The sequence below is a fragment of the Lissotriton helveticus genome, chromosome 4_1, assembly GCF_964261635.1.
Source record: "Lissotriton helveticus chromosome 4_1, aLisHel1.1, whole genome shotgun sequence".
Taxonomy (NCBI): domain Eukaryota; kingdom Metazoa; phylum Chordata; class Amphibia; order Caudata; family Salamandridae; genus Lissotriton; species Lissotriton helveticus.
In genome coordinates this window covers 1,362,342,136-1,363,495,568 of record NC_136063.1, presented here as the reverse complement: position 1 = coordinate 1,363,495,568, position 1,153,433 = coordinate 1,362,342,136, and the positions used below count along the sequence as shown (strand labels likewise).

The window sequence follows — 1,153,433 nt, the reverse complement described above, 5'->3', positions numbered from 1 at the left end:
ATTAGTCTGTTCCTGTCCCAGTGCATGATGGGAACAGGGCAAACCAAACTACCAAGCCAATTCTTATACTGGGAAGGAAACAAGCTTCCGGGGACCGGTTTCTGGCATCACAGCCTTCTTCGGCCCGGCTTGCTTGAATCCTGATGGTGCAATGAGCAAGGGACAATTGGGGGTGGGGTCGCACAGTACTCACACACCAGCGGTATCGCCCCTAAGGACCATGGTAAATGTAGTTACGTGTTCCGCGATGCATCTTCTTACGATTCTCTGCTATCTTCGCTGTCTTCGCCATCCCTGGACACGTGTTTCGGGGAATCAACCCTCGTCAGCAGGGATAGGCCGTGTTCTGGGGTTGCCGGTGGCTGCCAAATATCTGCCAGGTTTAGTACCACTCAGGCGCGTAGGTGCGGGGTAGGTGCGGGGTCCCAGGCTCGTCAGCCAACTGCTCGAGGGAGGTTTAACATTACAATTGGGGGTGGGGTCGCACACTACTCACACACTAGCGGTATCGCCCCTAAGGACCATGGTAAATGTAGTTACGTGTTCCGCGATGCATCTTCTTTCGATTCTCTGCTATCTTCGCTGTCTTCGCCATCCCTGGACACGTGTTTCGAGAATCGAAAGAAGATGCATCGCGGAACACGTAACTACATTTACCATGGTCCTTAGGGGCGATACCGCTGGTGTGTGAGTAGTGTGCGACCCCACCCCCAATTGTAATGTTAAAGCTCCCTCGAGCAGTTGGCTGACGAGCCTGGGACCCCGCACCTACGTGCCTGAGTGGTACTAAACCTGGCAGATATTTGGCAGCCACCGGCAACCCCAGAACACGGCCTATCCCTGCTGACGAGGGGTGATACCCCGAAACACGTGTCCAGGGATGGCGAAGACAGCGAAGATAGCAGAGAATCCAAAGAAGATGCATCGCGGAACACGTAACTACATTTACCATAGTCCTTAGGGGCGATACCGCTGGTGTGTGAGTAGTGTGCGACCCCACCCCCAATTGTAGAGTCGGGAGATCACATTGATGTACAGTTCATTTACCTAGTCTTGGATTCATGTTATCAATGTAGTAAAATTCATTCTGGGCTTGTAACAAAGTTAGTTGCTGTTCACACGGATTTCTTTATAGGTGCTTCAGCGCTGTTTTTGGAGTTGCCTGGCTCCAGTCTCCGGGGGCGCCATCTTAGGAGAGGGCTTTCCCTGGTTTTAATGGATTTATGTGTTCTCATTTCTCCAATTTAAGTTGCCTTATATTGCCTTTTGTTACCAGTATTTCACATGTTGCAGGGGGGGTCTGTGACCTGTGATAGGGGTTGCTGCACCCCAGTTAAGTTTGAATTTCTCCCTACCTGTTTTGTGTTGTGTGCTGTAGTAGCACTGTGTTTACTGTTTTGAAACACTCCTAGGCACGCTCTATGTCGGGGTATTTAGAAGTGGATAGAGCACGTCTGCTGCTGCTGGCGCTTCTAATGCGTGCCTAAGACAAGCCCATCTGCGCTGGCCCGGACCCAGGGCCTGTTCCCCTGGTTGGCTGAATTCCTGCAACACGGTGCAGCTGAGCTATTTGAGAGGCACCTTGCTGACTCGTAAACCATCAGGTAAGGTTTATAAGTGCCCTAACCTAAACCCCTCCATCCCAGATGAGATATGGGATATTTGTCACGTTAGTACTACCAAATTTATTCATGACATCACTCACAATGAGGTGTCTTTATCCTCTTTTTTTAGGTCGAGCCTGATCTGTGGCATGCTGTTTTGGAGTATGGAATTAAAGCCCCACCCACTCTCCGCCCATATTTGTCATTGCCCTTCGTAAACGCTGGCTACTGATTCGGTAATAGGCTTATTAGTCCCTCCTTAGTACCGACTTGTCTTCATTTAGAACCTCCCATGAGGACTCACCCTTTTACTTCGGTTGTTACACGGTACAACTTATTTCAGTCCGTAAGCACTATTTTCTTTAATGAATTTATCCTACTGCAGGCATGACATGCTATCCTGCAACATTCAGTGCACCATGCGCACTTTAACTTTCTGAGCAGCCTGGAACAATGGCGGCCGCTTCTTTAAATAGGTCTCACGTATACAAGAGTTTGAGCTATCGGCATTGTAAATGACAATGCCATTTATTTATGTGTTAATTAGCAAAACAGATGCATAAAAGGCATTGTCATTTACAATGCCAATAGCTTAAACTCTCGAAAATGTGAGACCTATTGCATTGCAAAATCTTGTTTTACTCTGGATTCGGCAAATACCTCCTTGAATCCAATTCCAAAGGTTAAATGTGCACTAATTAACGCTAGGTCTTTGGTTAAACATCATTTTGAATGTGCAGAATATGTGGACACACGCCAGCTAAACATAGCTTTTGTAACAGAGACATGGGTGGATCAGTCTTTTGACCCTTAGATGATAGTAGCGGTCTCACACTTTTATGCGATTTATAGGCAGGATAGAGAACACAAAAAGGGTGGTGGGATAGTGGTTATATACCGGTGTATTTAACTGGTATGTTTACCCCTGCCCCATCTGCTGAATATGAAGGTTTTTTATTTAATAGTGAGCTTACTAACACCCAATCTTTCACTGGTTTTCTATATCGTTCACCTGGAGCAAGAGCCTTGTTTTCATTGTTAATATAATCTTTGTTCTGGAATTCATTTACGTTTTGTGCAGCTGCTTTGTCTAGTGATGTGGTGTCAGTAGTAGTGTTTTTTGCTTTTTTCGTTGTTGACTTACACACACAGACACACAAACTGGTTTTCTTTAAAAGCAAAATGCAAATATTTGAAAAAATATGCATTGATTGGAAAGGCATTTTTTTAATCTATGTCGGGCCTCAGTGTTATTGAAATCTATGAACGGTCTCAGGCCAAGGAGCAAAAAACGTACAATAAGAGACACGTCAGAGACTAGTAAGCCAGAAGCTGAGAAAAACAGCTCCATAATTCATGTGAATGTGCCATATTCTCTGTGATGCTTTTCAGACTACCTGAGCAAGTTGCCTTGCATTATCAGGGCGTCACGGATCAAATTTAGAAACTCCTGACTATGAAACTAGTGCCACGCCACCTACGTATTATTTTTATTATTATTCTGAATATGACGATTATGATTATTATTTACAATAACAATTAAAAAAGAAAGAGCTTGCAAGACTCAAGGAGACTTTTTTTATTCAATTATTTTGTTTACAGTACTATGTATTGATTTATTTTAAAGCAAGACTGTACTAATAATCTCTGTTCATTTAATTGTGTAGTGCAATTTGTTTCTGTGATCTGCTGAAAGGTGTGTTCTGCATACAGCCGCCTTAGCCTAAGGCTTTAGCTGGCCCAGCTAGAAGAGGTCACGGTGGATTCTAAGACGAGCAAACTCTCAGCGCCTTTCTTGCTGAAAGCAATGCGTATGGTTTACATAATTACATTTTAGAGGTTTCAACATGGATTTAATATGCGTTTTACAGTCCTCCAAGATTTATAGGTTGGAACACTTGAGATTTATAAGGTATTTCCCAATTATGTAATAAACATGCACCGTCTGAACCAGGCCATTGGGCTTTTTCTCAGTGACCGGCTTTCATGTACAGTAGGCTGTACGTGCCTGTAAGGGGAGCCGTGCTTAGCTTTCTGACCGTTTCCAATCAATTTCCGACGCACAAGACGAGAGGGAGAATTTTAGATTAGTAAAGGGGCGTACAGTGCTAGTGACGGATCATTTTAATGAGGGAGTTGTGACTTTGTATGAGGTTCCCAATGGAAATTTATGGATTCCCGAAGGACACAACAGGCTCATGTTACAGTGCTTCAAAAGGGGATGTTAAGCACAAGTGAGTCAATCTCATAAAAAATCCAATAAGTCAACTGTAAGTTACTCCAGATTCATTTCGTCAATTCCTTGAGTTCCTATTAGAGCAGGGATGTTTCAGACTTTGATGCCTCAAGAAAGTTCAATTGTTTGTCTAAGGATATATTTGCAGTCACTCTTCAGCGACAGGCTAGGGTGACAGTGGTGCTGGAACACTCTTCTGAGTGGGTGTACTGCCATCAATGTTACATCACAGAAGTCATAAGGTTTGTGAAAAATCCAAGCATCCTCCAAAGAACAAATAGAGCAAATAAGTCACGCCCATTCAACAGAAGAGTGGTAAGGGTGTACTATGCGTCCTGTGGTGCATTGTGTAGCACACTTTCACAAATATGTTAATAATGCATGGGATGATAGCCTACTGTCATTTACAAACAGCACAATTTCCATTGAATTACCCTATACATTTGCACAGGCATACAGCTTTCCTGATTAAACAATATATCCCAGAAATTATACTTCTTTGGGGGAATATTTATAATTTTCACATCTATCAAAATCCTTATTTCCATAGCACTTCAGAATTAAAAATGTGCTTTCCTTGCTGCTGATATATTTTGAAATATTTTTACAATTCATTCGGAGGTATAAAAATGTTGCTGTGTGCTACAAAAAAATGACATCCTACTGTCTTTCCTTTCACACATTCTGGAGGTATCCATGCAAGATTGACAGATAGTTCACTTTACAATTTTTCTTCTCAGTTTGCAGTCAAAGAAAAAACTGAAAAAACAGTAAACACCAATATTCCTTTAGGCATCAATTTATCAGCTGCCTTTCAATGTTTGGTAAATGCACAAAGATAAAAACTAAATTTAATGGCATCTTTAAACCTCATGCACTGTCTGAATATCAATATGGTTATTCTGGTGCAACAGCACCCCCCCCCCCCGATCCCCTACTTTCAGCACTTAAGGCTAGAGAACAAGATTGCCAATGCTGAGCTGAGAATGAGTCTGGTCAACGCATAACACAAAGAGGAGAGCAACTGGTAGCAAATATTCATCAAGGGAGAGTAAGCCCTTACGTTGATGACTTGGAAGGCATTAAGACAGTAATGTACAATATGGAAGAACAATGTAGGGAGTAGAAAAACAATTTCATAGAATACCATTACTGAGAAACCATTTCACCCAAACGGTTTAATGGAAATTTGCAGGATGAATGACATTTACCATGTCACAGAAACAAATTCATAGAATGTCTTGTTTTTTAAAGTGCCTTTTACATGTTTTTAAAGTGTAAATGCAACCGTTGCATTACTTTCAGAAACATTTTTGTTGGAGGTATTTATTTCAGTGCTTTATTTCAAGGTACATTACTTGAAACTTGTATCAATGTTTTCAAACAGTTACTTCAGATGCTTTTTATTTGATGACCCCTCACCACCCATGACCCCATCACAATTCCTACACACCATCTACCCTTGCACCCTAAAAGCCCTTCACCACCCTTAAATCCACTCATCCCAGAAACCTAAAAATGCCTCACCACACCTAAACTCCACCCATCCCTGAATCCTAAGCCCACTCACTACCCTTAAACTCTAGCCATTGCTGAACCATACCAAGCATTGGCATAGCCAATAGGTCTCGCCTTTGGCACCTCATAACTGTTTAGACAGAGCTATTGCCTTCGTTAATTTCTTTAAGCTGTGTTGTAGAGCATTGGTAATGTTGTGCAGCTTGTTGAAAAGTTATAATAAAAATAGTGTTATAACCTTTTTTGTCACCCTATACCTGTCAACCAATAAAACATTATATACAACTGAACTACCCAAATAAAAACAGAATTAACACAAAGAATGTGTTCTAGTTTTTTTTCCCATGGCAAATGGCAAAATAATAAAGTAATACTATCACAGAATGTGCTGCATTATGCCGCATAATTTGCCTTTTCTTGCCACATAATTTACTCAACCCTGCTGCATAATTTGGCCCTCTCCTGCCACATAATTCCAGTGGCCCTGTCTATGAGGTTCTCAGTGTGATATGCTTCTCAGTCATTAGACAAAGTCTTTGAATAATGAAAACAGAACAATCAGCGAGTCTTGTTAGCTGACCATAGAAAGAGTAAAAGCCCTCACTCCTGCAAGCAACTCTCAATGTAAAAAAATCATTAAAACACCATAGGTTTTTTAGGTAATGATACAAACAGTTCATTGCAGTATTCAATTTGCTATGTCAATAAATATTTCTTATTTTGCATCAAAAAGAGGTTTTGTGCTGTTCCAAATAAACCATGAAGTATAAAAAAAAACACGAGTAACGCATGTCTTATGGTCCAATAAAGGCATTGTCATGTTCTGGTGATCTTTGGCATTTGTTATGTCACAAAAAAATCTGGCTCCGAATCCATTAATGGATGATAATGAACTAGAGAATGACCAAGTGTCTCTTCTCAATAGAGAGAGGGAATGAGAGAGAAGCGAAAAAGAGAGACAGATGGTGAAGGGATAGAGAGAGAACAAAAGGCGAGAGACAAGATGGAGGCACAGGCAGCTGGAGAGAGCGAGGAGGAAGAGACAGTGAGAGGGGACCGAAATGAAGATGGAGTGAAGAAGAGAGAATTGATTAGAAAAACGGGAACCAGAAAAGCAAAAAGACAGAGTGCGCGAGAAACAGCATGAGGCTATATTTACCATCAGATATATCTTACGAACAAGGGTACCCCGTAAAGCGAACCTGGGGTGATAGTGTTTTTTTTGGAGAAACAATGGTTCAGGGATGGCCTGATAAGGTCCTAAGAGAAGTGTAGCGTAAGATTAATTCACGCTGGGGAGCTAAGGATGTAGGTACAGATAGAGTTTTTTATTTTCTTTTACAACAATTATCAAAAAGTTTCAGGTGCTCATATGAGTGACAAGGTGTATAACGTGACATAAGTGAACATAGTGAAACGGAATATCACACAACAACAAGGTAAAAGACCACATAAATATATACAATGGGGGGTAATATTTCCTTGGGTAAGTCGACGGCGTTTCGATCTATATGATTTTAGATCATCTTCAGGACTGATGAGCCTCCTGAAACTATAGAGAGGTAATTGAAATTAAAATAGGAACCTACATATTCATTTTCTTAGCTTAGTGACTCTAGTGCTCCCAGTGACAGGATTCATTTCCATGCACAATTCGATTACAATGGGAAAGGTGGCGCTTAGCTATAAACCAATGTGTGCTGCGCTAGTTTATAGATCAGGAATGGGGGGGGGCATTTAGTAGCGGGCGGACACTTATTTATTGTAACTTACTTGGTAGTTAGAACAGTCCGGCAGGACCAAGAACTCAATTCGGATTAAGTAGGGCATCAGCTGATTTGACAGCAGAGATTTCTGAAGGAAACAGAAAAGTCATTGTCATATCGCATTGCTTATGGCGCCGTGTCTAGAACAAGGGCTGCGTGCATTTAGGTAGTAATTTATTTAGGTGACATTAGCGGAAGTAACTTATGGTTGCTATGATATGTGGGACGGCAATAACTAGGCTCAGTTAATCAAGCGAAAGATCGTTTTTTTTAAAAAACAGGGGTTTGTTCAGTTATTTGGTAATCCAGATCTAAGCACGAGAAAAAATCGCAGTTTTTGGACTCACAGATTTAGCGGGGATGACAAAAAACGGAGTCCTGGTAGCTTGTCACGGTAATTTAGAGGTGGGTCCTTCTGGCGCCTGCTGGGCAACATTCAAGGCATGCATATTACCATTTAGTATTGGATTAAATTACAAAAGGAGAGAAATGAAAATCGCTAGCACTTACTATGTTATTTAGGCTTGAGAACCGTATTATGGGTCCAGTAAACGGTTATGGCGCTATAAAAATCAAATTTTTTTGAAACAGCTCACCGGGGGCTATGGGACCAAGGGACAAAGAAGTTGTCAGAGGTTTTGGTAATATAGGCCTAAGCGCGAAGAGGGGCGCAGTATATAGCTTGACTTACTGAATTCCAGGGTGTGTCAACAAAACGAAGTCTAGGCAGCTCGGTAAAATAATTTAAGGATGGATCCTTCTAGCGCCTGCTGGACAACAATTAAGGCATGTATATTACGACCTCAAGTTACGTGAGTTTAGAAAAAGAGAAAAAGGACGGAAAACATGGGCATTTACTGCGTTATTTTGGCTTGTAATCTGTTTTATGGGTCCATTTTGCAGTTAAGTCGCTATAGAAGATAACATCATATATTTGCCAGCTTCTTGCCAGGAACTAGGGGACAAGAGTGTAATGGAATTAAAAAGGGGGGGTTCCAGAGTATTATTTAAAATCAGGGCAGGAGCGTCGAGTGACTTACTTAATCACGGCATGTAGACGGCTGCAGAGGGGAGTCCGAGTACCTCGCTGCTTGAAGTTCTCACGCTCAATGCAAGGCGGAGAGCGCGTTAGGATCACTTCCTGGTTGCACGCGCATGCACGAACGTCCTGCACATGGCATGCGTGCTAGGAAAGTGTAGCGGAGCCGCAAGTGTAGTGTATTTAAGCCGCGCATGGACAGTTTATTGTTATTGGGATGTATTATTCTAAGCAGATCTAACAATATTATAGTGTAGTGGTATTAGAGCAAGCGTGAGTGAAGCATGGGCAAGGATTATTATTGGAAATTAGGGTGAATTTACAAGTATAGGCAATGATTGTCACTATTTAAGAAGCCTTATCTTAAAGTGAAGGATATCGAAAAATCGATACTTCTGAATGGAATTAAAACAGGTATGGCTGAATCAAGGCCATAGGTAGATTATAGAATAGTTATACAATTAGCTGTACAAGTGTATATCTTAGAGAGACCATACAACTTTACAATATGACAATTTAAACACGACATTTTTGGAGACAGGTAGCTTGCTGCATGTGGCATTTTAGCAAAAGGTAATCAAGTACACATGTTCCATTCATCCAGGGAATTGAGTCCTTTCTCAATAGTTTTGCAATTGTAAATCCATTTGCATTCCAGGCGGTTCAGGATAGTCTGTTGATTTCCACCCCTTGCATTTGGTACAGGTTTGTCAATAACTTGCCACCTCAGGTCGTTTTCGGTGTGGCCAAATTCAATGAAATGTTCAACAAGAGGAGCCGTTGTTACTCTGCACCGGATCCTGCTCCTATGTTGGGATATCCGAGTTTTGACTTGTTGAGTTGTTTGGCCAATATAGAGTAATTTACATGGACACTCAATGCAATATATTACGTTTTTTGCGTTACAATTGGTGAAAAATTTGAGATTGTGCTTACAACTTTCATACTCGAATACTTTTGTGTTCTTTGTGAATTCGCATGCCATGCAATTATTACATTTGAAATGTCCTAAAACCGGTGGTAGATTAAAACTGGTTTTAATTGTGTTGGCTCTGGTCGGACAAATTGCCGCTCTCACAAGGTGATCTTTAAGGTTTCGACCTCTTTTGAAGGAGAAAAGGGGAGATCTGTATTTAGTTCTAAAGGGTCCAGTACAGTCCAATGTTTTTTAATTAGTTTGGATAGCTTATTGCTGACTGTGTTAAATGTGGTAACACAGGTAATTTTAGATAGGGCTTTTTTGGGGTGAGGTTCAAGCAGGTGTTCTCTATGTGTATACCACGCTCTTTTCATGGCCCTCCTCACAAGTTTTCTAGGATAGCCTCTAGTTGTTAATTTTTTGCATAGGATTTCAGCCTCTGTAAAGAAATCATTTTTATATTTACAATTCCTTCTAATCCTCAGGAACTGGCCATAGGGGAGGCCGTCCCTCAGTGCCCTCGGGTGTGCGCTGCGATATTGTAGGAGGGTATTGCGTTCTGTAGGCTTGCGGAACAAGGTAGTATATAGCTGTTCGTCCTCGTATTTAATAGTCACATCTAAGTAATTAACTTGCTGTCTATTGTACGAGTAAGTAAATCTGAGGTCTGGTTGATTTGTGTTAAGCCAGCACAGAAGCTATGTAATGTCTCCTCATCTCCACTCCATATCATAAGGACATCATCGATGTACCTGCGCCATAATTTTATCTGGTCACGGAAGGGATTGCTTTCGGTCAGGATGATATTTGACTCCAGGTCATCCACAAAAAGAATGGCAAAATTGGGGGCAAAAATTGCCCCCATGGAGGTTCCCTTACATTGTGTATAGTATGTGTCTTTGAACAAAAAGTAATTTTTGGTTAAGGCTATTTCAAGGAGACTGATTATAAACTCGGTGGGCACTTGATGTGGTGCTGGCCGGTTGTCTAGATGTTTCTTGATCACAGCTATCCCTTTTTGTTGAGGGATGTTCATGTACAGTGACTCTATATCAAGAGTAACAAGAATTTCACTGTTAGGATGGAATGGCTGTGATTCAATGAGGTTAATGAGATGTGTTGTGTCCTTAATGTAGGTGGCGGTGTCATGGACTAAATCTCTAATGAAAAAATCAATGTATTTTCCCAGGGGTTCTACAATTGACTGAAAGTATTGGTCTGCCAGGTGGTTGTTCTGCGTCTTTATGCACCCTAGGAAGTGTATAAAGTACTGGGGTGCGAGGATCTTTATTGTTAAGAAATAGAAATTCATTCTTACTAATGAAGCCCTGATCAAGTGCTTCTTGGGTAACAAGGAGGATGGTTTCACTTATGCTTTTTACACGGTTACCCCTTAGTTGTTCATAGTGATCCTTATTACTAATTTGACGCATGATTTCATTTTCATAAGCAGTGCGATCCTGGATGGCGATCCCGCCTCCTTTGTCACATGGCTTTATGACAATATCAGTATTTTGTTTTAGCCTGGCCAGGCTATTTTTCTCCTCTAAACTGATATTGTAAGGGGTGAATTTGTAGTCCTCCTTTAGCTTTCCTAAATCTCGAAGTACTAGATGTTCAAACGTGAGCACTTCTGGCGGCATCGTCCCGCTAGATGGATTAAACATGGACGGTGGACGTAGACCTGTGGCATCGTTTTTTCTTGGGCCATTGTGGTCTTTAAAAAAGGTTTGTAGCCTCACCTTTCTGAAAAATTGCATGATTTCTGACTGGATATTAAACCAGTTTGGTTTCTCAGCTATCACAAAAGATAGGCCTCTGCTAAGAAGAGCTATATCTGTAGAATTTAATTGGTGCTGAGATAAATTGAATATGGGGATTGTTTCCATATTAATGTTTGGTTCAGCCACAATGTCTAGTATTGGTAGCCCCATTGGTAGTGCCTGTTCCTGGTCTGGCGATCTCCCGGAAGGAAGTTGTATCTGGGCCTGGATCGTCCTCTCCCTCTCCCCCGTGGGGGGTCTGTGTTCCTGGACTGGCCTCTGCCTAAAAAATTGGGGTTTGTATTTGAGGAGGTACTGGGGCCTTCTAGTCCCTCAGACCCGTCTGACTCAGATGAAGACTCAGAAAAGGTCACAGGTGCTCTATTTTTGAAACGGCCCCACGTGCCTGTGGGGAATCTTTGTTGATCTTGTGGGCCTACAGTGAAAAAATCTTCTCGTAGGTAAGGGTATGTCTTCTCTTTGTTATATTGGTTAATGTCTTTAGTGACTTTTGTGGTTTTAATCTACCACCGGTTTTAGGACATTTCAAATGTAATACTTGCATGGCATGCGAATTCACAAAGAACACAAAAGTATTCGAGTATGAAAGTTGTAAGCACAATCTCAAATTTTTCACCAATTGTAACTCAAAAAACGTCATTTATTGCATTGAGTGTCCATGTAAATTACTCTATATTGGCCAAACAACTCAACAAGTCAAAACTCGGATATCCCAACATAGGAGCAGGATCCGGTGCAGAGTAACAACGGCTCCTCTTGTTGAACATTTCATTAAATTTGGCCACACCGAAAACGACCTGAGGTGGCAAGTTATTGACAAACCTGTACCAAATGCAAGGGGTGGAAATCAACAGACTATCCTGAACCGCCTGGAATGCAAATGGATTTACAATTGCAAAACTATTGAGAAAGGACTCAATTCCCTGGATGAATGGAACATGTGTACTTGATTACCTTTTGCTAAAATGCCACATGCAGCAAGCTACCTGTCTCCAAAAATGTCGTGTTTAAATTGTCATATTGTAAAGTTGTATGGTCTCTCTAAGATATACACTTGTACAGCTAATTGTATAACTATTCTAAAATCTACCTATGGCCTTGATTCAGCCATACCTGTTTTAATTCCATTCAGAAGTATCGATTTTTCGATATCCTTCACTTTAAGATAAGGCTTCTTAAATAGTGACAATCATTGCCTATACTTGTAAATTCACCCTAATTTCCAATAATAATCCTTGCCCATGCTTCACTCACGATTGCTCTAATACCACTACACTATAATATTGTTAGATCTGCTTAGAATAATACATCCCAATAACAATAAACTGTCCATGCCTGGCTTAAATACACCACACTTGCGGCTCCGCTACACTTTCTTAGCACGCATGCGCATGTGCAGGACGTTCGTGCATGCGCGCGCAACCAGGAAGTGATCTTAACGCGCTCTCCGCCTTGCATTGAGCGTGAGAACTTCAAGCAGCGAGGTACTCAGACTCCCCTCTGCAGCCGTCTACATGCCATGATTAAGTAAGTCACTCGACGCTCCTGCCCTGATTTTAAATAATACTCTGGGACCCCCCCCCCTTTTTAATTCCATTACACTCTTGTCCCCTAGTTCCTGGCAAGAAGCTGGCAAATATATGATGTTATCTTCTATAGCGACTTAACTGCAAAATGGACCCATAAAACAGATTACAAGCCAAAATAACGCAGTAAGTGCCCATGTTTTCCGTCCTTTTTCTCTTTTTCTAAACTCACGTAACTTGAGGTCGTAATATACATGCCTTAATTGTTGTCCAGCAGGCGCTAGAAGGATCCATCCTTAAATTATTTTACAGAGCTGACTAGACTTCGTTTTGTTGACACACCCTAGAATTCAGTAAGTCAAGCTATATACTGCGCCCCTCTTCGCGCTTAGGCCTGTATTACCAAAACCTCTGACAACTTCTTTGTCCCTTGGTCCCATAGCCCCTGGTGAGCTGTTACGAAAAAATGTGATTTTTATAGCGCCATAACCGTTTACTGGACCCATAATACGGTTCTCAAGCCTAAATAACATAGTAAGTGCTAGCGATTTTCATTTCTCTCCTTTTGTAATTTAATCCAATACTAAATGGTAATATGCATGCCTTGAATGTTGCCCAGCAGGCGCCAGAAGGACCCACCTCTAAATTACCGTGACAAGCTACCAGGACTCCGTTTTTTGTCATCCCCGCTAAATCTGTGAGTCCAAAAACTGCGAATTTTTCTCGTGCTTAGATCTGGATTACCAAATAACTGAACAAACCCCTGTTTTTTTTAAAAACGATCTTTCGCTTGGTTAACCGAGCCTAGTTATTGCCGTCCCACATATCATAGCAACCATAAGTTACTTCCGCTAATGTCACCTAAATAAATGACTACCTAAATGCACGCGGTAACTAGTCATAATATCGACTCCAAAATATCGAATGGACAAAATATCGAGTCAAAAATATCGAGTATAGGAAAATATCGTAAAAAAGAATATCGAAGTTGAAAATATCGTATCATTTAATGTGAAAATAATATCGAGTACAAAAATATCGAGTCAAAAATATCGAGTAATATTAATATCGATATGTAATAATAGTAAAAAATATCGAAAAAGTATAGATAAAATGTTAATAAAATATTAATAATATATTTAAAAAATAATATATATATTTATATAAAAATATAAATGTATGTTAATGTTTAGGAGCGGGATGTTGGGTTAATAGGGGATAAGGGTGGGGAGTAATTTAAAAATATGTTATAAAAAGTGTAAAAATCTATAACATATTTGTATATTTTGTAATAATTTATTTAATAAATTTTGTTATACAAAAATATATTTTTTTATTAAAAAAAAACAACAACAATCTACTTAAAAATTGGAAAATATGTAAAAAATATATAAATAATTATTTTAAAAAATCCTATATATATTTATATAAACATAGAAAATAATGTTAATGTTTAGGAGCGGGATGTTGGGTTAATAGGGGATAAGGGTGGGGAGTAATTTTAAAATATGTAATAAAAAGTGTACAAATCTATAAATGTATTATAAAATAAAATTAAAATAAGTGTATAAATATAATTTTTTTACATACATTTTTTTTTAAATAACTTTTTTTATATAAAAATATTTAAAATTATAGGAAAAAATAAAATTTTGGGATAATATATGTTAAATAACTAATAAAAAATTACAACATTTTTTAATTTTTTTTAAATATTTTTAATATTGTTTTAATATTTTCCAAATATTATTAATAATGTTATCAAATAATATAAAATATTTTAATATTTTTAAATATGTATTAATATTTTTAACAATTACTATAAAATATTTTAATATTTTTTAATATTTATTAAAAAAAATTCTAATATAATAAACTACATTTATTAATTATTTGTTATTATTTATAACTTTATCAAATATTAATTTCTAATAATTTTTGCTCATAAAATAAGAACAAAAAAATCTTAATTAATATCATAAAATATGTAAGAAATACTTACATTTATGTAATTTTAGAACAATATACTGATACTTTAAAAAAAAACATTAAAATATTTATACGGATTAAAATACACATAAAATATATCTGAAAATAACATAAATATTCTTTTATAACACAATATATATAATTTAATATATGGAAAAAAATTATCAAAATATGTTATAAAATATAATCTTTTGCACAGAAATTTTTATCATTTAGAATAAAATTATTAATTACAAGTAATATTTTTACAATAATTCATTATCCCCCCAAAAAATTTGTATATTAAAAATACTAAATGATGAAATATATTATATATAGTGTAAATCACAAATAATATGTGGACAAATTTATTTAGAATCAGTGTCCAACACCTACTCTGATATATGTCTGACTGGAGTTGGAATAGTAAATTATAATTGGTCAGTGTCCAGCACCTTCCCTGATATTTGTCTGACTGGAGTTTGAATAGTTAATTATAATGGAAAACAAGCTTTACAACGCAACTTTTACAACGTACTACCATTACAACAAAAATTTTACTACACAAAAACAATTACAACGCATGTATTTACAACGCATGTTTTTACTACGTAGGTACCTTTACAACGCATAACATTACAACTTAAGTATTGGTAAGTATATAATTCTATTTTAAATGTAATATGTTTGGGTTTTTTTAAGGGGTATTTTTAGGGTTCTGGGTCACTTCGGGGTTTTTGGGTAAAGGGGTATTTTTAGGGTTCAGAGTTAGTTATTAGTTTTTGGGTAAAGGGGTATTTTTTGGGTTCAGGGTCAGTTTTCAGTTTTTGGGTAAAGGGGTATTTTTAGAGTTCAGGGTCAGTTTTTAGTTTTTGGGTAAAGGGGTTATTTTTAGGTTTCAGTGTCAGTTTGTAGTTTTTGGGTAAAGGGGTATTTTTAGTGTTCAGGGTTAGTTTTCTGTTTTTGGCTAAAGGGGTATTTTTAGGGTTCAGGGTCAGTTTTTAGTTTTTGGGTAAAGGGGTATTTTTAGGGTTCAGTGTCAGTTTTCTGTTTTTGGGTAAAGGAGTATTTTTAGGGTTCTGGGTCAGTTTATAGTTTTTGGGTAAAGGGGTATTTTTAGAGTTCAGGGTCAGTTTTCAGTTTTTGGGTAAAGGGATATTTTTAGCGTTCAGGGTCAGTTTTCAGTTTTTGGGTAAAGGGGTATTTATAGGGTTCAGGGTCAGTTTTTGGGTAAAGGAGTATTTTTAGGGGTCTGGGTCAGTTTTCAGTTTTTGGGTAAAGGGATATTTTTAGGCTTCAGGGTCAGTTTTCAGTTTTTGGGTAAAGGGGTATTTTTAGGGGTCAGGGTCAGTTTTTAGTTTTTGGGTAAAGGGGTATTTTTAGGGGTCAGGGTCAGTTTTCAGTTTTTGGGTAAAGGGATATTTTTTGGGTTCAGGGTCAGTTTTCAGTTTTTCGGTAAAGGGGTATTTTTAGGGGTCAGGGTCAGTTTTTAGTTTTTGGGTAAAGGGGTATTTTTAGGGGTCAGGGTCAGGTTTCAGTTTTTGGGTAAAGGGATATTTTTAGGGTTCAGGGTCAGTTTTCAGTTTTTGGGTAAAGGGGTATTTTTAGGGGTCAGGGTCAGTTTTTAGTTTTTGGGTAAAGGGGTATTTGTAGGGGTCAGGGTCAGTTTTTAGTTTTGGGGTAAAGGGCTATTTTTAGGGTTCTGGGTCAGTTTTCAGTTTTTGGGTAAAGGGGTATTTGTAGGGTTCAGGGTCAGTTTTTAGTTTTTAGGTAAAGGGCTATTTTTAGGGTTCAGGGTCAGTTTGGGGTTTTTGGCTAAAGGGGTATTTGTAGGGTTCAGGGTCAGTTTGGGGTTTTTGGCTAAAGGGGTATTTTTAGGGTTCAGGCCAGGTTACTTTTGGGTTTTTGGGTTATAGGAACAGGGTAAAAATGACATTAAATTACATCTAAATTATATTAAATAATTTTGATTAAATTTAATTACATTACATTAAATTAAATTATATTAATTTCAATTACATGCGTTGTAATGGTTTTTGTCTTCAAAATATTTTGTTGTAAAGGTATGTGTTGTAAAAGTATGCGTTGTAACTTAATACATCTATTATAATTGGTCAGTGTCCTGCACCTTCCCTGATATTTGTCTGACTGGAGTTGGAATAGTAAATTATAATTGGTCAGTGTTTAGCACCTTCCCTGATATTTGTCTGACTGGACTATGAATAGTAAAATATAATTGGTCAGTGTTCAGCACCCTCACAGAAAAATTTACATGACTGTGTTATAATCTTAGGAAAATAAGTACACATGGATGTTTTTAATAATTTTATTGTCAATTCGTTTTTATGACATGTACAGTACAATAGTCAAAACAATTAATATTCTATAGAAGTAGTAAGGAAAAAAGGATGTGTTCATTTACATTTATTGTAATTTATAAATGTACATTTTTTATACATATCTTTTGTACTGTATTTATACAAAACATAATAATTTGTAACATATTTATATTTGGGTGACAAATTGTAATATTGAGAACAAATTATAATCATTTTTATTCACAGACTGTTTATTATTAATTTAATAATGTTAATATATTATATATTAATATTATTAAATATACATGTTTGATATATAGATTATTATAAAAAAATACTATAGTCAATATATGTTTTAAAGATATTATACAAAAACATTGTAAAATACTTTGATAGATATTACATACAATGTTTTTAATAAACAATAAACATTTTTTTATTCTTGTTATATATATACAAATATTTAGGAGAAAAACATTATTTCCAATACTATATGAAATATTAAAACAATGACTTAGTTGGATATAATGTTTAAAAATAAATGTTTTTAATTTACATACATTGTTGGGATAATTAATAATAATAATTAATATGTTATATTAATTATTAAAATTAATTTACAATTTTACAATAATTATAACATTTGTTACAAAATAAATATATACATTCTGAAAATAGTAATTCAATTTTAGAGTTGTCATAGTATTTATTTCCAATGATGTATTTACATTATATTATTAATATCATTAAATAACAATAATTATTTATTTATACTATTAATTTACAAAAGAAATAAATTGCTACATTTACTTTAATAAAGGATTTTTTTTTATAATAAATATCATTTAACATTAAACATTTAAAAGATATGTATTATAAAGTTTATATTTTTTAAGTAATATTAATATTAAATAATATTCTATAAATATTATTTAATATTAATTAAAAACGGATATCTAAACTAAATTAATGGTCATTAGTGTTACACATTTTTATTAGAAATTATAAGTTTGTGTATGTATTTTATTTCTTATTAGAACATTGTATTTATTATTTTTACCTTTCTAATATACTTTAAGGGGACTACTTTTTGACCGCGTAAGGTTATTTTGCTCCATTCAGGACTGGAGAAGAGCGCGGTTGGAAGCTGCTTCGCGTTGAGAAAGGTAAGGGGAATTTTAACTAATATTTCGTAGAGAGTAGTAGTGTTTGAGACTATATTCGACGTTTTTAGAGTTATTGTATGTATGTAGTCGTCGTTTTAGTATGTTTTAGGTGAAATTTCGTATTTACCGAGGCGTCGTGTATGTTAGAGGCCTAGTGTTTTTTTATGCTTAGGATATGTGTTTGAACATGTTTTACATAAATTTTAATGTGTATTTTGGAATCTTTGGGTGTTTGTGTGGGTGGGTTAGTTAATGTATGTTTTTTTACAGGTACCGGAACTTCGCAGTATTATTCCATGGAAGGATGCATTTTTTTTTTGGATATAAGATTGTATTACAAATTAATGTTATATTTTAACATCTATCTCCTTTTTTCGTGATTTCCTGGAGCGATTTTTAATCTTTTACACGATTTTTCGGGTTTTTATGGTTGTTGATTTGGAATGGATTACGATAAGATAGTGCTTTTTTTTTTTACTAAGTGTGTGTATGTTCATTTTTAAATGATTTTTACACACTTTGTTTACTCCACGTTTACTGGAGTGATTTTTTTAATCTTTTACTAATTTTCGGGATATTTGTAGGGTGTCGCATTGCATTGGGAGAAGAATATGCGTAAGTTAATTTTTACAAGGTGTGTGTATATCACTTTAAATAATAAAGTGTCCACACTTGTATTATCGGGATTTCCTGGAGCGTTTTTCACAAATTTTTTATTATTTTCGGGTTTTGGGGGTTTCCGGAATTGGATTTGTACTGGATTGTAAGGTTTTGTATGGATTATACGTGGCTGGATGACCTCTTCTTCTGCTACATAAATTGTAATTTTTTCACATTTATTTTATTTGGGTGGGAAATGTCGATTTAAATGTCATAGCAATGTTTAATATTATAAATATTGCATATTTGTTAAATAAATCTTTTTTATAATTTAACAAATTTATTTAACAAATATGTATTATTTATGATTAAATGAAAATTGTTATTGATTGCACAATTTATGAAATTATCAGAAGTTTTTGTTAGTTTTGGTATGATACATTATAGTAGGCTTTTAGCTATCAGTGATAGGTATTCTAAACCTCTGGTTGAAGGATATAGAGTCACTTGGCTTTGCAGGAGTCTGAACATTTGTTTTGTTTGTTTTGTTAGTTTAGGGCCAATTTGTGTAACAGATTGTTCTATCCTTAGTTCTTGGTAGCTTTGTTCTTTTTTTAAAGATTGTATTAGATTTAGGAAGGTGGGTTTGGCTCTGCTAGTGGTAGCTTGGAATGCATTGTGCCATCCTTCCACACTGTTATTTGTTTTTGCCTCTTGGTTTAATGTACTTAGATATACATTCCACCAAGGTATGTGGAATTTAGGTTGGCGTCGGTGCCCAGATCTATGTAACCTTCCCACCCAAGTATCCTCAAAATAGTCCAGTAGTGGGGCTAGTTTGTCTTCATACTTTTTGTAGTATGTGCTGTTAATAAGTAAGTCATAGTGTTCCGCTACATCAGTAACTGGAACATAGGCTAGTGCTATTAATTTTTTAACTTGATATGCAAAGTTGCTATCAGTTAAGTATTGAATGCTTAACGTTGATTTTTGGAGATGTCTCCATATACTTTGGTTAAAGTGATAGTAGCAACCTTGGATAGCTGTGTGGGGAAATGTTTTCAAAATGCTATTGATCATAGCAATTTCGAAATCAATAATTATTTTTTGGGGAAAATAATTATTGATTTCATTTTTGATAACATTTAATAATTCTATATATGTATTTTGTTGTTTGTTAGGTAACAAACAATAAATGAAAGGGATATTGTAGTGATGATATAATCCATGAATGGTATATAGTTGATAAAATGGTTTGGGACATGGTTTAAAAGTCCCATCCATCATCCATTGGTCGCATTGTTGGATTTTTCTTAAATTTGTTGCTGTTGCAAACATGATAATTCTGTTGGTGGGGCTTTCGTTGTCAAAAAGTAAAAAATTATCATTACTGTGTGTTACGCTCATTTCTGGGTAAATTATTATTTCTTCAAAAGATGTAGGGTTAGGTTGAGTAGTAGTAGTTAATCTTTTAGTGCGTGCTATTGTGCGTTTAAGGGAGTCAATTGAGGGTAGCTGACCTGAAGCATGGGCAGGAATTTTTAACAGTTCTTCTTTTAGGATTTGTGTGGTAGGTTTGTCACTCCCTGTGCTAGCTGTTTTTATAGTTTCTAAAGCATCACTTATCTCTATCTCTGTGACATTGGGGGGGTGATTATGTTCTCTGGTAGATAATACATTTGTGTCTTCAGTAGTAGCCCTACCATAGCATTTGTTAGAACAGTATTTGGTACATTTCCAGAATACTTTTCTTCCTGTTTGTCTTTCTTGATTATAAACATACCCCATATAACATAACAACAATTTATTCTTCTGTGACATAACAAATTCTGCACCTTCAGTCATTTTGTATTAATTGTTCTAGGAAAGATTAGAAAGAAACATGTTTAAATGTAAAATATTATTGGTAGTGTTTTACACATTTATATTTCACTGTTTATACTTACAGTTAGTAAATCTGCTGTTGAAAAATTCTGAAACTGTTATGTTCTATTTATTTCTAGTATGTTCTTCTTGTTTTCCTGTTGGTGGGCAAAGTAAAAAATTATAAGCCATTTTTAAAAAATGTTTCTATTTTTTTTTGGAGAAAGCAGTATTATATTTAGCATTTTAGGCAATTTTAGGACATTATTAGAGATACTTACTTTTTAAAATTGATCACTGTTTGTCTTTGGTGGAGTAGATGAAGGATGTAATGCGATTATCTGTAGAGAAGATATAATAGACAAGAAATGATTATTAGTACATAGATTTAGAAGTTTTGGGACTTTGAGGAAGTTAATAAATATACTTACTTGTTTTAATTCTGTAGTGTTAGCTTAAGGTAGAGGAGATGTCGGATGTTTTCTGAATATCTGTAGAGAAGATAGAAGAAAAAACAAATGGTGTTTAGAATATAGCTTTAACTTTTTAGGGCCTTTGAGGAATTTTACACATATACTTACTTTTTTAAATTGTGTAGTCTTTGCCTTTAGTCTAGTAGATGTAGGATGTGTTTAGAATATCTGTAAGGAAGATAGAATAAACAAGAAATGGTTTTTAGAAAATAGTTATAGTATTTTTGTGCCTTTTAGAACTGTACACATATACTTACTTGTTTAAATTGTGTAGTCTTTATATTTCGTTGAGTAGAATGCGGATGTTATCAGAAATTCTGTTTAGAAGATAGAATAAATAAAGAAAGGATATTCGAAAATAGTTAATAAGAACAGCAGTTGGTGTATTAGACAACATTTACATATACTTACAAATAGTATTTAGTGGTAAATCACTAGGAGCACATATTTTGATGTGTTTAGGAGATGTCTATAAATCAAATGTTAAAAGAGAAAAATAAATGTAATTTAAACTGTTAGGAGAAATACATACAATTTTAGCCTAGTACTTGTGTATTATAATAATTAATTTTCACTTACTTGATTAATTTTGTAGCAATCTTGAATAGTAATCTCGATTTATCAGGAACTAGTTGATCAAAGAGTTGCCTTCTGTTTTCTATAGCTTGTGCAGCAACAAATGGTAGTAGGCATGTACTCCTTTTATAGTGTGTATTCTTTGTGTTCTCTAATGTCATTGGATGTTTTAAGAAAGAGAGCATTTTATTGGGTACTTTGAATTTTTTCACAATTAATTGGTTTGTTTGTTGAAGTGGAAATGGTCGTTTGTGAAGAGTTTTGCATTAAAGCAGGTTAGTTAATTAAAATATTTTTAAATATATGTACTAATAATGTGATAATATATGTTTAAAAACTTCGAAAAATGTATATATTATTTTCTAAGTATTCATGATATGTAGGAAAAATGTTTTCACATTTAAATGTGTTATAAAAATGTATTTTTATATATAATATATCATTAGGATTGTGTAATGTATTTTACAAGAAGATTTATGTATCATTTTACATATATAATGTGTATAATCTTAAGTCGATAAATCACAAAAAAACATATTTTTGTAGTCTATATATTGGTAGTCGATATTTTTGTAGTGTTAGGGTCATTTAGGTTACAAACGATATTTTTGTATTCGATATATTTGTTGTCTATATTATTGAAGTTGATTTTTTATAGACTCGATATTATTTACTCGATATTTTTGTAGTTACTTAAATAAGTATATAAACTTGATATTTTTGTAGTCGATAATTAGTCAACGATATTTTGGCAACTCGATATTTTGGCCGTCGATAATATTTCAGTGATCCAATGCACGCAGCCCTTGTTCTAGACACAGCGCCATAAGCAATGCGATATGACAACGACTTTTCTGTTTCCTTCAGAAATCTCTGCTGTCAAATCAGCTGTTGCCCTACTTAATCCGAATTGAGTTCTTGGTCCTGCCGGACTGTTCTAACTACCAAGTAAGTTACAATAAATAAGTGTCCGCCCGCTACTAAATGCCCCCCCCCCATTCCTGATCTATAAACTAGCGCAGCACACATTGGTTTATTGCTAAGCGCCACCTTTCCCATTGTAATCAAATTGTGCATGGAAATGAATCCTGTCACTGGGAGCACTAGAGTCACTAAGCTAAGAAAATGAATATGTAGGTTCCTATTTTAATTTCAATTACCTCTCTATAGTTTCAGGAGGCTCATCAGTCCTGAAGATGATCTAAAATCATATATATCGAAACGCTGTCGACCTACCCAAGGAAATATTACCCCCCATTGTATATATTTATGTGGTCTTTTACCTTGTTGTTGTGTGATATTCCGTTTCACTAGATTCACTTATGTCACGTTATACACCTTGTCACTCATAAGAGCACCTGAAACTTTTTGATAATTGTTGTAAAAGAAAATAAAAAACTCTATCTGTACCTACATCCTTAGCTCCCCAGCGTGAATTAATCTTACGCTACACTTCTCTTAGGACCTTATCAGGCCATCCCTGAACCATTGTTTCTCCCAAAAAAACATATTTACCATCAGCACACAGACTAAAGTGCCTCTTGGCACGGATTCGTATCCACAGTACTCTTTGCCTGAAATACCTGTTCAGATAACAGCGCCCTCAAATGTAATTCGTCCTGAGATAAAACACTTAAATTGTATTTATGTTATCAAATCCCGCTATGCCTATTCGTTTGACTTAACTAGAGAGCTCTCACTTGATCTGCATATGTCCTGCCCTTCCAGGAGGGTTCCAAAATGTAAATATCCATTGACAAGGTCCCTTTAGGACGCCTCTTTAAAGTAATCTATTCCTGCGGTCATAAGCAGGGGCGTGGCGACCAGTAGCGCAGCAGGAGCAGTGCCACTTAGGCGTAGTGGGCTAATAGCCCTACCCGGCCCTGATAGTTCCTGCATTTCGCTGCGCAGACTGCAGTCAGAGACCCGGGGTTTCCTTGCTCTTACTATGGTGTGTGACGTGGGTCTTTACGACACTGGTAGCAAACATGTGTCTGCGTGCACCACACTTACAATGAGACCTCAGGGCTGCGCATTTTTGGCCGTAGGCACTCAGTTCTGTGAAAGAGGAGGGCCTGGGCCTTTGTTTCGTAACACACTGAGGAAGTGTAGCTAGAAGGTGGATGTCAATGGGGCCGTGCCACTAACAGCTGCGAGGTTTTCAGAATACACACTTGAAAGGGATTAGCAATGGATGCCCCTGGAGGAATGTGTGGCATCGGGTAGTCTATACGTAGCAGCAGGGCGCAGACTAACCTATTCACAGCTTTTCCTCAAGTTTAAACGGCCGACCTTGTTCCTTAGGATAATGACTATCACAACAAGTGCAGATTGCAGCCACATCAAAGTGCGACAGTGTGGTCATAATTGGAAACAGATGGCGGCAGAAATGCAGCAGGCACAGTGCGGGGCCACTGCTCGCTTCCGAGCTCCCTGGGCCAGGGGAGAGAGAAGGCGGGACATGCACCCACCTTTGGCCAATTGCGTGCTGTCTTAGAAAGACGCACGCAAAGCCCAATAGCGGGTGAGCAACAAACAAAAAGAGCACGCACGAGCGTGTTGTCCGAGTTAAAAGTGATTACTAGAAGCCTCGCAGAACAGCGCATGCGCGCTGGCTTAGGGGAGACATAAAAACCACTTCGACACCTAAACGGCCCCCAGCCCTGAACCCTTAAACCCCTCACCACCCCTAAACTCTAGTCAGCCCTGAATCCAAAAACCCTCCCTACATCTAAACTCTACCCATCCCTGAACCCTTAAAACCCCTCACCAACCTAAACTCTACTCATTCATGAACCCTACAGAATTTCTGCCAATAAACTCCACCCATTTTGGAACCCATACAACTCCTTCTCACTCATAAACTTCACCCACTCCAGAACCCTAATGACCATTCACCATCCTTAAAAATCTTGAACCTTAAAGCCCTACCAAATTCTAAACTATGTCCATTGTGAACCCTAAAAATCCCTAAACTTTACCAATTCCTGAACCCAAAAACCAATCACCCCCCCAAACACCCTCACTTGTGAACCCTAAATCCCTTCACATCCCCAAAATCCCTCACTTTTGGACCCTAAATCCCCTCACCATCCTAAACTCCACCCGTTGCTGATCCCTAAAACCCTCACCACACCTAAAGGTCACCCATCCCTGAACCCTGAAAACCCTTTTCTATGCCTGAACTCCACCCATCATTAAGTTCCCAAAAAACCCACATCACCCTAAGCCTCACCCATCCCTAACCCAAAAAAACCCTCACTTCTCCTAAACTCCACCCAAGTGTAATGTAATTTTGGATTTTTCCTTAAACTTATCGTTCCTTTAAAATGTTTCCTTTATTTTCGATTTTTTTAGATTTCCTTAAATTGTCTTTCTTTAAAATTTTGTTTCCATTATTTGGATGGCCCAGATTATTAAACCTTCTGAGGAACCTTAGTGATCGATCCTTGGTGACTGCCTTAGAGCAGCTGTTGCAGCAAGTTGTGTTAGTATACCAACACCACACCCCTTGCGATATATTGAATAACAATATGATTTCATCCACTGCATTGTCATAGCCATTACATCAGAAGGTAAGTAAACATGGAGTTAAGACCTAGCATTTAAATACTTACCTTGGTAACGTAGTTGTAGACGATGTAGTGGATGCAATATTTTTGTTAGTCGTTGTTATCAACTGTGTTATGGGGTGATATAGCTTTTGCTCTGGGCAAGTACTCTTATACATAAAAAAAAACGGATGCAGTTTTAACAACTGCCTTGATAAGTGGAGGCAAGGATGTATTTTAACATTTTAAAATGAATTTTCAAATGGCTATACATTTATATATATCTTTGGGTTAGGGCAGGGATCCTGAGGGGGATAGCGCCAAATGAAGTCGGGTGTGTTTACTTGATAGCAATGTCGCTACCGTTTTGATCTTTTAGGAAACTTTGAGTGTTTCACAAATGTGATAATCAAATATGTCATGAGCAGAGCTAGTGAAAGCGAGGGCGTAAGTTGTCATTATCATGATGTATGGAATGTTGAGATTGTCTCAGACAATTTGAATGCTTCTAAAGCTTCTCCAAGCCACTGTAATGTTTGCCTGTATTTAATTATTATGAGAGTGAAGCAAGTGTATAAAACAGTCGAGGACAGTTTGACTGTCCATTTGAATTTTTTGGGTTAAATAAGTGCAAAATAAAGCTTTCTTGCATTATCAGTATAAGTTTGTCTAGCAAATTAACCATCTTTTGTTCAGTGTCAAAATAAGGTAGGCTCTTGTCATTTTGTTTATGGCTTGGTGTGCTTCAGCCGCTCTCCATTTCTTTCTTTTTTCCCCCCACTTTAACCCACAATTTCTCTTTAATGCTGAAGAACAGACTGAACATAGTTATAAAGAGCCCTATTATCATAGAGTCAAAATATCAATAAGAACAGAATTAAAATGTCACTCCAGTGGTATGTTGTTAATCAAATTCCATTTTGACCTTCCTTGGATTTGCACTAACACTTTTATTTTCTGGTTCTTCTTTGGGGGCAGTTGGGAGTGGCTATAGGCAAATCTCATGGGAAGTGACCTAAAACATTGTAGGGCGACTCACAAATATTTGCAGGTCGTTTGGGCTTCTCAATTCTCTTTTTGTGCAGGATGAATGAGGAACGGGAGTGCTGCAATCCTTAGTGCTACTGGTGTAGTTGCACTGCTCATCTATGGTTTCCTCCAACCCCCACCTTTCTTTTTTTAATTTTATATTTTAACCCTCCCCTACAGCTCATTTGTAGCTCCTCCACCAGCTGCTCCCCTTTGGTGCCTGTCCCCTTTCAAATTTACCACTACAAGATTAGCATCCACCATCTTTCTAACAGTAAATGAACAGTATAAAAATAAAAAAAAGTCATGAAACTTACGTGAACATGCGTGCTGATGCTTGGACACCCATATGTCCTCACGCTGTGGTGGCCAATATGGAAAAGCGTCAGTAAAATTCATTGGCAAAGCCAAAAAGCAGGGTAATACCTTTGCAAGATGCAACATGTTGGCTTTGCCAATGCTTGTTTACTTTCATAGCTTAACAGCCCAGGTCGGTGCCCTGCAGGGTAGATGGTGGCCCTTCTACTTTTACTTTATTTTACTGTAATAGTGGAAAGAATACCTTCTGAGGTGCATATTACAGATAGATTGAGGATTTGTATTTTTTCTATTTAAACAAAATACTACACTGCCCTGCATGTCGTGGTCTTCTAAGCAGGCCTACAGTTATTACGGATAATAGATACAAAAATTAACCTAACATTTTGTTGAGTTCAATGAATTATTTTGACAATTTAGGTGAATCAGATTAGCTTCGAATAGGTTCGCCTTGACTTACTTTTGACTGTGAAGATATTGTGGAACAAGTAATAGAATGGACAATGACTATTGCAACACTGCATTTTAATGATCATAGGAGCATCCAACACATAAACTGTGGTGTACGAAGGGTGAGGCCTTAGACAAAAATCATTTATTTCTGTTTATGAAAAAAGATAGTGTTTTATTAACAAAGCTTCTGCAGAAAAAGTTCGTTTTTCTATACTTCAACATAGGGTGTTTAGGTTGAAGTTCTATAAAATTTCCCTTTTACTCCGAAAAGCACAGTATTGAAATACTGGGAAATCAATGTTAAATTTCACCACTCCATTTTATTAATACAAAGTATGCCACTATTGTTATCTGTTTGGCAGAAGCTCTAGGTTTTGCCGCTGATCTTCCTACACATTTATTTGATTGGCAGCAAAGAAAAGAGAAAATGCCATATACTTTGGAGACACGAGATGTAAATGTTCAGTTTCATCAATAATGCACTTATTATGATTATTTAGGAGTTTTTCTTGTACTCTGGTAGGAAAGTTAATATGAGAAATAAGCTGATTTTCTCTTAATGTACAACTCGAGCATGTTTTGACTCAGATGCTAGAAAACATCTGTTCCGGTTCCCCAGTCCCGAATTCAACCACTAGATCACATCTCCAAATCCAGCAGGTTACTTCAGAAGACTTAGGGCATGATTTAGAGTTTGGCACATGGGTTCTCCATCACAAACGTGACAGGTATCCCATTCTCCTTATCAGTGGCATCTCCGGAAGGAGTACCAGATGGGGCCTATGTCCCAGATCTGTTCACTCTGACCCCACACCTTCTTGTGCCCTCTCTCTATAGTTGTGGAATGTAGCAGGAGGTAACAGAGAAAAAACAACAAGAAGCAGTCATTGCCCCTTGCCACACATTAATTTGACCAACCATCTTTTACTGCAAAGCAGTATTGTTTGGCAAATATGTTTAAATTTGACTTAGTATGTAAATTTGTATATATCTAAATCCAAATATACATATATACATATATACATATATACATATATATATATATATATATATATATATATATATATATATATATATATATATATATATATATATATATATATATATATATATGAGAGTGAATGTGCAATATAACATGCTATACAAATAATCAATGTTAAATCTATGTACTGCCATTGTTATGACACACTGAGGGTGCGATTGGATAAAGGAGGAGGAAATATATAACTGACTTTATATGAAAATAGTAGTCTGTATAATATAGTGTGTTTTCTTTTAAATTTATTTTAAAAGATGGTGGTTTTGGAGGGAGTTTCCCTTTAAAAATGTTGTCTGTACACTGAAACTCTATGACCCTGTCGAAGGCTATGTCTGGCTGAAATGCGTTGGTCTCTTGTCTGCACTGATGGTGTATTTATCTAAATAAAAAAAGACTTACAAGTTCTTTGGTGCATGGTGCTGCTTTTTTTGGCCTCGGATTGTTGGGAGGCCCGCTTGTAATGTAATTGGATATATAATATATATATATATATATATATATATATATATATATATATATATATATATATATATATATATATATATATATATATATATATATATATATATATATATATTAATATGATCCAACAAAGTGCCCAAAAAGCTTTCGTGAGGGCACACAACTGGAAAACCACCTTCAGGTCTGCACTTCAGGCTCCCCAGCAGTGTTCCTCAATTACATGTTGCTGCCTTACGCGTTTCAATGCCATATGTATATATGTATACATACACATACAAAGTCAGATGTAAACATTTAAAACAAATATATATATATATATATATATATATATATATATATATATATATATATATATATATATATATATATACAAATATATACATCTCAACACACGTGCACATATGATTCACTGATAAAAACAAAAGTTAAAGTGACGTTATAGTTAGGTCTGGTAATATTATCTTACTTTAAAAACCCTTAAAGATTCACTGACAAAAACAAAGGTTAAAGTGATGTTATAGTTAGGTAAAAATGTCCGTTAAAAAATAAAATTTTAACTAAAAAACATTGAAATTCACCAGGTTTAGTTTAATGAGTTAACTATAACTTTTACCCCCGTCATGCACTGCTCATGACTTTACATATTACATCACTGATGACATCTAAAATGATATAACTAATGGCATTGCTGATGACATCACTGTTAACATCATCCAATGAGTGTGACAGTTTTCTATATGCTTCTGACGCTGAAAAGTATTTAGAGTGCTGCATCTGGAGCAAGTTCCATTTCACTGACCCATCCCTATATGGCGGGGGAGCACCTTTGAGGGCCTGCATCATGAACTGCGCTACTTGGGACAATGGACTCCAGGTGTGGCCGGCCTGCATTGACATCCCTAGGGCCCATCATGCTGGTCACAACCTTCCCCTGGGTGCTAGCAAAAGGAGACAACGTCATAAACCTCTAGACATTTCGTGACCCCATTCGTAGCTGAGTTGGGGTGGTGAGATTCCCCCAGGGCCATCGGAATATTGAAGCACTAGACCCTGTTGCAAAGATGGCCGAGCCAGGTTGGGTGCGGTTTGAAAAAGTGACGGCTACACCATTTTTGCTCCTAAACACCGCTGTCTGACTCCCCAGGCAGGGCGACAGACCCGGGATGACCATAGTCGCCCGTGATTCGGAGTCCTGACTGGTTGTGATGCCTCACAGGGCCATGGAGGTGGTCAGGTGGAGTCAGACGGGTCGCTTGGAGTGCTAGTACAACAGCAGGTTGGGTTTGTGCCCCTGGTTCAACTGTGTAAAATGGCTAAATATAAAGCACCACCTGGCGCAGATTAGAGCACCCTGCACAAATACACCCAGCCGGGACGGCCTTCCTCACTGCCTGGGACAGGCAGCCATGAAGATACTATTCCAGACAATGCTGTTCCCTTGGCAGCCATCACGCAGCTGCGATATGTGCTCGACAACAAGATAGGTGCAGTAAGCTCAGACATCACAATACTCTGCCAGGTCCTACGAAACGCAGTGGAGCGGATTACAGAGGCACACACCTGGGTTTAGGAGTTGAGGATTCAGTCACATCCTTTCAGCAATTGGTGTCCAAGATTACCTCCATGACCAGGGAACTGGTGGCTCGAGTGGAAGATGTGAAGGTTAGAGCATGCTGTAAAATCCGAGGGTCCTTCAATAGAACGTTTCTTCGACCAGTGGCTCCATATGTTGATGCCTACAGAGGAAGTCTCCTCTTTCTTTCTGGTCGAATGGGCCCACAGGGCTCTGGTGTGGCCTCCCCCACCAGGGGCTAGGCCCAGAGCAGTTATTGCAAAACCCTTGAATTATATGGACAGAAACACCATCCTTAACCACGCTCGGTTCCAGGAGAAAATTCTGTAGTAATCAAAGCCATAATGATCTTCCTGGACTACACTCAGGCTGGTGCAGCAACAATGCCAATCCTTCGAGGCAGCCTAGCAGGGCCTACGAGAGCTAAATATCCGGTATATGCTCCTATTTCCATTAAAACTTAAAGTTCTAGATCAGACCCAGATGCTCTACTTTGACTCAATCGAGGAAGTGTTTTAATGGACCAACACAAGGGATTCATGTTAAGCCCCACACTCCTCCGTGCATTGACTCAGACTTCTCCCAAGGGGACAGACAGGATAAGCCCACAAAGACACCGGCGAAGTGCCACTACCGGTCTCGCTCATTGTGGAGGAGCTCCAGGCAAACAGCTGACAATCCGGCTGCTGAGGGAGGGTTCCTGGCCACTCAGACATCAGGTCCAGTGCCTCCTAAGTGACCGTGGAGGGGAGCCACCCTTCTATTAGTACCTCCTACCAACTCTGATGTGTACAATCCTATAGGTGACAGTAAAACATAGAGAGTGGGTACCCATTCCCCCAATAGTGTGTTAATGTTGGGTATGGGAATCCATTGGGACAGGCCAGTTGGGGCTCCCTATTGGGGCCCAGCGATGGTCTGCTGTTACAGGTATGTTGTATGGACAATCTCTCACATTGTTGTACATATACGCCCCTCCCCCCAGACAATCCTTTGTGAATTTAATGACGGGGCTCACAGTACTGGGATGCAACTGGAATGGAGCAGTGAGCCTCTCTGTAGATAGGTGGCAACCTGCAAGAAAAGCCTCCGGAGAATGGGACAACATACTTGTCTTCCTTTATATCAGCATTGGGTCTGACGGATGTATGAAGGGCACACCATGCCTTGGTAGGGGGTTAATCATTCTTGGCTGCTCAAGGCTCCTATTTCCGACTTGATTATTTTCTTCTTGTTTCATGCTCTCAAATGCACGGAGTTTCTGACATTACTGTTATACCTAGCGGATTATCTGACCATTCCCAGACTGTTGTAAGCACACGGAGTGCTCTATAGATGAATATTTCATATACAACATCGACACAGTGACATCCCCCGCAATTCTGTGGAAAGCACTAAAAACCCACACTACGGGGAGATAGACATTAGCTATTGCACTGGAGAGCGACGGCGCAGGACGCATGTGTTGACAGATCTCGAAGCCCAACTTACAGAACTAGATGTGAGGAATTGCCGGAGTGATGGCAAGGTGGCGCTCAGACAGCTTGGTCTAGTACAGCAACAATACCAGCACACTTTGTTGGGCGAGGCCAGGCTGGCCTGGCAGGTGTCCCAAAGCTGCACTTATCAATGGGGGGACAAATCGAGTCAAATGCTCCATAGATTATATCAGGGAATTCCCTGATCACTCTCCTTCCCCCTGAGCACTTTGCTCACCTACCCCAGGGAGATAGCGAGCAGTTTCGCTTCCTACTTCAAAGGGGTATACGCTAAGAAAGAGGTATTATCTAGAATGCAGATAGAGGAGTTCGCACAGGTGCTTCCCCTAAGGATCCTCTTCCCAGCCAATCGCGAATTGTTGGATTCTGTACTCACAGGAGAGGAGCTCTCCTCAGCTTTGGCGGGGTTGAGGACAGGAAAGGTCCCAGGCCCAATGGGTTCCCCTGTGAGTGTTTTAAAGCTTATATGCCCTAACTCCCTGAACACCTGCTGGGGGTAGTCATGTCTGTGGTACCTGAGGTCATCCTGCCACCCAACTGGCCTCATTAGGAGATCATGATTTTCCCTAAGACGGGCTGAACAGCGGATGAACAATCCTCATATTGCCCAAATTCCTTTCTAAACCTGGGGTCAAGAGTCTGACTAAGGCGCTGGCAAATAGTCTGATAAACGTCATCCCTGAGTTGGTACATCCCGACCAAGTGAGATTTATGCCCTGCCAGGCCACCCGTTATAATATCCGGCGTGTGCATAATACGTTAGCTCTAGCAGACAGGTTGGATGAAGCTACGATGATCCTACTGACTGACATCAACAAAGCATTTGACTGTGAGTGGGAATACTTGTTCCTACTCCTTCAACTCTTAAATTTCGGACCGTGGTTTCTTATATCAAATTGCTGTATACTGATTTAATGGCGTCTGTACGAGTGTCGGGTTGGACGCATTCTTCATACACCGGGGGGTCACAACAGGGTTGTCCCATGTCTCTCCTGTTGTTTGTTCTTGCCATGGAGCCACTGGTGGTGTAAGTGACGATGGTGAGGGGCTTTAAGTGGGGAGAGGGACTAACTGACAGAATAGCACTATACGCTGATGACGTCCTCTTCCTTCTTACGGCGCCCGACACCACGGGACCCCAAATATTGCAGATTCTGCACATGTTTGGTGGAACCTCGGGCCTTATAGATCAATACGTCAAACTCCACAGTGTTTGCAGGGGCCTCTAGCACTCAGGAATTCAGGAGAGCGTCCGGAATGCCGGTTGTCACACACAGGTTTCAATACTTAGGTGTGTTTGTGTACCCTGATCAGACAGTGGCATGGATGGCTAATTTGGAATCGGTTTCTGGCTTGCCTGAAGTAGGATATAAAGATCTGGTCTGTGCTCCTCCTGTCTCTGCCTGAACAGTTAGCCATCTTAAAGATGGTGTCCATGCTCAGATTCCTCTATCAACTACAGAACTTCCTCTACGATATTCCACGGCAGTAGTTCCGCAAGCTGAAGTCCATCCTTAATGTATTTTTATGCGAGGGGGACCGCCCTCATATTCCCCTCAGCAAATACTTCCAGTATGTATATTGTCTTTGGCATAACAGCAGCAGATGTTGGATTGTACTACCACGCGGCCCACCTCCCAATAATAAATGACTGGTGGTAGGACATTATAGGCGATCCAGCTTACACATTAGATAAATGGGCGATGGGAGCCACCCCTCTTGTTTCATACCTGCATGTGGGCGTGGAAGCGATGCCCCCCCGTGATGAGGGTGGTATTGAATCAGTGACATTCTTCATTATAATGCTTAAAATGGTGGGGCAGGCTGATGGAACAGATACCACTCTGACATAAACTTCTGCAGGTGGCCGCATTAAAGGACTTCTGGAAATGGGACCTTATTGTGATCTCTACCTTGGGGGATGTGATGCATGGTACGATCCTCAAATCATTCCAATCCATGCAGTTTGGGTACCATCTCCACTGCAGTCAGCTTCATCTGTATCTTCAACTCTGCCATGCGCTGATCCCTTACATTGCCATTCTATCTGACCTTCATGAATGCAACCCATTGGAGAGGACACTTCTTATGGGTGACCTAGGTGACAACAAAATCTACCAGATGCTTATCTCCAAACAACTCATTACATTTGACGCCCTCTGCGTGGCTTGGTAGGCAGAAATGGGGAGTTTGGAAATGAAGATTGGACGGGCGTCATGGGGACGCCTTGCGAGGCAGCTAATGCAACCAGGCTCCGGTTGATTCAGCTCAAAAATCTTCACAGGGTCTACTTTACGCTCTACAGGCTTTGGCATATGGGGGTGATTGCATCCCCGGCCTGTCTTTGCTGTGGTATGGGGAGGGCATATTTCTCCACACGGTGTGGAGCTGCCCTAAATTGGATAAATTCTGATAGGGGTGATGGCATGCCTGGGTAGAGTCCTGTCATTCCAGATGCCGAGGGACCCGACACTCACCCTCCTCCACCTCATGAATGCCTTAGGAGAGAATAGGTATAAATTGTCCTTGCTATATTTAGGGCTGACATTGACAAAACGGGATTTAGCTTGAGAGTGTAAGGTTGTGCCCCCCCCTCGCTGGCGGTGTGGAAGAAGTCTTGCCAGACTCACGTGGGTGCAGTGATGGGGGTCTCCCGCCCGCCCGATTACTGCTCGGGCAGTTCGACTGCCATGGGACCGCCACCACCAGGGAACCGCCTTTCCCTGGAGGTGACATGGCGGTCCTGAGACTGCAATATGCTTGGCAGGACCGTCGTGGTCCCGCCAAGCACATTATAAGTTTCCTTTCCGCAGGGCTTATGGCGGTACCTCCTCCAGCTAAACCCTGGTGGAGAGGAAACAAAAGGAGCCATGTAGGGACCCTGTGTGCCTCACGCCTTGTGGAGGCACACAGGGAGGCACAACATGTGCCCCCGTGTGCAAGTAACATCAGTACCTGCACGGCATGGACTTTCGAGTCCATGCCGTGCAGAAGCTGTTTTTGACGTTCCCATTGTGGTACCTGGTTTTTAAAGGCACCACTGTGGGAACACCCAAAAAAAAAACACCAGACACAAGAAAACTCGTAATCTGCCAGACAGCCTCACCACGTGTTTGGCGGTGCAGGTGTTGAAATCTAAATGTTATGCATTCGTTTTGCTTGCATATTGCTCTAGGTAAAATTAGCATTTGCGGCACCATTTTAAGTTGAGCCGCCATTTTGAGCTATGATCGAAACTAACTTCTGTCTCCATTTGTGTCTACTTAAGCTGAAAGCAGCTGCAATAGTTTTTTTTGTTTCTTCAAGGCTGAGTTTCGCTGTGCTAATGAATACACTGTTTTGCTAGTGCATACCGTTCCCCGTAGAGAGGTCTGTTCCCAGCCTTAGAGTGGCGGGCGCAAGCAGAGTAACCTTGACGCTGAGATAGCATGTACCCGGTCCCAGGATTGCAACTCATCCTTCTGTATCTCCTTTGTTCACCAGCTACCAACTGAACATTTCCAGTCTGGGCGTGTCTTTAGTGGTTCTGAAGATGTACATTATGTGTTACCATGTTGGCAGAAGTCAGTCCCTCTGCAGCAACCTAAGGAGGCTGGTCAGGCCGGACGCCACTCAAGTGTACCTTCAATAAATACCTTTGGTTTGTATTCTCTACTGTCTGACCGAATCTTCATTTGTATGCAAGTCTGAGAGGTGGTTGCGAGTGAGGCCGACCCATCGCTGCACCGTCAAACTCGTAATCGGGCCCTAAAGGTTAATGTGGTATTACAGTTAGGTATCATAATAAGATCTTAGCTTATGTTAAAAAAACTGAAATTCACAGAAAAAAACAAAGGTTAAAATGACATTATAGTTAGGTGCTGAAATAAGATAAAAACAAACTTTAAAAACCAAACAAAAACAATGAAATTCTCCAGTTATAATTTACTGGGCTAACTATAACTTGTGCCCCCGCCATTCACTGCTTATGACATCACATATTATAGCACTCATTACATGTTAAATTACATTATTAAACACCTCACTGATAACAACTCAAATTACATTATTGATGACATTACTTATGATATCACTGAAAACACTGTAGTCATTTACAGCATAAAGTTACTCACTGTAAACGTGAGGGTCCATAGCATGGAAGTAATGTAAGCCCTGAAGGCAAGTGTATTTGTGCATGTTGAAAGTTATATGGTATCCAGTTTACAAATCACTAAAGTTTGGGTTGCGAGTAGTACTCTGTGTTAAAAATGGTAAAGACTGAGCGCACTTAATGTTGGTTGCAGAGGTATGTTTCAAAATAGTTTGTGGTTTAAATCCAAAACTTCTTCCGAAAATCAATGAGAAAAGGCAAAACTTCTGTTGACAATAGATTATCCACCAGTTGGTATCTGAGCATGTCCTATGTTAAATTGTTGTAATAGAGTGGTATAGACACTTTCTACATATCAAAGACATTTATGATGTGTAGATGCTTATTTCCAGACCTTTGCAGAAGATTTGTAGATTGTTGAACAATGTAGAATGTAGGGGATTCACACTTAGAGGTAGTTTATTTCATACTGATGTTGTAAGCATGTAAGGTTGTATGCCATTGTGCCCATTTCAGGAATGTGTGTAGAATATTGTACCAAACTTTGGAGAATTGTCTATAGGGCCTGGAAAAGATTTCTTTTCATTGGCATATGCATACCTGTCAACCTCTTGACTAAAAAATGTTGGTCATGTGAAGTGTTAAGTGGGTAATCCCATGAAGGTGAATAATTCCTACTGGCCTATCGGTATGCGGTTGCTGTAGTATAGGTGTTTAACACATCAATAAAATATGTATTAAAAACAAATCCCCTTAAGATGAATAGAAGATTGGCCACAGGTTTAGTGTGTCCCATTACCTAAAGTCCACAAACCCTATAGGATGCTATCACAATGACTGGTGTGATCAGTGATGTCATCAATTATTTAATTTCAGATGTCATCCATGATGTCATCAATGATGTCACTTAACATATAAGTAATATTAATATGTGAGCTCATAAGCAGTGCATGTTGGGGTTCAAGCTGTAGTTAGCTCAGCAAACTGGTGAATTTAATAGCTTTGTTGTTTTTAAAATGTTAGCTTTTATTTTTTATTTCAACACCTAACAATAACATCTCTTTAAACTTTGTTTTCAATTAATTTCTAGGGTTTTGTTTACATAAGCTTAGATGTTATCACCACACATAACTATAACATCACATTAGCCTTTCTTTTTTTAGTGAATTTGTGTTTTTTTAAAACGTATTCAAAGTTGAGTAAATACCCAACCCACTTGGGTAACCTGCAGCCAAAGTCCATGGTATGCAGTGATGTACCATTGGTGTATATGCACCATGGCCCTATGCGGTTGGGGGTCTGTCCACCACCCAACTTAGCCATGTGAGTTGCCAAATCTACTGCAGTGCGCGGCCTTTGGCTGTGCGCATCAGGGAAATGTCCACCAGGTCTTGCTACCAGCTCCCTCCTAAGAGGGCAGCTAATACCTCTGTCCAGGCCCTGCATCCACAGGTGCCCAACTCGCATTCTGTTATTTTTCAAAATATTTTCAGGTACCGCAGTACTCTAAGGTACCTGCTGCACAAGCTTCCACCCTGGTATCAGAAGTTTCCAGGATACCCGGTACCATTGGGTGGAAGCTTGTACGGTGGATTCTGCAGTGCGGCTTTACATTAAATCACAAGAAGCACCCTTTGTGAGTAAAGGTCTAACTTTCTAGCAAATATAGTGTAACTCCATTCAACCTTTTTTTCTGTATCTGACAGTAAAGTTTCGTTTAGAAATAACCATGGGGAATTAATATTTTGGGACTCTCCCCTGTTGTTGGCCTCCGGTTAATGGCGTGCAGCTTCCATGAAGGAGCCAATATGGTTTAAAAATTTTGGGGGGAGGGTTGGGGGGGATTTCGCTTGTCAGACTGTGCAACAGTTGTTAGCAAAACAAAAATCGCTCAATTAAATATATGTATATATGAATATACTTATTGTTTTGTGGTGAAAAAAAGGGTCTTATTACACATTTTTCCCCAATGCATATTCAATAGGGAAAATTATGCAACAATAGTGAAAAAAAGCTGAACAGAATTACACCACATTTGGCAGAAACCTAAACCTTAACTTTGAAATTGTGCTTTTTAGGTTTCTCCTAAGTGAAAGCTGCGCACAGCGCAGCTTTTCGCACAGGCGAAAACCTAATGACAATACTATGTGGCTTTGGAATCCGCCCTCTGTTCCATTGGCTAGCTCCATAAATGGAGGCTAGCCATTGGAACAGAGATCTGTCCGTCATGGCCGAACCAGATTCGTGGGCGTTCCCGCGATTTCTTCCCTCTCCACCCTTTTCTGATCGTCATGCGGCGGTGGGCGGGGTTTCTTTTTTTTGTAGTCCATGTTTCGTTTGGCCATTCTGCGGCCGACCGCCGCCGGAGGAAGTCCAGGTCCAGGTGAGTGCTTTGATCGTTCCCGCCCCCCCCTCCCGCTGTCCGTGCCTTTCCCGCTTGTCTCGTGTATCCCATCTTATGTCGTCTCCCCTTTGTGTGTCTCGTTGCTGTGTTTGTGCGTGTATCCTGTCTCGTCTATCCCGTCTCACGTGCCCCAGGCCAAAGTGCAGCACAAAAGAGAAACTGCCGCGCGCCCTAGAAGGATGCACCCCCCCGCCCGCCCCCCCTCCCGCTGTCCGTGAGCCCGCCCGCCCCCTCCCGCTGTCCGTGAGCCCGCCCGCCCCCCTCCCGCTGTCCGTGAGTCCGCCCCCCTCCCGCTGTCCGTGTGCCCGGATAAGACCCTTCGTGCGTTGGGAATTTCACAGTAAAACATTTTTTAAACTGCAACACACCTATTATATTATTTTTTTAATTCTAGCCATGCTGCACTGTAGCCGCGCTGGCTAAAAAAACCTTGACATGGTAAATAGCTCTGGTAAGCTAGACCTATTGGCTTTGCCAGTGCTTGTTTTGTTACCTTCTGACTAGGTTTAATCTATCTCCCTTTCAAACACTGTAATAAACTCTCTGAGACATGTGAGACTTGTGTGTAATCTTCTGTTATTCCGCGCCATTAAAGGACGGGTGTGGGGAGTAGTCGACCTGCATTTTACAAATAAATGCTGTTGTCGGAAGAGTTCACTTCGCACCTCTTGGGGTACGGGCGAGGGGGCATCCCTAGTTCGGGTCCACAAAGGCTTGCGGCAGCCCCAAGGGGGCAACATTCGCACAGGAAGTTAGTACGGTCACCTGGACTCCTGGTGGTACCGTCCTGTGCACTGCCTGCCTCCTCGCTGTTTTCCGTGGAGGAGAGTGGATTGGGTATCATAATATTGCATCAGAGACTGAGAGCAGCAGCATGGGTGCAGTGGCACCCGTCCAGGGCTATGAGGGGTCCGCCGCACCCTATGTAAGGCTGTCCTTTTCTACCTACCCGCGGGTGTGATGGCCCAATTCTTATGAGGGTTCATGGTACCCTTGGAAGCGTCTCTTTAAGCAGTCTCGCTAACCCACTGAGCTATCTTTGCAAGGTGTGATACCATGCGGGACACAGTCTGTCAGGACTCCATTGTCCTTAGAATGATGCCCTGCCCATAAACCCTCGACTGGATGGTTATACTGTGGGAGAGCCGTAAAATGGAAGTGCCATGAAATGGATTTAATTTAACTCCGAGCACGGATCTGCCGGGCGCCGTCCCCTCGAAGACCTGCTCCATGGAGCGGTGGGGGGCAGTGATTTACCTCCCCGTCCTAGCACCAACAAATCACTCTGAATTTTTAAAAGTGAGGATGCCCGGAGTTTTACTGTTAGTCACTACCTCGGGCCGATCCTATATATATATATATCTCCCGCGCGCCGGAGGAGTCTCTGCCAGACTGTCACATGAAGTAAACATTGAAACACATTAAACAGCGTATATGTAATGCCCGTGTATGTACAAGGGAAGCCTGACGTCTTAGACGGCGCTTTCTCAGTAATTTATTTATATATGCGTTTTTATATTTTTATATATGTTATATAGTAATGACCCAAGGACTTGTAAAAACAGGTGTTATTACCAAAATCAGTGTGAGGTCACATGGAGTGCTAATGCTGCTCCTTGCCTTCTGTGTCGCTTGCTATTCTTCCCTTCATCCTGAACCCCAGCCTGGGCTCCTTTCTTCCATCCCTGACAACTTTCATTCCCACTCTGCAGATCCCACCCATTCCTTAACACCCACTCAGCCTTTTTACCTCATAACCTGTTGCCAGACCTCTTCATGTGCCACACACCTTTTCAATCTCTACTACTCATATTCCTGTACCTCCTTTATATTACCCAGTTACTTTTTATCTTCTTTGCAGCCTTGGCTGGCTCTGTGTGTGTGTGTGCGACTGGCTCTGTGTGTGTGTGTGCGGCTGGCTCTGTGTGTGTGTGTGCGGCTGGCTCTGTGTGTGTGTGTGTGCGGCTGGCTTTGTGTGTGTGTGTGCGGCCGGCTCTGTGTGTGTGTGTGTGCGGCTGGCTCTGTGTGTGTGTGTGTGCGGCTGGCTGTGTGTGTGTGTGTGTGTGTGTGTGTGTGTGTGCGGCTGGCTCTGTGTGTGTGTGTGTGTGCGGCTGGCTCTGTGTGTGTGTGTGTGTGCGGCTGGCTCTGTGTGTGTGTGTGCGGCAGGCTCTGTGTGTGCGCGGCTGGCTCTGTGTGTGCGTGGCTGTCTCTGTTTGTGCGTGGCTGGCTCTGTGTGCGCGTGGCTGGCTCTGTGTGCGCGTGGCTGGCTGTGTGTGTGTGTGTGCGGCTGGCTCTGTGTGTGCGGCTGGCTCTGTGTGTGTGTGTGTGTGCCTTTGTGTGTGTGTGTGTGTGTGGCTCTATGTGTGTGTGGGTGCAAATGCAATAGGTCTCACATTTGCGAGAGATTAAGCTAATGGCAATGTAAATGACAATGCCATTTATTTATCTGTTTCCAAAACCAACACATAAATACAAATTTTGTCATTTACAATGCCAATAGCTCTAACTTTTCCAAAGGCGAAACCATTGCATTGTAAATGCTTGTTTGTAATGTGGTGTAAATCTGTTAAACCATTTTAGAGGTATTAAAGTGTCAGGATTGGCCTGAACTGGCTGTTTTTAAGGTGCTCGCTCAGGGACAGGGATCCTGTTCCTTTTCTTCACCCAGCTGTGCAACACAGCTGGGTTGGAGAAATATAAGTGTGCATGTTGGTTTGGCTGGCATAAGCAACCAGCCAAACTGGCATGCGCACTCCCAATTGCCCACCACTCCTCCACATTGCTGATGTCCATAGGCTTAGAGGATGGCTCGGCCTTGCCTCACCCCACCCGAGACTTGCATTGGATCACTCGGTGAAAAATAAAATAATAATACATTCGTTTTATTATTTTATTTTTCATCTGCTGTCATTGAGCAGGGAGGCGGTGCTTCTCCGCCATTATGGAGGAGCTGCAGCTTGGTAAATAAATAATAAACTATGTGAGGGATGTCACACACATAAATCAAACTGACTGGTCAGGGAGCAGTGTGCAGCTGTAAAGATCTAGCTAATTAAAAAAAATCAAATAAAAATAGCAGATAGTTTGGAGGGGGAAGAGGATTGGTGGAAGAGTACAGAGCAGCACTGGGGAGGGATGGAGGAAAGTGAGAGAGTAAGCTAGGGTCAGGGAGGGTCAGGAGAACAGTTATAAGCAAGGATAGAGCAGTGGCGTAACAATAGCACTGCGGTGCAGGAGGGCCCCGCTCCAGCACTGTGCACAGGCGGCGGACCCTGGCCTCAGAACTCCTGACTGGGTCCTAAGCATGTAGGGTCCACTCCCTGTACTTCGCAGGGGGGCCCCCTCAAGTTTTGTTACGTCACTGAGATCGAGGGAGAAGCAGGAGAAAACATAGCCACTCAAGCACTGGAATCCCATAACACATAGGAGTTAGAAGGACACAGAAACATTGGGTAGAATGAGGTGAGAAAGCCCATCATCTGTGGGTTGATTTAATCTGTGCTTGACAATGTCTCAAGCCAATGGCTACAAGAGGAAGTACACTAAAAGCCAATATTTTGAAGCGGACTGACAAAAGTCCACTCTAAGATTATGTTAAAGTATTAAATACAATAGGTGCTTTAACGACAGACAGTAATGCTGTTTGTAAGCGAGAACTAGAGATCTTTCCTTTACATAGTGCATCACTTTCTTACCTCCTACCCCTCTTCGTATGAATATATATTGTTCTTAACGCCAAGCTGCAAAGAGTAAAGTGTGGCGCATCGTGGTGCTGCATGCAATTTAGCAGCACAGCATTGCATCATTAAAAAAAATGCAGGGATGTGCCATATTTACAAGAATATGGCACACCCCTGTGTTTTCCCTTGGGATGGTCGCTAAAATAAGCTGCCTCGTGCCAACACAGACACCCTTGCATCATAGAGCAAGAGTACCTGCGTTGCAGGAATTATTCCCTGCAATGCAGGCACCATTGCACCATGCATATAAGCAATCTTTAAAGGCAATTTGCTCTTCCTATGTGTGTTGCAGAATTTCTGCTTGTTGCGCCAATCTAACACTTTCAATTCAGTGGCACTTGTTTTTGGCATTCGTTTTTGGTGCTGCCTCAGATTTACAGATCCTTTTAAATCTGGGTCAGCAGCAAAAAGCAACTGCTATTGTGGTGGAACGCCCACAGCATCACCCATTGCACTCCTCTTTCACACAAATACCTGCATGAAAGGGGACGATATTTACAAAGCAGTGTAAAGCCTCACAAAGTAGCTTAATGCTGCTTTGTAATTATGGAGCAGGGCATTGCGCCACCGGAACTTCGAAAACAGTGACTTTCTGGTGGAGCAATGCCCCTGTAAATATGCCCCAGTGCTGCTCTGTTGCTGCACAAGCAGCTGCTGCAATTTTTCCAACACGATCTTGAGTCTGCCATGAAGGAAATCACCCAGTCAAGCCATGTATTTACTATAAGGTTTCCGAAAAAACAATTAAGAAAAATATAAAATGCACCCACCTCTATACACGAACACACACATAAACTTGTAAACTTGTAAACTTGGGGATTTGTAGAGCGCAGTTGATGCCCGTGGGCGTCCAAGCGCTAGGGAAATCGTGAACCTACAGAGCACAGGGAGGGGAGAGAAGATAGCGGATTAGCAGGCAGATGTGAAAAGATGGGTCTTCAATTGTTTGCGGAACATAGTAAGATTCTGGGTGGCTCTAAGATGGAGAGGTAGAGCGTTCCAGGCCTTAGCTGCGTTGTACGTGAACGTCCTTCTGCCGGTTCTGGATCTCTTTATTCTTGGGACTACGGCCAGGAGGGTCTGGCTGGAGCGGAGACTCCGATTTGGGATGTAATGAGTGATCAAGTTACGGGTAATGATAGGACCCATGTCCCAGAAGGCTTGATGGGCTATACATAGCGCCTTGAACAGAACCCTCTGCCGGACCGGTAACCAGTGGAGGCTTATTAACCCGGTCCTAACTGAGTGTCTGTGCGGGATTTTAAGTAGAAGGCGAGCTGCGCTGTTTTGAGCAATTTGCAGCCTTCGAAGGGTATATTCAGGTGCACCCAGGTAAAGTGCGTTATTAAAATCGAGCCGGGAGTGGATGAGTCCTTGAATGGCCGCCTGTTTGGCTTCCAGGGGAGGATAGGGAAGATTTTGTTTAGCACTCTCAGTTTAGCAAAACATGTAGCTGAGAGTTTAGTGGCTTGGGTGTTGAAGGAGAGTGAGCTATCCAGCCATACCCCAAGACTTTGGATGGAATTTTTTGGGGTTGGCGGCGGTCCTAGGCTTGGGGGGCCATAGGGAAGGGGGAAGTGCCGGTTCTGAGGGTGCTAGGAGCATTAGCTCAGTTTTTTCTCCATTCAATTTCAGGGATGATGACGTCATCCAGCTCCTCACTTCCTCCAGGCATTCTCTGAGCCCGCCTGGCGCAGTTTGAGATGGCTCCTGCGCCAGTGAGACCACCAGCTGTGTGTCGTCCGCATATGAGATGATTTTAACTCCAAAAGGGCGGACGACACTGGCCAGTGGCCTCATGTATAAGTTGAACAAAGCAGGGCTCAGAGAAGAGCCCTGAGGAACTCCACAATTTAGAGGTCTACTGGAGGAGACTGAGTCGCCGTCAAAAACCCTGAAAGACCTGTTCCTCAGAAAGGATTCAAACCATGCCCAGGCTCCGTCCTTAATCCCCACACTAGACATGCGGCTTAGTAAGGTGTCATGACATACTGTGTCGAAAGCCGCGCTTAGATCAAGGAGGATCACTGCCACTGATCCTCCCTGATCCAAGATTTTTCTCGATTCCTCTACGACCATGAGGAGGGCGGTCTCTGTCCCGTGCTTTGGTCTGAAACCCGTCTGAGTGGGATCAAGTATTTGGTAGTCCTCTAGATAGGACACCAGCTGTTGGTTCACATATTTCTCTAGAACCTTGCTCAGCCAAGGGAGCAGAGAAATAGGGCGATAATTCACCAGATCAGACGGGTCCAGATTGGGTTTCTTGATCAGAGACCTGACCATGGCCTGCTTCCATGCCGATGGGACAGTGCCAGAGGAGATGGAAGAGTTTAATACCTCTCTGATGACGGGCAAGATAATATGAGATGCTGCCATTAGGATGTCAGGAGGGGCAGGATCAGATGGGGAACCTGATTTAATACTGAGGGCCAGTGATTCTAAAGTGGAGAGGTCTAGTGGGGAAAAGTGAGTTAAACTGTAGGGGGTGGGGGAATGCGGCAGACTGGAGGGGTTATTAGGTTGAGTGGACAAGTCGATGTTTAGAGGGGAAAAAGCTGAATAGATTTCGTTTATTTTCTGGTAGAAAAATTCGGCGATGTCATCACACTGGGAAACAGATTTCTCGACATGCACCGTTGGGGATGGATTCGTTAGCTTTTTAATGATCTGAAAGATCTCTTTAGGTTTGGATCTAGCATTCAGGATCTTTTCTGCAAAGTACGTCGACTGAGCTGCTTTTATTTGGGATTTGTACTCGTTGATAGTTTCACGATACCGGGTTTTGCTATCCGCTAATTTGTCTAAGCGCCAGCGTCTTTCGGCCCTTCTACAGAGACGCTTTTGTTCTCTGAGGGACTGGGTGTACCATGGGGCGGTTTTTTGAGGCCGCTTCAGTACAGTCTTGCTCATTGGGAGAATAGAGTCAAGACTTTGGGAGATCCAGTTGGTATATGCCTGGTTTGCTAGGGCGGGATCATCCTGAATTTCTGGTTGTGCGCTAGCCAGTTTTGTGCACCATTTATCAACCTCAAGGCGCGTCCAGGCCCGCCTGAGTTTGGTGGTGGGAGCCGGAGGAGAGACTTTAAGTGTGGTCCATTTAAAGGGGATTAAAAAATGGTCCGTCCATGGAAGAGTGATGCCTGGGTCCACTGTGATCTCAGAACAGTTTGAGAAAATTGGGTCTAATAAATGACCTTTTTCGTGAGTGGGGGAAGGGACGCGTTGAGTGAGTTGTAGAGCTGCTAGGTCGTCTGATAGGATAGCAGCTGAACAGTCTGAGGGGGAGTCGAAGTGTAGATTCAAGTCACCCAGCACAGTATAGCTCGAGGAGGTACTGACTCTACTGGCCACATTCGATGGCAAGGATAGAAGAAACTGCTTCGGGAGGCCGGGTGGACGGTAAATGAGAGTGCCTGAGAAGCAGATGTTGGGCGAGAGATTGATGTTAAAGCTCATGCTCTCGCAGTCCGAGATGGTCTCCGGAGAAGAACGACAAAGGTATTGCTCCTTGTGAATGATAGCAAGGCCACCTCCTCTCCCTTTTGGCCGGTCTTGCCGTGTTATTAGATAGCCGGTGGGGAGGGACTCTACTATCGCTGGGTTGGACTCACTGGTAAGCCAAGTTTCCGTAAGGAAGATTAAGTCCGGAGTGTGCTCTTCTATCAATATGGCCATTTCTGTGCTGTGCTTAGGCAGCGAGCGGCAATTTAGCAGGAGCATTTTGAATTCCTGTGCGGCTGTTGTGTTCGGGTTAGGTTTGAGAGGCGCGGAGCAGATAGGGCAAATTAAAGGAAGGTCCATGGCATGAATGGAGTGCCAAGGGCATGAGTTAACCGGAGGCCTTAATTTATATAGGCAGGTTGGCGAGTAGCGTATACGAGCTGGCGACTGTGGGGTAAGGGGAGTGGCCCGAGGCCCGGTCTCGGCGCGGACGAGCACAGACGAGCTTGCCTTATGCGCGCCTTTGGCGCGCATTCGTCGCGCCCGCTGCGCTCGTCTGCTGCGCTTCCTGTGCATGCACATTCTTATGGGCTGAGAATACTAAGGGGCGTGGCCTCGGAGTGGGCGTGTCCTGCTCCGGGCGGGGAAAATGGGCTTTCCACAAAGATGAACTGTAGCCTTCCCAGCGCTCGTTTTCGGCAGGGACAGGTGCCTGCACACAGTAATCGTGAGCAGGAAACAGGGGGAACGTGCAGCTAAAAATTACAAATTTTCAGGTATTTAAAAACAAAAGCGTGAACATAAATACAGTCTCCCGGCTGTGCCTCAGGAGGATTACAATTACCGGCGCACTAGCGACTCAGCGCGCTATATATGCGTTCTGCTAGGGGGCGTGGCCTCGGAGTGGGCGTGTCCTGCTCCGGGCGGGAAAAATGGGCTTTCCACAAAGATGAACTGTAGCCTTCCCAGCGCTCGTTTTCGGCAGGGACAGGTGCCTGCACACAGTAATCGTGAGCAGGAAACAGGGGGAACGTGCAGCTAAAAATTACAAATTTTCAGGTATTTAAAAACAAAAGCGTGAACATAAATACAGTCTCCCGGCTGTGCCTCAGGAGGATTACAATTACCGGCGCACTAGCGACTCAGCGCGCTATATATGCGTTCTGCTAGGGGGCGTGGCCTCGGAGTGGGCGTGTCCTGCTCCGGGCGGGAAAAATGGGCTTTCCACAAAGATGAACTGTAGCCTTCCCAGTGCTCGTTTTCGGCAGGGACAGGTGCCTGCACACAGTAATCGTGAGCAGGAAACAGGGGGAACGTGCAGCTAAAAATTACAAATTTTCAGGTATTTAAAAACAAAAGCGTGAACACAAATACAGTCTCCCGGCTGTGCCTCAGGAGGATTACAATTACCGGCGCACTAGCGACTCAGCGCGCTATATATGCGTTCTGCTAGGGGGCGTGGCCTCGGAGTGGGCGTGTCCTGCTCCGGGCAGGGAAAATGGGCTTTCCACAAGATGAACTGTAGCCTTCCCAGCGCTCGTTTTCGGCAGGGACAGGTGCCTGCACACAGTAATCGTGAGCAGGAAACAGGGGGAACGTGCAGCTAAAAATTACAAATTTTCAGGTATTTAAAAACAAAAGCGTGAACATAAATACAGTCTCCCGGCTGTGCCTCAGGAGGATTACAATTACCGGCGCACTAGCGACTCAGCGCGCTATATATGCGTTCTGCTAGGGGGCGTGGCCTCGGAGTGGGCGTGTCCTGCTCCGAGCGGGGAAAATGGTCTTTCCACAAAGATGAACTGTAGCCTTCCCAGCGCTCGTTTTCGGCAGGGACAGGTGCCTGCACACAGTAATCGTGAGCAGGAAACAGGGGGAACGTGCAGCTAAAAATTACAAATTTTCAGGTATTTAAAAACAAAAGCGTGAACACAAATACAGTCTCCCGGCTGTGCCTCAGGAGGATTACAATTACCGGCGCACTAGCGACTCAGCGCGCTATATATGCGTTCTGCTAGGGGGCGTGGCCTCGGAGTGGGCGTGTCCTGCTCCGGGCGGGGAAAATGGGCTTTCCACAAGATGAACTGTAGCCTTCCCAGCGCTCGTTTTCGGCAGGGACAGGTGCCTGCACACAGTAATCGTGAGCAGGAAACAGGGGGAACGTGCAGCTAAAAATTACAATTCTTTTACTTTTATTTCAAACAATTACATGGGTTTGATAATATGCAAGGCGTAACGTCTATGAGCCTATGAAGTGCTTAATCTTTTGAGGTGATTGCTATTATTTCAGTAGCCTCTTGCACGGTTTTGTAATTAGGGCCTCTTTTATGGATGCCTCATGGTATAATTAAGCAATGCGCCCTTTCCTTTGAGCAGGGAGATGAAGGCCTTTTTGTATTTTCATTGCCTTCTTCTGTTTAATATAGGTCTTAGTCACTTCCTCCCTTCATGTGTGTACTTGGGACAGACAAAAGAGGAGGCAGCCACAATTACTCGCTTTTTGCTCTCCGTCGGTGGAGGCTGTTAACTGGTTCATCCGTGCTCACGGGGAGAGAAGGTGGCGTAATGACCAGAGCGACGACTTCGGAACTTGGGAACTAGGGGTATTTATGAGAGCTTTTGAGTCATGCTTGCCCCAGGCAACGTGGTACATGCGTGGCGCAAACCTGTAAGTCAGAGGCACAACTAGAGCCAAATATCGGGGGGGGGGCCTAAGAAACAATTTTGGGGAGGCTGAACCTTTAATCAGTAGGCAGAGTGGAGCTGCAGGGCCTCCAACAAGGGGTGAAACAACAGCAAGGCCTAATTAGCATTCAAACGGTCTTTTAAAGACCTGTGAAACGTTCGGGTGTGGCTGTGTGTGTGCCCGGGATCTGTCTCATCTCGGACTGCCACACACGACGGGGGGGGGGGGCTGCAGCCCGGTGAATCCAATGGGTGTTGCGCGCCTGCTGTAAGTCATATTTTGAAGCCACGGAGAGTCACCTTGAATGGCTTAAAAAATATGGAGTAGTGCAACGCCGTGTAAATTGCTGCGTTACATTACTCTGTGCAAGGGAGGCGCTCCTTGGGCCTTGCAGTGGATGTTCCCCACGCAAATCCCATGGTTTTTGACGCATTCTCAGATTTACCAAACCTAGTAAACCTGGGAATGAACCAAAAAGATACACCTCCAAAGGGAAGGCGTAAAGAGGAGAAATGTTTACTTCTCCTCGTTTTTCCTCTTTCTATATGGGCTGCATTCTGCAGCACACATAGAAAAAGGAAACAGCCTCTGAAGATTGTTTTTGCGAAGAAAGGTGTCCCTTCCTGCACACAAACAATCTTGTCTACAATGCAGCCACCCTTACACCATGGTGCAAGGGTGCCTGCATTGACACTAAGCTGCCAAAACTGCATCAGCACAAGGGGAAAGGACATAAATGTGTTGTATTGGACAAACACGGCGCATTTCTGCCCTTTCCTTATGACGCAGGTGGTTTGCTAGGCTTCCCTGTGCCATAATGGTCCTAAATATGGCTTTTAACCCTATCAGTGCTGCCGTCGGCCGCTGAACGTTCGGAGCACTACCTGGCCGACGCAGCCCCGCCCACTCTCTAGAACGCCCGCTTTGCACCGAAATAACGGCCGTAGTAAACGGGTTAATCTCCATGTATCTAATAAAAAAAGTATCTTTTTTTGTCTGTTATATCTGGTGCTCTTGTGTAGCGCTCCAATACCTTGGTGCCAAGTTTGCGCCATATAAAGCTGGAAAAAAGACTTCCCCACAGTTTAGATAAGCTAACTATATGACTGCTAAATCCCTTTCGATTGTAGTTAATTAACGTGTTTTATTTCAAAGGGGTCCAAACCAGTCTATTGTTATAAAGTATGATGAATTTCATTTTTTTCAATTTTCTTGAACGTTTTAGTCAGTTTTTTAGGTTTCGCCTGTCGAAAGCAGCGCAGCAGCGTTTCGTGCAGGCGAAATGTTATGTTAGAACAGTGTGGCCTTAGTTCCGCCTCTCTCTTCCATTGGCTAGCTCCATAAATGGAGGCTAGCCATTGGAAGAGAGATCTCTCCGTCATTTCCTGAGGCGATTGGTGGGCGTTCCGCCGATTTTTTCCCTTTTCCACCTCTTTTAGCACGTCATGCGGCGGTGGGCGGATGTTAATTTGTTTTTTTTTTTGGTGCTTGCGGTTTTCGTCATTGTTGCCTCGTTCTCCTTGCTGGAAGAAGGCATCGGTGAAATCAGCGCCCGCCATGTAGTGCTCTTCTGAGTCACAGCCGGAGCCACCCCCTCGGTCGAGTTCCTGACGGCGTCGGAGCTGCACACAGCACGGTGAGGAGTTCAAGCCTTCCCCGGGAGAGACAGAGCAGGGGGCGAGCTGCAGGGGAGAACTTTCTACACTTTGTTTAGCCTCCATCGTCTCCCTTGTTTTGTGTGTTTATGTGCTTTCATGGCCGCGCAGCTTTACTGCCGCGCGGCCAATGTTTGTTCTATTTGTACCCAATTCGCCCCAGCTGAGCCGCAAACAAGGCTACCTACTTTGTGAGCTGAATTGCTACTTTCTCCGCTGGAGTGGATTTAGGTCGGGCCCTGACCCCACTGCACCCTTGGCTCTGGTGGGCGCAGAAGGGATGTTGTCCCACGATCTGGATAATAGCAACACCCCATCACCCTCCCCGGCATCTTTGTCGATTCGGGGTTTGCGAAGGGGACCGCATGTACATGTTTTTCTAACAGCCCGTGTCCCTCGGTGCTCCGAACGCGTCTGCTATTCCAAATTCGTTCCCCGGTTTGCTGGCCACGTCATAGTTTGATTAAATGCGGGTGCTGAGAAGCCACGCACTAAGGATGCAGCACACCTTGGTGACACCCGCCAGCTGTGCATTTTGCTGCGTTGAGCTTGTGGATACATCACGGTGTGCACTTTTGGCAACTGTTGCTTGTTTTTTCATGGCACCCCGTTTCTAAGCGCTCTAAGTAACGGGCGTTACAGCGGCCATGGACCAAAATGTAATGGAGGAAAAATGGTCCTGGTCCCGGGTTTGGTCGTAGACAGCTATAGTTGAGGAGCTCCTGTGAGCTCCAGTGCCACTGCACACTATGCACAAGTGTTGGTTATACACCTTGTTAATGGCCCTCATTTGTATTATACTTTGTCTTAGGTGACCAGAGATGGACTACTGCACAATACGCAGCACACTGTGCAACAAACAGGCTTGGAGCTGCAGGCACACGTGGCCTCTTTATCGCCGCCTTTCAGGGTATGCAGGTGTGTGCGGCGGTAAGGGCGCAGCTTCCATCGGTGCAGCAGGTGCAGTGGCGCCGGGCCCCAGAGGCCCAATTAACCCAGATTATTGTATGGTCCATGGCACCCTGGCTATGCTGCTGTGCCGAGCTCCGCATAAGTTGCCTGCTCGATGCCCAGCAAGGCCCTTCGTTACACAACATTAGCGCGGCGCGGATTAAGAGCTTCTCAATGGCTCACTTATTCACGCAATTACCGGCCGCCGGCGCGGGGGGCCTAGGCCAGACTGCGGCCATCCACATCCCCGGGCCACCTTCTACAGGCGCGCGCCGTCCTCAGGCCACCTTCTACAGGCGCGCGCCGTCCTCAGGCTACCTTCTACAGGCGCGCGCTGTAGGGGAAAGTGAGTCCTTGGCGTATATGGGAGGGAGGCTTGATATGCTGTAAAGCTGGCTGCATGGCATAGAGCATGGCAGTGCGCCTGGCAAACACGGGGCTTGGGACTGCAAAGGCGGCTGTGTTGAACGCGCACTGCTTTCCAGTTGCATGTGTCTGTTTATTTCGACGAGGTGTGCACGTGGCCCGTGGGCTCCTCCGCCACCCACCACCGCTTCACCTGGATCAGTCCTTTCTGGTCAGCGGATGAAGAGGGAGTGAGCACGTCACTTTCCGGAGGTCCCGAGGAGGATTAAAGTAACGAAGCGATCCTGTAACCCCATTTACAACACAATCATGAAAGTACCTCCTTGGTGGATATTATACTGCTTTGCCAGCGCCACGAGGCACTACATCTCGGGAGTCTCACTCCGGGTGTCCACTCTGCAGAAATGAAGGTCTTTAGACCCCCTGGGATGTTGCTAATGATTGTGGCTCTCCTGGGTCCCTGTTGGACAAGTACAACTGAAGTGCACCCGGATCACCAGTGCACGGCAGGACTGTGGTACGCCTCATCACACCTGGACTTGCACCCCAGCTTTTACACGGATCATCCATTTACTGCCATGGCGTTTTATCCTTGTTCCAAAAGAACAGACCTCCTTCTTAAACCAGTGCAGAGCGGCCATGTTGAAGCCAGAAGACTCTGTCCTCAGACTGCAGCCAGCTCGGTGTACTGCACAGTGCAACAAGGCAGCAAATGCTATCCTGTTTGTTGTTCCACTCCACAAGAGCAACCAGGGGTATCTTCAGGAAAGCTGGGCTCTGAAGACTGTACTTGGAATTTCATTCACATGAACTTTGACCCGGATGGGATTTAATCTTCCTTGTTTAATAATGAAAATTAAGATTGAAATTTGCAAACAAGATCACTTGGGCATAGCTCTGGTCTCTTTGAGCCTCTCATTAATCTGGTTTCTTTTTTATGCCCAAATTGTGGGATTACGCGGTTATGAACTCAGGGGCATCATATTCTACGAAGTGGCAGGTTATGGAAGCAAACTAGAGTTTTGTTTGTTGAAATGTTATCCCACCTTTGAGCCAGCGCAGTGCTCAGTCGTCCAGTTGTTATTTTCTAAGAGATTAAGCTAATGGCAATGTAAATGACAATGCCATTTATTTATCTGTTTTCAAAACCAACACATAAATACAAATTTTGTCATTTACAATGCCAATAGCTCAAACTTTTCTTAAGGCGAAACCATTGCATTGTAAATGCTTGTTTTTAATAGTTGTTTGTGGAGCCAATCGTTAATCTGTCTTCAATATTGTTTTTCATGTTGTACATAACTATGGCTATTAAGGTTTGTAAGGTACAATATTCATGCATATTCGTTTACCCTTATAGTTTGTACTACAGCTTCTCTTGATTCTCTGCGGGTCTTCCTGGCTCTCTCGGGTATGATGCATGGTTGTTTCTGTCTTCCATCTGGTCCTAATACCAGGGCACATTAGCACAATGTGATGCATGTCCCTGCAAAAAATACGTTCATCGGTATCACAGATTATCTGGGCTGGAAGAGCTTGCACGTAATTCCTAGCCCTTGAACATCACTGTATTTTAAACACCCAATTCTATTTTGAGATGATACAGTGCTCTAAAGGGTACTTTTTGGGAAATTGCCATAAAACACTTAAAGGTCATTAAAGGAGATTTGTTTGTGTGCCCCCCATAACAGAGGAGCCCAATCCACAAAATAATATCTACCCCCTGCAATACAAGCACAAATAGAAATAGGTTTGACATGATGAATATGATTCAGAATATACAGCGTACACAATGAACATGTATAGATTTCTAAGTGTAAACATATGTCAAGACGCTATCTTATAATAATGTAAATCAGAGAGTGTGAACTTGAGTGTGAAACTAAAATGTAATGCTACTACACGTAACATTTCATTCATAACTTGTGAAACTCAAAACTAATGTAGGCAGAAAAATATGCAGCATACACATACGCTGTGACCATTCCGAATGCTGGTGACAATAACTAGCTAAAGCACCTAGATACAAGCTACAGTCAGAGCCCTTCCCTCTAACCCTTGTAGTACATGTTGCTTTGGATTCAGACCGCCTCAGAATCACTAAAAATGCAGAAAAGGCCCACTCATGTCAAAGAGGAACTTCACTACAACGGTGAACTACATTGTCTGTCTCTGCACAGCATCCGTGGACCTGAGAAGCATGCCATCTTAGAATGCCACCAGTGGCTGAAGAATGAGAGTGAAGTGTAAGAGATAGGTAAAAATTGACAAGATGAGATCAAACATGGGTAGGATACGTTTTCCAGGATAGAGACGACCGCTGTTGATTGACATGAATCATGCCCTCTACTCAAACCCATAGAGCAGCATATCCTTTACACCCTGTACCCCCACCAGTTTGCATACCCTGCTGGCTCAGGAGATTGCAACTGTCAGGCCAGGTAATGACTCATTACCTTCTCGTAAGTCTTCCTCACCACATGACTAACAAAGTGAGCTTCAGCTCCACACCAGAACCCTCCAAAGCAAAAAAGTCAGCCTCCCATGCCTCCCATCCCTTCCCAATATGGCCGACTCCTTACATCCTTGACCTTTATAAGAGGCGGGCCGGCCCAACTCTTCAGCTTGTTTTTTTTGGTTCTGCGCATGATTACTCTCCTGATGCGCGTTCAGGTAAGTGGTTCCTGCAATAGCAGGTACATGGGTCCCTGGTTGGTGGTCCTGCTCTAGCGGACCTGTGGGATCTAGGACCCTCCCCCGGTATCCTACAGGGCCGGTTAGGCTCTGCCTTAGCGAGCCAAGGGTTTACAGGGGGGACGGCCGGGGTTGTTTGGGGCCATGCCTTGCTGCTCTTTCTGACCCCCTTCTGTGTTGACAATCGTTTGGTACTTTGTCTGTGCCCTGCCCTCCCGTCGCAGAGATAGGTGCGGGGGGCTTTTTTTCCCAGAGTCTCCTGTGCTTTCAGTGGGGGGGCGCCCCTTCGAGAGACGGGCTGTTGACAGGGTAAAGCATGGGGGCCCGGCGGGACGTTCTACGAGCCCTGGCCGCGCCCCCATTGATGTGTTCATCCACCATATTCACGGGTTCGGATCCCAGCTGCGGTCTCATCTTGTCAGATTAGCACGGCGCGCCATAGCTCAAGCTGAGGCTGAACCTGAGCGCTCGGGTAGTCAGAGCCCTGCGCCAGAGAATTCTGGGACTAGGATGCATGAAGACTCCTGCGTGTCATATGGAGTATTGTACATCTTACACAGATTAATAGACACTGACATCCGAATGCCTCACACGTGTGCAAGTTACCAGACAGAATTAGCCTTATGCTTATACGCGTGTCCCGCAGGGGCCTTGCTGCGGCCTACGCGCTCAGTCCTGAGGGGCTGGCGGGCGACAGCGGGGCTTCTCTCTTCCATTTTTCCTGGCTCCTCAGAGCTCAAGGGTCATACCTGCTTGGGCCTGGGCGGGTGCAGTCCCCGGCGCAGCTTGTTTCTCCCGTGGCACTCATGTCTGGCGGCCTGGCCTCTCCTGCGGGAATTCCACACGCTAGCCTATCCAGGTCTTCTAGGGGGTGGGGTGCTGCTTGCCTTCGTGTTTTCTGTCTCTGCCTCTGAGGGGCATGGGTGTTTCTCTCCCAGGTGCAGCCTGTCCCGCTGTTCATTGAACGTCTGTCTCCCTCTCACTCATGCGGTTCCAAGGTCTGTCTGCGTTCAGTCTGGTCTGTGATCTGTGAGCGGTGTTTTTCAAACTCTGTCTTGGACCTGAGTGTGGCGTGTTCAGCGTGGTTCTATGTCTTGTGGGGGCGTAAAAGACTGTCTTCGGTCTGTGACATTGTGTACTTATGTGTCGGCGTTCTGGTCAGGTCAATACGGGGTTACCTATATATTGGCATGTTTGTGGTTGAGGTTCCACAGTCTTCTCCGATCAGTTCCGTGCACAAGGGTTCAGATCCTGTCATTGCCCTCTTTGTATCCCATTGGGTATATGTTCATGTTTTGCTTTTCAGTACTTTGAGACGCCTGGGTCTCGGTGCTGGAGCTGGGTCAGCAACCGTGCCCCCACAGTATAACTTCCCGGTGTCGCGGGATGTCTCGGTGGAGCCTGTTCTTGGATCTTGTTTTTCCCTTGGGGCTCTCTTCTGTTGACTGCCCTTCTGCTGAACTGTCCGTCTCTGCGACAGTGCGTGCAGCACCCTGAGCCTGTTCCTCCATCCAGGGTGCATGCCAGTGCGTCCCTGTGGTCCTACCCGTGGGTTCCCGGCACCCTAGGGGTTCCGGGTGGCGGGGTGATTTGGTGTTCCAACGGGCTAGGGTGCGCAGTTCCTCATTTCCGGCTCCTGTCTTCTGCTCCTTATGCTTGTGTGGCCCAGGTGGCTGTTTTTCGGGCTCTTCTTGGGCTTGGCTTTTCATCCCGTTCCTGTTGGCATGGCTCACTGGTTTGTCTTGTGCCTCGGTTGGCACGGGCTATCACAGGACAAGGGTTCGGAGTTCTGCTATGGGCCACGAGGTCGGTGGCTTTTCTGCCTGTGTCCATTCCGCCCTGATCATGTCTGCTCTTGTCTCCCGCTTGTGCTTTCTTGGTGTCAAATGGTGATTTTTGTTAATGCAGTGCTTTTGGAGGCTCTGTTGTGGGCCGTCTTTTGCCTCTGCTCGCGTCCTGGGAGACCTATGTCTCAGTATCATGGATTCTGCCGCCTACCTTGCTGCCCTGCGGTCCCCTGTTTTCAGTTATGGGACTCTTGCCCGGTGGCGGTTGATCATTGAGTGGGCTGCTACCTTTTGATGGCATTTGCTGTGTCAGGTTGGGGATTCGGCTCGCACCTTTACTGCGGTTGGTCATTGGCCAGTGCTTGCAGTGGCAATGTTAGCTGTCTTTTGGATTCTCCTGTGTTCGGCTGGGACCTGTCCCCCTTCCTCTCATGGTCTTGGCCTGTTTTGGTGTGGTGGCATGCTGTTCTGATGATGGGCGCTCCCCCTTGGTTTGTCCTCTGCCCCACTGGTTTCAGGTCCCGTCTGGGTCCCATGGTTGGGGGTTCTGGTGTTGCTTTCAGCTTCTACCTGTGGCTCCTCTGGGCTGCCAGGTTCTGTGGACTTGTGGTTGGTCTTGTGCCTCTGTGGTGCAGGCTCACTCGGGACTAGGGTTCGATTCCAGCCTACGTCTTCCTTTGTTTCCTTGTGGATGCCTTTGGTTGTCCCGGTGGTCTCCTTGTCCCTCGGTTTCCGTTCGACCTTTGGTTGTGACCCGCGGAGTTGGTTCAGTCTGGGTTAGTAGTTGGTGGTGCCCACTTCTTCCCCCTTCTTCTGGGTTGCTGGCGTTCGGTTCCCGTCTCTCCCTGTCGGCAAGTAGGTCCTGCGGTCTTCTTTTTCTGGTGTCCCTTTCCCGGGTGATTGTGGCCTTTACCGGCCTCTGGGGCTGAGGCAGGGGCTTGAGTTCCCGGTTTGTTCATGGTCGGTGACTTTCTGGGACTGCCTGGTCCTGTGGGCTAAATCTCCTGTGGGGCCCATGTCTTGTGTGTTGTGGCTCCGCTAGTTCGGACACTTCCTTATTGGGCCTGTGGTCTTTCTGTTCTGGGTTCCCCTTCGTGGGTGTTGGCAGCCTTTGCCGTCCTTTGGGGCATGCGTAGGTTCCCGGTAGGTGCTGGGTCAGTTGGTCTGCCTTCTGTCGACCGTTCCTTGGCTTTTCTGGGATATGCCCTGGACTTGCGGGGGCTTCTTGTTGCTCTCCTGAGCGGTTTCTCTCCTGCCTCGTACTCCGGGGGGTTTGCGGGGTTCGCCCCTGTTGACTTTTTAGCACAATGGTGCTGTCCTTGCCTGGGTCTCTTTTATTCTGGTTTGTGTCCCCTGTGTTGGCTTTTCGGCCTTCTCGTCTGGGCTCTAGGCTTTGCGCTTTCCTTGGGTCCCTTTTCTTCTAGGGTTCTGGGCTTTTTTTGGCATGGCCAGGGCATTTGTCCTGTTGGTGGTGCTCGCCTGGGTGCTTCTCCAGTGGCATCTGCTACTGCGGTTGGTGGACTTGGGAGCTGTTGCTCAATGGTCCGTGGGTGCTGGGCCTCCTGGTTCTCCTCTCCCAGGTGGGGCCCTGCGCTTCTGGTGTGGATTTTGTATCCTCTTTTTCTTTGTCCCTGGTTTTGGGGTCCTGGGGCCTGCTTGCTCAGGTGGCTTCCTGGGAGTGTTGACATGGCTCTGGCTCGTTTCGCCCAGCTCTTCTGTCCTTCTCGCCTTTGGTGTGTTTCTGCCTGTGGCTTTTCCTCCTTGTGTACTCCTGTTCTTGTCAGTACTTCATTGTTCGGCTGGGCCGGGCCTGGTTGTTGGGTGGCTGTGTGGCCGCCTAGGTGCTCGCTTCGGCGGCTCGCTTCCTTCTTGTGGAACATTACTAGGACGGTTTGCTTGGTCCCTATGCGGGGCGGTCTAGCTCCTCCGTGCTGCGTTCCCCTCCCTGCTGGGCTCTATGTGCTTTCTTCTGCCATGCTGGCCTCTGGTGGAGACTTACTTCCTTTCTGGTGGCTTGGCCTTGGGCCTGGTTCCTTCCGCCCTTCGGGTGCCGTGGGCGGCCTTATGGGCTTTCCGCTGTTGGCCGGTTGGGTTCCCTTCGTGGCCGGGTCTCTTCGGTGTTGTTTCCTGCACCTTCCTAGGTCTATTTTGCCTTGTGCCTGCCTGGGTTCTCTCCTTGGTGTCGCGCTCCCTTCCGGGGGGTCCTTTGTGCGACTGGACTGGGTTCCGTGTCCCACATGTTTATATCCTTGCGGGTGGGGTTGTGGTGACCTTCGATTTTTTGGTTGTTCTGTTGGCGTGCTGGGTTCCTTTTGCACCCCTGTAAGTTCTTGCGGCTCCTGACAGTCTGTTTGATTGCGTCTGATTCCGCTGCCCCGTTCCTCTGGTGGTTTCGGCTCTCTCGCGGTTGGTGGTCCACCGTGCGGTGTTGCTGTGTTTCTGTTGTACTGCGTCTCTTTTCTGCTGTGGCTTTTTGTTGGGTCGCTGTGGTGGGGATGCCCTCAGTTTCTTCGGTTCCTCTGTCTGGGCTTTTGCTCCCCTCTCGCTTTTGGCTGTCCGTTGGGCAGTCTTGTTGTGTTTGGACCGGCTTGCTGCTTTTCTTTCTATTTGGAACTAATGTAAACTATAAACCTCCTTTTTCTATACACTATTACATTGCACTTTAGTAGTATAGGTTCTATCTCTTACTCACTTGGGACATACTCTCACGATGATACTATGTATATGTACTTAATGCTGTTGATACTGTATAAAATGTAAAATTTATGTTTGAAAACTTGCATAAAAGATACAAACTGAAGACCATATTCTCCACGTGTGTATGTAGCGTCCTTCTTATACATCCCATATACCACCCTAAGATTGCCATTGTGCTTAAACCATATTGTAATAATTATATAATTAGCCACAGGAGCCATTGTTGTTTTCTTAAAACTTTATACCCAGGCTCCGTGTGAGTTGGGTTCCCTTGTTTTCTTTTCCACCACAGCTTTCTGTTCTGGGGCCTGTTTGATGTGGCTTTTAGCTACGTGCGGTCTGGTTCCGTGCCTTCTCTGTCCTTCGGCCTTTGGTTAGGGCGTGTTTTTTGGTGGCCCTACGTGTCTCGGGGGTCCTGGTTTTTGGCCCTCCCGGTGTCTCTCTGTCCCGGGCTGGTTCTTTCTGCTCATGATCTCTCTCTTGGGTGGTCCTTCCACTCGTCTGGTCTTTTGGGTTTGCCCTCTTTCATGGACGTCCCGTTCTGGTCCGTTGTTTTTTTTGTGAGTTTCCATGAAGCCGATTGGCTTTGGTATGTGTTCACTTTGTTAGCCATGTGGTGAGGAAGACTTACGACTTAAGACTTACGAGGAGGTAATACCCCGGTTACTTACCGGTAATCTTCATTACTCCGAGTGTAGTCTTCCTCGCCACATGAGTTCCCATCCCTCCCTCCCTGTCTGGCTAGCGGCTTCATGTTTATGCTTGGTAGTTTTAGGCTAGAGGTCAAGGGTGTAATGGGTCGGCCATATTGGAAAGGGATGGGGGGCATGGGAGGCTGACTTTTTTGCTTTGGAGGGATCTGGTGTGGAGCTGAAGCTCACTTTGTTGGTCATGTGGCGAGAAAGACTATACTCGGAGTAATGAAGATTAACCGGGGCATTAGTCCAGGCAGGGCCAGCTGTAGGGTAGTGCGACCAGTTCAGCAGCACTGGCCGTTGACCTATGGAGGGGGTGCTGACCTCAGGGGGCAGCGCTATGTTTAGCAATAACTTATGATTGGATAGATGAGGGGCACCTTTGCCCGGTGGTACTGAGAGACTCCAAGGAGGCGGTCATGGAGTGTGGGGCGAATGATTGTCGCACCGTGTACCACCTTCGCTAGAGCCGGGCCTGAGTCCAGGTAAGCTTTTCTCTTGTTGTTGGACTAGCGAGTGTCATGTCAGCAAACTTGTCACAGTAATATGCCACATTCAGTAAAGCTAATAAAGGAAATAGCCTCAGTGGCCTTGTATTAGTGAGGGAGAAAAGCACACTGCAAAGGCATATCAATAAGCTCTCTATGCGCATTGCTCCTCCTTCTTCGATATGTTCTGTTTACTATTCAGAGGTCCCAATATATCTTCGTTCACAGCTGCAGTCACTCAATGCCCCCTTACATCACTTCAATACTCTAGTGGGATGTATAAAGTGGGCCCACTGCAAGCAGGACATCTGCTTTCTGTTCTCCATGAGCTAGATATGCCTCTAGCGCCACAGCCTCAATTGCTCTGCGTGATCTCATTCAGTACAGTTTAAACAGACAACAGCTAACACATGCATGTCACTGATATTTGTCGGGCAGGATGTGGTTGTTAATATTATCCATGTCCTCACATCAGTGATGTGTCAGAACCTAAGGGTCAGATGTACATACGTTTTGGTAAGCGATTTTTAAAAATCGATTACATTTGAATCAGATTTTAAGGGCTTGAGGTGTCCTGCTAAACTGCAGGATAGATTTCAGCTGACTTTGTCCATGGTACAATGTAGACATGTCACTTTGCATGATATCAGTTACAGATAATACAATGTTAACAACGACTCATGGCTAAGAACGATGCCACATGCCCTATGTTACTTCTTGAGAAATTAGAACAGCCCCCATTCACAATAGCAGAAACAACTTCCGCTGACTGGTTAATATCTGGCATATTATATTTGCCAATTTCAGCATTTCAATTTACAGCTTGCATGGAACATTTCCCTGTTGGTACATATGAAACCCTAGGAGGCAGCTTCATTCATGAATTATGGTCCCTTCCTTTTTTATCATTGCGAACATGCTACCAGGTAGGTGTTCCTTACTGGAAATGAATGTGACTATTCTGTTGGACATTCACTTGTTTGTAAACATGTTACCATTCATGGCGCAGGTAACACATCAGTAGCTAATTTGTCTTGTTTTATAAAAGGAAAGCCATCCCCTTCAATTGTCCCCCTTAATGGAGAAGTGTGGCTCACTGGTTAGAGGAGGCAGACCTGGAAGCAGAGGTCAGCCCGGGACCAGGGTTCAATTCCTGGCTCGGCGGGGTCTTGAGTCCTAAAATGTCCATGGACTCGACAATTCTCGCTCCGGTGCCTACTCGATTCACGGGTTCACACTCTGCGACTCTGGGCAATAGCTTGCTTAATCTCCACAACAGCCCCTCGCGGCGGGATGCCTGGCTTTCACCTTGTGGATACCCTGCCGGGATATCTCACAGGGGAATACCAGGACGGGTTCCCTAAGAAAGCGCTTAGAAACCGCTTGGTGATTTGCGCTATATAAATCTTGTACATTTACATTTAATAAAGTTCTTTCAGGCAGAAGCTATTTAATGTTAAATGAGCAGGATTATTGTGGAACAAAATCTGGGATCCCATATATTTTACTGGCTTCCCAAATAGTGCCTTACTGCAACATGCTCTTCCCTCCACTCAAATTTTGATAGCTCGTTGTGACTTTCCATTCCAACTTTGAAGGCAGACTTTAACAAGCTAAACAGACTCAAAGCACTATTGTTGCAAAAAGATTTAGCACTAACATCTGCCTGACAAACTTTTGAATTGTAAGTTGCAAGGTCATTGAGTGAAATACAGTCCTTATTAAACACCAACCTCCCATTAAATTTTGATTCATTAGTTCATCGCATTTTTAATGCATCTAATACTGCTGGCATTGCCCACTTATTTAAATTTAGCGGTTCTGGCTTAGTCCGTTCTTTCCCAAAAATCTTTGGATTAATACTGGCTATTATTCATTCTCTTTTTTCAGTGTGTTCAGGGGTATACCATTGGTGTTATTCCTCATTTGTGGCATTTTGATTCTATTTTTGCTCATCTTTAATGGATGTTCCATCTTGAAGACCTACGGAACTACCACTGATCCAGCTGTGCCGTGAGCGCATGCTAAGGTTCTTTGGAATCTTACTGCTCCACAACTGGACCTTGTATGGTCATTGACATTCCGACCCGTCAGGTTTACGTGTGTCTAACCCGTGTTTAATTGCCTATGGTGCCCATTTGAATGGGCACTGGATATTTGCCTGGTTTCTGGAAACGCTGGTTCTTGTTGACATGAACCTGTTAATGAGTCTTTTAATGACCATTTTTAGTGTTGTCCCATGGGCTTGCGGCTGCTGCACAATGCAAGGTATGAGCCCCTCCCTTCAGAGGAGATGAGTGCTTTGGCACATGACACATTGAACTTTGGCTCTACTAAAATGGATGCAGGTTGCCTGGATAGGCCCTCAGCACCGGCTGATAACGAGGATCATGTCTGTTCCCTCGACGATTTAAACTGGGCAATTCTGGAATCTTCATCTGTGGAGATGGAATCCATCCTGGATTCACTTTCTTTTAAAATAATGGAAGACTTCGTGGATACCTCCGACACACCTTCATTTAGGCACATTTATGAAATTCACGTTATGCTTTTTTATTATTATCCTTACAATTTTTTTGTATAACATGCTTATTAGTAAAGCATTGAATTTGCTTAACTTATGCTTTACATTTTTATCATTTAGTTAGTCGCTAAGTTACTTTCCCAACCAAGGATGGGGTGTCATGAGTTCCCTTTAGGGCCTACTTAGTTCTCCCATATTTTAGTTTAACTGCACGTTGTAAGCTTCTTTGCTTTGCAAATAATACACACAGCATGTCTGTTTTTGTGCCAAAATATTATTTGGATAATTCGCTTCACATGATTTTATTATTCAGTTCTCTTTTTTCGGACTCAGTCAGAGCATTTCATGCAAGGCCGAACAACATTGTGCCCTGTTTTTTCTGTGATTGGTTAGCAAATTAGCTTGGCATTTAGACACAACACAGAGGAACAGCTGCTGTTTTCAATATTGGCTTTCCTGTTGTCTGCAGTAATCGCTGGGACTGTGCTGCTGCCTAATCCTACCTCTTGCGGAACCCGCTTCGCGGGTCCCGCTTCGTGGGTGGCTCCTCTCTGAAAACCTTGGACCTTGCTGGAATCCTCTGGAGGAGGTGTGCCTGTGTAGGTGGGGCTGCGAGCGTGTGCGAGCGCCGGGACTACCATTCCCAGGAGCGCCCGCACGGCCTGATTTACAACACCTGGGCCGCTCTCCCTGCCTACTCCTCCTCACCTTCGTGCCTTAATAAGCCCCAGCTTTTGGATGTCCAGTGGGACGCTTTCCTGTTGTCTGCAGTAATCGCTGGGACTGTGCTGCTGCCTAATCCTACCTCTTGCGGAACCCGCTTCGCGGGTCCCGCTTCGTGGGTGGCTCCTCTCTGAAAACCTTGGACCTTGCTGGAATCCTCTGGAGGAGGTGTGCCTGTGTAGGTGGGGCTGCGAGCGTGTGCGAGTGCCGGGACTACCATTCCCAGGAGCGCCCGCACGGCCTGATTTACAACACCTGGGCCGCTCTCCCTGCCTACTCCCCCTTTTCACACCCATAACTCTATATATTGGATCCCATAGTCCCGCTGCGCGGGAGCGCGCCCGGGAGAAGCCCGGGACAAGGGCGGGACCGTCTGTGGCCGTCAGGGGCCGCAGGAGGCAGGGCTGGGCCCGCACTCTTTCGCCTGCATTTCTTTGATTTCGCACGAACTTGGATACAGGTCCTGGATATGCCATCACCGGCTCTCGAGGGAACACCAGCGAAGGCGGGAGGAGGTAAAAACGGAACTTTGGATAATTACTTCACACGGGCACAGGGCGAGGGGGATAAGGAAACCTCTTTGGAGAAGCGTAGGGCGGAGCGCCGCCGCTCTATTGAGAATATGGAAAATAGACCTTTTTGTGATAAAACTCCTTATCCTATCTCCCAAGAGGGAGGTTCCTTTAACGTTAGCCAGGATTCATCATCCCAAGAAAGCATCCCTCTATTATTGCGGGAAAGTATTCCCAACCTTTGCCCATTCACTGAGCAGACCTCTGATGTTATCTCCCTCCCTAGTCCTAGGAGTATGGCTGTTGACCTAGTCACTGAAATGCCCCCTGCAGTCAAAACAAGAAAAACCAAGCCAAAGCAAATAGTTGTGGCAGAGGTGCATGGCCCTCCACCAAATAAGCGTAGAAGGAAGTTGAGGGGAGGGCAGGGCAAGACCAAAATCCCCCATTCCGATTTCGGAAAAGCACCTAAGCCCCCTCCTACTTCTGATAGGATAACATTGAATATGCATAATGCTACTCCTGCTAAGGGCACTAATACTAACATCGTTGATTCTATTAGCGTCCAAGGGGATAATCTATCTAATATATCATCCCCTGTTACTTCTATGGGGAATATGGAATTTTTACTCAGATCACTGCTTCTGCCCATTAGCGAGAGCCTGAAGAAAGTAGAGATCAGACTCACTATTTTGGAGGCAACTATAAGCAGCCTGAAAACCTCGGCTAATAAACAGAGCCGACCCCTCGAGCTTAATCCCCCAACTAAAACTACCCTTAACACTCAAAACCCTTCAATTAATGCGGGACCTTCCTCGGGTACTGCTGCTGTTCCCTTCCTGCAGCCACTCATGGCCAACTTAGCGCTAATTCCATCCAGCAAACCCAATACTCCATTTTTACAATCAGTGGGTCCAGTTCCCCTTGGCATAGCCCCTTGCATAACCTCTGGGGATATACCTAATGATAGCATTGTTCCCCCATTCCCTGAGAAGCCTGCTCCCAGACCACGGAGACCCGACTTGCCGCCTGAGGCTAATAGCCTTACGGTGGTTTTGGCGGGTGCTCCCCCTCTTGAAGTGGGAGAAGGTGAGAACTTTCACTCACTCAAAAGGAAAATCATTAAATGGTTGAATTGGAATAGACCCCTCCCGGTCCATCTCAACAATGAAATTATCATGGTTAGAAGGGTACCTTGGCTGGGGAAAACTAGAAAATCAATAATAGGGGATTGCATCATGGTGACTTTCCGAGACCCTAGGACAGTATTACATATATGTGCTGGGTCAAATAGATCTCCTGATTCCACCATACAGACTTTGCCAGTGTCTTTTTTTCTTTCCCCCTACTCGTATGCATCATGATCCACTACAAGGCAATTGGACGAGGGTTGAACAGAAATCTAGATACCGGGGGTATGCTGCACGACCGGTTTATCACCCTCCGGAGACACCCTTCTATGACTCTAACCGATTTAATTGTCTTGCTGGATTGGATGGGGTTGATTGACTGATCTCAGCCCCTGATCTAAACCCTGCGAATTCTGACAAAGGCTTTGGTGAACCATCTGACCCAGACCCACTTACCTCTGACATTGGTCCGGGTGTACCATCTGGTATTAGTCCCCCTCTTACTTCCACTATTGTAACCCCCTTCGCTGCTGCTCCGGCGCATCTGAGACTAATCTGGTGGAATGTGGCTGGCCTAGCTAATAAGCTGGACAAACAAGACTGGGTTACTTATATTGAGTCTGGGGATGTTTGCATGTTTCAGGAGACCTGGGCAAGGGAAGAATATATTCAGCAGGGCTACCTGTCATTTTCTATCCCGGCTAGGTGGGAGGGTAAGGGCCGCCCCTCAGGTGGACTTACAACCTGGGTGGCGTCCCACCTAGGGTGCCAGGCTTCACGCCTACCGGTGCCATCGGATGACATTTTAGTGGTCCTATTGGCTTGGCCAAATCTAGCGAAACTTGCCTTGATAAATATATACTCTAGGCCTGTGGGAATATCGCGAGAATCTTCCACCATAGATGAGCTCTCAACTTATCTATGTGATATTCCAAGGGGCACCCCCTATGTAGTGGGAGGGGATCTAAATTCTCATTTTGAGCCACTGTCTGGTCTTCTAGAGGGATTTTCCACGGAAGAAGAGCTCAGGTGGTCAGTACCCCCTGTAGTAGCACCTCCCCGAAGGCATGGACACCTCTAGCACTCCAGATTACTGCCCTAACCTTAAAGCATGGAATCAGAGCTTGCAACGGGCGTACTAAGTCTGATATACCAAGCAAACCCACGTACAATAGAGTGGGAAGAGAGTCCCGCTTGGATTACGCCCTTGTACAGCTAGCGAATTGGTCATCCATTCTGGACTTTAGGGTTACTGAGAGACTAGGCAGCGATCAAAATGCCCTAGAATTAGATATCACCCACCCTGGTATAGTAGCCTCTATTACAACTAAGGAGGAGAACAAACCTGAACTTCTACTGGGTAACAACAGGAGAAAAAATAAGGTGGGAATAATTAGTCACGAGTCAAGTGAAACTCCCGAGGCTCTACGCAGGATTAATTCCAATATTGGAAAAGGTGGGAGATTTAGCTAATGATGTGGGCAATAAAGATTCCCACAATAAATTATATCAGGCACATGAGGACCTTATAAAGGGAGCGGCATTCGAGCTCTTTAGCAAGGTACAGAATTCTAGGAGGGGGCAACAACACAAATCCTCCTGGTACAATGCAGCCTGCAGGAAGGCAAAGGGAGAACTTCTTAGAAGTATCAAAGAGGGAATAGGCGGAGAGAAGCTACGTGAAAGTAGACGGGCATATAAAAAACTAGTTGCTCATGCCAAAACTGAATGGGAGGAGGGCCAATGGGAGGAGCTCACTAGCGCCCTCGTAACAAGGGACTACCGAATGTTTTGGCGAGTAGTAAATGGGGGATCGGGGAGCCTCCATTCGGCAATAGAGCCAAATATTGCAGCAGGGGCATGGCAGGCACATTTCCAGTCACTTTATAGTCCAGAGCAGGGAGAAACCATGATTGCAGTCAGTAGTGGACCGGCAGAGTTTGGCGGGGACATGATCACAGTGGGGGAGGTTAGGGCAGCAATTACAGGTCTGGCATCGGGGAAGGCGCCAGGATTGGACGGTCTCCCTGGGGACCTGTTCAAGCAGGAGCCCGATATTTGGGCCCCCTACCTTGCTACTGTATTCAATGCAGTCCTACATGGCATGGAAATTCCGAGCACTTGGCTGGGGGCAGAGGTGGTTCCTATATTCAAGAAGGGCTCGCCTCTGCTCCCAGCCAACTACAGACCAATCAGTCTAATTGACGTGCCTCAGAAGCTTTTTGGTAGGATACTGTTGAATCGCCTCCAGGACTGGGTGGAGGAAACTAACGCCCTCAGTCTATACCAGGCGGGCTTCAGGAAGGGAGTCTCCACAGTGGACCAGGTCTTTCGTTTGAACATTATCTACTGGAGGACAGCGATATTCGAAGGCGGCAGCTTGTACACCATATTTGTGGACTTGCGGGCCGCCTTCGATCTGGTGCCCAGAGGGAAACTCTGGAACGTTCTGGCCGAGATGGGGCTCCCCCCGGATATTCTGGCAATTTTACAGAGATTGCATCAGAACAACTATGCCCGGGTTAGGTGCGGGAAGCTTGGGGAACTAACGGACAGATTCCTCGTTGACAGAGGGGTTAGGCAGGGTTGTGTACTGGCACTGACCCTGTTCTGCCTCTTTGTCAACGGGGTAATCGCCCATCTCAATGGCATTGAATACACTGATGCTCCAAAATTGAACGGCAGCAGGGTACCTGCAATTATGTTTGCAGATGATACCCTGCTGCTGTCCAAACCCCCTATGGGGATACAGAGGATCCTTTATTCTTTTGAGGCTTTCTGCACGGAAAGGGGGTTGAAGATCAATGCTATGAAAACTAAGTTTATGGTCTTGAACCCAACCCAAAGATCACGACCGAACCCCCTGCTGGGATCATCACGTTTAGAGAGAGTCTCCACCTTTGAATATCTGGGTATAACGCTAAATGAAACCATGTCCTGGGGAACACACCAGACTAGGGCAAACCACAAACTAGTGCAGACCACAGGTGGTATCGTACGGATGATGAAAAGTTCCACATATCGACCACTGGGGCCGGTTATCCAGATTTATAAGGCACAGGCCAGGGGTGCCATCACATATGGGGTGGAACTGTGGGGCCATACATCTGCCCACAATTTGTCTATAACAGAGAACAAATTTATTAGACAGATAGTTGCACTCCCGTCTAGTACACCGCTCCTCCCTCTGAGGATGGACTTGGGCCTGAGACCCATAGCAGACGAATTGGGCCTCAGACCCATAGCCTTCTGGCGAAGGTTATGGAGCAGTGAGGAACTCTTTACCTACAGGGCAGAACTGAGGGAGTTTCTAACCCACCCCAAAGCCCTACAGATTCCCTGGATAAAATATATAAAAAAGTCCTGTATGAGAATGGGGTTCCCAGACTTATGGTCCGATCCAGCTAATGCGTCACTTAGGATCCCACGAAGAGTCTTGGCCAATGCTTATTACGAGCAGAAACTGGCTATGGTTTTAGATCGTCAGGGCGAGGGGTCATTAACATCTGTATTTACACAATGCAAGGATTCCTACAGGCTGGAGAGGGTCCTGGACGGGATGACTCCTGTGTTGGCCAGGAAGCTATTTCTCCAATGGAGATATCACAAAGCAATTGAGTACCGCTGCACTCCAAGTGTATATAAGATACTGAAAGTTTATACAATAGTCAAATCTTATAGGTACTTCAGGTGTTCACCTCCTGGATCCTGAGGTGCAATGAACAAGTAGTGTAGAAAATCTTACTGTAAGTAAGAATAACCTGGAGTACTCTTTGAGCAAGTAAATGCTGTATATAATTAAACGTAAATAGTCCAAAAAGAGTTGCACATTTTACTCCATAAAGTTCATGATTGTTTCAACAATTTATTTGTTAATAATCATATTATATTCATATGACTAGAAAATTACAACGTATGTTCCATAAGTAGTTCTCCTTAAACAGTGTGTTAGTGGTCCACATAGTTTAGAATCCCCAATGCATTTCGCACAAAAGTGCGCTTCCTCAGGGGGTCTGTAATTAAATAGAAATAACACTAATTGGTACACTGGCAAATCTCCAGGAGCAATGCAAAAAATAAGTGTACGAACCTATTCAGAAAGAAGGTGGGGGTTGGGGTCAAAAAAGTAACCAAGGGTTAGGGTCTAGAAAGGACATATACCAAGGTCGCCCGTGTGCACATACTTATTGAAAATGTGAAGCTGAAGAAGGCGGGGAAAAGATGGTAATTGTCAAAAAGGTGCGGAATAGCGTTGTACATGCTGAACATAAGTCGAAAAACCATCAGTAAGTGGAATGCGATAGAACACAAGGAAGCCCAAGTGCTGAAAAACGAGATGAAATAAACGCGTGAAACAAAGTACCATTAACGTCCCAGAGTTATACCAAAGAAACAGGGAGTATCCAAAACGATAGTGACGAAAATATCTTACCGGTGTGAAAGAAGAAAGGGTAGTCAGCGTCTGGTAACCGAGTGTCGGCGAGAACCAGGCTCCGTGGTAAACAGGAACCCGGAAGACGCCACGCATGCGCATACGAGTGTTAAAGTATGTGTTTTCTCAGTAAGCATAGAAAAAAGACGTACTGAGTGCCCGTAGTTAGGAAAGGAGTGGTGAAGTAAATAACACCGATATAAATGATCAGAATGGCTAACGGTAAACAATAGTGTAAAAGAGAGTGAGGAAAAAATAATAATGATAATCAGATTCCGCAATGCAAGATAAATAATGACAAGGGTGTCACAAAACAGATGTACTGAAAACCATATAGAGGAATAAATAAATAGGTAAATAGGGTGATACACAGTTCAATAATAGGTAAATAAACATTAGGCTATATATTCAAAGCCCTTAAGTTACATTACTATATAAGCAGGAATATGGTGAATCACAGCAAGGTCACAGCTAAATCGGGAGATATCTATGTACAACAGAAATAAGTCTAAGATATCACAAAAACGTAGGTCTATCATAAGTGACAACTAAATTCAAGGCGTTCATTAAGTCCTTTGGGCTGCACCGCCTGCAAGCGGTATATCCAGTACAATTCCCGCTGTAGCAAAAGTTTACTATTGTCCATGTGCGGGTGTTTTTCAACTGTTTCCAAAATCAAGAAACGTATCTGGCTGGGGTTGTGCAAATTTTGGATATAGTGTGCAGCAAAGTTAGATTTTAGGTTTTTTGTGCGGATGTTACTCCGATGTTCGTTTAGCCTAATCTTAATTTTGCGTTCAGTTTTGCCCACGTATGGGAGACCACATGGGCATTTTATCATGTATACCACATTGTTGGTATCGCATGTAGCATTGACACGAAGGTTGATGGTAGTACCTTGAGTAGGGTGAGTCATAGTAGATCCTGGGATTACACTATTGCAATGGCTGCAATTGTGGCATGGAATAGTTCCTTTAAAGATAGTAGTATGACTGGTGGTAGTGGGTTGCTTGATCAGTTGTTGGATAGTCTTGGTACGTCTGTACGCAAATATAGGGGGCTTTCGAAAACTTAGGTTGAAATCAGCTTCTGATTGTAATAGTGGCCAGTGTTTGCGAATAACCTCTTTAATTTGTCGTGATTGAGTAGAGTATTTTGATACAAATACTGGTCGAATGTCTTGTTGTTGGACTTTCAATTTGGGTTTGAGTAGTTCAGTTCGGTTCTTGAGATTGACTCTGTTTTCAGCGATGGTTGTGATATTTTTGGGGTATCCTCGTTGGTGGAATTTTTTAACAATTTTTGAGCTATTGGTCCTGTATAAGTCCTCTGTAGAAGCGATACGTTTAGCTCTCAATAGCTGCGAGTACGGTAGATGCTGTTTGAGACTGGGTTGATGGAAACGTTTGTGATGTATATAGTTGTTACGATCTGTAGTTTTGGTGTAAATGGAAGTAGTGAATTGGTTATCATTCAATTGGACAAGTACATCCAGAAAAGGGATTTCAGTCTTGTTTAGGGTGTGAGTAAATTGAATCCGTTCATTGACAGTGTTGAGGTGATTAATTGCAACAAGAAATTGGGTCTCTGTACCTTGCCAAACAAGGAAGATGTCGTCAATGTATCTATAGTATGCACACATGTAAGGTTGCCAAAGTACATTGTGAAGTATGTGTTGTTGTTCAAATGCATACATAAAAAGATTAGCATATGCTGGGGCAGCACAGTTGCCCATTGCTACTCCAGACAGTTGCAGATAGTGTTGATTATCAGGAGTTTTAAAATAGCTATGGTGTAAGATGAATTGCATCAATTCCATTATAAACACCTGGAGATCCAGTGGCTTGTCAGTTTGTAGTAAAGCAGTTTCCAGTGCTTCTAATCCCTGGTTGTGCGGGATAGAGGTGTATAAGGCGTTGACATCGATCGTGCATAAGAAAATAGGTTGGTCATCAGGAATCACAATTTGTTGCAATTTGTTTAGGAAATCCGTAGTGTCTTGGATAAATGTGGTCATGCCTTTGACACTGGCTTGTAGATGTTTGTCGATGTACGTTCCCGTGGGAGCGTGTATAGAATTGGTGGTACTTACAATTGGTCTGAATGGTGGTTGTCTCAAGTTCTTGTGAATTTTAGGTACTAGGTAGATGTATGGTACCTGAGGGTAATCGTTGATAAGGTATATTTTGTCTCTGTCAGTAATGGTGTTGGAAGATACAGCTTTATTGATAAGCTTGATAAGTATTTCTTTGAAAGCAGACGTAGGGTCTGAACTCAGCAGCATGTATAAGTCTGGGTTGTGGAGATGTTCATTCAAACCTTGTTGGTAATAGGTAGAGTCCAAGACGACAATGGCACCGCCCTTGTCGGCTTTGCATATGGTTAGTGTCTGGTTATTAGCAAGTTGTTTAATGGCTTGTCTCTCTTGAATCATCAGGTTACTTCGACTGTTTTTTTGAGTGTTAAACAGTGAGTGTAGATCCTGTTGTACCGCTTTTTCAAATACATCCAGAACTTTGTGGCTGGTGGGGGCCATAAAGTTACTAGGAGGACGTAAACCCATGAGAGTATCTTTATCTTGAGTGTTGGAAGGTACACAAATGTTGTCGATCGTCGGTTGGTTCGGGACCAACATCTAAAAAAGAATCCGCAGTAGCTGTTAGATTAACTAAGTCAGAAGATTACCCCAGAGGAATTTACTACCACCCTAGAGGACATCAACAGTAAATTAGACACATACATCAAAGAAATCAACGAAAGAAAGCTGAGAAAATTCAAACGTGATACGGTTGACTACAAGTTGGGGGAGGTGTACAATTGGGCCGAGATATATGCGGCCAGAAGACAAAACCGCAATCAATCTAACAGATCTACAGACGCTGAGACATCATCTTCAGAAGATTCCACACGTAAGATGCCTCCACGAGGCAGACCACGACAACAACCTCCAACTGAGAACATAAGACCCGAACAACCAACTACTTCCAAAACTACCACAGATTCAACTAGCACTGCTACTGCGGATTCTTTTTTAGATGTTGGTCCCGAACCAACCGACGATCGAGGAGGTCCAAACATCAGAGACAACTTACTTCCACCAGCGAAATCGACCAGAAGTCTCAGAATTTAGTAGTCAACATCTCGCAAAGTCCTCTAAACCAAGTTCAACAAAAAGTTTTACAAAAAGGTTTGAACTTCGTTCTCACATACCAAACTAATGAATTGGATATCTCTATTTCATTCTACAAGTTTATGAGAATTCTCCGATTACGACATTTTTTTGACAACATTTGTGTACCTTCCAACACTCAAGATAAAGATACTCTCATGGGTTTACGTCCTCCTAGTAACTTTATGGCCCCCACCAGCCACAAAGTTCTGGATGTATTTGAAAAAGCGGTACAACAGGATCTACACTCACTGTTTAACACTCAAAAAAACAGTCGAAGTAACCTGATGATTCAAGAGAGACAAGCCATTAAACAACTTGCTAATAACCAGACACTAACCATATGCAAAGCCGACAAGGGCGGTGCCATTGTCGTCTTGGACTCTACCTATTACCAACAAGGTTTGAATGAACATCTCCACAACCCAGACTTATACATGCTGCTGAGTTCAGACCCTACGTCTGCTTTCAAAGAAATACTTATCAAGCTTATCAATAAAGCTGTATCTTCCAACACCATTACTGACAGAGACAAAAGATACCTTATCAACGATTACCCTCAGGTACCATACATCTACCTAGTACCTAAAATTCACAAGAACTTGAGACAACCACCATTCAGACCAATTGTAAGTACCACCAATTCTATACACGCTCCCACGGGAACGTACATCGACAAACATCTACAAGCCAGTGTCAAAGGCATGACCACATTTATCCAAGACACTACGGATTTCCTAAACAAATTGCAACAAATTGTGATTCCTGATGACCAACCTATTTTCTTATGCACGATCGATGTCAACGCCTTATACACCTCTATCCCGCACAACCAGGGATTAGAAGCACTGGAAACTGCTTTACTACAAACTGACAAGCCACTGGATCTCCAGGTGTTTATAATGGAATTGATGCAATTCATCTTACACCATAGCTATTTTAAAACTCCTGATAATCAACACTATCTGCAACTGTCTGGAGTAGCAATGGGCAACTGTGCTGCCCCAGCATATGCTAATCTTTTTATGTATGCATTTGAACAACAACACATACTTCACAATGTACTTTGGCAACCTTACATGTGTGCATACTATAGATACATTGACGACATCTTCCTTGTTTGGCAAGGTACAGAGACCCAATTTCTTGTTGCAATTAATCACCTCAACACTGTCAATGAACGGATTCAATTTACTCACACCCTAAACAAGACTGAAATCCCTTTTCTGGATGTACTTGTCCAATTGAATGATAACCAATTCACTACTTCCATTTACACCAAAACTACAGATCGTAACAACTATCTACATCACAAAAGTTTCCATCAACCCAGTCTCAAACAGCATCTACCGTACTCGCAGCTATTGAGAGCTAAACGTATCGCTTCTACAGAGGACTTATACAGGACCAATAGCTCAAAAATTGTTAAACAAATTCCACCAACGAGGATACCCCAAAAATATCACAACCATCGCTGAAAACAGAGTCAATCTCAAGAACCGAACTGAACTACTCAAACCCAAATTGAAAGTCCAACAACAAGACATTCGACCAGTATTTGTATCAAAATACTCTACTCAATCACGACAAATTAAAGAGGTTATTCGCAAACACTGGCCACTATTACAATCAGAAGCTGATTTCAACCTAAGTTTTCGAAAGCCCCCTATATTTGCGTACAGACGTACCAAGACTATCCAACAACTGATCAAGCAACCCACTACCACCAGTCATACTACTATCTTTAAAGGAACTATTCCATGCCACAATTGCAGCCATTGCAATAGTGTAATCCCAGGATCTACTATGACTCACCCTACTCAAGGTACTACCATCAACCTTCGTGTCAATGCTACATGCGATACCAACAATGTGGTATACATGATAAAATGCCCATGTGGTCTCCCATACGTGGGCAAAACTGAACGCAAAATTAAGATTAGGCTAAACGAACATCGGAGTAACATCCGCACAAAAAACCTAAAATCTAACTTTGCTGCACACTATATCCAAAATTTGCACAACCCCAGCCAGATACGTTTCTTGATTTTGGAAACAGTTGAAAAACACCCGCACATGGACAATAGTAAACTTTTGCTACAGCGGGAATTGTACTGGATATACCGCTTGCAGGCGGTGCAGCCCAAAGGACTTAATGAACGCCTTGAATTTAGTTGTCACTTATGATAGACCTACGTTTTTTGTGATATCTTAGACTTATTTCTGTTGTACATAGATATCTCCCGATTTAGCTGTGACCTTGCTGTGATTCACCATATTCCTGCTTATATAGTAATGTAACTTAAGGGCTTTGAATATATAGCCTAATGTTTATTTACCTATTATTGAACTGTGTATCACCCTATTTACCTATTTATTTATTCCTCTATATGGTTTTCAGTACATCTGTTTTGTGACACCCTTGTCATTATTTATCTTGCATTGCGGAATCTGATTATCATTATTATTTTTTCCTCACTCTCTTTTACACTATTGTTTACCGTTAGCCATTCTGATCATTTATATCGGTGTTATTTACTTCACCACTCCTTTCCTAACTACGGGCACTCAGTACGTCTTTTTTCTATGCTTACTGAGAAAACACATACTTTAACACTCGTATGCGCATGCGTGGCGTCTTCCGGGTTCCTGTTTACCACGGAGCCTGGTTCTCGCCGACACTCGGTTACCAGATGCTGACTACCCTTTCTTCTTTCACAACGGTAAGATATTTTCGTCACTATCGTTTTGGATACTCCCTGTTTCTTTGGTATAACTCTGGGACGTAAATGGTACTTTGTTTCACGCGTTTATTTCATCTCGTTTTTCAGCACTTGGGCTTCCTTGCGTTCTATCGCATTCCACTTACTGATGGTTTTTCGACTTATGTTCAGCATGTACAACGCTATTCCGCACCTTTTTGACAATTACCATCTTTTCCCCGCCTTCTTCAGCTTCACATTTTCAATAAGTATGTGCACACGGGCGACCTTGGTATATGTCCTTTCTAGACCCTAACCCTTGGTTACTTTTTTGACCCCAACCCCCACCTTCTTTCTGAATAGGTTCGTACACTTATTTTTTGCATTGCTCCTGGAGATTTGCCAGTGTACCAATTAGTGTTATTTCTATTTAATTACAGACCCCCTGAGGAAGCGCACTTTTGTGCGAAATGCATTGGGGATTCTAAACTATGTGGACCACTAACACACTGTTTAAGGAGAACTACTTATGGAACATACGTTGTAATTTTCTAGTCATATGAATATAATATGATTATTAACAAATAAATTGTTGAAACAATCATGAACTTTATGGAGTAAAATTTGCAACTCTTTTTGGACTATTTACGTTTAATTATATACAGCATTTACTTGCTCAAAGAGTACTCCAGGTTATTCTTACTCACAGTAAGATTTTCTACACTACTTGTCCAATGGAGATATGGCACACTGCCCTTGCGGTTATACACTAGCTCCTGGTCAACACCGCCCTCTACCAAGCAATGTCCGGCATGCACCTGTGCTGAGGAAAGCGACCTACATGTGGTTTTGTTTTGTCCAACTTACAAGGCCGCTAGGAAATATTGGCTTTTACCACTTATCAGAAACTTTGGTTGTAGGGAATACCTCCCAATGTATAGAATTTTAAAAACTGATGTCTCGGGACCAACGGTGTTTGCACTAGCCAAATTCCTTACAAATGTCTGGCATACTCGCACCCGTATTTTAAAGTCGCAGTTGACCACTCAACTATAAGAATATGAATTTTAATGTATGGCTTTTTTTTGTACATTTCCGATGGTTTTATATTGTACTATATGTGTTTTTACTGCATATCTTTGATGGTCAAATTGGCCGAAATAAAGATTGAAATCATTTAATAGAGGCCCCTCTTATCACTTACACCGAGACTTGCCTTTTGAAAACAGATTGGAGGATTCTTGCAGAGAAGAAATGTCCCGGTATGAGTGCGCTAGCTACGCGCAACCTGAGAGGCAGACCACCTAACTACAAATGCCAGGTATAGGGGCCGGTTCTGAAACCCTGAGATCACTGATATATCACAGTCCTCGTAGTGAGGGTAGGCTTTGAGAGATAAATAATTTGCCATGGTAGGGCTCTTCATTGTATACAGTTTACTCATAATGTTGATTACTCTGCTCAGTTATCTATGTTTTCTAATTACAGCACTATTGTTTCAGCATGATAGTTTCAATAAATAATTTAAACTTCCCTTGTGTCTTTCTTTTGTTTTTTATGGACATGCATGAGTGAGAAAATAAAAGGTGACAATCTTAATCCATGGTTACCCTGGGGACTAGAGAGTTGTGTTCTAGGGTGCCAATGTACCTGTTACTCTGGGAAGGTTAGGAGGTCAAGTAAAGCTCTATGAGCTAATTGGACATTGGCCCATACTTACTGATGTGGTATGGTGACTCGGTTCCTACATTCTGACGTCCTGTGGTCCCAGGTATAATTCTGTTCCCAAACAGAATCCCGGCAACAATATTATTGTTCATAAATTTCGTTATTCCTTTTGAATGTGTAGAGTTAGAAATAAAATACTTATTTTCCTTTTAAAAGTAAGTATGCAACATTGATTTGTTGTTAGTGCTGTGTGTGCTTTGAGTTATGAGTCATCTTCACTAGCCTGTATCTGCACTTCCACCTGAGGGAGCCTTTGACTGTACATCCACTGAGAGTCGAGTGTGGAAGGGGTACTTGGCCCAATTGCTCGGGATCCATAGTAGATCGGGCCCCAGAACATCAGAAGTAAAAGGCCTCAAACACCACAGTTGGGCCCAGTAACCCCTACATGCCCCATGGCCCTCTGAAAAGGGTTCTGACAGGGACCCAAGTCCTCCCCTGGTCAGCGGCAGTTTCAGTTTGGCCAGGCTCACCCTGTGCCGTCCGTTACCCCATACAAAGTTAATTAGGATGGAATCCGTGTGTTTAAAGTATGTAGCTGGTATCATTAAGGGGAGATTTCCAAAGTAATATATTAGGCGGGCAACTTTCACTCGGCCCGCGACAGCAAGTGGCAATGACATCCAAAAGGTCATTTGAGCCTTCAATGTTCTTAGTGACTACCCCACGTTCTTGTCCAGCAAATCCCCCGGGGAGTGATAGATAGTAATGCCTAGGTAACGGAATAAATGGGGCACCCATGAAAACATCCGTTCCCACAGCACTAGCTCTCGCTCTGGCACTGCAACGCAGAATGGGAAAATCGGAGACTTTGAGGGGTTAACTCGTAGGCCTAAACTGCCATAAAACTTAGTGATGGTGTTTGCTATGGGGATAGCGTGCAGGAAGTTGTCAGCAGCACAGGCTAAACCATTCGACGGAGCTGTGTACAAGGTGGCGTAGTAGTCCCTAAAGGTGTTCATTTTGCTCTGCTTATGTACCACAAGCCCCTCGTGTGTTTTAATTACTGTGATAGGGTGCCGAGGATGGAGGGGGGCGTTTTAGCCTTGCCAGTAGACACCCCGTTTTATTCACTTCAGTATGAACCCTTTCTGTATATGTTGGCCAGTCAAAGCATCAAACCTGTTCCAGCAAGGCAGAGAGTTTTCTCATGGCCCTCAATAAGGCGGGCAGTTGCATTGGATTGTTGACAGCAGTGTATTGCAGTGCTGATAAAATGTCATCTGTTCATTTTAGCTCATTTCTTATCATTCCATGGGCGCCAATGGTAGCATTTAACCAATACCCAAGTATAACCACTTTTAAGGCTTCCCATTCGAGAGGGTGTGACAATGCAAGGTTCTCGTTGCCTTGAAAGAAATTGGGTATGGCCTGTCTAAGTTCTTAAGGAGTTGCTGTTTCTTCTGGCCTACTTCCAGGCCCACTTCCAGATGATTATGATCTAACAGACTTTTTTTTCCTATGTATGTTGTGTGGTATATCAGTGTTTGTAGGGATGCGGTGCAAACGGTGTCTCCCATAGCTAGAAGGATTCGATCAAGTTTATCAGGTTCAGTCTCTTGGTGCGTGGGCGGTGCGCCAGAGGAGAGAATAGCAGGGATTGAATTGATGTCTAGTGAGGATGGCAGATCTCTTCTCTTGTGTGAGGCAAATTTGATAGGTTTGTTCCTGCCCATGTGGCTTGTATGAGGTAAGCGTACGGGGTACCAGGTCGATGGGGGCGTGCAAGGTAAACCCGTTTAATGCTCTCTCAGCCCGCCTGACATTCACAGAGTTGACACAAGCAGGTGATACACAACTACTGAGCCCAACTGTTAGCACTCACCCCCTCTGTTAACCCCACATGCTGACCAGAGTGCAGGGGGAGGGATGCAGGCCTATATGTCCGCATATGTCCTGGGCCTAGCAGATCAAGAACACAAGAATTGGCAGGCAACTCAGCGCATGCACCCACCCACCACTGGGTGAAATGCTCAGTTGGAGATACCCCGCTGCACCACAGGAGCTGCTGTCAGGAATCAGCAGTTGGCAGCTCTACTGCAAAATACTCCTGGCCATCCATAGGGCAGGGAGCAACTAGTAGGGCTCTGGAAGAACTGCATTCCCGAACACTAGAGATTTCTGTGGAGAGCAGTGCCCTATGTGGCGGGGCACACCGGCAGTGGCTCACACCCACCATGCCTATGGGGAACCAGACACAGTATCTTTTGCTTTTGCCCGAGTAGTTGTGGTTTGGCACCCTGTGATGACCTTCGACTGCCACCATTTAAATTGACTTTAGTGTGTTATTTTACCCTAGCCTTAATGTAGGCTGTCTTGTAATCTTGCTGTCTTTTAGTGGGAGCTGTCACGGAGTAGAACAGTACTATTGGCTTTGACATGGCCTCATGTCACCTTGTTTTCTGACTTTGCCTTGCTTCTGCGTGCACAGCAGTGCTTCCATGTTGTTTGGGTTAATTATGAGTTCTTACTGTTGGCTTTGACATGGCCTCATGTCATCTTGTTTTCTGGCTTTGCCTTGCTGCTCGCACGTGGCTGCAAAGTGGGGAGGGCATGTTTCTGCTCCTCACTTGTTTTTTCAAGTCAAGTCAATTTGCTTTATTCGAGGTTAACTCATAAAAGCATATACAATCTTCAATAAAATCATTAAAAAAACATTTGTGTTAAAAGTAGGACTTAAAACAGATAAAATTCATCAATTTCATTGCGAAATAAGAATTTACAAATAAAATGCAGACACTCTTGCAATACATAATTTACAAAGTTAAAGAGATAGCTAACTTAAAAGAAACAAACAACTGCCTAAACACTTCTGTCTAATAGTCCATGATCAACTAAGATATTTGGCGGTGGCTATTACTATAGGCAGTAAAGTGCTAGTGCGTATAATTCTTAGAGCTCCCACACTACTAGTCGTACCTAAATTCCTGCATATTAGGGTAAGCCAGATGCGTCTTGGCTCTGCATAGCTCGTACAAGCAAATAAAAAATGGCCAATTGTTTCATTATGTGCTCCACAAGAGGGGCAATTGCTAATTGATTGACCACCCCACCTGCCTGTCAGAGATCTCAGGGGAAGGGCACCTGCTCTGGTTTGGAAGAACAACTTCCTATCCCTCGGGCTAGTTATTGCGTCCCAGTAGAGTTCTAGGCTGGGATTGGGCTTTGCTTCTAGGAATCTTCCAGCCATAGTCTCTGTACTAGTATCGCTCCAATTTCGAGCGGCCACCTTTTCCCAATAGATTTCTTTAAGGACTTTCTTTGGTGGGAATGAAGCTACCTCTGGGTTTTCCCATAACATGCAAAGACCAAGATCACCCAGCGTTTTTCTAAGATATTTGGCGGTGGCTATTACTATAGGCAGTAAAGTGCTAGTGCGTATAATTCTTAGAGCTCCCACACTACTAGTCGTACCTAAATTCCTGCATATTAGGGTAAGCCAGATGCGTCTTGGCTCTGCATAGCTCGTACAAGCAAATAAAAAATGGCCAATTGTTTCATTATGTGCTCCACAAGAGGGGCAATTGCTAATTGATTGACCACCCCACCTGCCTGTCAGAGATCTCAGGGGAAGGGCACCTGCTCTGGTTTGGAAGAACAACTTCCTATCCCTCGGGCTAGTTATTGCGCCCCAGTAGAGTTCTAGGCTGGGATTGGGCTTTGCTTCTAGGAATCTTCCAGCCATAGTCTCTGTACTAGTATCGCTCCAATTTCGAGCGGCCACCTTTTCCCAATAGATTTCTTTAAGGACTTTCTTTGGTGGGAATGAAGCTACCTCTGGGTTTTCCCATAACATGCGAAGACCAAGATCACCCAGCGTTTTTCTAAGTTCATTCAGCCATCCAATCTTGTGGAACACAGCTGCTTTAATAATGTCCAAAAACCCCTCAGCATAATGTAAAAGTTCAGGTGTAGTCCAGAGTCTACGCCAGTACAAGATTGGACGCAACCTGGCCAAGTCAACAACAGCCTTCCTGCCCAGATCATACCTAAGCGGCAGCAAGGGAGTACTTTTAGGGAGGCCAGTAATGAGTCTGAAAAACTTATTTTCCGAAATTTGTAATGACTGAAGCTTCTCAGAGCCCCACAGCTCAGCACCATAAAGTGCTGATCCGAGGGCTTTGGCCTCATACACCTGAAGTGCTGGTTTTATTGGTTTTGTCAGGGATTTTCTATGCTCAGAGCCAAGGGCACCAGCTAATTGTTTGTGCCTCATAGTTGCAATATCTATGTGTTGGGACCATCTTAAATCGTTTGATACATGGATTCCCAGGTGCGTGAAGCCATTAACTACCTCTAAATGACGACCATTCATGACAATTTGAGATCTACAGCCACAGTGAGGATTAAAAACCATGAGCTTAGTTTTAGCCACATTAACTTCTAAGCCATGCTCCCCACAAAATTAGTCGAAGATAGATAAAGCGTGCTGTAGACCACTCGGCGTCTTAGATAAAATCAGGCTGTCGCTGCAAACATTAAAATCGGTATCTTGGTGCCAGCCAATGAAGGGGCGTCCGCATTTGCAGACAACATGCGGGCAACAACACCATTGATGTACAACGTAAACAGCGTGGGAGCCATCGAGCAACCTTGACGAACTCCCCGCTCGACCGGGAAGTCTGTGGTAACCATACCCTGCCCTCCCCACTGGATCTTCGCAAAATTTGCTTCATGGAGCCTCATTAGCATTGTCAAAAGTTCTTCTGGTAGGCCCAAGTTCTTCAGCACCTGCCACAGCTTAGACCCTGGGACTAGGTCAAAGGCAGCCCGCAGATCGACGAAAAGCCGCTTACAGGCTGCCCTTGCCCAGTAACACAGTCTTCCACTGCAATAATGTGAAACGGAAGACCTGGTCCATTGTGCTGGTAGATTTTCGAAATCCTGCCTGGAATGGTGACAGAGCATTATTCTCATCGGACCAATCCAGGAGCCTATTGACAACCACCCTACCAACCACCTTTTGGATGGTGTCTATTAGGCTTATAGGCCTATAGTTTCCCGGTTGGGATTTGTCCCCTTTCTTAATAACTGCGCCTTGCCAAGACGCCAGTACATTTGCGCCCTGGGCAACTGCATTGACAAGAAGAAGGATGTACTTGCTCCAGCGCTCTTTATCATTGATAAAGAGATCCGCTGGCACCCCGTCTAGTCCCGGAGCTCTACCACTAGACACTGAACTCAGAGCCATCATGAATTCACTGCTACTAAATGAGATATCTTTGTAATAGGCAGGCCTATAGCTGACCATCAGATTATCAGGCTGTGTGTCGGCGTACTGGGGCTTAAAATAATTGACCCAGTCCTCCTGGGATACGTTGTTATTGGGAGGCTCAGATACCCCCCCTACCCCATTTTAAAATGTTCCAGAACAGCCTACAGTCTTTTTTTATCACTAACCTCCTTTAACTCTTGCCAGTGGAGCTCGTCCCACAATTTCTTAGCATTTGCTATAGTTTTCTTATACTCTATTCTGGCAAGGCGAATAGTCGCTAATTGCCTCCCCTCAATCACTGCACCTAAGGCTAATCTGGCATTCCTGCACTCAGTGTTGTACCACTTAGCCGGCTTGAGGGTTGTCACACAGCCTCTCTTTGCAGGTTTCAGGAAATTATCCCTGATGCCTGAGAAGAGGTTTTCGTGGATTTTAGTTACTTTATCAGTACCTGGGTCAGGTGGATTCGCTTGCTCAAGAGCTATTACTGCTTCATCAACCTCAGCGTTAATACTGTTCATGACCTGCTGGTTAGTCTTAACATTTACCCATTTTAACCAGTGCATATCATTAGTAGGGACAGTCAAAGGGGCGTTATCCACCTCACGTGTCAGGACCACGCTAGATGAAGTCCACCTTTTGTGTTCAACACACAGCGGATTGTGGTCGCTTTCAATTCTAGATTTTACCCCCATATCAACCACTTGTCTCCAGAGCTTCAAACTGCATAGGACATAATCGATTCTGCTCCTATGACGCCCATTGTCAAAGGTATTTGCCCCTGCCTTATCACTCTTGGTCCTCCCGTTTAATGCCCTTAGACTACTTCCATAGCATATTGCGTTTAAAGAGATGACATCCTCGGTCCAACGAGTAACAGGTTTCAAGTGTAATTTGGGGACACCCCATTGCCTGTCCTCCTTGTCTCCAGCAAAATCATCATAAATGGCCAAAGGTTCGAAGGTTCGGTTTAGATCACCCGCTATCACGACATTGTTATTCAGAGAGTGGGTTTTGAGGAGGGAGCCCAAAGCCGCACAAACCTCTGACCTCCCACTCCTGTTACCCCTGGCAGAAACATTATAGATATCGAGCCAACCAGAAGAACCCAGGTCGACTCTAATAAGTTGAATATCTTTGCTTCTGGTGCCGACCACTTTGACAGTGAGTGATAAGCTCTGCCGAACCCAAATGGTAAGGCCACCCATGGGTCGCCCCTTAAGACCCTTTGATGCTGGAACATAGTAGTTCAGGTAACCCTCGGCAAAAGAAGGTTCGCACAGCCACGTCTCCTGAAAAATGCACACATCAAAGATGTTTACAAAACTTATCCAATCCTGGGATTCCTGTCTGGAACATAACCCGGCTATATTCCATGAGACTAGCTTTCCCACGCCAGCCCCAGTATCCTCGATTATTCTGTTAGAAATAGCTACAGAGGGGGTAGTGAGCGGCCCCTGTTCAGCTTCACACGAAGAGCCTGAGATCGGGTCAGTTATGAAAATCTCCCCACAGTTCAGACCTACCTTTGGGTTAAAATTGAGAGGATAGTCAACACCCAACACTATCCCATCAGCTGTCTCTAATACCCCTGCGGTTTCCTCTCCATTCATGATCACCCAGTTGCCCTCATTTCCTGTAGATGAATCTATTGAATGTCAATCATTACTGTCCAATCCGGAACAGTTTCTCTCACATGCTCTGCCCTTAGCATGAAGGGTTTGCTCCTGAAACTGGGGGCAAGATTTTCTTAGCTGGATCAGAGATTGCGCTGGGGCGCTGGTTCTGAATTGTAAGGCAAAGAGATTTTCAGCAAGAGATGCTGATTTCAGGGTTAACTCTATAGAGTCATATTTATAGTTTGGGGGGCTAATCCTTTTCGCCTCCAGAATGTCTTCCCTGATCACTGAGCGGCAGCCTCTAACGTGCCGCAGCCAGTGGATGGCTTTATTTGTTAGGGAATCTGGATACTCTATATTAACATTTGCCAGTTTAGGAACATTAGTCATTTATATTTTGTTATGGGAGTAATCGTTATTAACAAAACTAGTCCCTTTTTTCCCCAGGGTACTAACACCTGGTACTTTCACCTTCTCTAATGCTCTGGGAATTGTTTTTGATCCTCCTGGCATGGTACCAGACTTCTGACGAGTTTCAGAGACATTCCCTATTACTCTAGAGCTATGTGATATTGGCCCTTCTTTGGTGCCTTTCAGAGAAGAACGACCAATCTAATCAGCAGCATGCGGCATGGTTAAATCGCTACGCTTATCCCTTACCGGGATTTGATGTACCTTGCATTTTAAGGGGAAGGAATTATGTGAATTTGTTGTCGCATTTGATGGAGTTTTTCTTCCTCCCTCGGGCTCGCCCCTGACTAGAGTAGTTACATTTATTATTAATCACTTTAGTGAATCTATTTCATCACGAAGAAGAATAACAAGGTTTGTTAAGGTATTAACTTCTTCAAAGACTACATTGCCCCTACTGGTGTTGGCATTGGGCACAGCATCCAAACTGACTACCTGTTCTATCACAGGGGCTGTACATACCCCTTCAGCTCCTGCACCTAGCAACATTTGAGGGGCAGGGGGCTCATTGCGAATATCAGCCAGGACTGTATACCTGTTGCGACAAGGTATCAGTGGAACAGTATCAGGTGGCAAGTTATCACATATGGCATTAGTGGCATTAGTGGGTGCGTCCTGACACACATAACATAACATAACATAACATAACAGTGAGCCTCACTCGATATAATCGAACAATCCCCGTTGTCTTTATTGTTACCAGTCCTGGATTTTCTTTTTGCCCAAAACATTGTCACCACCCTTATCGCTCGTAGCCTCCCCGCTACTATGGCCTTGATCAGCCACAAGGATTTCCCTACAGTCATCAACAAGATCATCGATTCGTTCCATTACACAATTTACAGCTATGTGGCTAGCCACTTTTCTGAGTTTCTTACCCTTAAGTTGTTTGGGGGTTTGCCATCCCCTCCCCCCCTCCATAGTTTTGCGTTTCCCCATAGCACCAATAAAAAGCTACTTTGCTTAATACAGTACAACAGTTGATAATAACTACAGTCAACCCAGTGTAGTAAAGTTTGGATACTTAGCCCTGGGCTCGTCTGGATTACACTCAGTCCTCAGGTATGGTGCAAGGCCAGTTGTAGGTCTAAAGTAGCAGATGTTATGGATACGGCCCAGCCCTGCCTCGTACTGCCCCGGACGGCCACATACGGCCTGCCCTTTGCCCGGGCTTAGCCCGGCGCACTCCCGCGCGCTCCCGCGACGCAGGCGATGGGGGTGTAATTTATGCGCCTCCTCGTGGTAGGCGACTTCCGGCCGCGCTGGTCACTGGGACCCGTAGTCCCCTCAGCCCTGGCTCTCCTCCACACGGCGGCCACACAGATCTCAGGAGGTGCGGCGGCGGGTGGGAAGCAGCAACAGAGTCGCGGGTCTGCCGAATCCAGAGGGGGAGGCAAGGACAAGTTCAGGAGCCCCCGCAGGTACGCTGGTGATAATGCAAATTGCAAAATGGTCCCCCGCTCCACCGACGATGGGGGTGTAATTTATGTGCCTCCTGGCGCTCCTTCGTGGTAGGCGGCTTCCGGCCGCGCTGGTCACTGGGACCCGTAGTCCCCTCAGCCCTGGCTCTCCTCCACACGGCGGCCACACAGATCTCAGGAGGTGCGGCGGCGGGAGGGAAGCAGCAACAGAGTCGCGGGTCTGCCGAATCCAGAGGGGGAGGCAAGGACAAGTTCAGGAGCCCCCGCAGGTACGCTGGTGATAATGCAAATTGCAAAAAGGTCCCCCCTTGTTTTTTACTTTTCACTGACCAGAGTGAACTGGATATTATCTGTAGAATGTGCAACTCTGCCTCGACGTCAAAATACAGGAGCTTGGCCAGCCTCCGTCTTGGCCTCCGTCTTGGCCTTGACGCAGACTGGTACAGCCAGCTAAGTTCTTTCTCATGAGAAGGGGGCGAGGTTTTCTAGAAGCTTTATCTTACGTTTAGAATTGGTATTTAAGCTGGGAACCTTCTAGGGCCAGGTGGAAGTGCGCCACAGATTAGACGTATTGCTGTGGAGGTGACGGAATTTGAGTCCTGATCGAACTCCTTCCTGGGCTGGTGAAGGGCTCCCCCAGCTTGAGTTGGCAAGGATATTGCTTAATCGATCGGTGAGGTGTTCCTAACCATTTTGCATATATTTTCTACTCTTTGCTACTTGTATACACTGCATTTTATTTCAATTGTTCATTTAATTGTTCACTTGACATTTGGGAATCTGCATTTACTGATATATTTGGCCTACCGTTCTAAAATGTTGCATTAATAAACTTGTGTGTGTTATTTTAAATGCACCTGCATTTGTTTTCTTGCCTTGCCTAAAGGGAGTGCTGTGTCTTTTTCCTCGTCTTTGGGGGGTGCTGCTCAAAGTGTATTATTTAAAGGTGCAGTGGTATATTTGACTCCTAAGTGGGAGTGCAGGGTTCGGTTGTGGCTTATTGGTGAGAAGTCACATTTATTTCATCTTGGCTTGTGTGTGTTATTTTAAATGCACCTGGATTTGTTTTCTTGCCTTGCCTAAAGGGAGAGCTGCGTCTTTTTCCTCGTCTTTAGGGGGTGCTGCTCAAAGTGTATTATTTAAAGGTGCAATGGTATATTTGACTCCAAAGTGGAAGTGCAGGGTTTGGCTTATTGGTGAGAAGTCACATTCATTACAGCCCCCACCGCTGGTGTTCTTATGACCTAAGCATACCAGCATTGTCTGTGCCGATGAGAATGGAAGCACTCCAATTGTGTTCATCAAGGGGTCCCTGGAGCCCTAGCACTATCGGGTGGCTTCCCCTTTGGGCTGTGGTGAGGAATTTGCATCCACCAAACTTGAGCAATCTAGGCCTGGCACTCGCTCCGGAGGCCCCAAGGATTCCCTGCTTAAAGTAGGCAGGTAAGAGGGGGCACAAGGAGGTTGGTTTTCTCCCTCTTCACTTCCGATGCTGCCAGATTAGCCGGGCTGGCAGCAGGAGCTGCGCTACCTCGCGTCTGCCATCTTCTGTGGTCAGCTACGGCCCCCCACCAGTTTCTTTTTAGTGTTAAAACTGTGTTTCATATGTAAAAAATCTGATGCTGCTTTTGAAATTACTATAGGAAGTAATTTCTAGTGAAAACATATTAGCTTCAGTCTTATCTGTCGATGTATGGACAATTTTGAAAAAATTGTGCACTTTGTTGCCCATGTCATGAATAATACAAAAGTAAAAAAACAGGGTTAGGAATGTAAATAACACAAGGTTGTATTAATTAACTGAAACTGATATTTTATGTACTGAGGATGTGGAAGGCTTATTGCTTGAAAGTATCTATACAATGAATTAAATTAGAAACCACTGCTTTAACATAAATGATTTGGAAATGATAGGTAGGAATGAATTTGAGTATCCAGCGTTTATGAACTCTCCTTCATGGTGTGTGAAGTAAAATTGTATAATGGGATCCACATTCATATGTGATGTAAAAGCGAGGATTGATATATCATTTCACTGTTGTATCGAAGGGAAGGATTTTCGTATGTAGACAAATATTGATGTAATTATATTATATTTAAGAACATAGTCTGATAGTGATATTAATGTATGTGTTTGACTCCACTGGAACTAATGTAAATATAAGTGGTCATAATATAACAAATTGAGTGCCTCCTCTAAAATGACTTTGTTTGTATTTGCAATTACAATATTAATAATCACAATAAACAACTACTATTTTAATTTTTTTTGTTGTTTTCTGCTTTTGTAACTTCTCTTTACGAGAACTGATGATTCCAGGTCAGACAGACCTCTCCATCTATTCTCATTGCCAGTGATGATTGATTTTCATTGCAGCAAAGAGAAGCCTTATCTTGCAATCAGACTTGAAGCTTTCTCTCCATCAAAGATCCAGAGCTGACTCCAGGAATGGCGACCTAGAAAGCAGTATAACCAGACTAGCATGTCTAGCATGTTGCTTAAAGAGGGACACCATCTAGTGCCACACACACCCAGATTCATATGAACATCACCGTTCACCAACACACATATTGAGCTTGAGCGTCCAAATCTGATGAAGGCAAGAGATTCCATGCATAGGCACTGGAGAGGTCATAGGCAAGCTCCTTGTTAGAGGCAAAAGGCTACCTCCCTGGCAGAAGTAAAACAACTTATGCTATGCACTATTAATCTGTTGTAACCACCACCTGCCCCTGCATAGTTTGGGGTTGAGCCCCAGTAGCCAATGTCACGCAGAATGGGTCCAGTCAACAAAGCCCCCCTAAACAGAAAAGCAAAAGGAAGGAGCCCATCCAGAGACTCGCATGAATGTCCAGTTCCATGGAGGAACACATGGATAGCCAGAAGGACTGACATGGTGGGATTGTACAGCTTTTTCTCCACATCCAGGGGACTGTCATCCAAATAATTTAGTTAAACGTTCGTAATCTTGGAAGTGCGTTGAGATAGCCACTCTCCTTGACACACTCAGAGACACCTTTTCATCAGTTTGCTAAAGCTTAAATCATTTCGGTTTAACAAAATCACACAATAGTGAATATACTGAGAACATTTTGAATGCGGTTATAGCTTTCCCCAACACATTCCCTATTATTACTAGAGCACCATATATCACCAGTGTAAAGAGGGAAGTATCTTTTCAGTCTGTGGGACTTATAGAGTGGCCTGTTGAAAGATTGCATGCATCTTGTTTATGTGCGGAAAATACAAGAAATGCTGAGACTAAAATGAAGGAAATCATTAGAACAGGGCACTCGTCCCCCGCCAACCTGCAACTCAGAGGATTGGTTCCTCTCCTACATTCCGCCCATGTTCACGATCGCAGACTAAGCGACCCCGCAGCCCGCTCCAGTCCAGTCTCCTGGATGGTTGGATCTCCTAGTTCAGATCATTCCTAATCGTCCGGTGCCCAGATTCATCACGGGTATTGACGAACTCCCTTCCTAATCAGCAGCCCTCCAACTTCCCACGCCGATTCATCTATACATTTAGTGGAATACCGCTGCCCTGACGCCTCATCTCATCTGGCCTTGTCAAACATTCTGATTGATCTATCTCGCCTGGACGCATGACCTGTCCTATGCTAAGCTCAGCACTATTTTGAAACTAGTGACCATTGTCCTGATGATGATCTGAAATCAATCAGGTTGAAATGCCGTCAACAACCCAGCACAGAACTTTGGCGCTGTTACCCCTGTGTCAGTTCGCCGTTCACTATCACCAGCATGCCCACTGCTCACTTGTGTGGAATGATCAATGTATATTAAATTGTACTGTAGTGCTGTTATAACATCACTAACAAATAATAACTTTTTCACCTTATCTTTTCCGTTGTGGTCTCTCATCTTTTGCCCCCACCCTTTGTGATTTAAATCACTGTTTTATTGCCCTTTTCTAATGATTTACAGCTGAGACATTGTTGTTTGTCACAAACTTTGCCCGGTCTCACCTGGGTTAACGGGTTCACTCCTGTAATTTTTCTTTCAGACTAAAATTAAGGGCACCTACCTGTCTAAGGTTGTTGACTCCATAGTCTGAGGACTGGCTGTATGAAATCAGTGCTACACTATTCATAAAAAAATTGTAAAGAGTTTGACAAGAGGATAATTAGTACTTAGAAGTTTGGAAGGTCAACTATATATACTGGCCTATAAATACAATGCACAGTGAATACCTTTTAAGAATCACATATTTTGAAATCCACTTACGCAGACTAAATCCTTGTTCTACTTTCCATTCTTTAGGTTTGTTTTAAAAGGAATTATAATTGAATGACAACGTTATTACAAAGTATTCAGTTGTTTGGTCTAGAAGACAATATTTAGTACCAAGCATTGCTACGAGCATCTGACAAAGAAACTTACAGATAGTTTATTATGTATACACATTCTATTTCCTCAAAGCTATCTACTTTTCTTTTTTGTGTCATGAGATTGGATTGAAGCCTGTCAATATGATACTTGATTATCAGCGGTGGGGGATGGGGGGGGGGCACAGTGTAACTGGAATAACACTTTTTCAGTTCTGGGCTTTCCTTTTACAACTGAACTCCATCAGAATTACAATTCTCAAAGCACCTATGTATTAAATGAATGCCAGGGCCGAGAATGAGGTGATGTGATAATATAGAACCATTTAGTCACTCCATATCTTACATTGGAGCAGTTCTATGACTATGCGAGTCAGACTGAGTATATAGCTCTAGAAGAGTAAACAAATGTGTCCAGTCTTACAAATGATCGGATCACCTGTGTCTATAGCCACCTGTTCAGATAAAGTAAAGGAGCAGGAGCATTTGTGGAGTAAGCAGCAATTCTTAATGGACCTCCAAAGTAGTGGTCCTAGGTATAATGGAGTAGCATTCTGTGTCATGTCTTTGGAAATATTCAATCATTCTCTTCATTGGCTATTAGGACTGTTAGATATTTGAGATACTTCTGCTTAGGTACAAATTGCATTTGAGCCAGTTTTAGCACTAACTTGCATACAGTGATGGATTCCAATTGTGTTCACTCCTTGTTTGCTGATCTACCTGGTGGCGTGCCTTTTGAAATCTGGGCTAGGCATAACAAAACATAATTTCATTTATTTGTCCAGTAATTTGTAAATAGCCGAGTTTAATTGCTAATAGCACAGATGTCCAAATAGCACATACTCTTTGCTATTTAGCCATTGTGTAAATTGTGAACTTTGTTCACTATTTGCATGGATGCTGGCCTAATAGCATATACTGTCTGCTACCTAACCAGCAGTGGGGTAAATAGTGAAGGTTCCTAGCAGTTTGCAGGACTGCCGGCCAAATAGTACCTCATTTCTGCTAATTAGCCACAAGCTGAGATAAGACGTTTCTTTGCTATTTGCACAGCCACTGTCCAAATCATGGATAATGTTTGCTATTTTGCTAATGCCTGAGTAAATAGTGAAGCTTCTTTGTTAATTGCACAGCTATCATCCCATTAGTACACAATGCCCTGCTTTTTATCCAGTGGCCAAGTAACTAGTGAATTGTCTTAACTATTTGCACAGTTGCCGGCCAAATAGTGCATAATGTCTGCTTTTTAGCCAATGGCCAGGTAAATTGTGAAGCTTCTTTGTTATTCGGACATCTGCCATCCGAACAGTACATGATATTTTCTATTTAGCTAGCAACCATGTAAATAGTGAATTTTCTCTGCAATTTTCATGGCCAGCGGCCAAATAGTGAATTATGTTTGCTATTCAGCAACTGGCTGGATAAGCAGTGAAATTAATTTGCCAGTTGCATGGCTGCCTGCTAAAAAGAATATTATTTACCCACACGTTGGGTAAATAGTAACGTTTGCTTGCTATTTGCAAGGGCTCCAGCCAAATACTGCATAATCTCTGCTATTTAGCTAGCTGCTTGGTAAACAGTGGCGTTTCTTTGCTATTTGCACTGCAACCGGCCAAATAGTAATTAATCTCTATTTATCTGGTGGCCATGTAAACAGAATAGAAATGTACATTTATTTACGCGGCAGCCAACTGAATAGCTACCACCTTTTTTATGGCAAGGATTAGAGATGGTTGACTTTTGCTATGAACTAAAAATAGTTATATTTCTTTTTCCATAGAGTAAGTCGGAAATTGCCATTTCACCATAGTTTCGCTCCAGAGAACAATGAAATCCGAGCCTAAAACTCAACTTCAAGTTTAAAAGTTGTCAATAGATGTTAAAAGATATTTGCCAAAAAGTGCATTCTCTTTCTAAAGGACACTCCTTTTTAAATATCGGTCCTGGCGAAAGAAAGCTGAATTTTTCAGAGAATCATTTTTGATCAAGACAGGGGGTTTGTACATTCCTTGGTACCCACCCATTTATATTTGTTTGAAAAGGCGGGGAACTTTTTTGTTTCCCTTTTTCAAAATCTGGGTGCATATAAGATGGAAATGTTGCATGAAACAAAGCTTTCAAGTATTACTACTTTAGGAATCATCTCTAATACATGTTAGTTCTGAGAAGATAACCCATGAACCTTTTTTTCAGTCCCTACTTCTCAGTAGTTGAATTGACAATTTAAATTTGCACTGCAGGAGTGTTTTGGCAAAGACCGCAGACAAAGCACCGCTTGCCCGGTTTGTATTCAGTGCTCCTTCCCTTTGAGACAAAGACCTACAAACTGACCTCACAAGTGAGGAGAGAACTGAGAGAAGCTGCTGCTGCTGCCAAGCACACCCTTAAACAAAAACACGCGTCTGACCATCAACAATGAAAATTGGCTTGTGTTCCCTAACATTTCACTGAGTGTTTTGGCTCTGTCAGTGGGTTGGTCTAGGCCATTCGCAGCTGAAGAATTTATGTTGGACCACGCTTGTCTGGAAGATGCATCAGTGCATCTAACCAGAGTGTGAGAATTTATTTTGGCATTGGCTAGCCTCCTGAACCAACTTTGGGTGCTTTTTCACCTGCTAGTTTCATCTGCTAGTCAGCGGGGTGAAATGTTACTCTACCGTGCTGTGGGTAGCAGGAATTCAAAATAATATGGGTTGCCCAGAGGGAGGCTAAAACTGCATTGTCTCCATTTCATCCATAGGAGTGAGTTTCTGCGGGTGGTTGCTGATTTATTTTTAGTCACAGAGGATGAGAAGCAGGTTTCGATAGTGGACTGTCTTTTGTACTGCAACTTTAAGACATTGTGGTTTGGTAGAAAGTTTGTCAGAGGCAAAGCAGAGAGCACCGAACATCTGCTGTAAAAAGCAGTGTAAAACAGGTCATATTTTAAAAGTCTGAGCATAAATACTGCTAGGGCAAAGGTCGGCCTATGTAGTTGCTGTAATTGGTCCCCAAAGCACCCAAACAAAGGGGGCTCATTCACAAAGGTAATTTACACTTTTGAGTAAGTTTACTGCTTTCGGGATTCACAAACTCCTAATGTAAACTTACTAAAAAAGTGTAAGCTACATGTCTCCATCCCCAGAGTAACACAATTGATTTACTCTTGTGTGGGTGGGTTGCGTTCCTCCCTTAATAAATCAATCCATTAATCAATTAATCAACCAGGATTTATATAGCGCCGCAATTCACCTGTGAGGGTCTCACGGCAATGTTGAGGAAAAAACAAGGAGATGCAGTGAAAACGAGGGAAAAGCAGGAGAAAGCACACAGGAAAAAAAAAGAAAGGAGAAAGCAGTCAAAAAACGAGGCAAAAGCAGGAGAAAGAACTCCGAAAAACAGGGGGAGAGGAAAGAGAAAGCAGTGAAATAAATTGTCCCTCCTTAAACCCTTCTTACTCCTCCCTAATCTCATCCCTTTTTGTAGTAAGTATGGACCTTTTCCCACTCACTTATTACAGTCCCACCCCCATTTACTATTAAAGCGCATACTTAAGTGTACGGAGATTCCAAAGTTAGGGCGGAGTACTTTGCACATATAGCTTTAGGTAATGCAGAGATGTAAAACTCCACAAACAGTTTGTCACTTGCAATTTATAGTATGTTTTTGTAGTACTACAAAACATACTCCAAAGTGCAATTTGTGAAACAGGCCTAGTGTCTCTGACACCATCTAATCTTCAGTGTCAAGTAGAAGCATACGAATCACTTAGACTGATCTCACTAGGAGGGACTACCAGCTGTAGATGTTCTTGATGAAAATCTGAAAGGATTATGCTTCCGCAGCCGCAGTCACCAGAGGAAACAGGAGAGGTCTGCTGTACCGAAGCGAAGCTCATCATTGCTTATTTGCAGGGGCATAGCTTCTGCAGGGGAGGGGGGTTTCAGGGTTGGGCTGGCCGTAGCGGGCACCAGGCATTTCCCCGGTGGACCCCGCAGGGGCTGGTTTTGTTACAGGGGGCCGATTTTGCTCAGCATACGCAAAGCCTAGAGGGAAATGGATACGCCCACTCTGTTTGTATCATGGCTTCCGTAAACATCAGGAGGCAATGACAATCTTGAAGGGTAGCACAAATATTTACATTGTCTTTGCTCTAAGCAAGTTTTTATTTATGGCCGGATTAATAAGGAAAGCTAAAGTTCTTAAACTCTAGCTCAGGCCAAATGGGCCCCTTTGTGCATGTTTGACTCAGTTTTTCAGGTAGGCTTAGTGGACAAACTCCACTTTCTATTTTTCTTTAAGAGAGAGCCATCTTGTGAGTTTATTGTTTTTTAAAGGGAGTTATGCTATGTTAAGTCTTAAAGTGATCTCAATTGGTCTTAACAATTTTGTAATATTGCATTTAAATAATTATTTTATTGTGTGTAAGTTTTATGGAATTAATTTTCTGAATTAAACTTTTACTTACTTACTTACACATGTACTACAAAATGCTATTCACAAACCTACATGTGGAGACCTTTGTCTCCCCCTCTCAAATCTTTTCTATGCTAAGCTCTCCATTCCAATTGTGGAGGTCTCTGTCCCAGTGGCATAGGTCTCTGCCAAGTATGCATGATTTTATTGTGAGGAATTGAATTGTTGGTGAGGGGGTGTGAACTATTCTCAAGCGACATGCACAGTCCTTGTCAGGGTAAATCATAAAAAGTCCCTAAATTAACCTGTGCGTAAACCTCTGGTAGCTTGGCACAGAGCAGTCAGGCTTAATTTAGAGGCAATGTGTAAAGTATTTATGCAGCACACAAACAGCCATAAAGTGAAACAACACCAGAATAATCTCACACACCAGTAGAACCGGAGGAATGCAATTTTGAAGTTTTAAGATAAGTACAGTGTCTAAAAGCACGATGTGCTATTTGTGATTTTCTGTTCACGCCGGACCAGGACAAAGTCACAAGTTCAGACTGTGATGGAATGTGGGCTGGATACAGGGACTAGGTGAGCCCCACTGAGAACTGTAATTTATGTCCTTGATACGAAATGTTGCATCATGCTGCCTTGGTTCGATGAGGAGCTGTGAGTGCTGTGAAGCGAGATCCTGTGTTGAGTTTCATCATGCTGCGTCGGTGCAGAGGAGGAGCTGCTAGGGCTGTGATTCGAGGCCCTGCCTTGAGTTGCATTGTGCTGCGTAGGTTCCGATAAGCAGCTGTGAGGGCTGCGATGTGAGGTCCTGCATCAATTTACATTGCGCTGTGTTATCCTACGGGAGAGGTAGGTCTCATAGTTGTGAAAACTAATTTGTGAGTTTTTCAGTACCAGGTCATGTAAAACTTAAAAGTGCATGCCCAACTTTTTAAATTCAATACACCCTGCACTAGGGGCTGGTTTGGAACTTCAGTAGGCGTGACCTACATGTATTAAAAGGGAGTTTTTGGCTTGGCAAAAGGTTTATTTTCCCAAGTCGAATTGGCAGTTTAAAACTGCATACAGGGAACAATGGCAGAACTGAGACATGTTTAGAAAGGCTACTTAAATGGGTGGCACAAAAACTGTTACAGGCCCATTAGTGGCATTTAATTTACAGGCTGTTATGTTCGCATCTTGTGTATATTTAAGTATATGGAATTAGAATGGTAAGCTTTGTGTTCTGCCCTGCTTCAGCCAGTACTTCCACTGCTGCTGGAGAGGATGGATCTGTTTCCTGTAATCCAAAATAAACTTATTTTTCCTACATCGTTTCCTTGATATATATACAACAATTTAATTGGCGACGGGGTGGAGGATGAACTGCATTCTACTTTAACCCTCAGAAGTGAATTCGATCGTATTGGTGCTGAGGACGTATACGAAGGAACGGAAAAAGGATATAAAAAAAAGGATAAAAGAAAAAAAATAATAACCGGAAAGGAACTAAGAAATAAGGTACTGTACAATTTATTTGGCCCAATTTGAATGTAGCATGGGACAATGGGTCCGCTATTGAAACTGACATTGCAGGGGTAAAAACATCTTTTGAATTGAAGCGCGATATTTGTAGTTAATGGGCACAGTTGGAATTCATCAATAAAATTAAGATTCTGTATATTTTAAGTTGCACAATCAGTAAGTAGCGTGGGACAGTCGGTCCGCTATTGAAATCGGCACTGTTGGAACATAAGCATCTTTTAAAACGCAGCACGATCTTTGAAAACTCACCGCGTGCTGTTAACTTCAACCTCCTCAGTCGTATGTGAACGAATTGAGCGTACCGCATCATTGGTACGCAACGGACGTGATACTACCCCAGCGAGGTCACGCAACGAGACCTGACTCAGAGGCCATTTTAATATTTCACCGGTTATTCTACCATCGTGAGCAGAACAGTTAAAAAGCTCGTATGTTTAGAGCTTTATGAATCACATTCCGGTAAAAACAGGAAACAGGTGGGAGTCCTACATTTTAATTGTTATACTTTTCTGATTCTGAACTTTACAATCAATTCACCGCATACTTTTTTGGGTTTCAGCAAGTGAACCAGCTATGGTTTAGACAGAATGGAAGGAGTATTCTATATATATTCTGCTGCCATTGATGAAAACAAAAAAATGTCTGCTGATCAAAAAAAGAGAATTTTATTATTGTCTCTTGGTCCTAAAGGATTTAAAACTTATCACAGAATGCCAAAAACTGCTGTTAGTGGTGATGCAAATGTATACCTTGCAGCGTTGAATGATTTAGACAATTTTACTCCCAAGGTTTGCATACGGGTTACAAGATATAAATTCTTTCTACGCAAACAACTTAAAGGTGAATCTGTTGACGACTTTGTTGCCGAACTTAAAAAATTAGCCATTGATTGGCAAGTTTGGTGACAATCATGATGACTTTATAAGGGACCAAGTGGTAATGCACAGTAACAATAGCCCTATACAAGATTGTTTATGGATTAATGGAGACTCTCCTTTAATGAAAGTGGTCAATTTAGTGCGCAAAGCAGAAATATCAGGGAGATGTGCAAATGAAGTGCTTCAGCCAGATAAAGAAAGATCGGAAGTTTGTAAAGTTAGCCATAACAAAAACGACAAAAGCAAAAAGTATGATCAAAAGTGGAACCCATATAACTCAGAATGGAGACAAAATCACTCGGATTGGAAATGTTACCGTTGTGGTAGCAAAGACCACCTAGCGCACAGCAAATTGTGTCCTGAACTCAAACAAAAATGTATGAACTATGGTATAAATTGGGCATTTTGCTAAGAGTTGTCGCAGGAAAAAAGTAAAAGTGAAATTCGTACATGAAGCAAGTACTAGCAGCAGTGTGAATGGTGATAATGATGAAAATAATAAGACATCGGTCTTACATCTTCAGGAAAGGAGATTGGTACTAAATATCAATGAAAAAAATACAAAAGGGAAACCTTGAGTGTGACATGTGCATTGGCAGAGTATTGTGCAAAGTTCGTGCCAAACTTTGCAGAGAAAGTATTTAATATTAGACAACTATTAAAAAAACATGTGAAATTCAATTGGGATCCCTTATGCGAAGAGGAATTTCAGTACATCAAAGAATACTTATATAAAGTGCCACATCTTTCGAGTTTTTACCCATGTTCAGATACCTATATTATGGTTGGTGCAAGTAATAAGGATTTGGGAGCGGCGCTCACCCAAATGAATAGTAATGGTAAGGAAAAAATTATATTATTTGCATCAAGGTCAATTTCACCTTCAGAAGAAAAGTACCCTATAGTTGAACGAGAGGCACTTGCCTGTGCTTGGGTCCTTGATCATTTCAGGGCTTTCATTTGGGGTACACCAGTTGTTTTACGGACTGACCACAAACCGCTAGTTAAATTGCTTTCCACTGAAGGGCTTTCTTCTGCTTCTGCAAGACTTGCACGTCTTTCGATCAGGATGAAGGATAGCACATATAAAATGATTTACGTGTCAGGGAAAGACAATTTAATTGCAGATTTCCTGTCACGTTTACCAAATCCCTTGGAGACATACGACGATGATCCTTGGTGTGACTTTAAAGTTGCTTTGGTACATGATTCAGGCTTATCTGCTATTAAACATGAGGATTGGGTAGTTGAACAATTTAAAGACAAGGATATTTTGAACGTTATGAAATACATATCTGAGGGGTGGCCAAGGAAGGATTCGTTAACTAAAGAATGCTTTTGGGATGTGAGATCGGAATTGTCCTTTGAAAATGACATTATTTTTAGAGGTTGCAAAGTAATTCTTCCTCTTGGGATGAGGAATGCAATTTTACAATTATACCATGAAGGTCCTTTTGGTGTGGTAAGAACAACAAATGTGGTGAAGGAATCATTCTGGTGGCCATTTATTGACAAGGATGTAGAAAAATGTGTAAGTGATTGTATATTCTGTTCAAGCTCTGATAAACTTTACGTACTCTCAATCCTCCCATGTCAAATGTTAGTATTCCTAATCAACCTTGGGAAAACGTTGCAATAGATATAATGGGACCAATTGGTGAGTTTCAAGAATATAGCATCGTTTTGTTGGATTTGTTTACCAAATGCCTAATATTGACATAGAGAAAACGGCTGATACAAATTCTGTTTTAGAATTTTTAGATCAGGTATTTATTCTCCGAAGGTATACCTATCACACTTTTGAGTGATAATGGTGTACAATTTACTTCCTTTGCTCCTAAGGAATACTTCAAAAGAGTTGGGTTGAAACATAAAACTACTGCTCTGTACAATCGTAGTGGGAACAGAACTGTGGAGAGGTTCAATAGAGTGCTAAAAGGTGTAATTCAAGGTGCAATTGCAAATAATTCAGATTGGAAAATAACTGTTAAAAAAGCTTTGTGGGCATACAGAATTACTAAGAATGATGTGGCAAAATTATCACCTTTTTCAATGATGCGGGGTAGAGCTCCTCGATGTAAGTTTAAAGCTGCTTGGTTAAAGGACTGCTCAGTTTTGGTGTGGTCAGCGCAAGAAGTCAAAGCAAGACTCACTGAGGATAAGAGCAAAACTAGAGAACACTATAATACACATAAAAATGTTTCTAATCCTCAAATAAAAGTAGGTGATTGGTTGAGAATTAAAAAACCTAAGAGAGTCACTACAGGTTCAAGTAAATTTCATGAACCTATTAAAGTCACTGAAATTTTAAACAATCTGTTCGTGTACAGAATGGCAAAGCGTGGAACTTGAAAAGAGTAGTGTTATGTAAAGGAAACATAAGGGAAAGAAATAGATCGGATTTTGCTAGTGACCCCCTTTGGTCTAATGATATTGATGTACCCCTTCAAGAACGAATACCCAACATCAATTGCGATGTGAGTAATGAACATAATGAGAGTGATGATGTCATTAGAAGTAATAGCAGTTCTTCTGAGGAAAGATGTGAAAGAGAAAAAAAATTACCATTGTGGTTAAAAGATTTTGTTGTTGGTTGATAGGTTCATGCTTGTTTTAGTTTTGCAATTTTTTTATTATTATTATTTAATTTGTTGTTGTATTAAGGGTGTGGTAGGCGTTGTGTTAAGACATGCTATAATAGAATGATATGAATAGATATAATAGTTACTATTTCATTTCTATGTCATTATATAAAAGAGGGGGGAAGTGTTATGTTCGCATCTTGTGTATATTTAAGTATATGGAATTAGAATGGTAAGCTTTGTGTCTGTGTTCTGCCCTGCTTCAGCCAGTACTTCCACTGCTGCTGGAGAGGACGGATCTGTTTCCTGTAATCCAAAATGAACTTATTTTTTCTACATCGTTTCCTGGATATATATACAACACAGGCCTTGGGTACATGTTATACCACTTTACTAGGGACTTATAGGTAAACTAAATGTGCCAATTGGGTATAAACCAATTTTATAATGTTTAGAGGAGAGAGCACAAGCACTTTAACACTGGTGATCAGTGGTAATATGCAGAGTCCTAAGGCCAACAAAAACGAGTTCAGCAAATCAGGAGGAGTGAAGGCAAAATGTTTGGGGGAAACCACACCAAGGATGTCAGGTACACCATTCACGGTCTAAATTATGGCTATACAGACTTCACCTCCTGAACTGAGGGGGCGAAGACATGTAGGTCAACCCCTCACTGTATCTTACATTTAAAAATGGTGAATAGCGCAAAGTATTAAAGTTACTCTTAGAGGTAAGTGCAAATTTACATGTGAGTACATCCACACCTGTAAATTTGCCTTTGAACAGACCCCTCATTAAGCGAACAGTAGGACTGGTAAAAATGAATGTCCTACATCCTTGTCCAAGTAAATATTTTCTGTGGTAGGATCCTTCATTTTTTTGAATAACGTCTTCACTTTGATTAGAAACAGCTGGAGGGGTCTACAGTGTTCTGTATTGCAATCTTGGTTTGACAGAGACATCTGCACATTTTTAGTTTTCTCCAAATGGAGCTTTATACCTAGGAATCAGTAGTTCACTAAGAGAAACACATGGCTGGTGAATCTAGTCAGCAATAAATAAATCAGCAGTGGATTGACAGACTGAGGTATTTTTATAACACCCTTTGCTTCCATACAAAACTAATTAAATTAAATTCATTCATAAAATATTGATCACCACAGCAGAGTTGTCTTCAATTGAAAAGAATTGGCTTTGAAGCAGCAGCCTTCAAAGTAAAATGGATGTAGTGAACTGCTTTGCATGCAATCAGCAGCGCTCAGTAGGCGGGGGAGACATATATAACTGTAACTTGATGTGATTACTAATCAGTAATAGTATTTGCAGCGAGCAGAAACAGGATGTAGTTGACGTGAATCACTCCTCAATGCAGATGGTTGAAAGGCTCTAGGAAGGGAGCCACAGAGAAATGTAGGGTGAAGAGTGCAAGGTTGTGACACTGAAGACGAACATGTGAGGCTGTGGTGACAACAAACAAGGCTACAAAGGAGTCTAATGCGCAGGTTTGGGTCAGGCCCAGACTGGGAACAGTAACCAGCCCTGGCAGATTGCTGCTCGACCTGCCCTGGGAGCATGGGAGGGAGGTGCTAGCAAGAAGCGCCGCTCCCACTTTTGTTACCGGGTGCAATATTGCACCACTGCTGCAAAACCAGCCCCCACACAGGCATAAAACTGCCCCTCACCCCTCCGGCACACCAGGGAAATGCCCGGTGCTTTCTACGGTCAGTCCGACCCTTTTAGGTGCTAATCTGGCATGCCTCAGTGTTCATGAAGCCAGGTTGTCCATTCTTCTTGGACCACACGCGAGCACACTCCATAAACACACAGGACTTGGGTGCAAATTTCTGGGGTTTCCCATAAAGGAGAACTTTACACAGTAGGGGCCAGTAGACCCCATTTTCATTGACAAAAATGAAAGGGATTGGTCAAATATACGGGATCATAAAACATGATCTGCTGCCACCACCATCTTATGTGCCAAATCCACACCAGGTACAGTTGTCCTCTGCCCATTGTGAGTGCAAACTTTGTGTGCGCCTTCAGGCTACAAGGCAAATTCTGAGCCTTGTGTTGACAGGGACAGGCCTAGGCCTCTACACACATGAAAGATTGGTATAACAGCGGGGCTAAAATAAAAGTCAAGATACTAGATACACCTTTGGGCACTCAGGGCAATGGTCATATACCATGCAGGGGACATTCCTGTCCCAACAGAAATCAGTCCTAGTGGCAGCCAGATCATACACGTATTTCTAGTGCCTTTCTGAATACTTAATAAAGTACTATCTCACATGCAAATAATGTTTTCTTGTCACAGTTTCTTTCAACATTTAACAACCTGTGATTGTATGACTCCTCCCACGATATTCTAAAACATTCATGAAAACCTGACCTTGACTTAAAACTTTAATAATTGGACTTGGCTCTAGAGAAAAGAGGGTCAGGCAATTTGTCTTATTTTCTTTTGGCACTTCTGCAGTTGTGCAAGATAGCTGCGTAAGGATGGGGTACCTAGTGACATTATTAGTATTAGTGTTGGTAGTGCTGTTGCTGCCTTGGTTCTTGCTGTTGCATGAGTCAGACTTATCTCTGTGAGAATTTAGCAAAGGTGGTTGGTACAAGAAGTAGTTGTGCTCTCCAAGAATCCGGATAGATTGATTTCAGGGTCTTTTACTGAACCGTACATCCCCCTACCCCCCCCCCCCCAGCTCCTTGAGACCGTAACGGGTGAGTAGTCGCGCTCTACAAGAATCCTGATTGATTGGTTTGGTCCTGTGTCTAGGGTGACTGTAGTAGAGATATTAACAGATACTGCAAGTGAGGGCCATGCGACTTAACTTAGGTCATCTTGGTGGCCCCGTTTATTGATCAGGCTTGGGGGCTCAGGGGCTCCAGGAGTGCCCTTCTTGGTTCCTACCAGGTGTGATAATGCCTGGAGGTGCTGGTAGGTAAAGGCAGCTTGAGGATGTGAATGCTGGCAGCAGAAAAGGGGCAAATATATAGAAGTGGAGGCTACACAAGGGTGTCGCAAATAGGTGGGCACTTTTTATATGACAGGGCTCATGAAACAGAAGCATCTGTGTCTACCACCCTATTGGATCACAGGTGTCACCGCAACATCTCAAAAATGTGTTTAATTTTCGAAGAATGCACATTGTATTTCCAGTGGCACCGCTTTACACATAATCAGAAAAGGCTTCTTCGAAAGAATGGCAAACACATTGTTCCTTTGCCTAATGTACAGTAGTTCCTCTGTTTTTGGCTCGAGTCCAGCAATGGCTACTCTGCTAATTTATTTACTTCAAATTGGCAAATTCTGATCAGCGAGTGCTACCACATTCTGTTTGATTTGTAGACATCAAACCAGCCAGGTGATGGGGAAGTCTGAATATAAACAGATTTGGGATCAACTAACTAGCACTACTGCTGAAGGTCTGCTGCTCTTCTCTAGAGGAACAAGGCTGACTGGAAGGGATCATCATGGATACCTGAAAGGCCCATGTTCTAGTCAAGTTCTAGAAGATTCTGGAACAATATCTTTATTTTCAGTGCCACTGGAATAAAACTAACGAAAAGCATTTTTTTGTGTATCAAATGGCAAACTAGTTCTACCTTACCGTCTTTAAAGAGAGTTGGGCAACATATTTAAATTTTGTAAGACTATTGACTATATACTTTGCATCTTTAGTATTAGCTCAAACAGAAGCGTAGGATGGACGTGGACAGAGCTAGGAAGATTTTCTACTGCCGTTTTGTACATACACGACATTTTTCAATAGACTCAAACTGTCATTGATGTGACATCCTCGAATTTATGAAAGGGACAGTAACTTTCACAGACTAAAACGTTTTAATGTCACACTGCATGTAACTTGTGTCTATCAAACCTTTGCTGTAATATTTTTGTACACATATCTAGCACAACCATGTAGGTATCCAACCAGTGGTAAAGAAGCTGAAAGAATTCAACATATTTGTTGTTGGAAGCAAGTAATGCGCCAAGAATGTTGTAGACATCATGTAGGCACCAAACACTGGGTGCTCCTTCATGGATAAATGGTGAGCAAAATGCATGAATACATGCTGTGAGGCCACATGCATCTTTCCTGTTGGTCTCTCTGGTAACAGTGCAAAGTACACAGCCAAGTGTGATGGATAACTACATGGCCATCCCATAGCAACAGGACTGCAACCGTCTGAGCGGGGCTGGATGTCCATAGGTGCAACAGAGTAGAGCCATAGGCAAAGTGGATGTAGAGGAATGTTTAACCCCTTCTATGCTGATGACGGCCCCCAGCCGTCATGCACTACGGTGGGCGTGTGCTGATGACTGCTGGGGGCCGTCATGAACCCGCCCAGTCATTAAAAGCGCCGCACAGGCGCAGAATCGCGGCCGCGCCCAAGGGGTTAAAGAATATATGAAGGCAGAACGTTCTAGGTTAATGAGGAATGTCTGCTTGAGGCTGCTGCTACACAAACCCAGGGACTGCAGTAGAAAAGAAAAAAAACACACAAACGGCAGACACCCAAACATTCAAACGTTTGTATCCCTGTTGGAGAGGAATAACATTGGTCTCAGCAGATGGTCTCTAGTCAATTTCAGAACACGACGCCTGAGATGTGCCTCTCTTCCTCAAGGAAACACAGGAAGGCATCATGCGCCGTTCAGCGGTAGTTGAAAGTGCTATTAACCGACTTCCATTTGGTCAGTTAATAGGGCCACGCCTGGATCTGCTACTCTGTAACCTATAAAGGAAACTGAGATTTGAGGGCCAGATTCACAGAACTAAGTTAAGACAAAATCCTAAACTTACTACCATTTTGGTATTCACAGAAGGCACTTACTCATTTCGGTATTCACAGAAGTTAGGATCCTAACTTTAGGACTCCTAAATGCCTTCTGTGAACACCCAAAGTCTTAAAGTTAGGATTTTTCTCAGTTTAGGAATCCTAAAGTTAGGAGTCCTAAATGTACTGCTCCTAAACTGAAAAAAATTCTAACTTTAAGACTTTCTGTATTCACAGAAGGCATTTAGGAGCCCTAAAGCTAGGAGTCCGAACTTTACTACTCCTAAACTGAGAAGAATCCTAACTTCAAGACTTTCGGTATTTACAGAGGGCATTTAGGAGGCCTAAAGGTAGGACTTCTAAGTTCTGTGAATACCGAAATGAGTAAGTGCCTTCTGTGAATACCAAAATGAGTAAGTGCCTTCTGTGAATACCAAAATGGTAGTAAGTTTAGGATTTTGTCTTGTTAGTTCTGTGAATCGGGCCTGAGAGGCTCCAAAGAGAGTAGGACTTGTGGCGCTCAGACACCAGTGCCGGATTAAACCCAGTGGAGGCACCTTGGTAGTCGAAATTTCAGGGGCCCCCGTGCAAATTATCTCCTAATACACAATGCACCGGATTTTGTTTACAAACTGCCAGCTGCCAGGAGAGGAGTTTTTAAGTGACAAACTGTTATGTGAATCTGATGTCTCTGGTTTATGTACTTTAAGTTGTTAATGGGTTCATTAAATGAATACAGTATTTTCTCTATGTAGTCTTTAATGTACCGTTTTTTTCTTTGAGTTGATTTATTTTATTTTCTATCTTTTTGAAAGAATACTTAAAAATAGCTTGATTGTAATTTTCTAATGTACACATGGATAATCCAGAATGCACTCAGGCAGATCACCTTAGTGCGACTTTGGCAGGTATTAACCTCCTAAAAAAGGATTAGTCGCCCACACATAAGGCAAGACACATGCTCGATTTGATTTTTCAGACATAGTTGACCAGCAGGTTACCCCAGCACAATGCCTCGTTTGGTCAGACCATTTCTTAATTCCTTTTTCTTTGAATGGCTTGCTGATTCGGCAGAAGGTAACTGCCCCCACCCCATCCTTCTCCAGAGCATAGCATAAAACTACAGAGTCATTTCTCTCTTAAAAGTTACTTTCCACTACCCTGGTACTAATGGGGATTCTTGAAGCAGATATGGCCAAGTTTAATAAATGGATCACTGATGTCCTGCATTCAATGGTACCGTTAAAACCGCTGATAGTAAAGAAGGCCAAACCCTCACCCCCTTGGTTCTCTTCCGAGCTAAGGGGAGAAAAGAGCTACTGTAAAAATCTGGAGAAAGCTTGGAGAAAAGTCTTATGTGCTGGAATCTAAGACTCAAATTAAGGAAACGCTAAGAAACTTGGGTAAATCCACTCGTAAAACATACAAAAAGTATTTCTCCTCCCAAATCTCGCCAGCATCCAACACTTCGCAGGAGGTATCAACATTTTTTCATTTCTTTCTCTCTCCTGGGGCTTTTAATAGTAATTTTGGTCCTTCCAGAGAACTTCGTGATGATTTATCTCTATTTTGTCATGAAAAAATAAATTAAATCTATGCCACCTTTTTCACGAAAAATTGAAGTGGAAATCCGGACAGATATGGCGACAATCCATACTCATGTTCTCTCACGTTTTCCTGCAAACTCTGAGAAAGTCACTTCAAAAGAACTAGAGAAATGTAAATCGTGATCACCAGAGGATCCTTGACCACCCAGACATTTGAAATTAATTGCACCTTCTATTAATCCGTTGTTCAACAAAATTCTGAATTTGTCTCTAGAAGTTGGTCAATTTCCCACTGAGTGGAAACCATCTTTTCTTCGGCCATTACTAAAGAAACCTACTGCAGGCCCGGTGATTTTGAACAATTTTAGACCAATCTCCATTTTGCTGACAGCTGCAAAAATACTTGAGAAGCTGGTTAATGGCCAGCTCTCTGTCCGCGTGGAATTTAATGGTATGCTTCATGATTTGCAATCTGGCTTTCGACAAGGGGTTAGTACTGAAACTGCCTGACTGGAAGTGACTGAAAACATCAAAGAACATCTTGATGGCAGGCGTTCTGTGATGGTGATCCCTTTAGACCTGTCTGCAGCATTCAATACGATTTCTCATGCAACCCTTTCAGAAAGATTCAGATTGGCTAGTATTCAAAGGAAGGCTTTTTCTCACCTAAAGCCTTTCTTACAGGATAGATCGCATAGGGTCTACCTTCAGCCGTTTTTATCTTCTCCTAAGTCCCTACTATATGGAGTCCCTCAGGATTCAGGACTGAGCTCTGCTCTTTTTAATCTTTAATTAGCTCCTCTGGTTCAGCTGATTGTATCTTGAAGGTACAGGTGATGTCCTATGTGGATGATACACAACTGTTCCTGTCCATTCAGGAAAACTTGGACTCTGCCCTGTCCAAGCTCAAAGAATTTCTTTTCTTTGGTACTTCCTCCACTTCACCTCCAAGCCTTTGGCGGGCAGAGGAAATTAAGCCCCCATCGGCCCCTGCCGGCCCCCGCTGCCCAAGCAAGAAACCCGTGAGTTATGTTTGACTCTAATCTTTCTTTCTCTTCTCAAATCAAGCAGGTGTCAACAGTATATTTTGCTTAACGTGGATCTTTGAGGAAAACATTGCACTTGATCCCAGGAGAGACTCACAAGACAGTGGTTCATACTCTCAACTATGCCAATAGTCTGTATTTGGGTCTTCCTTCTCTTTTAATCCGCAGACTGCACCTTGTTCAAAATGCTGCAGCAAGATTGATCCGAAGGGTTAGTACAGGCAATCTATATCACCCATTTGAAGCCATTACACTGGCTGCCAGTAATAAAATGATCGCGCTTAAAGCTCTTACATTAGCTTTCATGGCTTTTTCAGGTCAGGGACCTGCCTATCTGAGAAAAAAGATTTGGCTGTATAGGCAACGTAGAACACTTAGATCAAATGCTTTCCTTCTGCTACAAGTCCATAAATTGACCAAGACAAGGAGGGGGATCTTTCACAGTCCTGACAGCTAAAAGGTGGAATACACTTCCAGTGAACCCGCGTAGAGCAGCTTCTGTCTCAATTTTTAAGAAAGAACTGAAAACCTTCCTGTTCGCCAAAAACCGAAGCAGTTGTGGGTTATACAAGTTGCGTTTGATTTGATTTGACATGACATGACAGAATTTTCATAAATAATACATGAAGGTGCCTAGCTGAGCTTAGGAGAACTGAGGACATGGCCTTAAAAGTTACAAAAATGTAAAGTTTTTCCCTGAGCAGATTAATTCACAATGTCTCAAGTGCCAACAAGCAACATGTTTCAACATCAGCGACAGGAGCATCCTGTAGGCAGTCCTAGCTTGTGCAAGAAAGAATGGCTGAAGCAGGGTACATTCATACTAAGACAGGCAAACATATTTAAACTTTTTACAGTTGTAAAGAAGTTCAGATGTCATGTAAATGTTTTTCTCTTCAAGGACACTATGATTTTTATGACCCAGTGATGGCAAGGGGTTTGGAAAACAGATTTTATTTACAATAGCTCTTTTGTAACCTTCTGAGAGCCAGTATCACTCAACCATGAGCTGGAGAGGTATTTCTTTTCATGTGCAGAGTTCTCCGTCCCAAATGCACAGTCATACATTTACTATTAAATCAGAGTTTGTGAATAGCAAAACAATAGTAAACTTACACAAAAGTGTAAGTTTACATTTGTGAATCAGGCCTCGAGTATAGTAGCTTCTTACCAATCCTCAGTAACTCATTACATTGTTTGGGATCTACAGTACACTTTTGGATACTGTGTTTTTTGGTTTTGGTGCAGACACTGTAAAATTATCTCAGACCTACTGAGATACCCTCCCCGAAGCTCAATCTGTAGATGAATCTAGGAAAAAGGACAGAGATATGATAAAGTAAAGTCCACATTTGTAAAGCGCACAATCACCCGTAAGGGTCTCCAGGCGCTGGGGGCCGTCGGGAAGATTAAGCGAGCTATTGCCCAGAGTCACATGGTGCTGGGCTGCCCTGCCGCCGGAGCCGGGGATCGAACCGTGGTCCCCAGATTCCAGCGTCAGTCGCCCTGGCCGCGGCGCCACACCTCCAATCATTTACTGGAGTGTATCTGAAAGATCCTTGTACTACTATAGACATTCCTCAGTTCTGTTAGAGAATTAGGAACAGCATTAAGAGTAATTGTTGTTCATTTCAGCATGCATCCCAAAACATATTTACAATGCAGAGATTCCAAATGTTCATGGCAGATTTTCTTCCCAAAGTACCTAAAAAGGCCCTTGAGGCTAGTAGTGGGTAGCGGAAGATTGCAAGTGTGTCGCGGTCATACGATCCGACCTTCGCCACTCTGTGGTTAAGGACATAGACGCCTCCTCGAGTTTCATGCTGATGTGATGGTGTCCACAACTATGTGACATATCAAGTAACACAATTACTGATTGGACTTTGACTGAGTGGCGGTCCACTTCAACCACTGTTTCCCTATACCTCCTTTATAGTTTAGTCATACTAGAGCAGTGAAATTTGCATATTGCAGGGAAAGTTGGGGAATAGTTTCAAATAATTGGATAAAACAAGTATTTGGACAATCAGGGGGTCTATATATCAAAATTCCTGAAAAGGAGAACGAGGGAGCTAATTTGGAACTAAAAATAAGACCCTCACTAACCTCTGTATGCCTGTATGCCTCAGTGGGGTAGAAGTTCCCTCATAGTTATCTGTAAAATTAACAGCTATGCCCCCTCCCCCTTTTGTACCATCCTGATTGACAAATATGATGCGATATCCTAGGGGAATAGCTTGTGCTAAGTCTGGAGCTAATGTTTCTTTCTGCCATGTTTCAGAAACATAAAATCCCAGATATTGTCAGAAAGTAGACTAAATACTTCAAAAGAGTGTTTGGCAAGTGATCTACAATTGATGAGGCAAGCTCTAGAAGTCTAACGTAAATCATCTGAGGGGCTCGCAGCTCTGCTTAGATATTCACTCTGGTTGCAGTAAAGGTCTGAACTTGCTGATGGATTCCACAAAGAATCACAAACCAGGAGCTATTGCAGGAACATCGCTTATCCCACTATCGTTCCAAGTTAAAAACCTGCTGGGGGGCCAAGATCCCTTTCTTAACTGAATACGTGCGGGCGGAATTCCGCTCGTACGCTGAGATATTCTAAAGCGCATGTTACGTGACGAGCTGGGCTCGTCATCAGCGTAGCAGGAGGCTACCTCATGACGAGCCCAGCTCGTCATCAGCGTCGAAGGGGTTAAGGAAAGGAACACCTCCTTAGAGTATAATCTTACCTTGGGTAAGCCTGAGGGCATTTGGGCATCATGGCTCGCACCGGCTGCACTCTGAACGCGGACGAGCGCAGACTGGCTCGCCTTTTGTGCGCCAGCTGCATGCCCGCTGTGCGCGTCTGCTGCACATCTGTGGCATGCTCAGCTTTAAATAATGATGAAAAGGAGAGACAGGAGGAGTGTGACCCTGTCAGCCCAACCGCTAGAGCACTAAATGCACAAAATGGCGTCTCTGCAGTGGTGCAGGCAGTAGAAAAAAGATGGTGGGCCACTTCACGAACAAAGTGCAAATCCTATTTAAGATAAAAACCAAGTCAGAATAAGTGCGCAAATTCAAAACACATTAGCCCCACAGAAACTTCATCAATACTAGAAACCTATTTGCAGTAGAGCATAAATCTGAGTGTTGCCTCTACTTTGGGGCTATACTCCACTGAAGAGCTGAGTGAATTACCTAGTTGGTTAATTCTATAATACACAGACCACTGATTTTTCTTTTGTAAATAAGCACTTTCAGACTCAACCAAATCATGAAGAATTCTTCAGCAGAAGTTTGTGCTCTGGCCAGGACCTGTCAAAACTTGATCATGGGCACTGACTAGAACTGGACTGGTTCTCCACTTGACTGATAACAAAGGTAACTTGGAGGGTTCTCCTCAGTGAGCTTGAGAGGAGAACAGCCTGATGTTCAAATCAGAGTCTACAGCATTTCACTTGTGAAATGTGAGTTTGTTTGTGAATATTCACTGCTCATCATGTACTATGTTGATAATTAAAACACTGAGTTTGTTATATGGACATGTGACAACAGGACAAGAACAGTTCGGTAGGAGAAGCCGGCAGTCAAAGGAACTAATAGGCAGTAGTAGGACAGATATCCGCAATATTGGGGCAGTAAACTCAGGAGAGGCAGCAGTAATTGCCTGGGTCTCAGTGTGGGCCCTATCGATAGGTACACTGGTTCTGCCATGAGCCTCAACGGTCTATGGCCAGAGGTGTTACCATAGCAAGAGGTCAGGTAGATAAGCATGAAAATATTTTCCGACCTTTCTCCTGGATAGCTGGTGAGGAATATTTGTCAGACCCTCGCTTTCCTTTCTTGTCCTCTTGTCCCATTACCTCCATGGGATGGACTGTGGCGTTAGGTAATAGATTACCTACAATCTTCTCTGGTTGTGAATGTGGTAGTTGAAAAGAATAGTGGGAGCTGAATGATGTAACTGAGTAAAATCCCAACTTGAGGGAGACCCACCCATGTTATGTAGCATCAATATGTTAAGAGCTTATGCAGATATATATAGAATTGGAAAAAATGCACTAATGGTGTATTTGAGAAGTCCTTTCTTGAAGAATGCACCTTTGATATCCAATGTTTGAATACCTGGAAGAAAACACTGAAAAAGCCTAAGAACAGACCTTCTGCAGAGCAATGGTTAGCTTTCCTAAATTGGTATTAGAAAGGCATGTCACACCCGGAAGAAACTGAGGTGCGAGGTCTCAAAGATTTCCCAAAAATTGAGACATAAAATTAGAAATTTGTGTGGTAGGGTGTGAACTTGTGCTTCTACTACAATGCATCAACCATAATTCTTTATACAAATTGCCAACGATATTCCTGAAAAACAAAGCAGATAAAGAGGATATATTGAATCTTATAATGTATCTATTTCTGGCTGGCAGGAATTTGTAGGGGTGCTCCACAGGCTGCACCTGGTAATGGTGCCTTGTCTGCCGATGGGTCGGCTCATGGGGTGGTGGCAGGGTGTGCATAAGTGAGCTCAGTGACTGTGGCAAATGGCAGTGTTACTCATAGCAGCGTGACAAGCGCAAAAGTAAGATGGGAAGCTACTGTTATCTTAGACCCTTACACCATGGATCCTAAATGCATGTGTGGAGCTGTCAAGCACGCAATCTGTCTATTACTTGGAAAAGATGAGACCGACAGCTGTTTAAAGAGCTAGAGACTTCACTAGGTGAAAAATGTAATGATGAGTCCAATGACCTGCCTTGTGTACTTCTCAGTGCTGTCCTACCTTTAAGACGATACACTAGACCCTTACATGAGGTTGGGTCATAATTCATGTCAATGGTCCCTACCCGAGCTGTTCAATATCACCTATCTTTTATTGAAGGGACATTAGATGCTGGTATGATGTTTGCACTTTTCATGAAATTGATGAAAATTGATGTTTAGCACAGGGAAACGCTGCACTAGTAGCTGAAATGATTCCTCTTCCACATGCCTGTAAATGAACTACCTATAAAACATTAACTTTTTCACTAATTTAAAGTAAGCATTTGGGGGATCTATGACTTTGGGCTCCACTAGGTTCAGCAAGGGTTTCTAGGTCAAAGTTGTATATGATGCTTTCGATATGCACCTACAAATAGCTGTCCAAGAGTCCAAAGGCAATCCTTTTTCTAGCTGTGCTGCTAAAAATGCCACTTTGTCCCTTAACTCTGAAGTGAATTTGCTTGTTTCCCAAGCTGCTGAACTTCTCATGCCCACCTTACAAGATCTTGCAGACTAACAAGGGCAGGCCCCAGAAGCTGAAAATATTGTCTGGATAGAGAACAGATGGGTCAGGGCAAGACAAGAATAGTAAAATGGTTGTCCCTTGAATACTGTTCCCAAATCTGGTGGGTTTTTGCCATGCTATTGAACACGTTAGTTGAGGTGATGTGGTCTGTGCTGCTGGCACCCATTAGTTTGAACATTATTTCTCTTCCACTGCTCAACAGTACTATCATATTTATGCTATATGTCAATCCTATAATCTTGCTATGGATGCCAATTACCCATTTTGCTCAGCCTTCTGTGCACGTGCAGATTGCCTTCATTCAAATGTGCTATTTTTGTTCTTATGCTGATGTTCTAGTCCTAGGATGCGTGTTTTGTGGTTGGATGGAATCCTACCCCTGTGCCGAAGCTAATGCTATCAGTGTAGCCAAGAGTCTATTACTGTCGGAAATCTCACCTGGATTTTCCGCAGGAGCACAAGGAGGTCATGATTCTAGGTCCTAACTTCCCTATCAATCGAGACAACTCAACAGAGGTCAAAGTCAACCCCAGCCGAAGGGGGTAGAGGGGAGGGAAGAGAAAAGAGAAGACATCCACTGAAGAGTGCTGCATGCGTTGTGTCTTTCAGGATCGTCGAGGCTCTTCCTGTGTGAAAGAATAAAAGTTCATCAGAAAAAACGTCTATCAGGCAATCACCATGTATTCCCAAATGATCTATATACAATGTAATGTCCTAATACCGGTGTGAATCCCACCTTCCGTCTAGTGTACAAAATAGTGAGGTCAACTGATAATACCACATATCAAAGGAGAAACATTGCTTATAGTACTTCCTGAACTACTATCTTATAGGCAGTTATTACAGCATACGTTAAACGTTAATTATGTCCTCTTAAATGTAGGCTTTATATGGTATGGCTGGAGAGTACATAGGAGAGAACAAGCATATTAATATACATATATATAGCACATTTCTCCATTCCCCCAATATGTCAACCCCATCACCAGGGTGAAAAACAACAATCGAAAAATAAGCCTGGTCAAAAGAAACAGGTGTGCTGAGACAGCTCAAAGTGGCATTAATGAAGTAGTTAAAAGATAACTCTGAATTTCTTGTTTTTTACTTTTAGGAAGACAATCAGGAGTGTCCGTTAATATCCATAGCAAATCAGACAACTTCAATTTCAGATAAGTAAAGCGTAGCAAAATAACAAGATTAAGTATGAAACATGTCAGCACGCTCGTCCTTTACCTGTTGATGTATGTGTGGCATGATACTTTGTTTCTTTCATTTTTTTTAAAGGAGCGTTGTACGAATATCCATGGTTCAGAAGAAAGTTTTCCAAGAGAAGCAGCCACCGATAAGGAACAACAGAATTATCCCGACGAGAGGAGACTGCGGAGGACGCCAATGTTAGCGCCCAAGGATTGGTTAAAATCGGAGTTTAGATCAATCACGCCAAACTTAAAACTGGGATCCTTGAAATCCTGTGTCGCTTCGTCATCAGACCTTTGCAACCATATAGGAATGGAGCTAAAATAAAAGTATAAGTCATTTATCATCAACTGTCAGGTTCTTAATTATTAGTCAATGACGAGAAGTTCAAGAAGTTTCTGAAACCTTTATTCTCTTTAAGGAGTTAGTATAGCTTTTGTCTTTTTTATTCAGATTAGTCTAATCACAGAAATATCGAGAAAATGGTTTATTAAATACAGCATAAATCAACAGAGTGTTCCATACAGGAATTGACCCCTATCTATCTAAAGAGCCTAACCTATCCTACAGAGAACCCCTGAAGAGTCTCTTCTGGGAAAGATCAAGATTTTCGGAGCATAGATAAAGTCTTGAATTTCCCATAAAGGGTCATTCTGGAAACTAAACCGAGTTTCCCACAGTTGCGGCAGCAACCATTAAATAAATCAGAGATAGAGGAATGATCACAGCTGTAGCATTGATCAAAAAGAGTCAGCGGAAAAAGGAGGGTAAATCACTGTCAGCAGAAGCTTTCAGTAATAAGGACAGAACGCCTTAAGCGTCAGGCGTCATGCAAGGTAAAGAGTCTTCCCATCTCTCTAGCTTGGAACACTTGAATATACTATGAAACACACGAATAATATAAAATAAGTCATCTTCAGCCAATGGAAACCACTCATCCGATGAGGTTGTCACCATCCTTTGCTGCTGCTCACTATTCCCACGTGAAACATTCATTCCGGTACATAGTTTAACCAATATTGCAATGTCAGATACATGGGATAAAGTTCTCATGAGAACCTTCATACTTAAGCTGTTAGCTGCTCTCAATGTCCCGTTGTGAAGACAAAGGGCTAGGCAAATGCGATGCAACAATTCATACGAAAGTTTCCTGGTTAAGCATACACATGTTATTTCTAATTTGTTCTATATTCTAACAATCTATTCATTATAAAGCAAAACAGTTAAATTCATTGTTAAAGCAGGGTGAGCTAAGATGGTGAAGCAAAACAATATATTTTTAAAGTCAGCCAATCCTTAAGCAAGATACTGGTGCTAGACAAATATTCTAAAGAACCGTCTACTTTTCTGTAAGCAAGAGTCAAAACAAAATGTGGTTTGGGCCTCGTTGCAGAAGCACATTGAGAATAACCTACTGCATTTTGCACTTCATGTTCATTTTCCTACATGTTTTAACCCCTTGGATGGAGTGGTTCTGTCACCAGCCACGGGTGGACTGTGCTAATGACGGAGTGGTTCCGTCATGGCCCGGCCGCCGTGCCTGCCCCATGAATTCCACGCCTGAGCTGAGCGTTCTATTAGGCGGGCGGGCCGTGACGGAACCACTCCGTCACAAGCACAGCGCGCCTGTGGCTGGTGACGGATTGGTTCCGTCACCAGCATGGCAGCGCCGCGCGGCCTCCCCTCCCCCCCAGCGCTGCGGCGGAATTACCCCCGCAGCCAAGGGGTTAAGCAAGCACATTTTACCTACATGTGATTTATTTATGCAATTCTTAGCAGAGTATTAAATGCATTCTTAAGTGAAATTCTAATACATCTATGCAAGTCTCGTTTGTTTTAAAATTTGCTTTCTAACACCATGATCAACAAGGGAGAACCTGGAAGCGAGAGGGAGGTGACACAACTGTAGGAAGCTGCGATTCACAAATAACTAGAACGAGAAGCAGCTTTCTGCCTGTCAATGCAGCAGAAATCCCCGAGATGCTCCACCACCCGCTGTACTCGGCCAACTGTGCAGAAGGCAGCAGGTATGACAATTACTGGATTTTATTCCCAGTTTTTGATAACTCTTAAGAGCGTGAGTGGCAAGGAAGTCACGTTGTGTCATCTGCATTTCAGGAACTATACAAAGTTGTAGGCATCCAACAACATTTTCTCTTTGCTGCCACCCTGAGTCATCAAGGAAAGTTGATTACTACAATGGGACTCTATAAAAATATATAACAAAAAAGGGCCTCATTAGGATGTCGGGGGGAAGGCTATCTGACAGCTCATCGGTGGTGGTCTGCCCACATCTGAGGGTTCGGTCCAAATGCCGTATTACGAAACAGGTGGTCAGGCCGATGCCTGCAGGGGGAATCTGCTTCACCTCCGACAGGCTCAAGGAAGCCATTGTGGTGGCGAGCAGATCATAATGATCAAAATGCAGGCATGCCTGCTCAGGTACCACCATGGGGATTACGAAACACATTTCCTACATCTTTTTCCTGTCGGTTCTTCTGCTATAAAAAGCTGGCAGAAAGGGTCCTCCGTGGCCCACCGCTATGGACCTTGGGGTGCACCTGTGGTGCTCCCCTAAACATAAATGCATCATGTGGCATCCACAGTTCATGGATGTTTCAAAAGTGTATTTTTCCTATTTCTGCTAGTGCTGTGGCCCGCAGCACAAGCCCCAATAGGAGAAATACACTTTCCGACCGCTGTGAAGGCGGTCGCATCCTAATCATGGCAGTAGGACTGCCGACCCCTTGTCTGGTGGTCCCATTTCCGCTACGATGCCAGTCGGATGCTCGTACGACCAGCATCGTAATAAGGGTCTAAGTGTCTAAGATGTGTGAAAAGCGAGGACTTAAATGGCCAGACGCCTTATCCTTTGCACTCATGTCAATGCGGGCCACCCCTACCAAAAAGGCTAATTTGATTCCCTTTGAAATGTTGATAAGCAGACCCATGATCCCCCCTTTTCCCACTTCAGAGTCTTCAGCATTACACAATTTACATGTATCTGATGATGTGATTCTAGAACCTTACAAAGACACTAACAAGCTCAACAGCATCCCTTCCCAACCTCAAGCTGCACTGCACAGCTGGTGAACTGGACTGAAGTCGACCTACCGCCGTCAAACGGATGCACGTGAAGGTCCACCAGTCTAAGTCATCTCTTCAGCCACACTAACAAGGTCACTTCCAGATCTTCCTTACCCATGTCTGTTGCTTACCTTGTCTGTTTGCTAGATAGGAAATGTTCAGCATTAGATAAGCGTGTCCCCATAAACCTATACGTTTGTGGATGTTGACTTGCCTTTGCATACTAGCTCGCCTCAGGAATGCTCACAAACCCACTGATAACCCTAAATTTGCGGTTCCAGAAATTACATTTCATCATTTTCAAATTGCACCTGCAACAGCAAAATGTTGCCAATCCTGGTATGTGTACCAGGGTTTTACACTCGCCATTGGTTTTTAGGTTGAGCCTGGGTAGCGCATGCGCTGCTGCGAGGCATGCAGTTTTGGAGTATGGCTTTGAAGCCCCGCCCACTCTCCGCCTATTTTTTTAATTGGCTTCTCTCATTGTCCTTCGTAAATGCAGTCTTCCAAGTCGTTATTAGGCTTGTTAGTCCCTCCTTGGTACCACCTTGTCCATATTTGTTACCTTCCATAATAACTGGACCATTTACTTGTCTTGTTACACGATCTGCTTTATCTTGACTGTGAACCCTATTTTGTTTAACGATTTGCCCCTATTCCACCCACTACGTCACTGCATGCTGCACCCTTTTGTTTTAATTACTAATGGTGGTCCGCTTGACCTATAACGGCTGCGTTTCTTTATTTACTGATTTTAGCAGTGCGGTCCGCTTTAAGTATAGCGTACGTACTTATTTTCTTTTTTGTTTTGTTTTGTTTGTTTACTAGCGTCCATGCAGTGCTTCAACATGGATGTACGACATTACAACGCATGCTTTTACCATGCATGCTTTTACATCGCAAGTTTTACAACGCATGCCTTTACAACGCATAGCGCTTTGGGGTGCTGGATAGTGAATAGTTTAATTTACTATTCCAACTCCAGTCCCCGTGGGTAGTAGGGAAGGTGTTGGATAGTAAATTAAATCTATTCCCTATCCTAGAGCGCCCCCCAGCGCAATGCGTTGTAATGGTTTGCGTTGTAAAAGTTGCGATGTAAAAGCATTGCGTGGTAAAAGTTGCGTTGTAAGTGATGTTTCCCCTTCAACATTCATGGAGGCTGCGCCCCTTTCTTTAGACAAGCCGTGTCTAAAGAAAGGTGCGCGGCCGCTATTTAAGTGAAAGCACGGCATGGGTGCTTTCACAAAAAATCATCTGTTTGTTAACGTGACAAACAGATGCTTTCTTTGTCAAAGCGCTCCATGCCGCGGTTTCACTTTAATGTCGGCCACGCCCCTTTCTTTAGACGCAGTTTGTCTAAAGAAAGGGGCGCGGCCTCCATGAATGGAAAGTACTGCATGGGTGCTAGTAAACAAAAATGCAATAGGTCTCTTATTTTTTTATGTTTAAGCTATTGCATTGCCAATAGCTCAAACTCTGGTAAATTCGAGACCAACTGCATTGCAAATGCTTGTTTTTCCCGCTCCTAAGCCGAATTTAGCTGCCTCCGAAATGTTTGACATGTTCTTGGCAGATTGAAATTGTATGAATGTGGCCAACTGAGCATTTGTCTAGTAGCAATTGCATTTTTGGTGCAGTACGCAAGGGAACATTGTAAACATTCGCATTTTATCAGTAGCTGCTGGAACACTTCTCTTCCTGGATATTTTCATTTTGAAAGTGAGAGAAATAGGCAGCATTTTTCTAAACTCCCACTGATGAGGTCTGACTGCTGGTAAATGTTTACTGCTTTGTAGGATAGTGTGTTGTCAAAATGAAATTTAGAAACCCTGCTTGGACCAGGGCATTTGTATCTTTATACATACTGGTCTTGAATTTGAACTGTTTGTTTGGTAGGTCGCATCTAAACAATATATAAGTCCTTTGTGAAACTATCTCATCACAGGGAAAGGCCAGGAAGGGTTCCTCAGCGGTATTCGTACAAGCGCCGAGAGGCCTCCGGGTAGTCGTGCGCTATACAAGTACCTCTACATTTACATTTACATTTACCTTGTCTATTTTAGAATTGTTTCACTGATGACTCGTCACAGATCTTTGTTGTGCATGCTACAATCAAATGCCTTAATCACCTACTCTTATGTGTGTCCTCCACCCAAATGTACATCATGCTATGTACTGACTCTGTCCTTATTGTGCACGGAATTTCTATGCGAAATGTCAGACTGCTGTTATCAAATAAAGTAAAAAATGAATAAGACGGGAGAGTCTTGCTATGAATATACGAATACTTGCTTAACTTGATGGTTAAATAACATCACTTACTCTGGAACATATAACTACTGAAATTCTGGCCTACAAATACATTTGTTTAGTTTAGCTCATTTGGTGGTTGAGCTTCAGACACTTAATAGAAACCAGAGCTCATATGCGCTATTTTGGCTCCACCCTTATACGTCATGAATGCACACTATATATGTGCACTTAGCTTTACAATCTTTGTGTGTCCTAACATCATTAATGTAAAGTGTTGTACTTAAATTTAGTACTGAATTACCTTCACTGTAGAACTAGAAATCTATGTACATTGTGTGCCCTAATCATGTTAAAATGAAATGTAGTCTTTATATTGGATAAACTCATCTTCACACTATTAAAATGTATTTACTTTAGAAATGAAAAAGATTTATGTAAATTTGTGCACTGATCTTTTCACATTTGCATTTGTAATGTAGTTCTCAGACACACGTATATTCGTGCATTCAAAGTTACCTTACATTTTATTAAACTGCATGGGAATCTATTGTTGAATTTATGTATTGGCATGTGTCGTTTATTTGTGGTTGTATGTGCACGTTTAGCACATATTAATGGGCGCCACTGGATATGTTTAAGTTGACTCAAGTAGGCCTGTATTTCTTTTTGCATAAAATATAGTTTTTCCATTATGCTTGCGTGTCTTTGTTGGGTACGTTCAGATGGTTTGTAACATTGAGAATAGATGTAATACTGTACCAGTGATAGAAAGCCTGAGAAGAGGAGCTTGACATAGAACATGGAGAGTCAGTGTGTTAATTGACAGTCCCTACTCAATAATGTGTTGAGGTGTTCCGCTGCCCAAATCAATGATGTCGTTCTCAGGACCGGCCTGGGAGAATCTGCTAATGTTGCAGCTGGCAACGTGAGAATAGAAAGAACAATGGAGCTCCGGATAGTGTGAACCAGGGGTGTTACTAACTGGTGTTCTCACAGGTTGATGTTGGCCACTTTTTCTTTGGACTTTTAGAGGTACAGAGCTCTATGCTTTCTCCTTTGATTCTTTGCTGAGTGTGGCTTAGGCTAACATTTATTTCCCTATCGCGAGAAGACTCTTGACCAAGTGTCTGAAATGCTGACACCTTCCCACACTTCCCAACATTTTCTCTTTTCCTGCATTTTTGCAACGTTTTGAGACTTATTTAGATTTAATCACTTTTGATGGTTTTAAACTTTAAATTAGATGGCCCTAGTCATAACTCATGTTTAAGACAGAGGTTCAAAAACCCAATCGAAGCAACAAACTCTGCTATTAATTCTTTGTACTGCTGTGATTAAACTTCTGATTTGTCTCATACCAATAGGCCTGAACTTTTTTAGGTTTGGCTATTCAGTAGTTATTCTGTATCTTTACAGTATGGTATTGAGATTCATTTACATTAACCTAAGTGCTAACTTGTAATAAAACCTCTTGACTTTATTTCCTGATCCCTAGTACTTATTGTGTAGCGGAATGGGTTACACTGTTAATTAGATGTGTTTGACTAGGTGGTAACTCCCATCACCTCTTAGTCAACAAAGAAAAGATCAGTCAGATAATTAATGGTAAGAGGTTGGTCCAGCGCTAGATCGTCATGCCGGTTCAGTCTTTCTGTTGTAATTGACTGACTCGATGTCTGTAGCATTAGTCATTCTTTCTCCTTTTTGTCAGTTATGTACAGGCCTCATTATTGTGACTTGCATTGTTTAATTGTTGCAGTTTTCCCCGTGCTGGCACATATTCTCGTTTATCTAGTTTGTTATACCTCCCTAGAAAAATAACAAACCTGTTATGTCACATGCACGCCCCTTGAATTTTACTAGAAATACACACAACACATCCATTTGTGATAGACTTACTTTTGGATGTAATGGCATTTTTCTATCATGTATGATATCAATGTCATCTCTAGAGGTGTGCTGTCAAGTACCTCTGAATGGAGAGATTGTGGCATAAAAGACAGGACATATTCTTGAGGGAAGGTAAATGTTAAATTTCTAATTGGTGTTGTAGACATCTCCTAACATACTTGGTAGATTAGTCACCACAACACGACAATCCCTTGGCCTCTACTGCTAAAAGTAGAGTTTCCTGCTGCACAAGGTTCTCCATTTTTATTTTATAGCATCGAAGCCCTGTATTCAGTGCTGTCCAGGGGCGGCTCCTCTGCTAAGATGGAGGAGTGTCGCCCCACTGCTCTCAGAGCAGGAAAAAGGAAAATAGTTATTATCATTTAATTTTTTTGGAGCAATGGGGCTTGGTTAGGGTGAGGCGAGGCTGGTGCCGCAGGCGAAGAATTGGTTCATGCACTTAAGTGCGCATGACTGTTTGGCTGTCCCTCTTGGGCAGGTCAAACAATCATGTGCACTTAGAATATTCCCACCAGGCTGCACTACACAGCCTGGGTGGAGAACATGCCCAGGCTCCCAGGCCCCATCTCAGCGCCGAACCAGAATGCTTAGACCAATCACAGCGCGGCATTGCAGTGTTGGGTTTGGCTTAGGGGGGCCTGGGTGCCTCTGGGACTCCTCAGCGAAGCAAAGAGGGAGGAGAGACAGAGGTGGCCGTGAGAAGGTAAATGTTTTAAAAATATATATATTTTGTTTCTCCTTCTCTCTGCCCTGACACCACCGTTCCCTGCCAGCCACTGCTGGTGCTGTCTGTAGCTTAGCCAAATGTTTGGAGCAGGCGCCATAGACATTGCTGAGGAGAGTAAGTAAGTCATATATCTGGAAAAAGATGACTACAGCAGGAAAACATTCCAACTTTGTATCCCTTTTCTACCAGGTGGTGAACCATTAGGTTGCTAGATGTAATAGACCTGGGCCATGGCGATCCCAAGTTTCTCTCTTTCCACCCTTAACATAATGGTGCAGGTCAGTACACCCAAGTTGAAGTCTCTTCATTCCTACTTACTGAGAGTAAAAGTGCATAATTGCTATGTGGAAGAAGCTCTTCTTGTCTCTGGGTCTTTTGCCACACTCCTCCAATGCCACCTGCTTGCACACAGGTCTCATGTCCAATTAGCAACAAATAGCTTGCCAAAACACGTTTGCAGGCCTTACGCTTAATTGGTTAAAGATGGGCAGTATGAGACAAGCAGGCTTTGAGAGCCTACTTAGATATGATTGATTTCATGGCCCGGTCCATAGGCACAGATGCCATTGTTAGATGGCACAATTGAGTGCTTTTGATTGGATTCTCTGTAAACACTAAAGCAAACCTTATGGATATGCCATTTGGTGGCACACAGCTTTATGTTAATAAAGTGGACTCTGTGCTGGAGTGATTACCAAGGAGCTGTCCCTAAGCATGCTTACTTGGTCTCACTTTTCTAGCATAGCAATTTCATCAGCAACTTCTAGGACTTTTTACTGGGCCATTTCTTATGTCAAAGACAGTTCTCTCAGCCACAGCAATGTATTGTGCTGTTACAGGGGCTGGTGTGGAAGCACGTTACCCTCCTTCCTCTTCCCTGCTAACAGCCTTCTTAAAAAACACTTAAATTTGCCCTGTCGACCATCCGTGTCTGGTGAGAGGATGCATATCTCATTTTGAGCAAACCGGAGGCTCTTGGTCCTCCACATTTTGAAGAATGAGTGCATACTTACATTCCAAGACATAACTCCTCACATTCCACCAGTTTGTTCAGCATTGTCACTCAATCATGCCAAGGTTCTTTCCAATGAGGTGTTGAGCCTCCTGAGCAAACAAGTCATGGAATTGGTCTCTGAGGTAGAAACCTGCCAGGCATGTTATTCCTGCAACTTTTGGTCCCCAAGAAGATGGGAGCCTTTGAACTAATCTGGACATTCAAGATTTAGACTCTTTCCAAAGACACTAACTTGGTGTGAAGAGAAGTTAAAATACTCTTACTAGGGTCCTGCTGGCCATGAAGTATGAGTCTGAGAATTGAATACTGTATCTGGACTTGCAGGACACATATTTTTAAGATCTAGTCCTACAGTCTCACAAGTGGTATCTGCGATTCCTGATGGGTTCCACTCACTAAGAGTTTGTGGTGCTCCTCTTTTGCATTATATTGGCCTCTCAGGAATTTATGCAAGGCATGCCCTTGTTTGTGGCTCATTTTAGCAGGTCAGGGCTAGCTCTATGCCAGTAACTCATTCATTGGCTGTTGAAGGCACGTTTGCCACACCTGTCGTCAGACCACCTGAAGGGTACAGTTTCTCTCCCTTCCCACTTGTGGTTTTCATTTAGCTGTTGTAAGTCTCACCTGCAAACTGCGCCGTGCCTACCTTTCATTAGGACAATTCAGGAAACCATTTCTACGAAAGTCATTCCTCCTGTGCAACAACTGCGGGTCACATTTTTTACTCTGCTAACAGTAGGCACAGTGCCGGGGGAACCACTAGGATTACATACCAATCTCTCCAGAAGAGTCCCTAGAACTGCAAAGGTGGCTGGACTGGGGCCACCTAACCTGTGGACAACCATTCTGTCCTCCACCAACATTGGCAATGTTTGTGACAGATGCTGTTTAACTTGATTGGAGGGTCCACTTAGACACTATGAATGGATATTCGAGGCCATTGGTACACAGCAGAGCAAAGGTGCCAGATTGATCTGCTTGACTTACTGGCGATTTGGTTTGCCCTCAAGGCAAAATGCCTTCAGTTTAAGCAAAGAGTAGCCACATTCTCACTAACAAAGCTATGGTTATGGGGTATGCCAACACGCAGAGTGGTGTTGTTTTTTGTCCTCTGTGTGTCTACATTCTGAAGTTGTGGTGCTGGGTTGCTACCTATAATAATTCTAGATCTAGGAGGACCAGTGCCTGAGTGGTGACTCTATCTGCTTCTTCTCTCATGTCGCCTACTACAGAGAAGATGACTGTTTCTGTTGAGTGGGCAGGTCGAAAGCCTCCCTGGTGAGGGTCGAGGAGATTAGAGTCCTCTAGGAAAGAGCAGAGATGCTGAATGACATGGACCTCTAGTATCTTTACTAGATAAGGGAGTAAAGAGAAGGATCAATAGTTTTTCAAGACCGCGGGGTCTTCTCTGGGTTTTTTAGGAGTGGGATTACCACAGCCTCTTTGAAGGAGTGTGGGACACTATCCTAACTTAGGGATAGGTTAATGAAGGAGATAGCTGGGCCAGGGAAAAGAGAGAGGACATGGTTTTTAGGATCTGAGGTCAAGCAAGTGTCTTTCGGGGATCCTGATTTAACTTTGGCCAACAGATCCATAAGGCAATCTTTACTGATGATGTGAAAAGCCAGAGTGTGGTAGAATTTCTGTCTTCAGATGAGGTCACATTGGCTGGTGAGCTGGGGGGATGCTATCTTTAATCACCTTGATTTTGTCAATGAAAAATAAGTTCAGAGCATCACATATGTTTTGGGTGGAACGATAGGTAGGATAGTAACCGGGGTTAGGTAAATCTGTGACAATTCTAAAAATGTCCTTTGTTTTATTTACAGAGTTTGGAATTTTTATGTGTAAAAAAGTTTGATTTACCTTGCATGATTGATTGTTTTGCAAGCTTTAGGTGATGGACGAAGATTTCCTTGTTTTTGGGCAAGTAAGTGTTCTGCCATTTCCATTCCGCTTGGTGGAGTTCAAGTTTGGCTGTATTTAGCTCTTCTCAATATCATTTGGATGCTATTTGGAGAGGGGTTGTTTGGTTTTGCACAGAGGGGCATGATTGTTGCTGGCTACTGTTAAGCAGTCCGATATTGCCTCACCAAACTCATCCAGCCTCTCAGTAGAGGTAGGTAAAGAAAGTGCCAGTGAGTTGCGGAAGATGGTGGTCCGACCATATTCAAGTAGAGACAGTGAGATTGGATATGGTTAGGTTAGTGGATTAGTCCTGGCCTAATGTGTGACCTTTGATGTGTGTGGGTACAAGTTTGTTGGTCAAAGTTAAAACTGCTTAGTATGTCAGTCAGATCTGTGGATGTTTGGCCGCCGGTATCCTCGTTTGCCTAATAATTGAAATCTCCAAAGAGTTGGATTTTTGAGTGGTCAATGACTAATGAGGAGATGGAGTCAACCAGAATTTGGGAAAATTGTTGCATGTGGCCCGGGAGTCTATACATGAGAGTGCATATCAAGGCGAATGTTGGTAAGTCTAATTTGAGTGAAATTTTGTCAACCATTGGTATCGATATAGAGGTAAGTTTATGGAAAATAAGATATTTACAGCTGCTGCAACCCCTCCTCCTTTTCAACCTATTGGTCTGTTAGTGTTGAGTAAATAATAGTTTTTGGGGAGAGCTGTTAGGATTACTGGCATAGATTAGTCCTTTAACCAAGTTTTAGTCATGACTAATATATCTGGGGATTCTGATTTAAGGAGATGAAATATCTCAAGTTGGGGCTTGACTAGGGAATGAGTGCTAATGTAAGTGATTGTGAGGTGATTACTATTTTGTTTAATGGGGCAGAAGTAGAATTGCTGTCAGAGAAGGTATTGGTTACTAAAGTCTATTTCAGCAGGGCAGTGACGGACATGTTCTGATTTAGAATAACTACTTTACTAAGTTTTGGCAAGACAGATGGGTCTAGTTTGTGACTTCCTTGATAATAGATGTCTGGGGTCACTGGAGGAATAGACCAGTTTTCGGGCATAATGGCGGGCCTCTGCCCCCTGTCAGCCATGGACAGGTGCAGACGGGCTTGCCTTTAGGCACCTTTGGCACACCAGTGGTACTCCTGCTGCACACTTTCGTGTTGCAGCCAACATTTGAAGGGCTTGACTGACTCCAAGATGTCCCAATTCATTGAAAATAACGCCTTACTTTCAGACTTCCAAACAGGATTCTGTAAAGGAAGAGGCACAGAATCTGCCCGCCTTGCCATCTGGGATGACCTGAAGAACACAGTTGACCACAACAGGTTTGCTGCTCTACTTCTCCTGGACCTCTAGGCTGTCTTTGACACGGTTGACCATGACACTCTGTTACAAAGACTCTATGAAGCCGGCATAGAGGGGAATGCTCTAGAATGGATCACATCCTACCTTCGCGACAGAACTAATGTCATCCATACCCCCCCCTTTCCCGTCCAAAATGTACTTCACAAAAGCAGGGGCTCCCTCAAGGCTCCATCATCTTGCCCATGCTTTTCAAAATTGACATGACGTCATTACCGCCACTGATCAATCAATTTCACCTCAGGTACTGTTACCATGCAGATGACAAGCAAATACTCCTTCACCTGGGGCACCCAAAGGCATTGGAAACTCGCCAGTTTTCAGCTGTCTCAGAGCCGTGGATCAATGGATGACGTGGTGCCATCTGAAATTGAATGCTTCCAAAACAGAAATACTCACATGTGGGGATTGAAAACATTATAACCCGGTCGCCGCATGGCCTGATGATCTAGGAACACTACCTAAACTATCAAAGAAAGTAAGAAACCTAGGAATTACCATGGACCCCAAGCTATCAATTAATGCCCAAGTGAACAAACTAGCAAGATCAAGCTTTGTTACTATAAAAACTCTGCGATGAATCTTCCTCCATTTGGGACTTCCATACAAGGTCCAGGCTACCATCTCACCTTGTTCTGTTCAAACTCGATTACGTCAATAACCTCTACCACGGATCACCTTTAATGACAATGAAAAGACTGTTACAGATTCAGAACTCGGCTGCTAGACTACTCTCACATATAAAACCGCAAGACCACATCTCCCCTACCTTGAAAGCCCTGCATTGGTTACCAGTTCCCAGAAGATCCACGTTCAAGCTGCTTTTTATCACGCACAAAGGCGATATATGGAAGGGGCCCGCTCTTCATCAGGCATACAAACACATTTAAGAAAGGATCCTCCACTGTAGAGTGCCACCTTGTCTCAAAATCCCAACGTACATGAAAAAAACCATGGATGGCACATCCTTCTCTATTCAAGCAGCCAAACTATGGAACTCTTTACCCCTCAACATAAGATCACTGGATAACTACCTTATCTTCAGCAAACTACTCAAGAATTGGCTCTTCCCCCAGATAACCATCACACGTAAACAGAAATATACAGCATATTCATCTGTTTATAAGCATTTATTTTTACTACAGATATGTACTTATATGTGTGTATTGCTTTCTATAAATGTGTAGAATAATTATGTTTAAAAAATATATAGATATTCGTTAGTTCTGCTTAACAAATATATGTATTACTGATAGTTACATTATTCTATGTTTTTAACATGTATATAAGTGACTGCATAAATAAGTAAATCTTTTATCATAACTATTTACCTACAATTGATTTACTATTGAATTACCCCCCACAAATATATAAATAAAAAAATAAAATTAAGTTAAAGTACAACAACACTTGAAAGCTGGACTTTATTTAATGCATCTTTACTCTACATATACTACTTCCTTTATGCATCTATATACCTTCCATGTACTTATGGATCTATATATTTATTACTTTTCTTCTAATTCAGCATATCCAATGCACAGCCCTATTTCTCACACTATACCGCTCTCAATATATCCTCTACCTCAACTCTCTGACTCATCTCAAACCTCTTTCTACTACTCTTTCCAATGCACTACCCTATTTCTCACCCTATACCTCTATCAATATATACTCTACCTCCACTCTCTCTTTCATCCCAAACCCCATACCACTATTATGATCCCCAAAACAACCATTTCTAGGCTCTTTCCTACTCTACCCCTCCATGCACCATCTCATACCTCTTACTATTCCGATCCCCCAAAACACTCCTTTCTAAATCCTTCCCTCTCACTCTTCTCCCTCCATCTCGCTTTTACTCTTTCCAAGCCTCCTCCTACTTCTGTGAGCTCCAGAACATCCCTCCACTATCCTTTTCAATCCAAATAACAGACTAACATGTCCAGTACTCAAATTAATTTCATATTTTAGCGGAGCCCTTTCCAACCAAGAAGCACGCAATTTTGGGAGCATCTGACGAAGGCTTATGCCGAAACCGGTCATGCTGTACCCTGAATTAAAGCAACCCTCTTAAAATCCCACAGTGTCCTTTGTTTCCTTTTCGCTGCCAGTGAGGAGAAATTGACTTTACATTTATTGCTCTGCCCGTGAGCAAGCGAAGGACCCTCTCAAAAAAGCAGGACACGGACTTAAGGGCAATGACTGAACTTACCCAAGGTATTGGATTGAAGCCGTGACCCGCCTCATTAGCTCGCCTGGTGCCTAAAGCTGCTGGAGTACGGCGGGCCTGAAGATTCAGGTGAGATGCTGAAAACCTTTTGGTGTCTCCTTTTGGTGCGCAAGGCAAGTTTCTAAGGCTGAGAGAAAGGGAGCAGAGGGAGAGAAAGCAAGTAAATCCTAGCGGCTTCCCCCAACACCGGACTGCCAGCATGCAGCATTGTGGGACTAGTAGTCCCCGTAATCGGCGCAAGTGGGCGGAAACGGAAGCAGGTGGGGCCTCTGAAAACCATCTTTAGCGGAGCCCTTTCCAACCAAGAAGCACGCAATTTTGGGAGCATCTGACGAAGGCTTATGCCGAAACCGGTCATGCTGTACCCTGAATTAAAGCAACCCTCTTAAAATCCCACAGTGTCCTTTGTTTCCTTTTCGCTGCCAGTGAGGAGAAATTGACTTTACATTTATTGCTCTGCCCGTGAGCAAGCGAAGGACCCTCTCAAAAAAGCAGGACACGGACTTAAGGGCAATGACTGAACTTACCCAAGGTATTGGATTGAAGCCGTGACCCGCCTCATTAGCTTGCCTGGTGCCTAAAGCTGCTGGAGTACGGCGGGCCTGAAGATTCAGGTGAGATGCTGAAAACCTTTTGGTGTCTCCTTTTGGTGCGCGAGGCAAGTTTCTAAGGCTGAGAGAAAGGGAGCAGAGGGAGAGAAAGCAAGAAAATCCTAGCGGCTTCCCCCAACACCGGACTGCCAGCATGCAGCATTGTGGGACTAGTAGTCCCCGTAATCGGCGCAAGTGGGCGGAAACGGAAGCAGGTGGGGCCTCTGAAAACCATCTTTAGCGGAGCCCTTTCCAACCAAGAAGCACGCAATTTTGGGAGCATCTGACGAAGGCTTATGCCGAAACCGGTCATGCTGTACCCTGAATTAAAGCAACCCTCTTAAAATCCCACAGTGTCCTTTGTTTCCTTTTCGCTGCCAGTGAGGAGAAATTGACTTTACATTTATTGCTCTGCCCGTGAGCAAGCGAAGGACCCTCTCAAAAAAGCAGGACACGGACTTAAGGGCAATGACTGAACTTACCCAAGGTATTGGATTGAAGCCGTGACCCGCCTCATTAGCTCGCCTGGTGCCTAAAGCTGCTGGAGTACGGCGGGCCTGAAGATTCAGGTGAGATGCTGAAAACCTTTTGGTGTCTCCTTTTGGTGCGCGAGGCAAGTTTCTAAGGCTGAGAGAAAGGGAGCAGAGGGAGAGAAAGCAAGAAAATCCTAGCGGCTTCCCCCAACACCGGACTGCCAGCATGCAGCATTGTGGGACTAGTAGTCCCCGTAATCGGCGCAAGTGGGCGGAAACGGAAGCAGGTGGGGCCTCTGAAAACCATCTTTAGCGGAGCCCTTTCCAACCAAGAAGCACGCAATTTTGGGAGCATCTGACGAAGGCTTATGCCGAAACCGGTCATGCTGTACCCTGAATTAAAGCAACCCTCTTAAAATCCCACAGTGTCCTTTGTTTCCTTTTCGCTGCCAGTGAGGAGAAATTGACTTTACATTTATTGCTCTGCCCGTGAGCAAGCGAAGGACCCTCTCAAAAAAGCAGGACACGGACTTAAGGGCAATGACTGAACTTACCCAAGGTATTGGATTGAAGCCGTGACCCGCCTCATTAGCTCGCCTGGTGCCTAAAGCTGCTGGAGTACGGCGGGCCTGAAGATTCAGGTGAGATGCTGAAAACCTTTTGGTGTCTCCTTTTGGTGCGCGAGGCAAGTTTCTAAGGCTGAGAGAAAGGGAGCAGAGGGAGAGAAAGCAAGAAAATCCTAGCGGCTTCCCCCAACACCGGACTGCCAGCATGCAGCATTGTGGGACTAGTAGTCCCCGTAATCGGCGCAAGTGGGCGGAAACGGAAGCAGGTGGGGCCTCTGAAAACCATCTTTAGCGGAGCCCTTTCCAACCAAGAAGCACGCAATTTTGGGAGCATCTGACGAAGGCTTATGCCGAAACCGGTCATGCTGTACCCTGAATTAAAGCAACCCTCTTAAAATCCCACAGTGTCCTTTGTTTCCTTTTCGCTGCCAGTGAGGAGAAATTGACTTTACATTTATTGCTCTGCCCGTGAGCAAGCGAAGGACCCTCTCAAAAAAGCAGGACACGGACTTAAGGGCAATGACTGAACTTACCCAAGGTATTGGATTAAAGCCGTGACCCGCCTCATTAGCTCGCCTGGTGCCTAAAGCTGCTGGAGTACGGCGGGCCTGAAGATTCAGGTGAGATGCTGAAAACCTTTTGGTGTCTCCTTTTGGTGCGCGAGGCAAGTTTCTAAGGCTGAGAGAAAGGGAGCAGAGGGAGAGAAAGCAAGAAAATCCTAGCGGCTTCCCCCAACACCGGACTGCCAGCATGCAGCATTGTGGGACTAGTAGTCCCCGTAATCGGCGCAAGTGGGCGGAAACGGAAGCAGGTGGGGCCTCTGAAAACCATCTTTAGCGGAGCCCTTTCCAACCAAGAAGCACGCAATTTTGGGAGCATCTGACGAAGGCTTATGCCGAAACCGGTCATGCTGTACCCTGAATTAAAGCAAGCCTCTTAAAATCCCACAGTGTCCTTTGTTTCCTTTTCGCTGCCAGTGAGGAGAAATTGACTTTACATTTATTGCTCTGCCCGTGAGCAAGCGAAGGACCCTCTCAAAAAAGCAGGACACGGACTTAAGGGTAATGACTGAACTTACCCAAGGTATTGGATTGAAGCCGTGACCCGCCTCATTAGCTCGCCTGGTGCCTAAAGCTGCTGGAGTACAGCGGGCCTGAAGATTCAGGTGAGATCCTGAAAACCTTTTGGTGTCTCCTTTTGGTGCGCGAGGCAAGTTTCTAAGGCTGAGAGAAAGGGAGCAGAGGGAGAGAAAGCAAGAAAATCCTAGCGGCTTCCCCCAACACCGGACTGCCAGCATGCAGCATTGTGAGACTAGTAGTCCCCGTAATCGGCGCAAGTGGGCGGAAACGGAAGCAGGTGGGGCCTCTGAAAACCATCTTTAGCGGAGCCCTTTCCAACCAAGAAGCACGCAATTTTGGGAGCATCTGACGAAGGCTTATGCCGAAACCGGTCATGCTGTACCCTGAATTAAAGCAACCCTCTTAAAATCCCACAGTGTCCTTTGTTTCCTTTTCGCTGCCAGTGAGGAGAAATTGACTTATATATATATATATATATATATATATATATATATATATATATATATATATATATATATATATATATATTACCTACTGGCGGTCGCCAGTAGGTATATATAGTTAGGATTTTTTCTCTATGGGATTTTTGAAAATTCTATGTCTAATAACTTTGGCGTTTGTGGACGGAATTGGCTGAAATTTTCAGGAAAATGGCACATTTTGTTTCTGAGCAGCCCTTGAAAATTTGGGGGGGGGTTCGTCAAGGGGGGGTTGAGAAAAAAGGGGGGTCCCAAAACGTGTTTTTAACATTGAGTTTTCCATAGGGCGGTTGGCCTCACTTTTAGCCCGAACGGCTGAATGGATTTGCACGAAACTTGGCAAAATTGTAGGGACTGGTAGCCCGATGTGCCTTTGCTAGGTCTCAATATATGTGCTTCAGTGGATTTTGAGAAATTAACGTTCAAAAAAAGATATATATCTGTAACAGCGGACCGGGCAGCGCTCCGGTTCGCGGACTTTACGCGGTACGGAGCTTTGTGAAGCGAAGCTGATTGGTTCTCCGGCGTCTGTGAACATTCCAAACAGTCCGTAGCGGCCGCCATCTTGTCTCTCGGTAGGATCGAGAGACAAGAGGAGGCCAAAGCGAAGGGGCAAATGACCATAAGGGGGCATAGTAGATCCTCGCTGACCCCCTAGGTTTGATGTGGAGGTTTTAAAAGGGCCCCGCGGGGCAAAAAAATAAATAATAATAATAATCGAACGGCTGAATGGATTTGCACGAAACTTGGTAAAATATTAGGGACTGGTAGCCCGATGTGCCTTTGCTAGGTCTCAATATATGTGCTCCAGTGGATTTTGAGAAATTAACGTTCAAAAAAAGATATATATCTGTAACAGCGCTCCGCTTCGCGTAACGGAGGTTTGCGAAGCTGATTGGTTCTCCGGCGTCTGTAAACATTGCAAACAGTCCGTAGCGGCCACCATCTTGTCTCTCGGTAGGATCGAGAGACAAAATTATCTCTGTATTACCTAGCTGTTGCTAACACCAGTTAGCGACGGCTAGTAGGAGATAGCGACCATCTTGGGCCCCACTTTGTATGTGAGTGATATTTATCACTAATGACATGCAAAGTGGGCATGCCAAGATGTTAGCGACTGGAAACAGTCGCTAACATCGCTATCTCCTATTACCAACTTTTGGAAATATTCGCGATAAGCGCGAATATCTCCAAAAGCTACCACCTGCCCTGAGCAGTTCTTAGCCATGTTATCCAATGGGAGGTGGATAACATGGCTAAGAGCAATAGCTCGGTAATGCATGAATATCGCTGAGTTTTCAGCGATATTAATGCATTGCGGTAGTTTTTTATCGTATTTGCGATAAACCTTGATAATAGCAAGGTTTATCTGCGATAATTTCTGAAGATGCTTAGCGGTAAAAAATTCGTTGCTAAGCATCGTTAGGGATAAATATCGCTTAACTTTGGTAATATGCCCCAACGTCTGTTAACGTTCGATTAGAAGGAAATCAGGAAGTGTTGAAAAACATTGTCTGCGCCATCTTGCCTTTTTTCAAATGCCACACTTTTGTCGTGCACGGCAGTCATTTTAGATGCCTTGACCAGACCCACTCTCTGCACGCTGTCGATCCTTAGCATGGCTCCCCACCCTCGCAAGCATCTCCCCCAGGCAGTGGTCACCCCCGCTCTCTGTCTTATGCATGGGTAATAAACCACCCCCCATCTGCGCTGCTCTTCACTGAGAATCACACCCTGTGCCCGCCCGACACCTCCCTTTCGCCCTATTCACTACCGCACCCTCTGACACTCCTTTTCCTCTGTGTCCGATTGTCCAGGCCGGTCCTAGGGTATCAGCTAGCCCTGCAGATGTAGTTTATGGCCCCAGCTGTAAAGAATCACCCCTCTTCAAAGGAGTTATAGTAGATCAAGGCCCACACTCGATGAGATCCGTCACAGCAGACGCGTTCCTATTATCTGAAAACCATCCTGTATTGTGATTGGGGAGGGGACCGAGCCTGAAGCGGAAGATTCCAGGGATGACTCTTTGTACATCAAAGTTTTTACAATTATGTGTCACATTAAAAATATATAGCACTCCAACAAAGTAGTAAGATTATAAAACTTTAATAACTTATAAATATATACAAGAAAACAAAAACAGTAATAACATATAAACATTTTTAGGGAAAAACAACGAAGTAGCGGTCGGCTGTGCGAATAGTCCCAACGCAGCACAACGTCCAGATTTCACTGATTTCGGCATCCGGCGTGGGGCGTCGCGGGGGGTGGGTCATCAGTAGCAAACTGTTGTGCGAATAGTTCCAAGGCAGCAGAACGATGGCACCAAGGTGATGTCCAGTAAGTTGCCGCACTGGTTTTGGTATCCTACAATGCTGCTCCGAATAACGGCGTGGGGCGCCCCGGGGGAGGCGGCGTGAACGGGCCTCTCCAGGTGGAGTCTCGTCTGTTGTAGTGGGGCGCCCCTTTACCGTTTCAGTTGCCATTCCGTCCGCTTTTGGTCCACTGTGTCAAAAGCCGCAATTCAGCTGAGTTGCGCCCACTCTTGCGGTGCAGCGATAGGCGGCTGTCACAGGACTCTCAAAATGGCGGCAGGCTGTTTCCTTTTTGGGCCTGGTCCACTGAAATGGCCCTGGGACACCTTGGAAATCGGACGCTTGTCTGCTAGGTCTTGGACCCCATTCTCGAAAGCGTCCCCTCCGCCTTGAGGATTCATCAAAAGTTTTGGGGGCCCCCGACTCCTGCAGGCTTCTGGTGGGGAGCGGCTGCCATGACTGGTCGCGGAATGACTACGACGGAGCCACGAGATGGTGGTGCTTTCATGGTGACGCCAGCTTCAGTCTGAAACATTCAGAAACAAGGTGGGGCTTTCATCGTTTGGGGAAAAAAAAAAGTTTTCATCCAATGAAAAGTGTTGTTTTTAGGTCATATGATCAAGCCTTCCATCATTAGGAAACCAAAAGTAAAATGAACCAATGAAAAGTTTTATAAACAAGTCACATGACCTGTTATGCGGCATAGGGTATAAAATGCGGAGAAAATACGTTGGCACGTGAGGCGGCGTCAGTAGCGGACCGATGTGCGAATAGGCCGAAGGCAACACAACGCGCCAAGATCCGGATGGCACCGAGGTGGTGTCCAGCAAGTTGCAGCACTGGTGTGGCCATCCTACAATGCTGAAAGTCGGCGTGGGGCGCCCTGTTGGCCTGTGAGTTCGCGTCAGTAGCGGACCGATGTGCGAATAGGCCGAAGGCAGCACAACGCGCCAAGATCCGGATGGCACCGAGGTGGTGTCTAGCAAGTTGTCGCACTGGTGTGGCCATCCTACAATGTTGAAAGTCGGCGTGGGGCGCCCCGTTGGCCTGTGAGATGGCGTCAGTAGCGGACCGATGTGCGAATGGGGCCAAAGGCAGCGCAACAATATTTTCTGAATAGAAGACACCACAAGGCGCTGAGATGCCAAGATCCGGATGGCACCGAGGTGGTGTCTAGCAAGTTGTGGCACTGGTGTGGCCATCCTACAATGGTAAAAGTCGGCGTGGGGCGCCCTGTTGGCCTGTGAGATGGTGTCAGTAGCGGACCGATGTGCGAATGGGGCCAAAGGCAGCGCAACAATATTTTCTGAATAGAAGACACCACAAGGCGCTGAGATTCGGTTGGCACCGAGGTGATGTCTAGCAAGTTGCCGCACTGGTGTGGCCATCCTACAATGCTGCTCCGAATAACGGCGTGGGGTGCCCGAAGGGGGGGGGGGGAGGCGGCGTGAACGGGCCTTCCTAGGTGGAGGCTCGTCTGCTGTAGTGGGGCGCCCCTTTACCGTTTCAGTTGCCATTCAGCTGAATTTCGGCTGCTCTTGATGCTACAGCGACAGGCGGCTGCAACAGGACTCTCAAAATGGCGGCTTGTTCTTTGGATTTGGGCCTGGTCTACTAAAATGGCCCTGGGACACTTTAGAACTCGGACGCTCGATTTTTTTTTCCTTTCCTGTACATGCAAAAAAAGGTAAATTCCCGGTACGTTACATCTGCCACGATGTACTCTCCAGAGGAACCGAAAAAAAATATAGTTATGGTAACTATACCATGCATCGTCATATGGAGAGGTGGCACCAATTAATTATAGTGCTGCATAAAAGAGAGATTTGGAGGAGAACCCCCGACCTGCCAGTACATTCATCAAAGAAGTGGCACTGACAGCATCAGAGGCAAGGGAAATGGTCCCAAATATTTAGAACTTTGGAAAGATTAAAATGACATGTTTAGATTGTGGCAAATTAATTTCATGTGGACAGATGAGTGTTACTCTAATAAATACAGCATATGAACATCATCATAGTCGATGGTTGGTAGAGACATTTTGACTATATCCTGGACCTGCCCGTCCTCGCCCAAAATGGCGCCGGAATAAATGGGACTCGTAACTCCTTGTTGTGTACTGGTTGCAGAACCTTGAAATCACGAGATACGTATGCAGTTTTGAAGCATATGGCGGGCGGGGACGAGAATTGATTGAATATTTCGACATCCCTATTGATATTAAGTTGTGATGTGTTATTGATTACTGTACTATTGAAAGTTCGAATTAACGTCACCCATGGTACTTGCCCGCAAATGTATATCTAGATAATTTTATTGTAACTGGCCCTGTCGTATTTTAATTATAAAATGTACGTCCACCGATTCCGCAACTGTTAGACACCTTAGTTCTTGCAACCTAATGGCCCGCCCGTTACGTTCCTCTACAGTGTAAATGTCTACTCATCATATACGATTACAGTTTGCTCCGTGGCCGGCCCACGTGGTTATAGGCTCGTATTTGTATAATGAAATTTTCACAATAAAGGTTTTTAAAAGAAAACATGGTAGTAGTATATACATTGGTAAAGTTTTTAATAATAGTCACTGTTTTAGAATCATTAAAAGGCAAGTGAAATAAAGCAGACCAATTACATGAAGGGTAAAAGGTATAATACGCAGGAACGCAGTAAAGATAAATGGTCAAGGGCTGTTGTGTTTTCTACTCCTGCAACATAAAGTGATCGATAAGAATCTCATATTCAGGCGTATCGGCGACTAAGACAGCAGGTCGACCCTCTTTTGCTCAACGGCTCCGTCATGGGACGAAGAAACGCTCTTTTTCTCGAAAAAAGAATATATTTTACTTGCAGGACAGTTGTAAATTTTCCGGGAAAGTACATTAGCCTGGAACATTATAACATATATTTAAGAAAAAATAATGTTCGGAAGTAATAAAAAGCGTAATTTTTAGGTCATATGACCAAGCCTTTCATCATTAGAATAAGAAAAGTAAAATGAACCAATGAAAAGTTTTATTAACAAGTCACATGACTTGTTATGCTTACGTTACGCACTGCGCGTCGCGCTCCGGATGACTTCCGGATGCGCTAACGCGGCGCGTCATATGACGCATTACGCGACAACGCAGGTCCAGAATATAGTCAAAATGTCTCCACCAACCAGCGGTCGGAACACAACCCCTTTCAGCAGGCTAAATAGTTCTGTTAAATGACAACAGAAGGGACAGGCAACAAGAACCATCAGTCAAAGAGGGGAGGGCTAGTTCTTCTCTACCGGGTTACATTGGGGCGCTACCGGAACTGATCGAATTGGTAGTCTACAGTGTTTCTGGATGTTTCAGACTGAAGCTGGGGTTAGCATGAGAGCACCACCATTTCGTAGCTCCGTCGTGGCCATTCCGCAACCAATCATGGCAGCCGCTCTTTATCGTTATTTTGGGCTGGGTGGGTGGCGGAGCCGAGCTGTTTTGCAGCCATCATTGTGTGGAGTTCAGTTCATCTCACTAGTTTCGTATTTGTCATGAGGGGTTGTTCCTAATGTTTCTCTTTTAGCGAGGTCAAAAAGAGATCCCATTAGTGGCCTACTGATTTTGCTCGATTCCTTTTCTTTTTTTTTTACACAATTTTTCGTTATCTGCAAAGACTAAACAGAGTATTGCGACTCTGTGTTTGTTTGTAAATAGAGAATGAACCAAAGAGAACCAATTCTAAAACAGTAAATGCTTGGATAACAATCAATCAAATGGAGAGAGAAGCAGGCACGACGTATTACAACGGGGGCAAAGGCCTGCGTTAACTACCTTTCACTATCTGCAAAGAGAGAGTACTCCTAATAGAAATGAGGGGGGGGGCACCATTCAAAGCAGATCAGTGTGCATAAACACGAAAATGTTTTCACTTACCACGTACTTGACATTCGACAGCTTTTGATATTTGCTATTAAAAAACCATTGAAATTCACTGAAAAAACCATAGGTTATAGACCATATATAGTTAGGAATTAGCATTTACAAAACCTTGAAAATTCACTGAAAAAACCATAGGTTATAGACCATATATAGTTAGGAATTAGCATTTAAAAAACCTTATTTTACTCACACAAAACCATTGAAATTCCATATATAGTTAGTTGCACTAACTATATATCGCGCACCCGCAATCCACTGCTGATGATGTCACATATTACATCATTCATGACATGGTCAGTGACATCACTGATGACATCACTGATGACATCTCAAATGACATCACTGATGACATCACTGATGACATCTCATTTGAAATCAATGACCACATCACTGATGATATCATTCATGTTACAATACAATGCATCTCCTCACATTTTAATATAACCTCTGTTTCACCCAGTGTTAAATACAGAGTATAATTTTTGAAACCATTGACACACCAATACTAGTTACTACATACGCACTCACTGATTCCTACATCTACACACACATTCACTCATTCACCCATACAATCATTCATACATACAATCACTCATCTTTACAACACTATCATATGCACTCATACACCTATACAGACACTCACACTCTGCCACTCATCCATGGAGTTACTCACACACCTAGTCAGTCCTGTAAAGAATCAATCACACTTCCATTTTCTTGTCTATACAGTTAAACATAGAGCACCTTACATTTTCAAACATATACTAACACATACTTACTTTCTTATACAATCATTGATACAAGTACACATTGATCTGCACAGAGTCACACACCTCCCAGCCAGCCACACACACACTCAGTCTCCCATACAAATACTTGGACAATCAATCAATAACCCATGTAGTTAATCATATAGCTACTGATCAACACATGCAGCAGTTTACAGAACAACAGACATAATGATGCACAAATTAAGACAGTTTAGTCACTAACCCATGCACTCAGTGAGACACATTTAATCACTCACTCATACATTCAGTCACGCACCTACTAAATCCTTCGTCCAGACACTTATACATCTACTCATTCTTCAATATGTAAAACATATTTAAACTTTACAGAAACACACAGTCACTGGATGATGTCATCAGTGATGTCATCAGTGATGTCATTTGAGATGTCATCAGTGATGTCATCAGTGATGTCACTGACCATGTCATGAATGATGTAATATGTGACATCATCAGCAGTGGATTGCGGATGCGCGATATATAGTTAGTGCAACTAACTATATATGGAATTTCAATGGTTTTGTGTGAGTAAAATAAGGTTTTTTAAATGCTAATTCCTAACTATATATGGTCTATAACCTATGGTTTTTTCAGTGAATATATATATATATATATATATATATATGACATCACTGATGACATCACTGATGATATATATATATATATATATATATATATATATATATATATATTCACTGAAAAAACCATAGGTTATAGACCATATATAGTTAGGAATTAGCATTTAAAAAACCTTATTTTACTCACACAAAACCATTGAAATTCCATACATAGTTAGTTGTACTAACTATATATCGCGCACCCGCAATCCACTGCTGATCATGTCACATATTACATCATTCATGACATGGTCAGTGACATCACTGATGACATCACTGATGACATCTCAAATGACATCACTGATGACATCACTGATGACATCTCAAATGACATCACTGATGACATCACTGATGACATCTCAAATGACATCACTGATGACATCACTGATGACATCTCATTTGACATTACTGATCACATCACTGATGACATCATTCATGTGATAATACAATGAACCTCTTCAGACTCTAATATAACGTTAGATACACTCAGTGTAAACATACACTCACAGACTGTCACTCATCCATGGAGTCTCAGACACCTAGTCAGTCATGCAAAGAATCAATCACACCTCCATTTTCTCAACTATACAGTTATACACACCTTACTTATTCAAACATATACTAAAACATATTTACTCTCTTATACAATCCTGGATACAAGTTCACAATGATGCATACAGCCACTCACACATTCACTGGCTCCTATGCACAGTTATTTATATATGTCAACTCTCACATGTACTGTATTTTACATATGTACTTACTTTGACATGTAGCACTGAGATATCCATTCACTCACCAATACACTCATGCACACAGTCAACCGCCCATACAGCTGTTTCCACATGCACTTTTGAACCCATACATCTAGTGAATCAACTGCTCACACATATATGCACAGAGTCATACACCTCCCAGCCACCCACACACACACACTCAGTCTCCCATACAAATGCTTGGGCAACCAATCAATAACCCATATAGTTACTCATATAGCTACTGATCAACACATGCAGCAGTTTACAGAACAACAGACATAATGATGCACAAATTAAGACAGTTTAGTCACTAACCCATGCATTCAGTGAGACACATTTAATCACTCACTCATACAGTCAGTCACGCACCTACTAAATCCTTCATCCAGACACTTCTACATCTACTCATTCTTCAATATGTAAAACATATTTAAACTTTACAGAAACACACAGTCACTGGATGATTTCATCAGTGATGTCATCAGTGATGTCATTTGAGATGTCATCAGTGATGTCATCAGTGATGTCATTTGAGATGTCATCAGTGATGTCATCAGTGATGTCACTGACCATGTCATGAATGATGTAATATGTGACATGATCAGCAGTGGATTGCGGGTGCGCGATATATAGTTAGTACAACTAACTATATATGGAATTTCAATGGTTTTGTGTGAGTAAAATAAGGTTTTTTAAATGCTAATTCCTAACTATATATGGTCTATAACCTATGGTTTTTTCAGTGAATTTTCAAGGTTTTTTAAATGCTAATTCCTAACTATATATGGTCTATAACCTATGTTTTTTTCAGTGAATTTCATTGGTTTTTTAAAAGCTAATATCTATAGCTGTAAAATGTATTCTTCTTTAAATCCAAAAATATATTTTATATGTTTATTAATACATTTTTTTTAAAATATTTTTTTTGTTTCGCTCCCGGTTCGCGAACCGGGAAGCTTTCCGTTAGCTCAATTTGATGCCGTGACCCGGTCCGCGAACCGGTAAACGTTCCGTTAGCGCAACTGCCGCGTTAGAAATCAACATCGTGACGCGTCGTGGAAGCGCGACGTATCACGTTGTCGCGTAATGCGTCTTATGACGCGCCGCGTTAGCGCACCCGGAAGTGCTCCGGTACGCGAACTGAGACGCGAAGCGCAGCTCCCCGGAAGCGATCTGCGGCGCGTCGCGAAAGCGCGACGTATCACGTTGCCGCGTAATGCATCTTATGACGCGCCGCGTTAGCGCACCCGGAAGTGCTCCGGAGCGCGAACCGAGGCGCGAAGCGCAGCGAACCGGAAGCGATCCGGGGCGCGTTCCGCAGCACGTAACATAAGCGTGAGAGGTCATGTGACTTGTTAATAAAACTTTTCATTGGTTCATTTAACTTTTGGTTTCATAATCATGTAAGGCTAGGTCAGGTGACCTAAAAATAACACTTTTCATTGGTTTAGAACTATTGTTTTTCCCAAATGATGAAAACCCCTCCTTCTTTCCTCACTCTGACTTTCATCATTGTGAGAGGAAGACCTTTATTCATAGTAGAGCAATGGCTTCAGTAGTTGCTTCAGCTGGTGCACCCCCACCACCACCTCCACCTCCTCATGGGAAGAGAGGACCACCTCCCCAGGTCATCACCAACACAGAGGAGGAAGAGGAAGAACTAGAGGAAGAGGAGAGAGAAGGACCACAGTTCTTGGAAGAGGTGCCCCGGGTTTCCCATAGGAAAGCCAGTTTCATTTGGCAGTTTTTTTCAATCCCTCCAGGGCAGAAAAAAGTAAATGCGAGGTATGTCACCTGCCTCATTTGCAAAGAGAAATTATCAAGAGGGACTGATAAAAAGTATAGCTACGGGAACTATACCATGCATCGGCACATGAACAGGTGGCATCCATTGAATTACAGCCGGGCGGAGATACGTGACATGGAAGAAAACCCAACAGCAACTCCTGTGGCCAGGTCAACATCGTTAATATCGTTGACAGCAGCAGAGGCACGGGAAACCGTGCTAAACATCCAGGAGAATTTTGGGCATATGAAATATACTTGTCTGCACTGCGGTGCATTGATATCATGTGGTAACATGAGCATTAATTCAATCAACCTAGCTTATAACAATCACAATTGTCCTAACCGCCCCAGACAGTAATTTTTTTTTTGCTCCTGTTGAGCCCTTTTCAATGCCTGTTTTTTGTTGTTTCCCCCCCAAAAAAACCAAAAAAAATATAAAATTGTTCAAAAAATACAAAAAAAACAAAAAATGTTCAAAAAAATTGCTAGAATGTTTAGCACTCTGGCAAGCTCTATTTCTTTTAGTTCGCTTCCCAGTTCGCGAACCGGGAGCTAACCAAAAAAAAAAAAAAAAAAAAAAAAAAAAGAAGAGTAAGTATAAGGAAAGTAAACAGAGAGTGATGTTAAAAGAAAGACAGCTATAGGGAGTAAACCAGAGATACTGTTTAATAGATCTATTTACCGAAGAAAAGACGGAAGAGGGTATAATTGTGAAAAACAAAATAGATAAGGAAGTGAAAGAAAAAAAAGAGAGTAGAACAATAACAAAGAAGACTTTCTTGGAGAATGTGAGTGAATGTTCAAAATAAGATTAAAACATGGGGAATAACAGAGAGAAAAAATAGAAAACAGAAAAGAAGAAGTAACAGAAAAAGATTAATTGAAACAGCAAAGAAATGTAAATAACATAGAGCCATATCATCAACGTAGGCAATAAAAGTTTTGCAGCTTTTATCGGCAGAAATATGTCACCAAAGCCGCTTTTGCAGCAGAAAACTGCCGCTAAAACCACTTTTGCACCAGTTTTCTGCCAATAAAAACAGCAATAATTTTATTGGCTGTGTTCATAATATGCCCCTTAGTGTGCTTCAACTACACAGAGAAAGCATTATGAACAAGTAGTGAAAGAGTGATCAGTCAAAGACACTAAGAGTAATAGAGACGGAGTGAGTGAACAAGAGTGAGGAACTATGAGAAGAGAGGGACTGAGAAAAAGAGTGGAAGGAGTTGAGTAAGTAGGTAATAGAGAAAGGAATGAGGAAAGTAGCAAAGGCAGGAAACTGAGGGTTAAAGAAATGAAGCTGTGGAACTAATAGTAGGTGAATGTGATAGAAATGTAACGAAAAGAATACAAAACATTTACCTTATAATTGTCGTTAAATTACTCACTTTTTGTTTTTATACTTTCAATCTGTGAAAGAGAGAACAAACATTTGAAAAATATTAAAACATGTATTTAAAAATTACAAAAGACAAGGGAAAAGATTGAAGGACAAACAGTTTTTCAACAACTTTGACACTGACAGAAGCTTCTGCTTCTCCAGGACCCCTACACAGTCCTAAAGATATACATTTTAAACTAACAGTATCTTGATGCAGATGAAGTGAGGCCTATCTTAAAACATGGTGCATCTTTTGCACTGCTGTTGTCTCAGAAAAGTGTCGCAAGACACTAACATTTTAAATGATTGCTTCAGGATGCCAATAAGATGTGTCCTATCCAGAGGTTTGTTTGAGGTGAGACCTACTCAGGGTTCCAAATGAAATTTCGAGTTGTTTGAAGAGAACAGAGGACATAATACATGTGAAGGCCTACCAATGAAGTAAGTCATGTCCACTTCACTCTTGAACAAAGGCCAGACCTCTTCTGTGTCCGTGGACAGACCTAAACTTCATCTGCACAATGTCATTCATAAACTTAGGAAACACAGGTGATGTAATTGAAAAATGTGGAGTTTCTTTTCTCATTTCACAATCACATCACCTGTGTTGCCTTTGCTTAGGTATCTCATAGTGCAGATGTAGTCCAGCATATTAAACAGTACCTAGAAGTGCAGCACTGCATGCAACAACTTTGACACTTATAAAAGCTTTTGCTTCTGCATGCCCCCTACACAATGCTAATTATATACATTTTAAACTGATGGTATCTTGCTGGAGATGAACTGAAACCTATCTTGCAACATGGTGCATCTTTTACACAAAAGTGACCCACAATGGAGCAAAAGAGGCGCACGGCCACCATAAATCTGACCCTAACATTTTAAATGATTGTTTCAAGATGCCAATAAGGTGTAACCTATCCACAGATTTGTTTCAGGTAAGTCCTACTCAGGGTTGCAGATGGAATTTAGGTTTGTTGAAGAATACAGAGAAGATAATACATGTGGAGGCCTACCAACGAAGTGAGTAATGTCCACTGCACTCTTGAACAAATGTCAGACCTCCTCTGTCTCCAGGAACAGGCCTAAACCTCATCTACACAATGTGTTGTGTAATGTTAGGAAACACAGGTAATATAATTGAAAAACATGCACATTTTTTTGCTCATTCCACAATCATATGACCTGTGTTTCCTTTGCTTAGGTATCTCATTGTGGAAATGTAGTCTATCATATGAAAGACTACGTAGAATATGAGCACTGTATGCAAGAACTTTGACACTTACAGAAGCCTCTCCTTCTCCATGCCTTCTACACAGTTCTAAATGTACATCATAAATGGAAACAGTACAGAATTAATTATACATGTTAAATGGTTTATTTTTGCTGTTCTCAGAATGTATCAAATTTCACTAAAAACAGGGACTTGAAGGTATTCATCATATAACAGCGGGGAAAAAAAACCACAATCAAAATGATTGTGTTTAAAAAACCCATACAACATAACAAATCAGAATTCAGAACTCCTTAAACTTAACTTACTTTCCATGACGGCGAAGGATGTCCTATGAACAGCTTACACTCTGTTGTGCTGTTATTACTTTCAGCCCGCCACTTTCTGAAAGAAAACCTCCATCGTTTTGAAAAACAAGTTACATACAATAAATGACTTCTTGCTCTCTACCACAAGTTTCCACAAGGCCAAATCTTGTCAGAGCCATTTATAACTCTTGGATTTCTTGTAAGCCAATCCCGTCATTTGGCATTTCCGCAACTTTCAGAATTAAAATGTTGAAGATCATTTTCACAATCCTGGACTAGTAATATCTTCCCCTTCTTCCTCAGTCATGTTCTACATTTCCTATGACACTGATACTGCTTACTATGAAGCAGACTTACACTACCTCTATGACTACTACAATTATTTAATTCTCTACATCACTTTTAATCACAAAGCAATGTAAAACAGTAGACAGCATTGCAGACTTACATTCCCTCTACTCTATGTTTTGATTGGCTGCTTCAATTAGCTTATAAAAAGAAATAGTTTTTCTGAACTCATTCAAAGTGCACTTATTTCTCCATGACGTCCAGTCTTATGGTTAGAAGTTATGTCTCTGAACTACACTTATCCTTAAGGCCAAATCGTGTAGGAGCCATTAGAACTTCTTGAAATTCCTCAGAGCACATCCCGAGATTCTTTCCCTAAAATTTTGGTTTTAAAAACACCAGGTAAGAGTTTTTAAGGTCATACGGCAATTTTTTTTTTTAAATTAAAACAGAATCATTGCAGAATGACCAGCCATTTCTAGACTTTAAATAAGCTGTGTAATGTCCTGATGTTATTGAAGGACCGTCATGATATATAATTGCTGCAGTTACAAAAGTCCTTCCTGATATTGACAACTGCGAAGCCACAACATTTTTAATTAAAGTTGTCAATTTTGTTCCATCAGGCCTACATCGTTGGAACATTAAAATGACATACTGGCCATATGTTCGTATAAATAATGTGGACATCATTTCAGATTTACATTGGCTACACTCCATGTTGTGATCAGCTGCTTTTACTAGCTTATTAAAGGAGACTGATTTACTGTCTGGCAAAGTTAAATATATAAATCTTTCTGAGTCTACACTAGTAGTACTTGATACCCTACAGTTCTCGCAGTCATGCTGCCATTGATAAGAAAGCCCAAACAGCTGATCTACATCTACACCTTCAGCATGCAATACATCAAGCATATACATTAAAACCTCCTGACAATCTTGCTGAATATTTTGAGAGAATTGTGTTTGGCCTGAACATCTGTCTAACAGATTTCGAATTTCAGACACACTTTCTATGTTTGTTCTATCAGTGCTACATTTTTCTAAGACAGAATTTAACAAACTGCAAAATCTTTGATCAGAATTGACCACAATCTCTTCTTTTACATTTTCTAGAGAAAACAAAACATTAACCACTACATTAGCATAGCAGTTGACACCAGAACTGTTTTCAAATTGAAAACCAACAACATCTTCAACAGAATCCTTTTTGTTTCTGCTTATAATTTCAGGTTCATCGACTTTTCGTCTTTTTGCTACAACCTCCCCAGTATTGGTCACATTTCTTCGTTTCCGGCCTACCACACGTTTCTCAAACAAAGGATATTGAGGCAAATGTGGCGCATACTCTCTTCTTAACCTATTGTATTCCTTAACACAATCTAGATCCGCACAAATGCTTGTGACATCACACTCAATCAAGTACAATCCCGATAAAGTTCTAACTCGTGACAATGCCACATATGCCATACCCTCCTTGAACACAGAACTGCCAATATTCACCAATGCACTGTCTACACTTAAACCTTGCGATTTATGGATTGTCACCGCATATGCCAAGCAAACAGGAAACTGCTTACGGCGAACATATAAGTCTTTTACAAGCAAAAATCTAGCAGAACAACGACCAATTAGCTGTACTTCCTCAATGCCATCAAATTTAATTTTTAAAAATTCAATTCCATCTCTATTTCTGTATTTTACAAAATCAACAACATTACCCATTGATCCATTTACCAGACCTCTTTCAACATGTAAATTCCTTCTTAAAATTATACGGCAGTTCAAGCACACATTCAGAGTCTTTTCAAAACCTGCAGTTTTAGATATACTCTTCTCTAATGAATCCAATTTTGTTTTCAGATTCTCAGACAAAATAATTGTTGATCTCATATGCTCTACTCTGTCAATAGCTTCCAGTTTCACAATCTCTTGCTTTTCTAAATGCAACATTTTGTTGTTGAATTTGGCACATTCTGCAAGAGTTGGCATCAAACATATTCCAGATTTCTTCTCAGTAATTTTCTGAAAAATATTCTCAGGCACAACATCTTGTTCTGCATATAAATTTGACAGTAATCGTGCATGTAAAGCTTCTTTCCCATGCTCGGTCACTTTTCCAATTCTAACATCTTGTAGAATAGTCTTGTAAACTTCATCCTTCGCCTGACGCATATTTTCATGCAGTTCAGCATAATTGAAGTTTAACCATATATTGACGTTGCCAATGCTGCCTAGGCACTTCCTGGTATCTTCATGCGTGAGCATTTTGAACACAGGTTGCCCTTTCACTGGTGTCAGCTGCAGAAGATCTCCGAAAACAATGATGTGTTTGCCACCAAATAACACATCATACTCTGTTTTGAGAACTTCTTGCATTCTCAAATGCACAAAGGCAAGCATGACATTGGAAACCATGCTTACTTCGTCAATGATAAGAAGTTTCATTTTCCTCAAGATTCTTGAAACTTCAAAACAAGCATCTCCAGATAGCTTGTGATATTGTAATTTGTTGTCATGCTCCACTGGCAGCATCAGTAAACGATGTAAAGTAATCCCTTTAATGTTATGTGCTGCCAGTCCAGTTGGAGCGGTGACAACACAAGACAGCGATGACTCTGTCCTTTCCTGCAAATAACATGAAATTGCTTTAATAAGGAAACTTTTTCCAGTTCCCGCTTCTCCACTCACGTACAGTCGGACAGGCTTCAACGACGTACATGAGCACTCTTTCTTGTCATGACTTAATCCATGATCAATTTGCATGGTAACTTCGTCATATATTTTCCTCTGCTCAACGTTGAGTTGTCTTTCCAACTCTTCTAAGTTAACCGCATCCTCCTGAGCATGTGCCATGGCTCTTTCCACTTCATTCATAGCAGTGGCAGCTTCATTTTCGATAACAGGTCCTCCTAGTGGATCCTGACTCAATGAAGCAGAACTCTGACTGTCCTGAGAACTGTCTCTGGCAATCTCGGCTGCAATCATTGCTTCCTGCTCAATTTCCGCATTCAACATTTCTACATATTTGGGAAAAGCAGGACATTCTATGGTCTCCTTGGCGGCATTGAAAGAGTCTTCGTAACAGAGAAAATCTCCAAGCAGTTCCTCTTCTGCACGCCAAGGCTTGAAAAGTTGCAAAAGTGCTAAATAGAAAAACTCCTTTTTTTCAGGAGATTCGCCACTCAATTTTCGATGGTTTACCAAGTGGCATTTTCTTTGCTTGACCAGACATCCCTCACTTCCTATTACAGCATACACTCCTTTCTCAGTATCTTCTTTGATGTTCCTCTTGAATATGTAATTTTGAAGAACCTCATACAGACAAACATTCTCGAGGTGAATGCTTCGATTTGGATAATATGTATCCAACATGTTGGTCTTCAAAATGTCGGTACTGTTTGGCTCCTTTTCCGCCAAATACTCAATTTCCCGCACAGGTTTGAGAACTCGATTACGCGTTGCAGCAAGACCAAGACTCGCCCAAACAATACTCCTGGACTTGGCATAGAGACTTGCTGAAGACAACCGGTCAGAACATTCGTACGCTCCGATTTCTCGATGCGACAACATCTTCAGACTGAAACTGTACAACTTCTTGCTGAGGCTCTTTTCATGGGAAATGTCCTCCCACATATCCTTTAATTCTGTCTTCTCTTTTTTGGTGATGTAAGATGTCACATACCGAGCCACAGCCATACAGTTATCAGCCACAAACTGTATATCCGTGTTAGCATTCCACATGGACAAAATCACCGGGTTGTAGTCGTTGATGTACTTGGACTCTTCGTTCCTCTTCAAATTGTATGTGTTTTTAGGTGATTTCTTCATCACATTATGTCTCAGCGAAGACATCAAACTGTTTACTCTTCCTTTAGAAATCACCGGTCGTGGAAAGCCGAAACGACATTTGGTGTAGAACTTGTCCTTGTTTCGGAATTTACGACGACAGTACTTTCCACATTGATGGCTTTGGAAACGCAGAACTTTTTCTCTTAGGCTTTTCTTCTCCTTTGCGTTTGGAACAGCACACGTAGAATACTGTTGTATAAAACTCATCACTGAGTCTTCTGGATCCGTTCCAAATTTAGGTGCATCCTTGATCCACAGCAACATATGTATATGAGGAGCACCTCTTGCTTGGTACTCCTTTCTCCAGAAGAAATCCAACACCTCTCCAAGAGGTGGATTCTTCTTATTCATGATGAAAGACATCATAGCTTCAAATCTATGATTGAAGTACCTACATACATTGACTGGATCCAAAGAGCACAGTTCTCCGGGTGTCTTGAATTCGATGTTTTCTACGTTAGCATTTGCCTCTCGTAGAAATTCAAGTAAGTCTTCCCAGCCATACTCGGCACAGCTCAGAGTGAGGAACCATGTGGGAGTTCCTAAGTTCCTCAGCATACATTTTAAATCACCATGACGACGGTACCAGTACTCATTAGTACCACGCTGGCACACCATGAGATTAATCAGGTGAGAATCCAAAATACTGTCTTGGACATTGACTTTATCCATAAAGTCACTTGCCGAGATGTTTTGCATGTGTATACCACTTTTCAAGATGTGGTTCACTGCATATGACAGTCCAGACAGATCGCTTTCAAACAGGAGATGAAACAAATAAGGAATGCATTGTCGAAACCTAGCATCTCCTGCATACAATCGCAAAGTCCGGTATTCAGAAGCAGGAATTTGATGAGGTCGCTCATCATATCTTCCTCCCTGACCTGTTGGAAAAAGCTGTGGGAAACACAGAGCTTCCAAACTTTCCTCCCAAACACTAATGGGACTCCCTTTGGCTTGTTTCATTTGAAACAACTCAATAGCATTCCCCATGACTTCCTTGGAATGCAAAGGATGAACACTATAATGTTCATATATTTCTTCACTAGTAGAGGGTTCTACTTTCTCAATTTGACCAGCACACAAATCGCTATCCTCTTCCTCACTTACTTCCTCTTCTGCAACATATACATTCTTATAGTATTTATTATTTTTTTTCAAATACAATGTTGCCTTTTTAACTTTCCTAACATCCACTAAATCTTGCCATATTTTCTTATTCTTTGTCGGAACCCCATTAACTAAGATAACCAGAGGTTCCTCTTCCACTTTTTCTACTCCAATTGTGTTAATGTTTTTCTTCAAATCTAGAGGCAAATAAACAACTCTTCCCTTTAATCCTCTCTGTAAATCTGATGGAGGCAATTTCCCTGTCTTTGGCTCCATTCTTACAATAGCCTGAAAGGGATGGATACTTTGAATCAAAATAGATTCATAAGTATTTAAATCCTTCAATTCAGAAGGAATCTCAACCAATTCCAGATTATTATGAACTGCTCTAGCAGGCATCTGGTTTTGATTTAATTTGCAACAACAATAAGTACACACACGTTGATCCAATCCCAAATCAAAACAATTTTCTGCCATCAAGTATGTTGTGAAATCCTTCCATTCACTATTATTTTCCCTTTCACTTTTTGCATATAAATCCACTAACTTAGTCTGATTCTTATAATAAGTGCGTCGACAACACACACAAGTGAAATTTGGCCTCTCACTTGATTTGACCTGAAACGTCGCAATTTCCCTCTGGAAATTATCTGTACTGGAAACCTGTACACTATCTTCCACATTACCCGCTTCTTCTTGGTCAATTTCAACATTCTCCTCTTTACTTCCAAAGTAACAAAACTCAATTTCTTCACATATATTCTTCACATCTATTTCAGAACCATGCAAAAGAGCAGCGCATAATTGTTTAAGCATAATTGCTGGACTCTTAGCATAATACAACATTCTAACTAATTTCCTCACTTTATTATGATGCACTGCTAGCATCCTGAAATGATGAAAAACACTCTGGCATACTCTCCTGGAAAGACAAGCCAGTGAATGACCATGCAAACCTGTCACTTCTCTCACTCTGCAAGGATCTAATTCTTGCAACAACCTCATTTTCTGCTTCAAACTTTTCTTATTAAATGACCGTACAAAATCACAAAGCAAATTGATGGAATCCTGTCGCACACTGCAAATACTACTACACTTCATGGTGTACACAGGACCCTTAGCACGTCTTCCTAAAACCTCATTACCTAACACCTCTTCTGCCTCTGTTGTCACAAGTTTTTCTTTTTCAACTGGACAACCATCTTTCACTTCATAAGCACGACCACTGGTGTCAACTGCATGCACCAAATCATTATCCTGGAAATAACTCTCCTCATTAAAATATGCCTCACAGCTTGAACTATGCATCCATTCTCCAGAAAAAACTTCACAAAAATTACTACGATTAACTATTCTCTTCCATCTACTATTTCTTTTGAAATCATAAATTGCCTTGTTTAGCTTCCTAATTCTATTGATTATCAAAATAAATAACTTACGTTTAATTTCAAATGCCTGATCTATAACTTTCTCAACTTTTTTTTTCTCTTATAAAAAACCACTTTCTGTTGACCTTTCTTAATATTTTTTAACAAATTGCCAATTATCCTGTTGCGGAACATTCGTTTACGAATGTCCCTAAACTGTTGTTTCCTTCTAATATCATGCACAGAGTTATCTCTTGCTCTAGCAGTAACATTTTTCATTGGCCTTTCCTTTCCGTTTGAATTGCTTCTCTTTTTCTGGACTGAAACATTTTCTGTAGTAATATTTTTTTTACTACAAATATTTCTTATGAATGTTTTTGTACTCTTACCCGGTGCTTTCTTGGTGACTTGACAAATCTTTTTATTAGAGGACTGCTGCTTTTTTTCATTCACCTGCTGTCTTTGACGTTTTGCAGCCTTTCTCAGTCTTTCTTTCGTTGGCATGGTGAAATCTTGAAATGATCTGCAGTTGAATCTGTGGTAAAATATATTAAAACATTTTATTAACCACTATTACCCAACAGTAAATCAATAACAGTAATCAAAAACTTAAAACACTACTTGACATTTTTACATAGAAGATTTTTTAGTGCTTGGCAAATTTAGAATACAGAAATAGCAGAAAAGAAATGGAATTTATATTCATGTTACCTGTGCTATTTTATATGTGAATCTGATCTAATTTTATGAGCATATTTTAATATTTTATTGAAGACACTACACATAACCTGTTTTTGAAGGTGTCTTTATTTTTAAATTAAACGGTTTACATTTTTACTTTTTATTTATTATAAATTTTTAAAATAAATGTTTATAGTTCCATAGGCTCAAGCACGTCAGCTTCCCATCCTATGTCATATAATTCGGACAAATCTGCATCCTCATCACGTTCTTCTTCATCCTCAGGATTTAAATCATCCAAGGGATCAACATCCACTGATGTTTCAATTACGAGTTCAATGATGAGGTCAAAATCAACTGATTGCTGATTGTCGCTCATGTTGATGTTGTCTTTAAAGAAAGATAACAACAATGAGATGTTGCAGAGTAAGAGACAAATCTCAGAGATTATAATAGTAAAATTGTTTAACAAGAGTAACATTTTGCAGCTATTATATAGCCATGTCCAGCGATGCTGAGCAGGTGAAGCCTATGTCTAATTTTTCAGTGAACAGGACTCATCTCTTCTTAACCTTGGATAAGCCTCACCGACTCTGTGTCCCCTGCACATACTTAAATGTAAAGGGGCAGATTTATGTTAAATGGCACATCCCCAGGCATGCACCAGTTAACGTGCACCGCTGCTCTGCCACCCATGGTGTGCCGCATTTACAATCAGATAGGAGAAAGCTACGTCAAAACCCTGCGCCTGCTTGAAGCAGGCATAGGTCTTGACGCAACATTGTGGAGATGGGGCACCCCTGAGCCTTGCTGGAGCTGCATCACACTTGCGATACAACTCCAGCAATGCGCCACCTTTACGGCACAGATGCGTCACGCATCTGTGCCATTTTTGCCCCATGCTGCGCCGCATTGTAAATGCAGCACACCATGGGTGGCGGAACAGCAGCGCAGGATGACTGGCACATCCCTGGTGATGCGCCAGTCATCATAAATCTATCCCTAAGCTTCTTATCTTGTTAGAGATGAACCGCCATATGTATCATCAAACTATTTTGCATTTCCTAAATAGCGAATTTTAAGGGATAAATAGCGATTCTTTACCATTCCTAATTTGCGATGAGCAAATTGCTAATTGCAAATTACCCATTCATTTCCATGGGCCAGGAGGCCCATAGGAATGAAGGTGCAATTTGCGATTAACAATTAGCTCATCGCAAATTAGGAATTTTTCCAAAGGTGCAGGGGTGTCTCAAGAACACCCTGCTGCACCCCCTGAAAAAGAAATTTGGGGGCATATGGCGCACATACATGCCCTAAGGGCATGTATGGGTGTCATATGGCACCTTTTGTTTTTTGGAAAAAAAGCTTTTTGAAAAGAATTCGCAAATTACCACCAACTAGAAGTTGGTGGTAATTTGCAAATCCTTAATGGCATTTTTTGCATATTTTTTGTTTGATACATTGCATTTAAGGAATCGCAAAATTTGCAAATCCTTCAGTGCAATCGCAAAATATGGAATAGCAAATTTTGCTATTCCTTATTTTGCATCAAACTTGTTTGATACATACCATTTGTCTAATTAGCATTCGCAAAGGCTGAAATTCACAGAATTTTGGCCTTTGCGAATGCTAATTAGCTTGATACATATGGCCCCAAGTGAGGCCTGTCTTGCAACATGGTGCATCTTTTGCATCACTGCTGCATCGGTTTCATGTGGCACGTTTTTTTTACACCATGACACATCTGCCTAAATGCATCAATTTGTAATTTTGTCGCATCATAGCAAATCTTTTGCACCGCCGCTGCATCAGAAAAGTGACGCACAGTGGCGCAAAAGAGGCATACACCTATCATAAATCTGTCCCTAGCATTTTAAATGATTAATTCAGGATGACGATAAGGGGTGGCCTATCCAGAGGTTTGTTTAAGGTGAGGCCTACTCAGGATTGCAGATCAAAGTTACACTTGATGAACAATACAGAGGAGATAATACATGTAAAGGCCTACCAATGAAGTAAGTTATGTCCACTTCATTGTGCCAGTCATCATAAATCTATCCCTATGCTTCTTATCTTGTTAGAGATGAACTGCCATATGTATCATCAAACTATTTTGCATTTCCTAAATAGCGAATTTTAAGGAATAAATAGCGATTCTTTACCATTCCTAATTTGCAATGAGCAAATTGCTAATTGCAAATTACTCATTCATTTCCATGGGCCAGGAGGCCCATAGGAATGAAGGTGCAATTTGCGATTAGCAATTAGCTCATCGCAAATTAGGAATTTTTCCAAGGGTGCATGGGTGTCTCAAGAACACCCTGCTGCACCCCCTGAAAAAGAAATTTGGGGGCATATGGCGCACATACATGCCCTAAGGGCATGTATGGGCGTCATATGTCACCTTTTGTTTTTTGGAAAAAAAGCTTTTTGAAAAGAATTCGCAAATTACCACCAACTAGAAGTTGGTGGTAATTTGCAAATCCTTAATGGCATTTTTTGCATATTTTTTGTTTGATACATTGCATTTAAGAAATCACAAAATTTGCAAATCCTTCAGTGCAATCGCAAAATAAAAAATAGCAAATTTTGCTATTCCTTATTTTGCATCAAACTTGTTTGATACATACCATTTGTCTAATTAGCATTCGCAAAGGCCGAAATTCACAGAACTTCGGCCTTTGCAAATGCTAATTAGCTTCATACATATGGCCCCAAGTGAGGCCTGTCTTGCAACATGGTGCATCTTTTGCATCACTGCTGCATCGGTTTCATGTGGCACGGTTTTTTTACACCATGACACATCTGCCTAAATGCATCAATTTGTAATTTTGTCGCATCATAGCAAATCTTTTGCACCGCCGCTGCATCAGAAAAGTGACGCACAGTGACGCAAAAGAGGCATACACCTATCATAAATCTGTCCCTAGCATTTTAAATGATTAATTCAGGATGACGATAAGGTGTGGCCTATCCAGAGGTTTGTTTAAGGTGAGGCCTACTCAGGATTGCAGATCAAAGTTACACTTGATGAACAATACAGAGGAGATAATACATGTAAAGGCCTACCAATGAAGTAAGTTATGTCCACTTCATTGTGCCAGTCATCATAAATCTATCCCTATGCTTCTTATCTTGTTAGAGATGAACTGCCATATGTATCATCAAACTATTTTGCATTTCCTAAATAGCGAATTTTAAGGAATAAATAGCGATTCTTTACCATTCCTAATTTGCAATGAGCAAATTGCTAATTGCAAATTACTCATTCATTTCCATGGGCCAGGAGGCCCATAGAAATGAAGGTGCAATTTTCGATTAGCAATTAGCTCATCGCAAATTAGGAATTTTTCCAAGGGTGCATGGGTGTCTCAAGAACACCCTGCTGCACCCCCTGAAAAAGAAATTTGGGGGCATATGGCGCACATACATGCCCTAAGGGCATGTATGGGCGTCATATGTCACCTTTTGTTTTTTGGAAAAAAAGCTTTTTGAAAAGAATTTGCAAATTACCACCAACTAGAAGTTGGTGGTAATTTGCAAATCCTTAATGGCATTTTTTGCATATTTTTTGTTTGATACATTGCATTTAAGAAATCACAAAATTTGCAAATCCTTCAGTGCAATCGCAAAATAAAGAATAGCAAATTTTGCTATTCCTTATTTTGCATCAAACTTGTTTGATACATACCATTTGTCTAATTAGCATTCGCAAAGGCCGAAATTCACAGAACTTCGGCCTTTGCAAATGCTAATTAGCTTCATACATATGGCCCCAAGTGAGGCCTGTCTTGCAACATGGTGCATCTTTTGCATCACTGCTGCATCGGTTTCATGTGGCACGGTGTTTTTTACACCATGACACATCTGCCTAAATGCATCAATTTGTAATTTTGTCGCCTCATAGCAAATCTTTTGCACCGCCGCTGCATCACAAAAGTGACGCACAGTGGCGCAAAAGAGGCATACACCTATCATAAATCTGTCCCTAGCATTTTAAATGATTAATTCAGGATGACGATAAGGTGTGCCCTATCCAGAGGTTTGTTTAAGGTGAGGCCTACTCAGGATTGCAGATGAAAGTTACGCTTGATGAAGAATACAGAGGAGATAATACATGTAAAGCTCTACCAATGAAGTAAGTGATGTCCACTTCATTGCGCCAGTCATCATAAATGTATCCCTAAGCTTCTTATCTTGTTAGAGATGAACCGCCATATGTATCATCAAACTATTTTGCATTTCCAAAATAGCGAATTTTAAGGAATAAATAGCGATTCTTTACCATTCCTAATTTGCGATGAGCAAATTGCTAATTGCAAATTACCCATTCATTTCCATGGGCCAGGAGGCCCATAGGAATGAAGGTGCAATTTGCGATTAGCAATTAGCTCATCGCAAATTAGGAATTTTTCCAAAGGTGCAGGGGTGTCTCAAGAACACCCTGCTGCACCCCTGAAAAAGAAATTTGGGTGCATATGGCGCACATAAATTTTAACAACATTCCTTTACCTCAAAAACGATTTTCAAGTCATAATTTGAAAACACTGCCCACGGAGAAATGACTTAAAATGTCCTTAAGACACATGAAAGTGTTTTTTTAAAGCCTTTGCAAGTTTTTGGGTCACTTTTAACATGGCTATGTAACTCAAACAGTCAAAATCTAAATTTACCATGCACAGGTGGGACCATATTTACAAGGAATGTGCCCCACGGGGAAAGGTCTTTTAATGTAATATGGGAAAAATGACATCAGAGACACTGAAATGCCTTATAAAGAAGCATACACCATTATATCCTTGTCATAAATTTACAAACCATTCCTTTTCCCCAAAAACGATTTTCAAATCATAATTTGAAAACACTGCACATGGGGAAATGACTTAAAATGTCCTTAAGACACATGAAAGCGTTTTTTGATTGCCTTTCCAGCATGGTTGGGTCACTTTTAACATGGCTATGTAACACAAACATTCAAAATCTAAATTTGCCATGCACAGGTGGGAGCATATTTACAAGGAATGTGCCCCACGGGGAAAGGTCTTTTAATTTAATATGGGAAAAATGACATCAGAGACACTGAAATGCCTTATAAAGAAGCATACACCATTATGTCCTTGTCATAAATTTAAAAACCATTCCTTTTCCCCAAAAACGATTTTCAAATCATAATTTCAAAACACTGCACATGGAGAAATGACTTAAAATGTCCTTAAGACACATGAAAGCATTTTTTGATTGCCTTTCCAGCATGGTTGTGTCACTTTTAACATGGCTATGTAACGCAAACATTCAAAATCTAAATTTGCCATGCACAGGTGGGAGCATATTTACAAGCAATTTGCTCCACAGAGAAAGGTCTTACATTAAAATGGGAAAAATAACATCAGAGACACTCAATTGCCTTATAAAGAAGCATACACCATAATATTATAACCATTCATTTTCCTCAAAAACGATTTTCAAGTCATAATTTGAAAAGACTCCACAGCTCCTATGCACAATAACACCCTGTCAGTACTAATACTTCACATTTTCTCCAATTACATTTTCTCAAAGAAACAAAATCTATTTGTAAAACACTTGAGACAAAGCAACATTTGAAAAACACAACTTTCTTCATAATTTTCTCCTTAAAGCACACTATTCTCTATCTAAATTAAAGAAATCTTTTCTCACCTTAGCAAATACTTTGAGTTTCAAAACAGTCTCAGAAACACACCAATTTGTCTTCAGCAGAGCAAAAGGTATGCACTCCAGAGTCTGCAGCTATCAAAAGCACAGAAATGCTGTAATTCTTCACACATATCTCTCATGTCACCCAATCAAAACTCTTCCCTCACTTTTTTTCAAATCAAAACCCTTCCCCCCTCTGCCCTTTCTGCCTTTTTTGCATAGCAACCACCTCCTTGAAGGCCTCTGGTGTTTGCAAGTTCACACAACAATGTTGCAATTGAACTCTGAACTCTCAGTGCACCTCATATCCAGTGCATTCTTTCATTTAATGATTTTTTCTTGACCACTCAAAATACATCTTTCAAAGAACTCATCCATGCACCCTAACTTTCTGTTTTCAGCAATCAAAATCCACCAATCACTGTTACTGCTTCATTAACACAGAAACTCCACAGTTTTTTTCATTTTAAACTCTTATTTTTTCAACTGCCATTTCATTGCCACACTTCATCTGACTGCAGGAGAACCTTCTCTCACCATGTTTTCTGTCTGGATTGTTGGACATAGTTACATCTATTGGGCTCAGAGGTATGCTGAGAACAGGAATTTACCTAACCTCAATTTACAAGATGTGGAAATTAAGTGGTTTGGCCACAGAGGATTAAAATGTCACCAATTGATACCATTGGTGAAAACCTTTATGCATTTGCCAAAACCTGACCTGTTAATTGTGCACTGTGGAGGTAATGATTTGGGCACTTTGACTGGGGTAGGTCTGGAAATGCTTTTAAAGGACACCTTTGAGCAATTAATGGCACTTTTTCCTCAGACTGCCTTGGTATATTCAAATATATGCCAAAGACAGAAATGGAGGTGGTCAAACCAATTTTGTCCACAAATTGAGAAGTCGAGGAAGCATGTAAACAAATCTGTTTCAGCTTACATGAGAGACCATGGAATGGGCTCCCTGTACAACAATAACTTGCGTTACTACATGCAAGATATCTACAGAGGAGATGGAGTTCACTTCTCAGATGAGGGCAACAGAATTTTCATTCTGAATTTAAGACTGTGCATTGGTACCTACTTATAAGTACCTAAATGTACCATAAACCCAAAAGCTCTTCTCAGAGCTACTCTACATCTGATCACTCACAATTATTATTTTACTCTAACATTTTTCACTAATTTTCAACAAAGTACGCTCCCTGGGGCGCTACCCGGTACGCGAACCGGGAGCTAACCTCGCTAAATTTTTAAAAAAATGTTTTTTTTCGCACATATGGGCCTCCTCAGCCACCCTCAGAAAACCTAGGGGGTCAAGATAAGTCTACCGTGCCCCCTTCTACCCATTCTGAACATTATTTGCCCTCCATCTTGTATCTTAATTCGACCGAAACACAAAATGGTGGACTCCCGTAACGCTTAAGGTTCGCGAACCGGGGCGCTCGCCAGTTCGCGTACCGGGTCGCTCCCTGGGAAGCGCACCATCAAAAAAGGTGGGAAAGTAGTTTACAGAAAAGCGACTGGAGACAATTTCACCAAATATAGATTAGCTCATACTACATACCAATGCCTACCATTTTCACAAATTTGATTGAAATTCCATTTAACCATTTAGCCTGTAGACCTCTCTAAATACCCTGAGGTAAATTACTTCACAAAACACATCTGAAGTGTTGGAATTGACAACCAATTAAAATGTTACTTTCATTTTCTACTTTTTTTACCTGACATTTGATTGGCTATGTACCTGAATATATATAAAGGAAGAGAGAGAAACACAGCCATTTTGACTACTACTTCCTGAACTACATTGCAAGATCATTTTCACTCACAACTTAAACTTGTTTTTAGAAGGTGAGATATTATTTTATAAATTTGAAAACATTTTCAGATAGTTATATACTATCCCTCTGTAAGAGTTAGACATTGAGAAAGGCTTCTTTATTATAATTATGGATTGATTTAGGTTTCTGTGGTATAATTATGAATTTACTTAGGCTTCTTCACAGGCACTTTTTAATAGTACTACTTCACGCCTGAAACCATACAGTGCCCATAGATTACTTCTCTGTTATAAACTCACAAGTACCTGTCTGAACTTAAACCCAACAGTGCCCTATCTCTACTGATATATTTATTTTTTATGCAAATTACAGCAATAAAATGGAAGGTGAGCAGAATGTTTCCTTCGAAATTGTTCTGGAGAACAACACAGAAAAAGATATTGAGGACAATGATGACTCAGATTTCATGGATGAATCACGGGACCATGAATTAGTTCAATGTGTAGAATCTGTGGATCATTTACTTCATTATGATGACGGTCAAATGTGGGAACTTATGTTCACTCAACAAGAGGACATATCGGACAGTCAAATGCTAGACGTTCTATTAAATTTTGAAAAACAATCCGAAAAATAAAATTGTATGTAATATTAAAAAATTGTTTGAGTCTTTAATCATTTTTATATGTAATTCATAAACTAGTTAAATGTTAGAAATGTTATTAAATTTTCAAACACAATCACAATAATAAATAATTGCTTAAAAAATAAAAAAATTAAAAAATAATCAACAAAACCAACAATCAATTAACATACAGTATTTGAAAAGTCTATCATTCTTTTTTCCTTATAGTACGCTGCCCAGAACGCTTCCCGGTTCGCGAACCGGGCGCTACCCACGCAAAAAAACAAATTTTTTTTTTTTTTTTTTGCCCCGCGGGGCCCTTTTAAAGCCTCCACATTAAACCTAGGGGGTCAGGGAGGATCTACTATGCCCCCTTATGGTCATTACCCCCTTTGTTTTGGCCTCCTCTTGTCTCTCAATCCTACCGAGAGACAAGATGGCGGCCGCTCCGGACTGTTTAGAATGTTGACAGACACCGGAGAGCCAATCAGCTTCGCTACGCGAAGTTCCGTTACGCGTAAAGTCCGCGAACCGGAGCGCTGCCCGGTCCGCTGTTTCAGATATATTTCTTTTTTTGAACGTTAATTTCTCAAAATCCACTGAAGCACATATATTGAGACCTAGCAAAGGCACATCGGGCTACCAGTCCCTACAATTTTGCCAAGTTTCGTGGAAATCCATTCAGCCGTTCGGGCTAAAAGTGAGGCCAACCGCCCTATGGAAAACTCAATGTTAAAAACACGTTTTGGGACCCCCCTTTTTTCTCGGCCCCCCCTTGACGAACCCCCCCCAAATTTCCAGGGGCTGCTCAGCTTCAGGAACTGCATGCAAGCTGTCTCCGATTGGATGGTTTTAAATTCCCTGAAGCTGAACGGAGAGAAAACAGAGGTCTTGATCTTCGGTAAAGATCAAAACAGCTGGTCTAACGAATGGTGGCCTTCCTCTCTCGGAACCTGTCCCGTTCCGTCAAATTCCGCCCGGAATCTTGGCGTGATGTTTGACACCTCTCTAGACATGTCACTACAGGTCAATAGAACTGTTTCTACCTGTTGGGGAGTGATTAAGGTACTTAGAAAAATTGCCCACTACCTTTCTCCTCAAGCTCGTAAACAGACCGTGGTGGCCCTAGTTACATCACGGCTGGATTATTGTAACGCCCTTTATGCAGGCATTAATAAAGGCCTCATCCAACGCCTCCAGATTATCCAGAATGCGGCTGCCAGATTTGTTCTGGACGTCCCTAACACCGCCTCTGTCTCTCTTGCAAGGAAGAGCCTACACTGGCTCCCGATTCAGTCTAGAGTCTCTTTTAAAATTCTATGCCTAGTTTTCAGTGCTCTATCCTGCGGCAGCTCTGAGGCCATAAGCTCCCTTCTGAGTCCTTACACTCCCAGCAGAAACCTTCGCTCGGTCAATAAGAACCTTCTCACCGTCCCTCGGACAAACAAGGTCAGATGGGGCGGAAGAGCTTTCTCATCTGTGGCCCCTAAATTATGGAATGCCCTCCCCTCGGAGATCAAATCCCAACCCACCATGGTTCTCTTTAAGAAAGCGTTAAAGACTTGGTGTTTCATCAAAGCCTTTCATTAATCATGCTCTTTGACTGTACCACTTTATTTGGTTAGGCGCCTTGACGCCCTTCGGGGCAAAGTTGCGCGTTATAAAACTTGCCTCATTCATTCATTCATTCAATTCCGTCCACAAACGCCAAAGTTATTAGACATAGAATTTTCAAAAATCCCATAGGGAAAAAATCCTAACTATATATACCTACTGGCGACCGCCAGTAGGTAATATATGATACATCCAGAAGGGTCCTTCCGGGATCGGCTCCCTCGTCAGGTGGTGCGAAAAACGGCGAACCCAAGCCGTCAAGTTTCAATCCAAAATCCACAAATTGCTTCAAAGCAAGCGCACACTCAGGGGTTTAATCTTTGCAAAAAGTTTTATTCCAAGGTAACGCTACACATTTCGCGTGTGATCAAGCCCTTTGGCGAAACGCGTAGTGGTTCATTTAAATATGCCGGAAATGTCGAATCATTTCGTGTGAACAAGACACAGCATTGTGTTGAAACGCGTAGCGTAATTTGGGAATAAACAACTATTTTCTTCAAACCTGCCTCTGAGTGCGTAATAGCTTGATTAAGCAACCTGGAAATTGTGAAAATATATATATATATATATATATATATATATATATATATATATATATATATATATATATATATATTTACATTAACTACTGATGGTCACCGGTAGATAGTTATAGTTAGGACTATGTTTCCATAGGAAAAATGTTTTTGACTTGCCTGTAACTTTTGCGCTGGTTGACGAATCGTCACAAAATTTTCCAAAAACAAGTGCGCCGGTAATTCTAGTTGTGCATTGAAAGTTTAGTCAAGTGGGGGCCGTGAAGAAGAAGGGGTAAATAATAGTGCATTTCCCATGTTAATTTCCATAGAATCTTTAGACTCGCCTGCAGTCCGAACTGCTGGACAGAATTACACCAAGTTTAGCAGAAAGGTAGATTTTGTTCCGCTGATCACCCTTTTTGTTATTTGGTGTAAATCCATTCAGTAGTTTTGGAGATATTAAAGGAAACCCAAATTGGCATATCTGGGCAGAGCCTAAGCACAGATCTCATGGTGGGATCTGATTGAGACCAATATGCATGATAGCATCCCACTGAAATGCATTGTAGTGAATGACAGGTATTAAGGGGCACAGAAAGGAGAACATATAAAGGATGATAACAGATGTTAGTTACAATATATATAATTTGTCGATGTTTACCATACTAATTGTAGGAGTCGTGGTGTGTTCTAAGGTAGTTTTACCCTGTGAAAAATCATTGCGCTGGGATTTTATTAATCAGGTTCTAGAGAAAACTGTTTTCTCATGGTTTTCCCATAGTGGTTGTAGAAGATGTTCCAGAAGCTAATATGAGAGCATATTTTCTGTAAATTCACACTATCTTTCTCAGCCATATGAGAACGAAGTCTGACATTCTCAGTAAACATGTATTTTTAACAGAAGCAGCCTGTTAGTTGATTCCCTTGTGTTCTACTGCAGCTGCCCAGAGTCATAAACATCAAATAGAGAGCTAGTAGTCTTACTTATGAAAAAAGTATGAGACACCTGAAGCCATCTTGATTGAATCAAGCTGGTAACACTTAAAACATTTAGGTGGAGATTTATGAAGATTTTGTGCCGTTTTTGCATCATGAAAGTGACGCGAATCAGCGCAAAATCTTTTTTCCAATTTACTTTCCAGCACAAACCATGTTTAGCGCTGGAAATAACGGAAAAGTAATTCAAAGCAACGCATGGCTCTGCTTTACATTACTTAGTGCCATGGGGGCATGCTAAGGGTGGAGCATGGGCGTTCCCATGCAACCACCCAAGGTTTCTCACACTAAACCCAATTTACTAAATAAAGTGGATTCGGTTTAGAGTGAAAAAACTGTGCCCTCTTAACCCCTTCCTTGCTCATGACAGAACGATGCCGTCAAGAGCGAAGGGGAAACACATTCATGCATCGCCAAAGGCCAATTTGTGATCCCAAATGGACGATTTTTGTGAATCGCACCATTTTCGATCACAAAAACCGTTGATGCATGTGCCCCATGGTGCTCTGATGCTCCGTCACTGTCGTGCAATGCAGCGCAGTGCAGCCTCTTTGGAGCTGCGCTGCGATGAATGGAGTTTTTGTAAATCCCCACCTAAATTTAGAAAGGATCAAAATGAGGGGGGTTCCTTTTTCATTGAAATTATGGTTAGTGCTATAGAAAGAAAAATTAGGGCAAGTGTAAGCGGGTGGAAGAATCGAAGTCCACAACTATAGGGTTTTGTGGAGCTTTTATTTTGTACACACGTCTATACTGTTTTGCCAGGGTCATTATGGGGGATAATGAGACTTATCCGTCTGTTTTCTTTCTTTCAGTGGCGCCTCGGGAGTTCTTGGCGTTTCTGCGGGTGTCTTCAGTTTCAGATTTGCAACAGAAAACAAAGATACTTTTGTTTTAAGGTTGTTTAGTTTCTATGCCTCCACTGAGGGGAAGGGAGTGAAGGGACACCTGGTGCGGTCGAGAAGTACAGGAAGGGCTGTGTAAGTGAGAGGGGAGGGTGGTCAGGACGGTTCAGGGATTTGGAGACTCGCTGGGCACTTTACCGCCGACCTTCTCCCACCTCCCAACCCACCCAGCAACCCGTGCACGCACCTGTGAAAGCCACGCTCATCCTGGAGCGTGGCTCGGTGAAGAATGGGGACGTTGGCCTCCAGGCTCTCCTGACTTCTCTGGCACCTCTCTTCTGGCTGCAAGAACTGAAAACACTGCGTCTTTGATCCCGGCTTCTTCCTCCCAATCCGGGTTCTCCTTCGTCCAGCGTCTTCCTGGTTCCCCCGTCTTGTTCTCGGTTTCCCCATCTTCAATTGGATTGGCGCTGATGACGCACGGCCAGGGGGCAGCGTTATCCGGATGCAGGTTCCAGTTAAAGGGGCCGTTCACAGACTCAGGGGATTACACGTCCTGTAGAGAACAGGAGGGGAACTGGACTGTCAGGCACATGCCACCACTCGTCCTGTGTTTTGATATCACCAGCAACGGTTGGAACTCTGTGACAAGTTTTAAGTGAGTTCTCAAATATCTTCCTTTCCTATTTTATTAAAACATTCTGACATGCAGACTGAAACATGCACTTTCAACACCAGCAGCAGACTGCCAGTTAACTCCCTTGTGATCAGCAGCTTTACTACAGTGTTCTAATGAACAATTAGAGTGCTAAAATTTTGAATTCATGCCAAAAGTGTGGCACATCTGAACGCTATCTCGATGGAATTGAAGTGGAAAACTGAAAGCATTTTCTACAGAGGATACTACGGAAAATGAGGAAATTAGAGAGCTTCCTAACAAATAAGTCTCTCAAGATGTTCACCAGTGGAAAAAGAGCCCAAATGTAGCACAGTTATCACCCTCAAGAATAGCCAGATGACAGCAGTCTCTAAAACACTTAATTTGTTTGTTTTCTTGCAGTTTTATAGCGCATACTTGACTCGAAGGTATCAGAGTGCTCTAAATGAGCATCAGTTACATTACACAAGGACACATTCATTTTGGTGTTACGTATGGGCAGATTAAGTGATTTGCCAAGAATCACAGGATATCGAGCTGACGCCGAATCTTTAACCTGGCTGCCCAATTGCAAAGTCTGTTGCTCTGGTCATAACACCACATCCTCTCCCCTAAGTGTAACATATAATAAAGTGATCAACTGGATAAACAAACATAAAGATAGCAAATCATTTTAAAATGTTTTATCGCTATTTGAGAACTGAAAAAACATGTCCTCATTTTAGTTTTTAGAGCACTAACCATAATTTCTATGGGAAGAAGACCCTCTCATTTTCATAATTTCTAAAGGAAATGCTTTAGGTATTACACTTTTGATTACATCAAGGAGACATCAGGCGTGCCACACTTTTGTAATAAATATAGAATGGTAGCAATTTAGTTCATTAGAATACTGTTGGGAGGCAGAGGTCAGGGGCACAAAATCAGATAATTAAGGGCAGGGGTGCAGAGGGAACAAGTTGACCACGCTGGGCAGGCGGGAGGGGCAGGGGCAGCACAATGGACCATGGAGAGCAGGGTAAGAGGGGGGCAGGGGCAACAATAAAACCATGCAGGAAAGACAAGTGAGGCTGTGGCAATATAACAGATCATTGAGAGCAGATGAAAGAGGCAGTGGCAGTACAATCATAGATGCCAAAATACCTGAGTCAGGCATGAGACTCCCGATGTTTTTAAGCCCAAAAGGGCTTTATTTTATCTGTCTCCTATTTAAAATCTCTTTTTTTTATGTAAGTCAATGGGTAAAATCAAGTTTCCAGGTTTTGTTCTCAAAATATCCCTCTTACCAAGTTTAAAATGTTGGAAAGTATGGTACATTAGATCACGGAGAGTAGGAGGAATGGCGTAGGGACATAGACTCTGATAACAGAGGGCAGGAGGGAGATGGGCAGGACACCAAACTGACCTCACAGTGCAGGCGTCTGGGGTTGCAGCAGCACAATAAACCACACATGGCAAGTGGGATTGCAGGGTAGTACAGTGAACCATAGAAAGCAATAGGGAGGGGACAGGACCTTGCATGTGGACAACAGAGAACAGAGGGGAAAGAGGCAAAGGCAGCAAGCTGACCATACTGGACAGACAGGAGGGACAGTTGCAGCATAACAGACCATTGATCCAGCTTAAGCGATATAAATATTTTAAATTTGAACTTTCACTTCACAAGAACAAATCTATCCCTCTAACTGCACTAATCCCCCTACAGCTAGATAAATGTAAGCATTAGCCTAGCCATAGATCCGAATGGTTCTCTGAAGGATCGTTCTCCGCCGATAGGAGAGTTGGGAATTAGGATGTATAAAACACAATGAGGACCATTAAATGGTGACTAACTAACAAATTTGAAATAAGGTTTAAATACACTACTCTCAGGACCATACTGTAAAAGTGAAGTATTGCAAAGAAAAATAACTCTAACTATAAGAATACAAACTAATAGCTCTGCTACTGTGACACAGAATAGAAAAAGCAGAACTTGATATTCTGAAAAGATTTGCAGATTTTCTCTACAATGAATTTAGATCAAGAGAGTAATTCAATATAGTTTCAAATAAAGAACATCAGACACAATAATAGACTCTGGCAATTTAGATAGTTAGTTATTGTATTATTGTTCTAAGATTGATACAAATAAGAAATTTCTTAAGTATCTCAGTCAAGAATATTGAAGCATATAAAACTAGACCACGCAGTTAGTAAAATGTTAAAATCTGAGAGGATAATTTTAAACAAACCATCAGATATGGGACTGCAGGCTTCTACCACCATTAGAGGCAGAAGAATAGTTCAGTCCCACTTAAGATTCAAAGCAAAAGGGAATAGAATTGATTTTAAAGTCCTCTAATGGCTAGTCCATGAGCATTGGCAAAAAGAAAATATTAAGCAAAAATCAATTCATTTGGCAAGAAGGATTCCAGATCACTGCATACATGCATCAGCATTAGCAAAAAGACAGTCAAAGATAGGATTCAGAGGATGATAATAAAATCTTTAGAAAAGTGCTCTTTTCTCTCCACAAGGAAGAAAATAAACCAATAATGAGTTGTCCTAAGACAAATGGATAGCGATGTCTTGTCGGAGGGAAAAAGGTATTGAATTGCCCCTCCTTTGGTGTTTCTTCTTTTATATGCCTTATGACACCATAATGACATGGTGTCACTCCACTAATCAGTCCATTGTATGATATTAGTTTACGTACGCTGTCACAAAATTGATTTAGTTACTCATGCATTCTTTCCCAAGCATTTCATATGAACTACTAGGCTTTTCGGGCTTCACAGGGTAGTCAACAGTAGAAAATATACAATGTAACAGACTATGGCATTGGGTGAGAGTTGATTTTACCAGCGAACCATTCACAGTGAACTTGGAAAAAATGTCCATTGTATGTATTCTGAAACATGCACAGAACAAATAAAGCAACATTTGCAAAAATGTCAATGAATTATTATGCTTGCAAAGGGAAAAATTGCAGCTAAAAAAAGAACACTTTTAAAGCCTAAAATGCATACATCCGTTCTAAATGAATTACGTTGAATTGAAATCAAATATAATGCATCAAATCATTATTTCATAATAAAAGAATAATAATAACTGTTTCACCAATGTATTATTACTTGAAGTTGGTTAGCCTTAGTTACGGTCTACTTCTACAAATGTTTCAACATCGATACATGTAAAGTATTCTTAAAAACCATTTTACCAAAATAGTTTCTAGATTTTTAAAATCATTAAGGTCTCTGCAATCACTGCTGTAAGGTTCAACTTCCTAGGAAATGTTATCATCTAAGTGCACTACAATCTAATTGTAATTCATTTGCAATGAAAGGCAATAGAACTGTTAGGCCTCATCATTAGATTCATTAGTTTTCATCAGTACGTGAAAAATTAAGCATCATTGCATAAGCAATCTTGTTATGAAAATCTATTAATAAGTGTTATAACTATTTAGCAAAGTAATTTATCTTTTCTAACTCTTTGAAGCACGCTTTTATGGTGCTGTTACTTCGCTTGTCTCTATTGTTGTATTGCTTTGTGTATTTTGTGCAATGCGCACATGTATGTTTTTCTTATCACCCCCAGCCTAATACAACTCTGCACAGCAGCCCTTTCTCATTCATCAGCTGCTTCCTGCTCAGTCTCTCTTCAGTTGGTACAATGTGTGGTTTGCATTCCCTTTACAGCCTTCTTGGGTCTCTGTGTACCACTTCTGCTCTCTCCTTTATATGGTACCCCTGGCCCAGTGTTCTCCAGTGCTTACATGCTGCTTTAGTTCAGTGGGCAGTAAGGAGCCTCTTAGGTTGCCAGGGTCATCAGGGTCATGCCAAGATATACACGGGGTCTATGCAAGCCCTCTATGTAGGGTGCACGGACCAGCAATCACGGTGACTCACAAATCTTGATCAGGGAGCGGCTTTTCTTGGGGGCATCCTTGATTGTTCTCCCCCTTTCATATAGCACAATGAAAACAGGGAACACCTTGAAGGAGCTTGGAGATGTTGAATGCACTGGGGAGAAATTGCAGGATTAACCAGAAAGCGTTAAGCTGACAGTATGCATTGCTTTCTGCATCATGTGAGCAGTTTCATCCCTTTAGCAAGTTGCTAGAATAGACATAGCAGGTACTATTTCTTTGGCGGGGTGGGTCCCTTTCAAAAGACACAACAGACAGGGAAGACCTTTAATTACCTGTCAGCATTCCCATGTGTCATATCTGCCTTGAGACTTGGAGTTCTCAGTCCCTATGACCTTCAACAATCTGAGGGTTCTGGTAAGTGAAGTGACTTCCATTTGTAATAAACCATAATGTTTAGAGATGTGCTGAGGTGGAGAATGACAACATCTCCCTGATACGAGAAGCAAGTGAAATCCAGCAGTACCCACTGGTCAAATTAAACTAGGGCAAGAACCATGTGACTCCCTATTTGTCAGCAGGCTTGTCAGCTTAAGGATTAGGAGTTTTCCAATTCCAACTGAGCAAGTGTTTGACTGCCTGCTGAAATATTTATGTGTGATTAAAGTAAACAATGAATGAATTGAGCTGCATCGATCATAGCGCGCAGTAGAATGACTGACTCAACATGCGAGAGTGTGAACCACACAAGTGTTCAACACAAAGAATACAATAGACAGCCGCCTTGGTCAGAGTGTTGATAGGACTGAGAGTTGAGAGTGTTCCACATCTTCTAGAGCTGACATCTCGGCCACTTTGACCTTGATTTCTGCAATTTACTGACTGTAGTCCTGCATGTTGCCTGACATCCGGTAAATCTTGTTTTTAAAAGCAAGAACGGTCCCGGTATATCCAAGCCACGTGTGCAGTTGAATTTGACCAAGCATTCTGCAAGAATAGGTAGGATACTCAGGATAGTTCTGCACTCTTTTTGTTATGCAGATATCATAATGAATTAAACTTTAACCCCCTCTAATGAGGTCTCCTTTTCTGATTTTGGTAGCCAATCGTCCTCCTCGACCCGGTCAGTGGCCACACCAAATGATGCCTCAGCTGGTACGGTTTCATATGATGCATTTGGTAAACTCTTCTGGCACAAACATTAATCAGGCAAATTACCTCTTCGATCATCTTCAAGGAGTCACATCAAATATTTATCAGAGTAAGACCACTTATCTGTTTGAGAGTCAGAACTAACTGACCAACCTAGTATTCAGAATGGTTAGGCTTATGGTCATGCCAGCCACTCATACGTTCTTGGCTTGCATGAAGCTCATAATTTACCTCTTCCATCAACTAGGCCACCTTCTTTCTAAGACACAGAATTTAGCCCAATTGTCACGGTCCAGCTTTCTTGGTCACATTTGAAGGTACCTATTCTTTTCTTGAAAATATGACCTACCCCTTCCAAGGTCAACTCTTATATCCATATTCAAAACAGAAAAAGAAATAAGCTGAAATAGATCTTGAACCCAAGAAAGTGAGAAAACGAAATCAATAAAAAACATTCTTGAATTATATAGGTCACCAGGAGTAGAACTTCTAGTGGAATGCAAAGGTACATGATTCCTGGAGAGAGGATTGCTGGATGGATTCCGATGGATGAGCAAAGGAAACAAGTGAAGTTGAAATACAGAGAAGAACCCACCTGACCTCTTTTTATAGGGAAAGTGTCCATTAACCTGGATGTAGTTAGAAAGAACAGGAATGAATACTTGTCTACCAAATTGAATTGGATTATGATTTTTAGAGAAAGAAAGAATCATTCTCAAATGGAAAATCCTGGCATGGATTAAATGATACAAATTATTCTGGAATGGAGCGTGGAACATGTAGCCGTTCCAGAAGAGAACAGCATGCGCTGCACAGTAGTTTGCAAGATATTCACTGCCCGCGATGCAAAAACCACCCTACACTGAAGAAACTCATCATGTGGACATGAAAAGACAACCCCACCACAGAGCAAGTGCTGTGACCGACCGTCCTGGTAAGAATCAACAGCCACTCTAAAAAAAGAACTAGGGACTATATGTTTCTGTTCTTTTAGACTCAGGGCTGACTTATAACCGTAATTTTGATTCCTCTTATGCAAAACTTAGGCTGCCAATGTCTCCATTTCAAGCTGTTTTCTGACACCATTGCATCTTGATTAGTGAACAGTTGGTTGCTTTCCCTTCTCTCCTTCACCAAAGTGAAGGGGCTACCCATGTGATGGCAAAAGATGTTCAGATGGACTTAAACCGATTATTTTCTGTGGCCCCTCCCAATAGTCAAATAATGGCTTGACAGGAAGATGTCAACTTTCTACTCAGGTGTTCATTAAACTCTTCAGACTCTTGTAGAAGCATTCCATCAAGACATTGCTTTGGGGTGAATATAACTAGAAGATCACATCACACTCATTGCACATGTACTTCATGTACATGACTATAAAATACTCCAGTGATCATAGACAACTTTCCTTTCCTTGTAAAGAAGTAATACAGCACACAAACATTAATAAAGCGAAAACACAGCACAAGATAAAACCCATACCAATTTAGAATAATAGGGTTAATGTGAATAAAAAACATAAATGATACCAGAATGACAAAAATCCAATCAGTAGTACAGGAGATATTCAATTTTAAAATTTTAAGTAAAAACAGCACCAAGAAGCACATAGTGCCAACTGTGGTTATCTGGTCGCCCTGGACCGGGACAAAGTCACAAGTTCAGTTTGAACAAGATGGAGCACAGGTCGGATACAGGGACCAGTTTAGTCCTACCGAGAGTTGTACCTTATGTCCTGGATGTGAGGCTAGTGTTGCTCTGCATTGATTCCGATCAAGACCTGCGTGGTGCAACGATGCAAAGTCCTGTGTCGAGTTGCGTCAGGCTGCGTCATTTCGGATCAGGAATTTCCTGGTGGAGTACCACACCAAGGATATCAGGTCTAACATGACTATTTCCATGTGAAATATTTTTTAGGTTTGAAGACACTGTGGAAGAACAATAGATCATGAATGTTAAATCACAACAAGGAAAGATATGAGGCTGTATGTACAGTACTTCATAACACATTCATCCGAGTCAGGTTTCCACAGCCCACGAGTCTCCTGTTAACTGGCATGGTCACTGCCGCCCAGATTCTGCCTACAAGGACAGGGGGGGTGAGATGTACCTTGTTGCTAACTCCTTTTCAAATAAAGGCCAAGGAAAAACAGTGCTACACTCAGTAAAGTGTAAAAACAGAAGATGAAATCAAATGAAAACATATTAATGCCTGAAGTATTTTTCTGAAGCAGTTGTTCTTGCTTGTTTTTAAAATTGACACTGAATCAGCTTTCAATAAAAAGTTCTTTTGATGACTTCACGGTCGGGCAGGAAGTCGTCACTATGACTCCAAGTTGTGTCTCTTTCATCTTAATGACCTAGTCCAGTGTGCCAGAATGCAGTTTGTGATTCATCGTGTATATTGCTTCCGATGCTTTCTCTGATGGTTGAGATTTAGTTGGCAGATTCTTCTAACATTAGAGGGGGCGCAGAATGGAGATTTGTTTCTTCAGGGCTTACTTACAATATGAAGAGGTGGTGGTCCAAAGAGAATGCAACTACCTTTGCGCTCCCTTCCTTGATAATTACTAGTCCATTTTATAGGCCTTAGCTGAAGATTTGGAGAGCGACACCCTGCCATGGAATTTCTTTAACACAGATGCTTTTAAAAATAACCAGCTACCTTAGATCTACTCTCATGGGAAGCATCACTGCAGGGCATTCTGGGAGTGTTACCATTTTAGGAGAACTCTGAACTGTGACCATACCGGTGGTACTCCTTGTCCCCTGCTTCTCTTGCAAACCAGCTAGTTTGTTTTTGTTCTATTACCTCAAGTGCTAAATATGGTGACCAAAGTGTAGAGGGCTGGCCTAGTGCACCACTGCCTGGTGCCCAAGTAGCATTCTTACAATCACCAGCAGTGGGCAGAAATATCCTTCTAGTTTAGCTGTTCTGACTGGTATCCAATGCAGGCATGTCAGGAGCTTTTGTGGGGGCCTGGGCCAAACATTTTTGCGGGCCCCCCTCTGGTTTGTAATGCAGGGACCACTTCATAATTAGGAAAGGCTGTACAATGGGAAACAGAAACAAAGTATTTGGTTTCACCTAGGGAAGTGTCTGCATTAACTTCATCACAAAGGAACATGTCAGGTTTTCTTTTTTCATTAGGTACATGCAGGTCTCAAAAGGTGTGGAACCCAGGGCAGATACCCCTGGCTCCCTCCCTGATCGAATGTTAATCCCCACCCCCTTCTCCAACCTCAAATGACTGCAACTCTTAGAAGGGGTCCAAATCAAGATGATTCTTTCTGGCAGTCCAGATTTGGGACCACTTATTCCAGTGTCTGGGGGTCTTGGCAGATACTTTTAGGATTGCCACCATCCCTTTTATATCTCTCTACTGATAGTTTATGCTATTCATGAGATCTATTGTTACCAGCACTTTAGCATGCACTTCGAGTGGGCTTTGGACCTGCCTCTTGCTCCTTATTCAATAACTTTCCTGTCTGTTCCAGCGCCCTGCTTCTGATTCGACGGCTTTGCTCCTTAGCATTCCTACTTATTATTCTTTTTTTTAATGACAAATTTTTATTGATTTTGCACGACAATGAAATCAACTTTGACTACAACTCGGTCGCGAGGGCCTCACCTTCGAGTGCCAGGCAACAAATATGGTGACAACCAGTGCAATGAAAGCAAAATACAATCCCCATCCCAATGACATATACATACTCGCGGTCATGAGAAACAAGAGTCCCTTGTGTGCACAAACGTCATGATGAGTCCCTGGGACCTTTCTAGCGAGCCAGGGGGGCCCATATCTGCGGAACACCCAATGCTTTGAATGCCAATTTCTCCATAGCGGCACAGTGGCACATGCCCCTGGCTTACTCCTACAGTGCCTCCTCAGCACCCCAATGCTTTGCCAGGTCTCTCTCAGCCACCATGTAAGCCGTAGCAATGGAGGCTTGCATGGCACAAAACCCTTCCAGTGTATCCATGATCCCCAGCAGCACGATTTTGGGGTCCAGAGCTAATGGCCAGCCCATCACCTGTCCAGTATGTATTTTATCTCTTGTGCGATAGGGCAGTCCCACACAGCATGGTAAAGGTGGCGGGGGAGTAGGGACACTGGAGACACTCAGGCGCCGGGGCACGTCCCATTCGCCAAAGTTGTGCCGGGGAGTAAAAAATCCGGTAGTGATACTTAAACTGTATTAAGCAAAAGCATATAGAAATAATCAACATTCTGGGTGCCCTTTTTCGCCTCCAACCACTCCTTATCATCAAGGTCCCCCACATCCTCCTCCCACTTTGCCCAGAGGGCCATTAGGGAGTGCGGCGTATTAACAACCAGGAATTTTTATAGGTGTGTGACGCCCCCTTTACCCAGGTCCTTCGTTACCAACTTACATTCTACAGGGTTACAATCCAGGAGGGTACCCAATCCCTGTAGCTCGCCAAAGCATGGTTCAGTTGAAGGTACCTACAGAACTGTGAAGAGTGTAAATGAAACTCAGCCGCCAGATCCTGGAATGATCACGTGCCCCTCTTCCCCAGACAACTCCCAGCGTAGCTATACTATTGAGGTCTCAAGAATGAAACCCTTGAAGGCCCGCAGTCTCCAACAGCCATGTCCCATGCAAGTGGGGAGTCGCCTCCATAAGGGCACCATCCCTTTCATGTGGGCGAGGGCCACATACCAGTACCGAATGGGGACTGGGGTACAAGTGGCAGGGAATGGAGGGGTGACCTACCATACAGCAATTTGAGTACACCATAGGGGTGCAGCAACTCCAGCTTCAGCCTGTGAGTTGAGTCCCCCAGTCATTAATGTTGAGGCCCAATAATACAGTTTAACATCTGCCCATCCCAACCCTGGTTCAAACGAGGAAAACCAAAACTTTGCAAAGGAATCTTTGGGTGTTTTTCCCACCCACAGGAAACTGGTTATATGTCCCTGTAGATCTGCAAAGAAAGTGGGTGGCCGGCGGTGGGAATAATGCTACAAGACGTACAGAAAAAAAGAGAGGGAAACCCCGCCTCGCCATCAACAGAGGCAACCTGGACCATTCCCCATATCCCGACATGCCCTGGCCAACAGTGGGATAATATTGAGTTCCCAGTACCTTTGTTGAGTGAGGGCCTTGTCATGCAGAGATAGTGGACACTTAGATGAGAATCTACACCCCTCGGTCTACCACTCCTCATATCGTCACCAGTGTCGACTTCCCCAAATTAACTTTGAGCCCCGATGCTTCCTTCAAAATCGTCAGGATCTCCATGAGCCACGGGGCAGTATCTTGGGGCCTCTGAAGTTAGAGGAGTATGTCATCTGCACACAGAGAAATACAATTTGCCGCTCCCACTTCCCTTCAAAAGCACGAAGCCTGGCCTCCATCGGGATGAGCTCTGCCACAGCCTCCATCACTATAGCGAAGAACAGGGGAGAGCTGGTACCCCTGCCAAGTACCCTTATTATCTTTTGGAAACTTCTGCGATATGGCTCCGTTTACTCAGACCTTGGCCTGCAGTTCCATGTACAAATGTGACACCCACTTCCTAAACCTGGGACCAAAGTGCATTCTATGAAGAACAGCCGAGAAAAAAGGCCAGTGCACCATGTCAAAGGCCTGTTCTATATCAACCAGGATAAGGGCAGTGTTTCCAGACAGTTCATAACAGCAGGCCAGCACCAGATGCAGCCGATAAAGGCGATTCTTGGTGCTTCTGCCCAGCATAAAGCAGTTCTGGTTGGCATGCATTACCGATCCTATCACTGTGGCTAATTGTGTAGCCAACACTTTAGCCAGAATTTTCACCTCAAGGTTAATTAGCGAGATGGGGCGAGACGACCGCAGTCTGCCGGGGCTTTGTCAGATGTCAGAATAACCATAATCGTCGCTCCCCTGAGGTCCTGGGGAAGCATCCCTTGAATAACTGCATCCTCATGCAGTGTCAGCAGATGCAGGATCAATAAGGAGGAGTGCTTCTTGTAGAGATCTAGAGGAAACCCATTCAGGCCTGGGGCTTTCCTGGAGGGCGCAAGAAGATCACCCGATGCAGTTCCTCCACAGTGAGCGGAAGGTCTAGGCCTCTGCTCTCCAAGGTGTAGAGCGTTTGTACTGGCTAATCAAATATGATTAGATTGTCCCACTCTGGAGCTGGAGGATCCTGGCGGGCATACAAGGCCCGGAAATGTGAAGCAAATCCCCTCACCAGAAAGTCCATACCCCTCAATACCACACCCACAGCATTACACAGCTTGGCCACCAGACTACATTAGTGGTTGACTGTTGCCGTCCAGTATATTAGATTACCCGCCTTGTCCCTCGTCTTGTACACCCGCCCCTGGGAGCGAAGCCAGCTCAGTTTTGCCTAGTCTAACAGCTTGCGCCAAAAAGATCTAAGCACGCTTGGTGAAGACAACACTGCAAAGGGGAGACCTGAGTCTGCCGCTCAATGCCTGCAATCCCGTACTCCAACCGAAGCAGCTCCCCCACCCTATGCCTGGTGCATCCGCCTATGGACAAAAAGACCAAGCCCCTGAGAACCATTTCAAACGCCACCCAGGGGATAGTAGAGGAGGTACTCTTGTTAACCTCAAAGTATTCTGTGATATCTTCACTGATTTTCTCTGCAAAGTCACCATCCAAGAACCACCAGGTTTTCAACCTCCCCATTCCCCGCTTGCCCCGCTGTCCACCCTCAATTGCCAACATTACTGGGGAATGATCTCAGAGTCCCCTGGGAAGGAGTAGGGAATGTGTAACATATTCTATGCCTGAGGAGGGTAGCAATAAATAGTCCAGATGGGATGAGGTGCCATGGAGAGCGGGGCACTATGTGTAAGGCCGCCAGCTGTGATGCTGCAGCCGCCAGGCATCCACCGAGCCCAGTGCTTCCATCCAGGACTGAAGGCCTGTGGAATGAGCGACCCCTAGTTCTGATGTTGTGTCCGCCACCGGGTCCATCACTGCATTAACCGCCCACACCCTCAGCAACATGAACCCAGGTGTGGACTCGGCCGGATGCTGGGCTACCGCCTCCAGTATTGCGCCTAGTAGCTGAGATGGGGCATAACACTCCGCAGTGCCCATGCTATTACCAAGCATGGGAACAGCATCTGGATTGGTTGTAGGGGAGTCTGAGGGGGCTCAGCCTGTACACTATCAGTAGAGACATAGAAACTGAAGAGCAGTGAGGTGGCAGGCCAGTTCTTTTTTTTTGTTATTGTTCCCTGTGCTGCCCACCACTTTTCCCTGATACCAGCAGTTGGTGGTGCAGCCCATCAGACTTGATTCCCCGTGTATTTTGGTACTTGTCGTCCACGATTCAGTAAAACTAAAACTGCCATACAGCTCTCTGCTTGCTACACCTACGGCAGCTTGAGAAATGTATTACGTGACCTCAAAATCATATATTTATTGAGTTCCACTTGCTGCACAGAAAGCGAACAATCGTATGGCACATGAGTGGCAGCATATTGTAAGACAAGAGAAGGGGTGCGTAGGAGAAATTCAATAGGTTTTGAGGGGATCCCTAATTCTTTTAATCTTGTAGTGAGTCAACTGTGGCTCCATTTTGGACAATAAACCATCGGAATTAAATATTTCTGTAAATGTGGATTTACGTTCATTGTGGCTATTGATTTGTAAATATTTTATAACAGTAGCATTAGGGTCGTCTATTTCTTTAATGACGTTGGCATAACCTTATTTTCTGGTGTGTTATTTCATTGTTGAAAACAAATAACACAGGCAAGTTTCAAAAGCTCCACTGTAGTGCACCATGCTAACTTTTAAGCACCATATATCATGATTTCAGCTAATACTGTGTCTATGGGGACAGTTTCATTTTCTGCCAACCGAGCTAAACCTACTGGGGCTTGAAATTTCAAGTTTATTGTAATTGACATTTCCAAACGAATCCCAGAATGGTTTTTGCTGTTGTTGACAAAATATGACTGACTTAAAATTCCCAGCACGACGTTGCGCGCGCCTGTTAGTATGGCCTTTTGCATAACCTTCATAACGGCCATAACAAGGTGCTGCCCATTGTATTTCATCCTCCGTGGTTTGGAGGTGCTAAATAATGTACTATTGCCTAGCTAAACTACAGACGGCTCCAGGACCAGCTTCACGATTTTCTGGCTATTTTCAGGAAAGATATGGACAGTCTGTCCAATGGGATTCTGCTCATGGGCATACGCAGAAATTTTTCCAGGGGGGGGCGCTAACCTGGCAAATGAAGGGGCATGGCTAATGTTAATCAATAGGGGCGGGGCTAAAATGGCAGGCAATCAGGATCGGGTAATGCTCAGGCCAAGCTGAGAAAAAAAGTGGTGAATTCTGCATTTGAAACTGGACAACAATTAGAGCACACATATGAACCCTAATATTACACCCTGGCCCCTTAAAACTCATACATTCCCTAATCCCTGAAATTAGCCCCCTGGCACCCCAAAACCCATAACCTAAACCCGCCCTGACCCCTAAAATTGTCCTCCTGGTACCCCAAAACCCATACCCGCCCTGAACCATAAAATGTCCCCCCTTGCAACCCAAAACCCATACCCACCCTGAACCCTAAAATTACCCCCTGGTACCACAAAACCTATGCCCACCATGAACCCTAAAATTACCCATGCCCCCCAAAACTCATACCCGCCCTGAACCCTAACATTACCCCTGGCACCCCAAAACCCATATCCACTCTGAACCCTAACATTTCCCCTAGCACCCCAAACCCCATACTCGTCCTGAACCCTCAAATTATCCCTGGCACCACAAAACTCATACCCACCTTGAACCCTAAAATGATCCCTGCCACCCCAAAACCCATACCCACCCTAAACCCTAAAATTACCCCACTGGCATGCCAAAAGCTGAACACTATGGGGCAGATTTAAAAGCCCCTGCGCCACATTTGCGTGACTATTAACATGGGAAAAGTGTCGCAAAAGTGGCCCAATTGGCTTGTAAATCTACCCCTACAAGCTTACACTACATTCGCATATTCGGAGCGGACTGTCCTCCTTGAGGTTTCCATGCATGTAAGTCTAAAACACTGTAACCTAGATATGCAGCCAGTAGGTAATGCTGGTGATGCTACAGAATGCATTAAAGTTACTGGAACTTACTTAAAAACTGCTGCCTGCTCTTCTGATACTATTCGGTGGAGTCGGGCTGATCAGCGGCACTGTCGTCCTGGCATCCAGCCCCTCCCGAAGGTCTCACTTTCTAGATAGGTGTTGGTCAAATGTCTCCTGGATTCTCCTTGCCTGGGCGTCCTCTGCTTCTTCGTCTGTGCCCTTGGATGCAAAAAGAGACAGATACATGGCCCTGTTCACCATTTATCTGGTGAGCAGCGCCATGGATGTGTATTCCATACAAGTGCACAGACAGCAGGGTGAAAGGGATGGCAGTGTAGGTGATGCTTTCCTTTGTAAAGTCATTCCTGCTGGCGTCATAGCCCATGGTTTGCTGTCTGTGCACTTGTATGGATACACACCTATACAAGTGCATAGACAGCAAACCCTGGGCTATGATGCCAGCAGAAATTCCTATACAAAAGAAAAGCGTCACCATCCCTTTCCCCTTGCTGTGCACATCTTCCCACTCCCACGCCATGACCAGGCAGCTAGAAGTGATGATTTGTCATTCTGAGGGGTGTGAATGTTATAAGAATGTGGGTGCCCGGCTGAGACAGCTTCCCGGCACACCACACACACACAGCCGCACCCAAGTACTTCACACAGGTCTTTAAAAGACCATTTACTTGGTAATGAGGCTTTGTTTTGTTTTCACCCCTACTTAGAGCCCCTGCATCTCCACTCTGCACGTGTCTTTGGCTGGATGAATTAGCCCCCCCTCCCAAAATTTGAGGGAGAGGAGTTGACGTGAGGTTTAAAAGAGGGGTGAACAAGGGATTGAAGACACTGAGTGGTGACCGTGATGGGCAGACATTTAATGCAGTTTCCTTTACAAATAGGTTTATTGTACAAATCTAATTTGACATACTCGCAGACAGCAAATGCTGCTGCCTTTCCATGGTGTCTGAAAGTTTTTTTCAGGAAGTTGGGTCGACGAGCTGATCGGGTTATTTTCTTCCTTCATGTGGTGGTGATGAGTGGGTTGCAGGGCGCCTGCACTTGTCGCCTCTGTCATTGGTAGCCCCCTCCATCTGAACGCCAAGGATCACCGCCCCCCCAACCACCGGCACCTGGAGGGGTCGCTGTGATCCCTAGAGTGACCAACTGGCATGGGTGCAAATTCAGGAGAGTGAGTGTAAAAATTCAGGACAAAGGGTCAAAATTCAGGACAAAAATTCAAGACAGGAGGTCAAAATTCAGGACAAAAGGTAAGGTTTAAAGACACATCAAAGAAGGTTGCGCAATAGTATATAAGTAAGTAAATAGACAACCACTAAAGTACAAGTGAAAATAAATTTATATTAGGTTGAGACAATTGTGCACTTCATGGTTTGTCAGTATATGCGCAGCTTTAAGCAAATGTTCAGGTCTTTTTATGGTAAGAAAACCGGCCCCACCTTTCCAGCTCCCAGAGAAAACGCCTGATGCCCGTTCCGGCCAGTCTGGCCTTGATACTACCCTCCAATGGCACCCCTCATCTTCCAAAACTCTTGCCACCGGGGCGGACCGCCCTCCTCTGCCCCCCTCTTGCTACGCCACTGGCCTACACCAAGAAAGTGCTGATTGCATCTCTTCAAGGGCATGCAAAAATAGCAAGACATTAGATTTGCCAGTTCTTGTCAATCTGCCATCAAATTCAGGCATTGCTCTGCCATCAAATTCAGGCATTGCTTAGTTGCAGATGAAACATATCCATTTAAGTCAGGGTTCATACCAGCGTACTCCAAGATGCACCATATTCAGCATGACATGGTCTGAAACAGGTTACTGTGACAAAACCAATGGAAAAGGAACCGTATGTGCTCCGAATCCTTCCATTTATTTCATGATTTTTCTCAAAGCCTAGAGCATATGACTAATGCAAGGGGCACTGTAAACAAAATGTAAAAATGCATCATTACAAACAATTTACGAATAACAATAGCAATCTTCATAACCTAAGCGATTCGAACTACTTTCATCAAAGGACATCCTGTAAAAGAAAGAGACTGCATTCTAAGCTGTGAGCAATGCTTCCTGGAGAAACCACTGCTCAAAAACCACTGAAACAGATGTACTTGTAGTTGTTTCAGAAATGTGTATTTCTTTATTTTTATGCTAAAAATACCAGAGATACAAAGTGCAGTCACCAATGGTCTGTGACACAAATGGCCTCATTTAGACCTGGCGGATTTTTACATGTGCTCCTTTTGTCAGTTGATTGTTAACTGTGCTCACTTGCTTGAGTTCAAAAAGGCAGTAGTGGCTGGTGTTGATGAAGAGTGGCGGGGAGGCGGAGAGGGTCGGGGTGACAAAATCATTTTTGTATTAAAAACAAAACTTACCTGCAGCCGGCCACGTTGCGCTCTTCTCCTCTCCTCGGCAGGCACAGGATCCCAGACTCCACTGCAGACAATCCTGACCCAGCTCTCATGCTGCTGGTGGCAGCATGAAAGCAGCTTCAGGATTGGCCTGAGCGATGTGAATTTGCGCTCCCAGTTAGGCTGGAAGCATGTGCCTGCTGTCTCCAACCCGGCAACTCAGCTCAGGTTTGAGACAGCTTTAGTGCGTGTGACGGTTTGAGTGGCCTGAGACGGACGGCAAAACCGCCATGCGCTGACAACAGTGCCCACATACTCCTCCTACAGCCTGTGATCCCCATGGCCCCGTCCCCAAAGACTCAGCAGGAAAGGAAAAATAAAACGATAATGAAACTTGTTTATTATCGTTTTATTTCGTCCTTTCCTGCTGTCTGTTTTGAGGGTGCTCAGTTCTCATTCACGTAGGAAATGCAGTCTAGTTGTTTTGCTAGTCTGAGGCAAGATGGCGGCCGCATCTGCGGTCGAGTAAGCTCGCTCTCACCCCATGATCAACTCCCCCTCTACGTACCTGTTTGGACAGGCTCATGGCTGGCCTTCTTCCCGGTTGGCATGATCTGTATATATATAACTCTAACCACTAGTATATGTAGTAGACCTTTGTACTTACTACCACACCTATGTGGCTGGAGAGTTTCTGTTTGTATCTCTTCCTTGAGTGACTTTACAACTTGTACATTTGCAATGTTTCCCTCCTTTCACTCCACTTTTATATATAACTCTAACCACTAGTATATGTGGTATACAGTAGTATTTACTACCACTCCTATGTGGCTTTAGAGTTTCTGTTTGTATCTCTTCCTTGGGTGACTTTACAACTTGTACATTTGCAATTTTTCCCTCCTTTCACTCCACTTGTACATTTTAATGTTTTTTTTCCTCTGTTTGTTTCTCTTATTTATCTCATGTAATTAAAAGTCCTTATGTAACGCAATTGGTTATTCTGTAAAGCGCTCTGACACCTTCGGGTAATGTTCGCGCTATTTAAACTCGCATTAAATTAATAAAAAATCTGGAGGCTCTGTGTAAGATGCCACTAGTTGCAGGTGCCATCGCGCTCCTGGTTACCTTTTGCCAATACAGGTCTCTTGCTCTTCCGGACTCGAACGTCTCACGCAGCAATTCTAATGCTGCCGAAACCTGCGAGAGGTGCTAAGAATCTGCCCACAGTGCTGAGCTCTGTGGAGGTAACAGGAGCAGTGGCTGGAGCGGGGCAGGAGTGCAGCAGGTGGCTGGAGGTGTACCCCTTGACTCTGGGGAATCGATTTTGAAAGTAGGCTCCTCCGCCTGTGACAGGCAAATGTTACCGCCACTTTTCCAAGCTCAGACGACGAAGACCAGAAAGATGCAGACTGCAAAGATGGAGATCAACGAGACTGCAGTTAAGGCCAGCATGATGGCTGCGGGGACCCCCTATGAACCTGGAAGTAACTTGTCAATCCACTTCACCAGACTCTCTCTATGGCAAAGAGGTGAGAGATGGAAGTGGGGAGACTGTAGATAAGAGCAGGGGGCCTTCTGAATATGGGGGAGTCTTGGACTATGGCAGGGGAGGTTTGGCTGGAGGGGGGGTCAGGGGATACTTTGCTTTGCCGGTAGGCCCCCAAATGACTTCTCTTGAGAGTGAATGCTTGGGGGGGGGGGGAAAGATTCAGGAAAATAGCCAAATCAGGGAGCTCTAAAACTTCGATCTGGGGGGACCAAGCTTGTAGCTGGGACAATTTAAGCCCCGTAGAAGAGGTGAATTCTGGTGATACGTTTTTTTAAATGTCAGACCCCCTTCTAATTCTTCGGGTGATGAGAGCCTGGGAGGTATTAAGGACTGGACAGGAGCAGAACTCATTCACAGTGACGGGAGCAATACAAGCAGCCTGCTTGTGGAAAAGGGGGTTCCCCATCATCTCCCAGAGCATTATGGCACACAAGGAGGAGACTCAGATAGGTCTGATTGATGACCAGACCCTGCAGCCAGAGCACACTAAGCCCTGGTCAAAGATCATGTCCGTTGATCTGCAGGAGGAGAGGTAATGAGCGAGGGACCATATGATGTCAGCAGTGTCAAAGACACAGTGGAAAGCATTACTCAGCTTACTATGTGTGCATGGTCCTTGGCTCATACGGCCACCCAATGTGCCTGACCAAGGCTTACTGTTGCAACTGTGGAATCTTGGCCGCCTGGGTGTCCCAGAGCCACAGTACCTTGATTCGTTCAGAAGTTTCTGGGTCCCAGGAAATGCTGTATGAAGCCCGTGCTGTGAGTTTCCCTCACCTGGGGCTGCCTTCCCTCGTGCTCCTGGGCTCCTAGCTGCTGCTTCTTGTTCCTTCAGGTCCAAAATGATAATCACCTGTCTGAGGGTTTGCAGCTGCCTTTTAAATCTTCTCTGCAGCTAGTCTGGTTCAGTTTTGCGTTCCTATTTCTTTCCCTTTTCCATCATGTCTGCTTCTTCCTTGATTCCTTTTTGGTTTTCCCAATCCTTTGTGTTTCCTGTCATGTACTGTTTGTTGTCATTTCTTTGTTTTGTGTTCTTTTATTGTATAAAGGCTTTGGTTTGGTTGGGGGCTGTGTCGCAACTAAGCTGTGTTCCTTTGCTTGTTTCCTCACTCTCTCCTTTTACTAATCCTGACTCCTCGCTCCTGAAGAATTCCACTGTCGGATTCCAGACTACTGGTTTTCTCCAACCCTGTGAACTCTTTGTCCAGCAAAGAGGTTTTTATGCCTTTGAGTGTTTCCTCCTGGGAAGGTGGCAGCTTCTTGAGGGCACTTACCTACCACATATGCCAGTGTGTGGTGACATTGTAGCTTCCTGAAACAGTTCCCAGTACATCTGACAACAAATGGTCCATATAAGATTATAGGTCAGCATCTGGACCTGAATACTTACCCAGTGACCCTGGCCACTTACCCCATGACTCTGACCCAGTGCAAAGCCACAGGCATGGCTTCTTTTAAAAAAAAAAAAATGTTTATTGTAGTTTTATGAAAAGATAAGACATGCAGGAAAAGAAAAATACATTGCATTGCAGAAGGTACAGCTTGTCGATACGGTACAACAGGAATTACAAATCAATATCATATATGGAAACAAATTTATCGAATGAGAAAGGACAATAGATGAGTTGTATATTACAGTAGAGCTGCTGGGTGGTACAGGTAAAATGAAATAAAATAGCTATAAAGAATAGTCATCCATTAAATTGACAGGAAACTATTCAGTCAGAGCCGTCCGGCTCCAGGGAAGTAAATAATACCTTAAGGTTTGCCAAACATCTTTAGGCCAATATGTGAGGGGATGTAGCTGTGCATAATTCTCCCTGGTTTTGTCACAATGCAACATACCTTTGAGCCACGTAGATTCTGTGGGAACTTGCGCGCTACCCCAAATGTAACGCTAATTCCCATTTCACAAGTAGAAGTTCCACAGAGGCAAATCTACGGGTGGATTTGGGAAGATCGTGGGTATATCTCAGCAATGTCGGCAGGGGTCTGGTGTGATTGTGGTTTCTATCTTGGTGAAGAGGAAAGAAAAAAATGGAAGAACAATTTCGGCATATGTGATGGCACATCCAGATGAGATGCACAAAAGTGGCACCTGAGGTATTACACTTGAGGCACTGGGCAGAGTGAGTGGGTGCAAAGGGTGCACTATCTGTAGGGGTGATATATGCCAGATTGAAGAACTTGAAGTGGAGTAGTTTATGCCTCTGGTTAACAGAAACAAGGTTCGTTGGGGAACAGCAATATGTACAAATTTTGTCTGACAGTGAATAGCCCAGGGTGTTGCCCCAGGCACCCCTGATGTGCTTAGTGGAGTCTGGTTTCGTGGCCAAGCACGTACGATATAACCTAGATATGAGTTGATTGTCATCAGTGTTAGAAATAGTGAGTGTAAGTGGGAGGATATCACCCGGGGCAAGAAGGTAGGTATGGATGTATGAGCGTAATGTATTATGGAGCCAACGTAGAACAAAATCGTCCACGTGCGAATCATCGCGGAAATGGCTGTCATGTGCGTTTGCGAGAACATGGCCATCCCGTAACATATCTCCCACAGTGTGCAGTCTATGTCGTTGTAGGGTGCACTTAACAAGTGTCTCATTTGTAAGGGGAAGCCAGGGGTTATCAGCCAGAGGTATGTCTGGGGAATATAAGAGGCCGCCACCCAAGACTTGACGGAGTTTCTTCCATGCCCAGCAGTTGGTGGATAGGGTCTGAATATCAACAGTGTCAATTGGAATGCCCTTTGGTAGGATAGATGAGAATGAGAGGTCACCTAGTTGGTCTCTCTCTGGTTAGAGCTATGGGGCTCAGGTGTCCGAAAGGTTCCAGCGGTATGCATACTGGCATTGAGCAGCAAGATAGTATGTCTGGAAAGTGTGAACTCCAAGACCAAATCGCTCATAAGGAAGGGTTTGGGTGTCCCAGAGAAAACTGGGTTTACGGTCAGCCCAGATAAGTCTAAGCAGGAGGCTGAGGAGGGTATTAAAAAATTGTAGTGTGTATGGGATTGGAATGCTAAGTAAGAGGTACAGGAAACAAGAAGTATAACCATCTTAACTATAGCAATTCGACCCGCCATGGATAACGGAAGTTTGATTCAGCATTCTACTTGTGCCGAGACCTGTCAAAGGCCGTACCATAGTTAAGTCGGAGCACTTTGTCCTTATCCCTATAGAGACGAAAGCCTAAGTATTTAGTGGAATCCGCAGTCCTTGTTAGAAGATGGTTGACATTCATGGGGGAAGTGCTGTCGGTGCATAGAAAAAGCTCTGATTTGGTCCAGTTGATAGAGAAGCCTCACAGGTTCCCAAAATGTAAGATCTCATGGATCAAAGGCGGGAGTGGGCTATGTGTGAGTAGGAGACCACAATGTATATGGTGTTTCTAAATATGACTTACCAAGGGATCCATTGCAATAATGAATAGGAGAGGGGAAAGGGAGAAGCCCTGCCTCATCACCCCCAGCGATGGGGAAGGTATCTGTAAGGGAGCCATTTACACTAAGGCATGCTACCGGCTCTGAATATAAGAGCATAATTAAAGAGATGAAACAGTGAGGCAGTCCGAATTTCGACAATATTGCTCTGAGGAAGGGCCATTCCAGTGAGTGGAAAGCCTTCTCAACATCCAGTAAGGCCACAACCGAATGGGTGGTCGGGGACACCCTGTTCAAGACCGCAAATATTGTCCGCAAGTTGAGGGGGTAGACCTATGGGGGACATAACCAGACTGTACAGGGGAGATGATCTACTCCATCAGCAGGGACAGTCGTGTGGTGAGAACCTTAGCCAAGATTCTGTTATAGAGGTTAAGAAGGGACGATGTCCGGTGGGGGTCATTACAAGTTTTCAGGATTAGTGTGAATACTGTGTCGTGGAGTGTGGGGGGAGGGAGCACGCATCTAAGGATTCTGTATAGACAGCAAGAAGATGTAGGGCACATAAATATTTAAATGTTTTGTAGAACGCCCCAGTAAGGCCATCAAGGCCAGGTGCCTTGGAGCCGTCCAGAGTCTATTGCCTGTATGATTTCTTTACACGCTGTGGGTTCAGCCAAGAACCCACGCTGTCCATCTGTCACCCAAACCATCGCAACCTCAGCGAGATAGTCCACAATCAGAGACTCTAGGGCGGTAACAAGCATGGCCTATTATTCTTCTTTGTGTACTTGAACATTTATTTGCAAAGATTCAGGTTTTTCTCCATGTCCCGTTGCCTTTCCGAAGTCCTACTTCACAAACTGCAGTTTACATTGAGTTGAATTCAAGGCTTATTGCCCTACAGTTATTCCCCTTTCAATGGCCCAAACTGTTGCACCACTCAAGTACTCCCTCCTTTCTGGCTTGACTATCCACCTTTAACCTTCCACTCTCATAACAGCCCACTAGTTTCACTGGGATCCTAGGTGGACATGTATTGAAGGTTCTCAAAACAAGAGGAACCAGGAGCTTGTTTAAGCAGGTCCAGCTCACGTACTCCCTAACTAGAATTAAAAATGCAAAATTGGTGTGCAGTTCCTTAGAGAGAGTGTACGTGTTCAGCTCTGTGGTATAGCATCCTTTTGGAGGAAGTGCCCTCACACACACACTGAGGGATGTCATGCATCATCATATGGACCTGCGCCTCGTCGGGCCGGTGCTGCAATGCCCGACTGCCAAACGTGATGGGGCTCTTTGGCGGAGATCTTTTTGATGAAGCCGTCTGGTGTGTGTGGGTGTGTGGAATGAAGTAAGTAGTGCTGTGAAGTTCAGAATGGTGCGCTAAAATAGGTTTAGGAAGGCCCCACTGTATACATTTTTATTCATGGAACTCACTGACCTAACTTAAAAGCAATGTGGCCCCAACTGAATTCAATGGTCCTATAGGGCATGTGTGTTGAGAACAAAGGTCGACATGTTTCTTGCCATTGTTGGCCCCTAGCGTGTCTCTCTGCAATTCATTAGGACCAGGTGATTTGGAAAATAACCCTAGTCTTACACTACTGCAAGGTTGGTGCTTAGGGTGTAAGAAATGCTATAGTTACCAGCTTTGCAAGTAAATACAGGGTACGATTTACCTAATATTTTTTGACCCCATGCTGTTGAGGTCCCGGGTACCAGAGCTTGGGTAGGAGAAGGGCTAGTTGCCACGTCGCCTCCCTGTCTTGAGTAACATCGCACTCTGCTAACGCTCCCATCAGCTCAGACCTCAAAAAGATCTTTCACAGATCTTTTTTCACATCTATGAATTGCAACTTCCTTTTTTAACGTTTTATTGTAATGCAATGGTTTTAATTAACTTATGCAAACAAATAAATAAATTACACATTAACAAGCCTGTACTATTGGCTTTGTAAATGGTTGTTAGTTGCATTAGACTAATAAGCAACAATTATGGCCTCGTTGCATAGCATATTGAAAATGCTTCCATTCTGAAATGGTGAGACTGTGAAAAATCGATACCGAGTCTTTTTAAAGGTACATTAATGGCAGTGAACAGTGGTACTGCTGCTCAGTTAAAATATCTTTTTTTCTTCCTGAGGGTCAGGGCAAAAACTGAAAGCCCGATAGAGACCCGTTTCAGCACCTGCTTTTTAGAATTGCTGGTGCTGAGCACCGGGAAGATCCAGCCCACTTAAAGTCCTGCATTCGGGTCTAGCTAGCGCTATATAAAACTCTAAAATAAATAAATAAATAAACCATCAGTCCCATTCGACTGCCCACATTTTTCTGTTGTGATGGTTGGTGCTTAATGCTATAAAGCCTCCCAGAATAGCTGGTAGCAACCCGGCTGCATACAGAACCAATGGGGCAAAGAATCGGGATTTTGACACCCTTTCAAAGGTACAACATCAGGTGTGGTGTACTGGGCACACAAATGACTTGTGGGTGCCCAGCCGGCAAGTCACTCCACGGGTTCTTCCTGCACCACCACCCTGGCAGGTGGCTTCTTTCCCTAGCTTTCCACGACCATCCCACTAGTTTCCCACAGAATATATCTCTTGGCTGAAGTTTAAGGGCAACACATATCGAATATGTAGCTGGAGGTTATTCCGCTCTGCATCAAAGACCTGAAACTAGAGCCTTGAAGCATTACAATCGGATTAAAGATGCCTTTGTAAAATGCTTAACCTCAAAAATAAACATCTGGTCAGTGTCCGGGACACATATAGCTAAGGTGGCAAATTATGTATGTCCATGGTAGAATGTGCTTAGAGTACATATAGTTATATGAAAATTAAAACTTGAAATGTGAGATCAAAAATGACTTTAAACCACACTTATCCATTGCTGACCAAATATGAAGGCATAAGGTGGGTTTTTGCATGAACATATAAACCGCAGGGAAAGAAAAATGCACAAGGGTCTTAGCTGTTACCAAAAATAAACGGGCTATGTAAACTTGCTTTAATTCATGTAATGAGAGAAGCCTTCGCTATTCAGAATCCTATGTTCTGCCTCATGTATATGTGAATATTTTAACTAAGGTTTTTAAAATCAGAAGTGTCTGGGAAAGAATCCTAAATGTGCCTTGGGATGCCCTGCACCAGTAGGTACTGCAATTTAGACTTAAGGAGATGCAAGTGTCGACACAAATGCTAAAATTGCCACACTTTTCTATACGAACACAAACATAGTGTCACCATTAGATGCATGCTATTTTGAAATACCCACAGATATATTTTCAGATGTGTGTAATAGACACAACGGGGGCAGCGATAGAAGACATTTTGGAATCACTGCTCAGAGTTATTTTCTTCACAGCGAGGGGCGTGAAGGCAGTGAGAAGTTAAATGGTTTTATGTGCTGTTCCACTCTTCACAGTTATTCAGCATGCCAAAACCTAACGCATTTCCAATCCCCGGAACCGCATGGGATAATTGGAAAGCATGAGAGCAATAGATTATCTACAGTAAAATATTCAAGAGCTTTTATGAGGGACTTCTCTGCCTAGTGGTTGCATATTCTGGGTCGCTGGCCGCTTGCCGGTTTGTGTATCTTTTTAGAGGCATTTTCTAATGCATGAGTCCCTATCTGCCTGAAGGCTTCAACGTGATGGGAAGGCCACAGTGATCGATCCACAATCCTTTGCTCTGATGCATGTATGCCTTGGCTTGGTGCATGCCAGTTATTAGTGAACTTTATGAGCGGATTAAAAGGCACAGGCAAAACTCATAGGTTTGAAGTTTATATGGCATTCTATTGGCTTTGCCACTGCTTGTCTGTGCGTGTTGAAAAGAGCCCAGGCAAAAGCATCTGAAAAATGGATACTGTGGCAAATAAAGCAGCGCTCTCTTTTTTTTGTAGCATCCCTTTTTCCTGACGCTTTTGTCAGCACTCTCTCACCCAGTTTTATTGGTCTGCTAAGAGTTGTGAAATAGTCCCTCGTGCATGTCAGTGGAGGCAGGACACCCAAACAGCCAATAGAAAAGCAGTGGCGCAAAAATACTTTTGTGGGTTAATCTAAGATGCAGCTGAGAATTGCTCAAGATTCCAAGACAAAAGAAATCATAAAGTACCTTAAAGAAAATGTAAAATACAATATCTTTTCTTTGAATTGTACAAGCGCCATACACATCTTACTTAAACGGAGTCGGATTAAGCAAGCTTAAAGGGTCATATGTATCAAACAAAGGTTTTGGGATTCTCAAATAGCGATTTTTAGAGAATCGCTATTTGAGAATCGCAAAATGCTATGTATGTAGAAATTGCAAATAATTTGCGAATCCTACATATTCCTTAATTGTGAATCGCAAATTGCAATTCGCAATTAAGAAATACCTCCCTATTCATTCCTATGGACCTAGAGGCCCATAGGAATGAATGGGAAGACATTCTCAATTTGCGATTCTCAATTAGAGAACCGCAAATTGAGAATGCAATTTCAAGGGTGCCAGGGTGTCAAAAGGACACTCTGTTACACCCCTGAAATGTGCATGTGTGCACATGTGGCACACATACATGCCCTATGGGCATGTATGTGCGTCACATGGCACTTTGAAAAATGCAAAAAAGTGCATTTTTCAAAGAAATCGCAAATTACCACCAACTTGAAGTTGGTGGTAATTTGCGATTCCTTAAGGCCAAATTGCACTTTTTTGTGCTTTTTACATTGCATTTAAGAAATTGCAAAATTTGCGATTCCTTAAATGCAATTGCAAAATAAGGAATCACAAATTTTGTGATTCCTTATTTTGCACGCAGATTTGCCTTCATACATAATAATCATTTGCAAAGTGGCCGCTGAATCACAAACATCTACAGAGCTAAAACAATGGAAATATCAAGAATGTGAAAGATGACCGTGTGGTGCCATTTTGAGGTTAACTGTAGCCCTTATTCTTCTCGAAAAGGACCACTGGGACTCTAGGGACCTCAGCAAACACTGCAACAATGAAACCTTCCATCCATGAGGTTCAGGGTAATTATGTGACAATGTTCGCATAGGCACAAGAACAATAGGCCCCACACAAACATGGAGAAAGTGTACAGCACAGGGGCAGACATCCAAAAAGTGCAAATTTAGGACCGAAACTGAAGGCATTGAAATACTGAGTGCCGTATTACAATTACCCTGCAGTATTCCCACCTATATACTTACTGGGCGATTGCAAGTTTGAGGCCTGGAATAGGGAATAGTATATATGTTCCTGAAATGGGAAATGGCTAATATTTCTGTAAGAATTTATTTCTTGGAAATAAAGTATTTTTGGCTTTGTTTACAGGTTCCTGAGTTACTGAGGCGCTTACCACATGTTTTTCACAAATTCAGGGACATTTTCTGCTCACATATCCCACCTACTTTTAACAGGCAGAAGGTGTGACAGACACCCGATTGGTAATACTGTGTGCAACTCTGCACCTGGTAAAACGTCTAATTATGGGGGGTGAGATTGCAACAGAAAAACGTACGAAAATATCATTCCACACAACTAGAAATGAGGCCTGTAGACTGCCAAATGGAATGGTTCTCGAATACTATAAAAGCTGTATACCACAAAAGACATACTGGAAATGTCCAGACCGCAAACTATGAGCCAGACCAGAGATTCAAACACTTAACAGAATTCACAACCTTGAGAAAACATGTTGGCATGACTCGTTAGGGCAAACTGTGTTGGCGACTGGAAAACAGACAAACTACTGAAATCCATATGCAAGCAACTTGGAAAAGTGAATAAAAGGAGTATTTTGACTCTGTTTGTTATCACGTGATAAGCAAAGTATGGAGTCTACCCTACCTTGTAGACTTATAAATGCGCCCTTGATGTGCAAATAAAACAAGTCTACTGCCTACTCATCCCGACTCTCTGATGTGTTCAGCTGTATCTGCTAGATTTTTATCATCTACCTCTCAATGCTGCCACACTGTGCTTTGCAAACATTAGATGCAACAATGTATAGTGCTCCAAATCCTACTCAGGCCACGTTTACACCTTATAAAAGAAACTTTCAAAAAAATAAATAAAACAAAATACATATATCCAGCTGATGTTGTAGAGTCCCACCAGTAGGCCTACTTTTCTGGTGCCTCTTCCACAGCAGGTTGTGGTGCCACAGTGGTCGGATTCCTGCGGTTGCTGTTTTTCTACATATGGAACAATGGTTTACTATAGACTCATTTATATGTATACAAAAAAACCTAGTTAGTAGTTGTTGCATTATCAGCAGAAGCAACATGTTTAATAAAAGAAACTTAGCTAGTTGGTAACCAGTTACATATAGGGCGCTCAACAGATTCGGGGAGAGTACAATATATGAAATTCCTCGCGGTGCTACAAAGGCAGAAGGGTTGGTTACCATGCAATCCCACCTCAATCCACAAAAGTAGAAAATAATTATTCCAAATAGTTCTCCCTGAGCACTCAAAATAATTAGATAAATGTCCACTTATAAGTAAGTGAAGAAGTCATGGTGCTTAATTTTAGCACGACGAAACACGTTTTGGCTGCTTTTTCTTGGGATACGGATTTGGAGCAATAAATATTATTTGGAATCCATGGAATTTGTGAGCTGAATTTACACAGATACAGAATATGAACTGATGAACTGGACTGTGCCAAACGGAGGAATACTTCTTTCAGAAAGAATTACTTATAAGTGGACATTTATCTATTTATTTTGAGTGCTCAGGGAGAACTATTTGGAATGTTTAATAAAAGACAGCAACGGTTAGTACTGTATAAACAATTTGAATACTGCATTAATTTGCTCAGAGTATGCAAGAGTCAAACATTAGTGATGAAATCAAAAAGTAGTTCCTAGAGCTCAAGGTGATCACATAATGAAACAAGCATTGGCAAAGCCAGTAGGTCTCAACTTTGGGACCTATTAACTTTGCTGGCGGGTTTTAGTCTTGCAGCACAGCATCCCTGAGGCTGTGCAGCATGTCAAGAGTTAAAATGAAAAAAAAACTTTAATGCACCCATAAACATCATTTTTGTATCACACACCACACATGCGATTGCCTATAAAATGATACAGCTGCTTGGGCAGGGAGAAGCACCTGTTCACAGAAAGCAACATGGAGTTCAGGGGGAGAGAAGTACAGAAAGGAGACAGCTTTTTTTAGAATTAATTTTGTTTTTATATAGCGCAATTCACCACTGGTCTCTAAGCGCTTCAGAGAAAGAGCAGGTCACTGAGTAGCTACAAGGGCGGAGCTTAGACAGATGTCAGTGTCTCTCTAAATAGGTGGGTCTTTAAAAGCTTTCTAAAGTGGAGCGGGGCCGATTCCTTGCGCAGATTCTCCGGTAGATCATTCCAGATCCGTGGATGGAGTACTGATAACGCTCTGCCCCCTTTAGTCTTGAAGTTGTACCTGGAGGAGGCTAGCATGCAGGCCTCCGAAGAACGTAGAGCCCGGCCAGGAACGTACTTTTGCCCTCTATCTTTTATGTATTTTGGTGCATGCCCATACATAGCCTTGTGGGCTATACACAGGCTCTTAAATTGCACGCGCTGTTCAATAGGCAGCCAGTGCAATTTTTATAGTAGGGGCGTGGCTCGCATACTCCTAGGGAGACTAAAAATGAGCCTGGCCGCATCGTTTTGTACAACCTGCAGTCTCTCCTCAAAAGCTTCTGTGGGATGCCCAGCTAAAGGGCATTCCCGTAGTCCAGCCGAGAAATGACTGCGGCGGAAACAATTGATTGTAAAACAGAGGTAGAGAGGAGAGGGACAAGTCTCCGTAGTTGCCTAAGTAAGCCCGTGCAGATGCCTAAAATCGAAGACACCTGGCAGGACATAGACAGATCCGAGTAAATTTTCAGGCCCAGGCTTTTTACTACTGGCACTGGGATTGGCGCCACACCTAATTCTGAAGGCCAGAAGAGGTCACACCAAGGGCTATTTTGAGCTGGAATAATAAGCACCTCGGTTTTATCTGGGTTGACTTTCAAAGAATTGGCTGCCATCCAGTTAACAGTAAACCTGAGTAGATTTTTCACTGATTCTTGCGCCTGGCTGTTGTTGTCAAGTCGGACCAGGAGTTGGGTGTCATCAGCGTAGTTAAAGACCAGGCAGTCTCTGCGTGTGAAAGCCTCCACCAAGGGCTGCAAATAGATATTAAAGAGAAGTGGAGACAATGCAGAACCCTGGGGGACTCCACAGGTCAGGGAGCCCAAGGTCAACACCTGCTCCCCCATTTGAACACTCTGAGTGCGGTCAGTCAGGAAAGATTTTAGCCATTGAAGTGCTTGCCCCTTTATGCCCAGGTTCGACAAACGGTTCAGCAGAATGTTATAGCTGACCGTGTCGAATGCCGCTGACAGATCTAATAAAATCAGAGCACTCAGATGTTTGTTATCGGCCCTAATTCTAAGCTCATCCAGGACTGACACCATCACCAGCTCTATTCAATGGTGTGTCATAAAGCCTGCCTGTCTAGAATTGAGCAGATGGTGGTCGTCTAAGTATTTTGCGAGTGATTTCAAGACGTGTTGTTCCAATATTTTAGCTAGAAAGGGAAGCTGTGAGATGGGCCTATAGTTTTTTAAGGCTGTTGTATCTGCCCCTGGTTTTTTCAATAGGGGAGTGACCCTTGCTTCCTTCAGATTGACTGGTAGATAGCCCAGGTCTAAAGACTCATTGAGTAATCCCAGGGCCTGCCTCTCCAGACCCGGCAGGGCCATTAGGAAAAGGCCCAGCGGGCAGGGGTCCATTCGAGAGCCTGATTTAATCTGTTTTGCTACTGCAGCCAGGGTGGCAGGGTCAAGCTTTGTGAAACTAGCCAACTGGCTGCTAGGGCAAGGTCTGATGCATAGAGCTGGGATCAATGGAGTTTGTGGTGATTTCTGAGACAATGTCCAGAACCTTTTGGAGGAAGAAAACCTGGAAACTATCGCAGGTCGGAAGGGCGCTTGTGGGGATTTTCCTTCAGAATTGCAAAGATCTCTTTTTGTTTGTTTCCTGCCGAAATAATCCTTGCTTCATAAAATGCTGGAAACACATGCATTCCAAGGAGTGCTTGACACAGAAGACTACACCAGTGCATGAAAAGAAAGCAGTGGAAGCACAGTAGCCAGCCAATAAAAGGGAAGGTAAAGAGACAATGCTCCTAGCAAGGGGCAAACACACAGTTGACAAGCAGGAACATGAATAGGAAGCAGGCAAGCAAGAGTAAGAGGAAAGCCAACCAATGGTAAATATTGAATGGGCTCCAAGCCCCTATTAGTTCTTAAGGCCTTATGACGAGTACGGCGGTCCTCTGGACCGCTGTACTCGTGGTGGCAGTCTGACCACTGTCACACTGCAGGTCTGCCTGCATTATTCGGAGTGTGGCAGTCGGACTGTCTACTCCACCGGGATCAAGGATCCTGCTTGGCCGGCGGTCTGCAACTGGCCTGAATATGCTGACAGTGACTGTTTTGGCACCGCCAAGCATATTCCGAGTTGCCTTTTAACCACCCTTTTCAATGGGGTGAGCCCACCATGAAAAGGGTGTTGGAAAGGCAACTAGGGGAGCTCTAATAGGCCCCCCTAACAGACCTGGGCCTGGGGGTGCATGCGGGGGGGGGGCAGATATTTTGTGCTCCCCAGTAATTGTACCCACGTTCCTGCATGGTGCAAACAGGTGCTGCAGGTGCTGTCAAGGCAGTGGTTTGCTGTGGAGGCTCTTCTATGGGGCTGATTGATCCGCAGCCATGAGACCGCCACAACACTGCCCTACAAACTGGATTGAACTCTAAGTCCGGTAGGTGGGCACACCACGGCCTTGGCGGTCCTCTAGCAGAAGCCGTGGTAGCGGTGCCGCAGGAGGACTGCCAAAGTCGTAATAAGGCCTCCAGTAAGCCAGCAATATGTCTTGCAATAGAGAGCGCATTTGTGCATGTGCGGTCTAGTAGGGCAGACCTAATGAACTGACTAACCCTGCAAAGAATGATGGAAACTATGCGGCATGTAAAATGCCTTAATGGAACCTATCTCCTTTGAAAAGCAATGGCTGTTGCACAGTTTTCTGCTCTGTGTTTTTTATTAAGGAGAATGTTGGAATAAACGTTTTTTTCTGTAAAATATAACTTAGTGTTGCTTTAAGAAATACAAATTAGAGTTTGAAATTAAGGCAGAAATGCTGCTGTCAAAGCATTTTTACTGTTCAAAAGTCCTCTTTAAAATGAGAATGTTACAGTCTAAAATGTGTTCTGGGATCAAACGCATTGTCAGAGGAATTCTAGTTTTTGTGAAACAATGCCCTTATAGAGAACTAGCAGTAGGATTTTGTTTTTCACTAAGACCTGAGGAAGCCAGGCCTCCGAGTAAAGTGTGTCTGCAGCCAGGAGACATGTGTTGTACATACCTGCTTAACTGCTGCTGAGTCGTGCTGATGTGATGGTGGATGAACACGCACATTGAGCCTCTTTACGCTTCCTGTGTTTTTCTGCAGAGCATCTCTCCACTTCCTGCCTTATGCCGCGGAACATCTCTCTACTTCCTGCATTACTCTGCAGAGCATCTCCCTCCGCTTCCTGCGTAATTCCACGGAGCATCATCTTTCCGCTTCCTGCATTATTCCGCAGAGCATCTCTCTGCTGCCTACCTTATTCCACGGAGCATCTCTCTGCTTCCTACCTTATTCCGTGGAGCATCTCTCCGCTTCCTCCATTATTCAGCTGAGCATCTCTCCGCTTCCTACCTTATTCCGCGGAGCATCTCTCCACTTCCTGCATTATTCAGCTGAGCATCTGTCCGCTTCCTGCGTTATTCAGCTGAGCATCTCTCCGCTTCCTACCTTATTCTGTGGAGCATCTCTCCGCTTCCTACCTTATTCCGCGGAGCAGCTCTCCGCTTCCTACTTTATTCCGCATAGCATCTCTTGGCTTCCTGCGTTCTTCAGCTCAGCATCTCTCCGCTTCCTACCTTATTCCGCGGAGCATCTATCCGCTTCCTGCATTATTCAGCTGAGCATCTCTCCGCTTCCTACCTTATTCCGCGGAGCATCTCTCCGCTTCCTGTATTATTCAGCTGAGAATCTGTCTGCTTCCTGCATTATTCCATGGAGCAGCTCTCAGGTTCCTACTTTATTCCGCAGAGCATCTCTTGGCTTCCTGCATTATTCAGCTGAGCATATCTCCGCTTCCTACCTTGTTCGGCGGAGCATCTCTCCGCTTCCTGCATTATTGAGCTGAGCATTTCTCTGCTTCCTACCTTATTCAGCAGAGCATCTCTCTGCTTCCAGCATTTTTCCGCTGAGCATCTTTCCGCTTCCTGCCCTATTCCGCAGACCATCTCTCTGCTTCCTACCTTATTCTACGGAGCATATCTCCTCTTCCCTCCTTATTCTGCAGAGCATCTCTCTGCTACCTGCATTTTACCGCTGAGCATCTTTCCGCATCCTACCTTATTCCGCAGAGCATCTCTCCGCTTCCTACCTTATTCCGTGGACCATCTCTCCGCTTACGACATTATTGAGCTGAGCATTTCTCTGCTTCCTACCTTATTCCTCAGAGCATTTCTCTGCTTCCTGTGTTTTTCTGCTGAGCATTTTTCCGCTTCCTGCCCTATTACGCTGAGCATCTCTCTGCTTCCTACCTTATTCTGCGGAGCATAACTCTGCTTCCCTCCTTATTCTGCGGAGCATCTCTCTGCTTCCTGTGTTTTTCCGCTGACCATCTTTCCGCTTCCTACCTTATTCCGCGGAGCATCTCTCCGCTTCCTGCATTATTCAGCTGAGCATTTCTCAGCTTCCTGCCCTATTCCGCGGAGCATCCCTCCGCTTCCTGCATTACCCCGCGGAGCATCTTTCCTCCTCCTGCGTTATTCTCTTGGTACTGGGCATGACTGTGGCATCATGCAGGCTGTTTCACCTAAGACTGGGTGGCTATCCCGTTTTGTAGGATATTTTTTTGTTTGTCTCCTTCTGAGTTAGCGCGGAACACTAAAGATAGCGGAGCCCCTTTGTCTGCTTTTTGAGGTGAATGCTTTTAAAAGGTAGGCATTTTGGATGCATAGAGGCTGCCTGGTGCATGGATTGTGCCGTCCTGCTGCATAGCATTTGGGGGTTAAAGTCTCCAGCACAGTCTTATGCTTGCTTTTTTGTGAATTGTTGCAGGTCTTTGTGCAAACATCATTGGTGCCAGCTGTTGGGCTTAGTAACAGGTCTCTGAGCAGCCTTGAATATATCAATTGGCTGCAGGAAAGCCCAAATACCTAGAGTAAATAAGACTGTTGAGTACAAATGGAACACTCGGCACCAGTAACCACAAACACCACATCTCCTGGTGTGCCACAACCGTCCTGCACTTCCTCGATGTGATAGTCTCTAATTGGCTGAGATGCCTCTTCCGCCCTGCATGACAGGCGCCCAGGTCCCTGAAGTCATTTCTCACATGCCTCATAGGTAGCCTGCAGTAAAATAGAGGCAACGGAGCGGGTTCTGCATCCGTGTTTGAAAAACATAAGCACATGTTTAATTTGGCAGTGTGTGCAGACAACAATGAAAGTTATTACCAGGTCAGAATGCAGCTACTTCCGCGGCAGCAGTGCACAAGAATTAAGAGTACAAAAGGAGCACGCAGCACCGTTCACCCAAAAAGCACCAAATCTCCCAGTATGCTGCAGCATAGATAAGTGGGGCATGGGTGGGGGAGGGGATAGGAGGAAACAAGCAACACCGGCAAGGAGGGTGGTGGGAGAAAAAGCACCAAAGGAGGAGGGCAGAAACAGAAAAACACATTTACATAAGTATCAATACTTGTGCTTTACAATGTGTGAGTGTTTCAAAATGTGTGCGTATGCACTCATCAGTACCCATCATTAGTTAAAGATTTTTTTTACGATCATTTGTTTACACAGGCACTTTTAATTCAATGCAAGTTGATAACGTGAACGTGCACAGATTTGTGGTTTTTTACTTCTGCATCCGTATTGAGACGAATAGATACATGGTTAATTTGGCGGTGTGTGAAGTCATCAACAATGAAAGTTATTACAAGGTCGGATTGCATCTACTTCCTTGGCAGCATACAAATGGAACACTCTGCACCATTAACTAACATTGACAGCAGTACTGACAGACCTTACTCTGCTGGTGCTGTGACTGAGACAGGGGAAGAAGAAAAATAAATAAATAAAAATAGGATCTTAATCATAGCGCCAGCAGGAGAAATACTCTAATTAAGATGAAGCTATCAGTACTTGGGCTGTGCTCCAACCACAAGAAGAGGAAGTGAAGCGGCTCACGCTGCCCAATAAGAAGGCAGCACAGAAGAGCAACAAGGATGGCAATGAATGGTAAGCAATGCTTGGGTTGGAAGCCCATTACTAAACACAAGAGTCTTCCAAGCAAGAGCGCATGTGCAGACGTCATAACTTGAACAAAAATCTCACTGTGTGAGGAGGGGGCGTAACAACAGAGGGGGGGAAGGGCCTCGGGCCGAGCAGTACCCAAGAGGCCCTTTTGCCCCATGCCCCTCCTCCTCCAAAATAAAAGCTTGCTGAGGCTGGTGCCGATGTCCTGGGGTGTTTTCACACCCCTTACTCGACATCGGCAGTTTAAAGCCTTCGAAAAGCTGGAAACCCACTATTTATAGTGGTTTTAGCTCATTTTTTCCACCACCGTGTGATATTGGCTCCTCACCAGGTGACCGTGTGATGGGAGCCGATATCATGTGTCGCACGGTGGCACCGTGTGAGTTGGCAGGTCGGCATGGGCTAGCGCAAGCTCATGCAGGCGAGACCTAAAAAGACATAAATATGTGTGTGTGTGTTCATAGAGGAATGTAGGCAACAGGAATAATCAATGCAAGCATGGGCCATTCATTAAAAGGATCAATACATCGGTGTGTGAACCAATATTAGAAACCCCAGAGCCAGATTCAAAAGGTAAATATACACAGACTCACGTGTATATTTGCTCCTACACCTAGGTGCAACTCTCCACTTTTTTGTTATTCCCCATTCCTAAGTGGAGGTTTACACCTAGATCTAGGCTTACAATTCTCCATCCTCTCCATTGTTGGGGAGGAACCTCTTGCGATGGTATTTATGACTAGGAACTTACTACAAGTGTCTTTACAGCCTTATTTTACAATCGTCCTACTTGGCGGACTTGCTCGGCATCATGGCGAAGACGTATTCCACATGGGAAACAACCTTTACAACGCAACCATTACATCGCACTACATTTACAACGCAGCCATTACATTGCAACACCCTTTACAACGCATCTCACTACAACGCATCCATTACAATGCATGTCACTACAAAGCATGACACTACATCGCATGTCACTACAACACAGGCATTACATCGCATGTCATTGCAACGCATACCATTACATCGCATAGTACCCCTACACTATCCAACACTTACCCTACTGTTGCACCCCTTGGAGTTAGAATAGTAATATTTACCCATACGCTATCCAACACTTACCCTACTGTTGCACCCCTGGAGTTAGAATAGTAATTTTTACCCCTACACTATCCAACACTTACCTTAAATGCCATGTAATGGTATGCGCTGTAATGGTATGCGTTGTAAAGGTATAATGCGATGTAATGGAATGCGTTGTAAGTGTAGTTTTAAAAAATCGTTGTAGTGGTATGCGATGTAAATGTATGCGATTTAAAGGATGTTGCAATGTAAAAACTGTTGTAAAGGCATGCATTGTAAATGTATGCGTTGTAATGTCATACATTCGTGTCACATACATTTTATAATGTGTAAAAGAAATCTATGTTCATTTTACATTTTCAAAATTAGATTGAAATAATAAAAAATAGCATTTACAACACATTAACTCATACAATGTTATGTATATTAAATACTATAATTAAATGAATATATTAATTGCAATTATAAATATTAATTTTAAACAATATTTTAAAAATATTCATCCTCACAATTTTTAAAAAAATATTCAGGAAACCTTATTGAAAGATATATTTAATTACTTTAAAAACGCTTACAAGTTAACAACAAAATGTTTAAAAGTTTAATGTATTTTTAAAATTAAGTTTATTAATAAATCATCCAATATTTGCAATAATTATATGTAATTATTTAATCACTGGAAGTAAATATACACATAATTTTAAATGTTAACTAATTTAATCCATCGAACATTAACCCTGTTGCATCTCCTTCCATAATTTACTTTGGCCCGCCTTAAGGGCATCTTACACGTCTCATACGGTACCTGAAGAAATACGATCATATCACATCCATCCTGATGGAACTCCATTGACTCCCATTGGCAGCCCTCACCATCTTTAAAACCAGCTGCATGACATCGTTTACAAAACCATCTCAATCTGCATTCCCGCTCGCTTGTTTTGCTTGTAAGCTCACCATCTCAGATGGCCTTTGGCACACATACAGCCAGGAAAAGCAAAGTTAATCACACAGTCATATCAAAAACAACTAACGTAAGAGCGAAACCATGAAAAGTAATAGTCAGTTACTCACCTTCTTTTTCTGAAACGGAGGACTTATTACATGCAGCGGACTTACATTCCATAAGAATCTTGGAGGTCTCAAGAGCTTGCAGCACAGCCCATCGATGTTCAGATCAAACACTGAATGTAGCTTGCGGAGAGCACACTCAAAATAAAGATGGCCGACCATTCATTTAATTAAAATTAACTCTTCTTCGTGATCTCGTAGTCTCCACACTAGCCCTTCTCCCCCTTAAGTGCATCTTACATGCTGCAGCACATCCAATCCAGGCCCTGAAGAAATTTGATCACATTATCCCCATTCTGTTGGAACTGCATTGGCTTTTCTTCAAAAATGGTTGCGTCATTAACTAAGCCATTTTGACCTGCACACCTGCCTATCTGGCTGACAAGCTCACCATCTCTGGTGGCTCTTGGCACATCTGCAATTAGGATACCATTAGGCGAGAGACAAAGAAGGGCGAAAAACACCAAAACATGTTAGAGGGCCTTTTTCATCTATGCGCCCAGGATGTGGAATGACATCCACATATCCATCAGAACCCCCACAACTCTTCTCCAATTCTGGAAAGCGTTCACTTCACACATCTTCAAAGGACACTGTGTCCTGATACTGTAACAATCCACAAACCAGCTATCTTATTTAAAAAAAAAAAATAATGTAGTTTTATTTAGCGCAAACTCGACTCGAAGGTGTCAGAGTGCTTTACATGAGCACCAGTTACATTAGAGAAGACACAGTCATTTTTGGTAGGCACAGGGAGATTAAGCAATGTGCCCAGAATCCCAGGATGTTGAGAGTCCCTACCGAGACTCGAACCTGGTTCCCCCCAGCTTCAAGATCGACCACTCTGGCCCTTTGGCCACATCCTCTTAAATAACTATCTGCCTTTATGCTTGCCTTTGACACCGTACAGCACTCCATTGCCTTTGACTAGGTTTGTGATTTAAAAATACCACATGCATACATACATCTGATGGTACATTCCATTTAGAACATTGAGCTCAGCATTAGCTTTCAGTTGAGTAGTCCCTAAATCTAATAAAGCCCACTGGGGAGACAGAAGCTTTATGACGGGCACCACCAGACTATGGAATTCTCTCCTCTTAGAACTAAAGAGCAAGAAAGATCTCCTGATTTTCAGTAAGGCCCTTAAAACCTGACTTTTTATCCAGTAAGCCATTGTTTCCCCTCTCAGATCTGCAGTCTTTCTACCACTGAGCGATACAAAAGGGGATGATGGACGGAGCGTTTGAGCAAATCAAACACTCACCCCCAGTCAACTGATCTGGGTTAAATCCATCACCATTCTTTAGCCCACTCAGCCACCCCATTTCAGACATGGCTATATGCAAATCAGTCTGACCCTGTGCCTCATGGGAACAGTCCAGCCCGAACTGCCAAGCCATGTCTTCCATTCTGTCCATCAACTGTGTTTTTTGCAATTTTCACCCCGAGTGGGCTGGGTATGCTCAGACGTGAGTCCCAGGCTCTCCACACCACTGGAGTCAAGCTATCCAGGCTGAATGAAGGCTGATAGCCAGAAACCGGTCCTTGGATGCTTGATTCAGGTCTAGGAAAGACATGGCTTGGTAGTTCGGACTGGACTGTTCCCATGAGGCACAGGGTCAGAGCTTATTTGCATATAGCCAGTGTCTAACCCAGGGTGGTGTGGAGTGCAAAAAACCGATGGATTTAGGCCCAGATCCTTGTACTGGGGTGAATGTATGACATTGTTCTACATTCTGTCCATCAACTGTGTTTTTTGCAATTTTCACCCTGAGTGGGCTGGGTATGCTCAGACGTGAGTCCCAGGCTCTCCACACCACTGGAGTCAAGTTATCCAGGCTGAATGAAGGCTGATAGCCAGAAACCGGTCCTTGGATGCCTGATTCCGGTCTGGGAAAGACATGGCTTCGTAGTTCGGACTGGACTGTTCCCATGAGGCACAGGGTCAGAGCTGATTTGCATATAGCCAGTGTCTAACCCAGGGTGGTGTGGAGTGCAAAAAAAACGATGGATTTAGGCCCAGATCCTTGTACTGGGGTGAATGTATGACATTGTTCTACATTCTGTCCATCAACTGTGTTTTTTGCAATTTTCACCCCGAGTGGGCTGGGTATGCTCAGACGTGAGTCCCAGGCTCTCCACATCACTGGAGTCAAGCTATCCAGGCTGATGAAGGCTGATAGCCAGAAACCGGTCCTTGGATGCTTGATTCCGGTCTGGGAAAGACATGGCTTGGTAGTTCGGACTGGACTGTTCCCATGAGGCACAGGGTCAGAGCTGATTTGCATATAGCCAGTGTCTAACCCAGGGTGGTGTGGAGTGCAAAAAAACGATGGATTTAGGCCCAGATCCTTGTACTGAGGCAACACCTTGACACCCTCGGGTAAATACGCTATACAAATCCTAATTTCATTTAATTTCATTTTCATACATACATAGATACATCAAATGACTACGATGGGACAGTGTTTAAGTTTACATTTGATGACGCTTAGGTAGTTGGGTAATATAGGTAGAGGTAAAGACTCAAGAGAACTGAGATAAACCACACAGAACTCACAGGAGAGCATCAATACAAAGATTGGAAGGCTGAGACAGACCTCAGAGGCACAGGTGTAGGTCAAGGCAAAGTTCTTAGTCCGACAAAGCACAGTATCATCACTGCTAAAGCTGATGCACTATTTTACACATAGACATTTCCAATGGTGGTATAGCTCAAAACGCTTGGTAGGACTACTATTTTCTTGGTGCTTTGTGCAGGCACTATATAATGATACGCAGAGAAAGGACTGTCGTGACAGAAAGGTCCAACCTTTCCTGCCTCTTTCTGTTGACATGCTGCCCTGCATATCTCAGTTAGATCTTCACTTCTAGCACATATTCCTACTCTAAATTAAAAGACAGCTATGCATCCCTCCGCGTTGGATGGAATCGCCCAAATTAACATTTTGGCTGTCTCTGCCATGCATCTCACTCTTCTGGCTGGCTTATTCATGATCATTCCACTTGCACTGACTATATCAGTTGTGTCAACTCTAGAGGCAATAATAGCTTCTAATTCACTGTCTGCTTTTATTGAACTCCATGTTAGTGATGTACTTAAGCATTTTTGAGCATGTCCTTAACTCCTGATAACCCCAAATTAAATTTCATTTAGGAGGTGCAGGTATAGGTGTAACTGGTAATGTTTCATAATGGAAATGTGCATCCAAGTGCAGCGAGGTGCATATGTGAACTGTCATAAAAAGATGCATGTACTGTTTGCTCGTGGATGGTGGGTATTTATGTCATTGGAACCACCCATCTATGACCTGTGACCACAAATCATTACAGTTACACATTTTAAGTGTCAGTCACACTAAACCAGGATGCCCCTAATCCTCAATAATGTTTTCGAAAACCATTGTATGAAATCACAAGCTCAATCACGTTTCCTGTGATCACTAGGAGCCCTGAGCTGACCTGGCAAACAATTGGAACAGTAACTAGTCTTCTGAATTGTGTCTGGCAAACCCATTGCAAACAATGCAGCCCTGAAGCCCACTAACCACTGAGTATCCCATACTATCCAGTTGCCCCTTGCCTACCAGTACATTATTGTGGGCTGGGATCCATTACCACTCTGGCATGACCACTGCTATCACCAGGGCCAAAGAAATGCTCAGACTGCCCGTTCCCACCCATGTGGTCAGCTCTGGGCAAAGGGAACTGAAGCCAAGCAACAACACTGTTTGGCAGGTGACTAGTCTGGAGATATAGATAGCACTATGGGACGCCTGCCAACACCCATGGTGACTGTAACCATTACAGAATACTGGTTGCAGTAGCATTGGAGTAGACCTGAAGGAAGATGCACTTAGCATTGATTGGATTCCTCCAAAATTTCAACATTATATAATTTATTAAGACCTTTGGACCTTGCACTGCATTAGTGACCTTATTACTAGTGGTAGTTGCATACTTACCCCTATCAATAACTCTCTTCCCAACCTTTACTATATTAATCTTTCTAAAACCTACATCACTTTCCAAGAAGAAGGCTGTTCAGCACCATTACTTCCTGAAAGTCAAAGCCTGAAAATGTCCCAGAATCAGAGAAAAAGCCTCACTTCCCTTAGTCTTTCGTTTTCTTTTGTTCCCAGTCTTCTTTCTGCTTTTTCTTTTCAATAGGACAGCAGTTCCTCATGATTAGCTCTCATGCTTCCGTTGCTTCTCTGTTCCATCTGTCTCGCTCAACCTTTCTTCCCCTTTCTCTATTACACTCTGTTGATTTTTTTTAGCCCTTTTTTTACAACTAGCTGAAGGAAGTTTTAACTCTATGAGACTAGAACAAATCTTGCATAGTAAAGTAAATCAGTATCTTTGGAAAGAGCATGACTGGTAACAATTCCCATGACCATTTTTCTGCTTTTTAAGAGTGCAAGTTTTTTTCGGGAGGAATTTCTGGGTTAGTCTGTGGTTACTCATCAGGACACTGTGTAATTATGGTTGTTTACCAACAGTGTTCAAGCAGCATGTTACTATCGCACCATTCTGCTTCATCTGACTGCCCAATGTGCTCCCATTAGGTATTAGAGTAGACAAGGCGAGTAGTCAATTATTACTCCAGGAGGTGGAAGAGGTTAGAAACTCAAATAAAGTATGACACAGTAAATAGCACTCAATAACATCAATGTCCAGTCAGCATTTTACTTTAGAAAAAGAAAAACCAATGTGCTTAACAAGTACCTACATAGTACAGTTAGAAGAAGATACCCATTTGGGAAAAATATGGTTTGCAAACATTTCTGGTTGGCTCCCAGTTGCCCTATATTAAAATAAGACTTTTATTTTGTTTAACTTCCTTGGGACCCCTTATGACTTATTCAAAACCAAACTTTTGGACTCCATTGTGTTGGCATTGCAAAATGGTTGATGGTTCATTAAGACATGTCTTATTTGAAAGTACTATTATTTCAAAATTTTGGAAAGATGTATGGGACATTATTATGAAGATACTTCACATTTCTGATAATCTTTCTTATGACAAACGTATATGTACTTCCTTATATTCTACATTATTTGACAGACATAACAAGTGATTTGATGTTCTATTATCCTCAGCTCTGAACTCAATTACAGCGAATTTGAAAAATGCATCTTTATTATCTGTACACACATAGTGGTCCTGGATTGTGTTTACACGAGGAGGATCCACTTTTTTTCTTAAAAGTGTTGCTAGTCCTACTTTCTCTTCTCAATTGTTTTGGAAACCAGTTGATGATTTTATTGGTTTGTATATGCAAAGATTACTACTTATATTTATGGATCATTTCATTTTATTTACTTTGTTTATTATGCATGAAGTGGCTCTTGTTTGTTCCCTTCATTTTCAGTTTTACTTTTATTTTCATGGATTTATTCCTTCAGTATTTACCTTGCACTGGTACAATGTTAATTGAATTTCTAATATTTTAATATCCTTTTATAATATGTACTGTTTAAGTATTATTTTCTGTATTCTCCATTATGCTTTGAAAATCAATATAATATTTTGAACCCAAGAAGAAGATACAGAAAAAAACAGAAGATGCTCGGACCTCTGTGGCCGAGGTTTGACCACAAACATTATAATTGAGTCCTAAAAAAGGCACTTGATTTCTCTTAATATTGACAGCATGGGCTGTGGTAGGATAAAGGGCTCTTGCTGGTTCATGGTTCAGGTCGTTGGGTTTTAGCAATTACTAATCACTCATAAAAGAGCCTCAAATTGGGCCAAGGGATACATAGGGTGTTTTTTCCGCTTAGGGCCTAGTATCCTAACAACTACAAGTCATGGTGACGTTGTCCCACTATCTTGGGCATCAAGGGAACCCAGGGCTCTCACAAAGAAACGAAAAGTATGAATGTGAGAAACTGCGAGTGAATAAACGGGATTATGCTAGAATACAGAGACTATTTCAGGAAAGATAAAAAACTAATGAGAAATGAATGAACAGAAAAGCTCTAGAGTCATAGAAGGAATGATTACAAGAAAGAGCAGTAACGTGAAATAATGAAACGATAAAATATAAAAAGAAACACTTGAAGAGAAAGAAAATAAGCATTGGCCGCGCGGCTGTGAAAGCGAAAGTGATCGGATGCGCTCTGTGGTAATCACGCGAGTGGTGCGCGCGCAGCAGTGATCGATCTGGAAGGGAGGCAGATGGCGGCTGCGCTTGTGCACGCTCGCGTGAACGCAAGCGTTAGGCCAGCGAGGTCAGGTAGCACTTTGAAAACCTGTATACTAAATGTCTCTCTGAGCAGCGCATGCGCTGGCTCAGGCGAGGCCTAAAAACCATATCGGCTGATTCGTCTATTTGAAAAAGTATCACAGTTTACATACGTGATTTTGGCACCAGTAATGAAAAACCTTAGCTCTTATTTGAGAAGAACAAATGATCTCTTGTGTCATCTGCAAATAATCCTTGGAGTGAACAGTATCCGTTAGTGACTATTATGTAGACCACACATTTAATCTGCAATCCTGTCCCTACTTTTTATGTAAGAACAACAAAACACTAAGATCTGATTATTAAGTCATGCTGCTGGAGATGATAGAAGCAATCCTCAAAAACAATAGCTTTCTTATTGGTTTAGTGGTATTTCACCAACAACGTGGCGCAGTGATGGGCAACTCGTCGTGCAAAGTTATGACAGTTTAACAATGGGCTAGAGGAAGCATGATTTTGCATGGGGGAAAAACCATGAAAAATATGTGGAGAAAATTATTTTAAGGCTCTGCTACATAGATAAAATACCAGTAATTTAGGTTTGTGATGAAAAGGAGTTCAAAGAATATTTCCAAAGTTTAATCAGTAATAACTGGATCATTCATTTGAATGATCAGATCAATTAATGTAAAGAGGAATTTTTAGCCAGGCTACTTTTTGTACTCAAAGAAAATTTGAAACTTCACTCTTTGAAAAGTGACTTATCATTAACAAATAACACTGAAGTGGAGTATTCCATTTGGAGAAATTGCAAAAGTGAGACAGAATTGTTCCTCACTGTTCCACATTGTTCCACTACATGCTCCTGAAGAGATTTTGTAACTAATATATGCACCACATCTGCTTTCTGGAGTGCTGTTAAATTATTTCATGTGAAGTAATGTTGCTGACATTTTTTATGTATGTTTCTATGTGTATTTATATATAAATATATATATATTCACTGAAAAAAAACATAGGTTTCAGACACGTTATAGTCAGGAATTAGCATTTAAAAAAACCTTAGAAATCCACTGAAAAAAACAGAGGTTTCAGGGGCGTTATCGTTAGCTGGACATTTCACTCGTTCAAAAACAGACGTCACATATTACATCGCTCATGATATGGTCAGTGACATCTCTCATGACATCACTGATGACATCTTAATGACATCACTGATGATATCACTGATGACATTATCCAGTGAATGTGTGTTTTTCTGAAAATTAAATGTTTTTTATATGTACATTTCAAGGTCGATGGAAGAATAAATGGGTATATAAGTGTCTAAATGGATGATTTTCTTTGTTGAAAATTTGATTGTATAACTGACTAAGTGTATCTTAGTGAATACATGGGTTAGTGAGTAATGTTTAAATATATACATTTCTGTATCAGTCTCTCACTTTGTGTAAAAAGTGGCTGCATGGGTTGGTGAGTAGCTACATGAGTGTCTATATATGTTAATATTTTTTTTTCTGAGTTTCAGTTTGAGTGTCTGTTTGGTTCGTTGGGGGGTCTTACGTGGTGCATAGAAGCATTAATAATTGAATCACTGCTTGTATGTGTTGAAGACAGCATGTGTGCAGGACTGTATGGGTGGATGAGTGTGTGTATGGGTGTGTTAGTGAATGAATGACTGTCTCAATAGTGTCTTTATGAGAATCTACATATGTTTTAAACTAGTATATGTGAGTATTGGTGTATATAAGTGAGTATATGTGAGAGTGAGAGATTGGAAGAGTTCCTGTATAAATTAGTATGTGTTTCTATAAGTGATTGCTTAAGAGAGTATGTGTAAGTTTCTGTAGCAGTAAGTGTGGTGGTGTGTGTATAACTGGATATGCAAGTTAATGGATGTTTGAATCTTTATTAGCATGAGAGACTATGGGGTCGATTAGGATCGCGGACGGACTTGAGTCCGTCCGCAACCCCTGAGGAGGAGGGAACGTCCGCATGGGCTGCGGCGTTCCCTCCGATCAAATTAGGATGTGACCGCCAGGGTGGCGGTCACATCCTCTATCTCTAACATTGCGGCGGGTGCAGCTTCAAGCTGCACCCGCCGCAATGTAAAAAATCCATGCACAGCATTTGCGTGCACAAAGCGGCAGGCACCGCGCGGTGCCTGCTGCATTGTGCACGCAAATGCAGGGGGGTACCATAGGTACCCCCCATGTGCACCCCCCACCCCACCTTCACCCAGGGGGCCCGCAACGGGCCCCCGAAGTGAAGGTCCGTATGCTTTTCCACGGCGGTAAAGCCGCCGCGGAAAAGCATATATTTTCAGACATCCTAATATGCCTGGCGGTGTCTGATAGACACCACCAGACATGTTAGTGCTTTTCCGCCGCGGTCGCCTTCCGACCGCGGCGGAAAAGCGGCGGACAGATTATCAGACCCACCAGCCATCCTAATTTGGCGGTGGGTCTTTGGAGTCTCCGCCGCGGTTTTTCCGCATCCTCCAGGCCGGCGGACACTTCCGCCGGCCCGGAGGATGCGGAAAAACCGCCATCCTAATCGGCCCCTAAGTGTGTGAGTAACTCTATGGATGAGTGGTGGTGTGTAACAGGATGTATAGGTGTCTGAGTACATATGATGATTTAGTACATGTATGAGTGTCTACATAGGACTATTGGTGAATGAGTGGATGTGTATGTAGATCTTAGAATTACTGAATAGGTTGTTGTAACTGGTATTGGTATATCTATTGTTTTGAAAAATGTTGTTTCTATTTGTGTATGTGTGTATCAAAGTTTATATTAGGGTGAGAGGACATCTGCCACTCTATCACAAGGATAATGTCATCAGTGATGTCATTTGAGAAGTCATCAGTGATGTCATCAGTGATGTCACTGACAATGTCATGAGTGATGTAATATGTGACGTCATCAGCAGTGTATTGCGGGCGCGCAAGTTATAGTTAGCTGAAATAACTATACCAGAGGAATTTCAATGGTTTTGCACAAGTGAAATGTCCAGCTAACTATAACGCCCCTGAAACCTATGTTTTTTTCAGTGAATTTCTAAGATTTATTTAATGCTAATTCCTAAATATAACGTGCCTGAAACCTATGGTTTTTTCAGTGAATTTCAAAGGTTTTTTAAATGCTAATTTCTAACTATGCCTACAGAGATAGGACATGTGAAGAAAGAAGAAAAAACGCACAGAAAGAAAAAAAATGCAGAAAGAAGCAACAGAAGTCCTCAAAGATGAAGAAAAGTGCAGGAAGAAGCAAGACATGTGCAGAAAGAACCAACAGTGAAGCAGAAAGAAGCCTTGTTGCAAAATCATCCTATACCCTCAACTTTTTCAGATGGATACTGGTGGTAACTGAGTCTGACTAACCAGTCCTAGAGCCATTGCTATGTTAAAAGACACTTAGAATACAGTGAAAACACCTACATACACTAGGGAACACTATGCGTTGGGGTCCCCCTGTGATAAGCATGACCTCCTCTGTAAGTCCCTAGTATATAATAGGGCAGGGGGATTAAAACTACCTCTTAAAACGCGACACAGGGCGTGTTTGCACACGTCACCTTAGCCCCCGTCCCCTCCCTTCACCACTGGTAAACACTCTCTGTGGCCGTTTTAAGTTGGGAGATTAAGTCCCCTTGAATCCTGAGGGTCCCTAGGGTCCAACTAGCCCACTAGGTACCTCCAGTAAGCGCCACAGAGCTGCGTTGCAGAGAGGTATAAAAAGTGACATGGCCTAGTCCACTTCTCTGCAACGTGGCGCAGTGGCGCTTACTGGAAGCACCTGGTGGGCTAGTTGTCCCCCAGGGGCCCTCAGGATTGAAGGGGAATTATTTCCCCAACCTAAAACGTGCCACTGGGCCTGTTTGCACACGTCACCTCAGGCCCCGTCCCCATCCTTCCCCATTGTGTAAACACGCCCTGTGGCCGTTTTAAGTTGGGAGATTAAGTCCCCTTGAATCCTGAGGGTCCCGAGGGTCAAACTAGCCCACTAGGTACCTCCAGTAAGCGCCGTTGCAGAGAGGTGTAAAAAGGAGCACGGCCTGTACCACCTCTCTGCAACATAGCGCAGTGTCACTTACTGGAAGCACATGGTGGGCTAGTTGGCCCCCAGGGGCCCTGAGGATTGAAGGGGAATTAATTCCCCAACTTAAAACATGCCACAGGGCATGTTTGCACACGTCACCTCAGACCCCGTCCCCTCCCTTCACCACTGTGTAAATACGCCCTGTGGCGGTTCTAAGTTGGGAGATTAAGTCCCCTTGAATCCTAAGGGTCCCTAGGGTTAAACTAGCCCACTAGGTACCTCCAGTAAGCGCCACGGAGCTGCGTTGCAGAGTATTGTAAAAAGGAGCGTGGCCTCTGAGCACCTGTCTGCAACGCAGCTCCCTTGCACATACTGGAGATACCTGGTGGGCTTATTGGCCCTCAGGGACCCTCAGTATTGAAAGAGAATTAATTCCCCAACTTACAACTCGCCACGGGGCGCGTTTGCACAATGGTGAAGGAAAGGGGCGGAGCCTGAGGTGACATGTGTGCAAACATGCCCTGGGGCGCTTTTTAATTTGCGGAAATAATTCCCCTTGACTCCTGAGGGTCCCTGGGGGCCAACTAGCCTACCATGTGCTTCCAGTAAGTGACACTGCGCTATGTTGCAGAGAGGTGGGGCAGGCTGTGCTCCTTTTTACACCTCTCTGCAACGGCGCTTACTGGAGGTACCTAGTGGGCTAGTTTGACCCTAGGGACCCTCAGTATTCAAGGGGACTTTCGAAGTCATCCGGTAAGAATCCGCCAATGGAAGAACATCTGCTGACCAGGGGGATTCCCACACTGGAAGTGTGTCCTTGGGGCAGTTTGACAAATCTATCAAAAAGATTAATGGCAGACTTATCAAACCGGGGCCTGATTTCGATAAACGGCCGATCGCCGGGGGACAGACCACAAGCGGCAACTTTTCACAACACTTCCGCCAGCTCGGCGATCGACTACACCTTCCTATCGTTTTCAATGTTCACACTAGTTCAAGCCTTTAAAATAGGCACACTCGATTGCAGTGACCATCTCCCGCAAGAACTGACACTAAGGGCTCAAGGGGCAGCTCTAACATTTCCCATCAATGGCCCAAAGTTACTGACCACAATAAAATGTAAAAGAATCAAGTGCAACACCAATGACCCGGAGCGACTAGCAAAAGAAGCGAAGCTGTGCTGGGAAAGTGTTGCAGACTTGAATGTTGTTCATATTACTGCCTGGGAGTCCTTCTTGAAAACCTTCGGCTGTTTGAATGTTAAGTCCAATCTCTCTCTCTCTCTCTCTCTCTCTCTCGAAAACGACATACGGACAGACCAAAAAACAACCACCCGTACCAGTAGCGACTCAAAAACTCAATCTCAGACTCTTCTATTCTCTAATTTAAGGGCAATAAAAACGGCCATAAACAGAACACTCCGCGAGCAGCGGAAAGCTAGGAGTGATACCAACCTATTGATCAACCTGAGATCATTAAAGTGTCAAAAGAACAAAATCCTGTGGCGAATCAAGCAGGAGTCCACTGAACAAACTTGGGCCAAACTGCTGTATGATTCAAAAAACAACAGTGCAAGATTCTGGAAAACTATCAATAAAATAGAGAATCCGAACGCCCACGGCGTGAACTCCTACATCACTGAGGATACGTGGGCAGATTTTCTGTTCAAACACTTCAATGACGAAGGCCAATGCAAAAACCAACAAAGCCCTAAATTTTGTCAAGCAAACCTGATGACTCCAAAGCCTCTAGTCGAAGAGTCCAACTTCCCAGGCTCAACCGCCCAGTTAAAGGGTCGAATCGCAAAAGGCCGGAAGGAGGGAGCTCCACGTCCAAATGGAATTCCTACCATCCTCTATAAGCAAGATCCAACTTACTGGGCTGAACAATTGCTCCCCCTTTTTGTGGAAACCTGGAGGACCGAACAACTCCCATCCTCCTGGAGGGGTTCAATAATTGCCCCAATCTACAAAAAGGGCAACAAGAACGAGGCAAAGAATTATAGGCTCATAGCCCTTATAGATATAGACGCTAAATACTTCTCGGGGCTTCTCTGTGAAGAACTAACAGCATGGGCCTCACGCAAAAAATTGATCCCCATCAATCAGACCGGCTTTCAAAAAAACTGGGAACCATGACAAACATCTTAGTCCTTTCCTTGCTGACAGATGCCACTATCAAACAGAAAAAGCCATTATATGTGTGTTACATCGACTTTTCAGCTGCATTTGACAGCATTGATAGAGGAAAATTATGGGCAAAACTCTCAAGGTGGGGAGTGGACCCCAAATTGCTGAAACTACTGATGTTACTACATACAGATACCTGGATCCAAGTAAAACTGGGGGCCGGCAACCGTCTGTCCAAAGAAATGCCAACTAATAAAGGGCTGACACAGGGGTGCGTTCTCGCACCGACCCTGTTCAACCTTTTTATGTCCGGCCTCTCCAAAGATCTGGATAACTTCAACCATCATGCCCCAAAGCTAGGGGGTTTTACGCTGACCAACCTGCTATACGCAGACAACTTGATACTAATCAGTCAAACACCAGTAGGCCTGCAACACCTCATCAACACCACAAGCAAATTTCCCGGAAAGAACGGGTTATGTGTAAACACGGAAAAATCGAAGGTGATGGTACTAAATCAAAAAGCAAAAAAGCAAGCATTCCAATGGTCCCTTCAGGGCAACAAAATGGAAATAGTTCAAGAATACAAGTATTTGGGCATAATTTTTTATTCAAATGGCTACTTCAAGCGACAAGAAACAGCAATAAGGAACAGAGGGACTTTACTGGCCATCGCATTAAAAAGTATCAAAAACAAAATAACGGGCCCAAACTTAACCCCCTTGCTAGACTTATTTCGTGCGAAATTGCTGCCGTCAATAACATATGGTAGTGAATGTATGAGAGGGAAGGACGAGATCATCTTAGACAACGTGGTCAGCAAAACATTGCGAATACTATTCACGCTCCCTCCATACACCTCCCCAGCACAGCTAAGGCTCGAGTTTGGCCTACAGAAGCAGCAAATTGCACGTAAAGGCGCATACTTAAAATGCTGGTACAAAGTAAAGAACGCTGAAACAGACTCCCTGAATGCTCATCTTTGGAAAGAGATGGAAACAAACAAGGACTCCCCCGCAATGGTGTTCCTTCAAGCACCCATTAACTCCCTGGTGCTAAAAGATCTTTGGGTCTCGAGTTGTACACACAATTGCTTCAAGTGCCTTGTCAACAAATCTGTGAAAACAATCTCGTTGGAAGAGAACAAAGCAGCACTATCCAAGAGGTCCCATGGGTGGTTTGTGATTCAAGGCTACACCAGCGCCTCACCACAGCCATATCTCAGTACCGGCTTCTCAAGGAAGGCGAAGGAAGACTTTTTACGGTTGAGGATGGGGGTAATACCATCCAGAGTACATCTCCCCCCTTGGACGCGATTGGACTGTAATCCCAAGTGTAGGCTCTGTGATAACATAAAGGAGGACGTCCTGCACATGCTGTGTAGCTGTAAAGCTCTAGATAGCGCCCGAAAAAACCTACTAACACAGCTCTGGAACCAAAGACGTGTGCGCACTTGCAGACAAGCTCTGCTGATGAACTTCAAGGGAGAAGATATTCAACTAGCCAGCAGGCTAGTGCGCTTTATGAAAATAGTCAATACGGCCCTAAACCCAGAGGCTAGTAATTAAACTTGAATTACTGTGACTAGTTTTCGCAATCTAAGACGATTTTCTTCTGATAATTAAAGTCACTACTGATCGCGAAGGAACTTTTCTATTAACGGACAGTACCGTACTAGCTGCACGGCTTCTTTTTCTTTTTTTTCTTTTTTAATTTTTCTAAAAGTGTTTTTTAATTGCTCGCAAAATTGTTATATTTATATTACAGCTTCCTTCTTGTTTTTACTGAGTAATTGCAAAGATTTTAATCAATCATGCAATAAAGATTATTATTATTATTACTATTAACTAGCCTACCAGGTACCTCCAATATGCGCCAGAGAGCTGCATTGCAGGGAGGTGTTCAGAGGCCATGCCCCTTTTTACAACACTCTACAACGTAGCTCCTTGGTGCTTACTGAAGGTACCTGGTGGGCTAGTTGGCCCCCAGGGTCCCTCAGGATTGAACAGGAATTCATTTCCCAACTTAAAACGCGCACGAGGCGTGTTTGCACACATGTCACCTCAGGCCCGCCCCCTCCCTTCACCAATGTGCAAACGCGCCCTGTTGCTTGTTTCAAGTTGGGGTATTAACTCCCTTTGAATCCTGAGGGTCCCTGGGGTGCAACTAACCCGCCAGGTACCTCCACTAAACGCCACAGAGCTGGGTTGCAAAAAGGGGCGTGGCCTCAGAATACCTCTCTGCAACGCAACTCCGTGGCGCATACTGGAGGTTCCTGGTGGGCTAGTTGGCCCCCAGGGACCCCCAGTATTGAAGGGGATTTAATTCCCCGATTTAAAATGTGCCACAGGGTGCGTCTGCAGAGTGGTTCCATGAGGGGGCGGGCCTAGGCACGTTCACGTATCTTTTTGTTTATTTATTTTTTTGGAAGGAGGGCTGTGTAGCCCCCTTCTTTTTTCTTTTTTTGGGCCCTGGGGACCCAATCCCCCAGGGCCTGACCCCCAATGTTAAAAAAAACTTATTAACGGAAAGGAGGCCGCATGGGCCCCCCTCCAGTGCCGAATTCCGGGCCTCGGGGACCCCATCCCTCGGAGCATGGGCATTTTTAAATATTCTTTTGGAGGGGGGCTGCATGACCCCCTCCTAAGGTCATTTATGACCCGGGGACCCCATCCCCAGGGCCTTCCTTTGTGTTTAAAAAAAAAATAATAATTAATATCGGGGAAGGAGCCATTTGGCCCCCCTCCCTGGCCACTTCTGGCCCCGGGAACCCCATCCCCAGGGCCTGGCCACCTCATTGGGGACCGTGGGGTGGCCCCAATGCCCCCACGGTCCCAGCCGGTCCCCCGCTTCCTGCAGGAGCAGGCATTGCTTTTCCACATGGGGCGCTGCTAAGATGCAGCTCTCCGTGTGGAAAAGCAATCTGTGATGTCATGAGTGATGTCACTGACCATGTCATGACTGATGTAATATGTGACATCATCAGCAAAGCATTGCAGGCGTGCGAATTATAGTTAGCTGAACTAACTATAACGGGGGAATTTCAATGGTGTTGTATGAGTGAAATGTCCAGCTAACTATAACATGTGTGAAACCTATGGTTTTTTCAGTGAAAAAACAATAAAAAAAAAAAATAAAAAAAAAAAAATATATATATATATATATATATATATATATATATATATATATATATATATATATATTCACAGGGTGTCTCCACGGAGACAAGGATGAGTCGCACTCGTTCTGGCAATTTTAAACATTTATTTTTCTGTTTGCAGAGCGGCGCTGTATTTTCCGATGCATTTCGGTCAAAACCTTGACCTTCTTCGGGGAAAGTCGCCTCAGCATCTGCGCAGCCAAACACTTACTCGCCATATTGTTGCTCCCAATAGCTGCTCGCCCCCTGGTGGTCTCCTCAAACGGGTTGATTTGCGCTATGAGCATGCTGGATCTCGTAGTCTAGTGGTGGCTGCGTCTTGTGTGATGCTGGATATTCATGCTGCTTTTAAAAGTTGTCCAGAATTACCCACGCTACCATTTTTAAGGCACATGGGCACCTAACCAAAGTCCAGTCTTTGGTGGCAGCCGGCTGCCCTTTGCTAAAGCTGCACACAGGAGAAGTCCAAGGTCGGGCAGTATCCGGCGCTCTTGACAGGCGGTGCGTTCACTCGGAGCAGGACCAAGCTCTTTAATCATTCCCAGGGTGTCTCCACGGAGACAAGGATGAGTCGCACTCGTTCTGGCAATTTTAAACATATATATATTTATATATAACAGTTCAGGTCTCTCCACTCCCTGCTTTGAGCCACCCAGCCTGCTTGTCAGACATTTCTTTTCACACTTAATGTCTTTAAAGATATGCTATCAGTCGTCTTTTTTAGGCAGCTGATCTTTTTTTGCAAAACTCGTGTTACTTTCCAAACTCATTGATCAGATCTGTTCCCTGGCCTGCTCGGATGATTCTTCTTGTAAAACACGGCTGCTCTCTCTGCACATCTCAACTGTTCTGGGCTACACCAACTGACCTGTGCAAAAATAACTTCTTTTATGTTATAATTGATTTGTAGAGTGCTCGTATGCAGATGCAGATGGGGGGAATAGAGCTGTAAAGTTTACCCGAGATCGAATGAATAGCAGGTAAGAAATCACAGAATTGTCGACACATGCCATCATCTGATTTTGTATACAGCTTCTGGTGAAGCAAATGCCATTTTCAGACTTCAGCTGGTAAAAAACCATCTTCATGGACTGACCACTGCAATAATTACATTTTTGCACTCTTGGTCACTAACAATGTGTGTGCACTGGTTGGTGCAAAAGTGCTCATTACTAGAGTAAATTTCCATATCCTGCTACCAGATGGCTCACTTTCATGTCACATCTCCTTTTTCATACTTCATATCTCTTCACTTTCACGTCAGTTTCTTCTCTTTCTCTTTCACATTCATATTTTTCATTTTGTAGAGCTCCCCATGCAATTTAAGATCTTCATCATGCTTACTCACATCTCTTTTTTGCACAGCTCTTGTCTATTTTTTATGGGCTGCTTCAATCTCCCACCTCTTGCATCGTTGATCTCTCCTGTACCGTTCCCATTACTCTTCTTTCACAGTATTGGAGCAAGTTGCATAAAACAGATTTCTAAATGTTTCCAGGATTCCCTCACCTTTTACACCAGAGACCGGTCAAAGCTTCGGAGCATATGGTACGGTGTGTTTCCCAAAAGCGTCTTTGCACTAATGTGGTGTGTCTGCACCTGCAGGGCTGTTGGTCATCTTGTGGAAAACTGAGTTTGGTTGTTCAGAGAATGTAATGATGCATTAGAATGATGGGTCTATGTCCTGGGGAAACCTGGCAATAAAATGATGTTGGAGGGAGGATAAAGCACTGACAGATACTAGGATTATGATAAAAGACATATGAATGAATAAATAACTCACCTCTTCCTTAGGTGACTCCAGAATCATCTATGTAAGGAAGGTGTCCTCCAGGCACAAGAACCTTCCACTTGTCCATAGCTAATGTGTCACTGAACACAAGGGAAGCAATTAGGTTTCACAGCCAGCAATCATCTTGCTCACAAAGTCGCTCACAAATCCCATCTAATTCCTCACCCAAAATGGATAATTAAGATTAAGATTCACAAATGTTTCTGGGCCTCATTTAAGATTTAGGGAAATAACATTTTCACGTACCGTTAATCTTCATTACCTGAGTACTCCTCGTTATAGTATAAACAGACTGAGGCTTCCCTTGCCTCTGACAGACACTACCAAATGCTTTTTTGATATCTACATAATATGTGTGGCATCATACTAAAGGACCCTCCCTCCTCCCGCATTCTTGTGAGTACCAAGCAGATAATTGCGTAGGAAGGGGAGGGAACTTATTTTAACGAGGAGGACTCCTAAGGGTAATCAAGATTACCGGTATGTAAAAAAGTGAAAAATTAATTACCCCCACGGTGTTCTCCTCGTTATTGCATAAACAGACTGAAGATATACCCCAGCAATAGTTTGATCAGACAGAATTATATGCTGTATCAAAAATATAATCCCTTATTTCCCGAACAGAAAAAACACAACTGTCAATAATATTGGAAAACAAGCCCAGCTTACAATGGGAATGAAAAGTATGAGAACTGGCCCATATTACAGGCTATTTAGTCCCATTTCTTTGACCATATTACAGTCTGACAGCTTTCCTCAACCGAGACCCCTCCAGCCTCTGCCCATGAAGGTGCCACTGCCCTGGTTAAGTGGGCCATTACATGTCCTAGAACCACCTTGCCCACTGAAAAATAAGCTTGGGAAACAGCTTGCCTGCCCCACCTGCTAAGAGTAGGAATAGACACCTTCTTACCCCTATTAGTGGAGCCATAGGACACAAAAAGTGATTGAGAAATCCTAAAATCCGTAGTTTTGTCAAGTTATATCAAAAGGGCCCTTCAGACATCCAAAGGAGAAGAACCTTTATCTCTAATCTCAAAATCCTGCAAAATAATCTCCTGAGAAGCATGAAAAACATATTGAACCTTTGGTCTGAATTTCAGATCAGCTCGAAGAACCCACCTATCAGGAAACAAACTTTAAATAGAGTAAAGATATCAAAAGGGAAGTCAATTTTCCCAATCTCCTAACCACCCTAATGGCAACATGAAAGGCCACCTTTGCCTAAATCCAAGAGATGTCAGCAACTTCCAAAGGCTCAAAAGAAGGCTTAACCAAATCCTCCAAAACAGTGAGAAGATCACAAGAAGGAACTGATGTGTATACCAATGGCTTGCGATGTCGTAAGCTTTTAAGAGGTTTCTTGAAAAACGGAAGAATAGTTTGCAATGATAAAGTAGAGGGTGCTAATCCTTTTGCAAAACCATCAGGAAGGAAATCCAATATTTTAAAGAAATCTCCCGATACTGGATCCAACCCACAAACCGCACACCAAGATGAAAAATTCTTCCACTGCTTGGCATACGCATGAAGTGTAGAGTCTTTTTTCAAGGCCTGAATATCTGCAGCAACATACATCACTAGAACAGCCTTGGTTTTGCAACCCTTTACTCTCAATTTCCAAACTGCCAGACTTATTTGGTTGACCGCCTGGGTGACAGAATTGGAAACTGAAGAGGACTCGGACTGTAAGGAAGAGTCAATGAAGAAAGAATGGCCAACTCCATCAGAAGCAGAAACCAAATCCAACATGGCCAAAATGGAGCAATCAGGATCACTGTTGTGAATTCCCTCTGAATCCTCAGAAGCAGCATCTGGAGGAGGGGAAATGGAGGGAATGCATACAATGTTTCCTGGGGCTAAGGTATCGATAGTGCAATCACCCCTCAAGGCCCATGGCAAACAGTCTCCGTACAGAACAAAGGAGCAGAGCATTCTCAGGGAATGCAAACAGATCTAGCATTGGGCAATCCATTTTGTTTATAACCCACTGAAAAGCCTGTTGACTGAGATGGAAATCTATTGAGGAAGGAATGTTCTGACTTAGACTGTCTGCACATTTTTTTTTGTTTCAGTGTTTACATAGCGCGGACACGACCTGAAGGTATTGGAGTGCTTTACATAAGCACCAGTTACATTACACAAGGACACATTCATTTTTGGTAGACACAGGGACATGAAATGATTTGCCCAAAATCACAGTCTGTTGAGTCGATGCCGAAACTCAAACCTAGCTCTGGCTGTTATATCATATTCTCTCCACGTTGAATACCCTCCGGATGTACATAGCCTTCAGAGAGTTTAGTCTGACATCCGCCCAACTCAAGAAAAGCCAAGGTTAGAGACTTCGTAACCCCTCTTTTTTGATGTATGATTTCACCACCCGATTGTTCTGATCAAGACAGCTTTTCCTAACAAAGCAGGTGCAAAATGACAAAGGGCTCTCCTTATGGCTGCCAGTTCCCTCCAATTCGATGAATGGTGGGACTCTGTATCTGATCAGCTGCCCTGTGCCTCCTGGTTCTCCAAAACTGCCCCCCAGCCCCACTGACTGGCATTCATCGTCAGAACCATTTGCAGAGGAGCCATCATATGAATGCCCTGATCTAAATTGGGAGGCACTAGTCATCACTTCAAGTGGTGGACTTTCTGGAATGACACTGGAATCAATTGTTCGTAGTTCATTGGGTCTCATAAACATTGACAGAGAACATGATCAACCAAGGATTTTAAATGTAGACATGACCGGGGGCTACTGCCATGCAAGAAGCCATCAAACCCTGCACTCTCACCTATTTTCTAGCTGATGCTAATGACTTTTGACACAGACTTTAGAGAGCTGACTGGAGAGATATTTTTCTGTCTTGAGGAAGAAAATCAATTGCAAAATCCATGGCAAACACAGCTCCTATAAATTGCTTCTGGTTAGTTGGTGTCAGGTGTTAATTTTCCTCTTTCATTACGAATCCGAAGGACATCAGGGATGTCCATATCTCTCTGACCTCCTGATGAGCCTTAGAAAGAGAAGAAACCAAAATCAGCCAATCATTAAGATACAGATATATATGTATACATTGCAAATGAAAATAGTCGACCTCAGGTGCCACTACCTTTGTGAATACTTCCGGTGAAGATGTCAGGCCAAGCAGAAGAACTTTGAATTGATAATGTTTGTTGTTCACTGCAAAATAAAGGTACAGCTGGCTTTCACAATGCACCGGGAGGTAAAAATAAGCGTCCTGTAAATCCAGAGTATTAAATAATCTCCTTCTGAAATCAAAGGGGTTATCTGTTGAAATGTTACCATCTTTGGCACTAGGAACAGAATAGAGTAGAAACCTAGTTGTTGTCCTGCTGGAGTAACTGGACTGATGGTTCCTTTTTTAAGGAGATTTTGATGTCCTTCTAAAAGAGCTACTCTTTTTATCACATCCTTTGGTTTGGAGCTGTTCCTGAATTGTGGCTAAAGAGGATGAGAAAGAAATTCTATTCTGTTTCCTTGTTGCACAATGTCCAGAACCCACTTGTCCTTGACCGTTCGCTGCCATTGATCCAAAAAGTGGCTTATTTTTCCACCCACTGTAATTGATTGATTGTCTTTACTTTTCTGTTGGGACTGTTGTGCCTGCATCAACTGGGGTCTGGATTTTCCTGCTGCTGTAGCTTCCCAATCTCTAACCCGGCCTCGAAAGGCCTGTTTACCAGAAAATGTCTGCACATAATGCTTCTAAATGAATGACATCTTAACTTTGAAAGGTCAAAAAGGCTGCAAGACCACCTTCTCTTCTGCTATTTTGTTTATCAATTCATCCAACTGCGAGGAAAACGGTTTGGCCCCTGTAAAAGGCAAACGAAGAACCCTAGATTTATGGGCTTGTTCTATTTTCCATTACTTTAGCCACAATTGTCGATGACTTACAATTGAAGCCCCAGCAGCCGTGGCCAAAGAACATAAAGAAAATCAAAGGAGGCATATGAAAGAAACTGGGCCAATACCTCCATATTGCCTAAAATGTATATTGGATCATTTTGATCTTGCAGGCAATCAAATAACAACTGAAAGTCCTTGAGCATTGCCTGAGCTGCATATGTAGCACATGCCGTGGTACCAAGGGCAACATTGGAAGCTGTGCATGACCTTTTGAGGGAAGCTTCCACTTTTTCATCCACTGGATCAGGCAATGATGCCTCCTCAGATGCCAATGAAGCAGGGGCCCCCATACTTGCCAAAATAGTATTCACTTTTGGGAATTGAGGAAACTTTTCTTCAGATGCACTTAGGATATCTCTTTGCCAGAAAGTGTGGAAAGTTAGTCTTATCGATCTCTTTCCATTCCTTTCCATTCCACGATTCAATAATCTTGTGTACCGGCACATCATTCATCTCTAGAGTTTTTTAATGTGCATAAAAACCTCATGTTCTCCATGCAGCCTGCATGTGAAGGGCAGAGTGCCCATGACTGGTTTGGGCAGCCCGAGAGGGCCGACCAAACATTCTTTGCACACTCAGGAGTGAGCAACCACTCCAGCCCCGCCCACCCACCCGCCCGTAATGTGCAAAGGGAACATAAAATTGTAATAACTTTTAGTTATTACAATTTCATTTTTTGGCTTTCTTGCACTGCGAGAAAGCAGTGGGGCGACGCTCCTCCACCCTAGTGGTAGAGTTCCCCCGCTCAGTCTGTTTATCCTATAACTGGGAGGACGGCATGGGGGTAATTCCTCTTGTCAAACAACACCTAGGTATTCTACCCCTCTTATGTATATAGCACTTTAATTTATAGGCGGCAATGATATTCACAGAAAATCAAATAGGACTAAAACTGGTGTCACCTGAGCTTGCAGCGCACAGTTTAAACACTAGATAATAATTCCTTCCTTACCTGGTTTGTGCTTGCACTACTGTTGGCCTTGTGATGACTGCTCTCTGGGTGAGGGTAGTTGTCAAGATGTTCCTGGTCTGTGCATGAAGAAAGCTTCCACAATGCGTTAGTGTCATCTGTGTGAGATGTGCTTTCACAGTCAGCTGCTGCCCAAAACATTGAGGGGCATATTACCAAGCAATAGTGATAATTATCGCTATTGCTTGGTTAGAGAGAAAATTTTACCGCTGAGCTGCGGCGATTTTTACCGCAGATAAACCTTGGTATTACCAATAAGCATGGGCGTAAAATCCGTTCCGCTCGCGGATTTTTCGGATTTTCGGCAAATTCGCAATCTGCGAACTCTCGCGAATTTGTCGGAAATCCGTGAATTCGCTCGCGGCGGATTTTTTGCTTGTTGATACATTATTGCGGCGCGCGGCGTGGTGCACGGCGTTCACTTTCCGTCATTAAGCGTTTGCCAAATTGTTTTTCTCGATCGTATTTTGCGAGTGCTGCGCCATTTTGGATCTTGCTGCGGGATCCCGCGGGAGTTTGGCGCCCGCGAATACGTAATCGCGGCTTGCCACCTTGCAGAGCACGCCTCGCGAGAGTTCACAATTGCGAACACGTAGTTGCGGCGGACAGGAACAATCTCGCACTCGCGAAATAGAGATTTTGCAATTCAGCACAAGAAACCCACCAGCAAACAGGATAAACCTTCAGAAAATGATGATTTCTATCAGAATCACTCCTCAGGTTGACATTTGCATGGCCTTTTTTTTTGCAAGGAGTCCATTTTTGGGGGGGGGGGAAGGAAGTGCCCCACAGTCTCCAACTTCCTGTTCCTGTCCAGCAGGCTCCTCCCAGTGCTTTCTTCATGTGCTGGTCACTTTCATTTGGACCTTGACCTGGAAGGATTACTTTTTGTGGGTGCTGCTGGATATTTGGATTTGAGGCCTTTTTGACTTTCTTTGGATCACTTTTGGATTAGAAATCAACTTTCACAAGTAAGTTTGTTTGGGGCATTACAGTTGCTGCAACTACAATTTTGGAACTTTTTCAGAACATTAAATAAAATATATTGTGGGTAGCCACAGTATCCAGTAGGACCAGGGTTGGTTATGGGTGCATGATACAACTGTTTTGTTGAATTTAAACACCATTGAGGCCATGGATGGGCTGGGATTGTGCTGATTTTTGTTGTTTTTGTCGTTTTTTTGGGGCTGCTGGTGGGGCCCTTTGCCCAGGGGTGGTGAGTGTTGCATGGGCCTAGTCTTTCTGTGGGGTGTCTTCTTGAATTTAAACATCATTGAGGCCATGGATGGGCTGGGATTGTGCTGATTTTTGTGTTTTTGGTCGGTTTTTTGGGGCTGCTGGTGTGGCCTTTTGCCCAGGGGTAGTGGTGCATGGACTGAGTGTGCCTGTGGTGTGGTCTCACTCTCTTTAATGTAAACAACCTGGATGGCATTGGATTGTGGTGATTTTTGGGTGTTTTTCTGTTTTTTTGGGGTGTACTGTTGATGTGGACTGGCCATGTGGGTGGTGGTGGTGGTGGCCATCTTGAGTGCTGGCTGGTACAGGCAACATGTGCTTGGGGTGCAAGGGGCCATTTTGAAGAGAGGCAGTGTCTGAGGCCTGCACTTATTTTGCATACTTTTCATCCATTATGCCCAGGGGTAGTGAGTGTTGCATGGGCCTAGTCTTTCTGTGGGGTGTCTTCTTGAATTTAAACATCATTGAGGCCATGGATGGGCTGGGATTGTGCTGATTTTTGTGTTTTTTGTCGGTTTTTTGGGGCTGCAGGTGTGGCCTTTTGCCCAGGGGTAGTGGTGCATGGACTGAGTGTGCCTGTGGTGTGGTCTCACTCTCTTTAATGTAAACATCCTGGATGGCATTGGATTGTGGTGATTTTTGGGTGTTTTTCTGTTTTTTTGGGGTGTACTGTTGATGTGGACTGGCCATGTGGGTGGTGGTGGTGGTGGCCATCTTGAGTGCTGGCTGGTACAGGCAACATGTGCTTGGGGTGCAAGGGGCCATTTTGAAGAGAGGCAGTGTCTGAGGCCTGCACTTATTTTGCCTACTTTTCATCCATTATGCCCAGGGGTAGTGAGTGTTGCATGGGCCTAGTCTTTCTGTGGGGTGTCTTCTTGAATTTAAACACCATTGAGGCCATGGATGGGCTGGGATTGTGCTGTTTTTTGTGTTTTTTGTCGTTTTTTGGGGGCTGCTGGTGTGGCCTTTTGCCCAGGGGTAGTGGTGCATGGACTGAGTGTGCCTGTGGGGTCTCACTCTCTTTAATGTAAACATCCTGGATGGCATTGGATTGTGGTGATTTTTGGGTGTTTTTCTGTTTTTTTGGGGTGTACTGTTGATGTGGACTGGCCATGTGGGTGGTGGTGGTGGTGGCCATCTTGAGTGCTGGCTGGTACAGGCAACATGTGCTTGGGGTGCAAGGGGCCATTTTGAAGAGAGGCAGTGTCTGAGGCCTGCACTTATTTTTCCTACTTTTCATCCATTATGCCCAGGGGTAGTGAGTGTTGCATGGGCCTAGTCTTTCTGTGGGGTGTCTTGAATGTAAACATCATGGATGGCATGGGATTGTGCTGATTTTTCTGTGTTTTCCGATTTTTGGGGTGTATAACTGAACTGATGTTCCTCTGTCTTCCATTGCTTTTAGGTGCACAAGACTCAAGAGAACCACCAGTGCCAGGAAGAAGTCCTGCAGCGGTGTGTGTGTGCAGCATAACGTCACGCGACGTCACGTCTGGACACAGACAACTCTGCAACTCGTGCAACTGCTGCCTGCTGTTCTGACCTGCTCTGAAGAAGATGGCCCCAAAAAAAGTAACCGTAGCTCCTCTAGCAAGAAAGTTGCCAGTAAGGAGCAGAAGAAGCAAGTTACCAAGGAGACTGGTGTGCCGGCCGCCCCTTTTTTTGGGAGTAAAAAAAAAAGTATGCCTGCAGCAGCAGCGGGATCTGCTGGGGACCAAGCTGGGAGCAGCCTCCCCGCTCCATTGGACTCAGTGCCACCACCACCACCACGCCAACTTAAGTCCAAGCCCTTCACTGCTGCAGAGGCACTTAGTCTAGTTGTTCAATCACCATCGACCAGTGATGTTGGCTCATCGCAAGAAAGTAGCAGCAATGTCCCTCAATCAACACAGGTTGTTGTAACTCATCTGACGAGTGTTGAACAACCACAGCCGCAACAAAAACCACATGTGCAAGTACAAGCCCAAGTACATGTGGAAGGAGAGGCAGCGCAAGGAGATGCGCAAGCAGAGGTGCATGGAGGGTCACAAGTGCCCACAATAGTTGTTCCTCCCGAAGTAGGGGCACATCAGGAAATCGACAATCAAGGCGAGGTATCATTTGAAGGAAGACACTCCTCCTGATGATCATTCATTGTCTTCCACACCCCTAGCAAGGAAGAGATCAAGGGTGGTGTCTACATCTTCTTCAAGCACACCTCCTTCTGATGATACGGATCAAAATTGGGAACCAGCACCACTGGCGTCTGAGAGTGAGGCACATGATCTGACAAAGGTAGTTAAGCGTAAAAGGAAGCTCGTCCAAAGTCTCAGAGTTATGGAGTGTGATGATGAGGCTCAACAAGAAGTGGCGGATACTGCTGCTGATGAAGACTCTGACAACGACGACCCAGTCATCATAAAGGTCACTGCAGCCCCAGCGGGCATGCAGCAAACAGACATTTTGACCCTAGCCCGAAAAGCTGCTGAGCGTGATGATGATGATGTTGTCGACGAGGAGGCAGTGGAAACACCGCAATCATTGGAGTTAAGTAGTACACCAACTCGTACCGCTTCCATATTTCTTTCTCACAAGAAGGGACCTCCATCCACCTCGACCTTAATTAGTGGCGGTGAAAGTGCACAACGTACAAAAGTTGGGCAATCCAGATCCTCCACTTCATCTGGCATTAGCAGCATGACCACCACCACCAGTATCGCCGCCTCCTCCGGCCCCCACAGACACTTCAAGTCCCCAGTTTGGGACTTCTTTACTGTTTGCCCAAAAAGGGAAAAGTTCACCATTTGTACCATTTGTAAGGTTGCAGTTAGTCGTGGTAAGCTTGGTACCAACTATGGTACCGGAGGCCAGAGAGGTCATCTTAGGAGACAGCACACTGTCCAATGGTTTGCGCACCTAAAGGCGATCAAGGAAGCCCGAATTGGAAGTCAAGAAAACGTTGATGTTTCATCTGATGATGACGAGGAGGAAGAAGACGTGTCAAACACTTCACTTACACCCAGTACCCCTGTCAGCAGCACACCCCATGTGAGGCACACTAAGAGTGTTGGAGCGAGTGAGACACCAACGCGAAAAAGTTCACCAGCGAGCATAATTGGGTCAAAGAAGTCATTATCATCCCGTAAATGCTTGGTCCAGGGCAACATTCGAACCATGTTTTGTTCAGACGCGCCATATGAACGCAACCACCCACTGACGCGTCTGTATAACACTAAGCTGGCTAAAATGCTAGCTGTGGACCTTCTCCCTTTTTCTTTTGTAGAAGCGGTAGGTTTTCTAGAATTAGTGGCAGCGCTCTGCCCTAAATGGAAGGTTCCTAGCCGGTTCTATTTTGCCAGAGTTGCGGTTCCAGCACTACATGAAGATGTGCTGGAGGTGATTGGGGCAGCTTTGCATAAGAGTGCTGTTCACACTATACATCTGACAACAGACATGTGGACCAGTGGCGCAGGTGCTGATTATATGTGCATCACTGCACACTGGGTCTCTTTTTCAGGGGTTAAAGCAAAGCTAAACGCAGGTGTTGACCCGGACCAAGTTTTTAAAGCTGCTCGGAAACATGCAACACTAGCCATGTTTGGCTTGGAGAAAAGTCACACAGCACAAAACAGTTTGGACGAGTTTAACAAAAAGGTCTTTCACTGGCTGTCCCCCAAAAAACGCCAGATTGGTTATGTTTCCACGGATAATGGCGCCAATGTAGTTAAGGCCATGGCGCTGGGTGACTATTTCAGAGTGCCGTGTTTGGCGCACTGTATCAACCTGGTAGTTCAAAAATTCTTGAGTGATAAAGACAGTCCAGCGTGCGAGGTAATGGCCACCTGCCGAAAAATGTGCAACCATTTCAGCCATTCTTTTAAGGCCCGGAAGCATCTGAGGAGCCTGCTACATGAACGTCGAATGCCAGTGAAAGCACTCATCCAGGAGGTGGCAACACGTTGGAACTCAACCTTCTACATGCTTGAGCGTCTGTATGAGCAGTATACGGTACTCGATCACTATTTCTTAACACTGGGTACAGCTCAGAAGGACCTGAGGATGGATGCGGCGCACTGGGAAATAGTTAAAAGCCTGACAGAAATGCTTCGTCCTTTTGAGGTCTTCACGCGTGCAGTCAGCAAGGAGGACTGTAATTTGGGAAAAGCTATCCCATTGTTGTGCATGCTGGAGCACCAACTGAAGGCGGTGTCTTCTGGGTTAGAAAAAGGTGAAAAAAACAAAGACCCTTTTGTTTTGTCGGAGAAATTATTAGAGCGCCTATGTGGTGATGAACGTCTTAAAATGATCAACTCAGAAAAGCATTACATTTGTGCTACTATTCTGGATCCACGCTACAAAAAGGCGCTGGCAGGCCAAGCATTCTTTCCTTTTGCTGATGAAGATGTTAAAAAGTACAAACGTTGGCTAGCCTGGTCAGCCAAGAGGTTTGAAAAAGAACGGCAGGATATTGAAGGAGAAGGCAGTACATCAGCATCCGCATCAGCAGGCCATCCCCAGTCAAAAGAATCCACTTCTGCACCTGTGGCTGTGGCACAAGTGACCTCTCAGCCGTTAAAGACACCGGCAACCGGATCATCTGCACCACACACAAGAGTAACATTGGCTGCTGAAGAGGATTGGCTATCTTGGCTTGGGTATGGTTCTCGAAAAAAGGTCACAGGCACAGCAAAAAGTAAGCAAAGTGGAGGAACCGTTGAGGACCTTGATTCGATGGTGCAGGACTATCTGAATGACTCAACAGAGGTCTTTCTTAATAATGAGCCATTGGAGTATTGGCATGGGAAAAAACAATTGTGGCCACAGCTCTCCAACCTGGCTATAAACTACTTGTCTTGCCCACTCGCAAGTGTGTCTTCTGAACGTGTTTTCAGTGCTGCTGGTGGCATTGTAACTCCCAAACGGAGCCGCCTCTCGCCCAAAAATGTGGAGAGGCTAACAATGATCAAGATGAATCAGCACCTCATACCACCAGATTACAAAGTACGAGAAAGCACGCCGCATGAAGACGAGGAGGACAGCAACGTAGATGAGGGAATTTGTTCTCTGTTCGGTGACGCTGACCTCATCCTGCCTGAATTCGCAGAGTATGATGACGAACTCTTATTCTTATTCCCTGACACCGAGCCCTGAAAATGAGACAATGAATCAATAACTTTCTTTTTCGTCCTTATTCACTTTTATTCCTGCGTCTGTCTTTCTTTGTTTTGCACAGTTAATTTAATTCAAACTTTAATCACCTAATCACAAAAACAAGCCCATCAGCAGAACTGTCTTCACTTGTTTGCTTATTGATTTGAAGGTGCCGCAGTCTACATTCCTCAGGTTCACAAGTTCAGAAGAACATGCTCCTCTATCCTCCTCCTCCAGACTCCTATTTCCCTCAAAGCAGAGGGCTGGATTACGCCCAATGAAGAAAGACTCAGCACTTGTGGAGGTGTTCTACTTCTTTGCAGGTGAGTTGACGGCTCTGGCCCCATTGCTGTGAAGCTCTAATAACGGATAAAAGTGTTTTGGACCAAATATGAGGCGGAAATTTCTTGCCGTTTTTGCTGACTTGCTTGCCTTTGAGGTGCTCTTTGGCGGGGTTCTGGGTGTTTGTGGGTGACTTTTGGGGTCTGGGAGCACTGCTGCGACAGTCTAATCTTGATTGCATTTGCTTTTCAGGAAATCCGTGGTGGAAAACAGGAGTTATGATGATGACCTAGCTGCACAGCGCGTTTGGACCGAAGGCCAAGAGATATTGTAAGTATGGGATTTTGCTTTTTGGCTGTTTGGGGGTGTTGTCGCGTGCTTTTTTGCGGGTGGGTTGGCGGGTCTTGGGGCATTCCTGGGAAGGTCGAATACCGGATAGAAGTGGTTTGGACTAAATCCATGCAGAATTGTTTTTTGCTATTTCTTCTGACATCTTGCTCAATGTAGCGTTTTCGGGGGCCTGTTTAGGGGGCTTCCTGGTGTTTGTGGGTGGGTTTTGGTGTCTCTGTCGGAGCACTGCTGCGACAGTCTAATCTTGATTGCATTTGCTTTTCAGGAAATCCGTGGTGGAAAACAGGAGTTATGATGATGACCTAGCTGCACAGCGCGTTTGGACCGAAGGCCGAGAGATATTGTAAGTATGAGATTTTGCTTTTTGGCTGTTTGGGGGTGTTGTTGCGTGCTTTTTTGCGGGTGGGTTGGCGGGTCTGGGGCATTCCTGGGAAGGTCTAATACCGGATAGAAGTGGTTTGGACAAAATCCATAAGGAAAAGCCTTTTGGCACTTTTTGTAACTTATGGTTCGTTAGGGTTAGCCCTAGCAGCAGGATTGCATGTGTTTTGGGGTGTTCTAGATTTTTGCAACTGGCTATGGATACTTTTGCTTGCTTGCAATTGGTTTGAATACAATCCACGGTGGGTAAGGGGGTATTTGGGCCTACTTTTACTTTCAAAGTACGTTTTGTCACCATTTTTCTGCTAGGCCTCGTTTTTTGCGATCTGATTGGGGGTCTTCTACATTTTTGCGACTGGCTTTAGTAAGGGTCTTGGTGGGAGCATTGCTGGGAAGGTCTAATTTTGTTATAAAACACAGTTTACAGTACACCTAGCTTGAGGGGAAAGATCCGCTAAATTAATTTGGCCATACTTATTTATCCTTCAAAAGGTGACTCAGACAGAGTACGCAATTTCAAAAATATTGTACTGTCTATTAGGAAAATCAAAGTGTGACTTTTTGCACCACACAGCGTGCATACCTTATATTTATTTATCAGTGGTATTGTAATAGCACTTCCTGTTTACCATTCAATAATTACAGGCCGGGTTTCAGTCAACATCCGCCAGGCAGGCAGTGGACAGGGTGTCTTCTGTCAGTGGTCACCAACATTGATGGACGAAGCGTCAGCTGGAATGGAGGAGTGCCGCTAATAAGAGGAATTGTTTGCTGCATGCAACTTACTTACCAAATTCAACAGGACAACTCCAACAACATACAGATGCAGTATCCATTGTTTTCTTCTATGAGTCTGACTGCATTTCTTGGATCTCTCTCTGCTTCTAAATTGATCCCTACAGCCATTTCTTTATCTTCAATTATTGTTTGTCCATGCTGTGCTTTTTTTTTCTTCTCTCAACAAAACCTACCCAAAAAGAAACCCCCATTCCCATCCATTTTCCAAACCCTAACCCTCTTCCCCCGGGCTGTGTGGTTTTGCTTGATGTGTGACTAAATGACATCAATAATTCCACACACTTGCTGGGGAGGATAAGGTCATAGCAACAGGCTGGTGAAGGAATCCGAGGATATATTCTAGACTTACTCAGCTTCAGTACTATTTCTTGTAGTAGTAGGAGCCAATGTCAAATAGATTCAACGCAAGTACTAGTTATACTTGCTATACTTTACCATTTGTTAGGCTACATTGTGGCACTGTTCTAGTGTACTGTCACCTGCTATATTCTCTATCGTACCGTAACCGTTGTAATGCTACAGTAAGGACAAACCAGGTTTCGTTTTCTTTTTTTCCATAGGCATGCAACTGCCACTGTGTCACACCACTAGTACCACCGCAATGAGGACATTTCATCCGCCCAGGATTGCCAACCTTAATCCCCATTTCCCCTGGAGCCAGCCCTGGGCCTAGCCCTAATTTCAAACACAAATTACAGGTAAGATAAGCGTTTGGTGGGAGGTAGTATAATGGAGTATTAGGACTAGACGAGAGATTCACGGTAGTACTACTAAAGTCCCTAGGACTCTTCAGGAAAACAAACTTACTGTTAAACCCCCACCCACCAGACTCAAAAGCAGTAAAAAACAGGTATGGTCAGATAAAGTTTAAAAAAGTATATTTATGTAGCCCTAACAAAATAATCTCCCTCAAGACCCTCCCTAACCCCAACGATTGTCTTTCAAAAGTCCCAAAAAGAACCCAACTCCCAAATCCCACCCCCCAAAAGTCTCTAAAAAAAGGGCACTACTGGAGGGTGCTGGTGAATTTAGCGGCCAGGGCATCATACTCCTTGCGGAGGGTGGCATGGTCGAAGCGGAAGCCCTCTACCAAGTTCTTATAGTTATGGACCTCCTGCTCCAGGTAGGACACTCTGAGTCCTAGGCGGCGCTGGCGTGCCTTGCAGCTCCTGTGGGGGGCAGCTGGTGTCTTTGCTGCTTGGCGGTGGCGGTTGGCTTTGGTAGCCCGGCTCCGTACCGCTGGAGCACTGCGCTGGCTGGCAGCCCGTGGGGGCACGGAGGAGGATGCAGCTGTCCCAGTGGAGGATGTTGTGGTTCCACCGGTTGACTGCGTGTCCTCCTCCTCCAGGGCCACCAGCCGCCGATATTCGGCGACAGTGGCATCCAGCCTCCGTTGCCGGGCCATTCGAGCCTGCTCCCTCCGTGATGTCGATTTGGAAGGAGCAACTATATGAAGAAAGAAAGACATAGTCTGTAACCAATGCTCCTTAACATTAATAACACAAAGTGATTGAGCCGAAAGTTGTGTCACAGTACAAGTAGCAAATTGAAAGCACAGTACATAACTATTGAGGACAGTATCTATCTAACCTCCCACTTCTGCATCCTTGCTCTAACATTAGTGGGAGTTTAATGAACAAATTCTACGACCACTATGGACTTCCATTACAGTCGACTATGACAGTAAACCAGTCTTATTCTTCTTCTTCTCTCTTGTTTAGGAAAATTGGTACGTTATCTTATGCAAGCCGGCAGAATGCCAGCGCAGTGAACTTGCACCCGAGAAAAACAGACGCACACCATGATGAGTGAGACAGACTTGCGTTACTGTACCGGTCCAGTACATGCAGGTGGTGAAGCTATTACTTTTCTATTACGGGTGGCACTGAGAATACTCTGTTACAAGGGCTACTGCTTAATTAATTTACCTTTCACCCTACAGTGCAAATGAGTACTAGAAAAGGAAAATGAAGAAGCTAAATAATTTGATTATCTATCACTTCACATGGGATGTATTTGATGACATATGGGATGACTTTAGGTGCTTTGCTTATTATTGAGTGAACAGTGATACACCCACACATGAATGACGTACTACTACTAAACTAAAGTTATTAAGAGAGGTACGGAGTGTCCACCGTAATAACCGGATATATGCTGTGCTTGCAGTTGCAATACAAACTACTGCTACTATTCATGGTAGTATTGGACAAATTTACAATTTCTTTTCCTTGCCAGTTGCCAGTTGCCTTCCCTACACTGGAACGGACGTGCGGGTGCGGTGTTACATGCTCTTCAAGGTAACACTTAGTTCATCCAGTGACCATCTACTCTCTCTAGATACACATATGCTATCTAAGAGTCAGATAATACCATGCTCCAGGCATCCATCCATTCAAAGTATATGCACACATACAGTTTCTGTTTCACCCACCCAGGCTGTTCTCCTTCCACCCATCCTTGCTTCATCATTGACCCAGCCATGCACCATACCATATTCTTTCCTTCACAGCCACCTCGGGGACCAAGCAAACACATATCATTCTTCTTTGCCAGCCGTCATGAAATTTCTCGTCCTTCCACACTTACTTACACCCTTCTTTCGCTTTTCGTTCATCCCATCCATCAAGTTCATCTAAGATCTTATTGGGATTCTTCTCACCAAAAACTTCACAGCTAAGTCGAAGTACATTTAGAGGAGGCTACTACCTGGTTGATTTATTATACACCCGTGCAGAAAGCACACTATGCAGTCTTCAATCTCAATAAGTAAGGAATATATAGCTTACCTCTTCCCGCCACCACCGTGTGAACCCTCACAGGAACGTCCGGCACTTGCACCGCATCCTCCCCAGAGTCCTCGTCCAACACCACCACCTCCGCGCTGGCCCCGCCACCAGATGTTACACCTACAAAGTACATTTAAGAATGTTAGAAATACACCACTCACTACTATATAATATTTGGTCTAGGAGGAATAAAGAAATGTTAAAAAAATGAAATACAATGTAATAATTTGTAACTGTATACTCTAAAGTAAAAATGTCCCTTTTTCCAGGGAAGGCTGTTGTCTTGCTGCACTTTTTGGCACAACTGATGAATGCTTGCTTTTTATTTTTAACACACGCCACTTTTTCTCCTAACAGAAGCTTGACTTCTAAGAACACGATCAGGGTCAAGCTCAAGTTCAAACCAGGTGAGAGCTCAGCTCGACCACAAGAAATGTGTCTAATTAATCGTTAGCACTAAGCACTTTTCCATTTTCAGTTAAACTTTTACTTTTATGACAAAGTGTATTTTAATAAATGTGTTTAGTTTTAATAAAGCTTTTAAACTTAAATAGACTCTGTGGTTTTTGGTCCTCCAGACGAGAGTGGATGAGCTAAAGGTTTTGGAATTTTTGCAAGCATGAGTGCCTCTGACACTTCTTGATTGACTCCGTACTCTTGTCCTGCGTTGGATAATCTAATCATCATTGGGGATCAATCATCGGTGACTTTGGGAGCTAAATGACTCTGCCACACTATCTAGTCAGTAAGGAGATTGGGGGTTCTTCAAAGTCTGATATCACTGAGGTATGTGGAAAGAAAGTCTACCTGCGCCTATTATAATTGATAAACAATGCACTATTTAGTGTTCATAGTTCGGTTTGTGCAGATTTGTCCCTGCAACAGTAGTAGAATGGATTGTCCTCCTATCCAAACCAAAAGTAAAGTAGTATCTTATTCTTTCTTGGTGGTCATTCACCTTTTTATTGTTGGCAATTGTCAAAGCATAAACATTTAGAAGACTTGAAAAGACATTATGGACAATCCCAGAGGACTGCACTCAGTGCATAGAGCTATTGCTGACTAAAATGGGAGTCCAATGGAATTGCCAAATGTGCAATCTTAGTTAGCTACACAGACAGACTAATAAGAATAATCTAGTAATACCACAGGGAGTCATAGTCGAGGCAGGATAAGAATTTAGATCCAGTCTACAAGAAGATCAAAGACGATTTAGAAAAAATCGAATGAGGAACGCTAGGAAAAAATAGGTACTCTATATTAAAATTAAAACGTACTGGGGCCAGCAAAGGAGCCCTCGCCTGCCCGATCCTGGCCTGCATCCTCCTGAACAGCACCCTCCTCCTCCTCCTGTGTCCTCTTGCCCTTGGGGGGAGCTGATGTACAACATGAAAGAAAGAAAGACCAGAAAACATGGATGAGATTTGTCAACCAAATCAAACATTTCAAAAGAACAATAACAAAATATTTTGGAGAAATAGCAAATAGATAGACAACTATTCCACAGGATATATTGACCAATCTCATATGGTATACTACGTTATTCATATTGCCTGATTTGCGGACCGTTGACTTTGAAAGTTCCTATGTAACTCACTAAACAGACTACTAAAAAGGTTTGCCTAGGCCTGGCAGGCAGCAGTCCGCAGCACGCGAAGTGACAGACAAAGTCCATCGTGCTTGCAGATCAGTGAATACTCAAACTATCAATCCACCGACCACCACCACTATTTCTTCTTATAGCCATGTGTCTAAAGGAAGTACTGGACTTCAGTCTGTTGGGGCTGATTTAGAAGTCCCTTGCGGCTCATTTTACTCCATTGTTGCGTGACTTTTGTGACGCAGCGGCAGAACAAAAGAGGCGCCATGGTGCGGCGTATATAAAAAAAAAAATGACGCATATGGCAGATGCATCACGTTGTAAAGCCCTGCGCCATCAGGGGGCGTTCCGGCGCAAGGGAGGGCATTCCTGCGCAGGAACGAATGCTAAAAGTGGCTGAGGGAAATCTACAAGATGTCAATCAGTCACTTTTAGGACAATGATGTGTGACTGAAACACTGCGCCTGCTTGAAGCCGACGTACGGCTTGATGCAGCATTCGGAGATAGGGTACCCCAGAGCATTGCTGGAGCTGCGCCATCGTTGGCACGCAACTCCAGCAATGCGCCGCCTTTACGGCACAGATGCGTAAGGCTTCTGTGACGTTTTGGGCCCATGGGTGGTGGTGGTGGCATGGCGCACAATTACTGCCGCATCCCTGCTACTTTTCAGGGATGCGCCGGTAATTGAAAATATGACCCTTAGTGTCTAGCATTACGCAGTTCTTTACACTACACTCATACATAATTTCTCAGGCCAATGAAATGAACACAAAATACAAAACAAATAAGCATAGTAGCAAGCAAGGCTACTGAGAAGGAGAGCAGTGCACCTGAAATGCATAGAAGATTTTGAAATATAATTTACCTACAATGTAATCGGCAGCATTATTGCTCTTGGTAAAGAACAAAGATTTGCAAATAACAGAGCCGGATAAAACAGAGTAGTGATGAAATAGCTAGAAATAGCTACTACTACTCACCAAGCCCGGGGACCTCTACGCCGAGTGCGTCCAGCAAGTCGCGTTCCCGGTCCATGACATCCGTCCAGCGGTGGGTGGCCTGGTTATAGGTGCGCCGGACCCCAGAGAGCTTAAACATGGCCCGGCACACCTTCTCCCACCGCTTCCGGCGCTCCCGGATGCCATAGCCGGTTGCGATCTTGCCGCCTCCCAGGATGGTCTTGGGGAGGCGGCGCTGGATGTGGAATATTAGTGCGGCCACCTCCTCCGCGCTAAAGATCTCCCGTGGCATCACTGGCTCCCCCCTCAAACGCCCGCACGGGACCCTTCCCCTTCTCAGGGTGCTTCCCGGCTCCCTTTACCATGGTCTGGGCAGAAATGAATGTAAATAATAAAGAAGAAATAGAATAGGGAAGAAGAAAAGGAAAGAGTTTAAAAAAGTAGTGTAAAATTAACAAAAAGTAGCAGAAAACACAAAAATATAGAGCTAGAAAAATAGAGGGATAGATAATAAGTAAAATAGATCAAAAAAACTTCAAAGGATGGAAGAGATTCAGAGAGGATACAGAAAGCATGCCCAGAACCATAGCAATGAATGAGAAACAAGATGGCCGCGCCCGTTCACGACAGCATGGGTAAGTTCGCGCGAGATTTTCCTCGCGATCACGCGCAAAATTATACTAGCGAGCAGCACACTTTGCGAGATTACACATAGCGGCCGGAAACGGAATTACGTCACGCAAACAAGATGGCCGCGCCCGTGTACGACCGTTAGGGTAACTTCGCAAACGTATCGCTACAAGCGCCTTGCGAACATGCACAAAATCACGCGAACATACACGCCGCAAAAAAAAAATAGTGTATTCGCACGCATTCGCGGCTTCCGAAATCGATCTCGCACGGATTCGCGCCCCGCAAATGGCGCAAAAATTGCAGAAAAACGATTTTTGCTAAACTGAAAGCAATCAGCAGGTGCAAAAGTTCAAACTTAACATTAGTAACCATTCACTCTAGTGCTTCCTGAGGGGCCCCTCCAGAGTTCAGTTGCCTATTTGCAACTATTCTATGACCCTGCTATGACCCAAACAGCAGGCTCATAGAATAGCTACAAGTAGACCATAAAGGTCCTGTGAAAAAAAAATTTCACTGCAACAGAAACGAAATTACAGATAAGGAAGGAAGCAGGTGTCAGCCAGACTGGAAGTTTCAAAATTACTGACACATTAATGACCCCCAAATTAATTCATGGCAGTTGAAGAAGGGCAGGTGTGCTTGCTTTCACTGCAACAGAAAGCAAATTACAGATAAGGAAGGAAGCAGGTGCCAGCCAGACTGGAAGTTTCAAAATCACTGACACATTAATCAACCCCAAATTAATTCATGGCAGTTGAAGCAGGGCAGGTGTGCTTGCTTTTTTTCACCCCCATAATCTACAGTGATAAACAAACCTAATGGGTGGCAGTGAGGATGTACCAGAGGGTGGCATGGGTGTACCAGAGGGTGGCAGTGGTGAAACAGAGGGTGCTGTGAACCTGTGATGATAAACCAGACGTAGAAACAACATAGTCGCGGCCGTTGCGAGCCGAAAAGTAAGTTCGCAATTGCGAAATGGTCCACAAATCCTCGCGAACGCTCGCCAACACAAAAAACACAAAAATCCGCAAATCCGCGAGAGTTCGCGGATTTTGCGGATTGCGAATCCCTAAATACGCAAATTCGCGTACGCGAGATCCACTAGATCCGCCCATACTTAATTACCAAGGTTTATCGCAAATGCGATAAAAAACGGCCGCAATGCATGAATATCGCTGAAAAGTCAGCGATATTCATACATTACCGAGCTAATGCTCTTAGCCATGTTATCCACCTCCCATTGGATAACATGGCTAAGAACTGCTCAGGGCAGGTGTTAGCTTTTGGAGATATTTGCGCTTAGAGCAAATATCTCCAAAAGTTGGTAATAGGAGATAGCGATGTTAGCGACTGTTTCCAGTCACTAACATCTTGGCACGCCCACTTTGCATGTCATTAGTGATAAATATCACTGACATGCAAAGTGGGGCCCAAGATGGTCGCTATCTCCTACTAGCTGTCGCTAACTGGTGTTAGTGACAGCTAGGTAATAGGGAGATAATTTTATCTCCGCTAAAAGCGGAGATAAACCCCCTTGATAATATGCCCCGCTATGTTTTGGGCGATAGCGGAAACCTGCACTGCTGCTGCCTCCTGTGTGTGTAGCTTGCCCTCCTCCTTTCCTAAATGTGCCAAATCTGTATATGAAGGAAGCTTGCCCTGTTCCTGCCCATGTTCAGTGTGTTAGAGAAGCTAGCATGACTTACGCCATATTGTTCTCTGCAAGTATTATATTAATAACACAATATTAATAACAAAACAAATCTACAAAGGTAAAACTAAAGTTGGAGATCTGCACACATGTAGTTTTACACCTAAGTCCAGGTGGAGATTTCCACCCAGTGGTATTTATCAATTTTGTATGGAGATCTCAGTCTAGGTTTTGACTGAGGGGATGGAGCCTCCTACGGCCACATTTATGACAATATAGTTACAGCAAGAAACCTTCATCTGTTTGGGGATCTCTCTGTTCCTGGGGCAGAGATTTTGGTCACTGTGGCATAGAACACAGAAGAGAATAGAGAATCACCACAGGCCTAATGAAAAACTTACACAACTCACCTACACTAAGCATGAAAGAAATTACAACTAACACCCTTACCTAACTCCTCTTTCCCTAGGTTTGCGTTGCTAATTGGACACAACACAATAGCTCAAGAATCCAAGATTCATCCTTCTCCACTGAAGAGGAAGAGGAACTTCAGTTACAAAGTGACATACATTGTAGTTATCTTTACAACTTCATGGTCTGCCTCCATGCAACCTCAGTGGAGTGTATACGTTGCAGATACTTTCAGGTGTTGGTAGATTTGAGAAATTCATGCTTGTTAAATTCTTTCGTCCTTGCAGTATGTGAAGCCTGGTTGCAAGACATATATTTTGTTACTTCTACATTACTATTTTTAGTAGATTAATTTTTAAACATTTCGTTTTCAACAAATAAGATAGTTTTTATTAGATATGCATGTTGTTTTGTTATTTCTCCCTCCCCATCCTTTGCAGCATTAGGTGTGTTGAGTGTGTTTAAAGTGTGATCACAGAGTGTGTATTATGTTACTAGTACATTATATAGTCTATAATGAACTGACAAATGTTACCAATTAAAATAATGAAACCAACATTTTTTAATGAATTATAGTAAAGCCATTATCTTAAAAAAATAAAAAAATATAATTTGATGTAAGTGCTATTTTAACATTTAACATGTAAAAAATGGAAAAACATTACCAAATTAGTTTTAGCTTTGAAATTCATAAACAAAAATATAAGTTAAATTGTAACTTTTTAGCAAATTATTTTTATTATTTTCCCTACTTGGTGTTAGTGTTAGTCCCTACCTCCATTGATTTCTATGAAAGTGTGTTGTAGTACCAGTGATTGGTTATTTGTGGTGCTTGACTTATTCCAAGGTGTGGCAGAGTCAATTTGAGCATGTTTTTCATGTTTTGTGAGCGGTACCGGTGTAGTAGATATTGGTGTAACTTTGGTGAATTGCAATTGTCTTTCTCATTTGTGGTTGGGTTTAATTACTTGCATGTCACTCTAAAAAATACCTCCTTAAACTTCCCCAATCCCCTTCCATTCTGTGGTGGTTCTTTTCTTTTCCATCCACTTCCCTAGTTCCTTCTGCATATACTATTAAACAGATACCTTTGTGCGTGGCCATCTCCACTTCTGTGGCTACAGAAAAGATAGTAGAGGCAGAGATCTCTGGCTAGAGGTTTGTGTATAGCATTTGGGGTATAGGAAGCAGCATTACTCAAAAATGTTTTTGTGAACAGGCCCAAAGTGATTTGTTCTTAGTGCCATCTACCACACTTCTGCTATTCCTAGGCACGGTAAATAACATATGTTAATGGTACACAAGTTATACATCTTAATGAGTGTGCCTAGCCAGGATTCAAATGCGTGAGTGACATTCATATTTTTTGTAACAGCCAAACTAAGTGCTAACTCACAGGACCACCTTGCTGGCTTAGAAGACAAAGGACATCATATTGGTCCAAACTGTGTGAAGATGCCTTTAACCCCTTCCACGCTCGTGACAAGGTCAGCTCGTCATGGGCGTTACTTGCTCTGCGCTTGTGACGAGCTGACCTTGTCACGTATAGCGGGATTTTCAAAATCGCAGCGCGCAGCGGGAAAACCGCTAGCGCGCATGCGAATAAGTACAGCTCCCCATGACTCTGAGAAAGTCATGTATTCAAAGGTTGAAGTGGGCAGGATCTATGGGCAGTGATAAGCTCATGTTTTATTCTTATTTTACAAAGACAGTTTCTATATTTTTTTTCTAAAAGAAAAGACTGTCTCTGTACAGTTAATGTCGATTTTCGCTGTCTCTGACTGGTCTCTTATGCTATAAAGTCAGAGGGAGCAACAAAGAGCTAAAGAAGAAACAACAAGCCTTTTTGCCAGAGTGCTTGCTACCTGAACGGGAATGTAAGCATGTGTAATTGGTAAATCAGCAAATGCAAAGGCTGTTTGGAAGTCAGTATAGGCTTTCATTGATGGGGGTCGCTTGATGTTTACTGGTGATAAGGATGTATTTATTCTTTATGATAGGTAATATAAGGGTATTACCATTTGAGTTCAGGAATACATATCTTGTAATGGATACCATCAAAAAATGTTTGCACTAAGTACAGTCTGATTGTGGATAACTAAAATATATATTTTGAATACGTTTGTTTTATTTTGAACACTAAGGGGTAGATTTAACAGCAAGTCTTGTCACCCTTGCTCTATCCAAAGTGGCACAAAACGACTCAACTACTATGTCAGATTTATCGAACCACGCAAGTTCACCTTGTGTGGCCCTGTGTGGCTTGGTAAATCTAGAGTAACACAACACAGCGCAAATCGATGTGTTTCGTTACTCTGCCCTAGGGAGCCGTTCCATGGGTGTTCCCACGCATCCACCCATGGACTTTGTCGCATTCCCAGATTTATCATTATTGGTAGACCTGGGAATCCGCCAAAATGCCTGGGCGTAACGAGGAGACATACCTTTCTTTCTCCTTGTTTTTTCCTCTTTCTATGTGTGCTGCATTAGATCTGCATTTCTATGCATAAAAAGAGGAACATGCCTCAGAGGATTGTTTTTGTGCAGTATGGAGTCCCATCCTGCACAAAAACATTCCTGCCTGCAACGCAGGCACCCTTGCACCTCAGCGCAAGGGAGCCTGCTTTGGCATTAGGCAGCACATTGTGCTCCAGCTCAAGAAAAGGACAGGAATGCGCTGTATCATGTTAAATACTATGCATTCCTGCCCTTTCACGCAGCGCAGCAAGGTGGACCTTGTTTCGCTGCGTGAAATATTGATAAATCTGCCCCTGAGGGCCCAATTTAGTGTTTGGCAGAACAAAGTGACAGATATCTTGTGAACCTTATTACAAGTGCATTATATCCTATGGCTTTTGTAATAAATGAGACTGTTTTGTCACAGAATAACCCATCCACGAAATCTTTTTGCTCATTTTGCAGAAACCTATCTATACAGTATGCAATACAATTGGCAAAATAATAACTTAAGCTACTCACCACTATCTGAGAATTTTTGAGAATACTCCGTTGAAGGCACAATTATAATCTTATTAAAGTTGGAATGGTGAATTCTGTTGTTGCACTCTTGGATGCTGCAGTCAGTTCAAAATCAGAAATATCAAACACGTAATAAAACAAATGTTTGCCAGAGCCCTACCTGACTGTAATTCGCACAATGTCGTGGATTGCTCATTTTATAAATCCATTAGTAGGGGGGAGATTTATAAATGTTTTGCACTGGGTTAGTGTCACAAAAGTGACGCTTACCAGCACAAAATGTTTTTTTCCTACTGCAAAACTCGTTTTGCGCTGGAAAGTACCCCGAGAGTAACGCAAAGCAGAGAGAAGCACTGCTTTGCGTTACTTAACGCCAAGGGGGCATTACATGGGTGGTAAATGGGTATTTCCTTGCTCCCACCCATGTCTTTTGGTGCAAAACCCTATCTCCAAACAATAGTTGACAGGGTTTAGCTCCAAATGTTAACACCATTTGAAATGATGCGTTAAGAGGAGAATTTTTTTTATTTCTCCTTTCTTTTCCAACTTTGCATGCGTGCTGCACTGTACAGCACACATATAAAGTTGGAAAAGTTCTAAAGTGGGTCTAAACCGAGTATTTGGACAGAACGGGTACCCTTCCGGTACAAAACCTATGTTAGACACAGGCACACAACCTAGCCCTATGGCGCCAAGGTGTATGCTTGGCGCAAGACAGCTGAAATCAGGCCGGGCGCTAGGGAGAGGAAAGGAGAGCGCCATATCTCTGTGAATAAGGTGCTCTCCAGCTGCCGCCCTGTCACGCGGCGCAGCATTTTTGACTGCTGCGCTGCGTTCCGTGACTTCTTTGAAAATCTGTGCCGCAGACATCAGAACTACAAAGCACCGTCTCATCGCTCGGACATTTTGCTTGGACCTCTGCTTTGTCAATACACAAATATCAGAAACAACCCGGGCCTACAGACGGGGACAATTTCGGCCAGAAATTGATCTAAAAAAGGCCTTTCTGTACAAAGGAGTTAAAGAGGGAGTTAAAGATCAACAGCGTGGGACACCCTTACCTGGCAGAACATGTGGTGAGGGTGAAAAGGCCTGGGACTGGTGCAGACATGTCAACAGGGGAAGTACATTTCCTTTGGAATATGTAATGCCGGCTTTGTCTTGGCCCTATCTCTCCATCAGAATCTTTCTGCTGATCCAGCTCTCATGGCCTCTGGGAACTCACAGTAAAAGGGCTCGTTTGCCTGGGCTAGATGGACCGATAACATTTATTGCCTTCCCCACCTGGTTACTCCAGTAATCAGCATGCTGCAGGCTTCTGGTATGAGTAGCTTAGAGCACTTGGTACAGCCATACTAGCTGCTTAGTTGCCATTTAATACAATTTTTAATCAGCTGCGAGAAGGACCTAAAACATTGATAGTGGTCATGCACAGCGTCGCTTTAGACATGAACTGCACTGTATAAATCAACTATTTTTTTATGTACTGTATAAACTTGGTGGTGTATCACTCACTCATTTCGACCTTACACCACCAAACTGAATTTAAAAAAAACAAAAAAAGTATGTAAACATGAATTTTAACATATATTTATTTCTGCGTGCATTTTAGCGGTCTAATGTATTTTGATTATTGGAACATTGTTTTGGTTTTAATTAACTAAACAAAAAAACAAAAAATTAATTTTTGATTGGTACAGCCATGCTATGGAGGTTTGTTTACCTGTTGCTTGGTTAGCTACAGAATACAATGAGACAGAAACATGAGGCCTTCAATATGGTAGGTCTTTCTACCATTGCACAAGGGATGTTGGTCACTGATAGATGCTATTGTGGCGGACACCAGGCTGATAAGAGCCTGCGCAAGGTATCACTTGCAAGGTGATGCAAATGACCCTTTTTGATCGCCAACGAATAAAGCCAGAGTAGCACTATTGTATTATTATGCATGGCTTCAATAGGAAGCGTCTACTATTTACAACTGATTCTAAGAGGCATATTTACAAGGGCATTGCACCACAGGACATCACTTTTAACAACGTTCCTCTGGCGCAATGTCCTGCTCCATATTTACAAAGTCGCGTTAAGCCACATTTTGTGACTTAACGCCGTGTTGTATATATGGTACCGTTTCACGCAGGTATCTGTGTGAAAGGGGTGTGCAATAGGTGTTGCTGTGGGTGTTCCACCACAACACCCATTGCTTTTTGAGGCTGCCCCAGATTTACAAGGATCTATGAGTCTGAGGTAGCGTCAAAAACTAACGCCATGCAAGGGCAGGTGTTAGAATGGCAACCCGAGGAGAAATATGTTTATTTCTCCTTCTTTTTGCTTTTTCTATGTCGGCTGCCTTCTGCAACCCACATAGAAAAAGCAAAACACCATGAATGATTGTTTATGTGCAGATAGGGACGCCTTCCTGCACATAAACAATCATTCCTTGCAACACAGGCTCCCTTGCACTATAGAGCAAGGGAGCCTGTGTTGGCGATTGGCAGCTAATTTTAGCACCAGTGCTAGGGACAACACGGATGAACCGTATTGTTGCATATGTGGCGCATTCCTGCATTTTCTTAAATGTCAGAACGAGGCGCTGCCAAATTTGGTGCAGCTTTGCGCTACATTTCCTTGCACATATGCCCCTAAATCTGGTAACTCATTGCTATGACTGGGAAGAGTTGATAACAAAACTTGGTATCCACTGCTGTTATGTCATAAAGGTCATCCAGGGCAGCCAGGCTGACCGAGCTCTCTGAGAGTGCTGCTTGTCTGCTTTGACTGAAAGTTAAACAAGCATTTGCAAAGCCAATCGGTCTCGCCTTTGGACCTTATCAATGTGTAGCCATGTAGAACATTATCCTGGGTGGTGTGACACCAGGGATCGAAGAGCTATACATTTACCATACTCTGTTTTTTTTTTTTAAATGTTTGTGTGTTAGGGTGCGCTATTACAGTATGTGTGGCCCTGGGTTTCATAGTGGGTCAATGAAAAAGATCCATTCCTTATGTTTACATACACTCTAAGTCCCACTGATCTACTAACTGTAGATCAAAAAGTCAATACTAAGAATAATGGTTCTCAAACAGATGTCTATCACAAACCCACAGATAGAAACAGGCTACTGAGATTTGACAGGCACCACCTTTGTTCTCTGAGGGAGAACTTGCTCTCTGGACAGTTCTTGCATACTAAGCGCAACAGTTCGAATATATATAGGTATGATCAACACGCTTCTGAATTGTCCCAAAAATGAGCCATGACTATCCAAACATAGCAGTAAAAAAGGTGAGGAAAAGAGCATGTAACAACTGTTGTGCAGCCTTACTTGAGTTTTAACTAAACAAGGAAAATTCTGAATACCAATTGAAACGATTGCAGCACCCTCTTTTCTTTCAAAAGCAGATAAAACATTAGGGATTTACTACTTAACAATCACACACATACATAACTAGCTTAAGGTAGCCACTACATTATGGGGTTCTTGGCTACAGCGGGACATTATCTCTGCAGCAGGTGCAGTGTACGCCTCTTTGGGTTAATTATGCACAAAGAGGTCATACCATATTAGGACACATACTAATTGCAGCACAAACTACATGATTATTATGCTCACATGCTCTTATCATCTCCGCAACATAGGGATGACAGCCAGGAAAATCTACACACAAATTGAGGAACATAGAAGCAACATCAGATGCCAATGTCATAACACCAGAACGACAGCCCATGTTTTGGTGCTCACACGCTAAGTGAATGACATTAAGTGGGTCATGGTATAGAAGATTATTAACAGCAATGACAGTATTCCCACTCAAAGGCTACTTTTGAAAAAACAAAGATGGTAGTATTGCCTGAAGACTCATTTCCATGCGTTGAACAACGATATACCATGGTTCCTTCGTGTTTCAACATTTTCAACATTATGACGTTTCCTTCTACACATCTTCAGTCGTGACACAGCACCTCGGTTGTGACAATACCCAGTTGCACATACAATGTTTAATGCATTACCTTCACTTAAGCTTCCTGACGAACTCCATTTTAAATTATTAAATTAGATATCTTCTACCATGGGACATAACCCACCTTTCTTTAACACAACTACATATATAGGTGCTCAGTTGAATGGTATAATAGGTTCTTATAAGCTCCTGCTTGTATAAACATAGAATGCATTGAGATACCCACTGAATGTATGGACAGAGTCATCCCCGTGACTCCTTCTTTTACCTCTTTTCATGTAGAAATTGTCCTGGGTATTTACATAGGATTAGCACAGAAGGTATTGAGCTACTTGACTATTTATTTGTTTTTCTGTAGCCCCAGATTTTTTATTGCTACCTCTTTTACTATATTTTCATGGAGATTGAAATTACATACATTAATTATACTTCACAAAATTGCGATCAGATGATATATATAGATGTGACATAGTTAACTCAGTTGTATTAGACAATTCCACAAGACAGCGCTGTTCCTGAACATTAGACTATCATATGAGTCCTACTGCGCCCATTCTTCATGGTTACTTATGCATCACCAACATGTATTGTATTGTATTGTATTTGCATTTATATAGCGCTTACTACCCCGGACGAGGCATTGAAGCGCTTTTTCGGCGGGTAGCACGCTACTCCGGGACCCATAGAGGATTAGTGTTGAATTAGTATAGTGAAACATGCAAGTACATTTTAAGTGGTGGATCGGTTAGTCAGTTATTTGGATTTGGAATAATAGCAGAAGGATAGAGTAGGACAAAGGTTTGTATTGATTTATCGCTCGCTTGTTGACACATGCTATTCAGGGAGCCTATGAAGGATTAGTGGTGAATTAATATGGTGAAATATGAGGTAATTTCAGTAGTGGATATTAATATGTTACTTGGAGTGAGAAGGATAGCGGATGGATAAAAGGGGAAGAAAGATTTGCATTCATATAGCACTTGTTACCCCTGATGGGTGTTGAAGCGCTTTTCTAGCGAGTAGCACGCCACTCCGGAACCCATAAAGGATTAGAGTTGAAAATTAGTATAGAATAAATATGAAGTAATTTGAGTAGTAGATATGTTATTCAGTTACTTGGGCAGTATATTAGTATAGCTGAATATGGAATATGGAATTTGAGAAGTGAACATGTTAGTCTGTTAATTTTGATTGAAAAAGGATAGTGGAGGGATAAAAGAGTGAAGGATTTTTTTTAAGTCTTAGCAGTAGGAAGAGGCTTTTGGATGAGTAAAAAGGAGTTTTGGAGGGAAGGAGTCAAAGGAGAGAGTTTAGAAATGTTTGTTTTAGGGGATCGGTGTAGTAAAAAGAGGTGTCAGATGATGCAAGGTGGGGTAGAGCAGGAGAGAGTCTAGAAAAGGTTATTTTGGCGATCATAGTAGTGGTATGGGGTTTGGGATAAATGAGAGAGTGGATGTAGAGGATATATTGATAGATCTATTGGATGAGAGATAGGGTAGTGCATTAGAAGGAGTAGTAGAAAGAAGTTTGAGATGAGTCAGAAGGTTGGGCTAGAAGATGTATTGAGCGAAGTATAGACTGAGAAATAGGCTAGTGCATTGGAAATGCTAAATTAGAAGAAAGTGATAAATATATAGATCCATAAGTACATTGAAAGTATATAGATACATAAAGGAAGTACGTATATTTAGATTAAATATATTGATAGAGGCACAGGATGAGAAATAGGGTAGTGCATTGGATATGCTTTTTCAGGAGAAAAGTAACAGACACACAGATCCAAGCACATGGAAGGTACATAGATGTACAATGGAAGTATGTACATGTAGACCAAAGATTTGATTGTGTAGTATTGTTTTTGACAGAAAGTTGTGACGTAGAGGGGGTGGTGATGTGTTTATGTGTAAAGTGTATGTTGTATGTAGGAGGGAATGAAGTAGAGGTGAGAGTGTTTATTTTAGACTGGTTTGTTTCAAGAGTTACAAAGTGTGGTGGTGTGCAGTGTGTGTGTTCTGTGTTAGTGTTATTATGGTAGAAGGGAGAGGAGGGTGTTTGTTGGACAACTGATGGAAGGATCATTATATATTTGTTAGCGATAAAAGGTGGACTGTTTGGTGTCATTACAGCAAGGAGAGTGTGTCTGAGTGGGATGTAGTTATGTATGGTGTTGATTGGCGTTGTGTTAGTAATGAGTGTATTGGTTAGTGGTATAGGATAGAGTTGTGTACTGTTTGTGGGTGATGGTGGATATGTGTGGTAGTTGGGATAGTAGGGTGTGTAGATGTGGTTTGGTTGGTGGTGCATGCTGGTACATTAATCTGTGCATAGTGTTGTGCGTGATGTATATTTGGTGTGAGTGTGTTGCTCTGTTTGTGGTTGTGGATGGTGTAGATACTAAAGGTGACATAGCTCGTTATATGGGTGAATATTTTCTAACAATAGGTACAATAGATATAGCTGAAGCACATAAGAATAATTAATTAATAAATACATAAATAAATAAATATTTTACATGAAGAAAAGATATTTTTGAACTTAGTTGAGAAAAGGAGAGAGGATTTCCAGAGAAAAGCTACAGAACAGAAACAAATAATTCCTAAAAGGGCAGAAAATAAAGAATACACCTTGAATGGCAAAACTCATGCGGCTATGTTGCCGGATTTTGAAAAGAAAGGGAAACTGTCTCCACAGGGAGAGAACAAGTTATTGTAACAATATATTCATTGGTTCAAGTGAATGTGAACATAATTATAAAGTAATTGGGGGTTGGGGTTTCAAAGATGGAACTGAGCCAGTATTTCCTGGAAATTATTAGATCTGTGGGAACAAAGCATATTACAAATTGCCTGATCATTGGTATGGGAGTTGCTATTTTGGAGTAGTATTCCCAAAGGTATATCATGTAAACAAAATCACTGGAAGCAATGAAGAAACTAATGGACTAATGCGTAGTAAAAGACCTAGCTTTTCAGAAATTGTAGGTGATATATTTAGTGCATTGATACCTTCAGTGGGAGTGGTTTAGAATACTCAAAGAATTTGCAAATTATCAACAGTGGTGTATCGTTTATCGACTGACACTGCTGGAGGTTTCTTAATGATCAATACTGAACTAGTTGCGGTTAGGTCCGTGGTTTTACAAAATAGACTTGCTCTTGATACATTGTTGGCAAAAGAGGACGGAGTCTGCAGAATGTTGAAAGCGCAACATTGTTGCACTTACATACCTGACAAAAGTGTAGAACTTAAGGGGTATGTAAGGAAAATTTCACATTTAGAAAAAACTCAAACCACTGGAGGTTGATAGTGCATGGAAGAGACTAACAGTTGGTCTCTCCTCTATAGGTAGTTGGTTATCTAATGTAGGAAAAAGGTTTCTAGGTAAAATACTGATACCAATGGTGGGAATAGCCCTAATAATTTTAGGGATAATAACTTGTTGCAAATGTCGCAAGCATAAAAGGACATATACGGTGAATAAGAGAGGAAAGAAAAGAAATATTAACTAAATTGAATTAGAAGAGCATAATGGACATTTGTACAAGAAAGTGAAAGACCTTCATATGAAAAATGGAAAGAATTTTTACAGAAAGTTTGAAGAAATTGAGTTGGATGAAGTGTAAAAGTTGGCATCTGTTTCATTAATTAGTGATGATATAAAATATCATCAAAGATGGGATTGATGGAGCAAGGTTGCACACTTAAAGTGACTTGCTTGTATTCAACACTCTAGAAAATAATATTAATGTACTAACTAACATGTTTTGTATTATAGCATTACATGACATATTAGCTATCTAGGGGAAGCTTGTCTATGTGCTTTTACTAACTATAATCCGCTCGCAATAAAATGGCTGCTGCTACGCAGGATTTTTTACTGCGCATGCGCCTTTCATGCTCATGTGACATGCTTCGTGGGAAACTTTTGCTTCTGCGCACTAGAACTAAGACGGCTGTTCTGCGTCCTAACGTGCAAGAAGCTTGCATTGCTGCTTTGCTAAACTGTTTGTTTTGCTTAACATATAATGCAATAGGTAAAATGAACTTATGGGAAGAGTAGAAAGAAGTGGTATACAGTGCATTCATTTTGTTCTGTGTCTCTAAAACTGTTTCTTTTCTATTTATACATGTATCGTATTTTGGTCCTAAATGTACTGTTGAACTCCATCTTTGGAGAGACTGCGCCTGTGCAAGAGAAGCCCCGAGCCACTGAAGCTGTGGCATTGAACCCATGCCAATCTGACAAGGATGGCAAGAACTATGGGGCATATTACCAACAACTAGCGATAATTATCGCTATGTTGGCTTAGCGGCAATCATTTTATCGACGTGTTGCGGCGATTTTTATCGCTAAGGAGCCTTGCTATTATCAAGGTTTATCTCCTAAGCGATAAAAATCCGCCGAAATGCATGAATATCGCTGTAAAGTCAGCGATATTCTTGCATTACCGAGCTAATGCTCTTAGCCATGTTATCCACCTCCCATTGGATAACATGGCTAAGAACTGCTCAGGGCAGGTGTTAGCTTTTGGAGATATTCGTGCTTAGCGTGAATATCTCCAAAAGTTGGTAATAGGAGATAGCGATGTTAGCGACTGTTTCCAGTCGCTAACATCTTGGCACGCCCACTTTGCATGTCATTAGTGATAAATATCTCTGACATGCAAAGCGGGGGCCAAGATGGTCGCTATCACCTACTAGCTGTCGCTAACTGGTGTTAGCGACAGCTAGGTAATGGGGAGATAATTTTATCTCCGCTTTCCTGGCTTTTAAAGCCAAAAAAGCGGAGATAAATCCCTTGATAATATGCCCCTATGAGAATAAAAAGTACATGGAAAGATAAAGTTATGAGAGGGAACATTTAAATACATGATTAACAAGTTAACTCATATTAATATGGTGTGATGACTACTCCTCGTCTTTTGTCCAATAAAATTGTGGGATTTATACATTTGCAACATTTGGGGGTGGTACGCTGACCTGGAAAATAGTATAACCAGGGTATGCTTAGTTAGTTAGATTTGTCCGACTTGTCCGAATAGCTGACCTGTCACTTACCCAACGCGCTCAATAGGTGATCGAGAGCAGAAGTGCTGGCAGAGCACTGTCAGAAGATTCAATAAACCAATCGTGGTTCCGGAGAGAAGATCGATGACCCAATCAGGGTTCGACTGTTGGCTGCAGAGAGACTTTACAACACTGGCGTTTGAACTTTAACTGTGGTGCTGGTCTTAGCCTGTGGTGGTCCTGTCCTGATTCAATTTGGCTGGTCACCTGTCCAGATTCTGATCTGCACCTGTTCTTTCCTGCTGGCACCTGTACTTTGGGATTCTTATTCGTTGACTCAGCCAGTGGCCAGGGTTGTTCACCACACCATTCTAGGTAACTATAAAGTGTGGGTTTGTCATTGTACTGTTTTCCCTTTTCTCTACCCACCCTTTGTCTAAATGCCTAATGATATTTTCTCTCCTAATCATTTGCATATGTTCATATTTAAATCTTCATTATTCCTAAATAGAATAAGAAATTATTGAATTCATGGTTTCAAAACTTTCCAAAGATTTTTCTTAGATAAAGAACTTAAACCGTTCCCGAGTTTGTGGTTATTTATGAAATTCAAAATGTGATTTGGATTGGTAAGACAATTGGTATAGATCCTGAATGGTATAACCCCACAATTGATTGAGTGTAGGTGTACCCATTTAATGTATACATAGATATATGGGTCCAGGTGAGTATGTTGAGCAAGTGAGGCCGTGCTCTATCAGTAGCATGAAACTAAACATCTCAAAGTACCTGCATGACACTGCACAACCCACTGGCATACACTTATCATAGTAATACTGGTGCTCTAGCTGAAAACCTAATAAATGGTAGTCATCGGGGTGAACAGGTATGAGCCGGAAGGCTGACTTAATGTCTGTTTTTGCCATGAAGGCGTTGAGCCCTAAATCCTGCAGCTTCTGTAGAGCCACGTCAAAAGAGGAATAAGTTACAGAGCACAGCGACGGATCTATGGCGTCATTCACTGAGACTCCCTTCGGAACTGACAAGTTATGAATCATCCTGAACTCGCCTGGCTCCTTTTTGGGGACCACTCCAAGCAGTGAACAAACATAACCAGGCAACGGGGGGCAGAGAATGGGCCTGCTATCCACCCCAGCGCCCTTTCCTTACTGACTTTCTGAGATACAACTGAGGCATGCATGCGTGCTGACACTAGATTGTTGCAATGTGCCACCGGGGGCACCCCCTGCGCTGGAATGTGAAAACCCATGGCAAACCCCTGGAAAATATTTCTGGCTGCGTTCCTGTCAGCATGCTGATTCAGCCAGAAAAGCAGCTTCCCTATTTTTACTGGGGTGGGTAGCCTATTGCTGTGGTGGCTTGTGATCCCTACCTCTGTCTTTTGATTTTTTGTTACACTTAAACTCAGGGTGGGAGGGATGACAGCAGAACGCACATGCATGTTTAAATTTACATGCCCCTGGTGGCCACGTGCACACTTTTCTATTGAACGCCCAGCATGTCCCTTTTTTCTCACCTGCCCCTCCCTGTGAAGTCCGAAAGGGCTGCTTCATTGGTGCCTTATGGTTTATACTCTCCAACCACACATAGATTTCAGTTTGATCCCACTCCAAGTCGGGGTCCGCTACTTTTGCCCATCTGAAATCCCTGTCATAGTCTATCCATGCAGTCCCCCCGAATGTCGTATGGGCCTTCAGAATCATGTTAGCATAACATAACAGTGGTATAGCCAACTCAGGCTTCTTTTCTAACATCACCGTGGAGAAAACATTGAAACCAAACTGCCAATTTGTGATAGATTTCTCCACCCTAGGTATCCTATCTCTGAAGGATCCTCCCTTGCCCTCTTTGTCTTTGGTCTCAACTTCCCGTCTTTTTGGTCTGATTAAGGAATAGATATCTATAAATTCCCCCTTCCAGATCTTTTCTCTCATGTCCTGTGACACATGCGCAGCCAATTTACTGCGCTTAGATAACGCTGTGTCCTGGCTCCCAATTGCTGTGGATTTGCCATCTGCGGGCTTGTTCGCACTTTCTATTGCCTTACCTTTTACAGTCCCTGTTGAAGTCTCCACTTTTGCGGGGGCCGCTTGACCCACCACTGGAGGTGCCACACTCACTGCTTTGTCCTGCGCTTTCCCTAAGATTGCCACCTGTCTGCTAATCTCCTGGAGGGCAGATTCGGTGGCCGACTGAGGCACCCATGGTGCCACTGGTGCGCTGTCAGCCTTGCTTGGTGCTCCTGGGGCTGCTAACTGCGCAAGCAATGTCGCCACTGATGCGAATATGCTGGTTGTGGGATTTGCGTCTCCCCCTGGCTGTTCCTTAAGTTGGCCTGTAGCCGAAAGGATACTATTCCCAGATGTCCCAGCCGATTCAGAGAGTACCCCCCCCCTGCTCCTTCTGTAGCGCTTGTGTAATAACTTGTGGTTCCGCTGACTCAGCTGGACACACCGTACTAGGCGCAGGCGCCAGGGCCTTTAAAACGCCCCTGATTTCAGCTAATATTGTCCCCACCTCGTCACGCTCCCCTATCTTTTGAACTGGTTGCACCCGCTCTAGCGGTGGGGGTGCTACGGGAGTCTCTGTTCGCTCTGGTTCAGTGCTCCCTTGTCCCTTCTTATTGTCCTTTGTATGCTTGGGAACTTTGGGTTACTTCCCTTTTCCCTTCCCTGGCTGTGTTCTGGGCCTATTTCTAATGGGGGAACGCTGCTCTGGGAGGTACCTTGGATCTGCGCGGGCGATCTACTCTCTCCGTGTCTGGGCCCGGCTCTGGATCTCATCCCCCATCTGGCATAAATTCCCCTTCTCTTTCCCCCTGCTCCTCCTTGCTACTACTCTCATCTTGTCCCAATTTTGCCAACATTAGCTTCAAGAGCTGTTTGAGGTCCGGGTCCCCGCCCTTGCGCTTCTTGGTATAACCCATGGCAGGCATTCTCCCCCGGGTAACTATAACCAAATCAATTCCTCTTGCTACCCGCTATGCGTGCTATACCGGGACAGGGAACCAACAATCAATCGCCTGTTATTATTACCCACAGGACTGCTGCTTCTGTAGTGCACCGTAGGAAGAGGAGTAACTTTTAATCTCCGTGTAGGCCAACTGTGCTGCTGCAACCTGCCAGTAATATGCTTAAAATGCGTGCTCCCTCGCGTCTGCGCCCCCAAAAGATGTAAAACTCTCCTGGCTAAACGTGCCCTATGCTGGGCTGACATACAGGTAACTAAAAGCACAGGAACGTTTAATTTCACCCGCTACCATGCAAGTGGCTGCGCCACAAAACCCCGTGCTGCTGCAATCTGGCAGTAATGTGCCACCAAAAGATCTAAAACCCTCCTGGAGACACGCTGAATATTGACATTGACCCGCCCCCGCTATGCTGGGCCGAGTTAACCAAAAGCGCGAGAACTTTCAAATTCACCCGCCACCCCGCGAGCGGCCGCGGGTCGAGAGTCAGCCTTGGCGAGAGCCGTTGCTGCTAGTCTGGTGGGCGCGCCCCCTATGCCCTCCCCGCCGGCCCCCTCGCACACAGACAAAGCGGGCCGAGACCTTCAGGGCAGCTCCCGGGCAGCCCCGAGCGCCCCCGGCGCTCCTACTGACGAATGAACAACGGAGGCTGCCCGAGACCTGCCCAAGCCCCCGACACCCTACCTCCGTCAGGGAGGGGAACCCGCCAGGGACTAGCGCCACGAAACCGCGATCCGCTCCACGAGACAGCTGCTAGATCCGATCCACTGCGCCGCTGCGACCCCTGCCACGCCACGAGTCACAAGTTGCAGCCTACACTCCTGGGCCCCGGCACAGGAAAATACGTCATAATGTTACATCATCATGCACAGGATGCTGATGTGGCCTCCACAAGTGTGGGCTGTAGTGCACTTAAAGAAAAGACCCACAACTTCATAAAAACAAGCATGGACACCATTAGGAAGGAAGCAGCGCTAAGGGCAGTGTAGGCAGACAGAACACAAACTTTGGAAGTAAGGAGCCAAGTTTGAGTCTTGGCGTCACCTCAACAACCTGTGGTTCTGGGCAAATCACTTAGTCTCTCCTGCCATTAAAATGAATGTGAAGTTGTGCAAGGTAACTAGTTCTCAAATAAAGAGTCACATAAATTTCGTATAGGTCTATGTGGCGCTATTTAAAAATGCAAAAAAAGTAAATAGTACCTCAATTGTGGCGTATGGAGACTAATTAATTTAAATTAATCTCTACTTTGGCCGGGCTCCACACACAGACAAGGAAGTGACGGCATCACACGGGCTGCTGAATTAGAAGAAAGCAAATAAGAGTGATAATGGTGCTACAAATAGAAAGTGACAGGCTGGCTAAAGTCCTTTTTAGGTCGAGACTGGCGTAGGCTGCGCACATGCGCAGTCTCGCCAGCGAGACTTAATGTCTCTCAGTAGCGAGGGTAAACCCCGCCCCTCTTCTCCATTGGCTGGCCTTCTAAACGGCGGCCAGCCATTGGAGAAGAGGTCCCAGTGACGTTCTTCTTTGCCTGTAAGCCCTGTCTTTTTTGGATTGAGGGGCGTGTTTTTTTACTTTCTTTCTCTCAGTGACGTCCTCAGTCAAAAACACGCCCCCCCACCCCCAGACTGAAAAGGATGGGGCTTACAGCAGAGTAACTGGGTTTTGGTCACAAGCTTCATCTTTTGACCGTGTATCATGAGAGCTTAGGAGGAGGGTTCTCAGTTTTCCATTTTACTTACTCTTATGCAGAGAGCATACAATGTACTTCCCTCTTTGTGCATATTTTTGAAAACTGGAAAAACTAATAGTGGTCTTTGGAGTGACTAACCTTTACATTTGCCCAGGACATCGGCAGCATTATAACTTCAAAAGTAAGGCGGTTTCCTTACATAAGTGGAGATGTGCTCATGGGTTTGTACTATTATGTTAGTGCACATACAGGACACACATCTCAGGATGAGTGCGTATTTATCAGATAAATAAATGCACAACTATACCAGCTCTAACTTCAGTTTTTACATATCACAAAATAAGTATGGATAAACACCTATAAGATGAGCACAAATAAACATGGATACATAGTACACGGAAATGTTTAAATAAACAAACATACCACGAAACCGGAAGGTCTATTTAAAACGGATCAGGACTACCAGAGGGGGCCAGCACTGTAACAAGCCAGGCTTTCGAGTGTGCTAGGGGCTGGAGCGGTCTGCCTAAAGAGTTAAGAAGTCACAATGAGGACCTCGGGTGGTGCTTTCATTCACTCACAGCTTGGCTTACAAATGTTTTGTCTCGCATGGCTGCGAGCGGCGACAAATTAATTCCACCAACCAGCATCACTGCGTCAGTTTAGGTTACAGCTGCCCACAAAGGGGTGGGGGAGGGGGTTGAGTAACTGGAGCCGCTCTGGGCTACCCCTGGCATGCACTGTGCCGTGGGCCCCCGCAATGGAAGAGGATGCTTCCGCCAGTGTGTGTAGAGGTTTGATGGGTGAACTTCATATGTCCGCGGGTCATTGCCAGCTCTCCCGCGTCTGAGAGTAGTTCCTGCCCTCGGGCGGATAAGGGGCAGGAGATAGTGTATCCATTTCACACCTACTCACCCAGCTTGGCTTTGAAGCGCCTGTCTGCACGCAGGATGGCTATTAATAATATTAACACCAATGAGAAGTAGTTGTTCACTCAGTGGCGTAACACAAGCCCCCCGCAGCCTCCTCGATCAGGGGGGTATGTCACTTCCCATTACAGTACAAACCCTTTGTGAGGAGAAGTGACGCTACACAAGTGGTCTGCAGCTCTATCACACAAGCAATAAAATTTTATGAATGTGCATGCCTGGTGTAGCATTTCCTTGCTGGTGACTCCACTCTCACGTGGTAAGGGTATATCAAATTACGTTTGTGTACAAAACGAGAACAGTGGGGAGTAACCGATATCGCAAGCACCACAAAAGGAAGTTTCACTCAAAAGCCCACTTGCTCTTAACTTTATGACCAATATGTATTTGTTTTTATAGTTATTGTTGCAAGAACGCGAAGGTCAGAAGACATTTTATATGCACTACTTACGTGTACGGTGGTACACGTTACATGCAGATTGTTTAATTATTTGTGTTCTACACACAATGCAGGACAAGAAAGCAGCCTGCGGACATACCCGGCGCTGGATAAAAGATGCAACTTTTTCCACAGAGGGCATAATGGAAAGGGACCTGGCTCATTCCTCGAGGGTTCACGGGGTTCCCCCACGGGAATCTTTCTCCCTCTGTGATCTTTGGGAGCATTGCTTGGAAAAAATGATGCCAGGTAATGGTGTATACATCACATTTTAAGTATGCTGGCAAAAAATGGGTTTACAAGCCGTTCCGAAGAGGTGCTAATTTAGTATTTCGCATCTTTATAAATCGTCACAGAGCCTAGAAGCATGTTTTCTCTATCACAGCAAAACTGCCCTAGCCTTTGAGAAGATTATGCACCTGCTAATTACACTGTGCTCACTACGTGAGTATATTTTTTTGCATAGCGGAATCAGCGCCTGTATAATTCAGCGTGCCCCAATTTTAACGTTGACGTAACCCATGGCACTAGACAATGCTGGCAATAGGTCTTGCATTTGCGAGAGATTAAGCTATTGGCATTGTAAATGCCATTTATTTATCTGTTTTTAAAACCAACACATAAATAAAAATGTTGTCATTTACAATGCCAAGAGCTCTAACGTTTGCAAAGGTGAGACCGTTGCATTGTAAATGCTTGTTTGTAGAGTTCTCAGATACAATAGATTGCCGCCAAAGCAACAGCGCATGCGCGCTGCCTCCAAGCTCAACTTAAAAACACAGCTACAGGAGTGGGAACGAAGGCAGGAAAGCTAACAGGGGCTGGTTAAGGATGGCAGGTGAGTTTTGTTTCACATTTAGGTCTTAGAGGAGATGCCATGTTATGTATGGCTCCCGCTTTACTCTTCTGCCCTGTGTAGCAGTTGAAGGCAGGGGCAGATGATTTTGAAGGCCATATATAACATAAAATTATAGGTGAGTCTAAAGTGAATTACGGGGATGTTTTTCACCATTGCTCTCATTGCCAATTAAATGTCTCTCACTGTTACCCATCTATAATTCTATATCTCATTCACTGGGAGCATGCAGGCCATAGTAAAGCAAGTCACTTTCTGGTCAAGTTGTTGGCTGTTGGGAAGGGGTTAATTGCTTTATTCCTGAGAAATGGCAGCATGTAGGGCGATTTCAGGTACCCAAACCTAAGATGTTGAAGGTATTTGTCTACCCCTAGGGGCAGAAATGTCAGGAGTGGGTGGGTAAATGGTGGGCTTCGCCCTGTTTTGCCTGCCTATGCTGAGAGGGGTTATTGTTTTATTCCCTTTTGGATTGGGCATTATCACCTAACTGGTAAAAGTAATGCCTACTTTGATGTGCAGAGTTTCTATATGTTATGAGTGGCGCTCACTAAGCAACAGTAAAATACCAGATTCTAAATCTGGTAACTCACTGCTATGCTTCCCACTGTGACAGGGCTCTCTGTGAGTCTGCCAGTGCACCACTGGCTTTCAGCAGCTTTGGGCAGAGAGGGGGGGGGAGAAAGGAAGGCACAGATCATGTTGAAGGTGGGTGGCAGGAGACTAGGTATTGTTAAGGGTGGGGTGATTGGGTGACAGTTACTTTTTATTTGGGTGGAAAGGCGGTGATATATGCAAAGATTGGTGATGGGCGGGAGCAAGACACCAGTTAAGTTTCTTTTTAGGTGAGTTAATGTGGTATTCTGTATGTGGGCATCAGTGATGCAAGCATCAGAACACTAACAGTAGTTTTTGATCTAATGGAACCTGTGAGGGGTATAATTTGAATAAAGCATTTAGTGAAAAGTATTCCTGAAGGCGATGCAGTGGCTGGGGCATTTTGCTGGTCGTAAACCACTTCAAGCTGTGCCTGCTTTGTTCAAGTGATGGAATAACCCACTTTTCTACAGTGGAAACAAGCTGCTGCCTGCCTTCCCCCACACACAATACAAAACCTGCACTTCTTAAGTTCACTTCTACATGCTTGTGACTCATGTGGATTTCAGCCTCCAACTCATCCACAAATAAACTATAACTGGCAAGCATCTGTGGATTGCTGTTCTAATGGATTGAGAGTGAATCTACGTTTTATCTTAAGTGCCATCCTGCATTACAACATATAAACTAAGTGGCATATTTATGATTATTTCATGCAGCGCAGCAAGCCACGTTGCTGTTGGGTGCAGCACTGTGTGAAAGGGAACGGGCATGAATGCACCGTATTTAATCATGATACATCGTATTCCTGCCCTTTCCTTGTACTGCAGTGTGCTGCATAGCTCCAATGCAGGCATCCTTGTGCCGTGGTGCAAGGGTGCCTGATTTGCAGACAGGATTGTTTTGTGCAGGAAGGGACACCTTCCTGCACAAGAACAATCCTCTGAGGCATTTTCCTCTTTCTATGTGTGCTGCAGAATACAGCACACATAGAAAGAGGAACAATAAAGGAGAAATAAAGAAATGTCTCCGTGTTACGTCTCACCTGGGGAGGTATAGCAATTTGACGCATTCCCAGGTCTACCACTAATGGTAAATCTGGGAATGTGCCAAAATCTATGGGTGGATATGTGGGAACATCCACGATCCACCCATTGAGGTGCAGTACTCTAGATTTATCAAGCAATGCTAGGTGGCCTTGTGTGGCTTGATAAATCTGACTTAGTAGTTGTGTCGCCCTTTTGTCCCCTTGCTTGGCTCAAAGGCATTACAACTTGCTGATAAATCTGCTCCTAAGTGCTGTGGTGTCTGACCTCTTACAGAGCATGACTGGAAACCAAAAGCAATCCTGGCAAAAATGCTATCCTGGCAAAAATGCTCAAACCAGTCTGCTCGCTTTGTATCCTTATGTAATCACTCTCTTTCCATTCATACATTCTCTCTCTCTCTCTCCTTCTATCTTCTCTCTCTTCTCCCTCGCTGATCACTTTCTCTCAACCTTCCCCGACCCTCACTTCCTTTCTTTGTGTCTCTCATGAATCCTCCCCGTGCCTGTTACAATTAACCTTGCAGAGCTGGGGAAATTGAAGGTGCAGCCATGGGATTTCAAAAGCGGCCTCCAAAGTTTCCAGCCCACAGGGAAAATGCCCAGTGGAATAAAAGGCCTGTCTGGCCCTGACTGGTTAGCAGTTTCTGACTTCGCTGACAACATAAATGACCTTGATCCTGATGAAGTTTTTATAACTAGGGCATTTTATCTGTTGATGTTACCCTTAGTTAGTCCAAGGCAAAATATTGGGGTTCCCACATAAGACATTCTATGATTGCACACACTATCTGTCACGGGAAAAGCTTACAGAGCTCCTCCTCTTCATCCATTGCGAGGGAGCATGCTCAAGTTGGAGCATGCCCCAGCGTGTCCTCATGGTAAACAGACAAAGGGTTTCCAAGGCAACTCACAGATAAAATGGCATGTGTTACAGTGTGCTACCATCTCAGAGGTCTCATTCAGTAACTGCGCAGCAAAAGGCTGTTGCCAAAATGACACTGAAGGAGCAAAATAAAGACATACACATGTATAGTATGGAGGGCATTTGAGAATTGTTCCAGTCAGATTATTGGATCAGGGAGTGCAGTATCAGTACAGCTTATAGGACACATTTCAAGAGGCTCACATTTGGGAATTCTGTACAAGTTGAATAAGTAAGTGGTACTGTTACAAGAGAAGAAATTAGTGTAGTAAATGTTTTTTCACGAAGGATTCTCAAGTAGCATAGTATTGAAAGTATGTGAGGAGGATTGACTTTAGGAAGGCTTCTCTCACAAAAGTTTCCTTTCAAGGTATATATCGGGTGATATTCCGACTACTGGTGGATTGAGTCTCGGATACCAATTTGGGCATTGGTGAGGGAGCCTTCGGTGCCAATTCGGGCATCAGTGAGTGAAAAGTGATAACTATTCTTTTGTGCTGACCATCTCACTTAATGGACATCATTGTTCTCTGATCACACTCACAGTTTGGTCACAAATATGTACACAGTCTGCATGACCTAATTAGAGTGACTCTCAGGGTGAAGAGAATGTTAGTTAGAGGACTGAAAAGCATTGGGAATTAATCGAGATCTTTTTATTACAGATGGTTGTATTGTGTAATTAGTCATACGGAATATCACAGCAACTCAATATTTTTACTTTGCCGGAGACCCAAGAATAAAACGGGCTGAGTGAAAAAGGCTTTTGTGCATTATACCAGAGTCTGTGAACCAACACTGAGTGGCGAACAAAAACGTTATTGGTATACTACTTGGGACCAGAGGGTCAGAACATCTATCATCATCTTCCTAAAATATCTAATATCTAATGAAAGCTCCAGGATCAATCCTGGAGTGCTATCCTTCCCAGGTGAGCACTTTCATTGAGAGGCACTGCTTTGGGAAGAAAGTACAGAAAGGTAGAGTCTATTGAAAGCTATGTAACAGATCTACACAAATTAGTATCTTCATATACATTTGGAGTTTCACTTGAGGAGAGAATTGGGGATCAATTTATGCTTGGTTGCAACATAGAAAAGGTCAAAGATGAAATGTTGCAGAATAATGATCCCAATTTAGATGAGGTATTGGCTAAAAAAAAGAACACCCAATGCCCACATTGAAAAGATTAAGAAAGACAGCATACATGTGGAGAGAGTGCTGAATATTAAGCAGAAAATGGTATACCAAGGTGAAGTGAGAGAGTTTCAATTAAAGTGTATTAGATGCGCCAATATTGCCCAACAAGAAAAGAAAAGGCACCATTTCAAGAATTGTAGAAGCAAGACCTTCAAGGGAAAGGTCAGATAGAAATAGGGAACAAAACCTCTCCTATGGAATTGAAATGTGGAGAGATAGTTTTGCAGATAAATAGTGAATGGAAAGAGAGTTCTATTGTTTTGGTAAAAGTGTAAAAAAGCTGAAGTTCACATGTTATTTCATTAAGGGACAAATATAACTTTGATGTCCAAAGATTTTACATACATGGTTTAAAAAGGACTGTGAAGCTCTTATAAAACTAATATCAAGACACTTGCCTATGATGATGAACTGTTAGACGGGTATTTTTTAGGAATAGTAGAATACAAAGGAAGATACACCTCGGGGAAAGTATATGTGTCTACTAAGGGAGACAGCATTTTGTGCTAGTTGCACCAGAAATATCTAGGACTTATGTTGGGTCCAACAACACTCCTCTCCTCTAATAATTTTAAAAGATATGATGAAGGTAAACAGTATGGGAAATGAGAAGGTAGTCACTCAAAAGTTACAAAGAGATCTTCCTGAGGTCTTCCAAGAGACATTGGGGTGTTTAAGAGTTATTTTCACCAAATTCACTTGAGGAAAGAAAACACAGACACCCAAAAACTGTAAGACATGTCATGAGTGACAAATTAGAAACATTAGTGAGAAAATGTATCATTAAGGAAGTTGAAGCCACTGAATGGTTGGAGCCAGTAGTTGCTATTCACAAAACAAATGAGACCTAGATTGCACATCAATCTCAGAGGACTGAATACGGGTGAATTGATGGATAAATATCCTATGCCTAACATTTCTGAAATGCTGTTATTGCTTAGAGGTGCAAACATTTTCACCACATTGGACTTCATGCGTCATGCCAACAGATAAAGCTGCATGGAAAATCAAAAGATCTGATGGTCTTCTCTCATTGTTTGGAATTTTTAGGTATGATAGAACGCCATTTGGCCAAATATTGACAGTGAAGGTGTTTCAGAGGACCATAGAGTGGGTAACAAAAGGGGTCGCTGACGTGACAATATATCAGGATAACCTTTTAATTTAAGGATGCAAGGAGAAAGAACATAAGGAAAGACTACGAGAAGTGTTGAGTTGACTAATGGAAAATGGATCAACTGTAAAAAGTGGGTCATAAGATTACAGGTGAGGGCATTAGGCCTAAAGAGTGTTGGTGAAGACAATTTTAGAGCTAGCTGTTAAAAGGTCTTTCCTTCTCTTCCTTCTTTCCACCCTGTCTTCCTTTATTGTTCAGCCTAGGAACACCTAGAATGTTCATTGATGTCATTGAATGTACTGTGACTGATATGTGACAGTTGACTCCTGGCTGAGCTCAAGGGAACAGCTCCTGGTGGGGCATACTTTATAACCTAGCTACCATCTTCGCTCTCCCTTAACCTTCTTGTAACCTAACTACAAATAAAGATATAACTTGGAACCTACAACCTGGCTTCCTGAAGATTCTTACTTGCAAAACTATCCTCACTGGAGAATGAAAAAGAGTTGATGACATTTCCTGGTATGAATGAATATTATAATACATTTGTACCAGGTTTTGCAGATAAAGCTAGGAGCATGAAGAGTCTTTCGAAGAAGGGAGTAGAGTTTACATGGGAATGAGGATGAATTTGTGACCTTAAAAGAAAGTTTGGCATGCACTCTTAATCTAGAAAGCTTTGATCTTTGATTACCGAAGTGAGCCTAAAAGGGTTGGCAGCAGTATTGTTGGAGAATCAGAGAGAATCATCATATTTGTATTGCATTGTTTGAAGGCACCAGACCTGAAATAGCTGGATATAGAAAAAGAAGCTCTAGGGATTCCCTGGACTTTGAGGAAACATAATGTTCTTTAAAGTAAACACTGACGACAAACCACTTGAGAAGGGATTTACTAAGAAGGGCAAAGATGTTGTTTCCGGTAGGGTGACCAAATGGGTTATTTGGGTTATTTGGTTCAAAGAGTTTAACTACCATGTTGAATATATCCCGGCAGCCAATAACTGTATAGATGACTGGTTATCAAGGCTTGTTTCTAATGAAAAAGTAGGGGAGATTGATGAAGAAGGAGATTAGTTGAAAAAGTACACCCTGTCTGAAATTTCAGAAAGACTGAGTGAGGATAAGTGGAAAGGAAAGGTAGAAGATGATGTGGGTCTACAAGAAGTGTTAGAATTTATTATGGATGGTTGGAAAAGTACAGTAGATTGCAGTGAGCAGTGTAGGAAATTTTGGAGCGATAAGGATGATCTTGTGGAAGAAGAGGGGCTAGTTTCCAGGGGCACAAAATTGATTTCTCCTTATGTGAATTGATAAATCCGGCTCATCAAGAGCACCAGACTATAACTAAGGTTAAAAAGAGAGTGAAATTGAGCTATTGGTGGCAGGGCATGGGCATTCAATCTTAAAGGGCAGTTAGGGATTATGTAGAATGTTTGCACAGCGATACAATTCACAAATCATGCATGCAGCACATGGTAGAGTGAAGACTACAGAAGCAACCTTGGGCAGATGTAGAGCTGGGCATCTTGATTCTATTACACAGTCAAGGCAGTCAAAGCTATGTGTTAGTTTTGATTGAGTTGTATTCTGGGTAGTCTAAAATATGAATTACAAATGGCATTGAAACTAGGCATATAGCTACATTTTTAAGGGATGTGTTTACAAGACAGGGAACCCAATACAATGTGGAGAGATAATGGAATTCAGCTTATGTTGAGTCAGATGCATTTTATTTAGAAAGAGAGAATAATTGTACATACAATGTTGTCCCCACTCCTATCTTAATGCCAATTAGATAGCTGAGAGATTCAACAGAGTGTTAAAGGAAGTCAAAATAATTGTGGAAACCAGTGGGAAGAATTGGCAAGAAAAAGTATCTATGAGAATTGATGTGTATAGACTTACTCCGCATTCCACAACTGGTAAGATACCGCTCAAATTGTTCAGAGGTAGGAGACCTGTTTTTTTTGGGCTGGCTGAACAATAGGGCTGCAGAAAAATATGTTGGTGATGACTGGAGGAACAAAGAGATAAGCAAAATGTGAGAAAGAAAGTTGTGGTAAAATGACAAGAAAACAGCCAAAAGAACAGTTGTGTGCATGGGAGTTTTGATCAAGATCAAACGTTCTTGATGCAGAGATCATGGTCTAAGTCTTCTAAACCAATAAGATTCATCAAACTGTTTACCAAAGACACGAAGACTGAAGACTCGAGGATTTGGAACATAAATAGAGTGGTGGTGGTGAAAAGGAATGAAAGTTGTGAGTTGTGAGTTGTGAGTTGGAGAGAGGCAAGAAGTATGACAGATTGAAATAAATTCCTAAATCTGTGACAAGGTGTGCTTTCTATTTGAAAGAATAAATGGATGTAAGCTTGACTGTGAGAAGAAGCAACAGAGAAGTGAAGCTGCCCAGATACTTGCTGGTGTAGAAGAGATAGTTTTGGAAACTCACTCTACTTCAAGCTGTGCCAGCTTCTTCCATGTGAGAGAATGTTCCACTTTTATACCGTTAATTATTGCTGAAGATGACATGAGAGGGTGGCAAGATGGCAGGTATTCTTTGTTTTGGTGTAGGAGGGCCTGATGGGCAGAGAATGGCGATGGTTGGTGGTAAAACACAAGGCTTAACAAGGTTCAGGGGCTGAAGGAGGCTAGTCTATGTTGTGTACAGCTCATCTTCACTCCTGTACTTCTGCATAGCTGTTGAAAGCGAAGGCAGAATTATTTGGCCGTACATAACATAAAATTACAAATAGGAAACACTGAATAATGGTGATGTTTTCATCTTGGGATTCTGATTGGCATCATAGATAATTCAAGCTTTGCTTTCATTGTCCATTTGATGCCAATCAGACCCCATCAATGAAATATATCCCATTATTCACGGGGGTGAGGTGGGGAGTGCGACCTTGCTCTTTGCCGGGGCCGGTTTTCGGCCGTTTTTGTTACAGGGCCAATTTTGCAGCTATGCTGCAAAAACGGCCCTGTAACAAAAACTGCCCCCAGGGGTCCAAACAGGCCCCACCCTTGCGGCCCACTGGGGGATTGCCCGGTGCCCGCAACGGCCATTCCGGCCCTGCTGTTCACCCATGGGCTCATGCCAGGTTTGGTGTGGAGATTCCAGCGGGCTGGGTGAGCCATTGCGACCTGGTGGTGGACATCCGCAGTGTGTGGTGCTGGGGGTTGTTTCTACAATAAAGCTCTTCGATATAACACTGGTTCCTGTCGTCACAGAGCGCAACATCTTCGCACAAGACTATATGAAATTGTATTCTGTTCAGAAAAACCGCGCAGTTCAGAAATTACTCTGTTTTGTAGAATCCTTGAGTTGTTTTGAAAATAAATATGCCAAGGAGGTGCACAATTCATGGTATTCCATCCTTCTGGGCACAGAGGGCATTACCATCGTCATCCTGGCCTGACCCAAAGCCACCCTGCAAAACAGCTATCGCCTATTTCAAGTCTTTCACGAGTTTCCTTTCATTTCACGTCGGTGTGGAATCTCGAGCGGTCCTGCCAACGTCAGCCCGGGTTTACACCAGAGCATGACGCAGAGATGACCGTTCCTTACATTTGAAACAAGCTCCTTCTGTTAGGAGTTACTGGTCGTGCGCGCGGCCTGCAGCCTGGACGCTAAACACCTCATTGAAGTCATTTGAAGGCGCCGAGATTGGATCCTTCCTGAGGGCTTACATTGCTGGCTGGTCATTTTTCGCTCATTCCTTCAAACACTTGAGTCATTTTCGACAAATTCTGTGTGAGACGTCCTTCTTTTACTTTACCAAAACAACTGAACATTGGTACCAGATGGGTCCTACAATTTCCTCTATTTTGTTTGGCAGTCGTTATTCATTAGAACAGGCTTCTCCAAGGAGTAGCTCTGAGCTACTGGTAGCTCTACAGGGCCCGATGGAGAAAACAAACCAGCCCTGGCAATTAAGTAGGGCCTGACCTGGGGGGGTGAGAGGGGGGGGAGCATGGGGAGGGATGCTGGTGGGAAACACTGTTGCTGCTTTTGTTAATTTTTTACTGCTGCAAAAACGGCCCCCAGTAACAAAAAAACGGTTGCCACTGCTCCAAAACTGGCCCCCCACCCTTCCGGCCTACTGGGAAAAAGCCTGGTACCTGCTACGGCCTGTCTGGCCCTATAGCTCTCCTGCTACCTGTAAGCAGCTCTCCTGTAACCTTTTGCTTTGTTGAATAAATATATATGTGCTAAAATTGATTGTGTATTCAACATGAACATGTGTGTATTTTCAGAACTCATAAGCTAATTTTTGGAGAAAAAAAATGAATGAATTTTCAAAATATATTTAAGGCTGAGTTTTGAGTGACACATCGTGTGGGGAGACTTATAGCTAATATTATTACTTTCGTGACGGGGCACTGCAGCTGTGGCTGGCATGTATTTCCTATGTCGAGGTATTCCAAATTGATAAAGCCTTTCTTTACACTACTGCCGGCAATCCTGCCTGATGCACTGGGTTGATCACTGCTGTTAATATTGCATATGGTGGACACTAATGCAATCTTGTCTTATGTGGTCACTATCACAACTCTAATAATATTAGAGGCTCGCAATGATTTTCATTTAACATAAGTGGCTCTTATTAGACAAAAGGTTGGAGACGCCTTCATTAGAATCTATTGGCATCGTTGGCAAAGTTCAGGCTTTTTGTATTGATCATTTCTATCACTGCCTAGTGCTCTAAAGTGGCCACAGGGTAACATGTTCGCACTCTGTAAATATATAAAAGTTCAAAATAATACTGATTACGACAGAATATGACCTTGTATTGTGTTGTAATATTTATATAGCCATTCATGCCATTGTCTTGACTCAGAAGTGCTCTTCTAGGCGGGTGGGTAGGAGGCTATCCCATTGTTGCGTATGGTTGGATGAGTATATATTTATTTTGTGGTCTTTGTGGAAAGCTTTTGGTATACAGTGTAAAGCTCAGTGATATGCTGTGTACACCTAGATGAATTTGTTTATAGCGCGCTTCTTTGTGGAAAATTTAGAGTGCAATTCCTGAAGCTTGGAAAGATACCCCAGTCGTGTCGTGGCGAAGTTGACATTTTTTTTACAGGGGATGTGTTGGCATAAACCCAATTATTTGTTTCAAACAATACATGGCAAATTCATAGCTATGGGGTGAACAAAGGTAAACACCTTATAGGGTTTGAGGATGTTTACAAATGTAATTCATTTTAAAGTCCACTGTGGGTAAAATAGGTGGGTGTTCCTATAGATCAAATGTCAGTAAGGTTGGGGCTAAATCAATCACATACTAGCATGGCATCTGCAGATTTTTTTTCAGGGGGAGGGATAATTTTAAAGTCATTCATACACCAACCCTTTCCAAAGAGCAGCATGATTTTGAAATTTTGTTAAGGGCAAGTGATAATTCGCCCCTGCAGACGCCCATCCATATTAGGCTATCTGACCTGTGAGGTATAACTAACATATACATTGCAATAAATACAATAGAAGTCAATTTGTGGAGCACACAGATGCCTCTGAGAAGGTGTTCCAGTGCTAAAAGGAATGGTCATAACCAAGAAAAACCTATTAGCAGAGAGGCTAGATGCCTTCTAGGCTGGAATCAAAAAGCAGGGTTTTGAAGCTCTTTCTGAAGACAGCTTCCGGGGGCTGCTTCATAAGCCAAGAGGAAGAGCATTCTACAACTTGAAGGCCATGAAAATGAATGATATGCCTCCTCTTCTGGCCTTTTAAATGCAAAGGAGTTGGAACAGTTTGAGGTTGTTTGTTCTCAGTGATCTCACCTGGCAGTAGGGCTTAAATCAGCTCCTAAGATAAAGAGGACAATTGTGGGTACAGACCCTAAAGTCAAAGATGAGTGCCTTGAATTAGATCCTCTTACTGACTGAGAGTCAATGAAGGTGTTGTAGGTGGCCAGACACCGAAACACAAGGAGGAATATGGAGAGTAAATCGAGCAGTGGAGGTTTGAATAGTTTGAAGTCGCAGGGTTAGAAATGCAGCGGGGTTAGAGATGGAGGCAACCCCAAGTACAAGCTGTTGGCATAGTCCAACCCGGATGTAACCAGCATGAACTATTGTATTCCGAAAGTCATCAGCAATGAGATGAAGCATCCTTCTTAGAGCCAGAAGAATAGAAAAATAGATGGCAGATATTGCCTTGATTTGGGGCTCAAAAGTAAGATTTATATCAAATTTCACTCTAAGATTTCTTACAATAGGTGCAGGGAGAGGGGGCATCCAGTTCTGACGGCTACCAGATGCTTGATTCAGAGAGTCCTTCATGCCGAAGAAAAGAATCTCAGTTTTATCTGAGTTAACTTTTAAGCAGCTTGCATTCATTCATCAACTACTGCCTTAAGGCAAAGCTTAAAGGAACTCAAGGTAATTGACGTGTTTTCATAAAAATTCAAAAGGAGTTGGGTGTCATCTGTGTAGGATACAACCCACACACCCCGTGAGTCAACTAATTTTGCCAGTGATTTGATTTGATTTATGGTTCTGTAAAGCGCACATATGCCCATGGGCGTCTTGGCGCTGGAGGTACAGAGAGACTGGTGCGGCCGTGAGAAACCGGCTAACCAGATGTGAACAACCATGTTTTTACCAATTTCCTGAAGGAAAGCAGGGAGGTGTTGTTTTTGATTGCAAATGGAAGCAGGTTTCAGTCTTTAGCTGCGTGTAGCAGGAAGCTACTTCTTCCCACCTAACCTGTTTGAAACGGGGGATCTGGATCAATTTTGCCTGACTGGAACGCAATTTCCTGGGTGGCTCATAAAATTTGAGGTGCGTTCTTAAGAACTGAGAGCCAGAGCCATGAAAGGCTTTGTATGCTAGACAAACAGATTTAAATTTGATTCTTTTTACCATGGGGAGCCAATGTAGGGCACCTAGGTGATGAGAAATGGGTTCAGAACTGGGAATGTTCAGTACCAGCCTTGCTGCTGAATTTTGCAGGCGTTGTAGTTTAGCTAAGTGCTGGGCTTGCATCCCGGCGTACAGGGCATTCCCATAGTCTAACCTCGACAGAGCCAGCGTCATGACTACCGTTTTGCGGGAGTCAATGGGAATGTATGACAGGAGCTTCCTAATCATGTTCAGGATATACCACATGGTGGATATTAGTTTGTTAGTCTGGGCGTCAAAAGTTAATCTATTATCAAGTGTCATGCCCAAATGTTTCACTTTGTTAACTGGGGATGGGCAGTTGCTGAGATTAGCTGGCCACCATTCCGGGGTCCAGAATTCGTTACTTGTTCCTAGTATCATGACCTCACTTTTGTCCCCATTCAATTTCAGGCAGTTTCTCTGCATCCACTGGCTGACCTGCAGCATACAGTTTTTGAATTTCTCTGCTGTATCTGAGGAGTCGTTTGTGATTGAGACCACTATTTGGGTGTCGCCTGCGTACGAGACTGGAAGGAAACCACAGGTCCTAATAATTCCTGCCAGAGGGGCTACGTACAAATTAAAGAGAGTGGGGCTTAACGATATTCCCTGAGGAACCCCACAGGGGGAGCTGAAAGGTTTGGATTTTGCTTCTCCCAGCTCGACTGTAAAAGTCCTAATGCGCAGATACGATGCCAGCAGTTTTCTTGCATCTGGATGTACGCCGACCTCTGCGAGTCGACCCAGGAGTGTATCATGGCTGACCGTGCCAAAGGCTGCCAAAAGATCCAACAGGATCAAGACGGCCCTCCCTTCGCCATCCATTACACTCCTGAGGTCTTCTGCCTTAAGCAGGGCTGTTTCAGTTCCGTGTCCCTCTCGGAAGCCGTACTGAGAGTGGTCTAAGACGTTCGTCTCTGTGAGATATTGGACCAGTTGTTTGTTCAGCAATCTCTCCAGAACCTTAGCACCTAAAGGTATCCTTGCAATAAGCTTGTAGTTCCCAGGTTCTTGTGGATATAAGTTGGGTTTCTTTAGTAGTGGTAGGACTGATGTGGATTTCCACAGTTCAGGGAAGTGACCTGAGTTCACTATTTGGGACATAAGCCTGACCAATTGCTTGATTAGGAACACAGAGAATAGGTACAGTACTTTAGGTGGGCATGGGTCCACAAGTGCACCCGATTTAGTGTTCATAACTGCCTGAGATACCTGTTCTAGTGAGGGTGGCAAAAATTGAAACAGTGGAATCAGTTTTGTTGGAGAAATTTCTTCACTGAGTTCGGGTTTTGCAAATGTAAGGGGCTGCATGTCAGTAGATTTGAATGACTCATATACCGAGGTCACTTTATCTATAAAAAATTTACCTAAGATGTTACAGAAATCAGAGCTGATCGAAGCCTGTTTATCGGTATCTATTTTGGATAATTTTTACAGTTCTTTACTAGAGTTTTTAGCCTCCTTTCTGAATGAAGTAGATACTTTTTTCTGTAAAACTAATTTTTTATATACGTTCAGTGAGGTTTTGTATTCAGTTTTCATCTCATGGTCGTAATTGACTCTCCATTTCCTTTCCAATTTTCTACAATATCGTTTTTGAGCCTTGAGTGAGTCGGAGAACCATGGTTGGGATGGCTTTTTTTTCCTAAAGGTAGTTTTTTTTAGCTGTACTGCTATTCTAATGGCAGAAGTTATCCAGTTTGAAATTTGAGATGTGGCGCCGTTACTCTCTGGTATCAGGTCAGGAATGGTAGATGAGAGTTGTTCTTTTAGTTTAAGGGAGTCTAGTCTAGACCAGTCTAAATATGACGTGGGTCTGGGTGGTGGGGTGGGGGGAACTACATTCTTTTTCACCTTTATGGAGAAGGGTATTACCTTGTGGTCTGACCACAGAACCGGTAGGATTTCAATTATCTCAATGTTCTTATTGGACGTAAAGATTCCGTCGAGAGTACGCCCCGCTTTGTGTGTATCCTTTTTAACAATCTGTTCCGAGGCTAAATTGGTGAATGCATCTATCAGGGTAGCCGTGCCTGCATCTGCACTCTACTCTAGGTGCAGGTTAAAGTCACCTAGGATGGTAAAATCTGAACTCCTTACACTGGATTCCAGAACGGGCTAAGTAGTTGTGTCAGAGGAGTTTTGGCTTTTGGTGGCCTGTATATCAAAAGGCCATTAAATGTATAGTTATTCGTAATGTTAATTTGCAAAGATAGAGTTTCGCAGTCCGGATTGCTGCCTTGGTCTGAGCCTTTCACCTTTAAATCCTTTCTGGCAATGATAGCCAAGCCACTCCCCCGTTTCCCTTTTCTATCTGCTCTGATGATTGTAAATCCCTCAGGAATGGCTAGTACTAGATCAGTATCTGAGGCTTCATCAGTCCAAGTCTTGGTGATGAAGATAATATCTAGGTTTTGCGATTCTATTCATTTTGGGCAGCGTTTAACTTTCATCGACGGCTGCAGTGTGGAGCAGCAGGGCTTAAGTCTCAGTAAGAGTAGCTCCTGCTTAGAGTAACTTATCCTCTCATGTTCTGTCTTTATTTGTGTAGGGGTCGTGGCAGACGGGGTTGACGGGGTTGACTTTTGCGTGCCATCGGCACACCCGCTGCGTGCGTCCGCTGCGCGTAAGTGTGTCCACTCTAACCCCTTCGGCGCCCTCCGTTCAATTGGCACTTGCCGTGATGGACCGGGGTGCCTGGGGCGGAGCTCCACCAGGGGTGAGGGATGTGCAACACATAGACATTAAAATGGGTGGAGCTAAGCGTCGAGCCCTGGGGCACTCCACTCTCAAGACGTTTGGATGAAGAGGTATAAGGCAGCCTGAGAGGGATCAATGATTAAAGATTTTAACTATTGCAGAGCCTAGATTCTGATTTCAATCCTTTTGAGTCTGTCAAGAAGAATAGCATGAAAGACCATAGTGAATACCAAGAACATATCAAGTATCATTACCATAACATGTGAATTCAGATCCAGATTTTCTTTTATGAACTCTAAAACTTTGAGCAGGGCCGACTCTATACTGTATCGAGCACAAAATCTCAATTGGGAATCATGCAGCAGATGATCGGGTTCAGAGATATCTGCCTATTAACATTTTTCTCCAAGAGTTCAGCAACTGAAGGAAGGAGTTTTGATTGGTCTAAAGTTGCTTGGGACCTCCAGATCAGCCGACGGTTTCTTTAACAGGGGAAGCAACAATGCTTGCTTCCCATTTGAAGCAACCAGCGCCAGGTCCATCAGTCTATTTATAATGGGATTCACCACTGGAGCAGCACATTTTAAATTGGCACGAGAGCAAGGGCCCAGAGGGGAACCTGATTTGCATCTTACAAGTTCTGCCATAGTCTCCTCTAAGGTTATAAAATTAAATCTACTAAGTAGTGGACCTGGGTGAGGGTTAGCCCAGCCACCATTCTCATTGTTTCCGTCATCACTACTATTACCAACACATCCATGACCACCACCCTTACCACTACAAGTAGTACCACAAGCACTACCATCATTACCACCACCATAACCATTACCACCGCCACCATTACAACATTGCTATGATAACCATTACTAGCAACACCACCATTGCTGCCATTACCACCACCACCATTGCCATTATCACCACCACTTTTACTACCATCACCATTACCACCACCAGCACTGCAATATTCTCAACAACACCCATTAACACCCCCACTGACATTGCCCCACCACCTCCAAAACACAGCCACAGTTATCAGAACCACTATTATCACCAATAACACAACTAGTACCAACACCCCCACCATTACCACCATTGCACTTTTACTGCCATTACAATCACCACTATTGCCATTACTACCACCAACACTACTACCATTACCATTAATACCACTAGTACCATTACCATTACTCTTACCATTACGACTATCAGCATGATCACTACTCCAACCTTACCACCCCCACCATTATTAGTACCACCATCATCATTATCACCATTGCTACCTCCATTTTCACTACCATTACCACTATCACCACAATCATGATCACCCCTACTACCACAGCTATCATCACCACAATTATTATCACCGCTTTCATTACCAACATTATCAACACCAGTGCCACGCTACTCCCACCATTATCAACATTAGCACCTCCCCTATTACTGGCACCAACATCATTCCCACCATTACCACAACCACCGACATTACCACCATCACCTATAACATGACAAGTGCCAGTAAAACCACCACCACTCTTATCACCAACATTACTACCTCCATTATTACCACCACCAGTATCAGCAACATTACTACCTTTACCACCATTACTGCCACTACCACCATTACCATCAGAATAGGACACTTTAGTCCGCAGGCGTTTACAACATGTGACATTATACCGCATTTTTTACTCTGCAAAATCTTTTAGCCAACGCAGGGCTTTACAACACAATCCATTACAACGCATTCCCCATTACAACATGATTTACTATTCTATCTCCACGGGCGTTGTAATGGGGAATGCGTTCTAATTGTTTGCGGTGTAAAGCCCTGCATTGTAAAAGATTTCGTGGAGTTAAAAATGTGGGGTAATAGCATTCGTTGTAACACATGTGTGGTAAAGGATGTTTACCTGTGTCCAGCCTGACTCCAGTCAGAACTGGTCGCTCCTCTCGCAGCTCGCCCCAGCCATTTGGTGCCAGCGACCTGCATCCTGCCCTGCCTTCCTGCCATGCCATCTTGCACCCTGCCACTGTGCCTGGTATCGTTGCCTGCATTGTGCCTGCGACCGCATTGATTTTAATTTAAATTGTGATTGTGTGCCAGTGACTTTAACTTTAATTTTAATTTTACTGCAACTGTGTGCCAGCTAATTTGCGCCTGCTACCGCATTGTGTGCCCCTGACAGTGCCAGCGATCGTGCCCACGACCTCCCAGCCTTGTTGTTGTGCCTTGAGCCTGTCCACGCCGCCACTGCTCCCCCGGAGCCCCACCCCCGCTCCCTCCAGCTCCTACTGGCCATCCTACCCCGCCCCCGCCTCCCAGCTGACCCTCCCTCGCCCCGCCCCCCTCCTTTATCCATTTATGACAGATGGACCTACGCGCAGCGTTCACGCGCAGCGGTCGCGCCCCATGCGCGCCGAAGATGCGCCAAAGGTAAGCCCGTCTACGCCCGTCCGCGCCTGGACCGCGCCCAGCGCCAGACCCCCTGGTCCACGCAAACCCCAATCCACCCGCATAACATATGCCGCCGCCACCATCCTAGCCCTTAACCCCGGACGCACACCGCGATGCTACGAAGCCGGCCCGGGACGTACCCACGGTCCCTTCGCCTGCCATTCCTGCAAATATACCAGCATCAAGACCCAGGCCACATCCACTAACCCCAAAAACAGATCCGACTCTTATCACCTGAAGTGCATTCTGCTAAACACCCGCTCGATCCACAGACACACCACTGAACTCTGGGATCTACTGAACACTACATCACCGGACATCGCCTTCCTTACCGGAACATGGATGAACGCGTCATCAACACCCGACATCGCCATAGCCATCCCGGACAACTACAAAATCATCCGAAAAGACCGCACCATCCAAACAGGAGGAGGCATCGCCATCGTCCATAAGAACACCATCAAAATCACGACCAACTCAGACGATAACCTCACAACCGCCGAACACCTCCACTTCCAGATCCACACCGACCCTAGAACCACACTTAGAGGCACCCTCATCTACAGACCTCCAGGAACCCGTAAACAATTCAGCGAAGACATCACTGACTTCATTAGTCCACATGCCTTCGCATCTGAGAACTACATCCTACTAGGCGACCTCAACTTCCACCTGGAAAAGAAGAACGACAGCAACACCACCACCCTTCTTGACAACCTGGCCAATCTCGGCCTCAAACAACTTGTCGACACCCCCACCCACTTAGCCGGACATACGCTCGACCCAATCTTCTCCTCCAGCAAACATATCTCCTTTGATCACACCACAGCCCTCCATTGGACGGACCACAGTTGTGTTCACTTCAGCTACAAAACCACCTTGACCCACAACCCCCCACAACCTATTCCCAGAAGGAAATGGAACAAAATCACCACCGACCAACTCCTCACATCGCTCAACCAAAACCCACCCGCCCTCTCATCGGACCCAAACGAAGCGGCCATCAAACTCAAACAATGCATCACTCACAGCGCTGACGAATTAGCACCCTTGAAAATCCATCGCACCAAACAAGACAGCAAAAAGGCCCCTTGGTTCAACGATGACCTCAAGAAATCCAAAAAGCTATGCCGTACTCTCGAGAAAACATGGAGAAAAAACCCAACCACCAGCAACATGTCCACCCTCAAGGCAGCCACCCGCAAGCACCACCAGCTGATTAGATCCACCAAGAAATCTGCATTCAAGAATCGACTCGACAACAACGCCCATAACAGCAAGGAACTATTCAACATCGTCAAAGAATTCACCAACCCCACCGCAGCCTCAAACGACATCACTCCCTCCCAAAACCTCTGCGACTCGTTATCCTCCTTCTTCTACAACAAAATTGCAGACATTCATAAAAGTTTCGAAAACAGCTCCAACGAACAATACTCTCCACCCCCCTCAGAACCCAAACCGCTCTCTAACAACCTCAGCACCTGGAACCCAATTTCCACTGAAGACACCATCCGCCTGATGAACTCCATCCATTCTGGCTCGCCAACCGACCCATGCCCCCACCACATCTTCAACAAAGCTGATTCTATCATCGCACCCCATCTCCATGATGTCATCAACTGCTCCTTCAACTCTGCTACCTTCCCAGAAAGCTGGAAACATGCCGAAGTCAGCGCCCTCCTGAAAAAACCAACTGCAGACCCCTCCGAACTTAAAAACTACCGCCCCATATCCCTCCTCCCATTCCCGGCCAAAGTCATTGAGAAAGCTGTCAACAGCCAACTCGCCGCCTTCCTCGAATCCAACAACTCCCTCGATCCCTCACAGTCCGGCTTTCGAGCCAAACACAGCACCGAAACCGCCCTCATCGCTGCAACAGACGACATCCGAAAACTACTGGACAACGGAGAAACAGTGGCCCTCATTCTACTCGACCTCTCCGCCGCCTTCGACACGGTATGCCACAGCATCCTCATACAACGTCTCAACAACATCGGCATACAAGGAAAAGCCTTGGACTGGATCACCTCGTTCCTAGCGGGGAGAACTCAGAAAGTCCGACTTCCCCCATTCAGATCAGAGGCAACAGAAGTCATCTGCGGTGTACCACAAGGATCATCACTCAGTCCCACCCTCTTCAACGTTTACATGAGTCCACTCGCTTCCATCGCGCGTCAACACAACCTTAACATCATATCCTACGCTGACGACACCCAGCTGATCCTTTCCCTTACCAAAGACCTCAACACCGCCAAAACCAATCTTCACGAAGGCATGAAAGAAGTAGCCGTCTGGATGAAAAACAGCCGCCTAAAACTCAACTCAGACAAAACGGAAGTGCTCATCCTAGGATCATCCCCCTCTGCCTGGGACGACTCATGGTGGCCTGCGGATCTGGGCTCAGCACCCATACCCACAGACCATGCACGTAACCTTGGCTTCATCCTAGACTCCTCACTCTTGATGAACAAACAAGTCAACGCAGTCTCATCCTCCTGCTTCAACGTACTTCGTATGCTCAAAAAAATCTTCCATTGGATCCCCACCGAAACAAGTAAGACTGTAACCCACGCACTGGTTACGAGTCGACTAGACTACGGAAACACCCTCTACGCCGGAATCACAGCCAAATTACAGAAAAAACTCCAACGCATCCAAAACGCTTCAGCGAGACTCATTCTGGACATCCCTCGCCAAGATCACATCACCGGCCACCTGAAAGACCTCCATTGGCTTCCCGTCAACAAGAGAATAACATTCCGTCTCCTCACCCACGCACACAAGGCCCTCTACAAACTAGGACCCGAATGCCTCAACACTCGACTATCCTTCTACACACACACCCGCCAACTAAGATCCTCCAACCTAGGCCTCGCCGCAGTTCCGCGTATCCAAAGATCCACCATGGGAGGTAGATCCTTCTCCTACTTGGCGGCCAAGACCTGGAACTCACTCCCCACTCACCTCCGCCTTACACAGAACCACATCCCCTTCAGAAAAGAACTCAAAACCTGGCTATTCGATAAATAATAATCCCCCTCCCCAAGCGCCTTGAGACCCTCTGGGTGAGTAGTGCGCTATATAAATCCTTGAACTTGAACTTGAACTTACCTTACCGTCATCAGCATTACCACCACCATTACCTCCATCCCCATTACCACTGCAATGATCACCAACACCACCCCCTTACTAACATCACCAGAATCACCAACACAATTATTACCACATCCACAATTATGAACACAGTTATCACAACCATTATTATCACTATTAATGTCACCAGTATTGCACTGATCATTATTACTACCACCAGCATTACTACATCACTACAAATAACCAACACCACCACATCACAATTATCACTATCACAATTACCCACACACCATTATCTCCATCATGATTACCAACACCATTACCAATAATACTCCTACCATTACCACAATTACCACCACCGCAATTAGCACTACCATGAAACCACCACTGGTACCATAACCTTCATTCTCACCACCATTCCCACCACCAGCACAATTACTGCCATCGGAACCAACACCACTTCTACCATCATTACAACTATTCTCACCCTCACCATTATTAGCACTTCCACTAGTACTTCCATCATGTTCTTCAAGATTTACTATAGCCTTATAGCCCGCCGTAGAGGGCTATCGCGGCTTTTAAAGGCCCTCTCCAGCGTTCGGCGAGGGCCTTTAACAAGGGAGAGGGACTTTAATAGCCGGTATAGCCCAGCTACGAGGGCTCCAGGCTTATACCAGCCATTATAAGCCCAGAGCACTCCATTGTTTTCAATGGAGCTCCCAACATTCCAATGTTCTAATAACCTTACGCACATCTTCTCCCCCCATGTGTTCTGTAAAGTTCTGCTTTCCAGTGATTTTCCTCCTGGACACTTATAAGGGGATAGGAGAAAGGGCTACAGATACATATATGGAGTGGATGCACCTCATATTCTGATTGACATCTCCTTTTGGCATCGGCTTTTCACTAATGAGAGTAAAGAAACATTACCGTAGTTAACATCATTGGTAGTCACATGGGTAAATACGATTACTGTCCCCATTTGTCACAGTACCTCACTTTTGATAGAGGAAGCATGGAAGGTGAACATCAAGGTGAACACAGACTTCGACACAGTCTGTCATAGCACCCTGCTACAATGCCTCAGAAACATCGGAATCCAAGGAAAAGCACTGCAATGGATCAGCTCGTTCCTTTCCGGAAGAACCCAGAGAGTCCGCCTCCCACCATTCAAATCTGAGGCCACTGAAGTCATTTGCGGCATGCCACAGGGATCCTCACTCAGTCCTACCCTCTTCAACATATACATGAGCCCCCTCGCGGCCATCGCCCGCCAACATAACCTCAACATCATCTCCTACGCTGATGACACTCAACTGATCCTCTCACTCACCAAAGACCCTAACACCGCCAAAACCAACCTACATAAAGGAATGAGAGAAGTAGCCGAGTGGATGAATCAGAGCCGTCTGAAACTAAATTCCGACAAAACAGAAGTCCTTATCTTAGGCACCTCCCCCTCCGCCTGGGACGACTCGTGGTGGCCAGAGTCCCTTGGAAAAGCACCCATCCCGACAGACCACGCACGGAACCTGGGCGTCATTCTGGACTCCTCACTCTCGATGACCAGACAAGTCAACACCGTTTCATCATCCTGCTTCAACATTCTTCGCATGCTCAAAAAAACATTTCGCTGGATCCCCACCGAAACTAGAAAAACGGTCACCCACGCACTGGTGACAAGCCGCCTGGACTACGGAAACACCCTATATGCCGGTACCACCGCAAAACTTCAGAAAAAACTCCAACGCATCCAGAACGCATCAGCCAGACTCATACTAGACATCCCGCGTAAAGACCACATTTCTGGTCACCTGAAAAACCTCCACTGGCTCCCCGTCAATAAGAGGATAACATTCCGCCTTCTAACCCACGCACACAAAGCACTTTACGAACTTGGACCCGAATGCCTCAACACACGACTTTCCTTCTACACCCCCTCCCGTCTGCTACGCTCCTCCCACCAACCCCTTGCTGCTGTACCTCGCATCAACAAAACCACCACGGGAGGAAGATCCTTCTCCTACCTGGCGGCAAAAACCTGGAACTCACTTCCCATTCACCTTCGCCTCACTCAGAACCACCTAACATTCAGAAAGCAACTTAAAACCTGGATATTCGACAAGTAATTCCCCACCCTTCTCCAAGCGCCTTGAGACCCTATGGGTATGTAGCGCGCTATATAAATTAACTGAATTTAATTGAATTGAAGGTGCACTAATATCTATAATTCAAGGGACAATATTATTATACTTTCTGATGATATGCCAATTCAAACCTTATACTACATTTCTTGCAAAGTGTTACCTCTGATTGTTGAGTATCATGGCTGCACTCTCTGTCTACACTGACCTCATCTTCTTAGAATCCCTGTTGATTTCACAACTAGTTATTTCTAGCCTTCAATGACAATCTGTTGAATTCGAAGGTGAGTGGATGACTCTTGTTGTTTCTCAATTCCAATGCCACACAGGTACAGTGTTTATCAGCATAGCTCAATATCGAGGTTGACCTATTACCGCACAGATGGGCAGTTGCTGTTATTGTACAGTTTACTACATGTGTTAGAACCCATTTGGGGCTACAAGTGCACACAGGGGTTATTAGGCTCCAAGGGATCGAGGAGTTTTCCCACTGGTGCCCTGTGACCTGTTCTACAATGGTTTTGCAATTGGGGCCAAGTACAACCGTTTCTGGACTTGACTCTCAGGGTGGAGGGCGGCAACTAGTTAAAAGCTTAGAGAGGTAGTGTGGGCACATGAGCTCAGAACTCAACAATCAGTAAACAGATAAAATAACTTCAATGTCCAGCCCAGTTTTTGTCTTTTTAGAAATGAAGTACTCTCTCTAATCTCACAGCAGTAAAAAATATTACATGGGCCGCATCTCAATAAATCATCATTTTACACACCATGTTGCCTAATTTTGGGCCCAGAAGTGGAACCCATAACTAAGGTGAAACTGATCCTGGGTTGCTTGTGTTCCAGTTCAGAAGGACTTGGCTTGACAGTTCATGCTGGACTGTTCCGATTGGATCAGGCCGGATCCAAAAGGAGGTGATATGGTGTGTAAAATAATGATGCATTGAGATGCGGCCCGACTTATTACCAGTGGCTAAGATTATTTCAAGATTAATTCAAAAATTCCATTCATCACTTTTTTTGTATCCTTTCCATACCCAACATTTAACCCCTTCCGTGCTCCCGTTGGCCAACGGCCGACGGGAGCACTCCGACAGAGCCCCGCCCACTCAATAGAACGCCCGCACCGCGGCGGAAAATCCGCCGTGGTTAAGGCGTTAAGGGACTTTTTTTATCTTCACTACGTTCATCATCTTTACCTAGTTCGTCTATTGTTTCTGAAGATAAACTAGTATTTCTGTTCTTTGGTCTTCTTTTGGTGAACAAGATGAATTTGGCCCCTTTCTGGGGGTTTTTCGGCATTTGTATGCTCTGTGGCATGAGATTCTTGTTCATACTTATTTTCTAATTTTGTCTAAAAATAAATATATCAGCGCCAGAGATGAATTGGATAGTGGAAAAATATGAGATAGAACCCTGTTATGGAAAAGTGGCAATATGAGGTCTCTGAGTCTGCAGAGTAAGAAAGGTTGGTGTATTGTAAGAGACAATGTAACGCTTGAGGCAATATTGATTTTGTTTAGTGAAGGATACATCTCTGCGGCTGAAATCTTTTTATATTACTTGGCTATTGTGTTAACTAACAACATGCACTTCACTTAATCTAATCTGGGATTGTTGTGTCATCTTCAGGTTTCTCTAGTTTTCATTTTAAATGTGACATCTATGGGAAGGTGACATAGTTTACATATTTATGATGGTATTTCTTTTTATTACTCATCCTGTTTCTTATCTTGTTCATGGTTTCACCCCTCCCTCTTCTTATATCACCCGTGGTACTGTCTCCATGACAGTGATTGCCTTATGTTTCCCTTTTATGGTATGGATGCTAACACCTTAGCAACAACTCTAAAGGTGACAGTTTGTCTCGGGGAAGAGAGACTCGACATTGGTGATGTCTTAAATGCTGGATTGAAAGGGGTGCGTCCTCATACCTCATTATAACATTACTGTTTTAGTTCGGCATTCAACTCCATGGTCAACATGCTTTCAACTTCATGGTCAACTATGGAAATAGACTATGTGACAGACCAGTGGCAGCCGGCATGTCGCGCGGGGGACGGGGAGTGTTGTGAGGATGTGCATAATAAAAAAAAATTAAAAAAAATTAGGTTCCTTCCCCCAGCATCTCGCATCTCAGCTCCGGCTCTCCTGGAGGAACAGAAAGCACAGCAAGGCCCGACTGACCAATCACAACACTGCAGTGTTGTAATTGGTAGGCACCCAGGCTCCCCTGACCAATCACAAAGCTGCAGTGCTGGTTTGACGCTCAACCAGAGAATGGGGGCCTGGGCATGTTCTCCATGCAGGCTGTAAGGCAGCCTGCATGGAGAATGGGTTAAGTGCGCATGACTGGTTTGGGCGGCCCCAAAGGGCTAACCAAACAGTCATTGTGCACTTAGGAGTGGGCAACCACCTCCTCCCCTGCCCTGCTCCAAGAGCAGAGCAGCCCCGCCCACCAACCGGCCTGCAAAGCAGCACAAACTTAAAATGATAATAACTGAAAGTTAATATCATTGTATGTTTCCTCTTCTCCCACTGCTTGAAAGCAGTGGGATGACACTCCACCACCTTAGAGGAGGAGCCACCACTGTGACAGACACAAGTCCGTACACATCCCTCAGTGAGAAGGGGATGAACGCAGCCTTGTCTTGGCTGTACTCCTGAGCTCATCCCTAAGTGTGCATTCGAACTAGGGGCAGATGCTTGTACACCTAACAATCTGCTTTCTAAATATTTTGCACAATTCCATTTGTTAAATTGTAGATGCCTGAATTGCACTTTTATTTTTTTTCGATCTGGCAATAGCCAAGGTTTTTTGATTTTACTAAAAGTATACATGTTATATATTTCTAGGGGCCTTCAGCAAGCCCTCTTCATTCACTGGTCTGTTAGTTTGTTCTTCACATTTTTCTTCCATCGGCCAGAATATGGGACATTGAGTCAGCCCACTTCAGCCATTTGCTGATTTCACTGTGAGTGACAGCATTTTGCCCTTTTACAAGGAGCACATACATTAGTTTCCTACAGAGTAGTATGGCAATGTGTGCTTTTTGAAAACCAAAAAGGATTTTTGCTTTTAGCTGACTTTTTTTAGATTGATGTGAGCCGAGCAGCTTCTCTAACAATAAAGTTTCTGTGAAAACAAAAAAACCCATTGATGAAGCCAAAAGCCTAGCCAGGCCTACTGACTTTGCCAATGCTTGTTCTGATTTGATCTCATGCAGATTGGAACAATGGCTTTATGAATCAGGTCCTAATGCATCGGTTGATTAAATAGTTCTTTAAGGGCTAATTTACGTTAGTATGGAGTCAGGGACGGCTTTAACACTGGTGGCGCCCTGTGTGACAATGTTTGTTGGCGCCCCCCCCATGCCCTATTCGATCTCATCAAGAATCCAAACTGCTCTCCCCCAACCTCCAAGTTGGAGGATTCTACAAAGAAAGCAGTGGAATTCGCTATATTCTTTGACGAAAAAGTGAAATCACTTGTGGATTAGGTCAGTCATCTTACCCCTCCAGAGGAGCGCAAATCCTTAGCAGTTTGTCAGAACTTTGACACCATCTCCGAAGATGCCCTCCTCAAATGCATCCTCGAAACAAAGCCCTCCAACCATTCTCTTGACCCAATCCCTAGTGCCATTGCCATTGACTTCTATACCCATTCTCTGTCTTATTGGACCACTTTGGTTAACCTCTCCCTCTGTCAAGGATCCCTTCCTGTTTCCTTCAAAACTGGGCAGGTCACCCCTCTGCTTAAAAACCCCACTGCTGATGCGAACGACCTCAACAACTTCCACCCCATCAGAAACCTACCTTTTCTTGAGAAAATCACAGAAAGATGTGTAGCTAAACAACTCTCTCGTCATATCAAGGAGAATGATCTTCTTGACAATTTCCAGTCCGGCTTCATTCAAAACTGCAGCACTGAAACCACCCTGCTGCAAGTGATTGATGACGCGCTGCGGATACTCGATTCTGGGGAGTCTTGTCTTCTTATTCTCCTTGACCTTTCTGCAGCCTTTGTCACTGTCAATCACAACATTCTCCTTAACACTCTTCAACAGAGAACGGGCATGGAGGGCACTGTGCTTAAATGGTTTGCTTCCTTCCTCTCCGATAGATCCCAAATGATCAAAATAGCGAATAGTCTTTCATCTCCTTTGGCGGTAGGTCAAGGTGTTCCTCAAGGCTGTATACTTGCACCCACATTGTTCAATCTCTATTTAGAACCATTGGGAAAATCTCCCAAGCAAATCCGGGATCCACTATCATCTCTATGCGGACGACACTCAAATCTACCTCAAGGTTTCCTCCACTCACGATCTCTCCATCCTAAGCTCTACTCTCGACTCCATTCAAAACTGGATATTAACTCATCAACTGATTCCGAATCCCTCTAAAACTGAAACTCTCTGTAGGCTCTAGACCATCACGTAATGCGGAAAATCTATTACTTGAACCTCCCACTTTCAAGAAGGAAAGGTCGATGGCCCAATCCTTTCCAGGCAACGCGGTGAGAATCTGGAACTCACTTCCGCCTCAGCTCCGGACCACCACCTCTTCCCAGGCCTTTAAAACTGACCTCAAAGCTCTCCTCCTTTAAAGACATTGCCAAAGTGAATTCACGCCCTCTCTATTATCTGAAGGAAGTCCTTCCATTATAGGAAATTCTGTTCTACTTGACTATAGAAATGCCTTCCCAATGTGTTCTTGTAGTTTGAGAGTCTGCCATTTATTGCAGTATTATACTTCTACTTGTATTGTGTACTCCTTTGTAACATGCACACGTCACTTTCCCTCTTGTAATGTATCGTTTGCTACCTCTTGCATTTTGTTTGCTTTTGATACATGCACATTTGCCACCATTTCCTCATATAACGTAACGTTTGTTCTTGTGTTTTGAGTGTCTGCCATTTAGTGCAGTATTATACCTCTATTTGTAAGTTTTTTCAACATACTCACATGTCACTTTTTAGGTTTCGCCTGAGCCAATGTGCTTGTGCATTGCTCCGGCGAGATTATAGTAAGGGGACAAGAACAGTCTACCAAAACGGCGGATTAGACACAGTTCATGTGATCTATGCGCGTGCACGCCAGCCACGTCACACACCTCCATTTGTCTGTGCCTCGCATCAGACTTCAAAGGCTGCCGCTCCCCCCCCAATCAGACTTCAAAGGCTGCCGCTCCCCCGCCCCCGCATCCGACTTCAAAGGAATTCTCTCCCGCTCCCCTGCCACAGCAATGTCGAAAGCTTGTCTCCGCCTGCTCTCCCGTGTGCTTGCATCTTTCTTCCTTGGCCCTGGGTGTTTTCCGTGTTCTCCCATTCAGTGCCTTCTCAACCCCGTACTTGATTGCTGTCCAAGCCACAGCCCTTGCTGCCTCTATCATTAGACACTCACCCTGTGTTTTCCTGTTTCCCCTTGCTGTTTCCCGGCACCATCATTCTGTGCTTTGATAAACTGAACACGCTTTGTAGCACTCAACCCTGCGTGTTCTTAGCTCCAGTCTCTGTGCTGCTGCACCACATCACTCAGGGACACCACCACATCACTCAGGGGCACCACCACATCACTCAGGGACACCACCACATCACTCAGGGGCACCACCACATCACTCAGGGCCACCACCACATCACTCAAGGGCACCACCACATCACTCAGCGGTACCACTCAAGGGCACCACCACAGGACTCAGGGACACCACCACATCACTCAGGGACACCACCACGTCACTCAGGAACACCACCACATCACTCAGGGACACCACCACATCACTCAGGAACACCACATCACTCAGGAACACCACCACATCACTCAAGGACACCACCCCATCACTCAGGGACACCACCACATCACTCAGGGACACCACCACATCACTCAGAAACACAACCACATCACTCGGGGACACTACCACATCACTCGGGGACACCACCACATCACTCAGGGACACCACCACAAGACTCGGGGGCACCACCACATCACTGGGGGACACCACCACATCACTCGGGGACACCACCACATCACTCTGGGACACCACCACATCACTCTGGAACACCACCACATCACTCAGGGGCACCACCACATGACTCAGGAACACCACCACATCACTCGGGGACACCACTACATCACTCGGGGACACCACCACATCACTCGGAGGCACCACGACATCACTCGGGGACACCACCACATCACTCTAATACACCACTACATCACTCTAATACACCACCACATCACTCTAATACACCACCATATCACTCAGCCCAACCACATCATCACTCAGCATCACAACAGCATTGTCCTTGCTTGCTACCAATAAGCATTGCCATAGCCAATAGGACTTCCATTCGGAAAGCGTAAGCTATTGGCTTTGTGAATAACAATGCTATTAATTGGGGGAGGAGCTTCGTGCGCAACCAAGATGGCCGCGTGATCTTAGGGCTCTCGAGACCCTCGCAACCTCCCGCATCTATCCTGTCCTATATCCTGTTCTCCATTGATGCTCTCGTGAAGACGAACCACGCGTGAGGCGAAATCTGCATTCCGATTTTTAATCGGACCCCGGGAGCCAGAGCTACGGTGCCTTGAAGATTGCGGCCTACGCCTCCGTGATGCCCGGCTGTGGAGTGGTCCTGCTACCCGAGCTGTAGTTGAACAACATCGGCCTGAGGGAGTTGGCACGACCGGTCTAGTTGGTTTCACTTTCGGTTTTGCCTCCAAGGTGCCCCGTGACTGGGAACGAGCCTACCCCTGTGCTTACAGACGACTGCCTGGTCGCCCACGTATGTGATTCTGACTGCTTTTGCCGGATTTTGAGATCTTTCAACTTAACCCTCTGGCCGGGGCTGCTTTCGCCCGTGGAGGCCAGGGGTTGCTGTTTTCTTTCTTGGCTTCGTCGAATCACACTAGCCCATCTCCCCTAATGGCAGGGAAACCGGAGGGTGACAGGCTGAAACCTAAGTACACTCGGCGAGGTGGCTCCACTCAATCTAACAATATGGATCGCTATACCCAGCCTAAGGGTTCTCCCGGTGGAGCTGGCACTGGGGACCCGTCTACTTCGGCGACCGAGCCGACATTACAAGATGTCATGGCAGCGATCGATGGAGTCAAGTCCTCATTAGGACACCAAATTGAGGCTCTCGCACATAAACTTGACACTCTGGCTATTGACGTCAATTTGATCCGTGCGGATCTGGGCAAAACTAATGAGAAGGTTAAATCTCTGGACATTAAGACTTCCAGCCTGACGGGTGATGTCACTGATCTCCAGACTGATGTCCGTTGCTTGAAGACCAACGGTGATCTTATTCTGCGTCGTCTCGAGGATTATGAAGGGTGGGCTCGCCGAAATAACGTCCGTATCATAGGGGTTCCAGAAAAGGCGGAAGATCCGGCAGCCGACCTCTTTGTTGAAGACTTAATTGTTCGCCACCTTGCACCTAAGGGACTGAGCAAGTTCTTCACGATCGAACGTGCTCATAGTGTTCCGGGTGGACAGCCAAAGTTGGGAGCCCCGCCGCGGCCTATCATAGCCAGAATCCTCAATTTTTGAGACAGGGGCGCTATCCTGCAGGCCTCACGGACGAGTGGCCCTACAAAATGTGAAAATACCACTGTCAGTTTCTACCCGGACTTTACCCAATCGGTCCAGAAGCAAAGACTTGGTTTCATGGGTGTGAAGAGAAGATTGCGAGACATGGGCCTCAAATATGCCATGCTTTTTCCGGCTAAGTTACGAATTGAACATGCGGAGGGGACTTATTTTTTCGATCGTCCGGAGGTGGTATCGGACTGGCTTGACACTCTCTCTGGCCAGCCTCCATCGGAGGAACAGTCTGGTGGAGCGGAGGGGAGCCCGACGGAACAAGAATAGGTGCCTGCGGACGGTATCCTGGGGCCTTGAACTGTGGGTGGATAATCCTGACACTTGACTTGATCTATATTTTGGGGGTTGCGGGGTCAGTAGTGGGTCTCTTTCCTCCTCTGTTTTACTTTTTGTAGCCTAGTTAGATGGGGGGGCGACAGGCACACTGCAAGTTTGGGTGGTTTTCTTCTATTCCGCAAGGGTGCAGGGTGGGGGGTGTTGTAACGTGATGTTGTTGGGGGGGTTGGGGGTTTTTGTTTATGTTGGGGAATGTGTGTGTTTCTTTGCAAGGCAATGTATCTCTGTCTAATTCGAATAAGGTGCAGTATTCTTCCCGGGGTTGGATCCTCTTTCTATTTCGGGATGGGGGGTAGAGGGCTGAAATTGATGAGTTGGAAAGTAAATGGTTTGGGGGATCGGATAAAACGTAGTGTTGTGCTGCAACTGTTGAAGCGTCTTTCCCCAGATGTGGTCCTCCTTCAGGAGACGCACTTGATTGGTAATACTTGTCGTGCTATGAACAGGAGGGGGTACCAATTGGCCGCTCATGCCGGGTTCTCCTCTGGTTCCAGAGGAGTGGGTATCCTGATTAAGACTTCTCCCCCACTTGAAATAGATTCCACTGTCCTTGACGACAGAGGGCGCTATGTTGCTCTTACGGGTAGATGGGAGAGCCGGACCATTTCCCTGGTTTCTGTTTATGTCCCCCCTGGTTTGCAGACGACTACCTTTGCTGACTTGGGGCATGTTCTTCTGACTCTTCCTGAGGGATCACTGCTCATGGGTGGCGACTTCAATGCAGTGGTTTCTGGTATGATGGCTCGACACCCACCCAGAGATCTGAGAAGTTCCCAAAACTGGCTGTCTGAGGTCCTTGATGCCTTGGGTCTGGTTGACTGTTGGAGAATGTTGCACCCGGTGCAACAGCAGTATACTTTCCATTCTGGTGCACACGGTAGCCTTTCCAGAATCGACTATGTATTAGTACCGGTGGCACAGGCCCTCTCCGTCACTGAGGTCAAACATCTGGCTCGTGGTATTTCTGACCACTCTCCTTTGTGGTTGCGGATGGAGCCGGGCTCTGAGTCTGAGGGCCGGACGGCCCCGATTAACCCCTGGTACCTCAGAAACCCCAAAACTCGGACGGCCTTGGTAAAATCCTTTGACCAATATTTTTCGGAAAACGAGGGCTCGGTTTCGTCGGCCGTAAGAAAAGAAAAAAAAGCCAAAAAAAACCAATGCTATTAATTTATACATTTTCAAAGCCAACACATATTTAAAAAAATTGTCATTTACAATACCAATTGATCACACTTTCCTAATGCGAGACCTATTGCATTGCAAATGCTTGTTTCCCTCTTGTAACATATCGTTTGCTACCTCTTGCATTTTGTTTCCTCTTGATACATGCACAATTGTCACTATAGCCTTATGTAACGTAACGTTTGCTTTTGTAACATGCTGCCTTGTATTTTTTCCTCATGTTTCACTACTGTTCCAATTGTGAAGCGCTCTGACAACTTTGGGTTAAGTCCGCGCTACATAACAACGCATAAAATAAAATAAATAAAAATAAATAAACAGAGACAATCATAGGTGTGTAAATCAGTGTATAGGACATGTGACATCAGATTGGACTACAAGGTGTGGTGTAGGAGTGGCATGTCATCGATACTGGTAGGCAATATAGTTTAAGTGTCCTTATAGTGGAAAAGAACAAATTCGGAATTTAAAACGTAACACCATTGTTAGGTGCTTCTCTTTAATAATAAGAATTGTTTTCTACCTAAATGAACCCTTTTGGGAAGATTAGGATAAGGAAAGACTGTGCAAAAACATATAGCTCTAACATATACCTTGCAGTATGCATGCAGCTTTTTGATGACCGTTAATAACTCAATGTTCTATATTAGGATTTTGACTTATAAACTACAAGTATCAAAAAGAGCTCTTTTACAGAAACAGTAACCCACTGACCTATTTACTAACCTATTACATTATATGCATACATTACATTTACATTATATGTTTAGGTCTGCATGGTACACATTCTTAGCAGCAGGCATTGTAACCCCTGCACTACCTTAGGATGAGTCCAAACTTCTACTAGACAAACCTCCACTATCTTTCCAGGAAGACGATTAATCACGGGAGTTATCTTGACATTTTTTGTAGCCTGAAAGTTGCTGGATATTATGGAACACAGGGTTGAACCCATAAAGTCAGTGGGACCTGGGTAGTTAGTTATTATAGACAGAGGGGTCCCAGACTACAATATTAAGTGATTGTTATAAAAATAAAGATAGAAAATTCAATTAAAAAACTAGAGATCAATTTAAGTGCAATGTTTTTTATTCACAGTGCAAACATCTGAAACATTGTTATATAACAATGTTTCAGATGTTTGCACATTTTTAAAGGTCCCGCCAGATGGAGACCATTTAATAAAAAGTATACATGATTTTCAATGTATATGCTAATGCCATACCATTTGTAAATTGAGTCACAATTTCTCTTTACCCCGAGCTGTACCCCACACACCCTCCCTTCCCCTTCCCCTTCTTTATGGGCACAAAATGGTATTGAATATTTGTTTAATATATTGTCTAACTATGGCTATAATAGTGCACTGTGAATAAAAAACATTGCACTTAAATTGATCTCTAGTTTTTTAATTGAATTTTCTATCTTTATTTTTATAACAATCACTTAATATTGTAGTCTGGGACCCCTCTGTCTATAATATATATGAAAGTTGCTGGAGGCCAGGAACGCAGCAGCAGGTGCTTTTAAAATATTAATATACTTGCAGAAAGGATGCCTCCACCCCAAGGCAGCGCCCTGTGCGGTGGCACCGATCGCATCGCCCTAGAGCTGGCCCTGGCAGTGGAGTTCATTCGAGTTTGAAAATATGGGATAATAGAAATATTTGCCAAATTTCTGGAAGCAGTTTAAAATATTGGCGTAGAGTTACTATTGAGCTGTGCTCGTGGGCCTTTATAATATGTAGTAAATAGGTGCTATATTTTGCTTTATGTAGCGCAAGGTAGGCAACCGCACAAATCTTGTTTTTACGGGTCACCAATATTAGACTAGTTCAGTCTCACTTTGTAGACTCTTCCCGTTAATTCTTGTTATTGTGTGGTTCTATTATTCTTCAAATATTTACAGTATTGCTTTGGTAGGTACAGGTTATGTTGCTCGTGTTAGTGATTTTATTGATTTTACATTGTTGACGTTGCTGAGGGAAACTATTTTAGCTGTGTATTAGAACCAAGCTGCTATATATTGAAGGTCAGAGAAAAAAATTACAGCCTGAAGATGCATTAGAAGATTACATATGTCTCAGAAGACAGAAGCTGGCTCGGAAGACCATAAGAGACCAAGGCCATGATTAAAACCAGTGCTTAACCACATTGTCCCACTACGAAGCATTTATTATTTCGCAGGCCTATCCAATTGCTTTTGAAAATGTGATTTAAAATCCACAGCTGCAGCAGGGGGAGGGGGCCTGCACGATTCCCTTGCGGGAGCGTGCAGCTAGGCGCGATGATAGCGACCATATGGCGCCACCATATGGCGTGCGCTCCCGCAAGGGAATCGTCAGACGTGCACGCGTTACCATTGCAAGCAATGCAACGCGTGCACGTTTTTGCCCCCAAAGCTGTGCCGATGGCTAAAGATCTCTCTCCTAGGCAGCGTATGCGCGCTGCGCAGGCGAGACCTAAAAACTGACTCAAAGGGAGAAAGCGGGGTGAAAGAGAACCTGCAGGAGTGAGATAAAGAGGCAGGAAGTGTCTAGAGGTGGATTAAAGAGCTATGAGGTTGGATCCAGGCGGCCCAGACCTGGTATTTGTTATCACGATCTTCGATAGCACCCTGGTATTTGTTATTGCGATCTTCGATAGCGCCCTGGTATTTGTTATCGCGATCTTCAACAGGGCCTATTGCGGGCTTCTGAGCAAAACTTTGAGCCCTTGCACTTATTATTTTACAAATTAAGCACTGATTATGACATAGGCAGAGCAAAATTACCTTATGATTTCGGCCATTCATTTCGCACTACCAAATTATAAATTGTTTTTTCTTTACCCGTTTTAGAGGGGGTGCGTAAACAAAAGCAATTTTTCTGGCTGGAAAAATCAGACTCAAAAAGTGCGTGAGATTTAGGCTACAATAGCCAACACGCCTCGTTCAGCTTTATATATTTTTTATTTTTGCCCTGTTAGAAAATAACTTTCCCTACCAACCCCCACCCAACGCACTGGACCCCTGCATACATTTACCACTTGCTCAGAGCAGGTATTAATTGTATGTGGAAAAAAACATGTAGTGACGATTTCTGTGAGGTTTTACTGCTGAAAAAGTCACTCCCACAAGGTAATTACCCATTCTATAGGGTTTTACTCATAATTGCATGGCACTGCGTTATTTTACGGCACTTTAACGGTGAATTCACATGCAAATTGACTGAGTGGTAAAATCGCCCCAGTACTGTAAAACGTCTAATTCAGCCTGGGTAAAATTTGTGTTACAAGGGCACAATTAGCATAATTTATGTAATTTTGCGTTACTTTTGTTCTTTGAAAGTCCCAAAATTATGCCATTACACCACACCACGTAATTAGCACCGTTCGGGGTTAACATTTATCATGATTGCACCGTTTGCACTAAAAATTTGCTACAACGCCTGGGAACAATGTGAATGGGGAACTGTGAAAGGCTGTTCACTGTGCTTTTTTCCACTATTGTTTGCCTCCTTGCATCCAAAGTAGTTGAGAAGACTCATTTTAGTTTAAAAACAGCACCAAATGCCACTTAATTACAAAGAATTTCACAAACAATTTGCATAAATGTGCAAATTAATTTTTTGCATATTTCGAGCACCTTTATTTGTAATTTGGGTCCAAGAGTAGTATAAAGGTATTACCTATTATAGGTCCAATTCCTATCTCAGTACAAGATAGAGCAGATTAGAAATGTACTTGTCCTGAACTTGATATGCTTCTAACGTTAATCAGGAATCACTTCGTTAATCAGGAAGGCACATTTGGAACAATTTTTGCAGAAGACCTTATTCTGTAGAACAAAATAGTGGCAGATCGCAAAGGTTTATGAACGTGCTTAACTGTAAAAAAAAAAAAAAAAAAGTTGTGCCAGAACCAAAACATTTTTGAGGTGGTCGTCTGTGGTCCCATCACCTTTTAGTCTTTCCCTATTCAACTATTGATGCAACCCCCTATTCATCTACCTATAGAGTATTTGCCAGCATTCCTTTCATCACGTTTGTGTGTTAGTCAGACACTGCACCCTAAGTGGCTCAGAGTAAACCCAGACATGCATCCTGTGTTCTCTTTGTTACTGGAACCAGGCTGCACCTGATTGGAAAGGCTGAAACTGTTCTTGGGTGACTTGTATTCCTGGCTTGGCAGTTCAGACTGGACTGTTTTAGTACCAAGGCTAACTTGCATAAGGCTGGGTCTAATCTGAGATGGCATTGTGGGCAAAAAAAACAATGCATTGGAATACTACCATGAGCACTGTTCTTTTGTAATAAGAGCTATATATGCTCAATGAAAACCATCCCGAGCCACTAATATTATTATTGTTGTAACTGTGATCACATCAGACAAGATTACAGTAGGTGCCACTTCAGGCAAGATTACCAGCAGTGATCACTTCACACAGGAGCACTACTCACAGTTAGCTGGAGAGCTACCAGTAGCTCACAAGTTACTTGTTGGAGAAACCTGGGCTAGACTATTTGCAAGCATTCCTCCCATCACCTTTTGTGTGCTTGATGTAACACTCGCAGGGCCTCATTTACAGGACCCCAGCTGCACTTTTGTGCCACCGGAGTGTCACTTTCTCTAACGCTCCGGTGGCGCAATGTGCCGCGGCATATTTACAAGGCCACACAAAGCCTCTTACATGGCTTTTTATGGCCTTGTAAATATGTGCCCCTTTTATATAGAACACTGCTTGAAAGGGGTGTTCCACGGGTGTTGCTGTGGGTATTCCAACACAACACCCATGGAATCTGAAGCATTCCCAGATTTGTCAGGAATCGTAAACGTGGTAATGCATCGTATTCTAACGCCACCCAAAAGGTGGCATTAGGGAGGCGCAGCAAGGAGAAATATCCTAATTACTCCTCTTGTTTTCTTCTTTCTATGTGTGCTGAATTCTGCAGCACACATAGAAGGAGGAAAACACCCCTCATGATTGTTTTTGTGCAGTAAGTTGTCCCTTCCTGCTCACAAAAAATCACCCCTACAACACAGACACCCATGCACCATGACGCAAGGGTGCCTGGTTTGGCTCATGGCAGCCCATTGTGCGCCAGCGCAGGGGGAAAGGACAAATAAGCGCTGTACCACATAGCTATGGCACATTCCTGCCCTTTTCTTTTAAAGCAGGGAGGCGCAACAACATTCCTTGTGGCACTGCCCTGCGTAAAAACCTCATTAAAGAGGCCTGAAGTGGTCAAGGTATATGCCCAATCGTAAATCCTGTGCTCACTGTGCCACTTGAACCACGCTGCACCTGACTGCAGAGGCTCAAATACGCTGACAAAGGTTTTGGGTTGCTTGTGTTCTGGTTCAGAGAGGACAGGGCGTGGCAGTTTGGCCTGGACTGTTACCACGGGGCTACGACCAAGGCTTATTTGCATATTGCAAGGCCTAATCTGAGATGGCATACTAGGCAAAAACAACCACAATTTGTTGGAATACCACTGAAGCAATTGCCAGTGGTCAGAATTTTGTTAGCATTGCTTCTATCACCTTTTGTGTGTTAGATGTAACACCCTAAATGGCCAAGAGATATGCCCAGATGTGGGTTCTGTGCTCACTGAGCCACTTGAACCAAGCTGTACCCGACTGAAGAGGACCAAATAGGCTGTCATTGGTTATTTGTTGCTTGTGTTCGGATTCATTGAGGACCTGGTTTGGCAGTTTGGGCTGGACGGTATCTACTGCAGCAGTCAAGAGTAAGGCTAAAAAGCCAAGAGACATGCCGAGTGTAGAAATCCAAGCATCATCTGCCCCGGCATCTAATGGCAAGGAGGCAATAAGCAGCGCAAACACATCTAACTCGCCCACTTCAGAGCTAGAGGCAGAACGGGCACGAACAGTCTCGTCAAATCCCGAAGAGAGAAGAAGACCAAAAGACCAAAAACGGCACATCCCAAGCAATAAAATCGAGCTAATTCCACAATATAGCTCGAGAGGGCCTCATGACATACTGAACAGAGAGTCCATTTTAAAACTCTTAGAAGCATTACCTGGCCTCCGACACCTACAATCAAGCGACTTGGTATTAATCGAGTTTAAACCAAACCCTCTTAAACAAGGCCATGAATCCACGATTACAACGTGGACTAAACATACCGACACCGAACTAATCCTGACACATAGGGAGGACTTTGCTTTATGGGGCATAGAGATAAAAAAGGTGGAGCCTGCACGATACCCCAGTCCGCTGCAGAAAGAAAGCCCTAAACGAAGTCTTCTAAAACATGCCAAAGGTCCAGATCAAAGAAGCTGCATCGAAGATGAAGATCACTCTCTCAGGCAAATTACAATCACTTTTGCCCATCAGGATGCAGCTATATCTGAAAGGCACCAACAAGCACCCATGGCACCAACCAAAAGGAACCTAGAATGAACCAACGGCAGATGAACAACAGGGAAAGAGCAGGGCTGCAAGATCTGTTCGTGGAACGTCAACGGACTAAACACAAAGCTGGAGGAAAAGGACTTCATAGAATTCATCACCCAGTATAAACTACTCTTGTTTCAGGAAACATGGCTGACAAAAAACACACCGCTGGTGGGATACAAAGAATTCTTCACACCAGCACATAAGGAGGCACGTCTCGGCAGGGCAAAGGGTGGCCTATCTATCTTCATATCTACTGACTTCCTTTGGTCATCAAGCTGCATCGAACTACACTCCAAATGGATGCAATGTATCAAAATTGATATCTCGCCCATTATGGGTTTATTGATTGTAAACATATACATGCACCCCGGTGGAAAACACAAAGGGAAAAGGATAAAACAACTAATTACAGCAATTAACACACTAAAATGCACCTACCCGAGCGACAACATCCTTATAACCGGAGATTTCAACATGAATTTACTGCAGGGCGACGAGGGAACTCTCCCAACTCACATCGGTCCGCGACCGGGCAATCAAAGTAGGAAAAGCGCAATGGGGAGGAAATGTGCTTCAGAACTGGAAGCCCTCCACTTGTACACCCTAAACGGAAGGGGCAACTTGGACAAACCAGCTGCCCTAACGAGGGTCAGCAAGACTTCAGGCTCAACAATAGATTATACTCTGGTTGACCCCGACCTATTCACTTATATCAAAGACTTCCACATTCAGGCACGGGGAGAAAGCGATCACTACCCACAGACCTTCGCATTAACAACTCTGCCAACCAAGTCCGAGCAAGCACAGCCTCTATCTCTGAACACCCAACTCTTCAACCTGCAAAGGCTATATTGGAACGAAGAGAACATCTCCAACTTAATGGAGTCATGCCACTCATCGCTGTCACCACCTGCCACGTCAAAAGAGATAGTAAAGACATGGGAATCCTTCGTGGTGGATATAAATAAGAAATACCAAAGCAAACGCAGAGGAAAAAAACCAATAAGAAATGGAGGAGGGAAATGGTATACTCCAAAACTACGCTTATTAAAAAGGCAAATGAACGCTTATCTCAGGGCTCAACGTAAAAAGGATCTTCAACTACCACAAGAAACCCTGAAAAAAATCGAATCTTTAAAAAAAGAGTTAAAACCAGAAACCAAAACGGCCAAGCGAAAGCACATGGAAAAACTAGAGTGCATCATACTCCACGCAAGCAAACAGCGGAATTCCAAAGTCTTTTGGGCAAAAATAAATTTCATGCTCACGGCAAACACCGGCAGTTTAATTCAGATATGACCGACCAGCTCTGGTGTAGCCATATCGACTCACTATATAACTTTACGTACAATTCATCCACCGATAACACACTGGCACTACCACCCAAAGCCAGAGTATAATGGCAGAATCAAAGTCCCCTGAACCCAAAGCCATCAGCAAACCACCGACACTGGAGCACACAGGAGTAATTGATCAAATTACAACGACGCAGGTACTGAACATCATAAAAAACTTAAGAGCAGATGGAGCCCCTGGTCCAAATGGCCTCCCCAATGCCTTATTCAGGCAGGATCCAAAGTTTTGGGCCATCCAATTATCTCCTTTGTTTTACCACAGCCTAAGCACCGGGAGAATTCCGGACTCCTGGAGGGGCAGCATTTTACACCCGATACACAAATCAGGGCCCCGCTCAGATCCAAATAATTATAGGCTAATAGCCTTAATAGATGTAGAGGCTAAGATCTATGCATCAAATCTTTTGGTAGAACTGGAATCCTGGGTCAGCAGCAAAGGGCTAATTCCTTCGACACAAACAGGCTTTAGGGCTGGAATGGGCACTCTCACAAACTTATCCGCCCTAACCCTCCTGGCTAAAAAGGGAATCGATAATTCCCCCACGCTTTACACCTGTTTTTTAGACTTGACAGCGGCCTTCGATAAAGTGCCGAGACTTAAACTTTGGGCCAAAATGAAAGCCTGGGGAGCGCCGCCAAAGCTACTTGGAGCAATTATAGAGCTATATTCGCACACCTGGGTGCAAATAAAAAAAGGAGATGGCCGATGCCTAACTAAGAAATTCACAACTTTGAACGGCCTAAAACAAGGCTGCGTGTTGGCCCCCAGCCTCTTCAACATCCACACTGCAGACCTAGAAAGTGATCTACGTACAATCCAGGGAGATCCACCAAAATTGGGCCAAACACCCATAGTCAGTCTACAATATGCAGACGACATCGTGCTCCTCTCAAAAACCCCGATCGGTCTACAACGTTTGATCACCAAACTCGTGTTATACATCACCAAAGCACAATTAACTATAAACCTCAAAAAATCAAATATCTTATGCTTCTCCAGCTCCAGAAAGAAAAAATCTAAATTTGTATGGAGGATAAATTCTTCTACATTGACACAGGTGGACAAATATAAATATTTGGGCATTTCACTTGACCATCAATTAAAGTACAACCACCACTCAGAACTGGGGAAATCAAAAGCCAAACAGCTTCAATTCGCCTTTAAAACTATACAAACACACCTAAGTGGTAGTTCTACCGGCCATATGCTAAAGATCGTAGCTGCAAAATTTTTGCCATCGCTCACATATGGCTCGGAAATTATGGCAACCAGGGACTCCACAGTGTTAAATCTAGCCCAATCCAGACTGTTTAAAAGCCTCTTCTCAATCCCGAGACACATCTCACAAGCCCAAATACGTTTGGAATATGGACTAACCAATCAGACTCCGGCAAGACAAGGTGCTCTGGCCAAATATTATTGGCGCATGAGGGACGCTGAAGATAACACCCTTGCCCATCTTTGCTGGCTAAAGGTCGAAAAACAGGACGGGTCCTCAAATTCAACATATAAATCTCTTAGGCAAGCGCTTGTTTCATTAAAGCTGGAAGAAGCCTGGCTCTCACCTGCATCATACAACGCTTTTAAACATCTCACCATTAAAGCCATCAAAGAAGCATCGCTGCTAATGGACAAAGCCGCAGTGGCAGGAAAAAGCCATGCCTGGATTGTGTTGCCAACTTAAAAACATCTAAAACCTCAGCCATACTTGCAAGATTGTTTTAGGGACCATTATAAGAGGAAATTAAGCCTTCTGAGGCTGGGATGCTTCTCGAGTAAAGACCTCACCCCCAAATGGCAACGGTCCTGGTCAACGTCTGCCTGTCGCCTCTGTGGCAACGCTACAGAGTCTTTATTGCATTTAATATGCATATGCCCGGCACTGCAAAACCTAAGGAAAACGCTTTTGCTACCACTTTTAAGAGAAGCTCAGGTGAGAACTTGCAGGGCGGCTGTGATAGAATGCCTCAGCGGGTCCCGGATACAACTAGCCTGCAAAACTATAACATTTCTGACTCATGCTGCAGAAGAGCTAGAAAACAAGGCAGTAATTAAAGATGACCTTGGCCAACCGGTCTTACCACGGCTGCCCCTGGACCCCCACTTCCCTTCCTAATGGACACCCCTTTATTCTCACTTCCTCAGGCCGTGTTCTGCATTCTGAGTCAAAATGCGTACTTTCTACCAAACTCATTTATTCTCCAAAGTATTTGCACTTATCCCAAGAACAACCATCAGTTGTTTCGCAGTTTCAATGAGATAGTCAGATCCCTCCCTAGCCACATCCTTACAACTTTACACTGCGATTGTATACTTGTGTAAGTCTGTTAAGATTATGTTTTTTTTCCTTTTTTGTGATTTTAATGTTGTTTTTATGCTGACTTCATGTTGCACATGCTATTTGTATGGTGGTAAGACCCACCCTTTTATGATTTTTACAAATCAAATAAAAGTATTATTATTATTGCAGCAGTACTGAGGGTAATTTGCATACGGCTGGATCCAATCGGACAAAAATATTATGTTTTGAAAACGCTACCCTGAGAGATTGCCAGTGATTAAAATATGTTCAAATATTCCTCCCTTCAACTTTTGGGTGTTTGATATAACGCCTAAGGGACAAGAGTATGCCCAGGCGTGGCTCCTATGCTCACTATGCCACTAAAACAAAGCTGCATCCGTCTGAAGAAACCCAAATAGGTCAAACCAGGTCTTGTGTTGGTTACGTTCCAGTTCTGAGAGCGTCTGGCTTGACTGTTCTGGCTGCATTGGTCCTAATATAGCAGTAACAAGGCTGCTTTGCACATGGCTGAGTCTAATCAGAAGGCATGGTGGGAAAAAAATTATGGGTTGGAATGCTATCTCAAGCGTTTACCAGTGGTTAGTTTATTTGAAGGTATTCCTTCCATCTTTGTGTATTTGATGTAACACCCTAAGTGGTCAAACAGATGTCCCGTGCTCACTGTGACAACGATACGAAATGGCACCCAACAGAAAAGGCTGAAATTGGTTGTGAGCAGCTTTTGTTTCAGTCTTAGGATTACTATTTGAAAATGTAAATGTAAATGTAAATGTATTTCGATTTATATAGCGCACTAATCACCCAGGGGTCTCAAGGCGCTTGCTTAGGGAACCCGTCCTGGTATTCCCCTGTGAGATACCCCGGCAGGGTATTCACAAGGTGAAAGCCAGGCATCCCGCCGCGAGGGGCCGTAGTGGAGATTAAGTAAGCTATTGCCCAGAGTCGCAGAGTGTGACCCCGTGAGTCGAGTAGGCACCGGAGCAAGAATTGTTGAGTCCGTGGAATTTTTGAGCCCGAGTCCCGCCGAGGCGGGGAATCGAACCCTGGTCCACGGTCGATCTCAGCTTCTGGGTCTGCCGCCTCTAACCACTGAGCCACGCTTCTCCACCTACGCTAAATTTCCTGCAGCTGGGTCTAATCTGAGGTGGCATAGTGGGCAAAAAAACGATGGGTTGAAATGCCACCCTGAGCGATTGCCAGTAAGTAGGTTAAGTGCAAGAAATCCCATCATCACCTTTTGTGTATTTGATGTAATGGCCTAAGTGGCAAGGGAATGCCCAGACATGGGTCTCATGCTCACTGTATCCCTGGAATCAAGCTGCACCCAAATGAAGAGGCCCAAATATGCTGAAACAAGTCGTGTTACTTGTTTTGTGGTTCCGAGAGAGCCTGGCTTGGCAGTACAGGGTGGGCTATTCCTATTGGAGCACGACCAAAGCTGATTTGCATATGACTGAGTCTAATCTGCGGTGGCATAGTGGGCAGCAAAACAAAGGTTTGGTATGACACCGCGAGCGATTACCAATGATTAGGCTATTTACAAGTATTCTAGGCTTCACTTTTTATGTGTTAGATCTGATAGAGCGCGCGGGTCACCCGACCAATAATTTCGCCGCTTCCGGCTTCGGGCCCATATATTTCAAATCACCATATACATTGATCGGATGACCTCACGGTCTACTATCAATAATTTGGGAGTTCCTTTCGTTATTCTTCAGAATACCCGACTTACCATCCACCGATGCGGGTACCTATGACCACAATGGATCAGGGAGCTAGCTGTAAAAGGAAAGGCAGCAAAATATAAACCCAACAAATATCATTCAATACCTTTGTAAAATGACCACGGACAACTGGAAGTTTTAAAGTCTTTATCTGATTTAGTAAAGTTCAGAGAATATCAAATTCACAGTAATTAAGCAATCAATAATCAGAATAACAGAAAGTACATAGCTGAATAGCAAATAAGTCAATGCAACCATTTATACTAATGAAACCAGGACACGTTTAAATGAAGGATCAGGAATTAGAACGTTTAAGATGAATCACTAAAGATGGGATAGGCTTTGATCCAGACTAGTATTCTAGAATTATTTCAAGCGAATGAGACATGAGTTCGGGGCATTTATATAACTATTGGAGAGTCTATGGAGAAGGACACGCTATGCTTTAAGGCAAAAGTTCTTTAGACAGTTCAAGTAAGGAGGTTCTAGACCATATCAGGAAATGACAAACTGCAATGCAAAATATTATTTCTAACAAGTAGGGTAACATAGGAACGCGTTATGAAACAAATGCAAATGACTTTATGATTCAATGGTTGCGGGAGAAAGCATGGAAAATTAACATATGCAAAGGTATGTCTTTATTGAAGCAAAAGACAGAAATTCAGAAAGGTGCAAGGTTCAGAGCTTTCAGAGTGATATTTACCTAGACTGGTGTGGAAACCAAACCCTGGCCACGGGTCAGTTAAGGACAGGAAACCCTCAGATTAGGAATCAGGACAGGACCTCTCGGATAGGACCCTCAGGACAGGACCAGCACCCGCAGTTCGGAAGCAACGCCTGCGCTCCACCCTCTCTGCAGCTATCGATCAAGACTCCGATTGGGTCAGCGAACTCCCAGCAAAGTGCTCCGCCAGCACTTTAAGGTTTAGTAAAACCTTAGTCTATGGTCAAATTTCGGACAGAGTGCTCCGCAGCTCTCTGTATTCTCAGTCACCTATTGAGTGCGTTGGGTCAGTGACAGGTCAGCTAAACCAGACAAGTCGGACAATTTCCCTAGGTGAACCCAGGGTAGATATACTGTTTTGGGACGGTGTACCACCCCCCAATGTTGCAAAGTGTCAGAATCCCTCAATTTGGATTGGTCCTAAGGTAGGCTTTGGGTAACACACCAATCAGAATAGACTATTTGGAGGCCTAATTTACATCTCTGGGCACCGCCTAGCAAAATTGGGGTTCCCATGAGAAAGCCGCGCAGAATACAATGGAAAGAATACATTTCGTTACAATAGAACATAATCATGATGCTTCTGCTGGGTGAAGGTGCTCTTTCCCAGGGTGGCTCTGGCATCAACCTTCTTTGGCCTGAGTTCAATGCCAATGGCTGCTTCTAGATTCTGCGCAGAAATACCCTCCAAGATGGACTCCCCAGCCCAGCACCCCTCCGAGTCGAGGATACATGAAAAGTAAGCGAAAACAAATTAATACATAGAAGTGACGGTATGAAAAACACATCATTGGTCTTGTACTTCAAACTTATCATTATAAAAATATACTATGCAGTTTAAATGTTAGCAACATATACGCTGTCACAAGAGCATCACCACGTTATTCACGAAAGCTGTGTATTACGCATGCGCACCCTTTCCCTCCAAATTTATAACTACGTCAGGTCACGTGAGTGTGACTGACGCATGCGCAGAAGCAAATTTTCCAAGCGGCGTCCATGTTTTAGAGACATGGATTAGTTGTATTAGAAATACACGTACGCAAGCTTCCTCTACCTCGTTTGAATATAAAAATAAAAGATTAGTAAGACGTACAAATTCTATTAATTGATTACACACAGGCGAGGTTCTTAACTCGAGCAAGTCGCGATGCGAAGCTTGCTCTATCAATCCCCTCTTTGATGATATTTACTATCATCACAAAAATAATGGAACCAGATGCCAACTTCTTCACACTTTATACATCTCTATCTCTTCCAACAAGCGATTCAGTTTCTCTTTCTCATTTTTGTTAGGGTGAGAATTTTTCACCTTTTTGTATATCTGATTATTCATTTCCTCTAATTCAAGCTCATCCACACTTCGTTTCACTCCTCTGGCATTCACTTGATGCTTTCTGGTGTGTTTACGACACTTGCAACAGACAAATATGAAAAATAGGATAAGACCTATAATTCCAATTGGCATCAGTACCTTGAACAATAAGCTTTTACCTAAGCCAGCAAGCCAATGACCTACATTTGAGAGACCACCTACCAGTCTCTTCAAGGCACTGTCAACCTCGAGTGGTTTGATTTCTCTTTCCAAATTAGTAATGTTTTTCACATATCTTTTGAGCTGCACACTTTTGTCCGGAATATAAGTGCAACAATGTTGCGCCTTCAACATCCGGCAGACTCCGCCCTCTTTTGCTAATAAGGTGTCAAGAGCAAGTCTGTTCTGCAAAACCATTGATCTGATCGCAACCATTTCGGTATTGACCAGCAGAAATCCATGAGCTGTGTCAGTAGACAACACATCCACTATGGTGGATAATTTGCTAATTCTGTGAGTGTTCAGAACCACTCCCACTCCAGGTATCAGTGCACTGAAAATACTACCCATTATTTCACCTACGCTTTCTCTTTTACTACGCACTAAGCCATTAGTATTTTCATCGCTTCCAGCAACTTTATTCACATGGTATATTTTCGGGAAGAAAATGCCAAAATAGCAGCTTCCATACCAGTGATCCGGCAATTTGAAATAAGCCTTGTCCCCACATATATAATAAATTCCAGGAAACACAGGCTCTGACCCATTTTTGAAACCCCATCCTCCAATTACCTTGTAATTATGTTCACATTCACTGGAACCAATGAAAATGTTATTATAATAGCTAGTCTTCTCGCGGTGAAGACATAGCTTTCCCTTCCTTTCAAAATCCAGCAACAGAGCAGGTCCCGCCCCACCCTTTGAGGTGCCCTCCATGTCCTCAGCCCATTTTGGCGTTTTCTGTTTTTCGTCATCTGCCTTTCTTTTTATTTTTATTCTCCTCTTCTCTGCCATGTTCAGGAACATCTTTTCCTGTTCACGCAAAGAGCAGGTCAAGTTATCTCTGTGTGCGTCACCTATGTCGATATTACCTATAGTCAGAAAGTATTCGCCCATGTAGCGAGTAACGTCACTTTTGGTATGTACAGGATTCAAGTTCCCACGTATAGGAAGTTCAGAAAAGATCACGTCATTGTTAGAGTAATAGTACTGTAACGGTCCTCTTTTGTAAAATAAGCTTGCTAAAATGCTACAGGATATTCCATATGTCAGGGGCAGGTGATGGTATGTCACGCCTTCAGCCACAGAGGTAGGTAGCTTCATGCAGACATAGCAATCTTCGATTTCCATAGTCTCTACATAGTGTATTAACAAGTTTGCGAAAACATTTAAATGTGTCTTATTCTTAACTCCATGATAATGTAGTCCTCCCTTATCTGATGCTTCTAGGTCTCGTTTTGTTTGTTTGAGTGCTCTCTCATGTCTTGGTACACTCTGTGTTGTCAGCTCTTCATTGTCAGTATTTACAATCTCAGTAGGGTCAACAGTAGTATTTTTGCTCACCGCAAAAGGAATGAAAACTGTTAGTCCTATCCAAACTAATATCACTATAATTATACTACATACACATACCTTGCAGCATGTTTTGCAGCAACTGCGACTAGGTCTACCATTCACGTTTGAATCAGACATTTTGGCTCAGAAGAAGTTTCTCGACCCCTCTTTGTGTCTTTACACGAGTAACTTTCTTTGTGCAAATTCACGGTGGTTCGTCTTCTTCTTCGGCAGAGTACTCTGCGACTGGCTCTCCGCCGCTTTCGTCAGTTATATCAAGATCTTCAAATTCTTCCAAAATGAGCGTCCATTCAGGAGACTTGTACTTTTTGTTTTGTCTTTTTATTCGATCGCTCCTTCTTTTGGAAGTGTCTTCTGGTTGCTCTGCTATGCGAGCACTTCTCCTTTCTTCTGCACGTTTTTCTTCTACCGTTTTTATCCTCAGTCTCAATTTCTTTATGAATCCGGGCTCAATATGCTTTCTTTTCTTAAGTCTTTTAGTTGGCACTGAGACTTCGTTCTCTTCTCTTGCCCTTTTATTTTCATTAGTTTGTGGCAATTCTGCTTCTTCTTCCCTTCCTATCTCACTAGTTCCAGGACTTGCATCTATTTCTTTTGCCTGGTTACTAATCTGGCCTTGTTCAGAAGAGTTTTGCTTTTGCTTTTCAAATGTCTCTGTTTCTGTTTCCTGAACACGTTCTTCTAACCCTGTCTGATCCTGCTCGAGCACTTCGATCCCTTGATTTTCTTCTGCTCGAACTATTACACTATGTCTAGTCTGTCCCTTTTCGACATCAGGAGTCAGTGGAGGAGTATCGATCACTTGCTCAGTCCCTGTCTGACCTTCTTCTTCCTCAGTTTTGACGTGACTCTCAATAGCCTGAGGTTCTTCGCCTGTGCCTTGCTTTTCCTCTCTATTCCACTCTCTACCTTCACAAATTCGCTCTCTTGTTCTGATTGGGTCTTCGGTGAGGTCAATCAAGGGTATCCACTCATCTGGCCATATGCTTGGCAGCTCGTCATCAGCTACTTCTGGACCAACTTCTGGGAACCCTTCAGCAGGCTGGACTCTTGGTAGCTCGTCATCAACTACTCCTGGACCAACGTCTGCGGACCCCTCAGCTTGACTGGTACTGGGCTGTACGTCGTCAGCTACTTCTGGTCTGGCTTCTGCAGGCCCCTCTACTGGACGGCCTCCTTCTCCAAGCTCCTCGTCTGGTAATACCTTCTGGGTGTGGCTGGCGTGAATCCAATGGGGAACACCTGCACACTTCACTGCTGTGGTTGTTACCAGGATCACTTGGCGCTTCGGTCCCCACCTTGGTGCCAGGCAGCTCAACCGAGTATGCTTCTTTATTTTGACCCAGTCCCCTGGAACCAGTTTGTGAAGAGGAGTCGTTGGATTGGTGACGGCGTCTTCTCCGATCTGGCGAGAGATATAACGTACTTGGTCACCTAATCTCTTGCAGTATTCAAGCACCAAATCATCAGTAATACTCAACAATTTGCTTCCTGGTACCCATGCTTGTCTCATCACTCTTCCCATCAGGATTTCATGGGGGCTCAGGCCTGTCTTTCGGTCTGGAATACTTCGGAGTCCCATCAGAACCAGAGGCAGGGCCTTTACCCAGGTCATGCCAGATGCATCACACAATTTCGCTAGTCTTGTTTTGACAGTCCCGTTTATTTGTTCCACCACTCCAGAAGCCTCTGGATGATATGCACAGTGGAGTTTTTGCGAGATCCCAAATGCCTTACAGAGTTGGTCGATCACATCATTCTGAAAATGTCGGCCTCTATCTGATTCAATAGTGACTGGAACCCCGAATCTAGGTATCAGTTCTTTCAGTAAACACTTGGCTACTGTCAGTGCGTCATTTTGGGGAGTAGGGAAAGCTTCCACCCACTTTGAAAATAGGCAGACAATGACAAGGACATAACGCTTCCCCTCACAACGTGGCATGGTGATGAAATCAACCTGTATTCTCACAAAGGGACCCCCTGACCTCCCAATTTTCCCTAGTTCCACCATTGTTCTCTTGCCTGGGTTCATCTGTTGACATGACAGGCACCTCTGGCAGAGGGACTCTGCTACTTTCCTGAACTTTTTGCTATACCAAGTCTGTTGGAATACCAGAATCATGGCGTCCCTACCAATGTGTGATCCCTCATGTATCAATCTTGCCATTGTGCCAAGCAAGTGTCTGGGTAACACAGGCATACCATTTGGGCCCAAGATGACACCATCCTCACGTCTGGGTCTACACCCTTCTTCCTTCCACTTCTCTCTCTCTTGCCATGGTGCCGCCTGCTGCCATTCTCTCACTTCATCCCATGTAGGCACTTCTTAAAACACTCGAAGTTGGCAGCTGTTTCCAGGCCCCCCCCGTTTTGGATTTATGATCAATCGATCCCTGGCGCATAATTGTGCCACTCGATCAGCAAAATCATTTCCCAAAGATTCAGGGTCAAAGTCCTTCTTATGGGCAACACACTTGACCACTGCCAATTCCTTTGGTAATTGGATTGCCTCTAAAAGGTCTTGAACAACTTTTCCATTTCGAATAGGGGTACCTGATGAAGTCAGGAACTCCCTCTGTAGCCATAATTGGCCAAAGTCATGCACAACTCCAAAACAGTACTGACTGTCAGAATACACTGTTAGGCGTACATTTTTCCCAATTTTGCAAGCTTTTATCATAGCGATCAATTCGGCTACTTGTGCAGACTTTACTTCAAATAAATAACCTGCTTCTACAATTTTAGTTAAGGAGACTACCGCATAGGCAGCACTCAGGCCTCCTTGTTCATGTCTTAGGCATGAACCATCCACAAACAAATCCATGTCATGTTTAGGCAAAGGTGTTTCTTTAATGTCTGGGCGTGGCTTTGTGCAGAATTCTGTTAAATCAAGGCAGTTATGCTCGTTTTCCTCCCCATCTTCCATATCCATTGAGTTGGGAAGCAGAGTGGCGGGGTTCAGAATGTTGCACCTGACAATCGTTATATTTGCAGCACCCACGAGAATCCTCTCGTATTTAGTCAGCCGACTAGGGGTGAGATACTGAGTTTTCGTTCTCGTTAGCAAAATTACCACTCCATGTGGAACATACACAGTTACAGGATGTCCCATGACAATGGATTCACTCTGCTCTAAACTTGTGCAAGTAGCAGCTACTGCTTTCAGACATCCTGGTAATCCAGCAGCCACTGGATCCAGGGTGGCAGAGAAATATGCCACAGGCCTTCTCGTTGTGCCATGTTCTTGGGTTAGGACTGACAATGCACAATTATCGCGAGTGTCACAGAACAGGGCAAATTCCTTGGAATAGTCTGGCATTCCCAATGCAGGGGCTGTACACAGACAATCTCCCAATTTTGTGAAGGCTGTTAAGCTTTCATCATCCCATTCTACAATATCTGGTGTTCCTCTCTTGGTCATTTTTATCAAGGGCCTAGCTAGGACTGCAAATCCCACAATCCATTGCCTGCAGTATCCTATCACTCCAAGGAACATTCTGATTTCTTTCTGAGTACGGGGTAACTGCATCTTTTGAATTATTCTCACTCTTTCTGATGTTACTTTCCTGATGCCTTTCTCTATCTGGTGCCCCAGATATTTCACTGATTTTGCACAGAACTGTAATTTTTCAGGGGCCACTTTATGTCCCTTCTCACTCAGGTGATTCAGTAGGGCAATGGTGTCAATCACACAGTCCTTATGACTTTTGGACGCCACCAAGAGGTCGTCAATGTATTGCACCAGAACAGAATTTCCAGGTAAGACCAAAGTTTCCAAGCATTTTTTCAAGATCTGATTAAAGATAGAGGGGCTCTCTGTGTACCCCTGGGGGACCCTGTTCCAGACATACACGTGACTGTCGAAAGCAAATGAGAAAAGAAATTTGCTGTCTGGATGCAAGGGAATGGAAAAGAATGCATGACACAGGTCTATCACAGTGAACCACTCAGCATCCCAGGGAATCTGGTACAGAATCACTGCTGGGTTCGGGACAATAGGGCAGCAGGGAACCACTATCTTGTTTACCTTTCTTAGGTCCTGCACTACTCTGTACTTGCCACTAGGCTTTTTGATGCCCATAATCGGTGAGTTGCATGGGCTACTCATTACTTCCTGTATGATGTTTCCTTCTAGCAATTTTTGTATTTCCAGGGCAACACCTGCTCTCACTTCTGCATTCATTCTGTAGGGTTTAGTATTAGGGTATACTGCATTGTCCTTGATGGCTATCTGTATGGGGTCTACGTTTTTCATTAATCCTACATCTTTTCCGGTAAAATCCCATACCTCTGGCTTCACTGTTTCTTGGAGTTCTTTGGGCAAATCCTGCATAGTCATCCGCTTAATTTCTGAGTCAGGTCTGATTAACATCAATTTATAAATGCCATCTTCATCTGGGGTCTGAATTTCAACACCCTTTGGTGTGCAAAAGATGGTACAGTTCATTTTGCACAGCAAATCACGTCCCAGTAAGTTCACTGGACTGGTGTCACAAACGACAAATCTGTGCATTTCTTTAAAGTTTCCAATTGAGATCTCCATGGGCTCGGTAACAGGAGTACTAATCAGTTGATTAGATACCCCCACTACTTGGATTGCTTCTCCCGAGAGGGGTAGGTTTGGAACGTCCACTGTTCTCACAGTAGAACGGGTAGCGCCAGTGCCCAACAGAAAAGTGACATCATTTCCGTCAACCTTTCCTTCAATGTATGGTCCTGACTGGTCTACCGGCAAGGAGGCGCCAAGTACGCACTCCTCGTCCTCCCCTCTCAGGCCCCGTCAGTACTGGTCATCACAAAGGAAGGTATCATTTAGTAAATACTGCGAAGTTGCTGTATTTCTGTTCTCATTACTTTCCCAGACTTCTATGTCATCACCCTGCGTGGATTTTCCCTTAAATACTTGTTTTGGTGCTCGGGGCAACTGAATCGTTTTTACCTGTTGTTGGGTCTTTCTTGGTCTTTCATTCTGCGTCTGTGGAGTTAAATCAGGTGTTTTGGAGTTATCATCCGGCAAATAGGGACACTCGTCTCGCCAGTGTCCAATTTCTCCGCACTGGTGGCAGGGAAATTTCTTCTTAGCCTCCTCCCTGCTCATTTTGGGCCGGGGCTTTCCTTCTCCCCCACCCCAGGACCTTGGTTCTGAGTAGTTTTGGCCATTTTATTCAATTGTTTTTCCTGTTGTTCTGCGAGCTTCACTTGAGCCCACATAACCTTCTCCTTGAGAGCCTTTTTCTTTTCTGCCATCTCGTCCTCACAGTACTTTGCGTACCGTAGGACCTCATCCATCTTTTTTGTATGCCAACAGATTTTGTTATCTTTTATCCACTGACAAATTTTGGGTCTTAAACCATTTACAAACCTGTAAATAAAATGTGTCATATCCTTCATCTCGATGTTATCTATACCACTGTATGTTTTGAACACCTGCAACAGCCTTTCATAAAAGGAGTGCACTGTCTCGTCTCTTTCCTGCGTGGTTCTGTCTATCTTGGTCCAATCAGTTTCCTTTGCTGGCACTTTTAGTTTCAGATGCTGAATTACTTGCTCATATTTTCTCATCACTTCTTTCGATGGTTCCCCTGTTTTGTCATCTCTCGGGTATTCCTCACTAGGCCAAGCTATGGCTATTTTACACTCGGTCCATAGATCTACCGGGACCACAATGTCGAAAAACCCATCCAGGTCTTTCCACAGACATTTTTGTACCTTTACGAACCTTTCCACCTGCCTATACCAGTCAACTGGCTTCTCGCGCAATTTTGGGAAATCGTTAGTAAAGGACACAATATCCTGTCTGGACCATGGAACGTGCACATACTTTCCACCTGGTACTTCGCGCATAGGGCATAACTGTTCTGGTTTTTCAGCTTCTTTTAGCAAGAATTCGGGAGTTGCCTGCCTAGACCTGGCCTCATCCTTTTTCTTGGCCCATCTGGCTTTCCACCTTTCCACATCTCCCCATTTTTCCAATACTGTCAATAGTTCTTTGACCTGTGCTTTCTTCCCCGACATATTCAAGTTTTCCAAATCTTTGTCTGAGAAATCTGCCCTGTATGGCTTTCGCAGCGGTTTCGATCTTGAAATATCTATTCCCATGCTAGCAGCCGTGTCGGTCAGTTTTTCATGAAGTACTCTGGTACTTCGGGTGAGACTCTTGCAGATAAACAGCATTTCTTCTTCAGAGTAGGTATTTAATCGGTCTAATCCTACGTTTCCTGCCATCAATTCCTCTATTTCTATTCTCAGCTTGTAGAGATCTAAAGGTTTCGTTGGGGACGCTTGTTTTTCAAATTCTTGACTCCATCTTTCGATTTCTTCAGGAGTCACCAATGTGACACTCTTAGTACCTGAGGTCGATTCCATCTGAATCTCCCTCGCATTAAAAGGATTATGTCTTTTCTGTATCCTTTTCCCTGTATTTCTAACGGGCAGATCTAGTAGCGAGATCTCCGACTCGCACTCACTTGTCTGGTCATCTATAATTAAGGGTTCTGGTCTGGTTGGTGCAATGACAGGAGTAATTACGGGAGGTTTCGGACTTCCTTGACGGTCCCCATACAACGGAACCACCGGTCCGATAGTTACTGGGATCGTCAAAGCTTCAGGACTTGCATTTAGCTGTGACATTTTCTGTATTATTTCCGCTCTCTGATTTCCTAGCGCTTCTCGTTCCTTTTCTGCTAATAACCTGTCCAAAGTGTTTCCATGTAACACCTGCGGGGTTAGAATGGGAGCATAACTCGGGGCAGTGGGATGTGTCTCACTCGGTCCTCCGCCATAATTAGGTTTCTGAAACAAACTTCCTGTGCCTAGAATTCTCGGATCTTCTTCATCCCGTGGCTGTAATAATGGCATTCCTGAACTTAAGGACCTCACCTCACCTCCGTAAGGGGGACAAGGGCAAAAATCTCCTTCACGTGAATATCCCATTTCCCCACCTACAGGTCTCCTGGGGTAAATACTTCGGGTTTCTATGGGTCCTAGATTCTCAGTATAAGGAGGAATTAGATAATCCCCTCCTACACTTGCGTACCTGACCTCTTCCCTTTGTAGGAGTCTCCGGGGAATATCTCCTGCACTCGAAGGTCGGTGTCCCTCATTATAAGGAGGCGGACTTCTCATGCATATATCATCTAATAATTCGTCATCTGATTCTCCCAGGGGCCCCCAATGTTTGGTCTTTTCTGTTCTTTTCCCCCCCCAGGAGGATCTTCTGCTGGCATCATGGGAAACAGTCCCTCAACAATCATGCTCTGTCTCCATTGTTTCATCTTTTTGTCTCGGGTTTCTTGTCTCAGTTTTGGGTAATACTTAGTCAGCCCTTTATCCATTCGGGGCTTTTCTCTTTGGAAAGCCTCAATCTCCCATTCCTCTAATGCCTCATACTGCGTTAGTCTCGGTCTGGGATGTAATTCATTCATTCGGGTTCTTAAATTGAATAGGATCCTACCATTAAAAGTACCTTCTAACGGAAAGGCCATTATTCCGTCGTCTTTTGTGTATTTCACCCAATTTTCTAACCACACACATGTATTGTACCCTCTGTCAAACATCATGAAAGAGGCAGGAGTATTTGGTGGTGGAATAACAATGCCCTCTCTAGTTTTAATCGGCTTGTCCTTTTTGAAGTAATTCTTTACCTTATTTACAAGGGACATTTTTCTCTTAGTTCCGTACATAATATCGTATCTATTAGCCTTCCACTGATCCCTTTCAAACCCTTGGTTTCTTGGATCGGGTCTAGTCTCTGGAGTATACGAGTGCCACATACGATTTCTACGCTTAACTTTGTTTACAAATTACCTCCAATCAGAATGCGTCTTGCACTTCCGTGCGACCAATGGGGTGCACGCATTCAAATAATTTCGGCCAATGGGTGCGCGGCCTTTTCGCGAGACAGTTCTCACGCTTTCGGCGCTCACCCCTCCTTCACAATTCCAGCCCCGCTACCCGCCCGCTGTTTCTACCAATCCCAGTGCGGCACAGAGTGACATCAGAGACGCTTCGCGACTGACTCCCTCCCTCCCTTCGCAAGGTAACGGAAACTTTCTTTCTTTCTAAAAGTGCTTAGTACTTGGTTATTTTACGACGAATACACATTCGCCACAGTGCTCAAGTGTCTAGACAGGAAAGAGTTGTTTTACTGCAAGTAAACTACTTCCATTTACTTTTCACACGCTGCGGGTAGATCTCTTCCGCCTACCCTTCACTCTAGCATCAGTGAACCTGTTACTTCCCTAGACCCATCCACTCATTCCGGGATATATCCGAGTCTAAGGTTTCCCAGCGGACCCTTTTGCTTTCACCCAAGCTCCGATGAACCTGCTACTCTTCCGATGTGACCCTTATTAGGTTACGCCACTATGGGAATTTTGGCAATGAACCTCGTTACTAACATTTATTCACACATGTATTCAGAAAAGCCCTAGTTAGTGCTTCCGGTTCTTCCTAACCTGCACCTAACTTTCCTTGAGCCTGCGACCTCAAGGCAAATGGATTCTATTCACCACTTGCCATTCAATTCCCCGGGGAGTTCCAACAACATTTAACAAAACGGTTTACATACGCATGGATTAATACATAGAACAATATAAGAACAAGAATAATAATTTTCAAACAATTCATAAATTTCAAAAACAGCGCGTTCTCAAGAGAGTGATCAAGTCCCCCGAAATGGCCGCTCTTATAGCAGCAATAGTGTTTAGCAGCTACCGACTTGACTAGCTTAACTAGTCCTACCTAACCTTTAACTATTCCCTAACCATAACTCTGCTACCAGAAAATTACTGATAGAGCACGCGGGTCACCCGACCAATAATTTCGCCGCTTCCGGCATCGGGCCCATATATTTCAAATCACCATATACATTGATCGGATGACCTCACGGTCTACTATCAATAATTTGGGAGTTCCTTTCGTTATTCTTCAGAATACCCGACTTACCATCCACCGATGCGGGTACCTATGACCACAATGGATCAGGGAGCTAGCTGTAAAAGGAAAGGCAGCAAAATATAAACCCAACAAATATCATTCAATACCTTTGTAAAATGACCACGGACAACTGGAAGTTTTAAAGTCTTTATCTGATTTAGTAAAGTTCAGAGAATATCAAATTCACAGTAATTAAGCAATCAATAATCAGAATAACAGAAAGTACATAGCTGAATAGCAAATAAGTCAATGCAACCATTTATACTAATGAAACCAGGACACGTTTAAATGAAGGATCAGGAATTAGAACGTTTAAGATGAATCACTAAAGATGGGATAGGCTTTGATCCAGACTAGTATTCTAGAATTATTTCAAGCGAATGAGACATGAGTTCGGGGCATTTATATAACTATTGGAGAGTCTATGGAGAAGGACACGCTATGCTTTAAGGCAAAAGTTCTTTAGACAGTTCAAGTAAGGAGGTTCTAGACCATATCAGGAAATGACAAACTGCAATGCAAAATATTATTTCTAACAAGTAGGGTAACATAGGAACGCGTTATGAAATAAATGCAAATGACTTTATGATTCAATGGTTGCGGGAGAAAGCATGGAAAATTAACATATGCAAAGGTATGTCTTTATTGAAGCAAAAGACAGAAATTCAGAAAGGTGCAAGGTTCAGAGCTTTCAGAGTGATATTTACCTAGACTGGTGTGGAAACCAAACCCTGGCCACGGGTCAGTTAAGGACAGGAAACCCTCAGATTAGGAATCAGGACAGGACCTCTCGGATAGGACCCTCAGGACAGGACCAGCACCCGCAGTTCGGAAGCAACGCCTGCGCTCCACCCTCTCTGCAGCTATCGATCAAGACCCCGATTGGGTCAGCGAACTCCCAGCAAAGTGCTCCGCCAGCACTTTAAGGTTTAGTAAAACCTTAGTCTATGGTCAAATTTCGGACAGAGTGCTCCGCAGCTCTCTGTATCTTCAGTCACCTATTGAGTGCGTTGGGTCAGTGACAGGTCTGCTAAACCAGACAAGTCGGACAATTTCCCTAGGTGAACCCAGGGTAGATATACTGTTTTGGGACGGTGTACCACCCCCCAATGTTGCAAAGTGTCAGAATCCCTCAATTTGGATTGGTCCTAAGGTAGGCTTTGGGTAACACACCAATCAGAATAGACTATTTGGAGGCCTAATTTACATCTCTGGGCACCGCCTAGCAAAATTGGGGTTCCCATGAGAAAGCCGCACAGAATACAATGGAAAGAATACATTTCGTTACAATAGAACATAATCATGATGCTTCTGCTGGATGAAGGTGCTCTTTCCCAGGGTGGCTCTGGCATCAACCTTCTTTGGCCTGAGTTCAATGCCAATGGCTGCTTCTAGATTCTGCGCAGAAATACCCTCCAAGATGGACTCCCCAGCCCAGCACCCCTCCGAGTCGAGGATACATGAAAAGTAAGCGAAAACAAATTAATACATAGAAGTGACGGTATGAAAAACACATCATTGGTCTTGTACTTCAAACTTATCATTATAAAAATATACTATGCAGTTTAAATGTTAGCAACATATACACTGTCACAAGAGCATCACCACGTTATTCACGAAAGCTGTGTATTACGCATGCGCACCCTTTCCCACCAAATTTATAACTACGTCAGGTCACGTGAGTGTGACTGACGCATGCGCAGAAGCAAATTTTCCAAGCGGCGTCCATGTTTTAGAGACATGGATTAGTTGTATTAGAAATACACGTACGCAAGCTTCCTCTACCTCGTTTGAATATAAAAATAAAAGATTAGTAAGACGTACAAATTCTATTAATTGATTACACACAGGCGAGGTTCTTGACTCGAGCAAGTCGCGATGCGAAGCTTGCTCTATCAGATCCAATTGATGTAAGTCATAATTTGTGACATACTTCATTAATACTCATAAGGTAGGTTATATTGCAACCTACTTCCCTATGGAATTTTGCTAACTGTATTCTTAGTACATAGGTCAATTTGCGAAATTCCACACTGGTCGCAAAAATACAGGTTGTAATTTGCGACCAGTATTTTGCTGCCAGTGTTTTGTATATGATGTCCTTTCTTCCTATGTCGGGCTTATTGCTCAGTAAATTGTTCCACTGAGCCCTAACTCGATAAAAATACCAGTACAATGATAGGAGTTTACCCTTTTTGTCAAATAAGCAGCATTCTCCATCTACACAGCCACAGATTGCTCCTTTGTTGTTCCAAGCCGTGTGTTTCTTGTTCAGTGCTGTGTTTCATGTGAATTCTGACCTTAGTTGCTTAGCATTCTAAAGAGACAATAAATGAAATAAACAAAAGTATGGGAAAAATACGAAAGAGTAGATTAAGTTGTTGCTGTGGGCCAACTTCAGAGTTCCTTTTTGTTTTGGCTGGGGCTGAAGATACAAATGCAAATCTTGCAAATTCCACAAAAGCCAGCCAGTCTTCCATCATTGAATGGTTCGGCTGGCGGTGTTTTAGAAGTATAACTCTAACCTAGCCTATACTGGCTCGATCTAGCCAATTATAGGCAAGTCAGTAGCTCTCTCTGTTTGGGTGTATTTCATGGCCTGGAAGAGAAGTCATATGCCACTGCCCCTTTGCTGTTGTTTCACTGCCATAATTGAAGTTAAAAACAAGCATTGGAAATGCAATAGGTCTCGCATTAGAAAAGTTGGAGCTATTGGTCTTGTAAATGACAAATATTTTATTTATTTGTTTGTTTTTAAAACAGCTAAATTGATAGCTTTGTCATTTACAATGCCAATAGTTATAACTTTTGCGAATGTGACACCTATAGCATTTGGAATGCAACACTGATTAAGAATTCTATACGTTGTTATCAGGTAATTCGAAAAAACAAGTCGGGCGGCACAACAGAGGCTGAAAAAAAGGGGAGGCTGAAAAAATAACACGGCCTGGCGGCTGTGAGAGAGAGGGGAGGTGCTGGCGGCTGGGGAGGGGGAGGAGAAATGCGAGCAAAATAACACGGCCTGGCGGCCGTGAGAGAGAGGGGAGGTGCAGTTGGCTTCAAAGCAAAACAAGTACTAGCAGCATGGTGCCCATAATTGACAGCTATTGTTTCCTAAATTAGCACTTAGAGTTCTTTCTCTAGCTGCTATGACGCAGGGCTTTTTTTGCATCAGGAATGGTTTGTGATACCCTTGTCTGCTTCTGCGATTGGCCGTACATTTTAAAAAGCCCTTACAATGTGTGTCTGTGTGTGTGTAAATAAGAAAGCCGGATGAAGTTGGCAGTGGCTTCTGAGACATGGGCAAGATATTGCTTCCGGGTTCCTGCAAAGGTCTTTCTGTCAGAAGAGAAATGTACTGTCAGAGCTGAGGCTGAGCTAGAAGAGAGGGCAGGGACATGGCGGAGCTCTATGTAAAACCAGGTGAATGCGGAGGCAGAGAAAATTAAGAAATAAAACGAGACACGGCGCCAACAGGCGTGGAGCTGCATTAAAGTGCAGCGTTTCGATCTGGTGTCAGGTCTCCCACCGAAAAGAGGGACACGAAGAGAAGCACCCCTTCAGTAGCGCGTGGTGTACCAGCGCTTACACGGGAGAGGGAGGGAGTGAAGACATGGACGGGGCCCGCGAGATAGAGATATACAGGGATTGGTCACGAAAGAGAGTGAAATAAAGAGGGATATTGAGGACAAAAGAGTTACATAGATAGTTACTGAGAGAAAAAAAGATAAATGAATATTGTGTACAATGTAGCGACCAAGAGAGCGTGAGAATGGGAAGGACAGGGATTTAGATGCTGGGAGGAAGAGAAATAGAATGGTTGAGAATAGTTATGTTCCATAGGGAGGGAGTCAGCAGAGGGAGGAAAGTGCACTGAGGGGGAAGGGGTGGTAAGAAAGATATGAATGCATAATGAAAGGAATAGAAAAGTACAGGGATCGCGCCGAGTGCAATGAAAGGCAGAGCGAGAGAGAGTGAAAGTGAAGCCGAAACAAAACAGCCGGCCGTGAATAATTAGAGGAGGAGCAGCCAGGAGGGAGCAGGAGCGGAGGCGCCAAGCTGGGGAACAGATGGCTGACGATTTGATGCTGTGCACGCGCATTTTAGGTCAATGCGCCAATTAGTTAAAGTCTGTTTAAGCCCCTATAGTCTCACTCCGCTCAATGCGCATGCGCATTGACAGGCGAGACCTAAAAAACTGTGCCTGCAACTAACAATAAGTAATACAGCTCAGCAAAAGCTGTTTCTTGCTAAATATAGATGTATCTGGCCACTCCACAATTAGTCTAATCACAAATATAAGTATCGCAATTAGGTCTAGGTTCTCTGTTCAAATTAACCACTATTACAGCTGGTACATTTCCACTGGAGATACAATTGTGTCTTCATTAACCGCCATTACAGAGATATGAGCAAATATTATTTCAGTGTTGCAAATGGTTTGGTTCTAGTGTTTGTGGTCTCTCTGCAAATGCACGGCATCAATTGTTCTGGGTGGTCTGTGGTGTCTCTGTACTGTGCTATCTTAGTTTGTGATTTCGCATGGATCTGGAAGGATCATGAGCTATCAGGAAGTAGCATGTCTTTGTTAACATGTCCAAGTGTGAACTTGGAGGTCATGGCTGGCTAGAACTGAAAGAGGATATCATGACATGGTGCGGTGTTGAGAGAAGTAAGTTGCTAGTTTCTTGGCCTTTGGTTTTGGGCTGCATAGAGGTTTTGTGAGTCTGGACTGGGATTACAAGGGAGCTGTGCTGGGCTGATGACAGCAGGAATGTGTGGTGAAAGTTCCGTTATGAGTGGCACATGTTCAATTCTGTGGTAGAAGCGAAGAAAGCATGTGGGAAAGGTAGAGTGCATCTGGTGTAAAAGGTTTGAAGGCAATACATGTGTCAGGGATAGAGCGCAATGGTTGCTCCCTACTCGTTTTCTTTTTTGTCTCTGATCAATATTGCGATGGACCTCGGACGTTGAATTTGAGAAGATCAGAAGCAAATCATCACATAAATTATAATCACGATCTCTTATTCTAAATTCAGTCAATAATGATAGTTAAGTGAGTTTTAAAGGTTTTATTATTCACAGTTTAGTACATCATCAAATTCAATATTTCAATCATTTAACAGAATAAATGATAAAAATATGGTTAAGTCAAATCACAACAAAATGTTTTAAGCGCGTTCCATGAAGGAAAGCATCCCTATTCTAAAAATGGGCCAAAAAGGTGTCAGTAAGAACCCAATGAAGAGTTCAAGTTCACAGTGGTGGCTTGTGATATTTGAAAGTGGTGAGCGTAAAATTATTGCCTTACTGCACCGCTGCGAACCCAAACAACCGACGGTAAAAAAAAAAAAGAGTGGATAAATAGTGCATTTTCAAGCAAATTTGAGGACATAGGAAGGAATAGAGCAATACAAGCACTTAGAATATGTGCCTCATCCATGACTTTCTGAACCATGACAGCTTGTTTCAAATCTGCCTGCACCCACCGCAAGCTTAAGTAGGCAGCTGTCACAAATAACACCTCCCCCTACCCGCACTCTCAAAGGCAGGGAGAGCTGAGCAGACACCCCAAGGTCTCTGGGTCGCACGTCCTGCCTGTTTTCTGGTGATGGAGAAGGTCTTTTGCGCTACAAGATGTGTGATGCTCCAGAGTGTCTCTGGGATTGCAGTCTGCCTCTATCTCAGCGGGGTGTCTCCTGACTGTTTTTGGTGCTGCTTGATGCGTTCAGAGTATAAGGGTGTCTCTTCCTCTGTGGTTGGGGGCTGCGGGATATCTCAGGCGCCGCAGTCTTACAGGAGCTGCAGGGAGTCTCTGGAGCTGTTCTTTGTCTGTCTACCACTGCTTCTGACTCTGCGGAAAGTTTCTGAAGCAGGAGGGTGTCTGACTGTTGGTTCCGTGGCTGAAGGGTGTCTCTCGGGCTGTGGGGCGTGTCTAACTGTCCCTATAGCTCCAGGATATCCGTCTCTGTAACCCGGGATGCCTCTGACCCTTCACGCTTTCTTTGGGGCTGCGGGTTGTCTCTGTGGCTTCAAGTAGGCTGAGTGGTGGCAGAGTGTCTCGGTCACAGTGGGAATGCGTCGCTGGGTGTCTCTGTTTCTGGGGTTGCCCTGAGTCTCTGGGGCCACCCCCCTCCTCTTCACAGGACAAGCTCGTCCTAGCAGATTTATTTATTTATTTTATTTAATTATGCGTTTTTATATAGCGCGCACTTTACCCGAAGGTGTCAGAGCGCTTCACAATAGGAACAGAACTGATACATGAGAACATTACAAGTGAACAAATTACAAAAGCAAACGTTACATTACATGAGGCAAAAGTGACAATCGTGAGCAAACAAAATACAAGAGGTAGCAAACGGTGCATTACAGGAGGAAAAAGTGACATGTGTGCAGGTTACAAAAGCGTACAAAGTACAAGTAGAGGTATAATACTGCAATAAATGGAGGACACTCAAACACAAGAACGAACGTTACGTAGGCAATGGTGGCACTTGTGCAAGTATCGAAAGCCAACAAAATGTAAGAGGTAGCAAACAGTGTGTTACAAGAGAAAAGTGACGTGTGCATGTTACAAAAGAGTACCAAACACAGGTAAAAGGGTAGTACTGCAATAAATGGCAGACTCAAACCACAAGAACACACTGGGAAGGCACTTCCATAGTCATGGAGAATAGAGACTACAACTTCTCCTACCTCTGCCCCCTCATACATTGTATGCCCGTAAATTGTAACTCCCGCAGCATCGTGTCAGTGGCAGGCCCGGACTGGCCGTTACGGGCACCGGGCAATCCCCCGGTGCGCTGCAAGCGTGGGGGCCGGTTTTGGGCCTCTGGAGGCCGTTTTTGTTACAGGGCTGTTTTTGCAGCGTTGCTGCAAAAACAGCCCTGTAACAAAATCGGCCGAAAACTGGCCCTGGCAAAGAGCGCGGTCGCACCCCCAACCTCCTCGGGGGGGGGGGGGGCATCCGAGCACTTTGCCAGGGCCGGTTTTGGTTTCCAGTCCGGCCCTGGTCAGTGGGCTCACCAGTCTATATATATAATGCAAATGCGACCTACCTCTTCGTTGGTCATCCTTGATTGAGACTGTAAATATTCTTATTCAAGCCTCAATGAGAAAATAAAATCAAACACATCCTAGAGAAACGGAGGACAATCCTTGTTTTTGGTACAGGGAGTTCCGTTTTGAGCTTTTCTGGAATGCTGCTCCGTACTACAGTTTGTGCGTGTTCTTTCATATTGATTTGATTTGATTTGATTTAGGATTTCTAAAGCGCGTAGCTACCCTCGGGCGTCCCAGCGCTATCGTGAAGCTTGACAGTACTGCTGCTCTTGCCTGCGTGCGTGCACTGTGCGTTTGTTGAATGACTCTGTCATGCACACTTGAGGCTGTGAAGCAGCTGCCAGCACAGGCCAGAAATGTAAATAGACGAATTGCGTCTGCCGTTGCTTACCTGTCTTGCTGCTCGTGAGCAGCTTTTCCTGTTGATTCTGCCAAGTGGGGCGCTGCCCCGGCGCCCCTATGGACCAGCTGCCACTGCAAGTTCAAAAGAAAAGAGTGAGATCAAGCATGACGTTTAAAATTTAATTCAAATGGGGCAAAAAGGTGTCAGTAAGAACCCTTGAAGAGTTCAAGTTCAAAAGAAAAGAGTGAGATGAAGCATAACGCTCAAAATTCTGTTCAAAATCAATAGACAATAACTGCAGACCTTCCCATAAAGAGAGGTTCTCGGCAGAGATTCAAAATTCTAAAGAATAAAGCAGGATAAATGTGCACTAGCAGTAGCAATCACAATCAGTGATAAGGTCTGGAGAATGGCATAAATGGATGAATATATCCTGCTCAAGGAACACGTACTATTATAAACAGTCAAAAAGAAATGTTGCAGTCCATGTTGCATCTTCTCCGCCTCTTGTCCGATCAGCTTTCGATATTCTACTGAGAACAGGCTCACTCCTTCCTTTCTCACACAAAGAACAATGGACTACTGACAGGTATCATTGAGTATGCAACTTTGTTGTGTTATTCTGACTACACATGAGGTCTTTTGATTTAACCCCCCTTTCCCACAAACATGACTCCATCTCTAACCATCTCATAAGGCAGAATGTATGTAAGCTTAACAATGGGCTATGCAGAAATCAAAACATCTGTTGTAACGAGAAAATTGTTAGCACAGCATAGCATCTTCCGTTAGAAATTAAGGCAAATATTTTGTAGAGGTCAAACTTTTAGTTCAGGCTTTCATTTCTTTTGTGATTATTTTTTATAATTCCATTAAACAATAACATTTTATTAAACATTTCGAAATGTTATTGTATTAATCAGAAACATGTTGCAAAGTTATGTGAAGCATTCATTAAAAACACAGTCATTGAAAGGGCATCTAGTCGAATACTTGTGAAGCAATGCTGCTTTGAGCATTTTTGAGGCATAGTACGAATAAGCATATCTGCTTACTACAATTGCATATTTTTAAACCTATGTCTAAGTTCACTATAAATTGCACATCAACCTTCACAGTTAATTAAAAAAAATTCTTGTGCATTTTTAATAAAATTCCCTATTACTTCTTCTTCCCAATTCTACTGTTATGTCGCTGGGTTAGGTCCATGTAGTAAAGCGGCTAATTTCTCACATTGTCCTATTTTTCGCAATAACAATCTCTGCTGTGACCTTTTGTACATATTTGTGTGTGTGACAATGTTGCATTAGTTTCTCTGAAACTACTTTGTTTACACATCTGGCTTCGCACAGCATTATCATGATGCCTCGAACATCATGTACAAGGCCCATTTATGCACTATGTACAAATGTCTTCTATCTTCATCCACCTGCAACAGGGCTATCTACATATCCATATCATCCCAAAAGATTAGCAGAGGAGGCACTTCAGCTGACACCGAGGGTCCCTGCATGCTGAGACTTCACCACACAACAGTCTGATATCTCTGTGAGGGGGTGTCCAGTTTGTGACCAAGACGGGCTCCTACATTCTTTCCCACCAGGCAATGGGGTTGGATCGTCCCTTGGGGGGATTATTGGTTTCACACCTAACACACACTCTAGTTACACACAGAGTAGGGTTTTGCATAGTAAGAGTAAACCTGATCACTGCGTTGTAGCATATGTCTGTATATATACACTGTTTTAGCACCATGGTAGAACTGTACCTACTATTTACTCTTTTGGTGCTTGTAATCACTTTCATATGTTTCTGTCTACTGATTATCACAGCACATGTATTCTATACAAGAATAACTTTGGTTCAATAAATATATTGAAAACGTCCCACTGTGTATTCTGTATATTTCTCAGAGCACCAGTAAACATGAGTGACTGAGCAAAAGGTCCTGATCTGTTTCCACGATCACTGAGGGGTCAAGGTTGTCATGTTCAGTGGTTGCGAGAAACCATTTGCTCTCTGGTAAGGTTAGGGGGGCTCCCGGTGGCACTGTGAGCTAACTGGTCTCTAGGCCAACATATCCTTAGGGGGTGCCTGGAATCAGTCTAGGAACCTCACCCAAAGTTTGTGTTGTCTAACAAATGAACAGGTCCTACGGATTAGTGGGGACTACACAACACTACAATGCTGAAGAATGGGTGATTCTCTTCTGTAGCTGCAGTTATGCTTACGTTTATAATATATATGTTGGACAGCTGATGGCACTAAGGGGCATTGTGCCACCGGAACATCAAGTTTTTAAAACTTTCTGGTGGCACAATGCCCTGCACCCTATTTGCAAAGTGGCGGTAAGCCACTTTGCATGGCTTAACGCCGCTTTGTAAATATGGTACCCTTTCACGCAGGTATCTGCGTGAAAGGGGCATGCAATCAGAGTTGCTGTGGGCGTTCCACCACAACACCCATTTCTTTTGGCGCTGCCCCAGATTTACAAGAATGTGTAAATCTGACGCAGTGCCAAAAACAAAAACAAAGGCAGGTGTTAGATTGGCGCAACGAGGAGAACTACTTTTATTTCTCCTCGTCTTTGCTCTTTCTATGCGTGCTGCATTCATATAGCAAATCACCTTTAATGATGCCACACACACACCATTCCATCATGGTGCACGGGTGCCTGGGTTGCAGGGACGATTCTGTGCAATGCAGATACCCTTTGCACTATGGCGCAAGGTGTCTGTGTTAGCGTTAGGCAACTATATTTAGCGCCAGCTCAAGCAAAAACCCAGGACTGCTCTGTATTCTTGTGAACATACGGCACATCCCTCTGTTTTTCAAGTGATTCAGCGCGGGGCTACAAATTTTGCTGCAGCACAGCGCTTCACCATTTCCTTGTGAATATACCCCTAAGGATAGGTTGAAGTACAGAGGAAAAATGGCTCAAAGACATACAAATATCCAGAGAATCTGTGACACGAAGAGCAGATAACCAGGACAAAGAGAAAGTATCAGACCAGATACAAAACCTGCCAGATGTCTAGGCAGTCGCAGCCCGTGCAGGAAAGTACTGTGGAGTAGCAGGGGAAGTGACAAACGACTGACTAGGAGAAATAAAATAAATAAATAAATAAATAAAACCACTTACCTTGCACTCGCCGTATTGCTGAGTCGGCGATGCAGCAAGCACAAGGAAACCGCGCTTGCCTGCATGGGCCGCCACTGAGTCTAGGCCTAGTCTCCTGGAACAGATTACAACATGTCACACTTCAGCAGTAAAAAATACGTCCATAGTATCTAAACTCTTAAAGCACAACTCACGAGCACAAAGTACTCAATTGAACGATACCTCAGCAACCTATCTATCCCACAGCTATGTACCCCCCAAAATTGCTGAACACACTAGCAACACTAACACCATATTCAATCAACTCAGCACCATGCCCACACCGATGGAAATGTGTGACTCTCCATCATTATCAAGTACACTAAGAGCACTCACTCACTGTGCATAGGAATCATGAATGTAACAGGCACACAACCGACACACAAGCCACTAAAAGGCATAACAACTAGGCATGTTGTTATGCCTCATTGCCGAACAGTCTACTACGCCACTGTTTCATTTCGCAAACAACTTACCTGAGGATTTGTTCCCAGGTGTAGAACATGTTTTCCATGACTTTGCTCGCTTGTTTTGGTTTGGCCGGAGTGCCGTGGTCTCCAGAACAACTCTTCTGAAAACGCTAAGTGCAACTGCACCTATGTGTGGTTGCTCCCAAGCAGCGAATCTCTGCATGTTGACTCTGTTCATCAAAGTCACTCTGTTTTTACCTTTTGCTCTCCGGATGGTGGCAGCAGAGTGGTGGCACCAGAGGAGGTATTCTGCAGACACGGAGATTCATGAAGGATTTGGGTAAAAGGTTATCCTGAATTTGTCCATCTTGTCTAACGTCCGCACCTCCTTGATGCACAACAGGAAGTATTTCATTGGTAGAAGCTTGTTTTTCTATTCACCAATCCAAGAAGACTGAACCTCCAGTTTCTGGAAATTCATATTCCAAAAGTAAGATGGTACCTCCTTTAGCCTTAAGATCCCACATCCTGTTTATTTGTGAAGTCGGCAGCTGTAAACAGAGAAGGAAGCTGTAGTGTAGTAAAATGAAGATGAAGTCCAACGTAGGTTCTTGAAGAATAAGTATTTATTGATAAGATGGTACAGGATGGAAGTCACAGGTATAAGATGTTAGGAATGATACAAACCCCACCAGGAGCTGTCTCCTTACAGCTCAGTCCCAAGCTCCCAACTGAACTCAAAGAGCTAGGAACTCAACATTCTAATGTGTCATCATGGATACCAACATTCCACATGGTGACAGCAGAGGATAAGCAAGAAGGATGAGTAGCAATCACTACAGAAGAATTATTCTTCACTCCATCGCTTCAGATTTTTGTCCCCAAGTTTTTCTGAAGAGGTGTTCCTTCAACCTTCTAAAATTCTTCTGGATTCCAGATCCCGTTCTGCCTAGTCTCTCCTGAAACAGATGACAAAATGTCACACCTTAACAGAACTAAATATGTCAGGAATATCTTAACACTTGGAACACAATTTAAGAGCACAAAGTAGTCCATTGTACAACACCTCAGTAACCTATCTACCCCGGTGTCATGTTGTCATCTGTTCCGGGTATTTCATGCTGCTTTGGTTGAATTAGACTGCAGTGTTATGAGAAATGTATTTGGTGAGTGTGCATGATTTAAAGAAATATGTGCAGCCTTTTTAGTACATTACAAACACTACAACCAACTCTTTATTTTATATTCAGATTATAATGTACGTACTGAATAGTTCTGATGTTATTTAGTTATGTTGTCAAGTGAGATGTTAATCCCAGGAGGTCCCTTGGATATTCGACAAGTAATTCCCCACCCCTCCGCAAGCGCCTTGAGACCCTATGGGTATGTAGCGCGCTATACAAATCTCTTTGACTTGACTTGACTTGACTAGGAGTAGTGTTGGTTGTGTGTGAGTGTGGTGTTGGTGCATTGAGTTGATTCTTCTATAGTTGCTTAGTTGTCCCATGAGATGTGGAATCAGTTGGTTCAACTGTTTTAAAGCAGTAAGTATAGGAAGTTGGAGATACACAATTATTTCTCCGCTTTGCAATACTTTCAGATGAGGGTGTATATTTCACAGCATCTGGTTTTGTATTTTGGCTTTGGCGAGAAAACATAGTTATCTGCAGGGACTTTAGAGCTGTGTTAATTGTATGTGCTGTTGGTAGATCTGGTGTATTTAACTCTATGCTTGTAAATGGTGTTATTGTTTTAGTTCATGTTGAACACCCTGGTCTAGACAGTTGGTTCAATGTTCTTGCCATGTTTTATCTGTTGGTTTCTCATTTTGCTGTGTGTGGCTCCCAAGAGGAAGTTGTACCTTGCAACTCCAAGGCACTCACAGTGTCATCTCTTAGGAGAGGAAAATAGAGCATGAAAGAAAGTAGATATGTGTGAGAGAAAATGGAGATGGGTATGGAGAGATGAGTAGAGAGGCAGGAGATGAGGAAAGAGATGGAGAGTAATGAAGGGAGGGAGGGCAGAAATACAGAGGGAGAAAAGGGGAAGAGAGGAGAGAGAGAGAAAAAATAGGCAATTGCAGCACAATGGTTATGTTCTTACTCTAGTCCCACATTACTACTGCACCCCCAGATCGCGTTCATCTTTTTATATATTTTTGTTGTGGCACTTGTCTCTGTCTTCTTATGGCGACCATGTTATCTTCCTCTATTTCTCGGTGGGCGTCTTGCTACTTTGACTGATATCTGCAAATCTTTTTTAGTTCTATGGATGTCTCCATAAGTGCCCTATTTGAGGTTTTCCAACTAAAACCAGACACAGGTTGCTCCAGAGCTCAAATCCCTGGAATTATTAATCCACTTGTATAATGTTATGCAGCCCTGTGCAGTATAAGGCACACAGTCCTGGTGATCTTCCAGCAAGACACACTGTCCTGGTGGTCTTCCAGCAAGGCACACAGTCCTGGTGATCTTCCAGCAAGGCACATAGTCCTGGTGATCTTCCAGCAAGACACACAGTCCTGGTGATCTTCCAGCAAGGCACACTGTCCTGGTGATCTTCCAGCAATCCTTGTGATCTTCCAGCAAGGTACACAGTCATGGTGATCTTCCAGCAAGGCACGCAGTCCTGGTAATCTTCCAGCAAGGTACACAGTCCTGGTGATCTTCCAGCAAGGCACACTGTCCTGGTGATCTTCCAGCAAGGCACACAGTCCTTGTGATCTTCCAACAAGGCACACAGTCCTGGTGATCTTCCAGCAAGGCACACTGTCCTGGTGATCTTCCAGGAAGGCACACAGTCCTGGTGATCTTCCAGCTCATTTCTGTATCAGAGAGCCTAATGAAAGGATATCTCTTTAAAGAGGGCTCCAAAAGGGGGTCATTCAATCATGTCAATATGGGTGAAGATCTTGTTCTGCATCCCCTACTAGTTAGTAGTGGCAGATATTAGGGGTAGTTTGCTTCACAGACCTTTTAGATGCTGTAGGTAAACTAACCCAAGGAGCAGGATTTAATTTCCGGGCAGTGAAGCCCAGGGTCGGCCTGTCGATTGCCATCCACCCTTTGAGGGCTCGGATCGGGGGGTCTCAGGGTGCTTTGTCGTTTTCTTTCCTCTTTGTGTTTGTCATCCAGGTGGGTGGGCCAGTCAGGGGTCTGTGAAAGGCAGCTTTATATATATTAACGGAGAACCTTTGGAGGGATGTTGGACTTAAGTTTCAGGAAGTGTGGTGGTGGTAATGGGTTTAGAAGGGGGCAAAGGGTTAGGTGTTTGGCCTTCTAGGATACTAAAGGACTAAATAAAGGATCACATTGAAATTTGCCCTGAGATAGTTTGGCCCTTCACAGTGATGCCAAGGGGAAGATGCCCTGGGAGTTCTACATAGGTGGATAGCTATGCAAATTTGCCGTGCTAGCCAATAAGAGGCCTTGGGGGTGTCTCTAGGAACTTTGAGATGGTGGAAATGACAAATGGAGGATGGGAAAGGAGGACGAGCAGTGCAATTCAATAGTTCACACTAGTATACTAAAATATCTTCCAAATCAGCCTCCTAATTAACATTTTAAATCAAAGTAAATTTGTTTGCAAGGACCACGCAAAAATCCTATTTGACCAATTCAGCAACACTCCTGCATAAATGCTAAGTTTTGGTTTGCTTATGTGTGACATGTCTTTATTTTCAGCATGCTTGTGTAACATTTCTCTGTCTTAAGTGTGACATTTTGAGTGACACTTTATGGTAAGTTGAACAAAGGGGCTATATCATCAGGAAGGTATCACTGTGGGATCACGAAAGAACTGGTTTGAATTGTGACTTTAATGATCCAAAACAGGTCACCAAGGATCCATTCAATAGAAAATCTGGATGGAAATAGTAAACAAATGACTAACAGCAGTAAAAGTTAATAAGCAGGTTAAACAGGGGTTCCAGGTGTAATAATTACCTTATTGCATGACTAATAAGGCATCAGAGGACCTAAAGGATACCGAGTGCAACGCTTTCTCCTGCAGGTAGTTACCCTGAATGATAACACAACAATGTCCGCAAAAGAGAACCTGGCTGAAAGTCTGTGCTTAACCTGATATCACTCACGACCGACACCATGGCAGTGGTGGGGCTGCCAAATTTCCTTATTGGTATGTGCACTGTAGATTAGGATCATATCAGAAAAATCTTGTTAGGGAATGAATGACGTTACAACGCATACATTTACAACGCATGCCTTTACAACGCAGTTTTTACATCGCAACATCCTTTACAACCCACTCCATTACATCGCATGACACTACATCGCATTTTTAGAAACTACCTTTATAACACATTCCATTACATCGCATTATACCTTTACAACGCATACCATTACATTGCATTTAAGGTAAGTATTGGATAGTATAGGGGTAAAAATTACTATTCTAACTCCAGGGGGTGCAACAGTAGGGTAGGTGTTGGATAGTGTAGGGCTAAAAATTACTATTCTAACTCCAGGGGGTGCAACAGTAGGGTAAGTTTTGGATAGTGTAGGGGTACTATGCGTTGTAATGGTATGCGGTGTAATTGTATGCGTTGTAATGCCTGCGTTGTAGTGACATGCGATGTAGTGTCATGCGATGTAGTGTCATGAGTTGTAATGCCTGCGTTGTAGTGACATGCGCTGTAAGGGATGTTGCGATGTAATGACTGCGTTGTAAGTGTAGTGCGATGTAATGGTTGCGTTGTAAAGGAAATTTCCCCTTGTTAGGGCATTCACAACCTATTTTTGAAACACATTATTCATTTTGATCATCTTGCCCATAGTGTGTGTGTGCATACAAATATGGTTTAATAGTCTATGCAGCAGTAAACATATTGGGCCTTATTTACAACAAAATGACACCGCGCAGCGCTGCAAGACATGCTGCTGTGCGGAGCTGCGTCATTTTAAAAGCACAAGAATGTGGCATATTTACAATATGATGCATCCCTGTGCTCTCTCCTGTGCCGGCGGACAATTGGCTGCCATGCGCCAACGCAGGCACCCTTGCACCCTGCATTACGGGGATGATTGTTTTTGTGCAGGAAGGGATACTTTCCTGCACAAAAACAATCATTGATGGTGTTTTCCTCTTCCTATGTGTGCAGCAGAATGCAGCATGCATAGAAAGAGGAAAACAACGAGGAGAAATAAAAATATTTCTCCTCTTTGCACCTCCTTGCACATTCCCAGGGGAGGCATAGGATTCTGACGCATTCCCCGGTTTACAAAATGTTGTAAATCTGGGAATGCTGCTGAACACCCAAAGGAACACCCATGGCACGCCCCTTTCACGCAAAGTGATACCTGAAAACGGGCGCATTTACAAGGTCATGAAAAGCCACACAGGGTGTGTAAATATGGGGCAGCGACTCTGAGCTGCCAGTGCGTCAAAAAAAGTGATGCACCGGCAGCGCAAGGGGCTTATAAATAGGCCCCCTTATTTATATATCTAATACATGTATACCTTCCATATATCAATCTCATATTCATGTCTCTCTGGGCTTTCTGTCACTCAAAACCATTTTACATGTAAAAATCTAAGTTTCAAAGGAATGCATGGGGTTATAAACATTCGGTGATGTGCTTAGCAAAAAATAATGAACAGATGTGCGGTATCCCGCCTTGCAATAAAACAGGCATTACGTTTTTCGAAGATTGCTTTGAGGAGCTATGCACTCAAACGCTCTAAAGCTGTTATCCTTTATATTTGTAAGTCATCAAATTGATATCAGGGATGTGTCATGAAGTCAAATGCATTTATTTCTGCTATATTGATGAAATTGACAAGAACATGCTTTCCCATCCATGGTTCTCAGGTTTATGATCATATTATTGTTTTATGATCACAGATGGAAATGCGAAAGGAACACTTCCAAGTAAATGATCAAAATTTAGTTGCAAGTGAATTTGTCTCATAAATTTGTGACAGTGTTGAAATGAGTCAGCCGTTAAATTGATAAACCGGAGTAAAGCCTAATTGCACATTTCAGTGCTGTAAGTGCTGTTTTCATGGAACAAGTCAAGTGTGGTGTAAGTTGTTTATTTTAAATTGAGCGATCGTTGTAGCTCTCGTTCAAACCGTTTCAGGCAACATTGGAAAAGTTAGCTCTGCCAGAGGTGTAGCAATGATTTTACGCTGTGTAAGCTTTTTACTCTCTACAAGTCTCCCTGCGGGACACATTCTGGGCCTGATTCACAAAGGACCTCCGCCCTCGTGGATTAGGCCGCGCAGTCGTGGAGGAGTCTCCGCCCTCGGGGTGGGATCTCCGCGATGAGCACCTCATTGCGGAAATTACGCTCTGAGTGCGGAGACTCGCCCACGGCTGCGGGGCCTCCAACATGAGTGAGGAGGTCCTTTGTGAATCATGCCCTCTGTCTCTATGGGGTTTGATCAACACCACAAATTGTCAGAGGCACTGCCGCTGACAGGCACCACTGCCGTACGGGTGGGGCGGTAACATAGTACCCTACAGCCCACGTGGTGCAGAGGATGCACACAGGGCCGGACTGGGAACCAAAACCGGCCCTGGCAAAGTGCTCGGCCGGCCCCCACAGCCCCGGGGGGTTGTGGGTGCGACCGCGCACTTTACCAGGGCCGGTTTTCGGACGATTTTGTTAAACGACCCCCAGAGGCCCAAAACCTGCCCCCACCCTTGCGGCGCACCGAGGGATTACCCGGTGCTCGCAACGGCCAGTCCGGGCCTCCCAAAGCAGCCCTGGCAATTTTGTCAGACCCGCCCCTGGGGGTGCACAAGTGTGCACTGCTGCTTTTGTTACTGTGGGCTGATATTGCAGCACCACTGCAAAACCGCCCCCCAGTAACAAAACCAGCCCCCACGCTGAAAAACAGACCCCCACCCATGTAGCCTCCCGGGAAACGCCTGATGCCCGCTGAGGCCAGTCCAGCTCTGGATGCACACCCTTCACGATGTCACAAGTCAGCCCACACCCCTTGGATATCTTTGAGAAAGGGGTGTCTCAGTGTCCACTCACCATATTCTGCAGCAGGAGCATATCATTTTGTGTTACGCCACTGTGCTGTACGTGAAGGCGGCCTGCTTCTGTAACTGGGAGGTCCCGCTCATAGCTACAGCTGGCTCATAGCTCATAGATATGAGTTGCCAAGAAGAGGTGGTGATGGGGACCTGAAGACCTCTCCCTAATGTGTTGCTGACATACTCTGAGAGATTTTTGTCCAGATATTCTCACACAATTAGCTGCCTAATGCACAGGGACTTGTAAATACAAGATTGTGCATTCACAACGCTTTCTGCATGATTACGGATTTCCTGCATTTGCCACATAATCCATCATCTGCTGCATAATTGCATATTTTAACAAAAAAACAACAAAGCATTTTTTCTAGCTGAAGCGAATCAAAAGTTACTGGTCACTTGTCAGTTGCTTGTTGCTGTACCTGGGTGTTAAACAGGTCTCAATAAGGTGAAACATTTGTCCACATAGTGTTAATACGTGTAAAAATGGCAAACTAATGAAATAATACTGTAACAAAATGTGGTGCCTTTTGCCTTACAGCTCGGTTTCAGTGAGATATTACCCCGAGGGCTCACCAGTGGTTAGACACATTGCAAGCTTTCCTCCGATTACCTTCTGTGTGTTTCATGTCCTGCCCTAAATGACATGGTTATGCCCAGACGTGGGTCCCATGCTCACTGGAACCAAGCTGTACCAGACCGATGAGCCCATAACTAGGGCAAAACCGGCCCTGGGTTGCTTGTGTTCTGGTTCAGGGAGGACCTGGCCTGTCAGTTTGGGTTGGACTGTTGAGGAGTCAATCCTGCTTTACATATGGCGGGGTCCAAACTGAGGTGGAAGGGTGAGCAAAAGAAGGATGGGTTGGAATGCTACCCCGTGCGATCGGCAGTGGTTAGACAAATTGCAAATATTCCTCCCTTCACCTTCTGTGTCTTTCACCTAAATTAAGAAAACATATTTTTCTTTCACCTCCCTTAATGTTTTATTTTTCCTGTGGATGGATTTGCACAAAATTTGGCATGCCAAAGATTAGCTGACTAATCTAGTAATTGCCAAATTTCATGCACATCCGTCTACAGAGTCTAAACTAAATTCATATAAAATATACTTTTTCAATAGAAATAGCGTCTGAACCATAATTACATAGTGGCGACAGCCACTGCATATGGGGGGTTGTATGGCATTACAACGCAGGCTTTTACCATGCGTGCCATTACAACGCTGTTTTTACAACGCAAGTGGTTACAACGACTTGCGCTGTAAGCACTGGATAGTGGAATAGTTTAATTTTCTATTCCAACCCCAGCCCACGTTACAGTAGGGAAGGTGTTGGAATAGAAAATTAAACTATTCCCTATCCAACAGCGCCCTCCAGCGCAAGTCGTTGTAACGACTTGGGTTGTAATAGCAGCATTGTAATGGTAGCGCGTGGTAATACCTGCGTTGTAAAGGCTGTTCCCCCAAATGGGGTAAACTCCAAAACCTATGGACATATTTATCAAAGGGTTTGAGTCGCCCTTGCGTCACACAAGGGGACGCAAAACCTGGAATAAGATTTACCAAGCCACACAAGGGGCCTGCATGGGTTTGTAAATCTGGAGTAATGCAAGGCAGCGGAAGTTGCTGCCTTGCGTTCCTTTGCCCTGAGAAGGCATTCCATGGGTGCAGTGTGGGTGTTCCCATTCATCCACCTATGGATTTTGGTGCATTCCCATATTTATCATGAGTGGTAGATCTGGGAATGCGTCAAAATGCTACGCCTTCCCAGGGGAGGCCTAATGATGAGAAATATGTTTATTTCACCTCATTTTTTGTCTCTTTCTTTGTGTGCTGTATTTAGCAGCACACAAAGAAAGAGGAAAAAGCATTTGAAGATGTCCCTTCCTGCACAAAAACAATCCTGCCTGCACCACAGGCACCCTTGCACCATGGTACAATGGTGCCCGCGTTGGTGCCAGACAGCACATATTGCACAAGGAGAGGATAGGAATGTGCCATATAATGTTAAATAGGGCGCATTCCTGGCCTCTACCTGTCAAACAAACAAGTGCAGCAAGGTGCCTTGCAGCTCTGCGTTGCGTGACATTTTGATAAATCTTCCCCCAGCGTTTTTTCTCATTACAGTGAGTAGCCGATGTGTTTCAATCACATTTGACCTTGCCCCTTACATAGGTCAGATCACCACTCAACCTCCATCTTAATATGTGTTCAGACTTGCAATTGTGACACTAAGTGAAAACAGACACATCATTTAAAAAACACTGGTGTCTTGTATCATGGTACGTTATTGATTTACAGTGTTGTTACTCGAGGTGATTGGGTTGAACTATGATATTGAGTGATTTGTGCATATACAATTACAATAGAGAGATCAACTTTAAATTAATTGTATTGCTTCTGGTTAATATTTAGGTCATGCTGTTGTTGTTTAACATTTTTTTGTATTGTCTTGCAGTTTCCTATTTATCCACGGGGATTAAAGTAATATTGTGATAGATAAATCTAATGTATAGGATATCATATCCTCACATTCCAGCTTTGTTGATACTGTTAAAATACCTTCTCTGACTGCAGGGTGGCTATTGTCCCTCCTTCTTCCCTGATTGTGCATCCCTTTACATTTCATTTCTTTTCGCCGAAATTACCCACTCGTGGTTCTTTGTATGAGCATTTCCGACTGTTCTTTGCAGTATCCGCGATTGGGAACTCCATTTCCCATGACCCCGCGGTTTCGATACAGGACGCCTTGACATCAGACGTCGCGCGGAGTAACGCGCGGAGGGCGTGGACTACCGAGAGAATGCCGGCGGGTATTTCAATGGAGTCCGGCTAGCCACCATCATCTACGCGGCGATCCAGAAGCAGGGAACCGGACGAGATCGTTCCTCGGAACAGTAAGGAATGACCAGGGGGGCTATTAACCAATCTATTCTTGGATGTAGGCGACATCTAAGGGTTTACCACGAACGCTTCCCGCGGTGCTGTTTAAATCCACACGCCGGTGTCGATACCTATTTCATTTCATTTCACCTCTTGTCAGGACGAAGTCCTTTACCTGACGGAGTCCGTTTGGGACACTACCTGTTTTTGCTTACTTCTTTCTTGTACATACAGGTTGTGTTCTTGGGAGACGGACCTGCAGGACGCCATGTCGAGTTTATATTAACAATAAACTCGGTGAGTCTTTTGAAATGGTATTATTCCTATACAATGACCTATGATTTTAAACGTGGGGCTCATTCCCGTGTAGATACTACCTACATTGGATATGTGGCCCGTATTCATGGAGAGATGTATTTAATTTTTATTTTTGACTACAGCATTGCATATATATTTAATTTACTAATACTGTTGGGTAATGATCATGATATGCCCACAGTAGAGACAATGGACGAATATCGGGGTTCTTTTTTAGAATCCGGGTAATGTTATAATAGTGTGTGCACATCCCCATTCACAACTTATTTACTTCGGATTATTATATTCCAGCTTATGTTTCCCGTGTTGTCGGGATCCCCTCCACTCATGCTGATTCGATCAGAATCCAGGGTGATCAGTAGAAATTGGTACTTTGACCGAATTGCGGTTTAACCAATCACAGGACTAACAGCAACACAGGTCCTGATGAAGACCGGGGTGATCCTCATGGCACAGGAAGTCGGTCGAAACATGTTGACAACAGCGGTATAAGGAGGGTTGTTTTGAGAACTTGATTTTCTCTTGCAAACATTACCCATCCTTTCTTTTCTTTTAATCCTGGTTGCGGAACCTGTCAATAAATTTCCTGTTTGGTATCCTCAAACCAGTTTTAACACTTCCTGTTTAACTGCACGTGTTGCACTTTAGTTCCAGTCACAGGGTGACACTCACTGATCACTTATTTGTTTATGTATATATGTTGTGTATTGTTATATTGTGTCCAGTGGTCTTTTATGTTCAACCCTCCTCCCTTATGCTCCGTCCAGAGTGTGGCTACACCTGGGCGTATTGTAAGCAGACCCGATGATGAAGCATGTCACACACTTCGGTGTGTGAGTGAGGGCAGTATTTTCAAAACAAACACTTTTGTTTTGTTGTACGCTGTGTTTGGGGCTTGACTTTGTTTTGATTCTCTCCTTCCCTTTATGTGTGTAAAAATAGATATTAGGGGGTTCGGGTTGGTAGAGTTGTATGTGGTTGACCCTCTCCCCTTCCTTTGTGTTTAATGATAGAAGATCTTTGAACATGGACAATTGACATAGAAGACAAAAGGAATATTTTGTCAATTGGGACTTTGTCGTTGGAGATAAAGCTTCATTAACAAACTGCTTGTGATTACTGGGGCTGTATATAATTAAAGTGTCCATGAGCTTTAGAACCATTAGACCTGGGATTAATAAAACGAGAGTCATTTTATACTGAATTAATTTGTAATCTATAATAGAACTGATGCTTTTAAATTGTCTGTTTTTGGGAATACATGCTTGAGCACCTATTAAAAAGGAAGATGAGTGGTCATGTAACCTTTGTTGTAATCAAAGCCGAATGAAAAAATAAAACTCTTGCACCAAGCACTGCCCCAGTATTTGGCCTGTTATTTTTGGCAGAGGGGCAGGGGCCAGGCAGGGTCTAGTAAGCCCCAGCCATCGGGGTGGGAGCCATTTGTCACTGGTGTCCATCCTGCTATGACTTTGCAAACTGGGCAAAGTAAATCCCTTCTGCACTTGGCTGTCGGGGTAGCAAGGGTGAACAGTCAAAGGAATCTCAGGGAGGTAGCGCTGGGGGCAGAGACTCAGAACAGTCAAACAATAAAAACAATAAATCATTCTCTAGCCCAGTGCTTGCCTTCTAGTACTTTAATATCACAGCAAATTTGAGTATTGCACAATTAAACAAAGGGGATACAAATGCAAGGTTGAGAATCTCACCCAAGGGTGCTTAGTTAAGCACTACATTTTCTAGCATGCCCTTATCCCAACTTTAAGGTGTCCCCTGTGTCTATAGTGATACCCTCACAATCAGATTTGAGCGACATTAGGCACAATTACAAGCTCGCTAATCCCCCATCGGCGACTTGTAGGTCAGTTCAAATAGTTTTTTAACGCAGATCGTTCTCACTGGCAAGGGTAACTTCCTATGGCAGGAGTATCGTTTGTAAAACAAGAAAATTCCCTTGGTGATACCTGGAATGGATTTTATCTAAAAGATAATCTATTGCTATTATCCTGCTCACTTCAGTTTACTTCTAGTAGGAACTCACACCCATCATTTGCCATATTTATCTGGACCCCACAAATAAGTAGAACCACAAAGGCACTTACAGTCTATACATCAATCAAAAACATAACATTGCCAAGGCGTATATCTCATTCGGTGTTTTATTATTCATAAAAAGTTTTTCTTTAAAAAAAGGAAACGTCTTTTGATTACAGTCAGTAATTGCAATTGCTTTTCCTTATAGTGTTAACTACGGTCTATAATACTTTCATCAATAATAACATACAATATCATACATCAAGTTAAACAACAATATTAAAAAAAAATAACAATTTAAACCACAAGGGTTAATACAAGTCGACGCGTTTCGGTGGATCTTGCAAATTCGCACCACCTTCTTCAGGACAATTAAAACACAATAAGCTTTCTAAACTCCAATCGTGACCCAGGTTCAAATTCAGGTCCCTTATATTCAGCTTAGCAGTATCCTATATCAAAAATAGGCTTTCCTGCAGGGAATATATTCTTGTCCCTCTTGGTTTAATAACTTTGTAGATTAATCGTGCTGTCATAGATTCTTTATTGATGTAATATTCGCCTAGGCAGTCATTTTACTTGCCATTCTTAATTCAATCAAGGTGGCTCAAAGCGGTGCTGCTAACTTCACCTCTCTTATAGGATTTCATCAATTGTCCTATGTCAGGATTCTCGCGTGGCCGTATTTCCTCTCCTACTGCCGATCCAAACAAGTATCTTTTGTGCATTCGCTGCATAGTCTTCCAGTCTTTTGAGGTGGGTCCTTGCATTACCTACATCCTCTGGGCCAGGGATGGTCTTCCGTTTTAAAATAGACCCCAGTTCCTGGGGGAATATGCCACAAGTTGGCAGCAGGAGCACAAGTCCTTCAGGCACGTTGTAGGGATGCTGAACAGCATGCTGTTTGGCTTGAAGTTTCTTTAAGCAGTTCACCACATGAAGAGTGTTCTGGGAGACCAGACATCCACTTATGACTCATGTCAGTCCCAGCAAAGCATCCACTTGGCAGTTGGTATTTCCTGGGTACTTCAAACATCAGGAATGTGGTTGGACTTCTCCTGAAAAGTTCCTTCTTCTGCAGGGCCAGGCACTCTCCTTCTCTCTTTGAGTCAGCAGGAAAGCTTCTGGGTGCTTAGCAGACTCACAGCATCTCTGAAATTTGTGCAGACTCCAGGCGAGTCCCTTCACCTCTGAGAGACTTCATTCATGCAGACACCAGCCCTGAACTCTCTTGAACACTCTGCGTAACACTCTCTTCCTTGATCAAGAAGATCTTTGAACTGGAACAGAGCAGAGTGGTTTGTGTCTGCAGCCAGAAACAATAAAGGTATAAAAATGATATAGGGTTTCTGAAGTGAAGTCACATGTGCTCCTCAAGGACAAGGAAACCATAACATGTTTTTCCTATGCAGGAAACCACTACCTTGTGCTGTATGCAATCTGTCCTGTCAGTGAACCCCATTCATACAACATTCTATCTCCAGAAAAAGTTGAGTAGGGACAGGATGGTATAACTGCCTTTTTCAAGCGAGAACCTTCATTGATAAATAATCAGTATTGTGGTTCATTTATATTCTGAGACCTGAAAAGCTGATTTTATACTCAGTAAATAAGATGTGATCCACTCCATTAAGTATTTATGTTGGCAGTGACGTAGCCAACATATGCACTGAATGAATGCATTACCTGTACACTAATACATCTCCACTCTACATAGGGAGAATAGGGAGCCCTCCTCACTTGTTTACATCATCAGTAGCTGACTAGAAAAACATTTTTTTTCTTTTTTTTTTAAGACCTTTATTGGCATCATTAGGATAAACATGCATGGGCCTACAACCAATCCGGCCGGCCACAATTCAAAGACGATCAGAAGTCAAAATAAGCGACACAAGGCCAATTGGCAGGCAGACAGACATAATGAAACAGTGCTAGAAATGGGATAAGCGGCAATAACGGCCCAATATCAGGATCAATGAGGTCAATTTTATAATAATGGGACAAGGCTCATGGCTGAGTTACAGATACGGGAAAATCAATAAACAGGAATACACCCATGCCAAAACAAAAGGAGGGGGGGGTGGGGGGGAGGAGGATGTAAGGACGCGAATCACCCGTAGCACAAAACAAACGCAAAACATATTTGAGAAGCATACAAGTGCTACCAGAATCTCATGTCCCCCACCCAATAACACGCTAACAAAGGCAAGGGGAGCGGATAAACTGTACGGACAAAACCCACTTCTCTCAATACGAGCCTGGGAAAAAAGGGGGGGGAAAGGGGAAGGGGGAAGGGAAAGGGGGAAAAAGAGGGGGGAAAACAGAGGGGAGGAAACCAAAAAGGGACAAAAAGAGGGGAAAGAAAAGAGGAAGAACAAATGAAGAAAAAGAAAAGGAGAAACACAATCGTGCAAGATGGGCGCCACCCCGGGCCAGGCAACCCGCGGCTAATAGTACAGAAGAAAGTGGAAGCTGGCGAGAGGAGGGTATGGCATTCGCGACGAAGCATCGAAACCAAGAAAAGTGACATAGCAACAGACCACAACCCACTCATGCCTGAGAAGCGAGGACAGAAGCGGCACCGCTATAAAGGGATAGAAAAGGGCCATAGAACCAAAAGAAAACATCTGAAAGACCCCGCCCACCCGTCCCACCCCGCACCCCTGCAGAAGGCTATGGCCTACCCTCCAAACAGCGTGCCTGTCGCCCTAATCCGAAACCCGAAATATTGTTAAGAAAGAAAGTAGAAGAAGGAGACAAAAAGAGGAGGAGAGGAAATACGAACAAAAAATAAAATGTGAGGGAGGAGCCAGAGGATATGAACAAACACATTCGGCTACGACCCTCCCCCAACCAACAAATGAATAAGTATCAAATCAGTACTACACCTTCACATACAGCAAAAACCACAGGGAGGGGGAGGAGGAAGAGATTGTAACATTTCCCCGTGACCGGAGTACAAGCATCAGTGCAACGGGCGGGCAAACCAGCAAACGATCATGTCGTGCAACTCACCCCCAACCCTTCCTAACCACAAAACCAACCCAATAAAGGATAATGTGGAGGGGACCACCCAGCACAAAAGGATCGTAATGTTGTCCAGAATCAGGGCAGTGAGATAAATCAGGGAGAGCCTTCGTACGGAGGGAATACAGAAAGTCAATAATGCAAGTCAATTGTAGCAGCAACGACAGGGCAGGCAAAGGCAAGCCGGAGTCCAGGTGCGCAGGTCGACAATACAAAGGTTCCCCTTCAGGACAAAAGTTCGAATCCAACGAAGCGGGAGCAAACGGCGGCCCACCGTAAGTCCCAGGTGCCCGGGAAGGAGCAGATCTCTGCGTCGTGTGGAAGCCCTCGAAATCCAGGCGGTGAGAAAGCAGAGGGTCAAAAGTCACCGGCCCATCAAGCGGCCGAAGAACAACAGCAGCAACTCCTGGCGCAGCCGAAGGGGGCGAAGCAATGGAGGCATCAGGACGATAGGGATGCGTGAAGGAGCGGCGGCCCAAAATGGTGGCGAGCCGCATGGGGTCGGTAGAGGCACCGGGGGCCAAAACACCGTACAACGACACCAAGGCGTCCAGGACATCTCCGGGCGTGGGCGCTCGAGTACACACCCAGGCCTCCGCACAATCCAGCCGGTAAGGAGCGTCGGCGCAGAGCGGAGCACCCCCAGCGTTATCGGTAGCCATCTTGTGAGTTTCACCGCCCCACACTCCACCGTGGGCCCCCAAACAGTCCCCAAATGTAGGACTTTACAGACCTCCGGAGGCTCCCAACAACGGCCTCACCGGCACAGGATGGGCAAGCGCCAGATGAGGGAGGGGTTCCCCTCCGAACAGAGGCAGGCCCCACGAGCGAGAGCCAGGCGCGGGGTTCAGGGCCGCCGGACAGGACAAAGGCGAAGGGACCCCTTCACACAGTCAGCCCCCAACACATCTCGTCCCCCTCCAGCCGCACGGTCCAGTCATCGGGGCCGGTTCAGGATCTCCGGGGCATACGCACAACGGTTCTCACCAGTGGCTCACTCTCGCGGCCGGGGCCGGCAATCTCTTCTCCGCCGGTCGGGTCCCGCAGGCGAGGTCCCGGTCTCGAGTGCCCGAAGGCCCAAATCTCACCGAGGGCACAGCTGCGGACCCACAGCACACAGGATCCTCCGGACCAGACTGTGAGTAAGAGTGGGTCTTTAAATTTCAAATTCTGTATTGAAGTTTCGTCACAGTGCAGGATATAGTACAGGATAGTCGAGGTTAGCTGGAGGGCCGACGGAGCCGAGCTAAAAGGCGGCCATTGCGTTCTCGAGCTAGGCTCCTCCCCTAGAAAAACATTTTTAAAACTGTTTATTTGTTTTGCAGAGAAACATCATACAAAAAATGGTACAGCTCCAGCATCATATAACATGGCATCTTCAGGAAGTTCATGAATATGTAAAAAAGTCCCATGAACAGCAAGCACCAGTCCCATTACCAACCCCAACTCTCCCTTGGCTTTGCTGGTGTAAGCCTCCCCTCTGTCCACGAGTGCTGCCACCTGGCTACTGAACTACCCATTCGCTAGATCTCCTGCTCCCTCAACTCCAACCATTGTCCCCATACTTTATCGAACTTCCTCAGGCATCCCCGCGATTGGTACACTGCCGTCTCCGCTAGCATACACCAGTCCATGTTCTGCATCAACCTGGTTGCTCTCGGAGAGCTCTCTGTGCTCCAGGCCCAAACAATATCTCTCTTAGCCACTGTCAATGCAATGTTACAAAACAGGGGTGAGTACTGTTGCAGTGTCTGTTACCCCCAGATACCCAGGCATACCAGCTGTACCTATAGGCCCACCAAAGCTCCTACTAATTGCTCCATATGCCCCTGAATGGTCCGCCAGTATGTCCCCGGCCTCGGGAATGCCCACAAAGTATGCACCAGGGTCCCTTTCAGTCCCCATCCCCTTAGACACCTGTCATTAGGAATTCTGCTTATGGCGTAAAGTCTCGTCCATGTATATTTATTTATTTATGAAGTTTTATATAGCGCAAAAAAGATCCCGAAGGATATCAGAGCGCTTTACAAAAGGATAGCAGTAAAGTAATAAAAGCAATATCAACATCAAATAAGATAACACACATGAATAATTACAGGACAAAGCGTTCAAAGGCAAATAATACAATAACTGGTACATAGCGGCCTAGGAGGGGTACAAATGATGAGGTAAAGGAGAGAAGCATTCAATGAAGGTTTAACAGTTGTAGGCTCAGTGACTTAGAGCAGATGATCCTGAACCATTTCAGGTAAGAACTTGTTCATTAGGAATCTTTTGGCTTCCAATTTGAAAGCAACCGTGGAGGAGATTCTGTGTACTTCTGGTGGAAGAGAGTTCCATATCTTCGGGGCAGCGCCGGAGAAGGCTTAGTGGCAGGTTCTCTTTTTGCTAAAGATGTGTGATTTCAAGAAGAAAATGTTAGCACTTCTTGAGGGTCTACCACCACCGGATAATTCAAGCTTTTGTGCTAGATAACTGGGGGTTTTGAGGTGGAGGGCTTCGTGCGTAGTATGCCCTATGTAATAGCTTAAGCTCAAAGAGGTGGAAACCAGCCTGGATCACCACTTCCCTTGGGTATCTGCATGCCTCAGCCCAGTCTTCCTCCTCCAGGACACCTAGGTCCCTCTCCCACCTGCCCGTCAACCTGTCTAATGGTGCCATGCAGTTCCTGACTAGGGTTGCATAGATGAGGCATATCGCGTGCCGGTGAAGTGGGCAGCCAGCCTGAACTCAAGGGGGTCTCCTCCTCTATCAAGGTGCTTAGTGCTCCTGGTAAAGGCATGTCTAATCTGCAAGTATCTAAATATCTGGGACTCTGCCATTTCTTATTGCTCCTGCAAATATTCAAAAGAGACCATCCCTGACTCCCGCCAAAAGTCCCCCACTTTAGATGTTCCATTCAGATCCCACTGACGGAATCCCCCCAGTCTCTGACAATCTACCAGCAGAGCTGCACAGTGGCGTTTCCATGTTAATTTTCCCTGCCCCATCGATTGCCTTGGTCCCCTTCTTCCATTTTGAACCACCACTGCCGTGGGTGCCACCACCACCGGCCTCCCCATGTGGCCATACAGCGCCCACAGATAGCCCGATGTGGGAGCGCTCTTCTGTCTGTCATGCTGATCCTCGTAGGCCCACTCATTACAGACAAACATTAGTAAACATTTTTAATTTACGTCACCAGTGGACAGGTTGCGCATACAAAGAGGCAAATGATGGATTGGTGCTTGTTAAAGAAAGTATTTACAGGTTTGTCAGGCTATTTATGAATGTTCTGCTGTCTGCATGCTTTTTCATCTTATCATGTCTCCATGCCCTATTATTTTCAGAAAGAAGCACCCATCACCAACATCGTCTTCTTCATATGATCCTTACAACGCATAGAGCAATTTCTATTCGTCAACTGGCCTCAGAATGTTCTTCTCTTCACGGTGCTTAATTTGTAAAATAATAAATGGTGCAGCCCAAACTTTTTCTTAGAAGCCAGCAGCTGGCCTGCCGAATGTTGGAGTTGAAAAATACCAAGGTTATCTAGTCTTGGCTCCACCTCACATGTCTAATCTAATACCCTATACTCACTGCCTCTTCATCTCACTCGTCTAGGTTATTTTTCATCCCTACTTTCACCCTTTGTCACTGTTTTCATCATTCTTTTCATCTTTCTTTCCGCCTTTTCTTTCTTTCTGTCTCTTATTCTAGGTCAAAGTCTCATGAGGGAAAAATAAGTACTGGTCCCCAAAAATGAGTGCAAGTGGGCCCCACCTGGAACCACTGCCTCAAATTAAGCAGTAGAGGTATGAGATTTACAAACATTTTGCGCTGGGTTAGTGTCACAAAAGTGATGCTAACCAGCGCAAAATGTTTCTTTTGCTATTTACTTCCCAGCGCAAAACTTGTTTTGAGCTAGAAAGCACCCTTGAAGCACTGCTTTGCATTACTTGGCGCCGAGGGGGCGTTACATGGGTGGAACATGGGCTTTCACATGCAACCTGCCATGTCTTTTGACACAAAACCATAATTACGATTTGTAGACATGGTTTTGTGCCAAAAGCTAACGCCCCTTCAAAGAAATCACTTACAGGTGAAATGCTTTCTCCATGCTTATCTGACTTAGCATTCGTGCACGCATACGAAGTGGGAAAAGCTTTCCATTGTGTCTAGGCATAGTATTTTGAACAAGAAGGGTACCCTTCCTGTACCAAACCTATGCTAGACTCACACACACACTAGCTCAATGTCGCTAAGGTGTGTGCATGGCGCAGGCTGCTGAAATCAGAGCCGGCGCAAGGGAAAGGGGAGGAGAGAGCCATAACTCTGACGAAATGGAGCTCTCCTGCTCCCTCCCTATTGCTCAACACAGCGCAGCCTTGCAGGGGGCTTCGCTGCATTGCGTGACTTTTTGGTAAATCTCCCCCTGGTTTTCATATGGAAAGGACATTCAATAAGTGTCAGCCCTGTTGTACATTTTTAGTACAAATGTCTGTATTGGATTCAAAATGAAATTTTGGAAGTTCTCTACATATGTAGTACAGAAAAATAGTTTGTAAATTCCACTAGTTAACTGAAACTGTCAATACCATGCCTGTGGAAGGCAGGTGGCTAAAATAACCAGTTTCCAGCTGCGTCTGGAATCAACAATAGCTTTTATAGAGTCATGGAGATGTCCAAAACCCAGTAAACCACCAGTTGAATCCAGTGGAAACCATTTGCAAATGGTCTCCAGTAATATCCGCCAAGGGTTCTAACTCTTTTGAAGCCAACCACTTAAATGTCAGTCGCCCTCTTTTTCTCCTTTCATCTAACGATATGAGGAGTAATTCGTCAGTCAAATCAAATTTCAAAGCTTTATTCGACAGCGTGTCATAAAAGCAATACAATTCGTCAGTCATGATCCAACAGGAAAAGTTTGTTAGTTGTTAAATCCTGTAAACATATATTTTTTCCCTAAGAATCATATGGCCGAGAGTAGAATCCTTTTGATGTCACCAGCTCAGGATCAAGCACCGCTTTTACTCTACATAGTGACATATGTGCAGAATTTAACCTAAAAAATCCCCGCCGCTGAAGCCCTTCATCCCCAGGCCCTGCCGCACTGTTAATGGTCACAATAAGGAAAATGGCGTCGTAGTGTGCATGATTTCTGCCTTTAATGAAAATGTACTAACAGATCGGATTAGCGCTCTTCTGTAGACTGAGGGATTTAGGGGATCAAATCCGGCCTCCTGCCCTGGAGCTCAGCACACCAATCGGAGGGGGTGGGGTGGCTTTGCGCTGCTTGACAAAACTGCACACAAAGGTTGGCCTTAGACATGCTATACTGACCGGGTGCTAGAGCTAATGAAGGTAGGAATCCAGTGGATTTAAAAGCAAGCATAGCAAGTATCCTCGAGTGTGAAAAGAATGTTTGGATCCATTCTGAATTTCACACATTGATCATTGGCACAGCCCTATGCCAATATTCATATTAGGTAGTACTACTACTCACCTCACTGAAATTCGTTTTTTTTTTTTAGAGGAAAGGATTTAGTTGACAGATCAGAGGTAAGCAGCTCACAGGGCAGTCCTGTTGGCCCATAGGAGGTCTAGTCATTTGCAGTTCCTAATGGCAAATAGATCTATTGGACGAGGATGCATCAATGCACTTCACCCCACATAGAAACAGCAAGGCGTTGACCTAAATTACCCAGACAGATGCTTTGCAAGCATGCAAGTTATAATCTGTAAAAGGCAGGCAGATGGTGACTAGCATGCAGGGATATTTTAAATACTATGAGTTGCAGTGCCTTCTTGTTATGGTTCCCAATGGGTATTGTCTATTTGGGCCCAGTTTGGTGGTAAATATTATCTCTTGGCTATTTTTTCTAGTTCAGGCCCTACAGTCTCTTTTATAAATCCCACTATATATAAGGGAATTCCTGTAAAGCACCCATGGTCTTGAGAATAGCTCAGCTGCAGTGCCACACAAACACACGCACACATATGCGCGCACACACACACACACATGTGCACGCACACACACATCCCTACCATGTGGCGATGATTGGTGTTTAATTATACTTAATGAGGGCACTTTGAGTACTCATAAGTGTTGTTGTTCTCAATGCCCTGCAGCAGAGGCATTTAGGAGTTTACATTTGGGTTTCTGGTGTCAGCCATAGGTTTTGGATTATCTGTTGCCTCCTCAAGATGGTGACAATTTGATGGGTGTACCTCTATGCCCTGGAGGCCATTCCATTTTTCAATAAAACCATAACAAGAGGCACTGATCCAAATGAGATCACATCCAAACCTTCATTGTTGCTTCTCAGCTTCCTCTAGCAGTCTTGGAGTTCTGGCTCACTTCTTAAGCCTTCTAGTTAGCTCCTCTGAGCCACCACTTTCTTAATTCCTTGGCCCTCCTCATTGTACAGTTATGGACTGGACAACAGTGCGGTTTCTATGTGCTAGTAGACCAGCCTCTAATACATCAACACCAGTCCAGCATGATGATCAAACTCCTATTCCACTGCTTCCGTCTTGTATTTACAGGCTTAAACATCACACTTCTGCAACGAGAACTGGTCTATTCTAAAGCACTAGAACCCAGATGGATTTATGTCTTTGTGAATTTTCCCTTTTTTTTAAACAGTTTTTATTGATAACAAAAAGCAGCAGGTTCAAGACAGTGTACATTCATCTTTGGAAAGGCAAAACAAAAGCAAGACAGTGGTTCACAACTTATTCAGGATCGAGGATAAATAGTTCTTCTAACCCCGTGGGTTATTTCGACTGCTGTAATTACAACATCTTTACATGATCAAGAATATGCAGAAACGGGTAGTTGGTCCAGCTACAGAGACTTCCTATTGTTGGCTACCTAGTGAGGGGTCCTCCACAGCCCCACCCAGTCTATTCATCAAAGCACGTCTCTCCCTCCTCAGTTCCACCTTGGGAGAAATGCAAATATCACCCCTATATTTGTTCCACATTCCCCATTTGTTGTCTCATTGTTTGCGGCGACCTCTCCCTTTGAACACCGTTTTTAGGTCGAGCGACCTATCTCAATGCCCATGCGCATTGAGCGGGAGCGAGATACATAGGGGCTTATCGAGAGTTTACCTAACTGGCGATTCCACTGGAGATCCCATGCAGTGCATGTGCTTTTTAGGTCATTGCGCAAGCGCAAGCCCTAAAAAGCGCGTGCACAATGCCACCAGCCGCCTGCCTGCCTGCCTCGCATTACCACATCAAAGGCAGCCCTCCCAGCGCATTTCTCACCCCCTAATTATTCACGGGCGGTCGGCCGTACTTTCAGTTTCACGGCCGCGTCTCAAGCTGCCAAGTTACAAGCTTCATTTCTTTGTCTGCAATTTCACATTTATTTTCATTTATAGAGTTTTTTTTCTTCAATGTGGCTATTTATGTGCATTTTTATTTGATCAGCAAGTTTATATTGTTTAATTTTCAAGGACCCCCTGAGTAGGTGCTGCGGACCCCACTTTAAAAATCGATTTTACATTAAGCAAATGATGCTCGAAATTCCCAAATCTAAAATAACCCAAAGCAAAAAAGTAAACCATTTCTTTTCTCTCCTACTCTGTGGATCTAATGTCCCCATCTCCGGGTGACACATTGCTTTGAAATGTTATAATCTCAAATATCTGTTTTTCTCTGTCAAATCCATCCCTACATTAATCTCCTTAAGCCTCGCGTTCCTTTTCTTCTTTGCCGTCAGATTTATCCCTCTGACCACTTGTAATTTTACAAATCAGCCGATCGATTCCAAACAGTGTTGGAGAGAAGGGTTATGTGGGGAATATTTCTGGCTCAGTAAAACATGCTGAATTTCTTCTGGTGTCGTTTTCGGACGCTGGGACATCATTCAGCAGTGCCGGCATTTGTCTGTATTAACCTGCGTGGAAGGGAGGGGGCTTTATTTTAACATCCAGCTGGGCAGAAACAAAGGCCTGATTTAAAAGACCATCAGCCCGTCTTTTGTTCAAGCCATCTGAGCCTAACACCTAGATGCCAGTGCAATGGAAGAAAGCAGAGGCAGACAGCTAATTACTTCACACAGACTTAAGCAAAACCTTTGGAGCCAGTTGTTTTAACTTTGTTTAACTCCCTACGAAAGAGATGTGCTTACACATTTTTAATCTTGCCTCCCAAAGCAACACGACTTAAGATACCACGCCCCCTCATGTGAGATACTTCACACCCTCATCGCCGCTCTCCCCGCTCCGCCCCCTCCCCTGCCCGCCGTGTCGCATTTCTCCTCCCCCCAGCAATGCCCTCCGTCTTGTTCTCCTCCGTCGCTTGTTCCTTACCCCAGTTTCCCTTCCTCCTCGCCTCTCCTATTTCTTTATCTAAGCCCCTCGTATTCACTAGAATACAGTCCACGTTGATTGAGCACAGGGTCAAAGAAAGGATTATTGTCATTATAATGGAAATGAAAACAAGGCATGCGCAACCCACCATCTACAACCCTTACATTAACATCGGTCAGTGATTGGTACAAAATAAGTACCCCTCTGTATATAATAAAAATGTCATGCCACATCCAGCACCACATCCAGCACCACATCCACCACCACATCCACCATCACCACCACATCCACCACCACATCCACCACCACATCCACCACCACATCCACCGCATCTACCACCACCACATCCACCGCATCCACCACAACCACATCCACCGCATCCACCACCGCATCCACCACCGCATCCACCACCACATCCACCACCACATCCACCATCACCACCACATCCACCACCACATCCACCATCACCTCCACATCCACCATGACATCCACCGCCACATCCACCACCCCATCCACCACCACCACCACCACATCCACCACCACCACCGCATCCACCATCACCTCCACATCCACCATGACATCCACCACCACATCCACCACATCCACCACCACATCCACCACCACATCCACCACCACATCTACCACCACATCTACCACCACATCCAACACATCCACCACCACCTCCACCACCACCTCCACCACCACCTCCACCACCACATCCACCACCACATCCACCACCACATCCACCACCACATCCACCCCCAAATCCACCCCCACATCCACCCCCACATCCACCACCATCACCACCACATCCACCACCACCACCACCACATCCACCACCACCATATCCCCCAGATCCACCACCACCACATCTATGTGTGTGTGTGTGTGTGTGTGTGGCTGTGTGTGTGTGTAGGTGCAAATGCAATGTTCTTGGATTTTCGTCACAATAAAATACACTGAACATAATCTTCACAAAAGTTACTTACAAACGTTTAAGCTATTGCCATTATAAATTACAATAAATTTTATTTAAGTATTAATTATTTACAAAATTAAAAGCCATTGTTATTTGCAATATCAATACATCTAAGTCACGTAAATACAACACACATTGGGACTTGCTCTCCTTCCGCCGAGCTGTGAAAACTTTCCTGTTCCCTTAGTCCACTTCCACTACTGTTTTTATTTGTTGTATTGTGCTGCTACCTTGTCGCGGCGCCAGGACGCTCCTTCGCTGGAGCAGCTGTGCGCCTAATAAAAGTGCATAACATAACATAACATAACATTGCATTACAAATGCTATAGGTGTCACATTTGCGAAAGTTAAAACTATTGACATTGTAACTGACAAAGCTATTACTTTTGCTATTTTCAAAACCAACACATAAATAAAAAAAGTGTCATTTACAATACCAATTGCTCAAACTTTCCTAATGCGAGACCTATTGCATTTCCAATGCTTGTTTCGAATTTCCCTTCTTATTTTCTATGTCATTATATGCAGGGACATTCCTTCAGCAACCAATGGAGAAGCTTCTTCTGTCTCTTGGGACAGACAGAATTCTGGAAGGGGTTGCATTTCATGTGAACCAAGAATAGGCCAGTTTCCAACTTCTTCATACTTATCAACCATGCACTCTAATTGTTTAACCTTCTAGTATGCACCCACTTTCTTTCCTTATCTTCTTCCTAGAACTCTGAGTTATGTGGCATTAAAGTGTTATTATCATCGTATCTAGCCAAATGCCTGGGTAAAATGTCGCTGTAGGTGAGCTGAACATCAGCTTCACGATTGCATTTAATTCCTCCAGATTTTCTCCAGTTTTGCTGATTTGGGTCAAAACATAGAGCACCATAAAGACTCAGTAAAGTTCTCTGAGACTTCATCAATGTCATTCTTATTTAGCAGAACTGTTCCCACTCTGCAGGTAGGGTAAATATCCAACCTGTCCCAATTTATTCAGAATCGTTTTCTAGTGGATAAACCAAGAAAATGGTATCAGTCGAAAATCAAATACAGGAAAGAAATACAGTTCACATGTATGCCAAAAGTGCAGTTTTATACGCCATTTGCAAATTGCATAGTGCAAATGTGGTAAAGGTGGAGTAGAGCTCAACCTCCTCTATCAACCCACACATCCTCTGGAAACACAGGCTCTACCTGGTAGTGTTTTTATGCTAAGGATTAACGAGGTCAACGTTTCAAAGTTATGACCAGGCATCCTGCAGTCACTGAGGTTCTGTGGTGAATGTTCAACTGTTTGCAGAATTCCAAGCATTGACCGCCTAATATCTTGGACCCTCACAGCCTGCCACTTCTTCATAGGATTACTAAGGAAGGCTCTATAAACATGAGTCAGCCCAGGACTATACTCTGGGCCTGATTACGAGTTTGGCACCCGACTCCAAGACCACCAAGACTGTAGTCGGTCTGCCCGTCAGATTACAAGTTTTAAACCTGGCAGGTAGTTCTGTGGTGGTTGTCCCACAGTGGTGCCTTTCTGAGGCTAATAGGAGGACCTTAGAAAGGTACCACCGTGGGAGCACTGCAGCCCTTTCCTGCATGGACAGAAATGCACAGTGTTGTGCATTTCTGTCTGTGCAGGAACAGGGGGTGCAAAAATACAGGGGGGCACAACATGTGACCCCCTGCATGCACCCCCAAGCACAGAGGCAGCATGGGGCCCTGTAGCCCCCCCCCCCCTAGTTTCCTCAATGCCATCCTTTTCATGGCGGGCTCATTTTGGGCTCACTGCCATGAAAAGGGTCACAGTGAGGAAACTAGTAGTATGCTTGGTGATGCCGCAGCAGCAGTGCCACCATATTACAGCCTCACACCGGCTGCGGTGGTCCTGTGGCGGTTCCATCGCCGTAGTTGTAATACCGTGGGTGGACTGCCACCATGGGTTCGGCGATCCCATGGACTGCCGAACTTGCAATTAGGCCCTTCGTGATTTGTCTTATTAACTTTATCCTCGCCCACTTGCGACAATTGTTGGATAAATGGGGGAGTCTAAGATGGTGATAACCTCATATAGTGCATGCTGTCTTGTGTTCCACAGTGCCTGTATAATACAACTGACACACTCAAATCCTGAAAGGCCCAATCTTTTGTAACCAATGGCAGACCAAGAGAACTAGTAGCTTAGCTCAAATAGCTTGGGGAAAATAGTCTTCTCAATCCTGAATGAAATTTGGGGCATATTATCAAGGAATGGCTTTAAAATTATCGCTGTTTTAGCGGCAGGAAACTGCCGCTAAAACGGCGATAATGGGCTTGATAAAATGCCGAAGAGAATTCCAATAGAAGCCCATGTTAACACCAGAACATGGGGCTTCTACGGGAATTCTCCTGAGCATATTATCAAGCCCCTTATTGCCGCTTTAGCGGCAGTTTCCTGCCGCTAAAGCGGCGATAATTTTAAAGCCATTCCTTGATTACATGCCCCTTTCTTTTAAATACAATCTCAGATTAACAAACATTTCCTACTCCTGGTTTTAGCTCGAACCTTGCAAGAAGTCTCTGTACGGATTTATGAACAGCTTAATATGGGTACTGTAGGTGACATGAAGGAATACAGAAATCAGAGAAAATGGAAATATTCTCACTCAGTATTATGAGAATAACAAGATCAGAATCAGTGAGCCAGATCAATCTTTATTAGCTGAGTCATGTAGAGTTATGTAGAGTCACGAAGAATTATTCAGAGTAATGATCTTCCAAGGTAATTTGTAAGTTTTCACGGATTCAAGACCTAAATCTTGACATATGTTGCTTTATTAAGTGATCGCCAATCTACTTTTGGGAATTGTTGGTCAGAAGAATGATGCAGATGATGGAAATAAATAGTGTGATCTCTTTCCTATTGGATATTTTATGCTTGTAGGTCCCTCCTTTTTGCACATTCCTCTACAGGTTGGTAGACTGACTCTCAGGGCTATAGCACCTAAATGGAAGGCCTATAACAGAGAAGTGGAAGTGCTTGATGTGCTTATCGCAAGCTCGCGTGCATTGTAGAAAAGAAACTTGAAATGCTGATGGCTTTTGGACTGCCTATTTAAAATAGACTCCAACTTTCTGTCGGAAGTGCATAATGTTACCCTGTTAGTTACATGTCTCTGTCCTTATAGCCAGCGAAGGCCCACCCAACTCTTGGTTCCCAGTTATTATTGTTTATCTCTACGCCCTTTGTATGATGCCATGTTCTACTTTTGCTAATAGGGCATAGAGCGAGATGGTTCTAGGATGTCTGGCTGCTCTTTGATTAGCTAATACAGAGACTTAGGCTCAATATCAAGATGAACATCTTTGAGGATCAGGTGTATGCTGAGAACTGCTCATGTCCACAAGTCAACAAGCACAAAAAAAATGCTGGGGTAGGACTGATTACAAGAGTAGGGCCCACCTGCTTCCTGTGTATTTTGGATCCTTTCCTGTGTGATTACAAGGATCTGTGACATGTATGTTCATTTTTATTTATTCGGCACAACTTCACCAACATACATCACCAGTAAGGTCCAAGGGCCAAAACCATATCAACCGATTCTTCATGACTTTACATCAAACAGAAGTCCCCAGACTTTTTTATATTAACATTCTATTGTGGAATCACAGCCCCCGGACCAGTTCTCTGATGCGTTTTGAACTTTTAAACAGCACCTTAGCTTGAGTACATCTAGAGTAATGCACTTGTCATAAGGCAGGTGGGAGATTTGCATAATTGTATGGTACCATGGATGATGGTAGCTTCCTGCCGTACATTTTTTAATACCTTCCGTTTATTATCCAGGGTGCACTGCATTCTTGTTGCAGTGTCTCTGAACCTCTTTCCCTCTTTCATCTGTTCCTCCATTAATCCCTTCTTGTTCACCAGTGTACTCATACTGACTTCCAATTCATGTGTTGCCAGTGCCTCTGCTTTCATCCTAGACTCCATTGCCTCTAACTTACTCTCAAAAGCAACGCTAGTCTTTTCCACATTCTCGAGGTTTTCATGTATGAAATTCAGTGCTCCTATCATTTCCTTCTGGCCCCTGGCTAATGCACCCATCCCTGCAGTATTGCTCATTTGGCCTGTTGGTCCTTGCTGTAAGGGCCAAAAATGTCTTGTTTTGTACTCCTTTGTCCCTTACCCATAATACTGACTGCTTCTCCTTTACCATTCCCTCACTCTGCTTTTATAAAGTGGCAAGGCCTATTATCAGGCCTACTTTCAACTGCCGCCTCTCCCTGAGCCACTCCAAGCCACACCTGCTCAGCCCACATGCTTACCAAGCCACCACACTACACAGTAGCCCTGGTGTACCAAGTGCACAAATCTGCCCAGAAAGCTTGCATCATTTCGCAAGTACAGTCAGGCCCCATCACATTCTTACTCATCTCATATGCTTGGAGACCCTGCCCTCCAACATCTTGCCGTGTACCAGTCCACTGACACTGCTCTCCCTCCTCAACTGTGTTTAAAGAGGCTTCTCTTCAGCCCCGAGAATGATTGCTCCCCACACTGATTTCTCCCTATTCTGTTGCCACACATCTGTAGCATCGCCAACGCTCCAGACTGAAACTGCAGACCAAAACATGGGCCTAGGATACAGAGTAATATCAACCAAGTATGCAGTTCCTTTGAGAGAGTGAGAACAAGCGAATCTGGGACTAGTTGGTTTTGTATCCAAAAGGGTAGAACAGGAGTCCGCTCCTTTTGGAACTGGGGCCCTCACACACCCACATGGGTGTCATGCTTCATCATTGAGCTTGCTCCTCGTCAGGCCAGTGCTGCAATGCCTGGCAGGCAGCCTAAAAGGTACTCTTTAGCGGGGATCTTTTATTCCAAAGCAGTAATGTGAAGTGCGGGTGTAGGGCCGTAAGTGTAGATAGGTGTGTTGATGTTCGATGTAAGTAAGGGAGTTTAAAATAGACTAAGTAGTACTCTTTAAATAATTTTTGATAGAGGACTCTGTTTGTCTAACCAAAAAAAAAAAACTGTGGCAAACCACTTACATAATGTACTGTAGTTGCTTCTACCAAATGGTCAACATGTGTCTTGCCTGATCTGTCACATAAGTGATCAATTGGCAATTCGTCATGACCAACTCTAAAACGACTGAAACAAACCCTGACATGTTTGGTGTCAAACATGTTGGAATCATAGCCCCATGCCGGTAACCGGTGTGGAAAGTATGCTTCCACCCCTCAGAAGCGAGCTTCGTTGGGTCCCCAAGTTCAAGTTCAAGTTCAAAAATGTGTATAGCGCACTACTCACCCAGAGGGTCTCAAGGCGCTTGAGGGAGGGGAGGTACTTTACTTATCGAATATCCAAGTTTTTAGTTGTTTTCTGAAGGAGAGGTGGTTCTGTGTAAGGCGGAGGTGGATGGGGAGAGAATTCCAGGTCTTGGCCGCTAAGTAGGAGAAGGATCTTCCCCTCAAGGTGGATTTTTGGATGCGTGGAATTGCGGCGAGGGCTTGATTGGACGATCGTAGTTGGCGGGAGGGGGTGTAAAAGGACAGGCGCGTGTTGAGGTATTCGGGTCCTAGGTCGTAGAGGGCTTTGTGTGCGTGGGTGAGGAGACGGAACATTATTCTTTTGTTGACGGGGAGCCAGTGGAGGTCTTTCAGGTGACCGGAAATGTGAGCTTGGCGGGGGATGTCTAGGATGAGCCTGGCTGAGGCATTTTGGATGCGTTGGAGTTTTTTCTGTATTTTGGCTGTGGTTCCGGCGTAAAGGGTGTTTCCGTAGTACAGTCGGCTTGTGACCAGTGCATGGGTGTCCGTCTTTCTTGTTTCGGTGGGGATCCAATGGAAGATTTTTTTGAGCATACGTAGGATGTTGAAGCATGATGATGAGACGGCATTGACTTGTCTGGTCATCGAGAGGGAGGAGTCCAGGATGAATCCAAGGTTACGTGCGTGGTCCGTTGGAATGGGTGCATTTCCCAGGGCCGGTGGCCACCATGAGTCGTCCCAGGCGGAGGGGGATGATCCTAAGATGAGGACTTCCGTTTTGTCCGAGTTCAGTTTTAAACGGCTGTTCTTCATCCACTCGGCTACTTCTTTCATCCCTTCATGTAGGTTGGATTTGGCGGTGTTTGGGTCTTTGGTGAGGGAGAGGATCAGCTGGGTGTTGTCTGCGTAGGAGATGATGTTGAGGTTGTGTTGGAGCGCGATGGATGCGAGGGGACTCATGTATACGTTGAAGAGGGTGGGACTGAGTGATGATCCTTGTGGTACGCCGCAGATGACTTCGGTGGCCTTTGATATGAAAGGGGGGAGGCGGACTCTCTGGGTTCTTCCGGCGAGGAACGAGATGATCCAGTCCAATGCTTGTCCTTGTATTCCGACGTTGCTGAGGCGTTGTATAAGGGTGCTGTGACAGACTGTGTCGAAGGCTGCGGAGAGGTCAAGTAGGATGAGGGCAGCTGTTTCTCCGTTGTCCAGTAGAGTTCGAATGTCGTCTGTTGCTCCGATGAGGGCGGTCTCGGTGCTGTGTTTGGCTCGGAAGCCGGACTGTGAAGGGTCGAGGGATTTGTTGGATTCGAGGAAGGCGGCGAGCTGACTGTTGACCGCTTTTTCAATGACTTTGGCAGGGAATGGGAGGAGCGAAATGGGGCGGTAGTTCTTAAGTTCAGTGGGGTCTGCTGTGGGTTTCTTCAGGAGGGCGCTGAGTTCGGCATGCTTCCAGCTTTCCGGGAAGGTAGCGGAGTTGAGGGAGCAGTTGATGACGTCTCGGAGATGGGGTGCGATAATGGAGTCTGCTTTGTTGAAAATGTGGTGGGGACATGGGTCGGTTGGCGATCCTGAGTGGATGGAGTTCATCAGGCGGATGGTGTCTTCAGTGGTGAGTGGGTTCCAGGCGCAAAGGTTGTTGGAGGGGGGTTTAAGTTCGGAGGTGGGTGGGGTGGACTGGTCTCCGGACTGGTCTCCAAAGCTGTTATGTATGTCAGCGATTTTGTTGTGGAAGAACGAGGCTAGAGAGTCGCAGAGGTCTTGGGAGGGAGTGATGTCGTTGGTGCCGGCGGTGGGGTTAGTAAACTCTTTGACGATGTTGAATAGTTCCTTGCTGTTGTGGGCGTTGTTGTCGAGTCGATCCTTGAATGCTGATTTCTTGGTGGATCAGATCAGTTGGTGGTGTTTGCGGGTGGCGTTCTTGAAGGTAGCTAGGTTGTCAGTGGTTGGGTTTTTTCGCCAGGCTTTCTCGAGGGTGCGACAGATCTTCTTGGATTTCTTTAGGTCATCATTGAACCAGGGGGCTTTTTTGCTACTTTGTTTGATTTGATGGTTTTTCAAGGGTGCTAATTCGTCAGCGCTGTGGGTGATCCATTGTGTGAGGTTGGTGGCTGCTTGGTTTGGGTCCGATGATTTGGAAGGAGGGTTTTGGTGAAGCGATGTGAAGAGCTGGTCGGTGGCGATTTTGTTCCAGTTTCTGCGGGGAATTGGTTGTGGGTGGTTGTGGGTCGTAGTCTTTTTGTAGTAGAAGTGAACGCAGCTGTGGTCCGTCCAATGGAGAGCTGTGGTGTGATTGAAGGAGATGTGCTTGCTGGAGGTGAAGATTGGGTCGAGCGTGTGCCCGGCATAGTGGGTGGGGGATGTCAACAAGTTGTTTGAGTCCGAGATTGGCGAGGTTGTCCAGAAGGGTGGTGGTGTTGCTGTCGTTGTTCTTTTCCAGGTGGAAGTTGAGGTCACCCAGTAGAATGTAGTCCTCGGAGGGGAGGGCGTGTGGGCTGATGAACTCAGTGATGTCTTCGCTGAATTGTGTGTGGGGTCCTGGTGGCCTGTAGATTAGGGTGCCTCTGAGTGTGGTCTTGGGGTCGGTGTGGATCTGGAAGTGAAGGTGTTCGGCGGCTGCGAGGTTATCGTCGGAACTGGTCGTGATTCGGATGGTGTTCTTATGGACGATGGCGATGCCTCCTCCTGTTTGGTTGATGCGGTCCTTTCGGATGATCTTGTAGCCGTCCGGGATGGCTATGGCGATGTCGGGTGCTGATGAGGCGTTCATCCAGGTTTCTGTAAGAAAGGCGACGTCCGGCGATGTGGTGTCGAGTAGGTTCCAAAGTTCAATGGCGTGTCTGTGGACCGAGCGGGTGTTGAGCAGGATGCACTTCAGGTGGTTGGTGTCGGAGCTCTGTTTGGAGTTTGTGGACTTGGTGTGGGTCCTGATGCAGTCGAACTTGCAGGAGTGGCAGGTGAAGGGTCCATGGGTGTGTCCTGGGGCGGCTTGGTAGCAGTCTGGGCGACGGCCGGTGTTGAGTGCTGAGAGGGTTGCGGCGTCGTACGTTATACGGGTGGAGTGGATTTTGCGGGGGGCCAGGGGGTTTGGCGCTGGGCGCGGTCCAGGCGCAGACGGGCATAGACGGGCTTACCTTTGGCGCGCCTTCGGCGCGCATAGTGCGCGTCAGCTGCGCTTGAACGCTGCGAGCAAGAGCATCTGTCATAAGTGGATAGTGGAAGGGGGCGGAGCGAGGGAGGGGCAGCTGGGAGGCGGGAGCGGGGTGGAGAGCCTGGCTGGGAGTCACAACTACAAAATGGCAGCAAAGCAAAAGTGAAACAGGACGCGATTGGCACAAGCAGGGATATTGCAATGATGTGGGCAGAGGCACCGGCACAATCAGGCCCTAAATCAAATAATAAGCAAAGCGACCTTTGAGCTAAAGCGCTACGATTACAAACAAAGCGCTACGATAACCAATAGTCACAAATGGAGCAGTGAGAGCAGAGCACAATCAGGCACAAAATCAATTAGCAAGCAAAGCGACCTTTGAGCTAAAGCGCTGCGATTACAAACCAAGCGCTACGATTACAAACAGAGCAGTGAGAGCAGAGCAAAATAGCAGAGCAGGTATTGTCAGCAGTGACTGGTAAAGCGCTACGATACCAAGTCAGGAGGGAGCGTGGGGAGCGACCGCTTCTGCACGAGTCAGGACAGTCACAGCGCAGGAACACACGGGTCAGTCCTAATCTTACAGTGGGAGGGAGGGGCAGCTGGGAGGCGGGAGCGGGGTGGAGAGCCTGGCTGGGAGTCACAACTACAAAATGGCAGCAAAGCAAAAGTGAAACAGGACGCGATTGGCACAAGCAGGGATATTGCAATGATGTGGGCAGAGGCACCGGCACAATCAGGCCCTAAATCAAATAATAAGCAAAGCGACCTTTGAGCTAAAGCGCTACGATTACAAACAAAGCGCTACGATAACCAATAGTCACAAATGGAGCAGTGAGAGCAGAGCACAATCAGGCACAAAATCAATTAGCAAGCAAAGCGACCTTTGAGCTAAAGCGCTGCGATTACAAACCAAGCGCTACGATTACAAACAGAGCAGTGAGAGCAGAGCAAAATAGCAGAGCAGGTATTGTCAGCAGTGACTGGTAAAGCGCTACGATACCAACTCAGGAGGGAGCGTGGGGAGTGACCGCTTCTGCACGAGTCAGGACGGTCACAGCGCAGGAACACACGGATCAGTCCTAATCTTACAGTGGGAGGGAGGGGCAGCTGGGAGGCGGGAGCGGGGTGGAGAGCCTGGCTGGGAGTCACAACAACAAAATGGCAGCAAAGCAAAAGTGAAACAGGACGCGATTGGCACAAGCAGGGATATCGCAATGATGTGGGCAGAGGCACCGGCACAATCAGGCCCTAAATCAAATAATAAGCAAAGCGACCTTTTTAGCTAAAGCGCTACGATTACAAACAAAGCGCTACGATAACCAATAGTCACAAATGGAGCAGTGAGAGCAGAGCACAATCAATTAGCAAGCAAAGCGACCTTTGATCTAAAGCGCTACGATTACAAACAAAGCGCTACGATTACAAACAGAGCAGTGAGAGCAGAGCAAAATAGCAGAGCAGGTTTTGTCAGCAGTGACTGGTAAAGCGCTACGATACCAAGTCAGGAGGGAGCGTGGGGAGCGACCGCTTCTGCACGAGTCAGGACGGTCCCCGGTTTTCCAAGTACCAGCCTTCTAACTCCGGACAGCACAAAATGGTTGCTGCCGACTAGAGACACATTTCTGCCCTCCTGCTGCTGAGCCAAGCTCGAGCAAGGGAAGGCAGGACAATAGGCATCCTGTCACAGAGAGGTGTTACCACCTCCCAGACAGGATTTAGTGTATTAGGGCTGGGTTGGTGCGCTTGCCAGCGAATGAATGTCTGCATGAGGAGCACATTTGGTGTCCCTGTGCATAGTCCAGTTCAAACCAGTCTTGGGAGCCGCTGGCTCCGGCTGTGGTGCAAAACTGGACAACAGACATGGGAGTAACCGCCCCCCTGTCTAGACCCTCCCCTGAGAGGGTCCCCTGAATCTTTCCAACCCTTTCCAGGGGGTACTTAAGAGCTTACCTGGCTGTAGGACCTTAGATTTGTAGTGGTCAAGATTCTAACCTGAAACCACTGCACATAGACCGCCTGGACACTCTGGACTTCGCTGGACTACGTTCGGGCCTGACTCCGTCTCCTTCTCAGTCTGCTGCATTGTCTGTGCCTGCGCATCATACAGGCTCTGTGCAGGATGTGTGGAGCACCAGAGACAACTGAAGATAATCTCTCTTGGAGTGAAGGAGTCACTCCCCCGCATTTGCAGGCACCGCAACAATGCGGACCGGTCTGCTGATTCCGAGCTCCCAGGGACTCTGAAAGGTCCAGCAACACAGGAGGTGGGTTTCTACATGCCTCGAGGCCCGAGCTGCCCTCTCACCAAGTTTGAGGTAAGAACCCCTTGTGGGGGCTGCAATACCTGAACACTGTACACAGCAAACTTTTTAAGTGCATGTACTTTTTAGCAATTCTTTAACAAGTGCATTGGGCTACGAGTAGCCTCAACCTCTGGAAACTTTCTGCACAAAGATCTTCATCCACCTCGCACCGAGTGCTCTGTGGCTTGCTGTTTTGTGAAGCTGCTTGAGGTCCTCTTGCGACTGTCCTGCATGGCTGAAAAAGGAATACACATTATGTATCTGTCCTTAGATGAAGCCTTTTAACCCATTTCTTAGCAAGGTGAGACAAAGGAGCTCCATCAGGATGGGGGTGATGTAATCATAACTTTTTAGGCTCTGGATGGAATGTGCTGCAATGTATAGGATGCCCAGTGTGGAGTATGGGAGACTATGGAGTAGGGTATTATCACCATCTAAATGCAAGACTAAGAGGGCTTGCACAGCAGTTCTGAAGTCTCTTTCTGCAAGTTTGACTTTCTTTAGAAGGGAGAGCTGGTGTCACGCCATCTTTGTTTTTTGGTAATTTGTTCATTGAGGGTGAGGATGGTGTCCAGGATGAACACAATTGACGTGACATTCAGTGAAAATTGGGGTTTGAAGCCATCAACGTTCAGGTTTGTACTGTTTCTTGTTCTCTGCAAATAAACAGATTCCTGTCATTGTTGGGTTGGTATTCAAGTAAGTTCCTGACATCCAGGTTTGAATGATGTACCAGCAGTGTTTGAGGCATTGGATGTCTCAAGTAGACGAGACTTTCAAGGTGAGTTGTACCTCATAGCAGTGGCGGCTCCTCCGGTAAGGTGGAGGAGCATTGCCCCATTGTTTTAAAGCACTGCAAAGGAAAAATAAAATAATAATGGAACATTATTATCATTTTATTTTTAGTGTTGCAATTGCACTGCAGCAAGATTAAGGTATGGCGGGATGGGGCCGGTCTCCTGTGACGTCGAGGGAGCAGGAGTGGTGGCTGTACCTTAAGTGCACATGCCGGTTTGGCCGCCGTCTCAGGCCGGCCAAACTGTAATGTGCACTTTGCATGTTCTCCACAGGCTGTATTGCACAGCCTGGGTGTAGAACATGCCCAGCCTACTAGTCCTTCTCTGAGAGCCAAACCACTGCGCAGAGACTAATCACAATGCTGCTGTAAGGCAGCGTTGTGATTGGTCATGGGAGTCTGGGAGCCTGTGTGCTTCCTGGTTCATGCGTCGGATGAGGGGCAGCAGCTGGAGACGGCGACCACCAGGTAATTTATCTTTTCTTTTTTTGTTTCTAACCCCTACACCTTCCCCCGCTCCCCCCGCCACCGTTCTGTACCAGTCACCACTGCTTCATAGACATATTGGTGAATCTTAATGCTGTTATTTGTGAGTAGACCACCAAGTGGCTCCATGTAAAGGTTGAAAATGACACAAGACATTATGGAACCCTGGGAGGCTCCATAGTTGATATGGATCTTTGATGACCTGGAGGTGCCCAAGTGCACAAACTGATGTTGGTTTGTAGGGCAGGAGGAGAATCAGTGTAGTACATTGTTGATTAATCCAAATCAAGATTCCAGGGTGCATATGAAAGTGGAAAGGTCGACTGTGTTTAAGGCAGCTGAGAGGTCCAGCAATATCAGGAGGTAGCGGAAATTCATATCCAACCAGGGCAGCAGGACACATTTGATGATTTGTAGCAAACGATGTAGTTTGAATTATAGGCCGTCCACTGTGGTGGAACAGGGTGGTACGTGCGTTAATGAGGATCAAAAGTGGCATTGTTTAGCTGCTAACTTTCATGCACATCAAGTAGCTATCCTGGAGTTCCCCAAAACAACAAACCTTATCCAAAGAACTGGTTTCTAAAAACAATAGTCACAACAAGCAATGTATGCACACTGCATTATTTCCTGGTATGCAGTTTTGCATACTGAGGCCTTGATTACAAGTGTATTGATAATTGCATTGGGCCAGGTAACTATAGGTACTGCACCTATCGAAATTATATGCTGCAAAGCTGCCGATATGTCTCTGCAAAAGACCAGGGGAAAATATGTAGAAAACACATTACTGATTCCCTCATGTTATTCCCCAAAATATAATACTCCATGTTATTGCCTACCTGTACAATTACTGGGCTCCCCGGTAACTTTAACTTAGAGGTAGAAAAATAAGGGAGATAATTATGGGCCCCTCGTACGAGGGAGAGTGTGCACTATACTGCCATTTACTGGGGTACCCTATTCTGATTTCTGCTTTAATACCATGTAGCACTGTCATGCACCAACTGCAGCATGGCCCGCTATATTTTCCAGGGCCGTCCCCCCAAAACACTCAAATACGTAAATGAACAGAGAACCTGGAACGAAGTAGAGAGATTTAAACAAATTAGTCAAGAAGGTAGTCTCTGGACTGAGGATTTCAAATAAAGGATTAAAGAAGGCAATTGCTCGAATAATAAAAAGAGCTCGCTCCTACGGCCAGTGGAAATGGCGGAGGCCCCCATGGAGAGCGCTTTCCTAGTAATGAAGGGAGAGAGTGAAGCACAGCCTCTGCGTTGACATAGAAGAGTTATTTGAATACAGCAGCGGGGGGGGCTGCCCAGGCCTCTCTTTGGATAAGCGCGTGACATTGTCATGTCTGCAGACCAATCACTGTTAACGTACTGCCTGGGGATTTACACTCCATTTTTTTGCTATGCACTTTCTGAAAAATATAAGCTGGTGGGGATAGAGATATGATGAGAGGCGCAGGATGTGGTGAGGTGAGGGGCAGCACTTGAAAGGCTACTAGAAATATTACAAAGTATCCTAAAATTCCGTAATTTGTCGTATAAAAATAACATATATCACCCTGGAAAGGAGAGTGTTGGTAAAACAGAAAAATAAAGTGTGCCTGAAGTGTACTATATTATTTCTTGATAGCACTGATTGACTGTAGATATAGTTTTTTACTTTTTTTTTTGCAAAGTCTTACTTTGTTTTATACTTCCACATTATAGCTTGCTTTGATATTCGATCTCCCGCGATGCTCCAGACTTGGTGAAAAAACGGAAGTAAAAAGATACAAGGATGGAGGTAAGGATAGGCAAGAACCTCTAGAAAGAAAACATTCATGCACTGTTCTTCCTTCCTTTTTGTATTATTTTATCATTGGTGGTCCTCACTTTGCAGACATAAACAAACACAATCAATATTTTCACAGACAAACACACAATCACGTAGTCTCCCCCCTCCTCCCTCCACACTCACACAGTCATTGGGAGGGAGGGGTGAGGGGGGGTGAAGCAGACCACGGAAAAAGAAATGTGTGGAAAAGGCCGCTTTTATTGGAACAGGTGCACATCACATATTAAATAAACCTCGGCAAAAGCCTTCCAAAACTACACCTCACTTAATACATAACATACCTAACCCTGCCCCTGCCCCCTCCCCAAGAATGTTATGACCCCGCCCCCACCCATACAATACAATATTTCAAACATTACAAAAACATTACATTACCATATAAACCAGTAAAAACCTATAAATACAAGCCCTCCGTTAACCAACTCCCATGCCTGCCCCTTCACATCTGTCAATCCCCCAAAACGTGCAACCGAACTAAAAATGACCAACCTATCCTTTCCCTGCCGATAACACAACTTACCCATTAATCAACAACCCTCTGCCAAAATTGCCAAAAACAAATAGTCCCCGCCACCCAGAAAGACGGAGAAAGGAACTACCTCCCTTTCTGGCCCCCAAGTAGGAAAAAACCCTCACACTCCTGACCACTGAGGATTCAAGCATCTGGACAAAACTTCTCTGATCTCCAGCAAATAGAGGTCCATACCCAGCCTGGACAAATGCACTCCATCATCCAGAAAAAAACTCTACTGAATCAAAACGGATCTCCCTGTGTGACACTCTCCAGTAACACAATTGACGGCAGAACCTTGAAATTTCCGAGTTCACCTTCTTCCTTGCACTGTCAATGGCTCTGGGGTTCACCGCCCCTCTCCAATCCCCCACGGAACCAACTCCGTCCACAACACATGGCAACCAGACCAGCGTTCCTTAATTAAAGACAAATCCCACTTCATTGCCCTCAGCAGAACCACACCCTTTACCCCACAAAGATCGTTCTCTCCCAGGTGAAATGATAAAATATCCGGGCATAGGCCCCTCACCATCGCCTTATTCAAGCAAGGTATGGGCTCCCTCCAGAGCATACCCCCTTTTCCCTTCCACACAATGTTAAACATTTGGTCGTTAAAACCTAACATTTTGCCAAAATAACTCTGGGCCGCCTGAACCTGTGTCCATTTGATGAACGAATGCCCCACTATCCAAACCATCAATTCCTTAGACTGGGGCCCAGCCACAGAACCTGTAAAGAGAAAAATACAATGAGTCTCACATCAAGGAGGATGACGCATGCGCCTTCACCGCGTTTATCCTCACATAGCACTGAAAACAGTTTGACGACCAGCGCCCTAACCGCATAATTTCCCCCTGAGACCAGCCCCTGTTATGTGCTTCAGTCTCAGCACCAATCCTAAAAGAGTGAGTTCCATATTGCTCCCCGTCCAACCCAATCTTCCGCAAAGCTTTACGCAAAACCATGTGCAATTGATATGCGCCCCATTGATATGCCGAAAAACAAAATGGCACTCTGACTCCCCTGACAAGGTCTTCCATCGACGGGCCAAACGCAAAGGGCAAGTAGCTTTGGGAGTCCTCGCTTCCAACCAAACCCCTTTACCGGTTTTTCTCTGATTGGTTTTAGAACTAGACACCCAAATGTGTAGACCTTCTTCAGAGAAAAAGACTTCCTGCCAAGTGATTCCCTTCTTCAATTTGGTACCCAATAGCTCCGAGACTCGAAAGGCCCCGAAAAACATGGAGGCCATCAGAGCGGCAAACAAACAAGCCTCAAAGTCATCCCTGCACACCAAAGGCAAATTCTGCCACGAGAGAGGAGATCGAGTCAACTGAACACCTCCCTGCTCCCTGGCCCAAACTTCGAGCATTTTCTTCCCTATTTCGCCAGCAGAAGGAGAATAACCCCAAAAGAGTTTCCCTATAAAAGAAATACCTGCTAATTTCCTGGCAATGGTAACCAGGGAGAGGCCTCTCTCAATAAGATCCAGGATAAAATGAACTACGTCTTCCGAGCGGCGCCATGCCTCTTCACGCCTACATGCCCCAGACGCCAAAAATTCCTTCCATGCAAGGGAATATGAAGATCGAGTGGACGCAGACAAAGAGCCTACCACCAGTTGTAATACCCTACGTTGCCTACATACCAAAGATGTTGCGGCATCGGGGTCGGGGTCCTGTCCGCCTCCTTGGCCAGCCCATGGAATCTCCCCTACTGCGAACGAGATAAAGCGTCAGCTATGTCATTGTCCACACCAGGAATGTGCAAAGCTCAAAATGTGATGTCATGTTTCAGGCAGCCTAACACAAACACCCTCATCAATTTCAAAACCTGTTCATCTCTCGCCGACTACCTGTTGACGATCTGGACCACTACCATGTTGTCTACCTGGAAAAGAACTTCTTGTGTGCTATTTCCTCCCCCCAAAGGGTCATGCCACTAGCAATGGGATTAGCTCCAGAAATGTTATACTCCTCCCTCCATCTCTCCACTCTTGTGGCCACTTCTCTGCACACCACCTGCCCTGCCAGTTTAAGCCAAAACCGTCACTGACTGCTGCCTCCAAAAACATTTGAACATTCCACTGTACATCCTCTTCCCTGACCAGTGGCACTCGATTAAATGAAGTAAGAAAAAAGGACCACATACGCAGATCTTCCTTCACTCCTGCTGACAAGCGAACATGGTGGTGAGGCAAATGCTGACCAGCCAAAGCTCGGCCTAAATGCCTACAGAAAGTCCTCCCTGCCCTGACTACACTGCAAGCGAAATTAAGATTTCCCAGCAACACCTGAACCTCCTTCACCTTCACCCTTCTGTTTTAACAACATGCTGTCCAACAAATGCAGCATTTTTGACCTTTTGTCATCCGGCAAGCGAGCCCGCATTGCCACTGAATCAATTTCAATACCCAAAAAGGATAAAACTGTAGCGGGTCCCATTGTTTTTTCAGGAGCCATAGGCACTAGCAGGTCCTCCATGAGCTCATGGAAAGTGTCCAGAGCTGTCTGGCACTCCGCGGAGCCCAGGGAACCAACAAAGAAAATATCATCCAAATAGTGTGTTACCAACGTATGACCTGTGTGGTGCGTGAAATGCCATTGCAAAAAAGTGCTGAAACATTCAAATAGAGCACAGGACATGGAGCAACCCATCAGTAATGCTTTGTCCACGTACCATTTACCCTTGAAATGGATACCCAGAAGATCCCAATCATCTTGATGGACTGGAAGCAACCGAAACGCAGACTTAATGTCACATTTTGCCATCTCTGCGGTTGCGCCCGCGGTCACAACTAGTGACATGGCCACGTCAACCGAGGAATATGAAACCGAGGCAGCCTCCTCATCAATGAAATCATTCACCGAAGACCCCTCAGGCCATGACAAATGTTGAATTAGCCTGTACTGCCCTTGCTCTTTCTTGGGCACCACTCCCATAGGTGATCTTATCAAGTTCTCTATTGGCCAATCATCAAAAGGGCCTGCCATCCGACCCTCCTGCACCTCTCTGCCCATTTTTTCTCGCACCACCCTATGTTCCGCTGCTGACTTCAAGTTGTCTGCCCACCTCCTCTGCCTTGGACCTTGATAACCCAAATGAAATCCATACTGAAAACCTTCCAAAAGCTTTTGTTTCACCCCCTCATCCTCATACTCCCGTATTGCGTGTTCAAGCTTTGACGGCCTAACTGGCGTAGGAGCCCTTTGGCCCAGCACCCTGCGCCCCTCTACCCCCGACCCCCCTGAAGTTGCTGTGAGGTGCCAGATATACCTGCGCCTGCCTGATGCCCTTGCTGACCTCCTTGTGATCTAGCTCTCCAACAGCTAATAAGGGGATGCCGCTTACCACACTTGGAGCATTTGTGTCTGTATTTGCAGTACTTCCTTGTGCATAGCCCTTTATTGAAATCCCAGCATGCTCCAATTCCAGTCTGTGTAGTCGTTGCGCTTCCCACCCCGTCCCAGGTGGGCTTCCCCTGAAAGGGCCGATATATTAACGGCAGTCTGCTAGCTGTAAAAATGGTCTTGCCGCCTGCAGCCCCCCTCATTGTATGCTGCCATAAATCAGTATCTAATTCCCCCCACTTAGCCTCTGGGTCCCATGCCAACCTAGCCCGAATATCCTCATCGTACTGAGGCCATGCATAACCTCCCCCAGTAATCTGCGCTTTCCTAATCACATCCATATACTTAAATATAGACACGCTGCGCTCCGGGAATTTCTCACAATAGACGCTTGCATAAATTAAAAACGCTGCCGTCCAATTTTCAATGGTCAATGGCACTTTAGGGCGCTTAGCCAACTCATACTCCTCTTTCTTCGAGCCCTCCTTAGACCTGACCTCCCTATGCAGGAGTTTCAATATTTCAACATACTCACCCTTCCATATGCGCTCCTTGGTTGCCAACATTAAATGCGCACCCAAAGGCTTGGTTACTCCCATGTAAGGCAGTTTCTTAATTTTTAATTCCTTACTGTCAAGCGGCTCTTTAACTCCCCCAGCTGCATCCCTATTAGTCCCACTCTCCACCTTAGAACCCAATGCCACACCACCTTCATCCGTTTCCACTCCTGTGTCCTTAACATATTTACCTTTGAGCAGTCTCCCATCCAACACAACCCCAACCCCCTCCACCCCCGTCCCCACAGACACCATTTTTGGTTTGGCCTGTGTCCCCGCGGTCTCACCTGGCTCTAAAGAAGCTGCTCTAGGGAACTCCGACCGCCGTGCTGAAACATCCAATCTATCCCTTGTTCGAGGATCCCTCACCGAGGGTCCGCGCTCTCTTCTGTCTCTTGTCTCCTGTACCCCACCAGAAACCTGTAAAACACCAAGAGACAAGTGAGAAGGCCCTCCCCTCCATATCCTGCAATTCCCCTTCCTCTGGGCTATCTTTGTCATAACCAAGCAAAATTAGCTCCACCACCTGAAGCCCATCATTATCAAAATCCACCTCACGGGTCCTACCAGATCCAGCATTACCAACACTGGCCCTCATGGCCTCTGAGCGCCCTCCTGGCGGGGGAGCAGCCTGTACCCGCCGGTACTCCCCCATGCGTTGACTCTGAAGTTCCATAGCCGTCAGTAAGGTAGACCACCTAGACCTGCTAGTCGTTGGGGCCAGCGAGGTCGCGCCAGATCTTCGTGCGCTGACCGCGACGGGATCCCTCGGTGGTACAGAAAGTGCCGCGCAAGGCTCTACCCTACCTTCACCTCGGCGCAGTTGGGCCGATCTGCGAGCATGCTGTGCCGTGCCGATCTGTATCCTGAAAAGAAAAAGTTTGGACTGATGTGCCGGGACCCCTAATAGAAAAAACCGACTCTGACCCCTGCCAACCAGAAAGTACTAGACCCGCCGACCGCCTTCTTACCCCACCCGACTGCTCAGCCCTGCCCGTACTTACCATTGGAAGATAAGACCCCCCTTCCTCAACATCATTCCATTCCAACCTAGCCCCTACCACTGCTGAAGCTTGGCCCCAACTCCTACCCCCCCTTGGAACATCACTCACCCCTTGTTGCCTCACAGGCCCACTGAAATCCGACAAGCCCCGCAAGCGCGCATTCCGATCAGACTGTTCCACCATACCACGACCCTGCACCGCTACTGACCAAGAAGGAAAAATGTCTAGTCCCTCCCAAGCCTGACCACCGCTCGCTCGCTCCAAATCCCCTTGCACCCTCACCAATGAACTCGGAACAAAACCGCCAACACTCTCACCAGGAGAAATGTTGCATGTTCCTGCTGGTGTAGCTACCAAACCAACACCACTACAAGAAAATTTTTCTCCAACCTTCCCTGCAACAAAACTTGAAAATCCCCTATTGCTACCCATCCCCCCTTCCGCTTGCGCCCATTCACAATCTCCCTTGGAACTCCCCCCCCCCACTGAGAAATCCCCCCCCCCTTAAAGATGCCGGGGACGAAAACAACGAGGGACTACCAAAATTCCCTTCATCGCCTAAATCCCCTTCCTCCTCTTCTTCAAAATGCTGCTCAACAGCAAGATTACAGGCAGGGGGGCTGAAATCACCTTAAAAACACCCCCCTGCGGGCCACTATTCAAGCCCTCTGTGACCTCCAACAAATCACCCTGCACAGTGCCCAGCGGAACCACAGAAAAACTCTCCTTCGGCTCACCTCCCTCCTCCCAACTGCTCCGCCCCTCCCCCAGCGCCACAACACGATCGCGCCCGCTCGATTCCTCATTGCGGACTCCTGTCACCCCCCACACGTTCCGCGAAAGACACGGAGGAGGAGCGCTTCTTGCTCCCCCGCTGGCCCCCACGCTTAACTGCCTCACTGCGCGATGCGCCCGCCCCCTCGCACTGCTCACGGGGCCGGGCTGCATCAGATGATTGCACTACGCCGGCCGAATGCTTCAAACCGCCCTCAATTACATCCCGCACAGATCCGCCCGCCAACTCAGAGCCTCCCCCGCGCCCACCGTGAGCTGAACCCAGCAGGGCCGGCTTTCTCGTACGGGACCGGCCCTGCTCACTCACCGGGCATGACCGCCGACGCTTCGGGGATGTGCATGCAGCCACAGCAGCTGCTACCCCAGCCGAGGCCTGCCGCAATGGACGCGCTGACCCCGCTCCAATGACGAGGTCCATTCTTCCGGCCTCGCTCAATAAGCGAAGCGCCTCAAGGACCCTAAAGTCTTTCATACTCAGGAAAAATGCTACCAATTAATACCTAATTGATATAAAACTAACGCGATTATGAGACTAACGAAAAAACACACTAAATAACTCTAAAAAAATTCCTGCCTAAGCTCCCAGCCACCAGGTCACCAAACCTAAAATGGTGGCTAGGAGCAGGAGCCCAATGCATTTATGCTTGGGTTCCTATTGGGCTACCTACCAAAAACAGCCCTAAGCCCAAAATGGCCGGCGCTCCGGCTTCCAACCCCCCCCCAGCCCCTCCCAAATCGCCCGGGGGGACCTCCCTGCGGTCGGCTGCCCCCCCAAGCCTCCCTTGTCGTACATAAAAGCACAGACCCACACACTACGACGACTATTAAAATAAGATTGTTCAAAAATATAACGCACTGTTCTAGGTCTTCATTAACTGAGGCCTGTCTTCACACCTTCGTCAGAACCAGTATCAGAGCCAAAGCTCCAAAGTAATCTCACTCCAAGTCAGGACTTTAAGTGGGATGAAACGACTGCAGGGTCTCTCAAAGGGGCGTGGCCCATGTATTTAAGGGCATGGCTTAAAAACACATAAGCTACAAATCTGTGTTTAGCACAGTGTGCGAATAGACTGGTATTTTGCTGTTTCTGTCATTGCATCCAGATATATAATACAGCAAGTAATATTATACCTACAAGCCAGGACTATTGGCGCTGACAGCGATTGTTAGTTCCTTAAGATAAATAAGCAACAACTATGGCTTCTTTGTATTTAATATTGAAAATGCTTCAGTTCTGAAATTATGAGACTGTGAAAGACCTGTAACGAGTCTCTTTGAAGTTACATCAAACTCAGTGAAAGTGGCACAGCTCTGGAGTTAGGATTTTTTTTTCCACCGTGAGGGTGAGCAAATAATGAGAACCCGATAGGGACTTGTCTCAGCACCTGCTTTTTAGAACTTCCGATGCTGAACACCGGCAGCACCCGGTCCACTTAAAGCCCTGCGCCAAGTGATTGTAAATATTTTTTGTATCTAGCAGCCAAAGCTCACTACCATAAAGCATGCAAACTGTAAGATGCATTGCATTCAGAAGAAATGTCCCGTACAACCAGTGCTTTGAATTAAAAAAGAAAAGTGCAGATACTCACCTTTGAGTGGGCCTGGTGATGGGGGCGGAGTTTGCAGTGGGACTTGGGGCAGGGCTTGAGTGGAGCTTAGAGCAAGGCAAGGATGGGGACGTTGACTGGGACCAGATTTTCGTGGAATGCATCAGTGGTGACTGGGCATCTTTGAAATTGGTGGGGATAACAGATGGGTTTCCTCCCTCACACAGTCATTGACCCAGGAGCTGGACAACAAGGGTAGTGGGTGGACCCTGCTCACGTTAGTAAAGGGCTCGGTCAGGCACATATAGATGATCAGTGGGCTATCATAGGGTAGCGAATGGTTCTCCTCGGGTCACACAGAGAGTCAGTGGTAGCCCAGGGAGTGAGCATGCAGGGTTCTGTGTGAGCTCTGGTCTCCCAGCTTGCTGGCGTGATGCTACTGGTGTATATATACATACACCTCGCACTCGACCAACTCTAACTATACATTGGCTGTAGTGATGCTACTGGTGACCAGCCAAGTGTCAGAATGGGCTTTGCACTTTGGACTGCAATGTTCGAGGATTTAGAATGACTGTTCTGCTTCTAATCCTTTCTGAACTACTTGGCTCTCTACCTCTAACTCCTGGGCGGTTTAAGGACTTGGACACCTGGTCTTTTCAAATTGGTCCCAAAGACAGTGGCCATCAGTAGCTAGATCCTGCAGATCATGGCCATACGCTATCAACAGAACTCATGTATGTGTGTGCCCTGGAATGGTGTACTACTTTTATTAGCGGGAGGGCTGAACATCTGGGCCTTTGTCATCTTTTTATCAGGGGTGGAAACTTAACAAAAACCACAAGCAAACACTTTCTCTCTCTCTGGTGTTATTAAACTATTCCCTATCCAACAGCGCCCTCCAGCGAAAGTCGTTGTAACGACTTTTGTTGTAATCCCCGCGTTGTAATGGTAGTACGGGGTAATCCCTGCGTTGTATTGGCTGTTCTCCCATATTTCGGCAGTTGCTTTGCTCGAGCACCCCATTCATTGTAATCCGCCCCACAATCCACGATCCTCCTGACCCTGTTCCTAGTGGCGGCCGGTATGGTATGGGGGTGACTAGGTGGGAGAGGAAAGAAAAACAATTTATTTACCTGATCCCTGCGCCTCTCCTCTGGCTCTCCCACGGCATCTCTCCTCCGCTCATAAATGGAAGCGCCCAAGCTCCCTAAGCCAATCACAACACTGCCTTGTAAATGAGGCAACGCTCCTATCGCCTTGACGTTGTGGTGGAGATAGGGGCTTGTAAATATGCCCCAGGGTCCCTCGTAAGGACACTGGAATGGTGCAAGTCTATATTTTTGTTAGAAAACACCTCCAATCAGCACAAAATTAAGCTATCAAACCCTACACTCTTTTACTTCACAATTATTTTGTTTCCTTTCCTTAAATTGTGCATGGTGACTGAAAACCTATAGAGGTCTTTGCATTTCAAAAATCCTTCATCACTAGCAAATGTTTTTCTGGGACGGGGCATGCATCAAGTCTCCCCCTTTTTGCCTATAGAAACCATCAATACAATAGAGGTTTCTAGCCCCTGCCAGTCAACATTTTCATAATTCTTCTATGTACTTGGACATGGAGGGTCACATCCAGTAATTACCAGAAACACAGCCCTTGGCTCACCCTCTCCTCCCTTCACGGATCACTTAACTTGATGTGTCTTCCTGTGAGAAGTCTCATAACTGTAAATAGCCACTTGCACACCTGCTCCAGCTTGAAGATACAAGTCACATTGCACCTGCAGGCTAGCAAAAGGTTTTGTTTACCTTGAATAAGCAAAACCATCAATGGGAACACAAATGGGACAATGTCAACTATCCACAATACACAAAAGTCTTGGGGCCTTATTATGACTTTGGTACTCTTGGAGCAGGGCTGGCATGCCACTGCCCCGCCCCAAGACTGCGAAGGCCATAAGAAGCCGCCTGCCATATTAGGGCTTTTTAGGTCGAGCTATGAAATCCTACGCTCACCTCTGCCTCTCCTGTCTCACACCACCCCGTCACAACTCATATCAGTGTGTTTCTCAGTGTACTACTCAAGGCTGTAGCGAATCCCTTTACACACGGACATAAGGAAGGCCCCTGCAGGGGGCTTAATTCAAGCCGGTGTCCAGTTACTTCCAGTTTAAAAGTGCCAACTAAATAAAAATAAATATTAAATGTTAAGTACGATTACCTTTCGCTCTATCAGAAATGTTTAATTCACCCTCTTTATAACACACTGCACAGCCTGTTCGTAACCTTATTTCATCACAACTTATCTTTACTTTAAAAACAAGCATTTGCAATGCAATAGGTCTCGCATTTGCAAAAGTTTGAGCTTTTGGCATTGTAAAGGTGATTTTTAAACTAACAATTTTTTTGACACGATATTTAGGTATCACAAAATTAAAAGCACAATATTTTGAGCAATTACTGGCCAGGGTGAATCAAAGTGGCTTGGCATTACGTGAAAGTTGGGGTTTGAAGCCATAAACGTTCGTGTCATTGAGCTAGGCTTGTATTGTTGTTGGGTTGAGCTTCTGATAGGTGCTGGATATCCAGTTCTGAAAGATGTGCAAATAGTGTTTGAGATGTTGGATGTCTGGAGCAGAGGAGATTTTCAGTAGAGTTGTGTATCAACGGCATATTAGTGTATCTTGAGGCTGTCTGGGAGTAGAGCATGAATGGGCTCTATAATATACAGACTGAGGATGACAGGGGATACTATGGAACCCTGCGGGACTCCGTCGCTGATAGCAATCTTTGGTACCTGGAGTTGCCCATGTGAAGAAACTGCTATCAACTGTAAAAGTAGAAGGAGAACCAGTGAAGGACATTATGGTGATTCACATTCAAGACTCCCAAGTACATATGAGGGCGGGATGGTCGACTGTGTAGAAGGCAGCTGAGATGTCCAACAATATCAGGAGGCAGGGCAGTTGGAAAGGGAGGGTAACGAACAATCAACAAAAGGGTGGTCATTTTCTGGAGTATAACATTCTGCTGGAGTTATAAAATAGAATCTAGGTAGTGCTGTTCAGGACTGTTATGTTATGTTATGTTATTGGTTTTTGTACCGCGCACAGCTGCCCCAGCAAAGGGGCGTCCTGGCGCCAGGAAAGGTATACACAACATCACAGAGCGCAACTGAGTCAAGAAGTATTAATTAAAAAGAAAGGTTTTAATGGCGCGTCTGAATAGAAATAAATCCTCCATAGCTCGGATTTCACTGGGAAGAGAGTTCCACAATTTGGCCGCCACTACTCGGAAGGAGCGGCCACCCATCCTGCTCAGCAGAAAGCGTGGAACAACAGACAAATTCTGACCCATCGATCTCAAGGATCGAGAGGGAACATATGGGGTCAGTAAGTTCATCAGAATAGGTGGAGCCGTACCTTTCAAAATTTTAAAAGCCAGGCAGAGCACCTTAAACTCGATCCGACGAGCGACAGGCAACCAATGGAGCGATTGCAATGCTCTGGACACTGTATTTCGTGTAGCAACATTGGGCATACTATTGTATAGAGATGTTGCTCCATCGAGTACTAGACAGGATTGAGGTTCAACTGAGACGGAAAGAATTTTTTATTTTAGTGTAAAAGTCACCTCCACTGCCCCCAAACAGAGTTCCTCCTGGGGCGCCTCCCCAAACATAGCCACGCCACTGGCCGGACCTGAGTGTTATATCCCCCCTACTCTGAAAATGTCTGATGAACCTGCAAGTGCTTGAGGGGCCAGACTGGTAGTAGCAGGCATTTCCCTGGTGGGCTGCCAGGGTGGGTGGCGGTTTTGGGCCCCAGAGGGGTGTTTTTTGTTACCGGGGCCCGGTAATATCGCCCCCTGTAACAAAATCGGCCAAAACTGACCCTAGCAAACAACTCGGCTGCACCCCCCTAGGGGTCGGCGAGCAGTTTGCCAGGCCCGGTTTCGGTTCCCAGTCCGGCCCTGGAATTGATTGGTAGGTCTTTCAGTCACCTGTACTGCAGCTCTGTTTAGTGAGTCAGCAAAGAATAAATTGCCTTTTTCAGGGGAGATTTAGGTGTATTTTACATTTCTTTGATGCAGAATGCGTAAGTAGCATCCATGTTTTCCAGGAAGTTTTCCAGTAAGCCAAAAGCTCTTTTTTTATTGTTTTCACAGCTGTATATCCCTGAAACACTGAGGTATAAGCTCTCGGTTATTTTCCCAGAATGAGAGAAGGGTTTCCACTAGAATAGTGAGGATAAAATATCCTTGGGCCAAAATATTGAGGCCTAAATATTGGGAATCAAACATTTGTGATGGTAAATGTTGCACTAGGTTCCACCCCTTCAATACTCCCAGATTTTCTGCTTGCCGGTTCACCCGTTTTTTGGACTTTTTACTGTGGGTGAATCTCACTACCAGTGTCTCACCCACTGTAATCACATGGCAATGGACTGCGTGTGTCTGCTTATTAAGATGAGGCCACTGCGCCTAGCAACGGTAAGGGGCACTTGGCTGGTTGCAAATGAGAACGTGTGCACACACGTTTGCACATGTGTGCGGTCTTCACATGGGGGACTACAGGGCACAGATAGACTAGCACGATGGGGACTGCAGGATTAGGTATCCACCTGGGATAGGCCTTATAAAGGGAAAAGGGAAACTCAGTGTGCTTTACTGTTTTACCTATAGTGGCACCCCATTATACAGATAGGGAGAGAGCTGCCTTAGAGTGTAGTTATGCTCCCCTTTGGCCTACAGATACCATTGACTTCTTGAATTAGAGTGTACCTTGTGTGAGAAAATCAAATAGGTAACTCCCAAAATGATATTCATACACCTTATGGGTCATCCAGAGTTTTCATTTTTCCCTGGCTCAGGATCAGAGCCCAGGCCTTGTGTCACCCTGCTGTGCCCTCGCTAATGATCTTTTCTCCAGCAGCAGGAACAAAGGCAATCCCTCACAAAAGGAGCAATTAGCAGTAATTCTCCCAGCTCCTGAGGTGGGGTGGAATGATCTCCATCAGTTACTCAGATGTCAAACTGCACCTGAGAATGGCCTGCCCAAGCCCACTGTACAAAGGAGAGTACCCAGATAACTGTAACCAACCCAGTGGGGGCTCTATTGGAAATTTCAGTGTGCAAGTCTGTGGCAGAGATGTCAGTGAGGGGTGGAGCTGAGACCCCAGGAGCTGATTTGACCAGGGACTCCTGGATGATGCCATCTTGGACTGTCCCACGATTCTGTGCAGGACGGTTGGGACAGGGATAGAAAGGTGAAATGGCACCCTAGGATTCGCATGGGGTGCCTATCTTCTGGAACCTTCCTATCCCGTTTACAAACTATTGTGCAATAGGAAGATTCTCGCTTACCTGTAGATTTTTCTTCACTTCGCTGCTGGATCCTGGGACTGTCATGGAGAACTGGAAGGAGGAACCCTCTCACCCCCACTAATGTACAGTTGGCCCCAGGACCAGTGGGGCTCCTCAAGGGCCAGTGAGGCTGGCCCCTTTATACTATGAGGACCAGTTGCAGGAAAGTCCTGGACTTTTCCACGCCAAGACGCAAAAATTGAGTGGACCACTGGCACAGGGAGCCAGGAGGACCAGATTTTTGAGGACTACATAGCTTTGGAGGAGAGGACAGTTGCTGCAACTGCCCCTGGTGGATAGAGCTCACCACCAGGAGTAAAATTAGCCCATGATCATCCAAATCAGCTCAACAGGACCCGAGTTATGGTATTCTAAAGATGTGCAACCTTTGACTTACTTTCCTGCCTCGGAGTGCATGGGGCTCCGCTGCTGGGCCGATAATCCCCCAGGGTGGACAAGGGCCTAGGGAACAACACAAAGAAGCTGCTGGTTTGGAGGGGGGAGAGGGCGTGATTGGGGCCCCCTCCCCGTTCTTCCATCCCACCCAGGGAGCCCATCCCCAGGCGGAATCATGCTTAACAGAGGCCAGGATCCCATCCTCGGACACCCGTTTGCTTACACATGTGGAAAACGCCATTGTGCTGCCCCGAGTTCTGGAACAATGGGGGAGCGCAGTCGTGCTCCCCCCACAGCAGGGGTCCAACCTTGGTCCCTGAGTCAATATGGAGGATGGGGGGAGTGCCGCTGCTCACCCCGAAGTGGTCTGCCCTTGCCGCTCCTGATGTCTGGGGGTGGGTGGCGGGCACACACAGTACACAGCAAACATAAGGAGATGATGGATGGAGCACTGAAACTTTTCAGACACTCACCCCCATTCACAGATCTGGGTTGAATCCATCATCGTTCTTTAGCTCACTTTGCCACCTCAGTTCAAACCTAGCTATAGGCAAATCAGACTTGACCCTGTGCCGCATGGGAACAGTCCGGCCGAAACTGCCAAGCCAGGTCTTCCCTGAACCAGAAACAAGCATCCTGGGACCAGTTTCGGGGGTAACACCCTTCATCAGCCAGGCTAGCTTGAATGGCAAAGTGAGCAAGGGATCCATGTCTGGGTGCACACCTTCACGTGAGACCGGACAGACACAATTAGAGGCTGCCATCTCCGGCTCCAGTATGCAATCGTATTGCCAGTGCAGGGAGTTGGCGAGGGCAGCACTGGTAGGTCCCTTCAAGCTACCCTTCAACATGGACAACCCATGGGGTGCCCGGGTGGCACCGGGTACCCCGATCTAAAAAAGAAATGCAGCGTGAGGCCTCTTCAGAAAAGGAAAATACCAAAACGGCTCTCCCTGGCACAGCGGGGAGCTGCTCTTCTGAAATTCACTGATCCTACAAAAAATTGCCCCATTATACCTTGTGGGGCGTGCTACTTTGAAGCACATTTCCACCCATACCTCTGCTTGTGGTGGTTCCAGGGAAACAGGACCACCCCAAACAACTCAGCACAACACATCCTTTCTCTTGAAGGTACTTCTTGAGTTCCAAGCTGAGGGAGGACTCAAAAATGATCTTCTCCCCTGGATTCATGGTACATTTTCAAGCACTACCATGGCTGGTGCTTTTGCTCTGCAAATGGGAATGTTTCATCCTCTAGGGGCCATGTGTATGGTAACCTTCTAGAAGGTTTGAAAGGCATGAAAAAGTACAACTATAATGTTCATGTTGTTACGCCCTCTAGGGGCTGATTATAGAATTACAACTTAACGCTAAATACATGAAAGAATGCACAAAGAGAATGGATGTTCCTTATTAATGTTTTATTGGGTTATCATAATGATTGTACATGGTTTATTGGTTCAAAGTTTACAACAATGACAATGACTCATGCAACAGTAATGTGTTTATTACAAAAAACAGTTTAAACTCACTTGATATATTTGGGTGAGCCCTCTACGGGGTGACCGTTGGTTGTCATCTATGGTATGTTCCATCTGCCAATGTATATATTTGTAAATTACTGCGTAGTATTTAGTAGTGTTTTTGCAATAAATATAGGTCTTCTATTTCTAAAGAAAAAATACTTACTGGACAATCATTTATTGGGTGTTATTATTGTTTTCCAGTGCTTGGTGATTACTATCCCACAAATACACAAGCATTAGAAATGCAATCGGGCTCGGATTTATTTGAGTTTGAGCTAATGGCATTGTAAATGCCAATGTATTGTTGCTATGTGTTATGGAGTGTGTTCATGTGGTGTGTACTGCCAGTGATCTCCTTGTGAGTGTGAGAATATTGCACCGTTACTGCCTGTGATGTCCTTCTTGTGAGTGTGAGAAGCTTGCACCTCTGCTGCCTGTGGTCTCCTTGTGAGTGTAAGAAGCTTGCACAGCTGCTGCCTGTGATGTCGTTCTTGTGAGTGGGAGAAGATTGCACCTCAGCTGCCTGTGGTCTCCTTGTGAGTGTAAGAAGCTTGCACAGCTGCTGCCTGTGATGTCCTACTCACTACTCTACTCTACTCACTACTCTACTCACTACTCTGCACTCACTACTCACTACTCTACTCACTACTCTACTCACTACTCTACTCACTACTCTGCACTCACTACTCTGCACTCACTACTCACTACTCCACTCACTACTCTACTCACTACTCACTACTCTACTCACTACTCTACTCACTACTCTACTCACTACTCTACTACTCTACTCACTACTCTACTCACTACTCTAATACTCTACTCACTACTCTACTCACTACTCTACTCACTACTCTACTCACTACTCTGCACTCACTACTCACCACTCTGCACTCACTACTCTACTCACTACTCACTACTCTCCACTCACTACTCTACTCACTACTCACTACTCTACTTTCTACTCACTACTCTACTCACTACTCACTACTCTACTCACTACTCACTACTCTACTCACTACTCACTTCTCTACTCACTACTCTGCACTCACTACTTTACTCACTACTCTACTCTACTCACCTCACTACTCTACTCACTACTCACTACTCTACTCATTACTCACTACTCTACTCACTACTCACTACTCTGCACTCACTACTCACTACTCTACTCACTACTCTACTCACTACTCTACTCACTACTCTACTCACTACTCTACTCACTACTCACTACTCTGCACTCACTACTCACTACTCTACTCACTACTCACTACTCTACTCACTACTCTACTCACTACTCTACTCACTACTCACTACTCTACTCACTACTCTACTCACTACTCTACTCACTACTCACTACTCTACTCACTACTCACTACTCTACTCAATACCCACTACTCTACTCACTACTCTACTCACTACTCACTACTCTACTCACTACTCACTACTCACTACTCTGCACTCACTACTCACTACTCTGCTCACTACTCACTACTCTACTCACTACTCTCCACTCACTACTCTACTTTCTACTCACTACTCTACTCACTACTCTACTCACTACTCACTACTCACTACTCTACTCACTACTCACTACTCTACTCACTACTCACTTCTCTATTCACTACTCTGCACTCACTACTTTACTCACTACTCTACTCTACTCATCTCACTACTCTACTCACTACTCTACTCACTACTGACTACTCTACTCACTACTCTGCACTCACTACTCACCTCACTACTCTACTCTACTCTACTCACTACTCTGCACTCACTACTCACTACTCTACTCACTACTCTACTCACTACTCTACTCACTACTCTACTCACTACTCACTACTCTACTCACTACTCACTACTCTACTCACTACTCACTGCTCTACTCACTACTCACTACTCACTTCTCTACTCACTACTCTGCACTCACTACTTTACTCACTACTCTACTCACCTCACTACTCTACTCACTACTCTACTCACTACTCACTACTCTGCACTCACTACTCACTACTCTACTCACTACTCTACTCACTACTCACTACTCTGCACTCACTACTCACTACTCTACTCACTACTCTACTCACTGCACTCACTACTCACTACTCTACTCACTACTCCACTCACTACTCTACTCTACTCACTAGTCACTACTTTACTCACTACTCTGCACTCACTACTCACTACTCTACTCACTACTCTACTCACTACTCTACTCACTACTACCTACTCTACTCACTACTACCTACTCTACTCACTACTCTACTCACTATTCACTACTCTACTCACTACTCACTACTCTACTCACTACTCACTACTCTGCACTCACTACTCACTACTCACCTCACTACTCTACTCACTACTCTACTCACTACTCACTACTCTGCACTCACTACTCACTACTCTACTCACTACTCTACTCACTACTTTACTCACTACTCACTACTCTACTCACTACTCACTACTCTGCACTCACTACTCACTACTCTACTCACTACTCACTACTCTACTCACTACTCTATTCACTACTCACTACTCTGCACTCACTACTCACTACTCACTACTCTACTCACTACTCACTACTCTACTCACTACTCACTACTCTGCACTCACTACTCACTACTTTACTCACTACTCTACTCACTACTCTACTCACTACTCTACTCACTACTCACTACTCACTACTCTGCACTCACTACTCACTACTCTACTCACTACTCTACTCACTACTCACTACTCTGCACTCACTACTCACTACTCTACTCACTACTCTACTCACTACTCACTACTCACTACTCTACTCACTACTCACTACTATACTCACTACTCTACTCACTACTCACTACTCTAGTCACTACTCACTACTCTGCACTCACCACTCACTACTCTGCTCACTACTCACTACTCTACTCACCACTCTCCACTCACTACTCTACTCACTACTCACTACTCTACTCACTACTTTCTATTCACTACTCTACTCACTACTCACCACTCTGCACTCACTACTTTACTCACTACTCTACTCACCTCACTACTCACCTCACTACTCTACTCACTACTCACTACTCTGCACTCACTACTCACTTCACTACTCTACTCACTACTCTACTCACTACTCTACTCACTACTCACTACTCTACTCACTACTCTACTCACTACTCACTACTCACTACTCTACTCACTACTCTACTCACTACTCTACTCACTACTCACTACTCATTACTCACTACTCACTACTCTACTCACTACTCTACTCACTACTCTACTCACTACTCTACTCATTACTCACTACTCTACTCACTACTCACTACTCTGCACTCACTACTCACTACTCTGCTCACTACTCACTACTCTGCACTCACTACTCACTACTCTGCTCACTACTCACTACTCTACTCACTACTCTCCACTCACTACTCTACTCACTACTCACTACTCACTACTCTACACTCACTACTTTACTCACTACTCTACTCACTACTCACTACTCTACTCACTACTCACTACTCACTACTCTACTCACTACTCTCCACTCACTACTCTACTCACTACTCTACTCACTACTTTCTACTCACTACTCTACTCACTACTCACTACTCTGCACTCACTACTTTACTCACTACTCTACTCCTGTGTCAGTTTTCTGATGTTAGTGTGAGCCTCCCTTCTATGTCAGTGTACCAGCCTTAGAGCCCCATGTGATGTGATTGTCTCCTTATAAACTGCTTATTACATACTAAGTAAGCTTAGAAGAAGTAACAATATGGATGACCACTGGGGTGGGGGAGAAGGGGTAAAGGATAAAGATGGAGAGTTCTGGTGATCTAAAAAATGGACCAGGGGTGATGAATATTTTAGGTAAGAAACTTGAAAAAAAGTGGAAAGTAAAGGGCAACTTTACTAAATGTTAGCGCAACTGATCCCAGCAATCAATGTTTCTGTGTGCGTGGTTCAATTGAGAGAGAAATATTGGCGAGCTGAATTTACTAAAAAAGGCCTGTTCCTGCATTCTCCCACTGAACTGCTCCATGATGCACAAGCAGGCACCATTGTGCAAAGGTGTGTGTGTGTGTGTGTGTGTGTACGTGTGTGCGTGTGCGTGTGTGTGTGTGATGGTGTGAAAACTAGATCTGATGCATGTGATTCTCTACATTGCTGGCCGGCTGTTCATGCGCGCACAGAGCTGAAGGGAAAAAAAACACAGCAGTGCACACGCTCCCAGCACCATCTGCCTTCAATTAACGGCACCTCGGACAGCTGGTAATTGAGGATTTATGTATTCTTCTGCGCGTGTTTCTTAAAAAGTACTGTGACTGCCCTTGAAACTACAGGAAAATTCTTTCAATTATCTCCGCCGTGAACGCGGCACTCTGACAGCTCCTGCAATGGTGAACGCGCTCCCACCATCTGCATTGCATTACACGGGCACTCTGACAGCTCCTAATTAAGATTAATAAGTCTGCCGTGCCCGTAACCGCACACTTTATGCCATGACACTGAAATAAATGACGGCCGAAAAGTAAATATAGCCTATCACGTCAAGGCTACTAAATAGACACCACAGCGAAAACGAATCACTAGGCACATGCCATAAAAACGGCGGCGCGCAGTAAGGAATGTGCCAGCCCGGACCCCTTTCAGAATTCTTTTTTTTTTAATACATAAGAGCTCGGAAGCTCCGCCCCCCACTTCGTGGTGGCGTAGGCCCGAGCCCTAAAAAAGGGGGGAGGGGGTCCTAGGGGAAGTTTAATGACCAGGCACTGCTACAGCCCCTATTCTAACAGTTATACCAACAAACAAGTAGCAGAGGGTCAGACAAAAAGAACGAAAAAAGCTAAAAACTCAGTGTCTATGTGGATGGATGGAGGAATGAAACCATGAATAAATCACCTAGCGTATTCATTCATTTGAGGAAAAAGTGTTCCCATCAGTTGTCGACCTGTACCGCCCTTCATCATCTGGGATCCTTCGTTCCCTGAAGGCAAGAAAGAAAACCCATAACGGACTGGCAGATGTGACAGCCTAATCCAAATTGTGGGCCCCAGTGATAGATAGTGAGAAAGGGGGAGGGTGTCAACTGAATAGCAGTGCAGAAAAATATAGTGTGAGAGTGTAAGGACCTTACACTCTGAATAGTAGTTATTTGTTGACACTACTATCTTCGCACTCCTTTTTAGATTTGGGATTGAAGTGGTACATATTAAAGTTTTTAACCCCTTCACCACCCAATTTTATTTACAGACACTGGTCTTACCACTTGTTATTTTTTTCACTATATTTTTCTGCACTGCTATTCAGTTGACACCCTCCCCCTTTCTCACTATCTATCACTGGGACCCACAATTTGGATTAGGCTGTCACATCTGCCAGTCCGTTATGGGTTTTCTTTCTTGCCTTCAGGGAACGAAGGATCCCAGATGATGAAGGGCGGTACAGGTCGACAACTGATGGGAACACTTTTTCCTCAAATGAATGAATACGCTAGGTGATTTATTAATGGTTTCATTCCTCCATCCATCCACATAGACACTGAGTTTGTAGCTTTTTTCTTTCTTTTTGTCTGACCCTCTGCTACTTGTTTGTTGGTATAACGATTACTAGCCCACACCACCTTCCTTGAGTAGGCCTAGGACTGCTTCTCTACACTACCCTGTGAGAGTCAAGTGCTACAATGGGGTGTTTGTTTCCCAGTGAGGACAATTGTGGGCCTAGTACTTGTGATGCCACACAAATAATAACCTAATTTGCAACAGTAAATATATGGTTAGGATACTTACATCATATATATATATATATATATATATCCACCAAGATGCCCCGGATCTTAAAGAACGCCACTCCACTCTCTTAAGGTGCTGCCTCCCTGGATGCAGCACGAGTCCACATGGTAATGGCAGAGCTTCTCCCCGACCCGGGCAGGCCGGTCAAAATTACACACACAACAAGGGTTGCCCAATGCAGAGAAGCCTCACAGGTAGGTTTTCAATGGTGCTTTATTCGGAGCCAGCGCTTGTAAACTTGCTCCGAATAAAGCACCATTGAAAACCTACCTGTGAGGCTTCTCTGCATTGGGCAACCCTTGTTGTGTGTGTAATTTTGACCGGCCTGCCCGGGTCGGGGAGAAGCTCTGCCATTACCATGTGGACTCGTGCTGCATCCAGGGAGGCAGCACCTTAAGAGAGTTAGGTTGTGCGGAGAAGCAACACCGTGCAGGACGCTGTGATGAAAAGCCTTCCCAACCCACTGGGGCTTTCAATTTTGGATCCATTTCGCTGCTGTAAAAACTCACTGGAGCAAAAAACTATGAACTACTGCGACCAGAATGCCGGAGGGGCGTTACCGCTTGTTCAGTATGACGGAGCAGTTTAAAAGGTACAGATTAACAACAGCGAACTCATTTCTGCCTTTGAAGAAGTGCGCTGTGCGCACGAAACGCGTCAGGCATCTTGAACTTTTGGTGAGGACCTTTGTCCAGCGCTTGTAAACTTGCTCCGAATAAAGCACCATTGAAAACCTACCTGTGTGGCTTCTCTGCATTGGGCAACCCTTGTTGTGTGTGTAATATATATATATATATATATATTCAGTGAAAAAAACAAAGGTTACAGGTACTTTATAGTTTGGCTCACATTTCACTTGTACAAAACCATTGAAATTCACCAGTTATAGTTACCTGAACTAACTATAACTTACGCCCCCGCAATGCGCTGCTTATGACCTCACAAATTAGATCACATATGACATGGTCAGTGAAATCACTGATGACCTCTCAAATGACATTAGTGATCAAGGGATTGTGAGTGTTTTCTAAAAGTTTATGATTGTTAAACATATATACTTAGGTACTACAAAAGTTAAATTAGTATACCCTGTGTACTACTAATGAGTGATACTATTTATATATATATATATATATATATATATATATATATATATATATATATATATAATGTGAGTGACCATGTGACTGTGCGTATCTATGTGTGAGTGGGAGTCTGAGTGGCTGTATGGGTGTGTGAGTAGCTGTATGGGTAAATAAGTGGGTGGGTGTGTGAGTAGTTGTATGGGTGAGTGAGTGGCTATGTGAGTAGCTGCATTGGTGAGTGAGTGGGTCTGTGAGTGCCAGTATTGGTCAGTGACTGTCTGTGTGAGTGGTTGTATGGGTAGGTGAATAGCTGTGTGAGTGTCTGTATGGGTGACTGACTGGGTCTGCAAGTGGGTGTATGGCTGGGTGAGTGGATGGTTGATTGTGTGTTTGGTTAAGGGAGTGAGTGGGTGTCAAAGTGGCTGTATTGGAGACTGAGTGTCTGTGTGAGTAGCTGTATGGGTGAGTGAGTAAACATGTGAGTGCCTGTATGGATGTGTGAATGGGTATGTAAGTGCTTGTATGCATGTGTAAGTGGCTCTGTTGAGAGGCTGTATGGGTGAGTGAGTGGGTGTGAGAGTGGCCTGTATGGGTGAATAAGTGGGTGTGTGAGTAGCTGTATGGGTGAGTGTGTGGCTCCGTGAGTGCTTGTATGGCTGAGAGACTGGATGTATGACTATCTGTATTAGTGAGTGAGTGGTTGTGTAAAGGGTTTTATGAGTTAGTGAGTAGATGTGTGAGTGGCGCTATGGATGAGTGAGTGGAGTAGATGTGTGAGTAGTTGTATGGGTGTGTGAGTGACTATATGGTTGTGTTAGTGGATGTATGAGAGGTTGTGTGTGTGTGAGTTGGCTTGTGAGTGATTCTGTGGATGATGTCATCAGTGATATAATTCACAATGTCGTCAGTGGTGTCATCAGTGATAGAGGCAAAATAGAGGGCAGAAACGAGGAGAAAGATACAAAATGGAGGTCAGAAATGAGCAGAAAGAGGCAAAATAAAGGTCAGCAATGAACAGAAAGAGGCAAAATAGATGTTAGAAACAAACAGAAAGAGGCAAAATAAGGGTCAGAAGTGAGGAGAAAAAAGTCAGAAATCAAGCAGAAATTAGCAGAACACACTCTAGCACTCATGCAGCCAGTCACAGAACAACTCAGACACTCTCACATCCACTGACAGACCCATTCAGACACTCATGCATCTACTCACGGATTAACTCAGACACATATACCCACTCACAGACCCAGTCAGACACTCATACACCCACTTAAATAATCACTCATTCTTTATTACCCACTCACAGACTAACTTATAGACTCATGCACCAACTCACAGACCCACTCAGAGACTCACAAACCCACTCACAGACCCACTCAGAGACTCACGCACTCATACACAGACGCACTCAGCTACTCATGTACTCACTCAGAGATGACGGACACACTCATGGAGGCACTCGCAAACCCACCCACTCCCACACCCATACACAGAGCCACTCAGACTCTCATGCACCCACTCAGACACTCATGCACCCATTCACACACCCAGTGAGACACTCACACACTCACTCACACATGCAGTCAGACACTCATGCACTCACTCACGCGCTCACTCTCAAGGTTACAGGTTACAGTTAGGAAATAAAATTTAAAAAACCTGAGAAACTGACTGAAAAAAACAGAAGTTACAAGTACGTTTTAGCTAGGAAATAGAAATAAAAAACCTTTGGAATTCACTGAAAAAAACAAAGGTTACAGGGACATCATAGTTAAGAAATAGAATTTAAAAAACATTGAAATTTACTGAAAAAAACACGTTACAGGGACGGTATAGTTAGGCTCAGATTTCACTTGTACAAAACTGTAGAAATTCAGCAGCTTTAGTTACCCGAGCTAACTATAACTTATGTCACCGCACTGCACTGCTCATCACTCATGACATCACTGATTACATTATCCACAGAACCACTCACACACCCATACAACCTCTCATGCACCCACTCACCCCCCACAACCACATACACATATATACATATATTATATAAACACACACACACCTTTATGATACATGTGAGTTTACCCACTATTCTTAAATAGTGGGTCTGATTCACAAAGGTAAAGTTAGACGTCCCAAGTGTGGCCATAAAGATAGTACTCAGAAATGCCCTTTGTGAATTTCCAAAGTTGTAAACTTAGACGCTTGGACTCAGTTTAGACCAAACGTCTAAGTCTACCTTTGCGAATCGGGCCCTACATTTATACTTACCTATAGGCACCTGCCTTCACCATATTTTTGTTCTTGATACTTAAGCCTCAATAGTTTGGCTCCTCAATACTTTTTCCACAATACTTTGACAATACAATCACGTGCTTCTGGTTTCAGAAGCAAAAGTAAGCTCATCTGAAAAGCTGGAAAAATAGTTTATTCATATTTTCCACCTGTCAAGCTTTTCAAAAGTAGTCCAAGCTCATTTAAAATGTAAAACATGGGAACCCCCTGATGAAGGCAATGCACTATTACACATAATAAACCAAACAGCTGTGGATGAAGACAACAATTTCAGTTTGAGAAATAATAAATAAGTTGGAATCACAAAAAAACTGTAAACAGGATAGTGGAAAACGCCATTTGCATCCTTCATTCATACTTTCTATACCTTTCTTAATTAATGTTTTTAAAAATGTTTGGTACCACTCCATTTAAAAGTGCTCTGGGCGACCAGTTCTGAAACAGGCATAGGCCATAGCCTAAGATAAATCTTGGCCAATTTCCATCCAATAACCTGTTTCCCAGACATGCAAGTTTCCAGCTCGCACCTTTGTCAGCGGTTGGGTGACTATATCCTCTCAAGCTATGCGGTAGGGCCGGCAAACCTTGAGAGATTCCAGCTCAGTGGCGTAGCTAGGCACTTTTCCGCCATGGCGGTCCCTGCCTTTACTGCCCCGCGGCCGCACTGAAGAGCAGGGGGGTTGCTGGTGGTATTTCCTGAATTGCCGCCCTGTGGCAAACTAATGAAAGAGGGGGGGGAGCCACCACCCCCAAAACACATGCTGCCCAGGGCGGACCAAACCCCATCCCCCCTTGCTACGCCACTGTTCCAGCTAAGTCCCGGTGCTTGCACTGTGAGGGGATAAGGCAATCTCTCAGATGCACCTGCCAACTGACACCAATCAACTGTTAGTAAATCTCACTTAGTGAACAGTCATCATTCTCGTATGTCTCTGCAGTAGACCAAGATTATATCAATATTTGCTTTTCAGCCCTCCTGTTTGCATCCATGGGGGAATCTGACATGGATAACATTGCATGGTTTATTAACGCGACTTTAAAAGGTGGCCAACTGTTATGCTACTATAATGTTCTGCATTTTATTTTCTTATTGCAGATACCCTCTGACCTCAGAATACTCCTATAATACAAATACATTTTTATTTCAAGTGACTTTCAACGTCAGGGTGCTCATGTGGCATCGAGGTTTTCCCACAGCATAAAAGATGTTGGTGCACGTGATCCCAAACACCGTTTGTGTGCCATTAGCAGTTTGTATAATAAATTGTCACTTCACAGAAAGAGTGTTTGGGGCCCACACTCCAACTTCCCTCATTACCATTATGAAGGCAGTCTTCAGGAATGTCTCATTAACTACCGATAATCATCATTACTCCTCGTCCTGTTGTCCTCACCCCATTCATCACAAGTGAGTTTATCTATCTCCCACTACAGAAAAAAGAACATAGGAATGCCGGTAATACTGCCCCTGCCCCCTCCTACTGGGGACTACATAAGCAGTACTTACTCAGCATTCAGTGTGAACTACCAAGCTCATCCTATGAAAGTTGGCAATTTGGGAGGGTGGATGGGGTGTGATAAATGGGACTAGGAGAACAGAACCAGGTGTAATGAATATTACTGGTAAGTAATGAGACATTACCCCCAGAACCATCTTTTCCTCGTCTTCTTACTCACGAGTGAGGTATACCCAAGCCAAGCTCCCAGATTTCAGAAGAAGAAAAAAATTAAAAAAGATAAATCAATACAGAGAGACCAACCAAACGAATGAGGCACCCCATAGTGATTTTGTTCATAACATAAGAAAGAGGGCAGATCACAAAATCACAGATTGCAAAACCCCGGAACAAAAGTTAGTATCACCCTACAAACCATCTGCAAACAAAAATGTTTCATAAATGTATTTGGAGTAACCCAAGTGACTGCTCGACAATGCTCCACAATGAAGACACCCTTCATTTTCGTCCATGTAGCATCCAACCCTAGGGTAGATCTGTCTTGAATATCTCCCGGAAGAGGAGTACCTGACAAAAAATAGGTCAGAGAAATCAACTGCTTTATCCACCTCCTGATGACAACAAAGAAGCCTTATCCCCCTTTGAGGATGACCCAAAGAATCAGATTCCTGATAAGACTGAGTCCTACCCAAATAGAGCAAAAGATCTCTCTTGACATCCAACAAACCCCACTACATGTCCAACTCAGACTCCCCTTCAACAGCTAAGGCTGGAACAATCATATCCTGATCATGATCAAACTGAGATGCCACTTTGGGCACAAAGGAAGAATCCAGCCGGAGAGTCACACTATCTTCAGAAAAAGACAAAAACGGTTCCCTTGCCATAAGAGCCCCTAACTCTGCAATCCACTTTGCTGAGGTAATAGTGACCAGAAAGACTACCTTGAAGGTCAATAATTTGATGACTGATGGCTCAAAAGGATGTGAAACCAAAGCCTTTGGAACCAATGGCCAATCACACAAAGGAAACAAGGGTTTAATCAAAGGCAGTGAAAGAGAGAAACTGCACAAAAATCTTGCCACCAAGTCCTCAGCATTAGACAAATTGCCCCAAAGAGACCTAAAGACCCTGACAGCTGCCCACTGAGCTCTCAGACTGGACACCAACAATCATTTCTCAAATATGTCCCATAAAAACTGCAGAACATCACTCGGCTGACAGCCCAAAGGAGAAAGATGGAGCATCTCATATCACTTACAAAAATTACCCCAATGTCTCTCATAAGATTTCAAGGTGGAAGGCTTCCTGGACTGCTGAATAGCCTCCGCTAAATAGTGTGACAGACCTTTCCATTGTAACCCCCTCCTTTCAATCGCCATACCGAGAGGTGCAACTTCCAGAGGGACAGGAAGGGAGAGGCTCTAAAAGGGGAGGTAAAGCATGGAATCATCCATGAATCCTGAATTGCCAATAGCGTGAGCCCGGGAAACCGAGCACCTGGGCCAGAATGGGGCCACTACCACCATTCATCTGTACTCCTCCATCAGCCGATTGATCAACCTGGTAATTAGCAGAACCGGAGGAAAAGTATACACAGGAGGTGATCTGGCCAAGGCAGAGTCAAAGCATCTACCCCTCAAACCCACTTCTGTGGAACAGGAGAACAGAACCTGTGAACGTGCCCATTATGCCGAGGAGCAAAGAGGCCAAGAAAGAGAACACCAAACCTCTCGCACAGCTGACGAAATACCCGTCAGTTTAAAGCCATCTCTTGGGAAGGGGGAAATACTCAACTGAGGGAATCCGCCACCGCATTTTCCACCCCTCTGATGTAAACCGACACCAGAGATTCCAAGTGAACCCTCCCCCCACTGAAAAATCAGGGTAGCTACAGCATTCAAAGAACTGGTGCAAGTTCCCACTTGATTGTCAGGTAAGCCACCGTAACCTGATTGTCTGACCGGACCACCAGATTGCAACCTATAAGAATGTGCTGAAAAACCATGATTGCTTTGCACACAGCCATGAGTTCCCTCCCTTTGGAGGAGTGCCTGCCCTCCATCATGGTCCATTGACCCTGCAGAGACTCCTCCTGTAGAATGACTCCCCAACCAAAGCTCCTGGTGTCTGTTGCTAGAATCAATGGTGGTTCCTGCTGCAAGACCAAGCCCCTGATGTGGGAATCCAGCAGAGTCCACTAACTCAGGACCCTGATTCCCCACTCCGTCACGGAAACCACACATTCGAAGTCTTCCAATGTCTGATCCCAAAACGAGTGAGGATGGTACCACAGGGGACGAGGATGAAAACAAGCCCAGGGGACCGTGGAGACTGCTGCAGCCAGATATCTCAGTAGTGGTAACCACTACCTGTACACTGGCGGTTCATCATAAAAAGAGATATTGATCTTAATACAGTTGTCCTGTCCTCCGAAAGAAACACTTTGTTCAGAACTGTGTGAAAATGGGCCAGATGAAAGTCAAATCCTGTGATGGGGACACCTGTGGAGAAGTGTGGCTCAATGGTTAGAGCGGCAGACCTTGATGCAGAGCTCTGGCCCGGGACCAGGGTTCGATTCCTGCCTCTGTGGGTCTCGGGCTCAAATTCCTCTGACCGGATATTCTCGCCTCAGTGCCTATTCTAATCATGGGTCCCACGCTGCAACTCTGGGCAATAGCTTGCTTAATCTCCACAACGGCCCCAACAGCGCGAGGATGCCTGGTTTCACCATGGGGGGGCCCAGGAGTGGACACTTTACAAGGAAAACCAGGAAGGGTTCCTTAGCGGTATGAGTACAAGCGCCAGGAGACCCGGTCCGGGTAGCTGCGTGCTATACAAGTACAAAAACATTTACATTTACCTGGAAAACAATAGGACTGGATATGAGAGGTTTCCTTCAATGGGCGCCAGGGCAGCGCTCACTTAATTACCGCGCAGGCATCCTCAACATACCACATTTCTTTTCAAATGCTAAGTAACATCAGTAGCAATTTTACTTACCATTTTAAACAAATGTGGAAGCCTGCACCAGTCCTCCTGCCTGCCTGCCTGCCTGCCTGAGAGGTGCGAGTCAGACATGGGCGTCAGACAGGACAGGCAGTCAGGCAGGTTTCTTGTGACACATGCGCGTTTACCAATCCGAGCTGACATGGTGCAAGTCCTGTAGTCACTCTTTTGGCCCTTTTGGGAGCCTTTAAAACTGCCCACAAATAATGCCAGGCAGCGTCATACTTCCAGGCATCCTTGGGCTGGTAAAGTACCCCCGTACCTCCCGAGGCTGCATTGTCTAAAGATGCACAATGATGACCCCGCCCTTTCAAAAGTCGTCAGTGGATGGGGTGAGGTCATCAGGCATAATTGACCCCGTTCATCTCTGTGACGAGTTGGGAAAGGTTTTGTTTTTACACTGCCTGCCAGCAACGCTATTACAATAATCACTGCACTTTGTATTGTGCTGTGATAGCTGTAGTAACACTGCATTTTTAAAAAAAATGCTTTTAATCACATTTGACCTGACATCACAGGCTCACGCATTAGACAACTCATGACCCTGTGAGGTCGAGTCACATGCTGTAAACATGATATCCTACGCTTGCTTGTGCTAAGAGTATTTCTGTTTATATATAGCATTTCAGGTGGCAAAGAGTAGCGCTTTCACTTTCAGCCCCTCTGTGAACTGTAGCTAAGACTGGGACCACATGACAGCAACAGGAAGCACATCAGTCCTGGCCTGAACTCATCAAGGAGACCCAAGTTGCCTTATAAGTTAAGTGTAAAATATTAAATATTCTGCTTTTTAATTATTTAAGCATTTTGCATTGTTTAGCAGGTCTAGCATCATGAGTACATTTGAGATCTGCCATAAATAAATTGCCAACATGGAAAACAGTAGCATTAAACATATTCTGCTATTTTTTTTGCAAAGTCTGCATATATATCTTATGGAGTGAAGGCATCTGTTGCAGAGCTCTTTGTGTACCCAGGATATCTCAGAGAATAATAGCTCTGGGGGTTAGACCATTTGCTTGAGAGATCTCTGTTTTATCTAGTCTAATTCCAGTTTTGTATCAAAGTAGCACAGAGGGTTAATATGTCTCCTGCAAAGCGGATCATGTAATATGCAGATGAGAAATATTTTAATTTTATGTAGCTAGATAAATGGATTACTACTTTTAACACAGAGATTGTTTTTTTAATTTAAAGTTCAGCAATTGTAATCCTTCTAATATAGCACAGTCAGCTATGAACGGCATGTGACTCTAACACATTGTAACCCTCACTAACCTACGTAACATATTCTGCACATTAATCTACACACTCAGGATTTATTGTCAATAAATTATGTGCACATGTGATCTGATACCCTACATATGGATGGGAAGCACTATAAAAGAAAAAAAAAAGAAAAAAGTGGTATTTAAATTATTTACATAGATACTGCAACACACCAGCACGTCGCCCCCTTCGGAAGTCAGACTTGCTTGGCAGCCCAGAAATTCTATGAAATATCTCATGAGGCTTTCTTTATGAATGCCTATGAGAACCCTATTTTAGTCCATTTATCGCAGAAATAGTGCTGAAAATTGGACCAAAAGACACCAATATTTACAAATGTTTTGGGGCGAGAACCCCTCTGTCCCGCCCCCCCCCCCCCTCCGAACCCACTTTGTTGATGTCTGGCTTGCTCGCTTCACTCACTCATTAGCATTCATTAATTCTTATGCTTCTGCTCTCCAGTTTCAACATCCACCAGCCGCTGGAACATACCATGACCAGATCCTTCGTAGGGGTGTGCAGAAACCAATCGTCTAAGTAGGGATACAGATGAAAGCCTTGCAAATGGAGCAATGCCACTAAAGGCACCTCCACCTTTGTGAACACCCTCAGAGCGGACTTCTGCCCAAAGGGCAACACTCGGAAATTGGAAGTGCTTTTCCTTGATGCAAAACCTGAGGTACTTTTACTGCTAAGGTTGGATCGAGACATGATAGTAGGCATCCTGCAGATCCTAGGTGCACATAAAATGCCCTTGATCACCAATGGGATCACCCACTGAAGCATTTCCATCCTGAAGAGTAGGGTCCAGATGAACCTGTTGAGAGCCTTCAGATCTAGCAGCATCTGAAAGCCCCCTCCCGTCACTTTCTCAATCAGAAACACAATGGAATAAAGTCCTCTGCCCCTCTCCGACCGAGGCACCTCCAAGATAATATCCTTCTGGAGAAGAGACTCTAAACCTTGAGAAAGGGACAACCTCTTTCCCTTGTTCGTGGGCCATGGAGATTGTCTGATACCAGAATCCTCTGCAAAGTGGCATACTCCATCCTGTAACCGTCTCACATAATCCCCAGAACCCAGGTGTGGGAAGTAGACACTTCCCATTCTGGAAACAAATGTTGAATTCTGCCTCCAACCCCAAATTCTAGCCTATCTGTCATATAGACAGGAGGGGGGTCTCACCACACTGCCGGGGATTGCTGCTGTCCACCGCGGAGGTCCAGAGGCACGGGACCCGCGGTATTTACTACCGCCTTGAGCGCCGCAGGAGCGGCTGATTCACTACATTTCCCAGCGTCCCCTGCTTCTTCCCGGGGACGCCGGGTGCAGCGTCAGGCCACAGCGCACGGAGGCGCATAAGAGAAGGGGACTCCTGCAGAGGAGCGGGGGGTCTCACCACACTGCCGGGGATTGCTGCTGTCCACCGCGGAGGTCCAGAGGCACGGGACCCGCGGTATTTACTACCGCCTTGAGCGCCGCAGGAGCGGCTGATTCACTACATTTCCCAGCGTCCCCTGCTTCTTCCCGGGGACGCCGGGTGCAGCGTCAGGCCACAGCGCACGGAGGCGCATAAGAGAAGGGGACTCCTGCAGAGGAGCGGGGGGTCTCACCACACTGCCGGGGATTGCTGCTGTCCACCGCGGAGGTCCAGAGGCACGGGACCCGCGGTATTTACTACCGCCTTGAGCGCCGCAGGAGCGGCTGATTCACTACATTTCCCAGCGTCCCCTGCTTCTTCCCGGGGACGCCGGGTGCAGCGTCAGGCCACAGCGCACGGAGGCGCATAAGAGAAGGGGACTCCTGCAGAGGAGCGGGGGGTCTCACCACACTGCCGGGGATTGCTGCTGTCCACCGCGGAGGTCCAGAGGCACGGGACCCGCGGTATTTACTACCGCCTTGAGCGCCGCAGGAGCGGCTGATTCACTACATTTCCCAGCGTCCCCTGCTTCTTCCCGGGGACGCCGGGTGCAGCGTCAGGCCACAGCGCACGGAGGCGCATAAGAGAAGGGGACTCCTGCAGAGGAGCGGGGGGTCTCACCACACTGCCGGGGATTGCTGCTGTCCACCGCGGAGGTCCAGAGGCACGGGACCCGCGGTATTTACTACCGCCTTGAGCGCCGCAGGAGCGGCTGATTCACTACATTTCCCAGCGTCCCCTGCTTCTTCCCGGGGACGCCGGGTGCAGCGTCAGGCCACAGCGCACGGAGGCGCATAAGAGAAGGGGACTCCTCCCGCGTCGCGGGACCGCGAGCGGGTCAGCGCCCGGGGCTAAGCCCGGGCAAAGGGCGGGCCCTCTGTGGCCCTCAGAGGCACAAAGAGGACGGGACGGGCCACCACTCTTGGTTCCATCATAGTATAAGGTACAGTCAGGTTCTATCCATTTAACCTCTAGCGCTTTGAACAATTTACTGTTGTCGTCCGGATCCAGACTACAAACTATAATGTCCTTCTGGGAAGAGCTGAACGACCTCTGTGGCACAAACTATATCCCAGATGCAATAACCCCCCCCATAGCGGCCAGAGACACTGATTTAGTATATTTCTCTCCCCAGGCATCTTCCGTTATAACCCTCTCTCCATCCAAGAAATGCAGCTCCTCTCTACTCGCTCCCATTCCAGCCTCATTTACGTTGGATAAAGCAGTGATTCGACCAAATGATTCCGCATCCCCCCTTCAAGTGACCCTCCTGGCCCAAATAGAGCGACTGCTCATCACTGCTCTATCTCCATTGGTAGCAAAAATAAATGACTTGGGAGACAGGCTGGCCAGAATCGAAAAAACTGTAATTGGGTCATACCCATCAACTGGTAATACTGTTATAGCCACACGTTCTACCCCCTCTAATATCCACCATAACACCCGTGAAAGGCCTAACAATGCTCCCAGGATAATTGAAACTTGCAACTCCCCTCTGATACCACCCACTCATACTGGGAAAAAAGCGACTTGTAATTCTGAACATGCCCCACATAGAGCTCATATGATCCCCCTAGAGAGAAGACATCGTATTGATCTACCCCCCGAAGCTGCTCCATACGTCACTGTTCTCTCTGGGGTCCCCCCTCTCAGTCCGGGCAAACGCGAGCTACACCAGGACCTATTGAACAAAGCCATTTTTTGGCTCAAAAACAATAGATCATTACCACCTACACTAGACGGCGGGATAATGAGCGTCAGAAGAGTGGGGTGGCTTGGTCATCTACCCAAAAATGTTTCGGGGGACCTGATCTTAATTAAATTTAAATATAGGAACATTGCCCCCTATTTGAGATCTACCAAACCCAAACTTGGAGATGGTTCCATCTGTATCTGGGACCTGCACGATTTCTATCCTGGTCCCCGAGCACCGAATCACCATAATCATCGGGTGAAACAGGGGGGATTCTGTGTATCTTGAGTTATTACTTTGAATAGTAGTTTTTGTTAATCTATTTTAGTTGGGTTCAAATCAATTCATATTTTAACTATGAAATGTATTGTTGAGATATTTTTGTATGAAATGCATTTCATTTTGCTGCTTTTATGGTTTTTAAACTAAAAAGCCGAATAAAGCTTATTTTGATCCTTTGATCCTATTTTGATCCATATAGACAGGATTGAGTCTTAGGAGGAGATTTTGCCTTTTTGTCCTTTCCCCTCAAGGCCTGAAATCTACTTTGAAATTGTGGAGGCTGCTTGTAAGAGGGCTGACAAAAATGAGACTTATGCTTGACAGGCTTATCAGAAGATGACTGCTTCAGAGTAGAAGATGACTTTTTCTCCTTAAACAGTTTGTGCAGCTTGTGCTCTAACTCTGCCATAAACAATTGACTACCTTGAAAAGGAAGCCTAAGAGCAGATGGTTTTTGTGACAAGTCAGTGCACCAGTCATTCAAAACCAGATTTCTTCTAGCAGCTATACAGGCCCCTCCAGAGAGTGCGGAGGCTCGCACTGCATCAAAAGAAATATCAGACGTGCATTCCACTTGTCGCTTTATCTTTTCCAGAAAGGCAGAACAATCTGAAGCATCATCCATGGACCCAAGCAATGAATTGGTGTCCAAAATCAAAGACCGTGCCACATAAATTACATAAATGCCTGCCCTGAGAGCCAAATGGGAACCAGAATAAACCTTTCAAAATGCAGCGTCAATTTTCTTATCGACAGAGTCCTGGATAACTGCATCCTCTGCCAAAGAAGTCCTACCCACCAAACTAGCCACAAAAGAGTCAATCGGGATTGTGTCTGGTAAGTTCTACAGCATACGCTGAAGTGGATGTAACTTGCTTATAAAATGTGGTAGAATGATCTTATCTGAGTCTTTCCATTCTTTCTTCAGGACCTCAGTGATATAGGGGTGTACCAGAACATTCATGGGAGCTGCGCTCTGAAACTGCCGAAGAAGGGAAGGAGAAGATGATTATGGTAATTTTTTCTCTGAAAACCCCATATTTGCCTTAACATGCATAACTCATTCAGGAAACATTTCCCATAAAACACATTGCCCCTTATGCCCCTCCAAGTCGGCCGTCCTCCTCTGACTTAGAGGGCTGGGATGATAGCCGTTGACATTCTTCCCAGCTCTGCATTTTCTCAGGGATTATTTCAAGCAAGATCTCCCTAATTAGCCACTTGAGCCGCACCTCATCACTCTCCCTGTGCCTCTTGGAATGGGGAGGAGAAGAATGCATCCTCATAATTAGTAATCACAAGGCAGTCCAAAGAAATCAGTAATACTGCATCCAAGTCAAAAAGCTCCATGCGTCCTTACCTTGCTGACGACTTCTTAAATACTTGCCTCATAATTCTCTGGGAAACGAGAAGCTCTGTGTCATGGAGCACCCTAGCCTTGCGGGATGCGGGAATGACCCCATCCTCCATCATCAACAGGAAAAAAGAACAGACTAAATGCTGGCTAAGTACTGTTAATATAGTCCTCAGTAGGAGGGGGAGGGGCAGTATTACCTGCATTCCTCTGTTCTTTTATTCTGTAGTCGAGATGGATTACATTTTGACCACTATAAATATTAGTGACCTAAACTCTAAACCCTAAATTTTCCATGAATCATAGCAGAGGCAATATTGAATTCCTTGATTTGAAGTTGACTACATTGGGTTCCACCATTAAAAGCAGCTTATTTAGGAAAGGGTCAACAGAAAACTCCATACTTCATGGCAAAAGTGATCTTCCCCTAAATTTCCACTGGAGTATTCTTTACAGAGAATGTTTTAGGGTCAAACATAATTGTAGTTCCACTGAGATTTATATCCACCGACTGAGAAGTTGTGCAACTAGAACAAGCATCCAATAGAGGTGACAATGTGAGCAGGGAAATCATACTCTTTAGAACTGAAAGTAAGAAGAACAGAACTAAGAATGATGAAATGGGACCCATTTGCTTTGTCCCAACATTTAGCACCCAAGCCAAATCAGTTAGAAGTATTTTGAATAGGAACTGGAACTGGGACATCCTCAGCAAAAATGAGCTACTGAAAGAAATAATTGGAAGTAACCCCTCCTTAATTATAGGAAATATCCCTAAATCAAACACATGTTGCTACACAGTCATCTCCCTCCCATATCCCGCACATGGCTTATTCTCGCCCTGGGATTTTTTTGTATGTGGCCATTGCAAGGTCTGCGACTAAAGCTCGAATGTAAAACAACATGAGCTACCATTGATGAAACAGAAACACTTGATCAACAAACAAATCACCTACAATCTGATTATGCCATATACGCTATCTCTTGCTCATGTAGGTAATGGTACGATGTCAGTATCATATTTCCTGTAAAATAAAAAAAAAATACTAGAGCACACAAGGGCAATAAGGAATCATGATTTCACAGTACAGCAAAACATTTCTGTGAGTCATGTGAGGAAGAATTGAATGATTTGCAATATTTTGGAATGGATGCTGTACCAAAGAATTACTGAGGGGGTGACAGATCACATGCCCTACATAAGCCCAAATCCAAGTATATAATCAAGGCAGCCTGTACCACACCAACAGGTATAAACATTGACGAAGAATTACATGTACATTTATAATTTAAGTTGCAAACATATGGTATGAAATGCTCCCCGGTTGGTTGTGTGTATCAGTGTTTTTAAGTATTTTAAAGATAATTTAGTTTCTTGCTGTTTACGAATTGAACACTTACTTGGTGAAGAGACCACATGTCATCACTTTATTATTTTGTTTTGCTCAATGGGAAGACCTATCATTATTGACAATAGTGTTAGATCTGCTCTGTTATGACATAAACTCATTATATTTGCTTGTTGGCCCTTGGGATTCCCATTAGATCGACATTGAACTTGTTACCATATCAGCCAAATATTTATTACTTGCATATGTCACTTGTAATCCGAAAATTCTATAAATATGGCTACTACATCTGGAATGCTCGAGTATATGAGGTGCTTGTCAATCTTTTTTGTTAATTACAACAAGGCCTGAAAAGGCTAATGAAGCGGTGATTTGATTACACACCATTTGCGTTTTGGTATTTTCTGTTAGGTATATTATGATGATTGAAGCCACTATTGCTAATTCAATTGGGTATAATGATGTTTTCCCCTCATATAACCTGTATACTAACCAGAAGCGTTTCCTACAATTTTACACGGATCATTGTATCTCGATTATGGGCACATTATATCATCAAACGTGTTGTTTTTAAGGCAAATGTTCTAATATGATTATGCATTTATGGTGACAAAACCTGAATGAATTCACAATTAATTAATTAAGGATTATAATGAGTTATATGTGGTCTATTTCCATTGGTATGCACAGTTTGGATATCTTTTTTTATGAAAGGACTAAGAGTCTGTCATCTTTTTTTAATCTTTATGTTTATGCACTTTAACTTCAATGCACTATGTGATTAAGACACTGATGAATTAAAACGCGTAATTTTCTCCGTCTGTTGATAAACTCTGAAGCAACAGATTTTCTGGAGTGGCTTGCTTCATTTTCATGTTAGACAAGCAGCAGAAACATTTTGCTGACTTATAGGAGATGATTTAGACACCTGCAATGTGTTTACCCAGTGAAGGGAGTTCCCTGGGTCATAAAATCTCTTCATGGAAAATATATATTACACAGTGGCCTTTGCCACTGTGTAGTTATAGTTAGGACCGTGTTACCCTAGGAAGTAGATTTTTTGGTTTGCTAGTAGATTTGGTGCTGTTTGTTAAATCTTCATGAAAATTTGCACAAAAATATTCTTCAGCCTTTTCTTGAAAGTTTCGGGGTGATCCGTCAAGGAGAGGCAGAGAAAAAAGGGAGGTCCCAAAACGCCATTTCCCAGTGCAATTTCCATAAGGAATTTTGGACACCACTACAGCCTGTTTTGGCAGAAAGCTAGATCTTTACCAAGAAAATTGTAAAATGATTAAATGTAAATTTGCTCAGTAGTTTTTGAGAAATGAAGGTTTGAAATGTAAAGCTATCTGAATGTTTGGTTTTGCAGAACCCCCACTGGAGTCCCGCTGGTATGGGTACGCAAATTCAAATAATAAATTGATCTGATTGGGTGAAAGGACCTTTTTCCCAACGCCCACAACACTCCTGCGGGAGCGAGATACTCCCAAAAGTCCTGAAGGTGCTTGTGTTCTGATTGGCTGGCAGCAACAAGAATAAAAATATTGTGGATGCCATGACAGCACCCAGGGACTCGGTGTCCGTGCCTGGAAAATGAAATAAATAAAGGATAAGGGAGCATAGTAGGGGTACCCAGACCCCCTGGGTGTTGTGAGTTTTGTGGGTATTTGTGGTCGAGATCCCGCTGGACTCTCATGGAAGCCAGTGCAGTCTCCAGTGCTCCCAAGTGAGTCTTGCAGGAGCCATTTTCTTTTTAAATAAAAAGGGAGGGCATGGGTGTCCGTGGTGGGTTGGCCATGTGTGGGTTGGCCGTGTATGGGTTGGTAGGTATAGAGCGTGGTCTATTCAAGGACATGTCTTTCCCTGGTTTGGTTTAATTCTGTTTAATATTTGTTTTGGGAAATTATTCTTTTTTTTACAAAAAATCTATGGGCTTGAAACTGTTAAATTACAGCGATATCAGGACTTGTGTGAATATCTGATGCTCTCTGATTAGCTAGCTGTTATCGAAAACTTTCTGTTGCAGTTTCCCTTACACAAGCTAGCAGTTTTTTGGGAAAAAGAAAAAAGTCATATGAGGGAGAGATGAACTTAACCTGACCTACAGGCCCATGTGGCAATGCGCTAGAGGGAGCCCCAGCAATAAAATAATTTAGAAAAAAAATATTTTTATGAAGCATTCGCAAATTCTAGAACCCCCATTTGATGCATGCTCTGGGTTTTACTTAAGCGTGTTAAATTGCATAGGTATCTGGACTGTTAGTCACTGGAAGGCTGAATGATTTACAAACCCAGGATTTTCTGTGTACCACATTTTATAGAAATACTCAAACCCAATTGGACAAGAGATCTTTTCCTCCCATCATCCATTTCTGATCCACAAAGCAAAGTTCATGAACCCGAAACTTTCTGGGTCAGACTTGTTGTGGTTTCCATTTACAGGATTCAGAGACTTGCTCCCTTATTCCGGAAAAAAATACTTGAAAGACCGCATAAGGGGTAGAGTGGTTACACCCATACCCTCAAGCGTATGTTGAGTGGCCTCCAAAATGCCCCCAGATTAGCTTAAAAACAATGTATTGGACAATATTAAAGGGTTTACAGTCTACTCCATGGAATCTGTGAGCTCGGAAATGCAAAGGGCCATCTGCTGCCATGCCCAAAAGTCCAGGGACCTGTGGAAAGATCAGCAAACTAGAATTTATGGACCTGTTTTGGGCTGCTGTTCACTCATGACTGTCTGCAGTCTGTGGATCCAAACGTGTGGTCCATGGACTCAAAACAGGAAGTCCTGTGCTTGTGTTTGATGAGGCTCCGGACTTCCTGATTTGGGTCTGAGGACACAGCCTTTGGGTCCCTGACCTTGAAAACATAAGAAAGAGGCTATGGCATTAATGGAAGTTATGAATCCCCCCAAAAATAAAAACATTGCTTGCTAACAAGATCCTGCCTGTGTGCATACTATTCATTATTTGTCAGTGCTAAGTATTCTATAGAGTACCGGCTCAATAGAAGAACATGACTGAGCGAGCACACCAAGGAGTGACTCACAGAACCAGCACAAATGGAGAGTGTTGACCCCACAAAGAGGTCAGAAAATGATTTTCACCACCAATCAGGAGACAACTGTGGAGAAAACAAGATTTGTCTGGATATGTTCCAGTGACCTACCAGGTGAACAAAAGGAGGGTTACTTGCAAACTATGTGACCTTGAGTTACACAGCACTATATTTTTTGGAACCTCCACAATGTGTAGGCATCTAAATGCAAGGCATTCCAAATAGATTTTAAAAGCTGAGTGTGCTCATCAAAAAAGACACAGGAGAGAGTTTCTGTACCGCTCTGGAAGTTCAGGATAATAAACCTTGATCGATTCTTTGAACTCTGTTGTGTGGAGTGTTCTAAAACATATCTGGTGTGAAGAAAAAAATCAGAAAATTGGAGCTGGAAAACATTGGAACGGTTCAACAAGTTGCATGTGCCATTTAAGCAGTTCTGGTTGGAATCATTTCAGCTTTTAAGATCTTTAAATCTAAAAAAAATGTTATACTAAAACTACAAAAACCCCACCAAATGTTATTAATCGAACCACTCATATCTATTTCTTTAATCATTAGTGTCTTCTTTTTTTGTAACTTTCATTTGTCTACCTGCTGTTGGCCAACTGTCAACCTTTTTCAGATAAGCCTAGTGTCCAAATCACTTTGTGCATGATCCTGTGTACCTGGGGATGGCCACCTGCAGCCAGTTAGGTAAGAAAATGTTGGAGGTGGTAAACAAATCCCAAGATTCACTGAACAAACAAAGGTTAAAAGAAATAAAGTCAAGGATAGCTTCTTAGTTTATGTTTAAAATACCTTACACGTCCACTTAAAAAACACAGTTAAACTGGAGTTACGATTGTGAATTAAAATCAAATGATCACTTAAATTCACCAGTTATACTGAGTACTGCAATCTATAATTACCACAGCAGCCATACAAACAAAACTTGCACACCAAATGTAATGATTTCACAATGTCTACTGTTAAAACCCAGCTAAAAGCACAATGTAATTAAATAACAAAACATACAAAAGCCGGTAAATAATGCTACTTTCATAGTCATCTTTTATATAGTGTTATGGGTAATCTCACCTGTAAGATTATTTACAGTATTTGTAATTGCATCTGTCACATCGAGGGTGACATGCTTTTCTGGGTGTACTTTTCAGCCTTAATGAACCGAAAATCAAAACTGAATCTGTTTGATAAACTTACAGTTGCTCATTTGTATTTAAACTGGACTCATCCCTGCCACACTAAACTCTGCACCATTTACTGACAAGTGCTTAGAATAAAATGGATCTGCAGTAATGCGGATACTTGTGAAGGATTTCTACTGCAGCTTGTTGGTAGCTCCAAATTTGAGGCTATCCATTACATAGCGTACAGTACAATTATTTGCCATTGCCCAAGGAACACTTATTTGTAACCAAAAAGATGGAAACAAAATGGCAGAATCCCATTTGTGGAAGTCTATTACCCATCTGCTCCTAACTACAAAAACAGAATGCAAAAAGCATTTCCCATAATATCCACCAGTGAAAACGACAAAAAAAAAGTAAAACCACAAGTCATTGCTTATCGCAGTGCTCCCAGTTTACAAGCTTATTGTGAGACCTGAAATAAAACACGTTATAAAAAGTGTAGGGATTCATTGCTGTGATTTTAAAATGTGCATAACATGTGAATAGTTTTACACACTTCATCAGTAATAAGTTCTGCTAACGTAAGGACTGATGGCATAAGACAGCATCTTACATACCAATCAAGGTGTCTCATTTATGTGATCCAGAACCATTGCCAAAGTGGAAAGAAATATGCAGGTCAAACAGTAAATGACCTCTGTATACACTTTAGGAATCACAAATCAGTATATAAAACTTGACCAACCTATAGCCAATCATTTGAACATGTTGGTCAAAGTTGCTTTCAACACTGAATATTTTAAGATTGTCTCTTAGGAAAATGTATTTAAGACATAAGTACAGGATTCCAGAGGAAACCTATGGATGTACCTTTTAAAATCTTTGTATCCAGATAAATTAATTGAGCATTAGCGACCATACTGTTTTTATGGTATATCTCTAAATATCTCAGGCCTGCATCAATCTGATTCCACATCCCAAATGGATTTTTCCACTCATGATGCTTTATGAAAACCCAGCAGGGTCAGCTGAGAGAGGTGGAAGCTGAAATATTGCAGGGGAAGTCTACTTTTTAAATATATGTTATACACACACACGCGCACACAGCTCTGGGGCAGCCCTCTTCACTGATTGCCCAATTCAACAGTCATTCACATTTTGCTTCCACCCACCACATCATGCATTATGAGGCAATGGGTTAGATTACTGCATCCATTCCCTGTCTTGCTTTGTGAGTAATAGCATTTTGCCTGATCACATGTGCACATCGACTTAGATGAAGTGCACCTCAGTTCGAAGGCTGGTGGGTTTCTACTTTTCATTCTTTATTTACATTCTTTATCCTTTTTTTCATTTATTTTAGTCATCCCCCTGTGTTTAAGCTGTGTCTTCAGGTTAGAGTAATTCAAAGCTAATGGTACCTTTTCTTTGCACTAAAAACAACCTTAGTTTCCTATACTGTGCATTAGGCCTAAAAAGTACACATGATTTCTGGGAAGCACTCATACGCTTGTGTATAAATATATATGATGTGATTCATTTAATCAATTGCACATTTTTATTGCAAACAAAAGGGTGTCATTTTTAGGCTGTAGCACCATTTTTTTTGTAGGATATACTTGCAATAAAAAAAAACACCGCACAACTCACTAGCTAGTCAAGGCCAGACCTATTGGCTGTCTTTAATGACAGCAGGCTCACTGTAACTTGTCCAGGCGCTGACGCCTGTGCCAGGCAGTAACCACTCGCTATTTCTTTTCCTCAAACAGCCCTTGACCATGAGAGTTGCTAGAGGACCCCTTCACCCCTGCAATTCGTCTGAAAATGATTAGAGCCACTAGGGTGAATGAAGCCATTTTGATTTCCTTGGTTAGTCCCTTCATTTAAGCAGCCCTAGGCAAAGGATGGGACAATGGAGGGAGAACTGTGCCACTGCCTTTAAGTCTGTGTGTGTTCGCTTCCCAATAAAAAAAGCCCCTCTCAGATGTATCTTGTTATAACCCCTCCATCCTGGGTGGCTTTGAAGCGTGTAGCTTTGTAATACAAACGTCGTCTTAATGGCCTCTGCCCTTTCGTCAGCTGTGAGCCTTGTGCAGCAATCAATTATGAGCCCAAAGTGTTTCACTAAAGCTGTGGCTGGCGGGGACTGTTGAGCCAGGACTGTAAATGGTGCAGGGAAAGCAAAGAGTGCGCTGAAGCCTGAAACCTTTAAAGAGCTGCATCGCTGTTGACCCTGCAACGTCTTAAAGCCCTGTTTTCAATCTGCTCGACTATTTATCACATTCCTAATTGTATGTGTCCATGTTCCTTTTCTCCTCACAAAATCATAAGTGTATGCTTTCCCACTTGGCCGTTCTGCCTTTTCTTTCTGGTTTTGTTTCCCTTCTCTTTACTTCTGTTGCTGTCTTTTTGCAGCTTACTTTCTGCCTCTCTTCCTCCATTCACCCATCACCCATCCCTCCCTTCAACGCTATGGAAGCTAAAAACTGCTGTTTTCTGGCAGCATTAAGATAGTATGAGAACTGATGCAATGTGCTCTTGGTAAACACACACACACACACGCACTCACTCACCACACAAACACACACAACACACACAAACACACACACACACACACATACACACACAAACACACACACACACACACACGCACTCACTCACCACACAAACACACACAACACACACAAACACACACACACACACATACACACACAAACACACACATACACACACACACACACACACATACACTCACCCACAACACATACATTCACGCACTCACTCAAACACACACCACACACAAACAAACACACACTCACACACACACTCACACATACATACATACACACACAAACACACAGCCAAGTCGCAACAGGGCCCTATTGTAAAGTACTGCCCCCACCCCCTGGTGTAGGCGGTAGCCCTAAGAATTTGCGTGTTGGCAGGTGGACAGCGTCAGACTAGGCCACCCCTTACTGCAAGGTGGCCAATTTGAAAATAATGCCTTTGACTGTAGTGCACTGACGTAATGATTTGCCTTGCTGGTGTTGTACGTTCCATGTGCCACATTCAGGTGCAAGGATGCCAGCAGCTCAACTTTTCAGACATGCCGTGCAGTGAAACACCCTCTCGTGCCCTAGAAGAGCATGAGGTTCAGTATTTATTGTTTTGCAAATAACAAGGTGTTGACAAATGCTTATCATCTGGTGGGAGCAACAGATATCTGGTGGGTGGGGGGTCTCAGTGCCACCCTCACTTTGGGCAACCTGTGCAGAAGTGGGAGAGTATTATTTGAGGTCCAGTGGGGAAAGAGATTGTGGTGGTGCCAACGAGGCAAGAGATTGTGGTGGTGCCAACGGGGCAAGAGATTGTGGTGGTGCCAACAGGGCAAGTGATTGTGGTGGGACCAACGGGGCAAGAGATTGTGACGGTGACAACCCACCTTTTGCCAGCACACTGGGAGTGGAGCAGGCAGAACACCAACTCTGCAACCTCTTGCTCTACCCCTGTCAAAGAGCGAAAGGTGGATAAGAGAGAAGCAGCAGTTTCCTGCCCTTCACTTATTTGACAAAGTTTACCTGCACAGGGAGGAGGCAGACTCTCATCTGAAGGGGCTAGAAATAGGCAAAAACAAAACAAATCAAGATCCTAGCTCTGAGGAGGGCGTCCATTGTACAAGTCACATGCGGGGAGGGAGTGGGACACAATTATGCACACATAGACAATGTAATGTGGCAATGATGTGCATGCTCCGGGCCATTCATATGCAATGCCATGCGATGTCTTTTGGCAGTATTACGTTTACATCCTGCTATCTTCAATGATAATCTGGAGAAGATATGCATCATTGATGCGTAATAATATAAATTCTGTGAAGTATTTTGGGAAAGTTTAGTATGTCATAATATTGAGTTTTGATTATCGAGTTGCAGTAATAACCAGAATATTAACCTCTAAGATAGCAGTGGTGGCTCCTCCGCAATGGCGGAGGAGCGTTGCCCCGCTGCCTGGCTCAGAGCCTGCAAATGTAAATTAACCCGTTCCGTGCTCGCGTCGGCCACTACCTGCCCAGTGCTGCGCATGACCGTTGGCCGGCGCAGCTCCGTCCACTCTTTAGAACTCCTGCATCACTGCGAAATTCGCACCGCGCTTATGGAGTTAAAACAATGTTCTTGCATCATTTTAATTGACATTTTCTGGCTGCTAGCCAGCGGTGTTGGGAGAGGCAGGGCTGAGGCACTCCACTCCCTAACTGCGCATATGTATTTTGGCCGGCTGTCTCATGCCGACCAAAACACACATGCACACTTAGGTTTTCTCCAGTCCAGTTGCATTGAGCAGCCTGGCTGGAGATGACCCACAGACTACCTGGTCTGAGCAGGGCGTCTTTCCTGCCTGCTCAGACCAATCCCGGCACTGTATTGGACAGGGAGTCTGTCCCTGGGGCTGCTGGGACCAGCAGGCAAGAAGACAAGAGGCGGCACAACGAGACACGAAGCTGGAGCAACCGACGGCAAAAGATACGTTTTACATAATTTTTTAATACTGTATCCCCCCACGCTACCCCACCCGCCCCATCACCCTTCATTTATGGCGGCAGCCGCTGCAAGATAGGTAGTTATATATTTATTTGTCATTGATTATTCTTAACTTCACATGTATGTACCGCGATGATATAAATATTGTAAAGTTATATATAGATGGATGGTAATAATAGTAAACCTATGCTACCTATGTATGCCTTCCTTGACGATATGTTGGTAGTCGATATTCTGGACTCAATATTATTGCTGATCGATAATAAAAACTCGATTAAGCGGTAGAGAACTACAGATTCCCCATAGCTGATGTGTCCCTGACATATGACCCATTTTCGACAATCACATGCCCCAGAATGCTTTGCTGTCACCCCTTTGGTCCCGCTTTTCAAACTTTGTTTTTGGAGAGGGCCTAGCCATCACAGCATAAAATTCTATTTTGCCAACTGATGAAGTCCCGATGTGTTGGTGAATTTCAAAATTCTTCTTTTTCACTAACATTTTTGGGTGGAGAACCCTTTGTCTCCATAACAAGAAAGTTTACCATCCATCCTGTTTTTAGCAAATCTATCAAACCAAAAGTGGGCTAAAACATCAATGGCCTCCTTTCAAGCGCATCATATTTTACCCCGAAATTATATTTTTTTCAAAAATGAAATAGGCCTGCGTGTTTTCACTTATTTAGCAAGTATTTACTTCAGAGAACCTACAAGCCACCCATAGCAATGCCCCTAATATCAATTCTATTTTGAATATTGATATAGGCCGGAAGTTATTTATAGCTACCATATTTTGCCTTCTTCCCCCTTAAGTTTTTTCAGTACCATATTAAAAAGTTCATTGCTCACCAATCGCATGTGCTCTCAAGAATAGAATACAGCAAAATGACCCTATTAACAAAGTTACAATGTCATGTATTGAAGTGTTTCTTTTCTCCTGCTGCAGCATCACAGAACAGTTCCACACAGTTGTCGCTTATTTCCGACAACTGGCTCCTGTTGAATTGAATTCGACTTGGTGAGTTAGACGCACTATTAGCCAACACATCACATGTGTGTTTTTTTGTAATGTGGGCCTCTCTTCCTCCTTGGTGGCACAGGGAGACTCTCCTGACCTCTACTATTTCCCTCCCACCATCCACTGACCTGGTAATACATCTCTTCCTGCTTTCTCTCAGTCCTTGCAGCACAATTGTCACAGCACGATGGAATCTACAACTCACTGTCACTAGAACCTACCATCTCCCTTATAATTGACCCTGGCTCACCAACTCTTGCAGCCGCTCAGCCACTTTTCTCCCCTCCTCGTCTCTTTGACTATTCCAACATGGCATTTTGTAGTAAGGAAAAGAACCCCAATCAAAGCAAATACGGTGCAAAAAGTATATTGAATAAGAAATTCCATAGCAGAATTACATGTATAGTTTCAGCAGAAATGTATTTATTTATAATGTTTATGGTATTTATACAGTACAGACCCATCCACATGGGCAATGGACCACTTCACATGAAACAAGAATAAAACAAAAAGTTACTTGGAGTCATGATGGGAAATTTGTACAGGAAGGAGAAAAAAAACATAGAACAATAAAGTTAATAAAGTTCATACAACGTAGGAAACAGGAACCCTGAGTCCAGGAGCTAAGGGGAGAAGGGGAACAGATTAAGACATTGAGATGCAATTTGAATAGATGTGTAATTTGTAAAGAAAAATAGTTAAAGAAAAGTTTTGCTCAAAAGCCTGTGGCTGGTAGCATTTTAAGTTGTCATGTCAGTTACCAAGTGTGTGTAATCTTGAATCCACGTTATGCCTCTTTAATCCACCATCAGACACTCCCTGTCTCTCTATTTCAATCTTGCAGATTCCTGCTTTCTCCAGTTGTCATGTTTTTTCCATCTTTTTCTTGCTTATTCTTTCCCCCTTCTCTATTTTCACTCCTTGCTCTGGGTCAAAGTTTGATAAAGTGCTGGTTCCCAAAAAGTAGTGCCTGTGGTCCTCAGCTGCAAACACAGGGTCAAATTAAGCACTGAATTAGATTGCTCCAGATTCTTGGTGCTTGACTATTGTGTGTGAAATACGGCATTATGAGCAACAGTAATGCTTTTAAACATCTATAATGTTTGATGCGTTCATTGTTTTAATGTTGTTGAGAGAGACTGTATTTCGTTGAAACAGACAACTTGTCTAACAAACCAATTCTTCTTCTCCTTCTTCTCCTTGTTGTTGTTTTTCTTCTTCCTTGTCGTCTTCTTCTTATTATTTTCATCATTATTAGTGTTTGCCAAGAGAAAGACTGATTCATTGGGTTAGATTTTTTATTTTTTTTAAATAATGAAAATTTACGCCCAATGGGCTAAAGAACTTTCATCGATGTTCAGGACACAGTATTTATGTCACATGATATTTCTGTAGACAATATTCTGACATTCAACCCCAGATAATATAGCACTTCTGCTGTGGGAGAACACCTTGTAAAACAGTTCTTCAGTCCAAGGGTTGGTTAGCTTTTTTACAAGTAGAAGGTGGGAGGCAGAGAACTTGTTGCACCATCATTTGTTTTCGGCTGTTAATGTATCAAAATATTTAGAGAACAGAACCCAGGCGGGTGACATACCAAGATATGAGAGTTTGCAGGCATTTTTGACAAAAAGCAGGGAGTCAACTGAGTCAAAGAGGAGTCATTCCATTCTTGTTGGATTTAGTTTCAAGGGGAAGAGGGCATCACATTTGTTAGGTTTTCATGAAGATTGTTATGCTGACTGTATCTGAGGGGTTGGACATTATGGGATATTCTAATGCATTATCTGGGACGTTTAGGAAATTACCAGCTCCAAGCTGACACAAACAAGATGGAAGAAGAGCTTCTGGGATATAGACCTGACCTACCTAGTGCTGAAAGAAGAAACCAAAACATCATCATTGGTTGCTCATTAGGCACTAGTCAGTGTTAAATCTTTTATGTATCTGGTGCCCACAGCCACTGCAGTCATTGTTTCTGCTTTATATTACAACGTCTGTAAATCGAATGCAGTGGCGCCCACCTCATACACAAAATGATAAGGGGGTGCAGGGGAGCACGGGAGGGAGGGTGCTGGGGCGGAGTTAATAATAATTAAAATGATTGCCTCTCGCATCACGCCTCTGTGATCTTCTTCCTACTTCATTGTCCCAGCAGGCACTTGGGCAGCATCAGACTCCCTGTGCAATCCCCACGCTGCACTCTTGCTATAAGAGCAGCACGGGGATTGTCCTGAACCATCTGCTTTGATGCTCCGCTCAGGACAGGGAGTCTGTGCTGTTTCTCCAGCCCGGCTGTTCAATACAAACAGGTTAGAGAAACCTAAGTGCGCATGTGTGTTTGGTCGGCCTGAGACAGTCAGCCAAACACACATGTGCACTTACAGTGCAGGAACCAGCCCTCCTCCCACTTCCCATGTCCCTGCCCCCACCTCTGCCTACAGCACTGGCTCAGTGCCAGCAGCTGAAAAGTAAAACAATATTAAAATATTGTTTTATTTTTCAGTTGCTGGCTCTGAGCCAGTGGGGCAAAGCTCCTCCACCTGGTTCTGAGCCAGTGGGGCAACGCTCCTCCGCCATTGAGGAGGAGCCGTCCCTGATCAAATGGGAACATGGTGCAGAATATCAGCCACTGCAGAAGTTGTGTTTTTACTGGCACAGCTTACAAAAGCTCAGATACACTCCCATTGGGTGGTCCAAAGCGGGCACACAAAGCTGAACAATACCCCACACAATAAAAACATTAAGAGCAGGAGACAAAGAGGATATGGGATTCTGCTCTGTATAAAACATGCAAAAAGCTAGAGTGCAAAGAATTTTCCATAAATGAATAATTGCCCTAGATTTTCATCAAACTTTGTATAAATGTATGTACATGGTACTTCTATAGCGCAAACCTAGCCTAAAGGCAGCCAAAATTACTTTGCCTAATTGTAACTGTTATTGTTATACTCCTTTATCGCCACCCTATGCACACATCCAATTTACTTTTCTTAGCTGTAGTGTCGTTGTCAAATACATCAGTGTCACAAAGGTGTTGACACTTGTTCTGGTATGCATGTTCTGAATGGTGTAGGTCCTAATTCAAAGTAGCGATGCTAAGGCAAGCGCGAGGCGACTGGCTGAAAGACTCGGAATCTTCATAGGCTCTTCATCAGTGGTAAATTGCACCTCCCTCAATGCTCAGTACCAAATAAAGAATTGTACATATTTGACAAGACATAGTCCCTTCTTGAGTATGTGTTTGTATAACAAACACAATATTCATGCTACTTTCCATTGACATACAATGCCTCTGCCCTGTTCCATATCTTTACCTCCAGTCACCCCTGATCTCTAGTCTGTGACTACTGCCCATCATAATTTTACACCATCAAACTCCTCATTATGCATCCCTTTCTCCACCACATTACCCTCCTCTCACACATCTGAACCATGCATGAGATGGAAGACCCAGTAAAAGTACTGATGCTGTCAAAAAACAGTAAAGTTCAAACCCATTTTAACTTTAGTTCCTGCCGCCATGAATAGTATATGTGGAATGCGTTCCTTACAATGTGGAAGGGAGATTTACAAGCGTGTCAGGTGCTGGTTGGCCGAAGCAGCACGGGGGGGGAGTGTAGTCATTCTATTGAGGCGGTGGGGATATTTACGTAGGCTTCTACTGGCATGAAACCTCCGTGGCGGTGCATATTTGACTTCGATGCAAACAATAATTTTAGAAATCTGACTCATGTGGAGCCATTTTTAGGTCAAGCCTACTAGACAGTGCATCCGCTGTCTTTTGCAAAACATATTGCGGGCTTACCAAGAACATGCGGGGCCTGGAACCCACCTATTACTTACAATTGGTTGGCATTACTGTCACTCTCATTTTCTTGCTTCTTATTTGATGGTGTTTCTGTCAATCTTGTGTTTGTCTTTCTGATTGACGATTTATTCTTACAAGGTAGTTGATTGCTTGGTTCTCATGCTCGTTTTCAGGGAAACATATTTTTTCTCTTTGTGTAAGTACTCCATGAGAGGGATTGTGTTTTCCATCTCTCTATCTCAAGTGAGTACCCTTTCCTAAATTGCACTTGCCTGTTGCTTCTTGTCTCCAACCCTTCCCTCCATGTTGATTTACCCATCCTCTCGCCCTTTGCTTCTCCTGCCACCCCAGCCCTCTATTTTGCTTCTCCCATCCTCCTCTCTCGCCCTTTGCTTCTCCTCCCACACCAGCCCCCCCTGTCCTTCCCCACCCCGTTCTCTTTCTCTTGCCTGTTGCTTCTCTTTCACATCCCCCCCCCCTTCGTGCTCCTCTTAACTAAAGGTTCATCTCTATAACACAAGCACTTGGGATATCCGTGTAACCTCATTATGTGCTTTTACTATGTAATTAATTCCGTCTGCACTGTGTCATGTGGAGGTCATGCTCCCATGTAAATGTTGTGCTATCCCGTTGGCTCCGGTCGTTGAGCCGCAAATACATAAATATGTTTTTTTTTTTAAAAGTACCATGTTTATACTTATTACACAGTACAGCCCGAGTGAGCATACCCTTTAAAAAAATGTTTATTAGATATTACAAGAGAGATAAAGTGCAAACCCATGATTTATTCACGGCACAATGTAACAAGAAATATTCCCCAATCTCCACATTCAGGCGTGTAGATACTGTACTACTTTCATCAGCATGGAGTTCTAACCGCGCTTACGTCACGTCAGAGATGAATTGTAATATTTATTTTTCCCAGAACTCCAGTTTACTTAGCATTACTTCAGTCAACATTAGTACAGTTGCGAAATTCCTAATGCCACCCGTCTCGTAGTAAGAATAATGTTTATTTATAATTCAAGACAGTAATTTCTAAACGACCCAGCTTTGGCTCGTCTTGTTCATCCCATTCAAATATTAATTAAGATCTTGCCAGGCAGCATGAGCGTCCTCGTGACAGCTCACATTCACAGAAATTCAAGAAATGCAGGCGTCAGCGATGGATCTCTCCGTTCACTAACACTAGCCCGGGTGTATTGTGTCTGTGTGTGGCATTGCAGTCTGGGTGGACCAGCGTGCTCTTCTCCTTAGTTTACAAGCACGTGGAGTTAAAGTGGATTTGACAAGGCCACACAGAATGACAACAACTTGGATTTAGTGAAGTGCCTTTCATCTGAGCAGCTTGCATGCGGAAGGACTTGGGAGGCGCATGCGCTCAACACTATTAGAATGTCTTGTCAGGCAAGATGGCCGCGACAGTTTACTACTGGTGTTTGACATCTCTATGACCTGTAAGTATTCAATTCGACCCTAAACTTTAATCCTTCGGAGACCGATACATTGGCAAAATGTCATTAGTTAGCGGAGATACTAAGGCGCGATTAATGATTTTGCATGTTTTCATCTTTTGGGAGTAGCAGGCTGTGGAATGGGGAATAACCGGTGGGACTAACGAATGGGTCAAATGTCACGTTATTCCCAATTCCGCTGCTTCTCCGTGATAATTAAAACTTTGCGAACATTTGTGACAAGAATTTTCAATTCTATTAAGGACACGGAGGCGAGGATTATGCTTCTCATTTCTTTGCTTTTATTAATAGCAGCCAATAAAACTCTTTATTCACAAAAAACTACAAAACCCATGAGCACCCAGTGCCCCGTGACCATAGAGGCTGTCCCTATATAAGGTGTAACAAAGGTAACCACTTCCTCTTTCTTTGCTGCTCCCACAGCCAGTTAAGAGCTTTTCCCTTACTCCTCCTGTTTTAGTGTGGTAGTGTATGGCTTAGTTCTTGGTTATGATATAGCGTTATTACATTGTAAGTATATTGTTAATATTTTGCCTACTGCATATTTAAAGGCTGCTTTGGCACGCATGGATTTTCTTTGGTAGCTTTATTCTCTGCGCTCGTGAGCATTGCGGCAGCAAATGTTCTGCCGAAATCTCTGTGGTTTTACCAGGTGCATTCGGCCACCTAGTAAACCTGGGCCCAGTGTTCCCGAATGAGGTAATCCTGGGTACAGGAACTCCAAGCACCTCAGAATTTCTAGAGCTCTCTCCCATGGGGCTATGGTGACAGGCGACTGACAGTGAAGGCCACTGCTTCTGACTTTGGCCCAGATTTACAAAACTGTCACGCAATGCAGCACAGCACCCAAAGTGCAACGCTGCGTGCATGAGAGGGAGAAAGCAGGAAATCGCCATATCTAGTAAGAAATGACGCTATCTTTCTTGCTCCTTTGCTCTAGTACATATTCAGGCAGGGGAGCGCCACTTACATGTTTGCATTTTAGTGCAAAGGTGTCTGCATGAGCCTAGCATAGACTTTGTACTGGAAGAGTATCCTTTCAGCACCAATGACTATGACTAGACAAACTGTTAGAATTGGGGGTCTGTGGTTGGCGCAAGTATTCACTTGTGTCAAGCAGGTACCCTCCCCTCTAAGTCAGGGCGAAGGATGACCCCTTAGAATTACCCTTGCTCACCCTCTAGGTTCGTGGCGTGAGCAGCCAAGGCTATTCTCCAGGCGTTATTTAGTTAAGCATTTGTAATCACACACACAGTAAAAATACCAATCCCCCCACAAATGGACACCAGGCTGTGGTTATATAAAAATACGTCTTCTTTATGTAAAAATATATATGCAGGCAAGTATTTATCACAAGACCATTTATAACGTTTTCTTAGGATAGGCCACAAGATTGTAATTGGGCAAGTTTCTCTTAGTTACAGTTCAAAATTAAAAGGGTTTCTTTTCAATTCACTTTCAAAACAGTTCTCTCAGTTCCAGTACTGTAATCTTACTTCTCGGGCAAGTTCGGGGAACCTCAGACCAGTCTTAGGCCTTCGGTGCGCTTCTTAGCGCTTCGCTCGCTCCCCTCGATGAAATCGACCCGGACCCTACCGCGGCTCACGCGTCGGGCGTAAGCAAGCCTACGCCGCGTACGGCTCTTCCCAGCGGCTCGGGACGTAGCGAGGACAGAGCTTAGTGCGAGCTGGGCTTAACGTGCGGCTCATACTGCGGGAGGGTTCTGATGAGCAGGGCGCTTGTCAGGGGGCTAGGGGTCCAGGATTGGAGGACGGAAGTGATGCGCTCGACTCCCACTCACCCTCAAGGACTCTCGTGGGAGCGTAGACTTCCTCCTCCGGCACTCTGTTGCACACAGCCTCGATGAGGGGGAAATAACACGTTGCGGGCCCCGAGCCCGTTACAGGAGTCTTTGAGGAACGTTGCGATTTCTTGGTGCGAGTCGTGCACAGGTAGTGCGACTCGGTGGATGAAGGGGCGCCTTCGGATCGTGGCGTCTGCGGGTGTGTGCACTCAGGCAGGCGCGGCCCACGACCCCTAGCACGGCGGTGCGGGGGTCTCCACAACGGGGGCGGCGCGGCCTGTCAAGACTCTGAGATAGCGAAGCGGGGGTCACAGGGCACGGCCCGTGCAGCTGTTAACCCGGCGTAGATCACGATCTTTAGAGAGATTCCGGCGGGAGGGGCGAGAGCGCTTCAGCGCGCTCCTATTAACAGGCGGGGGCAGAGGAGCAGGCAGCCTAGCCCGGGGGCAGAGAGCGACTCCAGACGGAGCGAGGCTCTCACGGGGAAAGAGGCAGGCAAGCTCCCGAGTGCACAGCCCTAGGAGGGGGCGATGAGGGGCGCAGTCTTACTCCAACGGGATGCACACACGGCTCGAGTTTCAGGACGAGCAAAGGCACCAAGAACCGACTGGTCCTGGGGTTCAGGTCAGGGGGCAAGCTCAGACAAGCCCTTGGAGAATGTTTCAAAGCACAAGTCTGCAAAGTCTTTTCAAAGTCTTTTCCTCTCCTTCCTCAGCAAGGCAAGCAGCAGGCCAGTCCTTCCAGCGTCTTCTTCTCCTTCTAGTTGGGCAGAGGTTCTTTGTGGGAAACAGGATTCTGATTTACAAGGAGCAGGGCTCTTACTTTTATACAGCATTTTCTTTGTTCTTGCAGGCCAGGGGGGCCTCTGCATAACTTCTTTCAGTCTCTGAGCACTTTGGTGGGTGTACTCTGGTTTCTGCTTTCAGTGTGAGGGGCAGGCACATCAGACGCTCCACAGGAGGTGGAGCCAGCATTGTGTGGACAGGGGCAGCAAGGAGTACCTTGTTGACAGTGCTTCGCCCTTCCTGGGCCAGGTGTCGGCTGAGTCATCAGTCGCTCCCCAGGGGGCGGAGCCAGCATTGTGGTGGCAGAGCACAGCCCTATTCAGAGTCCAGGGGCACTCCCACCTCCCACCAACGTATAATCCTGCCATTCACCACCTGTCATCCCCCAGCCCTGTCACTCACATAACCCAGACAGTCAGATACACATCCTAGCAGAGGCGGGCTGAAATGGTTAGGCAACCAAATGCTAACTTTCTAAAAGTAGCATTTGCAAACACAGGATATTAAAATAAACTTTACTAAAAGAAGTATTTTATTATTCTGAGTTCAGGCATACTAAACTTTATTTTCTACCATGTTCCCTGAGCCGGCTGGGATTATAGAGTGTAATAATTCCAGCAGCCCATCTTGGCCTAAGAGAACAGGTAGCCTTACAATAGTGAAAAACGAATTTGGCTGTAATTCACTATTAGGACATGCCACACATCAGAGTATGTCCTACCTTACACTTACAATGCACCCTGCCCTTGGGCCTACCATAGGGGTGACTAATATGAAGTTAAGGGAAGGTTTAGGGGCTGGCAAGTGTGTGCACTTGCCCAGCCAGCATGACAGTACCAGACTGCACGCAGGTTCTGCAATGGCAGACCCTAGACACATTTTAACAGGCTGCTTCTGTGGGTGGCACAACCAGCGCTGCAGGCCCACTAGCAGTATTGGCATTCACAAGCCCTGGCACTCCTGGTGCACTATACTGGGGACTGACAGTAAATCCAATGAGCCAATCATGGATATCAATCACATATACATTTTATACAGGGAGAGCATATGCACTTTAGCACTGGTCAGCAGTGGTAAAGTGCCCAGAGTCATTAAACCAACAAAAATAGGTGAGAGAGAATATTGGAGGAAGGCAAAAAGTTCAGGGATGACCCTGCAGAGAGGGCCAGGTCCAACACAAACTTTAAAACTTTTCCCACTTTGGATGCGTGCAACACACATACAAAGCGGGAAAAATTTGGAGAAATAAAAGCATTTCTCCTTTTTAATGTTTTGTGTCAGAAGCAATGGGTGGTTGTTTAGAAACGCCCAGTTGCCAACTATGTGACACCCATCAACACAGAGTAATGCAAAACAGAGTTTTGTGCCGCTTTGTATTTCTTTGTTCCAGCACAAAACAAGTTTTGCGCTGGAAAGTTAATCCCCAAAAAACATTTTGTGCAGTTTTGCATCACGTTTGTGATGCAAACCCAGTGCAAACAGTTTATTTGAGGATAAAAAAACAATTTAGCGCTACAAAAAATGTATTTGCATGTCTCCCCAAAGGGAGACTACTAGAAATAATCTTACTTGGCTCATTTTATGTTGTTACCTTAAACCTGCATCATCAAGTAATACATTCCTTGTTTACGATGCTATAGGACTCTAGCCACACCCTACGGATGATGTCCAAGCAGAACAGAACTTGTCTTGGGCTCTTTCTGTTCTCTGTCACAGGGGAGCTGGCCTAGCAGTTCAGACTGGACTGTTCCTATTGGAGCAGGATTAAGATTGATGTGCATATGGCTGGTTCCTGTCTGAGGAAGCATTGTGGGTAAAAAGACGATGGACCAGATTGCAGCCCAGAGTAATTAACATTAGTTGAGATAAATTCAAGCAAGCCACCCATCATGTTATTGTTTTCCTAAGGTTTTTCATGGTACTCATCAGCAGTGCTGCACTTCAGATTCTTAACGGGTTGATGCCTTAGGAACTTTGGGAGTAGCACCTGTGGTGTGTGAGTATTTCAATCCAAGGCACAAAAGGCTGATTTGCTGAGAGACATTAATAAACTGAATGCAGCAGGCAGTGCAGAATGCTCAATGAACACAAATCAAATTGTTAAAGGGAATGTTTCATAAAGAACAAGCTTGCAAATAAAGCATTTATGAGAGAGGGAACTAAATCATATTCTCTGAAGGAGGCTGCTCAGTCACCCTACTGCTTTTTTGGTGAAACCTGTTTGATTTGGAACAGTAATGATATATGTGTACCTTTACAATTGTTTGCTGTTCACAAAGGTATTTTACGAGTAGTATATTTACGTCTCTTAAGACCAAAACTTAAGTTTAACTGAGACAAAATCCTAACTTTACGATTTTCGGTATTCACAAAGGGGATTTAGGAGTAGTAAAGTTAGGAATCCTAACGTTACTGCTCCTAACTGCCCTTTGTGACTACCGAGAGTCGTAGGGTTAGAATTTTGTCTCAGATTACTTTGGTGAATCAGACCCTTTATACTTGATGTCCCAGGACCTGACTTATTATGGATCCTGAGCAACTGGGCCAAGTACCCATTCACATATTGGCCCTCAGTAGTAGCGTGACTTGAGTAGTCCAAGGCTTCTCAGCGACAGACAGATACGGGGTGATCGCTGGCCCACAAGTCATGGGGCCTTATTTATGAGCCCTTTACACCGCCATTGCGTCACTTTTTGTGACACTGTGGCGGCATAAATATGCACCACTCCTCGCGAAATTTACAAATTACCCATCTAGGCAAATGCGCCACTTTCTATACCCCTGGCTACATTATACCTGCGTCAGGTATAATGTAGGCATGGTGGGCGTTCCCCCGCAACAAAAGGCTTGTATCTATGAGATTTCACCATGCCACTTCTAGGACGCCACTGCGTCCAATCCTTACGCCTGCTTCACAGCAGGCATAAGGATTGACGCAGGCCCTTTCCCATGTGGCTTGCCCCATGTGAAAGGATACATTTCTGGAACTGCCTCTGTTTTCAGACTCACCTCAGCAGTGCGCCACTTTTGCACCTACAGATACATCAGGAGTACTGATGTATCTGTAAATCCTTGCAACATGGAGCGGCGTACAGTAAATACGGCACATCTGTGGTGTCACAGGGAGGGCACACTGAAAAGTGTTGCATCGCTGTTTTCACACAGCGATGCAACACTTTTGAAAAATGAGGCCTTAAAGATGTCCAATTGCAGCATTAAATGATTATCCAGTCAAATACTTGGTTTTATGAAAAAAGAAGTATTTATATATGCGCACAAAGTAAAATACTTTATCCACAACTAATACACACAGGGGCCGATTTATAATTATTTAATGCAGCGCAGAAAGCCACCTTGTTAAGCTGCATGAAAGGGCACGGAAATAACTGCAGGGATACACCGTATCTAACCCCTTTGCTGCGGGGGTAATTTCCCCACTGCGTGGGGGGGCCGCAGTGCTCATGACGAGCCCAGCTCATCATGAGTCACAGTGGAGCTGTTCTCATGACGAGCTGGGCTCGGCACGACTCTGCCCACTGATTAATTCACCCGCACAGGCGGGGAATCAATCATGCGCGGGCGGAACGCGGCAGTTATGACGACACCAGCTTGTCATGAGCACAGCTCTACTGTGACTCATGACAAGCTGGGCTCGTCATGAGCATGGAAGAGGTTAACATGATACAGCACATTCCTGTCCTTTCCTTTGGCTGGCACTCAATCTGCTGCCTAGCACCAATGCAGGCACCCTTGTGCTGTGGTGCAATGCTGCCTGCATTGCAGACAGGATTATTTTTGTGCGGGAAGGGACACCTTCCTGCACAAAAATAACCTTGAGGCATTTTCCTCTTTCTATGTGTGCTACAGAATGCGGCAAAGATAGAAAGAGGAACAAACGAGGGGAAATAAATACATTTCTCCTTGTTACACCTCATCTGGAGAGGCGTAACATTTTGACGCATTTCCTGGTCCACCAGTAATGGTACATCAGGAAATGCACCAAAATCCATTGGTGGAGGCGTGGGAACACCTGTGCGCCACCCATAGAAAGGATCCCAGGGTCAGAGTAACACAACAAATTGATTTGCTGTGTGTTGCGTTACTCTAGATTTATCAAGGCATGCAGGGTCACGCAAGGTGACCATGCATGGCTTGATAAATGTGTGAGGTACAATGGTGAAGCAACATCTGCTCCTCTGACCCCTGAGATTGGGGTTCTGGTGTTGAATAGGCAGGCCCCTTAGTCCCACTCCTCTCTCAGTAATGGTAGTGGTTATTCACAATTTACTATAGGCGGAATTCAGGTTAAGCCCCACTAGCCTACTAGTAGTCAGAGTCTCATGAGCCCCACTCCGACTCTTCCAAAGCCAGAAGTGCTCCAGCGTCTTAGGTGCTATTTGACAGACTAAGTTCCCCGAAGCCTTCCAGCCCTGTGATCAGTCTTACCAGTTCCTGCAGGCGTTGTGCTCCTGGAGTCCTTGGGAGTATTTCACTATCAGAAGTCATGGAGGGCTGCAGCTACTCCTAATGGTGAGGAGCACTCATGCCTCTTCAGGGGCAGTAGCTGGTCGCCCACGGTGCTTCCTCCTGTGAGATAGTAAGTTCTTCTGATCCTTCTCACAGATGGGGGACCGATAACTCAGGTTCCAATCCTCAGTTGAGGCTTAGGCATGCACAGGTCACCACAGCATCCTCTCCTCTCAATGACGGCTAAACCAGGCAACATCACTTGTTCTTCACGGTGGCCCACTCTGGCATACAAGATCACTGAACTTACTCTGCACACAGTAAGCTTCACGGCAATCCCTCTGGCACATGGGGACACCCACTTCATTCCACACAGGTGCTACAGCCTGATTGGCAATGCATTATTTTCGCTTCACGGCACCCTCCTCTGGCATTCAGGCTCACCGACTTGAACCTGCACACATGTGATGACCCAATTAGTGCAGCAGCAGTCTCGTCACACCTCACTACAGGGATCCACTCACCAGGATCCCCCGCAGGAACTTGCTCTCTCCAAGCGCTCTCCTCTTCCTCAAAGGGCACAATGGTCTTGGCAAGCAGGCAGAACGCAGTCTGTCGCAGCAAGAGTGACAAATCAGATAGCTCCACAATACAGGCCATGGGAGTGACTAGAGTTTCACACCTGGATGCCAGCTACAGTGAAGATTGCATAAAAAAAATTCAGAGCCCAACAGCCCTACTCTTTATCGTGCTCTTGTTAGCCCCATCCTCATCCTGAGATGTGCCGAGGCCTATTTTCAGTGATCGCTCCCTGATTCAAAGAGCACCCTGCGATGTATACTGAAGAGCTTGGTTTTCCCAGCTCATAGCAATCTAAAAATCTGTCTGGGGGATTCCTCTACTTCCTCATGATCCTCAGTTCAGCCCTGGGTCTCCCAAAAGGGAACACAGAGACTATTCTGTGTTGTACCATTCACAGGCACACATACAGTGGAGAAGTGTGGCTCACTGCTTAGAGCGGCAGTCCCTGGTGTAGAGGCCTGGCCCGGGACCAGGGTTCAAATCCCGCCTCGGCTGATCTCGGTGATCTCGGCGGTTCTTGGGCTCATAATTCCTCGGACCTGATTTCTCTCCTCGGTGCCTACTCTGAGCACGAGTCCCACGCTGCAACTCTGGGCAATAGCTTGCTTAGTCTCCACAACGGCCCGCTACAGCGCTGGGGATGCCTGGTGGCACCCTGGGGATGCCCAGGAGTGGGCATTTCACGGGGAAAAGCCAGGACGGGTTCCCTAGCGGTATGAGTACAGCGCCAGGACACTCCTGAGTATCAGTGCGCTTTATAAATACGCCTACATACACACAGCACACGTATAACCATTCATATGCTGCACAGAAGTACATACTAACATGATGTGGGCCAAGAGTGAGTTAAGCACACAGCAGCAGAACTTTACATGAGTGAGACTGTAGGCCTCCCTCCAGTGACACAGGTCTGGAACTAGTCCTATTCATGTCTACCGATCACTACATGGTATCCATGCACCACACTCATGCTGCTTAACTTCTGGCAAAAGCACCACTATGAGGGTACGTCTTTGGCTGCCCCTCCCAATCCAACAAGACTTCAGTCCATGAGACAGGCCTATGTCATTGGGCACATGCATGACACATGTGCACTCATGACAACTAATATCAGCACCAGGGATCTATATATCATTGCAGTTCGGGCACTCAGGACCCTCATGATGTGAGGGTCTTTTCCATCCAGGCAGCTGCTCCTCCCAGATCAGACTACTCTGAACCAACTCCTAACCGCAAGAGGTTGGCTGGCCCGATTGGTAAAACCAGCAGGGAAGTCATTCAGCATTTCTGTGGCTTAATCCGCCTCTGTGGCTCCACTACAACGTGTAACCCAGGCAGAGAAATAGACCGCCTCAAAAACTTGGAATACTCTCCCTTTGTGACCATCAACCATTTGAATGGCTTATGATCTGTTTGCACCACAAACGTAATGCCAAACAAATAAGTGTGGAACTAAGGCAAGGCCCACACTATGGCACGGCACTCTTTCTCAATAGCTACCCATTTTTGTTCTATAGGTAGTACCAACACACCTTTCACTGATATGATCTCCCTTGCCTTCAGACATGATCCAATTGCTTAGCCAATAGGGCTAGCACACCACCATTTCGATAGTTATGTTAAGCGGCTGGTTGTGGCAGTAACAACATTTTCCCTTCCTTCCCTCTGCTCTTTTCCAGCTGCCGCCATAATGAGACGCTCCCAACTATATATTAGACCTCTCTTGGTGCTCATGTGAATTATCTCCTGCCATTTGTTTCCAATAGTGTGGTTTGCTAATCCACATACCTCATGGGGCTTTCCCAGGCCTTTGACACCACCATAGTTAATTCAATTAGAACTTTCTATTGTATTACCTACTTCCTGTCACAGGTTTAAGATTTCTTTTTTTGTACAATTTTCGAATTCATATACTGGAGACGAAGCCCCATGCTATGGTCCAAGCTCAGGACTTGAACTAACTTAATTTTAGGCAGGCTGATTTATCTAATGGGATTTATGAGAAGCGTGTTCAATGGGATCGTTGTATGAAGTTATATTTAAGTCTTTACATTTTATGATCTGTCAATGTAACTATTAAAACACTAGCATGCACTTATTGACAATAATCAGATGTTCCCATCTCCTGTGCTTGTAGGAGGAGATAGAATGTGGTGTGCAAAGTATCATATTAAGACCCACTGCCCCATGTGACAACACTGCCATGGTTGACATGGGTTGGACAGAGGGCCTCAAGGCCTGAAACTTTATGGCAAGCCCACACTACACTCAACTGTCACATGGGTTAGCCTTGAAGGGTACAAGACACACCCTATTTACAGAACACCTCTGTAAGCATAACCCACACCCTTCAAAATAAGCAGCCACCTCAGAGTGGTTCGGAACCCAACACCCAGGGAAGAACCTCTGCTGAAAGCTTCAGGAGGCTTAGAGAGTGATTGGTGAATGCTGCACTATTCAAAAACCCTGTAACTTAATCTAACATATTGCAGTAGAGGCAAAACTCCTTGCACCGACACAGCAAACACTTTTCCTGTGATATATTTTTCGTGTAATATACAATTGTATGGATTATTCCCCCCAAAAGTTGGAACATTTTATACGTTAATGGTCCCTTTTATTCCTGATATGTAAAATACTGGGTCCTGGGGACACTGCACTGTGAGATTGATGAGTCAGCAAGTTTTTAGCTGCGAGGGAAGTGTTAATATAAGATATGGAGAAAAACGCGAAAAGACATACTTTTGTCATGTGTTAACTATTTTTTGAAACCACGTGAATGCAGTGGCTGATGCATTCAGCAACGGAATCACCACATAAAGGCCCATTGTAGAGGCAGGATAAGCTCCCCGGCCTTTTTCCCTTGGAGACCTTTCCTTAAGTAGGTGACTTTTGACCCCTTTTCTCTGAACTGCCAGACGTTTTGCTAAAAAAGCAGTGTTTTGTTGCTGTCCATCCTCCCTAAGGCAGCCCTCGATTTCTCTCATTTAATTTATATTTGAACATTAATCCTCTTTTTTGTACTCCCCGTTTTCTTGGAAAGACTGCCTCCATTTTGCAAGGCCCCGAGAGGTGCTTCCTGTTGGAGTCTGTACTTAATATAGGAACAGTTAGTGACCTTGTGAAGTGTACGGGTGCTGAGAGGAGCAGTTTAATGAAGCAACATATGGCTACCGTGGCGCAGAGCGGTTTTAAAAACGAAGAGTAAAATTAGCAGTGAGGCTGCCTCCAGACTAGACTATTTGCAATGTGTTGCTGGGCCAGCATACAGCATGGACAGACGCAGAGAGCATGGAACAAATTAAGCAATTAATAAAATCGTCAAGTTAGCATAACTCTAGAGCCGCACCTTCCACGAACAATCCTCAGACTACCCCCCACCCTAGTCCTGGTAATTTATAAGGTACATTGATTTGAATTTGATGGTTTTCTGATTTATATATTTAGTAGGAACTATTTGACTTTGAGATGTATATACACGACCGTTCTAGTGAGGTTGATATTTCACTCGTGCAAAACCAGAGAACCAGAGAAATTCCGCCGTTATAGTTAGCTGAGCTAACTATAACTCGTGCCCCCCGCATTGCACTGCTGATGACGTCAGATATTACATCACGTCCTGTTTATTACGGAGACTTGGCTGCATCAATTTTCCAACCCCACAGTTACGTTGGCCAATTCTAATGGCTATAGGATTTCTAGAGTCAACCGCACAAAGGGAAAAGTGGGAGGGGTGGCTATTATATATAGAGACAAGTGAATCCTCCAACGGGGTGAGGACACATCGTGGGGGACTGCAAAACGTTGGATTTTAGCATCAGCATTTCGGCACACTTTACAATGCGAGGCTCTTTGATCTATTGGCACCCGGTTCCGGCAGGTGCCTTTCTGAAAGCACCGTGGGATGTCATTGTTCCCCGGGCACTCCGCTTCTCCTACTATATTGTTCTTGAGGATTTGAATATGCACCTCCACCAGGCAGCTGCGGGGGATATCCAAGAGTTTTTAGATACATCGCATCTTGCCCAGCTCACCCAATGGGTCAGCCTCCCGACGCATCATGGGGTTCATATCCTTGACCCAATCTGCTCTAATTTTCCCATCTTAGTCGAAGCCCACCTCCCGGTACCTTGGTCTGACCACTTCTTGACATACTTTTCCTGGTTTACGGCAGACATTAACTCCCGTCTCGGTCCAAGCACGAACCGGCTTTTGCAAAAATGACCCGATTGTGTTCAGCCAGGCCCTGGCGGCCTCCAGGCCCAACCCTGCTAATGACCTTGAAGGAGTGCTTGCCTGTTTTACTAGTTGGATCTTAAACACCATGGTTCTCCTATCCCCTGCCACCCTCCATAGGCATTCCAGGGATTCTCCATCTAAACCAAGGTTTATGCCCGCTCTGAGGGAACTAAAGCAGGAGTGCAAGAAACTGGAGCGAAGCTGGCATAAGGAATTTTGCCCTGGGGGAAAGCTCATGCTAAGGAATAAACAACAAATTTACTACACTGCCATAGCACATGCTAAAAGCCTCTAGTACTCGACTCACATTGATTTAGCCAGGAATAACACCAAGGACATTTTTTCCATTGTTCAGAGTTTCCTGGCACCCAAAGCCCAATTGAGTACGCTCCCATCCTCGAACTCCTGGTGTAAAAATCTCTCCAGTTTTTTCATGGAGAAAATTCACACTGTACAGATGTCTTTTATCTCCTGCAAAAGGGATACAGGTGCCCCCATGGTTTCAGGGGTTCATCTGTTCCTCCCCCCCAATCTTTGACTGCCTTCATCCCCATTGACCTGCCTAGCTCACTTAGAATTCTCAAGGGTCTGAAATCAGGCTCCCCACCGGAACCCTGCGCCGCCAGGCTCCTGGCCGCCGTTGCGGAAACTGTTAACCCGGACGTTAACAGACTCAATAATATGCCCCTTCAGGAGGCTCTTGTCCCAGCAGCCTGGAAGCAGGCCAAGCTCTTACCTTTATTTGAAAAGCCATCACTTGACCCTTTGTGCCCAGTGAGCTATCGTCCTATCTCCCTTTTGCCTAGTGTGGCAAAAGTGTGTGAAAGTGTGTGAAAAAGTGTTTACTAAACAGCTGACCGAGTTTATCGAAAGCTCGGGCCTCTTACATCCGGCTCATTCAAGGTTCACGGCCTCCTACAGCACTGTATCAGCTCTGGTAGAAGTCTCAGAGGCTATCTGAGATTGCTTGGATGCAGGCGGGAGTGCAGCCCTGATTATGCTTGACCTCTCGGCGGCTTTCGACACGGTTCCACACTCGTTGCTGCTCACTCGACTTGCTGAGATAGGCATATCTGGCACTGCTTGGGGCTGGCTTAAATCTTTTTTGGAGGACAGGATGCAACAGGTATGGCTCTCTCTGTCCTCTTCTTCACCATAGAGGGTGTCTACAGGGGTCCCACAGGGATCTTCCCTGAGTCCTCTCCTTTTTAATATCTATGTTACCCCTTTGGTTCAACGGTGGAGGATCTGGGGGCCAAAATGATTGCCTACGCTGATGACATCCAGCTCATTTTACATGGAGGAATAACGAGTGCTCCACTTCTGCTGCAAAAAATTGTCTGACCACAATCGTTCACTGGCTGGCCTGTGCACAACTTAAATGTAATGAGAAGAAATCTGAAATCCTCCTCTATGGAAAGTTTCCCCCTCAGTTTAGAGAAACACTCTGGCTGTCTGATTCTGCTTTGCCAGCCTCAACCGGGCAACCTGTCAAGAATCTTGGGGTTTGGTTTGAGGAGAACCTTACATTCTCGACCCAGATCAAGAAGTTGGCTGGGAATTGCTTTGGATTACTTAAAATCCTCAGGAAATTCCTTCCCCTTCTTCCTAGGGCCGCTAAAGAAATGGTTACTCAAGCCCTTATTTTATCTCAAATAGACACTTCACTGGCTGCCCGTAGTTGAACGGGTTAAATTTAATTCTTTAGTCATAGCACACCACGCTCTTCATGCCTTAGGACCAATCTACCTTCAAAAGCACTTCTCTTTTTATACTCCTTCAGGACAACTGCGCTCTACATCTCAACTTTTGGCTCATGTCCCCCGTTTCCATTTGCAAAGTACGGATGGCAGTTCCCTTGCTTTGAAGGCTACTCTAGAATGGAACTCACTGCCTCTTGCTCTCCGTAGCATTCAGGACCCCATTCATTAAAAAAAACTTGAAAACATTCCTCTTTATCTAATCTGGTCCTTTTTCATTTCTCAAGGCTCGCTCTGGGACACTCTTGGAGTATCTGTGCGCGCTACAAATACAAATAACAACAACATAAGACAAAGAAATATATTAAATCAAATGCAAAATATTAAATACATTAACAAATTAAATATATATAAAAAAAGGCAGTTCCTAAAAATAATTCTTTAAAATTATACACAAATATATATTTATATACAAATAATATAAAATTCAACAAATAAATAATCAAATAATAATATTTCGTATATTTAAACAATATTAAAAATACAATTAAAGTCCGGGAATAATAGATGAACTATTCCCACTCCAGTCTGTGCAACAGTAGGGAAAGCATTGGACTTCGGAGGGATCGCATTTGCTATTCTCTCTCCAGTCTGTGCAACCGTAAGGAAAGGAAAGGACTTCAAAGGGTAACAATTACTATTCCCACTTCAATCTTTCCAACAGTAGGGAAATCGTTGCACTCCCAAAGGGTAAAATGGACTATTCCCTTTACAGTTTGTGCAACAGTAGGGACAGCATTGGATTTCGGAGGGGTAGAATGTTTTATTCCCACTACAATCTGTACAACAGTAGGGAAAGCTTTGGACTCAAGGTGGGTAAAATGTACTATTCCCACTCCAATCTGTGCAACAGTAAGTAAAGCATTGGACTTCGGAGCAGTTAAAATTGCTATTCCCACTCCAATCTATGCAACAGTAGGGAAAGCGTTGGACTCTGGAGGGTTAAAACTTACTATTCCCACTCCTGTCAGTGAAAGAGAAAGGAAAGTGTTGGATATCGGAGTGGTAACAATTACTATACCCACTACAGTCAGTGCAACACTAAGAAAAGTACTTCACTTCAAACATATAATCTATATGAATCATAGCCCTATTATATATTTAAAAATAAAAAAAACTATTAAATAAAGACCAGGATTAGTAAACAAATTAATAATGAATTAACAATTAAAACAATTGTCATGTATTTATTACTTAATTAACTTACTACACTATACCCCTACAAACCTACCCACTCACACTTAAAATATAAATGTAATATGATTAACATAATGATTAATCAATTACATTTTAATTAATAATTTAATAATAAATCATGATTTAATTAATTATTGTTACCTTCCTACCCTGTACCCCTACAAACCCAGTAGCTTGCATCAAATATCTAACTTAAAAAATAAAATTATTACCCAATTTACATAATTAATAATCTATTATATAATTAATAAAAAAATGTCAATTAATTATTAATTAATAATTATTTCATTAACTAACCACCCTCTACCCCTACAAACCCGACATTTAATAGATAATAAAAAAATACAATTATTACACAATTTACATATTTATTATTCATTTAAATATTTATTAATAATTCATTAATAATAATTAAGCAAGTAAGTAAGTAAGTATTGAATTTGTAGAGCGCGAACTAAGCCCAAGGGCTTCAAGGAGCTTTTGCAGACTGAGGGGGATGCGGACCAAACAGCATACTCATACTGAAATCTGTAAAAAGGGCCAGGTTTTTAAGGTTTAACGGAAGAGAGAATGAGACACCTGACTAAAAAGATCTAATTAATTAACTTCCCACCCTACACCTCTGCAAATCTAGAAATCCACTACGACAATATAAATTACTATTAGCAATTAAATTAAAAATGTATAAATCACTTACAATTACGAAACTATATTTCAAAATTTCATTAACAATTATGCAAACAACAATAGCACATGACATTAATATGTGAACTAACACACATAAAGATAATTTAAAAAATTCTATTTTTTACAACTATACTGTTGAAATTTATATTACTTACATGAAAAATCAATATTCGTGACAGCGATATTTCCACATCATGATATTTTGGTATCACACTATTTTCTTCTGATATTTCTTTAACTCGATATTTCTAATCCGATGTTTTATCCAAAATACCATTTTAGGAGGCCCTTCTGTTGTCCTACAGCAGTGGCCACATTGGTGACCAATGCATATTCCCTCAGTTGGGACAGTCATCGTAGCATGCTGGAGTTCAGAGGCATCTGGTCTCCCACCAAGCAATGATTTCCCATGTCATGAGTATTGCACTCAAGGTGTTCTTGCTGTCAAACCGCGATCAGTTGGATCGTGTTGACAGACAATATGACTGTGCTGGGGTCAGCCAACAAGAAGGGTGGCATGGTTTTGTACTTTCTGTGTCTGGAGGCACTCAGACTGTGGTATGGGCCCAGACTCATTGCATTTGGCAGATGGTGAATCATCTGGCAGGTTCCTTGCATTTTTGAGTAGGCAACCTTAGTCTGCACCACACATTGGGGCCCTAGCTGTGTCTTCAGAAGAAGGTGATTCAATCCATCTTCAACCTCTGGGGCAGCCCTCCAGCGGGTCTCTATGCTACTCAAGAGAACTGTCAGCACCTGCAGTTTCCATTGAAGTGATCCTTGGGAGACACATTTGGTCTCAGGTGGAATTCCATCTCCCACATGCATCCCTCTAATTGCTCTGATTTCTCCTGTTATGAGGTTTCTGCTTCAGGACTGAGCACAGGTGATCTTAATTGCATCAGATAGGTACCAGATGGTATGGTGCACAGATCTGCTTCAAATATTCTTATGCCCCCTTTATCCTCTTCCACTTCCAGCAGACCTCCTCTTTTAGTAGGAAGGTCAGGTCCTGCACATGAACTTCCAGAGCCTCCACTTTCATGCTTGGAGAATATGTGTGTATTTTGAGCTCCTTCGATTTGGTCATGGAAGTCATGTGTGTTATTCTTTCAGCTAGTTGCCCATCTACTAAATTAATCTGAGTATAGGTCTTGGTGTATTATACATGGTGCATCTGAGTGTAGGTTGACCCCCTCAAAGCGCCTTTACTGGATGTTTTGCATTTTGCATAATCTGTTGCTCAGCAAGACTATGCTGTAGGACCAGTAAAAGGTTATTCGTTGGATCTTTCAACTGTTCTTTGTTTACCTGATCATCCACCACTGCTCAATCGCCCATTGTCATGTGGTTTCTGGAAGGCTAATGCATGTGTTCGCCTGTCTCCTTTTGTGATGCTTTAGTGGCACATTAATTTGATGCTCGCATTCTTGATGTGTTCTTTCCTTGAACGCATCAGAAGAACAAGTAACTTACCTTTGGTAAGGATCTTTTTGGTGGATACCTGCAGATTTCTCACCAATCCCACACAACTCTGCATTCTGAGAAAGGGTCTTTCATGTATTAATAATGCTTCAGTTTAGATTCATGCATTGCTTGTTCTATCAATCTTATCAACCATTTCTCCACCTCCAGGGTATGGAAAAAAGGATGTGAGTGCTCTTTGTATGGTTCTGTGATGTATGCTGGGCAAGCACAGTGCTGAGCCAGAGCTGTGACACCGTGTTGCAGATCTCATCTGACACCTGGAGGGATTCAAAAGGTAATAGATATGCAATTAGATGGAATATCTAGCAGAAATACGGTTACCAACGGTATGTAGTTGTTCATTTTTTCAATCACTAGTGAGCACCTTCTACAAAATCAGATTTTGAATGAATGATTTAATTCATTCATGCACTTGCCTACCCTCTCTCTCAGAGCTGGGCGGAGCACCCACTTGATATTCTGCTCTGCCTTCAATGTATCCGCTGCCATGGCTGATGCACTCAAGCCATAGGTAGGGCACTCAAATTATGGTATTCAGCTATCCACCGAGGGAGTGGAGGGCAGGGCGTCTCTAACGTGAACCATCGCTGGCTGACCAAATGAGATTCTATGTTTCAATTCCCTACACATACATACCTTGTTACATGCAACCCAGCATGATGGTAGCACTTTTTCTAAAGGGCATGACTTCATTGACCACATTTGAAAATATATCAGTTGTATGCTGCAGCCTATCTTTCCCCATTTAATCCCTGATTCTGTAATCCAGTTTCATTGGATCCCAGAAAACATAATGTTCAATTATACGTAAGATGTTCTCGCTTCCAAAACAAATCCTTGCAAAGCGTTCAGTTGCTCTGTGCAGTAGGCCACGACTATGACAAGTACTTAAAATAATTTTAAAAATACATTAGATTTAAGCAAATGTTTGTGAATTGTATTTGCATATTGCCATCTCATAGATTCTCTAGACTTCCATAGTGTTGTCTCTTGGCAAAAACGTGTTAATATAATAAAAAGATAACTGGTATGAATCTGAGATGCTTCGAGGAGCTTCTAATTTGCATCAAAGTCTATGTTTGTGAGCTGGCAGTTCTGTATATGCAAGTAGGTTTTAATAACTGTAGTAAGAATAAGCATAACAATACGAAATAGACGTTTGCATATAACACTTCATGCAGCACCTCTTCTGTTTCTAATCACTTTAAGTGACAATTATTACTATAACCTAATTTAATGTTATCCAGATTATAATTTGACTCTTTAGAAGAGTCTAGTATTATTCAAAATATACAGTGGGATTTATAGAGTCTTGAAAATCGTAATTCTTTCGTGTTTGTTCATTAGATGCAATAATCAAACACCAAACACAGTTAGTTAAAGTCATGAAAATGATTCCTGAAATGATAAGTAAGAAAAGACAGAGTGGGTATGTGCTTCGCTTTGGGGTATAAGTAGAACAGTCAATGGCATTGTTAGTCTCCCCGAGCACGAGGGACCAGTCTTCTGTTTCCGATTGGTCAAATATTACTTCAACTTCCTTCTGGTGCCAATACATCCTATGCTATTATTATACAATATAACAGTCCAATCCAAAATTCCTTGCCAAGGAAGCACATCGTTTAGAACATAACATGCTCATAAAAGAAGTTGACTACATTAGAATGAGTATTTTTATTGTCTCCTTTTATCTGGGGATCTAGCACATAATCAGCACTTTGCTGGAGAACAGGGAAATATGAGGGGGTGTCTCCAGGATGCTCTTGCAATTATTCACTCCAGCCGTGCCTGATGTCCCATGTTTTAGCTAACCAGTATAAGAATTTTATTTTGGATAATATTAGGTAATTTTTTTTTGATTTGTTGATAAAAAAGGAGCCAAAACCCTTGGTTCAGAAGTGCTTGCAACATTACAAATTGTTTTAGTGTTGGGGACAGTAATTTAGATAGGAACATAGAGTTAGGGGGAGTGGGTGAAAAGTCCAGTTTTGGAAATGTACCACAAAGAAAGAAATATGACAACACATAGGTTCCTTGCCAGTATATCCACTAGCAACAGAAAATGTCACACACGGGTTTTTCCAAATAAAAAATCTGAGCCAACCTATTAAATACTCTAAAGTTTCAATTATTGTTCTTTTGTAAAGCATAACATCTCATTACCGTAAATTGAGTAAGAATCATACACATGCTGACAGTGTGTCATCCGTCTTAGATGGTAAAGCTGAAATATAAAAAATTGCCTTGAGCACACAAAATGAAGAATCCACAATTTTATTTTCACATTTCCACCCTTTCATTTCATCTTCGAACTTTTGGCCAACACAAGTTTCGTTGAGCTGGGACTGTGACTTCATCAGGGCTAAGAGTGAACAAAACATTACTTTTTTGAATAATTTCACCCACAACAAACAAACTAATGTTACCATTTCTTGCAACTCAACATCTTTTTAACAAATATATCTATAGTGATGGTGTGAAAATACTGTGTGTGGAAACCCATAATTCCATCAAGAAAAAACCAACAAGTATAGAAAGTGAGGTTGATCGTAATGTTATTAAACAATCCACTGATGCAAAAACACAAAATTATTATAATGACACCCAAGTGCGACACATTAAAAGCTGCCTCTCCATCACCAAGTGCAAGAAAGAAACAAAGGCAGAAATTACCCTAAATCGTGTCTTAAAACATTCTGAAAGTGTCCACAAACCACAAACCTTAATTACAAATAGTAGCCAATTCTGCCCTAAAACCACAAAAGACAAAACTATATGTAAATATCTTATCAGTGTATATCTAATAATACTAGATAGAATTACGAGTACACACTCACGCAACATAAAGTTTATGCCATAAAGGCAAACATTCTATCTTTTGTGTGTTCATTGACATTTGAAAAGCAGACAAAATTACAAACTGATTAAGCCATGTATACGCACCAAAAATTCTTAACACACCTTTTAGCCACCAGCCACCAGCTACCACATACACCACATTATCATTAGTTTTTAACTATCAAACATCTAAAGGTGCTAACAAAACTTGCTACACTGGGAAATCTTCAACATCAAGCAGCTTGGATTGCAAACATTCTACTAAGGCGCCATGTAATCCTTAACAAATAGTGCAGTAAACATACCACATACAAAATAAACTCACTTGTCTCTAATATTAAACACAATTAAGTAATAACATATTTACTGAGCCCGGAAGTGCTCCCAATATCAGACAGAATGTATTGCTATGGCGTTCTACTTGGACGCCTTCTTGTCCTCAATAGGTAATGCAGTACAAGTAAAGATAGACCATTGTGTTGCAACAATTGCGGGGGCCATCTTGTAATATCTAAACTTAGCAATCAACCAGTAACTATGATCTACATGTATAAAAAATATAAATTATCTGTGAACATGATCATATCAAATGATCCATGTCAAAAACCTAACTCAGTAAACAAACACAAAATTGCTCACCTCAAATACTGAAACACAATTGACTAATTGCATAACTTAATGAGCCAGGGAGTACTCCTGACATCAGATAGCGTGCATTGCTGTGGCATTCTACTCGGGCGCCATCTTGTCTCAAAATGGACCACTGCGTTGTAACAAGTGCAGCGGTCATCTTGTAATATCTAATTCAGCGATCAACCCATAACTAAGTTCAGTACATGCAAAAAAAAATAAAGTTCAACTCTTCTCAATCCTATATTGGTAGACTGTCCAATGTTGGCAGGGCACCAGAACGGTGCCTCATGAACCTAATTTTTTTAATGTGTGAGAAGCAAGCGAACAGGTATGGTTATGGGCAAAGGAGAAGTAACTGTTTATTATTCGCCATGAGCTTGCTCGCTTGGTCATATACTCTAAGAATGGTAGCCCTCAAATCTGTTTGTTTAGAAGCCTTTTGAATTCCTTCACTGAGCATGGCACATGAAATATATAGATGCCTGTTGTAGCGATAGGGAAGTGTCCATGTTGACTCTATGGGCGGATCCATTCAAAGGAGCGTTAAGTTCTAACCAGATTAAGTTGTCCATGGTGCACGCCAGTTCATTTTTAAACTAGTGGCATGCTTTAAGAAATAAATGCTCCTCGCCTGACCGGGATCTGCTTTTGGAGTCAAAACTGTAAATTCACTTGGACATTGGAGGAAAATTAGTAGAGAAAGGGACAATGGATCGTTTTTTGCTATTTGTTGATCTGGAAGCTCCGAACTCCATTATTTCACTCCTGAATGTTAGAGCAAATATCAACTTGATACTGAAGATTTTAACCAGGGGGTCAGTGTTTTTATCAGAGTTACAAAGGCAGAGTTGAGTGACCTGCTTTGGCCTTAATTTGTAACTTGTGGTGGTTTCCCTACTGTCCATGGTATTACTATATATGGACTTTAGTTTTCGTCAGGTTGATCTAAAACCATTTGCGGTGGTAAAGGCATGCAGTTCATTTAACAGTCTTATGGGGTCTGTCCTGGTTTTACACATTAAGAATAGGATGTCCACAGATAGAAGGTTGGAAATCTGCTCAAATTCCGGTGGGTGCGCATTTACTAAATACAATTTCTTTGTGAGGTCGGCAAAAACAAGGGGTGCCAGAACGCACCCCTGCTTCAGGCTAGAGGTTGTGGAGATTTCCCTTGACAGCTTACTTCTGCTGCCCAGCTTCACCTGTATCCATGTTTAGCTAGAGGACATTTCACCACCAGAAAAACACCAGCACACTCTAGGCGCCGGTGTTTGCTGTATTTTGGTTTATTCTTTTACCGGGGGTCCTCTGTGTCCTCACTGCCCTCCCCTCCTAGCCCACAGGCATTTCACCCACTACAACTGCAGCACTAAAGTAGTGCAGTGAAGGTGACAAAATGTCCATCAGCATAATGAAAGGGGCGCCATGGCCACATATCCCCAAGATCCTGTGTACATAGTTTGTATTGCCTTCAGCAATTTATGCAAGACACCCCATCCAACCAACCCTTTTCTGCCCCAGAGTATCTCTTGATATCCTGCCAAATGCAGCTTTAAGATTGACAAAGCATGTGTAAATTACCATTTTGGACTTGAAGGTGTTTACCATGCTCATTGAGAGCACCATGAGATCTGATAGGTCCTTGGCCCGGGCGAAAGCCTATTGTCCAAGAGGGCTATCAAACAATGGTTTTCTGCACTTCTTTTGCTGCCTCCCATGTCAATGAGATGTATAAATTGCAGCCCTCCAAGTTGCTGAAACTATGCTGAGCGAAGGACTGCCTCGTACACTATGCAAAGTTATTATGCCCATAGAATAGGTCAGAGTTAGCTTTAAAGATGGCCTGGTTCAGACAGCTTGGCCCTGCCACCCCTTCCGCCTTTACTTTCCTGATGATCTACAATACCTGTTCTTCGTATATGTGGAATGTATTGTCGACATGGTAAGAGCAACTTCGTTAATGGGTGCCGGCACTGCTACCGGAAGAGTGTTTAATTCTGCTGCTCCGGGTGAGGTTTGGCAATTGTTGGTACTTTAAGTTGAGGAGTGGACTCTCAGGTGTGTTGGGGGGTTAGATTTGTTCTTAATGTTCCATGCCATAGGGAGCCTTAGCATGATTGGGATGCTAAAGTGGGAGCGGGGATCAGTTGGGCGATTGTTCAAATACATCATTGTGCAAGGCAGAATACATGTAATGCAGACGTCATGCGAATGCAACAATAGATGCAGTGTTCAAAGTTTCTACATAGATAAAGCGCAGTACTGATGGCAACTGAGGATGGTAAACTAATCTGGGTAATATGGAATGTTAGGGGTCTTAACAATCCGAAGAAGAAAAGGCAGGTGCTGGCCTATTTGGATCGTCACAATGTCCATATGACGTTATTGCAGGAGACTCACCTTACCAAACATGCAGCTGAAGCAGTAGCCACTAGATGGGCTGGGGTAAAATTGGCCTCCTCTTACTCTTCGTATGCGAGGGGAGTTATGATTTTGGTGAAAAAAAAAATCCTGTTTGTAACCTCACATGTGGGCATAGATGACAATGGTCTTTATATAATAGTGCAGGGGAAATTGTGCGGTATGTTAGTAACAATTCTCAATGCCTATGGCCTTAATATCGATGACCCTGGTTTTTACGAGGCACTGTGGAGTAAGATACATAGATTAAAGCCAGCTGCAATCATCTGTGGTAGTGTTAAACCCTGCGATGGACCGACACTCCAATGTTGAAACCACGGTTAAAAAAGCTGCACAGGCCGTTAAAAATGGTATGCAAAATTTCTCTCTTATAGATGTCTGGAGGTTGAGACACTCAGGGGCGCGGGAGGGCACATGTCACTCATATGCACATCAATCCTGGTCACAACTGGACTATTGGTTGGCTACCAGTGATGTAAACGCACTGATCACTAAGGTTACCCGCCTGCCTAGGACAATCTCCGATCATTTCCCATCACTATGCTAATACCCACGTATACACCACAGTTCCAATGGAGACTGCAATCCACGGCGCTGCAGGACCAGGTTTTTTGAGAGGGGTTGCGGGAAGCCATTGAACATCATTTCACTGAAAATATTGGGTCAGTACAAAGCCTGAGCATACTTTGGTAAGCAATCAAAGTAACGATACGCGGAGTATGCATAGGCCTGCAAGCTGGGGTGCTTAAATCACTAAGGGGATCTATGAAACAACTTGAAAAAGAGCTGGCGCATCTTGAGCGACATAATGAGGATACGTGAGATAGTGCTACACTAGCATCTGTGCGATCAAAAATCACTGAATATAATGATCTGGCAGATCAAGAGGTGAGGCATATGTCCCGGCGTTGGACGGCTAGATATTACGGGGAGGGAGGCAGACTGGGTCGGGCCTTAGCTGCCAAGATAACTGAACCATGGGAGAAAAACCGTATGGTGCAATCTATTGCAGATGATGATATTAGGCATTGCGACACAACTGGTATTCTTAATTTGTTTGTGCATTGCTACAAATCCATGTATAACAGTAGACACACTGTGGATGATGATGAAATAGCACAATACATTGAAGATATAGCCCTTGTCAAAAGGTCAACAAGACTTTTTAATGCACCCGCTAACATTAGATGAAATACATGACACTATTCTTGCTCTGCCTAATGGCAAAGCTACAGGCACAGATGGGCTCCCAGCGGAGATTTATAAAGAGTATATCGACATACTGGTACCGCATCTTCACGCTATGTTGGAAGACGCTTACGAACAACAACGGCTACCAGATACACTGCATAAAGCACTAATTATAGCTCTACTGAAACCAGTAAAAGAACCAGATAACTGTGAATCATATAGGCCATGGTCACTAATGAACACTGATGTCAAGATATTAGCGAAAGTGCTAGCAACCATGCTGAGGTTGCTACTGCCGGTCATGGTGTTGCCTGATCAATCGGGATTTATTCCTACCCGCTCCACAGCATACAATCTAAGGACGCTTTTTGCGGTAATGCACCTTCTGGAACCTACACTACCAGCAGCGGCGGTCCTACTAGATGCCGCAAAGGCGTTTGATTCCATCTCCTGGCGGTATATGTTTGCAGTGTTACATCATATGGGTGTGCCATTCATTTATACTAATTGGATCAAGTTGTTGTACACAGATCCAGTGGCTCGAGTGCATATTAGTGGGCGGACGTCTGACACATTTCCAATTCGACGCTGGACAAGGCAGAGTGTCCCTCTGTCACTGCTATTATTCACAGTGTTGTTAGAGCCACTGGCCTGTATATTGTGACAGCACCATGTGCGGGCGGTGCCGCATTTCCTCCGGCGGCCATTGGCGGTGTCCATGTATGCAGACAACATGTGCGAACCGGTGGTGTACTTGGAACAACTCATTAGAGAGTATATTAGATTTGAATGGCATTCAGGCCTGGGAATTCATTGGAACAAGTCGGTAGTGATCTCTCTAACAGTAGGAACAACGCATGTTGAACTGGGATACCCATTAGAGTGGAGTGCAGACCCGGTTAAGTACCTGGGTATTTGGATTCACAAGGACCCACAGACCGATATACGCACAAACGATGGCACTGTGATTTCTCGACTTGAGGAACAAGTCGCTAGATGGATACGGAACCGTTAACATTTGCTGACAGAGTGGCTTTGCTTAAAATCGTGGTCTTACCGAAGTTTCTATATTTGTTTGTAAACATACCCATTATACTGAGACAACACTTTTTTAATGCACTGCGCACATTACTGATCAAGTTAGTCTGGGGAGGCAAAAAGCCACGAGTTAAATGGGAGGTATTAACGTTGCCGTATGAGTTGGGCGGGTTCACGGTGCCTGATATGCAGCGCAAGCACAATATGCCTTTTATTGGCAAAACGCACCACCATACACACCACATGTTGCGGTGGAGGCTGGGGCGGTCCATCCAATGCCAATAAAAGCAATGATTGTTAACAATAACACGGCGTTTGAAAGGGACGTAGTGGATACGGTACAATGTACTTCACATGCCTGGAGTGAACTAGGGAAGGGTGCTCAGAGGGTACCACTGTATGCACTGGCCATGCCACTGGTGCACCATAAGGCGATATCTGTGATGAATGAGACGGGCTCACTAAAGGCTTTACAGAGTGCAGGTGCGCACACTATGGGCGATATATATCCTAGCGGTAAATCTATTGATCTCCAGACTTTTATAGGGGACGAGGATAAGCCTGTCATGTTGACATTCATATAGAGTAGACTAGGAGCTGCAGTGAGGGCATTATATCTCTGTTTCTCTGATGAACCACCAACTCTAGGGACTTTACAACTTTTAAATATTACGCCAACTCGGAATAAATTGGTTACTAGATTGTATAAAGCTTCACAGATAGATGAGACGGCTGTTAGTTTAGGCCCCATGGGCAAATGGAATGCTATATTGCCTCAAACGCTAACAGTGGATGAGTGGGCAGCGTGCTGTAGGCTAACAGGTCAATTCACTGCAAATGGAAATCTCAGGCTAATTCACTATAAATACGTTCACCAGATGTACTATACGCTAGCACAACTCTATAAGTATGGCCTGAGGGATTCACACTGTTGTAAAAGGTGTGGTGCAGATAATGCTGAATTTCAACATTTAGCATGGTGCTGTCCCAAGGTGGCTGATTTCTGGGAGAAAGTTTCACTGACTTTAACAGAGATGGTGGGTGAACATATAGCATGTAATATGAATATTTGTCTCTTAGGAAATGTGTTGCAGCTTAAAGCTACACATCGAAAATTGGTGGCTACAGCGCTATTATTGGCAAAGCGCAGAGTCTCCATACACTGCGATGGTAGACCTGCACCAAAAGCGGTCCATTGGCTGGAAGATATAGCATACTGTCGTGATCAGCTTACTTATTACGCGGAAGAATTGCCCAGTGCTTCAAGACCATGGGACATTTGGGGTCCATTCACTGCCTATATGTTAACTAAATCCTCTGACCAATGACATTCTATGTGATGCTAATGCGTTTATTGTATATTTCTGCTATCAACAGTGCTTTAATATTATATATGACCATAATGAAACTGTACAATTTGCAGCTATGTATTCTGTAATGCAGTGAAAACAATGATGATGTTATACTGATGTTATAGTATGAAAATCTATAAATAATTTAAAAAAAACATATTTGTGTAGTCCGCTAAATCACTTATGGGCCTTATTATGATACTGCCCTAGCCACGGTGGCTGTGGGGGCCCAATTGCACCGGCGGTCTGACTGCCCCATTATGACTTTGGTGGTCCGAACGTAATGGCACCACCGCAACTGCCAGGGATCTTAGATCCCTGGCAGTGTTGCTATGGTCTTGAGGCTGCAATATGCTTGGTAGGGCCGATACAGCCCGGCCAAGCATATTACCAGTTTCCTCTCCATCATGGTTTTTATGGCAGTGAGTCTGCCATTAAAAGTGTGGCGGAGAGGAAACAAAGGAAGCCCTACAGGGTCCACTGTTACCGTTCCGCCAGGGGATGCATGCAGGAGGCACATGGTGTGCCCCCCGTCTGCATGTACCCCCAATTCCTGCACGGCATGGACTCGACAGTCCTTACTCTACAAGAACCAGCAATGGCATTTCCACTGCGATGCATGTTACGGCTCTCCTATGAGCCTTTAAACAGGCACCTCTGTAGGCGGTCTAATTATGGCTTTGGTAATGCAGGAGCAGGGCACTGGCATGGCGGCCTGCTCCTGCACAGCCAAAATAATAATAAGGCTCTATCAGCCTGATTCATGAAGCGAAATAGCGCCCGCAATGGCTGCGAAAACTCAATTGCGGGTGCAAAACACGGAATCGGCATTCAAGTACGAAATAGCGAATTCGCAAAAAAATAATAGCGATTGAAATAGCGATTACGCTATAATAGTCGCAGACTCCGGGAAGTCGAGCATTAGCGATACGGAAATAGCGACCAACCACGGAATCTGCGAAATGAATAGCGAAACGCAATATTGTCTCAATCGGCATTCATGAAATAAATACATTAGCGAAAAAGCGCTAATTCGCACGTTTGCGCAGCGCAATTTAAGGACAACTCAAAGCAGGTGGTAACCATAAAAGCCATGATTAAGTAAAATTTGAAAAACTGTTGGCCAATCACCAACAGGTCCAGGCCTGACCAATCACACATAAGGACATTCAGCAGCAGCATTAGGCGTTCCACAATGCCTGGGATGTACATGGTGGTGAGGCGGCGAAGGCTACAGCGAGCAGCACGGAGGAGACGCATGAGGCAGGCAAGGATTTACCGGCAGCGGGTCACCTTGCTGGGCCAAACCAGAGAACAGATTTATGCAAAATACAGGCTGAATGGGGAAATGATCACCTGGCTGATACAAGAACTCGACCCCATCATGCAGCACCCAACAAGGCGAAACAATTCTGTGCCCACACATGTGCAGGTATTGTGCAGCCTGCACCTCCTGGCCTCCGGCAGTTTCCAGGGCATAGTAGCCGCTGCTGGGGGGATATCCCAGCCCACCATGTCACGCTGCCTCCACACTTTTGTTGACGCCATGCTCAGCCAGCTCCACCGCCACATCACATTTCCCACGAGCCAACAGGAATTGGACCTGACAAAAGTAAAATTTTATAATGTCGCCCATTTTCCCCATGTCCTCGGCTGCATAGACTGTACCCACGTCGCCATCTGCCCACCAGCTGGCACGGAGTATATGTACCGCAACAGGAAGTCCTACCACTCCCTCAACATACAGATGGTCTGCAATGCCAAGACCATCATCACTGACATTGTGGCCCAGTACCCATGGAGTACCCATGACTCCTTTATCTTCAGGCACAGCGGACTCCACACACGACTGATCAGGGGAGAGTTTGGGGAAGGACACCTACTTGGTAAGTACACTTTGTCGACAATGTCACATTGCTATGAAGCAACTGCGCTGCACAGGCAATCAACATCTGCTCCTCTCATTCAGGTGACAGTGGCTACGCCCTACGGGAATACCTCCTGACCCCTTACCTCAACCCTGCCACACCTCAGCAACGGCGCTACAATGTTGCGCACATCCGGACAAGGAACTGTATTGAAAGGACATTTGGCCTGCTCAAGAGCAGGTTCTGTATACTGCACAAGACAGGTGGGGCCATGTATTACAGTCCTGCAGCGTGCTGCCGCATTGTGGCTGTCTGTGCAATGCTTCATAACATTGCAACCAAGCGCCGGATACCAGTTGACATCTCAGGCAGTGAATCTGAGGGGGACGACCGGCCACCAGCACATGCGCACCATGTACGCGGGGAGAACCCAGCTGAAGGCCACAGACGTCGCAACCACATCACAGCTAACAATTTTTAGCCCACCCCCTTCCCCCACCCCACATATCACAATTGCATGCAAAATGTAATGATTACACAAGGCGAATGTGTGCAGCAAAATAAATGTATTTGTTTGATTCACAAGAAAAAAGGGTCATGGTATCAACTATTTACAAAATACAGTATTCCTGCATACTGCATGTGAAGGTTCATGGCAGGCTTAGCGTCAGCCTGCGCCAGTGTCCCTCACACAATGTCATTGGCGCCTCCGGCGCGTAATGCCCAGGCGCCTGTGAGGCTCTTCCTCATCCTGGGCAGCTGGACCAGGCGTAGCCCTGGTGCTGCGCCTAGGTGGCGGGACCTGCGTGGCAGAGTGGCTGCTCACGCTGGAGGCACCCTCACTCGCATCGTCTCCCCCTACAATGGCCGGTAGCACAGGTGTATGCAGTGCGGTCACGGCGGTGGTCAAGTGCTCCAGCACCCGGGTTATGTCCTCGCAGCACTGGACCAGTTGGTGCTGCTGGGTCAGGGAGCGCCGCGACAGCTGGGTGGTGGCATTTGCTGCCACATAATTTGACCTACTGTAGGTCGACAGCCGGCTCAACAGCTGGTGGTGGCGCCTGCTTGCAACACTGCGGTGCTTCACGAGCGCTGCAGTATTGTCCTCCATTGCCGCCGTCATGCGGTCCATGGCCGCCGTCATGCGGTCCATCCGCTCGCCGACTCCCGCCACATTGCGGCCAATTTTATGCAGCTGGAGCTGGATGGCTCCTTGCTGCTGCGACTGGCGCTGGTGTATTCGGAGCATGCGCCGCTCCACGCTCATGCAGGCATGGAGATGCCCATTGCCCCTCCTGCTGTTTGGCCGCTGTGTTGCGGATGTGGCTGGCCCAGATGTGGTTGGACGAGCTGCAGGTGGTGTAGCAGCTGGTGTTGCTGGTGCGGCAGGCACTGGAGGCACATTGGTGGGGTGCCTGGCTCTGGCAGCCGGTGGGCCGGCAGATGTAGCAGCAGGTACGGTGGGGGGCCTGGCCTTGGCAGCCGGTGGGCCGGCAGATGTAGCAGCAGGTACGGTGGGGGGCCTGGCCTTGGCAGCCGGTGGGCCGGCAGATGTAGCAGCAGGTACGGTGGGGGGCCTGGCCTTGGCAGCCGGTGGGCCGGCAGATGTAGCAGCAGGTACGGTGGGGGGCCTGGCTGCTGGTGTTGGTGCAGCGGCAGGGGCTGGTGGCTGGGTATCGGGTAGGGATTCCTCCTCCTGGGCCTCCTCATCAATCAGCAGCCTCTCGCTGTCACTGCTCTTATCGCCACCTGTGAGGGTAAGTGGATAGTCATTAGGTGCATGTGACTGTCAGACGTGCAGATGTTAAATGCATGCTGGGTGTCATTCCCTGGATGGCTGTGGATTTGCGCACTTTGGAACCTTTCTGGCCGCATTGTGGTACTACTACATTGTGGACATACTACGTCTCCCACAATGCTTCAGGGCATTTCCTGATGCACAACATAGGCATGACTAAGGGCCAATGAGTGAGCCTATTTGGTCAGGGACGGTCATAGGGGACAGGGTCGCAGTCGCATGCCACTTACCTTGGGTGTCTTGGGTGGGGCGGGAGGAGTCCAGAGGGGTCACGCCAACACACGCCTCCCTCTCCAAGGTGTCCTCAACCTGGTCCTCCAGGGGTGTGTTGGGTGGGACAGTCGGTCCGCCACCTCCAGTGCCCGATGCCTCACCAAGGCGCTCCGCCACCCTCTCCTTGGCACGCCCTCGGAGGTCGTACCAGCGCTTCTTCAGCTCCTCCAACGACCTGTCCGCCACGCCCACAGAGTTGACGCTGGAAGCTATCCCCAGCCAGATCCTCCGCTTCTCCTGCTCTGGGACCCTCCTGGAGTTGGCACCAAAGAGCTGGTCGTGGTTGGCCACCACCCCTTCAATCAGGTTCTCCAGCTCCTGCTCGGAGAACTTTAGCTTGCGCTTGAGGCCAGCGCTGTTGCTGGGGCCAGGGACAGGTTCCTCGGACATGGCGGTCGCTATTTCTGCCGTATCGGGAGTCGCTAACGGTGGTTTAGCGTCTGCTTTCCCTCGTGCACACTCGAAGGATGGCGTCACTGTGGTGTTTGGGGGTGGGAACTGGCTGCTTCCTGGTTGTGATGTCATCACGGTGCTCGGAATGCGTCTTCCCGTTTTCCAGATCCCGCGAGAATGCGACTCGCATTCCCGATCGCACGGGATTGCGAGTCGCAATCCCATGCGATCGGGATTGCGAGTCGCAATCCCGTGCGATCGGGAATGCGAGTCGCAATCCCGATCGCAGGTAGCAGGAAATAGCGATTTTTCTGCGTTTTTTGTAGGTCGCTAACGGCTTTAGCGCCCGCGTGCGAGTCGCTATTTTTTCCCCAAAAAGTACATGAATGCCGTTTTGCGTTTCCTCAATAGCGAGTCGCTATTAATCGCTATTAGGGACACGCAAAACGGCCCGTACATGAATCAGGCTGTAAGTCTGTCCGTGAACTAGGTTGTTTTGAGCTTTTTGCCCATGTCATGATGTTTTGTGAGGTCCTTTTTTGGGTACTTTACCAGAATCCTCTGGACAACCTATTTCCGGATGGTGAAGGGTTTCATTCCACACAATTATAATCCCTACACAAATGTATACAGTTTGTTTTAATTTCATGCCTCCACTCTTAATGCCATTTTAATCTTCTTAAATTCTCGGTGTCAACGTCAGTCAAAAGGATGTTTGCGATTTGATGCAGTATTAGTTTGACTCGGCACTGACATTGAGTAAGAGGCTAAATAAACGGGAAAGCATTCATTTTCATGTTAACGGAAGGAAAAGGAAAGAAGCATAAAAGGTGTCTTGCACTACTTAAGTTTAGGAACACCATAATTTTTAATGGCATCTTGTAACAATCGTATACAAAATATGATAAACTCTTCAAAATTAAAAAAGTATTTTTCATTAACATGCAGAAGCTTTTCACCTTAGTACATCAGATTATATCAGTGCATTGAAAAGCATTTTTTTAAGTGATACATTTCAAACAGGAATTTAGAAACATTCAAGCCCCTCCCCCACCCTGACAACAATGTCAATAGTCAACTAAGAGGCAAGTCATTTGTTAGGTTCACTCACTGGGGGGCCTGGGTTGCTATTACACATGGACACCATTAGCATATATCAAATCAAACATAAGCGGCAGTTTTGTAAAATGCACACCCTGAAGTCACATATTTTGAGGTCCTGTTATATGAAATAATGAATAAAAAGGAGGCAAAGTGAAAAAAAACACTTGCCTAGAATCACACTATTTGGTCAAGGGGGAAACCAGGCTTGATCCCAGGTTTTCTGGTTCCACATTGTGCAATCCTGCCACTAGATGTAAAGGCTTCGCTTCCCCTAAGCCCACCTTACACACACATACCCGATCGACTGCCACCCTTCAGCCCTCGTTCACAACACGGGCAAACTTTTTTGCCCATGTCAAAATGTTTGCGAATACCCATGGCTTATACCATAGTTTGCAATATGACTGAACTATGTCAAGCTTGATATCGTATAATTTATTATTGTGTTGGGATTTTCTGTGGTGTTCATCTATGAGAACGGGATGTCGCCATGGTAAAGAGCATTTCGTACTCCTAAACCTGCTTCCAATATGTCAGCGGCCATGCTTTCGCCTATTTTGTCCCTACAGCCATACTCGGGGCAAAACTCTTGGGGGATGTTCCAAATGAAGTCCAGTTTGTTGATGAGTTCATAATTTAAACCCTTTTGCATCAGATTCATATTGAAGTCTCCAGTTATTAGCAGTCATGCTTTGGGGTGAGTAGTTCTTAAATCCTGCAAAATAACCTGGGCCTCATTTATGAGGCTGTGCGTCACTTTTACGCCGCCGGTGCGTCACTTTTTGTGACACACCAGTGGCGTAAAAAAAGTGCCTTGTTGCGCCAGGTATAATGTATGCAAGGGGGGCGTTTAGACGCAAGAAAGGGTCATGGAAGTGACGCAGTGAAATCTATAAGATTTCACTGCGCCATTTCTTGGCCGCTAATGCGTCAAAATCTTACGCCTGCTTCATGGCAGGCGTAAGACTGACGCAGGCACTAACAACATGGGACATGCCCATGTGAAAGTACACCTTGCTGGAGTTGCGTCACTTTTGTGACACACTCCAGCAATGCGTCACTTTTACGCCTACAGATACGTCAGAAATACTGACGTATCTGTAACTCCTTGCGACATGATGTGTCATATTATAAATATGACGCATCAATCATATCGCAAGGAGTGTGCACTGAGAAGTGACGCATCGCTGCTTTCACGCAGCGATGCGTCACTTCTCATAAATGAGGCCCCCTGAATTTTCCAGATTAATGTTTTCGTTACATCATGACGCGGGTTTAAATAAGAATTTATTATGATTAAGGGGTTATATCACTCTTGGTGCAGCCAGTTATCTTCACTATCTTTAACCACGGCTCTCGCACCTTTAACTCATTGATGTCAAAAGAAACCTTGGTCCTGAAGTACATGGTTAGTCCACCCTTCGGTCACCATTTCTTGGCGGACTTGATTACTTGGCTATAGATTTCATAAACCCCAGCTTGAGGGATGGAGGATTTTGACCAAGTTTCTTGCGGTGCGATGATATGAAATTTGAGCCAATGGATAGCAAGATCACCTTCGTCGAGTTTCTGTCGCAGGGCTGCCACGTTACAGGAGCAGATGTTTATGGCGGCTCTGACCACTGTCGTCTGACTTCCATGCTCCATTGAAGCCTCTAATCAGTCTGTTTAACCTGGAACCAGTATAGCTGAGCCAGAATAATCCTCAACTGAGCTGAGGTTTTTGAATTTTTTGACACTAGTTGCATTCAGCACTTTATTTGATGTGCAGCTGGCGTGTTTTTTTATCACTGTGAAGTCAGCACCTCTTGGATTGTGAAAGATGGAATAAGACTTCTCCTTTTTCCTTATTGCAAGTGTACTTTTACAGGTCCTCCAAGATCTAAGGGGTACTGTTCCGAGCTTACAGGCCAGTACGGGGGTGTGGGTGGGGGGTATGTGTTGACGCAATATGATGTAACCTTGATTCCCCATTCTCTGATTGCCCGAACACCAAGTGCACAATGTTTCTTGTTACAAAGGTTTCAGGGTGGGCTCCATGGTGTGTGTTCCTCTTGGAGGTAGGAAGTTGATGGTTTGCAGGTCTGGGGAGTCGATTTCCTGAAAACCTCGTAGGCCTTTTAAAACCCTCAAAATGTTCCACGATGTAGTATGTTGTGCCTAGCCCTGGGATTATATTCCAGTTGAAAGATTAACTTGGTATTAGTGAGATGAAACTCCGTATTTGGTCTCTTGTCTGTGAATAACCAGGGTCTGGTTTGTGTACCCATGGGGCTCCTAGTTTTTTATTTTTTTATTTATGAAGTTTTATATAGCGCTAGCCTGACCGGAAGGTATCTGAGCACTTTACAACAAGTAGAGAGCAGTGCAAAAGAAGGCAAATATAATACAGTCAGCCATGCGTTCGGGATAAAAGTCAAGTAGAAATGGCCAACCGCATCGAAGATGAGGGCCAAGGCGTTTTGACCACTCCAAGCGGTTCCTATCTGTTCGGAAGGGAGCGGTCGAGGAAAAGGATTTTGAGGTGGCTTTTGAATTTCGGGAAGTAAGGAATAGTTCTGATGTGGGGGGGATAGAGTTCCATATTTTGGGAGCATTTCCAGCAAAGGACCTGGCCGTGGATTTTTGTTTTCGTGCTTTAAGTGGGATAAGAAGTAGGGTGTTAGAGCTTCTGTGCGTCCTGTTCTGACCCGCTTTTCTGAGTTTGGATGCCAGATATTCGGTTTTGCCTGTGTGAAGGGCTTTATGGGTGAGGCAGGCTGTTCTAAAGTTCGCCCGCATTTCTATAGGTAGCCACTTGAGTTCTTTTAGTGCCGGAGAAATGTGATCGAATTTCTTTACTCCAGTGACCATTCTGGCTGCCGCGTTGAAGGTTGTTTTCAGAGGAGCAAGGTGAGTTTTGGGAAGTCTCGAGAGGATTGCGTTTCCATAGTCTAGTCTTGACAGAACCAATGCTTGGGTGGCTTGTTTGAGATCTTTGGATGGAATGAAAGGTTTGATTTCGTTTAGTAGTTTCAAGTTAAGGTAGGCACTCTTGGCCAAAATCTTGATGTGTTTGGTCAGATCAAGTTTAGAGTCTAGCGTGATGACTTGACGGAGTCAGCCAAGGAGAGGTTCCCATTGAGCGCATCAATATCTTTTAGCCATTCGTTCATTTGTGGGTTCTCTTCTTTGTTCGAGATAAGAAGTAGTTCAGTTTTGTCTGGGTTAAGCTTTAAATGGTTGCTTGACAGCCAACGTTGGACCTCCTTTAGTGTTTCATTTAGTCTATGGATGTCTTTAGAAGAGGAAATTTCCAGGTAGAGTTGTGTATCGTCAGCTTAGAGGTGAAAGGGCATGTTGGCTTTTCTGAGTAGGGTGGTGAGGGGTTCCATGTAAATGTTAAAGAGTTGGGGGGAGAGCACTGAGCCTTGAGGTACTCCCCATATGACTGGGTGGAGGTCGGATTCAGAGCTTCTGATTTTGATTCTTTGTGAGCGGTTGTGTAAGAATGAGGAGAACCAGTTAAGGACCACGTCCTGGTGTGTACTGGCTCAGTTTCTTGACCTTCCTGGTGCGTGTACTTATAATCTAGATGTGTTGGCTGTATGTTTTTCCTACCTACTGTCTCAATTTCTCCTCTGTTTTTGGAGGTGAGCCCTTGAGGGTTAGAGTCACCTTCATTGCAGGGGTACAGTGTCCCAGATGCCACGATTTTCCATATTGAGTGTTCTTACTTTGGCTTGGGACTCCTCCATTGTATTGCTTAAGTTTTTGCGGTTGATCTGTGGGACTGCTTGTTTGTCTACCTGTACCTGGTCATCAGTATTTGTCAGTGCGGCCTGTGGTTGTCTTAAAGTTTACACAGCACAAGTATCTCTATGTCTGCCATTTCACAACAATCAGTTTCCGTGTCTGGTTTACGCCTCCTTTTGTTAGAGATGGGAAAGACTTCTGGCAGCGATTTTTTATTTGTCAGGTTAGCTGTTCTTAGCTCATTTTTTCCTCCCTTGTGCAGTTTCTTTCAAACTCGCTTTGATTTCTGGCACAGTTTACTGTTGATAGGAGACTGAACCTCACCCTACTCGCATTACTTGATTGATTTTCTGCAGTCTTTATCTGCTCTAGCTTTGCTTTAAGCAGATCAGCATGGATTGTAGGTAAGGGTTGTAATTCAAATGGGGCCCGATTCACAAAGGTAAAGTGAGACAAAAGTCTAACTTTATGACTTAAGGTATTCAAAAAGAGCATTTACTGCTCGTAAATGCCCTTTGCAGAGCCCGACTGGCTACCGGGCCTTTCTAAGTAAACAATGCAAAACCAAATGGTTTTAAAGTATGCTTTAAAACCTTTTATTTTGCTTTCTTTATTTAGAAGCACATGCAGGTCCCCAATAACAAATTCAGCCCCCACCGCAGTGAAATCGGCCCCCAGCTTGGCAGCCCACCAAAACGCCTGGTAGCCAGTTTGGCCTGGCCATTTGTGAATACTGAAAGTCGTAAAGATCAGCTTTTGGTATTCAGAAATGGCATTTACGAGTAGTAAATGCTCTTTGTGAATACCAAAAGTCATAAAGTTAGACTTTTGTCTCACTTCACCTTTGTGAATCGGGCCCATGTGATGGTTTGTTGATTTTGGTGCCAATAATCTCTTTAATTTGCCTTATGGGTACTGTGGTATTTTCATGGTTGCCTTTTAGGCCCTTTGTAGTTAGTGCTTACTTTACCAGAATACTCACTGTAGGGACGTGCCAACTAGCATGGTTTCCTTCCAGGTGAGGTGTCCTCGAAATGAGGAATAATGTCCGCCTTTCTTCCCGAAAGGCCTTATTCTGAGGTGTTAATATTGACCTGTGCTGGCTAAATTGTAATTTAAGTGTAGGGCCGTTTGTGCATAGTAATCACTTCCGGAGATGAGGCACTCCACACAGCGTCCTCTCTGAGTATTGGGGCCTCGCCCCCGCTCACTGCTGAATTTGCCAATGATGGAAGATGATTGACCTTTTCAGGGTTTAGTTTGTTCATCAGTTCACTTGAGACCTGTGGTACGGTACTCAGTTTGTCCACGATGGGCGAAGAAGGGCAGCCGTGTTTAATTCTTCCATTTTTGTGTCTGTGCCTGAGACAAAAAATGGCAACGTGTTTATAAGGTCTTCCTGAATATGGAGATTCATTGAATGGCAATTTAGCGGTTTGACTGTTGCTTGCAGTGTGTTCAACAGGGTGCCCCAACACCCTAATGCATTAGTCATTTTAGGGCCATTTGCTTGTTGTGCTCTCTCATTTAGCTCACAGCTGACAATGGCTTCACAGGGCGATTCACTGGACTGAGATTCAGTTTAGTCTGGGCTTAACCTGCACCATCATGTCCTGGGGATCATGGTTGTCAGCCCTGCAGGGGGCATTTACTCTGCCCATGTTCGACTATAAACTTCTCTACTGGGCGTAAATTCTGTGAAGAATTTCTGAGGGCAGATGATCAGAGGGGTGTATGTGAGCAATGAAAAATGTGTTTTGGATGAATCGTGGCCAGGCTGAAGGACATCATGACCATCGAGGTCAGTGCTGGTTTGTTCGGGATACCACCTGTGGTCAAATGGTGGCTCTGGGTCAAAATTGTAGTCACCTGGTGTGGTTAGTGAGGGACACCATTTGCTAATTGCCTGATTGCTTAGAAGTAGCTCAGGTACACTAGGGTGATCCACCTCTATGACTTGAGAACTATATGATTCTGTCACCTTTGCACCCTACCATCCATGGCCCCCATAGCGGGCTGTGTAATAAAAAAGCTAAAGTTTGTAGGGGGTGACTGTCGATGTGTAACCCCTGCTCTTGACTGCCTTAGATGTGTTAAACTAGGCCTATTGTGGCTGGCTTTAAGACTCATTAACATATTTACTGATCCTTGGTGCTTTCACCTCCTGATGGTTGCTGTAGCAGGTTCCATAAGCCTTTTTCTGCTTCATCTTCATTGCTTGCCTGGGAAGACCTATGCGAGCCTAGTTTGCGGGAGTACGCCAGGTGGATCTGGTAGCGATTGTGCTGCCCCGCCAGAGATCCTTACTTCAGGTCAATAAATGTCACAGCGATGATCCAGGGCTCAAGAAGCTATGCAGTTAGCTTATCACTACTTTAGGCCCAAGCTCTGGGGGCCGATGGGAGGGACAGAGGGCTGAAGGCCACAAGCTGCACCAATTTACAAACGGGATAGGCACGTACGAGGCATAACCTTCCTACCACCCAGGCACAAGATGCACCACCAGTCTCACAACCACAGAACTCCTGTGGCCACCGTCAACCCCCACCCGATGAGACTCACCTGCAGCCTCCGCACGAAGCGGCCCCTTGGTATGAGGCTGGCAAGCAGCAGGGATGCGGTATCTAACTGGATCAGTTGGCAGAACCTGTACGCTCATGGGAGGATCCACCCTGCCTCACTGTGGCAGAATCACTCGGCCGCTTCTGTGACTTACCTTCGTGGACCACTTTCTTTTGTCTTTTAGCGGGGGCGGGCCAGGCAGGTCAAGGCCTTTACCTCTGTTTCCTCTGTGAGGAGGTGGCAGAAGGGACTCGTAAGGGGAGCTCTCCTCTCCTCCTTCCTTCCTGCTGTTCCTGCTCAACGAGCTCGTCCGCTGCTACTCGGCATGCATACGCTTGCTCTCTGTTCACTGTAGCTATGTTCAACTTCTGCATTCTCTGTACTGAATACTGTTACGTCTCCTATCACTTTTCCACCTGATAATTTGTCCGTTTCACCTGCACCAGATGTTTAAGTCTTTTTGTTTAAGTGTAGCCTGTGAGTGAATTTATTCAGACCCTTCACTGCCACTGCTGCACAGTACCAACTTCACAACATTAGGAAAATTTGCACACACCTCAAACTTTCCATGGCCAAACCCTCAGTTAACTCCTGGTGATGAGTGCAAAGTCATCCGCTGGATACTAAGCGTGCTGGGATTCCATGCTAATTTCAAAATGTAAGTGTCAAATAATAATAACAACAATTTCAATAAATGTGATTATTGTGACAGCTTACTGACATATGTCCTTGGGTATGTTTACCCCCTGAGCAAAGTCATTTGTTTTTCTTGGAATACTGTACAACTAGTCCCGTCACTCCCTTTCCACATCCAACAGACACCATTTAGGAGAGTTAAGTGTAGAACAAAGTTCTCACTAATAATTATCCATCCTTGTTTTGAAAGCCGCCGCTTTGGTTACTGCAACCTATTCACATTCACCTGCTACCTGTACTCATCTCTCTGAGTACCAATGCATGTTAGATCTTTCCAATTTCTTAGACCACTACTCTGGAAAGAGATCCCCATCTGTGGGCGTCCTCCTCAGCCGAACACAGCATGCAAATGAATTTGCCACACATGGAGCTCTGTAACAGACGTCTGTATTCCCCAGCGTACGATCACCCACTGTCCTGTGATTACATCATAATCATGAATAACCACACCTTAACACTTACCAGCAGGTTATGAATTTCTCTGTTCCACCCAGAAACGCAAAGGTCCTAGCGCACATAGTCTCACAACACTTCACGAAAGAGCTACTCACTGCGTTAAAATGAACTTTATGTGTTTGGAATTCCAGTACTGAATCCAGGCATCATCCACTACTTTATGTGTAGCTTCCAAGTTATGTAACTGACCTTGTGTATTGCCTTGTCATTTGTTCAGATGCTCCCAAAACTTGGAAATTGGCCACCAATACACACCAGAAGAGCTTGGTGTTCCATCACGTTCAAATAAAGTCAATGCCACTATTTTTTTTTATTTCAACATGATTTATTTCTTTTTATACAAGAACAAAACAGCAATTTTGTTACAGGGTTAGCATAGGTTGTTCCAGGTAAAGTTTATAAAATGTACAACAGTAGTTGCACTGACATTAGCTGCCTGCAGCACGTTAACTTGTCTTTTGAGTCCCTTCTGTTCGTCAACCCTCCCTTTCCCTAACTCAAAGTATCAAAGTGCCTCCTGGGAAATGTCATGGGGGATTTCATAAGACTCCCTTTTACAAGCTACGCTCCTTTTCTCTGCCGCGTCTGTGTCTATCTCTACTGTACATTTGCATTTGTCTACAGCTAAGGGCCACATTTTGATTGCCCCATTAAATCGGCAGTAACTCCACCTCCCTGGCGTTACCAATATCAGTGTTTACTGGACGATTATTAGTGGGACCCTAAAGGCCCCCTTAGAAGTAAAGACTCACTGGGGGAATTAGTAATACCATTTATAATTCCCTTGGTTATTTCTTATTTGATATTTCACCAGGAGTCCGCCTGTTTTAGCAGGTGAACTCTCTGGGTGAAACATTCAGGGGTATGTCTTTAATATTGGAATTACTATTCCAAGCGGACCAGTAACTCCAGTTACAGGCCAGATTGAATTAAAAAGGCACATGCAATGGAAGCCCCAGTGTCCATTTTTGCTCCCTTATCCGTAATCTTGTATCCCTTTATACCTCAGTATTCTTTCTTTTCCGATTGTCAGGCTGACACATGTCGGTTCTATTTCCTTTGGACATGAGTCGACACTGATTTTTATTCTAAACAATATCATTTTTATAAAACAATATAAAAAAAAAATGTATTTAAAGAGTACTGGTAGCCTGGTTTATAGTATTGTTATTATAACAATGTTTCCCCGCTAGTTTTAGGGGTGTTTGTACACTCTTAAAAGTGGCAGAATTTCTTCATGAGATGCTACTGCACTCAAGGTAATGCAACCTGTGCAAAATACTACTGCCAACGTTCAAAGATGTGTGTGGGGTAGTTTCTACTAGTAATCCTGGTTCTCCTGAAAAGCAGAATTCCTTCTGTATTTTAAGTAAGGCCATAAGAGTGCTGAATGTAACAGATTTCGGTTAACATGTGTTTATTTTTTGATGAGTAAAAATCATTTGAATGATCAAGTTCTGAATATAGATGCGTGCTGCTGAAATGTTCTGTGGTGTGCTATGACCATTACTAGAAGTAAAGCTTTATGTTTGTTTTTTGTACATTTCAAGTTTGGTAACTGTATCCTAGTTGCATACTTAGTACAATTTTCAAGCTTGTACTTCCATTAAGGATTTCTTTTGTCCTGATGCCCAAATGCCATTACAGGCCCATCTGTAGCAATCTGACTCTTTTATCAGAGACAACATGAACAATCAATATATGCAGAAGGAAAAAAGGTAAATATCCATTATCACATATTTTACTGCTGCCCTTGAGTCCACTTAGCGGAGATTGAAGTATGCCCTTTCCATAATGAGTATTTTCAAAAATCACCTGTGCACCCTTTAGCTATACAGGTTCATCAACAGAGCCTCTAAGTTATTTAGACTTTAATAAACAGTCCAGATGAGGCTCGAAGATAGAAAATGGGTTGATTTCTTATATGGGTGGGAAATCAAAAGGGCAGTAGTGGCTGGTGTCAGAACAGAGTTGTGGGGCGGGGTGGGAAAGACAGCGAACAGCGAAAAAAAATGAGAAAAAAAAATGTACCTGCAGCCCGCCGCATTGTTATCTTGTGGCTCCACTGCAGGCGGAGGCTCCCAAACAAACCTGTTGGCCAACCCTGAAGAAGCTCTCATGCATGAGAGCAGCTTCAGGATTGGCCTGAGCACATCTGTGCTCCCAGGGAGACTGGGTGCCTGTGCCTGCGCTCTCCAACCCAGCAAGGCAGCTGGTGTGGCGAGAGCTTCAATGCGCATGACGGTTCGGTCGGCCTGAGACGGTCGACCAAACCGCCAGGGCCACTGATAACAGTGCACACCACTCCTTGTGGTGCCTGTAATCTACCTGGCCCCGCCCCCAAGTCCCCAAGATTTGGGGGTGGACCTGAATGTATTATCATTTTATTTAGCTTTTTTACGCTGCTGGCGCGGGGGGGGGGACGCTCCTGCAAAAGGGAGAAAAAATGTCAGAACTAGTTACAAGTCAGCAAAGCCATGCAGGTAAATAAGAGGATCTTTACCATCTACTCCATGAGTCACACATCATTCATTCCTGACTAGGCACCTCGGGTCGAAATCAAAATCTAGAGACTGGGGAAGAGCATGCAATAAAGCAGGGATTCAAGAGAAAAGAGGACACTGGAGCGTGTGAAAGCACATTTAGTAAATGGAGGAGGAGGGGAGGACTTTGGATTGGGAGCAAGGATGTTGATAATAAAATGTACAGGTTGGTTAAGGAATGCTGTCATCCATTGTTACTGCTTACAGCATGTCCACTATTAGCAGCCTTGTCTTCAGTCGTGACTCTAGGAGGGAAGGCCAGGTAGCAATAGGAGACACTGAGAGAGACTTTAGGGGTGCTAGTGAAATAAAGTAGTGTTTGACTGTGAGTTCAACTTATAGGAGGACTGTGAGTGAAGAAACAGGCCTGGCAGCGAGCACTTGAAATACTCTTTCTCATACTTTCCCCGCCTGTCATCAGGTGGATATTTCCTGTCTCTCCCTAATCACCACATCAACTTGCAGAGACTACATGAAGAGAAGGTATGTGGGAAAGAGCTAGGAGATTTTCCATTAGTATCTCTCAGAACGTATACTTCTATGAAAGCCAGTGCTTAACCAGTTCGACGCTCATGACGAGCTCAGCTCGTCTTGAGGTACAGTGGAGCTGTGCTCATGGCGAGCTGAGCTCGTCATAACAGCCGCGGAACGCCCACGCAGAGCTAATACCCTCCTGTGCCGGGCATTTCATTGAGTCGGCGGAGTCGTGACGAGCTCAGCTCGTCATGAGCACAGCTCCACTGTGCAGCATGACGTGCTGAGCTCGCCACGAGCACCGCGGCGTCGCGCGCGGCCCCCCTCCCCCCCGCACCGCAGGGGAATTAGCCACGTGTGGAAGGGGTTAATCTGTGCTGGTGGTTGCCGGTGGTGGACACCTTTGTCTCACAGAAAGCGAGATAAAGACAGAAAAGAGCGAAAGTAGGAGGAATGGAATGGCAGAAAAATTGTGACAAAGGGAGAAAGGAGGGGACATATGTATTAGCCCCAGTGGCCCTGGAGTGTCACTTTTTTTTGACGTTCTGGTAGCGTAGCGCCATTTCCCATATTTGCAAGGTGACGCTAAGCCAATTAGTGTGGCTTAACGTCACCTTGGATATATACCCCTTTCCGCCGCAGTCCTTTGCGGCAATGGGGAGTGCAATGGGTGTTATTGTGGATGTTCCACTGCAACACCCATAGGTTTGTAACGCTGCCCCAGATTTACAAAGCGGAGGTACAGGCAAAAACAGGGCCATTCTAATGCCATGGAGTACCAGGCATTAGAATTGCGATACAAGATGAAATTATACATTTCTCTTCATTTTTTGCTCTAACCATGTGTGCTGAATTCTGCAGCACGCGTGGAAAGAGCAAATTGCCATTATTGATTGTTGATGTGCAGGAAGGTTCCCCTTCCTGCACATAAACAATCAGACCTGCAGCACACGCACCCTTGCAACATGGCAGCAGGGTGGCTGTGCTGGCGCTAGGCAGCTTTATTTACGCCAGCGCTAGGGGAAACACAAGGGTGCACAGTATTCTTTTGAATATGGCGCATCCCAGCATTTTAAAAATGTCAGAGCATAGCGCTGCCAAATTTGGCGCAGCACCACACTCCAACATTATTTTGTAAATATGCCCCCAGCTATGAAAAAGGAGTGAGATAAAAAGACAAAAAGTGAAGGGGAAAGGAAGCTTGAGATGGACTCAATAGCAAGCAGTGTTGGTATTCGGCAAACTCAGCAGTGCCAGTGGTGGGCTGCTAAGAAAAACATTTGAATTCTGCATTTATTCTGGTTTTTTTAACAGATTAAGCTCCCACTCATTTGATGCTTCATGAAGATGCTTCCCATTATTAGTGCAGAAGATGTATAACTTTGGTGTGATCTGTGACACTGACCTACATCAGTGGAGTCACCAGGAACACGACCCATTACCTACACATTTTAGTGAGGTCTTCCCCTTAATCACCATGTTACATCAGAGAGCTCTGGCCCTTGCTCATTTGCAATAACATCCATTAAGCTCTGCCTGAAGAGTAAGTAAGCATACAGCAAAGGCCCAAAACCATACAGCACACACCTTAATTGGTTAAAAAGAACAGACCACATTAACCCTGACCGGACAATGTCTGCATAAAAGAACACGGTTCAATACATCTTATACAGTCCACAAGGATGTGTACCCTTGCAGCACTGGCTGCCTTTGGAAAATCTTTACACCATACAATTGACAAGATGCCCATGCCCAACAACTTAACAATGCACAAGTTGCTACCATTTTACTCAGCTAAGTAGACATTTTTTTTTTTAGTTTAGAAAGCTTTATTGAACAAACAATAGGCTAAGTAAAACATCATTACAAAAATAGATGGCAATGCATAGAGGTAAAAAAGATATTAGAGTTTTACAGAATACATTGCAATCCCAAAAAGGGATATAGAAACTATACCAAGGAAAAAAAGCTTTTTAAAGGTATTTGTTTTATGGGAGGGGGGAAGAGAAAAAGAAAAAGAGAGAGAGAGGGGGGAAGGGAAGAAGAAAAGAAGGGGAGTAGACACATTCTAAGTGGTAGATATCTCCAAAGATAAGGTAATTTTTTTCTGGGATCTCATCTCCCTACACCTCTGACTCGAAGAAAACCTCCCATGCTTCTTCAAGTGCCTGAAATCTCACCTGTGCTCATATCCTTTGAAGACCATAAAAGTGGCTCAGGGCCAATAATGACTGGTATAGCCATTCTTCTTCTACGTTGCATTGTCTGTTTTCCTGTTTTTGTGCTTTTATTTCAGAACCTTCTATCCTTACTGTGTGGAACGTTCTTATATCATTATAGCCCTTCTTATCTCGGGCTATAACGGTTATTAAAGGCCTTTCCTCATATTATCACCCCTCTTCCGGGTATCGAGCCTATAATTCTGAAAGAGGGCCTTTAACCACCGTTTTAACCCTTAGCAGTGGATTTTAATGCTATGTTACAAAAGACAAAATGGGCAATATTTTTGCAGACAATGTTTTTCTGAAAAGCTAATTGCTACAGTATAAACGGTAGCACACTTCACAGATGCAACCCGTCGCCCAAATAATTTTCTGAACTTGATTTTAAACCTTATCTCTGCCAGTGCATCATATTGTCAGTGTGTGCCCATGAGCTAGATCATTTGTGACATTTCCACCTAGAGGCAATTCAGATTTGATTTTTGTATTGATGGCCATACAGGTTATTCACCCGGCATAGCTATCATTAGGGTAACAATTATGCGGCACCAGCACACATGGGCATTAAGTGTGAGTATTGTTTGTATTCTGTGGTGGCTCACTTCTTTTGAGCAGTGTAAAGTAAAGGAAATATAAAATGATAATCATTTTGAGTTATTATCATTTGATGCTTCCTTTGTGGGTGGGCGGGGCTGCTCTGCTATTGGAGCAGGGGAGGGGAGAGTGGTTTGCCCAATCCTAAGTGCGCAATAACTGTTTGGTCGGCCCTCTCGGGCCGCCCAAACCAGTCATGCGCACTTTCCCCCGTTGTTCAGGCAGGCTGCATTACAGCCTGCGGGGAGAACATGCCAGGCCCCCATTCCCTGGTTGAGCTTGAACCAGGACGCACAAAACCAATCACTACCCTGCACTGCAGCGTTGTGATTGGTCAGGGGAGCCTAGGTGTTTACCAATCACAATGCTGCATTGCAGCGTTGTGATTGGTCAGGGGAGCCTGGCTGTCCTTCCTGGCTTCCTGTTCATCGAGTTCAACAAGGAGAGCAGGAGCAAGGAGCAGAGACGCAGGACCTGGCGGGAAGGTAAGTGTATATATATTTTTTTGTTGCGCTACCCCGCGCCCCCGTGCACCCTCTCACTGCCCCGCCCACACCACCCGCGAGTCATGCTGGCCGCCACTGTTTGTATTATTTATGTGAAGTCTGTGCAGATCCTGATTATTGGCCTACCCTTGATTTGTGGAGATTCCCTCTATTCTTCTGCTTACACCATCTCGATTTTCCACCCGGTGCGCTGTCAATTTTTCCCCACGGGCACTCTTTGGCATTGAAAATAGATGTGATTACTTGTGCGATAAACCTAAAAAAGGCTTTCATCGCGACTGGAATACTGGATTCATGTTGGCGATCTTTTTTACTCTGCAACAACCTAAAAGGGTGGTGAAAGTCGCCTTTTTAACGTGAAAACTCATGCAGAAATATTTATGGCTTACAGGTAGGCAATTGTCGTACTCACAAGAAGAGAACAGAATGTTTGCGAGCTGAAATCTTCGCAATTTCAGACATCCTCATTTAGGGATCTACTGCCCCTTTACCTATGGCTATGGGTTTCCACCCTACTGCTGGGTAATGGCTATTTTCCATAACTGTGTTGGCAACCTTCCTCCACCACAATTTTGACAAGTTGGATATCTCCATTGAGGCGAATTGAGGTAACCTCATCAGCTCTTGTATGGTTTGTCGTTAGTAACAGCTATTAATGATCCCTGCCATGTGCTGCTTTACTCAGCCCTGGGCAAAATCCGGAACTTTTTTTAACAGTGTGGAAACTAACTCTTAAATCTCTGCCAAAACAAAGACGTGCACTGTTGGTTCCCAGCGGGTCATTCACAAACTCTTCTGAAGATGTGAAGCGCTGCAAACCACAGGAGCACATGAGGCTTGATCATATGACTGTCAGGAAGGAAGTACACAGTAGGGCTGTCATAACTCCTGACTGGCTCATTCTATCCTTGTGTTTAGCTTTATTCTTAATGTTTTGTGTGTCTCTAGTACCCTAAGTATCTGGTGAAAGTGCCTGGGGGTGCATCACATGTATAGATAGCACAGAGAAGGTGGCCTTTCGGTACACAATAGTAACATGTGCACAATAGTAATATGTTGGGTAGCAGTAGATTGGGGAAAGGAGAATGGCACAGGAGAGACTTGTTACAGATGCTCTGCACATCACCACTCTAACTCGTGTCTCTGCTGGGCACTGATGTACACTGGGTCACAGTGGATAGTCCCACAGCTATATGGTACAGCATCTAACAATTGTTATAACTTTTTTGTTATACAAACCCGCACGAGAAAACCAGAATAAAAAGCATTTGCAATGCAATAGGTCTCGTTTTAACACAAATTTAAGCTATAGGCCTTGTAAATGACAAAGCCTTTTATTTATGTTCTAAAAACCAGAACGCAAAAATAAAGGGCATTATCATTTACAATGCTAATAGTTCAGACTCGCGTAATTGTGAGACCTATTGCATTTCCAATGCTTGTTATATCATTCGCTGTATGCATCTCCATCCACAATCTACAAATATCTTCACCACCCAAAGTGGTGTCAACTCAAATGATGCAGTCCTCTCGCATTTTTTTGCAGCCTTCTCGGATAGAAATATTTGTGAATGTTCATCAATAAAACAGGAAATATCCAGTAATTATTAAGGAACACTAAACAGTGCCTACAGGAAGAGACATGTTCACCTCCTATGGGTCTTCTGGTAACCATCAGTGACGTAAAAAGTAATAGGCGGTACTCCTACGGTTTAACAGATGCAGCATTCCGTCTGCTAAGAGGAAATGTTTTCAAACGTGATGTTATGCTGGAAAGGACAGTGCGCCTGTGTGCCCATAAACAGCATGGCCTTGACCTAAGTGAATCAATGAAGAGGCAATCGCACAATGAAGTTATTCACTAGTATGTTCAACAAATGAAGCAAAGCTACCATCTCACGAATGAAAAATATTGGTGTAAAAGGCAGCAGTGCTGTTAAGTCACTTGACAAACAGTGCAACTTCTGTGAACACGTGTTAAAAGTTGATGCATAGATTACTTACAACAGACTCCTCTACACGCAAAACGTGTGAGTCCAACTAGTCACCGAGTACTGTAGAAATACAAATGTTGATCAGACAACAGATTTCGCCATGGGATTTTAGGAGTGGGAACGAGGGAGAACCGAGTGACCCAAACAATAAAAACATTCATATTAAAAGGAAAGCAAACATGCTTTTTGCCACACTGCAGCTACCGGTATGGACTGTCACGACAATGTCTCTTTGTTCGCACTTTAAGAAAAGAGCCCCAATGAAAACAAGCTCTTAGCATTGCTGTGGAGAGCGGGGGGGGGAGGAGAAAGTGAAAGCGGGCATGGCGTGTTGTGCGCATGAGAGGCACGGCATGGGGCGGCAAAGCAATTTCAAAGAGTGGGAGGGAAGGAGCGAGCATATGGGGATGAGGAGTGAGTGAGGGGGAGAAGAAGCATTTGATGTGGTGATGTGGTGTGCGAGGCATCTGTAAAGTAAAGTAATCTGTAAAGTATACCCTAACAAACATGAAGCGCAGTGTCCAGCAGCCACCGGCCGGCCACAGGGGAAGGAGGGAGATGAACGGGTGGGAGTGTAGGCGCTTTACAAAAGAAGCTGCTAATTAAATACAAGAGCGGCCGGGAAGCGGCCAGGAAACCCAAGTACGGCCGGCCACATAATTAGGGGAGGAGAAGCCGCACAGCACACGCTGGGCGAAGCCCTTTGATGTGCTGTGCGGCCGCGATGCGCGCTCTGTGCTGGGGGAGGGCCATTAGGAACAGGAACAGATGGCCATGAAAGTGTATGGGCCAAATGCGCGTGCCTGTATGTGCACTCGAAGAAAACGCCACGGACAAAAGTGGTGGTTTGACTATCCGATGGAGCACATGAATTCTCCCCCTTTACCATTGCTTCGCAATGGAAAAGGACGAGACCTAAAAATGTCCGTATCTGTGCTGTTTGTATCTTGTATGTTGTGTTACACTATTGTGTGTTGTTTGTATTTTTCCACTGCACTGTCTTACAAACACTTGTTTTGTTTGTTTTTGGACACATTTTCATTTAAAGCTTGATGGTACCAATGATGAGAACAGGGCAATCCTGGTGAGTACCTGCCAGGTTCCCCAATGGTGGTGCGCCCGTGAGGTGCCATCTCGCTCACACACATTTTTTTCACATAGACACTTGGGTGTGTGTTGTTTGGGTCTCACAACTGTCTTCCAAAGGGACGGGGCTTTTTTAAGTCAGGCACGACGTTGATGTACCCTCTACCCCAAAATCCTTAAAAGAGGGGAGTTGGTTGTAATGTTTTGCAACGTGTGGTGCATCGATAAAAGAAATTGAAAAGAGTGCCTATTTGGACTAGGTCATGATTGTTGAAATGACTTTATGAGTGGAGGGCGAACTATGTCCTGAATTCCCTCTATGCTCCTTGTTGTTGTGGATAACAAATTATGGGCCATTTGTTTGAAAGGATTTCTTAACCCCTTCGACGCTCATGACGAGCTGGGCTCGTCATGAGGTAGCCTCCTCGCACGCTCATGACGAGCCCAGCTCGTCATGAATAATGGGTTTTTGTAAATCCCAGCGCAGCAGCAGAATATCGACCGCACGCATGCGGTTAACAGACCGAATCGCAATTTCGGTCTTTTCGGAAATGCTAAACTGCCTTTCCATATGTACAAAGGCAGGTAGGGAACCGCAAAATGCAATTTCTACCCACGAAGAAATCCCCAGTAGAAATCGCATTTTGCGATTCCCTAAATAGTAAATTGCAAATAGGGATTTCCTGTTTACGATTTCCTAAGCACATGTACAAAGCATTTCCAACATGTTAAATGGCCATTTAGGAGTCTTTTACCATCGACTCCAAGTCGATGGTCACCATGTGCAATTTAAAAAAATGCACACAAAATGCATTCTTCAAAGTGCCATTTAGCGCTCACCTGCCCCGGCGCATTTGTGTGCTTCACATGTGCACCACTTTTTTGAGGGGTGCATCAAGGGGGGGCCATAGGCCCATAGGCATTCTTGGTTTTCCTTTTCCTAATGTGCGATTTCCTATTAGGGAAATTGCAAATTTGGAAATGCAAAAAGAACAATTAGTTTAGCATTTCCTAAATAGCGATTTCCTAATAGCGATTCCTACTCTGTGGGAATCGCTTTTAGGAAATCTCTATTTTGTATACTCCATTTAGCATTTCTTAATTAGCTATTTCTTGCGATTCACTATTTAGGAAATGCAAAATGGAAATTTCGTACATATGGCCTTATAAGCCTTCAGAATATCCCTAGGTCTCACACGCTTTGCGGCCTAGTCACAAGCTGTATTTTGAAGTACGTATAGTAGTACTGCAATACTGCTACCCGCCCACTGTTACTAGCAGTAATAGTAGGCAATCACATAGACTAATTAGAGTAAAACAGCAGGTGTGCAACTGAAATGTAACTGGCTTTGATGAAGCACGACTGCAATTACTGCACTGCAATTACTGACTCTCCTTTTCATTGTGTTTACTCACATTTACTGTTTTTTCTGTGGGCTGTGCAACCACTCTATATCCAGTAGTGTAGCAAAGATGCCCTGATGGAAAATGGGCCCCCTTAACCCTGTTTGAGTAGTAAAAGACAGCCAATAAGTGGTATCCACCAAACACGCCCTTAGGACCCTAGAACGTCGATTGCGCAGGTACTATAATCCCAGCTCTAAAACAGAGTGGAGTAAGCTCAGTATCACCCAGAAATGAGCAATTTGGAAAGCTAAAACTGACTTGTGTTCTGAAAGAATTCTAAATGCCCCCAACCTCTCACAGGCTTTTTTTAATGATTAAAATCCAATGAGAAATGTAACCAGATTGCTGATATTTATTTTTGTGCACAAAATTGAGGATATTCTATTCTCTCTTCCAGCACCTGTGTTTCCTGTCTAGTCCAGTTGTCCAGGATGTGGGGTTAAGATTACTGAATTTGCCACTTAGCAACAAATACTTTTTGCACTTGTTAACCCATAGCAAAGTCTCTGCCTCGCCACCTGATTCTTTGGTGGCCAGTAGCCTTTACAGAGAGTATTAAATAATAGACCCTAGTTGGGCCAAAGCTTTTATTACAGTTCTTTGCTGGAAGTTTGTGTCCGAGATATCTTTAAAACAGAAGTGGTCTCTCTGTTGTTATAGAAGCCCTGTTTAAACCCAGAAGTTCTATTCAACTATATACTTATATACCTATCTCCCAGTTACCATTCCTTGGTACAGTGCTGGGGAAAGCGGTGTTTCAACATCTCTCTGGCTTCGTGCCTAATTCTAGCCTCCTCTAACTCACTCAGGTGGGCTTTTGCTCTGGCCATAGTACTGAACTTAGCATTGTTCAGTGCTGGATGATCTGAGAATGTTCTCAGACTCATTCGTGCTGCTTTGATCCTTTTGGATCTAACCGTAGCCTTTAACATGTCAACTGTGCAATTCTTCTTGCAAAGCTTGCTGAGCTTGGAATTTGTGGCCCTACATTGGCTTGCAGATTTTTAACAAACAGAACTGTTCAAGTCAGTCTCAACCTCCAGGCTGTGCACTTACGGTGTCCCTCAGGATCTGTTCTCGCACCCCTTCTTTTTAATTTCTATCTGATTCTTTTGGCCACCTAATTGAATCTTTTGTACTGCAAATTTTATTTTACGCCAATGACACCCAAATAACACCCAACATATTGCCAAATTCGAGGATGACTCCACCAAGGCCTCGATCAATTTGCATGCTTGCTTAACCATTGTCCATCACTGGATGTATTTTAAGCACTTCAAATTGAATGTGGTCAAAACTAAGATTCTTGTTTCCACCAAGCCTTCTGCTCTCCTGTACTGCCTAACCTTTAACCCCCTAGTCTGGGCCCTTCCCCACTCTGGTTTCTGTGGTCAAAAACCCTCTTTGATGCCTATTTGTCTGCTGGAGCAGGGATTTGGTTTAAATGAAAGTATTTTGGTTCACCATCATCTGAGCAAATCCCCGCTTTTGGGTCTCGCTAGGACTAATGGATCTTTGCCACTGTATTAGAGAAGCTTAGGGGCTCTGCATTTCATAAATTATAAGCACAATCACTAATGTATTTTCAGTCAATAATGAGAGTTTGGTATGGGTTAACGGGTTTTATGAATCAAATCTTTTAGTACTTCATCTTTATTGCAGATCACAAGTTAATTCGTTTTAATCTCAAGCATCAATATATGACAGAAAATAAAATCAATATTGCTCAATCAAATTATAATAAATGCATTAAAGCATGTTCCATAAAAGAAGAATCCCTATTCTAGGAATGGGAGAGAGAAATTTTATCAGTCAGAACTCATCTCATTAAGGGCCCTTGATTTAGAGAGAGTGAGAGAAAAGCATAAGCTTTAGCATTAAAGTCATCTATATAAAATAAATCAATAAATCAGAACTCCCCGTAAAGAGAGGTTTGAGAAACTCATAAGAGTCTCACGAAACGTGGCATAAGGGTCTGGGGAAAATGGAAGTGGCAAGTGGTCTGGGAAAGAGTGTAGGGAAGAGTGTTAACCTACTCCAAGAACACACACCAATATAGACCATGCATTTCATTAATGTTGCAGTCTTCCTTCTCCTTCAGCCAGCCAAACCTCTTTCAGTGTTCTCCTGGAGAACAGGATCACTCCTTGTCGTCTCACAGAAACACAATAGTCCACAGACAGCAATGTAAGATTTACAACTAAATTGTAACCAATCTAAGTTCATGTTGGTAACTCTCCTATTCAGATCTGCTTTCCACGTTTAGAATACATGTCAAGTCCTATAATATATCAAGTTCCTAACAATGGTCTATGTAGAATTCCACACAAAAAGATAATGAAAAGAAGAACATTTAGCAGAAGAAATTATTCATTTTCTTTAAGAAAGCTGCAACTTCCTATATGAACGCTCCACTACCCCACTAAAAGACTAATTTCTAATCATTTGAAACATCAACAGAGACATGTCTCTTCAGTTCTGTGGCTTCTGTTCAGTGACTGTTCAAGGTGAAGCCAGCACAGCAAGTCTCATAACACCCAGCCTGCATCATTCCCTCCGAGCATGTTGCACCCTCATTCGATTGAGTTAAGCAAGAGTTAAACCAAGGCCACAGACAGAGGTTTGTGGGTTGGAGGCTAATTGGTCTAAGCAAACAAACAATGGATAATTTAAGAGTGTATGTGCCGGGCCGTTATTCATTCTTTGGTCAATAACTGGTAATAGGTTTTGGAGAACTCTGGAATCCAATCTGAGCTCTTATCTTTGTGGTTGAGGGAGACAGAGAGGGAGCTATAACTGCCGTTCTTTAATACGAGACCACCAAAAGTCCTTAGCATATATTCTTAGCAAACCTTGGGCAAATTCCAGTGTCAACATACTTTTGATGCAGAGAAGCTCTGAACTGAGCATTCTGACAAAGCTAAGGCATTTAGCTTGTCAGTATTTGAAATTTGTGTTGTTGGGTCATTTGAGTATTATTTGTGTTGGTAGTTGTTGTACTTAGACTGGAAAGTGCTGAACATGAAATGGTACTTCTGGTGTCTTTAATGTGTGAGCTTATCACAATCCTCCTGCATTGATATCTCCCAACACACATAACCTTCTTGTCCATACCTTTAAAATACTTTGTAAAGAGGCTGTTAAATAATCATTTGTTACAACACGAAAGTGCTCAGAGGTCCTGGCGTGAGGCCTATGGATAAGGTCCAGGAAAAACTCCAGCAAATATATCTCACTGAACGTTTAAGGCAAAGACAAAAACATCATCTTTCCTGGATGGAAGCCTCTTGTCTCTTCTCTAGGTTAGTTATATTATCTAATGTCTCTCCACTCAGATCTCCAGGATCCAATCAGAGAAGCTCCATGGTTCTCTTCTTAGCAAAATGAACTAAAACACAGGGTTTAAAAACTTGAAAAAATAAATGGTAATTAATAAATAACTCGCGCCATTTTCAAACAATACTTGACCAGAATGACCAGAATGAAAAGTGCGAAGAAAGCTATGATGGATGCTATAGCACATAGCAGCAACTAAGACATTATCAATCTCTTTCACCGTCAAACCTACACAAAAGGTAAGTAATCTACTTAATTTGTTGTTTATTATAGAATATGCAAATTTCAAGCTATATGGTCAAGAGTTTCCTCCATGGACAAGAGTTTCCCCATTACAGATCACAACACCCCCTTTCCTGTTTGTTTGGAAGAAATTACTGTGAATTTGAATAAGCTGTAATTTGCTGATGCTCTATGCTCTGTCCTTTTCTCCCCAGCATTTAACATAAGGGGGATTTTATCCATTACTGCATGTATTGCAAGCATGCATGAACTTTTGAGAGCCCCAAGCCAACAAACTGAAGCAAGGCCCTCCACAGGACAGGACCTGTTTACACATGCTTACAAATGTACTGTAGGGAAAGAGAAAATGCAGCAGATCCAGCATTTGGCTTCATCTGGTGGATTTAGCCTTGCTAGCTAACTCGTCAATAATAAAAATGTCAGCTTTGCTTTAAAATCTTTAAATAAGTGTGGCATCATGAGCACATGCCCTGAAAAAGTGTGGGGCCTTGGAAATTATGACTCTTCTTGCTTTAATAGAAGTATTGATTATGGCGCTACCAAGAAATCAAATGTATCCCTTTCAGACGTGGTAAGATTCCTTCCTATAGTAGATCTGGCAGTTTTTGCACGAATGCTAGAAAACACTGAGGTTCAACAATGCCAATGCTTACTAGATTCAAACTACATGGTATTGCCCGGCCAGTGTGGTTTTAGGCCATTGTATGCAAGTGAAATTGGATTTCTGGGATTTTGAGAAGTGACCTTGGTTTTTCCTTCATGAGTGTGTGGTACCCTTTCTGATTATGTTAGACCTCAGTCCAGCATTTGAAACAGTAGATCATGACATCCCCTTGACAAGTATGATCATTGTTGCATAAGCCTCAATTTCTACCATCAAATAATTTCACTCTTTTTGTCTCAAAGATCGCACAAAATTTAAAAGGTTCTTTTTTGTTTAACGCCTACATCTGCAATCTCTATTGGTTTCTTTCCAAGACGGGACACCAGCCAATTTGTTCCTGCTTAATCAGTCTACGATTTAGCTAATTATCATTGGAAATGGGAAAGCTCTTCACTATTATCATTAGATATACCAAATATCTTTGGCCTACATTTAAGTGCAACTGACTGGGATAAATATTTAGGGCTGCTACTTGATGCTCAGGTTTCCCTTAAAACTCAGATCAACACACTGGGAAGGAACTAGTTCAAGCAAATTAACAGGCTGAAATCTCTGCATCCACTAATTTCACTTATGAGTCATGCCCTGGTAATAGCTGCAGCTGTCAGTGCTTATCTGGATTATTCTAAAGCCCTCTAAGCAATAATTATGTATGAATCTATTCATCAAGCTTCAGTGAACTCAGAATGCTGTGTTTCCACAATTTTGGGTGTTTGTAAAAGAGTATCATTGGCATGTAGATCCTTACACTGTTACCAATCTCTTTCCAGATGATATTCAAGATGTTATGTCCAGTTAATAAATTCCTTCATGAGCTAGCACCTCTCCATCTTTGTCCTAAAATCTCCTTCCAGTTTCCTGAAAGAGAACTTCGCAGCAAAGATAAAAGTTTGATAAAGGCCCATAGGTAAGTGTGATGCCCATTCATTATCTGTACAAGGCCCCAGGCATGACTTAGATGTTACCCTTGGAAACAAAGAGCTCATACTCACTCCTTAACTTCAGGCAAACTCAAGTCTACTCGGTCAGACAGTTGGTAAGATAGATGTCAAGCAAATGTGGCCCACAACTACTTCCTAGGGGCTACTGGGTATTATTTTAAGTCAGTCAATCAATAAATTAGTCAACTCTCTTTGAAAATGTCCATGGTAGAATATAACTTTCTGTTCATAGTAATTTGCTTTCTTCAATCTGTAGATATAGGCAGTGCAGAGGTATGGCTAAACTTTGCATGACTTTCCCAATTCACCTTGACTCATTGAGGGGAATTGACAAGTATCATCAATAGGGAAGGAGAGCTAGCAAACAAATACTAAGTGAAAGAAAAGTCTATTTGGTGCACTGAAAGTCTTAAACAAAATACTCTACTGTAGCCTTTATATGCCAGCCTACACTCACATGTCCCATTTAAGAAAGCAAACAGGCAACCTCATATATGAGGGTGTAGGTACCAAGCAAATAGTATGAGAAATGAGGTCCAGATATACTAAGCATTTTATCAGTTGCAAACACTTTCATGTTTCGTTGCAACGATAAAAATTATTTTCTTGTGTACTAATCCATTTTTCGCAATCTGAAAAGTGAGATTCCGAATGGATATCAATTTGGTATCCAGAAAGGGAGTGTTGTAAGAGTCCCTTCCAAATACCAAATCGGTACCTAATGTAATAATGTTTTTCAATCAACACAAAACTTGGTTGTAAAACATATATATTTTTCTCATACAACGATAGAAATTGTAATATAGTAACAAAAGGGAAGGTGTTGACAGACCCACTTCCAACTCTTATTCCACAGCGGACTTTTAACACACATTTGCTTACATGACAGTGCAGGATTGGTTTCTCTGAATCCACATTGCTTACAATTCTACTTCGTAAATGCACGATGACGACACCATGAACATACATTCTGCAAATGTTGTTGTGTATTATTTGTACATAAGGTGATGGCGCTATCACAGAGACAATAAACAATGTCAGCTCGGCTGAAGCCTCGATACGGAAGCATGAATGCTGTTGTTATAAATACACATTCACTTCCCTACTCAAATTAGAGGAGCATTCTGCTGTCATTGTGAGGTCATCACTATCGTTGGCATTTCAGCACAGCTGATTCCTGTTTACCCATCTGGGAGGAGGGATGTCCAACCTGTGACCAAGACAGGGACCTACATACCTTCCCTTCAGGTAATGGGGATTTAGATAATTCAGGCGGGGTTTCTTGGCAGAACACCCTCCCTAGGCCTCTAGGATAGGGAATGCATAAGTAGGAGTACACTAGACACAGTACCTATCTGCCAGCATATGTACACTGTTTTAGCATGAAGGTGGAATCGTTAATTGTTTTCACTGTCCTTATATTGCTAATCACATTTGTCTGCTTCTATTAATCATTGCAGCACATATATTTCATACAAGAATCATGATGGCTCAATAAATATTGAAAATGCTCCTGAGACACTGATCTAATGGTTCTAGATCTATTACCATGATTCCTTGGGGGTCAGAGTTGTCATGTTTGGAGGTTGCCCAAACCATTCATTACCTTACTCGGTTCAGTGTTACTTTTGGTGGCACTGTGAGCTAGCAGAACTGTTTGCCAACATATCCTGAGGGAGTGCATGGAATCGGTCTGGCGCCATCCCAATGTTTATGTTGTCCAACAAATGAAGAGTTCATACTGAAAAGTGGAAATGGTATGACACACTGTCATTAGAAATACAAGTTCATTTGTATAGAAAGATGCATGGAACTTTTAGTCTGTCCCAAGTCAGATAAACTTTAAGTTATCCTGTCTGCCCTTGGTCCACATTTTATAAACAGAAAAAGTGGCTAGTCAGGTTTATTTTATAATAAATTGGTACACACCCAGCCAGTTTGTGCTGTGTGAGACAGGCGTTTTGAATTACAAAATTTATTATCTTTTAAAGTCAAGTTTCATTATTCCATACACATGGCTTCAAAGGAAAGTACTGTCAAACAGTCGAATCAATAACATACAATTGTGTGCATAATATATACAAGTGTACAAGGGTTCACAAAATGATACTCAAAGTATATGACACCAAAATCACTTTTTACATGCAAATACACTCAAAATGAATTGAAACATAACAAACATTTCAACAGAAAAAACTAATACACATGAAAGGCCAGTCCTATTCATTTAGATACCAGTGGACAGGCGGAAGTAATGGTGGAATTAGACTGCCTGCCTATCACACAGAACCTGTGATGAGTTATTAGTTTGAAGGATTAACAGTGGGTTCCACCGAAGTGGTGTTAGTTATTCCTAGCTGCACCCTTCTTTCTTGTCACAGGCTGGGGGTCAACGCGTTTCGAACCGTAGTAATTAGAGGTTCTCCTCAGGACAGGGACTGGGTATAATCCTTACTAGAAAAAAGTAAAAAATGGGTGTCAAGCTTATGGTGTAACAACGTATGTGAGTGCACTCTCTGACTAAAAAGAAAAGAAAAAGTGAATTGCAATTTACCTGCCCACCACACACAGGGGCTGCGGGAGTGAAGATTAGTTGCACATCGAAATATGTTTGTCTTGAAAAGCAAGTAAATCGTCTGGAAGAACAAGTGAGGTGGCAGTCAGGGCCAGTAGATTGTGAGGTCACAGGGAATGAAAATGGAGAATTGGAACAGAGGCATGTCATACCTGTGCTGACTTGTAAAAGCAGGATGACAGAACTTCTTGTATTGGTGCGCCCGCGAGGTGGTGCACAGTGGGTCAGTGGAACTGCTCGCCTTCTCTTAGTTGCTGCATGAAGAAAAGCAGACAACTCTGTATTGTCCTGGCGATACTTGAAAAGTTAAATACCCCGATCATGACATCAATAGTTGTTTGTCATAACCTACCTGCGCATAACTGCAGATAGACGGCGGCACCGGAATCAATTTCGGTATTTTCAAAGGGCGGAGGCTCTTCTGCGATGGCGCCGCTGTGAAAAGCATACGAGTTTAAGCAGGCATACTGGGTCATCGTGATGTTGTTTAGACAACCATAAACAATAGAAGGAAACGTCTCAGGGGCACGCATAGAACAACAAACTTACTCGTGCTTAGCGTGGATTCAATCCATTCAACAGTCGCGAACGTCAGCCGTGTAGCAGCGCTAATCGTCTCCCATCTGTTTTCACAGGAAGCCCGGTGGAGGCCATGGAGAGCGAAGACGGACAAACGTCCAGTGCTGAGGTTGCGGTACTTGTAGTTCTACTTTAAAATTCGCGAATCTCATACACATGATCAGAAAAAATATATGTACTGAAAAGTGCAGAGCTGGCATGCCACCGCCCTTGGTCACTCCAGACAAACATATTTTTTGCAGTAGAAACCCCAATGCCAGGTGCATTTTGTATATGGAAATTATGTAATCTGATTAAGCAATGGTGCCAAAATCAGCTCAGCGTCAGGCGGGGAACAAACAAGTGGTGCGGACATATGGAAAGCTGACCCACCACCCTACTTTGTCCCTTCAGATACATGAAAATTTATTTTTTTATTTTTAATTTTTTTTAAAAGTGGAAACGCAATCACAAGCACAGTTTATATGTAGTATTATATAAACATGATCAAATATAGCAGCAGGGCCACAAACAGCTCAGCGTCAGACAGAGGGCGAAAGTGTATTTACAGATTCCCAAGTTCCGACAGCTCATTGAGCCCAGAGTTGGATGTATCAAATTTTAGGATAAGGTACGCCTCTTTCTGTGAGAGGCGTGCATCTGGATCCCCGCTGCCACCCCTAATAACAGCTAGTACAGTCCATCTGATGTCATTGGGGGAATGTTTGTGTTGTAAAAAATGGGAAACCAGTGGTGCCGTCAGGTTCTTATTATTTATCCTAGAACGATGTTGGGTGATTCTTTGTCGCACCTCCTGCGTGGTTTTTCCAATGTACACCTTGTTACACGGACATTGGATGGCATAGACAGTGTGTTTCGTTTTACAGTTGGTGTGTTCGTCATGCCGCCAAAATTTAGTGCCGTCTGTGAATAGAGATCCCTCCATTGTGAGGTCACAGACGGTGCATGTTCCGCATTTCCGATGTCCCTTCACTGGAGGAGCCCCGAAGATGGTACTTTGGGTGTCTCTCTTAGCAGGGGGCCGTGTGGATGTGATCATCTGGCCAATGCTCCGGTTCTTTTTGAGGGCAAACAGAGGAAGGCCCACATCTGGTAGAACTTCCTCAACCAAGTGCCAGCACTTTCTGATTGTTTTCTGAAGTTGATTGGTGTGAGGACCAAAGGTGGAAACACAAACCATCCTTTGGGTTGCAGATCTCGATCTTTTTTCTAAGAGATGCTCTCGGGGCGTCATCTGGCTCGTTTCATTGAGTGCTTCAGCAGCTTACGGGGATAGCCTCTTTCCTGTAGTTTAGCCTTTAAAGTCTGTCCATGTAAATCAAACTTCTGAACCGACGAGCAGAAGTTTGATCGATGGTTTGTGTTTCCACCTTTGGTCCTCACACCAATCAACTTCAGAAAACAATCAGAAAGTGCTGGCACTTGGTTGAGGAAGTTCTACCAGATGTGGGCCTTCCTCTGTTTGCCCTCAAAAAGAACCGGAGCATTGGCCAGATGATCACATCCACACGGCCCCCTGCTAAGAGAGACACCCAAAGTACCATCTTCGGGGCTCCTCCAGTGAAGGGACATCGGAAATGCGGAACATGCACCGTCTGTGACCTCACAATGAAGGGATCTCTATTCACAGACGGCACTAAATTTTGGCGGCATGACGAACACACCAACTGTAAAACGAAACACACTGTCTATGCCATCCAATGTCCGTGTAACAAGGTGTACATTGGAAAAACCACGCAGGAGGTGCGACAAAGAATCATCCAACATCGTTCTAGGATAAATAATAAGAACCTGACGGCACCACTGGTTTCCCATTTTTTACAACACAAACATTCCCCCAATGACATCAGATGGACTGTGCTAGCTGTTATTAGGGGTGGCAGCGGGGATCCAGATACACGCCTCTCACAGAAAGAGGCGTACCTTATCCTAAAATGTGATACATCCAACTCTGGTCTCAATGAGCTGTCGGAACTTGGGAATCTGTAAATACACTTTCGCCCTCTGTCTGACGCTGAGCTGTTTTTGGCCCTGCTGCTATATTTGATTATGTTTATATAATTCTACATATAAACTGTGCTTGTGATTGCGTTTCCACTTTTTTTAAAAATAAAAAATAAAAAAATGTTTTTTCATGTATCCGAAGGGACAAAGTAGGGTGATGGGTCAGCTTTCCATATGTCCCCACCACTTGTTTGTTCCCCGCCTGACGCTGAGCTGATTTTGGCACCATTGCTTAATCAGATTACATAATTTCCATATACAAAATGCACCTGACATTGGGGTTTCTACTGCAAAAAATATGTTTGTCTGGAGTGACCAAGGGCGGTGGCATGCCAGTTCTGCACTTTTCAGTACATATATTTTTTCCGATCATGTGTATGAGAGTCGCGAGGTTTAAAGTAGAACTACAAGTACCACAACCTCAGCACTGGACGTTTGTCCGTCTTCGCTCTCCATGGCCTCCACCGGGCTTCCTGTGAAAACAGATGGGAGACGATTAGCGCTGCTACACGGCTGACGTTCGCGACTGTTGAATGGATTGAATCCACGCTAAGCACGAGTAAGTTTGTTGTTCTATGCGTGCCCCTGAGACGTTTCCTTCTATTGTTTATGGTTGTCTAAACAACATCACGATGACCCAGCATGCCTGCTTAAACTCGTATGCTTTTCACAGCGGCGCCCTCGGAGAAGAGCCTCCGCCCTTTGAAAATACCGAAATTGATTCCGGTGCCGCCGTCTATCTGCAGTTATGCGCAGGTAGGTTATGACAAACAACTATTGATGTCATGATCGGCGTATTTAACTTTTCAAGTATCGCCAGGACAATACAGAGTTGTCTGCTTTTCTTCATGCAGCAACTAAGAGAAGGCGAGCAGTTCCACTGACCCACTGTGCACCACCTCGCGGGCGCACCAATACAAGAAGTTCTGTCATCCTGCTTTTACAAGTCAGCACAGGTATGACATGCCTCTGTTCCAATTCTCCATTTTCATTCCCTGTGACCTCACAATCTACTGGCCCTGACTGCCACCTCACTTGTTCTTCCAGACGATTTACTTGCTTTTCAAGACGAACATATTTCGATGTGCAACTAATCTTCACTCCCGCAGCCCCTGTGCGTGGTGGGCAGGTAAATTGCAATTCACTTTTTCTTTTCTTTTTAGTCAGAGAGTGCACTCACGTACGTTGTTACACCATAAGCTTGACACCCATTTTTAACTTTTTTCTAGTGAGGATTATACCCAGTCCCTGTCCTGAGGAGAACCTCTAATTACTACGGTTCGAAACGCGTTGACCCCCAGCCTGTGACAAGAAAGAAGGGTGCAGCTAGGAATAACTAACACCACTTCGGTGGAACCCACTGTTAATCCTTCAAACTAATAACTCATAACAGGTTCTGTGTGATAGGCAGGCAGTCTAATTCCACCATTACTTCCGCCTGTCCACTGGTATCTAAATGAATAGGATTGGCCTTTCATGTGTATTATTTTTTTCTGTTGAAATGTTTGTTATGTTTCAATTCATTTTGAGTGTATTTGCATGTAAAAAGTGATTTTGGTGTCATATACTTTGAGTATAATTTTGTGAACCCTTGTACACTTGTATATATTATGCACACAATTGTATGTTATTGATTCGACTGTTTGACAGTACTTTCCTTTGAAGCCATGTGTATGGAATAATGAAACTTGACTTTAAAAGATAATACATTTTGTAATTCAAAACGCCTGTCTCACACAGCACAAACTGGCTGGGTGTGTACCAATTTATTATAAAATAAACCTGACTAGCCACTTTTTCTGTTTATAAATTGTTGAGGTCCAGGCTAGCCAGTGGTAGGAGCCAAAACCTTCTTTTGTTCACAGCTTGTTCCACATTTAGCATGTCTTTATCTTTCGCAGAACTTGTGAAAGGGCAATCTTCATTTTATCATTGATTTGTTGTAACATCAGGAAATACAAATCACACACAAACTATTCAATATCTACTTCTCAAGGTTTAACAGTAGATACAAAGTTAAACGTGTAGTCCAAGTTGATGTATTTTCATCTCAGTAGTTTAGACCGGTTGCATCTTGGATTTTAGAAGATCTATATGATTTTGCTAAAAGTCAGTGGTCAATATCCTATACATACCTCTGGCCTCGACCACAAGTTGGAGAGGCCTTCACACCAGGTTATCACAAGAGCATCCACTCTAAAGCCCAGCAGTTTTCCTTATGAAGGATCACTCTGTTCTGGATGAAGAATGATAATGTAGTGGAACCCTGCGAACAAGTATGGAGTGCGCAGGACCCCAATAAACTCTAGAGGAAAGTTAGATATTCCATTCCAGGCTCTCATATTATAAAAAACTGTTCAATTTATTCTCGCTGCTAACAACATGAACAAGTGATATTTTAATTATATTATTTGTGGTTATTATTCATGTACTAAGCAAAAGAATGAAACTGTTGTAAATACACTTTAAAATATATAGTGACTTTCTTAGTGCTATTTTTGAGTGTGATATTCTGAGAACAATATTGGGTTTGCTACTATTTATCTGAATCCTTTATGGGACTGTGGGTAACCCAGAAAACCTATACACCACTCTTGCAGGAAATCTCACTGGTTTGTGCGGGGGATGCAGCTAAACTGGACTGCCCTACTCAGTGATGGTTCACTGAACTAAGTCCTTGTACACATGTGTTGGGAACCAAAACCCTGCAGACCTGGATCCTAGAACCCAGGATTCACAACACATCTTTATGACTCTGCACAACTTGCATTCACTAATGGATAAGCGAGATTTCTCGCACATAGTTTGTCTCAGGCCTAGCTTTAGTATTCTCGATCAGGAAGAGCCATATAGAAGCATGGGTGAGCCATGAGGATGCATGGCTGAGCTGCCAAAACTCAACCGAGGCTTTTGAAATATCTGCTGTTTTAGACACTGACAACATCTTCCCAATTATGAGCAAGTCTAAGCAGAGAAAGTAATTTACCTTTAGTAACTTTGGTGTTGATGGGTACTATGTTTTCTTTGGAGTCAGACAGGCATCTCTCACCTTTTCTCATGCTCCCACAGCACCATGGAGGGGTAAGAATTAAACAAGAGGTTGGGAAATATGACCAGAGAAGCAAAGATCAAGGTTTCTGAAGTGCCACCATTGACAGAGTGTGAAGATGCATGCTCCCTGAGCCTTCATTTACTGATTAAATGTTTTCTAGGTGGTGACCCTCATGTGCATTTGGGTTTTCGAAGGTAGGCCTGGCTTCCTACTAGAGGTCTTGCTCTAAATTCCCAAGTGTGAAAACAATTGTGGACCTTTAAATGCTTTCACAGAGAGCAGCAGTAATAAGGGCTAATCAAAAGAAATGACTTAAACCATATGCCCATCTATCTTTCAGGCCCTAAGTAGTGCAACCCAGAGGAGGAGGGTGGATATCCTTCAAAATATCAAGAAGATGTTGGCATTTGGCATGGGGGTGTTCCCCTGTATACCGAACATGGACCAAGTAGTAGTGGATGGAAAAAGCTTGTTTTCTCCTACCCACATTCTGCATTTGACTCTTGGGCATTATGAACTTGAAAGTGGAGTGATTTCTGAGAAACGCCAGTCACTTGAGGAACTGGTGACTGTGGGACCTGAGCAATCTTGAAACTGCCTGTGCCAGAAGTATTTGTGGAAGTGAATGTTAATGAGGTTCTGTTGCTTTTGTAATGTTGTATTTTGTTTCCTCCTCTGCTCCTTCTCTTAGCCCGTTGAGTAGTTATGGAAGCTAGTGTTGTATGATCTTGTTTAATGTTTGCTAACATTGTTTGATTAGGCATACGTTGAGCCAATATATGTTTCAGTTGGCAGCTTGGTGCCAAAATTGATCTTGTTATATTTTGATATTATGTACATTTTGAGTGGCGTTAGGTTGTACCGTGTTTAAACATGCTCAATAAATGGATTTTGGTGAAAATATGTTTTCTCTCTTTGGAAATGAGGCAGGATAGATATTGAGAAATCCCCCACAGTGTATTTCCAGCCCACTTACATTGCAGGGTACTTCAGAAACCAAAAGCACTTCATCTCATATGAGGCCTCCTTTACTAAGCATCCAACTTCATTTCTGGAGATACAGAGAACAAGTGTAGTTGTGGTTCCCTATGAAGGCAGATCCATTTCTGACCATGTTACTGATACCATATTAGAGTCAGATGCCAGCAAGGTAGGTTGAAGAGCTTGGTGTGGTCAAATCTCCACAGAAGGAACATTGTCAATAGCTGCATCTATATTTATTGGAGCGCATGTAAGATCTTTCACCGTGAAAGGTTTCATAGATGTCAGAGTGACCTATTTCATTCTTCTCAGAATGGACAATCAAGCTGCAGTTTGGTACATCAACAAGCTTGGGGGAACTAGGTCCCAAAGATTACCTGATTTGGCTTCAAATGTTTCTTCATGCTTAAGGGGCTGAGAAAGATCCTGCCGTTTATTCTTTACCATCTCAGGAAAACGGTGATAATTGCCACTATTTTTTCCAGATTAGACTATGGAAACGCCCTTTATCTAGGTATAGGATGCGGTCAACTGGCCAAGATGCAATCAATTCAGAACGCAGCAGCCAGGATGCTCCTCCATCTGCCCAAATATCACCCCACCTCAGAGGTCATCAGGCAGTTACACTGGCTCCCTGTTCGGAGGCGGATAGATTTTAAAGCACTCTGCCTGGTCCACAAGTCCTTAGCTGGGGTGGGAGCATTAGATCTGCAACACCTATTCACGAGGTACATGCCAATCCGACCCCTGAGGTCTGCCTCTCAGGGGCTGGCGATGGTCTCGAAGTTCCATAGACAACACTGGGGTGGGAAGGGCTTCTCCCTCCTGGCCGCGAGGCTCTGGAATTCACTGCCCTTGCACCTGAGACAAATCTCCAATCACATGAGGTTCAGGAAGGGGGTTAAGACCTGGCTTTTTACGCGATAGGACACTGGCCGGCACACACTCAGTTACCCTGCACAGCGCCAAGACGCCTCGGCATTAGTGCGCTTTAAAAATACCATCACTCACTCACTCATTACTTCTACCTGGGCAACAAAACAATGATTCAATCAAGGTCCATCCTAGGCGTCTCAACGCTTCAGATTAGGACTCTAGCTTCCTTCCAGAAGAAATGTTTGTGCTCTGGCTTGGGAAGGACCTCTCCTCTTGATTTACTGTGGGCCCACTTTCAAGATGATCTCGTTGCCTCGCAGCTGAATTATAAGAATTAAACATTTTGCAATTGGAAACATGCATCCAGGGGCATCTTCTGTGGATGCATTTCATGAATTAAGGCAGGGGAGTCAGGGTAATGCATTTCCCCCATATTAGATGATCCTCCAGACCCAAGTTGGTATCAGGGAAGTGTGGGCATTATTAGTGCTCCCATTATTTTTGCATCTTCTTTGAGATCGGGGAGGCAAATTTTGCAATAAAGCTATTGTAAGGTCAATTGACCTTGTTGACTTGGAGGAGTTCAAGGATTCCTGGACTTTCCATAGCCTTTTGGAGAAATCAATGTTGATCCTTAAAGAGTCCTGTCAACTCAATCAAGTTACTGGTATGCTTGCTCTTTCTGAGTTCATTAATTTTCGGAGAAATGCTTGGATCACTTATATACCCTTCGAGTACAGGTGGTAAATATTTTTCTACACAGATTGTCTGAAGGTAAAACCTATTGTACTACTTATACTTTTAGATCAGTCATTACTGTAGGCTATTTCCTGGTTCTCAGGTAACCTTTTGGCAACCATTTTTCATTAAGAGAGCTCTGAAACTATAACCAATGTTTTTTTTAATTTTACAGAATTTTATATAGCGCGAACTTGACGTGAATCGGGTATCAGAGCGCTTTACATAGCACCAGTTGCATTACATGAGGACATATTCCTTTTTGTTAGGCAGGGGAAGATTAAGTGATTTACCCAGAATCACAGGATGTTCAGCGTCATTGCTGAGACTCAAACCCACTTCCCCAGATTCGAGGTCGACCTCCCTAGCCGTTAGGCCAACTCCTCTCCTCTCCTGACTAAAGTATTCAATCCTTTGGGATGTAATATTAGTTTTAATCTCCCAGTGGCCTACAATGATACAGGGAAGTACACATGCATAGTGTGTGTTTGCATGTCTCTTTTAAGTATGGGCCAATGCCGTGAATCCCACTGAGCGCAACATAGTTTTTTATAATGTCCAGTGCCTGTGACCTCTTTAAATGAAGTGTAATGCATGCCTATCCAAGCAGTACAATTGGAAAGTAGGGGCAGTGAGACCCATTCATAAAGTAACATTTAAATATGTAAAGCAGTACTCCTGAAGCATTTGTTTTACAAATGCTTACATATCTTTTTTAACTAGCGCTGAAGCATCTAAAATGGCAATCAAATGTGAATAATCAGGGAATATTCTTACAGAAATACTACAGATAGAAAATACTGTACACTCTAATAGGGAGATTCACTAAGTCATCCAAGAGTATGTAAAAGAGTAGTCCTGCAGTACTATTGCGGATACTCATAAATGCTTTTGTGAATTGGCCTCCTAATTCACAAAATCAGTAAATAAATTGGTGTGACCTTCTCTTGTAGTACTATTGTCTCATTCAGGACTCTCAGGTGTGATTCATGAGTAGGAATTTTCACTTGATCCAACTGCTGGGACTTATGAAGCCACCTCCACCCCCTTCAAATACTAACGCCTTCAACACCCTCTCCTAACACGCACGCCACATAAGGATCTACAATGCTTCCAACACTCCCATACAACAACACACACCACTTCAAACCCACATGTCAACACCCACTCACATGCATGCTTCTCAAAACAGATCACTCAGGAAACACACCAACAAAATATGCCATCTGCTGAGTAGCGATTCCCCTAACACCCTCTTCATCACATAGAACTTGCTCAATCCCTCACCGGCTCCCAAAATCGCCATGGCAATCCCAGTAGGCTACAAGGTCATTTGACAAGTCTGCTTTCACAAGCCACGAGGAGGACTCGCTATCATCTGCAAGGAATCCATCAAATGCACTATATCCACACAGAACGCCAGCCCATTCATGGAACACCTGCACTTCAAGCTGCAAACCTCTGAAAAGTTCACCCTGAATGGAACCATTGCTTACCGATCTCCCAAACCGTGAGCCACATTTACCAACCTCACCTCAGAGTTTGTTGCTCCCCCTCACCATTGACTCCAGAGCCTACTTCAACTTTCACCTGGAAGACAGAAACGACCCTTGCTTTAGAACACTCCTCAAATGTTTGAGCAACATCGGACTCACCAGCTTGTCTCAGAATCAACACCCACCGCAGGACACATACTGGACCCCATCTTCCCCATAAGTGACAGCATCAATACAACTCCACCTCGCGGCTCACATGGACCGACCAACATCATCCGCTTCCAAATCAACAGACCTCACGTCAAGACCCCTACCAGGTTCAGCATTCCAAGTCACAGCTTGGGAATAAAATCACAGAAGAGGACTGGCTCAGCGTCCTTGGCATGGATCTACTGATCCCCACAGAGAGCCTCTACACAGACATCAACAACTTCAACAGCTGGATAAAGAACTGCACAGACTCCCTTACACCAATCAAACACCTCAGGCATAGTAAATTAAACAAGCAGGCCTGCTGGTACACAGAAGACCTCCAAAATACCAATCAACACTGCAAATAGCTAGAAAGGAAATGGAGAACCAGCCACAACACTACAGACAGAAGTACCTAGAAGGCTGCACTCAGACGCAAACATTACCAAATAAGAGACACCAAGAAAAAAGCACCAGTGGAGTGCATCCAAGGATGCGCCAACAGCTGGAAGGCAAGGATTTCACCTTGCCCGTAGCCACTGTCAACATCACTGCCTCCCAAAAACTGAAAATTTCAAATAGCTACAAGATTCCAAGAGGATCACATGATATGGAAGGGCCAGCTTAGTAACTGTCATTAAGCAAGATGGAGGCACCATATTGTGAACGGAGAAAAGAACTAGTGGCCCAAACTGGTGCACTAGCTGGGGATCTTGGACCCAGCAATCAGTATGCTCTCTATACGATAGAGACCGCTGAAAGGCCGTCTGCGAAGAGGGATCTCAACATTTTCTCCACATATTCTTCCATCCTTTCGATCACAGTGAATTCCGGGACTCCTATGATGCAGAGGTTATTGCACCGAGAGAGCGCCTCCAAGTCTCCATTTTTCTGTTTTATGATTGCAAGGAGCAGGTGTTCGCCGAGATTCGTGTCTCGTGTCTTCGTACTTGCCAACTCTCTCCCTCATCCTTTTGAGGCAGCTGGGGAGGAGATCAATATTGCCAATGATGGCGAACAGGCTGTTTTTGACATCAATTAATATGTCTTTTAGTTGAGGATTTTGCAGGGATGTATCATGAGGGCACCCCGGGGTCGTCAGTGGCCTGTCTGGCTCAGTGTGGCGTATCTGTCATTTTCCCACAAATAGCAGCTTAGACTGGCATGCCTCTGTCTTCATCATGGCCCAGTAGTTCTCAAGGCATGCCAGTGTCAATGATCAGTGCTTTGACCGGGCCGGGTGCGGCGGCTCATATGGGCACCTAGAACAATTTTAAGTTTTTTTTAAGTTAATTTAAAATTTTTAAATTTTAATTTTAAGGGGAGAGGGGTTGGCCTAACGACTAAGGCGCTCGACCTCGGACCTGGGGATCTGGGTTCGAGTCTCGGTAGCGACGCCAAAAACCCCCTGTGATTCTGGGCAAATCACTTAATCTCCCCGTGCCTAAAATGAAAGTGTGTCCTCATGTAACGTAACTGGTGCTATGTAAAGCGCTCTGATAACTGATTCGGTTCGGTTCTAGTTCGCGCTATATAAAACTCTGCAAAAAAAAAAAAAAGCATATCTAGAAATGTAATTTATGTTCCTTATTAGCTTTTGTCCCCAATAGGTACCCTGTTTCCTCTGAGGCCAGACTGCCCTCTCTCAACTTTTCATTGGAAGAGGGATGGTAAATTGGTAGTAGGTTGATAGGCCTAATGGGGAGCTAGCTGGGCTTGGTCGGACTGGCCAATAGGGCACTCAGGCAGTGCCTGTTGGGCTGGCTTGAGAGGTCAGTGTGTGGGCAGTTTCTTGGGCTGTTTGTGGGCCTCTTTTAGGGTCTGATGGGACGGTTTTGACAGTTGGTTTCCTGCTACTAAAACAAACATTGCTTGGCGCAAACTCAAATCCATGCAGTCTTCCATACCTGGCAAAACACCTATATGTGTCTTTACAAGTTCAAATCTGCCCCAATATATAAATCTGGGCCACTTTTTGTTAGCTTTCTAATTACTCATAGGGGTCACTTTTATTTTGGTTTCGGGCCTATTTTTTGTCCCATTCCGACCCTGGGAGAGGTGGTTGGTGATGGCAGTTCTCCTATTCACTGAGATATGCTTACTAGTAAACAGCTATGAAATATGCATGTATCTTGCCAAAAGTATTATTGCTAGCAGTCCTCGTTAATGGTGCAATAAGCATGTTACATTTCTTTTTGCTCATGTGCACATTTTGTATGTTTGTGCATGAACACTTAGGGAATGGACATTGTAAGGGGACACATACTTTGGAATTTTTGCTTAGGGAAAAACAAATCTAGTGCTGAGTTTGGGTAATAAGAAGAAGCAAGCATTGGATTTCACCTCTGCAAATTCTGTTGGTTTTGTCAATGTTTTGTTATACATGTTATGCAGCATAGCTTAAAGTTTTTTTTAAAGCCTTATGACGCGGTCAACGCTGGCCATGTCACAGTGTTTTTTTAAAACTGCAATCCATGTTGTAAACTAGCTAGCACCACTGTGCAATATGTTTTAAAAAATGAAAGTGTCCTTATGTAAAGTACTTCAAAACCTTTGATATCAAGTTTGTGCTACATAAATGCAGCAAAAAAGGCAATTAAATAAAAATCAAAGTGCCTGACAGACATGAGGGTGGGTGTGACGAGGAAGGTCATGAAAACAGGGAGGAGGACGTGGTGGGTTAAAAGGAGGGGGTCATTCAAAACAACAGAGGGGGTGGTGGGTCACTGAATGTCCCTGTGAAATGTAAGTGGTGCTCACGTTAAGCAGTCCAATACCTTTGAGTCATGTTTGTGCTATAGAAATGTGCCAACATAATAAATAAATATAAATAAAAGCCCCTGAATTGCAATGTGGTTCAGGCTGCAGCGTTTTTTTTAAAAACTGTAAGCCGTCTTGTACAGCAGATAGCGCCGCTGTGCAACATGTTTAAACAAGCATTTGCATAGCCAATAGGTCTCGCTTTTGGGACCTTCTAAGTATTTAGTTATGCAGCACAATATCCTTGGTGCAACCACATCGACTGTTGCGTGGCTAAACGCGTATAAGGTCCCAAAGGCAAGACCTACTGGCTATGCCAATGCTTGGTGTGGTTGTGTGTGGTTGTGTGTGTGATTGTGTGTGTGTGGTTGTGTGTGTGTGTGGCTGTGTGTGTGGCTGTGTGTGTGGTTGTGTGTGTGTGTGGTTTTGTGTGTGGTTGTGTGTGTGGTTGTGTGTGGGTGCAGTTGTGGGTGCGGGTGTGGTTGTGTGTGTGGTTGTGTGTGTGGTTGTGTGTTGGGTTGTGTGTGTGGTGGTGTTGGGTGTGGTTGTGTGTATGGTTGTGTGTGTGGTTGTGTGTGTGTGGTTGTGTTTGTGTGGTTGTGTGTGGTTCTGTGTGTGTGCGGTTATGTGTGTGTGCGTGGTTATGTGTGTGTGCGGTTGTGTGTGCGGTTGTGTGTATGGTTGTGTGTGTGGTTGGGTGTGTGGTTGGGTGTGTGGTTGTGTGTATGGTTGTGTGTGTGGTTGTGTGTGTGGTTGTGTGTGTGGCTGTGTGTGTGGCTGTGTGTGTGGTTGTGTGTGTGTGGTTGTGTGTGTGTGGTTGTGTATGTGTGTGGTAGTGGTTGTGTGTGTGGTTGTGTGTATGTGTGTGTGTGGTTGTGTGTGTCTGTGGTTGTATGTGTGTGTGTGGTTGTGAGTGTGGTTGTAAGTGTGTGGTTGTGGTTGTGTGTGTGTGATATTGTGGTTGTGTGTGGTGTGGTTGTATGTGTGTGGTTGTGTGTGTGTGTGGTTTGTGTGTGTGCGGTTGTGTGTAGGTGGTTGTGTGTGTGGTTGTGTGTGTGGTTGAGTGGTTGTGCGTGTGGTTGTGTGTGGTTGTGCGTGTGTGTTTGGTTGTGTGTGTGGTTGTGTGTGTGGTTGTGTGTGTGGTTGTCTGCGTGGTTGTGTGTGTGTGTTTGTGTATGTGGTTGTGTGTGTGGTTGTATGTGTGGTTGTGTGTGTGATTGTGTGTGTGGCTGTGTGTGTGGTTGTATCTGTGGTTGTGTTTGTGTGTGTGGTTGTGTGTGTGATTGTGTGTGTGTGGTTGTGTGTGTGGTTGTGTGTGTGGTTGTGTGTGTGGTTATGTGTGTGGTTGTGGTTGTGGTTGTGTGTGTGTGGTTGTGTGTGGTTGTGGTTGTGTGTGTTGTGTTTGTGGTTGTGTGTGTGGTTGTGTGTGTGTGGTTGTGTGTGCTTGTGGTTGTGTGTGTGCTTGTGTGTCTGATAGTGTGTGTGGTTGTGTGTGTGTGTGTGATAGTGTGTGTGGTTGTGTGTGTGGTTGTGTGTGTGTGGTTGTGTGTGTAGTTGTGTGTATGGGTGTAGTTAGGTGTGTGTGGTTGTGTGTGTGGTTGTGTGGTTGTGGTTGTGTGTGTGTTGTGTGTGTGTGGTTGAGTGTGTGGTTGCATGTGTGGTTGTGTGTGGTTGTGTGGTTGTGTGTGGTTGTATGGTTGTGTGTGTGGTTGTGTGTGGTTGTGTGTGTGGTTGTGTGGTTGAGGTTGCGTGTGTGTGTGTGGTTGTGGTTTTGTGTGTGTGTGGTTGTGGGTGTGTGTGCTTCTGTGTGTGTGTGGTTGTATGTGTGGTTGTATGTGTGATTGTGTGTGTGGTTGTGTGTGTGGTTGTGTGTGTGTGTGGTTGTATGAGTGATTGTGTGTGTTTGTGGGTCTGGTTGTGTGTGTGTTTGTGTGTGTGTGTGTGTGTGGTTGTGTGTGTGGTTGTGGGTGTGGTTGTGGGTGTGTGTCGTTGTGTGTGTGTGGTTGTGTGTGTGGTTGTGTGTGTGTGGTTGTGTGTGTGGTTGTGGTTGTGTGTGTGGTTGTGTGTGTGATAGTGTGTGTGGTTGTGTGTGTGTGGTTGTATGTGTAGTTGTGTGTATGGGTGTGGTTAGGTGTGTGTGGTTGTGTGTGTGGCTGTGTGTGTCGGGTGTGTGGTTGTGGTTGTGTGTGTTGTGTGTGTGGTTGTGTGTGTGGTTGTGTGTGTGGTTGTGTGTGTGTGTGTGTGTGTGTGTGTGTGTGTGTGTGGTTGTGTGTGTGGTTATATGTGTGGTTGTTGTGTGTGTGGTTGTGTGTGTGTGGTTGAGGTTGCGTGTGTGTGTGGTTGTGGTTTTGTGTGTGTGTGTGGTTGTGGGTGTGTGTGGTTCTGTGTGCGTGTGTGGTTGTATGTGTGGTTGTATGTGTGGTTGTGTGAGGTTGTGTGTGTGTGTGGTTGTATATGTGATTGTGTGTGTTTGTGTGTGTGGGTCTGGTTGTGTGTGTGTGGATGTGTGTGTGCTTGTGGGTGTGGTTGTGGTTGTGTGTGTGGTTTTGTGTGTGTGTGTGGTTGTGTATGGTTGTGTGTGTGGTTGTGTGTGGGTGTGTGTGTGGTTGTGTGTGGTTGTGGTTGTGTGTGTGGTTGTGTGTGGTTGTGGTTGTGTGTGTGGTTGTGTGTGGTTGTGTGTGTTTATGTGTGTGTGGTTGTGTGTGTGTGGTTGTGTGTGTGGTTGTGGTTGTGTGTATGGTTGTGTGTGTGGTTGTGTGTGTGTGGTTGTGTGTGTGGTTGTGTGGCTGTGTGGCTGTTTGGTTGTGTGTATGTGTGTGGTTGTGTGTGTGTGTGTGGTTGTGTGTGTGTGTGTGTGGTTGTGTGTGTGTGTGCTAGTATGTGTGGCTGTATGTGTGGTTGTGTGTGTGTGGTTGTTGTTCTGTGTGTATGGTTGTGTGTGTGGTTGTGGTTATTTGTGTGACAGTAATACTAAAAGCATCTGAAAATAAAGGAACACAAACATCGAGTTTGTAGAAAGAGAAAGCACATTGTAAGTCAAATGGGCGCAGCAAAGCATTAACACAACAATATGTTCTTTGATGTTTGATGTTTGATGTTCTTTGAACGAGAACATCAAAGGGGCGCTGCTAAAGTGATCGCGGGCGAAAGTGATCTTGGGCGCTTAATGAGGATGACGAGGTTTGCCATTTGCCGCCTCGGCTTCTAAGCGTGCGCCCGTGCACATGCACTGTAGCTCTAGGCTAGCCAGGCTGGCCATGGTAGCATTTTTTGAGCCCTCACTAAAAGTCTCGCCAGCCCAGCGCATGCGCTGGGTCAGGCGAGACCTAAAAATTAAAGTTTTCCTGTGTAAGGTAAGTGGTGCTTATGTAAAGCACTCCAATACCATTGCGGTTGCACTACATAAAAAAAAAGTTATTCAATAAAAATCAAAGCGCCTGAAAGGACATGAAAGTGGGTGTGACGACATAGGTCGTGAGATCAGGGAGGAGGACATAGCGGGATAAAAGGGCGGGGGTCGTTCTGATGGAGCGAGATAGAAAACAAAATTTTGTTTAAACTCGCAAAGTCACATTTCCATAACATGAATAATAAAATTAATGAATTGTAATGTGTTGTGCTAATATAACCTAGATTAAACTTTACACATGGGGGGACTAACATGTGTGCTCATAAACGTGCATAAATGTTGCATCTTTTTGTTCGTGTAAAATAATAAAATAATTTGTTGTTTTCGTTTTTGTCATTACTAACTGCAGCAAACCTAAAAGAGGCATGTGCTTATTTTGCTTTTCCTTGTCTATGTGATGTCATTTCTACTATTCTAGGTGCACATAAGTTTCATGGATTCATGAAGACTGGTAGATATAAACGCTGCTTTATTTGCAATGCAATAGGTCTCGCATTAGGAAAGTTTGAGCTATTGGTATTGTAAATGACACATTTTTTATTTATGTGCTTGTTTTGAAAATAGCGAAATTAATAGCTTTATCATTTACAATGCCAATAGTTTTATCTTTCGCAAATGTGACACCTATAACATTTGTAACACAATATGTGTTGTAGCACTGAGTGGTATTTGGAGTGTATGTTGCATTGAGCGTAGTGTAATTATGTGGCATGTAATTATGTGGTACTGAGTGGGATTTGAAGTGTATGTTGCATTGAGTGCTGTGTAATTATGTGGCGTATAATTATGTGGCACTGAGTGGGATTTGGAGTATGTTGCATTGAGTTTAGTGTAATTATGTGGTGTGTAATTATGTGGCACTGAGTGGGATTTGGAGTATGTTGCATTGAGTTTAGTGTAATTATGTGGTGTGTAATTATGTGGCACTGAGTGGCATTTGAAGTGTATGTTGCATTGAGCGCAGTGTAATTATGTGGTGTGTAATTCTATGGCACTGAGTGGTATTTGTAGTGTATGTTGCATTGAGCGTAGTGTAATTATGTGGCGTGTAATTATGTGGCACTGAGTGGTATTTGGAGTGTATGTTGCATTGAGTGCAGTGTAATTATGTGGCGTGTAATTATGTGGCACTGAGTGGGATTTGGAGTGTATGTTGCATTGAGTGCAGTGTAATTATGTGGCGTGCAATTATGTGGCACTAAGTGGTATTTGGAGTGTATGTTGCATTGAGTGCAGTGTAATTATGTGGATTGTAATTATGTGGCACTGAGTGGGATTTGGAGTGTATGCTGCATTGAGTGCTGTGTAATTATGTGGGGTGTAATTATGTGGCACTGAGTGGGATTTGGAGTGTATGTTGCATTGTGCGCAGTGTAATTATGTGGAGTGTAATTATGTGGTCCCCCCAAAACAGTATCCATAGCGATGTAATTCTCTTCCCAATGAATATTGCAGTGAAGTCATAAGCAATACATTCGTTAATTTATACATATATGGGAAACTGTAACTTTAAAAAAGAGAGTGCATATATTTTACGCAATAGATATAAATAAACAACTGGTTTTAACATGACAGTTATCACCTATTCATTTAGAAGGATCAACCTACTGTATGTTTACATAATCAAACTCAATATACAAGGCATATCAAGAAAAAAAAAATTGGGATAAACACAGAGGAGGTGGTAACAGAATGGGTGGTGGAGGGAGAGCCACAGAGAGCTAAAGAAGAGAGCGAGGTATAGAGGAGGGTACAGAGATATAGAAAAGAGCTGAGTGAGGAGGTAAACGAGTGTGGGTGAGGGGGGACCCAAGGATAGACGCAAATAAAGGCAAAAATTGAGGAGGGAATGGTACAAAATGTGGAGGAGTGAGAGGGGAAGGTCCAACGGGAGATGAAGGAAGTGGGGACGGTAAGTGGTCGGGAGGAGTGAGTTAAGAGACAATGGAAACATTATTGAAAGGGGAGGAATGGTAAAAACTGAGGAGAGAAAAAAAGTGAGAGGAGCAAAGAAACAGAGATAACAAAAGACAGGTGCATGTAAAGAAATCAGGAGGGAGCTAAATTGGTTAAGGGGGCAGATGGGAGGAAGAGAAAAGGGGAAGAATGAAAATAAAATGGGAGAGAAAAAATTCGGCTGAATCTACCCCTGAATGCGAGTGTCCAAAAGAGGAGGGAGCCGACGCCTAGACTTGAACCGGTTTCCCAGTTCCAAAGTCGGCAGCTTTTGCCGTTATGCCACATTCTGACTCAAGTAATAGGGCCTGAACACAAACACGAACATTATTGATCAAAATATTCTCTGAAAAGTTGAGTTCTGTTATTTACAGCTCTGCGCTATGTCCGGGTTTAAGAACACGGGAGCTGGAAGACAATTGCCTGTTTCAGACCGACGCCCGTAAGCATCTTCGTTCATGGAGGGGTCGCGAGCTGAGTGGCGGGAGACTAAAGTGCGAGGACGATGACGGCATCTAAAGAGAGGAGGAGCGCCATGTGGGTCGGCGAGGGAGGATGAATGAGCTAAAAATAAAATGCTGTGGGGTTTGAGCGGCACATGACCCGGCCCTGGCATTTCTCCACACACCTGCCCACAGAAGCATTCTGGCCTTTCTAATGTTATTTCTCTGTAATACTGACCAGTTCCTCGCTCGTCAAGTTGCCAGAGCGCAGGGTTCTCAAGCCCTGCCGCCATGTGGCTCTATCCATTTCGGCTCATGAGATGGGGTTGTTAGACCACTCTAACACTATAGTAATTTAAGGCAAACAGACCCTGGAAAATGAAGAATACGAGGCTATTAAAAGAAGCACTGGTAAAGAGAACAGGTCTTGTTTTTATGTGCTAACACATACAGCAGTAGCGCTTTCAAGTGAGGCACACAGCAGGGAGTCCGCAGGAGCGGACAAACGGGGCTGTAGCTGAAGTTTAATTGTAAGGTAGGAGCGGAGGGCTACCACTAAATATCATTAGGCGATAGGCGAGAGATAAATAATGAGGCCGAGCTAAGACGTGATTAACAAAGTCTCAAACTACTGGCGGAAGAAGGCTCGTGGAAGCAATCCGATGGAGGCAAGGGGCAAAAGTAAATAAAAATAAAAAATAGGAAAAGTTGAGTCAGTGCCCTGGCACAGCTCTGCGTCTCCGAGTGTTCATGTGTTTTTGCAGTTTTATATAGCATGAACTCGACGCGATGGTATAGGAGCGCTTTTTACACGAGCACAAGTTGCATTACACAAGAACACATTTTTGTTAGCAACGGAGATTAAGTGATTTGCCCAGAATCACAACAGGATGTTGAGCCGACGCCTAGACTCGAACCCTGTTTCCCAGTTCCAAAGTCGGCAGCTTTTGCCGTTATGCCACATTCTGACTCAAGTAATAGGGCCTGAAGACAAACACGAACATTATTGATCAAAATATTCTCTGAAAAGTTGAGTTCTGTTATTTACAGCTCTGCGCTATGTCCGGGTTTAAGAACACGGGAGCTGGAAGACAATTGCCTGTTTCAGACCGACGCCCGTAAACATCTTCGTTCATAGAGGGGGCGCGAGCTGAGTGGCGGGAGACTGAAGTGCGAGGAGGATGACGGCATCTAAAGAGAGGAGGAGCGCCATGCATGTGGGTCAGCCAGGGAGGATGAATGAGATAACAAGAATGTGGCGTAATGCCCAGAGCTGCAAGCGAAAAGCTAGAAAGCCAGGTACAAGTTAGAATGTCAGCTCACTATACTGTGACTGTGGGAGAATTAGTTAATGTTCCTGCGGCTTTAAGAAGGCAATGTGTTCTTGTACTATGCAACTAGCTCTCATGTAAAAGTGGTGCCGAAGGGTGTGAAGGATGGGGGTGGGCGGGGAGCGTAGGGGTGGCTCGGGGCCGAAGTAATGACAAAGGGTGTGAAGGATGGGGGTGGGCGGGGAGCGTAGGGACGGCTCAGAGGCCTGAGGCAGAGCGCACCATATGGAGAGGGAGGGGGGTGGCAGTGGGAGGGTGATTGATGGGCGGGGCAGTGCTGGGGAAGCCTTTGATGTGGCCTGGCGGCCGTGGAAGCCGGGCCTTTGAAGTGAAGCTAAGCTTCACTTCAAAGGTGTCGGAGGAATGCGGGCGGCTGTGCACGCGCTTTTAAGCTCAATGCGCATGCGCATTGAGCTTAAAAGTCACGGGCACTGCAAGGAATCGCCACGATTCCTTGCAAGTTAGATAAAGAGTCGATGAGCCCCTATAGTCTCGCTTGCTCGATGCGCATGGTGCTTCTGTGGACTCACCAGCTTGTCTCAGAATCAACACCCACCGCAGGACACATACTGGACCCCATCTTCCCCATAAGTGACAGCATCAATACAACTCCACCTCGCGGCTCACATGGACCGACCAACATCATCCGCTTCCAAATCAACAGACCTCACGTCAAGACCCCTACCAGGTTCAGCATTCCAAGTCACAGCTTGGGAATAAAATCACAGAAGAGGACTGGCTCAGCGTCCTTGGCATGGATCTACTGATCCCCACAGAGAGCCTCTACACAGACATCAACAACTTCAACAGCTGGATAAAGAACTGCACAGACTCCCTTACACCAATCAAACACCTCAGGCATAGTAAATTAAACAAGCAGGCCTGCTGGTACACAGAAGACCTCCAAAATACCAATCAACACTGCAAATAGCTAGAAAGGAAATGGAGAACCAGCCACAACACTACAGACAGAAGTACCTAGAAGGCTGCACTCAGACGCAAACATTACCAAATAAGAGACACCAAGAAAAAAGCACCAGTGGAGTGCATCCAAGGATGCGCCAACAGCTGGAAGGCAAGGATTTCACCTTGCCCGTAGCCACTGTCAACATCACTGCCTCCCAAAAACTGAAAATTTCAAATAGCTACAAGATTCCAAGAGGATCACATGATATGGAAGGGCCAGCTTAGTAACTGTCATTAAGCAAGATGGAGGCACCATATTGTGAACGGAGAAAAGAACTAGTGGCCCAAACTGGTGCACTAGCTGGGGATCTTGGACCCAGCAATCAGTATGCTCTCTATACGATAGAGACCGCTGAAAGGCCGTCTGCGAAGAGGGATCTCAACATTTTCTCCACATATTCTTCCATCCTTTCGATCACAGTGAATTCCGGGACTCCTATGATGCAGAGGTTATTGCACCGAGAGAGCGCCTCCAAGTCTCCATTTTTCTGTTTTATGATTGCAAGGAGCAGGTGTTCGCCGAGATTCGTGTCTCGTGTCTTCGTACTTGCCAACTCTCTCCCTCATCCTTTTGAGGCAGCTGGGGAGGAGATCAATATTGCCAATGATGGCGAACAGGCTGTTTTTGACATCAATTAATATGTCTTTTAGTTGAGGATTTTGCAGGGATGTATCATGAGGGCACCCCGGGGTCGTCAGTGGCCTGTCTGGCTCAGTGTGGCGTATCTGTCATTTTCCCACAAATAGCAGCTTAGACTGGCATGCCTCTGTCTTCATCATGGCCCAGTAGTTCTCAAGGCATGCCAGTGTCAATGATCAGTGCTTTGACCGGGCCGGGTGCGGCGGCTCATATGGGCACCTAGAACAATTGTAAGTTTTTTTTAAGTTAATTTAAAAATTTGAAATTTTAATTTTAAGGGGAGAGGGGTTGGCCTAACGACTAAGGCGCTCGACCTCGGACCTGGGGATCTGGGTTCGAGTCTCGGTAGCGACGCCAAAAACCCCCTGTGATTCTGGGCAAATCACTTAATCTCCCCGTGCCTAAAATGAAAGTGTGTCCTCATGTAACGTAACTGGTGCTATGTAAAGCGCTCTGATAACTGATTCGGTTCGGTTCTAGTTCGCGCTATATAAAACTCTGCAAAAAAAAAAAAAAGCATATCTAGAAATGTAATTTATGTTCCTTATTAGCTTTTGTCCCCAATAGGTACCCTGTTTCCTCTGAGGCCAGACTGCCCTCTCTCAACTTTTCATTGGAAGAGGGATGGTAAATTGGTAGTAGGTTGATAGGCCTAATGGGGAGCTAGCTGGGCTTGGTCGGACTGGCCAATAGGGCACTCAGGCAGTGCCTGTTGGGCTGGCTTGAGAGGTCAGTGTGTGGGCAGTTTCTTGGGCTGTTTGTGGGCCTCTTTTAGGGTCTGATGGGACGGTTTTGACAGTTGGTTTCCTGCTACTAAAACAAACATTGCTTGGCGCAAACTCAAATCCATGCAGTCTTCCATACCTGGCAAAACACCTATATGTGTCTTTACAAGTTCAAATCTGCCCCAATATATAAATCTGGGCCACTTTTTGTTAGCTTTCTAATTACTCATAGGGGTCACTTTTATTTTGGTTTCGGGCCTATTTTTTGTCCCATTCCGACCCTGGGAGAGGTGGTTGGTGATGGCAGTTCTCCTATTCACTGAGATATGCTTACTAGTAAACAGCTATGAAATATGCATGTATCTTGCCAAAAGTATTATTGCTAGCAGTCCTCGTTAATGGTGCAATAAGCATGTTACATTTCTTTTTGCTCATGTGCACATTTTGTATGTTTGTGCATGAACACTTAGGGAATGGACATTGTAAGGGGACACATACTTTGGAATTTTTGCTTAGGGAAAAACAAATCTAGTGCTGAGTTTGGGTAATAAGAAGAAGCAAGCATTGGATTTCACCTCTGCAAATTCTGTTGGTTTTGTCAATGTTTTGTTATACATGTTATGCAGCATAGCTTAAAGTTTTTTTTAAAGCCTTATGACGCGGTCAACGCTGGCCATGTCACAGTGTTTTTTTAAAACTGCAATCCATGTTGTAAACTAGCTAGCACCACTGTGCAATATGTTTTAAAAAATGAAAGTGTCCTTATGTAAAGTACTTCAAAACCTTTGATATCGAGTTTGTGCTACATAAATGCAGCAAAAAAGGCAATTAAATAAAAATCAAAGTGCCTGACAGACATGAGGGTGGGTGTGACGAGGAAGGTCATGAAAACAGGGAGGAGGACGTGGTGGGTTAAAAGGAGGGGGTCATTCAAAACAACAGAGGGGGTGGTGGGTCACTGAATGTCCCTGTGAAATGTAAGTGGTGCTCACGTTAAGCAGTCCAATACCTTTGAGTCATGTTTGTGCTATAGAAATGTGCCAACATAATAAATAAATATAAATAAAAGCCCCTGAATTGCAATGTGGTTCAGGCTGCAGCGTTTTTTTTAAAAACTGTAAGCCGTCTTGTACAGCAGATAGCGCCGCTGTGCAACATGTTTAAACAAGCATTTGCATAGCCAATAGGTCTCGCTTTTGGGACCTTCTAAGTATTTAGTTATGCAGCACAATATCCTTGGTGCAACCACATCGACTGTTGCGTGGCTAAACGCGTATAAGGTCCCAAAGGCAAGACCTACTGGCTATGCCAATGCTTGGTGTGGTTGTGTGTGGTTGTGTGTGTGATTGTGTGTGTGTGGTTGTGTGTGTGTGTGGCTGTGTGTGTGGCTGTGTGTGTGGTTGTGTGTGTGTGTGGTTTTGTGTGTGGTTGTGTGTGTGGTTGTGTGTGGGTGCAGTTGTGGGTGCGGGTGTGGTTGTGTGTGTGGTTGTGTGTGTGGTTGTGTGTTGGGTTGTGTGTGTGGTGGTGTTGGGTGTGGTTGTGTGTATGGTTGTGTGTGTGGTTGTGTGTGTGTGGTTGTGTTTGTGTGGTTGTGTGTGGTTCTGTGTGTGTGCGGTTATGTGTGTGTGCGTGGTTATGTGTGTGTGCGGTTGTGTGTGCGGTTGTGTGTATGGTTGTGTGTGTGGTTGGGTGTGTGGTTGGGTGTGTGGTTGTGTGTATGGTTGTGTGTGTGGTTGTGTGTGTGGTTGTGTGTGTGGCTGTGTGTGTGGCTGTGTGTGTGGTTGTGTGTGTGTGGTTGTGTGTGTGTGGTTGTGTATGTGTGTGGTAGTGGTTGTGTGTGTGGTTGTGTGTATGTGTGTGTGTGGTTGTGTGTGTCTGTGGTTGTATGTGTGTGTGTGGTTGTGAGTGTGGTTGTAAGTGTGTGGTTGTGGTTGTGTGTGTGTGATATTGTGGTTGTGTGTGGTGTGGTTGTATGTGTGTGGTTGTGTGTGTGTGTGGTTTGTGTGTGTGCGGTTGTGTGTAGGTGGTTGTGTGTGTGGTTGTGTGTGTGGTTGAGTGGTTGTGCGTGTGGTTGTGTGTGGTTGTGCGTGTGTGTTTGGTTGTGTGTGTGGTTGTGTGTGTGGTTGTGTGTGTGGTTGTCTGCGTGGTTGTGTGTGTGTGTTTGTGTATGTGGTTGTGTGTGTGGTTGTATGTGTGGTTGTGTGTGTGATTGTGTGTGTGGCTGTGTGTGTGGTTGTATCTGTGGTTGTGTTTGTGTGTGTGGTTGTGTGTGTGATTGTGTGTGTGTGGTTGTGTGTGTGGTTGTGTGTGTGGTTGTGTGTGTGGTTATGTGTGTGGTTGTGGTTGTGGTTGTGTGTGTGTGGTTGTGTGTGGTTGTGGTTGTGTGTGTTGTGTTTGTGGCTGTGTGTGTGGTTGTGTGTGTGTGGTTGTGTGTGCTTGTGGTTGTGTGTGTGCTTGTGTGTCTGATAGTGTGTGTGGTTGTGTGTGTGTGTGTGATAGTGTGTGTGGTTGTGTGTGTGGTTGTGTGTGTGTGGTTGTGTGTGTAGTTGTGTGTATGGGTGTAGTTAGGTGTGTGTGGTTGTGTGTGTGGTTGTGTGGTTGTGGTTGTGTGTGTGTTGTGTGTGTGTGGTTGAGTGTGTGGTTGCATGTGTGGTTGTGTGTGGTTGTGTGGTTGTGTGTGGTTGTATGGTTGTGTGTGTGGTTGTGTGTGGTTGTGTGTGTGGTTGTGTGGTTGAGGTTGCGTGTGTGTGTGTGGTTGTGGTTTTGTGTGTGTGTGGTTGTGGGTGTGTGTGCTTCTGTGTGTGTGTGGTTGTATGTGTGGTTGTATGTGTGATTGTGTGTGTGGTTGTGTGTGTGGTTGTGTGTGTGTGTGGTTGTATGAGTGATTGTGTGTGTTTGTAGGTCTGGTTGTGTGTGTGTTTGTGTGTGTGTGTGTGTGTGGTTGTGTGTGTGGTTGTGGGTGTGGTTGTGGGTGTGTGTCGTTGTGTGTGTGTGGTTGTGTGTGTGGTTGTGTGTGTGTGGTTGTGTGTGTGGTTGTGGTTGTGTGTGTGGTTGTGTGTGTGATAGTGTGTGTGGTTGTGTGTGTGTGGTTGTATGTGTAGTTGTGTGTATGGGTGTGGTTAGGTGTGTGTGGTTGTGTGTGTGGCTGTGTGTGTCGGGTGTGTGGTTGTGGTTGTGTGTGTTGTGTGTGTGGTTGTGTGTGTGGTTGTGTGTGTGGTTGTGTGTGTGTGTGTGTGTGTGTGTGTGTGTGGTTGTGTGTGTGGTTATATGTGTGGTTGTTGTGTGTGTGGTTGTGTGTGTGTGGTTGAGGTTGCGTGTGTGTGTGGTTGTGGTTTTGTGTGTGTGTGTGGTTGTGGGTGTGTGTGGTTCTGTGTGCGTGTGTGGTTGTATGTGTGGTTGTATGTGTGGTTGTGTGAGGTTGTGTGTGTGTGTGGTTGTATATGTGATTGTGTGTGTTTGTGTGTGTGGGTCTGGTTGTGTGTGTGTGGATGTGTGTGTGCTTGTGGGTGTGGTTGTGGTTGTGTGTGTGGTTTTGTGTGTGTGTGTGGTTGTGTATGGTTGTGTGTGTGGTTGTGTGTGGGTGTGTGTGTGGTTGTGTGTGGTTGTGGTTGTGTGTGTGGTTGTGTGTGGTTGTGGTTGTGTGTGTGGTTGTGTGTGGTTGTGTGTGTTTATGTGTGTGTGGTTGTGTGTGTGTGGTTGTGTGTGTGGTTGTGGTTGTGTGTATGGTTGTGTGTGTGGTTGTGTGTGTGTGGTTGTGTGTGTGGTTGTGTGGCTGTGTGGCTGTTTGGTTGTGTGTATGTGTGTGGTTGTGTGTGTGTGTGTGGTTGTGTGTGTGTGTGTGTGGTTGTGTGTGTGTGTGCTAGTATGTGTGGCTGTATGTGTGGTTGTGTGTGTGTGGTTGTTGTTCTGTGTGTATGGTTGTGTGTGTGGTTGTGGTTATTTGTGTGACAGTAATACTAAAAGCATCTGAAAATAAAGGAACACAAACATCGAGTTTGTAGAAAGAGAAAGCACATTGTAAGTCAAATGGGCGCAGCAAAGCATTAACACAACAATATGTTCTTTGATGTTTGATGTTTGATGTTCTTTGAACGAGAACATCAAAGGGGCGCTGCTAAAGTGATCGCGGGCGAAAGTGATCTTGGGCGCTTAATGAGGATGACGAGGTTTGCCATTTGCCGCCTCGGCTTCTAAGCGTGCGCCCGTGCACATGCACTGTAGCTCTAGGCTAGCCAGGCTGGCCATGGTAGCATTTTTTGAGCCCTCACTAAAAGTCTCGCCAGCCCAGCGCATGCGCTGGGTCAGGCGAGACCTAAAAATTAAAGTTTTCCTGTGTAAGGTAAGTGGTGCTTATGTAAAGCACTCCAATACCATTGCGGTTGCACTACATAAAAAAAAAGTTATTCAATAAAAATCAAAGCGCCTGAAAGGACATGAAAGTGGGTGTGACGACATAGGTCGTGAGATCAGGGAGGAGGACATAGCGGGATAAAAGGGCGGGGGTCGTTCTGATGGAGCGAGATAGAAAACAAAATTTTGTTTAAACTCGCAAAGTCACATTTCCATAACATGAATAATAAAATTAATGAATTGTAATGTGTTGTGCTAATATAACCTAGATTAAACTTTACACATGGGGGGACTAACATGTGTGCTCATAAACGTGCATAAATGTTGCATCTTTTTGTTCGTGTAAAATAATAAAATAATTTGTTGTTTTCGTTTTTGTCATTACTAACTGCAGCAAACCTAAAAGAGGCATGTGCTTATTTTGCTTTTCCTTGTCTATGTGATGTCATTTCTACTATTCTAGGTGCACATAAGTTTCATGGATTCATGAAGACTGGTAGATATAAACGCTGCTTTATTTGTTTGCATTTGCTAGGTAACATTAGACTAATTGGGAGGGTTAATTAATTAGTAAACCTAGGGTGGATACAGAATCAACATTATTTCTTACATTAATACTTTTCTTGTGTTTGTTTATTACTAGAAAGTATAAGTTGCCTGCTTTTGGGCCTAGTTTGCTCGAGTTTGCTAAAGCTGAATTTTACTTCTGCAAAAGTCACGAGATACCCATTCTGAAAAAGTGTTCGTCAAAGCTGCATTCACTAAGCAAATCTGACTTGCTGTCACCATTTTGTCGGACGTGGCCAAGGTCGGAAATCAGTGATAAAGGACAATTTTGTCAGCTCTAACTTGGCACCCGCGGAAGTGAAATGAACACTGTGAGAACATTATTTTACAATTGTTGCAAACCAAGGAAGCTCCTGGTTGCATTCGGAAAAGACAATGGTCTTTAAGAAATGTGACCTAATGGAAGTTTTGAAATGTGGGTGACATGTCACTTGTCACTCTCAACCAATGGGACATCGTGGAATTATGAAAACTTTCCTTCGCTTAGATTAGCTAGCATAGAAAGGTATAAAAAGTCATGCCCTTAGGGATGGGCTGGCTGCTGCTTTCTGACTTTCCGATGAGGGTGAAGTGCTGCTGGACTTTGCGTGGAGCATGTAAGAATCCTCAAAGAACTTTACTTTATTTTCCATTTATTTAGCTTAGCTAGGGACTTAGACTTTAAAAATGCTAAACTGTTAAAATCTTACTTAAACTTTGAATTTCTTACTTAAACTGTATTTTTCTCATGAAGCTTTTTAAACATGCTTACTTTAATGCTAATAAAATTACAATAATAAAATTACATTTGAAATACCATAATTTAGTAAATAAAATTCTTACTTTTGACAAACAAGCTGGTCTTGGTTATTCAGAAGTGCAGGTTACTATTAGCTAGATCCCATCGCCAATGGTGGTCGTTTAAATGGTTAGAATTTATTCTAATGACAATATTCTTTCCGCAGATGTATAAAATTGTATATAGTTTGTAAATAATGTGTATATAAATTTAATCTGACCACCTGATTCAGTAGGCCCAAATATGTCATGTTTATAAATGGGTCCATAAGTTAGTGTAGAATTTTGTTTATAGGTTATGAAGTTGGGTAGCGTTGTTTATGATATATTTCCTATAGGCCGCTGGATCAATTCTCTGGTAGCAGAAATTGATGGTTGCTAAGGGTAACCAAGGTAATATGTTGGTTACTAAGGGTTACTAAAGTGTTATGGTATGGAAATAGGATCGATGTTTTAACACATGTTGAGTTTGTTTTTCGTGCTATCTGTAAGCTATACCGGTATAGATTGTGTGGCGAGAAATTAGTCACGCAAGTCATCTGTTCTGTTTGCAGTGATATCGTCGAGTATCACAAGTGGTATCGCCGTGTACCATAGTGTTGTCGCCGTGCAGCACAGTGTTAGGGCTAGGTGTGAATCTTGTAAAGTGAGGGTTTTCTAAGAAATTAGAGCAGCATGAGAATAGGGACAAAGCGCCTTCCATAAAACTCACTGTGATAAAAGTATTAGTTATATCCGAGCTTGAATGAAGGGCAGAGTAGCGTCGGTACATGATTATCTATAAACAGGTTAAAGTCCTGTAGGGGTACATGTTTTATATCTATAAACAGGTTAGAGTCCTGTACGGATAACGTCGTTATTTTGCTAACGGTGCATGATTTCTATAAACAGGTGAGAGTCCTGTACGGATTTCATGTGTGTTTGAAATTAGGGAATTTTCCGTGTGAAAGTGCGAATTTGATTTGTAATTTATGTTCAAGTGGAACTCTTAGAACTGTCACTTCGCGGTGCGTTCAGAGGAAAACGAGTTCATAATTTTACGTGTTAGAAGGGTGGGGTAAGAGTTACTCTACTGACAATTGAAAATTATCCTTAGTGTGAATAGCGCTGACTATTCCGAAGTGTGGATACTTGAATGTATGTAAACTATCCTAAATAGTGAAACAAACAGGTGAGTCCTTATTGTCATTGTTTAAGAATTAATTTACACTGAAAAGTGTCCTTAAAATGGCGCTGTGAAAAGATTTTGTGAAGGAGGGGTAAGCGCTAGGAGTGAGAAGCGAGAAACCGCAGCTGCTGTGTACGTCACAGAGCCGCGCTGGGATTGGGCGACCTACGTCACAAGCTATACTCTGATTGGCTCTTGAGTCTCTGACGACCTGTAAGCTGATTGGTCCTTCAGAAAATCTCCAATTTTTATTTGTTGAGCAGAAAAGTGACGTAGCTCAACTGTCATTGGTTTGTTGGTGTGTTTCGCGCACGGATTGGTTGTTTTGCGGAACATCCCGGAAATATTTTACGAACAATTTTGTGAATTAGATTTAACTCTTAAAAATGAGTTATCATTTTAAACATGTTGAGAAAAAGCCAACATTATTTCAGAAACTCAAAAATTTATTTTCACCTGACAAGAAAATCGAAACGCGAGGTGGTAAATTACTTCATAAGTATAAAACACCTGCAGCGTACATGGAAGGTGAATATGGATATCATACTGTTTTATGGTTTGATAGCTGGAAACGCTATACAAAGAACGACGGTGTTTTAACTTGGCCTGATGCTGGTTCATTTAATATAAAAGTCTTGAGAAATTTACGAGAGAAAATGAATGCTCTTATTCCAAAACCGAGACCAACTCAATTTGAAGCTTTAGTTGAGTGGGAAGATGAGATGTATCAGTTACAAAGAGAAGCTAGTGGAATTAAAAGACCTTCTAAAACTCCAGCTTGGAGAAGAGATACTCATGAAGACAGGTTGCGAATGTGGAGGCAGGGAAACATGAGTGAAGGATTGTATTTAATACAGGAAATGGTTATGGGTACTCCTGCTGGGAAATCTATAGAAAGTGAATCTGAAGATGCAGTTATGGAAGAAATATACACTACAGCTAGAAAGAATCAACCTTTGAGACCTCCTAGATCATGGTCTACTCCGGTGGTTTCTACTGAAACTTCACCGAGTGCACCTCCAATTAATGAAACTCCAAAACTTTATCCAAATAATTGTGAAATTATTGAAACTCCAAGAAGACCAGAATTTGATAATGCTCGAAATGAAGGTAGACATTTTGCAATGACTCCAAGAGCAAGAGAAGCTCCAAAAGATTATGCAAGAGAAACAAGAAATATTGAGATAACTGATTCTGCTGAATATTTAAAATCTAAGGAAGAATTAATTAGACGAATGACAAAAAGCATGGAAGCTGTGACAGTTCCAGTAACGATTGGTCCTGTTCAGCCTGTATTTGACCAAAGAGAATCAAACAAGACAGGGTTAACTATTCCTTTAAATAAGGAAATTCAAAAGGCTGCTGAAAAATTTTACTCAGACATATCCGAAATAAACTCTTCGAGATCGAGAATGCCAGATTTAACCTTTAATGAGGATTTATCTCCAAAAACACCAATGGGTGCTATTTCAGATGTAGGGAGTCCTGAAGTTAGGGTGACTACTCCGAAACTTGATGTGGCTAAATTAAAAGCAAATATTGAAGAATTAATAATTGGAACAATTGGTCCAGATAGTTTGAATTATTATCGAGATGATGAACTACTGTTCATTTGTAAAAGTATTCAGTGGAAAACTAAAAATAAATATGATCAGTTAGAGGAACTAGCAGCGGAACTTGAAATTGATGTGAGTAAACAAAAGAATTTTGCAAAGCATTACAGACTAGACTTTTCAGAAAGTGACATTGAGAGTTTGAACTCAATGGGAAGAATACTGCATATAAAAGATTTGATTGTTTACAGCAAAAAGCTGGGAGAACTCAATAAGTGGAGAGTAAAATGGACGAAAAAGAAGGAAGATGAAAGATTGGAAAAATTGTCAAAACAATTTCCAATGAGAGAGATTGCAGGTGGAGGATATGTTCATGTCCCTTGGTCAAGACAGGACATACTGCTATTCACAAATGACTTTCCAAAATTGAGGGAGAAACCAGTAAAGTGGTATAGACAAGTAGATAGGTTTATCAAAGTGTCAAAAGTTCTGTGGATTGATTTAGATGGATTTTTCGACATTGTCGTTCCATCAGATCTTTGGACAGAATGTAAAATATCAATAAGTTGGCCAAAAACAGAACCTGAGCGTATTAAAGAAACAGGTGCTCCAAATCCTCTTGTAATGGATTTTTACGAAAAAGTGATCGTTTGGATGAAAAATAAAATTCCACCCAAAGAAGTTGATTGGGTTAAAATAGAAAGGACAAATCAGGAAACAAAGGAATCTGTTCATTCTTTTTATGAGAGGTTACTGTTAATTTTTAAACAATACAGTGGCTATGAAAAATTGGATGAAAAGGATATGAGTCATTTTATCTATAGATTCGTTTATGGACTAAAACCTGAAATTGCAGACATGATCAGGAATAGCATTGTAGGATGGCAATCACTTTCTGTGGACGATATTCTGAGAAAAGCTAAATATTGCAGTGACGAGTTAGAGGTGAGACAAAAGAAGCTCAAGGAAAAAGCCATGTGGGCTCAGGTAAAAGTGGCTGAGCAACAAATTGCCAGCATGGGTAATAAAAACACAAATTTTGTTCAAACTGGAAATACGAACCAGATACAAGGAAAACTTAAAGGTAATATTTTTCCAAGAAAATTTAGCCCAAAGATTGAGGAAATGAAACAAAGATTACCTTGTTTTAATTGTGGCGAAATTGGACATTGGAGAGACGAGTGTCCTAAACCTCCTAAAAACTTAAAGAATCCCTTATTAAATCCACAGATGCAGAATGGTGTTGACCTGCAGCAACAGCTACAGATGCAACAGGGGTTAAACGAGTTAAACATTCAGCGACAACAACAGCAACAGGTGAATAACTGTCAGGATCAATTGCCACAACCACCATTTCCGAATTGTGGGGGAGTTCAAAAATATAATCCAAGTGTGGGATTTCAGGGAAATGAACAGGTAATAAAACCGCAAAAACAGCAAAGACAACAAAGGGTGCAAATGCAAAATGCTTCACAACAATTTTTGTTAACAGAAAGCCAAGACAGTGATTCTGATGATTATTGCTGACGGTGCCCGAGAGAGGAGGAAGAGTGTGTTGTTGGAGCCACTCTTGAGGTTGACCAGTCTGGTCCATTTGTAAACGGGAAAGTTAACGATGTAGACATCACTTTTCTAGTGGACACTGGTGCTACCCGTTCTACTGTTAGATCAGTGGAAATTGAAAACCTACCTCTCTCTGGGGATACCATCCAAGTTGTTGGAGTAAGCAATCAACAAATTAAAACTGATTTAACTGATCCAGTTCCAGTTGAAATTGGAAATTATAGAGACAAACACAGATTTGTGGTTTGTAATAGTAGTCCAGTAAATTTACTAGGCAGAGACATTCTGTGTAAAATGAATTGCAGAATATATTGTTCTCCTGATGGAGTTGAGTTACAAACAATGGAGGAAGATGGTTTGTACAGAATGACAATGATGATGATGGAAGCAGAAGAAACAAAATTGTTTCCTGCATTTGAAAAGAAAGATTTGCCTGAAGAGCTCAAGGAAACAGTGAAATCTGATATATGGGATTTTACTGGGAATGAGATGGGTCTAATGAAAAACGTAGATCCAGTAAAAATTACATTGAAACAGGGAATAGAATTTCCTAACATTCCACAGTATAAAATGAAAGCAGAAACAATTGAAGGTATTACGCCTATAATTGAAAAATTAATCAAACAAGGTGTATTAAAAGAAATGGAGAGTAGTCCTTGTAATTCACCAATTATGGGAGTCAAAAAGTCAAATGGAGCATTTAGGATCGTACAAGATTTGAGAAAGGTTAATCAAATCGTTGTTCCATGTTGTCCAGTGGTTCCAAATCCAGCAGTAATTCTGTACCAAATTCCACATGACGCTGAATGGTACACTGTCATTGATCTTTGCAATGCATTCTTTACTGTTCCTTTACATCCAGACAGTTATGAAATCTTTGCTTTCAGATTCCAAGGTAAGACCCTCGGATGGTCAAGAATCCCACAGGGCTATACAGAAAGTCCTTCAATCTTTAATGAGTTGTTAAAAAGATCTTTGGAAAACTTGGACTTACCAGGTAGGTCTACGTTGGTGCAGTACATTGATGATTTGTTGATAGCTGCAAAGACAAGAAAAAATTGTGTGACAGACACAATAATACTGTTAAATCGCCTTGCAGAAGAGGGACATAAAGTGTCTCCAGGAAAATTACAGTTTTGCAAGCAAGAAGTAAAATATCTTGGTCACAGAATTGCAAAGGGAAAAAGGCAAGTGACAATTGAGAGAATTAAAATGATTCAAGCAATGCAACCTCCAAGAACACAGAGACAGGTCAGAATGTTCCTGGGAATGGTTAGTTACTGTCGACAATGGATAAGTGGATTTTCAGTAATTGCAAAACCACTACAGAGACTGACAAAGTCTGATGTAAAAGATCCAATTATTCTCAATGAAGTTGAGATGGAATCTTTTGAGAACTTGAAAAAGAGCTTATGCCAAGCTCCTGCTTTAGGTATGCCGAATTATGAGAAAGATTTTGAACTGTATTGCAGCGAGAGAGAAGGATGTGCATTATCTGTGTTGATCCAGAGACATGGGAATCTAAAGAAACCTATTGCATATTTCTCTGCAGTACTTGATCCCATTGCAAAAGCATTACCAGGTTGCTTGAAAGCAGTTGCAGCTACAAGTGTTAGTCTTGAACAGAGTGAAGGAATCATTATGGGATTTCCTGTAAAAGTTTTTGTGCCTCATTCAGTTGAAATATTGCTGACAAGAGGTAAAACTCAGCATTTGACAAGCAGCAGATTGACAAAGTATGAGAAAATCATACTAGGAGCAGATAATGTTTCGATTTCAAGATGTTTGAATCTGAATCCTTCTACATTACTGCCTGATTCTGAGATCATTGATGACATTGAAACAGAACATGAATGTTTAGATGTTATGGAATTCTGCACGAAGCCAAGACATGATATCAAAGATAGACCTTTAACTGAATCAGATTTTGTCTACTTTGTAGATGGCTCATGTTTGAGATCTGAAGGAGGTGTCTTGAAAGCCTCATATTCAGTCTGCACAGTTGCAGATGTTGAAGAAGCATCATGTCTTGAAGGAGTTCGATCAGCACAAGTGGCTGAATTGATTGCTTTAATTCGTGCATGTGAAATATCTAAGGATATAAGAGTTACTATCATTACCGATAGTCAGTATGGGTATGGAGTTGTACATGATTATGGACAACTCTGGTCTCAGAGAGGCTATATGACATCAGCAGGGTCTCCGATTAAAAATGCAGTTTTCATTAGGAGATTAATTGAAGCAATACAATTGCCAAAAGAAATTGCAATTGTCAAGTGTGCAGCGCACACTAAAGGAGTTGATTATATCTCAAAAGGCAATGCATTTGCAGATGAAACGGCAAAATTCTGTGCAAGAAAAGGTTATGCATACAATCGGGAAAGAAGTAAAGAAACTGATTCAAATTCATTAATGCTAACAACAGTTGTAGAAACATGGAATGAGATTAGAGACTTACAAAATGAAGCAGATGATGAGGAAAAAGATCTGTGGTTAAAATCAGATTGTAGACCACGTGATGAAGATGGAGTGTGGGTTTACAAAGATGGCAGAGTAGTCTTACCAAATTGCTTGATTGCAGATATGGCCAGATTATATCATGGCCCGGCTCATCTTGGAAGAGATTCTATGATCAGACTTTTCCGAGAGACTTGGTTCAATACTAAATTCAGAACAATTGCAGAATCTTTTTGTCAAAGGTGTTTATCATGCCAACAAATGAATCCAAACAGAAAATCATTGGTAGGGACAGGAATAATTGGTCGAGAGGGTGGTCCTTTTACCAGGTTACAGATGGATTTCATTGAAATGCCCTTACACAATTGCTTAAAATATGTTCTTGTGATTGTTTGTTTATTTTCAAGATGGGTAGAAGCATTTCCTACACGACATTGTGATTCAATTACAGTAGCAAAACTACTGCTCAGAGAAATTATCCCAAGGTACGGTTTTCCAGTCACTATTGAGAGTGATGGAGGAAGCCATTTCGATAACAAACTGATGAAGTTAATTTGTGAAGCTTTGAGCATTGAGCAGAAAATACACTGTGCATACAGACCAGAGGAATCTGGGGTAGTTGAACAGATTAATGGAACAATTAAAAACAGAATTGGAAAAATGTGTCTTGAAACAGGTGTAAAGTGGACAGATGCTCTTCCACTTGTTTTGATGTCATTAAGAAGTACACCAGATAAAAAGACAGGTTTGAGTCCTCATGAAATTTTAATGGGAAGAGTTATGAGACAAGCCTTTGTACCTGTAGGTAAACTGTTGAGCATAAATGACAGTGCTATTTTGGATTACTGTAAAAGGTTATCTGATATAGTGACTTCTGTGTCTAATCAGGTGGGAACTGAAGCACAATCAAATGAAAAAGTTTTGACACATGACCTGAGGCCTGGTGATTGGGTCAGAACGAAAGTACATCGGAGAAGAAATTGTCTGGCTCCTAGATGGCAGAAGCCTAGACAAATAATTTTGATCACTACTAATGCTGTAAAATGCAAAGGATTGAAACGTTGGATTCATCCTAGTCATACTATTCCAGTACCAACTCCTGAGAGTTCTGATGTTGAAAGTGATACTGATGAAGCAAAGCTTCGCATATTTTGCGGCTTGCCGAAGTCAAGAACCTCGTTTATGTATAACAAGGTAATAAATGTACGTCTTACTAACATTTATATTAAGTTTGAGTAAAGTTTATGACGCTTGCCTATGTGTATTTCTAATGAATTTAATCCGTGTCCTCTAAAATGGCCGCCGCTTGTATTTTAGTTACTGCGCATGCGTCAGCCACACTCACGTGTCCTGACGCGTCTGCAGAAGTGGAGGGAAAGTTATGCGCATGCGTAATTCATAGCTGTGCTTATCATGTGGTACTGCTCGTGCCACTGCTCTTGTGTCCGTATCAATGTAGCTAACATTTAGATGCAATAAGTTTATTTCTTGATGATGAGTTAAAAGTACAAACCCTGTGATGTGTTTTCATAATGACATTATTATGTATTAATTTGTTTTCGCTTACTTTTCATGTACCGCGGGAAATGGGGGTCTGAGTGAGAGGAGAGCCATATTGGAGGTCCCTTCTGCGCCTGTGCGACATTCGGCAGCACGAGGGACCTTGGCTGATGGAACATAGCCAGTTGGCAGTGATGGGCGAGATGCTCCTGAGAAAGTCACCTCTGCCCTGCGAGAACAGCGAATGTTGCTCCTCATATGATACAATGTTAAATTGTCATTGTGTTTCTGCACAGTTTCTCCTGGGAACCCCAAACCTGCTAGGCGGTACCCAAATATGTTAATGAAGGCTTCAAATCATGTATTGTGATTGGTGTGTTACCCAAATCCTACCTTAGGACCAATCCAAATTGAGGGATTTTGACACTTTGCAACATTGGGGGGTGGTACACTGTCCCCAAACTGTATATCTACCCTGGGTTCACCTAGTGAACCGTCCGACTTGTCTGGTTTAGCTGACCTGTCACTGACCCAACGCACTCAATAGGTGACTGAAGATACAGAGCGCTGCGGAGCACTCTGTCCGAATTTGACCATAGACTGAGGTTCTACTGAACCTTAAAGTGCTGGCAAGGCACTTAGCTGGGAGTTCGCTGACCCAATCGGGGTCTTGATCGATAGCTGCAGAGCGGGTGGAGCGCAGGCGTTGCTTCCGAACTGTGGGTTCCGGTCCTGTCCTGAAGAGGGTCCTGTCCTGAAGAGGGTCCTGTCCTGAGGGTTTGCTGTCCTGTCCTGAGGGTCCTGTCCTGATTCCTATTCCGAGGGTATCCTGTCCTGTCCTGGGTGTCCATTCTGCACTTGCTGTCCTTTGAGGGGTATCCTTCCTTGAGGGTTTCCTGTCCTTAACTGACCCGTGGCCAGGGTTTGGTTTCCACACCTTTCTAGGTAAATATTGCTCTGAACCTCTTGAAATTCTTGCACCTTCTGAATTTCTAACTTTTGCTTTAATAAAGTTCAACATTGCATATGTGATATTTTCCATGCCTTTCTGCAACTATTGACAGTCATTTATAACTTCCATAAGTTTATTCCTATGTCTTCTCATTTGTTAGAAATTATATTTTGCATAGCAGTGTGTCATTTCCTGATATGGTCTAGAACTTCGTTGCCTAGATTGTTCAAAGGCCCCTTCACCTTAAGTGAAGCGTGTTATTCATTATAAGCTCTCCTATAGTCACTCACACTTAGGCTATCCCTGTTTAGATAATACTGACTTGCATAGTATCTTGTCTCGTTACATTTTATTAGTACTTTGATGATTACTCTGTCATTATTTCTTTATGCTTATGTGATTTACGTTATCTTGGTTATTGATTGCCTTGTTTTATTGTACCTCATGCAAGAAAATAATGAACTTTAGATAAACATTTTAAAACTTCCAGTTGTCCGTGGTCATTTAAACAGTATTTGAATGTTATTGGTTGGGTTTGTATTTTGCTGCCTTTCCTTTACAGCTAGCTCCCTGATTCATTGTGGTCATTAGGCACCCGCATCGGTGGATGGTAAGTCGGGTGCACCGAAAATTGGTAGCAGGGAACACACACACACACCAACTTGGTAGAGCTCGTGAAGTCACCCGATCGATGTATATGGTGATTTAAAAAGTATATGGGCCCTGAAGCCGGAAACGGCGAAAACTATTGGTCGGGTGGCCTCGCGCGCTCTATCAGTTTTCTGGTAGCTAGAGGATGGTTAGGGACTAGTTGAGAGTAAGGCAGGGATTAGTTGGACTAGTTAAGTCGGAAGCTGCTATTATATTAATGCTGCTATAAGAGCGGCTGTTCTAAGGGAACTGATCACTCTCTTGTGAATACGCTGCTGAAATTCATGAATTTTTGTATTGTTATTATTCTTGTTCTTATATTGTTATATGTACTAATCCATGCATTTGTAAACCGAATTGTTTCGTGTTGTCCGAACTCCCCGGGGAATTGAAAGGGCAAGTGGTGAATAGAATCCATTGTCCTGAGGTCACAGGTTCGAGGAAAGTTAGGTGCAGGTTAGGATAACCGGGAAGCACTAACTAGGGTTTTCTGAATACATGTGTGAATAAATGACAGTAACGGGGTTCATTGGCAAAATTCCCATAGTGGCGTAACCTAGTAAGGGTCACATCGGAAGAGTAGCAGGTTCCTCGGAGCTAGCGTGAAAGCAGAGGGGTCCGCTGAGAAACCTTAAACTCGGAATATATCCCGGAAAGAAGTGGATGAGTTTAGGGGAATAACAGGTTCACCGATGCTAGAGTGAAGGGTAGGCGGAAGAGATCTGCCCGCAGCGAGTGAAAAGTAAATGGAAGTAGTTTACTTGCAGTAAAACAATTCTTTCTCTATCTAGACACTTGAGCACTGTGGCGAATGTGTATTCGTTGTAAAATAACCAAGCACTGAGCACTTTAAAAGAAAGAAAGTTTCCGTTACCTTGTGAAGGGAGGGAGTCAGTCGCGAAGCGCCTCTGACGTCACTCTGTGCCGCGCTAGGATTGGTAGAAGCAGCGGGCGGGTAGCGGAGCTGGAATTGTAAAGGAGGGGTGAGCGCCGGAGCGTGGGAACTGTCTCACGAAGGGGCCGCGCACCCATTGGCGGAGCTTATTTAGTGTCGCGCACCCATTGGTTGCACGAATTTCTGAAGCGCGTTCTGATTGGAGGTAGTTTGTAAACAAAGTTAGCGCAGAAGTCGTATGTGGCACTCGCAGACTACAGGAACTCGACCTGATCCAAGGCACCTAGGGTTTGAAAGGGATCAGTGGAAGACTAATAGATACGATATTATGTACGGAACCAAGAGAAAAATGTCCCTTGTAAGTAAGGTGAAAAATTATTTTAAAACGGACAAACCGATTAAATCTAGGGAAGGTGTTCTTGTCCCAGCACCCAATACTCCTGCCTCATTCATGATGTTTGACCGAGGGTACAATACCTGTGTGTGGTTGGAGAATTGGGTGAAGTACACAAAAGATGACGGAGTATTGGCTTTTCCATTAGATGGTACTTTCAATGGTAGGATCTTATTTAATTTAAGAACCCGAATGAATGAACTGCATCCCAGACCGAGACTAACGCAGTATGAGGCATTAGAGGAATGGGAGATTGAGGCTTTTGAAAGAGAAAGACCCCGAATGGACAAGGGTTTGACCAAGTGGTACCCCAGGCAGAAACAGGAATCCAGGGATAAAAGGATGAAACAGTGGAGGCAGAGCATGATTGTTGAGGGTCTGTTTCCCATGATGCCGGCATGTCATAACATTGGAGCGGGTGAGAAAAGTACTGAAAAATATAAGCATTGGGGGGCCCTGGGGGATTCAGATGATGAACTAATAGATGACATCTGTACCAGAAGTCCGCCACCTTACAATGAGGGAACCCGACCTTCCAGTGTAGGAGATGTTCCCCGACGCCACTTCCTAAAGGAAGAAGACAGGTCCCTGGGACTGGGAGGGGGTGGTCAAGTATTGCCCTATCCTGAAAAACCCGAACCGACGGAAACAAGGGATATATATCCCAAAGTGCCCGCAAGCCAGGAAGAAAAATATTCACGTACGAAAATCTTTTTTCCCAGACCCTTGTATGAAAGCGAAGAGAAACCATCGAATTCAGGACTGCCTTTTGTTCAACCTCCATATGGGGAAGAGCGCAGGTCCTTTAATACTGGAACTTTATTCCCGAAACCAAATTATGGGGGAGGACCAAGTGAAACGCATCCTACTGCCCCGAGTTTTACTCCTCCGTTGACCCCACAGATATTACATGACACAACTTTAAGAAGGGTACTAGTGGAAAAGGAGCAAGAGGCTCTAGCTAGACAAAGAACAGAAATAATTCAGAAAATTTCCCAGTTAAATACCAGTCCTGAGGCATTGACTATTCCAGTAACTATTGGACCGGTGGTCCCGTTATACGGAAATGGTCAGGGAAATCCGATTACTCCAGTTATGACCCCAGTCATGGCAGCCCCGAGACAGGAACCGATCATCATAGATGATCAGTCCAGTGAGTGCGAGTCTGAAGTTGCGTTCTTGGAATTACCAAACAAACAGACTGGAAAAGGAATACAGCAGAGGCATAACCCTTTTAATACAAAAGAAATTAAATTAGAGACAGCAACAGGTACTAGGAATGTCTCTCTGGTAACTCCGGATGAAATTGAGAGTTGGAGTCGTGAATTAGAGAAACAGACTCCGCAAACAAAACCTTTAGACCTCTACAAGCTGAGGGTTGAAATAGAAGAATTAATGGCAGGAAATGTGGGGTTGGATCGATTGAATACCTACTCTGAAGAAGAATTGTCGTTCATATGTAAAAGCTTTACAAGGAACACCAGAGTGCTCCACGAAAAACTGACCGAAACAGCAGTTAGTATGGGGGTAGATATCTCAAAATCCAAGCCCTTACAGAAACCGTACAGAGCAGACTTCTCAGACAAAGATATAGAACACCTGAATGTGGCAGGGAAGAAGTTGCAGATTAAAGAATTAATGGGGGTACTGCAGAAATGGGGAGATGTGGAAAGATGGAGAAGCAGGTGGGCGAAAAAGAGGGAAAAGGTTCGCTCCCGACAAGTGACTCCTGAGTTTGCTTTAAGAGAGGTAGAAAAACCTGAGCAGTTATGCCCCATGCGCGAAGTTCCAGGAGGGAAATATGTGCATGTCCCCTGGTCTAGGCAGGATATTGTGTCCTTCACGAACGATTTTCCAAAATTACGAGAGAAACCAGTTGACTGGTACAGGCAGGTGGAAAGGTTCGTGAAGGTACAGAAATGTCTGTGGAAAGACCTGGATGGGTTTTTCGACATTGTGGTTCCGGTGGATTTAAGGACCCAGTGTAAGATAGCCATAGACTGGCCCAGTGAGGAGTACCCAAGAAACAAGGAAACTGGGGAGCCATCAAAGGATGTCATGCGAAAATATGAGCAGGTAATTCAGCATTTGAAAGAAAAGGTGCCCGCAAAGGAAACTGATTGGACAAAAATAGATAGAACAACACAGGAAAGGGACGAGACAGTGCACTCCTTCTATGAGAGGTTATTGCAGGTATTTAAAACCTACAGCGGTATTGATAACATCGACCTGAAGGATATGACGCACTTTATTTACAGGTTTGTAAATGGTTTAAGACCTGAAATTTGTCAGTGGATAAAAGATAATAAAATTTGTTGGCATACTAAGAAAATGGATGAGGTCCTGCGGTACGCTAAGTACTGCGAGGACGAGATGGCAGAAAAGAAAAAGGCCCTCAAGGAAAAGGTGATGTGGGCTCAGGTGAAGCTCGCAGAACAGCAGGAAAAACAATTGAGTAACATGGTTAAAAATGCTGAGAACAAAGGTCCTGGGGGAGGGGGTGGAGGAAAGCCCCGGCCCAAATTTAGCAGGGAAGAGGCTATGAAGAAATTTCCCTGCCATCAGTGCGGCGAAATTGGACACTGGCGAAACGAGTGTCCCCAATTAGTAGATATTAATGAAAAAACTCCTGATTTAACTCCACAGACGCAGAAAGAAAGACCAAGAAAGACTCAACCCCAGGTAAAAACAGTTCAGGTGCCTCGAGCACCCAAGCAGGTATACAGGGGAAGACAGGCAGAAGATGAAGAGATAGAGGTTTGGGAAAGCGGGGAGAACAGAAATACAGCAACTTCGCAGTATCTGCTGAATGATACCTTCCTTTGTAATGATCAGGACTGACGGGGCCTGAGAGGGGAGGACGAGGAGTGCGTACTTGGCGCTTCCTTGCCGGTAGACCAGTCTGGACCATATATTGAAGGAAAGGTTGACGGAAATGATGTCACCTTTCTGTTGGACACTGGCGCTACCCGTTCTACTGTAAGAACAGTGGACGTTCCAAACCTACCCCTCTCGGGAGAAAATATCCAAGTAGTGGGTGTATCTAATCAATTGATTAGTACTCCTGTTACCGAACCAATGGAGATTTCAATTGGAAATTTTAAACAGATGCATAGATTTGTCGTCTGTGACACCAGTCCAGTGAATCTACTGGGTCGTGATTTGCTGTGCAAAATGAACTGTACCATCTTTTGCACACCAAAAGGTGTGGAAATACAGACCCCAGATGAAGATGGCATTTATAAATTATTGTTACTTAGACCTGACTCAGAAATTAAAAGATTGACCCTGCAGGACTTGCCCCAAGAACTACAGGAAGCCGTAAAGCCAGAGGTGTGGGATTTCACTGGAAAGGATGTGGGGTTGATGAAAGATGTGGACCCCATACAGATAGCCATCAAGGACAATGCAGTATATCCTAACACTAGGCCCTACCGAATGAATGCTGAAGTGAAAGCAGGTGTCACTCTGGAAATACAAAAATTATTAGAAGGAGACATCATACAGGAAGTGATGAGCAGCCCATGCAACTCACCGATTATGGGCATCAAAAAGCCTAGTGGCAAGTATAGGGTAGTGCAGGACCTGAGAAAGGTTAACAAAATTGTAGTTCCTTGCTGCCCTATTGTCCCGAACCCTGCAGTGATATTGTACCAGATTCCTTGGGATGCTGAATGGTTCACTGTGATTGATTTATGTCATGCATTCTTTTCGATACCCCTGCACCCCGACAGCAAATTTCTTTTCTCATTTGCCTTCGAGGGTCACGTGTATTGTTGGAACCGGGTCCCTCAAGGGTATACAGAGAGCCCCTCTATCTTTAATCAGATCTTGAAAAAATGTCTAGAGACTTTGATCTTACCTGGGAATTCTGTGTTAGTACAGTACATAGACGACCTTCTACTGGCGTCTAAAAGTCACAGGGACTGTGTAGTTGACACCATTGCCCTCCTAAATCATCTGTGTGAGAAAGGGCATAAAGTGGCCCCTGACAAACTACAGTTCTGTGCAAAATCAGTAAAATATCTAGGACACCAGATAGAAAAGGGTGTCAGGAAAGTCACATCAGAAAGAGTGAGAATAATTCAAAAGATGCAGTTGCCCCGTACTCAAAAAGATGTCAGAATGTTCCTGGGGGTATTAGGGTACTGCAGACAGTGGATTCTGGGATTTGCAGCTTTAGCCAGGCCCTTGATAAAAATGACCACGAGAGGAATGCCAGATGTTGTAGAGTGGGACGATGAAAGTCTAATGGCTTTCACAAGACTGAAAAACTGTCTGTGTACAGCCCCTGCGTTGGGAATGCCAGATTATTCCAAAGAGTTTGCCCTTTTCTGTGACACTCGCGATAATTGCGCATTGTCAGTCCTGACTCAAGAACATGGCACGACCAGAAGGCCTGTGGCTTATTTCTCTGCCACATTGGACCCAGTAGCTGCTGGGTTACCAGGCTGTCTGAAAGCAGTAGCTGCTACCTGTGCAAGTTTGGAACAAAGTGAGTCCATTGTCATGGGACATCCTGTGACCGTGTATGTTTCACATGGAGTGGTAATTCTATTGACCAGAACTAAAACACAGTATCTCACCCCTAGTCGGCTGACTAAATACGAGAGGATTCTTGTGGGTGCAGCAAATGTAAGCATTGTTAGGTGCGGTATTCTGAACCCTGCCACCTTACTCCCCGACCCCTTGGAAATAGAAGGTGGGGATGATGATGAACATGATTGTATTGACCTGACAGAGTTCAGTACTAAGCCACGCCCAGACATAAAAGAAGTACCATTGCCTGAGCATGATAAAGAACTATTTGTGGATGGTTCCTGTCTAAGACATGAACTAGGAGGCTTGAGTGCTGCTTATGCAGTAGTGTCTTTCACAAAAATTGAACAAGCAGGTTACCTATATAACATCAAGTCTGCACAAGTAGCCGAATTGATAGCCATGATAAAGGCTTGCAAAATTGGGAAGGACTTACGCATAACAGTGTATACTGACAGTCAGTACTGTTATGGCGTTGTGCATGACTTTGGCCAATTATGGCTACAGAGGGAATTCATGACTTCCTCAGGTACTCCCATTCGGAATGCAAAGGTTGTTCATGACCTTTTAGAGGCCATCCAGTTGCCCAAAGAACTGGCAGTGGTAAAATGTGTTGCTCATCAAAGGAGCATGGACAGAGTATCACTGGGAAACGATTATGCTGATCGAGTGGCCCAATGGTGTGCCAAAGATCGGTATATTGTAAATCCAAAACGAGGGGGGCCAGGAACCAGCTGCCAGCTTCAGGTGTTTGAAGAAGTGCCTACTTGGGATGAAGTGAGAGAGTGGCAGGAATCGGCTCCTTGGCAAGAAAGAGAGAAATGGAAGGAGGATGGGTGTAGACCGAGACGTGTGGATGGTGTGATTTTGGGCCCAACTGGTATGCCTGTGTTACCCCGACACTTGCTTGGCACAATGGCAAGATTAATACATGAAGGATCACACATTGGTAGGGATGCCATGATTCTGGTATTTCAACAGACTTGGTACAGTAAAAAGTTCAGGAAGGTAGCAGAGTCCCTCTGCCAGAGGTGCCTGTCATGTCAACAGATGAACCCAGGCAAGAGGACAATGGTTGAACTGAGCAGGATTGGGAGATCAGGGGGTCCCTTTATAAGGATACAGACTGATTTCATCACCATGCCCCGTTGTGAAGGGAAACGATATGTCCTTGTCATTGTTTGCGTATTTTCAAAATGGGTAGAAGCTTACCCTACTCCTCAAAGTGACGCACTGACAGTAGCGAAGTGTTTACTAAAAGAACTGATACCTAGATTCGGAATACCATGCATTATTGAATCAGATAAGGGTGGACATTTCCAGAATGAAATACTGGCTGAACTGTGTAAGGCCTTTGGAATAAGGCAGAAACTCCATTGTGCATACCACCCAGAGGCTTCTGGAATAGTGGAACAAGTAAATGGAACTATCAAAAACAGACTAGCAAAGCTGACAGATGCTACTGGCATGACCTGGGTGAAGGCCCTGCCCCTGGTCCTGATGGGACTGAGAAGTGTTCCTGACCGCAAGACAGGCCTAAGTCCCCATGAAATCATTATGGGAAGAGTGATGAGACAAGCATGGGTGCCAGGAAGCAAACTGTTGAGTATTACTGATGATTTGGTGCTTGAATACTGCAGAAGATTGGGTGACCAAGTGCGTTCTATCTCTCGCCAGATTGGAGACGACGGCATCCTCAATCCAACGACTCCTCTCCACAGCTTGGTTCCAGGAGACTGGGTCAAAATAAAGAAGCACACTCGATCAAGCTGTCTGGCACCAAGGTGGGGAAAGAAACGCCAAGTAATCCTGGTAACAACCACTGCAGTGAAAGTCGCAGGTGTTCCCCAGTGGATCCACGCTGGACACACCCAGAAGGTATTGCCAGACAAAGGATTTGAAGAAGAAGGGCAACCAGCAGAGGACCCTGAAGGAGCCAGACCAGAAGCAACTGACAACGAGCAGCCCAGCACCAGTCAGGTTGCAGGAACAGCAGACGTTGGCCCAGGAGTAGTTGACTACGAACTGCCAAGAATCCAGCCTGCTGAAGAGGTCCAGGAAACTGAGCCAGGAGTAGCTGAAGACGAGCTGCCAAGCATATGGCCAGAAGAATGGATACCGATGATTGATCTGACCGAAGATCCTATCAGAACAAGAGAACGACTTAGTGAAGGTAGAGAGTGGACTAGTCAGGAAAAGCAAGGCACAGGCGAAGAACCTCAGCCGCTTGAGATTCACATCAAAACTGAGGAAGGAGAAGGTCAGACAGGGACAGAGCAGGTATTCGATACACCACCGCTAACACCTGATGCAGATAAGGGAGAGACTAGAAATAGAGTGATAGTTCGAGCAGAAGAAAATCAAGAGATCGAAGTGCTTGAACAGGATCAGAGAGGGTTAAAAGAACGGGTTCAGGAAACAGAAACAGAAACAGAGACAATCGAAAGCCAAAAACAAAATATTCTTGAACAAGGCCAGATTAGCAACCAGGCAGAAGAATTTGATGCTAGCCCTGGAACTAGTCAGATAAGGGAAGTAGGAGAAGAAAGTGGAGAAGAATTACCACAAGATAAAGAGAACAAGAGAATAAGAAAAGATAGTGAAGTCCAAGTACCAACTAAGAGACTAAAGAAAAGAAACAACCTTGAGCCTAGGTTTGTAAAAAGATTGAGACTAAGGATAAAGACAGTGGAAGAAAAACGTGCAGAAGCAAGAAGAAGCGCTCGAATAGCAGAGCAAGAAGAAGACTCTTCCAAAAGAAGGAGTGAACGAATAAAAAGACAAAACAAAAAGTACAAATCTCCTGAATGGACACTGGTTTTGGAGGAACTTGAAGATCTTGATATAACTGACGTGAGCGACGGAGAACCCGTCCCAGAGTACTCAGCTGAAGAGGAGGACGAACCACCGTGAATTTGCACAAAGTAAGCTAAGTGTGTAAAGCCAAAAAAGAGGGGTTCGAGAGACTCCTTCTGAGCCAAAATGTCTGATTCAACAGTGAATGGTAGACCTAGTTGCAGCCGTCTTAGGACGTGTTGCAAGGTGTGTATATGTAGTGTAGTAGTACTGATAGTTATCTGGATAGGATTAACAATTTTCATTCCCTTTGCTGTAAGTAAAGATACTAACATTGTCCCTACTGAAGTTGTAAATACCGACAATGAGGAGCTAACAACACAGAGTGTAGCACGACATGAGAGAGCTTTGAGACAAACAAAACAGAAATTAGAAGCATCAGATGAGGGAGGACTACATTATCATGGAATGAAGAACAGGACACACTTAAATGTTTTCGCAAACTTGTTAATACACTATGTAGAGACTATGGAAATTGAAGATTGCTATGTCTGCATGAAGCTACCTACTTCGGTGGCTGAGGGCGTGACATACCATCATCTGCCATTGACATATGGAATCTCCTGTAGCATTTTAGCTAGTTTATTCTATAAAAGAGGACCGTTACAGTACTATTACTCTAACAATGACGTGATCTTTTCTGAACTTCCTATACGTGGGAACTTGAATCCTGTACATACCAAAACTGACACCATAAGATATATGGGAGACTACTTTCTGACTATAGGTAACATTGACATAGCAGACGCACACAGAGATAACTTGACTTGTTCTTTGCGTGAGCAGGAAAAGATGTTCCTGAACATGGCAGAGAAAAGGAGAATTAAAATTCAAAAGAAGGCTAATGACGAAAGTCAGAAAAAGCCAAAGTGGGCAGAGAACATGGAAGGCACCTCATCTGGTGGAGCGGGTCCTGCTCTGTTGCTGGATTTTGAAAAGAAAGGCAAGCTATGTCTTCACCGCGAGAAGACTAGCTATTATAATAATGTTTTCATTGGTTCCAGTGAATGCGAACATAATTACAAGGTAATTGGAGGTTGGGGTTTCAAAAATGGGTCAGAGCCTGTGTTTCCTGGAATTTATTATATTTGTGGGGACAAGGCTTATTTCAAATTGCCGGATCACTGGTATGGAAGCTGCTACTTTGGCATTGTCTTCCCGAAAATATACCATGTGAATGGAAAAGCTGGAAGCAATGAAGATACTAATGGCTTAGTGCGTAGTAAAAGAGAAAGTATAGGTGAAATTATGGGTAGTATTTTCAGTGCACTGATACCTGGAGTGGGAGTGGTTCTGAACACTCACAGAATTTGCAAATTGTCTACTATAGTAGATGTGCTGTCTACTGAAACAGCTCATGGATTTCTGCTGGTCAATACCGAAATGGTTGCGATCAGATCAATGGTTTTACAAAATCGACTTGCTCTTGACACCTTATTAGCGAAAGAGGGCGGAGTCTGCCGGATGTTGAAGGCGCAACATTGTTGCACTTATATTCCGGATAAAAGTGTACAGATCAAAAGATATGTGAAAAACATTACTAATTTGGCAAAGGAACTCAAACCACTCGAGGTTGATAGTGCCTGGAAGAGACTGGTAGATGGTCTCTCAAATGTAGGTCATTGGCTTGCTAGCATAGGTAAAAGCTTATTATTCAAAATTCTGATGCCAATTGGTATTATAGGTCTTATTATACTTTCCATTTTCTTATGCTGTAAATGCCGCAAGCGCACCAAAAAGCACGAGGTAAATGCAAGAGGAGTGAAACGAAGTGTGGATGAGATTGAATTAGAGGAAGTGAATGATCAGATATACAAAAAGGTGAAGACTTCTCACCCTGCTAAAACTGAGAGAGAAAAGTTAGAACGGTTGCTGGAAGAAATAGAACTTTATAAGGTGTGAAAGAAAGTTGGCATCTGGTTCCATTATAATTTGTGATGATAGTAAATATCATCAAAGAGGGGATTGATGAAGCAAAGCTTCGCATATTTTGCGGCTTGCCGAAGTCAAGAACCTCGTTTATGTATAACAAGGTAATAAATGTACGTCTTACTAACATTTATATTAAGTTTGAGTAAAGTTTATGACGCTTGCCTATGTGTATTTCTAATGAATTTAATCCGTGTCCTCTAAAATGGCCGCCGCTTGTATTTTAGTTACTGCGCATGCGTCAGCCACACTCACGTGTCCTGACGCGTCTGCAGAAGTGGAGGGAAAGTTATGCGCATGCGTAATTCATAGCTGTGCTTATCATGTGGTACTGCTCGTGCCACTGCTCTTGTGTCCGTATCAATGTAGCTAACATTTAGATGCAATAAGTTTATTTCTTGATGATGAGTTAAAAGTACAAACCCTGTGATGTGTTTTCATAATGACATTATTATGTATTAATTTGTTTTCGCTTACTTTTCATGTACCGCGGGAAATGGGGGTCTGAGTGAGAGGAGAGCCATATTGGAGGTCCCTTCTGCGCCTGTGCGACATTCGGCAGCACGAGGGACCTTGGCTGATGGAACATAGCCAGTTGGCAGTGATGGGCGAGATGCTCCTGAGAAAGTCACCTCTGCCCTGCGAGAACAGCGAATGTTGCTCCTCATATGATACAATGTTAAATTGTCATTGTGTTTCTGCACAGTTTCTCCTGGGAACCCCAAACCTGCTAGGCGGTACCCAAATATGTTAATGAAGGCTTCAAATCGTGTATTGTGATTGGTGTGTTACCCAAATCCTACCTTAGGACCAATCCAAATTGAGGGATTTTGACACTTTGCAACATTGGGGGGTGGTACACTGTCCCCAAACTGTATATCTACCCTGGGTTCACCTAGTGAACCGTCCGACTTGTCTGGTTTAGCTGACCTGTCACTGACCCAACGCACTCAATAGGTGACTGAAGATACAGAGCGCTGCGGAGCACTCTGTCCGAATTTGACCATAGACTGAGGTTCTACTGAACCTTAAAGTGCTGGCAAGGCACTTAGCTGGGAGTTCGCTGACCCAATCGGGGTCTTGATCGATAGCTGCAGAGCGGGTGGAGCGCAGGCGTTGCTTCCGAACTGTGGGTTCCGGTCCTGTCCTGAAGAGGGTCCTGTCCTGAAGAGGGTCTTGTCCTGAGGGTTTGCTGTCCTGTCCTGAGGGTCCTGTCCTGATTCCTATTCCGAGGGTATCCTGTCCTGTCCTGGGTGTCCATTCTGCACTTGCTGTCCTTTGAGGGCTATCCTTCCTTGAGGGTTTCCTGTCCTTAACTGACCCGTGGCCAGGGTTTGGTTTCCACACCTTTCTAGGTAAATATTGCTCTGAACCTCTTGAAATTCTTGCACCTTCTGAATTTCTAACTTTTGCTTTAATAAAGTTCAACATTGCATATGTGATATTTTCCATGCCTTTCTGCAACTATTGACAGTCATTTATAACTTCCATAAGTTTATTCCTATGTCTTCTCATTTGTTAGAAATTATATTTTGCATAGCAGTGTGTCATTTCCTGATATGGTCTAGAACTTCGTTGCCTAGATTGTTCAAAGGCCCCTTCACCTTAAGTGAAGCGTGTTATTCATTATAAGCTCTCCTATAGTCACTCACACTTAGGCTATCCCTGTTTAGATAATACTGACTTGCATAGTATCTTGTCTCGTTACATTTTATTAGTACTTTGATGATTACTCTGTCATTATTTCTTTATGCTTATGTGATTTACGTTATCTTGGTTATTGATTGCCTTGTTTTATTGTACCTCATGCAAGAAAATAATGAACTTTAGATAAACATTTTAAAACTTCCAGTTGTCCGTGGTCATTTAAACAGTATTTGAATGTTATTGGTTGGGTTTGTATTTTGCTGCCTTTCCTTTACAGCTAGCTCCCTGATTCATTGTGGTCATTAGGCACCCGCATCGGTGGATGGTAAGTCGGGTGCACCGAAAATTGGTAGCAGGGAACACACACACACACCAACTTGGTAGAGCTCGTGAAGTCACCCGATCGATGTATATGGTGATTTAAAAAGTATATGGGCCCTGAAGCCGGAAACGGCGAAAACTATTGGTCGGGTGGCCTCGCGCGCTCTATCAATACTACAGATGATTCTGATTCTGAAGCAGAAGGTGAAATAAATCCAGATTCTGAAGATCGACAAGAAGGTCGACATCTGGAACCTGTACCTGTGAATGACAATTCAACAAGAAAAGACTTGGAAATTATTGAAATAGATTCTGAAGATGAAGAGAATCTGTTAAAAGGAAAGATAACTGAGGATTCAGTTGTTTCTGTAAAAGACAGAGAAGCGAAACAAAAGGAAGTTTCAGACCAGGAGAATATCGAAAAGCAGAAAACAAGCTCTGGAGTAAGGAACAGAAATCCAAAGTCTGGGAAGTTGGAGGTAATTGAAGAAGAAGAAGAAGACGAATTACCAAGTACCAGTATTGGAAATCAGAGAGGTGTTCCTGAAGGAGTAAAACTGCCGAATAGAGAAGTTCCTGAGTCAATTGAAATTTCAGACTACGAGACTGAAGAAAGTGACGTGGATGGTGAAAGTGAAAACAGAAAGAAAAGGGCTTGGAAGTCAGAATCAAATGCTTCTGAACCAAAGAAGAAATACGTGAGAAAAGCAGACTACTGGCCTGGTGGAAGATTGAGAGTCAGGTTGATCAAGAAACCTAAAGAGCAAGTTGAAGAAATCAGTAGTCAAAAGAGTCCTGGAAAAGAAGTTGGAGTTGGAAGGAAAATTGAAGTGGTGTCGAGAAAAGGAAAAAGAATAGTGAGACCAAACCAGAAATACAAGTCTCCTGAGTGGACTTATTTAGTAATTCCACCTGTTATTGACATTTATGGTAGTAGTGAAGAAGAAAACGAAATAGAGGAAATTAGTGACAATGATTGAAGTACAGAAAATTTAATTTGGCAAAAGGCTGATGAAATTTTGTTAGCTGACATAAGGTCGAAGAAAAACTGTTTAGTTGAAGAAATCTTATGTATGACATAAGGTCGAAGAAAACTTGTATAGGGTTTTAAAAATAAAATTATTTTAAAAGGGGGGTATAAATAGTTTATTTCTTAGTTTATTTCTTAAAAAATTTTAAAATAAATTTTGTTTTTAATTTTGAGGCAAAAATAACCAAAAATGCCTTACGTTAAGGAGAGTACTTCAAAGTGTTCTGTATTTAAGAGATGCTGTAAGATGACTCTGGTGTGTCTGCTCATTTTAATTCTGCTCTGGTTAGTTTTAGCTGTGATTATCCCATTAGAGATGAATAGAGAATTACACAAAGTTAATATGACAAGCAAAGCTTTGGTTAGTCAAACTAAACATAGTGCATCTGCAAAAGTTATTGATCATCAGCCTAACATTCATCAAGATAAATCTATTAGTGATTTTTCAAGTAATACATTCACAAAGCTTTTGAGTGAATATGTCAAGGTAATGGATGCAAAAGACTGCTATGTCTGCGTCAAGTTACCTGCTTCTGTTTCTGAGGGAGTGACATATAATATGCTTCCTCTTACATATGGTGTAACATGTAGTGTGTTAACTAGCTTATTTTATCAAACTGGACGCTTAGAATATTACTATTCAGATTTTGACGAGATTTTTGCGAATATAAAGATTGAGGGTGCTTTAAATAAGCACAAGAAAGCCAAACAAATGAGATAATTTTTCCTTGTTACTAATGAACTCACTTACGAGTATGCTTACAAGAATAATCTAACCTGCAAATTGAGTGCAGAGGGAAAGAAATTTTTGAATATGGTTGAGGAGAGAAGAGCAATTTACAAAAGAAATGAATTAGTCAAGCAGACTAAGTCAAAATTTTGGCAAAAAGAGGATGAAAAATTAAATGGCAAAATGCTTGAAAATGTTGCAATTCACATAGATAAACCAGTTAGTGGAAAGCTTTGCATTAGAAGAGATAATACACTTTTTGATAATTATTTTGTAGGTGCAAGTAACTGTGAAGATACTTATCAGATATTGGGAGGTTGGGGATTCAAAGGTGGGAAAGATCCAATCTTCCCTGGGATTTATTTTGTTTGTGGTGACAAAGCCTACTACAACCTTCCAGACCATTGGTATGGAACTTGTTATGTGGGAATTGTTTTTCCTAAAGTGTTTCATGTTGACAGAGATTCAGACGGATTGTTCAAAATTCATAATTATGTAAATAGAGTCAAAAGAGAAACTTTTACAGAAGTTCTGGGAGATATTTTTCAAGCAGTGATACCTTTTGTTGGTATAACCCTAAATGCAGGGAGAATTAGAAAATTGTCCACAATTGTTGATAGATTGTCAACAGACACAGCTGATGGATTCCAATTAGTGAATGTTGAGGTAATTGCAATCAGATCTATGGTGATTCAAGATCGCCTTGCTTTAGACATACTCCTAGCAAAGGAGGGAGGAGTCTGTGGCATTTTACATGTACAACATTGTTGCACATATATACCTGATGAAAGTAAGAATATAGAGATGTACATTAAAAACATTACACAAATGCATTCAGAAATAATTCCTTTAGAAGAAGATGATTTTACAGGGAAACTTTCAAAAAGATTCCAAGCAATTAAAAATTGGTTTCATAACATTGGTAGTTCAATTCTTGGCAAGATTTTGGCACCTTTGATTATAATAGTATTCATTTTTATTTTGACAAAAATAGGTTGTTTGTTGCATAAGAGAAAGAAGCAGTTGAAAGAAAAGAAAAGGATCTATAAACTTAGAAAAGAAGAAGAAAGGGAGATTGAATTACAGGAGTTACATAGAGAGCGTTATGCTAATTCCAAAGATTATGCAGAAACAGATTTTTAGGATTACTGACTCAAATGAATTTGAATCATTTTCTCGGAAATTTAAATTACCAAAATTTTGGGTGTTGCTGTGGTGATTTGTTAATCACCAGATGAGGGAGTTGATGGAGCGAGATAGAAAACAAAATTTTGTTTAAACTCGCAAAGTCACATTTCCATAACATGAATAATAAAATTAATGAATTGTAATGTGTTGTGCTAATATAACCTAGATTAAACTTTACACATGGGGGGACTAACATGTGTGCTCATAAACGTGCATAAATGTTGCATCTTTTTGTTCGTGTAAAATAATAAAATAATTTGTTGTTTTCGTTTTTGTCATTACTAACTGCAGCAAACCTAAAAGAGGCATGTGCTTATTTTGCTTTTCCTTGTCTATGTGATGTCATTTCTACTATTCTAGGTGCACATAAGTTTCATGGATTCATGAAGACTGGTAGATATAAACGCTGCTTTATTTGTTTGCATTTGCTAGGTAACATTAGACTAATTGGGAGGGTTAATTAATTAGTAAACCTAGGGTGGATACAGAATCAACATTATTTCTTACATTAATACTTTTCTTGTGTTTGTTTATTACTAGAAAGTATAAGTTGCCTGCTTTTGGGCCTAGTTTGCTCGAGTTTGCTAAAGCTGAATTTTACTTCTGCAAAAGTTACGAGATACCCATTCTGAAAAAGTGTTCGTCAAAGCTGCATTCACTAAGCAAATCTGACTTGCTGTCACCATTTTGTCGGACGTGGCCAAGGTCGGAAATCAGTGATAAAGGACAATTTTGTCAGCTCTAACTTGGCACCCGCGGAAGTGAAATGAACACTGTGAGAACATTATTTTACAATTGTTGCAAACCAAGGAAGCTCCTGGTTGCATTCGGAAAAGACAATGGTCTTTAAGAAATGTGACCTAATGGAAGTTTTGAAATGTGGGTGACATGTCACTTGTCACTCTCAACCAATGGGACATCGTGGAATTATGAAAACTTTCCTTCGCTTAGATTAGCTAGCATAGAAAGGTATAAAAAGTCATGCCCTTAGGGATGGGCTGGCTGCTGCTTTCTGACTTTCCGATGAGGGTGAAGTGCTGCTGGACTTTGCGTGGAGCATGTAAGAATCCTCAAAGAACTTTACTTTATTTTCCATTTATTTAGCTTAGCTAGGGACTTAGACTTTAAAAATGCTAAACTGTTAAAATCTTACTTAAACTTTGAATTTCTTACTTAAACTGTATTTTTCTCATGAAGCTTTTTAAACATGCTTACTTTAATGCTAATAAAATTACAATAATAAAATTACATTTGAAATACCATAATTTAGTAAATAAAATTCTTACTTTTGACAAACAAGCTGGTCTTGGTTATTCAGAAGTGCAGGTTACTATTAGCTAGATCCCATCGCCAATGGTGGTCGTTTAAATGGTTAGAATTTATTCTAATGACAATATTCTTTCCGCAGATGTATAAAATTGTATATAGTTTGTAAATAATGTGTATATAAATTTAATCTGACCACCTGATTCAGTAGGCCCAAATATGTCATGTTTATAAATGGGTCCATAAGTTAGTGTAGAATTTTGTTTATAGGTTATGAAGTTGGGTAGCGTTGTTTATGATATATTTCCTATAGGCCGCTGGATCAGTTCCAAGCAACAAAGGGGGTGGTGAATCGCTAAGTGTCCCTTTGAATTGTAAGTGGTGCTCATGTAAAGCACTCCAATACCTTCGGCATCGAGTTTGTTCTACATAATTGGGGCAAAAAGATGTGAGAAAATAAAAAGCGCCTGTATGGAAATGAAAAGGACTTCAGAGAGGAGGGTGGCCACGAGGAAGCTCGCGGGAGCATGGCGGAGGACGTAATGGGTGACAAGCAGGGGGGGGGTAAGGTTGTTCAAAACAACATCGGTGGGTGAAAAGCACTCCAATACCTTCGGGTCATGTTTGCTCTACATAAAAGACCCCACATAATGTATAATTACAAATAAAAGCCTCCTGAATGGAAATACGGTGCAGGGAGAAGACAAACACATGCACTCGAATGGAGGGCTCATTCGGAATTTATTTTTTTCCCTGCAGAGTAAGTAGCCAGTGGAAGGACACTGGCCAGTGGCCAGTGACCAGAATCTGTACTTGGTCCAAGCTCCACCCCAGGCAAGGATGGCAAAGAAAGAGCGGAAGTAAAAGCGAACGACGTGCTGGCCAATCAGAAGCACTTAAATTTGAGCGACGTTGGAATAAACGAACGACAAATTCAGGAAAGTAAGGGTTTGGCTCAAAGTCCCTTTTAAGGGGTATTTTTACTTACAAAAGACTTTGTAAGCACAGCACTGTGCAAGCGAAACCTAAAAAAATTGCATTTTGTTAATATATATTTTGTGTATTTTATGCACGTCTGTGCTAAAGAAGTCTCTAACATGGGTCATGCATTTTGTCATCTATTTCATAAAAAAATATAGACTGCCAAGAAATGTTCTTTAACACAGCTCTATTGACAGAGAGGCATACCTTTTATGATGCAACAGAACTGCAGTTACAACCAATGTCCTTTTGCTGAGGTCACGACAGCCCCGAGGCAAAATGCAGCTAGACTGCAGGCCTGATTAAAGCATCCAGTTCAGATTTAATCAGACACAGGAAATGAGGAGTGCTGGCCAATAACCTGGATTAAAATAGAACAGATGAAAGCTGATGGCTGTGCTCTGACATCACCAGCACATGCAAGGCATAACAAACACCCAGACCAAACATTCACTGAGGCGAGCCGCCTTTTCCCATTTCACAAGGCACGTGCAATCGCTCTAGCTACACTACAGATGAAAGGCATTCCAGTTTATTACAATATTATCTAATCCCGAACTCTGGTCAATCTCTATTTAATTTAAAACGAGTGTGTCCTTGGGTTAAAAACATACGAGCATGTACCATAAGCACAAACCAAAATACAGGAATTCTAAACTCAAACGTTTCAACAAAAACATATCACAAAAATATCATCAGGATAATATCTCTTTAACAAAAATGTTGGGGCATATTTACAAACAAATGTCGTAGAGCGGGGCAATGCCAAATTTGGCGACGCCAAGCTCACAAATGTTTTAAACGTAGGGATGCGCCATATTCACAATAATACGGCGCACTCCTGTGTTTCCCCTAGCTCTGGCGCAAAAAAAGCTGAATAGCTCCAGTGCAGGCTCCCTGCCCCCATCTGGCATGGGTGCCTGAGCTGCAGGGGCAACCGTTTATGTGCAGCAAGGGACACCTTCCTGCAGATAAACAATTAATAATGGTGGTTTGCTCTTTCTATGTGTGCTGCAGAATGCACCACACATAGTAAGAGGAAAAAACGAGGAGAAATAAATATTTTCTCCTCATATCACCATGCTAAGACCAGGTATTCCTGGGCCTTAGTTTTTCGCGCTGCCTCAGCCTTGAAAATCTGGGGCAGCAATAAAAAGCAATGGATGCTGTGGTGGAACACCCATTGCACGCCCTTTTGCTGCAGAGAACTGCAGTGGAAAGGGGCATATTTTCAAGGTGGCCTTAAGCTAAGTTAAGTGGCTTAGCGCCACCTTGTAAATATGAGAAATGGCGCTACGCCACCGGAGTGTCAAAAAAAGTGACGCTCCGGTGGAGGATGGGGCTTGTAAATATCCTCTGTAGTTTCTCCTTATTAGATGATTCCATAAAATCTAGAATTAAATAGCTTAAAGAACATGGGTTCAGAAAATCCCATCTTCATAATGTTGGTGCTTAACAGGAAATAATTTTTTCATTCTCATCAGATGAATCTAGTGTTAATAATCTAGAGAATTGTGTATTTATCAGGCAGCTGAGCCAATGAGGAGGAAGAGATCAGGCACAACCTTTTTACACTTTTATTCCCACTGAGTGACAGGCTTCTCTTCCACACAGACACTCAAGAACCATCACTTGCCAAGACAGGAAGGTGTCCTAAACAGAAGTAAAATGAAGCCCAGTTGGTGAGTTATGATCCTCACTAGCGCACATACAATGATGGCTTTTTTCGCCAGCCACTGATACAGAGTGATAAAGGAGTGTAGGTGTTCACATCTAATATTTACAGTTAAGCTTGACAAAATTTACTCAGGATTTTTTTTCTTTGGTGATACTGGGTTAGTTTAGTTCACCCCGTTTAAAAATTCCAGTGAATTAGAAGGAGTTCTTGCAGTGCTTTTTTTGAGCCGGTGGTTTCCTGTGCTCGGCGCTGTAACCTAATTTCCAGCACAGGGGCTTATTCCAGTCTGCCACATGGCGGCGATGTCTGGCTAATTTAGGTATGAGCACCACAACAGCTGTTTGTTCGTTAAATTTACATTTACAATAGCTAATACCTGCCTCCCAAGCCATTCTATTGCTTTGGGGGGCTGGAATAGTATGAATTGTCACACTTGTATGATTGTGATGGTTAGTAGCTGTGCTTGTCCTGTCATTGGCAGCTGGCAGGGGCAATGTGTGGTGGAAGCCGTAGTGGCCTTCCGGCGAGTGCACTTATTCTTTTAAAAGTTAAGCACTGAGTTCTTGTGTGCATGATAGACCATAAAGGACATAGCCCTACTGGACTGAACGCTAGCTTAAGGTGTGATCACCTAGAAAGGCATGGAGGACCTCTGTACAAGACTCACCTCCACCACGGTCCCTCAACTGAGTCAATACTTCTTTTGAAATAAAGAAGCCTAGTGCCAAAATATGCAGCACTTTTAAAGGGCACAGTATCGTAGGATTTAATTAAGGGTTGACTGAATACACCACAAACCACTTTTCTAACTTGACAGAGGCAATCATTAGCCTATTTATAGAGCTATTCTTCGAAGCAGAGACAGGCACGTTTAACATCAGTAACATTCTTTAGTTGTGCAAACAACCAGCACCGCCCTCTGCTGTAGTGCTAAGCGCCAACGGTCCTCCCTAGGGGTTGAAACTGATTTGTGCTTTAATAATTCAGCTTAGCATACTGACAAAAGGCATTAATGTTGTTAAACTAGATGTGGTGTGATCTCAGAGGAAAGGAACCTTTTGTAAAGAGATGAAGGTATACACACATGAACCAGCCTAGGTGATTCACCTTGCACGCTTGTCACAGATCTCATATCGAATAATAGGATCAAATGCATTCTTGCTTTCTTTCCTGGTTTAGAAAAACACTGTCTGACGAGACAGCTCCAAGTCCCAGGGTCACCTTTACCCAGTTGTTATGGTGTAAATCATTGGGCAATACAATCAAACGGTGAAGAATACCGCAGCTTGATCATTTTTTGAGGCCGCAAAGAAGTATAGGGGCAGATGTATCAAAATACCTATTTGCGATTCTCAAATAGCGATTTTTTGAGAATCGCTATTTGAGAATTGCAAAATGGTATGTATATAAAAAATCGCAATTTGTTAGCGATTTCTTAAAATTCCTTAATTGGGATTAGCAAATTGCTAATCGCAATTATGGAATAATTTCCCATTCATTTCTATTTGCCAGGAGGCCCATAGGAATGAATTTGAAGTTATTCTCAATTTGCGATTCGCAATTTGATAATCGCAAATTGAGAATAATTTCAAGGGTGCAAGGGTGTCATAAGGACACCCTGATGCACCCCTGAAATTTACATGTGTGGGCATCTGGTGCACATACATGCCCTAAGGGCATGTATGTGCTCCATGTGGCACCTTAACAAATGCCAAAAAGTGCATTTGTGAAAGAAATCACAAATTACCACCAACTTGAAGTTGGTGGTAATTTGCGATTTCTTAAGGAGAAATCGCAATAATTTAATGCTTGATGCATAGCATTTAAGGAATCACAATTTGCGATTCCTTAAATGCTTTTGCAAAATTAAGGAATCACAAATTTTGCGATTCCTTAATTTTGCTATGCAATTTCCTTCATACATACCGTTTAGCTAATTTTTAGTCGCAAATGCTGCTTTTTTGCGAATCAGCGTTGGCGGCTAAAAATTGCTTTGATACATCTGCCCCATAGTGCCTAAAAGGTGTTGTTCGGACGGTTACTCAACATAGACTAGTCGACCTGCTTCAGTTAAAAGTGATGCCACTTTTATTGGCCTGTACCATAACTCCAGATATTAACTCCTAGAATTCACTATTATTTCCTTGTTTTACTACCTATAGCCTTCATATTTGTTGCATCAAATTCTTAGTAAAATTGAGAGTTCCATGAAGAAAAACAAACTATACCTAAAGAGTTTTGAGTGAAAGGCACTGAGCCCTCATCCACTTCAATTAGAATTCTTAATCATCGGGCCAACTCCACACCCCAAAACATAAGTTTGTGTAGGGTGTGGGATTCAGGAACTGGAGCACTTATAAGATGGGTCTTAATTTTTCAATAGTTAGATGAAGCCAATTTGTTTTTGCTCAAGTAGACTGAAATTACATCTTATTCGAAAATGCTGCCTCGGGGCCTGAATCCGTTAAAAGTCTTTTCTAGAAAGTATTGCATGCGTGCCTCTGAACCAGCAAATCTATCACTTAAAAAACAGAACAGCAGCCACACAGAAGGCCCAGGAAGCAGGCAAGATATTGGTGAGTTGTAGGGCAAAGTGTGGATCTGGATGGGTAACTGGATGCAGAACCTTCAAAGCAAATAAAGATAGGGGGGGGCAGCTGGATGTGAGAGCAAGTGTACAGTTGAGTGGAATGAGAATCAAAGATGAGGTGAATGGAAGAGTGAAGGAGGTGGAGGAACAGAGATGACTACTGAGCATGTGTAGGATGGGGTAGTCCTGAGAGCCGGGGTGATGAGCAAAGTCTGTAGAACTACTTGAAGCCCATCACTGAAACCTGATGGAAACAGTAATGGAATATTGTAACTTTCCACACACTACCATAGGATTCATGGACAGCGCATCCAGATAATAGCAACCCACAAACAATACATGGAAGCCAGTGGGAGAAGCGGCTGACCAAATGACCAGTCTCTCTTGGCACCTCTTTTGATCATACATTTTAAAGTATTGGTGGTGTGAGGACTACCAGACACCCAGGGCTGTGTTTAGGTATTCCTAAAAACATACCCTAAAAATATTGGGGTAGATAACTTTGGGCGAAGAAATAGCCCAGGGCAAAGGTATAAGCAGGCAAATGCACAGCGTACAACAATTAGAAGTAGTTGCTATTCTTAGAAAAGAACCTGTTGCAACCACAGGCTTAAAGTAAAGTTCTTTACATAACATCCAATCCGTTTTGTCACTACTCTTATACTAATGATTTCTTTTTATGGAGCACTTTACATTTCTCAGCGCTGTAACTAGCGGAGGTTACCAATATCCAATTTTGGTACTCAAATTACCCACCTTGGCAGGATGTTGCAGGTTCCAGAAAAAACACACCCACCTTTTCTTTAGGAAGGCTCTGAAAACCTTTTTTTCCTGTTGATTTATTGGTTGTTTTTTGCTCTCCCTCATTCTGACTTCCCTGCTTTACTTCCTCTGGTTCCAAGATCGTTCTTAATGTCATGATGCTCTCAGAGGGGAAACATCCTTTACAACGCAACTTTTACCACGCAGTGCCTTTACGATGCAACTTTTATAACGCAAACCATTACAACGCATTGCGCTGGGGGGCGCTCTAGGATAGGGAATGCGTTTAATTTACTATCCAACACCTTCCCTAGTGTCCACGGGGACTGGAGTTGGAATAGTAAATTAAACTATTCACTATCCAGCACCCCAAAGCGCTATGCGTTGTAAAGGTTTGCGATGTAAAAACCGCGTTGTAAAGGCATGCAATGTAAAAGCATGCATTGTAATGTCATACATCCTCTCAGAGTGGCGAAGTGCTTTGTAAATAAGCAAATAAAACAAATCAATGGAAGGCTGAATCTGCCATTCTAGCTTTCAAACATGACCTCCAAAAGCTCTAAATAGTCCTATAAATGGGGGCAGGCTGGCGTATGCTACACGAGACCACCCACCCTGAAATCATGTAACACCAGGTCAGCACGTGTAGACACAGCCACTCCATTCTGATAATATCTAAAAGATATTTAGCCAAAAAGCATAATTCTAGGCACTTTACAGCCTTTTGTAGGGACTACAGTCACACATTTGCCTTCTTGTGCAGGTGAAATTGTTATTTTACGTTTTTTGTTGTCTGCAGACTGTTATTGTTTTTCTTGACTTTTACCCCCCGTTACGCGACCTTTAGTCTACCTTCCTCCCCTTTCTTCCTTTTCAATCGTCAACCTTTTCTGGACTTTTTTTGTTTACTTATACCACAATATGTTGTATTCAGTATTTTGGGCCTCATTTATGAGAAGTGACGCATCGCTGCGTGAGAACAGAGATGCGTCACTTCTTAGTGCGCCCTCCTTGCGACATGATGGATGTGTCACGTTTACTGTATGATGCATCATATCGCAAGGAGTTACACATATGTCAGTACTTCTGACGTATCAGTAGGCGCAAAAGTGACGCATTGCTGGAGTGTGTCACAAAAGTGACGCATCTCCAGCAATGTGTCCTTTTACATGGGGCTTGAAGGGCCTGCGTCAGTCTTAAGCCTGCTGTGAGGCAGGCGTAAGATATTGACACATTTGCACCCTAGAAGTGGTGCAGTGAAATCTGGTAGATTTCACTGCATCACTTCTACGAGGTTTACTTACGTGGGAACGCCCACCCTGCATATATCATACTTGACGCAGGTATAATGTAGCGCAGGAGTTTTCAAAATGACGCATCTGCTTAGATGCGTCACTTTGTAAATAGGGCGCAACAGGAGGCATGTTTTACGCAGCCGATGCATCACAAAAAGTGACGCAAAGGAAGCGCAAAACTGTCACAAGGCCTCATAAATAAGGCCCACAGAGTCCCTTTGCACTTGTGGAGGCCCGGCAGTCTAGGCGGAACCTCCGCAATGAGAAACTGGAGTTCTGAGGTCCCGCCAGGGCTGCGAGACGCCCTTTGTGAATCGGGCCCTCCGAGAGTGAACCGCAACACGCTGAAGGGCAAGCAACAGCATTGCAATGTTTGAAAATCGAATCAAGATATACTTTCAGTCTCCATGGGGGGAAAAAAGTCCGCGCGGCTGCTCGTTTGTTTCCTGCACACATTTCTAGCTGCGCACATTCGCTTACATCCTTGGTCAGCCTGTCAAGGTGCCCTGCAGACATATTCAGTCGGAAGGATATTGGAGTGGAAGCTCAATTCTCACACGAACTTCGTTTTGCAAAGTGTAAAACGTTGCTCGGAGAGTCCTGACATAAATAATGGAACGCTATTTTTAAGGGAACGCTGCCTGTGAAATATATGTTCATAAACTGAACAATAAATCAGGAATGACTGCGACCTCTGCAAGGCTGCAGCTACCAGGCAAGAAAAGTAGTTGTTGTCTAGATGTGATTTCTCAGTGAATTCAAAAAAAGAAATCTTATCATTTACCCTCATTTGATCTACGAATATTGCTCGTGTCTTGCAGCGCTCTTTATCTTTCAAACTTACATTTTTTGGAATTCTTCAGACATGGTGACAGGTTTATTTGGTGAGATAAAAATACAAAACGAGTTTAAGTAAATGAAGCATTTGCTGGTAATTCCCTGGACAGTCCTGTTTTGGCAGGACTTGCTTTGTTGTGGCATTGTTACTGTTATTCATCAAAGGGAAATCTTTTTCAAAGTCACTACATCTAAAGGCTAGAGAACATAAACTCTTCGTTAACCGCTACTTCCCGTGTACGTTTTTTTCTTCCTTTCTTTACATACTCGGCGGATAGTCGGGTTACACTGAGTCAGTTTCAGGTCACTTTTCATTTGGTTAGAGTATATCCTTGTTGTCAAGCTGTTTCCTTGTTATTCAGGCTCAGGCGTATTGTCTTACTTCCAGCTGTGCAGTGTTTCATGTTCCTTTAATGATATTGTGCTAGGATTACATATGAAGCCAGCGTCATTCTGCTTCTTATTTGAGACAAAAGAAAAATGGTAACACTCTTTCTGTTTGTGCATATAAAAAACTTACCGCTGCTAAGACATGTGTGCGTGTATATGTATGTAAAAAAATAAAGGAAGGTTGTTACAAAAAGTGGCCTTACCTCTTCCAAGGGGACCAACACTCTCCCTAACCATATCCCCCCCACCGCAGGCCCACCATGTTTCTGCCAGCCCTCAATACTTAAAGGGAATCCCATCCTTGCCCCTCCTCTTCCTTACCCATGGGAGGATGGAGCATGGGACATCTGTGATGTTGCCCCAGGAGCCAATGGGAGCTCTTTTTCCCATGACATGTGCGTCAGCCAATAGGCAGCATCGCACTGCACCAAACCCGCCAAGCCCTGAAAGCTATCCCTAGGACTGGTCCACAAGTTCTTCACAGGCTAGCATGTTTTTGAAAACAATAAGCATTTCCAGAACTTGAGTGTGTGTACTCTATTATTCGGTTCTCTGGACACGACCTTATAACAATTGCAATGGTGGATTGGCCACTAATCCTCTGGGTTTGTGTTAGTGTGTGTGCGTTTTTTATGCATGTGTGCGTATCTTATATCCGGAGGTATAAATAATCTGTAGCAGAACTATAAAAGATTATGCAACCTAGGCCCAGGTTATCACTAGTTGATGAGGCCCTCTTTATTGTTTGGATGGGGCATGACTTATTTATAATTTGGAGGGTACATACCCGCTGCCAAAAGGGTGGATGTGCACAGAGGCCCTATCTTTTCTAAATAGAGTGGATGAGACACTCAGTGCTTTTTGGTAGGTGTCCCACGTCTGTCAAACTCTAAATAGGGCCGACCGTCTACACTGTTTTGTAACACCACAGAGAACATTTTGTCCAAACCTAAGAATAGCTCAAACCCAACAAAATCATCTTGAAAAGAAAATGTTAAGATGTCACATTGCCCTTTGCTTTACTAATTCATCACTTGTATTGATCTCTTTTTTACCTTTACTTTAAATATTAGCTACCAAAAGTGTTTACATAAATATTTTGAAATATTTAACCTCACACATCAGTGGAGACCCAAGGATGCATTTTGACACTGAGGTGACTATTAGTCGACACCCTCATAAATATGCAGCATGTGTATGAGTGAATATCCCAAATCATGGGGATAGCGTAGGAGACACTAAAATTCTTTGGGAGACAGGAACAACCCCAAGCCGTTAGTGCCCACATTTTCATTGACTTTATTATGGAAATCTGCAAGTCCCTACTACAATGTGAAAAGTAAAGTAGTGAAACAGGAAAATGATGCATTATGTGTAGTAGTTTACAAGTATGAGAATTGGCACTGAGAAAGCTCGGCTGTGGTAAGCAGATGTTACCTGTGACCCAAAGAAATGAGAAGGCCTTAGTGGAAGTAGGTCATACTTCTTGATAGGCACTGAAAGAGGAAGTTGACACTATTGGTCTACTAAAGCAGTTCAAGCATGACTGGAGGATGGGGATACTACTTGAATTCACTGGCATTGAGAAGACAATGCAGGGGTATCCTTGGACTAACTTGGATCCCAAATTAATAAAAAGGCTTTGCTGAATGAAACTCACACTGCTGTCCAACATCAGTGAGAAGCCACTGCTGGAAGAAGTGCACATGATTGGAGACTACCATCCATGGGAGTAGACAAAAAATTAAACACTCTCCACTTTGAACCATGACCCAAATGACACTGAGTGAGCAACTGAGGCTAGGGAGCATCGTCTCGAGGTAAAGGAGTTGTCCCCCTGAGGGAATTCTGAAAACAATCTTGCCAAATGGTACATTCATCCCTACTCTCTTCCTTTTTCTGAATGTTTCCTTCTTTCCATCCACTCATGTTTTTCGCCATCATCAATCTGCCTCTTTTTTCCACTCATTTTCTTCTCTTTATCCCTCAACCCATCCGTCTATCTATCCATTGATCATTCCTTCCTTCTCACCCTTCCATCTTCACTTCATGCTATGTGATCCAGCCTTCCTTTTCTCATATATTTATCCATAAATCCATCCTTCTTCCTCCCCATCCAGTACATCTTCTTTCTTTTGTGTAGTAGCTTACAAGTATCTATTAGTTCATCGGTCTCTCATCCACTAATCTATCACCTCTTCCCTGCAAATATCAATCCATCTTTTCGGCCTTCTCACCATTCATCATTCATCCTCCCTTCTGTCTTTCTGTTATCCATCCTTCTTTCTCTCCACTATTCATCCTTAATTCTCTCCAACCATCCTTCCTTCCCTCAGTTCTTCCATTTATCCATTCACTTCTCTATTCTCTTGTCCATCCATCATCCCCTCCTCCTCTCCATTTTCTTTCTCCATATCTCCCTTTCTTCGATGCTCTCTTGTTCCATTTGTTCTCCCATCTCGGTGCCCAATCTGTCACGATTCTCTCTATGAGCTTCTTTTCCAGACCAGAGTCTCGGGGGCGACTCCTCTGTTAAGGCGGAGGAGAGTCACCCCCCTGCGGAAAGCCATTAGATTCAAACGACAAAAATAAAATGATAATAAAACAATTTTATTATATTTTTATTTATCGGCCTGCAGGCTGCAAGCCGAGAGAGGGCCAAAACCATCCATACTGCTGCTGAGCAAGAGAGGAGTGGGGAGTGGTGGGCACTGCCAAGTGCACATGACGATTTGGCGGCCCTCTGGGGCCGGCCACATCATCATGTGACTTAGCCTTTCTCCTACCTGAGCTGTGTCGTACATGCGGGTTGAGAACAAACGGAGGCACCCAGTCCCTGTCTGAACTCCGAACCAGGGTGCTCAGACCAATCCCAGTGTTGATCTCATGCTGGGAATAGTATTCTCAGCATTAGAAAAGCGCTGGTATTGGCCCCTGGGAGCCTGCACAGTGTGCAGAAGTTCCTGAATGTCCAGATGTGAAAATCAGGAGCAAGGCGGTGGCCGTCGGAGCAGGTAAATGCAATTTTGTATATTTATAATCAAATTTTTCAGTTTGTATCCCCGCTCCCCATCTCACCACTTTGCAATACAAGCAACTGCTACTGCAGAGTCTCTGAACAATGTCAGAAGAACCATAAACACCATCCTCTACGTATTATGTTACAGAGAATAGCCTACGGCACTCACTCAACCCCGCTCAAGCTGCTAAAGCGGGGGTGGGGGGGGAGCTGTTATGATGCCCCTACCACTAGCACTGAGGAACTACAGCTGGAGCATGCCAACACTGTCTTCTAACCAAAAGCCACGAGAAGGCATCACTAAAGAACTTCCCACTGCAAGAGTCGGGAAACTAACACTCTTGGAGACCTCTAGTGATAGAAAAGGCACTAAAGTGGAAATCTGTTCCACCTGGCATTACAAAACTGCTGATATATTTCTGGTAGATGACGCTCTTAATATAGATGGTGGCTACATCAGTGAGAAAACACTTCTAGAAAAAGCTCGCCACTTGCTTGATTCCTCAAGTGGCGAGAGGTCACTACCATTATAAATAGAGCACTTGCCCAGCTGGAGTTTTTTAGTGCTTCAAAGGCATGCCTTGATGACGCTCACACTGCTGAACCCCTCTCCAATTGAGACAGTGTTAGTTTTGCTCAATACCCTGTTGTGAATATTTGAGAACTATTTCACCTCACCTGCAATGCTGCTATCTGTTTTGTACAGGTTCAGGTTGGTGAAGCTCACAGGTGCTTCTGCAAAATCCTTCACCCTATCCCTCGTTCCCCAAGTTTCGACTGGCATCTAACTCTATACCAAGTATCCACATCTCCTAACAAATCCCACTCCTTTCCACTGCTAAGACACATGTTAGTATTAAATGTTTATGACAATTATTGGAATGGACTGCAGTTTCTATGAAACTGTACCATTTATTACAGACACTATGCTGTCACGGTGTGTTCACAAAAACATAACCTTTGATGCATTCTCAGCTTTTATTCTTACATACAGTTTATTGCACATTGTGAGGAAAGACAGCTGCTTCTTTGAACTGGCACCTTATAAAATAAATTCATAGCTAAGGGTATATCACAGTAATTTAAAGCCCTGTGGGGTAGGTAGGTTCCACCTATTGACTCGCAATAACGTGGATCCCAGTGGTCATGCTAGAAAGGTAACCAGCTAGGTCACCACTGTGAATGACTCGATTACGTAACGGTAATATTCATTACACGAGTCATGGTCTTCCTCCTCACAGTCACCCAGGAGCACTCCGTGTTCCAGGCAAAGCATTCACCCATATAAAAAAAGTCCCCACCCCATATGGCGGCCTGACAGGAAGTACCTGTCACCTGACCTATAAGGGTGGGCCAACTGTAGAACATATCCTGCAATACCCACAAGCAGAGAAGCAACCGGAAAGAAAAAGCAAAATGTTTTGTTTGTCCCTCCACAACCAAGGACGGGAGGGAGGGACGATGACTGTGACAAGGAAGACTATGACTAGGACTAATGAAGATTACCGGTAAGTAACCAAGTCATTACCTTCCTCCTTCGTCTTCCTCGCCACAGTCACCCAGGAGCATTTTACCTAAGTGCCAGACGAACAAAAGAAACAGATACCAAAGGATACCAAGGAAATGTATTTGCAGACAAGCACAATCAGTGAACAGCAGCAAGGACAGCAGAACCAAAATTCCCAGAAAACACCTCCCCATCCACAACTTATAATGGGAGATGAAGATATGAGGGGACGACCAAGTTGGTGCCGTTAAAAGAAGCCCAGGAGGAAGCTGCACACCGGGTGGAAGGCCCCTGAATGACGGGGGGAAGAGAGACCCCAGAATGAAGATAGGCTAAGGAAATAGCAGACCAAAACCAACGCGAAAGAGTAACCGTAGTAGGTCGATGACTCTGCCGGGCAACCCCAAAGGTGACAAACAAAAATACACCGGACGAAGGGAGGCGGTCCGCTCAAGGTAAATCACAAGAGCCCTTGTTAAATCCAGCAAATTAAGCTGGATTTCCTCCTCTGTAGAGGGGGCTGGAAAAAAGGCTGGAAGGAAAATATCCTGGGATAAATGGAAAGGGGAGGACATTTTGGGAAGAAAGGCCGGGTCAGGGTGAAGGACCACCTTGTCAGGAAAAAAACTCAAGAAGGGAGGATGGCAAAGCAAGGTGCCAAGCTCCCTTAAACACTGCCTGAGGTAATAGCCACCAGAAAACACACCTTCAGGGTGAGAAACCAAAGAGACACAGAAGGTAGGGGATCAAACGGGGAATGCTGCAAGGCATGAAGGTCCAGAGGAAGATCCTAGGGGGTAACAGGAGAAGCAACGACAGGCCATCAAAGAAAAAAACTGTGAAGAAGGCAAGAAGCCAAGGACTCAAAAGAGATGAGAGAGGCATCCCGGATAGCCTTAATAGAGGACCACTGGCTGCGGAGAGTAGAAACCAACAGTCCAAGCAAAGAATTATCCCGGAGGAATTCAAGCACAGAACCCCTCTCACAGGAGTCAGGGAGAAACCCTGCGAAGAACACCATGCAGAGAAATTCCTCCAGTGATGTTCGTAAACCTTAAGGGTACTGCCCTTCCTAGAATTCTACATGGACCGAGCCACCTCAGAGGAACAACCCAAAGAAACTAGCCATCGCCTTTCAACTTCCAAACCCCCAACACCAACTGGCCGAGAGCCTGACGAGACAGGAGAGGGAAGCGAAGCGGAGAAGGAGACAGCAGGAACCTCCACATGGGAGCAACAGCCACACAAAGCAGGAGGGGTCACCAAGGCTGGCGAAGCCAAAAAGGGGACCACCAACAGCACCACCATCCCCTCTATCCTGATCTTTGCCAAAACCCTGCTAAGAAGGGGAAAAGGAAGGAAAGCATAGAGAAGACCCTGAGGCCGCCAAGGGAAACTCAGGGCATCCACACCACGCCTCCCTTCAAGGAAGAAGGGTGCAAAATATTGGCAGAAGAGCAGCCTGAGGGGAGGCAAAGAGATCCAACCAAGGCCTCCCGAACCACCCCGACATCTCCTGAAAGACCAGAGGAGACAAGGACACAGAAACCGAAGAAGGAAGAAGGCGACTCAGCTGATCCGCATGCCCATTCTCCTTCCCAGGCAGATAGATAGCTGTCAGACCCAGCAGGTTGGCGTCTGGCCAAGACCCAATCTGATCCACCAGTAGAGCCAAAAGAGGAGAGTGAGTGCCCCCCAAATGATTCAAGTAGGCACGGCCCACCTGATTTTCTGTCCGGACTTGAACGTACTTGTCCTTCAGATGATGGGCAAAGTGCATGAGCGCCTTGAACACTGCTGCCAGTTCCTTCCAATTCGAAGACATCCCACTCTCCGCAGGGGACCAAGGACCTTGAGCAGAAAGAATCCGCAGTGTGGCACCCCAAACCCAAGGGCTGGCATCGGTCATCAGGGAATAGGGAACAAGAGGATACAGGGGCACCTCCTTTGCCAGGTTGCCCAGCAGCAGCCACCAAAGCAGGTGGAGATAAATTGCAGGAGTCACCGGAACAGAGGTAGAGTAATCCTGGGACCCCGGATTCCAGTGAGACAGAAGATGATACACTAGATGGAACAGGTTTCTGCGAGCCCACGGAACCAGAAAAAGGGAAGCAGCCATGTACCCCATAACCCACAACCAGTCCTTTGCAGAAGCCGGTGGCGCAGACAGGAGGGACTCCAGACAAGAGCGGAGCAGAAGCTGGCGAGCTGGAGGAAGAAACACACTCCCCAACCGGGTATTGAAGTGAGCGCCAATGAACTGGAGTTACTAAGATGGGATGAGGAAAGACTTGCTGAGATTCACAAGGAGCCATGGGACTCCAGACAACTCCGCACCAATGTCACATCCTCCTGGGCCTTGAGGAAAGATGAGGAAGAAATTAACCAATCATCAAGGTAGGGAAACAAAAGCACCCCTATGCATGCAACAGGCCCACCAGGGGAGGCAGGACATTAGTAAACACCGAGGGGCGGAGGCCAAACCAACGGGGAGGACACACAATTTGAAGTGTTGTCCCATGGCAAAGAACTGTAAATACCTCTGGAAGAGAGGATACACAGGAATATGGAAATAAGCATCCAAAAGGTCCAAGGATGACATGAAGGCGCCATGGGAAACAAGGGACAGAGTCTTCTGCAAACTCACCATCTTGAATCTCTGGTAAGGCACATAGGAGTTCACCGTCTTGAGATCCAGAACAGGGTGAAAACCCCCTGACACCTTCTGCACCAGGAATATCAGAGAGTAGCAACACTGTCCCAACTCGGCCCCAGGAACAGGAGTGATGGCACCATTCTGGAGAAGATCCAAGATCCCCTGCCTCAACCCCAGCAGCTTCAGAGGATTCCGAGGAGTTGGAGTGGGGACAAAACGATCTGGAGGCTGAGAAGAGAAGTCAATAGAATAACCTTCAACCACAAGGCGAAGAACCCAGGAATCAGTGACGTCGCGAGCCCAAGCAGAAGAAAATTGTCCGATTCGGCAGCCCACCCTGAGATAGTCAGGACTTGGAGAGGCATCGGTAAGGGCAGTGCCTGCAGGCTGTTGCCGGGACTTTGCAGAGATGGGAGTGCCACGGCCACAACCCCTTCCACGAAAGGGCTGGAAGGGACCCTTCCCAGCGGAGGGGGGATTCGCAAATGCACGCCTGTAACCCAACCTCCGACCTTTCAGAGCAGGTCGTAGAGGCGTCAGGAGCTTACGATCGTCTATCGATTTCTTCAGTAGATCTTCAAGTTGCGGCCCAAACAACTTAGCACCATCAAAAGGCAAGCATGACAGGAGGGACTTCTGGGCGGCCTCCGTCTTCCAAGACCTCATCTAGAGGTTTCGACGAGCAGAAACAATGGAATCAGAAATGGCTGCAGCAGCTAACAGAGAGTCAAATGTAATGTCCGACAAAAAGCGAACCTGCAATTCCATAAGGGTCAGATGGGAATTAACGTCCTCCCCTTGATGGAGGTCATCAGACAAGGCCTTGAAATCATGCAGAAGAGATTAAACCACATATGAGGCGTAAGCACCAGCCCTGATGGAAAAGTTAGCGGCAGAGAATGCCCTTTTAGCAGCACTGTCCACCCTTTTATCCACAGGATCGCCGGGAGAGGTGTCCTCCGAGATTATGGAACCAGAGGAGGCCAGACTCACCATTGGAGAGTCCACTTTCACTTGAGGGGCAAACTCCGTCAAGAAGCTCTGAAGAGGGTACTTTTTAGCAAGGAACTGAGGGAACCCAGCTTTCTCAACATCAGACCATTCCCTGGACAGAAGCCCCTGGATTGCCTTATAGATGGGAAGAGTATCAGGCTCCTTCGGCGGTACTGGGAGAAAAAATCCTCCTCCTCATCCAGAGGTACAATAGTCTGAAAGGCCAAATTGTCCTTCAAGTGAGTCATGACCTCCTTCAATTCTACGCCTTAAACAAAGTGTCCCTGCTGTTCCTCATCTGAACCATCAGAGTCCGGGTCAGGCAAATAAAAAGTCCCGAAAAGAAAACACTAAAAACACTTACCGTGAAGTAGTATGCAATGGGTGTTCCAGCCGGAACACAGTGAAAAAAACAGGATGTGTTCTACGGTTGCCTCAACCTTATAGGTCAGGTGACAGGTACTTCCTGTTAGGCTGCCATATTGGGTGGGGACTTTTTTATATGGGTGAATGCTGTGCCTGAAACACTGAGTTCTCCTGAGTGACTGTGATGAGGAAGATGGAGGAGGAAGGTAATAAAACATATGGATATATACACACACTGAACCCTTGTACTTACTAGGGGAGGGAACTTGAGGTTATGGGGTGTTCAGGGTAAGCTGGTCTCCAAGTCAGACATGTACTCACAAACGAAGCTACACAGAATAGATATCTGATTCTATATGTGAAACCATGTGCACTACGCTTAATTAAGTGGGGTGCCAGGCATCTCAAAAAATGTGAAGGACTATCCGCACACACCACCAGGTGTCATACTTCAACATTGGCAGTCCTCGCTCTCTAGAAACTGCATTTGGTAGAGAGCGGGCTTTTACCTGAAGACAGGGAGGCACTTCTTAGAACTAAGTAGGGGGGGGTGTGAAAAAGTGAGAAGTTAAAAATTAGAAATGAACTAAAACGCCAAATATAATTTATTTGTTAGGTGTTTGCTTGATAATAAAAGTAAAGTGTGGGGACATAGGGGTTTAGTACCCCATCCCCATCTGTGTTGTCCCCATGTTTCTGCCGTGTAGGCCCGGAGGGTCCACGGCATTCATCAGGACAAGATATAAGGGCTCCTATCTGATCTCTTCAGATTAGGATATGCCCACCATGTAGGATGACCTTTGTCAATCTCCACCTAAAATTTGGAATCTCTTGAAACCTGTAAAATAAAGGTTAACAACGTGTCAAGAATGGCTATTCAAGCATATTGTGTAGAATCAGAATGGCATCAAGCATATCAACAAGGTTGCGCATGTGAATGTGAAACATGTGTCACTGCAAACGTGGCGCACATATATATACAAATAATCATGTACTGTGAGACCAGCTCACATTCTTACCCCAGACCAGGGGTTGGACTGCCCCGTGGGAAGGAGGGATTTGAGGGACCCCTCTAGTTACACTCTGAAAACAGAGTAGGGAGGAGAAAATTGTAGAGAAACATAATTGCACACAAATTATTGCCACACGTTCATTCAAGTAACACCGGGTTCTGTGATCTAAAAACCCTGGTGTCTCAACCATACATCACAGCCACACCCTTACTGCCTCAAGGTACATCCCTCATGGATCTCCTAAAAACTGTCCTCGCCTCTTCCCCGCTGGTAGCGGATGGAGCAGGGACATGTGGTTTATATAGGTGCCGCATTGAATTAAACGATGGTCAATTAGGCTAAATTGGTGGTATGCAGTGCTTAATTTAGCCGCTCACGATCCGGTGTCCCACTACTTGCCTGGACGCTGCGTGTATTTTTATCAGCTGTTTCAGAAAGAATAGTTGTGCGGCTGTGTAAGACAGAAGCCTCCAGGTGGAGGGCTCCCATTCGGAGCGCCGCGTCAGTGCTCAACGCTCGTGTGACCCATGTTAAGAATGTCTGACGGGAGACCCAGGGTGTGGTTAAGGTACGCGTATGCATGTTTCAGCATACCTGAACGTAGGATTTTCAGTGTTTCGCTGATGTGGTAAAAGGTATGAGAGTAACGAGTACTATGTTCGTCCATCAAACTGCATTCACCTTATTGAAAGGCAACTGGGCAAATCCCACTTGGAGGATTAAATCTTTGTTACAGATGCCCGCAATTTAAAGATAATGTCATTACGTAAAACCATTAAATGAAGGGAAAGAGGATTTACAGCGGGCAAGGCCATACTGAAAGACATTCGTGACTTGCCAATTTAGTGAGCATCACGTAAGACCATCATGCGCTAGGTGTGGTAAACCGTTGCTACAAAAGTTGCTAAAAAATTCAGCAGGGCTATGTTTATGGACATTGCTGGCTCGCAAAAAACAGGTGGGTTTGACCTCATAGTGTGTTGAGGTGTCATGTATACCACTACACATGAGTAAAAATGGTTGCCAGGATTTACACGAATACTGTAAATAATGTTGGTAGCTGTATTTACCCAATTTGTGGGCAGGGTATCGTTGTATGGATATATAGATGTACAGTATAAATTGTTGGTAGCTGTTTTTATCCAATTTTTAGCCAAGGTATATCATCATTAAGGCCAGACTCCCATGATTTGAGGCGGTATACCCAACGTTGTTCCTAAGTGTGGAGTTTTCTCATTATATTGGGGAGGTTTGAGCTAATTTTCTCCAGGGCCACCCATTCCAGACCCTCATACCTGTGGCCTTTTTCAAGGTAATGGCGTGCCAGTTTAGTATTGTTCCTTTTACATCTGATCGTACTTTGATGCTCGTTTATTCTCATTTAGATTTTTCTTGCCATCATGCCCACATAGAAGATGTTGCAAGGGCACATAATGTGGTAGGTCATGTTTTCACTGTTACAGTTTGTGAAGTTCTTAAGAATCCACGGTTTCCCTGTTTTTATATCAACCTCCTTGGTGTGGTGTGTATTCTCAGGCATGTAATTTCTACATCCTGATGATGATCCCAATATTGTTTCTACGGGATTGAAACGTCGTTGACCTTATATGTGCCGTAAACGCAATTGAATTAATTACTGATGTGTAACGGTGTCTCTACATATTGTTTGCTTGTTGCATTTCTTTATACAAGTTACAAGCATTTTTTGTCCTGCCTGAGCCTTTTTCTGAATTTGTGATTTTCCGTTCATTTGTGTCTTTGTTATATATGTTGCATTGGACACAGGATTGTGTCCCACTTTATTCTTGTGTTTTATGTGATTTGATACAAACATTACATTTTCTGTCCTGCTGTACAGATTCAATATAGCACTGATTTCAGGCCTATTTTCATTGTTTTCTGTGTGAATCTCCCCTGGCAGGAACTACTTTGTAATTGTAACATACTACTACCCAAGGTCCCTCACCATTACAATTGGGTACCCTTGTTAATTAAACACAAGGAATTGTTAGTGGCAATCCGTTGCCTAACAGGGTCCATGAACAACTTGCAATTTTTTTTTTAATTCACAGATGAGGAGCTTCCAGGAGTAAAACCTGGTTTATTTGTACAGCTATATCTTACATTACATTTCTATAAAACACAAAATGTCTCCAAAAGGTTTTCCATATTCCCGCAACAAATATTGGGCTATGATATTTTTCTATTTTTTCTTTAGATTTCTTTTTGGTTTTTTAAATTGGTTATTCACTGTTTCCTTGATGATGGGTGTGGTGTATAAAGTGAGACAGAAATAAGAAAGTGCAGTCTTTTTTTAAATTCTGCTTGATGAATATAAACGTTAAACTGTTCTCCGTCTTGTTTTTAAGATTCTCTACAGTGCACTGGAAAGAAAAGCAACTGTTTGTCTATTCACAATAATTAGGCTGTGGATGGAAGAAAAGCTGAAAAGTAACTCAAGTAATTTTTTTTCTTGTTTGCTAATATTTTGTTTACAAAATCTTAAACACAATATCCTTAACATGCTCCATTTGCTAAACGTACTCTTGACATCCTTTGCCTCTTCATAATTGTTGGACATACAGATTATGTCACAACATTGCTCTCTGGCATCAGACGTATTAAAACAGAACAGGGCCTTACACAGGCTGGAGCATGTGCTTTTTAAGACGATGTCTCTAAAAAAATACACATTACAGGTTGGTTGGAAGTTCAATCCCCTTGTGTCCATTCCTCTGGACTATGCTAAAAATGCACTTATGTGTACATAACCAATGTGTATCACTGCAGTGGGCCTATAGACAGGCAGTTGTGAGACATATCAATCAGTCATACCCAACTGATATAGCACGGCTTATCAACTGTGAGGGTATCCAGGCACTGGGACAAAATCATCGAAAACACCCACTATTGTTCATGGGTGATGGAGCCATCACTAAGCATGAAGTTTTCAGATTTTTCATTTCCCCGACTTAACGTGAATCACATGGAACATGCATTGATATCCGACCAGGGCCGGATTCGCCATTTGAGATATCTACCATTTCCTAGTGGACTACAAAGTAGAGGCTGATTTGAGATCTGGGGGGCTGCCCTATGTGTAGCACTGCTGTGTGAGGCATGGGCATATAAGATCTGAATAACCTAACTGGTTAAACTCAGCTGTTGGTAGTTTGAGGGTGTCAGATCTCTGTATCAAAATGAGTAACTCTGCTCCTGAAGCTAGAACTTGTGACACATTTCACATTGCTACAATATGCAGCAGATAACAAGGCACTATAGTCTTTCATTATTTTTACAAACTCACCTCCTATGTGGGAGATATGAGGGTGGCGGCTTTCCTTCAGAATTCCCTTATTTTGTTCAGATCTTTTTATTGTCATTTTGTTTGAGGTCTGAATTCCCATGCATATAATCCCTTTGGATCGGTTCGCCATCGGAGTGTAGCCCAAGGTCCACACTGCAGTAACCTATAGTAAAGATCCATGGACCATATAGAGATCTCAAGGAACGATATAGGATTTCATACTGGTATATCCTGTAGTAAAAATTCATGAGAAGTTATTGCCTCTCCAAAAGCAACAGATCCACCAAGCCCGCCTCAGGAACAATTCGGGCCAATGTTTTCTGGTGGCTCATTTACCTTCCCTTACCCAGCATGGATTAATTTAACTTTGTTCTAATGTATGTATCAAATGATTTCCTGTTTAGGGCTTTACTCAGTTGGCTTTGATTGAGTGTCTCTTGCAGCCTAGTCGTCGCAAATTGACACTAGAGCAATATTCAGATACTAGATGAAATATTTTGCTCGGCTGTCGGGGATCTTTATGACCAGGGCTGTCCTTTAGCTTGTGTGAATTGGGCCTATGCTCAGCGCGCTAACCTCAAAGGGGGTGCTGGAGCTCCCTGTAGCAGTCTTTCATTGACTTAGGTCCAAACAAAAGTATGTTTAAACACTTTTTCCACAGGCTGCTGGCACCCTTGTCTGCTTTTTGAGTGAAATCTTTTCATGGCACTCCTTAATCTTGTCCTAACTTCCTCCTACTCCTCCCAAGTGTTCAATTCGTAGAAAATTAAAGAGGATGATTGTGAGGGGTTGCTAAATTTAGTTTTGCCCACAACACTCTCCAAGCAAAGGTCAGCTCTGTTCTTGACTTAATGACGGCTCCGTCCAACCCATTGATGTGCCTCGTGTTTAATTTACGTCAATGGCTCTCCATATATATATATATATTCACTGAAAAAACCATAGGTTATAGACCATATATAGTTAGGAATTAGCATTTAAAAAACCTTATTTTACTCACACAAAACCATTGAAATTCCATATATAGTTAGTTGCACTAACTATATATCGCGCACCCGCAATCCACTGCTGATCATGTCACATATTACATCATTCATGACATGGTCAGTGACATCACTGATGACATCACTGATGACATCTCAAATGACATCACTGATGACATCACTGATGACAACATCCAGTGACTGTATGTTTCTGTAAAGTTAAAATATGTCTTACATATTGAAGAATGAGTGGATGTATAAGTGTCTGGATGAAGGATTTAGTAGGTGCGTGACTGACTGTATGAGTGAGTGATTAAATATGTCTGACTGAATGCATGGGTTAGTGACTAAACTGTCTTAATTTGTGCATCATTATGTCTGTTGTGATGTAAACTGCTGCATGTGTTGATCATTAGCTATACGAGAGGCTATATGTGTTATTAATTGGTTGCCCAAGTATTTCTATGGGAGATTGAGTTTGTGTGGGGGTGGCTGGAAGGTGTGTGACTCTGTGCATAGATGTGTGAGCAGTTTATTCACTAGGTGTATGAGTTCAAGAGTGCATGTGGAAACAGCTACATGGGCAGTTGACTGTGTGCATGAGTGTATTGATGAGTGAATGGATATCTCAATGCTACATGTCATACTAAATACATATGTAAAACACAGTACATGTGAGAGTTGGCATATATAAATAACTGTGCATGAGAGCCACTGAATGAGTGAGTGGTTGTATCGATCATTGTGAACTTGTATCAGGGATTGTATAAGAGAGTAAATATGTGTTAGTATATGTTTCAATAAGTAAGGTGTGTTTATCTGTATAGTTGAAGAAATGGAGGTGAGATTGTTTCTTTGCATGACTGACTGGGTGTGTGAGTAACTCCATGGATGAGTGACAGTGTGTGAGTGTCTGTATACACTGAGTGTATCTAAGGTTATATTAGAGTCTGAAGAGGTTTATCGTATTAGCACAAGAATGATGTCAAATGAGATGTCATCAGTGATGTCATTTGAGATGTCATCAGTGATGTCATCAGTGATGTCACTGACCATGTCATGAATGATGTAATATGTGACATGATCAGCAGTGGATTGCGGGAGCGCGATATATAGTTAGTGCAACTAACTATATATGGAATTTCAATGGTTTTGTGTGAGTAAAATAAGGTTTTTTAAATGCTAATTCCTAACTATATATGGTCTATAACCTATGGTTTTTTCAGTGAATTTCAATGGTTTTTTAATAGCAAATATCATAAGCTGTCGAATGTCAAGTACGTGGTAAGTAAAAACATTTTCGTGTTTATGCACACTGATCTGCTTTGAATGCTGCCCCCCACCCCTCATTTCTATTAGGAGTACTCTCTCTTTGCAGATAGTGAAGGGTAGTTAACGCAGGCCTTTGCCCCCGTTGTAATCCGTCGTGCCTGCTTCTCTCTCCATTTGATTGATTGTTCTCTTTGGTTCATTCTCTATTTACAAACAAGCACAGAGTCGCAATACTCTGTTTAGTCTTTGCAGATAGCGAAAAATCGTGTAAAAAAACTAAAGGAATCGAGCAAAATCAGTAGGCCACTAATGGGATCTCTTTTTGACCTCCCTAAAATAGAAACATTAGGAACAACCTGTTGATAATACCAATGTGTATGTACATAAGCGGCGTTCATTTGTGTTCACAGTACCCCTTCTTGATTGTTTGAATCGAGCATTGAATTGTTCGAAGTTGGTTCTCTTAAGAATCTTCTCTGCCTGCAAACGAGGAAGAATAGGAATATTCTCTCTCCCTTTGCAGATAGTGAAGGGTAGGTAACGCAAACCTTTAACACGTCGTGCCTATTTCGTTCCTCATTGATTGATTGTTTCCCCAAACATTGACTGTTTGGGAATTGGTTCTTTTTGGAGGTATTCCCTGTTTGCAAATATACGTAGAAAAATCTTTGCAAATAGTGAAAGGGTACGTAATGCGGACCTTTCTCCCCCGTTGTAATCTGTCATGCCTATCTACTCCCCACTGATTGATGCACCTGTTTCACCCGGACCATTTACTAGAGATACGTCATCTGGCCCGACCAGAGAGCACCCCTAGTGAAAAGGACATATGCAATAATAACGAAGTGATCACTGTATCCTGTTAACAGAAACTTTAGCATGAAACAACCTGGAAAGAAAAGAATAGGAAAACGAAAATCAGTAGGCCACTGATGAACATGAACTTTTATTAAACAACGAACAAAGAAACGATAACATAACGTAATGATAAAACCTATTAATGTCCTAGAAACAAGAAAACGTTAGAAATATGCCAGTGGTGAGAGACCAGAAAAACAGTAAGAGAAACCAAATCACCCCTCGCTGTCCCACCGCCTGCCACGGCAAAAAAATCGATAGACTAGGGAAAATACAAGTCAGTAGAACATCCGCCCCCACTCTGGAAACTTCCAAGGTGGGGCAGGGTTGCGGCTACGCCCAGCCGGGAGCAGCCCATATAAGGCGGGTCCTGCTGCCACGCCTCGGCCAGGAGATCCTAACGTAGGGTGTAGCCGGAGGAGAGGCCGAGGCCAGCGGGACCAGGGGATTGCCTTTACAACGCTGAACAGTTGCAGGGGGGGGGGAATGTCTCCTCGACCCTCCCCTCTCTCTCCCAGTCCGGCCGCGGTGGCCCTTGAGAGTTGCAGGTAGTCCCGCCACATGCTCTTCCGGTCCGGCCACCAACGGTCGGGGGGCCGAGGCCGACGGGATCCGGCTGCAGCCGATAAACCAAGAAACCCGTTCATGGGGCCAGAGCCAGGGGCGTCCGGCCGACATCCACCGGAAGCCCGGCCCGAAGACGGACGGGACACTTCTTCTCTCTTGAATAATGGCTGCGACAACACTGGGGGGGGATGTCTTGCACATGCCTCCGACCCCCCCCCCCCCCTCGTCCTCATCGCCTGGTCCGGCCATAACAAATCTCAAGCGAGACGCCGTGGGGTGCACTGGGAGGGAGAGACGATGCGAACAGGCCTCTCCCGCCTCCCCAGTGGAGGCTTCCCACCTGCACCCTCAGCGCTCCAAGCGCCCGAAAAAGGGTTCTTCCACTGTGGCGATGCTGCAACGTCTCGCCCGGCAGGGTGGAGCCCGTCCGCTCATTTGACCCCGCGATCGCCAGTAGCTACCGAACTCTCAAAATGGCGGTCGACCTGGCAAGAGCGGGCCCAGCATAAAGAAATGGCCCGGTCACTGGTTGACTCCACCACCGTAGTCCTCCACGACCTTGAAGATTCAACAGGAGCCGCGGGAGTCTCCGACCCCCGCAGACACCCCCGATGGGGAATGACTGCCATGATCGCCCGTGGAGTGACGAAACTGTATCCGCGGGACGTCGGCGCTCCCATGCTGGCGCCAGCCTCACTTTGAATTACTAGAATCCTGCAGACCTCAGTTCCGGTGAAAGCACAGTGTGACCCGGTAGGAAAAATTGTTGCACCCCCTCCCCTTTTTGACTGATAGTTCAAACCACCGATCCTTTCCTTTGCCCTTTTAACGGAACTTTGGACTGCCTCCCCCTCTTTTACATTTTCTAGAGAAAACAAAACATTAACCACTACATTAGCATAGCAGTTGACACCAGAACTGTTTTCAAATTGGAAACCAACAACATCTTCAACAGAATCCTTTTTGTTTCTGCTGTGACCCTGCTACAGCACAGGCATTGTCCCCAGCAGTAATTCTGCAATGCCGGTAAGAATAGCTGTGGTGCCTACTGGACTCACTCACCCCCGCGGCGCCCCACGCCGTTATTTGCTGGGCGGCAACTTACTAGACATCACCTTCGTGACATCCAGATTTCAGCGCTTTCTGCTGCCTTGGAACTATTCGCACAACAGACCGCTACTGACAATCCACCCCCCGCGGCGCCCCACGCCGTTATTTGCTGGGCGGCAACTTACTAGACATCACTTTCGTGCCATCTAGATTTCAGCGCGTTCTGCTGCCTTGGAACTATTCGCACAACAGACTGCTACTGACGACCCACCCCCAGGCAACATCTTCTGAATTTTCATAATTTGAAAGAACTAGTAACATGTCCTCATCAGGAATTCAAAAGAAATTGCCACGGTCTCTTCGTTGTTTAAATGTTTTTACTGTTTTTGTTTTGTTGTATATATTTATATGTTATTAAAGTTTTATATTCCTACTACTTTGTTGGAGTGCTATATATTTTTAATGTGACACATAATTGTAAAAACTTTGATGTACAAAGAGTCATTCCTGGAATCTTCCGCTTCAGGCTCGGTCCCCTCCCCAATCACAATACAGGATGGTTTTCAGATAGTAGGAACACGTGTGGTGTGACGGATCTCATCGGGTGTGGGCCTTGATCTACTATAACTCCTTTGAAGAGGGGTGATTCTTTACAGCTGGAGCCATAAACTACATCTGCAGGGCTAGCTGATAGCCTGGACAATCGGACACAGAGGAAGAGGAGTGTCAGAGGGTGCGGTAGTGAATAGGGCGAAAGGGAGGTGTCGGGCGGGCACAGAGTGTGATTCTCAGGGAAGAGCAGCGCAGATGGGGGGAGGTTTATTGCCCATGCATAAGACAGAGAGCGGGGGTGACCAGTGCCTGGGGAAGATGCTTGCGAGGGTGGGGAGCCATGCTACGAATCGACAGCGTGCAGAGAGTGGGTCTGGTCAAGGCATCTAAAATGGCTGCCGTGCACGACAAAAGTGTGGCATTTCAAAAAAGGCAAGATGGCGCAAACAATGTTTTTCAACACTTCCTCATTTCCTTCGAATCAAACGTTAACAGACGTTGGTGCATATTACCAAAGTTAAGCGATATTTATCGCTAACGATGCTTACCAACGAATTTTTTACCGCTGAGCATCGTCAGAAATTATCGAAGATAAACCTTGCTATTATCAAGGTTTATCGCAAATGCGATAAAAAACGGCCGCAATGCATGAATATCGCTAAAAAGTCAGCGATATTCATGCATTACCGAGCTAATGCTCTTAGCCATGTTATCCACCTCCCATTGGATAACATGGCTAAGAACTGCTCAGGGCAGGTGTTACTTTTTGGAGATATTCGCGCTTAGCGCGAATATCTCCAAAAGTTGGTAATAGGAGATAGATATCTTGCATGTTGTAATGCAAATTATTGTGGTATATGGAACTCATACCATAATCTCTCAGGAAAGCAGAAACTGATCCTTTTGGGACCGCCTGAAAAGGCCTAGGGGGTGAGGGGTACTCTACTTTGCCCCCTTTTCACGTTCCGAACTATTTTATTTTACTCTCTTCTGTAATTACACAAAATAGCAGCGATAAGATGCATCGGAGACACACAGTGAGAGAAAGGAGGCCGGAGATGAAGAAGAGATGTCAAATACACATTGGAGATAATATAGTGGCAGAAGGGAAGTAAATATGAGTAAACTTACCATGTAACATAAAAATGTTGCACTCTATACTATAAGTCTCATTTTATACTACAATCACTTCGCTACAACCTCATAAATTAAAAATAAAAATGAATAATGTCTCAAACAATTTTTGATTTCTAAATATAAATTTATTCTTCAGAATTTTCTAAATTTGAAAGAACTAGTAACATGTCCTCATCAGCAATTTCCTCATGAAAAGTCTGCAATGATGATTCTTGTAACTCTATGCCCTCCAAACATTCGATAAATTCGCCATCAACAGATTGATCAAAAAAATCATTCAAGTCATCTCCTCCTTGTGACAATATTTCATTATTGGTGCTGTCAATTTCAATCAATGTAGTGTAATCATTCAAGTCATCTCCTCCTTGTGACAATATTTCATTATTGGTGCTGTCAATTTCAATCAATGTAGTGGAATCATTCAAGTCATCTCCTCGTGACAATATTTCATTATTGGTGCTCTCAATTTCAATCAATGTAGTGGAATCATTCAAGTCATCTCCTCCTTGTGACAATATTTCATTATTGGTGCTGTCCATTTCAATCAATCTAATGGAATCATACAAGTCATCTCCTCCTTGTGACAATATTTCATTATTGGTGCTCTCAATTTCAATCAATGTAGTGGAATCATTCAAGTCATCTCCTCCTTGTGACAATATTTCATTATTGGTGCTGTCCATTTCAATCAATCTAATGGAATCATACAAGTCATCTCCTCCTTGTGACAATATTTCATTATTGGTGCTCTCAATTTCAATCAATGTAGTGGACAATTCAAAAGAAATTGCCACGGTCTCTTCATTGTGAGCCATTTTATTTTGAAATTGCTTGCTGTAAATTGCAGAAAAAAATAATCACTTTCATTTATCGTTTTTAGTAATACATAATATAAAACTAACTTTATCAAGTATTTAGTATAACAGAAGGACTGCAAATAAATAACAGAAAACATTTTTCAAATTATCTTCAAGTGTACAACATAGTTCCCCTTACAAAGAAATTGCCACGGTCTCTTCATTGTGAGCCATTTTATTTTGAAATTGCTTGCTGTAAATTGCAGAAAAAAATAATCACTTTCATTTATCGTTTTTAGTAATACATAATATAAAACTAACTTTATCAAGTATTTAGTATAACAGAAGGACTGCAAATAAATAACAGAAAACATTTTTCAAATTATCTTCAAGTGTACAACATAGTTCCCCTTACAAATTAACAACTCACCTTTTTAAAAGTAGGAGAAGTGTTAGTACTGTGTAAATCAAACACCAGAAATTCACCACCAAAAATTCCTCACAAATGTACCTCAGACAGTAGTATCACAAAATGGCTGTGGTTTCCTCTCATTTGACATATATACATAACCAATTAACTTTCATCACACACAAATACAAAACCAAAGTAACATTTTAATTGGTTCTAAATTTCAACACTTTCAAATGTGTTTTCCCCATGCAATTTTCCATAGGACATTTACATACGTCTACAGCCTGAATGGCTGAACGGAATTACACCAAACTTGGCAAAATGGTACATCAAACCTAAGAGGTCAGGAAGGATCTACTATGCCCCCTTATGGTCATTTCCCCCTTCGCTTTGGCCTCCTCTTGTCTCTCGATCCTACCGAGAGACAAGATGGCGGCCGCTACGGACTGTTTGGAATGTTGACAGACGCCGGAGAACCAATCAGCTTCGCAAAGCTCCGTAACGCGAAAAGTACGCGAAGCGGAGCGCTGTTACAGATATATATCTTTTTTTGAATGTTAATTTCTCAAAATCCACTGGAGCACATATATTGAGACCTAGCAAAGGCACATCGGGCTACCAGTCCCTAATATTTTGCCAAGTTTTGTGCAAATCCATTCAGCCGTTCGATTATTGACATTTAGATACGTCTACAGCCTGAATGGCTGAACGGAATTACACCAAACTTGGCAAAATGGTACATCAAACCTAAGAGTTCAGGGAGGATCTACTATGCCCCCTTATCGTCATTTGCCCCTTCGCTTTCGCCTCCTCTTGTCTCTCGATCCTACCGAGAGACAAGATGGCGGCCGCTATGGACTGTTTGGAATGTTGACAGACGCCGGAGAACCAATCAGCTTCGCTTCACAAAGCTCCGTTGCGCGAAAAGTACGCGAACTGGAGCGCTGCCCGGTCCGCTGTTACAGATATATATCTTTTTTTAAACGTTAATTTCTCAAAATCCACTGGAGCACATATATTGAGACCTTACCTGGCTGTACGTGGACCTTCTGGACGGCGTGCGGATCGCCTTTGCCTCTGATTTCACGCCTCGCGGAACCCGCTGCGCGGGTCCCGCTTCGCCAAGGGGCGCCTGGAACTTGGGAGCTGCCGCTGCCGCTGTTGGGACAGACCAGGGTAAATTGGCTGTGAGGGCTGCGAGCAGGAGGGGCTGGACTCAGTTTCCCAAGAGTCACAGCTCAGCTCCGCCCGCAACACCTGGGCCGCTCTCCCTCATCGCCCCGCCCTTAGCTGACCAGTGAAAGCTGCCGGATTCCTCTCTCTACGTGGGACAAACACTCGCACATACCTGGCTGTACGTGGACCTTCTGGACGGCGTGCGGATCGCCTTTGCCTCTGATTTCACGCCTCGCGGAACCCGCTGCGCGGGTCCCGCTTCGCCAAGGGGCGCCTGGAACTTGGGAGCTGCCGCTGCCGCTGTTGGGACAGACCAGGGTAAATTGGCTGTGAGGGCTGCGAGCAGGAGGGGCTGGACTCAGTTTCCCAAGAGTCACAGCTCAGCTCCGCCCGCAACACCTGGGCCGCTCTCCCTCATCGCCCCGCCCTTAGCTGACCAGTGAAAGCTGCCGGATTCCTCTCTCTACGTGGGACAAACACTCGCACATACCTGGCTGTACGTGGACCTTCTGGACGGCGTGCGGATCGCCTTTGCCTCTGATTTCACGCCTCGCGGAACCCGCTGCGCGGGTCCCGCTTCGCCAAGGGGCGCCTGGAACTTGGGAGCTGCCGCTGCCGCTGTTGGGACAGACCAGGGTAAATTGGCTGTGAGGGCTGCGAGCAGGAGGGGCTGGACTCAGTTTCCCAAGAGTCACAGCTCAGCTCCGCCCGCAACACCTGGGCCGCTCTCCCTCATCGCCCCGCCCTTAGCTGACCAGTGAAAGCTGCCGGATTCCTCTCTCTACGTGGGACAAACACTCGCACATACCTGGCTGTACGTGGACCTTCTGGACGGCGTGCGGATCGCCTTTGCCTCTGATTTCACGCCTCGCGGAACCCGCTGCGCGGGTCCCGCTTCGCCAAGGGGCGCCTGGAACTTGGGAGCTGCCGCTGCCGCTGTTGGGACAGACCAGGGTAAATTGGCTGTGAGGGCTGCGAGCAGGAGGGGCTGGACTCAGTTTCCCAAGAGTCACAGCTCAGCTCCGCCCGCAACACCTGGGCCGCTCTCCCTCATCGCCCCGCCCTCACCTATTACCCAATTGTATCCAAGGCCATAAGTTAGCACACGAATACCGCTGCGCGGGAGCGCGCGGGAGCGTCCCGGGAGAAGCCCGGGACAAGGGCGGGACCGTCTGTGGCCGTCCGGGGCCGCAGGAGGCCGGGCTGGGCCAGGTCTCTAACGATTGGACTAGAATATTATTGTTTTAGGTAAAATTTGCTTAGTATTCATATCTGTTACCCTTTTAGGTTTTAGCTGTTTTTAACCTGTTATTTATTGATAACTCTCATCTAACCACATAGTTTGTTAAAGAATGTCTTCTTCCACTCCAAATACCCTCCCTGATCGTGTGGGTGTCTCTATACTTGGCCCCTTGGATAGATTCTTTACCAAAGCTACAAAAGATATTGATCGTGAGCTATTACTGGCAGAAAAAAGGGCCGAACGGCGCTTATCAGTAGAGGCTGTTAAAAGACAGGTTCCTTCTGCTAATAGAGGCGTACTTTCTGTATCCATAGTAGAATCGCCGGACATAGATGTAGAACTTTTTAATACTGATGGGATTCCGCAAATTTTCCAGGATAATCCCCCACTTCAGGGGGGTCAAGGTATGATGGTGACCATTTTGAGTGATTCGTCCATGGCTACCACTGATAATCTTATAGATCTTAATACCCCATTACTCCAGGAAACTAATACTCATTGCCCTATTAATGTAAATGTTATTCCGCCCCCCTTGAAGTTACAAACAGAGGTTGTTAGCTTGTTGCCTTCCCCTCCTTCTCCAGAAACAACTGAGACACACCATGGTCAGAAGCGTAAAAATGGTGTCTCTTCGCCAGCAAGGAAGAGGAGAAGGCGGGGAAACAAAAATAAAAATAGGTCTCTCAATCCATGGAAACCCTCTGAGATGGCATCTCCAAGACCTCCGTTGCCAGTGGAATTGGGGAACGCCATGTCAGAGGGAAAAACAGAAACACAAATAATTGCAGACGGGGAGAGTAATAAAAGCTATAGTGCCGAGCTATTGAAAGCATTTGAAAAAATGTTAAAATCATTTGTTTTACCGCTTGTAGAAAGGTTAAAGACGATAGAAAAAAAACTGGACTCCCTCCTTTCTCAACCAATACCCCGAGATAATGTAGTGTTACCTATCTTGGTTGCTGATCATGGTGATCAAAATACCAATAAATCTCTTAGTCAGCAAAATCCCCCCAACAAATTACAGAAACCAGTTGTTGATAAAAATAGTTTATCTTTGACAAATACGCAAGTAATTGGTGTAGAAAAAGGGAAAGTACCTGCGGCTGTCCTAAAACCTACAGAACAGAAGAAAGCGACTAATCTGGAAATGTCGCAAAATGGTAAAGTTAAATTGCAATATAAAAATACGGTACAATTACCTCCAGATTCGTATGGTTTTGTTATTGTATTAACTGGAGTCCCAATTGTTGGGGAGAAGGAAATTGAATCAAATAGAAGTTTAAAAAATAAAGTAATACACTGGTTGTCCGTGAATAGACCACTACCAGCATACTTGAATGGGGACATTGTATCTGTTAGGAGGTGTCAATGGATAGGCATACGTCCCAAGGATATAGATGGGGATTTGATCATAGTGAATTTTAAGGACCAGAAGGTGGTATCCTTTATAAACGATTGGTGTGTTGGTAGTACTGAAGGCGGTGTTTCTACACGTGGTTTGACATATTTCTACCCAGAGAATATGATGTTCTCATCCAAAGAACGGCAGAGATATGGTTTAAATACCAACTATTATCAAAAACCACCTATAGAATACTCAGCCTTCGACTATAAAAATAGAAATACTAGATTCCATACCTCAGCCAATCATCGAAATTCCTACTTTGATTCAAATAGCCAATATCGGATCGATCCAAGGGAACACTGGAATATTCCATTGTCTAATATGTTCTATCCCCTGACCCCTCTAAATTTGAATGATTGACTCCCTGTATTTAAACATCCCCTACATGATTCTGGGACAATAGAAGGGGATAGTATGTCCCCTCCAAGAGATGTAAATAGCAGTGAGAACTTGGAAATGAGGAGTGATAAAAAGGACACCTATCAAATTGGGGTATATGAGGTCATCAACCCAGGGGTTAATATCGAAGAAATTGAGACAGGCCAATGTGGCCAAGAGCATTCTTTGGTTAAATTGGTAGTGGAAAAAGAGGGTACTTGTGAAAAGGCTCTAAAAACTTCTGAAAGGATTGGTAATTTCCGTGTACTTTCATGGAATATAGCAGGTTTTGCCCATAGGGTGGAGGATTTGGTATGGGCAGAGTATGTGGATTCTTTTGACTTGGTTTGTCTCCAGGAGACCTGGAGTATAGTGGATCTTAGTTTGGATGGTTTTCTGGCTTTTAACACCTTAGCGATACCATCAAACTCAGGGCGAGCAAAGGGTGGAATGATGACAGCAATCTCTGTAAAACATAATTCAATAACCGTTAATCTTGTGGTGGAAAGTACTTGGTACCAGCTGTTTATTATTAAGAATCTTTTTAGAGAGACTGTTCTCCTTATCAACTGGTACTATAATATATTTGACCCAAATAAAACAGAAATTATTGAAAATTTGTATGAAGAGATTGTTAAAGTAAGAAATAAAGTCTTTCCTTTACTCATTATGTGGTTGGGTGATTTTAACTGTGAGCTGTGTAAATTTAGTGGGTCTAAAGCATGTGGGCTGATGGACTTAGATAATCATCCTATGGTCCATTTTTCACACACAAAACAAGGCGAGGCCCTAAACAGCATTTTAGTAAATAATAATTTATTTATTCTTGATATGAATAGTTTTATGGGTAATAAGAATATGAATACGACTATTCCTTCTTTTCAGGGCACAAGAGGCAGATCTAGCACAATTGACTTTGCGATAGTATCCATGGGTTTCTTTAGCTACCTAAATGACTTTAAAATTGAGGTAAACCCGGCTAGCGATCATAACCCCCTAACCCTGAGTCTCACTATTGCTGCTGATTTAAAGCTGTATCAGGAACAACCAGTAGCATATAGCAAGAATCAGGGCATTACTGTAAAATGGAATAAAGTAGCCGTGGAGGAATTGGAAAAGAGTATTTTTAATGAAAACATGGCTCAGATAGACATATGTCTATCATCCAATCCCGACCCAGTGCATATAATCAGGAGCTTCGAGAAGCTAATGGAAAATGTAGCTACACATTTACTAGTAAAGGAGGGGGGGAAGAAGCATGATCCTGGACCCAAATGGTTTAACGCAGAATGCTCTGCTGCCCAAACTACTTTGGCTAAAGCCCTGCGTATAAAACCTAGAGATGGAAGTATGGTTGTATTAGCTAGGAAACAATATAGGCAGGCAATTAAAAAAAGGAAAAATGAATTGAGGTTTAAAGCTTGGGAAGATTTAGACAAGGCATCTGACTTAAGGGACAATAGACTCTTTTGGGAAGTTATAAATAGGCCCTTTTTAAAATCAGGGGAAGAAAATACAATGCGAGTTCACCTACCAGAAGAAACTTGGGTAACTCATTATAACAAAATCTTTAACCCCAAAGAGATATTATATAATATTGACCTGGAGGAGGATGATTCCCGCTATTTTAATATGGACTCTGCTAAGAAGCTGAGTGAGTCAATTACGCTTGCTGAAGTAATGTTAACTCTGACTTTGGGGGCAGCTTCAAAGGCCCCAGGCCCTGATTCAGTACCTTTAGATCTTTTTAAAACTAATCAAGAGTTTTGGTGTCCCCTACTTATGAATGTATTCAAGGCAATAATAACTGGCCCCATTCCAATTTCATGGAAAGAGGCTGTTTTGGTCCCAATTTTTAAAAAAGGCGACAAGTATGACCCAAGATGCTATCGGCCGATATCACTAATAGACTCAACATGTAAGTTGATGGGTCGGGTGATACTGGCACGGTTGGAAACATGGGCGGAGTCTTCAGGGGTGATTGTAGAATCCCAATATGGTTTTAGGAAAGGGAAGGGAACCACTGAGCAGTGTCTGAACCTTGCTTTGATTATGGGCAAGTACATGGGTGCCAAGAATGGCTCTATACACTTGGCATTCATGGACTTGTCCAGCGCCTTTGATACGGTGTGCAGGGAAAAATTGTGGCGCATGATGGCCTCCATGGGTTTTGAAGAACCTCTGGTGACCCTGCTCCGCAGGCTGCACACTGCTACAACGGTAAGGGTCAGATATGGCCGCGGTGGGGAAAAATCAAAATCAATTTTATCCACTGAAGGCGTCCGACAAGGATGCATTTTAGCACCTTTTTTATTCCTGATTTATACAAATGGATTGGAGGGTTTTTTGTTAGAGACATCTGCTGATTTTCCAAAAATAAATGGAAAAAGAGTCCCAATGTTGTCTTATGCTGATGACACTGTTTTAATGACACTTACCCCAAACAGTATGCAGATTTCATTGAATGCTTTTGATACATTCATGGGCAATTTAGATTTAGGTGTTAATTTTACAAAATCTTTTGCCATGACTTGTGGTCCTAAAAATGTGAAGACACGGAAATATATGGTAAAGAATGCTAATATTGAGAAGGTGGATAACTTTTGTTATCTGGGTAACCTTTTCAATAAAAAATTGAGTTGGGAACCTTTATTAACAGCAAGGGTTCAGAAGGCTGCCCAGTTAATCGAAGCTCTTTTCCGCTTTTCTAGCAAATTGGGCCAGCGCCGTGTTGCGGAAATTATATTACTATATAAGGCCAAATGTGTCTCTGTTTTGACCTATGGTTCAGGGGTGTGGGGTTCGGACAAATGTGGAAAAATGCAAATTTTGGAGAATAAGTTTGTTAAACGTTTGTTATGTGTGCCACTGAGTACATCTAATATATTTTGCCATGAGGAAGTTGGCATTGAATTCATAAGTGACATTATTCATGTTGCCCCATTGTTATTATGGGCAAAGGTTTGGCAATCAGAAAATTTGAAACTAACAAAAGATATTATCCAAGATTGTCAAAAACTTGATTACTATACCCAAATCCCGTGGATAAGATATGTTAAAGAGACCTTCTTTAAGATAGGTCTAGGAAAAATGTATACAAACCCAGAACTACTTGGTAGGGATACCAAGGAGATTATTAAGAAAGCCTTTAAATCTAGCCTGGGTTCTCTTGTGACAAATGATAGTCTACTGAGCGTACAAGGAAAACCGGCTCACCAGTTTTATTTGTCATATATTATGAACACACAATGGCGTTTTTATTTAACAAGATTTCGACTAGGTACCCTGCATTTTTTGTTTGCTTTCCCTAAACAGGGGGGATGGTGGGAAAAGTTACCCAACTGCCCTTGTAATAATAAGGTGTCGCAAAATACTCTCCATCTTTTGTTTTTTTGTACCCTGTATAAAGTTCCAAGAAATGTTTTTCTTAAACCTTTATTGGCATCATTTCATACACGCTATTATAAAGAAGCGTATGATTGTTTGTTGTCCCTATCAACTGTACATATTTGTAATTCCGTTTTAAGTTTTATCAGATCAGCTCTGGTGATTCGGAACAGATACTGATGACATTCGGTTTTTCAGAAAAGCTTGTAAATATGTAAAATGTTTGGTTAATTCTATTTGTTTTTAAAAATTTTTGTCATGTTTACTTTTATGGTTTCTATGTGAAATCGAAATAAAGTTTTTGAAACTTTGAGACCTACAAAAGGCACATCGGGCTACCAGTCCCTACAATTTTGCCAAGTTTCGTGCAAATCCATTCAGCCGTTCGGGCTAAAAGTGAGGCCAACCGCCCTATGGAAAACTCAATGTTAAAAACACGTTTTGGGACCCCCCTTTTTTCTCAACCCCCCCTGGACAAACCCCCCCCCAATTTTCAGGGGCTGCTCAGAAACAAAATGTGCCATTTTCCTGAAAATTTCAGCCAATTCCGTCCACAAACGCCAAAGTTATTAGACATAGAATTTTCAAAAAACCCATAGAGAAAAAATCCTAACTATATATACCTACTGGCGACCGCCAGTAGGTATATATATATATATATATATATATATATATATTACAACTTCTACATAGCGTGGACTCAACCCGAAAGTATTGGAGCTCTTTATATGAGTACCAGTTATGTCACACAATGTCACCTTCTTGTTTTTTGTGGGCACTGGTGAGATCAAGTGATTTGCCTAGAATCAGAGATGTTGAGTGGACACCAAAACTAGAACCTAGTACCCCGTTCCAAGTCGACACCGAGACTAGACCCTGGTTCCCATGTTCCAAGGTTGTCAGCTCTGGCCTTTATGCCACATCTTCTTTCCCTTATGTTTTTCTCTAACCAGGGGCATAGTTTGGTCAGTAAGATAAGGGGGGTGTTTGCTTCAGATTTTCAAACAATCACGCTGGCATATAATGTTAATGTACATTATACGACAAGAAGGGTGCATGAAAGGGGCTGAAGGGGCAGTGAAAAGGTAGAAAAATGCAGATTGGCAGGGGTACTAAATGAGAGAAAACGTAATACTTTCAAAATAGAGAGGTAAAGTCTATGTGTGCTTTTTTGTTTGTGTAAAAATTTTTGGGGAAATCCAACAGACACCGCACCATACCTCACCAACATCTGTACCCAACTGTTAACCAGAAACGATATTTATTGGGGGGTGTAACACCCCAAACACCCCCACTGAAGCAACGCCCTTGGCTCTAATATGCTTTGCTCTCTACTACCGGTCATTTTTCTGTGCCATTAGTGACTGGAAACTCAGGCCCTCATTTATGAAAAGTGATGCACCGCTGCGAGAAAACAGCGATGCGTCACTTTTCATTGCGCCCCCCCTTACGACACCAATGATGCGTCATATTTACGGTATGACGCATCGTGTCGCAAGGCGTTACAGATACGTCAGTATTTCTGCCGTATCTGTAGGCGCAAAAATGATGTACTGCTGGAGTGTGTCACAAAAGTGACTCAACTCCAGCAATGAGTCATTACACTTGGGCACGTCCCATGTTAAATGTGCCTGCGTCAGTCTTATGCCTGCCATGAGACCGGCATAAGAAATGGACGCATTTCCGTCCTGGGAGTGACACAGTGAAATCTCATATATTTCACTGCTTCACTTCTACGACCCTATCTTGCGTCAAAATGCCCCGCGAATACATTATACCTGGTGTAGATATAATGTGGGCAGGGGTTTGTAAATATAACGCATTTTTCACACTGCTAGTGTGTCACAAAAAGTGACGCACTGGCAGCGCAAAAGTGACGCAAGGGCCCATAAATAAGCCCCTCACACCTTTATTTTTTCCATAATCTCTCCACCATGCTAGTGGCTTTGATTTCCAAGCGACACGTTGAACGCAGTGAGCCACAGATGTACTTACTCGCTCAAATCTGTTGGGAATCCCCATCCGTTGCTGCCCAACACATTGAGACCAATCATATTAATGCAAAACAGTGTATAAAATAGGATCCACATTATATATCTTTACAAAAGAGCGCGACAATTGTAATACGCCCTATCTCATGTTACATCATCCTTAACGAATCTAACGTTTCCAGTCATTAGTGCTGTTACCTGATAATTAATTAATCATTTGAAAATATATGGGTATAGTACATATCTGTAACCCAACACCCGGCTACACCCGATACTCTTGGAGGAAAAGAACGTTCGAGAAATAAACAACACCTGGAGAGAAGCAAGCAGGCAGTACCCCTTCTCTTCTTACTCGGCACGCGCTGTATGTAACCGCAGCCTTACAATTACAGCTCGGCCTTGACTTTGGCCCAGTCAGTAATTTCTTTAAATCACACCTATTACTTTTCTTATTTCAAATGTCTCGCTCTGCGGTGAGTGTGGTATCTTCACTTCACGCCATGCAGCCAACGCGCTTTCGTCTTGAACTTGAAAAAATTCACCCTCAATCAAGAACAAGAAATAACGTAATTATTCACTGAGTGTTGCACCAACCAGGCCTTCAATGTATATTTTCGTAAATAAACCTTATACATGGATCTAAAAGGTTTATGATCATATCTTGTTTTTAATGGTGCCTGAGGAGGCCTCATGACTGTTGCATACTATAACAATATTATCCGAAATGGAAATATGAAAATATGTTATTTTATATTACTATTGTAAATAAAATGTGTATTTTCCACATACAGAACAGTTGACCTTATGAATGAGCCAAAACGACATTTTAAAACTAGGGGTATGCTTGCTTGGTGGTTTAAAAAGGGCCGATTTCCCAACACATTAATGTTAGACTTTGAATGTTATAATGCATCAGTGCTAAAGATAGGAAAAATCAGAGATTGCTTTGAATTCCTGCCTTTTCTCTCTTGACAGCGTAACTCAGTCTCCTTTAGAAATGATGATAACTCATTCACACCTTGTGACATGTCTTTCTGAAAATAGGTGCGGGGGTTAATAGGTGAGCCCCACACACCTTCAGCCAGTAAACAATGCGAAAGGTCATCACACATTATTGGTGCGGACCGAATCCCACAAAACCTTATAACCTGGTGCCTATGAGCCCAGACAAATATTGTCAATTAAACCGCTGTTGTCCCTGAAGGTATTAAACGCAATAAGTACAGGTAAAAATAAATATAGGAAGGCGGTGCTTGGTTTCCCCCCACCTGCTGCACTGGCTTCTTTTAAGATGTGTCTGAGCTTTCTTTGTTTGTTAGCCACTTTGATCAAGCCTGCAATAATCTAAAAACCCATGTGATTTGGAATAAATTGTAGGTAATAGAAATGACCGTTGGGTTGCTGGCACAGTATAAGTCCTAAGAAAAACAGTGGGGGGACGAATTAGCCTATGTAATTCACAATGAGGTAACAGGAAGTGACCTGACAATAAGGAATGGTATGCCTTATAATTTTCCTGATGTGACAAACCAACAAGTTAACATAGTCAGTAAAAAAATGAAAAGTACTTTTTGTGGCTTGTGTTACCTTTTATAAATCAGGTGTATATTTTTCACATATCAGTGTGTACTTGAGGTCACAAATGGCTGAAAAGGGCACTGTTTTTAAACAGAGATGTGGAATTTGCTATTACATTGTTAAAATGCATTTGAGAGCCAACAAAATGGGCTGGGTGTATTTTCTTGAGCAGTCAAAATTGCTATTAATGCATGTTTGTTTTCTACTAGTGTTTTTACACAGCTTCGAAATACAAAAATGCTGAACATTTGCAGTTCATTAAGCAATGAGAGGGTTACTAATCTGAAAGAAAGGAGAAGTTGAGTGTCTGAGGACATTTTGAGACCAACTGTGTTCTTTTCATATACCTTGAGACATTGTCCAACACAAAGTTTATGTTGATCAGGAAAATATGGATAAAAAACAGAGGTTAATTTTGTTTTTGTACGTCTTAAAACTGTAAACAGCACACCTGTTTGAGTAAACTGACAAGAGGAAATATCCACAACTTTAATATGAGACAATCGTTTAATAGCAATTAGACTTAGTACCATGGTGAGTTTTACAGACATTTGCAATAAAAGGTTAACATTACCTGGCCATGAAATAAACAATTTTAAAACCACATTTACATCCGACAACACACTGTATTTAGGAACAGGAGGATTGGAAAATTGTATTCCCTTCGACCGTCAGCCAAGGAGTGGATGTTCCCCGACTAGTTTTCCATTGATGTAGAGATGATAAATAGAGATGGCAGATCTGTAAAGATTATTAAAACATTAAGTTTTCGCCCCCCAGCTTGCGCTGCCAAGAAATTAAGAACGTAAATTATGTCCGCTGTAAAGGGATCAACAGATTATTTCACATACTAGCTTGCCCCTAATGACCAAGCTGATTTGTATTCCCTGGTAGTCCCTGGCACCCAGGAGTTACTGATGTATGCTGAAGCTTCAGGGAACATGAGAGGGAAAAATTGGGAGCTCCTGATATCTTCCAAGATGAAAGAATTAGGGAATTGTCCAACACCAGATTGTGAGGAAGACCACATGGATCCAGGGGAGGTTTGAGACGTAAGGTAGAAGAACTGGAAAATCGATTGCTAATTCTAGAACCAAACCTGTGATTGCCAAAAGGGGGCTACCAGAATGAGCTTTGCTTTTTGGTGTCTGGCCTGGGACAAGACCCTATTGATCATTATGAAAGGAGGGAAAGAAAATTCTTGGAAGGGACCAATCCTGAAGAAAAGCATCTGAAGCTAAGGATAAGGGATCCGGGTGCCAACTGAAGAATAGAGAAATTTGACAATTTAGTCTGAAAGCAAACAGGTCTATCTGAAAAGTACCCCATTTATGAAGCAGAGACTGAAACACCGAAGGGTGAAGCTTCCAATCGATTGAGTCTCTCAAGTGGTGGGAATGTCAGTCTGCTACAGAGCTGAGATCTCCTGACAAGCATTCTGTGAGTACAGAAATGTTGTTTCGGAGGCAGAATTCCCAACACTTTTTGGCTAATTCCACTGATGGCTTTGATCCTGTTCTGCCCAGATGATTTATGTAAAGGGCAGCAGTGATGATGTCTATGTGCAGAAGAATAAAGCAATGAACCCTGTCTTTTGCTTGGCTTTTGATCGCAAAGGAGCCTGCCAGCATCTCTAAACAACTGATATGCAATTTCTACACCGCGCTGGACCAAGTACCGGCAGTCAAGCTTGGTCCACATCGGGCACCCTACTACGTCCAACTTGCATCTGATTCTAATACAAGAGTGGGGGCTGATATAAATATGGTCCTCCTGTTCAATGCATCTAAATGGTCCATTCCACCATTGAAGCTCTAAACAGGGTTCTGGATATGGAATGACAGTGTTGGAGTAGGCCAGGCCTTTGCGTCAGTGGTGAATCTTTAGTCTTTGGAGCGCCTGGTATTGGAGAGGCCCTGGAAGAACAGTCTGTATGGAGGAAGAGAGAAAGACCCACAATTGTCGCTAGAGTTCTGAGAGATATTACTGAACTTTAAAGGGTCTGGAGGATTTCAGATTTGATAGTATGTATTTTCGCTGAAGAAAGATGGAGAGTTGCACTGGAAGAGTTTATAAGAAGCCCTAGATACTCTATCGTTTTTGGAGGATTCAAAATCAATTTTTCTGTATTGATCAGAAAACCCAGATCTGACAGAAGGGAACATGTAAGCTGTACTTGCGTTTGGAGAGTGGATGGATTTTGATGCATTAGAAGAATATCATCTAGATAGATGATGAGCTGGACGCCTTGGGCTCTGAGAAAAGTAACCACAGGTTTCATTAGCTTGGTAAAACACCATGGTGCCGAGGATAGCCTAAAAGGAAGACAGCAAAAATCATAAGTTTGACCTTGCTAATGAAATTAGAGAAACTTTCTTTGGGCTGGAAAAATGGGCACAGTGAAATAAGTGCCTTTAATATCCAAAATGAACCATCCAGTCATGTTGAAGTAACAAATCTCTGAGATGGAGGATTGTCTCCTTCTTGAAATGTCGATAAACAACAAACTGGTCAAACTGTCTGAGATTGATTACTGGCCTCATTTTCTTGTTTTTCTTTTGGATGAGAAAGATTGAGCAGAAGAAACCTGATGGATCTTGGAAGGTAATTTGGATGGCCATCTTTTGTGAGAGGGAAATAATTTCCAGAGAAATTAGGTTGGACATTATGGAAGAAAAGTTAGGGGAGGAGGGAAACACAGTTTGAAAAAGCCTGGAACACAGTTTTATAGCATAACCATGGACAGTGTTTAACTCCTATGGGTCAGAAGGTATGCAATGCCACTTTGGAAGGAACAATTGAAGATGGCCTCCTACAGGAAAGCCAGAAGAAAGACATACCTGTTTGAGGGCTGTATCTGGTACCTTTGTGTCTCGGCTTTGAAAGCCTCTACTTCTCTGGGGGTTAGAATTGTGGCTTGTAATCTTGAAAGCAGGAGTTGAAGGAGCCTCAGGAACCTTGGTTGGGGAAGTTGAGGCTGGTAAAATGGCATCTGCCTCTACCAGCCCAGGCAAAAACATGCTGAGAGAAGACATTCTTCAGAGATTGTTGTGCCTTATCAAGAGATTGGAAAGTGGACACATATTTGCTCAATTCCTTTATGGAGAATTATCGAAACAGAAAGTCTTACGCCTTAACCCTTGGGTTCATTGTTGCTAGGTTAACTAACTTGGGATCCAATTTTATTCGAATTAGCCCAAGAAAAAAATCCTGCCTGGGCCAATCAGAATGCTACATTTTTTAAAATTGGGTTTGAGGTACTCTTGTGAGAGTTCACCGAACGCAACGGTCCACTTATACAATTATAGTTGAACCTTAATATCTCAGTAACTACTGAATTGATTTACACTAAATCACAAAAGCACTCTTTGCTGTCTGACAAAAGTCTATGGAAAATGCATGGGGATTTTAAGTTTTGGGACCCCTGTTTTTACTAAGGCCCTGCCATTGATATATATATAGGTCTCAATATATGTGCTTCAGTGGATTTTGAGAAATTAACGTTCAAAAACAAGATATATATCTGTAACAGCGCGGAGATAAAATTATATCTGTATTACCTAGTTGTTGCTAACACCAGTTAGCGACGGCTAGTAGGAGATAGCGACCATCTTGGGCCCCACTTTGCATGTGAGTGATGTTTATCACTAATGACATGCAAAGTGGGCATGCCAAGATGTTAGCGACTGGAAACAGTCGCTAACATCGCTATCTCCTATTATCAACTTTTGGAAATATTCGCGATAAGCGCGAATATCTCCAAAAGCTAGCACCTGCCCTGAGCAGTTCTTAGCCATGTTATCCAATGGGAGGTGGATAACATGGCTAAGAGCATTAGCTCGGTAATGCATGAATATCGCTGAGTTTTCAGCGATATTAATGCATTGCGGTCGTTTTTTATCGTATTTGCGATAAACCTTGATAATAGCAAGGTTTATCTGCGATAATTTCTGACGATGCTTAGCGGTAAAAAAATCGTTGCTAAGCATCGTTAGGGATAAATATCGCTTAACTTTGGTAATATGCCCCAACGTCTGTTAACGTTCGATTCGAAGGAAATCAGGAAGTGTTGAAAAACATTGTCTGCGCCATCTTGTCTTTTTTCAAATGCCACACTTTTATCGTGCACGGCAGTCATTTTAGATGCCTTGACCAGACCCACTCTGTGCACGCTGCCGATCCTTAGCATGGCTCCCCACCCTCGCAAGCATCTCCCCCAGGCAGTGGTCACCCCCGCTCTCTGTCTTATGCATGGGTAATAAATCTCCCCCCATCTGCGCTGCTCTTCCCTGAGAATCACACCCTGTGCCCGCCCGACACCTCCCTTTCGCCCTATTCACTACCGCACCCTCTGACACTCCTTTTCCTCTGTGTCCGATTGTCCAGGCCGGTCCTAGGGTATCAGCTAGCCCTGCAGATGTAGTTTATGGCCCCAGCTGTAAAGAATCACCCCTCTTCAAAGGAGTTATAGTAGATCAAGGCCCACACTCGATGAGATCCGTCACAGCAGACGCGTTCCTATTATCTGAAAACCATCCTGTATTGTGATTGGGGAGGGGACCGAGCCTGAAGCGGAAGATTCCAGGGATGACTCTTTGTACATCAAAGTTTTTACAATTATGTGTCACATTAAAAATATATAGCACTCCGACAAAGTAGTAAGATTATAAAACTTTAATAACTTATAAATATATACAAGAAAACAAAAACAGTAATAACATATAAACATTTTTAGGGAAAAACAACGAAGTAGCGGTCGGCTGTGCGAATAGTCCCAACGCAGCACAACGTCCAGATTTCTGGCGTGGGGCGTCGCGGGGGGTGGGTCATCAGTAGCAAACTGTTGTGCGAATAGTTCCAAGGCAGCAGAACGATGGCACCAAGGTGATGTCCAGTAAGTTGCCGCACTGGTTTTGGTATCCTACAATGCTGCTCCGAATAACGGCGTGGGGCGCCCCGGGGGAGGCGGCGTGAACGGGCCTCTCCAGGTGGAGTCTCATCTGTTGTAGTGGGGCGCCCCTTTACCGTTTCAGTTGCCATTCCGTCCGTTTTTGGTCCACTGTGTCAAAAGCCGCAATTCAGCTGAGTTGCGCCCACTCTTGCGGTGCAGCGATAGGCGGCTGTCACAGGACTCTCAAAATGGCGGCAGGCTGTTTCCTTTTTGGGCCTGGTCCACTGAAATGGCCCTGGGACACCTTGGAAATCGGACGCTTGTCTGCTAGGTCTTGGACCCCATTCTCGAAAGCGTCCCCTCCGCCTTGATGATTCATCAAAAGTTTTGGGGGCCCCCGACTCCTGTAGGCTTCTGGTGGGGAGCGGCTGCCATGATTGCTCGCGGAATGACCACGACGGAGCTACGAGATGGTGGTGCTCTCATGCTGACGCCAGCTTCAGTCTGAAACATCCAGAAACAAGGTGGGGCTTTCATCGTTTGGGAAAAAAAAAAGTTTTCATCCAATGAAAAGTGTTGTTTTTAGGTCATATGATCAAGCCTTCCATCATTAGGAAACCAAAAGTAAAATGAACCAATGAAAAGTTTTATAAACAAGTCACATGACCTGTTATGCGGCATAGGGTATAAAATGCGGAGAAAATACGTTGGCACGTGAGGCGGCGTCAGTAGCGGACCGATGTGCGAATAGGCCGAAGGCAACACAACGCGCCAAGATCCGGATGGCACCGAGGTGGTGTCCAGCAAGTTGCAGCACTGGTGTGGCCATCCTACAATGCTGAAAGTCGGCGTGGGGCGCCCCGTTGGCCTGTGAGTTTGCGTCAGTAGCGGACCGATGTGCGAATAGGCCGAAGGCAGCACAACGCGCCAAGATCTGGATGGCACCGAGGTGGTGTCTAGTAAGTTGCCGCACTGGTGTGGCCATCCTACAATGTTGAAAGTCGGCGTGGGGCGCCCCGTTGGCCTGTGAGTTTGCGTCAGTAGCGGACCGATGTGCGAATAGGCCGAAGGCAGCACAACGCGCCAAGATCCGGATGGCACCGAGGTGGTGTCTAGTAAGTTGCCGCACTGGTGTGGCCATCCTACAATGTTGAAAGTCGGCGTGGGGCGCCCCGTTGGCCTGTGAGATGGCGTCAGTAGCGGACCGATGTGCGAATGGGGCCAAAGGCAGCGCAACAATATTTTCGGAATAGAAGACACCACAAGGCGCTGAGATGCCAAGATCCGGATGGCACCGAGGTGGTGTCTAGCAAGTTGTGGCACTGGTGTGGCCATCCTACAATGGTAAAAGTCGGCGTGGGGCGCCCTGTTGGCCTGTGAGATGGTGTCAGTAGCGGACTGATGTGCGAATGGGGCCAAAGGCAGCGCAACAATATTTTCTGACTGACACCACAAGGCGCTGAGATGCCAAGATCCGGATGGCACCGAGGTGATGTCTAGCAAGTTGCTGTACTGGTGTGGCCATCCTACAATGGTAAAAGTCGGCGTGGGGCGCCCTGTTGGCCTGTGAGATGGTGTCAGTTGCGGACCGATGTGCGAATGGGGCCAAAGGCAGCGCAACAATATTTTCTGTATGGAAGATACCACTAGGCGTTGAGATGCCAAGATCCGGATGGCACCGAGGTGATGTCTAGCAAGTTGCTGTACTGGTGTGGTCATCCTACAATGCTGAAACTCGGCGTGGGGCGCCCCATTAGCCTGTGAGATGGCGTCAGTAGCGGACCGATGTGTGAATAGGCCGGAACCAGCACAAGGCGCCAAGATCCGGATGTCACCGTGGTGGTTTCATAGTTGAGAGGCACTTCATCTGCAGTGGGGCGCCGAGATCCGGATGGCACCGAGGTGATGTCTAGCAAGTTGCTGTACTGGTGTGGTCATCCTACAATGCTGAAACTCGGCGTGGGGCGCCCCATTAGCCTGTGAGATGGCGTCAGTAGCGGACCGATGTGTGAATGGGGCAAAGGTAGCGCAAGAATATTTTCTGAATAGAAGACACCACAAGGCGCTGAGATGCCAAGATCCGGATGGCACCGAGGTGGTGTCTAGTAAGGTGCACTGGTGTGGCCATCCTACAATGCTGAAAGTCGGCGTGGGGCGCCCCGTTGGCCTGTGAGATGGCGGCAGTAGCGGACCGATGTGCGAATGGGGCCAAAGGCAGCGCAACAATATTTTTGGAATAGAAGAGACCACAAGGCGCTGAGATTCGGTTAGCACCGAGGTGGTGTCTAGCAAGCTATGCAGCTGAGTTGCGTGCGCACTTGCGGCGAATAGGTCGAAGGCAGCATAACAATGTTTTCTGAATAGAAGACACCACAAGGCGCTGAGATTCGGTTACCACCGAGGTGATGTCTAGCAAGTTGCCGCATTGGTGTGGCCATCCTACAATACTGCTCCGAATAACGGCGTGGGGTGCCCGAAGGGGGTGGGGGGGAAACGGCGTGAACGGGCCTTCCTAGGTGGAGGCTCGTCTGCTGTAGTGGGGCGCCCCTTTACCGTTTCAGTTGCCATTCAGCTGAGTTTCGGCTGCTCTTGATGCTACAGCGACAGGCGGCTGCAACAGGACTCTCAAAATGGCGGCCTGTTCTTTGGATTTGGGCCTGGTCCACTAAAATGGCCCTGGGACACCTTAGAACTCGGACGCTCGTTTTTTTTTTCCTTTCCTGTACATGCAAAAAAAGGTAAATGCCCGGTACGTTACACGCTTCATCTGCCACGATGAACTCTCCAGAGGAACCGAAAAAAAATATAGTTATGGTAACTATACCATGCATCGTCATATGGAGAGGTGGCACCAATTAATTATAGTGCTGCATAAAAGAGAGATTTGGAGGAGAACCCCTGACCTGCTAGTACATTCATCAAAGAAGTGGCACTGACAGCATCAGAGGCAAGGGAAACGGTCCCAAATATTTAGAAGAACTTTGGAAAGATTAAAATGACATGTTTAGATTGTGGCAAATTAATTTCATGTGGACAGATGAGTGTTACTCTAATAAATACAGCATATGAACATCATCATAGTCGATGGTTGGTAGAGACATTTTGACTATATCCTGGACCTGCCCGTCCTTGCCCAAAATGGCGCCGGAATAAATGGGACTCGTAACTCCTTGTTGTGTACTGGTTGCAGAACCTTGAAATCACGAGATACGTATGCAGTTTTGAAGCACATGGCGGGCGGGGACGAGAATTTATTGAATATTTCGACATCCCTATTGATATTAAGTTCTGATGTGTTATTGATTACTGTACTATTGAAAGTTCGAATTAACGTCACCCATGGTACTTGCCCGCAAATGTATATCTAGATAATTTTATTGTAACTGGCCCTGTCGTATTTTAATTATAAAATGTACGTCCACCGATTCCGTAACTGTTAGACACCTTAGTTCTTGCAACCTAATGGCCCGCCCGTTACGTTCCTCTACAGTGTAAATGTCTACTCATCATATACGATCACAGTTTGCTCCGTGGCCGGCCCACGTGGTTATAGGCTCGTATTTGTATAATGAAATTTTCACAATAAAGGTTTTTAAAAGAAAACATGGTAGTAGTATATACATTGGTAAAGTTTTTAATAATAGTCACTGTTTTAGAATCATTAAAAGGCAAGTGAAATAAAGCAGACCAATTACATGAAGGGTAAAAGGTATAATACGAAGGAACGCAGTAAAGATAAATGGTCAAGGGCTGTTGTGTTTTCTATTCCTGCAACATAAAGTGATCGATAAGAATCTCATATTCAGGCGTATCGGCGACTAAGACAGCAGGTCGACCCTCTTTTGCTCAACGGCTCCGTCATGGGACGAAGAAACGCTCTTTTTCTCGAAAAAAGAATATATTTTACTTGCAGGACAGTTGTAAATTTTCCGGGAAAGTACATTAGCCTGGAACATTATAACATATATTTAAGAAAAAATAATGTTCGGAAGTAATAAAAAGCGTAATTTTTAGGTCATATGACCAAGCCTTTCATCATTAGAATAAGAAAAGTAAAATGAACCAATGAAAAGTTTTATTAACAAGTCACAAGACTTGTTATGCTTACGTTACGCGCTGCGCGCCCCGGATGACTTCCGGATGCGCTAACGCGGCGCGTCATATGACGCATTACGCGACAACGCAGGTCCAGAATATAGTCAAAATGTCTCCACCAACCAGCGGTCGGAACACAACCCCTTTCAGCAGGCTAAATAGTTCTGTTAAATGACAACAGAAGGGACAGGCAACAAGAACCATTAGTCAAAGAGGGGAGGGCTAGTTCTTCTCTACCGGGTTACATCGGGGCGCTACCGGAACTGATCGAATTGGTAGTCTACAGTGTTTCTGGATGTTTCAGACTGAAGCTGGGGTTAGCATGAGAGCAGCACCATTTCGTAGCTCCGTCGTGGCCATTCCGCAACCAATCATGGCAGCCGCTCTTTATCGTTATTTTGGGCGGGGTGGGTGGCGGAGCCGAGCTGTTTTGCAGCCATCATTGTGTGGAGTTCAGTTCATTTCACTAGTTTTGTATTTGTCATGAGGGTTTGTTCCTAATGTTTCTATTTTAGCGAGGTCAAAAAGAGATCCCATTAGTGGCCTACTGATTTTGCTCGATTCCTTTTCTTTTTTTTTTACACGATTTTTCGTTATCTGCAAAGACTAAACAGAGTATTGCGACTCTGTGTTTGTTTGTAAATAGAGAATGAACCAAAGAGAACCAATTCTAAAACAGTAAATACTTGGATAACAATCAATCAAATGGAGAGAGAAGCAGGCACGACGTATTACAACGGGGGCAAAGGCCTGCGTTAACTACCCTTCACTATGTGCAAAGAGAGAGTACTCCTAATAGAAATGAGGGGGGGGGGGCACCATTCAAAGCAGATCAGTGTGCATAAACACGAAAATGTTTTCACTTACCACGTACTTGACATTCGACAGCTTTTGATATTTGCTATTAAAAAAACATTGAAATTCACTGAAAAAACCATAGGTTATAGACCATATATAGTTAGGAATTAGCATTTACAAAACCTTGAAAATTCACTGAAAAAACCATAGGTTATAGACCATATATAGTTAGGAATTAGCATTTAAAAAACCTTATTTTACTCACACAAAACCATTGAAATTCCATATATAGTTAGTTGCACTAACTATATATCGCGCACCCGCAATCCACTGCTGATGATGTCACATATTACATCATTCATGACATGGTCAGTGATATCACTGATGACATCACTGATGACATCTCAAATGACATCACTGATGACATCACTGATGACATCATCTAGTGTCTGTGTGTTTTTGTAAAGTTTAAATATGTTTTACATATTGAAGAATGAGTGTATGTATGAAAGACTGAGTGTGTGTGTGGCTGGCTGGGAGGTGTGTGACTGTGCATATCAATGTGTACTTGTATCAGTGATTGTATAAGAGATTAAGTATGTGTTAGTATATGTGTGAAAAAGTATGGTGTTCTGTGTTTAACTGTATAGATGAGGAAATCGAAGTGTGATTGATTCTTTACAGGACTGACTAGGTGTGTGAGTAACTCCATGGATGAGTGGCAGCGTGTGAGTGTCTGCATAGGTGTATGAGTGCATATGATAGTGTTGTAATAATGATTGACTGTATGTATGAGTGATTGTATGGGTGAATGAGTGAATGTGTGTGTAGACGTAGGAATCAGTGAGTGCGTATGTAGTAACTGGTATTGGTGTGTCATGATGTCATCAGTGATGTCATTTGAGATGTCATCAGTGATGTCATCAGTGATGTCATTTGAGATGTCATCAGTGATGTCATCAGTGATGTCACTGAAGTATGGTGTTCTGTGTTTAACTGTATAGATGAGGAAATCGAAGTGTGATTGACTCTTTACAGGACTGACTAGGTGTGTGAGTAACTCCATGGATGAGTGGCAGTGTGTGAGTGTCTGCATAGGTGTATGAGTGCATATGATAGTGTTGTAATAATGAGTGACTGTATGTATGAGTGATTGTATGGGTGAATGAGTGAATGTGTGTGTAGACGTAGGAATCAGTGAGTGCGTATGTAGTAACTGGTATTGGTGTGTCATGATGTCATCAGTGATGTCATTTGAGATGTCATCAGTGATGTCATCAGTGATGTCACTGACCATGTCATGAATGATGTAATATGTGACATCATCAGCAGTGGATTGCGGGTGCGCGATATATAGTTAGTGCAACTAACTATATATGGAATTTCAATGGTTTTGTGTGAGTAAAATAAGGTTTTTTAAATGCTAATTCCTAACTATATATGGTCTATAACCTATGGTTTTTTCAGTGAATATATATATACATATATATGGTGGGACAAGCAGGTGGCCTGGGCGGATGACAAGGCCGAATGGGTGGACAGGGTAATCTGTTGGAGGAGATACATCGACGATCTCTTCCTTATTTGGAAGGAATCGGAATCCTCAGCGGAAGAATACATAGCAGCCCTAAACATCAATGATCTGAATCTGAATTTCACCCATAACATGAGCAGGAAAGAGGTCAATTTTCTGGACCTTAGGGTCTTTGTTGACTCAGGCGCAATTCAAACTGCGCTTTACAGAAAGGCGACAGCGGGGAACTCCGTTCTTCATGGACGGAGCAGTCACCCCGGAACCCTCGTAAAAAGTACCCCCTACGGGGAATTGTTGAGAATAAAACGCAACAGTTCCCTAGATAAGGACTTTGAGGAGGCAGCTGAGAAAAGCATAAAACGTTTTAAATCACGTGGCTATTCTCATACGGTGCTCCAACAAGCAAAAGGCAAAGTGTTAGCTACTGACAGGCAGACACTCTTGATTGAGAGGCAGAGCAGAGCAAGGAAGGGTGGTAATGGCATAATAAGATTAATCACCAACTATTCGGTGGCAGCGAATAGGGTGAGAACCATTATGCTAAGGAATTGGGGCATTCTTAAATCTGATGCTGTCATCGGCAAGGATCTACCGGATCATCCAATGATAACGTTCAGGAAAACCAAGTCCCTGAAGGACAAGTTAGTACAAAGCCACCTGTCCAAAGAAAGATCTAAAGCACAACTACACGCCATGCATGGGTCGTACCCATGTGGGAAATGCAAGGCCTGTAGCACGAGCCAGAGGGTGTTATCATACCAGGTACCTCACAAGGAAGCTAAGATCAGAATCCCTAAATTTATAACCTGCTCTACCACGTATGTAGTGTACTGCCTGAAATGTCCCTGTGGACACTGTTACGTAGGGAGTACAACAAAAGCAGTGAAGCTAAGGATATTAGAACACCAACGGGCCATCGCTATTAAGGATGAGAACTACCCTATAGCTTTTTTAGCCTAGACTGCATCCTACAAGATTTGAGAGGGGGCGACTATAAGCGGAAGCTAAGACGCTTGGAGTCGAGGTACATCATTGAACTCCAAACAAAGTCACCTGGAGGTCTTAATGCGGGGGAAGAATTAACATCACACCTGTAATTAATGATATAAGAGAGTCACTATGAGCTGTGTTGATGCCAGAGTATTTTTTATGAATGAATTAAAGAAACCAAGGTAGTAAGGAGTCAGGGGACTATATGATACATAATATAATGCATACTTCCATTTAGAACAGACAGTGACTTTGAATAGTCTAAATTTTTTTTTATTCACTGTTTGCCCATTCAGGGCCCTATGGTTGCTGCGTATTTCAATATAATTAGATTCTCCCCGAGACATACCACTATATGATATAATAATTCAGGTGCACTTCGGAGAATGTTGGACTGTGATTTATTATTAATTCAAATGACACTGAACTAATTGTCTTGTAATGATTGCCCATTCAGGGCTTAAGACAAGGATGTAATTATTTATCTTGTGTAATGCAATAGCAGACACCACATGCAATTTTTCCATCAGTAATCTGAACTGATATACCTGAACTGATGTAATTGTGATTTGGTTTTGCCATTACAAGATGGCGCTTATGATTTGGACAGTGGTCCGTTTTTTATTTTGATTATATTTGCCGTTATTAACTTCCGCCTCGCCGTCGCCAGCTGACACTGACGAAGGCAAGTGCTGAAACGCGTCTGTTTCATTGTTTTTTCTGTGCAATAAACCTGATAAGGTTTAACCTACTACGAGTGCTGGTGTGTCAAGTCTTTTTGGCAGTGGAGCAATAATATATATATATATGTACAAAATTACATCGCAAAGCTACAGCGGGAAATTCCATCCTTCATGCCAGCAGTGCTCACCCTAGGCATCTCATAAAGAGTATTCCTTACGGGGAGTTCTTACGTATTAAGAGGATCTGTAGTAGAAAAGAGGATTTAGACACCTGTTTAAAAGAATCTAAAGAGAGATTTTTAAATAGAGGATACAATGCTAAAGATCTACAATGGGCGCTTGACAAATTGAATACAGGTGTCTTATTAGATGGTAGTGAGGAAATGTTAGACTTAATACCAAAATACCTAATGGTCTTAACACAGGGGAGGATTTGGTCCATTTCTTATAACATACATATAGTGTTGGATCTGTCTAGCTACATGTTCAATGGATATTGGGCTTAATATCAGGTACCTGTCCTCTTTCTCGAAAATCTTATTCTGATCTACAATTATGATATGTCTATTTTATTATTAACTGTGGTCTTTAAAGATAAGTTGTGTGTACATATATGAATTTAGGTTTTAAATTATGGTATTATATTTATTCAAAGTAATGGATTTTAAATTAAACCTTTTATTCTATGATATTTTATTGGTTTTTCTAGCTTGTTCTAGTTTGGCTGATGGACTTTCTGGCAGAGGGTTATTAATCCATTGTAAATATTTGATGAAATGTAATGTATTTAATTATGATTCCACTGAAATTGCCTATATTTATTCATATATTTATTTATATAACGTTATGATTTGATCCTTTTGATTTTCAAATAGAATTTATGTCATCAGGAATAAGCTGTAAACTTTATCTTTCCTTATGTTCTGCAAATTTTGCTTGATGATACTTGCATCCGCACACTTATTTGATTTTAAATTATTCTATTAATGTATGGCTGTTAATACAGCCACATTTCACTATTTGCACATTGGGTATTTTTACTATGAGCATTTTTATGTTGTATAAGTTATGCAACACACTCTGGGTAGTCCTTTCAATGAAATAGGATTTGGGCACTCGCCCCAGATTTTTTCCGATTATAATGAAACAATATTATAAATCCCTTTTTTAAATATTTGTAAAAATGTTTAAAATGTGTTTAACAATGTACAATTTTAATTGTTGAACTATAGTTTTTGATATGACTTAAGGACTCGAATGTGTATGATTGCACTATGCACTTTCAAAATGACTTCAGTCTATTTACTCTTTCCATGCTAAAAATGGGAGGGTTTTAAATGTCTCATAGTATTTATGGGTGTTTTTTTTCCTGGCACGTCATTTGATCAAGGCTGGGGTGACTCGGCTGAAACGCGTCATGTTGTGAGAAGGCTTCAATAAATTGCACTAAATTTAAAAACCTTTTTGTGGTGGTCCGTTCCTGGTGAAGGAGTTCACTTTATTCATTCCAGGATTTGGTTTCCATATATATATATATATATATATATATATATATATATATATATATATATATATATATATATATATATATATATATATATTATCACAAATTCGAAAAATTCGAAAATGACAGCACTCCACTGCGGGAAACTTTTCAACAGCGTTTTATTTTCACAGCTGCGATTACCTACGCGTTTCGAACGTGTCGTTCTTGATCACGGTATCTGTTCAAACAGTGAGTCCCTTTTCACTTTTGCTTTATATACATACATGTGACACGCAATGCATTGTGGGCAATGTAGTTGAATTAGCGTCATTCAACCTTTATACACAAATAATTAGTGTAGCAATTGACTTCATGTTTTGAGTAAAGCACATCACATTGAAAATAAAGTCAGAGTAATAACCATTAAACATTGTGTGGACTAAGTGCCCATTGTTGCCATGCTTGCTGTGTCTGTATTTCTGTAGTGTGTTAAGTGTGAGTGATTACTTCCAAATGTATTTGTGGTATAGCGGCGTAGAGTGTGCCCTATATGCTAGTTTATATATGCAGTGTTGTACTGTGAATGAATTCACTAATTTAAACCAACTAGTGCAGTGTAGCAGTATGGGTGTGACTCCCGTGTTTCCTGGGCTGAGTGCCCTTGCCACCGCTAATCGTTACCACATATTATGGAAGTGTTGCGCTGTGTATTTTTTAAAACATTCAAACATTCAGTTGATTATCTCGATTTTTACAAATATTCCAGTCATATCAATTAGAGATGCACATGTAGTTCAGCATCTGCATTCAGTCCCATTGGTTGTATGGTCTTAAATCTCATGATTAGTTTCAATTCCAGTCGCCTCAATTTCAATCTTCTGTCCCCTCCACGCTCATGTTGAGGTATTGCAGCTAGACCGGAATACGACATGTTTGTCCATGTATATCCTGGATGGCTTGACATATGTTTGGCCATGGCATAAGAGAAGTCTTTGTCCTGTTTGCCCTTGTGTGCTCTAAGATGCGTTTTTTTAAAGGGCACGTTGTGCTGCCAATGTATCTTTTGCCACACTGGCATTGGAGTAAATATACAACAAATTGGGTTTCACACGTTATTTGCTGTTTTATTTCAAATTTCTTTTTTGGAAACAAACTCCAACTGCAGTGAACAGCAATTCAGCTACTGAAGAGGAGTCAGACTGGAGCGAAGGGGAACAACGCCAGCGACAACCAACAGATCAAAGGTTTAATTTTTTAGAGGAGCTTCAGATGCTCCATATGGAGCAGTCAGCACCAAAAGCAACGTCCCAAAGAGGAAGATTCAACCGGACACGAGGAAGAGGAAGAGGACCTTCACAATCAAAAAAACAAGGCGCAAAACCAGGAGAGGCAACAAATCAAAGTGGAGGATACAACTTGAGGAACAGAACAATAACGAAAAAATAGCCTCCAGTAATAAGAGAAATGCAAACAAAAATAAGAAACCTCCTGATCTAGTAATCAACTTATCTAGATACATCTTGACAAAAAACGAAAATGATCTCCTCAATAAAGGACTATCATTCTGCCCAGAGGTACATCAAGAGACCACTGAAACCAAAATCGAACTGTACAAATATATCAGAAAACTAAAACTAAAAAAACATTTCAAAAGATATCCCCAACCTCCAGAAAAACCGATGAGTGACAAAGAAACAGCTAATCAAGGACAACTTCTCATAAAGGAAATTCCACAATTGCGCACCGCGTATGAATTGGCAAATGAGACAACTAGTACTCAAATTGCGAACACACAAATCCTTGAAGAAATGGCCATAACAACAGACAAATGTCCCAAAACAACATTCAAGGCTCCATCCAAATTTTGTCCAAATCTCTATCCGGGCAACAAGATAGATGTCTTTCAGGACTTAGTATTGGGAGAAATTGACAAGATGACTAACACAAATCGAAAGGCAATTGAAAATCTTACCAAAAAAGAACGACTAGCCATACAATCTCTGAAACTGAATAACACCATAGAGATAAAACCTGCCGACAAGGGGGGAAATATTGTTATTCTACAAAAACAAGACTATATCGAAGAGGCAATGAGACAACTAGGAGATACTTCCAAATATACCATGCTTGAAAGAAATCCGACAAAAGAACTAACAATTGATTTGAGAAAACAAACTAGAAAACTGGAAAAAAGTGGGCCTGTTAACTGAACAAGAAAGGAGATATCTGACGGTTGACACTCCTACGGTACCAACAATATACTTTCTCCCGAAAGTACACAAAACACTCAACAAACCACCAGGGAGGCCGATAATTTCAAGCTGCGGAAGTCTGTATGAGAATCTGTCACTATATGTGGATAACTTTATTGCTCCCATTGTGCCTACACTAACTTCTTTTATAAAAGACACAGGGGACTTTTTGCGAATCCTATCCAACACAGAATGGCAACCCAACTATTTACTTGTAACGATCGATGTCGTTTCGTTATATACATCCATTGACCACGAAATTGGCCTCAAGGCAATTCAATACTTTCTCCAACAAAGACCAATCAATTTATTTGAACATTCAAAAATGCTCATACAGATGATAACACTCTGCCTATACAACAACATCTTCATCTTTAACAAAAAGATATACAAACAGCGCTGCGGTACTGCCATGGGAGTTTCCTTCTCCCCAAGCTACGCTAATCTCATGATGGGGTGGTGGGAGAGGTGTGTGGCTTGGGGAGAAGAAAACAACCAACATATGGCAAACGTAGCGTTATGGCTCCGTTTCATAGACAACCTGTTCTTGCTCTGGAAAGGCACAGAACAGGAATTCAAAAACTTCTTTGAAATTCTGAATAACAACTCAGTGGGACTGAAATTCACTTACAACATGAGCCCAAGAGAAATTGAATTTCTAGACACCCGAATATACGTGAAAGATAACAAATTAGAAACGACTGTTCATCGCAAAAAGACAGCAACTAACAGTCATCTGCACGGTCGGAGTTTTCATCCAACTAGTTTAAAGGAAAGCATTCCCTACGGAGAATTACTAAGGATGAAGAGGAATTGTTCTGAAGAAAGCGAAATGGAGCGCAAATTCGCAGAAACAAAAATTCGCTTCCAACAAAGAGGATATAAAACAACAGACATAACAAGAGGGGAAGCAGCGGCAAGAAATAGAAACAGACATGAAATGCTAACCTCAACTAAAAAATCCCTACTTGGCAAGAGAAGAAACATGAATGAACAAAACATGAGTGAAGTGGAAGAAACAACAATGGGAGAACAACCAAGAATGATTATCAGATACACTAAGGAGAGCTTTAAAATACAAAAAATCATGACAAAATACTGGCATGTCCTGAAGAAAGATATTGACATTGGTAATGAGATAGGGAAAAGACCTTTGATTACATACAAAAGAGCTCCCAATCTATCAGACCATCTTGTGCATAGCCACTTTGAACTACGCAAAGAACAACTATGGCTAGCAACAAAACAATCAGGCTTTACCAAATGCCTAGTATGTAAGGCGTGTAAAATTGGAAAGAACTTAAAGCAACTAATGGATCCCTCAAAAAAGAAATTTGAAATAAAACAGCAAATAACGTGTGAAACCCAATTTGTTGTATATTTACTCCAATGCCAGTGTGGCAAAAGATACATTTGCAGCACAACATGCCCTTTAAAAAAATGCATCTTAGAGCACACAAGGGCAATACAGAACAAAGACTTCTCTTATGCCATGGCCAAACATATGTCAAGCCATCCAGGATATACATGGACAAACATGTCGTATTCCGGTCTAGCTGCAATACCTCAACATGAGCGTGGAGGGGACAGAAGATTGAAATTGAGGCGACTGGAATCGAAACTAATCATGAGATTTAAGAGAATACAACCAATGGGACTGAATGCAGATGCTGAACTACATGTGCATCTCTAATTGATATGACTGGAATATTTGTAAAAATCGAGATAATCAACTGAATGTTTGAATGTTTTAAAAAATACACAGCGCAACACTTCCATAATATGTGGTAACCATTAGCGGTGGCAAGGGCACTCAGCCCAGGAAACACGGAGTCACACCCATACTGCTACACTGCACTAGTTGGTTTAAATTAGTGAATTCATTCACAGTACAACACTGCATATATAAACTAGCATATAGGGCACACTCTACGCCGCTATACCACAAATACATTTGGAAGTAATCACTCACACTTAACACACTACAGAAATACAGACACAGCAAGCATGGCAACAATGGGCACTTAGTCCACACAATGTTCAATGGTTATTACTCTGACTTTATTTTCAATGTGATGTGCTTTACTCAAAACATGAAGTCAATTGCTACACTAATTATTTGTGTATAAAGGTTGAATGACGCTAGTTCAACTACATTGCCCACAATGCATTGCGTGTCACATGTATGTATATAAAGCAAAAGTGAAAAGGGACTCACTGTTTGAACAGATACCGTGATCAAGAACGACACGTTCGAAACGCGCAGGTAATCGCAGCTGTGAAAATAAAACGCTGTTGAAAAGTTTCCCGCAGTGGAGTGCTGTCATTTTCGATTTTTTCGAATTTGTGATAATATTACAACGGGACACTGCCTTGGTTCCGCTGACAGCACCAGCTCCAGAGTGCTCCTCCTGCGACAGGGCAAATTGCGAGGGTATATATATATATATATATATATATATATATATATATATATATATATATATATATATATTCACTGAAAAAAACAAAGGTAAGAGGAATGGTTTAGTTAGGCTGAGGTTTAATTCGTACAAAACCAGTGAAATTCAGCAGTTATATTTACCTGAGCTAACTATAACTTACTCCCCCGCAGTGCACTGCTTATTGCCTCACATATTACATCACTCATGACATGGTCAGTTACATCACTGATGACATTTCAAATTACATCACTGATGACATTATCCTCAGACCCACTCAGACACCTACTCATACACCCTCACATAAGCCCACTCACATACCCCTACAGCTACTCACACACCCACTCAATCACCAATACAGAAACTTACACAGCCACTCACTCAACCATGCAGGAACTCACACACTCACCCATACAACCACTCCCACTGCCGCTTACTCCTGCATACAGTTACTCACACACCCACTTTTATATCCATATACCCACTAACCCACCCACTCACTTACCCATACAGTCATAGACACAGTCACTCACTCACCCATACAACCACTCACATACCCACAGAACCACTTACATACCCATTCACACATTTATACAACCACTCACACACCCACTCACTCACCCTTACAGCCACTCATACAGAACACAGACACTCATTCGCCAATACAGCCACTTACACACCAACTCACTTAACCAAACACCCACTGAAACAGCCACTCCTTCATGCAGACAGACATTTACACACCCAGTCACTCACCCATACAGCCACTGACACTGACACAGCCACTGACACAGCCACTCAGTCACCCATACAATGACTCGTGCATCTACTCACCCACACATACAGCCACTCACACAGTCACTGCCACACCCACACACTCACTAATACACTCACTCACTAATACAGCCACTCACCCACACAGGTACTCACACACCCACTTATGCACCCATACACTCACGCACCCATACAGCCACTCACACACGTATACACACACAGCCACAAACAGAATATATGTTCAAAATAGTATCACTGGAAGTACACAAACTATACTAATTTAACTTTTGTGGTACTTTAGTACATATGGTTAACACTCATACATTTTTTGAAAGCCCTCACAATTACTGGGTGATGTAATCAGTGATGTCATTTGAGATGTCATCAGTGATGTCACTTACCATTTCATGTGTGATGTAATATGCGAGGTCATAAGCAGTGCATTGAGGGGACGTAAGTAATAGTTAGCTCACGTAACTATGACCGCTGAATTTCACTGGTTTCGTGTGAGTGAAATCTGAGCCTAACTATAACGCCTTTGTAACCTTCGTTTTTTTAGAGAATTTTGAACGTTTAAAGACAAATTCCTAACTCTAACTTGTAACCTTTGAGAGTGGGTGTGTGAGTAGCTGTATAGATTTGTCAGTGGGTCTATGAGTGGCTATATTGGTCTGTGAGTGTGTGTGTGAAGTGTTATGTGGTTGTAAGGGTGTGTGAGTAGCTGTTTGGGTTTGTGAGTAGGAGTGTGAGGGATTTTGTGGGTGTTTGACTGGGTGTTTCGGTGACTGTATGGTTGAGCGAGTGTGTGTGAGCATCTGTGCAGGTCTGTGAGTGGATGTGAGTGGGTGTTTGAATGGCTGTGTGAGTGGATGTCTGAGTGTCTGTGTGAGTGTGTTACAGCTGTGTGAGTGACTGGACCAGATCGGAACCTCACCTGTTGCTGTATCCAACAAGAGTCTACAGTTGTGCACAAAATGTCTGGAGAATTTTTTACTGGTTAATTAGTAAGAGCTACCTCATAGGGTAAATGTATAGTGCATATTCTACACTACAGCTGTGTAAAGGACCAAGAGGTAATGCCTCCAGCGACCTTGTATGCATGTAATTTCAGCAATGCAGCCCTGACAAGTGTCAATCATCAGGGTCAATCATTAGAGTACCGCATTTAGCAAAGTTGTGTGCAGCATTCATGTACACAAAATGTGAGAAGCAAATTATTGTGTCATACAAGTGGTTACTATGTAGCATGTGTAATCCTAGTACCCCCAATATGCAGTGTGCGCTAAAGTGATTTAACATCACAACCAGATTCCAGCTTGGAGCACTGAAATCGTGCATCACAGGTCACTCTAAGCACGAATAGCTCGCATGTATGCTGTGCTGCCAAGGAACTCTGTGTGTATGGTGTAGTTTACCTTAGTAGTGGGACTATGCACGTTCAAAGTTTTGCTCATGTACTCAGCGCTTTACACTAGAGGTGAAAGGCAGAACGTGCATTTGTTAATGCGCTTCTGCCCTGTAATGTGACTGTAATCCCAAGAGTGCACGAGCAGTGACTGTATTATAGAGTCACCTGCATACATGCAGTCAAGGCGCTATACATAAAGACAAACTATGGCATCGCAACATACCAATAAGAGCAGTAGCAACACACAAAACGATTGATCTTGGCAAACAGATGTGTTTCTGTTTGCGCTGTGTGCATGCCAGCAACGCACAAATATAGTGTTGTACCTTTAGCTACAACATAATGTTGCAGTGTACAACCGGCGGCAGTTAACTGTTACCAACTGTTGCTGTATGAGCTCAGAGCTTGCAAACAGAGACCAGATGGTTATGTAAATGTAAATGTAAATGTATGAAGCTTATATAGCGCATGACTTACCCTGGGGCATCTCCGCGCTTGCTTAGGGAACCCGTCCTGGTATTCCCCTGTGAGATAACCCTGGCAGGGTATCCACAAGGTGAAAGCCAGGCATCCCACCGCGAGGGGCCGATGTGGAGATTAAGCAAGCTATTGCCCAGAGTCGCAGAGTGTGTACCCGTGAGTCGAGAAGGCACCGGAGCGAGAATTATCGAGTCCGTGGAATTATTGAGCCCAAGACCCGCCGAGGCGGGGAATTGAACCCTGGTCCAGGGCCGAACTCAGGCTCCAGGTCTGCCGCCTCTAACCCCTGAGCCACACTTCTCCACCAATCACTCAATCACTAGGGCGCAAGTTCGTTTCATTTAACAAACCAATGCAATATCCTTCAGCTTGCAGAAAACCTCCACTGGATGTAGTTTGCTGAACAGACGAGGAAAGTGTGCCTGGACGGCAGAGACCATCAGCTATGCTCACTGAGTGTATCATTTGTGAAAATATTCATTAGTCTGTGTCACTGCTGCCAAGCAGCATTCTATAAGGGGCCCTGACAGAGTGTGGTGGGATAGAACAGGGAGATTGGTGGCACCAGAATTCCTGCTCTCCAACCTTGCACATGTTCATGTTGGAATGGACGGCATGATTCGCACCACAGGAACCCACTGGGACTTCCTTCTTCCTTCTTCTCTAAGCTGGCCAACAAATTTGTCACTTCTGTGCCATATGTCAAACCCACATCATTTGAAAGAGAATTAGGACAACTCTCACTGCTCGCCTATTTCCCTGTTCCCCTTCAACCACCTACAGATGGATTTAGTTCAGATACCCAAGATTTGCCCTTCATCTTATGTTCTTGTGATTGCGTATATGTTTTCTGGTTGAATTAGGCAGATCCGTGTTCCCATGCTGATGCTATTACAGTGGCCAAATAACTGTTTAGAGATATCATACGGGGATTTGGAGTCCCATTAAGGTGTTCTAATGATTGTGGAAAACACTTTGCTTCCTCTTTAAGTCATGTAGTATGCAAAGCCCAAGAGGTAATCAGCATTTTCACTGTGCATCACACTCCAATTCATCTGGCAAAGTGGAGCACTACAATAGTATTCTCAACAACAAAATGACCAAGATCTGCACTGAGATTTACTTTAAGTTGCCTAACACCCAACCTCCCCCCTCCACACCCCATCCCTGTCTCTCTGATCAATCCAAGCCATACCTTCTAGGAGAACTAAGGTAAGTCCATAAGAAATTTGTATGGGGTATGGGCTGTGTCATGCTAATCCTTTTTAAAATTGCTTGTCTCACTGACTATTCAAAATGGCCGCTGAATGATGATGTGGCTCTATAGTACCTCCGGCAATTGATTTAATGTAAGTTGTGCCTAGAGGGACTGACATCCAGATCATGTGCAGCCGTTATGCTAAAAGCGTGTGTTGGTGTATAACAAATTGGCTCATGTGCACTGGGGATGATAGAAACAAGTATTACACTCAAGAGGTACATTTGATATTGAGCATAAATAACCTTAAATGAAAGCTAAAGGATCCTAAAAACAAAATTCAACCAGAACAGTTGTTGGCTTTCCTGAATTGGAAGGAAGAGGCCTTGAAATGTTGGCAAGAATCACATGTGAGGGTCTTAAAGACTCCGAGAAGAAACTGAGACACTAAACAAGTCACTTGAGGAAAGGACTGAAGATTACACTCCCACTGCACCACATTCCTCGTATCTCTTTGCTCAGATTACTGGCAAGGTCAATGACGATGCAGGATGATCGCCAAAACATCTTAAGTTTCCCCCCTGTGGCTGACAGAGTTGGGGGTGCACCAGCAATCGTGCCTGCTGGTGGTGGTAATCAAGCTGAAGGGGTTCATCCAGGGGTTCAAGAAGAGTGACAGCAAGTTGGTGCAGAAAATATGGTGAATACAGTGAGTTGCAATGCAACAAGTGGTTTGTGATTGGCCATAGCGTGACAAATGTGAGGACTAAAAGAGAGGTCAACATGATGATACCCCAACTTCCACCCTTAGGAAGCCCGATTGGTGCCTCACTCTTCAGAGATACATGCCCAGGAGGTCAGGTGGGTAGCCTCACTATTTCCCGGAATAGTCTGTGACTGACTGCGAGTTAGAGATCCTGAATGGGGACAACAACGTAGTAGGTGAACCTGGCCCCCAGCGATGATGATGGCTATGACTTCAGTCTCCTTGATAGTATCCATCTAGAGGGTCTCCTGCCCCTATGACAGTATCCTAGTGCAAAGCCAAACCTGTGAAATATGCCAGAAATTCAGAGACGAAATGCAAACAGTTTTTGAACTTGGCAAATACATAGAAATTGTGGATGTTGTTATGGCTGGAGAAGCTTGGAACTGGCCCACATCATACACCTAAGGACAATGCTACATTAACAACGGCTAGAAATGCTTTACTGTATGCAGCTACTAATGTATGACCGACCAAATCGGATTGGAAGAATTTATATTTGGAAACATAATAAAGATAAATCCATGGATCATTAGAAAGATATATTTAACCATCGTTCTGGCATTGTTAATGCTGCTGAAACCGCTCCAGAGGAGTGGGAGAGGCTTCTGCTCAAGGATTGTTACTGAGAATGCAAAGAAGAGCTAACACTTTGTGTGTGGGCTAAATCATTTGATTCTTAACCAGCGTATCTGGCTGATTAAGTTGCAGCTGTTCAAGTAAGACAGGAAGAATCAACGGAATTATAATTAGTATCTTTACAAATGTTATCTTTCCAACAAATAGTCGGAGAGAATGGGAGAGGGCGGAAAGGATGCATGAGGACAGATAGACGTCAGTGGCAGTGTCTGGGAGAGTTTGACCACCTGGTAACCTTTTCTGTTTCAATTGTGATTAGCTGGGACATATGAAATGAGGTTGTCTAGATTAGCAGCAAAACCTTCCTCCTCCTCCTCCTTCTACAAACAGGTATCCACCTTTTTAGGACAGCCCAAGGTAAGCCAACTTTTCTGCACACATTTGATTTCTCGTAGACCAAAAAGGGCAGCATGAAAACCCACATCATGCCTATTTTATACTGTTGCTATTCAATCCACCAAGAAAATATCTGTATTCCCCTCTCCTCCTCTTTCAGGTGAAATGAATGATTCAGTTGGCATCTAAAATACACAAGTTCTTCACCGTATCTCTTACCCGGTTTTTAGGTCTCGACCTAAAAACCGTTGTTTGTCGAGATTCTAGTAAGCGGTCCAAAAAGTCTACCAAAACGGCGGATTAGCCACAGTTCATGTGATCTATGGGCGTGCACAAACCAGTCACGTTACACACAACCATTTGTCTGTGCCTCGCATCAGACTTCAAAGGCTGCCGCTCCCCCGCCCGCCGCATCAGACTTCAAAGCAATGCGCTTCTCTCCCTATACAGTGTCTTTCCCTGCTCTCGCGTTGGTCTGCCCGTGTCTCGCGTCACCAGCCCCCTCCTCCCACACCGTGTCTAGGACCTCCCCAGCGGCCCCTGTGTCACAGCCACATACCTGGCCTGAGGTAACAGAGTAATGTGTGGTCTTGCTGCTGGTGCTGAGGTGCAGAGAAGACCACAGGGTTCATTTGACACCATGAGGACAACTTCATTTTTTTAAAAATCTACCTGTGCCCTCTCTTCACTGTCCATTGGGCCAAGGCCTACAGCTTGATGTAAGCCACAGCACTTTGTGTGGATAAACATATGTGGACTTGCTGCTCGTTCTGGGTTTGGAAAACCCCACAAGATTCACTTGTTTCCTTCATGAGCCCATCACACCAACAGGAACAATGGCCTGTTTCACTCTTCTGAAATAAGTAACCTTTCTGGTATCCATAAGCCCCCCTCTCATCCATTAGGCCAAGCGCACCCTCACTCACCCTCACACCCTCACCCACCCTCACACACCCTCACTCACCATCACTCACCCTCACCCACCCTCACTCACACCTCTTCACCCTCACACCCCCTCACCCTCACCCTCACACACCCTCACCCTCACACACCCTCACCCTCACCCCCATCACCCTCACCCCGTCACCCTCACCCTCCCTCACCCTCACACCCCCTCACCCTCACACACCCTCACTCACCCTCACACCCCCCACTCACCCTCACACCCCTCACCCTCACAACCCTCTCACCCTCACTCACACTCACCCCCTCACCCCCTCACCCTCAAACACCATATCACTCAGGAACACCAACACATCACTCAGGGACACCACCACATCACTCAGGAACACCACCACATCACCCAGGAACGCCACCACATCACTCAGGGACACCACCACATCACTCAGGGACGCCACCACATCACTCGGGACGCAACCACATCACTCGGGACAACACCATATCACTCAGGGACACCACCACATCACTCTAATACACCACCAAATCACTCAGCCCAACCACATCATCACTCAGCACCACAACAGCACTGTCCTTGCTTGCTACCAACAAGCATTGTCATAATCAATAGGACTCGCATTAGGAAAGTGTACGCTATTGGATTTGTGAATAACAATGCTATTAATTTATATATTTTCAAATTCAACACATATTAAACACATTTGTCATTTACAATACCAATAGCTCACACTTTCCTAATGTAAGACCTATTGCATTGCAAATGCTTGTTATCTCTTTGTATCTGTTTACAAACAAATATGCTTTCCTCCTTCCTTGCTGTACTTTGTACTGCACTAGTGATGGTGTCCATTAAATGTTACAAACACAACAAGATGATGGATGGAGTGCTCAAACATTTCAATTATTCACCACCTGTCAAGAGATCTGGGTTAAATCCATCGTTCTTTTGCTCACTTCGCCACCCCAGTTTAGACCCAGCCATATACTAATCAGGCTTGACCCTGTTCCTCATGGAACAGTCCAGCCCAAATTGCCAAGCCAGGTCCTCCCTGGACTGGAAACAAGCATCCTGGGGCCAGTTTTAGGTTATCACCCCTCATCAGCCAGGCTAGATTGAATCCAGTGGGAGGGGCACAGGGCAGAGCAGGCACATCCCGGAGTCCGTGAGGGAAACGGCCGCGCCGCAGACACTAGCAGTGCTCTTCCTACCGTGAGGGGAACGGCCGTGCTGATACCGGACTACACCTCCCAGCAGCCTCACCGCACCACTGACACTACTGCTGCGCCCGGAGGCGCCATAAGAACATGGTACCCCTTCCGCCATGCGGGACGCGCGCGGGTGGGCGCCAGGCTAAGCCCGGGCAAAGGGCGGGCCGTCTGTGGACGAAAGAGGATGGGACGGGCCACCCCCCTTGCATCTCAGGATCAGGATAACTGGGGACCATCGTCTGGTTCCATAAAAGGGTGAGGAGAAGGAGCAGAAGGCGTACCGATTTGGACATTGGACAACATTAAAACAGTAAGCCAGCAAACTAAAAATCCAAGGGGGGGCTTAATATTGTGAGCATGGGTACTTCCATCCGGGACTTGGTACAGCTGCTTTACGGGACGTTTTAGCTGGCGTAGCATGGCTCCCAAAGTCAGTACCCGTGCCACGAAAGTGAAACCTAACATACCCCTAACCCCCAAGGTAATTGTACAAGATTGTAACATAGGGTCCCCTTTTAACATACAGCCTACCGTGATAGATCTAATGCTGCGGAAAGTCAACAATGAGATAGAGTGTCAAGTAAGTAGACTGTCAATAACTCCATTATCTGACAGTACCATTCCTTCACAGGTTGTTATCGATGAGTTGACAGTTAATTCTCCAAACACTGATATAGAGGTCCTTACACAGGACATTCCTTGCGTACAGCCAGATATCAGTACACTTGAGAAATGTGCCAGGTCAGACAAGAAATCTCCTACCAGTAAGAAAAGAAGACTGTGTCAGAAAACCTTAGGCCCAAAAAAATCTAAATCTTGATCATTAATTCCACAAAATAGACCCACTGAGGTAGATTACACTGAGGTTATTGAGATCCACAACACAGGTCCCCCACCCTGGATGGCTGATGTAGTCACAAACCTACAAAACACCCTAGAAACACTCATAGCGAGCCAGATCAAACCTATAATCAGCAGACTCGACAAAATCATAAACGAGTTAAATAAGAAAGGAAGGACTCAGGTTAAACCTGTGAATAACAGTGTCAACGGTAGCATCTCCACACTACCAGTAATAAGCACAGGGTAGCGCATGATACAACACTTACTGATCACTCTATATCCACGAATGCTGCATCATGCAGAGGGCCCAGTGTAACTGAGGGGGGGCCAAGTAAGTTAATAGCACATGGGCAAATGGGAAAACCAGTACACCAAACAAGATGTGAAATTAACTCAAGAGTAGTAAATTCCCTACCCAGTATAAATCTGCCACCTGAGGCCTGTCCTTACGTAGTGGTACTCGGGGGGGGGGTTCCAGAATTGAAATCTGAGCAGAAAGAATCCTACCCCGAGCTTAAAAATAAGATAATTTCGTGGCTGAACACAAATAGACCGCTGAAAGGGAATGAAAGTGGAGAAATCATGAACGTAGGAAGGGTGAACTGGATAGGTAGTAGAAACAAAGACCTAGCGGGTAACTGTATTATTGTGAATTTCCGGGACAAGAGACTGGTGGAATATATACTGTCGAGTGGCTCACTACAATCACCAAGTAAAATCAAAACGCTGCCACTGGGATACTTTTACCCCACACAATATGCCCCCTATAATTTCAGACATTACCCGGGGAGAGCAGGCATGGGCCAACCTGTAAATGGGATGGGCAGGTTCGCCACAAACGCTGTGATGGAGCAAGAACAAGATGCTGCCATCTGGGAGAATAGATTCAGCCCCTTATTGAGCTTAGAAGACAATGATTGACCACAAATACATCAGGTCCAAGTCATTGAGCACATTGATATGGAGGGTGACGCCATAAGTTCATCTAGTGGGGAAGATGGATATATGAGGCAGACGAAAAATAATGCACCATCATTAAAATCATCAGGCAGCCAAATATATTCCCCAATGGCAAGCATAGAAAGGGTGATTATTCAGGAGGTTGAAAAGCATCACATCCCTCAAATAATGTGCTCACAGGAGGCAAACTGGAGGGTGGCACCACCAGCTCAGCATCTGACACAAAATCCTGGGATCGATATTACACCCCCAAGGTCAGAGGAAGGGCCGATACCCGACTGTAATAAAAATCTAGGCAGGGACCCCGAGGGGGAGATGAAAATCTTATCTTGGAATGTAGCGGGCCTGGCAGGAAAATTCCACAATAAAGAATGGAGAGAGCACATAGGGGGGTTCCAGATAATCAGTTTACAAGAAACCTGGGCACTTGATAATAACCACTTTCATGTGGCCGGATATAAATGCTTTTTTGAGCCAGCACAAAAAGCTAGCTCAGGAAGAGCCATTGGAGGTCTGGTGGTATATGTAGACCTTAACATGACAGGAGTATGGACGAGTCCTCCGTGGTCAGCACATAATATACAGGCGCTACGGTATGTAAGACCAGGACTCAGACTAACACTGTTCAACCTATATAATGCAGGGTTTGTAAATGGAAAAAACCAAACGTTGTTGGAACTAGACCATAGACTCCAACAGGAACTAGATTACAGAAAAGGGGTTATGGAAAAATCTTTGGTAGTTGTAGGTGATTTTAATTGTCACCTTTTTCCTACTCTGTTTCCCCTGAACGCAGATTGGTGCCGATGCTCCATGGAGAAGGGCCCACATTTCGAACACTCCACAGAAGGTTCAGCTCTTAGTAATCTATTAAGGACTCATGATCTGGAACATACAATAGACTTGGTCAGCCTAGCAGAGGATGGGTCCCTTACTCCAACTTTCAAAGGCAGAGGATGCTCCTCTTACATAGACTATATCCTAGTTTCTAGGCATGTAAAAAAGTTGGTTAGTACAGTAGGGACTGAGTGGAGCGCATTTAGCGATCATAACCCCCTAATTTTAACATTTAAACAGTGGGGTCGCTCTAAGTTTAGCCCTCCGAGGGATAGTGTGTTGAAGGCTATAGATCAAGGAAGGCGCCTCACATGGGCAAAAATCGCTGGGGAAAAACTTTACAAAGACCTAATGACACAAGGGAAGGCTCTGATAGAGGAATGTTTAGATCCTATGATAGAGGGGAGTAATTTGCTTGGGGCATTTAGCTCAGTGACCAAGCTGGTAGATGGTCTATTAAAAACAAAAGCCCCAAGAAGAATAATCTGCAGCCAAGGTGGTTTGATGGAAAGTGCTCACGAGCCCTGAGAGACTTAAAACTTAGTTTAAAATCTAAGCCCAGGGACTCCAATAGAATAGTTCAGTGCAGACGTATGTACAAAAATGCACTGAAACAAAGAAAGGCCACCCTACAAACGGAAGCTTGGGCAGACTTGAGAGAGGCAGGAGAAAAAAGGGATATGTCTCAATTCTGGAGGATTGTTAACAATCCCTGCTTCCAGGATAGCAATACCCCTGAGATCGGGTCGAGCATTTTACCAGAACAATGGGTCTCACATTTTGAGGGATTATATAACCATAAGCAGGATACAGAAATGGATTGGGGGAGGATGCCCAACTGGGAACAGGTATTGAGTTCACCCTTGCAGAAATAACAGCAGGGATCCAAGGCCTCACACGCAATAAAGCACCGGGCCCTGATGGTACTCCACCTGATTTATACCTGAGTAAAGTAGATCTTTGGGCCCCCATCCTCACCAGAGTGTTAAACACTGCCGTCCAGCTTGGTTTGCCCCGCTCTTGGTCTACAGCGGTCATTGTCCCTATTTTTAAGAAGGGTAACAGGACAACCCGCAATGTTACAGGCCAATTTCCCTGATCGACGTCTCAGCAAAAAGTTTGGGCCGGGTAATCTTGCAAAGGCTTATGGACTGGACCGAGGAACACCATCTAATTACGGACATTCAGTATGGTTTCAGAACAGGAAGGTCCACAAGCGATCAATGTCTTAATCTGTATTTGTTGGTCACTAAATACAGTAAAGCTAGCAATGAGGCTATGTATTTGGGCTTCATGGATTTGGCTGCAGCCTTCGATCATGTAAATAGGAACAAGTTATGGTGCCTGATGAGGGATATGGGAATAGACCTAGGCCGGATTAACATCTTGAGTGAACTACACCAGGACATAAAAGCTAGGGTACCTTACAACATGGGGGGGGGACACAGATTAATTTCCCTGTACAAGTGGAGTGCGACAGGGTTGCATCCTAGTACCCTTTTTGTTCTCACTCTACATCAACAACCTAGAGAAGGCGTTGCTGGCTCTAAACTCGGATTGCCCATAAGTAGGATCGCGTCATATTCTGGTGCTTTTGTACGCGGATGACGCGGTCCTGCTTGCACGCACTCCGAGGGGCCTGCAATGCCTAATCGATGGCTTTGTTAAGTTTATGGGGAGTCTGGATCTGTCGGTAAACCTGAGTAAATCGTTTGTGATGCTAGCAGGCTCTAAACCGTGTAATAGGTTCTCTTATAGGATAGGGAACCACACATTAGAGAAGGTGAAGTCTTTTTCCTATCTAGGGTTTTTGTTCGACGGGGCACTCAAATTCAGATCCCTAGTGGAGGACCGTTGCTCAAAATTAATCTCCACAAATGGTGCCCTAGCAAACTATGGCCGTAGGCTGGGTCGTTGGTCTCCTGAACAGATTTTGAACCTCTACAAATCGATAGGTTGTGCAAGAGTAGTATATGGGTCGGAAGTCTGGGGTCACGTGAATGTGTTGAGGAAAATAAATATCTGTGAAGGATTTTAAAAGTCCCTCAGTGTACCTCAGCTGCAACTGCACACAGTGAAATAGGAAGTCCTTTTATTGAGGACCAGTTTAAGCTAAGACCTGTATTGGCATGGTTGAATACCTGGTCAAATCCTGAGGCAGTCTTAGGTAGACACATTTTGGAAGATTGCTTGCACAGGGACAAAGGGTTACATATTCCCTGGCTAAATTATGTTAAGACCACCCTGGAAAGTATTGACCGGAAGGATTTGTTCATCAACCCTAAGCTTATTTTACCCTCAGATAAATTAAAAATTAAAAAACTACTATCCAATTACTATGCAAATCGCAGAACAGCAGGGGAAACAACCAAACATTCGGTAGCTGCCCTTAGTCTCATAAAAAATGTGAGCATGGAGCCATACTTGTACCTGGTACATAACACATATGATAGATTCCTAATGACCTGCTTTAAGTTTAACCTATTACCACACTTATTAGCGGATCTTGCAGGATTTACATTAACTATTGCGCAGAAGGGTGCTTGCGGCTGCGACAATAGGTCTCCGCAAGACACCCTTCCTTTTGTACTTTTGTGCCCATTTTTTAAATATCCCCGGTGTAAATATTTGGTTAAAATTTTAAAGAAAGAAAAATTTAGGCACGCTAAAATGGCTTTATTCTACCTGCAAAGAGCTAATGACCCATGGACACTCTATTGTATTATGAATTTTTTGAGGCTTGCCGTGAGGTTAAGAAATACAAGAGGAGTTAGCTAAAATAATGTGGTTTTTAATCATGTATCCTTCTTACTCTTTTACCTGTTTGTATTGGTAATTCTAGATGATCTTCAGCTGTAATTTAATCCTATTTTAACTTTGTAAATATATTGTACTTTTATGATGTTTTTTCTAATCATCGAATAAAGAATTACTGAACTGAACTGAATCCAGTGGTACAGCGAGCAAGATACCCACATCTGGGCATACCCTTGCCCACTTAGAGTGAATGTTCCCATTGAAAATGAAAATACTGTTTACAATGGACTAGACAATATTGGAAATGCATGCTCTTTTGATGCAGATGTGAATGTAAATATGTCTCAGCCAACTATGGCTGAAGTATTAGCACATGTCCCTTAAATGTCTCTTTCTTCATGGTTTCATCACACCAGTAATGTAGGCTGTGTTATAACGACTGACTCGGTTAAGATTTAATTAACACAAGGAAATTCCATGCATAGCTCAATACCTCCTTCAGCCTGAGGTGTAAGCAGGAACTTGACCAGCTATTGTTGCAGTGTTAAAAAAAAGCTTCTGATTGCCACTTTTAGCATGTGTAATATTCCTATTATACCCATCAAAAAGGTGGGTAAAGTAACATATTGTTTTGTGTATGGTTTATGTGCTATTAATGCTGTTGTGTTGCCTAGTTTCCATGTAGTATCAAAACCCAGATTTGTAAAATGGGTTCCGCTTATTTAGTATCCCCAGATTTTTTGTTTTTTGATCAACCGGTTGTGGACTTTGGATAAGCCTCACTACTTGTGTCTACCGTGGTAATCACATGGTAATTGGAATGCATGGGTTTACCGCCTGTTTCCGCCTTTTAAGATAAGGCTGCTGCGATGCAGACAGGGTAAGGGGCACATGTGAAATTACCCGTCATGTGCAACTCAGTAACTGCGCACAGGTAGCCTGGCCCAGAAAGGACTCTGCAGGGTTGGATATTGACCTGGGGTAGGGTAGGCCCTAGTAGACACTCATAGGTATTGTCAGTATAGTTTACTGTTTTGTGTGCAGTGACAATTATATACATGGGGAAACCTGTCTCAGAGTGCAGTTTTGCCTCCCCTTTGGCATACAAAGTCTTGCAAGATCCAAGTCCATCTTATTTTGTTAATAGCTTTTTACTGTTATCTATTAATTGTAGGTTATCCTAATATTGTGAACCCCTTACAAAATCTCTTAAAGATGTATACTCCATATCTTTTACTCTGATCCCCAGAAGCAGAACAAGTCTCTATATCCCTGTAAAACGTGTTGTTTTCTGCCACTGCCCTTGGTTTGCTCGATTATACAAAGCTGATTATACAAAACCATTCACACTCCTATTGTGATTAAAGGAGGGGCTTTGCTCTTGGACTGTGGATGCAAGACCATGGTGACAAAAAGAAATTGATTGCTTAATATTCTTCTGCTCTTGATTCTGTTCCTGCAGCTGCCCATCTTCAATAGTCTGAAAGATATTGTTTTTGATCACCCCATAATGTGGCGGTGCCTCCGTTCTGCTGCTCTGGCACTGGCCACAAAGACACAACATTGTTCTATGTATAGATAAAATTCAAGTTTATTACCTCAGTACAGCAAACGTGACATGAGAAAAACATGTTTTACTGCTTCACAGATTTCAGGTAATAATTACACTATACAGGGAAACCACTCTTCTAGTAGTGTGATTTTATCTTTCTGCATAAATGTAACCCCTTGCATCCTGGATTTGGTTAAAAATCTTTTGTTAAAATACATATGCCAAATGATATGGCATAATCCATAAATTCAGACATACAGATCATAATATGCAATTTATCATGGTTGAGGAAGATGCATCGTCACTCACTTGAGGCTTTGCCATATATGTGTGGAAAGCACCTGCTACGAACTCTGTGTAGTTCAATGACTTTAGGTGGAGAGCAGCTCCTTTTTATGGAGCACATATGCAACAAGAGATGCACTCTAAATCTGTCCACCTAAAAATGTTTTCAATCAGACTTATTAAGTATTGGATATCCATGCTGATCTCGAAAATGTGGCAACAGCTTTTTGCCACATTTGCAGCAAATTCGTTAAGCACAGGATTGGCAAGTGCTGTCCACGGCGACCAGAAATATAACAAAGCATTTTACCATTCCAGGCTTTCTGTTTTTACATAATACCACGCCGCTCCATCAGCAACGGTAATATATAGCATATTATAATTGCCTTATCTGCATTAATGGTTTTTATACTTTTCTCTATTATTAAATGTATGAATGTTATCAATAAAAAATGTACCTAAAACAGAGCACTGTCTCAATAAATAGGCTCTCTGAGCCTTGGTTCAGTTCTTTTCACTATAATGTAAAGGGATTTTATTGTGATGTGAGAAGCAGAATGGCGATATTCAGAGAAAGTTCTAGCTCAACTATGGTAATAATATGAAATGTGATCTTTGCACTAATAAATGTGGTAGTATATGTCTATTTGTATACTGGATCCAAATAACATGTGTTATTGGGCCACATTTGTTTTCACTTCCAAGATCTTCCTTTTTAGGTCTCGTCTGGCGACACAGCCCGAAGCGCTGTCGCCAGCGAGTTCTATTGCTACTGACTTGCCTCGGAAGGGAGACAGGAGAGTGGCACGCGCATGCCGGACTGGAAATTTGAACGCGCCGTGCACATCTCCTGTCCCCTTTCCTCGCAAGCCTCCTGTAGTTTCACTTTTGTTTTGTAGGTGCACTCACGCTCAACTCAGGATGTCCTTGCTGTTGCAGGTCACGCTCGTCACCCCTGGCGGGTATTTTTCACCCACACAACAGTAATTTAAGGCCTCGCTTTTCATTTCTAGTCAGAGGCTCCACTCCGAGACCCCAGAAGGGGCGGGCGAACCGCGGGTTTCCCACCACACCCCTGCTCCGGTGTTTGCGCTATTGAGGAGAAGCGCTGTTTGTCAACCGGGAAGAACACCGCTCGCGCCCTTCCCCCTGTGGGAATCCTCCCGAGGCGCTCGCGCTGCTCGAGGCTGATGGCGGGCGGCTTCTGCGGCGGAAGTCCCTGTGCCTGAGGAGGATCTCCGTGTGACCCATACTTACGAGGCGGTCAGGAACGCAAGGTCCAGGCAGGGGTTGGGACAACACAAGGAGGCGAGATGGAGGCCAGGCTGCGGCTGGTGGCCACCCTGTGCTGCGAGTACAGCCTGATCACACCCGGCTGCTGCGCCATGAGACCCAACGGTGAGACCCGCTTTGCGTTTCCCTGCGCCATAGGCGTTCCAGCGGCCCCTGTGTGCGATCTGGGCAGAAAGTTGTCCACAGGAGACTGGGCACACATCCCTTCTCTGAAGTTCTCAGTAGTTGGTAATTCTGCAGGAGTACATTTGGAAGTAATTTTTTTTTTTTGGTTTTGCCGAAATCAAGAACCTCGTTTATGTGTAATAAGGTAACAAAAATGTATGTTTTACTAACATTTATTTTGTTTAAGCAAAGTTCCCGAAGCTTGCCTATGTGTATTTCTAATGAATTAATCCGTGTCCCTAAAAATGGCCGCCGCTTGTATTTTAGTTACTGCGCATGCGTCAGCCACACTCACGTGTCCTGACGCGTCTGCAGAAGTGGAGGGAAAGTTATGCGCATGCGTAATTCATAGCTGTGCTTATCATGTGGTACTGCTCGTGCCACTGCTCTTGTGTCCGTATCAATGTAGCTAACATTTAGATGCAATAAGTTTATTTCTTGATGATGAGTTAAAAGTACAAACCCTGTGATGTGTTTTCATAATGACATTATTATGTATTAATTTGTTTTCGCTTACTTTTCATGTACCGCGGGCAATGGGGGTCTGAGTGAGAGGAGAGCCATATTGGAGGTCCCTTCTGCGCCTGTGCGACATTCGGCAGCACGAGGGACCTTGGCTGATGGAACATAGCCAGTTGGCAGTGATGGGCGAGATGCTCTTGAGAAAGTCACCTCTGCCCTGCGAGAACAGCGAATGTGGCTCCTTATATGATACATTGTAATATTGCGCTACTGTTTGCCGTGTAACTTCTCATGGGAACCCCAAACCTGCTAGGCGGTACCCAAATATGTTAATGAAGGCTTCAAATCGTGTATTGTGATTGGTGTGTTACCCAAACCCTACCTTAGGACCAATCGAAATTGAGGGATTCTGACACTTTGCAACATTGGGGGGTGGTACACTGTCCCCAAACTGTATATCTACCCTGGGTTCACCTAGTGAACCGTCCGACTTGTCTGGTTTAGCTGACCTGTCACTGACCCAACGCACTCAATAGGTGACTGAAGATACAGAGCGCTGCGGAGCACTCTGTCCGAATTTGACCATAGACTAAGGTTCTACTGAACCTTAAAGTGCTGGCAAGCACTTAGCTGGGAGTTCGCTGACCCAATCGGGGTCTTGATCGATAGCTGCAGAGCGGGTGGAGCGCAGGCGTTGCTTCCGAACTGTGGGTTCCGGTCCTGTCCTGAAGAGGGTCCTGTCCTGATTCCTATTCCGAGGGTATCCTGTCCTATCCTGGGTGTCCATTCTGCACCTGCTGTCCTTTGAGGGGTATCCTTCCTTGAGGGTTTCCTGTCCTTAACTGACCCGTGGCCAGGGTTTGGTTTCCACACTTTTCTAGGTAAATATTGCTCTGAACCTCTTGAAATTCTTGCACCTTCTGAATTTCTAACTTTTGCTTTAATAAAGTTCAACATTGCATATGTTATATTTTCCATGCCTTTCCGCAACTATTGAAAGTCATTTATATTTTTCCATAAAGTTTATTCCTATGTCTTCTCATTTGTTAGAAATTATATTTTGCATAGCAGTGTGTCATTTCCTGATATGGTCTAGAACTTCGTTGCCTAGGTTGTTCAAAGGCCCCTTCACCTTAAGTGAAGCGTGTTATTCATTATAAACTCTCCTATAGTCACTCACACTTAGGTATCCCTGTTTAGATAATACTGACTTGCATAAGTATCTTTTCTCGTTACCTTTTATTTAGTACCTTGATGATTACTCTGTCATTATTTCTTTCTGCCTATGCGATTTACGTTATCTTGGTTATTGATTGCCTTGTTTTATTGTACCTCATGCAAGAAAATATTGAATTTAGATAAACATTTTAAAACTTCCAGTTGTCCGTGGTCATTTAAACAGTATTTGAATGTTATTGTTTGGGTTTGTATTTTGCTGCCTTTCTTTTACAGCTAGCTCCCTGATTCATTGTGGTCATTAGGCACCCGCATCGGTGGATGGTAAGTCGGGTGCACCGAAATTTGGTAGCAGGGAACACACACACACCAACTTGATAGAGCTCGTGAAGTCACCTGATCGATGTATATGGTGATTTGAAAAGTATATGGGCCCTGAAGCCGGAAAACGGCGAAAACTGTTGGTCGGGTGGCCTCGCGCGCTCTATCAGTTTTCTGGTAGCTAGAGGATGGTTAGGGACTAGTTGAGAGTAAGGCAGGGATTAGTTGGACTAGTTAAGTCGGAAGCTGCTATTATATTAATGCTGCTATAAGAGCGGCTGTTCTGAGGGAACTGATCACTCTCTTGTGAATACGCTGCTGAAACTCATGAATTTTTGTATTGTTATTATTCTTGTTCTTATATTGTTATATGTACTAATTCATGCATTTGTAAATCGAATTGTTAAGTGTTGTCCGAACTCCCCGGGGAATTGAAAGGGCAAGTGGTGAATAGAATCCATTGTCCTGAGGTCACAGGTTCGAGGAAAGTTAGGTGCAGGTTAGGATAACCGGGAAGCACTAACTAGGGTTTTCTGAATACATGTGTGAATAAATGACAGTAACGGGGTTCATTGGCAAAATTCCCATAGTGGCGTAACCTAGTAAGGGTCACATCGGAAGAGTAGCAGGTTCCTCGGAGCTAGCGTGAAAGCAGAGGGGTCCGCTGAGAAACCTTAAACTCGGAATATATCCCGGAAAGAAGTGGATGAGTTTAGGGGAATAACAGGTTCACCGATGCTAGAGTGAAGGGTAGGCGGAAGAGATCTGCCCGCAGCGCGTGAAAAGTAAATGGAAGTAGTTTACTTGCAGTAAAAGAATTCTTTCTCTGTCTAGACACTTGAGCACTGTGGCGAATGTGTATTTGTTGTAAAATAACCAAGCACTGAGCACTTTAAAAGAAAGAAAGTTTCCGTTACCTTGTGAAGGGAGGGAGTCAGTCGCGAAGCGTTTCTGACGTCACTCTGTGCCGCGCTGGGATTGGTAGAAGCAGCGGGCGGGTAGCGGAGCTGAAATTGTAAAGGAGGGGTGAGCGCCGGAGCGTGGGAACTGTCTCACAAAGGGGCCGCGCACCCATTGGCGGAGCTTATTTTGTGTCGCGCACCCATTGGTTGCACGAATTTTCTGAAGCGCGTTCTGATTGGAGGTAGTTTGTAAACAAAGTTAGCGCAGAAGTCGTATGTGGCACTCGCGGACTACAGAGACTCGACCTGATCCAAGGCATCTAGGATTTGAAAGGGATCAGTGGAAGGCTAATAGATACGATATTATGTACGGAACCAAGAGAAAAATGTCCCTTGTAAGTAAGGTGAAAAATTATTTTAAAACGGACAAACCGATTAAATCTAGAGAAGGTGTTCTTGTCCCAGCACCCAATACTCCCGCCTCATTCATGATGTTTGACCGAGGGTACAATACCTGTGTGTGGCTGGAGAATTGGGTGAAGTACACAAAAGATGACGGAGTATTGGCTTTTCCGTCAGATGGTACTTTCAATGGTAGGATCTTATTTAATTTAAGAACCCGAATGAATGAACTGCATCCCAGACCGAGACTAACGCAGTATGAGGCATTAGAGGAATGGGAGATTGAGGCTTTTGAAAGAGAAAGACCCCGAATGGACAAGGGTTTGACCAAGTGGTACCCCAGGCAGAAACAGGAATCCAGGGATAAAAGGATGAAACAGTGGAGGCAGAGCATGATTGTTGAGGGTCTGTTTCCCATGATGCCTGCATGTCATAACGTTGGAGCGGGTGAGAAAAGTACTGAAAAATGTAAGCATTGGGGGGCCCTGGGGGATTCAGATGATGAACTAATAGATGACATCTGTACCAGAAGTCCGCCACCTTACAATGAGGGAACCCGACCTTCCAGTGTAGGAGATGTTCCCCGACGCCACTTCCTAAAAGAAGAAGACAGGTCCCTGGGACTGGGAGGGGGTGGTCAAGTATTGCCCTATCCTGAAAAACCCGAACTGACGGAAACAAGGGATATATATCCCAAAGTGCCCGCAAGTCAGGAAGAAAAATATTCACGTACGAAAACCTTTTTTCCCAGACCCTTGTATGAAAGCGAAGAGAAACCCTCGAATTCAGGACTGCCTTTTGTTCAACCTCCATATGGGGAAGAGCGCAGGTCCTTTAATACTGGAACTTTATTCCCGAAACCAAATTATGGGGGAGGACCAAGTGAAACGCATCCTACTGCCCCAAGTTTTACTCCTCCATTGACCCCCCAGATATTACATGACACAACTCTAAGAAGGGTACTAGTGGAAAAGGAGCAAGAGGCTCTAGCTAGACAAAGAACAGAAATAATTCAGAAAATTTCTCAGTTAAATACCAGTCCTGAGGCATTGACTATTCCAGTAACTATTGGACCGGTGGTCCCGTTATATGGAAATGGTCAGGGAAATCCGATTACTCCAGTTATGACCCCAGTCATGGCAACCCCGAGACAGGAACCGATCATTATAGATGATCAGTCCAGTGAGTGCGAGTCTGAAGTTGCGTTTTTGGAATTGCCAAACAAACAGACTGGAAAGGGAACACAGCAGAGGTATAACCCTTTTAATACAAAAGATATTAAATTAGAGACAGCAACAGGTACTAGGAATGTCTCTCTGGTAACTCCGGATGAAATTGAGAGTTGGAGTCGTGAATTAGAGAAGCAGACTCCGCAAACAAAGCCTTTAGATCTCTACAAGTTGAGGGTCGAAATAGAAGAATTAATGGCAGGAAATGTGGGGTTGGATCGATTGAATACCTACTCTGAAGAAGAATTGTCGTTCATATGTAAAAGCTTTACAAGGAACACCCGAGTGCTCCATGAAAAACTGACCGAAACAGCAGTTAGTATGGGGGTAGATATCTCAAAATCCAAGCCCTTACAGAAACCGTACAGAGCAGACTTCTCAGACAAAGATATAGAACACCTGAATGTGGCAGGGAATAAGTTGCAGATTAAAGAATTAATGGGGGTACTGCAGAAATGGGGAGATGTGGAAAAATGGAGAAGCAGGTGGGCGAAAAAGAGGGAAGAGGTTCGCTCCCGACAAGTGACTCCCGAGTTTGCTTTAAGAGAGGTAGAAAAACCTGAGCAGTTATGCCCCATGCGCGAAGTTCCAGGGGGAAAATATGTGCATGTCCCCTGGTCTAGGCAGGATATTGTGTCCTTCACGAACGATTTTCCAAAATTACGAGAGAAACCAGTTGACTGGTACAGGCAGGTGGAGAGGTTCGTGAAGGTACAGAAATGTCTGTGGAAAGACCTGGATGGGTTTTTCGACATTGTGGTTCCGGTAGATTTATGGACCCAGTGTAAAATAGCCATAGATTGGCCCAGTGAAGAGTATCCCAGAAACAAGGAAACTGGAGAGCCATCAAAGGATGTCATGCGAAAGTATGAGCAGGTAATTCAGCATTTGAAAGAAAAGGTGCCCGCGAAGGAAACTGATTGGACAAAAATAGATAGAACAACCCAGGAAAGGGACGAGACAGTGCACTCCTTCTATGAGAGGTTATTGCAGGTATTTAAAACATACAGTGGTATTGACAACATCGACCTGAAGGATATGACGCACTTTATTTACAGGTTTGTAAATGGTTTAAGACCTGAAATTTGTCAGTGGATAAAAGATAATAAAATCTGTTGGCATACTAAGAAAATGGATGAGGTCCTGCGGTACGCTAAGTACTGCGAGGACGAGATGGCAGAAAAGAAAAAGGCCCTTAAGGAGAAGGTTATGTGGGCTCAGGTGAAGCTCGCAGAACAACAGGAAAAACAATTGAGTAACATGGTTAAAAATGCTGAGAACAAAGGTCCTGGGGGAGGGGGTGGAGGAAAGCCCCGGCCCAAATTTAGCAGGGAAGAGGCTATGAAAAAATTTCCCTGCCATCAGTGCGGCGAAATTGGACACTGGCGAAACGAGTGTCCCCAATTAGTCGATGTTAATGAGAAAACTCCTGATTTAACTCCACAGACGCAGAAAGAAAGACCAAGAAAGACTCAACCCCAGGTAAAAACAGTTCAGGTGCCTCGAGCACCCAAGCAGGTATACAGGGGAAGACAGGCAGAAAATGAAGAGATAGAGGTTTGGGAAAGCGGGGAGAACAGAAATACAGCAACTTCGCAGTATCTGCTGAATGATACCTTCCTTTGTAATGATCAGGACTGACGGGGCCTGAGAGGGGAGGACGAGGAGTGCGTACTTGGCGCTTCCTTGCCGGTAGACCAGTCTGGACCATATATTGAAGGAAAGGTTGACGGAAATGATGTCACCTTTCTGTTGGACACTGGCGCTACCCGTTCTACTGTAAGAACAGTGGACGTTCCAAACCTACCCCTCTCGGGAGAAAATATCCAAGTAGTGGGTGTATCTAATCAATTGATTAGTACTCCTGTTACCGAACCAATGGAGATTTCAATTGGAAATTTTAAACAGATGCATAGATTTGTCGTCTGTGACACCAGTCCAGTGAATCTACTGGGTCGTGATTTGCTGTGCAAAATGAACTGTACCATCTTTTGCACACCAAAGGGTGTTGAAATACAGACCCCAGATGAAGACGGCATTTATAAATTATTGTTGCTTAGACCTGACTCAGAAATTAAAAGATTGACCCTGCAGGACTTGCCCCAAGAACTCCAGGAAGCCGTAAAGCCAGAAGTGTGGGATTTCACTGGAAAAGATGTGGGTTTGATGAAAGATGTGGACCCCATACAGATAGCCATCAAGGACAATGCAGTATATCCTAACACTAGGCCCTACCGAATGAATGCTGAAGTGAAAGCAGGTGTCACTCTGGAAATACAAAAATTATTGGAAGGAAACATCATACAGGAAGTGATGAGCAGCCCATGCAACTCACCGATTATGGGCATCAAAAAGCCTAGTGGCAAGTATAGGGTAGTGCAGGACCTGAGAAAGGTTAACAAAATTGTAGTTCCTTGCTGCCCTATTGTCCCAAACCCTGCAGTGATATTATACCAGATTCCTTGGGATGCTGAATGGTTCACTGTGATTGATTTGTGTCATGCATTCTTTTCGATACCCCTGCACCCCGACAGCAAATTTCTTTTCTCATTTGCTTTTGAGGGTCACGTGTATTGTTGGAACAGGGTCCCTCAGGGGTATACAGAGAGCCCCTCTATCTTTAATCAGATCTTGAAAAAATGTCTAGAGACTTTGATCTTACCTGGGAACTCTGTGTTAGTGCAGTACATAGACGACCTTCTAGTGGCGTCTAAAAGTCACCGGGACTGTGTGGTTGACACCATTGCCCTCCTAAATCATCTGTGTGAGAAAGGGCATAAAGTAGCCCCTGACAAACTACAGTTCTGTGCGAAATCTGTAAAATATCTGGGACACCAAATAGAAAAGGGTGTCAGAAAAGTCACATCAGAAAGAGTGAGAATAATTCAAAAAATGCAGTTGCCCCGTACTCAAAAAGATGTCAGAATGTTCCTGGGTGTATTAGGGTACTGCAGGCAGTGGATTCTGGGATTTGCAGCCTTAGCCAGGCCCTTGATAAAAATGACCACGAGAGGAATGCCAGATGTTGTACAGTGGGACGATGAAAGTCTAATGGCTTTCACAAGATTGAAGAACTGTCTGTGTACAGCCCCTGCGTTGGGAATGCCAGATTATTCCAAAGAGTTTGCCCTTTTCTGTGACACTCGCGATAATTGCGCATTGTCTGTCCTGACTCAAGAACATGGCACGACCAGAAGGCCTGTGGCTTATTTCTCTGCCACACTGGACCCAGTAGCTGCTGGGTTACCAGGCTGTCTGAAAGCAGTAGCTGCTACCTGTGCAAGTTTGGAACAGAGTGAGTCCATTGTCATGGGACATCCTGTGACCGTGTATGTTTCACATGGAGTGGTAATTCTATTGACCAGAACTAAAACACAGTATCTCACCCCTAGTCGGCTGACTAAATACGAGAGGATTCTTGTGGGTGCAGCAAATGTAAGCATTGTTAGGTGCGGTATTCTGAACCCTGCCACCTTACTCCCCGACCCCTTGGAAATGGAAGGTGGGGATGATGATGAACATGATTGTATTGACCTAACAGAGTTCAGTACCAAGCCACGCCCAGACATAAAAGAAGTACCATTGCCTGAGCATGATAAAGAACTATTTGTGGATGGTTCCTGTCTAAGACATGAATTAGGAGGCTTGAGTGCTGCTTATGCAGTAGTGTCTTTCACAAAAATTGAACAAGCAGGTTACCTATATAACATCAAGTCTGCACAAGTAGCCGAATTGATAGCCATGATAAAGGCTTGCAAAATTGGGAAGGACTTACGCATAACAGTGTATACTGACAGTCAGTACTGTTATGGCGTTGTGCATGACTTTGGCCAATTATGGCTACAGAGGGAATTCATGACTTCCTCAGGTACTCCCATTCGGAATGCAAAGGTTGTTCATGACCTTTTAGAGGCCATCCAGTTGCCCAAAGAACTGGCAGTGGTAAAATGTACTGCTCATCAAAGGAGCATGGACAGAGTATCACTGGGGAACGATTATGCTGATCGAGTGGCTCAATGGTGTGCCAAAGATCGGTATATTGTAAATCCAAAACGAGGGGGGCCAGGAACCAGCTGCCAGCTTCAGGTGTTTGAGGAAGTGCCTACATGGGATGAGGTGAGAGAGTGGCAGGAGTCGGCTCCTTGGCAAGAAAGAGAGAAATGGAAGGAGGATGGGTGTAGACCGAGACGTGTGGATGGTGTGATTTTGGGCCCAACTGGTATGCCTGTGTTACCCCGACACTTGCTTGGCACAATGGCAAGATTAATACATGAAGGATCACACATTGGTAGGGATGCCATGATTCTGGTATTTCAACAGACTTGGTACAGTAAAAAGTTCAGGAAGGTAGCAGAGTCCCTCTGCCAGAGGTGCCTGTCATGTCAACAGATGAACCCAGGCAAGAGGACAATGGTTGAACTGAGCAAGATTGGGAGATCAGGGGGTCCCTTTATAAGGATACAGGTTGATTTTATCACCATGCCCCGTTGTGAAGGGAAACGATATGTCCTTGTCATTGTTTGCGTATTTTCAAAATGGGTAGAAGCTTACCCCACTCCTCAAAGTGACGCACTGACAGTAGCGAAGTGTTTACTAAAAGAACTGATACCTAGGTTCGGAATACCATGCATTATTGAATCAGATAAGGGTGGACATTTCCAGAATGACATACTGGCTGAACTCTGTAAGGCCTTCGGAATAAGGCAGAAACTCCATTGTGCATACCACCCAGAGGCTTCTGGAATAGTGGAACAAGTAAATGGAACTATCAAAAACAGACTAGCAAAGCTGACAGATGCTACTGGCATGACCTGGGTGAAGGCCCTGCCCCTGGTCCTGATGGGACTAAGAAGTGTTCCAGACCGCAAGACAGGCCTAAGTCCCCATGAAATCATTATGGGAAGAGTGATGAGACAAGCATGGGTGCCAGGAAGCAAACTGTTGAGTATTACTGATGATTTGGTGCTTGAATACTGCAGAAGATTGGGTGACCAAGTGCGTTCTATCTCTCGCCAGATTGGAGACGACGGCATCCTCAATCCAACGACTCCTCTCCACAGCTTGGTTCCAGGAGATTGGGTCAAAATAAAGAAGCACACTCGATCAAGCTGTCTGGCACCAAGGTGGGGAAAGAAACGCCAAGTAATCCTGGTGACAACCACTGCAGTAAAGGTCGCAGGTGTTCCTCAGTGGATCCACGCTGGACACACCCAGAAGGTATTGCCAGACAAAGGATTTGAAGAAGAAGGGCAACCGGCAGAGGACCCTGAAGGAGCCAGACCAGAAGCAACTGACAACGAGCAGCACAGCACCAGTCAGGTTGCAGGAACAGCAGACGTTGGCCCAGGAGTAGTTGACTACGAACTGCCAAGAATCCAGCCTGCTGAAGAGGTCCAGGAAACTGAGCCAGGAGTAGCTGAAGACGAACTGCCAAGCATATGGCCAGAAGAATGGATACCGATGATTGATCTGACTGAAGATCCTATCAGAACAAGAGAACGACTTAGTGAAGGTAGAGAGTGGACTAGTCAGGAAAAGCAAGGCACAGGCGAAGAACCTCAGCCGCTTGAGATTCAAATCAAAACTGAGGAAGGAGAAGGTCAGACAGGGACAGAGCAGGTATTCGATACACCACCGCGAACACCTGATGCAGATAAGGGAGAGACTAGAAACAGAGTGATAGTTCGAGCAGAAGAAGATCAAGAGATCGAAGTGCTTGAACAGGATCAGAGAGGGTTAGAAGAACGGGTTCAGGAAACAGAAACAGAAATAAAGACCATCGAAAGCCAAAAACAAAATATTCCTGAACAAGGCCAGATTAGCAACCAGGCAGAAGAATTTGATGCTAGCCCTGGAACTAGCCAGATAAGGGAAGTAGGAGAAGAAAGTGGAGAAGAATTACCACAAGATAGAGAGAACAAGAAAATAAGAAAAGAAAGTGAAGTCCAAGTACCGACTAAGAGACTAAAGAAAAGAAACAACCTTGAGCCTAGGTTTGTAAAAAGATTGAGACTTAGGATAAAGACAGTGGAAGAAAAACGTGCAGAGGCAAGAAGAAGTGCTCGAATAGCAGAGCAAGAAGAAGACTCTTCCAAAAAAAGGAGTGAGCGAATAAAAAGACAAAACAAAAAGTACAAGTCTCCTGAATGGACACTGGTTTTGGAAGAACTTGAAGATCTTGATATAACTGACGTGAGCGACGGAGAACCTGTCCCAGAGTACTCAGCTGAAGAGGAAGACGAACCACCGTGAATTTGCACAAAGTAAGCTAGTTGTGTAAAAAGCTAAAAAGAGGGGTGAGAACACTCCTTCTGAGCTAAAATGTCTGATTCAACAGTGAATGGTAGACCTAGTTGCAGCCGTTTTAAGACGTGTTGCAAGGTGTGTATATGTAGTGTAGTAGTACTGATAGTTATCTGGATAGGATTAACAATTTTCATTCCCTTTGCTGTAAGTAAAGATACTAACATTGTCCCTGCTGAAACTGTAAATACTGACAGTGAGGAGTTGACAACACAGAGTGTAGAAAGACATGAAAGAGCTTTGAGACAAACAAAACAGAACTTAGAAGCATCAGATGAGGGAGGACTACATTATCATGGAGTTAAGAACAAGACACACTTAAACGTTTTCGCAAACTTATTAATACACTATGTAGAGACTATGGAAATTGAAGATTGCTATGTCTGCATGAAGCTACCTACTTCGGTGGCTGAAGGCGTGACATACCATCATCTGCCATTGACATATGGAATTTCCTGTAGCATTTTAGCTAGTTTATTTTACAAAAGGGGACCGTTACAGTATTATTACTCTAACAATGACGTGATTTTTTCTGAACTTCCTATACGTGGGAACTTGAACCCTGTACATACCAAAACTGACACCATAAGATATATGGGAGACTACTTTCTGACTATAGGGAACATTGACATAGCAGACGCACACAGAGATAACTTGACTTGTTCTTTGCGTGAGCAGGAAAAGATGTTCCTGAACATGGCAGAGAAAAGGAGAATTAAAATTCAGAAGAAGGCTAATGACGAAAGTCAGAAAAAGCCAAAGTGGGCAGAAAACATGGAAGGCACATCATCTGGTGGAGCGGGTCCTGCTCTGTTGCTGGATTTTGAAAAGAAAGGCAAGCTATGTCTTCACCGCGAGAAGACTAGCTATTATAATAATGTTTTCATTGGTTCCAGTGAATGCGAACATAATTACAAGGTAATTGGGGGTTGGGGTTTCAAAAATGGGTCAGAGCCTGTGTTTCCTGGAATTTATTATATTTGTGGGGACAAGGCTTATTTCAAATTGCCGGATCACTGGTATGGAAGCTGCTACTTTGGCATTGTTTTCCCGAAAATATACCATGTGAATGGAAAAGCTGGAAGCAATGAAGATACTAATGGCTTAGTGCGTAGTAAAAGAGAGAGTATAGGTGAAATTATGGGTAGTATTTTCAGTGCACTGATACCTGGAGTGGGAGTGGTTCTGAACACTCACAGAATTTGCAAATTGTCTACTATAGTAGATGTGCTGTCTACTGAAACAGCTCATGGATTTCTGCTGGTCAATACCGAAATGGTTGCGATCAGATCAATGGTTTTACAAAATCGACTTGCTCTTGACACCTTATTAGCGAAAGAGGGCGGAGTCTGCCGGATGTTGAAGGCGCAACATTGTTGCACTTATATTCCGGATAAAAGTGTACAGATCAAAAGATATGTGAAAAACATTACTAATTTGGCAAAGGAACTCAAACCACTCGAGGTTGATAGTGCCTGGAAGAGACTGGTAGATGGTCTCTCAAATGTAGGTCATTGGCTTGCTAGCATAGGTAAAAGCTTATTATTCAAAATTCTGATGCCAATTGGTATTATAGGTCTTATTATACTTTCCATTGTCTTATGCTGTAAATACCGCAAGCGCACCAAAAAGCACGAGGTAAATGCAAGAGGAGTGAAACGAAGTGTGGATGAGATTGAATTAGAGGAAGTGAATGATCAGATATACAAAAAGGTGAAGACTTCTCATCCGGCTAAAACTGAAAGAGAAAAATTAGAACGGTTGCTGGAAGAAATAGAACTTTATAAAGTGTGAAAGAAAGTTGGCATCTGGTTCCATTATAATTTGTGATGATAGTAGATATCATCAAAGAGGGGATTGATGAAGCAAAGCTTCGCATATTTTGCGGCTTGCCGAAATCAAGAACCTCGTTTATGTGTAATAAGGTAACAAAAATGTATGTTTTACTAACATTTATTTTGTTTAAGCAAAGTTCCCGAAGCTTGCCTATGTGTATTTCTAATGAATTAATCCGTGTCCCTAAAAATGGCCGCCGCTTGTATTTTAGTTACTGCGCATGCGTCAGCCACACTCACGTGTCCTGACGCGTCTGCAGAAGTGGAGGGAAAGTTATGCGCATGCGTAATTCATAGCTGTGCTTATCATGTGGTACTGCTCGTGCCACTGCTCTTGTGTCCGTATCAATGTAGCTAACATTTAGATGCAATAAGTTTATTTCTTGATGATGAGTTAAAAGTACAAACCCTGTGATGTGTTTTCATAATGACATTATTATGTATTAATTTGTTTTCGCTTACTTTTCATGTACCGCGGGCAATGGGGGTCTGAGTGAGAGGAGAGCCATATTGGAGGTCCCTTCTGCGCCTGTGCGACATTCGGCAGCACGAGGGACCTTGGCTGATGGAACATAGCCAGTTGGCAGTGATGGGCGAGATGCTCCTGAGAAAGTCACCTCTGCCCTGCGAGAACAGCGAATGTGGCTCCTTATATGATACATTGTAATATTGCGCTACTGTTTGCCGTGTAACTTCTCATGGGAACCCCAAACCTGCTAGGCGGTACCCAAATATGTTAATGAAGGCTTCAAATCGTGTATTGTGATTGGTGTGTTACCCAAACCCTACCTTAGGACCAATCGAAATTGAGGGATTCTGACACTTTGCAACATTGGGGGGTGGTACACTGTCCCCAAACTGTATATCTACCCTGGGTTCACCTAGTGAACCGTCCGACTTGTCTGGTTTAGCTGACCTGTCACTGACCCAACGCACTCAATAGGTGACTGAAGATACAGAGCGCTGCGGAGCACTCTGTCCGAATTTGACCATAGACTAAGGTTCTACTGAACCTTAAAGTGCTGGCAAGCACTTAGCTGGGAGTTCGCTGACCCAATCGGGGTCTTGATCGATAGCTGCAGAGCGGGTGGAGCGCAGGCGTTGCTTCCGAACTGTGGGTTCCGGTCCTGTCCTGAAGAGGGTCCTGTCCTGATTCCTATTCCGAGGGTATCCTGTCCTATCCTGGGTGTCCATTCTGCACCTGCTGTCCTTTGAGGGGTATCCTTCCTTGAGGGTTTCCTGTCCTTAACTGACCCGTGGCCAGGGTTTGGTTTCCACACTTTTCTAGGTAAATATTGCTCTGAACCTCTTGAAATTCTTGCACCTTCTGAATTTCTAACTTTTGCTTTAATAAAGTTCAACATTGCATATGTTATATTTTCCATGCCTTTCCGCAACTATTGAAAGTCATTTATATTTTTCCATAAAGTTTATTCCTATGTCTTCTCATTTGTTAGAAATTATATTTTGCATAGCAGTGTGTCATTTCCTGATATGGTCTAGAACTTCGTTGCCTAGGTTGTTCAAAGGCCCCTTCACCTTAAGTGAAGCGTGTTATTCATTATAAACTCTCCTATAGTCACTCACACTTAGGTATCCCTGTTTAGATAATACTGACTTGCATAAGTATCTTTTCTCGTTACCTTTTATTTAGTACCTTGATGATTACTCTGTCATTATTTCTTTCTGCCTATGCGATTTACGTTATCTTGGTTATTGATTGCCTTGTTTTATTGTACCTCATGCAAGAAAATATTGAATTTAGATAAACATTTTAAAACTTCCAGTTGTCCGTGGTCATTTAAACAGTATTTGAATGTTATTGTTTGGGTTTGTATTTTGCTGCCTTTCTTTTACAGCTAGCTCCCTGATTCATTGTGGTCATTAGGCACCCGCATCGGTGGATGGTAAGTCGGGTGCACCGAAATTTGGTAGCAGGGAACACACACACACCAACTTGATAGAGCTCGTGAAGTCACCTGATCGATGTATATGGTGATTTGAAAAGTATATGGGCCCTGAAGCCGGAAAACGGCGAAAACTGTTGGTCGGGTGGCCTCGCGCGCTCTATCAGTTTTGGCAGACTGGTATTTTTGTTATCTTCTGTAACAGCCTGTGGCATTTCAACATTTGTTTTTGAAAGCGGGGAAAAACGGCCTTCAGCGAGTTGTGGATTTGTTTTGTCTTTTTGCATGCTGACGATGACAGTGAGAGAGCGGAGACCCCCCAAACACCGAAGCAATATATTGCCTGGTGTTGCTTCAGGGAACCCGTCTAGAGGCCCAGATTTTATGGTTAAATGTTGCATGCTTTAAAAAATATTTATATAAGTTGTACACTGCGTTGGTCAAATTGTGATCTGGAACAGAAATAATGTCATTACTTTTTAAATTTGATTAAGTGCCTTTAATCATACTCGTCTGCACCATTTGCTAGGAAATTTATTTGAGTGGGGTTGCAGGATAAAGTGATGTATGTTCATTGATAGGAACACCCAGCTCTGCCTTTACCTGTTCCCTGCTGATGGTGCATGTGTTTGGAACTGCTTCATTCTATATGGCACATGCTATTGTGTTCTTGAAACACACAACATATTAGCCCTCAGACCACGAGGTTCCACAGAAGATACTTTCTAGAGTTTGGCACCAGAAGTTAATGTTTTAGAGGAACAATATTTCATCCCATTTAGACTCCCTTAAGTCCAGGGGACATGTATGCTGCTTTGTAAAAGACCCAAGGGCCATCTCATACTTGGTCGTCCTTTTCACATGATTCTATTTGTAAGCGACCAGACGTTTTAAAATATACCTGAATATGGCTTCCATCTAAATACCTTCCTCAGCATCTCAAACTCTCATATATCTGTCCTTAAACTAGACCCACAGCAGTTTACACGTAGATATTTCTGTGGCCTTAAGGGTGTGTTTTGTGCCCTGCCATCTGTACTGCATCCCCATGTCTGGGAAATGTACATGAAAACCTCCTCGTCTTATAGCATCCACTAAATCTTCATGTGGTCCCTATAGTTTGGCGTATTGAATTGTAGGTCTGCCCTCAAACTTCAGGATGACATCGGCCAGGGTTTCTGCTTCCCATCTTGTTTATCATACAATTTTCTATAGAAGCCGTATCAGTTTTTACCATGTTAGTAAGAGAATTGTAGCTGTTCTATGTTGTCTCAGAAAAACGAAACTGAGCACCCAGGCCTTACCGCTCATGCTATTGCAATTGAACTTTATGCAATCCTAAACTGTATTAATTTCAAGATTAATGAGACCCGTTTTTAGGTCTGGCGGGTGCGGTAAATACCATCCAATTCCAAGATTGAATGGATGGTAAACATGAGGATCTTTGTGCTTACTGCACCAAAATCTGCATGTTCTGGTTAATAGGTGTAACTTTCCTCCGATGATTATTGGCAGATTTTTACCTGCTACTATATGTACTACAAAACTCATAATTGCGAGATTTCGAAATGTCCTATTACTTACCGGTAATCTTCATTACTCCGGGTCCCGTAGTTCTCGACACCTTCATAGCCAAGTGAGATAACCCATCTCACAGACAGAAAAAAAGAACAAAGGAATGCTGGACCTACCCTCCCATATGCGTACCGGTCCCAGCATTCCCTCTGAAATACCAAGCCAAGGATGAAGGCCGGCAGATCGGGAGGGAGGGAGGGAATCCAAGAAGGTGTCGAGGACTACGGGACCCGGAGTAATGAAGATTACCAGTAAGTAATAGGACATTACCCCAGGTCCCTCCGTCCTCGACACATTCATAACCAAGTGAGAAATACCAAAGCAAACCCTGGCATTCATCCAAAAACAGAACAAACCACCAGAACACAAAAGAGCCCAGGGAATCATCGACAAAAACAGAAGAAACCACGAGCGAACACAGCCAAGCCCAGAACCAGCAGGAAGGAACACAGGACCCGGCAGACCCAGAAGGAAAAATGCGGCCCAAAGAGACCAGAGGAGGTAACCCCCCGAGGAGGCCCTGGAGCAACATGAGCCTAGGAGCCGAACAAGAGCGAGAACTCGAGCCAAACCAAGAAACAGGGAAGGGGAAAAACCCCAAAGCCCCAGAAGACCCCACAGGAAGGAGGCCACCAGAAAAACCTGGTAGGCCACCAAACCCAGAACATCCCAGGCAGAGGAGCTCAAGCCAAAGAAGCACAGAGACACCCCCAGACACCAGCCGAAAAAACGACCAAACAAGGAGAGGCCAACAGGACCGGAAACCAATAAAAAAGAAGCCCAACAAGGGCCAGCACAGAGCCACTGACCACACCCCCCAGAAACCCCCAAACTCAAAAGGCAGGGAAAAACAAGGCCGGAGGGGAGCACAGAGCAAACGGGAAACCCAGCAGCCCCAACACCAGGCACAGAGGACAGCACCAAGGAGGTGTCCACACGGCACAGGACCGCCCCACCCCCCGCCTGGGCAGGAGCAGCAGACAAAAGAAAGCCCCAGGTAGCACAGCAACCAGGCCACAAGCCCAAGGCCCGAACCCAGCAACACCAGAGAGGAGCCAAGCCAATAGCTGAAAACAGGGCAAAAAGTGACAAAGGAACCAGGAAGCCAGGACCAGAGCCAAGCAACCCGACCACGCAGGAGGACCGACAGGGACAACAACTCAGAAGCAGTCCACGCAGAGGCCAGACCAAAACAAAGGGCAGGAGGAACCGGGAACCACCAGCACCACACCGCAAGACCACACGGAAGGCCAAAACGGAAGCAGAAAGGCAGAGGGCCAAGCACCAGGAAAACTCCAGGAGGGAGAGCCCACAGAGGCCAGAGCAACCACAGAACCGCACCCCAACCACAGAGGCGGTGGGGGGGGGAGGGCCACCCAAACAGACCCTCACCAGGAACAAAGCCCGGGGGGCAAGGGAGGCAGAAGCGAGCCAGGACAACAGAACCAGGAAAGAAAAACCCAGGAAACGCCCGGCAAAAACACTCCCAACAGCAGCCCAAAAGGGCAGCACAAGCAAAGAACCCTAGGAGGCCCCGCCCGAGGCCAACCCCATTAACAGGAGGCCCACAGACCTGGAGCCACAGGACCCCAGAAGGACCCAAGAGGAAGCCGCCACAACAGCAGAGTCCCCCCCCCCCTTCCAGCCAGGATCCAAAAGAGAGCCCAGACAAGGAAACAGAGCCTGACAAGGAGCGGAAAGCCCCAGCAGACACCCAGGCACAGGAACCAGCCGAGACCAGAACAACCCGGGGAACAAACACACCCGAGAGCAGATGGAACAAGAGGCCACAGCACCCAGCAGCCCCAGGAGACCAGGCAGGGACACGCCCGGCCCGACTACCCAAAGAAACCGAGAGCAGACGAATCCGGGACAGAAAAGGTGGACAGGACCACAGGCCACCAACCTGGAGAACCGCAGAACAGGAAAACCAGGCGGCACGCCAGGACAAGGAAGCCACAAGACAACCAGGCCCAGAAAACAATGGCCCGACCCCCAGGGACCAAAAGGCGAACCACCACCGGAAACAAACCCAGAGGAGGGGGTGGGGGGCAGGGCGGCAGGAAAGGAAGACCAGACGCCAAACCACACCCAGCCCCAAACCCGCGACAGACACCCTCAGGAGGCCCCCCAGCCAGGAACAACCAGGCAGGAACCAAACAGAACCAGGAGGGGCTGCCAGGAACACCAGAAGCAAGCCAAAGGCAAGCACAGCAAGAGCCGAGGTCGAAGCTCGCAGACCCCTGAAGCAACCCAAGCACACAGAAGGCCCCGGGACTAACAACTGAAGACCCAGGATGGAGCAAGGGAGAAAAACCCGGGAAGGAGCAGGAGGAACAAGGCGCAGACCAAAAAATCCAGGAACCAGGAGACCCAAGACCGAGGGGACCATAAGGCACCGTCAAGGTGAAGAGCCAGCGACCAGGAGACCGGTGCCCAAGACCACACGACCAACCCGACCGAGGTCCAACCAACCAAGCAGAAGCCAGGAAGCGGAGGCCAAGAACCAGGACACTCAAGCAGAGTAGAGGCCACAACAGCCAGCTCACAGCGAAAGGAAGGGCACAGAAAGGAAACTGTATGCAACAGATCCAGAGCCCGGACACCCGCAGCCGGGACACCCCGGGAAGCAGAGGAGCAGCCAAGAAAGCGGAACAAAAAACGCAGCAGGGCAACAGGAACCCAGGGGAGGCAACAGGACCCCCTCCCCCCCCCCCCTCCCCCCCGCGGCTCAAGCAACAAAAAAAACGACCCACCTCCAGCAGGGGAAGGCAGCCGGGAACACGGAGGAGCCAGAAGCAGGAGGGAACAGAGCCACATTCCCAACAGGCCGCTGCCGAAGAAGCGCGAGGCAACAATGACACAAGAGCAGCAGAGGGCAAGGCAAAAGCAAGCAGGCAGGGAGACACCAACAACACAGGGAACCCAAAAGCAAGCAAAAGCACAGCCAGCCAAAAAAAGGAACCTATCACCAACCAGGCGACCGGAACCCACGCCAAGACGAGGCACGAAGAAGCGACCCCAAAAAGTAGAATACCCCCAGCACGCCCGACCCCAAGGAACAAAGAGAGAGCAGGGGTGAGCAGAAGGCAAGGCCGCAGGCCACAGAGACCAAGGAAGAGGAGCCCAGGAACCAGCGCCCACGACCACACCGAACCCGGAACCACAGCGACCGACTGCAAGGGAAGCCAGAACAGCAGCGCCACACTCCACTACCAGCAAGAGGAGAGCAGACGAGAGCAGGCTCAGGCAGGGTGGCAAGACCGCAGGCTCACAAACAAGAAGCACCCGGAGGCAGAAGGCCTGTGCAAAGACACGGGCAGGGCGGCACCACACGAACCGACGCAACCACCCAAGGTGGAAGGCAGGACAGAGAGCCCCAAAGAGCACCAGGACGGAGCCCACACAGGAAGCACAGACCCAACCGAAGGGACACACGACCAGGGCAACCAACCCCCAAGAGCAGCAGGGGAATGTAGGTAGCAGCAGGACAAGCAGGAACGGAAACCCCCAGCAAGAGAAAGAAACATCCCCAAACCACATATGAGGGGCAGGCACCCACTGGAGCCCCCGCACACGTCGGCAGACGTCCTGGCCGGAGCGCCACGCCAGCACCCAAACCTGAAACAGATCACCAGGAGGCAGCCGTGGGAGCCGACAAGCCAAGGAGGACAGCAGCGGAGATGTAGCTCAGTGGCAGAGTGCATGCATCACATGCATGAGGCCCTGGGTTCAAATCCCGGCATGCCCAGGCGTCCCCCGCGCGCAGCGAGGCACCTGCACAGGGAAGAAACAAACCAACCCATACAAAGCACAGACACATGGCCAGTGCAGCAGGCAAGGGCAAGGCAACAGGGAAAAATGGAAAACTGCTATGTGGTACTCACCACAGGGGCAGGAATGACACCAAGCGACCTGCCCCCAAGAGCCAGCCCAGGCGCCACCCAAGACACCAGCGCCGGGCAGGAAAGAGGACTGCAGCCACCGGAGTAGGAACCAGGGCCAACACCAACCTCCGTCAATCCGGCCCATGAACAGCAGGGGTGAGAGAGGAAGAAGACCATCAGCACCTCCACAGAACCGGAGAAGAAGCCCAGCAGGAGAAGGTGGAACAAACCTCAGCAACACCAGGCATCACCGCCTCACCCCCAGGAGCATCCATGAAGGGCAGCCAGCATCAGGCCCGAAGCCAGGCAGGGGGACCAGGAGCACCGCCCGGCGCAGCCCATGGGCCCCCAGAACAGCCTCCATCCACAGAACCGGGGAAGAAGCCCAGCAGGAGAAGGGGCGACAAACCTCGGCAGCACCAGGCACCACCTCCCTACACCCCGGAGCATCCAGGAAGGGCAGCCTGCACCACGCCATGAAGCCAGGCAGGGGGACCAGCAGCACCGCCCAGCGCAGCCCCAGGGCCCCCAGAACAGCCACCACTGCGCGTTCTCCAACAGGCCAGGCCAAAGGAAGACGCGCGCAGCAACCCGGAAGGAATCCCGGAGGAGCAGCGCCCCAGCCGCAAAGGGCCGGGCGCCCCTCAACGCAACTGCCAGCAATCCCGGCAGGCCAGGAGAAGCGGACCAGGAAGGTGAATCCACGTCACAGGTAAGCAGCAAACACGTCCAAATCTGTCAAAGACAGAAAAAAAGAACAGAGGGAATGCTGGGACCGGTACGCTTCTGTACTCCCAGCGGGAGGGGGAGGGTAGGTCCAGCATTCCTTCGTTCTTTTTTTCTGTCTGTGAGATGGGTTATCTCACTTGGTTATGAAGGTGTCGAGGACGGAGGGACCTGGGGGTAATAGCACTTATCGCACATAGTTCAATTAACTGGGCTGGTCATGATGAGAGCAGTAGGTGTGCTGGTTTTCACATTCTGGTGCATAAACTAGTGCTGTGTATCTGATCTACAGTAAGTCATCAGGTGGGCAGAGTTTTTGTCATATTAAATGCCTTTGATTAGCCATTTGCAAATGAAAAAGGAGTAAACTTTTAACACCTTTCTTTAATGCTCTACTCGTGATATGGTATTAGTCTACTATAGAATAGAGCAACGTCATGACCTCTTTGTCTGATCCTTATTAGAATTGTTTTTGCTGATGGACATGATGTCTCCACCGAAAAGACAAGAAAGCTGCATGCTTTCTCTCCATTTCCACAGTATCTTTGTAGCCTTTCACCCTCCCTCGTCAGGTGCTATGTCATAAATTGGGTTCCTTAAAAAGCTGCAGGGTGCCCACATTTGTTAGTAATTAGGATAAACAAATAACGCCCCAAAATCATGTGCTGCATGTGGAACAAGTTTACTTGTTAGAACCGGTATGCAACGTTTACAACGAAATTTTTACAACGCACTACCATTACAACGCAGGCATTACCACGCAAACCATTACAACGCATTGCGCTGGGGGGAGCTCTAGGGTAGGGAATAAGTTTAATTTTCTATCCAACACCTTCCCTAGTGTCCACGGGGACTGGAGTTGGAATAGAAAATTATACTTACCACTATCCAGCACCTCTAAGCGCTATGCGTTGTAATGGTATGCATGGTAAAAACCGCGTTGTAAAGGTATGCGTGGTAAAAGTATGCGTTGTAACGTCATACATCCGTTAGAACCACTGGGGTAAACTATTACATCAATGAGAAATGGGACGGGAAGAGACAAACAGGTAGATTCATCAAGGGAAATTGCGCTCGCAAAGGGCCAGATTCTCAGAATCTGGCCCTTTGCGAGCGCAATTTTTGCATTTGGGGTTCATCATCCCAAATGCAAAAATCGCTAATAGCGAAATCGCATATTTGCGAGGATTTGCATTTAAGGAATCTCTATTTGAGATTCCTTAAATGCAATTCATAAACCATTTTTTTTTGCGAATTCGCTATTACTGGTCGCTATTTACCACGAATTGTAACTTCGTGGTAAATAGCGAAAACTTAGAAAAATGCACTTCAGTGCATTTTTCTAAGTTGCATGTTACACACACACATGTCCTTTGGACATGTGTGTGCGCAACACATGTGTACATTTTCATTTCAGGGGTGCTACAGGGTGTCCTTTGGACACCTCTGCACCCTTGAAATCGCATCCTTATTTGCGATTAGCAAATTGCTAATCGCAAATAAGGAATAACTCCCCATTCATTCCTATGGGCCTAAAAATAAGGAAGATGTAGGAATCGCAATATTTTTTGCAATTCCTACATGAATCCCGTTTTGCAAGTCCTTAATAGCGATTCCTTATGAATCGCTATTACAGACTCGCAAAACGGGACTTTGATGAATCTAGCTGAAAATGCTTCCAGACTATTCCCAACAGCAACAAGCATTTGCAATGCAATAGGTCTCGCAATTACGCGAGTTTGAGCTATTAGCATTGTAAATGATAATGCCTTTTATTTTTGTTCTGGTTTTTAAAACATAAATAAAAGGCTTTGTCATTTACAATGCCAATAGCTTAAACTTGCGTAAATGCGAGACCTATTGCATTGCAAATGCTTGTTTGAATTGTTTTCCTGATCACACAGGTGTCCAACGTGTGGCAGGTGTTCATGCTAGCTCCTGTGGAATTCCTGTCGGAGTAAGTGGGGAAGTACTGGCTCCCACGGGACTCCCATAGGATCGCAGCACCCAGCATGCCGATACACGCAAGTCAGCGTTTCCATGGCAAGAACGTTTTTTGTTTTGCTAGTAACTTTGGTGCCGTTTGATATATCTTCTTAAAACTTTTCAAACAAAAATTTCATCCACCTTCGATCCTTTGAGAAAAATTTAGAGTGATCTGTCAAGTTGGAGCGGGGAAAAAGTGGGTTCCAAAACACGTTTCCCTTTGCATTTTACACACACACACACACATGCACACACACACACACTGTTGTAGAGACGGATACTGCAGATATTGATATTACTCTGGGAAGTTTCAGTATGATTTACTTCACGTTTTTATGCAAAAATTACATTTTTAATTCGGATTATAAATTTAAAATATCGTTTCTCTCCTAGGTATGTCCAATAAAAGGATGTATGACGTTACAACGCATACTTTTACAACGCCTACCTTTACAACGCATTTTTTACACCGCAACATCCATTACAATGCACACCATTACAACGCATGCCATTACAACGAATTCTTTGAAACTACCTTTACAACGCATTCCACTACAACGCATACTACATTTACAACGCATACCATTTCAACGCATTACATTACATTGCATGTAAGGTAAGTATTGGATAGTGTAGGGGTAAAAATTACTATTCTAACTCCAGGGGGCGCAACAGTAGGGTAGGTTTTGGATAGTGTAGGGGTAAAAATTACTATTCTAACTCCAGGGGGTGCAACAGTAGGGTAAGTGTTGGATGGTAATGTTATGCGTTGTAATGGTATGCGTTGTAATGACTGAGTTGTAATGACATGCGTTGTAGTGGTGTGCGTTGTAGTGTCATGCGTTGTAATGACTGCGTTGTAAATACATGCGTTGTAATGGATTTTGCGTTGTAAAAGTTTCGTTGTAATGGTAGTGCGTTGTAAAAGTTGCGTTGTAAAGGTTGTTCACCCCAATAAAAGAACATTTTTAAAAAGTTATCTGAGTGTTCCTGATGGTCAGTTAAATTGTATATAACCGTGACAGGCTTGACATCATTGTGCAACTGAAACAGATGAGGGCACCTAGTTTTCAACTTGGAGCAGAGGGAGAGCATTATTCCCTTTCATGTTGAAATAGAGAATGGAAGCCCTGAATCTGGATGAGAGTTACATGCCTCTTTTTGTGGAGAAATGCTGTTAAATTACAAGTAGAGGTCCAACACCTGGAATGGGTCCAGGAGTGGCCCTCCCTCACTGTCAGTGCGTGAGTGAAGGGCCAGGGAATAGAGGTGCTAGCGTGGTTGAAGGAGGGTGGACTGCAATGCAAGGGTCATCAGATCTTGATATTTATGGACGTCAAACAGGAGACTGTGTGCAATAGAAAATCCTGCAGAACCATTGAAAATGAGTATAATGCAAGAGGGAACAAGGCACACATCCTCCGTTCCACTATACTACAATGCACCCTGGATGAAAAGGAGTAAGTATTCTGGAAGCCAAGAAGGTTGAGTTGTCCTTAAATCCTGCAAGGGCCACATGAGGGAGAAGAAAGGTTGAAGCAATAGGAAGATGAACCACATTTCGAGCCAAGCCATTTTCATAAAATGGATGCTGCCTCTTAGTGGAGAAGGAACCTTGGTAGTAGCCTTCCCCAAATAAGTATTTTGATGTCAAACTACTTCAAGTAATACATGTGAAGGTGACAGACATGGGTTTTCTATTCTGGCTCGGCAGACCCCGCTCTGTAGCTACTAGTTGTAAGATGTGTTACTAACCTGACATCAGATCCGTTTTCAAGGACTGGCTACAGGATAAGACGATGGTTGGGTACTGTATTAACCGCTGTAAAAATCTCATAAATTATTATAAAAAATATACTAAGGAAATAACTGGGGGTCTTAACAATACTTTAAATGAAAAGTGAAAACATAACACAACATGGCATGACATCCCATGACGTGACCTTTTATAACAAAGTATACCACTGCATCGCATGGCATACAGGGGCATATTACCAAGGGCAATATTGCCGCTTTAGCGGGAATTTTTCCCGCTAAAGTGGCGATAATTTTAACGCCCTATTACCTAGCTGTCGCTAACACCAGTTAGCGACAGCTAATAGGCGACAGCGGGCATTTAGGGGCCCACTCTGCATGTCAGCGATGATTATCGCTAATGACATGCAGAGTGGGCGTGCCAAGATGTTAGCGACTGGAAACAGTCACTAACATCGCTATCCCCTATTACCAACTTTTGGAAATAATCGCGCTAAGCGCGATTATCTCCAAAAGCTAACACCTGCCCAGAGCAGTCCTTAGCCATGTTATCTAATGGTAGGTGGATAACATGGCTAAGAGCATTTGCTCACTAATGCATGAATATCGCTGACTTTTCAGCGATATTCATGCATTTCGGACGATTTTTATCGCTTAGGAGATAAACCTTGATAATATCAAGGCTCCTAAGCGATAAAAATCGTCGGTGCGGGGCGATATTTAAATGCCCGCTAACCAAGCTTAGCTATAATTATCGCTATAGCTTGGTAATATGCCCCACTGTTCCTTACTGTTACATACTAAGGGGCAGATTTATGTTAACTGGCGCATCCCCAGGGATGCGCCAGTTAATGTGCGCCACAGTGCGCCACAGCTCCGCCACCCATGGTGCGCCGCATTTACAATGCGGCGCACCATGGGGCAAAAACGGCACAGATGCGTGACGCATCTGTGCCGTAAAGGCGGCGCATTGCTGGAGTTGCGTCGCAAGCGCGACGCAGCTCCAGCAAGGCTCGGGGGTGCCCTATCTGACCAATGCTGCATCAAGACCTACGCCTGCTTCAAGCAGGCGCAGGCTTTTGACGCAGCATTGGCCTGAAAGTGACTGAGTGAAATCTTATAGATTTCACTCAGCCACTTTTGCGAGGCGCACCTGCCCCGGAACGCCCACCCTGCGCAGGAACGCCCACAAGCGGCGCAGGGCTTTACAACGTGACGCATCTGCCTAGATGCGTCACGTTGTAAATCGTTCGTAGGGATGCGCCACGTTTACGCCGCCTTGCGTGACGCAACAGCGGTGTAAACGTGGCGCAAGGGCCTCATAAATCTGCCCCTATGTCCTTCTGGTCTGAATAGGGTAATGGGCATATTAGTGTGCTGTTATTTTGCCTTGTCTTATATGATTGTATCGAGTTCTTTTGGTCTCTTTAATTACTTTACATTTCTCAACAAATTCTGCTACATTCCATCAGAAAGCAGCACATTTCTTTCAATTTCCAGTGACAAACAGCTGTGCAGTGTGGTCAAATACTTAAGACACCACTCAGCCCTTATATGGGGCAGAGACCAGTGCTAAATTATCTCTTTCAATGTGCAGTGTGGTCAAATACTTAAGACACCACTCAGCCCATATATGGGGCAGAGACCAGTCCTAAATTATCTCTTTCAATGTTCACTTTTTGTGACAGGGCTTCAGGTCTGTGTAGGACGAGGGAGGCCAAATATAGAAGGGATTCCAAGCCTTTTTAGAGTTGGAAGAAATCTTTTATTTCTGATAGTTCTGCTATGTTGCTTGACTTTTCCTCTTTACTTATGTTCAGTAATGCCTAATTTGTTTCCATTTCCAGCCAATCACATCCTGTTTACCATGACAAATTTGACTCTTGGGTATGTCTGCATACTCTTCTTGAAGTGCCTCTGCCATTAGTCACACTTTAGCCTTTTGTACACTCAGCACTGAGTTCACACAGCTGTTTTAACTGCTACCTGTGCTGTTCATCTGCTCGTTTTTTGTAGAGATCCTGGTGAAATGTTTTGTGCTGGTATTCTGCGCTGACAACTCTGGGAAACAGATAAATTGCAACCAGCCCTTCAGCACATCACACACGTACAGTGTGTAAGTGAACACGAGAAAGCATTACAGCAGCTGTAACGGGAAGACCCGTGGGCCTAAATGTTGATTTTTACCATGTGTTTTATGGTATTCATTTTAGTCTCATCTCAACAGTTGAGGCCCATAATGCTTGCTGCTCTGCGTGGGGCTGAGAGATCGTGTTTGCAAAACTTCTGCGCTTCCTATCACTTGGGCTTTATCTGCAGAAAGCTGAGTTAGTGACACCGGGTACCAGTGCAGGACGTGCCTTTTACAAATCTTTGTTTTCAGGTGTGTTAGAACAGGAAGTGCAATTTAATGGAATCAGGGGTACACCTCCCAGAATGCATTATGCTTTTTAAGAGAAACATTCAATTTGGGACAGTGGAATCCTCTTAACATTAGTGATAGGGTTCTTTCAATATTTCTGCTGCTAACTTATTGTTTAATGAGAGTTTGGCCAGTGATTAGAACCACAAGAATAATTGTGTTGTTAGGTAATTTTTAAGTCGAGCCTATAGCTGCAGTGCGTATGCGCTGCTCGCTTTGGGAGGCATGCAGTATTTAGTACGGCGTGGAAGCTCCGCACTTACTCTCCGCCCATCTTTTTCATTGGCTTAGTCCTAAATGCTGCCTCCTCATGACAGCCATGTCATCATTTGTATCCTTCCATGGCCACTGGCCCCTTTACTTCGAAAACTATTTTCTTCCAGTGCCTCCCCCCTCCCGCAGACTGTGACTTCTCGACCCTTGTGGCCCCCCGCACTCCCGTTCGTGCCCTCTCGCCCACCCACACTCCAGTTTCCAATGCAATAGGTCTCGCGTAAATGCGAGTCCTATTGTATTGCAAATGCTTGTTTTCTTTTGCCTCGGCTTTCCTGTTCCGAGCACTGCTACTATCATGGAGGCCATCTGTGTTGACTTTGTTGCCACCCCCTTTCGCCGTAGATTGAGTTGCCTTTAGTCCCACACCTGTTGTCAGAGTTAACTTTCTTCATTGTCTGTGTTAACTTTGTTCCCGCGCCCCTCCCGTTGTCTGTGTTAACTTTTTTCCTGCCCCTCCCGTTGTCCGTGTTAACTTTGCCCCCCCTCCTCCCGTTGTCCGTTTTAACTTTTTTCCAGTCCCCCTCTCGTTGTTCGTGTTAAATTTGTTCCTACACCCCTCCCGTTCTCCACATTAAGTCCCGGGCCATTCGCTTTAATGGGGCTGCCAAATACCTGCCAGCTTGCGCAGCTGGCTACCTGGAAGACGCCGAAGCCATGCTGCAGGGCAAAAGCGAGAGCGACCTACTAAACAACACCAACATTTAAGGCATCAGTTCACTTCATCAGGTAAGGGACGTCATGACCCGAAAAATTGAGTGACAATCCACCACAGATGCAAAATCATTCCCTGAGCAACCATTTTCCTGTTCTCCTGCACATATGGATGTCTAATAACGTTAGCAAGAACCATCCCCGCTCCCGTTATGTTCTCTGGTCTTTACTGTCTTGCAAGCAAGCATTTTAGTTCCAGGATCCAAGTCATGTGGCCAGGCCCCTGGGCTCCCCATTTATTTACCAACACTTGTGATTGCGGCAGAGGCACAGGTCACAGAAATTGTGTGCTTCATCAATCTTTCGAACTGGGGATACTTTTTGATTATTTTTTATCCTTTTGTTTTTTTGATGCACGCAATTTGTCCAGAGAAGTGCATTGTACCATTTCGCGGGGAAATATAAATAAGCCAAGCTTCTACTTATTTTACTCTTTTAACAAAAATACTCGGTGTGTATGTGCAGAGGAATCCACAACCATTTTACTGTCCCGGCAGGCTCAGTCTCTGCATGGGTTAGTCGCCTGCCGAGTAAAGCTGCCACGGATCATGCTATTGATAAATTATTTTTTTCTAAATGTGTCTACGGAAAGCTTTTATCTAGGAACAATAGTGGTTCCTATTACTTTCTTTTGATCCTTGAATATTTTTGAGGTTCTGAACACCGAATCTCCTGAGGCGCAGCAGCCAGAGCATTAATGTTTTCTCAAGCACCTCGACCTGTTCAGGCTTTTCTGTTATTTTCCTCTCTTCGTTTTCAGTTTTATTTCTGAAGACATCTGGACCATTGATGACATCCCAGCAACAAATGTGTGCACAATTTAAACGCAATACCGTTTCTAAAACAGTGTAGTGAAACCTTTATTTCCTTGGTATTGTTATATAACTACCATTGTTTTACCATTCGTGCACTGTGGCAAGGCCTTCTGTTCTCTGTCCTGTTACAAATAAAGCTAGGTGGTGGAAAAAAGCGAGCATGATTTCAGGGAAGTATGGTTCTCCATCACTCTTTTATTTTTCAGTTGTAAGTTCAAGTGGGATATCCTAAGTTACAGGCAGGAGCGTTGGAATTATGCAGCAGGAGATGACCTCATTATGCGGGACGGTTGACTATATTATGCAGCTCAGATTTCGTTAGTATTAATGAATTATTTTATTATTTTTGCACATGTTAACTCTTTCTGAGTAAAGCTTTCACCTAATTAGTACCAGTTTAACACCCAAGTACATTAACAAGCTATGGGAAGGTGACCAGTAAACCTTTGTGAAGGGCCTTCCACTGTGCGGAAACACTACGTTTGCACTAGAAACAAAACATTTCTTGTCAAAATCTGCATATGATGGTTTATGTGGCAAATACAGCAAATCTATAATTGTGTGGGAAAACACCCTGGCTGCAGAATTGCTACAGGTAATGAGTGAAGGCATTCTCACTATTATGGAGAAAATAGCCCAAGGGTAGGCCTGCAACCTCAATCACATTTTTGGGCTTTCTATTTGCTCGCTCTATTTGAATTCCTAAATCAGACTACATGACCCAGTGTATAGTAATTGTATAGCTATTCAATCCCTGTAGGCACAGTACTCATGATAGTGGGCTGCATGGCTAAAGGTGTATAAGGTCCCAAAGGTGAGACCTATTGGCTATGCCAATGCTTGTTTAAGATCAGGTGTCAAAACAGGTTTAGCGGTCTCGCCAACCTCATGTAATAAAAGAAATACATAGACCAAAAACACATGATAAATACATACATATAGATACTTTAGGTCAGCCTTTTCTTTCATTGCTCAGTTCATGTTATATTATGTTATATGTTATGACATGCTATGCTAGGCTATGCTATGTTATGTTTTATGTTATGTTATGTGTTATGTTATGTAGATTTGTAGAGCGCACTATCACATGGGAGGGTATCCTGGCGCTGAACAGGTGTCAGTCTAGGCCAGGGGTCTCCAACTTGTCGATCGCGAGCTAATGGTAGCTCACTGAGGCTTTTTTTTGTAGGCAACATTGCCCGCCTTCACCCAAACCAGCTGCTCTGAATGGCTTAACTGAGCTTAGCTGGGACGTGGAGGGTCGAAGAGGATGACGTTGTTCCTTCCTGGCATCTCCATCTCTGCACCACCTGCCTTTCACACCCTAGCACCTGACTTTTCATCCTGTGCGAGAGTGCTGGTGCAGAGCATCAGGTGTTGCAAAGTGGAGCGGCTGGTACATGAAAGTGTGCAGGTGGCGCAAGCAGTATTGACCGGCTACCAGGACCGACGCCACCTGCCTTGTTCAGCCTGCCTCCAGTTAATTTGATCAGAGCAGCAGGTAAAACTTGAGGAGTCATGTGCTGGCTATATCAGCTCCACACCCATACTGAGCCCCTGCACTGGCCTGACAGATGTATAGACGAGGCGGCTCATTTATATAATCTGCCGTAAGCATCAGCAGCATTGTGGCAGTATTTTATATGATTTTAAATGTTATTGTCACGCACGCCAGGGCCAGAAAAAGTTTTTTTTTTACATCTATGGAATGCTTCTCATTTATTTTCTGTAAGTATCAGCAGCATTATGGCCAGAATTGTATATGATTTATTGTCAAGCATGCCAGGGGTACTTAAAGCATCTATGGGGTGAGGAGAAGACTAGTCTGAACTTTTAACATAAAAATGATTGTATTTCCTGAGTGACCCTCAACCACCCACTCCTTCCCTCCTACGCCCTCCTCATGGCACAGTCCCAATTGCTCTTCCTTGAAGTGCCAACACCCTTGGCTCTTCCCTCCAACCCCCACCTGCCACTCCTGTCCCTCCCTCCCCCTTCTTGCACTGATTGTTGGGACAAAAAAGGCCCCTCTGGTTCTCTCCCCTTCTTCCTTTACCTCATGAAGAAGTCATTACTCTGCCCGGTCTGTGTGTGAGAAGCCAAGCAGAGGTGAGAGGCCCCACGCCCGGTGCGGCTGCTGGCACCTCACAGGGCTTGAGCCTGTTGGAAGCAAGGAACTGGTCATTGCACTTGGAGCAGAGACCAGCACTTCCTGCCGGTGGTTGTGGTGTTTGCTAAGCCCTGCGGGCCTAGGGATGCCGAGAAGGTGGATGAGAAGGACCGCTCCTGGGCAGAGATACAGAGGGACACCCCCCCTTAAGCACAGGTCTGGGGCCTGGCAGGCCCGAGGTCTAGCAGCCAATTAGCCAGGAAAGGCCCCTTAAATACAGGCCTGGGGCCTGGCAGCCCAGTTGCCAGGAAAGCCCCCTTAAGCATTACGAGAAAAATGTGTAACTCTAGTTTTCACTGAGTACTGCAGTTTATTATTTTGCCATGAAGATAAAGGAGCTTAGAGGTATGCCCACTTATGTATCACTAAGGCATCTCTAATCCACAATGAAACTAAGTGAAAAGTGGGGATGTGCTGAAAGTATGGTTAGTCAAAATGTATTGATATGGATGGACTCTGAAGAAATTAGGCTTAAAGTCAATGAAGCTGGGCGTGGGGGTCTCTAGGAAAAATGTGCAAGTTGCTTAGCCTTTAATAGTTCACAACCATTTTCATAGCCCAGAAGTAGCTATCACCGCAGAAAAGGTTGGAGGCCCCTGATCTAGGCACAACTAGAGCCTAATCGAAAGCCAGGTTTTCAGCTTCTTGCGAAATTCAAAAAGTGAGATGAGGCTCTTATGCATAGTGGCAGGTCGTTTCATGCTTTATGAGCAATGTAAGAGAAGACTCGGCTGCCAGATCTGTTTTTTCATATGCGTCGGATTTGTGTAAGTAAGAGTCTGGATAAGCGGGGGTGTCTGGAAGGTTTGTGAAAGCCAGTGGAGCTCCTTCAGGGGTTGTGTGATGTGATTGCAGTGTGGGAGGTTGAGTGTGTTTCTGGCCACCAAGTTCTGAATGTTCTGCAGCCGTCTGGTGAACTTTTTGTTGATCCCAGCATATACGGTGCTCCCATAGTCCAGCTTGCTTGTGAACAGGGCGTGCGTGATGGGTTTCTGGGTGCTGGTTGGGAGCCATTTGAAAATCTTCCTCAGCATCCTCACGGTATGTTAATATGAGTCAGTGACTTCAATGACTAGGGCGTTCATGTTGAGTTTGCTTTCGATTATTTTTCCGAGGTTCTTGGTGTGGGTGGTGGGGGTGGGGGTCGGTCTTAGCTCTGTTGGACAACAGCAGGTGCAGTCCCACGGTAATGTGCTCTTCGAGAAGATCACAATTTCGATGTTGTTGGTGTTCAGCTTAAGACAGTTGGTCTTCATTCAGTCATGCAGGCATTTTAACTTGGTTCAGGTACTGGGTGCCTTATCCGTGAGGAAAAGAATGAGCATGCATTGTAGTCATGTGGAAATCATCCATGGCAGCGATAAGGACCGTTACCTTGCTGTGGTAGGGTTGTCATGAAGTTGGTGGTCATTAAGGTATTTGGTGGGGTGTATGTTGATGATTTTCTCTGAGACATTGGCTGGGAATGGTAGCTGGGAGATTGGTTTGTAGTTGCCAAGCGTTGAAGGGTCAGCAGAGGACTTCTTCAGCAATGAGAGGACAGTTACATGTTTCCAAGCATCTGGGAAAATCGTGGAAGAGTTGGAGGCATTTGGAATGGGTGTGAGCATGGCGCGGGTGGGTTGCAGTCCTCTGGAATGGGTGTGAGAGTGCAGGGGTCGGATGGGAATTTATGGTGGCGGCGCTTTCTTCTGGGGTGATTTAGGCGTGTCGTTAGCATTGCTTCTTTGGATAAGATAAGAGGGTGTTTGGCAAGGTCTGTTGGGTTCAGTTCTGGGCTGAATTTGCTGTAAATGGCAGTCATTTTGTTGCTGAAGAATTAAGAGATTTTTGCAGAGGTCGTGCAAGGGGGAGATCGAGTTGGAGGCGGCCGATGGTGAGGCAAAACTAGATTCCTTTGCTTCTTTTGGTGCTGGCATCGATGCCTCTGCCAGAGAAGCACATTTTGTGGTCGGGATAATTTGGAGGTGGTGTCTTAGGGCATATTTGAATGTGCACCTGTCTGCATTGCCCTGGATCATTCTTCATTTGCACTCCAGTTGTTTGCAGTGGTGTTTCATCAGTCCGAGGTCTACTGTGTACCAACTGGCCTGGTGTCTGGATCTTGATGTATTGCTGTGTTTGAATGGAGCAAGGGAAGTGGTGCAGGAGGTGATCCATTTGTTGAAATTCTTGATGGCTTTGGGGAGGCTGTTGCTTTGTCCTGGTTAGTGGGTGTTAAGAGTAGTGTGCTAGCCTTTGTCAATGATGCTCTTCCAGCTGTGGTGGGTTTGTTTGATGGTGGTGTGTGTGCATTGGGCTGGGATGGGGATGCTGAACTTGACAAAGACATGGTGTGTCCAGGGGAGTGGTGTGGGTTTGTTGACTCAGATGTTGATGAAGTTGTTGAAAATAGGGTCCAGGAGGTATCTGTTGATATGGGTAGGTCCTTTTAGTATTTGGGTGAGGACCAGGCTTCCAAGATCTTCAATGAGTGCTCTTGAGTTGGGGTTGGCGTGGTATTCCAGGTGGAGGTCCAGGTCTCTGAGTAGAATGTAATTGCTAGCATCGGGGACGAGTGGTGCGACAAAGTCTATGATGATGACAGTGAATTTGGTGTGCTGTCCTGGTGATATGTAGATGACAGTGTCACTTTCGGTGAAGTTGACTGTGACATGGAGCTTAAACAACAGGTGTTCCATGTTGTAAGATGACGTGTCCATGGATGTGATGCAGTTGATGATGTTCTTGTGGATGATGGCAACTCCACCTCCGGGCTTGTGAAGTCTGTCTTGCCTGGCAATCTTGTAGCTGGGGGGATGGTTGTGGCGATGTCAGGTGCTATTGCAGGGTTTAGCCAGGTTTCCGTGAAGAAAACCTGTCAAGGGCATTGTTGTGCAGCAGGCCCTAGATCTCTGTGGTGAGTTTGGTGAGTGAGTGAGTCTTGAGGGACATGCATGATGCGAGTGTGGAGTGTTGTATAGGTGGTTGCAGGACTGTGTGAGTGAGAGAGTAGGGTGTTGGGTGCTGTGGTGTGGTGAATGTTGGATGTGGATAGGAGCATGAAAACTTGCAGGATTGACAGGAAAAAGGTCCCTCTGTGTTTTGTGGTGTGGCAAGGCAACAGCGTGTGGAACAGCCGCAGGAGTTGAGGGTGCAGAGGGTCACAGCATACAAGCAGTGGGTGGGTGAAGTACAAGGGTTGTGGTCCAGGTGCAGACAGGCGCAGACTGGCTTGGCTTTGATGTGTTAGTGGCACGTCAGCGGTGCACCCACTGTGTGCCTGCTGTATGTCCATGCTGTGGCAGCCATTATGTAGGTGTTTCAAAATTTGAGAGAGACCCCTTGACACACCAAGGGAATAGAGTACTTGTAAACAGTAAAAGAAATTTTCCATTGACGGACAGAATTCAAGATTAGTCAAATACTATGTGCTTGTCTAGTTAGCCCATATATTAGCAGTGGTTCCTAACACAATGTAATACACCAACAAACTGTACTGTAAGTCGCTTTTTATTTTTTGTTAAAAATCATATCATAGGTAAATACACTTCTTAAAAACAATTTATAATAACATTTAAAAACACATTTACAATTTTATCATCAAAAATTCATCAATCTAATACTTGAAAGCACATTTGCAGACAATAACTTGTTATTATACTCTATTGGTTACACAGAAAAAGAAAGGAGAGACAAACATAGACACTTCTTATAGGTCATAAAGTTTGCACATCTGGGAACCTAATAATCAAAAAAATCTAAACCTGGAGCCACTAAATGTCTTGTCTGCAGGATAGATTTGGTCCCTTGATTGTGCAGGTATTGGCGTCGACGCGTTTCGATGGCTTCTATTGATAATATACCATCTTTCTCAAGACTAAATGATAAGTCTCTCCTATTATAAGGCACTGGTTGGTTGACACTTTGAGGATTTTTCCTGCAGATAAATATATTTCAATAAGTATCTTGCCTTAATAACACATTTGTTCTATACAAGCATCCTATATACTCATGTTATAATTCTGAATGCATTACTCATATATATGGGGTTCAGCTCGTTATCTAGTCAATTCTATACAGTCCTTCTGCTCCTTCACACACCTGTATGGGAGTCAGTTCATTTAAGCGGCCACGTTATTGGACCTTATTTACACATCACAATCAGTGCCTGTACTTTAATATTATGCAGTACATATTGTGCCACCATTCAACCCATTTGCCCACATCCCCATATACAACCAGTTTCCCCCACTCCTAATATTTGGGCATGTGGGACCCTCTGGATTAGTCAGGTTCACCCCCTCCCCTCTGTTGCACCTTATTTGGTCCATTTAGTGTGTTTGGGGTTCTAGGGGTTTAGACAGGTTGATGGGGTTTTATAGTTTACCTGGTTACATAATCATTATTAGTGCTTCTCCAGGTTCTCTAATTCCTCTATGATCGACACTTAATTGACCTATATTTGTTCTGTAACATAAAAGGGGGGGGGGGTGATTTGTGGTCACATTTTTAAATTTTTTAATTTTGCATCAAAGTCACTGTGCTCCCACTAGTTTGTACCCTCTTTTCAAGCTTTTACCTTAATATTCTAGTTGTTCATTCTCATGGAAAAAGCACTCACTCCACCTTATGGATCACCCTTCGTTGATCTCTGAGAAAGATATATAAAGGAACCATCATCTCAACTCTACGTCTCCAAATTCTGGCTTTTTTACCACCCTTTACAATGTTGCTGATATACCTACTTTATGCGGCGCGATTTCCGCTTGTCCTTTCCGTTTCCTTTGCCTACGGGACACTACGCCAATGCTTCTGTTGTTTCCAACTTGATGGTGTTGCTGCCCAGTTACTCATTTCTAAACCTGAAGGAAAACAAACAAGCCTTAAATATTGCCGGCGTATTGCCCCTTCAAAGAGTGATTCTATAGCTCAACCCTCTCCCTTACCATAAATCCCTCGGGCAGCCACCTTCCCGGGGTGGATTGAACCTTGCGTCCTACGGTCACGTCTTGTTCTGTGCCAAAGTAAATATAAAGAACATGAGCCAGGTTATTGTTCTTCCTCCCACACTAAGATGCTAGTCCCAATAGATGCCTATGCGGGCAGGGATTTCCTTACCATTTAATTACCGCGGCCGGTTTTGTCCACTCCCGAGACGCTCGCACCAAGTCCTTCACAGCCTCTGGAAAACCGAAAGTAGCAAATAGGACGTTCGTGTTTCAAATGGCCAATTTAAACCGTTCAAACTTGGATCCCATTGGTTCATCTAAATGTATTGCAGGTGGGCTTCTGTGTTTGCCCACGCAGGTTTTCAAATTAACCTTCAACTTTCGGATTTCTCCGGGGGTCGTTCTGTGTCAATCTCCCGCGTTTCAAGCCTCGTTTTGAAACATCATTTGGTGCGGGTTCCAAGCCTCGCTCTCGCCCAGTGTTATTTCCTGCGTTTCAAGCCTCATTTTGAGACATGGGGGAAAGCGGGTTCCAAGCCTCGCTTTGGCCCTATCCCCCTTTTTTAGGTCGAGCGACCTATCTCAATGCGCATGCGCATTTAGCGGGAGCGAGATATATAGGGCTTTAAACAGACTTTAACTAACTGGCGATTTGATGCTGTGCCCGTGCGCTTTTAGGTCAATGCGCAAGCGCATTGACCTAAAATGCGCGTGCACAGCATCAAATCGTCAGCCATCTGTTGCCCAGCTTGGTGCCGCTCCACCCTCTGCGGCATCAAAGGCTTTCACGGCCGGCCGGCCGTGCTTTCAGTTTGCCGCTCCACCCCCTGCGGCATCAAAGGCTTTCACAGCTGGCCGGCCGTGCTTTCAGTTTCAGGAGCCTGCATTGTTTTCACGGCCGGCCTCCGGCCGTGACTCGCATTTCTCCTTCCTTCCAGCGCTGCCTTGTTTAACTTTCAGCGCGTTTTCACACACGCATTCTTTTTAAACGTTTTCAGAATCAGCCAGGTTGGTAAAACTTTTGTGTTAACGTTTGTTAACTTCTCATATTTTATTGCAGGCCATATGGAGATGGATTGGTGTCTTTGAGTGAAGTTATAAGCGATCACACGGTTACTACTGTGCAGTTAACAAGTTTTTTAAAATTATCTTTTGAAGTTGGTGTTTCTCTAGTCCTGAGCTTGGTTACTAATTCCCTTTTTCCTTCTGGTTTAAATGCGCTTTCCAGTTACTTTAATCTTGCAGCTTTAGTGTTTCCAATCACCCTCCTTCTGCCACGGTTGACTCACAGAAGCACCGTTCAAGCACTTAAAAAACAAGCCTGGAGAACTCCCTCTTTGTGCAGAACAACATGTAGCAAAGCAAAGCAAAGCAGGTGCGAAAATTGCAGGCAGCGTATTTCAGGGTCATTGCCCTATTAAATAGCAGAGTTTGGTAGAGAAGACAGAGGCCTGCGATTCGGTCTGTTTGCTTAAAAGGCCATCATTTAGAAATAAAAATCGCACTTCCCAAGGTAGAGTCTCGGAGGAATTTGTTGTTTTTCAAGCAAGCCTGTGCCTGTGTTTAGAGAGAGCCACACATGCCTTGAAGATGATAACCGCATAGATTGGATTGGATTAATGTCAGTGAGAAGAGGGGAGGGGTTCCTTGCCATGTCATTGACACTGATTAGGGGAAATTGTTTTGTTGCCGCTGTATCTGTTATTTTCACAGATTTTAGCGAGGATGAGACGATATTTCAGATTAAGATTACCCCCTCTCTACAAATAATAGTTGCCTTTTTTCCCCTCTTGCATCATTAGGAGTTTATATACTAGTCACTCAGCGTCCTCATGGATGCCCACTAAAGATAAGGAGCTTTGCTTTTTGTTATGCCCATATACTTTGCACTGTCTTGTGCTTTTTTTTTGGCGAAAGGTTAATAATGGTTCTTCTATGCCAACCTCTTCATACCAATGGAATCCTGTTATTTGCATGCGTCCCGGCCAGGTTGTTGGACTGATAGGATGTGTAACCGCACACACTTTACCACTCTCAAACGCGCCTTAATATACACTGTCTCACATCGTCTGACTCACACCATCCCTTGGCCTCACACCCTCTCTCGCACACAAGTCTTCTGCAGCTGGATCGTGGTAATGAAGTGCCTCAGTGACATATAATAATTTTATAAGGTACCGTAGTGGACACGTTAGCATATATACCTATGACCATTGTGCTGTCACTGTATAAACAAGCATTGGCATAGCCAATAGGTCTTGCCTTTGGGACCTTATAAGTGTTTAGTTATCCAGCACAATATCCTTGGTGCAACAACATCAAGTGTTGCATGGCTAAACACTTATAAGGTCCCAAAGGCGAGACCTATTGGCTATGCCAATGCTTGTTTTTGTTTGAAGTCGCATTCGCGTACATGGTTCTTCCCTACTGTCTCGGAATGTAGATCTATGTATAATAGTATGTACAATCCCACGGCTATTGGGATGTAGATATGATCTCACCATTACCTCAGAACGATCCCTACTTCCTTCTTAATGTCTACTCTAATATGTTGCAATTTTAACCCGGATGCCCTATTCCCTGTATCTCAGTTTGTGATCATACTCACTACATCCTCTGCATTGCTTCGGTATTTATATACAGGCTTCCACCTTTATAAATCAAGACGTTAGGTGCTTTTATATGTCGTAGCCATCCTTTATTTTACCTAGAGTTGTGACTTGCCACCACTATACTCCTGTAAATTTCTATTTACATTGATTTTTATTAGGATTTCAATGCTATTTTCCTAATGCTGGTGTCCCAATGTTACAGGCATTTTTTGGGATTGAGAAAAATAGGATGCTGGCACACAATCCATTTTATAATATGATCATACCCTGTGTTTTGTCACTTCTCTTGTCATGTTTTTACTGACTCGCTACAATTTTCATCCAATCTTCCTTGGAGTTTAGGCCTTTGTTAATTGTATCTAGGTGACACATATACCATTGTTCACATGTCTTCCTTCTTACTTCTAGGTTTCCTCCTCTCCTACTGATATTCACCTTCTCCAGAATGAACCACGTGAATTGATTACATCCATGGTTGTTTGCCTGAAAATGGTCCGTGAGAGGCGCATTTTCTTTTTTGTTTTTCACTGAGGATCTATGTTCTAGTAATCGAATGCGGAGCTCCCTACCCGTCTCCCCCACATAGCCTAGGCCACATGGGCAGACAAGCAAGTATACTATGCTCTTGCTTCTGCAGTTGTTGAGACTTTTCGAGACCAATGTTTTTCCATTGAAGTTAAATGTCTTACTCTCGATACAATTTGGGCAGATTGAACATGACCCGCACTTGTAGTTGCCTACCGCTTTTTTGTTTTCAGTCAAGGTTGTTTGAAAACTGATGCCCGGGTTTTTATACGTGCTTACTAGAGTGTTTCTGATCGTCTTGTTTCGCCTAAATGAGAACAATGGTTTAGGGAGCGGTGTTGTTAATTCGCTGTTTATAATTTTCCAATTTCGGTTTACAATATTTTTTACTTTGTTACTTAGCCATTATGTAGGACCTGGAGAGAAGTGATGTCACTTCCTGTGCAGCTGACTGATGGGAATTCCAGTGATGTCACATTCTGTGCAGGTGGATGATGGGAAATCCAGTAATGTCACTTTCTGTGCAGATGGATGATGGAAATGACTCCTCTTGGTTGGCTTCTTCTTTTAAAGACAATTTTGGCAGGAAATCAGTGATGCTGCTTCCTGTGTAGGTGGATAATGGTAAATCCAGTTATGTCACTTCCTGTGCAGATGGTTGATGGAAATGACTCCTCTTGCTTGGCTTCTTCTTTTAAAGACAGTTTTGGTGGAAAACCAGTGCTGTCACTTCCTGTGTAGATGGGTGAAAGGGGTTCATGTTTAGTTTATATCCAGTTTTTATAGCAGCATTTTTTTCTATCATTCTTTATCTGCTTTCATTTTGTAGCAGTCTTGTGTGTTTAAACTATGTCACCAGGGTAGAGTAATTCAAAGCAAATAGTATCTATTCATTGCACCTTGAAAACTAAACTGTTTTACGTTCCTCTTTAGGCTAAGAAGCACATGTATGGTTCTGTTAAATGTATGAGATTTTTTAAATGTCAAATATTTAATTTACGAGTACGGCGTCCACGTGTATATTGCGGCATGTTTTTTTCTTCAGTTTATTTTTGTGGCATACATTTCATTGCATGAATAAAGAATAAAAAAAACAATCACCATCTTCTTTCTTGTGGGTTTGAGTTGATTATCAGGTTGCCTTCAATGGTGCTGATGTTTGGTGCAAAAAGCATAAATCGTTTTTTGCCTGGGTTTAGATTTAGGAACTGGCTGGAGAGCCATGACTAAGTCTCTTGAATAATTTCTTTGTGTTTCCATGTTGTGTTCAGATTTTATTTTTAGGTATAACTCATCAGACTATTGGTGCATGTTCAGACCTGCTTCATATTCAATTAGAGCTTCCTTGGACTGGACCGGTTGAAACAAGTTTAAACCATAGTAGTCAAGCCTCATACTTTTGAAGGGTGCAGTTAGGGGATTTGTGGTCCACCATATCAAATACTTCCATAAGGCAAAAAGGACAGTGCAAGATTCTCCTTTGCCATGATTTGAAAGGGAAATTTGATGGCCAGCAGTCATGTTTGATGGCGCCTCCTGTCAAACGTTTCCTACATTGACAGGAACCGCCATGATGACCTTTCCTGCCAATGTATGGAGATGGTTGCTGAGCTGGCAGGCATCCCTAAATTTGGTGTGCGGCGAAAGACAGGGTGGTGGATGTAAAGTCATCTGGCAACCTTTCTGTCTGTCTTTACTCCATCTGCCAAACCCTAGACCAGGCCCTCTGTCGACAGTGGCACAGTAGCCGAAGGGCAATAATTTAAAATGCCACCCCAAGAAATTATGAGTGGTAAGACTATTTGCAAGTATTCATCCCATCAACTTTTGGGTGTTTGATTGCCAGTAGTACGCCTGGAATCCTGAGACTAATGCAGCTTTGTAAACCTACTATTACCAATATTTGTGAGTTCTGAAAAATAGTACCTTTGCGTCAATTCAAGTAGTACTACTATGGGTGCAAATTTGCTACGTTTTTGGTAAACAGGCCACTATATATTTAAGTTCCTAATCCAAACAATTAACAAGTTAAAACCTCTTAATAAAGTCAGGTCAATGAGAAAAACCAAAACAGAGATAGTAGACCCAAATCAGGGACACCTAACCTGACTTGGCCCAACTACTAAACCACAAATGCATTTATTTAGGGAAATTCCCCCACCCCATTGTATATAGCTCTGTGGATCACATCTTGTTTTTATGTGACATCTCGTATATTTTCACTTTGTTCACTCATGTCACGATATGCACTCTGTCACTCATGTGAGCACCTGAAATACAGCTCTACATGTTGAAAATATGAAATAAATAAATTTTCACATGTTACCCTACATGTTCTGCTCCAAAGACTAATTTGATACTAAATTTTTGTTACTCTGGACCTACTAAGGCCACCCTTGAACCATTGTTTGTCCCAATATACTCTATAACCCCTGGTTCACTTTATGGGGTACCCGTGTCTCTTAAACTACAGGCATGAACAAGGACATTGAAAGGTCAGTTCGCAATTGCGTGTCTTGTACATGTAGTGACAAATCACATTCTGTGTCAGAAACGCCCATTGAGCCAGTCACCTTTCCGAGAAAAGCGTGGCAGAAAGTGGTCATTGCTATTAGTGGTCTGTTTGAAAGTTTGGGTCAAGAAAACAGATTTGCTATTGTATTGTTGAATTGCTTTTCTAAGTAGCCAGAACTAGCTTTCTTACGATACGTGAAAACAAGTAATGTTATTGGTTTCCGTGAGGAATTTTCAGAAGAGAAGGTTGTCCGAAGGTTTTGGTATTGGTTAATGGCTGCCAGTTTGTGTCTGGGGAGTTTGAGGGTTTTCTTAAGAAGGAGGGAGTCAAACACTACAAGACTGCTGTTTACTATCCAAGGGAGAATGGATTGGTGGAGAGGATCAATCGTGTGTTGGGTAACTGTCTACAACTAGCTGTGAGTTATGGGTTAAATCGGAAATGTGAGGTGAAAAACATGTTGTTATAGAGTTATAGGACCACTTAACATTCCAGAATGGGTGAAACTCCATTTTTGATCTCGTGTCTGAGGTTTGCATGCACCACTGCTGTACCGAATCAGATTTAGATACTCTCTAGTGGGAAGGTGAAGGGTCAGGTTATGAGGAATAGGATTAAGAAGTATCAAGATCAGTATGAGGAAAGGCACAATGACAAGGTCAGTAAGGCGAAGGTGACATTGGATACTGGTGAATGGGTAAGAACAAGTGTGGTGCAAGTCATATGAGTCAAAATGGTCTGGTCCAAAACATGTGTGTACTGCAAAGGGCAATATGGGGTTTTTGGAAGATGGAATGTACGGAAAGTTACAAAATGTGATGAATTTGAACCAAAGTTGTGCAAGGAGTGGAGGAGTGTGGCTCACTGCTTAGAGCGGCAGTCCCTGGTACAGAGGTCTGGCCGGGACCAGGGTTCAAATCCCGCCTCGGCTGATTTGGCGGATCTTGGGCTCATAATTCCTCGGACCTGATTTCTTGCCTCGGTGCCTACTCTGAGCATGAGTCCCACGCTGCAACTCTGGGCAATAGCTTGCTTAACCTCCACAACGGCCCCCTACAGCGCTGGGGATGCCTGGTTGCACCCCGGGGATGCCCAGGAGTGGACATTTCACGGGGAAAAGCCAGGATGTGTTCCCTAGCGGTATGAGTACAGCGGCAGGACACACTGCTTGCCGGGGTATCAGTGCGCTTTACAAATACGTCTACATTTACATTTACAAATACGTCTACAAATACGAGAATCTGAATCATCTGTGATGGGGAGTAAAATTGTGGTTTCCAGGAGAGTCAAATTTGATTGGTCTGTATCTCAAAGGGGGAAGGGGTCTGTGCATACAGGCACTAGTAAAGTCATAAGACTTACTTCTCATGTCAGCAGAAGACCATAAAATGTGGAAGATTATGTATGTATTGTACGCAGGTTATGCGATACATATGTTTTTCCTGTTCATTTACTCTTATAGCGTGAACCAATGATAATTTTAATTTCTTTGCATTTCATTTTGTTTTTGAAGTTGTTTGCCATAATGCATTCTTAGAAAGATTCTGTTATTGAATATATTTCAATGTATCCTTATTGGAGTTACCACTGTTATATTTTATGTATCCAAATGATCTGTTGTATGCTGTTTTCTCTAACTTCATGAAGAGACCCAGAATTATGGTTGCTGAGTTACGTGGAGAATACCAACGTGGAATGTAGTGTGAAATTGTCATTTGGGACCTTCCAAGGAATGGCACGCTTTTGCATGTTTCTTCATTAAACCCTTAAACATCACTAGCTACGTGTCTTCCACTTCTTAAAAGTGGGCATGCATCAAATATATGCAATTGAAGCTAAATAACTTGAAATCGCCAGTTTCTCAAGCACGCTCACATATTTGCATTTTCGAAATGTTCCATCATCTGTTCCAGAAACCCCAATTACTCTGTGTATGGTACAGTAATTGGGAAGTGAGCTGTATTTTAAGCTTCCTCCTCCTGCATGCCCCGCAGCCATGTCATCAGCAAAGCAAGGAAAAGGAAGTGAGGTACTCAGCCTTTTTCCTCATCCCATTCACTTCTGCGCTGAGAATTTGTACTTGTTATTTTCACTTCACATTGGTAAAAACACCTTTTTTTTTTTAGTTCAAAATAAGTTTATTAATAATAGTGCAAGGTAGGGATACAACATATAAGTAAAGAGTTATGAGGAAAAACAATAAGGGGAAGGGAAAGGAAGGGAAATCACAAGAATGATAATCAAAATACATTTCAAAGTGGAATGAGCAATACAAAACATAATAAACTAATCATGGGTATCAGGAAGTAAAAAGAAAGGGTACAGTAAATATGCAATAAAAGCAAATGCAATTATAACTATGCAGTTAAACATCTTAGCAGAACATGAGGAATGAGAAAGGGCATCAAGGGGGTTTGGAAACCTCCTGCTGAGCAGGTCGTGGACGAAAGGAGCGAGTTGTACAATTATCTAAATATAGCGAAACAGGAAGCCATAAATCAGCACGCTTAGCTGCCAACTGGGCAGGAAAAACAAAAGCAGTATCAAGTCTATGATTGTGACAAACATTATACCACCATGCTTTGAAAGTAATAGTAGACGAAGACTTCCAATTAATAGTAATTTGTTGAAATGCAACAGCCAATAATAAATCAACAATACGAACATTGAGATCAGTCTTGTCCCAACAAGGAGAAAGACTTCCCAAAAAGATATGGGTAGGGGAGAATGAAATACTAGTACAAAAAATAACATTAATTTGTGCCCAAACTTGTAACCAGAAGGCGCGTACCTTCTTGCAAAGGAACAACATATGAAATAAAGTGGCATTAGGTAAAGAGCAAGACCAACATGTATCTGATGTGGCAGGGAAACGTTTGTGAAGGGTAGAAGGAGTGTGTAACAAGCGATTATATATAAAAAATATAGTTTGCGTTAAAGATGCAGCCCTAGAAGTTTTACGAATCTTTGTCCAAATCTTGTCCCAAAGAAAAATTGGCCATGATATGGAAAAATCATTCTCCCAATGCTCCTCCACCTTGGATTTGGATCTGGGAAGTGTATGTGCATGAAGGTGTTTATAAATAACAGAGGCTTTGGGAAGGGTTTGTAAGATAGAATGAAGTTGAATGGTGGGATCGAGTGAGATGGAAGAAGGGAGAGACTTGGAAAGTCTAATGTAAGTTTCCATCACCAATGCTTTAAGGAGGAGGTATTTGGGAGCAAAAAAGAGGGGTAAATCAAAAGTGGAACAAAGAGTGTGGAAGGGCAAAAAGGTGGATTGTGAGAATAACTGTGATATCCAAAGCAGACCTTTGGTTCTCCAAGATTTCCAGGAAAAAGGCTTACCCCGGAGTAAAAGGTATTTATTGTGCCAAATAGTGGATGAAAGGAAGTCGGCAACACATACAGGAGGAGGAGGATTGGAGGATAAGAGGAGTTTGAGAGTGAATTTATGGATAAGAGTAAGAACTGAAGAGGGCTTGCGCGAAAAGGAGATACACTCAGCAAAGGAGAAAGGGGAAAGGAAAAGGCGTTCAACCTTAGTCCACAGAGGGCAAGGGGAGTCAGGGTCTTGTAGCCAAAAGGAAGATTGACGCAACAAAAAAGCCTTGTGATAGGCCAGGAAATCCGGAAAATTAACACCACCTTCAGAAGCGGGATGAATGAGTTTAGCAAGAGACATTCTGTGTTTATTATTATGCCATAAAAAGGAAGATAAGACTGAGTTAAATTTCTTAAAAAACTTAGCTGGAATAGAAATGGGAATATTGGAAAGGGTATAAAGAACAATAGGGGAAAGCATCATTTTAATAGTATCTAAGTGACCCCACCAAGACAAGTGGAGAGGATGCCACTTAGCGATAAGGTCGGATAATTTTTTAATGAATTTAGTAAGACAAAGGGAAACAGTATCCGGGATGGAAGGAGTGATATGCAATCCTAAATACTTAATATGGGAAGAGCTCCAGGTGAAATTGGAGGTGCTGAAATCAGGTTTAAAGGTGAATTTCGTCAAGGGCAGGATTTCGCATTTATCATGGTTAAGTTTATAACCAGAAATTGAGGAATAGGTCTGTACTTCCTCCAAAAAAGCGGGGACGGATACCGCAGGGTTCGAGATGAAAAGTAATATGTCATCTGCATAGGCAGCAAATTTAATGGAACGATCCCTAGTCTGAAAGCCATGGATATTAGGATTTTGGCGTAGTCTGGATAAAAAGGGTTCTAAAGCAAGGTTGAAAAGAAAAGGTGAGAGGGGACATCCTTGGCGAACTCCTCTACCAAGGTCAAAAGAAGGAGAAAGTTGGCCATTAGCATAAACTGCAGCTCGTGGACGAGAGTACAATATTGAGATTAGGGAAGTAAATTTAGGGCCAAACCCAAACCATCTAAGAGTATGAAAGAGGTAGGGCCACTCAACCCTATCAAACGCTTTTTCAGCGTCTAGGGCTATCGCCGCGAGAGGATGTTGGAGATGGGAGGATTTTGTTAATATGTTAAATAAGAGTCTGGTATTGTCAGTTATGTAACGACCTTTAACAAAGCCTGATTGTTCGTCACCTAGGAGGTCAGGAAGCAAATGGTCCAATCTTATCGCTAATGATTTGGCAAAGATTTTATAGTCAATATTAACCAGGGAGATGGGTTTGTAGTTTTTGCAATATTGGACATCTTTCCCGGGTTTGGGTATTAAACAAATATGTGCGTCCGAAAAGGTGCCAGAGGAAGTACCTAATTCAGCAAAAGAGTGGAGAAGGGAATGGAGCTTTGGAATCAATAATTTGGAGAAGTGGAGATAAAACTCAACGGTAAAACCATCCGGGCCAGGGGCTTTGTTGAGTTTAAGACGTTGGAGGGCAGTTAGTAATTCTTTCTGTGAGATGTCAAATTCTAAGGAGGAAAGGTCAGGAGGGGAAGGTGTAGGTGTTTGAATGGTGGAAAAGAAGTGAGTAAGAGACTGAGGAGAAGATTGGGTGTCAGAAGTATATAGGTCTCGTAGAAATGGGAAAAAGTAGCAAGAATATCAGCATCCTTATGATGTAAGTGTGCATTAGTATCATAAACCGATTCAATGTTCACCTTATTGTGCTTGACCTTTAAGTAATTAGCAAGAATCTTCCCAGCTTTATTCCCACCACCATAAAATTTGGTACTTGACTTAAGCAAATACAAAGAAGCATCTTCAGTAGACTTTTCATTAAATTTAATCTTAGCAGCGACCAGAGTTGTCAGACTATCTAAGGAGTGTGAAGTAAAATAGGCGTGTTCCAATCTCTTAATGTCATGAAGGAGGGATTTAGTGAATTGGCGAGCAGTCTTGCGTTTTTTAGCGACAAAATTAATAATGAAGTCACGTGCAGCTGTTTTAAAAGCATCCCAGAGATTGTGTTTTGAAACGAGTGGGACATCATTGAAAAGAAAAAATTCTTTAAAAAAGGTAGAGAAGGAAGTGGAAAACTTGGGATCTAAAAGGAGGGCATTATTAAAACGCCATCTTCTAAGTCCATCAACTTTAGGGAGAACCTCAAGGCTAACTACTACAGGGGCATGATCGGAAAGCAATATTGGACCAATTTCCGCCGCAGTGAGTGTTTGAGCAAAATCATGAGAAACAAAAATATAGTCAAGTCGTGATTGGGAACGGTGATGGGGTGAGTAGAAAGTAAACTCTTGCAAAGTCGGGTTACATAAACGCCAGGAATCAACAAGCTTATGTTGGGAAATAGCTTGGGTAAAAAGTTTATGTGGTTTTGTGGGAATATGAGTGGCATCAGACTTCCTATCCAAAAAAGGATCAAGAGGGTGATTACAATCTCCCGCAAGGATGAAATTATCATCCATGAATTGGGTAATGCGTGGAGAAAACTCAGCCCAAAAAAGGGGTTCACCGTTTGTGGGACCATAAACATTAAGAAGAGAGATGGGAACACCTCTAAGCGATAGTCTGACATGTGTCCATCTGCCATTAGTATCTGATTCTTGAGAAATGACTGTGAAGGGGAGCGACCTGCGACATAGAATAGCAACACCATTGCGCTTACCATCACCTTGTGAATAGAAGACTTCACCCACCCATGCTCTTTTAAGCTTAGCAGATTCTATGTCAGAAAGGTGAGTTTCTTGAAGGAATGCAATATCAACATTTAGTTTAGCTAGGTGAGATAAAATGCGCTGTCGTTTAATTGGGGAATTAATACCCTTAACATTCCAGGAAGTTATGTTCAAAGACATAATTTGTACATTAGAGCAACAAATTTGTTAAATAAGAAATCCATAATGAAATCAATAAAAGTGAGAAAATCAAGAGAGAAGAAAGAAGTGATTAGATGTGCGAGAAGAAAGAGGAAAGTGAGTTGAACAAGAAGAAAACAGTGTGCATTGAAGATATATGTAATAATAGGAGAAAGACCCAAGATTAAGAAGTAAGAAGTAGAAGAAAGAAAAGCAATATAGAAGAAGATAGGAGAAAGAAAAAAAGGATTAGCAAAAATGAAAGAAAAAGAAATACAACCTGAAAAAAGAAAATCATCATCATTATACAAATAAGGAAATCGAAACACGGGGGGAAGGGAAGAAGACAAGAACGAAAAACAAAAGAGGAACAGAAAACAAGAGGGAAACATACCTACAAAAGAGGAAGACGAGAAGAAGTCGAGGGGGAAGGGGCCATGTAGGTAAGGCAACACAACCGAGATCAGCTGGGCAGGGAACCGGGAAGACATCATCAGACAAAGAAGGGTTCCTGTGGAGATAGAGAAGGGAAAAAACAATAATGAATTACGAACATTGGTCAATAAAAAGACCATGAAACAAACAGCAACAATGCATCGCAAGAGAGGAAACAGTCAAACAAGTGAAAAACGCCAAAGGGGAGAAACCATGACGACAAAACGAGAAAAAGACAAAGGTAGGCAAAACTACAATTCAGCCAGGACAAGAGGAGGAAGGTCCAGAGGCGTCCATAGCAGGTGTCTGATGTTCATTAATGAAACTTTGCAATTTCACTGGATCTTCATAGGTAGTTGTCTTGTTGTTGTAGGTGACTTTAAACAAACAAGGATGATACAGATCATAAGGAGCACCCATGGAACGGAGGACCTCTCTCATATCCAGGAAAGCCTTCCTACGATTCGCAGTTGCTTTGGCATAATCCTGAGCGAAGAACAGAGGAGAGCCAGACCATGCCAATTTGGAGATAGCCTTGGCAGCGCCAGAACCTTCAAGAGATCAGTGTACTCTAGGAAATAGAGAATGACGCCTCTTGGTCGCTGTGAGGAGGACATAGACGTCGGTAGACGGCCAAGGCGATGAGCACGCTGAATGTTGAGAGACGTCCCTTCTGGTAGGTTGAGCAACTTGGGGAGAAAAGTTTTGAAGAAAGCAGGCGGGTCCGAGCCTTCAAGACCTTCCACTAAGCCGTAAATGCGAAGATTATTCCGCCTGCCTCTGTTTTCTAACTCCTCCACCTGCTTCTGAAGAGCGCCCACCTGTGAGGACAAATGCAAAACTGTGGTTTGAGTTTCCTGAAAAGATACGACAGAATGTTCAACAGAGGAAACCCTTGTCTCGATCTGTGACCAATTGACAGTTAGAACTTGAAGTTTAGCGTTAGTTTCCTCCATGAAAGGGCGAAGTGATCTGATTACCTCAAGAAAAGGACGAAATGATCGTATCTCTTCCAGCAAAAGTTCTATAGAGACGGGTGTTGATTGCTTGGCCGGTGAAGGGGGATCCTTTTTTAGTCTTTTCATGGTATTTTTCCCTGATGCTGGTTGAGAAGAATCCATGGCTGCCTCCGAGCCAGACGAGGCAAGGGAGTCTTCAAATTGAGAGAAAGCGGAGAAGACTTTAGAATTTGTCATAAAAGCCACCTTTGTAGGCGCTTTGGAAGGTAGGCGCGACATAGATTTAAAGTCGTCCCATAAAAAGCAGCTGGAGAAGAACGTGTATAAAGCGTGCTGTTACAACGTGATGAGAAGAATAAAGTCACCAGCAAATGTGGGGATAATGAAAAAGAATTCTGAAGAGATAAAAGGGGAGGCACATTTGATGGCGAAAAGAGTCGCTTGAAGAGAGGTCCAGTGCTAGATGCTGACCATGAGGTACATGTACAAAGGGAATAAATATAGAGGATAGCAAGCACAACTGACGAAGTAAGGAAGCAGCCAGGCCAAAAATGCGTGCAGGGAGAACTTGCAGACGTAGCATAGGTCACACAAGGAAGGCTGCTGAACCAGCGAAGGAGAAAGCATACTGGCAGGGCTCCCAGGATAAATGCATTGCATAACCATTAAGGGCGTGAAAGAAATCAGCAGGAGCAGAAAGGAGCATCGAAGAAATCAAGCCTGCGAGCAAATGGTGAATAGGCAAACACAAGTGCCATCCAGTTGAGAGGCGATTAAGGAAATACGCCAGGTAAAAGAAAAAGTCCTTGGAGTTTTGAAGCAACTGTCATGAAAATGCGCAATTCAATAGAGAGACGACAAGCAGTCTGCCGCCTCCACACTGCATCAAAACAATGGCAAGAAATAGTTAGTTCCCGCAGGATGGAGCATTTTGTGAGGCACTATGAAGGCCTAGGTAGGGCCAAAAGCCGCGGGGAATTGCAGAGAGCATGCCGGCATTAAAAGCACAATGCGCCGGGTTGTACAAAATGGCGGCTGCGCTGGACTGGATTAGGCTTAAAGCGGTGCACTCACTTGTAAGGCGTCTCCACTAAGATGCTGCAGTGGGTTCCAGACTTCCCAGGAGCGGCGGAGGTTGTCCGAGTTCCATGCAGCTACCAGCAAAGAAGGATAGGCAAAACGCGTTCGTCCTCACGGGAGGAGCGCACCGCGTCAGGTCGCGCAAAATGGCGACCGCAGGCAGCAGAGCGTCCTCAAAAGTAGAACAACAATTTCCACCGTCTCCGTTGAAGATAAAAATGCCTCAGGGGATTCAAGGCATCGCAGGAACGTTCCGACGGCTGACCATAGCCTCCAATTCATAAACCGGGGAGTTTGAGCGACGAATCTCCCGGATCCGTGGCAGAGCCTCACTCAGGCACCGCCATTACCCACGGGCGCCAAGCCACGCCCCCTGGTAAAAACACCTTGATGACAGCATAGAGACGTTAGACGTGCAATGGACAGATGTGAAAATAGTTGGGGGTCCAATGATATTATCGTTTTCCAGTCAGTCTCTAGGACCTATATACAACAAGCATTAGCAAAGTCGCCAAGATTTGTCTTGGCAAGCTGGTATGATGGATATATATTTTTTTATTGCAAGCATATTCCACAAAAAAAGAAAAGAAGAAAAAAGACAACATGCTTGAATACAAAACAAATTACATTTATTAAAAAAATAACCATTACATTGATTTTAATAGTGCAGTGCAGGTGCTTCCCAGTAGACAGGTGTACTCAAAACACGTATAGAAACCCTTTTTATTTTTAACACACATTAAGGGAAAATATGATTCCTGCTGGCAGACAGTAAAGCCACTATGGCTTGGGCAGATGCAAAATGTGAAAGACAATTGCACAGACTAATGAATGAAGATGGCTGACTCACGGTTTCTCTATTTATGTATGTATTTATTTGTTATTTATTAATTTTTTGAATTACATGGAGCTGGAGAAGCAGCTGTGTCTCTAGTCCAGACCCAATAAGTAAAGTTTGAGCTAAACAAGAAGATGGTTTATTTGTGAATATTTTCATGCACTATTGATTTCAAGAAAGCTGTGTGCATCGCCCGAAATAGTAAGAATCTTCCCCTTGAGAATTCCTTTCCTGACAACACACCGCACATGTTGATGTTGAGCTGTGCTTCGACATTTCCTATGTTATTTTGTGTTTTTAAAGATGTATTATTCAGATTGTGTTTCACATTATATTGGAAAGAAAAGCAATGGGCCTGTGTCATAAGTGTCGATAATCAGAATGAAGGTGAGGAGTCTTGCTGCTGCTGCCTGTGCAAATTAGATAGCATTGCAAACAATATTGTAAAAATGTTTTACCGGCCTCCATTCACGTAGAGAATTTAGAGGGGCACACTGAGGTTGGACAGTGGGAAAGGGAAGATTGGGCCCTATCTAAATCTGACAACATGTAATGCCTTTTTGGCAACCATTACTCAAGGCCCTTATAGGTCCTTGGCGATTCCTGACACTCTGAGAAGGAATGTACAATCACCTACATGATAAACAAGCATTTTGACCAACATGCAAAAGAGGAGTGTGCGAAATTTATGTAAATTGCATATGCGTAATTATGACGAATTTCACGAAAATTACATACAATTTTGCTGAACTAAACTCAATGCAAAACTTTAAGTGGATGTAATAGTGTAGCTCGAAAGGCATCCTGACGCCAATTTTGGATGCAAGGACGCATTCTGTGCAACCCCCCCCCCAGAAAACACAAAAACACATCCAGAAAACAGCAACCACTTAAGTTCCGGTTGTTCAGATTGTTCCTGTGTACTCATGCAAATATTTTTCTTTAAACAGTGAATAATTACATGGGCATCCGCAAAAATTTTTCCAGGGGGGCTAACCTGGCAAACAAAGTGGCGTGGCTAATTTTAATCAATAGGGGCGGGGCTAAAATGGCAGACAATCAGGATCGGGTAATGCTCAGGCCAAGCTGAGAAAAAAAAGTGGTGAATTATGCATTTGAAACTGGACAACAATTAGAGCACACTTATAAACCCTAATATTACCCACCTGACCCCTTAAAACTCATACATTCCCTGATCCCTAAAATTAGCCCCCCTGGCACCCCAAAACCCATAACCCATACCCGCCCTGAACCCTAAAATTGTCCCCCTGGCACCCAAAACCCATACCTGCCCTGAACCCTAAAATGTCCTCCCTTGCAACCCAAAACCCATACCCACCCTGAACCCTAAAAAGACCCCTGGCACCCCAAAACCCATATCCACCCTGAACCCTAACATTTCCCCTGGCACCCCAAAACCCATACCCGCCCTGAACCCTAAAATTACCCCTGGCACCCCAAAACTCATACCCACCTTGAACCCTAAAATTATCACTGCCACCCCAAAACCCATACCCACCCTGAACCCTAAAATTACCCCACTGGCATCCCAAAAGCTGAAAGCTACGGGGCAGATTTACAAGCAAACTGGCATGGGTGCAAATTCAGGACAGTGAGTGTAAAAATTCAGGACAAAGGGTCAAAATTCAGGACAAAAAATCAGGACAACGGGTCAAAATTCAAGACAAAAGGTAAGGTTTACAGACATATACTATTGCGCAACCTTCTCTGATGTAAGTAAGTAAATAGACAACCACTAAAGTACAAGTGAAAATAAGTTTATATTAGGTTGAGACAATTGTGCACTTCATGATTTGTCAGTATACGCGCAGCTTTAAGCAAATGTGCAGGTCTTTTTGTGGTAACAAAACCGCCCCCACCTTTCTTGCTGCCAGAGAAAACACCTGATGCCCGGTCCGGCCAGTTTGGCCTTGATACCACCCTCCAATGGCGCCCCTCATCTTCACATAGACCCTCTCTCGTGTATTTAATTTCTTCTATAGTGCTACTCATCCCAAGTATGTGGGGCAGAGTTTTGGAGTGCGTTACAACACACATATTATAAAGAGACAATCACTCATATAAATGAGAAAGTCAATGTATAGGAAATGTTGCTTAAGATAATGGGGCTTACAATGTGTAATCATACTTTCATCCACCATTTAGTCTTTCACTATTCATTCTGTCCTTCCATCTGTGTGCCCAACAATGTCCATATTCATCCATTTACAAACCTATCCATCACGTTTCCTTCCATCCATCATTTCACTTATCTATCCCTCAATCCGCCCTTTTACTCATCTATCATCCATCCATCTACCCTTTCACCCTATCCATCCATACACTCATCCACCCATCCATCCATTAACTCATCCATCCAGCCATTCACCCGTTCAGTCATCCATTTACCCATCCCCCTTCCTCTTTCAATTCCCCTTTCACTTAGACATCCATCCTTCCATCCACCCACCCATCCATCTACTCATCCACTCATGAATCCATCCATTGAACTTATCATTCATCCATCCTTTCACTCATCCATCCACCCTTTCACTCCTTCACTCATTGATCCATCCTTTTGTCCATCTACCCCCCTTTCACTCACTCATCCAGCCTACATTCACCCTTTCACTCATCCGTCCATCCATGCACCCTTTTACTTATCAATTCATCAATCCACCCTTTCACTTATCAATTCATCAATTTATCAATCATTTCACTCATCCATCCACCCATTCACACGCCCGTCAGCCACCCTTTCACTCATCCATCCATCCATCATTTCACTCATCTATCCAGCCATCCATCCACCCATCCCTTCACTTACTTACTCACTCACCTTTTCACCTATCAAGAACTCCACACTTGCTGTAGTTCCTAAAGCAAGGGGTGGGGTGGAGCAGGGTTCACTATGCCCCTGCACATAGGCAATCTGAAAAAGTGGAAGGCATGAGTCATGCAAGATGTATGACGTTACAACGCATGCTTTTACCACGCATGCTTTTACAACGCGGTTTTTACATCGCATACCATTACAACGCATAGCGCTTTGGGGTGCTGGATAGTGAATAGTTTAATTTACTATTCCAACTCCAGTCCCCGTGGACACTAGGGAAGGTGCTGGATAGTAAATCTATTCCCTATCCTAGAGCGCCCCCAGCGCAATGCGTTGTAATGGTTTGCATTGTAAAAGTTGCGATGTGAAAGCACTACGTGGTAAAAGTTGCGTTGTAAAGGATGTTTTCCGTCATGCATGATGCACAGTGCCTTGACGTGGGGCGACTGACATGGTGTTGTTTCCAGAGCGTTAAGTGGGATGGAAAAACTAGCGGGGTCTCTCCAAAAGGGTGTTTCATGTAATAAAATGCGTGGCTTAAAACACATAAGCTAAAAATCTGTGCTTAATATAATGTGCCGCCCGACTGGTATTTTTGTTCCTTCTGTCATTGCAACCAGATATATAATACAACAAGTAAGGTTACACTTGGAACAAGTAACGTTACACCTACAGCAAGCTAGAACTATTGGCTTTGTCTATGGTTGTTAGTTGCATAAAATAAAAAAGCAGCAACCATAGCTGCTATACTATACCTATAATCCTTTCCTTTCAACTTCTTTCACCGCCTTCCTTTGGCTAACTGGATTCTCAGGTAGCAGCAGCATGGGCGTTTTTGCATGTCTGTGTGACAGAATGCCCTGTCCTGGCCCGAGGCTGGAGGAGGCCACCACATGCTGTGCCAGCCCAGACTGACCCATTGTCATTCTGTATGTGGCAATCAGCCACACACAGAATGATAATGGGCGGGCTGGGGCTGCTCTTGTGCACAGGGGAGTGCGAGGCGGTCCCATCAGGGAGTTGAGGCCTTTTGCAGGGGAACAGCTCTGTTCCCTGCAATGCCTAAAATTAAGGCGGGCAGTTGGATGATGTCCTGCCTGAGGATGAGCCCCGGATTCGGGATGCATTTGTGCACATTGGCGTGCGCAGGGGGGCAAGGAGAGGGCCGCTCCGGGGGGGGGGGGCAAGCGCCCCTCCTTGCCCCCCCCCCCCGCGGACGCCCATGAATAATTATGCCAGGTGTCCTAACAGTGTAATTTCACTAGCAAGCCTAAATGCTAATTTACAGAAATTATGTAAGATTATTATGGCATGAGGAAAATTTTAAAGAGGACCAGGAAAATTAGGGATCTTGTCATTCCAGCGTCACTGGTCTCGATAGCTTTCAGAAATCATGAATTGCTTCTGTCTGAGAGAAAGCATTGACCAGTCCTTCAAAAACCATTCTTATGGCCACTCACCCACCCATACAGCTACTTATACCCCCCTTATTCACTTATACATCCACTCACTCACACACATACAACACTCAGACATCTACTCCCACACTAATACAGTTACACAGCCACTCAGATGACATATATTAGAAACAGTATCACTCATTAGCTGTAGAAAAAGAATAGTAATTTAACGTATGCACTAGCTTAGTATATATCTCTAATATCTCCGAAATGTTTACGAAATACTTATGCTTATTATGGGCTCTGCATAACCTGGAGAAATCTTGTCTCTACACCCTCACAGGATGGTGGCCCAGCGAGAGTTGGACCTGTGCGGTTCCAGTAGAGGAGCAGGGATTCAGATACCTAGGCATTTATATCGCCAGGGACCGCCAGGTATTCTATAGCAATAACCTGGACGGGCTGTTGAGAGAGTAAGGGAAAGGCATGGGTCGATGGAGTAAAGCGCCACTATCGTTGATGGAGCGTGCAGCAGACTACAAAATGATCTATTTACCCAAATTCCTATACGCCCTAGAAAAATCCTAATTTGAGGTCCCAGATGGTTTCTTTAAACTGAACACAACAAGTTTGCTGCTGTAGGATGGTGAGGCTCAGAGGATATTGATGTCTGCCTTGACCAGAAAGGTGCTCAATGGGGGTATTGCTCTCCCAGACCTTCGTTTATTCTATTTTACAGCACTGCTGGTGGCAGCTAATAACTGGTCAAAAAGGGAACCCTAACTGGTAGCATATAGGAGAGCTGTGGCACTGGGGAGCTATGTTAAATAACTATATGGTAGAGGGAGCTTGACGCATCCCACCCCCACGGCTATTGTGGTCAATGCTTGGAGAAGGGCCACAAAGAATATCGGATGGCAGGGAGTTATCACACTGGAAACTCCTCTCTGGGAGGGAGACATACTGGTGCTTTTACAGAGAGTAGAAGGGGGTACTAAATGGGACCTGCTAGAAATCTCGAAACTTGGGGATCTTTGGATTGCAAGGGGCCCGATTGCTTTTGAAACGCTGCAGGTGGAATACGAACTGGTGGGGGGGCCAATACTTGAGTTATATTCAGTTCCAACACGTCATTAAAGGATATATAAGTCAGATTGAGGAAATCCCGGTTGAGAGCCCCTGATGTTTCGGGTGATCTGCGCCCCACCACACAGGCATTCCATATCAACTGTATTCAATACCCTGCTAGCCCACAGTACCCCGTTGTTCCGGGACCTGAGACAGAGGTGGAAGGGGGACCTAGGTAGGCTTGAGGATGACGAGTGGGGAGAAGCCTGCCTCTACCCTTAGAGGTGGCCATACAGGCACATTTTAGTCTTGTCTAACTTAAAATACTTCTATGGGCAAACCATACAAGAACGCAACTTTCTGCAATGAGACGATGTCCATCTGACAGGTGCTCAAGGGGCTGCCTGCTGCCCGATGCGGGGCACCTTGATTCACACAATATGGGAGTATAAAAAATTGTGGCCCTTCTGGATGGAGGTTGGAAACAGGGTGTTTGGGGTCATAGCTACCACACTAGACCTCACGCCAAAACTCTTCATGTGAGGCATCTGGAGTAAACAATCCCTGGACAAATTTACCCTTTTGTTCTGCACAATAGCGATAATTGTGGCCAAGTGGGATGTAATCCAAAAATGGAATAGTGCCGGGTCCCGAGAGTAGCGGACTGGGGGCGTAATTTGGACAGGTGTATGAGGGCAGAAGAACAGATATACCACGCAAGAGCCTATCCAAACAAGTTCGAGATAATTTGGGGAATGTGGAAGGCCCGTAGCGAGGACATGGAGTGAACTCTGAGCAATCAGCAACTGCCAATTGTGGGGGAACGCTCAAGGTGGTATTCACCCGATTTAGCCACGGACCAGGGAAACGGCTATTGACTGGGGAGGGGGGGGCAACTGTCCTCAACAGGCACTCTAAGTTCTATGTGCATAGGGGGTCTCTCTGAGAGACGTGTGGTGCCCAGGGGTAGTGGATGGCAACGTTTGGAATATTTTTGGTTTATTTGCAATTTCGCTTTAAACAATTTTTTTTTAATTCTTTTCTTCACCCTGCGAATTTCCACCCTTCTAGCGTAAACTATGCATAGTTACTTAAAGTTACAGAAGAATCTGGGATTTCCTTTTGAGCCCAATCACTGATGTGACGCTTTATCTACAAGTGTAAGATGCTCTGATGTAAGGCTGTATTTAGAAAAGGCTTCAACCTGTTTCAAGCAGATTTTAACCACAAATAAACGTGCATGCCCAATTCCCTCCCCTTTTTCTGGTGTCATGAATTGAAGAAGTCTCTGTTCTGCATTTCCTCTTCATGGAATGGGGAACTGAAGAGACCAAAATCCCCTTTACACATTAAAAAAAAACATTCATGGTAACGTATAAGTTTACAACAGATGAAGTCATTTCAGCCTCAGCAATAGCCTGTTGTACACGTTTTGAAATACAAAGAAAGGGACTTGTTCACCCAATACAAGCGGGAAAGGGCACATTGAATAAGTGAAACCGTGGCAGCGGTAAGGCTCTGTTTCCAGCCACAAGGTGTTTTTAGGTCTGGCTTAGAGTGGAGTTTATGCTCTCATACACGAACAAAGGGATACGAATTCAGCCCCCCCCCCCAGTGGTTGACTGATGTGTGATTAACATGCTGATCAGCCCACATTAGTCATTGGTTGATGGCACCTGTTATTCATGATGTGTAGGATTTTACTAATGCTCCAGGAAAGGGTTAATTTTAATAGGCATATGAGTCCACAGTAGGCGAAGCATTCTCCTTTATTCCTCAAAACACTGGCAAAATGTCAACACAGGAACAAAGCAAGCACATAAACAACTGCAGAGCCGAGAACAGAGCAAGGCCTATTGATGTCTAGGTACTGGATTAATCCCTGGTGCAGCCTGCTACCAGGAAAGGGGGGACCTGAAATCCGGCTTGCGGGACCATGAGATGGGAGCGAAGTGTCATAGCACGTTCCCCTCAGGTTCTCGAGAGTGTGATTTATCGCCTTCTCTATCGACCCAATGCACTTTCCACCCTCTGAAGACAGAGAGGTGCAGAATGACCAGATTTTCAAAACCAAAAATTGCAACAGATGGTCACCGATGCAGGACTAGCATTGACAGCTACAATGGACACGGAAGAACTACAACAGCATCAACCGACAAAGAAAAAGGACTACACTGACACAGTGCATAGACATAGAAGACAAATAAGATATAGCAATGGGAGGCGCTTCAGGAGTAATGTCCTTGGCTTCATTCGAATAGCATAGAACTCCCAAGATGCAATATGCCAGGCATGACTAGCTCGTGCAGTCCTAATTCTTACTTTCTATTCTGGTTCTTGCGGTTTTGCTATTCTCAATGTAAATGCAGAACTAAAATACCAGAATGAAAGGGGAACCCCAGACGGGGTAAGCTGCTCATACTTAACATGGAGCTAATCAGGACAAATACAATGTTTCGTTGATGCTAATTAGGATGAAGGACAAGAGGTCGCGTAGCAAAAAAGATGGAGAAGCCCATAAAATACTTGTCTAAGACAGAGATATGGTGGAGAGAAACTTACTAAAAGTCACACTCTAGGTTCAACGTGCCATTATCTACATGGGAAAGATAACTCGGAATATAAAGCTAAACAATGAAACAAGTTACAATGGCGTCTCCCAGCTTTTTTCCAAACCCCTGGATTGGGCAGTCTATGGAAGTGGGAAGTAGAGGCGGCAAGCTAGGAATCATCAACCATGGTGGGTCCATAGTAGGTGTCCATAAACACACTTAGATCAACATGCACACATGTGCAATCGCACACAGGCCAACAGATTCACTGACACCTCTACACACAGAGTCACACTTCCAAGCACACAAGCACACACAACAGACAATTGCACATCTGATACTCACACAGATCATATAGCCATGTTCAGAGGCAGAGCAAAACGCCTACAGGCTTCAGGCACATGCAAACTAACATACATGCAGGTACATGTGCAGATAGAAGGCGCCAAGGGCACAAAAGCAAGCCTGGAAGCATTCAAGCAGACAGAAACCAACAGACACCAGAGAGAGAGACCAACTGACATAGAGGCACCCATTTACAGACAGGCAACACACGTAGAGGTTCAAATAGGAACACTGGCAACACACAGCATCACAGACTGCATTCATGCAAGCATGCGTGGGTGTGGTGGATAAATAGATAGTGCACGGCTGTTTATGGGTAAATTAATGCTTTTAAGGATAGAGTGAATATGCTTGGATAGATGAAATGATCGATGCCTGGGTTGATGGAGAGATGAATATGTGTGAAAGGGTGAGCTTGTAGACTGGTTGGGAGAAGACAGCATAACTGTAAGTAGAAGAATATCCCTCTAAACCAGCAGTCGATTCACTCATTAACACACCATTTTATTCATTCATGTACTCACACTTGCGTTCGCATATATATCCATGCTCACTCATTTATCCATCCATGCACCCACTCATGTATTTATCCACGCGCGCAGCATCCATTCACTCACTCTTTTGTGAACTTTTCTCTGGACATGGTCTCTCATTCATTAGTTGAGACACTCACACAATTATCTACCTATTGACTCACTGCCACTTTCATCTGTTCACCCATTCACACAACCACACACACAAACACGCAAAAACTCACCAATCAAGAAGCACCTTCTCGTAAATAAACAACATGACTTTGTCAATGTTTGCTCTTATTGTAATCAGAGCCTGTAAACGGCGGTTAGATTAGTCAAACAAGCAATTGCAAAGCCAATAGGTCTCGCTTTTAGGACCTATTGTCTTTGCCAACGGTCTGAAGCCATGCTGTACAGCAAGCACGATGATGTGCAGCACGACTAAAGACAACATGCAAAAAAAGGGGCTATGACAAGGCAGCTGCATTATTTTGTATGGGTGTGCACCACACATGCACATGCCAACAAAATGATACTCACACTTTTTTTTTAAATATTTGCTGTGTTAGATTGGTAAATAAATTAAAAAAATAGCGCCAAAGTGTTTCGTTTTTAAATTACCGGTGGTGGGGGAGCAGCTCTGAGAGCGCAGGCGGGGGGAAGCATCACTAAGGTCCTGGGTTGGGAAGCATCACATAGGATGCTGGTAGGTGGAAGCGACATTAAGGGCACATGTAAGGGAAACAACTCAGAGGGTGACGGGAAGCAACACTGAGGGTTGGAAGGAAGGAAGTAACATGGAGGGTAGTAGAGAGGGGAGAGGCACAAGAGGAGAGAGAGCAACGTGGAGCAGGCGGTGGAAACGCACATGGGTGAGAAAGCAACGTGGAGGACAAGTAAATGAGGGCGAGCACAACTTTTGAGGGAAAAGGGAGAGGCACACGGGCGGCAATGAGCAAGACAGAATTTTGAAACTGTCACGAAATGTTTAACACAAAAGAAAAAGTAGTGCTTGAAAAGCAAGGAGTAGAAGGACACAAGTAATGTGTTCATGCTCCAGAGGAGGGACAACCACAAGAAGAGGAGGGAAAAGCACACACAAGCTAACCAATAAAAAGCAAGCAAATAAGAGTGACAGTAAAGTCAACCAATGTAAGCAATGCACTGTAAGTTGATACTAGGGGCCAGATTTAAAAAAATGCATGCAATGCAGCACAGCCCCCAAAGAGGCTCCGCTGCATTGCGTGACAGGTAGGGAGCAGGAGAGCCTCATATCTACAGAGATATGGCTCTCTCCTTCCCTTTCCCTACCCCCAGTGCTAATTTTAGTTGCCATGCGCCTCTCACACACCTTAACACCTTAGCACTAGGGTGTGTGCTTGAGTCTAGCATTGGTTTTGTACAAGAAGGTTACCCTTTCTCTGCAAAGTACCATGCCTAGATAAGTTTAAAAGCTTTTGCTACTTTTTATGTCTGCTGCACAGTGCAGCACGCATGCAAAGTCAGAAAAAAGGAGAAATCAAAACACTTCTAGTGTTAGTACCTGCTTTGAATTGGCATTAACTTTTTGCGATATACCCTGTCTAAAATTCTTTGTAGATAGGGTTTTGCATCAAAGGGAATGGGTGGTTGCATGGGAACGCCCATGTACCACCCATGCAATGCCACGTGGTCCTAAGTAACGCAAAACAGTGCTTAGCTCTACTTTTAGTATACTTATCAGCCCAAAACAAGTTTTGCACTGGAAAGTAAATTCCCCAAAAACATTTTGTGCTGGCGCTAACCCAGTGCAAAATGTCTGAAAATCCACCCCTAGGTCTTTTAGCCAACAGACTGCTTGTGGTAGCTGATAGGCAAAACCTAAGAAGAAGTACAATCTGAGGTTTCCAACCCCCAGCTGCCATCCTCCTTAGCTTGCTAAAACAATATTGTACAGACAGTGAATACTTCAGACGGTTCATTACAGGCTACCGGGCTCATTATAAGGCCTTGTTTGGTTATTTTTGTCAATAGTTTATTAACATGTGACTCTATTTCTTCGTAAAGCGTCCTATTCTATGATATTAGATAATTCAATCTTACAGAGCAAGAGGTGTGGCGCAGCGGCCAGGGTGGCTGACTCCGGAACACAAGGCTTTCGGGTCGATCTCCAGTGCAGTGGCAGGTTAGCCCAGCACCATGTGACTCTGGGCAATAGCTTGCTTAATCTTCCCAATGGCCCCCAGCACCCTGAGACCCTGAGGGGTGATTAGTTTGCGCTTTAAAAAAGCAAGGTTATCATTTATTATGAGAGAGGTAATTTATCTATATATTTAGCTGTTTTATAAAGCGCCAAAACCTCACGTTTTCCTAATCGAACAGCAAATGGAAGAGAGAAAGGGGGATTTTTGTTTTTTTTTACATTTCGATTTCTGCTTCAAAAACTTCTTTCCCACGTCTTTTTTCTAGAATGAGGTAAGGGTCTTCTAAAACACAGAGGCTCGCAATAATACAGAGCATAAGCTAGCTGTAACATATACATGGGGTATTAGTTTAACATTCGTAATGCACTTCAGGTTCACCGTAATGCAGTAATGAAGAATGGCAGGGCCTGCAGCGAGTCAATTACAGATTTGAGGATTGGATGGAAGCTATGAGGCAAGACTATATGACCTTTTAAACTCCACCCAAAGCTCCATAAGGGCCTTGGATCGCGTGCCTTGATTCAGGCTTTCCACTACACTTTGTTTATGTTATAGATTTACACGAATGTATGGTGTTACGCCAAGCTGGGGAAATCATCTCATTAGGAGAGGGAATATGAGAGTTAGATTTTGTTATGAAAAGCCACAGATATGGGGTGGACATAAGCATATCGGAGTGGAGACGTATAATGCTACATTCCAGAGGATTTACTTGTATTATGTAATCCCTCCTGAGTAATGGCATGCTTACAACTGATGACATGCCACATAGCTCCTAGTTTAAAACCCTTCTGGGAGGAAGTAAACTATGCAGTTAAAATGCATTTAGTGCAATTTGGGGAGCGGATTTGAATGTAACAGCATTCATTTTTGGGCCTGGGCCAAGCAAGTGATATAATCTATTGATTATGTTTTGCTTAGTATCAAGTCTTTTAAGAACTCTCCATAGTAAACCCTACTTCCCAGCATGCAGCGGGTCCTGTCGTTGGCTTTGTTTTCATGAATCTGCTGAAACCTTTCTGCTTTGGGATCATTCCTGGTTCGCCTTATCAGAAATTAAATGGCCAGGTGCCAAAGGCAAAGAAGGCTTCATTCCATCACAGGCATGTGCTGTGAAAGATAAGATAACTACATTTATCTAAATGGGGATATGCTAAAAATCTGGCGTTGGAGAACCCTGCCCTGGCATATCACAGAGTATGCGTTGGCACTTGAGCCCGCGTCTTTGTCCATTTGAATGCCCTGTGTCAATCCTCTGGCCTGTGCACACCAATCTTTTGCCTCTACTGGTTGTATAGTGAAGGAATGACTTCCCATCTCCCACATTGTCCTGTTATTTATAATACAATTTCCCTGGAGGTTCAAATAGACGCTCTCTAAAGAGAAAACGCAGTGTTACTGGCAAGTGGAGTTTTAGCTGAGAGGCTAAGTGGTGAAAGGTGGAGGGGCTGTGGTCATGAAGCTAGGTTTGTGGCTGGGAGGGTGTTGTTTGTGTTTTGGATTAAATGGCTTACACCAATGCTATCTCATTGGAGTTGAAGATGTTGTTTATTTAATATTGTTTGTCCAGAAAAACAAACCCAGGTGTAGAGGCATACTATAGAATTACACATTAGTTACTAATGTTCGTTAAAAATGCAAACAAACCAGAATAAAACGCAAACTTTAAAAGGTAAATGTAATAAAAAGATGACACAATTATGCCAGCATGATCTTTCACAAGACTGTGGGCAGCTTTTCTTCAAGGCATCAAAGAACAGTAGAAATGGAAATGCTTCCTTACTGGATGCCAAATTTGACAAATATCTAAAGGCTGAGTAATTGTGGTTAGGCCTACCTTGATGAGTAAAGATTGAAGAATGTTATCATCAATGCCTTACAGTACAGCCCTCAAAACATGACAAGATTGTTTCGCCTTAGCAGTTGGTGGAGGCACTTTGCCAGAATTTTGATCCCACTCCGATTGAAGCGTGTTTACGCGGTCCGCATCCATGGATGAGGCAATACTGTTCTGGTCTTCATGCCCAGCACTGCATGTGGCACTTTCTCCTGTGCCACTCTGTCGGCAGTGATTTAGAGCTGTGTGGAGTGCCACCATGGGAAGGCGATGGTCAGAGTGAGGGAGAGTGGAAAAGAGGAATTGTGTCAAATGTGATATGTCTGGAGATGTCATTGTCCTGGATAAGATTGGTTGGACCTAAATCTATCACTGTGAAAGTGTTCCTTCCCAGTGTTTGTTGTCTAAAGTTTCTAATTCAAGATGGGGCTATCTCTTTTTCTTGTGAAATCCGTTTCTTGCTTGGTCCATATATAAGGTTTTGCCTTGAAATGGATGCATTTCAACACATTTATTTCCCTATTTTTCGTCACTTTCATTGTCGACTTTAAAAGCCTTTTTCCCAGATTTTTGATATTTTTAATTTTTATGCAGCTGAATTCCTTATTTTGAAGCCTTTACGCTGGGACCTTTCTCTACCGCGATTCAGGGAGTTTTCGGTGTTTTGGTTATCAACTATTGTCTACAATCAAGAATCACCAAGATTGCCAAAAAGTTTTTTTGCACCTCATATTTTTTTCTTTTTACCTGCCACTCTCTTAAAATGTACTTTACACTGTTCACATGACTTTTATGTTCAGGGTGGTATTGCTGAAACTTGGAGGAGTTGCCCTTTCTTCAGGAATTCAAGCAAACGTGAAACAACTTCACAGACTCCTAGCCTTGATTCAGACCCAACCCTGTAACCAATATTTGATCATTTGACAGAATCATACCTTTTCTATATTCCACTAAATGGCTTTCACTTGATTAATGTATTTACTGCATACACTAGCATGCTTCACTTACATGGCCTTACAATTAAATTGCCATTTGTACCTTGCATTAAAACTGGAGGTATGCGACAAAACCAGGGCTCTAAGAAGCAAATTAACACTTCTTTTCAAAATCATCACTTGTTGAATATGGTCACCACTTTCTCAGGACAATGCTCAATTATTTTAATGCCCTTCCCACCCACATAAGACTTCCACAACCAGAAAACAAAATGTAACTCTGAGCTAGAAGAACACTTGCTAACAAACCCTAACACCTCACACAGCACTCCTTTATTATCTTTTCTCACTGATGATCTTTGGCATAAGGACTGGCACATTTGACTCCTCTACCCTCTGTTTTATAGTTTTTGTCTTATTGTTATCAATATTGAAGCATTTATGTATTCATGCTGCAGCTTTTGACATTAACCACTAGGAGTAATACTCGTAGGGCTTAGATTGCCCCCTTAAATTTGCTCCTTGGATTAAATATTCGAATCTATTCTGAATGTTAAATTTTTAAACCTGGACTAGTCCTTCAAACTCAGACACATCTGTAAATCTGCCTCAACGATGACCTTTACTAGCACTGCTTTATATTCCAGAGTATTCAAAACAATAAAGCCTGTCTCTTGTTTGGTTTGAACAATCCTGACACAACACACTGGCACTGAAATCTCCTTATCCTCTCTATGTAAAGTAAAGTTAAGAATGACTTTCAAAACTCTTTGCCTAGTATGTAAGGTGCCGATGGGTCAATCACTGAATTACCTCACAAAGGCCCTCATTACAATGAAAGTTGGACGAGCGTCCGACTGACATTGTATCGAGAATGGGACCGCCCGACAAGGAGCCAGAGGTTCCACTCTCCGAATTACAATGCAACTGCTAGCATGGCAGTCGGAAACATGAAGTTTACTATTGTGGTTTGTGCTGCCAGCCGAAAAAGGGCTTCAACACGAGCCAAAATAGTAAAGGGTATACTTAAAAACATCCATCCACCACATTTACCCCCTGGCCCCATAGCAGTCCCATGGGTGACCGGGGCCCTGCAAGGGGCCCCCAAAGTCACTTTCCGACAGCCTTGTCATGGCGGTCGGACAGCCATGAAAAGGCTGTGAGAAGCTGACATTTCTAATCCCAATGGCAGTTCCTCCGCAGGCACCGCCCCATTGTAGAGATTACGAATCCGACCTCTGCCCCAATGGGCTCCTTGAGGCGGCGGTCTTTCCCCCCACCCGATGTGACCCGACCATCAGCATCATAATCCGGCGTTTCGAACGACGGCCCCAGATTTCGGACGGACCTCTACCGACAGCCTGTTGGTCCATTCCCCCATCGAAATTGGTCCCATAGTTATTCATCCTTACCTACCGACCACAATCTTTCGGTTGACTAAAAGATTTTTCCTGACTACCTATTCAACTAGATACAGGTGGTTGGGAATTCCCTCCCTTGACATCTGAGACCTGAATATTACTTGTCAGGTTCAGAAAATCATGAAAAACTCACATATACTCTATCTATGGCATTTGATAACCCAGTACTTTGCAAAACATTAATCCTCAGTTGGTTCATTGAATCCTGGTTGGTCAGATGCCTTAAACCAGGACACCTTCTTCAGTTTTGGATCCCAGGACTCTGTTAAGGATATGTCCTCTTTTCAGGACACACTCAATGCAAAGTATTTCCGGCAAGCCTATCTCTCTCTGCTGGACTATTTGGTTCTACACCACAAGGCTTTCCAGAGAACTATTCTGCAACAAATTAATCTCTTTATGTACTTACATCCAAAGTGCTCTTTACAATCCCCCTGATAGATCATACTTGCTCCTTACTATTATATATACTAAAGCGTGTGCAGTGATTGATGTATATAACATGCTGTGCCATTGTCGCTAGCTGATGAGGATTATGAATCCGAAACCGGTCCCAGGATGCTTGTTTCCGGTCCAGGGAAGACATGGCTTGGCAGTTCGGGTTGGACTGTTCCCATAAGGCACAGGGTCAGACTGATTTGCATATAGCCATGTCTGAACTGGGGTGGCTGAGTGAACTAAAGAATGGTGATGGATTAAACCCAGATCAGTTGACTGGGGGTGAGTGTTTGATTTATACAAACGCTCCGTCCATCATCCCCTTTTGTATCGCGTCGCTGTATAGGCACATTTTCCTATGTTTCCCTACAACTCTTTTTTGCAGAGCATTCTATCACCCTCCAGATTTTAGCAGGGTTGTACTAAGAAACAAATAATGAACAAATGGCATGTATGTATATTTCCTGAAAATATTATTTGGTTAGCACATTGGATTGGTCAGTAACATCTAACCCTTAGTTGATGATGTTGGATTCAGGATGGTTCTTCAGTAACAGTTTGGCACAGTGATGCCTAACAGGGCTCTTCAGAAGAGACTTCTGCCTGAAGTAATGGAGGATGGCGAATCATTCATCACACTTCCTCTAAAACACAACTCTTTCTTTCACTGAACAAAATGATGAAGATTTGGAAACTGGCCTGTGTCTTCAATCCTAAATTATTGCATTTAGAATTCTTAGGAAGTACAAGTCAGGAAACAAATATTCACCATCAAATATTTCAAAGTCCAGAACACTTAAGAATTCTGCAGCAAATGAGATAAAAACCCATGTAAAATTAAATTGTGTTATGTTATGTTAAGTTTTGTTATGTTATATAATGTTTTCTGAAAACCCTCTTCCATCCATTTCAGGGTATTAACCACTATTTTCCTAAAGGTAAAATGTTACTGTCAATAGTTACTTTTAACAGTTATTCTGAAAAGAAGAGAAGTGGCACGAGACAAGAAGGGAAAGTTAGAAAGAGCAAAAGAGAGAGAAAGATGGAGAGAGACAGAGCTAGGATACATAAGGTGCATAGTCATTTGGGGCACTGAGGACAAAGAGACAATCCCACAGTACATTTGGCCTCATTAGGAGTCAGGCTATAGTCTACATAGGGCTGGTAAGTTTGTTACCAGACCCATTGGGATTATGAGATCTACAGTAACTACATTGCTCAAAAGCATTTCACCTGGAGCAGGTGAAGTCTCCGGGTTGCTTACTGGACAAAACATGCAGGTATTGGGGCTATCATAGTAATTCCCACATCTCTTTCCTCAAATTCCCATAAACATGAGTATTTCTGCCCCTGTCCAGGGTTCACAATGCCCTCATCATCGAACATTTTGGTGGAGGGCAAAAAGAAATACCAGGCAGAAAACTGCCTGACTCATAATTGCACCCATTATATTGACCATGCAATACTTGGAGCCGTTACAATTCCAGGGGATCTGCACTTTAGACAGGAAAGACTACATGTTTGCACTCCTTCTCAGATGAGGAGCCATGACCCAAGAGAGGATCCTCATTTCCCTTCACCAATCTGCTGCGACAGTGCCTTACTAGTGCTGAAACAAGGGGTCTGCCAGATGCAGATGCAGAGTTTGGAATTTCTCTGGTTTAGTTTTATGTCAAACACACAAAAGGTGGTGGGAGGAAAGCTTGCCATTTTCTTACCAATGTCAATTACTCGACGTGGCATTCTCAGTTAACATTCTTTTGCTCATTCTTCAATCTCAGTTTGTACTCAGCCATATGTAATTCAGTCTTGACCCTATTCAAGTAGTAACAGTCCAGCATAAACTGTAAGGCCAGGTCATCCCTGAACTGCAACACAAGCAACCCAAGACCAGTTTTGGCCTGATCGGGGCTCTGCCATCGGATAAAGCTTGTTTCAAGTGGCAGTGCTCACAGGACCCATGTCTGGGCTTCCATTGACTCTTATGGCAGTTCATGAACCACACAAAAGCAAATCGGCGGAATGCTTGCAATTTGCCTAACCACTGACAATCCCTTGGATAGTATTCCTACTCATACTGCTTTTGCCCACCATTCCACCTTAGTTCGGTCCAAGCCATATGCAAATCAATCTTGACCATGCTCCAATAAGAACAGTTCAACCCAAAATGCCAGGCCCTCCCTATCTCGTGTTCCGCAGGCCAGAATGTGGGATAAAGTGGTAATACTACATGCTTCATCGTGTTCCAAGCTGTAAAACTCAAAATATTACAAGTTTTACAGCACAAAATTCCTAATTAGTCAATTTTGATGCCAGGATATCCCCTGCTCCAAAATCTACCAAACTCATAATAATGGTGGCCACTATTGAAAGTATCTCGATGTACCTCATGTTATTGTTGATGTGCTTACTCTGTAAAGCGCTCTGATACCTTCGGGTCTAATTTGCGCTATATAAAACTAACACATAAGTAAATAAATGTGGGCAATATGTACATGAAACCACTGTACTACTGCACCATCACTTGGTACTCATTCAGGTAAGGACTCTGCTAGAGTTCATCCCATCCAGGTCAACTAACTTCATTGGTACAGCACACACTGCCAATAAAATGTCTTTTTATGCTGTGAAAGTAGCAGGGTTAATAAACCTGTAACACAATAAATAGAGGGGCTGGCTCGCAAAAGTAATTTATGACTAGAAAGCTTGTGAGGTGCAAAATCGCAGGGTTTACAACTGATTTTAAATATTTGCAAAAGTACTTTTATGAGTCAGAAAAGCGTTTTCAACACATAAATGGCCTTTTACAATCCTGTCCAATTTGCAAATATAAGAGGTCATGAAAGAAGCATCCCCCTTTTATCTGTATTGTACTGTATTGCAACATTTGTATAGTGCTTACTACCCCTATGTGGGTTGCTGAAGCTCTTACCTACATGGGTAGCACGCCACACCATGTAGGGTGTGTGGATGGAAAGTGTAATCTTTGTTTTGATTCAGTGTGGGAAATGTTTTTACATCGTGCATGATGATCTTTGGGATGTATGACTTTACAACGCATACTTTTACAACGCATACCTTTACAGCGCATTTTTTACAACGCAACATCCATTACAACGCATTCCATTACAACGAATTTCTAAAAACTACCTTTACAACGCATTCCATTACAAAGCATACTACCTTTACAACGCATACCATTACAACGCATAACATTACATTGCATGTATGGTAAGTAATGGATAGTGTAGGGGTACAAATTACTATTCTAACTCCAGGGGGGTGCAACAGTAGGGTAAGTGTTGGATAGTGTAGGGCTAAAAATTACTATTCTAACTCCAGGGGGGTGCAACAGTAGGGTAAGTGTTGCATAGTGTAGGGGTAAAAATTACTATTCTAACTCCAAGGGGTGCAACAGTAGGGTAAGTGTTGGATAGTGTAAGGGTACTATGCGTTGTAATGTTATGCGTTGTAATGATATGCGTTGTAATGACATGCGTTGTAGTGGCATGCTTTGTAGGGTCATGCGTTGTACTGGTTGTGTTGTAATGGCATGCGATGTAATGGATGTTGCGTTGTAAAAGTTTCGTTGTAATGATAGTGCGTTGTAAAAGTTGCGTTGTAAAGGTTGTTTCCCGATCTTCGAGGTGCAGTTACCATTTATGGGACACAACGCTTAGCAGTATGATGAATGTAGGGGTGTGAGAAACATGTGTGTAGAGATTTTTAGTAAGCTTGCTCTGCAGGTACTCTTCATGGTACTTCTTTTCATAGTCCACCTTGCTAATTACTGCACTGGGTTGTACATTATGAGATAGTATATTTAAAGCTTATATTTTATGGTGCGAAGCAGGAATAGGTTGTAGGAAGACATGCATCAGAGCTCTGCTGGGGTGGACTTTGTTACTATGATCCCATATCTGATTGCCATTGCGAGATGTCGAAAACGTCATAGTATGTAGTTAGTTGAGACCTGCAGTGGTGGACTAAATTAAAGTCCTCTGTTGGCCAGCACCCAATAGCTATTCACTTCAGTTATTCCATGCTTGTTAAGCTGTTGTTGGGTGGTTTATTGCTTAGGACTAGTACAGTACTGTGTGATGCACATGGCCCATAGCAGATTTGTATTATGTCAGGTTGAGAGCATCAAGCAGTGGAAGGATAATAATAAGCAGTCTGTCTAAATTACAGTTGACTACCCATCTGTGGAGTGTTGTGAAATTATTAAATTATTTTTAGTATGAGGCAAGAGAGTTATAGATTGTATTGTATTGTAATTGAATTTAAATATCATTACCCGTGGAGAGATACTGTAGTACTTTACGCCAGGCAACACCTTGCTCCAGAACCCAGGGTCAGTAGGTGTTTTTGGGGGATTATTGTTGATTGATTAGGTATGGTGTTACACTTTACTGGAAGAGGGGGATATGTGAATCCATGCATTGGTTGGTGGTTTTAATAGATGAGCTATAGGCAATTAGTTATTGTTAGGTTGCACAGGCTTGTCTTTTAAAGAACAGGCTATGATCTTTGATATGAGGTGTGAGAAATTTGTAGTGCTACAATAATAGGGATTCCGGCGAACATTCATGTTTCTTAGAGTAGGCTCAGCTCAGAGAGAGTCATTCGAAAGAAAAAGGAGAGTCGACAATCAGAAGTCAAAGTGGGTTTATCTTTTATTCGGAGAAGAATGTATTAATGGTTTGTGACAACAATTGTGGTTGCAAAACCATTGGTCAATGTATGATGCGCAGAAGGGAAGCTATCCTTGTGGGACATCTTACCCTTTGGGAATCATGGCGATGGCCTCGAGGGGAGTAGGCAGTGATCCAGATTTTTGAAAAGCAGCAATTTTCACATTAGGAGACATAGTGCATCTTTAAAAAAACATGTTTCTTGTTTGGGAATGCAGGAAAGGTGGTCTGCTGTCCTTTGCAGGCCTCCATCACAGCATTTGCAGCCAATCACAGGGTGCTGCAAATTACAATTATTTAACATGAGGTAGATCTCTTTGTGACCCCCGGCAAATTAACTATTTGTAAAGTGACTTCTTAATACATAGATCGCATCGCAAATGGCTTTCCCATTAACAAATCAGTCAGTGTGCATATCGCACATCCCTGATTTGGGAATGGAAATAGTACATAAGGCACAACGTGTTTATCAAGCACAACACAATTTTAGGACCTACAAAAAAGAGTAAACTCTTTTTAATAAAATAATCTTCAACAAGAACGTTGGTCACAGAACATGACAACCAGTTACCCATCTTATTTTAAATACATACATAGTGTGAGTTGAACTGTATGTATCTATCATGGAATTATATAAAGCAATTGATGCACATTTTGTGCAACACAATCAAGTTTGAATTTGTTGTGTTAGTGGGGGAGACTGAAGGACTGCCTCCTTGGGTAATGGATAAGCATCCTCTTCCCAAGGTAAATGACATTTCACTGGTCCATAGGATCACCCTGCCGTTGGCAGATGCCAACATATACTTGGGGATACACTGGGAAGAGCTAAGGGTGAGTCTGTGTATTATCAGGAACAGAAATATGAGAGGGTCTGGGTAATATCAAAACCAGAGTCTGGTATCCACTCAGGGAGAGAAGAGGTGAAGCATAGCTGACCCAGTATGGCAAAAGGAGTGACTAAGGGTTTATGCGTTTCTGGACAATAGCAGCAGCGTTAGGTCTGAGGATCCTTTTGGCTGTCCTATCAGATGACCACAGCCATAGAGGAATAGACGCCTACCGCTGTTTGGCTCTTGTTAATTTACTGAGGCATGTAGTTTCTGTGCTGGAGGGTAGTATTTCTCAGTCCCCCTATTCATCCGAAGGATACCTAAAGCTAATGGTATTAACAATCAGCCTGACTTTTTCGCACCTCTCTCATCTTTTACATGACAGAGCACTGAGGATCTTGTAGAGATGCAACACTCCCACCTGGTCTCACTGACCCAAGGAAAATACTTGCTCTACAATCTACTCCAGGAGATGACATCTACTATTAGTGGCATTAATCGTGAGGTGTCAGTGATTAAATCCGACTTGGTTGAATGCAGTTTGAAGCAGCTGAACGTAAAGGTGGACCATACTGAGGAATAAGTTATTGGTCTAGACCAGAAAATGTCTGTCAAAGAAAGCAGGTCAGTACACAGGGGGAAACAGTGCAAAAGGAGAAAGGCGTATAAAATGAGATTATAAGCTCTGTACTTCAACTGGAGCAAGAAGTTAAGCGACTGCATGACAATGAGAGGGGGACACAAAATTGAGTTTTTGAAATTCGACCCTTTTTTCAAAGGAGATCGTTTTAAAGTTCTAAGGACTTTTTCAGAGTCAGTCTCCTTGACGCTGACTCGGGAAGTTATTTACAAATGCACATGGTATCTAGGATACTAGCGGTCAAGATAACAGAACCCCAGGTTCCAGGACAATTAATGTACTTTCAGGAGATTCTTCTCAGAGGGAGCTGGTGAAAAGCTCTATATTTGAGAGAGATCCATAATTTAGAGACTTGTCTTTCTCAATTTGAGTCAAACAAAGCAGAAGAGGGGAGAGGAGTTGTAGTCTGTTAAAAAGGACTTGTTGGCAAGTACCCTTGAGGCTTCCCTCTGGTACTTGGGCGTGATGCAGGTGGTTTGGAACGGTAAAACCTATTTTGTGTACTCAGTCTATCACCGTTCATGACTTTCTGGACAATAAAATGCACATCTGGATGTATTGCAGTCCAAGGACTGTTTATAAATGAGGTCTCCTTGCTTAACTACTTAAGTGAACCTTGGTGATGTGGAACCCCGATTTAGCCAGAGACTTTGCGGCGATTAGATGGGTAAGTTTGAGCTTATTCTACTAGCTACTTATTTATCCACTTTTTCCACTCTTCCCTTTTTAGGTTTCGCTGAGCCAGCGCATGCGCTGCTCAGAGAGACTTTAGTAGGTGAGTTTTCAAAGTGCGACTGGCTGGCCTAGTGCTTGAATTTACACGAGCGTGCACGCGCGCAGCCGCCATCTGTCCGCATGACTTTCGCTTTGATCGCGATCACTTTTGCTTTCACGGCCGCGTTGCCGTTACTTTTACAGCCGTGCGGCCAATGCTTGTTTATTCTTGTTTTTATTTGCGAACTGAGCCAGCCATGCATATGAGTAGTGCAGACTGAGTGGCAAGCAATCATGGGAGTTTTACGTTCTATCCACAAAGCCTAAACAGAACCCTGTTTAATATGTTGCGTTGTGATTTTGTTTTTTGTCTTTGAATCACATTTTAAATCAATGAAATACGAAGCACTATTCAAGCGTCTCCCAGGTAGAAGAAAATATACACTTGGAATTGTGTCTCAAGTATTCTGAAAGCTCTTTCAAATGCCTGCGCTTCTGAGTAATGGTTAAGGAACAGTATTTAATCCATAATGACATAACTATTGGTTGCCGACAAGATGAGGCATGGTGTGCACAGTTGTTACCTTGAGAACACACGGCCCCTTTCTGACGTTTACTCAGCAGTATTGGATGGAGGAAATGCTGAATCACTCTCTGCTCTCTATAGCAACATCAAGGTGGCGATTATAAGTCACACAGAGCAATATGAACTTCTGAGAAATAGATTCACTCACCCTGGAGTAATATTTCTGTTAACTGTAAAAGCGTCACATTGCATGAAAGCGACATGCCACTCGTATTTTTTTTTAAACATATTTTATTGGTTTCATGTATTCATCTTGCACATACATTTAATCATCAGCCATCAATATGAATCAGTCCCTTCAATAGCCTTCCCCTCCTTGCCCCCCCTGATCTATTCAATATTAATGCCGTAATATATTATGGTGATAATTTATACATGGTCATACCAGAAACCTTAATGTTTCCCATGCAGTCGCTGCATCTAGTGCCCGTTCGTTATTAAGCCGTCTCGCCTGCTGGTATCTGAGTACACTGTCACTGCCCGCCCATTTTAAGAACTCAGCCTTCCATCTCCTGCCACTAGGACCTTCTTTCGCCTTCCAATGCCTCGTTATTTCTCTTTTTGCTAGTAAGAGCCCCATGTCTACAAAGTTGATTGTTACCTTGGTTTTAGATGTGTGAGGGAACCAGTGCAGAATGCATGTGGCCATGTCATAGGTCAACTGTCGCTCCGTGATTGTGTTCAGAATGTCTCCCACTTCTTCCCAATAGACTTATAGTTTAGAGCATGACCATATCAAATGCTCCAGTTCTACCCCTTCACTCGCACACCAAGGGCACGCTGCCTCTTCTACTTTAAAGTATTTCCTAATTTCCCCTGGTGTTAAATATGCCCTATGAAGTATATAGGAATGCACCAGCTGGAATCTCGCGTTCCTTTTGCTCTTCCAAGCTCTACGCATTATCTGTGCCCAGGCCGTCTCCGGTATGGGTTTCCCTATACCTGCTTCCCATTTTGCTCTCACGGTGCCTAAGGGTGCTAGCCCTTCATTCAACATTCTGGAGTAAAGGCAGGTGACCGCCTTGAAGGTCCTAGCTGCCATCATTGTGTATTGACACGCCATTGTTGTCTAAGGTTCTGCAAGCCCTTCCCTCCACTGTGCTTGCAGCGCACCTGCAAGTGCTGCGTGCATGAGGAACCCCCCTCTAGGTAGGTCGTATCTCTCTTGTAACACTTGATAGGGTAGCATTTCACCGTCCTCATATAAATCTCCAATTACTTGGATCCCTGCCTGTTCCCAAACCTGTAGTGGCGTCCAGTCGCGTGGGAGCGCTGTAGCCATCCCCAATGGGATTTCAGGCGCATAGGGATGCAAAACCCCCGCCCTGCGCTGGGATCGATTCCAGCACAGTCTCAGTGTTTTTTCTTCCATAGAGAGATCCCTAAGGTCCAGCTTTTGTTGCATGACTGTGAAGGAGAGGACATGAGTGGAATCCCCCTACCTCTTGGGTGCTCGGGCCCCTAAATTCCTTTGCTACTGCTTGCGTCAGTATCTGTAGCTGGGCCGCCAAATAATACAGCTCGAAATCAGGGACCGCCAGCCCTCCCTCCGCTTTGGGCCTAATCAACGTCGCTTGAGCTACTCTTCGTCTGCCAGATTCCCACAGGAATCCCACTATCAGTGATTTCAACAGTTTAAAAACCGAGCCCGGTATCCGTACCGGCAGCGTTCTAAAAAAACATAGCAGCCTAGGGAGCGCTATCATTTTTAAGAAGGCTATTCGGCCTGTCACCGATAACGGGAGAGCAGCCCAAAAGGCCATACTACCCTTCAGTGCCCTCACGCATCTCCCCACATTTCCCTCCAGCATATCAATGGCCTTATGATAAACATGTACACCCAGGTATGCCAGGCACGTCGGTTCCCACCGCACTTACCTATGTGTAATGGGTTGGAGCTCTCCCAGCCTCGTCGGGAACAGACATGTTTTTGACCAGTTCACCCGCAGCCCTGATATATCTCCAAATTCCGAGAGCAAGTTTGCTGCTCCCTCCAGTGCCCTCCCTGCATCCTCGAGAAACATCAACAGGTCATCGGCATACAGAGATATATATACTGCCGATCTCCCCTGTACCACAGGCCACCATATTTCTCACCCAATCTGGCCTTCGCCGCCAGCTGCTCTATGGTTAGGGCAAACAGTAAGGGGGAGAGCGAGCACCCTTGTCTCGTCCCTCGGGCCACTGGGTATTGAGATGATATCAATGATCCAACTCGCACCCTAGCTACGGCGGACGTGTAGAGCACTTTCGTCCAAGTCACAAAGTCAGTTCCCAAGCCAAAGCGTCCTAATGTCTTATATAGGTATAGCCACTCTAAGCTGTCAAAGGCTTTCTCAATGTCCACTGACAGCACCACAGGTGGTCGCGCTCCCGGCTGTTGCTCCTCCAATATCCATACTAATCTCTGAACATTAGAGGACATGTTCCTAGTTGGGATAAACCTGGCTTGATCCTCGTGGATGAACGCGGTCATATGCTGCAAGAGGCGAGTCGCCAAAATTCTGCTCAATATTTTGTAGTCGGTAGTCAGCAATGATAATGGGCGATAGGAGGCCGTGTCTGTCCCCGCTCGGCCAGGTTTCAAAAGCGGGATCACAAGTGCTTCCCGCAAGGAGTCAGGGAGTCGACCTAATTCTTTCGCTTCCTTGTAGACCTCCAAGAGCCTCGGGGCTAGTAAGTCCACATACTTCCAGTAGAACTTTATTGGTAATCCGTCCACTCCTGGTGTTTTATTTCGGGCCATGCGCTTGATAGCACTCCTAATTTCCTCCATCTTTATGTCCTGGCCCAAGCATTTCACTTGCTCCTCCTCCAATTCTGGGAGTGCTACCCCATCCAGAAAGGAGTCGATTTCAAGGTCCCCCGCAACCAACAAACTTTCATAGCCTGTATGTACACGGCTGGATCTTGGCCAAATATACTCTGAGAAGGTACAACGAACCTTTCTTTACTTGATCAATAAAAAAAGTGTTAAAGCAGTGCAGAAAAAAGTGAGTGGTGAATTTAAAATAGGGTGGTGTGCCCCAAATTAACAAGCTTTATTCGGCGTGCGGACACTACCCCCTAACTAAAACCAGAACAGTGCAATACGCAAAAAATATGCGAAAATGGGCCAACATGTTTTAGCCTAACGGGCCAACTGTCCCCCGGATTTCTTCAGGGCCTCTGCTCTCTATAATATGCCACTGCCTCTATTGATTGAATATTAGTGAAAATTAATCATGCAAAATCCTTGCTGTGAAGATTCAGTGTAGTGGCGTGAATACATTTAAACCTAATCCTCCATGTCAAGGGATACAATTGGCATCCAGCTTGACTGGGGACTGGACCTCACCTCACCTGGACCATGCTCAGGATATGGAGGCCCCGCTCTATCCGTCGGTGCCTCTGGACTGCACTGAGTGTAGGGGCTTCTCAGAGTATATTTGGGCAAGATCCAGCCGTGTACATACAGGCATGGTGTTCTCTATGATCAAGAGGTATACCTGCCTTTAAAACTGGATGACCAAATGATAAAACTGATCAATTTGTATAGTTGATGGTCACTCAGATTCTATCAGAGGCGGACTTTCCCTTCTATACTTTTCTTTTCTCCTAAATTCCTGTGTCATGTGCAATTGTTGTTGTATTTGTTTTACAATTTGAAACACAACACACTACTAGTGAGAGAGTGTGACTTACTTGCCTGAATTGAGGTATTGTAGACCCCTGGTTCCTTATGGTGTTTAAATGTTATTATTTGGGGATGTGAACCTGGGCTGGTCTTAAAATGACCCTTTGACCCTTTCCTCCCTGTTGTGTTATGATAGCTACCACAATACAGTCATGACAAAATGGAACTTGAATAACGAGCCATTCATCTTAAGGATGAATATTTCCTCCAGGACTTAATTAAAAGAACACAACTTTCAGTGACTTTGTTAAATCGAAAAGCCAGTGTCATCACTGAATGCTCAATGACCCTAGATTGCATTCTGTAGTCACAGGGAGGAGGAGAGAGACTAGCTCAACTGTCCACCAGGCCTAGGTCCAAATCCAGTGGAACCCACCCTTCATCAGGACCCCAGTTTTATCTTAGAATTATTTGTTGTAGGTATTGTGTTATTTTAATGCTACCAGTAAATCGAGAAATTAAGTGGGTGATTTTCTATGGATTAAGTGTAAGATATTACCTACCGTTAAAGTTGTATGAATTATAACTGTTTTTTAAAACAAATAAAGTGGTACTAGTTTACCAGCACCTCAGCCAGAAAGATTTCATAACTGTAGTGTTTACAGTGAGGTTGATCTGCAATCATGTGATATATGTTATAATTTAGTATATTTTCCAATCTCACTCATGTGCTGTTCATTACTTATGACAAGTTTAATATATGTATTACCATTAGAAAATGACAATAATTATTAAAACATTAAAGGGTTGTTTTAACTCAAACGACTTAATAATATGTTGCTAGACTTTGGGTAAAAAACCTCTATGTAAGCGTTTCAGAATTCATGACATGTATAGATACCTATGCCATATATTAAACAATCCCAGATGAGGTAGAAAGCAAATTGGTCTTATGTTAGTTGGAGTGAGGAATTATTGAGAAGTTAAATCATAAGAAATAATAGTTTGAATTGCTGAAAATAGATATTTAAGCTTAGGGTCCAAACTGGCAGGCAATTTTTCTTCTGTCTGTTTTCCTCTCTTTTGATATTTCCTTTCAAATCTATTAAAATTCAAATTATATTTTAATTCAGACTGGTCTGGTAAAGAGTACCTATTTATGCAAATTAAATGTTCCAAGTTGTCTGTATGATTTACGCTATCATCCTTTTTATTAAATCTATTTTACGGCATTACTCTTTCTGCTCGTGCATCGGTATTGAATTATATTCAATATTTACAGACCCCCGTACTACACTGAGCCATCGGCTATCAGACTGATGACATCATTGCTCATCACTTTGGAGACGAATACAAGAAATACACTACGAGGACAAACTGGACTCTGAGTATCGCTGAAAAATATAGAGGAATGCATCAGTCATCACTTCATCATCGTACCTTTGTGTATATTTCATCTCCACTAACATTTATACAGACAAATTTATCTTATGGCCATTGAAGCCACATGATGAACTCCTTTCAAAATATTTTGTGTTTTTGCGAATAAAAACTACTTGAAACTATTACACACTGATCACATTGATACTACTTTTGTACCCTAAAAGACCTCACAAAGAGTCCGAGTTTTTAGGTCTCGCCTGAGACAGCGCATGCACTGTCTCTTCGAGACATTTAGTAAGTGGCTTTTAAAAGTGCCACCAGAGGCTTTTGCTGGCCTACAGCTTGTGTTCACGACCTCATGCACGTGCACAGCTGCCATCTGTGTTTTTATTGCTATAATCAGGCTCCTCTGCTAGCACTATCCCCTCCCTTTCCCCCCTGCCTCTTCGTCAGTTTCATTTGTGTCTTCTATCACTGTGAATGCTCCTACTTCCACCAGGGACACACCATTAGTCGTCAGTGCACGCTTTCACCAGGCACACACATCACCAGCCGTCAGTGCACGCTTCCACCAGGCACACACACCACCAGCCGTCAGTGCACGCTTCCACCAGGCACACATACCACCAGCTCAGTGCACGCTTCCACCAGGCACACACACCACCAGCCGTCAGTGCACGCTTCCACCAGGCACACACACCACCAGCCGTCAGTGCATGCTTTCACCGGGCACACACACCACTAGCCGTAAGTGCACGCTTTCACCAGGCACACACACCACCAGCCGTCAGTGCACACTTTCACCAGGCACACACACCACCAACCGTCAGTGCAGCAGGCAGGCTCTTCTCAGAGTTTCTTGGTAAATGTGTGTTCGATGCCTGGGAGGGAGTGGGTCGAGTTTCCTTAAATCATGCTGAGTATGCAGATGCAGTGCATGAACTCCTGTGTGAGTGAGTCATGCTGCCTGGGGCTCACTCACTCCACACTTGTAAACTGCGCTTGCACCAAGCTTTTTCTCATTTGCAAAGTTTGGCGCATGCGCACAGCTAGGCAGCCCCAACACCCCTGGGAATGACTGCTTCCTACGATCAGAATGGAAAGAACATTCAGAGCAATGAAAACAAGTTCATTTGATGCAAAGAACTGGTAACAAAAACTATGTCCAGCTATTGTAGATCTGGCAACTTAAACAAAACAGCAACAAAAAACAAACAAGCATTGGCATAGCCAATAGATCTCGCTTTTTGGACCCTATAAGTATTTAGTTATGCAGCAGAATATCCTTGGTGCAACAACACCAACTGTTGCATGGCTGAATACTTATAAGGTCCCAAATGCGAGACCTATTGGCTATGCCAATGCTTATTTTCTCCTGCCTTCGGGTGAGTAAATAAGTATCTGATTTAGTGTTCTTTCTTCGATGGAGATGTTTAAAAAAAAATTGAAAGGCGGAGTATTTCTGATGCTTTATTTCCGAGCTGTGTGAGCAAGCAGTTAAATAAAAACATTTAGAAAAAACAGAGCCTTAAGTAAATCTGTGCATTATCAGGCGCATGAGTTTAAGTGAGTGTGGCTTTTATTAGGAGAAATGTTCTGAGTGTTTATGGCCGCTATCAACTTTTAACAGAACTCTGAGTATGTAGGGTCGTTATCAAGAGCAGAACCTGAATGGCTGCTCATTTAATATCAAGCAGAATTTTCAGAAAAGATCCATGAGTCTGCATATGTAATGCCAGGAGCTGCTCATGGGACTGTGAAGTAGAGATCAGGATGGCTCCATCACCAAGAACAGAGTTCTGGCAGACTCTATGTGAGGTAATACCTGAGTCTAGATAGCATCAGGGACAGATATCTCAGTGAGTTTGTGCATTATCATATGCAAATCTCCAAGGGGGTCTCCGTCTTATAAGATCAGTTTCATGTGCGAGCAGAGCACTGAATCACTTAGAGTATAAAGAGACTATCCCTTCGTCACTCGAGGTAACATTATGTTTAGAGCTTTGAAGAAGTCTTTGTTGTCAAGAACTGAGCTCTAAGCGAGTTTCAATATTATCAAGAACAGATACTTGGTTGAGTCTGGATATGAAGAACACAGGGGCATATTTATCAACATTTTGTGTCTCCCTTGTGCCAGGCAAGTGACACTAGGAGACCCAAAACCTTGAAGGAGGTTTATCAAGTCATGCAAGGCCACCTTACGTCACCCTGCGTGGCTTGGTGAATCTGGAGTAATGCAAGGCCACGCAAGTCACTGCCTTGCATTACTCTGCCCGAGGGAGGCGTTCCATGGGTGGAGCATAAGTGTTCCCATGCAACCACCCATGAATTTTGGCACATTCCCAGATTTACCATGAATGGAGGACATGGGAATGCGTCAAAATGCTACGCTGTGTCAGGGGCGGTGTAATGAGGAGAAATATCTTTATTTATCCTCATTTTTTAAACTTGCTGTGTGTGCTGCATTCTGCAACACACATATAAAGGGGAAAAAGCCTCAAAGGATTGTTATTGTGCAGGAAGGTGCCCCTTCCCACACAAAAACAATCCTGTCTGTAAAGGAGGCTCATTAGCACCATTGAGCAAGGGTGCCTGTGATGGCGCTAGGCAGCATATAGTGCACCAGCACAAGGAGAGGACAGGAATGCCCCAGATAATGTTAAATATGGAGCATCCCTGCCCTCCCTCTGTCATGCAATGCAGCACAGCAAGGTGTCTTGCTGCACTGTGTTGCGTGACATTTTAATAAATCTGCCCCACAGTTTTGCTTCATGGGAATAATCAAGACCATAGTTCATTGGTCTCACTAAACTGTTCACTATCAAAAGCAGGGCTTTGTGTGAGTTTGGCCTCTAAACAGTAATATAGCAAGAGAACCATGGACTCTAATGCAAATAGGGTATAGGGGCCTCCTTATCCCTGGTGGAGTAGTAAAAGGCAGTCAAACCCATGGACCCCAATTCCATTACACCGGACGCTGCACCATTGATTGGTACGCCCCTGTTATTAAATGTTCTTTTAATTGTATGCGCAATGTTTTGTAACTTGTTGGAACTGGGTAATCAGTTCATTCATTGTGCTGGTGTATGTGATCTACCTGATTTAACCACCATAGCCAGTAGCACAGGTTACTTAACGTCCACACCACACACACTTGTTGACCAATTAATGTTGAAAGGCCCTCTTTGCATGTATTAAGCTCAAAGTTAATAATAAGATAATATGTTTGTTTCTTAGTATCACATTTATGTTTTTGGCTAAATATCCCAATTTGGAGCAATTGTGATATGATATGCTCAGCATGTTTCATGCTGTATGCTACTTCAGGAACATCAAATGATTACATGATTTATGAACTACAAGAGGTTTAGAATTTTTTTTTAACTTGGCTGTTCAAACAAGTCTATGAATAAATCCACAAGCAGTGGCCTCTTCCTACCTCAGCTCCAAGAGACCTTTTTGGGAGTTGTGTGCTTAATAAGTGAACATAAACATAACATAACATAACTTTTATGATTAATGATTTCTTAAACATATATTAGGAAATACATGACCAATGTTTACTGAGACCTATTTTTCTTCCAACAAATATAAAAGTTCAAACCACGATGATTCTTGGAGTCCTCCTGAAGAAGCACTTGAGAACCTCTATTCACATTTAAATTGTGTCAAGGGAAAGAACAGAAAGTTGTATCAAGTCCATTTCCTTAAGACTTTCTTCTATTGAGCTGGTAGTTATAAAGAGTAAATCATTTTCAAGAATGATAGCAAAAAAGAACAATACTCGATCATTTTATCGGGTTTGCATGTTTAAAACAATCTGTGACAAAATTTAAAACAATTCTGACTTCTGCATCTTTATAGTAGACACCACTCTTGAGTATTAATGTAAATTTCTCATATCTGGACTGTTAACACGCATGTTGACCCTACCGACATGAAGTGATTTTCCGGCAGACATCTATAAAGGCTCTACTGAACAATATTGTAAGGCAATAGTCTGGGGCTTGATCTGGCCCAATCAGTCAGTCAGTCAGTCATCTTTATTATATTATTAAAAATAATTATAAACAAGCCATTATCATAAAAACACAGACTAAAACATCAAATAAAATGTATACATGTAGTAACGTTTACATACTCACAAAATTACGCCAGTATAATACATTTGTTAAAAAGGTCTCCACAAAAGAGCACCCAACATGATCAGGTAACAGAGGAAATAAAATATTCGCCTACATTGCCGAAAAATCCAGAACTTTTAAAGCAGGTATCTGGTCCAATATTTTGAAGGCCAATGCTTCATGACACAATATCCTGAGGGGCCCCTAAGGGGTGAATGTGAGGAATGTGGGAGCCCATGGAGCGGGGCAATACCACTATCCAAATTCATGAGTACGATGACTTGAGCACCAGTTCGGAAGTAATTTTCTAGAAGAAATAATTTCACTTTCTTTAGAAGAGAGAGCAGGTGCCAAGCTGTCTTTATTTTGTGGGCAATGGGTTCCTTTGGGTGAGGTTGTTGTCCAGGGTGAATCCAATTGACTTGGCATTTAATGTTTTAGGTGCGGGCTGTGGAGTTTATAGTCATACAGGGTGGGAAGTAAATGAATTATAGTTAATTCATAATTACTATTTTTTATTAATTACGTAATTGATAATTAATTATGTAAATTGTGTAATTAAGATGTTTTAAAATTATGTGTCATTTGCAGATTGTCGATTTGTAGGGGTACAGGGTGGGAAGAAAGTGTATTATGATTTATTAATATTTAATTTAAATTATTATTATTATTTAATTGATAATTAATCATTTAGATTGTTTAATTAAGATTTTTTTTAATTATATGTCGCCAGTTGCCTAATGCAAAATGATGTGGTCCCCTGGTTGTGTTGAGGCTCCTCAAAGGTTCCCATATGTCACAGACATTCATAGTCCTGACGTTCAATGGACGTCCCCTGAAGGGTAGGGCCCTACTGCAATCCAGGGAATGCATAGGCCTGGGTTATGCTTCCACTTGGGTCTTAGAATGAAAAAGGCCAAAGAATAAAATACACAATTCCATCGTGACTAGTGAGTAGAGTGCGTGTCATTAATGTTGTAAGCCTGTACTCATGCCATAAGCGTGGTTGTCCTACAGTATTGAACTATTTGTGCCTAAAGCTTCTTAACTGTTGTGCGCTGTTAAATCCTGTTCTGTGAATAGTGCACGCGCTAATTCCTAATGAGATTACACAGCATCGTGACACCTGCTGCTGGCACCCACACGAAAGCTGCACTGCACCGAGAGCCGGACACAGTGCATTTCTTGGCGGAATTTTAACTTCAGGGTGTGAAGCTGGTTTGCAGGAAGTCAATTGTCACTCATTTACAAAAGGTGTATCCTACCTTGCCAAGGAAAACTATAACTTACACTTATAGCCTCAGTCTGTTTTCTGTGTAGTGGTTGTTGCCACTGATGTAGTATTATGCACCTTAGTAAATAGCAGCTTTTACTAGCAACTGTTTAATTGAACCCAGTGAATTGACGTCAAATAGATGAAAGACAGTGTTAAAGTCTAAAGGTTTTCATGAAAATTGACCTCAGTTAATGTTAAAGAAAAGGTGCCTGACGTTGGAAAATGTGTTTAACTTTGTCATAATCATAGAGTCAACATAGAAAATGCTTCTTTAAAATGTCATAAATAAATCATGCAGCTTTAAACTGCAGAAGATCCCTCTTTTGAATGTGTAAGATAAACGTGCAGCTTAAATAAGTAGTAGTAGGCTCTCATACCTAATGTGCTTCCACGACCAGGCCTGAAAATGTCTACCAACTTCTGTTTGGCATCTAAATCAAATTCCTTTTAGATCTGCTGACCTAATCATCTGACTGCAAAATCGTTGATCACGTTAAAATGGGCTGCTCTAAGAGAAATATATTTCTTTGCTTGATCACACCATATGATTTCCTTATTCCTCTAAACAGTGTAGTTTATTATATTTTAGAATGAATAGAGTATTAGCAATGTTAAGCTTACTGAAGATATTGTTTTGAATGATTTCACCAAGACTTACAGATACAAATGTTTCATTGTTTTAGAGTAGCACTTTGTCCGCACAAAGGGATACTGGCATCAGCTAATAGAATAGGTTTACAAAGATTCTAATGAGAACCTTCCTTCATGTATCTAGTCCAAGCCATTTAGAAGTGTTTAGATAATTACTCAACGGTGTGGATGCTTACCGTAGAAAATGGTAGGAGAGAGATAACATACCATAGGAAGACCTGTTTCTATTGGACAAGGATGACTTAACTGTGCTAAATGCTGCAAATGTTTTGTGTTGTCACATATACGTGTTCCTAGTTAGAGAGGAAATTAATCTATTCCAATCTATTCCTTTCCATGTCATCTTACCCTCGCTGCTTTATGCATTATTTCCCCTTGTTCTTTCCCAGATAGCTGTGTGCTACTGCTAATGGTGATTCCCTTTTTACTTTGACCCTTTTTGCGGATAGACCTTCTCCTCACACTGTTCATATCTACTGCTGTGATTAATTTATTTTGCTATAATAATGGTTGTTACTGATAGTCATTGGGGTACTCAGTTGAGTTTTTGGAATTTACTATTTATGGGGAGTTCATTTTCTGACTAACGAGAAGCTCCAGAGTCTTGCTCTTTTCCAAGAGAACTCTTTATGGGTTCTTATTTAGGTTAGGACTATTAAATTAAGATAGGGACTATTTCCTTTATGGAACACACGATCTATTTTATGCTGACTCTAACAAAACATTTTCTAGATATTTCTGTAATCTGACTAATCTGAATACTAATGCCAAAAACAATACAAATCTCTTAAAGAAAAATAAAGCTTTAAAACGATCTCAAACCTCTCATTATTGACTGAACATTAAGATATTGAGAGTTGATGATTCTATTTGAAATATAATTTTTTTACAGCTCCATTCAATCAAGGTGGCAAAGGTCCATTTGTAGGAAAGCCAAAGCTATGAGGCGTTTATGTAATTGCTTTAGATATGCACTGGTCACTAATTGGCTCTCCAAATTTTGGGCGCTGGGCATTGCTTGGACTTGAGCGCCAAGATACTCCCTGGAGTGGTAGTAGCGCTATAGAAGTGTACCTTACATTACATTTGGACTTGAAATTATGTAATTGAGGCGACTAGTGAAGTGATGTCATAGAAGTGGAAAAAACACAGTTGATGGACAGAATGTAGAACAATGTCATACATTCACCCCAGTACAAGGATCTGGGCCTAAATCCATCGTTTTTTTGCACTCCACACCACCCTGGGTTAGACACTGGCTATATGCAAATCAGCTCTGACCCTGTGCCTCATGGGAACAGTCCAGTCCGAACTACCAAGCCATGTCTTTCCCAGACCGGAGTCAAGCATCCAAGGACCGGTTTCTGGCTATCAGCCTTCATCAGCCTGGATAGCTTGACTCCAGTGGTGTGGAAAGCCTGGGACTCACGTCTGAGCATTCCAAGCCCACTCGGGGTGAAAATTGCAAAAAACACAGTTGATGGACAGAATGTAGAACAATGTCATACATTCACCCCAGTACAAGGATCTGGGCCTAAATCCATCGTTGTTTTGCACTCCACACCACCCTGGGTTAGACACTGGCTATATGCAAATCAGCTCTGACCCTGTGCCTCATGGGAACAGTCCAGTCCCGAACTACCAAGCCATGTCTTTCCCAGACCGGAATCAAGCATCCAAGGACCGGTTTCTGGCGATCAGCCTTCATCAGCCTGGATAGCTTGACTCCAGTGGTGTGGAGAGCCTGGGACTCACGTCTGAGCATACCCAGCCCACTCGGGGTGAAAATTGCAAAAAACACAGTTGATGGACAGAATGTAGAACAATGTCATACATTCACCCCAGTACAAGGATCTGGGCCTAAATCCATCGTTTTTTTGCACTCCACACCACCCTGGGTTAGACACTGGCTATATGCAAATCAGTTCTGACCCTGTGCCTCATGGGAACAGTCCAGTCCGAACTACCAAGCCATGTCTTTCCCAGACCGGAATCAAGCATCCAAGGACCGGTTTCTGGCTATCAGCCTTCATCAGCCTGGATAGCTTGACTCCAGTGGTGTGGAGAGCCTGGGACTCACGTCTGAGCATACCCAGCCCACTCGGGGTGAAAATTGCAAAAAACACAGTTGATGGACAGGCTGATGAAGGCTGATAGCCAGAAACCAGTCCTTGGATGCTTGATTCCGGTCTGGGAAAGACATGCCTTGGTAGTTCGGACTGAACTGTTCCCATGAGGCACAGGGTCAGAGCTGATTTGAATATAGCCAGTGTCTAACCCAGGGTGGTGTGGAGTGCAAAAAAAATGATGGATTTAGGCCCAGATCCTTGTACTGGGGTGAATGGATGACATTGTTCTACATTCTGTCCATCAACTGTGTTTTTTGCAATTTTCACCCCGAGTGTGCTGGGTATGCTCAGACGTGAGTCCCAGGCTCTCCACACCACTGGAGTCAAGCTATCCAGGCTGATGAAGGCTGATAGCCAGAAACCGGTCCTTGGATGCTTGATTCCGGTCTGGGAAAGACATGGCTTGGTAGTTCGGACTGGACTGTTCCCATGAGGCACAGGGTCAGAGCTGATTTGCATATAGCCAGTGTCTAACCCAGGGTGGTGTGGAGTGCAAAAAAAATGATGGATTTAGGCCCAGATCCTTGTACTGGGGTGAATGTATGACATTGTTCTACATTCTGTCCATCAACTGTGTTTTTTGCAATTTTCACCCCGAGTGTGCTGGGTATGCTCAGACGTGAGTCCCAGGCTCTCCACACCACTGGAGTCAAGCTATCCAGGCTGATGAAGGCTGATAGCCAGAAACCGGTCCTTGGATGCTTGATTCCGGTCTGGGAAAGACATGGCTTGGTAGTTCGGACTGGACTGTTCCCATGAGGCACAGGGTCAGAGCTGATTTGCATATAGCCAGTGTCTAACCCAGGGTGGTGTGGAGTGCAAAAAAAAAGATGGATTTAGGCCCAGATCCTTGTACTGGGGTGAATGTATGACATTGTTCTACATTCTGTCCATCAACTGTGTTTTTTGCAATTTTCACCCCGAGTGTGCTGGGTATGCTCAGACGTGAGTCCCAGGCTCTCCACACCACTGGAGTCAAGCTATCCAGGCTGATGAAGGCTGATAGCCAGAAACCGGTCCTTGGATGCTTGATTCCGGTCTGGGAAAGACATGGCTTGGTAGTTCGGACTGGACTGTTCCCATGAGGCACAGGGTCAGAGCTGATTTACATATAGCCAGTGTCTAACCCAGGGTGGTGTGGAGTGCAAAAAAAATGATGGATTTAGGCCCAGATCCTTGTACTGGGGTGAATGTATGATATTGTTCTACATTCTGTCCATCAACTGTGTTTTTTGCAATTTTCACCCCGAGTGTGCTGGGTATGCTCAGACGTGAGTCCCAGGCTCTCCACACCACTGGAGTCAAGCTATCCAGGCTGATGAAGGCTGATAGCCAGAAACCGGTCCTTGGATGCTTGATTCCGGTCTGGGAAAGACATGGCTTGGTAGTTCGGACTGGACTGTTCCCATGAGGCACTGGGTCAGAGCTGATTTGCATATAGCCAGTGTCTAACCCAGGGTGGTGTGGAGTGCAAAAAAAATGATGGATTTAGGCCCAGATCCTTGTACTGGGGTGAATGTATGAGATTGTTCTACATTCTGTCCATCAACTGTGTTTTTTGCAGTCATAGAAGTGGAGCATGCAGTGAAGTAATAATAGAAGTAATATCAATCGAAGTCACGAGTGGGAGATGAAAAGTGATAGCACAAGTGGGGAGTTCATACGCATGTCAATAAAGTGTGGGACAAAAATCCGTTCCGCTCGCGGAATTTGCGGATTTTCAGCAATTTCGTGATCCACGAATCTCGCAAAATTGCCGAAAAATCCTCAAATCCGCTCGCGGGCGGATTTTTTTTTGGGCCCACAGGAAGCACTTACAGTTAAGGCAGGTGATTGAGTTGAAGCTAACTTTTTAACCACTTTAGAATGGCGCCGACAAGCTGCCAGAGTTGAAGTTGCAACTTCAACTCTGGCAGCTTGCCGGCGCCATTCTAAAATGGTTACAAAGTTAGCTTCAACTCGGGCACCTGCCTTAACTCTGTAAGTGCTTCCTGTGGGCCAAAAATTAAACCTCAACAGGAAGCACTTACAGATATAAATAAAGCAGGTGCCCGAGTTGAAGCTCAAATTCAGTAACGTTTTAATCAGCCCAAAACATTAGTAAGCACGGTCGAGGCTGGGCAAATGTGCTTTAACCCCATATCTGTCAGTCGAAAATTAGCTGTAATACTCGAGGGAGGTCTTTGCATCCATGAGTTTCTCGAGCGCAAATCCTGTGTTGTTCCTGTGACCAGGAGGCTGCTTTCTCCTCACCTGCTGCCCTGCTCGCTCTCTGACCCTTTATAAACAAGAGGCATGTTGACACGCATAGAAGCCCCGCACCACACACTAGCGGTATCAAACCTCCAGCTTATCTTTAATCTTTCCCCTCTCTCTGACTCAATCACCAACTTTCAAACTATCCTGACGTTTATCAGCAACTGGATGAATGGTAACCATCTAAAGCTAAATCCAGACAAGACCGAGCTGGTGCTTACGGTCGGCTCTCCTAGCCCCTGGACCTCTGCCTTCTGGCCTTCTTCCCTTGGCCCCTCCCCCTTACCCTCTGCTTCTGTAAAAACCCTGGGAATTAAAGTCAGCAAGGACCTCACAATGCGCCCCCAGATTAGCACAGTAGTCTCATCTTGCTTTCTGTCCCTCAGAACCATACGTAAAATTTCCGTTTCTTTTCCTTTACAGCTCTTAAACTTATCCTTCTTGCCATGATCTTGTCTCGTCTTGATTATGGCAACGGCTTGTATGTAGGTATTCCTGCTTACGAACTTCGGCGCCTGCAATTAATCCAAAACCAGGCGGCTCGCCTGATTATAGACTTCCTAAGTCTCATCATGTTACCCCCCTGCTAAAACTCTTCATTGGCTGCCCATCTCCGAGCGATACTTATTCAAGATGGGCTGTTTGATCTTCTTGGCTTTGGCCGGCACCGCGCCAGCTTTTATCAACTCCAAGATCAGAGCCTATGTCCCCAATAGAGATCTGCGCTCCTCTACTCAGCTTCTCTTAACTGTCCCCGCTTCAGGAGGAAACAATTCGGAGGCACGAGGTTTTCTACCCTTGCCCCCTCTTTCTGGAATGATCTTCCCTTTGCTATTAGGTCCATTCCCACTTACCTGGACTTTCCCGAAGCCCTCAAAACCTTCCTTTTTTCTCACGCACTCTCATCCTAAGTAGCCTTCCCTGCTCCCTCAGTGCCGTCCGTCTGCAGCGCCAAGAAACCGCATGGTGATCGAGTGCTATATAAATCTCTTAACTTCAACTTCATCAAACGTCTTCCCGCCCTTTCCCAACTATGATGAGCTCATTCAAGGGACCTCGGCGCCTTTTGGCGCGGTGGCAAAGTTACAGGCACACATGGTCAGTGGAGACAAATCTTCTGGCCCTTTACGCAGCTGCAGTGTAGGAAAAGCACTCAACATTTACCCAACGAGGTAGCACTTACTGATTAGCCAGTAGAGTACTCCAGTTGAGTAGAGTGCAAATCGCAAAAAATCCGTGAGTTTGCGGGAAAATCCGCGAATTGGCAGATTCTTTTGTGATTTTGCGCGAATTTTGCGGACCGCAGTTCTGCAAAATTCGCCCATACTTAATGTGATGATGTCATAGGAGGGCTGAGTCTAACAGGTTGGCCTAGTTCTCCAATGGCCCTTACTGACTCAACCAAGCACATTCATGGCTGATTAATCCCCTGCTTGTTTGATTTCAGGACTTCCTGTCCATGGATGTGAATCCGGTGTAGCAGCCGCTATTACTAGATTTCTCTTCTGAACCCCGGCACTTCCCTTGCTACCCCTGGACTCAGGAGTCATAAAGGCAGACGTAGGAAAAGAAAGTAAGCAGAGCTCCAGGGAATTGTCCATTTTATATACTTCCCACTCCTGCCTTTACCTTAGCCCCTCAATGACAAATAGGAAGCTTGTGAAGGGTTACCAGTGGGACAAGGGAGCAACCATGTGACGTCATCGGGGGGGTCAAAGGGAGACGTGATTTCAGGTCTGCTAGCCTTGACATTTTGGTGCACCTTTTTATGCCCTGTGTGTTTTTTCTAATCCTTACTGGCATGATAACCAGCAATGGCTTGGTTCACCAAGAGGCATGAAGCTAGCAGGAATGGAAGCTAATGTTTTCACATTTGAAATTTCCACACATAAACATCCTGAGAAATCAACATATGATAGTAAAAGAAAATCTTGCTGCAATGTAATTAAAAGACAGGGGCAGCAATGTAACAGAAGCAATTTGTAAAGTATTTTGCCTTCCCGAAAAATTGTAAACAAACATTTGTAAAATTTGTATGAAAATCGAAAAAAAATGTTTGTGGTACAAAATTGGGAAACTGTTGTAAGGTTACTTTGCACACAACCAATTGGCCTCTCTGCTGTTCCTAACCATGCAATAATACTAGTAACTGCCAGTGCTTAGTTTGTAAAAGAATAAGTGCCGGGCCCGTGATTCCCATGATTAATATGTGTTCTGGGGCACTGTAGAAGAAGGGAGAAAACTCACAGCAGAATGGACACATTGGGACCAAAGTAATGGAGAAGGAAACCAAGACTTGATGGGCAGAGACACAGGGAAGAAACAGAGACTTATAGTCTAGAGAGCCCAGGGTGAACACGGACATAGGGGATGGAATCGCTGGGGCAAATAAGACATGGGGCCAAGATTCATTGCTGAATGAGGACATATGTGTCAGAGTCTTGGAGGAAATGGAGACATGGACCAGAGTCATTGGGTTGGGTTCTTGTAGCCAGGGACACAGGGGAGGAGAGAGGCATGTATGCAGAGCCTGTGTGAAACATGGGGGCCTCCACCAGAGTTTTTCACTCACAGCAGCTCCCTCCATGTAGGGAGGGTCAGCTTTGGGGGAAAGTACACCTCACAGTTTATCAGCAGTCCCACAATTGGGAGATGGTACACTGGAAGTATAGCTAATGTGTTTTATTCTCCAAACCGGTGTTTGACGAGCTTTCGAAGGAACCTTTTATCTGTTCCTAAAAGACTGGGGCAGCAAGTGCTATAAATATTATCTGAAGAAGAGGAGTGAAGTTAACTTAACTGCAAATATCAGACTGGATAATAATTGCAGAGTTTACCTCGGCTCTTTGTTGGCATCCATCCTGCCAGTATTTGGGGTTATAATTTGGTCAATCCGATCCATGCAAAAAGATTTGGTCTTTACGTACACAAGGATAACAAGCATGTGCTCTTGAAGTTAGGACGAAACTGGCTGGAACAACTACACAGCTTCAGATAGCCTGTCAGGGCATGAATACATTGATGGGCAGAAATTGGCGGAAGCTAAACTCTGAAAAAAATGAGATAATGGTTAAGGTGCATAGAGGATTCTCTACCTCAGTTTTTTGGCTTATTGAATCTGGCTCTTGTCCATTTCCGGTTGCACCATTGATAAATCTTGGCTTTAAACTATGATTTTCTGATTTCCTTGTTCAATTAACCCCAGGCAATGTGAGTGAGTTATACTGTTACTTTCTCAGTCATGCATATGATTGCACCACTCTTTGGGAAGAAAGACCACATAACCTCATCAAGTGAAATAAACAGGTTGTTTGTGGCAATTTCCTGTATTTCGGGTTGCCTTTATATCACCTGCTCCAACGTCAATTGACGGCAGATGTGGCTGCCTGGATGGTAGTAGGGGCGAAAAAATTGAATCACATTACCAGTGGGTATAGATGTGTTCCCTACTAAGTAGCATGGTCCTCTGCTTGGTACATGGGGACATCTATGGCTTTGTGCCACAATTTCTTAATTAAAAAATGAATGTCAGACCATGCAAATGAAACTCCCTCGGACCCTAGGCTTTTATCTTAAAAGGAAGGAAGAAAAGAAGATCTTTCTCTGCTCTTACTCTATCTTTATAGATCCATCTTTCTTTCGCCCTTTGAGGTCAATCAACTTTCCCTGTACCATTTTCTGCCACTGTTGAAGCTATTGTATCTTTGTAGTGGTCCTCAGTAGAGCAATGCAACCCTTGGGTGAGCAGGTCCTCATTCAAATTAGTAATAAAGAGGTAAAAAAGATGCTAGTGGGAGGTAGAGATTATCGATAGGGGCCAATATGACCCCATACCTATCTGCCCCAAGTTGACTCCATTTGTCAAAGAAAGCAAAGAATGCTGGGCATTTTGTTAACGTTCACCATGACAGCTCACACTACAGCTTTGAAATCTGTAAGAAAGACATTTATGGAGGAAATTGAGAGATTGTGTAAGTGGCAGGTGATCATGTTGGTGCATATGCATTGTTTGGCTACGAGAAACCCATAAGGAACCTCATTATGATACCCCATTGTGGGGAGGTGGGGTGTTAATTCTCACTAGATTCAGAATGCCAGAGACCCTAGGGTGCAGAAATAATAAGTATTAGGGTGTGAAGCTGTGTAGTATCTTCTGAGCAATGATGAACTACTGCGGGAATTGTTAATTCCGGATCTGGTTCCTCTGGTCTTTCCTCATTTTCCTCAGTTTCCGCTGATTTCGCAATGAGAAGCGTGAACGATGCACTGTAATTTCACAAACCTCATGATTCCTGATATGATCAGCCACAAAGCTTCCGGCCTCTTAGGAAATTATTGATGAACCATAATAAGGGCCATAATGGACACTCTGCGCAGTGGCGTAACATAGGCCCCCGCAGCACCCCCTGGTGTGCGGGTCCCCAAGCTCCAGGGGGGCCCTTAGCACAATATCCTGACTAGAGAGTTCCTGATTAAGTCCAGAGGGCGGGCCCCTCCATGTACCTTTCAGGAGAGCCCCTCAAGTTTTGTTACGCCTCTGACTCTTCGGTGTGAGGTCAGTGGGCACTGGAAAGAATAGCAGCGATGGGACTGGCTGTAAGAATCAGGGATTTAGGTTCTCAAAACAAAATCATGACTGGGTGACTGGAGGATTTTAAAATTGTGCAGAGGCCCAAAATAATCTAATCTTGCAGAAGTAAAACTGAGCCTTTGGTTAAAAACACCCCCCACTATCCAAAACCTCTGCTTTGAGTTGGAGAAGAACGTATACATCTGTAGCATACAGATGGCATGTTAACAAAAAATACATATATTCGTTTGCCACAAATGTTGTCCTGGCTGCTGCTTCGATACTGAAAATAGCATCTGTGCAGAGCTTTACTTCTCAAGGCCCCAGGTGGATCGAATAACTTCCTGTATATCCTTCCTCCTGCAACAGCGTTCTCCTGAAATGAAATACACTGTCCCAAAAACATGCTCTCCATTAAGAGTCTGTCAGAAGCGCTGCCAACGGTTTTATGTGTAATGTGTTTCCAGGTGATTCAAATTATGCATCTGTTGGGTTAGATGAGAGAGGTTAATAACACGGCTCCCCAGGGCCGAGAACACTCCTTATGCAGTGTTACTTTCTGTCGCCAAAGCTGCCGGGCCAGAGCCGGGGTGTGGACGGCACTGAAACCTTATCCGACCCCAGGAGCAGGACGGGAGCGTGCCTGCTTCCCCGAGGCTTTGCGTCAGCGCTATCTTCAGGTTGCGTCAGACGGAGCCGCTTTTCACCCCCTCCTTATTTTCTCTCGTCGATGTTTTTTGCACCGTTAATGAGTTTGTCTGCAGGGAGAGGCATGCGCGGCGATAAGTGCGAGGTGGTGGGGCGACAGGGGCGTGGGGTGAGCAGATGTATGGAACTGTCTCAAGAGCATGAAGGAAACGATATTTACAGGTATCTTGATTCCAAGAAGAAAGTGACTTTAAGTGCTTGTCAGACTTCATTGGTAGCCGCTGGTAGGTAGCACTGCAGTGAGCAGGGTCGGACAGGGCCTGGGCTGCAAACTGAAGTGGCCCACCATTAGCGAATTAGATGGCTAAACAAGCATTTACAATGCAATGGTTTTGCCTTTGTTAAAGTTTGAGCTATTGGCAATGCTCTTGACATTATTTTTATTTATGTTTTTTTTTTTACATAAATAAATGGCATTGTCATTTGCAATGCCACTAGCTTTATCTTTCGCAAATGACACCCACAAACACCTACAGAGAGCCCCCCAACACACACCCACACAGAGCCCCCCACACACTGCGAGCCCCCCACACACTGCGAGCCCCCCACACACACTGCGAGCTCCCTCCACACACTGCAAGCCTTCTCCACACACTGCGAGCCTCCCCCACACACTGAGAGCCCCCCCACACACTGAGAGCCCCCTTATCGTAACGGACCTTCATGCTCTGACTAAATCTAGAGTTGACACGAACACATGCTTGTGCTCAGCTGACTCTCAGCCCCACGATTAAAGCACAATAAAAAAAATCTGGCATCGCACAGAAACAGGGCATCCTAATGCAAGCGCAGGAATCAATTTGGCCATTATAGTGCTGCATGTAGATCTGGCGTTCATTAGACAGAATGAGAGGCACCTTGGTAATGTGATATATAAAGATGCAGGACTGAGAGACCTTGAGCGTTGGAGTTTGTAGGTGTAATGATACTCCTGAGGGGGTGATAGCCACATATAAGTCTGAGTCAGTGGTATTGTGGAAGGAATGATGTGTGAGGTTGGTGAGCTGTGAGGATACACAAGCATGATGAGGGTGACATGGTGGCTCAACGAGGAGGCTGTCGTGTGGCTTACGTTGGGTAAGTGAATTATGCAACCAGTCTGCTTTATCAGGATATGGTTTCTGTGCCGGGCTGGTTTTGGAAGTGATGCTGACATGCTGCATTCACTGCAGTCCTGCTTCTGGCGATATGGATGACGGCCCCTCGGTGACTGGACCATCTTCGGGGGTTGCTGTATGCCCAGATCTACTGGCTATTTTTGCAACAGCTGTGGAGGCTGGGTTTCAGGCCTAGGAGGGATCCTTCTTTAGAGGGTGATAAGGAACTAAAGGGCCGCATGGTGCAGATATGGCTGAAATCTTGCAGCATGTGCGTGATCATTTGGGATTTGCTTCTTCTGCTCAGACACCGGCTTATGATTACTTTTTTCCCTCAAAATCAGCGCGTGGAATCTTTGCCCTTGCATGCTTACAATCATCATGTGCTTACTAATGAATTAATGGAAGGATGTTGAGAAGTCGTCTGTTCCTCGCTTTCTTTTGGAACGTTATCCTCTGGATAAGTTTGGGGAGGAGTTCCCAGCCTTCGTGAAGATTGCCAACATTATGGCTTGATTATCCTAACAGGTTAATGTGGTTTCAGAATATGCATTGCCATCTAACACAGTGCTTAGTGTTTTGGTTAGCCCTGAGAGCGAGACACACTGGAGTAGTAACTGCAAAATGTGTTCAACGCAGATTGCACGCCAGGATCACATTATGTGCTAAAATATAGCGCCAAACACCAGTTTTGCATTATTGCATATAATTTAGCTTCATTTTTCCAAAACTTTGATTAATTACACTGAATCAAAATATGCACATTTTACTCTAATCACTGCATTTCTTTTTCTATTCTCGCAGTCCATTTTCTGACAGGTGTGTACCTATTTCATACACTTTTCCACAATTACATTTGGGGCATTTGGCCCATCCCCCTGGGTGCTCTAGAGAGCGGCTAAGAACTGGATGTACATGTAGGCCGGATATCTTTAGGACATAGTTACAAGCGCTGTGAGAAACTCTTGCTGCCTTCGGTCTCCGCTCCAGAGCTCTCAGTCGTGCCCTTTCATAAGCACCTGCCCAGAACACCTTAGGCTTACAGTGTGTTCTATACCGGAGGCCTGGGTGGCATTAAGACAGCTACAGAAACACTCCCAAGTGCTCTTACAGTATGAGAGTGCAAGATGTAGTAAACATATGGTGCAAACACAGACTGCATCTCTGATGTGGATTACCTTGAGTCATCACAGTCAATATGCCGAAATCGATCAGATTGTGTCCGTAAATTTAAGGTTGATATAGGGTCTGATATGGACCTGCTTCTAAGTCTGTTTACCCGAGTCACTCCAAGCCCTTCTGCCTGCACTGCATTCACATGCTGGCTGCACTCACCCGCATGGATGTTGCATCATCACAGTAACGAACAACTGATTCCCACTGAGCCTGTGACCAAACGAAGTATTTAGGGATCCCTTGCACCCCCTTGAGCACCAGGCCATCAGCCTGCTTTGTGCATCTGTGACCCCTCCCACGCCGGCTCGCGGTCCTGCTCTGCGCCGCTGGAGTGCTGCCGCCTCCGGCGGGGGCCTGCAGGCTCGGTGTCCTTCTGCCCCGCCTTCCTAGCCCGGTCATTCCGCCTTCGTTTCTGGTTTCTTCACGTGACTCGCTCCATCTCCTGGGCCTTCAGAAATCCCGCGCAAATGATCCATCTGTCTGAAGAGAACTAACCCCCCCAAAAAACGGTTTGTGCATAAAAACCCTGCTCCTCGGATGAGGCCGGCCCCAGTCCTCGCGCTGGGGCTGCACGCGCAGACTGCGAGGCTGCCTGGTGCAGACTCATTAGCCCCCCACGGGAGGACGCGTCCCCAGCCTCGGCACACACTGTAATTACAGTGACATGCTAAAGCAATTATTTCCTGTAATCAGCTGTCGCCGGCGCGCGGCGCGGCCCTCCGCGGGTTTCCTGTCCTAGTTTCGCGGGTGGAACCTGCGGCCCCCCGTGGTCCTTCCTTGAGAGGCTCCCCGGGCGCCGGAAGCCCGCCTCGCCCACACCTGCCATTGTTGATAGGACGAAGGCGCGGGCCTGGGAAACCTGCCCTCATCTTTCACAGAGCCATCCTTCTGGTGCTCGGCCCTTCAGCGTGCCTGATTATATTATCTGAAGCGTTACTTTCGTTGACGGAAGAGGTCTGTTCGTTTTCTCAGCTGTCAAACGCTTTATAGATAATACCTATACCTTGTAGTTTTTTTGTTATTAAAACACCCTTCTAATTTCCTATCTCCCTACTCTTCCCAAGCTCTCCCACCCACCACCAAGTTTCAGGGTCTTCAGAGCGGAGCATGCCTACTTTCACTTTGTCTGCAGGGCCAACGACTGCCAGACTAGACTATTCCAGTTACTGGTCCGGAGTAAATCAAGCGAATCTCATTAGTACACATCTTTAGTTCGTTATCATTGGTTAAAACAAACTACATGTATTGCGGGACTTCACCACCTCCCTGTGTGCAGTAAAAACAAGCGGGAGGGGGCGGGAAAGGGGGGTGGAGAGACGCAGAAGTGCCGGCAATGCAGGACCAGATTCGGGGGCGTTCCCGGCTTTCGGCTGACGTCGCGTGACGTCGGCAAAAGCCAAAGAATCTCGGGAACGCCCCCGAATCTGGTCCGGCATTGACGGACAGGCCCCTCGTCCAATGGCTAGGCTCCATTTATGGAGCCAGCCAATGAATGACGAGGGCCGACCCAAACCCACACTACAGTTCTCATCAGGTTTTCGCCTGCGCGAAAAAGATGCGCAGAGCGCATCTTTTCGCCAGGCAAAACCTAAAAAAGTGGTCCGCATTCTGCAAATCTGAGCAGTTTTAAGGTATGGGAGACTGCATGCATTCCTCTTGCTGCTGGCAATGTTTATGGTTCTATCACGGAAAAAAACAGTCAAACCGGCCCACCAGACCATAAAACAGGCAAAAACATCGCCAAACACTAACTTGTCAGACCAGCCCTTCTTGCGCTGCCAGCTTGCTCCGTAAGCCAGACTCAGGGGTCGATTATGATGGCGGACGGACTTGCGTCCGTCCGCCACCACTGAATATGAGGGAGCATCCGCATGGGCAGCGGCGGTCCCTCCATGGCAATTAGGATGTGACCGCCACCCTGGCGGTCACATCCTGTATTTTTTACATCGCGGCGGGTGCTGCTTGAAGCAGCACCCGCCGCAATGTAAAAAATTACAACAGTGCATTTGCATGCACAAAGCGGCAGGCACCGCACGGTGCCTGTCGCTTCGTGCACACAAATAATGCAGGTGCCTGCCACTTCGTGCACGCAAATGCAGGGGGGTACCGTAGGTACCCCCCATGTGCATCCCCCACCCCCCAATCACCCTGGGGGCCCGCAACGGGCCCCCAAAGAAATCACCGTATGCCTTTCCACGGCGGTGAATCCGCCGCGGAAAGGCATCTGTTCATCCCCATCCTAATATGGCTGGTGGTGTCTGATAGACACCGCCAGCCATGTTAGAGCTTTTCCGCCACGGTCGGAAGGCGACCGCGGCGGAAAAGCTGCGGACAGATTTTGAAAACCACCGCCATCCTAATTTGGCGGTGGGTCATTTGTGCCTCCCCAGCTGGGCCAGAGGATGCGGGAAAACCGCGATCCTGACTCAGGGGTCGATTATGATGGCGGACGGACTTGCGCCCGTCCGCCACCACTGAGTATAAGGGACCGTCCGCATGGGCAGCGGCGGTCCCTCCATGGCAATTAGGATGTGACCGCCACCCTGGCGGTCACATCCTGTATTTTTTACATTGCGGCGGGTGCTGCTTGAAGCAGCACCCGCCGCAATGTAAAAAATGACAACAGTGCATTTGCATGCACAAAGCGGCAGGCACCGCGCGGTGCCTGTCGCTTCGTGCACACAAATAATGCAGGGGGGGTACCATAGGTACCCCCCATGTGCACCCCCCACCTCCCCAATCACCCTGGGGGCCCGCAACGGGCCCCCAAAGAAATCACCGTATGCCTTTCCACGGCGGAGAATCCGCCGCGGAAAGGCATCTGTTCACCCCCATCCTAATATGGCTGGCGGTGTCTGGTAGACACCGCCAGCCATGTTAGAGCTTTTCCGCCGCGGTCGGAAGGCGACCGCGGCGGAAGAGCTGCGGACTGATTTTGAGATCGCGGTTTTCCTGCATCCTCCGGGCCGGCGGAAGCCACCGCCGGCCCGGAGGATGCGGGAAAACCGCTGGGGAGGCACAAAAGACCCACCGCCAAATTAGGATGGCGGTGGGTCTTTTGTGCCTCCCCAGCGGTTTTCCCGCATCCTCCGGGCCGGCGGTGGCTTCCGCCGGCCCGGAGGATGCAGGAAAACCGCGATCCTGACTCAGGGGTCGATTATGATGGCGGACAGACTTGCCTCCGTCCGCCACCACTGAGTATGAGGGACCGTCCGCATGGGCAGCGGCGGTCCCTCCATGGCAATTAGGATGCACATCCTGTATTTTTTACATTGCTTGAAGCAGCACCCGCCGCAATGTAAAAAATGACAACAGTGCGGTGCCAGCCGCTTCATGCACGCAAATGCAGGGGGGTACCATAGGTACCCCCCATGTGCACACCCCACCCCCCCAATCACCCTGGGGGCCCGCAACGGGCCCCCAAAGGAATCACCGTATGCCTTTCCACGGCGGAGAATCCGCCGCGGAAAGGCATCTGTTCACCCCCATCCTAATATGGCTGGCGGTGTCTGATAGACACCGCCAGCCATGTTAGAGCTTTTCCGCCGCGGTCGGAAGGCGACCGCGACGGAAAAGCTGCGGACCGATTTTGAGACCCACCGCCATCCTAATTTGGCTGTGGGTCTTTTGTGCCTCCCCAGCGGTTTTCCCGCATCCTCCGGGCCGGCGGTGGCTTCCGTCGGCCCGGAGGATGCAGGAAAACCGCAATCCTAATCGGCCCCCAAGTTTGGTAGTGGGGGTGTTTTTTGACTTTAGTGGCAAACTCAGCAGCATTTCGGTCAATGCAAAATTACTACTGTTAAACCCTTTCTTAAAATACCAGGGGAGAGAGAGAGAGAGAGAGAGAGAGAGAGAGACTGATAGAGAGAGAGTGAGTGTGGGGGTGGAGGGTGGGGGAGGGGAGGGAGAATTCGGGCCAGACTGGCTACCGGGCGTTTTTTCCTGGGATGGCAGGGTGGTGTCCATGTGCACTGCTGATGGGCTGATGTTGTTGTTAGTGGGTGCCCGGCACTTCTAAATGAACATTGCAAAAGAAATAGCTTTAAAGTGTACTTTTTAAAACATTTGTTTTGCATTGTTTATTAAGGAAAGCCCGGTAGCTAGTCCAGCCCTGGGGGGAATGCGGATCAGCTGGAATTTCCCCCCAGCCTTGAACAGAGCTGCAGCAAATGGCCTGGTCAGAACCTGGATCCACTACAAAGTCAGCAAAAATTTTGGTGCCCCTAACTCTTATTTGTATTTGTTATTACTTTTGTTTGTAATTTAACCTAATCATCTATTACAGGGTTCCCCAAAGTTGGTCCTGGAGGGCCGGATCCATGCCAGATTTTTAAGATAACTGCATTATCTAAATGCGGATATGTAAAAATCTGCCTTGGATCCTGCCCTCCAGAACCGGCTTTGGAGAACACTAATCTATTACATCCGAAAACGTAAAGAAGTGAATAAGAAGAGAAGGAGGGGTTGTGAGAGGGGCTAGTCTTAGAGGCTCACTAAGAAATGGGTATTCATGGGAGTGGCCTGCAGTATCACTAGAGAGACCTCCCTCCTTCTGGCAGCCCAATGGTCATTCCAGCACCGTAACCTGGTAAAATAGGTATGATAAAAAGAAAAAACCTTCTGGATAGCTATGGGCCCTTATGTAAAATTAGCATTTCCAAGAGCTTAGCGTTCCAGGCCAGAGGCACAACCAGAGCCAAATTTCGGGGGGCTACTAAAAATTTCGGGGTGGGGGGGCTGATTCTTCCAGCAATATGCAGAGTGGAGATGCAGGGGCTCTAAGAAGGGGTGAAAAAACAACAAAGGCTCATTAGCAAGTAAATGGTCTTTTAAAAACCTGTGAAGTACTCGGGTGCGGCTGTGTGTGCCCCCCGGGAAGCTGTCTCAGCCCGGGCTACCACACACAACGGGGGGGGGCTGAAGCCATTTGAGCCTAATGAGAATTGCGCGCCTGGTCCAGGCACAGTTTGTTTCTATGTGGAATGCAATGCCAGGGTTCAATATCCCAGTAACATGTGAATTTTCTGATCCATTCCTTCTGCAAAACAAAACCTTCATTAAAACACTGTGCAAACGTTTGAAATAATAAAAATTTCTCTCATATTCAGTTCATCTCCATGTTCTGCTGGAGTGTGCCCAAGACATCTGAAAGACCGTTCTTTGTCAGCACCTTCTATTCTGAGTCTTTAAGGAGAATGTCTTGTGGTTGCAGCTTTTTTTTGTCTGCGATGCTAAACTCACCATATCCTAGAGAGTACAGGTTTGTCCTTATCCTCTTTCAGGGTGTGGCTTGGCCTCTGAATTTTCAGTGGCAATTCCTATATTCTTATGGATAACTTTAGGATGACTTTGCTTACGATATAGGGCAGCTTTCTTACAACATCAATATCAGCAAGTCTTTCGGTTCACAAAGAATTGTTTTAGTCCTAGTTTTCCAAAGGAATCTGGATCATAGTACTTCCAGGTATTGCAGTGGAACAAATTGTGTGAGAGGAAAGGGGTCTTGAGTGTGGCACCTCCGCATGTGTAAAGATACTACTCATAAGTCCCTTTGTGAATACCAAACTTAGACTTCAGGTCTAAATTTAAACTTCAGATCTATGTTTACCTTTGTGAATCGGGCCCTTGGTGTTCTGTAACCTTTCCCAATCACCCTCATACCACTCTTCCACCACCCCATTTAATCCTTTAAAAAACATGCCTGTCGCCCTAACCTTTTCACATAACTGCTGGAAACTCTTTCCTCTTTCCAATATTCGAAAAATGCATTCCTTCTGTTCTGTCATCCTTTCCCAGTACCCTCTGCAGCATCCCTCTTCCTGCCTATCAGAAGCCATCCTCTCTGCCCACCGTTGGATAACAGAGAGCCGGCACTGCAGCAAGAGAATCTGACAGAGCAGCTGTCAGTGCAGCTCAGAACACCCAGCTGAGGCTGTGGACACACAAGTGCTGACATGGGGGGTAGCGGTTAACATTCCTCCACTCCTCTCGCATCTGGCGAAAGAGTAGTAATTTTAAATTCTCAATATATTCTTTTGCAAATGAAGCCTTTTTTACCAGAAATGCTGGCCATAATAAATTAGATTGTTGGTGCCTGAATTTTTACATTGATCAGGGATGGAAGTGAATGGTGACCAAAGGGACAACATATATGGGATAACCTATCTTCTGCTGTACGCCATAAGGATATCAGTGAGTAATTCAATGGCTAAAAATATAAATGAGGCCAAAGGTAAGTTCCATTCTAAATTCACAGAACTTCAAGGCGGTGTGCAATAAGCTTTTTATGAGGCTTGAGGTGTAATTTATTCACTATACTTCATGATTGTGTCATCATCAACCTGTCCCTTTTCCCATTAAATACTTGGTCTCATGCTCCTTCTAATAAATAAAAAAAACGGTCTTCTGGGCATAACTGCCATCTCACCTCCTCACTCAGGTCTATGGAGACTCTGGGAGGTCAGCATTCCTCAGAGCACGGGCTTTAGAGGCTAGTATCGGACTGTTAAGTCCAAAAATCAGTGAGTAACCAACGTTTGAAAACCATGCTCCTGATAATGACTTCCAAAGGAAGCCATACACAATAACATTAGATTATATATACTTTGCATTACACATATAACAGCATTTTTATTATTACACAAATTCATGATTCCAGGCATAAGAATGTCTAGCCAGTGGCTGAAGCTCACATTTGAACCCACCAACACTATTTATAATTGGCTAGCCCACACAGCAGGTAAAGTTAGCAGAGTCTGCAGTGCAAACAAACCAATCCTTTGTGCCCTCCTAACAAAGTCGTCCTTTAGCATGTGTGAACTGAGCCTACAGCCAGGGCGCTGTCCCGTGGACGGGCACTGTAGGTCCCTGCAGGTTGATGCCACACTTGTTTGCATTTTGTTAATTTTTCTATTCCTGGCACTCCTTAATATTGGCCCCATTGCTTTCCGCCTCCTCCCCACAAATGTTCAATACATAGACAATTAAAGTGGGCAAGGATGAGGGGGCACTATTGGGACTGGCACTTTCTGGTTGCCCTAGCCAGGCAGAACCTACCACTCCAGTGAGGGGTGAGTGATTGCACACACTGTATAACTTGCGCTCACACTTGGGTAGCTTGGCACTGAGTATTCAGGCTTATCACAGAGGCATTGAGTAAAGCATTGGCATAACACTCACGTGTTATAAACTACACTAAGTGCCACAAAAGATCTTCACATGTGATGTATGTCAGTAACATTTGTATTCAACACACACAGTAATCAACACAACATGAACATCATGTATTTCGGGGCATATATCACACTTAAAAATATTACTGGCAGTACTAGGCCAAACCATGTTGAAATTGCGTCAATATATTGTACACTTGGGACAGATCCAATTCTAACCCTGCCCAGCACCCTTTTGTGATGCAATATGTTGTCAACCACAGGCCGACCCTAGGAATTCTTATAATTCAATATTACACAGTTGGATTTGCACCCTCCGGAAGTGGGTCCTATTTCAGACGATGATGATTAACACAGGAATTGTTATTACACTGTGTTTTGAATGTGGCTTCTCCCCGATAAGCTACACCCAAACACTGCACTCCCACCTGGCAGGCAAATATATATATCATTATTCCTTTGAATAGTCTACACTTTTAAGCATGTCTTACCACCCCTGGCACAACAAGACTGCAACACAAAACAAACAGCACCTTTGGAAAAGGAGTTTTATTTAACAACATGCAAAGACTATCACTTTTAGAATAAGGCTTGGGGTTTATTACATAATGTTCTCTAAACAAAGGCTATCTCAGATACCAAATGCATTATATTCAAATATATGTAGCAAACTTATAATCTAAAGGCATGAATTAGTAACTGAGCAAACTTATAATCTAAATGGCATGAATCAATAATTATACTGTTTAATAAACAAGCAATAACTGATATAAGATAAGATACACTGGACGTCCTGCAAGAGATCAGAAAGATATACATAGGATCACTCTGGATGTGCACCTCCCATACCACAAAGAAACACCTCAAACGATCACAGCCACTGGCTCACATCACAATGGCAATAATCACAAAACTCAGTACATCACCTGCTACATACACTGCCCACTTCTGGCCGGGGAAGTCTTCACACAGCCGGGAATCAGAGCTCAGAAATCAGGGTTCAATCGGAGATAGACACGTCTGCCCTCACTCGGAATCCAAACTCTCAAAACTTCCACTTCCAACTTCCACCAGACCAGTGGAAGCTCCCCCCTTTAATACAAGTGAAAACGTTGGTCGAAGCATCTAGCAAGCCCCGCCTCCTTTTCCCATCAGATTCCTGTACCACTTCGTACCAAGGTCACACGTCCGGTTGATCAGGCCTTTGTTATGACTCTGCCATAGAGTGAGCACATTCCTCTGACAAGAACCGGTTTCTACTAGCACACAGAGTGCAGAAAACAAATGAAAGAAAGGCTCAGAAGATGGAGTCGCTTAAGCATAGGCCACTAATGCAAGATGGCATAAGATTATGCCAAAGCCAATAGGCAAGCCCTGCCATTAAGCAAGATAAAGTCAGATAACAGAATGGTCAAAGCCAATAGTAGGAACTCATAATTCTCACCACTGACACATGCCTACACAACTGCACACCTTCAAATGCACATCCCACACGCTCTGCTCTTGGCAAGACTGTTCCACTCAGTAACAGCTTCCACTGAAAGACAGCAGGATTACAGAACAGAAGAGAAACAGGCAAATGCAGGACCATCCTACATTAAGGCTAAGGTAAAATAACACACTAAAATTAATTAAAATGGTGATAGTTGGAGGTCATCACAGTGTGCCAGACTACAAAAGTGGCTCTTTCACTACACACTGTGCATTTTCAATTGTAACCCAAATGTGTGATGTACTTATGTATTCTATGGCATATAATGGAAATCACTCTTATATGATGACATACTGTAAATGTATCTACTGCAAGTCTTCATTAATAAAATGTATTAAACAAAATACTACACAGTTGGAGGGTGCATCCCGGGTCACAACAATATCAGAAATATGTACATACAAGGAATTATAAACTTTTTAGCAGCATGATGGGCTGAGACTGTGCAGGTAAAACCAATGTCAAACGTAGAGTTATCCTCGCAAGAAATCAATGTGCAAAAAAAAACAGCCAGCCAATATCCTATATCACAGATGGTTCACAGACTGTAACTCCCACACACACTCTCACTCCGCACAGATACACAGCGCTACAGATATCAGTCAGGTCTGTACAGAGCACGCTCACAAACATACTCACTCAGTACCTTAATGCAGTGCACTGATACCCAGCAGGTCAATTGATAACACACTGCAGTCCCGTGGCCCCAAGACTCCCTCAACCCTCCAGCTCACCCCTGCAGTCCTGTGCCCACAAATGGAATATATCCAGCCCCCTTCTGGATACTAGGCCGTACGCGGCCGAAGTTACACTTAGTCAGGGTCCCAGGGATTCATTTGGGGCTGCATAGCAGGACTAAAAAGGAGGCAATCATCAAAGGGAGGGGTGGGCAGCCACTCGAGAAAATCACCCCAGGATGCAGAGCAGAAGCAGGCTGAGGCCAATAGTCGGTTACTCACAGGGTTCCACAAGGGCCTTTCTGCACCAGCCCAGTTCTGCATGGCACGTGGTGGGGGTCACGCAGTCTCTTGACCTGATTTCAATCGCTCTTGAAAGCGTTCCACCAGCCCAGTCAATCACTCTCTTTATCCAAGCCAGATCTAAGCAAAACTACCTGGCAACACAGTGTTATCTGGAGCCAGGTAAGGAGAAGGAATTTGGTCAACCGCGCTGAGGGCCAAAAAGATGACAATTGATGAAAGGAGACTGAAGTGGAGGGGGTTTTCGGAAGCAGGAGGCACCCTATCAGGTACACATTTATCGCACCCAGGCCATCCATGCGCAACGTCTGGTGCACGTGATACGGGTCGCCCCAAACTGATCCGGTCACACACAACCAAAAGTTGCAAATTCCATGCCTCCCTGAGAATGAGGCACAACATCCGGTGCGCGTTAAGATGGGTCGCACAAGACAATTCCGGTCACACACAAAGAAGAGTTGCAAAGTCCGTACCTCCCTGGAAACGAGGCACAATGCCTGGTGTGGTTTGATACAAGTCGCACCAGGCAATTCTAGCCACACACACAGGCGCAAGTTCAGCAATACTATATGAGGTAGAATGAGGCACTATTAACTTGTTTAACTTCAGCCCGGACGCTGATCCTCAACTACGCTTTCGATTCCTGACAATGCAAGTGTCGACTCACCGAATATAATACGGAGACAATTCTATCAAGATCGCTAAATATTATCTACATATATCCCTTGCACCATGTATTGAAGTAAAGGTTCAAACTGGACATATACTTAAGGCAAAATCATTACAAGTACCTTAGATGGAGAGTTTAGATTACCGCTGGCAGAAGTAAGATTGCTTTGAGGCATTTAATATTCATCAGGAATAATTGTTTAAAGTCAGTAGCCGATTTCATCTTAAGGGTCTTCAGTTTACACATGACATTTTGGTTCCTGAAGATGGTCTTCTAGATGTTTCACAACACAAGACTGAAACATCAACATTTCTAACACATTTTCAAAAAAATTGTTATATAGGAATTATTCACTGTATGTTCAATGATAATTTCTATTTTGTAAATGAGTGCAAGAAATGGGTTACTCACAAAAATGTATATGAGATAAGACTACATATAAGATAATTGACCTCATTCATTTTTTGTTTCTGTGAATGTTATTTTGTACCCTTTTTCTAAATTATCTAATTATGTAAAATTATACAAAAAGTATAAAACTGTAGTTTGTTTTTGCTTTTATTTTTGATATATTCTTTTGTGAATTCCTTAATTGATTTTAACAATTCGTAGATCTGTGTCCACTACTTCGGGGTGTAATAATTTGCTTTAAATAACATAGTTTAATATGTTGATATGCAATCCCTTGATTCTTATTCCCTGGAAATGAGGCACAACATCTGCCATGCGTTGAGATCGGTCGAATCAGACAATTCTGGTCAGACACAAAGAAGAGTTGCAAAGTCTGTACCTCCCTGGAAATGAGGCACCATGCCTGGTGTGCTCTGATACTAGTCACACCAGGCAATTCTGGTCACACACACAGGCGCAATATTAGCAATAGTACATGAGGTAGAATGAGGCACTATTACCTTTAAACCCCCACCTCTGATGGTTACAACCTTTGAATATGACACCACATGCCTCTCGGACCCAGCGGCGTGAGAAGGTCGAGAGGATAGACACATGGCATCATAACTCCATACTCTATGGAAGTTTGAACCCGTTATGCAGTCCGCCGGGTACCGTTGATGCCTGGAAACTAAACACAATAGGTAGATCCGGCACAACACAGGTACACTAACACATGAAGCACGTTCTCTTTTTGTGAGTTTTTAGAGAAGCATATTGGATACTCTTATAGATCCTCTAAACGTAGACAGTTACCTATGACATATGATTTTTTTTCCTAAGGTCCTGAAGAATCGCGAGTCACTGTACAATAACGCGAGAAACATGACGACCATTACGATCACACACTAACTGAGACTCATGTAGGAAATATTGCATTCCATCGAGTACCGGCTAGTTTTCTTATTTTAACTAGAGCAGGAGACCCCCAGAATAAATTTACACTGGTACTCCCAGCTTTATTTTAACTCACTTGCACGTCTACGCACTATTGGCCCCACACCCACACTTCACAAACGGCTGTTGGATAGAAGATCTCCACTAAAGTGCCCCTCTTTGAGGTGTCGCCCGTTGGGTATTGCACCGCCGTCCCAACGAGGAGCAGCCCAGATGATGAAGCATGACACCTGAAAGGGTGTGTGAGGGCATTACATCCAACAAAATGGATGCCCAACTGTAGGACTCACTGAGACCAACAGCATCCAGACATCAGTGTGACACGTACATCCTCCCATTTGAGGAACAGCGCAGCTTCCTTTGTATAACCACATGCAATAAGCATGCAGTTGGCTTGTCGTACAAGAGAGATGTGGCACGGTCGACGAACAAGCCACTCTTGATCTTGCAACTGGTGAATCCGCTCATCACCAATATGGCTCTTATAAGTGCTGAGGTCCCCACAAAGCAGGGGCCCGTGCCTTAGATCCGGGCAAGACTTCTGGGGCTCCGCACAAGGCAATCCGGTCTCCAGGCACAATTCTTAATTCCAAGCTCACACCTGCTACCAGTTGAGATCCAGCAGACTATGTGGACACTTAAGAGGGCACCTCTCTCTAGGTGTCACAAGTAGACATGGGAGACCCTCGTAGGAGATCTTTGATGTCTCTGAGACCTCTGAAAGAACAAGTACAAGTCAACAAGCCCTTGTAAAACACACTTCAGGGTGCCACACAGCAGCAGGTAGTCAGCCCAGGCTAGCCACTATTCATGAAGGGCACACAGTCCCTTTCAATGGCAGTAATCCTTCTTGTGCACAACAGATTCCTGTGGCAGTGTGCACCACGAGTTCTAGGTTCTCCTGTCCCCTGTCCGCACAAGTGTCTCTCTGCCCTGCAGAAGTATGGCACCAGTAGTTATACTGCAGTGTGCCTTTGAAGTTTGTGGTGTTTCAGAGGGTCTCCTTTTGAACCACAGATGTCTCTCCTACATTTCTGTCCTTTCTGCCATAAGGCTGTGGAATGCAGATTTTAATCTTTAGTTAGGTCATGATCTGGCTCCAGAGGCCAAGTGTCAAAACATCTTCCTTCACTCTATCCTGCCAGGCCCTCAAATGGCAGAGGTCTGTCGATCCAGTTGCATGTCCAATGTTTTATTGCTGTCACTGGGGAATATCCAGATGTAATCCCCAGCATCCAGTGTGGACTGGAGCCAAGCACAAAGGCACACAAAACATTTTTGGAGCAAAGAAGTGCTCACTTTCTAGTAGTGGCATTTCTACGCTAGTCATGACAAAACTTCATTTAGCAGTGGAAAGGTGCAAAATCCACTGATAGGAAAAATAAGACTGTTCTACTGCAATCCCCTATTGCAGTCTGAAGTAAATTCAACCCTTTCCCATGTTAGCCCATGGAAAGAGCAAACCTCATAGGTAGTGGAAACACATCTGGGTATTCCTGTCTACTTGGGCAGGGAACACACCCAGGTACCTTCCCTGCCTTTCACGAACCACTCGCTTCACCCCAGCCTGAGTAGAAGCACAATTGCGCACATGCAGACCTACAATGGCAGGCTGGACACATGTTTAGAAACACCATTGGTGCAAGTGCGCACACAGGTCTGCAGTGGCAGGCTGGACACATGTTCAAGCACATCATTAATGCAAGTCCCCAGACCAGCAAGCACGGGCAGGTGGTTGACATGTTTTAAAATATCATAGGTGTAAGTGCGCACACCGGCCTGCAATCGCAGGCTGGACACATGTTCAAGCACATTGGTGCAAGTGCGCAGACCGGCCTGCAATGGCAGGCTGGACACATGTTTAAGCACATCCTTGGTGCCAGAGCATAAACCGTGTCTAGTTTCACAAAAAACAGGTAAGCGCTACTTCCTAACATGGGTAGAAAGGGTGCGCGCACCTTCACACTGCATTTACAGGGGGAAAGTGCCCCAGACCCTAAGGCCACAACAAGAGAATCACTCAAGTCTGGAAGGGGTCCCTTAGGGAGAGCCAAACCCCTAGGTAGGGAAAACCCTCATGGGTTAACTCCCTACCCGGGCAGCGAGCACACAGTTGTACCTACCAGGCCCCTCACCTACCCCGAGTTTCACCCCTCAGGACTTACCCTAGGGCTGCTTTGATGGTAGTGAGAGCCCCCCTCAGGGTTGGCTAATGAGTGAGAAAGCCCTGTTTAAAAAAAAACACATTACTTTCGGTTGAGATTCACCAGTAAGATTAAGATCAAATGCTTGTGAAAAGCCAAAAGAAGCAGAAAAGTGGACGCTCAGCCTCTAATTCCTAACTCTTTTAACTAAGTATCCTGTATTTTTGATATTCAATGAATTGTTGACAAAAGATGGCCTTTCCTTTCAAGGAAGAGCCAGTTATACTAAAGCTATTTTTACCTCTTCATAGACCATTTATGACACTACCTCTTCTTACACCATTTCTGCCATTTCTAAGCACTGTAATTAATTTGTGCTATTAGTCATTAATTTAGTTATCTTCTTATCTGCAGATCACAGCAGACGTCAATGAAAATCTAGAGAAAAATAGTAGGAATGCCAGTCCGAAAACAATACACCAAAAGGATGTATACAAATAATTGGAAAGGAAGACAGTGTCTCCTGTTTCTAAATGAAAACCATCCACAGCAAAACCTTTTCTTGTGAGTGCCTATCTTCACCTGATGAAATATTTACTAGGGCACAAAATAGAGAAAAAAGTGTTTGCATTTTCTACTCAGCTCTAGAAACAAGTTCAACGTGCTGTCTATGCTGCAAATATGATGTGAAGCAACTGTCTACTAAAAAACACCCTTGCAAAGTTTCCATCAAAAGAAAACCTCTCACAAACACTAGCTTGTCCACATCTACAGACTTTAAATACAAATCTGTAGAGAAGATTCTAGCTCTTAAATGGCCTTTCGCATCTTCCTTATTACCAGTTGATAGGATGGAACATCTTTCAAAATCAACGTATATGGTGTGAATTCTGGGGAAAGTTTGGGAACGTCATTCTTGGGCATCATTGTAGAACTACTTTTCTGTTATAGATGAGACTGACTGTTTTAGAGTGAGACATCGATGAGCAAATATGGGGAAAATAATTATATTTCAATTTAAATTCTGTTTGTTGAGAATTATGTGAAGAGAGTACTGGGAGGGTCTGCACGTTAGGCTGGCTGGAAGAGGGTTCTTGAGTATGATTTGCCTGTTGGTCTTGTCATTTATTTCTGCTTACTTTAACAAGAATCTGTCAGAAATACCTAGTAACAATTTCCACAGGAGCAGAAGATTGCTCCTCAATCCTCTCCACCACTATATGCCACAGAAAATGTACAACTGTCACACACACCAGCAAACAGGAAAGGGGAATGGATAAAAAGAGAGAATGCCTCAGATGTTGGGTGCTTTATCTTCTCAATCCTCACTTTGGTACTCTACTTGTTCATTTAGAGTTGCTCCTTCTGGATATTGTACCTATAATAGATTACAATGAACTCTATTAAAATCTATAACTCAATGTATATCTGCTTTTCTGAATATCAATGTAAAATGCTTCTACATATGATTATATTTCTCACACTCATTTTTCTACTTGCACTGGTCTGAGGATTACCCTCTCTTTATAGTGTTTTTACATGCTTTTTGAATAATGTTGTAATAAGTGGAGCACCATATTCACACTTCTAGTCTCCACTTGAAAAGCACTTGCATTTTTATATAAATATGGAAACTTTATATATGTATATATATATATATATTTATAATATATATATATATATCTACATATACACACTTACATACATACATATATTTTTCACCAGAGCGATGTATGAAGAAGTGTGCAGCATTTATATGGACTTCTGGAGAAATGAAATAAAAAAGACACCCTGGAAAAACAAGACTATGAGATTTTATGCATTGTGAACATCCTAAATTACCTACCTTTTACCATCTTCCAAAAGTGCATACGAATTGAGTGGACCCTCTTGGACATCCCGTTGTATCCTCAAGGGCCAGCCTTTTAGAGAATGCCTCAGCGTACGTAGATTACATGCTGCTCATAACGTTGGCCATCACAAGTCTATATAAGTGCATTGCCTATGAGACGGGATTGGCGGCTGTACAATTCTTCCTCAATGAGAGGGCCTTGAAATGCCAAGAACATAATGAGATGTTGCTGGAATTAATATCGTTCTGCTTGAATAACAACATTTTCTTATTTGCAGGAGAGCTCTATCAACAGCAACAAGGGACTGCCAAGGGCATGTGCTTCGCCCCCAGTTACGCAAATTTATTCGTGGGCTGTTGGGAGCACGTGGCCTGGGCAGATTACAATGAAAAATTGATGGACAACGTAGCCCTATGGACTCATTATATAGACAACCTATTTATCATCTGGAAAGTTAGACGTTGTGCGGCTGAAGAATATATTGCTGCTTTAAACCACAATGATTTAAACTTGCACGTTACAGAATGCATTAGCGATGTGAAACTAGCATATCTAGATCTTATGGTCTATGTAGAAAACAACAAGTTACATACTACGCTCTATCGTAAACCCACTGCAGGAAACAGAATATTGCATGCAGGTAGTTTCCATCCCTGAAGCTTAATTGGGAGTATCCCATACGGAGAACTTCTGCATATCAAACGCAATTGCTCAACAACAGAAGAATACACAAAAGCAAGGGTTATGTCTATCAGGAGATTTAGAGAAAGAGGTTACACAGAAGGGATCTTACAAGAGACTGCAAAGAAAACAAACAAAATACAAAGGCAAAAACTATTATTAGAAAGAAATGAATCAGTAAGAGAGAAACGGGGGAACACAACATAAGATGGATCACTGATTATACAAATAATTCATCAGAGGTATATCAGATATTTCATAGAAATTGGCGTACTTTAAAGAGTGAGATAATAAGAGGACCACACCTCCCACCATCCCCTCTTATTACTTATCAGGGTGGGCCCTTATTGAAAGAACACTTGGTAAGGAGCCATTTTGTAGCAGGACAATCAATCAATCAATCAGAGTACTTGTAAAGCACGCTACTTACCCGTGAGGGTCTCAAGGCACTGAGGGGAGGGGGGTGCCGCTACTGCTCGAAGAGCCAGGTCTTGAGTAGTCTTCTGAAGGCGAGTAGGTCTTGGGTCTGCCATAGGTGGGTAGGGAGGGTGTTCCAGGTCTTGGCGGCGAGGTAGGAGAAGGATCTGCCGCCGGAGGTCGTTTGTTGGATGCAGGGGACAGCGGCGAGGTCGAGGCTGGCGGAGCGGAGCTGGCGGGTGGGGGTGTAGAAGCTGAGTCTGCTGTTCAGGTAGGCGGGTCCGGAGGTGTGGAGTGCTTTGTGTGCGTGGGTGAGGAGCTTGAAGGTGATCCTCTTGTCAATGGGAAGCCACTGTAGGTCTCTCAGGTGAGGGGTGATGTGGCTGCGGCAGGGGACGTTGACGATCAGTTGGGCGGAGGCGTTTTGGATGCTTTGTAGTTGTTGTAGGTGTTTGGCTGGGATTCCTGCGTAGAGTGCATTGCCGTAGTCCAGCCTGCTGCTGACGAGGGCCTGGGTCACTGTTCTTCTTGTTTCGGTCGGGATCCACTTGTAGATCCTGCAGAGAGTGCGGAGGGTGTTGTAGCAGGAGGAGGAGACGGCGTTGACCTGCTTAGACATGGAGAGGGAAGAGTCGAGGATGAATCCTAGGTTGCGTGCATGGCCAGAGGGTGTTGGTGCTGTTCCCAGTGTAGTCGGCCACCAGGAGTCGTCCCAGGCTGAGGGGGTGGGTCCGAGGATGAGGACCTCCATCTTGTCCGAGTTCATTTTCAGACGGCTGCTCCTCATCCAGTCGGCGACGGCCTTCATTCCCTCGTGGAGGTTTGTTTTGGCGGTGTGTGGGTCCTTGGTGAGGGAGAGGATGAGCTGGGTGTTGTCGGCGTAGGAGATTATGTTGAGGTTGTGATGGCGGGCCACTTGTGCAAGGGGGCCATGTAGACATTGAACAGCGTCGGGCTGAGCCCTGGGGAACGCCGCAGATGATGTCGGTGGCTTCGGATCGGAAGGGTGGGAGGCGGACGCTCTGGGTTCTACCGGCGAGGAAGAATGTGGTCCAGTCAAGGGCCTTCTCTTGGATTCCGGCTTCTTGGAGGCGTGTCTTTAGAGTGTGATGACAGACCGTGTTGAAGGCAACTGACAGGTCCAGGAGGATGAGGGCTGATGTGGAGAAGTGTGGCTCACTGGTTAGAGGAGGCAGACCCTGATGCAGAGGTCCGACCCGAGACCAGGGTTCAATTCCCAATGCGGCAGGGTCTTGAGCTCAAAATGTCCACGGACTCGATAATTCTCGCCTCGGTGCCTACTGGAATCATGGGTTCACACTCTGCAACTCTGGGCAATAGCTTGCTTAATCTCCACTACGGCCCCACTGCGATGGGATGCCTGGTCTTCACCTTGGGGATGCCCAGTAGGGGTTATCTCGCAGGGAAAGCCAGGACGGGTTCCCAAAGCAAGCGCTAAGAGACCTGTCGGTGATTTGGCGCTATATAAATCGAAAGTAACATAACATAACATAACATAACATAACATAACATGTTTCGCCGTTGTCTAGTTGGCGCCTGATGTCGTCTGTGGCAGCGATGAGGGCTGTCTCGGTGCTGTGGTTTCGTCTGAATCCGGACTGGGACGAGTCCAAGATGTTGTTGCCTTCGAGGTGGCGGGCCAATTGCATGTTGATTTTCTCCGTGACCTTCGTCGGGAACGGGAGCAGGGAGATGGGCCGGAAGTTCTTGAGGTCTTTGGGGTCCGCCTTTCTGACAGAGAAAGAAGGAGCCTGTTACCGGATTCTACTTATGTATGAGATATAAAGCATGCAATATTAGTCAGAAAGTTTGTGAATACAAGATTCCAGGGAGAAAGACCAAAAGAAAAGTTTAAAAACTTCTCAGCGGTAACTCAGAATTAACTGTATACTGTCTTTCCTGTCCATGTGGGAAGCAATACGTGGAAGTACGATACATCCAGCTAAAAAGAGAGTGCTCGATCACATGCTGGCAATTACAAATAGAGATCATTCTCTGAGAGAGCGCGAAGCCTGAACACTACTTCTTCACCTCAGTAAACAGTTGAGGTGTGCACTGTGATACTCTGGTTTGCGCGTTCACAGTCAAAATGGGTTTCGTGGCCCCAACTACTAAACTGCATGTTTACTTTCAAATCAGGATCCGCCATATTGGATTATCCTCTGTTGATTAGCGGTACCCTTGCAATAATATTGTTTGACCCAACTTTCAGAAGGGACCCATTTTTTTACAATGAGGATATTTTCTATTTTAATGTTTTTTAGGCCTCTAAAAGTTTTCTTTAGTTTAAAACAATAGCATATCATAGCATTCCTAACATAATCTCTTTAAATGTCTCTAAATGTGCAAAACTCTTTTAGTTTCCAAAACCGCCATCCAGGTTACAGCAACACCCTGGTATACTGGGTTATATCTAAGGTAATTTCTTCAGAACTGATATCCCAGAACTGCGCTCAAGATTTTTCCTAGTACATTTAAGTTCAACCTTTTTGGTAACTGACTTAGATATGTGCTTACCCTCCCCCTTCTTCTCTTTCTCTCCCAGCACCACAGTTACTGTTGTATGGTCTTGTTTCCTTGTTGTGTGCAAAGATGGGTGTGAATATTACAGTGCCTTGTAGCTGAGTCTAGCCCTGGATCCGAGCATACGCAGGGATTCCCATTTTGCTTAAGCCGGTGGCAGACCTGCAAAACTTTCCCCTTGTAACTTAAATGTTCTCTAGCTTCTGTATCTTCATCATGTAACACAAAATTCCCCTTAGGACACATGAACCTAAAATGTGTACATTTGGAGTTAAAGATGGCCTTCTGGCAGGATCAATTTGTCCTTTAGCCAAACTAATTTTGGGATTAACTGTTACCATAACTGTAGTCAAATAATTTGTAATGAACCCTGGACCAATATCAGGCCGCTTCCCTTTCTCCAAGGGAGGATTGGTTTTCCTCCTACCCATCTTCCTGTAGGCAGGGCCGGGCACTGTTGCCTACTAAACACTGGGAGATACAAAAAATGAAGGTCACTACAAATAACACTCCCTCCCCACAAAAGGTGACAATACCTCATCGGATGACTATTCATTCTACGCAGGGCAAGAGGATAGGCCCAACCCAGCCTCAACCAGGCATGAAAGGGGCGCAGACAGGCCTGCTCTTGGCCTGGTCTTCGCATGGGGATCGTCCTGGCATGACCCACACTGTGGGAGCCCAGAACTTCTATTATGTGCCCGCTCAGTGTGGCGATCAGTTCCCCTGCCTCCTTGGGAGCAAGGGCTGCCTGGGATTTGGAGTCCGGCCCAAGATTATTCACTTCATCCTGGGTTATTTTAAAGGATGGTTCAAAGAAGGACATACTTACTTTTGCTGATGTTGCTTGTGTAAAGATTCTTTATGTTGTCTGTCCGAATATTGTTAGAGATAAAGTAAATTGTGGCTGGGGAGTCTTCAGATAGTGTTACTTTTGAACACTGAGAAAAAGATTCTCGTTAAATTCGCCAGTTATAACTATGAATTAATTAGCGTTTTTTTTATATCATAATGTCTAATTCTGATAATATTGTTCAGTATTTAGTTTTGAAGGTTAAGGTTATCCAGTTGACCGAATGAAACAATTAACGCTTAGTTTGACTTGGATTCAATAGTGACAATCTTCATATTAAGTTTATTGTTGATTAAGGTTAATAATCTAAATTGATCATTAGAAAGAAACTGTACATTTGAAATTATATGGTGAATACATAAATTAGAATATTACAACCAAGAAATTTTTGCCACTTTACCGATGTGTACCAGAACATCTTTCTTTAATAAATCCAAATCTTAATCACTATCCCTAATAGAGCCTAAGTAAAGAAAATCAGTGTACTGAACTTTTAATCACCTCTTTCAATATTGTAGGTAAAGATAGAGAGATAAGGTGTAGTGGAACAAACCTACTTGGATTTTTCAATGAGTACCAAGTAATCTGCATCCAAGAATCATGGAAAAATACTCCTTTTTTTTGTCTAACTTCACAACACACAATATTTTAGGGACATAAAATACATTGTGCTGATCAAACGGAGGATTTTCCCGCAATGATTTTTGATGCTTGAGTAAGTATGTATATTTCGTCTTTTCAAATTGCAAAGCTACGATAGCCAGGCCAACTCTTTGTGCAAATTTGTTATTTGATTAAGCTAAGGTATTCAGATATCATGATTAAAACTCAACGAGGGTATTTTCATAAGAATTTGATATGATGGTTCTTTTACATCAGGATTTTTTGTTAAAGCTATTGAGTTGTTATTTTGTTATTTCTGACCCAGATGCATTGTTATTAATGGTTATTTTTGGAATCTGTGATTCCTTTGAATTTGTTGAAAAAAATAAAGTGATTATTTTCAGGTCAGAGAGTATTTTGGCTAACAGTGCGCAGCTATTTGCTATATCATTTAAGACATAAATGTTCTCTGTAGATTGAATAACTAATCATTCCTTTATTGAGTTTCCATTTAATTACAGAATAGAGTTAATGTGAATATATTTAGATGGAGCCATCAAGTCCTTCCTAAGTAGTTCACGACAGGCTAGGGCTTGGTCACTTTTTGTTGGGTGCCTGGAATTAATTGAAAGAGAACTAGTGGAATCATTTGGTTTTTTAAAGTTCCTATCAAAAGTCAGTGATTTTTTCAATTAACAAAAGCTGAATTGTTTTATTTTCATCCGGATGATTGAAGATCAGATCGTTTTTCAGGTTCCCTTGATCGTTATTGACTTCTACTTGTGATTTCGAGCTTTCGTTGTCATTAAGTATATTTTTCATTAATTTTTTCAATTTCTTTAATGAACTCTTCTTACATATAGCATAAATCCATCTGCCTGATCTTTCTTTCCTGATACTCCCTCATAAGTTTGATTGTCATCTATTTGCTTTGTCATAGATTTAGGCTGTGAATTAGATATTGGCTCTGGGTAGATTGATTCTTTACTGCATGTTGCAGATTTTAATTTCTTTGGCCGTTTGCCTTTCGATCTCTATTATTTGTCTCCATTAGGATGGTTTCATGCATTTGCAAAGATTGGTGCAATAGCAATAGTCTTGATAAAATACTAGTCTTGATAAAATATCGATTAACTGATTTTTGTTATTTTTGTAGGGACTAATTGTAGCAAATCCACAATATCAGGCAGGGGTGATAGGTTGTTAGAGATAGCTACAAATTGGGTAAGTATTTGTTCAAATTTTAGGTTCGGTTTGGAGCTATCTTGTGAAGATTTTAATTCAAAGCTGACAAATATTTTGTTAAAGAAAAGCCCTGCTCCGAGAGTAACGACAATTGGTTTACAAGTATATCTTACATTTTAGTCAGAGTGGCTCTAATATCTCCCATTGCTGTTAACATCCAGTAGGCTGGTGGAATCTCTTCTGATTGTTTGGCAAAAGTATACTTCAGTTTTCAAATCGATAGTTAAGACATGTTCAGGTAAATGGCTAGTGAGTTGGACTGTTGATATATCTACATTTACATCTTCCCAATTCTACATTTCCTCAGGTCCATAGATAGAATCTGTTTCAGAAGTTTCATCAAGTAGTCTTAGGTTGGAGGGAATTGGTTTTATCTCTACAGTTTTACTGGTGGTACATTGATATCTGGAGAAAATTGGCCATTTTCCAAGGTGTATTGCATAGGTGTAGCGCCTAGTTTTAGTGATGTGTCTGCTATCTTAAAGCAGTCTCGTATTAATTGTTATCTAGTTCGTATTATTGGTATTAATGATGAGAACTTTATAATAGACTATAGAGTGGAATATGCTCATACAGATCTGTATAATAAGTATAATGTATAAGGATTATGTGGTTAGTTTTATGGTTGTTTGTTTTTCCGCTTATATAGGAGTTAAAGCAAGAAGGTTCAAGTAAGGGTCTTTTGGATGAGCAGGTCAGAACACAGTACACAATATAATAAAATCCTGTTGCAGGGCTCACCTGTTTGCTCTAATGGGAACTAGTAGATATTTCCAGGTAGGAGTACTGGTGCTAACAAAGGGCTCAACTCTTTACCAAGTACCACAAAGCATCATGTAAGCCAGAAGATGCTGATTCAGCATCCCACTCCTGCTACCATAATCTCTAAAGCCTGTTGATACCTGCCACTTCCACTGGAGCAGGCTGTGTTCAACTAAAAACCCAAAGGACGCCTGCCCAGAATCCAGCACCCAGGACCCAACACATGGTCCCCGGTTAGGAAGGCATTGTACCCAGTTCAGGCTCACCTGACGCCTGGGGTTGTGACGGCTGGGAAGTAATCACCCAACCTACTTCTGATTTTGGAGACCAGGAGCTGGGGCGTCAGGGTGCTCATATACTAAGGGAACAGAGGCAGCAGAGTCTAGCTAAGCTAATTACATTTCTTAAGGAGTCTAGTGAAATATGGTGCAGAAATGATTGCTTCTGTCCATTGTGGAAGAATTAATTTCTTTAGAAATGCTCTGAGGAATACTAAATGATCTTCTGGTGCTGAAAAATGGTGTTTTACAAGCAACATTTTTAGTCTTGTACGGCCGACGTTGAATTAGCTGATTTCTATTTACCTTTGAGGTTTTATTAGACTGGAACTTTTATTGACTGATCATAAGGGTTGTAAAATGTGTTAGATGACTCGTGCTGGTTTTTTATTTCCTCTGACAAGTCACACATATTAAGGAGACATAAAGGACTGAAAATATGTATTTTTAATTAATTTTTTTCTATTTATCTTTATTTCACTCAGCACCCACTGTGATTTATTGTTAATTGAATGGCTGTTTGGATTTTCAATTGTTAATCATTGGAGGCATGAAGGGTCCAAATACACCTTATCTTCGGGGTCGGCTACCGTGGTTGTATTGTCTCATCTGATTTCCATTTTTTTATGGCCACCAAGCTGGTGGCTTTCAGCTAGTTGAAGCAAACTGTTTCATAACATAATGTATTAATTATTACTGACCATTGACTTTGCGCACAAATATGATTTGAGAAATAGTGGTCTGTTTATATATGCAGCCACCTCTCACCCACACTGGGGAGGGAGTACAGCCAACCACAAGCGCCATCCAGCATGCTGTTAAAGTAACCACAACTCTATTATATTTGCCCTCTTCTCGGATCACACTCTATATCTACACGCTATCCCATATTGAATTTTAGCCACAACTTTTCACATCTAATTTACCCAAAAATAATGCCAGCACACAACTTGATTGGAACAAGTAAAGAGAAAAATTTGACTGGAATACATGCACCTTCTCAATTCCTCTCTGTTAGAGGGAAGCGTGCCCCAGAGCTGGAAGCATACCATGGGCCTTATACTTCTAAAAAAAACTGTCTTTTCCTGACCAACTGGTCAAACGTCCATCTGATTTCTTTACTGCCAATTCTCTCCAAATGTTGAAGAAACATGTTAACACCTGGCTTAAATCAGATGTGGAGGCCCAACATTTTTTACACCTTTCACAGTCTGGCTTTATGGTGGGCCATAGCACTGAATCTGCCCTCCTGTGTGTCACTGAACATCTTAGATGATGTCTAGATGATGGGGAAATGATTGCACTTATTTTACTTGATCTTAGCGCAGCCTTTAATACTGTGCTCCACTCTATTTTAGCTTAAAGACTGAGAACATTGGGCCTTGACAACACAGTACTGAACTGGTTAATGTCATTCCTTAAAGATCAGACGTTTCACGTTTTCGCAGCTAATGAGAGGTTGGCGCTAAGGGGTCTCACTTTGGGTGTACCTCAGGGCTCTCTTTTAAGCCCTATGTTGTTTAACATCTACGTTCGTCCTCTAGCCGATGTAGTGCAGAACTGTGGTGTAACTTTATTTTCCTATGCTGATGACACACAGGAAATCTTTTTTTTTGTGACCTGCACAGGGCCCTGGTTCCTCCGCTCTCAATCAGGGCTTGAGCCAAATCTCCTTATGGATGAATAATCACCTGCTCAAGCTCAACGGTGATAAGACGGAGGCCATGGTCCTGGGTAAGAATCTCTCTCTTTGCGGTCCTCAGCTTTGGCCGACATCCTTAGGGGCTTTTTTCAAGCTATCATCCAAAGTCAAAAATCTGGACTTTTTGCTGGATGAAAATTTATCTAAGAAGCCTCAGGTAGCCAAAGTTACCTCCACCTGCTTTGTGGTGCTCAAGTGGGTGAGAAAGATTATCTGGATACTTCCCCTACCAGCTCAAAGGACTCTGTTTCAAGCCCTCATTCTATCTAGGCTAGATTATGGCACTGTGTTATATTTTGGTATTGAATAGGCTTCGATTCGACGACTACAGTTTGTCCAGAAGTCAACCGCCAGAGTTCTGTTTCTGCTTCCAAAATACGCCTCGGTTTCGCATCTTTTTCATGAGCTCTGCTGGCTTATGTTCACAAATCCTATCCAATTTAAAGCCTTGTACTATATGCACAAAGCTAAAGTTGGGTTGGGTCCGCGATATATGCAGGAGCTGGTGGTGCCGTATCAGCCCACATGTATGCTAAGATCAATGAATCAGGCCCTGTGTACTGTGCCTAGGTTGAGACTGGCTCACATGGGTGGCTGCTCTTTCACTGTCTGGGGCCCTAGACTGTGGAACGCTCTTCCAGAGTCTTTGAGAAACTGGGCCTCACTTCTTGCATTTTGTAAAGGTTTGAAGACCTATTTATTTTAAACAGCAGCTAAGCCACCTTCCCCTCTTGATTAGGGCTGGGAAATCCTTTGTGGGTAGTTGTGGTGCTTTATAAGACCATAAAATAAAGTAAAATACAATAAATACACATAGAAACATTTAGATTTCTATTTTAGCTCAGAAATTAAGGATAATTGTGAGACAAAAATGTTGACTGTTACTTTTAGGCCACCTTTTACATATGTTGCCTAAATTGACTTTCTTTAAACCATATTCTTAAATCTGGGGGGAGAGGGGGCTAAGGGTGGGTTCACTAATGAAAAGGAAAAGATGGCGTACTCAATGGAAATAATTTAGTGATCAAAAACAAGGGATCAGTACAGTGATTTCTAAAGGTTTCAGTTTCTCAACAAGTAGAATTTGACAGCAGGTTCTGACTCTGAGAACCCTTAAGCACTCCTGCTCCCTTCTCTACATTGGTCGTGCAAGTCCTACACAGTAGTTTTGTTCCTGCTGTTTGTCGTGGGCCTTTTGGGATTCTCGTTTTTTTCTTTATTGTCCAAGAACATTATTTGTCACGTTGGAGCACACATTAGGACCTTTCAATTTTTCTTCTTGGCCTATAAAAACATTTTCCAATTTGGATCCAGCATTCATACAGTACCCAATAGAAATAAGATCTGTAATGGGAAATTGCATAAGCTTAAAAGAAAGAAATCATTCTGCAGGCATGAATTAATCGGTGTGCTGGCCGATGGAAACTTCACACTTTGTTTTAGCTGAGTTGCAAAGTAACTGTATCTTCTGAATAAATAATGCCTTCCAAAATGGGTGCTATGTGCCTTTTTTTCTTTTTCATACGTAGCCACGGCCCATGCAGGGAAGAGATGTGGGGGGGGGTGGTGCCGGGTGGGTAGATTTCGATGGACAATTATGAGGGAAAATTAATTATTTATTTAATTGCCCCTCGTCAATGTCCGTCAAAATCCCCCATATCCGGCCCCACCGCTCTTACTCGCTCTTACTTGCATGGGCCGTGGCTGTTCAAACCCCTCCTAAATCGCAAATCTAACAGCCAAATGTTGCCTCTTTTGATTCATTGATCACATTTCGAGCACATGTCTTTAGTTATAAATTAATTTATCTATGGACTTCGATCCAGTGGTAGCCTAATTTCAATCAACAGCATACCACCTTACAGAGAGTATTTTTATTGTAGAAGGAGTGTGTCAAATACGAGGTGCTGCAGATGGGGCGGCGTTACTCTCACTACCTGAGACCCAGTCTTTGGGCCAGTATTAATCTTTCCCGATTGAATCCAACATTGTTGGATCGGAATTGACCTGGTTTGATAAATTGTACCCAATTATGAGTTTGCTGTTGATAATGGGGAGTAATGTGCAGATGTTGGGGCATACCTCACCTAATTACACATGTGACGTAAATTATTGGACATTTTACTTACGATAAACTTCAGGAGGTTTGACTATATCCTGGGAAGCCTGCAGGATTTCGGTGTTAGCCCTTAACCTCATAATCTGGTATGTGCGATTACAGCTACTACACATATTGCAATTCCGCAAGCTCATAATAAGAGTCTATGAGGTGTTGGGTCTTTTACCGAAACCAGAGTATTAAAGGGAAGGCTGTTTGTGGGAACATGTTACAGGAACAGTACTTTTTACACCTTTCCAAGGTGAAAAAGTGATTTGCCCAGAATCACATAATTTGTTGGTCAAACTCCGGAGTTAAGATTAGAACCCTGGCCCCTAGGTTTCTACATCAACGGACTATGGCCTACAGTCCATTTCCTCTTACTCATCGCTAATTGTTCTCTTGGTTAGCCCTCCAGTACAAAGCTACAACAGTGGCCCCTTCAGACCCATGTCAGTGGAATCAATGTGACATGAGACGCAAGGACATATGAATACACTTCTGCACAGCTGGTGATGCATCAGACAAATGATGCAATGTTTCATTTTTCTTGGAGAATGATCCTTGCTTCGCACATCAGTAGTAGAGTGGCGCAATGCCTTGGGGGCTGTGCAGCTAGGGAAACCTGGCATGGTTTCCTCGCTGAAGCAGTCGCGCCAGCCGTGCTCCCGTGTGTGAAAGGAGGAGGGTGAAGGCAGGAGGGCGAAGTGCCTGCAACTGGCAGAAGAGCAGCAAACTTTTACAGAGCAACTCATATGAGTGCTTCGTATCCCTTAAAGCACTTATCTTACTGTATGAGACCAGTGGCCAATCCAGAAGATGGAATAGCACCCATATTTTAAATAAATAAATTAATATATATACATATATATATATATATATATATATATATATATATATATATATATATATATATATATATATATATATATACATGTGTGTGTATATATAGCCTATTGAGCATACATTTGTTCATTTAGTAGTTTAATAAAGTACGACCAACCATGCAGTAATTGATACTATACCTTTAATTAATGTAATTTATAAATATAAGCGTGGGACATAAACAGTAGTTCGGAATATTGAGTGCACACAAATGGTTTGTTATGCAATGCATTGTTCTGTGGTCATAATTGTTTGACACACCCATTGCTGCTTGACAGAGGGACGTTGTCAGTAGTGATGTGTAAATCGATTCCCTATTGTCTTAAATCAAGATAACATCTCTTTATTTTTAATCATAAAACTTGTTATTATTAGTTTATTTTGTCTTGTTCCTGCAGCTTTGCGGGCGGGGCGGGGCTGCTCTGCTGACAGAGCAGGGGAGGGGAGTAGTGGTTTGCACTCTCTGAAATGCACATGAATGTTCTCTACCCAGGCTGTATTACAGTCTGAGTGGAGAACATGCTCAGCCCCCCAGTCCCTGTTTGAAAACCGCACCACGGCGCTCCGACCAATCACAATGCATTGTTGTGATTGGCTATGGGGAGCCTGGGTGGTTCCTGAGTGCTCTGTTCCTGTTCTGGAGACGAGGGTGGCGAGAAAGGCGAGATGCGACAAGACACCACGAGTAGGTAGAAAACAAAATCTTTACCCACTCTCCCGACCCCTCCACCCTCTGCCCTCCCACCCCTGATCTGTGCCAGCTGCCATTAGTTAATTTGAGCTACCACTAGCAGGAGCTCTCACTCTATCCATTACATTACCTGAAAGATGGAAAATCCTACCAGCCTGCGCCTCAAGCAGTAAATGCAGCCGACCAATGGAAATAAGATCCTGCCCTATGGTCAACGCCAAATAGTGCCTACCTGCACTGCGGTCAATAGTGCATACACCACCCTAGATTATGACCGTTGTTAATGGATTTAATCTTGGAAGGGCACCTGTGAGTCTCCTCAAGACCCAGCTTCACAGTGAGGGCTCCGTAGAAGTCCTTTCTTTAAGGGGGTGGAACTATCTATGCCCCGGGACATTTTTACGGGGCACTCAGGACAAGTTCGATTTAACATTGTCAGCTAGGCAGGAAATGGTTTACTCTTCAGTCAAGAGCCAGGGCTAACATATGAATTCAGGCTCAGGCATGCAGGAAGGCCCAGACTTTGATCCCAGTAAAAGGGCAGCCTGAACTCAACCTGGCTCTTCACAGAGGTGCTTGCTCCAGTTCCACAGAGTTCGCTCCTGTACTCTAAACCTGTTGTCTTTCTTTTATTCCAGTTCCTCTTTCTCTGCTTTGCCATGTTTTGTTATGTCCTTTCTGACTGTGTTATAGTTTTCGCAGTCCAACTCTCCATGATTCTACTTACGCCTGTCTGTGTGGCTTCTACACTGCAAGATTCTGGTACCTCCAATTCCACAATGGAACTAACCTTTGTTGACTAACCATTTGTGGATTATTTTCCTAACTTCCTATTTCAGCTCACTTGGGACTGGAAAAGAAAGGGTGTTTTTTCTTAATAGATAACAAGTGTCCCCAGTACTTAGGTAAGCCTTACCCACACCCGCCTCCCTGATTGACTTCTTCCAAACACTGCCTTAGAACAAACACGTACTAGATAGCTGATTGCTCGACCTCTGAACTTGCTGAGAAGGGTTAAGATAGATCCACGGCCTACAATTTCCTTAAAGAAGGCTACTCCACCACTACACCACCATGAAGCAACCTGAGGCCTGTGTGGTGCCACAGTATGACGTGCCAATTTACAAAAAACAGTGGTCCCTACATGTGGACAAGATAACATACAAAAATCATTAATCATACACCTGATAAGTAGTATGTCTTTTGTCCAGTCGGACAAGAAAATTTCTTTTAAATGTTCTGGTTGATAAAGTGAATTTTAAGAACCAAAAAAGATAACAAGTGGGCACAGCCGTGACCCACAACAATCAAGACAAAACAACAAAGAAATGGCCAAAAGGGCAAAGCGAAAATCTGTCTGTATACTTGTGGTCAGTGCTACAGACTCAATCTCTTAAACATAACCATACCATTGCATCAAATAATATAGCATTATCATATTGCATATGGGGTCAATAATGTTGATAATTCTTGTCCTGATGATGATGTCACAAATGTAAAAAGGCATCGAAACGCCGTCGACTAAAAAACCCCATATGCAATATGATAATGCTATATTATTTGATGCAATGGTATGGTTATGTTTAAGAGATTGAGTCTGTAGCACTGACCACAAGTATACAGACAGATTTTCGCTTTGCCCTTTTGGCCATTTCTTTGTTGTTTTGTCTTGATTGTTGTGGGTCACGGCTGTGCCCACTTGTTATCTTTTTTGGTTCTTAAAATTCACTTTATCAACCAGAACATTTAAAATAAATTTTCTTGTCAGGCTGGACAAAAGACATACTACTTATCAGGTGTATGATTAATGATTTTTGTATGTTATCTTGTCCACATGTAGGGACCACTGTTTTTTGTAAATTGATACTGCCCAAGGTCCCTATGGCATACCTTGTCTTTGTGAAAACACAGTATGACGTGCCAGCACTCCACAGAGCACCCACATAAATGCAAAGGGGATATATATAAACACACACACATAGCCTGTGATTGAAATCACCAGCAGATAAATCAGTTTTCCTACCTGAGATTGCCACTTGTGGTTGCACACAAACCTCTGTAGGAGTCGGCGAATCCACACAACAGTGGTAAGGCTCCGTTTACCTTTGGGAGCTGAAAATTAAGGGTTAATTTCTAAGACCTTTTAAAAGCACTCTGAATGTCCAGGTGCATGTAACTTGATCTCTTTCTACGGTGTACCGTTTCCTATCACAGCTGCAAGAAGAAAGTGACACGGCCTTTAAAAAAAATATTAACTCCGCCCCTCGACCAGCCAGCAACTGCCACACGATTTTAGAACTCAGCTTGAGAAAAGAAGACGTCATTTTCCGAGTATCCGAATTCTTGTAAAAAACAGGAGAAGCGTCTGATGCCCCAGGACACTCGACAATCAGAACTTTCTCATTGTCCGCCGAGATAATTCAGCTTCTTTCTATCACAGCAGCTTTTGTAATTAAAACACCTAGGGCAACGAATTCAATTAACTCCCCTCCCCCAATGATCAGCAAAACCTGAAGGTCGCATCACAGCCCTTTCAATTATAAGTCGAATTTTAACTACGCACCGAAAGTCATCTACAGATGCTCACACATTCAGCTTTACGATAAAAGGCAAAACAAGAGACACAAAAGTAACATCTCGCAGTTCACAGATGTTGGAATTTTACACGAGCTTCTAGCAGAAAGATGAATGTGCTGAACAATAATCCAAACATGTTAATAAGTTTTAATTCAAAATGAAATCCTTCCTCTAAAATTAACTCTGATCAGTGTTAGGCTAACCTGCAATCAGCCAAGTGCAAGTGCGCCCACATAAGCGGCACTTCTGTGAAATGCTCAGCAGAAACATAACAGTTTTAGTTAACACAGAACTATTTTACTTGGCATAGGACTTGCAACACTACATATTCAGAGGCATCTTTTCCAACGCTATCTGTGCTCACAGCTTGTAATTAACACCTCGCTCTCTTGTGCGAGATTCAGGTGGTAATTTATTTTCAAGGAAAGCCTCAAGTATTTTTGCATGTTTATCTGTGGACCCTGCCTATGAAATGTAAAAGTTAGGTAAACTGCATGATTTTGTAGAATGGGTCAGCTTTTCAGGGACATTTTAAGGATTGTAGGGCATTGGGCCAAATATATTTTGGTGGTCTTTGTTTGGAACAGCTTTAAATTAATGATCCAATTTCACCTTTCATGCCCCCTTTGGCCAGGTCTCTGGCAGTGCACAAACACACTCGTCCAAATTCTAAATGAGTTTACATCTAATATTCAGGTATATTGACGTTTTTTCAATATTGTAACACTGTAGCAGTTCACTGATGTTACTGCAAATAACCTCTGTGACCCACTCCCATTTTCTCATATGTCAGGTTTTTCCTGTTTTAACCTAAGAAAACTTTTTTTATGGATGTATGAAACATAAACCCAACATTTCTCTGCAATATGTCTGTAAGAGACTTTCACACATCACCTACATTAAAAATAAATTAAAAGAAAAGGCTATTTAAAACAATGTGTAGAAGAATTATTCGAGGTCACCAAGGCAATTGTCTGCAGGGCAGATCTGTCTCTGTCAGGGGGGGCCCTGAAAGGCTGAGACCCTGGACCAAAGCCCACTTTGCCCATGCCTTAAAACGTCTCTGAGCTAACTATAACACCCCTAAAACCTATGTTTTTTTCAGTGAATTTCTAAGGTTTGTGGAATGGACACACTCCTGACTCCGCATTTGGGCTGGGGATGCTGTGTACTTACAGTCTGGTCACTCCTGAGTTGTAGTCTATTATTCCGGACTATGACTGAACTTTAAATTAGGAAGCAATTATGTGAATACGCCAAATTCAGGCACTTGTAGTAAACGCAGGATACAAATACCTTTTCTCTGCTCACATGTACTCGACGAGTACTCTGGCAGAGCGCTCTGCTGAAGAGTCTACTTGAAGTCTGAGACTCTCTTCAAAGAGGAGCGGGAGGCTCGCATAAGAGAGATTTATAGGTGCAAGGTGGTGCTACTTTAAGGCCACTGTAGGCAGTTGCCTTATGGATTCACCGCTTGTAGCTTAAAAATAGCCTAGTCGGTGTGGGAAAGGGAGTGCATAAACAGCAAAATATAATTTTGCTGAGGATCAGAAACTCCTTGCACCAAAGATGTATAGATCCATACAAAGGGAAGCCCAGATTTAGTGGTAAAGTCACATATTCCTGGTTGCCTCTTCCTGCACTTTTTATTACACATGTTCCTGCTATGGTGGGTTGCAGCTTCAAAGGGCAACTAGTGGGCCTGATCCTCTATCAAGCTTCATGTCCTTCTTAAGCAGCGGAAGTTGGTAGGGAGACCAAAAAGACTAGGAGCTAGCTGGCATTTGCCAAGACCTGCTCTCATGCTAGAGGAACAAGCAAGTTTGAGTTTAGACCCCGAAGGTCTCCAATTTTGCACTGTGGAGAAGCTGTAGTCAGGCTTGGGATGTGGATGTCCTCTCCCAGCACCCACGGTTCCCATTCACTCTTGATAATCATCCTCTATCAGCTGGGAATCCAACACTCGGGGGCTTATTTATGAGCCCTTTTCGCCACCGTTGTGTCACTTTTAGTGATGCTGCGGTGGCGTAAAATATACACATCACGTTGCTCCAGATTTACAAAGTGACGCATCTAAGCAGATGCGTCACTTTGTAAAGCCCTGCACAATATTATATCTGCGTCAGGTATAATGTATGCAGGGTGGGCGTTCCCTCTCATTAAAGGCTTGTACAAGTGGCGCAGTGAAGTCTATAAGATTTCACTGTGACACTTATAGGAGACCACTGCGTCAAATCCTTACACCTGCCTCACACCAGGCGTAAGACTGATGCAGGTCCTTTCCCATGGGGCTTGCCCCATGTGAAAGGACACATTGCTGAGTTTCGTCTGTTTTCAGACACACCCCAGCATTGCGTCATTTTTGCGCCTACAGATACGTCAGGAATACTGACGCATCTGTAATTTCATGCGACATGGAGTGCCGTACAGTAAATATGACACATCCATGGTGTCGCAAGGAGGGTGCAGTTAAAACTGTTGCATCGCTGGTTTCACGCAGCAATGCAAAAGTTTTCATAAATGAGGCATTCAGTTCCCACCAATGCAGGACAAAGACCACAAGCTAGTTTTATTATCTGGTGAGGTCAGTGCAAGTGGATCATGTGTGTGTCATATCTCATATTGTCCTGGCACCAGGCAGGTTAAGAAGGTTCATGGGGGTTAACACACACCAATTTGAAGTTATCCAGCATTGGACAGTCTGAAGAGGTTGCCTAGAAGCTCTAGTGGAAAACCGGTCCTTTCCCCTTCAGAAAAGGACCCAGCTACTCACTTGGATGGCTCCATGGGCAGATAGCCTCGTTATTATACACTATGGCCTGCAAATATAATAAAATAGGGTAAGTCTCACACCTTCACATACAGAAATGGAAAGAGGACAAGCTGCTAGGCTATAATTGCTTTCATTGTCCAGGAGACCATTCCAATATCACAAGGTAGGCTTGGTGCCCATAGGTGCAGACGACCCTTTGCTTCATGGGGCCGGCTTTTAACCTTGACAACTATATAGTTGGAGAAAAGAGAGGGGTATAGAGCCCTGTGAGGGAAGCCTTCCTGTGATTTAGAGACATATATATATATATATATATATATATATATATATATATATATATTTTTTTTTTTTATATATAGCGCAAACTAGCCCCGAGGATATCAGGGCGCTTTACATGAGCACAAGTTTCGTTACAGATGGACAACATCATGTTCTTTTTGTTAGGTATGAGGAGATGAAGTGATTTGCCCAGAATCACAGGATGTTGAGCATCTTTGCCGAGACTCGAACCCGGTTACCCAGCTTTGAGGTCACCCCCTCTAGCTGTAAAGCTACATCATCTCCCCACATATGCCAGTGGAAGAAACTGGATTGCTGTCCTCTCACTATGAAGGTCTTGTACTGCTGCCAGATCCTTGAATGATGCCTCAAAGACAGTGTTGGGACTATTGCCACTACACTTCCTTCAGCCTGAAAGGAAGAGATTGTAAAATTATGGATATTTCAGCAAAAACTTCCTGCACAATGGCAATAGAATAATGTATTTGACAAGCAGTTTAAAACATCTGGTTATACAAGGTCAAATATCCTTTTATTTTTCACAAATGTTTACATCCTGTCTTCAGTTAATGTTTCCCACCTGCCCCTTCTAAGTAGATACTCAGTCATACTTTATGACTGAGAATCTAGGGTTCTAAACAGATTTTAAGTAAATAACCACAACACCTCAAGGATGAGCACCACTGTGCAAGGACAACCCTGATGGCTAAAGCACTCACAATTATTTTTAGAACTCCTGGAGTATGTCAAGGATTGACAGCAGTAAGTCGGGGTAGTCAGAACTTTGTCAGGAATGTTTAAATATGCAAGGAAGGGAAACTAGTTTTCCAGGGATAGAAAAATATTGTTGAGACTACGCACAATATTTCAACAAAGACCACTAATACACTAGGGACAGCCAGATTCTTATCAAGCACATTCCCACTATGTCAAGGGTAGGCCAATAACCATCATGTCGGGGCTAGCTAGAATGTAGTTAAGAATACCCACATCTGTCATTGATAGGCTCGTGATATACCATGCATAGCTAGACTGTCCTACAAATGGTAACTATATTTCAGATGATGCTGGTTAACAAATGTTTCTTTGCCAGAGGACAACCAAGGACGAGCGTCTTGGAAGGGAAGATGATATGCTGTACTATACCGATAAAATGTAGACAACTAAGTCAGAGAGGCTTGTGAATGAAGAAACGGTTCAATGAAAAATGATTCCCCTGCTCTAGATTCTTCATTCAGGAGACCTATTGTGTGTGCTTGGCAAGTTATGGAAGCGGAGAGCCAGTTCTGATCATCTATGCTTGTAGTGGAAGTAGAGACGAGACAGAATGGATAATCTCCACATTTGTCCACTTGTGATTGGTACAAGGGAAAGAGATCTGATCTAAAGGCTAGCCAGCTTACCTTTGAATCCTGATGACAAACCTTCTAATTTGGACCGTGGCACCTAATTAAGTAATGGGTGATTCTGGTCAAAGCACATTTTCCCATGCCTGCATTTATGATATAGACATTGCTGCAAATGTGTCATTAATTCTTCAATTGATCCTAATCAATCCAGTACTGATATATGTAACTATCTGATGCCTATGAGTTTAATGAAGTGTCTTCTTACTATGCACATCATTCTGTCTCTTTCCTGTATTATGCAACCCACTGCTACCTGACGATCAGGATTAAACCTATTTAGGCCCACCATATGGATGGCACAGTGAACAATGCTAGCATTTCTGCCCTACTGGAGTTACTGATGAGTGAGTCACTGGTAATTCTGGGGCATACAAAATTCAGGTAGATCGATAGACAGACAGGGGCAGATAGATAGATAGATAGATAGATAGATAGATAGATAGATAGATAGATAGATAGATAGATAGATAGATAGATAGACGGACAATGGATGGATGGATAGATCCATAATAGATACATAGGTAGGTACATAGATAACGAGATAGCTAGATAACAGTCCACAGATTAGGGGGTGCAATACTTGCCTTGGTCCGGGTGCTGGCAACTCATGTTACACCGCTGGGAAAGATCGATAGATAGCTAGATAGATAGAGGTTGAACTATATGAACGGGTGTTTTGGTCAAAATAATACATTGTTTAGAAAACAATGCAGGAAATTATCTTCAGCAATATCTTGAGCTCACCTCATGCAATGCTATTCAGAATTTAGGGTATGTATTGTCCTGAGTATCAGGACTCAAGTCCTAAATAAATGTGGGGGGTCTCGCCAAGTTAGGCAGAATGGGTGTGACATCACAGGAAGGGACATTACCACACGTGACATCACAGAAAGTGACTTCACGGCGCATGACATCGCATGTGGCATCACAGGAAATGGCATCACCACCCATGACCTCACAGGAAGTGCCATCAAATCTTAAGACCTCACATATGTTTAGAAAGTCTATAATGGGTACATTTGAGCACCGTACAGTATTTAAAAAGTTTGATTTTTGCATTGGAGTTGTGCTAAAATATGAACGCAACCCTGTCGCAAAATCTGGGCCTCAACTTATAATTTTTTTTTAACCTGACACAAAGAAATTGGCAACAAGGACAAATATGGCAGGAAATATGTTCAGCTTAGTCGGTTGCAATATCTGTATTTTAAAATATATCTTATCGGGATTAAGGCACCAGCTGTGTGCCAGCTAAATCACAGGCAATAATAATAATAGCAAGATAACTCTGGAGGATAATATGTCTGCTGCATAGATCTGTGTTTTGCCTAGTCCTAGTTTTGAATTAAAGTAGCATTAAAGGTTAATATGTCTCCTGCAAAGCACATTATGAAACACACAGATTACAGATTTTTATTTTATGTAATTATGTAAGTGAGTTGCTGCTTTTAAGACATAGATCCTTTTGTTACTTGCAGTTCATAAATTGTAATCTTGTAATACAGCACAGAGAAGTATGAAAGACATGTGGCTCCTACACCTTGTAACCCTCACTGTCTTATGTAACACATTATTTTTATTGATTTACACACTTATGATTTAGTATCAATGTGTGCTGTAAAGTGCTTTGCATTGGAATGAGTAGTGCTAAAGCGCATAAAAGAAATATAACAAAATGGTGGTATTTAGATTATTATTTGTGTAAATACTGGGGCTCTCAACACATTTGGCATTCTTACAGTGTATGCATATCTCTTATCGCTTAGATACAGGGCCTGAACAAAGTCAAAAGCATTTCTCTTTGCGAGTTTCTATTTCCCCTCCATTGCATCTAGATGTGAGGCTCCCAAGAGCTCCAAGCCAGGATACTCCAACAAAAAGAAGCCCAATGGCGCCTTAACTCCGGCTTTTGTTATGGGCGAAGCTGGAATCTGATAAGCCCCTTCCCTGCCTGCATGGTGCTGCTTGGAACAAAAGCAGATAACGTGCAGGCCTGATGAATGTGTCATGGTGCCTGAAAATTACACCGGGACAAGTTTAGCATATTTCTGTGAATTCTGGGAGAAGTAGGAAAGGAACGTGGCACTCCACTGAAAGAGGCCAGCTATGCAGCAGGGTAGGCGGCATCTACCCATGACTCGAGCCCTGCTGAGCATGCTACATGTGAGGGTGTTTGCTTTGCACGTGTTTGTGGTGTTTAATAGCTACATGCTGCTCTTGGTATTGTCCTTGTTACAGAGTTGCTTCTGTAAAGGCATGGTGCAGTCTGTTTAGTGTGATAAGTTGTGCTACTGGTGTAAGAGTGAGAGTTCTAGGTGGAAGGTTCTGCAGTCCTCTGTTGGTTATGTGATGGCTTTGTATCGTTGTGTTACATTTTGTATCTCATGTTTGCGATGCTCTAGTGCAGTGCAGTCCAATGCCTCGTTTGCATGAGGGTGTGATGTTACTTGTCTGATGGAAGAGCAAGGGTATGTGAGGGAATAGTGTCATTGTGTGCAGTTGGCTGTGTTAATCATGAATTAATTGGATACTGTAATATTTAGATGATATGGCTTCGCCTGTGCATGCTACACGGTGGGGAAACAACATTTACAACATGGGCGGATCACACGTTCCCTTACCCCGCAAGTGTTACCCCGCTTGCCTTTACCACGCATATTCCTTAACAATGCATATGCGTGATAAAGGCAGTCAGCGCTCTAGATTCAGAGTGGATGAGCAGGGAAATTGCGTGGAGGGAAAAGGAAGGATCAGGACAGGAAGGACAGGGTTGCTGCATAGTATGTAGGGTTTGTGCCGAGATTTTGGGCTCATGGCGGGGTGAGGGGAGGGGTGTGGAAGTTTTTAGGACTTGGGGCCCGTTTTAGGGCTCAGGGATGGAGGGCTGGGGCCAGGGTAGTTTTCAGGGCTGAGGGCCGGGTTTTAGGTCTCTGGGTGGAGAGTCAGGGAAGGTTTAGGGCTGTGGTCGTGGTGGTTTGCATGGCTGGGGCCCAGGTTTTAGGGCTCAGGACATGGGGCTGGGTGCGATCTTTACCACGCATATGCCTTTACCAATCATGCCTTTACAACGAAATTCGTGTTAGCGTCAAGCTTGGTAAAGACGCAATCGTTGTAAATACCGCATTGTTAACTCATGCGATGTAATCGCATGAGTGGTTCCATCATACCACCTACACAGTGTGCTTCCGGGTATGGCGACTATGGTCGTGTTTGTGGTGCTGAAGACGTATAGCCCCTGCTATTTCTGTTGTTATTAAGTGCTGTTTTTGTGCCGGAGAGGCGCAATGTCCATCCGCGACGACATGATATCAGTATGTTTAAGTTGCTATGTTAATGATGATGCCAAAATTTCTTCTGGCGCGCCTTCAGCTAGTGCAGAACTCCGCTGCAAGGGCCATTTATGGCCTTCACCGAAGAGCGAGCGCATCGGAGCTGCTTAAAATGCTTCACTGGCTCCCTGTCGCAAGACGGTTTTCTTTTAAGGCGCTGACTCTCGCCTTTAAGGTGCTTCATTCTACAGGGGCCAGATATATTCGGAGGCGCCTTGCCTTTTATCTGCCCTCTAGAACTTTGAGATCGGCATCCTTGGCCATGGCTTCTGTTCCTCCCATCAGGCGGGCTAGAATTGGAGGTCGCTCTTTCCGATACTTGGCACCACGGTGCTGGAACTCCTTGCCTGTTTCTCAGGAAAATCACCAATCTACTGTTTTCAGGAAGGAGCTGAAGCCATGGCTTTTTATCCAGTAATCTTTCCGTTGCCCCGCATCTGCCCTGGATTTTCCCTCTCTCGGGTCTTTGTTAAAGCGCCGGGACACTCTAAGGAGTAGCCGTGCGCTATAAAAGAGCCGTACTAACATAACATAACATAACATAACGTAGTGTAGTGAGCTGTCATGAGTATGGCCTATGGAGATGTGTGGAGGTGTGAGGCTGTTGTATTGGTTGTCTGAGGAATGAGTTTGCGAGTGAGTATATGTTGTGATTGTGCTTAAGAGTGCTGTTATATTAACTTTAGAGTGCTTTTTTCAATGACTTTTAGAAATAAAAATAAAAAAACTAGAAGTTTTAAAAAAATCACGAATTTGGCTAGCGTAATGAAAATTAATTAAAATTGATTGGGCCCGGCCTGGGGTGATATGATTTGTTGGACGAGTTAATGAGTGTAGCACTGTCATCGGTATGACTTTCAACACAAACTTATTTTTGCATGTAGTAATTAGATACCATGTCCTTGCAACTCTGAACTGTTAATTTTTTATACTTTGTTCTTAATTGTCTTTTTACTAATCCTCTGTGCCTTACATTCAGTGTGGATTCTCACTTCTGGAGACATTTCAGGTGCGCTCTGCCGGTGGCACTGGAAAGCAAGGTCTCTTCAGAGGACTGTGTTCAGATTGCATCAACCGTACCCACAGGACAAGGAAGCCTTTCTCAAGCTCCGGCTCCTCGAGGGAGAGGAGAAATATTGCTTCAGCTGAACACAGCTGTGTATTTGTTATGATTAATTAATTCAGAATAGAAATGCTAGAGCCCTAGAAAAATAAAGTCTTGAGCGGGACACGCTTGGGGTTGTTTCGCATGGATTATATTTCATGTTGAAGTGGGAAAGGGAGACAAAGGGAGTCGAGAGGAGGCACGGGAGGCGAATCCATGTTTCTGTCACACTATTTTTAACTCTGGCAGAGGGGCTCAAATACAATGATGTTGGAAAGCGCTTTTCTGGCTACAGACGAACAATATAAACAAGCACTGGCAAAGCCAATAAATCCTGTCTCGCCATTGACACCTATTGGCACTGCCAGTGGTTCTGGAAATTCTATAACAGTAGCGGCTCGTGGAGGGAGTGCTGCGCGGCGGAGGGGCGGGAAGGGGCAGGGTGGGGGGTAGTAAACTACGGAATACGGCCGAACAGAGGTAAGTAAACAAATAAATAAATAAAACGAATTTCGGTGCGTGCGCTGCATCGCATTTGGCAATGCAGCACGCACAATGAAATTCGTTTTTATTTATTCTGTAGTTTACTACCCCACTCTGCTCCTCCCCCAACCCGCCTCACCGCCCGCAGCACTCCCTCCAAGAGCCGCTACTGTTCTATACACATCCATGATTTAAAAAAAAGAAAAAAGCCTTTGACAAAACGGGCACGTCAATTTGTAGGCCCATGCCATGAGCCTACAAAATGACAAGTGCTTTTTCTTTCTTTTTGTTTGCAGATCAGATCGGTAAACAAAAAGAAAAGAAAAAGTAGCACGGGTGGAGGAAGCAACACACAGGGGAAGCGGTAGATGGAATCAAGGAGGGATGGGGAAGCAACAGGAGGATGACAGATATAACAACTGGAGTCGTGGGTGGAGGGAACGACTAGAGAAGGTGTGGGTGACGGGAAGAAAAAAGGCAAGAAAGAGCACAGCATGGAGTGGGGTGGAGAGCACACAGGCAAATAAGCAAAGTGTGGGATACCCACACAAGGGCAATGCGGAGGAATCTGGGGGTTGCATACAGGCAGAAAAAGAGCAGCAACAGCGATCATGTCAAACCGGGAGAAGTACACAAGGGAGACGTCTGGTAAACACATGCACTTTCGTAGAGTGCTTAAACAAAAAGAAAAAGTAGCGCTTGATGAGGGTAGCAGTGTAAGCACAAAATAATAAGTCATTGCTCCAGAGCAGGACAAACTCAAGAAGCAGAAAGAAGCCCACTCACGCTAATGAATAAGAAGCAAGCATATGGGAGTGACAATGATGCAAACCAATGGTAAACAATGGGGAGGTTCTAAACCCACTGTAAGCTAATACTAGTCTCACAAGACAGTACATACAGTGTTTCATAGGTGAGACCTAAAAGCAGCTCACAGTTTAGGAGTATTTCCTCTTTGTTATGATTGCCAAAAAACAATTAAAGACATTTAGGGGTATATTTAATTGGAAATGGCACAGCACGGTGCTGCGAGCAATTTTGCAATGTCGTGCTGCGTTATTTCAAAACACAGGAATGTCCTATTACTTACCGGTAATCTTCATTACTTCGGGTCCCGTAGTCCTCGACACCTTCATACTTACAAGTGGAGATGACCATCTCCCGACAGAAAAAAACAAGTGGAATGCTGGGACACTAATACTGCCCCTCCCCCCGGGAGTACATAAGCAGTACTTACCCAGCAGCCCGCATGTACTAACAAGCCCAGACAGGAAGGCCGGCTGCCCGGGAGGGAGGGGCGTATGAAGGTGTCGAGGACTACGGGACCCGGAGTAATGAAGATTACCGGTAAGTAATAGGACATTACCCCCAGGTCCCTCCGTCCTCGACACCTTCATACTTACAAGTGGAGAATACCAAAGCGGAAAACCCGGCCTTCCGCACGCACAAGCACACCCAGGAAACCACAACAAAGCAGCCACCCAAGGGAGCACCGAGAAGGAGGAAGGAAGACCGCAGGAAACAGCCGGCCCGCGACCCAGAACAGGACAGCAGGGACAAGGACCGGAGACAAAGAAAAAAGGCCAGGACACCAAGAAAGGAGGCCACCAACCCGAGAAACCGGCAACCGGGACCCGGACCAGGACACCAAGACCAGCCAAAACAACCCACCGGAGAAGACCGCCAAGGCCAGAAACAGCAGGAAGGCACACAGGGCCAGGCAGACTAACCAGGAAGACGAGACAACCCGGAAGAAAGCCATTTGAAAGAAACGGCCAGAAGAGCGCAGGCACAAGCACCCAGCCCAAAAAGGAAGGAGAAGTACAGGCCAGAAACACGGCCAAACACCCAAAAAGAAAGGACCCGAGCCCAAGAGACCCGAGGAGGAAACCCGGCCGAGGAGGCCCAGGAAGCAACAAGCACCCAGGAGCCGAACAGGATCGAGAACCCGACCCAAAAGACAGGGACGGGGAAGAACCCCAGAACCCAGCCGAAAGCCCACCAAACAAGGAGAGGCCAACAAGACCGGAAACCAGCCACAAAGAAAACTCAACCAGGTCGGGAACAGAGAAACCGACCACAAGCCCAGAAAACCCCAACCCCAAAGGGATGGAACACAAGGTAGAAGGGGAGCACGGAGCAACCAGGAAACCCCAGCAGCCGCCCAATGAACAAAGAGGGCAGCACAAAAGGAGGCGCCCACACGGCACAGGACCGCCCAGGAACCCCACACCCAGGCCAGACAAGCAGCAAGGGCAGGAGCAGCGGAAAAGAAAAGCCCAGGGAGCAGAGCACGCAGACCACAACCACAAGGCCCAAACCCAGCAATACCGGAGAGGAGCCAAGCAAACAGCAAAAAAAAAAAAAAAAAAACCAGGGCAACAAGACGCCAACAGAACCGGGAAGCCAGGACCAGAACCAAGCAACCCGCCCACGGGCAGACTCAAGCAAACCCCAGAAGGAGAGCAGAGGACCAAGCAGCAGGAAAGCCACAGACAGCCCGCCGCCAGGAGGGAGGGACCCGTAGAGGCAAGAGCACCACAGAACCGCACCCCAACCAGAGAGGGAGGGGGGTGGGGCACCCAAACAGACCCATACTGGGAACAAAGCCCGGGGAAGCAAGGGAGGAAGAAGCGAGCCAGGACCACAGAACCAGGAAGAACCCGGAAACGTCCGGCAACAAAGCACCAGAGCAGGCCGAAAAAGACAGCACAGCCCGAAAACCCAGGAGGCATAGCCTGAGGACACACACAACCAGCAAGAAGCCGGCAGAACCGGAGCCACAGAACCCCACACAGGCCCACAACACCGGTAAAACAAGCCCGGGAAGAGAACCACCAGCAGGAGAAGGCCCAGAGGGAACCACCCGGAAGCGGCCCCAAAGCAGAACACCCCGCCAGGACCCGAAGGGAGACCAGCAAGGAAGCAGAGCCCAAAAAGGAGCCCCACACGCAGGAGCGGCATGCCCCAACCGAAAACTCAGCCAGGCACCCACCAAGGGAACCAGACGAGACCAGAACAACCCAGGGAGCAAACACCCCTGAGAGCAGAAGGACCAAGAAGCCAACAGCACCCAGCAGCCCCAGGAGGCCAGGCAGGCACCAACCCGGCCCGACCAGGCACAACCACCGAGCAGACAGCAGAGCATGGGGACAGCACACCACTCCGGAGAACAGGTGGCACGACAGGACACGGAAGCAGCCAGGAGGCCCCAGCCAGGAACAAACCCGACAGGCACCACGGCAGAAACAAGAGGGGGGCCAGGAAACCCCAGAAGCAAGCCAAAGGCAAGAACGGGGAGAGCCAGAGCAGAAGCATCCAGGCCAAATACACAGAAGGCCCCGGGACAACACCAGAAGCCCCAGGCCGTAGCAAAGGGAAGCCCACAGCACCAGGAAGACCCAGAATATCGCCCAACCAGGCACCAACCAGGCCAGACTCAGCAAACCCACAGGGAACAGATGAGAACAGGACCAGGCAGGGCGGAACAGAACAGAACAGCCGCATCCAAGGCAGTACAAGCCACCCAAGCGCAGGCAGAGGGGACAAAGCACCCCAGAGAGCCCCCCGTCACGACACCGGCAAGCAACCAATGACAGGAATCAGGCGCAGCCCAAATGCCGACCAACCCCACAGAAGCCAGGAAGCAGAGGCGAGGAACCAGGGCACACAACTGGAGCAAGGCCACCACAGCCAGCCCGCAGCGGAGACAAGGCCACCCACGGAGAAGGCAATCGCCGAAGAAGCGAGAAGCGACCCAAACCGAAGAGCAGCAGAGGGCAAGGCACGAACAAGCAGGCAGGGAGATCCCAACCAACACAGAGAAAACCCCAGGAGCAAGCAAAAAGGCAGAGCCAGCGAAAAGGAACCAGCCCCCACAGAGGTGACAGGAACCCACGCCAACCCCGGAGGGAAAAACCACCAAGCCCGAGTGGCCAAAAGCAGGGGCACCCCCCCGGAGAAGGGAACCAAAGCGAGAAGCCCCCGCAACACGCCCGCCCCAGAGAACAGACTAGAGCCGGGGTGGGCAGGCGGCAAGGCAGCAGGCCAGGAACAGGAACGTGACTCCGTAGATCAAAAGAGGAGCACAGGAACCACAGCGTCCGACCGACCAGCACCCACCAGACACGCACGCACCGCGCGGGGGCATCAGATAACACCAGTGCGACCAAGCACCAGAAGCACACAGAAGCACCCGCCACTGAGCACACACAGGAAGCAAGCAGCGCGGGCACTGGAGGCAGCAGCAGGACAACCCAAAAAAGAAGAGGGGACGAAGCACAGCGCCGAACGCATGCACCCCAAGTAGGAGGCCCCGGCACAAACCACGGCACACCCAGAAGACCATGACGCCGGAACACGGCACAGCCAGGAGGACAGCCAGTCACCACCTCCAGGACCAGCCCACGAGACCCCAAGAAGTAGAAAGGGGGCGAAACAGCCAGAGCGGGGGCCAATAGCAACAAGGCCCCCACCGACACAGGGAAAAAACATCCCCAAAAAAAGAAAGGCAGGCCAGGGACGCCAACCCCTCGAAACCCAATCGGCTGAGCGCGGAAAGGCCAGGGCCAAATGAACGAGACACACAGGGACCCCAGAAGAAAGCTGCGCAGGCTCCAAGCCACGTGTGTGTCCATCAGAAACCAGCACCGAAGCCCCCACCAACACTGCAACCAAGCCCAGGAAGGAGCTGGGGGCCCGCCCGTAGGGCAGAGGGTCCACAGGACACGAAGAGCACGGGACACATCCCCACAGAAAAGCAGCACAAGACGGAACGAAAAGTACATAATGAAGGGCACCTCGGAGCTGAATAACAGATGTGGATAGTAACCCAACTCAACGGCAACCACACAAACGAACTGAGAAGGACAAAGCGACAGTACTACTCAGTTCAGCTGTGCTCAGTGACTGACCATGAACTCGACCTAGCCGGGATTCGACCTTATAACCTCAGATCATGTATCTGGGACGCAGACTCCCGAAGTGTGCATCACAGCAAACATCAGCACGTGTGCAGCTCACCGAGCCATCTGATGACACGACAGTGAGAGAAAACACGAAACAGCCCAAGAAAACAAACACAGCACCGGAGCCAGAAGCCCCTGGCCCCAACCCAGCAGCCCCAGCAAGAACGGGACAATACATCCCAAGAGCCGATGCAACCCAACACCCAGGCGAGCCATAAACAGAGGGCAAGGCCGAGCCCCAGGACAGGTCAGAGGACACCCAGCCAAGGCAGGGGAGCTGCCGGAACCCGCAGCATCAGCCGCAGAAGGGCAGCGCCGTCCCCGGTACAGAGGCAGCCCGCGAGCAGGGAGGGGCTGCAGAGGCAGAGCCCGGACTGTGACAGGACACAGAAGGCACAGGAGAAAAGACACACTGAAAACATCCAGCAGCTGCCAGTGGACCCGAACACCAGTTTTCACATCTGCAGCCCCTGTGGAAGAGAAGCACGAGTGCAAACATACTGCCCTCTGGACACCCCGGCACAAACCCTAGCGTAGCTATGCACAGGACGACCACAAGGGAGAAGAAAAAAGAAGAAAACGATCCCGAAATCAGGACTCACCCGGAGTGGGGGCCAACCCCAGGAACAAGGCCCCCACACCACCGTCGATCCAGAATCCAACAGGAGCTCATCCAGCGAGGCACGGCTCCCCGGCCAGGCTCGGGAAGCCGAGCCTGCGACCCGGAAGCAACCGGGAACTCCAGCACCAGCCACAAAGGGCCGGTAGGTGCAAGCAGCACACAGCAAAGCCGGGAACTCCTCAATTCCAACACCGGCTCCAAACAGAGACTGACTCCAATCAAGCCCGGCAGGCCAGGAGGCAGTCCAGGGACCCCGCGCCAGCACAGCCAGGCAGCCGGGCGGGGGGAAGAAGAGAAGCACTGCCACTCCAGCCCAGCAGGAGCTGCACCAGCACACCATGTAATCTGTCGACAGACAGAAAAAAGAAGAGGAGGGCTGCTGGGTAAGTACTGCTTATGTACTCCCGGGGGGAGGGGCAGTATTAGTGTCCCAGCATTCCTCTTGTTTTTTCTGTCGGGAGATGGTCATCTCCACTTGTAAGTATGAAGGTGTCGAGGACGGAGGGACCTGGGGTTAATGCACCTTATTCACAAGAATATGGTGCACCCCTGTGTTTTCCCTTGTGCCGGCCCTAAGAATAGCTGCATAGCACCATCACAGACACACCTGCACAATTTTGCAAGGGTGCCTGCATTCCAGGGATGATTGTTTATGTACAAGAAGGTGCCCCATCATGCACATAAACAATCAATAATGGAGATTTGTTACTTCTATGTGTGCTGCATGCAGCACACATAGAAAGAGCAAACAACGAGGAGAAATAAAAGCATTTCTCCTCGTTGCACCACACTAACGCCTGCTTTTCACTGACACCCACAGCAACACCCATTGCACCCTTCTTTCAAAGTGATGCGTGTAAAGGGGCCGTATTAACAAGGCAGTGATAAGCCATTCAAAGTGGCTTAGCGACGCTTTGTAAATGTGGAGCAAGGCATAGCGGAACTAGAGCATTAGCTAAAGTGACGCCCCAGTGGTTCTATGCCCTTGTAAATATACCCTTAAGTTTTGTTAAACTTCCCAGGGATGACCATTCATATCTTTAAAAAAAGACACATTCTACTGTAAATGCATTTAGACTGCATATTCTTTTACATGTGCCATGAAAACTCATCTGTTCCCATATCACGTGCTAGCCATGTGGTTATGGTAGTTGGGAAATGCTAGTTGCCAGTAATGAACAAAGAGGTTATTTCAATGCTAAAGTTACGCTAAAAACCAATCAACATTAACGTTTGTCTCTCGTCAGCTTCATCAGGTTATATTTGAGATCTGAGTGACAGAAAAACAAGGATGTTCTGCCAATGCAAACCCTCATTCCTGCCAAGTGATATCCTAGCCTTGAATCATCTTATGTTACTAGCCAACAATGAAAGATGTCTACCACTTCATTAAGAAACACTCAAGAAACACCTGGCTGCTTCTGTCTTGAGCCCCACCTAAATCAAGAAATTCTATTTAAGTCAACTTTTGCCTTAAAAAACAGTTAATAGTGACAGTACTCACACGCTCAGTGATTTATGGACATACTCATCATTTATTTAGATATCACTTCAGCAGTTTGATAAATGGCAATAATGCCACAAGCGTAGTGGCAATGTGTTGTTGAGTAGAGGCCCACAGACAATTAAAGTAAGAGTGCTAGTTACCAGTAGTCAAATAAATATTAGGCAGTATTACTGTACGGCCTTCCTACTTGATTTTGAGGTGGTGAGAATAGCCCAGCTATAGTGGTAAGCACCTGGTAATGTACAGCGGCTGAGAAGTGTTGCTATGTTGGAGTAATCAGACAGTGGACTGCAGCATGTACTAAAAAAACACAGTTGCATCTCCTAAGCAGCACAAATCACAATGCCAATAGCAATATACATTGCAAATGAAGGAGGAAGCACAAAATACCAGCAATGAAAAGGAGACACTCTCTACTCACCTAAAAATCCAGTATTTGTAAAGCACACAATTACCTAAGGGTGTCAAAGCACTGGGGGCAGTGGGGAAGATTAAGCGAGCTATTGCCCAGAGTCACATGGTGCTGGGCTAACATGCAGCCAGTACCAGGGATCAAACCATGAACCCTGTGGTCCAGAATTAGGCTCCTCGACCGCTGCACCACACCTCTTCCACCAATGCTTGTGTTGCAATATATCATGACATGGTTGGCACCAACACAGCCAAAGAATTGAATCTCGGATTAAAAACAAAGTACCTGATTTAGACTTTGTTGGAGAGGGTACTCTGTCACAATATCGACAGCGTGCCCTCTCCGCCAAAGCAAAGTTGTGCCCTTCTCATTTAGAGTAGAGTAGAAGGCAGAACTTCAGTATGTAGCCGGCGGAGACTATTCCTACATACGGTGAGTCATGGAGCTGACGAGCTCGTGCATGAAGCACCTGCGCGCCAGTGAGAGGTACCTGACCTGATATGATGTTTGGCAGCCTACTCAGCAAACCCCAAATTGTAAGCCTGTAATGTCTACTGATGACAGTTAACAAACCAGAAACACGTGTCTAAAAATCAGCACCATTTGCGCCAACTTTGGCGAAACACTCGAAAATATTTCAACAAAGCGAGCTACAAGAGACTGCATTTACCAGAATGCCAGGGGCGAACCTTGCCTGAGAGGTGAAGCGGTGTGCTCCCCCCCATGTTGTCTGTTTAAAAGTACTCCCGTGAATCATGGAGCTGACAAGCTCATGGATGAAGCACCTGTGTGCCAGTGAGAGGTACCAGACCTGATATGATGTTTGGCAGCCTACTCAGCAAACCCAACATTGTAAGCCTGTAATGTCTACTGATGACGGTTAACAAACCAGAAACACGTGTCTAGAGATCAGCACCATCTGCGCCAACTTTGACGAAACACTCGAAAATATTTCAACAAAGCGAGGTAGAAGAGACTGCATTTGCCAGAATGCCAGGGGCAAACCTTGCCTGAGAAGTGAAGCGGTGTGCTCCAACCCCTGTTGTCCTATATACAGTGGGCGAACAGACAGACAGTTATTCCTCTCCACCATCAAGAGGTAAAACCTGTAGGTAACAGGCAGTGAAAACTATAAAAATGACCCCTACACCATGGGAGAAAACTCCCATGGTGATAGGGTCATTTATTTTATTAAATGTCAAAACTCAAATCCGGCTTTGAATTTTCTTTTTGAAAATAAACAAATATTGAAAGTTTGACATACAGATCTGTCATGTTGACAGAGCCGTCAAGCAATCTTTTATTGCGTGACATCGGTTAGTTTAAATGCAAGAGATGTCCGCTGGATTGGTAGACATCTCTAACTTTGGCAGGTGAAGAACTCTCTCCATGGTGGGAGTAACAATTACTCTGCCATGGTGGTGGTACATACTCTGTCTGCCAAAGTCAAATCAGGCCGAATGTGTTTATAGATGTCAGTGTACTACCTCAGCAAAAGGGTGGAACCTGGTACAATAGGAAGGAAATAAAAAAAACGGTGTGATTGTGGAAACCACATATATTACAGGACAACTGAAGATCCCTGGTCTAGGCTCAGATACTGCACCAAAAGTGTCCAACGTTGCTGCTTTTGTCCAGCATACGACCTGTAAAAGTCAAACATCCTTACAATAAATGCAAATGTATGAGTAGCTGCAAGGCTAACTATAACTACAGAGGTGCAACTGGTATTCATGGCTGTTGCAGTGAAACAGGCAGGAAATCAAGTAGTGCAAAGGTGTGAGGGGGAAGCGGAAAGTAACATAAAGTTACCTCTTCCCTGATACATGGGCATGACTGTTAATTCAACATATTTCTGCCGTTTTATGCGTACTCATCAGAACTGTGTGTTGTATATGTGACACTGAGTGCCTGTTTTTGCAGGCAGAATTGTAATGTAGTGACATTTTCTTTTGGGTATGACAGCACCCTCAGGTTGCTGCTCCAGCTACCTCACAGTTGCCGTGCTTCAGACACCTCAATGTTGTCTTTTTCCTGCTGACTGGGGAATCAGTTTTTGACAGACTGGTGTCTCCGAAGTGTGAGACGCCAGTAGCTCTTTCTGCCTAAGTGCTTCTCTGCTGATTCGTCCGACGGGCTCAAAGAGAAAGAACTGAGGGTTCTCTCATATCCTTTTCGAAACCCTGAAAGTAACAGAACAATACAATTTTGTCTATTTAAGCGGATATTCAGGGTCACCAAAACGGGGTTTCAGAGTCCTGATGAATGTGTGTGACCCGGAGAGACAGATAAAAACACTGAAACATGTTGACTTAAAAATGTCATGAAGAGGCATACTTTAGTTCTCTTTTCTTTTGGACTTTGGCTAGTGAGAACCTATTCTAGTCATACCAGACACAATTTTAATATTCTGGTTGTTACTCTGTGATTATGACAAACCCCACAGGGCTGACCATAAAGGATGTCCCTCTTGGAGTATATTCTCCTAGGGCAACAGCAATCACAACACGGTTTTTACCATGCTGTGCCATTACATCGCATGCGTTACAACACATGTAACTACGTGAAGCCATTACTACGCATACCGTTACATAACATGCGCTGTTACAACGCATGCAATGTAATGCCGATCCACCTCGTTGCGAGGAAACAGAGGCACTTCCTTTTCCTGACAACGACGTGCACCAACGTGAAGCAGGAAGCAGGAACCGGGAGCAGAGGCGGCGACACTGGAGAGGAACCACAGGAAAGAGAGGTAAGGGTGATTGTGCTTGGGGTGAGAGTAATGTGGGTAGTGGTTTAGGGTAGTGTTGTAGTGTCGTAGTGTTTTAGGGTTAAGGGTAGTGTAGGGGTGGGAGTATTGTGGATAGTGGTTTAGGGTAGTGTTGTAGTGTTGTAGTGTTTTAGGGATATTGGTGTTTGGGTAGTGTAGGGGTTGTGCTAGGGGTAGTGTTTTAGTGTTAGAGTAGTGTAGGAGTGGGAGTAGTGTGGGTAGTGGTATAGGGTAGTGTTGTAGTGTCATCCATCTTGTGAGTTGCAGCCTGCATGTGGCCCAGATTGCAGTGAGCAGAGTCCAGGAAGTGGTAAGGAGACAGACTAGTGCTGCCTCTTCCGAAGACAAAAAGTTGTTTAAAAAACTATTTTCACTTTCTGTGTTTACTGTCTCTGCCTGTGGTTGTTACAGTTGAAAATTGTAATTTTAGCCTGCCTGTAATTGCATATTTTATCACCTGTGTTGTGTTTTAAATGTGTGGTTTTCCCTGCCCATGATTGCCTTCATTTAGTGTGTTGAATTGTGGGATTTGCAGTCCAACCTCTGTAGTTTGTCCCTCTCATTCCTTGGTGACAAATCTGTTTTCCCTCCAAATTTCTCCTTTGCTCTGTGCTTAGGCCTGTGTGCTCAAACAGTGCACCCCCGCCTCCATTTTGTGTTCATAAGCCAGTGAGGCCAGCCCCCCTGCCTTCCCCTCCCCCCCAGCAACAGGGATTTTCTACATCAGAGGGTGCTTCTGTGAGCTGTTGAAACTGTATTTACTGGGGCCTGTGCACTTCGTTTTTTGGCCAGCAAGGGGAGTAAAGCTTTATTCAAACAGTATTGTTAGATTTCGAGTTAGTGAAGCCTTTACCTGCTGAAGTCCAAAGTTGTGGATTGAGCCTGTCTGTCTCCTAGGAGATTCTGAACAGGAGCAAGCAGCTTCCAACTCCCTGACCAGCAAACCTTGTCTGAGGTTGCTGGGACCATATATGGTGAGCTAGTGGTTGGCACATGTGTACACTGATTGGTGATTGTATCTGGTGTTTCTATTGGGTTAGGGTTAATGTCCTCATTGGTTGGGTATTTGAGGGTTCTGAATGGTTTCTCGGTCTGTGAATCAATCATTGCAGGGTTGGGACAAGGGCTAGGGTTAGGATTTCTATTGGAAGTAGGGACTAGGGCTTCCTATGTTATTGGTTGTTGGGAGTAGGGTGGGACTAGGGCTAGGGTTAGAGCTTTAATTGGAAGTAGTGATTAGGGCTTCTGGTGTGATTGGTTGTTGGACCAGTTGTGGGACTAAGAGTAGGGTTAGGCTTTCTATTGGAAGTAGGGACTAGGGCTGCCTGTACCATTGGCTGCTTTGACTTGGGTTGGGACTAGTGGTAGGGCTAAGTCCTTTATTGGACGTAGAGATCAGAGTTTTTGAACTGATTGGGTGCTTGGACTAGGGTTGAGATTGGCTGCAAGGTCCTGGTCTCCTATTGGTTCTAGATGCTAGGGCTAGTGTTGTGATTGGATAGTGTTAGTGCTAGGGTTCCAATTGGCTGAAGGGGTCACCTGATTACTAGGGCTACAAAAAAGGCCAGGCTTAGGGCGTCTCAGCCCAGGCGTCGAGGCTAAGGGCGGAGAGGACAAGGGTAGTTGCCTGTTTGGGCCTGTTAAGGGCGGAGAGGACAAGGGTAGTTGCCTGTTTGGGCCTGTTAAGGGCGGAGAGGACAAGGGTAGTTGCCTGTTTGGGCCTGTTCGAGACTGTTCGGGACTAGGGCCAGAAATGCTGCCCTCTGACTCCTTCCCTCCAAAACTCCTTTTTACTCATCCAGAAGCCTCTTCCTACTGCTAAGACTTATATAAAAATAAAAAATAAATCCTTAACTCTTTTATCCCTCCACTATCCTTTTTCAATAAAAATTAACAGACTAACATGTTTCACTTCTCAAATTCCATATTCCATATTCAACTATACACATATACTGCCCAAATAACTGAATAACATATCTACTACTCAAATTACTTCATATTTATACTATTCTAATTTTCAACACTAATCCTTTATGGGTTCTGGAGTGGCGTGCTACTCGCCAGAAAAGCGCTTCAACGCCCATCAGGGGTACCAAGTGCTATATGAATGCAAATCTTTCTTCTCCTTTTATCCATCCGCTATCCTTCTCACTCCAAGTAACAGACTAATATCCACCACTGAAATTAGCTCATATTTCACCATATTAATTCACCACTAATCCTCTATAGGCTCCCTGAATAGCATGCGTCAACAAGCGAGCGTTAAATAAATACAAACCTTTGTCCTACTCTATCCTTCTGCTATCATTCCAAATCCAAATAACTGATTAACCTATCCACCACTTAAAATGTACTTGCATGTTTCACTATACTAATTCAACACTAATCCTCTGTGGGTCCCGGAGTAGCGTGCTACCCACCGAAAAAGCGCTTTGACGCCTCGTCAGGGGTAGTAAACGCTAGATAAATGCAACTACAATACAATACAATACAATAGTGTTATAGGGTTTAGGGTAGTGTAGGGGTAGTGTGGGTAGTGGTTTAGGGTAGTGTTGTAGTGTTTGTGTAGTGGTTTGGGGTTAAGTGTAGTGTTGTAGTGGCTGTGTAGTGTAGTGTTTTAGGGCTTAGGGTAGTGTTGTAGTGTTTGTCTATTGTTTTAGGTTTTATGGTTGTGTTGTAGTGTTTGTGTAGTGTAGTGTTTTAGGGTTCAGGGTAGTGTTGTGTTTGTGTAGTGTTTTAGGGTTTAGGGTAATGTAGTGGTTGTGTAGTGGAGTGTTTTAGGGTTTAGGGTAGTGTTTGTGTAGTGTTGTGTTTTAGGGTAGTGTAGTGTTATTGTAGGGATTGGACTGGGGGTCGGGGGAGGGTTTTGTAGGGTACTATATTAGTGTTTAGGGTAGGGTAGGGTAGAGTCACTTACCTTGCAAACTTTTACCACGACTTACACTTTACCATGCATGCCTTTGCGTTGTATTGGCATGCGTGGCAAAAGCATAGTCAGGGTAAAATTTTGCGATGTAATGGCATGTCGTTGTCATTGACATTGCGTAGTAATACCCGCGTTGTAATGTCACGCGTGGTAATGGTATGCGATGTAATTCATACATCCATTCTCCTACATCAGTGAAGGTAGGAAGTCCCTTGATCTAGATAAGGCTGGCCTGACATTGGGGTAGGTCTTCCTCAGTTGTGAACTAAACCTATGACACACACAGGGACTGGGTTGTCGCTACCATGTTTGGGATCGTCCCACACAGGAGCACCCCTAATGATGAAACAAGTCACGTGATGTGGGTGAGGATTTGATGTTCTTTTTAATGACCCTCTGAGGACAGTGCTAATGCACCGAGAGCTAGGCACAGCTGGGCCTTGCCTTTTGGCGAGGATGCTGTGATCTGACTTATTAGTATTGATAATGGTGACTTGATTATAACTTTCGGCTTCCTTTCACTCTCCTGATAATATAGTATGCTGCGATTTGAAACAGTGCATGGGAATGGCAATAAACGGCCTCTCAGGTCAATAGCTAAAGTGAAATTGGGCTAACAATGGTCAAAGAGGTGGGATTAGGAAAGCTGCTTCTAATTTTAAATTAAGTAAAGCTCTATTTAGGAAGCAGGTTAAGATAGCAATAATATGTAAAAAGTTAGGTTGGTGGAATAGCCGACAGCCATGAATGCCACGAAGAACATAGAGGTATTTAGGTCAACTAAAAATCCTGTTAGAAATTGTTGTCAACTCCCTTAATGGGAGATAGAGTTTACCTGGGCTTTTAACTGAAGGGAACAGCAATTGTACACATTATCCCTCAGACAGATGAAAGGAGTCTAATAGAAACAGTTTCTTTGTGGAATGATGGGAGAGGGAAACAAATTCATATTTGTTCTTTTAAGCGAATATGGCAAGTTATTAATGAATCTGTGCTTTCTAATCTAACTGAAGGGGGCTCACATGAATTTGCATGAATATTTAGGTTATTGAATATTGTTTTAAAGAAAATACTCTGTATTACATTTTGGTAGGCATGTTTTTAGTGAGTGTACACTGACCTGTGAGGTACTAAAAATGTTGAATTTTTATTTAGATGGCTTGGATAAACCTAAACAAACTACATTTGAAAGGAACATATTACTAGAGTTGGGGTACGTTCTGCCTCTCTGATGATGGAAGAAGTCTACCCTTAAATACCACAACAGGGGTGTGGTTGCTGAATGGGATCCTCCAATGGGGGAAGGAAAAGTGTGCTTGGAAGCCCTGAAAGGTTTGTCAAAAGGCTAAAGTAAAGCCATTAGATAACTTTACACTTTCGTATTATATATTTGATGTTTGAGTATTTTTGAAGGAGGTAAAAGGTGACAATCTTTTTAAAGAGTTTTAAAAAATATAGACTAAATTGAATTCTGATAGAGGCAGTATTAGTGCACTGCAATAATAATAAAAAAAAAACATGATGACGATAATATATAATAATAACATTATCAACAGCGATTATTATTAGTATTAAGAATTATTAATATTATTATTGAAATTAGTATTAGTATTATTGTTACTAATTTTCTTATCATTACTACTACTGGTGGTAATACTAGAATCAGTAGTAGCAGTAATAATGATAATAAGAATAATGATAATAATAATAATAATGCGTTATATATAGCGCTTAATGCCACACTTCTGTTGTCACCAACCGCTGTAAATCACAGGTCTTTTACCCAATTTTTAGGGCTCGCTATTACATCCTGCAGGGATTAATAGCGAGTATATAGTAGGCGAAACAAACTCTTGACCAAGCGCGATTACGTGCAGTTCATGTGATCCAGTCGTGTGAGACGCGCGTGCACGTCAAACCCATCAGCCTCGCACCAGACTTCAATGGAATGCGCTCCCAAGCTGCTCCCCCGCCGCTCGCCATATGCTCGTTCACTCGCTCGCTCCCCTGCACCCCCTCCCCCCCTCACAGCAATGCCAAGTGCTTGTTTGTTTAGAAACACGGCGCCCGCAACCGGTTTCAGAAGCCGTCATTCACCATATGTGGTGGCCACATGATGCGCTCAACAGTGTGTACATTTTGTTGCACAACCGCCATTCTAGGTTGCAGCAATTTCATGTTAACATCGATTGAATGTAATGCTTTTCAAAACCCAGTCATCAAGCAAACGTGTTCACTCTGTTTTTTCTATCTGTTTTTTCTACATATTTTCTGATCGGTGTTTGTAACATGAAGATATGCCCATGGATAGCTTTAGAATAGATGCAGGACTCCCATCTGACTCCAATGTAAAATGAATGTTTCCTTCATGTGGAAACTTCACTATTTTTTGCTTTGTGAAGGTGCACAAAAGTGTGTTTGTCATTATAGTCATATAGTCCCAACGAGGCATCCATACCCCAAGGAAGAGCACACATCGTGGCAGGGTGTTGAAATTTTCAACTAGCGTTTCTTACATTTGGTATGAGCTACACTTAAACACCCTAATGAATATTTTATCTGGGCCACAAGATGTATTTACTTTTCGTTTTTGAATGTCCCCTTTTAATTCTCTCACTGTTACTGGTTTGGTTATCTGGCGCTACAGACTTTTAAGGATTACCTTCAAGGAATTAAACCTTGGGGGCCTTTTTCTGCTCCTTAGTGAGACTTGCTGTCGAAATTTGTTTGGAGGCTGATCCATAGTAGACCGTTCTCGACAGCGAGAGCGAGAATTCATTTTAGGCATCCCACAGAAGCCCCAAAGGGAGATGTCGTTGCTGTTGCTGCAAAATGTATCGGAACCATTTTGCATGCCACGTGTCATGTTTTTTTAAATTCCGTTTTGTTAATTTTTATTATTTCAGTGTAATAAGTTATTTACAATCCAGTGTTAACTCAGTCCCTGCGTTTTAGGCTGTACTGCATTCTAAGTTTTGTGTTGCTTTCCAAATACATATATTCTGCTGAACCAAGAACATCAAAGCGACCGGCCACTTTGAGTCCATTTGCCACCAGCCACTTCACGCGCTTCGCAGGTCATAAACAGGACCATCTGCTCGTGAATGCTGGCATGCTTGCCCAGCCCCCTCCGAGCGCTCGTGGCACATGCATTCTTTTGTGTCTCATTTGCTGCTCAGCTTCAACCAGTGCCCGACATTGCACCCCAGTTCTACGCTCCTCACATGTATCGCCCTGTCCAACCGGAGCTCTCTTTACCACCACTGCATGGCCCCAGCCCCTCTGAAGCCCTTTAATCCCTTTCCCACCCTCTCACAACCCCTTCAAGCACTATTATCTTAACATTTGTGTTTCTCTCTGTCTTATGATGCCTGCCCTGTCACCATTTACATCGGACCCCTCACACACCCTCACTCCCTCTCACCCTCATACACCCTCACACAACCTTACACCCTCACACACCCTCACTCACCCTCACACCCTCTCACCTTCACACACCCTCACACCCTCACACACCCTCACACCCTCTCATCCTCACACACCCTCACACCCTCTCACCCTCACACACCCTCACACCCTCTCACCCTCACACCATCACACCCTCTCACCTTCACACACCCTCACTCACCCTCACTCACCCTCACTCTCACACCTCCTCACCCTCACACAACCTCACAACCTCACCCTCACACACCCTCACTCACCCTCATACCCTCTCACCCTCACACACCCTCACACCCTCACCCTCACACTCAAACCTCCTCACCCTCACACACTCTCACTTACCCTCACACCCCCTCACACCCCCTCTCACCCTCACACACCCTCACACACGCTCACACCCCCTCACACCCTCTCACCCTCATACCATCACACCCTCTCACCCTCACACACCCTCACTCTCCCTCACTACCTTACTCTCTCTCACTACCTCTCTCTCACTACCTCTCTCTCTCTCACTATCTCACTCTCTCTATCTACCTCACTAACTCACTCACTCTCTCTCACTACCTCACAACCTCACTCTCCCTCACTACCTCACTACCTCTCTCTCTCTCTCTCTCTCTCTCTCTCTCTCTCTCTCTCTCACTACCTCGCTCTCTCTCTATCTCGTTCGGCCTACCTCACTCTCTCTATCGCACTACCTCACTCTCTCTCTATCTCACTACCTCACTCACTCTCTCACTACCTCACTCTCGCTCTATCACTACCTCACTCTCTCTCACTACCACATTCTCTCTCACTCTCACTCTCTCTCTCTCTATCTCACTACCTCACTCTCTCTCTATCTCACTACCTCACTCTCTATCTCACTACCTCACTAGCTCACTCTCTCTCTATCTCACTATCTCACTACCTCACTCTCTCTATCTCACTACCTCACTCTCTCTCTATCTCACTACCTCACTCTCGCTGTCTCACTACCTCACTCTCTCTCGATCGGCCTATTGTCAGGGGTCAGTACCTGGAATTCCAGATTTCCGTAGGAACGCCTGGCTGAAGGTGTGATGCTAATTTCCCAACTCCCTTACACCACTGGACCAGATTTCTCTGACCCCAGCGATGAGGGGGAAAGGGGAAGTGGATGACAAACAGAGAGACAGACACACTGATGACCTCACTTCTTCTTCTTCAGGAAATGATAGTTCACCTGCAAGAGTTAACAAACCATTACTACATTCTCACTACATCTGAATTAAACTAAAAGTACCTTTTCTCTGACCCTCCTGTTACCTGACTAAGTGTGAGCATTAGCCTCTCTCTGACAAGACTCAATTGGCTGAATACGATTAATAGCTGGTTTTCTTAACACTGAATATTGAAGTCTTTTTAGCTGAAATGCTGGCTTAAATAAAAGTCTATGGAAACTGGAATTGCCAAGCTGATAATGTAAGTCTCTTGGTTGAATTTCGCAAACTGATCAGGACTATGCTGCTGAAGATTAAAGTTGGTAAGCAAAAATATATATATATATTTCTATCTACTTACTGGAACCTGAATAACGAATAATCCAACACTGCTGCCTAATTTCTCTGTGCATTAAGGAATTATGTAATTGAAGTTTTATCCAGTAGGTGGCGCTAAAATGCAATTCATGGAGTTTCAGGCGCCTTATCTCAAAGTCTTATTATGCCAAGAACTAGGTTATAATTCACAGTCTTTTTTCCTGAGACCAACGGGTCTGAATACTTCTCAACGAAGAAGTAATAATTCACTGGTTGAACAGTCACTGAATTTAACTGGAAATGAAGCACTCTGCAGCTTCTCCGGTAATGAAAAGGAAAATTCTTACCGGGTAAAGGCAACTGCGGAAAGGACACGGCTGACCTGAAAACGCTGACTTCAAAGGATAGCGTTTCTTTAATGTGAAGACTTCGTGACGGCAGAACACTGTTGACGAAGTCCAGATTTCTCCAACCAAAATTGACGCGCTGTCACTGGATTACAGTCAGGAACGGGAGACAGCGATTAAAGTAATTATCTGAAGAAACAAACTCAGAATCACCGCATGAAGCGGTTCACAGGGTGAAGAGAGCACGGAAAGGTTACCGTCTCTCAGAGGTTGACAGTTGAAGTGCGCAGCGGCAAAATTGCTCGCGCACCAAATTACCAGCATTAACGCGTCAGGCAGAACGACTAGAACGCTGACAGTTCTAGCAATCCATGGCATCAGGAGAGGCTTCCACCATCTTTTGCCTGAACTTAGCCACCAACCGCGTCCAGCTTACAAAGCGACAAGGAAGCTTAATGTCTGTAAGAAACTGCTGGTGAGGGGTTTTAAACGGGTTTGAAACTGTGCCATGACCATTCCTGACAGTACCCCCCACCAAAACCCCCTCCCTAGGCTTCTGTGGGTGAACTTTATGGAACTCTCTCACCAATCTGGGAGCATGAATGTTTGAACTGGGTTCCCAGGACCTTTCCTCTGGACCATAGCCTTTCCAATCCACCAAATAAAATACCTGACTTCTTTTAATCTTTGAGTCAAGTATCCTTTTAACTTCAAATTCTTCTGCCGATTGTACCTGGATTGGAGCTGGAGGAAGAACCTTGCGCAAATTAGGTGGATTTCTGCGGATTAAAGAAACATGGAAGGTCGGGTGAATTTTAAAGGTTTTAGGTAAGTCAACCCTGACACTCACGGGATTTATCATTCGTACTACTGAGTAAGGGCCCACAAACTTTGGCTGAAATTTTCGGTTACCTCTTAATCGCATATTGCGAGTGGAGACCCAAACTTGATCCCCTGGTGCAAAGACTGGTCCCTCCTTACGACTCTTATCAGCCTGCTTTTTGTAATCAGCTTTGGACTTAATCAAATTTGCAGAAGCTAACTGATAGGCCTGTTGCAATTTCTGAACTAAATCACCAGCTGCCGGAACCTCAACTTCTATTTGACCTGTCAACATGTTGGGGTGTCTGCCATAATTTAAGAAGAAAGGGGAGAAACCGGTAGCAGAGTGTACTGAGTTATTGTACGCAAACTCTGCTGTACTAAGTAAAGACGGCCACTCCCCAGCTTGTTCCATCAAATAAATTCGAAGATACTGCTCAAGGTCTTGATTAACCCTCTCCGTCTGCCCATCCGTTTCTGGATGGTAACTGGAGGACAGACGAGAGTCTATTCCCAACCCTTTTAGAAAGGATCTCCAGAAACGAGACACGAACTGTGACCCTCGATCTGAAATGACCACCCTAGGAATTCCATGCAGTTTTACCACATGTTGAACAAACAGAGTAGCTAATTGAGTGGCATTTGGAAGACCCTTCAGAGGGACAAAGTGACTCATCTTGGAAAATTGGTCAACCACTACCCATATGACAGAATTCCCCTGGCTAGATGGCAACTCGACAATGAAATCCATCGACACGGTGTGCCAAGGATAAGGGGGAACGGGTAAAGGCATGAGAAGACCCTGTGGAGATTGTCTAAGACTCTTCCCTTTTAAACATTGTTCACAAGTGGCAACATACTGTCTCACCTGAGCTTCCATGCCTGGCCAATCAAAATTTCGCTTCAAGAGCTCCAAAGTCTTAGTTATTCCTTTGTGTCCAGCCAATTGCTGATCATGAAATAAACCAACAGTCTTTTCTTGTAATTCAACTCCTGGAACGAATGTTTTGCCTTGAATTAATGGTTTCCCATCCATTACTAACCGATTAGGACCCTCAAGTGCCCAATTCTCATAGTCTTTTTTCCGAAATTCTTCTTTGATCTGTTCCTCCAAGTCATGGACCACCGAAACTGCCACAATTCTTTCTTTAGGAATGATAAACTCTTCCGACTTACTCTCTGGCTTCTCAACTGGGTCATCTTCTGGATTCAAACGAGAAAGTGCATCTGCCTTTCCATTTTCAGCCCCAGGTTTGTAAGTTAGAACAAAATCAAAATCTGCGAAGAAAAGCGACCACCTGAGTTGTCGGGGGGTTAATGTTCGAGCTGATTTCAGGAACTGTAAATTTCGATGATCTGTAAATACAGTGACCACATGTCTCGCTCCCAATAAATAATGACGCCATTCTTGAAATGCTTCTTTCACAGCTAATAATTCTCTATCTGCAATGGAATAATTAATCTCCGCCGGAGATAACTTTCGAGAATGATAAGCTACCGGATGGAGCTGTCCTGTCTTCCGGTGTCGCTGTGACAAAACTCCTCCAATGGCCCAATTTGAGGCATCCGCTTCCACAAAAAATGGTTCTGATGAATCTGGATGCTGCAGAATGGGTGCAGAAATAAAAGATCTTTTTAAGAACTGGAAAGCTTCCTCCGTAGCGGATCCCCACTCGAACTTTTCATTCTTCCTGAGCAATCGTGTGATTGGGCTCACCTTTTCAGAGAAGTTTTGAATAAAACGTCGGTAGAAATTAGCAAACCCCAAAAAACTTTGGATTTCTTTAACAGATTTTGGAGTGGGCCAATCTTGAATTGCCTTTAATTTGGAATCATCCATGTAAACTCCTTGTGGAGAAAGAATAAAGCCCAAAAATTCGACTCGTGACGAATGGAAGACACATTTTTCCAGTTTGACAAAAAGTTGATTCTCCAATAAACATTTCAGGATGGATCGTACATGGAGAACATGTTCTTCCATATCCTTAGAAAAAATTAGGATATCATCTATGTAGACTACCGCAAACCTATCCAAAAATTCCCGGAGGATATCATTCACAAAATGCTGGAAGGCAGCGGGTGCATTGCACAATCCGAAAGGCATAACCTGGTATTCAAATAAACCAAATCTGGTTCTAAATGCCGTTTTCCATTCATCTCCTTCCGCCATCCGCACCAAGTGGTAAGCCCCTCTTAGATCCAATTTGGTGTAAATATGGGCATCTTTCACTTGATCCAGAAGCTCAGAAATGAGTGGTAACGGGTAGCGATTTTTCTTTGTAACCAGGTTTAATGCCCTATAGTCAATGCACGTCCTTAAACTCTTGTCCTTCTTTGGAATAAAAAAAAGAGGAGAGGAGACTGGAGACTGTGAAGGTCTAATAAAACCATTGGCCAAATTCTGATCAAGGTACTCCTTTAAGTGCAGATTTTCAGATTCTGAAAGAGCATAGATCCGACTACATGGCAAAGACGCTCCGGGCTCTAACTCAATCTTACAATCATATTCCCGATGGGGGGGAAGTTTAAGAGCTTCTTTTTCATCAAAAACTGACTTTAAATCTTGATATTCCTTTGGAATTTCCGGTATTTCCACTGTGCAAATCATCTGAGGTTGATTGGCTAGACAATAAGAGGTTGTTGACTCACTTTCAGTAGGAATTGGATGAAAACAATGCTGTAGACAGTAGTCCGAACTCAGTTCAACAGTTCGCTTAGCCCAGTCAATTTTGGGATTGTGTTCCGTTAGCCAGGGTAACCCCAAAATTAACTGAAATTGCGGGGCATCAATTAGATTGAAACTGATGTAGCTACAATGTTCTCCTGGACCCAAAATTGTGATCACTTCTGTATCAAAGGATATTGGTCCCGAGGATAGAGGAGTTCCATCAACAGCGCGCACTGGTTCAGGTTTGGATTTCCTCACAAACTGGATGCCCAAACTCCGGGCGAATACAAGATCACAGAAATTTCCTGTGGCTCCTGAGTCAATCATGATTGCCACAGTGGCCTGTCCTAAATTGCCAAATGAAATTTGACATGAGAGAATAAGATGAGGAGCAGAAAATTGCAAGGTATTAGCCAAACTTTGCAGATTGGGAGTTGCCTTAGAATCCGCTTCCACCAGAGCAACTCCTTCTACTGGTGGAGCTTGTCTTTTACCCATGACGCAGTCTTGGGTCGTCTAGGGCACTCCCTCAAAAAATGACCTGAACCACCGCAATACATACACAACTTCCCAACTCGTCTCTTCTCTCTTTCTTCTTTACTCAGTGGTCCTCGGACGGTACCAATTTGCATCGGTTCTTCTGTAGTTACTTCTTCTTTAGTCTTTCCAACTTCTGAACGCATTCGGTCAAACCTTGGAGGAATTGTTCGAGTTTCTTTCCTTCGTTCTGAACGTCTTTCAGATTGTCTCTGATCAATTTGAAGAACCAAATCTATCAATTCCGACACATCCGTAGGTCTTTTAGGGATCTGAGCCAACCCATCCTTTAATTCGTCCCTCAGACCTCGATAGAATATGGCAGCTCTTTTAGCCTCTGGCCATTTTGTTTCCACAATTAGTTTATTATACTGAGCAAGATACGCCACCAATTCTCTGTTTCCTTGCTTCAAATCCAAAAGCTTGTTGTCTGTTGACTGAGAAATTGCTCGTCGATCAAAAATTCGCAAAAATTCTGTTTTGAAATTTTCAAAATTATATAGCACCGGATCATTGGTGGACACCAAAGGCATGGACCACGCCGCAGCATCACCACTCAGATAAGACAGCATGAACGCCACTTTTGATTGGTCTTCTTTAAAGATTATCGGTTTGCACAGATAATGCAATGAGCATTGAGTAACAAATACCTGTGCCTTGTTTGGGTCTCCCAGAAACCTTTCCGGAGGGGCTAATGGAATTGTCGGGGACATAGCATGCACTACCTGAGTTGTAAGTTCTGAGGACGAAGGAGAAGGACTAAATGTTTGAGACCTCTGACTCCCAAAATTTGGACTGGGACTAATTGTAAGTTCATTAAGCCGCTGACGAAGGTAACTAGTCTCCTGATTAGATTTTTTAACCTCTTCTCTAGTTTCACTCAACTGTTTTTGTAATCCTTCCAAAATGGAACCCAGGGCCTTTAAATCTAAACCTTCAGCCATGACGCCCAGACGGAAGGCAACTGCGGGCACTTCAATCTGTCAGGGGTCAGTACCTGGAATTCCAGATTTCCGTAGGAACGCCTGGCTGAAGGTGTGATGCTAATTTCCCAACTCCCTTACACCACTGGACCAGATTTCTCTGACCCCAGCGATGAGGGGGAAAGGGGAAGTGGATGACAAACAGAGAGACAGACACACTGGTGACCTCACTTCTTCTTCTTCAGGAAATGATAGTTCACCTGCAAGAGTTAACAAACCATTACTACATTCTCACTACATCTGAATTAAACTAAAAGTACCTTTTCTCTGACCCTCCTGTTACCTGACTAAGTGTGAGCATTAGCCTCTCTCTGACAAGACTCAATTGGCTGAATACGATTAATAGCTGGTTTTCTTAACACTGAATATTGAAGTCTTTTTAGCTGAAATGCTGGCCTAAATAAAAGTCTATGGAAACTGGAATTGCCAAGCTGATAATGTAAGTCTCTTGGTTGAATTTCGCAAACTGATCAGGACTATGCTGCTGAAGATTAAAGTTGGTAAGCAAAAATATATATATATATTTCTATCTACTTACTGGAACCTGAATAACGAATAATCCAACACTGCTGCCTAATTTCTCTGTGCATTAAGGAATTATGTAATTGAAGTTTTATCCAGTAGGTGGCGCTAAAATGCAATTCATGGAGTTTCAGGCGCCTTATCTCAAAGTCTTATTATGCCAAGAACTAGGTTATAATTCACAGTCTTTTTTCCTGAGACCAACGGGTCTGAATACTTCTCAACGAAGAAGTAATAATTCACTGGTTGAACAGTCACTGAATTTAACTGGAAATGAAGCACTCTGCAGCTTCTCCGGTAATGAAAAGGAAAATTCTTACCGGGTAAAGGCAACTGCGGAAAGGACACGGCTGACCTGAAAACGCTGACTTCAAAGGATAGCGTTTCTTTAATGTGAAGACTTCGTGACGGCAGAACACTGTTGACGAAGTCCAGATTTCTCCAACCAAAATTGACGCGCTGTCACTGGATTACAGTCAGGAACGGGAGACAGCGATTAAAGTAATTATCTGAAGAAACAAACTCAGAATCACCGCATGAAGCGGTTCACAGGGTGAAGAGAGCACGGAAAGGTTACCGTCTCTCAGAGGTTGACAGTTGAAGTGCGCAGCGGCAAAATTGCTCGCGCACCAAATTACCAGCATTAACGCGTCAGGCAGAACGACTAGAACGCTGACAGTTCTAGCAATCCATGGCATCAGGAGAGGCTTCCACCATCTTTTGCCTGAACTTAGCCACCAACCGCGGCCAGCTTACAAAGCGACAAGGAAGCTTAATGTCTGTAAGAAACTGCTGGTGAGGGGTTTTAAACGGGTTTGAAACTGTGCCATGACCATTCCTGACACCTATCTCACTCTCTCTCTATCTCACTACCTCAATACCTCACTCTCTCTCTATTTATCACAACCTCACTCTCTATCTAACTACCTCACTCTCTCTCTATCTAACTACCTCGCTCTCTCTCTATCTCACTACCTCACTCTCACACACACTCTCTCTCACACACTCTCTCTTTCACACACACTCTCTCACACACTCTCTCTCTCACACACACTCTCTCTCTCACACACTCTCTTTCTCACACACTCTCCCTCACACACTCTCTCTCTCTCACACACTCTCTCTCACACACACTCTCTGTATCTATCGCCCTCACTCTATCTATCTATCGCTCTCACTCCATCTATCTATCGCCCTCCCTCCATCTATCTATCGCCCTCACTCCATCTATCTATCGCCCTCACTCTATCTATCTATCGCCCTCACTCTATCTATCTATCGCCCTCACTCTGTCTATCTATCGCCCTCACTCTATCTATCTATCGCACAACAACAGCATCACTCAGGGGCACCACAGCATCACTCAGGGGCACCACAACATCACTATGCGCTACCACAGCATCACTGAACGCCACAGCATCACTTGTCGCCACCACAACATCACTCAGCGCCACCACAGTATCAATCTGTGCAAACATTCAACAACAACTTGTTCAAATATATTCTCTCAATGTTTCAAGCTTTATTACAAATGTCACAAAAAAATGTTGATATTTCACTTCTGTTCTTATATTTTCGTCACGATAAAATACACTGAACATAATCTTCACAAAAGTTATTTACAAAAGTTTAAGCTATTGACATTATAAATGACAATAACTTTTATTTAAGTATTAATTAATTTAAAAAAAAACATTATTTGTAAAATCAATACTTCTAAGTCACGTAAATACAAAACATGTTGCATTACAAATGCTACAGGTGTCACATTGTCAAAAAATAAAAGTATTAGCATTGTAAATAACAAAGCTATTAATTTCACAATTTACACAAATAACACATAAATAACAAATTTGTCATTGACAGGACAAATAACTCAAACTTTCCTAATGCGAGACCTATTGCATTGCAAATGCTTGTTTAAACAGGGCCTGGTCAATACCACTCGGTAGATAAGGACTTCCACCTGTTATTTTCTTTAAAAAGCTTCTCTTTACAGAATTGTCTGCTACATATTTATTAGTCCTGACAGCCTCTTGGATACACTTATTATATTCGAATTTAGATTAATGCACATGTGTACCCACTGCAAATTTGCACAAAAGAGGCATCGCTGTCTTCCTCAACCGAGTCTCAAAATCAAGTCACTCTTCAAAGGAAAAGTCAAACAGATAAATGCGTGTCATTTGCAATACTGTGTGTCCACACTGATGGAATTATTTACAAGCCCCTTGTGCCTCCGGTACGTCACTTTTTCCCATATTAAAACAGGAGGAATTGCACGAGGGTGACTGCTGCCCTCTCGCTGTTCTACCCACACACCCGTTGACCTGCTTATGGCAGAAGATTCCCTGGAGTGAGATGCATTCTGCTGTTTCATAATCCTTTATACGTTTATACCTTTGACTGCAGGCTGGCTGCTGCCAGATGCCATTAGATCCAAACAGCTGGCCGGACAGCAGTTCCCCTCCAGCGACATGCATCACCGTGCTTCATCTAGAAGACCATTCCTTGTCCTACTTGATTTATAAAGTGGACATAATTTCGATAGAATTTTCCATTTATCATACTCCGATACAATATTTTTTAAATTGTTATGGTTCCTTCGTGGTTTTTCCAGCCATATGCTTTGTGAGTGAAAAGTGACGGGAAGAAGTTGTACCAGTAGAGGCTTTATTGATCTTTTAACTCAGAAATCTAACATTTTCTTATGCACATCCCGTTTTCAGCAAAATATTGGCCTGATTTAGAGCTGGGGGGGCGATGGAAATCCGCAGATTTTTGCAGGATGTATTAAATCCAGAGCATTATATAACAGCATACCCATACAAATATATTGTCCTGGAGGAAATTCCACGGTGGATTGTCCACCGCATTTGAAACTCCGCTTCGGAAACCAGAGGATTTTCAGGTTAGCATCAAAGTCTGTAGGTTGCCAATTAAATTGATTGTTTATAACAGCATATTCATCTTTCAATACCACAACGGTAATGATTTACAAATATAAATGTGCTTTTTAAAAACAAAATGATGTACAGATCTTAATTAAAATTCAGATATAACTGTTACTGTCTATTCTATGAGTAAATCAATGATGGGTGGGCTGCCATTCCGCAAATGTGGGACATGAAATACATCTACCCTTTTGGAGAAGATGGCCAGACTAATTTTGTGTTACCCACCTTGGAGGCTTAGCTTTACCCACAAAGTGGTTCCCGCACGAAGGTCGCCACTTTAGGGGAAAAGTCTCCATGATGGTAGGGTCCACCATGTTGTGTTGTGTTAGCATGATGAAGCTGCTGTAACAAAGGTGGAAATTGAAAATGTACCCCCAAATAGGGATGCTCCCCAAGTGCAGGACATTTTTAGCCCCACTTTTAAAATGATGATGACATGAACTGGGGTTTCTTACAGCATGTCAGAGATATTTTGATGGATTCCGATTCAAAACTGAAGGGCCACCTTACATTGAGCGGCCTGTGCAGTAGCTATTCCGGAGGCATTAGATCCGCCAAACTAGGAGGTGGCTCCACCGTTTGAAACACAGACTTACCTAACTTGTATTCGAAAGAGGCGAGGGCATGCAGAGGTGTAGTTTACTTTAAATGACCAAACATGTTTCCATCACTGCCCTTTCTAAAACACCCCCTTGATCACAAAGTTTCAATGTACAAAGCATAATCCATCATCAATAATGTTTACTCGGATCTGATCCATCGAACACTGTAAATAAAATAAAGTACAACTCAGAAAGCAAAGGCTAGGACATTTTGAAACTGCTTTTAAAACATATGACAACATAATAAATCGTGAGATTATACTAAAACAACCTAAAACTTCAAAGATATAAAAATCCAATGGAAAGTTCTTTCAGATTTCACGTGGGTATTGTTGATCTTTGTTTATTTTTCATTTACTTATGTGTAAATGAAGCTAGGAGCCGTCGGCTCTCCAATTACTGAAAAACATTGGCAAGCACAAGCATTGGAAGTGAAAAAAATATGGTGCCCTTCGAATCGTGTTTTTGAGTGGCAGGTTTTTACAACTTTTCCAAAGCTACATAACTTTGGTTTCCTACTAATATCTAGATAAATGTAATTCCATAGCAGTTGGACTAATGCTGAGAACTTCAGATGCCCTTCCCAGAATAGATGTACAGTTCACCAGCAGGCCCAGGCTGTTACAAAGCAACGCATGGGGGAGTCAGGCATTGCTGGTGACTTTTTTCTGTAGTTATACTCGAGATGTTTCCTCAAAATACTGTTACACCAAGCATAATATTTTTATGAAAATCTACTTAGCAACCATCAAACAGTGCAATGATCTTATGTTAAGAAAATACAATATCAAAAGGAAAAGAGTATGAAAGTGCTAATACTATAAAATGTACTAAATCAAATAGAATGTCAATTAGAGAGGGTTGCCTATACTTCCGTTTTATAGTTCGACTTTACTATATATTCTTTCACCAGACTTTTGCCACTTGCAATAAAACATCGGGTTGCTTGAGCTACTTTTCCTGATAATTAACATTATTTGGGGATAAATCTCAGGGGCAGTCTCAAGCAGCATGGAGCTCACCTCCATCCCAGTCTCCTGAATACTCCTCCCTGGCGTGGTATTCTATCAGAATATCCTCACAATAACATAGTACCATAATAATATCAAGGACAAAAGTTAGAGGACCAAAATATTCACAAGGTAATCTTTACTTACCTCCACAGGATGTACCTATGTATCTTTGATACACACACACACACACACGCAAACACACACAAATATATATATATATATATATATATATATATGTATCACTTTTCTATCAATCCTTACAAATGCACCTACTTTCACAGGATTGAGGCAGACAGACAGGTACGATGCTCCAACAGAATTTTATTACAACGACGTGCATGCCATAAAGCGTTTCGGCCACAGCAGCGGCCTTGATGACAGGGAAGCGGCGGCGGCATACTGATTGGCTATTTGTTGACTGTCAACATAGAAAGCAACAAGTCACTACAATGGAAATCATTTTCAAAGCATCCAAACAATCCATGGTATGCATAATGTGAACTGAATATCAATTTTGTGAATGAAACACATAAAGAGCTAATGACCCAAATTCCAAACATGAACAGCACTAGACATGGTAAACATACTAATCTTCTGCAGTATATACCATTGAATGATTTCACTTCAGTGCTAAAAGTAGTGCTCACACAGTAATGATGCCCACAGTGGGCTGACCTTAAAGTTATGGAGATGGTTAATCACATACATATATAATCACAAGCATTGTGTGTAGAAAGCGTAAAAAGTAATAAATGATTAAAATTAAACTTTCAAAATAACATTCCTATATATGCAAACATACAGTGCTGTTTTTCAAATTCTTCAGCCTGAGCAGGATCCACGGTTCCCCTGCCATCGGACTTCACTGCAGAGGATCCTCTCTGTTGTGGAGGCACCAGCGATCTTCTGGCTGAGGCATGGTCCTGCAGTTCTGTGTATTCACATATTCAAAGCACGTCTCCATGCTGACAGTCTCCCCCTCCTGTATCACGGAGTTCCTCTCTGCTCGCTGGTCCCGCTCTCATCTCTTTGGGAAAAAATACCATCCTTACCTTCTTTGCTAGTCTGTCTTCTCTGTCTATTCTGACTTACATCAATCTTTCTTTAATTTCTAATTTTGTTTCATTTTGTTTTTTACAGGCATCTTCATATGGTTGTAATCTGAATTGCGGCCATTTTGGGGCAACTTCGCCTCTCCAGGTAAGTGCTTCATAATACCTACTTTCTAAATGCACAATGAAGTGAGAGTAGTGAGGGACTGCTGCAGGTTTTCTACGTCTACCAAAAGGTCATAATTAATTTTAGGGATTCAGACAATCTACTGAAAACCTTGGGGTACATACCAAAATCCTATTCTTTGTTCTAACACATTTATTAGATATTACATAGACATCGACATAAACTATATAATAAACCTTTATATTAACAAGATTGCCATTGAAATCCGACATTCCTGCACCTCCCCCATAGGTCCCTGATGTGCATATTTATTTATTTTATTTATGCGATTTTATATAGCGCGAACTTTACCCAAAGGCGTCAGAGCGCTTTACATAGGACCCAGTTTCAAACATAAGGACTGACGGTACAAAAAGAATTTGCACATTTTTGACTTACATAAGAACCAGTTGAAAACGTACGGACTTAGGTTTACATGCGTTACAAAAAGGTACAAACAGAAAAAATTTCAAATGTACAAGAGATAGAGTCACACAAGGAGGAGATACAAATCGATAAACTCTAGGCATATACTAGTGAAATCTCTATCTACTTAGGGAGGGGATACACATGGATATACTCTAAGAGTCACATAGGCATGGTAGAGAGCAGAGCGGACTCCTGCATAAACTAGTGATTAGAGTTATCTCTATATACACAGGGAAGGGGTAAGACTGGATATACTCTAAAAGTCACATAGGAATGGTAGAGAGCAAAGCGGACTACTGCATGTTCTAGTGATTAGAGTTATCTCTATATACATGGGAAGGGATATGACTGGATATACTCTAAGGGTCACATAGGAATGGTAGAGAGTACAAAGGTCTACTGCATACACTAGTGAATAGAGTTATCTCTATATACATTGGGAAGGGATACACATGGATATACTCTAAAAATCACATAGGAGACTAGTCATTAGAGTTATCTCTATATACATGGGAAGGGATATGACTGGATATACTCTAAGGGTCGCATAGGAATGGTATATGGTGCAAGGTCTGAAGCAAATACCATTGATTAGAGTTATTACAATAAGTCAAAGAGCAGAGATCCATAAGTGTGGATGCAGTCACAGCACAAAGGGAGGGTGGGAGGGATGCAAGGGTATGGAGAGAAGGGGAAGCTGAGAAGGGAGGAGACATTTGAGGATCATCCACGGGGAGAAGGGTTAAAGGACGGGGGAATGGGAGGAGGGCTAGAGTCCAGAGAAAACTGTCCGAAAATAGCAGCAAAGTGTCGGTCAGGACAGAACAAAAGTCCAAAGGTCCAGGAGAGAAGGTGGGAGCCCAGGTGGGAGATGAAGCTGGAGGCCATCCGCAGGCGCGTCGCCATCTTGGAGAGCGTGTGGTCATCCGGCTCGGTGGGCGTGAGAGTGCGCAAGGTGATGAAGGTGTTGGTGCGGTCACGCGTTTACCGTGAGGCGCTGCCACGGCAGCCAGTAAGTTGTGTTTGTATTCAACCGCCCTGGAAGATGTGTGGGAGTCGGCGGCGGACCGGCAGGGGGGCAAGCAGTGTGGCCTCCGGGAGCCATGAGCCATGCTGTAGGGGGGGGAGGGGGGAGTGATCCGGTGATCCGGCCCGTGTCGCAGGACCACAGGGCATACCGGAAGTGTCAGAGGCCCCCAAAACGGTAGTAGGACGAGTGGCAGGCAAGACAGTCTGAGACAGGGCCACAGGATAGGCAAGAGGCCGGTGAGAAGTTGGGGCGAGCCAGAGGAAGCGTCGATCGCCATCCGAAAGTCGCCGCCGGCCGCCATCTTGGAGTCAGGCAGGCGCCGGGAGGATTCCCTCAGTGGTGGTTGCCGTTAGAGTAGGGCTAGATGGTGCTATGTCCCGGCAGCCGCTGTGACAATCAGCGAGAGTCTGGACAAGCTGGGGGAGCGCCGGTCGCAATCCTACCTCCCAGCGGCGGCCAGTCGGCGGAGTCCATGGCGAGGTGCCGCCCGCCATTTTGAGCACCGCCGCCGCCCTCTCCTCCTTCTCCTCGGGAGACCGGACCCGTCCGCCAAGCTAGGAGCGATCACCACTGCTCCGCAAATGCCCCACTCGCTCCTCTCCATGGGGGGAAAAGGGCGAATCAGGAGAAGGGCTGTAGCAGCCTACAGCCAGGCCCGAGCAGCTCGTGAACCGGGAGACGAGACGATCCACGTCCGCTCGGCTCCCGGCTCCTCCCCTGGAAAAACTGCATAGTTATCCTAGCGTTAGTAATCTCAGTTCCCTCCCTTCTCCCCTCCCCAGAATCATGGTTTAAGTTTTCACTTCAATCTTTAGGATTTTTTGTTTATTACATCTTTTAAATGACTTTGATTTCATCACCAACTTTTCAATATTGGTTCATTTGAATATCTAATAGTTTCATTCTCTTATTTGCAGTTCGCTGTTTATTCAGGCACATTGGCCTCGAAGATTCTAATGATTTGAACAATTTCGTAGGTTTTGTTTGTTCTTTTTAAAACCCATACGTGTAGACTTTACTTGACTAGCTGTAAAGATGTGTTTTTGTGGAATTGTTAGATACAAACATTACTGCATGGATTACTTGTCATTGGCTTTTATTTCAGTCTCACAGTTGTTTTATGTTCATGGGGAGCTGTGTTTCACTTGAGTTTTCCTTTCCTGTGAGAATGTGATGTGCGCTTAGCAACAGTTAATTGGGGATGACACAAAATGTAGGTATGTCAAATGAAGGCACAGTTGACGAACTGTGAGAGGTGTTAATCCCCTAAGGATTTTGTTGCTCCTCGACTGGACCTGGTCACCAGATTAAATTCAATATTCAATAATAATTCAGAGTTAAATGTAAAGCACATTAGGCTTTACAATGAAGATTGACACAAATACTGAACTATTGAAAAATGTAAAGCATTACTGAAAACAAAATATGTGATTAGAAGTCAGTCAATGAATCAATAGCATGATGCTCAGAATAAAGATTAAAAAAATTAATGAGCAGAACCAAATACAGTTCAGGTCATAAGAAATAGATTAAAAATTGCAGCTCTTACTAAAGCCGAGGAAGACCATACTGCCATGATCATACAAAAACAAGAGGCCAGACACCTGATGATACAGATAGTTGTATTGAAATCTGAATTAAACTCTAAACTTAGTCAGAAAGCTGCTCAAATATACCAAACACATAGGAAACAGGTTTACGAAAGTGGGGAGAAAGTGGGCAGACAACTGGCTCTTTCAACACACCAGAGAAATGTTAGGAACAATATTCCCTTAATAACAGATAAAGGCCAGACTTATACTCGCCCGATAGATATCAATCAACAATTTCAAAGGTTTTATCAAAATTTATATTCAGTAGAAACTCCAACTACCGAAAAGGATATAAGAGACTATTTGGAAAGCCTTCTTACCAATTCTGAAGTTATGAAGCTCTTAGACGACTCCACCAAGGAAGAACTCGAAAAAGAAATCACACTGACGGAGGTTAATGCTGCTTTGTCACTATTATCTTCAGGTAAAGCAGCCGGTCCCGATAAATTACCGATCGACCTGTTTAAAGTCCTCAGCCACCAATTATGTCCTATTTTATATGACTTATTTCTTGGGATTCAATACAATGGGGTCCCTCCTACCTCATGGGATGAGGCTACTATAATCGTTTTTCCTAAAAAGGGAAAACCCCCCGAGCAGTTAACCTCGTACCGTCCCATATCCCTGATTAATTCGGACTCTAAATTGTATGCAAAAATTCTGGCACTTAGACTCAGCAGGGTCATTGAACATCTTGTCTCCCCGTGGCAGCATGGTTTTATACCAGGCAAGGGAACCACAGACCACACCCGTAGGGCAATCACCTTATTTGATGCCATGGCTGCTACGGGGGGTCAAATGTCAATGATCTTGCTGGACGCTGAGAAAGCGTTTGACCGCGTTTCATGGGACTTCCTTTGGGGAATCATGAAACACAACAATTTCGGCCCCAAATTTATTCAATCTATTAAATCAATGTATCTCCACCCCAAAGCAAAAATTCTAGCAGCCGGGTTATTATCAGACCATATTAATATTGCCAGGGGTACTAGGCAAGGATGTCCTTGCTCACCCCTACTTTTTGCTCTATATATTAATCCCCTTATTTTGAAATTATTAGGCACCAACATTATTAAACCTATTATTAGCCATCAGTTCGAAACCAAAGTGTTGGCCTACGCCGATGATATCGCGGTCACTACATCAAACCCGACTGAGGCCATTGGTGAAATAGAAAAACTCACCACTGAATTTGGACGTTGCTCGGGCTATTCTCTCAATAAAGGAAAAACGATTATTTTATGTACTGACAATACCATCTGTCGGGATCAACGTAGAGTTGAAAAAGCTACGTACTTGGGTGTTGCTCTGTGCACAAACATTAAGCTATTGCCCAAAATCAATTTTGAGCCATTGGTGGCTAAGATTAAGAATGATTTTGAGAGGGTTAATAGCCTTCATCTTTCAATAATAGGTAGAGCCAATTACGTAAAAATGAATACGCTACCTAGATGCCTCTATCTATTCCGGGCGATCCCGCTAGCCATTGATCAGGAAATGCTAGTATTGATTAATGCTCTTATATCAAAATTTATATGGCAAAACGGGAAGACCCGAAGATCACTCGCATTCTTATCACTCCCGCTTGAGAGAGGCGGCCTCACTATACCTAACATAATTTTATATAATTGGGCAACATTCTTAAAACAGCTTACCCCTCTGATTAGTGGCCATAATTTAGAGAGCCCACCAGGCGCTGAAGAAATACCCTCAATATATGAGCTTCTTTTAGGCCAGGAAGCCAAGGGCTTACTCCTACGTAAAACCGAGGCAATAAATTATAAAGACATCAAGGGCGGAGTAATGGCTAGTGCACGTAGAATATGGAATAAAGTAGTTAAATATATCCATATTGGGAAGATCAATCGGTACACGCCGGTCCGGCGTTCAAACTTTATTCAAGATCATGATTTAGCTTCCACTGTAAAGAAATGGGATAAGTTAGGTATTAGAACAATCAGGGAGTTTTTAATAAATGATTTTGATACTACCTTCTTTGATCTGAAATATAAATTTAACTTACCAAATGGAGACTTTCTAAAATTTGCACAGCTATTTGCTACACTAAAAGCAAAAGAATCCCTAATTTCTCTCCATAAAATTGAAATTATGGATGCAATACCTAGAATAAACACTACGATCGGAACCTTGTATAATATCTTGCTGAATAAACAAAATGATGATCTTGACAAAACTGAAAAGAAATGGGCTATGAAATTAAATAACCCTAATGTAGATATTGTCAGAGTGCTTGAGATGAGCCAGAAACTGCTTATGGCTAGCAATCTTAAAGCGCAATTATATAAAACTGTATTTGATCTTTATTTTACTCCCGCTAAATTATTTACATGGGGTAAACGTGAGAATGACCTATGCCCTAGATGTACCCAAGGACCAGCAACCCTTATTCATATGTTCTATAGCTGCCCTGAACTGACCTTGGTTAAAAAAATGCTCGTATCTTTCTGGGAAGAAATATTTAACCATAAAATACCGGAATCAGAAACTCTATTTCTATTTGGCCATGATTGTTCCCTAAATCTAACTAATTCCGAAGAAAGAGTAATCTTTATAAGCACAGCTGTTTTAAGACTAATACTATCCGCCCAGTGGAAAGATGCAGATCCACCTAGCTTCCAGATGTGGCTAGCGCGCTTCCTAGCGGTCTACACATTTGAATCCGCTATATTCGAAACAAGAGGAATTAGATCTAGGGCCCGAGGGTTGGCTCTCTGGTCCCCAATTGCAAATTGGAAATTGGGTATTATTCCCAGTGGTATTGGCTGATCTTATGATCTATAATCAATCTTCTATCTATGTTTCATGTGATTAATGTTCTACTGAGACTTCGTCTAGCTTTAATCAATGTGGCCTTTTTTTCCCTTGTTTTTTCAATATGTTTTACCTCCTGTATAATGTTTTTATGTTATGTTTTGTCAATTTCGGTTATCTTTGTAAAATTACTCTTGCTTTTCCTGGTTGAAAAAAAAAAAAAAAAAAAGAAATAGATTAAAGTTATGAATCAGAGGTCAGACCGATTTGGGCTCACTTCTTAAAAGTCAAGTAAGAGTTAGCCAACACCCTCAGGATTGGGCTCCTTTTATAGTGCAAAATTCAATAAAACTTATATATGAATACAATCACATTAGAATTCACACAGACTGAACCAATCAGGTTAAAGTATGCACAATATAGTTTCTGAAATCTGATTTGTCAGCATTATCCCACTAAATCATATAATACAGTTCCCATCACTGGTGCTCTTCAGGCACCTCTACAGTTCTTAAGAGAATCACACTGTGGTGCCAACTGGTGAGGCCTTGGGAACATTCACTCTCAATAGAAGAGTGTGTTCCAGAATCCCAAGGAAAAGAACATCATTCTGTTCCTGGGAAAGTGACATTACATCATGCAAAACTTTGTTTACAAGGTTACATTACTCGTGTATGAATCGTCTGTGTAAACAGTGAAACAGTAATAAAAAGATGACTGTGTGCTGAAAGATGGCTGCACACAAAGTTTGCCATTTTGAAATTGAGGCCTGCATTGAAAACGTCAGCATGAGCACATTTCTTAATCTCTCGACATAATGATTAGATTCCTACCACATATTAATTTTGTTTGTCGTTTTAGGAATATAGTATATGAAAAACCGTTTTCCAATGGTCATGTGGCTTCATCTGAGCAGTCCCGAGTCTCTGATGTCACACTGGAATTCTGAAGGAACCTGACTGGGCTTTGCCATAAATAGCCAAAATCTAATGAGATAAGAAAATAATATAATTAATAAGTTATAATTAAGTCTCCAAAAATGTTCACTACTATATTGAAATAAATTGAGTATTAGATGGTGGGCTGCTGACATACCTGTGATCTGCAGGTCATGAGCTTTTTTTTTTTATAAACAGCTTCAGTTTAGGTGTATTAGTTGAGAAAATATCACACGTGATTCTACTAACAAAACAAAGAAATGGAAAAAGGGAAGGAAAACATTGATGTAGATGAATTTGTAGTGAGTAAATTAAAGGGATTATTTTTCCTCAAATACTTCACTAAGATGGCAAAGTCCAAAAAAATCTCATGATTTTCAGTTAACAAACAAAACAAGAAATTCAAGAACTTTAATTCGAAATTTCTTGATCTCCCTCATACAATGTTACCGGATCTGGTAAAGAAATTGCATTATCTAAAGAGGCTACATCATATTGTAGATATTGGTGAGAACAGCCTATAACAGTTGAGAACATGATTAAAAACCGAACCTCCACTAGGGTTTCCTTGAGTACATACTGCCAGAATATCTCCTCTTGTTCTCTCATTTTAAATTATACATCCCAGTTAACTTAAATAGGATAATAAAGTTTTACCCATTTTATCTGCTTTTGTTGTCACATTCTGGAATTCCAAGGGTGTTGATTTGTTTTTCATCTTCTAAGAAATTACAAAGGCTTGATGTAACTTTAGCATTAAGATCTCCTACAATGACAAAATCAAAAACGAATTTGTTTAACAAGATCTCCCAAATCTCTCGAGGTCTTCTCTCTTAATGTGCCTCGGGGAATACATTTTGCAACAAAGAAATTAACTATACTCTTTTTGATAAGTCAAATAAGGCCACAACTTAATGCATATTAGAGGGAATGTACTTGTGAAAATCATCCCAGTTACACTTCTGTTGTTAAAAGGGGGCAGAGTTGTGGCCTAAGGTCCCGAGCTGCCACCTTTGGAATTGGGATAGCAAGTTCGAATCCTGCTATGGATCAATATCTAGAAAAAAATCTGAACTTGTGTAATGTAATCTTGTGCTTATGCAAAGTGCTTTAATGTTGTTGGGCAAACTTTGTGGTATTAAAAAACTGCAAAAAAGCAATAAAGTCGTAAGTCCTTCTGTGAGAGGTCAATGCTCGTTTAGGGATGGGGACATAATTTGTATAATTCCAATGTCCATGTGCTTTGCACACTTCTTATGCTAACATTCTGCATTGGCTCAAGTGTGTAAGGGGAGCTGGTGGATGACGTCCGAGGCTCAGTCAACCAATCACATCAGCAGTAGCAGTGTCCTTTGAAACCTTCCATGTCTTCTTATAATAATAATAATACAGGGCTATAAGACGAGGCACACTACAAGACCCAGAAGCCAATGCCCATCTGAGGGCGTGTCATCAGTTAAAAGAAGGTGTGTCTCAAGCAGGTATGAAGATTGAACCTTTGAGAAAGAAGCACTTGGCTTCGAAACGCATCAGGTTGCACCGATTAGCTGCCCAGAGGAAGCGCTTTTACCATGGTGGTCTGTGCTCGAGTGAGTCTCTGCCCTAGGGGCACCTTGAGCTTAAACATGAAGTACGCGGCCGCCCTTGCCGCGAGAAACTGCACCAGCCCGCGAAGACGGGCGCCATGAGGTTTGGATACACTTAACCTTGTATGGAGCACCGACTTTGGATTTTAAGTGCAGCCATGGACGGAAGTCCATCCAGGACTTTGAACTACACTTCAAACGCACCTATACAGGGCTATAAGACGAGGCACACTACAAGACCCAGAAGCCATTGCCCATCTGAGGGCACGTCATGGGTTAAAAGAAGGTGTGTCTCAAGCAGCGTACGAAGATTGAACCTTTGAGAAAGAAGGACTTGGCTTCGAAACGCGTCAGGTTGCACCGATTATCTGCCCAAAGGAAGCGCTTTTACCATGGTGGTCTGTGCTCGAGTGAGTCTCTGCCCTAGGGGCAACTTGAGCTTAAACATGAAGTACGCGGCCGCCCTTGCCGCGAGAGACTGCACCAGCCCGCGAAGACGGGCGCCATGAGGTTTGGATACACTTAACCTCGAATGGAGCACCGTCTTTGGATTTTAAGCGCAGCCATGGACAGAAGTCCATCCAGGACTTTGAACTACACTTCAAACGCACCTATACAGGGCTATAAGACGAGGCACACTACAAGACCCAGAAGCCATTGCCCATCTCAGGGCGTGTCATCGGTTAAAAGAAGGTGTGTCTCAAGCAGCGTACGAAGATTGAACCTTTGAGAAAGAAGCACTTGGCTTTGAAACGCGTCAGGTTGCACCGATTATCTGCCCAGAGGAAGGGCTTTTACCATGGTGGTCTGTGCTCGAGTGAGTCTCTGCCCTAGGGGCACCTTGAGCTTAAACATAATAATAATAATTATAATAATAAATGGTCCGTTTCCGGTTCAATGCGACTAACATTTTCTTATTGCTCTTATTCCTGGATCATTCCAAAAGGGCGTAACTAATTGTATGTGACAATCAGGCAACACTTGACAGCTCAGTAAAACATCTTTTATAAACCATGTTTACATGTTAACATTTGGCCACAATATCTCCAGACTGGTGTTTTTGAAAATGAACAAAGGTTGGCCGAAGTCGCAGCCTCAGAACTGGAATGCAAGAGTTGAACGTGCCATGAAATGAATCCATAGATTCATCATCCCTCTTCCTGGAGCCAAATTGGAATGGAAACGACATTTCTGGCATGTAAAGTGTGTGTGTGTGTGTGTGTGTTTGGCCTTCCTTAAATTGATTTAAAATGTTGGTCCTAGTCGGTTTTCTTCGTGCCAGGTTCCTGCGTTGGGAAGAACCTGCAACAGATTCTATGCACTTGGCCAATTTGGCTTTTAGAAAAAGCGACAACAGCATGTTTATCATGTCACTGTTTTTATTGTCCTCGTTTCAATCAAAACCGAAACAAAATAGGCAGGGTTGTGTCATGTAGATTTAGTGCAACTGCCAGAAAGGAAATCGGCAAACTGAGGGTGACCAATTTTTTAATTTTAGAAAACATGTAGCTCATGTTCCAGTATAAATGAAAAGTCAGAATATGTCACCATTTTCAGTCACCAATCTTCTTTCATTAAATGATTTTATAATGGACCTGAGTGAAAACTACACCCTTTGTCTAAGCTAAACCCGAATAAAATTTCCAACATATTATTGCGTGATCTCCAGCATTTTTCTTTACTGAAGTGATGCGTAGTGGCTGACCTAACGCCATTATGCCACATCTCATGAACACGATTTTAGTTTAGGTAAAAATCTTATTACAGTAGCACGGGAAGAAGGCGACTGAACGGAACTCAATAGCTGTTGCACAAATAAACAACCAGAAATGTAATTTCGAGTTGAATTTTTAACCAAATCAGACAGTTTGGATGATATTTTTAGCTCGAAATACATAATTTGTTTTTGTTTACAGGGGGGAGTGCCCTAGAGAGCGAGGATACTGTACATACAGTAAGTTTCACATTCCTGCCTCTTTTCTAAAAATTCCTGTCTTTTTTTTTTGTTTAGCCCTTGGTCATCTTGAATATGAATTCTGGAAGGAAAGCATCACTCGTTGTTTGTCTTCAAATCTCTTCTGCATTATACACCTATAACATTTTCATGTTTTGGGGAAAATTAAGTAAATTCTGTAAAGTACTTTGCAACATGATTATTTGTAAAAGGGAAGGCACCACTTTTTTTCTCCCTTTTTTAAAAATATGTTTGCTGCTGACTGGCCTGGAGTTTTTAGTAGGGGGTATAATTAAGCCCAAACGGGATTAAGGAATAACCATATAAGGGTAATGGACATTTTTTGTGATTACATACATTTCCTCATTTTTCTTGTGTTTATGGGAATTTCATCCAGATTTTTCATTATACTGTGCTGTAGGCAACTGATGTATTTTAAATGTATTTTTTACATATTTTCAATGCTCCTGTGCAAGAGATATTTTTATTATTTTAGGGATTTGTGGATGGCTGTGAGTTCAGGTTCCCCTTTTGTCTGCATGTGCATGTTGGCGGCTGGGGTGAGGGTTGCTCTAGGAGTCCAGTCAATGTATCCAGACATTGTGCATGTGTGAGATGGTAGATTAAAGTGCTTTTCTGAAACCTTTGCCTCCTTTTTTACTTGTCATGTGTTCAGCCAGCATTTTGAAGAACAAGAGTGTGGCCCATAGGCTGCCATTTTGTCTTTGTGCTCCATGCCGTGTCCTTCCTTCCTCCTTCCATGTGGTCAACGATTTTGTGAAATCAGTGTGTTTGTCTGATTACTAATCATATTATCCCACTTTTAAAAGCAAACAAATGTCCATGAAGTGGTTCTTACCCCGAGATTTCACAGTACAGGACATCATGATATCCTGAACCGGAGCAATATTCTCTGCCTTATGAAACATCTTGTCACCCTGGACCAGACATAAACAGGGGACCTGGAATGGGTGAGATTCATGAGCACCCAGGGGGATGCCCACAGTGAATCCACAGTGGTGGGGATTAAGCAAAAGGAACAACAACAAGCCGTTTTGAACTAATGATCACAACTCGCTGAGTGGGGCATAGACATCCAGATTTTGCCACAATCAAAATATCCACATGTCCTAGAATTAAATAGCAAGGGTAAGGGACCCTGGTCGGTTCTGCATGGGACAAATAGCCATGTTTATCAGAGCAGCAGTTGGATGGGCTCCAAGGACCCCATGGGCATTAGGATTTCCTGTTGAGACCACTATCGAGCTATTTATACAAGCCCTCATGCGCCCGGACCAAACAAGAGCTCTAGAAGACTGCAGTACTACTCCTAACACCTGTGGCACCAGGCTAGGGAGGGAGGCGGTCAGAGGCGCAACGCCAGCTAAGGAGCAGCGAACCATAATATCATAGAACATCGCAGGGATCCGCAAAATTACAGAAAATGAAAACATAAAGCAGTTTCTTGAAAATTGGGATATCTGGTGCTTTCAAGAGACATGGGCCCTGACCTGCACTCCATTTGCAGGGTATTATGAACATCATGTACCTGCAATAAAAAGGAATCTCTTTGGTCGACCATCCGGTGGTCTATCAATTTTCATAAAACACGCCACCAGCCTTGTGACCACAGACTTTCTATCAACCACATCCAGGTTACAAGCTTTACAGATTAGTGGCCTGAATCTCAACTCTCATCCATTTTGCCTTCTGCTAGAAAACTGTTATATCAATCCAGTACAGACCACCAGGAAAGACTTTATGGTTGCACTCTCACAGAAACTAGACGACCTCTTAAATAAATATAAATTCTATCAGGTATTCTTAGCTTGGGACTTCAGTTTAAGGGTTCTTGATATTGCTATATCCCCTGCACGGGGGAAGGGCTGGGCAGAATCCTTCTACAATTTCCTACAAAAATCGCAAGCTGACTCCAACTCATGCACTGAAAGAAGCACGAAAGTCATCCTGACAACCGCAATCAACCTTCCGGGATATCTCAAGAATCGACTACATTATGGTCAGCGAAGCAATCACGGCCAGATTGAAAGATTTTGAAGTCGAGGATAGGTTGGAAAGTGATCATAGGCCATTAAGAGCAGTGATCCAGTTGAAAGTACCAACAGCCACCGTCTTTTCAAGCCATTGGTGAGTCGAGAGGGGAAGAAAAATATATAGTTCTGCGGAGGATAAAATGGTCAGAGAAGATAGGCAAGAAGATGCAAGCCTGGTTGGAGCAGAACCAGAAGGGTACTCCATCAATGCTCCCATCATCTATAAAGGACTGGGAGATTATTTTAGAGGACCTCCAATTAAAGCTGGGAAACCCTCAGCTGCAACGCTCTAGCTCTAAAGTGCCATTAACAGCAGGAAGTAAATGCCTAAAAAAAGACATACTCAACTGCAAACGAGCCCTCCGTAAGGCCCTAAAAGCAAAAAAATAGGGAGCAGAGCAACGGATGGATCATCAGTCACTACATGGAGGTTGGTCTTAAGAAAGAAATTGTGGGGACACAAAAAAGAGCATACAGAAAGGGAATGGCTCAAGGTGTTCTCTCTGCTCAAGGAAAAGAACCTCTCTGGGCTATGGAGGCACCAGAAGGGTACTCCATCAATGCTCCCATCATCTATAAAGGACTGGGAGATTATTTTAGAGGACCTCCAATTAAAGCTGGGAAACCCTCAGCTGCAACGCTCTAGCTCTAAAGTGCCATTAACAGCAGGAAGTAAATGCCTAAAAAAAGACATACTCAACTGCAAACGAGCCCTCCGTAAGGCCCTAAAAGCAAAAAAATAGGGAGCAGAGCAACGGATGGATCATCAGTCACTACATGGAGGTTGGTCTTAAGAAAGAAATTGTGGGAACACAAAAAAGAGCATACAGAAAGGGAATGGCTCAAGGTGTTCTCTCTGCTCAAGGAAAAGAACCTCTCTGGGCTATGGAGGCACATCAATCAGCTGAGTACTCGTGGGGTAATAAGATTAAAAGGAGTAGCGGAGCCTGACTTGCTAAATCACGTGAAACAACTATATTCACACACTCCTTCAAATAAAGGCTGCTGAGAAGAAACTATCGGCGAGGAGGGGTTAAATCAGCCAAACAATCCAAAGTCTGAAGAAGTGAATGCCACCTCTGGCACCACCTCTACTGAACAGAGCGCCCGGGCAGAGGAGCATCCAAGGTCGCCGGGCCTGATAAATCCTGCTATGGTCATCAACACCCTCAAGATTATGAAGAATGATAGAGCCCCAGGGCCCAGCGGGATACCTGCCCCCATTTTTATAAATGCCCCAGACTTTTTGGCAGCAACCCTGACTCCTTTTTATAACCATATCCTCTCGACAGCCAAGATACCAGTCTCTTGGAGAGGCTCGATCCTGGTCCCCATCTTTAAAAAAGGCGACCGCCGGAAGCCATCAGCCTACAGGCTCATTGCTCTTCTTGACCTTGAAGCTACGGCCTATGCCCGCCTCCTCTTGAAAGACCTGGCGTCTTTTGCAGAAGAAAGAGGTATCATTCCCTTTTATCAGTCAGGCTTCAGGTCACAGTTGTCGACCCTGGACAACGTGTTGCCGTTAGCTTATCTATCAGCTCAGACAGTAAGAAGAATAGCCCCCACTGTTTTGCTGTTTCATTGATTACAGTACAGCTTTCAACAAAGTTGTTCACAGAAGGCTATGGTGGAAACTAGACAAATGGAGAATTCCACCTAAACTCCTGAAGGCAATCAGATCCCTTTATGAAGACACCTGGGTGCGGGTTAAAACAATGTCATCCAAAATGGCTACGAACAACGGGCTTAAACAGGGCTGTGTGCTGGCCCCTTTCCTTTTTAATTTGTACACTGCGGACCTTTGGGACTCTCTGAAAGGAGCTAATCTAGTAGCACCTAGGCTAGGCAGTGTGAGGCTGCCGGTATTATAATATACTGATGATACAGCTATATTGGACCATACAAAAGTGGGCCTACAAAGAGCCCTAAATGCACCAAACCATTTTAACAAGGATAACTTTCTAACAGTGAACCAGGGGAAGACTAAGGTAATCATTTTCGGGAGTTACAATCTCAAAAGGAACACACAGTGGCTATTGGGAGTGCTCCAAATCAGCACAGTGACTTCATACATTTATCTGGGGGTTTGGCTCACAGAACGTGCCAATGTGAACACCCATCAGAAACACCTGACCTCCAAGGCCAGCAACGTCAAGCATCTGTTAAAACAACTGCGCCAACACTTGATACGCCCTTCTGCCGGACAAATATTGACTGCCTATAAAGTGAAGCTGCTTCGAGCTAATAGTTATGGCCACCTGGCCTTCCTAGGGTCGCTGGATACCTTTTTAAATTCAGCTCAAGCTAAAACATACAAATTAGTGCTCCATATCCCGAGGTCAGCCAGGAAATCAAGGATGAGATTGGAGCTAGTTCTCGCGCGGCCTGACCTGACATGTCAAAGGGAGCTGATCAAGTTACACCTAAGGATATATCTTTTTTTTTTTAAAACCTTTATTACGCAGTATTGGCAAACAAATACGGGCCTACAACCATCCGGCCGGCCTCGAAATCTTGTGGGTCAAAATAGCAATCTATATGGCGACTCGGTAACATATCGGAACAAAGTACAATCATCCTGAATTACACTGGAGACATGCGTATTACCGAGAAATAGAAGAAGTGAAGGTTCATTTTTAAATTTTATAAAGTATAACGAAAAAGTAGGAGCTGAGAAGGATCGAAGTCCATACAATCCGTCTAAAACATAAGCGGGCGACTGCCACTAAAAGAGATCCAGCAAGCAGGAAATCTAAATCAAAATGGCGGCATACAGATAACACAAAAGGGTGAACAATCCCACAGCACGATACGTGCCAGTCGCTACCCACCCCGTATCGATCCAACCCACAACCCAAGGAAAAAGGGGAAAAATAAAGAATATAAAAGTAAAGAAAAAGAAGGCCCATAGAAACTGAAACGGACAAAAGAAGACCCCTCCCCCCCACCCTACACGCATGCAGAGGCTACGGCCACCCCCCCCCAGCAGCGTGTCTGTCGCCCAGAAAGAATACCCGAAATACAGAAGTAGAAGAAAGAAAGAAAGAAAAAGGAATCAGAGAAGATCAGAGGAGGGTCAAAAATTTGTAAACAATATAACCAACAAGTGTAATCTCGGCCCCCCCCCCCCCCCGGGACCCCGAAACCGATGCATAACCAACGTCTAACTCCCCAGTCCGTCCATCATTATCCAATCAAAACAAGCAACAGGAAGCAAAAAAGGAAAAACATCATCAACCTTGTCCCTTCCGATCGAGCGCGACGACGAGGTACAACCGTAGAGCAGCCATCTTGGATGGAAAAAGCAGACGAAATGACAACCACAATACAGGGCACTGTCCACCAAGGTCTGTCCACCTCAATGTCCTGTGGTCAACGGCTGCACAAAAAAGGGAACCACACAGCAGCAATCTTCGAAAGTCGACCGGCCAAAGCAATAGTAGCAAATCCAGGATAGAACAGAAAGACACGCCAGTAGAACACAAAGGAGTTGCCCGGCATGGCGTCCAAAGACGATTCCCCAGCCATTGCACAAGTCCAGAAACCACACACTGCACCACAACCACGACAGGCAATACCGCAGCGGTATCAAGATCTTGGACCTCCGACGCCTCCATGTAGATCTGGGTAGGCAGTTCACGGTAGCCGAGCACAGGGTGTGGCGAAGTGCTCAGTTCACGAAAACCAACACAGCCAGTCGAGGGCACTGCGGGCAGAATGGCATCTAGTCGCTCCCCCAGGTCCCGGGCATTGTCAGATAGGGCAGCTCGCAAAGTACCCAAAGCGCTCAGAATATCACCAATCGCCAAAGATGCCGCAGGAAAAGCGGATGCTGCAGCTTCCTGCACATGGGGCTCACAAACATATGCCAGACCCCGAAACTGTTCGTCGACATCCATTGTTAGCAGCCGGTCATCACACTGCAGAGCACAGCCACGTCGGGGGTCCATGGGCCACTCACTCCGTTATGACACCGCACTCAGCTGCAGTGCAGCGCCGGTCGTCGTAAATACCCTTAGTAGCAGCCTGGGGTCGTCAGTTGCGAGCGCCGAGCGCTCGGTCCAAAATGGCACCCACAACAGCGCTGGAAGGCGAAGAGGCACTCAAAGCCGTCCACAGGCTGGAGAAAGGACACAGTGTATTACTGGCCGCGGCAACAGTGTTGCGAGCGTGGAGGTGAACTGGCCAGGATGGTACGTTGCGGCGAGAAAAGCAGTACGGCAGCCGCTCTCCGCCGGCCGACCCCGCACCGTCGTCAGTGGCCGCTGTTGTTGTAATCAGGGCCGGCCATCTCCGAGGAACAAAGACCCGGTCACCGCCATTCCGCTCAGAAAGGAAACAAGGACGCTCTGTCGCGTCTGCCGCAGGGAGCACGCCGGGGAGCGCACCGTTGGAGTCAGGATCACTTCCCGGTTCCGAAACATCAATGCGGTCACAGGATAACTTGCAGGATCAGTAGCTATTCGGAGGGAAAACGAGAGGGTCGGCGGAGCCGAGGGTTTAGGCGGCCATCATGGTTGCAGGCTAGGCTCCTCCTCTCACACCTAAGGATATTGAGGGCTCCAGTCGACTCTTTTAGACACCAGCTGAGATCTATCTTCGAGGAGACAGGCTCGGTTTGGCAAACCGGCCTTGGCAGCGCCATCAACACACTGAAGGTGGAGGAAGCAAGTATACAGTCACTGGAAATTCAAATTCATTCTTGGAAAAAAGCGATAAATAGACAAGTGTACGGCACATCGTTAACTCAAGACATCGAGTCTCTCTGCTCAAGCTCTAATCTTGATCCACTAAATAATTCATACACATCAGGCAAAGCCTAACCATACCTAAGCGAGGCCCTAACACCACAAGCTTGTAGCAAAATACTCTTCATGAGACTTATCACATTAGGGGGCCCCATTAGGATGGCGGGTGGATCGCCCCAGCCAGGCCAGTGGTAGCCACCGTCGGCCTGGCGAGGGCGATCCGCCCGCCATCCGTGCCGGAATGACTCATGCCATATTATCATGGCTGGGGGGTCTGCGGCGGACGGAAAGACCGTCCACCGCTTTTGAAATGGGTTCTATATGGTGGCGGTGTCTACCACCAGCCATATTAGAATGGGCATTTTACAATGCCGCCACGGAAAGGCTTGCAGAGTCTGCTTTGGGGGCCCTTTGAGTGCCCCCAGGGACTCCGGGGGTGGGGTGTGCACATGGAGGGTACCAATGGTACCCCCCAGCAGTTCCATGCACAACATGGCAGGCACCATGCGGTGCCTGCCATGTTGTGCATGGAAGTGCACAGGATGCCTTCCTGGCAATGTGGCGGGCGGTGCTGAGTGCACCGCCCGCCCCAATGTCAGGAATGCTGGATGTGCCCGCCACTGTGGCGGGCGCATCCTAATTGCAGGCACGAGACCCCTGCCCTTAAAGTGGGCGGTCACTTTCCACGATTAGATGGCGGGCGGACAAAGTCCGCCCGTCATCCTAATGAGCCCCTAGGTCTCACTGATTTTAATCCAGCATGGGCTTGCAAGGGGGAATACACAAAGTGCAGGCTGTGTTCCTACACGAGGAAATCCTGGTTGCATCTCCTATGCTGCTGCCCCAGTCTTAACAATGTAAATGTAAATGTCTAGTATTTGTAAAGCGCAAACAATTACCCGAAGGTGTCAAGGCGCTGGGGGCCCTCGGGAAGATTAAGCATGCTATTTCCCAGAGTCGCATGGTGCTGGGCTGATCTGCCGCCGGCACTGGGGATCGAACCATGAGCCTCCAGGTATCAGAGTCAGTTGCCCTCGCTGCTGCGCCACACCTCTTCCACAGTGAACAATGAACGTCGGAGACTCCTGCGCTCAATCTGTATTGTTAACAGAGCAAAGACCTGCAGTGAAGCGTCAGCCTTGTGCTTTTCTAAAAGAAATGCTATGACCTTAGCAAGACTGGGGAAATCTACGCATCTGATCAGGGTTACCTTAAAGGCCTTGAATGAAGGTAATCCGACTTTGGCGATGGGTATGCCAAACCCTAAGGAAGCAAGCGGACAGGTCCCTGACAGGCACTGAGGAAAGCATCCCCATTTTCTACAAATCCTTTGAAGACGGTGTTTTTACATTTCTAATAAGGTGTTTTAATCAATATGAGTTTTAAAGAACATTGGGCACTGCAAAAGTGTGTTTAAGGACACATGGTCAACTACAGATACAGGTTTGGGTTGGATCGGGAGGGTGCCGGGGAAAGGAGGGTGGTATTTCAGTTGAGTACAATTACGATCTTTTTAATGGAGTCTGTTCTTACTGTAATGATTTTAATTAATTGAACAGTTAATAATACATTCATACTAGAAAAGCATTTTGCTAGGAACATTGACTGTTAAGGCATGTTAACCTAAGCTAGCCTAATTTTTCTCTTTTTAATATACTATTGCATTTATTTGGGCTTGTGCTGCTTGCAGCTGTTTGAAGTAGTCTGTAGTACATAGACAGAGGTTCAGACAGAGGGGCATTTTTACAAGTTAAGTGGCGAAGCATGTCGTTAAGCCAAGAAGGCTAACAACATGCTCCGTCACTTCAGAAACAGAGGGCTGCAACATATTTACAAGAATATGATGCAGCCCTACATTTCCCCCCTGCGCTGGCGCTAAATTTAACTGCCTAGCGCCAACTCAGGCAACCTTGCACCAATGTGCAAGGGTGTCTGCGTTGCAGGGCAAGAATGTTAATGTGCTGAAAGATGTCCCTTTCTTCACATAAACAATAGTTAAATGCTGTTTTGTAACTTCTATGTGTGCTTCTCAATGCAGCTCACATAGAAGTTGCAAAACATAATTTTTTTTAAATGATTGTTTATGTGCAGGAAGTGACACCTTCCTGCACATAAACAATCATTGGTGTTTTGCTGTTTCTGTGTGTGCTGCACAATGCAGCACACATGGAAACAGCAAGAGACGAGGAGAAAATAAACATTACCCCCAGGTCCCTCCTGACCTCGTCCCATTCCTTAAAATATGGAGATAACCATCTCCATGACAGAAAAAAAGAAAAGGAGCATGCTGGGATACCCTACCTGCTCCCTCCCACTGGGAGTACATAAGCAGTACCAGCCCAGCATGCGGCCTGTTCTTTTTTTCTGTCTCCGACAGAATGGATGTTCGAGTGTGCTGTGATGTTCTACTTACTGCCTGCGCCCGCTCCTGCTGGGCTGGGGTGGCGTGCTGGTCCTTCTCTGCTTCCCCTGCCCGGCTGCCTGGCTTCGCGGGCAGGGGTGCTGTTTCCTGGTTTCTTCGTTTGTCTGCCTCCCGGCCTGCCTGGCTTGCTGGGTCGCGGGGCTTCTTACTGGCTGCTTTCCGGTTTGCCGGCCCTTTGCGGCTGGTGCGCCGTCGTCCCGCTGTTCTTACGGGTCGCCAGGGCGTGTCTCCCCGTGCTTGGCCGGGTGGGAGACGCGCTGCTCCTGTGGCTTGCTGGCGTGGCGCTGGTTGGATTCTGGTGCCGGCGGTGTGTGGGGGCCTCGTTTCCTGGTGCTGCGGCCCCCCGCTACGGGTGAGTCCCGCTTTGCGGTGTTTTGCTCTTTTCTGGTGCCAATCGTGCTCGCAATGGGAGATGTTGTAGCATTGTGGCATGTGCAGTCTACAGGGCAGCTGGGGAACCGGGTTCGTTTCTCGGCAATGACGCTCACCGTCCTGTGGTTCTGGGCATGTCTTTCTTGTCCCCGTGCCTTCACGAACCTGAATGTGTCCTCATGCAACGTTTCTGGGTAAACCTGTTTGGGCTGTGGACCCGGGTGACTGACGGTACGTTTCCTGGCCGGGGTGCCGCTTTCCCTTGCAGGCTGGACGCAGACTGGTTGCTTCTGCTGGTGTCTGTGTTGGGTGGCTGCTGGGGCACCTTCTGGTGGTCTGGCCTGCGCCCTCCCACTGCTGTTTTTCTTCCCCAGATGTGCGTGTGGTGTGGCCTACTCTGCCCGGCGCTGTTTTCCTGGGGGGCGCCTGGGCAGGTTTCTTGTGGGGCGATGAGCTGTTGGTGCGCTCCTCCTGCCCTCCTGGTAAGTTCCGCGTAGCGGGCCCTGTTTCCTTCTTTGTTGTTGTCCGCCTTTCCTGCTGTCTTTCTTTTGCAGGTTCCTCCTTGGCCGGGTCCTTGGCTCCCTGCCTGTGGCCAGTGTGGATCTTGCTGTGGCCACGGCGGGGCGGGGCGGACTTCTCTGCCCGGCGCTGGTGTTCTGGTGGGCGCCTGGACGGTCTGTTGGGGGTGGGGGGGGTGATGTTGTGGCCCTCTTCCTGCCCCCCTGGTGAGTACCTTGTATCGGTAGTCCCTGTTTCTTTCCTGTTCACTGTCCTTGTGCACTGTGTGGCGGTTAAGGCAGTGTATGGGTGGGTTGGCCTTGCTGGACATGGTTCCGTCTTTTGCCTGCTGTTGTCCGTGCCTGTTGCTGGTGGGTGTCGTCCTCTGGGCGTTTCCCTGCCGGTTGTGTGGGGTGTATGCTGTTTCCTGCACTGTTTCCTCCGCTCATGTCCGCGTGTCGCTTGGTCTCCTGTGCTGCCTTGGCTCTTCTGTTGCTGCCTTGGTTTGCCTTCCCCGTGCCTCCTCGGCTGCTTGTGTTCTGTTGCTCGGGGCGGTGGGCTGGTGGTGTGTTTTTTCTGCCGCCTTGGAGTCCTTTTCTCCTCCTCTTGGATTTCGTCTTTGGGGGGGGGGGTCCTGGGGTGTTTCTCCTGTGGTGGGGGCCTCCTGCTTCGTGTGTGTTGGCCCCCTCCTTTTGGCTCTCTCGGGCGTTCTCCTACCCGACTTTTTTACTGCGGGGGGTCCCCTGTTGCTCGGGCCCCCCTGCTCTGCCATTGTTGCGCCCCTGGTGGGTGCGCTTGTGCCCTTGGAGGGGTGTACGTTCCCTCTCGCTTCCTGCCTACGCCCTGGTTCCCTGTGTTTCCTTTTTGTGTTCTGGGGACGCTTCTATTTTCCCCTGTGTGCCTTGGGCGTGCCTCTTTGGTTGGCTTGCCCTTGAGCCTTGGTTTGGGCTTTTTCTTCCTGTTCCCCTGGCCTGTGTCCTGTTTGGGGGTTCGGTTGGGCCTTGCCGGGCTCCTGTTCTTTCCTTCTCCGGCTGCTGCGGCTCCCTGTGCTTTCTGTTCCGGGGTTCTTGCTGGCTTTCTTTTCTGTTTCCGTCCGGCCTCTCCCTCTGGTGCTTGCCGCTTGGATTGGGTCGTTAGCTGCTTGTGCTGTGCTCTGCGGCTGTGTTGCCCTGTGGCTGTGGCTTCTTGTCCTCCTGCTGCCTGGCCGTCCCTGGTGGGTGTCTTCCTGCTGGGCCGTGGCTCGCTTTCTGCGGCCTTCTGTCCTTTGGTTCCTGGCGTTCCTGTGGGTTCGGTCCGGGTTCGTGCCTATGGGTTTCCTGAGGTATCCGCTGCTGGTCGCCTCTTGCTTCTTCTGCGGGTGCTTTGCTTGGGCCCTGCTCAGGCCTTCTGGCTTTCGGCGGGTTTCCTGTGTCCTCCCCTTGTTTCCTTGTTGGGGGGGGGCTGTTGGGCCCTTCCTCTGTCCTGGGGCGCCTTGTCCTGGTTCGGGTTTGCTCCGGGCCGGGCTGGTTGTGCTCCTGGTGGGTCCTGTTGTTGTGGGTTTGTTTCTCCCCTTCTGCCTGATGGGGTTTGGTTTCCTGTTGTGGTTTCCTTCTCCCCTCTTGTTTCTCTGGTTGGTGTGTTGTTATGTGGGGCTTTGCTTCACTGGCCGCTGTTGCCTCTGGTGGGGGCTGGGTCTTTGGCTCTGCCTTCGGTGGCCGCTTGTTCTTCGTGGGCCTGGCTCCTGGGCCTCGCCCTGTCTGCCGTTCCTGGCTGTGCTGTGCCCTTTCCCTGCTGGTGGGTTTTGGGTGTCGGTCTCCCCGGGTGTGTGGCCTCTCTGCGCGTTCCTTTCGCCCCTTGGTTCCTGCCCTTCTGTTGGTTTGTGCGGGGTGGGTGCCGGCCTGCCTGCCTGCCTTTTTCACTGTTGGGCGCTTTTTGCTCCTTTCGGGTGCTTTTGCTTGCTCCGTGCTCAGGGTGTCTGCCTTCTGGTGGTGTCTCCCCCTGGTTTCCGGGGGGGGGGGGGGGGGGGGGGGGGTTGGGTTTGTTGTGCCCTTCCTCTGTGCTGGTGGGTCTTGGCCTTTTTGGTGGTGTTGCCTCGGGTTTCTTCTTGCCTGCTGCCCTGTTTCCCCTCTTGTGCCCTGTCCTGTTGGCCGTGCCTTTTCGCTCCTTGTGGGGTTTGGGTGTCTGTCTCCCCTGGTGTGTGGCCGGGTTTCTGCTTCCCGCCTCTCTCGCTCTGCCTTGGGTTACGGTTGGCTTTGCTTCCGTCTTGGGGCTTTGGGGGGCCTGACGTTGGCCCTGTGCCCCCGCGCGGGCTGTTTTTGGCCTGTGCCCTTTGCTCTCTCGTTGGTGCTGGGGGGTTCCTTCCCGCTCCCTTGTTGAGTGGTGCGCCTTGGGCTTCTTTGGGCTCCTGTCCTTTGCTTTCGGTGCCGGTCTTTTTCCCGTGTGCTCTGGAGGCCGTGGCTCTACCTTTGTTGGTTTTGCCTTCCCGGTCCCTGTTTTGGCATCCTGTTCGCTTTACGTTTGGGTGCCGGGTGGGCCTCTTGGCTTGCTTCTGTTGGGCTTTGTGCTGTGGGGCCCTTCTTTGCTTCGGGTCCTTGTTTTTTTGGTCCCTGCTGGGTTTCTTTTCTGGCTGCTCCTTCGCTTGGGCTTTGTCGTAGTCCTGGGTTGGTCTTCGGTCCTTTCTTGGTCCGCTCCCTTCGGTTGGCTGGGGCACTGGGTCCCTTGTGTGGGCTCTGGGCTTCCTTCCTCTGGTTCTCCTTTCTCTGGGTGGTCTGGCTGTGGTTGGCTGTTGTGCCTTTCCTGTGCCCCTTCCTGGTTGGGGGTTCCTTTTTGCCTCTCCCTCTGGGTCCAGGTGGTGCGGTGTTGTGTGCCTCCTGGCTGGCTGGCCTGCCTGTTCTCCGGCGGGTTTCTTGGGGTTGGGCTGTGGGCCTTGTTGTTGGCCTTCTGCCTTTGGGGTTTCGCCTTCGGTGGTTCCGTGGTGTGTCCCTTTTTCCTCCTGGGGTTCGGTTCCTCCTGTCCGGTTCTGGGGTTTTTGGTTTCCCTAGTTCCGTGTGGGCCTTTGTTGTCTTTCTTGACTGCGCCCTCGTTTTTGCCCCGGTCTTGGTCGTTTTTGGGGCGCCGGGTTTTTCTCCCGGTTGGTTGTCCATTTGGGTGCTGCTGCTCTGCGGCGTCTCTACGGGGGTTGGCCTTTGGTTGGTCCTGCCCTGTGTCCGGGTTCCTCTGTGGTTCCCTGTTGCTGCCCTCTTTTCGGTTCTGCTGGGGGCTTCCCCTGCTGTGTTGGGTTTGTCCCTCTGCTTTGTTGCTTCCTGTTCTTTCTGCTCGTCCGCCCTGTGCGGGATGTTCTTTTCTGCCCTTGTCCTTTGGGCTGGTTTGGCCTGTTGGTCCCTGGTTGTTTGGCGGCCTGGGTCCGGGGGCATCGCCCTTGGGGGTTTCTCGCTGGTCGTTTGCCCTTTCCTGGCTCCGTTCTCTGTTGCGGCGCGTGCGCTTCTCCTGGGCTTCCTTTGGTCGTGGAGGGGGGGGGCCTGGGTTTGGCTCCTCTGCCTGCTCCCTTGGGTGCTTGGCTCTGCTTCTGTGCCTCCCTTCCGCGTGGCGGTCCCCTTCTGGCCTTTGGGGTCTTGGTTCGGGCCTGTGGGGTACTGTTTTTTGGTCTGGTGCCCTTGTTGTTGGTAGGGTTCCGGAAGGCCGGGTTCTCTGCTTTGGTATTCTCTATATTTTAAGGAATGGGACGAGGTCAGGAGGGACCTGGGGGTAATGTCCTATTACTTACCGGTAATCTTCATTACTCCTGGTCCCGTTGACCTCGTCCCATTCCTTACTTCCCTCCCTCCCTCCCTTGCGGCCGGCCTTCCTGTTGTTGGCTTGGTGTTTTCAGGCTGCATGCTGGGCTGGTACTGCTTATGTACTCCCAGTGGGAGGAAGCAGGTAGGGTATCCCAGCATGCTCCTTTTCTTTTTTTCTGTCATGGAGATGGTTATCTCCATATTTTAAGGAATGGGACGAGGTCAACGGGACCAGGAGTAATGAAGATTACAGGTAAGTAATAGGACATTTCTCCTCGTTTTGCCAGGGTAAGACCAGGTTTTCCCTGGTCTTTATTTTGGTACAGCCCCATATTCATGCTGCCCTTGCAAATATGGGGCAGCGGAAAAATCAATGGGTGTTGCGGTGGAATGCCGCCAGCAACACCGATTGCCCTCCCCTTTCTCTCTAAGTGTAGCTTGAAAGGGTGCCTTATTTACAAGGCAGCGTTAAGCACGTTAAGTGTCTTAACAATACCTTGCAAATAAGACAAAGCTTAAGGAAATCAAAAGGGGGGAGTGAAGAGGTGATGCCGGTGGGCACTGAGGTGGGCACGTCCTCCTCTTGTCAGGGTTTTAGGTTAATCAGAAAGGGCCACCTCACATTGGGTGGATGTGTATCCAGATGTCATTGGAGTACACCATCTTTGTTAAAATACCCCTCACACACCAAAAGGGCCCTTGGTGTCATGCTTCATCATCAGGGTCTTCCCGTCCCGCTGCGGGGCGGGGCAGTGCTGCGACAAGCGGATACGCTGGAGCACCTTTAGATGGAGGTGCTATGTGTTGGGAGTGAGTGTCAGTGGGGTCAGGGGTGATATACGGTGTGAGTTAAAAAATACCTGGCCTAGTGGAAAAAGAAAATTTTATTAAACACTGGCTGGTATTATTAAAAGGAAAAAGTGAAACGGAGAGATGGAGCAGGTTAATGGGCTCTCTCTCCTAAGTGGGTCAACATGTTTCGAGGCACGGGGCCTCTTCGTCAGGACCTAGGGGAGATCCCCCTGTCACTCACTAATGTTTTCTCCACATAGGTAGAAAAAAAGTGTATGTACAAAAAAGTGAACAAAAAGAACTATGTGAGTAACTACAAATTAATAATTACAGCACATATATGCTACCACACTAATAATGTAGTATGCTTATCAATGGGGGGATCAATGCCTCATGAGCCAGAAAAATCCAAATTTTAAGACTTTTGATATTCACAGAAGGCATTTAGGAGTCCGAAAGTTAGAAGTCCTATCTTTACTACTACTAAATTGAGAAAAATCCTAATTTTTAGACTTTCGGTATTCACAGAAGGCATTTAGGAGTCCTAAAGTTAGGAGTCCTAACTTTACTATTACTAAATTGAGAAAAATACTAACTTTAAGACTTTTGGTATTCACAGAAGGCATTTAAGAGTCCTAAAGTTAGGACTCCTAACTTCTGTGAATACCGAAATGAGTAAGTGCATTCTGTGAATACCAAAATGAGTAAGTGCCTTCTGTGAATACCAAAATGGTAGTAAGTTTAGGATTTTGTCTTAAGTTAGTTCTGTGAATCGGGCCCATAGTGAGGAAGATAAACCCCTGATTGCTCATGTCTATAACGACTCAGACAAAGTGTGAATCACTTCTGTTCAACCTGTTCCAAGTTTTGTAGTACCATCAACACCACCTGCTTCAATTTCTTCAAAAAAACACAAACCTGCATCAACCACCACAATCACAGTCTGTGGAAAGGCAAACGCAGCCATCTAGCCTCACCACATCGAGTTCTTCTCAGGTTACATAGCCTATTTACTTTGCCAATGCTGTGGAAGAGAGTCGAAATAAAATATCTTAGTAGATATGACTCTACAATGCTTTCTCCCCTTGTGCAATACAGCACAGCAATTTTGGCTGCTGCAATGTGTGGCATTATTTTCTGCCATTATGTGTACAATCATTACCTGCAGCAACCTCAAGTTGGCACAAGTATAAGAGGCCTATCATGTCAACCCAAAGTGTCCAAAGAGCCCGCCTGCTCAATGTAAGTCACTTGAGGTGGGATCATCACAAAAAAGCAAACACAACAACCCACTATCATGTCTAGTGTTATAAAGGAGTCACTATACCGCTGCTACCCCTAATTTAGTCATTTGGGGAAACTGGCAAAACCGTAAGCTATAATTTTAGCCTTTGACCTCTACCCTTTTTCTTTGGTGGAAGGAGAGTGTTTCCCTGAAATTTGTGGTGACCTTTTGTATCAAATGTAAGCTTTCAAGCCAGACTATTTTTCAATGATTGCTGTGCCACAGCTGCAACATCAAATGGTGGAATTGGTTCATGAAGCAATGAAGGAGAGTGCAGTGCTGTCCATCCATATCACAACAGACATGTGGATCGACTTGTCTACCTATAGACTGCATGTGCACCACTACACATTGTGTCTTTTTCAAGAGGTTTAAGCAAAGGCTAGCCACCAGTCTCGCCTTTGTTAAAGCTCTTCAAGGCATTTGTTGACATGCAAAGGTTGCAATATTTCCCAAGGAGAAAGCACATACATCTGACAACATCTTCAAGAATTCAATTTGAACGTCTTCAAATGGCACTGTATTTGTTGCTACTAATATTGATAGTCATATTGTGAATGTCATGGCTGATGGAGCATACTTCAGAATCCTATGTTGTGATCATTCTTTCAACCTAATTTCCAGGATGACCTCAAAGAAAAAGTAGTAGTTCACAACATACTGGTCCCCTGTTGCAGGAGTTGCATACATTTCAACCATTCCTTTAAAGCTTGGAAGAGGTTGAGTATTATTCAGTTTACTAACAGAGTCCCTGTATAAACTCTTGTACAGGAGGGCTCAACCCATTGCAACGCCTGTTTGAGCAGTACAGGTCTATCAATAATTTTATGCTACAGAGGAGAGATGATGCAAATGCCAAAGCCATGACAATGGAGGTTGACAAATGAGGGCTAATATAATTCCCGATCCAAATGTTAGTACCTTCACTGATTTTGAGATTGGAAGTCAGCAAGAGGATTATACCATAAGCCAAGCCATACCATTGTTACAGATAATATACCAATGTCAAGGAAGGAGTAGCTGCTTTGGTCAACAACTTAATCCTTCATGTGAATACAAATCAAAGCCTGCAAAAAGAGATTGCTTCCTCCAAAGAGTGCATCTGATACACTATAATGGATTCATTGTACAAAAAATGGCTATACACTTTCAATCCTTATTCAGCACTGGAGCTGCTATTCATGAGAACTCGAGCGTCAGGAAAGCGGTCGAGCAGGAATGTGGATGATTGCAACTTCGATGGTATAAAGAACTGAAGTGCCAATCTTCAAACTCTGGAGCGCGTGTTTGGCTCAGAATCCAGAATTATGGCACATCTGTAGCAGTAGCAGTGACATAATAACCACTCCAAGACACACCTGCTACTTACTCAACTACAGCATTCTGTCCAACCTCTTTCATTGATTGCTTTATGATGAATGTCCAGACTTAAACCAAGCACCCATGAGCAGGAAACCCTGTCCCCCTAGGCCTGGTGGTGGGGTCCCAGAGGTCCAAAAATATTTTGGGGGGAATTTTTCTGCAAAGTATTGGAGGATCCACAAATCTGTCATAAAAGAAAAAAGAAAAAAAGTGCAGGCTCCTGCAGTTTCTGTTAAAAGACCCCTGGTGGGCCAACCCTGGGCGGAGGAAGGGGTGTGTGAACCTCCCATCCTCCAGGACCGATAAATTAAAGGGGAGGAGGGCCTCCCTTCCCTGGCCAGGAGAAGCCCTGCAGACTCCATCCCCAGGGCCGTCTAGCAAGTAAAGCGTGAGAGGCCTAATGGCCCCCATCCCTGAGCTAGCCCCCGGGGCTCGCTCAATGATGGTGTCCTGGGGTCCCCAACCCCGGGGACACTGTCTGTTTCCCTGCCTCTCCGAACCCACAGAGATAAACTGCAGTTTACCCCAAGGATCATCGCTCAGCCCCATGCTCTTCAACATCTACATGGCCGCCATCGTCAGACAGCATGGACTCAGCATAGTATCTTACACCGACGATACCCAGCTCATCTTCTCCCTCATGAAGAACCCCGATGGCACCAGACTCTGCTTCCAGGAAGGAATGAAGGACGTTGCAGTCTGGATGAAAGAGAGCTGCCTGAAGCTCAACTCTGAGAAGACTGAGGTCCTCATCCTCGGACCGTCCACCTATGCCTGGGACAACACCTGGTGGCCCTCCGCCCTCGGTAGTCCACCCACCCCCACAGACAGCGCACAAAACCTCGGCATCATCCATGACTCCTCCCTAACCATGATGTACCAGATCAACTCCGTCACCTCCACCAGTTTCAACTGCCTCTGCATCCTCCGCAAGACCATCAAATGGATACCCCCCGAATGCAGAAGGACAGTCACCCCGGCACTAATAACCAGCAGACTGGACTACAGCAACGCCCTCTACGCCGGAATCAACGGAACTCTTCTACACAAGCTCCACACCACCCAGAACACCGCAGCCAGGCTCCTCCTCGGGACCCCACGGCAAGAACACATGACCCAACACCTATGAGACAGCCACTGGCTACCCGTCGAGAAGAGAGTAACCTTCAAACTTCTCACCCACGCCTACAAACTCCTCTACAACATCGGACCCAAATACCTCAACAAGATAGTTTCCTTACACGTACCCAAAAAGAACCTCTGCTCCGCCGACCTCACCGTGGGGGAGACCCCCACCCATCTGCGGAAATAGAACTGGCGGAAGAGCCTTCTCTTACATCTCAGCCAAGACCTGGAAAGAGTTCCCAGTTACCATCAGATGCTCTCCATCCCTTCACACCTTCGGGAAGAACCTCAAGACCTGGTTCTTCGACTGAACCGGAGCTGCAACCCGTCTTGAGACCCTCACGGGTGAGTAGCATGCTTTATAAACTCCTGATGGATTTATTGATTGATTTAGAGAGGGCTACAGTTCTCCCACAAAGCTGCTCCTGGCCGGTAAGAGAACAAACCATTTCTCTGCTACCATGGAAATGCTTTGAATTGCAAAAGAAAATTGCTTCCTCCCGGTTGGAGCAATGCAGGCTCCCACTTCATTCGCTATGGGTGCACGTGGTAGAGCTGGCAGGGCTGCGGGGGCCTTGGGCTTCTCCCTGCAGCCCCCAATGTGGGTAAAGAAGTGGCATGCCACAGTTGGGTAAACCAACATATATATAAATAAAATCGTTATTTTGGCTCCTACAGGAGCAGGGGGCTGGTTGGGCCATGGGGTCACTGGGCCCCCACCCTCCTTCTGTGGCCTCCTGTAAAAACATTTTTTTTGTAAAAGCATTGAGTTTCTCCGGTGGGACCGGCACACCAATATAAAATGTTAAAAGACACAAAAGGTGAATAATAAATTAGCTGCCACAGCCGTTCATTTATTATTCACTACCCCTTCAAGAGGTGCCTCATATTGCTCTGGGAGGGCTATTTACATATATTTTGCTTTCCGTGGTGTCCCTAGAAGGGTCAGAGACATCATCGCCTTTTTTAATATTGTGGGGGAGGGCTGTATGGACTTCTGCTACCCCCCAGAAAAACTAGACAAAAATACATGTCTCCTGAATCATTAAAACCATGACCCCAGGAGAACTTACTATATTTTTTTAAGCTTTTCCCATGTTTGAGCTTTTGCTCTGCATCTGGAATATCATTGCCACCTAGGGGATGGTTGTATTTTATGTGTTGTAGATGTATTACATAAGATATACAGCCTTGATATGGTTGCGTTTATCATTGCATTGTGTGTGGTGTAATATGATAAAAGGTAGGACAGGGATGTATTTGTTTCGATTTGTTTTCTTAATGAAAAAATAATATATCTCTGTATATTTATTTTCGCATTTCCCGTCCTCTAAATATAATACAAACTGTGTAAAAAGAAAGAGTCACAGACCTGGTTCAAAAACACTTATTTAGTTATTTATTTATTATATTTATATAGCGCATTATCACCGATTGGTCTCTAAGCGCTTGTACTTGAGAAAACTGATCTTTTCAGAGAGCAGGCCAGTTAAATCATAGCCCATGCTTCTCGAAAGAGCACTGTTTTTAAAGATCGTCTAAAGGGCATTAAATTTGGTTCCTTCCTGAGACTAGATGGTAGCTTGTTCCAGGCTGCAGGAAGAGTGGTTGAAAAAGCCCGTCCGCCTAGGGTTGTCAAATGATAACGCGGATTTACCAAAAGAGCATCCTCAGATGAACGCAAGGTTCTTCTAGGGGTATATTGCACCAACCTAGCTTTAATATAGTTAGGTGCATTGCCGTAAACCGCTTTATGAGCGATGCACAGACCTTTAAATAAAATCCTCTGCCAAATGGGAAGCCAATGTAATTGGCGCAGAAGAGGAGAGGCATGAGTGTTTCTAGGCTTTCCAAAAATCAGTCTGGCTGCATCGTTCATCACGATTTGCAGTCTCGAAAGTTGTTGCTGGGGGAGCCCAACATAGAGGGCCTTTCCATAGTCGAGACGTCCTAGGATCATTGCGGACACCACCATCCTTCGTGTGGAAAAAGAGAGCATTGGAAAGATTTTTCGGAGTTGCCTTATGAGGCCAACGCAAGTGCCAACCACCGATGACACTTGATTTTTCATGGATAGATTACCATCAATATGGATACCCAGGCTTTTCACCACTTTTGCAGGTATCGGAGTCCAACCCAGCTCCTGTGGCCAGAGAAGATCGTTCCAAGGATTGCTTGAGATGGTAATAGGCAATACTTCGGTCTTCTCTGGATTGATCTTCAGCGAGTTGGAAGACATCCAATTAGTCGTGTATTTTAAGATGTTATGAAGCCTAGCCTGGGTATCAGATGACTCCTCAATCTGTATGATAATCTGTGTGTCATCGGCGTAGTTATAGATTTGACACTCCATTTGATTTAGAGCAAAAATCAGTGGCTGTAAGTATATATTAAAAAGGAGTGGTGAGAGGGCAGAACCCTGCGGCACTCCACATGTGATTGCCGCTGGTGTAGAGACTAGATCTACCAGCTGGACCCTCTGCGATCTTCCCTGCAGGAATGATGTTAACCAGCCCAGCGCGGTCCCCCCGATGCCCAGATCTCTCACGCGTCTCAACAGTAGGTTGTGATTCACCGTATCAAACGCGGCTGAGAGATCTAAGAGCACCAGGGCCCCCGGGATCTTTTTGTCGGCTCTACATCTTAGTTCATCTAGAATGGATACCATCACCAACTCTGTACTGTGATGTTTTCGAAAGCCAGCCTGATTTTGCTCTAAAAGGGCGTTGGTCTCCAGATGTTTTGAAAGATAGCTCAGAACATGCTGCTCAATCATTTTCGCCAAGAAAGGTAGTTGGGAAATGGGCCTATAGTTTTTATGATCTTTGGCATTGGCCCCTGGCTTCTTAAGAAGCGGGATCAGCCTGGCCTCTTTAAAGGAAACTGGGACCTGTCCCGTCTCTAGGGCTCTATTGAAGAGGGTAAGCACATCCTCTTCCATTCCTGACATTGCGAGCTTAAAAACACTGGGTGGGCAGGGATCAGCCTGTGAACCCGAGTTTACTCTCTCTGTCAGAGTGACCAACATGTCCTTAGTAATCAAGGGCAGTGTGTCTATAACATAGTGTACGTCAGGGGGATCCTGCGTGATATGTAATGGGCATTCAAACCTTTGCGTCTGGGAGATTTCATCCAGGAGGTTTTTGATTTTCCTTGTAAAGAAATCCTGGAAATTCTGGCAGTCTTCCTGTGAGAACTCAGGTTTCTGCTCTTTGGTATTTCGCAATTCCTTGAGAACTTTAAAAATTTCTTTCTGTGGCAGCAAAGAAATCTGCTTTACGGGCTAATATGGCCTTTTTATACTGTGCAAGCTCCTGTATATAAAGGTTCCGGGCAGTTTCTTAGCTCTTAAAGTTTCATCAAACCAAGGAGCTCCCCTCCCTCTATCCACCCATTTTACCTTTTTTTCAGGGGCGACAACATCAATGGCATTCTTCAGTTTATCAAGTAGTTTTTGACTACTAACCTCGACATTCTCATTAGCTGTATTTGACTCTTTTGAGTTTAGTAGGTGTCCTACCAACTCCTCCTGGTTGATATTTTTCCATTTTCTTACCATTTTCCACATAGTTCTTTGTTTATTCCCCACCCGGTTACTTTTCTTCTGGCCAGTAATTAAATAATGGTCTGACCAATCGCATGGTATAGTGCTAATGGAGTCTGGAACGGAGTCTATGCTCCAAACCAAATCTAAAGTATGACCTTTGTCATGGGTAGGACCAGTCACCATTTGACACATACCTAGAGTCATTAGAGCCTCTTCAAGCAGAAGGGCTTGTCCTACCTTTGGGGAAAGCTCCCAGTGGAAGTTGAAATCTCCCATGATCATCAAATTGTCATAGTGAGACCTGAGGTCATGTACGACCTCTAATAGGTGATCCAGAAAGATTGAGTCAGCCCAAGGAGGACGATATAACAGGAGGATAACCCAACAGATGGTGCCCCTTTCGAATTTCACGCCAAGGGCCTCTGCTCCACCCAAATTTTCTGCACATATTCTTTCCGGTTTCCAACCATTATTATATAAAAACGCTACCCCCCCTCCTCTCTTCGTACCTGTTCGGTTGAGACAAATAGCTTCAAAGCCAGGGGGGAGAGAAGCAACCAAATCCGGTGTTGAGGAATCCTCAAGCCACGTTTCTGTGACACCGAGGATATCAATATCGCCATCTTGCAATAGCTAGAAGACTTCTAAATTATGTCTCTGTAAAGAGCGCGTGTTTAATAAACCGTAATTCAGGGTAGTGTCCACTGTTCGGAACTTTGTTCCCTCCTTTAACTGTCTACGTTTAAATATACCTTCATATCGTAGCATAGCTTTACAGTCCAGAGAGGGTTCTACATCTGCTCGGTTACATTTTAGTAGCGCGGTTCTACTATATGTAATAACATGGCCAAGGGTTATGGCCCCTGGTCCCGGTTGGGCGCGGATGGGCGTAGATGGGCTCGCCTCTGGCGCGCCCACGGCGCTCTCGCTGCGCGTCATCGCTGCGCGCTGACATGTGCCTGGTTAAAATAGCCGTCATACACTAGCCGCCTAACAGCTAGAACGCTGCCCCGAAAAGGCGCCTAAACCACGTCCCCACCATCCCCAAGATGGCGGTGGCAGTGGTGAAGAGACCCGCAAAGCAGCGGTGAGGTCACAATTTAAAATGCAGGTAAGCGGGCATGCTCCTATGCTCCTAAAAAGTATACCGAGTATACCGTAAGACACACAGTTTCCCACCAGTTAAAAATTCCAATAAGCTTGAAAGCCTACAAAGACGCTTAGCAAATGCGCTGCGAGCAGTTTAGAGGCGCTGCTGATTACAATTAAAATACTTCACTACGAAGCCTTCTCTGTGTGGTTCAGTTCCGGACACTTGATTAACAATGTTTACATCATTATTGAAATATACATTTGACTAAAATGATTGGTAATTTCTGGAGAAATATGATAGATCTTCTTGTGTATAGGGTAGGTGGGAGGGAGGAGGGGAGACTTGATTGCCTGCAAGTGTTGGCGGTTGGGCCTGGTCTGAGGCCAACCCCCATTCCGCCTGCCGGGCATGGCCAAAGGCTGTGTGCAGCGTGGGGTTGGCTATTTGAGAAGGGTTGGCCACATATCCTGGACCCAGCGGGGTTTGGCTTTACGTATGATAATAAAACATTACTTAAAAAACCTAGAAATTTACTGAAGAAAACAAAGGTTAAAGCAACGTTATAGTTAGGTGAAATGTTCAGTAACAATGTAACGTTTTAAACACTAAAAACCACAGAAATTCACTTGTTAAAGTTATCTCAAGTAATTATAACTCGTACCCTAATGTCAAATGTCAAATGTCAAATGCTTTTATATAGGGCACTTATCACTAAGGAGGTCTCAAGGCGCTTTGCAGAAGAAAGGCATTGACCTGCCAGAGTGGAGACACATCACAGGGAGGTTTTTATTTAGGAAAGAGCCACGTCTTTAAACCCCTTCGAAACTCCAAATGATTGGAGAGGGACAAGAGATGAGTGGGTAACTTGTTCCAAAGTTGGGGTGCCACATATGAGAAGGATCGACATCCGTTCCTGGACGTCCGGACTCTAGGCTGAGACAGCAAAAACCTAGAGCTAGAACGCAGGGCTCTGGGAGGGGTATACCAGGCTAATTTTTTTGTTAAGTAAGAGGGGCCGATGCCGTGAAGGAGTTTATGGGTTAAACTCAGGATTTTAAATTGGCATCTTTGGCACACAGGTAACCAGTGCAGTTTTTTAAGAGTAGGTTTAGAAGCAGACCTGGGAGGCAGGCCCAGCACTAGTCTTGCTGCCGCGTTCTGAATAGTTTGTAATTTTGTCAGCAGATTCTCATTTATGGAGGCGAACATGGCGTTTCCATAATCAAGCCTGCTGACGATCAGCCCCTGAACCAGCGGCTTTCTGGCTTCACATGGGAGCCATTTGAAGATTTTACGCAGTTGCCGAAGTATACCAAAACAAGTCCCGGCAACTTGGTTGACGTGAACCTTCATGGAAAGATCCCCATCAAGCATGATCCCTAGGTCTCTTACGGCTTCTTTAGGCTCAGGACAAGGCCCTAGATCCTGAGGCCACCAGTCCTGAGACAGAAGGTCTTGGCCTTGCCGAATAGTAGGATTTCGGTCTTACTGCAGTTAAGTTGGAGTTTGTTGTCACTCATCCAGTTCTTAATGTGGATCATACATTGTTTAAAACTGGTGCGGGTTTCCCGGGAGTTAGATCTACAGGTAATGAGTTCCTGAGTGTCATCTGCGTAAGAAACTGTAGAGAAGCCATAGGATTTTATAATATGCGCCAGAGGGCAAAGATAAAGGTTAAACAATAAGGGACTAAGGATCGAACCCTGCGGGACCCCCACAGAAAGAGGGATAGTGGCGGATACATGAGAATTCAACCTGATGTAGGAATGACGGTCCTTAAGATAGTCCGCGAACCAAGCCAGAGCATTGCCTCTGACACCAACCTCCCACAACCGATGTTTCAGAATGCTGTGGGAGATGGTGTCAAAGGCAGCGGAAAGATCCAATAATACCAGAATGGCTGACTCGGCCCTGTCCAAGGAGAGTCGGATGTTATCCACTATTTCTATTACATTTCCATTACTGCGGTTTCAGTTCCATGGGCGGCACGGAAACCCGACTGCGATGAGTCAAAGAGTGCATGTGTTTCAATGTAAGAAGACACACGTTTGTTTACCAGATATTCAAGAACCTTGCCAAAATAAGGTAGTAGGGATATTGGTCTGTAATTGGACAAAATAGAAGGGTCACTATTGGGCTTTTTTAGAATTGGCCTCACCTGCGCCAATTTCCAGCTACTAGGCAAAGAGGCATTCACAAAAGAAGCATTAAAGATGCTGGACAGACCATCAGCTAGCAACGGAAATAGCTCACTGCACTGACGGGGGAGCAAAGGATCATTAGGGGATCCTGACTTAATTTTTTTTTGGAGTGCCAATAGCACTTCAGCTGGGGAAGTGGGCTCCAATTCTATCATAGATGGAAGATCCATAGTTTCGAGAAAAGGCTCAGAGTTAGAAGATGCTTCCCCACTTACATCCACTTTTTGAGGTGAGGAAGGGAATGAGGAATATATTAGTTGGATCTTACTGTGAAAATAGGAGGACAGTGAGTTCACCCACTCCAAGGAGGGATCAAATTCTGATTGCTCAACCTGTGGAGTGGTAAACTCCTTAACTATTTTGTACAATTCTTTACTAGATTGGGAGGCCTTGTTTATTCTTTGCGTAATATAAAGAGATTTGGCTGCCTTCATGTGTTTCATATAGACAGAATGGATTAATTTGTACTTCTTGCGGTTTTCAGGCGTTCGGAACTTTCGCCATAGTCTCTCCGCCTATCTACAATCCGTTTTCTCTCGTTTCAAGGTCTCGGTGAACCAAGGTGAGGCGATTCTTTTCGAATTAACTTTTGTTTCCGGGATAATTTTATCAAACGTGTTTCTAATAGCCGTTTCTAATTGCATGGCCATTGATTCAACATCATTAGGACTGTTGTCCGGCGGCTTAAAATACATCTGAAATGCCTCGAGAGTCAGTTTATGCCAAGGTCGGATAAATATGGATTCTTTATGGGTGGCAGTCCGTAACCTGGAAGGTATAGAGAATTTAAAATTTATTAAGAAATGATCGGTCCAGATCATCTGCAGTGGGGGATCACAATTTAAGTCAGTCATATTAGAAAATACTAAATCCAATAAATGACCAGCTTGATGGGTGGAGCCTTGAACCCGCTGAGTTAGTCCCAGGGTTTCCATGGTTGAAATTAAGTGGCAGGAATCCAAGTCGTGTGATAGCTCCGCATGATGATTAAAATCACCTAATAAAATAAAGTTATCTGTGGCCAGCACGTGGGAGGCTAAAATATCAGACAAATTGTTAACGAAGTCAGATTTACCTCCCGGGGGTTTATATACCAGGGCTGCTCTGCCTACCACTGCCAAGTTATATCTTATGTTAATTATCAGAATTTCAAGCATGTCGCTGGAGAGCGAGTCAAGCCGGGTAATCTCTAAGGGGGCCTTTGCGGCTACTGCGATGCCTCCCCCTCGCTTCCCAACTCTATCATGCCTAATCAGGTGGTATTCACTGGGGAAAGCCGTGGCTATATCAGGGGCGGCCTGGTTGTGGAGCCACGTTTCCGTAAAGAAACAGATGTCAGGTTTCTGACTGTCCAGTAGGCACCAGAGCTCTAAGGCATGTTTAGGGATAGATCTTGTATTGAGATAGAGAGTGGTGAATAAATTAAGGTCCGTATTTGTACTAGTATTACTTAGTTCCCGCGGACTCACAGGGCTGATTTCCTCCGGGCTCCTACACAACAGGGAGGAAACAGCCATCCTGGCCGAATCATTCCTAAAAGGGGTGGCAGTAGAACAGACTACCTGGGATTCAACTAAATTATATTGATTTAAAGAGAGCAGTTCCTGCCGGTTATAGCAGAGCATGAGTTAATATATACGGACCACTTAGGCAGCGTAAAAGTTCAAATCGGCCGAGGGTTTGGGCGGCGGGCGGCGTCCTGGCACGGACGGGCGCAGACGGGCTTGCATTTGGCACGCCGCTGCGCGCGTCCGCGCTGTGTGGTGGTTTTAAGTGGGGAAGGGGGCGGGCAGCTCTGATGACGCTGCTGGTGCACCGGGTGCTTCCTGTCCCTCCGCGCAAGCGGCACAAGCCGTGGCGGAACGGGGACCAGCACAGAGAGGTCAGCAGGTAAGAATTAAGCGGTCGTAGTCACCACAACACATTAAAATTGCACACGATAAGATGTTAACGCGGTCGTGGTCACCGCAGACAATGTTAAAAATACAACAGGTAAAACAGCTTGTTAACCTTCAAGTAATTGCAAGCCCCGAACCCACTCAGTAGACAACGCTAGTGCAACACACAGCTAGGTTGCCAATCTCGCTGCGCGCGTCTGCGCTGTGTGGTGGTTTTAAGTAGGGAAGGGGGCGGGCAGCTCTGATGACGCTGCTGGTGCACCGGGTGCTTCCTGTCCCTCCGCGCAAGCGGCACAAGCCGTGGCGGAACGGGGACCAGCACAGAGGAGTCAGCAGGTAAGAATTAAGCGGTCGTAGTCACCCTAGCTATGAACTGCTAATTACCCCACATATTACATCACCCATGACATCTATGACATAATTGATACTATCACTGCAACATTTGCAATTAAATTATTGATGAGAAAAAAGTGCATGGCGGGGGTGCGAGTTAGATATCTCACTCCGTACTCACACACCCAAACAACTACACATACACACACACACACACACACACACTCATATATATGCACAAACCCACACAACCCCTTCACCCACACTCACACACATGCCACTCAACTCTACACACACAATTCCACACACACACTCACAGAACACCAACGCACCCACACAACTCCACAGACACACATTCACACAGCCCCACACACAGTCACCTACACAACCCCTCACTCACATACACACCCAGACAACTTCACACCCCCACATTTGTATACACACAACCCCACAGATACACACTGAGACACACAAACAAGCCCCACACACAGACACACATACTGACAAACCCCCACACACCCATTCACAACCCCATACTTTTACACACACACTCAAACAACCCCATAGATACACAGTCTCACACACAAACCCACACAACCTCACATACACTCACATAGCCACACAACTTAACACACACCTACAAAATCATACACTGTCACACACACACAAACTCATATACACATACTGATATACCTCCTCCCACAAACACACCCCTACACCTGTAATCACATACTCACACAAAGACATTCACACACACACTGAGACACACACGCACAGCTGCACAGAAAGACCCAGATATTCACTCATAGACACACACAGTTATAAATACACCCACTACACACAACCCCACATACACAAAGTCACACATACCCTGACACATACCTCTGCACACATTCCCTCACACACATACATAAACACACAGAACTACTCTTATTCACTCCGGCACACACCCGCAATGAGACACATGATCCCCACATGTTCACTCATACACACAGGTGGGGATCCATGGCCAGTTTGCTGCTTGCCAGGGGGTAGGGGTGGTCACTGCCCATGGGGGTTCGGCACAGGCCAGGTCCTGTGGCCAACCCCACAGCGCTGATGGCCAAACACCATGTGTGGAAAGGGGTCAGTCACCCAGGAGGGGGTTAGCAAAGGCCTGGCTGCAGGCCAGGGTCTGCGGCCAACCCCACAACCTGAAGGTTGTGTGCAGTGATGGTGGACTGTCCACGGGGGTTGGGTATGGTAATAAGATTATATTATAAAAATCATAGAAATTCTCTGAAAAAAAGAAAGGTTATCAGTAGGTATGGTGAGAGGATTTTACTTTATGTTGAAAAAAAGAAATTCACTGAAAAACCAAGGCTCAAAGTGACATATTTAGGTATGGTAAGAATATCTAACTTTAACTAAAGAAAAAGGTTAAAGTGACATTGTAGTTAGGTGAAAATGTCGGTCACAACATAACTTTTTAAATCCCCAAAACACTGAAATTTACCAGTGACAGTTTACTGAGCTACCTATATATTGCCCAGCTGCCATTCACTTCTTATGACCTCACATTTTACATCGCTCATGACATGTGAAATGGCACCATTCATGACATCACTGATGACATCTCAAATAACATCATTGATGACTGTAAAAACCACCTTAGAATTAATAGTAATACTTTTTTTAAATGTAAGTATCACTTACCTGTCTGTTGTGCCCCACACGCCCCAGGAAAAGTTGTGCTTGACAAAGCTGAAGCCTCTGCTTGCCTTGGTGGCTACCAACAACATGAGGTGGAGGTGGCACTGCCCAAAAAACACAGTGTTGCTATTTCCTTCTCTGAAAGAATGCTCCACGGGGCGAAGCCCAGGCACAGGAGCAGAGAAGGTGGGCGGAAAGTCAACATAAAGTATGAAAAAAAGGAGAAGAGGGCAAGATTAGAATCAATCTTAACTGGGATGGGCAGGGAAACTCTAGGGAATAGGCTAGTAGGAACAGACTGGAGTCTGCAGTGCCAAATCCTAATCAAACTAGCGGCTGCCATGTATCATATAATGTTTAGCATAGATAGTGCCCTCATGTCACTTTTGGGAGTGAGTTGACAGAACTGCATTGTGAAGAAAATTTGATCTTACCTTTGTGTCATCGGTGCCAGATCTCATAATGACTTTTTGAAGACAGACTTGTTGGAAGTCACTTCCTCGTCTCCATGCATTGATGCTGTTGAGCAGCTTGATAAGTAAAAATCAATATATAGCTTTGAGGTCTTGTTTTTATTTTCTATTGTTTCAGCACAGTTGTCAACCTGTTCCAGATCCTGAGGGTTCCTTTCATCCAGCTGTTTTCAGCTACAGGACCTGTGCATGCTGTGACAAGTAGGCTCAAACTAATAATAGGAAATGTGTAATTGCAAGTCCTCGCGTGCTTAGAGTTGCTGGCTGAAAAGCTAATAATGAGTAATAATCCCCCTTGTGTCAAGGGACCCATTGATACATATGCTTTGTGATGTTATGTGGATATTATAGAGTGCACGGACATCAGAGTTTCATGGCCCTGTAGACGACATCAACATAACCAAACCTGTAAAAAATAGAGACTTTAAAAGAAAGAAGATAATTTTCAAAAAGGAGCACTAATGTTGAAAGCAAAGTTTTCAGCTTCTTGAGGGAGACTGAGCACAAGTGGAAGCTTATTCCCTTCCTTGGTGGCTGCAATGGAAAACACTCTGGGCATATTTTTGACGCAGTTTGTGTCGCGTTTACACCACGCAGTGTGGTGCTTGTGCGAAGCAAACCTTAAGTGAGATTTATGAAGCCACGTAAGGCCACTTTCAGTGGCCCTGAGTGGCTCCATAAATTCGGAGTAAAGCACTGCCGTGCAAATCGCTGCATTGCTTTACTCTACCCTGGGATGGCATTCCATGGGCAAGGGTGTTCCCATTAAACTCCATTGGATTTTTACGCATTCCCAGATTTACCAGAATTTGTAAACATGGGAATGCGCCAAAATGCTATGCCTTCCATGGGGAGTCGTAACAAGGAGAAATCTGTATTTCTTGACTTTACTTTCTATTTGTATGTGTGCTGCATTCTGCAGCACAAATAGATAGATGAATACGTCTCAGGGGATTGTTTTTGTGCAGGAAGATATCCTTTCCTGCACAAAAACTGCACAAAAACAATCCTGCATGCGAGGGTGCCTGCATTGGTGCTAGGCTGCGAAAAGAACATCAGCACAGTGGAAAAGGCAGGAATGCACCTTATTGACTTTAACACAGTGCATTCCTGCCCTTACCCTGTCATGCAGTGCAGCGCAGCAAGGTGACTTGCTGCGCTACACTGCATGAAAATCTCATAAATATGCCTCTCTGTCTCCGGAAGAGCCCTTTTTGACCCGGGAATCTACAGCAGCCTTTGTTTCAGAGAGTGTAAAAACTGTTGTGGGACATGAAACTAGAATTTGGAAATCAAAAATATGGAATGGAGGTTTGGATCACTTGTGTACAATTAGCAAAGATTATAATAGTAAAATTTTTTGACAGAGAGGCCTTTAACCCCTTCCATGCGGCCGCGATTCTGCGCCTGTGCGGCAAAATCGCAAGTGGGCGGGTTCATGACGGCCCCCAGCCGTCATCAGCACACGAGCGCCATAGTGCATGACGGCTGGGGGCCGTCATCAGCATGCAAGGGGTAAAGAATGGAATAACTATGTCCCTGAGTTGTGCTGCAGAATGTTCAGACAGCAGAATCCATCTAATGACATTGTCAGACAATCCTCGATAGATGGAATTACCATAATCAAGATGGGATTTAATCAAGGTTTTGGCTTCTGGAACAATAAACTAAAAGATTTTTCTCCAGTGCTTGATTTGCCTGAAGCAGGAATTGGTAAATATGGAAGTTCGGGAAAGGTTGGAATGTATATCTATTCCTTGCTTTCATGTGACAGAAGCAGGGGGGACTTGTAGATTCATGCCAATTGAAAGTATTGTAGTTGGTAGAATGAAATATGGTAATGAGTTCAGTCTTGGTGGGACTGACTTTCAAAAAGTTGCAGTCCATCCAATGACACAGTGGTAAGAATGTTACCGGAACAACCTTGGCATCATCAGAAGGATTAGTTATATTTAACAGGTTCTCTGAATTGTCAATAAACATGTTGATTTCTGAATTCATGGAGAATACTATAAGGGCGAGGGGTAGTGTATTTTTATTTATTTTATTTTAAAGTTTTATAGAGCGCGAACCAGACCCTTGAGGGTATCGGAGTGCTTTACAAGATTGAAGGGTGGTATACAAAAGATTTAGGAGGGAAGGGTAACCTTGGGGTAAAAATAGGTAGATAGTGTATAAATGTTTAAGAGTAGAGGAGAAAAAGTGAATCGCTGAGGGACCTCAAATGAGACGCTGAACTGAGATTGATCTGACATGTAATAGGAAATCCAATTCAGTGGCAAATATTCAACACTGGTATATTTGAGATGGTCTAAGAGCATATTATGGTTGATGGTGTCAAAAGTGCTGAAAGATCTAACAGCGCAAGGCCATCTACTTTACTCGGATCTACCAGCCTCCACAAGTTATCAAAGACTTAGGTGACAATTAAGGCTCTGAGCTGGTCTGTAATCACCCTGAGGAGGGTGTTAAAGGTTGTTTAACTTTATGAAGGGGTGTATTTGGGCAAAGAGGAAGACTAGTTCTTCCATTACTTTCCCTAATAAGTGCAACAGTGATATTGGCCGGTAGTAGTTTTTGTCATCTGGCTTTTTTAGTAATGCTTTTTCCAGTGTCATTTTCCATTGGAGATGTACAGTTCCCTGCATTAGTGAATAGTTGCATATGTTGACAACGTCATCGAATATTAAGGGACTCACCTGTTTTATTATGTCTGTCGGTGAAATAGTTGAAGCTGACCTTGAGGGCTAAGCATTAACTATAATCTGTAAGAATTCGGCATGGGTTTCTTCAGAGAAGAAAGTCAATTTGTTTTGAATATCTCTGATTGGGGCAACGTTGCTGGAGATGCTAGAAATAATCATATCTGAGTCAATTTGGGAGTACATTTGCTTGATTTTACAACTGAAATTGCTATGAAAAATTGGGCGTTTGTCTGAGCTGTGTTTTCAGGTGTTTTGGGAAGGGAGGGCATTTTGGATTTCTCAATATAGTAAGATTCGAAGGGGCTGATTTAGATGTCGGTCCGAAAGCGGTCAGAGGCTTTCAGACCGACACCCAACATTTAAACTCCTATGGTCAGATGTTTCTCACATTGAGACGGTGTTGGGGAGAGGCAAGTCTGCCCGACATCGTAATAGGCCCCTAAATGTTTACAGAATCGCCAAAGAAAGAAGAAAGTGAGTGGGGAGGAATATGATTGACAAACAAAAGCAACCAGAAGGCCCAAAGTTGTTATTATAAAGACCATTCTCCAGAAAAAAGTTGATATGGTTGCTGCGTAGCTATTTTCAAGAAACAGTGCACAGACGTGATGAATAACGTTCATCTCAGGTTATCTGTAATTTATCTGTCCTTCTCTGCATTTTGCAATGGGTTAGTGACCCTCACAGCAGCATGGGCATGATGATCTGAGGTAATGACCCTGCACTCTGCACAAAGGGTATGGCATTTACTTCACCTGGTATATGGAGGTCACTGACTTTATCCCTGAAACAGTCCTAACAAGCTTGGTCATCTCTCACTTCGCTCACAGGGATCCACTCGACAGGCTTTCCGCTGAACCTTGCTCCCTCTAGGCACTCTCCTCCTCCTCACAGGGTCCACTACTCTTGGCAGGCAGGCAGCAGGCTGCGACTCCAGGTTCAGGGCAAGTGGTCTTGACTTCATGGGTGATGGCCCATTATCCAGCAGGGAGACTAGCAGACCTTTGTTCGTAGTCCTGTTGCAACAGCTAGACAAATTGGTGATTGTCTCCCCTGATGAACACTGCTGCTGAACAACTTGTGGGACTCATGCTCCCACCTTTATAGTCTAAATTCAGATACAGGCATGACTTAATGTCTGATCCTTTTCAATTTGGGATGTGGGTGTCAACTTCTATTAGGTCTCCTCTACTATGGCCTGTCCTTTGTCAAAGGGACAGTTTGACACAGCAGAAGTGACTTCAATTCTGATTGATCCATAAGACAGGCCAATGGAGTAACCGGGGATTACACCTGGCTGTAAGCCTCCACTGATATATGCCTCATAAAGGTTCAATAGCATAATGCTTCACCTCTTTCATGATTTCCTGGTCTTACTGCCATACTCATCAGACCCATCATCTTCCTGACAATGAGCTTAGGGTCTACTGACCTTTAACTCTTCGTAGAATTAAAGAGACCTTTCATGTGCACAGAGGATGCTCTGGTCCCCTTCCTCCAGTGTGTGTTCCAACCCCAGCCGTCGGAAATGTCAGAAATCCACATCTGCTGTCTAGGGGGTTGTAGGCCTCACTCAACTAACCATTCCAGGCCTTGGGCTTCCAAAATGGATTTCACTGGCCTCCATGTTATGTACCAAGCACAGGTCTCCATACATCCCAGCCTGCACATGTAAGTATCACACGCTGTTGTGCGCTAAACGCATTCGCCATGTAGACCAAGGGTGAGTTTAGTACACAGCAGCTGAACTTAAAATGAGTGGGACGGTAGGCACCTCTTCCATGACACAGGCAAAAAGGCCTGCTCACACTACTGACCGCTGGTCGGAGGCTTTTAGACCGACATCCAATGTTTAAACTCCTATGGTCGGTCGTTTCTCACATCGAGGCGGTGTTGGGGAGACGCCAATAATAGGTCCCTAACTGTTTACAGAAGTGCCAAAGAAAGCAGAAAAATTGAGCCGGTGAGTGGGGAGGAACATGATTGACAAACAAAAGCAACCAGATGGCCTAAAATTGTTATTATAAAGACCATTCTCGAGAAAATGGTTTCTATGGTTGCTGCTTATCTATTTTCAAGAAACAGTGCACAGACGTGATGAATAACGTTCATCTTAGGTTATCTGTAATTTAAGGTTTCCTGTCTGCTGCTCATCGTTGACTAATACATTTTACAGAATGTAGTGGTGTAACATGGGTTTTCGTGTTTTTATTAGAGGGTAAAATATTATTCTGATGTGTCTGCTTCTCCTTATAATAAATATCGGTAATGGAACGCATTTATTGCATATGATGCAGGAGGTCAATGTAATGAATGGAAAAGGGATGTATTGCCTTAGTGCCTGCTCTTATTTCTGATTCGCTCCATTACTTTCATTGCTGTTTTCAGCTATTAGATGAATCACAACCTTCATCTGTGCAGAGTAAACACATCCACTTCTCCATAGATAGCTATCGGATCCCCTTCTATAGAGAGGTAATTGCTTCTGGACCATCAGAGCAACTTTTTAGTGGTGGCAGGACAACATTTAGAGTGCATGGACTCTCCATGGAAACAGCGTTAAGGAAACAGATGATGGAGGGTTATGGCTCATGTAGTCTTCACTGCAAGCTCTCACTTTTCCTTTTTTAATGAGCTTAACAACAGAAATCTCGTGAATTTGCAGACACATTACAGAAGTTTCAATTAAAAAATGTGTGATGTGTGCTGAATTCCAACTTGCTTAGGAAAATGATGATTGAGCGCTAGCAGGAGCGAAACCCACCTTATTCCAAAGAGTTCTATGAAGGAAATCAAGGTGGGTTCAGCATCTTCAGATCCCCCAGTACAACATGAATTGAGGCTGCAAAGCTGTTTGTATTAGTAACGCTCATGAAATGTCAATTTGGCCATACTAGAGACAGCCCTGAAGAGGAGATTAAGGGGCACATGAATCAATATTGCATTTTGCGATTTCTTAAATTGCGAAAATTACAAAAATGTTAATGCATCCCAAAAATGGGAATTGCATTCGCGAACGGCCGAATTTTGCGATTCGCACCATTTGCGAATGCAATTTCCTTTGATGCATGTGCCCCTATGGGCATTATTTACCAAGAATTAACGTAGCATGGTGCTGCAAGCAATTTGGCTGCGCCACACTGCGTTAATTCAACTGCACAGCGATGCGTCATATCTACAAGAACTTGAAGGATCCCTTAGCTCTCCCCTGCGTTGGTGCACAATTAGCTGCCATGCGCCGACGCAGGCACCCTTGCACCATTGTGCAAGGATACCTGCGTCACAGGGATGGCATAAACATGTGCAGGAAGGTGTCCCTTCCTGCACATAAACAATCTGAAATGGCGTTTTGAAACTTCCATGTGTGCCGCATTAGCACACATAGAAGTTGCAAAACTTCATTGTTTTTAAATGAATATTTATGTGCAGGAAGGGACATCTTACTGCACATAAATAATCACATGAGGTGATTTCCTCGTTCTTTGTGTGCTGCAGAATGCAGCACCCATAGAAATAGGAAAAAAACGAGGATTTCTCCTTGTTGCGCCTCCCTACGTCTCCCCTGGGGAGGCGTAGCATTCAGACTAATATCCAGGTTTACGATATCTCGTTAATCTGGACATGTGTCAGGTTCCCTGGGTGTTGCGCGGGAATACCCACAGCAGCACCCATGGAACGCCCCTTTCACCCAAAGTGCTGCGTGGAAATGAGCCGTATTTACAACGACAGGAAAAGCCACGCAGGGTGCTTTTCCTGTCCTTGTAAATATAGGGCAGCATAATGCACTGCCAGGTGCGTCACAAAAAGTGATGGACCTGCGGCGCAAGGGGCTTGAAAATAAGCCCCACAGTATTGTTCTATCATCAGGCAGCCACCTCCCATATTTATTCTGCAGAGTACATGACAAGTTAAGTAATTGTTTTGCATCACTGCAGGCTTTTTAGGTAGTTTAAAATCTCACGCCTGCTTTTTAAGTATTAAAATTGCTCATAAGGTGTAGTTAGTCAAATTTAGGAAATCCCAAAAGAAGAGTAGCACTTGTTTTCAAAATAAATGTGTATGAAGGCGTTAGATGGAGTATTACTTGATTCTGTGATGTTATTGCTTGGTGTAGGGAAGAAAGCCTCAGCTCATATCTACAGCTGGTATTCAACACCATTACCTTTGCCCTGGTTGTTCCTCTATGTTTGATCCATTTAATCCAGCTCTGCCCCCTGTAATTGTGGACTGATTGCTCCTTTTGAACACCATTGTTGTGTAGTAAGATTGAGGAGACACTCAATTAGTCTCCTCCTATGTAGTCTTGATGGGGGTGTTGCAGCGCGGATCGCATTTGCACTCTGCAGATAGCTGGTGCAAACTCAAGTGCAAGCTGCACTCAAGTGAATGGACCTTTAGTCTCAGACTGAGACGGGAGTGAATAATTCAACAATACATAAAGTATAATGAAGCACATTAAGCCCCAAAATTACGATATTGAGGAGTAGATTTGCAAATCCTGAAGATTGATTAGAAGATTAGGGCAGTTACAAGTGAATCATTTAAGGTGATCAAAAGCCAATGGTTAGTACATTAATATATCTGTTATATAATTCAAATTAATTCAAAATTAGCAATTACAATACAAAATGCCATAGAGCAAAATTGAGCAAATTCAGCATCACCAGGAAGGGAAGAATCCCGTCCGTTATGTTAAACTAGAGGAATTCTGAAAAACAGTGAGAGAAAAAAGGTAGGACGTGTCCGCAAACAAGGCATCGAAAAGCCAGAATCAAATGAAAATTCAGTCATTTAAGTGAGAATGGATTTCTCAGGAGTCTGACTCTTCGAGCAGAAGCAGAGAAAGTCTCTTCTTTAAGAGTGGAAATGGTATCTGCACTAAGTAGCTCAGCAAGGCACAATAAAAAAAAAAAAATTGTCAGCAAGCAAAACTCTCTGCAGTTCCAATGGAGGAAAAAACAAACAGCATTGAACATCACACAATATCTGGATGCTAGTCGTCTTCCCAGCAACCACACAATGGAAGTCTCAGCAGAATGACCTTCAAGAGATATCTCGTAGTAGAATGATCCCTCGCAGTCAGGCTCCCAGCACAGAAGCAGCGATTCATTATTCACCTCTCAATGAAACGCAAACAGATACGCATTCACACATAAACTGTAAATAGGAGAATACATTTGATTTAAAGCTTTCAATTACACTTTGGCTCCTGAAATGAGAGAAAAAAGGGCTCAGCAGCCAAAATAACATTTCATGTTGACATGAATCATTTAAACTGAGGTCTACATTGACTATGGTCAACTTTAAAAATGAAAATCACACTTTATATATAAATGGGGAAACGGCCTTTACAACGAAGCCGTTTCCACGAAATCTTTAACCACGCATGCAGTACAACGCATGCGTGGTTACCACTAAAGCCTTTACCACGCATACCTTTACTACGAGGTTTGTAGTAAAGGCATATGTGGTAAAGGTAAAAAGTAAAAAAAGGGGGGCTTGGAGGGGTCTCCCCCCCAAATAAAAAAAACTCACCAGAAGTCACGTGGGGATCTGCCAATAATCAGCGTCGTTTAAGAGAAATCGGAAAAAAAACTTCCGTTTTCTCTTAACGACGTATGACGTCACCACGCAAGTAGTCGAGGTAAGGGTTATGCGTGGAAAACGAATTCCGTTGTAACGCATGCGTGGTAAAGGCATGCGTTGCAACGGAATTCGTTGTAACGTCATACATTCATATAAATGCAAGTGGTGCAGATAAATGTAAACTTTATGCAAAGCATAAAATAGTGACAGAGCATCACTATGGGTAAGTCCTCTCAAGCCTGGGTATTAGCTGAATGGAGCACTTTATAGTTTTTGGTGTGCCATAGAAGTATCTTCAGGCAACAAGGATTCCTACGGCATTATAAACAGCAAGACTCAAGCCAATCCTACCCAAAACAACCTCCAGCAGACAACAAGATACGACTGCTGAAGACTGCTCTCAGGGAGAAAGGAAGAAGGAATGGGAAATAGACAACAATGGATGGATAGGGTTCTCATCCTTCTTCACAGCAAAACAATGATTTCCTTTACACTGGAATTCCCACCATTCCTCCCCTTAGAATTTTATCGAATGTTCAGAAATGTGCTAAAACAAGACATGTTGATTACTTTTTTGGAAGCACAGAAAGGTGATACTCCTCCTTCGTGGGGCCAATCAACTATCATGGCATTTATCAAAAAGGACAAACCTACCTCTGACCCGGTTTCTTATAGGCCGATTTCACTTATCAATGCCGACAGCAAAGCCTTTTCTAAAATCTTAGCGGCACGGCTCTCATCGATAATTCCCACCATAGTATCCCGATGGCAACACGGGTTTATACCCAAACGCGACACCACAGATCACGTTCGCCGAGTAATCGCTTTGTTGGACTGGGCAGAGGGCACAAATACACCGGTGGGGGTTACTCTGTTAGACGCCGAAAAGGCGTTCGACCGAGTGGCTTGGTCCTACCTCTGGGATCTTCTATCATTTAAGGGGTTTGGACCTGGTATGATTAGGGCACTGAAAGCTTTGTATAGAACACCCACCTCATCTATTAAAATTGGAGGAATTCCCACCATTCCATGTGATGGTCTCTAAAATAACATAAACGAATTTATTAGAAATCAATATTTTATATAAACATAGTACCTCATTGTCTCTGATCAGGACTCTTTAATAATTGCACTCATCAGTTAGAGACTGCTTGTAAGATGAATATGGAAACGAGTTACCTTCACTCATCCCAAAGAAAAAGGAAAAAACCATGAAAAACGAAATAAGCAACATTCATCCAAAGAGAGTACATGAGACCCAATTGTGGACTTATAGAATAAATAGAGGAAACAAAAGCAGTCTCAAATGTTCACCCCAATGATAGAAGTCCAGATAGGTTCAGCGCACTGACCTTAAAAAGGATGTTACCCGTACTTTTTCACTGAGGGTATATTGTCTCAAATCCAGGCGAAGACCAAGCGATCTCTTAAGTTATCCTTGTGAGCTCAAAAACAGGGAAGACAGGAGCCGGAAGTTTAATTCAGGAAGCCGCCACTCCATAAAGGGAGTACGAGCCCGAGGTGGACTGCTAACACAGCTCAGGTCTTTTTTGGGGGGCAAGGTTTAACACAGGCCAGTGAGCCCCTGTTATGGGAAAGCCTTCCTGGCCAAGGAGGTATATCCAGGAGAAAAAATAAATGAAGATGACCAAAACAGGAACTTGGCTTCAATTCAAAATGTGAAGACGCAACAAGAACGAGGAGTCAGGGTACAGACGAAAGCAAGAAGGCGGGGAATTCAGCCATACAGGGAGCTTGAAGCAAAGTGAGACTAAGAGCATAGTCTCATCTTAAATGCATAGCCTCTGCCCCCAACCAAGAGCCCCTCCTCCAGCCCGCATAATCATCAGACCTCACGGGAGGTTGGCAAAGTGCAGCAATCGGGGCCAGAGACACTCAGGTATGTGGAAGTGTGGAAGGGATTAACCCCAAAACACACTCTTTGTATGCTTCGACCTAGTTTACACCATTATTAGCAAGACATGCAGGGGAGGCAGGTTCAACCTAAGGGGTCACAAAGAGACAGCAAATTACAGTGTACTGCTGTACAACCCTGCAACCCACAGAAGATGTACAGTGCAGGAAGGGTGATGTGTGACACTTACTTACAGGGGAGATGGTTAGGGACCCTATGCTAGTGGTAGAAAAGATTAGGTTTGAAGCCCTTCAAGTTCCTCCTGATTCTGCAGTACCTGCAGCTACCATACTCCGTGTAAATTCTAGTCCATCACATAGCTTAAGCAGAGGTGTACACCGTGGCCAAGGATGGTTTGGGATGGTAGGCCTTATATGAACTTGTATGTGAAGCTTAGCTCATCAGTAATGGGGACGGGCAGCAGGATTTCCTATCACAGCCTTATTTACTATATTTTGATACATGGCAGTGCAGCAAGCTTTCCTGCTGCGTTGCCGTGCATTAAAATAAAAGGGCAGAGCTGCCCTATATCTACAGGATATGGTGCATTCCTGTCCTTCTCCTATGCACCTGTGCACAAACAGCAGCCGTTCACCAACACAGAAACCCTTGCGTCATGTTGCAAGGGTGCCTGCATTGCGAGGATGATTGTTTTAGCACTCCAAAAAGTTGAAAATCTGTGAATGTGTCAGGTTCCATTTATGTTGCGTGGGAACACCCACAGCAGCACTCATGGAACGCTCCTTTCACGCAGAGTAAAGCGTGAAAGGGGCCCATATTTACAAGGCCATTAAAAGTCACTTAGGGTGACCTTACATGGCCTTGTAAATATGAAGAAGCCCATTACGCTGCCAATGCATAAACAAAAAAGTGAAGCACCAGTGGCGCATTGGGCTTGTAAATGAGGCCCTCAGTCGTCTGGAAGTGGCTATGTAGTTGAATGAGGATGAAAGATGGAAATATGTGAGTATAAAAGAGATGTTGATAAGGTAGTTTGGGTGGGCCCATTTCCAATACAAGTCAAAATAGAGAACATGAAGAAGACCCACGATTTATGGAAGTCTTTGATGTATCCTTCTATATAAAATGTTAAAGGATTGTAAAAAGAAAGAAAGTTGTGACTTTTGAGGAACTGGTTATTTACTGATAGTTGAGCACCTTTTGCATGTTTAAGAATGAGATTTCCCTACAATATAGCCGTGCCTCTCCTGAAATGTTTTCAAAGATAAGCCAAGAATACCCAGTGAAAACCGGTTTGTATGTGCAGCACTGAGAGTGGAACGAACCCAACAGACAACTCCTTACACAAATATTTGATTCTAAAACCACTTGCTTGCTCAAGTTCCAGGCAGCATAATCACTCTTTTGCTGCTGCATTTGTTCTTTGTTACTGCACCTGGCATTTAATTTCAATTCTTTTCTTATTTATTGAGGGGTTTCCTAAAGCGCTGAGAATGACCTTTGGTCAATTCAGAGCATTCGGCTCTCCAGTTGAAGCATTGGACAGAAAGAAGGCGGGCATTTAAAAATGAACTGAGTAATGTGGAAGCCACTAGTAGAAGTACAAAATTAGATGCAGAATTACACCAAACATCCGATTCCCAAATGCTTCTTTTTGACCTGCATTCACAAGGGTAAGAAAAAAAGAATTTGGGCCAGATTTACTAACATTTTAGGTAACACAATGCAGCAAAAGAGCTTGCTGCTTAGTGTGGGTGAAACAGAGAGAGCAGAAATGTGCCATATCTACTAAGATATTGTATTGTATTGTATTGTAATTGCATTTATACAGCGCTTACTACTGCTGACGAGGCGTCAAAGCGCTTTTTCGGAGAGTAGCACTCTACTCCAGGACCCATAAAGGATTAGTGTTGAATTAGTATAGTGAAACATGCAAGTACATTTAAAGTGGTGGATAGGTAGGGCGCTGTTCTGCTCCTTCCTAGCTCTGGCGCACCCTGTGCTGCCTAGCGCTAATGCAGTCAGGGGCAGGGAGGGATACCTTTGACAGAGCAGAAAAGCTTTGATGACATTAAACTTACATGGATGCTAAACTGTACCTTGACGATAACGTATTGAATGCTAAACAAATGCAACCTGTAGGAAAATGTGCATTTCTTAAAGGTGTAAAAACAAAAGTGCAGCTTATTAGTCTACAGAAAGCTCCCATTTTCACTGTGCTTACATATTTTTTCTTTTTTTACTTTCTCTTTACCTTTAATAAAATAATGCCTTTTAGAACTGCTGATTTATTTCAATATTTAGCTGTAATACATCTCATTGTCAGAAAATGTGCTGTTTCAAGATAATGTCTTTCTTTCCTCACGCCGTATGATTTCATTGCATTAGATCAAGTGACTTGCTATATGTTATAATAAGTAAAATGTTTAGTAGATTTAAGGATTTTCTTTTAAAGAAAATGTTTCTCATGATCTAACCAAACATGCTAGACATGCTAGATATTAATGTTTTATGTCATAGAGCAGTCTATTGTTACACAGTGGGACACTGAACAGCTAACAGATTAGGGGGCATATTATCAAGGGGGTTTATCTCCGCTTTTTTGGCTTTAAAAGCCAAGAAAGCGAAGATAAAATTATCTCCCTATTACCTAGCTGTCGCTAACACCAGTTAGCGACAGCTAGTAGGAGATAGCGACCATCTTGGGCCCCGCTTTGCATGTCAGAGATATTTATCACTAATGACATGCAAAGTGGGCGTGCCAAGATGTTAGCGACTGGAAACAGTCGCTAACATCGCTATCTCCTATTACCAACTTTTGGAGATATTCAGGCTAAGCGCGACAGCTGACAACTGACAACTGACAACTGACAACTGACAACAGGCGCCTGCTAGGACATGAATGTTTTGCTGTGATAGCTGTGCCCACTGTGTTCTAGAGCTTTGTTGCTATCATGTTATAAAGAGTTCTGTGGAAAGTGCACTGATATTCTAGGTAGTGTAGGACCTGTGCATAAAACTGCTGTATAAATAAATGCATAGGGATTTGATCACTGTCCTTCCACGCACTAGTGTTGAAACGCAATGTAAATATTCATTATGCCTCAGTCCAAAGACTACATTCGTTAGTTGGTGTTGAACCCTGGTATGCACCCTCAGCAGCTTGGCTGACATCTCAGTGTAAATGGCTCTCATAATCAATATCTCAGTGTAAAAACTCTCATGCTTTTCACTCAAAACTCCTGGGGCTTCATTCTCAAAGCCATTTGCACTTCTGTGTTCAACTAAAGGTGACCTTGCTCTCATGCCACATTTACTGAAGCATAATATTCCCCTGTGTTGGAGTAATATTGTGCATGAGTAAATTCCTGTCCTGGGCGTGGGGCAGGGCATAGGTGTTTCAGGGCAAGGAGGCCTTTGAGAGTTTGCGAGTACCCAAACATATTCTCTAGTTTGTGGGTATTCAAAAGAATTTCTACTACATATTGTCACGCATGAAATGATGTGAAATGTACTGCTGACAAGGGCAGGAGTAAATTAATTTGCAGTGCGGAATAGAAAAATCCCCCAAAATTGGCAATAGTGGGAAATAGTTTGCTCTTGAGCAGAAACATTGCACTGAACAAACGCGGTGGCATGTCCCCACATGCAAGTGTGTAACTATGTACAAGTGTGTGCTGTGTACAAGTATGTGCTATGTACAACTTGTGAGTGATATGTACAGCTGTGTGCTATGTCCAACTGTGTGTAATGTACAACTGGGTGATATGTACAACTGTGTGCTATATACAATTGTGTGATATATAAAACTGTGTGCTATGTATAATCGTGTGTTATGTACAACTGTGTGCTATGTACAACTGTGTGCTATGTCCATATGTGTGAAATGTACAACTGTGTGATGTGTCAAACGGTGTGCTATGTACAATTGTGTGCGGTGTACAACTGTGTGCTATGTACAGCTGTGTGATATGTACAACTGTGTGCTATGAACAATTGTGCATAAGGACGTGCCTCCAGATAATTGCAATTGCCAACTAACAAATGTTTTTCAAGGCTATAGTAACCCTTGACTGTCAAAGTGTTACAGGTCTACTAATTGGTCAATTCTTCGTGAATTCCAAAAAGTTGTAAATCTGTTCAAATGTTAAGGAGTAACCCCTCAGAGGCACATTGATAACCGACTTTTGAGAATGTACGGCCCTGACAATCCTAAGCTAGGGTTAAGGAAAGGTGCCTGCAACATCTCTTTTCAAGCTTCCTCCTTACAAAATACCCCCTCTACACAGTTCACTGTTCACAAAAAGTGTTTTTTTGTTCAGTGATTTTTTTTCAATCTGAACTTTTGCTACCCAATCACGTGTCCCCAGTGCAGGGAAACCTAAAAGTTATGTATTTTAAGAACTTTCAGAACATAGCACAGTTGCAGAGGCAACCCCCTTCTTCTTAAGTAGTTACAGCGGTGATTGCCACTGGCTCTGAAGGCTGAGTGGGTTGGCCCACAGTGAAAATATAATTTCTGCTTTATTGACCTCTTCCGAATTGATGAGGAAGCTGATAAAGAAATGTTCACCAGAATACTATGAAAGTGCTAGGAGGTGGGGGTCGCGGGCTAGAAATGCAGCTACAGTGATGGGAAAGAGCTGTGATAAAAACTAGGAAACAAGCATTTGCAATGCAATCAGTCTCGCCTTTGGGACCTTATATGTATTTAGCTATGCAGCATATTAGCCTGGGTGCTGAAACATCTACTGTTCTTTAACATGGAGGGAAAGTAAGCACCAAACTGCCTGACACGCCAGGTATGGGAACAGAAAGAGAGAAATATTGCCTTTCAGTGGGGAATGGTATAGTCCAAATCTCTGTTTTTAATATAAAATCGGTGGTCATATCACTGAAAATACAAGATTTGAAAAATATATTATTGTCTCCAGGTGCTCGTGGAAGACAATTTCTATGGACTGGAATCTGGAGAATGCTAAAGTGATTCTGGTATTTTACTGACCTCTGCTGGTCGTTTACTATCAAGAAAGTTAAATAGAGGCAGTTGCCAGAAATTTTTTAAAAAGGAAGTCCCACAGCAGAAAGCAATTCTGGTATTTTACTGACCTCTACTGGTTGTTTTCTATCAAGACAGTTAAATAGAGGCAGTTGAACAAGCAGAAAGCAATTCTGGTATTTTACTGACCTCTGCTGGTCGTTTTCTGTCAAGACAGTTAAATAGAGGCAGTTAAACAGAAAAAAGTCCCTAAGCGGAAGCAGACATGTCCTAGGGCTGATCTCCAGAGCCCACAAAGTATATAGACATATAAGTATATTACAAGAGGTCTCCAATGCTCGACCTAAAAAGAGAGAGAACAAGGGAGAACGAAGGAGAAACAGAAAAGAAACAAAGTACGGAAGTGAGAAAAAGGAGGAAAAAAAACAGGGTAGAAGAAAAAACGAAAGCCAGAAACGGTAGAAAAAGTGAGAAGGCAGGGAGGAAACTCTGTCGCCTCCGTGTGGCTCAGTCTCAGCACATTAATAGTACTTTTTATTGTATTATTTCATGAGCGCACGTTCAGAACCACCTGGAAGACAGTATGCTTTTTTACCATATTCTTTTGAGAAAGATGTGCTCTAAAACACACTATTCGACTTTTTAAAAAGTACTATGATGAATGCACCCCTCCGAAGCAACACCCTCCCCTGACAACTTGAAGGGGTGGTCAGACTCGCTTCGCTCACTCGGACCTTAGAAATATGGCCAAACTGGGGTGAGTTTAATTTTCTATCTTCACCCTTGACATAGCATAACTTAAAATATTGTGGCTGCACTTCACTCCACTAAGTATAGTCAAAGTAGCAGCATTGTTTTCACTGAAGGGTATTTTTGAGACGGTGTACATTACAGATGGTGCGTCATATCTTTTTAATAACTGCTAATAACTTGTAATACCTTTAATGATGAAATGAATGCGTTTAAGAGGTTATGTTACATGTTACTACTGCTCTATATGTGCTTTGCATTGCGCTGTGATGACCTTTGGCCATTGTTTGTGCTATATAAAAATAAAAAAATGATAAAATGATAATTACCTGTGCAGATTGAATCCTTCTGTATGTCTTTACCGTGGACTTTGCAAGCGGATGAACAACTTTCCAGAACAGTATATTTTGTGGATTGAACTTGCTACTCCTAAAAGACAGTGCATTATTGAAAAAGCCGTAAAAGACGCAATCCTGGAAAGGGCTAACATAATGAACATCCTCTTTGCACAGTATGGTCTATTTTGTTAGTCATCAACCAGTCCTGAATTTCCAGCAAAACAACCCCAAGCCTGGTGATGTGCAGAAAGAAATACTCATAATGGGAACAGTGAAGCTACATGCCACAGCATGCATTGTGCTTTCGAGCAACAACAACTGCTGCAAAAATCTTTGCAAGCACTGCAGGGACCAAAGCAGTGACACGTTTCCACCACAGCTTTAACTGCATCAGGAGCCACAATATTGACCATAGCTGGCACTAGAACAGGCACAGCAACTTTAACCACAGAGGTGACGACACCAAAGGACACAGCTGCTAGCACAGCAGGGACCCCATTTAAACTGTCACAACAGTATGGAACACAGCGGCAACTACATCTCCAACCTTAAGAGGGATGACAGCAGCAACCACATGCCCTACCACAACAGGGAAAACTCCAGCAACATCAGCTGCCCAACAACAGGAAGAATAGCAGTAACAAAAGCCGCCACAACAGAATGGACATCAACCACAACAGCTGCCAGCACGGTAGGGATAACAGCAGTGACCACAGTTGTAACCACCTAAAAAAGCAAAAACAATTGATGAGTGGAATTCTTGAATTAATGAATCCCACTGGTAAGTACTTTGGACTCATTCCAGTTAATTGTTTTTCTTGCCACTGTGCCTCTACAGACTATGACATACCATATGCAAATCAGCTTTAGTTTTACTCCAATAAGAACTGTCCAGCCCAAACTGCTAAGCCCTGTCCCATCTGAATGGAAATGCAAGCAACAGCAGACCAGTCCGGCCTGTTAGTCCTCGTACGTCACAGCGGCCATGGGGCATATGTCTTAGTCTAGTCTTAATAAATAAGCACTGGTTGGTCTGGCTTTAATGTGCTATAACATATAAATACAGATATACATAAATGTGCAAATACTGTTTGATGCTCATCTGTGCATCCAGCCTCTTTCTGTGCCCCCTATGACTATGCCTGCTGTTTTTTATTCCGCGTGCTTGCTGTGCCATGCAACTGGTTACACTTTGACAGATTTGCAAATGCCTCTTTCCTTGCACTTGCACATTTAAGCCACAATTTTGTCGTTGCCAACGCTTGTTCCAGTGAGGGGTTGGGCCACAGTCTCACCATGCTTCTTCAACCTTACCATTTTCAGCCCTTGAAAAAATCCTCCCCCACCTCCGGATGAGCTGCTGTATAAAACAATAATTTACAGAACTGCAGACATTTCGATCGAGCCGTCCTTCTGTTTTGAGTGGTGGCTCTCAACGCTGTAGTTGATCGTAGAAACGTCCCGAGTGACGTAGGGATGAAAGTACAGGCCTGATGTAAGTCTCCCATACGTGTCACTGCTGCAGCGGAAAGCACTCACAGCTGTACAGTGGTGACCCAGAAACCTAGCCGCTCATGAAAGCCGAGAGCCGGAGCTGTTCAAAAGCCCCGCACAGGAGGCAGCTTCTTTGAACTGCGCTAACACCACCACTTCCTGAAAGGCAAAGAACTCGGCACACATGCATAATTAAACAAAAACCCTATCAATAGATCCTGGGACGTGCATGTGCTCAAAGAATTACGACTGCTTTGCTTTTGCTTGCGGTCTCTGCTGTTTGTTTTGTGCTTGAAGCGTCACAAAGATCATTTATTTTTAGCACTTTATTGCTCTTCTGTGTAACTGGAGCATCTGTCTGCGCCTAAAGCTGATCAACATCCCCTTTGGTCATGAAGAAGCACTGACTTTTTTTTTTATTACTTTTTATTATTTTAAGTCTTGGTTATGACTTTTATGCACATGCTCAGATTTTCATTTATAGGTACTTTGACCTTGGCTGCAAAGAGCGTGTGTTTTTGCGTAGGAATATAAAACCATTTAAGAGCCAACTGCCCTTTCTTTATTCCACCCTTCTCCCCGGATTTTGTTTCCTTTTCATTTCTGATACATCAGACCGCACACGCAGTTTAGGAGTACCCCCAGCCTCTGGAGAACGGTCTCCTTTCAGGTGACTGGAGAGGCACAGGTGCGGAGCAGCGCCCCTTTGTGTGCGGAACATGAAAGGGCCTATCACGTGCGCTCCACGGGTTACGTCTGTGCGTCTTGCAAAGGCCTGTGGGAGTCGGCAGCAGAAAGAGTATCTTCAGAGCCAGAGGACTTGAGTTTCAAGCCATATGCTCCATTTAGTGCGAGTGATATCAGCGGCCTTGCAGCTCGCGGTGTCTAGAAGCAGTCGAGGAGCTGCGATGGCGCAATGGGAGATGTGTGGATGAGCGGAATCACAGTATATCCCTCTGATGCCCATTGCTCCATTATCAACCGTCTTGTTCAGTAGAAGAATAGCTTACATTATGGACGAGGCACACCATTTTACAGAGACACGCCCAGTTCAATGGCATAGCAAGGTCGCCATGTGCCATAATGCAAATCAGGAAAGCATTCTAGCACCCCTGGCTGAAATTCCAAATCTCAACTTTCCCCGGGCCCAAATGGACTCCGGGAGGGGGCCCTTTACACAACCCACTCACTCCCCATATATATATTTTTTCTTCAGAAAAAATATGCAAATCATTTCTTATTTTGGTCCAGGTGGGTCCCTTTTGCTCACCCCCACGGGGCCTAGGGGACAAGGTATCCCTACCCGCCCCCTTATAATATTATTTTTGATAACTTCAGGAAAGGGGAGTCGGGTTAGATGTACGAAAGTTAGAAATAGCGATTTCCTAATTGCGATTTCTTGTGAATCGCATCAGGAAATCCCTATTCCTAATGTATGAAACTCTATTGAGTTTCATTAACGATTTGTTGTGGGTCGTAAATAGACGTACCTCATGAATTTTAATGAGTTAGGTCGCAATTTGTAACCCACTATGATTCACTGCCATTACAGGGTTGGTGTCCTGCTGGTGTGCGTGTATTTCAAAAGCCCAAATCCCACCTTAACATTCCCAAAAATTCAAAACATTGTTGCATTTCAAAGAATGAAGACAAACATGGGCATCTTACTTGCTGTAGTAGGCTTCCCCCTAGTGTGAAGCTATCCATGATCATCGAAGTGGCCATTGTGTGCACCCTAAATCTAGAGCAACCCTCAGGACTACTTCAGTGCTGAAAACCCTCTTGGGTTTCATATCGGAAGTTTATCTTTTAAACATGCAGAAAATCAGTACATATCCAGAATGTAGCATGTCACACACATTTCATCGTAAGATGTGGAACCACAGGAGACATCTTTATCCACAATACAGTTAATTGACCTCAGCATTTTCCACTTTTGCTGTTTTTCGGCAGGTCTCTGTGCTGAGGTAGGTCGGTTGTACTATTGATGCAGTGTTTCTTTTCTGCTTTTCTGGGTCCATTGTTATTTCTTGTCCCCTGGTGCCTCAGCATATGGTGAATACAAGAAGATGGGATGGGAGAGCACACCTAATTCACACTGATAAGCCGTGAAATATAAACTATAAACGTGTATAATACAGTGGTGCGACAGTATGACACTTGCTCTCTGTCAAGTGTAGGCTAAACAAGAAAAAGAGATGCTGCCGGACGTGGCAGCAAACACTGTGCGGCACTGTGCACTACTGTCCCATAGGGATTAAACAATATACTCAATAGATAATCAATAGAAAATCACAATGAACAACAGAATCCTTCTGATGTAGCAAAAGCGATTGTTCACACGTTTTTTTTTACTGTGAATTAATTTGCCACGTTGTGTTTCAGCCAACGAACTACCTGCAGACCAGCCCACCCATTGAGTTTGTCTCCGTATATTATAGTTTTGCCACAACTTTACTCAGCCAGGTATTTCCTGCGCATTTTTTCAGTACCCTCACATGTACTGTGTTCAATCTTTGGGTTGCACACCTTGTGCATTATATTTCTCCACTTTGGGATCGGAGCGTCATAAAGTTTTTCATCGCTATGGGGCCCCGTTTGAAGCATGATTTTCATTCCTTCTCAATCTTTTTTATTGTTATTTCATTTCGGATTTATTACCACACTCTTGGGTCTATTTGTCCTTTAACCACTCATCAACTCTGTCTGCCAGGACCTACCTTGGCATTTTTAATTGAGCTACCAGCATGCATCTCACCTCTTTATATCAAATTTTCCACTCCCATGGATGTCGCTTGTACAATTTTTTCTACTACATTGCATCAGTAGTTAGCTGTATCTTGTTTCTCTTGTAGATTGCCCCTGAGGAAGGGACACCCATGTCCCGAAATGCATCAGGCTGTTCACAAGCATTGGCAAAATGTATTATACTAATGTATTTGGCATTGTAATAGTCATGATGTAATGACTGTATATTTGCATTTATTCAATTGTTAATAAGTCATTGACAACTATTGTATATACAATTAGCTTACCATGATGATTTATGCATTTTTGATGAATGCGATCGCTTTTGCTACATCAGAAGGATTCTGTTGTTCATTGTGATTTTCTATTGATTATCTATTGAGTATATTGTTTAATCCCTATGGGACATTAGTGCACAGTGCACAGTGTTTGCTGCCACGTCCGGCAGCATCTCTTTTTCTTCTCAGCATATGGTGAACACATTCAAATCTTTGTGGGTTATCTGGGTCGTTCCTCTTGCTGCTTTTAACACTGACCTTATGTTTTTTCTAAAACAAATCCTTGTTTTAAATTTTCATATCAAACCTAAACAAGACATAAGGCATAAGACATTTAGGATATTACATGTAGTCATAGTTTAGCTCCCCACCAACCCAATACAACAGTAAGCTGGTATGTCCTTACATTGTCAACTAGAGCAAGTAAAAAGAACAATTGATGGACAGAATGCAGAACAATGTCATACATTCACCCCAGTAGAGAGATCTGGGCCTAAATCCATAGTGTTTTTGCTCACCATGCCATTCCAGTTTGGACCCAGATATATGCAAATCAGTCTTGACCCTGCCCTGCGCCCAATGGGAACAGTCCAACCCGAACTGCCAGGTCAGGTACTCCCTGGACTGGAAAAAAGCATCCTAGGACCAGTTTCGGGCTTTCAGCCCTCATCAGCCAGTATTGCTTGATCAGTGGCATGGAGAGCACGGAACTCACGTCTGAGCATACCAGTCCCACTCGGGGTGACAAATGCAAAAAGAACAATTGATGGACAAAATGCAGAACAATGTCATACATTCATCCCAGTACGGAGATCTGGGCCTAATGCCATCGTTTTTTCGCTCACAATGCCATTCCAGTTTGGACCCAGTCATATGCAAATCAGTCTTGACCCTGTGCCCAATGGGAACAGTCCAGCCCAAAAAGCCAGGCCAGGTCCTCCCTGGACTGGAAACAAGCATCCTAGGACCGATTTCGGGTTGTCAGCCCTCATCAGCCAGGATAGCTTGACTCCAGTGGCATGGAGAGCACGGGACTCATGTCTGAGCATACCTGCCCCACTCGGGGTGATACATTCAAAAAGAACAATTGATGGACAGAATGCAGAACAAGGTCATACATTCACCCCACTACAGAGATCTGAGCCTAAACCCATCGTTTTTTTTGCTCACCATGCCATTCCAGTTAGGACCCAGCCATATGCAAATCAGTCTTGACAGTGCGCCCAATAGGAATAGTCCAACCCAAACTGCCAGGCCAGATCCTCCCTGGACTGGAAACAAGCATCCTAGAACCGGTTTCGGGCTTTCAGCCCTCATCAGCCAGGATAGCTTGACTCCAGTGGCATGGAGAGCACGGGACTCACGCCTGAGAAACCGGTCCTAGGATGCTTGTTTCCGGTCAAGGGAGGGCCTGGCCTGGCAGTTCAGTCTGGACTGTTCCCATAGGACACAGGGTCAAGACTGATTTGCATATGGCTGGGTCCAAACTGGGGTGGTGTAGTGGGCAAAAGAACAATGGATTTAACCCAGATCTTTTGACTGGGGTAGACTGTATGCATTGTCAGCATTCCATCCATCATTTGTTTGCTGTAAGAACTAGAGCAAGTAGGCCCCTTCTTCTGTAAGTATAAAAAGTCTCCCTATATAATCTGGAGTATTTAAGAGCATCCCCGATGTGACGAACAAGCCCGCCAGATTTTCTACCAATAACCTGGCATCGGCCATCCCCCAGCAATTCAGTATAGAGATCTTTCATTATTGTTTCCACATTGGACTCTTCAGTGTCTTCTTACAGCCTTCTCAATCTAATATTTTACCATTGTGAGCAATTTTCAAGGGCTTCCATTTTCCTAGTGATTGCATGTTTTTATGATCGTAGGCTCAAGAGCTGCTACTCCATAGCTGTGCTCTTTCCTCCAGTTATTGATTTATCCTTCTTCTTTGATGACTCTGATACTGGCTGAGTCCACATCAGTTGTCAGTGGCGCAAGTTTTGTGTAACTTTTAAATTATTACAGGCTAGCAATGAGTTCAGCTTTTGTCAGTGCCATTGTGGCTGGTTCACCTCTCAGGAGGTTCCCTCCAGTTCTGGGGCTCCATCGCTCAGATCCCTGGTTGAGTTAGAAAAAAAACCTGTTACCTTCTTTTGTATGTGTTTCTTGGGCAGCATGGACTGGACTGTGTCTTTTACATATACAACGGGTATAGCACCCTAGGCCCACATATCATGTGTGTGTCTCTATATCAAAGGAACTCTAGGGTTTGCACTTAAACGATTTCAACTGGCAGAGAAGTCCCGTACACAGGGCCATAGTTTCATCTAACAGCTTGTCCTCATTCATGCTATGTGTTGGAGCAAAAGATGTGTGTGCACTGTTGAAGCATGCTCCATGATTCACTTGTTTCTTTGTAGGCAGATCCTCCCATAAGTCTATTGCATACATTCAAGGCACTGCTCTAACACTTAATTTTTCATGGGGCCTGCTGGCTTTCGTTCTCCACCCTGGGGGCAACAGGTCCCAACAAGCATTGGAAATGCAATAGGTCTCGCAATATCGCGAGTCTGAACTATTAGCATTGTAAATGATAATGCCCTTTATTTTTGCGTTCTGGTTTTTGGAACATAAATAAAAGGCTTTGTCATTTACAAGGCCTATAGCTTAAATTTGCGTTAAAACGAGACCTATTGCATTGCAATGGTGGTGGTGCTGCTGAGTTTTCTCTGAATCTGCACTCTGAATCTGCACTCTGAATCTGCACTCTGAATCTGCACCCACAATCTGCACCCACAATCTGCACCCACAATCTGCACCCACAATCTGCACCCACAATCTGCACTCTGAATCTGCACTCTTAATCTGCACCCACAATCTGCACCCACAATCTGCACTCTGAATCTGCACTCTGAATCTGCACCCACAATCTGCACCCACAATCTGCACCCACAATCTGCACTCTGAATCTGCACTCTGAATCTGCACCCACAATCTGCACCCACAATCTGCACCCACAATCTGCACCCACAATCTGCACTCTGAATCTGCACCCACAATCTGCACCCACAATCTGCACCCACAATCTGCACCCTGAATCTGCACCCTGAATCTGCACCCTGAATCTGCACTCTGAATCTGCACCCTGAATCTGCACTCTGAATCTGCACTCTGAATCTGCACTCTGAATCTGCACCCACAATCTGCACCCACAATCTGCACCCACAATCTGCACCCACAATCTGCACCCTGAATCTGCACTCTGAATCTGCACTCTGAATCTGCACCCACATCTGCACCCACAATCTGCACCCACAATCTGCACCCACAATGTGTGAGTGGCGTTGCGTGTGTGAGTGGCGTTGCGTGTGTGAGTGGCGTTGCGTGTGTGAGTGGCGTTGCGTGTGTGAGTGGCGTTGCGTGGATGATAGTGGGCTTGCGTGGGTGTGAGTGGCGTTGCGTGTCTGTAAGTGTTGCTGTGTGGGTGAAAGTGGCACAGAGCCTTTGATGTGGCCTGGCGCAGGAGAAATGCTGCTGCTGCTAATTAAATACAAGAGCGTCCGGGAAGCGGCCGGGAAACACAAGTACGGCCGGCCACATAATTAGGGGAGGAGAAGCCGCACAGCACACGCTGGGAGAAGCCCTTTGATGTGCTGTGCGGCCGCGATGCGCGCTCTGTGCTGGGGGAGGGCCATTAGCCTGAACTCGCGGCAAGATCAAACGAAGGGTGGGAGGGACATTGAGGAACAGATGGCCATGAAAGTGTATGGGCCAAAAGCGCATGCCTGTGGCCACGTGCACTCGAAGAAAACGCCACGAAAAAAGCGGTGGTTTGACAATCAGTTCGAGCACTTGAATTCTCGCCATTTCCCATTCCTTCGGAATGGTAAAGGCGAGACCTAAAAAGGACTATTACTTGGTAGGCAGGGCTCACACCCTTCATCCATCTCCTTTTATTCCTCATGAGGTTGCTCAGTCAACAGCCCCCCTCTTTACTCCATTCACCTATTTGCTCAGCACCAGGCCACCTCTCTTCAGAGAGCCTTTTCTTTATTTGTCTCCCCAGTCCTTGGGCTGGGGGCGCCCTGTCCGCAACTGTTGTCACTGCGCCACAGACATCTGAGGGGAGACCCCTTCCTTACTCCTCGCGACCCTCTCCAATGCAAATGGGATTCTTACCACAAAATTTGAGAAGGTAAACTTCAGGGGGACTAATCTGGGATTGTATCCTACCCCTACTTCATCGTGGTTGGCCTGAACATTTGGCTTTGACCTGGTCCAGCATGACCAGATAGCCTGGGTTGGCACTTTCAGTTTCTAGGCGCTATTTCGCATTTTATTTTTTATAAATTCATAACTCCGGTTCTACTGATTGAAATTTTGTCATTTTGCTCTTGTTATATTTATTAAATTAAGATCAATGTTTCTAACATAGTGTGGGATCTTGTGTGATGTTTCTACTGTTTTACTATTTGAAGTGTTGCACATTGCCTCTAGGTTAAGCCTGACTGGTCTGTGTCAAGCTACAAGAGGGAGAGCACAGGTCAATTTGTAGTTTGCTTGTGCCTTACCCTGACTAGGATTGTGGTTGCTGTTTGACGGGAAACAACCTTTACAGCGCAACTTTTACAACGCACTACCATTACAACCCAGTCATTACAATGCAGCATCCCTTACAACGCATGCCATTACAACGCAACCATACCACGCATGGCACTACAACGCATACAATTACAACTCATGTCATTACAACACAGTCATTACAACGCATACCATTACAATGAATAGTACCCTTCACTATCCAACACTTACCCTACTGTTGCACCCCCTGGAGTTAGAATAGTAAATTTTACCCCTACACTATCCAACACTTACCCTACTGTTGCACCCCCTGGAGTTAGAATAGTAATTTTTACCCCTACACTATCCAATACTTACCATACATGCAATGTAATGGTATGCGTTGTAATGGTATGCGTTGTAAAGGTAGTATGCGTTGTAATGCAATGTGTTGTAAAGGTAGTTTTTAAAAATGTGTTGTAATGGCATGCGTTGTAATGGAATGCTTTGTAATGGATGTTGCGTTGTAAAAATGTGTTGTAAAGGTATGCGTTGTAACGTCATACAACCCTGTTTGACTAGAGCTCACACCCCAGTCAACCACCAACCTAATTTCTAACCTTTGTGTTCAGCGGTGAGTGTAGATCAGGAGAAGGGGCTGCCTACTGAAAGGATCACAAAGAAGCTGGAGCTCCAAAAGGCCTTGAGGGCATGGGCAGAGGCCCATCAGTTGCCAGTCACAATGATGACCAGAAGGAAGAGGGTGATGTAGTGAGATCTGAGCAGGACTTGCAGGAGGTTCTTTGAATGTATTCTAATAAGGAGGGGGGTGACTTGCACCTAGGATTGGATATTCCTCCCCATTGCAGGGAACAGTGTGTTGTCTCGCAACCTGTCCCCAGAGGAACTGGCAGTAAGGAAGGCAGAGAGGGAGTGCATGCTGGAGATGGCCAAGCTGAAGAGTGAGGAAAAAAGACTGCTCATGGAGACGAGAATTACTTTGGAGTGTTTGGCTCATGAGAGGAGTCTTAAAGAGCTGGACAGGCAGAGTCCAGCAGGACGGTGGTAGCATTTCTACAGTCATCAACAAGAACAGTGTGCTGTTTCCACAAGTTGGACAATTAAAAAGAGGGGTAGAGGATGGGAGAATCCTCCCATTCAAAACTAGAGTCCTCACACACCCAGCAAGCTAGGTGTCATGCTTCATCATATGGACTTGCTCCTCGTGGGGCGGGCGCGGCAATGCCCGACGGTCACCCTAAACGGGGCTTTTATCGGAGATCTTTTGTTCCTGCCGTTTGGTGCGTGGGTGTGATGTCCCTAAAGAACAGTGTAGATATGGTGTGTGTGAGTGATATTAAAAAAGGTTGGATAGTCCACAACAAACCCTTTATTAGAATGGTAATCCACCTTCTTAAAAACAAACTGAGTGGCAGTGCTCAGGCTCAATGGTCCAATAGAGCTCAGCTCTACTCATGTGAAGTGGTCGACATGTTTCATGCGTAGCGGTCAATGCTGATCCATCGCATTTCATCAGGACCTATTCTATTCAGAAACTACCCGGATTCCTCTCAGGGTGTGGGGGGAAGTTATTGTTTTTTTCTGTCCCTCATGGATAGGTTTTTCCTGGCGGTGACGAAAAGGATAAACATCAATTACAAATCCACCCTAAATAGGGTGGGCATTGTAATGTCATTCCTCCGACGGGCTGTTCTCCATCACGCACTCAAAGGAAGTATTCCATTGACAGTCAATAGGGGCCGCAGTCGATGGAAAACTTAAGGTATGCCTGCCTCTAAATGACTGGTAACAAAAGGGGTTGGCTCTAATCAGTAAGGCTGAGCCCATTAGCTAAACAACAAGGAAAAAGTGCCAATACCGATGCCTGATTTCAGAAACAACTTAATGGATAATGTAAAGATAACAATTCAATACACTTCAATGCTAGTTAATAGCTGTTTATTTTGAAAAAGATTTTTGTTTATGCATATTTTTTTTATTTAAATGCAGTGATTCAAGAACAATTTGTAGAAAAACAATCAAAATAAGGACACAAGTGAGATAAAAACCTCATACATACCATCATTCATAATTTCTCAAAACATATCACAGTCAAACCTCTTCCATTCCCACATTCATACAGTGTACTCAACATATCCTGGGATATCAATTGGCCAGTAAGTGAAGTCTGCTTATCCAATTTGAAAAAAGATTTTTTCAACTCAAAACAATACACTATACATAATGCATTAATTCAATCAAACAGGATTGATAATACAATTCTTAATTTTAAGGTGTAAAGATGCTGGTCTAGGTGCGGAATCAATATGCACAAAGACTCAGCCAAGCAGACCGACAAGCCTACGCGTTTCGAATCCTTGAGGGTTGCAGGATTCTCACCAGGGCCAAAAAAGCTCACTTAATACTTTATCCAAAGGTGTCCTGCTTATAGAGAAGATCTCCTCTCTAGGCGTGCACGGCCTTCTACAATGGTCGCTATGTAGTCTTTACTAAGGGAGAGTCTTTCGTGGGAGTCTCGAGCCGAGTGAATCGGCGATCCACAACGCATGGGTGCCGGAAATCTGGCTTAGTCAAATCGGGGTCGCCCAGGTGAAGAACTAGACCGGGAGCGGCAAACGGCGTCCTGGAATCGATCGAAGTCCGTAATACTGCGCAAATGAGGTAGGTGGACTGAGGGGGAAACATCCATTACAACAGAGTCATTACATCACAACGCAACTGACACTATGCCACTGCCTTACATCGCATGCCTTTACAACGCCTGCCATTACAACGCATGTCACTACAACGCATGCCATTACAACGCATACCATTACAACACATGCCATAAGAACGCATTATAAGGTAAGTAATGGATATTTTTTAGTTTTAGGGTGGGTATGGGTTTTGGGGTAGATGGGAATAGTAATTTTTACCCCTACACTATCCAACACTTGTCCTACTGTTGCCCCAAAAGTATTATGCATTGTAATGGTATGCGTTGTAATGGAATGCGTTGTAACAGTAGTTTTAAAAAATGCGTTGTAATGGCATGCGTTGTAAAATCATGCGATGTAATGGTAGTTGCGATGTAAAAACCGTGTTGTAAAAGCATGCGTTGTAATTGTTTGAATTGTAACGTCATATATTCAGACTGAGGGTTTGATGGGCAGAGTACTCTGTGACGTTTGCGATGGAGTACCCTGTCACCAAACTCTAAATGAGGATCTGAGCTACATATAGTATTAGGTTAAGGAGGGAAATAGGTGTGCAAAGTAGCCTTTATGTCAACCATAAGCATCTTTGTTTGACGTTGTTCCCAGCATATCACGACTCAAAATGATTTTTTTTCTGAGAGTACATACCAAGCAAGGCGCAAAAAGCTCACTACAGCTAGGTTACATCAAATTATCTCTGCCAGCGCTGAAGCAATGGAGCAGTCTTATTTAAATATGTCTTTGCCTTCATGAAATTATTTTTTTGCACAGCGGAGCATTGGCGGCTGGTGGAATTTGAAAGGGATGATGTGTTTTTACTTTTTACTTTAGTACTTCTGTTTATATCACCATATTGAGCAGTATTTATTAAAACTGCTAATAAATGCCTCGCAATATAGCGTTATAATCTGATGTACTAAAGTCAAATGCTCCTGCATGTTATAAGCATACAAGGGGCTACAACACTTATAAATATGTGAGTTCAGGATGCACCAAATCCTGTACTCACAAATTTAAAAGAGCTCTCTTGTATGCTTTTAACATGAGGCAGAGTTTATAGCACTATATTGAGCGGCATTTATTAGCAGTTTCATTAAATGCCTTGAATTAGAGTAATATAAACTGATGTACTAAAGTAAAATGCCCCCGCATGATAAAGGCACATTAAGGGGACACTTTTAAATTTGTGAGCACTGGGTGTGTGCTCTGTTGTGCCAGCATTTTGTTTGTTTGTATTGTTTAAAAAAACAGTAAAAACGAACTGCAAGCTGGCAGGCATGATGGAAGGTCTCCACCCCCCATGGCTCTCTTACCTGCAAATCCTGCTCTGGAATACCCATGGCGGCCCGCAACAGGGTGTGCTACTGCTGTTTTAGTCCAGGGTGGCAGGCTTGAGAGTAGCAAACATGCCCTCGGGCCTCCGATGGCTCGAGATCACAGACTCTCATGACTCTGTGACCTTGAGTAACATGCATGCAATCCTTCCTAGGCTGCCAGCAAGACCCTTTCCCAACACGTCACAGGTGACGAGTCGGGGAAAGGGGGCTGCTAGCAGGCTGTGAAAGTGATTGACATGCAGTCCTGGGAGTACATGGCTATGCCCTAGATGCCCGGACTGCTTGTAAATATGACACTACTGGCATCATAAATGGGAGGTCTCTTCAGACCCTAGAACACTGCAGGCCAGGGCTGGCGCTAGGTCAGCCTTAGCTGGCATAGAGAATTTTTTTAAAATGAAAATGCTGAGGGACACATGCTCACAAGACCATGGGCCTCATTTATGAAAAGTGACGCATCGCTGCGTGAAAACAGCGATGCGTCACTTTTCTCTGCGCTTTCCCTGCGACATGATTGATGCGTCATATTTATAATATGACGCATCATGTCGCAAGGAGTTACAGATACGTCAGTATTTCTGACGTATCTGTAGGTGCAAAAGTGACGCATTGCTGGAGTGTGTCACAAAAGTGACGCAACTCCAGCAATGCTTCCTTTCACATGGGGAAAGCCCCATGTGAAAGGGCTTGGTCAGTCTTACGCCTGCTGTGAGGCAGGCGCAAGATTTTGACGCAACAGCGTCCTAAAAGTGACGCAGTGAAATCTCATAGATTTCACTGCGTCACTATTACGCGGCTTTTTGCGGGTGAACGCCCCCTCTGCATACATTATACCTGACGCAGGTATAATGTAGCGCAGGGGTATACAAAGTGACGCATCTGCTTAGATGCGTCACTTTGTAAATAGTGCGCATCAGGAGGCATGTTTTACGCCGCCGATGCGTCACAAAAAGTGACGCATCGGAAGCGCAAAACTCACGCAAGGCCTCATAAATGAGGCCCCATGTGTCCCACACGAAAGTGCCTGGCTGCCTAGCTCATAACAACAAGTGAGAGAGGCAGCCAGCCACTTAAGCAGCACCCACAAGGACGTAATGCACTTATTTAATTACAAAAAGTAAACTTATGTGGATCGTAATTGTTCTTTGCAATTACCATCCACTTAACTTGAAAACAACATGTGCCACGCCCTGGCACCCTCTAGTGGTAGCCGCTGCTGCCTTTGTCTAAACCTTACTGCTCAGAGCCACAGCTACCCAGAGTTGAGCTTAAGGTTTACAAATGAGCCCGACTGGACCCAATAATGGTTTCGCAAATGTATTCCACGATTAGGCTATTAGACCTATCATATAATACACCCAGATCTTCATATTGGTGCTTAGCGGTAGTATCCAGAATTTGTATTTAGCTGTACCAGACAATTAATAAGTTAGCAACCACCGAGAGAACCTGCCAAGTCAACATTGAGCAAAATGTTTTACAAGTGCCAAGTTCTGTAATTCCAAAGGCACAGTTTTCCAGAAGTTAAATAGTTGCAAAGTCTTCAAAATACTTCAACAATGGAGAACAGAGGAATCGACTTGACTACCCTACCCAAACTGAAGAGTAATGACCTAAGGATGCTGTGGAGGTATAGATTTTTTTTTCCAGGACGCAGTGTCAAACAAAAAGATCTCGAGAAAGCCCTCAGGACCTGGGAAGAAGCAAAGAGAGTTCAGGCTTAGTTGGAGGAAGAGATCAACCCTGAAAATGTGGATCATGAGAATGGCATTGATCCTTTTGAAGCAGAAGGGTACAAGGGGAGTTTGGTCCCCACAATTCGTTCAAGGAATAACTCTGTCAGAGAGTGAAAGGACCTCCTCCTCTGTGAGGAGGCCTAAGAACCTGGAGACCAAGTTCAGCCTATTAGAGATTCTGGATAGGAAGCGGGCTCTAGAAGAATGGAGATTGGCCTTGGAGGAGAAGAGGGGGGTCAAGATGGAGATGAAATCCCAAGGACATGGTGGAAGCAACAAAGAACCAGAGGGGACTGCAGAGGGTGCCTATGATCCCAGGTTGCCAAAAGGGATTGTTCCTAAGTATGCAGAGGGGGACAACATAGTCAAATGGCTGGCATCCTAGGAGAGAACTTTCAGGATGAGAAGGGTGGGAGCACAACATTGGAGGTCCTTATTGTGGGAACTCATACCAACATTAGGAAGAGATAGACTGTTGACTAGAGGAGGAAGTGGCAGAGTCATACACTTACATGAGGGAGGCACTCATTGAGCTATTTGGTCTCACTCCAGAGGAATACAGACTTAAGTTAAGGAACACACAAGGGGAAATGCAGACCTGGGTGGATTTTGTAGATGTCTCTGTGAAATCTCTGGAAGGCTGAATGAACGGTAACAGAGTAGATACCTATGAGGGGCTCTATACTTTGATGGTAAAAGAGCTCATACTTACAGATTGTACTTCAGAGAAGTTACACCAATATCTGTTACATTCTAAGCTATCCAGCCCTAGAACGCTGGGAAAGATAGCTGATCAATGGGAATGCACAATGGTGCCCAAGAAGTCCCAGGGTGGTGAACACAAGAAACGATGACAGGCCCCCCTTCCGGTGAAAGATGGGGTCAACTCAGAAAATCCCTAAGAGACCCCCAAAGATGCCCAAGGTGGGGAACCCAAAGCCCCATCCCAGTCACAGGGGGGGGGGTACTTTGGAAAGAATTATGACCAAACAAATGCTGGGGTGTGCTATGACTATAAACAGCCAGGGCACAAGAGGGGAGATTCTTGTTGCAAAAAGAAGTTACCCACTGCTGACCATATCAACAGCATTGCCAGTGTAGGGGAAAAGGAGTGGACGTTGTCCCCAGGATTTCAGGGGTTATACTGAATCTACTCCAGTCTCTATGAGTGGGGGGGGGATGAACCTTTGGCCCACTGGACTGCCAGTATGGAAAAGTACAGACAGTGGCCAACAAGCAATAGGACTGTAGTCCAGGCCTTGAGGGATAAAGGTGCCAGCATTACCACAGTTATGACTAAGCTGGTGCACCAAGTAATAAACTCTGAGAATGTGACAAAGTCTCATCCTATGGCTGTGGTAGACTTCGAGTGGGGAGAAGTTACTGGCCCTAAGAAAGTACCTGTGTCCCCTGTCATCCCCGTAAAGTGTCTGCTGGGCAACAGCCTTGAAACTTCTTCCTGGGCAGGGGTGGAGAGAAGGACTCATGCAGCAAAGCTGGGTCTTCCTGAGCAGGTGTGTCTCTCCTCTAGAGCACAAAAGGCCTTAAGGGAAAGCTAATGGGGCTTTCGAGCCTGGAATAATGGCTCAAGAACCTTGTACCAATAGGAAGGGTAGGAAGTCTGGCAAGGCCACTTCCATAGGTTCATAGAACCAGAAGGAGCGTAACCCTTGTGGGGAGGGCCTGGTGTCTGAGCAGGAGAGTGCTTCCTTGGAGGATCTATCTGAGCTGTCAAAACTCCAAGGGGCAGGTAGACTCTCCAGAGAGGACTTGAGCTAGGAACAAAATATTTGTCCTACTCTTGAAAGCCTGAGAAAAGCTGGCTGTCAAGCAGGAGGAAGCTTATATCACTGGTACCCATAAGCTGTACAGGGAGGAGGGAATCCTGTACAGTGAGGCAAGGGACCCCAAACCAGGGGCAACCAGGAGACTGATTCAGATACAGATAATTTCTTCTTAACTTTGCCCATGACATCCCATTCGCTGTGCATCTGGGGGAGACTAAGACCTGGGGAGGGCTGGACAATCATAAACTACACATATGCACATCCAAAATCTCAATGCATTAGTGACATTTGTGTATGCTGACAGCATACACAAATGTCACTAATGCATTGAGATTTTGGATGTGCATATGTGTAGTTTATGATTAGTCTGTGTATAATTTATGCCAATCAGACTACCCTTTTGTTTTGCCTACAATTTATGTTGTATGTTTTTGCTTGTGGAGTGTGTTTAGTCGGGCACCGGCTGGTGTCCCACTTACAATTTTAAAAGATTTTGATACAATCAACTATTTAACCAAATAAAACGGTCCGGCTGGACGTTAATATAGAACTATCTAGTCTATATTCATTGAACCAATTTTGTTTGTTTAGGGACCACTGTCTCTGTTAAAAAGTACTACCCATAGGTCCCTAGCGATTGCACCTTGGGTTCCCTTGTTTTGTAAAATATATATAAATATACCAGATAATCTGAGGCAATTCCCCTTAGTTCAATTACAGCACCTGCAGTAGCTAGAGCCCTAATGGTATCTTCACCAAGGTTGGGTTCTCTAAGGAGGTCTTATCTGATAGGCAGACATTTAATTTGTGCCTCTATCAGATAAGACCTCCTTAGAGAACCCAACTTCCAGTAATAATATATGCAAATCTCCCCTAAGGGAGGCCTATGAAGCGCTAAGGCAGGAAGCTGTATATTATTAAGTAGGGCATGTAGTTAATATGTGTCTTAGTCGCAAAACTCCAATGATGGCATTATGATGCCCAGGTCGAATTTAATGTCACTTTTAAAATAAGGCACCTTTTGGAAAGTTTCCACTCTGTGCCCCAGCGGTCCAGTAGCCTTACATGGGCTACGACCTACAGACAGCTTTCGGCCCCCTAGGAAGTAGAACATCAAACACAGTCTGTCACAGGGTGAGTTGTTACCTCCTTTTCAAAGGAAACCCCTCGAGGTGCTAGACCAAAAGTTGAGCTTGAAAGGGGAAACTGTCTTTGATGGGCAAACGGTGATAACACTCCAGAGGTGCTGACTTTTGTCCCTGTAGACTAGCTTGAGACAGGGCCAGAGAGGGAAAACCCGTCCCAAGCCAGTTTTCCTGTTGGCGTCTAGTCCCCAGGTAGCCACACCTCTAAGGTGGGCTACTGACCTCCTAACATCAAAGGATATGTCCCAACATCTTGATAGTGGCCAGAATGGTACGCTCTGGGATTGCCAGATGCCACACATTGCTGGAAAGCCACCACTAAATGTTCCAGTGGCAAAATATCTGCCCAAATCTACCCCACTGGCCCCCTAGACCGTCTCCATGTCGGATTTAGTAAAAGTAATAAAACATTTACAAATCTGTATCTCCAGAACCCTCTGGTGGATTTTGCTCATCAAAGACTGTCAAAATTAATTAAATATACTCACATTTTATAAATTGCTGTTTTGTTTTTATCATATTGGATGGCTTTCTTATTATGTAGTTTGGTACTGTTGAATGTTTTACACTAAGTTCCTTTGTCTAAGCCTTGCTGCTAAAAGCCTTGCTGCTAAAAGCCATAGCTACCCAGGGCTACCCAGGGCTGAGCTGAAGGTTTACAAACGAGCCTGACTGGACCCAATAAAGGTTTTTCAAGTGTATTCCATGATAAGGCTACCTAGCCATATCATGTAATACACCCAGATCCTCACATCTACTACTAAAACCAGTTTCTAGGATTGCTATTGAGCTGGATTTTATCAACCTTTGTACTTGCTTCCTATAGATCTAGTTTAGATTCACTGCAGTCCGCCACTCTGAAGTTGGTAGGCTCGAGTGTTGAGTGTTCTGAAGTCTGAGAAAAACGCAGCTGACAAGACCAATATATACTGGCTGTCTCTTCTCTCTATCCCATCAGTATTTAGTTTGGCTCTTAGGATCTCACATAGTACTAACAGATCTACATTCTGGGGAGTGGAGTGAATTGATTTAAGACTCTGTCATACCATGACTATGAATCCTAACCATTCCCTGTGTGGATGTTCATGTTTGAAAACACAGAGTCTTGATAGTATGGCACAGAATTGCCAGTCAATATGCCCGTATTTCTTATCGACCAGCGCCAGGCAAACCAAACCAGTGGAGATAGAGAACAAATTCTGAGCTCTAGAGTTGGGATAATGGCTGCCATTTTCATTGTTATGTTTGGGAATAGGAAACTGTGAGTGCTGAAATCATCTAGGTTGTGCTGTCTTGTAACACCCTAGAAGGATGGGGCACCTTATAGAATTGGAGGCGCGCACCTGCACAAAGTGTGGGGTTAGAAAACATTGGCTGAGCCGGCACAGCTGGGCAGAGTCTATGTGGCCTCCTTACGTGGTTTATGTTCTATTTGCTAGTGAGGTGATCAGCTTATTTAACAGCGATGCTATTTAATTTTTTTTATTTAACAATGCAGTGTATTCTGGAAGTTGTAGCGTTGGTCCTCTTCAATTGAAACAATTGCACTAACTCACCTTATAGCAGAGGTTTGCTAAAAATGGAGTCATTTAGTCTCAATAAAGTGGGGTGATCATTAGGTTAGCTCTGCTTCTGTGTATGCCCTTCAGCAATGCTTAATTTCAGCCAGTGGCTGCTTGTGGGGGCCACTGGCACTCATTTTTGGGGACTGCTTATTTTTCTGCATCAGACATTTACCAGAGCAAGAGCGGGTAAAACACACAAAACAGAAAAACGGAGGAAGATAAAGATGGAAAACCATCACAAAGGGACACAAATCTGAAATCTGAAAGGGTTTGATAAATGGGCAGAGAGGGCCCGATTCACAGAACTAACTTAAGACAAAATCCTAAACTTACTACAATTTTGGTATTCACAAAAGGCACTTACTCATTTTGGTATTCACAGAAGGCACTTACTCATTTCAGTATTCACAGAAGTTAGGAATCCTAACTTTAGGACTCCTAAATGCTTTCTGTGAATACCGAAAGTCTTAAAGTTAGGATTTTTCTCAGTTTAGGAGTAGTGAAGTTAGGACTCCTAACTTACGGACTCCTAAATGCCTTCTGTGAATACCGAAAGTCTTAAAGTTAGGATTTTTCTCAGTTTAGGAGTAGTAAAGTTAGGACTCCTAACTTTAGGACTCCTAAATGGTTTCTGTGAATACCAAAAGTCTTAAAGTTAGGATTTTTCTCAGTTTAGGAGTAGTAAAGTTAGACTCCATTCTCTACCTATTCTACTCTATTTCTGCCCGTCTTTTAGAACCCCAGTGCACTTTGGTATTACAAAAAGGCCTGCAGAGGATTGTTTGGCCCCTTTTGCACTGTGTATCATGTAGTTGCACCCAGTGCGTTGGCTCATCCCAGAGGGTGTCTCTTTATTCACATGGGAGAATGGCCCATGCAAATAGGGGAATGCCTTTGCCTTTATGCTTTTTCCTTATTACATATGCACCTGTTGGGAAAACAGACTGCTGAGAGGCAACTGGCTGTATGGCCCTCTGAGGGTGCACCTTGGGAGATGGTCATGGGTGTCTCAGAGGCCTCATGGGCGTTCTCCTGAAGACACATACAGCCACACAATGACCTGCCTTGAAGGAGGAAGGGGGTGCATGTCCCCTCCTGAAAGTTTTACTTGTCCCTCTGCACTGAAACGCGGACCAGTGGATTCAAAGTGCATTTCAATGCTGTACTGTCCCTAGTGCAGGTATGAGATTTCATTATTTGAAAAAAGAGGCTATTCGTTTTAACCTAGAGTCCAGTAATATCCAATTACAGGACAGTGAGTAAAGTAGCTGGAGGTAGCACCTAACTATGCTGGAGCTGTTAAACCTAGATATAAGTAAAATATAAGGCAGGAAGGTGTTTAGCCAATGAAGTATAAATGTTTTTTGAGAAAAGAGGTCATTGTAAAGTAGACAATCTCAATAATATGGACACATTTTTTTCCAATGCTAAGTATACAGAACATATTGTCACATGAACATCACTACTTATTTGCAGTGCAGAATATCCACAATATGGATGTGTAACAACAGAGTTGCTGGCAGTAGACAGTGAACACTCAACGAGCACGTGTTTCGCCCTATTGTGTCCGAAAAGCCTAGCACTTTTTCAAGACTGAAACATAAGAAAAATAATGCAGACACATAAAGACATGAATAAAAGCACAAAATGAAACTGAGATGTTACAGACATTATAATGTATTAAGTACTAGAGTACATTGTGAGTACATTGTGAGGCAATACACATGTGGTGGAGCCATCCTATGACAGTGGTACACGTGTGAAGATGTGAAATCCTATATATAGAATAACATTTTATGAAAAAGATTATAGAGCTATAACGGTGGGGGTGGATCAGCATTAAGGGCATGGTAGTCAAGCAATTAGAGTAGATGTTGTTACTTCTATATATGTTTTTATTTTTATTTTTTTGTACTCCACTAGGGGGGATTTTTATATGTCTAAATGTGGTACTTCCAATGAAGGGGAATCTTCCAACTTAACCCCAAAATGGGAAGGAATAATCAATTACCACTTAGTTCCAACAAATGTGTTCTCCTAACGGAGATCATTAAACATTGGCTGCCGGAGAATTAGCAGTTTCGTGCCCTGTGCAGAGAATGAAAGACCTTATAGTGCTCATAAAACTTTCACATTTATAATGGCATTTAAATATGAGCTCAGGAAAAATGTTAATCTCAGGTATGAGATTGCACCTGCACTAGAGGCAGCATTTTTTTTAATGTAATATGGCACACATTTCTTCTCATACAGGGATAGTGCACCATTTTGCAAATTATGACCCCAGGTGTCTTGTTGTGAGATTATAGATACAAAACAGAATAGTGCCGCATCAAATACACACTATCTTATAAGACATGAGATGCTCATTTAGTAGAGGTTTTTTTTGCGTTATGGAACTTGTCATCTTGTATTTATTGTGAAAAAAAGCGAAATTACATTTACTAGTAAGCAAATAATGGGGGGGGGGGTGGCCTGACTGCCCGCAAGATGGTGGGTTGAATCTGATGCCCCTTGGTCTCACGTTCTTCTTAGGGGCTGACATTTTGTAGGCAACTGATGCTTGTTCCTGCACTGTTTGCCTTGCTGGAATGCTTTTGCAAGTGTACTTTAATGCTTTCCCTCAAATAAAGTGGCATTTTATAAAGGAACAGACTGACAATCAAGAGACAGTGACTTTGAACTGGATTTTCTATTTGAACTTTCTTTTCTTCAAGGATTCATATTCCTTTTGTCACCTCTTAGTGTTATGCTGTTGGAAGTTTAATGGACAGATGTTTGAGATGGATTTTCTCATGCATGGATTACATACAGTCTTTTTGGTACTTTGATCCAATTTTTTTGCACTCACACATGGTAATTGCTTGCAACACATGGCTAACTAACTCTTTACTTGACAGTTATATATTGTCAATTAATGTTTATTTAATTTTTTTATTTCTTGTTTCACAGCATCAGATTTTATCAACATAGTTTACACAGTCATATACTCATGGAAAGCCCCCAGATATAAATACCCATCTTACGTTTCCTTGAGCCTTTAGCAGAAAACAAACTATATTCTAAATTATATATATTATACATTCTAGCTCGCCACACTTCAAAAACGGGAGCCTCAGGTTGCAACCAAGCGGCAGCAATACACAACGGGCTATAGTCATAGCCAAAAACAATAAATACCGGTGTTTATACATTGGTTTCCAGAGCTCTAACTCAGATCCGGTACCTAACATCATCATGGCTGGGAAAATACTAATAGGTATCCCAGTTACAGCAGACAAAAACCTTTCAATATTGCTGATATATGCAGACAGCTTACTACAAGCCTAAAATACGTGTAAAGAATCCGCATTGTCACTCCCACAGCGAAAGCACTTGCCATCATACCTCCCACCCAGGAGTATAAAAATAGATTGAAGGCAGTTTTAAAAAACTGAGCTTTCAAATTCTCAGATAGGAATGTTTCTTGAGACATAATAATAACCTTCTCTAGAGACACCACTTGTTCACCCAGAGCGTTCACCCATTTTAGGTTAGTTTTCTCCAAATCATCTGCCTTTGATGATAACAATATTTTATATATGACCTCAATTTTCTCCTGCCGCTTAACTGACTCAACCAATTTATGGCGTACTATTACCAGCTTTTTCTTACATAAAAAATCCCGGTTTTGGAGAAACTTAAAAAACTGTGTCCTGGGTACATCATATTGCCTTGCAAAATCTGAAAATAATGAATAAATACCTTCCCAGTCATACAAATCACCTATTAGCCGAATACCTTTACATCTCCAATTTCTGGCCACCACATCCCAAAAAATGGAAGGCAAGATGCGTTCGGCATTAGTGGGAGTATATATAATATGTTATCCCAGTTAAAGAAAATTTTGTTTGAATAGCTTTCCAAACCTTGAAGGCGGCCTCCATGATCTTAAAACGTGTCCGTTTATAGTAACTACCATAAACTTCCTTGAACAGACAGTTTTTAGCTTCCGCCCCAAGTAATACTTGAAAGATTGATGGAGCTTCTGCTGGATTACTGACCTCTTCCCCGGTCAACAATACACTTATTCTGAGCAGAAAACAAGCGTAGTAGTAAAATGTGAAATCTGGTATTGACCAACCACCCCTTTCTTTTGGCAGTGTCATAAACCGCATTGCTCTTCTAGGTCTATCTGGGGCCCATAGAAATTTAGCACCTGCAGTTTGCAGGTGCTGAAGTTGCTCTTTTGCCATCTCTAAAGGAACGGATCAGAAGAAGTATAAAACCCTGGGTAAAATATTCATTTTTAAAATATTGCCTCTACCCACCAACATGAGTTGGAGACGAGCCCATCCTGCTAAACATTCTTTGATCTTGGACATGATATCTATCCAGTTTACTTCTACTAATTCTCTCATAGATGTCCTGATTTTTATCCCTAGATATGTTACCTCCTTGACAGATCTTGGATCCTCAGAAATCATATTATTTGTACATAATATTTGTGTTTTTGTCTTATTTAACTTATACCCTGAAACTTGTCCAAATTCTTGTGCTAACCATTCTATTTCTGTAACTGCCGTAGCCGGATCACTAGTAGTAATAGCGATATCATCCGCATAAGCAAATACAGAGAGCTGTATTTCCCGGACAATAAACGGTCGTACTAAGGGGCTCCTCTCCAACATATTAACAAAGGGATTGATATAAATAGCAAATAATAAAGGGGAGCAGGGACACCCCTGCCGGGTTCCTCTAGTTATTTCCACAGGTTCCGAGACCCTACCGGTTAATCAAAAAGGGATACGAGGGGAAAAAAAGGCTATCTATCCGTCCGTACCAACTACAGCCCTATTATGCGTGACCCCTCGCCGGAACTCGCCAGTACCATCAAAAATCTAGTGGCAGATGCGGTCTCAAAGAAATGGGTTACCACCAAGGAAGCGGACTTCATTATTAATACAAACCCTCGCGTCCCGGCATTTTACATCTTGCCGAAAATTCACAAGCCACAGCGCCCCCCACCAGGACTTCCAATCGTATCTGGTATACAATCCATCCTCGAACCCTTATCTCAATTCTCGGATTTCTTTCTCAGAGAAGCAGTCATCACTCAGAAATCATACGTGCAGGACACCACAGATATCCTAAACATCTTGAAAGATAAGACCTTTGATCCCGTGAACCAGTTCTTGGTCACGATCGATATCGAATCATTATACACCAGCATCCCCCAGGGCGCGACGCTGGTGGCAGCAGCTCGTGCCCTGGAGGCGATGGAATGGTTCTATGACACGCCTGTGTCTTTTGTCCTCCAATGTATAGAGCTAGCTCTCACGAGGAACTTTTTTGAGTACAAGGGACAATTGTACTTACAGACGTCTGGGACATCTATGGGGGCTACATTTGCTCCGAGCCTGGCCTGCATTTATGTAGGCCAGTTCGAGGAGAATGTGATTTACCACCCCTCTAATCCATTCCTAAGAAACATCCAGGAATGGAAGCGCTACATAGACGACGTCCTCTGTATCTGGACAGGTACAGAGGACCGATTACGTCTTTTCCTTGACTGGTTGAATCAAGCTGATGAAAGCCTCCGCTTCACGTGGTCAATCAGCAACAGCAAAGCGGTATATCTTGATGTGGATATATCAGTGCAGAATACAAAGTTGGCCACCACTGTCCATCAGAAAGACACGGATCGAAACTCTCTTCTTCACTACCACTCGTTCCACCCGCGTGCACTGAGGGACAATCTGCCGGTGGGTCAGTTTCTCCGGTACCGCAGAAACTGTTCCTCCACCGAGGCGTATGTAGACCAGTCCGCTGGTCTGGTCGACAGACTAAAACAAAGACAATACCCCAATAGAGTCATCAAACACGCAAGAAAAAGAGCCCTCAACACCCCTCGTGATGCCCTTCTTGAACGCAATGTAAAAACCAATCAACCTTGTGTACCTGTGGTAACCACTTTTGACCCACTTTCCACCAAGATCAGACAAATCATCCGGAAAAACTGGAATCTACTGGACACTCCTAATGATAAGATGCCAGTCCCGCGCTTTGCATTTAAAAGGGCAGCGAACCTGCGCGACAAATTGGTACATACAAGGACGACGACTAGTAACCCTCAGACCAATTCTATCCCGGCGGGTCACTACCCCTGTGGTGGCTGCTCTGTATGTCCATTGACCACTGCAACCAAAGAAGTTAAACTACACAATGGCAAGACGTGGTATCTGACCAAATTCAGTAATTGTAACACCACACACGTTATCTATAGGATTACCTGTACGTGCGGGTTGCATTACATAGGCCTCACTACACGTAAAGTGAAAGTGCGCATTCAGGAGCACCTTAGTACCATCCGAGCGAGAAAACTCACCACACGTCTGGTCCAACATTTCATAGAAAGAAACCACGGGCCCAGTGATTTGCAATGGACAGTACTAGAGAAGGTGATGGGTAACACACACAACCTAGACGCAATACTTGCCAAAAAAGAAGCACGCTGGATTTATTCTGAGAAGGCTGACAAAGAGGGTCTTAATGACTCTATCGAATGGAATAAAGTGAGCAGGCGGTAGATATATTACAGGCTTGTCTTAAATATTCCAACCTGGCAGCAGCTTAGACTCAGCATGGCTATTTGTATTGTTTCTCTATGAATCATCAATGCAATGGGGTGGCTGTACGGCAGTCAGAACGTGACATTTTATCATTCTGCCTGGCACGAGTATGTGCTTAGATCCCTGATGGCCCCGTTTCCCTTGAATGTCTACTTGCCGGTGGGCTCCATCTGTAACCAGCACCGGCACACTCGATTGGCTTGGTCACAATAAGTCGTCCACAGGACGGTTTATTAAATTTTATTCTTTAAGAATAAACAGTGTAAGACCTCTGATTTAGTCCTTTAAATTGGGTCGCCTTCATTCTTTCAATTGGGTCGCCTCACTTTTAACATTTAACACGAACGAAGTCAGGTCATTCCTGACTCTGACTTCACCCCTTACTCAAGATGGCCGCCAGGTAGCGCGAGGGGCGGAGTCCCCCCCGGGCTACTTCCGCGTCCCAATCCAGGTTTGGATTGCGAGACGTCGGAAGCGCCGGAGGGACTCGGCAGTGGTATGTTAAAGCGAGGAGCGTTGGCTCCGCGTCCCGGTCCATGCGCGTCAATTACGAATCTGGTAGGCGCGCACCCCCCGGGCATTTCGCTCGAGCGGGTTATGCTTTTGCGCTCTCCCCGCATACTGAGTGAGTATAAAAGGTGAGCGGAAGCTCCGTGCAACTGTTGTAGGGGGGAGGGAGTCAACAACCCACATGGCGACACAATTTTTATGTAGCGTTACTATTTACCGACCTGACAATGGTTGTGGAATTTGCAAAACCGACTTATAACAGCTACTTGTTGGTACATTATAGGCAACTTGTTTGCGCAAGCAGCAACATGTGAATAATGAATGAGATCGAATACTCTGAGATACATGAAACGGGCGAATTATGTCTCTCTATTCAGGTGACTCACCTTGAGGAGTCTCCAAGACGGTTTCGTGATCAGCTGACACGCCGTCCTAGTTGATGCTCGCCGGTATTCCCAGTGTTTGCGAGCACAAGGTAATAGCCAAGGGTATGAGTGTGAGATATATTTAGACTCCCATTGGTTCATCACCTTACCACAGCTGTGTTCTGTTGTTTTTATGTATGTATGTGCACAGGTTTCCAAATGGAGGATTATGAATAAGAGACCCAACCATTTGCCCTGATGAAATTGCCAATGACAAGGCAATGAAACATGTTGGTCCAATTACAACATCAAATGGTATCAATTTAACCATTTTTTTAAACAGTGCAGTTTGGCAGCACCAGAATAAAATTGATTCAGCCAGCCAAACCACACTATTTTATATATATTTTTATGTTTTGTTGGTGTTGGGTGTAGGTACTTGCTAGTTTTGAACACATATTTCTATCCTACTAGGTAGTGTATTTGTACACTTCCTTCCTGTTTCTCTATCCTGTTTTGTGCACATCTTCCTTTGCACATTTTCATCCTCCCTGCAAGGAAAGCAACCGATGATGAGAAGTGGGTAAACCGGACATACATAAACCGGGAACCCCCTCGGGTGTTACGTCCGTGAGGTGCTTTCCTTGCTTTCACACATATTTTCTTTATGTGTTGTATCCTGTGCACAGTGGTTTTGGTATGTTTGAACGCATGTCTGGACCTGTAACGCAGCACTGACCTGATCTGGCCACTTGGTGTGTGGACGGGAGGCATGACCCCGTAAGTTACTGAGTCTGAGATTCATTACATGCAGGCTAAGAGGGCTTCTTGTCCGAGACCCTACCCCCAACACAGATCCTAGCTGTTGGTGACTTATATAACACCTGTAACGCCTGAATGAATCCTTGTACGAACCCTGCTCGGCCCATAATGTTCCATAAATAATCCCATGAGACGCGATCGAAAGCTTTCACCGCGTCTAATAATATTAGTCCCAGATCCCTTCCTTCAGCCTGAGCGACATCAAATAATGTCACAACTTTATTAATGTGAGCCACTGTCCCACGAGAGGGAATAAAGCTGTGCTGATGTAAAGATACCAACGGGGTATGATTTTTGCCAATCGATTTGCCAGTATTTTGAAGTAGATTTTACCATCACAATTAAGCAATGAGATTGGGAGGTATGAACCCGGCATCTCAGGAGGTTTCCCCTTCTTTTTAAAAACATCGACAGTGGCTTCGTCCCATGTTTTAGGAGCCTGACCGCTTTGAGCAGCACATATCGTCTCCAACAGCTCCTTCTTAAGATCGTGGAAAAATACTCTATACAACTCCACGGGGAGCTTACCCGGACCAGCAGCCTTGCCACTAGCTAATCCCTTGACAGCCGCCTCTAGTTCATCCATAGTAATACTACCCTCTAGCAACTCCACCTCCTCCCGGTCTAGCTGTGTCAATTCCCCGACATCTAACATATTGTTCACATCACCCTGGATCTTCTGCTGAGTATATAGCTCAGAGTAAAACTGATGAAAAATAGCAAGAATTTCCCGGGGATCGCGTGTGGTTAGGCCAGAACTATCCCTAAGGCTGGTAATTTTCTGATAGGATTCTTTCATCCGCAATCAAGCACGAGACAACGCCCTACCGCCTCTCCATACTCATGGCACTCCCTTTTATGAATCAAATATTTCCTGGCGTTCTCTTTATTCCAAAGTGTATTAATATTCGACGGGTTCGTGCGGTATCAGATTCCAACCCTGTAATATCTTTACCCTGTGCAATCCCCTGTGTTAGTTTAGCCTCAGCAAGCGTCAATTTTGAGTAAAGGTCCTGTAATTCTACCTTAGCCTTCTTTTGATAATGAATACCGAAACTCGTCACTTCCCCTCTGAGACAATCCTTAAAAGCGCCCCAAAGCACTGGCATGGAAACTGTGTCTTTATTATTAAAAAAAAAACCTCCTTAACCCACTTTCTCATATGGTCCTTAAACCCTTCATCAAGCAATAGTTTCCTATCAAATTAAAAGTTCTTGGAGCACACTCAACTGAGAGTGCCGAAATTTCCAGCACTATTGGTGCATGATCAGAGGTGATCCTAGGGTAAATCTGTATCTCGGCTCCGACAAGTAACTCAGTAGATATAAAAAAATAGTCAAGTCGAACCAATTTTTGATGAGGGAAAGAATAAAACGTGTACCCAGGTTCTAATGGTTGTATACTGTCCAATGTATCTAGTAGCCCATGATCCTTCACCAAATTAACTAGTACTTGGAACACCCTTGGTTTCCGACCCACATATAGTTGCCTCCCCCTTTGTAATTCATTATTAACCAAATTGATGTTAAAATTTCCACAAAGAACTAGGGGAGCTGGCCATAATGCAAGTTCGGTATTCAATTCTTACAGATTGTAAATTTAGAGATGCTGAGGACACATTTGACAACCACCCATCTCCCTCCTTTGTTGGCTAAGGCACACCCTGCATTTTGAATAGCGGGCTTAACTAATATTGCAACCCCCGTGTTGTTGATGTTTGCTGTGACGCTACGAGCAGTACATATCCCAAATCTATCAATACAGAACGTTTACCCCAAGGGACATGCGACTCTTGAATACAAATTATATCCGGTTGGATCAGACGCAGTTCCGCAGATACCCTTTTTCTTTTATTATAATTATTGAGGCCTCACACGTTAAAATAACAGATTTTCAACCCCCTGGTAACCATAGGAGAATAAACATAAATGCAATTTGTAAGCCTTGCCTAACAGACATTTTGAATAAAACAATTCTTCTGCTGTCAACCACTAAAGCCAATCTGATGCTGTGAATGTTTTCCCTTATTCCCCACCAAGGTGCCCTCTGCACCACCCCTTCACCACCCGTGACTCTGCACCCCCACCCCTCCCCCCCGCCCCACCCTGGAGCCCCCCACCCTCTTAAAGAGGCTTTAGGACCCATGGTCCTGCAGATGAAAAGCTTCCCGAACACCTCCTGCCATCTCTGACTAAACCCCCCAGACCAAAGAGAGGGGAGTCCCCCCCTGGCTGAGCCTACAACAAATAATCCTAACACTTAACTGAGAAGAAGAGAGGAGCATGAGAGAGAGAAAATTAAAAAGGAGTAGAGAGATGCACCAACAGGTAGGCGGGAAACAAAAAAAAGCCACTATTAATGTAAATCAGATAAACAGACCTACCTGCTTATACTATATGCCAAATTATTACTCCTTATTCCTCATACCCCTACCCCCATACCCAGATCTCTAGATAGAATTTAAACACTCCTTTGCGGGGGATTCATTTGTAAAAAACCTAGTGCGCTCTTGGAAGATCACTTTGGGCTTTGCTGGGTTCAACAAAAATGCTTGAGCCCCTTTACCTTGAAACTGCAAATAATTGACGTAGTTGCCAACGATTCTCTACAGCAGGGTTCTCCAAACCGGTCCTAGAGGGCCGGATCCATGCCAGATTTTTTGCACATCCCCATTTAGATAAATGTAGTTATTTTAAAAATCTGGCATGGATCCGGCCCTCCAGGGCCTGTTTGGAGAACCCTGCTCTACAGTATACTGGCAAAAATCGGGTCTCATAAAAAACTCAAAACCTTGCCCAGATCTTTTCTTATCAGGCAGTGCTAGCCTAAACACCTCCGCCCATGCCAAAAAACTATTGAATGACACTAGCATGGCCCTTGGTTTTACATCAGTTTGCCCTGGTCTCAAACGAATATTAAATGGGAACCTAGGCGGGATCTGTAAAACTCTTAAGTTTGTCCTTCGTGCCCAGTTTTCCATATCGGTCAGTTTCCACTGCGTGTCTTCCTTAATAGAAAGTAATGATTCAGTTAGTGCCTTCTGCGTGATCAGTTTTTCTTCCAAATTAGAGATGCGAGCTTCTGCTTCATTAAATCGAGAGGTAAAATCCATACATGATTTGGAGAGACGCCGTACTGGGTTTTGCAATTTGCGGCATAAATTCTGCACTCTCTGACTTTCATCTCTTGTCTCTTCCTGATGCTTACAGTATGCACAGTACCAGCAGCGACCAGCTCTACAGCTCCCACTGTCACATCTCTCTCCGCTGCGTTCACCACACTTTGTGCTGCCTGCTGCCACTTGTCTTTCTGTACCACCGATGTGTCTGTAATAGGTAAGGAGGGTACTACTATGGGTGCCATATTTGACAAATATTCACTATTCAAGCTGCCAATGCATCTGCGGGGGTTTGAACAAGCGTTTTATCTTGTTGTTATCTTTCTTTTTCCCTTTATCTTTAATACCAGAAAATATTGCTGGAATAGTCTTAGCTCCCCCGTCATCCGCTCTCACCTTGGTTCAAGAATTTCATCTGAAAATTATCAATCTAAACAACAAGGTATTATTGCCCTGATTCTACAGTACACAGATCTAATGTCACCCGTTGAAGTAACAAAACAGCACAAGCAGATGTTATGGCTGGGACAAAGAATCTTCATTTCTCAAGACACCTCTAGAGCTACAGTGACTGGGATAAAAGAATTCCTAGAGATGCATCCTGCACTTCTAGCTATGAATGCTAACATTGGTCTGAATCACTCAAGCTGTTTCAAGGTCACACAGAATGAAAAAAACTATGACGTATGGTTGTCTAAGTAAATGTCATACCTATTCACTTGCAGAAGGGTGACGTAATGGAAACCAATAGAAATTAGTTGTAACTTTCCCTGTTAGTGACAATATCATTGTATATTTGCTTGCTCTTGTTAGTCTGTTTTAGAATTGCATTGTTATGATGTGTTAAAATTATTTTTTTTGTTTATGTTTATGTTCTTTTATCTCTTTTTTATTACATCTCTTCTTAGGTGTTTGTTGTCTAGCATCTCATGATGTTTCCTATTTGTCTACCTGCCATTTGATTTTTAGTCTGGTTCTGGTTCGCCATTAGTTCTCTGAGCTATTGTCTCTTTTTCCATAAGTTGGTAAGTCTTTGTTTAAAAATAATTGTTATCTGGTGGTATCATATGTCTTGTATTAAATATTATTTTTCTGTTTGCAAGCTCCCTTTTATATTTCTTTAAATAATTTGCTATTTCTGGAGTGCCATCCTCCTCTGCCTCTTGTTCTTGGTGAGTCACCACTCCTCATTTTCCTTACTTTATTTACTTGACTTTAATTCCATGATTGGGGTGACCTCATACCATATCTTCTTACTATCTCTTTTTCTCTTTTTTTCCTCTTTTTTCAATCATGCTTCTAAGCTATTCTTCTTGTTGTGATGAGTTTACCTTACGAATGTTTATGTTTTCAGTTCATAATATGTTTCCGTTTTATCTGGCTTGTGCAACATTTCATTATTGCATAACTACTACATATGACACATAATTTACGTATTACTACTTGAAATGTTCAGGGCTTGCATAGCCCTATTAAAAGACAAAGAGTGTTTTCCCAATTATCATGAATGAAATGTCAGATCGGATATTGCCCTCTTACAGGATACCCATCTCCCTGAGAAAGATATTATTTATTGGCGAAAATGTTGGGTTGGTCTGGTGTATTGCTCTTCGGCTAATGGGAAAAAAATGGGGTGACCATTTTGATTCTTAAAGCAGTATATTTAGATGTTATATCTACTGAACATGATGTGAATGGAAGATGGTTATTCATGCATATTAAAATTAATGCCATTCCCTTTTCTATCTTTAATGTAAACAGTCCTGCTGGTACTAAAGTACCTTTTTGGGATTTTGTATCCGGAAAGTTAATGTCATGTTCTGCTGAGAATATGATTTTGAGTAGAGTTTGTAATCAAATCTTGGATCCCTTTTGGATAGGAATTCAACTTCTAATTAAATACCTAACAAAATGCAGAAAACATTTCAAAGATCTACATCCAACAGGAGTTTGATGGATGCCTGGAGGATTTCTAATCTCAATCTCTGGAAATATACTTTCTACATCCAAGGACATCAAAGATAAATTATTTCTTTCTATATGAAGATCTATTCAAATCCTTATTGAATGCTGATATTGGAGTAATCCAACCCTTTCCGTGGCCACCTAATAGAGTGGAAACGCTATATTGACGATATATTCGTCATATGGAGAGGAGATTTTGACACCCTTGAGCTGTTCCACATCTGGCTGAATGAACAAAACAATTACCTCAATTTCACAATGGTTGCCAGTAAAACCAGTTTGCCATTTCTTGATCTTCGTATCTTTCCGTCACTCGGAGGTCTGGAAAGTGAACTTTACAAGAAGCCTATGTCTAGGAACTTGCTTCTTACCTACAACAGTTTCCACCCCAAATCTTTACGCGAAGGGCTGCCCTTTGGTCAGTTCCTTCGCCTCCGTAGGAATTGTTCCACTAGTGAGGACTTTAAGAAACACACCACAACGCTGTCTCATAATCTTCGAGCCAGGAAATATCCCAAAAGATTGGTACGGCAATCTTATAAGAGATCTGAAAATAACAATCGGGAAGCCCTTATAGAGACTACATTGCCAAAGTCAACGCTCACACGACTCACCTGTGTCAATACTTTCAACACGCACTCTAACCAAATTCAGAAAAATTGTGCGTAGACACTGGCGTATTTTGAATGTGGGGCAGAATAACATTCCACTACCTTTGTTTTCCTTCAAAAGGGGTAAAGACTTGTGGGACTGGCTTGTCCATACACGACCACGAGGCATTACCACTCCTGAACCGAATGAATACCCATTGGAACATGCCAGCTGTGAAAGGGCATTACCCTTGAGGGACATGTACAGTTTGCCCCCAGACTAAGCACACCACAGAGGTCGACATCGGCACTTCACGACCTCGGAGGCAGTTGAAGCATACAAATTGCAACAGTGAGCGAGTGACCACACGAAAAATTAAACAGCGCATTATGGAACATAAGAGCACCATTCGGTGCAAAAAACAAGCTACACAGTTGACCAATCACCTTTTGGAACTAAGACACAGACCAAAGGAAATGTGGTGGACCATCTTAGAACAGCCCTACATACCCCCACATATTAGTGATGTGGCTACTTTCCTTTTCAGGAAAGAACAACGTTGGATATTTAAGTTACAGAGCCATATTTTTGGTCTTAATGATGAGATTGCATGGACTTCTATCTGACTCCTCACTTTATCATTATTTTTCTGGTATACGAGTTTTGTATCAATTTTCTATGTAACTACATGTAACTGTATGGATAGAAACTTAGCTACTACTATAGTTCATATTCTGTAATGATACATTACTACCAACACGCATACCTGATTGATCGCGAATATCGACTCATTACATCTCCATGACTGCTACTACAACAAATAAACAATTTCCCAGTGTTGCAAATTTGCCAGTATACTCAGTCTTGCACCTTGCTCTAGCGTGTACACCTTACGCTATATTCAATGAATGCACTTCGTTATAGCCTTTCTTACAAATAATTTTTTGCCTCATTGTTAACTCACATCTTTTTAAAACATACTGTACGCTTAGCCTAACACACAAAGTAGGTTTACATCTGTGAACTCACACTTTCATAATATACTGAAGGTATAGCACAGCCCACAGGGAGGGTCAATACTGTGTTTAGTCCTCATCCATTCTTTGGAGTTCGAGGCTTCTATCATGCTTCGGTAGCCCCCTTTTCTTTGTTTCATTCTGTTTCATTTTTCGTAAACTTACATTAGTACATGGATAATCACTAGGCTTAGTGTTACTTTTGTAAAGTTATCCGTCGCGCACGTTCTATTGTTTAACAATGCAGCCTTTACGATAGACTACATTTGCTATCCTGCTCCCGTCAGCGTGTAAGAGCAACAACGGTTAACAGACTACATTTCCCATGAATCCATGTCGGTTCTGTAGTCTTTTTTGCACCACCCGCTGGATTGGTGGTTCATTCCACGTGTTGCGCCCTCCTTGCAACTACCGCAGCTGTAAACAATTTGATCAGCCGCGTGAGGGTATTTAAACCGCTACCCCAGACAGGACGTTACCTCCGGTGATTCTCAGGTTCCGGTCCAGGGTAGCGACGGAATAGGTGAGCAACCATTTCTCCTTTTGCTTTGTTTTGAAGCACTCAATTCTAGACTGACTGTCTCTGTTAGTATAGTCCATTATCGGGTCACCTTGAACATAAGTGGTGTTGCATTTTGGCACTTTCTTGATCCCTTTCTCTGTTTGCTTAACCGCCAGTCATTTGTTAGAGCCACCAGTGAGAGCTACTTGTTCCATATGCTGCCCTCCATTGTTTGTAACAGTCCCCACTTAGTAAATACTTTTGCAATCTTTTTCCAGTCATAGTTAAGTTACTAGTGTGAGCTACTTGTTCTAACTGCCAGACTCACTTTTTACATAACAGTCTCCACTTAGTAAATACTTTTGTAATCCTGTTCTAGCCATGTTATGCAGTAAGCCTTATGCAATCTACTTATTCTCTATTTGATATTTCATAATGGAGCTTCTCACCACTATGATTATCACATTTTTATGGATTTGGGCAAGTCTAATCGCTTTCCCCTCCCCCCCTTTTTTTACAGAGCGTTGCCTCACGCCCTGAGCGGTTGCCAGGAGCGGTGAGTACCCTCCCGATTTGCAACGGGTAAGGTGTTTTTTTATATAAAGTCTATCACCTTTTTGGCTTTGTATGGGCACACATTTATTTGAATGTGGCATTTATGTATTTTCATTGTTGAGACGTTAGTTCCTTTAGCACCTCTAAATTATTTTAAAATATTTTTCTACAGGAGTGCGACACCTATGCTACTGTGTACAGGTATAAGGTTGTATCATTCTAATAAGATTTTATGTTATTATCTATTTCACTTTTTCACATTAAGATGTGCAGTAGTTTGAATATGGTCCTGAAGAAAGCCTTATTGTAATTGGCTGAAACATGTCGACCGCATTACCAGTGCGCTCATACATCTATTGAGGGCGCCCATGCACTTTTTTATCTTTTGACACCAAAGGATACATAATAAACATATTTTTCCTTTTGGTAATCAATTGTAATAACTTGTCACCACACTGCAGTCACATCATTACACTATGCTTTATTCAGAGAATCATTCCATATATCTGTGAGCTCCTCCTATATAACAACAAGGAGGTGCAGAAGAGTTTCCCACATGATGTGAAATATCACCTTGGTGACTGATGGCTGGAGTCTACCTTGTTTGGACCAGTGTCTGGTCACATTTAGGGCACAATTCACATGTTCATCCGTCTCAATTTAGACACTGCTAGAATGATCATAGACATGGCATTAAAATTCAGCATCAACATATTTTTGGGAATGGTGGGGGAAACTAAGTGGGTTACTATCATAGAAGTAGCATTAGTAAACAATAAATAAATTAAACGAAACTTAATTTTGTAAACTAATAATAATCTTTTTCAAAATTATGAACACCCTTGTGCAGGGGTGTTAATCCAGTACGCCCGGGGTTAGCAAAACCAGGACACATGTTAACTCTAACTGAGCTGAATTAATGAGCATTATGGGTTGGACACTGAGAGGGTAATGAGGACTTTCCAAAGGAATCAATACATCTGGATTTAATGCCCTTCTGATTCCTAACTCTCCCCCAGTTTACCCTGGAAGTTTTTGCTGATTTCAACAGCTGAATTGTCAGGATAAAACATAACAGCCATGTGGTATTTCCAAGCACCTTGTAATTCCAAATGGGGCCAATAACTTTAGTTACCAGCCTCATCGGGAAATCCGGGGAACTCGTCATAAGGCATTATTGGGCAAACCACAAACTTATCATCGTCATTAACGAGAAATAAAAATGCTTCTCTATATTAAAGTAAACATTGACCAATTCATAAGTAGTAGTAAAGCAGTTCAAAGTGTAATTTCATTTCTATAAAACACCCTAGCTCTATAGTAAAAGTACCTGTGACTGCATGAATAATAATATTTAATGGGAATACTCAAACAATATTTTTTTTAATAGACGCCACTTAGTACTCGATTGTCTGCATGTTTCTAGCATTGTAACACAAAGGTGCTAGCAATCGATCTATTGTACAAATAGACATGAGCTGTAGTTTCGCCTAGCACATTGTGCAATTGCAAAGAAATATATATATATATATATTCACTGAAAAAACCATAGGTTATAGACCATATATAGTTAGGAATTAGCATTTAAAAAACCTTATTTTACTCACACAAAACCATTGAAATTCCATATATAGTTAGTTGCACTAACTATATATCGCGCACCCGCAATCCACTGCTGATCATGTCACATATTACATCATTCATGACATGGTCAGTGACATCACTGATGACATCACTGATGACATCTCAAATGACATCACTGATGACATCACTGATGACAACATCCAGTGACTGTATTTTTCTGTAAAGTTAAAATATGTCTTGAGTGGATGTATAAGTGTCTGGATGAAGGATTTAGTAGGTGCATGACTGACTGTATGAGTGAGTGATTAAATGTGTCTCACTGAATGCATGGGTTAGTGACTAAACTGTCTTAATTTGTGCATCATTATGTCTGTTGTTCTGTAAACTGCTGCATGTGTTGATCATTAGCTATACGAGAGGCTATATGTGTTATTAATTGGTTGCCCAAGTATTTCTATGGGAGATTGAGTTTGTGTGGGGGTGGCTGGAAGGTGTGTGACTCTATGCATAGATGTGTGAGCAGTTTATTCACTAGGTGTATGAGTTCAAGAGTGCATGTGGAAACAGCTACATGGGCAGTTGACTGTGTGCATGAGTGTATTGATGAGTGAATGGATATCTCAATGCTACATGTCATAGTAAGTACATATGTAAAACACAGTACATGTGAGAGTTGGCATATATAAATAACTGTGCATGAGAGCCACTGAATGAGTGAGTGGTTGTATCGATCATTGTGAACTTGTATCAGGGATTGTATAAGAGAGTAAATATGTGTTAGTATATGTTTCAATAAGTAAGGTGTGTTTAACTGTATAGTTGAAGAAATGGAGGTGAGATTGTTTCTTTGCATGACTGACTGGGTGTGTGAGTAACTCCATGGATAAGTGGCAGTGTGTGAGTGTCTGTTTACACTGAGTGTATCTAAGGTTATATTAGAGTCTGAAGAGGTTTATCGTATTAGCACAAGAATGATGTCAAATGAGATGTCATCAGTGATGTCATCAGTGATGTCATTTGAGATGTCATCAGTGATGTCATCAGTGATGTCACTGACCATGTCATGAATGATGTAATATGTGACATGATCAGCAGTGGATTGCGGGTGCGCGATATATAGTTAGTGCAACTAACTATATATGGAATTTCAATGGTTTTGTGTGAGTAAAATAAGGTTTTTTAAATGCTAATTCCTAACTATATATGGTCTATAACCTATGGTTTTTTCAGTGAATTTTCAAGGTTTTGTAAATGCTAATTCCTAACTATATATGGTCTATAACCTATGGTTTTTTCAGTGAATTTCAATGGTTTTTTAATAGCAAATATCATAAGCTGTCGAATGTCAAGTACGTGGTAAGTAAAAACATTTTTGTGTTTATGCACACTGATCTGCTTTGAATGCTGCCCCCCACCCCTCATTTCTATTAGGAGTACTCTCTCTTTGCAGATAGTGAAGGGTAGTTAACGCAGCCCTTTGCCCCCTTTGTAATACGTCGTGCCTGCTTCTCTCTCCATTTGATTGATTGTTCTCTTTGGTTCATTCTCTATTTACAAACAAGCACAGAGTCGCAATACTCTGTTTAGTCTTTGCAGATAGCGAAAAATCGTGTAAAAAAACAAAAGGAATCGAGCAAAATCAGTAGGCCACTAATGGGATCTCTTTTTGACCTCGCTAAAATAGAAACATTAGGAACAACCTGTTGAAAATAGCAATGCGTATGTACATAAGCGGCGTTCATTTGTGTTCACAGTACCCCTTGTTGATTTTTTCAATCGAGCATTGAATTGTTCGAAGTTAATTCTCTTAAGGATCTTCTCTACCTGCAAACGAGGAAGAATAGGAATATTCTCTCTCCCTTTGCAGATAGTGAAGGGTAGGTAACGCAAGCCTTTAACACGTCGTACCTATTTCATTCCTCATTGATTGATTGATTGTCCGAACATTGACTGTTTGGGAATTAGTTCTTTTTGGAGGTATTCCCTGTTTGCAAATAAACGTAGGAAAATCTTTGCAAGTAGTGAAAGGGTACGTAATGCGGACCTTTCTCCCCCGTTGTAATCTGTCATGCCTATCTACTCCCCACTGATTGATGCACCTTTTTCACCCGGACCATTTACTAGAGATACGTCATCTGGCCCGACCAGAGAGCACCCCTAGTGAAAAGGACATATGCAATAATAACGAAGTGATCACTGTATCCTGTTAACAGAAACTTTACCATGAAACAACCTGGAAAGAAAAAAATAGGAAAACGAAAATCAGTAGGCCACTGATGAACATGAACTTTTATTAAACAACAAACAAAGAAACGATAACATAACGTAATGATAAAACCTATTAATGTCCTAGAAACAAGAAAACGTTAAAGTATGCCAGTGGTGAGAGACCAGAAAAACAGTCCGAGAAACCAAATCACCCCTCGCTGTCCCAACTCATGCACTCTGAAAGTTCAAAGTTTTGAGGAGTGCTTGTAACATTGTCTGAAGCCTATTTGCAATTGCTTCATCTTCACTATTCTTAAAGTAAGTGGGGGCTGTTGTGATGCGGTGCCACCCTGAACCGCTTGACGGAGGCCCCCGAGGGACGGTGTCATGTCGCGGACTCGGAGGGGGCGCTTGGCTCCGGCCCCCTCCCCAAGTCGTGTTGCCCTGGTGTGGCCTGAGATCGCCCCCGACATAGGTGGCCGGCTCCCGGGGTCAAGCGGAACTTTTTTCCTTTTGGTGACTCTTCCATTCTTCACCTTGTCCCACAATCCGTTTCACCTAAAGACACGCTGTAGTGGGGCACCCCTTTTCCGTTTCATTTGCCATTCAGCCCGCTTTTGCTACACTGTGCCTCTTCCGCTATTCAGCTGTTTACCGCCCGCTCTTTCGACTACAGCGTCTCGCTCACCATGTACTTGAGTTGCTCCCGCTCTTGCGGTGCAGCGATAGGCGGCTGCCACAGGACTCTCAAAATGGCGTCCATCTCTTCAGATTTGGGCGTGGTCCACTAAATGGGCCTGCGACACCTTGGAACTCGGACGCTTGTCTGCTAGAGCTTGGGCTCCATTCTCGAAAGCGTCCCCTCATCCTTGAAGATTCTACAAAAGTCTTGGGGGCCCCCGACTCCCGCAGGCTTCTGGTGGGGAGCGCCTAGCATGATTGCTCGTGGAATGGCCACGACGGAGCTACGAAATGGTGGTGCTCTCATGCTAACGCCAGCTTCAGTCTGAAACATCCAGAAACACTGTAGACTACCAATTCGATCAGTTCCGGTAGCGCTCCAACGTGACCCGGTAGAGAAGAACTTGCCCTCCCCTCTTTGACTGATGGTTCTTGTTGCCTGTCCCTTCTGTTGTCATTTAACAGAACTATTTAGCCTGCTGAAAGGGGTTGTGTGCCGTCCGCTGGTTGGTGGAGACATTTTGACTATATTCTGGACCTGCGTTGTCGCGTAATGCGTCATATGACGCGCCGCGTTAGAAAGTTTAATAAATTATGAAACACAATAAACAATCCTTAAAAAAAAAAAAAAAAAATAAAATAATCAACAAAAGCAACAGCTAGGTAATACACATATAATTTTATCTCCGCGAAGCGGAGCGCTGTTACAGATATATATCTTGTTTCTGAACGTTAATTTCTCAAAATGCACTGAAGCACATATATTGAGACCTAGCAAAGGCACATCGGGCTACCAGTCCCTACAATTTTTCCAAGTTTCGTGCAAATCCATTCAGCTGTTCGATCCTACCGAGAGACAAGATGGCGGCCGCTACGGACTGTTTGGAATGTTTACAGACACCGGAGAGCCAATCAGCTTCGCTTCGCAAAGCTCCGTAACGCGAAAAGTACGCGAAGCGGTGCGCTGTTACAGATATATACCTTTTTTTGAACGTTAATTTCTCAAAATCCACTGGAGCACATATATTGAGATCTAGCAAAGGCACATCGGGCTACCAGTCCCTACAATTTTGCCAAGTTTCGTGCAAATCCATTCAGCTGTTCGATTATTATTATTTTTATTTTTTTTTGCCCCGCGGGGCCCTTTTAAAACCTCCACATCAAACCTAGGGGGTGAGCGACAATGTACTATGCCCCCTTATGGTCATTTGCCCCTTCGCTTTGGCCTCCTCTTGTCTCTCGATCCTACCGAGAGACAAGATGGCGGCCGCTACGGACTGTTTGGAATGTTGACAGACGCCGGAGAACCAATCAGCTTCGCTTCACAAAGCTCCGTTGCGCGAAAAGTCCGCGAACCAGAGCGCTGCCTGGTCCGCTGTTACAGATATATATCTTTTTTTAAACGTTAATTTCTCAAAATCCACTGGAGCACATATATTGAGACCTACAAAAGGCACATCGGGCTACCAGTCCCTACAATTTTGCCAAGTTTCGTGCAAATCCATTCAGCCGTTCGGGCTAAAAGTGAGGCCAACCGCCCTATGGAAATTAACATGGGAAAAACGCGTTTTGGGACCCCCCTTTTTTCTCGGCCCCCCCTTGACGAACCCCCCCAAAATTTTCAGGGGCTGCTCAGAAACAAAATGTGCCATTTTCCTGAAAATTTCAGCCAATTCCGTCCACAAACGCCAAAGTTATTAGACATAGAATTTTCAAAAAACCCATAGAGAAAAAATCCTAACTATATATACCTACTGGCGACCGCCAGTAGGTAATATATATATATATATATATATATATATTACCTACTGGCGGACCGCCAGTAGGTAATATATATATATATATATATATATATATTACCTACTGGCGGTCGCCAGTAGGTATATATAGTTAGGATTTTTTCTCTATGGGTTTTTTGAAAATTCTATGTCTAATAACTTTGGCGTTTGTGGACGGAATTGGCTGAAATTTTCAGGAAAATGGCACATTTTGTTTCTGAGCAGCCCTTGAAAATTTGGGGGGGGTTCGTCCAGTGGGGGCCGAGAAAAAAGGGGGGGTCCCAAAACGTGTTTTTAACATTGAGTTTTCCATAGGGCGGTTGGCCTCACTTTTAGCCCGAACGGCTGAATGGATTTGCACGAAACTTGGCAAAATTGTAGGGACTGGTAGCCCGATGTGCCTTTTGTAGGTCTCAATATATGTGCTCCAGTGGATTTTGAGAAATTAACGTTTAAAAAAAGATATATATCTGTAACAGCGGACCGGGCAGCGCTCTGGTTCGCGGACTTTTCGCGCAACGGAGCTTTGTGAAGCGAAGCTGATTGGTTCTCCGGCGTCTGTCAACATTCCAAACAGTCCGTAGCGGCCGCCATCTTGTCTCTCGGTAGGATCGAGAGACAAGAGGAGGTCAAAACAAAGGGGGAAATAACTATAAGGGGGCATAGTAGATCCTCGCTGACCCCCTAGGTTTGATGTGGAGGTTTTAAAAGGGCCCCGCGGGGCAAAAAAAAATAATAATAATAATAATTGAACGGCTGAATGGATTTGCACGAAACTTGGCAAAATATTAGGGACTGGTAGCCCGATGTGCCTTTGCTAGGTCTCAATATATGTGCTCCAGTGGATTTTGAGAAATTAACGTTCAAAAAAAGATATATATCTGTAACAGCGCTCCGCTTCGCGTAACGGAGGTTTGCGAAGCTGATTGGTCATTCTGTCACTGGGCTATAGTTGGGCTACATCTGGCTGATATTTGGGCTACATTTGTTTTTTTGTGTGTCTGGCGGCCATCTTTGGGCTACATTGGGCTACATTGGGCTTCATTGGGCTACATTCGGCTAATTAGCAAATAGCTCATCGCAAACTAGGAATGGTAAAGAATCGCTATTTATTCCTTAAAGTTCGCTATTTAGGAAATGCAAAAAACTTTGATGATATATATGGCGGTTCATCTCTAACAAGATAAGAAGCATAGGGATACATTTATGATGACTGGCGCATCACCAGGGATGTGTTAGTCATTCTGTGCCGCTGTTCCGTCACCTATGGTGTGCTGCATTTACAATGCGGCGCATCATGGGGCAAAAACAGCACAGATGCGTGATGTATCTGTGCCGTAAAGGTGGCGCATTGCTGGAGTTGTATCGCAAGTGTGATGAAGCTCCAGCAAGGGTCGGGGGTGCCCCTGTCGCAGGGTTTCTGTTCTCACACAGAACTGTGGACAGAGGATTGGAACCTCGGCGAATTAGGGTGTCCCAAAACTCACGTTAGTAATCAAAAACTCCTTAGCAAGCTAGGTACAGTGTCACATTGGATATAACAAACTCTCAATGTTTAGACAATCCAGAATATGAACTTATAGTACCTCAGGATACGTGGAACTCATGAACAGTCGGTCGTTATAGATTTCTTAGAAACCAGAACATGGAGTTAAGAAGAACAGATGTGTATTTGAAATGTTTATTTACTAATGCCGTCTTCTCAGGCGTAGTACCTTAGATAATAAAAGTACACATATTATCAGTAGCAAAATTACCAGCATAGTTACTAGTACATAAAAAGTGAATGGTGATAGTATGTTAACATGCTGTAAATGAATAAGAGTTAGCAACACTTATAAGCAGCCGCGGGCCGTGGAGGGAGTTACGGTGAGGCAGGGAGGCGGGGAGGGGGAGAAGCAGGGTGGAGAATACAAGTACACATATTATCAGTAGCAAAATTACCAGCATAGTTACTAGTACATAAAAAGCGAATGGTGACAGTATGTTAACATGCTGTAAATGAATAAGAGTTAGCAACACTTATAAGCAGCCGCGGGCCGTGGAGGGAGTTACGGTGGGGCAGGGAGGCGGGGAGGGGGAGGGGCAAGGTAGAGAGGGCTCCACCCTGCTTCTCCCCCTCCCCGCCTCCCTGCCCCATCGTAACTCCCTCCACGGCCCGCGGCTGCTTATATCTCACCCTCCCTAATACACATATTATATTATTTGCTAAGAAGGTCTCTTTGTGTTGGTTTAGGGCGTGCCCATACTTTAGTGTCTTAGATTTGAAGGAATCACATCACCATACACCAGCTCTCTCTTCATGTGAACCGCATCAACTGTTGTGTATGTGTGTTCGGCAAAGCAATATAAAACCCGCCTCATGCCCAGAATTGGCAGAAGTTGCACTTATGTTATGAGTATGAAGTCGTGGAGATCAGACCTCATAACAATTCTGTATCGTGTTGTTCTTGAAACTTTAGCACTCGCTGTACAGATATAGTTTAACAAGTAAAGCAGATAGTAGACCAATAACATATTATTCTCATGTAAACCACGATGAACTACTAGGTGGAAAGCTAAAGCAACAACTAAGTGTCGTGTGCAGAAGTTGCAAAAAAGGAAAAATGGCGTTTAAACCGGTAATGAGCCCATGCTAACTTAACACGGTGTAAAGATATCCAGGACCTAGATGAACCTCCTCATGATCCGGAAACGAACTGAATAAGATAATAGAAGTGCCATCTCATGAGAGCAGATTGCAAGTTTATATGTGGACGGTCCGCAAGGTAAAGCATTAAAAACTAGGAAAATTTAATGCTAAAGAAAAATAAAACAGCCAAGTACTTTATCGAGTCTTAAGCCAATAGGCAAGGTAAATAATAAAAACTTGACAAATAAGTCAATGAATTGTCAATGAAATGCTAGTACTCAGCATATCAAACATGAAAAAGGTCTATGACATAACTGTGTATGCAAAATAAGCTGCAACAGCCTCCAATAGGAAGTCACCGTCTTCATCCGAAAACAGTTCAGCCATCCAATTTAAAAGCGGAAAAGAACATACGTGCTCTCCCAGCACCGGATCCTCTATCACCATCAGAGGACAGCTCGGTGGGTTTTCAAGAAAGCTCTCTTCCAAGAAAGACTGTGCTGCCGCCAGTAAATTCCAGGGACCAAGTAGTCCATGCATCAATGCCACAGCCATAATCCTTTCGCCAGGACAAACCAACTCGTGAGTAATGATAGGAGTCATCAGCTGATTAAAGTCGACGTCAGGAGAAACCGGTCCGCAGAGACACAAATCAATGGCCCAATCGAAATCACAGGTCAGGCAGTGAAATACAGGCTGGACACAGGTGAAGTAGGAGAACCGAAAAGATAATCCATATGCCGTGCTTAATATCGCCAACGGCATTGTGCCATAATATTCTAGCATGCGATTGCGGAACAGTGTCAGCAGCTGCAGGGTCTGAGGTTGCATAGGAGGGACATCCATATTTAAAAATGTAAAAAAGCACAAGAGCGTCCGCTGGTAATGCAAGTAAAAATGCCAATCCACGAACCAGAGTGCAGAAAATACAATGAAAGGAAGCAGGGATGACTCCAAAGATTTTCTCAAATGAAGTCACGAGACCACTGGTAACAACTTTAAAAAAGTGTGTCAGGGACTTTGTGGAGGATGCGTTAAAGATAGTCGGAAACATGTTGCTGAAATTGAAAGGCAAATCTTAATTGAAAAGGGTGTGCACCTCTGTACGGGTGTTCGCTATGTGAAGTACGAAAGTTTCACGGGCCGAACTCAAGGCCACCTCTCTCTGAGACAAAAGAGCTCTTATTCTTGCCATGCCGTTGAAACGTGTCCCAAGGTTGGTATTTGTGGCCAGATTGAAAACTCCCTATGTTCATGTGTGGGAGGAAATAGAACATTTCTGCAGCAAATAACCCGTTCACTTACTGTTACGATAAAAGGAATACTTTTAATTAACTCAGAACAATCTTCATTATTGAGCATCAAATAACTACCATTTTCCAACAACTTGAACGTGGGGATGATAGCAGGAACTGGCGTGCCTTGCAACACGCAAGCCATATTTGGTCGGTGTTTGTTGCATGAACCGTGTAACTGTATGTGCCTACACATTAGTGAATGATCTGGCGTCTCAGTGCATTCCTCTCCATTCAGATAAACTTCTTGATCATCTTTGAAACATCTGTATGTGTATGGAAGCGACCAGACCTCATGAAGAAAAGCACTACCTAAAGGTTCATAACGACCTATTGGTATATATTTCATACAATTTGAAAACTTATATAAAGCAAAAGGCAGCGTTATTAAACCGTGGATAAGGCATGTTGTCAAAAAACCCGCAATCCTCTGCTGATGATGTCACTGAGCATGTCATGAATGATGTAATATGTGACATCATCAGCAGTGGATTACGGGTAATAGTATCTCTAGTTTACTCCCCTATAGCTGTCTTTATTTTAACATAAGTGTGTGTTTCCCTCCCTTATACTTACTGTTTTTGGTTCGCTTCCAGTTCGCGTACCGGCGAGCGAACTAGGAAGCGAACTAAGAGAAATAGAGGTTGGCACAGTTCCAAATATTGTACCAATTTTTTAATAACGGGGAGGTAGTTCTGAAAAGAACTTTTTTTTTTATTTTTCTGAACATTTTTTTACTGTTTTTGAATTTTTCGGAATAGTTTTATATTTTTTTGGGTTTTTCTTGGAGGGGGCAATGAAAACGATTCATTGTAAAGGGCTCAACAGGAGCAACAAAACAAAAAAAAGAAGTATTTATTATTTTGGGCGTTTCGGACAAACTTGCATATGATAGTCAATAGCTCTGTTGATCAGAGTGATGCTTCTTTCTCCGTAGGAAATGAATCCATCGCAAAATACGCAGGTGTGTTTTACTTCACCAAATCTCATTTGTATATTTGGCACCATCTCCCTGCCCTCTGGTCCCGTTACTTCCGGTACAACAGATCTTCTGGCCATAATAGGGAGATTATCTAGGTCGTTCCGAAACTGTGCAGCACTGTAGTTGTTAGGATGCCACCTAGTCATATGGCGATGCATTGTGTAGTTTCCGAAACTGTATTTTTTGTCGGTCCCTCTGGACAGTCTATCTTGACATATAAGGCAAGTTACGTATCTTGCATTTACTTTTTTCTGACCTTTGGGAATTTTAAAAAATTGCCAAATGAAGTTTTCTTTCCGGTGAGACGTCTTGGGCTGCTCAGGCAAAAACTGCCTCTCTTCGTGCTCGTCGTCCTGTTCCTCTTCTTCCTCTTCTTGTTGAATTATAACTTGAGCAGGTGGTCCACTCTTCCTTGGATGTGGTGGAGGTGGTGGGGAAGCACCAGCTGAAGCTACTAAAGAAGCCATTGCTCAGTGATCACAAAGGGTCTTTCTCTCACAATGATGAAAGTCAGAGTGAGCAAAGAAGGAGGGATTTTCATCATTTGGGAAAAACAAGAGTTCTCAACCAATCAAAAGTGTTCATTTTAGATTATATGACCTAGTCTTACATCATTAGGAAACCAAAAGTGAAATGAACCAATGAAAAGTGTTATTACCAAGTCACATGACTTGCTGTGTTTACGTTAAGCGCTTTGCAGGGCCTCACGGTTTGCTTCCAGAAACCTGCGCTTTGCGACTCGCTTCGCGTACCAGTTCGCTAACGTAGCACGTCATATGACGTATCACGCGACAACGTGGAACGTCATGCGGACGGGAGGCGTCACGATGTTGTTTTCTAACGCGGCACTTGCGGTAAAGAAACGTTTACCGGCTCGCGGTCTATTTCGCGGCATCAAGGTCAGCTAACGGGAAGCTTCCCGATTCGCGAAGCGGGAACGTAGAAAAAAATATATAAAAAAAAAAAATTATTCATAAACATATAAAATATATTTTTGGATTTAAAGAAGAATACATTTTACAGCTACAGATATTAGCTGTTAAAAAACCAATGAAATTCACAGAAAAAACCATAGGTTATAGACCATATATAGTTAGGAATTAGCATTTACAAAACCTTGAAAATTCACTGAAAAAACCATAGGTTATAGACCATATATAGTTAGGAATTAGCATTTAGAAAACCTTATTTTACTCACACAAAACCATTGAAATTCCATATATAGTTAGTTGCACTAACTATATATCGCGCACCCGCAATCCACTGCTGATGATGTCACATATTACATCATTCATGACATGGTCAGTGACATCACTGATGACATCACTGATGACATCTCAAATGACATCACTGATGATATCTCATTTGACATCAATGGTCACATCAATGATGATATCATTAATGTGACAATACAATGCATCTCCTCACACTTTAATATAACCTCTGTTACACCCAGTGTTAAATACAGAGTATAATTTTTGAAACCATTGACACACCAATACTAGTTACTACATACGCACTCACTGATTCCTACGTCTACACACACATTCACTCATTCACCCATACAATCATTCATACATACAATCACTCATCTTTACAACACTATCATATGCACTCATACACCTATACAGACACTCACACTCTGCCACTCATCCATGGAGTTACTCACACACCTAGTCAGTCCTGTAAAGAATCAATCACAGTTCCATTTTCTAATCTACACAGTTAAACATAGAGTACCTTACATTTTCAAACATATACTAACACATACTTACTCTCTTATAGAATCACTGATACAAGTACACATTGATCTGCACAGAGTCACACACCTCCCAGCCAGCCATACACACACTCAGTCTCCCATACAAATACTTGTGCAACCAATCAATAACCCATATAGCTACTTATATAGCTACTGATCAACACATGCAGCAGCTTGCACAACAACAGACATGCTGATGCACACTTTCAGACAGTTTAGTCACTAACCCGTGCATTTAGTAAGACGCATTTAATCACTCACTCATACAGTCAATCACGCACCTACTAAAACCTTCATTCAGACACTTATACATCCACTCATTCTTCAATATGTAAAACATATTTAAACTTTACAGAAACACATAATCACTGGATGTTGTCATCAGTGATGTCATTTGAGATGTCATCAGTGATGTCATCAGTGATGTCATCAGTGATGTCACTGACCATGTCATGAATGATGTAATATGTGACATCATCAGCAGTGGATTGCGGGTGCGCGATATATAGTTAGTGCAACTAACTATATATGGAATTTCAATGGTTTTGTGTGAGTAAAATAAGGTTTTCTAAATGCTAATTCCTAACTATATATGGTCTATAACCTATGGTTTTTTCAGTGAATATATATATATATATATGTGTGTGTGTGTGTGTGTGTGTTGCATACAACCAAAAATGCATTTAGTTTATGCATTAAATCCTCAATATTTTATGGATGAGTAGCAATACACATAGTAGAGAGTAAGCAGAAAGCATTAGTGCGTGGTGAAGTAAACACATTGAACTACTGTGCTAAGAATACAGGCACGGGTTTATTTAAAAGCTGACTGTGTGCAGTCAACCTTTAATACTGAGGTAGCAAAACGCCACTGGCAAATCTCTAGGCTTTAGGGAACCCTTTCAGGTAGAAGACACAGCTGTGTGACACTGACACGGTGCTAAGGGAAAGGGACTTTATCTCCCCAGCCCTCTGAAAAATCATATGAAACTCGTTGGCATATGTGAAACTGACTCTCAGTATGGCTCGTTAAATACATACAGCAATCTAGAGGGAATCCCGGTACACACAGGAGACAGAGACAAACAATCTGATAATGGTTGCTTTACTTTGTAGTCCTTTGTTCCACACTTGTTCTCTACCCTGGGGGAGCTTGTTTTACAGCATGATGTGTCTAGGCTGACCCACCTCCAGACCGCTGTCCCCCGCCACTGCCTGCCTGTCCTTGACACACAGAGGAGTGTCCAGGCTGGTTAAGCAATAGTGATGTTGAGCTATCGAGTCGTCATGCCCTTTGTTCACCATAGCATAGGTTTACCAGACGTCCCAGTGTCAAATTTCTGTAAATGTATTACGTCACGTTTTTTGAGGCGTTTTGACAAAGTTTACTGCAGAGGATCAGTTATCAGCATTCAACAGGAAACAATTTAAGTTACATCAAAAATTCAAAGCCATCTCGCTGCACTGCGCTGCCTGATAGGGAAAGGGCAAGAAAGTGCCGTATTTACCATTATACAGGATGTTCCTGTCCTTTCCTAGTGCTGGTGCACTGTTGTCTGCCTAGTGACAATGCAGGCACCCATGTGTTATGTTGCAAGGGGGCCTGCCTTGCAATGCAGGATATGTTTTGTGCAGGAAGGGATGTCTTTCTGCACAAAAACAATCAGCTGAGGCTTTTTGCTCTTTCTATGTTTGCTGCAGTTTGCAGCACATGTAGAAATAGGAAAAATGAGGAGAAATAAAGATATTACTCCTCGTTACGCATTTTGATGCATTCCCAGATCTAGCACTAATGGTAAATCTGGGAATGTGCCAAAGTCCATGGGTGGATGATTGGGAACACCCACACTCCACCCGTGTAACACCTCCCTGTGGCAGAGTAGAACAAGAAAGCAACTACCTCTGCCCTGCTTTGCTCCAGATTTACCAAGCACCGCAAGGCCACGCAAGGTCACCATGCGTTGTTTGGGAAATCTGACTTTAGTGTTGCGTTGCCCTTGATTTCTCTTGCGTGATGCAAGGGCAAAGCAACAGTTTGATAAATCTGGCCCTGTGTCAACATTGCATTTGATTGAACATTTTTACAGCAGAAATAACAACATTGGAACCCTAATATCGCATTGCTATTCGTTTTCTACGTTGGTGTGTGTTGCCCGTTAAATCGGTCTGTATCCCATAGTCTCTGCAAAATGACAGACCCATTTCTATGTCTTACTATTAGTTTTTGGGTTTCAACATATGATCACCCTACCACGGCATGAAAAATATGTTGCTTGGTTTGCATTGAACATTGCAAAATAATCAAATACTGGTGGCTTCCCATAGGGGAACATGTCTAGAAAGCAACCGTAGGGTTACAGGCATATACTCAGTGGCGTCTTGGGGGAGGGAGGTGGTGCAGATGGGATCCCTGCCTCAGCTCTACCCTGTGTCTGTTGAGTGCTGCCCCATGCAGGGTTGTGTCACACACATTAATACACAAGTGAGCCAACCAGTCTTCTCTGCGAACTCCTGTGCAGGGGCATGGCTTGAGCAGTTAAGACTAGGGGGTTTGAGCTTCAGATTTACCGCCAATCACGCTGGGATATCATGTTAATCATTACATGGGAAGAAGCGCCTGAGGAAGGTTAAGGGCCAGTGGAACGGGAAACGAGTGGGGATTGTGAGGGGTACATAAAATACAGTATTTTGTAAAATAACCATGTTTTAAGACCCTAAAAACTGAGACGAGAGTGTGTGTGTGTGCGCGTGTTTTTGTCGGAGTGAGTATTTATAAATCTCAGGTGAAATCGTACAGACATCTTACCCTATCCCCACTGAAATCTCCCGTGCTCAACTATTTATTAAATAATACATTTATTAGGATGGAGTAACACCCCAAACACCCCTATGGACCTATGACCCTGCTCCTGTGTTAAATCCCCAACCCCCCCCCCCCCTTGCTATTCTAAACTAAAAACTACTTTTAGAGTCGCTGACTTGCAAATATGAGACTGGGCTCCGGTGTAAGACAACAGTCGATGCTGCACTCTAGGTAACCTCTCACCTCTCATCCGAAGCATGCGGAAATTACATAACTTGAGCACTCTGCGTCCTTAGGTTACCGACAGAATCCTTTTTATCACCGCCATCATCAGAATCAAAGAGGAATTATTTGGCTGAGCCGGCGCAAGATAAAACGTCTTGAATAATTCATCAAAGCAGAATTCATTATGTCTCAAGGCAGCCTCTATAGCATGTGTAGACTGCAGCTCGAGCACGCGCGCGTGCGGAAGTGCAGTGACGCAATTGTTACCTGATTTTCCTCGGTTGAATGCGCAGCAAAGATGAACTGAGGGATGCAGGCAACCTTACGTTATCTGTGAAAGAATGGCGACTGTAGACTATGTCTTTGTGAAGCGTGCAAAAACCTGAAATAAAATGTTGTTATTGGAGACCTTAAAGAATTACTACATATGTTCTGGAAGTAAACTGTATCAGGTGCAGGATAATAAAAATTAAAAAAAATCCTAATTTTTCCGTTTCTTTGGTATTGGGATTACCCAATCATGTGAATCAAAAACATTGTGCATTTTTGTTGATGGGTCGAAAAGCTCTCTCTTAGCACCCTGAAACCGTCTGGAATGAGTATACTGTACAGTTTATAATTAGAAATCACCATGACAAGCAGTGATACTTAAGGTAGAGAAGCAGTCACTGATCCTGCTTCACGCCCTCTTTCTGATGAAAAAAAGTGAAATTCAGTGAACAATCTGCAGCAAAAAATACTGAAAGCAGCTTGTAGGAGCTTCTTCAGGTCTGGTCTGAAAATGCTGCTGTGTGCAAAACCTACTAGGCCTATTCTTTAAAATATACATAGCTTTAGCTCAAACTGGAAGAGTATTATTCTCTCAGTTCATGCTATTGGCTGTTTGGTGTATCATTCCACCTTTGAGGAAGTACTTAATTGGAATGCATGCAGCACTCTTTTACATTTGAAATGTACACTCAACGTTTGTTATATTCATATCATTTTCTTCTAAAATGATTTTATAGAGACATCAGTCCAGTGTGCTACTTTTTCCTAACACTGGCAAAGCCAAAAGCGTATGCTTGAATGTGACAAACGCTCATTTGAAACGATGATTCAGGCACAAGCTGGCGTTGAGCAAGTGAGAGTGGCATTGTTGCTTAAAGCTTTAAAGCGCAGTGTTGCACAAGGATTGCCAATACAAATAAAACACAAGCTCTTATTCCAGGTCCTGAGGAAAACCCTCAAATATTACATTGGGTTTGAAACGCGTAGACCGTTCTTTTGTGCCGAAACAATTTTTTTTTTTTTTTAAAGAAAAGTATCAGGTCTTTAGAAATGTATGATAAGCGATGAAAATTCATGTTTTCCTACCTGAATACCTAAACTGTTTGGCCAAAATTCCCCCTGGGTTTGTGTAATCTCTTAAACTGACACCTGTGGCATTCTCTTTCTAACCTTTCTTTATCTTTTCTTCTTTCTTTCTTTTTATTGCTGTGGAATTTGAGCTCACTCAAATTCATATAAAGTCCTTGAATTAGTAAATGTTTTGTTATGTTTTTGTCATAAATGTAAAACATCTGTTTTATGGTTGTATTAGTTTGTGGTTCACCAAAATAATAACATGGACAATGCTCATGATAATAATAACATGAACTAGAGAGTCCTTTGGATAAATAATGAACTTTATTCAAAAATAAAATAAAAGTATTTATCAACTTTTTCAATCACTATGAGTGTCAGGTGTTATAGTTTTTGAATGAGATGGTAAATAGTCATCATTACTAGCAATACCTTTGTTGTTTCGCTTATAGTTCCGTCCAGCTTTACTGATTAAGGTCCAGAAACCTTTATTGATTTGTTCTGAATGTGGTAAACAGCATTTGTGCATGCAATGCATCCAACCATTGGTAAATGTCTGCGTTTATACCCTAAAGTTAGATCATTGCATTGTGAATGAGCCTTTGGCCCAGCTGCTATAATTAAACTCATGTTAACGTGTTTAGTTATATTGTAATGCATACCAACCAAATCTGCTCTGCTGGATGCTCGGAGCTCGTGATAATCATGAATGTATCATCACTGCCCTTGTTCTGTATATGAGGACACTGCAGACCGCTGCAAACTTGCTGTTGAGACTTTGCAGTGGGTTTATCAGAATTAGAAACAGAGGGGCATATTTACAAGAAAAGGTGGAAGTGCGGAGCTGCGCCAAATTTGACCGTGCTGAGCTTCAATGCAGGGATGCACCGTATTTACTACAATACGGCGCACCCATGTTTTCCCTACTGCTGGCGCTAAAATTAGCTTCCTAGCTCCAATAACGGCACCCTTGCACCAAAGTACAAGGCTGCCTGCATTGCAGGGAATGATTGTGTATGTACAGTAAGGCGTCCCTTCATGCACATCAACAATCATTAATGGCTATTTGTTACTTCTATATTCACAAATCACCATTATTTAATGATTGTTGATGTGCAGTAAGGAGCATCTTCCTGCACATAAACAATCATTTAAGACTTTTTGCTCTTTCTATGCGTGCTGCAGAACAGCACACATAAAAAAAAGCTAAAACAAGGAGAAATAAAAGCATTTCTCCTTGTGCGCCCTTCTAACGTCTACTCTTGCATGGCATTAGTTTTTGGCACTGCCACAGATTTACACCTCCTTGTAAATCTGTTGCAACTTCAAAAAACAATTGGTGTTCCAGTAAAACGCCCACAGCAACACCCATTGCATGCCCCTTTGCTGCAGAGGACAGCGGCGGAAAGGGGCATATTACAAGGTGGCGTTAAGCCACGCTAAGTGGCATAGCGCCAACTTGAAAATATGGAAAATGGTGGTATGCCACTAGAGCGTCAAAAAAAAGTGCCTCTCCGGTGTTGACAGGGTCTTGAAAATATGCTCCAGAGACTTCTGGTTGTCGAGAAGGTGTAGGTGCATGGAATTAAAGTAAGTTACCAAGCATATTTATTCTGCACAAGAACTGTGCTGCAATTATGTAATGGTGCAAAAGGATTGGGCTGTACCTTGGCACTAGAGGACTTCCACATTGAGATGTTACATACAGTGCTTGAAAAGCAATACAAAATATTAATGGAATACATAGTGCAGCAATAAGTACATTCACGATGATAAGATATTTTAAAAAGAAGGGTGGAGCACGGAGAACAGCCATTACAACGCGGGGATTACCCCGCACTGCCATTACAACACGGGGATTACAACGAAAGTCGTTACAACGACTTTTGCTGGAGGGCGCTGTTGGATAGGGAATAGTTTAATTTTCTATCCAGCACCTTCCCTACTGTCAACGTGGGCTGGAGTTGGAATAGAAAATTAAACTATTCCACTATCCAGCACCCTCCAGCGAAAGTCGCTGTAACGACTTTCGTTGTAATCCCCGCATTGTAATGGCATGCAGGGTAAAAGCCCACGTTCTAATGACATACAACCGTGGAACACACTATCTCACATCCCAGTAGAGTTTGCCCCAGTGCATTATGGTAAATCCGGTATAAAATTAGCGCTTACTTCAAAAGGAACTGTAGTTTTTCACCAGTGTTGATGCAGATAGTGCTGTATATCTCTAAACACATGTACGTGTTTCTGGATGTCGTCCTTCAGCAGTAAAGCGCAGCAAACATTCAACTGGGGTTGCTGGAAATGCTGCCAAAGTCTTCACAGGTCGCAGTACCACTCACTGACACATGGCTAATGAGCTGACAAGCTCCTCTGGGACGCGCTTCTGTGCCAGTAAGTGGTACTGTGACCTGTGAAGACTTTGGCAGCATTTCCAGCTACTCCAGATGAAGGTTTGCTGTTTTCTACTGATGAAGGATGACATCCTGAAACACATGCATGTGTCTAGAGATTTACAGCACTGTCTGCACCAACATTGGTCAAAAACTGCAGTTACTTTTGAAGTAAGCTAAAAACTACAGTTACTTTTGAAGTAAGTGCTAATTGTGTACCATATTTACCTGAATGCAATGGGGTGAACTGTGCTGAGGTGAGAGGCAGTGTTCTCCCTCCTCCTTGTGTTTAAAAGACTCATTTGAGCTAACAAGCTGACGAGCTTACCTGGGATGCACATGTGTGCCCGTGGAGTGGTACTGTGACCTGTGAAGACTTTGGCGGCATTTCAGCAACCCTTGATGGCTTATTTCTGCTCTCTACTACTTCTGCACTCTACTCATGAAGGGCTAAACCCAGAAACACGTGCCGAGAGATAGCAGCACTACTGGCACCATATTTGGTGAAAAACTACAGCAACTTTGAAGTAAGCGTACTGCATTTACTAGAATGCAATGGGGTGAACTGAGCTGGGATGAGAGGCAGTGTGCTCCCTCCCCCCTTGTGTAAGATATTTTAAAATCCTGCTGCAGAAGTAGATGAGCATCCTGTGGTTCAACGGTTTGGATCCCAGTAAAGGCTCGCTTTGCCTTTTATCTTATCAAAATCTCATACAAAGGACTGCTTGGTAGTAGTAAAACCGTTTGTTTGCAAGGTTATGAAGCTGTAATACCGGCTCTTGTCATCAACACAGTGCCAGACTCTCACTGATATTATCTATAGATCATGCTGTGTGGGCTTTACACCATACAGATAATATTTCAATAAACCTGCACCTGAACCAACATCAGATAACAAGCCTGTTATGAAGCCTGCAGGGTTTGATTAAAGCCTACTAAAAGCCTATAAACATAATAACAACAGGACACACCACATTCGCAGTGCACCTACACCCAAACCCTCAGCAAAGCAGATCCAAGCAGATGCGAGAATCAGTGTCCATTTAATGATTTTGGGGGCCCCGGGCAAGACATATTTTGGGGCCCCTGTACAGAACAAATACTAGATTATATGTGAAGCTTTAACCCCTTGACCGCGGCAAAAATTTCACTGCGGTGCGGGTGATTCATGGCGTGGGCGTGGTTCGGACGGCCCCCGGCCGTCCTCCGCACACGCCCACTGTGACGTCAGACGGCCGCCGGCCATCCGACGCATGGAAGGGGTTAACAGGGTCACACAAAAACAGTTGAACTATGCCTTGCTCGGGAACCCCAATTGGTTTTAAATCACACTGAGTAGAAAGACAGAGCTGTAGCTAGAGGTAGGCACTGAGTGACAGAGGTTTAGATAGAGAAAGTGGATAGACAGAGGTCAAATAGAGAGAAAATTCATTTACCCAGGGGTTCTTGGAAGGTGGGGGCCCTGGGCAATTGCCCACTTTGCCCATGCCTTAAAACGTCTCTGGCAAGACAAGACAAGCAAGGGTGCCTCCACCATCACCCATACTAGTCACACTTGCTGGCTCTGCTACTTTCAGAAACTGTGCACTTGACTTCTCACTTGATACACACTGACAATACATTTTTTTTAAATGACCTGCCCTGCATACAAACAGCACCAGCCAATCACCCAAAGAGCTCCTGAGGCACGAGCACCTAAGCTCACACCAGGATCAGCAATGGCCCTGCGACAGGAACTGTATATCATAATACACAAATGTATAGCTCTGTCCACAATGGGCTGTTACTAGCCTAATCCCTACATTACACCCCTCTCACAGCCACTCTTCCATCTCATGAGTGGACACAGACAACCAGCAGTTTGGGCACATACTGCAATGCAGCTGCTCGCTTGTGCTCATTCCAGAATTCTTTCGGCTTCATGTCACAAGTGATTGTACTCTTGCCACCCATCAACTTAATTAGATGAATATTAGTTGCACGACCAATAATTCTGTGCACCTCATCTCTCATACTGACCGATCCCTTTTGCCTGTAGCTACCACAGCCCCAAGGCCATCTCAATGACAAGGTGTTTTCCATGACGTAATATTTAAACTACTCTGATTTTCCCCTATTATATTATTAAACACCCTATACAGTATCCCAGTTTCAATTCCACCTTACCATACGAATTGACAACCTTGTACACACCCACCACAGTGCAAAGGCCACAAAACCGGCAATGTGTCCCTCTCAAAACTGAAAAATAAATTTGATGTTTGAGGCCTGCTTCCTTCTTTATACTCCAAGCCTCTCCTCCTGTGACATAATTTTTACCTGCCTGGATTGTTACTTTTACCTATGTCTGAAAATGTTCCAGAGCTGTGCAGTTAACATCGAGTTAGGCGTGACACATACATAGCACACTTCCCCAAAATCCTACTAATACACTATGAAGAAAACGGGCCTTCTTATTTACTAACAGGAGCTGTTCAGATTGTTCAAACTAATAAAATATGTAATCGATTGTCGTGTTTTCTGAAGCTCAAGTTAGCTGTCTAGAGAAGGGAACATTTCCATTCTCTGAACTTTTTTTTAATAATCATGCAGTTGGAATGTGGCAAGAGAAGAGTTAATCTTACAAGTTCGGCTCCAGGGAAGGAGGGGGGTTATCATTGCCTCGGACTTCTGTGCACTGCTCACAATTTGAACAAGAGTATTGTTCATTGACCTAATTAGAAAAACAGCAGCCAAGCGTCATCTGACAGCTCCTCGCCCCCCAGAGCACCATGCACAAGAAGGGCATTTAAAGTACTGGTGTCTATGGTGTGGTTAGGCAAGTGGACCTAGGGATGCTGAAATATGGAGTTCCAATTTCAGACCATAAAATAACTACTGCAGCGAAGCTTTACATGACTTGGCATACACAAACAAACTAATGCAACTGCACTTTTAGGCAGCTGGTTATAAGGGACAGGTACGGATTAATCTACTTGATTAGTGATGCGTGATGAAATATGATTGGGCTTATTTACCCTTTGACCTAATATGTTTATTTCTTTCACAGTTGTTTATAATTATTCTTAGTCACATTATTAGCAAATGAATAGTGTGTTATAAATAATCTTATCGAATAAAATGTCAATAATTGTGTGTGTACTTATTTCGGGGATCAGGAAAGGCTCTGCTATATTGCCTTCAGGTAAGAGACCTGTGGATCTGGTTTCGAGTCTCGGTAACGACGCCAAACATCTTGTGATTCTGGGCAAATCACTTAATCTCCCCATGCCTAAAATGAAAGTGTGTCCTCACGTAACGTAACTGGTGCTATGTAAAGCGCTCTGATACCCTATTCGGTTCGGGTCAAGTTCGCGCTATATAAAACTCTGCAAAAAAAAAAAAACTCAGTGGGGAAGCATGAGAGACATGACAGTTTTCCTTTTCGCCAAAAAATTGCAGTTTTCTTTTGGGGATTGGGAAAACTTCATGGAATGACTCCAATAATTAGGTGCAGTGTGAAAAGCAGAGCATATCTTCCTCTATGGCATAGCTGATCCTTCATGGGCAGGAGCAGTGTAAGTGGCTCTAATGCAAAGGGAAGGTACAGCATGTGCAGTGGCCGTGCAGGCATCTCACACAAACACAATAAATGCAGCACATGCCGTTCATGTTGTCCTTGCACAGAGAATAGCTGGGAAAAAGGAAGAAATAGAGGGAGCTTCTCTCACTAACATAATAGGAAAGTCACAAGCAGCAACAAAGCCATATATGTGCACACACAAAGCTATTGACATATTGACATCATAGGGAGCAGCAACAAAAGCTTTCCTCGCACAGACAGAACATTTATCAGGACCATAGGATAGTCACACATGAGGTGAGAAATTGGAAGCAGAAGAGATTGTTTCCCACAAACACAAAAGAATCAATAGACCACATACCAGTGCAAGCATCCCTTTGCTACAGTTAAGTAATGGGCAGAGACAGGCTATGATTACTTTATTCAAATGGTCCGTTTTATGGTGGCAGGAAGATCTCATGGCCTGCTGACCACTCCACTGAACATTGGACATAGGACACTATACCATATGGTAAGGTAAGCAGCTCCATGAACTGGTGGGGACAAAAAGCGGAAATAGATTCCTATGCAGCGGAGAGATTTTTGTTCAACAGACCGGATTCTGATCAATAGTGGTAGAACCTATAGTAATCTGAAGATTCAAATAAACAAGTTTGTGATTACTTGGAGCATGTGGAGAATGTTATCAACAATTCGGTCGTCGACTTCCTGGGATGAAAACAACAAAGTACATATATAGTAAGGGCAGTACAAACTTGTCTCACTCAGAGTACAAGTACTGTAGGGACTGTGCCGTACAAGCTTCAATCATACATAGCATAGGTGGGAAACAACCTTTACAACGCAACTTTTACAACGCACTACCATTGCAATGAAACTTTTACAACGCAACATCCATTACAATGCATGCATTTACAACGCAGTCATTACAACGCATGACACTACAACGCACACCACTACAACGCATGCCATTACAACGCAGTCATTACAACGCATACCATTACAACGCTTAGCATTACAACACATAGTACCCTTACACTATCCAACACTTACCCTACTGTTGCACCCCCTGGAGTTAGAATAGTAATTTTTACCCCTACATTATCCAACACTTACCCTACTGTTGCACCCCCTGGAGTTAGAATAGTAATTTTGACCCCTACACTATCCAACACTTGCATTACATGCAATGTAATGTAATGCGTTGTAATGGTATGCGTTGCAAATGTAGTATGCGTTGTAGTGGAATGCGTTGTAAAGGTAGTTTCAAAGAATTCGTTGTAATGGCATGCGTTGTAATGGTTGTGCGTTGTAATGGATGTTGCGGTGTAAAAAATGCGTTGTAAAGGTAGGCGTTGTAAAAGTATGCGTTGTAGCGTCATACATCCGCATAGGTAGACCATGGACAGAAGCAGTGCGGCCATTCACCTCAAATGGAGGAGGGACAGTGGCGACTGGATGATGGAGAGCTTTCCTCACAGAAGAGGTTCATATTGGACAGCAGCAGTGTAATTATCCCTCACACACATATGATAGGCACAGGAGTAGTACTAGCAGTGTAAGCATCCCTCACACACAAAATAGGCACATTAGAAATAACAGCAGCAGTGTAAGCATCCCTCACACACACAATAGTCACAGTTGAAGTACTCGTCCCCCAGCCCTCGGGCCCATTGGGCTACCAGGCAGCATCTTCAACGAAGATAGATATTTTTGGGCCCCCCACACGCATTGCCTATTTATCCATTGCCACAATACCTCAGTAGCTCTGGACTCATGGAAAGGTTCCATCTTGCAACCCATTTATAAAAAAGGGGCTGCTTCACAGCGGGTGAACTACAGACTGATCGCATTATTGGATGTTGATAGGAAGGCCTTTGCTAAAGTGATCTTGAAAGAGTTAGCGGTCTGGATAACAAAAAACCAAATCATACCGCAATACCAGACAGGATTTTGGCCAAACTCATCGACACTGGACAATGCCATTGCGCTATCATATCTGGCAACGAAGGCCACAGAGGTCACCACCCCTCTACTATATGCATGTTTTGTTGACTACAGTGCTGCCTTTAATGGCATTGACCGCAACAGACCATGGGTAAAACTCGTAAAGTGGGGTAGTCTGAGGAAACTCCTGGTGGTCATCATGTCACTTCACACCGGCACTTGGGTCCGCACCAAGCTCACACAGACATGTGCAGCAGCCAAGATCCACACGAATAAAGGGCTAAAACAGGGTTGTGTGATCGCACCCACCCTGTTTAATTTACACACTGCGGATCTGGGAGAGGCACTTTTAAAAATCAACATCTTTCCACCCAAACTGGGCCATCTAAGACTTCCTATCATGCAGTATGCGGATTACCTTGTTCTATTGGACCAAACTAGAATAGGCATGAAAAGGGCATTAGAGTCATTGCATTTTTACAATATGGAAAACAAACTCCAAGCCAATGCAACAAAACTAAGGCAATGGTCTTTGGCTACAAACCCAAAAAATCAGTATTGGGTTGCTATCTTGGCCCGCTAAGAATTGCTACTGCCAACAAGTACACTTATCTGGGAGTACAATTCCCAGACCCTGGCAGACCAAAACTGCAGGCCAAAGAACTTGAGGCTAAAGCGGCTATCGTTACACATGCCTTATGTAAATTAAATCATAAGCTTTTAAGCCACTCAACGGAGGGCATTCGTCGAGTAATGCAGGCAAAGCTAATTCCAACACTGAGCTATGGCCATCTTGCTTTCCCTGGCCTGTTGACCGACAAATTAGAGTGCCTGCACATCATGACTTTCAGAAAGGTTTTAAAACTTCCGTACTCGACAAGGTGCACACTGATTCGCTTAGAGTTCAATATTACAGCAATGGATATAGAATGTCAAAAAGACATAGTTAAATTCTATCATCAAGTGATTAAAGCCCGTCCTGGTACAATCAAGGAAGCTTTACAAATAGTTTTCGCCGACAACACTAGTCAATAGGCAAGGTATCTCTTGATGGCCAAAAAGACATTGGGTCTGCCAGCTGATCTCGTAACCGACATACCACTAACAATGCCAGGCCTAAAAAGCCTGCTAAAAAAGCAAGGAAAGATCACTTCAAGGCAACAGGATCTTGAATGGATCAGATCTATCCGTGACGCAGAAGGCCTTGTCTCACTCATGTCAACCATATCGGAAAGCAGGATTGGGAAGGCAAGCCCTACAGAATGTTCTGAGGACTAGGCTTCTAACATTACCAATACAGAATTACAGGTCTCACTGGAATAATACACCTACAAGAAGCAAGGGATGTTGTTTGTGGCAATATAATATATAATCTGCTGAGCACGTTATCTGCTGCTGTCCTGTTCTGTTAATTATGAGGCACCTATACTTAAGAACTATGGGCTAGATGTAGGTAAATCTTTTTTACCGATTCTAAAATACCGAATTTTACCGATTTGGTATTTTAGAATCAGTAAATTAGATGTAGGTAATAATTCAGTATTTTTTACCGAATCGGTAAGATTCGGTAATTACCGAATCGGTATTTACCGATTCGGTAATTGCCATTCATTCCTATGGGCCTCCAGGCCCATAGGAATGAATGTCAATTACCGAATCGGTAAATACCGATTCGGTAACATTGTGAAATGGTCAAGGGTGGCAGGGTGTCACTTTGACACCCTGTTGCACCCCTGATTAGTGCTTGTGTGCCATGTGGCACACATACATGCCCTAAGGGCATGTATGTCTGTCACATGGCACAGGTGTACATGCACAGATTTGCATATACACAGGTATTCGTTATTTACCACCAACTAATAGTTGGTGGTAAATAACGAATCCTTAAAGCCCTGTGGCACTGTTTACAGTGCCACCTACATCTCAAAATGCAGATTCGGTAATTTTACCGATTCGGTAAATGTACCGTTTCGGTAAAATTACCGAATCTGTATTTTGAGATGCCCTACATTTCAGTATCCAAATACCGGTCGGTAACGGCCAAAAATCTGTATTTTATGCCGTTACCGACCGGTATTTGGATATCTATATCTGGCCTTTAGTTTATTAAAAATGGCGTAAGATCATGCAAGGAGGCTCTAATGTTCATTTATACCACTAAAGTGCTGATGGAGCTTGCATGAATTGGGAAGTTTCATGCGGTAGCTGGAATGGTTCTACGATCAATGCAAGAACTGATGATGACTGCAAAATAATACATGAGCCACAGATCATCAACTGTGGCAGCAACCTTGGCATCAGGATTTTGCACTTCACCCACTCGCACTATTATTCATCATTTAACACTGAATAGCTCGCTTTGGGAGGAGCACTGTCCCTCAATTTATCACACGTCCCTATGCAGAAAAAAATCACATGCATGCCTCTACGACACTTTCCTGCATGCTCTCGCACCCATGCCTCTCAGTCCTTTTTCAGTGACGTTGCTCCGTCTTCTTTATACGTTCTTACTTCTTTCATCGTTCTTTCACAGCTCACATATGTTCCATTCCATCCGTCTGCTGCGAACAAAATAATTACACTTATGCCTGCATGACATCTTATTGCACTTCCACTACCACATGCTTTTTAGTCTCGCTCCTTTTTTTCTGCTGTATTTTCTTATCTTTCTTTTTTTTAGATGTTCTTAAAAACTTTTTAGACCTTTTAATCATTCAAATGTATTTTTTTATTTTATATTCATTATCGCCCTTGGTATACCCCATAGAAGCACAAGGAGCGAGACATACTGCCACAGAAAGACTGGTAGGTAAAACAGGCCAGTTTATACTGTGTCCCCACTCAGTATTATCTCACCACTCCATAAGCGCCACATCAGGGTAACCGTTAAAGAGTGATGTTGCTGCAGTCATAAACCCGTCATTAATAGCGAACCAAAGTTATTGGGTATATAAAAGAGGAGACCCAAGCAGCCTAATCATTGGACCGTGGGAAAAAACCAAACAAAAAAAAAACCCACAGTCGAATGCATCGGTTACGCCCAATTCAAAAGGAGCCAAAAACCTCTTTTATCCGGATTTCCAGACCTTGCCAGATCTGCCTTTGACGTCTGAAGAACTGAAGTACGCCAGTCCAACAGGGTAGGTGGTGTCGGGTCCTTCCATTTCTTACAGATTTCTCCTCTGGCCAGCCGTATGGAATAAAAGAGAAGGTTTTTGGCTGGACTCCGGATCTCATCCGTAATTCCAAATATTGCAAACGAAGAGTTTATCAAGACTTGGAAACCCAAAGCAGTTGTAAGTGAAGCACTTATTGAATCCCACTAGGGAAGCAGGAGGGGACAATCGAAAAACATGTGTATGTCTGAAGCAGCTATCAGCCCACACTTAGGACATGCCACAGAAGAGTCTTTTGAGAATTTCGATAGCCTCTGTGGTGAATAGTAGGCCCTATGGAGGGTGAAAAGATGGTTCCTACGAAGCCAGGCAGGCTTCATGATATCCCACATAACTTTAAAAGATGTAAACCGCAAGTTCTCAAGGTCATGGCCAGCAAAGGAGGAACCCCACAGCGTCTCTGGCAGATGAAATTCGCCATCAACCTCTTCTAATAGTAGATTATACCATAATGAAACCTCCTTTCTGGCTGGTGATTTATCAAGCAGCAGGGCTACTATGTGGCTATCACCTCCTAATGGAAATCTGCTCTTAGCCGAAATCTGTGAGTGAGCCCAACTTGTGATCTGAAGATATTTAAACCTAGAAAGGCCCGGCCCGATCTTAGTTACCAAGGAATCCCATGGGAGCAAACAACCCTCTACGAATAGATCCCCCCAGACCTCCAAGCCTGCCTCTCTCAATGATGTTGCAAGATTATCAAGAAGCCAGCCCGGGCTCCCAGGTGAATTCCACAGTGGCGACCTACCTGCAAAATATCCAAGCTTTACAGAACTCCTAAGTTTAACCCATGTTTTCGCCATCCCCTGCAGGACCTTCAACTTCACCTTTTTAAAAAACTTGGGGTCACCAAATTTAAACAGGAAACCCTGTTGGCCCACACCCTCTCCTCTAAGCGAAGCTGCAAACATACACCCAACCCCAAAATTCGTAGGCATTTTTAGCAACATCCTTGCGTGAGTAAATTGGAATGCCCACGCATAAAGTTGACGATCTGGAGCTGCTAGGCCACCTTTTTCTCTACGGCGCCTAAGTTTATTCCAGGCAATCCTAGGTATATGGTCATTCCAAATAAAAGAGCTAATATCACCCTGAAGTTTAGATAAGAGAGAGGGCTCGAAATAAAGGGGGATGGTATTTAAAAAAAAGTAATTTTTGGTGATATAGACATTTTTATCAAGTTTACTCTTCCCAGAATAGACAAAGGAAGTGAGGACCAAGATCGCATAAGTCTTCGACAATCCTTTGCCACAATGCAGAAGTTGAGTGTATCAATGTTATTTATGTCTTTAACTATGTTGAGACCAAGGTAACGTAAATTATGGTTCAACTGAGCCCCTGCCACTGGCTCAGGATCGTTCCAAACCATAATCTCAGTTTTAGAGGCATTAACCTCGTAGCCGGAGATCTCTCCAAAGTCGTGAGCTAGAGCAATCACTGACGGAAGGGCCGTACGGAGTTCTGATGAAAAGATGAGAATGTCATCAGCGTACAGGGCAACCTTCTTCTCCCATCCCCTATAGATAAAAGGTTTGATGTTAATTTCATCCCTTAGCCGTTGGGCAAAGGGTTCAATATACAGATCAAATAGGAGAGGGGAGAGAGGGAAGCCCTGTCGTGTTCCTCTTGTGATGATAAATGAATCTGACAATTCTCCGTTGACCAGCAGGGAAGCCGAAGGGTTCTGATACAGCAATCTCACAGCTCGACGAAATCCATCCCCGATGTTAAACTTACCCAAGACCCCCGACAGGTATGTCCAATTCACCCTGTCGAAGGCCTTGGTAGTAAGCATGGGCGGAAAATCCGTTCCGCTCGCGGATTTTGCGGATTTTCGGCAAATTCGCAATCCGCAAACTCGCGCGAATTTGCCAAAAATCCAATTCGCACGCAGCGGATTTTTTTGCTTGGTGATACAATTTTGCGGCGCGCGGCGTTCACTTACCGTCATTCAGCGTTTGCAGAGTTGTTTTTCTCCATATTTTGCGTGTGCTGCGCCATTTTGGATCTTGCTGCTGGATCCCGCGGGAGTTTGGCGACCGCGATTACGTCATCGTGGCTTGCCACCTTGCACAGCACGCATCGCGAGAGTTCGCAATTGCGAACACGTAGATGCGGCGAGCAGCAACAATCTCGCACTCGCGAAATTTCAAAATTTGCAATTTTGCACAAGAATCCACCAGCAAGCAGCATAAACCTTCTAAAAATGATTATTTTTATCAGAATAACTCCTAAGGTTGACATTTGCCTGCACTTTTTTTGCAAGGGGTCCTTTTTTGGGGGGGGGGGGGAAGGAAGTGCCCCACAGTCTCCAACTTCCTGTTCCTGTCCAGCAGGCTCCTCCCAGTGCTTTCTTCATGTGCTGGTCACTTTCATTTGGATCTTGACCTGGAAGGATTACTTTTTGTGGATGCTGCTGGATATTTGGATTTGAGGCCTTTTTGACTTTCTTTGGGTCACTTTTGGATTAGAAATCAACTTTCACAAGTAAGTTTGTTTGGGGCATTACAGTTGCTGCAACTACAATTTTGGAACTTTTTCAGAACATTAAATAAAATATATTGTGGGTAGCCACAGTATCCAGTAGGACCAGGGTTAGTTATGGGTGCATGATACAACTGTTTTGTTGAATTTAAACATCATTGAGGGCATGGATGGCATGGGATTGTGCTGATTTTTGTTTTTTTTTCGATTTTTGGGGCTGCTGTTGGGGCCTTTTGCCCAGGGGTACCCAGTGGTGCATGGACTGAGTCTTTCTGTGGGGTCTCTTTCATGTAAACATCATGGAGGGCATGGATGGCATTGGATTGTGGTGATTTTTGTGTGTTTTTCGTTTTTTTGGGGTGTACTGTTGATGGGGACTGGCCATGTGGGTGGGGGCCATTTTGACTGCTGGTACAGGCAGGCCCTGGCCATGTGCTTGGGGTACAAGGGGCCATTTTGAAGGCAGGCAGTGTGCTTTGTTGTGTCATAGGCCTGCAACCAATTTTGCCTAGCTTTCATCCATTATGCCCAGGGGTAGTGAGTGGTGCATGGGCCTAGTCTTTCTGTGGGGTGTCTTGAATTTAAACATCATTGATGGCATGGGATTGTGCTGATTTTTGTGTTTTTTTCGATTTTTTTGGCTGCTGTTGGGTCTTTTGCCCAGGGGTACCCAGTGGTGCATGGACTGAGTCTTTCTGTGGGGTCTCTTTCATGTAAACATCATGGAGGGCATGGATGGCATTGGAGTGTGGTGATTTTTGTGTGTTTTTAGTTTTTTTAGGGTGTACTGTTGATGGGGACTGGCCATGTGGGTGGGGCCCATTTTGACTGCTGGTACAGGCAGGCCCTGGCCATGTGCTTGGGGTGCAAGGGGCCATTTTGAAGGCAGGCAGTGTGCTTTGTTGTGTCATAGGCCTGCACCCAGTCTGCCATGCTTTCATCCATTATGCCCAGGGGTACTCTGTCAGTGGTGCATTTTATTGGTCTTTCCATTTTGGGGGGGTAGGTATAATAAAAATGCTTACTTGCAAACTATTAATTGAAGCGCTATATATGCAACATTTATTTAACTGATGTTCCTCTGGCTTCGTTTGCTTTTAGGTGCAGAAAGACGAATCATCAGCCTCATCGTTCCTCATCAGTGCCAGGCAGAAGTCCTGCTGCGGTGTTTGCAGCACAACGTCACGTGTGGCCACAGACAACTCTGCAACTTGTGCAACTGCGGCCTGCTGTTCTGAAATCTGAAGAAGATGGCCCCAAAAAAAGTTGCCCATAGCTCCTCTAGCAAGAAAGTTGCCAGTAAGGAGCAGAAGAAGCAACTGGCGCCACTTACCAAGGAGACTGGTGTGACGACCGCCACATTTTTTGGGATAAAAAAAAGTACGCCTGCAGCAGCAGCGGGGTCTGCTGGGGACCAAGCTGGGAGCAGCACCTCCGCTCCATTGGGCTCAGTGCCACCACCACCACGCCAACTTAGGTCCAAGCCCTTGAGTGCTGCAGAGGCAGCCAGTATAGTTGTTCAATCACCATCGACCAGTGATGTTGGCTCATCGCAAGAAAGTAGCAGCATCCCTCAATCAACACAGGTTGTTGTAACTCATCTGACGAGTGTTGAACAACCACAGCCGCAACAACAACCACATGTGCAAGTACAAGCCCAAGTACATGTGGAAGTAGAGGCGGTGCAAGGAGAGGAGCAAGCAGAGGTGCATGGAGCGGCACAAGTGCCCACAATAGTTGTTCCTCCCGAAGTAGGGGCACATCAGGAAATCGACATTCAAGCCGAGGTATCACATGAGGAAGCCACTCCTCCTGATGATTCATTGTCTTCCAGATCCCCAGCAAGGAAAAGATCAAGGATGGTGTCTACTTCTTCTTCAAGCCCCCTTTCTTCTGATGATATGGATAAAACTTGGGAACCACCACGGCCGTCTGAGAGTGAGGCACACCATGATCTGACAAAGGTAGCTAAGCGTAAAAGGAAGGTCCCCGACAGTCTCAGAGTCATGGAGTGTGATGATGACGCTAAAGAAGAAGGGGCGTATACTGCTCCTGCTGATGAAGACTCTCACGACGACGACGCAGTCATCATAGGCGTTACTCCAGCCTCAGCGGGCATGCAGCACACAGACATTTTCACCCTAGCCCCAAATGCTGCTGAGCGTTATGATGATAATGGCGACGTGGGAATGGGACCACCACGAATGCAGTTAACTAGTACACCAACACCACCACCTACAGCTTCCATATTTTCTCGCCAGAAGGGACCTCCATCCACCTCGACCTCCATGTCCTCAATTAGTGGTGCTGTAAGTGCACAACGTACTAAATTTCGGCAACACACATCCTCCAGTTCATCTGGCATTAGCAGCATTCCCAGTATCGCCTCCTCTGCTCCCCACAGACATTTGAAGTCCGCAGTTTGGGACTTCTTTAGTGTTAGCCCAACAAGGGAAAACATAGCCATTTGTACCATTTGTAAGGTTCGAGTTAGTCGTGGTAAGCTTGGTACCAACTATGGTACCGGAGGCCAGAGAGGTCATCTTGAGAGACAGCACACTGTCAAATGGCTGGCGCACCTAAGGGAGATCAAGGATGCCCGAATTGCAAGTCAACAAATTGTATCCGTTGATGTTTCATCTGCTGATGACGAGGAGGAAGAAGAAGCGTCAGACATTTCTTCACTTACACCCAGTACCCCTGTCAGCAGCAGATCTATGAGCCACACTAAGAGTGTGGGAGAGAGTGAGACACCAACGCGAAAAAGTTCATCACGGAGCGTAACTGGGTCTCAGAAGTCATCATCATCCCGTAAATTGGTCCAGCCCACCATTAGAAGCATGTTGTTTTCAGAAGCGCCATATGAACGCAACCACCCAATGGCGCGTCTGTATAACAGTAAGCTGGCTACAATGCTAGCGCTGGACCTTCTCCCTTTTTCTTTTGTGGAAGGGGTGGGTTTTCTTGAAATGGTGGCAACGCTCTGCCCTAAATGGAAGGTTCCTAGCCGGTTCTATTTTGCCAGAGTTGCGATTCCAGCACTACATGAAGATGTGCTCGAGGTGATTGGGGCAGCTTTGCAGAAGAGTGCTGTTCACACTATACATCTGACAACAGACATGTGGAGCAGTTGTAAAGCCACTGATTACATCACTGCACACTGGGTCTCTTTTTCAGGGGTTAAAGGCAAGATAAACGCAGGTGTTGATGAGGACAAAGTTTATAAAGCTGCTCGGAAACATGCAACAATAGCCATGTTTGCCATGGAGAAAAGTCATACAGCAGAAAACATTTTGCATGAGTTTAACACAAAGGTCTTTCAATGGCTGTCCCCAAGAAAACGCATGATTGGTTATGTTTCCACGGATAATGGCGCCAATGTAGTTAAGACCATGGATATGGGTAACTATTTCAGAGTGCCGTGTCTGGCGCACTGTATAAACCTGGTTGTTAAAAAATTCTTGAGTGAAGAAAGTCCAGTCTCCGAGTTACTGACCACCTGCCGAAGGATGTGCACACATTTCAACCATTCTTTTAAGGCCCGGAAGCAGCTGAGGTGCCTGCAATATGAACGTAAATTGCCAGTGAAAGCACTCATCCTGGAGGTGGCAACACGTTGGAACTCAACCTTCTACATGCTTGAGCGTCTGTATGAGCAGTATGCGGTAGTCGATCAGTATTTCTTTAAACTGGGTACACCTATGATGGACATGAGGATACAGGTGGAGCAATGGCACCTAGTTAAAAGCCTGACAGACATGCTTTGTCCTTTTGTGGTCTTCACACGTGCAGTCAGCAGGGAGGACTGTAATTTGGGAAAAGCTATCCCATTGTTGAGCATGCTAGAGCACCGACTGAAGGCGGTGTGTTCTAAGTTTGAAAAAGATGGAAAGGAAGAAGCATTAGAGTTGGCGGAGAAGTTATTACACCGCCTACTTGGCGATGATCGTCTTGAAATGATCAAGACAGAACAGCATTACATTTGTGCTACTATTCTGGATCTACGGTACAAAAAGGCAGTGGCAGGCAGAGTATTCTTTCCTTTTGATGACGCAGATGTTACAAAGTACAAACATTGGCTAGCTGTGTCAGCCACTCGGTTTGAAAGAGAACGGCAGGAAATTGAAGGAAAAGGCAGTACATCAGCATCAGCAGGCCGTCCGCAGTCAAAAAAATCCCCTTCTGCATTTGTGGCTGTGGCAGAAGTGAGTGATTTGCCCTCTCAGCCGTTAACGACACCAGCAACCGTATCATCTGCACCAGACACAACAGTAATATCGGGTGATGAAGAGGATTGGCTAACTGAGCTTGGGTTTGCTTCTGAAATGGTCCCAGAAAAAAGTAAGCAAAGTGGAGGAACCCGGGAGAACCTTGAGTTGATGGTGCAGACCTATCTGAATGACTCAACAGAGGTCCATCTTTCTCATGACTCATTGGCGTATTGGCATGGGAAAACAGTTGCTTGGCCAGAGATCACCAACCTGGCTATAAATTACTTGTCTTGCCCACTTGCAAGCGTGTCTTCTGAACGTGTTTTCAGTGCTGCTGGTGGCATTATAACTTCCAAAAGGACCCGTCTCTCGCCCAAAAATGTGGAGAGGTTAACAATGATCAAGATGAATCAGCACCTCATACCACCAGATTACAAAATACAAGAATGCACGCAGGAAGAAAACGAGGAGGACACCAACTTAGATGAGGGAAGTTCTTCTCTGTTAAGTGACCTACTCCCGTATGAATTCGCAGAGTTTGAGGACGAGCTCTTCTTCCCTGACACTGAGCCTTGAAAATAAATGAGTCAATGAATCACTAACTTTCTGTTTCGTCCTTATTCACTTTTATTCCTGTGTGTCTCTTTCTTTGTTTTTCAAAATCTATATAACAAAAACTTTAATCACCTAATCACAAAAAACAAGCCCATCAGCAGAACTGTCTTCACTTATTTGCTTATTGATTTGAAGGTGCCGCAGTCTGCATTCCTCAGGTTCACAAGTTCACAACAACATGCTCCTCTATCCTCCTCCTCCAGACTCCTATTTCCCTCAAACCAGATGGCTGGATTACGCCCAATGAAGAAAGACTCTGTACTTGTGGGGGTGTTCTACTTCTTTGCGGGTGAGTAGACGGCTCTGGGGCCATTGCTGGGAAGGTCTAGTACTGGATAAAAGTGGTTTGGAGAAAATCGGAGCAAAAAAAGTTTTTGCCTTTTTGCTCACTATAATGTTTTCGGTGGCCTGTTTGGGGGGGTCCTGTGTTTGTGGGTGGGTTTTGGGGTCTGGGAGCAACGCTGGCACAGTCTAATTTTTATTGCATTTGTTTTCCAGGACATCCATGGTGGAAAAGTCGAGTTATGACCTTGCTGCACAGCGCGTTTGGACAGAATTGAAAGAAGGCCGAAAAATAATTTTAAGTATGAGATTTTCCAGTTCAGCTTTTTGCCTGTTTGGGGGTGTTGTGCTTTTTTGCGGGTGGGTTGGCGGGTCTTGGGGCATTGCTGGGAAGGTCTAATACCGGATAAAAGTGTTTAGGAGAAAATCCATGAGGAAAACGTTTTTGCATTTTCTGACATTTCGCTCACTACAGCGTTTTTGGGGGCCTGTTTGGGGGGACCCTGGTGTTTGTGGGTGGGTTTTGGGGTCCTTGAGCAACGCTGGGTATGGATACTTTTCATTGCAAGTGGTTTGAAGAAAATCCGTTGTGGCAAAGGGGAGTTAGGGCCTAGCTGCAGAGCGCGCGTGGAGTGATGTTGGGAATTTGCCAGGAAAATTACTAAGTCCCCATTTTTGTAGTTTTGCTTTTTGGCTGTTTGGGGGTCTTCTACTTGTTTCCGCCTGGGTTGACGGCTCTGGGGTCATTGCTGGGAAGGTCTAGTACCGGATAAAAGTGTTTTGGAGAAAATCGGAGCAAAAAAAGTTTTTGCCTTTTTGCTCACTATCATGTTTTAGGTGGCCTGTTTGGGGGGGTTCCTGGTGTTTGTGGGTGGGTTTTGGGGTCTTTGATCAACGCTGGGTATGGATACTTTTCATTGCAAGTGGTTTGAAGAAAATCCGTGGTGACAAAGGGGAGTTAGGGCCTAGCTGCAGAGCGCGCATGGAGTGATGTTGGAAATTTCCAGAAAAATTACTAAGTCCCCACTTTTGTAGTTTTGCTTTTTGCCTGTATGGGGGTCTTCTACTTGTTTCTGCCTGGGTTGACGGCTCTGGGGCTATTGCTGGGAAGGTCTAGTACCGGATAAAAGTGGTTTGGAGAAAATCCATGAGGAAAAGCGCTTTTTGCACATTAACTTAGGGCTCGTTAGGGTTAGCACTAGCAGCAGGGTTGCATGTGTTTCGGGGTGTTCTAGATTTTTGCAACTGAGTTCTGGGGTCTTAGAGCACTCGTGGGAATGTGTAATTTTGGTTGCAAGTGGTTTGAAGAAAATCCATGGTGGGGAAGGGGGGATTTGGCCTAGTTAAAGAAAGCGTTTGCCACTATTCTTAATTTAGGGCTCGTTAGGGTTAGCAGTATTGTATTGCATGTGTTTGGGCGGGGGGCTGTTTGTGGGGGGGGGTTTGCGAGTCTTGGAGCGATGCTGGGTATGGATACTTTTGCTTGCTTGGAAGTGGTTTGAATACAATCCACGGTGGGTAAGGGGGGATTTGGGCCTACTTTACTTTCAAAGTACGTTTTGTCACCATTTTCTACTAGGCCTCGTTTTTTGAGATCTGATTGGGGGTCTTCTTAGGGTTCTCTAAATTTTTGCGACTGGGTTTAGTAAGGGTCTGGGAGCACTGCTGGGAAGGTCTAATTTCGTTCTAAAACACAGTTTAAAGTACACCTAGCTTGAGGGGAAGGATCCGCTAAATTAATTCGCCCATACTTATTTATCCTTCAAAAGGAGACTCAGACAGAGTAGGCACTTTCAAAAATATTGTACTGTCTATTAGGAATCTCAAAGTGTGACTTTTTGAACTACACAGCGTACATACCTTATATTTATTTGTCAATGGTGTTCTAATATCACTTCCTGTTTTTCCATCAATAATTACAGGCCGGGTTTCAGCCTGTGCAATGGGGAAAAAAGGATGAAGTCAGGCTTCACATTAGCGAGCCGCAATTCAGCATCCGGCAGGAAGTGGACAGGGTGTCTTCTGGTCACCAACATTGATGGACGGAGCGTCAGATGGAATGGAGGAGTCCCGCTAATAAGAGGAATGGTTGGATGCATCTTACAACTTCCCAAATTCAACAGGATAACTACAACAACATACAGATACAGTATCCGTTCTTTTCTAATTATCTTTTAAGTAATGTTATTGCTGTGAACTTCTATGAGTGTGACTCTGCATTTCTTTGATCTCTGCTTCTAAATTCATCCCTACAGCCATTGGATAGGTTTTACTTCTGCTATTTTTCAAACCTAATTTAATGTACGAAGTGTTTCTCTGAGTGCAGAGATAGGCAAGTGAAAACGCATAATTATTACTGCAGCCCTGTACTGTCGCATTCTTTCATTCACGGTTGTCGAAAGTACTAGTTACTTTTCAGTAACCATGCATGCAGTAGTGCATGCACTTCCTTTATGTCACTTAAAAGATTCATGGTTAGCTTTGTACCCAAAGATTTGTTTATCTTCAATTATTGTTTGTCCATGCTGTGCTTTTTTTTTCTTCTCTCTACAAAACTTTCCCAAAAACCCCCATTCCCATCCATTTTCCAAACCCTAACCCTCTTCCCCCGGGCTGTGTGGTTTTGATTGATGTGTGACTAAATGACAGCAATAATTCCACACACTTGCTGGGGAGGATAAGGTCATAGCAACAGGATGGTGAAGGAATCCGAGGATATATTCTTACTCAGCTTTACACCGAGTCACTATTGGCAAATGAAAGCAGATTTTCATGTGCGCCATCAACTTGATTGGTCATCAAGAACATCCTCATCCTAGAAGTGGCAAATGAAATTATTACGCTGCTGTGTCCTTGACCTTCAGTACTATTTCTTGTAATAGTAGCCAATGTCAAAGAAATTCAACGCAAGTAGTAGTTATACTTTAAATACTTTACCATTTGTTAGGCATACATTATGGCACTGTTCTAGTGTACTGTCACCTGCTATATTCTCTATCGTACCGTTCTAATGCTACGGTAAGGACAAACAAGGTTTCATTTTCTTTTTTTTCAGATGCTGCAACTGCCACTGTGTAACACCACAAGTACCACCGCAATGATGACATTTCATCCGCCCAGGATTGCCAACCTTAATCGCCATTTCGCGTGCAGCCAGCCCTGTGCCTAGCCCTATTTCCAAACACAAATTACAGGTAAGATAAGCGTTTGGGGGGAGGTAGTATAATGAAGTATTAGGAGAGACGAGAGACTGACACTAGTCCTAGGACTATTGAATTCACTTACTCTGTGAGAGGCACTTAGTTTTGAAAACATTTGGGCCGTTAGTACTTACACAACTTGAATCAAGATGCCACTTAAGTTTCAGGACTGTTAACCCTCCACCCACCAGCCTCAAAAGCAGTAAAAAACACGTATGCTAAGAGAAAGTTTAAAGTATATTTATATACCCAGTAACATAAATCTCCCGCAAGACCCAACCCCCCCCGAACCCCAACGAATGTCCCTGAAAACGAAGTCCAAAAAAGTAGAAAACCCAACTCCCAATTCCCACCCCCCAGAAGTCTTTAAAAAAGGGGCAAGGGACAGTCTCCTCCTACTGGCTGCTGTTGACTTTTCGGGCCAGGTCAGCATGCTCCTTGCGGAGGGTCTCAAGCAGGGTCTTGGTGTTGAGGAGCTCCTGCTCGAGGTAGGAAACCCTCAGGGAAAGGCGGTGCATCCTTTTTTTGCAACTGCTGTGGGGGGCAGCTGATTTCTTTGCTGCTCGGTGGTGGCGGTTGGCTGCGGTACCCCGGCTCCGTACCGCTGGAGACCTGCGCTGACTGGCTGACCCAGGGAGCGCAGAGGAGGATGCAGGTGTCGCCGTGGATGTTGTTGACGTACTCTGCGTGTCCTCCTCCTCCTGGGCCACCAGCCGCCGATATTCGGCGACAGTCGCCTCCAGCCTCCGTTGCCGGGCCCTTTCAGCCAGCTTCTTCCTTGTTGGTTTGGAAGGAGCATCTATATGAAGAAAGAAAGACATAGTCTGTAACCAATGCTCTTTAAGATGAACACAAAATGATTCAGCAGAAAGTTGTGTCACAGTAGAACTAGCAACTTGGAAGCGCAGTACATAACTATTGTGGCCAGTATCTATCTAACCTCCCACTTCTTCATCCTTGCTCTAACATTAGTGGGAGTTTAAGGAATCAATTCTACGAGCACTATGGACTCACTCCATTAGAGTCGACTATGACAGTACACCAGTCTTATTCTTCTTCTTCTCTCTTGTTTAGCAAAATTGGTACGTTAACTTCTGCAAGCCGGCATAATGCCAGCGCAGTCAACTTGCACCCGAGAAAAACAGATGCCCGCCATGATGAGTGAGACAGACTTGCGTTACTGTACCAGTCCAGTACATGCAGGTGGTGATGCTCTTACTTTTCTATTACGGGTGGCACTGAGAATCCTCTGTTACAAGGGCTTAACTGCTTAATTAATTTAACTTTCACCCTACAGTGCCAATGAATAGATACTAGAAAAGGAAAATGAAGAAGATAAATAATCTGATTATCTATCACTGCACATGGTATGTATGTCGTTGCTTACATATGGGATGACTTTAGGTGCTTTGCTTTTTATTGAGTGAACAGTGATACATCCACACAAGAATGACCGAGTTCTACTAAACTTATTAACAGAGGTAGTGAGCGGCCATCGTAATAGCCGGATATATGCTGTGCTTGCAATACAAACTACTGCTACTATTCATGGTAGTATTCGTACAAAATTACAACTTCTTTTCCTTGCCTTTCCTACACTGGGACGGACGTGCGGGTGCGGTGTTACATGCTCTTCAAAGTAACACTTAGTTCATCCAGTGACCATCTACTCTCTCGAGATACACATATGCTATCGAAGAGTCAGATAGTACCATGATCCAGGCATCCATCCATTCAAACTATATGTCAATCATTCTTCTTCATGTCTCTCATCTGGACAAACTTTACGTTTTCTCACGGGGAGCACACTATGCAGTCTGCAATCTCAATAAGTAAGGAATATAAGAGCTTACCACTGCCCGCCACTACCGTGGCAACCCGCACAGCAGTTTGGTCCGGCACTTGCACCGCCTCCTCCCCAGAACTTTCCTCCTCCACCTCCGCGCTGGTCCCAGCACCAGATGTTCCACCTACAAAGTACATTTAAGAATGTTAGATGTCATAGACATACACCAATCACTAGTATTTTGTCTAGGAATGAAGAAATGTGAATACCGAAAACAAGCTAATAATTTGTGACTGTCTACTCTAAAGTAAAAATGTCCCTTTTTCCAGGGAAGGGTGTTGTCTTGCTGCACTTTTTGGCACAACTGATGAATGCGTGCTTTTTAACACGCACCATTTGTCTCATAACAGACAGAATCTTCACTTCTAAGAACAAATCATCATCACTAGGACGGAGGGACCAACGATTCAGCACCAAAAAGAAAAATTAAAGTTCAAACCAGGTGAGGGCTCGGCTCACCCACAATAAATGTGTGAAATAAATCACTATAAGCACTTTTCCATTTTTAATCAACCGTTTATGTTTTATGACAAGCTTGATTTCAATGAATATTTTTACTTTTAATAAAGCTTTAAAACTTAACACCTTCAGCGCGGCGCAGATTCCTGCGCTGTGCTGAAGGTTCTAATGAGCCTACCGGCTCAACCGACGCTCATGACGGAACCGTTCCGTCATGAGCGTCGAAGGGGTTAAATAGACTCTGTGGTTTTTGGTCATGAGTGAATGAGCAAAGGGTTTTGCAATTTGCAATGCATGAGCCCGTGCCTCTGACACTTCTGGACTCTGACTCCGTACTCTTGTCCTGTGTTGGATAATCATCATTGGGGATCAATCATCGATGAATTTGGGAGCTAAATGACTCTGCCACATTATCTAGTCAGTAAGGAGATTGGGGGTTCTTCAAAGTCTGATATCACTGAGGTATGTGGAAAGTCGACCTGTGCCTATTATAATTGATAAACAATGCACTTTAGTTTCCATAGTTCTGTTTGTACAGATGTGTCCCTGCAACAGTAGTAGTATGGATTGTCCTCCTATCCAAACCAAAAGTAAAGTAGTATCTTATTCTTTCTTGGTGGTCATTCACCTTTTTATTGTTGGCAATTGTCAAAGCATAAACATTTAGAAGACTTGAAAAGACATTATGGACAATCCCAGAGGACTGCACTCAGAGCATAGAGCTATTGCTGACTAGAATGGGAGTTTCGTTTTACACCTTTTGCCAAATGTTCAATCTTAGTTAGCTACACAGACAGACAAATAAGAATAACCTAGTAATAGCACAGGGAGTCATAGTCGAGGCAGGATAAGAATTTAGATACAGTCTACAAGAAGATCAAAGACGATTTAGAAAAAATTGAATGAGGAACGCTAGGAAAAAATAGGTACTCTATATTAAAATTAAAACTTACCGGGGCCAGCAAAGGAGCCCTCGCCTGACCGATCCTGGCCTGGTTCAGCAGCAGCAGCCTCCTCCAATGTCCTCTTGCCCCTGGGGGGAGCTGATGTACAACATGAAAGAAAGAAAGACCCAAAAACATGGATGATTGTTGTCAACCAAATCAAACATTTCAAAAGAACAATAACAAAATCTTTTGGCGAAATAGCAAATAGACAACTATTGAACAGGATATATTGACCTATCTCATGTGGTCTACTACGATATTAGTATTGCTTGATTTGCGGACCGTCGACTTGGAAAGTTATGCAACTCACTAAACAAACTACTAAAAAGGTTCGCCTAGGACTGGCAGGCAGCAGTACGCAGCACGCCAAGTGACAGACAAACTCCATCGTGATTGCAGATCAGCGACAACACTAAAAAGTTTCCTACTACATTAACCAGTCATTAAAATACTCAAACTATCAATCCACCACCACTATTTCTTCTTATTGCCACGTGTACAAAGGAAGGACTGGACTGGAGTCTGTAGGGGCAGATTTACAAGCCCCTTGCGGCTCTTCTGCTCCATTGTTGCATGACTTTTGTGACGCAGAGGCATAACAAAAGAGGCGCCATGGTGCGGCGTATATTAACAACGTGACGCATATGGGAGATGCATCACGTTGTAAAGCCCTGCGTCATCAGGGGGCGTTCCGGCGCAAAGGAGGGTGTTCCAGCGCAGGAACAAATCCTAAAAGTGGCTGAGGGAAATCTACAAGATGTCAATCAGTCATTTTTAGGACAATGATGCGTGACTCAAAGCCTGCGCCTGCTTGAAGCAGACGTACGGCTTGACGCAGCATTGGGGAGATAGGGCACCCCAGAACATTGCTGGAGCTGCGCCATCGTTGTCACGCAACTCCAGCAATGCGCCGCCTTTACGGCACAGATGCGTAAGGCTTCTGTGACGTTTTGGGCCCATGGTGCGCCGCATTGTAAATACGGCGCACCATGGGTGGTGAGGGCATGGCGCACAATTACTGGCGCATCCCTGCTACTTTGCAGGGATGTGCCGGTAATTGAAAATCTGACCCTTAGTGTCTAGCATTACGCAGTTCTTTACACTACACTCATTCATAATTTCTCAGGCCAATGAAATGAACACAAAATAGAAAACAAATAAGCATAGTAGCAAGGCTACTGAGAAGGAGAGCAGTGCACCTGAAATGCACAGAAGATTTTGAAATATAATTTACCTACAATGTAATCGGCAGCATTATTGCTCTTGGTAAAAAACAAAAATTTGCAATATAATAACACACACAGCGGGAGAAAACAGATTAGTGATGAAATAGCTAGAAATAGCTAGTACTACTCACCAAGCCCGGGGATCTCGACGCCGAGCACGTCCAGCAAGTCGCGTTCCCGGTCCATGAGATCCGTCCAGCGGTGGGTGGCCTGGTTGTAGGTGCGCGGGACCCCAGAGTGTTCAAACATGGCCCGGCACACCTTCTCCCACCGCTTCCGGCGCTCCTGGATCCCGTAGCCGGTAGCGATCTTGCCGCCTCCCATGATGGTCTTGAGGAGGCGGCGCTGGACATGAAAGACTAGTGCGGCCACCTCCTCCGCACTAAAAATCTCCCGAGCTATAACTTGCTCCCCCCCTCAAACGCCCGCATGGGAGCCGGGCACAGGGTGCGGGACCCTTCCCCTTCGCGGGCTGCTTCCTGGCTCCATTTACCATGGTCTGGGCAGAAAGGAAGGTAAATAATAAAGAAGAAATAGAATAGGGAAGAAGAAAAGAAAAGGGTTAAAAAAAGTAGTTTAAAATTAACCCAAAGTAGCAGAAAACACCAAAATATAGAGCTAGAAAAATAGAGGGATAGATAATAAGTAAAATAGAACAAAAACAACTTCAAACAAGCAAAGGTTGGCAGAGATTGACAGAGGATACAGAAAGCATGCCCAGAACCATAGCAATGAATGAAAAACAAGATGGCCGCGCCCGTTGACGACCGCGTGGGTAAGTTTGCACGAGAGTTTCCCCGCGATCACACGCGAACATGTACTAGCGAGCCGCACACTTTGCGAGATTACACATAGCGCCCAGAAACGGATTTACGTCACGCAAACAAGATGGCCGCGCCCATGTATGACCGCTAGGGTAAGTTCGCAGACGTTGCGCTACAAGCGGCTTGCGAACACGCAAAAAATCACGCGAACAAACACGCCGCAAAAAAACCAAATCGTGTATTCGCACGAATTCGCGGCTTCCGAAATCGATCTCGCACGAATTCGCGCCCCGCGAATCGCGCGAAATTGCAGAAAAACGATTTTTGCAAAACTGAAAGCACTCAGCAGGTGCAAAAGTTCAATCTTAACATTAGTAACAATTCCCTCTAGTGCTTCCTGAGGGGCCCCTCCAGAGTTCAGTTGCCTACGTGCAACTATTCTATGACCCTGCTCTGACCCTCACAGCCGGCTCAGAGAATAGCTACAAGTATGCCAAAGGTCCTGCTAAAAAAATTAGACTGCAACAGAAAGCAATTACAGATAAGGAAGCAGGTGCCAGACTGGAAGTTCAAATTCAGTGACACATTAATCAATCAGCCCCTAATTCATTCATGTCAGTTGAGGCAGGGCAGGTGTGCTTTCCCCCCCATAATCTACAGTGATGAAACAGAGGGTGGCATGGGTGAGCCAGAGGGTGGCAGTGGTGAAACAGAGGGTGGCAGTGGTGAAAAAGAGGGTGCTGTGATGAACCAGACGTAGAAACAACATGGTCGCAACCGTTGCTACCCGACAAGTAAGTTCGCGTTTGCGAACTGGTAAAAAACCCTCGCGAAACGGCAGAAACACTTGTGAAACCAAAAAAAAAAAGAAAATCCGCTGAATTCGCAAGAATTCGCGGATTTTGCGGATTGCGAATCCGTAAATACGCAATTTCGCGGATTGCGAATCCGCAAAATTCGCCCATGCTTACTTGGTAGCATCAAGCATGAGTACAGCCAGGGGGAGGGACTCCGTAGTTGCCATATCAATGGCCCCTACTAGATCGTAGGTCAATTCATATAACTGGCGACCCCTCACAAAACCCCTCTGATCCTGATGCAAAATGTCTGCTGCTACCGCCTCCAGTCTATTTGCATGCACAGACGCAAATATTTTGTAATCAATATTTAAGATGGAAATCGGTCTATATGACCCAAAACATGTTGCTGGTTTCCCTGATTTTAGGATCAGAGTTATGGAAGCACTATTCCATGAAGTAGGAGGTAACAATCCTCCCTGGAGGATCTGGTTAAACAGTGAAGTAAGGAAGGGAACCATTATCGGCTCCAAGGCCCTATAGACTTCAATAGGAAGGCCATCTGGACCTGCTGCCTTGTCCTTCTTGCTACTAGAAATAGCCAATCTGACCTCTTCCTGTGTAATGATTTTGTCCAGAGAGGCACTATGTTCAACAGACAAAGAAGGAAGAGACACCCCCCTCAACCAGTCTTCCACATGATCAGCCTCAATATGTTTATCTTCATGGTATATAGTTCGGAAAAATTCCCGAAACGATCTTCTAATATCTTCATCGGCAGAGTACGCCACACCCTCAAAAATAATTGAGTCTATATTATTTCTAACCTGGTCTGTTTTTGTCTTCCAAGCTAACAGTTTCCCCGCCCCCTCTCCCTATTGGAAGTGAGCTAGCTTACTAGCTTCCCATCTCTCAAGAATCTGTGCGTCCAAAATTGAGCCCAATTCCCCCTTTATAATAAGTAACTTATTCTGCCATTCTTGTAAAGTGTCAGGGGGCGCGGCAGGATGCACGGAGATTTCAGCTTGTATTCTAGCCATCTTGATTCCATATATGCAACCGCCTCCCTATAGATCTTCTTCCTATATGTTACCTTATTAGTTATCAGACCCCTTAAAAAGGCCTTAAATGAGTCCCAAACGCACCCCGGGGAAGCTGACCCAATATTGTTGTCCATGAAACTCTGAGCTTCTATTATAAGAAAGGTGATATCTTCTGGCGCTGAGAGTAGTGAACGGTCAAATGACCAAATTCTCTGCGAGGTCTTAGGAAAACCCGCCAGTTCCAAAAAAACGGCCGCATGATTCGATAAGTGAAATGGAAGGTGAGAGATGCTTTGTACTAAGCTAACCGGTTTTTGACTAATCAGCATAAAATCGATTCTTGATTGGTGATGGTATTTATAGTTGCGAAATGAGATGCCCTGTTGTTGACCTGATCTTATTCTCCAAATATCCACATAGCCCAGTTGTTTCATATTGTCAAGCAGGAAAGCCCTAGTTTTAGAAGGAGTCAAAGGCCTGTTGGTCGGGGTTTTATCAAGATAGGGGTCTAAAACTATGTTGAAGTCCCCTGCCCAAATAGTCGGCTTCGAAAAAGAGAGTAGGTGGGAAAAGATGGACTTCAGGACCGAAGGGTCTTCCTGATTTGGACCGTAATATCCCACTATAGTTATTAGGGCCACCGCTATAGTTACTGAGACAATTATCCATCTACCCCCTGGATCGACTAACTTGGAGACTAGTCGTGCTTTTATCGATTTTTAAAAAATAATCGCAACTCCTCTAATATTCATGGTTGCGTTGTTGGAACACATAGGTCAACCCACCTATTTTTTTGGGCCACAGAAAGCATCTCAGATTCGGTAAGGTGAGTCTCCTGGAGCACAATGACCTGCGCATCCGAATCACAGAGATACTGCATTATCCTATTCTTTCTAGGGCTGGTACGCAGGCCATTGATATTCCAGGAGAGAATTTTTAACCTATTCATAAAAAACAAATCCTCCCACCATCACCAATCCAAATGCCGGGAAGCCACCAATGTACCTTCCAATATGAACCAATAAACCCATATCTCTCCAGTAACAACAACTTAAAACCAAACCGAAAATGAGGACATTTTTATATTTTTTACCTTGCAAACCCCACCCGTGCCCCACACTACCCCTCCTACCCCCATGGGAAACCCTTGCTCTATCTATCCGGACGCATCCAGAACAAATGTATTTATTTATGATGTATTGGTTTTGTAAATGATTTAGGTAATCAAACAATATAGAATTACTATCACCAGTAGAAGTACCAGCAGCAGCAGCATAAGCATCCTGCACACACACAATAGTCACAGTAGAAGTAACAGAAGCAGTTAAGCATTCCTCACACACACACAAGTCTCATTAGAAGTAACAGCAGCAGCGTAAGCAACCGTCAGACACAGAACAGGCACAGTAGAAGTAGCAGCAGCATAAGCATCCCTAACACACAGAATAGGCACAGTAGAAGTACCAGCAGTAGCAGTATAAGCATCCCTCACACACACAATAGTCACAGTAGAAGTAACAGCAGCAGCCTTGGCATCCATCACACAAAGAAGAGGCACAGTAGGGATCACTGACATAACCTCGACAGACCGAATATCGACTGGACAAAATATCGATGACTAATTATCGACAACAAAATTATCGATTTACTATACTTACACAACAAACATCAAAAATATCGACTACACAATATCGACTACTAAAAACAACGACTACAACAATATCGACTCACAACATTATCGATTTCTAAAACACCGATTATTAAATATTTATATAACAACAGTCAAAATATCGATTACACAAACATAGATAGCAAATTTATCGATTGTAAAAAAATCGACATTAATAGATCCTAAAATAAATGACTTTATTATTTAATAATTAAGTCATACTGATCATAAAAAACCAGATTTAGTTAATATAAATAGATGACATATATTATTTATTTTCATAACATTTACAATACACAATAAATACTAACATACATTTTATAATACATAAACAATGTTTCGACCTTCTACACATTTTTTACAACTAATTATATATATTCCTCCACTTTACAAATATCAAAATAACATTACCTAGAACATTACCTATACAAAATAAATCCTTACACATTCAATAAACGTTAATTGGCGTCACCCATATAAGGAAAACAATTAGCATAACAGAAAAAAAAATTCAAATCAACAAATAAAAACAGACTATCCATTTAAACAACCAATCCTATTTCTGAAACAATTAACCTAATACTATATAAATGAAATAATAAGTAACTAAAAACGCAGTATACATCTCCTAAGTAAAGGAAGACGAAACTCTGCTGGATTTCTGGAAGAAAACTGATGGACTTCAACAGAAAGAGACCTACACATATCTAAAGTAAGTACTACTACATTATTAGTCAGCGAAAATGTAACTCTCAAAGCTCACACCTATATTTTAAAGCAAAATACATCAAATATATCTTTTTTTTTAGCACTCATCCTACAGATGAAAAAAAATAATAGAATTAATAGATAGGTAACTAAATCTAAACTAGCAAAAAACGTCGAACAAATTATCATAAATAGTAATAAAATATATCTACACATTTTCTCAACTTCCACAGGTACAAAAAGATATACACAGAAAATAACAGTTTGAAGAACATCAACAGCTGAAAATAACGACTTGAAAGCATCAAAACATTTACAGGTAAAATACAAATGTGTGAAACTGTATAATGTGATTAGAACATTTTTTTTCCTTAAAAAATATTTACATTCTCTTTTAATTACCTCCTAGCACTACAATACTATCATGACTGAAGGAGCTAAATTCATTTATTCACAAAAAGGGAAAATGCTTCTTTGTTACATGGGATATGTCTACACTCAAGAGAAACAAAAAGATTTGAAAGTGTTTTGGAAGTGTACGAAATATTATGCCAACAAATGTTATGGTAGAGCTATAACTCAGGAAACTACTGTTACTTATACTAAAGAACATAATCACCCACCCAATGTAACCCAATGTAACAGAAATAGAGATTAGACAAATGCTAGATTCCCTTAAAGAAGCTAGTACTAGCACTGATCAACCAACAACTGCTATTCTGAAACACCATTTAAGTGTACTTCCCCAACATGCTTCTAGCCAATTACCATCTATAGAATCCCTTAAAAGAACAGTAGCTAGACAAAAAAGAGCAACATGCAGTACTCCTCCCACACCAAAAACTTTAGAAGAAGTCCAAATTCCACCTGAACTCTCTGTAACTCACAATAAAGAAAATTTTATACTCTATGACAACAAATCTAAAGATAAAAGAATTATACTGTTTGCCACAGCAAACAACATGACAAAACTTACCCAATGCCAAACTTGGATGATGGACGGTACTTTTTCTGTATGCCCCAAACCTTTTTATCAATTATACACCATCCATGGTCATTTCCAAAATGCAAATATTCCATTCCTTTATGCCCTTCTACCAAACAAACAGCAAACTACCTATCAAGAAATACTAACTGAAGTCAAGCAACATACTAACAACTATTTTCCACAAAAAATTATCATTGACTTTGAAAAAGCTATGATAAACAGCATCCTTAAAACATACCCACACACAGCAATACAAGGTTGCTATTACCACTTTAATCAATGTATCTGGCGACATCTACAAAAATCAACCTTGAGTATCCAATACGCCACTGATAGCACATTTGCTTATCAAATCAAAAAACTCATCGCCCTAGCCTATGTTCCACTAACAGATGTAACTGAGCACTATAACTTATTAATAGACAGCCCCTACTATAAAAGAAACGAAGATAAACTAAGCCCTATGCTTGACTACTTCGAAGACACATGGGTAGGAAGGCTACACAGATCAGGCCACAGAAGACAACCCAAATACCAAATAGCTTGGTGGAATGTCTACCTTAGCACACTAAATAAGGAAGCAAAAACAAACAATGCAGTTGAAGGATGGCACAATGCCTTCCAAGCAACTACAGGCCGAGGAACGCCTACCCTTCACAAATTAATACAATCCTTACAAAAAGAACAAAGTTACCAGGAGCTCCGAATGGAGCAATCAGTAACTTTGATTGGACCTAAACTCACCAAAGAAACTAAAACAAGCATTTACAATGCAATGGTTTTGCCTTTGTTAAAGTTAGAGCTATTGGCATTGCTCTTGACACTCTGAAGCTCCACTCTGAAGCTCCACTCTGAAGCTCCACTCTGAAGCTCCACTCTGAAGCTCCACTCTGAAGCTCCACTCTGAAGCTCCACTCTGCACTCTGAAGCTCCACTCTGAAGCTCCACTCTGCACTCTGAAGCTCCACTCTGAAGCTCCACTCTGAAGCTCCACTCTGAAGCTCCACTCTGAAGCTCCACTCTGAAGCTCCACTCTGCACTCTGAAGCTCCACTCTGCACTCTGAATCTGCACTCTGAAGCTCCACTCTGCACTCTGAAGCTCCACTCTGAAGCTCCACTCTGCACTCTGAAGCTCCACTCTGAAGCTCCACTCTGCACTCTGAAGCTCCACTCTGAAGCTCCACTCTGCACTCTGAAGCTCCACTCTGAAGCTCCACTCTGCACTCTGAAGCTGCACTCTGAAGCTCCACTCTGCACTCTGAAGCTCCACTCTGCACTCTGAAGCTCCACTCTGCACTCTGAAGCTCCACTCTGCACTCTGAAGCTCCACTCTGAAGCTCCACTCTGCACTCTGAAGCTCCACTCTGAAGCTCCACTCTGCACTCTGAAGCTCCACTCTGAAGCTCCACTCTGCACTCTGAAGCTCCACTCTGAAGCTCCACTCTGCACTCTGAAGCTCCACTCTGAAGCTCCACTCTGCACTCTGAAGCTCCACTCTGAAGCTCCACTCTCCACTCTGAAGCTCCACTCTGAAGCTCCACTCTGAAGCTCCACTCTGAAGCGCCACTCTGAAGCTCCACTCTGAAGCTCCACTCTGCAGCTCCACTCTGCAGCTCCACTCTGCAGCTCCACTCTGCAGCTCCACTCTGCAGCTCCACTCTGAATCTGCAGCTCCACTCTGAATCTGCAGCTCCACTCTGCACTCTGAAGCTCCACTCTGAAGCTCCACTCTGAAGCTCCACTCTGAAGCTCCACTCTGAAGCTCCACTCTGAAGCTCCACTCTGAAGCTCCACTCTGCACTCTGAAGCTCCACTCTGCACTCTGAAGCTCCACTCTGCACTCTGAAGCTCCACTCTGAAGCTCCACTCTGCACTCTGAAGCTCCACTCTGAAGCTCCACTCTGCACTCTGAAGCTCCACTCTGAAGCTCCACTCTGAAGCTCCACTCTGAAGCTCCACTCTGAAGCTCCACTCTGAAGCTCCACTCTGAAGCTCCACTCTGAAGCTCCACTCTGCACTCTGAAGCTCCACTCTGCACTCTGAAGCTCCACTCTGCACTCTGAAGCTCCACTCTGAAGCTCCACTCTGCACTCTGACGCTCCACTCTGAAGCTCCACTCTGCACTCTGAAGCTCCACTCTGAAGCTCCACTCTGCACTCTGAAGCTCCACTCTGAAGCTCCACTCTGCACTCTGAAGCTGCACTCTGAAGCTCCACTCTGCACTCTGAAGCTGCACTCTGAAGCTCCACTCTGCACTCTGAAGCTCCACTCTGCACTCTGAAGCTCCACTCTGCACTCTGAAGCTCCACTCTGCACTCTGAAGCTCCACTCTGCACTCTGAAGCTCCACTCTGAAGCTCCACTCTGCACTCTGAAGCTCCACTCTGAAGCTCCACTCTGAAGCTCCACTCTGCACTCTGAAGCTCCACTCTGAAGCTCCACTCTGCACTCTGAAGCTCCACTCTGAAGCTCCACTCTGAAGCTCCACTCTGAAGCTCCACTCTGAAGCTCCACTCTGAAGCTCCACTCTGAAGCTCCACTCTGCAGCTCCACTCTGCAGCTCCACTCTGAATCTGCAGCTCCACTCTGAATCTGCAGCTCCACTCTGCACTCTGAAGCTCCACTCTGCACTCTGAAGCTCCACTCTGCACTCTGAAGCTCCACTCTGAAGCTCCACTCTGCACTCTGAAGCTCCACTCTGAAGCTCCACTCTGCACTCTGAAGCTCCACTCTGAAGCTCCACTCTGCACTCTGAAGCTCCACTCTGAAGCTCCACTCTGCACTCTGAAGCTCCACTCTGAAGCTCCACTCTGCACTCTGAAGCTCCACTCTGAAGCTCCACTCTCCACTCTGAAGCTCCACTCTGAAGCGCCACTCTGAAGCTCCACTCTGAAGCTCCACTCTGCAGCTCCACTCTGCAGCTCCACTCTGCAGCTCCACTCTGCAGCTCCACTCTGCAGCTCCACTCTGAATCTGCAGCTCCACTCTGAATCTGCAGCTCCACTCTGAATCTGCAGCTCCACTCTGAAGCTCCACTCTGAAGCTCCACTCTGAAGCTCCACTCTGAAGCTACACTCTGAAGCTCCACTCTGAAGCTCCACTCTGAAGCTCCACTCTGAAGCTCCACTCTGAAGCTCCACTCTGCACTCTGAAGCTCCACTCTGCACTCTGAAGCTCCACTCTGCACTCTGAAGCTCCACTCTGCACTCTGAAGCTCCACTCTGAAGCTCCACTCTGCACTCTGAAGCTCCACTCTGAAGCTCCACTCTGCACTCTGAAGCTCCACTCTGAAGCTCCACTCTGCACTCTGAAGCTCCACTCTGAAGCTCCACTCTGCACTCTGAAGCTCCACTCTGAAGCTCCACTCTGAAGCTCCACTCTGAAGCTCCACTCTGAAGCTCCACTCTGCACTCTGAAGCTCCACTCTGCACTCTGAAGCTCCACTCTGCACTCTGAAGCTCCACTCTGCACTCTGAAGCTCCACTCTGAAGCTCCACTCTGCACTCTGAAGCTCCACTCTGAAGCTCCACTCTGCACTCTGAAGCTCCACTCTGAAGCTCCACTCTGCACTCTGAAGCTCCACTCTGAAGCTCCACTCTGCACTCTGAAGCTCCACTCTGAAGCTCCACTCTGCACTCTGAAGCTGCACTCTGAAGCTGCACTCTGAAGCTCCACTCTGCACTCTGAAGCTCCACTCTGCACTCTGAAGCTCCACTCTGCACTCTGAAGCTCCACTCTGAAGCTCCACTCTGCACTCTGAAGCTCCACTCTGAAGCTCCACTCTGCACTCTGAAGCTCCACTCTGAAGCTCCACTCTGCACTCTGAAGCTCCACTCTGAAGCTCCACTCTGAAGCTCCACTCTGAAGCTCCACTCTGAAGCTCCACTCTGAAGCTCCACTCTGAAGCGCCACTCTGAAGCGCCACTCTGAAGCGCCACTCTGAAGCGCCACTCTGAAGCTCCACTCTGCAGCTCCACTCTGCAGCTCCACTCTGCAGCTCCACTCTGAATCTGCAGCTCCACTCTGAATCTGCAGCTCCACTCTGAATCTGCAGCTCCACTCTGCACTCTGAAGCTCCACTCTGCACTCTGAAGCTCCACTCTGAAGCTCCACTCTGAAGCTCCACTCTGAAGCTCCACTCTGAAGCTCCACTCTGAAGCTCCACTCTGAAGCTCCACTCTGCACTCTGAAGCTGCACTCTGAAGCTCCACTCTGCACTCTGAAGCTGCACTCTGAAGCTCCACTCTGCACTCTGAAGCTCCACTCTGCACTCTGAAGCTCCACTCTGAAGCTCCACTCTGCACTCTGAAGCTCCACTCTGAAGCTCCACTCTGCACTCTGAAGCTCCACTCTGAAGCTCCACTCTGCACTCTGAAGCTCCACTCTGAAGCTCCACTCTGCACTCTGAAGCTCCACTCTGAAGCTCCACTCTGCACTCTGAAGCTCCACTCTGAAGCTCCACTCTGAAGCTCCACTCTGAAGCTCCACTCTGAAGCTCCACTCTGAAGCTCCACTCTGCAGCTCCACTCTGAATCTGCAGCTCCACTCTGAATCTGCAGCTCCACTCTGAATCTGCAGCTCCACTCTGCACTCTGAAGCTCCACTCTGAAGCTCCATTCTGAAGCTCCACTCTGAAGCTCCACTCTGAAGCTCCACTCTGAAGCTCCACTCTGCACTCTGAAGCTCCACTCTGAAGCTCCACTCTGCACTCTGAAGCTCCACTCTGCACTCTGAAGCTCCACTCTGCACTCTGAAGCTCCACTCTGAAGCTCCACTCTGCACTCTGAAGCTCCACTCTGAAGCTCCACTCTGCACTCTGAAGCTCCACTCTGAAGCTCCACTCTGCACTCTGAAGCTCCACTCTGCACTCTGAAGCTCCACTCTGCACTCTGAAGCTCCACTCTGCACTCTGAAGCTCCACTCTGAAGCTCCACTCTGCACTCTGAAGCTCCACTCTGAAGCTCCACTCTGCACTCTGAAGCTCCACTCTGAAGCTCCACTCTGCACTCTGAAGCTCCACTCTGAAGCTCCACTCTGCACTCTGAAGCTCCACTCTGCACTCTGAAGCTCCACTCTGAAGCTCCACTCTGCACTCTGAAGCTCCACTCTGGCTGAACATAACAGTCTGCAGTTTCACACGTTACATTTGTGTTAGCTGCATTACGTCATAATTTATTGTCAAAGGCTGGTTCAAATATGTTCTTTCAATGTTTCAAGCTGTTTTCAAGCGTTCACGCTTTAGTCAGCCCACTACCGAGCAGACTGACCCGGACCCAGCCCAGTCCATCCAGGGCTTTCAGTGGCATTCATCACAGTGTCTCACCGGAAGGCGGGCATCAGAGAGAAGCGGGAGGGGGCGGGAAAGGGGGAGGAGAGAGCTGACGACGGCCGGCCGGAGCAGAAGACGGGCACCAAAACAAGCGGGAGGGGGCGGGAAAGGGGGAGGAGAGACGCTGACGACGGCCGGCCGGAGCACGAAGGCGGGCACCAGGAAACAAGCGGGAGGGGGAGCAAGGGAGGTGCCGGCAATGCCGGAACAGAATCGGGGGCGTTCCCGGCGTCGCGTGACGTCGGCAAAAGCCAAAGAAACGCGGGAACGCCCCCGAATCTGGTCCGGCATTGACGGACAGGCCCCTCATCCAATGGCTAGGCTCCATTTATGGAGCCAGCCAATGAATGACGAGGGCCGACCCAAAGCCACACTACAGAACTCATCAGGATTTCGCCTGCGCGAAAAAGATGCGCAGAGCGCATCTTTTCGCCAGGCAAAACCTAAAAATGTATAACACACTCCAAAGTCAAGTTACCCTCTATCCAACTAGCAAAGGACTAGAATATCTATCAATGATTGCCAAAACTATTCTTTAAAACATTACATAACTATACACGTAAAACTAAACATATTTTTCCTAAAATTCTTCATTATAATATGTAACAAATTGCAATTAAATTATCAAATACATAATATTAACATATATAAAATGTATTTAGATAATGTATTTACAAAATGTTACATACAACGTAAGTAAAGCAAAATTAAAAACAGTTTTCCCACCCATTAAAAATCCAGAAAATACTTATATTTCTGATGCAGCTTCAAACGTAATCCAATTCCAAGCAATCCATAGGACACCATTCCAAAAACCCATACAATCCATGAAAGCCCAAAAAAAATGCAAAAATACAAGCAAATGCATAGCGACTCCTTTCCACTTCAGTAGACACCAGATACCATAGAAAACCCAAAAATCCGTAATGGCGAAAAATAAACGCTCCAAGAAAATGTAAAAACCCAAAAAATAGTGTGCAAAAATAAGAGTATATAATACTCGTTACACAGCTGTGATCAAAAAAGAAGGGAGTCCTCCAAAACAGCGAAACGCGACGATAACCTAGAAAAAATAAATAACATACCCACCCACATAAAAACACCCATACATATATAAAAACACATATTTATACATCAAACATATTATCTTAGTAACATTTAAACATATTACCTCACCTCACACACCTACAACAAAAACGCGGTAAAAATCCAATATCGTACACTCTACCTAACACCGAACACACAATCTTCTCTAATTAACTCTACCTACATAAACATAAACACAGCACACATACACTAGCAATAAGTTCAGAAACTTATAAAAACACAATTAAAACAAACTTACCCTCTCTAACGCGAAGCAGCACCCAACCGCGATCTGTTGAAGCACCAAATACGCCTAAGTAACATTACGCGGTTAAAAAGTAGTCCCTGTATACAGCTAAATGCTATTTAATTTCTATATTCCAACACTTTAAAAAATACACAGAAAGTAAGCATGGGCGTAAAATCCGCTCCGATCGCGGATTTTTCGGATTTTCGGCAAATCCGCAATCCGCGAACGCTCGCGAATTTGTCGAAAATCCGTGAATCCGCTCGCGGCGGATTTTTTGCTTGGTTGCGGCGCGCGGCGTGGTGCACGGCGTTCACTTTCCGTCATTTTAGCGTTTGCCGAGTTGTTTTTCTTTGCGAATGACGCGCCATTTTAGATCTTGCTGCGTGTTCCCGCGGGAGTTTGTCGCCCGCGAATACGTACTCGCGGCTTGCCACCTTGCACAGCACACCTCGCGAGAGTTCGCAATTGCGAACACGTACTTGCGGCGGAAAGGAACAATCTCGCACTTGCGAAATAGAGATTTTGCAATTTCGCACAAGAAAATCACCAGCAAACAGGATAAACCTTCAGAAAATTATGATTTTTATCAGAATCACTCCTCAGGTTGACATTTGCATGGCCTTTTTTTTTGCAAGGAGTCCATTTTGGGGGGGGGGAGGAAGGAAGTGCCCCACAGTCTCCAACTTCCTGTTCCTGTCCAGCAGGCTCCTCCCAGTGCTTTGTCCATCTCCTGGTCACTTTCATTTGGATCTGGAGCTGGAAGGATTACTTTTTGTGGGTGCTGCTGGATATTTGGATTTGAGGCCTTTTTGACTGTCTTTGGATCACTTTTGGATTAGAAATCAACTTTCACAAGTAAGTTTGTTTGGGGCATTACAGTTGCTGCAAGTAAAATTTTGGAACTTTTTCAGAACATTAAATAAATTATATTGTGGGTAGCCACAGTATCCAGTAGGACCAGGGTTGGTTAGGGGTGCATGATACAACTGTTTTGTTGAATTTAAACACCATTTAGGCCATGGATGGGCTGGGATTGTGCTGATTTTTGTCTTTTTTTTGGGACTGCTGGTGGGGCCCTTTGCCCAGGGGTGGTGAGTGTTGCATGGGCCTAGTCTTTCTGTGGGGTGTCTTCTTAAATTTAAACATAATTGAGGCCATGGATGGGCTGGGATTGGGCTTATTTTATTGTTTTTTGTCGTTTTTGGGGGGCTGCTGGTGTGGCCTTTTGCCCAGGGGTGGTGGTGCATGGACTGAGTGTGCCTGTGGTGTGGTCTCACTCTCTTTAATGTAAACATCATGGATGGCATTGGATTGTGGTGATTTCTGGCTGTTTTTCTGTTTTTTGGGGGTGTACTGTTGATGTGGACTGGTCATGTGGGTGGTGGTGGTGGCCATCTTGAGTGCTGGCTGGTACAGGCAACATGTGCCTGGGGTGTAAGGGGCCATTTTGAGGAGAGGCAGTGTCTGAGGCCTGCACTTATTTTGCCTACTTTTCATCCATTATGCCCAGGGGTAGTGAGTGTTGCATGGGCCTAGTGTTTCTGAGGGGTGTCTTCTTGAATTTAAACACCATTGAGGCCATGGATGGGCTGGGATTGTGCTGATTTTATTGTTTTTTGTCGTTTTTTTGGGCCTGCTGGTGGGGCCCTTTGCCCAGGGGTGGTGAGTGTTGCATGGGCCTAGTCTTTCTGTGGGGTGTCTTCTTGAATTTAAACATAATTGAGGCCATGGATGGGCTGGGATTGGGCTTATTTTATTGTTTTTTGTCGTTTTTGGGGGGCTGCTGGTGTGGCCTTTTGCCCAGGGGTGGTGGGTGGTGCATGGACTGAGTGTGCCTGTGGTGTGGTCTCACTCTCTTTAATGTAAACATCATGGATGGCGTTGGATTGTGGTGATTTCTGGCTGTTTTTCTGTTTTTTGGGGGTGTACTGTTGATGTGGACTGGTCATGTGGGTGGTGGTGGTGGCCATCTTGAGTGCTGGCTGGTACAGGCAACATGTGCCTGGGGTGTAAGGGGCCATTTTGAGGAGAGGCAGTGTCTGAGGCCTGCACTTATTTTGCCTACTTTTCATCCATTATGCCCAGGGGTAGTGAGTGTTGCATGGGCCTAGTGTTTCTGAGGGGTGTCTTCTTGAATTTAAACACCATTGAGGCCATGGATGGGCTGGGATTGTGCTGATTTTATTTTTTTTTGTCGTTTTTTTGGGCCTGCTGGTGGGGCCCTTTGCCCAGGGGTGGTGAGTGTTGCATGGGCCTAGTCTTTCTGTGGGGTGTCTTCTTGAATTTAAACATAATAGAGGCCATGGATGGGCTGGGATTGTGCTTATTTTATTGTTTTTTGTCGTTTTTGGGGGGCTGCTGGTGTGGCCTTTTGCCCAGGGGTGGTGGTGCATGGACTGAGTGTGCCTGTGGTGTGGTCTCACTCTCTTTAATGTAAACATCATGGATGGCATTGGATTGTGGTGATTTCTGGCTGTTTTTCTGTTTTTTGGGGGTGTACTGTTGATGTGGTCTGGTCATGTGGGTGGTGGTGGTGGCCATCTTGAGTGCTGGCTGGTACAGGCAACATGTGCCTGGGGTGTAAGGGGCCATTTTGAGGAGAGGCAGTGTCTGAGGCCTGCACTTATTTTGCCTACTTTTCATCCATTATGCCCAGGGGTAGTGAGTGTTGCATACTTGCATGTCCGTAGTCTTTCTGTGGGGTGTCTTCAATGTAAACATCAAGGATGGCATGGGATTGTGCTAATTTTTCTGTGTTTTGTCGAATTTTTGGGGTGTATAACTGAACTGATGTTCCTCTGTCTTCCATTGCTTTTAGGTGCACAAGAAGACTCAAGAGAACCACCAGTGCCAGGAAGAAGTCCTGCAGCGGTGTGTGCAGCATAACGTCACGCGACGTCACGTCTGGACACAGAACCCTCTGCAACTCGTGCAACTGCTGCCTGCTGACCTGCTCTGAAGAGGATGGCCCCAAAAAAAGTAACCCGTAGCTCCTCTAGCAAGAAAGGTGCCAGTAAGGAGCAGAAGAAGCAAGTTACCAAGGAGACTGGTGTGCCGCCCGCCCCTTTTTTTGGGAGTAAAAAAAAAAGTATGCCTGCAGCAGCAGCAGCGGGATCTGCTGGGGACCAAGCTGGCAGCACCCCCCCCGCTCCATTGGGCTCAGTGCCACCACCACCACCACGCCAACTTAAGTCCAAGCCCTTGAGTGCTGCAGAGGCAGCCAGTATAGTTCTTCAATCACCATCGACCAGTGATGTTGGCTCATCGCAAGAAAGCAGCAGCAATGTCCCTCAATCAACACAGGTTGTTGTAGCTCATCTGACGAGTGTTGAACAACCACAGCCGCAACAACAATCACATGTGCAAGTACAAGCCCAAGTACATGTGGAAGGAGAGGCAGCGCAAGGAGATGCGCAAGCAGAGGTGCATGGAGGGTCACAAGTGCCCACAATAGTTGTTCCTCCCGAAGTAGGGGCACATCAGGAAATCGACAATCAAGGCGAGGTATCATTTGAGGAAGCCACTCCTCCTGCTGATCCTTCATTGTCTTCCACAACCCTAGCAAGGAAGAGATCAAGGGTGGTGTCTACATCCTCTTCAAGCACACCTCCTTCTGATGATACGGATCAAACTTGGGAACCAGCACCACAGCCGTCTGAGAGTGAGGCACACCATGATCCAACAAAGGTACTTAAGCGTAAAAGGAAGCTCGTCCAAAGTCTCAGACTTATGGAGTGTGATGAGGCTCAACAAGAAGTGGCGGATACTGCTGCTGATGAAGACTCTGCCAACGACGACCCAGTCATCATAAAGGTCACTGCAGCCCCAGCGGGCATGCAGCAAACAGACATTTTGACCCTAGCCCGAAGAGCTGCTGCGCGTGATGATGATGATGATGATGTTGTCGATGAGGAGGCAGTGGAAACACCACAATCATTGGAGTTAAGTAGTACACCAACTCGTCCCGCTTCCATATTTCTTTCTGGCAAGAAGAGACCTGCGTCAACCTCGACCTTAATTAGTGGCGGTGAAAGTGGAAAACGTACAAAAGTTGGGCAATCCAGATCCTCCACTTCATCTGGCATTAGCTTCATGACCACCACCACCAGTATCGCCGCCTCCTCCATGTCCCACAGACACTTCAAGTCCCCAGTTTGGGACTTCTTTACTGTTTGTCCAAAAAATCCAAAGTTTGCCATTTGTACCATTTGTAAGCAAGCAGTTAGTCGTGGTAAGCCAGGTACCAACTATGGTACCGGAGGCCAGAGAGGTCATCTTAGGAGACAGCACACTGTCAAATGGTTTGCGCACCTAGATGCGATCAAGAAAGGCCAAATTCAAGGAAACGTTGATGTTTCATCTGATGATGACGAGCAGGAAGAAGACGTGTCAAACACTTCCCTTACACCCAGTACCCCTGTCAGCAGCACACCCAATGTGAGGCACACTAAGAGTGTTGGAGCGAGTGAGACACCAACGCACAAAAGTTCACCAGCGAGCAAAATTGGGTCAACGAAGTCATTATCAGCCCGTAAATGCTTGGTCCAGGGCAACATTAGAACAATGCTTACTTCAGACGTGCCATATGAACGCAACCACCCACTGACGCGTCTGTATAACACTAAGCTGGCTAAAATGCTAGCTGTGGACCTTCTACCTTTTTCTTTTGTAGAAGCGGTAGGTTTTCTTGAATTAGTTGCAACGCTCTGCCCTAAATGGAAGGTTCCGAGCCGGTTCTATTTTGCCAGAGTTGCGGTTCCAGCACTACATGAAGATGTGCTGCAGGCGATTGGGGCAGCTTTGCAGAAGAGTGCTGTTCACACAATACATCTGACAACAGACATGTGGACCAGTGGCCCAGGCGATGATTACATGTGCATCACTGCACACTGGGTCTCTTTTTCAGGTGTTATAGCAAAGCTAAACGCAGGTGTTGACCCGGACCAAGTTTTCAAAGCTGCTCGGAAACATGCAACACTAGCCATGTTTGGCTTGGAGAAAAGTCACACAGCAGAAAACCTTTTGGAAGAGTTTGACAAAAAGGTCTTGACAATGCTATCCCCCCTAAAACGCAAGATTGGTTATGTTTCCACGGATAATGGCGCCAATGTAGTTAAGGCCATGTTCCTTGGTGACCATGTTAGAGTGCCATGTTTGGCGCACTGTATCAACCTGGTAGTTCAAAAATTCTTGAGTGATAAAGAGAGTCCAGCGTTCGAGGTAATGGCCACCTGCCGCAAAATGTGCAACCATTTCAGCCATTCTTTTAAGGCCCGGAAGCATCTGCGGAGACTGCTACTTCAACGTGGAATGCCAGTGAAAGCACTCATCCAGGAGGTGGCAACACGTTGGAACTCAACCTTCTACATGCTTGAGCGTCTGTATGAGCAGTATACGGTACTCGATCACTATTTCTTCACAGAGGCTACATCTCAGAAGGAGGACCTGCGGATGAGTAAGGCGCAATGGGACATAGTTAAAAGCCTGACAGACATGCTTCGTCCTTTTGAGTTCTTCACGCGTGCAGTCAGCCAGGAGGACTGTAATTTGGGAAAAGCTATCCCATTGTTGTGCATACTGGAGCACCAACTGATGGCGGTTTCTTCTGAGTTTGAAAAAGATGAAAAAAAAAAAACCATTTCATTTTGTCTGAGAAATTATTACATCGCCTACGTGGTGATGAACGTCTTCAAAACATCAACTCAGATCAGCATTACATTTGTGCTACTATTCTGGATCCACGCTACAAAAAGGCGCTGGCAGACAACGCATTCTTTCCTTTCGCTGATGCAGATGTTCAAAAGTACAAACATTGGTTAGCCTGGTCAGCCAAGAGGTTTGAAAAAGAACGGCAGGTTATTGAAGGAGAAGCCAGTACATCAGCATCAGCATCAGCAGGCCATCCGCAGTCACAAGAATCCACTTCTGCACCTGTGGCTGGGGCACAAGTGACCTCTCAGCCGTTAAAGACACCGGCAACTGGATCATCTGCACCACACACAATGACAACACTAACAGTGGCTGGGGAGGAGGATTGGCTAAGTTTGATGGGGTATGGTTCTCGAAAAAATGTCACAGGCACAGCAAAAAGTAAGCAAAGTGGAGGAACAGTTGATGACCTTGAGTCGATGGTGCAGGACTATCTGAATGACTCAACAGTGGTCTTTCTTAATGAGGAGCCATTGCAGTATTGGCATGGCAAAAAACAATTGTGGCCACAGCTCTACAACCTGGCTATAAACTATTTGTCTTGCCCACTCGCAAGTGTGTCTTCTGAACGTGTTTTCAGTGCTGCTGGTGGCATTGTAACTCCCAAACGGAGCCGCCTCTCGCCCAAAAATGTGGAGCGGCTGACAATGATCAAGATGAATCAGCACCTCATACCACCAGATTACAAAGTACGAGAAAGCACGCCACATGAAGACGAGGAGGACAGCAACGTAGATGAGGGGATTTTTTCTCTGTTCGGTGCCACTGACCTCATCCAGCCTGAATTCGCAGAGTATGATGACGAAATCTTGTTCTTATTCCCTGACACCGAGCCCTGAAAATGAGACAATCAATCAAGAACTTTCTTTTTCGTCCTTATTCACTTTTATTCCTGTGTGCTTTGTGTCTCTCTTTCTTTGTTTTGCACAGTTAATTTAATTCAAACTTTAATCACCTAATCCCAAAAACAAGACCATCATCAGAACTGTCTTCACTTGTTTGCTTATTGATTTGAAGGTGCCGCAGTCTACATTCCTCAGGTTCACAAGTTCTGAAGAACATGCTCCTCTATCCTCCTCCTCCAGACTGCGATTTCCCTCCAAGCAGAGTGCTGGATTACGCACAATGAAGAAAGACTCAGCACTTGTGGGGGTGTTGTACTTCTTTGCGGGTGAGTTGACGGTTTTGGGCCCATTGCTGTGAAGCTCTAATAATGGACAAAAGTGTTTTGGACCAAATATGAGGTGGAAATTTCTTGCCGTTTTTGCTGACTTGCTTGCCTTTGAGGTGCTCTTTGGCGGGGTTCCGGGGGTTTGTGTGTAATTTTTGGTGTCTGTCGAAGCACTGCTGCGACAGTCTAATCTTGATTGCATTTGCTTTTCAGGAAATCCGTGGTGGAAAACAGGAGTTATGATGATTGATGATGATGACCTAGCTGAACAGCGCCGCATTTGGAACGAAGGCCGAGAGATATTGTAAGTATGAGATTTAGCTTTTTCGCTGTTTGGGGGTGTTGTCGGGTGTTTTTTTGCGGGTGGGTTGGCGCCGGCGGGTCTTGCCTGGGGCATTCCTGGGAAGGTCTAATACCGGATAGAAGTGTTTTGGACAAAATCCATAAGGAACAGCCTTTTTTTTGCCATTTCTTCAGACATCTTGCTCAATGTAGCGTTTTGGGGGGCTTCCTGCTGTTCGTGGGTGGGTTGCGGCCGGGGTCTGCTGCGACAGTCTAATCTTGATTGCATTTGCTTTTCAGGAAATCCGTGGTGGAAAACAGGAGTCATGATGATTGATGATGATGACGACCTAGCTGCACAGCGCCGCGTTTGGACCGAAGGCCGAGAGACATTGTAAGTATGAGATTTAGCTTTTTCGCTGTTTGGGGGTGTTGTGTCGGGTCTTTTTTTGGGGGTGGGTTGGCGGGTCTTGCCTGGGGCATTCCTGGGAAGGTCTAATACCGGATACAAGTGTTTTGGACAAAATCCATAAGGAACAGCCTTTTTTTTGCCATTTCTTCAGACATCTTGCTCAATGTAGCGTTTTGGGGGGCTTCCTGCTGTTCGTGGGTGGGTTGCGGCCGGGGTCTCTGTCGAAGCACTGCTGCGACAGTCTAATCTTGATTGCATTTGCTTTTCAGGAAATCCGTGGTGGAAAACAGGAGTTATGATGATTGATGATGATGACGACCTAGCTGCACAGCGCCGCGTTTGGACCGAAGGCCGAGAGACATTGTAAGTATGAGATTTAGCTTTTTCGCTGTTTGGTGGTGTTGTGTCGGGTGTTTTTTTGGGGGTGGGTTGGCGGGTCTTGCCTGGGGCATTCCTGGGAAGGTCTAATACCGGCTAGAAGTTTGTTGGACAAAATCCATAAGGAAACACCAGTTTTGGCACTTTTTGTAAGTTAGGGTTCGTTAGGGTTAGCCCTAGCAGCAGGATTGCATGTGTTTAGGGGGGTTCTATTGCAACGCGGTTCTGTTATTGTAGAACACTGTTGGAGCGATGCTGGCTATGGATACTTTTGCTTGCAGGCAAGTGGTTTGAATACAATCCACGGTCTGTATTTGGGCCTACTGTTACTTTCAAAGTACGTTTTGTAACCATTTTTCTGCTAGGCATCGTTTTTGGAGATATGATTGGGTTCTTCTACATTTTTGCCACTGGCTTTAGTAAGGGTCTTGGTGGGAGCATTGCTGGGAAGGTCAAATTTTGTTCTAAAACACAGTAGTACACCCACCTTGAGGGGAAAGATCCGCTATAATATTTTGGCCATACTTATTGATCCTTAAAAAGGTGACTCAGACAGAGCACGCAATTTCAAAAATATTGTACTGTCTATTAGGGAAATCAAAGTGTCACTTTTTGAACCACACAGCGTACATACCTTTTATTTATTTATCAGTGGTATTGTAATAGCACTTCCTGTTTTCCGTTCAATAATTACAGGCCGGGTTTCAGTCAACATCCGCCAGGCAGGCAGTGGACAGGGTGTCTCTTCTGTCAGTGGTCACCACCACATTGATGGACGAAGCGTCAGCTGGAATGGAGGAGTGCCGCCAATAAGAGGAATTGTTTGCTGCATGCAACTTACTTACCAATTTCAACAGGACAACTCCAACAACATACGCAATACAGATCCAGTATCCATTGTTGTCTTTTATTCTATGAGTGTGACTGCATGTGCTTCTGCTTACCTTTAGTTTGTAACCAAAGATTGTCTGTAAACTCTGTATCTTCAATTATTGTTTGTCCATGCTCTGCTTTTTTTTCTTCTCTCAACAAAACCTACCCAAAAAGAAACCCCCATTCCCATCCATTTTACAAACCCTAACCCTCTTTCCCCGGGCTGTTTTGTTTTGCTTGATGTCTGACTAAAATGACATCAATAATTCCACACACTTGCTGGGGAGGATAAGGTGATAGCAGCAACAGGCTGGTGAAGGAATACGAGGATATCTTCTAGACTTACTCAGCTTCAGTACTATATCTTCTAGTAGTAGTAGCCAATGTCAAATAAATTCAACGCAAGTACTAGTTATACTTGCAAGCAAATACTTTACCATTTGTTAGGCTACATTATGGCACTGTTCTAGTGTACTGTCACCTGCTATTTTCTCGATCGTACCGTAACCGTTGTAATGCTACAGTAAGGAGGACAAACAAGGTTTCGTTTTCTTTTTTTCCATAGGCATGCAACTGCCACTGTGTCACACCACTAGTACCACCGCAATGAGGAAATGTCACCCGCCCAGGATTGACAACGTTAATCCCCATTTCACCTGGAGCCAGCCCTGGGCCTAGCCCTAATTTCTAACACAAATTACAGGTAAGATAAGCGTTTGGTGGGAGGTAGTATAATGGAGTATTATTTCGGAGTAGACAAGAGATTGACGGTTGTACTACTAAAGTCCTACGACTGTTCAGGAAAACAAAGTTACTGTTACACCCCCGCCCCCCACCCACCAGACTGAAAAGCAGTAAAAAACAGGTATGGTCAGATAAAGTTGAAAAATATATTTATTTAGCCCTAACAAAATAATCTCCCTCACCCACCCTAACCCCAACGATTGTCTCTGAAACGTCCCAAAACGATCCCAACTCCCAAATCCCACCCCCCAAAAGTCTATAAAAAAGGGCAAGGGACACTCCACTACTGGAGGGTGCTGGTGCTGGTGCATGATGCGGCATGGGCATCATACTCCTTGCGGAGGGTGGCAAGCTCGGAGCGGAGGCCCTTAACCAAGTTCTTATACCTCAGGACCTCCTGCTCCAGGTTGGACATGCGGACTCGTAGGCGGCGTTGGCGTTCCTTGCAGCTCCTGTGGGGGGCAGCTGGTATTTCGGTTGCTTGGCGGTCGGCTTTCTTAGCCCGGCTCGGTCCCGCTGGCTTAGTCATGGAGGAGGATGCAGTGGTCACAGTCGAAGATGTTGCCCCGCTCGACTGCGTGTCCTCCTCCTCCTCCAGGGCCACCAGCCGCCGATACTCGGCGACTGTGGCCTCCAGCCTCCGTTGCCGGGCCAATCTAGCCTGCTCCCTCCTTGTTGTTGATTTGGAAGGAGCAACTATATGAAGAAAGAAAGACATAGTCTGTAACCAATGCTCCTTATTAATAACACAAAGTGATTGAGCCGAAAGTTGGGTCACAGAGTACAAGTAGCAAATTGAAAGCACAGTACATAACTATTGAGGACAGTATCTATGTAACCTCCCACTTCTGCATCCTTGCTCTAACAGTAGTGGTAGTTTAATGAACTAATTCTACGACCACTATGGACTTCCATTACAGTCGACTATGACAGTACACCAGTCTTATTCTTCTTCTTCTTTCTTGTTTAGGGAAATGGGTACGTTATCTTATGCAAGCCGGCAGAATGACATGGACACAGCACAGTGAAGTTGCACCCGAGAAAAAAAGTTGCACACCATGATGATGGAGACAGACTTGCGTTACTGTACCGGTCCAGTACATGCAGGTGGTGAAGCTATTACTTTTCTATTACGGGTGGCACTGAGAATACTCTGTTACAAGGGCTACTGCTTAATTAATTTACCTTTCACCCTACAGTGCAAATGAGTACTAGAAAAGGAAACTGAAGAAGCGCTAACTAATTTGATTATCTATCACTTCACATGTGACGTATTTAATGACAGATGAGATGACTTTAGGTGCTTTGCTTAATATTGAGTGAACAGTGATACACCCACACATGAATGACGTACTACAAGTAAACTAAAGTTATTAAGAGAGGTACGGAGTGTCCACCGTAATAACCAGATATATGCTGTGAATGCAAACGCAATACAAAGTACTGCTACTATTCATGGTAGTATTGGACACATTTACAATTTCTTTTCCTTGCCTTCCCTGCACTGGGACGGACGTGCGGGTGCGGTGGTACATGCTCTTCAAGGTAACACTTACTTCACCTGGCGACCATCTACTCTCTCTAGATACACATGTGCTATGTAAGAGTCAGAGAATACCATGCTCCAGGCATCCATTCAGTCAAAGTATACGCACACATACAGTTTCTGTTTCACCCACCCAGGCTGCTGTCCTTCCACCCATCCTTGCTTCATCATTGACCCAGCCATGCACCATACCATATTCTTTCCTTCCCAGCCACCTCTGGGTCCAAGCAAACACATATCGTTCTTCTTTGCCAGCCATCATACAAGTTCGCGTCCCACTTACTTACACCCTTCTTTCGCTTTTCGTTCATCCCATCCATCACGTTCGTCTAAGAACTTATTGGGATTCTTCTCACCAAAAACTTCACAGCTAAGTCGAAGTACATTTCGAGGAGGCTACTACCTGGTTGATTTGTAATTGTAATACACCCGTGCAGAAAGCACACTATGCAGTGTTCAATCTCAATAAGTAAGGAATATATAGCTTACCTGTTTCCGCCACCACCGTTTGATCCCCCACAGGAACGGCCACCAGCTCTTCTACCGCCGCCTCCTCCCCAGAGGCCTCCGAGTCCAAGTCCAACACAGCCACCTCCGCGCTGGCCCCGTCACCAGATGTTACACCTACAAAGTACATTTAAGAATGTTAGAATACACCACTCACTACTATATAATATTTGGTCTAGGAGAAATGTTAAAAAAACAGAATACAATGTAATAATTTGTGACTGTCTACTCCATAGTAAAAATGTCCCATTTTCCAGGGAAGGCTGTTGTCTTGCTGCACTTTTATGCACAACTGATGAATGCTTGCTTTTGATTTTTAACACGCACCACTTTTTCTCCTAACAGACAGAAGCTTGACTCCTGAGTCCTAAGAACACGACCAGGATCAAGTTCAAACTAGGTGAGAGTTCGGCTCGACCACAAGAAATGTGTCCAATTAATCGTCAGCACTAACCACTTTTCCGTTTACAGTTAAATAGTTTTATGACAAAGTAGATTTTAATAAATGTGTTAACTTTTAATAAAGCTTTTACACTTAAATAGACTCTGTGGTTTTTGTTCCTCTAGACTAGAGTGGATGAGCTAAAGGTTTTGGAATTTTTGCAAGCATGAGTGCCTCTGACACTTCTTGACTGTGCTGTGACTCCGTACTACTCTCTTGTCCTGCGTACGATAATCTAGAGATCATTGGGGATCTATAATCGGTGACTTCGGGAGCTGAATGACTCTGCCACACTATCTAGTCAGTAAGGAGACAGTGCATAGAGGTATTGCTGAATATAATGGGAGTCCAATGGAATTGCCAAATGTCCAATCTTAGTTAGCTACACAGACAGACTAATAAGAATAGTCTAGTAATACCACAGGGAGTCATATTCGAGGCAGGATAAGAATTTATATCCAGTCTACAAGAAGATCAAAGACGATTTAGAAAAAATCGAATGAGGAACGCTAGGAAAAAATAGGTACTGTTTATTGAAATGTAAACTTACTGGGGCCAGCAAAGGAGCCCTCGCCTGCCCGATCCTGGCCTGCATCCTCAGCACCCTCCTCCTGTGTCCTCTTGCCCTTGGGGGGAGCTGATGTACAACATGAAAGAAAGAAAAACCAGAAAACATGGATGAGATTTTTCAACCAAATCAAACATTTCAAAAGAACAATAACAACATATTTTGGAAAAATAGCAAATAGATAGACAACTATTCCACGGGATCTATCTCATGTGGTATACTACGTTATTCGTATTGCCTGATTTGCGGAACGTTGACTTAGAAAGTTCCTATGTAACTCAATAAACAGACTACTAAAGAGATTTGCCTAGGCCTGGCACTGCAGGCAGCAGTGCGCAACACGTGACAGACAAAGTCCATCCTGCTTGCAGATCAGTGAATACTCAAACTATCAATCCACCCGCCACCACCGCCACTATTTCTTCTGATAGCCATGTGACTGTCTAAAGGAAGGACTGGACTTCAGTCTGTTGGGGCTGATTTATAAGTCCCTTGCGGAAGTTGCGGCTGATTTTCCTCCATTGTTGCGTGCCTTTTCTGACGCAGTGGCAGAACAAAAGACTCGCCATGGTGTTGGTGCGGCGTATATATTAAAAAAAAAACCACATATGGGCATATGGGCGATGCATCACGTTGTAAAGCCCTGCGCCATCAGGGGGCGTTCCGGCGCAAGGGAGGGCGTACCTGCGCAGGAACGAATCCTAAAAGTGGCTGAGGGAAATCTACAAGATGTCAATCAGTCACTTTTAGGACAATGATGCATGACTCAAACCCTGCGCGCTTGAAGCCGACGTACGGCTTGATGCAGCATTGGGGAGATAGGGTACCCCAGAGCATTGCTGGAGCTGCGCCATCGTTGGCACGCAACTCCAGCAATGCGCTGCCTTTACGGCACAGATGCGTAAGGCTTCTGTGACGTTTTGGGCCAATGGGTGGTGGTGGCATGGCACACAATTACTGCCGCATCCCTGCTACTTTGCAGGGATGCGCCGGTAATTGAAAATATGACCCTTACTGTCTAGCATTACGCAGTTCTTTTCTTTACAGTACACTCATACATAATTTCTCAGGCCAATGAAATGCTTCTGAACACAACATACAAAACAAAGAAGCATAGTAGCAAGCAAGGCTACTGAGAAGGAGAGCAGTGCACCTGAAATGCATAGAAGATTTTGAAATATAATTTACCTCAATGTAATCGGCAGCATTATTGCTCTTGGTAAAGAACAAAGATTTGCAAATAACAGAGCAGGATAAAACAGAGTAGTAAATGTACTACTACTACTACTCACCAAGCCCGGGGACCTCTACGCCGAGCGCGTCCAGCAAGTCCCGCTCCCGGTCCATGACATCGGTCCAGCGGTGGGTGGCCTGGTTATATGTGCGCCGGACCCCAGAGATCTTGTACATGGCCCGGCACACCTTCTCCCACCGCTGGCGGCGCTCCCGGATGCCATAGCCGGTCGCGATCTTGCCGCCTCCCAGGATCGTCTTGGGGAGGCGGCGCTGGACGTGGAAGATCAGTGCCGCCACTTCCTCCGCGCTGAAGATCTCCCTCGGGACCACTTGCTCCCCCCTTAAACGCCCGCACGGGAGCCGGGCACGGGGTGCGGGACCCTTCCCCTTCTCAGGGTGCTTCCCGGCTCCCTTTACCATGGTCTGGGCAGAAATAAACTTAAATGATAAAGAAGAAATAGAATAGTGAAGAAGAAAAGAAAAGAGTTTAAAAAAGTAGTTTAAAAGTAACTAAAAGCTGCAGAAAACACAAAAATATAGAGCTAGAAAAATAGAGGGTTAGATAATAAGTAAAATTAGATCAAAAAAACTTCAAACAAGCAAAGGATGGCAGAGATTGAGAGAGGATAGAGAAAGCATGCCCAGAACCATAGCAATGAATGAGAAACAAGATGGCCGCGCCCGTTCACGACCGCGTGGGTAAGTTCGCGCGAGATTTTCCTTGCGAGTACGCGCGAAATTGTACTAGCGAGCAGCACACTTTGCGAGATTACACATAGCGGGCGGAAACGGAATTACGTCACGCCAACAAGATGGCCGCGCCCGTGTACGACCGATAGGGTAACTTGGCAAACGTATAGCTAGAAGCGCCTCGCGAACACGCGCAAGATCACGCGAACATACACGTCGCAACAAAAACAATTTTGTATTCGCACGTATTCGCGGCTTCCGAAATCGATCTCGCACGGATTCGCGCCCCAAAAAACGCGCGAAATTGCAGAAAAAACGATTTTAGCTAAACTGAAAGCAATGAGCAGGTGCAAAAGTTCAAACTTAACATTAGTAACATTCAAGGTAGTGCTTCCTGATGGGCCCCTCCAGAGTTTGCAACTATTCTATGACCCTGCTATGACCCAAACAGCAGGCTCATAGAATAGCACCATAAAGGTCCTGTGAAAAAAAAATTTCACTGCAACAAAAAGCAAATTACAGATAAGGAAGGAAGCAGGTGCCAGCCAGACTGGAACTTTCAAAATTACTGACACATTAATGAAACAAATTAATTGATGGCAGTTGAAGAAGGGCAGGTGTGCTTGCTTTTTTCAACCACCATAATCTACAGTGATAAATAAACCTAATAGGTGCCAGTGAGGATGTACTAGAGGGTGGCATGGGTGTCCCAGAGGGTGGCAGTGGTGAAACAGAGGGTGCTGTGAACCTGTGATGATAAACCAGACGTAGAAACAACATAGTCGCGGCCGTTGCAAGCCGAAAAGTAAGTTCGCAATTGCGAACTTGTCCCAAAATCGGCGCGAACACGCGCCAACACAAAAAACGGAAAAATCCGCAAATCCGCTAGAGTTCGCGGATCTTCGCGGATTGCGAATCCGTAAATACGCAAGTTCGCGGATTGCCAATCCGCAAAATCCGCCCATGCTTAATTATATTAAGTGTAAATATTTTTTTAAAGTGTATAAAATTATTTCATAAATATTCATAAGTTTGAAATAATTATTCAACTGTTATGTTATAGTTAAAAAATTAATTTTTGATTTATAAATACATTTAGTAAATAATGTTAATGTAAAAATAAATTGCATATATAAGTTTGTTACAAGAAATGTTTTTTTTAAATTTGCAAATATTATGTAAAACATTATGTATGTATATAATAAATGTTTTTGGTGTTTATGTATTTAAAAATGAATATTATAAATATGTTCAATATTCATAATAATTATTTCCAAAAATATAACATGACTTGGTAATAAACAAAAATGTTACAATTACAAAAAAATGTACATAATTTGCAATCACAATAAATTCAATGTGTATCTGAATAAATAATTTGTTATTAAATAAAAAGTACATATTACCAATTTGTTTCAGAAACTATTTAAATGTTAATATATGTAAAAGATAAAAAAATTATGTTAATATAATTTATGTGTTAAAAACATATACATGTACTTCATATTTTTGTTATGTTAATAAAAACATTGAATGAAATTTTTTGATTATAAATAAAAAATGATTCTCTACTTACAAATAAATTTTTATATGTGAATAAACAATTTTTCATTTATGGCATTTAACCCTGTCTATGTTTCCTTCTTTATTATTGTATATAAATATTATTTGCATATTAAATAATCTATTAAAAAATACCTTATACATTTAAATATGTTTAAAAATCTATTAATATTTAAAGTCCTACAATACCAATAATTGTTTTAATGTATATTAATTCAAATATTTTATATAAAATATATGAAAAAGTAACTAATTTAATAGACATTTAAATTGACCATATTTTTACCCTGTATCCCTCTAACCTAAAACCCTAAACTGACCCAAAGCCCTAAAAACACCCCTTTACCCACAAACTAAAAACTGACCCAGAACCCACAAAATACCCCTTTACCCACTAACTGAAAACTGACCCTGACCCCTAACAATAACCCTTTACCCACTAACTGAAAACTGACCCTGACCCCTAAAAATACCCCTTTACCCACTAACTGAAAACTGACCCTGACCCCTAAAAATACCCCTTTACCCAAAAACTGAAAACTGACCCTGACCTCTAAAAATACCCCTTTTCCCACAAACTGAAAACTAACCCTGCAACCAAAAAAATACCCTTTACCCAAATACTGAAAACTGACCCTTAACCCTAAAAATAGCCCTTTACCCACTAACTGAAAACTGACCCTGACCCCTAAAAATACCCCTTTACCCACTAACTGAAAACTGACCCTGACCCCTACAAATACCCCTTACCCACTAACTAAAAACTGACCCTGACCTCTAAAAATACCCCTTTACCCACAAACTGAAAACTAACCCTGCAACCAAAGAAAGACCCTTTACCCAAATACTGAAAACTGACCCTTAACCTTAAAAATAACCCTTTACCCACTAACTGAAAACTGACCCTAACCCCTAAAAATACCCCTTTACCCACTAACTGAAAACTGACACTGACCCCTACTAATACCCCTTTACCCACTAACTGAAAACTGACCCTAACCCCTAAAAATACCCCTTTACCCAAAAACTGAAAACTGACCCTGACCTCTAAAAATACCCCTTTACCCACAAACTGAAAACTGACCCTGCAACCAAAAAAATACCCTTTACCCAAATACGGAAAACTGACCCTTAACCCTAAAAATACCCCTTTACCCACTAACTGAAAACTGACCCTGACCCCTAAAAATACCCCTTTACCCACTAACTGAAAACTGACCCTGACCCCTACAAATACCCCTTTACCCACTAACTGAAAACTGACCCTCACCCCTACAAATACCCCTTTACCCAAAAACTGAAAACTGACCCTGACCCCTAAAAACACCTTTATCCACAAACTGAAAACTGACTCTGAAAGAAAAAAATTACCCTTTACCCAAATACTGAAAACTGACCCTGAACCCTACAAATACCCCTTTACCCACTAACTGAAAACTGACCCTGACCCCTAAAAATACCCCTTTACAACTGACTCTGCACACAACATATACCCCTTAATAACCAAACAGAAAAGTAACCCAGAAGACTAAACCAACCTCTTTCCCCAAATACAAAATAATATATATATGAGAATATCTATAATTATATATATATATGTTATATATATCTTTATATATCTAATTATAAATATATTATATATATGTAATTAAATGTAATTTGACAATTATATTTCATATATATATATTTTATATTTAATTATTATAATATTAGTTATATCTATTTATATCTATATAATTAACATATTTTAAGTCTTTAACAATTATTTCATTATGAATACCAATTAATTAATTAACATATGTCATTACTTATAATTAATTAACTTCCCACCCTATACCCCTATTAACACACAGCCCACTACATAACATAAAAATGTGATATGTAACATAATTTACTATAATAGCATTAATGTTAATAAATTTACAATTACATAAAATATAATTTACATATTTAATTTATTTTACAAATATTTAATTATTCATAACAATTAACTAATTAACATAATTAATTACTTACAATTAAATTACTTCCCACCCTATTCCCCTATAATCCCACAACCCACTACATATCCTAAAAAAGTTTGATTTTACATATTCAACAATAATTCCATTTATTTAAATAAATTAACAATTAAATTATATATAATTAACATATTTTAGATAAATAACAAGTATTTACTTATTCTTACCAATTAATTAATTAACAGATTTAATTACTTACTATTAAATTACTTCCCACCCTAATCCCCTATAATCCCACAACCGGCTACATGAAAAAAAATATTTAAATAAGCATAATTCTCAAATAAGCTATTAAAATAACATATTTACCAATTACATATTATATATTTAATTAAATAGTAATTTAACAATTAATTACATATTAATACTAATAATTATATTTACATATTTAATTAATTAATACCAATTAATATATTTACATATTTAATTAATTAATACCAATTAATATATTTACATATTTAATTAATTAATACCAATTAATATATTTACATAATTAATTAATTAATACCAATTAATATATTTACATAATTAATTACTTATATTTAAAATACTTCCCACCCTATTCCCCTAAAAACCCACTACCCGCTCCTAGAAATTATTATAGTAATATAAATTTTTTTAATTTATTAATTATTTTTAACATTAATTCTATATAAATAAATAAATAAAATTAATACATTTTAACACAAAATGCTATTATAAAACATTAAAACAATGTACATTGAACTATTACATATTATATATATACATATTAAAATTCGATATCATGAGAGTCGATATTGTGACAGTCGATAACACAACTTTCGATATTTTTAAACTAATAAACATATCGATATTTTTTACTGACGATATTACTTACTCGATATTTTTTATGTCGATATTTTTTACATACATAACAATCGATAAAAAAAAAATCGATATTACTTACCTCGATATTAATGCCATCTCGATATTCTCTAGTCGATATTATGTCCAGTCGAAATAAATGACTCGATATTAAGACTGTACACCGCACAGTAGATGTACCAGCAGCGTAAGCATCCATCACACACAGAACAGGCACAGTAGAAGTACCAGCAGTAACAGCGTAAGCATCCATCAAACACACAATAGTCACAGTAGAAGTAACAGCAGCAGCAGTGAAACCATCCCTCACACACAGAACAGGCACAGTAGACATAGCAGCAGCAGCAGTGGAAACATCCCTCACACACAGAACAGACACAGTAGAAGTAGCAGCAGCATAAACATCGCTCATACACAGAATAATCACAGTGGAAGTACCAGCAGCAGTAGTGTAAGCATCCCTCACACACAGAACAGGAACAGTAGAAGTAGCAGCAGCAGTGTAAGCATCCCTCACGCACACAATAGTCACAGTGGGAAACATCCTTTACAACGCAACTTTTACCAAGCAGTGCCTTTACGACGCAACTTTTACAACGCAAACCATTACAACGCATTGCGCTGGGGGGCGCTCTAGGATAGGGAATACGTTTAATTTACTATCCAACACCTTCCCTAGTGTCCACGGGGACTGGAGTTGGAATAGTAAATTAAACTATTCACTATCCAGCACCCCAAAGCGCTATGCGTTGTAAAGGTTTGCGTTGTAAAAACCGTGTTGCAAAGGCATGCGTGGTAAAAGCATGCGTTGTAATGTCATACATCCGTCACAGTAGACGTAACAGCAGCAGTATAAACATCCCTCACACACAGAACAGGCACAGTAGAAGTAGCAGCACAGCAGCTTAAGCATCCCTCACACATATGATAGACACAATAGAAGTAACAGCAGCATCAGTGTAAACACCCTTCACACATAGTATAGGCACAGTAGAAGTAACAGCAGCAGTGTAAGCATCCCTCACCTACAGAACAGGTGCATCATATCAATAGTTGTACGTAGCTCGGCCTGGCTAGGGGCGGGCTTGAACCCCATTCACAGGCTGGACTGCTATCCTACTACTTCAATGTTCCCCCTCAGCCAAGCTAAGCAACCCTCAACAGGAATGGGCCCTCAGTCTTTTCCAGCTCTTCTCAGCAACAAGTTGCCTGTAGCCTCCAGGTGAACCTCAGTTGCTTCAGCCTGAACAGCCCTCAACAGCAGGTCTCAGACACATCTCATGTGATTCTTCTCCCACTTGTGTATTCCAGCTCTTCCTGGAAGGACACCTCAACACCACCTTCTGGCTAAGAAGAAGGCCTTCTGTAAACAAAGCCCTCGCCGCCCAAGAGCAGAAGAAGTGATTTGGCTACTGCTTAATTCTTTATATACCATGTGAGTATCATGTTTTATGGTATACTCTCTCTCTTCTCCTTTTGCTCTTCTGTACCATCCCTCTCCTTCTCCTTCCTTTTATCATTCGCACTGTACATGGGCACTTTCTCAAATATTAACTGTTCAACTGCATTTTTTCTAGTAGCCGTGTAGCTTCTTCAGGCACATGGTGGTGGGTCTAACTTTAGAAATGTGAGACCTTCCTTCAGTGAATGATAGCGCTCGGGTAAAGTTAGTTTATCTTTCAATTCAATTCAATTCAATAAAACTTTATTCTGATGCATTCAGACATCCATAACACTATTCACAATATAGCAGCACTAAACAGTTAAAAGCAACAAGCACCATTTTATATTAAAATTTTAATACTCGTAATTTTGGATCAACAAGGTCCTGTGTGCATGAACAGCATTTATTTAAAAAGGAATCAACATACAGAACAGCTTCCTCATTTGTGAGCAACAGTAAAAATCTAAAAGCAGGTCTACACTGAGCAGTATTAAAACAATATTTCTTTATACACATGTAACCAGTGAGCCAACTTGTTCTTGAGGTGCTCCCAGGACTCCTGTTGGCCATGTTTCAAAGCTGGAACCCCTGCCACGCTTAACACATAAGGACATGACGAGGGCGGGAGACTGGGAGTTACTTGACTGGGAGCAACAACAGAACCTCCAGCAGAAACACAAGATGGAGCAGAGGGTGGGCGTGTATTACAATCCAACTGGTGCAATGTAATGTAGGGAGCTTAACCCCAAGGAGGGGGCTTGTCTGTTTCATTGGTTTGCACAGGCCTGGGAGAAATTGAGAAGAATACGGTGACTACTGTGGTACAGATCATCAACAGCCATTTTGTTGTCACCTAAAGAGCAGACATGAAATAAAATATCACAATACATTGCAAGGGATTGTGTTTATGTTACACTGCAAAGAAATACTACAAGAACGAAGGTATGTGTTGCATAAGTAACAAAATAAAAGAACAACATAAGTTTCGTGCTGATATGAAAAAACCTACAGTTTACACAGCAGGAAGAGTTGATTGTGTAAGCAGAGGCCATAGGGCACAAAAGCACAGTACAGACGTTTAGTACACACCAACCCACAGAACATGACAATAGAATACACAGATTTCTTTGAGTGATATCGGTATTGGGCAAAATCTACTGAACAGAGGAAAGCAATTAGACCTTTTTTGCTGTATACCTCCCGGTGCCGCTGCACCTGGCACTGACTTTGGTGGGGCCGCAGTGCTTGAAAATAACTTATGGGTTTAAAAGCACGTGAACTTCCTTGTGTGTCCATCAGTTTTCAGGCTTTAATGAAAATGTCAAGATAACGGTGGTGACTAATGTTACTGCTGGTAAGAGATTGGGTTAATGTGCCTGCTGCAAAGAAGGTGTACCATGCAGATCACAAAGCTGAGTGTGAGTGAACAGCGAGTGGCGCTTTAAAAAGATTAAATGTATGTCAGGGAGGCACTTTGGAGAGAAGAGGAGCACTGTTGGAGCGTGGTAGTGAGAATTTGTGGAGAAGGAGGTCATGGGGGGTGCAAAAAAAGGCTTTCTTACCGAGCGCCACCAGTGCTTAAGCTGGCCCTGCTGTACACAGCCGTACTTGTCAACCGGCTCAAGGGAGAGAATACTTCCCAAAATTCATCCTGATGTAATTGAAAATGTGAACATAGTGCAATAGTTACTGTGTGGTGCCAGAATATCGCCTACATAAATAAGATGTCCTAAACATCATTTCCAAACATAACGCCCAATGGGAGCTAATAATAGAAAATATACACCATATGTGATGCTATTTAAGTCAACGGGATTTAGTACACAACATTTGGGTCAGAGGATATTTTTATATACGATATTCTGAAATACAAACTTTAGTATGGAGAACCAGAATTATTTTTTCATGCATTATATGCTTTTATTTTATTTATTTATTTTTTTTTTCTTTATGGTATTTGCATATATACATACAGTGAAGGTAGTTGCTTCATTGCGGGAAGACCGCCGGTTAGCAATTTAACATCATACATATTTGGTTTGTGACGGGTCCCTTGCTCGTAGCAGTGGTATAGGGAGAAATGAAAGAGAAAAAGAAAAAGAATAAGTAAAGGGAGAAAAGAGGAAGGTTACTACCGTCTTGTATTGGCAGGATCGCATATATATATCTGTCCGTTCATTTGTTATCATGCTTGAATTGTTTATGTCCTATGGTGGTTCTAAGGTTGGCAGGACGGCGTCTAATGAGTTCCAAAAATCTCTGGAGGTTGATTTCCAGGGCGCGTATCTTTTCGCTAATGTGTCGACTCCCCTTAGACATGTTATCCAGGAGAGCCATCCGCCATAAGACACTTTGGCTGTGTCTTTCCAGTTTGTGAGTGTCAGACAATATTCTATTACAGGACCGGAGGCTTCAGATTATGCTTCTCAATCTTTACTGCATAAAACACAGCAGCCAATGAAAATGTATATTTTCAGTAAACAATAACAATAAAACTTCATTACCCATGAACACCCATGAGTATAGGCACGCCCCCACAGTCCATAAGAACCCCTTGCGTGCTCCCATCATCCTCTTTCTTTGCTGCTCAAGCCAGAGTTAAGTGCACCTTCCCTGTCCCCTCACTCTGCTTGCCTGTTGGGGGTGCTTTGGGAGTTCATTGTACTAGCTTATGTGTTTGCTTTTGTTGATTGCAGCGGCTCAGTCCGCTCCCTGATTGAGGACGCAGGTGTGCTCTCTGGTGGTGTGTTAATTGGTGTTTATTGTATGTTTTGGGCGAATGCGCGCGAAGGGTGCTCTCACCTCGCTGCGCGTTCGCTGTGGGGCCGTCTTCACTGGGGCAGCTTCCGCAGGGGAGCGTGTGCGCTTCGGCGCGATAGTCACGGTCTTTGACCGGCGAGGGGCCGCCGCGTCTCGCAGAGGGGCCCGTTACCGGCAGCCTGAGGGCGCGCAGAGGCTCCCTCATACGCCCTGCGTACAGGCCGGGTGGCTCACGGCCGACGCGCGCGCCCAAAAACGCTGACCATTTGGGCTTCCTTTTAGTAGGATTTGGTAGCGTTTTGGGCGGCGCGCCTCGGCACGTCTCCCTGGCTGACAGGAACGCGCGTTTTGCGCGTTTTCACACACCGGCTACCCCCTCGTCTGACCGCCTGACCTGGCAGTAAGAAAACGAGGTCCTGAGTGTGCACACGCTCGCTGTATTTTGGGGACCTGGGTCACTGGCCCTTTTGGATACAGCATTGCTGAGGGGGTTTGGGTATAGTTCCAAGTTATTATTTGTGTGCAGTGGGCTGAACCCCCCCACCACCCCCATTTCTGCCAGGGTTTATTCCCTTGTTGAACAAATAGCACCATGGAAAATTGGTCTCAATACCCAGATGAGGAACAGGCAGAAGGGGCGGAGACGTCAGAGGGACAGCAGGATGCAGTCCTGGAGGATAATATTGTGGAAGCACTGGATGCCTCGGTCCAGGCTTCCGTGAATAGAGCTATGGACACGAAAGTCCCCCAGACCGTGCAGCAAGCACTTGCAGTGGCCCTACGCCCCATTAAAAAGCAATTAGAAGGCTTTGCCAAGCGCCATGGCTATGGCAAGCATAAGAAGCAGAAACGACCTACTCCCTCTACTTCTACTGCAGTTTCGGATGACCGCCACTTGTGGCCTCACGCCCAGTCCATGGCTTCCTTGCAGGATCGAGACGTTCCTACCCAGCCACGATCTGGGGGCAAGGCGAAGAGTAAGCGCAAAATAGTGGTGGACACAGATACCACCTCTTCCTACACTGATACCAGTACGGGCACTGATTCGTCGGAGGAGCAGCCTCCACCCCCTAAGAAAGCTAAGCCGGCCTCCAAGGCGGAGGAGGTCAAGACACCCAGGGCCTTCCATTTTGATCCTTCGGACATAATCCACCCTCGATCTTCGGACTGGGTCCCGCCTACGGAGGTTTCAGAGTACATTCACGATCACCTCCGCAAGAGCTTCACGAGGGAGGTACGCAACCGGCTGCGGTCGGAGTGCCCACGCCCAGATATACCGGACAGTGTTGCCGACACTCCGGAGATTGACGCCAGTATGCTGACGTTCTTGAAAAAGTTTTCAAAAGATCCCAAAAGAGGGCTTGACAGGGCCTGGCGGGGCTGTCAGGACAAGATGCTTGACGTCATTGGGCCCCTGGCCAAGATTTTGGAGATGGCCCTTGCGGCCAAAGAAGGGGGAACTCCTGTCGACCCTGACATCTTGGCTGAATGGACTCAGCGCGCGATTTGCTTTCTGGGCAACGCGAACTGCGCAGTCTCTTCGGAGAGGCGCAAGCCCTTGCTGTTACGCATGGATGGCAATTTGACAGAGCTGGCGGAGGCGGAGCCAGGTCCTCTGGCTGGTGGTTGTCTCTTTGGTGACCGCTTCGTTAAGGACGTCACAAAGTATGTTGGTACCTTCACCGCATTAGACAAGGCCCAAAGTGGGATCAAGCGAGCACTCACACAGGGTGTTTTCAACAGGGCCGGGCGAGGCGGGGGTCGCTCGTCAGGCCGAGGCTTCCAGACAGGCTCCCAGAGAGGTGACTTTGGACGAGGCCGGGGCGAGTGGGACTCGACCCGCGGAGGCACCTTCTACCCTTCCAGGAAAGGATTCAACAGAGGCCGTTTCCAGTCGGGAAACAACAGGGCGAATTTCAAGGCCCATCAAAGTTCCGGTGAGTGTCATGGATGTGTCTCTTCTTCCTTTGGGGGGTCGCACGCAGCATTGTCTTGTACACTGGCAGCTGTTGACTCAGGATGCTTGGGTTTTGCAGACCATTCAGGGGTTCCGCCTGGAATTCTATTCTCACCCGGCGCAAGCGTCCCCTCCGCCACCTCTCCGTTTTTCCCAACTAGATCACAGTTTCATAGACGCAGAGGTGGCAGACTTGCTGAGGAAGGGCGCGATAGCTCAGTGTCAGCGGAGTCCTCGCGGCTTCTCCAGCAATGTTTTTATCGTTCAAAAGAAAGGTGGTGGCAACAGACTAGTGCTCAACCTCAAAGAGTTCAATCAGTATCTGCTATACAACCATTTCAAAATGGAGGGTATTCACATGTTAGCAGACTTGTTGCAGGAAGGAGACTGGATGGTGCGGTTGGACTTGAAAGATGCGTATCTTTCTATTCCAATTTTCCCGCCACATCGCAGGTTCCTGCAATTTCTTTGGGACGGCCGTTGGTACGAGTACCTGGCCCTCCCTTTCGGTCTCTCCTCGGCTCCCTGGTGCTTCACCAAGGTCATGAAGCCAGTGGTCGCCTTTCTCAGAGAGAGGGGAGTGCGTCTGATCATTTATCTAGACGACGTCCTGCTCATGGCACAGGACAGGTCGGTCTTGCAGCAACAGCTGACCATGACTACTTCGCTGTTGCACCGCTTAGGTTTTGTGGTCAATCTGAAGAAATCCGTGATGGTTCCGTCACAGGTGATGGATTTTCTGGGGTTCACGATCAACTCCCTCACTGCACAGCTGCGTCTTCCGCAGGCGAAATTGAGGGAGTTGAAGAAAGAGATCACGAGATTACTGGACAGTCGTTCGGTCACGCTCAGGACCCTGGCCAGGATTGTAGGAGTCCTGGCGTCATCTATCCAGGCGATATTTCCAGGTCCTTTACACTACAGAGCCCTCCAATGGCTGAAGATCAGACATCTTCAGAGGGGTCTCTCGTATACGGACTCGGTTCCGCTTACGGACGAGGTTCGGCACGAACTCCAATGGTGGCTAGGCCACGTGGATGCCTGGAACGGCAGGGCGATCTTCGAGTCGCGACCAGATGTGATAATCGAGTCGGACGCCAGCAGATGGGGCTGGGGCGCGCGCTGTGGAGATGTTTCCACAGGCGGCAGGTGGTCGTCACAAGATCTCGAACTTCACATAAACTGTTTGGAGTTACTGGCAGGATCGTTCGCGGTCCGCACATTATCCCCGAAGCAGACATCATGTTGCATCCTCCTGCGAATGGACAATGTGTCCGCAGTGAGGTATATCAACAAGTTGGGCGGCACGAGGTCGTCTCTTCTTGTCCAAATGGCCAAAGAGTTTTGGCATTACTGTCTGCAGAACCAGATATCAGTCATAGCGGAATACATACCGGGTCAGGCCAACCAAGTGGCGGATTGGCATTCCAGACACTTGAGGGATTACAGCGACTGGAAGCTGCTTCCCCAGGTCTTCCTCTGGTTGCAGGCAGTTTGGGGTCCGTTTCAGACGGACCTGTTCGCATCCAGGTTGACGTATCAACTTCCCCGGTTTTTCAGCTGGAGACCGGATCCGATGGCGGCGGCGACGGACGCGTTTCTCCAGGATTGGTCGGTGGGGACCCAATATGCGTTTCCCCCCTTCCTGTTGATTCCCAGAGTAATGACTCATGTGATACGGCAAGCGGCGGAGATTGTCATGGTGACTCCATGGTGGACATCACAAGCGTGGTTTCCCAAGTTGTTGCAGTGGAGCTGCGACCGCCCCCGGCTGCTGCCGGATTTGAAGTGGTTGTTGCAGGGCCCTCGTCAGGAACAGCACCCGTTGCTGTTGGAGGGCAGGTTATCCCTGATGGCATGGAGGCTTTCAGGGAACAGTGGCAAATGCCAGGAATTTCGGACAAGACTGCAGACTTTATCAAGCAGGCTTGGGCACCTTCCACCAGGAAGCGATACTCCGCTGCCTGGAAGAACTGGGTGGATTGGTGCGTGGGACGACGTCTGGATCCCGTGGGGGCAGAGTTACCCCAAGTTTTGAACTTTCTATCCGAGAAGGCGGCAGGTGGCCTAGCGTATCGTTCGGTCAACAACTTTCGCTCAGCCATCTCGGCGGGGCATGCCCTGGTGGATGGTAAACCAGTAGGCATGCATCCGGTTGTTTGTAAGTTGTTGAAAGGCATCAGGGTAGCTAACCCTCCCAAACCCAAGTATACGGGTTTGTGGGATGTCTCAGTTGTGATTTCTTTGCTCGACAGATGGCCGGTTAATTCTCTCCTGTCCAGGAAGCAATTGTGGGCTAAATTAGCCATGTTGCTTTGTCTATCCTCTTGCAGAAGATCTTCAGACGTCAGAGCGCTCGACGTAACAGGTAGAGTGTTTACTCCGGAAGGGGTCTCTTTTCATATTACAGGTCGTACTAAAACAATGTCTAGACATATATCTTATAATGCTTTTCCTGACAATGAAAAACTATGTGTGGTCCATTGTTTGAAGACCTACGAGGAATGTACAAAGGCCTTGCGGCCGCAGGGCTGTTCACAATTATTGATTGCTATTCAAAAGCCCTTTAAACCAGTGGCGGCTGCCACTATTGCTAGATGGCTTCGGTTCATTATGAAGGAAGCAGGTGTTGATACAAATGTTTTTGGTGCTCATTCCGTTAGAGGCGCGATGGCGTCCAAGTCATATGGTTTAGGATCCAGTATCCAAGATATTATGCATTGTGCAGATTGGTCCTCTGATTCAACGTTTAAGACGTTTTATTACAAGCCGGTGGGAGATATTACTTCTGTGGTATTTAATCAGCGTTAAACTAGCATAATCTGAAGCCTCCGGTCCTGTAATAGAATCAAAAATTTGCTAGCATTCGCGACAAGAATTTTCAATTCTATTAAGGACACGGAGGCGAGGATTATCCCACCCGGCTTAATGTACTGTATGTATTAAGCTTACCCACCCTTTTATGCAAGGATTACGGTGGTGTTGTTTCCTTTATTTCAGGATCTGATAAGAAGTCGGACTAATCGACTCCGGAGGTCAGGATGTGCCGCCTGAAGCTGTTCTTCCACGTTGGAGGATTGTGACTGTTCAAGTTTTGTTGGACTTGTTTCGCCTCAAAGAAAGAGGATGATGGGAGCACGCAAGGGGTTCTTATGGACTGTGGGGGCGTGCCTATACTCATGGGTGTTCATGGGTAATGAAGTTTTATTGTTATTGTTTACTGAAAATATACATTTTCATTGGCTGCTGTGTTTTATGCAGTAAAGATTGAGAAGCCTAATCCTCGCCTCCGTGTCCTTAATAGAATTGAAAATTCTTGTCGCGAATGCTAGCAAATTTTTGACTCTGACATACAGCCCAATTTACAAAAAGTGTGTACATTACTCCTAATGTATTTGACTTTCCTTTTTTAGAATCTTCTTTTTTATATTTATTGGGTACTGCATAGAACTTACTTAAAACATATGCCTATTAAGTAATGCTAAATTAAGTATAATGAGTATGGAAGCTCTCTACTTGCCCAAATTCAGTGTGTAGTGTGTAAATAATTTGCATTGCTGGTATATACATTTTGAACTTCTAATGTAACAATATGGAGAACATTTTAGTTCCACCTTGGAACGTGTTCCTAATGTAATTAATTACTTGTATTAGTGTTCAGTATCACTCATTTAGTTTTCCCTGATGTTTTTTTCCACTGAATGTAAATAACCACTGTCCATGAAACTGCTAGATTCAGTAGAAACCGTTTGTAGCTTGTCACTGATCAATTGGGGTTTTGACATTTGGTGATATACTAGAGTCGTTGTGAAATGTACTTTACACAGTGAAACATATTTAACTGGCCATGTTTTAAATTCTGTTGTAAGTTTGGTAAGGATTAGTAGGCAGATTGTGCAAGTTTTCTAAAGGCAGCTGCACAACATGCTAATGGCCATGTGACACATGTTGTCCAACATCTGGAAAGTAGATGTGATGAGGTCGTAAGCACTGCTGTTTAATAATAATGTGCATGGATGTGTGGCCACTGCCAGGCAAAGATCTCTTTTTCTTACCATAAGAAGGAATAAGATGGTTCCATACTCAAATGTTTGATTTGTTCACTTCAAAAGCATTGCATGGTAAAGCTTGAATCATTCTCGACCACTCTGTGGGCATTCCCTTCCACTGCGTTTAGCTCTTTTGGTCCATTCCAAACATGGATGAACCACAAGCAAATGATTCTTGACCCTGCTGCTAAAGGGATAGTTCAGTTGAAACTGTTAGGCTATGTCCCCTCTGAATGGAAACCAAAGATGTTTCGTCCTTTTTAGTCCTCATGAGTGAGATAATACTTAATTCTGGTGGCACCACAAACTAGCACCCTGGAAACACCCCAGTATTGGCGAAATTACTTTTCTTAAGCACTGATAAACATGTGCACACTCACAGTGGATTCCAAGGTGACATTGTTTGTCCATGTGGGTTACGTCAGATTTTCCCCATTTATTTAATTTGTAGTAAAAGAAATCACATGACAATGGAATTAGGATGAATACTGTAGCAAACAAATTTCTCTTGCACAGTGCCATGGTCAATATGGTCAAAATACATTTGCATATGGGAGCCAAGTACGTTGGAGTCGAGAACACTAAGCTCCGCCTCCCTTTCACTTGCCCACACTTCCTGCATCCACCGAAGTGGAGGACGCTCCTTCTCCTACGTTGCTGCAAAAACCTGGAACAGCCTGCCACGAACCTCAGACCATCACATAACTTCTGGAGTTCTGAAGGGCCCTCAAGACCTGGCTGTTCGTAGGGGAGAGGATGTGGTCTGACGGCTAGATTACTGACTCTGGTGCTGGAAACCAAGGTTTGAGCCTCTGGGTCATGTCCTCTTCCTGTGGTTCTGGGCAAGTCACTTAATCTCCCCTTGCCTGAATGTGTCCTTGTGTAACATAACTGGTGCTTATGTAAAGCGCTCCAATACCTTCGGGTCGAGTTCGCGCTATATAAATCAGCATTAAAAAAATAAAAGGCCTTGAGATCTGCAAGCACCTGGATACCCTACCCGGTGATTGGCAGGCTATATAAATCCTGATTGGTTCATATGTTCACTTAGTGCTATGACTCTTTTCTGTCAGTCTAGAAGGTATTCAGGATTTACAAACGCAATAAACTAAACTCTGAAATCTCAGTAGGCGACACACCACTTACCCCCCTCTGGATTTGCCAGTAAAAATACTTTATTTTCAAGAGAAGTTTTTGGGGCATAGAGAGGCGGTTCCAAGCAGTGCAATACTTGATTTAAGTCCTTTAAAGTTTCTGTGAGGGAAAAGAACATTTAAGCTGATGACAAAAGTGTTAACTTCAGTCATCTCTACTCGAAATCTTCCCATTTTCTTTCATGTTGATAGCTGACGCACCGGAAGCCCTGTCTTTTCTCTTCCCACCTGCACCTCAGCGTGAACAGCCTTAGAGCTGCTAAAACCTCAGATCTCGCTGCACGCTGAAGAAACGACCTTTCTCGCCCTAGAGTCACTGACGAAAGAAGGCCCTGGCCTCTCGGTTGATGATCACAGCTTACTCCGCATTGTACCAGCAAACAAGAGCGGAAGTTCGGTTTCCTGACCTGTCATGGCACCCATTAACGCTTCTTTGTAGTGCGGCCAGTGTTGTCTGGCAGGATCGGTTCCTTCTGTGTGCGTTTCTGCAGGGTGGTGAATGTTTCTCGGAATCAGACGCTCCCTCGGATGTAGGACGTACGAACGTGACCGCACGTGTCATTGGGCGGGCAGAGAGGCCGACTACAGGCATTAGGATGTAGCCGCAGGGCATTCTCTAAATTGCCTTTCAGAGCAGGGACCTAAACCACACTGTCCTCACACTTTTGCCAGAGTCCAATATTGAAAGGATAAAAACAGCGGGGACGCGAAAGGAGGCCCATGATTTTAACCCAGAGATTTCCTTACTAAGGCATCTATTTTGCAGGGAACAAAGGGGCATAATTACCAACAACTAGTGATATTTATCGCTAAATGGGCCTAGTGAGTTTTTTTTATCGCCAAGCATCGCCGGATATTATCGCAGAGATAACGTGCTATTAGCAACGTTTATCTCTAAAGCGATAAAATATCCGGCGGTAGCGGCGAAATGTGTGAATATCGTTGAGAATACAGCGATATTCACGCATTAACACCAATAGGGTCTTAGCCATAATATCCACCTCCCATTGGATATAATGGCTAATAACTGGTCTGAGCAGGCGTTAGCTTTTGGAGATATTCGCGCGAATATTTCCATCGCTTCGCCTGCGTTGATAATAGGCGATAGCGATGTTAGCGACTGCTTTCAGTCGCTAACATGTTGGGTACGCCCACTTTGCATGTCATTAGCGATAAATATCGCTGACATGCAAGGCGGGCCCCAAACCGCTCGCTATCGTCTCAAAGCTGTCGCTAACATCAGTTAGCGACAGCTTGCTAATAGGGCGATATAATTATCGCCGCTTAGCGGACGAAAACGGCCACTAAAGCGGCAATAATCGAATATTGCCAGGCTTGGTAATATGCCCCAAAATGTGTGGGCAATAGTAAATCTAAAATCCAGTTCCCAATTGAAAGTGGTTTATACAGGAACCATCTGTGGACGTCTGGGGCTCGATTTACTAAGACATTGCTGTGACTGTTTAGTTCTGAGTTTCAGAAGCCCATCAGGATTACTCCTAGTTTACTCCTGAAAACCAGGACTACTACCAGAGTAAGCCACAATAGCAAAATCCTTTGTGAACCGGATTCATGGGAATTGGTTAGCGCCTGACCAGCTCAGGAGAACATTCCAACTGGAGCCAGCTGCGTCCTGGCCCTATCTTCTACAGCTTTGCCATGCGCCAGGCAGCACAGGCCAGCGTAAGGTAAATTGTTAGTCATTCCAGCCCTGGCACATCTTTGTCACTCAATTCTCGGAGCTTGTTTGAGCTCTGCGCCATTTGTTGTTCTTGTTCTATTGTTTCTACAAAGTAATTTGACACAAGGGTTACTGACAGAATTTAGCTGGGCCTTTACCTGCAGCCAGACTGGATAACCATGGGTTAAGGACAGGCACGTAGCTTCAGGGGTGGGGGGGGGGTGTTACACCCCCCTAATTAATGTACTTTTCTGGTAAATGGTAGGTTACAGGTGAATTCAGTCAGGTATGGTGAGGTGTTTTTACGATTTTTACATACACACAAACCAAAACGTACACACACTCTGCTTTAATAATGTTCAAACATTTTGTTAAATACAAAATATTGTGTTTTTTGTCACTTAGTACCCCTACCAAATCATATTCCTCTCCCTTTCCACTGCCCCATAAGCCCCTCTCATGCGCCCTGCTTGTCGTATAATGTATTTTAACATTATGTGCCAGCGTGACTGTTGGAAAATCTGAATCTCACACCCCCTCAATCTTACTGACCAAGCAACACCCCTGGTTAAGGAGAAGGCAGGGTTGTCATGGTCACCTGTTAAAGTCCATGATTTTGCTGATAGACGGTACGTCCTTGCCCTCTGCAGAGTTCAGTAATAAACACCACTAGCGACAGAACTTAAATTGTATAAAAATACGAGCCAGGGTTCTCGTCAGGACACATCTGCAACTTGCACCACACATTGGCCCTGCCATGCTGTCAATGACAACAACAACACAACTACTTAACATCACACACTTGCAAGTTTGACAATTCGGACTATTCCAGGCCCCCAAAGCTACAGGGACGGCTTGAGTGGCAGGTAATAATAATTTGAATGTATAATGAATTATTAATTGACTGTTGTTGTGATAATCTCAGACAGTGCCACCTTGTGGCAGACTATCTACAAGCGCTGATGTTGAAAACTAAGTTCCAGTGCCGAGCACCGTAAACCACCGGTTCAAATTAAGCACTGACTAGGGAGCGCACTGCCTCAAAGTGATGGTTAAGGCAAGACCATGCTGGATGGACTGACAGAGTGGCTTCACAAAGCACACCACGCTTAATGCAATGTAGGAGCAGAGGTGGGTCAGCCAACAAATTAACAAGGAGAGCCATGCTAAGAACCTGTGTATGAGCTGATCCTGTACATCATGCAACAAAAATCTGGAAAAAAATATGATAAAATCTCTTTAGAGTTCAAGTAAAGGTGTTTGTTTCAACATGGGGAAGCATCTCATTGAGTACATCAGATTAGAGCACTGCGCTGAGAGGCATTACATGGAAACATTCCTGCACCCAGCCATGACGTCAATAACATTAGAGAACTAAGAGGTAAGTCGGTTGTCATTATCGCAATATGTGGTGGCCTACATTCTTATTATACATGGTGCAATATGATAGTTTTTTATTCAAAACACAATAGAGTGTTTTTCAGTGCACATATCCTGGTCTCACACATTTAAAGGGAATCTCTTATGTCACAATGCAGAAAAAGGAGGCTGAGTGAAATAAAGTATTTTCCTAGAATCACAAAATCTGAACAAGTGGGGACAGGGGAGGAATTGATCTCAGTTTTTGAATTTGAATTTGAATTTAAAAACATTTATTGAGCGCGCTTTTACCAAGCGGTTTCTTGGCGCTTTTCAGTTGATAACCAGCAATAGCAGCGAGAGGGGGTTAGGCAGCGAAAGCTCGGGAAAAAAGAAAGGTTTTGAGGTTCTTACGGTACTCGATGTAAGAGGGTGAGGTGCGAAGATGCATAGGAAGAGAGTTCCTAAAGGTTGGGGCAAGAACCGCAAATTTTACTCCTCCCGCCTTCTTTTTTTTTAAACGGGGAGTGGTCAGGAGTGCCAAGTGGGTGGAGCGGAGTTCTCTGGCCGGCAGGTAAGGTTTGATGGCTGAGCATATAAACTCAGGGGCGGTGCCCATCCTGGCCTGAAAGGTGAGGCAGCCGAGTTTGAATAGGGCTCGCTCTCTCACAGGTAGCCAGTGTAATGCCTGCAGCAGAGGGGTAACACGATGGAATTTGGGCAGGCCATGGATCAGGCGAGCGGCCTGATTCTGCACTAGTTGCAGACGGTGAATGGCATAGGCAGGCGCGCCATTGTAGATTATGTTGCCATAATCGAGGCGCGAGAGCACCATTGCCATCACGATGACTTTTAATGCCGGAAGGGAGAAGAAGCGGGAGATCTTCCTGATTATCCTGAGGGAAAAGAAACAGGAGGACACAACAGAGCTAACATGGGAATGAACCGAAAGTTGTGAGTTGAGAAGAATCCCAAGGGTTTTAACTTTGGGGACAGGGAGTGGGGGAGCACCAAGTGAAGGGGGCCAATAGGAGGGAGACCAGGGGCTGCAACCACCTCCGGTCAGGACCAACTCTGTCTTGTCCGGATTAAGTTTGTGGTGGTTGCAGTTCATCCAGTCCTGAATGAACAGCATAACTGTTTGAACATTCTGGGCGGATGAAGGGGAATTGGAGAGATTAAAAATTAGCTGGAGGTCATCGGCGTAGTTGAACACCGTGACCTCGAGCTGCTGCAACATAAAAATGAGGGGGTAGATGTATAAATTAAACAGAAGCGGGGAAAGTGAAGAACCCTGGGGAACACCACAATCCACCTTACGGGAGGCAGCGGCGAAGCCAGCAAGGTGGACCGCCTGAGTCCTCTCGCTCAAAAAAGACTGAAGCCATGAGAAGGCTAGGCCCTCTATGCCCGCCGCCCTGACACGGGTAAGTAGTGTGGGGTGGTCCACCGTGTCAAAAGCGGCGGACAGATCTAAGAGGATGAGGGCTTGCGAGAGGTTGGTGTCAATGCCCTCACGTAGCCCATCCATCACTGAAATCACCACCTTCTCCGTAGAGTGGAGGGGCCTAAAGCCCGCCTGACAAGGGGAGAGGCAGTGATTTGCCTCCACGTGAGTGCTCAGGGTTTTGGTAACATGGGTTTCTAAAACCTTTCCCAAATAAGGTAGAAGAGAAATGGGACGATAGTTAGAAGGGAGTGAGGGATCGGCGCCAGCCTTTTTTAAAAGTGGGATGATGACCGCAGTTTTATGGAGACTAGGAACAATGCCATTACTGAGTGAGTCATTAAGAAGTGTGAGAGGCGGGGTGGGACAAGCTAGGAAAATTTCTCTGAGGATGTGGGCGGGGCCAAAGTCCAGGGGGGAGCCCGATTTCACCCGTTGGAGCAGTGGGGGGAGTGTGTCCTTGGTCAAGAGGGGAATGCTGGTTAATTTGGTAGCAGTGGGAGGGGGAGAGGGATTGATGAATGTAGGTGATGCGGGAGGGATGTTGGTTTTAATCATTGCGACCTTCTCAACATTGTTTTCCAACAGGGTTTGAGGCCAGCACTCCCTTCACCAGGCCACTCCTATCCCCTTTGCAGCCTATCTCCTGGCTCCTTCTTTTATGGCTGTTCTTGGCTATCCTGGACGACTTTACCTGCTCTAGACAGACTCTACCCCGCTTCACAGCCCCAGTCATACATTCCAAATTGTCCTCCTCACTTGTTAAGTCCAGTTGCCTTCAGTGCACTGTATCACACTTGATCTGCTGCGTGCTGCGCGGCAGTCCTGAAGTGCATGACTGGCTGTAATGAGTGTGAAGCAGACCGCACATCTTAGAGTTTAACACCTCTTGTCCAGCACCACACACCTGATGTGAATCCGTACCCACCTGGGCCCAGATTTGTTAATGCTTTGCACCAGGTTTGCATTACGTTTGTAATGCAAACCCGAAGCAAAGTGTTATGGTGTGATTTGCTATCAAACTAAAATCAGGATTTGCATTGGATAGCTTCCCGAGGTAATGCAAATTCGTGTAACACGCGGCATCTGGTGGTTGCTCCATGGGGAGCACATGGGTTTTCCCATGCAATCACACATGCGTGTTATGCAAATCCTTATCTTCAAACATTCATAGACTGAAATTGGCACCAAAATGTTACACTTGTTTGGGCAGGCATTCTTTTTTAATATTTTTTATTTATTGTTCACACCAGAGAAGAAGTCATCGCTTTACAGAAAAGAAAACATACAATATCATAATATTTATAAAGACAGAAGTTCATATTGCCAATAGCGAATACTTAATTTTACCGTGTGGGAGAAAAAAGAGTTTAATAATTAAGCCAGCGTATGTCTACCTCTTATCCTGTCTTAAACAATATAGTATTTGATTAAGGATATTTATCTTGACACAGAGACATATACGGTTAATAAAGGGTTTATATGAATGAATAAGTGTGTGATTCTTGTACGAAGCCAGTCTAGTTTGCTCCCCATTGTTATTTTATTTATTGCTATTATGTCGCTCCTGCCTCGCCATTCCATTTCGCAATGCAAGACCATATTTCTTCCCCCGTGTTCTGGCTTTCCTCCCTCTACATGGATATAGGGCTGCTTCTTGTTTCCAAACCCCCAGTAATCTAACTATCTACATCTGATAGGTGGGAGGCTCCTTATCCTTCCATCTAGCGGCCAGCATTATGCGATAAATAGCTGTGCCCAAGAATAAAACATATTCTTGTTCTTTGTTACATCTAAGAGAGCTATCATGCCCCAGGACTGCTAGTGTATCAGTTAGCTCCAAGTACCTTCCAAATAGCGATCCCGAGAAGCTTGAGATCGCTGTTTTTAAAATGATTAGTTCACTACAGTCAGAAAACATATGTATCAATGTAGCCGGACCCTTGCCGCATCTAGGGCATAGGTCCTCCTCTCTTTTCCCCCATAGAAAGAGTTTTGCCGGTGTAAAGTACAGGTTAAATATAGATTTGTACAGTTGTGCTTTCAGATTGGAAGCTAAAAAGGCTTCCGCTGATAGTTCTAAACTCCTGTAGATATCTACATCTGGGCTATTTGGTTTAGCTACCCAAGATGCCTCGTGTTTTTCTAGATCATCCGGCATCTCTGCCAATAATAAGTTGTAGATATCCCCAATTATTCATGACGCAGTTCTAATTAGCTCCATCAGGGGGATCTTCCCAATCATTACCCTTGGTCTATATGCCATAAGGATGCTCCTGACCTGTATAAATTTAAAAAGCTGGTTAGCGTGTATCCCATACTCCTGTTGCAGATCTCTAAAATGCGGGTGCTGGTGTCCACCATAGAAATCTTCAACTGTGACTATACCCTTACTCTCCCAGTCCTGCCCCATGATGTCATAAGTATACTTTGAGAAGAGTGATCCACGCCATAAGGAGGTATATTGTGTAACTCTGGGGATCCCCATAAATTTTGCTATTTTCTTCCAAATACACCACACACTTTTTTATAGTTTTAAACCGTACTTTGTTATACTAGCTATGCTCAGTTTGTCTTAGAAGAAGCCCTGCAGATTCTGCTCCTACTGCTAGCTCAAATATTGTAGGAGTTGTTCCTTCATTCGAGTTCCCCCCATCCGGACTATTATACTTCAGTAAAAAGGATATTTGGTGAAGCAGGGCTGCCCAGGAATATAATGTAATATTTGGGATTGACAACCCCCCCCCGATCTTGTGGCAGTGTCAGGAGTTTCATCTTCCCATATTGCCACACAAAGTTAGACAACATGGAGTTAATGTTTTTGAGTATTATCTCGTCCACTGTTAGTGGAATAGAGCTAAGCAGGTATAAAAATGTTGGCAATACATTAGTTTTCAGGTAGTTTCCTCTCCCTATAATTGACAGATGTAGCCCGTTCACCCTCTTTAAGTCCAAACCTGTAGTTTTAATTAATTGATCGAAATTTTCTTTGATAATCTTATCAACTTTAGGGGTAATCCGGACTCCTAAATAAACTGCTGATTGGGCGCGACTTACATCTTCGTACACCATATTCTGTGTGCATACTACAATGGTTTTCTCCCTGTTCAAGCTGTACCCAGATAATTTGCCAAATTTTCCTGTAATATCCGCAATCTCATCCAATGCCTCTCTAGGATCTGTTGTGACAATTTCCACGTCATCAGCATAAGCTAAAACTTTTGTCTGGTATCCCCTTGTGCACATAGGTTTGATTTTAACTGCCCGCAAGAGCATCTCTATGAGAGGGTTAATATATAACACAAATAAGATGGGTGAACAGGGGCACGTGTCCCCCTGCTAATTAATACCTCCCCAGACACTTTACCCATTACCTGTATCTGAGCTTTTGGGTTACAATACATTGCTTTGAGCGCCCTGACAAATTTCCTGACCGAACCCCCTTAACTCCAGAATCCCCCATAAAAAAAACCAGGTTACTCGATCGAACGCCTTCTCGGCGTCTAGAAGGATCATGGCCATCTGGCCCCCCGTTTCTGACATGATGTAGAACAATGTTATTACTCTTTGAAAATGGTCAGTTGTTTGCCTTCCTGATATGAAATCATGCTGCCACGGGGAGACCAGATGACAAATGACCCATCCTAACCGGGATGCCAAGACTTTAGAGTAGATTTTTATATCTGTGTTGATTAAGGAGATTGGTCTGTATGACCTTGGGTTATCTAATGTTTTCCCCTTTTTTGGGAAGACAGCAAATCGCGTTTCCTTCCATGACTCGGGGATATTTCCGCTATATTGAAACCCTTTAAATAGATCTAACGAAAATGGTAGTATTGTCGCGCCCAATGCTTTATACAACTCAAGGGGTATTTGATCAGGGCCTGTAGCCTTTCCTGTAGCCAGATTCTGTAGTGCTATTTCAGTTTCTTCTTGTGTTATCTCTACTTCCAATTCCTCTTTTAGATCTTCATTTAGCATCCGCCCTAGGTCATCTTCTGTCAGCAATTGTCTGATATCGTCTAACATGCTATTTGACTCCCTGCCAGCTTCTTCCATATATAATATTTGATAATAATCCTGAAAAGCTTTAACTATACGTTCTGGGTCTGTATATTCCACGCCCCCTATATTGATAGCTAGGATTTGGTTCTGTACTGATTTTTGCCTAGTGCGAAGGGCAAGTCTCTTCCCCACTAGTTCTCCACTCTCATATGAACTATTACGGTGAGTTTGAAACTCTTCTGCCGCCTTCTGTGTCAGCCATCCATTAATCTCTGCCTTAAGTGTCTGAATCAGTGTCTGACTCTGTATTTTCTCCCTCCCCTGCCTAATAAAAGATGAATGTTCATCTGCAGCTGTCTTCAGTCTTTGCATTACTTCCTGACTTTTCCGCTCATGTATAGCTCGAGATTTACCCACTTAGCTGATGGTTTCTCCCCTCAACCCTGCTTTAAACGCATCCCACACTATTATTCCTGAAGCACTATACCTGTTAATATCGAAAAAATTGTTTACCCATTTTTTTATGTGCTCTATATATTCCCTGTTGACTGGTAATTTCTTATCAAAAGTCCATTTCCCCCTATTCTTCCTACCATCCGAAACTTCAATCCCTAAAACTAACGGATTATGATCTGCTATGACCTTCGGTAATATTGTTATTTCAGCCTTCTCAAGTATCTCAGCTGTACCAAAAACATAGTCTATCCTGAAGTATTTCCTGTGTGGAAACGAATAATAAGTGCTGCCACCACTCTGAGATGTCTTTTTAGCCTGCCATACATCCACTAATCCGTGAATATTTATAAGTGATGCGAGTGCCCTATATACCCTTGGTTTCCGCCCTTGATACCTCCCTTGGTTATCGCCATCAGATAGTAAATCTAGCGCAATATTCTTGTCCCCACATAAAAAAAGTGGTAAAGACCATGCTGCCAATTCCATCTCTAAATCCTCAAAAATTTGGGGATCCTCATAATTCGAGCCATAGATTGAACATATTGTGAGACCCCATCCTAGCTCCACTATGGCCCACCTGCCAAACTTGTCTTCTGCCTTTCGTTTGACTGGACCCACAGATGTTTTTGACAATATGGCTACCCCTCTAATATTGGAGGTTTGAGAGGTGTCAGCCAGCAAGTTATACCCCTGTAGGGCCATGAGATGTCTTTTATCCCAGGTGAGTCTCTTGAAGACAGATTACGTCAAATGTATTTAATTTAATCAGCTCTCCCAGTTTACCCCTTTTAACTGCATCATTGAGTCCTGCCACGCTTATTGAACATATACTTATTCTCCCCATCTTAAAATAGTTTTATTGCTTCCAACCGACTCTGCAAGTCTTACTGTTCCTCTTTCCTTACTGTACTTCAGTGACCTTTTCACATCTTCCCAATTTTGATGAAATACATTTCCAGCTCTCAATTCTACACCTTCACCAGCACCTTCTTCTCTGTGTGTGTTTTTCTCCATTTTTGCCCCTGCCACCCTTACCCCCCACTAGCTAGATTCCCACCCCCACCCCCTGCTCCCCTCCGAGAGATACTCAAACATTGTCTGCTTGTGATGAGTGCATCGCGCCAGCCCGATTACTCGTGAATAAAAAACGCTTTTTATTTACAATTATGCTACGTGACCACCTCCCTCCCTACCTTACACTGTCTATGCTCATATAGATACGAAAAAGGAAAAGGGAAACAAGGAAGAAGGGGGGAAGGGGAGCACCTTAAGAAAATAACCACAGGGAGAGAAAAGAGAAAGACAAAGAAGAAAAGGCATCCTCTCAAAGAGCCAATGTACATAGTGCAGCATAATACAGCATCTACTTTTAATTTAGGTCTTTCTTGACCTCGTCAGGCTGTCAGGCTGTTAGGCTGTCTAGGAATTCCTTAGCTTTTATTCCGGACTGGAAAAAACGAGATTGCCCGTTCCAGATAACTTTTAATTTTGCAGGATTATTCAAAAAAGCTTGGGCATTCTTGTCTTGAAATGGCTTGATCATCTGCCTCAACCTCCACCTTCTTTCGACGGTGGCGTGGCAGAAATCAGGACGGACGAAGTATGAAACCCCATTCTTAGTGTGTTTTGCCTCAGGCCTTGCTTTTTCAAATACTGCTTGTCTTAGCAGAAAGCTACCAAAATAGCTCGTGGGAAGGACCCTTATCTTACTGGTTGCTTCTGCACAAAAGGCACCCTATGGGCCGCTGAATTTCTAGTGACCAATTCCAGTCCGTAAGTTCGGGGAGACATTCTCCATGTAGCTCGATGATATATCTGAAGGCATCCCCCTTCCACCATATCTGGGACCCCAAGAATACGCAGATTATTCCACCTCTGGCGGTTCTCATGTTCCTCCAGCTTCCACTGGATATCAGTTATCTGTGCTTCCTGCGATTTGGCCTTTTCCAGGGTGCTTGCCAAGTCTGACTCTGTAGTGCACATCTGTGTTTCCAAGACGGTCATCCGCTCTCCAAAAGTACTACATGTTTTTGATAGCTTTCGCACTACGCCTTGTAGCTTTCTCATTGCGGCTCGAGCCTTAAGACCATCCTGTCGAGTCTCCTTGCGATGAGCGGCTATCGCTTGTAGAAAAGTCTCTAATGATGTTGCTGTCGGAGTAGTCTCCCCTCCCTTTACTCCTGCCTCCGGAGTACCTGTTAACTGAGGGGGTATAATCCCATGAGAGGTCCCATTCTCGCACTTTCTTTCTCCTCTGGACAGTCCCCGGTTTTTCCCTATCTTGAAGATCTAATTCCAAATCGCTACCACTTGACTCAGGGTTGCTATTGTCCGTAACTTCATTGGCAGGCATTCTGAGAAGAAATGTTTTAATTTATGCTTGTTTTTCCTACTTTGCATGTATACAGCAAACATACAGCTGAGAAAAAGTGTTAAGGATAGTTTTGTACTGGAAGGGTCCACTTCCAGGTCAAAACTGTTCCTTACAGAATGCACAGTGTCCCTTACACTATGCTGGATGGGTGTGTGCATTGGCACATATCAAACGAAGGTGCACCAGTGCCGGGAGAGAAGAAAACAGCACCATATCTTATTATCTATGGTGCAGTTATGCGGTCTCCCTTTCAAGCAACACAGCACAGACACTCTTGATGCCCTGTGTTGCATGATTTTTTATATTTCTGGGATCTTGTGCCTTGTGTTAGATGAATAGTCACCTGTTTTTTATGTTAAAGAATGCTGGGGATAAATCATACACTGAAGAACATCACAATTTAGGGTCAAAAACCAGTTGCAATGTGAGCCCAGTCCTTTTATGATCAGAAACTTATTTTGCAAGCCCGCCTATGTGCCAACAGGTTGCTTCCCAAAATAAGGAGTCAGAGTACATCGTAATCTAACCTAACTAATTAATAATCATTAGGTAGGTCGCAATTAGCAATGCACTTTGATTGATCAATATCAAGAGGCTAGTGACCAGTAAGGGTCAGCAGACTGCCATGTCTGTGATTGATTTTAAATAAAGGAAATATATATTTTTTTGTTAAAGCAGTCCAAAACAAGACTGTTTTATTTCAAAAACGTTTTCTTTTCTCAAATGTTTTGGAGAGTGTTGATAGTCTTCTCCTGGAAAGTCTTACCCTGATTCACAAAGGGGACGGTGCCCAGACGAGACCCTTTACCTTTTTCTAATGGATTACAAACATCTTTGGAGTCTGTAACTTTTCAATAGTTTGCAACCAGAATTCTATTTGCAAAGCATTGATACATGTTACAGAATCACAATTTGGAAGGAACAGACACAATATACCCTCTTCCAAATTACAATGCAGTAACCATTCCGAAACATTTTAGCAATCAGAAAAATTTACTGGCTCCTAAAAATGGGCTTCTGACCATGGAAAAGTTTTGTATATCTAGCCTCAAGTTCTTTTGGATTTGCTTTTAATGTTCTGTGTTTGACAGTTCCTTTGGCCAGAAATAAGTGGAATCCAACTATTTTGACTCCACTTACTCCATGCACTTTTAATAGCCAAGGAAGAAGAACCTCATGGTCTATAGTGTCACATACTGGGGAGAGACCTAGGATCATCAAAAGAGCAAGATCAGATTCAGCTCTGACACATCTGATAAAGTCAATGATATCCAGTGATGTGTTTCCGTGCCATGTTCTTACTGCAACACGGAGGATAATAGACCCTGCTTATTTTAATGCCTATCAGTCTGGGTGTTGACTGCTTTTAAAAAAATTCTAATAATTATGGACAGACCAGCTATGGGTATAATTAAACATCTCTAGGAGATCAAACAATGGTTTGAGAAGCAGTCTTGCAATAATTCCTCTTTTTATCTTTTGTGAGACAAGCTCCTCCGCAAGAGATGTGTTTATTAGGTCCTTCACTCTATGAACAAATAGCTCATGAATTTCCATCAGCAACCCAGGCAGCTTACTACTGTAGTTTTCATTCAAAGGCTTAACTTTATTTATCCCATTGATACTCTCTTCTAGCCCCACCGCCTGAAAAAGAAACCTGGGTGGGCATTGCTTTTCTGTGAAAAGAGTGGTGGACCCACCTTACAAACAGAAAGCCATTCTAATGTGTGAGCAGCCCCCTTGAGTGGACACTGGGTTTATCAGTAGCCCCAAGATTATCCCTTATTTTTGTATTTTACTGGCAAATGTCCTTCATTTTGTTTTTGTTTTAAGACCTTACATTTTTGTCACTACCCCCCTGACTAATCCCTGACTCTGGTCTTTTTGCTACCTCGATGGCTGTCTCCGATATTTTAGTTTAATTGATCCGGGACGTTTGATATGTTATGCAAAAAGGGGTATATGTACAATCCCCATTAGCCATGGGAATGTCACTTTTTGTGACGTTCCCGTAGCGATCGGGGCCTTGCCTTATGTACAAGGCAGCGTTAAGCCACTGAACATGGCTTAACTCTGCCTTGTACATAAGGCACCCTTTCACGCTATGTTTTGCGTGAAAGGGGCGTGCAGTAGATGTTGTGGTGGGCGTTCCACTGTAACACCCATTGTATTTGACGTTGCCCCCTTTGTACAAGAGTGGTGTACATAGGAGGCAGCGTCAAAATTAGGACCAGGAAAATCCTGGTCTTAAGTTGGCGAAACTAGGAGAAATGCATTATTTCTCCTCGTTTTTGCTATTTCTATGTGTGCTCCCTTGTGCAACACACTTGGAAAAAGCAAAATGCCATGGTTTGTTTATGTGCAGGAAGGTGCCCCTTCCTGTACATAAACAAACCTTTCAAAAAAATGCTATTTTGTAACTTTCATATGTGCTGCATGAAGAAGCACACATGAAAGTCACAAAATGGCATTTTAAGATTGTTTATGTGCAGGAAGGGACACCTTCCTACACAAAACCAATCGTTCCCTGCACACAGACAGCCTGGTGCAAGGGTGCCTGCATTGGCGCTAAGTTGTTAAAATTAGCGCCATCGCAGGGGGAAACGCAAGGCTGCACCTCATTCTTGTAAATATGGTGCAGTCTTGCATTTCCAAAGTGGGGGAGTGTGACGTTAAGCCCAGGAGGCTAACAACACACTCTGCTACTTCATTGTACATATCCCCCAAAGTCTTTTAACTACAGTTACTTTTTTTTTATCTAGACGATGATCAGGTTGATCTGTCGTTTCACCTAGCTTTGCTCTAAAGTGGGCTACATTCAGCTAGGGGTAAAGAGAACTCAACCATCCTAGAGTTCCAAAGCCTTTTAGACAATGAGAATCTGTCTATAGTGTTGGCAACGCTCCCCAAAACGTGCACTTCATAATTTACCAGAAGCCTATTTCGGCATGTGTTTTCACTGTAGGGTCTTCTGGCTCAATGGACTAATGCGCCCACTGCAGGGGCCTGTGTTCGACCGCATGTTCGCAGATTCAAATACCGGTGGGCCCACTCAGCCTTTTATCCGTCTGAGGTCGATTAAATGAGTACCATTGAGTTAGGTAACACATCTACGGGTGAATGTGCGCCTTACAAATGCTAGTGGCATTTTGAAGAGGCAAGCTCATTGCTTATTTCAAATTTGACTCCTACGGTAGCCATCAATTTATTGACGCTAATTTACAATCAGGTGAAATCACAAATAAATTGCAACGGTGATAAATGATCAGAATGGTAAGAGGTGTACAATCTGTCTTCTGGTGGATCTGTTCTGCCAACATCCTTTTCCGAATTTCCCTCACACCTTTTCTGAATTACTCGCTTTGGTTTGATGTGCTAATGCATGAAGCATTAGCATATCAGAGCAAGACACATGGGAAGGAACCAGGACGGAAATGGCTAAAGTTTAGTGGTGGCTCCTCCACTAAGGTGGAGGAGTGTCGCCCCACTGAGCAATTCAAAACAGAAAAATAAAATGATAATAACGCAACATTATTATAATTTTATTTAAATGTACTGGCTCAGTTGGTTGGGGGGGCAGGGTACGGCTGGACTGTTTAGAGCTGGGGGAGGAGTAGGCACTTCCTAAGTGCGCATGACATTTGGGCCGGCCAAACAGTCATGCACACTTTGCATGTTCTCCACCCAGACTTCATTACAGCCTAGGTGTAGAACATGCACCGTCTCCCAGCCCCTGTTTGGGCACTGAATTATGGCGCTCAGACCAGTCACAACGCCGCTGGAAGGCAGCATTGTGATTGGTCAGGGTAGTCTGGAAGGCTGTGTGCTTCCTGGTTCCTGCTGCCCGAGAGAAGAGAAGAGGCCGGAGGAGAGGCGTCAGCCGGTCGGTCGTTTCCAGGTGTTTTTTTTTTAATCCCCCCTGCATCCCCTGCCCCAACCCCTATTTGGTAGCAACCGCTAATGCTAACGTTCTAAATTAGTCCCTCATACAGTTCGGTGCAGACACTGGAGTAGGGAAGGAAGAATACATCCAAACAATTAACAGCATTAGGTGAGAAACCAGTACAGTACTGGGCTGAGCCAAGACCTGAAGACCAAGTCAATCCTCTGGTTGATAAAAGAAAGCATGCATAGTGGAAAGCACAATATTATGATCTAATCTGTCAATCCTAGGCATATTCTGGCCTTGTTATTCACCAGAGATACTGAGGCATTGAGTAAAACGAAATTTTGAATTATATTTTAGGAGGTTTCTTTGAAAATAATCTAGTAAATTCTTCATCGGCTCTCCTTGCAAAAGTAACACAGCACCGCCTTAAACAAATATGCTTTTCAATAGTTCCGCTAAAGAAATTCACACATTCATAGCCATCTTTTCTAAACTGCATTTTATGCTGCCACCTATATGGTGGGCAGTCTGAGTCCAAACAAGGCAACAGACCCGATAAGGGCAGAAAAGTCCCAATTGATTATGCAAAAAATGGCTTTATTTTAAATGTATCCCACTTAAAAATGCCTCCGCCTCAAAAGAAGTCAACGGGGAAACTACATTACCCCGATTTTTATTTCAAAACCTCCCACTTAACAAGCTTAAAATGTTGGCATGTATGTGAGTCTTATGTCTTTGTCTCTATTTGCTGGACAGAGCAAATGTGCCAGGCTCTTCTTTTATAACAATGTCGCCAAGCACTTACCGCAGGCCAGATGTAGGTGTCCAAATATCGGTCGGAAACGGCCGAAAATACCGATTTTCGGCCGTTTCCGACCGGTATTTGGACATTGGCATGTAGGGGCATGTAAAATTACAGAATCGGTAATTTTACCGATTCTGTAATTTTACCGATTCGGTAAAATACCGAATTGGTAAAATTACCGATTCGGTAATTTGAGATGTAGGTAGCACTGTTTTCAGTGCTACAAGGGTTTACGAATTCTTAATTTACCACCAACTAGGAGTTGGTGGTAAATTAAGAAAACCATTTAAAAAGCATTTTTTTTGCTTTTTAAACAGTGCCATGTTGCAGACATACATGCCCTAAGGGCATGTATGTCGGCAACATGTGCACCCATGCACAATTGAGGGGTGCAACAGGGTGTCAAAGTGACACCCTGCCACCCTTCAATATTTCCCACAATTACCGAATCGGTATTTACCAATTCGGTAAATGACATTGATTCCTATGGGCCTCAAGGCCCATAGGAAACAATGGCAGTTACAGACTCGGTAAATACCGATTCATTAATTACCGAATCATACCGATTCGGTAATTAATTCGGTAAATATACCTACATCCCGATTGCCAGTTCTTAAATACCGAATCGGTATGATTCGGTATTTAAGAATCGGTAATCGGGGATTACCTACATCTTGCCCTAAGATTTGCCCTGAGAAGCAAGGATCCAAAAATAACTGTGAATGTAGTAAAGTTGATGGATTTGGCCTGCTTCGCCATCTGCAGAGGAGTTAGTTAATGTTTGATAACCTTGCATATCGAAATAGATTAACTGAATACTTTATGTACTGTATTGATTTTTTGCTGTTGGCTGAGCTGTCACATCTTTGATATAGCATGCCCCTAGCTACTCAATTTTCGATTTTATAGGCTATTATAGGTTGAGTTCTTGAGTTAAATTTTATGATATGAGAAGTTGGTTTTATACTTTGTAAAACGGCTTATAATTTATCGCTGTATTTTATTACGTGATGGATTTAATTTTAACTTTATTGTAAGATGTTAATTAATCAACAATTAAAATATGAAATATGGTTAATGAAAACCACTGTTTGAAATGGGCGGACCAAAGCCCACTCAATGTGAAATGTTAGCAATAGGTCTGTTTGGCAGCTGCACTGTCAAAACCAGGATCTAAACATTTAAACTGTTACTACTCTCCAAATGGGGGCACTTATGTTAATGTCAGTCTCATTAAAAAGGATTTTTTTTTAACTTTCTTTTTTGATTTACTCCTGGTTTACACTTGATTAAGCTAATAGTATTCCCGGCTTACTCATGGAAGAAAGGAGTAGATCAGCAGTAGTGTAAGCAAAATCTGTGTGAATTGGGACCCTGTCCTGATTCACAAAGATTTTGCCGTGACCAACTCTTGTGGTACTTCTGGCTCACTCCTCAACTAGAAGTGTAATACATATCTAATCATAGAAAAGACCTTTTAGTACTAACAGAGTAAGCTACATTAAATGTTTTATGAACCAGGCCCAAACTGTTTTGCAGTATCCATTATTCCAGAGATTTCCGAGCCCTCTATCAGAAGTAAACTGTTCTGGCTGTCCCATGCCATCTAACATGTAATAAAACTTTTGCATTGTCTGTGTTTTCATGAAAGCAGATGACAAAAGCCCTGAGAAAAGCCATGAGATGTTTAATATAGAGGTTAAACAAAGGAGATACCTTCTGTCCCACACGGTATAGAGGTACCTGGACAAATTATTTCTTAATTTCTTTCGGGGACAATGGAACGATGAGATTCTGAGGCTGCGGGGTTTTTCGCATAAATATGGGGCCTCATTTATGAAAAGTGACGCATCGCTGCGTGAAAACAGCGAGGCGTCACTTTTCACTGCGCCCTCCTTGCACCACCAATGATGCGTCATATTTACAGTATGAAGCATCATTGTGCAAGGAGTTACAGATACGTCAGTATTTCTGACGTATCTGTATGGTGCAAAAGTGACGCATTGCTGGAGTGTGTCACAAAAGTGACGCAACTCCAGCAATGTATCCTTTCACATGGGGCAAGCCCCATGTGAAAGGGCCTGCGTCAGTCTTACGCCTGCTGTGAGCATGCGTAAGAAATTGACGCATTTGTGTCCTAGAAGTGGCGCAGTGAAATCACATAGATTTCACTGCGTCACTTCTACGACCCTTTCTTGCGTCAATATGCCCCCTTGCATACATTATACCTGGCACAGGTATAATGTGGCGCAGGGGTTTACAAAGTGACGCATCTACCTAGATGAGTCACTTTGTAAATAAGGCGCAACAAGGTGCATTTTTTACGCCACTGGTGCGTCACAAAAAGTGACGCAACAGCGGCGTAAAAGTGACGCATAGCCTCATAAATGAGGCCCATGGATTTGCCACACTTGACATTTAATCCCTCATCGTCTGCATAATTTTCTTGCCTATGGTCTGTTTGTGCAGGCTGTGGGCATTGTGTAAACAGATTGCAGTCCTAAGGGGACCGAGATACCACTTTATGAATACTGGTCTGTGCAAATTTGGATGATGGTCTCTTTAAGGATGGGGCTTGCAAAATCGGCACTTGGCAAATTTGAAGTAGGACTAGTGTGGTATGCATGCCTCCATCCCTGAACTCACTTTTGTACACAATAAGTCACACAGTCAGTGCTTTATTCATGATTCTAACAATTATTGTGCACATTAAGTAGAATGACAGTTAGTACATGTTGTATCAAAAAAAGAGGGAGGAGACTAGGAGCCTGTTGTGGTCCAGTATCTGTGACCCATGTAATAATCTCAGACCAAACGGGGGTAACTGTTCCAAATGTGGACACAATAGTTATCCACATAAAAAGAGAGAAGAGAGGAGGGAACAGGAAACAACGTAGGTCTAAGCGCCACAGACTTGAGGCAAGGGCAAGTCTTGTCTCATGATGCCCTCACACATCCCGAGGGATGTCATGCTTCATCATCGGGCATTGCTCCTTGTTGGGCCGGCAGGCATGTAAGGGGTAGGTGCTGACAGGCTATGCACCCGACGCAACCCCTGTTATGGTGCAGGCGGACACGCGCTAGCCTATTTTCTCTATTCTTCCTGCCATTGATAACGGCACATTATCCCATCTTTCTAACTGGGAGGTCAGCTTATCCACCGCCAGGCCGTAGTTTAGGGGAAGAACCCGCTCCTTGTCACAGTGGCTCTGGATGCCCAGGTATTTGACTGTGTCCGTACACCAGCACAACAGAAAGTTGCAGGGAAATTCCTTGGTAGATTCTGTCAGTGGGAATAGCTCAGACTTGTTCTAATTTATTTGGAGTCCAGAGAACTGCCCGAGTCGTTGTGCCTCATATAACACTGGGCCCAGGTTGTCCACGGGAAGCTGGAGAATAAGTAAAATGTAATCTGCGTATAGATACAGTGGGTCTTTTTCAAACTGCAGTCCGCGCCGTAGGTGTCACTTCTGCAGGTGCTAGAGCAGGGGATCCATCGCTATTATAGATAGCAATGGAGAGAGGGGACAGCCCAGCCTCGTACCCCTGGCCAGTGCAAACATAGCAGTCAGGGATCCGTTGGCACGAATGTAAGCCATCTGGCTAGCATTGAGAAGTTGAATTATGGATGTGAATCCACTCGGCAGCCTGAGTTTCTGAAGGGTCGCCCACAAAAAGGGCCATTCCAGCGAGTCAAAGGCTTTCTTCGCATTCAACTGGGATCTCCGACGAGACCCTGTAGAGTGCAGAGAGCAGCGTACTCAAAGTTATAGAGGTGGAGCAGTGAGGGATAAAGCCTGCCTGCACCAGGAAGATGGCGGTCTCAAGGAGAAGCTACAGCCTGATAACCAAAATCTTCTCAAGAATTTTATTGTTGAATTACAGGAGGGAGAACGGTCTGTACGGCAGGCTATATTGTGGATCCTTGCCTGGCTTCAATAGCAGTACTACAATGCCTTTATAGAGTGTAAGGGGGAGGACTACTGCATCTAGCAACTAAGCATAGGGCTCGAAAAGGCAAGGGGCAAGCACATGTTTATACACCTTGTAAAATGCACCTGTGAACCTGTCTGATCCTAGTGCCTTTGAGCCAATCATGGAGTTGATTGCGGAGACAATCTACTACTCCGCTATTCGTTCACTAAGGAACTTCTGTTGGGGCTTGAACTGCCAGACCATAGCAACCTCCTTGAGATATTTTGCCATACCACCATCTTCTCGGGTGTTTCGGGATGTGTATAATTCTGTGTTTTACCACAGCAGGTATGTGAGTATCTGGTCTCCATCCAAGGCACATGTGCCATCCTCAAGGACAAGCTCTGATATGTAATCACTTCCCCACTGTGGGTGGAGGAGTCTCGTCAGAGTGTGGCCGGGCCACTCTCCATCACAGTTTCTGCGTGCCATCGCATGCTTCCCTATGTATTGCACCTCTCGTTTCGCAAGCTCGCAAAACTCGCTCATAGCTCCACCCAGTGGCGCAAACGGAAGCAACCTTTACAACGCAACTTTTACAATGCACTACCATTACAACGAAACTTTTACAACGCAACATCCATTACATCGCATGCCATTACAACCAACCATTACAGCACATGACACTACAACGCATACCACTACAACGCATGTCATTACAACGCAGTCATTACAACGCATACCATTACAACGCATACCATCACAATGCACAGTACCCTTACACTATCCAACACTTACCCTACTATTGCACCCCCTGGTGTTAGAATAGTAATTTTTACCCCTACACTATCCAACACTTGCCCTACTGTTGCACCCCCTGGAGTTAGAATAGTAATTTTTACCCCTACACTATCCAACACTTACCCTACTGTTGCACCCCCCTAGAGTTAGAATAGTAATTTTTACCCCTACACTATCCAATACTTACCCTTCATGCAATGTAATGATATGCATTGTAATGGTATGCGTTGTAAAGGTAGTATGTGTTGTAATGGAATGCGTTGTAAAGGTAGTATGTGTTGTAATGGAATGCGTTGTAAAGGTAGTTTTTAAAAATTCGTTGTAATGGAATGCGTTGTGATGGAATGCGTTGTAATGGATGTTGCGTTGTAAAAAATGCGTTGTAAAGGTATTCGTTGTAAAAGTATGCGTTGTAACGTCATATATCCGGCGCAGGCCCTCCCCCACGTCCCACCCCGCACCACTGCATTTAGGTATCGGAGTGTCCTTTCCACCTGATCCAAGGAGCGTCGAATGTCTCGCAGGATGCTGTCATGTTTCGTGATCACTATGCCACAGATGTATGCCTTGAGTGCCCCCCTCAAGGTGGCCTGTGTAGAAACTGTACCCTCATTGAAATTGAAATAGTCAATTATGGCTACTCGGAGTTCATCTCGAAAAACTCGGTCCATGAGAGATTGACCAGGGAAATGCCACGTCCTTGGTGCGCGGCCCAGGAGCGGCACTGTAAGAACCACACAAACTGGATTGTGGTCTGACAATGTACAGGGTAAACATGCTACCTCACCTAGCCAGGGAAAGCGCGAGGGAGAAAGGAACCAGAAGTCCAGGCAGGACCAGGTACCATGAGGGACAGGTAAAAGGTATAGCCCAGGGTCTGTGCCGTCATATGTCCCTGAGGGAGTGCAAAGCACAAAAATCGCACAGAATGAGCACAACTGGTGGTTTGCCACTTGGGGCTCCCACTGAGGACCCCTGGTACGGGTGTTAGACTTGGCATCTTTTGGCGTGTTTCCCCTGAGTTTTTGCTTTCTGCCCTCCCGGTTTTTACTCTGTTTTTATTGGTGTAGTGTTTCTGCGCACTCTTCTCACTGCTGATCAGTGGTAAAGTGCAAGTCCTCCGGTGGTAAATTGTGCTATGGATTGGTGTTTCCAGGATTGGGTATTTGATATACTTGTTAGTCGCTAGGAAAGGGCACTGAGTGTGGCAGGTCTTGTAAATCAAATGCCACTAGTGGGCTTACAGCACTGATTGGGCCACCCACGTAAGCAGCCCGAAAAAGGTAACTCAGACCTGCCATTGCAGAGTCTGCGTGCAGTTTGTAACTGCCATGTCGACTTGGCGAGTGCACTCACTTGCCAGGCCTTAAACCTTCCCTTTTCTACATGTCAGTCACCCTTAAGGTAGGCCCAAGGTACCCGTGTGGGCAGGGTGCAGTGTATGTGAAAGGTAGGACCTGCCCTAGTGTATGTGGCATGTCCTGGTAGTGAATTACACCCCATTTCATTTTTCACTATTGCATGCCTACCTGTTCCACATAGGACAGAATGGGAAGTTTGTTTATAACATCTTATAAACATAACTGGCCCTGGGAACTAGGTGGGAAAATATAGTTTAGTATGCCTGAACTCAGAATCTAAAGATGCATCTTTTAGTGAAGGTGAATTTTACATTCTGTGTTTGAAAATACCACATTTAGAAAGTAGGTATTTTCTTGCTCAGTCATCCCATGTGCCTCTGCTGGAATGTGGATTACCTGTCTGGGTATTGGATGACAGAAGGCTGGGGAGCAGCAGTGGCTCCAGATAGTCTAGGTAGGGTCAGGAAAGGGCTGAATAGACCTGGGCTGCAATGGGGAAAGGGGGAGGAGATTTCCTTCCACCTCAAAGGGCCTGGTCTGCCTCTGACAATGCCGTCTCTACCTCCTGCCAGGAAATCACACAAGAGAAGGCAGAACTGGTTCTTTTTTTTTTTTTTTTTTTTTTTTGTGTCCTCATAAATGCCACCAGAAAATGTCAACTCTAGATGCCTTATCTCCTGGCCTTAACCACGGGTTAACTGTTCCCGCCCTGGCTGCTGTGTATAGCCGACGAAGATCGCCCAGAGGTAGGTCGTTTCCTAGTCCCACTCCCTTTCGTGATGTTGCGAAGCCTATGGGAGGACCGGACCACAAACCTCTGGCATAATCATTGGACATTTTGTGTACCTTGTCCGTTATCTTTCAGACCATGCGATTAATTGAGACCATACTTTTGCAGCACTTTCTCCTCCACACAATTGGTCAAAACGACTGACAGCCATAATGTTCTTGAGACAGTTTGCAAATAGGGGAGGACTTGCCGATTTCCACTCCCTGCATATTTCCCTTCTAGCAATGACAATAACATAAAAAATAAACTGTGAAGTATTGTTAGTAATATCATAATCTGTAGGTAAACCAAAAAGTATTAGTCTGGAGGAATTTACAACTGGTATTAATAGGACCTCTTCTAAAAAATCAATCACCTGATCCCAATAGTTAATGATTTTGTGGCAATCTACAAATATATGTCTGTCATCCGCATCCGGTAGCCTACATCTAGGACAGACATATTCTTCTGCTGAAATCCTCGATAATTTAGCAGGAGTCCAATAGGCCCTATAGGTTGTAAACAGATGATTCCTCCTGAGGTTGGATGGTTTTATGATCTTTTGGGAGATTGTGAATGAATCTATCCAAGTCTTCAGTAACTCTTCAGGATCCTGGATAACGGCATCAGCCCAAAGCTTGGTAATATCCGCTCCTAGTTTGTCTTTTGCCCCCACCAGTGCGTTGTACCAGAGTGAAACCTCCCCTTTCTTCCCAGTCGCCCTACTAATAAATCCCAGGAACGGAATTTCATCCTCATTAACCCAATTTTGACTGCCCCACTGTTAAAATCTAGATTGTGGCATAAACATTATCGGCGCCATCTTGTCCCTTTCTAGACTCTTACGTGCGCGTAAGCAGCAACCATTTTGAATGCCATGGCCTCTCTGCCCATTGCTGATAGCCAGCGCGTCTCTCTCCCTTACTCTCCGGCCTCGCAAGCATTCCCCCGCGCTCTGACGGCCCCCGATCTCTCCTGCCTGGGCCATAAACGCACCTCCAGCGCGACCCTGCCTCAGAGCCACATCCCGTGCTGAACCCCCACACTCCTTTCATCTCATCTCCCATTGATAACCTCTTCCTCCTCGTCCATTGTCCGAACCGTTCCCAGGCCACCACCTAGCCTTGCAGCTGCAGTTTATTGCCCCTACAGTAGGAACTCACCCCACATCAAAGGAGCAGGGATTAATCGATACCTTCACACCCCTAGATCCGACCGATCGCTCACATACCCGTTCCCAGCGGAATGTCCAGCTGCGCGATAGCCATCACATGCTGGGATCGGGGTGGGAACCCTACTATAGATGTGTGTGGGAACGGACCTGAACCGGGGATTCCGAGGATGTCTTTCTGTACTTCAAAGAATTGTTACGGATGCAATGTATGCAATAAAACCATAAACTCGTGTATAAGAGGCCAGGCCTCAGAGATGCGGTTAGAGCACCTCGAGAAGATACCCTGTTGTCTGATTTGACGTGTTCTGCTCCGTCGGAATAAACTCCTGTTTCCTGCCTTCTGTCTCCAGCGCCTGCCTCTTTGTTTGGTAATCTCGAATGGTATGAGAGGCGGCTAACGCTGGGCAAATACTGAAGGGTTCTTGGTCGACATCGGCCCTACCTTTTGACAATTGGCGTCCCAAACGTGGGGCCCATCAGCGACACGTGAATCCAGTGGGAGAGTTCCCAACGACAGAGTGAACGACTGCAACGATCGGGAAGAGCTCCTGCCCGATAGACCCTCGTCTGGCAGCCGATCATCCGAACTTCACCGGTTCTGAGCAGACCTCTCTCGAGTGATCTACGGTCCTGACTGGGAACCATCAGGAGTGCCACAGCAATTACGGAGAATAGAGGACGATCGGGTGCTGGAAGCGGAAGACGAGAAACTGTCCATATGGTCCGGGTAAGGTCGTGCATCACGACGAATTGCGAATTGATTGTTTGATTGTCATTGGAAAATACTAGTATTACGCATTTGATTGTTTGGTTCTGAGAGATTCTCTGTCTACAAACGGGGAAGGATAGGAGTATTCTCCCTTTGCAGATAGTGAAGGGTGGGTAGCGCAGGCTTTTGCCCCCGTTGTAACCCGTCGCGCCTACTTCCCTCTCCATTTGATTGATTGTTATCCAAACATTTACTGTTTTGGAATTGGTTCTCTTTGGATCATTCTCTATTTACAAATAAGCACAGAGTCGCAATACTCTGTTTAGTCCTTGTGAATAGTGAAGGATAGGTAACGCAGGCTTTTGCCCCCGTTGTAATCCGTCGTGCCTATTTTTATCCCTCATTTGATTGATTGTTTGGCCGAACATTGATCGTTCGGAATTGGTTCTCTTTGGGTTATTCTCTTTTCACAAATAAGCACAGAGTCGCAATACTCTGTTTAGTCTTTGCGGATAGTGAAGGATAGGTAGTGCAGACTTTTGTCCCCTTTGTAACCCGTCATGCCTATTTTTGCCCCGTTTGTTGGTAGTTGGTTCAGCCCGGACCGCTTATTAGAGGTGAACCATCCGGCTCCACTGGAGAGCACCCCTAATAAGGACACGTTTACTAAATATGGACTAGTCACCGTGGCTTATAGTAAGCTGTGGCATAAATACACGAGAAAGGATCGGGAAAGTCAGTGGCCACTGATAGGATCCTTTGATAACGATAAAATAAACGCGCTGGGAACAGCCCTTTATAACAATAAGACAACACCCACTATGCTCGACAGCTTCGGCATGTGGCGCAAAGAAACAGAACAGCGGAAAAAGAGAAATGAGGTCAGGTTAGAAAAGGAATTACGCAAAGCAGCTCACCTAGCCGCTAACAAATTGAAGGAAGAAATAAAAGAAAGAGAGGAAACCAAGCTAAAACAAGATTCCGAATCATCGGGCCAGTGTCCCGTCAGGACACCCTCTACACTTTACCCCGAGCTACCTTCGAAACAGCGAACGAACGATGATTTACTACTAGGTCCCCCGATCATCTACATGCTCCCTCCATATGCCCCTTCCCAACCCTTAGCGCAGCACCCGCAACCCCCAACGACAGGCGAGAGAAGTGCCGGAGCCTCGGTCCTCATGGCCTCTGCGCCGACCGAACCCCTCGCACTCAGCGCAGCGCGAGCAGCGACTTCAGATGATCCCGAAGCGGGGAGGAAGGACCCCGCGAGATCGAATAGATTAAGTAAGGATGAACGAGCTGGGATCGACAAGATTGTAAAGACACTGGTGGTGCGAAAGGAAAGTGAGGATTATGTAACGGATATGTATAATACATATGCCAATAGCCACAGACGACACTTTGTCGTACGCCTTTGTTACCATACCCTTAATGCCTATGAGGACCGATACCAAGGAAAAGGTCCTGAAAACCTAACGACTCTGTATAGGAAAATTGATGTCGGAGACGGAGACGAGTGTGATGTGGCGAACCTCTTCACGCATACGCTTGAAGTTTTCCGCCACCTCACGGAACTGAAACCAGAGACTAACACCAAGACTCCTGCAGCGACTGAAGCCAGAGTAGAAAAAATCGACACTATGATGCCCATAAAGGAGGCCGCCCCCTATTGGGTCCCCCCACGAGGACAGGGAACACACGACGATATTAACCACCAAGATGCGAGAGGGAGGGTAGTTTACAACTGGGTTTACCAACCATGGGATCGGCAAGACATCCTGACTCTCCGAAAGTCCTTGCCTGATCTGCGAAAGAACCCCACAGCCTTCTATACAGAATTAGCCACCGCTTTGGGTTCAACGATTATGACCCTAGCGGATATCGATTTGTTTTTTGGGTTATGTCTGCCAGCTGATGTGTGGAAGCAAATCCGGAAAGTCGACCACCTTGAGCTGTTCGGACATACCTGGATACAACTCTGTGATGTAGACAAACAGCGAGAGCCGGGACAGAAACCTTTGAAAGCCATTCTAGACCTACCAGACAAGATCGTGCAGAAATTAAAAACCTTAGTCCCAGAAAGGAAGGTGAACTGGTCGGTAGTAATGGCCTGTCGCCAGAAACCCCAGGTAGACATATCAGAATACTTCTCCCGGTTTGAAACGGTGTTCTCCGATTACAGCGGCCAGGACATGACCACTGCATCCGGACATCACTTGTTTGTCCAGAACTATGTGAAAGGCCTGACACCAGAAGTCTCGCAGAAACTACAGACTAGCGAGAGTAGTTGGGCGGCTTCCAAGCCCGCAGCTATCCTCCAGATGGCTCAATACTATGAGCAACAAAAGAACGAGAACGATCAAGCGACTGAGAAAAAGAAAAAGGACTTGAAAGAGAGGGTGATGATTGCTCAGTTGCAAGGGGTGACTATAGGAAGGGAACAGTATAGAGGGAACTACCAGTCGAATGCTCCTAGAAATCCACCCCCTAGAGACCGCACACCCGCACCCGGTGCTCCACGAACAGACCTCGATGAGAACCAGTGTGCGTTTTGCAAAGGATTTGGCCATTGGAAGTCTCAATGCCCAGTTCTGCAAGAAGCACTCAGAAATAAAGACACGAGAGACGTAGCGGGCGGGCCAAGAAATAGAGGACAGGGACGAGGGCACACAAACGACACCAACAATGACAGACCTGGCAGACCAAACACGTTTGACCGTCCCCGACAGAATCAGTGCCAACAGTCTGACTGCGACAATGCCCAAGACTTTGCATAGGACTGCCAAGGGCAAGGAAGGGATCCAGTCGAGCTCTATGTTGACCAGCAAGGTCCTTATGTCACCGCTAAGGTCCTAGGTACGAAGTCTCCATTTCTGGTAGATACTGGTGCAACACGTAGTGCGTTGTCTAAACGATTGATTCCCAGGGCACCCTTGTCTGGCTCACATGTGACATCAATAGGTTTTGATGGAACGCCCTCCACTAATCCCTTGTCCACACCGATCTCTTTTAACTTGGACAATAACACCACTGACACGACATTTTTGCTCTCCTCCAACACCCCCGACGCTATTATGGGACTTGACTTGTTGAAACATTTTCGAGCTACTATTAGGTGTTCACAAGACGGTGTTCGAGTCATTCTGTACGACAACCCAACGCTGCTCGGATCTTGTCACACACAACGCATGTTTTCCATCACTGACGCTGACTTGTCCTTACTTGACACCCTACCTCTGTACCTATGGGCAAAGACTGACTCGGACGTAGGACGCATGATGATAGACCCTGTACACATAACTGTTCGACAGGACGCAGTACTCCCCAAACTCCCACAGTATCGGATATCGCCCGAAGGCGAGAAGGCATTGGTAAAAATCATCCAGTCCCTGGTAGATGCAGGAGTGGTAGAAGAAGTAGTTAGCAATGTTTGCAACAGCCCTATCCTACCCATTGTGAAAAAGCATGGTGAGGGAGACGAAAAAGCGTACCGCTTCATCATCGACCTACGAGAAGTCAACAAAGTGGTTGTACCCCAGTACCCTGTAGTCTCAGACATCACCACCATTCTGACCCTGATTCCTTCCACTGCCACCACCTTCACGGTAATCGACCTCAAGAATGCATTCTTCTCCATCCCCATTCACTCAGACAGCTGCTACCTTTTCGGCTTCACTTTAAAATCCCGCTCATATAGATTTTGCAGAGCACCCCAGGGCTACACTGAAAGTCCAAGCATCTACAGCCAGGCCCTCAAGAGACAGCTGGATGCAGTCCAGTTGCCGGATGGAGTGGTGTTGATACAGTACGTCGATGATATCCTTTTGGCGGCCGACACCACTCCACTTGCAGTCACAGCCACCATCCAACTCCTGCACTTCCTCGCGGAAAATGGCCACAAGGTCTCCAAGAAGAAGTTGCAATTCTGCCAACCTCAAGTCACTTACCTAGGCCACCTCTTGTCCAAGGACGGGAGAAAACTCACACCCGATCGAATTCAGGCTATTCTGGAGACCCCTATCCCTAAAACCCCGAAGCAAGTCCGCTCTTTGGTAGGCCTCACCTCCTTCTGCCGACAATGGTTGCCAAATTTCAGCCTCATTTGAAACCACTACTTTCCCTACTGGCTAAAGATGTCCCCTTCCCGCTCCCTTGGACCCCTGAATGTCAATCCTCCTTCAAAGAACTACGAGACGCCCTTTGTTCAGCACCCGTCCTAGGAACCCCTGATTATACAAAGCCCTTCTCTCTCTACACCCACGAAAGGGAGGGATGCGCTTTGTCTGTCCTGACTCAGACCATTGGCCCCAAACAACGACCGTGTGCCTATTTTTCTGCCACTCTTGACCCTGTAGCAAGAGCTTTGCCTGCCTGCCTTCGAGCAGTAGCCGCTGCTGCTGTCTCTATCCGACAAAGTGAGGGAATCGTACTCTCGAATTCCCTCACGGTACTAGTGCCTCATGCTGTTGACACCCTCCTAAACCAGACCAAGACACAACACCTGACCAGCGCACGATTGACTGGATACGAACTGACACTGCTCGCACCTCACATCACGTTGAAACGATGCACCACACTGAACCCAGCCACCTTGCTGCCTCTGCCTGAGAACGATCCTGATGTGCCCCCAATACATGACTGTGTGACCCTCACAGACGAACAGACTAGGAGTAGAGTTGACCTCCGAGACACTGCCTTCCCAAACCCTGACGGAGAGCTATGGGTAGACGGCTCTTGCATTAAACTCCCCGACGGCATCACCTCAGCTGCCTATGCAGTTACCACAGCCCGAACTGTAGTTGAAACCGCCCGCATCACGCAACGATCCGCCCAGGCGGCAGAACTGATTGCCCTCACACAAGCATGTATCCTAGCAAAGGGGACGACAGCAAACATTTACACGGACAGCCAGTATGCCTTCGGGGTGGTTCATCATTTTGGGCTCTTATGGAAGGAGAGGGGATTTCTGACATCTCATGGCACACCCATCCTGCACGGAGATCTAGTCTCCGCTCTGACTGAAGCGGTTCTCCTCCCCAAACGACTTGCCGTAATCAAATGCCAAGCACACAAAAAGGTGACAGACATCATTGGACAAGGAAATGCACTGGCCGACATCACTGCCCGAAACACAGCTGAGAACAGGACGACTCCTCGCATGTACGTGACTAGGTCACAAGCAGAAAAATGGACGGACGCTAGGGAAACTATTAGGGACATCCAAATGGCCAGCTCACCACAAGAATTGACTGAATGGGCACGGGTGGGATTAAAGGACGATGAAGGCTGCTGGCGGACAAAAGACACGAACAAATGGTTGCTACCCAACTCGTATCTGATCCCCATACTGACTATGGCTCATTCCCCTGCACACATAGGATCTGCCCCTATGACCGAACTTGTCTCCCGAGTTTGGCATAACAATAGAATTGCAGACTCAGCCAAACGATTAGTCCAGCAATGTCTAGTCTGCCTGCAACACAACCCTGGGAAAGGAACTGTCGTACCCCGGGGAGGGTTTGGGGTCCCCAACCATCCATTTGAAGTCCTACAGATGGACTATATCCAGTTAGAGAGATGTCAAGGACTGAAGTTGTTGTTGTGTGCGCTTTTAGCAAATGGGTGGAAGCCTACCCGACGCGTGACAACACTGCCATTGCCACTGCAAAAGTACTACTGAAAGAGTTCTTCCCTCGCTACGGCCTTTGCCGTATTTTATGGAGTGACAATGGCCCCCATTTTGTAGCCGAGGTTATCCAGCTCATCCTGAAAGGACTGGGGGTACGACAGAAATTCCACGCAGTTTTTCACCCCCAATCTGCTGGACTGGTCGAGCGGCACAATGCCACATTGAAACTAAAACTGGCAAAAATAGTGGCTACCACAGGACTAAAATGGCCAGACGCTCTTCCCCTAGCATTGCTGTCAATGCGTTCCACCCCCACCAAACACCACTTGACCCCTTACGAGGTCGTTTTCGGCCGGCCCATGAGTATCTGGTCCGCACCGAAACCGACATCTATTCACGACGTCCCGGACGTCCTAATGTCTGACTATCTGTATAACCTAACTAAAACACTGTCTGTTATTCATCATCAGGTGCTGCAGGCCATCCCCGATGCTTCCAGGGGCCCTGGACATACCATCCAGCCTGGAGATTTCGTCCTGATTCGGAACTTCCAGCGGGAGAAGAGTCTGGAACCCCGCTGGACGGGCCCCTGGCAAGTCTTGATCACCACCCGAACAGCTCTTCGAGTGGAGGGGAAGCGAAATTGGCTGCATGCACATCACTGCAAGAAAATCTCTCCGACCCTGACATCGACCGAAGACGTGACCACCCAAGAAGAGCTCCTGCACAAAGACCGACCATCCCTGAGCTGCTACCCTGCAACAGAGACACTCGAATTGGCGAAATTCCCTGATCCCACTGTGCCATCCAGAGAAGGGTATAACCTGCGACGAAAGGAGGGAGCTTCGGTTAAGTAGACCACTGACTAAGTTACCATTCTCAGAGTGGCGGCCTAACGCTACAAAGGCTGCCAGGAGAGAAACCAAACGAAGTCTGTGGTTCTGCCCACTACCGAGCACCTTGAAGATGATGGAAGCGCCCGGTACGAAGATGATGGAAGCAACCGGACATCCGAAGACCCACTACAGAAACCCGAAGACAAACGGGTTACACAGCTCAAAGACTATTGCCCTTTTTATCGCTCTCCTCTTTTGCCTCCTCCTCATGACTACCCTCTGGATTGTGGAAGAGAGTGCCCCGGCTCATAAGACATTTCTAACAACTGCACAGCCTACCACCATGAAAGAACACTACCTGGTTTCTCTTTCACCCCAACTCCGAGAAAGACGTAAGGAGTTCTGGAACAACTCCTTCGTACAGTTGCTGCACCAACACAACCTTGCAGCCAATGCCACAAACTGCTGGATTTGTGGGTTGATACCACATGCCGCCGGACATTCCATCCCTTACATCCCTTCGCCTTTTTCTATCCATGGTTCCTGCCTTGCTTGGCTGATCCTCTTACAAGAGAGTTACAAGGACAATACCACCTCCAGCGAAACTATGTCACACTTTTATCATGGGGTCTGGCTGAACAAAACAGGAAGAAATGCTGCTCCCTTTTGCCCTCTGACCTCCAACGTCTCTATCCACATGGACATCCCCGCTAAAGAGCGAATTGAAATGCAGGTATTCAACAACCCAGCCCGACCCACCTTCTCCTATCTCCGGAAACGAACAGCTGCCACCCTGACTGTAGCCCTATCTGTCGTCAATGTCTCGGGCCTTGTATGCATCAAAGGCCTTGGGATACAGATGGTGGGCCACAGTGCTCGCCTCATCACCAGAACTTTGGACTCAACTGATCCGCCCTCCTTTGTCACCTCTCCGAACATGTACTTCATCTGTGGTACGAAAGCCTACACCTGGCTCCCAAAGGGCTGGGGAGGTACCTACTACATTGCATTCATCCTTCCACCAACCTATGTGGCTTCAGCAAACCATCACCGACAAAAGCGAGCACGGGACATTGAACAAGCCGACTGTGCCGGAGCACAATTCCTGGATGCAGTTAAAGGACTCGTCCCGCTCTGGGGACCAATGGCGAACAGCCGTGCCATCCGACATTTGACCCAGGCAGTTGAAACGACAATGAACATTACAGCTGGCATCCTCACGAACAACACGGCCGAGCTTCAGGCGGTCCGCCTGGTAGCCCTTCAGAACCGCCTCGTTCTAGACGTGGTTATTGCGGATCGGGGAGGAGCATGCCGTATCATCGGGTCCAGCTGTTGCACCTACGTACCAGACAATTCGCCCTCAGTCTACAAAGCCATTGAACACCTCCACAGACTTTCCTCAGAGGTTCATCAGGAACAAGAAGATTGGTCGCTTGGGAGTTGGTTCTGGAGTGCTGTAAAGGACTGGGGGTGGAGGTTACTTATGATTGTATTGATACCGATTGTCGTAATATGTGGATTCTGCCTGGGTATTCAATGCTTGCCACCTCTATGCTCACTTTTGACTAGCTGTATCTGCCGTAAGACTCTGGACTTTGAAACCGAACGCATGAAGGCTTTGTATGACCTTGAAATAAGAAATATGATGGGGATTGACGTAAATTAACAAGCTGGCTAGATATGCTGAAAAGGGAGGACTGTTAAAATCTAGATTGTGGCATAAACATTATCGGCGCCATCTTGTCCCTTTCTAGATTCGTACGTGCGCGTAAGCAGCAACCATTTTGAATGCCATGGCCTCTCTGCCCACTGCTGATAGCCAGCGCGTCTCTCTCCCTTACTCTCCGGCCTCGCAAGCATTCCCCCGTGCTCTGACGGCCCCCAATCTCTCCTGCCTGGGCCATAAACGCACCTCCAGCACGACCCTGCCTCAGACCCACATCCCGTGCTGAACCCCCACACTCCTTTCATCTCATCTCCCATTGATAACCTCTTCCTCCTCGTCCATTGTCCGAACCGTTCCCAGGCCACCACCTAGCCTTGCAGCTGCAGTTTATTGCCCCTACAGTAGGAACTCACCCCACATCAAAGGAGCGGGGATTAATCGATACCTTCACACCCCTAGATCCGACCGATCGCTCACATACCCGTTCCCAGCGGAATGTCCAGCTGCGCGATAGCCATCACATGCTGGGATCGGGGTGGGAACCCTACTATAGATGTGTGTGGGAACGGACCTGAACCGGGGATTCCGAGGATGTCTTTCTGTACTTCAAAGAATTGTTACGGATGCAATGTATGCAATAAAACCATAAACTCGTGTATAAGAGGCCAGGCCTCAGAGATGCGGTTAGAGCACTTCGAGAAGATACCCTGTTGTCTGATGTGACGTGTTCTGCTCCGTCGGAATAAACTCCTGTTTCCTGCCTTCTGTCTCCAGCGCCTGCCTCTTTGTTTGGTAATCTTGAATGGTATGAGAGGCGGCTAACGCCGGGCAAATACTGAAGGGTTCTTGGTCGACATCGGCCTTACCTTATGACACCACCAGGAGGATAGTTGGTAAAACTTAAACCTAGAAATCGAACCCCCAGTTAGGTTTAGAATAGATTCCCAGCCTATTAGATTAGAATCATTGGATAGATATCCCCACCTAGTTAATCCTGCTGCTCTCAGGGGAATGGCCAATCGATCCAATAAGCATTCCGGTGTACCCGGAGAGTCCCAAATGGGAGCTTGGGAGTGATAGTAGGGTATGTTCAGGATTCTGCGTATTGCCCTCCAAATAGTAAGTGCTGTCCCAAGAAGCTTTAGTCGAACCTTTTTAAAGAACTTCTGGTCACCGAATTTATATAGGAAAAACTCCCGCCCTTGTGGCAGGTCTGATAGCATGGCGTGAAAAAGTCTCCCATGTGAGGAGGAGTCTAGTTTATTTGTCAGAAGCCTAAAGTTCTTAAATTGGAATGCATAACAGTAAAAGAGTAAATCTGGCAAGGCCAGTCCACCCAATTTTAATCCCCTTCTTAATTTCCGCCAGGCAATTCTGGGGGATTTAGTCGCCCAGATAAACGAACCAATCCTTCCTTGAAGATTAGAAATATCCTTTTTGTTGAAGATTAAAGGGATAGAATTAAAAAGAAAAGTGACCTTCGGCAGTATTATCATCTTGACTAGATTCACTCTTCCGTAGATGTTCAGAGGTAGGTTGTTCCATCCAGCCAAGAGCTTCCTAATTTCTTTTACTGCCGTCTGCCAACTACATTTGGTAATATCACCCAAATTATGAGAAAGCTGAATACCCAGATATCTAATTTTTAATTTGGCTTCTGGTATCGGATACAAATTATTCCAGCTCATAATATCAGTTTTTTCTCTATTAATACTGTATCCCGAGACCATGCCAAAATCTTCAGCCAATTCGAATAGTCTGGGAATGGCCTGCTCGGGATTTGATGTGTATAAAAGCAAATCATCAGCATAAAGTGCTGTCTTAAGGGTCAAGTCTCCAATTTTAAAGGGAAGAATCACTGGGTCATATCTCAAGGAGCAAACGAACGGCTCAATATAAATATCAAAAAGAAGAGGGGACAAGGGACATCCTTGCCTCGTTCCCCTCGAGATATCCAGCCATTCAGTCAGACCACAATTAATTAATATCCTAGCTCGAGGGCCCCTATACAGTGTCTTAATCCCACTAATGAAAGTGTCTGGAAATCCGAAGTTTACCATGGTTTTCCATAAAAAAAGCCAGTTGACTTGATCAAATGCTTTTGCAGCATCAATCGCCACTATGGTCAGCGGGAGTCCTTGCTGCACTGCCATATCTATTGCTCCTACCACTTGAAAAGTAAGTTCATTTAATTGGCGCCCAGGTATGTACCCGCGTTGATCGGGGTGAATGATGGACTTGATTATCTTCGCCAATCTGGACGTAAGGATACCTGAGTAGATTTTAGAATCCGAGTTGAGGAGTGAGATGGGCCTGTATGATTCTATGAAATTGGGGTTTTTATTTGGCTTTGCTATCAAGGTAATAGTGGCCTCAGACCACGAAACTGGGGTCTCTTCTCCTTCTATGAAAATTTTGTTAAATAATGACAATAATGGAGCAATTATTTCTTCCACATTATCCTTATATAATTCAGTTGGCAGTCCGTCTGGGCCCAGAGCCTTGTTCCTAGCCATATTTTTTAGTTGGGCTTGAACTTCCCCCTCTGTGATCTCTGCAACTAAATATTCTTTATCAGGCTCGCTCAATTGGGGTAGCTCTCTCATGGCCCACCAATGTTCTAGATCTTCTTCCCCCAGACTATTTTGTTCCCGATAAAGTTCTGCAATAAACCCTCTAGCCTCTATCCTGATTTCAGCATCTTCAGTTATAGTCAAGCCTGAGCCCCTCTGTGTTAATGTACTTATATTGTTTCTAGATCGTTCCGTCCTAGCTTTCCAGGCGAGAAGAGAGCCACACTTCTCCCCATACTCAAAGTTTCGAAGTTTACTCACTTCCCACCTGTCCTTGATTTTTTTATCGGCACGTGCTTTAAAGCTAGTTTGTAATTCGGTCAGCTCTTTCTCCAATGACGGAATTCTACTCCTGTCTTCTAATACCGCTAACTGTAGTTGTTTTTCTGTGGTTTTAATCTTTTCGAGATCTGATCTGTCTCTTACTTGCATAAGCTTTCTTTTTAAGGCCATATGCGATCCCAGAACACCTCTCAAATAGGCCTTAGAAGAATCCCAGACAGTAGATTCAGGAGCTGTATGTGCATTAAATAGAAAAAACTCTAACAAATTCCCCTTGATTTTACTTTTAATTTCGTCGTCTAGGAGAATCGTTCTATCTAAAGTCCATCTATATATTGGAGACTTAACGTTCAAATCAATTATCAATTCCACTACCGAGTGGTCGGAAAAGCCTACAGGAGTATGAGATATTGATATGATATCTGACAAAAAAACGTGATCTATTAAGAAAAAGTCGATTCTAGAATATTGTTTATATTTCTTGCTGTAAAAAGAATATTCCCTAAGATTTCCCTGCTTGATTCTCCAGACCTCCCTAAGATTAAAAATTTTTTATAATATTTTTCAGGGCTAGCAAAGATTTATTAGGGGAGTTATATTTAGCCTTGGAGGTACGGTCTAAACAGGGATCTAAAACAAGATTAAAGTCGCCTCCTAAGATGACTGGAACTGTGTATTGAATCATATATTCTTCGATTTTTTTGAAGAAACCTGGGATTATCTTCGTTGGGGCCATAGTACGCAGTACATAGGAAAGAAAGACTACCTATAGAGAGGACCGCCGCTAACCATCGCCCTGATTGATCTGTTCCCCAGCTTTGTACTTTAATACCCTTATTTGCCCGCACTATGATAGCTACTCCTCTAGTGGAGCCCTTCTGCCCGGAGGACAAGATCTCCTGAACCCATCTGAGTCTAGAGAAAAGTTTACTGCAGGCTTCCGCCTCGAGATGGGTCTCTTGTAAAAGGAAAATATGTGCTTCCGAGATTTTAAGGAACTCACAAACTCTTTGCTGTTTCTTTCGATCCCCTATTCCATTTAAGTTCCAAGATAATATCTTAGTGCTCACTGCCATAGCGGAAGCTAGTAGTAATAGCTCGTTGTGATCTGCCTTCATTTTTCAGCCCATCAAAATAAGAACTTCTGACATATGAGGACATTTTTACATTTTTTACCCCTTCCCCCCAATAACCCCACCCACCCCTCCCACCGAGGAACCCTCCCTCCTTGCTCTCTTTAGGCGTGTCTACGCCCTATAGAGCCCTTCCCCGCCGTGACACCACATCTAACTTAAAAAGAAGTTTATACTACCCGTGTTTTATGTGCTCTGTGTGTTAACCTTTATAGCCAGTAACTATTGTGGCTTTTGTGTCCCTCAACAACCCGTATGCTGTGTTTTTTTTGTTTTTTGCGTTCTTTCTCTTTTTTTTTTTCCCCCTCTTTTCCCCTTTTTTGTCCCTTCTTATCCTTTTTGTTTCCCAACAAAATGAAATATCTACTTTCACCCTACATTACTATTTACATTTTATTTCATGTTATATTTCGAAATTGGTGAATTGATGTAGTATACTATATACTATTTTCTCATTATATCTAATAGTTCATCTACTTCTTCGGGATAATTACAATTATGCATCTTATTGTTCCACATAATCTTCAGTAAGGTCGGGAATTTCATTTGAACTTGTGCCCCCAGTGACCGAAGTTCAGGCATCCTGGAACCCAACTCCCACTGTCTCTGAGCCGTTTTTCCCCCAATATCTGATCTAATCTGATAGGGATTAGCCTGATAATGAAGAGAGGATCTTGCAAGGCTCCTACTAAGGATTAGTTCTTTTACAGTATATGTCTGGAAATATACCAGGATTTTTCGGGGGGCTTTACGGTCAGTATGCAATCGAAAGGGGTCTCTGTGTACACGCTGGATCTCAGCTTCTAAGTCTATATCTGGCCGGTCCTTTAGTATGTCTTCCCTCAATAACCTGCATACGAATCCTTTTATGTCTTCCACCTCCAACCCTTTTGGAATTTTGAGGATTCTCAAGTTGTTCCGACGGCTTTGCATTTCTAGTCTTTCCATATCCATTGTTAGTTTACGGTTTTGCTCCTTTAGGGTCTTAATGTCTTTAGAGTTGCCTTTTGAGATTTCCGCAAGTGATGTGAGTTTTGTTTCTAACATGCTAGTACGAGCCGTTAGGCCCTCCATACTTGCCTCCAAGTTATCAAATCTGTCATACAGCCCTTTCTGATTACTCTCCGAAGTTGCAAATTTGTCCATCAAGTCATCCCTAAGAGACTGAAATAGACAGACAATTCTGTCGCTCTCTTCTCCGCTGAAGGCTTCATTAAGCCTACCTCTGGTATTTGATGCATTGGAAGTTGGAGCATGTAGGATGGTATTTGAACCGTGAAAAGAAGGGGTAGTGGGTTGGACTGCATGGGGAGCTTGGGAAGTGGAAGTGGAAGTGGAAGTTCCCTCATCGTCAGGTATGGTTTGGGCCACAGACAGAACCGAAGACGGGACAGTAATCGAAGTTATCGCATCTGGATTTGTGTTAAGAGGGGGTGACCCATGTCTACTTAAGCAATTAATGTTCGACCCCGTTTCAGACTCTGGAGAAACAGATAATGCATCATCAGATCTTTCCATATGTACAATTGACCCCAGTGCTGCATACCTGTTTGCCAAGGGTAAGGTTGTCAAAATAACAGGGAGAGGGGACTCCGTGTCTAGTTCGTTAACCCTCCCACCTATCTCCACCACCCCATTTGGAACAGGAGATTCTACATTAGTATCTTGGATTTTTTTTTCTCCCGCAACTGATTTTCCGGAATTGACTGCCTGCTCCATTATCTTAAAGAAACTTTTAAGTGAGGGGGTACCCTTCTGAGCTAATAACTGTTTATTACACTTAACAGCCCCTCCTTTTTTACCCCCCCTTCTTCTTATTTTTATAGGGGGATACCGGGGTTGGCCCCTCTCTCACCTGGGTTTCCTCTAATTCCCAAAGTCCCTGCCTCCTAAGGTCCTGTTTAGACCTTAACTGGTATCGGTTTCTATTTCTGGTGTCCACTATTCCACCACCACCTGGCACTACCCCCTTTGACTTTTTTGAGCCTTTTTCTATATTCCCTGGAGGATTGGCTATTGTGGTGTCTGTAAGTCTGTTTTTGCCTTCATGGACAACCTCTACCTCCATACAGGCACTCCCACTTGGAACCCCCTTACCAGCAGTCTTGTGCTCCCTTGGACTTAAGGAGGAACAGTAGTCCTGGCAGACTGGACCCTTTGATCGTAGGATAAGCGCTGCTCTGGAACGCTGCCAATAGCCACAGCTATGAAGCGACCTCGTGTTTCTGTGCCTGCCAGTAAATGCCAGTAATGAAATTGTATAAATGTAGCTGCGCCCGGTGCCTCTCAGGCAGTTCTGTTCCCCCGTTCTTCGTTCTCCTTGCTCCGATCCGGTGCACAGCTGAGCGTCGCGTGTGACGTAGTGCTGGGGCTGCATCCGTGAATCCGGATTCCAGGGTCCTAGTGCCTGGACGTTTTTCTCCGAAGAAAAAGACAAAACCAACAACTCAGTTTTACATGGAAGGAAAAACGAAAACTGAAACGCTATCTGTTCTCACCGCGAAGCTGCCAAAAACTAGCCGATAAGAATCATCACTATGTCGGTAGGTTTTCCAACGAGCGCTGGTGTCAGGACGAGGGAGCTCCGCAGCAGCCGCTAGCATGCCGCTGCCATGTTCCTCCAGGCAGAACTGGTTCTGTCTGGGCACAGACACTCTCTGCCTAATAGATCAAAGGATGTTGGGATATAAATATTGGGGGCCCAGGCCCCTGAACTTTAGAACTCTTTTGGATCAAGAAGACTGTCAAGAAGAAGAGCTGGAGAAGCTGTGAGGAGGGACTACCACTTTGCTGTGCGCTTTGCTGTGTTGGCCAGCAGTGGCTGCTTCTGTCTTGGGCAGTGAAAGGACTGGACTGATCTTTCTACAATCTACTTTTGTGAGTTTCTCCAAGGGCTTGAGGTAGAGCTTGCGCCCTGTTCAAGAAGTCTCAGGAACAGCAAAGACTTCCAGCTCTTCTGCCCTCAGCTCTGGGAACTGTGTGTTTTGTGCTGCGACAGAAGAAAAGCAACTCAACGATGTCTACGATGCCGCAGTCGACTCTGTGTCCTGAAGGCACCGCAGAGGGCACCGCCGCAACACCGGGCAGCGACCCTGGTCTCACAGACAATGCCTGCTTATGCCACTACCGAGCCGCTGCTCGCACCACGACCTGTGGGCACCACACTCCGCACCGCTTCGCAACGATGCCTTGGCACCGCAGAGAGCACTGTCGCACCATGACCCTGGTCTCACCGACCACGCTTGTTGACACCACCACCGAGCCAGTGCTCGCACCGTCACCTTTGGGCACCGCATTCCGCACCGCCTTGCTTCATGATGACGCTCTGGTATCCCAGACGATGCCGCTCCACGCCGAAATCGATGTTGAAATCACCGTCACTGCTTGCACCATGGTTCAAGGGCACCGGTTGTAAAGTTACATGGCGCATCGCCCTCATCCCACACCACAGCCTTGGCCTACTGACGCCGGCGCCATGGACTCTAGTTCATCAGCCGACAACAACACTTCAGCAACGACGATGCCGCTTGTTGCACCGTGACCTGCCAGCACTGTGATGTGCACCGCCATCAGACGCCGCCACCGATCCGCTGCTCACCCCACGACCTGAGGGCACTGCACGCCGCACTGCTGCACTTTGCACAACAGCACACGACGCCTGCCAACACCAGCGCTCCTGACTCCATCAGAGAGGAGATCGACCTGCAACGCGTGTGACTTCAAGGGCCCGACGACTCCTGCACCAACCTCCAGAACCGACGTCTGCGGACGCCATGTTTTCGGAAGCTCAACGAAAGGCCATCGACTCCCTGCATTTCTAAAAAGTACTGTTTGCAGGTCTTCCCGACACCGTAGCTGGCCTGCGACGGCGCGGTCAGCCAGAACTGTTTGGATTCGTTTGCTCACGACGCTGTAATAGCCCCGCACAGAGATAGCGACATTAAGAAACAATTTTTAAAGCATATTTGGATAAGTGAAGATTTTGAAGTACTGTATTGTGGAATTTTTGTATCATTTTTGGTCTTGTCTTAAGTATATCAAAATATTGGACATTTTTCTAAACTGGTGTGTTGTCCTTTTGTAGTGCTTACCCTGTATTACTGTTGGTTAATTGCAAATGCTTTACACACTGCCTCTAAGATAAGCCTGACTGCTCATGCCAAGCTACCAAGCGCATGAGCACGGGTTATTTTAGGAGTGTAACTCCCTTATACTGACTAGGAAAAAGGGTCCCTATTTAGACAAAGGTCCCTTGCATACTAGAGACCCCCATTTCTAACATCGGGTCAAAATATACATTTAAATCACCCCTAATGATGATGAGGTCTGCATCTGTCCTGTCGAGTAGTGTTTCCAAGGTGTGGAAAAACTCAGTGGACTCAACATTTGGTGCGTACATGTTCAACAAGAGTATCAGATGGCCCGCTATAAGGCCCACCACAGCACATATCTCCTATCTGTGTTAGAGTCACTATCGAGGTGGTGAAGGGAATCGTTCTGTGTATGAATATACAGATCCCGCAGGAATATAAACTGTAATTGGAGTAGTACCAATGTGGGCCCCATGAAGAGGGAAAAGAAGGAGAGTTGCCGGGGCTCATATAGGTTTCTTGCAAACATTCAATTTTAACCCTGTCTGGTCAAGTATTGCAGTACCAATTTACCCTTACGGGGATTGAAAATACCTCTAATATTCCATGACACGAGGGGTATGTTGAGAATATGGGCAGAGGTAGTGCTAAGGACAGGCATGGGCACAGGTTCTTTGAGGGATCCCACTGGGAGCGAGAGTACAGATATGACTGTGAGATCGTGAACTAAAGAAAACAGAGAAAGCAATCCCCACCCATCCCGGTAAAACGGCACCAGGGAACAGCCCATCAAGAAACAGTATAAAGAAAAAACCCCAAGGAATGTTGTGAATAAACTAGGGTACACCATGGGGGGAGGCAACACACCAACATCCAAATCCCGTTGTAGAATAATAGTGTCTATTAGTGACAGGGTAATGACCCACACAAAAAGGAGGAGGGTGTGGTGGTCATCCGGGTAAAACATTAGGCAATCACAGCCCCAATGTCACTAGTTCCATAATCCAAAGCCCAGACCGTAAGGGCCATCCCTGTAGCAGCCCTGCATTCATTGGAGCAATAGCATTTTCAGTAGCAATCAAAGTCCGGTGGGCGGTGGTCATCAGTCCACTGGGAAGAGGTTTGGGCTATTCGTAACATTTTGACTATCGCTGGCGTGCTTCTTGCAGAATTCTTGGACCTCCGCTGGAGTGTCAAACACACACGTTTTCCCCTCCTGCATGTCCATGCGCAGCTGTGCTGCACCATTAATAATAATGAGGCTGGTGGTTTGCCCCTTACTGCACACAGCCCCTTGGCACTGCAAACAATTACTGAATAGTTTGCGGCATCAAAGTTGAGGGTGTTTACAATGCAAACCAAACAGTTGTACTGGAATAGCCTCTTTAAGAAATTATCCCTATATTGATTGAGTAATACTTGCGACTAAATCACCTTTGGTTCAGACCGACAGAAACAACACTCAGAGGAGGTGGAATGGTGGCACACAGGTGTGAATGTTAACTATGAAAAATATGCAAAGACCTGCCATCCTACAGATTTAGCACCCACCAAGGATCCTGTAGAGCATCATAAGACACCAGCCCCATAGAAGTACCCTATGATAGAAGGCGCTCACATGGTATACTTGTTAAGCAACCAAAGCCTAAACAACAGAACCAAACCTGCATGAGTGACCTTCTTGGTAGGTGCTAGCGGAGAACAGTGATCAGCCTAATAAAAACTAAGTCACACCTTCAGGCAGATGATGATGGAGTGCGGACTGGCTACATGGACCCACTTAGGACCATGGAACACAGTACCTTAATCCAGGCTGTGAATAAATGTAGAGACCCGCATCGAGGATGCATCATGGAGTAATGGGGATGCGAGGTCAGGGCGAGGAGATGCGATACAGAGCGACGGATTTAATGGGCTGCATTGGGTGAGGCGATGTCCTTGCATGGGGATGCGTCCTGCAGTGGTGGTTCCAAAGGGCTGCTGGACACAATGTGGAATCATTGCGATGGGGAAGTCCATGCAGCTGAGGCGATGCATCAGTTCCGAGGGCAGGGTTCGGCTAGAGATGCTTGTTGGTGGAGATGCGTTGGTTTAGCTTAACCCATAGATGGGCTGGCAGATTACTGTCAGGCCCACTTCCAAGGGTCCAGGCCTGGTATGGAACCACTTGGGAGGGCAGGACTCACCGTTGGCAGAGTCCAGGAGTTGGGTTCAAAGTTGTTGGAAGCCTGTTCTTCCCCTGAGGCTTCTGATCAGGGGGTTAGCCAACTAGCCATTGGAGTCACTCAGGGGTTCTGGGTCTAGAGATGCAGGTCCAGTCCTTCTCACCCAGGCAAGGGTGCAGCCGGCCAGTACAGGCGGGCAGCAGTCCAGCATAGTGACAGTCCTTGTAGCAGCACAGCAGTCTTTCTTCCTGTCAGAGTCCACAGGTCCAGAATTGTACTATAGAGTTGGGTTTGAGGGTTCACTATTTATACCTGATGATCACTTTGAATTGGAGGAAGCATCTAGATGTTTCCACCCCCTTGAGGTGTTAAACATCCCCTTCCTCTCTGTCCTGGACCCAGCGTGTCTGAGGTCACACAAGACCAGTGTCAAACCCTTTGTGAAAGTGCTCAGGCAGAGCCTTTGTTATGTCAAATGTGGTAGGTGACAGCTCTCTCCCTGGTTCACTCAGAGTGGCCCATTCTGCCACCACCTATCTTCCCTTTGGTCTCACTGTCTGGGAGCAATACACAAAGTTCAACTGATACCTAGACCTAGTCATGTAGCCTAGGTTAAGGCTGCAGGCAGCAAATGGTTAGAACAAGAAAATGACAACTTTCCAAAAGTGGCATTTTCAGAATTATGACTAAAAACCTGAATTTACCATTTAAAATGGCTTTTATTCACAATTTAACAGAAACCAAATTTGATCTGTCTACCTGCACCCAATTGAAAGTTATCACTTGTTAAATGTAACAAGGTAACCCAATGTTATCCTATGGGAGAGGTAGGCCTTGCAGTAGTGAAAAACACATTTAGGATTTTCTTCCCTGCCAGGATATGTAAAATTAAAATGTACATATCCTACTTTCAAAATACACTGCACCATGCCCTCTATGCTATCCTTGGCTTACTCCATATAGGTAATAAAAAGGAAGATTTAGGCCTGGCAAAAGATGTATTTTCCCATGTCGAAATGGCAATTTAAAACTGCACACACAGGCTGCACTGGCAGGCATGGTACATGTTTAAAGTGATCGTTAAGTGGGTGGCATAATGAGTGCTGCAGGGCCACTAGTAGCGTTTAATTTACATTCTATAAATACATGTAGTACCACTTTACTAGGGATTTACAATTAAGTTAAAAGTGTCATTTGGGTGTAAGCCAATTCTACCATGTTTTAAGGAGAGAGCCCAAGCTCTTGTGCACTGGTTAGCTGTGGTAAAGTGCCCAGAGGGCCAGATTTAGATCTTGGCGGTCTTACCGACATCCTGCCGCGGCGGCGTGCTCAAGTACTCCGCCAAGTCAACGTTCTTTCGGCCTCCGTATTTAGGTGCATGCGGGCTGACTCGCTGTCTGCGTCAATGGAGTGTTTCCTGCCGCGGTTGCGACTCACCGCTGCTGACACGGTAGACTCCAATGCTGGCGAATAATACTCCATCGCCATCAGAGTGGTGGGTTCCCTTCAAACAGATTTAGAATTCATAATTTTGCTGGTGGCCTCCTAGTGGCGGCTCCCTGACGGAGGGAGTCTGTCATAGTATGCGTTCAACAATGCACCATCACTGTGGCCATTGGATGGATGCTAGTAGAACTCACATGATGTCAATTGGCCAAATGGAAACCCCATTTCAAACCATGATCCTTTATCATTCAAGCTCCACCATGCCATTCATCACCAGAACTTTGGTCAGTCAAGTGAGTTTTTTTTTGCTTTTCCCTGTTTCTTGCCCCTTTATCTTATTTAATATACTTCCTTGTTGTTCATTTACTTGAGTTCATTATATTTCTTTGTACAATGCCAAGCCCCAAAAATCTCCGTTTTACTGAGGGAGAATTGTCAGTCACGGTGAATGAAATCATAAAAGTAGAGACACAATTATTTGGATTGGGCACTGTGTGCCAAGGGCACAGAGAAGTGGGATTAGAAGTTGTGGGAGGGATACTGTGGACCAGCAAAGTGAGGCAACTGGGGTCACTCACCCAGATCACCATTGACCAATTCTTGGGAGCCTATCATCAGTCCCAAGGCATGATGGGCCAGGAACTCATCAAACTCCTGGAAATTAAGCCGTTGCAGGGGGAGCTCAATTATCAGATGGAGGCTCACAACTCCAATATGGGCTCCCTGACTGGGGTGCTGCAGGACATTTCCCAGCAACATCTTCCTGTGGGGCTACAACATGTGGGCCATCTACATCTGCCACAGCCACAGGAACGGAGGCCCTGCCACCGGACGAACCACCTGCAGCCCCCAGGCCCTGCACCTGTGGGCTGCGGTGTCCCCACACACACAGGAGGGGACATCCACACATATAACCAAGAGGTGAGGATGGCAAGACCTCTGCCACCACCAGCAGGAAACCCGACCAAAATTTCCTCCAGTGTGTGCCTACCATTCGTTCTGTGAACTATTTTTGGACACATTTGCCTTTCTGATGCCAGTCGTATTTTGGACATTGGACTTCAAAACTATTTAGGCTCTTCAACTATGCTTTCATTCACCATGATTGACTTCTTCACTCTTTTGGTTTGCTTTATCATGTTCACCCCCTTTTTTAAGTTTTCAGGTTTAGTTCAATACATTTACATCTCAAAAACTCCTAAACTGGTGTTATATATCTCAACTCAATCAATGCATTTGTTTTCATCGATCATGACTTCACAATGAAAAAAATCAAATGAATGTGTAAACATAGATACTGTGCTAGTAGGTAATGTTTTAACAAGTTCCCAACCACGACTCACAAAACACATTTACCAGTAAATCATCTACTGCTATGTTTATTCCATGTGACCAATTATTGTGTGTCCACATTTTCACTACCATATCCATACATGTCACTAATACTCATTGCCAGTTTTCACCTTTCCAGTTCCATATCTTGCTAACATGGAAGAAAGGGCTATATCAAAAACAATCAAATTGAATAGGCAAATTATCATTGAATCATGTCATCAGCTGGAGCCAGATATTTTTGCTCACATAAGGAATCCCACATCAATAACACTAATAGACAAAAACATGCCAGTACCACATTTTGTAGACACTGGATCATTCCCATCCACTGTTCCAGTATCTGGTGGAATTTCACAGGCAGGTTTCAGTGGTGTGCCACAATAAGTATGTCCTACAATGAGGCACATCGACAGATATATACACTTTACACACAATACAGATTTTGCCAATGTGAAGGGAGATAAGCATGATTTGGCTCCTCTATCACAAGTGGTTTGAGATAATGATGGTACATACATTGCCTTAGTGCCAACACTTGGCAGTGAATAAGTCCAACGTAATCTTCACATCTTCAATTCAATTACAGTGCAAGTTGCCTCGGTACAAGATTTGTACACCCAAAGTCTGGGTCTGTCATTCCCACAATCAACCCAGATTCCATTTGTACTACAAATCAGCCCCATATGCATGCACATGTCCTAATTTTGAAATATCTAAATGAACAACAAAAGGCCAGCACATACTTCTCTCATCACCACATCAATAGTTGGTGTAACAGTGAAAGTTATAACATATAAAGATGTACTTACAATCATGAAAAGAAGCTGTCAATGACATATTGACCTAAGTCCACTCCTTCCTCTTCACCACTATCATCTTCATTTGCCATTTCAGATCCTCGTCTGGTGGCTCTTCATGGTCTACATCCTCTGCAATGTAAAGGATGCTCCATCGCAGGGTGATGTTGTGGAGCATGCAGCAGGTCAACGTGATTTGGCACACCTTATTGGGTAAGTAGAGGAGGTTCCCACCAGTTTTATCCGGACAATGAAATCTTGCTTTTAGGAGCCCATAAGCCTACTCCACTGACAACCATGTTCTTCCATGGTCCTCATGGAAGCCTACTTCCCCTGGTGTTGTTGGATTCCTCATTGGTGCCAGCAACCATGGTCAGTTTGGATAAGCTGAGTCTCTTAGACATAAGACAAAAGAAGTGCCTGTTAGAAATGGGGGTCTCTAGTTGGTAGAGATAGGTACCTTTGTCCAAATAGGGACCCTTGCTCAGGGTAAGGGGGATACGCACTCTAGATAACCCCTGGTTACCCCCTTGGTAGCTTGGCACGAGCAGACAGGCTTATCCCAAAGGCAATGTGTAAAGTATTTGCACCAACACTCACAGTAACACAGTGATGACACCACAAATGGACACCACAGCACTTTAGAAAAATAAAGTATCTTTATCTAAACTTGACAAGACGAAAATGACAAAAATCCAACATACACAATAAAATATATGACTTTCAAAAGGTTTCAAGAACTTGTACCATAGAAATCTATGGATGCTTGACTTTTCATCAAAGTACCTGGAGTTGCATCAAACAGCCGCAGCGTTCGAAAACAAAGAGATGCAACACTCCTGAGACCCTGAGGAGGGGATGCGACAGTCCCGCTGCATGCAGAGGAAGGGTTGCATTGATTCCGGTCTGTAGGGGGAGTGATGCGTCGATTCTTCATGCCAGTTCCAGTCCACAGGTGATGCGTCGGAGAAGCGTGTTACACGGGTACGATGCGTGGATCTTCGGGATGCATCGGCGATCGATGCGGTGGGGGTGTGCGGCGCTGAGTCGGTCCTCTTCAGCTGCGATTCCTCAATGCATCGATTCTTGCAGCGATGACATGCCCTGCGACGGTTTTTGCAGCAGCGTGGCGATGCGTGGAAATTCTTCTCGCACCATGAAGATGCGTTGGAAAGACAGCTGCAAGAATAGCGATGCGTTGGCTTCTGTAGTTCTTTGAGTCTCTTTTCTCTTCCAGCTCCCAAACAGCAGCAACAACAGAGGCCCACAACTGGCACAGACACATCAAGGCAGGTCAGAACTCATGACAGCAGAGTTCAGGGGAGCTGGGGTAAAGTCTTTGTGTCCCTGAGACTTCTGGACAGGAGGCCAGCTTACTTCAGGCCCTTGGAGATCTCCTTCAAGCAGGGGACATAGCACACAGCAAACTCCTTCTCCTTTCCTTGGCAGCTTTTGCTAAGGTTGCAGAGAAGCACGCCCATTCGTCCCTTGCTAATTTTCTGGAGACAAACAATATCTTGCACCACACCCAGTCGGGTTTCCGTGCTAATATGAGCACGGAAACCGCACTGTTGGAAGTAACAGAGGCAATTAAGGAGGTCTTAGACTCTGGGGGAAAGGTGATGCTGGTGATGCTTGATCTCTCGGCGGCTTTTGACACCGTCCCCCACAGCCGTCTCTTGTTGAGACTTCGAGAGATTGGTCTGCGGGGGACGGTGTACAGCTGGTTTGAGTCCTTTCTTGCTGACCTCCGACAAACGGTCTGGGCCCCCCTTTCCCTGCCGTAGTGCCGTCAATGGAGGTTGGAGTTCCCCAGGGCTCAATTTTGAGTCCTACTCTTTTTAACATCTACTTGGCCCCTTGGGCGGCACTGGCGGAGTCCCATGGTGCCCAGATCGTGTCGTATGCGGACGACACCCAGCTCCTCTTCTCCTGTGATAAGAACTCAGACTTCAATGGAGAGAGCATCAGAAACTGTCTCGGGGCGGTTTTTGACTGGTTTCAGCTCAACTGCCTCAAGTGCAATTCTGATACATCCGAGGTGCTTTTCTTTGGGTGCCCCTCTGATCCGAGATGGAAGTCTTGGTGGCCAGAGTCCATGTTTCCACCCTCTGCCACCTCGTCGGCAGCCAAGAATCTCGGGGTGAAGGTAGACAATGGTCTTTCCTTGAAACCACAGATCCTCGGCCTAGTGGGCAAATGTTTTTGTCTCCTAAAAATGCTCAGGAAATTCCTTCCTTTATTATCTCAGGCCCATAGAAGAATCTCTGAGCAGGCGCTGATAGGTTCTCGCCTGGATTACGCCAATGTGCTTTATCTCGGCCTCCCGGAATATCTTTTATCACGTCTGCAAATTGTCCAAAACACTGCTGCGCGTGCTATTTTTGGTCTTCATCGGAGATCCAGCGCTAGAGACCTCTTAAAAACACTTCATTGGCTTCCAATTTGGAAACGCATTGTTTTTAAAGCGCTCACTCTGGCCTTTAAGGCACTTCATGGCTATGGTGCCAAATACATCCGGAAACGGATGGAATTCTATCAGCCATCTAGGTCGCTCAGGTCTTCCTCCTTGGCCTTTCTTCCAGCAATCAGGCGAGCCCGTATTGGAGGCCGCTCTTTCAAACGCCTGACGCCACAATTGTGGAACGCCTTGCCTCTGTCTCTGAGGAAGAGTGTTAATCTTTTAGCCTTCAGAAAAGACCTTAAATCATGGCTTTTTGTTCAGTAAGTTTGTCCTTTCGCGCCTGCTCTGCACTGCTTCGGGTTTTTAGTGCCGGGACACTCTTTGGAATAGCTGAGCGCTATATAAGACTCAAAATAACATAACATAACATAACAAACAGCAACTGCAGGCCAACCTCAGAAACACAGCAAGGGCAGTACTTCTCCTCAGTTTCTCCAACTCTTTTCCTTGGCAAAGGTTCCTATTGAATTCCAGGAATGATCTAAAGTTCAGGGGTTTTAGGTCTAATATCTATACCCCAAAATGTCTCTGTTCTCTTTGTGCATGGGTCTCTGAGTCCCATTCAAACCAGTTCTGGGGCACTCTGCCAATGCACAACATCCTTTTTAGAGTGGGCCTTGGTACCAGACACACAACAGGGGGGCAGAGCCAGCATTGTGGAAGGCAGGCATAGCCCTATTTAGGTACAGGTGCTACACCTCCCACCACTCCAAATGCAGATCAGGCCTATTCAGACTAGTGCTGACTCATCCAGACTCCTGGAGCCAGGGCACCCCACCAGCACCTGTTACTCCAAAGCCAGACAGTCAATCCACAAACAGGCTGAGGCGCACAGAAAGGTTGAATAAGAAAATAGCCACTTTCTAAAAAGTGGTATTTTCAAACACATAATTTAAAAACTATCTTTACTAAAAGATGTGTTATTAAATCCTGAGTTCAGGGATACCAAACTCCATTTTTCTATCTTATCCCTATGGGAAGATATGCTTGTAAAATGTTACAAAGCATTCCCTATTCTGTTTTATGTGGCAATATAGCCTTTCAATAGTGAAAAACGAAATTAGCAGTATTTCACTATCAGGACATGTTACATACACCTGTACATGTCCTTCCTTTCACATACACTGCACCCTGCCCAGGGGCACCTTGGGCCTACCATAGGGTGTTCTATGTGTAAGAAAAGGGAAGGGAAGGGTAGGGCCTGGCAAGTGGGTGCACTTGCCAAGTCGACATGACAGTTAACAAACTGTGCACAGACACCACAGTGGTAGGCCTGAGACCTCTTTTCCGGGCTACTCATGTGGGTGGCAAAATCAGCACTGCAAGTCCACTAGTAGCATTTAATTTACCAGCCCTGTCACACTCGGTGCACTTTACTAGAGTTCTACTGGTAAAACAAATATGCCAATCAGGGAGAACCAATCACAATAACAATTTACACAGAGAGCATATGCACTTTTAGCACTGATCAGCAGTGGTAAAGTGCATAGAGTTCTATAGCCAACGAACACAGGTCAGGAAAAAATAGGAGGAAGAAGCAAAAAGTTTGGGGATAACCCTGCAAAAAGGGCAATTTCCAACAGTTCCAAAAATGTAACACAATGCGTAACACAATTTCAGATTATTCAACTTGGAATTGCCCAAACAATATTATGAACGAATGTACTGACCAACAAGCCAAGCCCACTCAGGTCCAAGCTGTGACATTTGCAGGGTTATGGAGTCGCTCCATAGTACAAAGGAATCATGGGCAGAGCCAGGGAAATTCACACAGATGCTTGTGATGTACAAATCTAGTAAGCAGACAACTTGCACATTGATTGAATGGAAGTGTTTCTGATTTTGGTAGACATGTTCTCTTGTGTGTGGTGGGACTAAGGCAATATTTGTGCCATCAATTACCTGAAACACATGTGGTAGGCGACCCAAACTGTAAAAGTCCCCCTTCACATTGGTTAAATCTGGCTCCAGCTGATGGCCTAAATTCAGTATAGTTTGCCTATTCAACCTGAACTTCTTGATTATATCCCTTTCTTCCATGGTGGCAAGGTCTAGAAATGGGTGGTACACCTGGGGCTGTCGTCTCCTCTCTTTCCTGGGGTTCATATGTCTGCATTGGAAAAATATTTGAACATATTTCACATTATCCATCAAAGTCATGTAGTTTTACAAAATATATATGGTTTAATAAGTTAAAAACATATTTTGATCAAACATTTGCTTTTTGTCCTTTATCCATCACAAATGACATTTGTAGCCTAAAATAATTCTTAAAAATAAATGTGTAAATAATACATTTCAAATGTATTATTAACACATTTTTTCCCTCCAAAAATACTGTCAAAGGAGATGTACACAACACCGCTCTACACAAAAATGCTTATTTTAAGGAAATGAGTGTTTATTGAATTGTGAATAAATAAACAAACTAGCCCCCATTTTGTGTGGTGATCATGCACTTAACAGTCACAAACACACTATTTTAAACTTCTAACATGGCGGGTGCCTGACCTTTCCAATAGGACATTTGGAATCAGACAGGCGCGGTGCAAGTTGACCTCACAGTGGGCGGTAAACTCCATGGCGGACACAGCCATAGGCCAAAGTTGGTGAATGTAATGGTAGAAGGGCCAGTGGCTGTTTCCATCTCTGCTGAAGATTGCGTATGTTGCGTCCATGTATGTGGTGGTTACAAAAAAGCTCACTGGCCCCCCAACTGCTGCTATCAAGACCTCCTCCACTTTTGCTGCTGTTTGTCACCTTTGGGAGCCTCAGTGGCAGGTCAAGCAGGTGAGAGGGTCCCTGCTTTCATGCCAGAGGAACTGGTTGCTGGCAAAGGAGGTTGATTCCCTGTATGACCAGCTCTATGGCTCACCAGAGGAACAGGTACATGTTTGAAATCCATATGTGGATTTGTCTAACTGGCTTATTTCCATTTACACAGTCTACAATGTGTCTTTGAGGTACTGAGTGAAGTGTAGTGATTGATGTTAAGTATCATATATTGTGTTCCTTACAGAAGACAATGATGGTAGGGATTTGTGATAACTATAATGTCAACTAAACAACACCATTAATGTGTGTAGTGTGTTTAAAGCCCTAGATGACATTTGGTGTATATGTAGACATCTATGTATTTATATGCTTAATGCACTTGTGGGCTTTTGACAACTCACATCATAAAAAATAGAATACACATTAAATACTCTTTACAACTGGACATAAATATGCATTATGTACAAACTAAATCCAAATGATGTTAGCTGTGTGTATGGTCCCACAAATCACGGAGGCTAAATCTAGGCTCTCCAAACTGTTGCTTGGGACCTACCAGTAGCTCCAAGACCCCTTCTGAGTAGCACACAACTTTGGAGTCTCTTATTGGATCGGCACAAGGTTACTCTTTTCATGTAAAAGTGAAGGAAAGGCGGTGTCATGTGACATTATGATCATCAGGCTGCAGATAGCAAGGCCTGACAATGAGCAGTGTTCAGTCAGAATCATGGGCCAGGCTGGGGCAGAGTCACAGGGTCACACACCCGAAGCACTGAGGTACAGCTGTCAAAAACATTTATCCTTTGCATCTCACATTTTGAGGTGTGCTTAAAATATGTGTCTGAATCCTTTTAAATGCACAACAGTTGACGGAGAATTTACTAACTTGTTGAGCTAACACTTCACTTAATTTAATTCACATTTCAAAGTATGTCATGTCCATACTGTAGGCTTCTTACTTTCAGTGGCCATTCTCCACTGTGCCATAAGTATTTATGTCTAGCCATCAATAGTTCACAATCTTTAGCATAGATCAGAGTAGGTCACATCACAGAATAGGTAGGAGGCCCCTGGGCTAGATCATTTCACAGTGCTGGATTTGTGAGTTTAGACCATGACACGAGGATAGGCAACAGGTCACTACAAAAGTGTGTATGATGATGTTGGTTTAGGTCAGCATGTGACAATACACATGTTGTACACTAACTTATGAGTTATGCTAGTGATAGATGTAGACACATTTTGTAAACATCATTACAGACTAACAAAAATTCACAATACCATTGATTTTTCTTTCATTTCTTGCATTCATACAACTCAACACTGATCAGAAGGGGGACACATGAAATGCCATTGTCAGGATGGTGCGTATCCTGGGGGTCTATAAGTTGCAAAGTGTCCATTGCCTCAAGAGGTGGGAGGACCTACGACACTCGACCCGAAAGTCAGCTGTAGTCCAGCTCAAGTAGTCCTCCCAATGTGGGAGGCGTGCATGCCGTACCCTGCACCCCCAATGGCCTGCATTCCTCAAGTAGCCTATCTGGAACTTGATGAACAGTTGAGGGCCCAACAGCAGCAACAAGTTTATCTCTCTTATCAGAGTTTCACATGTTACATGATCCATTTTCGATTACAGCCAGGATTTTTCCCATCATCATTTAGGATGACCCACGTCCAACACTCAAGATGGGTTCTTGAAGGTGTAAGTTTTACACAATATATATGATGATGTGCTTTGTCTATTAAGGTGTTGGAAAGTATCCCACTTGATTCCTGTTCACAACCAATTGTCTGTTCTAAGCAGACAAATGGCTGCCTAACCTCCACATACACATTATGCTATTTGGTGTCATGAGGGACAGTTGCACCAAACAGGCCAATAGTGTATATTGTGTCAAGAGTGATCCTCCTTCACTAATGTGGAGGATGTAATGGTGCCCATTACATGTGACCTAGCATACTAGGCACTTAGGATACAGTAGATGTATCAAACGTCAGATTGTTAAGTTGGAATTCTACAAAAACAAGAGTGTGCATGTGATCCAATATGTCTAGTGACATCAGTATTAATGGCTACATTTTGGAATCAAAACATATCCAAATGGTGTTTTGCATCAGACATACATGTTAAAGGTGATAGATTAGCATGATGTCTCACTCCTTCACAAATATGTATGTGTAAGTGAGTCTGTTTTTGACAAATAATTGTGACAGGCTTACAATGTTTTTTGAACCATAGACAGGGATATGTACACATTGGTGACAGAGTAACACATACCTTAAACCATTTCTCAATGTCCTTTGTCATGTCCAGATGATAAAGCAATGATGGAGATCAATGGCAGACTTAAAGTGATTTTGCAAAATGGAAAGTTCCATCACATATATGTAGGAGTCTCCCATCTGGATTTAGTGAAACAATTTCACTAAGACACAACACAATTCAAATAACTACAGGAATTGAGGAGTAAAATGTCAAAATGTTTTTGCTCTGTAACGAAGTCCATTAGAAATGTTTCAAGGCCTATGTGCACATCCAGACTGGGAACCGGCACAGGCAAACAGCTCGGCCGGCCCGAGTGATGCTAGTTGGAAGCACCACTCCCACTTTTGTTACAGGGGGCCGATATTGCAGCTTTGCTGCAAAACTGGCCCCCGGTAACAAGAATGGCCTCCCAGAGTTCCAAAGCCAGAACCCACCCTGGCGGCTCACTGGGGGAAATGCCTAGTGCTCACTACGGCCAGTTCAGCTCTGGCTAAGTATTTACTTATGCTTTTGAAGTAATTTGTCAAACACACCAAATCTTTTCTTTCTGACTGTCTTAAACAGCCTAGGTATCTGCATAGTATGTGATACACTGCTAAGCTACTTCAGTACAGAATTTATTGATACATTTGGACATTCAACATATACTTTAGTGACTTGGAGTAAGGGTTAGCATTGTGAAATGCCCAAACAAAGGTAACCTGCTTTCAAGTTATGGTAATATTGGTAAAATATTGCAGTATTTGTTGGCACACAGTTTTTCATATTTTACTTTTTGACAATGATCAGTACGTAGATTTTAGGGCCTCGTGAACACACTGTACAAAGGTATTTTTTGGTTGATAGCTTTTTTGTGACATCAGTTCACTTTCCTAAACTATAAATGCCAACCATTCAGAGGTGGGAAACAGTTCTTGGAGATACCTAATGATAGATAAGAGACAAGATCATACATGTTTTAGGAGCTATCATGGGAAATTACATAACTGTGACCAAATATTTTATGAAAATGTTGCACACATGCATGAGATTTTGCTAATGTTGATGCAAAGTTTGAGAAACTTGAAGCCAGTGAAATCTGAAAACTTGGACATTGTTTTGTCATCAAAGGCCATGATCAGTTCTGTTTACACAGATTCAATAAAAGTACTGTATACTTCATTTCATTATCATTCGGGGCAGTCAAAGGAGAAGGTGCCAACATCTGCAGGGAAGCAGCTGGCCACAGTTGTTCCGATGCTGACATCATCAACACTGGGGAACCCAGTGGCCCAAGGGGTTAGGGTAGTGCAAAAGAGAATGCTGGCTCCTTAACATCTTCTTATGAGTCATCCTCCAGTGAGCAGACCTGACAGGAAGTCTACCAACTGCATCCTTGTGTGCCACCCCAGTACCATCTCCACCCTCACAATTGCCCCCACCCAGTTGTCCACACCTGCCCCCCCCCTAAAAGCACTGCACTGAGTGAGGAGGATATTGACCACCTCTGGGAACACCTCTGTGGGCTAGACAGCACTACTGAATGCCATTCAGGGGCTTGGCTGCCATATACAACAAATGGTAGCATACCTGGAAGGCATTCACAGTGCTATGTCTGGCCTACAGAGGTCCACAGCTTCCAAAACATCCCAACTTGGTGGGCCTCCTCCCACCCCTTCCCCACCCCCATTCCCGTTTACCAGACCTAGCCCAAGCACACTCACTCATTTGCACGCATATCCACACAGAAACCCAAACACAACAAAAACACAGGTGCACATTCAAACATACAGACACCACACCCACCACCAGACCTACATTTAGCACTTCACCACTAGTACATTCTTAGACACCACACACACTACCAAACCCACATTCACCACCACACCCACCTTTGCCACCACTACCTCAAGAACATCCTTAGACACCACAGACCCCACCACACCCACATTCACCACCATCCCTCAAGCACATCCAGACACCACAGACACCCCCACACCCACATTCACCCCTACACCAAGTGCATCCACAAACACCACAGACACCACCACACCCACATTCACCACCACACCAAGCACATCCACAGACACCACCACATCCACATGCACTACGCACACCCCCAGCACATTCACAGACACTACAGACACCACTACACCCACATGCACCAACACATCGACTAGCACCACACCCACACCTAGCACATCCACAGCAGACCCATCCACCGACACACCTACATTACTATACACGCCCAAAAACACAGATGCACACAATGAACCACACAACAGACACCTATGACACAGGACACACCCAAACATGCACAACATACACCAGACCCTGCACCCTCGACTGACACATGCCCATCAGACACTGCCACTCCCTCTACCTCCCAAACCCAACTCACTTCAAAACAGCCTACCAAGTTTACCATTGTTGATGTCCATTTTACCCTTGCCCTTTCCACATCCCAAACCACCACTACTAAATGCAAATCCACCCCTTCCACTTCCCAACCCACCTCTACCAAATGCAAAAACACCCTTCCAAAACCAACAACCTTCCAAACCCCAAAGCACCTCTCCCAAACCCAAGGGCACCCCTCCCAAACACAAACCCCTCCTCCCATATGAGATCTGTGAGGTGCCTGCTCTGCCCACTAGATGCTCCTTCCTGAGGAGGTTCCCCTTAGCAGCGCATTAGGAAAACCTGATCACGAGCTGGCTCGACTACAGCAATGCACTCTATGCCAGCACAAACTTTGAACTCCTGCAAAAACTCCAGACAATACAGAACAGAACAGCCAGACTGATTTTCAACTTGCCCAAGAGAACACACATCACCCAACACCTCAAAGACCTCCACTGGCTCACAATCCACAAGAGATGCCAGTTCAAGCTCCTGACGCATGCATACCAAGCCCTCCACAACATTGGATCACACTACATGAACCACCACCTGACTTTCCACCAACCCACTAGAAACCGGTATGCATCCGCAGCATCCGCACCCGAGGACACTCATTTTCTCACCTCGCCACCAGAGCCTGGAACATCTTCCCTCTCCACCTACACACCTCACCCTTGCTCAACTGCTACAGGAAGCGACTCAAAACCTCGCTCTTTAAATGAGACCCGCTGCACAGCACCTGGATACCCCCTGGGGTGATTAGTAGTGCTTTACAAATGCTACTTGATTGATTTGACTGTCATCATGGCCTTGGTAGTTGACTATGACATTCCAGTGATCATGAGAGATGGGCAAATAATTAATTTTGGTGCAGGAGTGGCCAAATGGAACTTTTATTTTTAATTCCTGCTGGAAGACCCCCTTTAATGCACTGTGTCCCGTCCTGTGAACTTTCAGGAAAAAATCATAATCCGTTCATCAGCTCCATTCAGCGTTCATCCCACCTATGCAGGCTGATGGGGTTGGGCAGGAATAGCCATTTTTCAGAAGCAGCATGGAGAGAATCCTTGATATTCTCATTTGCATAAAAGCTTTGAATTCTTTGCAAAAATATTCATTCAAGCCCCTGCAGTGTCAGAACACTGTCTGTCTCACTCGCTAATTGCGAGTAAACAAACTAAAGCTTTTCAAGACAAAGCAAGGCCTTGCGGGGCTAATTGTTTGCGGTTTATTTATTGCCTTCAAATATACACAAACAATGGCTTTGAAGAAACGTCAGAGCATACTTTCAGAACGATTCCATGAATAAAATGAGCAAGCCTGCACAGAAAAGAATCTAGACTGGAAGAGAGCAGATTAATATTCAAAATAATTATTTCGTAGTGAGCCCATGAAAACAAAAGAAGGCAGATTGTAAGTGCTTTAACAGAAAGCCTCGAGAGCATGTTTCTTTCTGGAGCATAAAAGCACTGCTCCAGGGATACTTTTTGCCTAACTCTGTTGTTATAACAGAACATGCCGTAGCATGCCTCGTATCAGAAAGGCATTACCTTCCTCTCAACAACTTTGCTTTAAAATTGATACATTTTTCTGTCAGAGCACAACATCTGAGGGCAAGTAAATCTGCCAATCCTTGGTACATTTTCTTGATATTTTTCTGATTGCTTACTCTTGAGTTCTAATCTTCTTCTCTGCCTTATATATAGGAGGCAATGAGCCTCCCAGAAACAGGTTAAGCTAAAACTTGCAGCGTGGTAGAAGGCTTTTTTCTATTTCTCTTAAGTACGATTCTCTTCCCTCTCCGTCATTGGCCTAAATCCTCATTCCATTCCATCAAGACATAACAATATAACATACAAACAATAAATTATTACATTTACTTTGTCTTTGAAAGTACATATAACTAAATTTTTTTAAATAGTGACACATTGAATGTTAATGCTAAATTATAAATGACAATAACAAAATTATACAAATACAGAAATTCCAAGACATAAATATGAAGTAATTATTTGTATAAAACACAACAAAATATAACTATTTTTTATCTTGCAAAATGTAAAAACATATTTAAAAAGCATGTAACCGTTGTGGATAATAATGGAACATTGGTACTAAAAGTTAAAAAAAAATACACATTAATAAAAAATTTAATTTTCGAGAAGAAACCACAGTACAGAAAATTACCTAGAAGAAATGAAATATTTAAAAAAAAATTGGATCCAATATTCGCAAAGTATCTTAAAAACCTTCCAGAGTAAAGTAGCATGTAGTAATGCTATCTCGAATAGACATTTTTAAAAAAAAAAATAAACAGATATAAATAATTCAAATGTACTATGTTATCCTGCAAAAGATGGGGAACATGCATACATAGGAGGGGGTGTAAAATTTACTAATCTCACTCCATTCCAACATACAATGTGGCGTATTTACAACGAAATGTCAGAACGTAGAGCTGCACCAAATTTGGCAGTGCCTCACTGTGGTTGGGCGGGTCGGATATACAGACGCGGAGGCTGGATGTATTTCCCAAAAGGCTGTGTTTTTTATCAGGGGTTACAGTCTTTGGTTTGACAACAGGGTTTTGGTCTTCCTTCTCTTCTGGCTTTGGCTCTTCTGAACTAAGATGGGGGTCGTGAAGTGCCTGCTCTGCTTCCTCCACCTTGGGGCTGACGCTTGAGTCTGCTCGCTCTGACTCGTCCTTTGTACTGGTTTCCTCCCGGAGGCTCATAGGGGAATGAGAGAAAGAAGGCCGTCAGTGAAACTGGCCCATAGGGAGGGGATTTAACTATACTACCCCCCCCACCAGCACCATGGATTGGCTATAGCCCACCGGCCGTAAAACCAGGGAAGTGTTTCTCGGCCAGGCTAATGACGTCTTACTGCATGCTCTAGCTTGGATAGGGATGGGGTGGGGGAGTGTACAGGAATGCTTGTCAGGAATGTGTGGTTTTTATAGGAAAAACGTACGTGCTTTAGAGTGGACATCCCGTTCTCAACCAGTGGCCATTATCTACCCTCCTCCCGCCTCCCTCATAACCACCCCCACCGTCCCTGGAACCGCCTTCACTCACCGGCTCCGCCGCAACTCTCCAGAGTTGCGGCCGCTCGCCAGCCTCCTGCGGTGGACACCACCACTGTTCGCTCCAGTACTTGTCGGGTTCCTCGTCAGGTTCCTTCTCTTCGATGCCGCTTTAGTCACCGCCTGCTCTCTCCTCTCTTCTCTCGACACACACCTGGTCTCCTCCTCCGGTCGAGACCCTGCTTCCAGGTCTTGGTCTGTTTTCAGTGGTTGCGAACCAGTGCTTCTGGGGTCAGCTCCTCCCCCTTCCTGATCCATGCTCTGCTGCAGGGAAATACGAGAGGTGGGTGTGTCTGTCCTCCCATACACGTCTTCCCTCATTCCGGCGCTCAGAGTCTGATTTCTGCTCAGTGAGTATGTTGGTCGTTGTTGTTTCCCCATTGTTGGTGTAAATGGCGTTCCGACCTCCACCCCCTTACACTCACTCTGCAATTTCCAAAATGTAGGGAGAGATGCACCATATTTACAACGAAACGGCGCACCACTGTGATTTGCCTAGCTCTTGAGCTACAATTGGCAGATTAGCGCCGAAGCAGGCACCCTTGCACCATATTGCAAAGTACCTGCGTTGCAGGAAATGATTGTTTATGTGCAGGAAGGTGTCCTTTACTGCGCATAAACAATAATTCATGGTGTTTTGCTCTTTCTATGTGTACTGCAAAATGCAGCACACATAGAAAATGCAAAACGAGGTGAAATAAAAGTATTTCTCCTTGTTTTGCCATACTAGCACCTCCTCTTGCATGGTGTTGGTTTTTGGCGCTACCTCAAATTTACACATCCTTGTAAATCTGGGGTTGTGTCAAAAAGCAATGGATGTTGCATTAGAACGCCCATAGCAAAACCCATTGCACGCCCCTTTCACGCAGATACCTGCAAGAAAGGGTACCATATTTACCAAGCAGCATTAAGCCGCAAAAAGTGGCTTAACACCACTTTGTAAATATAGAGAAGGGCATAGTGCCACTAGAACTTCGATAAAAGTGATGTTCTCGTAGCTCTATCCCCTTGTAAATATGCCCCAATGAACATAATGCACACATTGAGGAATCAGAGTCACTATTCCAACAAACATTGAGGTAAATGCTTTAATTGAGCAGGGTCAGATTTACTATTCTTAATCCAGTCAAACAAACATTGAGGAAAAGCAATAATTAGGTAGGGTCAGATTTACTGTTCTAAATCCGGACTAATTAGCACTGGGAAAAATGCATACATATGGGGGCAATGGTGGGGGTGTCGCAGATTCACTATTCTAACTCCAGTCTAACATAAACTGGGTAAAGTATGTACATTTCTGGAGGGGGGGGGTGTACTATTCTAACCCCAGCCTAAAAAAACATTGGGGAAAATGTATACATTTGGTGAGGGGTGTGTGAGATTTGCTATTCCACCTCCAGTCTTACAAACATTGGGGAAAGTGCATACAGTGAGGGATGTGGGTCAGTAATAGTATTATAAGTGTAAACCATACACATAAAAAAACAATTTCAAACATTAAAAGTTAACATATTAAACAAGTAACAATAATTAAGATACAATTTAAAAATAGAAATACCCGCCTACTCCCCAGTACACAATATACATATAACGTACTTATAATAATTTAAAAAACATATAAACAAATAGCTTTCGACATTAAAAATAATTCAACATACATGGACATAATTTTTAAACAAATTGCATTTTTAATACAGTAATCAATTATTATCAAGTTATATCTATTTTATTTAAACACTATTGGACCAATCTCCAATAAAAACCACAGCATAAATGTAAATGATATTAAATATATTAAAACGTATGAACAAATAAATAACTAATACAACGTAACATATTAATCAACTATCATAGTTCTGTATGTCCACTGTATGATGCAGGGTATTAGTATGTCAATAGATCCGCCCAACATGCACATATGCACCTTAAATGTCTATGTCCACATAGACAATATAACTGGTGTAAATTTGCTATGTGCGGTATGAGTAATGATTGCATCACCAAGGGGTGGGTTGTGCCGATCTAGAGGTGTTTGATGGAAGTGTCTGCCCACAAGGAGTTTAATATGTTCACTATATGATGGAAGGTATAAGCACCTCCAAATTGACCACCCAACACACACATATGCACTTTAAGGAGCCTGTTGGACTTGGCCCTTTTCCCTAGAATTTTTTCACTTTCACCTTATGGATAACTCCTGAGTGAAATAAAATAAACATGTCATGTTTGGTGTGTCTGACCTTGCAACGTTAAATGCTGTCCAATGGTGTGCGCACGTTTATTTTCACCATGGTAGAAATGTCACTTTTAAAATGGACGCCATTTCTGTCTGCTTGTGCCGCCTACATGTGGTGGGTTGGCGGTCTAGTGTTTGAAGTGACAGGGTGCCCTACACCTCCCCACAGTGACAGTTGGGAGCTGCCAGGAGCCTTCTGGAAGGTTCTAACCCTTACTGGTAAGTGGGAGGAGGGGTGGATATGTAGAAGAGCTGTGCCTCCATGTGATCAGACTGAGCGTGGACCTGAATGAGAGGGGACACTCTGCCAGGAGGTACCGCTGCATGGGCCTGTGTGCTGGCCCCTGAGCCCATCTGTACCCCTCTGCTGTCCACAGGGCCAGTGAGACCCTTTGCTGGAGTGAATACTGCTATGTCAGGAGGAGTGCCACTTTATGGGAGATGACTGCCTCTAGGAGCTGCTGTCCTGTACTGATGAGTGCCGACTGTCTGCTGATCTTGCCCAGCTTGGCCTGCCTGCTCTGCTGCCCTAGCGCTTCGTGAGCGCTATACTTTGAGTGCTTGTATTCCAAGGAGGTGAGGAGTGTGGGCACTACTTCCTATTGTGGGACTCTGGATCCTCGCCAGCCCCCTAGCGCCTTGTGATGGCTGCAGCTTTATTTGGTGGGACCTGCTGCGCGTGCTGCCAGGGAGAGCTGGTCATTGTCAATAGAGCGCTGTGCTGCTAAAGAACTATATACGCAATTCCCCGCATTTTGACGCCTGCAGCGCTGAGCTGCCAGAGCGCTACTTTATTCGGGGGGACCCTGAGACTGTGAGCCATGTAGCGCCTCGTGAGCGCCGCCTCCAGCCCCTGCCCAGGAGAAGAAGGTGCGTGGATCCTGCAGCGCTGTGCTGCCAGCTTGCTATATTCGCATTCACTGTGCTCTGCTTGCTGTCTAGCACCTCGTGAAGTGCTACAACTGGTTTCCAGCCCCCAGGACTCCTAGTCCTGCATTCCTGGACTTAGCGCTGCAACTTTACTCCTGCATGAGGAGAGCACTTTATCTATACTGCCCACCTGACAGACAGCTACTTCCAGGCAGTGGTGACAATCTTTGCAACGTGTGTGCATGTATGAGGTTCGCCCTTCTGACTTGAGGCCTAATGCATTTCTACGCGCAGTGTAATTCTGCCATGATGTCCATGCTCTTATGCTAATGAGAAATGCCCTAAGGATGCCTAATGTACCTGCAAAGGTGTTTATACCCCTGGATTGGTGCCTAGTGTATTCGATGATGCCTAATGCCATGATGTATGCCTAAAGTGTCTTTACACTAATGATATTGCATTTATGCCTCATCTGTTTTACTGCATAAGGTGGCTTCAGGCTAATGCTATGCGTAATGTGTTTCAAAACCTAAGGTTGATGCCTGATGTTCTTTTCCCCCCAAGGCTTATACTGTTGGTTTTCTGCCTAATGATTAGGCTCCATGCTCATGACTCATGCCTGTTTCCGTTTTTGGGCCTAATCTTAATGTCAGGTTATGATGCCTCATGGTTTATGCCTAATGACACTGCACTTATGCTAATGAGGATTTTATGCCCACTGTCCACTGTCGTGCATAATGTGTTTACCGGTCAATGTGATGCTGAGATTATGCAGAAGATGGTTTATTCTTTATGCTCATGCGCCTATTGACATGCCTTGTGTGTTATACCTAATGCATGTGTTTATAATGCTAATGGTTTCTTTTCCCCCTAACGCTTACCAGGTTGGTGTTCCGCATAATGTGCCATGCCCCAGGCTGCTGATGAGGTTTATGCCTATTGTGCCTGAGGTGCTTTTATGCCTATTGAGATGCCACATGCATATGTTTAGGTCTAATGAGGACACATAACATGTTTTATGCCTAATGAGGTGCCCAGATATTCTAGATTCACGCCTGATATCATGTGGTTATGTGAATGTGCTGTGATTCATGACCTAATGTGTTTATGCCCCATGCTAAAGGGATTCATGCAAATGCGATGTTGCTCAGTGCATGATTGTGCTGGTAGCCACTGGCCGTCACACCCTTATTGCTAATGTACTTACATTTATTCTTTGTGCTTAGCGATCGTTCTGGCAGCGGCCCGATTGGCCCTGCCCTGTAAATAGTCCCCCCTGTATATGGCTAACTGCTGCCAGTTGGCACAGTGTTACAACTGTGATTGCCTTATGACGTGTTCTTCATAATACATATGCTGTTTTTTTCACTTAACCTGGTATGGTCTCTTTTTGTAGTGTGTCTAGTGTGTCGCCTGTGAGTGTGCTGCACAGATGCTTTACACCATGCCTTGGAGTTTGGCCTACCCGCTTTGCACCATGCTACCCCATTTCTAATGGAGCCAATCACAATGCAGCCCACAAAGGCTCCCACCGACAGTCAGAGCCTTCTTGGCCGCATTGTAATGGGCCACTTGGTTTACTTTCCGACTGCCGCATTGTGATGCTGGCGGTCAGAAAGTAAACCGGGCAGTTATTTGGCTGGTTTCCGACGGGCTCAACGTAGTTGGAACCGGCTCGTAATCCCAAAGTGCAAGCCTTTCCGCCCTTGGGATTATAATGCATCATTTCTGACATGGTTTCTATCCTGGCCTGCCCGACATGGAAACCATGTCGGAAAGCGTGTTTTGGGGCCCACAGCAGGGCCCCCTTAGGTGCGCGGCCTCCGGTAGGGAGCCAAGGGGGCTGTTCATCTCTGCACCACATGGCAGGCACCTTGAGGCGGCTGCCACGGGGTACAGGGATGAAAAACACCTCCCATTTCTCAATGGGAGCTTGTGTTACTGCCGCTTTACGGCTGTAACATGAGCTCCCATTGAGAAATAGAAGTATGCGACCGAACAGTGTTCGGTCACATTGTAATTGGCTGGTCAGGACCGACCGGATGTCGGTCGGTCCCAGGACCGAGACGGTGTTGGTGTCCGCCCAACATCATAATCAGGCCCTCAATGTCTATGTCCACATGGACTTAATGTGCAATAATACTATTAGAGATCTGAGTTATTTAAATATATGCCCATAGAGAGTCTGATTGATCAATAAAATGTATCATATCGTACTGTACAAATTCTCAGTCTGTGAGAAAGACATTTTGGCATGACACCAATTTGCCTACAACATATATGAATGACTGCCAATAAGCTTAGTTTAATTCAATTTTTACTTGTACTTTGTGAATGTATTAATGAATCAGTGCAATGTGCATGGCGTGTGAATTATGAATGTACTTGATACTATGGTCAATGTATTTCTTCTCTTTGCATGCATTATGCAGGTCCTGTCTTTATGTCTATGATGATGTATTCATTGTAAAAGCATACGGATATGACGCGCATGTCATGTGATTAAGTGACTTTGACGGATGAAACGCGTAATGGTGGATATGGTAGATACTTGAAACTGTAAAAGAGCTGACAATCTGGTGTCTCCATCAATCCTTGTTTGATGGTATGAGAGGATTACTGGGTTGGATATATTGTGGAGTGGCTGTCTCCGCTGTGCATACCACCCTTAAATGGACCAGAGGCGAACAGTGACATCGGCACACTGCAGGCTGCAGTGAGCCCCATTGAGTAGAAGCAACTGCAGGCCCCCAATGCAGTGCGGAGAAGTGACCTCTGAATGAGTGGAGATGCTGCACACAGATCATAGAATCTGAGCAGGGGAGAAAAGCGCATGGTGAGGGGGAGGATAAGAAGGAAGTCCAGTCTTATGGTGGAAGTAGTGACGTGAGCAGGCAGTGAATATTCAGAGTACACCATGTCCACCAACATGCTGCGTGAGAGAGAGGAGGAGGCAGACAAGATGTTTAATGATGAGACTTTGGCTAATGAACTGGGGTCATCTCAATGGGCCTAGGTAGGTGGTAAGGAACCAATGTGAGTAGCACACTCAGACTGTTAGAAAAACTGAGATGAAGTGAGCGGACAAAGTGGTGGGAGCACAAATCATTATAGAAATACCTTGAAGTGAGACAAATACCTGGAGGATTGCCGATACTGATCCCGCCCAGTTTTGAAAACCCTAATCCGGACATGCTAAAAGAATAGGTAGAAAGTACCATTCATGCCTCAAATTGTCTACTGCATATCCTAGTAAAGTGTGCTGACATAGGCCGAGGTGCCTCTCAGCAACAAATAGACATACTCAATGCAAAATTCGATGCACACCAGCAGCAAGACCTCATTCATCAATACTGTGCAGATACTGACGCACGTCTGAAAAAGCAAGAAGCATAAAACAGCGAAAGACACAGAAGTTTACTAGTGACAAAGTAAATGAGAAAGGCCACATTTTTACATTTGGAAGGAGATTCGAGAATCTAAAGGGACAGCGACTGTTGGAACGCAACCGGAAGAGACAAGAAAAAAGACCAGAGGATACGGAGACTAAATTCAGTTCAGAATTGGACACTGATACAGATGATGGCGCTTAGGCATCGAGGACGGCTGGGGGGAGCAGAGGCAAAAATATCAAATGGGTAGGAATTAGATTTTTTACAGCTAGACTGCCAACAAACCCTGAAACCAAGAGATAAAAGGTACGAAGCCAGAAAGAGAGTACGCTCAAACAGCACAATAGACTCAACAAAACCCAACACAAATGCAAAGAAGTCATGGAGAATAAGGAAAAACAAATACTGAAGAAGGATCTATCATTAAATATTAATGTTAGGCTTGCTGAATTGCCCGAACAGATTGTCAAATTATACACAAGGATTAATATCTTTAAATTTGTTGATGAAGGTTCATGGGCGCCATAAAAAGAAAACACCTAAGGTGGCCACAAAAGATGTGGAAGCAGATCAGTGCTGCATGAGAATTTCTGACCTATTGCTGTCAAAATGGTTGAAGGAGCTTGAGAATGAAAGTCTGGGAATAACAAAGCCTGTATCGGAGCAGGACATTATCAAGGCATGCGACCCATATATATGGGGTGATGAAATAACCCCATTTAAGCTGCCATCTACTTTTCTGCCAGTAACCTATTGAGATACAATCAATATTTTCAATGACATTATGGTATAAGGGGTCAAAATTATCAATGAGCAAGTGAACAAGAAACGTCCTACAAGGTATGCCACTGAAACGAGATATTGCAATCTGATAACTAAGCTGCAATGCTATGACCAGGTCATTGTATGAAATTCCGACAGAGGGGAAAATACAGTGCTTTGACCCATGAGCATGTATCTGAAAGAAGCTCTCAATCAGCTGAATAACACTGACTGTTATGCAAGATGCAACCATAGTGACATATTGGTGGTCCAGCAGCAGTATAAAGCCGATTTGACCGAATGGCAAAATGCAGGTTTGATCAACCAAAATGAATATATGTTCCTATGCAATGAAAATCCAAAAATACCTATGTTGTATTTGATCCCAAAAGTTTATAAGGTGTCCCCGATTATATCTGCCCAGGTTAGTCTCCTTGAGAATGCATCAACTTACATTGATTACTTCCTTCAACAATATGTTACAAGTTTACCATCTTATGTGAAGGACACTGGTGACTTTTTGAAGCTGATATACATCCTGATGGAAGATGTCTATGTGTTGATTGCATTAGACGTGATAACACTATATACAAGTTTTTGTCACAGTGATGGTTTGACAGCAGTGGGCTATTTTTTGCAAAGCCATCAGGTCAGATTATATAAGCATACATAGATGCTGCTTGCAATGACCAAGAGGTGTTTGGAAAGCAACTATTTCCTTTCTGGAAATTTAATATTTCACCAACTTCGTGGAACTATGATGGGAAACTGTTTTACCCGAGCTACACCTGTTTATATATGTCGGCTGGTGGGAGGAACAGGTGCTCCGCAGGAATCACAAATGAACATGGGCCAATCATATACTTGTCTGGATGAGATTTATTGATGACCTCTTTGTAGTGTTGAGAGGATCCATAAAGAGTGCAGAACTGTTTGTGAAGGAGATTAACACAAATAACCTAAATTTACACTTCTCACCCCACATCAGTAAATCTAGTGTTACATTTTTAGATCTGGAAGTATACATTAGTAATAAGATCCCACAGCAACACCATTGTGTGCCCTTTCATGCAGAGTAATGCTTGAGAGGGGGACACATTTACAAGGCCATGAAAAGCCGTGCAGGGTGTCTTTACCTGGCCTTGTATATATAGGCAGGCACATTGCGCCATCGGTGAGTCAAAAGAACCACAACACTCGCAGTTTGTAAGAGGGTATTACAACACAAGTGTGCCATAAACAACATTGATTAGGAATGCCCATAGGCAAGACACTGTAAGTTATACCATAAATACGATCCCAAGCAAATCAGTTTTGTTAAATTGATGCTTAGTGGCGATGCTATTTGCATGTAGAGAGGAGGAGGGACCAAGGTGGATTTTGTACTTTGAATGGCGCAACAATATGCACATTGCCCAGTTTAATCAATTATGACTACACCAAAAGAATTTGAAGTATGTGCAGTTGAGAAAAACTTTTCCATATATATGGCATTATATAGATGAAAGAGCAGCTTTGACATAGAATTAGTTCCTCATGTGTGCTTGCTTATTTTGGCTTATGGTACAATGTATTGGCATCTCAAAGTGTGTGCCCACAATGTCTTTATTATCCCAAAGTATGGCAAAATATACGGGCACTCTCAGGGGCCCATTAGAATTCACCAAGGGGTTATGCCGACATAGTGGTGTTTGATGGAAGTGTCTGCCCACAAGGACTTGAGTATGTTCGCTATATGATGCAAGTTATAAGCACCCCCCAAATTGACCACCCATCATGCACATTTGCACTTTAATTGTCTATGTCCACATGGACTCAATTATTGGTGCAATATTAGAAATATTAGAAATCTGAGAAGTTCAATTATCAGCCCTTCGGGAGCCTGATTGATAACACAAATGTATTATATTGTACTGCACGAATTCTCGGGCTGCAACAATGACATTTGTGCATGATGCCAATTTTATAGAGGTGTTTGACGGAAGTGTCTGCCCACAAGGGCTTTAGTATACCCACAGTATGATACAGGGTATTAGTTCCCTAATAGGTCAGCTCAACTCACACATATGCACTTTGAATGTCTATGTCCACATGGACAAAATCACTGGTGAAATTTCCTACATGAGATGTGAGTAATGAGATTATCTGCCCATAGAGGGTCTGATTGATCGATCAAATATAATCATATTGTACTGTACGAATTCTCGGGCTGTGACACAGACATTTGTTAATGAATCCAATTCATCTACAGCATATATGAATGACTGCCAAAAGCCTTTGATTATAATAATGAATCGGTGTGATGTGCATGGTCCGTGAATTATTCAATGTACTTGATACTATGGTTATTATATTTCTCCTCTTTGCTTCATTACACACGTCTTGTTTTTTTGTCTATGATGATGTATTCATTGAATGATCTTGTGGATATTGTCTACTCATTTCTCCAGACCATAAATTGATCTGCATACATTTGTGATATATTCTAGAAACCTTTTCAATTACTCACAGCAATTATGACACATGACAGAACATTGTAGCTTAAATCATTATACACCCAGGCTCTGAGAGACTTGGGTTAACCCCATTATTTTTGATGGTATTCGCTGTAGATGTCAAACCAAGTAGGTTTAGTTGAATTCCTGCTGGTAGGGATATGTTGGTCCCTTTTGTGTTGGGTTATCGCAGCGTTAAATTGATGCGACGCAATCAGGTAGGTTTAATCACCAAACTTTAAAAAGTGCTCCGGCCTCCCTGCTACCTCGCCTCTCTCTGTTCGTGACTATTCCTTTGTTTTCCTATATTTATTTATATACATAAAACTATATATTTATATGTATATATTATATTCACTGAAAAAAACAAAGGTTGCAGGGAAGTTATAGTCAGGAAATAGAATTAAAAAAAACCTTAGAAATTCACTGAAAAAACAAAGGTTATAGGGATGTTATAGTTAGGCTCAGATTTCACTTGCAAAAATCCAGTGAAATTCAGCTGTGGCTGTGCCAGTGCTTCTAATTATAATTATTGGTTTATTACGTTTTATGATGCATTAACATGCATTAAACTACAAACGTTACTGAGTTACTTTACATTATGCTCCATTCGATTGTCAAAGGAGGTTACTTCAATTTATTTGGCCTCTACTGGATTAAGAAAGGAGATTACACAATCTGCTTCAGATTACACAAAATGAGTACTCTGATTGTTTAGCCTTTTACTTGTTTACAGTATGGGTTTACATTGACTGTTTTATTCTGCATTATTTTAAAGGTGTGCACTTTAATCACTTAGCTCCAAATGTTTTACCTTTTAATACCACGAATAAAGACATTGCTTTGATTGTTTTGTTTTGTATCAGATTATAAAAGATTACAATAATTACTTCACCCTGTACTAGATAAAGTCTGGTACATGCATATGCACAAGCATAGCGCAAGGAATAGCATTGGCATCTTCTCCCACAACCAGTATTTCATGAACAACATCTGTGCAATATCTCACACCAACTGCACAGGTACAGCATAAGGGGCAGAAGTGCAAGCTTAGCTGACAAATATCCCCAGGTCACATATGACACCTTCAACCTTTTCCTGCTTTTTAGACAACTGTACATTGCATTCTGAGAATTGTAGTTATGCGTTTCTCGTTACAAGTATGCATCTAAATTGCCTAAGGTCGATGTCACACATGGGGCCTTTTGGCAGCAAAGGACAACCATCCCTTAAACACACTGCCCAGGTAGGAGCAGTGCAAACTTAACACTCACATAAAGCACGAGCATTAGCAAATACCTCCAAACTTCCCTCACACACACAAATCCACACACACATGTACAATCCCAAACATGTACACACAGTTGCACACACTGTGCAATTACATCAGTGACAGAAAATCTTCTCAAAAGACAGACTTTCATTCTGTTTCCGCTAATGTAGAAACTGGGCAATAATCAACAGCATAGCTGAATTACTGAAGCAGGTGGTACCGAAGTTCAGAGCTGCAGGGGTCCCAATGCTCTCCAATTATGGCTCTCTTGTACTACACATAAAGGAGTTGTTTAGACAATAATGTGTTCTTCAATCTAGGCTGATGACACAAGTGCTTAATTTATAAATAAGGGGTAACAGACTTTAGAATGAGGTTTTTACCACCTTGTGCCTTTACCATGCATTCTTTAGCACACATGTTTTACCCCATGTATGTCTTTACAAAGCATATCTTTACCATGCATTTAAGGAAAGTTGGAGGTGCGGGTGCCTCCCTCCAGAAATACATTGTTTTTATATATATAAGCAATGCATGCATTGTAAAAGCATATGAGTTGTAAATAAATGAGGAGTAAAAGATGCGTGGTTAAGGCATTTTACGTATTTCCCTTCGTTGTTCCATCGTACAACCAAATAATAGGTGTCGGGCCCAAAGTTTTGCTAAGGAGCCTTTGACCAATGCTATTGTATGTCACTGAGTTGAGCTGATTCCACCTAACGCCTCATCACTCACCAGACATACCCTGCACATTTTATCTTTCTCTTTAAGGTTTTCCATCCCTGCTTTCTTTCTTGGTCACTGATGTTCTGTCTTTCTCTTCCTCCTTCCTTCCCTCTTTTGTGTTTTTCTCTCTTGAGCTTTGGGTAATGATGAGAAAAAATAAGTTCCGGTCCATAAAAATGAGTACCTGTGCGCCCCATCTGCAACCAATGTCTCAAATAACGCACTGTAAAATGAAAGCCTTGTGAAGCCATTGGTAATACATTTACACACACTTTGGAGCCCTTTAAACAGAAAGAGCCACAGACAAAATCAGGGGTTGAGGATGCTCAGCTCAAAATCTAATTCTATTCCTGGATCACGTTCTCTTTCTTTCTTATGCAAAGATTTCATTTTTTTGGCGTGCTGTAAATAATGCAGTGTGTGCTTCCATGTAAGAAATGCTTGAAGGAAATGATTTAAATTATTTATATCTCAAAGAGGTGACGCTTTATTATGAAAGAGTATGTTCATATTTTTCATCCTAGGGGTCTGATTTATAGTTGGCAGACATGGTACTCCTTCGCAAATGCAACAGATTACCCTGTCTGCCAAGCTATCGGTCCACCCACCTCATGTAGATAGGAAGACCATGGATTTTCAGTTGATAGGGCCCCCATTGGCTGCGTTGATGGAAAGCTTCCTCAGATGGCCCGATGCAATAGGCGTCAAAGGAATGACATTACGTCTCTCGGCCAATTGACTGTGAATGGTGTAATTTCTATTTTATTTCTATTTGGTATTGCCACATAAAACCTGGCAGTGAGTGACAGTAAAAAGCAAATATTGACCCCCACATCCTGGGAGAAACCTCCTATTGTTTGGTGGTCATTCGTTTTTTTGTTTTCCAGAAACAAACTTCCGCGTTGGTAGTTTGTTTCAAAAAAACAAAAATGTTAAAAGTTCGGTGAATGGCCTTCAAAACCAATGGAAGATGTCCACCAGAATCTTTGTACTTTGAAGGGACTCACCATGACAGCAGTTCCTTTCAAGGTAAAGAGAGGATCGCCGGACCAAAGGTCATCTCTAAATTTGACCGGTAGTCTGTCAGGGTGGCGGAGGTAACATCTTTCATGACCCTGCCAGAGGGAGTACCGACCGCCAAAGCCTAAATCAGGCCCTAAGTTGTGACTGAACATTGTTTTACAAGTGTAGAGACTGTGGTGATGCAAACGGATCAGTATCTAAATATCGAGGGACCGAATATCGACTTACCAAAATATCGACGCCAAAATATTGAGGGACAGAATATAGAATGCCTATCTACAAACAGGTAAGTACTAAAATATCGATTCCAAAATATAGAAAGTTAAAATATAGTTAACTAAAATATCGATTTTTTTTAATGTATTAAAAATACTAGAAAAGTAAATAAATAATAAACACAATTAAATAAAACATAATTAAAGTAATGTAAAAAGATTTTTTAAATATATATTTACTTAATAATATTATAAAATAATTATTAATCTTAATTATAAAATATTTAGAACACTATTAAAAATATATTGACATAAATATGTAAATAAACATATTATTTAAATATAAAATAAATAAAATATAATAATTAAAATAATTAAAATAATAATTGTTATGTTAATTAATAATGAGTGCAACAGTAGTGAAAGCGTTGGATAGAGTAGGGGTAAAAATTACTATTCCCACTCCAGAGACTGCAACAGTAGGGAAAACATTGGATAGCGTAGGGGTACAAAATTACTATTCCCACTCCAGTGAGTGCAACAGTAGGGAAAGCGTTGGATAGCGTAGGGGTAAAAATTAATATTCCCCCTCCAGTGAGTGCAACAGTAGGGAAAGCGTTGGATAGCGTAGGGGTAAAAATTACTATTCCCACTCCAGAGAGTGCAACAGTAGGGAAAGCGGTCCATAGCGGGAGGGTAAAAATTACTATTCCCACTCCAGAGAGTGCAACAGTAGGGAAAGCGTTGGATAGCGTAGGGGTAAAAATTACTATTCCCACTCCAGAGAGAGCAACAGTAGGGAAAGTGTTGGATAGTGGGAGGGCAAAAATTACTATTCCCACTCCAGAGAGTGCAACAGTAGGGAAAGCGTTGGATAGCGTAGGGGTAAAAATGACTAGTCCCACTCCAGAGAGTGCAACAGTAGGGAAAGCGTTGGATAGCGTAGGGGTAAAAATTACTATTCCCACTCCAGAGAGTGCAACAGTAGGGAAAGCGTTGGATAGCGGGAGGGTAAAAATGAATATTCCCACTCCAGACAATGCAACAGTAGGGAAAGTAATGATTTAATATTTAAATAAGAATACATTAATTATCAATACCAATTTAAAATTAATTAAAATTAATTACCGATTACAAAATATTTATTAATTAGTTAATTATAAATACCAATAAATGTTATGTATTAAAAACTAATCAACTATTAATAATTAATTAACAACTAATTATTTTTCAATACCAGAAATGTAATAAGATAAAAAAAATTGTGTGTCGAAAGGACCACGTCAGGACACGCCACGCCAAGTGATACTGAGGTTGGTGCGATGGGCGACGCAATGTAATATACGCTGGCTCTTTACCTTGCAGGTTTGCAAAACTATACAACTTGGGATATTACTAGCATTTTTATGTACCCTTCTATGAAATACTGATGGATTGTGGACATAGTCTTTCCTGGAGCTTGCGAACTACGACGAGCCTTCTCATTTTCAACGACGCACTTTAGGACTGAAATCACAGTTTCGAGTCAAACTTTCTCATTTTGTGAAACCGATTGAATACTGATACCTTTGTGTGGAGCTTGTGAACTATAACGGGCTTTTTTCACTACCGACCACGAAGTATATGACTGGAATCACAGTTTCGACTCAAACTTTCTCTCTTTGTTAAGCGGATTGAATATTGATATATTGTTGTGCCCTGAGGAAGCTCTCATGTTGGGAGCGAAACGCGTTGGCTGAGATTTTGACATGACATGACTGGTTTTAAAATTCTGAACAAATTTTTTTTTTCAATAAAGAAGTGACTTTTTCATATACTTTTGGTCTACTGGACTCTCTTAGTTGTGCACCCCCATCATTGTTTGATTACTTTTTGATCTAGAGCACAGTTACGTCATCCAACAGCTGACGTAGGGGTTGCTTGCACGACTACTTTGAAATACTTATCGGAACTGGTGAGAGGTGCGGCATCTAGGACCCGCTGTTGTTTCTCTGTGTTTAAGTATGATGTATACTCAAAGTGTAATGCATTCTTTATAAGCATGCCCTTTGCGATGGTCCTGTATTAGCACTGTAGCAGCTTTCCCATAGTGGCGGTAAAGCTCAACAGTTCAACAGTGGTGAAACATAATCATGCTCTTGTAAAGCAGAATTTGTATCGTTGCTTATATGCTTGGTTCAGCACCTTTGCTCAAAGTAAACACAGGTCACAAAACTCTGCCAAAAATATATTTTACCGCTCCCTAAGCACTCCATTTTTAGCACATAATGATAGCCTGAAAAGTACATAATGACAGCAGTATGTTAAAAAAACCAAAACAATTTGCAATTGATTTAAGTTGTTATACTGGTTTGGAAAACAGGTTTGTTGCTCACATTTGGCTTTTCTTGGAAGAACTGTTACTGCCTCTCATGTCACAGGTCACTCATAAACACTCTGTGACCTTTGGAAATAATTTATTATTTTAATTAGGACATTTAATTTAAAGTAAAATGCATTTCCAGGTTAACTTGTGCAGTTACTCTTCTGTGACGTGGGACAAGTAAACAGCTTAAAAGTCTTTTGTCTGAAAATGCGGTGGCCTAATTACAAACTGCATTTTGTAGTCCACTTTACAGTGCTGCAATCATACTACTCATATACTACACAATGGTATTTACAAACCTAGAAGCTGAGGTCTCAGTCTCCACCTCTCCTTGTAATGTGAGGAGGTAATTAATATTTGAATATAAACGATTAAAGTAACGCTTTGATATAAACCTAATTACTTTTTTAAACTTTATATTAATTGAAAATAACTTTATACATAACTTTTAGTCATTTTTACTAGATATTAAATAAATATAAAAACATTATTTTATCTGTTGTTTTCTTCGAACTTAAAAAATATATTTTAATGTAGTATATTTGCATTAATTAAAGATTTAATTCAGAATTAATTTAAAAGTGCTGTGGCATTTTTCTTTAAATAAACTTTTCCCTGTATTTTATCATAAGGAGATCTCCACGCTGGTGGTGGAGATCTCTGCCTACGAGAGAAAAGTAACTTGTAGTAACTTGACACTGGTATACTAAGCTCCTCCCCCTGAATTCAGGGGGTGGAGACATGTAAGTCTACACTTGTAGTAAATTTACACTGGGTGAGTAGGCAAAAGTAGCAAATTTGCTACAAAGCGTAAGACTATATTTACACGAGTAGATTCACTCAAATGTATGTTTACCTTTATGACTAGGCCCCATAATACTTATCTTTAAACATTCAATTAAGGAACCAGTTCAAAACCAAATTGGAAATGTACCCCTTTATGTGTAGTGGAGGAGTGTGGCTCAATGGTTAGAGCGGCAGACCCTGATGTAGAGTTCTGGCCTGGGACCAGGGTTCGATTCCCGCCTCGGCGGGGTCTCGGGCTCAATTTCCTTGGACCTGTTAATTCTCGCCTCGGTGCCTATTCTAATCATGGGTCCCACGCTGCAACTCTGGGCAATAGCTTGCTTAGCCTCCACACCGGCCCCAACAGCGCTAAGGATGCCTGGCTTCACCCTGGGGGTGCCCAGGAGTGGACGCTTCACAGGGAAAGCCAGGAGGGGTTCCACAGCGGTATGAGTATCAGCGCCAGGAAACCGCATAGGCGACACCGCAAGGTGACCGTCTGATGACAGTGCGCTCTATAAGTACCATGACATTTGACATTTGTAGTCCTATGCCATATGTTACATTCACACACAGAAAAATATCATGCATGCGTACTGCACACCTCCCAGTTTGAAGGTATTCAGTGGCGGCTCCACCATGGGGGCTCGGGGTGTCGCCCCACTGCTTTCTCGCAGTGCGAGAAGGCAGAAACATAAAATGGTAACACTACCATTTTATGTTTCTGCTTCTCGCATTGCGATAAAGCAGAAGTGCCTGGTTGTGGGAGGGCGGGTGGGTGGTCCTGCTCGAGGGCATTGGGAAGTGGCTTGCCCACTGTTGTGGGTACTGACTCTTTGGTTGGCCCCAGGGCCGAATAAAGCAATCATGCGCACTCCCTCTTGCTCTCTATGTAGGCTCCTGCATGCAGCCTACATAGTGAAAATGGCCCGGCTGGGGCGCTCTCCGCTGCGCCTCACCAATCACAACACCGCCATTGCAGTGATTGGCTCAGGGGAGCAGGAGGAGGGAAGCTGCCTACAACGCGCCAGGACTCCAGAGCGACGGGAGCTGTAGTGGTGGCGCGGTCGCGGAGAAAGGTAAGTTTGGCTTTAAAAAACAAATTATATAAATATTCCCCCCCGCAGGAACCCACACGCCCGTGACTGCTCGCCCCATGTGGTTTTCCACGTGGCAGGCTGCGAAGCTCCGGAGCCCAGAATGTCGCTGGAATACCACTTTTATAAAAGTTTTTTTTCAAAAGCATGACACCGCCGTGAGAGCTTTGTTTTTTCAGAGTCTCTTTGAAGTTGGCAAAGTAGTGTTTGAAGGTTGTGTCCTTTACCAGTCGTCAGCAGTCTGCAAGTGTAATGTCCGTGGTCCTCTTTACATGAATAAAGATCTATCGGAGGAAAAAAAGCTTGTGGGCAACGGCACAGCCTTGGTTACTGCTGAAGGTATTCATAGCCCAGGCTTGAGGTGGTGAAGAGCGGGCAGACATGGGCGGGGTGGGTTCTAGACGAACAGTTGTGATTAGAAGGGCATAGATAGGTTTGAAGAGGAGCCTATGTCTCCACCGTCTTAGTGCTGCACACCGACCACGTGGCCAATGAGCGGGTGCAGGTGGCTGAGGACAAGGTGTCTGGCACAGTCATGGTGTCCCGTTACTTCACCTACCCGGCCAACCAGCGCCTTGAGAATTAGCTGCTAGGTTTCTTCTGCAGCTTCTATCTCATACACGGCGAGAGAATGTAATGCATGTTCGGCACGCCGCCTCAGCATGCTGTTTACTTCACATCGAATATGGCATCATACCAGGCTGGTCACAGTGGTATATGGAACACCTCCGCACACTGCCCACCTCACGTAGACATTTGCGTCTTCTGACGCATTCACACAAAATCAGTTCACTTTACTGCCACACTTCACTTTAAACTATGATACAAACTCGCAGCCTTATAGGTTTCAGGTCCACTACTATACGGCACTGCCCACCACCCTGCGAGGCTGTTTTGTGTCACCTCTCTCTCAGCACCACAATTTGTGGGAAAATGTTATAGTCCGCAGCAACCCGGTTCCCTCACGCTCGCACTATCCTTGATTGTGCACATTTTTCACCTCACACTGAGTGCCACCTAAAGACAGTGGTTAAAACCTAGAAGTCACACTTGTAGTTCGTCTGGCACTCCCAAATTATTCAATTGTATACTGCATACAAAGGTTCATTTTGTGCTACTTACTCCTTTAAAGTGCTTTGTCTAGGTGCACTCTTATAAACGAACAAACACATGGAGAAAGTGAGCATTCACTTTCAAATGGAGTTGTGCACTATGTTATCTTGACCTTGATGGTCTCGTCTTGATTTTTTCATCTTTTTCATATGAATAAACTTTTTCACTCTGTGTTTGAAATTTCAATCATTTCATTTTATTTTCATCAATTTTCCAAATTAATTTGCATTACTTCATTTGTTGAAAACATTGAAAATGTTAACATTTAACTTCTACCCAATGCATTTCGGGTCGAAATTGACCCTTCCTCGGGGGTCTGTAAGGGAAACAAGGGATTATGTGAGCACTACAGCACTTTCAACAAGTTAACACAGTAAAGTCATATCAACATGAGTGTCAAACAATGTATCAGCAACCTATTTAAACTGTCCAAAACACAAGCGTTGCCACATGAATTTAAATTTTATCAACGGTCTGCCCACATTTCAAAAATATTTAATGAAAAATACTCAATTCCGTGATTAAAACAAGCGTTTCCACCTTCCACGCGCTAAGCTTTCCAAAAACGATATCACCCTGGTGAAAAGTGCTAAATACTTTAAATAAAACACTTTAAATAAAACAATACTTAAATGAAACAACCATTTCAACCTCACTCGCGCTAAACTTTCTGAGAACGCTGTTAACATGGATAACCAAACGTCTCGATCTTTACTCACAGTTAAATGTCTGGATTTTCGCGCTGTTCTCGTTCAACCAATCGTTGTACGGGTAGTATAACCAAGCTTAATAATACCCATGTCAATCTCTGAGATTCTTGTTTTATTATTCACTTTTCACATTTTTTAATTCATTTAAAGCATCGTACATTTTCATATAGACTTTTTTCACAGGTCCTGAAATAAGTATTCGTTTAAAACCGTCTTCATGTGAATATGTAATTACCATTTTCCAGTTAGATGTGATGCTATATTGCGCATTTACTGTGGTGTTTGGCGAGCATTTACTGTTAAACAACATAATATGTTTAGATTAGAACAGCGAACACGTGATCGCGATGAGGACCAATCTCAGAGATTGACATGGGTATTATTAAGCTTGGTTATACTACCCGTACAACGATTGGTTGAACGAGAACAGCGCGAAAATCCAGACATTTAACTGTGAGTAAAGATTGAGACGTTTGGTTATCCATGTTAACAGCGTTCTCAGAAAGTTTAGCGCGAGTGAGGTTGAAATGGTTGTTTCATTTAAGTATTGTTTTATTTAAAGTGTTTTATTTAAAGTATTTAGCACTTTTCACCAGGGTGATATCGTTTTTGGAAAGCTTAGCGCGTGGAAGGTGGAAACGCTTGTACTAATCACGGAATTGAGTATTTTTCATTAAATATTTTTGAAATGTGGGCAGACCGTTGATAAAATTTAAATTCATGTGGCAACGCTTGTGTTTTGGACAGTTTAAATAGGTTGCTGATACATTGTTTGACACTCATGTTGATATGACTTTACTGTGTTAACTTGTTGAAAGTGCTGTAGTGCTCACATAATCCCTTGTTTCCCTTACAGACCCCCGAGGAAGGGTCAATTTCGACCCGAAATGCATTGGGTAGAAGTTAAATGTTAACATTTTCAATGTTTTCAACAAATGAAGTAATGCAAATTAATTTGGAAAATTGATGAAAATAAAATGAAATGATTGAAATTTCAAACACAGAGTGAAAAAGTTTATTCATATGAAAAAGATGAAAAAATCAAGACGAGACCATCAAGGTCAAGATAACATAGTGCACAACTCCATTTGAAAGTGAATGCTCACTTTCTCCATGTGTTAAAACCTAGAAGTGCCGGTACTCCCCCATTAAAAGAATTGAACGCTCACTGAGTATTGTAGGTCTTCTCACTTTCACATGAAAGAAGTGCAGACACTTAGAGTAACTGTAGTTGTCCATTTAATGCACCACCTGCTATACATTCACAGCAAACATTTATGGAACGAGTAAGCTGGACCCTCCATCGTCAGGTTCCCCCACGCATGCACACCCATCTTTAAAATGGGAGGAAGATTTTCAGCTTTACCAACCAGATGCAGTGAAGATACAACCCTGTGTCCTGGTAAGATATTTACAAACATTGCTTGTCGCTTTGTACAATTTGAATTTAAACATTACACTAACTGTTGAACAATTTTTATTCAGTGAGATGTGGAGCATTTTTATGTGTTTGAATACTATTCATCTACACTTTCACAATTGCTTTATAAACCTTCTTGCTTTCTCAAATTTGCGTGAAAAAGCACTATTTGTTTACTTTTTCCCCCAAAACTTTTCCCAAGCGAGAAACCCCCAAAATCCTCTTATGGAAGTGGCCTTCGCTCGCCATAGGGCACGCATCCCAAACTTTTACGCCTCACCACTTTTAAATATCACCAGCCACCACTGAAGGTATTCCATTCCCATGCCCAACTTGGAAACAGATTTACTTCAGGCCTTGAAAGGAGTACATTTCCAACAGTTTTTAGGGTGGGAGTGGGCCATTGAAAGGTGTGTGATTACTAAACTAGAATGTTTGCAGATATTTCCAAACGTTCTAAGTTAGCCCCACACTGGGATGCTCACTCTCTGCCCCTGGGAGATGATGAAATAAAAAGGTGTGTATGAGTAAATCTTTTTATGAATGTGAAACTACATGTAGCAAATCACAAACATGGCTTTGCACTGTTAAAAAAGGTGATTTGTGCATAAATGTTGAACTTATATGTACCATAAGAGGCCTTGACTAGCTAGATCACATTAATCAATTGGTCAATTTGATCAAATTAGGAAGCCCGTCAGCTGGCCAGGTTGGCAGTTCAATCTGTCCTCTTGGAGGAAGACCTCCCATCCCATATAGTATTCCCTAAATGCCTTTCGAGGAGCTCTATGGCAAAAATGAATATCTTGCATTGGCGGATGAGCTTCATCACAGCTTAGTGCTGAGCAGATCATCCTATTTTTTTGGCCCACTGGCCATTCTGATTTGCTTTTCTGAAACAGATCCTAAAAATTAAAGTTTGTTTCAGAAAGAAAAAGAACAGAAGCCCCTATGTGGAGGAAGTTTTCTTCTGTCCAGCCATTGTTTATTTTCTCAGCCTAGGCCGAATCTGGAGGGGAAATTAGTGTCAAGGGCCCTGGCCTGATTATGACTTGGCCACCATCACAGTGCCTTGAGGCCCACTAGGTCAAGGGATTCTGATGATTAATCAAACTGATGTTTAGCTTTTGGACACATGTTTGTTTCTCCACCTCTAAATGGGATGATGGAAACGTGAGTTTAGTGGAGCAGAACCCTGATCAGCTTATGGCATAGCTCATGCTCCACTGAACTTTGAATGTGTTCTAGTGTGCCAAAGTATCTTCTTTATGTTCAGTAACATTCAAATGCGTATTTTTATTTACTTGAACCATAGTTGTACCCACAAGACATACTAGATAGACTTCAATATGAAAAACTCAAACTTTTCAAGGATGGTAGACTTGAGGCACATAAGGCGATATACATAAGGGTACAGTAATATTCATTGTTAGCAATGCAGAGATCAATGACTTTCTACAATCTGAAATTATCAATAATAATCCTAACTATTTATGTAGGGCACATATGAAACTAATTGTTGTTATAGACCTGACAGCAGATATTACAGGCATGCCTCTTTGATATTGTTACTCAGCTACTGATAATGCAATAATCAATGTTGCAACCAACAGGTCATTCTGTACGTTCTCATAAGAGAAAGCAATACTGCAAAATGCATGACCAAATGATTTTTTCCACTGGAAAAAGGTATCACAAAAATAGTTGATTTGAATGCAGGAGAGTACTGATGATGAATCAATCATATTGAAAGGTACTTACTATGCACCTTAACCCAGGATTCTAGATTCCCAGATTTAACACTGAATTGGTAGATGGCGGTATGTAATAGATGCCAAGTAGTCTTTCATAGATTTCATATAATCTAGATTTTGTTTCTGTGATGGGGGAAGGAACAGTTCCCTTCTACACCAAGATATACGCTGGATGCTATATACATTTTAAAGTCCCCGTATGATTTTGTTGGATGCATACTCATTAATTGCAAAAGATTCTTCAGGCACAAGGTACTGGTGACCAGTCAACCCGTTGCAGAATCCAACCACGGATCCCACTATTGGGAAGGGAAGAGAGAATTTCAATATGCAGGAATTGGTATAGTCTGTCTGACCACGCCTATACCCAGGATCCCTTATTTTTATACGTTACCCAAAATACACAAAAGTCGCAGTCTTCCCCTTGCCGCCTCATTGCTTCAGGGATTGGTTCAGTCCTAGAACCTTTGTCTCAGCTTGTTGATTGGATCCTATGACCTCTTGTGTTCACAATGAAATGTTATGTGAAACTCACAAAACAGCTCCTGAACATGCTTGAGCAAACAGAATTGATGTTATGTCGTGGTGTAGTGGCCTTGTATATGAGCACACCTCAAGATGAAAGTTTGAAGGTCATTTACAATCTCCTAAAAGAACATGAATGGTATTTTACCACTCCCATTGACTGGATCATGAAGCTGACAGAATCAGCACTCACACAATATTGCTTTATCTTTGAAAAAAATTCTATCTGCAACAACACAGTACTTCAATGGGGAGGGCTTTTGCCCGCAGCATAGCCTACCTATACAGCCATCAGTCTGAAGAAGAACATATCTGGTCCAATAATCCATTTAAAGACGAGGTTCATTTATGGTGTCGCTACATTGACAGTGTCTTTGTGATCTGACACAGCGATGAAGTAAAAGCTGCTCCTTTTCTGAAATGGCTGAATGATCATAACAATTTCTTAAATGTTACGATGTCTAATTACAAACAAGACGTATCTTTCCTAGACTTAATTATCCAGGCCAGAGATGGGAGGTTTGCCACGAGATTATACACAAAACCAACTGACAAAAACAGTCTCCCGCACTTTAAAAGTGCTAGCCCCCAATCTATGCAAGAGAATCTTCCTGTGAGCTAATTTTTACACATCAAGAGAAACCATTGAGATGTCAAGGATTTCAAGAAGGAAGTTGGCAACCTTACATCCAAGCTATTAGAATGTGAGTACCCTAGAAAGATTATTGAAAAAGCATGAAAACAAGCTTGGAACAACCAGAAAGATTCCCTATTGGAGGACAGCAAGAAAAAAGAAAAACCAACACCTTGATTTTGTCAGTACATGCAATAGTTCCTCCAACCAAATCAAAAAGATCATGAACAAACACTGGTGTATCTTGACATCTAACCAATTACCTTTTGAAAAACAGCTTTTTTAATTCAAAAAGAGTAAAAGTATTAGAGATATTTTGTCTATACTAGACATGTAAATAAACATTTGGTTACTCAAAACCCAAATTCCAATTTTAATTTACATGGCATAGACAGTGGGCAGATATTTGTCATAAAATAATTTTCAGAAAGCTCAGCAGTGGGTAACTCTGAGGATGAACAGGCAGTAGCCTGACAACTGATTGGTGGAGCTTTAGCAAAACTGGTTCTCATAGCCTTTTCCCTGGCCATCTTCTTAGCTGCCTTAAAAGACACACAAGTCACCAAACATTGATCCTTTGAAATTCCATAGAGATTCCAAAGTATACTAGGTGATAAATCATTTCAAAATCTTGTTCAGAGGAAGAAAAACAGAGACCTTAATTGTATTGCCAACAGAAAATCAATCTTTCTTGATCTGCCCTCATCATTGAGGGATCAATAATTATATCTGTTGATATCTGCCTACCTATGCATAGAAAAGGGGGTGGTGATGAACAGAGTGTCTGAATTAAGCAGACCACTCTTACCCAGTCCAAAGATCAGGGCTTGATCCATCACCGTTTTTTAGCTCACTGCACCATCCCAGCTCAGAATCTGGCTACATGCAAATTAGTCTGTTCCTGTCCCAGTGCATGATGGGAACAGGGCAAACCAAACTACCAAGCCAATTCTTATACTGGGAAGGAAACAAGCTTCCGGGGACCGGTTTCTGGCATTTCAGCCGTCGTCGGCCCGGCTTGCTTGAATCCTGATGGTGCAATGAGCAAGGGACTCACATCTGAGTATACCCTTCCACGCTTATGGTGGACAAAATGATTCAGAAAAGGGGGTGGTGATGAACAGAGTGTCTGAATTAAGCAGACCACTCTTACCCAGTCCAAAGATCAGGGCTTGATCCATCACCGTTTTTTAGCTCACTGCACCATCCCAGCTCAGAACCTGGCTACATGCAAATTAGTCTGTTCCTGTCCCAGTGCATGATGGGAACAGGGCAAACCAAACTACCAAGCCAATTCTTATACTGGGAAGGAAACAAGCTTCCGGGGACCGGTTTCTGGCATTTCAGCCGTCGTCGGCCCGGCTTGCTTGAATCCTGATGGTGCAATGAGCAAGGGACTCACATCTGAGTATACCCTTCCACGCTTATGGTGGACAAAATGATTCAGAAAAGGGGGTGGTGATGAACAGAGTGTCTGAATTAAGCAGACCACTCTTACCCAGTCCAAAGATCAGGGCTTGATCCATCACCGTTTTTTAGCTCACTGCACCATCCCAGCTCAGAACCTGGCTACATGCAAATTAGTCTGTTCCTGTCCCAGTGCATGATGGGAACAGGGCAAACCAAACTACCAAGCCAATTCTTATACTGGGAAGGAAACAAGCTTCCGGGGACCGGTTTCTGGCATTTCAGCCGTCGTCGGCCCGGCTTGCTTGAATCCTGATGGTGCAATGAGCAAGGGACTCAACATCTGAGTATACCCTTCCACGCTTATGGTGGACAAAATGATTCAGAAAAGGGGGTGGTGATGAACAGAGTGTCTGAATTAAGCAGACCACTCTTACCCAGTCCAAAGATCAGGGCTTGATCCATCACCGTTTTTTAGCTCACTGCACCATCCCAGCTCAGAACCTGGCTACATGCAAATTAGTCTGTTCCTGTCCCAGTGCATGATGGGAACAGGGCAAACCAAACTACCAAGCCAATTCTTATACTGGGAAGGAAACAAGCTTCCGGGGACCGGTTTCTGGCATTTCAGCCGTCGTCGGCCCGGCTTGCTTGAATCCTGATGGTGCAATGAGCAAGGGACTCACATCTGAGTATACCCTTCCACGCTTATGGTGGACAAAATGATTCAGAAAAGGGGGTGGTGATGAACAGAGTGTCTGAATTAAGCAGGGCACTCTTACCCAGTCCAAAGATCAGGGCTTGATCCATCACCGTTTTTTAGCTCACTGCACCATCCCAGCTCAGAACCTGGCTACATGCAAATTAGTCTGTTCCTGTCCCAGTGCATGATGGGAACAGGGCAAACCGAGAGGATTCACACATAGTCCTTGATATTGATCCCTCCAATTCAATATTAACCAGACCACCCTTGGTGGATAGCTCAAAATTGGATATCACCACTATTGCCTCCCTCCCCCCTCCCTCTCACACAGGGGCTAGCCCAGTCCCCACTCACCTATTATTCGCTGCAACATCTGAAGGAACTCTTACATCTGCTACTTTCTTTTCTCCTATACAATTGCACATAAAGGATGGTCTAGACCCCACTCACCTACCTCCTACCACAATGTCTGAAGGAACCCCAACAGTGGTTACACTCTTCTCTCCGATTCCATCTTTGAACTCAATGACCCTTCCTCAACCTCAAGTGGGGAGCTATTATACCACTCCTGCAAAAGACATGCACATTGATACCACGGGCACTTCGCCTCCCCTAAAAGCTCATACACCAACACCTATTACTTTCTCCCCCATCTCTGTCCTGATCGACCAAATCAATATGTTAGCATCCAGCATATCTCATCTTAAGGATGATATGCTTAACCTTTCAACCATATCGAAAGATCTTCTTACCCTACATAGAGCCACCAATGACACAGTGAATCTGATCAGTCTCCAAACGAGAAACTACTACTCCACTAATGTTCCCACTGATAACTCTACTCAACACAACGAAACCTATGCCCAACCTAGTATAACTACACCCTATGTCTCCCTCCCGATCAACTCCATTCATGATAAATGTATATGTAAATGTAAATGTAGTTGAGCTTATATAGCGCACAGCTACCCGCAGTGGGTTTCCCGGCGCTTGCTTAGGGAACCCTTCCTGGTATTCCCCTGTGAGATAGCAGGGTATCCACAAGGTGAAAGTCAGGCATCCCGCCGCGAGGGGCCATTGTGGAGATTAAGCAAGCTATTGCCCAGAGTCGCAGAGTGTGAACCCGTGAGTCGAGGAGGCACCGGGGCGAGAATTATCGAGTCCGCGGAATTTTTAGCCCAAGACCCCGCCGAGGCGGGGAATTGAACCCTGGTCCAGGACCGATCTCAGCTTCCGGGTCTGCTGCCTCTAACCCCTGAGCCACACTTCTCCACATGATAGTCTATCCTCCATCTCTGGGTCAAAGAGACCAAGCGATCACCTCTCTGACAGTGACATTGATGACCTTCTTACATCCTATGCTCTGGATTCTGACAATAGTAAGTCTCATTGCAGCGCAATTCAACCCATTGTAACCAACCCCCTCAGAGAACCTACACTTAATAACAGAGCGGTTAACAGAGATAACCTCACTCACATCAATTTAGGACTGACTGTCTCAATCCCCTCGTTCAACAAACTGAAGTGTGGGCTTTTAAATTGTAGATCGGCCAGCAAACATGCTACTGATATCTTCAATCTCATTTTAGATGATAACTTAGACATTCTGGTCCTCACAGAAACTTGGCTAACAAACTCCTCATCTCCCTTTCTCGACCTACTGGTTCCTCCCTCCCATGATCTAATTCGACTTGATAGGATTGGGAAAACTGGTGGAGGGGTAGCCTGCATTTATCGTAACTCTCTATCAGTTAAACAAGCAGACTCCATTGAACTGACGTCGTGCGATTATCTTTGCATCAATATCTCAGACTCTAAGCACATCACTTGTAAGTTACACATATTTTACCACCCTCCTGGTGATAACTTGACTTGTATTGATGAGATTATGGAGATCATGGCATCCAACTCCAACTCCCTAGTTCCTCATATTTTCTTAGGCGATTTCAACCTCCATTGGAATAATTCTAGTGATCGTATTGTAGGCTGTTTTAAAGAATTTCTATCAGAACAGGAATTATCCCAATTCTGTGACATTCCAACGCATAACAAGGGAGAGACTTTGGACCTCATCATTGCAAAATCTAACATCATCCTACTGGAATCCATCACTCCCTGTGATTGGTCTGATCATTACTGCATCCTCTTCTCCATCAATACTGAAGTAATGCATAAAAGGGGACAACCGTCAAAGTTAAAACAATGGAAACGGAATCTACAAAATATCAATCCCATCTCCCTAGTAAACCAGTACAACTCCGCGTTGTCCCTAATGTCTGACATAACTGATGTTCATGAGCTTACAACCTTCTACAACGACAAGATGCTTGAAACTCTGGACTCCACAGCTCCACTACAGGAAAAAAAAAATTCCACCAAGAGATCCAAACCTTGGTTCAATGAAGACCTGAACTTGGAGCGTAGACAGCTAAGAGCTGCTGAACGTCTTTGGAAATCAGCTCCTAGCACTTCCAACCTTGATCATCTTAGAAAATTGAGGAACTCATACAATAGGAAGATTCTTAAGGCAAAGGCAGACTTCTTCCGAACTCAGCTGAACTTAGCGAGCAACCGACCAAAAAAACTCTTTGAAATCATCAAGGAACAATCTTGCAATACAACTAACTACAGTGAGTTAAATGACCTGGCCACACCTACATGTGATGTTCTTGCCAGTTTCTTCCATGAAAAGACTAAAACTATTGAGCTAGACATACAATCAAAGCTGGCCACCCGCCATCCTATGGCTCTAGATCCCAAATTGGACGGTTTATCTGAAGACCTTATTAATTATATTAACCCAAGGGAAGTACCAAAAAACAATGCCTCCTGGCACACCTTCTCGCCAATCTCTCAACAAACTATCTTCAACACTCTACAAGAAATCAACCCTTCCAATCATTTCTCGGATCCCTTGCCACCTGCCCTATTCAAGATCTTGAAAACCGCTATACTACCTTTATGGTCTAAAATTGTAAACGCCTCCTTGATTCAAGGTGTCATTCCGGATTGCCTTAAAATAGGACAGGTCACTCCTATACTAAAGAAGGCTGATGCTTCTCCAGCTGATCCTAACAACTACCGTCCTATAACCAATATCCCCACCTTGGCTAAACTATTGGAGAAATGTGTTCAAATCCAATTATGCAATCACATTGAGAGCTTCAACCTCTTAGACAGTCACCAATCGGGCTTCCGTAGTGGGCACAGCACTGAATCTGCACTCACGCACATTATGGATGATATACTAATCATGCTTGATCGAAATGAATCATGCCTTTTAATACTCCTTGATCTGTCTTCCGCCTTCGATACGGTCAAGCACGATAAGCTCCTAGCCCTATTGGAAAGAAGGATGGGACTCTCGGGCGTTGTGCTACAGTGGTTCTCCTCCTTCCTGAATAACAGATCTCAAAGATTCAAGATGAAGAACTCACTCTCGCAACCATCCATGGTCACTCTTGGTGTACCTCAGAGATCTGCCCTTTCACCCATTCTCTTCAATTTGTTAATGGAGCCCCTGGCGAATGCTCTGAATTCTGCGAACATTTTATATCACCTTTATGCGGATGACACGCAGCTATACCTTAAAATCTCCTCGCCAGATGACTTCGTTGCTCTTAACACTACGCTTCTGAACACGCAAAGCTGGCTCACCAACAACCATCTCATGCTAAACACCCAAAAAACGGAATTCATCCTCATCTCACCACCAAACTACACCCCAAAGATAGACCTCTGGTTAAAACACCTAACCTCCTTTGACTGTGTCCCCCTCATCATAGACTCGGCTAAATCCCTAGGTGTCACCATTGACAAACATTTGAATATGCAGGCGCACATCTCTACTGCCACCAAGGGAGCTAATCACAAAATGAATATATTAAGAAAACTTAAACCCTTCCTCACCCAGGCTGACCTAAAAGTTGCTGTACAAGCTCTGGTACTACCTAGACTAGACTACGGAAGTACCACCCTCGCTGGTCTCCCGAAATACAGGCTTGCACCGTTGAGAGCAGCTCTGAATGCTGCGGCTAGACTGGTATCAGGAACCAAAAGAAACAATCACATCTCACCAACCTTGAAAGCACTGAACTGGTTGCCTTATGAAGCAAGAATACACCTTAAAGTGGCGTGCATGATGCACAAAGCAATTCACAACAATACACCCAGCTACTTGGCGCTAAAGTTAGAAAAATCAGGTGGCTGCAGACAACTACGAAGTGCGACCACTCTACTTCTGAAACCCCAATCCTTCAGAAAGAAGAGAACAGGCTGTAGAGCTTTTTCAGGGATTGCTCCAAAGATCTGGAACTCTCTTCCACCCAGAGTGCGTGGAATCACATCCCTTACTGTATTCAAAAAGGAAGTAAAAAGTATATTAATGAACAAACTAATGTCCTAAATCCAAGTATGGGACTTATATGGCTGCATGTCTTTTATCACATCCCATGTTGCTCCACAATTGTTTGCTAATTAATGTTTTTCATGGGATATAGATCTGTGCGGCTGATAGCACAATGTCTAATGTAATTTGTTCTGCAGATGCTATTGCTCTACTATGACAATTTGACATGTTGTTTGTATTGACTACCTTTTCCATGGCTTATTCTTCTATTGTAAAGCACTCTGATACCCTCGTGGGTCACGTTCGCGCTATATAAGACTTTATAAATAAATAAATAAATAAAATAAACCAAACTACCAAGCCAATTCTTATACTGGGAAGGAAACAAGCTTCCGGGGACCGGTTTCTGGCATTTCAGCCGTCGTCGGCCCGGTTGCTTGAATCCTGATGGTGCAATGAGCAAGGGACTCACATCTGAGTATACCCTTCCACGCTTATGGTGGACAAAATGATTCAGAAAAGGGGGTGGTGATGAACAGAGTGTCTGAATTAAGCAGACCACTCTTACCCAGTCCAAAGATCAGGGCTTGATCCATCACCGTTTTTTAGCTCACTGCACCATCCCAGCTCAGAACCTGGCGACATGCAAATGAGTCTGTTCCTGTCCCAGTGCATGATGGGAACAGGGCAAACCAAACTACCAAGCCAATTCTTATACTGGGAAGGAAACAAGCTTCTGGGGACCGGTTTCTGGCATTTCAGCCGTCGTCGGCCCCGCTTGCTTGAATCCTGATGGTGCAATGAGCAAGGGACTCAACATCTGAGTATACCCTTCCACGCTTATGGTGGACAAAATGATTCAGAAAAGGGGGTGGTGATGAACAGAGTGTCTGAATTAAGCAGACCACTCTTACCCAGTCCAAAGATCAGGGCTTGATCCATCACCGTTTTTTAGCTCACTGCACCATCCCAGCTCAGAACCTGGCTACATGCAAATTAGTCTGTTCCTGTCCCAGTGCATGATGGGAACAGGGCAAACCAAACTACCAAGCCAATTCTTATACTGGGAAGGAAACAAGCTTCCGGGGACCGGTTTCTGGCATTTCAGCCGTCGTCGGCCCGGCTTGCTTGAATCCTGATGGTGCAATGAGCAAGGGACTCACATCTGAGTATACCCTTCCACGCTTATGGTGGACAAAATGATTCAGAAAAGGGGGTGGTGATGAACAGAGTGTCTGAATTAAGCAGACCACTCTTACCCAGACCAAAGATCAGGGCTTGATCCATCACCGTTTTTTAGCTCACTGCACCATCCCAGCTCAGAACCTGGCTACATGCAAATTAGTCTGTTCCTGTCCCAGTGCATGATGGGAACAGGGCAAACCAAACTACCAAGCCAATTCTTATACTGGGAAGGAAACAAGCTTCCGGGGACCGGTTTCTGGCATTTCAGCCGTCGTCGGCCCGGCTTGCTTGAATCCTGATGGTGCAATGAGCAAGGGACTCACATCTGAGTATACCCTTCCACGCTTATGGTGGACAAAATGATTCAGAAAAGGGGGTGGTGATGAACAGAGTGTCTGAATTAAGCAGACCACTCTTACCCAGTCCAAAGATCAGGGCTTGATCCATCACCGTTTTTTAGCTCACTGCACCATCCCAGCTCAGAACCTGGCTACATGCAAATTAGTCTGTTCCTGTCCCAGTGCATGATGGGAACAGGGCAAACCAAACTACCAAGCCAATTCTTATACTGGGAAGGAAACAAGCTTCCGGGGACCGGTTTCTGGCATTTCAGCCGTCGTCGGCCCGGCTTGCTTGAATCCTGATGGTGCAATGAGCAAGGGACTCAACATCTGAGTATACCCTTCCACGCTTATGGTGGACAAAATGATTCAGAAAAGGGGGTGGTGATGAACAGAGTGTCTGAATTAAGCAGACCACTCTTACCCAGTCCAAAGATCAGGGCTTGATCCATCACCGTTTTTTAGCTCACTGCACCATCCCAGCTCAGAACCTGGCTACATGCAAATTAGTCTGTTCCTGTCCCAGTGCATGATGGGAACAGGGCAAACCAAACTACCAAGCCAATTCTTATACTGGGAAGGAAACAAGCTTCCGGGGACCGGTTTCTGGCATTTCAGCCGTCGTCGGCCCGGCTTGCTTGAATCCTGATGGTGCAATGAGCAAGGGACTCACATCTGAGTATACCCTTCCACGCTTATGGTGGACAAAATGATTCAGAAAAGGGGGTGGTGATGAACAGAGTGTCTGAATTAAGCAGACCACTCTTACCCAGTCCAAAGATCAGGGCTTGATCCATCACCGTTTTTTAGCTCACTGCACCATTCCAGCTCAGAACCTGGCTACATGCAAATTAGTCTGTTCCTGTCCCAGTGCATGATGGGAACAGGGCAAACCGAGATGATTCACACATAGTCCTTGATATTGATCCCTCCAATTCAATATTAACCAGACCACCCTTGGTGGATAGCTCAAAATTGGATATGACCACTATTGCCTCCCTCCCCCCTCCCTCTCACACAGGGGCTAGCCCAGTCCCCACTCACCTATTATTCGCTGCAACATCTGAAGGAACTCTTACATCTGCTACTTTCTTTTCTCCTATACAATTGCACATAAAGGATGGTCTAGACCCCACTCACCTACCTCCTACCACAATGTCTGAAGGAACCCCAACAGTGGTTACACTCTTCTCTCTGATTCCATCTTTGAACTCAATGACCCTTCCTTAACCTCAAGTGGGGAGCTATTATACCACTCCTGCAAAATACATGCACATTGATACCACGGGCACTTCGCCTCCCCTAAAAGCTCATACACCAACACCTATTACTTTCTCCCCCATCTCTGTCCTGATCGACCAAATCAATATGTTAGCATCCAGCATATCTCATCTTAAGGATGATATGCTTAACCTTTCAACCATATCGAAAGATCTTCTTACCCTACATAGAGCCACCAATGACACAGTGAATCTGATCAGTCTCCAAACGAGAAACTACTACTCCACTAATGTTCCCACTGATAACTCTACTCAACACAACGAAACCTATGCCCAACCTAGTATAACTACACCCTATGTCTCCCTCCCGATCAACTCCATTCATGATAAATGTATATGTAAATGTAAATGTAGTTGAGCTTATATAGCGCACAGCTACCCGCAGTGGGTTTCCCGGCGCTTGCTTAGGGAACCCTTCCTGGTATTCCCCTGTGAGATAGCAGGGTATCCACAAGGTGAAAGTCAGGCATCCCGCCGCGAGGGGCCGTTGTGGAGATTAAGCAAGCTATTGCCCAGAGTCGCAGAGTGTGAACCCGTGAGTCGAGGAGGCACCGGGGCGAGAATTATCGAGTCCGCGGAATTTTTAGCCCAAGACCCCGCCGAGGCGGGGAATTGAACCCTGGTCCAGGACCGATCTCAGCTTCCGGGTCTGCTGCCTCTAACCCCTGAGCCACACTTCTCCACATGATAGTCTATCCTCCATCTCTGGGTCAAAGAGACCAAGCGATCACCTCTCTGACAGTGACATTGATGACCTTCTTACATCCTATGCTCTGGATTCTGACAATAGTAAGTCTCATTGCAGCGCAATTCAACCCATTGTAACCAACCCCCTCAGAGAACCTACACTTAATAACAGAGCGGTTAACAGAGATAACCTCACTCACATCAATTTAGGACTGACTGTCTCAATCCCCTCGTTCAACAAACTGAAGTGTGGGCTTTTAAATTGTAGATCGGCCAGCAAACATGCTACTGATATCTTCAATCTCATTTTAGATGATAACTTAGACATTCTGGTCCTCACAGAAACTTGGCTAACAAACTCCTCATCTCCCATTCTCGACCTACTGGTTCCTCCCTCCCATGATCTAATTCGACTTGATAGGATTGGGAAAACTGGTGGAGGGGTAGCCTGCATTTATCGTAACTCTCTATCAGTTAAACAAGCAGACTCCATTGAACTGACGTCGTGCGATTATCTTTGCATCAATATCTCAGACTCTAAGCACATCACTTGTAAGTTACACATATTTTGCCACCCTCCTGGTGATAACTTGACTTGTATTGATGAGATTATGGAGATCATGGCATCCAACTCCAACTCCCTAGTTCCTCATATTTTCTTAGGCGATTTCAACCTCCATTGGAATAATTCTAGTGATCGTATTGTAGGCTGTTTTAAAGAATTTCTATCAGAACAGGAATTATCCCAATTCTGTGACAGCCCAACGCATAACAAGGGAGAGACTTTGGACCTCATCATTGCAAAATCTAACATCATCCTACTGGAATCCATCACTCCCTGTGATTGGTCTGATCATTACTGCATCCTCTTCTCCATCAATACTGAAGTAATGCATAAAAGGGGACAACCGTCAAAGTTAAAACAATGGAAACGGAATCTACAAAATATCAATCCCATCTCCCTAGTAAACCAGTACAACTCCGCGTTGTCCCTAATGTCTGACATAACTGATGTTCATGAGCTTACAACCTTCTACAACGACAAGATGCTTGAAACTCTGGACTCCACAGCTCCACTACAGGAAAAAAAAATTTCCACCAAGAGATCCAAACCTTGGTTCAATGAAGACCTGAACTTGGAGCGTAGACAGCTAAGAGCTGCTGAACGTCTTTGGAAATCAGCTCCTAGCACTTCCAACCTTGATCATCTTAGAAAATTGAGGAACTCATACAATAGGAAGATTCTTAAGGCAAAGGCAGACTTCTTCCGAACTCAGCTGAACTTAGCGAGCAACCGACCAAAAAAACTCTTTGAAATCATCAAGGAACAATCTTGCAATACAACTAACTACAGTGAGTTAAATGACCTGGCCACACCTACATGTGATGTTCTTGCCAGTTTCTTCCATGAAAAGACTAAAACTATTGAGCTAGACATACAATCAAAGCTGGCCACCCGCCATCCTATGGCTCTAGATCCCAAATTGGACGGTTTATCTGAAGACCTTATTAATTATATTAACCCAAGGGAAGTACCAAAAAACAATGCCTCCTGGCACACCTTCTCGCCAATCTCTCAACAAACTATCTTCAACACTCTACAAGAAATCAACCCTTCCAATCATTTCTCGGATCCCTTGCCACCTGCCCTATTCAAGATCTTGAAAACCGCTATACTACCTTTATGGTCTAAAATTGTAAACGCCTCCTTGATTCAAGGTGTCATTCCGGATTGCCTTAAAATAGGACAGGTCACTCCTATACTAAAGAAGGCTGATGCTTCTCCAGCTGATCCTAACAACTACCGTCCTATAACCAATATCCCCACCTTGGCTAAACTATTGGAGAAATGTGTTCAAATCCAATTATGCAATCACATTGAGAGCTTCAACCTCTTAGACAGTCACCAATCGGGCTTCCGTAGTGGGCACAGCACTGAATCTGCACTCACGCACATTATGGATGATATACTAATCATGCTTGATCGAAATGAATCATGCCTTTTACTACTCCTTGATCTGTCTTCCGCCTTCGATACGGTCAAGCACGATAAGCTCCTAGCCCTATTGGGAAGAAGGATGGGCCTCTCGGGCGTTGTGCTACAGTGGTTCTCCTCCTTCCTGAATAACAGATCTCAAAGATTCAAGATGAAGAACTCACTCTCGCAACCATCCATGGTCACTCTTGGTGTACCTCAGGGATCTGCCCTTTCACCCATTTTCTTCAATTTGTTAATGGAGCCCCTGGCGAATGCTCTGAATTCTGCGAACATTTTATATCACCTTTATGCGGATGACACGCAGCTATACCTTAAAATCTCCTCGCCAGATGACTTCGTTGCTCTTAACACTACGCTTCTGAACACGCAAAGCTGGCTCACCAACAACCATCTCATGCTAAACACCAAAAAAACGGAATTCATCCTCATCTCACCACCAAACTACACCCCAAAGATAGACCTCTGGTTAAAACACCTAACCTCCTTTGACTGTGTCCCCCTCATCATAGACTCGGCTAAATCCCTAGGTGTCACCATTGACAAACATTTGAATATGCAGGCGCACATCTCTACTGCCACCAAGGGAGCTAATCACAAAATGAATATATTAAGAAAACTTAAACCCTTCCTCACCCAGGCTGACCTAAAAGTTGCTGTACAAGCTCTGGTACTACCTAGACTAGACTACGGAAGTACCACCCTCGCTGGTCTCCCGAAATACAGGCTTGCACCGTTGAGAGCAGCTCTGAATGCTGCGGCTAGACTGGTATCAGGAACCAAAAGAAACAATCACATCTCACCAACCTTGAAAGCACTGAACTGGTTACCTTATGAAGCAAGAATACACCTTAAAGTGGCGTGCATGACGCACAAAGCAATTCACAACAATACACCCAGCTACTTGGCGCTAAAGTTAGAAAAATCAGGTGGCTGCAGACAACTACGAAGTGCGACCACTCTACTTCTGAAACCCCAATCCTTCAGAAAGAAGAGAACAGGCTGTAGAGCTTTTTCAGGGATTGCTCCAAAGATCTGGAACTCTCTTCCACCCAGAGTGCGTGGAATCACATCCCTTACTGTATTCAAAAAGGAAGTAAAAAGTATATTAATGAACAAACTAATGTCCTAAATCCAAGTATGGGACTTATATGGCTGCATGTCTTTTATCACATCCCATGTTGCTCCACAATTATTTGCTAATTAATGTTTTTCATGGGATATAGATCTGTGCGGCTGATAGCACAATGTCTAATGTAATTTGTTCTGCAGATGCTATTGCTCTACTATGACAATTTGACATGTTGTTTGTATTGACTACCTTTTCCATGGCTTATTCTTCTATTGTAAAGCACTCTGATACCCTCGTGGGTCACGTTCGCGCTATATAAGACTTTATAAATAAATAAATAAATAAAATAAACCAAACTACCAAGCCAATTCTTATACTGGGAAGGAAACAAGCTTCCGGGGACCGGTTTCTGGCATTTCAGCCGTCGTCGGCCCGGCTTGCTTGTATCCTGATGGTGCAATGAGCAAGGGACTCACATCTGAGTATACCCTTCCACGCTTATGGTGGACAAAATGATTCAGAAAAGGGGGTGGTGATGAACAGAGTGTCTGAATTAAGCAGACCACTCTTACCCAGTCCAAAGATCAGGGCTTGATCCATCACCGTTTTTTAGCTCACTGAGCCATCCCAGCTCAGAACCTGGCTACATGCAAATTAGTCTGTTCCTGTCCCAGTGCATGATGGGAACAGGGCAAACCAAACTACCAAGCCAATTCTTATACTGGGAAGGAAACAAGCTTCCGGGGACCGGTTTCTGGCATTTCAGCCGTCGTCGGCCCGGCTTGCTTGAATCCTGATGGTGCAATGAGCAAGGGACTCACATCTGAGTATACCCTTCCACGCTTATGGTGGACAAAATGATTCAGAAAAGGGGGTGGTGATGAACAGAGTGTCTGAATTAAGCAGACCACTCTTACCCAGTCCAAAGATCAGGGCTTGATCCATCACCGTTTTTTCGCTCACTGCACCATCCCAGCTCAGAACCTGGCTACATGCAAATTAGTCTGTTCCTGTCCCAGTGCATGATGGGAACAGGGCAAACCAAACTACCAAGCCAATTCTTATACTGGAAAGGAAACAAGCTTCCGGGGACCGGTTTCTGGCATTTCAGCCGTCGTCGGCCCGGCTTGCTTGAATCCTGATGGTGCAATGAGCAAGGGACTCACATCTGAGTATACCCTTCCACGCTTGTGGTGGACAAAATGATTCAGAAAAGTGGGTGGTGATGAACAGAGTGTCTGAATTAAGCAGGGCCAGGGACAGACTAATTTGCATATAGCCAGGTTCTGAGCTGGGATGGGGCAGTGAGCTAAATAACGGTGATGGATCAAGCCCTGATCTTTGGACTGGGTAAGAGTGGTCTGCTTAATTCAGACACTCTGTTCATCACCACCCCCTTTTCTGAATCGTTTTTGGCCACTATAGGTGTGGCAGGGTATACTCAGACATGAGTCCCTTGCTCACTGCTCTATCAGGATTCAAGCAAGCCGGGCCGACGAGGCTGAAATGCCAGAAACCGGTCCCCGGTAGCTTGTATCCTTTCTGGTGAAGAATTGGCTTGGTAGTTTGGTCTGCCCTGTTCCCATGATGCACTGGGCCAGGGACAGACTAATTTGCATATAGCCAGGTTCTGAGCTGGGATGGGGCAGTGAGCTAAATAACGGTGATGGATCAAGCCCTGATCTTTGGACTGGGTAAGAGTGGTCTGCTTAATTCAGACACTCTGTTCATCACCACCCCCTTTTCTGAATCGTACCTATGCATATACTCCCTACAAGTTTGCAAAATATAGGCTAAATTTTGCCTCGCCTGATAAGAAATGTGCAACATTAAAACAAGGGCTAATTTATTATGCATGTCTCTTGTACCATCTTTCTCTGCGATTTCTTAATGGTTCAGCTTGAGAATTCCCAGTCTTAATAACACTCTATGATTTAAGAAAACAGGCCTTCCTGATGTTCCACTTAAAAAACAGAGGGGCATATTAGCAAGGGCTTTATCGCCCCTTTAGTGGCACTTTTTGCCGCTAAAGCAGCGATTTTTTTATCGCCCTATCAGCAAACTGACGCTAACAGGCGTAAGCTATAAAAAAGTCGCGCGAAGCACGATTATCGCTAGTATTTTATACCTGCTGAAAACCTGACTTACCTGTATCCTCATGGGAGGTGGATTCTCAGGCTAAGTCCACCGTGGCGTTAATGCGTGAATATCGCTGGATTTCCAGCGATATTTAGGCATTTTGCCGCTATTGCTGGAGATTTTATCACAGTTGAGATAAACATTGCTAATAGCATGTTTTCTCAGCTAAAATATCCAGCGATAGGCAGCGATAAAATATCTTGCTAATATGCCCCAAAGGGTCTCCAAGTGGAATTCCTGACAGAGTAGCTTCAAATTGCTTAAACTCATCTCTATTTGAATATATTCAGCATCTTAACGTCCAAGCTTCTTTTCTGGCTTGTTTGCACATAAATAAGCACAAAAAAAAGCTATGAAAATTGCACAAGTGCAATTCACGAAGGAGTTTGAGGCTAGCCAGTGGACATGGCAATTGCGTTTGAAAGTGCACCACTGATATACCAAGGGATGCCCTCAGAGATACACACGCCTCACCCATTCCTATGCACTGGTGATTGAGGGGCCGATTACCATGTCAGTGGGACTGACACTGTATCGGTCCCACTGACATCTTTAACTGCAGTCAGACCACTGGATTACGATGCAGTCGATCTGACCGCATTACTCCAGGGGCTGACCAACAGCTTCCAACGGGCTCAAGGAGCCCATCAGACGGTTGGTCGGATTGCATTCCCCATAATGGGGGCACTGCCTTCTCAGGCACCGCCATGGAAATTACGATCTACCTTTACACCAGCCATTTCATGTTGGTTCTTAAGACGTGAAAAGGCTGGCGGAAAGGCTTTTTCCCTTGTGCCCTCTGTTATGGGCCCTGGGGGCACCTGTGGTACCCCCTAGACATCCCTGCATTGTGTGGCAGGCACAGGGTGCAAGGATGTTAGTAAACATGCCTCTTTGCATTGAGGTTTGTGCTGCTGCCCAGTGATGCGGCCCTTTTCTGGGCCGCAGCATAAGCCTCAATGCAAAGAGGCATGTTTCCGACTTCCTCCATAGCAGTCAGATCCTAATTTGGTGGGCTGACTACCTGTCGGTTGGTCCCTTTCCCACAACGATGGCTTTCGAACGCACGTCCGATCACCATCGTAAACTTCCCCTGAGTATTTGAAGCTTATTTCATTTTCTGTTGTAGAAGTGATGGAAACGTAAACCAAATAGTACGCTAAGCCATATTACTGTGGTGAAACAGAGTCTTCGGGAGGTCAGCTCATAAGTAGTTGAGGCAGGAGATGGTGTGCCTCATCTAACTTATTAGCTGAAAAGATGAGGTTGGCTATGTTAGTGTTGGCAGGTGTCATGAAATGATAGGAGCCCTACCCATTTATAGAAGGACTTGAAGGGGTGAGTGGCATCCTGGACTCAGGAAGGGGACAGCTATTTCCAGTCCAGGCTAAGGTGTTGTGTATGTATGTGGCCAACTAAACTACAAGATCTTGGTAAGGGATGATGCACTGACTCCTGAGTGCATATGGTAGCCCTTGAAAAGAAGATCAGTCTGGGACAATAGCATGCTTTGCACCAGTGTGGGAGTGGTTCAGTGCTAACCAAATTATCTTCACTGAATGACATTCTCAAAGCTACCACTTCACAAGAAGTACTAATCTAAAAGACAGTTCATTGGCAATAAATAAGTGTTTTTTCATTAGTGAAGACATTTTCCAGCAAGTCTCAGGTGCGCTGAATTTGTCAATAGAGGCCAGTGTGCAGCATGGACATTTGTGGGGATAGTGCTAGTGCCTTTGCACATTTAGGTGACATGGATTGGTATGTTGCTTGCCTTGCTCAACGTGGGCCAATGAATTTAACAGTACCAGGCAAGCGTGGGAGTGGTCAGTGCAGAACAGACAACCTCACGCTCAATAACAGAATAGCAGTGCTGATGGGCACAAGAGACAGCCAAGGGGGAAAAAAACCTCAATCTCCCATGAGTAGGACCACCGACAATAGAAAAAGAGGCGGTGAAGCCATGTGGGCAATATTAGAAGGGGATGTCAAATGACAGAACGTTCAGCCATAACCATAAAGCAACTCTAATTTGGAGGATCAGACACTCATTTTCAACTTCAATTATTATCAAGGTAAGCATATTTTTCACTAGACTAAAATATCTAAGGATTATATCTCTATGGAAAAATAAAACCACAAGGATAGCGTAGAAGACATTAATTAGTACTAAACGGAAAATATTAATGTATTGCAGTGATTCGCGCTGCTTTGCTTTACTTTAGATCAATGGAGCCACACTGGGTCACGCAAAGTGGTCTTGCTTGGCTGTATAAATCTCATTTAGGACTTGCGTCACTGTTGCTCCATCTTGCGTGCTGCAAGAACGACACAACTCCATTCGTAAATATGCCTCTAAATGTGCAGACGCATCCATGAGGACACAATAATAATGTGTAAAAGATAGACAATAGTAAATAATATAGTCAAATAGTACTGTGAAATGCCTGTCACCATGATTCCATACTTTGGTATTACAGATGGCTATTTTCAACAGCAACTGTTGAAAAAGAAGCATCTCAGTGAACTCTGTGTCGTCCCTGCAGCAATCCACTACAACCACACAAGTCTGACAATTTTACAGACTACAGACCTTTAAATGCAGGCACTGAATTAATTTCTCAAATTACCTATTCTTCATTTACGAAATGCAGTGGGACTCTGCTCCATCTAGGAGTGCCGCCCAGTTTCCAACCACACTGTTCCTCAGAGGGTGGTAACCCAGGATAAGCAAATTCTTTATAATGACAGTATTACACATTTCATTGGCTCTGTATGGCTTACCTCAGTGTGCAAAAAAATTGGCTGTTGCTGTTTGTGTTGGAAGAAAAAACAATATAGAAGGAGAACCTCTCTGTCATTGTCAGGAAACCATTGTGGACATATCATAGGGAGAGAAAAAAAGATAAATTCATTGAATTTATCTCTGCTCTACCACTGAGAAATTTTGTACAGTTGGTTTGTCATTGGCTTGTGGAGAAACTGAGCACTCCCCTTTCATCACGCTCGTAACACTTTCTTCTCAACTGAGGCACCCATGCCACTAGAGCAGAGGATGTGTGCAAGAAAGGGGCCTTGATGTTGTGGCATAGTCAAGGCACCCTTAGTATGCACACTGGAGTGCACAGTGACCCGTGCATGTCCATATCGCTCACATCCAAAAGCCTTTGATAAGAAGCCCGGGAGCACTTTGTTGGAAAAGATTATAGGGCAGTGAGTGGGAGTAGGGTTACTCTTTAAAAATACCTGCCCGGTGCATCTCATAGGTTGTAGCACACTGTTGTGCACGGAAAGGGGGAGGGGGAACTCTATAAAGAAGCATGCCACTAAGGGGTACCCCTGGTGGGTGAGAGTTCTTTAACACCTTAACCGCTGTGGTTTTTCCGCCGTGGTGCGGGCGTTCTAAAGAGCGGGCAGGGCTCCGTCGGCCATTGGGCGACGGGAGCACTAGGGAGGTAGTGCTGCTGTTGGCCAACGGCTGACGGCAGCACGCAAGGGGTTAAAGCAAAAGGATTCTTTTTTCCAACGGTTGCCGGGAAAGTTCTTGGATTCATTCAATCTAGTTGGGCTCTATAGTTTGTGTACAGCTGGTATGTCACGACTGATTTACGACTGCAAGTGCAAAGGACTGATACATTAAATTGTGAATCATGAGTAGAAAACCCCTTTTCACACCCTCTCTTCCTTCTAAATCTCACTGAGTTGAGAGTTGCAAAATAATTTTGCGCCTCATAATGAATGCACCGTTTGTACATGGTGACTTTCAGCCTGATTCATGTACGGGCCGTTTTGCGTGTCCCTAATAGCGATCAATAGCGACTCGCTATTGAGGAAACGCAAAACGGCATTCATGTACTTTTCTGAGAAAAAATAGCGACTCGCATGCGGGCGCTAAAGCCGTTAGCGACCCACCAAAAACGCAGAATAATCGCTATTTCCGGCTACCTGCGATCGGGATTGCGACTCGCAATCCCGATCGCACGAGATTGCGCTCGCAATCCCGATTGCACGGGATTGCGAGTCGCATTCTCGCGGGATCAGGAAAACGGGAAGACGCATTCCGAGCACCGTGATGACATCACAACCAGGAAGCAGCCAAATCCCACCCCCAAACACCACAGTGACGCTAACAGTCGACTGTCCACGACGGAAAGCTGCCACCAACCCGCCGTTTGCGCATCCCGACCCCGCCGAAATAGCGACCGCTATGGCAGAGGACCCGCAGGCAGGACCCAGCAACAGCGCTGGCCGAAAGCGCAAATTGAAATTTTCGGAACAGGAGCTGGAGAACCTCATAGAGGGTGTGGTGGCCAACCACGACCAGCTGTTTGGTGCAAACTCCCGGAGGGTCCCGGAGCAGGAGAAGAGGAGGATCTGGGTGGGGATTGCGGCAAGTGTGAACTCTGTGGGAGTTGCGGACAGGTCCCTTGAGGAATTAAAAAAGCGGTGGTACGACCTCCGAGGGCGTGCCAAGGAGAGGGTTGCGGAGCGCCTTGGTGAGGCATCAGGCACCGGAGGAGGTGGCCCGACTGTCCCACCCAACACCCCCCTGGAGGACCGGGTAGAGGACACGTTGGAGAGGGAGGCGTGTGTTGGCGTCACCCCTCTGGACTCCTCCCGCCCCACCCAAGACACCCAAGGTAAGTGGCATGCGACTGCGACCCTGTCCCTATGACCGCCCATGACCAAATAGGCTCACTCATTGGCCCTTAGTCATGCCGTGCATCAGGAAATGCCCTGAAGCATTGTGGGAGACGTAGTATGTCCACAATGTAGTACTACCACAATGCGGCCCGAAAGGTTCCAAAGTGCGCAAATACACAGCCACCCAGGGAATGACACCCAGCATGCATGTAACATCTGCACGTCTGTCAGTCACATGCACCTAATGAGTATCCACTTACCCTCACAGGTGCAGGAGATAGCAGCGACAGTGAGAGGCTGCTGATCGACGAGGAGGCCCAGGAGGAGGAATCCCTACCTGCCACCCAGCCACCAGCCCCTGCGCCAGCGCCAACACCAGCAGCCAGGCCACCCACCTTGCCTGCTGCATCCGCATCAGGCCCACCGGCTGCCAAGGCCAGGCCACCCACCTTGCCTGAAGCATCCGCCTCAGGCCCACCGGCTGCCAAGGCCAGGCCACCCACCTTGCCTGCAGCATCCGCCTCAGGCCCACCGGCTGCCAAGGCCAGGCCACCCACCTTGCCTGCTGCATCCGCCTCACGCCCACCGGCTGCCAAGGCCAGGCCACCCACCACACCTGCCGCACCTGCAACACCAGCTGCTGCAAGACCTGCAGCTCGTCCACCACCATCTGGGCCAGCCACATCGGCTACACAGCGGCCGACCACCAGGAGGGGCAATGGCCACTTCCACGCATGCATGAGTGTGGAGCGGCGCATGCTGCGTTTACACCAGCGCCAGTCGCAGCAGCAGGGAGCCATCCAGCTCCAGCTGCAGAAGATCGGCCGCAATGTTGCGGGAGTGGGCGACAGGGTGGACCGCATGACGGCGGCCATTGACCGCATGACGACGGCTATGGAACACAACACTGCTGCGCTGGTGAAGCACCGAAGTGTTGCTAGCAGGCGCCACCACCAGTTGCTGAGCCGGCTGTCCACCTACAGCCGCTCAAATTATGCCTCGGCAAATGCCACCACCCTGCTTGCGCGCCGCTCCTTAACCCAGCAGCACCAACTCGTCCAGTGCTGCGAGGATATCACCCGGGTGCTGGAGCATTTGACAACCGCGGTCACCGCACTGCACGCACCTGTGATTCCGGCAATTGTGGGGGGTGATGATGCTAGTGAGGGTGCCTCTAGTGTCAGCAGCCACTCTGCCACGCAGGCCCCCCCACCTAGGCGCAGCGCAAGGGCTGCCCCACCTCCAGCTGCCCAGGAAGAGGAAGAGGCTCCCAGGCGCCAGCAAATTGTGCGCCGGAGACGGCAATGACATTGTGACAGGGACACAGGCGCAGGCTGAACTTAAGCCTGCAATGGAGCGTCTCATGCAGTATGCATGAATACTGCTTTTTGTATATAGTTGTTACGAACACCCATTTATTTTTTTGTGATTCAAACAAATACATTTATTTTGGTGCACACATACGCCTTGTGTAATCATTACAGTTTGCATGCAATTGTGATATGTGGGGTGGGGGAAGGAGGTGGGCTAGAAATTGTTAGCTGTGATGTGGTTGCGACGTCTGTGGCCTTCAGCTGGGTTCTCCCCGCGTGCATGGTGCGCATGTGCTGGTGGCCGGTCGTCCCCCTCAGATTCACTGCCTGAGATGTCAACTGGTATCCGGCGCTTGGTTGCAATGTTATGAAGCATTGCACAGACAGCCACAATGCGGCAGCACGCTGCAGGACTGTAATACATGGCCCCACCTGTCTTGTGCAGTATACGGAACCTGCTCTTGAGCAGGCCAAATGTCCTTTCAATACAGTTCCTTGTCCGGATGTGCGCAACATTGTAGCGGCGTTGCTGAGGTGTGGCAGGGTTGAGGTAAGGGGTCAGGAGGTATTCCCGTAGGGCGTAGCCACTGTCACCTGAATGAGAGGAGCAGATGTTGATTGCCTGTGCAGCGCAGTTACTTCATAGCAATGTGACATTGTCGACAAAGTGTACTTACCAAGTAGGTGTCCTTCCCCAAACTCTCCCCTGATCAGTCGTGTGTGGAGTCCGCTGTGCCTGAAGATAAAGGAGTCATGGGTACTCCCTGGGTACTGGGCCACAATGTCAGTGATGATGGTCTTGGCATTGCAGACCATCTGTATGTTGAGGGAGTGGTACGACTTCCTGTTGCGGTACATATACTCCGTGCCAGCTGGTGGGCAGATGGCGACGTGGGTACAGTCTATGCAGCCAAGGACATGGGGAAAATGGGCAACATTATAAAATTGTAGTTTTGTGAGGTCCAAATCCTGTTGGCTGGTGGGAAATGTGATGTGCTGGTGGAGCTGGGTGAGCATGGCGTCAACAAAAGTGTGGAGGCAGCGTGACATGGTGGGCTGGGAAATCCCCCCAGCAGCGGCTACTATGCCCTGGAAACTGCCGGATGCCAGGAGGTGCAGGCTGCACAATACCTGCACATGTGTGGGCACAGAATTGTTTCGCCTTGTTGGGTGCTGCATGATGGGGTCGAGTTCTTGTATCAGCCAGGTGATCATTTCCCCATTCAGCCTGTATTTGGCATAAATCTGTTCTCTGGTTTGCCCCAGCAAGGTGACCCGCTGCCGGTAAATCCGTGCCTGCCTCATGCGTCTCCTCCGTGCTGCTCGCTGTAGCCTTCGCCGCCTCACCACCATGTACATCCCAGGCATTGTGGAACGCCTATTGCTGCTGCTGAATGTCCTTATGTGTGATTGGTCAGGCCTGGACCTGTTGGTGATTGGCTAACAGTTTTTCAAAATTTGGTTAATCATGGCTTTTATGGTTACCACCTGCTTTGAGTTGTCCTTAAATTGCGCCGCGCTAATGTGCGATTTAGCGATTTTTCGCTAATGTATTTCTTTCATGAATGCCGATTGAGACAGTATTGCGTTTCGCTATTCAATTCGCAGATTCCGTGGTTGGTCGCTATTTCATTTTCGCTAATGCTCGACTTCCCGGAGTCTGCGACTTTTACAGCGTAATCGCTATTCCGCTCGCTATTATTTTTTAGCGATTTCGCTATTTCGTACATGAATGCCGATTCCATGTTTTGCACCCGCAATTGCGTTTTCGCTGCCATTGCGGGCGCTATTTCGCTTCATGAATCAGGCTGTTAGAGTTTTGCAATCGCAAAGCTAGTGATTTTGCCAATTGCAGGGTTTGTACTGCAACACCCTTTAATACATCAGACCCACAGTCATAAATTATTTAAAGGAAAAACAAAATCAGTGCAAACCATGATTTGTCTTTTTTATTCTTTTAGCAGTAATCAATCGACAGAGGCTGTCAGGGTCGGACTGGCCATAGCGGCACTGGGCATTTCCCCAGTGGGCTGCCAGGATGGGGGCCAGTTTTGAACGCCTGGGGGGCTTTTTATTGTTACGGGGGCCCGCAATATCGGCCCCCGTAACAAAATCAGATGAAACCGGCCCTAGCAAACAGCCTGGCCACTCCCCCTACCCAAAGGGGGGCTGGCCGAGTAGTTTACCAGGCCCGTTTCGGTTCCCAGTCCAGCCCTGGAGGCCGTCCACTTGTTGATACTGCCACATCATGGCAAACTTATACATTAGGATAAAATGACAACCAGGCCATTTCACAGATACGGTATTGCACATGGATTCGAGTGCGCTTTGATGTCTTTCCACTAATGCATTATGCTACAAGCACAGAATCCTTGAAGCAGCCATATTTATTCGTTTAAAAAAACATACAGAGGAACATGTCGAATTATAGGCACTTTTACCAGTTAAAAAAAACATACGAACATGTTTAATTTTGGAAGCAAAGGACTTTCTCGTCATACCTGCCCCCACAGAAGGAAACAGCTGCTGGGGTCAGAACCCATGGCTTTGAACGTGACCTCCACCCACCGCACCCTAAGACTTGGCCCGGTAACAGTGACAGACAGATGCTACACAAAGACAGACACACCTGATTAACCAAAAATACAACATTTGTCACTTCCTGCCACCGGCGACGCCATGTCGCTTCTTTATGATTTGTTTTCAATTTCGTTTCTTCTTTTCTGCTTCCATCAGAGTTTAACCTTGCATTAAAGGTATCGTGGCCCCTAGTTTCTGTATTTGCCAGACATCTAATAGGTACTCACTAGCTGTTCTTTCATCCCTAGAAAGACAAAGGTCTATTATTATTGGCGGGAGCCCAGAGATCAGGAAACCTAAAAGGCATAGGTGAGTGTGGTGGTGTGTGTTAATTACATGCTGACACACCAGCCTTGGCGCTTTGACAGAGACAGGTTCAAAACAACTGTTCTTCAAAGCTTTGAGATTCTGACAGGAAGTATGACTTAGATATCTTATTTTTTACTGTCAAATTTTGTCTGGCAAATGCTGCTAATAGATTCTCTAACCAGAGCAATCTCTTCTATCCCCATTAAGACTTTAGAAAAACAGCTTTAAACATTTTAAAAACTCTATATTCTCAGAAGTGGCACATTTTGGTCCAAACGACTTTCCCATTATTAACAAAGTTTTCACTTGTCCATAACTCTAAAGAAAGCACTAAAAATCATGCTGTAGTTTTTGAGTATCACTGAATTGTGCAGTCTCTTTTAAAATACACACTTTCATCCTGTTTAAATCTCAGCAGGGATTTTGTATTTTTTATTTATTCATTTATTTCTAAAGCTAGCATACATAAAAAGATTCTTCGTGCCAGGACAACTAAAGTCTAACAACTAAAAAGCAAAGAGGGACCAAGCAGTCCTCCAGAAATCATTATTAATGGCAGCCCTATATTTCCTGGGGTGTATACAATTTGACCTCAGGAAAAGTGTATGAGGATTTCAATTATTTCCATAGCTGGAGCTTTTGGTATTTAGTTAAGAATTGCAGAGATCGTGTGTGGTTGTTCTTAAGACTGCATAGTGTGGTCTGAGGTGTGTAAAAAAATAATAATTAAGAAATGGAGTCTGACAGTGTTTACTGCTGTCGACAAAGCCAATAGACTTGTTTTTATCTATTAATGTGTTTTCATTTAATGATGTGATGAATCCTTGACAAAGCCAATAGTCTTGCCTTGTATATTTGATGTGGTCACTCCTTGGCAGAAGTAATAGGCTTGCTTTTTATAGTAATAAGGTAATCCCTTGACAAAGCCAGTAGACGAATGAAATTAATGAATGGAAATTAGATTTATTTGAGCGCGAACTAAGCCCAAGGGCATCATGGCGCTATGTACAGACATACCTACAGGCAGACCAGTAAAGGAGCTCAAGCCAGTCTCACAGGATACAGCCAGGTCATAAGGGTCTTACGAAAGATTAAGTGAGCTTGTTGGCCGGAGAGGGAGGCGGGTAGGGAATTCCAGGCCTTGACTGCAGCTAGCGAAAAGATTCTCCCACCCCATCTCATCTTTTTAAATCTGGGAATCGACAACATGTTTTTATTGATTGACCTAAGGTTTCTGGCAGGTGCATACCTATGGAATATGTTTTTTATGCCCACCGGGCCATGTCCATAGTATGCATTGTGGGCGAGACATAAGGTTTTAAACAGAACTCTGCGCTCCACTGGGAGCCAGTGCAGTGAACAGAGAGAGGATGAATGCTTGGGGAGATTTAGCACCACTGAAAATACCAAATGTGCAGAGGGTCAAAGGGGAAATAGTTTATCGACCTGTCAACTCATGCCCCTAGAATCAACGTAAATACACAGAAAGAGAAGACCAGGTCCGAAGGGGTGTGCAGCCCTAAATGGTGAACAAAGATCACGCAGGTACATGTGTGAAAAAGAGTGTGTTGAGTCACACTGGGCTAAGAGATTCCCATCAGACCACCCTCGTGGCGGCATTTCATCATATGGGAATGAGCAGTCGCTCCATATACCGCCCAAGTAATCACGTGGCGGAGTATAAGTGGAGAGCGGCACGCTAAGCCTCAGTCATGCTCAAAGAAAAGTATAAGATGAGTGCAGTGCTCTAGAAGAAGTGATGATTAAAATTGACTACCTAGACTAAGGGAAGTACCTATAGAGGTTAGTGTAGGTGACAAGATTAAAAACACGCCTAGTGATAGATGAGTAAAACTACACTATGGCGCTGTGCAGGGTGGTCGACTAGTTTCAGCTTTTTGGAGCATTGCTCCAGCTTTCGTCAGGACCTTTAAAGATGTGAAGCTACTGCAAAAGAATGTGATAAGTGTACACATATAGTAAATAATAATGGCAAACATGCAATGTACTTAAGGAAGTCATATATCTCCCCAGAACTTGGAACCCGAGGGTCCACTGGAGATAGACAGAAGATCTTCTTCCTGTCGAGAAAACAACAAAAATTCATGTACCCTGTTACACACATGAAACCACATAACCTCACAGACACCATCAAGACAAAACACACCTGCGAGAACAATTTGCGTTCCGCATAACATATAAGCATACTAGCTTCATCACATGGAGGCATTTCCTCCTCGTGATACTCACCCAGCTTTGTGTGGGTGAAAACCTCACCTCGCCCGGCAACCGCTCGGGAAATTGAGGCCCCGCTCTGATGTGTAAGAAAAAGGGACACAATTAGCGCACAATTCCTATGTGTCCAGCCCAATGGTTTTACACATACAGCCCAATAGAGGTGTGTTAGACTCCCATCTGTCCTACCATAGATTCACCCCGCCACTGAACCTTCGCTAATTTACTTAAGGTAGGTCACTGACCTTCAAAGAGAAAGAAAGAAGGGCATCTTTTTGCTGCTATATTCCATGGCGCTCGGACTGTTAGTCACAGTGTCAGATAAGGAGACACAAGTGGTCGCCTATGGCAGCGATACCATCCGAGTTTGCCCTTCTTTCTTTCTCTTTGAAGGTCAGTGACCTACCTTAAGTAAATTAGCGAAGGTTCAGTGGCGGGGTGAATCTATGGTAGGACAGATGGGAGTCTAACACACCTCTATTGGGCTGTATGTGTAAAACCATTGGGCTGGACACATAGGAATTGTGCGCTAATTGTGTCCCTTTTTCTTACACATCAGAGCGGGGCCTCAATTTCCCGAGCGGTTGCCGGGCGAGGTGAGGTTTTCACCCACACAAAGCTGGGTAAGTATCACGAGGAGGAAATGCCTCCATGTGATGAAGCTAGTATGCTTATATGTTATGCGGAACGCAAATTGTTCTCGCAGGTGTGTTTTGTCTTGATGGTGTCTGTGAGGTTATGTGGTTTCATGTGTGTAACAGGGTACATGAATTTTTGTTGTTTTCTCGACAGGAAGAAGATCTCCTTTCTGTCTCCAGTGGACCCTCGGGTTCCAAGTTCTGGGGAGATATATGACTTCCTTAAGTACATTGCATGTTTGCCATTATTATTTACTATATGTGTACACTTATCACATTCTTTTGCAGTAGCTTCACATCTTTAAAGGTCCTGACGAAAGCTGGAGCAATGTTCCAAAAAGCTGAAACTAGTCGACCACCCTGCACAGCGCCATAGTGTAGTTTTACTCATCTATCACTAGGCGTGTTTTTAATCTTGTCACCTACACTAACCTCTATAGGTACTTCCCTTAGTCTAGGTAGTCAATTTTAATCATCACTTCTTCTAGAGCACTGCACTCATCTTATACTTTTCTTTGAGCATGACTGAGGCTTAGCATGCCGCTCTCCACTTATACTCCGCCACGTGATTACTTGGGCGGTATATGGAGCGACTGCTCATTCCCATATGATGAAATGCCGCCACGAGGGTGGTCTGATGGGAATCTCTTAGCCCAGTGTGACTCAACACACTCTTTTTCACACATGTACCTGCGTGATCTTTGTTCACCATTTAGGGCTGCACACCCCTTCGGAACTGGTCTTCTTTCTGTGTATTTACGTTGATTCTAGGGGCATGAGTTGACAGGTCGATAAACTATTTCCCCTTTGACCCTCTGCACATTTGGTATTTTCAGTATTTAGAGCAACCTCTGGTTGCGGGTCTATATATACAAGATGTAAACACACTTATTGTTTACATCATTAGCTCTCCCAATTTAACTGTGTGTGACTCTCTCTGCCTACCTACCCCCTGCCATCCCTTCCTTTTACTTAACTTCTGGTTGAATTTAAAACCTCCACTGCCCTGGCATCATCAACAACTTTTGATGCCATGGCTCCTTATTAGGCCAACAGATTGTATTCAGTTAACTTTTCTGGGTGGTCCATGGTCATTACTCTTCAAGTGCCTCGCCTTTGAGCAATTTGCCCTAACCATACATATTGTATAAAGCTCTGTTACCCCCAGCAGTTGGCCTTGACCACCCATACCATCTAAATATTGCAATCTGTTGCAGACTGATCTGATATTGCATTATGGCACAAAGATGACTTTATTCTCACTTAGACTAATCCTTCTACTCCCATTGAGAACATTCCTTTAATAAAATCATTGTGGTTAATTGTGGTGTTTCACTTTTTGGTAACACTGTGAGGTGCCTTATTTAGCCCCTACTTTCAGCTCAGGACTATTAACTTTAAGCTCTATAGACAAATTACGCAACAATTTGAGCCCGTTAGTCTTTGAGGCGCCCCAAAATTACTCAGCGCATGCGCGAGAGTAAAGTGTCCTTCGTTTCTTAGTCGAAGGACCTCTGCGCATGCGCGTCAAGATCAGTGCCAGGCTTACGGCACTCCCAGGTTTCAAGTTACTCTCTAGCTGCCCGATTCCCACTAACGCAGGTGAGTATTGTTTTCTGCGGATGCTCTCGAGATCCGGTGATTCAGAATGACTTAGCTATATTTGATATTACAATTGGCTTTAAAACTAAAAAGCTCCGATACGTAAAGGAAGTAGGCGGACCCGTCGGTGCCTCCCCTTCCGCTCGTCTTAGAGCAATGGGTACCGACGGATAGGTAAGTTTGGTGATGGTGTGATGGGGTTACTGCCCTGTAGCAACTAGCATTATACGGATAGCGCTGTTAGTTAACAGTCCTTACTTCTTCCAAGGTAATGCTTCTAGACCTGGGTTGTTTCTGGTTGTTTCTAGTTGGCTGCAAAGGCATCTTTTTGCTGCTATATTCCATGGCGCTCGGACTGTTAGTCACAGTGTCAGATAAGGAGACACAAGTGGTCGCCTATGGCAGCGATACCATCCGAGTTTGCCCTTCTTTCTTTCTCTTTGAAGGTCAGTGACCTACCTTAAGTAAATTAGCGAAGGTTCAGTGGCGGGGTGAATCTATGGTAGGACAGATGGGAGTCTAACACACCTCTATTGGGCTGTATGTGTAAAACCATTGGGCTGGACACATAGGAATTGTGCGCTAATTGTGTCCCTTTTTCTTACACATCAGAGCGGGCCTCAATTTCCCGAGCGGTTGCCGGGCGAGGTGAGGTTTTCACCCACACAAAGCTGGGTGAGTATCACGAGGAGGAAATGCCTCCATGTGATGAAGCTAGTATGCTTATATGTTATGCGGAACGCAAATTGTTCTCGCAGGTGTGTTTTGTCTTGATGGTGTCTGTGAGGTTATGTGGTTTCATGTGTGTAACAGGGTACATGAATTTTTGTTGTTTTCTCGACAGGAAGAAGATCTCCTTTCTGTCTCCAGTGGACCCTCGGGTTCCAAGTTCTGGGGAGATATATGACTTCCTTAAGTACATTGCATGTTTGCCATTATTATTTACTATATGTGTACACTTATCACATTTTTTGCAGTAGCTTCACATCTTTAAAGGTCCTGACGAAAGCTGGAGCAATGCTCCAAAAAGCTGAAACTAGTCGACCACCCTGCACAGCGCCATAGTGTAGTTTTACTCATCTATCACTAGGCGTGTTTTTAATCTTGTCTCCTACACTAACCTCTATAGGTACTTCCCTTAGTCTAGGTAGTCAATTTTAATCATCACTTCTTTTAGAGCACTGCACTCATCTTATACTTTTCTTTGAGCATGACTGAGGCTTAGCATGCCGCTCTCCACTTATACTCCGCCACGTGATTACTTGGGCGGTATATGGAGCGACTGCTCATTCCCATATGATGAAATGCCGCCACGAGGGTGGTCTGATGGGAATCTCTTAGCCCAGTGTGACTCAACACACTCTTTTTCACACATGTACCTGCGTGATCTTTGTTCACCATTTAGGGCTGCACACCCCTTCGGACCTGGTCTTCTCTTTCTGTGTATTTACGGAGATTTAGCACCAGCCTGGCGACGGCGTTTTGCAGCAGATAAAGTGGTGTTATAGTTAGGGGTGGTACAATTGTGTTACTTTCTGTTAAAAAAGCCCTTTAAATTCACTGAAAAACAAAGGTTAAAGTGAGGTTATATTTAGATGAAAATATCAGTTAAAAATACCATTTTAAAATTTTAAACTGAAAAAAATCACGTTATAGTTTGCTGAGCTAACTATAACTTGAGCACCCATCCCGCACTGCTTATGACCCACATACCGCATCACTCATGACAAGTTCAGTGGCATCATTGATGGTATCACTGATTTCAGGTTCCAAACATTGTTTGTCTTCATAGAGCATGAACACTTTCCTCTTTCACTGGCTAGGTCCTATGTTGATCAGCCATTAGCACACATAACTAGGATTCACATACATCCTGGCCTGGAAGAGGAGGGTGATCAGTGGCTTCATTGCCTGAACTTGACATTTCCTCCCTGCAACATTCACTACATGCCAACTTTTAAAATACCACAGGATATCCATCCCACTATGCCACATCCAAATACTCTAACATACACACACACTCGCACACATAACCTTCCCCCACACACACACGTGCCCTTGACTGTCCTCTAGACCACATTTTTAGGTTTAGCCTTTAGACAACTTTACTTGCTTTGCCAGCTTCGTGTTATCAAAACATTCAAAGATAAAAAAATGAATACATCTATACAGACTGAGAGAGGTTTTGGGTCAACCCCCTTTCCATTTGGATACTATACCATTTTGGTTGTCGGTTTTGATCAATAGTTTGCTCCTACAAATGCAGGTTGTAGTTGCAAACTATTAATACAAGTCCTTGCAATTCATAACTAAGAGGAAAGTGCCCCTTTCGTGCTCCCTTACCCTTCATAAACAAGGGGGCAGTGCCCCTTTCATAGTCTCTTTCCCATGTAGTTGGCATGGAGTCAGTTGTGGATACTGGCAAGTTACGAATCCGTTTCTGACTTCTAACATGGCTTTAGCTCATTAAGAGTTTGAGGCATGCCCTTGCAAAGCTGTATTTCTGTGTACCATGGACTTTGTGAGTGAAAAACATTTTCTACATGTGAGGTCCTAAATCATTAATCACCTTCTCAAATAGGTTTCCTCTTCAGTTGTGGCATTAAGAGAGCCTCTATTAAGGTGATGGCTGCCTCTATATACATGCTGGATAGTAGAGGTGTCTCTTTTCTTGTGTGTGCTTTTTAGCCTCTCTACAGATTTGGATTTGACCACAATGCACTAAGTTGGGGAGGTACCTAGTTTGGATCCTGCCTTCTCAGCCTCAACTGAGCCAATAACAACACAACACAAAACTTCTCCACTTTGGAGTCACCACACAGGTCATGTTTATCAGAAGACAACAAAAACATTTGTTTATCAAAAAACAGCAGACCTTAAAACAATACAATAATCACAAGAGCTTTACATGATTAAAAAATAATTAGAAATTCCTTTTTTAATTCTGTGCTAGACAAATAACAGATTGCAATTTTTGCATTAAGAGCATGGCTTGCTGATTGCATGTTCATTTTTACAGCACACTATCCTTTCAAACAAGTGAATTCACACACATCTCGGGGGCAGTCCCCCAAACTCAGCCCAACAGCCAGGTTATAGGGGGTCTAGCCCTTACCTTGTGACCAGACTGCTAAATGAAATATTAGCTTTCACGCCCACCCTTTTGGTGAAATTATCACAGAATGAGAATGTAGTATGCCAGCCTCAGTGCTTTTTGAAGTTGATTGTGGAGAAGACAGACTCTGATTCGACCGAATTCTGCTATGGCCTACTTTACTGCCACCAGGGTGACCTGGGTCATAGGGTCATTTGCCCTCCCATACCACAAACAGAGATGAAGATTGCATCGGTGAAAGATCAGTTAGATGCACCCAATCGCAGTGTACTATTTCTTGCCTTCTCATTAATGTGTGTGCAACATGCCTCAAGAGACCAGACGCAGCACATAGTTTGATGAGTCCTCTATTTACGTGTTTGACAGATCCATTCATTGTTCTAGCTGAAATTTCCTGGCTCCAGTTCCGCCTAAGGATCATGTAAGATCAAACAGTCTATGCATTTGGGAATACACAACCCAACCAAGCCAACTGTTCTAAAGTATGTTCACTAAGTCCTTTGCGGTCCATATCCACCAAGTCGTTGCTGCTGAGATGCAGAATTACCAGATATGGGGTCAGAAGCCTCCATGATATCTTGCTGCTTTCACTGTCTCACATAATCGTGACATTCACAGACCAAAACATGGAGCCATCTGAAGGAAATCTTTAAAGATGCTGGTTTTGGCTGTGAGCGCACTTCAATTGATTGTCTGGCCGCCAGACAAACGAGTGGCAGATAATGCAGGTAATCTTGGAAGACATGAATACTATGAGGACACAAACAGAGAACAGAGTGAGGGCAAGCAAATTTTTTATTTACAACTAAGGATGGCTGTATCGCCTTTATCAAGCCAAGGACCACCTCCCTCTGCTCTTGACGTGGCCCTCATTGAAACCTGCTGCTACTGCCAAGTCACCACGTTGACCGAATGAGTGGGAAGAATAATTCGACAAGGCTATAAACTGCCACTTCCAAGGAGGGTGTAAATACAGCAGAAAACCGTAACACAATAATGCTTCCTGTTCTGATATATAAACAGGACCGGGAATACCAAAACACATTGTTTACCAAAATATTGCGACCCTATACATATAATGGTTAGAACAAAAATATTGGGGAAAAAACATTGTTGACACTAATATTGTCAAAAACATACAAAAATATTGATTGTTTTAATATAAATAGAATTTAAAGTAGTAAATGTTAAATATTTTAATATATACATTTAATATAATGTCAATTAAATAATTATATAATTATATAAACATATATGTATTTATAGATATATGTGCTTGTGTTTATATAATGATATATAAATATAAAGTGTAACATAATTAATAAAAATATTTATTTTACAATTTTATTATATTTTTAATATGTGAAAATTAAACACATGTAAATACATATATATATATATATATTTATATATATATATATATATATATATATATATATATATATATATATATATATATATATATATATATATATATATGTGTGTGTGTATATATATATATATATATATATATATTACCTACTGGCGGTCGCCAGTAGGTATATATAGTTAGGATTTTTTCTCTATGGGTTTTTTGAAAATTCTATGTCTAATAACTTTGGCGTTTGTGGACGGAATTGGCTGAAATTTTCAGGAAAATGGCACATTTTGTTTCTGAGCAGCCCCTGAAAATTTGGGGGGGGGTTCGTCAAGGGGGGGCCGAGAAAAAAGGGGGGTCCCAAATAGCGTTTTTCCCATGTTAATTTCCATAGGGCGGTTGGCCTCACTTTTAGCCCGAACGGCTGAATGGATTTGCACGAAACTTGGCAAAATTGTAGGGACTGGTAGCCCGATGTGCCTTTTGTAGGTCTCAATATATGTGCTGCAGTGGATTTTGAGAAATTAACGTTTAAAAAAAGATATATATCTGTAACAGCGGACTGGGCAGCGGCCCAGGACGCGGACTTTTCGCGCAACGGAGCTTTGTGAAGCGAAGCTGATTGGTTCTCCGGCGTCTGTCAACATTCCAAACAGTCCGTAGCGGCCGCCATCTTGTCTCTCGGTAGGATCGAGAGACAAGAGGAGGTCAAAACAAAGGGGGAAATAACTATAAGGGGGCATAGTAGATCCTCGCTGACCCCCTAGGTTTGATGTGGAGGTTTTAAAAGGGCCCCGCGGGGCAAAAAAAAAAAATAATAATAATAATCGAACGGCTGAATGGATTTGCACGAAACTTGGCAAAATATTAGGGACTGGTAGCCCGATGTGCCTTTGCTAGGTCTCAATATATGTGCTCCAGTGGATTTTGAGAAATTAACGTTCAAAAAAAGATATATATCTGTAACAGCGCTCCGCTTCGCGTAACGGAGGTTTGCGAAGCTGATTGGTCATTCTGTCACTGGGCTATAGTTGGGCTACATCTGGCTGATATTTGGGCTACATTTGTTTTTTTGTGTGTCTGGCGGCCATCTTTGGGCTACATTGGGCTACATTGGGCTTCATTGGGCTACATTCGGCTAATTAGCAAATAGCTCATCGCAAACTAGAAATGGTAAAGAATCGCTATTTATTCCTTAAAGTTCGCTATTTAGGAAATGCAAAAAACTATGATGATACATATGGCGGCTCATCTCTAACAAGATAAGAAGCATAGGGATACATTTATGATGACTGGCGCATCACCAGGGATGTGTTAGTCATTCTGTGCCGCTGTTCCGTCACCTATGGTGTGCTGCATTTACAATGCGGCGCATCATGGGGCAAAAACAGCACAGATGCGTGATGTATCTGTGCCGTAAAGGTGGCGCATTGCTGGAGTTGTATCGCAAGTGTGATGAAGCTCCAGCAAGGGTCGGGGGTGCCCCTGTCGCAGGGTTTCTGTTCTCACACAGAACTGTGGGCAGAGGATTGGAACCTCGGCGAATGCATTGCTGGAGTTGTATCGCAAGTGTGATGAAGCTCCAGCAAGGGTCGGGGTGCCCCTGTCGCAGGGTTTCTGTTCTCACACAGAACTGTGGACAGAGGATTGGAACCTCGGCGAATTAGGGTGTCCCAAAACTCACGTTAGTAATCAAAAACTCCTTAGCAAGCTAGGTACAGTGTCACATTGGATATAACAAACTCTCAATGTTTAGACAATCCAGAATATGAACTTATAGTACCTCAGGATACGTGGAACTCATGAACAGTCGGTCGTTATAGATTTCTTAGAAACCAGAACATGGAGTTAAGAAGAACAGATGTGTATTTGAAATGTTTATTTACTAATGCCGTCTTCTCAGGCGTAGTACCTTAGATAATAAAAGTACACATATTATCAGTAGCAAAATTACCAGCATAGTTACTAGTACATAAAAAGCGAATGGTGACAGTATGTTAACATGCTGTAAATGAATAAGAGTTAGCAACACTTATAAGCAGCCGCGGGCCGTGGAGGGAGTTACGGTGGGGCAGGGAGGCGGGGAGGGGGAGGGGCAAGGTAGAGAGGGCTCCACCCTGCTTCTCCCCCTCCCCGCCTCCCTGCCCCATCGTAACTCCCTCCACGGCCCGCGGCTGCTTATATCTCACCCTCCCTAATACACATATTATATTATTTGCTAAGAAGGTCTCTTTGTGTTGGTTTAGGGCGTGCCCATACTTTAGTGTCTTAGATTTGAAGGAATCACATCAGCATACACCAGCTCTCTCTTCATGTGAACCGCATCAACTGTTGTGTATGTGTGTTCGGCAAAGCAATATAAAACCCGCCTCATGCCCAGAATTGGCAGAAGTTGCACTTATGTTATGAGTATGAAGTCGTGGAGATCAGACCTCATAACAATTCTGTATCGTGTTGTTCTTGAAACTTTAGCACTCGCTGTACAGATATAGTTTAACAAGTAAAGCAGATAGTAGACCAATAACATATTATTCTCATGTAAACCACGATGAACTACTAGGTGGAAAGCTAAAGCAACAACTAAGTGTCTTGTGCAGAAGTTGCAAAAAAGGAAAAATGGCGTTTAAACCGGTAATGAGCCCATGCTAACTTAACACGGTGTAAAGATATCCAGGACCTAGATGACACCTCCCCATGATCCGGAAACGAACTGAATAAGATAATAGAAGTGCCATCTCATGAGAGCAGATTGCAAGTTTATATGTGGACGGTCCGCAAGGTAAAGCATTAAAAACTAGGAAAATGTAATGCTAAAGAAAAATAAAACAGCCAAGTACTTTATCGAGTCTTAAGCCAATAGGCAAGGTAAATAATAAAAACTTGACAAATAAGTCAATGAATTGTCAATGAAATGCTAGTACTCAGCATATCAAACATGAAAAAGGTCTATGACATAACTGTGTATGCAAAATAAGCTGCAACAGCCTCCAATAGGAAGTCACCGTCTTCATCCGAAAACAGTTCAGCCATCCAATTTAAAAGCGGGAAAGAACATACGTGCTCTCCCAGCACCGGATCCTCTATCACCATCAGAGGACAGCTCGGTGGGTTTTCAAGAAAGCTCTGTTCCAAGAAAGACTGTGCTGCCGCCAGTAAATTCCAGGGACCAAGTAGTCCATGCATCAATGCCACAGCCATAATCCTTTCGCCAGGACAAACCAACTCGTGAGTAATGATAGGAGTCATCAGCTGATTAAAGTCGACGTCAGGAGAAACCGGTCCGCAGAGACACAAATCAATGGCCCAATCGAAATCACAGGTCAGGCAGTGAAATACAGGCTGGACACAGGTGAAGTAGGAGAATCGAAAAGATAATCCATATGCCGTGCTTAATATCGCCAACGGCATTGTGCCATAATATTCTAGCATGCGATTGCGGAACAGTGTCAGCAGCTGCAGGGTGTGAGGTTGCATAGGAGGGACATCCATATTTAAAAATGTAAAAAAGCACAAGAGCGTCCGCTGGTAATGCAAGTAAAAATGCCAATCCACGAACCAGAGTGGAGAAAATGGAATGAAAGGAAGCAGGGATGACTCCAAAGATTTTCTCAAATGAAGTCACGAGACCACTGGTAACAACTTTAAAAAAGTGCGCCAGGGACTTTGTGGAGGATGCGTTAAAGATAGTCGGAAACATGTTGCTGAAATTGAAAGGCAAATCTTAATTGAAAAGGGTGTGCACCTCTGTACGGGTGTTCGCTATGTGAAGTACGAAAGTTTCACGGGCCGAACTCAAGGCCACCTCTCTCTGAGACAAAAGAGCTCTTATTCTTGCCATGCCGTTGAAACGTGTCCCAAGGTTGGTATTTGTTTCTATTTTAGCGAGGTCAAAAAGAGATCCCATTAGTGGCCTACTGATTTTACTCGATTCCTTTTCTTTTTTTTTACACGATTTTTCGTTATCTGCAAAGACTAAACAGAGTATTGCGACTCTGTGTTTGTTTGTAAATAGAGAATGAACCAAAGAGAACTAATTCTAAAACAGTAAATACTTGGATAACAATCAATCAAATGGAGAGAGAAGCAGGCACGACGGATTACAACGGGGGCAAAGGCCTGCGTTAACTACCTTTCACTATCTGCAAAGAGAGAGTACTCGTAATAGAAATGAGGGGGGGGGCACCATTCAAAGCAGATCAGTGTGCATAAACACGAAAATGTTTTCACTTACCACGTACTTGACATTCGACAGCTTATGATATTTGCTATTAAAAAACCATTGAAATTCACTGAAAAAACCATAGGTTATAGACCATATATAGTTAGGAATTAGCATTTACAAAACCTTGAAAATTCACTGAAAAAACCATAGGTTATAGACCATATATAGTTAGGAATTAGCATTTAAAAAACCTTATTTTACTCACACAAAACCATTGAAATTCCATATATAGTTAGTTGCACTAACTATATATTGCGCACCCGCAATCCACTGCTGATGATGTCACATATTACATCATTCATGACATGGTCAGTGACATCACTGATGACATCACTGATGACATCTCAAATGACATCACTGATGACATCACTGATGACATCTCATTTGACATCAATGACCACATCACTGATGATATCATTCATGTGACAATACAATGCATCTCCTCACATTTTAATATAACCTCTGTTTCACCCAGTGTTAAAAACAGAGTATAATTTTTGAAACCATTGACACACCAATACTAGTTACTACATACGTACTCACTGATTCCTACGTCTACACACACATTCACTCATTCACCCATACAATCATTCATACATAGAATCACTCATGTTTAGAACACTATCATATGCACTCATACACCTATACAGACACTCACACTCTGCCACTCATCCATGGAGTTACTCACACACCTAGTCAGTCCTGTAAAGAATCAATCACACTTCCATTTTCTACTCTATACAGTTAAACATAGAGCACCTTACGTTTTCAACCATATACTAACACATACTTACTCTCTTATACAATCATTGATACAAGTACACATTGATCTGTACAGAGTCACACACCTCCCAGCCAGCCACACACACACTCAGTCTCCCATGCAAATACTTGGGCAATCAATCAATAACCCATATAGTTACTCATATAGCTACTGATCAACACATGCAGCAGTTTACAGAACAACAGACATAATGATGCACAAATTAAGACAGTTTAGTCACTAACCCATGCACTCAGTGAGACACATTTAATCACTCACTCATACATTCAGTCATGCACCTACTAAATCCTTCGTCCAGACACTTATACATCCACTCATTCTTCAATATGTAAGACATATTTTAACTTTACAGAAACATAGTCACTGGATGTTGTCATCAGTGATGTCATCAGTGATGTCATTTGAGATGTCATCAGTGATGTCATCAGTGATGTCACTGACCATGTCATGAATGATGTAATATGTGACATCATCAGCAGTGGATTGCGGGTGCGCAATATATAGTTAGTGCAACTAACTATATATGGAATTTCAATGGTTTTGTGTGAGTAAAATAAGGTTTTTTAAATGCTAATTCCTAACTATATATGGTCTATAACCTATGGTTTTTTCAGTGAATTTTCAAGGTTTTGTAAATGCTAATTCCTAACTATATATGGTCTATAACCTATGGTTTTTTCAGTGAATATATATATATATATATATATTTATATATGTATATAGATATATATAGCATACACAATAATACCGCAAGAAACATATAGCATACACAATAATACCCAACTCATGAGGCAGGTCACACATTGGATGGCATATTTACCAACACTAAGACGCTACACATTTCAGCTGTCCTCCCCATGCCATGGACGGATCACCATGCCATTTTAAGTAAGTTAGTTATTCCTGACAGCTCTAAGACTAGACTTCTTGCCCATATCCCCAAGTCGGTGAAAGCTTGGAATGACTTAAACGAGGGGGAACTGAAAACATTTCTGGAAAGAACACTGCCTTCGTTGTCAGACGACCCCATCCTTGCGACTAATCAGTTCCATAATTGGCTTAGTCAGGCCACACATCAGTTAGTTCCTTTAAAAACTATTTCCCGGAACCGAATTTCCCCCAGTGCACCGTAGTTCTCTGATGAACTAAAAAAGCAGAAACAACTCAACAAACATAGGGAAAGACACTGGCGAAAGTTGTACGATACCGAGAGCAAAATAATATACAAGGAATCACTCGCTCGGTATAAACAGATGATTGCGGAGGCAAAAAGAATTTATTATGCCGAACAAATTGAAAAGGCAAAAAACTCAAGTAAAGAGTTATTTGACATTACTAAGCTCCTCTCCGGCAGCACGCAGGATCTTTCACCTCCCCCCTCACAACATCTTTGCGATGCCCTATCCAATTACTTTTTCACGAAAGTAAATGACATTTACCAGGCTTTTGCCTTGAATACTAAAACCGGTCATCGGTCTCCCTCCCTTCCCCCGCTGGACAAATCGTTGACACGCTTTGCCGACCTCTCTATGGATCAGACGAAGTTTATTATCTCCAGGATTAAAACAGGGTCAGCACTGGACCCTTGCCCGCTTAAAGTTCTCGCCCCAGTTATGGACACATTGATTCCGGTCATTACTTTGGTCTGTAATGCTATGTTCAACTCTGGGATTTTTCCCAACTCATTGAAACATACACTGGTTAAGCCCTTATTAAAAAAAGTAAACCTTAACAAAGACGACTTAAAAAACTACCGGCCTATAGCCAGTCTTCCGTTTCTGGCCAAAGTCGTAGAAAAAGCTATGAATCAGCAGCTTTCGGACTTTGTAGAGCAACATCAGCTGCTCGATAACACCCAGTTCGGATTCCGTAAATGCCACGGCACGGAAACCGCCCTCCTAAAAGCGGCTGATGATATCAGAGCCATACGGGATCAGGGGGGGACAGCAGTTCTGGTCATGCTGGACCTCTCTGCGGCCTTCGACACGGTCGACCATAAGATCTTGGCCGACCGTGTCGGACGGATGGGGGTCCAGAAAACTGCGCTGGACCTACTTGTATCGTTCCTGGCTGACAGAACGCAGGCGGTATCCCTAGGACCATACCAATCCTCTAAGGTGTCCCTGCCTTGTGGGGTTCCGCAAGGCTCATCCCTAAGTCCGACACTGTTTAATATCTATGTGTCGGACCTTGCTAGTGTCATCAAAGCATTTGGGATGAGCCTAACCTCCTATGCCGACGACACCCAATTGGTATTGGCCATTAAAGGGGATGGTGAGGAGGTGGCCACACGTTTCACAAGAGGGATGGTAGCCATAGGTGACTGGATGGCCACGAATTGTCTTAAGCTTAATTCAGAAAAGACTGAAGTGGTCATTTTCGGTCACCTTTCTCCTGGCTGGTCATCTGTCTGGTGGCCAACATCGTTTGGAACGCCTCCTAATCCAGCTCTTAAAGTCAGGAATCTTGGCGTCACCTTCGATGTGGGTCTTAATTTCATGGCACATGCTAACAAAATTGCTGCCACGGCTCACATGAAACTCAAAATGATAAGGAAAATTCTACCTTTTCTACCGGATTCAGCCAGGAAAACTCTGATCAGTGCATTGGTGTTGTCCGCCTTGGATTATTGTAACGCCCTATTTCTACATGCCCAAACTCGAGTGACAAACAAGATGCAGTCAATTCAAAACGCAGCTGCCCGGCTGCTTTCGGGTCTTCCCAAGTTTGCACCTATTTCCAACACCATCAGGAAACTTCATTGGCTCCCGATTTGCAGTCGAATTAAGTTCAAATCGCTGTGTATTGTTTACAAGGCACTCAACAATCAAGGCCCCCACTTTCTCAAACATAATCTTCCCCGCTACATGCCAACTCGTTCTCTCCGCTCCATCCATCTCAATCATTTAGTAGTACCACGCACCAGAACAGTCACATGGGGCGATAGGCGCTTTTTGGTTGCCGCCCCAAAACTCTGGAATTCCCTACCCTCTCATATCAGGACTAGTCCATCTCTGCTAATATTTCGTAAACAGCTTAAGACTTGGTTGTTTGTTCAATAGTTAGGAATGTTCCGTTGGCTTCCCTGGATGTCGACCTACGCCCTTAGCCAGCGCCGAGACGCCTACGGGTATTCGCCGCGCTTTAAAAATGACAATAAATAAATAAACAATTCCATAACACAAGTACATTAATTACTTTAGATAATAAATTAAATATTACACATTTAAAACCCCATAGCCACATTTACCAAAACTATTAAAAAGAGTAGGGAAAGGGTTGGGCTTCGGAGGGATTACATTTACTAATTTCCACTCAAATCTGTACAACAGTAGGGAAAGTGTTGGAATTCGGAAGAGTTAAATTTACTATTCCCACTCCAGTATGTACAACAGTAGTGAAAGTGTTGGGCTTCGGAGGGGTTACATTTTACTATTCCCACTCTAATATGTAAAACAGTAGGGAATGTGTTGGACTTCGGAGGGAGAAGATTTACTATTCCCACTGTAGTCTGTGTCACAGTAGGGAATGCATTGGACTTTGGAGGGGTTACATTTACTATTCCCTCTCCAGTCTGTGCAACAGTAAGAAAAGCGTTGGACTTCCGTGGGGGGACACTTAGTATTCCCACTCCAGTCTGTGCTACAGTAGGGAAAGTGTTTTGACTTTGGAAATGCTAAATTTACTATTCCCACTCCAGTCTATGCAACAGTAAGGAAAGTGTCGGACGTCAGAGGGGTTTATTTTATTATTCCTACTCCAGTCTGTGCAACAGTAGGAAAAGCATTGGACTTCAGAGGGATAACATTTACAATTCCCACTTCAGTCTGTACAACAGTAAGGAAAGCGTTGAACTTCGGAGGGGGGAAGATTTACTATCCCTACTCCAGTCTGTACAACAGTAGGGAAAGCATTAGAGTTCAGAGGGGTAAGATTTACTATTCCCACTCTAGTCTTTGATACAGTAGGGAAAGTGTTTGGACTTTGGAAGTGTTCAATTTACTATTCCCACTCCAGTCCAAGCAACAGTAAAGAGAGTTTCAGACGTTGGATGGTTTTAATTAATTATTTCCACTCCAGTCTGTTCAACAGTAGGGAAAGCATTAGAGTTCAGAGAGGTTAAATTTACTATTCCCACTCCAGTCTGTACAACAGTAGGGAAAGCGTTGGATTTCAGAGGGGTAAGATTTACTATTCCCATCCAGTCTGTGATACAGGGGGATTATAAGAGTCTTCAGTGTTGCTAAAAAATTTGATGATGCCAAGTCACGCCAGGTGGTTCCTAGTGGTAAAGATAGCCCTCCAGTGATTACAGCCTCTACCAGTGAGTCAGATGGGGGGGACCTGGAGACAGCAAACGTCGGCCCATAACAAAACACTACATCTTCTTCTTTTTTAGACGAAATGTAACGTTACATTACAACAGACCCAATACAAAAAAACTAGGAGGGGCAACACTGCAACAAACGTAAGAGAGGGGGCAACCACGAGATCAGTATCTCGCAATCTGTGGAACTAAGCCAGATTGCAAACATTGGACCATCCATAGGAGATGTTATTTGTACTACTACCAAATAGAATGTAACAATTGTTAACTTGTCTGACCATGTACTCTCACAATGTGATATTGATGTACTAAGCAAAAGACATGGTTTCTGTCCAACAACATTACCAAATTTTACTCGGATACATGTTGATTTGTTTAAATATATCCGTCGTATGAAACAAAAAAAGTTCTTTGAAGAGAGAAATGTACCTCTCTATTCTGGTAATCCTACCACATTATCTTGTAATAAAACCATTAAGGAAATACAGGATCTGCATCTACTTCTATCTCTAGACGATTGCGGTAATACTCCTCCTTCTATCTTAGACATCTTATCAGATTTGGACATTGTGCCCAACTTAAATTTAGCCAGTGGCTTAAAACAAAAATCTATGTTCATACCCACTCTACCACCAGACAATCTGGTAGACTCATTCTGTAAAGCAGTCACGTATGTTTTACATTTGTTAGAAGATAAACTTACAGCCAATCGGCGGCACTCTGGGTTCAACCTGACAAAGAAAGAGAACCTGGCTCTGAAATCACTAGCAAATAAGTCTGAGATTGTCATTAAAGAGGCAGATAAAGGAGGGAATTTAGTGATAATGCAAAACACTGACTATATTCAAGAAATTGAGAGGCAACCTATTGATGGGCAGGCATACATTAAACTAACCAGTAATCCACTCAATGAGATCACTAAACACATAGAACAGAAACTAACTATGTGGAGGGAACAAGGTCTTAATACTGATGTTGAGTTCAAATATTTGTATAACCCCTCCCCCAGGGCACCATGCCTATACATATTACCAAAGATCCATAAACCTGGTATTTTTCCACAAGGCAGACCTATTGTTTCCGGTATTGGGTCTCCTACCGAACACATATCGGAATACATAGATGTATACCTGCACCCATTAGTCCATAATCTTCCTTGCTACCTTAGAGATACAGGTGACCTTCAGTAGGGAAAGCATTAGAGTTCAGAGAGGTTACATTAACTATTCCCACACCAGTCTGTACAACAGTACAGAAAACGTTGGACTTCGGAGGGGGGGGAGATTTAGTATTCCCACTCCAGTCTGTACAACAGTAGGAAAAGTATTAGAGTTCAGAGAGTTTAGATTTACAAATCCCACTCCAGTCTGTGATTTTAGGGAGAGTGTTGGACTTTGGAAGGATTAAGTTTACTATTCCCTTTCCAGTCTGTGCAACAGTAAGCAAAGTGTTGGAATTCAGAGGGGTTACATTTACTATCCCCAATCTAGCCTATGCAACTGTAGTAAATGTGTTAAACTTCAAACAGGTAAGATTTACTATTCCCACTCCAGTCTGTGCAACAGGAGGGAAAGCATTGGTGTTCAGAGGGGTAAAATGCAGGGGCGGTGGGTGACATTTGAAAGTGGTGAGGCGCAAAGTGATTTGCATACAGCACCGTAGCGAGCGAGCGCAGCGATCGAGCCCGAACCCCAAAAGCGGGGTTTGGGGAGGTTACCCCCCCCCAAGAAAATTTTGTAAAAAAAAGAAGAAAAATCGTGCATTTTCAAGCAAATTTGAGAAAGCAGGAAGGCTAATAAAGCAATTGTGAAAGTGCAGTTATTACATTAATAGATGGCATAACATAGGTAGCTGCTTATTCAGTATAACCACAGAGCTTCATACATTCCATCCTATTATGCTCAGGTTCTGAATTCAGACTATAAGACTTTCATGGAAATTTCAGCTCTAAGAGTAGAAGAAGTTGCACAGCAGTTGGGAAACAGCCTTCACAAAGCATTGGGAACCACGCCTTACCTTTACCATTAGAACGCATGCGACTATCACTCATGTCTTTCCACACAGATGATAGTGTTAAGGTGAAACAAAATGTACTTAATATGCCATTTGATCAGTAAAATCTGTGTAGTCTCCAAATAGAACAAACACTACAAAACTTTTAAAAACAGAGATAACAATGCATTTCTGAGTACCTCAATCAGTATTTTTTTTATTCAACAAACAAGTAGCAGCATTCACTTTTTGTAAATCAAATCAGCACGTCTGTCTTTCAGTGTAGCAAACTGGTCAATTACTTTCATGTTGAAGTCCGGTATTTTTTGGACTAGCTTGCTCTCTAGGGAGAGAGTCTTCGCCAAAGCATTGAGTCTTTCCTCTAGCATGGTGTTCCTGAGGAATGTCTTTATGCGCTTTAAGGCTGAAAAACATTGTTCAGCTTCTACTGTTGTCATTGGAGTCGTAATCACAATTTTTAGTAAATTCACTGTTTCTGTAAGTGAGTTTTCCATATGCAGTTTATATATTAAACTCCGCAAAGTCAAGGCGCTTGTGGCCTTCCGGTACACAGGCATTCCGTAGAGTACAGTTAACTCAGTTCTCAGCTGCTCTTTTTTGAGCATAGGATATGCTTCCAAAGCCTGATTCAGAGCACGCTCAGGGAAGGATTCATCATATTGTGCAAACTCTTTACTTTGCAATAAAGTGGCACTCACCATATGTTTTGTGAATGAAAAACGTTCTTGTGCCTGCACAATTGCAATGTCACATGTCTCCTTTCCAATTCGAACCAGAGAGGTGATGTTTTGCCTGCGGTTTGCAAAAATAGAATGCTCCGGCAGTTTGCTCTCTAAATCGTCAACCCCATCTCTCACTTTCTTTGTCTTTTGTACAAATGTAGATGTAGCGGCTTTCACAGAGACAGTATCTATGTCGTTGTAACTGATCGTATAACGCATCAACATCACACATTATTTCATGAAATAAAAACAGTAAGAACTGAAACTCTTTGTCTTGTAGTGTTCTAATAAAGCCATGGGCTTCATTCTGACTTGTGTGATCAAAGTCTTCTCTGGATCCTATGGCGACAAAACATTTCTCAAGGCCCTCCCTATGTTCAAAGATTAAGTTGACTGTACGAATGTGAAAGTTCCAACGAGTTGAGGATCCCCTTGGTACGCTTTTGTCCACAATCTCATGAAGGGCTTCTGTTCTTTTGGGGGAACGTGTGAAGAATGCTGCTTGGGCCTCCGATATCCTGAAAGAAAACTCGTGTCTCTCTGATCTTTGATACCGCCTGTTGCATAATAATATTGAGTTGGTGGGCGTAACAGTGCACAAAATGAGCATTAGGGTACACATCTCAAATTCGTTTCTGTACTCCACCAAGGCGTCCACTCATTACGGACGCACCATCATAGCTTTGTGCGATAAGTTTTTGTTTTTGAGGCAGGTCCGGGAAAATTAAGTTCACTTGACACAGTATAGCTTCAGTGATGGTTGCTGCACTAGAGTCTCTTAAATGTGCGAAATCATAGAACCTCTCCACAACGTTTCTGTCACTGTCACGGTACCGAAACACTAACACGGACTGTGTTTTAGTGGCCATATCAGTGGTGTCATCAGCCTGAATAGCCACAAAGTCTGTGTTTCGCAACTCTTGCACAATATGGCTTCTTATAATTTCGAGCATACAGTCAAGGAGTTCATTTTGTATTGTATTAGAGGTGCCCTTAAAGACTGTAGCGCGTGCTAAATGTGTTTCCAAATCCTTGTCTATGGTTGCCATTAGGCCTCGGAAGATCCCAGGTTTTGAGGAAGTTTCTGATTCGTCATGGCCTCGCAATGCCAGTTCGAAAGCACCACAGAAACTAATGCAATCAATGATCTTGGATAGAATTCGTCTGTTCTTATCAACGGCTTCATTGTGTTTTTGAATGGATTTGCGATATGCATCATTTATCTGCTGCTCAATTGGTGCGTCTTCCCCCAACATTCCCAGTCTTGTCAGGTTTTCCATATGATTTCTTGTGAGCGCATGCTTCTTTATTTTTTCTGATATGTGCTTTAAGTCAATCATTCCTTGACGTGTCCAAGAAAAGTCACCACCAAACAGCAAGCAGGGGAAGCAGAACAGAGAATTTTTTATAGGGCACCCTGTAAGTAAATCAGCTTTTGTGTACCAGGCATTTGAGAATGTACGTTTTGACATTTTTCCTCTGTCCTGTGTAGTTTGCTGTAGGTTTATTTCAGGCTGATGAGGTCCTAATTGCTTTATCTGTAGTTTTTGTTCAAGTGGCCGTGCCTGGAATGACCTTGCAATCAGCTCTTGTACTGTATTCATGATGGTGTGTTGGTGGCCTTACCAATATATATATTAAAGAAACCTGTCAATAATCAAAGTACAACGTATAAGGTGCAGTGCAATAATATCACATTTCAGTATAAATACATATATCTTGTGCATTATCGTAATACATCTACAACAACCGAGGGGAAGGTGGCGAGGCTGTGTGTAGCTGGAGGTTATAATACTCGAAAGCGGACCAGAGAGAGAGCCATCTCCTAGAGTTGTTATCGGTGCGATGATTGGCTCGCCACCTTCCCCTCGGCTCAGATGCCAGACCGAGGTAACGACGGACAGGTGAGTGCGGGCTGTGTGTAGCTGTACAGCTGGGTTACTAGAGGGCCATTATGCATAGCGGTGCTGACGTTTATTGGCAGGTCATATTCCACATTTAAGAGGTGTGCCACCTTGCAGGTCTAGTTGTTTGTAGATCTCGCTTTTGAAACACACCTCGCTTTGCAATATTTGCTTACAGCCAATGATCTTTTGAGAGATGTGCGACGTATTAGAAACTCACATCCATTATTCTTCATGAAATGTAATCACTTTTTGAGCATGCTAGAATCTGTTATGTTGATGAAGTTCATTGGTCACCGGGGCCTGGGACCTGCTTCTCTGCTTTGGTTTCCAATTTTGAGCCATTGTATGTTATATTATGGCATTATTCCATGTCACATGTAGCGTTTTTTGTTTTTGTTTTTACTATTCCAGTGCGTGACCTCTTTGTCCTGAGCGAGCGCCAGGCAGGGTGAGGTTTTCCCCCCCTACATAAATGGGTGAGTGGAATATATGATGGAGACATCTAGTATAGACAGATCACAAGCGATTCTGTCATGTCATGTTATGTGCTTACTTTCTTTTGTTTCCTGTTTCATAGGAGAGGTTTGAAAATTAAGATATGAAGACTACTTCACAACTGGTAGGTCTACATAATCTATATTGATTATCACGTTAAGTGGTAAGTGTTGCAGTAGTGTACATCATAGGTCCTGATGAAAGCCCGTGGGGCTGAAACATGTTGACCAACTTCAATCCATGATGAATAGTAATTCTTTATATACTATTTTCACTCTGTTTTTAAACATGCCGTTTTGATGGTCGCATCCAATAAAGTTTTCTTAGACATCAAAACAGGTATTTTTATATCACTATTATATTTGTTTATTTTTCACACTTCTTGAGCACTGCAACTTGCCCCTTCAGCCTATAAACTCTCATCTTTGTGTTGATGGTTTGACCTGTTAATCTGACACGAGCAATCCTCAAGAATTCTTCTGAGGAAGTGTCTAGCGGATACCATCTTTCCACTAAAACCCAGATGATGAAGTTCCGCCAATGAGTGGGCTGATGGGTTTCTTGTCTTTATCTTTGATCTTTCATTTCTCTCTCCTTTGTAACCTCTTAGATAACCCCTTGGTATGTGTGAGTCTGGATACTACCAATAGGTACCGACCATAGTGAATAACTACAAAAGGCTGTCTTTTTACGACAAGCTTCTATTGGTCTACATAAAGCAAACCAGTGGGCATTCAGCCAACCTTTAGAGGGAATGCTGCATACCTACTGCATGAATTAACGAGTTTGTTTTTTCTTACTTTTTTAACCACTGCAGCATTAAAGATTTTCTTAGACGCATAGGAGTCGAGTAACGACGGATCTGAATAATTTATTGCCCCAGCACAGATTGCACAAATTGAGCCATATGCTCCAGTGACTCATCAATGTACAGGTGAATTAATTAGACATTGAGCTTGTGAATGTCCTAACAGAGTTCAGGAAACATTTGGCTGAGATCTATTGCCTTTAACTTGGAGACCCTGCAATGCACTGACTTAACACTTGTAGAAGGCCCATGATGGCTGGGGGTTTTAAACTACGTACAGTGGCAGCAGCTGATTCTGCCACAGGCATTGCTGTCAGAGGAGTGTGTGATGGGGGTGGGGACATGGTGAGAGGGGGGGGAATGGAGGGAGTGCGAGGGAGAGAAAATGAATATCAATATAAATGTATACCCCCGAGAGGCTTCCACATGCCATGTGCACAAATACGGACATGTGCTTGCTTCAACAAAGGCTTGGCTGGCATTGTTGTGAAAGAGGCGCCATTCATGGCATTTATTGTAGCGCTGGTGTCTGTGTATTGAAATCGGCATCCCATGCATCTCAATGCTCAGCTGAAGTTCCCAAAGTTTGCCGTCCTTATCTGTCAGGGCAAGGTATCGAAAGAACAAGCATTTGCAATGCAATAGGTCTCGCATTTATGCGAGTTTGAGCTATTGACATTGAAAATGACAATGCCTTTTATTTATGTTTTAAAAACAAAAACAAAAATAAAAGGCATTGCCATTTGCAATGTCAATAGCTCAAACTCGTGTGAATGCGAGACCTATTGCATTGCAAATGCTTGTTAATATCTGTAATTGAAGATTAAGCGAATAGCAATAAAAACAATGCTCAATGTAAGACATTTACCATGATAACTTTAACAACGAAATATGTTACTTTTATGCAGGCATCTTTACTTTAGGGTACTGTCATATGGCCTACATTAAGCATTGCGCACCGTGGTGAGACATACGACAGGTACATCGTTGTTTGCAGCAATGTGTTTTTGAATGGCGGAGCAGTGGGATTACCCTATTACTCTGTCCTCTCCCCTAAACCTGGTGACAGCTGTAAATGGAATCACGCAAATGTCACTGCAGGTTAATTACTAATTTTCTGCATGTGGCGTGAAGGTGCACAAGCTAAGTCAGTGTTGTATTTATGTGTAAAGGTTGACACGGATCGAATATCACTGACGGTCGGGGACTGCTTACAGTCATTAATACACCCAGATTATATTTTTATGGCCAATGTTATACGTTGTATGAAGGGCCACTGTTTGACTTCTTTTCTTTAGGGGAAAATAAGTGGAGAGGCTATAGCGCTGCTGACTCGAGAGCAGGAGGAGATCCTGGTTTGAGTCTCTGCTCCGACCGCAACATCTTGTGATTGTGGGAAAATTAAATCACATAATCTCTCCCGGTGATAAATTGGCAATATATATGTGCTGCAAGACCAAAAAAAGAGCGGAATGAGGCTCATTGATTGACGCTCTATTAGATAAAAAGCCACCGCGCTTGCTGCTCGATGCTGTGGTGAAGGTGGGGGGGTGTTGTTTGTAGGCCGCAGGCAAGCAATACGGGCACTCTAATGGGACTTTAGATAACATAGAAAGTAAAACCAGCCATTGCATTGCTGTTGGAAAGAAAGTGAAACCAGCCTCGACATTGCTGCTGGATGATGTTTGGGAGGGGAGTTATCAGGCAAGCATTAGGACGAGTGCTGTAACAGGCGCTTCTAAAAACAAGCATTTCCTTCAGATAACGGTCTCGGGCTGCGCTGAGCAGGGCTCGGAGGTTCTCTTGAGATTGGACCAGACAACAGAAAATCCACACCTTTACAAGGCGCTCCTTCATTTCAGGCGCAGCATCTTCACAGGTTAATGTCACACTTTTCAGAAAGGGCTGCCGCGGTCATATTTATGGTGCTTGCAAGCATCGGTCATTAGGGACTGACACACATTAGTTTCAACGTGGCGTACGGTATACATACAACACTCTCATTCTCGTCAGGCTCCGTCTCAGAACAAGGGGGACACAGCTCATCCAAGGTACTTACTGCTGCATTGTACGCCCCCAAAATCCAAACCATGCTGCTGCTAGTAACTTCCTCGAAAACGCCCCAGCGTTGACAACAACCCGCTGAAGCTTTCTGCACAAAACCTGGAAGGAATAGTTACTTTTGCTAGCTAGCCCAGATATCAATCACTGACTGCATGCCACACCAAGGCTGCCACTGCGCTAAGAATGTGTAGGATCAGTGGCAGCCCTGATCAGTGGTGTCCAGAAATGAACAATGAGATGGGGGCTTGTGACTCCCCGTGGTTTGGCATTAGTTTCATGGCATTTTTATACAGATGTGTGTATCTTTATCTTGTAATATGATGTATGGCTATGTGCTATTGGCTTCCATGAGAAGTAGGTCTGTTTCAGCCCACACCTTGCATGCATGGCTAAGACTGAATGCTGCGGATTGTTGTCTTGGGTTCATTGCGTTCTTTGTTCTCCCTAAGGTCTTGCTTGGTGCAGTTCATGAGAACTGGAAGCTGGGCTGAGCTGTACTAACATAGGTGCTCTTCATTCATTTGAATTCTCAGTCTTTTTCAGTCCGCTCCTCACCTCGCCCGCAGCCCGAACACGAACCATGATCTTGGTGCCGGGTGAAATGAAACTAAAACCGGACTGTTAAAACCCCATAGCACCGCAGTATATATCCGACCGAAGTTAGGGCGGAACTGCAGTGCATACACGACACCCCGGCCTTGGCTCTAATGACATTTATTTATCCTCCTAAAAAGTACAAGTAGAACAATGAGATACTCACTAAAAGAAGAGACAGACTATTGTACTGTCGGTCGGGTCTACTAGTGGTGACTGACTGGTGATGACGACGAGGAGACGAGACTCGAGGAAAGCAAAGCACTAAGCACAGGCTGTGATGCGCACACTCCACACACCAGGAGTCGCAGGGCCCCAGTTAGAACCGTATCCACCTCAGCAGCGCCACGCGCCGCGAGTGGCCAATCACTGCATGACTACATGAAGTCAGACACAGTGATTGGCCATTGTGCAGTGCGGCTGAGCCACCCACGCGCGGCAACCAATTATGGATTGCCCTGGCCTGCTGCGCGGTGACCGGCCAATCCTGGCACTGCATGCAGCACCAGGATTGGCTTGGGGGGCACACAACTGCTCGCCCTGTAGCCCATTTTTAACGTCGGGGGCTGCCGCCCACCCCCTGGTCACTAGCTGTAATGGGGGAAAGTTCAGGGAACTTTCATGCGCATGCTCGGGATCGTTTCAGCCCCAAGCAGCACTTGCGCATTATAGGTCTGCCTACTACTGCCTGCAGTCAGTGTCTGACAAATGTACGTAAGGTTACGTGGGTGGACTCGTCCATGTCCTGCTGTCACTCAGACCAGCCCCGCCCACCCCCCTGCGCAGCGCACTCCCGTTTCAGTCGGGTGCTGCCCGGATTCCTGGCGGCGCTCGGATAGCGTTTAAAAAACACAGTGACATTTATGATGGCATTTATTTTACTTGCAGCCGCGGGTCCATGGGTTGGTGGGGCTACGCCCCTACGCCCCAATGGACGCACCGCGGCTGGTAAAATGTACTATTCACATTCCAGGCTCTTCAACAGTAGAAGAAGCGTTGGACTATGGAGGGGAGAAGGTTTACCATTCCTACTCCAGTCTGTACAAAAGTAGGGAAAGCATAGGACTTTGGAGGGGCAAGATGTACTATTCCCACTCCAGTCTGTGCTACAGTAGATAAAGTGTTGGACTTCAGAGGGGGGAGATGTATTGCTGTCGCCATTCAGGGCCTGCTCTTTTATACTTGCTAATTAGTCTACCCATATGTGTATTTGGGGAAGGATCTTGGATTTGCCAACCTACTCTCTTCTTTCAGCATGTACTTACTTTGTCTATGTCAGAGCTTCCATGTTCCCTGCAGGTGGTGGAGGAGGCATTTGGGGTTCAGCCTGTCATACATACTCTGCAATGCATACTTGGTGCTGCTTGGAGAAAGAGTGCTAAGCTAAGACATCTCTATTCATGAGGAAACTTATAATACCAACTATACTTAGTGGTGTTGTTTCTGGCCCATATCCACTGCTCATGAGGCTGTCCTGTTGTTTTTGGGGACTGTATGTCTTCCTAAATCCATTAAAAGTAAATAGAATTAACACTGATTTTTTGTTATTCACTTCCACTCAGTGCTCTCATCCCTTTTGTCTTCTAGTCTTACACTCCGAGCTTTCATCTTTTTTTCTTCCAGCATTTCCTTAATTGTAAGTACTACACTCTTGCTGTCTATCTATGATCACCATGGGAGTCCTACTTTAGCTAGTGGACAATAATAATTTTGTGAAAAAAAATTGAAGAAGAAATTCACGATACTTACAAGGCGTTCTATACCATGGAGTGGTCACCTCCGTAGGGGATTCTTTATTCGCTCACTTTTCATTTTGTCACACCTCCTTCACGTCTCAACTACCTTTCCTAACTACAAAAATGTGCTTTTATCTCTAATAGTGTAAAAAAAAATGTTTAAGCAAGTGGCCAACGTATCAAGTTCTAAATACAAAGGGTCATGTTTAATAAGATATAATGCACCACAGCACGTCTCCTTGCTGTGCTGAGCAGCACAGCGCAGCGCAGCGCAGCGCAATGAGTTAGGGAAAGGGCTGGAATGCACAGCATCTAACAGTATACAGTGCATTCCTGTCTTTTCCCTGAACTGGCACACAATGTGCTGCATAGCGACAAAGCTGGCACCCTTGCACCATGGTGCAAGAATGCCTGCGTTGTTAGGAGGATTGTTTTTGTGCAGGAATGGGCACCTTCCTGCACAATAACAATCCTGTGAAGCGTTTTCCTCTTTCTATGTGTGTTGCAGAAACAGCACACACAGAAAAAGTAAGTAACAAGGAGAAATAAAGATATTTCTCCTTGCTGTGTCTATCCTTGGGAGGCTTAGTGTGTTGATGCATTCCCATGTCTACCACTAATGGTAAATCTGGTAACGCACCAAAATTTACGGTTGGATGCATGGGAACACCCATGCTCCACCCATGGAATGTCTCCCTGGTACAGATCAAAGCAACTCAGCCAATTGCAACGCTTTGCGTTACTCTGGATTTATCAAGCCATTCAGGGCTATGCAAGGTGGCATTGTGCTGCTTGATAAAACCGGTTTTGCATCAACCTTGAGGCCCCTTGCGTGGTGCAAGGGTGACACAAAACCTACATAAATATGCCCAAAAGTCTTGAAATATTTTCCAAGTTAAACAAAAATGTCATACGGATTTTGTGTAAGAGGACTTAGCTATAGGATTTATTACATTTCAATTCACGAAAGAATTTCTTTCATTAGCATTATAAGTGGTATAATGCTCTGAGGAGCCTAATTAGTTAGCTAATCAAGGAAGCTCATCAATGATATATAGCCAATCTTCTTCCAGCTAAGATATATAAACCTGAACTAAATATTCTTCATGATTTCTACTTGTAAAATCAATTTCTGATGCTATTCATGACGCATTAAATTAAAAAGACCATTCAACTAGGAGAAAAACTATTTTACCAGAGTACATAAACATTTCAATTTGTAAAAACATTTATTTTAATAATGAAATGGAGATACTCACTGCTAGAAATCGTTGCTACTCACAGGATACAGCCAACATATGTTTTGCGGATGAGAATTGCTTCTTCAAAAATGAAGACAACAGTCTATTACAAAAAATCGCAAACATCTAGATCATCTCAAAAGGTACAAAAACATTCTGTTTTACAAGGTACTTAGGGCCATATTTCTCATTTTTTCACACAATGCAGTAAGACAACTTGCTGCACTACGCTGCGTGAAAGGGAGAGGGCAACAATGTGCCATATTTACTATTGTGAAAAGCAGCAAGCCTCCAATGCGGCACTCCTCTAAGGTCCCAGTCAGGACCGCAGGTCACTCGAGAGAGGTCCGTTCGGAACCGGTGAAGTTCAGTTGATCGGTAGCCAGACGAGGGTCTTTTCAGGGCAGGCTAACTCCAATCCTTTAGATGTTCACTTCATTGTTAGGACCTCTCTCACCGGACCCATGTGTCGCTGATGGACTCCGCGTTGGGACGCCAATTTGTGAAAAGCAGCAAGTCTCCTAAGACCCCCAATGCTGCCTGGCACAGGAACAAATTTAATTCACTTGTGATTCGCTATCAAAATAACGATGCAGGCGCTGAAAACTGGAAGGCAAGAAAAAGGTTTATTACTCCAGAGGAGAACACATCAACTCAGACACCGGGATGTCTCAGGGAGGTGCTCTAACTGTATCTCTTTTGGCTCTTCCTTTCATACAGGTTTGACACAATGCATCTGTTTTATTTACATGGTTACACAAGCTTGAGTGCCCACCCCGGGCAGGTTACCACACAAACCCAACAGTAATTATCCCCCTACCCAGGTCAAAACAGACAATGTTATCTCGCAGCTGGACCTTTCTTCGGGGTCTAAAACATGTGGGACCGGCCAGATCTAAGAGACTGTTCTGTTGATAAAAACAGGTCCCATTGTTGGCAAAAACAAGTCTTGCTGTGTGCAGTGCAATAAACCATGTTTGCAAGAGTCTGTTTGGTATTTGGAACCTGTTTGTGTAAGAGTGTCCATGGGTTTGCCTGTAAACAGAGATGAGAGGAGAAACGAGTTTGGAGCAGCAAGTGGCACTAAGGTTGGTCGTGACAATAGGGTTTATAGCCCCCAGCACACATATCAGGTTTGGTCAGAGAGTCTGAAGGATGCTAGTAAGGACAGGGTGAAACACAGGTGACCAACAGAGAACAAAATGGCTGTGATGTGTAAAATGGCTGCAGCTTACCTGTACATAGAAATACCCAGTAAGCAAGATGGCGCAGGCAATGTTCATGACCGTCATTTTACCTTTAACAATATGCTGTGGTGAGCATAAATGAACGCCGCTTATGTACACCTAAAGTTTATCGATTTTAACACTATTATATGGTGCATTCCTGTCCTCCTCTTGGACTGGCACACAATGTGCTGCCTTGTGTCAATGCTGGCACCCTTTCTCCTTGCTGCAAGGGTGCCTGGGTTGCAGGCAGGATTGTTTTTGGGCAGGAAGAGGCACCTCCCTGCACAAAAACAATCCTCAGAGGAATTCTCCAATTGCTAAGTGTGTTGCATAAAGCAGCACACTTGGAAAAAGGAACCAACGAGGAGAAATAAAGATACTTCTCTTCGTTATGCCTCCCCTGGGAAGGCGTAGTATTTTGATGCATCCCTAGGTTTACCTGTCTTGGTAAGTGTCGGAATAAACCAAAATACATGGGTGGTTGCTTAGGAACACCTACGCTCCACCTATGCAAATTATTTGACTCATGAAGAGGATTGCGGAGATTAGGGCCTCCATCCATTTTAGACCTATATTTCACGAAAAGACCTGCGCCTTTGGTTGGTGCACACAGGGCAAGGTTTTTGAAGTAGGTAAACAGGATCGCAATGCCTTTCTTCACCAGTTTGAACTGTAATAATGTTGTTAAGATTATATGTTGATAACCGAATAAAGTTTCTGCAAATTGAGCTAGTTGATAAATTGGACGAGGCATAATGTTTTTTTTTTTTGGGACTGGCCAATAAATGGAACCAACAATCGGTAACAATCACGCTGTGCACAATAATTTTGTGTTTTACATTCTTTCATGGCTATACAGTCAAGTGTGAGGAATTTGAAATATTGACTATGGGTTGTTCCTGAAGAGCTTGACATTTGGGGCATTTAGAGACCATACACTTCAGGGAAGATATCTTCTCCACAGAATGCAAAGCCCTACAGCACGCCCATCTGCAAAGCTTTATTGAAGAGCTCCTGATGAAGGCATTTGGCTTTCCATTTGATCTACGCCACTGGATAACCTAGGGCCCGATTCACAGAACTAACTTAAGACAAAATCCTAAACTTACTACTTTTGGTATTCACAGAATGCACTTACCACTTTTGGTATTCACAGAATGGATTTACGACTACTAACTTTACACCCGCACTCGGGCTTGAAATTCCAGCCCAGAAGCGGAGCTTCCCACTTGGAGGCGGAGCTTGGGGCTTGGAGGCGGAGCTTGTGGCCCAGCGGCGGAGCTTCCGGCCCAGAGGTGTAGATTTCAGCCATGGCTAAATCCCCACCTTAGGGCCAGAAGCTCCGCCTCCGGGACGGAATTTCCAGCGCGAGTGCGAAGTTAGTAGTCATAAATGCATTCTGTGAATACCAAAAGTAGTAAGTTTAGGATTTTGTCTTGAGTTAATTCTGTGAATCGGGCCCCAAGAGTCCTGCACAGTAGGTGCACTGTGTTACAGTAAAGGGGAGCTTCTGATATACAGGCATAACTAACAGATTTGGAATAATTAACATAATTTGTGTAATCCTCCTGCTCACACAATCTTCCTAATCATTGACGTTGTTTCCTCAAAACGCCAGGAGTAGCGGAAGTGACATCAGATGCCATGTGACCCCTGACTGATGTCAAAGGAAGTGACATCACATGAACGTGGACCTGATGACATCACAGGAAGTGACATCACCTGCACTTTGGACCCCCATGAAATCAAAGGAAGCGACATTGCATGACCTTTGACTTGTTGCTATCACAGAAAGTGAAGCATCTAACTTTTGGTTCATCACACACAGAGGCTGGAAAATCTCTACAGATACAAAAGAAGTAGCCTGTAAACATAAATACTTCAAATCCTATTGAAAATGTAGCTGGATACATTGTTTCAGGTAGTATCTTCAGATAATAAGATAATGTAACATTGATTAAGAACCTTTGAAATAGTGTACAACAATGGAAAATACACTAGTGAAGATGAAATCAGCCATTATCAATATCAAATAACTTCTAAAATAGGAAGGTTGATAAGCCTATAATGTTCAAAACAAGTTCACTTCATCATTTGGTTTAGAAACCAAGAGTACCATATAATTAAATCCAAGTCGTGTAACTTAGATAAAAGTGGTATTTAATGCAAGGAGTTGTCCCAGCAACCTTCCTTTCAATGACATGGTATACATACGTCTAAACCTGGGGAGTCATTGAACCTTTCCAGGTTTACTATAATTAAGTTCTTCTACAGAAAACATGCACATCACTGGAACAGTACACTCGTGTTGATCATTATATCTGAATTAGCAATTTAAAGAACGTTATGAAAATGTGGGAAGATTTTACTGACATGGACGAAGATACTGGCTGTCATGTTGATATTGCATTGCTGAGAAGAAGAGATGCTTTTGCTCAGTTTCCTTGGAAAGAAGAAGGCGCTGATTGGGCAATAGAAAGAGGCCAACAGTTCACATGTCCCTATCTAGAATTGTATCTACTGGTATGAGCAGCAGCTGGTTCTAGTGATGATTGGGGCATCCTCCTGTGTAGAGGGTGACTTGAGGATAGTTTGATTCTCAGCTAATATGAAATCCAGAATAGGCTGACAGTGCCACAGATACAATATACAGATCTTTGAATAAGGTACTGGCTGGTACAAAGAATAGTTGCTGTACTGATAATTGCCAGTCTTGATGAGAGAACAAATAGATGAAAAGCAAGTGCTTGACTACAGGACATTAAGGTATCTAACAGTGTTTCGAAATATTGGTTCCATATTTCTACACATGTCAAGCTGATGTGATTAGACTGCATATCCACTGTGACAGAAAGAAACTAAATGTACACCAAGTTGGTGCTTTGCACTTTGTACTTTGTCTTGGTAGTTTGTCTTCTGAACTAGACTGCTTGTCACATTGTTGTGATTCTATTACATAATAATACATATAATAGACTCAAATCACATCTGTACTATTCTAATACACGAGTACCAGTAAAACCACCTCGTACCTTCTAGCTCCATTAAATAGAGTTTGCTGTCTTAAACTCATGCCTTGATGAACTTTGTGAAAGAAATAATAAACTGCTTGCAATGTTGAAAATAAATGTTTTATTGGTTGTATGCCAGTTACTGTTTACACTAACACAAGGTTTAGGCGATGGGCATGGCAGTGCATATACATTGCTTGTGATTTAATCTGCTTATTTTTGCTTGAACACCATTAAAACAGCCACTCATTACGGATGTTCCATTATAGCACTGTGCAACAGATTTCTTCTAGTTGAATCCAGCTTTCTGCACTTCTTCAAAAATGGATGCAGCAAGGTTGGAGGCATCCAACTTCTCCATATGGTGACATCCTATTGCATTCTCTAGAACATTTCCATCAACATCAACAAAGCGGCTAATAAAACTCAGGTGCTCCTTATGTGAGACATCTTTGGTTTTATCAACGAGCACTGCAAAATATTTTGTCACTTTTTTTAAAATACACTCACGGATAAGCACTGCCACCACAGATATCGTTTCATTTTGGTAATCAGAAGCGGTATAGTGCCCATACCTTCTGGATAATTTCTCTCACAATTCAATTCAATTACCCTTATTGCGAGAAGGCTCAGTTTCATCCGTGGCACAGAATCAAGCCCCTGACGACCCAAGAAACACACTACCTTAAGCAGCTGCTCCACATGTTGTCTATTCTCCTCAATGACCTTCTCCACACCTCTTACTACCATGGAAGAAACTGACTGATGATGGTTTGTAGGCTGCTGTAATATTTTGAAGTTAGTCAAAAACTGATGATTTCACTTCTCAACTCGGATTCTAAAATCTATTCAGGTATTCTTACATCCAGATTGGCGAAGATAATCAAGTCCATTATTCACCCTGACCAACGCGGGTTTATACCTGGACGCCAATTAAACGAACTTACCTTTCAAGTGGTAGGAGCAATAGATACGGCAGTGCAGCAAGGACTTCCGCTGACCATTGTGGCGATTGATGCTGCAAAAGCATTTGATCAAGTTAACTGGCTTTTTTTGTGGAAAACCATGGTAAAGTTCGGATTTCCAGACATATTCATCAGAGGAATTCAGACACTATATAGGGGCCCACGAGCCAGGGTATTAATTAATGGTGGTCTAACTGAATGGCTGGACATCTCGAGGGGAGCAAGGCAAGGATGTCCCTTATCTCCTCTTCTTTTCGATATTTATATTGAACCGTTTGCTTGCTCCTTGAGATCTGACTCAGTGATTCTTCCCTTTAAAATTGGAGATTTGCCTCTTAAGACAGCACTTTATGCTGACGCTCTGCTTCTATACACATCAAATCCAGAGCAGACCATTCCCAGACTATTTGAACTAGCTCAGGATTTCGGTATGGTCTCGGGATATAGTATTAACAAGGGAAAAACTGACATTATGAGTTGGAATAACTCGCACCCGATACCAGAAGCCAAACTAAAAATTAGATACCTGGGTATTCAGCTTACTCACAATTTGGGTGAAACTACCAAATGTAGTTGGCAGACGGCAGTAAAAGAAATTAGAAAGCTCTTGGCTAGATGGAACAACTTACCCCTGAACATTTATGGGAGAGTAAACTTAGTCAAGATGATAATACTGCCGAAGGTCACTTTTCTTTTTAATTCTATCCCTTTATATTTCAACAAAAAAGATATTTCTAACCTTCAAGGGAGGATTGGTTCGTTTATTTGGGCGACCAAGTCCCCCAGAATTGCCTGGCGGAAATTAAGAAGGGGATTAAAATTGGGTGGACTGGCTTTGCCGGATTTACTTTTTTACTGATATGCTTTTCAATTTAAGAATTTTAGACTTCTGACAAATAAACTAGACTCTTCCTCACACGGAAGACTTTTTCAAGCCATGCTAGCAGACCTGCCACAAGGGCGGGAGTTTTTTCTTTACAAATTTGGGGACCAGAAGTTCTTTAAAAAGGTTCGACTGAAGCTTCTGGGGACAGCACTCAATGTCTGGAGGGCAATACGTAGAATTCTGAACATTCCTTACTATCACTCCCAAGCTCCCATTTGGGACTCCCCTGGTACACCAGACTGCCTGTTAGATCGATTGGCTCTTCCTCTGAGAGCTGCAGGATTAATTAAGTGGGGAGACCTAACCAACGATTCTAAACTTCTAGGCTGGGAATCTATCTTAAATCTAACTGGGGGCTCTATTTCCAGGTTTAAGTTTTACCAATTATCTTCCTGGTGGGGCAGTCAAAATTGGGCTAACGAGGACGATATTCCAATCCTGGGGCTTATTAGCAGGGCGACTGGGAAGAAAGGGGAGGTTTCACTTTGGTATAATGCACTGGTGGGGGCAAAGGATGAACTAGGAGCGGATACCACCAAGCTCTGGGCCAATGCCATTATCCAGGACCCTGAAGAGTTGCTGAAGATTTGGATAGACTCTTTCACAATTTCCCAAAAGACTATAAAACCATCTAACCTCAGGAGGAATCATCTATTTACAACCCACAGGGCCTATTGGACTCCAGCCAAATTATCGGGGATCTCAGCAGAAGAATATGTCTGTCCAAGATGTAGGTCACCAGATGCAGACGATAGACATATGTTTGTAGACTGTCACGAAATCATTAACTATTGGGACCAGGTCATTGGGTTTTTAGAAGAGGTCCTATTAATACCGGTTGTAAATTCCCCCAGATTATTTTTTTTTCGGCCTCCCTATGGAATTCGATATCAGTAACAGTATTTCACAGTTCATTTTTTACGTTATTGTCATTGCCAGAAGAGAAATATGCAGGGAGTGGAAATCGGCAAATCCTCCCCGATTTGCAAACTGTCTCAAGAATATTATGGCTGTTAGTCGTTTTGACCAACTATGTGGAGGAGAGAGTGCGGCAAAAGTATGGTCCCAATTAATAGCATGGTCTGAGAGATAATGGACAAGGTATACAAAATGTCCAATGATTATGCCAGAGGTTTGTGGTCCGGTCCTCCCTTGGGCTTCGATACATCACGAAAGGGAGTGGGACTAGGTAACGACCTACCTCTGGGCGATCTCTGATGGCTATACACGGCAGCCAGGGCGTGAACACTTATTCCGTTGTAAAGGCCAGGAGATAAGCCCATCTAGAGTTGACAATATCTGGTGGCATTTATGAGGACAATAAAAAAAACTGAAAAAAAACAAAAAACAAAAAACTGATGATTTATTCTTCTCCGACTGTGAAAGCTTGTCCCATTTACTGAAGCCAATATCAATGAATGCAACATTGCCAGGTTCATGTCCTCCACCTCCCACAGAACCAGCACTAAAATGCCTGTATGCAAAACAATAGACAGGATCTTTAAGGAATGAAAACTCTACCTTAGGATCGATTTTGTAATCACCATTAAACCTATGGCATACAGTTAAGGGGAATGTTTGAAGTTTTGGTTGCACTGGGTCGCTAAAATGATTCAGTGACAAGTCAACTGCCAAGAATTCAATTGCCAGATGGGATTTTGATGCTGGTGTCTGACTAGTTTATTTGACTCAAGGTTCCTCCATTATGTCACTTCTCAAAAGCAGCTGGCTGTATTGTCATCACAGGTTAATGAACAGCCAGCAAGAACAGCCAGGGAAGTAATGTTGTCCAAGCTACCAACATAAGAAGATGAATCTTCAACTTCAGTATGAAATGAACACTCATCACTATCAGCATGCGAATAATATCAGTAATGTCAACAATGGCAGAACTATCATCGGCACAGGGAGATGCAGCTGCAATGGCAGCAGAGATGTTTCAGGGATGATATAAGAAGGTGAGCCTATGCTTTGAATGCTAGACAGAGCAGCATCAGACAGCTCTTTTGTTCTCTTGCCTTCATTGCAACCTGTAGGAGGGACGTCGGTACTCCATTTTTTGTGCGAAGAAATCCTATATTGATCTTTGTTTTGGATCTTTGAGTTTTGTAGTAGGGAAATATATTTTTCTGTGTTCCTTTTTATGCCACTGCACTCAGAAATTCCACTGCTATAAGGTCAAACATAGAGAAAAAAAGGGTTAGGGCATGGCATGGTACACTACACATACCAGTAAGGAAACATTGGACACCGGACAGTGAGGAAACATTGGACCGTGCAGGGCAGAGGGGAAGAGGTAGGTGCAGGGACTCGGACAGGAGAGGGCAGGAAGGCAAAAGGTAGGGGCAGCAAGCTAACTTTGCAAGGCAGGCGGGAAGGGCAGTGGCAGAACAATGGCCACACAGGGCTGGACGTGGGTAGAATGGGTAGGCACTTGGACAATGGAGGGCAAGGAGGAGGGTAGGCTAGGGCAGCAAGTTTGGACAAAATTGTTTATGTGGCTTCACGCTATCGCACCTCTCACCGGCAGATCATCTAAATACATGCGTTCATTCAAGGAAAGTGCAGCAAGTTAACATCAGTTTAAAAATAATTATTCAGTAGAAGTGTTATTTCCTTTGGTCTCCTGGTTAGTATATGCATGGTCGACTTGTATATGTACGTGTAACATGTGTGGTGTTTGCGGCTTGGTTGGCTTTAGTGCTGGTGGCACCCAGTGTGACAATCTTTTTTGGCCCCTTGCTCACATTAATTTTATGGTTTTATAGTGCAACTCATACCAGTAGTGTAGTGTGCCAGAGCACTTTACGTCACACACAATACAGAGTCAATGAATCATGCATGTGTATATCAGACTATAGGTTCTTCACAGCTGGGCCTCAGTGATGCTGGTCCTATTTATTCCCCTCCCTTCACGGGCCTCAATCTGCACACATTATTGTGTCCATGGGTGGCCCAAGCCAGCCCCCTACCTGAATGGAATGACCCAGCATGGGATATGTAAGGATGCTGCCAGCTACACCTACCAGGTGGTGAGTTTACATGAAATTGTCTGTTCTTGCTTCAAGTTTTGAGAGAGCATTCTTATGCACCACATAGCCACTGGCGATGCCAGATAATATAGGGCAGCTCACTGTTGTAAGGGCGGGATTTTCCTTCCTTCTAGAGTTTGCTTACCATTCTCCGGAAATCCCGTTACAGGTCGACTGGACCTTTTTACCTGTCATAGAATGAATTAGGCAATCTATCCACCAATAGTCCTTAAATTTCAACGATTCCCATTGTTTCCCCCAAAGAACCATCAACTAAGGACTAAGTTTGAAGATTACAAAGCCAAAAACAACTGAAGGTATAAACACCTCAGCAAAAGGTTCAGAAGATAAACAGGCACTAATACAAACATAATCCTACGGAAGAGTCTAAGACGGCTCAGAAATACTACAAGAATCAATTCAAGAATCATCAGGCTAACAAGGATTGCTATAACCTGAGTTTTAGTATGCATTGAAAAAATATATAATTTCAGGTTAATCTGTCCCTACACTATGCTAAGTGACATCCCTACTCAACAATAGCCCAACCTAATAAAGGTGTCAGCAGTGGTGACTTCCAAAGAAGTTCACTCACTTTCTCTCAACTTAGTCTAGAATCTTCTCAGTCATTGCTAAGCTCTCTGGCAACCAACCGCCCCCTCTCGTCCCTCAGCTCATCTGCTCAGCCTCCACCCTCGGGGTGCTGTCCCTAATACAAAATCCCACAATGCGGACGACACGCCCTCAGGTACGCCCCTCTCGAAGGTGTTGGTTTCCAAAATGTTCCATTATGGCACCTCTCCATCCTTGTCCGTTAAAACGTCCTTGGGTCCCAGGCTCTCCTTCGCTTCAAGTTGCTTTCTTAAATTCCTCGGCTACTCCTCCACGTCTGAGCCTAGTATCCTAACACTCTTACACAATGGGCCCTTCTACTCTACTATCTACTTGGTTCTGCACCTGCAAAAGAATACATGTGAATAGGCTCACAATTTCTTAATGTTGCAATTGACTTTAACTAAAGACAGCTTTCTTCAAAACATTTCTACGATTTTAATGCTAAGCAAGGCTTTTTCGATCAGGCCTACACGATTTCCATGAACTAGGCCTCTGCACGTTTATAGGCCCAACAGCCTAACATGTACAATATCTTTCGTTCTTTAAGCCTCCAACTTTAAAGCATAATACATTCTAAAAAGATACAACTATGAATTTTTAATAAGCAGATCTAAAGACACAATGGTGATCTATTAAAACACATTTCTTATTAGTGAAAGACTTCACATCAAACGACATCTCTCTGCAAAAACGACATTATTGATTTTCAAACTCTTAACATTAGCTCTTCATGTAATTCTAATACCAGGTACATTAGTTCTCAGCCCTACATTGCATTTGAACAAAATTAGTAAATCCTCTATATATGTGGGTGTTGACTACTTGTACATATGATACACCCCTACAATTTTTACTTCTGTTTGGCGCTCTCTCAGGTCCCCCTCTTTGATGACCTGTGTCATCACCTTCATCACACCATCCCTGAGGGTAAGAACCGAGTTAAACAGAGCCTGTCGCCACTTTCCCCTGCTTGAGCATCTCCAACGCTCACAAGCTCCGATATTGACTGTCCTGTAGTCTCTCCATTCTTTGCTCTTGCACTCTCATCGATCTTTCCAACCTAGCTGACCTATACCACTTGTACACTCTTACCAAAACCCACAATCCAATCACACTTGCCACGACTATGATGAGGGGTTTCAGTACAAACCCAAGGAAACTCCTTCCCAGATTTGCAAACCAGTTTCCAACATTTCCAAATCCCTTGCCAACCTTCTCCCACACGTTCTCTTGCGTCAAATCCTCAATGAATGGCAGTAATGTTACTTATATATTTCTCCAGATCCTTAGAATTGTCTGGAATATACGTGCAACATTCCTGGACCTTCAAAAGTTTACAGACTCCTCCCTCTTTTGCTAGAAGGACATCTAAAGCAAGGCGATTCTGTAAAACCATTGTCCTTATCGACAACATCTCACCCTCAACCAACACTAATGACTTAGCTGTACTCATTGACAGTTCATCCACCATAGTTGCCAACCGCCGTATCTTCACGTCGTTCAAAATCACTCCCAACATGGGTATCACTGCTCCAAACACATCTCCAACTATTGCACCAGCACTTTCACCTCGCTTTACCCTCTTTTGATTTCCTCCCTCCAAGAGAGCAAAATCCTCAGTATGGTAAATCTTGGGAAAAATAATCGCTAGATAACACGTTCCATACAATTTTTCCGGCAATCTTACATACGCATTCCTTCCGCAGACAAAATAAACAGTAGGAATCACCTGCACCACGCTCTGCAAGAAATCCTTCGTGTAATACTCCATTGTGAAAGTGTGTTCACATGTAGTATGACCCACATACACATTTTCATAATACGTCTGTGGTCTGTGAATGCACAACTTCCCTTTCTGCACTTCATCTAGAGCTATCAGACCATAACTCCCTCTTGACCTGCGCTGCTTCTCCTCATCCGTCCAATCAACTTTACCTTGCCCTGAATCTCGCAACTGTTTCTGCTTTTTATACCTGTCCTCTACTTGTTCTATGAACTTTTTCTCTGTCTCTGATAGCAAACATGTCAAATTGTGTCGGTGAGCATATGAGGTGTCTAACTCTTGTGTTGGAATGAAGAAATATCCAAGTCTATCCTCTGACTAATAATAATCAAACGTATTCAGGTGTTTATAAGCAGGGACTTCTGGAAGCACAGCATCATAATTCGAAAAGAAATACTCAAAATGGTTTCGCCCATAAAATATGCTAAGCAGCAGACTACATGAAATTCAATATGTCAATGGAAGGTGATGGTATCTAATACCCTCATCTACTGAAGCTGGCAGCTGCATACACACATAACAGTCTTTCGCATCCATCGCATCAATGTATTCATACAACAACTTTGCATACGCATTCTGCTTAAAATTGCCTTTGGACAGATCTGCATGTAACCTAGGACTCTCTTGTTCTAGCAAAGCCTTCTCTGCTCCTACTTTGACCTCTTTCTTGCTAGGAGTGGTAGGTGTCGGTGTTCCCTCTATTTTCACTGCCTGCTCATGTGGCACTAAATAGGAAACTATAACTACTACAAAAATAAGGAGTATCACTCCTCCTACAAGGGTGCCTACAATGCACTGAGCCCTACGAGTCGGGTTTCCAGCCTCCATGGTCTCGGGACAATGTAGTTCGCTCTCAGCAACAACCCAAAGTCTCTTTCTTGGTTATTTGAGTCTCTCGAACCACACCTCTGAAAGCAGAAATCCCCGTTTTAGTTCTTCACTTGCATCAACAACAGGCAACCCTAACCCTTCTCCGTCCTCTGTGGAAAGTCCCTAAATTTCTTCTTCTTCCACTCGGCTCTAAGTTAGTTCAACAGCTATTTACAAAAGTCTTTAATAATCAATGATCACATTTGCTCCAACTGCACTTAGCACATATTCCAGAAGTTCCATGCGAAGCACAATCGATTCATGAGATGGTATTTCTGGACCAAATGTAGGAAAAATCAATCTGTTCAGCATTAAATCACGTATATCACGTATCTTGCTTAGGTAAGGGGGATTAGGAACCGTGAGTGTCAGTACGCCTTCGATCTCAAGTCCTGGTACCAACAGCACCACATCCAACTTAACATTTGGGCTCGTACTGGTCATTGTCACCGCCCTCACCCTCCCTGATCTCAGTACACCGGGCATCAGTCACAGGATAGGTCCACTCAGAAGTGGTGTATCTTCGACAAGGTACTGTCACCCTCCTTGACCTTCGCGGACCTCTTTGCTCTGTTTCTTGTTCTCCTTCTTCCGGGTCTGATTCTTCAGATACAGGGGCAAGATCTCTTTCGGAAGCCAGTCGTAGGTTCAATCGCCTCCGCCTCTCAGGCCAATGAGCCTCTGCGTTTCTCACTCTTCTGTTTCTCGTTTGCACACCCTGCTAATCACTACTTTCAGCTTGCTCTGCGCTCAAATCGCCTTCACAGCCACTTCCCCATTCAGAGGCAGACTCAGTGTTACTGTTGTCGTGATTTTCTTCAGCTTGATCAGATGAGTTACCGGCTTCTTCAGACACCCCCACAGCTTGACTTGTCCCCTCTAGTGGATTTTCTTCCACGTCCGGATTTTCATCTACGAGAGGAGCTGTTTCTTCATGGGGTACTGGAACTCGTCGGGTGTGAGAAGCATGGACCCAGTTTGGCAATCCTCCAAACTTCACAGCAGTGTTCGTCACCAAGATAACTTGAAACGGTCCTCTCCAGCGCACACCCAGGCAGCTTTTCCTGACGTGTTTCCGCACCAGGACCCAGTCACCCGGACGCAGGTCGTGACAAAGGTCTCTAGAAGCCGGAATTTCAGCAGCCTGCACCTGAAGGGATACAGAATGGACGACATAAGAAAGTCCTTTGCAATAATCAAGAATCAGATCATCTGTGATATTTAGCAAGGCTGTTGAAGGAATAGATGGCAGTCTCATAGCCCTCCCCATCAATACTTCGTGAGGTGAGAGACCTGTCCTCCTGTCTGGCGTACTACGCATGCTCATTAGCACCAACGGTAATGCATCTGGCCATTTCAGGGACGTAGATGAGCACACTTTCGCCATTCGGGCCTTGAGGGTTCCATTTATTTGCTCCACTATGCCAGAAGCCTCTGGTCGACAGCAGTCTCTGATCAATTTTCAGTGCAGAGTAGAGCATTTTCACAATTTCGCTATTAAAATGTGTCCCTTTGTCCGATTCCAAAGATCTCGGAACCCCGAAACGTGGTACCAGCTCCCTCAACAATAACTTTGCTACTGTGAGTGTATCGCACCTACGAGTCGGGTATGCCTCAACCCACCTGGAAAACACACACACAATCACCAAGATATACCTGAGGCGATTACACCTCGGCATCTCAATGAAATCCAGTTGCATCCTATTGAAAGTTTATATACTTCCACTGGCAGTAATGTTTTTGGGGCGCACCTCGATTAACAGTGAAATCAGATTAGATCATACATTTAGGGAGTGAAAAAGTATAAGTGATCAACATCATTTCATTTCAAATTGGTGCCTCTTGGGAAAAAAACACCCTACTACCTAGGTGCACATATACCATGGGATATCAAAAGATCATCCCTAAGTAAATCCAACTAAATTAATCAATTTCCCGGCACTCAAATTACATCAATTTTAGTCCCATATTTATTAAGGAACGGAAGCTATTTTATGCATCGATCCTGAATATTTATCCATAAGTGACAATTTTATTGAAAGGTCCGGCGGACCTCCCAATGTGACTCAATGTGACTGGTGTTCTTTTCCCAACGTTCATTTGTTGACATGTAACACACCTCTGACATACTGCTTCCGCAGCCGTTCGGAATTTCGGGTTGTACCAAGTTTGTCTGAACACACGCATCATCGCATCTCTTCCCAGATGTACAGGACCATGTATCTGTCGTGCCATCGGACTCACCAGTTCATTCGGCAACACCGCTCTCCCATCAGCCGAAACCCACAAGTCCAACTCTCCTTTGATACAACCAGCTATCCCCCACACCCTTTTCTCATAGTCTGACGCCTGTTCCTGCATGCTCTTCAACTCTTCCCAGGTATCAGCCACCTCAAGCATCATGCTTAACTCAGTTCTTCCCTGCGCCCCTTCAACAGTTTGTTCAGTAAACGAGTATCCCTGCTCGGCACAGTAAAGTGCAACTTCATCAGCATAACGATAACCCAGGGACACAAAGTCGGTACCCTTGCTATGTGCAGTACATTTCACAACGGCTATCTCTGCTGGACCCTGCAAAGCCTCCAGCAGTAACCTGATAAATTCTCCATTCCTGATAATGATGATGTCATGTAACCCCTTTGAGACCACAACTGAACGAAGTCATGAACCACACCGAACCCATATTGGCTGTCAGTATATGTGATGATCCGAATCTTGTTGGCTGCCAAACAGGCACGCGTCAACGCAATTATCTCAGCCACCTGAGCGGAGTGTACTCCTTCCAGGCAGGCCGCTTCGACTATTCCAGAAATGGTGCAAACAGTAAAAGCTGCTCTCAACTGACCAGTATTGTCCTTTACACATGAGCCATCAAGAAAGAAAATTTCATCAGGGTCTACCAGTGGCTCATCAACAATATCCGGTCTGGGTTTGGTGCACAGTTCAGTCACATCAAGGCAATCATGGTCTTCACAATCTTCGTCTAAGGCATTTGGTAATGGCATCAAGGTAGCAGGATTCAAGACCGAGCACCTCCTAAGGGTCACATTCTCCGCAGCAAGTATAACCTGCTCGTAGTGTGTGAGCCTATTATTTGTCAAGTGCAGCATCTTGGGCCTGGTCATCAACAATTCCACTGAGTGTGGAACATGTACAATCAGTGAATGCCCCATCACAATGCTTTTACACCTTTCAATGCTGACACCTGTTGCGGCAATGGATTTAAGACATCCGGGCAACGCTGCGGCTACTGGGTCTAAGGTAGCCGAGAAGTAAGCAACTGGTCTAAGGACTCCTCCATGATCTTGTGTTAAGACTGCCAAAGCACACCCCTCCCTCTCACATCAGAACAGTAAAAATGATTTTGTGTAATCGGGCATTCCCAGAGCCGGAGCGCAACACAAGTCCTCTCGCAGCTCAAGGAAAGCCATCATACAATCCTTGTCCCATGGTACCGGATCACTTACATCCTTGTGCGTCAGTTTCTGCAATGGTTTCGCCTTCAGGGAAAAATTGGCAATCCACTGGCGACAGTAGCCAACCATACCCAGGAACATCCTAACCTCTCTCTGGGTCGAAGGCACCATCATTTTCATGATCGCCTCAATCCTGTCAGGCGACAATTTCCTCTTTCCCTTCTCTATCCTGTGACCCAGATACTGTACTTCAGACAAACAGTACTGTAACTTGCTGGGGGATACCTTGTGTCCATTCTCTGCCAAATGGTTCAACAAAGCAATGGTGTCAATTCTACAAGCATCTTCTGTCTCTGACGCAACAAGGAGATCGTCTATGTACTGTACGAGAACGGAGTTCTGCGGCAGTACCAGACCCTCAAGATTCTTCTTCAGCAATTGATTAAAGATCGATGGGCTCTCCGTATACCCTTGAGGGATACGACACCACGTTAGGACGCGATTCTCCAGCTTGAACGCAAAAAGAAATTGGCTCTCCTCGTGTAATGGAATTGAAAAGAAAGCCTGACACAGATCAATCACAGTAAACCATTCAGCTTGGAACGGTATCTGGAACAGTATCACTGATGGATTCGGTACCACTGGACAGCACGGAACAACTATGTTGTTCACTTTTCGCAAATCCTGCACAATCCTGAACTTCCTGCTAGGCTTCTGCAAACCCATGATCGGGGAGTTGCATGGACTGCCCATGACTTCCTTCAGAATTCCCTGTCTAATCATGGATTCTATCACAGGTTTTATTCCTGCAATAGTTTCCGGAGTCAACTTGCATTGGGGTGTTCTTGGGAACTCAGCATTCGGTCTTTCTTGAATCTTAACTGGCTCTACTCCTTTAATCAAACCGATCTCCTCTCCTGTAAAGTCCCACACTTCCTGTGAGACTGTATCCCTCAAATCCCAAGGGAGTTCCTCCACAGTTAAAGCAGGATACAATTCTATGCACACACGCTAATTTGCAACCTTAAAGGCAGCATCGTCATCATTTGTCTGCAACTCCACTCCCCTGGGTGTACAGTAGATGGTACAATTGAGTTTACACAGGAGATCTCTCCCTAACAGACATACAGGACTGGAGTCACACACTACGAATTGGTGTTGGTCCCTGAAACTTCCGATCTACACTGGGACTGGCTCAGTCAGTGGGTTTGTCATTCTTCTGTTTGCAACGCCTACAACTTAAATAGTCTGTCCTGAAAGGGGTAAGTTGGGGACTACTGCAGACCGTACAGTAGAACTGGTAGCACCAGCATCAACCAAAAAGGTGGTGGGATTCCATCTACATCCGCCTCTACGAATGGTCCCCTCTGGTCTACCTCCAGAACTGCCCAGAGAGTACAGTCCTCCTCCCCGCTCAGGTACCGTCCTGTCACTGGGTCAAAGTAATAGTACTCCTCCCCTTCGACTATGAAAGGCATCTGCTTGTAAACCTTGTTCCCTGCCGAAATCTTTGGTGGCTGAGGAACCGGAGCTCTAGGGGCTGAAGTCCCCCAATTAGCCGTCTTGAACTTGGTTACTGTTACCTTCTGTACCGGAGGGGCTTGAACCTCCTCCTCCTCTTCTTCCTGTCCTTGATTCTCTGGGTTATGGGGACACTCGCGTCACCAATGTCCGACCTCATGACACTGATGACACTTGGTCGTCTTTTTCAGAGTAGCCAGATCTATCCTGGGTCTTGGGCCGTCCTCGTTGTCCCTTTTCTGTCCCCCTTGTTTTCTTCCTAATGTTCCACCTCCTGACTGACCCTGTCCTCCCGATTGCATCTGGACTAACATCAGTTTATCCTTAAGCTTCTTTGTCTTAGAGTCTATCTCGTCACTGCAATACCTCGCGTACCTCAAGATCTCGTCCAGAGGCTTGTTCTGCCAACAAATTAAATGTTGTTGTATCATGAGACAGATATCAGGTCTCAGTCCTAGAACAAACTTAGACACAAACTGTCCCATGTCCTTTGGATCCATCACATCCAATCCACTGTACTGCTTAAAAATCTGCAATAGTCGCTCATAATACTCGTGAACTGTCTCTTTCGGTTCCTGCCTAGTCCGATCTATCTTCACCCAGTCAATGTCCTGTGGTGGTACCTTAGTCATCAACCACGTGATCACCTGCTCATACTTTATCATTACCCTGGGTGAGGGTCCATTCGTGGCAGCATCTCGGTCTGGCTCCACAGTGGGCCATTCAACACTGACCTTACAAGCTATCCACAGGTCTCCTGGAATCACAATGTCAAACAGTGTGTTTAGATCAATCCAAAGTACCTTTGAGATCTTAACAAACCTCTCCACCTGTTTGTACCATTCCACTGGACTCTCGCGCAACTTCGGAAACGAGTTCGTAAAGGCAGCCAAATCTCCCCTACTCCAGGGTACATGTACATATCCCCCGTGAGCCACCTCCCGCAAGGGGTACGCTTCCACATGCATCAACCCACCTCCTGGAGATGTCTCAATAGCACCTCGCCTAACACTCTTTTTCTTTGACCACCTTTCCTCCCATTTGTCCAATTGGACCCATGTTCGGAGTCCCACCACCAATTCTCTGATGTGAGTTTTTAATCCGATCACCCTCTTCTCTTCTAGATCTTGGTCTGAGTACTGCAACCTATGGCCACCCTGTAATGCTTTCGTCCTTGACAAATCCACAGCATACTTATTCGCTAATTCAGACAATTTCTCATGAGCTGTCCTAGCCCTTCGAGTAACATCTTTCGCCACAAACAACAGTTCATCTGGTTCATAGAGTTCGATTCTCTCTAGTGGCAATGTGCCTTCCACTATTTCCTCCACTTCTGATTTGAGTCTCATCACATCGATCCTCCTTGCCTTAATCGCCACCCTCAATGTACCTTGGCTAGAAGTTCCATTAGAGTCCCTCCCTCCACAATCCTGTCTCACTCGTCTGTCTTCTTCAGGTGTGTTATGGGGAACCCTTCGGTTTTCCCAACTTTCGCGGTTCCCCTCCTGTCTATTATCGCTAGGTGTGTGGTGGGACGCCCCCCTACTTTCCACACTTCCGCGATCCCATTCCTGCCTGCTTTCGCTAGGCGCACAGTGAGACACCCCCCTATTGTCCTGGTTTCCATTGTCAAAATCACTCCTCGACCTGTTGCTCTGGGTATCTGCAATTGTTTCCCAAGTTCTCAAATCAGGCCTTAATTCCCTAAGTGACCTTGGTCGTGGTCCTCTCAAGTCCATCGGTCCTCTCAAACCCCCCTGCTCTCCAGATGAGTCTGCCGATGCTGCCAAAGGGGTGCTCCTTTCTACAGGCCTTGGCAATTGGCTCCATCCGTCCTCCACATTACTCCTTCCTTCACTGACACTTCTTTCTCTCTCTGTTTGTGGCGGACCCTCGCTGTGTGCCTGTTCTGGATTGTACACTGATACTATGGGACCTATGGTAACAGGTACCGTAAGAGCGTCTGGCAGTCTCTGAGAATCGACACCCTCTTCGTCTTGTACATTCTGTACCGTAAATCTTCCCACTACTCTCGTCCTTGGAGAAAGTTGAGGTGCCCTTTCTCCCTCCACCGAGCCGAACCTGTCCCCTAAGGGGCTCAAGCCGCTCTCCGTTGGGACTCCACCGTCCACGATAGAGGCTTCCCTGTCCATTGCTGATGTCTACCTTCCCTCCACCTCAGGGTTATATGGGGGTGGTCTCTCCGACAACAGTCTCTCTATCAGGCTGTCGTCTGTCTCACTGTCCTCATCCTCAGTACTCCTTCTCTGCGCGTCCCCTGTATTGACCAACAACGGGTACAACCTGTCCCCTTCGATGGTCTGCACTCTCCACCTCTTGGCCAGTGCGTCCCATCTCGCATCTTGAACCACCCTAACTGATCTTTTCACCCTTTCTTGTCTCCTATCTCTGTTCCTTTCGTGGGCTGCCCTGATCCACGCATTTAGTGCTACAAACTGTGTTGGTCTGGGCAAAGGCCGCAAAGAAGTCATAATCGCTTTTAACTGTACAGCACCTCCAATCTAAATGTTCCGTATTTAGGAAAAGTCAATTCCTCATTTCCGTCAGTCATCTTACACCAATTCTCAAGCCACAATATGGTATGCAACCCAACATTCGTAGCCATATAATGGGCTAGGGTATCCTCGGGTGGAGCCTTTTCCCCACCCTGAGGTTCTAACTTCTTTTCACCTTTAAAACAATCTCACAACACTTTTAAGCATTTCATGATGAAACCCACAACGTTTCTTTGTTTACAGCGCTCTTTTACTTCCCGATGACAATCCACCAATCCCAGCGCGGCTCCACACTAACCGCCCTATCCCAGCGCAGCTCCTCACTAACCGCCCTATCCCAGCGCAGCTCCTTCTGACGTCACTCGCCTCCGTTTCGCAGCAGTTCCCCTCCTCTCGCCGCTCGTCTCCCGGTCACGCATGCGTCCCAATCATACTCTGGAAATGATCACTTCCGACCAAGCAACCACTTCTTTGACTGTACGGCCACAGTCTAACTGTAATTGTCACCGAACTGGCAACTGTCTGTCCACGAACGACCGGACAATCGCCTCACTGATAGGTTACAAACTCACGGCAACTTCTGACCAGCGTCCGTTACCCACGCACTCACACATTCGTTCCCCTATCTCGGTCCTGCGGGCGATCAATGGTACCTCATGACCCCCTTAACAATGGTCGACAATTACTATGGGTGTTCGATACACCCGAACCACTTAAACTCCCCTTGAGCCTAAGATTTGCACTGGTTGCGCGCGCTCACAACCTGATCTCCTTTCCCACTACATGCACTCAACTCCGCAAGACAATACAACACAACAATACAAACGTAACACCGCAATCTAACAACGCATGACCCTGTTCATACTCACTCTCTTATGACCTGCTGCTTTCTGCCGCACTGTCACTCTCCGTCAGTTTCCATGGAACGCCATCCTCCGTCCGCGACTCTCTGGACTCTCGTCATTGGTTCTCTATGGGCCTGGGGAAATCTCAACCTACTCTAGATTACCCTCACTCCAGAAGATAAACCATCCTACTCTGCTACCAACTGTAAGGGCGGGATTTTCCTTCTAGAGTTTGCTTACTATTCTCCGGAAATCCCGTTACAGGTCGACTGGACCTTTTTACCTGTCATAGAATGAATTAGGCAATCTATCCACCAATAGTCCTTAAATTTCAACGATTCCCATTGTTTCCCCCAAAGAACCACCGACTTAGGACTAAGTTTGAAGATTTATTACAGAGCCAAAAACAACTGAAGGTATAAACACCTCAGAAAAAGGTTCAGAAGATAAACAGGCACTAATACAAACATAATCCTACGGAAGAGTCTTAGACGGCTCAGAAATAATACAAGAATCAATTCAAGAATCATCAGGGTAACAAGGATTGCTATAACCTGAGTTTTAGTATGCATTGAAAAAAGATATAATTTCAGGTTAATCTGTCCCTACACTATGCTAAGTGACATCCCTACTCAACAATAGCCCAACCTAATAAAGGTGTCAGCAGTGGTGACTTCCAAAGAAGTTCACTCACTTTCTCTCAACTTAGTCTAGAATCTTCTCAGTCATTGCTAAGCCCTCTGGCAACCAACCGCTCCCTCTCGTCCCTCAGCTCATCTTCTCAGCCTCCACCCTCGGGGTGCTGTCCCTAATACAAAACCCCACAATGCGGACGACACGCCCTCAGGTACGCCCCTCTCGAAGGTGTTGGTTTCCAAAATTTTCCATTATGGCACCTCTCCATCCTTGTCCGTTAAAACGTCCTTGGGTCCCAGGCTCTCCTTTGCTTCAAGTTGCTTTCTTAAATTCCTCGGCTACTCCTCAACGTCTGAGCCTAGTATCCTAACACTCTTACACAATGGGCCCTTCTACTCTACTATCTACTTGGTTCTGCACCTGCAAAAGAATACATATGAATAGGCTCACAATTTCTTAATGTTGCAATTGACTTTAACTAAAGACAGCTTTCTTCAAAACATTTCTACGATTTTAATGCTAAGCAAGGCTTTTTCGATCAGGCCTACACGATTTCCATGAACTAGGCCTCTGCAAGTTTATAGGCCCAACAGCCTAACATGTACAATATATTTCGTTGTTTAAGCCTCCAACTTTAAAGCATAATACATTCTAAAAAGGTACAACTATGAATTTTTAATAAGCAGATCTAAAGACACAATGGTGATCTATTAAAACACATTTCTTATTAGTGAAAGACTTCACATCAAACGATATCTCTATGTTAAAATGACATTATTGATTCTCAAACTCTTAACATTAGCTCTTTATGTAATTCTAATACCAGGTACATTAGTTCTCAGCCCTACATTGCATTTGAACAAAATTAGTAAATCCTCTATATATGTGGGTGTTGACTACTTGTACATATGATACACCCCTACAATTTTTACTTCTGTTTGGCGCTCTTTCACTGTGAAACTTTTAAAATGGGCGAACAACTGGATTAAAAAAACAGCCTACAACTGGGCCTCAGGCACTGGCCCTTCGCCCGTAGCTCAAATGCCCGCTTTACCAATCTGACCCTGGGTTAATGGGGTACTGTTTCTTTCCTTCACTCAAAACTGTTCATCTGACATGTGATGTTGGTCAAAGTCAGGGAAGGTAGAGCAGGAGAAGAGGAAAAAGTGAGAGGCCGGGTGGGGCAGAAGAAAGAATTATGCCAGGGCCATCATTTACTACCCCTGACTGTTGGTTACTTTCTGATTCTACCTGGGCCCGGGCTTGGCTTGGCTGCTGGCCTGGGCAGGAACCATCTGCACAATGCACATGCGATTCGCAGCATCTGAGAGAGAGCATCACTAGGTCTACTGACGTTTTGGAAGGAAAAGAGGCTGTAGTGTGTAACGAGATGAGGGAGGGTGGGTGGAGAGCACGGGGGCAGGACAAAATTATATGATTGGTGTGATATTATAAAAGGGCTGTCCTTGGTAACACTTTCACCTGCTCCTGCAGATTGACAGCCCTGTGAGCAAACACACCACTGGGGTGGGCATGTGGTGCCCAAACACGCCAGTATGGTGTGGTCACGTGATGTTAATTAACATATTTTTTTAATAACCGTTGAGTCAACGTAAACACCGGCTGGCCGGCCCAGGTAAGCTGGAAACAAAAGTGAGAAGTGAGTAATGATTATGCTGGCCAAGAGGTCGCAAGCAAGGTGGCTTGGGTCACCCGATGCCCAACGCTGGTGCTGGAAACCAGGGTTCAAGCCTCAAGGTCGCTTCCACATCCTGTGATTCTGGGCAAATCACGTAATCTCCCTGTGCCTGAATGTGTAATGTAAATACGGTGCTCATGTAAAGCGCTCCAATACCTTCGGGTCGAGTTTGCGCTGTATAAAATATGCAAAGAAAAGGGGGGCCTATGGGTCTCAGTTGCTACCCCTGGTGACCCCTAGTTGACGTACATGATTATATATTAAGCTAGCATTCACATAACGGTAAAGCGTTTCTAATTAGTTGATTGTCAGGACATACCACATTCTTTTCTTCATAAATCATTCCTCAGAGTTTACACATTCACATTTTTATTTCTAAAGCTGATAGCAAGCAGTTTCACTTAACATATAGTGAAGTACTTGATCCTATTTTTGGTTAGGTACCACCTTAGTGCTGATAAAAATAAAATATCTTTTTAGGCACATTTCAATCCACTTACCTTTCAGAAAATGTCCATTAACGTCGGTAAAATGGCTGCAGTCTAAATAATATTATTTTGAAACAATATCTGCACTTAGGGTGAAAAAGAAAGAAGGAGAATCTTAGGCTTTCTCAGGCATGATTCACAAAGGTAAACTTACACTTTTGTGAATGTATTGTTTTGGTATTTACAAACTACGAGTTAATAGTAAGTTTACGACTATGGAGACCCCGCAGGAAGGGCAGAGAACTCTGCACATAAAAAGATAGAACACGATTCTCTTTTTATGTGCGGAGTTCTCCGCCCTGATTGCTGAGTCTCCAAAGTCATAAACTTACTATTAACTTGTAGTTTGTGAATACCCAAAAAATGTAAACTTACACAAAAGTGTAATTCTGCCTTTGTGAATCAGGCCTGTCTCGTTCACGATAATCGGGCAATAAGTGAATGAGAGGTTCAGAGTGGAAAACACTTGAGCATTGAATAAAGTGTTGGTCAGCTCATAATGTGCAGAAGTTAGTGGCTGCCCACCCATACCTGGTCATTTAAAACTCTTTATTCGGTAGGGATGCTGAATTTGTGACTGCCCTTTTCTGTGACTACTAAGGGTTAGAGCATTCAAAGACAGCCTTTGGCTCTTTAATTTTAGCATTTTACATAGTTTCTCATTCCAGTTTCAGCTGATCTTACTGATCTCAGCTGAGCTTACTCCACTAAATGTGCAGGTCATTATTTTCTGAAAAACAGCTGCTGCTGAGGTCAGGCTAGACATCATTCATTTGAAGCAATAGATGCAGCTAGGGGCGACAAAAAATCTTACGTTTTGTTGATATTCGTGTAAGGCATTCTGATAAGTCAATAAGGGATCTAATGTTTCGGTCTGGCTTGATACTGCAGCTGTCTGCATTTTCCAATTATCCCCACGTTTTAGAAATAAATACAAATCGGTCTTTGGCTGTGTCCAGCTTCTTTCTCACCTTTCACTCTTGGCTACTTGGTGAATGGTTGATTCTCCTATGGAGTATTTGCAATGCATGAGAGACTATTTTACATCTCAAAATGCACTCAAGCATCACACAATCTATTCATTAGCTCATAGATGAATTGTATACAGATAGCGATCTTGTTTTTTTTCCATTGCAGCAGGCGTTTTTAACTGTTTTAGCCAGGACTCCAAATGCAAACAAGCTGTATCAGCTTTGCCAGCACTTGTTTTAGTAGTTTAGCTCATAAGTGCTGATTATTTCTCATATTACCATTCAATTATAATTCCTGTTGCAAACAATGTAGATTACATCAGCAAGCAATTAAGCAAAAACTATTTGCAAGCAGTGGAGAATCTCTCGGCGCACTGGTGTGCGCCTGATGCCTGGCCAGATGTTAATTGCCAGGTGTACCCGAAGTCCAACAGCCGAAAGCCACATCAGCATCCAGCTCAATAGTCATTAGACAAGTCAGGCCTGCTGTAATCGGATTATCTCCATCGGCGTGACAAAATGGCTGCCGGGGGAAATATCAGCGTAGAGTAGGTCAGAGACGATTCTGTGTTTCCTGCTCATTTTTCTTCCACAAATTAAACTTGTCATAAGAGAAACGCTCGTCCCAGGGTTTTTAGGGACAGGCAACTAACACATTTTTACCAAAATCACTGGGGCTATGCTGGCAGGAAAAAAACATCTTGAGAGGAATATACAGCACTGAATTACATGTAACGTTCCATGGGCGTCAATTCACCAAAATGCCAGGGCTAGCGGAAGTGACATCACTTAATTTCTGTGTGATCAATCACATAGCACGAAGTGAAATCATACGATGGGACACTGAATACTCCCAGGAAGTGATATCTATATTGCACTCCTGTATACTTTGTTTTACGGAGAAAAGAGTTAAACGCCTTAGATTACAGCAGAGCTACAGAAAGTAAATAGTGCACATCACAGCACAATAAATCTGTTCTCTTCTTGTTATTGCTTTTGCCAGCTTCTGAAACCAGGGGTAGAAAGGCAGTTCCAGAGGTCGCTAGGATGTGACCCATGACGACCCCTAAATGACGTCCATGATCCAATGTTTTTCAGAAGCCTCAATGTTCCACCTCCAAGTTATTAAACTAGCAAGCCTTTGCCAGTGTGAATTGAAGCACCATATACACAAGAGGCAGGGCCGTTTCTAGGTGTTTTGCCGCCCTAGGCGAGAATTGAAAAATGCCGCCCCCTCCCTTTTACTACGATCTCTCTCGCCTCAGTCATCCAGGCTACAAGAATTATTCCATGTACCTGGAGAACACTGTATTGGCAACAGACGCTACTACATACATTTCCTCTCTCAGCATCATTGTAGACGCACCAGCCAGAGGTAACCCTTCCCAGCTCTGGTAGAAGGTCGAATCATGTGAGATCTCCAGGGACACAGTTCTGCCAACCCTTTGCACCAATCACTACTCTCTAAGCCCTATTGGTTCAATGTCTCCATGTCTACCTTATTTTATTTATTAGGCCTAGCTAAACGCAGCAGCTTCGGAAAGACCTATTGTAGCCAAGTCTACAAAATGTCCACAGAGTAGCCCAGGGGAGCATTTCCCTCTCTCAACTCTTGCTACTGGATGTTTAATGTACCACTCCTGCTTCCACTGCAATGCAGGACGGATTATTGTACATCTCAAAAGCACAGAGAATTCCTGCGCATTATATGTGTGCATTGCACACAGAAAGAAAATCGTTTTTTAGGGCTCGGACTCCTCCCCAGTGAAACTGGGAGGAGTTTCGAGAACTAATGTTAAAGGAGAAAAAAAAGAAGTATCTCCTAGGGCCTTGGAGAGAGAAATTCCACACATTCCTTACCGTTTTCTGTCATCTGGTCAGTGATTCGTCTTCCTTGTGTTTTCGTTTTAATAGGCTTGAAGTGATAGGGTAAATGTAGTTTTGTTCCGCCATTTTGGGCATATTTCGTGCGTGCTTGCGCAAAGAAGTACATAAATTATAATTAGGAGCTGTCAGGGTGCCTCCGTTAGTGAATCCAGATGGCCGGGCGCGTTCACAATTCTGCAGCGCTCAGCGCGCAGCTTCCTTGTTCTTGTTTATTATTTGAGAAGAAGGATCGACTTCCCTTGTAGTGGATCGGGAAAGACAGGGAAAGAGATTTATAACAATACATGGGTGCACTGAATTAGAAACGACAGCTCCTGGCCCTCTCCTCCCTTGCGCCCACTGCAAAGATGTCTCAGCTGCGCTGAATTAAAAGTGCATGATGTTTTGAACATTTTTTTTCTACGCGCTCAGTTTCTTTTGTCAACCTTCCCTGACTGCATCAAGGGAATGCTTTGTAGCCGGGGGGTGACAACTGCTACCAGCGCCAGTTCACGGCCGATGCATAGAACTGTAGTAAAATGTCACATCTGACATTTGAATCACTGCCCCAGAGCCTTTGTACAGTCAGAGCTGCCGTGTGGTATTTCTAGGTGTTGCATTCATATAGATTCTGCCCCGCCTCTCTCCTCTTCCGCTAACATTTCTGAGCTGATTCCAGGTAGACTCAAAAACACTTATCACGTCAAACAAATCTACTCCCTAAACCACGTCATGCGCACTTTATTTACATTAAATGCACATCCGCAAGGTGTTTAATGATGTATTTGTGACGCTGACGTTTATTCTTCGTCAAATCAGGTTGTGGTTTGCTTAAAGAGACCGTGTTGGTTAAGGATAAGTGACTCGCATTCTGTAGTTTGTTATCAACTGGCAACTACATCTTTTCTGAATGGATTAGCCAAAGTGTTTTTTCTAACAAATACTTCCGACTTAATTTGTTTTGTCACTTTGTATAAAAACCCTGTTTGTAAAATCTTTAGAGAAAAGAAAATCACCGCAAAAAAAGGGTGGCAGACAGTTTTCAGCCCAACAGATGGCTAACTTCTAGAAGCAACTACGTGATAATAAAAATAAATGGAAGTTAACTAACATTAGCGCATGGAAAGACGGCAACCGACTTGTAAAGCAACCTTTCAGGAGTAAAAGACTTGATTCGCGTTCCTAGTTTCCTTGTAAATAAACAGGAACTACGTTGTGGCCCCATTTTAAGGCAGGCAGGTCGGTGTTCAGCCATTCCCAGGAAATGATGAGGCAGATGGGGCGCGCCCGGCAATGGTTGTTCTCACATTCAGTAACTAGAAATGCTTGTGAGGAGTGTCACTATCAACAATGGTCCCCAGCTGCAACTCATTGTAAAGGGCCACATCCACTAATAAGGTTCATCACGATGCGTATCTATGGCAACAGACAATAGTAAATAGAACTGGGGTGCCCTCTGGTTTACCGATAGAGCTGCAACTGTTCCTTTTCATCTACCAATAATCTGATAAAATCACGTGATTGGGTTCTTTTCAGGTTACTTCTTGTTTACCGTTTTTCCCACCATTGAAAACGCAAAAAATTGCATCATTTAAGGTTTCTAAGAATTGCTTACGTTTTAACGTAGTATATTCCAGTGATGCTGTCTTCCTTATGCTCTTTATACACTGTGAACCTTCGTTCTTAGGCTCTATCAGAAACCGTCAATTTCACAACATCACCTTAATACAAAGTTACAAAAATGTAAAAAAAAATACATTGTATAATATTTCTAAAAATGGATGCCAAGTCTGTGCATGTAACATGTTATATTTTCATAATGCAGTTTTGAGGTGATATTGATATTTTTAAAAGGCAGTGTTCAATCTTGGGTCAATCAGAAACCCTCAATAGCTTGATAAGCCCATATAACACACAGTTTAGCTGGCTGTTAACACGTACTGTAACTATCATGGCTGTACACAACAGACAATGTTTCATAAAACAGAAAGTCTTCACAGATATAATCTATTTCACCCAAATGTGCCACAGTTCCAAAAGAAAGGCCTTAGTGACAACGAAGTGCAGAGTGCAGTTTGAAAGTGGAGAGTGCAGTTTGAGAGTGCAGTTTGAGAGTGCAGTTTGAGAGTGCAGTTTGAGAGTGCAGTTTGAGAGTGCAGATTGAGAGTGCAGATTGAGAGTGCAGTTTGAGAGTGCAGTATGAGACTTGAGAGTGCAGATTGAGAGTGCAGATTGAGAGTGCAGAATCAGAGTGCAGAGTGCAGATTGCAGTTTGAGAGTGCAGTTTGAGAGTGCAGTTTGAGAGTGCAGAGTGCAGTTTGAGAGTGGAGAGTGCAGTTTGAGAGTGCAGTTTGAGAGTGCAGTTTGAGAGTGCAGTTTGAGAGTGCAGTTTGAGAGTGCAGTATGAGAGTTGAGAGTGCAGTTTGAGAGTGCAGTTTGAGAGTGCAGTTTGAGAGTGCAGTATGAGACTCGAGAGTGCAGATTGAGAGTGCAGATTGAGAGTGCAGAATCAGATTGCAGAGTGCAGATTGCAGTTTGAGAGTGCAGTTTGAGAGTGCAGAGTGCAGATTGAGAGTGGAGAGTGCAGTTTGAGAGTGCAGTTTGAGAGTGCAGATTGAGAGTGCAGTTTGAGAGTGCAGATTGAGAGTGCAGAGTGGCAGTGAGTGCAGACTGAGTGCAGAGTGACAGTGAGTGCAGACTGAGTGCAGAGTGACAGTGAGTGCAGACTGAGTGCAGAGTGACAGTGAGTGCAGAGTGACAGTGAGTGCAGAGTGACAGTGAGTGCAGAGTGAGTGCAGAGTGAGTGCAGAGTGAGTGCAGAGTGAGTGCAGAGTGACAGTGAGTGCAGAGTGACAGTGAGTGCAGAGTGACAGTGAGTGCAGAGTGACAGCGAGTGCAGAGTGACAGCGAGTGCAGAGTGACAGTGAGTGCAGAGTGACAGCAGAGTGACAGTGACAGCAGAGTGACAGTGAGTGCAGAGTGACAGTGAGTGCAGAGTGACAGTGAGTGCAGAGTGACAGTGAGTGCAGAGTGACAGTGAGTGCAGAGTGACAGTGAGTGCAGAGTGACAGTGAGTGCAGAGTGACTGTAGAGTGACAGTGAGTGCAGACTGAGTGCAGAGTGACAGTGAGTGCAGACTGAGTGCAGAGTGACAGTGAGTGCAGAGTGACAGTGAGTGCAGAGTGAGTGCAGAGTGAGTGCAGAGTGAGTGCAGAGTGAGTGCAGAGTGAGTGCAGAGTGACAGTGAGTGCAGAGTGACAGTGAGTGCAGAGTGACAGTGAGTGCAGAGTGACAGTGAGTGCAGAGTGACAGTGAGTGCAGAGTGACAGTGAGTGCAGAGTGACAGCAGAGTGACAGTGAGTGCAGAGTGACAGTGAGTGCAGAGTGCAGAGTGACTGTAGAGTGAGTGCAGAGTGAGTGCAGAGTGACAGTGAGTGACAGTGAGTGCAGAGTGACAGTGAGTGCAGAGTGACAGCAGAGTGACAGTGAGTGCAGAGTGACAGTGAGTGCAGAGTGACAGCAGAGTGACAGTGAGTGCAGAGTGACAGTGAGTGCAGAGTGACAGCAGAGTGACAGTGAGTGCAGAGTGACAGCAGAGTGCAGAGTGACAGTGAGTGCAGAGTGACAGTGAGTGCAGAGTGACAGTGAGTGCAGAGTGACAGTGAGTGCAGAGTGACAGTGAGGGCAGAGTGACAGTGAGGGCAGAGTGACAGTAGAGTGACAGTGAGTGCAGAGTGACAGTGAGGGCAGAGTGACAGTAGAGTGACAGTGAGTGCAGAGTGACAGTGAGTGCAGAGTGACTAGAGTGAGTGCAGAGTGAGTGCAGAGTGACAGTGAGTGACAGTGAGTGCAGAGTGACAGTGAGTGCAGAGTGACAGCAGAGTGACAGTGAGTGCAGAGTGACAGTGAGTGCAGAGTGACAGCAGAGTGACAGTGAGTGCAGAGTGACAGTGAGTGCAGAGTGACAGCAGAGTGCAGAGTGACAGTGAGTGCAGAGTGACAGTGAGTGCAGAGTGACAGTGAGTGCAGAGTGACAGTGAGTGCAGAGTGACAGTGAGTGCAGAGTGACAGTGAGGGCAGAGTGACAGTGAGGGCAGAGTGACAGTGAGGGCAGAGTGACAGTAGAGTGACAGTGAGTGCAGAGTGACAGTGAGTGCAGAGTTACAGTGAGTGCAGAGTGACAGCAGAGTGACAGTGAGTGCAGAGTGACAGTGAGTGCAGAGTGACAGTGAGTGCAGAGTGACAGCAGAGTGACAGTGAGTGCAGAGTGACAGTGAGTGCAGAGTGACAGTGAGTGCAGAGTGACAGTGAGTGCAGAGTGACAGTGAGGGCAGAGTGACAGTGAGTGCAGAGTGACAGTGAGGGCAGAGTGACAGTGAGGGCAGAGTGACAGTGAGGGCAGAGTGACTGTAGAGTGAGTGCAGAGTGAGTGCAGAGTGACAGTGAGTGCAGAGTGAGTGCAGAGTGACAGTGAGTGCAGAGTGACAGTGAGTGCAGAGTGACAGTGAGTGCAGAGTGACAGTGAGTGCAGAGTGACAGTGAGTGCAGAGTGACAGTGAGTGCAGAGTGACTGTAGAGTGCAGAGTGACTGTAGAGTGCAGAGTGACTGTAGAGTGCAGAGTGACAGTGGGTGCAGAGTGACAGTGAGTGCAGAGTGACAGTGAGTGCAGAGTGACAGTTAGTGCAGAGTGACAGTTAGTGCAGAGTGACAGTTAGTGCAGAGTGACAGTGAGTGCAGAGTGACAATGAGTGCAGAGTGACAGTGATTGCAGAGTGACAGTGATTGCAGAGTGACAGTGAGTGCAGAGTGACAGTGAGTGCAGAGTGACAGTGAGTGCAGAGTGACAGTGAGTGCAGAGTGACAGTGAGTGCAGAGTGACAGTGAGTGCAGAGTGACAGTGATTGCAGAGTGACGGCAGAGTGACAGTGAGTGCAGAGTGACAGTGAGGGCAGAGTGACTGTAGAGTGAGTGCAGAGTGAGTGCAGAGTGACAGTGAGTGCAGAGTGAGTGCAGAGTGACAGTGAGTGCAGAGTGACAGTGAGTGCAGAGTGACAGTGAGTGCAGAGTGACAGTGAGTGCAGAGTGACAGTGAGTGCAGAGTGACAGTGAGTGCAGAGTGACAGTGAGTGCAGAGTGACAGTGATTGCAGGGTGACAGTGAGTGCAGAGTGACAGTGAGTGCAGAGTGACAGTGAGTGCAGAGTGACAGTGAGTGCAGAGTGACAATGAGTGACAGTGAGTGCAGAGTGACAGTGAGTGCAGAGTGACAGTGAGTGCAGAGTGACAGTGAGTGCAGAGTGACAGTGAGTGCAGAGTGACAGTGAGTGCAGAGTGACAGTGAGTGCAGAGTGACAGTGAGTGCAGAGTGACTGCAGAGACAGTGTGTCAGGGTGCACATTGTGTGAGTGTGCAGAATGAGTGTGCAGGGTAAACAGTGTGTGACTATGCAGGGTGACATTGGGAGTGTGCGGGTGAGCAGTGTGTGAATGTGTAGGGGCAGTGTGTGAGTGTGCAGAAAACACCACACACACATACACCACACACACATAACGCACACACAAACCACACACCTCAGTCTCTCAACACCACACACTTGTCACCACTCAACACAACACACTCACCACCACACTCACTCCCCAGGCTCACCCCCACAGACTCACCACCACACACTCACCAGCACACAGAAAACAACACACACAACAACACACCCCCAGCCGTCAATGAATGCTTTCACCATGCACAAACACCAACAACCATCATCCATCTGTGCACGCTTTTACCAAGCACACACCCACCAGCCGTCAGTGCACCCTTCCACCAGGCACACACACCTCCAGCCGGCAGTGCACTTTTCCACCAAGCAATCGCAGTATGGTACACTTTACTTTTAAACATATTCATATAAAGCACAGCATGCCACCATTGGTAAAATTACAATTCAACCAAGATACTTCCACTACACACCACATGCACACACTCCATAACACATGGCAAAAAGACATTGGCATTTACAATGCCATTAGCTCAAACTCAAATAAATCCGAGCCCGATTGCATTTCTAATGCTTGTTTTTTCTGTGCATCAGGCTTCTTTGCCCTTTTTGTCAGGAAATGTGCGTGAGTCATACACACACATATTTTCAAAAACGTCTATCCACACAGCCCAGGAATCTAAAATATAATAGCATTGGCTAAACGAAGAAGTCTGGCATTGCATGAAGCACAGGCACTCACACATACAGTTTAAATATTTTGCACACATACAGTTTAAATATTTTGCACATTAAGATCAGTTCTATTGGCTTTGCCAAAGCTTGTGGCATGAGAATATCAGGTAGAATGGTAAAGACGGAGAAAAGACTGGCCAGAGACAGCCTGCTTCAAAGATAGAGGGCGTCTAAGTGGCATATGATACGCCGTTTTAGAAGCTGGTAGTAATTGACTACTAAAATAGGGTTTGTACCTATTAAAACAGTTCAGTTTCATTCGCTGTTTGCCACTGTAAAACTTTCTGTATATCTGACCTCACTTTCATTAGATTGTGATTTATTTGAGTTGGGCTGTCAGCTTGCGCCTCTAATGAGCTGACATTTACCATTCACCACCCTGTCCACCCACCAGAAGCCCCAGGTACCTCAGTTTACCTCATGTGCAAGCCAGCTCCCTAAAACTCTCATTCAAAAATCAACTAAATATTCCACAGGAAGCGTATCATTCATTGAAGGGACCCAGCCTCGCCCACATGCACAGTGGTGGCGGGAATCTATCACCTCACAGACTGGAGTCAAGGCCTGCCGCCTGGACATAGGGCCGCTGCCGCCAAACCCAATGCCCGCCATTTTATGATTTTTGGGTTAGGGCCTGCTGCTGTAACAAACAAACGAAACCCATGCCAACAACATCCATATCCCTCACAGTTGTGCGCCCGTCTCTGGGGCCGTGAGGACCAATACGAGCTCAGACTCACTCACAGGCCTCTTTTAAAATTACAAGTAAGGATTCATTACAAATATTTTGCACGTTCGCAGTCGGACGCAGCAGGCCTGCATAATGATGCTCTAACTTCTTACTCACCTGTGCTCGGGTGAAACTGTCACATCCACAAGCAAGTCCGCTCTAGCAGAACAGACCCCGGAATCAGATGTGCAGTTTGCAGGCTTCGAGGCTCGTGGTGCTCTGCTGGCCTCAGTTAGACGCTTCGCGCCACCACCGGCACTACTACCAGGGTGAGAGTCTGGGGTCTCAAGCGGGAGCCGAGGACTCGGAGTGGACGGCAGCCGACCGGGACAGGTCTGTGTTGTTGTGGGGCACTGGTCAACAGGTCAATTCTACATTAGCCAGCAGCGCCACACACACAGTCTGGCCGTCCCCTGCGCACCGACAGCGAGAGGGTGGTGCGCGTCATGCCGTCACCGTCAGTGGCTGCTGAAGCACCGCTCGTGGATTGGCCAAAATTATGATGCCCAGGGCCGTCATTGGTAGCGCTAGCCCGCACTACTAGATTGACGGCCCTGGGGAGCTACCCACACATACAACAATACACTGGTAGTGTGTACCGCCCGCCCGCTCCTCTCCACACACAACGCTATGCACCACTAAGCTAGGGTGCGCGCAGCAATGTACAACAGTTATAAAGCAGGTGCCCTTGCACTCCACTTATAGGTGCTGCTGCTGCCTGCATGTTTTTTGCCGCCCCCCCCCCCACCTTTTGCCGCCCTAGGCGGCCGCCTAGTCCTGCCTAATGGCAGAAACTGCCCTGTTCATTACAAATATTTTGCACGTTCGCAGTCGCACGCAGCAGGCCTGCATAATGATGTTCTAACTTCTTACTCGGGTGAAACTGTCACATCCACAAGCAAGTCCGCTCTAGCAGAACAGACCCCGGAATCAGATGTGCAGTTTGCAGGCTCCGAGGCTCGTGGTGCACTGCTGGCCTCAGTTAGACGCTTCGTGCCACCACCGGCACTACTACCAGGGTGAGAGTCTGGGGTCTCAAGCAGGAGCCGGGGACTCGGAGTGGACGGCAGCCGACCGGGACAGGTTTGTGTTGTTGTGGGGCACTGGTCAACAGGTCAATTTTACATTAGCCAGCAGCGCCACACACACAGTCTGGCCGTCCCCTGCGCACCGACAGCGAGAGGGTGGTGCACGTCATGCCATCACCGTCAGTGGCTGCTGAAGCGCCGCTCGTGGATTGGCCAAAATTATGATGCCCAGGGCCGTCATTGGTAGCGCTAGCCCGCACTACTAGATTGACGCCCTGGGGAGCTACCCACACATACAACAATACACTGGTAGTGTGTACCGCCCGCCCGCTCCTCTCCACACACACCGCTATGCACCACTAAGCTAGGGTGCGCGCAGCAATGTACAACAGTTATAAAGCAGGTGCCCTTGCACTTCACTTATAGGTGCTGCTGCTGCCTGCATGTTTTTTGCCGCCCCCCCCCCCCACCTTTTGCCGCCCTAGGCGGCCGCCTAGTCTTGCCTAATGGCAGAAACGGCCCTGACAAGAGGAAATGCATTCAATGTACTATCTTCCAAAGGTTGGGGCTTATTTACAAGACCCTTGAGCCACCAGTGCTGGGAAAAAGGACATACGGGCAGCGAAAAGGGCTTGTGAATAAGCTCCATTGTTACTAGGTACAACTAACATCTTTACATCTCTTACCTCTCCTATTACAGTTCCAAGTTATACAGGTTCTTAATCTCAGTTATGTGATATTTGCAAATACCTTTCTTTCCATAATATCAAATCCAAGTGCCTGATTATGAGTGGGTCGCTTAATTGCAACCCAGACTTAAACCCATGTTCACGCATGGGTTGTATTTATGAGTTTGAAGGTATTTAATGCATCCAATAATTACCGGATGCCTTAAATACCTCAAACGTTAAATTTCAAGAGGTTAAACCTGATGAAATTTAACAAGAGAAATATGCACGATATTTGCCGTACCATGTGGATTTTGGTGCGTTAAACATCAAAATCCATGTGCTATTTCCCACACTCTTGTAATAGGTGCTATTTATAGCACCAATAAATAACGCTGTATTGTTTTTTAGCAGGTGTGCTAAATAAACCTACACTTGTAAATCAGGGCACAAATATAACAGATAAATAGCCTGATGTTCATGTTTAGTGCACCTATGTCCTTGGGCTCAGTTTGTGCTATATAAAACTAAAAAAAAAAACGTGCATAGCTATGGGCGTGTTAATTACTGCCAAGAACTTAGGGAGCATATTACCAAGCAAAAGCGATAATTATCGCTATGCATGGTTAGCGGCAAAAATTATATCGCCGCTCTCCGACGATTTTTACCGCTGAGATACCTTGATATTACCAAGGTTTATCTCAAAAGCGGTACAAATCCTGCGAAATACATGAATATCGCTGGAAAATCAGCGATATTCATGCATTATCGTGACAATCCTCTTAGCCATGTTATCCACCTTCCATTGGATAACATGGCTAAGAACTGCTCTGGGCAGGCGTTAGCTTTTGGAGATATTCGCGCTTAGCGCGAATATTTCCAAAATTAAGGCTTTGTTGATAATTGGAGATAGCGATATTAGCGACTGTTTCCAGTCGCTAACATCTTGGCACGCCCACTTTGCATGTCATTAACGATAAATATCGCTGACATGCAAAGTGGGCCCCAAGATGATCGCTATCTCCTACTAGCTGTCGCTAACTGGTGTTAGCGACAGCTAGGTAATAGGGCGATACAATTATCGCCGCTTTAGCGGGAAAAAGTCCTGCTAAGGCAGCGATAATGGCCCTTGGTAATATGCCCCTAGATTCCTTGGACCCAGAGAACACTGCTAAATAATATATCAATCAACAATTAAACTTGTTAATACGTTTGTCAACATATTTCTGTTTGTAGTGTTGAAAATAATCAGACCACACCTATGGTCTAAAGTACTAGTTGTAATGCCATACAATCGTTTTAAATTGCATACAACTCATAACAACAATTGTATTTTTTTTTTCTCAAAGAACAAACTGACAAAGGCTTTTCGGGATGCTCTCCCTTCTTCAGGGGCTGTTGTATGTAACTGAAATGAAACAAAAACGCCAAGTGGGTCCTTTAGCTACGTAACACTCATAAAAATGTTTTCTCTATGATGAAAAATCATTACTAATTGTGACTTTGATTTATTTTAACTCTGTGGAAATATGTGATAGAGATGGAAGAAAGAACCAATAAAAGAAAAAACCAATATAGACAAGTCATCATGACCTCAAGGAAATGCCTAGGGTTTAATCAAGCGTGTAACCAAGAATCTGTGTGCAAAAATAAAGGAATGAATATTAGGTGATTAAACTTCCATGCAAAGCCCAAAGCCCGGTCTCGTGCACCGATGTTAGACAATGAGACAAACTTACAGAATTCAAGTGTTGTCAAAGTAATCGCAATTCAGATGGTGTAAATTAATAATAATACGTCTCCGTTTAACACTGAGGGTCTACTTGCCACTCAATATATCTAAAAACGATTCCATGATGTTAAAACCTACCTAAATTGTAAGCCATCTTCTAGTTTGTGTGCCGTTTGCACATGTTCACTAAAATTTCCCAAACTTGTTAAAAAAAGGAACGGAGAAGACTTATAAAACCTGCATAATAAACCTGGAAACGTGGAATTTTAACGGTACACAGAAAAAACGCATGCTACTCGGTTCGACAATACCTGTAACTGCAAATCTTGTGATCTTGACCAAAACCTTCAGCAATGTAATTAAAAGCATAAAATCAACTTCCTAAGTATATACCACGTGATAACAATGTACTAACCCATGGAGATCAAAACAGGACTTCGTATTAGAGTCACAATGTTGGATGTATAAGTATTAATAAAAAAGGACTCTATGTCGAGTCTACATTAGTCAAACGATTGACGTCATGTTGGAATGTATAAATATACTACTATTGTTGCGTCAACTGTCTGTTGATTCTCCTCAAAAATATTATCCTGTGCTAAAACGATGTGACAATCCCTCACAATATTCTGTCTCCGTTTGCTGTACATATACTAAGCAAGTAAAAACATGCCATGTTTATGCATTGTAAACTTTAACGTTATGCCATAACGTGCACATCAGTATATTGACGTTCAAAAAAGCTCAAAAGAGCTTTTTGGAACTGTCAATCAATGCTTGACGAGACAGGTGAATGCTAAAAAGACAGAAATATAAAGAAAAAAATAGGAAAAACTAACTTTCAGAATTTTTTTTTGACCTGTACTGATAATTCCTGAGTAGATTGTGAGTGAAAAAATGAAATGGTGTAGAATTGTGCTCGATTGTGAATTTATCTCACTGTGTGAATTGATAATATGTTCAATGTAGTGCCACCTTTATAGAAAGCAACTCATATTAATTTCATCCTTTAAACCTTTAGGAACCATTGTGTTCAAACGTTTGATCCAGTATTCCTCTCTTTGTGACAGAACCTGAGCATTTTTACGTCCAGTTAAGATGTCAACTAATTCTATTATTTGGAACCGTAATTGTTAAATGATGTATCTGCGATCCAACCAGCGCACGCGAAATTTGAGTTGACATTCTGCTTACGGATCATGCTTTTGTGTTTGGTTATACAGATTTTAACCTTTCCTTCCGTTTTTCCAATATAAAGCATGCCACATGAGCATTTTATGCTGAAAATTACATTGTGTGAATTGCAATCTGTTGAGTGTCACAATTTGATGGTTTCTCCTGATCTGGGATGCCTAATGTTATTTGCAACAATCACATTATTGCAGTAAATACAATTATGGCATTGCTTAGTGCCTGTCTTATTTGGTGTTGGTGATACCTTGGTGAGCTTTAATCTTTCATTCAAATTCTTCGTCCTAGTTTAGGCAAATATTGTTTTTTGTTCGAACAATCCTTTAAATTCAGGTTCATGTTGTAGTAATTCCCATCTCTGATTTATGATTATTTTAATGTTTGTTGACTGCGTAGAATACTTTGAAACAAATACTAATCTCTTGGATTCCATTTTGGATTGTTTTTTTAACAAATTTTGTCTGTCCAATGCCTTGACTTTGTGTTCAGTGTTATCCAATAGTTTAGATGGATACTTTCTTTGAAAGTAATTAGCTTTGATTCTTTTATAGTCTTCTTGCATGTTTCTGTATCAGAAGAAATACTTCTGATTCTTAAGAACTGTGAGAACAGTAAATTCTTGAGCAAATTCACTGGATGGAAGCTCTGAAATAGCAATGTGTAGTTCCGGTCTGTGAGTTTCTTATGAACACTGGTGCTCATTCTTGTGTCAGTTCTTCGAATGCAAACATCCAAAAATGCTATGTTGGTGTAACTGCTGTGGCTGGTAAATTGTTGTGTAAGTCTATTTGGTTCAGTTCTTCATTGTGAAGAGACAATTCTTCAGGTGTGCCTTTCCAAATCAAGAAAATGTAATTGATAACATGACAGTACATTACCAAATTTGCCTGCCATATTGAGTTGTCTAGAAAGTTTTCAGCTTCTAATTTAGCCATAAATATATTGGCATAAGCTGGAGCCCCGTCAAATCCCATCGAAGTGCCTCTGAGTTGTAAATACATTTCTTTATTCCATTCAAACTAGCTGTGGTAAAGGCAAAAACGTAGGAGTTCTACTAAAAATACTTTGTGTGCCTTAATAGATGGATGTCCACGCCACCGCCTCTATACCTTCTTGATGGAGAATGGAGGTATATAGTGATGGGACATCAATAGTGCACAGTATCCAATCTTTTATATTGTCTTTTGACAGATCTTCAAGTTTATTGAGAAAATGAGTAGTGTCTTTGATGTGCGTGCCCCATATTTGCACAAAGTGAACATATTGGGAGGAAGTGATGGATGCCATATAGGACTTTAGCAAGAGAAGTCTCCCAAAACGCAGGACTGTAATTTTACCCAGTACCCATCTTAAAGAACTTGGTAAAGGTAACTTTACTTGCCACTGTTAAGAAAAATGACTCGACTTCTAGCAATTTCATTAATCTTGGCATCAAGCCATATTGCAGGGAAGGCGAGGCTCCAACCTCCAAGTAGATTAATGCCTTGATGATGGAACAAAGTCACTAATGAAACATTTATCTCGTCACATCTCTGCCAGTTGGGCATTAGAAGACAGTATCTGCAGTGCTGCTAGGGCATACAGGTTATTACCAGACCTGCCTTCCTATTTATTCATGATTTCGAAAATCCTTCTGAAAGGTTAAGAAATAATGCATGGTTTTCATATATTAATGTTCTCATACTGCACTTGTAGTTTGCTGAAATTTCTTCAAAGAATTCCCAGAGCTACAACCCTGGAGGGTCGAGCAGTCTGCTTCATTTTCACTTTACAAGATGAAGAGGGAAGTGTCCTAGATAATTATCAAACACGTTTCTCCACATGCAGTGTCCCAGCTTGCTTGATCCAGTGTGTTTTCATTTGGATGAATGCTTGTAATCACCAGAGGCTAAGAGGCCCTTTTTCTTGCACTGTGTGGGTTTACTAAACCTCTTGCTTTCAATAATAGAAAATAACTTGCTTTCATATAGAGCCAAATACCATGTTTTTCGTTCCTCTAAGTGCTTTCCTTTAAACTATCTTTTGTTTGTAAAGCCTCACTGCCTTCTTCAGAGATTCTTCCCCTCTCCAGTGGTTTTGCTTCCTGTCTCCAGTGGTCCAGCAGCTGCTGCAGTTGTATTACCCATCCATATCTCCGATTTCATATCTCCAGTTCTCCTACTACTGATCCATACATACATCACACTCCCGCTAAACGGCACTCCAGCACAAAACAATAACACAACAGCCACAACAACACAAACCACAAAACAGATTAACCAAACCGCACTACAAAATAATAGATAACACAGCTGAATACCAACACAGCAAAAACAACATTACACAACTACAGAACCATAATAATACAGCACAATGCAACATAAAAACAACACATAACGTGATAATAATAACACAACAATGCAACACATCAGGGGTGTGGCCAACCGTTAATCTAAATGGCTGCTTGCTGAAGCGGCTCTGTAACCCAAGCCAATCAATTTTGCATCTTCCAACTACTTATCCAACCCCCTGTATGCCTGGCGATAATTAGTAATATCGGAGGCAGAAGGGAGACCGTTGCCTGAGCAGGGGTCCCCAGGGCACAGACGAACGATGCAAGCCAGAGTGCGTCCCGAGGAGGTGAGAAATGCCACGGCCTCACAAAGCGGCCAGAGGGACACGCAGCAGACACAACCCTGGAGAAATTAAACAAGTCCGGTCCCAGATGAGTGGTGTGAAGGTAGCACCCCAGAGTTCAGCAAGGACAGTGAGGGCCCCCCGGGGACTCAAAGTAAGGTCAGGCTGGAATGGGCCGTGGGGGAGACGGACAGGGGAGACAGAGAGCGGAGGCCGATCACCTCTGATCGGCAGACATTATAGTCATGGAAGGCCCGACTGAAGACATGGTCAAGCACAAGCGACACAGGGGTTGCAGAGGAGCTGCTGATTGGTCGCATGTAGCCCTGGCAGTGCAGGGAGAAGGAGTCCCCCCGCCTGAAGTGAAGTGGAAGACTTCAGATGGACCTCCAATGCTACTTGACACAATAAGCCAGAGAGGGTGACGAGTGCGCAAAGGAGAGGAATGGGGCCCCTGAGGTGTCAGAGGTGCCACATAAAGCAGCCAATCGGTGGGCCACGGGTGACAACATAGAGACACCTGAATGCCTGATAGCATACTGAAAGACATAAAGGCCAAGCCCACACGGCTGGCACAAGGGAGTACTGGACCATCCACTGCTGGTGTTGGAGCTACCGGCCTTGAGTCAACCCAACAGATGGACACTACAAGGGTCAAATAACCAGCAGTACACCCCCAAACAGTAGATAGAGACCCACCAACTACTGAGGAAGAAAACAGAGAGGCTGCTGGGAGGACTCCACAGCAAGGACGGTAATGGGCAGGCAGTTGAGTACCTCCATTGTTCTGAGTGAGGCCTGGCACATCTGCTGCACTCAAGATGACAGGAGGGAAAGGGACCTGGACCTCCCAGCAAACCAAGTTAAATAAATACACCCTCCCCAAAGACACAGTGCTGGGACAAGGGATACAATGGACCAGGGGTGCGGAAGATGACCTACTTCGAGATGGAGAGACACCCACACTGAAGGACATCATGGAGGGCATCCGTGGATCCATGGAGTTGAAGATTGTTTCGGTCACCACGAAAGTCATACTGATCTCGGCAGATATCCACAAAATAAGAGCGAAAGTGAACGAGGCAGAGAAGTCCATTGCCGCCCTCAAGGTGGAGACCAAGATATTGAGAGAACAAATGGATAAACTGTGGGCTACCACGGCCGTGATGGAGGCGCAACTGGAATACTATGAGGGTTGTGCAAGGAGAAATAATATTAGCATTGTCGGAGTCCCAGAAAAGGCCGAGTGTCCAAGAGCTGTCCTCTTTGTAAAAGATATGATTCTCAACACCCTCAAGCCATGAGGTCTGTTCAAATGTTTTCATTGAGTTGGCACACAGGGTTCCGGGGGGCCCTCCGAGGCCTGGTGCAGCACCACGTACCATCATCACCTTCATTTTCAACCATCAAGACATAAAAACTGAGATGTGATGATACAAGCTGCGCACAATAGCCCTCCTCTGAGGTACAACAAAGCAGCCATTATCTTCTTCTTGGATTTTATTCTGCGGGTCCATTGGCTTTGCCGTGGTTTGCCGGAGTTAAAAAGACATTAAGACATCAAGTACTGATGCTCCCAACCAAATTGAGAGTGGTGGAAGAAGGGAGAACATGGTACTTCTGATCCCCAGAGGAGGCCTGGAACTGGCTTGAGGGATGGAGGCCAGCACGAGAAGCAAAGGCTCGTAATTGACCATGTCAACAGCGAGCTGACAGGAAGGGCCTAGATCAACAATCTTCAGAGGAGGGGAAGAGCGACACCGTTGATCACTGCAGCAGAGAGATCCACAGGACGACGCAACAGGAGAGGCAAATGGGAAATGGTTCAACCCCTCTGGATGATGCTTGAGGCTGCTGACATAAACTTGGGACTGAAACTATAATCAGATAATGGAAGCCTGGGGGAAATGAGACAAAGCACTTTTCTGGACCGGCAACAAATTTTGCAGCCTGGTGGCTACTGGCTCAACAATGATGTACGGGTAAGTAAGGTTAAACAGCTAGGTTGTGACCATTAATCTCTGGTGTGGGAGATTCAGGTTGGAGCGACAGGCACTCAGCAAAGTTGGGGGGGGGGGTGGACAGTTTTGAGTATGACATGCAGGGATGCAGGTTACTGAGGAAATGTTCTATGTTAAGATGTTGAGGTTTTGGTTTGTTTCCATACAAGGTCAATACACAATAGTAAGCATGACCTCCCACAGTGCCCTAGCCAGGGACCACTTCTCAAGAGAAATCCATATAGTCCCTTGTGTACTCAGAATCAAAGTATGACATGCGTACCATGGCAGATGGCACTGATGTAAAGATCTTATCCTGGAATGTTAACAGGCTCAGGTATAAAATTAAGAGAGGGATGATGCTCCAGTATCTCAAATGCCATGCACCTGACGTGGTGCTCTTACAAGAAATGCACATGCTTGGTAGCAATACCATGCTCTTAATAGATGGGGGTTCAAAATGGTGGCCCATGCGGGCTATATGTCAGGCTTGAGAGGGGTGGGAATTCTAGTGAAACGGACATTACCACTCACGGACCAATTAACATGGGTGGATCCAAAGGGGAGATATGTGGCCCTATTTGGGAAATGAGAGGGCTGAACATCTAGGGGCATATAACGATGTTGGGCGGATCATCACCGACAGGTTGACGCTGGTGGTCCGTCCAACAATCGAACTCAGCGGTCTGACCTTCTCATTGCGATGCGGTCGGTCAGACAACTGCGGCCTGGGGGAAAGACCAACTCTTCCAACAAGATGGGAGATCCCGTCAGGGCGTTGGTTGGACAGATAATCCCTAAATGGCAGCTGTGCCTGCTCAAGCACCACCATCGGGATTGTGATGTCCTTTTCCGACAGCCTTTCCATGTCGGCCTTTGTGTCATGGAAAGGCCGTTCGAAAGTGATTTTGGGTGCCCCTAGCAGGACCCCATCCAGCCGGGGTCTCCGCTATGATGCCTGGGGGGCATCTGTGGCGCCACCCCATACATCCATGCACTGCACGGTGCCTGCAACATGGTGCATGGTTGTTTTTAAAGTGTACTTTCTGACTGCCTTGAAGGCGTTTGCATTGTAATTATGGAAGCGGACCACCGACTCTTTGTCGGGCATTCCCGTTTCTGCTACAATGTCAGTCAGACACTCAAAGCAACCGGCATCTTACTGGGCTCCTAAGTATTTTTTCAGTCTATGACTCACCGCGTCTGCATACCTCCACTTTCTCGGACTTGAGAGCCCTACTACTACACTTACCAGAGGAGAAGATTCTCAATGGGGGCGATTTTAATTTAGTACTAAATGAGGTGTGAAATCGATGGCCACCCAGACTCACAGGTCAACCCACAGCCCACTAGTGGAATTCCTAAATGCCCTGGGGATGCAGGATCTCTGTCAAGCACACAATCCCAGGGAGCAGGAATCCACCTTCCATTCAGGAGCACATGGAAGCCTGTCCGGAATAGACTACCTTTTTACACATAGCAACAAACAAAATTTTACTCGACATCTGACAAGGGGGATAACAGTCCACTCCCCGATATGGATGAGATTTGTTTTGGTACGGGAGACTGGAGGGGGTGGAATCTCTGAATCAGTCCCCGGTACCTGAAGCAACATGCTATATGGGAAGGGTTAAAAAATGGCATTTGATAAAGTGGAATGGGACTATATTTTTGCAGTGCTAACCAAGGTTGTAGTTGGCCCAAGTTTCACAAACTGGATCTAATTTCTTTATACAGGCCCGTTGGTGCAGGTTAAGGAAAACAGCAGGCGCTCCTAGGAATTCAGACTTCAGAGAGTTAGGGCTGCCCCTTATCCCCATTTATTTATTACTTGGCACTTGAGCGACTGGAGGTCATTGCTGTTCTCACTGCTGCGCAGAGTGGTTTTGTTCAAATTGATGTCTCTACCCTACTTTCTCTACGCCCTGCAGAACAGACCCAACGAGGTCCACAACTCATACTTCAAGGCAATTGATCACATTTATAGGATGGAGACCCGATAGATATAGCGCCACCCCAGTTGACAAAGCGTTGGTAGAATGGGTTCATTGCAGTGCCAGATATCCAGAAATACTATTGGCAGCACAGCTGAGCATGATTAATCACTGGGCCTTCCTCCAAATAACGGAACTAGTGTTCTGCATGGATAGGGCGGCGTTGGGGCGGAGGGGATACCAAAGGGCTATATATGGGGAGAATAGGCATGGAGACTGGCCTGACACCACACAGACAGTACTGCAACTCTGGAGAAAGGACACAGCGTTCCTGGGGTGGAAAAACAAGGTTGCGCAGGCAACTCCGCTATGGAACGCAGATATTCTGGAGATGCTGTGGAACCTACCAGGATTTGACAAGTGGAACCTTATAGGGATCTCCAAGGTGGGCGATGTTTGGAGTCAAGGTGATGTTGCCCCATGGCCTGACCTGCAGTGGGAATACCAGCTGGAGCCCTCTGAAGTCTACCGATATATGCAAATCTGACATGCGCTTAGGGCAACACTCCCAAAGGGGCTAGACCTTCCAGAGTCCTTGCCCCTAGAGGATAAACTACTATTGCCTATTGAATGAGTAAGTACTTTAGTGTATGATTATTTAAAATCTTTACAATTCCATCAAAGCACCAGAACACACATGCAGAATAAAATACATCAATACAACAACTCAGACCCTGGGGTCTCTAACAAAGTTTAGGAAGCAGGCATAATATTCAAAGTGCAAGATTCAAGAAGTCAAGGCTTACCGAGTGGCTCAAAACAGAGCCCAACAACGACCATTTGTATGTGTCGCAAGAATGCAATTGCACTTAGGTGGAGCACAATGAAACAATGCAACATAATGGAATTTAAAAACACAGCATGGATAGACATTTCAGTTATAATTTCAGAGTTCAAATTGTCGAGTGGTCAAGGCTTACCAGTTGACTCAAGACAGAGCCCGACAAGGGCCACCAGCGTTAGTAACCAAGGTGCAAACTTGAGATGGTGGCACCCATAATCACCAAAGGCCAACTGCATAAGACGCAAGACTGCAATTGCTCTAAGAGGGAGCACAATGAAACAATGCATCACAATAGAATTTAAAAATGCAGCAGGAGTAGACATTTCAGATATAATTTCAAAGTGCAAAGTGCCGATTTGTCAAGGCTTATCTGATAACTCGACCAGCAGAATGAGTAACCAAGGTGCAAACCCGCAAAGGTGACACGTGAAAAACTAGCAATGATTGTAAATGAGCATTTCTTTCAAAGTGCAAATTACCACTTGTCAGAGTTCAATGTGCACACTTGCTAAAATATAACAATTGTAATCAAGCTTGTCTTACAAAGTGCAAGAGCGGTTGTAAACAAGCATTACTTTCAAGATGCAGGGTGCCCTGCTTGGTAGCCGTATCAACTAACATCATGGCTATGGGTGGGTTATAAGTCAGCATTTCTTTGAGAGCCAAGTGCTCCCCCCACTATGGGTAATTGTTGAGTGTAATTTCTTCATAATTTCTTCATAGTGTAACAGTGCACAGACCACAGACTGTACCAAATAGAGAAGGGCAGTGAGACCGTTTGCAAGATGCCAGAACAGTGGGACATCAAAGACTGTAAACAAACCTAGCTTATTGATTACAAGTTGAAGATTTGACAGTGTTTATGAGCAGACATTTCTTTCAAAGTTCAATGAGTCAGGTTATCGAGCCATATCAAATCAATGGTGTTCTTAAAGTTCGTGCTTAAGACTATCAAGTGGCTGTCCCCGGGAGTGGGCAGACATCTCGAAAAAACCTTCCAGCTGTAACAAAACACTTGCCAATCCATGCTAGTTCCATTGGGACATTAGGTGTGTTTGCATGGTCTTATACCATATTACAGAAAAATGGCCCTTTAATGAACTTGCATCTGAGGGAGCAATGCTGGGCAACAGCATCAAATGTGCACCGCCGATTCTGAGGGATATGTTGGCACAGCCGGCACTGCCCTTAACATGGGGGAATGCTCTTCCAGTGGGGCCTATATTCTCATATATAGGCAGTGTTAAAATCCTACTGAAAAGGATGTTGTTTAGAGCTTGCCTTCCCAAGGCTGCTTTCAGAGAGCCCCACTGCTCCTAGGAGGTTTCTGATTTCCTTGATATCCTGTTCCCTTGATGTGAGCTTTTTAGGGTCCTCTTAGGTGCTGTCTTGTTATGGGTGGGTTGATAAAACAGTCTAAGGTCAAGTTCAGCGAGTCACTAGTGCTGCCATAGTACCTTGACCAGCTGCTCTCTTTATCCTGAAATATCACATGCAGGGCCACCTCTCCTTGTGGCTGGATCTGCCCTGGTCACATGACGATGACGATATTTAATTAAATCCTTTTTGCATTCAATGTCCATTTTCACTAGGTCGAACTCTAGGTGGATCAATGCACATATGGTTGTTTTGTAGAGGTTGATTTTCCTGTATGCATCTGTCTGATGCGCTCTAATGGCTCTGTAAGCATACCGGGGAATGCGAGGTGTCCATAACTTATGGTGGTAGTTGTTTTCCCCTGTTACTCATCTGATCCCCTCTTACTCTGTAAATTGTGAAATAATTTGTTACTGCAAACTTGGTTTTGGAAACTTTTTCTACCAGGGTCTTGGAATCCAAGAAGGCTTTGCCGATGTCAGACAACCAGATGCCGAGGTAATTGTATTTGCAGGTCGTACTTATCTTTAATGGGCCCAACTGGCATTCCAGCTGATGTTTCTTGGCTCTGTGGCCTAAGACTAGGACTTTGGTTTTTGCAGCATTTGCATGCAGGGGGTTCTTAGTATTTTATGAATGAAGCATGCCCAGGGCCCTCTTCATCCCAATTAATGTTTGATCCAGTAGCACCAAGTCATCCGCACACTGAATGATAGGTATTTTGTATGGCCTAACTTAAGTGGGAAGATATTTCCTTTCAGCAGCCACGTGCCTAAGTCCACTGACTATAGATTGAACAAGGTGGGAACAATGACGCATCCCTGCTTCAGACCTTTGTTCGTATACATTTTTGACATGGCATGGGTTTGAGATATCTTAGTCCAGACCTAGGTGTCAGTGTACTGCCCTGTTTTATCCATAGGGAGTTGCTTTGGTATTCCCCACTCCGAGAGTATGGTCCAGAGGGTGTTCCGGGTTATTCCATCAGACGTGGCACTGTAATTGATGAAACAGGCATAGAGCGTGGGCGTGGCTGATTCAATAGCCTTGATCCCAAGGTAGGAAAGAGCTATCACATTGTCCATAATAGAGGAGTTCTCCCTAAACACAGTTTGATAGTGTGGGATGAAGTTGTTGTCGTTAATCCAGAGCTACAGCTCATGTAGGAGCACCTTCGCAAAGTCCTTGCCATTTACATCTAGTAGGGCTATTAACCTGTAGTTTTCAGGTGAGGTGTTGGCCCCTTTTTTATAAATAGGATTCAAGATTGAGCCTTTCCACGATTCTGATGTGGCAGACAGTAAAATACATTTGCTATCAGGCTGTGCATATTGGGTGCTCAAAATGTCCGGTCTCCCTTAAATATGCTCCCAGGTAGGCTGATTGGGACCGGGGCACCATCTTTCCGGATGTTCTTCAAAATGCTTAGCGTCTCATTTTCGGAGAGTGCAATTGGGTTCTCCTCCAAGCCCTCTAGGGCATTAGCAAATTAATTCTTGATGGTTGCCTTTATTTTGGCGGGATCTACATAAAGGTTTGATATGTGAGCAGCCCATTTGTCAGCTGGGACAGCGTTCTCCTACTCAGTGTTTGTGCTTGCTAAGCAGTTCTAATGGTCTTAGGATTCACTGGACTTGCTAGGTGCTTGCAGGGAGTATATGTATTTTAGTTGTATTATACAACCATACATGCATAAACCACCAATGCCTAAACAGCACAGTCTGAACCACGACTGCTTCTTTACTATGCATGTCTATTCCACGCCTTCCTTTACCACAAATTTCTTTGTAAAGGCATGATTGTTAAAGGGAAATGCGTCGCAAAGTGCTTATCCCAGCCCCTCACACCCAATACCCCTGCTTTAACACCCAATACCCCTTCCCTGCAATCTACCCTGCCCCTTAATAGTACACTGACTTCCCAAGTGCTAAAACCCAGCCCCTGCCGAAAAACCCACGCTGGGCCAAGCCCCCCTGCCCTGAGCCCTAAAACTGACCCCCCACCTTGAAAAACTGCCCCTTCCCACCCGCCCTGAGCCCTAAAGCCCGGGCCAGCCTTAAAAACTACCCCAACACCCTCGCCCTAAAACCCTGCACTTGCCGAAAAACTACCCTGACCCCAGCCCCCACCCTGAGCTCTAAACCTTATCCCCAACCCTGAAAACTGTCCCTTTCCCCTGCCCTGTGCCCTAAAACCTGGCCCCAGCCATAAAACTCCCAGACCCCCATGCCCTAAGCCCTAAAGCCAGCCCTTAAAACTAACCCCCTCCGAAAACCCATCCACAACCCCACTTACCAGGCTGCGTCTCGGAGTTTCCGCTCCCAATACTTCCTGTTCCTGTTCAGCACATCTAGACTGCTGACCGCCTTTACCATGTTTTTCAAAGGCAGTTTTCCATGTATTTCCACTCCTCCTCCTCTAGATGTTTTTGCTTTAGCTCCTTGACACATTTTTTATGTTTTTTCCTTGCGTCTTTTAGCTTGCTTTCCGTATTAGAGCCCTTCCCTTTTCTATGAAGGAGCTCTGTGAGGTGGTACATCCTTTTGCTCTCCCTGAACTCTTTGCCCATGAAATGAGTCGAATTCCTTAGTCGTACGGGCACTCTATGTTGAGTGTTGTGCTTATAAGATATTAAGGCTGCATGTAGCTTTGTTAATATTGTCCCCCAATGGTTCTCAGCAAGGTTTAATTTCTGTTCCAAAGCTGCGAAAATGAAGGCTGATTTCCATTGTGAATACCTAGCTTTGCAAACCGAGCCCCATTAGAATCTTTTTATTAATGGGCTTACATTAGTTGGAAGTAGTTCACCAGCTAGGTTTTTCTCCTGTGTGTCATCGCGCTCACGGTGATCACGATAGATAGTGAATGGTGGTCACTTTCGGTTCTATGTTGGACTAGCTACCTCTCACATCTGTTGAGCAGATGCTTGCTCAAGAAGAAGTAGTCCAATGTTGATGCATTTTTGAAAGTGGGCCTTAGTTTGTCCTTCACAGTGCCTTTTTGATCGTCCGACCCCAGCTCAAATTCACTAATGCAAGTTTCTAATATGTTGCGAGATCGATCGCTGCAGTATTCCCCTGGTTGACACGCTTTGCGTATTAAAGTAGCCTGCCACTATGCGCTCATGCCCTGGATGCTCGTAGAGAAGAGTATTTATCCGATCAGTGATATTCCTGACTGTCTCCGTTTTCACGACCCTGTGTGGATTGACATACAGAATTACCACCATGAGGGCAGCATGATGGGATATTCCATCCATTGCTAGACCCTTAAGTTCAAGGGCTTGCATGTCGCAGGAAGAGTTGCTCAATTCCTTTGCTTTTACCTGCTAATCAAGTTTCATGTAAGTGGAGAGCCCTCCCATTGGTCTCCCGAACAGATTTTTCTTTTGAGCTACTGTGTGGATTGCATGGTAACCTGGAATGGAGATAGGCACTGTTGACCACGTCTCTTGCAGGCATAAGATGTCACCAGTGTACAGATATTCCATGGTATTTTTATTGACCATTAAGAAGTTTAAGCCTGCCACATTCCAACGTATTATCTTAATTGTGGCTCTAAGTGCCTTTTAGTTTTTCCCATTGGGAATAGGAATTTGACGGCTCCTTTGTTACAAATCCTGCCAGTAGCCAGGCCCAATCGGACTGATCCGTTGGACAGATATTAGTGTGTGCTATTGGCACTCTGGTGGGGGGGCTGTCCCCTTTGTCACTCATCAGTTGTTCTGTGATCTTTTTTTTCCAAGACTGAGGTGTTATTTGCTTTGTTCCTCTCAGTATGCTACTCACCACCTAATACTGCGCCGAGGCTTGTTACCTTTCTGACAGGACGTGGGGATATTTTTGCATTGGTGGCTTGTTGATAAGAATTACCCACTCCTTGAATTGCTTGGTTTCTGCAATGATATTTTTTGCGTCTGCGTTGTCTGACCAATTTGTCGGTGTGGATTCTCTATGGCTGATTCAGGAATAATTCTCGAATGTTACTGATATCAGGTGCCGCAATGTGAGATAGGAAAGTGGGGGTATGTTATTTCAGAAATGTAAAATGTTGGTTCTATTTAAATTTTCCCATGGCCCTCGTGACATGAAATCTAGGGTAAAGATTAGAGCTGCTGATTTAGATACTGGGGGATTGTCATCTTTGTCTTTATTGACATTAAGATGTGGACATGACAGGTTACCACCTTTATTTGTGTTGGCATTGGCCCGACAGGTGGTGTGATCTAGAATCCTGTTCAATCTGTTGTGTCTCCACCAACCTAGTTGTGTTGGTCCATTTCATGTCTTTTTGGTGTTCTAATGCTACCTCCCCGATCATTATAAGTTGTCTGTCATTCGCACAAGAGTTCCCATGCTGCTCGTTGTGGGGTTCCATTTGAGGAGTCTCTGATGCAGCTCCACCACCGTAGTTGGATTGCCCCATTCGGTGTCAGTTGATGTTCCATTGACCTAGTCATTTCAGATTGTATTAAAGTTACCTGTGCTATCAGATGCTATTCTTTGAAAGTTTCAGTGTGGAGGGATAATGGATCCACAGCCTGGGAGTGTAATGTTCCTTTTTTTGTCCCTCGGGGAGCAAAATCAGTCCAGCACTTGGACCATGTAGAAATACTTTCTGCAATATGTAAGGTTTGTTTGTCTTGGAGAGTTTGTTTGTCTTGGAGGTTTGTTTGTCTTGGAGAGTTTGTCGCACGTGTTTTAGTGTCACTCTTTTTGGTTCAAACATTGGGTAGATCTCCAGTCCCACTGCACTGCTATCATTGCCCTGCCCTCTCTTATTCCCTGGGGTATTTGGCGCTTGATGTTGAGTGAAAGTTGCTTTTTGACTGGTGTGAATGAGTCTATTCTTTCTTTTGCTGTTTTTCTAAATTTTTGCAATGTTTTCTTTTGTCGTTGTGAAAGAGGTGCTTGGGAGTTCACGACTTCTGGCGTGGTCTCTCCTGTATGATTACTTGACGATGGCCCGTCAACTAAGTTCTCGGCAGGGCAACATTATTCACTACCTTCGCCTCCTAGTGTAGATGCTTAATTCCCTCAATGCTCAAGTGTGTGGATGAAGGTATGTAGACCTGTTGTGTCTTCTCGATGAGGTCGCTTTGCCTTCACATGCATGCAGGCCCTTGATTTGAGTTGACTGCTTGTGGGTCGATTTGGGTGGTGCCCATCTGACTGCATTTGCAATGGTTATTAGAGTAGATAATAGCTCTGGCAGTGTGGTTAGCTTGTCAATTATGGCATTGTCTGTTGTGTTTGTTAGCCCAAAGGTCTAACTTCTGATTGAGTGTGTCCAACTTTTTGTGTCAACACGCTGGAAGCGAGCATTTGCATTAGCTCTACTTGAATTTCTAGCTTATGGGACTGCCAAGTGAGGGCCTTGACTGCCGCTAGAAGAGAGGAGCTAATAATATTTAAAATGGTATTGGGGTACATCATCGCTGATTGAAATGGTGCCCTGGGGTAATCCCCTAAAGGTTGGCCCATGGTACATCCCTGAGTTTGGCCTCCATAATTATAGTGAAGTTCTCCACATCAGTTAAATTTGATGCAAAAACTTGTTGGCGAGAAGTATGGGGGTTGCGCAGATTCCATGGCACCATACTGGATTTTCCCAGGGTGGTTGGAGCAGTTCTGATTGAGCCTCTCAGTTTCTGGCTTATATGAGTTGTCTTGCTGGTAGTTGGCTGGGTGATAACCCATTGCCTCTACAAAAAAATGTCCTGCCTTTTTTGCAGATTTGCAGAGTTGGTCCCATCTGGGTCATCTATCTGTGAGTTTGGTGTGAAGATAAGTGCATTTGATCCACGGTTTTGAAAAATTGGAGCCCGACCTTGTGTAATATTCTTTGGGCTTATGTCTCCGGAGGTCATAGTTGATGAGATCTTTATGACCTCAGTGCCTCTCAAGGATGTGCTTGAGTTGTGGAGATTTATTATCCATTTGATTTGTTCCAATGCAGTCTCTGCCAGCTCCACCACCTCCTCAATTATTGATTCTTCAAGGCTGGGGCTGGCTAAACTGTCAGAAATGGGGAGTGGCTCCTCATGTTGCCTTGGCACTTCTGGCTCTAATTGACATGTAGTTTCCCCGTGCCCACTCTTATCCTTGTGAAATACTAATGGATGGGGTTTTTGCTTGTGGGCCGAGCCGTGTTCTTGGGCCAATATAACCTTTGTGAGCTCAAAGCCAACTTTCCCCTTTTCAGCCTAAGGCAATCCTCTTGCTGAGTGGCAGCGGAGTTCGGGCTCAGGTCGCATTGGTCAGGCACGCCTTGGTCATGTGTGTCTCTATGAGTCCTTTGTTGCCTCAACCCGCCTGCTACATATGCCCTTGTCATTGGCCTTACTGTAAATATCAGTGCTGCTTTTGTCTGCTCTCTTCCTGAATTGGCACATATACCTGCACACCTCAAATACCCTGTGAGAGAGTTTCCTGCTGGCGCAAAAGGCTGAGGGCTGGTGTTGAGTCTTTCGTAGCCGTTTTAAATGTTTTATTTGCACTGTTGAGTGCGCTGAAAATTATTTCCAGGTGTTTTAGTTAGCATGGGCATCATCCAGTCAGGGAGAGCAACTGCTGTGCTGGCTTGTTAATTTGCTTGATAAGTTACAAAGGTAAAGCTCACTGGTGAGGTGATGAGTGATGAGTGCAAGGGGAGGGAGCTAACCTGGGCCGCAAGCTTTACCCAAGCTTACTCAGGTCCCTTCCACAACCCCGGGGCTCTACCACGCAACAAGGCCTACCTTTTGCCCTCTTTCAGCTACTGCCATTTCTGCTGTCTCTTCCTTCCTCTAGTGTGGCCTGTCTTCGGGGACTCTCACAGCCTGCCTCCCTCTGCTGCTGCTGGATTTCCCAGTTGCATTTCATGAGATCCGGTCCTCCAGCTTTCAAAAAGGCAGAGGCCTGGGAAGCCCTACTCCCTCAATGAGTTGTGAAGCGATGCATGGCACTCTCTGAGGCTTCCTAATATATCCTAGGGCTTTCCTGGAACTTTGCAGGGATTCCTGGGACTTTTTCCTGCTTGTGGTTTCGTGCCAGATGGAGATGGAGGCAAACAGAGGAGGAATACAGAGGAGATATAGGCCAGGGGCAAAAGAGGCCGATTAATAGAGGCAGTTAGTGCGCTGTTACTATGTCGAGCACCGCGGGAGGTGTCACAGAAGATGCCGTGGCTCGGCTCCGGCTGCAGCTTCGCCCGCTCGCCCCCTCTACCTGCTGTGCTCTGCCTGTTCCCAGCAGGCCGCGAGGTCACCTAGTAGAATGCCGGGTAGCATTGCGACCTAACATCCGGTGCTCTGTGCTCCGAATCTACCTACAGCTCCGCTCTGCTCACGAAATGTAGTGCAATGCATAACCTATGAATTTAAGCCAATAATCGGTAGGTGAAACAACAACATTCTGGGATAAACTACTGGATGACTATATGCCCCGAAAAACCACATCATTAACACATAAGAAAATACTCATTCATTTTCTGGATGTCTTGAAGAAGTAAGGAAACAGTGGGAGTGAGAGTTGGGAGGCTTGGATGATGGAGAGTGGCAGGAGACCCTAGCAGCCCCCAAAAAGATAGCCATACGCTCAGGGTTTATACTAATCAAGATTCAGATCCTTCATCACTCATTCTATGCCTGAACAATGGTGGTAAAGATGGGACGGATGGGGGATCCACAATGTCTGGTGGCTGCAAGCAGACAGACACGTTCTTTTACATCCTGTAGGAGTGCCCAGTGCTGCAGGATTACTGGGCGACGGCTGTGGAATGTCTGAGGGTAGTAGGGGGCAAAGCATAAGTGTATCCACAAAACAATGTATGCTGAACATTTGGGGCGAGACTGATGCCACTAGGGCACACGGTGACGGTGGTTCTTGCAGTGGCAAAAAGGAATATTGCAAAGGTTTGGATTGTCGGACAGTCCCTAGAGCTAGGGGCAAGGCAAAGAGACAATGATTGGTGTATGATGGCGGAATGTGTGGTCTACGAGGGTAGGGTTTTTTCTCAGAAATGAGAATAATTCTGGAACAATTGAACACCTTATGTGCGAACTCCGACCAATGTGAGAATGAGGTGGACTGTCCAATAGTCGATTAAAGTGAACAATGCATGAAGGGATATGTAGGGGGTTGAGGGAATGGGAAGGGGAGAGAAGCTCGAAATTCAAAAGAAATGTAGGATGATGCTAATTTGGCAGATTGTAGTTGAGCTCAACATTTCAACGAAAACATATGTAAAAAAACAACAATGCAACACAAAGCAACCACAATACAGACAGCCACAGTAATGGCATAAGATAACCAAACATGAGAATGCAAAAAGCACAATTGTACAAGACACCAACAAAACACAAGTACATGCAAAAGTAATTCAAGACAATGGTATGCATTTGTTTTCTAATTGTGGCATGAATTCTGCATTTTAGAGCACGATAGTTTAAATAAATATTCGAAACTTCCTTCGTGTCTCTTGGTTTTCTTATTGTGGACGGGTACGAGTGAGAGAGCAAAAGGGTATGTCCTGTTACTGCAATCCCTGAGAGGGTAACAGAGTGTTGTGATCTGGGGTGCCAATTCACTTCCTTCTCTGCTAAGGTTAGGGGGCCAAGTGAGGCACTATAGCTAGTCAGACTCGGGTTCATGGACACTGAGGTAGTATGGTGACTCACTCGCTACATGCCAATGTTATATGGTCCCAAGCATAGTTCTGATCCTGAGCAGAATCCCTTAAACAATGGATGCTCAGTCACACATACCCTTCGTTTGTGTGTGGCTGTCTACAGAGAATGCAGGAAGCCAGGTTTCACCCACCCCAGACGTGTATTCCAGATACAGGCAGGAGGCGCCAAATGCTTTAAGTAAGAAAATGCCAATTTTATTAAAGAAGCATTGTCAGAACTGCAATTTAAAAAACAACTTCAGTATAAGTTGGGTTTTAAAATTGGGAGTCCAGAGACATCAAATTTGGGTTTCCTATATTTTCCCAATTGGAAACTACACTTATAAAATGTGATAACGCAGTGCCAACATTATCCTATTGGAGCGATAGGCCTTGCAGTAGTGAAAAATTATTTGAAGGTTATTTCACTAAGGTATAAGAGCGCTTTACATGAACACCAGTTAAGAGACAGATTGACACATTCATTTTAGTAGGCACAGGTAGATTAAGTGATTTTCCCAGAATCACAGGATGTTGAGCGTCCCCGCCGAGGCTCGAACCTGGTCCACAGCTCTGAGGTCGCCTACTCCAGAGACTAGGCCTCATCATTCTGCACCTTTCCATTAGCAAACAAAGCAAGCCATTGTACTTACAACTTGTCCCAAAGGAAGACAAAGCAAACCCTGGTACTATTTTATGTATACTTGGGGTTGCAATGCAAGTTCCCCATTATCACCAGATCCCGATTGATCCTTTGCCATGTGCAAAGGTGTTTACATTGGCGCTAGGCAGCCAAATGTGCGCAAGCGCAAATAGCGAGCAGGAATATGCCATATCTTAACAGATCTGGTGCCTCCTGCCCTCTCCTTTTCATGCAGCGCATCAAGGTGTCTTACTGCGTTCCAGGAAAAAATTAGAGACATGGCCCTTAGTTTTTCTATTTATTTCTGTATTGTCTTTTGTGTTTACTCATTGCCTGCTCAGTGTCTGTTGAGCAAAATATAAATGTATTACTTAATTTATATAATCATTTCTTTATAATTTGTACACATTTTATAAGCATATTTAAACATCAAATACAAGACAATTATATCAGGAAATCTTAATTGTACAATCACTTACTTGATTATGGTAGCAATTCAAAATAATTAGCAATCAAAATGTAACATTAAAATGTATATATGTACACTCTGCGACAGGAAAATGAAGAACCAGGCAATTAAACGCAATGTGGTTTTGGGTTTCCATTGCTCCCTATTGACCCACACACTATCTGCAGCTTCTCACAGTGCTAGGAATATCAACTTCAATGAGAACATACTCAGACCCAAATTGCATGAACTCTCTCTTATCTTGTTTGTTGTAAAGTCAGCTTAGCTGATCATCACCAATTCCACTCTGATTCTGGAGGCTGTTCTTTTACTGACTGTCTGACAGACATACTCAGCAAACACTAAGCTAACCTCTTAACTTGCCAATTGGTAAGCATGTCCCCATCACATAGCTGATTAAAATAGATAATTGGGTCTGTTAGGTAATAGAGTGTTCGATTCTAGACAGCCATGAGACATTTTTTTAGCACTCAGGTGTACCTGTGGTTGTACTCAGTCTGCCTTCAGATACACAAAGCAAAACCAAAGGGTTTTTTGATTAGCCAGAAACTGGTCCCAGGATGCTTGTTTCCGGTCCAGGGAAGACATGGCTTGGCAGTTCGGGCTGGACTATTCCCATGAGGCACAGGGTCCGACTGATTTTCATATGGCCATGTCTGAACTGGGGTGGCAGAGTGAGCTAAAGAATGATGATGGATTAAACCCAGATCACTTGACTGGGGGTTAGTGCTTGCAATGTTCAACACTCCGTCCATCATCCCCTTTAGTTTTGCTTCAGATACACAAAGGAATCTCCAAGAATGTGTATTTAACGAAGCGAGTGTGATAAACGTGAATCCGGTGTGGACCAAAACAACATCCGACATTTAATACTGCTAACACTCATCGTGGTTGCTTGGGACACAAAGCCACGGTTTACACATGTTTTTCTCTAAGGACGTTGGTTTTGTGATTCACGCACTTTATTTTGACTACCAGCAAGTCCAAACATTTTAGAGCAGGGGAAAGAATAAAGGAAACGTCTTTAAACGTGGAGCTTGGCTAAACTGTGAGTGTTTAATCCAGGCTTGCTCATACCTCCCAGAAGCTTTGTATTGTTACACTTCTCAAACATGTCCCCTACAAGCTTTTTTTGCTTAAGATGGTATGAACTATTTTTTTTCCTTATAAACACTTTACAGCTTTTCGTTTTTGGGGACTATAATACAAGACATGCTATATGTCACTGCGTTCGGCATTCTCTGATACCCTTCTCAAAATTCAGAAAGAGGAATTGGCTTGTACTTTTAGAAACGTTCAAGCCCAGTTCTAAACTGTGCCCGAAATACAAGACGTGTGGATGAAGACTGACCTGTCAGAGTAAAATAGAACTGACAGGAAGGAGTTCTGGGAATGAAGCTCAGCAGAAAAGGAGCCAATCGCACCCAGGGCTGTTGACAGCCAGGAGAGCAAGATGGACGGCGAAGGGGGAAGATCATTTAACACCTTAATAGTAAATGACAACACAGAGAAAAAAAACAAGAGAAATAATATAATATGCTGGACGACAATCGCTCAAAGGGATATCCAGAAGTGAACCAGCTTATGGGTTTGTTAAACAATACGGTGCAACAAAGAAGGAGGGAAATGCTGGGAAAATATCTAACCCTCCTGAATATTAATTCCGAGACCAGCATGCCATCAGTGGTTAGAGAGTATGAGCCAATTTAAGCAGCTGTCAAACACCTGCAGGAGATGCAATACTAAATACATTGGATATAAGAGAATCACTGTGCAAATGCAAAGTTCCGGGACAAAATACTACTAAAAAAAAGGTACAGGGTGGGAAGCCCTATGTGGCATCACTCTGGGGCAAAGGCAAACATGATGACATTTTATTTCAAACAGTACGTCATATTAAGAGAGATAGCATGCAAAACAAATGATTTATTCTCAGTCATACTGACCTCACCAGGCAATATCATACTCGGAATATCATACCAGGAATCCATTTAGCTGGGATATAGTCTACATTTACACACCTGTTCGCAAACTAACAGATGCTAATTGAACACTGACTGGTTTTCGAACATCGCTGCATTTTATAATGCAACTGTTATGGGGCAGATGCATTAATCGATCACATCGCAAAATGTGCATTTACAGGTGATATTAGACCCTAGTGTCTCCTCATAGCGAATGAGGTAAGAGGTGTTTTGCAACTTCTGGCTAATGTGTGAAAATGGAAAGATGGTGACATGCAGTCAACAGCAAACCCTCATCTCAGTTCATTTTCCTTCCATGTGAGCATTTTAGCTCTGGCCTAAGGACAGATATAGCTAACTGGCCAAACTCATGTTCTCCAAAATACAGATCTACATATTCCAATCAACAATCTTTCACCACTGGTCTTCTCAAATGTCATTCAAATGATGCTTCCTCCTCCCACACCACAAGTAATAGCTCAACAAACAAGCCCACTAAGCAAGTTGATTCAGCAACTGGATACTTTCAATAGCTCCATTTCACTCTTGCACATATATACATTCACACAGAAAATAGAACTGCATATGGCACTTGTACATACCAGTGATTGCTATTCATTATGTATAGCAGATTGCCTCAACTATTTCCATAACACTTAACATTTTTATTGCAAGTAACCATTTTTACTCCTCACTATAAACCACCTTTGGAATATAATTTATCCTACAATAACTTTGCACAAACCATTAGAGTAGCTAGAGTGTATATGCAAATTTCCAGTTTGAAGCCACACACCTTCATGTTTGCGACATATTAAGGTCTGAAATTTACGTTTTTGCATCAAATGCATGTTTTTCAAAGATTATTCTAGTCGTCCTGACAATTGATAGCAGAGAAACAGAAGAGTTATAGTGTAGTTTTTGATCTTGTGCACTGACCAACTTGGACATCACTTATACGTATAATTTTTGTAGCTGAGTGGTAGCATGATTACAAATACTATTAGGCCTAGTTCAAAGAGGTGTTTAAGGGCCACATGTATGAATGATTTGCAACTTTCAAATCGGTCACATGTTATTTGCAAATGCAAACAAGCATTGGAAATGCAATAGGTCTCGCATTAGGAAAGTTTGAGCTATTGGTATTGTAAATGACACTTTTTTTATTTATGTGTTGGTTTTGAAAGTAGCAAAATTAATAGCTTTGTCAGTAACAATGTCAATAGTTTTAACTTTTGCAAATGTGACACCTATAGCATTTGTAATGCAATGTGTGTTGTATGTACGTGACTTATATGTCTTGATATTACAAATAACAATGGCTTTTAATTTTGTAAATAATTAATACTTAAATAAAAGTTATTGTAATTTATAATGGCAATAGCTTAAATGTTTGTAAATAACTTTTGTGAAGATTATGTTCAGTGTATTTTATTGTGACGAAAATCCAAGAACATTGCATTTGCACCTAAACACACACAGAGCCACACACATATAGATGTGGTGGATCTGGGGGATATGGTGGTGGTGGATGTGGTGGTGGATGGGGTGGTGGTGGTGATGGTGGATGTGGGGGTGGATGTGGGGGTGGATGTGGTCGATGTGGTGGTGGTGGATGTGGTGATGTTGTGGTGGTTGTGGATGTGGTGAAAGTGGTGGTGGATGTGGTGGTGGTGGTTGTGGATGTGGTGAAAGTGGTGGTGGATGTGGTGGTGGAAGTGATGGTGGTGGGTATGGTGGATGTGGTGGTGGTGGATGCAGTGGTGGATGAGGTGGTGGATGAGGTGGTGGATGAGGTGGTGGATGTGGTGGAAGTGGTGGATGTGGTGGATGCGGTGGAAGTGGTGTATGTGGATGCGGTGGTGGATGTGGTGGTGGATGCGGTGGATGTGGTGGTGGTGGATGCGGTGGTGGTGGAAGTGGTGGTGGATGTGGTGGTGGTGGATGCGGTGGTGGTGGAAGTGGTGGTGGATGTGGTGGTGGTGGTGGTGGTGGTTGTGGAGGTGATGGTGGATGTGGTGGTGGTGGTGGATGTGATGGTGGATATGGTGGTGATGGTGGATGTGGTGGTGGATGCGGTGGGTGTGGATGCGGTGGATGTGGTGGTGGATGCGGTGGTGGATGCGGTGGTGGTGGTGGATGCGGTGGTGGTGGATGGGGTGGTGGTTGTGGTGGATGTGGTGGTGGATGTAGTGGTGGATGGGGTGGTGGTTGTGGTGGATGTGGTGGTGGATGTAGTGGTGGTGGGGGTGGTGGTGGATGCGGTGGTGGTGGTGGATGCGGTGGTGGTGGTGGATGCGGTAGTGGTGGAAGTGGTGGTGGATGTGGTGGTGGATGTGGTGGTGGTGGATGTGTTGGTGGTGGATGTGGAGGATGTGGCGGTGGATGTCATGGTGGATGTGGAGGTGATGGTGGATGTGGTGGTGGATGTGGTGGTGGTGGTGGATGGGGTGGTGGTTGTGGTGGATGTGGTGGTGGATGTAGTGGTGGTGGGTGTGGTTGTGGCATCCTGAAATGTATTGTGTGTTGGAATTCCTCTTCCTTGTCAGAAGTATCAACATAAGCCTGTATGAGAAGGCTCCTTCTGGTTGCAATATTACAAGCTGCCACAGTTTTATTAGCCACGTATGGGGAATATTGGAGAGTGCCACTAATATTATGTAGGTAGCGAAATGTGACCTTTAGCAGTCCAAATGTATTTTCATTTATTACCCGGGTCATCTGTGAGTAACATTGTATCTTCGTGGTCTGTGAGTTACATCATTTAGGTATGGTGTCATGATCTAAGTACTGAGAGCCTATGCACTGTAACCAACACAAATGTAATGTTACAAGGTAAATCAGTACAAATATATATATTTAAAATAAAATCTACATTAATATAAATACGTTTTAGGAGGTACTCACCAACGTCTCATCTTGATAAGTCGGTTGTACAAGTGTAGGAATAATGTGCAGACCCAGGAAATTTAGCTGCAAAGTATGTTATTAAACAGACTACATTGAATACTATTTATATGTTTAAAAGTGCTGGCCTTGATGAGAGGGATCATACAACTTCTAAAAACTGCTAATTAGATATTCATTTAAGTGCAGTAAATCATTAACATGAAATATTACGCCAGGTCTACTTTGATCGCCGAGCCCCCAGAGTACTGGACATTCCAGCGGAATGGGGGGGGGGGGGGGCACGGCCCAAGAAAGGATACAAATAAAGCGTTCCGTAAATGTATAGTTTACTAAACCATAGCCATCATATTTGATTGCAAGTTCAGATACCATAGGGGGCCAGTTGAAAAATCCCACTACCAGGATTACCTATCCAGTCACGTGCAAACAGGAAGTAAGGTAACCAATCACCAGGTAAGCAGTTTTATTTTTAGACGCACATGCTTTCAACCGCCATCTGAGCGTAATTATACGGTTCGTGCAAAGCGCTCCCGCGGCTCCGAATACAAACTAAAATAAAGGAACTCCGAAGTACATTTTCATTGTTTCAACAAAGTTAAAAAGCTGCTTTTTTTCTGCCTCCCATTTCCTGCTGGAGTCACAATCGCGAGGCACAGGAGTGTAGGCTGATGGAAAAAAAAATCATCTCTGGAAGGAAGTGAAATGCTGAAGTCATGCTCCGGTTTCAGAAATTCCAATCTAAGCATGAGTAAAAGTAATAAAAAAAAAAAAGAAAGAAACACGGAATGGCGCAGTGGTAACAGCTCAGCGACATTAGCCAGTTTAATTTTTATTCGCCGTTTAGAGGCATTTATCTGTATAGTATTCCTACTGGTGGAGTGTAATTTTCCTCAAAGTTTACTCTGACAATGAAAGGCTGTTTGCGCAGCAATTCTGGCCAGCTGAGTGCGTGAAAGGCACATTACAAATAGAGATCCCAGCTCGAAAGTGTGTTTATCTAGAAGGATGGGTCTGCACATGCAACGGGCCTGTGATTCAGTACAAAGCTATGCAGCACGGCATTGCAAGCTGTAACTGGAGATCGTAAAGCCTTTTGTATGGATTATTTAAGCAACCGCCTTCTTTACTCTTAAAATCTCTGTGTAGCTTGTCCTAAAATATTAATATAGGACGAATCATGTTTACCACCGAAAACTTTGGCATACTGGGTGTACAATGTTCTGTATACCAGTCCCTCAAAACTGGTAGCCTAAAGCAGCAAATGTTTCTCTCCCTCCTCCAGGAAGTCTGTAAAATGCAGGCAGGGGAGGGGGCAGAGTGACGGAGGGAAGGCAGAGAAGGGGGGGAGGAGAAATGCGACACGGCGGGCAGGGGAGGGGGCGGATCGGGGAGAGGGTGTGAAAGCAGCAGGGGCCTTTGAAGTGAAGCTACGCTTCACTTCAAAGGTGTGGGAGGAGTGCGGCTGAGGGAACAGACGGCGATTTGGTGATGTGCACGCGCATTTTAGGTCAATGCGCTTGCGCATTGACCTAAAACCGCACGGGCACAGCACCAAATCGCTAGTTGGGTAAAGTTTGTTTAAAGCCCTATAGTCTCGCTCTGCTCAATGCGCATGCGCATTGAGAGGCGAGACCTAAAAGGGCCATACACGAGGTTTGACAGCCATTTGCAAAACAAAATTAATGATGCACCAGATTTGCGAGTTGTGGGCAGCGTCGGATTGGTAAAAAGGGCACTCTGGCAATGCCCGAGGGGCAGGTATCAAAATTCCAGCTGTGGGCTGCTTTTTTGAGCAGCCTGGGGGGGGCGATTTGGGTGGTTTCTGCATTGTTCGATGTTGCCAGCGGCCTAGTGGGTGCCTGAGTGGCCTTTCTGGAGGCAGATGGGCGCCCGTTATCTCCTTTTGTTTCAAAGAGCAGAGGTGCCACTCCCTTTCTCTGGCTGGGCCTCCCCCATTAATATATACATATTGAGTGGGGCAGGGGGCCTGAGCAAAAGTTGCCTCATTTGTTTTTCACCAGTGTAAACTAATCTCTGCATTTTTTTTAAACCTCCCCCCCCCTTTTTTTAGAATAAAATTACGCCAAAGCAATGTTTTGTGGAAAGGCAATATGCAAATGTGGGCCACTTTTTTTAGCATGCCCGGGCCGAGTTTTAATCCAATCCAACCATGGTTGTGGGTGTTGCAGGGGTTATAACTGCTAAAGGAGAATACCAGCCACTAACTTAAACATTTGTGGTTGTTCCCATACCCATGAAGGTATTTTCACACCCTAAAACCTCTTGCAAATGACTCCTGTCAAAGGTACGAGTGAGTTTGTTGCTGGAGCAGGAAAGTGGCAAGAATGCCCCCGTACTTAAAGGGAGTATAGTTGTAAAGATTTCTCCAACGGTAACAATATTGTCCTCTGGTTAAACATAAAAATGTTACATGCTAAAATGCACATTTGCAGCTGGTGGAAATTATGCATTTGTCAATGTACACATGTGAGTACTGATGGAAATCTTGAAAGTGGATGTTTTCCCACCAATGTCAAGGCAATATAGGACCCCGGGGAATCTCCACCAACATTGTCGCCAACCCCCCTGGCAGTGTGCATGATTCCTACACCTACTGAAGTCCATCATCAACCTGCGCTACCAGGATGGCACCCACGGAAATACACTGCTCGTTGGCCAATACCAAATAAACACACCACACATCTCAACTCCACAATCATGCAACTCACAACAGAGGAAATGCACACGTCACAAGCTCACATACAACATGCTCACCCACCAGACACGACAGCACAACTTACTTTGGGAACCTGGGCCAGCCATGTACATTAGCCATCAACTGCATGGCACCTCAGCCACACAGTAGCCGGATGTTGGAAGAGGTGGGGACCAGACATGTGCGAAGGAAGCAAGTGATCGTTGAATATCAATGTACACAATGCAAAGTGTGTAGTGGTTGTGCTGGACAGACTGCAGTATGTAGACCACACATATATCCATGTCGTTAGACCCCGCTGGTGTATGGCGTGTAGTGTACGCAACCATGTCACCCCAGCTAGTGGGGAAGATTGTTGAAATGTAGCTTGTTACGTCCCACCCGGAAGCGTGAGCGGAGTGGGCTGGCCCGGCGTACGCAGAGCCAACGTGGGTGTGTGACTGATGTTTGCGTGCACCTGGGTGTGGTTCTGTACTGTGAATGTGCATCTGCATGTGTCTATGGTAATGTGGGTCTCCTTTGTGAGGTGTAGGTGGTCCCTGAAGGATAATGGACACCCGCATATGTGATGTAGTTTGCCTTCAATGTGTTCGGACCCCACCTGCACCTGTTCGGTCACCTCTTTTAGGCGTTCTGACACCTGGCATTGGAATGCCATGTGTGGGTCGGTGAAGTGTTGGGAGCCAGCCGTGCTTGCGGGTGCTTCCTGCTGTGTGGTCTGTTGCAGGGTCTGTGTTTTCCTCTGAGTAGCTTGGCTGCCCTGGTCCTGGTGGTGGGTTGCGTGGGATGTCCATGGGCTGTTGTAGAGCATCGGTGTCAAAGGTGTGGTGGTCCTCTCCAGCATCACTGATGTTTGGTCTTCTGTGCTCTGCTGGAGGTTTTGTGTGTCCCTCTGCAATGTGAAGGGGAGATGCAGGTTGACATTGTGTTGACATTTATGTTGGTACATTGTTCGTGTTTACATCCAGACTGCATGACAATGTACAGTGTGACTGTTTGGAAGGTGCAGGATTTAAATGAGGAACCGTGTACATTTGGACTACATGACGTATGTGATGCTGTATGCGTACATTTACATTTCACAGTTTCCAGCTCTGTCAGATGTAGGAGGCCTGTTTCTGTGTGTTTGCGGACCCAGTTGTGTCCTCTGTTCTGCAATGTCGGTGTTGCACATAGTACCACGTTGTGGTCAATGTGGGTGTGCTGTTCTTGCTATGTGTGTGTGCTGCAGTGTGCCACAGGGATCAGGGACATGATCCAGGGTCATTGTGGATGTATAGTATACTACACATCGTTTTGCATGTGTGCCATTGTGCCCATCTCCCCCCGTCCGCCCAGTCCCTGGTCGTTACTCACCCTGTTGGTGTTGTATCAGGTCCTCCCGAGCTGTGTCCACACTCCAGACTCCTTGCCTCGTCTCCACACTGGTGACTGTGGCCTCCATTTCCCCCAGCTCCTCCTGTGGCACAGGACTCCCACCTTCTGTCACCATTGCTGCCTTCCTGCTTGCAGCAGCTTTGTGCCTGGTTTGGATTTTCACATCATGCCAGCGCCTCTACGCCTCCTCCATTGTCCTCCTCGACACTCCGACTGCATTCCCAGAGGTCTAATTCTGAGTCAGTTGATGGGAGTGTTCTATCACCTCCATGACGCTGATCTGGTTTTGCTGCAGACTGCACCCTGTATTCCTCTCCCTCTTCTCCCTGGCCTTCCGCGACCCCGTTGTTCCATGATTGTGGTCTGTGGCGCTTGTGGGGTTTGCGTTGGACTCTGTGCTCAGTCAGGGTGCCTCTATGTTGATACACACTTTGGATTGTTTCTGGTGTGTTGTTTCTGTAGTTTTTATAGTGCATTTTCCCATCAGAAGCGTGGGATTTGCAGGCCTGTCGCTGGTTTTCGGTGCTTTTTGTACCGCGAGTGTCCTCATCGCAGGAGTTTTTGCGTTCGCGTTTTGCAATTTTGCAGCATGGCGTTGATTTTAACGTGGACATTTGATGCGTTTTCTGGAGACTATTGCATGGTACCGCCGTGTTGAGAATGCTTCATTAACACGGAGTAATTTTCCCGCAATGGACTGTGATGTTGGAAGTTGTGTTAAGTTATGTTTGCGATGGTTATCACGCGTTCTTGAGCATATGCCTCAGAGACTTTAAAACAGCAGATTTTGAAATGGATGAAATGTAGATAGTTTACAGTTTGTTTATGTTTCAAATTTGTGTTGCTTTTCTGTTTAATGTTACTGTATTCTTTAGTAATTGGTAATTCATTGCTTTTAATTGTTTTACCTTTTTGCATTTAATTAGGGTAAGCATTTTACAATGAAGCGATTTTAACAAAAAAGAGCAAAGAGATGAATCCAAAAAATCCACTATTACTTACTTTGTCTCAAACAATAAAGTATGTCTTTTGTATCATTTCGTTTGTTGACAGTTTGAAACATTAGTTTCATCGTAAAAAAAAATACATGGATAAAACATTCAAAACAATTTACAAGTTTAAAAACAATTTAAACCAAGAATAAATATCTATTAATAAATCAGATAAGACAATTCATTAAGCAGATATAATCACATTAAGAGCGGAGGAGATAATCTGCGGGATGGCTTTTATACAGTAGGCATTAATTTATGCCTAGCGACCAAGCTATGTACAGAAATTTCGAAACAGCCACCACCACGGTCGAGGAGATATCACTTTTACATATCCTTTAGGATTCTCCTCGATTTAATAAACTAAGGGAACAATCCATTTGCTTCTAGTTTTAGCTTAAAGTGGGCAAAAGAACAGCAAATGCTCCTCAATTTCTTAAATGTTTTTACAGTAAAAACAGTAGCTGGATCCCTAGTACATCGTCCCCCAGTAGATGGTGAAGGCTGCTACTGGGAGTAACCCATAGGCCATATATTTGGTCTTGGAGGTATTAATTTCAAGACCAAAGTATCTGCGAAACTGGTTGAAGCTATCAATCAGCTTTTGTAGACCCCGCCTTGTTTTGGACAACAACAATGTATGGTCCTCAAAGAGGAGTGCCGGTATTTTTACCCCACCAGGGTAGAGAAATCATTGACACAATTCAATAAGTAGGCAATGCAACTGTTTACGTATAAGAGGAAAAGAGTAGAGGGAAGAACGCAAACCTGGCACACACCTTGGTCTACAGGGAAGTCAGTTAGTTCTCCAATCACACCACACCTAACTTTGGCAAAAGTCCCCTCATGGAGCAGTCTGATTGAGTGCAAAAGACTTGGGGGGTCCCCATCCGTGGAGCACCTCCCACAACGTCCCTCTGGGCACCAGGTCAAATGTGCCTCAAAGATTGATAAATGACACATAAAGTTCACTTTTGACCAGGTCCACCATCTTCCATTTAACCAAGAGGAACCAGAAGGCTTGGTCAACGGCACTAATGTTGTGTCTGAATCCTGCTTGGTCTGGTGGCTTAGTGGACTAATGTGTCCACTGTAAAGGGCTGTGTTTAACCTCATGGTCAAAGGTTCAAATCCTGGTGGGTCCACTCAGCCTTTCATCCTTCTAAGGTCAATAAAATCAGTATGATTGAGTTGGTTAACAATAAACACCTGTTATTTAGCACCAAGATGCACATGGGTGAAAATGCGCTTTACAAATACATATGTTATGTTATGCTTTCAGACCCAAGAGGATGTGATTTTCCTCACACCAGTCCAACAACCGATCTAAAACTTGCGTGCATAATACATTTTGCAGATTATCTATTAATCTAATAGGGTGGTAGTTGGAGGGAATGCTAGGATTCGCTTTAAACAAAAATTGTATAACCCCTGCCCCCTCCTAGACTAGACGTCTCACCTAGTTCTTGAAAAAAAGGCTAATAACTACCATGGTTTTTCTAACCAATTGTGACAGCTGTCAACATATTCACTTCATCTAAGGAGAACAGGAGAACTTATGTGACTACTGTCCCATTAGTGGAGCTGCAAGGGGCTCAAGTGTCGCCATAGAACAGTCCCATTAGCGGCGCTACAAGGGGCTACAGTGTCGCCATCGAACTTTACACCATGCCATTCAAGCTCTGAGCCTGCCAAAGGAGTAGGTGGCAAAAGGAAGAGGGCCGTTGTTAATACAGAATCCAAGAGACTGTCTCTTTGTCCCCGGTGGTGGTTGGCACACTCGAAGACCAGATAACGGACATGCCATTTGTGACAAGTTTCTCTCATTTGTGTCGGACAAGTTAGAGCCCATTTCTCAGTGCTTGGGTGCGATAGAGTCTGAGATTAGGAAAGTGAATGACCCAGTAACCTCCAAGCATGTAATGGCTGAACCCTGCTCATTGCCCTCTGTCGATAAGGCTACTACTACTTATCATATACCTCAATTTATCACTTGGAGGGTTTCAATTCAAGATAAGAGAAACATAATATGTGCCTTTAAGTTTTTAATAAATTCAAGACTCTCCTTTATTACTCGCGCCAGGAAAATCTGCATTCATAAAGTTGCAACTGGCACAAGCTTCCAGACGAACCTGAAAAGTTTTATGAATTGCACACAGTTTTAAACCTGCACACAAGCATGGTAAATAACTCAAATTTTGGCTTCACTACAGTTTTTGGGACGAAAGCCCAATGTAGACAAACTTGCTGGTGACTATGCAGTATCAGAGATAATCAAACACTCTGTAAAACTCACCTTTGTAAAACAGGGCAGAGATGGCTCTTCATTTAAATATTTTTGACACAAAAAGACAGTGATTTAAAAATATAGTCTCGTATTGATTGTATTAAAAGGCTGTAGTGCTCCTCTGCATGGTGCATGGTCGGATCATTTCTTAATCCCCTTAACCTGGGAAACTAATGGACCGACGTTTTCCCCTAACATAATCTCGGCTCTTGAACGGAATTGGTCCAAGCTTTCTACTGAGCACTGGCTCTCAGTTCTTGAAGCCACTAGACCAGCTAGTGACCCGAATCCCATTGTGGCCAACGAAAAGTTTAATCATTGGATCCAAAGCTTCCTTGATGTAGTTCTCCCTAGGAGACCCACCCACAAAAAAAGGCAGGCTGAAGACTGCTCCCTGGTTCTCTCCAAGGTTAAGAGAACTAAAACAATTTTGTAGAAGACTTGAATGATCTTGGAGACAAAATTATTCAGAATCCATGAAACTTAAATATAGAGAGGCAATCAGATTATATAAAACTGAAATTAATGCTGCCCAAGCCGCTTTTTATGAGGAGAAAATCATATCAGCTGCAAACTCCCCCAAATAAATCTTTTGAATTGCCAAAACCCTCTCCAATTTGCCGCAGAAGCAACCAACATAATAATAATAATTTGGCTGAGTTTTCCCAACAGAAAATTCATGACATCTATATGTCCCTCCCGGCCTTCCAGAATCAACAGTTTGTGACCCAGACGCCACTTGCTGGAATACAAATCTCATTAGGGCAATTCCCCCCTTTGGATCCTGTCTCATTGGGCTTAATCATTGCAAAAATAAAATCAGGCTCCCCAACTGACCCGCCCCTCCTCTGCCCCTTACTTTAGCTGCCGACACCATTCGCCCTGCGATCCTTGATCTT

General features: G+C 44.1%; 1 protein-coding gene across 1 annotated transcript; it reads right to left on the bottom strand.

Annotated features, from left to right (window-relative positions):
- Window positions 1-251,663: 251,663 nt before the first annotated feature.
- Window positions 251,664-274,506, bottom strand: LOC144828153 (uncharacterized). Its single transcript, XM_078686261.1, has 2 exons — window positions 274,471-274,506; window positions 251,664-252,575 (listed from the first exon to the last, which is right to left on the bottom strand). Exons 1-2 carry the CDS (start codon window positions 274,504-274,506, stop codon window positions 251,664-251,666), a joined length of 948 nt encoding a protein of 315 aa, XP_078542387.1.
- Between the last annotated feature and the right edge of the window lie 878,927 nt (window positions 274,507-1,153,433).

Excerpts from the sequence above, each read along its gene's own strand:
- LOC144828153 (XM_078686261.1), bottom strand. The coding sequence starts at position 274,506 with ATGTCGGGTGTTGATGACGCGTTCATCCATGTTCCG. Across the intron at positions 252,576-274,470 it reads ACGCGTTCATCCATGTTCCG|TTAGCAGCCCCAGGAGCACC; the intron begins GTAAGGAAGGCG and ends TTGCTTGCGCAG.